This window comes from Aythya ferina, assembly GCF_964211825.1.
Source record: "Aythya ferina genome assembly, chromosome: Z".
NCBI classification, from domain to species: domain Eukaryota; kingdom Metazoa; phylum Chordata; class Aves; order Anseriformes; family Anatidae; genus Aythya; species Aythya ferina.
This window is the reverse complement of record NC_140299.1, coordinates 8204546-9344016: the sequence shown is the minus strand read 5'-3', so window position 1 is coordinate 9344016 and position 1139471 is coordinate 8204546. Positions and strand designations below refer to the sequence as shown.

Sequence of the window (1139471 nt, the reverse complement as noted above, 5' to 3'; positions counted from 1 at the left end):
TCCTGTTTTATTCCCAGACCTGCAGGAGCCTCTTATTGAAGGAAGCTTATGCTGTGCTCCCTTTTAGGAAAGCTTTACACTCCTCTGTGCTTGTTAAATGTCTTTTCAGTCATGAAGCTAGCATCCTTTTTGGCAGCACAGCCTCATCTTCTCTCAAGAGGAGGCAACCTAATATCAGGAGGTGTGTAAAGGAGCTGGCCAAGCGTGTCTCCTGCTTGTACACAGGTATTGTGCCATGATGTCTGGATCAGCCCTCTCCTGGGGACAGTGGCTGTGGGTCTGCCCAGGCACCCCAGAAACACAAAGGCACTTCAAAAATGGGCAGGAGTGGCAAAAGGGAAGGCCCTAAAGGAGCAGTATCTGGGGGACTCCCCTGCCTGTAGGAATTTGGAAGGAGGGGAGAGGTTATTTAGGGTCCCCTTGTGGCTTTGCTGGGAGGAAAGGAATGAAATCAAGCAAGAAAAAATGCGTCTGAACATCAGGAAATGCTTTCTGTCACAGAGACATATTAGGCTGGGGAATTGCCTCCGTGGGCATGGGCTGAGAACATGGTTGCTCAAGACAGACTTTGTGGGCCTGTGAGCTCAAAGGGAAATGTCCTGCGGAGGTGTCAGCGTCTCGGAGCTGTGCCAGATGGAGACCATCTCAGCACTGCTGACATTCGTGCACATTCATGCTACTGGGTGCTCAGTAAGACCTCAAGGACCTCTTCCAGCATGGACTGGGAAGGGAGCGAGTGCTCCTTGTGATATTCAATCTGTGGCCTGTCTCCATCTCTCCTCCTCCCATGGGTTGACCCTTGGGTGGTTTCATCCCATCTGCACAGGTTGTAGAGATGGGCAGGAGGGAAAGGGCTTCCCAGGCATCCCAATCCTGATGTCCTCACCCATGTCCCTGCCTTGTGGTGGGTACCAAGGAGGGGAGGTCACAGCTAGCTAGGTTACACCGTGGGTGCAAACTCACCTCCAGCAGTAGTTCCCTCTGCTTTCCCCACCAGCTTTCTCCTGCAGGATGTTGTCTGCAGGCCTTCGTGTCTTTCCTTTGCCTTCCCTCGCTCACCAACCCAGCCTCTTGGGTTTGCTTTGGCCAGGGGTGACCATGTCCCCTGGGCGGATTGTTCCTACCAGACTGGCTGGCTCCCACAGAAACGCTGCCAGCACCATTTCTCTAGCAGATATATCTGTTTCCCAAAGAAGACCTATTGGTGGCCTGTCTCTTATCTACCTTTTCCTTCTTTGCAGTCGTTCCTCTCCTCCCTACTTCTCCCAGAGAGTTGTGTTGTTGCCATGGTTACACCTTTATCTTTAAAGATACATTTTTTCCCCCAGTGCAGGCTGAAATTCCTGAGCTTCACCCTCTGTAGAGAACTGCCTCCCTCTAAAGTGGCACTAATTGAGCATGAAATGCTATGCAGCTAAATTACACCGTAATTTATTCGGCGTTAAATGATTTAAGCAGTTGCTCAGGAGTGCTGCGGACAAGAATCACACCCCTCTTCCCATCTTCTTCACCTTGTCAGTGTGTTGCTGGCATCCAAGCATTGCCTCCTCCGAGGAACGGGGCAGCCAGAGTTTTGTTTTAGGATTTTTTGGGGAGCCGGTGGCTTGTGGATACTCATGGAAGCACCTGTAATCACAGCCTGATTGCTCCTAGGAGCACTTTGCTTGTGCTGGGCTGCTCTGCAACTCACCTCAATGCCGCAGTGTCCAGGGCATCACCAGCATCCCACAGGCAGCTGGTGCAGTTTTGCCTCTCAGACTGAGACCTGGGGGCTTGGGTTACCCCCTCCCAGTGGCTTTTCCTCTGTGCAGAGGAACAACTAAAGTGCAGGCAGTTTGGCCAGTTTGAAACCAGCCACTGAATTATCTTACATTGGTGATTTATTCACAGCCAGACTGCAGATTGTTCTCCCAGCCTGACAAGTGCCCTCCAGTGCCATGCAATAGCAGGTCCCTTACATTATTTCTTCTCTATGGTAAGGCGGTGCATGCTGCCCTTAAGCAAATGAGAAATATTCTTTTTTCCTTTTCTTTCTTTCTTTTTTTTTTTTTTTTTTTTTTTTTTTTTAATGAAGTACAATATTGAGGAAAAATCCAAAGGTTTCACTTGGAACACACAAAACTGACAAGTTCCAACCTTTCTGAAAGGTTTTTCGGTGTCTTGTCAGACTGAAGCTATTTGGCAAAATTGATAAAAGTATCAGAACTACCCCCATCAGCCCAGGCTCTATTTTTGGAAGGAAAAGAGGAAAAAGTCACATTGAAAAAAAAAAAATCACCTACTTAAACTCAGAATGGAGGCAATTTTGGAATTGTGTAAGAGACTCCAGGAGACATGCATTCTCCTAAATAAGGAAGGAAGGAAAAAGTACCAGCATGATCAAAGGTACGGAGAGACAGAACAGATTCCCTTTTTTTCCAATATTTGAGAACTATGGTTAAGTGGGACTTCTTCAAGTTGAAGAGTAATTGGGTACAAGGAGCAATCACCCTGTAGAGCTGGAAGCATTGCTGCATGGACCAGCAGATTAGGGCTCTTCAGTCCGTGTAATGCTTCAGGGATGACTGAGGAGAGGGAGGTCAGGAGTCCAGCAAGCCTAAAACATCATTGGCAAGATGTCTGGGGAAGGATGCTCTTCTGCCTTTTCCAAGGCAGTAGAACCTTCTAGTAAAACTAGGAGGAAGTGGTTTCAAGGGATTTGGCTCTTCATACATGTGGGTTAACTTGTGTAACTTCTTACCACAGGATGTTGTGGGTGGTTAAAGTTTATGAGAGTTATTTAAAAAAAATAATACTTTGCAGTGAGATAATACATCAAAACCTGCATAATCCTAGAGCTATGTTTTGTTGTGAGCATGAAGACTGTTCTGAGGAAAACTCATGATGCAATGGTCTTGGTTTGATACAGAAACTCATGGACCTTTTGATGAGTAGTGCTGGCACAGATTATTTACAGAGATATTCGGTTTGACTCGTTGTGGTCTCATGGTCCTGTCTCAGGGCTGATGCCCGTCCTGCAAGAAGAGAGAGTGGAGGTGCCTCAGCCCCTTCCTCATAGAAGCAGGCACCAACAGCATGCCTGATCTCCTTCCAAATCATGCCTTCCCCATTTTTTCCATTTTTTTTCCAGGGGAAAAGTTTGATTTAGCAAAAGCAAAGCATTTCATTTAAAAGTCTTGCTTTCAGGACAAAACTTTTCTTAGAAAAAAAAAAATGAAAGCACTTTGATAAAGTTGAAATGCTTCATTTGGGTCTTTCTGGATTGCAATCTTTCAGGATGACTTCTTCCCCTGTTTCAAAAAGGGAAATGCATTGTAAAACCAAATGCAAAATGTAAAAAGCAGAAACTGAAGCAGAACCCTTCAACTGAGCCCCATATCTTCCCTTTTTCCCCTGCTGTTTTCCTTCAAGAACATTGTTAATCTCTCTGGCTTTTGTTCTATTCCATAACAGAAAACCTTAAAATATCCCCAGGTTCCTGCACAACTGCTTCCTTTTTCCTGGGGACGACCTCTGCAGTGCAAAGCCGAGGCATCAAAGCCCAGGACACCTATGACTCTCCAGCTGCCCCAGATAAACCTCCTAGCCCAAGTGAGCTGTGCTAAAAACAAGGCAGATCATTGGTTCTAAACTTGCACATCCCAAACTGGGCAGGAGCAGAAAACACCAGCTAAATGCCTTTCACTGCACTGAATTTCACTGTGTTGTTCATTCTGACAGATGCAGTGGGTGATAGAAGCTGTGACAGCGCTGCTTGCTCAGGAGCAGCAGGTGGACCATGCAGGGAGCCCAGGACATACATGGCCACCCCACCAGGACACCTGCATCCCCTGCAACCAGCTCTCCTTTGCTTCTGCTGTGGTTCTCGGACTTGTTTCTCCACCATCAGCACCTGCATGATGATAAGACACTTTTTCCAGGCCCTGGGTCAGATGGGTTGCATCTGCACTGGTGGCAGGCAGGTGAAGGACCATAGTTTTTGCTACCAACCTACCTTGTGAACTGAAGCAAGGTGTTTCTCATGTCTTCTACAGCATTTTAGAGCCCTCCAAGGCCATGCTTTTCACTTCATCCCACCTTGTTTCTTGAGGACCTCTTTAGCACCTCTGCCAGTGAGGCCGTGCTGCTGGTTATCATGCAAAGCCTCTGCCTGTATATAAATAATTACTTTAGAAGAGCTTGACTCAGAACTAGCTTGGGACAAACAAAACGTTTTTTTTCCTTTTTTTTTTTTTTTTTTTTTTTAAAGCTTGCTTCATCAACATCACTGAAAATGTCATGCAGCGGGGGAACAGGACCACAAAAAGGGGGGAAAAAGCAGCAGGCTAGGGGGGGGTTGCAGCACATTGGGGCTTTTTCAGGCAAAAGAACAATCCTGTGAGCGTGTAAGTCCAGCTCTGGCAGAACAGATGTTGTAACTTATCGCATTTATGGTGGAAACTTGAGGGCCAAGAGGGAATTGAAAGAGCAAATAGTTAACAGCCTAAACCCAAATAACGGGAAATATATAACGTGTATCAGAAGGCTGCCGGGGCTGATTGGTCTGAGGGAGCGGCAGGGGGTGGGAAGGAACAATTAGAGAGCAAGAGGAGGAAGAGGAGGAGAAGAAGGGCACTGCGGAGGAGTCGAGGGATTCCTGTAAATCTACAGGGGAAAACCTTCAGTTTCTCTCATTAAAATCAGCTGCCATCCCAGCAGACCAAAGTGTAACACATTATCCAACTTCTCAAAATGACATGGCAAGCTGAGGGTAGCGTCACTGGTGCTGAGCTCTTCTCTAATTAACTGCCCCAAACTTTGTTAGCTCAGTGGGTTTGTCCTTGCACCCTTCCAGGGCACCAAAACAGGCAGAAGCCAGAGCCCTGAAGTGAAAGAGGTTGTCAGGTGGAGCAGGAACCCCGGGGCACCCTGAAATAGGGTCCAATGCCTGCACAACATGAGACCATGGGCAGAAGCACATCTCCTTGCAAACCCCCCGTGCTGCCTTACTAACGGCGTACAGCAGCTACACTCTCAAGTTTCAGCTCACTGGTTGCCTCCCCTTTCTCCCCCTTAAACACTTTTGTTGTTGTGACAAATTGTTTGCCAGTTAAGCTATTACTTATCATACTGTTGGTTAGCCTCTTTATCAGCGGCGCTGCACGGGGGCCTGGTGATGTGACACTGAATTTTGTGAGAGGCTGCAGCGTGGGGCTGGGCAGAAGGGATGGGTATAGGAAGGTGTCAGGAGATTAAACCACTTCTGGCAAGCAAAGTGCACAACTGCCAAACCAAGGGAGCACATAGTTAAGTGCTGGTATGATCCTGCCAGCCCCAGTCAGTGGCTCGCTCAGATCTAGTATTCATTGCATGCTATGCCTTATGATAAGAGGAGAATGCATTGTGCAGCTTTAATAAAGGTTGTAGCTCATAACGCTGCTTACCGAAGTCTTTCATCTTCCCTCTAATTAATTCATGCTAATTTCCTTGCCGGTTGGATACATCAATTTGGAGTTTAAAATAGAATCCTGGTTTGTTTGTGGAGTTCAGCGTGTTGCAAAATATAGGCCTCAAACTAGAAAAAAAAATGCTAAAAAGGAGGAAAAAAAAAAAAAAAGAGAGAGAGAAACTTATGGGCTGCCCACGAGCTGCTGCACAGCCTGCATTGGGAGATGCCATTTCTTTGGGTTAGAATGTGGAGGGTTTGGGTCATCTAAGTTCAACAAGTTTTTGTTTCATCTAACTCAGGCCCTGAGGGGCTGGGGACAAGGTGCAGTGGGGATGGCCTTTAGGTTGCACTCAGAAGTTTTTCTTCAATGCCACCAACCATAACAACTCAGTTCCTGCTGTAGCCCATCAGACGTGGGGTCACAGCTGAGGGAACTGGAAAGGACACAGGGGGCTGGAAAGGACCCGGAGCACCGTCGGTCACCCCCTCCCCAAAACATGCCTTTTGCAAAGCCCTTTCTGGCAGACCTGTAATTCTTGATGATTCCCCAAAAAAGCAGGTCTGCTTCTCTCCAGGTAGTCAGTAAACACTTAACTCTTGTCACTTTGATTTACTTGTATCTTGCTTGACATCCCCTTCCTGCAGTTCAGACCCGTTCCTCCTTTCCTGCCCATGGGCTGTGGATTGTTCCCTCCCTCGCTGCAGCCTTCTCCCTACACATCCTGTTGGAGTGACATGGGTAGACTCTCAGACACGAACACGAGAGCAGCAGACACCCAAGAGACACATTCCCATCCACTCACATACCCACACGTGTGTGCTTCCAAACCCGTGCACACCAGCCTTTTTCACTGCGAGCATCCTCGCAGTGCCTGCAGCAACACAGGTTTCAGAGCTGATGGAGAATTAACCAGATCTCTCAAAGCTGTGGTGCTATGGGCTGTTCAGCTCTTGTGGAAAACCCTCTCAGCATTTGAGAGGGGAAATATTCGGTAAAAATGACTGGTGTGTCCCTGTTCCTAGCCTTTCTGCCCAGCAAAGGGACAGAAACGAGAGTGTCCATGTGACTCCAGGCATGACAATGCCTCGGGTGGATTCCAGGGAATCAGAGGAAATCTTGCTAGAAATGTGGCGTGCAAAGAGGTACCACGGGTTCCAGCTGGTTTGAATTTTCCCTGTATTTATAAAAAATAAATTGATACTTTATTAGCTAATCAAAGTAGCTACTCATGCATTTTTGCCTCCCCCTCCCTCCTCAAATTTAGCATGGTTGTTTCAGATGCAAATACACAGCATGCAAGAGAACAAGAGAGCCTTTCTGTGAGAGCTTTTTAAGACATCTTAGAGGATGCTTAATAAAGAGGCAGTGTGGGGTGGTGTCTGGGTCAAGAGCACGACAATCAGGATTGTTGGATTCATTCCCAGCTCTGGCACAGCTCCAGAGCAAACACTGCTGCTCCGTGACTCAGTTTCCCTCTCCACAGCATTATCTGCTTCCAAAGCCAGCTCTATTCCAGATTTTAGCAAACAAGGTGGTAAAAAAAAAAAAAAAAAAAAAAAAAAAAAAAAAAAAAAAAAGATTTTGGCTTTACTGGTGTTGCCAGCATGAAAAAAAGAAAATGGTGAAAGTGGGTGACAAGGTCTGGTTTTGCTCACAGATCCCACCAGTGGCTGTGTGACACTGATGTGGGGGTGAATTGTGTTTTCTTCTCACATGGGTAAATGTAGTGGAGAATAATAATAATAATTATTATTATTATTATTTGCTTTTGGCAGAATTTGGACCATTCAGCTCCAAACCTGTTTGGAGCAGCTGTGCATTTGGGCTAGACAAAAATAAACAAACAAACAACAGACAACACTGACAATAAATAAACCTTTATTTCCAGCAAGAATAGCAAATTTGGCCAGCATCAAAGAGTAAAGATTGTCTAAAAGCAGACATAAACCCTGTGTTTTGTCTGGCTTCCCATGTAAAGCCAGCATGAGTGGGGACCCAGCAGCTGGCGTTTTCGTCACCAGTTGTGTCCTTGTCCCCACGTCACAGGAGCAGGAGGTGGCAGTGCCAGCAAGCAATGCCCCATGCTGCCAGCTCGGCGCACAGCACGGCACACACAGCTGCAGGCACAGTCCAGACCAGGCAAGTGTCAGTCCCCAGAAGATGTTTTGGCAGAGTTCTGTTTGGATTTTATAAAGAAAAAAAAAAAAAAAAAGTGAGTCATCCTTATGCAGAATGAAAATCTGCAACAGTTCTGAAAGGAGCTTTGAGAGGAGCCAGACCAGGAGGCTGTGGCATCTATCTCTTCATTCCCCACTGCAATATGATGTCCAGCTGGCTGGATACCCTTCTGTGTGCAGGGAAAGAGCAATTCTCACAGCCTGTGATGTTGCTCTGACTGCATTTGGTGGTCTGCAGGGAGGCCCCAAGGCCATACGGGTTGTCCTCATGGGATAGAGCAAACTTAAGGGAAAACTGGCTTTAACATCTATGGAATTGTGGAGGTGCTCACATACCCATGGATTTTCATCCCTATAAAATATATAGGACCAGGGGACACCACCATGGTCATTACATAAATAAGTAACAAGGCACAGGAGATTTGGGGAAGCCATGTGAGAAATTTGTGCCTCAACCAGAGACGTGTGTTGATGGCTGGACCTCAGCTCCATCCAGACCTCGAGCTTTCATGGCTTGGGATGACAGACCAGAGCTAGGCACAGAGAGACCCTTCCTTGAGGAGACAGGAAAAGGCCAGGGTCCATCAAATTAATAAGAATAATAATAAAAACCTTCACTATTCCAGGTTTCTTTCCCTATCCTGTGAACTTATGAAACAAGTTGAACACTTTCAACACTCGTCTGAGCTTTGCGTTTCGTCTCACGTCAAATCTGCTGTCTGGAGACATTTTCTTTGCTTTCATTTATGCCAAAGTCCTGGCCTAAGCCGTGGAAGGGGATTTTTCCTGTAGGTGCCTGTGTGGCAGGGGAAGAGGAACGCAGCCAGTGACTCAGCTTCATACTAACAAGGAGAAATTAAAACCTAACGTAGCTTCATGCAACCAAATGCAGTGAAACAGGCCCTTGATCTAATCAGTGCTTTCTAAAGGAATTAAATGCCAATCTATTTTAAAATGCATTTCACTGCAACTTAATGAGGGCAACGGGGAAAAATCAATTGGTCGTGTAATTTGGAATTTCAATAATATAAACAATAAATGCTAATTAGGAACATTCTTATTAATGTCATAAAATTCTTGGACAGATTGTAGTCACGTAATTAAAGTTTGGTGAAGACGCTTGAAGAGTTTGAGGGCTGACAGCAGCAGTGAGCATGGGGTGGTGGCACCCAGAGCTTCTTGCCCACCTTCAGAACAGCACGGTCCATGTTGAATCAGGATAGGAGTCTTCTCTCATGACATGCATCTAAAAATCAGTGGTGTGAACGTGAGCTGTCACCTAAGTTTGGGGTCCAGCAGCTCCCCCAGGTGCAGAGCTGACTCTCCTGAGGTGGTGCGATGTCCTCTCACTGAGACATCTCTGCCCTCGCTGCCTAAGAGAGATAAGCTCTAAGACAATTCACTTTTAATGTCTAAAGGGAGGTGAGATTATCTAACACTGCTCAGGAATAATTCATTTCCTTCTGAAATACCCTGATGAAATACTTCAGATGACTAGATACCTCTGCATCAAAAACGTGTGTTCCTGCAGCAAAGCCCCATTTCTTGCAGAAGGGGGACCAGGCTGATTTTCTCTCAGCAGACCCCAGCCCCATGGCTGAAGGTGCAGCAATTTCTTCATGCAGCATTAGAGGAGGGCCTTCATTGGTCCGTGCAGAGCAAGATGAACACACCTAGAGCAGAATCTTCATGCAACTGTCCCAAGACACAGTCTGCAGTGTGGGTGTCTCAGGGAAGCTGAGCAAACTGACTCCCTTTTGTCTCATCATGGATTTTCCTAGTACCTATTTTTCCTAATGCAAGTGGAAGAGTAAGTATCAACAGTGTGAGAAAAAAAAAAAAAAAAAAAAAAAAAAAGCAGAATTTATTGTTTCAAAATTTCAAGCAACGGTGACCGTCTTCCTATCCACTCTCCTGGCTTTTATGCTCCCTTGAAAGTAGTGATTTTCCAAGTTTCAGAATCTAATTTCATGACTGACCTTATGCTATTACTCTTTCCTTTTTTCTTTTTTTCTTTTCTTTTCAAAGTCAAAGAGATAGAAAAAAATGAAAAAAATATAATCAAGATTGACTAAACCAGATTTTATTAATATTATTATTAGTGAGGCATGACAACAAACAAACAAACAAGCAAATATATTATAACAGGTTTTGGAAACTTCCAGGAAATAATGCATTGTTCAAAAGCTTGAATTTTACTTCTTCCCTCCCCAAATATTTTCTGTGCTCAGGCAGATGTACCAGTGCTGTCACCTCTGCAGCTCTCCTGCAGCCAGCAAGGACATTTCTTTGCTCATTCTCTAGCACAAGCTGCACACCCGCATTCATGGTGGGCAACCTCCTGCTGAGAGTCAGCCTTCTCCTATCAAACCTGCTTTTTCTTTATTACACACATCTTTGCCCATGCACTTGGGTTTGCAGGACCCAGCTTGTTCTGCGGTTGATTTGTTGTTGTTGTTCTCATCGTCCCAGAAACTGGGAGGGATCAGCACCTTGTGTGGTGTGGCATTTCCATCAGGGGCCATCCCCATCCCTGGGCATCGCTCCCCAAAGCACTGCTGCTCACCTGTGAGGGGCAGGCACCCCTCTGGAAGGGCAAATGGGTGATAGCAGGCATCGGTCCCCACCCCCAGCTCTGCTCCCTGCCTTCAGGACTGAGTTAAGGGACCAAAGTGTGCGGGAATTGGTACCATGTGCTCCCACCGCCTTCCCGGAGATTAGCCCCATATGGGGAGAGGGCCGCGTTCCCGTCCGTTTGGGATGGGGGTGGATCCGAATGTGCAGCAGGCATTTTTCAAATGCGTGTGACAACCCGGGACATAGATTTCAAATGTCACCAAAATGTGCCCTTTCTCATTGATCTTTGAAATACACAGCATGGATTATTATGCTGTAAATATATTTTAACACACAGTGATATAGTCTTAAAATAAATTCGTACCTGACTGTAGACACTGCATTTCCTGACAATGAGCCTCTTTGGCTGTATTTTAAATGTCCACTGTGTAGGTCCAGGTCGGTTCACCATTAAGCCTGAGAATTGCCCCACAGATTTAGGAGGAGATGCTGCATAAGTTGTAGGACAGGACATTAAGCTGTGCAGCTCCTTGCCCCAAGAAGACACTGACAGCAGGAACCAAAGCCTGGTTGATGGGCTCCTGGTCTCATCCAGGGTTACTGGAACAGGTAATAAAACAAAAGCTCTTCTCAGTATGTGGGACAACAGGTTTTGGGAAGGTCTTTGCACTTCTTGCTTTAAGCATCAGTGGGAACACAACAGGTCTTATCCACCAGCTCTATTCTCATGTAATCCTCCAAAATGTCTACTAATGGCCAGGGAAGCCCAAACTGCCCTCTAATATATGGCAACAATAGTCTCAATGATGGAGGGGTTGACTGACAGCCCATGAGAAATGCATCCCATAATCCTTTTAACGGATTTTTCTGGACCAACCTTTGAAGCCAGTCAAGACTGTAGAGAGCAGGCAGATGGCAGATTTTTCTCCCAAATGCCTTGAGATATTACTGGCACAATGCTGTTTAAGATTTGTTCTTTGTTAAGTAATAATGATTACAATGAAATAATGAATAATGATAGTAAAAGAACAAGTTGTAGAAAATAGGCTGAGGTCAAACAATCATCATCACATTTGGTTTAAATTCAGACAACAGTAGGCAAAAACAACATGTCTGCAATTAAAGTTTTGAAAGACAAACATTATGATGTGATTTCTGTGGGGTAGGTGACTACCCTGATCAAGGCAATGCCTGGGTCTAGTTCCAATGAGCTGAAAAGGCCATCCAGAATTTTTTCATAGGAAGCAGGAAGCTCGGAGAGAAAAGCTCTGTGGTAGTAGGATGAATCCAATCTTCAAATGGATGCTCTGATCAGCAGAGCAAACTGCATTGCACAGTTCAGAAAGCAAGTCAATAATCTGAGTTCAAACTTCTATGTATTTTAAAAATTCTGGGAGTGGTGAGAAATTTGGTTTTCATCTAAGATTCCTGAAGTTTTGCTGAAATTCTACAAGAACAAGATGACACAGTTACCAAGAGACTCGAGGCAGACAGCACGACAAAGAGGGGCTACAAATTAACGTAGCTGTGATGGGATCAAATTCTCAACCTTCTACCATCCTTCATCATATGAATATCTCATCCTTTTGTCACACCAACAGTCATTTCACATAACATTTTCGTACTGTTAGCAAGGGAAAATCAGGGTAGAAGAGAGCACTGTACAGCTGTTTGCAGTTTTTGTGTATCGTGCTGCCCTTGGACAGGAGTGAGCTCATGGATTTGGCGACGTCTTGTCCTCAAACACGACAGTCAGGCCACGCAGGCAGCATGACACCGATTAAAAAAATTGTTGTTTATTGAAAATGCAAGGTTCTTTCATTCATCTCAATATTCTGCAGGTCTTGCATGTGTTTTCTGCCCAATATACCTGATTCTACCTATCCCTCACATTGGGACAGGGACAACAGCAGCATGCTTTGTGCGCATGGTGGAGTAGATGCACGGGGTTGCAGCGGGGAAGGACCCTTCCTCACAGCCTCTTGACCAGTGATTTAGCAACCACTTGCCTCTGCCATGGGCAGCCAGGAAAGGCCAAAAAGGAAGGTGGGAACCAGTTCTTAGCGTGTGAGAGATCTGAGAAACTCTGGAGTCTTGCCAAGCTGTGCTTTCACACTCTTCTGCATAAAGGTGAAGTTGAGAAAGTGCTTTCCTTGCAATGATACATGAGATTCCCCCATATCATTTGACTCTCGGAGCTTTTTAGAAGAAAAACAGCGTAAGTGGATGTCTTCAGAATCCAAATCACACAGCCTGGTGAGACTGCAAGTAGAGAGGCACCTTCCTTTTGATTTGAGGAAGATTTGCCTGTCACTCAGCCACATGTTTCTGTCCTTAACCCAGTGACCAACCTAAATCAGCCCCAGGCTCAGCCGCGTATTTTGTACATGATGTTGCCTTGACAGAAATAGATCCAAACACTTCTCTTACCCCCCAAAAAATCCCAGTCTATCTCAGCTAAGCGTGCTCAGAGGGGATCATTCAATTGCTGTTTTTCTTGTAGATGATTTCCCCAGCCCACCCCCAAGAAAAACTCAGCTTCCCTATCAGGAAAATGCCAGGCAGGTTAGGAAAAGGGCTTTTCTAGCCTTGTTAGTTGCCAAGAAGAAAAATACATTTTAAAAAGCCATAAAAGTGTAATTCTCCCCTACACACATTCCAATAAATCAAAGATAGCTAAAAGGATTTTCTTCAGTGAAAGAAAAATCATCATTTCTTGCCCTATACAAAGTGTGAAAGTTTTAGGCTGAACAGAGAAATTTTTCAGAGAATTATGATCATGTGAAACCAAAGGGTTAGAAAGAAAAGCTCAATGTAACCCAAGCACTGGCTTTTGCTATTATGAGAGCTATAATGTATGAAACACTACAGATCTATGGGAAATATATTCCTTTCCATGAGAGGAATAGTCAGAGCCCAGTGTCTCTGCACCAAGATTGATCACAGAGAAACTGTTTTTCCAGTTGACATTTATTTGCAGAGATATTAATGAGGAAACAATTTCTTTTCCTTACAGTTCAACCTGAGGTCATTCCCCAAGTCAGTTACCAGCCTAGGCAGCCCATCTGAATGGTTCTAATGCATGCACTGGAGAAACAAACAACAGGCATAGCTGGGGAATGGTGGTGAAGAACAATTTCAACTTATTCTAAACTACTGTGATTGAGTGAGAAAGTGTTTTCTGGGCAGTGATTTCATCTCCCGTCCACACTCCTACTAGCTGAAATGAGCCTGGGCAGGCAGTAAGGAGATGTTAGGCTGTGTGCTGTAGGGACTAAGGGGTGATTACAACTCACGTCCAGCCATCCCTGCCTGCATCAGGGCAGGTGTGGTGGTTTGGATAACTCTGAGATCAGCCACAAATTTGGTAACCTTGTGTCCTAAAAAGGTTACTGAAAATCTCAGTTTTGTCCCCTCTTTCTCTGTCAATCAGGCACCTGGGAGTGTTTCTATACTATAAAGTCACCAGTGCAACTCCTGGATCTGACTGTACCAGAACTATTCAACATTTCATTTTATAGAAAAATGGGTAGAAAGGGCATGCAGAAAGATACAGGGGTGACCTCCCATCTGACACAGAGAGTAGGACTCATCCCACCTATTTTTGGCTGTTTTAATGCTATGTTTCTGCTCTACAGTGCAGCTGTCATCTGTTCCTTTCACAGCCAGTGGAGAGAAATGAGAATCTCCGGGGAAAAACTCATCCCTTCTTCATACAAGGGTGTTAGACAGGTGAATCTGCATTGAGAGGTGTTCCACAAACAGGAGATATCCCAGATGACAAGTGCAAATTAGATGCTGAGCTTTCACGTAGCTGAATGTGGTGGAGAGAAGTCTCACACAGTAGCTACTTGTTCTTGCAGCCCCCAGGGGGGCTGTACAAAGATGTGGCTGGCTTCCTGGACCAAAATGGGATTTGGCTTCTGAGAGCTGGATGGTCCTGTTCCAGCATCAGCGAGTGCTGTGGTGACCACCTATGCGAGGCAGATGTGAAGCAGTAGCTGGCTGTGAAGCAAGAACCCAAATAGCCAGAGCTGCGTTTCCTCCAAAGTCTCCTTTTCCCAGAGGTGAGTTTTTCAGATGAGATGGGGTTTATACCTCTACCCCATAACCAGCATCTGACGAGGAGAGATGAGGGGTCAGGAAGGAACATCCCAATGGACATGCTCTACCACAGTGTCCCAATGCTGGGGTTTCTTGCCCTGCACTCTGCTCCTATGGACTGACCTGACAAACATGCTCAGTGGCTGGGAGCAGTCCCTGTGCACAGCACCTGCCCTCACCAGAGCCCTAGCTGTCTGCCACAAGTCCCCAGGGCACATGGAAGAGTGTGGTCACCCAGCAGCTGGTGACAGACCTTGCTGGTTGGGATCTTACAGAAAATAGCTTGTTTCCATCCATAGCTGAATTTGTCCTCAATGGGGAGGGAAGAGAAGGAAAAAGCCCCAAACTGCACAAAGCACAGAGAAAATGGAGGGGAGATATCAGGTAAGTAAAGCTGACAAGTCCCAGAGGAACTGGCTGACACCCAGCTCTCTTCAGCTGTAAGCAAGGGCCTTGAGGATGCTGTCCGGAATGAAAACCTCTGCCTGGAGACAGGCTGTGGGAGGCCACGGAGTGCCCAGGTCCCATCCCTGGTGCCCTGTGAGGTATTTCTGGTCAGGGAGACAGGTTCAAAAGGAGGTAATTCAGGTCCAAGACATGCCAAAGAGAGGGGAATGGATCCAGCCTGTGATCCCTTGGCTGCAGACACTGCTTTGGAGCGAGAGGGTTGGGGAGTGCTCTCTGCTGTCTGTACAGAGGAGGCTCGAGGACTTTCAGCTGCTTATTGCTGCTGCTAGGCTGCATGGATAAGCAGCAGCCTCTAGCCCCCAGAGAGGCTAAGCCAGCCCTAAATCCACTTCAAAGCAGAAAAGAACATTATGGCCTGTGCGTGAGGGTCTTAGCTTCTCACACGGCTCTTCCAGCCTGGGTTTTATGGCGTGCAGCACACAGCCCTTCCGACGGCAGTTCAGCTGCATTTTTCTTGGCGCGCTCGTTCCCACCGGACATCATTCACGCGCTCTTTGGAGTGGAAACGAAAGGGAGCGAGAAGTGGCCCCCTTGAAGTTGTGCTCAGCTGGGCTGCTCGCGTTCCTGAAAAACACATCTACCTTTTTATAACTCCCCGAGCTCGCATTCAGGGAGTCTGGCTGGCTGTTTTCACAGGGGGGTGTGCGGAGGGGGTGCACACCAGCGTTTGATGGTAGGAAAGGTGTGTTTGCAGGCTGCGCTCCTGCAGGGACATGGGGAAAGGTGAGGTGGGCGCAGGGGCTGCTTTACGATGTGCTTGCATTTGCTGGGAGGAGATGGAAAGCAGAGCTGCACGGAAGGAGGGAGATAGATGAAGACAGTATGTGAGGAGGCGAGTTAGCCCACAGCCAGATCCAGGGAGCACCCATTCCAGTCCCCACTGCCCCCTCCCTCTTCCAGCCCCATCACACATGGCTCTTCCACAGCTGAGCCTGCACTGGGTGCCCCTGGGGCTGTACAGGATCCCTGTCCCTTTCTGATGCCATGGCACACTGCATGGGGAAGCCAGGCTCAGGGTAAAAATAAGTGTTAGATTACAGAGGAGACATTATTCTATTTTTATCATAGGCTTTGGGTATCAATTGCTCATTAGGTTGAGGCTTTGTTCCAAGAAGTGTTCCAGCCGGGCTGCCTCCCAGACACCCAAGCCATGAATGAAGCAACATCTGTATCCTTCCCTGCGGTGAATGGTCCCCTGGATTACTGAAATAAGGCTGGATGAAGCTGAGAGAAATGCTCCCGCAGGGAACCATCCTGCCCCATTACTGGCAGCACGTGATCTAATGTACGTTTGCCAGCCATCATTTCTGTGGTTTTAAGATGATATCAATATCACCAGCAAATATTTGCCTTGCACTGAAGGGCTCGGATGAGAGAGATGCAAATGTCAACCCATTGCACTTCCCTGATTGCCTTTCAGGCTGACCTCCCAGGGCAGAGCTGCCTGGTTTTAGGGCTGCAACACAGAGCAGCAGCGCAGAGTAGGGACATTCTGTGTTACCCCCCTGCCCAGTAGCACTCATTTTGACATCCCTCCCCGCTGCAGCCTAGCCAGCATTGTGGCCAGCCTGATGTGCACAGAGATCATTTGCCTGCAGCTGGAGCACAGCCACCTCTGGAGACAGCACAAGGCAGCTGCTTCGCTGCCTAGATCCGTTCCCCACCATTGCTGAGGAGAGGCAGGGAGAAAAGATGCTGCATCCAAGTGGATTTCCAGCGAGAATTTATTGAGGCAGGATGCAATTATCCAGCTGGAAGGCTTCCATGACAGAGAGACCAAGCCAGCAGTCTGTACTCAGACCCCATCACCCAGCAGCCCCTTTTGACTTCAGCAAGGCTGTTGGCATGAGAGCGGATAGCTGGAGTCTAATCCTCTGATCTGCTGCAGCCTAGTGAGATGTGGGGGGGAAAAAATAACACAAACCATCCTGCTCACTTTCTCTGAAAGCTCCCACTTGCTAAATGCACATGCTGCCCATATGCCAGAGGTAGAACTACCAAACCCATCAGGTCTCCTGCACCCCTTTCTCCATCTGCATAAACACCATCCACAGGGCCAGTGTCCCTCACTGATGCACCAGTACCTGATAGCACTCCCATCAAGGAGCAAAAAGGATGTGGGGAACACGAGGGCATGGGCTTGGGATCAGTCTCTGCTCACCAGCTGAGCAAGGACACCAATTCCCCCTTCCCCGTTCACAATGAGCCCAGGTGTGGTGGAAACCCCACGTCACCATCGGATCCACAAGTCTCCGTGGTTCACCTTCTCTCCCACGGGGTGGGAACAGCCTTCAGCTAAGCTGAAGCAAGACCTGCTCTCCCCCGTGCCTGCTCGCATGAAATGTGAACATAATTGGCCGTAATTAAAAGAGATTTGCTCTAGGTTGCTAAGTGACCTGTTCTGAACACTGAGGTTGGGAGGCATCTCTGGAGATCACCTCATCCAAACCCCGGGTGCAGAGCAGAGTCAGCTGGAGCAGCTCATCTCTGTACTGATGGGGGAAATGTGAGAAACTGGAGCAAAGAGACTGCTTTCCTGAATAGCAGTTAATTAAAAGTAAAAAAAAAAAAAAAAAAAAAAAAAAACACCAGCAGGGGAGTGGTGAGTTGGTGCATTTGTCATTTTGGAGTAAAAAAGGGGAGGTAAAACTTAGCATCACCTTTTCCAATACGTTTTCACGGACAGGAGTTACTTTTTGCTTCAAAATTACTTTGCTATCTATGAAACTGAGCAAGCAAGAAGAAAATTGAAAAGAAAAAAAAAAAAAAGTAAAATAAAAGGTTTCCTAAAATATTGTTAAAAAGGTCAATATGAAATATTTACTTTGCTCTAAATCAATTTTTTCTGAGGTCACGATGTCACTGCATTTATCAAGGTCTTGACATCTCTCCTCAGTGCAGACAGGAAAAGATGACAAAATCTTGACACTTTTCCTGAGATGGGGAAAATGGCTTGTAGCCATTTGTAACCAAGCCTCTAGATCCCAGTTCTGATGCCCACTTTTTAAAAGGGACGTGGAAAATTTGAAAGAGAACAGAGAAAAAAAAATGAAGAACAATTTAAGCAATGGACAAAGATGTCTTGGAGAGAGAGATTTAAATCACCAAACCTATTCAGTGGATCAAAAAGAAGATGAAGAGGTGACTGGATAATAGTGCCTAAGCACTTTCAGAAGTAGCTCTGAGTACCAAAGAGATCTTTAATCTACCACTGAAGGCTGTAAGAAAGCCGCTCTGTTGGAAGTGGAAGCAAGAGGAATTCATATAAGAAAGGCAGTGATCTATCAAACACCGGCACAGACTGGAGAGGTGAAAGGTGGATCCTCTGTCCATGACAGTCCCAGCACCTGCCCGGACAGACGTCCCCAGGATTAAGGCAGGAGCAAGGGAATGCCATGGGAGGGTGGCTTTTTAGCAGGGGACACATTGCATGGTGGAGCCCACTCACTCCCAAAATTTACCTGGTTCTGGGAGCTCTAATTAATGAAATGGGTGTCTGTAAATTAAGGTAGCCCAGATGGAGCAGGTAATCCTTCAAACGAGCTCTCTGTACTCCTCCCCTGCTTTGCTTCAGCCTTTGCTTTCTTCAGCTCCTGTTTGTGCAAACTGAAGGCCTGGCAAACCTGAGGCATGATAAAGGCTGACAACCTGCAAATGGGCTGTGTGTGTGAGAAGAGAGAGTATAATTCTTCAAAGAAATGTGTGTTTAGCGTGGGACTTTTAGACTAATTTCCGAAAGAAAGAAGGCAGAATCTGTTTGTCTGCCTCCCAAACCCTTTGGGTAGTTTCACCCAAATCAGACACAGGTATAAAGCTCTCGGAGATGCCAGGTGCCTACAGGCTTAGTGGCCATCGACGACTCCCTAGGGAGGAGCAGCCCATACTGATGTCCCACAAAGGGGAAAAGTCACTTTGTGAATCATGAGGCAGTGGAGAACCCTCACATGAAAGAGCCCCAGGCAGCTTGGCACCGAGAGACCTGCCATCCTCGGACCTGCTGGGGGTGACAGCTACATGGCAGCAGGACGTAGCTGATTCTTCCTGTAAGCTCTGATCAAGTCTAGAGGCTCTTCTGATGAGCAGTGTGAGCTGTTCTGTGGATACAAGCAGTACAAAGCTCTCTCCAAAGATGTGAGAGCAAATCCCTCTGTCCTCCCTTGCTAACCTTTGTTCTTCCCCATTTCCAGAGACTGGCTTTCCCCCATCCGAGCACGGACATGAAAGCTGTGATGCTGGTAGCTAGCATGTGCGGAGCAGGTGTCTTCCTTGAGCTCACACACCATATGGGACAAGGGGACCATGACCCCCATTAAACTCATTTGGCTCTACACACACACATCTAGCAAACACAAAGTGGGAGAAATGTTTGGTGATCGTAGAGCTGTGTCCCTCCCTTGCTCTGCTGCTGACTCACTGCATGGCAATGAACAAAAGATATTTTTTCTTCCCCTTTGTGTCCTGTTTTCCCTCTCTTCCCTGTAAAACCAGGAGAGTGGAATCAATGGCTCCTTTGCAAAGAAAGCTGGGGTCTGAGGTGTTAAAAACATGCTGTAAAAGTCCGCGCTGTTGTAATACATGTAAGGGATCATTACAGCATCCCACATCATAGACCCATTTTCCTCTCAACCCAGATCTTACTTCAGAGAGCAGGCACAACATAAGGACTGCTCGGGTGAGCAGGGTTAGAAAATGAGCCTGGTGCAGGTGCAGAAAGATCACTTGATAAGAGGGGGGCAGGAGGGGCAATTCAAACCTTCCTATTTCAGTACTTCCCCCAACACAGAAACTCCACCTCACCAGCCCCAGCCATGAGTCAGCACTTGCTACATCGAAGATCAGCAGGCAGCTGGGCAGCAGCAGTGTGGACTATGGAGGAGACGGACTCCAAAATCCAGCTGGAATGAGATAGCCACAGCCAAACCCTCCATTACCTGCTTTTGTGCACCTCTGCTAGAAAATAACCTCAAAACCTCTTTCTGCAACCTGAGTTTGTCACCTTCCCTGGTGATTCAGCCTCGCTAGGTCCTGCTGCCCTCCTGGAGGTGTTCGTCACATTGCACTGGCAGCTCTGCTCCTAATTTATCTGCTTCAGTGAAATCTCTACAGCTTAGGTGGCATAAATCTAAGTCAAAGCATCTCCACTGCCTATTAGTAGATCATTAATCTGGTAGAGCACGATACTTGTTAATGACGGAGCATAGGCAAGGGAGAGGAGAGCACACAGCCGGAGTTACACAAACAAACTTAGTCCATTAGTGCACATGTTTAATCAAATGCACTTTTCAGACACACTTTAATTTAGAGTGGTAATTGCATTATTTTCCATGGGCTTAGCAACAGGAGCATGGAGACATCACGGAGGATGGGTCTTGGCACCACACTGGCTCTTCTGCAGCTGTATGGCTTGCTTCCCTCTGCAGGTACACAGGACATGAAATGCTCAAAATCAGCAACAAATAGTGCCCAGTGCTGGACTGATTGCAGCCCCATGAAACCCTCTGGAACCAGTGGAAAGCCTGGCACTGGCTAATGTTATTTTCCTGAAATGCAGGCTTCTGACAACAGGGATTCAGCCCCTTATTTCCCCTGATAAATCCTACCCTGCAAGACAGTGTTGCAGGATAGACTTCTCTTGGGGGATGGGGTGAGCACTGACTCTGTCAGAAATAACTCTTTTAAGTATCAGATGTTTCATGCAATATTTTTCTTTCCAACTTGGCAATGTCCATTTAAGGCGGCTTAAATAAAACTTGACCTGATGCTGAAGCTGGGAGCTGATTTCAGAGGGAGATTTAGCTCTTCAAGTTACTGTTTAGTGGAAGAATGTTTTAAAAATAAGCTGAATGTCCAACATAGTGTTGTTGATTCTTTAAAAAAAATTATTATTATTATTCTGGTGGAGGAGATCAAATGTATCCAGAGGGATTCAATGCCATTCCCGTTTTCTGTTTGACATCTCAACATCAGGGCTTGCCAAGCCATTTCCGCTCAAGTTCCTCCCACATGAGTTTGGTGTAGATCTGAGTTAAGGCTGTTCTCTTCTGGGTGTGAGCTGCATGACTTTGCTCTACCTTTCTGAAAGGAAGACTCTTTGAAGCTTGCTGAAGCAGCCAGCCAAGGGTTGGCCACCCCAACCTTTCCCCTCCCCTGCTTTCCTGAGCCACCTTAGAATAACCCGTTAATACATGCTTGCCTGAGCACTGGACAGAAAATGGATATGCATTAATACCTGACTGCATTGCCAATTTGTCCGAGCATTTGTCACAGGAAAGTCCTCTCCAAATATATTTGCCCACCAGCAGCCCAGGTCGCACACTCTCACAGCCTATATATAAGTACTCAAATTAATTTGCATGAGTATCAAATATTGTTTTCCTTCACTTCTTATTTGCATTCTCATTTGCTTGTGACTTGCTTTGCTCATCTATAAAAGCATAAGCATTCCTTCACCCTGTTGTACATGTAGGCATTGTAGCTCCAGGATTTACACGGGAATTTGCAGCTAATGTATTTGTGGACAAGCCTGTGAACAAGTATTTCCCTGCTAGGCTATCTCTGAATAAGAGCTCACACGAGTATTCTTTTGCCAGCAAATTCTTAGATAAATCCTCATCAGTTCATATAAGTGCAAGTACTTGCTTTGGGATTTGCCTGTCAATACATATCTGAAGATACACTTGCCTGAAAATACATATCCACATGTGGCTCTGCATGCGAATGCAGGTTCAAAGCATCTCACCTCGTGCTTTCCTTTTTTACCCACACCTTTTCAGCCCGGATGCTGTTGCAATGAGTATTCACAAAAAGGCAAGCGATGGGGGAGGCAAAGGCCTTCAAAGGCTCTTATTCCGAAGAATAGTGCAGGAGTCTTTTTTTCTGATACTGTCCTTCCTGCTCTTGTGATATGCATATGACTCTATATGTTTCCATTTGAGGCCTGAGGAACTCTGCTGGTTCCCCCCTGCTGCCCATGAGCCAAAAAGACGATAAGGGAATATAATGAACACAAACAATGGTGGAGACTGAATTTGACTTTTTTTTCTCCAGGGACAGGCAGGACTCACAGATGTAGGAATATTATTGAATTCCTTTGGATACATTTGATCTCTCAGCCAAAAAAGTATGTGGGACATTTCCGCTTATTTTTAAAACATTCTGCCACAAAACAGTAATTCAATTAACGAAAGCTCCCACTGATGTCAGCCCTGAGCTTCAGCCTGGCTGAGCATTTTGCTCTGCTGCGAACACAAAAGCCACCTTAAAGGGGAGCGACCAATCTACATATGTTTGGAAAGGAAAAGCCTTCATGAAATCTTTTATGATTTAAAGCAAAGGCATTTAATGAGCAAAGCGTGTTGCTCATTAAATGCACCCGTGTGCAGACAGGCCATCACCAGCTGGGCTGGGGCATTTCAGCCCCGCTCCAGGTGAGTCTGAAGCCATGAGAGATGCCTGCATCCTGTGCTCGGGTACCGTGCCACGCTCCCTGCTTCCCTCTGCTTCATTCTCTCCCAGCAGAGAAAGCAGGAGAGCCAATACTGCTCCTCCAAGAAGTCAGGTTCATTTCCATGCGTTAACTGAGGGCTCCAAATTCTCCAGGACAGAGCTGTTTGAAAGACATGCTTTCCCTGGAATAACTCCCTCTTCCCCCCCTAAACCCAAACAATTACCTTGGCCATATGTTTTGCAAAAAGCACTTTTCACAAAAACAACATCTTCTGTGAAATAGAAACTGACAGTTCTCTTTTAATGCAACATTAAATGTGAGGTTTTAATCTCATAAACCTCAGGAAATTCAGAAGTTGATCTTCCCCCTGAAGCCTTCCCTCTGCCCCTCGTGCATTTTCCTTCCAATCGCAGCACTCGCCAGACGAGCACACAAAAATACCTTCCGCACCGTAACCTAAACACTACGTGCCCAATTCTGATGCCTCTCGGGTTGCAGAGGAAAGTGCAATTTAAACGCAAATCAAAATCAGACAATTAAGGTTACTTAAAAAGTAATATTGGAGACACATTATTCAATACCATTTGGGAATATGCAATAGGATACGGAGCTAAGCTGACACGCAGACGCTGCACTGGCGATGCATGCGAAATACCTAGGTAGGTGGATTAGAAAGTAAATCAGGCCTCCAGGACACTTGCTTAGATGCAGCCAGGCTGAGAGTGCTGGAAAGTTGTGTCTGCATCACAGCTGTTTGGAGCCATCCACGAAATGAGTTTCATGGATCTCTGTCTGTTCTCCTAACACAAACCTCTATGCTACAAAAAAAATGCCTATCCTATATAAACACCCCCCATCTCTGGCCACAAGAATAGGTCCTGCAGCCCCTGCTCTGCCAGCTCCTGACCCCTGCACACAATGCAGGATGCTCGACTATGGTGGATCAGTGAGGAGGAAATGTGGAAATGAACCTCAAAGCCTCTGGGAGCAACTGTGGGTGGTGGAAGAGAGGTCTGGGACTCACCTGCTGCCCAGGGGAGTGTGCCTTGCCATGGGAAAGGGGCAGGCTGCTTAGCTGAAGGAGAGAGGTTACAGCCTTCCAGTGCTCTGCTCTTTTTAGGAGCAGACTGCCAACCTGGGGAATGTTGGAGTCAGAATAGACCTTGAGGGATTTGTAAGGGGCTACAGTGGTTTTTACAGCCATGTGAAGTAAGGTCCAGAGGACAAATGCAGTGCTGATGTGGAAGAACTATTTAGCCTGTCTTATTAGGGACCCTGTTGGCACATCCTTTCCTCTGGCTCTGATGTTCTTGTGACCCATGGGGCTGCACAAGCAGTGGATCTGGGCACCCTTGTGTACCTTGTTGTGGTGGAGATGGATGGAGAAACAGCACCCACAGCCCTTCCTACTCAGCAGCCCCAGGACCCGAGGTTGCTCCTTGCAAGACTGGTGGGACACACATGTTCTTGTTGTAGCACTTCTCAGCCCACGCTGTGCAAAAGAGCGAGGACTGGAGCTGTATGAGGCTGGAGTGATTCCCACCATCTCCCCACCAGGCAGCTCTCGGCCCTGGGGAAGGAGCACAGTGATGGCTGCGGAGCAAAAGACATCTGCAGGTTTGAGAATGGAGCAAACAGGCTTCTGCCTTCATTGTCTGGAGACACCAAATCCACCCAGGCTAACAGCATCAGTCAGCAATGCCCTGTGGGTTACCATGAAAGATAGGAATGTGAAGATGAATATTATGGTCAAACTGTTAACTGTCGGATGCTGCAGGGCATTTGTGTATAACCTGGGGCAGCATTACCTCTATGCCCATCACCGTGCACCGTAGCAGGATGACAGAGAGCCATCTGGGGAAGGAGCAGCATTTCCCCAGCTCTGTTCATCCTGCAGGGTGTGTACGACAGCATCTGCAGGTCGGTTCCCACTCCCTCTCCTGCCAGCACTGGAGCTGGTGACCCCAGGACTGTCTGAGCCCTCCCTGACCAGGAGCAAACGCCCAGCCCTTGGCCCTATGCTCGCCCAGGCAGCAGGATGGGAAGGACATGCCTCACACACTGAGCTGGCCCCTTCCAGCCTCCAGCATTTGATCCCTCCAAGCCGACACGGCAAAGCTGCATTTCAGGGGAAGGGATGGATGCTCATGCCAAGCGGCTTTGATCAAAGCCCTTGTTTAGTTATCCAAAGTAAGGGAAACAGCTGGACATACTCCTGCTGGGGAAAGGCTCTTTCCTCCCTTCTCCAAGCTCAGCCAACTCCAGCATGGCTGGGAGAGAGATCATTCTGAAAACTGAGGCTCGCTGGGGAGATGGATTCTTCTCTCCAGGTTACTAAAGGTCTAGACCAGGCCCTGAGGTAGCCCCATGTGTTGGGCAATCACTGTACGACCCTGGGAAATGCTTGAATCTTTGCTCTGGGGCAGAGGCAAGAGGTGCAGGTGCATGAGGGCACTTGGCGCACCACTGCCAGCCTCTGGCATGAGCAGCCCCATCTCTGGACCTCCAGGAGGCTGCCAAGGGCTGCCCAGCCATACCACAGAGCAGGAGATTCTCCCCACCAAAGCAGCTGGGAGGAATCATGTCCCTGCATTGAAATATCCAGAAACCTTTGTGCTGGGACACATAATGGGATCAGAAAAGTATCAGCTTAAGGGGTGAGGTATTGCTGAGGCTGAGCAGAGGCTGAGAGACGTTGGCTCAAGGAACAGGACAAAGCAGACACTGCCTGCTTTTCTGAAATCCAATCTCCCCCAGTTTCATGTCTCCCCACACTGAGGGCTCCTCTTCTCACCCTTTTCCTCCTCGTTTTTTTTCCCTTCCTTTAAAAAAAAAAAAAAATAAGAAAAAGAAAAAAAAAAAAAGAGAGAGAGAAAAAAAAAAGAAAGAAGAGAGAGAGGAAGGACAGAGCTGGTGCTGTTTTCCCAAAGTGTTTCCCCCAGGGCCCTTGTTGCAGCATCAAATTTCCTTTGAAATGGCTATGTGGGAAACACAGTTTCTTGGGTCACTTCCCAAATGAAAAAAAAAAAAAAAAGACAATAAAAAAAATCAAATAGGAAAATAAAATTCAACATGTGAAGAGCAGAAGCCAAATCACAGCAGCTCTCTGTCCCATTTAATCCTTGGTCATAGGGAGGAGACTGAAAATGCTGTTGGGAACAGTATTTTGCATTAGCACGTTCCTGCATCTAAATGTCTTCCTGGCTCCCTCCCTGGATTAGCCTTTTTGCCCTTTTTCCATTTAAATTCCACTAAGATTTGGGGCATCATCTACTCGCAAGCTGAGCGTAGGAACAGACGGCCGACTGGATGCAGTTCCTGGAGCCTATTCCAGACCACCAGAGCAATGCGGAGAGGAGGACCAGTTTCCCTTTAAACACTTGTGATTTGAGGAAGGACAAAGCTGATTACGGTTACAAGGACTGGTATTTCTGCCTTGCCATCTGCCCCTGCTCCTCACCAGCCCTGAGCTGTCATCTCCGCTCTGACCCCCTCGGGGAAAAGCTGCTGTTCAGCCCCCATCCCACCCAGCTGCCTGCACCCTGACTCCTCGGCAGCTGCGCCTGGAGGTGCGGTGAACTCTTAAAAGCCTCAGCCTGAGATCTCCACGAAGACGTCAGCTGCCTGTAAATGCTTCCCGAACTTCTCCTAGTGCCTGTTGACATGTGAGAAGCTTTCTGCCACCTGGTCTTCTTGGCAGCCGACGCACGGTGTCTGTCCGGCTTTGATCTGTTGTGCGCAGTTTTTGACCGGGAGGAGACCGAAGTGCCTCAGATAGGCTGTTTCTGCCAAATCTGATACAATAAAGCAAAGGATTGAGTTGGCTGTGGTCAACACTCCAGACCTGTGCACATCTCTGCTCAAGCTCTGCAGACAGACCTGCAAAGTGTACAAGGTTTGACCGGCACCAAGGGCAAGGAAAGCATTTTGCTGCCGAAATCAGCCTTGCTTTCCCCACAACCATCCTTTCCCTCGTACAGAACCTGCATTCATAACTGTGCTGGCTGATACGACAAGAAGACACAAAAGACACCAGATGGACTATTCAGGACAGTTTTCCTTGGGCTTTGTTATATCATGGTTGAAAAATCCATTTTCTTACTGGTTGTCCAGCCAAGGAAATGTGCAAAACACACAGCCGTAGTGAAACTTGGAAGTCAATAGCTCTGCTGAGCTGGGTTTTCATGCACATAAAGTCAGCTCCGCTTGCTGTGCCTCACGGCTCCTTTGAGTGACTTTGTCACATCTGGGAACCTCATGGCTACCCTGAAGCTCGATTTTCTGGTCTGGCTGATCAGGGGCCCCCTTGACCCCACTGAATCCATTGATAGTCGTGTCAGAGTGAGCTCCCAGAGCCCCAATCCCAGATCACCTTGTGACCACTCACTCTGACTCAATTGATGTGCTGCAATCCCCTGGTATTGGCATCTTTGCTTGCGGTGCATGACCTCTTCATTTCACAGAAATCCCATCAGTACAGGCACAGTTTGTCCAAAGTGGCCATTTTTTATGTTTTTGGTTTTTTTTTTTTTGTACATGCTGCTGATGTCATGGAAATAATTTGGTCACACTGACCACACCCATGTCCTGCAAACTGAAGTGAACCACTGCCCCAGACCTCCAAAAAAGACCTGGATGAAAGCTATTTGTTCCTTTAATACAGCCTCAGCCTTTTGATATCTAAACGCTCTGAATATTGAAGCCAGCACCTCGGTTGAAATAATTTACTGCTTCTCCAGACAAGATTTCAAGCCCTGCAGGAATACCTTGAAAAAAAAAAACTAACAAAGAATTTCATTCACTCATATATCTCCCTCTGGTACCTCAGTCTTGTTTGTAAAGAAAGGACGGATCTTTACGCCTCGTTGTTGACTGCATCAAATCGTGAAAAATAAATAATGATCAAAACCAAATGTCATCTGTCTTTAATTAATGAACTGTTGAAAAGGACAAAGAGTGCCAGCGTGTTTATGGAGTTGGGCTTGCATAGAGCTTGCAGCTTGGTGTGTATTTATGAAGGTGTTGACTAGAAGGTTTTAGTCTATGTAGAGCACATTTACTTTTAATATTTAGCTATGCTGCTTGGCCTATCACTGCTGGTGTCTTACATCAGCAACTTCGGTGTGGTTGTATCAGGATCAGTCCTGGTTGTCTGCTTGGAGAGTGCTGGTCTTCTCTAGCTGGTGTTTGAGAGAATGGACTGTATATAAACCGTGAAAAGTTCTCTGTGGTGCAAATCCTTGGATTTGTCATCTCCTCAGAGGGAATAACCATAAAACCAAACAGTTTCTGCCATTACTAGATGGGCTCCAAAAAAAAACCACCTGGGAGCTTCACAGCACCTTTGGGTTCACCAATTTTTATGGGCATTTTAATGACAGCTTTTGCAAAAGTGATGTTTCTGATCATCCTTGAGGGGAAAAGCAGTGAATTCATGCAGCCACAAGAGACCCAGCTGGTTGAACAGCTAAAAATACATTTGGCTTGGCGTCTTTCCTTGTTCACCAAGACTTTGCATAAACCTTCCTACTTCAGAGAAACGCATGCAGCTATGAAATCAGAGCCGTTCTTTTGTGTCACTGTGGGCCCCCAAATGAAATCCATCCCTGTATGTGGTATTCTTGGAAGATCACAGGAATAAAATTATGAGATCATCAACAAGAAAGTCACTGGCTATCAAAAGTACTTTCTATCTGTGGCATCATTGTCTGGGAGGTACACAAGTGTCAGGTCATTTATTCAGAGATCATAAGAAACCAGCGTGTCCACACTCCATGAAGGCCATGAACCAATGCTAAATCCCTTAATTCTTGTTATTCTTCTGTTGCAACTTCCTTCTGACATCTTGTCTGGGCTCTAAAAATGGCAAGCCCGATCGATAAACCATCCTATAACAGTGAGTATCCTGACCCTGAAGGCAATATCAAAGAATGTGCCATTATTTTACCACCCTGTCATTTTGTCAATGTCAGCTTGAATAATGACTGCTATCTTGCATCAAATGCAGTCTACCCTGAAGTTCGCTCACCATTAAGACTATGTCTGCCAAGGAGAGTGCAAGCTCAGCTATGAAATTCCAGATCAAGAAGGACATTTGTTTTGCTGTAGATGCAGTACTGCACTAAGTTATACATCAGCTCTTGTGACACTCTCAGATGAAGAGCTGCCATGACAAACCTTTAGGTATCCTCATCCCATTCCCAAGCCTGTTTTAATCATGGCCAGGTATTTCCACTGGATTTGATTAAGAATACAAGGATGGGTGCACTCAGTTAGACTGACGATCCATTATAGCACTAACACATCTCTGGCAGTGGCCAACAGCAGATGCCTACATGGAAAGTATAAGAGCATGGCAAGGACATAGTGATATTTCCCCTGGGTACTCTGCCTGGCTCCAGAAATCTCCATCTTACAGACATCCTGAGGCAGGTGAGGAAGTTGTGCTTAATAGCCAGTGCTAGCACATTCTTCCATGAATTTATCCAGTCACTTTTTAAACTCACAAAAACTCTTATCGTCCACAGCATCCTGAGGCAAGGAGTTCAGCAGCTTAATTATATGTTGTAAGAGGAATTGCTCCCTTCTGTTTGTTTTGAACAAGTGAAGCTCTTTGAATCTTCAGTGTGATTGACATGAGTTGGGTGCTATAGCTGGAACAAAATGGTTGTTGGAACAAAAATGTTCTACCTGTGTGAAAAGCATGATTGCTTGGGAAGGAGTGCATTTGTGCTCCAGTCATTTATTTTGAAATGTCACAGGTCAATGTTCTGCATTATTACTAGTGGTGAAACTCAATTTGATGCATTTTTGTGCGAACTATTTAAAATGTTGAAGAGGGATAGGCATATTGTACCTGTCTATCACACCAAGATGGAAAGCCAATTTGAATAAATTAACCATGACTTGAACCATCCATTCCAGACTCACAGAGTACTGCTGAGCTGACTGCGTTTTATTCCTTCTGTGTACTGAATTTTGCCTGTAACGATTCTTAGAGTGTGTCTATCAGCCACAAGCTGCTTTATGTCGGTTATTTCACCAACAATTTCATCTCACTTTGCCAAAGGTTTCTCATATTCCTGCAGTTTTAAGCCTGATAAACCATCTTCTGGCATCCTTACAGACCTTCAAGAACATACAGAGATTGCCAACAAGCAAAACTGGCTGTCATTATTGAATAGTCCTCAGACTCACAACAGGGGTAAAGTCGTATTAACAGTACAAGGTCTGAATTCACAGCAGCTCTCATAGGAGCTGGTATTACCAACACCTAGGGTCATTATGAATCATTCAATAAACTGAATCAAGCAATCTTCAAGCAGGACTTAAACTAAGAAAATCCATCTTGTGTTTCTCATGTTGATAATATAAAAGAGCATTTTCCTCCAGCTATCTAGACTGTCTTGTCTCTTTGAAATGACATTACAACTTTCAGAATTCCTGAAACAGATTCCAGTCAAACAGATCTGGGGTTCCAAATGAATCTTATGAAATGGATGTGTTCAGTAAAGAGCAAATGATATGTATCAGCAGAACTGTCCTGGGAACTTCTATAAAATATCTATGACCCTGATAGGAGCATTTTAGACTTGAGATTTACTGTAAGCCTGGAAGTCACTTTGAGGAAGGTGGAATAAGCAAGAAAACATAAGGATTTGTATGTCTGATTACCCTGTGGGGACACCTTTTCCTGCTCCTGACCAGGCATATTCAGCCACATCCATCTCTACGAAGTACAAAAGCCCTTGCAGGGCACAGTGCAGCGTCTGCTTGGGTGCATCAACCATCCAGGCAGTTCTGTTCTTTGGACACTTGTTCATGATGCCTAATAAAGAAAAAATCCCTCTGAGAGATGTACTCTGTGACTTCAGGAAACAATTTCCCAAACTGAAAGAAAGTATGAGCACTACTAAGCAGAGGAAAAACATGTATACATGTATATGTATACATATGTACAGTAAGGAACATTTATCAGGAGAATTTTGAGGAGGGTTTACAATGGCCTAAAAGCTATGATTTAATAAGAAAGAAAGAAAGAAAAAAAAAAAAAAAAAAAGAAAAAAAAAAAGACAATTTTGGCCAAATGCCCGTTTCAGTTCAGCATTGACATGAAGGCAGCAATTAGCACTAGAATTGTAAAGTAAAACAAGGACATGAAGCAGAAATGCAAATCACTATAAATTTTAAGATAGGAAGTACAGAAAATGGAAAGGAGAAGCTAAAGATCGCAAGGAAGGATCCAAATTATTGAACAGGAAGGAGTTTTGCAGGCTAATTAAGGAAAAAAGAAATGCCAGTGATGTCATGGGCCAAACATGTGGAGACAGAAAAAAAAATTTGAATAATGATTTAGAGAAGGCAGAAATGTTCAATAAATATGTTTGCTCTGAGTTTGGAAAGAAAGAAGAGGATGTGTTTATATCACACAAGGATGTCGAAATACTTTCCACTCTACTAGAAACCAAGAAGGAAGTTAAGCAACTTCTTCTAGGGATAAACACATTTTATACGAATAGGATCTGCAAACTTGCAGCCAAGAGTCTTCCTAGAACTGGCTGAGGAAATTTATGACCTCTTGACATCAGCCTTGGATAACTCCTGGAGCACTAGGGAAATTCCAGAGGAGTCGGAGAGCTCTCATAGTGTGCCAGTACTAGAAAAGAGAAAGTGGTCTAACCCAAGCAGCTCTAGGGTGGCAAGTCTGACTTAATCTCATCACAATAATGAAAAAAACTAATACAGAAGTCAATCAATACAGAATTAACGTGTGGGAACATAATTAGGGCCACTTAACACAGACTAATAGGAATAGGACTTGTCAAACACTCTTTGATGAGATAAAAAGTTGGAATGATAAAGGTGACTAACCAGATATAATATATTTAGACTTTTATAAAGCTTTGACTTTGCAGCTCATGACAGTTTGATTTAAAAAATAATGTGATGCAATGCCCATGAAGCGCTCCTTAAATGGATTAGGAAGTGCTTACTGATCTCCTAAGAAGTAGTTGTTTATGAGGCATCAAGGGCAGATGGGGGTGTTTCCTGAGGAGGTAAGGTCTGTAGGAGTTGGAAGTCTGGCGTGACTGTGTCTTGTCATCTATAATCTGGGAGGAAAAACAGAATTGCTGCTAATGAAGTCCTTGGGTGACACACAGATTAGCAAGATGGTCAGTCCTTACAACGACAGAACATCTAGCCAGAGCTGAGCAGCTGGACCTATTAAACTGAGTGTTTTCCAACAGGAAAGAACAAAGTTGGACATCTTGGGCCAGGGTGTGTAGGAAGTACTTAGAGTATAACATGTTGTCTCAGAAAAGAAGAGACTTGGAGGAAAAAAAAAAGCAACAAGAACAACAACAAAAATGAGTTTGTAAAGGGCAAGCAACTCATCAACTCCCTCGTTTGATGGCAGATTTGTTGTGTGAGATTTGGACAGACAAACATGGCACAAGGTAGAAGTGAGAATAGAAGCAAGTAGCACAAACAGAAGCAAGAATAAAAGTAGGGTAGGTGTTTTAACTTTGGAAACAGGCTCAGTGAAACTGCTCCTGGAATGCTATACACAGAAATCACCCCACAATGGAAGGGAACAAATGCTCCTATGTGAGGAGCCTAGGGACAGACACAGAAGATGATCTTCCTTTGATGAGTGCCTCCTTTGGCACATGGCTAGCAGAGTTTTTCTCCAATGGTGGGTGAAGCTGGAGAGCAAGTTTTCCGAATTATTGGCTCCAGTTTAAGGACACAAATTCTGTTTACTTTTCTTATGGCTCACCACATCAGGTGGTCTGAGTCTTGGCCTCAACCTCCCTAAGTTAGAGAAAACAAGATGCTTGTTGCAACAGCACATGCACATCTTAACAGGGACAATATCACTGTTTGATATCTGATATCAGTGATATTTGATGTCACTGGTAGAGTTTTCCAGGAGCTGTTCAGTGTAGTGAGAAAGGCATGACAGGGAGCAGTGTCAAGAACCTAAAGTCAAATTCAAATTTGGAAATATATCCCAAGCTCTAATTCCAAAGATGATTGGAGAAAACACTAAAGAAAGGTGTTTGAGATTCTGTCTTCTGACGCTTTCAGGTCATAAGATACATAAGATATAAGATAGTAAGGTATTTTAACCAAGCAAAAGTTATTGAGACAAACTCAATAAAGATGAATGTATAAGACTTATTGCTTTTTGATAGAGAACTCCTTAAACCATACGCATTTTTGAGTCTGCTTGTCCAGGAGAAGGTTCCTGGACTGTTATTACAGGGACCAGCTCAGATCTCCAGTCCTTCTGCAGTTTCAATTCTTCAGCTGATTGCATATTGTGACATGTGAATAACGTTCCACTCCATGAAGGTGAATAAGGGTGAAAGGAATAAAAAGGAAGGAAAGAAGGAAAGAAGGAAAGAAGGAAAGAAGGAAAGAAGGAAAGAAGGAAAGAAGGAAGGAATAAAAAGGAAGGAAGGAAGGAAGGAAGGAAGGAAGGAAGGAAGGAAGGAAGGAAGGAAGGAAGGAAGGAAGGAAGGAAGGAAGGAAGGAAGGAAGGAAGGAAGGAAGGAAGGAAGGAAGGAAGGAAGGAAGGAAAGAAGGAAAGAAGGAAGGAATAAAAAGGAAGGAAGGAAGGAAGGAAGGAAGGAAGGAAGGAAGGAAGGAAGGAAGGAAGGAAGGAAGGAAGGAAGGAAGGAAGGAAGGAAGGAAGGAAGGAAGGAAGGAAGGAAGGAAGGAATAAAAAGGAAGGAAGGAAGGAAGGAAGGAAGGAAGGAAGGAAGGAAGGAAGGAAGGAAGGAAGGAAGGAAGGAAGGAAGGAAGGAAGGAAGGAAGGAAGGAAGGAAGGAAAAGGAAGGAAGGAAGGAAGGAAGGAAGGAAGGAAGGAAGGAAGGAAGGAAGGAAGGAAGGAAGGAAGGAAGGAAGGAAGGAAGGAAGGAAGGAAGGAAGGAAGGAAGGAAGGAAGGAAGGAATAAAAAGGAAGGAAGGAAGGAAGGAAGGAAGGAAGGAAGGAAGGAAGGAAGGAAGGAAGGAAGGAAGGAAGGAAGGAAGGAAGGAAGGAAGGAAGGAAGGAAGGAAGGAAGGAAGGAAGGAAGGAAGGAAGGAAGGAAGGAAGGATCAAAGGGTGGAGAGACTCAGTGGCTCAAGGAATGGATTATGAGTTTTTTAAAAAATCAGCTGTGAGAGAGACAAGGAGAGCAGTCAATGGTCTTTAAGTTGTCCTTGTTCAGTTGGACCATGTTTACTCATGTGGTACAAAACACAGCCTGCCATGTGTCTTGGGTCCCTGCTGTGCAGTGTTATCTTCCTTCTCCAAAACAGCATGAAATTAGTAAATGGAAGATGCTCAGGGCTTGGAAGGTGCTTACAGTCTCATTGCTTCCCTTGAGCGTTTGCTTCTAGCTCCATTTGGTAATGAGACTTGTAGCTGTTATTTTGCAGCCTATGTGAAATTTGTTGATAGGTTTTGGGGAATAGTTTGTCCGCATCCCACAGACAGGGGTCCCCACCCAGTCTTCCACAAAATGAAGTTTTTGTTAATAATGACAAGCCTGAATAATGACAAGCCTGAATATACTAGGAAGCCTGAACTGCCCTCCCTGCTCTTCACGTGGAGATTCAGTCAGGGATGAAAAATGCCCTGGGTGGGTTCAGCCACCTGAATTCAGCTGTCTGCATGCAGCCACCTGCCTTGGCCACTTGTGCTCCTGGGGAATAGAAGCTCAGCCCAGTTCCTAACCATAGGCATTCAGTGCTGTATAAGATACATCTGGATACCCAAAACATCCACACAGGGCTTGCAAATGCAGTGCAGGACCTATATAATGCCTTTCTTCCTGGGCCAGCAGGAAGCCCAAAGGGATCCTGCATGTCCCACATGGGTCTAGACTTCTGTGTGAGCAAACTGAGCCACGGTCAATATAGTCACTGGAAATGTGTGTGCAAGGGGAGATTCAGTCCCACAAAGGATGAGTATGCACCCAGCTCAAATGCAGACACCCACACTACAGATGTTTGTGTTTAGGCAAAAGAGTAGAGAGCAATCCAGCTGAGCAAATATCGGTGTCTAAGTCCAGGTAGGAGAAATAGCTCTCTGGACTGCCACACAAGCACAGATGCACAGTTCCTGTGTACATAAAAGACTTGTTGGAGGTTTACTTACCCCTTATGAGCTCGATCCCTGCTCTGCTCTCCCACTCTGGTCAGTGTCCTTGCTTTCCTGGGAAGATGCTGGCCTGTGAGGGGAGCTGCTAAGCTTAAATCAGTGCACCAATTTGTCACACATAACAGGAATGAGAGAGAACAAATAGCCATCAGAGCCCTCCTGTGCCACTTCCCCATGTCAGCCTTGGAGGGGAGGCCCTAAACGCCACTAATACTAAAAAAGAAGGATGGGGGTGGGGGGAGAAATAGGAGGTGAGCTAAAAGGATGAGCAGTGATAAAAACTCCATTAGATATTCATTCCTCCCCAGCACATGCCTTAAGTGCTTTATTTACCTCTGGCGCAGAGGCACGAGAGTCAGAGAGCCACTGCGCCTCTTCAGGCTGGGACCAAGCATTTTAATGCATATGAACAGTGTGCTGACTTCATTAAAGCATTCGATTAATGCCAGAAAGGACCCACTCCAGCAGCTGCATTTATCACTGGGGCGACGGCATATTTAGAGAGAGTGATTTGGTAGGCCGTTAGCATAATCAGAATAGAGGAACATACCTTGAGAAAAGAAAAAAATGTAGCTTTTAATAGACCTGTAAGTGCAAGCACGATGAATATTTATTGTGCCCATCCTTTCTGTGGGGGAACAACAAGGTAGCCAGCAGAAGTGGGACAGGAGCATTCAGCCCTTGTCCATAAGGTGCTTGCTACTGATGTCAATGAAAAGGGACTGGCACATCAGGCTCTCCATCAGCCCTGCAGACCCCATACACATCATCCTCAAGAGTGATGCATCCTTCTTACTCCTAGGAAGCCCAGTGGAGAGCCTGAAGCAGGACTCTCCTTGCTGACCTTCCTTCCAACACCATGGGACTGTAGATCTGCAGGCACTCCCTCTCTCCCTGTTGCTGATAGATAATGGTCCTGGTGTGTTCTCCTAAGCCAGGAGCCCACAGGTAGATGCCATGACTGCAGACACAAGCACTCCTGTGGGGCTCAGCAACCTGGGTCCAGCTCTTGTCACACCTAGGTCAGACCAAATTGCCCCTGTCCCATCCCCAGGGATGGCCAACCGCAGGTATTCAGATAAGGTTATCAGAACAAGTCAAGCCTACCGTGCCAGGCCTCAGCAATTTGTGAAGCAGGGACACCCTGAGCCACAAATGATATATCGGCAATTAATGATTCTCCACAGAACCATTCTTCCATGAATTTGCTCCATCCTTCTGTTTCATCCCCATCCTTCATCTCTCCCCTGGCTCACCACCACTCTCCAAAGCAGTGAGGAGTTTTCTTTCTTTTACTTTTATTTTTTAATGGCTTTGAGTTTTGGAACCTTCAAATTAATGGTCCTAAAAATAAGTGATTACTGGAAGGAGACTGAGAGAAGGGGAGAAGGGAGAAAAGAAAGAGAAAGAGAGTTAGAGGCAAGAGGTTGCCCTTTTGGGAACTGAAGAACTCAGTGCAGATGATCTGAGGGCCAGTTTAACAGCTGAGACATTAGTGTGTGCATCTGTGTGTGAAGCTGTGAGTTTACTGTAAACTAGGACAATTGTGGTTTAGTTAGAAAATCCCTAATAAAGGAGGAATAACCAGGACCACATTTCCAAAATGGATATTTTTTTTAACAATCTCCTTAGGGAAGTGGGGGATGAAATAGTACTTCACTTGGAAAAATAATAAAATAAAATAAAAAATCTCTACATGGAAATCTTCATTCATCTCCAGAGGCTGTTCAGTCAAATTAGGAGATGAAACCTGATCACTAAAGTGTGAAGCTAAGGGATTTTAGCCCTGTTCTAAGAGCAAATCACAACTCAGCTTGCATATTGAAGCTTTCTACCAAAAGTTTCTGCGTGTACACGTCACTGTAACAAACACAACTTTGGTCTTTCTGCCTGTGTACAGAGGCAAATGTGTAGACACAGGCAAAGATCAATTTTTTTTTATTTAGTTGCACCACTAAAGATGTCAGTTTCTGTAATTCTTCCTGCCTCATTCTCTAATATGCATGACCTTTAATAAGCAGGACTTACAGTTTGACAGCAAGGACTATTGAAAAACACAAGGAAATCCTGGCTGGATTAAATTTTTAGTCCATTTCATTTCCATCCGCTGCTTACAGCCAAGTCGTACGTGGATCTCAAACTAAAGATGGCAATTTGGGAGGCAATTTTCTTGAATTGCAGGTACAGCAGGATGCAGAGGAAAGTAATGGCAGGATCAGGCAGTTAGACACGACATAAACATTTAAGCTACTGGGTAGGTTTAATGGATTTTCATTCATTCACTTTCTTTCCCTCTCTCATTTTTTTAAAGCATCTATGAATGAGGGGAACAAATAAAAAACAAAACCACAGGGCAACACCTTACCGATAAAGGGCAAAATCACTGCCTTTGCACTTCCCAGCTGAACTGGTTTCCTCCCCCTGAAAGAAACATCTCATTCAAGCATCTGTTAGCAGCATGTGAGAGCTCCCAGGGATGCTGAAGCCAGGTCACCCTCCTCCCCACCAGGAGGATGCACCCCAAGGGCAGCAGGGGAAGCAATGCACCAGGAGTGTGCAGGACTACTCGTTACTGAGGCTTTTCTACTCTGGCTGGAGTCTGTGGTGCAGAGGAATAAATGCAGGGTTTTGTTTTTTTAATATATTTTTTTTCTCATCTTTCATGCTGCAAAAGAAAAGAGTACAGGCTGCACTGCTTTATTCTTAACAAGGATTCCATGGTTTCTGCGTTCTCCTGCTGAGGGTATGGTATGAAAATGGGTCTTGCAGGAAGTGGAGAATGTTACATCCCTTGAAAATCACATCCCTGATTTGTCACCTCAGCATCACAGATCCCTTCCCCAGAGCAGGCAGTCAACGCATTTCAGAATACCCACAGGACAGCAGGATTTCACCCTCATCTGGGTTTGCTGACCAGCTGCCAGCTTGGCATTCTGTCCTGAACCATTCTGAGGCCGTGGATGGCTCAGCTGTGCAGGTACCTGGAGATGGAGACGCAGAGTCCCTCTGCCTGCAGGGAGGCTGGGGAAGTGCCAGGCAGGATGCCATGCACACAGAGGATGCCCTGACCAAGGTGATGCACAGGGAATGGAATTCAGCAGTACTCAGAGCAGCTCTGCTTGCCCAGGAACCAGCAGCATGCCTCATGAATAGTTCCCATCTGTTGAGCTCTCATCCTGGGCTGGGAGGAGAAAAACACCCAGGTGCCACAGGCTCAGGATCTCCCAGAGGACATTTCTCTGCTCACCTCTACCAGTCATTTCTGCAAACCTCAACCGCTGTGAACGTGACCTGAATTTGAAACAGATGCAATGGTCCAGAAACCTGGGCTTCCAGATAGAGGCAAAACTGTGTCCAAGGTGTGTGTGGTTTTTCAGGAGACAGATGGACCTTTTGGCTGCAGTCCAGAGGAAAGCATTGAAAACAATGTAAGAAAAGATCAAAGGCACTGGGGCTTTTTAGTCTTGTAAAGAGAAGCCCAAGACATGAGCATAGCTTTTAAACGTTTTAAAAAGCTGTTTCAAATAAGAAAGGAATTCTCCATGGACGCTGGGGACAGGACATGAAGTCCTACTCTAGGAGAGAGGTTCAGGTTAGATGTCAGCAAACCTCTAACACTGGGAATAATGACGTCCTAGGACAAGTTGTGTGGGGAGAGGTGGAGTCTCCATTTGCTGAGGCATCTTCAACAAGGTTGAACCCATTCCTGTGTAGGACGGAGACAGTCCTGCCTCGTGGCAAGGGATGTACAGTCTCTTCTCACTCTTTCTCCTCTTGGCATTTGACTTCTGCAAAGGACTGGGGAAGTGTGCCTTCCTGAAAGACACATCAGGGCCAAGGAGCAGCACTAGTACTGGCACTCCTCTTCCTCGGATGACTTCCACAGTAATGACTTTTCCCCACGGGGCTGGTTCCTTCTGCCATGCACATGAGCAGGGACTGCACCACTCACCACACAGCTTAGTGGTTTGGCAAAAAAAAATAAAAAATAAAAATCCTGGCTCCTCAGGATGCTGCTGACTTGCAGCCCCCTGCTTCCAGTCTGGCACAAGGCACTGACAGCCCGTGGTGGGTGCTGCACCCCCAGCTGAGCCCCAGCCCCCAGGTTGCAGCCTGTGCAGCAGCCGTCACTGCTACAGCCAGCAGAAGCACAAAAAGCCCTGCAGAGCCCCTTCCAGCCAACAAGCTGCTGGGTGCTTGCACCATTTATTCAAGGCACAGAGCAGCAGAGGCTGGAAATGAGATGGAGATGGGAGGAGGTGTGAGCAGCCAGCAGGAAAGCCCACAGCATGCAGGGAAAGGCAGGTGGGTCTGCCCGAGTGCACAGGCAGAGCACAGCACATGCAGACACCCCTCTGGTGGGCAGCAGGCACATGCAGGCAGGATGCCTGCACATCCCAGGAATGCACACACAGACACACATCCCGAGCATACACAATCAGTTGCTCACTTTTACACCCAGGTGCAGCACCCGGGTGCTGACCATGAGCACAGGCAAGTCACACGCATCAGCACAGGGGTATATCAGCAGGCAAACTGCAGGCAAGTGCTCACACCCACCTTCATAACCCAGCTAAGCACATTCGGCACATCACAGACCTGCAGTGAAGATACCTCAGCCTTACACATATATCACAGACATGCATTCACGCATAAGCAAACACACATGCACTGTAACCATGTGTGGGTGCACCAAGCATCCTCTCTTCCCCTGTGCGGACTGTATTTGCAGACAAAATTGAGTATGTAAAAGACATTTTCCCTGCCCTGCCCTTGTTGGACATCTCTGCAAGACCCTCAGACATGATGGGCACACATCAACCTCTGCATTGCTGGGAAGAGGAGGATCCGTGTCTTGTCCCCACTTGCCCACATGGCATCCTCTGTGCACCCAAAACGCCCGCCTGGAGATGCAGCCTGTGGCTGGCAGCCTGATCCAGAGCCGTCTTCCCTGTGACTTTAACAGGTTTTTGAAAAGTCCTGACATGTCAGATACAGGAAATTCCCAGGTGAGGCTTACAAGGGACAGCCCAAACTCTGCCTGCACATGAGCCCAGTGCAAGCAGGCAAAGGGGCTGGAGGTCACCAAATCTCTGACCTTGCCAAGGAACACCCCCCCCCCCCCAGTGCTCCCAGGCTCTCTGGGATGCTCCTCACCAGCACGAGCACCATTTATTTTGGCTACACAAGAGCCCCACAGGCCCAGCTGCACTGGGAGATGGACCAGGCACTGCGCCAAAGTCTCCTGCCAGGTGATTGAGGACAGCCACCCCGATGGTGCTCTGTGCAGGAGGAGATTGCTGCAAAGGTGGGTTTTATCCTTGTCAGTACGAGCCCTGCTTCATTAGCCATGCAACGTCCAGCCTGCATGAAGCAGAGCCAAACAGCAATTTGCCACTGCAGCTCCCCTTGGCTTCCAATCAGACCATTTACCTGGGGCCAGAGCCGTCGTTTAAGTGCCTCCCTTCAGAAACCCTGCTTCCAGCGCTCTGCTGAAGCACTTCCATCACAGCCCTCTCCACAAGCTGCAGCCTCAGCAGTGGGGCCGAGGGCTGGATGAGTCACAGAGGCTCAATTTCCCTGCCGCCCTCCTGGGGAATAACATTTGCTTATCGACCCCTACCTGGGGCTTTGCAAGGATTAGTCATAAACACAGCCTGGCTGGGGACGGGATGCAGAGCCGCTGCAAGCTGACCCACTCCCCTGCTCTCGGGGAAGTTTGTTTTAAGCTTTGACCACAGTATTTATTTTTTTTTTCCCAGGTTTTCTCTCTGCAGCTCCATACAAGCAGCAGGCATTAGTACTTTTGTGTTAAGAAGGAGCATCCAGGTCAGGGAGGGATGAATTGTGCAGAAAGAAGGATTTGCCTTTGCTGCTGCGTCCTTTGCAGAGCAAGAGGCTCTGATTCCCCGGGGCTGGCTGTCAGTCTGCCTTCTTTCACCAGGACTGAAGTCAATCACGAGCATGTATGAGGAATAAACCTGCCAAGACAGGAGAAAACTAACAAAAAACAATCAGTGTTTGCTGAAAGGGAGAGCAGCTGAGCAGCGCCACATTAATTCCCACTTTCTAACACGGTGTCATGAGATTATGGGAAGCTTTATGAAAAATAACCAAAGAATAATTATTCTTGAACGGCTGGCATTTGGCGGGCGCATCACCTTTGCAAAATTCACCCTTCATTTAGATGTGGGTTAAATCTGACATGCTCGGAGGATAATCAGAGGTGCCATTAGTTACTCTTCTGGGGAGCAGAGAGGTGGAGCTTTGCTTAAAAGAGAGGATACTAAAACAAGAGTAAAGTGCCCCGTTCTGTCCGGGTTTGGAGGTGCATACCAGCACACACACCTCCTCTAAGGGCTCAGACACACCGTGAGAGCTCTCCTCCCTGAGCCAGGTACCCCAGGCACGGTGACCAAGGATGCTTCAATGGCATTTTGCCTCCATCTGCCCTTGCCATATGTACATGCAGCTGCGGTGACCCTGTGCTGCATGTCCCTGAGCAGAGGCATCAGGCACAATGTTCTGGCACCCAGCAGAGCTGACACAACCAACTCCCAGGGCACAGGAGAGCTTACAGGCACCCCCAGGATGGCCCAAGCCTGCCAAGATGCTCACATCAATGCAAGAGGCTTCATGAGCCATCGAGGACTTTATCCTCAGCTTTTCACATTGGTGGCCTGAAGTGGTTTAGTTTAATTATTCTGGAAAAACGCAAAGAATGGGATCTCAGGAGAGGCTTGATCAGCCTTAAGGAATTTACCCCAAAAAACAAGAGGTGCTCTCAGCCTCAAGGAATTTACACCAAAATCATGCACTGAGCTCTCAGTTCTAATCCCTGGCAGGTCCCACCTCACTTTTTTGGGCTTGGTGTGGCAGCAAACCATGCACAGTGTCTGTCCTACCCATAGCTGATATAGCACCTATGCTCCTGGGGCACCCGTTGACCCCACAACACTTAGCTGTTCTGCAGCAGCTCTACACCAAGACACATTTCTCTGAGTGCAGGCGGTGCAGCACATCACATCCCTCTTCCAGAGAGGCATCAGAGACCTTGAATGACCTGAGCTTCCACCCGAGGCCTGAAAAGCAAGGGCTAAGCACAGGCTGCAACTCCTGCCACCGTGGACGTGTTGATGTGGTTGTGGCGAGGGGTGACCTCCAACCAGCGCTGTCCTACGGGACATTCCTCCTTCATGGATGTAATCTGAGGAGCAGTGCCGTACTCTCCATGTGGAGCTCGTTTTGTAACAAAATCGCCGTTTTTCTAGCTGGAGCTGAAATATTGCTTGAGGTCAGCACTGCCTAAGGCTGGCCTGTCTGTGAGCTCTTATTCTGCAGACGTTCAGTCCCTGCACGGATCCGAGCCCCACTCGTAAATAGAGCCTCTGTTACCTACCCCTCCTCTGCTTGCCTTGGTACCTTTGCAGGAAGACCATTAAGCTCTTGGAGATGAGCCAGCAATTCAGAGCCAGCTCGAAGCCAGCAGCCCCAGACTGCAGCCGCACCGCCTTCCAGCGTAACAGGCTGCCTGCGGGCAAGTTCAAACAAATGCTGCTACGGTGCCAATCTTTCAGTGCAGGTACAAAACAGGCATCGTGGTCCAACGCCGCTGTACCTTACCCTGACACACAAATAACTGGTTTGTGACATGAAGGAACAAGCCCAAATAAATCCTTCGGGTGTAAAAATCAGGCTGATTCGGGGAAGGAAGCTGCTTCAAAGTTTCAGTGCAACTTTGCAGGGAGCTGGGCTAGGCTGCCTGGGAAGGGGAAAGACATCAGGAGAGGAATTTGTGTGGCTATCAACAGCAACACAAGTTTGATGCTCATGTCTGCTCCTATTAACTAGTACAAGAGCTAAGAAGTGATAACGACATAGACCATTTAAATGTGTTTTGACTGATAAAAGCTAAGTACATCCGTGTGAGACAAGGCAGAAACACGGGGTCTTAACCCCAAAGGCCAAATATTCTTGTCCATGTATTGCTAGTGAGGGTGAGTCAGTGCAGCTGGGGCAAAGGTGACATTTTGGGAGCACCGATCACATTTAGAGCTGGTGCTCGAGCCTGCATGGCTTGGGATTGACCCTGGAGGAGCTGAGCAGGAGGAAGGTGGGGATTTTCCTCTGTGGGCTGCAAGCCTGTGCACACCAGATCTGTATCACTGTGCTAACAAAGCTATCCGGAGCAGACTGCCCTGAAGGGATGGGATAGGAGGAAACATAACCGTGGCATTATCTGGTGGCTAGGGGAAACACAGGAGATGTCACTCTGCTGCCAGGTCCCTGCCACAAGGCTATTTCTGTCTCTGCCCTTTCCCCTCACGCTTTGTCTGTCTCATCCATGTAGGCTGGGAGCTGTGTGAAGCACTATCAAGCACTCTGTGAATAAACAAGAGCCACAACACAGCTTTGCATTTAGCTGGGTGCTTCACGGCCTACTGTTAAAATAATTAAATATTTATATTATTCCCACAAACAAACAAACAAACAAAAAAACAACATAATAGCAATGCAGGCTTACAGGTGCATGTCTGAGCACTCCCAGCTGGACTGAGCCATCCACACACCGAGCACAAATAACAGAGACAGATAAGGAGCAGCCACTGTGGAGCAGGGATTATTAGCGGACAGGGTGCTCAGGAGACCCTTAACCTGCAGGAGGATAAGAGTCTTCCTGTTTTTTACAAACACCAGTGCCCCAGCTGGGAAACCTCATGTGCTCAGAAAAGAAAGCACCACACCAGGCACAGCACCCAAGGCTTTTATACTGCAACAGACAGCAGCCAGGAGAACCCCTGGATGATGGAAAGGTACAGCAGTGAGTGCTGGGGATGTCACAAATTCAAGGACCAGGTAGGAGGACAAGTGCCCTGAATGATTTTGTTACTGGAGGTGATGGGTGATGTTTCCTATACTCTCTCAAAGACACGTGCATGGGTGTCCAGCCTTGGTGTGGGCACAGCAGCCTCCTTGGAGCATTGAAAGCTGCATGTGGGAGCCTGGGGAAGAGTGCTGCAAAGACACAGCTTAGATATCAGTTCAGTTTCTTCCTGACACAGCAAAATCTACCAGGGAAAGGTGTGCCGGCTTACCTCATCCAGCCAGGCCAAGGAAGAGACATCTCAGCATCTTGCAGTGGCTGCTAAGCCACAGGGATGTTCCCTTAGGGCGTGGGGCCGACATGAATCACACAATTCTCCCAAACAATGGATTGGGTTTGGTTGTGCCCAGTTTCCTGGTGGGAGCAGAAGCCCCTCGGGATGACCCCAGTCTAAAACCCCTCTGGCCAGGGTGTCCCAGCCCAGCACACAGGTACCCAGAGACCCCCACACCCAGTGCAGAGCACAGAGAGCCACACGAATGGAGTAGCAAAGCGGTGATATTCAAGTGGGATGATAAAGCCTCGCCGTCTGAGATGATAAACACCATCAGTGGCTGCTTAATAGGTAGTGTGGGATTGGCACAGGCCCAGGGCAGAAGTAACACGCCTGCGAGTATGTATATGTGTGACTTCCCATAAATCCACGTCTGACACAAGGACCTTTGTGAACCGGGCTATAAATAATTAACTGGACGTGTCTGTATTTCTTTTTGCAGCACCACCATCACTGGGAGAGGAGCTCAGGTCCCCAGTTCTTACTATCCCTGTGGCCAGAAGGGGCAGGCGGTGGTTCGGGTGGCATAACCCCTCTGCAGCCTGCCCGGACATCCTGCAATGACTCTGTCAGTTTGTCCTCGGCCAAGAAAAGCAGCTTCACGTCTTATGTGAAGAAATCCCTAGAAGGTGAATGCAATATAACCCTTGGCAGCTTCTTCCTGGGATAAATGAGGTCTTATTTGGGGGAATTTATGATTAAAGTGAATCAAGAACAGTCACCTTTCTGAATATAAGCTAAGGTAGCCCCTGATTTATTTCTCATGATGCATTTGGTCATGTTCTGTTGTCTTTGTAAATCTGTATTTTTATCGCAATGACATGTTTCTCAGGTTTATGTTACATTTCTAATAAATATCCGATGCCATGTTGATTTCCTGTATTATATTTCATTAGTCTTAGAGAAGAAAGGAGTACCATTTTTATAAAAAACAGAAGTCTTAACTGGAGTTTCTAGCACAGGGCTTGCCTGCACTTAGCAAGTGATAGCCAGCTCTCCAACAGTGCTGGTATTGTTTAATGTGGTACAACCTGCCTTTGCATGGACTTGGTTATCTCAGGATAAAGGCGCCTTATTCCCATATAACTATTTCCATGTGTGAAGAGGAATAATTCCAAAACTATAAATCAAATTCACATCAAGGCTTTTAGTGGCACAGCTTTAACTGGTAAAAATCACACTGGTAATGGAGCCACAGCTGAAATGGGGAGAGAAATCTCAGTCTAGAGAGAGAAAATCCCAGTATGGAAGCCATCTGTGTAGGTAAAGAGCTTTTGGATGCTTGTGTGCAGACCTAAGATGCAGCAATATTGAATACTGGCATAATCTGGTCTGCTTTGGTCATCAGATTGAAGTAAGTATGGAGAAAATATTCTGCCTCGGGACCAAGCATGGTACAGTGAAGGAAAATGGACCCATTTACCCTGAGTGCTGGGGTGCTGGAGGAGGGCTCAGGAGTGGATCCCTTGTGTCTAGCTTGGGGCACAGCCTCCACGCAGGAGGGATGGGGCAGTGTGAGATGGGAAAGATGCGAAGGGAAAAGGCAGTGGTGGTGGCAGCCCCCCCAGTGGAATAATTCCCTGCAGAATGCACTCAGCTCAAGGCCTGAGCGTGTGTTTCTCTCACCACTGTGTGTCTCCATCAATGCACTACAATGAGGGACTGAAATCTTTGTTATTCAAATATCCTCCTCGTGATAAACTCCATTATCCTCAGTATTTTCAAGGATCCCTCTCACAGACATCTCTCTTGTTTCATTAACTCAGTTGCTTGAGATGAAATCCCTGCTTCCTTAATTGCGCTGCACCAACCATCCCTGTTACTCCTCATGAAAGAAGCAGACAATAATCCTAATATCCTTCCCTTTTTGTCACTGTTGCTTAACAAGAAGAGCCTTGAAATCATTGCCCTTTATTTCCCAGCCCTAGCTGGCCGATAGGAAATAATTAACTCCTATCTGTGCTGACGGAGTGGTGGCTGGTGTGTTGCCAGCTCCAGGTAGTTTGTTATTCCTGCTTTATCGCCTGCTGCAGAAGTAAGGCTGCAAGATTATTTAGCAGAGCTTTGTCTGGGTGTTTATCACTACAAGTTTGAAGAAACCATGCTGGCAATGGTTCCATTCTATTTTATTATTTTCTTAAATAAAAGGTTTTGTTTAGTCTCGGTGATGCAAATGACAAATGCTCTTGGACTCGTTTCATTTAGCGAAGGGGATTGTCTCCGCTGCAGATGGCGCTACGGCAGAGGATCACACAGGGACTCCCAGGGGAGGCAGATATCTAGGAGCTGCTCGGCTGGAGCCACACGAGCTGCCCCACTGCTCCCCTTGGGGACAGGGCAGCGGGACACCTGGACTTCCACCAGCCTTCCCATCAGCTGCTGCAGGAAAGCAGCTCTGCCTGATCATCCCAAAGGGCCCCTTAGCTCGGCATCCAAGCGGCCAACAGATGCCAAGAGAGGAGCAAGAGCATGAGCCAGCATATCTAATTGATGTTTCTCCCTCCCTGGTGACTTGCGTCTCGGGGATTTTCTGCTGGAAGAGTGGCTTTCACCGATGTATCTAGCTGCTTCTCTGAACCTATTTGAGCCTTAGCACTCCTAACATCCCATAGCAAGGAGTTCACAGCTGAATCAGGTGCTTGTTTTGAACCTGCTACCTGCTAACCTCACTCAGTGCTCCCAGCCAGTACTTGTGTGTGGAAGGACAAAAAACAACTTTTCCCTGCATTTGCTCCCCCTGCCACTCAGGATTTATTATCTTCCTTCCCTCCAGCTGTGACTGGGAAATAATGTAGCTAAATCTCAGCTGAGGTAAAAATGCATTAATCACTTCCTTGATTAATTACTGAAGGATCATTTCCTCTCAGTGATACATGGAAACCCCCAAACTTCTTGAATCTGAAGTACACTCAAGGTGTTCGGTGTCACATCCATCATCTCTACGAACGTCACTGCTGACAGAGGCACATGTGGCAGCTCAGACATCCTCCTCGAGGTGATAAGAGAGTCATATGCAACCTTCTGGCATGTTGTGCAGGGTGTGCAAGCAATGTGGCAGCAGCAAAACGTTTTGGGGAGATGTGTCTGCTTCTTGCAGCCAATACCAAACTGATCTCCACACCCGCAGCTTCCCTCCTAGGTGCTCTTGGAAGGAACTGTGTTTCCCTTCCTCTGTAGGGTGGTGGGAAGACAACCCATTTCCTAGTGTTTCCTGGAAATTTCAGCTACCAAATCACCCACTCTTTCAAAAAGTATGGATTTTCTGTCTCCTGCATTCCCCTTCAGATGTAGCTGAAGTTTTTGGTCTTTAGTTGCTATGTTTGTTGTGATGCAGCCCATGCACAGAATAGCCCACTGGGTTGGACTCAAAGCCATCACACATGGCAGCAGTGCTCAGCCTGAGTACAGGTTTGGAGACCCATATCACAAGACAGAGGAGAGATGTTTCCCAAGCTTTCAGCAGCACAGAAATGCAATGAAAACACACCTCTATTTAGGAATGACTAACTCATTCCCTGCCCCATGGTTAGAGTCCCACCCTTGTGTATTTATCACAATGACGCCCCTGACATCCTCTGTCTGAATGCACATCAGACACTGTCCTAGGACATGTCTGCTGTCCTCAGGCATGTAGCACTCGGTTAGGTTTAGGTTTTCTCCTGAAGGAGATGAGACTGCTTGCGCATCATCCCACTGATCACAGCCTGGAGCCCAGACCCATTGCATCTCTTTCCCCCTTCCTGAGCATGGCTGAAGCATCTCAGGATGGCGAGCTGTTCTCCTTTCCCCTCCCCTGCAGGGCAAGACAGAGGCTCTCTCTCTCTCCAGGTCTGTCAGACATCCGCTGACATAAAATTCACTCCAACAGGGGAGAGGAAGAGGAGGATGGTAAAGCAGCTGTCAGCATGATGCTCGCAGCTGCAGAGGAAGAGCTATGTTGTGTCAAGGGGAGGATTCATCTTTTATCTCCGACTCCTTCACGCAGCTTCTGACTCCATCCCCTGCAGTTTCCCAGCTTATCAGCTCTTCTGCCTGCTGGTCGGCCAAGTAGTATTTAGGGTGGGGGAGTGTGGTGGAGGCAGTACAATGTTTGATCAGAAAGACACCCTTGGCCTGGAGTAATTATCCTGCAGGGCTCAGTTCCTCTGCCCCATTGCAGAGGGCCCTTGGTTGCAATTTATTTTGCCCTCTGGCTGCCAGGCAAATACAGAATCTGATCCTCAGGGCCTGCGAAGTACCAAAACCATGTCCTGGGGCAAAATCCTTGTCGGGCTGGGAGTAGCAGCTTGTAAAAGGTGGCACAGGATCTGTGTGGATGTTGATGGCGTAAATGTCTCCGTAGTCACCGTGTTGGGAGCAGAACCCAGTGGAGCTGATCCTGGTGTCTCTGGGCTGTGCTCCCTGTGTTGTCTCGGTGCTCAGCCACTGGGGTTGGCACTGGTCACTCTGGGGAGAGGGAAGCAGAGGCTGGGCTGTTTGCAAAGGCAATGCCTGGCAAGGTTTCCATTCCCATAAAACAGAGGTGGGCTTCAGGCATTCCTCTGGTTTGCCTGTGCCCAGCACAGCACGAGGCATGACCAGCAAATCTGGGCAGAGCAGAGACAGGAAACAAGTGAAGCCTTCAGAGATGGAGCATGGTCACTGCCAGCTCCATTTCTAGGGCACAAACAAGGGAAACACAAGAAACCCTTTCAGCTCATCTCCCAGAAAACAGACCACAGCAATTTGGGGGCAGAATCCTTCCCTACTAGGGTAGCAGCCTTTTTCCTGCCAGTTTCTGAGCCTGAGGCTCCCAGGCTCGTGGCTGCTGGTGGCCCACCAGGAGCTGCTCTGACAGCAAAGCCCAGAGGTGCTGCCTGGCTGCCAGACACGGCTTGGACATGGCGAGCACTTCGCCGTCCCTGGGGCTGTTTGGGGATGCTCTGCCTCTCCAGCAGGCAGGAGGGAGGAGCAGAGCATTTCCAACTGGAGCCAAGAATGCTAATGGATACATTTCTTTTCCCAAGGCAGGCAAATTATTTCTGCTCCCAGCTGACCCCTCGACCACAAAAAACACCATAAAACAGCAAGAGTGTGTAAAAAATAAACACAGGCACGCATCGGCCTTCCGGATTCCCGTCCCCCGAGCCAGAGGAGCTCAGGCCGCGGGCAGGAGGAATGTGGTGCTGCGTCGGGGCAGGATCGGGGACAGGAACATTTTATAACCAGCCTCGGGACCCCAGCGAGGAGCAGAGGAAAGGAAGAAGAGCGTGAGTGATGACTACTCAAATTGCACAGGGGGGGGAGGATTTGAATCTCGCCTGCCTGTTTTACAGGGACTGGGATTTACAGCGTGAGCTGCTCGCTCTGCTCCCTCTCCTCTCGCTGCCTTGGCTCACCCAGTTGAGTTTACATCAGGGCTGTCCTCACCAGCCAGGAGCTCTGCGGAGGAGATGTAGCACGTGGGGCAAGATTCATGCTGCGGAGCCTCAAGGACCTGTAGGGAAGCGTGTGACAAGTGGAAGTAGTTTTTTTGTCCCTCCCCATCACCTTGCAGCCTGGCAGAGCCAGAGACAAGGGAGGGCAGAGGCCAAGTGGCTTTCCACCCTGCAAGAGGAGTCTGAAGGGATGCCAGGGCCAGGCTGTAGATTTCCACAGCAAGATGAGAAACACTGAAGTTCCCATCACAACAAGACATCCTGCACTAAAACTGGAGACCAGGAACATCTGAATCTAGAGAGATGCACACAGTCTGCTTAGCTCACTGACAGATGGGTTTGGGATTCACCAGGTGGGGCAAGGGACTGTGATGCCAAAAGTTTTGCTCCATCAGAGTGGGAGGAGGAGGTGCCACATGCCTTTGGCCTCCACCTGGATACAGGAATATGAATGTCAAACCAACCAGCTTCAGTATGGAAAGGGGCCAAATTTCCCTAAATCTCTGCTCTTGGACTCTCAGACAAATCTACCCCACACAGCTTGCAGGCATTGAGATGACACAGGAAGACTTGCCCTGCAATATCAGCCCTCATTTAGCCTCTACCACCATCTCTCTTCCTTTCCAAGGATGTGTTTTACCTTCAATAACTGGAGCTCTTGCTGATGCAGACAGCCGGCACAGAAAGTTGCTGACGGTCTCGTGATGACCTCAACTTTCCCTCTTACAGCCCACAGAGTAACACAATCCTTCTCTACCCAGTTTTCATACCCTGTCAGTAATACTTTTATTAAAATTCCTTTTTGGGAAAAATAATATTGCTTGTGCCTTGTTGTGGAGGGGACGCCAGCAGCAGCCTGAGGTAAGTCATTCTGAGAAATTCCCTGCAGAAAGTAACCTACATTTTTTTTTCCACCGCTGTATTTCTAATTGTACCGCTTCAGTGCATTTATTTTTCAAAAGGTCCAAAACAGGCAAACAAAAGCAACAAGTACATTTCAAGCTCCAGCTCAGCCAGCTGGGATTAGGCATTAAATCTGGACATGATACAGATAAGCACGATGGTTTGTTTGCTGTCCATTTTGTGAAGCACTGCTGCCTCCGGCAGCATCTCCAGGCCCACTCCAGTGGCTGAGTCCCTCCTGTAGCTCCTGGCGCTCCTGGGTCCCACAGGACCCCTGGTCAAGCATGGTGGCACTTGTGGTACTGTGGTGTGTTTTGGAATCTGAGCCCACACTGTGCCCTTCCTCCCTTGCTGTCCTTTGGGGTGAGTTCAGACCAGACACATCCGTTTGGAAACTCTGATATAGAAAAGGGTATTTCCAATCCAAATGGGCTGCTCCCATGATGAGAAGCTTGCAGCAAGCCATTCCACATGCCATCACTCGATATCACTTTCCTCTTCTTAGCCATTTAACTGCAAAACTCATGCTGATTTAGACTGAGGTTTTAAAATCAGCTAAGGGCTTTACAGTCAGCTAGTCACAGCCCCCATGAAGCCAGACACTCCTTGTCCCTGACCACCTACTTGTGTTATGTGCACCACATTTTGAAATATTTTAAGCATTGCATTTCTTCGTTCGAAAAGCGAAGTGCTAAAGGCCACGGGGCCTGCCGCAGAACCCAGGCTGTTGTGCAGAAAAAGGCTCTCTGAGCAAGAAGCTAAGCCCAGGTTTATGAAAAGCACTTGGAAGGAGCTCAGCGGCCCAAATCCCAGTGCTAACAGAGCAGTTCTGCGTCGGCTGCAAATAACAGGCTCTTACTGTCCAGCCGCAGCATGATCCCGCTGAGCTTTGGCACGGGGTAATTCCGGTGTCAGATATTTTCACGAGACCCTACTTGACATTTTGGCCGGAAATCCTGTGGCATGTTTTGATATTCCATGACACACCGTGGTAACCACATGGCTTTCCTCTGCTGCTTTGACTGACAGTGCTCCCCGCTCAGGCAGAGAGGAGAGCCCCTGGGTGAGCCCTTCCCCCTGGGCCCCCTCCCAGCGCACAACTCATCAGGCTGCTGAAAGCGTGCTGCTAGATCCAAAATCCCCTGGGAGGAATAACCACTGTTCTGGAGCCTGCACGGCTGTGTCTCCCAGACAGACGCACATGCCGTTTCCTAAGGCAAGGCAGACACCAAGTACAATACTTCTGGGAAGGCTTTTCTGGGGGGGCAGACACTTTTACCCCACTCCTGGCATCCCTCCACCACCTTAGTTTTCCTCTATCATGGCTCATGACACTGGGGTTTCTGTGAGTTGGCGATGCACTGCCAGCCCAGCTGGGTGATGCCTCCTGCCTGGTCAGGATCTCAGGCAAGTAAATCTCTGGTGCTGACTATCTCTAGCCGGACTGCCTCTCAGCTGGCCAATCAAGTCTGAAGAAAGCATCCACGGGATGGGAGAAGACATCTCCCTGGAGAGAAGCCCTTGTCCCAGCCACCACCCCTGTCCTAGGACCTGTCACACTCCATCACATGGCATGACACGGGGATGTGGAACGTGAATCATGAATGTGGGTCTCTGCTTATGGGTATGAGGATGCTGAGGGTGAAGTCTGTAAAGAAGGAAGAGCACAGATCATGTATTGGGATGGATGCAGCTGATTGCTTAGACACAAGTTCTGTCTGCTTGCCATCTACTCCACATACTGTGTGCTACCCACCAGCTCCTACCTGTTGCATGCACTGCTCCACATCCACATAATCTACTCCACAACAAGACCAGGGCCAAGTGAAGCTAAGAGGTTCTCAGGTCCTGTAGCAATGGTTGTTACCCCATTCCCCATACCATTTCCCTCTAGAGTGACAGAACAGCCTTCATGACAGCAGGCAGGCTGCAGCTGACTGTCATCTTCAGAGCCAGCCACGAACAAAGGAGTGTCTACATGAACCAGGGGAGCACTGAGGCCTAGGACCCTGGCAGCACCGGGTCTGCGGTAAACCAGGTGGCTGCAGAGCCATTTCCCAATGGGGATGGCAGATCTTCTCCAGGATTTGTCACATGTGGATGGTTTCCAGTAAGCCGAGGATGCTGAAGGCATTCAGGAAAACATACCTGAGACAGGGCACTGCTGTTGCATGCATCTAGGGATGAGGCTTGAAATCCTAAAGCATGCAAACCACCTACCTGCATCCATAACCCCATAACTTCATGTCCCCAAACACTCTCTTGAAGCTGGCATCTTTTATGGTCTCTGGGCATGAAGCTGTTTCAAAGGTGGCCCAAAACCATTTCAAAGCCCTGATGACCAGTTCAGACCCATTTGCTCCTGCAGTGGGAGCATGAGCATTTCCAGGGACAGAGGGCAGCAAAGGGAGAGAAGGGATGCAGCATTCAACATGCTCCATGCAAATGCAATAAACCCCATCAAATCAGTGAGGAAGGTGGCCCAGGAAGCACCAGAGGCAGTAGGAGGAGAAGCAGAGGGCAGAATCCCAGGGACGGGAGGCAGAGGATTCATCATCAGCTGTTGAGTAGGGTAGTAGGGAGCAGGCAGCCGCAAGGAGGCATGGAAAGACCAGACTGGGAGGCTGCCAAGGAAGAGAGAGAGTCACATTAAATCTTATTTGTCTTTAAACAAAGTGTTCTAATTGCTAACAAAGGGATTTCAAGCAAATTGTAGTAAAACTGAGTTATTCTGATCAATTACACAGTCAAGCAAATTACAGAAGGAGTCTGAAATATTGCCAGACACAAAAGAGAGATGGAGAAAGAGGAGGAGGAGTCCAAGAGAGGGTGGGGGAGGCAGTAATTTGAGGGAGGAAAATTACTTGATGGCTTGATAAGGAGAATTATTAAGCATAAATTTGAGATGCAGGTTGCTAAATCTGAATGTAAAATCAAGGCAAGAAATTGAAATTGTGTTTTAAGGATGGCAAAATCTAAGCAGGGGAAAAGAGGGAAAAAATGTGCAGAGAAGAATTAGAGACAGATGCTGTATAGGTGTCTGCAAAGATCATTGCTAACCACAGCAAGCTGAAAGCAAGGCGTGACCCAGAAAAGGATGGCTTTGTGGTGAGAACACTGGACTGGTGCTGAGCTGGCATCAAGCCACATTCCTGCCACAGACCTCCTACTTGACCCACAGCTCCTTCAAAGCACTTAGTTGTGACACGGTTTTGTCTCTGGCAGAGACAAACCTGCTGTAATTAGAGGAGAGACAGACCAGTGCTGACTCCTTAGCCTTGTCATGCCTTACCTGAAAACTGTGTTTGGTGCTTCTGCTGTCTGTTGTGCAGATTTAAACTGGAATCATTCGACGTGCATCTATACAGCACCCAGAGCACACAAAGGGATGTTGCAGGGAGGACAAGCCAAGCCAAACCACTGCCTTAAAGGATGAAGAGTGGAATTCCTCCGCTGCACACTGTCCTGCTCAGTTCCTGGGGGTTTCCAGCAGCTCCGCTGGGGACTTCACAGCGCTCGTGAAACAGCCATCAGTTTGCAGCTGCTACAGTTTGCAGCCTAGCACACTGGGGCAAGTCACCCTAATTTCATTTTTCTGTAAAGTATGATGGAATAGATTTGTAGTGGATCAGTCCTGCTGGCTGAGCTGCTGCCTGTCCCAAGTGGCATGCATGGAGCAGGCAGCAGAGCTAGGGAACTCATCCTCACTGTTTTTGCATGGGAAGGCCAAGGACAAATCACATGAAGGTTTGGAAAAGAAGGGCTTGCATAAAAAAAAAATAAAAAAAATAAAAATTGCTGGCTCTTAGGCTCTAGTCTGCTGCTAGAGCTGAGCTGCAGGGATGGAAAATCCAGTGCCTCTGCTGAGCCTGAGGGTCAGAAGGATGAGGTCCTTGTGTGGAGTACCTGCACAAAGCTGCTACAGGGGTAGCCCAGCCCAAAACCACCATTATCCTCAAGCCAATTACCATACGCAGTGCATAACTCTGCAGCTGAGAGGGTTAATGGGTTATTGGCATGGAGGGCTGCAGAGAGGTGTTTTCAGAAGAGGGAAAAGTGAAAGACCAGAGATTATTTTTAATGGTGTTTATTTGTCAGAGAACTCCAGAGCTTGTGGGCTTCTGTCGGGCTGGAAGTTCTGAGCCCAAACAGGAGATAAGAGAAAGGATTTAGGGTATTACTGTGGCGGTGGAGTTCATGTGTGTTGTATTATTAATGTTTGTAAAGCACTTTGAAAATGAAAAGCACCATAAAGGCTCTAAGTGCTGTATTTAGCAGGAGCTGCAGAAGAGGATCTTAAGTCTGAAAGAACACTTCTCAGTTATCAGTGCACAGAGAGCTTGCTTTTTTGAGAGGATCCCGCAGTCAGATGCAGCCTTAAGTGGCAGATGAGTTGTTCAAAAGCCAGTACAAGGAGGGCACAAGAACCAGGGTGCAAGGAAGGCTACCGTGCCGTGCATTAAAAAAGAAAAAAAAAAAAGAAAAAAAAAAAAAAAAAAGCCACTTTGCATTTTTAGTACAGGAAAGGCATTTATATAAACCCAGAATAGGGGTGTTCTCTGCAAGGCACATGTTTCACCTAATTTTTCTAAGAAACCCTCCTGGACAAGAGACTTCCCTTGCATTGTTTAAGACACTTTCTGCAATGGGGGGAGGATTCTGACCAGGACTGTGTAAGGAAGGCAGCACTGAGGAGCCTCAGGTGGACCCATCCCCTCCAACATGCACCAGCCAGGTTACATGGTCTCAGGCTGCCTGTAAGCTACTACCAGGGCTCAGAGCCAGGATTTGTGTTCCTGACATTCCGTTTTTGATTCTATTGTTTCCACAAGGCTGTGACTCATGGACAGAACTCAGATGAAGCTGCTCTTCACACTGCTTATGTCCTGGCTCCAGAGCCCTCCACCCATACTGGCTGGTGGACCACAGCCAAGATCGTTTGTTCCTAGTAAATCCATAAATACGGATGTAATGTCCCCACTGACAACCCTGAGGAGCTTTCTGAGCCACTGCTGTCAGAGCAGAAGAACTTAAGGGCCAGCAGAGGCTGGTATTGATGATACAGACAGGTATTGATGGCACACAGCATAGCCCCCCAGTGACAGACATGTGCTTGTTTCCCCACTGCTTGCCACTCTCTCTGACAAAACACAGCCTCTGGGGTTTTACACAAGTCTTTCCTCTCACATCAGTCCCTGTTTCACAGCTTTTATTTGTCCCCGGATTGCCTTTTTTTACCCCAAAGTTAAGAATGTGTGCCTGACAAGGAGAGAGGCACCAGCCAGGTCTGTGCAACCATTTCCTTGGTTCAGCCTCTGTTTGCAGTCTATTTGACCTTCCCAATCTCAGCTCCTAGAGGTATCAGAGGCAAGTAGGGCATTTCCATTTTGGGGGTCCCAGACTGCTCCAGGACCCTCCAGGGCCCTTCCCTGCTTCCCAGCTCCCTTCCTATCCTCCAGCCTCCAGGGGGGACTCAGAAACTTTTCCCCTTCCTCACAACTTTACGAGCAGCTCGTTCAGTCTCCAGGGAAGAGCAGGATGGAGATCTTGCAGCATCTGGCTGTGCTGGTTTTTATGGAATAGTATTTTATGGAAAAATAAAACTGGGGGTCACTTGCCCAAACATGCTAGGCTGCAAACTGCAGCAGTCCAGTGACTGTTTGATGGGTACCCTGAAGACCAGAGCAATGCTGCTGGGAACATCCAGCAATAATAACCATAAGTCATGGTGATAAACGTGGGTATTTCACCTTCCACCCTTCCCTCCTGTCTTTCAAAGAGTGGTGCTGAGGAGCATCCACACGAGCGCTGTTGCCTCCCTGACCTGCCATCTGACAGCTGCTAGGTGTACACAAAATGACACCCACACCACACATGATATCCCATCTCATATTTATAGCCCACTATCTGCTAGATTTATGTCCTTCAAGTATTTGTCCCGCCCCCCCTGCACATCATTTCACTGAGCCTGACGTAGCTAGGAACATTTTATCTTTCCTAGCAAAGCAATTCCCCTTTCCCCAGGGCCTCTGATCATTTCTGTAGCTCTTCTTTAACACTGTGTCAGCTCATCGTTGCCTCTAGCACCACAGCTCAGCTCTCCTGTGTGCTACCCCTCCTAGAAGCACCTTCACATCTCTGGCTGAGCTAAAACCCCTCTCGTCTGTGCTGTCCACTGGTCTTTTCTAAAACTGGTTTGCTGTTCCTGCTTGTACTGGGTCTGGCTGGAATGTTAACTTTCCCTGCAGCAGCCCATACAGTGCTGTGCTCTGCACTTGTAGCTGGAACAGCAGTGTTATCACACCAGTGTTGTGTCTACTGCTGAGCAGCAGTGGCACAGCATTGGGCCTTTCTCTAACCCTCCTAGAGGGTGGGCAAAAAGTGAGGAGAGAAACATCACCAGGGCAGCTGACCTAAACCAACCAAAGGGATATTCCATACCATGTGGTGTCACACTCAGCAATAAAAGGTGGAAAAAGGAGGAAGAGGGGAGGGGTGGGCTCTCGTTGTGAAAACATCGGTCTTCCTCCCGAACACCAGCTACAGGCGTTGAGGCCTTGCTTCAAGGACGTGGTCAAGCATCGCTCATTTGTGGGAAGTAGACAGTAATTTCTTTCCTCTGCACTTCCACATAGCCTTTATTTGTTTTTGTTGTGTTTTTTTTTTTTTCTCCTTTTTTTCCCCTTTCCCCCTCTCTTTTCCCCTTTCTTTTTTTTTTTTTTCATTTAGTTAAATTGTTTGTTTATAATAATATTTCCTTAATAACTTATTTTTTTCCCTTTAATTAAATTATCCTTATCTCAACCCGTGAATTGTTCTTTACTTTACTTCTTCCCCTCCTCATCTAAGCAGGGGGAGTGAGAGAGTGGTTGTGGTGTTTAGCTGCCTGGCACGGTAAAACCACCACGCTGCCACACACCCCAGCCCTGGATTATTTCGCAGTTTGCCTGAGCCCAGGAGGGATTTCGTTGTCTTTCCTTCCTTTCTCTCTAACATCTCTGGTGTCTCTTTCTATTATTACCCAATCTGCGCTGGCATTCGCAACGCCTCCCAACTGAGGCAGGAGAATGTAATTAACAAGCTGTTTACCTCTCCTTCCAGATCATTAATAAATATGTTACACGAGACCGCTACCTCGCCGAGCAATGCAAAAACCAGATGAGGCACAAAGCTTGCTTTTTAACTTTGTGCTGCTTTCAACCCAACCTGGTGCCACTGAGACTCCTCCTGAGCAAATTTCCCCCAAAACCTGCGGCTGAACTGAAATTAATTTCCCTTTTCCTTGGCACATGCACTCCTTTGTGTCAGATCTCATGAATCTGGCAATGAGATGACAAAGCTGATGCCTGAAGGAGCTACAGGAGTTGGATATCTCACCACTGATGATGTGGAGCTAATTTGGGCAAAAATATGGGGGTTAAAGGGGCAATCTGGGGTGCTCAGTTGGAAAAGGACCCGAGCTGCCCTCCCAGTGCAGCTGGAGGTGGATATCTGTGCAGTGCAGCAAGAGGCCCCGTTGGAAGGACTTCGCTGCATTTATCAGCAGGAGCTGCAGAAGGCCATGGGGCAATGGACAACCTGCACAAATCAGGGATTTCAGGTGGATAGGAGTCATTTCTTTGGTAAACCTAGTTTTTATCTTGCTTTTAAATTTCTCTCTAACACAAAGGAGACTTTGATGAGCCTTGAAGAAAAAAGCTTTGTGCTGAGGGTTGCCTGAGGTCTGTAAGGACAATGTGAGAAGCACATGCTTGGTTTCAGAAGAGCTGCTTCTGCCCCTAGTCAGGAAACAGCCTAAAAAGCCCCTGATGGTGTCTCCCTGTTCCCTGGTTACACGTTGCCCACAAACAGTCCTTCCAGGATCAGCCAAAAAAGCTGCAGTCAGTGTTACCTGCTTCTATCCCAGCTGCACACCTTTCCCTTTGCCTCACCTGCTGGAGGGAGATGGAGGGTCTGCTCTCCAGAGCCCAAGGACAAAGATGAACTGGTCTTCAATCAGCTTTCTTGGGGACTGCTGCCATAAGCTACAGAGACACCACTAAATATAGCTGCAGCACTGGTTTCCACTTAACATAGTGCTTGGTTGGATGGAAGACGAGAACTCTGCTCCTCATTGACAGATTTGGGTAATTCAACCTTGTTCTGGTTCAGAAGAAAAAGCAAACCACTCTTTGAGGCTCTGCAGGATGGAGCTTGGAAAACCCCTTAGGTGGTCTGCCCTGGCAGCCTGGTGCCAGGCAGCTGTGGGGTCTCAGCTGACATTATCCACCTTGACTGCATGCCCCCAGCCCACATATACCCAGGGAAAGGCGGGGGACAGGTGGCAAAGCCATGGAGGTTGTGGCAAGCACAGCCTGCCTCCTGCTGCTCTCGGCCATCATGGAAGGGTGTCTGCAAAATGCTGTGACATCCACAAGGTGGCAAGTGCAGCTGGAGGACGTTGTGATAGCATCTGATTTTTCTGTTGGGCTCTAATGAGGGTGAGGATGAAGAAGAAGAGGGCAAAAGCAAAGACAAATAGAAAGATGCAAGAAGTCTGCAAAGGCTCAGAATGTCTCAACTTAAGTTAAAAGAAGAGCAGAGCCTGAAAGTTCATCCCTTGGATGATTTTTGCTCGTATATTTGAATTTATTGTACAATTCCTGCCAGCGATGGTGTGGGCATGGGCCAGGTTTATGTCCTCTTCCCTCTGCCAGACGCAGCAGAGCAGGTAAGAAGTGCTCCCCCAGCCTCCTCCTACCCTCTGAAGTCACCTTGGGCAGGGAGATGGGTTTGCTTGTTTGTTTTCCTAATGGGTAATTAACATTGCAGGCAGCAAGTGACCTGGGAGAGGAGAGGAGGTTTGCACACAGCTCAGCCTCCCAGATGGTCCCCTTGGGCCACAGCAGCAGCAGCTTGGGCACTTTGGTGACCTTGGCAGGCGAGGGCCTTTCAAGTGACTTCTGCTTTGCTGGTGCTTACTTTGCTGTCGGATGGTGCCCGCTGGATGCCAGAGGTGTGTCGCAGTGCTTCCCCACCATGCGTGTTTAAAGGCCAATTAGTGGGTGCTGGTTTTGTTTTGCAGCCAGCAAGTTAGCCACCCCAGCGATTTAACAACTGCAATTTTCATTTACAGTTGACTTTGAACAGCCAGTTTTATACACGCACAGTGAAATAATGGTATAATCAACCTAGGAAAATCCATTAAAAGGGTGCAGAAACATGGAGCTCACAATTAGAAAACCCCAGGACTGAGATTAGTGCCGCAATTTAATTCCTCCTTACATGGGTCATCTTTACACAGATGGGAGAGAGGAATGATTTTCTCTCCAAGGCTTTCTCACCAAAATTCTAGCCATTTTTCTAAATTTTACTTTTCTAAAGAAAAAAAAAAAAAAAAAAAAAGAGTGGAAAATTAACAGAAAAAAATGTTTTGAGTTCATGGGAATATTTGGAAATACCTCATTTTTATCCTTCTGGAAACATATTTAAATTGTTTCAGAATGGTTTAGGCTTTTCCTTTCTGGTTTCTTTTTAACCTCCAGTTAATTCTTTCTTCAAAAGGAGGAGCCATTTTGAAGCTTGGAATCTTTTCTGTCTGTCTTGGAAAAGACCAAAACCTTCCTTCCAGTTTCCAAACTCTTTTACGCATCTGTTTCTTAAATAAGGAAGTTTCTCAAGCAATTTGTGCCCAGGAAAAAAAAAAAAAAAAAAAAAATAAGGACAAGAACAACAAATGAAACAACAAAAACACACAAATCTGCATTGCCTCCTGCAATACTGATTCTCAACTGGTTATCATAAACACTGTTTAATCAGGTGTCCATAGACTGCTTGCTCCACAGGGCTGTTTGCCGAGGATGGATAATATTCACTGAGTCAATAGTCAATATTCCTTTTTATGCTCAGCAGTGAGTTTTCTCAGACCTCTCCCTTGGACCCTGCTCACCCCTTAGGTGAATATTTGAATTCCTGAACTTGGCTTTTTCATGGCGTTCAGCACCGCAGTCCTGCCTGCTGGTGGGGGAGGAGGTGCCACCTGTGTTTCCCATATGAAATACAGCAAATGCCCTTTGTATAGGTGGGTGTCACTGGGTCTTTGAAATGTGGATTCTGGGGCACTTATTCAGCTGGTGTAAATCAGTCCCACTGACCTAAAGGGATGTGTATTTTCTCTATTTTGATGTTGTCACTGCCTGGACCTTATTGTTCGCCCCTGCACTGGATGTGAGCTGTCTCCCATTGCCCTGGCCTTGCTGGCAGAGATGTGGGCACTGCTCTTCAGGACCCCTGCACATCCCACAGGTGGGCACCAGCTCAGAGAGCACCCCCAGTGCTGGCTGCATGTGCAGCATCACCCAAGCATCACCCACCACCCACCCCATCCCACCCCACAACCAGCACCACGGGGCTCCTGCTGCACCTTGCCCCCATCCACCTTCACCGGGACCCATAGCAGTAACACCCACACTGGTCCCTTCCCATAAATAAATGTTCATAAATACACCAAACCATGCAGCCCCTCGGGCGACCTCGGGGCTCTCCGCTATTAACCTTTCTACCCGCTGAGAATTGGCCATTTGCTCCTTCCCTTCCATCCCCACCTTATCTTGGTTTTAATCCATGCCTAGGCTTTTCCTCTCATCCTGTGGTTACCAAGTTTCCTTAATAGCCTCCTATGAGGGACTTTATCAAAAGCCTTTTGAAAGCTTAAATAAATTATAGCCCTGGCTCCACCATTCCCTGTTATCTTGTTAACCCTTCCAGAGGGCTCCCGGCTCGGCAGAGTCCCTGCCTTTCTCCATGCACCACGTCTGCAGAAAGATCCTGGGGCTCACCCATGCATTCCCCTCAGCCCAGGAGGACTTCCTGAGATGCTGAAGCATCTCCCAGCCCCACCTCAGGACAAAAAGCTATGCTTGGCAACTGAAAACCCACCGTCAACCCCCCTCACTTGAAAATATATCACTTCAGCTGGTGAATTTGCGAGTATTTGATGTGATTTCCCTTGCAATTTTGATTTGCAATTGTGATTATAAGTTGACAGGTATTGTATAGTGAAGGTATTTCCAAGCAAATAAAATGTCCTGTTCCATGTAGATATTAAAGGAGAGATTTTGAGCAGTTTTTTAAAGTCTTTTTAGAAAAATTGTTGAAGCAGAAGGAATCCAGGTGAGACAAATCCAAACATCTGCTGGAAAAGCCCTTTCAGCAATCAGGAACATAACTCTTCCCCAGCTCCACAGCCTGAGCAGAACATCTGCACGTTCACCTCCTTCTCCACATAGCCCCTTGGACGAGCAGTGGTGGAGAGTGCTTCCTCTCAACGAGATGCCTCTCTGCCCTTCACTTTTCCTTGCAAACCTCTCATAGAGGCCGTTCCTGGGTTGTTTAACACCCTGGAGAGCAAGGTGCTCGGTTTCTCTCATCTCCTCACCTCCCTTCACCCCTTGCCGGTTTTAAGAGCCACGCTCCATCCTCCTGGATTTCTTCCCTTCCCCTTGCACATCAAATTGTGTCTGAATCAGGGCAGCTCAATTACACTTTTGCTGAGATCTCCTGGGTAATTTCAGTGAGATTGGCTCAGCAGGAAGCGAAGTGCTGGCTCCAGCTCTGCCAAGCTCTGCTCAGACACTGTGTGCCGCCTCCGTGGCCATGCCAGAGCCCCGTAACTGCCCCCTGAGATATCAGGAGAGCAGGAAAATAGGTGCCATCCCTACACAGAGACTTGGGCTGTGACATCCACAAACCCTCCACGTTATCCAGAACTGCCCCAGGGATCTGACCCGATCTCCTCTTCCCCTGGCTGCTTGGTGCAGGGCAGGCTGTCCACAATTCATACGTGCCCATGAGCAAGACAAGCTTTGCTATATCATCTATATCTATATCTTTACCCATATCTATATCCATATCTGATTTAACAACATCACGCTGGGTACAAGGTTAATGTCTCTCTCCATTTGCATACACGCGCTGCGGATCTCGGAGGGTTGCAGTTAATAACAAACAATGAGAGGAGCTCTGCCGCTTGTACGTACTTTCATGTCCCAGGTAGCCTGAGTGTGAATGCCTAATGCTCGCCTGATTATTATTCGCTTGGTATTCAATAGTTTGAAAAAATAAAAAGTCCTATAGTTAGAGAGTGAGATAGGACTGTTTAATTTCAGGCCATTATCTCCCGGTAATTGCTGGAAGAATTTCATTCTGTGCCAGTGCAATGGAAAAAAAAAAAATCAATTTTTTCCCCCTTTATGGAAAAAAAAAAAATAAAAAAAAAAAGAAGAAGAGCCTGCTTTTCTCCAAGGGGTTCAGGGCTTTCAGGCCATGGCTGGGAGCAAGAGCCATGGCTGCTTTATCAAATTCACATTTCATTTCCAGCATGCACCCAAGCTGCATGTAAATTATAATGAGAAAAGGGGAAAAAACAAAGAGATAGGGCTCAAGAGATGGGAAATGATAATGAAATCAAATGAACTCAGGGCCTTTGAAGACTAACAGAGCCACAGACAGACAGATATGTACACAGTGACAAAGACAGAGATGAGCGAGGGACATGGATGAGGACACAGACAGAGAGGCAGGCAGATGGAGAGGGGGGGAATGGGAGATGTGCACCACGACGTGCGCAGGGACAAGATGAGCGAGTGGTCTCGGCGGGGTCCCTGCTCTGTGCAGACCCCCCAAACACACATTGGGATGTGCATCTTGCACATACCTGTTTTTCCCAGCATCTCCCAGCCCTGCCATGCTGCTTTTGAAGTCCCACGGGTGTATGATTGGACCTGGCAGCATTTTCCCCTCTGGAAAGGATCCCCTCCAACACACCTCCTGGCACCTCCATCTTTCCCAGTGCAGCCAAGCCACTGAGCGCAGCATGATGGATCTATATACTGCATGAACAGATTTGGGGATAATTCACCCCATGAATGGGGGAGAAGCAAACAAGGAGAGGTCCCAGGAACATCTGCAGCTTCCCAGTCACCTGCTTGAAGGCAAAAGGGTTCAGCCCTCCACTGAGCCTGGGTTGTGGAAGGCAACCAAGCCCAGGGACCCAACCCCACCTACCTTCCTGGGGACCTGCAACTGGGTTTTGGGGAGCAGGAGCTTTTCTTCTGCTGGGTGCCAGATAAACCTCAAGACATCATTCCAATTCCACTGTGAGCTGAGATTTGGGTCACCTCTCATTAAGGAGAGCTCTGGCAAAGAACTCAGCGTGCTCCTGTGCTGGTGAGGGGGCAAAGAAAGGCTTGCTGCTCTATGACACAGGGCCAGATTCTTCACCAAAGGAGCATGAAGCCAGGCTGCCCTGTTTGCCTTGATCCACCAAGGCCAAGGAGACTCCTTGAGGGCAATTTTATGTAGCTTTAGGTAGCTTCAATTATTGGGCTACCTCCTGGGTCAGTTACTCCAACAGTGTATCCCCCCATGTCTGGCAACCTGTGGCTTGTTTCTAGGCACAAAGGGAAACAGAAGGAAAAAAGAAGAGAAGTCTGAGACTTCAAACAGTCCTACCACCGAACCCCAAATCTCTTGAAAGTAGCCAGGCAAATACCAGCACAGTGAAATCCCACAGTGCATCCAAGCCCTGGCACCGCAGGCAAGGTAATTTACCAGCTACCCATGAAAAGCACCTGTGCTTGTTTGAGTAACCTCTGAATCACTCGTGATGAATCACAACTTATTATAAATTGTCACAGATTAATTTAGTCACGCATAATTATTGTCTTTGCAATTACAGGAACGGCTAACAACCAGTGCCACTGGGCGAAGAGGGGGGGTGCTGGGACCTGTCAGGGCACAAGACACCACCTCAGGAAGATGCTGCCTGTGTCTGACAGCAGGATATGGGGGTGCCAGGGCTCAAATCTCACTGCCCCCAGCACCTCCAATGCTCATTTGGTCCAGACCAGCAGCGAGCATCCCCTGGGGAGTCAGGTAAGGAGCCTGCTGTGGGGATGCAAGATTATCTGAAGGAGTTCAGATGATGCCTGGGGCTGCCCTGCTGGGACCCCACACTGCTGCAAATGGAGTGCAAAATTCTCACTTTCCACTCTGGCAGGAATGGCTTTGGGATGACAGGAAACGGAGCCAGCAGCAGCTTTCAGGAGCATGCTGCTGAAATCCCAGGGCATGGCAGAGCACGCCTGGCGTCGGGCCTCCTGGTGCTCTGCAGATCCCCTGAGCAGCCGGCTGGCTCCTACAGGGTCCACATTTGCACAAGAATAATTTGAAAATCCTTCAGAACTTGCTAAACTCTCTCAGCTCTAACGAAAGCAATGCAGGAAAAGCAGGATGGGAAAAAAAAAAAAAAAAAAAAAAAAAAAAAAAAAAAAAAAAAAAAAGGAAAGAAAGAAAAAAGGAAGAAGAAGCCAGAGATTGATTCTTACCTCATATCATTAAAAAATAAATTGCTGTAGCGCTATAACATAAAGTAAGAATCAATCTTATTTTTTAACACCAGAAATAACCTAATGAAATACAAGATTGATTCTGAATATGGGCTTCTTGGTGGAGCCCCTGTGGGAATTGATTACAAAATTGAATGTCTCAGAGCTGATAAGATGAATTTGGAATAAATCTTACTTTTAACTACTCCCTTTTTATGCTCATAAAAAAAAAAGAAAGATTGATTCCAATCAAAACTTCTTCTAAAAAGTGAGACAGTTTCGATTTGTCGAGGCAGTTTTTCAACAGAACAGCACTGAACTTCAGAGCCAATCTCACCCCTAGTTATACATTCCCCGGGGAGGAAAAATACGAGGCACAATATTTCTGATTTACAGCTCGAAATGAGACAGTAATGATCATAATAATCAGGACAAGAAGAAGGAGAGAGCCTCAAGTGGATGGCAGCTCTCTCGACTGATGATGCCAAGGGAGGCAGTGGTTTGGAAAGCAGGGGTGGAGGCGCAGGGACTGCTGAGGATACCTCCTGCTCTGCAAACCCCAGGGTCTAGTTACACTGCAAAAAAGCCTGCTGGAGGTCCCACCAACTTTCCAGTGCTGTACCTCCTCCATCCCTACCAGCATCATCCCATCACCCCCTGCCCTAGCAGATGCTGGATTTCCCACAAGCCGATGAGCTTTTCCCCCAGGATGGAGGTTGCCCAGACCCACAAAGCTCAGAGCGTTGGGCTCTGCAGGCCTTGCTTCCAGATGGGCTGTGATAATTTCCATACCTTTGTTTCTAATTACTCTTCCTGCCTTTGCTCCCATGGACAACGGCACTGGTCTTACCAAAAAATGACGCAAGGTGCTCAAAGTCTTGGAGCTCTCTCTGTATTTCTTTTAATCTCTCTCTCCCCACCACTGCTTTTCAGAAGGCCGTTTCAGGACTCTTGTTGGTTGGATGGTTTCTTCTCGTCTCCAGCTTATATTTATTCATGGCTCATTTATACACGTTTGTTCTAGTGCCAGCGTTTTATTTCAGCTTCAACTACTCTTGCACCTGGGCACCTCTGCAAGATGGTGGTTTGTTCCCATCTCTCCCACCAAATGCTGCTACACCAGAGATGTCTCATAAGGGATTTTTTTTTTTTCACTTTCTGGAAGAAATGTTATTCTGATACATAACTTGTATCTGTTTTTCTGCTGTTTTTCAATGCCTGAAGAGAATGTGAAGACTAATTTTCTGTTTTTCTATTTCTCTGTTTTTCTCCTTTCTCTTTTCTCTTTCTCTTTCTGTCTCTATCTCTTTTTATTCCTCTCTCTTTTTTTCCTTTTCTTCCTCCTATCCAATCCCCCACAAAGACATACAAAAGAAGCACCAACCAAAAGACCTGCACCGACCAGGACAATTCTCTTGCACAGAACCCATGTTACGTGGTAGAAACGCAACCGGCTTCCCACTGGGATGGAGGGAACCACAAAACCAGCCTGTGCCTGACTTTCCCAAAGCCACACAGCCAGGACTGCTTGGACACAGCCCCATCCCCGCGCCGTGGGAGTCTCATCCAGCTTCCTCCTTCCTCCGCCAGTATCTCGCCACTTCTCCTGCTCCACAACCAGCAAACCAGCCCCAGCCGGGCGGGGAGCCGGGACGAGACGCCTTCACTCTGTGCCATATGGGGTCCTGGGTGTTCAAAGCCTCCTGAAGCAGAAGCAGAGCCCAGCTGTGCTGAGCACAGGGGCTCCTTCCCCGTCACGCGCCCGGCCGCGCCAGATGTGCTCCTGACGTCCTCCCGAGCCATGACGCACGAGGATGCTCAGCGTGCTCCCCGGTGTGCCACCATGCTCCACAATGTTCCCAGGGTGAGCCGTGGTGCCAGCGGGACAAGGGGACTCATCCTCCCTCTGCCCAGCTCTGGATGGGGTTTTGGAGGGGTTCCTGCAGCCGGGGAAGGCAGCTCGTGGCTGCGGATGGAGAGCCGCTTCATTCTCTTAACCCAGCAAAATCTGGTCCGCATTAAAAATAGCAGAAACTCTCCCAAACCCACTGTGTTTAAATAATGTTAAAGATCTGACTGAAAGCATCGAGAGCAAATTCCAAGGCCTAATGAAGAAGGATTGTCTGGCATGGTAATAATAATAAACTCGGTGCACATATGTATGTATGCATGTACGTATAGAGAGACAATTCTGTCTGAGGAGCTGAAAGCCCCATAATTAGCAAGGTCTCGCGGCTGCTCTGGGGAGCACAGCAGGTAAGTGCTCTTGACTGGCTGTTTACAGCTTGGTAAAAGCAGGTGCTGAGAAAAGGGTCTTTCGGGGAGCCAGAGGAGAAAGGGAAAGGCGTGTCTCCTCCCTGGTCCCTGCTGCAGCCCTGGGATGCTTGCAGGCTCTGCTTTTCAGCCCTGGTTTCATAGCAGAGCCGAGGAGATCTGTGGTGCTGATCTACTGCAAAGTCCTGGTACCATGCAGACATGATGATCTGAGTCAGGAGATGATTGTTTTGCAGCCACGAGACCAAGGTGAGGTACCAGGAGTCACCAGTATGGGTCTGAGGCACACAGGAGGCACTGGACTGGTGGACAAGGAGGTGGCAGGGGGAGTATGTCGAGGCTGAACCTGTGCTGAGCACCCCAGGTCCCAGCTCCTGCAGCGAGGAGCCGTACTTGTCCCATCGGGTGGCTGCCAGACCATCCTTTCCTGCTGCAGGTGTGCTCAGCAGCTTTTTCACTGACTCAGGTGATGATGTTCCCAGTGCTCCCTAGGGAACTGTGTTCAGCAGTTCCTGTCATCCTCCTCCACTTCATTATGCTTAGCAGCTTTCCTCCTCTGCCTTCCCTTTCACGTCCTTCAGATACCTCTGTGCTGATGAGAGGGGAAGGAAGGAAGGACGAAAAAGGCACCTTCTGGTTCCTACCTGTGCAGGTGGATGCATGGTGAGAGCTGGAAGAGCAGCACTGATGAACCACATGCCATAGGAGCACGCAAAGCTTAGCAGGTGCCCAGACACTACCACAAGGGGCATGGGATGGATACTGAATTGACCAGGGGTGCTGCACGGTAGGGGAACCCTTCAGTCCAGGGCATCAGCTGTGAGAAATCAGACCTGGGTTTGTCCCATGCTAGAGGTCCTCAGAGCAGAGCCTGCTCCAGACCCACTGGTCAACCTGGAGCCCCTTATCTCCTGGTTTCTCTCCTCCAAGCTGAGCTCACTTTGCATCCCCTGAGCATGTGAAATGTTCACAAGTGCAAATCTGGACAGACAACTAAGCAAGCAGAGATATGTACTTGCAGTCACCTCAGTCTGCTCCCAAGGCCCCCATGGCCCTGTTAATCACCTGGGCTTGCTTACGCGGTGCAATTTGCATGGTAATTACATTTAACAAGAACAGCAATAAAGGAAATAGAAAGTGTAATGTTGTTATCAAGACGTAATTATTCCTGAACAATTCGGTGATTACAGTTTGTTGTGGTTGGAACTAATTGTCACCAGCCCTCGTTGGTGTGGCATGCTCCCTCTGGCTCCTGCAGCTGTTCCCGCAGCAGCTCCTGGGTGTCTCCTGGACTTCTCCAGACACCACGAGGCTTTAGACACTGGGATGTGGCTCTTTGAGCTGTCTGAATCTGCACCTAGCAGAGCAGAAGTGGAGAAATGAGCATGATGAGCATCTCCTTCAGCCTCTTCGCTCCTCCACTGGCACAGAGAGCTCAGGGCTGCGTGGTGCTGGAAAGGTTTGGGCAGAGCAGCAGGGATGCTGTGGAGGGGTTGGCTCCCTTTGGGACACGTGGGCAGGAGGGATGCAGATGGGCATCCTCGGTCCAGCCATGGGGGGACAGGACATGCAGAATCTCCCTGGGAGCCCCAGTGCCAAACCTTCTGCTCACCACCCTGGGGAGGTGAGTGGTGCTTCCTGCTGATTAAAATATGAGGTGCCTGTGTGGTTCTACCCCTCAGGAGTTTGTGTGCCCACTGAGATTGCACCCACACCTGAGGGTCTGCCTGGTTCTGCAGAGCAAAGCCTCTGCCCTTCTCTTCTCCTGCAAAAAAAAGGAGCAGGGAGCCACTTGGATAAAAGCCAGCCCCCTCCTCTCCCATAACACTGCATAGAGGGCTGTGCTTCAAGCCTTCCCCTTTTGGACCTTGGGAAATGAGGAAAATGTTTCCCTGTCCTCCTCTGAGCTGAGGAGAGGTCATAGAGACATCAAGGGGAAAAGAGTAGCCAAAGGACAGTGCCAAAAAGCCTGGAGCTGGGACTGATCTTCTCCTACAAAGAGACCTCATATTCAGGACTCCGAGTCCAGCCCGTCTTCTCAGCTCAAAACACTTATAGCTGGTTTGAGGAGCTCTCAGAAGTCCTTCAGCCCTCTGAAACCTGAAAAGGAGGAGAAAAAAGCAACTGCTCTGTTCTTTGCTCCCCAGAAGGTCTCCAAAAACATCAGATGAGGAAATCACTGGGGGCAGCGTGCTTTGTAAACCACTGCACACACCAACCCTCACATGTTTGGTGGTGGCTAAGTTGGATCTCTTGTGAGACTGGTAATGAAGGAAGATGTGGGGTGGGAGGCAAGGAGGGCTGCAAGATGCTGCCTGGAGAGCAGGTGGGGTGAGAAGAAAGTGCTTCCAGGGGGAAGGTGTGGGAAGAGGTGAGCACAGAAGAGGCTGTGCTCCGCTGAACATCATGCAGGACCCGTCAGGTTCCATTTAGGAGACCCTCCGCAAGGGAAACTACCACAGGGAGCACTAGAAAAGGGCTGTATCCTCTTCATGCAGACTGAAGGGATCAGGCACACGGGAGATGATGGTGCTGGAGTCCAGAATCAACAGATGTCCCAACCCAGGTACCCTTCAGTCACCTCTTTCCCAGGCTGTAAGCAAGCAAAGTTACTCAGGTAGGGGACCCTTCCACACCTTTGATCACCCTTCGTGATGACTTTTGCTGTCCTGCAATATCCCTCTGAGACGAAGGATTGGTGAGAGCTCTGTGCAGCATGGAAATGATGAACAAGCAGTGGGTTTTCACAGTGACTGCTCCTGACTTTGAAGCTGAGCTGAGCCCAGAGAGCAGAAAGGAGATGGAGGTGACTTACAGATAGCCTTCCAGCCCAAAGCAAGACTTGCTCACATGGCAGGACTCCTTGGGGATAAAAAGGTTTGTTAAGGGGCATGGAGGAGGGCAGAGAAGTGCCTTGGCACTTTGATACCTCTGCAACCTGTGCAGGAGGACAGGACACCCTGTGTCACCCCTCTGGTGATGCTGGTTAACCCCCTGCTCCAGCCGTGTCCAGCATTTTGGGTTGGACAGGGGAGAGCCGGGAACAACTGAGACACAAAGACAAGACCCAGGAGAGGTCCCTCCACCAGTGCCCTTCCAGCCTCCTTGCTGAAGCTGAGCTGCTTTGCTAATCACCCCCGTGGATTAGCACCGCTTTCCGAGCTCCACCAGGAATCACAAATTGCATTTGCACCGCTTAGCCCAGGAACATCACCGGTGCTCAGTAGGCAGATGCAAAAGGAAACCTTTAGAGAGAACAAGGGGAATAACAAAGAGATTATCAGGACCGAGCCTGAAAATTAATAGACCAAATCACAATTAATTAATAGACTGAATTCAATTAATAGCCTAAATCCTCTTTGAACACGCGGTCACCTCCTTCGCTGATCATCTTCGCACCCTCCCACGAAGACAGTTTGGCTTCTCTGATAAATGGAGTTAAGAAATACAGGGTTGGGGGGGGATATGGCAGCCAGGAGGGCCAATCGTATCCTGGGGTGCATCAAGCACGGCATCACTAGTAGGTCAAGGGAGGTGATTGTCCCGCTCTACTCTGCGCTGGTGCGGCCTCACCTCGAGTACTGTGTGCAGTTCTGGGCACCACAGTATAAAAAGGACATGAAACTGTTGGAAAGTGTCCAGAGGAGGGCTACGAAGATGGTGAAAGGCCTGGAGGGGAAGACGTATGAGGAACGGCTGAGGTCACTGGGCCTGTTCAGCCTGGAGAAGAGGAGGCTGAGGGGAGACCTCATCACAGTCTACAACTTCCTCGTAAGGGGGTGTCGAGAGGCAGGAGACCTTTTCTCCATTAACACCAGTGACAGGACCCGCGGGAACGGGGTTAAGCTGAGGCAGGGGAAATTTAGGCTGGACGTCAGGAAGGGGTTCTTCACAGAGAGGGTGGTTGCACACTGGAACAGGCTCCCCAGGGAAGTGGTCACTGCACCGAGCCTGTCTGAATTTAAGAAGAGATTGGACTGTGCACTTAGGCACATGGTCTGAACTTTTGGGTAGACCTGTGCGGTGTCAAGAGTTGGACTTGATGATCCTTAAGGGTCCCTTCCAACTCAGGATATTCTATGATTCTATGATTCTATGATTCTATGATTCTATGATATTGGAGGGATTTGGGGATGAGGAGGGATTGGAGCAAGGGCAGTGCAGGGGTGTATCTGGCAGCAGGCACAGGGAAGCCCAAGGCCACCAAAACGCTGACTTCTCCTCTCTTTGATGAAAGCTGTGACGCTAGAAACACGGTGAGTATTAAGAGCAGTTGTGGTCCTGCTGTTTGGCTTGTATCTGGATTAGATTTGTGTTAAGGATGGAATAAGAGTCTGGCTAAGTATTACTTTCCACAAATATTTGGCTTCAAAAAAAAAAGAAAAGCCCAAATGTGGAGTTTATCACATTCAGACCCAAATAAATTGCAGTGGATGTGAAGAGCAATAAAAAGTAACAGGAGAGGCAAAGGAAGGGGCATGGGTGGGCATCGCCTGCCGAGGAGGGGATGCCCAATGTGTGACTGGTGGTTGGGGAGGCTGGGGCTGGGAGGGAGCCAGGAGCAGCCCTGAAAGAAAAAACACTGATGGAGAAAGGCTTGAGGACTTTAGAGGGTTGGCACAGGGAGTGCTCCTGAAGGAGCGTGCTGTCACCGTGTCAATGATGGTTTAGCTACCGTAAGTAAGGTCGTGATTTTGAGAGCTGAGTATGTTTCCAGCTGCCTGGTGAAGAGAAGGTTCCTCTCTTCACTGACTGAAAGATTCTTTTGGGATGCAAGGATCTCCAATTGTTCTTGAAATGGGTGGGAGAGGACTTTTTCCCCGTGTCCTCAAATGTGCAACTGCAGCACATCCTCAGGCAGTGCTGCATGAAGGTACAGCTGCAGCTTCCTACACCCCATCCATGGAGCATCCCATGAGCAGCAGGTTTTTGGTGTTCACATCCCTCCCCTTGACCAACCTGCCCCAGGACCCCAATACAGCCAGCCCGAGGGCAAGTGACACTATTTACAGGACCATGTGAAATGAGATTTTCAGACAGAGGGTCTACCAGCCCAAAAATGCAGCTAAGAGGCAACTGTAACTATTCATAGATTCATGCTAAGTATGGCAAATAGTTTAATCAGGGTGGGGGAAGCAATAAAAGAAAAAAAAAAAAAAAAAAAAAAGAAAGTCACATTTGCAAGGCTCAAGTTTCCATTTCACAATGACACTTTGAAAGCCCATTTGCCTAAATGTATTCATTGCCATGCTCAACAGCAAACAGAAGAGAGCTCACAATGAGGAAACAGAAAGCAACATTTCTTTTAATGTAAAGCAAATTAATGAGTAATTAATCATAAAAAGCCAGCCTATCTTCCCTTGGCTGTGCTCAGAGATAGTCACTCGTTATCTCTGATTTACTCCAGACTTGCAAGCAGCGCATATCAAAGGAGGCTGGAGATGAACATGGTTTCATGCCCACCCTTGGAAGTGCCACCAGCACCACAGATGTGTCTGCGTTCAGCAAACAGCCCCTGAAATGCAGCAATGAGCTGGAGCTGCCAACAATGAGCAGGGCAAGGGGACGGTTTTGCCCTGCTAAAAGACCTTGGCGTGTGTTGCTCACCCCAAATTGCAGATGTGTTTTCCACCAACTCGTTTCCCAGTGGGAGCCACTGCTCATTGGGATGCCACCAGCTCATCCAGCATCTACAGGTCCCAGGAGGATGCATTTTGGCTGTACACCACTCAGCCCACCCAGCCTGCTTCAGCCTCTCACCCTTCTCCCAGGGCAGGTCTCTGCTGGGCTGCAGGTAGGTGCCATGCCTGCTTTCCCTGCAGGAATTCACCCCATCCTCTGCCCAGCTCCCTGCTGGACACCCCCAGGCCAATCTTTTTTCCTGGGAGGAAGCACAGCGTTCTCTCCTGGGGACAGTCCAGCTGGTCAAAAGAGTCCTCGATCCCAAAAGGAGCAAAACAAAGGCAGAGCTTTCCCTGTGAACTGGAATTGAATCATTTTGAGTCACTCAGCACAGTTGGATAAAATCAAAATGTTTTGTCCTGATTTTAATTACCCATTACTATTAAATTATTTTATATACATTACAGTATATTATGCACAAGCATTTTGATGTTTTGACCACTTCCTCCCCTTTTTCTTTCTGTGAAAATGAAGTTTCCTCACAATCCACGCATTTTCACAAGCTGTTTTGCTTTCAACAGTTTGGCATTTTCAACAGGGAAAAAAAAAAAAAAAAAAAAAAAAAAAAAAAGAACGTCTGAAAACCAGCTGCACTTGCAAATGCTGCGGAAGGAGCTTCATTCATTCAAAATGCAATTTCCACTGGATCCTTCCCTTTGGTTTTAGGTCGACAACCCAGGGCTGCTTTCAAACACTACCATGGGGCTCCACATTAATTGCTTCCCCGTGACTTCGGATCCATTACCAAATCCCGGGAAGGGTTTCTCTTCCAAGCCTCCCGTTCTGGAGGCTTGCCCGTGGGTCAAGAGGTGGTTTTACTTCCTAGGCAATACTGCCAGTGCCAGCAGCCAGAGAATGCCTCCTTATTTCCGCAGTGTGGGTTTGGAGGTGGCTGGCTGGGTTTGGATGGTGCAGCCCAAGCTGCTGCCCTGCTGCTGCCTCCTGCTCTGCAGAACAAGTTTTGCTCCAATTTCGTCCAGCTGGTGCAGGGCAAGCCAACTCATAGCCCCTAGTGCAGCATCCTCTGCCCAGGCTGACTTAAAGGACCTTGCAGACATCAGATTTCCAAAAAAAATCCACCCCATCCCTCAGGATTTATCCTCAGGATTGCCCCCATTGCAGCACCACTCACTTCCCCAATGGAAGATGTCCTTGCTGCTTCCCTCGCTTCGCACAGCACTGACCATGGAGGCAGAGAGCTCTTGCAGCTCCACAAGATGTTTTTCATCTTGATATTATTTTTAGGGGTGGAGGGAATAAAATATGCCTTCTTGACAACCAAGAAAAAAAAAAAAAAAAAAAAAAGAGAGATTATTTCCCTGGGAAAAATTTTGTTTTGTTTAAAAATTTCCATTGGAGGATAGCTAAGAGTAAAAATGCTTGATTATTTTTTTTTAATGGAACAAAATGGATATTTTTACCAAAGAGTGTTCTCTGAAAAATCTGTCCCGTGTCTCCCTTTTCATCATGAAAATAATAATAATAATTTATTTATTTTTAAAAAGGAATAAATTCTTATATGGTTTGGGAAGTGAAGGGATGTATGTGTTTTAAGCAGCAGAGTGGTAAAAATTCTCCTTTTGGCCAATGAATCCAGCGGGTCCGTCGGGGAACAGCGCCTGTCCCCGCGCCAGCCCGGCTTGATGTATGGCTGCGGTGGTGGTTGCTGCGTGAGTCATTTAGCACCTCACTCCCTTGGAGCTGTGCAAATTGCTCTCATTGTTTATGCATCTGTGTCACTCAAATAACTTCATGGGTGGTAATTAATCCACACGGCCGCTCTCTGAAGCTTGCAGGCACCTGTACAGCCCTGCCCAGGGAAACTGAGGCACGGATAACGTGGCACATGAGCCCAAAAACGCCCTGATACCTTCCATCGGTGCCCCTGAGCTGCTTTGCTGGTTGATTTTGAGGGCAAAACGGTGAACCTTTGAGTGGTGGGATGGGGCTGGGGGAGGCAGGGATGCTCAGGGAGATGCCCACACCAGTGCATGTCTCCAAACCCCGACCAAATCTTGCCCAAATCACAACCGCTGGGAAAGAGTCGTGCTTCCAGATGGGGAACCAGCAGCTGGCGCAGGCACCAGAAACAAGAATCCCTCTTTCTATGCAAATGTCCCTCAGAAATAAAGCTGGGGGGGGGGCGGGGGGGGAGGAGGATGAGAGCAGAAAGCAGGAGGTGGCGTCACGGCCTCGGCTGCTTCCTTCTCCCCCGAGCCCCCCGCCAGGCGTGAGCGGGTGGCACAGGCAGATGTTCGCCCATCAGATATGCTGATGATCGCGCCCGGGGGGAGCGGGGCTGGAAGCAAGGCAGTTTAGCCCAAATGAAATAATAACGCTTTCCAATTTCTGCCTCGGCTTTGGTTTCTAAAACAGTCAAAGGAATGAGAGATAATGATTAGAAGCGTCGAGAGGGTGAGCAGAGGCTTCGGAAGCTGCTTCTGCAGAAACAGGGGTTAGGTGGAGGGTTTTTCAATTCATTAAGAATTAATTGTCAGGAAACTCCCTGGTGGGGTTAATGAACAATGAGCCTTTCAGGTCCTCCAAACAAGGGCTGGCTTGCTTGGGCACTGGGGACCCAGTGGGTGCAAGGAGGGAACAACTTCTCTTTTTCCTGCCAAAATGCTCCTGAAAAGGAGGTTAGATGGGAACGGCGAGACATACAGAACAGCAAGAGCCCTGGAGAGGCTGATTCCCACACGGCGATAGAGAGGACAGGATATTCTCCCTGACGGCAGGGGGGGAGAGGAGGCACCACAGTATGGGTATTTTGGAGGATCCCAACATGATGCATGGCCACATGAAGCCGAGGTCCCTGCTCAGAGGAACCAGAGAGCCACCTGATTTCCAGCTCTGAAGCACCCCAAATCCTGGCATGCAGCGGGAAGAGCCTCCAGACACCCAGACTGCACATGGGGTGCACATTCCTGTGATTGCATCTCTGCATTCATGTATGTGAGCCTGTGGCCCCAAACCCATCCCCAGGCGTTCCTGTCCCCGCAGAGAGTCCCCGTGCTCAGGAAGGGAGCAGAGGGAAGCAGTGATGGGGGCAGGAAGGAGGGGAGGCCGTGGGGGCCAGCGGGAAGGGGTGACACTTAAGCTGGTGGCAGGGGAAACGTGAGACGGGGTCGGTCTGGAAATAATGCAGCTCCTGCTAAATTTACAGCTTTCCAGGGGAGGGCTGTGAGAGCAGGGGAAGGAAAGCCGGGGGATATTGCCAGGGCCTGGCTTTCTGTAGACATGTGCTGCTGTGTTACAAGTGTCAGGAGGGCACCTCAGGAGCCCCCGTAATGAGCCTGAGGGGCTGGGGAGGGGCTGCTCCAGAGCTCCAGGATGCTCCGAGCTCAGGGGCTCGGTGCAGGAGGTGCAACAGGTCAGCAGCAGTGCTGGCTCTCAGGACAGCATCCTCAACTTCTGCACCCTGCGAGGAGGCCACCAGCTGCACCCCAGGGTGCAACATCCCCAGCATCAGGGCTCATCACTCGGCTGCAAGACGGAGCAGGGAGAAGAGCAGGACGGAGAAAGCAGCAGCCACCTCGTCATTCAGGCGCAATTACCTGCCGTACCGGCAGCAGGGAGGTGGGAAAATGAGCTACGGGGGGGAAATTGCTTTGGGTAAAAATGATCTGCTTCTTGCTCCCAGGTTGCAGCTGCAGAATTTTGTCTTTTAACCCCTTCCCGGGCTCCGTCTTCCTCAGCGCCCACGTGCAATGTCCTCAGGAGATGACAACAGAGAGTGTCCCTGTGGGAAGGCTGAGAACCCTCTCATGATGGATCCTTCATGCCCGTGCACTTCGTGCTGCAGCAGCAGTGTGGAACTGATGGGGTGCAGGGGATTTTTTTTCCAGCTCTGCGCTCCAGAAGGCTGCGGGCTGGGAAGTCAGGCCGGTGGCACATCGCCTTCCCCGAGGAGGCTGACGCGAGGATTAATTAGGAAATGCTCGCAACGTGCCTCGGAGCTGGGAAGCGTTAATTAATCGGCACTGCGGAAAATACGAGGGGGCGGTGAGGAGAGGTGAACCACCTCATGGTTTGGATGGGGATGGGGAGCACAGGGGGTGCAGGTCATCCTCTCCAGCAGGTGTGGGGCTGCCCTGAGGCAGCGTCTGTCCATCCATCCATCCATCCCCCCAGTGCCAAAACCGGCAAGTGAAAAAGTGGAGAAAAAGCAAAACCTCGCATCCCCTCCTCTGGACAGGACCCCCTTGCTCCCAGACAGTCTGCTCTGTCCCACCCAGCTGGAGCCAGAGGAAAAGGAGACCTCTGCTCCCATCTACGGGGAACTGGGAGAAGTACGGCTGGGACAGGACCCCCTCTGTCCCCACAGCCTCCCGGTGTCACCAGGAGCATGGAGACACCACAGTGACACAGAGGGTGGCACCAGCAGCAGAGTGCCAGTCCTGCAGGGCTACATGACACCTCCTGCCCTGCCCTGTGCTGCATGGTGACAGCCACACCGAGCCTGGGGTTGGGATGGGAGCTTGCCTGGGCTCACTGGGAAGGGTTTCTGCAGCTCCAGGGCTGCAAACAGGGTCAGTGAGAGCAGCTCAGGGGCAGAGTGGAAGGGCTGAGCAGATGCAGACACCACCTGGCCCCACAGCTGACCTCAGCTAGGCAGAGGTTTCCCCCTAGAGCAGCCCGGAGGGCTACAAATAACCCTGCTGACCCTATAAAACCCTACACAGGGTCAGAGCACATGCAGGGAGCCTTGCAAACACACGGAGCTCTGCGTGCCTGCCTCCAAATCCGCCTGCACACAAACACACACCCCTACACCAAACACTTCCCACACCCCTATGCAGAGGAGCAGAGTCAAAAACTCCCCACATAGAAAACCTGTCCTCCCATTTTCCTGCCTCGGGCATGTCTGGAAGTGGCTTGCAGGCCCCTCAGATGCAGATGGCAAGTTGTAATTATTTAACATGCTGTTAAAATCTGTGATTTTTCTAAAAACAGCCACCGTGAGGCTGGTCCCGGCAGCCCATGGCAGCAGGACGGCTGCTCGGGGCAGTTTGGAAGCAGCCAATTCATCTCGCTGCTAATTTGTGTGCACAGACGTGTGCTGCAACAGGCTCTGCCCGAGCGTCTGCGCAGGTACAACCCGAGGGCTGGGTATTTGCAGAAAGCAAACATGGGAGAGGGCGTAACCCAGGCCAAGCAAATTCATTCTTCTGGATAAGCAAATATTCAGGGAACTTTTTTTTTCCCCCGTGTTTGCTCATTTCTATTTCAATGGCTTTTAGCATGTGGGAGGTCAGATCAGCTCTTCAGAAGTCTCCCTTCCAGCCTAGGAAGCCAGAGTCTTCCCTCCTTTTCCTTTTCCTTTTCCTTTTCCTTTTCCTTTTCCTTTTCCTTTTCCTTTTCCTTTTCCTTTTCCTTTTCCTTTTCCTTTTCCTTTTCCTTTTCCTTTTCCTTTTCCTTTTCCTTTTCCTTTTCCTTTTCCTTTTCCTTTTCCTTTTCCTTTTCCTTCTCCTTCTCCTTCTCCTTCTCCTTCTCCTTCTCCTTCTCCTTCTCCTTCTCCTTCCCCTTCCCCTTCCCCTTCCCTTTCCCCTTTTCTCCCTTCTTCCCTTTCCCCTTTTCTCCCTTCTTCCCTTCTCTTCCCTTCTCTTCCCTTCTCTTCCCTTCTCTTCCCTTCTCTTCCCTTCTCTTCCCTTCTCTTCCCTTCTCTTCCCTTCTCTTCCCTTCTCTTCCCTTCTCTTCCCTTCTCTTCCCTTCTCTTCCCTTCTCTTCCCTTCTCTTCCCTTCTCTTCCCTTCTCTTCCCTTCTCTTCCCTTCTCTTCCCTTCTCTTCCCTTCTCTTCCCTTCTCTTCCCTTCTCTTCCCTTCTCTTCCCTTCTCTTCTCTTCTCTTCTCTTCTCTTCTCTTCTCTTCTCTTCTCTTCTCTTCTCTTCTCTTCTCTTCTCTTCTCTTCTCTTCTCTTCTCTTCTCTTCTCTTCTCTTCTCTTCTCTTCTCTTCTCTTCTCTTCTCTTCTCTTCTCTTCTCTTCTCTTCTCTTCTCTTCTCTTCTCTTCTCTTCTCCTCCCAACTTTCTTCCTTTCTTATTTTCTTTCAATTTCTTCCTTATTGCTCCTTATTCCCTTCATTCTCTCTCACAATTCCTCTATCTTTTATTTTCTTTTCCCCCTTCCCTCTCTTTCCCTCTGAAGCCTGCCCAGCACAGACCTGCACAGCTTCACGCAGAGCCACCGGATCAGGAATTCACTTGAATTTGAGCTGACAATCTCCAGGCTTACCCCATCCAAGCAGGCAGGACTTAAAGCCCCTGTGCTACGCTTCCAGCAGCAAGTGGGAAATGCAAGAGCTGCCAGGGCCAGTGCTCTGCAGCCTGCCACAAGCTGCAGGTGCAGAGAGAGCCCCTGCATGTGCTTCAGCACCTGTGAATGAAGAGGAAAAGCTTGCAGATCATCTCTAGGACCCCATGGCTGTGCTGTTTCTGACCCCGTGCTCACTGCCTCCAGATGGCCAACGCACAGCTTGCAGTCACACCGAGCCTGGCCAGGGCAGCTGGGTGCTGCAGCAGGTCGGGGCCCTGGCAGCCTCCCTGCACACAGGCACCACCACCCTCTCCTCTGCCTGCAGCCTCCCTCTGATTTCCAGCCTTGTCCCCCCGCTGCTGCTCTGACATTTCTCCCTCAAAGATGGCACTTCCAGCTGATGTTGATTTTTCTTCCTCTGCAAGTGTTTTTAAGCACCAGCAAGGCAGCTGGAATAAAATTAGCATTATTTAGCATTACCCAGCACCAAAGGCACTTGACAGATGCAGAAGAACAAAGATTTGGGCTGGATGTTGGGAGAAAGCTTTCTAACGCTTCCAGCACCGAAACGTGGGAAGAGGCGAGCGGGGAGAGGCTGGGCCCCCCCCGGGGGCTGCACAGCCACAGCCAGGCTCTCTGCACCTTCAGCCCCGTGCTGCAGTTCCCTGCAGAGCCTCACCAACCTTATCAGAAGGGAAAAAGGTGTCAGGAGCTGCGGGTGGACTGTGGTTGCAGTGCCAGCACTGCTGCCCCATCACTTGTTGCACCAGCCTGGGGCATCCCCAGCAGTCAGCATTTGCAGACCCCTCGGTCCCTGCACCAAAACAGGATGCCCTCTGGCATCCCGGTCACTAGCTCCTGCTGCCTGTGATGAAGGGGAGAGCGAGGATGTGAAATAGGATGTCTCCTGCCCAGCTATTTTCCCCTCCGGCTGCACCTCCCGCCTGCTGGGCGCGGATGGGAACCAAGCCCCTCTGCCACTAATGACTGTAACGAGGCTTCAGCCAGGCACGATGCTGCGGGAAGCACAGCCTGTCACCTTCCCCGTGGCTGCAGGCGATGTCAGGTTTTTCAGAAGCTCTAATGGCAAACTGTCAAACAAACCCGTCCCCCCCGGAGCCGCTCCGCTCAGCCCCGTGTTTGCACAGCCCCTTCCTAGCAGCGCGCAGAATTAGGAGCGGGATAAACAACCTCTCCCCGAAACCTCCCTCATTTGTGTGCTTGCTCTCCCGAGAACTTCGGTAATTGCATCTTTGCCTTTAAATACCACGCTGCTCCTTTGGCATTTCACTGTTTAAATGTCTCCCGCTTGGAAGATGACATTGTCGGGCGGATCGGCGCGGCATCTCTGTGTCTCAGAGCAGGGACATTTTGGGCTGCTCCCCTGTGCTGGTTTCTCCAGCCACAGAAACCTGGGTTCAAGCTGGCAGTAAGGACGTCCTTGCTGAGCCCCTGTGCCCCAGCTCCATCCTGCATCTCCCCATCCTGCATCCCAAACCCACAGCCTCCCCATTGCCTGCACACTCCCATGGATGGACAAGGGGCATCCCGTAACACAGAGCCCACATATTGTGGGCAAACACACACAGAAATGCTTCCAGAGATCAAATTTTGCTTCCCAAAGGCTAGGCTTGGTTGCCCCCCATCCCCACTAACCTCACAGAATATTCTCAGGACCTGATGCTCACACATTTTGTTTCCAGTTTTGCACGGAATGGGTGAGTTGAAATATTTTTGCAATTAGCATAACATTACGAGGGACAGCTGGGAAATGTTGGGAAGTTATGGAAAGGGGGACCAACAGAAGTAACGTCTTGTCTTTTTTTCTTTTTTCTTTTTTTTTTTTTTTTGGAGGGGGGGAAGTGTAATTATTACCCCTTCATCCTGTCTGCAAAAGGGATTAATAATGTCCAGCTTCACAGCTGTCAAAGCCCTGATTAATTGAGCTTGCTGTACTGAAACCTCATCTGTTTGTCTCGTGTCGATGTGCGAATTGAAAACACAACACAATAAATCTTCCTGGGCATCCTGCACCTCTCTGCTTATCGGCTGCCCCCCTCCCACCTCCCTTGCTCTCAAGCAGCCTGCAGGGGCTGAGCAGAGCCCTGGCAGCCGCGCTCAGCCTGCAGACGGTGGCACAGCAGGGTTAAAATCCCCGGGGATCCCAGGTGGCACAGCAGGGTTAAAATCCCCGGGGATCCCAGCGGGAGAAGCTGCAGGGACGGGGCTGCCAGGAGAGATCCCTCACTGGTGTGCAAGGCAGGGGGAAGGATGCTGTGGGTTTTGGGTGGGTTTACATGTGATGCTTTGCACAAAACCATGAGGTTCACCTCACTCTCCATCCATCCAAAAGGCAGGATGTGCTTGAGCATCACCGGCTGCACCTTTAGGAGAGGGGCTCCCCAATACTCCTGACACAAGGCAAAACCCTAAAAGATTTTGGCACAGATGCAAAACAGGAGCAGAGCAGCAGGTGGCAAAGGGGATTAGGAGCCCCTCTGCTCAGCCCCGCCACAAGATGAGGCCCTGGCTGCAGCCTCGGCACCAGCTCCTTGCTCGGGCTCTGGGCCACGATCTTGGTTTCGAGGTCTGTCAGCTTCCACCAGCACCACTGCGAGGACAGGGGGTTATTTTTGTCTGTGAGGCAGCACGTCTGCCCCGTACTGCTGAATAAATAAATTACTGTGATGATAAGGAAGATCATTATTAATTAGAGTGCGTAAAGAGCCTGAGAACCCTCCAGGGGAAGATGCTGCAATGCACCGAGAGCAAATCATAGGTAATTTTTCAGGGACATGCTGCTAAAGAGGGACAAGGCTATGAGGCAGGATTGTCTCAGAGGGGGAATCCGCCGGGATCAGACAGACCCTGGCGGGCTCTGCCCCAAGATCTGGCTCCTGCCCAGAAACAGCCCTGGAATGGGTTTGGGATTTCCTTGTCCTCTTCCAGGTGTGTCTGAGTGATAACCCCAGGGCACAGCTGGGCTGGGCAAGGTCAGGACACCATGGTGAGGTGTCCCCATCACTTTTTCAGTAAAGTCTGAACCTCACCAGGACGGGATCCCCCTGAAAGGACCCTACTGAGCCTAAAGGCAGGAGAAAGACAATGCTTTAATTAAATACCCCATCCTTGTGGCTTTAGCTGATGCTCACAGAAAGAAAAAATAAATAAATAAATACAAATAAAAACAAGTGGAAAACTAGCAAGAAACCTGTGTTTACCATTTCTCATCCTATGATATGCAATGTTTTCTCTGTGTGCCTGCAGGAGACAAGCAGCTAGGAGCACAGGCAGAATGAAAAGAGAGACAAAACACGGTGTCAACATGGCAGGGAAAGGGGAGTGAGGTGTCCAACCCCCAGCCACTGCAAGGTGCACGGTGACATTCAGCCTTTTTTGGTCCCCCAGCACTCTGCACAGCCTGGATCAGCCCCAGCAGCACCAGTGCCCTCCCAGCAGCCCCAGCCCTGGTGCCAGTGAAGGCGTGGGGACAAACCTGGCAGTCTGGCAGCCTGAGGGTGGCACTGGGATGGCAGGGCACGGGCAGGAGGCTGGAAGGAGCCCGCTCGTGTGACAGAACCCAGGGCACTTGGGGATCCTCTCTGTCCCTGGCACCTCCAAGGAGACCCCTCCTCACGTGCTGCCTGTGCTGATCTGGCAGGGACCGCGCCGCATTGAAGCCATTACATCTATTTTTCTGTAGCTGAATAATTTTAATTTTCTAGTCAGTTACCTTTTAGGTCTCGCTTCCTTCTTTCTTTGGGTCTTAATTGCCTTTTCCATCTATCAGTGCTCCCTTGGCATTCCCTCCCCTCCTGTGTGCCCGCTCTCCTCCCCATCCCTTCCTCCCCCTGCCCATCTCCCCATCCCAACCCCCCTGCTTATTGCAGCCACCCCTCTGCTCCCTCCTGCAGTGGCTGCAACCCAAAGAGGTGCTGTACGGGTGAGCTTTGCCCTTCCTTGGCAGCAGATGGGGCCCAGGACCAGGATCAGGCCAGCCCAGGAGAGCAGCCTGCATGGAGCTGCTGCGGCTGAACCTGCCCAGACAGAGAAGAGGGGACAGAGGAGCATCCCCTGCCCCTGCCCCTCAGCTTCCCAAATCCCAGCTGGACTGTTTAGCCCCACTCTGGGGCTCAAAACCCAGGGGTTATCTGTGGCACCCACAGCACACCCTGAAACCTCCCATGGGGATTGTAGCACCCTTGTACTGGGGTGGGAGCAGGCATGGTGCCCTCCAGCTCAGGGTGGCCCTGGGGGCAAGGGAGCATCCCCAGGCAGGAGCCCTAGTTTCAATGCCTTCCCTACACTCAAACACTCAAATAAATCCTCTCCCTTCCCATCCTGATTTCCTTCCCATCAGATCCATCTGCCCAGAAGACACCAGTCTCCCTGGCATTGCTTGGGGCAGTGCCAGGAGGGACACCCCGTGCAGGCAGTGGCCAGCTCGAGCTCTCTGAGCTGGGTGATTTACCCTGCCCCAGAGGTGCTTCCCCTCCTTCCCTTTGAGGCAGCTTGGTTCTTCTTTGCTGCAGAAGCACAAGGCAAAGAGATCAAACCACAGACAAACACCATCCCTGCAGGGGATGCGCCAGGGTGGGAGGACAGGATGGAGGCGAGGGTGCGGGTGCGAGAAGCAGGGGCTGTCAGCAAGGCAGCTTCGGGGAGGCTGATTGTGCCTGGGCAATGGCGTACGAAGGCTGCGCTTCTTTCTGTGTGCACTCTTCTGTTCGTTTGAAGAAATGCACGGGAGAGGTTATGTGGGAGCTGTAAGTACAGCTAAACATTCAGGCAACAGGCTTGAAATGGAAACGTGCGTTCAGGTGCAAAGGGATGCTCCGGCAAGGCGTTCAGTCGGTGACGGGGGAGGCGGATGATGCCTTTTGCACGCTGCATGTGTGTCAGAGGGTGTGCAAGGCTTTAGTTTGGTGCCTGTATGTGTGTGTGCGCCCGTGTGTGAGCCTGTGCACAGCTCCAGTGGCACACGGGTGACATCCACTCCCACAGGGCAGACAGGATGGGGCACCCCAGCAGCACCGCTGCTGAACAAGGCACCTGGCCTCCATTTCCAGTGCAAACCTACTCTCAAAAACAAACAGCGTGTCATGCTCCAGCACCAGCCTCATTTCCAAACCTCTTAAAAAAAAAAAATAATAGAAAGAAAGAAAAGAAAGAATAAAGGCAAGGAGGAATGAAAACCAGGCAGACAGCAGTGCGCAGCCCTCTGAAGAGGACGTGTCTCATCTGAACACCAGCACTTCAGACGCCGCTCGCCAGCCCCCTTAAGCACCGGGCATCTGAGTGCTGCGGTCTGTGCGAGAGCTGATTTGTATCAGCCCCTGCTGCGTGCTGGAGAGTGAATGCTTCACCCCATGCTGCTGGGAGAGGGCTCCTGGGGTGTGCCCACCAGCTCGGGTGCCCCCATAATGGTGTAAGAGGGAACCTGGCATCTCCCCAGCGTTTGGCAGGCATGCAGCAGCAGCAAGGAGGGAGAAGAGGGGAGGACTCAACAAGGCTGGTGTGGGACACAGGGATGTTCTCAGGGTGCTGGGACCCCAGAGCAGTGCACATGTGGGTGCCCAGCATGCAGGAGTGGGGAGAGATGACCTCGGGCTCAGCCACAAGTCCCACAAAAATCCCTGCCCATGCCAGTGCCAGAGTCACAGCCCTGAGCGCACAACCCCAGAAGCCACGCAGCGGGTGGTGTTATTTAAATACCCTGGGCAGGACAGGTTCTGATTGCGTTTACTACCACGATAATCTATCCCTCTGATTTCGAGAGACCTCCCACAGATTCCTCCTAATATCGCTGAAAGCAGAGCTTAATCCCGAGGCTGTATCACCGCCCCGGGGTACGCGTGGTGCTGGCATATTCCCCTGGTGTGTGCAGGCCTGCCTGAGCACTAATGTCACCCAGAACCACTACTCACAGAGCATCCCAAGCAGGATGGGGCCAGTGTGGAGATGTCTGCCCCTTGCGTTCATCAAGCAATCAGTAAGGGTTTGTGTCTTGCTGATGTGTCCTTGGGAGCCAGACACGGGTCCTGGGGCAGTGGGAGAGGGGTCTGCAGTCAGAAACATTGCCTGGACAAAACGTGTGTGTCCTATACAAGCTGCTGGCCCAGGAGCCCTGCATGTGCCCCTTCTACAAGTCCCTGGGCTCTTCCAGGGAGTAAAGACAAGGGGAAGCCCAGAGCAGGAAGGCTGAAGCCAGGCTCCCTGCCCAGCCAAGGCACCCAGACCTCCTCGGGTGGACCCAAGAAATGCAGGTGGCGTGGAGATACCCTGTAGGAGATGGAGATGGGGATTGCTTCTTCCATGGGAGAAGACTTAGCCAAATAAAGCGGGTATGTGGAACGACCTGGGAGGAGAATCTGAGGGGTAGAAACAGTAGGACATGGGAAACCTCTTCCCGCAGACTCACTCAGAGGAGCTTGAGGTCTGTTGCAGAAGTGGGACGAGCCCTTTAGAAACCAACGCACTCCACTCCCCCAAAAAAACACAGATGTTTTCACGGGCAGGAAAGGTTGATTCCTGGCCCACCTCAGTGTCTCTGAGCTCAAACACACCGCTGTTTTTCTCCAGTTCATCTGCAGATGCCTTCCGCTGCAGTGCCCAGTCCTGGACACGGCTCAGACCGAGCAGAATCGCGGCTCCGCCTGGCTCGCATCCAGCATCCAGCATTAATGCATCCCAGGAGGTGAGCTGCCCTTTCTGCTAAACCATCACACTATTGACTCATGCTAAGTCAGTGATCCGTCTCAACCCCCCAATCCTCTCCTGCCACCCCGCTGCCTCGCCGCGCTCCCCTGGCTCCACTCTCATGCATTCACTTATACCCCCCCCCAGCCACAGCACCCCCTGCTCTCCTCGTTAAATTCCCTCTGGCTGCTTCCAGACACTCGTTCCCATCCATCCCCTTCATTTCGAATGCCGAGGCTGCCCTCCAAAGTTCTTGCAGTGTCCTCATTAATACACAGCCCCAGACTTATTTAGCAGGCGCTGATAGCAAAATGCGTATGATTATTTCCAGTTACCAAAGAATTGTATCTCTTTAGCCAGCAGGAATGGGTTTTTTGGAGATGCCTTGAAAAAAAAAAAAAAAACACCTTCAATTGCTATTGCTCGCACCGATAAAATCCCAAGTAATAACTATTGACTCTAGCACAGATACTTCACATTTATCCTGGTAAATATCTGTGAGCAGATTCAGGCCCATTCTTGTCATGCGCCCAGCGGTCGGTCACAACGTCGGTGTGCAAAATGCCCAGCAATTTTATCCTCTCTTTCCGGAGAGGGATAACCGGTCTTCCTTTTTCTTCTTTTTTTGTTTGTTTGTTTTGTTTTTGTTTTTCAGACCTGTCCTATCTGAGCCCTTTGCAAGAAATCTCTCGGGAAAATAAATAAATAAATAAATGAAAATGTTTAAAAAGGAGTCAGATCTCTGGAGATGTCACCTGGTATATCACAACCAGCTGCTGCTTGGAAAAAAAAATGAGGCTGGTGAAAGCGCCGAGCTCAGTCTGGGTGCGCTGGCTGAGATAACACACACTCTAGGACTTCTCTTTTTATGTTGCGGCAGCTTTTAAATGTATTTCTTATTTTTTTCTAAGACCAAGTTGTTTATGTCAAACATGCCAGCTGTGCTGAGCAATGACTCTCCGTGTCTCAGGTGCTCTGCCTTGAGTCTGCAGCAAAAGGTTTGCTGAGAGGGGGGTGTCTGAGGGCAGAGGAGAAGAGGGATGCACTGAGGAGCATTTGTGCACAGAGGAGCCTGGCTTAGCACCAAGTTTTCCTAACACCCCCTCTCTTTTGCCAGCATCTTTTGGGGGTATCAGCTGAAGATGCAGCTGCCTCTCGGCTCAGGGTCTCCACGAGCCAGATGTAATTGCCGTGTGTCCATGAACCTTTCTTTTTTATGAAATTGTCCAGACTTTCCTTCAGCCTGGGTAAGCTCAGCATCCATGTCAAGGATGCTGAGCCTCCCCTGCCTGCTGCTGGAAGGACTGCTTGCTTCCAAACCTGGAGACCCCGCTCCTCACACCAGAAGAGCCGCCTTGCCCACCATATCTTGAATTTATGAGGAATTTCCTTACCCATTTCCACCTCCTGAGAGTCTGCCCATGCTTGTTAGAAAGTGCAGGTAGGGACCAGTCCATCACACTTAAACTCCTGTCTCATAGGGTGGTGGTCCTGTAATTAGCAGGAGTAGAGAGGTTCTTGCTGGAAACATGGTTAATTAGCAAGGGGAAGGAGGGGAGACACCAAGCAGCAGGCAGGAGCCAGAGAAACCCAGGGGAGTGTATGTCTAGACGCAAGGGGTTGTGTGCAGGCAAGGACAGGGATGCCCACGGTGCTGAGGTTGCTCAGGATGCTCAGGACGCCCGGGGTAACCAGGAAGCCAAAACTGGCCCACATGCAGGACCAGCCAAGGAGCATTTATTGCCAGCCCTGCTTTAGGGGCGAGGGAGGCAGAACTTCCAGGGCTGTGGTGTTGCGAGGTGCCAGCAGCGAGCTCCCTCATCCCAGCCCCACAGAGTCCCTGTCAGCCTGGGGCAAACCCACCCTGACCCCACAGCTCAGCCCCACTCACCAGCCAGCACAAACCAAGGGGATACGAGGTTTTGGGGGACACGTGGAGGCTCGGACAAAGGGACACCAGCTGGGCTGCCATCACCTGCAAGGACAGGAGCTGCATCCCCACATGGTTCACAGCCGTACCCTTCTCCCACGTCCCAGCTCGCTCTCCTCCTTCTCTCCTTGCTGACAGAGCCCAGGCACAAGGGGGGGTCCCCCTCAAACACAGACTCCAGAGAGCTCTTTTCGTTCTGCATTTGAAAGGGAAAGAAGAAAAGCCAGAGCGAACCTGTCTCGCACGTAATCTGCTGCACGAATGCCAGCTCTCAGCAATCGATAGCAAACGCTCCCGGAGGGCTGTTTTCATTTCATAATATTTATTGGGTTGCTTTATTGTCAGAATCATTACAGTTCAATGTACTGCATGGATTTTATGCCAGCTGCACTTAGTTTGTCTTGTTTTTAGCACTCCTCGTGCCTTGCACGGGGCCATGGGTTGGGACTGCTCCCCGCGCGGGGTCCTCTGTGTGACATGGGACAAGTTATCCAGCTCTCTGGTTCACTGCTTTTCCCACTCCAAGACAAACCACAGCTTGTGGAGCCAGCTGGTGGCTCCCAGGGCAGGGAGCAGTATCCCTGCTGGCACAGCATCTCACATTAATGTGCCCTGATCCTACTGGACCTACAAACCTCTGATGCAAACCCAGGGCTGCGCATGGAGAACACCCCCAGACCCCACTCCATCCCCACCCCGTGCGTCATGCCCTATGGACGAGAAGCCACCAGCACTGCAGAGGGACAGCAGCATCTCCCCTGCAGCAGTTGTTTAACACTCGTGCTCTACAACATCTCATAATTTGGGCTATAAAGTGAGCCCCCAGCCCTCACTCACCGACATTCAACAAACCCGGGAGCGATCCGAGCACGGCGAGGAACCGCTGCAGGCACAGCTCCCAGGCACTGACCTCAGCACGGGGACAGCAGGGACGTGGGACCCGGGGCATCTCTCATCCCTGCCCTGGCTGCCACTGCAGTTGTTTCGCTCTGTGGCTGCCTGCGTGCGGAGGGAGTTATTATGCCGGCGCATAAGCGGCTTGCTCGCGTCTCACTTTTTTCAATTACCGCCTGCACGCTGCCTTCCCGATTGCCTGGCGGGCCTTGGCTCACCTGCCTGCTGAGCATAATTTGTTTTTAATGTATGGCTCTGGCAAATTTTCTCTCTCTCCCCTCTCTCTCTCTTTTTTTTTTTTTATTAAACAAAATGACTTTTTTTCCCAATTCACATTTATAATTAATTCCTAAACTGATGGCATCTCAGCAGAGCAGGAGGGCTGAACAAGGCGTCCTGAGGGAAGCAAGTACGTGGCGTTCCTCCGCAAGTGCAATTCACCTCTCCTGCTCACGCATCCCCAGGGACCATCCAGGGCCAAACCGCTCGGAGGAGCCCCACCACGCGGAGCTATGTGCTCTATCAGCTTGCCTCTAGCCCAGGGCTGCCAAATCTCTACAAGCAGAGTGAGCTGTCGTGGCATCTCTGATGGGTTTCTCTAGGTGCAGCTCCGTTTTCCCCTGCCTGCCTTCTCCCCAGGGTTTCTCAGCCCTGCATGCTCTGCAGTCTGCTCTACACCACGCTTCCCTACACTTTGGTGCTGTGACAGGTCCCGGGCTCTGCAGGGTGGAAACGTGCTCTGGAGAGACCACCGATGGCTGGAGATGCAAAGGTTGCTTCCCCAAAACAACAGGACCTGGTGCAAGGCAAATCTTCTCTCTTTTAGCACTGCCAGGGCTGCATCACCTCTCCGAGCACACACGGGCTTCCCAAGCTGCGGCTCAGAAACCCCAAGGAGGCCAGGGAAAGGGGCAGGGCAGCAGGAGACGGGCTGGGAGCCTGCTCTGGGGTTTGTAACCAGCTCACTAATTGCTGGCAGCAGCTCGGTTCCTCCAGGGCAGGGGGGTATTTATGACCGCTGTGTTTATGCTCTTTCGCGTTGGTGGGTGGTAATTGCAGACGCTTCCCTGTCCTGGAGGAGCTGAGGTCTCGTCTGGAAAACCACAGCTCGTCCTCGAGGAAGGTGGGTGATCCAGCACAGCATCCCAGCAGCCTGCAGTGAGCGGGCGGGGGGTGGCTGCAAGATGGGCAGCCCCACAATTTTGTGCTTCTGAGAGGATGCAGCACCCCCACGACCCCCCAAAACACCCTCCCAGGGCAGCAGGAAAAAGCCACGGCTCTTCAAAAGGCAAGGCAAGGCAGGAACAGCTGCTCCTAATGACCCAATCCATCACGCTAGCACTGGCCCTGTCACTTGCCTCCTAAAAGCTCCTGATCATCAGCGATTATCAAAGCTGGCCGTGCGCATTTTGATCAGGCACAATCAAAGCTGAGTGCAGCTGAACGAGTCGTAAAAGCCTGAGCAGAGCAATCGGTGCGGGGCCTGGCTGGGGTCAGGACGGGAGCTGCCGGCCACGGGCTGGGTTCCTGCACTTGCCAGCCTGCAAGCAAACAGCCTGCACCAGAGCTGTGTGCAGGAGAGGAAAAATACCACTGATGCCCATAGAGCTGTGGTGTCAAGAAATGGAAAATGGTCTCAGGAGACAGCCTCAGGCAGGGTTCTCCCCTGGTACATAGGGATGCAAGACCTGCAGGAGGGAAAAAATGCATCGCAGGTGATGGAGCTGACTGTACATCATGCAGCACAGGTGGTGAGGCTGGCCACCCATCACGCATGCACGCAGGAGCAGGCAAAAGTCAGAAATACCTCCTCTCTGCCCACAAAAACATCCTGGGCAGCTCCCTTCTGCCTGACCTGAACTGCAGTAACTTGCTCCCAGTTGCTCTTTTCCTGTTGAAAACATCTCGGTTTCCAATCAGGAAGATTTTGCTGAAGAAAAGAAGGGCCAGCTTGCAGTCCAAACTTGCTGACGCTTTTCCTGAGGACTGGAGCTGGTGCAGCTGCAGGGAGATCCCCAGGGCAGTTGTTCAGAAAACATCCCACCCCTGACAGCAGTGGCTGCCAGGATGGCATGGGCTGCAAAACCCATGGGCTTGGCCACTGAATTTTTTGGTGCTAATGAGTTACTGTATTCACAATGTATTCAAAGCAAAAGCAATGCAAAGAACAAAATTTACTTGGAAAAGGAGATATGCAGCCACTACACAAGAAAAAGATGGGCAAGAAGTGTGGCAGAATGAGCACGATGCTGTCTGGCATCTGTTTAGTGGTATAAATGCAAACACAAACAAGACCACAGTAATTAGCGATTCACAAAGAGATGAATACCAGGCAATTAGGTAAGTGTTTGAGGCTTGCTGGTTGAAATGAGGTGGCTGTGAATTGTGTGCTGGGGTTGAGAGCTGCTGAGGCGTGGGGTGCCCAGCTGCAGTGACGGGACACACAGTTGCTGCTTTCAGACAAAATTTCACGTTCCCAGTTTTAGCCCATTTTCTGCAGAAAGTTCAGGTTTGATATGAAAACCTGCCCCAGTGTGGGTCTGGAGCAACTGTGGGGAAAAAATGACAAAGATTTACTTCTTGCAGGGAGCTCTTTGCATTTCGGGAGGCATTTAGAGGCAGCTCAGAGGTCCTGTTTTCGGCAAGTCTTCTCATCACAGACTGCTCAGCAGGTGCTGCAGTGCTGAGTCCTGGGAGGCTGAGCAGAAATGCCAGTGGGATTCACACCTTTCGTGTGTTCCCATCACCTGGATGTGTGGTGCCATCAAATCATTGCCCTGCAGCTGCCCCTGTCCTGCACCAGTCTCTGATTCCCCATGCACTGCAACTGCAGCCAAGGAGGGATGGGGAAAGTTGCCCAAGGCCATGGCAGGAGGTAATGGGACAGTAATTCAGCAATACTTACAAAATTTCAGTTAATGCATCAGGATTTTCTTTGTGTTCCCAGACCCCAGAGCAGTGCAGAGCCCCTGGATAAAGATGTCTTTATTTTTACAAAATTTCCTCCCGGACCAGGGTTGTTTTTTTCACCCTCCAAAGGTTTATGAAAGTCTCTGGGACTAGGATTGTTCAAATGTCCCAGGAACAGGGGACTGCCGCTGGCCTGCTTGTGTCCTGGAGCACAAACCTGAAGGAAGGGCTTGCATAAGAAAACACCCAGGATGGAGAAAGTGCTGCAGAGAGAGCTCGAGTGGAAAATGTGGCAGGGACATGGCCAGAGGGATCCAAGGGGATAATCTCCACCAGTGGCCACGTACCCTGCACTTGATATTTCCCAGGTGCTGGCGCAGAGCAGCAGGAAAGCCAGGTTGCTCAAGAGAAGCATCCAACTTCTGGCATCCTCCCCACTGCAGTAAAATGCCCAGAGCACAGCCCCTGATCCAGAGCCATCCCAAAACATTAGAACTGTCATTAACGTGATTAAAGCTCTAACAAAATGAGATGAAACGAGATGAAATGCACAGACCTGGTCAGCATGCCGCACCAGGCACCCAGTGATATGTAAAGCGCTCTCAGCTTCTCCTGAAAGAAGTAAATCTTTTTCTTTCTCTCCACATGTCCCTGGCCCCAGGAGGAAGTTGGAGCAGACTGAAATTTCAATCCTGTGTGCATTTACTTCCACTCAGAGCTTCCCAGAGCCGAGGAAACGGTGTCTAGTTGGGTAATGGCTGCATTTTTCATGCCGGGTTCCTGTTTTTATCTGTGGAGATGGGTTATCTCCTGTCGAAGGATATTAAATCACAGCAGCACAATAATATCCCTGTGTGGGTCTCTAATGTGCCCTGGCTGGCTCACGCCATTGCTCCTAGACCCATTTTGGTGGGGAAATTTTTAAGTAGGGGGTGAACATGGGCATCCTTTCCTGTTGTTTAGCTCAGCAATGCAGTCCTGCTCCTGCAGGGCACTGAAATGTATGTTTCATGGGGAGGGGTTGAGGTGGGCAGGAGCTTTGGGTCCCTCTGCTCCAACCCCTGCCCAAGCAGGGACACCCAGAGCAGGGTGCCCAGGCCCAGTCCAGGTGGCTTTTGAAGATCTCCAAGAAGGGAGACCCCACAGCCTCTGTGGGCAAACTGTTCCACACAGAAGTCATGCATCTCTGTGGGAAAATCACTTGAGAGCAACCACCACAGAGCGACCAACACAGAGCTGGCTTGCAAGGAGGATTAACAGCTCCCAGTCCCTTCTCCCCCCATGCAAGATGTGGGACACTTCTCCAGCATGTTGCCATCCATTTTCTGTTCCTTGACATTGTGCTGGATGCTGACAAAGCCCATGGCTTAGTGGTGCATCCCTACAGCAAAGGTTTTCACAATGCCTTGCTCCAGGGATGGCACTCTGAAAGTACATGGCCAGAGCCCGTGCCTTGCAGTGCCAGGCTTTGCAAGCTGACAGGCTGCCATTTCTAATTGCTGATTAATTAAGGTTTTCATATGCACTTTAAATCAGCTGGCTGCAGCCACTGAGGGGATCCAGACAGCTGACAAACCTCGCTGCCGTACCACAAAAACGTCCTGGCAGAAGCACCCACAGCAGATGAGACACTGTTAAAAAAAAAAAAAAAAAAAAAAAAAAAAAAAGTATTTTCTGATGCATAGAAATATTTGATATTTAAGAAACGTTTCCTGTCTCATATCGAGACAAGAATGTGAGATCTTTTATCTTCCTACAAGCCGGCAGTTCAAGGGCGGAAGGACGGTAACTAATGTAGCTCGGTTTGATCATTTCAAGTAGTTTCATGCCATTCTCAACATATTTGTTTGTTTGTTTAAATTTACTCCAATTTTGAGACAGGCCCACTTTGATTCATCTGCAGCTTTCTGGTTTGAAAATACCTTGGCAGACAGCTTCACTTGAATAGTCACTGTTGCTCTTGCCCCCAAAAATTTCTGAGCTGGGAAGTTTTTCTGTAACTGACTCTGTTCTGCAAATAGTTTTGGTTTTGCTGAAGCAGCATTCTGGGCAAACACAACGTTTGAAACTCCAGATATGTGGCGTGTAAGCGTATCCCGGTCTGTGGATACATGCATATTTTTATGTCTTTGCTCAGTTGTGTTTATTTTAGGCGAGAGAGTGCGGATTTAATATCAACTAGTTGCACAAAACAAGCTGGGAAGTTTCCATTTTGGACCCTACGGCCTGATTGTGCTGCTAAACATCCCACGCCCAGCCCTTCTCCTGGCTCATACCCGTGGTCCAGGAGGTCCTGGAGCCCCTGAGCACCTCCGAGGGCTCCGAGGAGCCCATGTCCCATGCGCAGCCCATGGGGCACATCACCCCAGCCCATCTGCAGGCACATGGAGACCGAGATCCTCGCCTGGTCAAAATAAACCAGCAAAACAGATGGAGGAAAAGGGGCCGTGCTTGACACGGGGCAGTGCCTGAGCAGATCCAGCTGGAGATGCCTGCTCTTCACCCTGCTCCGGTGCATGGGTGGGAGATGGCCTGTGGCTACAGAAAAACACGTGTGAGTTGGCTCCACCTCGGGGGCCCCATCTGGGAGGTCCTTGCCATCACCCTGTGTCTGTCTGTTTGTCTGTCTGAGTTTATTTGGATGGAGTGATCTCTTGCCTGGCAGTTTTGTGATGCTCATCCCAAAACCCAACTCCATTCCCGGGCCAGTCACACTGTTTGGGGGCTCTGATGTTTACCTGGCTATGCAGGGAAAGCCCTGAGCCCATAAGCACTTAAAAATGTGCTTTTGCCTGGCTTGCTTCTGCTGCCCAGGGATCTGGAAATTCGGCAGAAGGAGCTGAGCGCCCTGCTTGGCTGGGCAAGCACAGAGGGAGCAGCACAAGGGATTCACATCCCCAAATGAGGATTTCAGCATCATGGCAGAAGTAAGAAATGCAGCTGAGGGCAGAGGCTGAGATATGTTCTTCAAGCTCCTCGCCAGGTTTGATGAGCGAAAAACGCCTCAGAGCAGCCCAGGGCACCCCTGCAGGAGCTGCGTGCAGCTCTGCTCCTCTTCCGCAGCACCCCAGAGCAGTTGCATGTCTTTGATGCCTGACCTGATGCCACCAGATCGCCTGGCCAAGAGGCAAATACTCCTCCAGACAAAAGGAGAGCCTTGTTCCAGCTCTACCCCGCTCCGTTTATAGCCCACAGAGTAGAAAGTGCCTTTTTTCACATGGAATTTTCTGACCGACTCCAACTGCCTCCTCCATTTGGCTGCAGCCAGCAGCGAGCTTGGAAATACCAGGTTTAATTAAAACAATCTTTTATGTTCCGATGCAAGCCTTATTCCCTCTACCTGGTGAGCAATGGCTCTCGCCTAGATCAGCAAAAGAAGCCTGAAATCGCACAACGGCTGCCACTCTCTGTTAATTAAAGCTCTGCTGGGAGAGCCGCGCCGGCCACCGAGGTTTGTCCCCGGCCTCAGCAAAGCAGCAAAGGGACACGGGCACTGCTGGGGTACAGGAGGAACCCAGCCAGGTGCTGTCCTGCTACGGAGGTTATAATGAACCATATCGAGTAGTTAGGTCAGGCTTTTTTGCTCTTATAAGAGTGGATTTTTGATGTTTGGAGAGCCCCTGTGAAATGCATGGAGCCTGTAAGCCTCAAGCACCACCGTGGTGCCACCAAAAATTCCTCGGTCGCTCCTCCAGTCCCACCAGGGCTCCTCTCCACCTGATGTCTGCTCTCCTGCTGGATGACACAGATTTTTCCTCCCTATCCTAGGAGCTTCCTGCCACCTGCCAGACACAGCACTGCCCCCCTGGTACCTGGGAGCAATATTTGGGGGCACAGGGGCATTTTTCAGCGTCTGGGGAGAGGGAAGGCAGGCAGGCATTTCTCCTGGCTGGCAGATGGCTCCTCCAGGCCATCTCTAAACAGGAGTTAAGGCTGAAATAATGAGATCACTAAAAACAGATTTACAGTGGTGGAATAAAGTTACCAGAAGACAAGCACAACACCATGCATTATTAAGGCTCTGCTTAACAATAAAGATCCCCCCTCGCTGCATCAACAGGACATTTGGATTCTTCCTTTATCTTACATTAAGCTGTAATCTCTCTCTATCAATGTAAGATCCAGTTTCTTTCTATTAAACATCTCCTTCTCTTCACCAGACTCCAGCAGGGGAAGGTGGGAAGAGCATCCCAGCGCCCTGAAGACCCCCTTCCTTAACATTTAGGACATTTAAGTGGTGGGGACAGTCAGAGGCTTTAAACCTGATGGGCTGCTGGTAATGAGCAGCGTTGCAGATATTGACAGTCCCCACCACCAGGTCCAAATCAGCTGGAGTTTCCCATAACTGAGGCACTGACAAGCCCACCCCACCTCCCACCAGCTCCCACCTCTTCCCATCCAGCCGTGGCCTCGGCTGCTTTGCCAGCATCTGCTCCATCCCCAGTGCCCCACAGCAGTGGTCCTGCACCACAGACTTCTCCCTGCAAGGCACCGAGCTGCGGCCAGCCCCCTGGCAATGCCATCCATCCCATCCTGCTGCTCCCAGAGAGAGTGAGAGGATGGTGCAGGGCCGGGGTTTTGGAGATGGCTGGACCCAAGGTGCAATCTCAGGAAGGGGAGTCTTAAAATACGGTTCTGGAAGCTGATGGGAGGTTATGTAGCAGCCACTGGCATTGCTGGCTTTTGCTTCGGGGTGGAGAGATCGCCTCCCATCACTGGAGCTGAAAACAGAGGTGAAGGAAGGCTCGGAGCTGTTAGCAGCTGGCCCCAAACAACGTGCCTTCACCCACTGGGTGTTGCAGGGTAGAGGTGCCAAGAAGCTGCCTGCTGTGCCCTGCTCCCAGCATGAAGCAATCCCCAGATTGCTGAAGGGAGAGGAGGTTTGCAGATCGCTGAGGACAGCAGTGCCACCTCCACACTTCTGGGCACAAGCTGCTTGGCAAGGTCATTTCATGACATGAATCCCCTGCTCCTGAGAGACCCTGAATGGAGCAGGACACCCTGCATTTGTCTCCCCTTCCTCTGTCCCAAAAGTACCTGGATATTTTCAAGGCTTCAGGTGCTTGTCCCTGGTGAGGCTGGACTCCTTCAAGCTGGGTTTGGGAAGAGCAGGAAAGATCAGAGCTTTTTGCAGCTGCAGTGAGAGAGTGTCAGCAATGCACCCTGCAACATGCAGGGGAAGGCAAGGAGCTCATGGTGCCCCCGTTACCACCACCCAGGAGATCTCTCACTCCTTCAAGCCTCCATAACACACCTGTGGGCTGAAGAGGCTTCCTGGTCCACTGCACCTTTTTCTGACAATGTTTGGCCACTTCATTAGCTGCTCCTCATCTCCCCTTGCTCATTAGCTTTCTGAGCCCATCAGAGTCTGTGTACATCTCCACCAAACTCAGGGTAACTCAGGACACTTCCATGCTCCTCCTTCTCACCAAGGGTTAGCAGAAGCTTTTCCTACCGGATTTTCCCCAGCACAGCCCTGCAGGCAGCGCACACATCCCCTTCCCTGCAGCACCAAAGTGTCTCTGCACTGCAGACCCTGCAGGGATCTTCAAGCCAACGCCTCACCCTCCAATCCCAAATACACCTGGGAGGTCTGTGCTTGCCCCCACGTTCACTGGAAAGCCCTTGGAGGGCTTCTCCATCCCTAAATGTGCCCCAGTGGTCTCCTTGTCAAGCACAGGCCAGGTCTACCCTACTTAGTGAGCCGGAGCTGTTGTCAGAGCTGACACCGCTCAAGATTTACTCCATCCTGCATGGAAGGAAAGTCCAAACCCTCACATCTGAGTTAATGAAACAGTCTGAGGAGACAATAGTTCCTGGCGCTGCGAGAGCTTGCATTAGCGAGCTGGGGTTACGGAGAGCTCTGATCAATAAATATGTTGCCACGGCTTTCTGGAGCATCCATCACTTGTCAGGAAATGCATTTAGGCTAATACCTGCAGAGGGCATAAACCAGCCATAGGAATTAAAACCTGCCACATGCCAAATGGTAATGCACAATTTAATGATCACAGGATCTGATAAATAAGCAAAACTGTGAAATGAATAAATACACTCTGGCATCAACATCTGCAACCCAACCTGGCCGTGTTTAGAGTCTCGAGATTTAACCTGCAAGGTGATCCTTGGGGCTCATCTATTTGCAGCGCACGAGCTGCACGAGCAGCAGCCTGGAGAGCCCGCAGGACTTGCAGCTCCTCGTCACCCCAAGCCGCAGCACGGGCAGGCAGGGATGGATGCAGCAGGGATCAGGGCAACGAGCTCTTCTCCACAGCCACGCCAGGCAAAGGGGAACAGTGAGGGACTGGCTCTGCAGCAAAGGAAAATTAGGCTGGGTATCAGAAAAGAGGGGAGTGGGGAATCATCTCTGAGTGCCTGGGGTGGGGGAGGAGGATGTTAGCAAGAGGTTAGAGGCAGGGCAGGCTAAGGAGAGCTGGTGCTGGGTCTGGAGCCCCTCTGCTTTGCCATGGGGTTCACCCTGTTCTTTGCCCACCTCCACCAGTGTAGCCCAGGACTCTCGTTGTGTTACCTCAGGCAGACAGGAACAGGAGGCAGGGAGAGAGCTGGAAAGTAAAGAAATAACCCCTGGGAAAGCACTCCGGCACCTCTCCAGGTGCTCAGCACCGAGAAGGGAGGACGAATAGCATGAAATTAAGAAAGGGAAGATTTCAGGTCTGTAGCAAGAAAAAACTTCCTGACAAGAAGATTTATGAGCCTGTGGAGAAGTTTCTCCCAAGGAAACCCTGGGACATTTGAAACCAGATTAAAGAGCGCATCCGGAGATGCAGACGGGGAGCACATTTGCACTGAAGGAGACTTGGGCTAGAGGGAGCTGGGTGAGGCACTGCCCATTGCTAATTTATTCCTGACCCGTCCCGTCATCTATTCATGCTCTCCTATCACATCCATCATCAGGCGCTGGTCCTTGTGAACAGGGAAGGGGAACTCAGTGGCCAGCGTGGACTGCAGGGATCATTAAATATCCCTCTCTGCCAGAATCAGGACCAGCTAACCCTCCTTGGCAGCTGAAGTACAGCCCTGGGCATCCCATGTCAAGGCATGGAAAATGCTGCTCACCCCCACAAAGCAGCAGTGCTTAGGGTGATTCCAGGAGATGAGCTGGAGGGCAAATCTGGGCAAACCCCTACAGCCCTTGTAGGGGATCCCTTACCTTCATCAGTAAAGGGTCATAAAGTAAAACTGCTATAGCAGCACCCAGACCTCTCAGGAAGAAAAGGGTCTTGTGCTCACTGGGATTGGGGTTGAGCACCCGTTCCTCAAAACTATGCTGAAAGCATCACCTCATTTTAGAGTACTAGATGGGCACCAGTGGCTGCACACTGTGATCTGCACCAGCTCCTTCTCCTGGTGCTGCCCACATCAGATCCTGCCCTGCAGCTGCCCTGGGCACAGCCTGGGGCTGGTCACAGCCAGCACAGGGAACAGAGAGCTGTGCCTCAGCTCTCTGCAGACCCAGCCAGCAGCCCCAAGGCCTCTGCTTCCAGCCTCTGCTTCGAGCTCTGTCAGGAAACCCACACACAGGAGATGGAGGGGGAATTCAGCCCCTGGAGACCTCAGATGAGTGAGTCAAGCTCTTCATGCTGGGCAAGTGCAACCCATGGGCTCAGCACTCCAGGTTCTCTAACACTTGTGCTGGTGATGGAGGATGCACCAGGGCAGGCAGTGCACCGTGACCCTCGCCCAGTGTATGCTGCTGTGCTGCTGCAGCTTCATGAAGCAACACAGACCTGCTTTTCCTGAAGAGCCAATCAAATTGTTTACTAGGGTAGACAATTTCAGAAGAAAAAGCTTGAACCCCACCCAGAACATGTGCCCTTGAGCTGGGCTCTGCCAGCCAGGCTCACTGCCACTCTTTGGCTGCTCGCTTGCCTTCCTCCAGTCAGAACATCCCTCATTCTGCAAGCATCTCCCCCTCTGCAATGTCACAGCTGATTGTCGCAGCAGTCTCCCCCCAGACAGATTACACCACCAGCAGGCTGCTTTCTGATCGGCCCTCCAGCTGCCTGCTGCAGTCCCCAGGACAGTCCTCTTGCAGTTTTGGGTGGTTAACAGCTCTCCAGCCTGACCTCCATCACTATGTAGGTCTGCTCTGCAACCCTCCCTACCCACCCTGGGGGGACAGAGGGAGCCAAAACATGGGTAAAGTCATCTGGACCACAGCTTTACTCAAATTTCCAGGGGAGATTTGCCTTTTCCCATCCGGCTCATCCTAATATTGATTTTTGACTCCTGGGAGTGCCGGGATAGTCAAAGGAGTGGGCTCTCCACCTCCCAGCCCCCTCAGCATCCCCCACCACCAGGAGAGCTGGACGTGGCTCCCCGCCAAGTCCCCGTCCAGACAGTGCCACCTCCACGGTATAATTTTGGGTAGGCTCTTCTGACACCATGTAATCAAACAGCGACATGTAAGAGGGAGCTCTCCTTCCTAGCTCCTCTGTCATGACAGGTGGGGAATTAGGGAAAATTATAACCCAGCAGAGATTCAAATGAGAAAATTGCCCCCTGCCTCCCCTCCAGCCTGAGTGTGTCACGGCAGGAGGGAGGTGGGTCTGTGATGGTCCTGCATGGCCCCAAGGCACACTGGTCCTGCATGGCCCCAAGGCACATAGAGCTCCTGCAGCACCCTCCACCATGCCTAAACTTCGAGGAAGGGTTTCCCCATGTCCCCGTGTGCATTGCTCTGTGCACCCTTCTCGCCGTACAACCCCAGAGTCCCAGCAGAGAAGGAAGGAACAAATCTAGAGATATTAGCGTCTCTTGCGCAAATGCAGAACAGATGTTCCAGCAAGGACCCGAAAAAATACATACTTCAGGAACAGATAGAGGAATTCTGTTCCTTTTTACTTTGTTTTCTTCCCTGGAAAGTTCTGTCATGAGCCTGAGGGCTGCGCCAATGGCTCCCTGCAATGTCTCAGCATGGGACGGGTGAAGGCTCCAGGATGCACCGACCCCCTTTGGGGATGAGTTATCCCAAAGACAGGCTCTTTTATTTGACATCTGCTGCAGGGGAAGCCAACCCAAGGAAAAGAGGATCTCTGCTGTTTCACCATCTTGCAATAATTCAGGATAATCGTGGGGAGAAAAAAAAAAAAAAAAAAAAGAAAAGAAAAAGAAACACAAAACAACCCCAAAACCCGAAGGAGCAGGGGAAGAGAGAACAACTCACAGAAGAAAAAGAATCAGCCATTCCTAAACACGGCGCAGTGGCGCAGCCAAACCAAACAGTAATGATTCATTGACCTGTCTTCACCCTTCGTTTTTCCTATAATGAGCAAAGAAACCACAGAAATGCAGAGCCGAGGTCTCTCTCCGCTCCCAAGGAACGGGGAGGAGGATGTGCAAGCTGCCACTGCCCTTCGGCAGATTTTGCTGTGACCCAGCTCCTGTGTGCTCCATCCAGCCCCACCACCAGCCTCCCTGCCCATGGCATCTCAGCTCAGCTCACGCATCCTCCTTGCTGGCCCAAGTTTTCTTGCTTTCCCCCAGGGATTGCAACAGGGAGGTGGAAACAGGTTACAGCAGCCAGGTCGCTGCTCCTCCCTTTGGTGGGGCTGGCTGGACAGCAAGGACTTGTGTTCCTGAGCCAGCCCTGCTCACAGCTCAGCCTGCTGTCACCAAAGCCAGCAGCAGGGCCATCTCCATGCCAGGCTTGAGCCGTGCTGGCTTGGAGCAGATGCACACCCTGTTTGGATATCCCTGTGCATGGACCACAGGGCAGCACCAGCAGAAAGATAAAGAGACATGGATGGGGCCCCTGGAGAGGGAGGGGACTGCAGACCGTGGCTCAGCCAGTTTGTTGAACATGACAGAGAGCCCGAAAGTCATGGATGGGATTGTGCTCTGCAAACAGCTGCAAAAGCTCAAAAGGCTTCCTCCCCATCCCCAAGGTTTGGGAGCCTTTGTGCTTCCTGCCTGCCTGCAGCCAGGGAAGGGCCTGAGCTCAGGAGGAATAACAGCAGCAGGGCAGCAGGGAGCTCCTCCCTGAAAGAGACCTGGGGCACAGAGACACTGCAGGAGTATTATTGAGCTTGGTATCGAGGCAGGTTTAATCTAAGCCTCTGTCCTTCTTCCAAATACCTGCACCACCTCCCACCTGGCAGCGCAGAGCTGGCCGTGCTACCCGCTCACTCAGCAGCCCCGGCCAGGCATCGCACGGATCTCGTGAGGACAAGGTCTGCCAACTGGCTAACGATGTCCTCCCTCGTTCAAAGCAGCACTCATCACTGTGGCCCTTCAGGGATAAGGAAAAAAAAAAAAAATCAGTCAGCTCTAGCAGCTCAATAACACTTTGCCATGGACTTCTGCAGACGAGCAGTGGGGACCACAGGGAGCTGTAAGAGATGCAGGAGAACTGAAATGGGTATCCCTCCTGGTTATATTTCATTTTCATGCTGTCTCTGCAGCTTCTCCTTCAAGCCAGGAAGAAAAGAAGCAAATTGCCGAAGACAAGCTGCTTTGTGAGAGTTTCCATTCTGTGGCCCCTGGGAGTTCTTCCCGCGCTGCCCCCGGGGCTCCCAGCGAACAGCTCCACGTCTGTGGAGGTCACTCACCTCCTCCGAGTGCAAATACAACTGTTTGCTCAGCTTCCCGGGGGGCTGGTTATCTTGTTAGATTTGTAGGAGCATTTAACAGGTTGCTTAACCACGTGCCCTTGAAATATCTCAGGCAGCATCTTCCCAAAGCACTGGCAGCGTCACGCTGGGCTCAGGCTAATTACCTCCAGCTCGCAGCGGGGCGAGCGGATGGTCCTGCACAGCACTTGCCCAGCCACACAGCTGCCTTCGTGGGCACATCCACCTCTGCTTGCCTCAAATCTGGTCAGACACCACCCAAAAAATGTTCATTTCCCTTCTCTCTTTGCCGTGCCTGATGTGGAGGCCTGCCAAGCTAGGCACAAACATCCAGAGGACACCAAGGTCCAGGGGGCATCTCCAACCAGGCCAAATCTGGGGACAAAGCCAGCAGAGAGCCCCGGAAAAGCCGTCACAGCTGTTGGAGAAAGGGATCAGCAGGAGCCGGGATAACCACGTGGGACGGGGACTGTCACCCCTGCAGAGCAATAAATGTCACCAGCCCTAGCCACGCACCATTGCACCCCTGCTAGCACGTTCCAGCTCGCTGTGCCTCCTGCGTAATTCACAGCAGCTTAACAAGGCCACCGATGGCAAATTAGCCAAACATCAGTAAGCAGGGAATGTGGTCGTTACATTCATCCTGTTAACTGGTGGCTAATTATCTCATTGTGCCTCCCATGTACTAATTGCAAAATAACTGTTTCCCATAGCCTACCAGTTGCATTTTAACTTTCAGGAAGGATCCAGGCAGCAGATGCGTTTTGCCAGCCTTTTCCATGCACATACCCTCCAAGTGGGGACTGGCCCTCCTCGTTTTGGTGAGTGGCACTCCTGGTTCAGAAAGGAGCTCTCTACATCCACACCACGTCCCTTTGCCCTCCCAGCTCCATCGGAGGGCTTGAAGATGTCACAGCTCAGGGAAGGACAAGGCGGCTGGACGTCCTGCCCCATGGAGAGCTGCTCACCCAAGGCTTGGGTTCAGCCTAGGAGCACAGGGACAGAGTTGTAGATGCTTTCTGAGCTGCTGTCGGGGGACTCCCCAGAGATATTTCATCACTGCATTTGGCTAGAGATGTGCAGCTTCCCTCTGGGACAGCCCAAAGGCAGCTCTGGGCAATGCAGCAGGGCCACAGGAGGATGGCAGTGCTCCTCAGCCTGCTTTGCCCAGCACTTTGTGGTGCCTGCAGCACGTCTCATGGGCAAAGGGTGCTCACTTCCCCACCAGCACCAAGAGAAGAAGATCTCTGCTGGGAATGCAGACAGTGACATGCTGGCAGGAAGAAGCCACGAGAGGAGGTGCAGGACAGGGAGGACTCCTGAAAGCATCCTCGAGCACCAGGGATAATTAAGCGGGCTGCCTGCCAAATTCTCCAGATGTTTAATTAACACTGCAAGCCCCCCGCTCGGCTGGCTGATCCCGGTGCAAAAGGCTCCCCAGCTCAGCCTCCGCAGAGCCCTGAGGTGAGACAGAGGCAGCTATCGAGCTGCAGGGCTTGGAGCTCTGCCCACTGCCCTTCCTCACCCAGCACCGATGTGCTGTGCCTCCAGCTGGCACTGGGACAGGAATCTGGGCACAAGGAGACTCGGGAAGCCTCAGCAGGGCAGGGGGCAGCACCTGGGGTCTCCCATCCCATCCCATTCCCTAGACGTCCCCACACGTGGTACGTTTCCAATGGAGTTGTGAGCATCAGCGACAGAGGAAACACCCCTGAGGAACAAACCAGTAAATCCCAGTGGTCATGATGAAGCTTGGCATGAAAACCTCCTCCTTTTGAGCTGTGGGTATGCTGCAAGCATGAAATAACACATCGGTGTTAGGGCACAGCTCCTGGCTGTTACACTCAAGCATGGGCAGCTGGCATTGTGAGCTGCAAGGTTTTTAATTTTTATTTTATTTTAATGAAGAGGACAACTGGCTGTTGCACAAGTGGAGGTTGATACCACGAAAATTTTAAAAAGGCCTGGCATGTGCTTCCTCCACTGCTCACTAGTCATTTTTACAGAGTGGACAGATATTTTTCCCAAAATGACCATAGGAACATCTGGGTCTGGCCGGACACATCAGCTTTCTTCTGACCGAGCAGGGCTGTCTGCTGACTCCGCTATGGTGTAGGATCAGCCAGCCTCCGAGCTGTGGGTTCAGAGATGACTCTTGTAGAGGAGCAGCAGGGATGAGAAGTGGTGAGGCAACACTGCTACCCATTTCCAGCTTGAAGGACACCTCCAGGGTCCCTCCCAGCCATGGCTTTGGTGACTCTTTGAAACCAAATTAGTATAGAGCTTTTCTCCATGTGATGCTGAGATGAGGCTTTTGGCACCAGAGAGGTCTTTGTGAAGAGCAGCTGGTCTCTGAGCCCACAAAGGATCCATAACACCCTCCTGGGTCCTCCAAGGCAGCGGTACCCAAAGCCTGGCTGTGATGTGGCCATCAGATACGTGCAGGGACAGCAAAAATCCACCCTGCCAGTGTTTACTTGGAAAAAGGGAATGACATTGCAATGAGGGCGCTCATTAAAAAGGATCTAAAGAAGATAAAGAGCCAAAGGATGAAACGTGTGCGGGCAGCACGGGGCAGGTTTAAAGATGCCCTTTTGGAGGCCAAGCAGAGACACGTTCCTCCTTGCAGAAAAAGGCATTTGAAAGGGCATCCTGGTTAAATAGCAGGGCAAAGGAGGCCGTGAAGGAAAGGGGATGGTCTTTGCATGCTGAAGGCTTGTCCAAGTGAGGAATTAAAAAAGAGAACAGGCAGATTAAACGTAAACACACAATAAAGCAGCCAGAAAAGAGTTTGAAGATGAATTTGCTGAAGACTTACAAAGGAAGGGTTCCTCTGTCGGCCACAGGAGCAGCAGGATCTGCAGCACCATGAGCTGGTCAGGTGAGGACAAAATAGGGCACCACATCTATTCAAGCACACTGCCAGCAGCTTAGGGAAGGTTCCCACCCTGGAGGTGTTCCTTATGGCCCATCTCAAAACAAACCCAAGGGCAAGCAGCAAAATGTCATTAAAGGAGGGCAGCAGAAGAGCAGGGAGGCTTTCTCCCTGGTTAGAGATGGGCCAAGAGCCCAAGGCTAGTTTCTCAGGAAAACAAGCCCAACGTTTGCAACAGGCCAGGCTATTATTTGGGGAAGGAGCAGGCTTTGCTGGGCATGTGCTAGGCATGGGGTAGGCATGGGCCACTGGAGGAGCCCAGGGCGTGGGTTTGTCTCCTCTCCCAGCTGGATCTCTGTCCCAGTTTGGCTCCAATGAGCCCAGAGCACCCAACAGCAGTGCACCTCTTTGCTTTATAAGAATAACTGCATCCTGAAGCCTGCGGGACTGCAGGGAGCGGCTGGAGCAGGACCGCTGTCTCCAGCAGTCATGTCCCTGTCTGCAAAGGAAAACAGATGCCCAATTTCACCAGGACTCAAGGTCCTGCTCTCCCCAGAGCAAGCAGGGTGAGAACTTCCTGGAAACCCAGAATCCATCCCTTCTCTGCAAGGGTTTGACCCCACACATCCCACAGGCATCCAGCAGCTTCCACAAATACCTGCTGAGTCCTTCCCAGCAGGGCAGGTGCCTCCATCACCGAAAGCACCACAGCTGAGACCCACAGCAGATGTCAGGCAAGTGCCATGATTTCTTTGCCCCCTGTCCATGAAGCAGGCAAACCTTTGGGTTTTGGAGGTAACGAGCTCATGGTGACCAGATGAAGTAGGAGAGCTGGCTGGCATGGCTAGCCCAAGAGCTCAATTAAAATGAATTATAATGCAGCTCCTCTCAGCCCTGATGCTGGGCAGCTCACAGCAGCACGGCTGGTGATGTCTGCAATGAAATTTGTGCCAATTTTGCCTGGACAATAATGCCTGGATCAAAGGAGCTTGTGAAAGAAATTAAATGGAGTATGGATAGGTTCCCTGTGCCTGCCTGTTATAAATACACACCACAAATGTTAGCTTTTAGGCTTAAATTCCACCTCCTGAATGAGCTATTATTTCAGCACAGCCAAGCAGCCAGATGAGATTCTTGCTTTTGTATTTTGATGAGTAAAGAGGATCTGACATCTTGGATGCCTCTGATCCAGCCCAGAGCTTTCTTCTGTGCCTAATCAGCTATGGTCCCTGAACCTCAGCCCTAATACGGAGCAGCGGGAGGCTTCAGGTATTGATCAGGGAGTGCAAAACCTTCACTGAAAAGTGCCCAGCGTCCTCACAGAGCTGTTCTGGCTTTGTTAGGATGTCTGCAGTGCCAGAGGGGTGGAGAGGGTCATTTGCAGAGGGACCAGGTGCAATACCCACCCCTTTCCTGGGCAGCACGTCCTTCCCAGACCAGGAGATAAACCTGGTGGTAGAAACCCAGAAATCCCCATTGAAATGCTGCAGAAACCTCCTTGTTCCCAGATGCTGCTGATGAGCAGAATCTCGGGAGCAGGATGTGACATTTCTGGGGTGCACCTTTACCTCCTGGGGTCAGGGTGTCCCTAGGGAGGAAGCAGTGAGAAGCTCCTGGCCTTGCTGAGCCCCATGGACAGCAGGCAGATGGCTCAGCCTTGCGTGGGAGCAGATGCCAGGAGCTGGTGTGATCTGCAGAGCCATCATCTCTTCTGGGCAGGGCAGGAACCAGCTGCAGCTCTAAGGAACCAGACTCCTGCACTGCTCAAGCTCCAGCTTTCTCAGCTCGTTTACCAGGAGCCAAACCCAGCTCTGACACAGACCAGAGACCGTAGATGGCAGAAACAAACCCTGGCAGCAGGATGTGTCCATGCAGGGCGTTTCAGCTCTTGGCCCCATACTTCAAGGTGACTGTCAGGGGACATAGCTTCTCTCCTTCTCCTTTGCAGCTGAAATGCAAACAGGAGCCATGTCCCGTGACAGCAACCTCTGCCTGCTGCTGACAAGAGCAGTCTCCTTGAGGGGCAGCCACAGGGGATGCTAGAAAAGCACCATTTAACCAGAAGCTGACCCAAGGACACATAGGGGCTGCAGCACAATGAGAGCAGCCTCTCCGTCCAGTTATCAAGGCAGCAAGCCCTGCTTCAAGGTAGATGAGGCATCAGGGAGGAGAAACGTTCCCAGAGTAGCGTCACAGCAGGCAGGCAGCAGCTGCAGTTGTTCCTATACTCATGAACAGCAAGGTGTCACAGAAAGGGGAAAACCCCTTCCCCAAAATTTGGGGGGCTGGACTCTGCCCGTGGAGTCACTGAGAGAACAGGCCTGGGTTCTGGGTTCGCTGTGGATTTGTTCCGGATTCACAGCACTGGAAGCAAGAGCAGGATGCAGCCACGCAGCCCTTTAAATATCAAAAAGAAACATCTGTTTCTTTGATTTTTTTTTTTCCTTTTTTCCTTTTTTCTTTTTTTTTTTTTTTTCGTTTTTTTTGAAACAAACCTCAGACATCAGCCTGAGTGACTTCTTGAAGATTTGGATTCCTTTTCCTTTCCTTTTTTATTTATTTATATAATTTTTTCAAATGGTAATTTCAGGGTGATGAAGGGGGGGGGTGGCAGCCTGACACGCTGACTACACAGGCTGCCACCACAGAGGGAAGGGGCTGGTGCCCAGCAGCCCCCAGCCCTCCCCACCACCGATGCCATCACCCCGTGCCTCAGTTTCCCCCCTCGTGCCAGAGGATGCTGTTTCCTGCAGAGGCACAGGCAGGCGGGGAGGTCACTGGCAGCCACCGCTGTGCCCCCGCGGCTCCCCGGGGATGTTTTACGAGGCAAGGCTTCCTCCTCGGCACCGCAGGACAAACCTCCGGCCTCACCCCTTGGCAAGGACATTTCCCTCTTATCCTGCCCATCGAGGCAGGAGGCCAATTTTAGCAGAGACCCTGCCTGTTGGGAGCCAGCAGAAGCCCACCGGTTCCATCTGGCCACCCCATTGTGCATGGGCCAGCAACAGCCCTTCGTGTCACCAGATGCCACCCCTTTGTCCGAGTCCTGCACCTGGGTGTCACCCGTCCTCTGCCACCAAAACCGAGGATCAGCCACACCAAGGCTTGTTTTCGCCTCCTCCTCGGTTCGGTTTGTTTTTCCATGGGCTATTTTTATTCGTGCCCTGATCCCAGTCGTACTGGGGATTTAATGTTTCAGCCAAAGCAATAAGAAATGAAGAGCAAAGAAAGTGAATCGGGATCCAGAGAATTTCAATAAATTAAAAGAAAAAAAAAAAAAAAGGAGAAAAAAAAAAAAAGGCAGAGCCCAGATCAGAGGAAACAAAGCAACCAGAGCAAAAAGCTGTCGGCTTTGCCAGTTCCCGTTTGTTTGCAGATCAAGTTCTCTGCCTCCCTCATCCAAAAGTAACAGCTCCGAAGGCTCCTCGTGCTCCCGGTGGAGGTGTTTTCCAGACTGGAAACAAATCTGCTCTCACACTCCCGATGCTGTTTTACCCAAATTGCCCTCTGTCAGACCTCCTCCCTCGTTCCCACGTGCTCCACACCCTGTCCCCAGGAAAAACCCTGGTCCAAGGTGACCTCGAGCTGCCACCGGGTCCCTCTCCCACCCATCCCCTTGGGGTTTGGAGAGAACTACCCCAAGCCCTACTAACAAAAGGATGGAGAAAAGACCTACTGCTAACTCCCCATGGCACCTTCACAGTTAAATACCTGACTAATTGCAATGGGAGCCCTCCGGGAGGGAATTTCGGGTGTTCCTCTGTATCTTTGTGCCTGAAGGTGTGGATCTATCTCCCAGGAGGCACATCCCAAAGTGTCTCTGCTGCAGAAGTGGCCTCGCTGTGCAGAGATGACATTTGGAGGAGGTCAGCAGGAACTGCTCCTGCAGCAGTGGTGATGTCAGGATGCTTGAGGGATGTTTTGCACGTGGCTGAGGTGTGCCAGTGGCATTGAATTATGCGTGTGCTGGGGCTCAGGTAGAGTGGTGGCCAGCTGGTTTGTACGAAACGAGACATCATTTTGCAGTATTTCTCCTGGTTCGGACACCACAGTAAGAACCCCTGTGATGGAGACTCCCATCACCACCAGTGACCAACAGTCCTATACAGTGGATTAATTTCCCCGTGTGAGTTTTATCCTGTGCCAAGGTCCAAGTGAATGAATTTTGTGGGTTCCTTTAATGCTCTGAGTGTCTGTGCAATGCTGGAGGGATGGAGCATCAATGGGGCCTTTCTCCTGCACACACCTCTGGTCCCAAGCAGCCCCTCTGGATAGTTGCCTTTTGCAGATGCTGAACTCATAACCAAGGGCCTTTCTTCTAATCCTACTGCCCTGTTACAACCCCAGCCCTGCTAAGCTGTTGCCTAGCCTGGTCCTTGCTCCAAAAACCTCCGAAGTGTTGGGATCTTGATCCAGCCTCTGCACCTGATCTGCTTTCACCTGTGCCATCCTGTCTGCCAGAGGACTGTGCTCTCCTGATGGCTTGCTAATGGCCGAGGGATGAGGGGCGAGCAGAGAAGTCAGTTTAATATCATTTTCCTTGTTATTATCTCTCAGCTTCTCCCAGCAATTTGCTCGGATTTCTGTAAAACTCCTTGCCAAACAAGCCCCTGCCCAAATCAGCCTCCGTGACCACAGGACTCTATTTATAACTGAGATCCCATTTAGCAGATAAGTGAAGGGAATTTGAACAGGTTTTAAGCTAAGCAGTTATCTGTGACCGGCGGACGCATGAGCATCACGTTAGATTTACAGGGGGGGGGGAGGAAGGCAGGGGGAGAGGAGAGCAAACAGCAGCCAGAGCAGCCAGCCAGAAACCAGGGGATGCAATTACTGCACAGCTCCGTGAGGCTTTGGAAGCAGCCGAAAAGGGAGAAAGCCCTTACCTGGGATGTGGGGAGCATCCTACACATGCCAGGTACCATGCAAGTATCAGCATCACCTCTCCCTGCTCCCCCGGCCATGTATCACTTGCAAGGACTTCTCTTGTTCTTCCTGGCTGGATATTACTGCCTAAGACGATGCACTTAACAGGGTTGTGAAATCTGCCATAAAGTTTACTGCAGTACATCAATATAATGCCCTGCAAAGTTAATACGGAGATACCTGTTTTATAACAAGGACAAATAAAAACATCTCCCATTAGCCCCTGGCATTAGGAGCCGTATTTCTGAGGGCCAGGTGCTGCAATGAAATGGGTGGAGAATATTAATACGCATATGTATAAAGCTACACGCATATACATACCCATATATATACACCTATATAAAATGAGACTATTGGATTTGCTCAGCTATTCTGCAGCCTTCAGAGCGCTTTATTTCCGTGCCGCAGGAGAGATTGGCTGCAAATCCAGATGCACTTCTCTGCTATTACACCATGTCAATTTTTCATCATCTCCGAGGCCCCTGTCATGGAAAATGGATAACTTTAAGCAAGAAATTGATCCAAGGTCAGAGTTAAACACCTGGACATAAATGTGGCGAGGAGTAAAACGCTGAGAGGAAGCATTTGGCTTCCTATGCAAAGCAACGGTGTCAGGGCCAGCCATTCCCGATGCTGAATTTGGGAATTCCTCCGGTCTCTGTAGGGAAGCAGGTGGCTGCTGGCCCCATCCCTGCAGCTCCCCAAGCCCACAAGCCCTTGTCTGCCTCATCTCTGGCCATCCTGGGTGCTTGAAGCCAAAAATTTCAGCAGCCCTGCTCCTGACCTCTCCTCTTCCAGCTCCAGCATGGTTCTCTTGTTTCTTTGGCATTCAGCAAGGCAGCAGCTCCAGCAAGGAAAAATAGTGAATTTTCCCCAGGTCTGTCCCAGTCTCTCCCCCAGACGCCAACAGCTGGCCCCAAATCCACCCAGAAAGTGCTGGGTCAGGGCTCAGGGGCTGTTTGTCAACCCCAGAGGTGGGAGAGGGCATCCAAGCTTCACAGCCCACCCATGCTCCTCTCTGCCCCCGTACCCCAAACAGCATCACCCCCACACTTCACAGCATCTCACAGCACCCCAAACATCTCAGATGAAGCTCAAGTCCCCATCTCCTGGGGGGGACACCCCGAGGGGTGTTAAGCCCCCAGCAGCAAGCCCCCCACTGCCCCAGTGTCCCCCACGTCCTACGTCCAGCCTTCACCTGCCCTTTTTCTCCAGACACTGCCACCTCCGCACGTCTCTTCGGAGCAGGCGTTATGACAGATATTATGGCTTTCGGTCCTATTGTGAAGTGTTGAAAGATGTGAAATGAGAGGTATTAAATACAATCAGAGAGCGGAAAGACTGTGTCAACTGGACTCATGGGCGTGATAAGAGGTTTCGCCTGTTTTCCCTCCAGATGATTGCTGCTGTCTGGCACTGACATGGCCCAGAGAGCAGCAGAAGGGAAGCCAGTGCCTGCACCCAGCTCAGGAAACGTTAAAGGAAATATCTTACAATGCAGCAGGTGCCCACAAGCGATGGGCAATGTCTCCCTGCCATCAAACACACCATTAAAGCCCTCCGATAAGAAAAGGCTGGGAGGAATTCGCTACACATGACCACCACCTGCTGGGTACCGCAGGAAGGGTCCCCAGCCACCACGGCCCCATGAGGAAGGGGACACACCAAAAAACACCCCCGGAGTTGTGTCACGCTGTGGGGAGCTTAAAAGCGTGTGTGCAGCCAGCCCAGCATCAATCCCAGGTAAAATCACAGGCAGCTGGTGAGGATGGGATTAATAGTTATAACAAAAGGTAAAATAATTAGTGCCCTGCTCACGGGGGCATAGGGAGAATAGGGCTTCTTAGATCCGCCTGCTCTAGTTTTTTTGTGGAGATTATGAATTCGGTGGCAAGGGATAATGGTGTTGCTGTGATGCACTTAGGCTCTTGTAAGCCATTTGGTCTGCCCCTGCCTGACACCCCAGTTAATAAACCCGAACCAACAGCGCGGTGACGTGGCACATGCAGCACGTGGGGAAGCAGAAAATGAGGACGCCCAAATGCAATTAAAGAAGGGGGAGCTGCCCTTCAGGGAGCATTTCTTTCTCCATCTTTCTTTTCTCTTCCCTTTGTGGACTGGAGAGCAGCAGTGAGGTCTCCTGAAGCCTTCTCTCCTCCAGGCCGAACGCCCCAGCTCCCTCAGCCTGTCCCCACAGCAGAGCTGCTCCAGCCCTCTGAGCATCCTCAGGGCCTCTGGATCTGCTCCTACAGCTCCATGTCCTCCTTGTGCTGGGGCTGGGTGCAGGGCTCCAGGTGGGGTCCCACGAGAGCAGAGCAGAGGGGGACAATCCCCTCCCTGCCCTGCTGCCCACGCTGTGTGGGTTCAGCCCAGGACATAGCTGGCTTGCTGGGCTGCAGGCACACATCACCACATCACATTCATTTTTTTGTCCCCCTGTACCCCAAGTCCTCCACAGGGCTTCTCTCCATCCATCCATCACCCAGTCTGTGCTGACATTTGGGATTGCTCTGACTGAGGTGCAGGACCTTGCCCTTGGCCTTGTTGAACCCCATGAGGTTCTCTCAGGCCCAGCTTCGCAAGGTCCCTCAGGATGCCATCCCTTCCCTTCAAAGTATCACCTGCACCACTCAGCTTGGAGCCATCTGCAAACTGGCTGAGGGAACACCCACTCCCAGTGCCCATGTCACTGATGAAGACACTAAATAGTGTTGCCCCCAGCCTCCACTTGAGGGACACCATTTGTTACTGGTTCCCACCTGGACATTGAGCCGTAACTATAACTTTGGCCATCCAGCCAATTCTTTATCCATCTAAGAGTCCATCCATCAAACCCATACCTCCCCAGTTTGGTGGAAAGAACCTCATGGGGGACCATACCACAGGCCTTGCACAAGTCCAGGTGGATGACACCAGTAGCTCTTCCCTTGTCCACCGATGCGGCCACTCCATCATAGAAGGCCACTGGATTATTCAGGCATGACTTGCCTTTGGTGAAGGCAACCTACCTCCTTCCATGTGTTTCAACACAGCCTCCAGGGGGATCACCCTCTCCAAATGGCTGGAGAAATCCCAAAATCTGGCTCCTCCCTCCACCAGCCACTCTCCCCACAGCCCCAGGCCCCTCCGCTCCTGCCCTTTGCCTCAGAAACAACCAGGCACTTTGGACAGAAATGCTTTTTCATCCGAAAAGTGCCAGTTCATCAAAACACTTCCCAAGAAAAGGTCACTTTGGAGGAATTTCTCTTTCCAAAAACCTTGAGGGGGAAGAAAAAAAAAAAAAAAAAAAAAAAAGAAAAGACATGTGATGGTTTAACTATCCTGTTTCAACAGCTTTAAATGAAAAAATAAATCTTTTTTTTTCCCCCCATGGGTGCCAAATGACTTTTCATTTGGAAATGGAAGATCATTATCATCTTCAAACAAAATCAAACAGAAAAGGGTGAAATCAAAAGAAAACCTCTGGAAAACGTTAAAGTGAAACACTCGGCCGGGCCCGGAGCAGCAGGCTGTGCCCTGTGGGGTCCTGGGGTGCTCAGCATCCCCGCTCGGGGCGGGATGGGATTCCCAAATCCCAGCGAGCATCTCGGGACAGCAGAGCCGTGTCAGCTTTGGGCAGCTCATTTCTTCATGCTTTGGCCCACCCCCGGGTCGCCCCCATCTGGGGCACGTGCTGGCAGCCCCCGGCTGTCACCCCCAGCCCCCAGCTGTTACAGTTTAGGCTGCGTGGGGAGCGGGAATGCCAGCAATCCGGCATCCAGAAGGGGATCCAGGCCCCGCTCAATATTGAAAGAAGAAGGGCTTTGAAAGGCGTACGCTCATTTTCCCGTTTCGTCCTTTGCCAAGAAAACCGGGGGGATGGAGGAAGGGGCGAACGGCTCGGGGAGGGGGGGGAGCAGTGGAAAAAATGTCTTGGCTGGGCCCTCTGTGCCTTTTATCTCGTGGGCAGCCTGCCGAGACGGGGTCTTCCCCCCGCTGAGCCCGCTGGCAGATCAAACAGGAGCAGAGAAGAGTTATAGCCCCCCTGCAGCCCCCTCCCCGCCCGGAGGCGAGAAAAGGAGAGGAAGAAAGAGTGAGCGGCCCCGCGATGCCCGCCATCCTGCCCCAGCCTGGGGGGCACCCGCTCAGCCCCAGGCACCCCCAGAGACCCAGGGATGGCCAGAGGGGTGGTCCGTGCCCCCATGGAGGGGGCAGCGCTGTGGCATGACCTGCAGCAAAGGGGAAGGTCAGCGGTGGCCCCCCGAGCATCGCCCCCGTCCCGCCGTGCCTGCTCCCCCGTCGTGCCAGACCCTTCAGAGCCGGCGTTGAGCAAACAGCCTAATTAAATGCCTTTATTCCAAGGACTCCCTCTGTGTGTTTGTGTACTTGTGGATTAGCAGTTAATACAGTAAGAGGCTTTATTGCAGCTAAATTGATTTCTTCTTTTTTCTTTCCCCTTCCTTCCTTCCCCTGTGTTTTCCTCTCCCCGCTCACCAGCCCGTCCTCCCACGGGGACCCATCGCCTGCACCCCCCATCAGGGCAGAAAAAGTTGTGATGGGGAGCAATCACAGCAAACCCTGGGGCAGGGAGAGCTGTGGGACTGATGCTGAGGGCTGATTTGAGGCTGATGAATGCCGTCTCTGCCAGGCTGAGACCCAAGCATTGCTCCAGGCTTCCCAGGATGGGCACAAAATGGTACTGCTCCTGCTTTCCTTCTCTCTTCTCTTCTCTTCTCTTCTCTTCTCTTCTCTTCTCTTCTCTTCTCTTCTCTTCTCTTCTCTTCTCTTCTCTTCTCTTCTCTTCTCTTCTCTTCTCTTCTCTTCTCTTCTCTTCTCTTCTCTTCTCTTCTCTTCTCTTCTCTTCTCTTCTCTTCTCTTCTCTTCTCTTCTCTTCTCTTCTCTTCTCTTCTCTTCTCCTCACTTCTCTTCTCCTCACTTCTCTCTTTCTCTTCCTTCCTTCTTTTCTTCCTTCCTTCCTCACCTCCATCCCTCCATCCCTCTCCCCTCTTTCCTTCCCAGCTTTTTCCCTCTCCTTCCCCAGGCAGTGAGAGCCGAGGCCATAATTAAACTTGGCTGGGAGGCACATGAAGCAAAAGGCTGTTAAAAAAAAGAGAAGAAATGAGGGTACCTGTGGGATTACACGAGCCAGAAAAATGCAAAGCCGGCTTCCAGCCGCCCGTAAAATAGATGCCGTCTCCTTTCCCATTGGCAGGGTTTGGCTGCGCACAAAAAGGCTGGGAAGAGGATTTTATGGGAGTTATTTATAGCCTGGACGAGCAGCGGTGTGTCCATCCTGGATTTCTGCCTCTCGCTGTGTGCATTGCCACACGGGGCTTGGGACAGCCCCGGGGACAAGCGAGGGGCTGGCCACCAAGCCAGGGCCACTTGTGGGACAGCCCTCGTCCCCTTCCCCAGCACTGCAGGGCCTTCGCTCCTGGCCCTCCTCTTCCTCTCTCACCAGGTCTCACGGATGTCCCCGTGGAAGTCTCCATGCACACCAGGGGCCAGCAAAGAGCTTCCTCTGCACCAACAAAATAAGTTTAAAAGCGTCACCAAACTCTGAGTCAGGCTCCACAGTTGGCACTTCGAGGAGCACGTTCATTAACTAAAGGGTGGGGGGGAGGAAAGGGAGAGAGGAGGGAAAAAAAAAAAAAAGATTACCTTGCTGAATTAATCAGGCTTCACTGTAATGTTCAGCCTCGGATTTTATTTCCTGTAATAAGCCCATTAATACGGGTGTCTATAGCGGGGGGCTTTTAGCAGCAGGCACCATTAGTGTAACGAGGAAGGGCTAATAGAGTTTTATTGGAATTTTTACTCCGACATCACAGCCTTTTAAAACAGCTGTCTCAATAGGCATTATTATTCTGATTAACATTTAGACAGCACAAATCATAGCGATGCCCTTGGTGTCCCACAGGTTTTATCACAATCACGGCGAGGCCCCGATGCGCCTGCTCGTCCCTGCCGGGGGGGACAGGGGACGGGTTACGGGCTGGGGGTCACCTCTTTCCTCCTGTGCCAATATTTCGGGAACTTCTAAGGGTCTGGGATGAAGCAGGGTCCTGCTGTTACCGAAATGCTACGGGAGCAGCCGGAATCGGGCACTTGCTTTTTCAGCATCCCTGATCCCCGGGGGGATTTGCAGATGGGGTGTAAAGGGTCACAAAGCAAGCAGGGGGGGGATTTATGAGGGTGCCATCCCTGAGGGCTCCTGCCCATCCTCATCCTTGGGCACAGAGGAAATTTGGGGTGATCCACTGCTTACTGACCGTGCGGATGCTGCAGTGTGGTGCTGTTTGATCACCTGCATGTCTCAGGTGATGACAAACCAGATCCCACAGGGCTGGGCTGCTGGAGCACACACGGAGCCTGGACACCTGGCTGCGGTCCCACGGTCCCCAAGTCTCTGGAAATCCCTTATGGGGAGGTCTCAGGGACCAGCAGCCCAGGAATAGACACCAGCTGGCGGAGACACGGGCAAGTCACCTCCGAAATTGCTCCAAAATGGTCTCAGCCCCTTGGCAAACCCCTGCCAAGGCAGCTGCCGAGCCTGGGGGTGATGCTCCATGCTGCCCAGCACAAGCTGGGTGCTGTACCAACAGCTGAAACAGAGTTGTTTTTCTTTTTCTTTTTCTTTTTTTTTTTTTTGCTTTTTTGCTTTTCATTCCCCTGGCATCCCAGGTCTCTCCCTAGCACAGAGCCGCCTGCTGCAGGGCAGGAGGATGTTTAGCATCTGCTTAAATCTTTTTAAATTGTTTTCCATGTTAAGCACCTGATGGTGCCTTTCAGATAGGAACACGGGGATTTGGGCTGCTCCCTTCCCCCCGGAGAAACAGGGCCTTCCTCCCTCCCTTCCTCCTCCTCTTCCTTCCTCTCCCCCTCCCCTCCTTCCTCCCCCAACCCCTGTCTCCATCAATCCAATCACAGGCAACAGGAGGCAAGGAGAAACTCGACAATAAGGGCAAAAACAACACTAAAACCGGAATGAAATGACTGCCATAAAGCCGGTACCAGGAGGGACAGTAAAAGTGCACTTGGCAGGAGCCAGCAGGCCTGCACTAATACATTTTTTTTCTCTGATTAAAACGCTCCGGTCACAGATTAACTTCCCTTATTTATTGTCTCACCTGTGCCATGAGGAGATGGGGGGGGCAGCAGGATTTGGGGCTCGGGAGGTGGCACCAAAGGGATGAGCTGAGCCCTGGGGACACGGGGCTGTGGGATTTGGAGGGAGGTGGTGATGCTGGGGGTCTCCCCCGTCCCCAAGTCCCTACGAGCAGTCCCCACAGCCCCCAGGGGCAGCCAGCCACCCCTCAGCCCCGCACCCAGTTTCATCTCTTCCCCATAAATCACTTCTTTGCCTTTCTGATTACAACCAGACTGCAACTACCGAAACATAAAAAGGCTCCGGGGCTTTATAGTGCGGCAGCGATGGTTCCTACAAATTGCAGGGCATTTGCATCCCCGGCTGCACCAGCACCCCGCCTCCCTACACCGCAAGAAAGGCTCCGTCTCTCCCTGCCAGGCTTCTCCACCCCCTCACACAACCTAAAAATACCGGGGTATTTGTACCAGGAGCATCCATGGGTACAAATACCCCGGGATATTTGCACCAGGAGCATCCCTGCTTAGAGCTGACTTCCCCACTGATTTTTTCACATTTTGGGGGCGAAAAAAGATTGAAACTAAACCAAGGGAAGCCCGTGCAGCGTCTCAGTGCTGTTCCAGCAGCCACTACCTGCGAGCAGGGCTGTGCTCCTCAGCACGCCCCGGCTCCCATCCTAAATCACAACACAACAAACAGGCTGTTCATTAGGTGCTGTTTAATTAAGCAATACGGATCCTGCCTTGATATTTACAATCCCACTCGCTCTGATTTATTGGAGAAAGCGTCTCGCTTTTAAAGACGGCGACTGTAAAGTTTAATACCGCTTGACTTACTGCGAGTTTCATTTACGGCCCCGGGCTGACGCGCGGCGGCCCGGGCTGGGAGCCGGTGGGCTATTAAATCAGAGCTAACTGCGTGTGCAGGGGGATGACGAGCTTCGTTACAACCAGTTCAGCGGCTAATTACCCCAATCTGGATCGCCACACTTAAACTGATTCGTCGCCGCTTTGCCAGGGAAGAGCCGGGAAGGGGCGAGGTGGCTGCGGATGCACTTGTTGTGAGGAGGAGGAGGAGAGGGGATGAAGGCGGTGGTGGGGTTACCCCAATCGCCTCCTCCCAAAAACCTTGGGGACCCGAGGGTCAGTGTGGGGGATGTGTCATGGGATGGGGACAGCATCAGCACAGACAGGGCCGTGTCCCTTCCCACCAGCCGCTGCCTTGGAGGAAGCAAATCCATCCTGAGGAGGAGAACATCTCCCTGCTCACGGAAGATTTCTGGCCCCCACGGGACCACTCTCAGCCTTCACAACAATACGGGCCTCGTTAGGGAGTTATGAGAATGGCTCTTTGGTGATGATTTAAAAAAAAAAAACGTGTGAGGATGCGATGGCAGGTGGTGCTCGGCCCCATGCCATGGGGCAAACCCCAAAACCAGTCATGGGGCATCACAGGACCTGCTCCTGCACAGCCCCGGGGGCTTGCTTAGGGCAAGGGGCTGCAGGGGGGGAGCAAAGAGCGTGGAGCTGCCTGAAGCATCCCCCAACCCACCCCAGGCACCGGGTGCTGCTGCCCCACACCAAGCTGGCCCCCCAGCATCCCTTGTACCCAGGCAGGATGAGGGCTGCAGCCCCAGGTGGTGAGGAAGAGGAGGAAGAGGAGCAGCTCCTGGCCTCGGCAGCTGCAGGGAGGCATCCACGCAGAGAGTTTGCCATCCCTCAGCCCTGCCCTAAGAGGTGGATGCACCCTGGGCAGCACAAAACCTCCTCCTGCTTCCCACTCCTCCCAGCCTGCAGCGCTCAAACAGGCCCAGAGCTCCCCCCAGGGAGGAAGAGGAGGCAATGCAGAGACAGCAACGAGCAGAACAGGGCTGCAGGCACTTCCCCCTGCAGACCCCAGCATTATCCCCAAAACAGCTGGGGTCCCCACCAGAGAGACCCCAAAAGCACCAGCGACACCCCACACAGCGCCAGGAGCCAGCAGGGCACAGGCAGAGGCACTTTGCTCTTTGGATTTATTGCAGATGCTCCGTGGCATCGTTCCCAGTCCCACCAGTGAGACTGGACTGGGAGGAGGGTGTGAGCCCTTCACTTTGGAAGCAGCAGGAGCTGCAGGATTGGGATTTGGGTAGCCAAACAGGCAAAAGCCACCCAGCAGCACCAAAACCCAACGGAACCAGGCTCAGTAGGGAAAACAGAGGGCTCAGAAGTGACACGAGCTCACCGGTCTCAGCTCCCACCACCCCCAGCCGGCCTCAGACCCCGCACCCCTCCCCGTCACGTCGTCTCTGCTTGTAGTGCACCTCGGGGAGGCTCCTCAGGCGCTCTGCAGCCTGCAGGGACCAAACGGGGGGGTTGTGCTCAGCGAGTGCCCGGTCCTGGGGACAGTCCCCATGGCGGGACCCCTCCACCCTCACCTGCTCCGGGGTGAGGTCCCGCTGCGCCTGCGCCAGCATCTCGTAGCCCACCATGAACTTGCGGACGGTGGCGGAGCGGAGCAGCGGGGGGTAGTAGTGGGCATGGAGCTGCCAGTGCCCGCAGTCCTCCTGCAGGTGGGGGCCCGTGGGGGCTCCTGACGAGAAAAGGGGGTCAGCTGTGGTGCCAGGGGATGGGGGCGCAGGGGGATGAAGCCCCCCAGGGGGTGCAGAGGGATGGGGACGCTTACCGTGCCAGCCCATGGAGTAGGGGAAGGAGACTTGGAAGAGGTTGTCGTACTTGATGAGCAGCCTCTGCATGATGGAGGCCAGGCCTGGGCGGGGGGGTGGGCAGGGTGTCACACCCCCAGCTGGCCAGGACAACCCCCCCCAGGCTGGGGGGACACCGGTGACAAGCAGGAGGGATGCACCAGCCACATCCCTGCTCCCCATCCATGCAGACAGCACCCCGAGAGCATGGAGCGCCGCGCCCCTCGTCACCCCAAAAAGGAGCACAGGCCCCCTGCCAGCACCCATGGGCCTTCCTCCCCAAAACCACCGAGCCCAGGAGACGTGGGGCAGGACATCAGGGCCACTCACTGTCCCTCTCGCTGTCACACAGGTCCTGCAGGCGGAGGACGTGCCGGCGGGGCAGCAGCAGGGTCTGGAAGGGCCAGGTGGCCCAGTAGGGCACCACCACCAGCCAGTCCTTGTTCTCCACCACCAGCCGCTCCTGCGGGACACGGAGCTCCAGGGAGCCACCCGGGGACGGGGACATCCCACAGCAGGGGACAACGGGACGAGAGCCACCTCCTCACCTTGCGGCGAGCCTCCTGCTCGGCGTACTCCAGCAGCATGGGCACGCCGTGCCGGTCCCGGTACTGCCGCTGTGTCTGCTCCTCCAGGCGCGCCTCGTTGGGGAGGAAGCTGCTGGCCCACACCTGGCAGGGACATGGGGGATGCTGCGTCACCTGTCCCCAACGAGCCTGCTCCATCACCCCACCCGCAGACCCCAAAATATCCCCCCGGGGAACTCTGGGCTCACGCCTCCCCCCAGAGAAAAACCCAAACCCCGCTCATCCGCAGGTCCGTGCTGCCACCAGGTGGGCAGTGCGACGAGTGGCAGCAAGGGACGGTCCCCAAAGCAGAGGGGACAGGACGGGCACCGGCTGGGGGGCACCCCACTGCAGGGAGGATTCGCGGTCGCAAATCCCAGGGGTTTGGTGCCGTAGGGTGAACGCCGTGGGGGCAGCCTCACCTGGCAGTGTGGGTGCGGGTTGGAGCAGCCCATCATCTCCCCCTTGTTCTCGAAGATCTGCAGGAGGAGGAGAGCAGGGGACAGATGCCAGCACCCGTGTCCCCGCTGCCAGCCACCTCGGTGTCCCCAGCACACCAGGATGAGCGTGGCAGGGGCATGGAGCCCTCAACCCACATGGACGGACTCGGGGAGGGGTGGCAAAGCAGGAACAAGGGACACACACCCAGCCACGGGGTCCCAACCCTGGGAGCTACCCGGGCACCCACCCATGGGGCAGGGAGAGGGGCACCCCGTCACCCACGGACCTGCACCCAGGGGTAGGAGGCCCCCAGCTCGGCCGCCAGCTCTGCCCAGGCGTCGATCACGGCGCGGATCTCCGCCAGCGACATGAGGGGCAGCGTCAGGTCGGACCAGGGATGGAAGCACATCACCTTGCTGCGGAAAGGGACGTATGTGGGGCGCCCTGGGGACCCCCAGGGACCCCCGTGGCCCTGCTGGGGAAGCACAGCACCCCAAAAACCCGAGAAGATGTGTGCAGGAAAGCAAAAAGGGAGCGGGCTCCATCCTGCTCGTCCCAGGGATGTCACAGCCGTGTCCCCCCCCACCCCGAGTACTCACCACACACCCCGGGCGGCTGCTGCTTGAAACAGGGGGTGGTCGCTGTCACCTGGGGGGGACAGAGAGCTGGGAGGGCCCATCCCCTAAGGACCAGGGGGTCCCCAACACCCCGCTGTCCCCCCAGGACTTACCGGGTGAGGGGGAATCAGGCTGCAGCGCAGGGAAGTCATTGGGGAAGACGAAAGTGCCCTCGTAGTGGGGGTTCACCTGCAGGAGGGGGAAGAAATTAGGGTCACGGGGGGGGGGGGGACACAAGGCAGAGGACAGGGTGCGGGTGTCGGGGTGCCCGGCAGTACCTCGCCGTTGGCCCGGGTGGCCCCGGGGCAGAGGGGGTTGGCGGGGTCCCATCGGGGCACGTCCTCGGTGGGGGGCTGCTCCAGCTGCCCCCGCCAGGGCCGCCTGACGCGGTGTGCGGACACCAGCACCCACTCGTCCCGCAGCGGGTTGTGGCGGCAGTGCTGGTGCTCTGCGGGGTGAGCGGGGGGCCGTGGGGTCACCCACGGTGACAGGGACACGAGTGGGGTGCGGGGGATGCACTTTGGGGTGTGCAGGATCACAAGCGGGGTGTAGGGGGGCATAAAGGGGGGATGCGAGGGGGCACGAGAGGGGTGCGGGGGGCACACGTGGGGATGCAGGGGAGCACGAGTGGGGCGCGGAGGGGCATGCACGGGGGGCAGGAGTGGGGCACACAGGGACACGAGTGGGACACGGGGGTGGAGGGGACACGCGTGGGGGTGGAGGGGACACGCGTGGGGCGCAGAAGGGCACAAGTGGGCGACGGGGGGGACAGACGATTAGGGAGCGGGGGGACACGAGCAGGGTGCGGGGGTCCACGCGTGGAGCTCGCACGCCCCCTCCTTTCCCCCCGCCGTACCGCTGGCACTGAACCCCCGTCCCCCTCCGGCTTCCTCCATGCCTCCACCACCCCGGAAGCCTCCGTGGGCCCTTCCCCAGCCCTTCCTTCCCTTCCCTTCCCTTCCCCGTCCCCTCCCCGGTCCCTCCCCTCCGCGCCGGCGCAGGCGGGCGGGGGGCGGCGGAGCCTCGACGGGGCGGTCCCGGGGCGGAGCGGGGCCGCAGCCATGGGGGTGTCGGGGTCGTGGGCTCTGCGGGTCGGGCTGGCTTTGGGGGCTTTGGCCTTGCTGCTGCAGGGTCTGCGGGGCTGGCTGGCCTGCAAGAGGTACGAGTTCCAGCCCGGCGAGATCGCCCAGCTCGCCCGGCACCACGCGGGTAGGTTTGGGGGGGGCGGCAGGGGCTGGGTCCGTCGGGGATGGGGAGGGGGTGGTGGTGGTGGTATCGGTGGGGCAGGGTCGCTGGGGTCCCGCTGGCTGCCCTGTAGGTGGTGTGAGGATGGGTGCTGTGCCAAACAGCAGGGATGGGGGAGGGCTGGCACAGGGAGACCCCCCCCCCTGCCCCCGAGGGATGCGCTGGGATCCCACGGCTGGCTATGGGGTCGTAAGGGATTAGATGGGATCTAACCCATCTAATGTGCTGCCGCAGGGCTGGACCATGAGCTGGCGTTCTCCAAGATCATCGTGGAGCTGCGGAAGAAGCACCCGGGCCACATCCTGCCCGACGAGGACCTGCAGTGGGTGTTCGTGAACGCGGGCGGCTGGATGGGCTCCATGTGCCTGCTGCACGCCTCCCTCACCGAGTACGTGCTGCTCTTTGGGACGGCCGTTGACACCGGGGGACACTCGGGTAGGTGGGGAAAGAAGGGTTTCTCCGAGGTCTGTGAGCCCTGCTCCTGCTGGCACCATCCTTCCCCCGGGGCTGGCATCCCTCCCGTCCTCATCAGGGATGCTCAGAGCCGGTGCTGTGCCCTCCGCAGGTCGGTACTGGGCGGATATCTCCGACACCGTCATCTCGGGCACCTTCCGGCAGTGGAAGGAGGGGACCACCAGGAGTGAGATCTACTATCCCGGTAAGCACACGGAGGGGGCTGTCACGGAGCTGCCTCCGTCCAGCTGGCACAGCCAGGAGCTCGGGGTGAGGCACCCCAGCTCCCCAACACCTTCCTGGGTGCCAGTAGCCCTGGTGCAAAAGAATGGGGAGGGGCAGGGGTGTGTGGAGCAGGGCCTGGCCCCACACAGCTCCTCGTAGACGTGGGACGGCCGCCGGGAGCAATGCCACCCTCCTGTGTGTTTTGGCAGGGGACACCATCGTGCACCAGGCGGGAGAGGCCACGTCGGTGCAGTGGAGCGCGGGCACCTGGATGGTGGAGTACGGCCGGGGCTTCATCCCCTCCACGCTTGCCTTCGCCCTGGCTGACACCCTCTTCAGCACTCAGGACTTCCTCACCCTCTTCTACACCCTGCGCGTCTACGCCAAGGGCCTGCTCCTGGAAGCCAGCGCCTTCATCAGCACCTTGGGGTGCTGAGCCCGGCCGGCTGGGCTTCCCCGCCAGCCTTCCTCCCCCCTGCTCCTCCTCCTCCTCCTCCTTCTTCCTCCTCTCCAGGCCGCAGGTCCCAAAACCTGGGGATGAGGATGCTGGTGCAAGCCGGGCTGCCCTGTGCCCCTCGGGGCAGGGTGCACGGGGAAAGCCGGCCCCAAACAGCCTCGGCAGAGGTCGGACGGGAGGTTGCTGGTGTCCTGGCTGGGCTGGCGAGCTGCCGTGGCTGCAGTCAGCACAGAGCACGGCGTCCAGCTGGCAGCTCCTGCCCTGGCTCTCATCCCCATGGACATGGGTTGGCAGCACGCAGTGTCCCCATGGCACCAGGGGGCTCTGCGCCGGGACCCCCAGGCAGCCAGGGGATACCCGGCCTCTGCGCTGGAGGTCTGTCCTGGGCTGGCCCCTAGCCCCAGTGTGTCGTCTTCCCCGGGGATATGGGGGCTGGAGGAGGGTCCCTTTCCCACCCACCCCCCGCTGTCCTCCCAGGGGGGACAGCCACCGTCTGTCGCCTTAACCGAGCGTGGCCTCCAGGCTGTGCACGTACCTAGTGTCTGCGGGTGCCCGAACCCCCAAATCAGCTCAGGATGGGACTTTGCCCCTCAAAATGCTTCCCCTGCCCGAGGCCCATCGGGTTCCCTGGCCGAGCTGGGGTACGGACCCTGCTCGCAGCCCCGTGCCTGACGCCGGACCCGCGCGGGCTCGCTGCTCGGTGGAGGGCTTTCACCTCCGTGCTGTTGCCAAAATTACGTGCGTGTGTGCGTGTGTGAGTGTGTCCTGGCCACCGGGCCTGTAGCATGTTCCTCCTCCCACTCCCCATAGTGCCCTCGTCCTGCCGACCAGCAGCCCCACACGCGGGCTACGTCTTAATTTGCTACCCGAAAAAAGATGTCAGTAATAAACGTCTTCATCCCACCTGCCCGGGAAGTCTCTGGAGCATGCCATGGGGTATGGGGCAGGGTCTGGATGCCTCTAGGGACAGCTGGGTGTCCCCAGAGGGGCACAGCGGGACAGGGGTGAGTGTGTGGGGAGCAGGATAACGTGCATGGGTGTGAGACGGGCACAGCAGGTACTCGGTGGGTGCACAGGTGTGCGTGGGTTGGGCGTGCACAGGTGTGGGTGTACAGACAGGTAAATGTTTGCAGGGGGGTATGGCCAGGATGTGTGTGCACACACTGGGATATATGGAGAGCAATTGTGCACCAATCCATACGGTGAGAACAAGCGTGTGCACACACCTTGGGCACGTTTGCACAAATCTGTGCGTGTGCACATAGGAGAGCGCTGTGCGTGCCTCTGTAGGGTGCACGCATGCACAGCCCAAGAGCATAGGTGTGTGTCTGTGTGTGCACAGGGGTGTGTTGAGGTGTGTGTGCGTGCACAGGGGTGTGTTTGTGTGCGTGCCAGGGTTCCTGCGGGCCTGTCGGGGAGCATGAGTGATCCTGCGCCGGCCCGCGCGGGAAGGCGCTAACTCAGCAGCTCGTATCAATACCGCTCCACTTACAGCGAAGGCCGCGTAATGAAAATCCGATGGGCACGCTGGTGGGAGTAAATAAGTATGCCATTAAAATGAGAAAATCAAAGCTCTGGACAGGTCTTTTCTCTTGCCCATTGATTTCTTTTATTACGGAAATATTGCTGCTAAATAACATTAGTGTGAACAATCTCAGCAGTGTTTTCCGTAGCGCCCGTGTCAATAACTCCATCGTGGGCGGGGGTTCCCTCCTCAGCTCGGGGGGTCTGGGGCTGCTCTGGGGGTGCCCTCGTCCCCCCTGGATGTGCCTGGCAGAAGAAGTGGGCAGCTCGGGGGGCTTGGGCAAGTGGCATGGATATGGGGCTGGGCTGGGAGCCAGCAGCTCTGCTGCAGCAGGAGGGGTTGTCCCCATCCCAGTGCGGAGTGGGGACAGTGCCAGGAGTGCCAGGGCACCAAAAGCAGCCCCTTTCCTTCAGGGCAGCCTGTCTCCGAGCAGCTGGATGTCCCCAGTGACCATCAGGAGAGAGGTGGGTGCTGGCCATGCTGTGTCCCACAGGCTCCTGCTGTGTCTGCTTCCTTGTCCCCAAGTGTCCTCATTGGGACCTGTCCGTGCCAGCCTGACCCAGCTCCCCGCAGCCTGCCCCGATTTGGTTCACATGGGAAAACTGAGGCACGGCATGGGATGGGCGTTCACCCATTGAAACCCAGCTGCAGCACAGATTCTCTCTGGGTGGCCAGAGATGGACAAGGAGACTCGGCCACACAGGTCCAGCTCCAGCTGGAGCAGCATCTCCCCGGAGCCACGGCCAGGACAAATGCACTTCGCTGCCCACCCAACACCGTCCCCCCGCAGCCCGCTCTATCTTGCTGTCCCTCCGCACGCAGCGGGTATTGATCAGCCCGCAGGATCTATCTCCCGATTCCTCCTGCGGTATCTCTCTGCTCCGAGTATCTCTCAATCTGCTCTGCTGTCTGCCATGCCCGTCTATACCTACAGTATCTATCCGCGCCGCCTCCACCGCGCCCGTCGATACCCGTTTGTCTGGGGGATTTCTCTTTCTCTCCACCTAGGAGCATCACCGGGCCCCGGCAGCACAACGAGGCCGAGCAGGAGGGTTTTGGGGACACAGCCCTGACAGGGACAACTGGGTCAGGTCCCCGTGGTGGCCTCACCTGGGGTGAGGGGGATGCTGCACCCCACAAATTATCCCTGGCTCCTTATGCAGAGGGGATGGGTGCAACCCACCACCCTTGGGTGCAGCCCTGATCCACGGGGACCTGCAGAGTGATCCCTGGGGGGCTGCTGGCCCTGTGGTCCCATTATCTCCCCCAAACAGGAGACTGGGGCGTAGCTCCCAGAGGCAGCTCGTGCAGGAGCCTCGGCCCATAAACTGATGCCTGGGGGGGCTGGCAAGTGCTGGGAGGTCGCTGCCACGGCAGGAGAGGATGGGTTGGGGCGAGCTCCAGCTGTCCAGCCCCGGCACGGGATGGCCGACAGCTGCTTTATCTCCTGTGCAAAGATAAACAGCGCCCGGGGGCCCTGCGGGGTCGGGTGCTGCCCCGCTCCTGCAGGAAGGGGCTGGTTTCCAGCAGAGCCACCACGGCACCATGCTGCGAGAGCCCCAGGGGTGCACAGAGCTGGGTGGGCATCCAAAACATTGGCTTTTCCCTGCAAAGGGAAGCAGGGAAGGGGACGGAGGCTTGGAGCAGCCTGTGGAGCCCGAGAGCAAAATGTGGCTGCCTCCCGGGTGGCTTGCGTGGTGGGCAGGTGGCTCCGGAGGGGACAGAGCTCCTCTCACCCTGTGCCACCAACATCCAGCTCAGTGGGAAGCTTGAAGCTTTCCCTGGCTGCAGGGGGACAAAAGTCTCTGTTCCCTGTGTCTGGGTGCTGGGGACCCGTGCAAGCCGTGCTGCTGCTCCAGACAAAAAATCCCCAGGAAGGGCAGTCAGCTCCTCCACCTCCTGCCAGAACTGCCTCCAGAGAGGAGCTGTGCAGGAAAATCCTGGCAGGCAGGCAGGCAGCCTGGGGGAGCGTGGGGATGCCCCCAGCAGGGCTGAGCCCCCTGCTCTGTCACAGCCCTGACCCACCCAGGACATCGCAGTGCTGTGGAGATTTGCTCGATGCCCCCCCGTGCCTCAGTTTACCCACCAGCACGAGGGCCTCAGGACCAGGATCAGCCCCCGGCTGGATGCTGCATATACAGGTGCACGTGTGTGTGTAAGGGGGGGGGGCAGGTTTGTGCCAAAAATACTGTTCCTGCAGGGCTGGGGGATGCACGCAGCCCCCCTCATTGGGACCCCTCCGTGATCCTGGCCCCAGCCCGCGGGCAGGGCTTGCACAGAGGCCAGGGCTCCCTGCTTGCTGCTTGCTTCACCCTCCCCTTTGTACCCACCCAGGGACAAGCACTGCGGGTGCACACACCCCCTCTGATCCACACACGCGTGCACACACCTGCCTGTGCACACAGTGCACCCGCACCCAGCCCCGTCTGCACACACCTACAGGTAAGCACACAAAACGCACACGCCCAGCCCCGGCAGGCGCACGTAAACCCTTATTTCTGACCCCAGCAGTGTGCAAACGTGCACACACCCACACGCCTGGCCCCTCCAGCCGTGCACAGAGCTGCATGTGTGCGTGTGTGTGTGTGTGCAAGTGAATGCACGACGTGTGCACGGACTGTGCTCCCCAGGATAAACGTGTGCTGTAAACACAACGTGTGTGCATGCACACGTGCAGTGCACACCCATTGCATGCACACACACCCCCGCTGCATGCACTCAAACCCCCATTGCAATACATTTACACACCCATTGCATGCACACACACCCCCGTTGTAACACACACACCCCCGTTGCATGCACACACACCCATGCAAGGTGCTCGCCTCCCTCGCTGTGCACAAGCACAAGTGTGCTCACACCCTGCGTGCACCCACGGAGCACACAACCTCCCCACAAGCAGCACACATGTGCGTGCAAGCGCAGTCCCCCTGCACACGCAGCCACACGCCTGCAACTTGCACCCCGTGCTCCCAGCGCCCACCCAGGCGTGCAGGCACCCCCACGCGTGCACACCCACTCGTGCACACGCAGCTCCCACCCCCCCCTAACCCTCCAGACCCCGGGGCCCTCCCCGGATGCCTCCCTTCGCCGTGCGCTAGCAAATGGGAGCGGGGAGGGGGTGTTGCTGCCCGCCTGCCACTTGTTGCAAAGGAAAAAAAAAAAAAAAAAAAAAAAAAAAAGGAAGAAAGAGAGAAAGAAAGAAAAGAAGGGGAAGAAAAAAAAAAAAAAAATCCCTCCCACCTTCTCTCATCTGCTGCGGAATAAAAGAAATATCGGCGGGCGCGGCGCCATGTGAGCGGCGGGCCGGGGCCGGGCGGAGCAGCGGCCGTGCCCCCGGGACGGCGGGGGGAGCCCTGGGAGCCGGCGGCATGGTGGGGACCCCCAGCCTGGTGGCCAAAGCCGCCCCGGTGAGGGCCACCCCGCGACGGGACGGACCGCAGGGGCCCCGGGAGCAAGGGGGTCCCGCTGGGGACGGGATGGGGTCGCTGGGATTTGGGGGATCCCGGTGGGGAAAGGGGGTCCCCCCCTCGCTCTCCAGCGGTAGGACGCGGTGCCCCCTGGGGGGGGAAAAAGGGGGGAAAAAAGGGGGGCTGGGGGTGGGATTATGGGGGTCCTGGGAAGACGCGGTCGCGGGTGGGAGCGGGGCGGGGGTCCCCGCACGGAGCCGTCTCGGGAAGGACCCCCAAAAGGGGGGTGGGGGGGTGCGGGGAGGGGTCCCGGTGGCTTCGCCCCCTCCCCAAACCGCGCAGCGCCGGCTCCTTCAACTTTTGGTGCACGGCCCCCGGGGTGGCTGGTGGGGGGGGGGTGGGGGGAGAGAGAGAGAGGGAGGGTGGGGGTGCTTCCTCCCTTCCCTCCTCCTCCTCCTCTTCCTCCTCCTCCTCCTCCTCGTCCTCTGAGGCCGTGCCCTGTGCCCGCAGCCGGCCGCCCCACCGCGGGGGTCCGGGCCGCCGGGGGGGCTGCGGCTGGCGGCGGTGATGGAGAGCCTGCAGCGGCAGCAGGCGGCCCGCCTGGCCCGCAGCCCCGACGGCCCGGCCCGACGACCCCCGGCCGAGCCCGCTCCGGCCCCCGGCCCCGCTCCGCCGCCCCCCGCCGCCCCCCGCCGCCGCCCGGCCCCCGGCCCCGCTCCGCCGCCCCCCGCCACCGGGCAGAAGGAGGAGGAGGAGGAGGAGAAAGAGGAGGAGGAGGAAGAGGAGGAGGAGGAAGGGGAGCCCCGGGACCCGCCGCCCGCCCCGCATCACGAGTGGACCTACGAGGAGCAGTTCAAGCAGGTAAGCAGCGCCCGGCGCCGCGACCCCCCAAACTGGCGTCCCCGCTGCCCCCTACCCCCATCCCTGTCCTGCCCCGAGGGGACATCCCCCACACCCCCCTCGTTCCCCCAGACATCATCTCTGTGCCGCCCGAAACGGGACACCCCCCCAAATCCCCTTCCACTGCCCCCAAACTGCATCCCAGGCAGCCCGTGCGCCCCAGCACCCCCATCCCACCCCAAATTCTCTGCACCGCCCCTGTCCTTCATCCCACCCCAACAGGAATCCTCTTGTGCTCTCCATCTCCCCCCACCCTAAACCCTGTTGCACCCTGTCCCTGTCCCCCACCTGCCTGCCCCCAGGTCCCTGCGCTCGCCTCTGGCCCCGTGGGGCTGGGAGGATGCCCTGGGGCACAACGGGGTGCCCAGCATCCAGGCACCTCCCCATGCCCACCCTGACTCATGGCAAGCTCTGTCCCCTGGGGTAAAACAGGGTGTCCCCTGTCCCTACAGGCTTTGAAAGGTCCCCAGGCAGAGATGGAGGGGGCAGCGGGGGCAGGTGGAGCAGCACCCCCAGGGACAGCCGTGGTTTCGAGACAGGATTCGGCTTTCCCCTCGTGTTTTGCTGCCAAGGGGATGTGACGAGGGTCCTGGTGCATGATCACCCCAGGAGCTGAGCTCTCCTGTGTTTCTGTGAGGGCTGGGATGTGTTGTGGCTGCTGGATGCGTTTTCTGATTCGTCTTATTTGGGCTTCTGATAATTCTTATATGGGCTGGCACCTTGACCCCATCCCTTTGCTCTCAGTGGCGCAGACATCTCAGGGATCACAGGGCCTGTGGGGCTCGGATATAGGGCAGAGAAAAGGCCTCTGTATTTAATACCATGCCCCCTCGCATGGACACCTCCCTGCTGGGTTGTGCAAGCCCTGGTGTGCACGCCGCGGGTGCAGGGGTGTGAGCACAGGTCGCACAGCACCGCTCGGGTTTGCGCTCCCGGTGTGCTCCTTGGGGTTGTGGTGAGACGGAGCGGTGATGCTCACAGCAGGGAGGGTGCAGCGAAGGGACGGAGCGGGCAGAGATGTCCCCGTGTGTCTGCTGCAGGGCTTTTTAGGCTGGCACTGCTCAGGGGACAGCAGGACGTCCTCACATCCACCCGATGCTGCGGGGTGCGCAGGGACGGGGACACTTCCCGCGGTGCTCACCCCCAGCAGGAGGGGACGGGGACCAGACTTTCTGCCTGGACATTGCACGGCACAGCGAGGTCCCCAATTCCCCGGGACCTCAGCACCTCAGAGCCGTGGTGCCGGGGAGCCCGGCCACCTCCGGGGTGGGTGCGCTGCATAGGCTGAGTGTATCTGGGGGGGAAGTGTAACGTTACAGCCCGCTGCGCAGAAAAAGGCTGACTGTCCGGTTCCTGGGGTCAGGCAGGAGGTGGGATGCGGCTCCTCCCTCGCTCCCGGGGCCGGGGAGGCTTTGCAGAGAGAAGGCATCCCAGGCATTTCTTCTCCTTTGGTCCCACACCCTGCCCCTGGTCAGGGCAGGAGCAAAGCCGGCTGCTGCCGGGAGCAAATCGCGGTGTAAATGCGAGGGGACGGATCGAAGGGGGCTTCGGGGTGGGGGGATAAATCCTGACCAGGCTCCTGGGGTGAAGCTGGCTGCTTGCATGCTTCCTCCCCGTGCCCTGTGCGTGGATTTCCCAGCTTGTCCCAGCCAGCCAGGGGACAGGGGACATGTCCCTGGTGCCCCCAGGTGCATAGGGACCAAGGGACTGATTGCTGCTGGATGGCTTATATGGGATGGGAGAATGGAAAGGAGATTTTCGTGGTGCTGCCCCATATTGGTGGCAGTTTGGGGCAGGCTGCGTTGCCGGCTTGCCCCAGGGGCTGCGGGGTGGCTGTCACTTCTGTCCCACCCCTGTCACCTTCTTGGTGGGGGGGGACATGTCCCCTGGTCCCTCCCCAGGCTGCGGGGCTGTGTCTGGCCCAGCCTGGAGAACAGGTTGGGAAGGGACAGACGAGGGGGTGGTGGAGGTTAAAAGGCAAACTGCAGGTCGCCCGGGGGAAATACATGGGGACATTCGCTGGGGGATGAATTTGGGGGGCCAGCAGGACCTCTGCTCTGATCTGTGTGCATTTTGGGGCACACGTTTGCCTTGGAGGTGGCTGGCAAGAGCCCGGCGTCACTCGCCCTCTCCTTGCTCTCTCCTTGTTGCTTTCTCCATCGGGTTTGTCCCCACGGATGCAGCTCGCAGCGGATCCCCGTGGGGAGGAAGGAGGTGGTCGCCCTGCCCCATTCCTCCTCCTCCTCCTCCCGGCGCATCTTCCACCCAGGTGCAGCAACAACAACCGCAGGGCTCCCGGGGCTGAATTAGAGGGTCTCTGGTTACACCGCAGCGGGACGGGCGCCGTGTTTGTTCCTGGCCGCGGCTGCCGGCAGATTTCTCGACCACAGAGCTGCGGGCAGGGCTCATCCCGGGGTCGGGACCACCTGCGGCGAGGGGGCTGCGGGGGGAGCGGGGCTGAAGCTCTGAGGGTCAGGGCGGTAATCCCCGCTGAGCAGCAGCCCAGAGTGAGCAGCGGAGCTCCCGGGGTGCCCGCGGGGGTGTTATGGGTGTGGATGTGAGTGTGTGGATATATAAATGTCCCTGCGGGTGTGTGCTTGTGAGCCCGTGTGTTTGTGGACCCACACGAGCACCCATGTGTGCACAGACCCCTGCGAGACCCCATGACTGTGCATGTATGGAGCCATATGGACCCACGGGTGTTTTGGGCAGGGTTTGGGGCTGGCCCCCTCGACACTTCTTTCCCCATCCTCATGTGCCCAGGGGGTGCCAGCCCCATCCCCGCTGCGGTCTGGGGGTGCCGGGAGCCTCAGCAGCCACCGCAGCCCCAGCCCCCCGACCGCAGCTCCCTGGGGCTCTGTGCTGGGGCTCCGAGGAGGAGGTGTAAAAACTAATCAAGGGTGTGAGGAGACAGGCGCTGCGTGCGGGAGGGGAGCGACAGCAGCCCCGGCTGGTGTGGGAGCTGGGGACGAGCGCATGGAGAGATGGGGACAGCAGTGTGTCCCCCCCAGCAGCACCAAGTGTGGGGAGAGGAGGGGAGCTGGGTCTGGCAGGACCCCGTGCATCCCCTCTGGGGGTCCCCACCCCACAGCTGCCCCCAGCTCTGTCCCCAGCTGCCACCCTGTAATCGGATGTCAGCGATGGGTATGGGGGTGTGCATCCCTTCTCCAGCTCCTGCCCCCGATAATCCACTAATTGGGTTAATGATGGAAGCAGAGCCCCTGTGCCAGCAGCGGGGTGGGCAGGGTGAGGCAGGGAGCGGGGATTCAGCCATGGGGAGGTGGGAGCTGGCCCCACTGGGACACCCACGGGGGTGTGCAGCTGCGTGGGGGTGAACCCCACGAGCCCCCCCTTCACCCCGGGGCCGGGGGCTGCCGTCCCAAGGCCGGCGCCACGAGCAAACAGTCCCTCACCTTGCCCCGAGCCGGGTTAATGTTTGCAGCAGGCAGCTCCCCAGGCAGGGACCGGCGGCGGCAGGGAGGGGGTTTTAATGGCCTGCCGGATCCGCCGTGCTATCAGCGCTGATTAAACCTGCTGCTCTATAAAGCCCCGTTAAATATTAAGCACGGAGAATGGTTTTGGGGAGGGGGCGCTGGGAACGGGCTGGGGACATCCGGCATGGGGGTGTCTGGCTGTGCCAAAGGGGTTAATGCTGAGGATGGGGACACCGGGGGGAGTGTGGCCCCTGTGGGGGCTGTGGGATCGGGGCAGAGCCCCCCCCCCGTCAGCCAGCAGCATTTGCAAATGCAGCCGGCACCCGGGCAGAGCCGTCCCGTAACCATTAACTTATTAACGGCGCAAGGTCAGGGGTGGCTGGTGCCCGGCGGGGAGCGAGCTACAGGATGGGGGGGACCCCAGGAGGGGAGTCCCAGAGCCCCCAGCTCCTGTGCTCGCTCTTGGGGTGCATTCAGGCCGGGTGGTGGCAGGGCTGTGGGTAAATGGAGGCACTGGTGGCTCCCCAGTCCCACTGGGACACGGGGGGCACTCGGTGTGCGTGCACCTGGCCACACACCAGGGACACCCAGCTTGGAGGTGCAGTAATGCTCCAAAGGGGTGCGAGGTCCCCAAAAGAGCCCGAGGTCTCCAGAGGACCCCGTTGGTGCTCGGCCACCTGCAGCGTGCTGGGGGCTGGGGGGGGGATGTGGGGAATTGCATCTCCTGGGCTCCCTGCGTGAGCAGCAGCCGGATGGAAAAATTAGCAGGGCGGCTAATCAATGCGGTGCATATTAAGTGGCTCGGGGTTGGGGGGGACGCGAGGCAGGGGGGAGCCGAGCAGGGTTCGGGATCGATGCAGCCCGTATTAAGTGGATTAAATCCTGGTTGCTGATCTGAGCCCTGGCTGCCGGCGGGAGGTGGCAGCCGAGCGGGGGCTGCGGGGGTCCCCGCTGCGATCGCTTCCCTTGGAAGTGCTCCTCGGGGCAGCCTGGAGGGGCTTTGCACCCCTTCCTTTTGGGATCAGCTGGGCCATGGGGGGCTGGAGACCCCAGCTCCACCCCTGCAAGCCCCCCAGAGCCAGGAGAAGCGCCTCCGGGGTTAGCAAGTGTGCTAACGATGTCATTTAATTGTGGCGAGGCGGCGGGGGAGGCACGAGGTCTATTCACATCCCGTTAATAAACCGTGTTCGACCCGCTGCCCTTTAACCTGCCCGGCCAGCCCCGTTATCCCCATCCCTTAAGGAATCAAGACGTCACCATGGCGATGGGATGCTGGCAGTGAGCAGGATGCCTGGGCATGGCCAGAGCTGCACCCGTGTTGGTTTGGGGCCGAGGACACCCCAAGTGGCTGCACCGGGCTGGCACTGGGGATGCCGTGGTTTTTTGGGGGGCCAAGCCCCGCAGACGGGGTCCCCGAGGTCCGCAGAGCAGAGCAGAGCTGCGCACCGGCGGGGTATCGATCCCCGGGCTTGACAGTTTAATACTTGTGTTTATAGAGGAATATAGTTACATCGATGGCGTTAAATGAGTTACTAATTATATCAATACAAACACGATTAAAAGGGTCCTTGCTCATAGGTCACCGCAAGCAGGAGCTGCTGCTCGTGTTGCACAACTGCCCCCTGCTCGAGGTGCACGGTGCGGGCGTGCAGGAGGTGACCCTGGGATGGGGTGGCCCTCTAGGGGTCCACGTCCCCCCCCCGGGGTCTGTATCCCCACCTGGGGTGTGTGCCCATGCAGGGCTGTGCGTGCTTGTTTGGGGTTATGCATGCTAATAGGGAGCAGGTGTACCCATGAAAGGCTGTGCATGCCCATTTGGGGCTGTGCGTGTCTATTTGGGGTTGTGCGTGCCGATTTGGGGCTGTGCATGCCCATTTGGGGATGTGTGTGCCCATTTGGGGCTGTGCGTGCCCATTTGGGATTGTACATTCCTGTATGAGGCCAGGCACATCCATACAACATTGTACGTGCCCACATGGGGATGTGTGCTTGTAAGCTTTTTGCAAATGGGTTCGGGGCCGCGCACGCTCGTGCAGGTTGCGTGTGCACCGACGCAGGGTTGTGCACACTCGTGTGTGCCTTGGCCAGCCTGAGCGTGCTCCTGCAGGGATGTGCAGGGTGCCTTCCCCCCGGGGTGGCTGAATGTGCTCGCGTGGGGTTGTGCTCACCCTTGTGCGGGGTTGTGCACGCCTGTGGGAAAGGAATTCCAGGTGGCTCCGCGCAGTTTCACATGTCCCTGAATTAGAGATAACGGGGAAACGAGCGGTAGAAGCAAAAACTTAGAGCGAGGCTGAGATAAAGTAAATTGGCTGCGGTGTTCGGGATGAGCTTTGGGCAGTGGCCAATTGCTGGCTGGCTCGAGGTGCGTGTCTGGGGGTCTCTAACCCACTGTGTGACAGATCCGGGCACGTGGGACTACAGGGAAAGTAGATGTAGTAGTGAGAAAGGGCAATAGACGTTCAAGAGCCATCAGGAGTCCGTGTCTTGCATCCCTTCACAAGCCCATAAAGGGCTGTGCATGCTCGTGCAGGACTGTGTATGCCTGCGTGGGGCTGTGCGTCCCCGTCTGTGGTAGTGTGCACCTGTATGGGGTTGTGCGTGGCCCTCTGGGGTTGTGCTCTGCTGCTCCAGTGGCTGGTCCCCAAAGGAGGCTGGCGGACTGCAGTGCCCACCTGCAAGAGGAGGAGGAGGGTGAGTGGCAGGTGATGAAGATGGCACCTTTCTTGGGGCTGGGGGTGTCTGGGGGGACCCTCTTTGCCTGCAGGCCACTCCCATGCCACCCCTGAGCACCCACAGTGCCTGGATCCTATACCCTGCTTTGCCTGGGACCCAGCCCACCCACCAGCAGCAGAAATCCCCCAAACCCACCTCCTCTCCGGCCTGAGCATCCCCAAATCTCACGGGACACCCAGCGCATCCCCACGCGCCCGAGGGCCGTGCCAGCACATCCCTTGCTCCTCACTCATTTCTCGTCTCCTCTTAAAAGCCGACCTTTGCTCCCTGCTTGATGTAATGTGTTTTTGTGTCTCGCTGCCCCGCAGATAAAAGGTTAGAGGTTAATATATGGTGGAGAAGAGGTCCCAGCGCTTGGAGGTCACACCTGTTTGGGGGCTGCGGGCGCACGGTGGTGGGGAGCACGCCTGGGCTTTGTGGGAGCAGAAATACAGTGGGGGTCTTGCTGGACACCCCCACTGGGAGACCCCTGGGAAGGTCTTGGCTTGATGTCCCGCAGCAGGAGGGATGGTAGGGGCTGGGCTGGTGGCCAGGCAGGGAAACGTGGGCTCCCAGGGCGCTGCTCCCAGCGTGAGCTTCAGCAGGGGATGGGGAGGAGGGTGACAGGGACAGGGAGCTCGTGGGGAGGAAGGGACAGCAGCAGAGCACCACGGAGCACTCGAAAACGGTGCTGAGGGCTGTGCAGAAGTGTCTGCCCGGCGATGGGAACAGAGAGCAGAGTCACGTCCCACATCCCCACATCCTCACATCCCCATCTTCTCACGTCCCCATGTCCTCACGTCCCTGTGTCCCCTTGTCCCCATGTCCCCGTGTCCTCTTGTCCTCATGTCCTCACATCCCCATCCCCACGTCCCAGTGTCCCCGCACCCCCACATCCTCACATCTCCCTTTATCTGCCCGTGAATTATGTGCCCTGTGGAGGGGGGGCCTCCCCTCCTATTGGTTTTTAACGGCCTTTCCCAGCACAATTGTTTTTTAAACGACTCTATTTTGTGCCTGACTTTGTTTTCCAGCTTGCATTTCTTTGTATATGTTTTGGAAATCCATTCTGGACTGCTGAGTTTTGTTTCTTTTCAATGGCTTTAAATTCTTGCCGGGCTCGCTGGGAGGAATCGGTGTCTATAGCGCCTTCGATTGGTGCTAATTTTTCCTTCATGTGCTCTGACTTTTACTGCTGGGCCATCGATCTGGCGGTCTCCAATTTGTCATGGTCACCGAGGCGCTGTGCTGGAATCAGCCGAGCCCCGGCTGCGAGCGTGGCGCGGCCGCATCCTGCCCTGCCACGGGGCTCCGCGCCTCCAGGAAAGGGAAACTGAGGCACGGAGGCAGCCAGGGCGCGGGGCAGGTGGGGAGCCCACGGCAGATCCGAGCCCGGGGATGTGTCAGGGAATCATTTTGGGGAAAGCTGGGGGGTTAAAGGGGTGATGCCAGGTGCCAGCAGGGTCCCCCTCCCCAGTACTGTCCCCTGCCACCCCCCTGCCTACGTGCCGGCGGTGCTGACACCTTTCCTTCCCCAGCTCTACGAACTGGACGAGGACCCGAAACGCAAGGAGTTCCTGGATGACCTCTTCAGCTTCATGCAGAAGAGAGGTAAAGGTGGGTGGCTCGGGTGGGTGCCCCCCAGCAGCCGGTTTGGGGCTCGTCTCTGCGAGCTGCACCCCACCAGGCTGGCCGAGCTGGCCACTGGCACGCACGTGGGGCTCAGCTCTGCCTCCATGCCCCGCATCTCCTGCACCCTGCACCCCACAGCCCTCAAATCCACGCTTACACACACCCTCCTAGCAGGGTGCTGCCAGCCGGAGGGGCTGGGACCCCGAATTTGGGCTGGTGGTGGTGCCCCGTGCTGATGCCCACCAGCAGTGCCCACCGGAGAGGCGCGGTAGGGCTGCAGCAGAGCCTTTTGGCGAAGTCCGTTAGCAAAACCCATTAATTACGCCCATTAGCCATGCCCAGCAGTGTCACCCAGCGGGGATGCCCGCTTGCAGTGCCTTACAGCGATGCCTGGTGGCGATGCCAATTAACAACGCCCGTTAGCAGCGCCCATGAGCAACCCCCGTTAGCGATGCCAATTTTTGGGTGCTCAGAGCCATACCCAAGCGCTGCCAGGGGGCTGCAGGAGCAGCGCGGGGGCCCAGGGGTTAAGAGCCCTCCAGCCCACCCGGCCCCATCGGAAATCTTTGCTATCGGCACGGGGACGAGCCAGCTCCCGGGGACTCGATAAATGCTTTAACCTTCGCCCTCCCCATCCGGGCCCGCGACAATTAAAAGTTGCCGAGCGCGGGCGCGCGGCCGGCTGTATTAATTAGAGCCTTTTGCCGGTGTGTGGATTAATGAACACGCCGCTCGATAGCCAGTAAACCCCAGGCAGAGGTTAATGCCGAGCTAATTAACGGGGGAAGGCTTGCGGAGGGGGGCTGGAGCTGGCTGTGTGTGGGGCGAGGGCGGCTGGGAAGGGGCGGTCGGCCCCGAGCCTGCTTTTGGGAGTGTTGGTGAGGGTGGGTGCCCACCCGCGGGGCAGCAGCACCCGGCTTTTGGGGGGCTGAGACCCCACAAATTTGTGCCATGTGGGGCTGCCGTGGCCATGGGGCTCCCAGCAGAGCGTGGCTGGAGGTGGACGGGGTCTGGGTGCTGCCCCGTGGGCTGTGGGTGCCCCCCAGCTGTGGGGCAGGTTGGGGGGAGCCAGGGGAGCACTGGCACTGCCCGACCCTCATCTCCCCCCCTCAGCATCCATCGGGGCCACAAGATTCATGGGCTGCTCAGCGGCTTCATTATCTCTCTCTCCAGAGCTAATTAACTCCCTCACCATTGGGGCCGGGGCTAATTAAGCGAGCTGCCTGGCGGTGCGGGGAGGAAGGAGGGAGCCCGGTGCTCCCCAGTCCCTCTCCTGTCCCCTCCCCGGGCCAGGTGACATCTTGGGGTGACCCCGGGGGGGTACAGCGGGTGGCGCTGGGTGCCGCAGCTCCGGGATCGGGCAAGGGGGCACCCCCAGAGCTGGGTGCTGCCGAGAGCTGCTGTGGGTGCCCCTGTGGCACCCAGGGGCTCACGGGCAGGGGGCTGCGTCCCCAGGGTGGCAGCGGGTGAGGGATGGATGGCGAGCCCTAGGAAGGGGCTGCGCATCCCCCCACGCTTGCACCCTCCCCGTCCCCACACCGAGCCGAGGGCCCTGCCGATAACGTGGCATCATTAATCAATCCCGGAGCTAATTGCAGCGGCACAATGGCCCCGCCACCTCCACGGGCTTTTGTGCCGCGCACCCCGGCCGCTGCCGGGGCCATCACTCTGCGGGACGCAGACAGGTCCCTTTGTCAGCGGGACGGGCACCGGCCACCCGCTCCGTGCGGCCCCGAGATTAATTGCCAGCAGCTTTCATTAGCCACCGCGGCCAGGGAGGGGGGAGAGAAGAAGTCCGGAGGGCATCGATCTGGCTCTGGGACCCACAAACTCGTTCGCAGCTTTGGGGGTGATGGGGAGACCCCGAATGGGAGCGATGGGGCCGGTGCTGAGCAGGGCTGGTGAGGGACCGCCAGCAGATATCAAGTCGATATCTCTGCTTTCTTCCCAGGAGGAAAAACTCCTCTCCCCCTTTCTGATCTAGCAAACAACGCAGACACACACACACACACAAAAAAAAAAAAAAAAAAAAAAAAAGTTAAATGAACTCAGTAAAGGAATAAAAAGAGCTCATTTTTCAGGCTTATGCGAAGAAGCCGAGCCAATATCGGGGCCATAAATTAGGGATGCTGGAGGACGGCGGTGAGTGACGGCTTCGTTTGAGGGGCGAAGCGCGGCCGTGACAGCCTCCCCTGGCGAAATGGATGGGTTTCCGATACCACCCGCACCCCGGCAGGGAATAAATACAGGGCGGGGTGGGACAGGAGGGGACGGGACGGGATGCTCATCCCTCCTCTGCCCTGCTGCAGCCCTGCCTGCCTGCCTGAAGCACTGCCCCCAGGCACCGCGGGGCTATTTTTGGGGTGCTGGGGAGGTGGGGAGGGGGCTCTGACAGCTCTGGGGACAGCCAGTGCCCGCGGTGGCCGTGGGGACAAGGCGGGGGCCGTGTCCCCAGAGGGTGAGGGTCCCCGTGGGCTCACCCCTCACCCTTTTCTCTCCCGACTCGCCCGGCCCGAAGGGACGCCCGTGAACCGCATCCCCATCATGGCCAAGCAAGTGCTGGACCTCTACACGCTGTACCGGCTGGTGACGGACAAGGGCGGGCTGGTGGAAGTCATCAACAAGAAGATCTGGCGGGAGATCACCAAGGGCCTCAACCTACCTACCTCCATCACCAGCGCTGCCTTCACCCTCCGCACGCAGTGAGCACCCAGGGTGTCCCCCAAGGGGGGACAGAGGGCTCCCACCGTGCCCGGGTGCTGTCCCCAGCCCGGTCCCTGCTCGTTTTGGGGCTGTCTGGGAGGTGCTCGGTGCTGGCTGTGATCCCGGCTGCCTTCCCCACGCAGATACATGAAGTACCTGTACCCCTACGAATGCGAGAAGCGGGCGCTCAGCTCACCCGGGGAGCTGCAGGCTGCCATCGACAGCAACCGGCGGGAGGGACGGAGGCAGACGTTCGGCGCCGCGCTCTTCAACTACTCGCCCGCCGGCACCCCGACCCTGCTGGGCTCCCCCAAAATGCCCCTGCCGGCCCTCAGCATCTCCACGCACAGCTGCGGCCAGATGGGCCAAGCGCACGGTGTGAAGAAAGGTGGGTGAGGACCACGGCTGCCCCGCCTCGGGCATCCCCACCGGGGATGCTGCTTCTCCCAGGTGGGAAAAAAAAAGAACGACTTTGTTCTTTTGGTCCCCTCTGGGGTGAGAGGGGACGGCTGTGGAGCTGGGCCCAAGCCCCGATGCGGAGCTGGCAGCCCCTTCTCCGTGCCCACCCTGCTCTGTGGTGTGGGGACGGCGAGGTGGGGCGGCGAGGATGGGGTCTGTCTGAGCTCTCCCCGTGTTTGCAGAGGACGGCGCGGTGCCGGGGCGCATCGCCATCCCGGTGGGGCTGGCCGGACACCACCTGGCCGCGGCGCAGGCGGCAGCAGCGGCCTCGCAGGCGGCGGTGCTGGAGCAGCTGCGGGAGAAGCTGGAGACGGGGGAGCCCCCGGAGAAGAAGGTGGCCCTGACGGCGGAGGAGCAGCAGCGGCTGATGCAGCAGGCTCTGCAGCACAACCTCCTGGCCGTGGCCTCGCAGTTCCCCATGAACATCAAGGTCTCCAACCGAGGTAGCGCCCTGCAGCCCCCTACCCTGACACCCTTGTGGGGGGGAACGCGGCTGCCTGGGGAGGACAGGGCCCCGTGGCTCCCTCCGGCAGGTCGCTTCTGTTTCTTCTGGTGCTCATATTGGTCTTTCCTTCCCCCAGATGACAGACAGGAGACCGCATTGAACCTGTCCACCAACGGCATTAGCAGTATCAACATGTCAATAGAAATAAATGGAGTTGTCTACACAGGTAAATAGAAGGGCCGCTTGCCCCGTGTAATTGCGGCCGGGAAATCCAATAACTTATAGCCACTGCCTGGCCAGCAAGTCCTTCCTTCAATCTGATGTCTTTACTATAAAATCCATCGTAATGAAGTGGCAGGGCCCGGGGAGAGGGGGCAGGAAAAGGAGGGGGGCAGCCAGGCCAGCAGCTGTCCCCCAGGAGGGGCTGGCAGCGAGTGGCCAAATTGTGGGACAGACGGACAGCAGACGGACAGACTTGGGCTGAGAGGAGCTAAAAGCCCCCCCCCAGTTAAAGCAGACAGCTTTTCCTCCAGCAGATAAATATTTAACGAGCCAGAAAGGTCAGGGCTCAGCAGCACGCGAGGCCACCAGCCACAGGGTCCCGGGCCACCTTGGCGGGCTGTGTAAGGCAACAAGGGGATGGGTGGCAGCACAGGGAGACACCGAGGGCAATGGGGTTTGAAGCCCCCGGGGGTGCCAGTCCCTAACCCCATTTCTCTCGCTCCCCAGGCGTCCTGTTTGCCCGCCGGCCCGCAGCCCCGCCGGCCCCCGGTGGAGGGAGCACCCAGAGCCGGCTGAACCCCACGGCCACCCCGAACCCGCCGCCGCCGGCCCCCTCGCACAGCCACACTCCTGCCAGCGCCAAGCCGTAGGGGCGACGCTCCCCGAAGCACACGGGGTCCCTGGAGAGGGGTTGGGGGGGGGCTGAACCCCCAGCCGTGGGGCAGGGATGTGCCCAGAGGAGTTTGGGGATATTGGGTGGCTCCTGGTGCTGAGCAGGGCTGTGGCCGTGCAAAGCCACGAGCACCCACGGGGCCCTTTTGTCCCTCACCCCCACATGTGGGGCCCCCTACCCGCATGCACCCCCAAAGCACGCCTTCTGTGACCCCCCCCCCCCCCCCCCAAACAGCTCCTGCTGGCCTGGGCTCCCCTGCACTCTGCAGCCCCTCTGGGCACCTCGATGCACTCACCACATCCCCCGTACACGCCTCAATGCACTCTGCAGCCCCTATACTCACCTCGAAGCACACGCTGTCCCCCCCACATTGGCACACGTGGCATCCCCTGTACACCCTACACACACCTCATTGCACGCTGTGTTCCCTGTACACGCTGGCAATGCACGCACTGCATCCCCCCCACACTGCCCCCACCCCACACATCACACCGTGTCCCCTACACACACCCTACACCCCCGTGCACACTCACTGCAATCACTGCAGACCCTTTATTTGCACCCCCCCACCCTTGCCCCCTGCTCTGTGCCACCCCAGGATCACCCCTCGGGTGTGTGTGGGATCACACTGGAGGACAAATACTGGGGAAACTGGTGGGACTGGTGGGGAGGGAGGGGGGACTATTCGGATGGGGATATGGGGGGGCTTACACACTGGGAGGGGTTTGCTGGAGGGCAGGGTGGGGAGGCCCAGCAGTGCCCCCAACCAAAGCCCACCCAGATGCTGGGGTCCCCAAGGGAATTAGAGGGTGGGTGGGCAGTGGGATTGGGGGGGAGGGCGGGGGGCTCCAAACTACCTCGTTGGGGCGGGGGGGTGGGCACCTCCTCCACCCGCCCGCACCCTTGGGTGCCAAAGCAGGCGAGCGCGGGGCGACGCTCACCTCTACCTCAGCGGGGGCCGGGGATCGGTGCCCCCACCCCGCGGCAGCGCGGCTCTGTGTAACTATTAAAGGAACTGAACTGCAGGACCGAGCCGGGGATGAGGGCGACACGGTGCCGTGGGGTGCGGATGTCAGGGTTGTGTGGGTGTGACACGGCTCAGCCCCGGCACACAGCTCCTGCAGCCCGCTGAGGGGATGAGAGTGGGATCGATGCAGCATTAATTGGGGTTTCACGTCCCCTGTCACTGCCGGGCAGCACCGGCCACGGTGCTCATCGAGCGCCAGGGCCCCAGGGGGCCGGCAGGGCGCAGTTGGTCCCGCGTCCCCCCTCGTTACGCAGCTCAGGGGGCGATGTGCGAAGCCACGCTCCCCGGGGGGCTCGGGGACACAGCTGCTGTCACCTGAGTAACCAGCCTGGATCGATGCCCGCTCCCCGCGTCCCGCAGGGACTGTAATTGAGCGGGAGGGAGGAGATGGAGGGGTGCGGGGATGGAGCCGGGCTGGCAGGAGGAGCGCTGGGCTGCAGGCAGGTGGCCGTGGCATCGCTGTGCCACCACCGAGATGGGGACGGGGATGGAGGCCCCCTCTGAGCCCCCAGGAGCAGGGGCGGATTCGCTGCACACCATGCTGGGCTGCACAAAGCCATTGCGGTGGCTTCAGGCTCGTCCTGTGACCCCACAGCCCCAGTGCCCAAGCCCCAGGAACACCTGAATTCTTCCCCCTTTTGGGGTGGGTTATCAGACCCTGTAGCACGGGGATTTGGGGCATTCCTGCACACCACCTGCCCTGCTGCACGGGCTGCAGGAGTGCTGGTCCCCTCTAAACACAGCCCAGCGCTGTGTGCACAGCCCCCAGCCCCTGCTGCAGCCCCCAGACACTCCTGCTAACGAGGCCGCTTCTAATTGTCGCCTTTGTGGAACAAAGCGCAGCTCTTCCCTCTGAAGATGCCTCTCCCACAGCCCAGCTATCGATCCCTGGGAAGAAAGGCAGAGCACACGGGGCCTCAGCCTGCTCCTCCAAGGAGATTTTGGGGTCACAGCGCTGCTGGGGCCATCCCACAGCTCCCCCCTACAGCCTGGTGGCCCCGTACAGACGCTCCCTGTAGGAGCACATGTAGACGGACCAAGGTTTCTCAGGGCACAGCGGGTTTTGCTCTCAGCAAGGGGCACGGGAAGGTCCCCAAAGCCATCCAGCTGATGAGGCGTCACTGTTAGCAGACGGGTTTGAGCTGGGAGCCCAGCCTGGCATTAAATGGTGCCAGTTGTGGTCTCCCAGCACGACACCCAGCGGGGCACACCTCAGGCTGCTGCGGGGGCCCCCAGGCTTCTCCCCTTGACCCCAGAAGGTGCCTGGGCTGCGTCACCTGCCATGAACTCATCGAATCCCTATGAGGGACCCCAATAACCGAGTGCTGGCAGCCACCACTTCCACCGGCCCTGTGGGTCGATAGCGGGAAGGTGAGGGCGATGGGGGGCCGGGGGCAGCCCTGCGGCAGCCCCCCGCCCTTCACAGCCCCATCTTCCCCCCCTTCCACGCCGCCGAGCGCCTCTCGCCCGCAGCAAGGAGGCAGCGATCGACCTCCCTTGAAGGCAGAGCCTCCCTCTGCAGTGCAAATTAGCATCGAGTGGCCCCGGCTGCCCGCAAGGGGGCTGCGAGCCCCTAAAACCCCACAGCTCTCCTTTCCCCCCCCCCCCATCCCCCGCCATAAGGCCGCCATTAAGGCCCGCCCGTTGCCATGGCAACGGCATCCCCCTAGCAACGCGCCGCCATGGCAACCGGACCGGAAGCGGACGTGCCAGAAAGCGGAAGAGAAGGCCGGGCTGCTTCCGGGCCGGGCGAGAAGATGGCGGCGGGGACGGTGGCGCTGGAGCGGCTGCGGTGGCGGCTGGAGGAGCTGGAGCAGCGCCTCGGCGGCGGCGCCTGCGAGCCTCGTAAGGTGCTGGGCCCCGCTCTGTCCCCTCCGGTTTTGTTTTTATTGCCCCCCCCCATACCCGTTAGCCTTCCGCTGGCGGCAGGTAACGGGCCCGCCCCCTCCCTGTGCGCCCCCGCAGGTGGCGGACGAGCTGGTGAAGGTGCAGGTGGCGCTGAGCAACATCGCCGGCAAGAGGGAGCGCGTCAAGATCCTGTTCAAGAAGAGTGAGTGCTCCGGGAGGGGTCCGAGGCAGCTTGCGGGGTTCGCCTTGACCCCAAAATCCCTTCCTCGGACCCCAAAATCCCTTCCTCGGACCCCAAAATCCCCTCCTCGGACCCCAAAATCCCCGTTTCGGTGCTCCCCAGATCCCAAAAGTCCCCCCCTCGGTGCCTCTGTGCTGTTGCGTAGCCCCCAGGTCACCCAGCAGGGGGTCGTCCTGTTTGTGCCTCTTCTCCAGAGCTGCTGAGGTGGGGAGCGGGCTCCTTCGGTCTGGAATAGTGCACAGCTGTGTGCTCTGCCTGAAATACAGCTCTCAAAGGGGATTTTTGCGTGTTCAGGCTAGCCACGCCCTTGTGTCTGTTGCTGTTGTGTATGCTGGGGGTGGCGAGGAGCATGTACCACCACCTGTGGCCACATCTGAGGAGCCTTTTCCAAACCAGGGAGCATCAGCTGCAGGCACTAGAGCCGTGCTTTGCCTCGTAAAGCCTCCTTGTGGCTGAGTTTCATGGCCCAGTAATGCAGAAGCAACATCAGGAGTGTTGGTGTGGTCCAAGGTTGCGGTGACTGTTGAGTGTGAACATACAACCTGTGTACCTGTAAAGGACTTTAGGGATCAGGATGGAGGGCAGTTCTCTGGTTTTATTTCAAGGTTAGGAAGAGGCAGATTTCATTCACCTCTAGTGTCATTGGCCAACCGAAAAGCTAAGCGTTGGAGGTGTCTGTAATAAAGCAGTTATTTCATTTGACTCATTCGTAAGTTCTCAGTTGTAGCCTTCTAAAGTCAGCTGTTTTCAAGTGTTGCAGAAACCCCTGAATCTGAGCAAAAGCAACCTTAAATGGGCAGGTTTGTTCCATAGCCCAGTGGGAAATGCACTTGTCAAAGTGATAACATTTCTCCTACTTGCCTTAAAACATATTATTTCTTCTAGTCGAAGATGTAATAAAATACCTTGACCCGCAGTACATTGACAGGATGGCTGTTCCAGATACCATGAAGCAGCAGTTCATCTTGGCAGGTACAGCATGACATGAGAAGGAACGGGTTTTTAGCACTGCAAAAGTTGTATTTTAATAAGGTTGATTGGGATGGAGTTATTTTTTTGCTCAGTCATAAACATTTGGAAGGATATCCTCTGTAGAGCTACCTGAAATGCGACTTATACAAGGATAGCCATCACCCTCAGTGCTCCATTGTGCATGTCTGTGCTGTTGTTTTATCAGTTCCGGTCCTAGCATTGATTGGTTTAACCGTAAATTAATAAAAGGTTGAAAAGAAACTGGAGCTTGAACAGTTTTCCTTACTCTACTTCCCATATTCTGAGGCCTGTCAAAAAAACAGAGTTTTGGATGTACATGAAACACCTTCTGGTGTTGTCCTCTTTTGCTTCCAAAGAACTTGGTTCAGCCTTGTTCTGGTATAGTCTGGGAATGAAAACTGGTGGAGATTCTCCTGACTTAAGTTACTGTGAATGAGAATCCAGGGGTGAGCGTCACAAAAGGCTAAATAAAATTACAAAAAAAAATCTTTTTTGTACAGCTGGGTCAGCTGGAACAGAGGAGCTGGAATACAAGTGTTCCAGCTGACGATCAGGGACAAGCCCCTCTGTGAGGTGGGGGCTAAGACACTGCTCTGGCTTTTCCTGATGTTCCTTCTTGTCTCTCCCTGGTCAGAGGAGCAGGTCATTCCTTACCGAGCAGACCTCTTGGAGCAGGTGAAGAACCTCCAGCCCATCTTAGACAGTGCCTCCATCCAAGGTACGCCTGTTCCTCCGCAAGTTTGAGCTGCACGTGCCACCCCCAAGCTTTTGCCTGTGCTGTGACTTCTGCTGTGCCTTGTCCCTGGAGAAGGAATGCTCCTTGTCTTGGTAACTTACCCCACGTGATGCAAAACAAACAAAATGGATTTCTGTTCTGTGCTTCCAGCGGTTCCTGACCACGCAGCGAAACTGCAGCGACTCTCCCAGATCCAGATGCAGCAGCAGGTAGCGTGAGTGCTTGAGGCAGCCTTGACTAGCAGGGAGAAGGAACCATGTGTTGGTAACTGCACTGATGCCCCTGTATCTGCAGTTGTCTGAATTGCCTGTTTATACTGCTTACTTTCATTTGTCCAGGGTATTCGTCCTGCAGTTTTAAAGAGGTTTAAGCACATTACAGGGGGTGAGCTAGCCGGGATTTCTGGTAACTGAGTCTGAATTGGAAAAAATCTTTGCCTACAATAAGCCTACTCAAAACAAAGGCTTGAATGCAATACATTGCAGTGGTTTTAACCAACTCCTGTTCCCTCTTTCAGTGGGACACTGAAGTGGTGCACTTCTTCAGTCTCTGGAGGGGTTTTGATACTACCACGTTGTCTCTTTGCCCTTTCCTTCCCCATTTGAGCACTCCATGAGGTGGCAATGAGTAGCCTGGGCATTGCCCAATGCCTCCTTTCAGTGTCTCCCTGTGGGTTTTCATTCTGAGGCAAGCTGAGGATGCTGAGCAAAGGTAGACAGATGGCAAGCACAGCTTCTTTGGCACTTCCCAAATACGGGTGTTTCTTTGTAACCTTCCTCTTGTCTGCTGAAATGCTTTCAGCTGCACTGAGCAGCCATGGCCTGATCGTTAGTCCCAGTATTGGCCCTGTACTGCCAGGGGCTGGAAGGACTGATGTCTTTTAGTTTATTTACTGCTGACTTGCTGGGGCTCTCTTCTTTGCAGGATCAGTGCAAGCAGTTTTCTGATGGTGTCAAGGCACTCCTCGAAGACTACAACAAAACGGTATCCTTCTTGCTGGTGCTCTGGGCCTGACAGAACCGAACTGTCTGCCTGTCTCCTGGCCCACCTTACCCCGTCAGATGTTGGAAGCAGGCAATCCCCAGCACCAGGCTTAATGGCCAGTGCCCTTTCTGGTGTGGTGGTGCTTGTGTCCCTGTCGTGCTGTAGAAAGCCCTTTGAGATGCAGCCTGTGCATTGTTCAGAAGTTGTTCAGGACTGCCATTAACGTGTGGCGCTGTGTGGTGGCTCCAGGTCTTGTCAGTTTGTCTGAGTAGGTTTTGTACACCCTAGTTTCCCATACCCTGTTGTGTTTTTTTTTTTTTTTTTTTTTGTCTCCAGAGGAATCAGGATTGTAATGGTGCGCTCAGGCCGCCAGGGGTTCTTGGGTTTCACTCTGTGGTTTCCTCCCTGAAGTTTCCACGTCTCTTTCCTTAAGAGCATTGTCCAGACCCTGCTTCTGTCCAAGCAGTTCGTCCAGTGGAATGAGATACTGATGCAGCTGGAAGCAGCCAAGGAAGCGAAACCTGTGGCAGAGTGATGGCAGAGCCGGGAGTGCAGAGAACCGCAGCCGGGGCCTTGGGATTCTGCTGGCCTTGGGTCACTCAGGAGATGCTGCAGCACGGCCTGCACTCTCTTGTCTCAGCATCTTCCCGCTCTGTGAATGTGCTGCGAGTGACACCGCAGGCTCTTGGGGGCACCCTGGCCTTGCGGCTGCACTGCGGTCACCCTGAATGAAAGCCACGCTCCTGCTGTTCTGTAATACGCCACTGTTTGTTGATCTTGCACTTCCTTATGTCTTGGTTTGTAACGTATTTAAAAATCCCTTCCTGCTGTTCCTGTGGACCGTAATAAAGCCCTGAAACACAACCTGCCTTGCCTCTGCTGGGTGCAGCCACGGCACAGACTGTGGCCAGGCTCAGGAGGGGAGATGTGCGTACTGCCCGTGCTTGATACTCCATGAGGAAATGTTACACCTCTGCATCAGAGGGAAGTGGTCAGCAGCAAGGTGGGTGAGCCCTGGAGACTGAGGCCCCGTCCACCACGTTAGGGTGGCTTTCCCTAAGCAGTGACTGGCACAGACATCTGCAGGGGGTGGCTGCTCACAGCCTATCTCTATCCCATCACTAATTCATTGAGAATACATCATGTCTATAAATACATGTATATAGAACCCTATAATAAATAAGAAATAATAACTAAAACAAACAAAACAATAAAATCACAAACTGTTTCTCCCACTTCCAGGGAGTGCTGCCTGGAAACACACTAGTTCTGTGTAATTCAATCCCTTATACATACTAATTCATTAAAAATTGTTCTACGGAGACATTAAAGGTTTACAATAGATAGTTTCAACTGTTTTAGCTTTGTTAATGTCTTTGTTAATGAAGTCTGTCAGGTATCAGGGTTATGTGATGCTTTTACCCAGGTATGAGTCCTCCCTTTCTCAGCCATTCTTACTGTCATCTCAGTAGTCAGGAGCACTTGCAATGCTCCATCGCGCTCAGGATGCAGCATTGATTCTCTCCATGTCTGTATCGGAGCCCAATCTCTTCACGGGCCCTCTAGTAATACCTTCTGTGAGCTGCTCACAGAATGCCTCATCCATCTCTTCCTCCTGTTCAGGCGGTCTGTAACAAAACCCTACCAGCTCCTCCTGGTTGTTGCCCGTGCTGCGTGCAGAGGTGCAGATGCCCTTCAGATGAGACGTCTGCCTCACCCCCAGCTTCAGCACTGTTCCCCGAGGCTCTCCTCTGCTGAGCGCTGTTTTATTCCCTTCCCCGTCCGAGCCAGTTGTCCTCTGGTGGGACAGCACACCTTGCCTGGTCTCCCTGAGCCCACCCTCCCTCTTCATCCCCAACACACACGATGCGGGATGGCTCCCAGAAAACACACCTGAGTACAAAGAATTGGATTTAATTCCAGTATTGGAGCTTGTGAGAATCACAAGCTCCATGGACGCTGGCCCTGCCCCTCCCGTGGCCTGCATGGCAGCAGTGCTCAGATGCAGAGCTCTGCGGCGATGCAGACGCCTTCTGCTGCCGATGGAAAATCCTGTCCCAGAAGGAGCGGATGCTGTTGCCGCTCGGTTGCACTGCAGTGCCCTGGGGGCCACAGGAGTGGCGCAGGTGGCACGAGCACGGGTATCTGGTGGTAGGGGCACTGCAGGGCTCTGAAGAGGAGCTGGAGTAGCCGTGGGGCTCCTGGGCTCTTCTGGAGGCTGAGCTGGGAGCTGGCCTGGCCCGGGCATTTCCCCATGGGAGGTTGCTGCCCGTCGTCCACTGCTCTTGGCTGTCGCTGCTCTGGGCCCCGTAACCCAGGGAGCTCTCAGCCTTGCCAGGGCTCTTCTTCCTCCAAGGCCACCACTTCGGTCCCCAGCTGCCTGCCTCAGCCCCAGCGGTTTCAGACGCCGTGGTCACCTCCGCGCTGGTGTTTCCTTTCTGAGGGACAGCCGCAGCCCGCAGGTGGAAGCTGCTGTCGGAGCACCCGGGCTGCGTGGTGCTGCTGCCCCAGTGGCTGCGTGGGGCTCCTGTGGCCGGTCCCACCAAGTGTCCGCGGTGCTTGCGACGGTGCTCAGCCCTCGGGCTTGGAGCTAGGAGCACGGGCCTGAGGGGTGGGTAGACTACGGTGGGCTCTTGTCCTGCCCAGCCATACGGCAGCCCAAAGGGCGTCCTCACAATTTCTCCCAAGGGAGCCGTGTCCATCCTGTGGCCAGAGTTCCTGGTGCAGTGCGTGTGAGCCCGTGGGGCTGCCCAGCCACCCTCCTCCCGGGGCACTGCTCGCTGGGATGGGCGCTCGGGGCCCAGCTGGTCCCCGCGGTGCTGCAGCTCCTTGCGCATGAACGTGGCCTTGGGTGCGTGGAAATGGACAGGCTCTGGGCGGGAGCGTGGTGCTCCAGAGGCTGCCGGGCAGACAACGGAGGCCCCGTGCTTCTTCCTCTTCCTCTTGGCCTGGTCCGGATGGAGGAGAGGCTTGGGTTTGAGGAAGGGGACAGAGGGATGCTGCGGTGGCAGGGAGCCAGAACTGGTGCTCTGGGGCAGTGCTTCGTGCTCCCCTTCAGGTGACTGCGGCACTGTCCCCGAGGAGCTTTCCAGCTTTTCTTCGCTTGCTGTCTCCATGCAGGCCTTGCTGCACTGCTCAGGCCTCGGCTGCAGCTCTGAGATGTCGACAGGGGCTGCAGTTTGGGGCTGGTTCCCATTGCCCTCCTCAGCCCCCAGTGGTCTCAGGATGATGACAAAGTCGGTTTGGCAGCCCTGGTCTTTCCGTAGCGCTGTGTTGGTTGGGCTGGGAGGTGCTGGGAGGTCCTTGGAGAAGCCGGGAGTTGGCAGGGACAACTCCATCCAGTGCTGTCGCACCTCATCTGGGTGAAGGAGACTCTCACGCACCATCACCCCCATTTCTGGTGGCTGGGTGGAGGAGCAGACCTCAGCCGGTGGCTCTTGAGCTCCTCTGCCCTGCTTCCCAAGCCCGGGGGCTCCGGGGGCTGTCAGACTCTGCAGGCGCTGCGTCTTGCCAGGGAGCCCGTCAGCCTCCTCTGCACTGCCGGTTGCGCTCAGGGCAGAGGCCAGAGGTTGGTGTTTTGCAGGGCTGTCAGTGGGATGTGCCTCCTGCCTGGGCTCTGCGGGGGCTCCTCCGTGGTGCTCCAGAGAGGCGTTGGTCCAGATCGCAGGGCAGCTCTTGCTCCTGGGGACGCCGTAGCCCCAGCAGGACAGGCTGCCCCGCTCCAGCAGCTGCTCCCGGTCCTTCCATGCCACTTGCCACCAGTCAGGCCTCAGCGCAGCAGCCTCACGCCCGGGCAGTGCTGGCAGCACCAGCTGCTGCAGCTCCTGCGGGGCCTCGAGGCACTCCCCACGGCCAGGGCTGCAGTGCCCCGACCCCCACAGCCGCTTGGTGCCTGCAAAACAGGGAGGGAGTCTGAGCTGCGCTGGCACGGAGGCAGCACGGAGGCAGCAGGGCCACCGGGGGCCCGGCGGGATGGGTGCTCGCTCCTCCAAAGGGCACTCACCAGGCTGCGGTGCTGCTGCTCGCCGCCGCCACCCCCACTTTCGCCGGCGCAGGCCGTCACCCTGTGGGCACAGGAGCACGGCACAGTGACCAACCTGGGCAGGGACCCGTGGGGCTGCTGCAGACAGCTCCTGGCCCCCCACCGGCATGCCAGCCTTGTGGCCCCCCACCCTCAAGCCCCCTGTACCTGTCGGCGCCGGCCCGTGGCGAGCACGGAGACCCCGGCCACCAGGAGCAGGAGGCCGGGGACAAGGAAAACGCTGCTGTCGTCAACCATTGCTCACAGCCAGGTACGACCGCACTGGCAGGCGTGGGGTGCTGGCCGCAGCTTTATAGGGACACGGCCCTGAGGTCACAGCCGGCAGCTGGGGACGACTCTGTGAGGTCACAGCCCCCAGCCCACGCTGAAGCAGGCCCCCGAGGGTGCCCCCGAGCTGCATTTGTGGGGAGCTGGGGGGCCGGGATGGCTCCCCAGGCTCCTCGCTCGGGGCCAGGGTCACAGCCCATGGCCCAGCTCCAGCTGTGTCCGACAGCCGCTCCTGTCCCTGACCCCAGGCTCTGCAATGTGCCACGCTACACGGATTCGCTGCCACAGCTGGGAAGGAACTCGTCATTGCTTCTGGTCCCAGTGACGGCACAGCTCGCAGCACAACCACCTGGCTTGTGAAAGGGGCTGTGAGTGCACGAAGGGCCCTGCACTTGGAGATGCCGACAGGCGCTGCAGCACAGGGCCGCTTCCTGTCCCCAGCGCATCCACTCGGTGCTCACAGACACCGGTGTGAGAAGCAGAGCTGTGTTTTTGCAATAGGAGGTGTTTTTGTGGTGGAAAATGCACGAACCTTGCATGTTCAAAAGGGATTGTGCAGGCATGACAGCAGCACAGCAGTGGGGAGCATGTTAAGCAGAGAAGGGGAAGGTCCCGGTGTACCAAAATAAGGGGGATAGCCAGGAGAAACAGGATGAGCAGTGCAATATCAGTAAAAATCAGTAAAAACAAAAATCACGGGACCTCTAGTCATGAGAGGAGGAAAAAAAAAGAAAGGATAAGCAGTTGGTCAATTGAAAATGAAGGTATGTGGTATAGAAAGGTGTGGAGAAATTTTTTTCTCACAGGCTGTCGTCGTCTTTGTCATCTCTCAGGACCTGTGGATCATTAGCTCAAAGACCACCCTTGGAATCCCCAATCCATCCCTTCCATGCAGGAGATTGGGTTCTGGTACAGACATGGAGAGAATCAAAGCTGACACAATTGAAGATGACACTTCCTGCGGATTTAGAAATGTTTGGGAGAAACTACCTTCGTGGTTACTTGAATGGAATTGGCTCAAACTAGTTGCTATTATAATAAGAATGGCATTGTGTATCTGTCATTTCCCATGATAATAATATTGGAAAAACTCAGGAGTGGCGTATGGGAAGAGGTGCAAAAACAACAACAGGGGTGAGAAAAAAAAAGAGGAGGGAATTGTGAGAAACAAAGTTGTGTTTTTGCAATAGAAGTTGTTTTTGCAGCGGTAAGTTCCACTAACCCTGCATATTCAAAAGTGACTGTGTGCCACAGCAGTGGGAAGTATGTTAAGCAGATCAGGGGAAGGTCTCACTGTCCCAAAATAAGGAGGATAGCTAAGTAAAAAAAAAAAAAAAAAAAAAAAAAAGATGAGCAGTATGAAATCAGTAAAAACAAAAATCATGGGCCCTCTAGTCATGAGAGAAGAAGGAAAAAAAAGGAATAGGATAAATTAACAGTTGCTCAAATTATATTGTACATATGTGGTATAAGAAAGGTGTTGAGAGGTTTGTGAACCTGTAGTACTTCATGTACTACCCCATGAGGAAATGGGAGGAATCAGGTGTCGGGTAGTTTGTATCAGCCACCAATGACCCCAGGATGATGACAAAGTCAGTTTGGCAGCCCTGGTCTTTTTGTAACACTGTGTTGGCTGGGCTGGTGTCACTTTAAGGGATGTAGCCAATTAACCATTACGGGTCCAGTCAGGTTCAGGGTACTGAACTATCACGGTCGCAGATTCACCAATAATGCATTAACCAATATGGGTCTGGTTGGATTCAAAGCACTGAACTATCACGATCACGGATTCACCGATAACGTAACATACCCTTACCTTAGTCACGTTCAATGAGAACTATCACGGCTAAGAACAGTGCAGTTAAATGCAATTTATTACACCAACAGGTACACAGGTTCTTTGGATTGCTGGCAGTAACTTACTATCTTCAAAAGCAAGCTAGCTTGCATAAAATACACAAGTGCACAGCCTGGAAATAACACATTAAAAAGGCACAAAGACTCTATAGAGATTTCTAAGTTTCCATGATAACGCACAGTATAACCAAGTGTTCAAATCTCACCTAAAGTCATCCCAATGGAGGGGGAAGGTAGGGGGAGAGGCTCAGCCAGTCAACTGATCCCAGGAGTCAGGAGGTCCTCAGGATGGTGTATTCCCTTGTGATGGTATCTTCCCTGACGATGGCATCTTCCCTAACATCCCCTCTCTCTTAGGCCAATTTATATTATTTTCCATCTTTTTGGTGGAGCTTGAGTGACTCTAGTCAAGCATATGTTTGTTATGATTGGTGAAAATTTTTCCCATCTCCATTTAATGGAATAGGCTCTGAGAAATTCAGAGCATGTGCTCAGTGAGGGGTGGTTGCACTTTGGAGGTGGGTAGCTTTTGGGATGGAGGTGGTTTTTGGTATTATAATGATATTATAATGAGAAAAAGTACACTAGAGTGCAGCATTTGTCAAATCATGACAGGTCATTGGCTCAGGGTAAAAAAGTGCAGTTTATTGGTCTCATTGTGCACAAGAACAATCGAGTCCCCACCTGGTACAGAGCCTAGCCGTGGTGTCTCCACTCCACTCTACACTCTGTACTGTTTCTTAGAGTCAGCACACCAGGTTCCCCCAGTGCAATAGCATCTAAGGTTGGAAGCCTCGGGAATGCTCAGGTAATGCAGCTACACCCTACCCTGAAAGCCTCTTCAATGCTGTACATTTTCTTTAAAATGTGAATATTAGTTTTATTTTCCTAGTTACTTTAGGCAATTATACCACATAATCCACCCTGTGACTATAGTCACTCAAGCTTCATGACATTTGGAATATGTCAGGAATATCACATACATTCTCAGGATGAGGTTTATCACAGAATTGTGTCACAGAACTGTAGGGGTTGGAAGGGATCTTGAAAGATCAGCAGATCCAACCCCCCTACCAAAGCAGGTTCCTTAGAGCAGGCTGCCCAGGTAGGCGTCCAGACGGGCCTTGGATATCTCCAGAGAAGGAGACTCCACAACCCCCATGGACAGCCTGTTCCAGAGCTCAAATATTGTGTGTATGTACATTGTATGGGGATACTAAATGTTCCATCATGATCCAGAGTTTAACACACAAACTAAAAACATAATACAATGACTATTAACAAAACAACAACAGGGTGCAACATTTTGTTGAAGATTCCTGTGCCAGCTGGTGACCATCCAAAGTGTCCCACCAAGGGTGTTTTTCATCTCTCTTTACTCTTTCCATCACTTGATAGAGAATTTGTTGTCCCACATTTTTAATTATGTAAGGACCTGTGCTGAAGATGCAAGGAGTCAGATTCACATAAGGCCAAATTGGTATATCCTCTATTATCTGTGGGGGCAGAGGCTTCTTATCCTTTGCAGTTGATGAAGAAGTTTTAGTATTGATAATTCTGTGCCTCTGTAACCCCAAAAGACAGTACACAATTATAGGTTTGGTGAAAGTAAAATTGTGCCAGCAATCAGAATTTGGTTTGGTTATTTTGTTATAATCAGTCTTGATTTCAGGTGGCCTATTGTAAGTATATCCATTAGTTATTCAGCAACTGATTTGTATTGTCTGGCTAGAAGTGGCTTGAAGTTCAGCCATTCTTAGAGAATTGTTCCAACTCCATTCATCTTTGGAAAATATTTTGTTTCCATGTAGAACTGAAGTAGAGAGATTTCGGTCCTTTTTGTTTTGAGATGTTCCAGTGTTTGTGCTATACTGTGACAATGCATGGTTAGATGCCACGGTGAAACACCTCAGCTCCATGCACAACCACAGTATCTAAGTTTAACTTTTCCTTGGTGGAATGTGTTTCCATAATTCAGTGTATTTGACATACTCTTGGGACCACAGCCGTCCTGGGTCTCCTTGCTATAAACCAGAAGAGATTGCATCAAGGACAGGGTTAAGCATAGCATTATTAATCCAAACTGTTGGTTTGTGATTCTCCAGCCGTCCACATGCCGTTCACTCAGGATTCCTGTGAACACAAAAGAAAACAAAAATATGTTCACTTGTATTCAACAGACAGGGTTAGAAAGAGGGTGAAAAAGCAATCTTTGACTTCCTGTGTGTAGAGATATCTGGGAGTAGTTAGCTCCATTGCTACTGTTGGATGCACAGAAGGCTTTCACTATCTCTGCCATGTTTGGAACTGCAGCAGTCAAAGGTGTGGTGTTAGCATTTAACTGTCTGTAATCCACTGTAAAATGCCATTGCCTGGTTGGTTTCTTTACTGGCCACACTGGTGAATTGTAAGGTGAATGAGTCCTTTTAATAATGCCTCTTTCTTACAATTCTGTTACCACCCTGTCAATCCCCATAAGTGCTGCTGCTGGCAACAGATACTGCTGAACATTAGTGATTTTAGTGAGGGGTAAGGGTATGGATGTTTGTAACAGATTTAGTTTCACTAAGTCGGAATTCCTTTCATGTGTTGTGAAACTCCACACAGTTCCATCTGGGAGTTTCCACCCATGCCCATGCACTATGTCAAATCCTAAAATATTAGTATATGCAGCATCAACTAATACTTTTGCTGTGGTTTATTTTTGTTCCCCTGGCAGACAGAGTGAGTTTTTTTTTGTGGTGGGGCATTGTTTTTCCACACCATTGATTCCCATGAACTTAACCCTGCATCAACCAGGTGATATGCTCAGGGTTTGTGCAGTTTCATCTATAACTACTGACATTTGGGCCCTGGTGTCAATAAGAAAATTCACCAATATTTTTCGGGGTCCAATGGGAACGGCAATGATAGGGTCAGAATGTTCATTAGAGAGCCATTGAACTGCTAATACCTGCTGAGCAGAGTGGCTCACTGCCCTACCCGGGGACAGGAGTTTTTTTGATTATATTCTGCATTGTCAATTAGGCTTGGTGCAGAAGGTGTACTTTCCTTATGGATTGGGTTTTTCCAGTTAGGCAGTTCTCCCCAGATGGAATATTTTTCTTGCCCAGATATCGGACTAATGTACAGAGGTCCTCCATAGAGGCACCATGCAAGATTGATTGGGGTGCACCCAAAGCTAGGGCCTTATGCCACAACTCACCCTGTTCTTTATTAAATTTGAACCTCTCTTTGAAGTTGGGGTATCTGGGATTTTGAGTGTGGATTTGGCAGACTCGATGAGGGTGGTCTTGGGACTTAATACTGGATGAACTAATCCAGCCCATTCAGCATCCGTACTTATCTATGTCTTGTACAAATTCACTCCAGGTGGGAATGGGGGAGTTCAGATTTCACCTACAACCACAATCACCATCCCTATGAGCAGCTTGTACACGATCCTGTCTATTTGCTAAAAACATCTTAAGATAGTCAAGGAGTCCACCGATGAGAGGAGTTAATTGAGCTAAGTCAATAGGAGCTAACATCGGAGATTTCCTTAATTCATCTCTTTCATATATCACCTGAATGCAGGCTGCTTTCTGTACTGCTGCAGCCAGGTCAAAATAGCTTGTGGCTCTAATTTCCAGGGGTTCCCCTCTCTCCTGGGGATCTATACCACCTGCCCAGTATGCCGCCCATGCAGTTATAGAGTAATTATGGTCTCCTGGTGTGGTGGTTAAAAATACTCCAGGTCCCCCAAAACCTCCTGCCTCTTCCTCACTCAACATAATTCTATCTCTTCTTTCAAGAAAAACTCACCACACAAAATCAACTTCTGATTTTCCTGACCACCTTGAGAACTTCTGTATTTTAACCAGCTCTACTGGTGACCATGGAATTGTTCGCACAGTAGTGTGGATTTCATCATCATCATCAACAGTAGTCTCAGTTTTAACCAAAGGTCTTGAGGAAATCAATTGAGATTCAGAATTAGCAATCTCTTTGCCATCATCATCACTGTCAAACCAAAAATCACCATCCCAGCTTTCAGGGTCTGCAGTGTGCATCAATCTACAAACCTTTTTAACTGGAGCAGAAGGCCGTGCTTTATTTAACAGGTGAATAAACCTCTCCAGTAATTGTTTAAGATGACTAATCTCATTCACAAGTTTATCATTTTCAGCCACGAGTTTATCATTTTCAGCCACAAGTCTGTTATTCTCATTCATAAGTTCCTCACTTTCATTCAAAAGTTCATCATATTCAGCCACAAGTTTATCATTTTCAGCCACAAGTTTATCATTTTCAGCCACAAGTTTGTTATTCTCATTCAAAAGTTCATCATTTTCATTCAAAAGTTGATCCACTCTGATTCCTAATGTTTTTCCTGTCTCCCTTTCAAAGCCCAATGATGACTTCAACATCTTAATCTCTGATTTCAAAGCTGTATATTCCACATCAGAAATTAGTCTAGGAGCAGAAGTTTTCCTAGCTTCTTGCTGAGCAAAAGACAAACGCCGAGGCTTCTGAGGGGGGGTCTTCTGCTTCTCCTCCAGGCTGCGGATCAGCTTCTGGACGGCTGGACTGGTGAGAGAGGAGCAAATTTTCCTCTCCTTCTTAGTGGTGAACCTAGGAGACCGGGCAGAAAGGTTTGCTGTGGGGGTGTGCAAGGATGTGGGGAGCACACAGGGAGGGAGGGAGGGCTTGGGTGAAGCCGAACCACACTGGGTGGCCCCGGTTGCACCAGGGTACTCACATGACGGCACGCAGCAGGCATCCCGACTCGGGGCCCTGGATCCTGTAGGACTTCACCCAGGCTCTGGGGATGGTCTCCATGCTGGTCTTCAGGCAACACTCTAAGGCCACATTGTCAACACCTGTAGAAAGGAGGAGATGTGGGATTTCAGACCCTTCCAAGCCCTTTTTGGCACCTTCCCAGCCTGGGGAAACACGATGGGCTGAGGGCATGGGATTGCTCAATGTCGTTTTGGGGAAGGATGCTGTGGTGGTTTCATGCTGACGGGCAGCTGAGCTCCACCACGCCGCTCTCTCACTTCCCCTCCTCAGAAGAACAGGGGGAGAGAACAGGATGAAAGAAAGCTCGTGGGCTGCGATAAGGACAGGGAGATCCCTCCCAGGTACCATTAGAGGGAAAACAGTCTCAGCATGCAGTAGATTAATGTAGTTTATCGCCTGTTGCTATACAGAGCAGTGAGAAATAAAAGCAAAATAAAACACCGTCCCTCCAGTCACTCTCTTCTACCTCCTCCTCCTGACCAGCACAGGGCAGCAAAGACAGAATGGAAGCTCTGCACCCCAGTGCCCTGCCACAGGGATGTGTATTTGACCCCTGTGCAGCTGGAGGGGGAATCATAGAATATCCGAAGTTGGAAGGGACCCATAAAGATCATTAAGTCCAAGTCCTGGCACCGCACAGGTCTACCCAGAAGTTTAGACCATGTGACTAAGTGCACAGTCCAAGCGCTTTTTAAATTCAGACAGGCTCAGTGCAGTGACTGCTTCCCTGGAGAGCCTGTTCCAGTGTGCAGCCAGCCTACCAGTACTTCCTGATGTCCAGCCTAAACTTCCCCTGCCTCAGTTTAACACCATTACCGAGGGTCCTATCACTGGTGTTTACAGAGAATAGGTCACCTGCCTCTCCACTCCCCCTCACGAGGAAGTTGTAGACCGCAATGAGGTCCCCCCTCAGCCTTCTCTTTTTCAGGCTGAACAGGCCCAGTGCCCTCAGCCGCTCCTCATAGGTCTTCCCCTCTAGGTCCTTCACCATCTTTGTCGATCTCCTCTGGACACTCTCCAGCAGTTTAATGTCCTTCTTGTACTGTGGTGCCCAGAACTGCACACAGTACTTGAGGTGAGGCTGCACCAGTGCAGAGTAGAGCGGGACAGTCACCTCCCTCAACCAACTAGTCATGCCGTGCTTGATGCATCCCAGGATAGGGTTGGCCCTCCTGGCTGCCAGGCCAGTCTGTACGTAAAGCCAGGGTTGCCCTGTCCCAGGTGCAAGTCCCGGCACTTGCTTTTGTTAAACTTTGTGTGGTTGGTGATTGTCCAGCTCTCCAATCTGTCCAGATCTCTCTGCAAGGCCTTTCCAGCCTCATCCGAGTCCACAACTCCTCCAAGTTTGGTGTCGTCGGCAAATTTGCTCAAAACACCTTCTAGTCCTACATTCAAATCATTTATAAAGACATTGAAGAGGACTGACCCTAAAATGGAGGCTTAAGGGACCTCACTAGTGACCATTCGCCAGCCAGATGTGGCCCCATTTACCACAACCCTTTGAGCCCTGCCCATCAGCCAATTGCTCACCCATCGTATGATGTTTTTGTTAAGTTGTATGCTGGACATTTCGTCCAGTAGGATCCTACGGGAAACCCTGCCTTGCTGAAGTCCAAAATGATCACATCAGATGGTTTCCCTTGATCGACTAGATGGGTGATCTTGTCATAAAAGGAAATCAAATTTGTTAGGCAGGACCTACCCGTCATGAACCCATATTGGCTGGGACCAATGATCGCATTGTCCCCCAGGTGCTCTTCACTAACTTCAAGAATCATCTTCTCCATAATTTTACCAGGCACTGACGTGAGACTGACAGGCCTGTAATTGCTAGGGTCTTCTTTCTTGCCCTTCTTGGAAACTGGGACAACATTTGCCATCTTCCAGTCTACTGGGACCTCTCCAGATTCCCAAGAGTGTTGAAAAAGTAATTGAGAGAGGTCCCACGATACCATCAACCAGCTCTTTAAGCACTCTGGGATGAATCCCATCCGGACCCGTGGACTTGTATGGATCCAGGTGGATCCAGGTGGAGCAGCAAATCCTGCACACGTTCAGGGTCAGTTGGAAGTTTGTCTTTCCCACCATCACGGTCCTCCAGCTCAGGGCACCCTGGGTCCCGAAGCCCATCATCAACGTTGAAGACAGAGGCGAAGAAGGTATTAAATGTCTCTGCTTTGCCTGTGTCATTGTCTGTGAGGAGACCTTACCCATCAAGTAGTGGACCTACGTTTTCTTTGTTCCTCCTTTTTCTGTTAACATATCTAAAAAACCTTTTTATTGTCTCCCACAGACATGGCCAGCTTCAACTTTAGTTGGGCTTTGGCCCCACAAATTTTCTCCCTACAAACACAAACAGCATCCCTGTATTCCTTCCCCGTTCCTAACCCTCCTTCCAGCAGCCATACACTTTCTTTTTTTGCCTAAGCTCCAGTAGGAGATCCCTGGTCAGCCAGGCTGGCCTTCTGCCGCACCTGCCTGACTTCTGGTATTTTGGAATCACCCGATCTTGTGCTTTTCGGAGGCAGTGCTTAAAGACTGACCAGCACTGATGGATGCAGTGCCTTCAGAAGCAGTTTCTCGGGGGACCTTGCTGACTAGTTCCCTGAGCAGCCTGAAGCCTGCTTTCCCCATATCCAGGGCTGAAGTTTTGGTGTCAGTTTTCCTTCTGTCACCATAAATTCTAAACTCAACCACTTCATGGTCACTATGACTGAGACGGCCGCCAATTGCCACGTCTCCCACCAGACCCTCTCTGTTCTCAAGCAACAGATCTAGGAGGGCACCTTTCCTAGTTGGCTCCCTTAGCACCTGCACCAAGAAGTTATCATCTAGGTGCTTTACAGACCTCCTAGATTTGTTCATGTCAGCCGTGTGGTGATTCCAGTTGATGTCTTGCAAGTTGAAATCCCCCATAAGGACAAGGGGAGTTGATCTCGAGACATCTCATAGTTCTGCAAAGAATAATTCATTGGCGCTGTTGTTCTGGCCAGGTGGTCTGTAATAGACTCCCACTATGACATTCCCTTTATTTGTTCATCCCTTAATCCTTACCTCAACTTTGCCATCTCCAACGCGAAGTTCCACACAGCCCAGCCCATGCTTCACATACATTGCCACCCCACCACCTCTCCTACCCTGCCTGTCCCTCCTGAGGAGCCTGTAACCATCTATTGCAGCACACCTGCCACAGGACTCATCTCACCAGGTTTCACTTTTGCCAATGATGTCATAGCTGTGGGACTGGGCCAAGACCTCTAGCTCATTCATTTTGTTCCTCATACCACGTGTGTTTGTGTAGAAGCACTTCAAATGGGCTTAAGTTGCGCCAGGGGAGTTTTAGGTTAGATGTTAGGAAGAACTTATTTACTGAGAGGGTTGTTAGGCATTGGAACAGGCTGCCCAGGGAAGTGGTGGAGTCACCATCCCTGGAGGTCTTTAAAAGACGTTTAGACGTAGAGCTTAGAGATATGGTTTAGTGGGGATTGTTAGCGTTAGGTAGAGGTTGGACTCGATGATCTTGAGGTCTCTTCCAACCTAGAAATTCTGTGATTCTGTGATTCTGTGATTCTGTGAAATGTGCCTCCCTACATGCAGCACCTTGTGGAGCTCACAGAAGGACCTCACAGGCACACAGTCCCTCTGATTCTAGAGCACCATCCTTTAGCTCATCACTGGCATGCCTGGTTTTATCCCCTTCCCCCTTCAACTCTAATTTAAAGCCCTATCTATCAGCCCTGCCAACTCCTGAGCCAAAATCCTTACCTCTCTCTGAGAGAGGCGCATCCCATCGGTGACAGCAGGCCTGGCGTCACGTAGACCTTCCCATGATAGAAAAACCCAAAGTTCTGTCGGTTGCACCAGTCCCAAAGCCATGTGTTAATGTGGTAAGCCTGCTCGTCAGCATCGATCCCCCCTACTGGAAGGACAGAGGCAAACTCAACCTGTGCCCCTGATCTTTTAAGTTGTCACCCTAAAGTCCCTTTTGATCACTCTCGGACTTCTCATTGCTACCTCGTCATTACCAGCCTGAAAGACCAATAGTGGGTAGCAGTTGGTGGGCCGTACCAGGCACTTGACTTTCTTAGCTAAGTCTCTCACCCTAGCCCCGGGGAGAGAACATTCTGACTGTTGTGTTCTAGAGCCTCATACCTGTTTCATAAGTGTAGATGGGAAGCTGAGGTGGGCAGGGACAGGGCTCGCCTACCACCCTGAACAGGAACCTGCCTCCATTCGCCCCCTTGGCCTGGGTCTCCTCCTTCTGCCTGGTGGGATGAGGGAACTTTCGTCTTCTGCATGGCAGGAGACACTTGTGCTGTGGCAGGCTCCTGAGTCTGTCTCAGAGAGGGCAGAGTACACCTCCACCAGTCAATTTCCCTCTCTGACTCCCTGATGCTCCTGGGCCTGCTCACCTCCTCCCGAAGCTCCACTACCTGTTTGAGCAGCTCTTCAACCTGGGCACACCTCCCACAGGCATACCCCTCGCTGCTGCTGTCAGACAGGTACAGAAGACTCGGGCACACCCTGCAGACCAAGACCTGGATCGTGGTGTTTCCCCGAGCCCTCCATCTGAGTAGCCACATCGGTGACTGCAGCTGGAGAGGCTGTAAGAGATGCAGAGGCCGTGTTTTTCTGCCTGGTTGATACCATGGCCAGGTGCCTCGCAAGCAGGCTACAAAAACAGATTGGAAAGACCACGGCGGAGGAGTGGCGAGGGGCCCTCCCTGCTCGCCCTGCCTGCATGCACTGCTGCACTAACTGCCATGCCCTGACCTTCTGCCACACCACACCCTGTCTGCCCGTCCTGGTCGCTGCACTCCCTAGGGGCTGCCTTTGAACATCAGCCTAGAGGGCCGCTGCTGGCTCTGCCTATGCCTCATCAGCCTCCCCGAGTCAGGGAAACTGAGGCAGGGACAGGTTCCTTGCGAGGGGCTGCTCCTCAACCTCCTGCCCATGCCCTAAATCTCAGGGTGCTGCCACCCCACCAGCCGGCTCCAACACCCAAACACCCACCCCAGGCTGCACCACCCGTGGGTCCAGCACCCTGCACGGAGCCCAGGGGGGGGCTCGGACCCCTGCGCCCCCCTCACCTTCAGCCGGGAGGAGCAGGAGGGCAGCGGCCAGCAGGAGCAGCGGCAGGAGGATGCGCAGAGCCATGGCGAGCTGCAGGGGGTTTGGGAGCAGGGTGCACGCTGCTGTCCCGCTCCTCGGCTGCTCCTATTTATCTCCGGACACTTTGCTTTCATTTTCGGCCCCCCCCTGGCAGGCCGCCCACCAGCCGGCCGGAGGCTGGGTGATGGAGGGGAGGGAGGGGGGATGTTTCCTGTAAGCAGCGAGCCCCACTTTGCGGATGTGTCTTGTCTTGTCCCCAGCTGCCCAGCACGGAGCGGGGTGCCAGGCGGGGGGCATGCCCGAGACACGGCCCCCACCATGTCCAGATGTGTTTGCGGGCTCCTGTTTCCTCCCCGGCCCCACAACCTGCCTCTACAAGCTCCCAGCCGCTGCTGTTTGCCTGTTTGCTCCCCCAGCAGGGACCCTGGCGGGTGGCCAAGCCATCCAGGAAAGCAAGGAGTGAATTTTGCTACTTCCCCACCCTGCGCTCTGCTCCCGAGCCAAGTCACCCATACGGGTGAGAAGGTGACCCTGCATTCCTGCCCCCGAGCCCCCAGGGGCTCCTCAGATTTCTGAGCACGTCTGTAGGGCTGGGGTGTGCCGGGGCTGAGCTGCAAATGGGGCTGGGGGTGACAGCACAGCCCGCTCCCCTTTTGTAAGTGTGAAAACCCCGGGTGTCTGCATGCTCCCTGTTACTGATACCAGATTGTGGGGAGCTGAGGATGAGCAGGGACCACAACCAGCTGAGGAGGGGCTGCTGGGCTCCTCCTGAGGTCCAACACAAATGAGGAAATGCAAAGCCCCAGGCTGGGCACGGCTGGCAAGAAGTGGGTCTGGGGGAGCTGAGCTGCAAGGGCAAAGGCAACCCTAAGAGCATCTCCTGCTGTCAGCAGGGGATGGCCAGAGACCTCCACAGCTTCAGGCCATGGACTGGAAGAGACCAAAGATGAAGATTTCACGGCCAGGGATGGAGATTTCACAACCACTATGGGCAACCTGTTCCAACGCTCGAAATGTTCTCATGTTGAAAGCATTTTCCCCCCTATTTAATCGGAATTTCCCTGTGTGCATCCTGTGCTGCTGCATCATGCCCTGTCCCAGGGTCTCTCTGAGAAAAGTTGAGTCCTGGCATCTCCCCAGCTCTCCCCAGGCAGCCCCCACCAGCGAGAAGTCCCCTTCATCTCCCCAGCCCTGGCTGCAGCACCCCACTGCCCTCGTTTTGGGCTGCTGCTCCTGCAGCCCCAGGACTCTTCACCAGTTGCTGATAAGGACCCTCAGAAGCAGCTATCGAGGGCAATGAGTAAGCCAGGGGGAGAAAAAAGTCTCAACTTCTGCAGAAAGCAGACCAATGATAAGATGCCTGGGCTTCTGCCCCCTCATCAGAGAGGAGGCAATGGGCTGTGGGCAGCAGCAAGTTGCCTGTGGATCCATCTCCTGGTAGTGTGGGTCCCTATGTGCCAGCTCAAAGGCACAGCCCCAGCCCGGCCCGCCTAGCGTGTGAATTCAGCGAGATTTAGGAAGCTGCTGGGAAATGAGGCGGCTGAGTGTTGTCGGAAAGGAAACCGCTCCTTCTCCATTTCACGGCTCCGTGCCCAGGGACGTGGGACTCGGTGCTTGAAAACAGGCAGAGCCGTGCTGCAGACGCCCAAGCATCCGCCAGGCAGCCCCGCTCTGCCCCGCGCCCCTGGCACCCGCCCGGCCCCAAAGATCTCGCCCGGAGGGGCCGGATCCAGCGCCCGCAGCAGACAGGAGCTGGCACCCGTGGCAAGCTCGGCAGGAGGGGAGAGACGGAGACAGAGAAACTGAAGACAGACAAAGGGAAATGAAGCACAACATTGGGAAGGCTCAGGAGGGTTCGCAGAGTGTGTTAGAGCAGCGTGTGAGCTGGGAACTCGATGTGCTTCAGCCAGGAGTGGAAAACGCTCTGCCCCCATTTCAGCCCTGAACAGGGAAGAAGCAACCCAACGCCCTGGCAGCGGTGCAAAACACAAGTGCCTGGGGATGGAGAGAGAGCCAGGAGACAGGAGGTGAAGCCCCGCAGGGTGAGGAGCTGCCAGGCACTGGCGCCAGGCACAGGCTGGTGGAGGGGCAGCTCCGCGGGCCACCAGCCGGAGCCTGCAGCCGAGGGGGCTGAGGAGTGGCCGAGCACTTCCCAGCAGCTGTATGGAGAGGAAACAGCTGCTGGACGGGGAGGAAATGGTCAGGGGGGGCTCAGGGAGCCCCGCTCCACAATGCACAGGCCTCGCCCAGCCCGGATACAATTAAACAATAGGAAGAAGTTATGAGCTCCATCTCCAAACTCGACCGGTCGTTAGCAGCGGTACGGGGCAGAGCGCTGGAGCTGTCGGAGGCCCGCCGTAGCTGACTCTGTAGTGAGGGCAATGCTTGAAGGCACGAGGGGTGGCCCGAGAGTGGTTCTGGCAGCCAGGAGCAATGCAGGAGGGATGCTCTGCTCCACCAAAATGTCCTGCATGAGGCAGAGCAACCTCCCTGCAGGCACACGCAGAGCCGTGGTTAACCCAGACACACCAAAGACCTTGGGAGATGGGATGGGACGTTTGGCCTGGCCCCCAAACTGGTCTCCAAAGGAGGCCGGGGGTAAGCATAGGGTGAGCAGTGTTTGGAGCTGGGGTTCTGCTTGAGATGCTCCAGCCGGCCGGCAAGCATCCGAGCCCTTTGGTTCAGCGGGTGGCTGCAGGTGGTGTCCGAGGGGCTGGGAGCAGCGAGGGGCTGGAAATTCCCTTTGGGGCTGGGGATCAGGCGAGGCGGCTGCTTGCAGCATGGGAGCAGCAGGGAAGAGCTGCAGGGGCAGCGCCGGGAGACCTCAGCATCATTACTTCTTCCTGCTCAACCCATGAGCTTTTACTTTTCTACTTTTTTGTGGTGCTTGATGTCTTTCTAGGTGTGCGGGGCAAGATGGGCAGGGTGCTGGTCCCTGGTGCTGCCCTGCCACCCTCCTCTTGTGAGAAAAATCTCAATTTTTTTTTTCAGACAGGATCTTCTGTGAAGCAATTTTATTTGCGATTGCAATGGAGACATCCTGCCAATTAGGAACTTATTTTAGTAAACAAATCATAACCTTTTATTCCCTATTACCCAACGCCTGATCACCTCCCCTGTTTTCTCATTGGCTGAGTACTACAGGTTCACAAGCTACTCGACGCTCCTCTATACTATGTATGTGCATTATTATTTTTTTTATCAACCCTTTAATTTCTCCTTTTTCCTTTTTTTTAATTTTTTTTTATTTTTGTGTGTGTGTGTGTGTGTGTGTGTGTGTTTTGAGAACTTGTTATTATTATCAGCATCATTATTACTGTTATTTCTCTTCCTTCACAACCCCTGAGCTTTTACTTTTCTTTCCTCCCAATTCTCTCCCCCATCATGCCAGGCTGGGGGCTGCAGCCTCTTGGAGTGAATGTGCAGCGCGGGGGCCACACGCTGCTCCTCAGACAGGAACGTGGCCTCTGGTCTGTAGAAGTAGGCAGGAGCCGAGCAGGAGAGTGTTGTCATGGAGGCCTCTGGGCAGGCGATGGATGCCCCAAGCTTCTTCTGCTTGACCTGATCTGGTTGGAGGAGGGGCTTGGGCTTGATGAAGCTGACACTGGGACTTCGTGGCCTAGCCCCAGCACAGGATTTCTTGGGACAGTGCTTGATACAGCTTTACAATGGACCGCTGCACTGGCCAAGGGAATTGGTGCAGCTTTACCTCCAGGCACTTCCTTGCTATGTGCATGCTTAGCTTGCTGCAAGTCCTCTTCCTTGAACTGCAGCTTCTTGATCCCAATGGGCACTACAGTGTGAGGCTGTTTCCCATCTTTGACACCAGATGTGCATGGATCCAGGATGATAACATAGTCAGTTTGGCAGGCCTGGTCTTGTTGTATCTTGTTGGCCAGGCTGGGAAGCACTGGGAGGGCCGTGGACAATCCAAGAGTCCACTGGGACAACTCCAGTGGAGATCGCTCCTTGCATTGCTTCTCCCACCAACGTCGCGCCTCTTCTGGGTGAGGGATGATCATCCCCATTGCTGATGGCGCACTGTTGGGGCGTACCCCAGCTGGTGATTCTTCAGTTCCTCTGCCTGCTTGGGGCCCTGAACATCAGTCCTGAGATGGTTGTTGGGCTCCGGGCCTGCAGGTGTTGCCTGTTCATGGGAAGCATGTCTGGTTTCCCTGTGTTTCTCTTTCCACTGAGGGCAGAGTCTGTGTGCCAGCCAGTTGGAGATCCATTGTCACTTGCCTTGGTCTGTAGCGAAACTGGTCCTTTTGTCCTGTGGGCCAGGCTGGGAAATGTTGGAGGGGCCACGGACAACCCAAGAGCCCACAGGAATTCCTCTTCTCTGGATGGCAGCCACTTTTCCTTCTGAAGAATGTGCTTGCAGACCGTGTTCTCAGGGCTGAGAAGGACTGGTTAGTTCATGGGCAATAGAGGAGGCCTCAGGAATTCCCCATTCCTCTGAGGCATCTGGGTGGAAAATGCTGGCATGCACAGTGCTGCCCTGTGTTGCCAGCTAGTTCCTGAAAGCTTCCAGCAAGTATTGCTCACAGCCAGGTACTGGCAGATGTGGGGTGGGCTTTGAGCTAATGATCCACAGGTCCTGAGAGATGACAAAGAGGATGACAGCCTGTGAGAAATAAAGTTGTATTTTTGCAATAGAAGGTATTTTTGCAGTGGAAAATTCCACTAACCTTGCATATTCAAACGGGAGCGTGCAGCACAGCAGTGGGGAGTATGTTAAGTAGAGAAGGGGAACACCTCTTATTTTGGTGTACCAAAATAAGAGGGATAGCTAAGCAAAACAGGATGAGTAGTATGAAATCAGTAAAAACAAAAACCACCAGCCCTTTAGTCATGAGAGAATAAAGAAAAAAAAATGAAAAGGACAAACTAACAGTTGGTCAAATTAAATTGTACATATGTGGTATAGAAAGGCATTGAGACATTTATGAACCTGTAGTACTCAGCCAATGAGGAAACAGGGGAGGAATCAGGTGTTGTGTAATAGGGAATAAAAGGTTATGATAAATATTTACTGTGCACTCCTGCTTGCAGGACGCCCACCATTGCAATCGTGAATAAAATAGCTTCACAGAAGATCCTGTCTGAGAAAAATTATTGAGAGTTTTCTCACAAACATGAGGATGTAGTTCTTAAGAAAAGCATCTTTTGTCTCAAATTGAGGTAATTCATTCCCTTTTTCAAGGTACAGCAATCCAAATAATATTTAATATGGTGAAACTCCCACATCTTTTCTTGGAGCAGTTTGAATTCAGAGAAGTGCCAAAGGAAAGCACTACATTTGGGGAAGCCGAGTTTCCAGAACTTTGTCAACTGCTTCTTTACTGTCTGATCCACTCCACCCTTCCAGAGGAGGAAGGATGCCAAGGGGTGTGAAACTTCTGCTTAATTCCTCGAGTCTGCATTAGCCCTTGAAATATTTCTGAAATAAAGTGATTTCATTGTTCAGAGTCAATATTTTCAACAATTCAATTCCTGGGAATTCTTTGTTCCAGAATTACTTTAGTTTGCAGTATTACAATGTTCGCAGTAGCAGATACTGAAGGGAAAGCTTCCACCTCCCCTGACAAATGATCGACCAAGAATAATAAGTATTTAAATCTACCTACTCTAAGGAGTTCAGTAAAATCTACCTGTACATTTTGGAAGCATTGAATTCCTGGTTCTTTCCCTCCTTTGGGCTGGCTGCTGCTAATTTTCCTATTTACCTTTTGACATACTACACAATTCCTGCATACTCATTCAGACAGAGTATGTGTATTCCTACACATAAATATTTCCATAGCACAGCGTCACACATTGCTTGAATTGCCCCATTACCTTCTTGATGTCAAACAGCTAATATTTGCCTTATTAGCACTTTATTCAGCATTTCTCTCCCACCAGGGATATCTATTTTCCTTTGGACTTCGTCACTCCTAATTCCTTAAAAACCTCTTTCTCTTAAATCTTTTTACTTCTTTTTAGTTCTGGGTAGGGATAGTTCAAAAATTCCCTGAATCCTCTCTGGATTTATTCTTTGTTCTCCCCCAGACCCTAGATGCCCTAAATGCTTGACTTCTCTTTCTATTAATTTTAACTTATTTTCCAATAGTTTCAACTCCTGTTTTGCCAGAAAGTTCAATAGCTTGTTAGTGGCTTCCTTCAGAACTCCCATCTCCTGTTCTGAGAATAAAAGATCCTCCACATATTACAAAAGTAAGACCTCCTCTGTAGGTTTGAATTGCTCCCAAATCTGTTCTAGAACTTGACCCCACCCCACCCCCACCCCGAAAAAATCAGTCGCCCTGTAAACCGCTGAGCTAAAACTGTCTATCTGTATGGTTGCTTCCACCCCATTTCAGGGTCTTTCCACTCTAAGGCAAATATATCTTTGCTCTCTGGGTCTGAGATCACCTCATTAATAACACCATTATTCCAGTCTAACAATTTACTATTCGAAAGCCCAATTTCATTATTAAATTCTGTATCCCAAACAGTTAGTCTGTGCCTTGGGTGCATGCAATAATTGCCCAATGATCATTCTATCCCTAGTCTCAGCCTGGTGTCCCCAAAAAGTAGCACTGTTATCCCAGTCCCTTCTACCCCTATCACATTTAGGGTTTCATTAGTTAATTTAAGCCCTGGTATTTTACAGGCCAGCAATGACCTGGCTGCCCTAGTGTATTGGGTTTATGTGGCAAAGTTCTGGAAGTGGGGGGGCTGCAGTGGTGGCCTCTGTGAGAAGAATCCAGCAGCTGCCCCATGTTAGGTAAGGGCCAGTGTCACAGTTCCAGCTGGCTCCAAAGGGGCCTACCACTGCCCAGAGCCAAGCCACGAGCAATGCAGTTTGTGCCTCTGTGAGCGCACAGCCAAGAAAAGGAAAACAAACAAACAAGCAAATAAACAAACAAACAAACAACAGAACAGCAGCTGGGAGAGCGAGGAGTAAGAAACCTCCCTGCAGACACCAAGCTCAGTGCAGAACGACAGGGAGGAAGCGCTCCAGGTGCTGGTGCCGAAGCCCCACCACATCCCACAGACAGGCCCCTGGTGGAGCAGCCTGTCCCCTCAGCAGCCCATGGGGCACCACAGTGGAGCAGATCCTCTATGCTGAAGCCCGTGGAGAGGGGCCGGTTATTGGGGTGCAGGAGCAGGTGATCGGGGTGATCAGGAGCAGGACCAACTGGCTCCTGATGCATAGACCCCGCGACGCAGACCCACACCTGAAGCAGCTCTCTGAAGAGCCACTGCCCGTGGAGAAACCCACACAGGACCAGCCCAGGAAGGTCGGCACCCCTCAGGAGGGACCCCACTTCAGAGCAAGGGAGAGAGCAGCCATGAAGGAGTGGTAGAAACGAAGCACCACGGCCTGACTGCAGCCCCCACTCCCAGCCCGCCCACGCCACTCAGGGCAGGGAAGAGATGGAAGAGAGTGGATGGGGAAAGGTGCCCCCAGCTTGTTTCTGTCTTTCTCACCGCTCCAGCCTGTCAGCAAGAGGTAATACATTTTAATACTCCTCCTATGCTAAGTCTGTTTTGCCCGTGACGATAATTGTAGTGATCCCCACTGAGGTACACCTGAGGAACCCTTGAGGTACACTTTTTCTTTTATCAGGGAACTGGCTTTCTGAGAAGCCCTGACTCCCCTATTCCGAATGTATAACAGCAATCTCTCCTCCTTCTTCCACTCCAGATATTCCTATTTGAAGTGACTGGCCAGGCCACACTCAAAACATCTTCTCAAAGCCTGTCCCTGCTAGAATTAGGCTGCAACACAGGTAGCTTTCCTTGCCTGCCCTTCCTTTATCTCTCTTCCTCGCCTTTCCATCCTGGGCCCAACTCCCCCTGAGAGCCCCTCTATCTCCAACTCTCTACCTGGTACACTGTGAATACTGTTAGTTTTACTCTCTGCTTTTCCTTCTCATCTCCCCTCCTGGCATATACCTTCATACTACCTACACTGTTCCCTCCATCTTCCAACCTTCTGGAGCTTTTTCTGTGTATCTGGCCAGGCTTTAATCATAAAATGAACTTTCAAGAGTCCTTGGGCTACTGGGTCCTCAGGATTCATCCCCAAGTACTTTCTCATTCTGACCCCAGGTCTCTCATGATTTTTGTGCTGTGGGTTGTTATTATCCCAGTTGAATAAGGATATTTCTGCTCCATTGGAATTACTCTCAATCTGGTGGGTGTGTGTGTTAGTTTTTTCCCATTCTTGCATAGCTGCCTCCCAAATCAATCCCCTCCTAAACATTCTTCTCCAGAGAATAACATACTCAGGACTGACATGTCCTCCTGCCCCTGGAATACAAATTAGGCCTAAGGAACGGATTTGACTGTTCTGCTGGTCCTACAGGGTCCTCAATTAAAGACTGTTTCTTAAAACAAAACCTTCTTAAGACTCCTAACCTCTCTGCTGGTAAGGGGTAGTTCACATAACCTTGTCCCAGTGGAACCTCCCTAAGAGGATACAAGGTTAGTGTTAGTACTGTGAGTATCAGGGAAGGCACAATTCTCAGTATCTCTTCTACAAGGTTCTAATTCTTCCAGAGCCTGGAGTGAGCTCCTTCTGCATGGTCAGTGCCAATTGCAGTCCCTGTCTCCCTTCCTTCAGCATCTGCTGCTGCCTCCAGTGCAGTATTAGGATTAGAGGGAGCATAACTCGATTCCTCCTCCGAAGAAGGAGCCTTATTGTTTAGATATAAATTTAAAGCCTGACTTTTCATCAGACCTGTATTTTGGCCAAAATACTGGAGTTCCTTTTGTTAGCTTTTTAGGCCAGACAATTACACAATATCTAACAATTTGTTGTTTTGTTTTGTTTTGTTTTGTTTTTAATCTTTTTCCCTAGTCTTTGGGTTGTTTTTCCAAATCCTTACCACTCTCCCCAAACGACTGTCCTTAGGCACAATCCCGGGGTCTCCGCCCTCACCCTGCTGACTCTCTGAACCCTTATTCCCCATCTCTTTCTGACGTGCTGCTGTGGACTTTACCACCCACAGGGTACCACACGCCTTTACCTAGGATTAGGACAGAGGTTTGGTGTACTGCCGAGCACCTCACCTCACCGTGTTTGGGGTACTGTACACATAAGGGCCCGGTGTCCTGAGACTCCCTTTTGCAGGTCTATCTTTTGCTGATTGGGACTCCACACTAACAGTGCATCTCATTCACGCTGCACACAAGAGTCTCCCCGAACCCACCCCAAGACAATACGGTGAAGTCTGCCTTCCGTCCGGGTTATTAGCAGTTATGCCTGTGCCTGTGCTGTGCCTGTGCAGGCCTCCCTTCTCCGCCCCATGTGCTTCACTGAGCCTCTCTTCGGTTTAACAATCCTGGTCCTTTGGTGCCCATCCCGAGACAACCCACCCTCCCCAATGAAATGGGTGAACTCAGCAGGGCGCACCTTCCTGTCTGCGGTGGCAAGGACTCTCTGGAAAGTGACAAGATGCAGACAAGCCCCCAGATTGTGAGAAAAACACCAATGATCTTCTTCAGACAGGATCTTCTGTGAAAGTATTTTATTTGTGATTGCAAAGGCTGGGGTCCTGCAAGCAGGAGCACACAGGAAGAGTTTATCATACCTTATATTCCCTATTACCTGACACCCGATTCCTGCCCTGTTTCCTTGTTGGCTGAGTACTACAGGTTCACAGACTTCTTGATGCCTTTCTATACCTCATAGGTACAATATTATTTGACCACCTGTTACTTAATCCTTTTTTTTTCTTCTTTTTTTCTTTTTCTTTTTCTTTTTTCCTTCATCACTCATGACTAGTGGGCCTGTGACTTTTGTTCTTAGTGATTTGCACTGCTCATCCTGTTTCTCCTAGCTATCCCCCTTATTTTGGTACACCGGGACCTTCCCCTTCTCTGCTTAACATGCTCCCCACTGCTGTGCTGCTGTCATGCCTGCACAATCCCTTTTGAACATGCAAGGTTCGTGCATTTTCCACCACAAAAACACCTCCTATTGCAAAAACACAGCTCTGCTTCTCACACCGGTGTCTGTGAGCACCGAGTGGATGCGCTGGGGACAGGAAGCGGCCCCGTGCTGCAGCGCCTGTCGGCATCTCCAAGTGCAGGGCCCTTCGTGCACTCACAGCCCCTTTCACAAGCCAGGTGGTTGTGCTGCGAGCTGTGCCGTCACTGGGACCAGAAGCAATGACGAGTTCCTTCCCAGCTGTGGCAGCGAATCCGTGTAGCGTGGCACATTGCAGAGCCTGGGGTCAGGGACAGGAGCGGCTGTCGGACACAGCTGGAGCTGGGCCATGGGCTGTGACCCTGGCCCCGAGCGAGGAGCCTGGGGAGCCATCCCAGCCCCCCAGCTCCCCACAAATGCAGCTCGGGGGCACCCTCGGGGGCCTGCTTCAGTGTGGGCTGGGGGCTGTGACCTCACAGAGTCGTCCCCAGCTGCCGGCTGTGACCTCAGGGCCGTGTCCCTATAAAGCTGCGGCCAGCACCCCACGCCTGCCAGTGCGGTCGTACCTGGCTGTGAGCGATGGTTGACGACAGCAGCGTTTTCCTTGTCCCCGGCCTCCTGCTCCTGGTGGCCGGGGTCTCCGTGCTCGCCACGGGCCGGCGCCGACAGGTACAGGGGGCTTGAGGGTGGGGGGCCACGAGGCTGGCATGCCGGTGGGGGGCCGGGAGCTGTCTGCAGCGGCCCCACGGGTCCCTGCCCAGGTTGGTCACTGTGCCGTGCTCCTGTGCCCACAGGGTGACGGCCTGCGCCGGCGAAAGTGGGGATGGCGGTGGCGAGCAGCAGCACCGCAGCCTGGTGAGTGCCCTTTGGAGGAGCGAGCACCCATCCTGCCGGGCCCCCGGAGGCCCTGCTGCCTCCGTGCTGCCTCCGTGCCAGCGCAGCTCAGACTCCCTCCCTGTTTTGCAGGCTCCAAGCGGCTGTGGGGGTCGGGGCGCTGCAGCCCTGGCCGTGGGGAGTGCCTCGAGGCCCCGCAGGAGCTGCAGCAGCTGGTGCTGCCAGCACTGCCCGGGCGTGAGGCTGCTGCACTGAGGCCTGACTGGTGGCAAGTGGCATGGAAGGACCGGGAGCAGCTGCTGGAGCGGGGCAGCCTGTCCTGCTGGGGCTACGGCGTCCCCAGGAGCAAGAGCTGCCCTGCGATCTGGACCAACGCCTCTCTGGAGCACCACGGAGGAGCCCCCGCAGAGCCCAGGCAGGAGGCACATCCCACTGACAGCCCTGCAAAACACCAACCTCTGGCCTCTGCCCTGAGCGCAACCAGCAGTGCAGAGGAGGCTGACGGGCTCCCTGGCAAGAGGCAGCGCCTGCAGAGTCTGACAGCCCCTGGAGCCCCCGGGCTTGGGAAGCAGGGCAGAGGAGCTCAAGAGCCACCGGCTGAGGTCTGCTCCTCCACCCAGCCACCAGAAATGGGGGTGATGGTGCGTGAGAGTCTCCTTCACCCAGATGAGGTGCAACAGCACTGGGTGGAGTTGTCCCTGCCAACTCCCGGCTTCTCCAAGGACCTCCCAGCACCTCCAGGCCCAACCAACACAGCGCTACGGAAAGACCAGGGCTGCCAAACCGACTTTGTCATCATCCTGAGACCACTGGGGGCTGAGGAGGGCAATGGGAACCAGCCCCAATCTGCAGCCCCTGTCGACATCTCAGAGCTGCAGCCGAGGCCTGAGCAGTGCAGCAAGGCCTGCATGGAGACAGCAAGCGAAGAAAAGCTGGAAAGCTCCTCGGAGACAGTGCCGCAGTCACCTGAAGGGGAGCACGAAGCACTGCCACTGCAGCATCCCTCTGTCCCCTTCCTCAAACCCAAGCCTCTCCTCCATCCGGACCAGGCCAAGAGGAAGAGGAAGAAGCACGGGGCCTCCGTTGTCTGCCCGGCAGCCTCTGGAGCACCACCCTCCCGCCCAGAGCCTGTCCATTTCCACGGGCCCGAGGCCACGTTCATGCGCAAGGAGCTGCAGCACCGCAGGGACCGGCTGGGCCCCGAGCGCCCATCCCAGCGAGCAGTGCCCCGGGAGGAGGGTGGCTGGGCAGCCCCACGGGCTCACACGCACTGCACCAGGAACTCTGGCCACAGGATGGACACGGCTCCCTTGGGAGAAATTGTGAGGACGCCCTTTGGGCTGCCGTATGGCTGGGCGGGACAAGAGCCCACCGTAGTCTACCCACCCCTCAGGCCCGTGCTCCTAGCTCCAAGCCCGAGGGCTGAGCACCGTCGCAAGCACCACAGACACTTGGTGGGACCGGCCACAGGAGCCCCGCACGGCCACTGGGGCAGCAGCACCACGCAGCCCGGGTGCTCCGACAGCAGCTTCCACCTGCGGGCTGCGGCTGTCCCTCAGAAAGGAAACACCAGCGCGGAGGTGACCACGGCGTCTGAAACCGCTGGGGCTGAGGCAGGCAGCTGGGGACCGAAGTGGTGGCCTTGGAGGAAGAAGAGCCCTGGCAAGGTTGAGAGCTCCCTGGGTTACGGGGCCCAGAGCAGCGACAGCCAAGAGCAGTGGACGACGGGCAGCAACCTCCCACGGGGAAATGCCCGGGCCAGGCCAGCTCCCAGCTCAGCCTCCAGAAGAGCCCAGGAGCCCCACGGCTACTCCAGCTCCTCTTCAGAGCCCTGCAGTGCCCCTACCACCAGATACCCGTGCTCGTGCCACCTGCGCCACACCTGTGGCCCCCAGGGCACTGCAGCGCAACCGAGCAGCAACAGCATCCGCTCCTTCTGGGACAGGATTTTCCATCGGCAGCAGAAGGCGTCTGCATCGCCGCAGAGCTCTGCATCTGAGCACTGCTGCCATGCAGGCCACAGGAGGGGCAGTGCCAGCGTCCATGGAGCTTGTGATTCTCACAAGCTCCAATACTGGAAATAAATCCAATTCTTTGTACTCAGGTGTGTTTTCTGGGAGCCATCCCGCATCGTGTGTGTTGGGGTTGAAGAAGGAGGGTGGGCTCAGGGAGACCAGGCAAGGTGTGCTGTCCCACCAGAGGCCAACTGGCTTGGACGGGGAAGGGAATAAAACAGGGCTCAGCAGAGGAGAGCCTCGGGGAACAGTGCTGAAGCTGGGGGTGAGGCCGCCTCCACCTCGCAGCACCCCTGCTTGGTGACCGGGTACTCGCCTGGGCTCAACAAGATGCCAGCGCTCCTCGCTCCGAGAGGGGCCTCCTGTCTTCCCATCTCCAAGACAGAGAGAGAGATATCCAAGATAGAGATAGAACTCGAGAGGTGTTATGGATTAATATATCCATATTAATAACATATTAATAACTCCATATACAACAATGCAGTCACAGCGCCCTTTCACAAGCCAGGTGGTTGTGCTGAGAGCTCTGCCATCACTTTGACCAGAAGCAATGAAGAGTTCCTTCTGTTATATATGGAGTGGAAATTCGTTGTCGCGAAGATGGTTGATATTAATAAAAAAGGCGGAGATGTGGGAGTGTGGCCATGGGGGTCGGCAAGCTCCGTGGTTGATGGTAACATCAGACTGTTAATGATGAGACCATCAGGAATGTAAAGAGTTTAGAGGGAACAAAGAAGGGTGATTCAGGAGACTGACCAATTAAAAGGTGTTTTGAAAAGAACTGCTGTGGAGAGAAGGGTATAAGAGGGGAGCCTGCCCTCAAGATAAAAAGAAAGGCAACACGATGTGATGAAGTTATGTCATCAGTAAAGAAGCAGAGAGAAGGAATGAAAAGGAACAGGCTAGCAGAACGGAGACCATGACGGGAACAGGCACATTGATCACCTCATGAAGATACATGTAGGTTTGGCCAGACTCAGCAAACTGCTCAGAGAAGCTTGTACAGAAAGTCGCTGGAAATGGGTGAACTGGAGCTGGAGAGAAGCTCAAGCTGAGAGAGGCGGAGCCGGCACACAACTGCCCCTCGCTGGTCAGCAGCTGCACATTATGGGGAATCATACGTCCTTAGGAACAGAGACTGTCCTGGTAGCCTTACAGTTTATTCTCCTTATTAACAATCGGGCAGTTTATGAGCCTGAAATATGGGACCAAACCGAGGTCAAGGTGTGGGACTCTGCAACTAAAAACAACAAGGTTGCGGTGGGATTGCTCGGCACCTGGCGAGCAGTCTCTGAGGCCTTAAAGAGCCGTGTGGGACCACAGTCAGACACGTGTGGTTTGCCAGACACTGAGGGAGCTGCGGGCTCCTTTACTGATCCGACTGCTATGCCATCGGCCCCTCTGCTGTTACAGATGCCCCTTGGTGACCTGGACGTGCCTTTTGACCCAGGCCCTATTGGACTTGAAGAGGAGATGGATATGCTTTTCTTCGATCTGGGAAGAACGGGATACATAAGGCCTGAAGACTGAGTTCCTTGACAACTTAAAGCAAGACATATTGCTCAAAAGGAATGGAAAATGCAGACTGTTAAGTCATGGAACTTAAAGGATTGTTTGTTACCTTTTCTGATTGTATAGGCATACTCGTGTTTAGTATGAAGGAGCAATGTGCTGTGTATTTAGAATGTGTGATGTTTGTGTGTGTGTGTTGGTGGAGCGTAGACTCCCTGCACACGCAGCACTGTTTACTTGCCTTTTATACCTTTTATAGCTTTTATACCTTTTATAAGTATAAATACTACAAAATTCAGATTGAGACTTCATTTATAACAAGGGGGATAGCTAGGGGAAACAGGACGAGCCGTGCAAAATCAGTAAAAACAAAAATCATGGGACTTGTAGTCATGAGAGGAGGAAAAAAAAAAAAAAAGGATAATCAGTTGGTCAAGAGGAATTGGAGGTATGTGGTATAGAAAGGTGTGGAGAACTTTGTGAGCCTGTAGCACTGAGCCCATGAGGTGACGGCAGGAATCGGGTGCCGGGCAGTAGGAATACGGGGTGATGACAATTGTTACTGCGCGCTGCTGCCTGCAGGACGCCCGGTATGGCAGTCACATATAAAACAGCTTCACAGGAGCTGCTGCCGGAGGAGATCAGTGAGATTTTCCTCACAGCAGCGGCTCCCGGCGCCGCGCCCGGCCGAGCACCCCCCGCCCCCTGCCCGCCCCTGACGGGTGGCGCCGCCATCTTGTCACCCCCCCCCGGCACCCCCTCAGTGCCTCTTCCCCCGCCCCTCCGGTGTCTCCGCGCCGTGACGTCACCCCGCCCCGCCCCCACGGAGACCACATGGCGAGGGGCGTGGCTTGTCCGTGTCCCCGCCCCCTTTCCGCTGTGCGCATGCGCCCGCCCTGTGCCGCCGCCATTTTGTGCTGAGGGCGGGCGGCGGCGGCCGCAGGTGAGGGCGGCGGGGCCGGGGCCGGGGCCGGGGCCGGGGCCGGGGCCGGGGCCGGGGCCGGGGCCGGGGCCGGGGCCGGGGCCGGGGCCGGGGCCGGGGCCGGGGCCGGGGCCGGGGCCGGGGCCGGGGCCGGGGCCGGGGCCGGGGCCGGGGCCGGGGCCGGGGCCGGGGCCGGGGCCGGGGCCGGGGCCGGGGCCGGGGCCGGGGCCGGGGCGCTGTGTGCGGGTTTTTTGCCCCTCCTCACGGGTGTGTGGAGCTGCTGCTCCCGGTCGCGGGCTGCAGGCGGTCGGCGGGCTGGCTGCATGGCTGTGGGTGCCGCTGCGCTTCTTGTTCTGGCCTGGATGGGGAGCTCGCACACACGGGTTTTGTGAGCCGTAGTTAGAGGTGCTGACGGATCCCTCTTCCTTTTCAGAGCTGCAGGATGGAAAACTACAAGAAGACCAAAATCGTGGAGAAGCCTTGCCCGCTGCCTTTCGCTGACCTGCCCCCTGACATCATTGAGATGAAAGTGAAGGACGGGAGCAAAATAAGGAACCTGATGGGGTACGCCATTGGCAAGATGGAGCTGGACTCCGTGAGGCAGATCCTTTTCACTGGCTCAGGCAAGGCCGTTAGCAAGACCATAACGTGTGTGGAAATCATGAAACGGAGGCTGAAGGAACTCCACCAGATCACCAAAGTGCTTTTCAAGCAGATCGAGGAGATCTGGGAACCCATTGTGCCTGAGGCAGGCCTGGATGCCCTGACGGTGAAGAGAAACATTCCTGCCATATGCGTCCTGCTCAGCAAAGACGCCCTCGATCCCCAGGAGCCTGGCTATCAGGCTCCAGGTTCTTTCGATGCCTTCTGGATCGAGACGCTTAAAGCGGAGTCCCAGGCCCAGATGAAGAGGAAGCAGGGTGGAGGAAGGGGAGCTGGCAGCACAGGAAAGCAGCCTCGCGCCACTGGAGGGCACGGGGAGCCCGGCGTGAAGTCCTGAGACAGACACGCGTGGGTGGTTTGGGGGATTACGGAGCCGAGCCAGCTGCTGCAGCTGGAAAACTGCTGAACACAGGGCCTTGCAGAGCTGCTAGGGAAGGGCAGGAGCAGTTCCTGCTCCAGACGGACGTCACATTGTGCTGCGACGGGCTCCCGTGGCAGCGGCACCGGGCTGTGCCATGCAGCCTGCGGCTCAGGGGTGAGACGGGAAGGCAGGAGGCCGCTCCGGGCGCGAGGAGCGCTGGCGTCTCGCTGAGCCCGGGCAAGCAGCCGGTCGCCGAGCGGGGATGCTGCGAGGTGGGGGCGGCTCTGCCCATCGCTGCAGAGGGGACACCGCGTGCGGGTCACCCCCTACTGCCCCCCTGCCGCCTCCCTGCAGCTGCCGGCAGTGCCGCAGGGGCGGGCGCAGGTCCCAGCGGGCACAAAGTCCTTGGCGCTGGGGCAGCGCTCGCAGTGAGCCCCAAGAACGCTCATTTCCCCTCTCTGCCCCCTTCCTGCTGGTTGTGCCGGTTTCAATAAAGTTTCCTTTTCTCACCGTGCGCTTTTTCCTCTCTTCCTTCCCCCTCTCAGCGCTGGGGGTTTCGCTGCTGTGTCCGAGCGCGCCCTGCACGCGGCAGCAGCGGGGCGGGGGGGCGTGGCCTGAGGGGCGGGGGGGGGGCGTGGCCACCCCTCCGGGGGGGGCGTGGCCAAAGGCAGGGCGCCGGCGGGAGCCGCCCCCGGTGGTGGCGGGAGGCAGCGGCACCGCGCGGGGCTGCGGCAGCTCCGGGCGGCCCCGCGCCGCCACCGCCACCCCCCGGACCCGGGACCCCCGGGACCCCCACACCCGGACACCCCAGGGACCCCCCGGGCTCCGGAGCCGGCAGCGCCGCCCGCGGGGTCCCGGCGGTTCTCGGAGGCAGGTAACGCCGCGGCCCCGGGACGGGAGGGAGGCTCCGGAGGGACCTGTTGCTGCCGCACGGGGCTCCGAGGCTCCGGGATGCGCGCTGGGGGCTGCGGGAAGCCCCCTCTCCTCCTCCCTGCTCCGCGGTGTTCAGGCACGGGGGGGCCTCGCCACGTTTTGGGGGGGAGCAGCGCACGGAGAGCGGCCGGCGGCGGGGCCGGGGCTGCCCCGGGAGGGAGGCTGGGGACGGGATTTGGGGCCCCCGGGACACCTCCGGCTCCGTGCCCCCGGCCCCGGCCCGGGATGGAGGGAGGCAGCGGGGGAGCGCCCGCGGAGGCTGCACGGAGCCCCCCAAACAGCAGCCTCCATCCCCCCGAACCCCCTCGGGGCTTTGCAGGAGGCTCCCACCTCCCCCGGGGGGCTCGGGCACCCCGGTGCCGGCGGTGACGGTGACTTTCTCCCTTCCAGGTCCCGGAGGGAGCAGACGCATCCCCGCCGCGCTGCCGGAGGAGAGGAAGCCTTGGGAAAGCTCCGAGCCGAGGTCGCAGCTCCCGGAGGCCCGGCTGTACCGGGGGTCCTGCCACCCACCCGCCTGCCCCCCCCGGGCCGTTCCGCTGCCCGCACCGCAGCCGTCCCGTCCCCGCTGTCCCCCGCCAATGCCCCCGGGTGCAGGCTGTGCCGGCGTCCCAAGCGCGGGGCCGAGCCGGGGGTCCCGCTCCTCCCCACGGGGCAGCGGCGATGGGGGCGGCTCTCTCCACCGGAGCAGTCGTTGCGATTTCATTCAACTGCATCATCGCCTTGCTCATCCTCATCCTCTTCCTCATCCTCTGCAAGGCCTGCAGGACCCCGTCGTGCCCCAAGAAGGGTCCCCCCTCCGACGCGGATGAGGCGAGGAACGAGGAGAAGTACCTGCTGCAGCCCTGAGCCGCGCGGGGGGCTCGGGGACGTGGGCACCCGGCGGTGCTGAAGGACCTGGACGTGGTGTCCGTAGCGGGACGCTGGTGCTGGCCCGGCAGGATGGGAGTGGAGGGGACACTGAGCTGCTCGCAGGGGCGTGATTTGGGGCAGAGCCCTTCACCCCCGTGGTCCTGGCGCGTGGACGCCCTGCGGGTGCCCGCGGTGCCCGCGAGGACGGAGACGCAGCAGCTGGGGACGTGCTGCGGGGACACGCACAGCCAGCAAGCGTGCCGGGAGCCGTGCCCTCGAGCTCAGCCCGTGTTCGGGGCCGGCCCGCGGGCTCCTGCGTGGTGCTGGTGGCCCGGCTTTGGGGATACGCTCTGCCCTTCCCCTGGGGACAGCGGCAGGTGCAGATTCGGCCACCTCGCGGCACCGCAGACCTGAGCGGGGCTGGATGGGGGCTCAGAGGGAGGAGGCGGTGGGGCTGGCGCCTGCCCTGCAGCTCCCCAAACGCTGGCTGGGGCAGGCAGCCCGTGGGCAGGGGACCTGTCCCCGTCCCTGGTGCTGTCCCCGATGAGAGCACCTCCCCGTGCCCCGCTGCTGCCTGCCCGAGCCCCCGCAGGGAGCTGGGGGTGTTTCAGAGCTGGAGTGCCCGGCTGAACGGCACCGCAGGGTCTTCCAGCCCTGATTCCTGGGGACAGGAGGTCAGCCTGGCCCCCCTCTCCAAGGCCGTGGTGGCTCTAAAGCGAGGGACACTTGGTCTGGTTTGTCCCCAAGCCTGACGGCCGCTTCCTCTGTCCTGCCTGTGAGTTTTGGAGCAGCTCCTAGAGCAGAGCAGTAGCCAGAGCGGGGACCCCGGGGCGCCTGGTCCCTGCTGGCACAGCCGCTGCAATAAGGGGCTGGAGAGGGGGGCTGTGCCGGGGGGATGCAAGCCGGGGTCCCCGCACGGGCTTGGCCAGGCCTGGCGAAGCCCCTGGTTCCTTCCCGTGTCAGGTGTAGCTAATGTCCCTTTGCAGTCGTGTTTTTACTAGACTAATAAACCAGCCGTAGGACCCAGGAGGCGTCTCTGAGCTCTGCCCTGCGCCCGCTGCAGCACGGGAACCACCAGGGAGGTCACGGGGAGGCCTCGTGTCCTGCCCACAGCTCTGCCTGCGTGTCCTGGGACCAGTGGCCGACATCCCTGCAGGGCTGCGGGCGCTTTGCTGGGTGGCTGTGACGAGGAGGGGCTCGTCCTGCACCCTTTCCGTGGCCTTAAAATGCGTGGTGACAAACCTGGCTGGGCTGGGGGCACGTGGCTGCCGGCAGCGAGCAGCCCCAGCCCTGGTGCTGGTGGCAGAGGAGTTTCCAACCCGTGTCCTCACGTCACGGGGCGCGGGACGCTGGCAGGGGCCGCGGGCCAGCCGAGGGGACGGGGACACCCGCTGCTGCCCGCGCGTCGCCGGTCCCCGCTCCCGGTGTCTGTGCGCAAGGCTCCCGCGGTGACAGCCCTGTCCCTGCTCATCAGCATGCAGCGAGGCCACCGCGGCTCCTGCTGCCACCGCAGCCACGTAGCAGCTTAATCCCTCTGCCGCAACGCGCCGGAGCGCCGGGAGGGCTCTGCAAAGCCCGGCCGTGCCCGCGGCCGTCGGGGAGCCGGCTCCTCGGAGCAGCCGCTGCGATGCCCCGGCCCAAGCGATGGCCCGTCCCTCTGCCACCGCAGGCTGAGGTCTCCAGACACCTGCTGGCCACCCCAAAATAGTGGGACCCATTAAAAAAAAAATAAATTCAAGGTTTTACCGGGGCTGGAGGCACCTCTCCTGCCTCCGCGGGGCTCTCAGTGGGTGCGAGCATGGACACGGATGGGAAAAAATCGAGCGCGGCTCCGGGGACCCGAGCACAGCGAGGGGCTGCTGTCCCCAGGGACAACGGCACGCTGCCGGCCTTTCAGCAGCTCTCTTTATTTGTCTGGGCACAGAGACCGAGTGCTCCGGCTCTGCAAAGAGCAGGCGGAGCGGGGCCCACGGCTCGCATGCCAAGCAGAAGCTGCTCAAAGCCGGGTTTGTTCGCTGGCACGGGGGCCCGGCACGGCCGTGGCTCCCGGCGCTCACTTCCCCGCCGTGCCCTCCGGCTCTCTCACCAGGTTCAGCAGCTTGTCCAGCTTCGCGATTTCCACCTCCGGGCCCTTCTTCACCACCTGGCCTTTCTTCTCCTGCGGGCAGAGGAAGGAGAGGAAGAGCTGTGAGAGACCCTATCCCGGAGCAGACGTGAGGCCAGCTCCTCACCGAGCCTCCCACGGGATGGCGCGTCCCTGCTGTGCTCAGAGGTGACAAAAACGTCCCTAAAACTCCTCCGAGCCGTTTCAGCCCTCGCAGCACGCAGCCGGGCGAGCTGTGGCACCACGAAGCTCTCCTCGCCGCGCACCCCGTGGTGCTGCTCTGCACAAGGGGTGCTGCGGGAGGCATCGCACGGAGCTGTGCCAACCCCATGGGGTACAGGGGAAGAGCTGCTCCCACAGCCTGCCAGCACCCGTCCTGGGCTGCTAGAGCAAACCAGCACCAGCACCTGAGGAGAAAGCACTGAGCATGAGGGAAATAAGGCAGCCTGAGAGCTGCAGGAGCTTCCAGACCTGGGGGGATGAAGTCCCTGCCACATCCCTGCCACCCGAGGCTTTGGGATGAGCAAACCTTCCTGATGGGTGGGGGCTTTGGAAAAAAGTGACAACTGGGTTTGTGCTCACCAGACTCGTATCATTACACACACAAACACAACAGAGGGTTTTTTTCTACCTGCTGTCAGCCCACAGAGCCTGCAGCAGCTGAGCATTTACCTGGGGGGATCCCCCCAGGCAGCATCTGCCCTCAGCTGCCCTCAGCTCTTAGCCGTCCCCTTGGCCAGCCCTCGGGCTCTCGCCTCACCCTTGGGTTTGGGGTCCCTGCTCCGGGGATGTGGAGCTCGTCTGTGAGCACCCCAGAAATCAGGAGTCACACGAGGCTAAGTGAGGGGCTGGTAAAGGAGAGCTGGGCGTCCCGACACAGTGGGGAGCTGGAGAGGTGGCACGGGTCCCCAGGCACAGCAAGGGGGAACATCACCAGCCAGGTCTCAGGGCAGAGAGCCCCCTGCCTGCTCCTGGCAGCCCAAAAGCTTGGTGCCCTAGCGAGGCAGCTGCCTGCTTCCTGCTCTCCCCACTTAGAAAAGATCAGCTCTCCTCTTGCTCAATCAGCTCCTCTGACGGCCCCCAGTGCAGCGATTACAAACTTGCTTCTTCCTTCAGTGCTGGGGGAAAAAACAAAACAAAACAAAACAAAACAAACAAACAAAAATGCTGGGGCACAACAAAGAGAAAATTGTGCATGGAGCTGCAGGGATTTCTCTGTTCCTCTAGCAAAAGTGGGCTGCGTTAAAGGCAGCAGGAATTTGCCCTTGCTAGAAGAGAGCTGGGGCCGTCTGGATATGCACACAGGGAGGTGCAGCTTCCCAAGTCCCCTCTCCAAGCGGATGATGGGGAGAGAGCCCGTGCAGGAGCACCCCTGCCACGGGGCAGGCAGGAAAACGGAGCCATCCGCACCCTGCGACTCCCCCACTTGTCAAACCAAGGCATTAACAAGGCCTTCGGTGCTTTTCTCTAGAAGAGGAGAAAATTGAGGGGAAGGAAGACCCTGAGGCATCCCTGGGGCTCTCCCACCCCAGCCCAGCACACCCCAGCAGAGGTGTCCTTAGGCAGAGGGAGGAAAACTTGTGGTGCAAGCACTGCTGGTGTGAACGGGGCACTTGGAAACCCCTCTGCTCCCGAGATGAAAGCCTCCAAGCACAGGAGCGAGTCCGGGTTGTTTTGAAGTGCCAGGTCCACGCCTCGCATCCCAGGCCGGGGCTGGTTTGCATTAACTCCACCAAGTGAGCAACGCCCTCGGCAGCTCGGGTCCGGGTGCTGGGAGCGATGTTTGTGCTCATGGCCCACGTCAGCGCCGAGCATCTCGCTAAGCAGGAGCGTTGGGATAAACACAGCTGCTCGGGGTATTTCAGGACTGAGCTATCTGCGCAGAAAAGCTGCTTTGCTGTCTGCCTGCGTGCAAAATGCTCCCTTTGGCACCCCGCGTCGCGCTCAGCACCGTGCACGGGACCGTGGGAGCGAGAGCTGGGAGAAGGGGAAGCTGAAGATGTCCCTGCTGCCATCCCCAGCACCAGCGAGGGTCCCTGGCTGACACCCTGCAGGTATTTCTGAGGTTGAGGCTCAGCTCCTTGTCGCTGACCTGTCTCTGAAGCCTTGGTCTGGAGGCCAGCTCGTCTCCTCTGGTGCTGCTGACAAAGCTGCAACCAAGTCACACGCCAGCCAGTAATGAGCCGTAACCAAACCAGAGCCCTGGTTTAATGCCAAATCACCAGGCAAGCGGGATGACACAGAGAAGGAAAATTATAATGCCTCCTGGGGAGCACTGGGACGGGATGAGGCTTCCTTCCTTCCACCTGCCCTTCCCTCAGGGTGACTGTGTGCGTGAGCCGGGCCAGCCACGTGGCTGCAGGCTGGCCGATAGCCCCGCAGACACAGCACCCACCTCAGTGCACGTGGCATCTTCCTGCAAACCCATGGGATTCACCCGCCTCGAGCCTCCGTGGAGCAGGGCTTCTCAGAGCAGAAGCGAGGGGAAACATCACCACCCATGTGGCTGCGACCCTAAAGGTCCCCTCCGTCCTGATGGAGGGCGACGATGCACTCGCGGGGTCTGTCCTCCACCTGCCCCCTGCTCACACCGCACCCTGGGGGCTCTCCAGGAGCCAAAAGGGAGCTGGGGCAGAGCATCCCCCCCCCTTGGAGCCGACAGATGTAGGGCTGAGCTTACACGGGAGGTCTGTCCCCGAGGAGCTCATCAAACAGGCACTGGAGCCGCTGGCAGCAGCATTCGCATTGATTTTGTTGTTAACATTTCCCAGCAAGAGAGCGAAACGCGCTCGGAGGAAACCGTGATGGAGGATGTGTCACAGCCTGGATGGCTCTGCACGGGGACAGACCCTGTCCCACTGCTGGGACATGGCCCCGGGGAGCTGGGGATGGGAGGAGATCCCTGTGCCTGGGAGGGAAACTGAGGCAGGGGGTGCCTGGCCCCATCGCAGCGTGCACCATGCAGGTCCTCACGGCCCCAGAGGCGGGTGCTGATGCTGAGAGCAAAGCAGGAGGTGGCAGATGAGTGAGATGGAGCCACAGGGCGAGGATAAGCATGAGGACAAGGACAAGGACGAGGATCAGGACTGGCCATTTGAGGAACCCAACCCCGTTGCCCCAGCCCTCCCCATGCTGAGCTCTGGGGCCAGGACACGGCAGTCATTGAGGCTGGAGTCGCTGCGCCTTGGCTGCCGCCCTCGTTCCCTCGCTGAGCAGTAAGCCGCCAAGTTATTAAAACCCTCCCATAAAACTCATGGTGCTGGCACTTCCCAGCCTCCGTTTTTTTTTCTTTTCCCATTGGTGGAATGATCATAAAACATCTGCTGCGAGGTTTCAATTAAACAAAGCAAAACATGTTTATGTTTTAAAGTAGCAAGAAAGTCAACCATGCTGGCACGAGCACGAGTGGAAAATTCCCCGAAACCTCCCTGGGAGCCGAGGGGACCCTGCCCTGCTGCGTCCTGGCCAAGGGGCACCGGCCTGGCCCTGCCCCGCTGTCGACATGACCCCAGTGCTCCCAGTCCCTGCTGCTCCTGGCAGGACGGGATTTCTGGGCACGGCTGTGTTGGCACAGGGTCTGGCCACTTTGCCAAACATCCCAGTGACCTAGGACATGTGCAAAGAGGGTTTAAACTCTTACAGGCTGATCTAGAAGGGTTGAGGAGCTTCAGGAAGCCACCGATGGGGCTGTCCAAACCCCCCAGCCTTATTACCCTCAATGGGAAGGGGCGCACGGTCTGCCAGGCGTTCAGAGGTGCTTTGCTTCTGGAGAAGACCTTTCTTTGACCTCATCAGTGATGGGATCAAAGAATTCAGTGGGTGACAGCATAGAAGAGACTTCCCTGGAGCCTTCCCTGGAGTTGGGAAGAACAAAGAAACCCAAACTCCTTTGTGAACACAGCAAGATTTTCCTCACCTGGGGCCACCAACCAAGCAGGCACGGAAGGGACACGATACACCCTATGGCTCTCAACCCTTCCAAAACTTCCCCACCACGGCCCTACAGCAAGCTCTGGTGTTGCAGGTGAAGCTGGAGCCCACTTACGCTAAGCTGGGGATGATGCCGATGCCAGGGCCACTTTGGGGCTCTCCAGGTGCTGTTCACAGGCAGCAGCAACGCCGCGGAGAGCCTCAGGTTACACTCACAGCCCGATCTGCCGGCATTGCTCCTGGCCCACAGAAGGATTAGCTGACAGACTGGAGATAAGGATTTAGGCTTATTTTGCTCCTCTTTGGAAATAAATGACGCAGGAAATGTTCTGCTTGCAGGGAATGAAGCTGGCAGAAAAGCCCAGGGGATGGCTGGGTTGTTCAGACATCAGCAACCACACAGGATCAGCGGCCACACAGGATCGCTTTCTGCTTCCTGCACCGAGGTGCTGGATGAGCTGGGCTATGGCCCCAAAATGCTCGTCCTGCCAGCTTCAGCTGAAAGCTGTGCTGCTGGTTTTAAATTCGGATCGGACCTGGAAGAGGCTGGGAGCATCCCAGGTGTGCACCAGAGGGAATGTGGAGAAACGCAGGGGGCACCTGTATCTCGTGGTGGGTGCCTGCCTTACCAACACGCAAGCAAGAGGGGAGAGAATGAGGTGGGAAGGCCAGGCTCTGCAGCAGCAGAGAGCTAAAAGCCAGGTCAAATTCTCATCCACAGCCATGCAGGAGGGCTCTGTCACCACATCCACTCTGCCAGAGGCAGGCTGGGACCCCACAGCTTGGCTCATTCCCCTCACAGTGCCTTCTGGCCGAGCAAAGGATGTTCACACAGAGGAACCAAACTCTTCCCCTGCCGGTTTTGCTGGCCTGCAGCAACGCTGTGCCATGGAGGAGCTTGGCTTTTGTGCCAACGGGTGCTGTGGTGCAATCTCTCCCTTAGCAAAGAGCTCAGGAGATGCTTGGCAGCGAGCCTCCAGAGCATTTTTGGCATGTTGGACTTAACAAACCACTGCCAGCACCAAACTGCAGCAGAAAAGAGCAGCTGCCAGACCAGGAGCATTAGGTGCTGGTGGAAATGCAAAGCTGCTGATCTGCTCATCTCAGCTCACAGGGACCGCAGCTCAGTCTGGCCTCGGTGTGCACCGGAGCAAAACACAAGGAGGGTGCTGGTGGCACCACGAGGCACAAGATGGGCAAGGCCACGAGCAGCTGCAGGCGAAGGAAGGGTTAGTCCCAGGCTTTGCTCTTTGGGCAGATGAAGAAATTGGGCTTTCAGCCATGCAGAGTGCTCCCTGCTCTCGCTAACTCCAGAGCCATACGCGATGCCTCACACACCACTAATTTGGGCACCTAAATATAGCCCCAAGAAGCCCTCATTTAGCTGCTGTGCAGGAGAACCTTGGTAAGCATGGCCAAGATGAGCAACAGGCGCTCTGCTCCCACAGGAGGACACAATGGGTTTTGTCAGCTGTGGGGACAATTCGGCCACAATCTGTGCATGTGTGTGATGGAGACCAGCTTTGTCCTCAGGCATCAATCACCCTTGGTCACTGAGAAGCCACCTTGAAGAGGGCAGCCTGGGGAGATGACAAACTCCTCACAAGGCTCATGGAAGTGATTTTCAGTCGTATCAGTTCTCAGATTTAGCACTAAGCACTGAGAAAAACCACTCTGTGCTCAGTGTGCAAGGTAATTAGCCTGCCTTGACCTGTATAAGCTTTGTATAAGCTAAGGGACTAAAAGGATGTAAAGAGCCCCAGAGCTTTTACCTCCAGCACAGGGAGTCCTGGTGCTGCAAACCACCACTGGGAAGGGGCAGAGGCAAGGGGGGCTCCTTCCTTTGCCTCCCTGGGGGGCAAGGGGTACATCCCCCACCACCCTCGGCCCTGCACCCAGCCCTGCTGGGCTTCAGCTTCCTGCAGTGCCATCGGTCTCTCCTGGAGGGGTATGATTACTTTAATTAGCTCTCGGCAGCACCCAGCGGGCAGCCCTGTGCTATGATGGCACCAGGTGGAAGGGCTGGCGGGGCACCAGCGCCTGGCATCCAGCTGTGGGATCTGTCAGGCACAAGCAGCAGGGAGGAAGGAGCTAGAACTGGTTTTAATTGGGCTTGTCCCCACAAACCACTGGACAGAAGGTGCTGTGGCTTCTAGCTCAACCCCAAATATTCCTGCAATTGCAGTGAAACCTAAATGCACGAGCCCGGCAGTCCTCAGCCACAAACCCCAATGCCAGCTGGCAGGTAGCACCATCAGCTGCACAGCACCACTTCCTTATCAGCCGGCATCTCTCTTTCCTTTCTGTTTTTTCAGCTCCACTTTGGTGTCTTTGCATGATGGCTCAGTAAGCTGCTACGGATTAGACTTCAATAAAAGCAACCAAACAAGGCTGTGGATGTGCCATTCTTCCCATACCCTGGCACTGCTGTTATCTCGCAGAGCACAACATCACAAGAGATCACTTGCAGTTGCACCAACACTACATTTTCAAAAGTCAGGGTTGTTTATTTCCAAATCCCTCTTTCTTTGACTACCATTTCTAACACACATCCCCTGCGAACGCCTTTTAACTGCCTTAAGAAAGTCCAGCTGCTACTTCTCTCTTAACACATTTCCTTTGTAACTTTTGTCACATTAGGCTTTTAGTATAACTCACGGAAATATTTGCAACAAAAATGTATTCTTGTTTGCTACTAACATGACAGCGTGTGAATATACTTCGCTCTGGATAAATACAAGTACATTGGGAACTGAGCTTTGCTATAAATAGAAGTGAAAATAAATGTCTTCACTCCCAGATGCCAGATATTTAATAACATTAAATGCCAATGACATGGAAGATGCATTACAATTGATACCGTCGCACCGAAAGAGCTGGGTTTGCAGTATGCCAGGCCACAGCGCTCCCTCCTCTCTCCTGCTCTCCATGACTGCACTTGAACTCGGGGATGCTCCAGAAATAGCACCAGATATTTCAACTGCGTGAACAATTGTGTCAGCCCGACAACACGTCCTCGTGTGTAGGTTTCAGTTAAATCACAGCATCGCTGGAGCAGGGCTGGGAGAAGCCCTCCAGCGCCCACCAGTCCGCCCCGGTCCGTGGCTGCCTTTAAATTGCTCCTGACAGACGCCTGCCCAGCGCTCGACCCGTTCCTCGGGGTACAGGCACAACGTGCCCCGAGCGCTGTGCTTTCACGCTCTGCTCCCATCACCTGCGTGCCCATTTCTTTTGAAAACCTCCAGGGATGGTGCTGCCAGCCCATCCCCTGGTGATGGCTATCAGCACATCTCTTTCACGCCTGTAAATCCCTTTCCATCAGCCTTTTGCTGCCTTCCTCGCCCCGCCAGCCCAGCACCTCTTTGGGGTGCATGCCTCCCTGCTCCCCCAGCTTCCAGCCTCTTGCTGGCCACCCTGACCTTGCTGCTCACCTGCTCACCAGGTCTTTCAGGCACAGTGCCCCAAACTGGAGCTGACGAAGGATCAGCTCACATGTCCTGCTTGCCCCCCTCTTGCCCGTGCTCTCCCATACGTCACCTCTGCTACGGCAAGGCACTGCTGGCAGGTGTCTGGGGTCTTTTCCTGCAAATATCCCTGCTCATTTATTCTTGTTTCCTTCCCCACCCCTGGTATTTTGCCTCCATCCTCACTGAAGTGTATCCTGTTTATTTCAGACCGTGTCTCCCATTTGTCACAAATTAAAAGACCTGCACAGATTTTCCTTGCCTGCTGCAGAGGAAACAGCCCGGCAAATTACAGATGCTACACAAACACTCACAGGTCCAAAAACAAGCGACATGCTTACTCTGCACAATGTGGAAGGTCAGGCAAAGTCTCTTTCTGGGACTGAGTTACCCCACAGCATGCAAATCAGGGCTTAGAAGTGATCAGTGAGAAGCTGGACACAGGATGAGCATGGGAAGCACCATGGTTAAAGCTGTTTCTCTTCCCCGGGACCTGGCCCTGTTACAGCAGCTGAGAAATCCCTTCCTGCCCCAAGACAGACAAGGCTCAGCTGTCACACACCACAGTGTCCTGCAAGTTCCTGGTTAGGAGCTTTGCTGGTGCCGATCTCCTGCAGATCAGCTCTGCACGGTGCTGCGTGGTGGAGGATGCTCCTCGCTGCCCGCTGCCACGCATGCAGCAGCAGTGGTGTTGGGGCTGTGTTACCCCTGTCACCCCCTCCCCGTTTGCAGTCACACTGACCCAGTGGCACTCAGCTGCCCGTAAGGGTCTGAGGAGGAGCTGTGCAAAGAAGAGGATTCACCTCAGGCTGTTTGCAAATGTGGGGCCCGGGGAGCTCATATCAGCCAGAAGCAGACAGGATGAAACAAGGCAGGAGAAAGCCAGCGATGTGCCGGTGGGCAGCTCCAGGGGCAGGGGCACCTGTGGAGCACTTCTCCTCCTTCAGGGAGACACCTCTGGAGATGAACAGAGCTGCCCTGAAGAAATCCTCAACCCAAACCAACAACTGCTCTGCGGGAAGCATCCCATGGCAGAGCTCAATGTCAGCTCCTGGGTACAGTGATGGGGATGCCGATGGGGCCAGGATTGGAGGTGCTCCCGTCCCAGCAGCAGACCCAGATTGCACATGCACCGGAGACCCAGGAGCACAGGGGCTCCTGGATAAGGTCTGCAGGCAAGGATGAGGTGTGCCCTGCCTAAAAAGCAGACCTGGATCCTGTGTTCAGGTCAGCTGCTCAGGCGGGAGGCAGTCATTTTAATGACAATCCCGTCTTAAGCTGCTGAGCTGACTCCAGTCCAAGTCCCTCTACTAAGCTCCTTGACATCCTGCTTAGAAAAGCATTATTAAAATCTAATTGCTCCGTGCATATATTGCTGCCTCAATTATAACTGAAGTAGAAGGAAGATGCAAGCAGTAATCAATCTTGCTGATGCTAATGCATACCCGAGGCAGGAACTGGCCCTGGGAGAAGCCAATTCAACGCCACCTCCTAAAACCAGGGGGGTATTCACAGCAACTGCCCATGCTGCCAACAGCACAGTCAGTGTGCCCACGGGTGATTTCCCTGAACTGCTCTTTGATTTGGGTTGCTGACCAGGATGCTGCACCTGAGTTGATCTTACGTGCTCCCTGGTGTGCCTCTGTTGTACCAAAACACAATTACTTCACTGCTATAGACCACTTCAATCCATCTGCTCAGCGAGCTGCTGAAACCAACGGAGCTTCTTCACAACACAGTATTGTAAAACAAAGGCAGGCTGTGATAAAAATGATGCAGAAGTCATTAGGGACCTTCAGGTGAGCACCTCCCAGGGTAATTCCCCCATTGCTCAGTCTCATGGTCAGCTTATCTCAGGAGGGCTCACTTCTCCCCGGGCCCTCCTGTTTCTGTTCCGAGCTAAGTCCAAGCATGGATCCTCCGCGTATTGTCCTGGCATGAGGAGCTCCCCGAAACCCAGCCATGCTGCAGGTCTGGGAAGAAGCAGTAAAAATTGAACAAGAACCTGGTGATGTTTCAAAACGCCTCCAGATGATCACCAGAATTGTTCTTCTCCATCAGGACACGCATAACTGACCCAGAGGAATAGTGGAAACAATTGCCTGGTAGAAATAAAGTCGTAGCAGCCCCCTGTATCCCACTGCCTCTCCAGCAGAACAGTTAACCATGGGGATCCTGTGTGTAAACGCTGTGAGATGGAGACACCACAAGTGCCAAGGGAACACGGTGCCTTCTCCAGGCACTTTGCTGATCGTGCTCATCCCTCTTGATGCCAGGAAGTGCTCAGCATCATTTGAGAGCTGGGTGAAACACAGCCCAGCAGGGGTCGAGCCCATTGCTTTACTGCATGCCCGGCACTGCGCAAATGCCTCTGCACCAAGAACAGTCCTGAAAGGAGATGTTTTCACAGCTGGTAACCAAGCGCGGAACAAAAGAAAGACAGAAAGTGGCCATTTGTGCTCAGAAAATTAAATCCAAATTTAATTCCAGTAATTATACCTTCATTAACACCCCATTTGCCATAAAGATGCATAAAATCCCAAAGTGAGTGCTGCAATTGCTCTGAAAGTGAGAAGAAGGTAACTGGGGAAATACTGCCAGCCCTTCCCTAGCCTGTAAAACCCTTAAGAAGCCTGGTTCATTGTGAATGGTTATTGCTTGTAATTTAACTTCCCCAGCAACCGTCTGTAAATGAGCCAGCCAGCCAGAAACCCAGCGAGAGCAGCAGAGAACCCATAACAGAGCTGATTTATTCCAGCCTCCCCTGATTTAGCTATAGACAAATGCAATGCTTCCTGTGTGATCACCTGGGGCTTGGATGCTATTGTGGTGAACACAGCAAGAGCCAAACTCTCACCGCTCTCCCCGCTGAAATCACACCCTGTTGGAGTCCATGATGAGTTGCAACAGCAGGTCCTGGCCTGGAGGTGTGTGATGTGAGCACAGCCAACGTGTGAAACCGTGCAGGACAGCCCAGGTCTTGATTTCAGTCCAGTGTTTTGAAGTCATGCAGGAATCTGATCTTCCAAAACCTTTAAATCCAAGTCTTCTAAAACCTTTAAACCCTCTGTGCTTCCAGTCCCTCCCAAGACTGTCCATGGACTCTCTGCTAGACCGTCCAGGGTATGAATGGAGAGGTTGAGATGCCAGTGAGGACAACATCCACCCCCAAACCTGCAGGCTGCCCTGAGATATCATCCCAGGCTGAGGGTGAACCCCTGGCAACTGCTCTTTTGGGGTGATTTTTCAGCCTTTTGCTCCTGGGATGAATAAAACCAGCTGGCTTAGCTCAGCCACGCACTCACCATCTGAAGAAAGGCAAGTACACAAGCACGTAGGAAGGCTCCCTCAGGAGAGACACGTCAAGCCCACGAAGGCTGCAGGGTCTGAGGGTGCTAATCACACTCAACCCCTGTGTAATGCTATGGCGTAAGAGAAGCTGTCAGCCTGGTAAGAAGTCTAAAGGTTCAGTACATCGTGTCATACAATGGATAAAGCTTTGGTGGATTTTCTCCAGAAGGCTGCAGCACAGGCAGGCAGAATGTGCTAATTAAGAAACACCAGGTGAGTGCTAATGACAGAAGCTTCAGGAGGTGGGAGGAAGCGAAGAGGCTGAACCTTTCTCACCTCCTGTCCCTGGTGCTATGTGTTGCCACATAACTCAGTCACTGGAAAAAAAGGAAAGGAGATTCCTGAGGAGGAAAGAAGTAAGACAAGGAGATGATGGCTGTGCTGTCTTCTGCTCTCTGGCCCTGATGATGAGAAACAGATTGTAAAAACCTTCCTTTTCTGCTAATGGATGGGAGAGTCCCAGTTTCACCTAAGGGAAGAGAGGCAGAAGGTAGCTCACCCTGAAATGAGATGTCAATAAACCAGATCCCAGCAGAGACTACCAAGATGGCTAGGGGCTGGAGCACCTGAGAAGGCACTGAGGGAGCTGGGCTTGCTCAGCCTGGAGAAGAGATGGCTTTGGGGTAAACAAGAGCCCACTAGAACCCAGGAGAAGGATATCAGGAAGATAGAGCCAAAGTCTTTACAGCAGTGCACAGCAGGAGAATGAGACATAACAGCTATCAGCTGGAAGAGGGAAGGCTCCAGCTTAACATAAGGATGTTTTCTTCCACCATCAAACAGTTGAACAGGTTGTGGAGCACCCAGCCTTGGAGGTTTTCAGGACTAGAATAAGCCCTGAGCAACCTTGTCTGATCTTAGAGCTGAGCTGGGCTTGGACTAGAGCCCTCCAGCATCCCTTCCAGCCTGAATGCATCTGTGGCTCTGTGAACCCAGGATGCTCTTCATTGCCAAGTATATATTGAATCGATATATTGAATAGATATATATACACCTTACTGCTGACAGCATTTCTAAGCAAAAGTTCTCTTATCCATATATTGTACATAGTGCCAGGACTGGTGCGATCCAGTCCTCAGTGAGGCAATTCCCAGCCCCTGGCACACTGTACGAGGGGACAAGATCCCCAGCTCTCTCCTCCCAGGGTATGCAAAGGCTGTAGGCAGCTGTACAGACCGGTTGTCTGTGTTAGAGGGGAAAAGGGAGGAAAGAGATCTTCCAAAGATGATTGGGAAGCAGTGGAGAAAACCCATGGGAAGCTGGAGCCCGAGGCAGATGGCAAAAGGACACGGGAGAAAGCTGGGTTAAGAGTCTTTGAGAGATGACACCCCAGGGATGAGAAGGTGAGGACAGTTTCCCTGTGCTTACTGACAAGTGGGAAACCTCCAGCCTGAAATAAATTAAGACGGCAGCTTATGTGATCCCCAGACATGTGGGGCAAATATATCTCTCCCCACCAGGCTTATTTCAATGGCAGACAAGGGATAACATTGATTTAATGTGTCTCGCCCTTGACAGACCCATGCTCGCTGTTAGGGTAACACCTTGTTATCTCCGAGTGCTTACAGTTTGATTTTTTGACACGAGCTAGTAAATAAGCCACCATCAAGAGAACTGAAGAGTTCAGGAGTCCATAAATCTCTTCATATAGAGCTACCTGGGCTGCTCCAAGCTGTGAATTCCCCTTTATAAAAGCTGTGAATCTCTCCCTGCAATGCTGCCCATCAGTCTCACATCATTTCAATAGGACCAAAGGCAGAAATAGATTTAACAGGTTTTAAGGAACGATCCACACAGCCTCAGTCAGTAAGTTTATCACACCAATGACTCCTCTCAGAGCTAAAATACATCTTCTAGCACAAGACAAGGGGTTTTGACTTGAAGGAGTTTGAGGGATGCAGATAAGCCAGTGCCCACTCTAAGTGTGTACGCCCTGGTCATTGTTTGAATCTGTTTAGCTGCAGTCAGCTGTGAAATCCCATTACACTGCTTTCTGCTAATGTGAAGAGCCTTCCACTGCTGGGAACCCCTTCCACTTGCAGGTGCTTTTAAGCTGAGATCAAGTTATTGCTTAACTTATTTGTGAAGCCCTGGGGAGATCCTTGAAATTATGTTTTCCAGACCTTAGATCAACCTTGTTGGTCCTTCCAGACTTAGTTTGCATCTTTCATCACCTGCACTGAAGTGTCAATCCCTCAGTGTGCACTGCATCCAGCCATGGGTTTACTGCTGCTGCTCCCAAACACGGGGCCCTGCTCTGAATTACCCCAACGAGATTGTGTTTGGCTCTGTGTTTCAGTGTCACACTGGGAGTTCATGCTTACCTCTGTGACTTTTAAGCCTCTTTCAGCCTCTCCAGTTCCAGGACACAACCCTGGAGCCGTGAGGGCGATTTGCATGGGATTTACATCCCAGCCACACCACCCTGCTGCTGTGCTCTGGTGCTGTGCCTCATCAGAGGCTGTGCTCTGACGGGTGTTGTTAAAATAACACCCTGGTACCTGTTCATCTGGCACCAGCACTATTTACTCATCAGCAAGACTCACGTCTGACACTGACAATGCTATCAACAGGAGCTATCAACAAAAATACCACGCTGTTTATCGCTAAAAGATAGTCCATCTCAGGCCTGCACCTGACAGGCCGTTCTTTTTAGGCTATAAATAACGTCTTGCAGCAGTTTTGTCACCCACTTAAATGGTATTTGCCAAGCAAGGCTGGGAGCCCACCAAGTGAGCAGCTGGTACACGGGGAATGTGGTGATGTTTACGAGGCCTCGTGTTGTTAGACAAGCAACTCTTTCTCGAGAAGCAGACACTGTTCAGATGCAACATTTAGCTTTTCTCTAATTCCCTCAGCCACACCTCATCTGTCTGGCACTTCTGTAGTGCCTTTCAGCCCAGGCTGCCCGAGGATTTTACTTACTCTGGGGTCTAGCAGATCTTTTATTTACTCGCAGGGAGGAGCAGGGACAAGCTAGAGTGGGTGGCTTCACTGCAGCCTGCAGAAAGCAAAAGCTGTCACTGCAAAGCCCGTGGGGACACAGGGCTGGACCTTCTCCATTGAACCCCTGCCAGTGAATCCAACCTGGGTAAAGGGCAGGGACGGAGAGGAGAAAACAACAGCTTCGCTCTTGGGAAACCTCTGCTCTGCCCATGACCTTAAATGTTGCAACTATTTCAGAGACACATGAACCAAAGCTGGAGCTCTCTCCGACAACCCCTCTCCCTTCCCTCCTTTGCAGGCAGGCGATGATGGCATCACAGTTTCTTGTTGCTTTTCTAAGAAATCCAGCCCAACCTGCACCATCTCAGCCCTCAGCTCTGCCCTGGGAGCCGGCGTGCTGCCGCATGCTCACAGCATCCTCTGCCTTGCCAAATGCTCCTGCCTCCCTCTCCCGTCTCCATAATGCTTGCAGCTCCCCTCCGGCCACAGGAAAGCCCCTGCTGGCTTGTGTGAGCCTGTCCTCAAGGTCTCTAAGATGCAGATTTGAGCTTCAGGACTCAGCCAACTCCTAGGGAGTTACAGCTCAGACTAACCTTGCCTTAAAATGAAGATCTGGCTGGCTGCAGAAGATTCTCTCTGACACCAGCCTCTGAAAAACCACACCTGGCAGCACATCCATGGCTATGAGCAGGGTGCAAACACCGTGAACAACCAAATTTCCCTACATAGGCAAGGGGGCAGTGGGATGGAGTTTCCCCTGCCTGACAGACCCCTCTACAAGGCTGTGTCCCTGACAGCCACCCCAGGATCCCCACCCTAAGGAACTTCTCTATAGAGCACAGCTTTTCCCCTCGAACAAGCAGTTGTAATTGAAACCCAGTCCAAAAGCCTTTTGCTCCCTGGCTCTGCTCGATTATGAACTCTAACTGTGAAGCAAACCCCAGTGCTTTTTTTTTTTTTTTTTTTTTTTTTTTTTTTGATGACTTGAAAGGCACTAAATTAGTAATTTCCTGCACTCCCACTGGCTGCCCTGTGGTTTGCCCAAGCCAGATAAAGTGCGAGCCTTTGAGGTCCTTTCCCTGGCTTAGCAGGTTCCTTCAGCACAGATCAAAGCCAGGGACCTAATCCTGGAGGGGGGTGAGCATCCTCCAGTCTCATGGCTGTATTTCGGGTCATTCTGGTTTCGGTGCCTGACTTTTGACACCAAGGCAATATAAGAAGCAGAGACCAAGCAGTGCTCATCATACCCATGCTCCTGGGCAGACACGCTTCCCCTTTCCTGCAGCCCCCAGTCCTCAGGATATTGCAGCAATACCAGCTACAGGTACAGGCTTCAGCTCCAGCTGAACAAGGCACGAGTTAGTGTGCTCAGCCCAGGCTGGCAGGCTGAGGAAATGCCTTTTATTAACTCAACTAATATCTAGCTGGAAAATAAAAGACAAGCTTTAGGGCATGTGCACTTGTCTTTTCTTCCCAGGTATATCTGTGTGTCTAATAAAGGGTGTTATCTCTGCCCACAGGCTTTCGCTTGCTTATGGTGTTAGACCATCGTGGCTACAAAAGCCCCAGCCCCTTGGGAAGGCAGCACTCCTTTAAGGGTTTAATCTGAAGCATTTGTCTTGGGGAATACCAGGGGATGACAGGGATTGAAAAGCTGAAAAAGGCAAATGCTGTAACTGTCCTAAAAAAAGGAGAACCACAAACCCGCCAGCTTAACCTCACTTCTCAGAAGACAAGTGGAACAAGCCAACAACCTGTTGTAAGTGCCTGCAAGGAGCTGCATCACAGCTAACACGGATTTGTACCAAATAAGTCATACTGAACCAATCTGATTTCTTTTTGCAACAACATAATAGGCCTTGTGGACAGGAAGGACATAGACACCATTTATCCTGACTTCAGGAAGGCTTTGCTACTGCCTACTTTGACATTCTGATCTGCAAGTGAGACAAAAGACCAAGATAAAATGGGTGAAGGCTGGCAAGTCCCAGCTGAATAGCTGTACCCAGAGCTGCCAGCACAGAGGGATGTGTCGTGTGCTCCTTGGTCTGCAGGGGATCTGGTCAGCATTTCTGCGAGAGCTCAGGCACTGGGACAGACGGGAAGGCTGCAGGTGTCCAGGAAGGCAGGGCTGGAACTTGAAATGACCTTGATAGACTGGAGATGTGGCCTGGAAAACCTGCAGGTGATTTAACAGGGACAAATGCAAGATACTACACATGAGCAGGAACAAGTCCCTGCACAAATACAGGATGGTGGGGAGGGAATGTCCTACTGATAGGGCTGTGGGGAGAGAGACAACCACCCAGATGGGATCCAGCACTCCTGTGCTGCTGTGAAACACTCGGAGCTGTCCCAGCACAGAGCAATGGGAGCATCGTGGCCAGGAACGTGAGATGATCCTTGTGTGCTGGGAAGGGCAGCGTGAGAACAGGACCCATGGGATACCACGCAGCAAGGACACAGCTCTTGGAACATAGTCCGGGGGGTTAAAACAAAAATCCTTGGGGACTTCAGCCCAAGGGGCTGGAGATGAGGACCAGCACACTGCCCAGGTAGGACAGGTCTCTGTGCTGACCAGGACCCCAGTGGGATCAGAAGCAGGAGGTGGGAGTAGGAGACAACAGGGGAAGTTTGCCCTAAGACAGCCCCGCACAGTTGGCACATGGCATCCCACGAACAGTGGATGAATGTGAGGGTAACATCTCCCCTCGGGGAGAGCCTTGGAGCTGCTGTGACTGCAGCTCCCACAGCCAGCAGGGCTGCAAGGCAGCCCCTCTTCTTGGCTTTGCAAAGCTCTTCTCTTCCTTTTCTCCACGAGATAAAAATAATCCTTTTGCGTCAGTTCCATCACCGTGAGCAGTGAGACATTTTATTCATCTGCGATTTCTTCTCTTCTCTCATTTAAACAATTCCCCATTGAGCCCATCAAATTAATTTGAGCAAGGGCCATTATTTGGCCTGCCTGGCGGCGCAGGTGTCTCCTTTTCTTTTCTTTCACAGGGAGCTGGTAGATGGCATGAGCACGTGCTGGGGAGAGGCTTGGCAGGGGCCGGGAGCAGAGCTGGCTGATAAACTCAGTGCTATGGTTGTTATCGGGGTCCCAGAGGTTCAGCATGGCACAGAGGTCTGTAAATCTTCAGGAAACATGCAAATAAAATCCACAAGCAAGGGGCATCTTAGAGCCATGCATTTGGGGTGTTTTACAGCCGTACAGTCACACTCACCCAGGAGAGAGCTGCCCTCTGTGTCTCTGCTGGCAGCCTCAGCTCTTTTCAACCCAGGCAGGCTGCTTGAGGAAGAGCATGGTGGGCTCTGGCAGCAGCTTGAGAGGAGTTACAGGGATTCGCCAGGCTGGTCCTTGTAGCCACAACCCTTCCCACTCCAGGTCGAGTCAAATTTCCTGCCTTTGTCACTGCAGCAGATGCCACAGGGCTGGCTCTGCAGGGAAGGACGCTGTCCCAGGGGGCCCAGACGATGCCCAGGGACAAGGTATGCAATATTACAAGCAATGAAAAGCTGAAGAGCTTGGAGAAGAGTAAAAGCCCTCTCTCTCTCTGAGCTTTGCACTTGCCTTGGGCATTGCTGTGGAGCAAAGAAAAAACAGGACTGGGCCAGGCCTTGCAAATAAAGGCCAGTGTCCCATTTGCTGTCCCTGCTGAGTGCATCCTCAGGTGCTCAGGACACCACACAGCCATAAGCTAGAAAGAATGAGTTACATTTTTCCACCTAAGCTGCATGACCAATACAAATGGGCCAAATCAACCCCTGTGGAGATGCAGAGCGAACAGGGAGCTGCTCACCTGCATTTCAGGATTATTTATGCTTTGCTGGCTGGAACACCCACGGGATGCCAGCTCCTCCCTGCCTGTCCCTTCACCCAACTGTCCTGTGACGGACATCACAGGGAGGCACGAGACATCCCCAGCTGCTAGGCCCTGCTGGAACAGGGGTTCTCCATCAGCACACCCCAACACCAGCTCCTCTTCCGAGGTATGAGTGTGTCAGACATGTCCCAGATGCACTCAGCAGGAGGGATGCACGGAGAAGAGAGGCTGCAGGGAGGCAGATCCATGGTGATTGTGGATACCTCCTGCTCAGACAGGCTGGCTCCTGGGGAGATGAGTGTCCCCATCCCTCTTCAAAATGGAGAGGAGACACATCTCATCCTAGGAGACAGAAAGGCCAAGTCCAGGACCAGGTCTCCCAGGCCTTTGCACCACATCCTCATGAAAAGCCATCGCTTTGCCCTTCAAATGCACCCTGCAGCTCAGGGGCTGAGCTCACAAGCTTTCCTCCTCCACATCCCTGCGGCACAGCCAGCGCTCAGAAATTGCTCTGGAGAAAGAGCAAGTCACCCTCAGACGACCTGCAGGACAAGCGTCCCCGCTGCTCCTGTCAGCAGGCAGCTGTAATCAGTCACTGCAGGGGACCAAGCACCAAAAGCCTCAGCAGGAGAGGCTGCAGGCTGGCTGGCCTGCTCTCAGACCCAGCTATGACTGGGAGAATCAGAGCATCCCCAAAAACCTCCCTCGCTGGCACTGCCGAGGGCACGCTTTGAGAGCAGCGCGTTCCCACAGGGCTCCAGCTGGCGTGAGCTCGCCCGGCCTTTGTTCAGGGGCTGTCATTCACATAAAGAAGTGGTGATTTCTAAGGATCCCCCGATTTTCTGGAGAGGATTTAAATCATGTGCACAGAAAGGAATCCGCAGAGGAGAGCTAAAGAAAGAAACGTGGAGGAAAGGCGAGCCAAGCAGCCTGAGGGGCTGCCATAGCACTGTGCTGTGCCCACTCCTCGGTGCCAAACAGCTTTCTGCAAGGTGTGGGAGAAAGCAGAGGCTCTGAGGAGCTGTGGAAGCTGAGCAGGCACATTCAGGCAATCACAGATCTCCCCAAAAATCCCTTTGAAGATGTCAATCAGGGCTCCTCGTTCTTTTGTCTCAGGCATTTCCCAGGGCAGGGAGTGATGTGCTCCTTGGGCTGTGGAGGAGCAAAGCCCAGACTGCGAGGGGGTGGTGGGCACCGAAGTACAGACATAATCTGTCCAGGAGGGAGAGGATGGAAAGCCTTCACACAAAGCCGTTCTTCTAGCAACATAACTCTGCCACCGCAGAAAAATGCAAGGGAAGGAGTAAAATAAGGCACCACCGAAACCATTTTACTTGGCCAAATTCAGATTTCAGTTATATCCAGAAAATAGCAAACGCAGAGGAAAGATACCAGATTTATTTCAGGAGAGGAACGTTTAGTTCAGTGACTTGATTGTTATTGATCACAAAAAAAAAATCCCCCAAGCTCTTTCCCCAGCCTCTCTCCAAACTCCTGGCATTGCAATAAGAAGCAGCCTTACATCACTTTCAAACACGGGCAACCTTTTTGTTATACAGATCTTCAAAGGAGGAACTAGTAAGTCAAAGCCAGTCCCAGCCAATGTGCAGTATCCCCCAGGCAGCACTTCAGCATCTCACAGGATGAGACTTGCATTTTAGAAATAATTCAGAAGTACTATTGAATTTTCTTAAAACGGGACATTTTCTTGCTCCAATTGCCAGTGTTTCCATTTCACATACTAAACACGCTTCATCCTGAGCGCTGAGAATTGACTTCAGCTTAAAATAACCTGTAAATACGCTGATGTCTCTCCTCTCTCCCCCAGCTGCCAAAGAGGGAGGTCACAGAAAGTGACATTACACAACAAAATTAAGGTTGGAGATGCATGGCCATGAGCAGCAAAAAGAAGAAGACCCCCATCTCTTTGACCTTGGGGTTCAGCAATCCTGCTGCTACACAGAGCTCTTGCCTCCTTTCACATACTTTGATGTGAGCCAAGAGTTATTTCACTGAAAATAAAGAAAAATGGTTTAACAACAGAAGATTCAAGCCCCTTAGGTCCACTCTGCTGGCTTGTTTGGGCTAGCTCTCCAGGCAGTGCTGGTGTCTGAGGTTGTGATGTGTCTGTCCAAGATCCAGAACTCTTTTTACCTGTGATGTAACACTCCCAGACAGCTGGATTTGTGCCACACAGCCACTCTCCTGTGCGAAGTGGATATGTGCAGGGTCTCCAGACAGATATATATCCAAAGGCTTTTGATCCTGTGGGCTTCGAGTTGTGAGTCACAGGTTTGTGTAGCAAAATGGCCACAGGACACAAACGGCGTTGCTCACGCTGTGAGAAGTTGCACACAAGCAGTGTGCAAGACTCTTGCTGACCTCAGAGTGTGCTGGGGCCAGCATGCATTACCCAGGGGGACTGCCACAGCTTTCTTATGGAGAGCCCTGACCCTCCCCCAGGGACAGTGCACGTGTAGCTCATGGCCACAGCACCCCAGTCCCTCACAGCCTGCAGGGTGCCAGAGACCTGGGGCATCGCTGTAGCACCCTGAGAGACTGAGCCCCCAGAAGATGAGGGTTTTACAGTCTGCAGACCCAAAGCAGACTGGTACCTACTCAATCGGTGAGATGCTGTGCCTTGTTGCCAAAACCATCTGTCCTTAAATGACCCATGCAGGCGACACGGAAAGCTGTGAAAGGGCAGAAGTAGGGTTTTGCAAGTCCCTGGATCCACCTTGCAGTGCTCAGCTCTTCCTCTAGCAGTACAGAGAGCAGCTATCAGCAACTAGCCTAAATAACAGAGGAAGCACTGGAAGGAAATCAAAAAGCATTTACAGACCTCAGAGGAAGCAAAGCGATCAAGCTGCAGGTCAGTTTTTTATGAGATGCGAGCTTATTTGTGTGAGCCCCCATATCAGGGGGCCAAACTGCACAGCAGTGCTCGGTGCTGAATTCCTCCAGCACTGCTTGAGCTCTGTGCTCTTGGGCTACTGCACAATTAGCCAGCCCTGAAGAGACACGAGGAACTCCTGCTGTCACTCAGGCTGCACAGAGGCGGCTGCATGAATGCCAATGACAGAGGAGCATTTGCATGAGAACGGCAGGACCGGGAATAACACCACTAGAAGAACAAGACTCTTGAACCATTTGGAAAGGGGAGGTGAGCACCCTTCTTTCAGACAGGATGACAGCGCTTCAGAGCTGCTGAAGGAAAAACTCTGGGGACAAAGTGTACTTTCCCTAGTGCTAAACCTAGTGCTAAGCCAGTCCAGGACTGATGTGACCTTGGAGGGTGCACCTAATCTATTACTCGCTCCTGTAAATACAGGCAGTCCCACAGGGTTGCACATCCCGGGACAGAAGGGAGGGAGTTTGTGTTCCTCTCTCCGTGCCAGCCAGTTCATCCCCCAACAGCTACTGGGACCCCAGCAGATAGCGGTGGAGGCAGTGTTGGTAGGGATGAGCTGAAGAAGAGATTTCAGACACTCTCCTCGTGGATATTGGCTGGTGTGACAAGGCGCATGGCACACGCACGTGCGCAGGAAGGCTCAGTCTGCCCTGCTCCCCTGCAGCCCTGCTCCCTGCCCACCCACCCACACTGCCCAGACCCCATCAGCCAGCATCTGCAGTCTGGGAGCAACCTGATCGTCCCTGAGGGACAGAGACAGAGGTGTGGAAACCAGCAGCAGGAACAGAGACTCAGATAATCATCCTAGATAATCCAAGATAAATATCCAAGATGAGCATCGGACCAAGAGGCTGGCTGCCTCCCTAGCCACAAGCCTGGGTACTGTCCAAGAAATTTTCCTCAGCCTCAGCAAATGCTGCATTTGAACCTTTCCTTGACCCGCCTTCTTGTCTTCTCCCACTCTGCTGTGCTCTCCCAACATTTCTAAAATCACTTTACATTTTTTTGATTCTCTCCTCTTCGCCTTTGGCCTTGATGGGTTGTGCCTGGCTATTTTAGCAGTGTTTTTTTTTTTTTTGTTTGTTTGTTTTTGTTTTTTTTTTAAAAAAAAAACACAAACCAAGGCCCACGAGCAACTACATTCTTCTGACTGTGATGACAAAATGCTTTAATTTCTTTTCGGGAACGAAACCCGAAAGGCTTACTAATTAAACAGCTCTGCCCCAAACCGATTCTTCTTCCAGCAATGCTTCCCTCGGGTGAACTCAACCACCAAGGTTGTTACAAATTAGGAACAATATTTTATTAGTTAAACAATTCTTGCCTAATGACTGCTGCAATATTTAAGGAGCACTTGGAGTCCAGAAGTGGCCTGGATGACAGCAGAGAGCCACTTGTTCTTAGTGCTGCTTCTTAAAATACTGCAAGAATTCCTGCTCCACCCGAGCTCTCAGCAGAAGGATCCAAAACAGCTTCACCAGGACTCTCCACGACGCAGAATATCTGTTGTCATGAGCCTTCTGCCCAAGCAGGGGTGGTGCCTGAGGAGATGTGTGCTCGGCATGCCAAGTGTGGGACTGTGCTGGTGGCAGCTTGATTGCAAACCCACCTCCAGCAAGCTCTGCTCTGCTTTGTGGCTCCTCGTCCCACAAGGCTTGGGTTCAAGCCTCTTTGACCCCAAACTCCAGGCTCTTGGAGCTGGTGCTTAGCAGTTGTGTAGTGCATTCCCAGAGGACTCCCCAGAGCCTCACACTATCTAGGGACAAGAGCAACAGGCACAGAAAGCCTTTGCCGGGCTCACACCCCATGGAAATACAGCTCTCTGCCTCAAGGCACTGAGAAGTCCTCGTCCCCAGAGACCTCACTCAGCCTGTGGGGCTAGGGAAGGCTCCTGTCCCCAAACCACCAGGGTGAGGATGCCAGGACACTTGCTCTGCTCGGCACAAGCAGACTCCTTACCCAGCGTGTGCACAGATGTGCCCCCAGCACAAGTGCCTGTCCCCAGCTTCCTCTCAGCATCACGGGCGCCTGTCCCTGTGTGCCACTAAATGATCCAGGAGGCCAAAACTCACAGGGAGTTGCAGGCATTTTTTGAAGCCACTGCTCTCTGTCTTGGTGAAAAGTCACTTCTGAAAATGCTACCTGAGTGCTCTCAAAGAGTTCCCCTGTTGGTTTATTTCTGCCAAGTGCTCGTAAACAGGGCTGTGATACCGCTGCTGACAGCGAAACTTGGACTATTAAATAACAGTCCTTAAAGATTCCAAAGTGTTTTACAAACATGAACTAATTAAGCTGCAGATCAGCCCTGAGAATTATTTTCATAGGTTTTGAACCTCCCCTTACATCTCAAGGACATGAACAGAGGAATGAACCAAGGTCTGATGAGAACCCGGGAGTGCTGATCCTCCCGATTCCCACTAATCCACCCCACCAGCTTTAACTAACAGGCAAACCAGAATAAATTCAGAGCTGCTGAAATCCCACTGGGATGAAATTAGCTCAGTCTCCCTCTGTGAGCCCTATCCTGGAAGCCCAGCAGCAGCCAAGGAATCTGCAGAACATGGAGCAGACAGCACCACGTCTATTTTTAGGGGAAGAAAGAGGATTGGGAATGACATGTGGCTATTAAGAGCTCTCTCTAGAAAGGGTGATTAGTCTGCTAGTCATACCTGTCAAAAGCAGCTGTCCCAGCTGTGTGGGAAGCTGGCAGAGAAGCTTCATAGGCAAACCCCTGTGACACTGGTGTGAAGCAGAGAGGCTGTGGGACCTGGATGATCCCATGGCTGCCCTGTCCCATTGGCACGCCGAGCTCTGCCAGGCCTCAGCAAGGCCTCCCATCTCTGCAGGAGCTGATGGAAACAAGACTGGGCAGCTGAGCTAGCAGATGCTTTGTTTGATGCAAAGGTCACAGCTTCCAGAAGCACCATTCATGGCTTCTCCTCCTGGATTTCAGGCAGGTTTCCCCTCAAGGCTCTGCAGGGATCAAGTGCTGGAGAGGCCAGATGAGGGTACCCGGGTATTGGCCCAGACACACACTGGTTTCTCTATGTGCAAGGAGACAACCAGGATGCAAGGACCCTCTGCACTCTTAAAAACATACGGATATTCTGCTCCTGTTAACTCGGCCCTGGGGACTCGCAGGAAAGAGGGAGAAGTTAAGACATTTTACAGAGGAAAGCGGGCTGCACAGGGTAAGGGCTTAAAGAGCACGCTGATTTGATCTTCAAAGGAGCTGGGATCAATACTCTGAAAGTGCATCTGGATCCCCACAGCGAGATGATACTTGTGCAAGTACAGCTGGAGGTGTGCAGCTAAGGACATGGAGGTTGGCGCTGGCACAGCGAGGAGGTGGACAGGAGGGTGCAGCGGATGGTGCTGCCTGTTCTGACAGGGCCTGACCCCCCTCTTTTAAAGCACCCTCTGACAGCTGCTGAGCAGCTGCAGGGCCCTGGTCACCATCATTTGGCGTGGCAGATGCCACGTTGGCCACAAAGATGGGCCCAGCTCACAGCACAGAAAACTGATGAACTGGCTGGGAGAAGAGCTGGCTGTATCCTGAGGACCTGCACACACCGCCTGAACATCCCTTCTCTTTCTCCGCATGTGGAGGAAACATTTAATTCAGGGTTTAGTGTCCCTGCAAGCCTAACCAAGCAAGTGGAAGACAGATAGCTTAATAACATCAGAGCAGCAGAGTCCATTTCCATCCCATTTATACATTGCCTGGGATATGGTACCTATTCCTTTAGGGTCAGCAGCAGGTGATTGTGCTGCTCCTGAACTCAGCTTAAACTGCTTTGTCAAGAACATGCAATTTCCCTTCCAGAAAGTTTGCAAAGGGGAAGAATCTTAAGAGACGCACCTGTGTGGAGGGCTGCTGCTGGCCACCAGGAGTGGAGGGAGACATCCAAATTCATCCTGAGCCATGGCAGAGCATTGCTGGGTGCTGCACACCCCACAGCTGTGTGTGTGGAGGAGAGCACACAGACACATTTCTGTGTGCGATCCGTCTCCACCGGTGAACCCTTGTGAAACCAGGACCAGTGACAGGACTTGTAAATCAACTAGGAAACTTGTCCTGAGTCAGGCTGAAAGCAGCCCTGACACCTCAGTTGTGGTTTTGATGGAAATCTAAAAGCATTAATATTATGAGACACTATCCTCCACAGCTTCTGCACCCCCTAACACATGGCTTTGTTTTCTGTGCTCTCTCAACACAGGAAGATTTGCACTTCCAGTGGTGTCCATCTGAAGGGATGTTTTTAAAATCAGTCAGAACACTCTGGACTGACACCAGGGTGATTAGTTTCCTGCCAAAGACCTTGCTTAATGCAGTAGGCTGGTAGAGTATATAAAACCTTTGGGGATATATAAATAAAAAATGATCACCATGAGATATTGCTTTCTGGGTTCAATTCTAAAATGCCTGAAACTGAAAAAGCTCCATTAAACAAGGGACAACTGGTTGTGAGAATTACTTGGGCTCAGAAATGATGCAGTGTTTACAACAATACAGGTCCTGTCTGGATGAAGCCCATAAAGTCTAATAAAGGAACCATGTGGGAGAGGTTCAGCATCCTGTAAGACTGGCACTCATGGCTGGGTGGGAAAGGGGGCTTCACCAACTCACAGAGGCATCTGCATCTCATTGCTGTCACTTGAGAAAAGCATCTCAAGTCTCCTTGCTGATTTAAGGTAGTATGTGCTCATTTACAGGACGCAGTGACACAATGGTCAGGGCGCAGGCTCTGATGATCCAGAATTACAAGCAGACAGACAGCATTGGCTCTTATGGGAGGACTTGGGAAGGAGTTCAAATCACCTTTACTCAGTTTCAAGGAGTTTTGTGAATAAAACCCAAACTTTAGAAAAGATGTGAGCTTTGGGAAACATATGAACCTCTGCAGAGTTTGTGGGTTTGCCTGGAGCACTGTAAGAAAGCACCTTCTCACCTGCAATAATCCCACAGAGAGCAAACCTCCTTCCCACCGCTCCCTGCTCCTGCCCAGGAGCTAACTGAGCCTTCTTAGTCTGATGGGAACAGAGGCAGGGATCTGACATCCCAGACATCCTGCTCAAAAGGCTTGGGGTCTTAAACACCTTGTGAGAGCAGCTTTACCAACCTCCTTGCACAGAGGAGAGGGGACAGTGTAGAGGCATGAAGAAACCTGATGAAGTTTGGTGCATCAGTGGTCCTTACCTTGGGCATCTTGCGCAGATTGGGAGAGAGCTTCAAGCAGGTGATGTGGCCTCTCTCATCTCCGATGATGACAACAGGGTACACGGGGTTAAACTGGATATGGGTTATTTTATTTTTCTTCTTGGCCACCACTATCTGAGTGCATAGAGCTTCGTACTTATTAATGCTCAGATCAAACACATGGGCCTGGAAAACAAAAAGGCAAAGAACACAAAGGGGTTAATCAGGCAAGAACATCCCTCAGCAGAACGATGCCTGGAGAAATCACAGAGAGAAAAGGTCCCAAGCAAAGGCAGCTTCAGTACACAATTACCATCCACCTTCAGAGGCTTTGTCCTCTTTTAAGTAAGTGATGTGCAGAAGCTGCCTGCTGCTTTTGAGGGACTGTCCCCCTCCTGCAGGGACTCACGGAGTGAGGAGCAGTTCCCTGATGTGGGTGAAAGCTCTTCCCAAGACTGTTGCAAAGCTCCAGCTGATGTGGACTGGAGAAGGCTCAGAGCTGGCATTGCTAACCCCACAGGTCTTAATCCCCCTTCCCAGTGTTGCTAGTAATGAGACAAGCAGGTGTTAAAACACAGTCTAACACAGATTGATGCACCGAGTGGGAAACGCTGTCAGAAGTACCGATTACCCTTTATTGCAGAGCTTTCTAACATCTCCAGCTTAATAATAACATTAAAGGATCAAATCAGCAATTAATAGGGAAATTATGGGAACATGGACAGTACAATTAGGGATGTACCCTGTAGTAAAGCAAGGGAAGTACAGGCAAACGCACAGCACAGACCAGTTTGGTGCTGTCAGTCCTCTCTGGTCCAGGTGCTGCAGATGCTGTGCCAAAACAGACGTTTTTTTACTGACAGGTAAATGTTGGCCAAGCAGGAGAGGCAAGGATGGAGGGGGGCAGACCCAAAGCCTTGCTCAAGTCAGATTCCCAGTGGCACAGACCTCAGACCTACGGCACTAATCATCAGTGACACGGACCTGCCACATGGCTAACTACATGGTAATGCGCGTTGCACCGCGACTCCAGTGGGAAGAGTGGAAGTCACTCCAGAGAATGTGTTAACCTAACATTGTCTCCCAGTAATTGCAATTAGCTCCTGTCATCGCTACAGCCTGCAAAGGCTAATAAAACACGACGTTCCTCTCTTCCCTGGTGCTGAAGTGAGCACTCTACAGCATGCTGGACTCCCGCCTTGAATCCATCATGCACACCTTCAGCTTTGCGTTTCTTTTCCCATTTTTGTCTTCAGAAAAGCTAAAGAAGGGATTATTTTATGCTAACAAGTACAGTGGGAATATGGGGGAAATAAGGACTGAATTACTTTCGTATCTCTTGCCAGCTGTATCTTGTTTACCAGCACTTAGGAGCCAGATGAGATGTATTATTTCAATGTTGTGGCCATGCCCACAATTTGAATCTAGAAATTATCTGAAATCTGACAGCAGCACACTATAAAAGCTTATTCCAAAGAGCGTGAAAGGTTCTGTATCAAATCACTACATGTGCTTTCTCATCACACACCAAGGCGGTGAATTTATCTGAATCCATGTACTGCAAAGAGCTGGGCAAGCTGCAAGAGCACAGGTACTGGGCAGTCTCACGTGTTGCTGTGTCTTCATAGCCGTTTGTGATATACTTGGGCTGGGCTGTGGAATCAAGCAAAGGTTTTTCAGGTGCAGGAAACAAGATGAGGAAAAGTCCCTTCATGCTGGAGTAAAATAAGACTTTTCCAGACATGGAGGAGCTTGGGAAGTGGAGAGTGTTCTCAGACGTGTTTTAGAGAAATCTACAACAGTTTGTAATTCCAGAAGGGAACCCAGAGCATCAGCCACAGATAAGGATCTGCAGTTTGGAGAGCCCTTCCCTGTGCCCTGTCATCAAAAGAATAGCTGGAAAAAAGATGTCAGACTGATCCGCTCAAAATACCAGATGCCAGAGCTAAATTCTGAACCTCAACCTGAAACTCGAGGTCCCACACTCCAGCCAAAGTAATCTCAATTTCCTTCCTCTAGACATAAAGAAGGGTTTCTGTTCTGCCTTGTATTTATGCCTGCTGTCTTACTGTCTCCAAAAAGGAACAAGCTCTCTTTTAAGCACATCAGTCCCCCATGACCCACACTTACTGAAGGCTTAATTGCTTGCCTTCACAGAACACATCTTTATTAATTTAAGGACGTGATTCACCTCTCCCCACAATGGCACAAGCTCAATGCTAAGTAACCTGAAAGCCCAGGAAACACCCCTTGCTTGAGTAGCATCGATTAATCCAGAAAAACAAAGGCAGCATGGAGCCAGCGGCTGGGTTTTGTTTCAGCAGCGAGGTCTGCACTGCTGCTTTACAAGGCTGTCGGTGTCTCACACCTGCACACCACAGCCAGCACTGCAGCGTAGCAGAGATGGCATTGTCTGAAGGCTCAGCTGGGGGGTGCTGAGCAATGCAAATTACTCGGGGCGAGGCTGTTTTTCAAAAATGCCACCGACAGCCCAGACAAGCAGAATGCCTGGGACAAGAACTCGAAACCATCAGCAGTGTGGAGAAGGTCAAAAGCAAACAAGTTTATGAATGTTCCTACTATAAAGCTCCTCTTTTATGAGCTTCTAAACAAATAGGCTTGTTTTCTTTTGCCAAGGGATTCATGGAAAAGAACAATTTATTCCAGTTCTCCAGCTGGAAACAACAGCCTCATATCAGCTGGCAGGCGCTCCAGATGGAGGGGTGGGCCATGGGCGTTAGGAAGGACTTCAGAGGCTTTGATTTAGAGCTTACAGGCACTCTCAGAGGAGGGAAAAATGGGGTCAGACCAACACTGTGCCTTGGGAGCATCCTAGAACAGGCACGGGGCTTTGCACAAGACTTAAAGCAGCCTCACGGTGCTGCAAAGGGCTGACTGGCACCGTCTGCAGATCTGCCTGGGGTCTGGGGCAGGACTTTCTGCCCTCAGAACAGGAGACTGAAATCCTGCAGCTCTCCTTGAGGGCCCTAGGCCCAGAAGCTGCCCAGCTGGCTCAGGTCGTGGGATTAAGGAATATGGATCAGGCTCCGGTTGGATTTCCCATCTCAGAGGTTCACCAGCAGCACACAGCTTCTCTCCATCCCAACACTCCAGTGGCCTTCGTCCCCCCAGACTACAGATCACCACTTACAGCAAAGACAGCCCGCAGGGCTCACAGGACGATCCCTCCCTGGGTACCTGACCCCAAAAAGTGCCACCTGGCCCTGAGCATGACTCCAGCATCATCTCATCCATGGGGATGAGAGCAGCCACCCAGATGCCACCAGGCAGCTGGTGCCAATTGGCTTTTCTGATGAGGGCTGATGTTTGTGTAATTTCCACATGTGGCAGACAAGTGTATTTACATAATCACTTACACACAGCGTGTCGCATCATCGTGGACTCCTACAGCTCGCAGGGCAGATGCTTCTACCCATCTGGCCCCCTGTTCGTCGCTCAGTACCACGGCATCACCCAGGCTTGTATCTCCAGCAGCGCAGGAAGGCAGCGATGCTTAACAGCATGCGACACTTCACAGTTCAACGAGTCCATGGGAAACACAGCAATTTGCTCATGGTCCCAGAAGCAGAACGTGTAACTTTGATGGGAAGACAGCACATAACAACGTGCCAGTGCAGTGCCCTGTGCTGGGACAGCAGCTTGGGTTTTAATGGTCCCGATAACTGTGTAGGAACAAAAAGCACCCCCAAAATGTATCCGTGTTAGTGATTACAAAACAGCGATGGGCTCCCTGCACTTACCCAAGAACAGCTTAGAAAATCCAGCATGGAGGTTTCAAACCCCTGATTTGCAGCCTTTGAAAAGTGTTTCCTCTGTGGTGCATGTCCCCAGGGGCAGCTGGAGCCTCCTGACAATAAAGTTGCTTTTCTCTGACACCTTCTGCAGATCCTGCAGAAGCAAGCCAGCGACCCTCAGGGTCTGCAGACCACGGCTGCCACCTTCATTCGTTCTGCTAGGCATTGAAATAGTGGGAAAGGGCTTTTCAGGCAACAACCACCAAAGGCAACCTGGAGTCCCATCCCCAAAGTGCCAGACAGTCTGATGCCAGGCAGATGTTCAAAGCAAACTTCTCCTTGAAGGAAAGACAGTAACTCTGATAAGCCAGTAGCCCCCAAAGGTGAGCACTGAAGTTAAGCAGATGCCCAGTTATCTGTGAGATGGGATCAGGTGGATCCAGCAGCCTCTGTCAGATGCTTTTTATTCAATGAGAACATTTTAAAATTACCATCAGGGTAACAACAGAGCCTCCATGGTACTGGAGATAATGGCTGTAACTGCTGTGCTACAGTTGCAGAAAATATTTGACACAAATGAGCAGCTTTGATGCCCGACTCTCAAACAGCTGGAGGAGAAATTCAGCTCAGATGCATCCAGAGTCATGCAAATACATCCCACCTCCAGAGACTCCCCAGTGAGGCTCCTCATGGCCACTCTGTAAGCTTGGCACAGTGCAAATCCAATGCTATTAATGTATCTCCAGCATTAAACTGTGTTCAGTGTTTTGAACACTTCACTTCTCCCCGCCTGCTCTGCAAGCTGCATTTTCAGCCTGAAAGCCATCCCAAGCTCTTGTCTGCCCAGCAGCTGCCAGCAGCTCCAAGGAGACCTGGAGACCTCTGTCCTTGTGCTCTGCTGTCCCCCCTGTCCTGCAGCACAGCAGCAGGGAAGGAAATGTCAGCGGACCCAGGGGAGAGCTGCGCCCTCCAAGCAGCACCACACAAAAGCAACCAAGCTCTCTGCCAGCAGAAGAAACAAGCTGACATTTGTGGACCGTGAGGATGAGAACCCAAGAGCTACCTGGACCCAATCTGCTTCTACTGCATGCCTCGAACACAAGCTGGGTCTGCCATGGATGCAGCCTTTGCTGTCCTTTCCTCCTGGGTTTACAAGCCTTCATCCCCCAGCACTGGTCTGGACAATGCCCCCATGCTCAAAAACAACCTGGCAGCAACCAGAACCAAGGCTGGGGGAAATACATGGATGTGTGCAAGAGCAAAGCAGATGTACCTGGTAACTTGGCAACAAAGAATAAAATCAGTGCAAGAGCAAAAGGTGAGGGGTGATTTAATATCGTGCTGCCCTTTACCAGCTGACATCTTCTTCTTTGCTTGGCTTTCGCTGTCTGTGTGATGGATTCCCCTCATTTTCTTGACTGAATCATGATACCTCATCCATTAGCAAACTCCGCAGATGATTTGTTTCAAATTCTCAAATAGTACATATATTTAACAAGTTCTCAGGTCACCCCCAACCCTTGTCTAGCACCGGTGCATCCTGAAGGCACCGGGCAGGCAGGGCAGCCCCAGCTTGCATCGAGGCCAAGCTGCCGTGTGCTGGAGAACTTACTTCATGCCATAGCTACAGTCCCACTGCAGCCAGGTCAGTCTGGGGAGCAGCTCCAGTACAGTTAATTTTCTTTAAGAGGACATCTTTAAGTCACATGTGCAATTTGAATGGGCTGTAAGACATCCAATGCATGGGGCAGGCAGGGGCTCTACAGGAAGAAAGGGGACCTGGCTCAGAAAACCTTCATTGCCTCCCTGTTTCTGCAAGGACGATGCAGGAATGATGATCCTCTGCTGCCTGACACCAGCACCAGGCAGACCTACAGACACATGGGTGCTCACTGCATTTTCATGCTAGTGGAACAGGATTCACCCAAACTGTTACAGGCATGTTCGGAGGTAGCTTTGAGCTCAGGAGGGTGAGCAGGAATCCAGAAAAGCCACGGTTTGAGCTCAGCCAGGTGGCTGCATGCCCTGGGGTGCATGCAGGAGAGGACCAAGAGCCCTGCAGCATCTCTGCCCTGCAGCACCTCTGCCTGCTGCTCTGAAGTGTGCAACACAGCAGGGAAGAGAGGAGCTGTGCCACCTGGCTTAACGTGGGGATGGAGGGGAGGGCTTCACTGCAGGGCTGCATCTCTCTGCTCTTCCTCGTTCACCAAGAACTGGGTCGCTCACAATTTGACATGGTAGGAAAACAGCCTCAGCCTCAGCTGATTTGACTCCGCTCCCACAAGTCAGTAAGAAACCGAAGCCTCAGCATGCAGAAGAGCTGTTATTCATTCAGACAGGCTGAGGACCATTTAACCTCCACAGAAAACCCTGTCACATTGTTTTACAAGGAAGTGCTTGTTTATCTGAGCTAATTTTCCTGTCAGTCACCACTTCCTGCCAACCAGCTCTGCTCCGGCAGTCTCAGTGATTAGGGTAATCTTCTTCATGTCTTGGTCCTGCACACTCCTGGAAGCTGTTATCTGGTGCTAAATGGCTGATACATGCTACCCCAGAGCCGGCTGCACTTCAGTTTGGTGTAATATGATTTTCTTGTGTTGCCCATGACTCTTTTATTTTTTTTTTTTTTATCTTTAACATTAATAGCATGCTTTGGAATGAATCACAAACTCAGCTAATGTTTCTCACACCTCCTCACAAAGCCTCCTTTTGCTTTTCAGTTTTATACCAAATTTAATTTGTTACTTTTCACATCACTTCTGAAAGGTGAAAGCCAAACAGAGAAACTAATCTGCACTGAACTCGTGCGATGCTAGGCTGACAAGAGCAGCCAGCACTTCTGCACCATGCTGCAATCCCTTCTGTAACACCAGGGATGACCCCTCCTTAAAGACCAGCACCCAAAGCCCAGCCTGAGCCCTGCTCGTGTTTATGGGGTGACTGCCCCCGCATCTGCCAGGATTTGACTCGGAAGCACAGCAGTGAGAGCACAGCAGTGCGGTCAGCCCCGGCCCCTGCCTGCCTCACGGTCCTGCTGCTTCCCCAGTGAGTGCTCATTTCCCACTGCACATTTGGTTTGTGTTTTTATCGAATTTCATCTCATTGATTGCAAATTGCTGCTGAGGTTGTCGAGCTCATTTACAGTTCCAGTTCTGGCACCAAAGCACTTATAAGTCCTCCCCACTTAGTCCCACCACAATTACTGCTGAGTTTCAGCGCCAGCCCTGTCCCTGAAGCATCCTTAGCAGTGCTGCACACCACTGAGAACGATTTCCATTATGCCACTTCCACCTTCTCACCTGCCTTGTAGTTTCCTTACAGGCTTGTGCCAGCAGCGTTCCTGAAGTCACCCTGTACAGATGAATTACGTCTCCTTCCTCTGATCTACCAGGCCTGTTACTTCCAAAAACTGTATTAGATCAGCTTTATGTGATATGGCATTACTAAAGCCTTACTAGACTGCCTGTTCTTTGATCTGACAGTGCTTATGAATAGATCATTCAATTACTTGTCCCAGAGTCTTTCTGGATAGCACATTTAGGCTGCCTACTCTCTCCTGCCTTATTGTGATCTTGAGACTGGGCACAAAGTCTTTCCTTCTGTCCCCTGGCACTTCCCTACTGTACCAGCCCAAATCAAATACCTGAACGGTGAAGAACTGCAAGGCTGTTTCAACCAGCTCCTGGGACAAATCTGCCAGGGTTCTGTTACACGAACACATCCCAGTTGTGCCAGTCCCCTGGCTCTCTTCCTACCATTGCCAACAGCCCAGCCCCTGGTGTCAGGCTGGAACTACCTCCTCTTCATCTGGCATCAGGCTCCATCTCTTCCCATGGTGGCAGGGTCCTGGCTATGCCCCGTGTCAATGCTGGATGCTAGGATCCATGCAAAGGCAGGCAGAGGCACAAGCAGGGGCAGCACAGAGTCTGAAGGGGGAAGCAGTCACATCTCTCTGCCACTTGCAGTCCTGCAGCAAGCCAGCAAAGCTATTCATAAGGCAGGTATTGAACTGTCAGGGTTTGGAGACTGGCATTTAAGAAGCACCAGCACGGATTTCAGGTTGTTATAAAATGCCAAGCAATAAACATCAAGGTTCAGGAGCTGCTGTCTCTGTATGGGAGGAAGGAGCAGACAACTGGGGGGCTCCCAGTCACCCCCACTTGCAAATTCAAACCTAAATGAGGGGCCATTCCCAGTGACAGCTAATATGAGCTGCAAAGAGCAGAAAAGCATTTAGGAGCAGTTTGCTACACTCTTCCAGATATTCCTGATGGGCTCAGGGCTCCCAGTAGGTTTTTACACAAAGTCAAACAGGTTAATCAAAGAAATCTTTGGAGATGCTGCCCAAGCCATTTGTTCACACACGTTTGTTCACACATTCATACAAGCAGAAAAGGGCAAAGTTGATTCCTGTGTAGCTGAACGAAATAGTCAGTCTCAGCAGGTGGGTTTTGTTAAAATGTTATATTTCATAAGCTGACAGAGTAATAGCTCTAGTAATGAAAACTTGGCCTGGGAGCATCTGCGTAAGAAACATTCCATGCAAAGCCACTGATAAAGGTTTAAATTCATCAGTTTGACTTTTCGCTGAAACCAACTACTGTGCTCACAAAAATCACCTCACCTGCCACTCAGTTGCTATGGGACACAAGGCAGTGAGCAGCAGCATCCTGAGCTGGCTGATGCACCTTCAGGTTTGGAGCCCACCAGAACACCCTATGAAAGCCTGGGAGCTGTGGCAGGACAGAGGTGAGGACCCAGACCCTGCACAGACACACAACGGTCTTCTGGACTAAGAGAAGCTGCTGTGGGAGAGAAATCCCAGAGCACAGAGAGCCTGGTGGCTACGGGAAGAGAAGGGAGGGCAGTCTGGCTGGCTTGCAGTAAGTGGAAAGCAGCATTAATCTCAGGGACTCTGTCCATCTACCTCATTTAGCGTAGACATGTCGCCAGCCCTTGTTTAAAAGCAAACACGAGTCTGCCCAGCAGTCCACATTAATCTCAAAGATCCAGCAGAGAATAAGAAAGGGCCTTTTAGGGTTTGTGGTGGAAGAAAATGAGCGGTTTTACTCAAAAACAACCACTTTGCTGTGAATGCAATTTAGAAGCCATTTTAAGGAAGTCCCTGCCCACTTCAGTTTGCTCTAAGGTCCTTCTGTGTGATGGCAAAGGGACCTATACTCATTTAGTGTTTCCGCACACCAGGAATTGCGCAGCCCTGCCAGGACAGCAGCAGTCCCCAGAGCACGGGTGGACCCACGGACTCCTGCAGAAGGACAGGAGGAAAGACTTGGATGTGGCAGGGACATTTGCAGCCATCAGGAACTCACCGTCCTGACCCTCCTGGGCAGAAGTAGAGAGCGATGCCGAGAGGTTTGCCAGCATTCGTGTTTCGTGCCCCACAAGGAGAGGCAGGATTAGGTCCAAAATACCCTCTGAAATATTTGCAAATCTGAAAGGTTTAGCAAGCCTCTTATCTGCAAAGTCACTCAAGCTTTTAAAGACAGAGATTGGCTTCCAGTCAATGTTAAATGGGCAGCAAGTCTCTGGGAATTGCTCTGTAAAGGCACGCACGTGGCAGTGCTAAACTGGTGTTTCTCTCCTAGCTGGGAAAAGAACGGGTATCAAGATGACAGACAGTTTTTCAGCATCTTATCCGGTAACATGCAACAGAAACATGGTCTTCAAGACTCCTCATACAAAACAGTTGTCCAGTAAAATGTGCTTATATAAGCAGGAAAGGGCACGCCGGCTTCCTGAGCAGCACAACGCATTAGCTAGTATCCTGAAGGTCACCTCAAGTATTTCATATCTCGAAAGGTCAACAGCTTCAATAATGGGGGAAGAGTCCTGGAGCCCTGGAGCATATGTCTGCCCTGCTTTCTCTGTACTGTGTGCACTCAGATGGCTTTTATCTAGAAGCTATCAATATTTACTAAGGGCAGCTATAACATCACCCTGCTCTTGCTGCATTAGTCATGAAGGACACAAACCACAAAAACATAATGGCAAATGGTCTTGTACTTAATGCACGCTCCTGAGTCACCTGCTGTAAAGCTCCTGGGATCCTCCTTCTCACACAAGGACATTTCATAGTGTCACAGAGTTACGAGACAATTCAGGTTGGAAGAGACTCCCAGAAGTCTCTAAGTCCAAATTCCTGCCCAAAGCAGGGGAAGCTCTGAGGTCAGGCGTGGCTGCTCAGGGCTCCACCTAGTCTGGTCTTGAAGACCACCATGGAGAGGTGGTACAACCTCTCTGAGTAAGATGTTGCACTACTTGATTGACTTCATGACGAAAAAGTTTTTTCCTTCCGTCCAGTCTGAAGGTTTCTTGTTTCAATTCATTTCAGCTGTTGTGACAGAATCACAGAGGTGTAGAACAGTTTGGGTTGGAAGGGACCTTAAAGACAATCTAATTCCACCCCCTGCCATGGGCAGGGACACCTCCCCCCAGCCCAGGCTGCCCAAAGCCCCATCCAGCCTGGCCTTGGGCACTGCCAGGGATGGGGCAGCCACAGCTCCTCTGGGCAGCCTGGGCCAGGGCCTCACCACCCTCACAGTGAAGAATTTCTTCCTAGTATTCAACCTCAGGATGTGTCTCATTGTCCTTTCATGCATTGCTGTGAAGAGCCTGGCTCTAACTTCTTGATGACCTCCTTGTAGGCATTTTCAGGCTGCTGTTAGGTCCCTGCAAAGCCATCCTTTCTCCAGACCCACCAAGCCCAGCTGGACAATGCCATTACTGTCACTGCATGGGGCAGCTGTGGCCTCCAGCTCGGGACCCAGACATCTGGGAATACTTGTGACAGGGGTGTCTGGCTTATTTAACAGGCATAACAATTCGTGTGTGAATTCAGCATAAGAAAACATCCACATGCCCAGAGTGAGCCAGACTTGAACGTTTGTAGCATCACCCGTGTACAGCACAACCTTCCAACACCACGTCCTTTCTGAAGGAAAGTAAGCAAAAGAACCTTCAGAAAGAAATTTCAGGTTCGAGCTGATTCGAGCTTTTATGTTTCAATATTTATTTCTGCTTCAAGTGGAAGTTTGAGATAGGCTCACAGCAAGCTCCCAAAGGTGAATCCTGCTGAATGCTGCAGGGATTGAATTGCTCCCCTACCCATTTCCCTGCCCTCTGTTCTTACAATAAACTGATCAATGTCCCCTGATTTTCTGCACCCTAAATGTAGGAGTTTGGCATCCAAATCCACCTCCACAGTCTTTTTTTTTATTTCCAAAGCAGGTCTCTCATTCCAGCTAGCCTTTTTCATTGTGTTAGGTTTCTACCACTTACAGTCTAAAGCCATGGAAATGAGGTGTTATCTAACCTCATTTATTTCAGTGCTAATCACATCAGTATCTGCACCCAGGTCCCTGCAGGAAACAGCCTGGAGGGACCACAGAGCTGCTGCCAGCCAACTGAGCTGCAGGACTCATGTTTAGAAATAACAGATTTCTCCACCTGTCTGCTTTAGGAAACACTACGGAGTCTTCAAGGAACATAAGTGTCATTTGAAATGCAATCACAGAGCAAAACTGCAGCAGACTTAGCAAACTGATTAAAACCAATGCCAAAAGCTCACTAGCAACAGCTCTGAGTGCATCCAGCAGAGACCAGCTTCTGTAAAAGCAGTTGACTGTCCACTCCTTTTAAAGTCAAGCAATTTATTTAGCACCTAGCTATACAACTGGGAGCTTCTTTTCAGGCAGCGTTGGCACAGACATGCACGTCTCAGGGATCATTTTATTTTATTTCAATTTTCATTGTAAGTCATTTATGCTCGTTCTGAAATAAAATGGCCATCAGGCAGAGCAGGACACTAAGGAAATTACCCAGAACATGATGAAGAGGAACAGGAGCATTTAGTATCCACTGCATTGGCTGCAGAACGTGCACACTTGGGTTATCTATAAAGAGGTGGTGCTGTCTGAAAGAAATGCCCATCTGCCAGCTCACAGGTTTCATCTTAATGCTCCTGATACTTAGAGCTTTTCTTAAATCCCCACCTCCTGGAGGCATGAAGACTGAGAGATTCTTAGACTGATTTCCAAGTCAGTCTTATCAACTAGGGGGACAAAACATACATAAATTTTGGACACAACAGCTTCGGTAAGGAAAGGCATTTTTCAAAATATTCCAGGTATCCCTTTAAGACCACAAATAAGGGCCTGATTTTAAAACCACCTCCAGGCAACCTTCAAGTTTTGCAGGCATAATTACGTGTGGATGCAAAGCTCAAGGCTGTTTCTGAACAGGAGGCCTTTAATGTTTTATTTTCTGGCTGCATGTCCTGTAGTTTTCTGTATCCTGTTAATGTAGATTTTTTTTTTTCCCGGCATTAATGGAGCCTGTCCTTTGCGAGGTGCTGACTTATTCCCAAGAAGTGAATTCTGCTCCGAAGTGGTATATCTCCAGGAACGAAAAGGCCGTAAACAACTATTTATTCCACTTCCACTGCAAATCTAAAAGGTTCTTTTTAAAATAGAAACTAAACCGTGTCTCAGAGTTACCCTGCTGCAATCAACATGGTTAGTGGGTAGCACAGGGGACCAGCATTGCTATCAGCATCAGTCCTGGCCAGTGTACTGCAGTGGGAAGGCAACTCTTGCCTTGACCTTTCCTGCTAGACAGCACAATGCAGGGCTGTTCCTGACTGATGGTCACTCTTGAGAGTCTGGGATTACAGACATAAAGCAGACTTAGATCCTACTCAAGGTGTGTATCTTGGTTGTGGTGCTGCCAAACGAGCTTCTCTTCTGTCTAATCCGTAGCCCCAAAAGAACTCCAGGCCTCTGGATGACGCAGCTAAGGTGACTCTGCAGCAACACAACTAGTCATGACAGCCGTGGCTAAGATGAGGGTTGGGATGGAAAGACCTCATTGCATAAATTCTTGTCAAGTCCATAGGAGCTTTTCTATGATGGGTAAAGCTCTGACAAAGAACCCAGCCCATGTGAGTGGCAAGGAGCCTCCCTGGAGATGAGCTACTGCAGCAGAAACTTGAACACATGAATAAGAAATCCAAGTATGCCCCATGTTAAACCTCTACCTGCTCGTGCTGGCCCGGATGTATCACTGCCTGCAGACATCTCTTCCTTGTCCCCACAGATAGATGCCAGGACACAAATGGACTACACAGAGCTAACCCAGCACTCCGGCACAGCTGTGAACTCCAGCCAGGTTTGGGGGCTCACACAACAGTTCACGTGGGGAACAAGTTGGAGCATGTGTCACACAACGCTTTAGGCCCTTCATTTGGTATATGGGAGAAGGGGGATGGGCAGATTCACGAATAAAAGGCCCAATCTCAATCCTGCCTGCAGAGGGAAAAGCACCACCATTGCTTTATTTAGGCTGCAGCATCCTCAAGTTCCCAGGGAGGACAGATGCACCAGTAAAGATATTTCCATTGCATAGCTTGAGAAAGACAAATTCACAGCCTGAGCCACTGAATCTGTGAAACGAATTTTTTGCTACAACATAAAGGTTAAACTGCAATAAAGTTGCTAAGGCATCAATTCAGTGATACAGATATATAAAGGCCATCTTTTTGCTAGAGTAATTTGGCCAAACTGCACAGACTTTCCAATTTACACCAGCAAAACACGTAGCCCATGGTGACAGAGCAATGTGGTCTTACAGTACAAAACCACTGTTGACAGATAGCTACGTGTCCTGGCTACTTGCCAGGCCCGAATTAACCATCTGAGCTACTAGGATGGATGGCTAGGGGCAAAAATATAACTGCCATCATCTCAACATTAGGATTGTTCTAAGTACTTCATTACCAAGTCATTACTCTTGGAGACAGCCTGATACAAAGGGAAAATGCTGATTTCATTTTATTTAATGGGAACAAAGTTCTATTGGCTGACCCTGGGCATATTACTGTAATTGATTTTTTAGTATCAATATAAGAATATATTCACTTAATTCTATTGCTTCCCATTACCTTAGAGGCTTGGAACCAATGCCCAGGTGTCAGCTCATGCTGGGGGTGCCCTCCTCTGGAGAATCATCTCTCCATCCCCAAGGATGCACTCGTTAATGAGCTGTTTTTACATAGAGGGAGTTAAAGTGTTTTTCTCTCAGCATGAACTAAGAGCTGCACACCTGCTTTGATGTGGTTGGCATGAGTAATTTGGGACTTGTGTGTGTTTGCAACACTCACCTCAATGAGGGGGAGTAGTGTCAATAGTATCAAGAAAGCAATGCATACCCAGGGATATCCACACCAAGGGCAGGAAAGCATAGGAAAAAGCAGCCTGTGTCCCTGCCCCCTGTCCTGTTTTCCCTTCTGTCCTCTAGGTACCTCCATCGCTGGAGTATGAGGAGAAAACCAGGACTGCAGGGAGGCTTGGCTAGCTAATGCCAGAGGTTGTGTTTGGCCCCCAAGAAGGACCCACACCTAGGGCAGAATGCCCACATGCAGCCGCAAAGGGCTTGTCGAGGCTGCATCTGCTAAAAGTTCCCCAGTTTGTGATTTAACATCAGCAATTGCATGGCAGGGATGCAGCTGAGAGATTTTTGGCCTTGTTGCTTTTACAAGTGTGGTAGGCCTATGGGGAGGAGGAATAAGAGATACAGCTGCCCAAGTTTTCTCAACTCTGTTGGACTCCTGCGTCCTCTGAAATCAGGTTGGCCAAAAGAGGAATTGATAGCTCAGGGGCCTCAAGCTACTGAAGTGACCCTGCCCTCCCAAGCAGCCCAGGCAAACCTCAGACAAGTTGGCCCCAGTCACTGGGCTGGATTCCAGCTGGTGGCCAATCCTCAGCTCCCCGATGTGCTTGCCCAGGGTTGGGATGACCTGTCCCCTTGCTCAGCCCCGATCTCCCCTGACTTTCTCCCAGCTCAAATCAGAGCAGTTTTGCTCCCAGCCTCTCACCTTGCCATCAGTGGTGACTGCAGCAAAGACCGTGGAGGAGTAAGGGGACCAGGCAACGTCCCCTACGGCAGAATGCAGGTCATAAATAAACATCGGAGTCCTGCAAAGAGAGACCCGGACTCAATTAAACAGATGCCACTCTGGTAGTGAAACACTGAGCTATAAACATGCTGCAGCCTATATACAAGGCTAGCTGCAAAAGTGGGAGATGGAGTATTTCCCTATGCCAGATACCAGCCAGGGTCTGAGCCAAAGGCAAAGCAGAGCTGAGCATCAACCTAAATGGGCCTGGATTGGTCCCACTGTGCTGAGAAGACAAGTAGGATGTTTCTTTCTTTCTGAAAGCATTTTGAAAGCTTCCATTGCTTACAGTGAGATGTAGTCTCTTTGCTTAACAATCACAGAGGAAAAAGTGATTTTCCCTCTCTGGACTTCTGACAACACCATTGAATATTAGAGCAGTATTGGCAACACAAAATATTTGACTCTGACTGATGTACAACAAAATCAATTTATGATTGAAAGCAAACATTTCTCAACCACTAACCCTGAACTTCATTATGTATTTTTAAATGTTGCCATTTTCTGGGGCCTCTCTGGTTCTTCCGAGGCGTCTGGCCCCTCAGGCCATATTCCAGCCCCTAACATTTCTCTAGATCATTGCTCCAGAAAAATAACCCTGCCACAGCAGGTTGTTGTCTGAAGACAGACGGGCCAGTCAGGCTCTGCTGGGCTGCACTGCTTGGCAAATTTCTGGAGCAGCTGATGCTAAACCTTATACATTATACTTCAGGAGCACAATCTGATTCCTCAGCCACAGAGAACAGAGAGAAGAGACCAATATCAACACCTAGGAGGGAAACTGAGACTGGAGTGTGAGCAGAACCAACATGTGCAGCTGGATTGTTAGGCTACACCTCACCAGCCACACCAGGACCCAGCAGGACCTACTTGATGGTGTGATCCCAGATCTTGACGGTCCAGTCAGAGCTGCATGAAATGAAGACTTTCAAGTGGTAGGGATTCCAGCTGACTGAATCCACGGCCATGTGATGGGCTTCAAAGACATCCAGAAACTGGCTCGAATAGCATTTTGAACACTGCAATGGAAAGAACTAGTCAGTTATCACAGCTAGACTTTCTTACAGAGTTTGTATTCCTGGAGAAAGATGCGTGCAAATACTTTTATGGCCTCCCAGTCTCTTCTGGGCTGGCTGGGAAGAGGCAGCTGGTACCCAGAGGTGCTATAGACACTAAATCATTTAGCACATGCTGTTTCACCCCACTTGCAGGCAATATTGAGCTCCTCTCTGCCAAACACAGAGATGAAAATTGGTTGGATTTACAGCTGGAGCCAGGCTGCAGAGCCCACTCTCCACTGGAGGAGCTCCATCGCCTCTTGCCAGCCCGAGCTCCTGCTGTGCCTCTGTAACAGGCTCTCAGAAAGGCAGGGTTGAACAACTCTCATGTTGCAGAGAGCACACAGCACAGTACATTTGGTCTGTTGCAACTGTAATTCAAACCTTTAATAATAATGCTCTCAGTACAAGAATGACCTACCAGACCCTTTGGCTCCAGGGGGGATTTTGGGAACACGCCCAAATTCCCTTCCCTGCCGTCACCCCATGACATCCTATGCTAGCAGCCTGCACCACACACCTCTGCCCTGGGGATCTTCCTCTTGTGCCACTCGTCACTTCCCAGAGGGGTGTGAGAACCGTGGGAGGGTGGCCAGCACTAAGCCATGTCCCCAGTGGGCAGGTGGGCTACCCCATACCCCAGCTGGTGTGTGAGTTCATGAAAGGGAGGAGAAATTGCGGTCTGCTTGTCTGCAGGATACAGGGCTCAACCCACATCCTGTCAGTTCTGTGTTCTCAGAAAAATTAGGTTATCCTCCCCAGCCTTCCTCCCACAGAGGGAACTGGGGGCTTCCTTCATTAGCCACAAGGATCCTCAACTCATGAATGAAGCCCTCTTGGTTGTTTTCTCACATGCAAGCTGTACCTACACAGCAAGTTTAGGGTGGATTCAGGATTTTCCATCTGTCTGCCTTGGTGCCGTCACTAGAAGGACTTTTCAGCACCTTTCCCTGCTCCCTCGTGAATGCAGCAAAACATCATCTGCCCATGCAGCAGGATTGCTGAAATGTTACATGACTTTAATTCTTGCAAATGAAAGCTCTAACTAATCAGGAGGCTTAACTACTTATTACACATGACATTCACTGTCTGGGAACTCTGACCCCTTTTGCTCCCAATGTCCTTGTGTGCTAGGACAGGTACTGGATTAAGGGTGCTAAACTCTTCACACTGCAGCAGCTCTAGCATCCCCGGAGGGGGACTGTGGTAGGAAACAGAACCAAGAATGTGCCTCATGTCCCGCTGAGATTTACTGACAGTGTCTGTGGCTTACTAATAGTTTGCTGCATACCCTGTCTCTGAGCCACTGTTCCTGCGTGTAATTATGGTAGTGAAATCTCCTTTAATGGCATGTTCCATAACTTTACTTCATAATTCTTAATGTTCAGCCACCAGGAAAATTGGTACTTGGCTTGTTTTGAAAGTCACTTTGCTGGGAACAGACAGAATGGGTCACGAGTAATTCATCACAAGAGAGAGGCTGCTTTATTCGGCTGTCTTTCCAAGTAGGTGGATTGAAGGTCCCTAATACCTGACGACTTTGATCAGTAAGATCTTAACAAGATCTATCTACATCCAACAGATCTGTAATGCTCAGAGGTCTGCTTTCAGAGCCCTGTTGGGGCTGAGCCTGTGCTAAGGGCAGCTCTCTGGTCACTAGTAGAGGAGGCCTGTGACACTCAGGTGTGCTGACCCACCTTGCAGTCTGCAGGTCTGGCTCAGAGCTGAGGTCCAAGCCTTGGCAGGAAAGGGACCCACAGTTTTCCCATGAAATCAGCAGCAAAAGGGGCCCTGTAGGGCCTGGATGGTGTCCCTTCTGAGAAACAGACCCTGTGTGCCTGTCTGAACCCTCAGCCATACGTTGTGCTCTGGCACTGCCTGCCAGTCCCACGCCACATTCGTTCCATCCTTCAGTATTGTCCCTGCTGTGTGAGACTGGGCCGTGGTCTTCCCCAGATGTGTGTTGAAGGAAGACCACGAACTTGAGCAAAAGCTCAGAAAGAAGTACGACTTTAACAAATAAAAGAGTTTCTGAGCTACCTAGAACTGCTGGCAAAGTCCTCTGCTACTATTCACTTTAAAAAGCATACAGTTATTAGACACATGTCAGGATGAAAACAAAACTACTGGAAAATGTGACGCCTAACTTCTGACAAGACAGCTTTGAAGAGCATGAGTAGATTCAAGGAGCAGGCATTTGTGCAGCCTGTCTGATCTTCTGCAGCACTGCTCAAATATGCTGAAAGTGTTTTTCTCCTATTTAAATGGTGGTAGGTGTGTGTGAATAGTAAATGGTGTTTTTATGATGGAACAGGAAAGCAAGAATGTGTCTGTGGCAACACATGAAACCAGTAACAAGATGACTGGTGACAGGGTTACAAAACAAATGGGAGGAATACTGAGAGGAAAGGACAACTCCAAGGACGCACAACTTATTCGTAATATTCATTATTAGAACTTCAATTTATCCTAAATGTTAGTCTAACATAAAACTCATTTGCATTGATGGTGAACAGATGTTATTAGTGTTCTTATACCATAGAGGGTTTCTTTAATTCCCTATCAGAAATACTAAGAGTCAAAGTAATATGCAGATCTAAAAAAAAAAATAATCTCTTTCAAAGGAATTTTGAGTCTGGCAGCAGAAAGAGCACTGCCCAACACCAGCACTGCCAGGCACACCAGGACACCCAGCTGATCCTCAGAAACTGCCAACTCAAATGTGTCCCATGGTGTCGTGGACTGCTGTTACAGCCACATCTGAAGCTGTTGGACTTTTGCTCAGTGTCCTCTTGTACAGATTTGTAAGAGAAGTGCTCAGATTTGTAGAAAGGCTTCCAAGTGGGAACGGGTGAATGTGAATGCACTAGGAGAAACAGCAGAAGAGGGTAAAACAAAGAACCTATGTTAACTAATGGCAAATGCATCCAATCAAATGATAAGATAGCCAGACAGAACAAACTGAAGCCACAAAGATAGAGTGGCAAGAAGATGAGGAACAAAACTCAAGCTTTAAAATATCCAGACAAGGAAAACAACTTTGCCTAAGATGGGGCAAGACAAGATACCGAGGCAAAAGCTCTCTCCATTCCTGAAGGGTAAGTGGAAGTCGGAGCATGTCCAGAAACCAGTTTGTCATCATCAATTAAGGAAAACCCAAGAGATGTGATAACAACTCAGCAGGCAGTGTCCTTTGTCCTCTGTAGATCTGCAAGAAATCCTGGCCTGACCACACAGGTACAAATGTCCTGGTGCTTGGTATGAGAGAATAAGTGAAATCAGTTTTGTTGAAAATAAGAATAATCTTTTATTTCTATATAGTCTTGCACTGAATTTTATGATATTAATTTGTTACACTCTCAAGCAAACTGCCTAAGACTGAAAAAAACCTCTCTCACATGAAAATGCACAAATCTTACCGCATTTTTTTTGTTGTGCAGCTCTGCTGACTAAGAAGAAGTTTTGACCAAAGACCTGAAGTCACAATAAAGTTTTAATGTGAATCTCAGAGGCCAACCTTTTTTGTACCAAAGCTGAACAATTCCTAAACAGCAGATAAGATATGCAAAGAGGCAGTTTTGCATTACAGAACCACATTAATGCAGAAACAGTTTGTTCTCTATGTAAAAAGGGCAATAGATAGGTCTTTGTATAATTAAAATAATGATTTCTTGGCTTCAGAAACACTATTAACTAAGCCATTTAAAAAAAAAATTCACTGTAATCATTCTGCAGCTAAAGAATTAACATATTATAATGCTATTTGTGGGCATGCCTGGTCTTTGAAAAAATGCCTCTCTGAAATCCATTTTTCAATTTATTTAATAAATAATCTAAAATTCAGCCCATGTGGAGAGCAGTCCATGTGTGGTCCCTGACTCATATAGCACGTAAGAAGTCTGTCCTTCTCACTCGACGTGCCGTGACATGGGAGTGCAGCACCGAGACCCAGGCAGCTCACTGCCACCCGGCGCAGCCGCTGAACCCAAAAGCTGCCCGAATGGCTGCAGTCAGTGCCCTCAGCATCCAGGTGGGGCAAGGCTCTAATCCATGGTTAGTTCCAGTAATGGATTCAAATGTGTGGTTTTCAATAAAAATTGGGATGAAGGTGTGTAGTAGTCCTTAAGAAATGTCTGGAACAGCAGCAACTTGTTGAACCCAAAGCTTCTGAAACTGCTTGCAGCAAACTCCTGGGGGACATTGAGGGTCCAAGCATTTTTGCCCTGTTTTTTGTGGGTACCGTGGAGGCCAGCTTGTCTAGGCACTGAAGATTTCTCATGCCTGTGTTACTCCATACAGTCTGATGGATTATTGCCTCTGCATTCCTATGGGAACACCTGAATTTGACAGGGCTGTGTTGCACACCAATGCAAGAGTGGTCCACGTTTCTCTAAAGCCCAGCAGTGCCACAAAAATGCTTTGTTGTTACCAGCAACCCTGAAATTGGCCTTCATACCAATAAAAGAAACAATCCTGTACAACAGTCTCTCTCTGCATTTGTTCACCCGAGAAGTGGTTAAAATGCCTGTGGGGCTTCGTGCTTGGATCACTCTTTGTGTTAAAACCCATCCTAGCTCCAGTTTCACTGAATATCATCCACAGCTACAGTTCCATCAATGCAAATACTCCCAAATTCTGTTCCTATTCAGTCATCGTGCAGGAAGGATTTCCTTTGCTGTGTAACTCAGGCAGGACACCAGTCTGAACACTTCTCTTGTAGGGTAACTGACAGTCCCACCTAACACCGACATCCACTGTTGTACTCGCTGACATCCATCGCTCCCCTAAGCACAGAGGAAGTTAAATCGTGGTTCAGTCATGTGGTTCCTTACTGCATTTTGATCAGGACTAGACACAGCAGTACTCAAACAACTTAGAGTACAATACCCAAGGTACCAACTACTGCAGTTGATCAGACAAGTGAGAACATCTGCCCATAACCGAGCAGATGCTTTCTATCCCGAGAGCATAAACAAAAAGCCATTGCACTTACTCCACTGTCTATCACCCATCAGCCCAGCACCCCCATTTCTCCCACTTTCTTTCTGCTCCTGTCTTGCCAAATGCGACTGAGCACTACTCAGAAATCCCCCCTAGATACTGCCTGGCAGAGGGACAAATTTCAGTCAGCAACATCCCTCTGGAAGGGACACATATTGTTAAGTCTGTCTTGCTTAAGTATCTTGATTGATACTGATTTCAGAGTACTGTTCCATTTGGGTTCTTTTTCTCTGTTTTATTTCCACTTTGCACGTGTCTTTATGGACACGAATTGTTAAAACATTCCTCACAATCAGGACATGGGAAGGAGCCTGCTGCATCTTCTAGGGATGCCTGGATAACCTTGCTCTGCAGGTCAGCCTCCTGCTGATGGTCCAACCCTAACACAGACGGGCTGTGGCTACGATGTTAACAAAGCTGAAAAGCCAGATCACAGACGTGCTGGGCAAACAAAATTTATGTAAGTATTATAAGCAGTAAAATGCTTTATATTCAGGGTTAAATACAGCAGAGCTCAAAACTTCCTATTTTTAGCTTGTTTTCTTAAGAAAAAAACAATGTCTGTTTCCTGCTGTCTTCTTGTCTCTCCTCTCAAACAACTTTTGACCTCACTTGCAATTTCAGCCAAAGTTGGCTGCATGGGGGACTTGGTAATATTAAAGTCTTACACATTTCATGAAAAGGGACAGCTGCAGAGTGCAAACATTTGGGCAATGCCCCTCACCATGGAAAGGCAATCAAAACTCAGGCCCTGTCCTCACCATGTGGCTGGAGCTGGCCGGCTAACAAATGCCAGCAGGAGCTTAGCACCATTAGAGGAGACAGTGAGAAACTGGATATAGGAGGGTGATGAGAAAGTGGGGCTGGGGGAAGGAGCTGGGACGTAACTGTGTAAGGGAAGGGCTGCAGGACACCAGCCCATGGGAAATAAGGTTTCGTTAGCCTCACTGCTCATAGGATAACAGGTCTAAAAAGGAAAAGAGATGAGATTTTTTCTGCCATTTCCCTGTAGCCATAAGGACAGAGGATTGATGCCTTTTAACTTCTGCTCTGATCATAGTTAGTGCCTCACTTGCACAGCTGCAATCTGCAAAGCATTCTGGGATGCAGTTTGCATGAAAAACGTTTCTGCAAAATAATGTCTTAATTGGGTCTGCACAGAGAGCTCCCTGTGACCCTCTGGGGCTCTGTGCTGGTCTCTGGCTCACCACAGGGATCTGAGGGCAGGACCAGGCTCTGAAGTTGTACTTTGTTGCTGTCTGAGCAAACAGTTAAGATGATGAACCTGAAAGACAAGCAGGGGTCAGGGGATGTAAAACAAGGGACAAAGAAGCCATTCTTACCTTATAGATCTTTCCCTCTTCAGTACCAACGAGAAACAAATAGTCTATCTTTTTGTGAAAATCAAACGATGTCCCGCAGCCTGTTAACAGAAGAAAGGAGTCAGAGAGAATTGGTTCATCTGCCCAGCACACACTCCCTGTCTATACTACATGCATGTTGCCAGTGTTTCCAGAAGTGATTTATTAGCCAAAAGCTCCCCAAAGAAATTAGAACCACCCCTTCCAAAAACCCTTCCCTAGTTGTGCCTTTCTCCAGCACTCACAATTTGAAGAGACAACACAAACAAAGGGGAAGAGGAACTGGAAGAAGCATGCAGTGACTTGGAGGAAGCCTCGTGGCAGGTCAGGAGCTGAATTCAGCTCTCCAAGACGTTGTCCTTACCCTACCCACTGGGCTGGGCTGCCTCTCAGCTGGCCCAAGAGATCACTTTCTGTTGAGATTTGATGCCTGCATAACAACAGCCACAGTATGTAATTTGCTTTCTAAAGCAACAAGCACTCCGAGACTGCCACCGAGAGCCCTGGCTATACAAAACGTAACCACTCCAGGAAGAACTGACACAGACCTATAATCAGCAGCGCCTGCCAGATGGCCTCTAAAGGCAATGACACCCAAGGGAGCCCCCATCATTCTCTTTGGGGTCAGCCTCGGCCCCCACACAAATAAGAGAGTTGTTTAGAAAAACAAGACTCCTTTTTGAAAACATCTCCCAGTAGCTCCAGCTTCTGGTTCAAGCAGTCTGCTCTCATATATGGCTTCAAGGATCCTGCTAGGTGCAGAAAGCTCATCAGCACTGCACTCTGTGCTCAGTCACTGCTATTATTCCCATTCTCAACCGTGGTCCTACCAAGCCGATTATGAAGTTTAACATCTGTCTTTGATTCCAAAAGTTACTAAGGCTTCCAAGACGCCAGCTGCCCTGGACACAGCAGCATCCTCCAGTGCAACAGTGGGAGCAGTGAGTGTCAGTTAACAAATTTTTGTTTTGGCAGATTGGCTGAAAAATGCGATTCACTCTGGTAAGAATTTAAAATGCCTGGTGCAAATATAAGAGTCATGAAGACCCAGCCTGCCTCCTATTATTTTCTGTTGGTTGGTTTTCACAAAAATGTAAATAGATTCCCATGCATTGAAGGGTCCAGAGAAGAAATGCCACATGATAACTCCTTTGCCCTCTTCATCCCTGGCTCAGAAGCCATTTAGCAGGCTCACTTCAGTAAAGGCGATAGCAAAGGATATGATTTGGGAACAAATCTTTCGTCAGGCACAGAAGGATTCTCTTGACTTCAAAAGCCTCAAATCAAGCAACATTGTGACCCGTATTTAAAACAGGCGTCAGTCACAACAGGATGTGATTTCTTGAGATCTTCTGGCTTCTGCTCCCATGACAGATGCAACATCATCCAAAAAAGTAAACTTGAATGGTGGTGAAAGAAAATTTCAGAAGGGTCCAGAGCAGAAGACGGGACGTCCGCTGACTGCCAGAGCAATTTCAGTCTCCTGACCAGCAGGGACAACCACAGCAATCATCAGAGGACAAATCAGAACAAGCAGACAAGGCTCAGAAGCACGTAGTTACAGAGAACTTTTTGCAAAGGCAGCTGAAAACAGCATTATGTCTTAAGCGATAACAAAATGTAGATCTCAAGAGAATTGTTAAGGTCATTTCAACCCTGTAATGCTGTCTGCATTTTTTAACATTTAAATAGATTGTTAAATATTCAAGGCAAGTCTCCAAAAAATCCATTTCCCAGTAACACTAACAAATAATCCTGAAGCCTCTGGGAGTTCTGTAGTGTACTGCTGGTCTTTAGCTGGCCTCCTGGAATCTGTGTGGCAACGCAAAAACAAATTGTTCGGCAATTACTAGCCTAGGAACATCCTTAAATGCAGAGCAAGTGCCTCCTCCAAACCCAGACCATAACTTCATAGGGAAAAGCAGGATGATTAGGGGATTCCTCAAGGCTCCCTGTGTAGTTTGGGACTTCCAGAGGTGACTCACCCAATCCTGTCTCAAGCATAGGACAGCCAGGATGAGGGGATTCAGCCTAAAAGGACTGTACTGTTCCCACTTTGTATGGGGGGAGCCTAACATTCAAATAGGGAGCTCAGAATGGACGTTGTGCTTTTAGAAAGCCAAAGCCAAAGGAGGCACATCCCACTGTAGGCTGGGTGAGCTGTGCACCCAGAAGAGGGCAAAGGTTGCTTTTCTTTTTGATTTGTCCAGCTGACATCAATGTCTGGTAGGAAGAATAAAACCAACTTAGGTTTGACAAATACAGGTAATGCCCACGCCTTGTTTGCACTGGGATGTCAGGGCAAAGTGAACATTTTTGGAATTAATGTTCATCTTTTTCTGCAAGCAAAGACAAGCAGCAAACCTTGACTCAATTAGTGGCCATTGCTTCCAGGCAGACTTTGCCCTACCACACGTTCAAAGCCAGGAGGAGTAACCCTTTCTCGGTCCTTTTCCATCTCAACATCCCACTCCCAATGTAATTCCTCTGAATGACTGATTAGAGGCTTTGTGTCAGTAATTAATCAGCATGGCAAGGACTTGGGCTCCTACCAAGCGTTTGCAGCTGCAGCCCCTCTGGCCCCTGCATCGTTGTTCCCTCTGCTGACAGCTTGATGACATCTGTATGAACCAGCTCATTCTGCAAGCAGAGGAGATTCCACATGAATAACAGGCTTTACAGCAACAATACAGAGACATTCAGTACTTTCAAATGGCAAATTTTATGGAGGAATTTTAAAAAGCTTTCCAAAAGTTGTTTAATGTTTCATGCCCGCAGTTGGCAACTTGCTAACATGCTGTTTTACATAAGGCCTCCAGGAAACTGGTATTTTGAAGCACTGGTACTGAGAGCCACTTGTACATCACCCAGGCACATGCAACTGACCTGGACAGCTTCAGGTTTTGAGGTCAATGTTTTAAAATGTGGGTTGACACTGTCAGCTTAAATCATTGTGTTAAGTGAAGTCACCCCGCATGGCTGAAGATGGGTATGGTGTATTATTGTGGAGCTAACTAAACCCACATTAATGGATAGTAACTTACCACCTCACCAGTCCCCTCTTCTTACCATCCCTCTGTTGTCCCCTGAGCAGCCTCAAGTCCCAGTACTTCTAGTACATCTAGCAAGCAGCTACCCCAAGGGAAAAGTGCCCCATGTTGTTGTTATCCCCAGAGCTCTAAAGAGCTCTCATCGCGGGCCATGACACTGCTTTGCTAGGTGCTGCATGAACACAGGGCAAAAAGGCCGTGTCCCAAAGAGTTTACAACTTTGGCAGGAGACAAAAGCCTGATGAAAATAGACACCATGTGGGTGAGTATGAGGGAAAAAAGAGAGGGCAAAGATCCATTCTTAGACTAGCTTTGGGAATTAAAATACCTCTGCAGACTGGAGTTGGTTGTGAATATAAGAATACCCTGGGGCTGATAAAAAGAACAAAGAACTAAAGATTAAATTAGTGAGAAGTGTGGGCTGAGGACTGGATGTTTTCATGAATCTGCAGATTTCCCACTGGAGCACTGTGAGAACAAAACATAACTTCTTAGCTCAGTGAATCAAGCTTTAGTTGGAGCTTCTCTAAACCAAGAGCAGGACTCAGGTGGAAAAAAAGATTCTGCCAGGAAAAGTCAGTCCCAGGGAATTGTGCATTAGGGGAAGGGGGAGAAGACCTTGCAAGCATCTGTTCAGTACTGCAATTCAGAGGCAACTGTGTTTTGTAAGACATTTGTATTGTATTTTGGGGGAACACAGTCATGGAAGGCTCAAGAAAGGACAAAACCCATAAAATAATTAATTTCCTCCTCATTAATTTGCACTGCTGCCGAACCACATGCTCTTGCCTATTGATGGGAGTAACTATTCTCTAAGATCACAGCAAGAAGCAGGACAGCCTCCTGCAGCCTGTGGACTCCTACCTTCTGTTAGTGACTCTTCCTACAGCACGTGGGTTAGAACAAGCCAGGTTCAGGGGGTACAGGCAGAAGTGACATTAAGAAAGAGGTCATGTACTTTGTGTTTAACACTCTGATAAACCCAGTGTGTCTAACAGAGCCTAACTCAGCAGGCACATGCTGTGGACAGGCACACGGGTGTGTTCAAGCAAAAAGGCAAACCACATGAGGTTCTCTCTCTAAGCTCATGCGTTTCTGCAGCCTTTCTTTGAAGATGCCTCCCAGAATCTCCACCTGGCTCAGGTCTCCTCCGTGGACAGCTCCTGTAGCCTCTCGCCTTCATACAGGATCCTACTTGTGCAGAGTTCCCTGTAGTGCTGCTTTTATTTTGTACCCAGCCTCGCAGTCTGGAAAATGCATCTGTTCCTGGGGCTGTTTATCGCCAGAGCCATTCACATATTCCTCTGGGTAAACAGACTGTTGACAGCCTGGCCTTCCAGGAATACTGAACAATAATATGTTGTTTCTGACAAACAACTGTAAAGCACTTTGAAAGCGTTAGTGAATTAAGCCTCGCAGCTGCCTACTTCCCTTTAGCTGTTGTTATTAACCTCAAGTGACAAAGGAGGCCCAGAGCTGTTCAGTAATTTAGCTCTAGGTCACGTAGGAAGGGTGAGCTATGACTACAAACCTGGGAGCACTGAGGATCAGGCCGAAGGGCTGTGCCAGACTGCACCCCAACCAGCTGATTCTTGACATTGCACTGACAGCTCTCCTCGACAGGCAGCGCATGAATCTGAAGTGGGAGAGCACAGCCACCCAGCTGCCGAATTCCTGCATCCTTCCTCAGCTTCACACCTTCATGATGACCCAAAACCAAGCCAAGATGACAGCCTGAGCACAAATGAATGTTACATGAAGCTTGTCCAAAGTGATGGTGCCTGCTTCTAACAGAGACAACCACCACAGCCAGTGCAGATCGACCATCCCTAGCTAAAATCTGACAAGTCTTCTAGCCAGCTTTTGAGTGGTGCTTACCAGATGTCCATCTAGAAGTAAGAATTAATTTATTCAATTTGTGCTCCCAGCTTTGGAGGTGTCAAAGAGTTATTAGTGTTTAAAGCAGCTTTACTTCTGGATAGTCCTGTCAAAATGATTAATGAAGCTCTCTTTCATTTATTCCATATTTGCACTATGGATTTGGAAAATATAAGTTCTCTGGAGTATCTTTAATTTTATTCTAAATAAAACTCAGAGCTCACTCTCTTGTAAAGCTGCAATTCAAGCAGGCTGTTCATTCCTCCTTGCTGTGTGTATAAAACCACAGACTGAAGGGACAAGAAAAAGAAGCACCTTACAGTGTGGGAACACAATTAAGCAGAGATGAATAACAAAACTGTCTCCAAAAGCCCTCCCCAAGTTGAGTTGCTATCAGAGCCTATCTGCAGACTCCTAGGTTGTCCCAGCTGTGAAATTTCTCTGAAGTTTAAAATACAAGAGCCTTAATCCAGTGAGTGTCATCTCTTGAGTGAAGAAAGCTGAGCACACTCAGTTACCAGGGCTCAGGAGATATGTGTAACTTGCCAGGTCACCTTAACTGGATGTGTTTAGCTGTAGGTGTGTACCACCCACTTCAGCATAAATCTTTTGGGCTTTTCTATGCAGGAGATAAAGGAGCTGAGTGCTGCAACAATGTTAGCCTGTCCCTGTTCAGGGAGCTCTGAGAGCTTTTGGGAGAAGGACTTGGGATGCACTCACAGGAGGGATTGATTTTGGGGTCTAAAGCTGCAAGAATGAATTTGGAGGAGTTTATGAGAGAACATGATAATCAATGCCCTCTGCAAACTCTGTCTGTGCTCCTTACAAGTAGTTTCCACTCCTAAAGTGAACATGAGTCTTAAATGTATGTATAATGTTTGAGACAAAACCCTAACCATCATGGCAAGGCCTAAAATTTTCAGAACTGACAGTTTTTGAATGGCTTGGTATAAAAGGTTAAAAAAAAAAAAAAAAGCATCCAAAGATGTAAAGAAATTTCTTTGCTTGCTGGGAAATAATGGGACAGCTGCTTCAAACTCCCGTTTAGGGTAATTCAATTATTTCAGAATTTAAAAAAAAAAAAAAAAAAGTAATTTTCAAATACCCAACAGAAAAAGCACACATTGAGATTCAGAGACATAAATCTAAGGGTCATTTAGGGACATTTCTATCAATGTATGTACTCCAAAAGGAAAAGAAATGAAAGGCAGAGAATGCCAATGAGTTTACAGAGATTGTCTTTGGTGTGAGCAGGCAATGTCTTGGCAGGGGGGAGCCCTCTGCCTGTTCGATTGCTTGCTGCCATCCATCCCAGTGTAAATGCAAGTTTCCTCCCTGCTCTCTGGCTGTAGTATTTTAGTATTTCAACTTGCTCTTCCTTGCTCTAGCAGCTCTGGGGGACAGGGCAGCAGCTGCCAGGCTCCTAGGTAACATCCTGTATTACTCTTTGCAACTTTGGCCACACACTGCACCAGAGCAGGGAAGAAATTTGCACCTTCCCTCTCCCATTCTGAATTGCAATCTGTAGGGGAGCATTTTGGGGGTGGGAGTCTTGAAGCTGGGGAAGAAAGCAGATCATTCTGCCTTGTCCCCGGGTGACGCTCCCAGGACAAGGAAGGTGTCAGAGCAAGGACCAGTCTTGAATTCCAGCAGTTGCAAGGCAGAAAAATGATCTCAGGTATTCAGGCCCACGGTGTGCTGTAGGTGCAGATGAGATGAAGGGTGGGTCCTGAGCAAGGAGTTAGGCAGGTTCTGCTTACTTCAGAGTTTAATATGGAGCCCCCCAACCCAGCTGGGAGCTGGCAGCAATAAGCTGTGACTGCACCTGTGATGTTTTGTTTCCACTTCTTTTCGAACCTTGGTCACTATAAATAATAATAAAACCAATGCATGACTGACCTTTGGAGGCAATTGGTTATAATTTGGCCAGGAAAGCAATTTGCCACCTACTGTTTACCTTAACTAAAGTCCACGACACAATCCGTCCATCTGAGGAGACAGAGAAGAAGTTCAAATTGTTGTCCATGTCGTCCTTCTGCCACTTGACCTTGAAATGAGCAGACAGTCCCAGTTACCACAGAGCACACAGCATTAGCACGGCAGAGCCCCAGGCGCTCAGCAGGGTCCCCTCACATCCTTCCTAAAGAGCAGCTGGCTTCAATCCCAGAGGCCTGATGCTGGCTCACAGCATGTAAGAACACACTCAGCACCACAGGCAGTTTCGTGGGTGCCCCAGCACTCCCGTCACTCACTTTAGTGCAGGGATGTCTCAAAAGGGTCTCCAAGACACCTGAGCACATCACTGCCCCCATGCAAACACCTTCCCATGTGGTTTACTCCTCCGAGTGCAGTATCATAGGGCTACCCTTCAGCCAGCCCAGCTCAAATTAGCTTTCTGTCGCTATGTGTGGTGCAGATGAGCCCTTGCAGGCAATGTGTGACATGGGTCCTTGGGGGACTTCTGTTTCGGGGGGATCAAAACATCTCCATTAAAACTGAAATTCTCCCCACACCTTCAGAGCATCTGCCTGCCTGGTAAGGAGATTTGACTTTTGACTGTGACAGCTCAGCAGGAGAGATTAGAACTCAGATAAATGGCTTACAGTTTAGAAGAGACATTTCAGTTAGACCAAAAGCATTAAGAACGCTCAATTTTCAGATCTGGGAATTCAATCAGACTGAAGAGAAAAGGATGACTTGTCACTGGGCCTGTCAGCATACACTCCTGTGGGCATCTGTCAGCTCTGGATGGGGACAAGCACTTTGGCAGGTTCTGCTGAGGTTTTCAAAGGTGTATTTGTTCCTGTCCAGGCAGTAGAGCAGATACATTTCCCTAAATATCACCCATGATAAATGGGCATGATTATCCTAGAGCTTACCAAATACTGCGTCTATGACCAGCTATTTATCTGGTACCTAGTCCAGAAAACAAGCCGTGTTCTGAACAGTTCAATTACACAGATTGGGTATCCTGATGCTACTTCTTTGGGAAAAAGTGTTAATTCTGTTTTGTAAAATTGTTTATACTGTGAAGCTCTGTGAAGCATGAAAATTCAGCAAGAGACTCACCAAAGAGTAATTAATTCTCTAGTGAACAGGTCCCCTACCTAGAACACAATTTTCTGAGGAAGGAAAAATAAAATGAAAGGGAATGCATCTGAGAATATATCAAAATGACAGTTACATAGCCATAAGATGTGACTGAAGAGTCTTGTGTAGCATACACCCTTTGAACATCCTCACAGAGGAGAAATCGAAGTCTCCAAGTGGAACCACTTCTGCCAGCTTGCATTAAGGACTGGCATAATTCAATGTGGCCCAGAATAAACAGCTAGTGATCAAAGGACAGGTCCAATGGCACATATGGAGAAGAGTGATTTCCAAGGCTGGCAACCATGCACAAATGTATATCTGTTACAGGAATATCTCTCTGGGGTCATGAGCTAACTGCTGACCATGGTGGTCACCAGCAGCTGCTTCAGATGAAGGGGTTGGCGTAGTGAGGAATTTTAATTCAGAGTGAGAAACATAAAGTTCAGGGGAACTGGTTAAAAACACACGTTCTACATGTCTCATCCTGAGCACAGAAAAAGGGATGTGCTTCAAATGTGAGCTTTTTAAAATGCCGTTCTAAACTAGTCTGACAATAAGATGGTTTTATTTGTATGTCCAACATAACTTCAGTCCAACTCTGGTTCTGCCTCTTCCATATACTTGCCCAAATATTTGGGAAAACCAGTCACACTTCCCAGCAATGCACATGTTAGGATCTGAGCTGGTCCAGGCCCTCTCTGCAGGCAGAGTCCCCGCTTGCCCACTGTCAGAGTACGTGTTCAGGTGCTCCTTAGTGAGCTCTCCTTGAGCTCTGCAGGGACAGCAGCAGCTGACTTCCCAGCTCTGCTCTGGCTAAGCACAGTGCAGACACTTTGTACCTGAGCTGGAGCCAAGCAACAGCCCGTCACATCAATGGAAAACACGTGGATGAAGGCTCAGCAGCTGGAGTCCTTCCCTGATCACACTGTGCAGACACAGCTCCAGAGCCCTCACTTATACATTAACACAGCGTGCTGCAGGAACCTCACTGGGAGGTGTCCCACAACACAAGCACTCACACAACCTTAGTTTGTTTGTGTGTGTGTGTTTTTTTTTTGTTGTTGTTGTTGGTTTTGTTTTTTGTTTTTTTCTTCTTTTCCCAAAACCAACTGCTTTCAGCATTCCCCGATTGGAGAGCTTTTCCCCAGGGTCTGCTCACCCTGAATACCCTCTCTTTGATCGATAGCTATTCAAGTTTTCTATTATCATTGTCACTACTACTTCTCCTCATCTGTTATATAGACAGGTGGAGTTGGCAGCCCACAAAAGCAAGAAGGCTGACTCGCTTGGGGTACTTTTGCTTCCACATTCAAAGCATTCAATAGCACCTGAGTTAGGAACATAATGTAGGCAGCTTGAACACAGTCCCTCAAGGGCATCAGGATCTGCCCTCAGATGATTGTCAGCAGCTCTCAGTGACATTAGCCCGAATTTCAGAAAACAGAAATTGGCACTTGATACTTCCAATTTGCTGTCAACACCTCTGACACCTTAATAGTGTTTGTGATCTTTTTTCTCCTGATCCCTGAATCCCATGAACGCTTATTAGAGTAATTAGCCTTCATGATACTGCAATCAAATCGGGCATCTGCTCAGAACCGGCCTTTTCTCTGCTCCCGGAGGCCCGCAAACGTGGCACAACCTCCTGTCATCAGCAGTATCCGTGCTGTGTGGGGTGGGACATTTGATGTGGGAAGCAGGCCACTGTGTGTGTACTGGGAAGAAGTTAATTTTTCTCCGAAGCATGTAATAATGATCCCAGGACTGCAGCTGCATGAGACAATTTACAGCAAAAGTTCAATTATGATAGAGTAAAAGCAAAAAAAACACATGAGAAAGAAAAGCATCTGTAAACAGTGGAGAGGAGACAAGTAAACAGAGTACTTTAAGTGAGTGATCTTGATGGGACCTATAATAAAATCAAGGATACACTTATTTTTTTCAGTGTGATCTATAACCCAACTATACTCACAGCACAAAATCAGTTTGTGAGACTCGTTGCTATGTGGTACCTCTGAGAAGAGCCTAATAATTCTTAATTTTTACTTCTCAAAGCCTGGTTATTTATAAAGAAAATGAGACTATTCAAAATTATTACTTGTTCCTAGAAAAATAAAAGTAAAACCTTGCATGTCCACTGCCATGTAGAGCATGTTAGCAGGGCAATAATTCATCAATTCTTAGCAAGAAAGTACTATAATCTTTGCCTATAGCAGCTGGCAGTGGCTCCTGGCCAACAGGAGATTAGACCATTTATCCAATCTGACGTGAAAATTCCTATGTTTCTGATGTCATTCCTAGAAAAGAAATAATGCTCAATCAGTTTTCATGGCATGGAGGCTGTTAGTCACTCGTGCTGAGAAAATACAATTGGCCAAAGCTGTTCTGACCACGAGGCTGACCCGCGCACTCTGCAGGCAGCCACGGGCAGGATCTGCGTGCCTGTATTGTAAGGAGACACCTGCGACTGCAAACACAGCCCCCCCGGCTGGCTCTTGGCTTGCCAAAGCTCAGCTGTGGGGTGCCACATGCGACACATGCACATTGACTGATGAGCAATTCCTTCCTTCCCCATTAACTGTGCTCCACGGAGCCCTTTGCCAGCACTGGAGCAGCAAAACACTGCTGAATCCTGCCCTTAAGTGAAATAAAAGAGCTTTGGTCATTCAAAGATTAAAGAAAGAATAAGGTCTGTCACAGGTAGGGAAGAAGAAAGACCAAGGCAGTATCAAATCCTCGGGTCACCCTTACAGGAACTGCCTGAGGAAGCACACTCAGATCACTCCAGCAAGCGAGTGACCCCCTGGGCTGCTGAAGAAAGTCTGGGCCAACGTGACCCGGACACAAATTCCTTCCAGTGCCAACCTGGCAATCGGTACGGCCCTAATCAAAGCTGTCCTGGCAATGCAGGGTTTGGAGTGACCAAAAAGGGCATCTCTTCTGCTCTGAGGCAGGGTCAGACACATCCCTACCTGGTGACATTTCAGCTAGCCTGTTCTGCCAAGCCTCCAACAAGAGGCACCCAACACCTGCCCTGTAGGCAAGTGTCAGTGCTTAACTGGCCTTACGCAGGAAACCTCCTTCACCACAAATCAAGTGGTTACTCCTTGTCATCTCCCCAGTGGACACAGCAAGCAACTGTTTATTTCCCTTTTCATAACAGTCTTCAAGAGGTCAAGATAAGGTTGCTGTGTCACTGCTCCCTTCCCTTTCTTCCCCAGCCAAACAAAACCAATTGCTTAAACTGTTCCTTCCATGTCCTGCTCTCCGAGCCTTCACCATTCCTGTGCTTCTCCTTCAGCCCTTCTCTGCAGCTGCAGACAGACTGTACAGGGCCTGGCTTGGGCAAAAACAGGAGTTACAACCTCTTCTACTTTATATTCCTGCTAATAAATCCAAATTACGTGTTTTTGTGCAATAACACTGCATAATGCACAAATGGCACTGATGACCATTGGCGGTGGGTGATCTGCCATAAAATCTCCTTCCAGCACCCTGCTGCCTAACCAGTCATCCCCTGGTTTGTACATTTAATTTCCCCCTTCTAAATGTAGTATTTGCTCTCGTCTTTATTGAATTTCATCACATTGATTTTGGACCTTTCTTCCAATTTATCAAGATCATTTTGAACATAATCGTGTCCCGCAAAGTGTCTCGTCTTCCCAAGGGGCCTTCCTTATTCTGTAATCTGAGTTGTTAATGAAAGTATTGATCAAAAGAAGACCCGGGCTGACAGCTCAAGGGTCTCACTTGAAGCATCTTCTGCTTCTGACAGCAAGCCCTGGATAACTGCTCCTTGAGCACAGAGCCTGAGCCACCTGAGCAGCCTCTTTATGGTGATTTTATACAATTCATATTTCTCTACTACAGTTATAAGAAAGTCACTGTGTGAGCCTGGATCAAAAGCTTTAGTCAAGCCAAGATGGATAGAGGCGATAACCTTAACTGCCTCCTTCTTCACAAGGCCCATTTCCCTGAAACAAAAGAAAAAAACAAAAGAAAAAAAAAAAAAAAAAAAAAAAAAAGAAATTATACTGGCTTGACAATTTATTCTGGACAAATCCATGTCGGCTTCTCTGAATCACCTTATTATCTAGACATTTACAAATGGTTTTGCCATTTGTTCCAATGTTTTTCCAGCGATCAAAATTGGTCAGTCTGGTCAGTACTTCCCTTGGTCCAATCCTATCATTTGTACCCAAATGTTTTTTCACTTCTTCCAGTCCTTTTAGATCTTTCCTCCTTTTCATGGCCATGCTTGTCCTGCAGGCTGGAGTGCTGCCAAAACATTGCTGTGCTCTCATACACGGTTTGAGAGTCGCTGTGGCTGGATTAAGATGCCTCTAGCGTTGATGAATCGTTCAGACACTATTTTCTGGTCTCTGCTACCCTGTCCATGCCTCTGTCCCTCCTGCATGCAAGGACAGCCCCTCTGAGGAAAGCACCCACAGAAACATCTTTTCCCAGGCATTGGCTCCATGGCACCACTGAAAAGTGTGTTGGGACTGATGACAGCAGGCTTTACATTCTTCACTACTCCAGTCAATTCACGCCATGGGTATGTGAATGTGTCCCCATCCACAGGAAACAGCAGGGCGATGCTTCCCTTCATCCATGTCCCAGGGCACACCCCAACCCTTGTATTCTGTCAGATCAGATGCTGCATAAAGGCTTGCACAAAAACACTAACCTCTGCTTAAAATCCAGCATGCATATAGCCACAAAACTCCCTAAAATGCCTGCTAATGGTCTGAAATTGCTCTGGCTAATTCTTTAAGTACTCCAGGGTACATTTAAGCTGATCCTGATGATGAGCACACACCTGTCTCATCTAAACATTATTTAATATGTTCTCTCCCTATTCTGAACTATGCTTTCACCTCCTTTTTACATTAATCATATTAAGCAGTCAGTCTCATATGTTTATTGTAAAATTGAACAGGATAGCATTGAATATTTCATTCTTCTCCATACCATTCAATATTAGCTGAAAGCTTGTTTTAGCAATGAGCCTACATTCTTCGTTCCTTTAACTTCTAATACACTCCACAAATATTTTCCCTTCATTTTCATGACCCTGGATAATCACAGCTCATTTTGCACCCTCCAGCTTCTTTAACTCTCTTTGTCTTCATGCTCTTCTCCAATACTCAGCTTTAGACACGTGTACTTGTTTTGTTCTTCAGGAGCTCCTTTGTAACTCACTGCCAAGCTGTAGAGACAACCAGTCTCACAGAGCTGCCATCCTGCCCAGCCCAGCAGGTCAGGGCATTCACCTACCTGGCACCCTAGATGAACGGAGTCCCAGTCTCTCGCAGGAGCCCAGCTGTGTGTTGCAGGAGCACAAGTGATTCCCAGCCCTTCCAGGCAGCCAGGTCACCGTCTGCAGAGAGCACCCTTGCTCTCCCACACACCTTGTTTTCTTCAAATCTTGAGCACAGAGGGCTAAGTAGGGAGATTCAGACACTTCTTACACTCACACTGACCAAAGACTTTTACTGAAGGCCTCCCACTGGCAAAGATCTGCTCCTTGAACAGACTTGCAGACATGGTGAAGTAATTGCTCCTCAGCTCTCTCTAGCTGTGCCTGCCCTGGCAGCAGAGCACAGGCACAAACCCTCTGTCAAAACCACATTTCCTCACTAAGGGCGCAAGCTCTCATGGCTGCATCCATCACACGGCACCTCAGGTCAGCAGCTGACAGATGAACACAGTGTGGATGCTCAGAGAGGCAGATAGACCAAACTCTACCTAGCAGGACCCATCCAACGCTGGATGTGTTAGTCCAAACAGTGGCTACTACTGGTCTGCGTGGAGAATACTTCTCCCATTTTGTTGCTCTCCTGTTTTCAGGCTGCCACAGCACCGTGCAGAGGGCTCATGCTGAAGTCTATGATAAATTCCTCTGTATGTCACATCTTCTGGAGCCAGGCTGATCTCTCCTGTGTTCTGGTGCACATATTCCCCTGGACTTCTCTACAGCAGTCTTCAATTTGAGCAACGAAGCAGTTCTCATTTCTTCCCTCTATCACCTCCGAATGTGTTTCTTGTTGGTTCCTGCCAGTGACTCTCAGCAGAGCAGCATTCAAAAACAACAATTCATTACCAGCAGAGAAGAAATTTTTCACATTCTCTTCCTGTCAATGACAAATTGTCTTTTTTTTTTTTGTTTATTTCCCTCCCTGTATCACTTGCCTCTGCTGTTTGCCCAAGGGATCTGCTGTGGTGAAAATCTCCTAAGTCAGTCCGCCGATCCCAAGTCCACTGACTTTCTGTTTTGCTGGAGCAAAGAGTTTGTCCCTCCTTGCTGCTGAGACAAAGCAGTGCCTCTATAACAAAGTCCCCAAATGCCCTCGATCAAGCATATTGCCAGCCATTCTTCATTTACTGCTTACCAGGCTCCCCAGCCTGGCCCCATACATGGGCCTTGCTGAGGATCCTCAGGCAGGTCTCAGAAGTGAAGCCAAGGAAGAGCACATGCAAGGCACACGGCTGCTCTCCTGAAATCTGTCACAAGGGACCCTCCAGAAACAACTCGTGGTCACCTAGAAAGCACAAGATACTTCACTCACATAGAATAATAAAGGTTGGAAAAGGCCTCCAGGATCATTTGGTCCAACCACCCCCCTTCCACCACTGTCACCCACTGAACCCTGTCCCCAGGCACCACATCCAACCTTTCCTTGAACACCCCCAGGGACGGTGACGCCACCACCTCCCTGGGCAACCCGTCCCAGTGCCTGACTGCTCTTTCTGAGAAGAAATGTCTCCTCATTTCCAACCTGAACCTCCCTTGGCACTACGCAAGGCCATTCCCTCTAGTCCTATCACTAGTTATCTGCGAGCAGAGGCTGACCCCCACCTCCCCACACCTTCCTTTCAGGCAGCTGTAGAGAGCCATAAGCTCTGCCCCGAGCCTCTTCTTCTCCAGACTGAACAACCCCAGTTCCCTCAGCTGCTCTTCACAGGACTTGTGCTCCAAAGTACCTGCAAAGTAGCTCCAATGTCAATCTTTACGCATCCCAAGAGATGGGCAGAGCAAGCCTCAGAGGAGCAGGACATTGTCTGGGAGGCCTCAGTGCTGACATAGGCAGCAGTGCAAGCTGTCCTGTGTGGAGGTGGGAAGGAGGAAGACAGAAAGCTTCACCCCTTAGCATGGTTAGTTGGGTTAAAGGCAAAGAGTGAGCTATATATAGATGAGTCATCCTAACTTGAGGCAGGAATGACAGTTTTAAAGAGCTGTGATAACCTAGTGCAGACTGCTTATTCCAAGATTTAGGTCTACACTTGGGGAAGAAGTTCTTCCTCTGTACTTTGGGCATACGATACCACTATAGCAGGAGATTTGGCTGTTCCCTGGCTTCCTGTGGGCCTGGGCTTCCTACCAAAGGCAGACTCAGCAGGCAGGCAGGGAGGAGCCATGTAAGCTCCAGCTGGCCTCTCGATGAGGAGCACCAGCACTATGGAGTGGCCAGCTTGTCCATCTTGGAGCCAGGATGGCAGGGTACAGCATAAAGGGCTCCTGCCTGTGGTGCTTGCTCAGCAAAAGAGACCACTGGGTTGTGTCAGGGCCCTTTACCATTCTTACACTGGGAAGCAGACAGCATTTCTGCTATGGTACATCTAGCAAGAATGGAAGAGCTGAGACAAAATAACAGTTTTGGTCAATATTACCGGGAAAGACCTTAGCCCTTGATTTTGTTGTCAGAAGCCCTGCTGTGAAAGCATAGTCCCTGTCCCCATCTACGTCCCTGAGCTCTAGACATGGTGCTGGTAAAAGCAAAGCAGACGGAGGAATCCAGCCACAGCTAAAGAGGAGCAGCCAGCCCTGAGAGGAAGGATCAGGCTTGCCATATGAGGAGAGCTGAGCTGCCACTGTCAGACTCAAGAGTCTGCACACCCAGAAACCTCACAAAGAAAAGCAGCCCTCAGGAATGGGGCAATACCTTCCTGTCACTGCCTGGGATGCCTGCATGGGGAAGAAGCTGGAGACTCTTCTGACGGGGATGTGACTTTTTGGGCCCAGAGCCTGAATCAGATATCCCAGAAATATTCATCTGAGCCTCTGTTTTACTGTGTTTATCATTTAGAAGGAGAAAGGTGGGTGCCACCACATCCCCCAGGTAAAGCAGAACTATTAAGGCCTTCCTTGTTTCAGTGCTATACAAAAAGATATTTGTGACTAGATATTTAACAAAATTAAACTTAAGGAGCGCAGGCGAGAATACTGAGATAAGACAGATATATCTGACTGAGCAAGGACACCCTAGAGCGCTTGAAGAGCAGCTGAAGCAATTTCTGAATCATTAGAAACTATCTGTGGAAGCTAGGAGAGGTCCTGGAGGGTAGGAACAGGGCAAAAACGTCCCCAGGAAGTCCAAAACAAAACCTGTCTTCAAAGATAGGTTAAAGGACTGAGGACCAGTCAGCCTAACTCTGAACTTTGAGAGCTGGAACAAAGTATTAAGCCATCAATATGCATCTACAGGGTAAGAAGATAAGGAACAGTGAATATAGGCTTGTCAAGGAAAGATCTTGGCAAAACAAAATTGATTTCCTTCTTTGACAGGCTAATGGGTCTAAAGGATTAGAGGAAAGGAGCAGATGTGGTATACCTTTAATTTAGTAAGGTTTTTGGCATACTCCCTGTGATGTTTTCAGAAGCAAGCTAAGAAAATTAGGTCTGGATGTAATTACTATGAAGTGTATGAATGATTGAAAAAATGAATTTTCAAGAGTAATAATCATTGATTTCCTGAGCACTTGGGAGAACATCTGTAGATGATTCCCCCAAGGACTCTTAGGTCCAGTTCTATTCAATATTTTCATTAGAGGGTTGCATAAGGGATGGCAAAATACAGAGAATATTTGCAGATGACACAGGTCAGAGACAAAGGATTCTGTTAGGATCAGAATTCAAAGTTATCTTGACAAACTGGAGACAGTCTGAAAACAACAAGATGAAATTTGATAAAGAGAAGTACAGAGGAACATAGACAGGAAGAAGAAAGCATGTAAACAAGTAGAAATTAGGGAATTTCTAGTGGCAGTAGTGCAGAAAAAAAAAATCAGAGGGTGGTGCAGGATTCAGCAAAGTGATACTGCCAGGTCAGGGGGAATTATAGAAATCCTTTTCATGTACATTAAGAGGTGTGTTACATGTAAGACTTTCCAGGTAATGACCTCACTCTGTCAGTACTGGTAAAGACTGCTAGGCTACTTAATCTCAGTTTGAAGAAAGCACTTCAGGAATGGTATCGTAATATCTGTGATGCCATACTGGCTTGTGCCACTTCTCATTTTAGTGACTCAGGAACAGTTTCTCTGTTCCAGAAATGAAGGTTCAGTCTGATTTGAAATTCAGTCTCAGCTCTCATGAGTTTACTGCGTGTCAAATCCAACCGCACTGTGACTGCTTCATTCACTGCAATAGACGAGACTGCTTTGTATAGCAGACAAGTCTTCTGAGTTTGAGTAAAAGCTGATGGAGAGATATAAATAAAAATTACTTTGATTTACATACATATATATAAACACTTAAAAATAAATCCAATGACAAATGTTCCTATCTTAGAATCTGGATTTTCTTTTAAATGCAAATGTTTCCAGCTATGACAGCAAACTAGAGATAAGGGAGCTGCTAAGTAAAGGAGGGTTTTTAGTGTTATTCTGTCCTTTGTAGAAAAATATGTTGAAGTTTTACTGTAAAATCATGTAATGACACAGAACGGATAAGCTCAGAGTGCTTAGGATGTAAACTAGCCCTCAGGATAGAAGCCATTAAAGAGATAAGGTCTGCAATGACTACCTCCTCCTAAAGGTGAGCCGGCAATATTTAAACACTCGGGTGTACTGAGTGCATTAGAGAGGAAATAGTTTAGATGGCCAATGAATGTCAAAATGTTCAAAGATCCTGATACCTTCCAGTCTAGTTTGGGCTCCTTTCATCTTTCTTATATCTTTAGTGAGCAATTCTGGCCTAAGGTACTCCCTGCCATTCTATCTGAAGCAGAAGTCAGGATCTAATCAGATATCTCCTGACTTTTGCTACCATCTTTTTGTGTAACACAGCTTTCCTGTGCCAGTTAGGAGGGTCAGGGTGGCTTAAAGGCTTGGTAACAGTAGATAGGTACTGAAATGAAGGCAGCTGCTTCACCTATGAAGAAGTCAGGCATCATCCACAGCAGCTAGCCTGGCAGGACCCCATCCTCACCAAGGAAGAACCCCTCAGTCTACTGCTCTGCAAACCCAAAGCATCTCAAAGCATCCTGGAAGGGAAGGCACAGCACAGGAGTGCCTGGGTGCTCCCAGAGCAGCTCATATCCACAGGTTATCAGTCACCTGCACCACAGGAATGCTGGCTGATGGCTTTTTCATGGGTACAAGCAAACAACAGGTTTCTCCGGTGCAAGATCGTTCCTCTTGCTACAGGCAATAGCAGAAAGTTCTCATCTAATAAATTTATAAATGCCCCTTGTCATTCAGGCAGCATATGGCTACTTACAAGCTTTACTACAAGCCTTCCTGGTTGTTTTTTTCACCCAAAGTCCTTGAAAGCTTCCTGATAGCTGAAGGAAAACATTCAGATATGTTTATCAGCACTGTAGACTCCTTGTAAAATAAACTCCCATTTCACATTTAACCCCAAAAACACTCCTCTTCGGAAAATCACTTCTCTCCCATAGCTAGATCAACTGCCTCCCACCTCGATAGCATCATCCTGGGACTCACAGCCCCAAGCTGTGACAGGAGTGAGGAATCAGATCCACTGCACCAGCACCTTCAAACACCACACATTAACTTGGGATGCAGAAAGAGGGCAGAGAAACCTCTCCTATCAAAGAGCACATTCAGTGATAGAGGGAGGGACGCAGCACGAAGCTGAGCAGAGAGCATGGCCATGGGAGTAACGCTGATACAGGGCAAAGGCCCAGCCTGGGGCTTGTACATTGCTCATGCTTCAGAGACTCAGATTTATCTGGAGGAAGCAGAGCTCGGTTATAAATAGCACTGGATAAGGGCTGGCCCTACTTTCAGTTTGTTTTCCTCCTGCTGGGAGTCGGATGCTCTGCTTTGTACAGCATTTCACCAGGAATCTGCTTCCTTATTCCTCTCACAGCACTTCCCTCTGTATTTATTAGGCTGGTATGTTAACAGCTGAGGAGCAAGGACCCAGCCATTAGACTCTCTCCTGTTTGTCCTGTCAATGGTGGTGCTCCCATGTCACACACAGCATGCAGCTGAATGATGGGTGCCAGAGGCCAGCAAAGCTCAGGGGTATTTAACCAATTGCAATTCACAGCTCCCGGTTTCAATTCTGACTGTGCTCATTGAGCAAGATTTCCAATTTACAGACAAAATAAGAAGTTCCCCGCTCCATGCTCAGGGACAGCAGACACACAACAGGCAGGCTCGCATCCAAATCCCCAAGCTGTATGATGCTGCTAAATCGGAGACAGCATCTGTAATGTGCCTGACAGAAGGCTCCCGTCATCGCAGGGCCGAGCAGGCTCGCAGCAGGGACGGGGAGAGCTGGCCCCAGGACCTGCCCGGTGCTGAGCATCCCCGACCACTGAGCTCACCACGGTGGCAGGAGAAGGGTGGAAGCTGTGGCTGCCCCTGCTCCCCACATCCCGCTATACAGCTGGGTGGCTTCGCTTGCACCATCCTGCTCAGCTTGCGTTTAGCTCTGCCCTTATCACTCCCTCATCACTATTTCATCTTCCTCGGAGAAGCACGCTGCTGTTCACAGGCTGCATCAGTGCCGGTAAGAGCCATCCGCACTGGCTGCTTGCTCCATCTATTTTGAGGATCCAGCAATCAGCAGTCACATTTTACAGGCCAGTGCAGAAACACATTTTTTCCACAAAGATCCAACACAGCTTCCTGGTTTCTGTTAAATATTTAGTTAACTTTTGTGACTGCTCTGAAGTAGCAGAGCAGGATTCAAAGATCTAAGCAATCAAACAAATGCATTACAACTTCTCTGCCCTTTGAAAGCGTGGGCTAACACATTCCAACATCCCAAGGTCTAAAGACTTACATTTTACAAGTGACTCTCAAATTTTATGAGTGAAGGTTTCTCAACGAACAAGCATCAGTACAACTAAAAGGCAAATAAAACTACATAGACTTTGCTTACAAACAACCTGAAAATCCACAGTAAGAAGGTTTGGATCTCAACTAAAAGGACTGGGAGAGAGAAGAACAATACCTAGAGAAGAATCTATTAAGCAAGCAGCAGTGAGAGCAGAAGGCAGAAAATAAGTTGAGCATCTGTATAAAGTACAGAGGGAAAAGCAGCATCAAAGTGGAAAAAAAAACACCTTTTCAGATAAACGCTACGTGATCTGCAAGGGAGGGTTTCAGTGCTTTTGCAAGAGAAATTCTAACCTGCAAGAATCCATACCCAAGGCACAGTTATAAAATAGCCAGTTACAGAAACTGAATATCCAAAAGGTACAGCCTGATACCATCTCAAAAAATACAATACTGAAGTTAAAAGAACAGTGATTTTGTCCATTATTGTCAAAGATACTTCGGAAGAAACATTTAGACACTTACCTTTTCTAACTTTAAAGTGGCTCAAAAAGCATTAAAATGTTTTCAACAAGGTACAAACACGAAGCAAAAGATTTTATCCAGCATTTCTGCCACAGTAGTGCCTTGCACTTTCCACCACCTCCACCATGCCTAAATGAGCCTAAAGCTTCAGGATAGGCTCGTGCAGCCCATCAGAGCTTTCCCCGACAGCAGAGAAACTTGACTGTGTGGGAGACAGAGTATCCTCCACCTGGGTTTTGATTTTGCAGTGAGCAACCAGCAACTGAGGACGACCAGAAAGCTGCTGTTCTTTACCCCATTTTCTACAGCAAGCATCTGGCCCTTCCCAAGCACAGCCCTTCCTGCCCACACTTCCCTCCAGGAGGGGACAAGGGAGCAAACACAGGACAGGTGTTTGAGAGCCACGACGTGCCTCGCGGTGCTGCAGCAAGGAGCACAGTGGCAAATCCTCGACCGACCAGCACAGCTGATGCTGCAGCAGCCTGTCCCTGGACTCGGAGCTCACTGCTGGCAGTAGGACTGCCCCAGCAGGGAAGTGTGTGTCCGATAGAGTTCTCTGGGCCCCAAATACCCCCTGGCTGGCCCATGGATGCTCTTCCCACACCTCTGTTCTTCTGTGCTTGTACTGAAAGACTGAAGTGAAGTATTGACTCTTAGGTGAGGGTACAGCATCCTGCTTTACTCTTGGGATGTAAGAGGTGAATAAGGCTTTTTGCCTTGCTTGCACTGGGCCAGGAATGCAAGACAGGGCTGGCAGCAGGAGAAAAGTAGGAGAAAGCCTGAGGTGGTGATGAAGGTCTTCTGTACAGACATTGCACTGACCCACTACAAGATGCGACTGGCTTTATTACCCTAGAGGTTTGGTGCTGAACCATCCTTGTCTGCAGGTTTCTGCTGTATTATCCCTTCGGGCCACATTCTCCCACTTGCCAGCTCTCAAGACTGATTCTCCTCATCCCTGTCTCCTGTCCAGCCACCTTGGTGTCAGGTTTCCACTGCTCTCCTTTCTTCTCCAAATTTCTCTTTCTCCTCTGAAGTTATTCCCTAACAGTATTCTTATGGAGTTGAATGAGGCTTTATCACTGAACTGTCCCCAGCAAACACCCATTTTGTGCTCCTTAGCAGTGAAGGCAGAAGGAAGGGAGTCAAGCCTGTTATGAGACAGCTGATCTTTATTCTGACCTTGATAGCAACCTTCTGTCTTTTCTTTTTGTTTTGTTTTCGTTGCATCAAACTCTTTGTTTGCCTGAAGCCAAATGAACAAAATATTATGTGAAGCACTAACATCTACGAAGCAAAGCAAGCTGCAAAAGCTGTTTGTCTGACTGCAGATGACAGATTTAGGAGAGTGGCCATCATCAGAAATGAAACAGTGTGGTGGTTTGACAGGAAATTATGAATAAAATGCTTTTTTTTTTTCTCCTACGTGCAGTGAACACAATCAGCTTCATAGAATCATAGAATCACTGAGTGGTTTGGGTTGGAAGGGACTTTAAAGACCATCTAATTCCACCCCCCTGCCATGGGCAGGGACACCTCCCCCCAGCCCAGGCTGCCCAAAGCCCCATCCAGCCTGGCCTTGAGCACTGCCAGGGATGGGGCAGCCACAGCTCCTCTGGGCAGCCTGGGACAGGGCCTCACCACTCTCTGAGTGAAGAATTTTTTCCAGCAGCATGGAGTGGGGTGGAGAACAGCAGGTTGTGCTGACTTTAAAGGGTCTCTGAAACTGAACTCATTTACTTCCATCAGCAAACCAAGACCCCATCAGGTGAGTCTGGTGTGACTTCATGAACTGCCAAGATTCACTGTAGAGTTATTTAAGGACTTAGATTTCAACACAGAAAGTAGAGCTGGAGAAGAGATCAAAAAATTGCAGGGCAAATTACTGTAAGAGAGTCTCAGGTGTATTTTATGTGGTTTACTTTTGAGATGGGACTTCCACATATTCAAATGGGAAACTAATGTACAAGCTGGCACTGCCCCCGGTTTCCTTTGGCAGTTTGCAGACTATTACCATGCTTCCTTGCCCTTTTGGTCTTAAGCATGAGCATCATATTTAACCTGAGTAGCATTTGGTGAAGAGTTAGTGAGCAGCAGCCAGCCCTTTCTCCTCCTGTGCATGAACAGAAGGAAGAAAATAATTCTTTCAGGATGCCATCTGAAGCTCCATGGTGTCAGCTCCCAGGCAGGCAAGATCAGGTTCAGTAAGTTAACAATGAACCAAGTTGTTTTTCTGACCAGTGATCTCTCCATAGCAGTTCCAAACCAAGCTGTGCACATGGGCAAGCTTGCCACAGCTGAGATTTCCTCTAAGCACGGCCAAAAGAAATACTCCTTTTGCAGATCTTAGGGTCAACACTCTGCACTGGGAATTCAGTTAGCAATTCTGACGGTGTGCAAGTGAAAAAAAAATCCAATCCCCTGCAGCAGTACTGTCACTGTACTAATCCCAGCAGCAAGCAGAAAGAAAGTCCTTGTTTTGTTGTGAAGTGGACTAGAAGCACACGGTGGAAACAAATCTGTTGAATAAGAAGTGTTTTAAAAGAGAGACTGAACAGAAGAAAAACTTTCACACAGGCGACAGCTTATTACCAATCCCTGTTTCTGAACTGCTCCAGCTTCCCAACGCTTCAAATCTAAAATATTTCACACATTCCAGGGATAAAGAATAGGAAAAAAAGCACTGTTCTCAGCTATAAAGACTAATCATAATACTCATTTTTTAAAAGACAGGAGAAAAATAAAAACATAGCTCAAAGACTGACAAAGAGAGGGGGCCTCTGTGCTGAGAGCCTCTCTCAAGAGATTGCTCTTGTGGGCTCCACATGCCCAAGTCTAGTCAAGTTGTACCACTTTGGCCACCCTGGTTAACAGCCAGAGCCAAGCTCCGGGACTCAGCCACTGCCTGAAGCAGACACCCTGTCCAGGGACTTGCTTTCTAGGAGTACTCAGTGGTAGAGATCATAGAACGAATCAAAGAGTGGTTTGGGTTGGAATGGACTTTAAAGACCATCTAATTCCAGTCCCCTGCCGTGGGCAGGGACACTTTCCTCCCAGCCCAGGCTGCCCAAAGCCCCATCCAGCCTGGCCTTGGGCACTGCCAGGGATGGGGCAGCCACAGCTCCTCTGGGCAGCCTGGGACAGGGCCTCACCAGCCTCCGAGTGAAGAGATTTCTTCCTAAAATGATGACGATCAGAGATGATGGGTGTGAAGCTTTTGCTTATCACTTAGAGCATTATTTCAATTAAGGTGGGATTTAGCCTAACCTCACAAAGGCTTTTGCCCAGCAGAACACGGCAGGTTTAGCACAGTTTCCCAGGAGCTGACTCTTTTAAGCAGGTGTTTGCCAAGGCAGAGTTCTTAATTTACTGACCTGTGAGAATATTTCCAATTCTATGTTCCTGTAAGACCTAAGGCTTTGGTGGCTGTATTAGGCACACTGTGCTGCATGCATATACATTTGCATGTCCATGTGCTCATTTGTTCCTCTCTTTTCCTTTTTTGGAGTTCTGACTTTAGAATTTAATCCATTGGTAGTAAGGAGTGAGAAATGTCTAATTTAAAACAAACCAGAACTTTCCCTTATTTATACTGCAGTAGGGCTTAATACATGGAAGACACTTGTCAAATCCATCAGAAGCCATTGCTATGCTGTTTAAAGATACAGGAACCAGTAATAGGCAGATGAACTCACTCTTAGGTGAAAGAATCAGAAATTTTATATTATTTTGTTCTTAATAATGGGATATGTTACAATGGCATTGTTTTATGCAAACTTACTGAGATATTACTAAGTTAGTGAAGATGAAATGGAAAAGAAAAGAGCTGTCGGGCTGTTTTACTCACTTTCCATTTTGCTTCCACTGTGAAAGGGCTGCATTGTTTGAAAAGGAAGGAGCCAGGCAGCCCAGAGAACAAAGGCTCTTAATTGTTCAGGAGAGCTTTGTTACTTTTCTGATTGGTCTTCAAAGTCATGGGCTTGCAGTCTCTATGTAAGTGAGGACTGCACGGGGTAGTCTAGACAAAGAACAGGCTTCAGACTAGTTGGGGTGCTGGTGGGAGAGAACAGCACATCTTTAAACCAAATCTGGAAAACGAGACATCACTTTCTAGAACCATTAAATGTTGAATGAGGAAAAACTATCTAGTGTCTCAACATAACAAATCATCCTTCAAGTCTAATTTTCTCCCATCAAAATGAGAGAAAACCCTTTCTAAACTTTTTGCTTGATGTTGACAAATACCTGCAGTTCAGATCTTTCCAACAGATGTACAAGCGCTTTTCCTGAAAGCTGTGTGATCAACTTATTACTACTTCTGCTCACTCAGTTTTATGGCATGGTAAGTAAGAAACCCTAAAGTTTACTAAAAATACAGGTACTTTACTGTGGAGGAAAAATAAGGATAATGATTCTCAGCACTCGACCTTTGGAAATAAAACAAACAAATGGGAACTACAGGCTACTCATACCTACATCTGTCCATACCCATGAGGTAGCTTCTTTCCTCTGCAGAGCTATCTCCCTTGAGTGCCTAATAATGTTTTTCACCCCTGTGACAGCCACATTGCTGTCAAGAGCTACACATAAACCTACTTCTAAAAGCCCCTTACAGGCTGCAGAGTGTATCTGCTTCTGCTCTGTATGGATAAGGCCACTTTAAGCATACTCTGTCCTTCCCAATATTATCTGGGGAACAAATCACAAATGCTCTGTGATTCTGGCATCTCCAGTGTACAGTAACAACTGTGACCACCTGTAGGATGCTGCAGCAAGGTCATAAAAAGCTGCATGTACAACTTAACTATATTGACAGTTTGTTGTTGTGTTTGTTGTTGTTGTTGTTGTTTGTTTTTTACTGGAACCCTAAAGGAAACAGGAGGAGCTTGGAGTTCTCTGCCCTCTGGGATTTGCATGTGTAATGGTAGTTTTTGTGTGTGAGTGCATGATACATTGTACGATGATAACAACCCTCTCCTGCGGTACCATGTAAACCTGTAAGAAAAACTACAAATGTTTGCTAGGGGAAAAGCTTTGGCCAGACAAGCAGCAAATATAAAATTCAGGTGTTCTCTGAAATGTTACATTTGCATAACCTCTCTGTTTATAGCAAGCACTGGTCCTGCTCTTGGCAAGTGCCACATTCATCTGCAGTCCCATCAGGATCCCTTGATTTCTCAGATTTTGACTGCAAGATGCAATAACAAGGAGCCACATCTGGGGGACAAACCACACGTGACGTGCCAAAGTACAACGTGCATAGAAGTATGACTGAATTAGGCAAGAAAGCCTAAATCAGTTTACAGCAATAGCTTTGGCAGCAGTACCTCTAAGTTCAAGCTAGCAAACCAAACACATATCACTGCCCCTCAGCAGGATCACACAGACCATGTTAAAAGCTGTGCTGCCACAATTTTACTGCTATGAATGAGATCAGAAGCACATACAGTGCTTCAATCTTAACTCAGGTTACCCTGTAGACATAATTAAAAAGCTAGCTGGATGTAGCAACATATTTTGCTCAGTCCTTTACAATATCGTCTCCCTGGAGGCTTTCTGTGACAGACGCATGGAGGCATTTTAAGAGACATTACTTTAAGAGCATTACCTGCACATCACAATTCTTAATTCACTAGAAAACTTCAAGATCAACCACAGGATAGGGTGTTTTGAATCTCAGTGACAGCCAGTTCCACAGACAGCTCTCCCTGGGTTTGTTGTGCCCAAGATAGTTCTCTTTTAGGGCTGATATGCTGTTTTACATTCTGCTCATTACTTGCTACCCTTTGGTTTTGTATTTGGAACATAAATGGCATTGCATGGTGTTATAAAGAGGACATCAATTCCTCCCAAAACAGAAATCACTTATAATAATTAAGACTTAAGAAAAATAATTCTTGAAAGAAAGTTTTGCTCACATTTAATCTCTGTTGAAGACCAAGAATTCTTGCAATTTCTTTGCTTTCCTGCATATTTCAAAATTAGCTTGAAATAAGTGTCAATCACTAACACATGTATTAAACCAACATCTCTGCCCATACAGCACTTTCTTCCTGCTGTACCTGAACTCAGCCCAACTAAAAGTCCAGTTAGAGGAAAAGAGGAGCACCCTCACCTGCCACACTGGATCCGTGTGCTTTCCTGACTTAGCGCTACTCTTGTAGCTGGGCTGGGAGGTTGCCTTCTTCAGGTTGTAGATGGCCACGTTGCCGTCATAGAAGCCCACTGCCACGAGGTAGGGGTGGTCATTGTGGATGTCCAGGCACATGATGCCACTCTCACTGCTGAAGACATACTCCGGGAAGGAGGGGTTCTTCATGGTGTAGAGCAGGAGCATGCCATGGCTCTGCTTCATGAAGTCATCTAAACAAGAAGGAGTTTCTGCTGTTAAATCAGTTTCTAAGATTCTTAGCTATTGCAATATATGATTTGAGAGCACTCACCTATGCCTAAAATCAACCTGAATGCAAGGCTATCGGGGAAAGACATCAATCACAGGACTAAATGGTCAAGGTGGGGTGCCCGCATCTAAACAACCTTTTCTTCATTGATATGTCAGGTATGTGGGGGCAACATGTGTATGCAGAAGAACTACTGTTTTAGCAGTTTATTTCTAGGAGGAGACTTAAGAGCCTTGGAAAAAAAAGTGTATCTGAACCTCCTGGACACTTCTTTCTTTATGCTTGAATTTCATTAATATTGCACACATTGGGAGTATTTGATATTAAAGCCTCCCCTCTTTCTTCAATGAAAAGCATTTCACTGAAGTATCTGTAAAGCATCATTTCCACTGCCATTGCACATAACTGTACAATGCAGAAGTCACTGCAGCTTTATTTTCAGCTTATGTCTAACATCTCCTCTTTGTCTGGCATAGAAGCTCTCTCTTTCTAAAACTTCCCCCTCCTCTTTTTTTCTGCTTACTTTCACCTCTTAGTGCTGCCTGAAATTAGCTCTCCCTATTCTCAATAGGACTATTTCTTTTTTCTTATTTTTTTTCTTATGTCCTGACTGTCCTCTGCAATTCTCAAGCTTTTTGCTCGTCTTAAAAACAATTTCCAAATTCATTTAAAGGGGAAGAAAAGCTGTTGATGTAGATAAGCTCTCCAGAAGCAAAGGAGGAGCTTTCCTAATCTATCAACACAGTGCTCACTCTGAGGGCATCCTAGCTATCTCTCCAAACACTTTTTTTCCTGTCAAATGCCGTCTGGTACATAGTATATGGGAAACAGATTTATGGTTTTCTGTGATTTAAGTACCTACTATGCATCTTATTTCCAGAGCAGTTATTTCCTTTTAAAAGTGCTTCTTGCCCTGCCTGACATTTTGACCAACCTGCAGGATAAGGACTTGGTAAATGTGTACCCCCATGATAACACTAACTTCAGAGAACTTTCCTTGGCAGCAGGCTGATCCCAAATCAGCACACAGGTGCAGATGTTACTTGCCTCAAATTTATCAGGGCCACATACAACATCCAAAGAATTAGGAAAGCAACCCGCACATCAATAAAACAACTAGTGCTGCTTTGTATTTGGAAGGTGGAAATGGTCTAGCTTTCCAAGTATGCAGCACTCCTTTTCACAGGTCCTTCTGTACACTGGGGTGAAACAGGGAAAAGAAATATTTTGCAGAAAGGTGAGATTTCAATACTGGCATCGCTTTAAATATATTTGAACCCAAATAATATTATTAACACATTTTTTTGGAAGAGAGAGCAGCTTATTCTTAGAATTCTAGTTGAAAGGAAATGAACATGTTTTCTCCATCAGAGGTTTGTCCTGTCCTTAGAATTCACAGAACTGTCTTCGTTCTAAGCCAGGTAATATCATTGAACTGGTATTAGGCTGAGGTCTGGTCCTGATAAGGATGAATCCCTCCCCTCCCCAGCAGCAAAAACACTTGGAAAGGCTGTGGAAATGACCTACCAGGAATGACTCACATCAGAATGGACTAGAAAGTCAAATCCATTAGATAACTTTTGAACTCGAGCTGATTCACATGCTCATTTCTCCTGGAGTGTGCTGAACAGCCAGCCAGGCATGTTTACAAAAAGTCTATGGCACACATTTGTTTTCTCTCTGTTGGCACTGAACTGAGGGGCTTCAGATGGCTGTCGCCCATGCTCTCTGCACAGACAGCTCAGAGACACATCTTCAGAGGGTGAATCAGCCCACCAAAGATCCGAATTGATTTCTGGATGTGTTTCTTTGCTGGTCTGGCAGTGTCACAGGCCAGCTACATTCTTCAAATGAGGGAGCAGGCATTTAATTAGGAAAAATAGCAGCATCAGCAAGCCTCCATGGAGTTTAGCCTGAATGGAAAAGCAAGGTCCCAAGAACAAGACCTAACAGAGTGAAACATGGGATTCAGTTTGCAGATTAAGACACCCAAATGCAGGTCTACCTGCGGCTGTCTGTCTGAGCACTCAGAAGCTAAACTCCCATTGTGATCCATAGAGATAAATCAATCTAATTCCCCCTAAACGCAGAAAACCCACCTTTGAGAAGATTCCTATATTTTGTCTGCTGATTTACTGTCTGTGCTCCAGTGACTGTAATAGCCAAGCCTCCACTGACTGTTAAACTCATCTTAATCCCAGAGTTGAATCCCACCTATTGCCTCCTGTATGTTATGAAATACAGCGGATGTGGGTTAAAACTCACAGTGTGTGAATACTGCACATAAGTCTGCATAATGTGGTTGCTAATGTACAGCTTATGTCTGATGAAAGGCAAAGTGAAGAGAATAATCCACAATTAACACTGAAGCATGGCACATAAATCCCAGTAAAACAATAACCTTCTGAGAGAGCAGGCATACAAATCTATTTCAATTAAGGGTGAAATCTCACCCAGAGTCCTAGGCTGTAACATACCTACATGTTCTTTGACAAATGGAAAAAAATAGCCATCTTTCATTAGTGATATTCCATACTACAGAATGGAAGGGAACAATAACCCAGAGCAGCACATCTGTGATATGGCTTTAAAGCATAGGCTTTTCACCAAAAAGGCCTGTGTTTTTCAGCAAAACCTAGCAGAGCACTGCAGTGTGCCCCAAATCTTGTGTGGTCTGTCTCTGAGGACACAGGTAGCTCACTGAAACAATGGTAGAAGAACACAGAGCACATGGCAAAGCCAAGGGCACAGACCCAAAGCTGGCAGCGGCTGCACCACTGCTGGAGCTGAAAGCAGCAACATCAGAGCTGAGGCAGCTGCACTGCGCTGCACGGATGCACCAGGATGCACTGGAAGAGCCGAGACCATCTGCCCCATGCAGACCCACAAAGCACAAATTGAAATGTGGCTCTTTTTCTGTTATACAAGGGCTGGAGACACTAGAGACACTAGACAGTTATTTTGACAAGCATGCCAGCAGGAGATTTTCTTCTCTAGTGCAGGGAGATGCAAGGCTGTACAGCAAAAAGAGGATTGAGCAGACTCTTGCTGTAATGAGGAAGAGCTGTATGTGGTGAGGATCCTCAGTGTTCATCTGAGCAGAGGTTACATTTCAAACCCTGACACATAACAAGTGTATATGGGAAGAGAAGCTTTGCTAATGTAAGATGCAATAGCATTATTACTGGTCTCAACCTGGAGAACTGAGCCTGTAAGTATCACATGCAATCAGACGCAGGTTTCAAACCAACTATCACTGCTGTCTAAAACATTTGTCTGTATTTCCATACAGAGCTGAGCAGATTCAACATAAAGCCTTTTCAAAAAAAATATTAATGGGAGCACAGTACCTTGGAATATCATTGCAGTATCACCAAGTACCTCATGCAAAACAAAAAAAAAAAAGAAAAGCATTTAAATATTTCACTTTGATATTTACTTAGTGCTTGTTTTAACAGATTATTCATTTACATTTTTCTTAGATTAATTTAAAAGCATTTAAATACATATTTGATATCAGATCAAAATACTTTGGTTGTTGGATGGAAATTTTTGATTTGCTTCATCTTTCGTGCTTGCTTCACAAAAAGTCCATAAGGCATGTGTGTTTTTCCTCCATTTCTTACAAAATGCTTGGTGGCGAAACCTGGAAGCTCAGCTCAACAGTATCCTCAAGTTAGAAGCCAGTGTCAGTTACAATGCTCAGGGTAAATCCCATATACATGTAGTAAATCTCAGAGTGGGAACTCTCAATGGTCACAAGTCAGTGTCGAGATTTTTACCACCCAAGAAGCTAGTGCTATAGATTATTATGTCATAGACTGGCAAATTATCCTCTCTCTGGAGCATTTAGAAGCCCAAACGCTACAGCCTCACATCTTAGATCCTATGATACATGTCTTTTTTCAATCAAGACCACCAGCTGTCTCACTGATATGGCTTGGACTGAGAAATTACCATCCTAAAAGGAAACACCACTACTAAAACCCATCCTTTCTCCTCCAATAGCCCATCTAAAAAAGGAAGCAAGAAGGAGAAGCATGGCTGTGAACAGCTGCTTGGTTCTGAGCATCACAGCTGCACAAGCACATCTACATTCCTTTCCTAGATATGCCCACACTTTGATGAGCTTGCAGGCTGGGGCTCTCTCCTTTAGGCTTGTATTTCTGAGCAGCAAAGGGAAGGGGCTGGCTGTGCTTTACACCCGGTTACGTGATCTCCTCCAGGGAGAAGAGATCAGTTTCAACAACAAAAGTTAGGGTACCCAAAGAAGTGGCTCAGCTGTTTACTCACCTTTCAAATATTTAAAGGGTAGAGGACAAAAAATGTTATCTGCAGGCCAGCAAATGTCTGCAAGCAAATTATAATTAATACTCAGTTCTGTAAAACCCTGTGCACAGGCTAATCATATGCCTGTGCTACAGCCTGCATGGCACAGATGACAGAGCAAGACACAAATTAATGAATTCTCAATACATTTTTTTTTCTCTCTCAGTGAGCAAAACCTGTGCAGCGTGGCACTGAGCACAGGCTCATCTACCCCGCTGTGGAACATGCTGGGTGAGCGTGTGCTGCTTCAGCAAGACTCTCTCCTCGCTTACTGAAATAGCTCTGCCAACTCCACACTTCCCTGCGGTCGCAGAATGGGCACGCCGTAAGAAAGGAAACGGCTGGCACTCCAAGCTTCGCTGCATGCCAAAAGTTGAGAAAAATCAGAAAAGAACAAATCTTTCCAAAGAGCTCAGAGAGTTTGGACATGTGTTGAATGTGTTTTCAAAGGCTTGTGAGGACTAACAATAATAACTGGAAGTTTTATAGCACTTCAGAGTGCTTCGAGCAAGCATCTGCAGCACTGCTTCTTACAGCCAAGGGAAAGAGAAAGGCGAGGGACTGTCCAAGACATTACAGCAAGCTGGAAGAACAGGGTGCAGAACCAGGACTTCACAGGGCTCTGCTCAAGGTGGACCCATCCCAGGATCCCCAAGAGATTTAAACTGGATTCACTGGTGCCCATTTTGTTTCTAGTGCTTAGAGAGTCCACAAGTACTCGAGTATATGGCTGTGTTGATACAAACCCTGATCACTGTGGATCCAGCGGGGAACCACACTGTGGGCAGGGAAAAGACTAACACCAAACCACCTAAACAGTCCCTTCCCAGAAAAGGAAATGTTTTGAGAATTCATTACTTTGTAGCTCAGGGCCAGAAAGCTTGGCCTTCTCTATTTCACAGCTCACAGATGTTACAGGTATATCCTGCTCTGAACCCTGTAGCTGGGTTTTGGCTGGTACGTGCATTCTTCACTTGAAGATCTCAAGAGACAGAGAGGCCATTGTTTCATTTCGTAGTTTGTTTGAATGCTTGATCACTCTGAGTGATTAAAAAGTTGCACCTAACTCCTTATTGGCCTTGTCTGGCTTATCACTATTAATTCTTCGCTTATCTCCGTTGGATGAAAGACTTCTTTCATATCTGGCACTTTCTCTTCCTTAAGATACTTGAAAACTGAATGCTAGTCTCCTTTCAGCATGTTTTTGATAACCTTCACAGCCTGAACTCAAAAATCCTATTTATTTTCACCAGCCTGGCACGGAGCTCAGCAAAAGGCTGGGAACCATCACAAGCTTTGCCACACCAGTCACAGGCACTGCCCTCACAGCTGCAAAGCCACTTCTCAGCAGATGTGGAGAAATGTAGAATATTAAGAAATTTTCCACAGATATGTGGAGGACATAACATAGCTAGGACTTATGCTGCTGAGGCAAAATTCACTTGCAGCCAGGATTTTAACCGGACATTGTTCTCTCTCCACCTTTAAGGTATCTTCTGCGACACTTGAATCAGCCTGGGGCTCTTTACCAACTACCTACAGGTATTTCTGCATCCTCTGAAATACACCGGCTCCAGAATCAAACTTAATATTCCAGTATCAGCCTCGCTCATGCTTAAACCATCTCTCTGCTGCCACCCAGAAGTCCCTGTTTGCACTCCAAGATCATGTTCACCCTCTGCCAAAATATCACACTGGGAACTCAAATTTATTGCTTGTCCACAAAAGCCTACTTTATTTTTTTATTTTCTTAGAGTTGTTGCCTTCCAAGACACAGCACTCCTCCTTGTTTAGAGAGATATAATGTTATATTTGGCTGCATTAAAATGCATTTGGTTTTTATAATTCCAATTTACAACAAGATTAATCACTCTGTACAACAGCCCGGTTCACAGCGTGATTTACAACTCCACCTGCCTTTTCATCAGTCACACATTTCATCTGTTGTGAGTTTATATTTCCATCCAGAGGACCAACAAAAATAATGCCTAGCTGCAGGGCCACCACTGATCTCGACAGCACTCCCTCTGAGACACTGTCTCAGCTGGCATCTCCACTGGCGTTTATTTCCTGACATCTGTCAGTGGAAGTTGAATCCTGCTGCTGAGACCTCTGGTGCTGAGCTGGGCATTTCGCAGCCCCAGGGATGAGCATACGCCCTCCAGTCAGCAGCAAACTCTGCAAGCTCAGAGCAATCCCATCAGTCCAGCGTAGGCAAATCACAGATCATTGTGGTTTATTCAGATGTCTGAATGTCACATTTATCATTCTGCCTGACACCTCTCCCCAGCCACTGGACAAATTCCTGGTACTCTTGACTGCGTTAACGTTAAACAGCTGTGGCTCTGCTTAGGCACCACAGAACTTGCAGTTTGGGGAGAAGTGAGAAAAAACAGGATTTTGACATCTTTTGGACATTTTGGAAAAGACAAAATTGACAGGTGACGAGGCAGGCTGTAATTTATACACAACCTGAGGCCGTGCCACAGTCCTAATAACTGCTGCAGGCTCCACACATGTCAGAGGCAAGACACACACTTCAGAAGCACAGACCGATAGATAAAAACAGCCTGTATGGAAATAAGCTGTCACAAATGTTTGCATCTTATCCTAAAATACCGTCTGGCAAAGTAATACAAAAGATGCTGCAGTCATCTGGGACAACAAAAACTAAAGATGTAGGAAACACCTGGAGAAACGCACTGTTTGTCACTGCTTGCTATAGCAGAGGCTCAGAGGCAAACAAGAACAGGGGAGAACAGGATGAAAAGACGCAGCACTTTCCCAAAAATAGCAGGAGTGTTTGACTTGCAGCTTGGCTCTCCCCTGCTTCACACGAAGGAGAGCAGGTGAGTGTTAGAAAGAAAAGGAATATGCTATTGGGCTGAGGTTGCAATGCTCCAAATAATACCAGACTTCTCTCGTTCTGATCAGAGAGGACTTTGCGTTTTAGGTTTAGAAGGCACTAAAATTACTTTTAAAAATTGCTTCTTTAAAAAAGATACTCATAAGGGTTTGGTTTTGCAATGCAAATAGTAATAGTGCAACTGCTCCAGTATACTGCTAACTTATACTTTGAAGAAAGTTTTTTTAAAAAAGGGCAAGAGAGCCTATAAGATGAAAGCACAAGACTGGCAACAGGGAGATTTGTATTCCAGCCCCTGCCGTGCCAAACAGCTAATGTGGTTTTAGTCCCCTCTTCTCCATACTTCTCACAGCACTCCTGAGGATGCACATCACAGAGGGAGGAAAAGAGTGACTGATGGGGGCTATAAAAGTTCCACATATCAATACCATTCAAAGCAATACTCCTGTTGCTTTCTGGAATACATTCGTGTTCTGACCCTCCGACTGACAGCCTAACAATCTCAGATAATGCATAAACTCTTCAGAAGCCAGGGACTGAAGGACACTTTCCAGCTCCAACACTCATCTCCGCAGAGCACTCCAGAGCTGGGAAGCCGGGCTAATCCTACCAGCACACATTTGGCAGCAGCTGTCTCAACCAGCTGAACTCTTGCTCCTGCCTTTCTTATTGTGGTCAGCTTAAGCTGCAATCTTGATAGTGGTTTACTATTTAATACCTGAGGCTCTCTTTCCTCTATCCCTGTTCTAAAAAACTGGTATATTTAATAGCATTTGCAACCAACTAAATATTTAAGAGTGCCATCAAGTGGCCAAGTGCTTGTTAGCAGCAGGGGGCTTCCAGGAGGCACACACCATTCAGAAATCCCCAGGATCACGCCACTAACAGACCTCAATAAATGTGCCACCTTTGGATAACCACACCAGCCTGCTGTTACTGCAAACAAGCCAGGCTGCCGGCATCTCAGCATTCCTGACCTGATGAGCAATGAGGGGGATGCATGCTCTGCAGGAGATGCTTATGTATTCTATAATTAAAGGACAGACACATTAGAGTTTTATGATGGTGCTGCAGCCTCTTGAAAGCAGACAGATGCCTGATGAGATGGATGCGTACAGGCTAGACCGTGGAGGAGGCAATTAGGAATGATACTGCAGCTCAGAGAACTTTTCTGAAGACATTTGGCAGAAGACCCAGATTTGACTGAGGAGCCCAGGAGAAGCAGCGTTACATAGGCCAACCTGCGGGCAATTTTGCACGGGAACATACTTCAAACAAGAACGAATATGACAGCAGCCATTATGACACATGCACCATCGCATTTTCAGCAGTGGTTTACATCAAACACTTCTGAAAGTGTATAAAAACAGGGCATTAAAAAAGCGACGTATTTTTCCAGCACACTGTCTAGGCCCCTATTAATTTGTGGTCCCAGAGGTCCTCTTCCCCCTTCCCTGTGCAGAAGCCAGCTATCAATGATTAAATCTGGACAGTGTCTTTCAGCATTCCTCTTTGTACATGGCTGGAATATAGACCAGATATTCTCACAGTAATTTCCTTTTTCTTTTCTTTTTTTTTTTTTTTTTTCTTTTTCTTTTGGCCTGCTTTTATTTTTAGTGCATGAAATACTTTGCATCTGAAACAGATCTGTGAAGCACATGATTGGCGATTAGTGTAAGTGGTTTTTAAGAGCTACTAAAAGTAATTTCAGAGAAAAACTATTAGTTTTCTAGAAAACTGAATTAAAACAAAAGTAAATTCTGTGTTTGTTAGTCTCAGATAAAGTCCGTTGCTACTTATACAGCAACAAAGCAACAGCTTTCAATCCTTTGATCAGATAACAGAGGCAGAAGAAAAAAGAATAATTAATGGCAAGAAGAGAGAGGATCCTTCCGAGAGAAATTTTTGAACAGCAATTAGCTGTTATGAGAGAATGGGACTGGTACAAAAGGCTCGCACAAATTATCAAATACCTGTGCAAACCATGGGCCAAACTTTGGCTCACACTTAGATATGGTGGGAATAGGATGGAAAAAAAAAAAAAAGAAAAAAAAAAAAAAGAAAACAAAACACAACAAACAAACACAAAATCAGTGAAGATCTGAGATTGGAAGACACCTCTGGAGATATCTAGTCTAACCATGGACTCAGCTAGAGGATGTTGCCCAGGAATGTATCAAGTCAGGTTTTTTTGTTTATCTCCAAGGAGGTATCTCCACAGCCTCCCTAGGTGAACTCTTTCATTGTTCAACCATTCCCACAGTGCAGAAGTTTTGTCTTATGGACTTCTTGCTATCTCAAGAGTCTGGCTCCACATTTCTTTTTTCCCTTCCACCAGGTATTTATAAACCTAAGAAGAAACTTCCGCCTTTTTCTAGCAACAGCCAACTTTGTAGGATTCCACTCTGGGAAGTCAACCACGCTACACAAGCTAAACCGAACTACAAGCCTGGTCAAGACCATGGATTTGCTGTGGGAATTAAAGGGGGGTTTAGGTCCACATTACCTCCTGTCCACACCAGCTAGGCTGCTGATGGGCAATCTGGTTTCCCTCCAGCATCTCTGCAGCTAAGGATGAGATGCAGAGCATCTAGGAATTACGTTTTGCTCCAAAAAAACACTCTCCTATGCCGTGTGAGCCAAGGCAAGGAAAAGAGTGCACCTGGGCTCCTACACATTAAGGAGCTGCATCTAGCCCTAGGCAAGACAAAGACAACCTGCTGGAAACTGAACACTACAAAACACTCAGACACTTTTCAGATCAAATACCATGTTATCATGTGAAAATCAGATCCTGGTATTTTGCTGGGGTGATCCTGTCCTTCTAAAAAGTCATACATCATCAAGGCTACCCAGGAAGGCTTAGTCAAATGTCTCCAAACTCCAAAAGCTTTGGCTTCTAGAATCTGACATCCACAGTTTCAGCATCTTAAGAGTCTACTGTGCTGGCCTCTCCTTTAAGTACTCATCAGACAAATAAGACAGCTGATGCAACTGTCCCTCTATGAAGATCTCTTGTGCAGCGCTGGAAAACATTTAATCGGGCACCGTTTCATGAGAGGAACTGGTGAATGCCAACATATCCCACTTAGAATAGGATCTTTTCTTAGCTCTCTTATACCTGGAGGAATCTGATGAGGATAACTCAGGGCTGAATGAGCTGACAACAGTTCACAGAGCAATACCTGCTACCTTTCTTTTATGGCAGATGAGACTCTTTCCAACAGCATTCAATTCCTAAAATTTAGCAGTGATCTAAAACCACTGCAATACTGTTGAAATATTCAGGATGCCCTATGCACAGAGTAAATCTCACATTTCCCACAAAGAAAATTCATGTTCTTCCTATCTTATAGCCAGGAAAGCACAAGTGGAGAGAAGCTGCTGAAGGCACAACCCAAGCTAGTTATATGATTCACAGCTTAGAATCTTCAATGATACAGAGATTTAAGCATCCCCGAGTAATTCTTTTCTACCTTCTGCAGTTGATTTTATGCCACAATACTCTAAAATTCACTTTTGTCATCTCTCATCTGAATTACAGCAAACTGATATCCCTGAGAACAAAACAAGTAGCACTCAAGGGGGGGGGGGGGGGGGGAAATACAGAGATTACAGTACTGTTCTGGTGTTCAACGTGTCTAAAAACTCAGAATTCAGTCTGTACTTATTCTTCAATGACCAGTTATTTTAAAGTATTCCTAATAGAATCGTAACCTAAAGCAGCCTGTGATACGAGTCAGTGGAGGCTAAAATCCAGATATTTGTGCTTATATTCTGACAGTCTAGCAGCCTGCCAAACACTACCAAGCATGAAGTGAAGAACAGAATGCTATGACTGAAATCCCTAAGTCCTGATCAGTGGGGAGAAATGTTATACTGAACAACATATTTTTGTTGTGCAGTGGCAAAAGCCAAAGGTAAGCTAAGAAGAGTTTTGATGTCTCAGGAGCTTCAACTCTAATGAAAACTTTACATTAGATACATTTCCTTCAGGTTTTTACTGATCCCCTCTGTTGAAAAATGATCCTTACTCATCTCCAGAACAAAAGACAGAAGAGAAAAGTCTTTGAAGAAAAAGCCTTTAATGGGGCCTTATGCAATTTCTTTGTACCATTCTGACCTAGGAATAATGACAAGCTATCTAACTTGAGGAGCTTACAAACTATGTATTGCTTATGTAACTTATGTATTGCTAGAATTAGTAATGGCATGAACCCAACATAGATTTATAAATTTTAAAGCCAGAGGAGATCATTGTGATGAATAAATTCTGTATTTGTTCCTATGCTTAATTACTTCCTCCATTAAAAAGTCAATTTATTTCCAGCTCCCTGAGATCCCTGAATTCTACCTCCAGTTGCTAGATTCCATCCTAGATGAATATCTAAGTACGATGAAAGGGTTCTGTTCTGTAAGGTATCTCCTTCCTTTCCCTTCACATACTTAATGGACAGTAAGCAAATCACTACTTAAACTTATCTTTAATAAGATGAGCTGCTTAAGTATCTCACTGTAAGGCAGAGTTTGCAGACATAAGTCATACTGTGGCTTATCTCTGAACTTTTCTCAATTTTAACATTCATTGTGAAGGCTGATCTGTTTCTAGCTAGATAAACAACACTCCGGTAAAGGTCTGACCAGAATCACACACAGCAGTGGCACCTCTTCCCTCCTGCTGGTCTCTGGTTAGTGAAAGCATACAGCACCTGGTGTCAGACCCCTGTGGTGAACTTCTGCAGCTGACTGGTGGCCTTTTAGATTGAGCTGGAAGTTTTCTTTTTCAGAGTGTACATCAAGGTAGAAGAATATTTTCAAGTCTGTTTTTATGACAGACACAAAACAATCTCATCATGGGCTGCTACTATAAATGCTGATCTCTCTTTCCCTCTGCCATTTCTTCTTACCCACTCTTTGTTCTAACTCTGTGACCCTGAGCTTGCTGATCTTCTTGAAAACCAATCATTTTAAACAGCGTTGCCATCTCAGAGCACTGGTGGTGATATTGTAACATTCAATCTATGTAATTAGCAGTTCTTAAATGAAATCTAAAGAGAGCTAGGTCTTCAAAGCTGACTTGTGATCCAGTTCACAGATTGGGTATTAACCAGTACAGACAGATATCTGTCTAGTGAGTATCCTGCTCTTTGCAGGAACAAAAGATGGTTGGGTCAAGCTAAGAGGTCTCTTCAAAACAGAAACATGATGTGAGAGCACTGGTCTGGAGAAGCAGCACTTGAGGTTGAATAGCATCTCTGAAAAAGGTCTCTGGAGTCACTGTGCCTTAGGGTGAATTGCTGGAATAGAGCCCCTTGTTTTGAGGCATGCCCTATGGGATCTGAGATGAATGCAGCTCTGGATAAGTGTTGTCTTCTACAGGCACAGAGGCTTGGCGTTTTCATCAGTACAAATGCAAGCAGGATTGCCCAGCCTCATCTGGGAAGATGCAGACTATCAAGGCAGAGAGAAACTGAGATATCACAGCAATGGAGATCATTTAAGTATCTAAAACAGAGATCCTGCCCCCTCTGCAATCCCAGGTCACCACAGAGAAGCTCTCATATCCATCAGCTCTGAAGCTGTTAGTCCGAACAAACATGGGTAACTACGGCACCAGGCTGGAAGGCAGGGGCTATTAGAAATTAGCTCTGCTAGGGGAAGTGCAGAGTAGCTTATCCAGCCCACAGCTATTCCTATCTTAACCCTTCTTGAAAGCCCTGTTTTGCCTGGAGGAGAGTCGGATCTTGTTTGTTTCTTTATGTTTCGTAATGGCTAGATGCCTCAGCTGGAGCAGAAAGTGCTTCAAATGAACAGTAGAAAGCTGACCTCTGGTGTTGGGAGCAGGGGTGCAGAGAGAAGACAGCAAGGAAGCCACACTCCCGTGCTCCTGAGCACTGCTTCACAGTCTGCGTAATTCTCCGTTAAGATTCACTCACTAACATCCCTTCGGACAAATGAATAAAACCAGCTGACGAATGAAAGCAACGTGTAGCAACAGGCTAGAGCGCTTGGCAGGAGTATTGCTGTTTTCATTTCTTTGCTTTCATATCAATTCTTCCTCCACAAAGCATCTAATCAGCCGATGCTGTGCAGCATAAAATTAACGGGTTCGCTCAGAAAGCCGCCTCATGATGCCAGACAGCACGGTGGGATTGTTTGTAAATATTTGATTAGAAAAAGCAATCAAAATTGGCATGAAAACACGTACAAATTAATGCTGTTCCACTACCGATCAGGATATTTATAATACAGAGGAGGAGGTGATGCCAGACAACATTAACATATGTGGTATTACACCAAATCCCTTCTCCAGCGACTCTGCCCTTACAAAGCCAGAATTTCTACAAATGCAGCCTGTAAGCAGCTGATAGACAGGAGCTAACATATTTTCCAGGGGATATATTGGGTGTTATGTTCTGTTCCATCATTACACAACACACAGAAGGGAGAGCACAGGAGCATCTCCAAGCCGTTGTGTGCACCCTCAGCCTTCTCTCTGCCAATTCAAAAAGGGGACGGGGCTCAGGGTAGCAATGCTCCCTGCTTCCTCAGCACTGTGTCCTTTGGAAATTTTCCACGGATGAGCAAAGGACACAACAAGTCATTAACCGAGGATGTTTTCTTTGGATGCTTTCTTGCAGCAGAACCCTGTTTTGGGAACGCGTTACCTTGCAGGAGTAGAAAAGAAAAAGAAAAGGATCTAAGTAGGGCATGGTCTGTGATGAACTTAAAGACTCTCTGGATATACACCTACACAAGGAATTAAAAGGTCCCTGCTGCTGTAAGGAGACTCGCCTCCAGAAGGATGTGTCCTTGCCCTAACACCTGGCTAAAGTGGGAAATCCTTCATCTAGTTTCCAGTCCAAGCTCTGGTCTTTTACTTCTGAAGTTCAGATTTGGAGATAAAACAAACCCTGTGGCAAGGGCTGTCACGTGTCCTCCCACAGGTTTTTTATCCAGCAAGTGAATCTGGCAGGATGCTTAAGAGCAGACAGAATCCCCTTCTTTTTAAGCATTAAGATAAGCATTAAGAAGTGCCACACGCGTGTCAGAAGCCATTAGGCAGAACTAAGCCTGTCCTGATACAGAGTAACTGATTTCTGGAGACCCATTCCAGCCTGATTGTGTATCATTCTTTAATTTCACACTGACTTTTGTATGAAACCAACACCGCATTAGCCAGGAATTAAAATCAGACCAATGTGCTAATTTACAGATCCTTCCAATAAATGAAGAAATACCTTATGTTGTAATGCAGAAGGCAGACATAGTCAAATACCTTCCAAATGAAAACAGGGGGCCGAATCTGATCTTGTTTATATAAACAGAAATTAAATATAATACCATAGCCAGAGACTCTGGTAAGCCTAATCATGGAACCAGAATAGAGCCCAGCAGTATTTTAGATATCCCATGATTGCCCTCTCCTCCCCAACACAGCAGGGAATGATATGACCACATAAATGCACATGCTAAGTAAAAGAAAAAAACACATGATTAATAGTTCAAATGGCATCCAGTGAGGCTTGGAGAAAGCTAAGGGTTCAAGAAACAGTGGAATTCAAATTGGGAAGGCAATGTCTTGTTAAAATGTTGAGTCAGCTGGTGGTCAATACAGAACATGGTCCCAACCGACTGTCACTTGTAAACTGATTGTGTTTTCTTTCCCATGGCACCTACTCTGAGCGTCCAGTTGAAGTCATTTATGCACTCCAGCAGAACTCAAGAAACAGTATTACAGTCTTAGTATTCAGGCTGGGACTACATACTGTCAGCTGTAACACCATATGCAAGAAATGATAAGAATTTGTTTCAAAGAAGAAAAGGAAATTGCAATTTTCAGAGCATGCTGTGAAGTCTGGAAGGCTTACAGGCTGTCAGAGATCTTGCAGTACAACAGGCATGTAGGAAGAAGCTAAGCTCTGATGCCTTTAAAGTATGGAAGATCCCAATGGGGCTTGGGGTTTGGCTGGAAACCTCAAAAACCTTTTGGCAAATCTGAAAAAATAGCTCAAACTTTCCTTTGCAAAACTTAATACATTCTTCTCAGTGGGAATCCAAATTCAGAAAATTTCGTTAAAAATCACAAATAGTTCAGCCACAACAGCAACCTAATTGCTACAGATAAACTGAAATGCTGTAAAGGAAGCAAATTAACAGCAAGGAATATCAAACTAGCAAAACTGGATCAGACCCGTGACTTACCAGTAGTTTCCTAATTGTGTTCCAAGGATTGGAGTGGAGCTGCATGCTGGTCTCACAAAACGTAAAATTGCAAAAGTTGTAATTCATCAGATCTGTGCAGCCATGAACCCATTGTGATTCTTCTCAGGTCACAGAAGTCCATATATTTGGGAACCATTGCCTCTGTGTTCTTGAAGAACACTGCTTAAAGAGCCGTGCAAGGCATCTTACAGACAGGAGCCACAACAGGACTGCCAATTCCTGCAATATTGTGAGAGCTGCAATAGCAGGAGGTTTTCTTCCAAGCCTCAGCTTCGTTATTTAAGCACAAGTTCTGCTTCTGCTTTGTTTCAGAACAAAACATTTCTAGCCCTCATGGCAATAAAAGGTTTTAAAACACCAAACACATTTTGCTCTGAAAGCACAGAAGGCAAATAAAAAGAAATGAAGTCTTATCATTTGTAATAATCTCATGATTTTGAGAGCCTGCCTTGTGATCTCTGAATAATCAGACTTGGCAATACCGTAACAACCCTCAGGGAAAATTTTCCTGACTGCCAAAGAAATATTCCTTATTCCCTGAAACATGAACTCCCAATGCTTATTAGTATTGCCTTTTCCTCCTCTAGTTCTTCCTGTTTTCTCACTTTCATATGTCAAATAGCTTCTTGCTGAAGACATCATAAATCTGTACACTGCATCCAAAATAGTTTAAAATACTTTATTTTTATTAAATTCAGAGACATATTTATTCCATCACTCCCTATTTCCTTAAATTGTGGCCCAGAGACCAGAATTTAGCTTATTTTGCTTTAAGAGGAGCTATTAAAAGAAACAACTATTAGTTAGTATACTTGTCAAGTTACTACATAAAAATAGATTATTTTCCCCATTGTGGTTTGTAGCAACATTATTTACATATATGGTTTTGCCTTTAAGGGTGATCATGGCGTGCAGTGCAGCAAGGGGCAACTAAAGCCACAGACAGAAGTTACACAGAGGATTTTTTGCTTTCTTTATGCTGTTTTCATGTTGCTATTTTTCTGCCCTACAATGTCACCCCAGGGTTTACATGCACGCTACTCATGCTGATTCATACAGCAGTGCTGTATAACTTACATTCCCTGAATAAATCCTTTTACAGTGCCCAGAATTTTTGTATGAAAACAACTAAGTTGAAGAAACAAAGCAATTAAAGTGGAAGTTCAGTTAATAACTAGTCCATTTGGCCAGCACAGTCCCCACAGTTACACCACTGCTAATAATGTCTGTACAGAAGGTATGATCACAAACTCTGCAGACCTCACAGCTTGAGATTTATCTTTTCTCCATCAGAATTACACAAGATAGACGATTTCATCACAGCACATGGATATGAAATTATTGTCACAATATAAAGTAATCTAACACAAACAAACTGATTGAAGCGGCATATTCAAGGGTACTTAAGCATTACAGCTGAAACACATCAAAATTTATTTCAAGCTGGTACATCCACCGCATCTCAGTCACACACTGATGTGCTCATTAAGAATTCCTGCAGCACCTTCCACATTACAGGACTGAAACAAGGATGTTTTTTGTAGCATAAAAAAGAAAAGAAACCCATGCTGAAAATCCCCCGCTTTTGCCCTCAGGGAAACGCTTGCTGAATGGCAGACTACACACAAGGATCTGCCATTAAAGTGACTCCTTAGCATGAAAGGCTTCAAATGCAGTTGAAAAATGCACACCACCTGATCATACCTAAGCCTGCAACAGTTAACATGAAGAAAAAAAAAAGTAACAGAATTCAGTACAAACGATTTGTATGCCCATGGAATTTTTCAACACCAACACTTAACTACAGAGGCTGCATTCCCACCATCATGAAAAAATCTTTTCACAATAGCTTTATCTTCCTATTAATGATTTTGAAACTTTTGAGCTTTAATAATACCGAGCTGATTAACCACAGTAAGCTATGCATCAGGCATTAAATAATCTCATCAAGTCGGCGTCGTTCCTTATCCACGTGGCTGATTTCACAACCACGGTTGCATCTGCAAAGAGAAAATTTCTGGAAATCATTGGATCCAGAGCCTTTTCCTGGCAGGCAACCATAGCAAATCCACAGCATAAGAAACTCTCTTAAACAACTAGATGTGCCTGCACTTGCCTTACATAGCTCTTATGCCTCCTTGGGATTTATCACCCCTGATATACTTATGGAACGCTATGGAGGCTAAACAGATCGGTTAATTTAGTCTTCTCTTGTATGGAGGCTCTGGAATTCCTCAGAAGAAAGTGCCATATAAATCTGGTTTACTGTCAGGTGAAAGGATTTTACAAATTCCCATCCTTTGTGAATCTACACATTTGTCCATCTCCACTGTGAAGTCCTAACGCATACAATTAAATCAAGATTGGTTCTTTATATTCTTGCTATCATTCGCTCTCTGACAGAACAAGAAGCACTCAGATTAAGAAATCTGCTTTATGGCCCATAGGAAGGTTTGTGGCTAGGAAAAAGCAAGGAAAAGTAAACTAATTCCTTCAAACTACAGTTTAATAAGGAAAAAGAGTTAAGTATCTGTCATAAGTTTTGGCAAAGTTATATTGGTTTGTGTTTTATACAGATTATACTTTGTTAATTATCTACCTAAATGTTGGGTTATTGGAGGAACAGGATACGTGTCAGGCTTGGTTACAAGAGTCACTGGATGTTCCCTAAGGGATGGGGAGTCATTACCCAAGCACCGTAACGCGGCCACTGGTGCAGGGGCCTCAGCAGCCCTTGAACAGTGATGCTGCTGACGGTGGTCAGGGCCACTAAAGCCTGTTAGTACCCGGGGACTTGGCAATATCTTTGTCACTTAGAATAGAGTGTGAGTAATAAACTTGATTCCAGGACTCTTGTTATGGAAAATTCAAGCTACGTTAATAACGTAACCTTAGTATTTAGCAAGAAGGAGAAATACAAAAATAAACAAATAGTGTTTGACTTATAGAGCACAGGAAAAAGAACACCTGTATTCCAGAAACAGAATCTTTAAAGTACACGGAGCATAAAATGACACTTCTAAGAGAGTGTATAGAGCTGTTTTGCTTCTCCCCAACATCTGTACGTTGTCTCCTGCCAAGTCAAGGGGTCTCTCAGTATGAAAGGGAGGAAAGTCCTTAGCCAATTTTCATTATGATACTGTCACCATCAACAGCAAAGAGAGTTAACCCATCTCTGCTTGGTTTCTCTTGTGCAGACACTAAAAAGGAACTCCCACAGTAACTTAATTGTAGCTGTTTTCAGGGATAAAGCTAAGAAAGGGAAAGAGTCAGCCTAGCATTATCGAACAGGTAAGACTCTATGGCATACAAATGTTTAATCTCCTGTGGACTAAAATGCATTAATCAAACTAAATGGGCTAGACAGGGAGGCAAGTGGATAGAAGTTAATGGCCTGCAATGCACCAGAGACACAACAGGATGGCTGAGCAGTTCCTTTGATCCCCAGGCTCTAAAAACAACTCTTAAAACATCGTTCTCCCCAAACACATGAACAGAGCTCTTTATTATTACGTGCTTAACAAAATGCCACAGCAAAACACTACATTATGAGTTGACTTAAAATTAAATGAATCAAAAGGTTAAGGCTAGAAAAAAATTAAGCAAAGCTCACAGCATTTAAATTACAAACCAGTAATTAAGTCACCAACTGAAATTAATATTTCATATGATTCACTTAATGTATTACACTTATTAGGTTATATTTACTAACAGAGTTGACAGTATAATAGGTACTGTCCATTTTATACTCCTAGAGAATGTATGTGTGGTACGAAATATTTGGTATTTGGAAAACAGATTCAAAAGTGTTGTAATTTTCAGTGTAATTATGTCTAATTGCCCACAGTTACTTATCTCAATACAACGGATGCATGATGGCTTAAATTTCTAACATTGGTTCCACTGGGGAGGTTTTTCAAAGACCTCCCGTCCACGGAGGAAAATACAGATTCTTTTCCTGTGAACTGTGAAGTCTCTAACATGAGACAGTGCAGACAGCAGCCTCTAAAAAGGCTAGAAGACCAAATAAATCAGAATCCTGGAAAACAAAAGACATGAAGAACTTATGATTTTCTACAGTAAGCCTTGTTTTAAATTAAAAAACAAAACAAAACAAAAAAAAACATTGCTGCTACAGAGCAAAACTTACAGACAAGTATCAAACCTTTAAATTATCCACATTTTAAAATTTCCATAGATTGTGAATTTACCATGTGACAAAACTAACTGTTCTCAATTACCCATCTGCTATTAAAAAACCATACTCTGGCCTGAATTCACACAGCTCCAATTTTTGTTTGATCTTGTTTCACCATTTGTCTGGGAGGTTAATGATCCCTTTGTTACATGATCTGTCTGCCCGATATAAAGACTTAACACACCACGATACAACTACCTAATAAGCTTTCCTTTGACAAGCTGAACAAACTGATCTCCTTGACTCCATTTCCCAGGTCAGTCCTCCTGTTTTTAGTTTGTCATCCTCCCTAGTATGTCAAAACCAGAAAATGAGCATGCCTTTCCACAGGGATCACTCCAGCACTAAATACAAAAGGCTCTTTAAACCTCTTGGTTCCTTTGCAGAGTTCGTCTCTGCAGAGCCCAGGATCTCAGAGGCCATTCTTAGCTCAGTTCAGCCCTAAGGTTTCATCACTGCAGTTCTTAAGCCTTAAAAAATAAATAAATAAATAAAATCACTGCTCCTGAAGATCCCTGTCCCCATATGGATATATGGCTGGGATTTTGTCACATACATGCTTGGACACCATAACACAGGCTGATTTCCTGTACTCACCTACCAAGGGATTTAAATCACTCTGTATATTTGATCTGATTGTTCCATTCTTACCACGTCCCAGATAACTGACTCACCAAAACATCTTATCAGCAGTGATCTTCTGTTTACTTCTTCCTCGTGGATGAAAACGTAGATTAGCATAAGACCTAGTTATTAATAACTTTTGATATGTTTGCCTCAGAGGCATCTAAAAGCCCTGTTTTTGTTTCTTGTCTTTTCTTTCTCAACAGCCTCTTTTAATTAGTACAATGTAGTCATGGAAAAAAACTTCTTACAGCTATTAAAAAGTCACATAGCACACCCAAACTTCATAAATTAATACAGAGGAGACCCATGTCCTCCAGGGTCTTCCTTTTTTGATTATGGGTATACTGAGTGTCCCTAAAAATGTTCTTCTGCAATTCACAAACAAGACTCACATATTCCCTCCTAATTTTCTTTCTTTTTTTTTTTTTTTTATTTGGTTGTATTTGTTTTCTGCATCGTAATACCCCTTCCAGTAGCAATTTTGCATATTACTTAGTGGGTCTTCTGTCTGCCTGCTATAACAAATATAATCAATTAAAATAATTAGCAACTAAGCAACCATTATGTTCTAATTTTGTTATTGTCTCATTTTTCTTTCTCAACATAAGTTCTAATATATCACTAATAAACCAACTACCACTAATAACTGGCATCAGCAGCATTTGCAAATGGTGACAGTCTTTCAATTTAGAGTACAAATATCCAGTATGTCAATAAACAATACCTTCACAGCTAAGCCACCTTGTTGGCACAACACATCTAGCTGTTACCAAAAAGTCAGAGTGATCTTCCTGGATCTTTGAACTCTGAAGTCATATTTAATTTTAGCAACTTTAGATCAGTGCTGAGCACAAGACTGAGTGACACAGAGGCATTTTCCCAAAGCTGGGATCTGTTATGTCATTTTAGTGCATTACATGAATATAGGCCAAATAGCAAATTGAATCCAGACTTCAGTATCAAGCTCCCTTTGAGGTATGTGCATGCAACTGTGGGCCACATGAATCTCTATCAGCCTTTGGTGGTAATGTATTCAGGGTGATATTAGAAAACTTCTGTAGCTTTACTGGGGTTTCTTGCAAGGCCAAAGCTGTCTTCTGGTCCCAGTCCAGCACAGAGGTCCTTATGCGGTGGGGGAGCCAGCCCCAGTGCAGTCCCCACACATGAATCATGCACGCAAAGCCTTCGGCAAGACAGGGAATTTCATTTAACCAGTCCAAAATGTTTTTTCTCTCTCTGCCAAGGTCTTTAATCTCTGTATTCTCTATACAAAAATGAACTTATGTAGCTTAGAGAAAGATTAGCAGGGAACTCCGCTCTGCTTCTTCTGTGTCTTCTGGGAACATGATTTAAATGTATATACATCCCCGAAGTCACCTGGAAGAGACTTTCCATGACCTGGTTCAGAGATCTGAATTCCTTAGGCAGCATTCAATCCTCTTATTGCTTTTACTTAAAGCTCGTTGGTCATTCATCAGAAACTACCAAATGTAATATAGCAGCTTGTTATGTAAATCCAGCCCAGACTACCTTCCACATGCTGCATCACAACCTTTAAATCTGACACAGCAGAGAGGACAATTATCCACAAACACCTGGTACAATTTCTAACACTGATTGTCCTTAACCACACAGCCCACATTGCCAAATTGGAATTTTCAGACTCACAGGGTTCTCTTTCTCGAACACACACTTCTGTACTTGTCACAAAGATTGCTCTCAACCATGCCAGCAATTACACTGCATTCATTAAGTAGGACTAAGTTTAGTCCTCAAACCCCTGTTTTAAATAAAAGTACTATCTTTCACAGAGACAGACTAATAACTTTTTGAAATATGTCTCAGTTCCATTTTTATGAATTTCTAATGTCTCTGGGAATTTCAGAGAGCTGGTCTTCATAAATTGTGGATACTTTCATAATTTGACTGAGATCTTGTAGAAAACTTCAAGGTTTTATCTACATTTCAAGATCAGATTAAGCATTATAGCAAGTAGCTAAAACAAATTAAGCATCACAGGTCTTCTCTATGTGCAGTGAGATTATTTCAGTGCAAGTCCCAGTCCTTCTGCCTGAATTATCTCCTCTATTACTTAGGTCTCCAGATGTATGGAGAGGGTAAATGTCTTGTCAAAGCTGCCATCCCTTCTGTCAGGATGACTGATGAAGTAACTGTGCCGACAAGAATATTCCCTCAGCATTCAGTTAAGCACATCATAACATTTCATTTTAAAATGTATCTATGATATGGAATTAGCAGAGCACATACTAGATGGATTAAAAACTGGTTCACTGTCAAGGCCTGAAGTAGAGCTGTAGAGACAGAAATAAATAGAGATGCTTTCTAGTGCAGATTTACAGGCATCATTTCTTGGTCCTGCACTGCTAATGTCTTTATTTTAATCTACATTCTGATATAAACCATTTGCTAGGAGAGTCTGATGACACAACAGTGGGTGACACAGAAATGATGAAAAAGGCAGCTACTCTTACAGCATGCTCTTAGTTACAGCATCCTATTAGTTAAATTGGCACCACTGCATGTGCCCTTTCCATAGACCCATAGTACATTTGGGAATGCAAGTTACACCAAGGAAGGGAAGCTACAGTTTGGAAAGCAAAAACTCGAAGACCCATGCCAGTTGTTTTGGATAACCATTACCATGAGCTGTGACTACACAGTGACTAGGTCTAAAACTGGGAGAACCACCCAAGGAAGCAAAATTGTGTCTGTATGAAGCACGCATAAAAAAGAAACTAGGCCAGTATGTCTAGTTACGGTACTTGCACTCAGGAGGAATGGGGATGTTTTCATGAAAGGTTAGAGAAAGTCCACTAATATAACATAGCTTATAGAAAACAAACCTTGAGTAGAGCATAATGAGTTCAGCCTAAAAAAGAAAAATGAGATAATGCTTCATCAATACATATGAGCATTTACCCATGGAGAAGGGAGTAGTCCACAAGCTCAAAAAGCTTTTCCAGCAAGATAATAATGAGCTTCAATGGTTAAAAATTTAAATTAGATAAATTTAACCTTGAAATGAGACATCACTTACCAAGAGGCAGATCAAATCAAAGATGGAACAGTATGAGGGGGATGGGGGATGTAAAGATCTCACCAGTTTGACATGGAAATTGAGCATCATTCTAAAACACATGCTTTGACCCAGCTTTTAAGATAAATCTTCCAGCCAGCATGTGAATGTAGGATGGGATCCAGCCTCACTGCCCATGACTTTTTTTCTTGACTCCAAGAAGAATGTCACAACCACCCTGCCCAGAACAGCTGTAGGAGAGTTCCCTTAGGAGAGTTATGATGAGAGCTTAGGCTTCAATTCTTTGATTGCTGTTTTCCCAGGATCAGGAAAGACCTGATATCTACCTGATATCTACCCTGATTATTTACCTGATTATTTACCTGATATCTACCCTGGCTCCTGGACTTGTATTTTCTGAAGGTTAATCTTAGTCAACAGACAGTCCATAACTGAAAAGAAGGTGCAAGGCAGGGCAGGGCACAACTCTGAAATGGTGCTCTGAAAATCATGAGTCCTTCCTGATGCCTGGTGAAAGCATTTTGCTTATATGCTCAGGATCCTACACTCTGTCAGAGAATATCTGCCCTATCTCTTCCAAGACTCGAGGTTTCAACACCTAAGGTTTTCTACAGCATCTTGAGATAAGAATCACACTCTGAAACCACGAGGGTATAGGGTGCCTAACGAATTTCTTTCCCTTGGATGAACTTGGAAGCAGGCCACCTTGGCTTCCACTACTCGTGATTTGTGCCTCTCAAATTAGTATTTGGAAGACGCTAGAAAACAAAGTATTTGGCCTAGCAGAAGCCTTTGGGACTTGGAACAGGCTCTGCATGAACCTAATTGTTGTGTAACATGAAGCTGATTTTAATTTTCGTAAAATCTTTGGAGTGAACGGTGCATTGGGAATCCTCCACTAATTATTGTTTCCACTTTTTGCTTTCTAGAGGGAATCCAGGCTTCTTGCACAAAAGGAAAGAAAGAGAACAGCATACTTCCAAAGATACTCTCTTAGTCCCTGCAGGATGACTTTTACCCTCCAGAAGCGAGGAAGTTTTGTTACCAGTCATTTTCTCTATTCTAAGCTCCTATTTTAAAGTCCTGATTCTGCAAATCACCAGTTATGGTGTGTAGTCATGGATTCTCCATTCAGTTGTCTGTCAGACCCTTGCAGAGAAGCTGTCTGCAAGGTAAAAGAAGCAGGTTCATTGTCCATGCCAATCTTACTTTACATTCATCCTGCTAACTTGTTTTCACTACCTTTCCTGGAGAGAAGGTTTCTCAGTGTCACTGTGGAGCTAATTCGTTGAGGAGCTTCACTTCATCCTTAAGTGATACGTGCTCATGGAGCACTGAGGAAGAGTAGATTCAATTGACTTGCAAGAGTGAAAGATCTGCTGCGAGATGAAACCTCCAGCTGTGAAACCTCCATGCCTACAAAGCATAGGAGTGAAGCTGCAGTACCTTGCTCTTAAAGCCACCTGGATCATTTTCTCCTCTCCCTGTTCTCTCTGAAGCACTCTGAGCATGTTCCATCGGGGAATATCCTCATTGCAATGCCCATCCATCAGTGTCGGTCAGTAGCAGGCAGTAAATGAAAGATTATCCATGTTCTGGGTGCAAGCCTGTACTCCTCACTCATCCTTGTGACTGAAAAGTTACATCTGTGGAGTGCAAAGAAAAAGCAGGAGAAAGTACACTGGCCAGGCAGATATTGCTTTTCTTTACTCACCTCATGTACTGACAGACAGAGCTGCACATAAAAAGCCATCTCTGAATGCTGTCAGAGGCACTCTTGCTTGTGAAACATGAATCGAGGTGATTACTAAAGCCTGGGCTTGTGGTGCTCCCATGAGCAAGGCAAAACACAAGCCCAATCCCCATCACAGCCCTCTGAACCCTGTACTGCAGGCTGTCAATCTAGCCAGAAATCCAGCGATCTCATTTATGCAAAAACAAAACCAGAAAGACAGCTCCTCCTGATGGGAATAAAAATTAATTCTATCCAGGCAGCAAAGAACCTGAATTGCAAATTATGATGACAATATTTCCTTGTTCAGAGGAGACTGTCTCATGCCAAAGAAATGCCATTAGCATCAGAAACCCCATCCAAGTAAATCACTGTTGAAACCTCCAGAAACAAGATACAAAAGCAAGCAAAAGGCTAGGCCCCTCTTTGTAAAGAATCCGTTGCGATGGAGTGAAATGGACCCACAGAAAACAAGGGACCTTTTGTTTCAGAAAGTATACTTTGGGCAGCAGGACAAACGTGTAGCTGGCATCCTGGCAGTGCTGCCAAAGGCATGTTGCACAAAAGACTGGTGATGTAATTATGGTCACCACAGATCCACAGATCTGGGTTCTGCTTCTGGCTCTACCCCAACCCCTGTGTGAACACGAGGCTGTTTGCTCTGGGCAGGATTCATCTCTCCTCACTTTAGCCATCTAAGAGACAAGCATCTAGTCTAAGTGCTCTGCCTAGGCTCAGTCTGTGGTCTATGGGAGAGATGACCCCTTCCAGAGAGCTACTTAGCTCCTTTCTTGGACACCACCCTTAGGGCAGGAGAGATGGCCTCTGCATGTGCTGATCTCTCACCACTGACTACAGAGGAAGCTCAGGGCAGAGACTCAGCTCCCAGCTCTCAGCTGGCTGAGGTGGACTCCGCCCTCTGTGTCTGCTATAAAAATGAGATACCTACCCATCTAGACTGCAAGCCACTTAGGATCCAGTTAGGGCTTCCTCTACATCTGCATTTTGCATTTGGCACAACGTACACGGGCAGCATCCAGTACCCTTAGCATGCTACATGCACTGATATCTAACACAAACAGCAAACACTTTTGCACAGCCCACAGAGTACAGATGCCAGGGTCTTGCCTACTGTAGTAAGTTAGAACAATTGTTGGAACAGGCTGAGTCGGGAGGTTACCATTGCTGAGCTTGCATCTCCTCTTCTGCATCTGGGTGGCAGGGCAGTGCGAAGGCCCTGCCTAATTATGGCACTCTGAGCACAGGAGCTGTGAGCACAATAAGATTTTGTTCTGCTGTACAAGATGAGGAATATCCTGAGCATTTCTTGACATGCCTTCTTTTACAAAGACTGATCCTAATTTGCTCTTCAGAATATCTGCTGCCTGCCATATTAAAGAAATTGCCAGGCCAATTACATTTCTCAGAAAACTAACAGGAACTTTTCTTGGACCCAGATGGAATTAACTTCAAGAGAAAAATGTCATTTTAAGAGAAAAATGAAATGCTGCAATACTGCACACAGAATGTAATCCTTACTAGTGTAAGTGAAGACAAGTGGGGGTTGGTCTATTCTCCCATGTGCCTGGTGACAGGAAGAGGGGGAACGGGCTAAAGTTGCACCAGGGAAGGTTTAGGTTGGATGTTAGGAAGAACTTCTTTACTGAGAGGGTTGTTAGGCATTGGAATGGGCTGCCCAGGGAAGCGGTGGAGTCACCATCCCTGGAGGTCTTTAAAAGACATCTAGGTGTAGAGCTTAGGGATATGGTTTAGTGGGGACTGTTAGTGTTAGGTCAGAGGTTGGACTGCGTGATCTTGGAGGTCTCTTCCAACCTAGATGATCCTGTGATCCTGTGGTTTTATTGTCAGAGCACAGAAAAATACATAAGAACTGTTATTTGGGACCACACCAAAGGCCCCTGTAGCCAAGTGTCTTCTCTCCAAGAGGACAGAGTAGCAACTGCTTAAAGAGCACAAGAGAAATGTCTGTCCCCTTGTACATCCTCAGAGTTTCCAGCAACTTGCAGTTATGAACTCACTGAATCAGAGGACTTGTCCTTGGTAATAGCTAGCAGCAAACTGCCCTTCCGTGAATTGATCTTTAAATTCCATGTATATCCTTGTCCTCCAGAGCATGGAGGACAAGAAGAAAAGGTCCACAATTTCATTACATATTATATTATTCTATTTTAAATTTGCATTTGTCCTGCAGCTCAATAATTTCGTAAGGTCTCTCTCATCCTTGTGTTATAGGCAATAATGAACATTTGACACTTTTTCACTGTCCTGTTGCCACTCAGGATTCTAGAGAGCCATACCAAATCCCCTCTCCTTTATCTATTATAAGAGTCCTAGTCTGTTTATGCTCTCTGATACAGAAGTCATCATATATATCTCTGATCACTCTTGTTGCCTTTTTCTGGACCTTCTTCCATAATCCCACAGCCTAACGCTTTCTTCTTCATAGTTCAAAACCAGAACTGCACACAGTAATCAAGATGTCAATATATCACAGATCTTGTCTTATTCTTTTTATTTTTCTATTGTTGTTTCTTCTGCTGCTTTATATGTAGCTTTCTATTTTGTTTCTACTGTATCCAGAAGTTTTGTTTTATTATTTTTTTCATAATAATTCCCATCAGTTTTTGATCTGCCTTTTTGACTACTGCTGAGCACTATCAAATGTTTGAAAAGAAACACCTACAGTGACCTCAGGACTACTTTCCCGAATAACAGCAATTTCCTTTGAGCCCAGTGCTGAGCTTTTTATTCCACATGCACTACATTTCTCAACACTGAATTTCATTACTCATTTTATCACAGCTGAGATCCTTCAGCATCCACTCAAAAAAGTGTACACTTAAAATAAACACCAAACAACTTGCCTTCTTAGTTCTGAATATTCACAACAAACTATAACTTTTCCAGCCCAACGAATGATAGCAAAAAATGTCCACCTGTAATATGCAGGCAGACACAGAGCAACTGAAATGGCTGGTGGGCAAAGATGTTCCTATTGACAAGGTCCTCTCTCTGGCTCCCCTACTCTCTGTCCTCCACAAAGAACTCCAGACATTGTAGTGCTTAGGGTAAAAATTTCAGTTACTAATCCTGCTATCTGCAATTCTCAAACGCTGGTTACCTGTAGCCCCATGACTGATTTCAAACCAGACAGAGGATTATTAGTGCTCTACAGCAGAGTCAGTTTTTACTTAAAAAAAAATAAATACTAACACTCAGAGAAGAAGGAAAGCTCTCCTGCTAGAAACAATTGGGAGACTGGGTCAAAACACCTGGTCCTTCTCACAAATTATGAGTACCATTCTGTAGCCTACCCTTTTCTTGAGCACGGAGAAGGCTCTGCTTCCTTTGCAGTACTGTTCTTTTCTCAGCCCCTCTCTGTTTCATTTCAGAATAACTGGTAAGTCAGGTGGGGACATCTTCCCCAGGAGCAGATGCCCTGGAGAAGGACAAGTAGGATACTGCTCTAGCCTTCATAAACTCTGAGGAAAAACAAACAAATAAACAAACAAAACCAACAGTGGAGACTTAAAATAGTTTGGGATTTTGGTAGTTGTATATTTGTTTTCATTAACATTACCCCATCTGAAGCAAAATTCAGGGGTAAAGTTCACCATTCACTATATGAAAATGCCAGCAATGTGACTGAACACGAACTACATAGTGGGAAAGACTAGAGTCCTAGCAAGTCTCAGAGGCACTTTGAAAGGACTTCAGAAGTTTACGGAGTACCCCACTGAGAAGATAAAATTGAGGAGCCAATACTTCCTGCGTCAGAAAGACCTGTGTGAGAAAGACCCCAGGAAAACTTGTCTCTCAACTGCTCTCCTTCTTTTAGGATTTTGAGACAGGGAACAAGGTAAAGGATGTTGATTTTGCAAGTTTTAGCTAATACAGCTGCATGTTGTATATTAACCACAAGGACAGGACTGAGACAGGGAGTATGCTGTAAATCAACCATAAGGACAGGACGACCCTAAAGATAAGGGAGGAAAAGACGGCATACACACAGTTAATAGAACCAGCAAGAACAGGCTTGGACTGCTGAAATCTGTCAAAAAAAAAGTACGGGTCAGAAGTTTAGCAGCAAAGAAGACTTCTGGCCTTCACCAAAAGACCACCAGAGTACATCCCAACGACCACCTAAGGGCTCCAGTACACATGCGAATAGGGGCAGGAACCTATGTTAATGGTTATTCGGAGATCTAATGAATATGCAAGAGACTTACAGGAAATGAAATGAACACACATATATCCCATTAATAGAAGCACATTGCCAGTAACCCTGTGTGTGTGTGTTAGGCACAATCTCCCCCACGCCCAGCGTCATAATACAGAATACCTGCTAAATAACTTCAGTTACTGAGTTTTCACCACATCTGGGAAGCAGTGGTCCTGGGGAGATCTACTAGAATGTCATCCCTTGCCTAAGAAGCTATTCATTACAGTCAGCACTTCGGGTAGAGCTAGAGAAGAGAAGCAAGTGGAAGAATGGAAGAGAGAAAGTTTATTCACAGTGACTTAACTGTTCTGTCTAGACAGGAGTAAAGAGGAGATGTGAAGAAATGAATTCAGAATACAGCAGTCATTTTGTCTGTAGCAATAAGAGACACTGAACAAGAGGAAAAGCAAGGTTGTTGATATGATTCCCATCTTGTAAAATGAAAAACAAAACAAACAACAACAACAACAAATCAAACAAACAAAAAACAATCCAAAGATAAACTGAGCAGGTAGATGTAAGGCACATAGCAAAACAGCACAAAAATGGTGAGAAAATATCAGCTTGTTAGAATTCTATTTCCTGAATGTGAGAGCAGTAATACTGGATAGAAATTACAATGGATTAACACAGGAAAATCTGAACCAGAGTTGTCCATAGCTGCTCATAATTATCCCATATCTAATCCCAGACACTACAGCAGGGGAGGTGCCTTTTCACAACATACAGGCCTGATGTGCTCTAGTGGAGAGCTTGTCTTCTGAGACATCCCTAGAAGATGTCCCCCTACAAGAGAACAATGAGTTTACATTTAAAGAAGTATCTCACCATTAGCTTCTGGAAAAACATCTAGTCTTTCAGCAATCCAAAGAGTGGGAACAGGGAAATGCCAATCACAGAGCATCAGGTAAGCAAAAAAGAATTAAGTGATGCTTCTAGAGGCAAGTCCTTGACCAAAGGGAGAGTCAGCACTATCATAAACCAGAAGCCCTGGCTAACATTGCCTATGCCTATTTATTTGTGGAAGGCTGTTCATGTCAAAGAATGTAAAGGTGTAATTCCTATCTTGAGATAAATCTTAATTTACAGCTATGAAATTCGGTGAGTCTTTTCTATGAGAAGCAATCTGTGCAGTATAATACAATTTAATCTCAATGCACCAGTTTAATATTTTAAATCCCTCAATGACACTTCTGCATTCGTTACTTACAAGAGCCATACCCCACTGCAAATAGGTCCTTGTATTTTGGATTCCTGCAATGAGAAAATTCATATAAGTTTTCATTTATTATTAACCATATTCTTCCACAGAAATGCACAGTGTTTCACACATTAACATCAGAGCCCATTCCCACAGGACTGCATACAGTCTAACGGCTTGACCCTTTGAATATATGCACTAGTAAAGTTCATGCATAAGTAATTCTTCCGGACTCAATATGCATACAAGAAACAGAACATCTGAAGACCACAGCAGTAGATGAAAAGCATAAAAATGGCAAAGACTGAGATACAACATCAATCTTCATCAATTCTTGGCCTGTGTACTCCATGATCATGTAATCTTCACTTTTAAAAATGCTGTCTTTGAGGAAATGAAAAAGGCAGGAATGTGGTGGTATCCATCTTTCAGAAGCAAGAATAAAGAAGTTTCTAACCCACAAAAGAATAATACTCAATTAACTTAGTTTCCCTACCTATCACTAAATAATGATGGATGCTTTCAGAAACAGCTATCAGTTAAAAAATTCACGATCATTACCACAGACCAGGTAGGGAAACTCTTCTGACTGAAGAGATGATCAGTATATTTGCTGAAGCATACTGACTGACTAATTAGCTATTATGCCTTCTTAAATCCCTTTATTTGAAAAACATCTACTTTTACAACTTCTGCTGTTTGTGGACAGTCAGTGTAGGGTTTACATGGGAAAAAGTTCAATACTGTTGCTGGCCCTAAGATCACACAGCACAATCAATGACAAAATTTTCTGTGAAACAGATGGAACTGAAACGAATGGAAATGAAACTTACCTGATGATTCTTTTCTTTGACTATTCTGAATTGAAAAAACAAAAACATTTCTCATTCTTCACCTGGGCTGATACCTAGGCAGCCTAATGCTCTTGCTCTATCCACTAAATGCATTGTCACTGCTAACAATATGAGAACAAAAATTAAATTAGAAAAGCTTATTACATAAAGCAATTTGGGGTCGTTCTTCCAATTCCAGGGCCATCTTTCTGTTATAATTTCCTTGAGGCAAGAATAACTGCAACACAAGCTACCTATAAAAGATGCCTTTTATCCCCAATTTTATACCTCATTTTAGTGCTATTTTGTAATTCTCACACAACTACATTCAATATTCTATTAAAGTATAGTAACTGCAATGGCTTGAAAAGACAGAAAAGACAGAAGACTGCAGTCCTGCTCTGTCTCTCCATAGATCCTCTTTGGCAAGACACAGATGCGATCACACTGCCCCACAAACAAGTGGGAAGAGGCTTGGCTGCAGAGGAGCACAAGGCAGGAGCTATGTAAGTCTCACATTTATGCGCATGATCAAAACAGTTCTCGGGAGAATCATGTTAAAAAGTAAAGGACTAATCCAGGTTTTTGATGAATATTTTTTCATGGTAATTACCATGATAATAACACCTCAGAAAAAAAAAGAGAGTTGATTTTAAAGTGGTACTTTAAAAACAGTGACAGTTTTTGGACTGATCAGAAATAAACAGGCTGTGCTGGCTTGGATCACTTCCTTGTCCTGGAAGTGCCTCCTTCCAGGAGGATCTGTTCCATGATCTTCCAGGCACAGAGGTGAGGCTCACTGGTCTGTACTTCCCCAGGTCCTCCTTTCTACCCGTTTTGAAAATGGGAGTGATGTTTCCCCTTTTCCAGTCATTGAGGATTTCACCTGACTGCCATAACTTTTCAAATATGATGGACACTGGATTAGAAGCTACATCAGTCAGTTCCCTCAGGACCCTGGGATGCATCTCATTCAGTCCCATAAAGTTGTACCTGCTCTATTTCATCAAGTGGTCTCGGACTTGCTCTTTGTTTACAGTGGGAGGGACTTTGCTCCCCCAGCCCTTGCCTACAGGTTCAGAAACTTGAGAGAAATGGGAAGCCTGACTGGCAGTGAAGATTGAAACAAAAAACTTGTTCAGTACCTCACCCTTCTCCATGTCTCCCTTCTCATTCATCAGAGGGAGGTACGTTCTCCTTGGCCTTTCTTTTCTGACAAATGTACCTATGGAATCCCTTCTTGTTATTCTTTGAATCTCTTGCAAAGTTCAGTTCCATCTGTGCTTTGGCTTTCCTGATCCCATCCCGGCACATCCAGATGGCATTCCAGGCCACATGTCCCTGCTTCCACTGCCTGGAATATCCAAAGACACTATATGTCCATCCCAGCTTTCCCAAGAAGGGACTCTTATTTGCTCTGCTAACTGTACTCACTTTGTCCTAGCACTGCCCCAAGCCTGCTGTATCTTCACCTTTTGCTGAATGTCCCATGGCTGGCATACTCAGCCTCACACAAGGTGCTTCCCATCCAGAAGCACCTGGTATGTTTAGGTGTGAAAGTAGGTGACTGTAATTATTCAAAAAAGTGTTCCCACAGAAACCAGCACTGCCTTGTAAGGTGGCATGATAATTAATTGCACTTCCCTGCAAAACAGCTGAGAGCAAGTTTGCACTAAAGAGACTTACCAGGAGATGGCAGTAACTGCAAGTCTCTTGGTTTTGTCATACTGGAACTTCCAGAGTGGGAGGAGGGTTCCTTTCTGGTCCCTGTATTCATCGGAGGCATCCTCAAAATATTTAAAATCTAAAAGCAAGAATCAAAGAATAGGTCTTGTTGAATAAACCTGAAATACATCAGCATGCTGTAGTAACAGATAAGCTTTGAAAGAGCCTCATAGCCTCTGTACAACCTGACTGTTAGTATAAAAACTGTTCAGTCCTTACATCTCAACCCCAAAACAGCATCTAAGTCTTGTAAATGCACTTTAACCAGCACCAAGTCCTTAAACCAAAAAGCTGAAGATTTGAAAGCAGACAAAGGATGAAAAAGAAAGCAGCAGCCCCGAGCAAGGAATGACCTCAAGCCATTCCCTGATCTAGCTGTGGCCTTTCAGGAGGTGGCTGAGCAAAGATAGGAAAACCCTTGCAAAATAACATCAGCACTACATATGTCTTGTGGATGGGGCCTGTATGCCAGCAAGAGGGTTGCTCTGCACTGGCTGCTTTGTCACCAGCACCTGCATCCAGGAGGGAAGAAACCACCTGCTGAGGGAGGGCAGGGCATCAGGAGGGCAATGCTTACCAGACCTGTTGGCCCACCCTGCTCCGAACACTGATGATGTGCATTTCCTTTAAGTGATGGCAGACTGCTGTCCTGTTTGCCTTGTGTGAGTCAGCAATTGCTAGCCCTGTTCATTTTAGCCCTGTTTCTCTAACATTTAGCACTGGAGACACCAGCATGCCATAAGGTAACCAACCAGTTGCCCACAGAGGCACTAACTGCACTCCAATCTTCCCCTGTCAACCTCTGCCTTAGCATCTTTTGCCAAAATTCCTCCTAGCTTCCCCACAGGATCTATTGTGATTCTTGCTACAGCTGTGGCCACTCATCTGCAGGAAAGAATTCCTGCAGGAGTGCAGGAATTCCTGGCTTGAGTGCAAACCGCATCTCCCTGCAGGGCCATACCTTGCGCAATGTCATCAAATATGTTCTGATTCACCATTCGTTCCATAATTTTAGCAGCCTTTGAGATCTTGGTTATATCATCACTCTGTTGAAAAAAGATAAACAAGGAAGAGAAAATTTATATCCTTTTTACAAGTCCTTCAGACCTTTTGTGACTTAAAAACTTGAGTCTTTTTATCTGGGCTAAAGGATAATTTGAAGCTCCTCACACTAGCACCTAATGATAAGGGCAATTGAATTAAGGCAATAATTCTGTAAGTTCAGCAAGATACCATCTATACCTGAGCTGCAGTAACTTCGGAATTTGTTCCTGATTTAGTTCAATGGCAAGATGCTTGTCTGCAAAGGTGGTTAGTCTTGTCTTCCTCAGCTCATCCAGTCTATCTCATGATGGGATGAGCTAAAAGCACACACACGATCCCTCCCCCACCTCACCTGGTAATAGTTCAATAGTTTCAGTAACACAATCATGTTTGATCATTCATCAGCATCCTCTCTTATCTGCCTGGAGAGCTTTACGGTATCATCTCTTAAGTTAAGATCACAGGATTTAGAAATCCTCCAGATAATCACTGGGTAATTCCAACTTGATGTATACATAGATCCATGAGCTTGTACAATATATAATAAACATGCAAAGGACAGTTTGCTATCCAGCTTTTGTTGAAATTGCTTTGATACTGCGTACAATCCCATCCTCCCTGCCAAGAAACACCACATGTGGGTAAACCTGTAGGTGTGAAGGTATGCAGGAAGAGCTTCAGGTACACAAGTATTGGAGACCTTTGGGGGAGTGGCATCTCACAAGGCAAGCAGTCCCTAGGTTGGCATATGGCAGGTCAGTATGCTCATTTGATTGAGCCCAGTGCCTGATCACCACAGTATCATACCATCTTCTTTTTAAACTTGATTCCTACCAATTTCTTTCTGTGTGAGTGTCCGATCCTGTGTGTGTTTGACTGAACACAAGCAAAATCCAAGCTGAACTAACCAGCAAGTAGGACAATAAGTCTATGTGCCAGTAACTGGAGGGACAGAGCTTAAAAGCACCCAGACTGTGCAGGACCATGAGGATGATGACAGCACAGCTCTGCATAATTATGTGAGAATACCAAGGCATATGGAAATTGCTATGACAGCATGCTGCTCCAAGGATCTGAATCCCCCTACAACTGCTGCCCCAAAGTCCCATCAGGGTTTCAAAGCCTTTCATCTTCAACCCCCTGCCAGGGACTGATGGCTGCCAGCACAGCATGATTTCCTTCTCAGTGAGGACACTAAAAAGAAACTTGCCATCCTTGGCACAGCCCACAGAGTGGTCTGTACATAAAAAATAAAAATAAAAATAAAAATAAAAATAAAAATAAAAATAAAAATAAAAATAAAAATAAAAATAAAAATAAAAATAAAAATAAAAATAAAAATAAAAATAAATGAAATGACTTGTCAAAACCATTGCACACTCACAATCAGAACCAAGAATATAACATTGGATTAGGTGCATCCCAGCCCTCTGCTTCTTTCTTTGGCCCTGCACAAACTCAACAAAAACATCTCTATGCTGCAAGAGCATAGAGATGACAGGACAAATGAGAAAAAAAGTAATTTTATAATCTATAACACTTTTTATAAATTCAGTTTGCCTGCATCTTCATTAATGTCTACAGTCTTTTTCACCTCAGAAAGAATAAAGTAGAACTTGGAAAAGTTTGCAGAAGAGCAAGAGGGATGACTCATGGTCTGGGATAGTTTCTGTTCCAGGAAAAACTGAGTGGGCTGGGACTTGCCAGTCTGGAGGAGATGGCATAATAAGACATGAAACAGGTCTGTGAAATCCAAAAAAAAGCTGAGAGGATGGACAGTAGATGACTAGTCACTGCCTCTTCCAATACACAAAATAGGGCTGTCAAGTGAAGTTAGTGGAAATCATCTTAAAAACAAAGAAAATGAGGTGATTTACAGAAGGACAACACTTGTGCAACTCCCTGTCAAAGGGTGTTGCAGATGCAAGAATTTTACGTGAGTTCAAGGAAGACTGAACAGATACACAGTACCTATGTGCCAAACCACATCAAGCCTAGGAAACAGCTGTAAGTATTGAAGGCCGGAAGAGTATTTGGGGCTAGGCAAGGTATGATGTACACTTGTTGCATTCTCCACCTTCCTTACATGTTAACTTATGGTTAGAGACCTGATTTGAATCAGCGTGACCACTCTTGTGTTCTTCATCTTTTTCCTAGGACAGTGGGAGGACTTCTTGAGAACCACACAGAAAAATTACTGCCATGTTCAGAATTATAGAAGCACGGGGACATATGTTTTCAAATGTCAACAGTTTAATTTTCTACAAAATATTCCTTAGACTCTAGGACTTCATAAGTATTGAGAGAAATTGAAGAGGGAGAGAAAGAGGATACTTGAAACATACCAAGTAGAAATCAATATTCTCAATTGCTGGGATTTCACTCTTTTGACTTTAAGTTGCTATTACTGCTTCTGCCACAATAAGACCTGTCGTTCTTTAAACCATTTCCCAGAAAAAAAAAAAAAGAAAAAAAAAGAAAAAAAAAAAAAAAAAAAAAAAGAAGCAATTCACCTTCGCTAACATTTGTCCAGCAATATTGGGATAGTGATTAAAAAAAGGCCTTGGCTGCCACCAGTATATTGCTCTGAATAAGCTTAATTGACAGGGGTTAAATGTTGAAAAGGTTACAACTTGTTTTAGAAAAAGCAAAGAGCAATAAATAATTTTCTCTCCAACACTGAAAAAGTCATCATTAATAGGTATAAAGAATGGATCCCACAGAGTCCTGCTGGTTCATCAGGTGTGTTAGCTAAGTTGTTATTCACCTACTATGCAGAAAAAAATCTCTCTTCCTTTTTAACATGCCTGTGCTGTTGGAAGGAGCTGGGGAAGAACAGCAGTGCTGTACCCTACAGACATGAGCAAAACTGTAGCTCTTGTTCTCTTACATATCCAAGGAAAGCTGCACTGCAAACTTTCTGAATTTCCAACCAGAGACATCATCATTCTGGACTGAAGAGCAGAAGACAAGACTTGCTTTATTGTGTTCTCAAAGATGAATGCTAGATCCTGCAACATCTATAAAATCTCTTTTGTTGTTGTCATTGGTAAGCAGTTTAAAACAAAAAGAGCCTGTAATTACAGAAATAATGTATTATCCAGTGGAACGTTTTCTGCAATGCAGGAGACTGTCCAGATGAATTGAAAGAGCTTTATGTGAGCTTTCCTGTTAGGTAGCTAAGCTGTTAGCAATGCAGCCATGAATAACTACATTTTTTAGCATTTAACTGCATCAGAGTAAGTCATTTTCTCACTGGATCCTGTGCTATTTCAGGTTTGATTTATTCTGTATCCTACTGAAATAAATCTTCAGTGGGAATGATACGCATAATTTCATTTTTTAAAGATCTGTTTGAAACTCATTTTTTTCTTTGTAGGGCAACTCCAGGGTAACTAGCCAAATGAGAGCTAATCAGCTAACAAATTTGTTTCATTTATTTCCATGCATAAATTATTTTTAGAACAGCTATAATGTTACTTGAATCATATGTTAAGATAGATAATGGGCTGGTACTTTGAAAATAAATGTTCTGGTCTTGTTCTACTATTCATCAACGCTAATTGCTTCACATTTGCCTCTCAGCAGCTGGCCAGTTGCAATGTGCAACTCCACACTCCTTGCAGCATGAAACAAGGCTTCTGTTGATATATCACTATATCCAGAAGACAAATCCCACCCTAAAACCAATGCAATAACTGCTCATCTTTCTTGCAATACATATACTGCTACTACAAGAACTCCAGGCTTTTCAAAGAAAAAAACATGGTACAGACATGTTGGTCTCTGTTGCCCAGCCAACACCTCCATGCACTGCAAACACCCACTGCAAATCCCAAATAGAGACCCCAGTTTGAATGCTGTCAAGTAGTTATTCCTTTCTAGAATTGTGCTAATTTGTTTGTTTTCATTATTTTTTAATACTGACACGTTGTAAACAGCAGAATGAAGACAAGGGAGTTGGTAACAGCCCACCCTCTCCTTGTGTTGAACAGGAGCAGGCAAACACTAATGTGAAGGTTAATTGCATTTGGGTTTCAGCTGTTATTTCAAAAATAACTGCTGGTCATCCATGAGCTTACAAATGATAATTATAAACCTGTGGTCTGGGCTATCTCACTGGTCATATCTCGGAAACAGGGAGTGCTACTGTGGGACAGACATAACAGAAATAACATTTCTCTGCTTACCCTCATACACAATTTTCTAGCAATGTACTGCCATTTCAGAGCCACAACTCGCCAGCTGATACACTCATGTTTCTCCCTGCCGTTTCAATAGTAAGCCCTCACCTTATCTAAGAGTTTTTAATACTCCAAAACGCACAGCCTTCCTCTCCACCAGTTATTTCAGTCTGTACCAGTTACAACCCTTCTGGTTTACCTAATCATTTCCCCAAAGGCATTAGAGCAATAGCTTTACAGAACTTCAGCTAGATTATCTTTACTACAATTTCCTTGTTAAGGGAAACCACAACTTTTCTGTTACCAAAGAAGAAAGATGAGATTATTTGGATACAGCCTAACTTTGGCAAACATATATGTTATTTTCTCATATTTACTCCCATTTCTGTATTTTTTCCCTCTGAATTAAATCTATTGCCATGTATTGGTACAGGTAAGACCAATGGAACCATTTTTATGCCTCTTACATATAATCTATCCTTGTTATTCTCCAACTACATAGTTCCACCCCTCTTTTGAAAGATCCTTTATTATCAGACCTGTGATTCTTACTTGTGATTTCATGTCTTGTCACCTCACAGTGAGAGGAGCCAGCTTTCATCAACTTAGGTGCATTAAGCTCTGCTTAATTTTGCTTCTACCTCAGACACCGTAATTTCTCTGCTCACATAACATGAGGAGGGTCGTACTGGATCAGACCACAAGTATCTCTGGGCCAAGATCCTCTCTTTAACAAGAGCCATACGCAGATGGTTCAGGAACAGTAAGAACAGGACAAGCAGATGCAATGCTTCTGCCTGTTTCTCTCTGCTTACAACTATTTTCATCTCAGAAAATTTTGCATCATTCCTCTTTGATATTCCATGTTCTTCATCTTCTTTTCTGCTCCCTTTATTGAAAACTGAGGAAAGGTTTCAAATGCTGAATCCCTGCTCTTGGATGTAGTACATCCTCTTCTCTCTAGCTCCATTTGAGTGACACACGTACTGAGAGATTTAAAAGAGCCCATCATCACAGGCACCAGACAAATACTTTCCGTCACCCTGTCTTTTATTCACTCATATTGTTCTTTATATCATACTCATCCTTCTTTCAGCTGGAATCCCTGGTTGTCTCCATTCCATTTTCTGCTAGCTGCCTCTCTCTTTGCCAAACCACGTCTTTCCTGCTTTTTCTCCTCATTCTTCAGTGCATTGAGTGCCTTAATTCTACCTCTTCTCCCATAGCAAGGCCCTCTGTTCCACTTCAAGGCTCCTTCTCTTCTCTGCCTTTGGCCACATTTTTCTTCATGGATCATGTTCTTCCTCACCCAGTCATCTGCTCTCTGGGCCTCAGTATTCTTTTAATTCATTATGTTCAACACCTCACCTGACCCTTACTGTCAACTCCAGCTGCAGCTCAAGTTTTTGGATCTTCTCTTTCATGGTCTCTTATCATAGTAAAGCTTCCATCAGGGATCCGGCTTCACTAATGTTCATTAAGTTCTTTCTCGTCTTCCCTTTGGGCTGAATCCTGTGCTTTCTTGGTAGCTCTCACAGTGTCTTCCTGTTCAGTTGCTAGCCTTACAGAAACAATGGCAGAAACCAATTACTACTTCTAGCCTTGGGATCCTTGATTTTAGCCTTTGCACAGGTCAGCCACATCTCCTGCTTGATGTTTCACAGTTACTCTTCAGCAATGATCAAAGGCAGGATGTCCTCAGAAAGTCTTTGGTAGGAAAAGCTCTGTTCCAATCAATAAGTGTAGCCCAAACTATATAACCTGTGAGTTGGAAACTCCACAAAACCCACTTTTACATTTACTAACTCGAGACAAGAACAAATTCTGAAGCCATCAATCTTTAATTTTCATACAATCACAGAATCATGTAGGTTGGAAAAGGCCACAGTTACCCTTTCCTTCAGGACCATAAAGTCCAACCATCAATCTGACTCTCCAAGTCCTATCGCTAAACCACATCCCTTAGTGCCACGTCCACACCTTAAAAACCTCCAGCGGTGTGGACTCCACCACTGCCCTGGGCTGCCCGTCCCGATGCTCAAACACCCTCTCCATTAAGAAGTTCTTCCTCTTGCCCAATCTAAACGTCCCCTCTCTAAACTTGAGACTGCTTACTCATGTCCCATCACTTGTCACCTGAGTCCTACCACTTGTCACCTACAAAAAGAGACTGGCAGCCTCCGTGCTACGACCTCATTGCACGTACTTGTCGACAGCAGTGAGGTCTCCCCTCAGCCTCTTCTTCTCCAGACTAAACAGTCCCAGCTCCCTCAGCCGCTCCTGGAAACTCTAGTTTTCTAATCCATTCACCAGCTTTGCTGCTGTTCTCTGCACACGCTCAAGCAACTCAATACCTTTCTTATAGCAAGGGGCCCAAAGTCACATAGAGGTACACATAACCAGATGTAATGCCTGTTTTGTTTTAAGTCTGTGTCTAGCTTTGGATTAGTCCAGATTAAATGTTTCCAATTAAGGACTGGAAAATTCAGCATTTTTTTTCATGTACTTCAAACTGACCCACCAGCCTTGCAGTGGGTTTCAATTTTGGATACTGGTTCTGCATAAGGAGGCTTTCCCTTTCACTTTTTCAGCATATTGACTTTCTGGGTTCCCTGCAATTCTTCTGCTAAGTGCTACAAGTGAAAGTCAAAGCAGCAAAAGGAGGGAAGTGGATTTCAGATTCCCACTGTTGTCAGTTGAGCATGCAGCATTTTTTACAATATTGTTTCATTGGTAGAATTTTTATTTCATTTTAATGATCACCTTTTAGCAGCCCACTCTGTAAGCTCATAATTGTATCACTGACTTAAAGCTTAGTTCTGTGACATTTACTCAGGTGAAAGGTTTATTAGCTTAGAAAGGACCATGAATTTCAATGGCACTCTACACAGGCAGAATCCTGTCAGATCATGTTTCTGGTCTACTCAAGCTGTAAGACTTTTGATGGCACAGTGCTACTGGGAAAGCTAAACCAAGCAAATCCTCTATAGTTGTATCAGCATACAATATGAAAGTGCTAAAACCAGTTTCAGAAGACAGCTCATATTATATAGATGCACATTAGTTACACTGATATATCTACATCTGTACTAGGGGCAATCTAAGAACTGGATTCCATGTTTCTGTGTTACAGTTCTCAGTGCATTTTTCTCTAATCAATATGGTAATATTTCAGTTTTCATTCTAAATGCAAGTTAGGTTTAATTTAGGTTGGGGAGAAAAAGAACCACCCACTATTATATATAGATTAAACTCCAGTACTAAAAACCTCCTGAACCCTCTGAAAACATTTTGGAACATGAAGCAAATCCTTAGGACAGAGCAGCCAGGACTAGGAGTCAGTGCCATCCTCACTGCAAGACCACAGCACCAGCTGAGCTACTGGCCTGGAAGGAGTGATGATACCTGCTGCTCTGAGACACCAGACGTACGGAGGCTGCTGCTGGCCAGCAGCCCTTGCCATTCACCCTGTTACTCCACAGGACTCAGGGCAGCTGACCTCTGCTTGGGATGGTCACATTGCCACAACTGAGATAGCACCATGCCGTGTAATTAATGAGCGTGGCACAGCGCTTCAAGCCTTGGAGATAGACATTTCTGTCACTTTCCAACTAACTGAATAAACAATGCATCAAAGATCACTGCCATCCAGGTCAAGCCTCCAAGAATTATGTATTAGATACAATGTATTATGTATGCAACTATAAAATACATGTATTATAATTATATAGCATTATCATAAAAATAATAACAAGTAGTTTCACTACAGTGCTTTAATAAAATGTTGAGGGAATCCTAAATTTATTTGCCTGTCAGATTAAAAGATTATACTTATTACCTCTTCATCCCATAGAAAAGTCTTTGAAAAGTCAGAGTGTTTCTACCTCTTTCTTTTATGCCTCCCATGCTAATCAAAAATGAGATACAAACATGGTAATGGACAAAAAGAAAAGCCATAAATCCCTCTTGGAATAAGGTTTGAAGTCAAGATTATGGCTTCACACTGTTGCTTTCTCATAAAAAGTACAGCAATTCAAAAATGGAACTCCCGTTTTGGAAATACAGTTCCTAGCAAAAAACAATATTTTCATTTCTTAAGTTTATTACTTGCCTACTGAGAGAACTTGCTACATAGCCAGCACGCGTTGCTGCATTTCACCTGACTTACATTATGGAAGCATCCACCACCACTCTCAGCAAACTTCTTCCAGTGCTGTGAAATATACCTGTGATTCCAGAGAAGTTAACTTTCTTCCCTTCTTCTTCTCTTCTTTCTTTGCTATCTGAGCTTTTGGTTTTTCCTTCTCTTTTGACTTTTCCATTTTCTGAAGCTCCTCCATATAGGCATCATAGATCTCCCACTGAGAGACAGACGAAGGCAGGATTTATCAGGATTTAGGTACATGCCAGAAAACAAACATCTAAATCATCACAAAAATATGATAGTCTTCACAATGGTAACATTGACAGAAGCTTATTATGCAAGAAATGAAGGATTGAAACCCTGGATATTTAGAGCTTGACAGGGCATGTCTTACTCTCTGAGAATGTGGTATTGCATTCCTAACAACCTCCTTTCCCTTGGGGGAGCTCTCTTGGTGCTTTGACTCCATATCCTTTTTTGTAGGACATTCTTTTTGGCTAATTTACAGTGTTTAATAGGAAACATGGATTAAACATCTGCTTTATGACATTTCTCATGTGGTGTTGGAAAATTAAATTGTAGCTGCTTAACACAATTTAAATCTTGGACTCTAACTCTGCAGCATATGATGAAATGGATACTGAGAGCAGTTTTACATTTTCTGCTATGCCACATGCCAGAAATGTCTCACTTGAGTAGATCCAAAAGTCATTTTTCCACTTGACAATTATTCATTAGTATTGGAGTACTAGTACTGTATCTGAAGCATTTATGTTACTTTCAGCAAAAAGAAAAGATGATCTAATTCTGACACATCAGCTTAGGAGAAGGAGTGTGATTCAAATACAAAAAAGAGAGTGGAACACTAGAATAAAGAAGGTAGTAGAAACATGTAGCACAAAAAAAAAAAAAAAAAGTGTCATAAATTTGCAGGCAGAAGTGAGAAGATGTTCCAAATATCAGAGAAAAGACAAAATGATGTGATGAAAAGAGTGAGAGAAGGAGCAGAACAGAAACCTTTGGAAGAGGAAATATGAACGTAAGATAAAACAATAAGGTAGAAGAGTTTAGGATAAAAGACCTTATGTTGAAGTATTTTTAATGTCCAAATTTTCAAGGGAATAAAACAAAAACAAGGAAAATATTTTTCTCTTAGTTTTCAAACATTTCAGCCAAAATTTCAGCAACAGCCTGGTTATCTTAATAGCTATATATTCTCCAACTCTAAGGTCACCTCACTGTCAAAAAAAAAAAAAAAAAAAAAAGGAAAGGAAAGGAAAGGAAACTCCAGCTGAAGGGATTGAAGATCTCAGACCAATTACTCTGTGATTTGAAGTTCAGAAATAAACTGGGTTCCAGTCTTCAGCTTGACAGAGACGCCTTCCCTTCCCCTCCTATCACTCGCCTACAATAGCATTTTAGTTGCTGTCATTGCTTAATTCTTTCTCCTGGGTGTTCCTGTCATACACTGATAACATTGTCTGAGACAAGATTTGTATCAGTGATAAACACAGATATACCTTGTAAGTATCTGTGAGAAGCAATCAGCAGAATTGGCTGTATTCCCTTGCCAAAGAAAGCTATAGCATGTTTCACACGTAAAATATCATGCACAATATTTTTTTCATACTTTTAATAGATGGAGAAAGTAATATAAAACAATTGTGGAACAGTTCTTCATCGTGAATAAACAGGCACTTTCCTACTACCTAAAACAGCCCCAAGTCTGTTTCAACAGGGTTCAAGTGTGGGCCTTCCATGTGTCTTATGCTATAGTTCTCATTGTGTCCAAATTCAGGCTTTAGAAACCTGTTGACTGCTTTCTCCTATAGCTAAGTTTAGATAAATAAATAAATAAATGAATGAATGAATGAATAAATAAATAAATAAATCTGTGTATGTCAAATCTTCTCTTAGAAACTTTGTGAACCCCTGTAAACTCCCTGCTGCAGGAAATCTTCAGAGGTTTCTATTCCGTACGCACAGTGCTCAAAGTGGAGATTGCAACAGACATGTCATATATTTTTTCATTATTTTGTTCTTCCCCTTTGAGAGAGTCCATTGATCTGACCAGGTAGTGAATGATGGATCACAGCTCCTCCTAAATGACCAGCTTACCCCCCATGTATTGATGGAAATTCTTCAACAACAGTGCAGTCCCCAGTCTGAGAGCTATATCCCAGGAGGAGTCAGGGCCTGCAACATGCAGCTGCAGTTGTGTCCCTGTTCCTGCAGAGTTCAGCTGCATCCCAGTTCCTGCTTAGCCCACACCCATTTTCACAGTGTGGTTCCCTATTTCCATGCCTTTAAGACTCTTTAAAGCAAACTGTTCAGGGCGGCTGGTGATCAATCAAAAGCAGCTAAACAAAAACTTTTGACCTTAGAAATATAAACCATTAGCTAGTTCACCCATTAAGGCAGAAAACATGGCCATGTTAACTTGCTCTCAGATTTAAACTAGAGATCAAAGCCCCAGTATGGGAGTTCATCCAAGTACAAGGATGCAAAGATAACAGTTTAGTTTCTCCTTTCTCATGTCTCATTTTCGTATGTATGCTCTAAAGAAAGCTTATGCAGTCAAAAGGATATACCTGGTTAGCAGTGGCTGAAAAGTTTTTACAAGGTGTAGGTTCCGACTGACATGCTCTTTCCTAAATAAAAAATAAAAAATAAATAAATGTAATTTTTGCACTGGGACTCTTTACAACAACACAGTCCAGCTGTGGAAACTGTCTTCTCATAGCAGATAGTTAGAATAATATTGATCTTGGATTAGTTCTGCATTCAAATAATTCCCAAAGCACTACACAAACATTATTGGTTATCATGCAACTCCACACAGATTTTCTGTAGACCAAAAGAAAGTCCACAAGATGATCTTTATTCTTCAAAACCTTCTTAGAATATTTAATTTCAGTATTTTATTTCAAAGGTGTTGAAATGGTTTGTTTCAGCTCTAACATTTGAAACATTGTGCTACTAGTTATGGTATCCGATATCCTACCAAATTTGAATAGTTTTGACCTAAATATTAAAATCCCAGCTGGGTACAACAGTCAAAACAAAAGAGCTGAACAGAATAATAACCTATAAACAATTCATTTGATCTTACTGTAATAATATTTTCATCACCCTTACAACAAAATTTGAATGAACTTAATATATTTCTGTGATACTTTCATTTCATGGAACAGCATTTTCTTTCATAAAATTGTTGTGTCAGGACATTTTAAAGAAGCTGCCTGTAGCATTTCATTGACCTCTGAAATAAAGCAGTCTCAGAGGTGGAAACTGCACATCCTGTACATTGAACAACAACACTTCGCAGATATTTAAGGGCTAGATTCTGCTTTCAAAGCTCACCAAATAAAATGAATGGGAAGTAAATATGCAGAGCTGAGGACAGAGAAATAACAAATTAACTAACAAATAACAAATAGAGAAATAACTAATTCTGTGGCCTCTGAACAGATTTTTGATAGATGCAGAAGGCTGCTGGGACTTTGCAGCAAGTACCCCATTACTGTATGAATTCTCCTGAGATCTTCCATCTCTACTAGTGAGTAGAGTTGATATGCCTGTTAGGAGGTTAGATCTGTTCAAGGTCATCAAATGCAAAGGCCCACCACTTCAGGTTGCAAGAAGGCAGTCAGGCTCTCTGGAGAAGCTGTATATACTACGATTTCAGTGCAACAAGGGAAACACATGATTTTTTTTCCTCTGAAATGTATCTCTGGCTCAGAAAGCTCCTGTCTGAGGACTTGAATGGGGGCCATTCTCACTGGTATTGCTCAGTCAGGAAGCCCCATGAAGACATACTCACTGGGAATGGCTGTGGGCTCAGCAAAATGTTTAGGAAAATAACAAAAAGCCTTACGTCTGTACTGATCGGAAAGTATGTGCACATAGTGGGAGGGATCTGCCATGCTTGCTTGCATCAGTTACTGTTGTACCTGTGCTTAGCACAAGCTTAAAAACTTTAATCCATTTGATATAGGGGCAGTTATTGTCCTTGCTCCATGGACACAAATTGAAGCACAAGGCCATAAAAAGACTCTGTGGTAAAAGGAAACTGAATTCGTGGATTCCAAGACCTCAGCTGCTACCCTAACCATTGCTCTCTAAATTTTATTTTTCAGATGAGAAAATAGACATTAAAAATGATATTTCCAGGTGGAGGTATAAGGATTTACAGTAGCACCAAAATGTTTGTAGGCTGTCCAAAAGTCCATGAGGCAAGAATTTTTCAATCAACATTTTTACTAACCTTAATGTTTTACCATAGTCAAACATTGTCTTACCACAGGGTGGAAAAAAAAAAAAAGTATTTTTTTTCCCTCCTAGCAGTATTTACAAGGATATTGTGTACTATGACACACAAACACTGATGGTCCGTATGCCATCCCCAAGGAAAGATCCTCCTCTGTCACTGAAGGAAATTGTACTAATGTACCCTCAACGGGTTGTTGAGCGTCTTTGAAGCTCTCTCAATGAAGTTGAACTGGTTTGCAAGCTTCTGCTCCTTCACTTTTGGGGGAGGAGGCTCTTCTGCCTCTTCTGCTTCAGCTTCCTCTGCTGTTCCTGCCTCCTCTGCCTCTTCTTCTCCTTCAGCCTGAAAGAGAATAGAGTAGTAACTCCACCCTGAAAAGACCATACGTCTCCTTCCTTCTTCAGAAACACTTCTTCACAGACTACTGGAATTCTGCTGCCTATGAGAAAAGACTGTTATTGAAGATTCATGGGTCAGTAGTTGTTGTGGTTTAACCCGGATGGGAAATAGGCAAATAAGTGAGTAAGTCCAATCATGGCCAAGAGGACATGGTACTGGAGAAATATCCCATTGGGACAGGTAGGGTTACATTACAGGGAAAACGCTGTTTCAGCTAGATGGCAATGTTGGAACAAATTCAAATGGCTACAAGTTGACAATGCAAAAAAATTAAGATTGAAATGTTTGAGATGGAAATCAGGAAATATCTAGCTATCAGAGCAAGATGATCCTGCAACAATATCTAGATGGGAAGATGGAAGACCAGTAACTGAAGTTACTTTAAAACTGAGCCTAATATAAATAGGATAACATAGCATAACTGCCTTTGATAAAAAATAACTGGACCAAAGGACCAGAAGACTGTATTAGAGTCCCATTACTCTGTGTTTTAATTTCCTTTCTGGATACTCAGCTTTATCTGAAGTTAGTCTGAACTTGATTACAGGGCCTGACACTCTGTGGGTAAGAAGAAACTTCTTAGAGCATACTCCTGTCCCAATCAGCCAACTGCCTTTAAGTCACGCCACTATTTAATTCAGGTAGTTATGCCTGCTGCATTCATTCCTTTACACTTTGTTCTTAAGCAGCTTACCTTTTAGGGAAGTTGGGATTTCACATGTTGTCCAGAAAGATTCCAGGTATCAACAAATTACACTCTATCTTGATATATCTGGATGAAGGCAGACCTAGTGTGTAGAGACCTGTCATCTCCTTGTACACCTTCTCTAAACTGAAGAAAGGCAGGAGTATCCCAGCTATTTAGTAGAAAGTGCAGGATATCTGCTACCGCAGAGACATCTCAGGAGATGTTTCAAGAATAAATCACAGAAAAATCTCAGCAAACCCATTTTACAATAAAGCGAGTTTCAAATCTAATATTAAAAATTAAGTGGACAGCTCTCAGATGACTTTGGAGTATTACCTGAGTATCTTCTGTGCCTTCTTCATCTTTAATCTCTGTCTCTTCAGATATTACTGCAGAAGACGCAAGAGAAGGTTTTTCTGATGACAAAAGGGATAAGTGAATAAACCCAGGATAAAAGAACATATTATCCCATATTCTGCAGACTCTTCTATCTTTTGAAGTGTTAATTTACAGATGCATCCTTTTCTACTGCTCTCTCATGAGACAACACAGTAACCAATTCCCAGTTTGCAGGCTGATTGTTTGCTCAAAGCCACAGAAAGAGACAATGTTATTATTAGAATTAGACAGTAATAATTCTCACTGAACTAAATCAAAAATCTGATCTCCACTCAAATCAAACTTCTGAAATCCACTTCTTGTGGACTTCTTGTATACTCGACATGGGTCAAGTATATGACAGTTTCCCGAATGCTCACCGTGCTTTAAGATTTTAAGACTTTAAACCATGGCTGAAACTTTCAAAGCTGGCTAAGAAGTTTAGATGTGTTATGTCCAGCTAATTGTAGTGGTAGTGGAAGATGATTAGAGACACTAAATAGCTTTGAACTTTTCAGTGGGTGGTGTTAGCATTCACCTAGCTCCGGAAGCATGCATTGTTTTCTATACTATGCAAACATCTGTCTGATCGTTTGTTTTTTGTTGTTGTTGTTTGTTTTCTTTCTGTTTTTGTTTCTTTAGAAAGATGCAAGTCAAAACAGGAGCTGTTCAATTCAATGCTCATGAAGTATGATCATTCCCTTATGCTTAATAAGTGGTACCAGTGCCTAGCTGAAAATGATGGTGGTTTCAGATAATAAACCAACCTGATACAGCAGATTTCACACTCTGTCGTCTGCCTTCATCTGAATCTTTGAGTATCAGGTTTCCGTTCAAGGAGAAGTGGATGGCTGTTTGATCTACATAGCCTATTGGCTTGTATGCTCGTTCCTACAAAAAGGAAAAAAACAACACAACCAGCATGGAGAAATGTATTTTTTAAACCAAACATACTGTGTAGCCTACATTGCTAAAGCGCTCCATAGTGATAAATATATGTTCACTGTTAACATTTCTATGTTGAATTCCTTCCAGCAGTTATTTATAGTTCAGGACACTGAAAGCCACAAATTAAAAATATGAGGAAAAGAATCAAGAAAAAGAAATCTCTACTTTTCCACCACTATCACAGTAAGGAAGTTTAAATATAGTTCTAGTACATCTCTGCTGCGTAGCACTCCCTAAGAGACGCCAGTGTCCTGTTGTGCTGAGATCCCTGAATGAGTTGTCGTACCTATACAAGAGCAGCACCATACAGAGAGCAGCTCTGATCTGGAGACAGTGCACGCACTTAGTACTGTGCCCAGGCTTATAAGCACTGCACTAATTCAGCTATTTGAAGCCAGCTTTATTGGCACCTGCTTGTAGATCACTGTACAGTGCAGTCATACTCTCAGGCCTAAACTATATATTAAGACTATGAGCTACACCTAAAAGCAGTCAGAAGCCACTGCAGACTGCAGATGTTTCAATAGTTTCTTTGTAAAAATATGACTGCTTCCTGTACGAATAACAACACAGCAGTGAGCCCACTTCGTTCACCATGGAGGATAAGATAGAGATCATGCATCACCACATAGAACAATTTCAAGTAGAAGAGAAAAAGAAGAGAAAAAAAAGTGACCTTATTTGCTTCCATAAGACTGATTTTATTTCTCTGGTGAACTAACATAAGTGTTGGTCGAACTAGTTTCAGAAGTATAGAGATGAGACAGGCTAAGGACAATATCAACCGGTTGTCTATTCCCTGACTAAGACTGGGGATAATCCAATGCCAGAGCTGAAGGAGCTGTCCCCGCGTACTCTCATTTCTGCCTCAACCCTTCCAAGGAAGGGGTGGGAGGCAGAGTCATCCTTCCTCTCTGGCCCTGCAGCAGCCTATGCTGCCAGCTGTACATACTAGCTGGAGAATGCTGTTCCAGGGTAATGCAGCATATGCTCTACACACGGAAATGTGAAGGTGTGACTCTTGGATGTTTCCTGGCAGTCTTTGATGCACCCTCCCCTGTTCACTCCTACTCATCATGAAATAAAGCTCTTATCACTGATTTCACAAAGCACATTTCTGAGCTCTCCTATAATGCATACAAGGCATCTTGATGAGAGGATACCGAAGCCTAACTGTCTCACAGACTGAATAAAGCACTGTGTTTTGTCTTCTAACCACCACTGAATGGAAAAAATATTGCCTTAGATTAGCTGCACCAATTATGTTCACTGCCAGAACTTGCCGACTTACTGTTATCTCCTGCTTCTGAATATATATGTCAATTCTTTTATGCTATTACCCTCTGCAAAATCCCTTTAGGAACCATTGGCAGTAAATATGTAACAAGATGAAGCCACATTAAAAAGAAATTTACCTGGTTATAAACAAAAAGAAAACAGAAGAATAGCTAATGGGAAAAAAAAAAAAACTCATCTTGGTTTTACAGGTCATGACACACTTACTTTAAAGCTGTATCGGACAATATTCTGGGGAGCATGAGGATTATTAGCTGTCAGAACACGTGTAAATTCCTCTTTTAATTCCTTTGGAAGAGAAAGAAAATAGTATCGTAAATAATATTCCACTGTTAATGCAACACAGGACATTAAAAAATCACCATCTCCTTTATACTTAGTTTGCTGCAAATACCTCACTTGCAGATCGTGCCCTGATTATACCAGTGGTGGGAGCCAAGGTATCTCGAAGGGAAATCAAGAACTGTCACCTTGCTTCCTATTGTAGTACTTTAGTGGGGTTTCTGGTCATGTTAATTTTTATCTAAGCTGTGGTAGCACTTGAAAAAGGCTAGTTGCATTTTATATGGCTAAAAAGCACTGTCTAAAGTCTAAAACACTATCAAAGTCTATCTTGAAGCACACACATTCCAAAAATACAGTAAACACTCAGCTCAGTAGCGTTACTTGCAGGATTGACTTACTAAACAAAAAACAGTGCTGGTGTCAACTGCTTTCACTGCTTGAGGAGGGGGAATAATGTATACCTTCACTTAGAGTTCTATTCGGAGGACATGCATCAACACTAGAGCTTTATACAGCAGTGAGAAGAGAGACAACTACAGTCAGAAGAGTGACCAACTGCAATCCCAGTAAACCCAGATGAGAAGAAATGGGCTTAAACTACAGGACCTCTCTCTGTCCTGTGTATCAGACTGCCTCTGGCCTCTGAAAAGCTCAGGGCTGGCTCTGAAGTCCTCCTTATTTGAGAGAAGCCCTGGCCCCATTCCGCTCTCAGATCAGTTCCATACAAAGATACTTTGCCTTAAGTCCAGAGCCGTGTTTCAAAGCACATTTTCCCTGCTTTCATGCTGAAAGCTATTTTAGTTCATGCAGATAATGTACATAAGCACTAGAGTCTGACTCCTGAAGAAGTTCCTCCAAAACAAATGAGTAAGAGGTAGGCTTCGGTTTATGGAGTTTTGCAGACATCTCATGACAACTGCAGGCACTGTTTTACTCACAGCTTCAGTCAACTCCAGTTGATCTGGGGGTTTGACCAGAGTCTTTACGGCTGTCCACTCATCTACACCCTCTCCCACATCAGTGGACGCATCTTCATCCTAGCACAGGAAAAGCAAGGCAATTAGCACACTGAGACAGTGATTGTTTTGCTCATTCCCATAGCAGCACTTCTCCATGCATGGTGTGAGGAAGACCACCATTTCCCTGTCCACCCATCCATAGACCAGACCAGATAACCCCAAATGGCAGGCCCAGATTTGCAAATAGTTGAAAGGCTACAGCTGGCAACAGCAGTTCAGTCACTGGGTTGGTGGAGATGCTCTCTGTAGGTAACTCCTGGCACATAACAAAACTGGAGTAACTCCTGTAACAAAACTCAGAAAACTCCACTTGAATTTCAGATTAAAAGTTGACAATTCTGTTTCTCTTGACCGTATCATATCTCAAACGAGCCTTGCTTTAAAACTACTCGAAGACACAATTCAAGGACTTGCAATTACTTCTGAAGTGTTATTATATAAACTACTGTTCTGGTTTCAGTTAGGACAGAGTTAATTTTCCTCCTAGTAGCTGTTAGGGTGCTATGTTTTGGATTAGGATGAGAGGAGTGCTGATAACATGTTGATGTTTTAATTGTTGCAGAGCAGTGCTTACACCAAGCCAAGGACGTTTCAGCTTCTCACTCTGTCCTGCCAGCGGACAGGCTGGGGGTGCAGCAGGAGCTGGGAGGGGACAGACCCAGGACAGGTGACCCAAACTGGCCAAAGGGGTATTCCATGCCATCTGGGGTCATGCTGAACAATATATAGGGGTGGCTAGCCAGGGTGGGGGGGGCCAGCTGCTCGGGGATATGCTGGGCATTGGTCAGTGGGTGGTGAGCAATTGCATCGTGCATCACTTGTTTGTACACATTAGTAGTAGTAGTACTATTATCATTGTTATTATTGTTATTATTTTTCTGTTTTAATAAACTGTCTTTATCTCAACTCACAGGCTTCACTTTCCCATTTCTCTCCCCCATCCCAGAGAGGGAGAGGGGAGGGTGAGCGACCGGCTGTGTGGTGCTTAGCTGCCGGCCGGTTAAACCACAACAAACGTAACAAACAGAAATTATTTCAAGATATAAAGCTGCAGGGATGTGACTTCTGGAGGAATGTTAACTGTTTTCTTGCAAAGGCCAGGGGGTCTGCAGTCCTGCAACAGTGAGAGCTGCTCTCCTGGGGCTGGGCTTGGGTTGATGTCATGATATGATATCATTAATAGGAAAGGGATCACTGCAGGGATGAATTTCAATTACTTGTCATTACAGATAAACTGCTAGAACACGAAGTTGCTGATTAAAGTGTTTAGCTGCTGAGGGCAAAATTTCTCCCTCAGTTTGAAATGTGTAATGGGTTGATTTAAAATAAATCAATCACTCTTTTAAATACAGGTCTCTCAGGTCGATTAAACTTTATGGCCTTATGGAGCTGCAGATGAGTCTGGGGTATAAGTGAAGGCTGCTTGCAGGACCCAGCAAAGCTCTGATATCTGCAGAGCACCACAAAGGTGAAAAGCACAATGATGTGTAAAAACATGCAGAGGCTAAAAGTAACAGAGAATTTTGCATATGCCAGACAGCCAGGGAAATTCATAGGCTGCAACCTTTTTTCCCCCAAGAGGAAAGGGAGCCGGAATGAGACAAGCTGGAAGGAAGGTCAAGCTCTCAGATTCTCACAAGACTATGACGGCAGAACAGTTGTTTGTGATTTAGTGCTATCCACATGAACACCTGCTTGTAGGACATTTATCATACAAAATTCAATGCCAGTTAGCTCAGTGCTGTTTTCTCCAGTGAAGCGGATAAAAATAGCATTAGGGTGGATTTTTTTGTTGTTGCTTTTTTATTTGAAAGTAAATACCTTTCCCTTTTTAGAGAGTAAAAAGAGGAAAAAAATTGCAAGACTGTGATTTGTCCCAAGAAGGTGAAAAGCTGTTTATCACAAGGTCTGTTTAAAAGCACGCAAAATGTCCTTCCTCCACCCATACTAATGGAGCTAAACCCACCTCAGCTCACCCTGAGGTAGATTAAGTCAGGGTGCTCTTCTAAGCACTTATTTGCCTACCAGTGAAAGAAATACCGTAAGTTTACCAGTCAGAAAGTTAACGTTATTTTCTCTAATGCTTGTACTTCTATGTTAACTAAATGAATCTGGGGTACGTTTTGCATTTTCTAACCAGAGCAGGCAGTTTTCTCACAGTCTGTGTCAGCTTATATTTTGGAATTTACATCACATACATTTTTTCTGTCTTTTCATTTTGCAGTTTACCTAAATTGTGCCTTTGTTTTAGCTTCCATTTTTATTCTAACTTGCTAGTGTAATTCCCTTCCAACAGCATATTCCAGAGCAACCCCTTATTGTTAAATCAACTGGAATGTTACCAACTTCATAAAACATGCCATTGTTCCAAGAGAGTCTAGTTTGCATCTCATAGACAAAGAAGGAGAAAACATTTTTTCAAAACACTTGCACTTGTGGTCTTACCCGTTTTTTACATATAGGTTTAGCAGGCCTCAGTGGTGCTGCCTTTCCTCCTGAAGGTCCACTTTGGCTCTGAAGCAAGAACATAAGCAACATAAACCTTTAAAACACCTTGTTCCCTAATTTAACCAAAGCAGAATATAACTTTAATGTGATTGATAATGTTTGCTGTAATGGTATGTAACAAAAGTCAAATCTACCAGTATTTTTTCTATACATCATCTGAATAAAAGGTAACCATGGACATAATATAATAGTTTAACAGCATGAAGTTACTCTACTCTTATTTCTGCTTATTTGTGATACAGCCACATGTCCACACCCTAGGTTCTAGCGCCTTACTCAAACATATCAGAGAGACTGTTCTTGCCCCACATGTTTGCAATGTCACAGTGAGGCCAAAGAGAGTATATCAACACCTACAACAAGACGAGTACAGAAAAAACATGGAAACCATTGATAAACAGCTGGAAGCCAACCACTGCCAACCTCCCTCAGTGCATCCCAGCAAAGAAATATTTTAAAATAGACTTTAAGGAAAACAATAAAATAGTTGTTTGCAGGGAGCCTTACAGCATAATTCTAGAGGAGGTTGCCCAGAAATTGAGGAATCACAGAAGGGCACCACTAACAATGATTCGCGAAGACTTCACAGAAAGTGGGAGAGGAAACGAAGAAGATCCTTTCAAGAAGATGCTAAGGGGCAGATAAGAGGAAGAACCCAGAAAGCAGAGAATGAAGCTACCACATTTCAAGAGAAGAACTGACAAACAAAGGAGAAGACATTAGAGACCTTGCCAAGAATGGATGGACCCCAGATAACACCAAATGGGTTGGTTGGGAAAAGCAGAGCTGCTACTTGGAAAAGGCATTTGACTGTGAGGCAGAAAAAAAGGACATTCTAGAAGAGAAGAGGAAATGAAAGCAAAGGGGTGGGGGTAAGATCCCGTGCTTATGATTTTCTTTAGAAGGACATAAGAGTGTCTTTTAGCTCAGATCAAAGGTCCACCTAGCCAAGTATTTCTCTCCTTCAGTATTCAAAAGCAGGTATCTACGGAGCTTTCTTCAGGATGATGTTTCAGCCTTCAGCAGGGAATTCTTAAACCAGAAATGCTCTCCTTTTCAATTCATCCCAGTGGACCTTTTCCTCCCCAAACTTCCTCGGGCATTTTGGAATCTATGCTCACTTTTAGCATGTGCAATTCCCGCAGGACTCCCACAGTACAACTACACACTACTGCAAAGAACCACTGCTTGTGGTTTAAGCCTGCCGCTTGCTGTTTTTATCTCATTTCCCATTTTTTTTCTACTGGAAAGTGTAGCTTTATCCCATTAGCTTTTGTTCATCCCCTCTTCTACATTTCTCAATACCTTAAGGAGCATGAGTCAGGAGATAAGCCCTTAAGGATTTAAGGACAGATGAGTCCTTAGCGTGCACAGATACCTAGACTCCTCTCACAATTTTCTTTCATTGTAAAAAATAAATATCCACATTTCCCCTCCGTTTCCTATGTATTAAACAATTAAGCATCCATAATGACTTTCACACAGCACCCCCAAGCCTTCTTGCTAAAGCCCCATTACTTGTTAAGACACGGCAACAAGAACACAGAAGGAAAATGAGAACAAAGCGGAGCGGAGAAGACAGACGCAGGCTTTCAGTGTTGTTTCCCATTGTACAAGCTGTAAGGTGGCTATTACTAACAGGGTGTCAGGGGTTTTATTCCAGCAAATGTGCACTAAAAGCAATGAAAAATTAGTGGATTGATACATTTCTATGCCTAGAAAAAGTGCCTTGCTTTGAAATACAAATTGCTGTGACTGAAATGGACATAATAGAGACTTAGGGCACTTCCTTTAAAATCCCACAGTGGGGTGGCAGCAGAGCATAGCAGAGAGCCTGGAGCCCTGGTGTCACAGCCACTGCTCCAACCCCTGGGTTACGCAGTTACACAGACAGCCTGCTTCTCCTTGCTAGCACTTGGCAGTGGGCGACAGGGCACCCTGTTCTACACAGAAGATGCTACCTGGGAGTAAGGTGTGATTTAAGCAACAAAATTTAAAACAATTTCAGAGGAGAATTTTATTTGGATCCAAATCAGAAATAAACTCTTAATTCTAAACAGGAAACAAAGCCTACTCGCTAATACCCTTTGTGAATAGCCTTTAAAAGCATTTATCCAGCTGTAAAGGCATTGACAAGGCAATCTGAGGGAAATTGGCTTTGGCAGTTGCAAACATTTCAATTAACATAACCTAAAGAGCCACAAGTAAATAAATATCTGCAACTGTATTAAAATCCAAAAGTTACACCAAAGAAAAGCTAACATTTTATTCCAGTGGAAGGAAGCAGCGTAAACCCTGCCCTGTTGCCCCCACCATAAAGGGCTTGCAGGATGGAACATGAGGAACAATGCAGTAACACAGACAGCAACGAAACCCAAACCACTGTGAAAAAGGCACAAATCACCACTCTAACAGGGAAATGTGCAGGTCTGGGCTCCTTGCTGTCCTTCTCCCACTCCCACTTCTCCGGAATTCCTTGGCTCTGGAGCATCCTTCCTGGTACAGCCTTTCATGCTTGGAGCTCACTTTTAGTCTATCCACAAGACTTCTTCCAAGCCAGATCAGGGCAGCCCCATAATTTGGTATTGTCATTGCTAGCAATGGGCCCCGTGCTGCATATTGAGTTTGCAAAGCCTCAGGGCTGAGGCTGCTTGGCTTGCTCTGTCTGGACTTTCCTTGGCCTTCCTGCAGCTTTATTTTACTCAGCAGCAGGCTAACTGACCACAGAAAACCACCAAATTTGCTTTACTACTTTTATATTTGTACACTACCACCATGGTTTTATGACTGTAACATAATGTAGAGGGAAATACAGGCCTGGTGTGACAAGGAGGACCCTGGAAGAGGTGACCCATAATGTGGCACAGGGAAGTACAGGGATGGGATGATACGGGAGGGGACGCAGGCTTGCACTGGAGACCCCACAGCTGTAAACGTCTCACCAGCAATCAAAGAAATGCAGACCTGCACATCTGGGAGCTGGACAAAGCTGGCTTTAGTGGTAACAAGGAAAACAAATGAACAAAAGAACAATAGAATAGCATTAAAAAAATAACATATATAGTAATTTCAGATGCAATGCGGAACATCAGACCAATGAAGAAACAGAAAGTTGTTAAAGTGTGCTAGTTAACATACAAAGAAACCTCAAGTGAAAGAAACCTCAGGTGGGTCTTAGAACAGTGAAGAAGAAGCCATCAGCATGGACACCTTATTGTCCCCAGTGAAGGACCCCAGGTGCTAACAACTCTCCACACCACCACCGAACACCAAGGACAAGAAAATGAACATGCACCAAAACCAGTGGGTCTGCTTAACGCTATCGTAAGAAGCAAGGTGGAGAACAAACATGGGTCAGTCAAGAATACAAAACCTTTCACACTGCCTGCTAGTTCAGGTAATAGCACAAAGCCTACTGCTGTGCTTATTGCTGGAAAAGGCAGCCCTGATGTTCCTTTCCCTTGGTACGTCTGTGCTCGGTCCTTTTGCTATTTGTTTTGCAAGCTCCTGCTCCCTGTAAATCTTTCCCAAATCAGCACACTGTTCTTCCTCACATCTTTCCTTAAAAATCCTCTCTGCCACGTGAGCTGTAAAGTGTCCTCAACAGCACCCAGGTAGTTGGTGTCTTGCCACCAAGGCCCAGAATGATGACCACTGTTCCCTCATTTTTCTTTTTACTACATCAATATGTTACCCACATGCTATTATTTAAGCTGGAAACCTTTCACACTGACAAATATTTCTTTGTTCCAGGTTATACAGTGTTTGTACAACATGGGAGAGGTCATGAGTGCATCCGGCATATGAATAATAAACTATATAACTGTGAATCAGCATAATGGTCATATATTCACCAGCAAGAGGCTCATGACAAGGACTGGCCTTCATACACATCTCTAAAATTCAAGCACATTTTTGCTGTTGTATAACTAGCTACAGAAGAAGAAAAGTTAACAGGCTATTATTAGGATCTCAAACAGAAGTATTCAGAAGTTAGAAAATGCAAGAATTAAGGTTGCTGAGGCAACCCTCAATTCACCCTTTGGGCACAAGCATTACGATATCGGCCTTCATTACATAATAACACACCTTTTTTTTGTGCATTCCCTGCCTCACGTAACATCTCCCAGGCATGGGCAGAGTTCAACAGTAAGTTGCTACTAGTATTTTAGTTTATGTTGTTCAGCATCTAGATTTTTTTTTAAACCTAGCCTAAGTCAAACAGCCAGCAAGAACATTTTTTGCAAATTCTGTATAAAATGAGTAAGATCTTGCCACAGAAAGCACCAAAAGTCTTCATAAATCTTCCTAATAAATGGAGCTACTATACCTGCCTTTAATAATAATAATTAACAAGAAGAGGAGTGCGAGTAATTATAAGGAATTTATATTAGGAAAAAGGAGACATTGTTGCTAGGGAACTCAGGAACAGGTAGGAGGCACAGAAGAGTTGCACGGAGTTTCTCACCTCCAGGTCATCTTCATAACTCAGACCACCCTGGGACATGTGCCACTGTTCCACTGAAAAATGCTGAAGTGAGAATCCACGCACACTAAAAATGTTCTGTTCTGATACCCATCTTATGTTAAATAAATGAACAGCTTAGAGTAGTTCCCACAGCAAAAATACATCAGAAGCCCACAACAGTCGTAATACTTAAGGATATATAAAACTCAAGTGACTGTTCTTTTCCAGAACTGTCTTCCAGGAGTTGTTTCTGACAGCAGCACCTGGAAATTCCTCCCTGGGCCAGATATCAGCTAGACCAGAAGACAGATTGACTGTATTACAGCAAAGATTCAGAAATCTAACAGTGTGACACAGCTGAAGGGAGAAAATAGCTGGAAAGTGATGCTTTAAATGCCATTTAATTTTCCTTTCCCTTGCCACAGCTCCCTCTAATGCAGACAAACCATGAGGAGATGGAAATAGAGGCAAAATCAAGTCTTCAGCAGGAAATGGTCATGTTGCTGACCTATCCAACAAGCATTTATAATCAGATTTTTAGGTATGATGTTTGGGTTGTTTCCTAACGTGTTATATATATATATATATATATATATATATATATATATATATATTTATATATATATAATAGGAAAATTAAAATAAGAAGAAATGACTGACCACTCTCCAATGGGCATTGCTGTATATCAAAAAAGCACTACCAGGCTGGTATTTAGGAAGAGCTATCCTATTTCTGCATCCCAGAAACGTGCAATGGGAGAGCAAGCATCAAAGAGTTTCAGTATCTCTTTGATGAAAGTTTTGCCCTCAGCACCCTAGTAATGTGCTTCCAGCTTGGCCAGAAAAGAAGAAAATACAGAATCATACAAGACAATCCATTCAAGTCTTGTAAATCTTACTTATTCTATGCACAGTGATTATTACTCTCTCTTTTTGTTGGTGATGTGACAGCCGCTAATTGCTGATCTGAGATTCATCAACCGATTTTATACTAAATAGACAGAATTTTCAGTACCTGCTTTCTTGACTAAATAGAAAAACCTTTGAAGGTTTTTCAAAGTCATCAGGCTTCCAGTCCTGTCTGGCTCTTTCTCAACAGGTATTTTGTGTAGCCCTACTTTTTAATTATTTCATCCTCTGCTGCAGGAAACCTCTGAACTGTCAGTGGCAGTGCTGATGGTAAATAAATCATCCTGGTGTTTTAGGAAGCAGAGGTTTACTCTCAACAGCAAGTGTTCATTTAAGAAGCAGGTCAAACCCTCAATCCATGACCACAGAAATCCTTCAGGAGAAAATGTGTTCACCGCTCACATTCAGATCCAAGGCCTGCCCTGACTACTCAAGTAGGAGATGCAGTGATGATGTGTAGGAGATGTGTGCTGTCCTCCATCAGGATGAGGTTCCTCGCTGTAGCCTTTGCTGGGCAGTTCATCCTTCTCCTGTACTGTCAGATCAGACCACCCTTTCCAGACCCGCTCTTGCAACTGGTCACTGCATATACACAGCAAGGTGAGGAGCCAGACTCACCACCACAGGGTAACAACTTGAGAATCATGAAATGTTTCCCTGTATTGAAAGAGTAAAGTGAGTTGAGCAGATCTGCAAATCCAGATCAAACCTAAAATACCAGAAAATTGGGCAGGAATGATGCAGGTTGATTACTCTGCAAAGCTGAACTGTCAGTTCATATTAAGCAAATCTTCCAAGGGCTGAAAAATCAATTACATATTAATGAAACACTCATCACAGGGCAATGACAAACCCAGACTATATTTTTTTAAGATCATTAAACAGACATTCCTGCAGCATCTCTGCTCCCTGTGCTAGCAGTCACCATGAGACAATCTGACTGCAAGGCTTAGCAATCACAGAACGCTCCAGCTAAGTTTACTTTATCTTCCTGAGCACAGGCATTATCATCCGCATTTCCTCTCCAGCGCAGCACAAAGGTTAACATGTAATCGGGAAAAAAGAAAAACAAGAATAAAGTTGCTTAAAGGATTCTAGGAGGGAGGGAGAATCATTAGGAGAAGTGGGCTTGACATTTCTATAAAACCATTTAATAACTTCCTGCTGGCTTTCTGTTCTTGTTTTGAATCTTAGCAGTCTCAATAGTAAACCGCCGCTCAGCACAATGAGCAGAGAAGCACGGCATGGAAACAAAGCCAAAGAAAGCAGAGGGACTCGTTGCCTGCCCTGCGGCAGACATCCATTTACACGCACTAGGGATGCCAATTTAAGAACTATTTGCCAACATATTTTTAATCTGCTTTGTGAGAGACACTAAACCAAGTGTTTATTTTATATTACATGGACGGTTTAATGCATGTTTTAAGAGCCAACAGGCACCTTAAAAGCCTTTGCTGTCAAAAAGTAAGAGCTGATTGCTGACTACTTTTTGGGAGGGGGTCCCTTTGTCTCTCCTTGACAGCTTGGTGAGCAGCAAAGAAGCTGCTGACATGTCCGCGGGTGCAAGCCCAGGTGTGTAATTAGAAATGCCTCACTGTCCAAAGTCAGATGCTTTCCTGACACAGCACAAGTTACCTGTTGCTGACAGCACTGTTCACCCTGTCTGGCAAGTGCCCCCAGTCTGATTTTACTTGCTGCAAATAAAAAGAAGTGTATGCAATGTCAATTAAGAAACCATAGCCAAATCAGTGGGCTCAGCCACAGAGGTACACAGCAGCTCAGGGTGCACTCCACTCAAAGAGAAGAGCCACAAAGTGAATGATGGATTCAGCATAACCAACACTTCCAACAGCATACCTGATAACCACATCTAAAATGTTTTTATAAATCCAGAAATTGTTGGCCACTTCCTACCACCACCCACGCAGAGGAATGACACAGGGCTAACATGGTGCTGTCCCCTGCCCCATCAGCAACTTTCTGCACATCTTTGTATGTGCCACACAAGTCATTGTTTTTAAAATAATACGGTGCTTCAGCATGTCATACTCAAGACCTCATTTTCAGGGGAGTCGAGAATCTAATTCTTACATTCACTTCCGTCTGATTCAGAGACATTGGTTTTTGGTTTTCCATAATTCTGCACATTCCCAAAACACTGTGGAGCTCAATTGTGTGTAACAAATTTCTGACCTTAAAGGAAGGATGGTATTGAAGTACATAGCATACATAAGTTTTATTATTTACAAAGCTGCATTGGGAACACAAAGATCTGGGCATACCTCATCACTTTAACAGACTTTGAACACTGGAACATTTCTTATTAACGTCTCCAAACATACAAGAGCAATGGTCTAAAGATGCTTCTAATTAAGGCTCAGCTCGAGTCAAACGATTCATCTGAAATCCAGTTCACTTCATCTACCCCCTTTATCTCTGACGGCCAGACAGCTTTTGGCATATTTTCATCCAAGAATCTGGGAGATTCCATTCAAAGAAGAAGAAAAAGACATCGGCTGGTTGGAGATTGAACTGGAGGCTGAAGTCACTGGGATAAAGAGATAAAGACTGAAAGAAAGTAAGAGACTCATGTCAGAGAAGAGGGAAAATACAAGACAGGCAGAAGACAGAAGAAGGGCAGGCAACCGCCACCTGTAGAGGAAAAAAAAAAAAGAGAAAGAATTGATCACAAAGCACTCAAAGAGCCCACAGCCATGAAAGCGAAGGAGGGACTGGAAGTGACACATGGCAAAAGGGAAGAACCTGATACCATTCAGGTAACTGTCTCAGCTTTGAGCACAATCTCAGGAAGACAATTTTCAAAGGGAAAGCAGTCAGCAATGAAAAACCTACGAGGCAGAGCAGAACAAAGCAATACAAAGGAAAGAGAGGAATGAAAAGCACGGGGACAGGTGAAAAGAGCATAGTGCTATAGGAGAGCTTGCAGTGAAAGGGACAAGGACGGAAAGCCGATGGAAATGATGCTCTGTAGAAAAAGGAGCCTCACAGGCAAGCAGCAAGCTTGTTTCCTGCCTCTTTACAAACACTGGCAGAGAAGAAGAACGTGTCTGAGACACAAGTGCAGGGCCTTGATCATTTGTTTTCAAAAGAGATTTTCTTGACAAGAATTGGGATCTAGACCTTGACTCACCAATTAATCGTACAGCAGCCATCAGGCCCCAGTAAATACCAATCATCGGGCCCCAATGGCGCAGTGAGTCGTGCAAAGATGCAGCCACTTACTCCCGTGACTCTCCAAGCCCCGGTGACGTGGGCTGTACTTTAAATCAGTGAAAATGAGACAAAAGCCTTTGGCCTCCAGAGCCGGATAGTGATTCACACAATTCCTCCACGGCAAGAATATTCCAGTCGATGAAAGCAGACGAAACAGCAGTCAGATTTAACAAGCACAGACAAATATAGGGAAGGCAGTACAGGGCACGTTAAAATTATTTTAAGGAATTGTAATTAAAGTTATGCGAAAAGCCGAAAATCCAAAAGAGTTTAAACAGTTTGTGATGTTTCAAGAACTTTAAAGAATGCCTTTACAGCACGTTAATTAAGTTTTTCAACTAACATGTGAATCAAAGCCAATCCACGTCGGAATATTTGAGACGATGGTTACTGAAAGTGACCGGAAATGTTTACGTGGAAATTGTAAGAAGAGAAAATAAGAGAAATTGGGATCTGGGGCAAGCATTGAACCCCAAGTTTAGATGATACCATCATTATTAATGGGTTTTATGACTGTAGCGTAAACACCTTTATTTTCTAGGCTGGAATGTGGCCGTTGGCTCTCCGCTTCTGCCCCTGGCAGGCTTCATGAACCCTTTGTACCTGCACGACCGCAGCCGCTGCCCAGTGGGTGCCCCTCACAGAGCCCCCCTCTCCCTGCCTTATCCTCCCGGAGGCCCCCAGGCCCTCGCACCAAGGGCGCTGTGGCTGCTTCAGCCCAGGGGGCCAGGCCCTCCGCCACCGAGCCCTCGCGCCTGCGATGACGCCAGGGCTCGGGGATGGCGTCACGGCTCCGGGATGACGTCACGGCTCCGGTGGGGGGGCGGGTGACGTCACGGCGGCGCCGCCCTTACCTGCCGCTGCTTGTCGCCCCCTTTAGCCGGCATGGCGCCCCCTCCGCCGGAAGTTGATTCCGGTAACCATAGCAACGCGCCGGAAGTGCTGCCGCCCAGCCACACCCCCCCTCCTTTCCCCTCCGCTCTACGCCGCGCCCTGGCCCCGCCCCCTGCCCCCCCCCTCCCCTCCATCTCCTCATGAATATGCAAACGAGCGGGGCGGGGCAAGGCGGCGGCGGACCCGGAAGCGGCGCGGCTGAGTCACGGCGGCGGCGATGAGGCTGCGGCGGGCGGCGGCGGCGGGCGCCTGAGCCAGGAGGAGCCGGGAGCAGCCCCCGGGAGCCCCCCGCCGCCATCCCCCTGCCCTGCCCTGCCTCGTCCCGCACCGCCCCGCCCCGTCCTGTCCCGTCCTGTCCGGCCCCGCCGCCACCATGATGGAGGAGATTGACCGGTTCCAGGTGCCCGCCGTGCGCGCTGAGATGCAGCCGCTGGTGAGCGGCGGGCGGGGCGGGAGGCACCCGCTGGGCTGCTGCCTGCTTCCCCCCCCCGGGATTGGGATTATGAGGGATTAGGGATTAGGGAGGGGGAAGCCAACCGGCCCCGGGGCCGTTACATAACGGCCGGCCCCTGCTGTGTCATGGCGGAGGGTGGGGGGGGGCGGGGGCCGCCCCGAAATGTGCCCCCACATGGGCAGGGAGGGGGCACGGGGAGCCCCCCGGGGGCTGGGGGCTGAGGGCTGGGGGCTGGGGGCTGAGCGCACCCCCCCCCGGGTCACCCCCTGCATCCTACGGGCGGGTGGGAGCCGTGCTGGGGGCACAGGGCTTGCTGCAGGCAGCCCCCGGGTGTGTGGGTGTGTGTAAAAACCGGGGGCACGCTAATGGGCTTGTGAGCAGAAAGGGTCCTTTGTGGTGGTGGTGGTCTCCAGGCGGGTTGCGGTGACAAATTGTGACAAATTGTGGAAATAGTTTCAGGCTGATCTCTTTCACGGTTTGGTTCTTTGCTTTGTAACCTTTGTGGTGGGGGGAGAGCTGTCCCCGCAAGCTGAGGGGACTTGTTGCGTGCTTGCTGCGAGGTTTTGTTGGGCATGGCGAGGTTGCCCCTTGTGATACCTGCTGGTGAAGGCAGTGGGTATAGTGGTGATACAGGCAAGTTTGGAAGAGCTGTTGGCAGACAAAAAAGCCAAATCTCTTAAATACTTCCCAAATCAATTGGTATTTCTTATGCCCAACAAAATCCCATAAGAGTAAAGGGGTGGAAATGGTATTTGCTTGCACACTTGTGTAGACAGAGTGGGCAGCACCTGAGGAGGTGACTTGGTCCAGCCCAGCCGTCTCAGGGTGGGATGGTATACCACGCAGCAATGGTAGTAAGCTTCAGAAGGCTCCCTTCCCCTCCTCAGCTGCCCAAATTATGAACAGTTCACAAAGGGATTTCACACATTTAAAAAAAAAAAAAAATTACTCTGAACACAGCTAAAGGATTTTTTTTTTCCCTGTGCTTCAGGGTTTCTGTTGGTTTTTAAGTAATAGAGTTCATAGTGAAAATGCGTGCATGCGAGGGACTGCTGCAGTGAGTGGATGGTGAGGGGTTCCTCCACGTGCCTGGGAATACTGGCATCAGTCTCGGGAATGGGACAGAGCAAGTCTGGTACAGCATTTCCAGTGGCACCACCTGCTTGATGCTCCTGGTCAGCGCCTGGCACGCAGGGACTGGTGCTTGTAGGGCTCCTTGCAGTTCAGAAGCTGGCTGGGGTTTGTAGTGGTTTGCTTGGGTGGCCAAATGCTGCTCCACGCAGCTGTGTTGTTCTGTAGCAGCTGCTGCTTGTCCTGTTCCTCTTCCTCTCCTTCCTTCCTACCCCATCCCATGTTTTTAAGTACAAAATAACCCGTGCATCTCATGAATGGTTTTTTTCCCTATCCTCAGTGGAAAAGCTTCAAATTCCATATGGTCGCAGGGACAGTAGTGTGTGCAAAGTTGAAGGCTGAAGGAGTCTAGCAGTGTTTTCCCCATTTAAAGGGCTGAGGTAGAAGCTTGTTTTCCAGGTGTGACATGAGAGCCAGAACTCTTCAAATTTAAGAGATCGGTACAGCTGGTAAATGCTTAAGGAAAGTCATTTTCAGAACATAGTGTTTCTAATCCCATAAGTATCCAAACCTGCCGCTGACATTGTTGATCCTTTGTCTGTCAGGGGTGACAGAGTTGACAAATGGTAAAAATGCTTTCGGTTGTTCCTGTGGTTCTTTGTTTCTGTAGTTTCTAACTCACGTTCGGGAAATAAACCTGTCTATACAAGCTGATGTGGACTTGTTCCATGCCCTACTGGTGTGTATTTTTGCCAAGCACAAGTCTCCCATCTTGGGAGGTGTCAAAAGCCTCCAGTGCCAGGGTGGCACTGCTTGAGCTGGGGCTTGGAGCAGGTGACCTCCAGAGGTTCCTTTGCAGCGGTTCTGCACTAATGTCTGGTGTCCACGGAGCGTGCATCATGACACTCACAGTACTGTATTTGCTGAGCAGGGACAGAGTACTTGGCCCATCTATGACTTTTTGCCCAATTCCTTAAAATTCAAATGTGTCTGGAGGGGGAGCCTTGTCTCATGTCTGGCGAAGGGTTGTGTTGGTGTCTTAGTGCAAGGCTAAGGGCAGCACCTGACCGGAGCTGTGTGGAGCATCGCTTGCTCCGACAAAGCCTGGTGGGATCTCTGGTTGCTAGAAGCTGCTCCCAGCTAATAACGGGGTTGGTCAGGGGTTGTGTTGCCGAGCAGAGAAGTATTTGTTCTGCAGGCTGCGTGCTGGCCAGCTCTGTTGTGATTCCCATAACCTTCTCATCAACTGCAGTGTTTTGGAGCCAGGAGGGTGGGCAATCATTTCCTTCAGCCTGTTTGGATAAGAAACACCAAGTCAGACAAGCTGCCTTGATTCTGCAAACACGGATTATGAGAAATGCTGACCCAAGAGAAGGTTCAGTGCAGGACTTAATGAGAGGGATTTGTTGCAGAGAAATGGACAGGATGCCCTACAGAACCTGTATCAACACTGGCAAGTCATAGGGCAGGACAAGGCCCGGTGTGTCAGCTCTCTGCAAGATGTATTATTCTGCATGTGTTGATACTGTGATGCAATTCAGCACACATTCCTTCTGGAACGCACATGTGGCATCTTTCTGTAAGATTGGAATGGTTTTGATTCTGATTTCCTGTCTTGGATACTGGTGGCTCTTGACTTCCATCCCCAGAGTATCTGCCCCTTCAAGTTAATTAATATACGAATTTTCCTGGGGTCTTGTTTATTCCTAATACTTAATATCATATGTTTCCTATCAACGTGATGCAAGCTCAACTGTGGAAACTCTGTTCTACTTAATTTCTCTTTGATCTCTGCCTGGTCACGATCCTTCTGATCCTTCCCCACAAAAAGGGATTTCTTCAGTAGCTGCTGGGCAGCAGGTTAGTTTCAGAGAGAGACAAGTTCCAACGTTGCTGGGGTGCATGATGTGATAAGGCCTGAAAGATGGTATTTCTGGGACACTTACACTCTATGGGTAGGTGTCTTTGCTGATGTGGCCGGGGTTTGATGTGTTAACTTGCAACTAGAGAAACACTGCAAGCCTTTTGTTGCATTGTTGTGATGATTGATGTGGGCTTGTTTTTTCCAATTGCTTTTTTTTTTAATGGAAGGATTGATAACTCTTCGTTCTTGTTGTAGAGGTAGGTGTTAAACAGAGGGAGAAGTGAAGGGACATTTGCCCAGTGAAGATGCCCCAGAGCAAGTGCATTAAAATAGTCTGGAGTAGGAATGGGGCAGCCTGTAGTTACATGCGGACCTATCCTAACAAAAGTTCAGCACAGAAACTTCACTACACGCTCTTCCCATGACTTAGAAGCTTCTTGTGTTGGCTAAACTCCTGCAAAATCCTTCCTATTTCTGTTAGAATGGAATGTACCAAGCCCAGTGCAGGGAGGTTGTATCTTGAATTTTGGCGGAATGTGGAAACCCTCCTGAGCCCGGCTGGTGTATGGTGGCAAACTGACAGATGACAGTGTTGGATCGCACATCGTGCCTGTACGGTAACGCAGGCAGTTGCTGTTCTTAGCACGGAAATGCAAGTAGAATAAAAGTGCATTTGCCCACATGGCATCAGTACCACTTTTCCTGAGGAAAAAGCACCTGCCAAAATGCAGCAGCTTCAGAGGAGCTTTTCCACAAACTGCTGAGACTTTGGCTGGATTTCTAGAAGTGGCAGCTGGAACACAATATTTTAATTTCCCAGTTCTCCACCTGCTTGAAAAATTGAATTCTTTGCAGAGAAATTGGGCCAATGGTCCTTATATCTACTTCTGAAGTGTTGTGGCTGGGCTGGTTCCTCTCAGAGGTTTGCCATGCTGTGGAGCATTGGGTTGGCAGCTCGAGTTGTGACTGCTAAAGCTGACCAAAGGATTTCAATTAGCCACGTCCTGCAGTGATGCTGATGGCTCTCCAGTTGAGATGCTGAATCCACGCTGATGCTGGATGTGCAAAATTTCTGGAAAACTCAAACATGCAGAAGTTGCATTTCCATGCACCTTATCTTAAAAATGTATTTTTTTTTTCTGTTTTTGGTTTCTATATACTGGGTACTTAGTTTTTCAAAAATGAACTATAATTTCAGTCAGCAGACAGCATGAGCATTCAGCATGCTTATAGAATCTGCATTGTTAGCTTTTGGAAATATTGACCGTCTCCTGTTAGGGAAGTTGTGCTGTGTTTTAAGGTCTTTTTTGTTTTGCCTGATGCATCTCTAAAATAAGGGAGAACCTGAAAATAGAAAAGCAAGAGTTACTACCACTCAAAAAGAAAGGTTATACCTGTAGGGCTTAGAAATGGTATGTTAATGTAACATTAGGTCTCAAGTGCAGCTAGACAAGAAACTCATCTTTCTAGAAGGAAAAAGCTTCTCAAATGAAAATGTCATCCCTATGTATATTCATGGTAATGTAGCCCAGGGGTTACAGAGCTCTATGTTTTGTAAATGCCTGCAGTACACAGGACTTGTAATGGCTCAGTACTACAAGTTCTGAAATATTTCTATTTCGGATGGTGCTTCTTTCAGTTATACAATCTGACTTGACGTGCTGCGGTGTCACTTATAGCCGGAGTCTTAAGAGTGATCTCCCTGAATACTTTGGTTCTGTCATGGTTGTTGTCCCCTGTATTGTACCAGGCCTGTGGTGCAGAGGTACAGGAGCAATCTCCTGGGGAAAAAAAACTTTTTTTCCCCAGGCCATGGAAGAGCTCAAGCAGTTATTCTAGCACAGGCTGTGCTGGGGGATGCGGCTGCCGCTGCCAAAGGGTGCGGGAGCGCTGGCTCTGCAGTCTGCTTCCACTTTTCCACTTCTTTGCACAAAATCTTAAACGTAGTCCTTCTGTCAGTCATGTTGGGAGATCCCTTCACGAGCAAAGAAAGGTGTTTAAAAAGGGGCACTGTGAACTTAATGAAGAATTAAACCTGCACAGCCTCCTCTAGGGATTCTTCCATACCTCCCAGGAGCTTGTTATCCGTAGCTCGACATTAATATCTACTCAGACACCAGCTCGTGGTACGGAAATAGCCATACGTGCTCCCTGCCAGCAGTAACGGTAGGGCTGTAAGGAAGCAGACAAGGTGAGCAAAATGCCACGGCAAGAGAAGAAAACAACGTGTGCCTTCAATTCTGCAAGCCTTCATTCAAAGAAAGCTCTCTGCTCACCCACAGGGCTGTAGGGCATATGTGGCCTCCCTGGAGCTGCCTCTTCCTGGCTGTCCAACTGAAGGTTGAACTTGATAAGAAAAGAGGAGGGGACCCTACAGCTGGCCTCACCTGTGGGGTGGGAGGTAAGCGGGGAGCTGGCTAAAGGCACAGCAGGGGTTCAGTCAGTCAGGATGGTGTGCCTGGTTTTTCCAGACATTTTAAGACCTTGGCTGGAGCAGTTGTCTTTCTGCTTCTATTCAGATCAATTATCTGTCACTTTCCACAGACAGTCTGCAGAAATGTGTCTGCGCTTTCACCCCACGCTGCATGCACCATGTATCTTCTGCGAAGCCTTGCACCATTTTGAATATAAGGTCCCGGTGGGGTTATTCGGAATCTGTCACTAAAATTGACGTCTCGGTGATGCAGCCACTTGCAATGAGTAAATCCGTCAGCTCCAGCTCTAACCCTGTGTAGTCCTCCTGACCATTACTCTTCTTCCTGAGGTTTAAATTGTAACATTGTTCAGTGGATCAGTGCCCGTTTTTGAGCATGTAATAAAAGACAAGCATTCGCTTCTCAGCTTTGACCCCGAGGACAGGGAGTTGAAGTGAATAAAATCATAGGTGGAAATTTTCTTCAGTTTTGAAGAGAGCCTGCTGGGGAGCCTGCATGGCTTTGGGACTTGCCCACTATGAATTCACAGGATAACAAGGCTCATTGCTTATTTGGGAAGAAATGCGTCCTTAAATACACGCAGCATATGCTGGCTATACCTCACGTGCTTTTACTTAGTGGGTTGTGAAGTCCTCATGGATACAGACTGAGAGAAGTTTGCTGTTTTCATTAGTAAAGCTGAAGGTATTCTCTTGTAGAGAAGACTGTCGTGTCTCTAAAAATGAGCTAGTGAGATGCAGTCTCTTCACCCCAATGTGCAAGACCTTACTTATTATCCAGAAAGTAAAAGGGAGAGCATTATTTATGTCTTAGAGCTACTCCTGTAGTATTGGCAAGCTGTCTAGTGAAGATGCAGCTGCTGCTTGTAAGCAAGTTATTTTGCTAGAAAGTTTTAAAGTTCTTTACTGAACTTGCTAAGTTTTGTGTATCTGCTGCTTTTTTACAGAGGTTGACAAAGTGTCTGTCTGGAGTTAGTGGAAAAAGCCTAAATAAAGCTGTAGGATAGGTCAGGACATCAAATAACTAGCCACCAAGTAACTCTTGATGGAAAGTCCTGTAACACATCCTGCTGGACCACTTCTTTTAGACTACGCCCTGTGCTTTAGTAGGTTGATCAAACCTTTCTCATCAGCTGTTTGGGAACTGCTTTGCTCACCCACTTCTCAAAGGTTGCTTCCAGAAAAGACTGTTGGATCTTTTCTGTCAGACTTCGCTTTCCATCTGCATTCAGGGCTCTCAGACACGAATCCTTTCTCTCTGGGCATGGCATGATGTGTCATCTCATGCTTGTCTGACACTGTTTCTCTCACTATCTCATCAGTGTCCTTCCTGAGCTAGGATTCATTAATACGAGCAGCTGACCTTTTGGGCTCTGCAGCATTCAGTGTAATAAATCCTGTAGACAGTCTCTTTTCCTAAGAACCCAGGCACGGCAGTGATATTCTAATGATCTCCGTTTCTCTCTGTCCTGTGCATTTTGCTGATTACATGGGAATGTAGGTTAATGATGTAGTATACTTGTGTTCAAATAAGCTGTGTGCTTACGCTGTGTCTTGTCTCGGTTTTTGTTCATATGCAGCCCCAGGTGAGAGCAAACCATGGTTTCTGTCTCCATGTCAAAGACCCTCCCATGTTTTTAACCAAGATAGTTCTAGGATCACAACTTCTTGGAGCGCACAGGTCTAATTCTGTTAGAGATGAGGAGATAAGGGGATTCAATTCCACCCAAAAACCTCTAAATCTTACCAGTGGCCTGTTTGAGTCTGAAGGGCTTCACCTGCAGTGGTTGACACGGTAGTAGAGGAGTGTACTACCTGTGGTAGTAGCCGGATTGTGGGGTTTAACTTTTAATCTGAAACTTGTCTTGTGCTCAGTAGCTGCAAGTAGGTTGGGGTGTGGTAAAGGACAACTTCTAAAATTGTTTCTGAAGTCTGCAGAACCTGAACATCCAAGGGGCTGTCTGAACAGATCGACCTGAGAAATGAGAGAGGGAGGAAGAGCTGTCTGCGTTGCATGGGGAGCATGCTGTTCATTGAAAGGAAAAACCAAGTGGGAATGTTCCTGACCAGAGACTGCATTTAAATCTGCTGTCTGGCAGGATCTTGTGACTGATGCTTCTAAAAACAATACCGTCTTCTGTGTGAAAGCATGATTTTCTTCTCATCCACATGCACATGATGCAGATAGAAAATACGTCGTCTCTGGTGGCTAGAGAAGTCCCTGTGGATGAGCACCACGTGCACACAGGGTTCCCGCAGGCCCTGCTCTGTTGTCTGGGGCATGGAAAGGGGTCTTAGCTGGTAATCACACTGATGGAGCAAAACAAGTGACAGTTCACCCTTACCAGCATGGCCTGTGCCATCTTCAGAAGGGGTCTCAGGTAAGGACAAATGTACAGTGAGTGTTTTTGTGGCACGGCTTCCCCTCTGCTTCCCCTCCCCGTTGTTGGGGGGCTGCTTTGTTCCATTGGCAAAATGGAAGCACAGCCAGGGTCATCAAAATGCTGTTGCATCTTTAGACATAGCACTGAGCCCTAATGGTGGCAAATGTTAATTTAGTTTGAAAGCACAAGGGAAGGCATGGTGCCTGAACCTTGGTTCTCATAGTGGCTGCATTTGGGATACATGTGGAATAAAAGAAAGCCAAATACAACATCCTTCGAGAGAAGCAAAATATTTGGACTCTGATCTAGAATGAGTCTTGAGATCTTATGATTTAAGCTGTTTAATAAAAGGTGGAACAATAGTGAAGTGAAAAGGTTTTCAGTTATTTGTGCGAGTGATAAATGTTTAACAAGTGTCTCATAGGATCTACCTGATATCGAAGCAGGAGGAAAAAAGCTTTTCTAAGTTTAGGATTCCTAAACTCTAGGCAATTTTGCAGTAGAATTACGATGCAGTCCAGGGGAAGATTTAACTATCCCTTTTTCTCCCTGCCAACCACTTTCAGGTCTGTGGGTCTGTCTAGATATCTGTAACCATTCTTTATCTAAGAGGAAAAAAAAAATAATCCAATAGCAGCCCTGAGAATAGCTGTAGGAACAGCATGTTCACAGGCTTTAAAGATGGAGGTCACCTAGCTGCTGGAGCATGTAAAAGCTGCACTTCGCATTGGGTTGTTGGCAGCTGATAATCCTAGGGGAAACTTCTAGCTAGTGTGGTGCAATTTCTGTATATCTGCATATGTCAAGAGTTGGGTTTAGATTCCAGTTTTGGTCACCAAACTGGGATTGAGGGGAATGGGTATGGCAAAGGAGTTACAGGAAGTCCTACCTTTCTTGTAAATGTGTTAGGATACTTGCACTGAGGTTTAACTGGCATGAATTGCTACTTTGGGATGTTAATGCAGGGCCTGAATGTACAGTCTGGAATTCTTCAAAGCACTAGTGATTCTTCTGCTGCAGTGATGGGGTAAAAAGACATACTACTTCTTTTCAGCTATTCCAGCAGAGCCAAACCCTTCAGTGGATATGCTTTATCCAGCATATCACAAAAGCACTTCTCCATGAAAAGAATATCTTGTAGCTCTTGCAAAAACTGGGGCAAAGTGATTGTGAAAATAACCGAGATGATCCATGCTGTGCATGTAAGAATTATTATAAAGAGATTATCTGGTTATAGGAGAATGCTTCATTTGGATTATGTAGCTACGTGTAATTTATAAGCCACACTTCTTCAGAAAAAGTTTCCTCATGCTGCAGTGGGAAATGTCAGACATGAGCTTTTATTAACACTAAGGTTCTGTATTTGCAGCATTAAACTCTTTAAGATTAATTTCTGGATTTGGGGAAAAAAATCTTTAGGTTGAGAGCAATCCAGCAAAAAAAATGTTTGTCTCAGCAGGTTCACTGGTGTTACAGTTCGGGAATCTGCAGGTGCTTTTGTTTTAATTTGCAGAGGTGTGAAGCTTGCTGCTTGGTTTGTGGCTATAGGCTGTCTCAGTTTGACAAATGTGGAATATATATATGACAAACTCTTTTCAGTGACTAGGAATTCTGGTCATTGATCAGTCTGGGCGTGAGATGGAGGATGTATGTGCTAGTGTTGCCAAGGCACCGGCTCTGTTTTCAACTCTCCTCTATAATCTAGTAATCCACAATGTAGACTCTAATAGTGCCAGTGTTTTCCCTTGGTTGTCCATATGATTAACCCTAGAAGCAATATTTAGTACAAATGTGCCTGTGTAGAGGTGCCGTTCAGAAGAAGTAGTGGTCAATGCACTAGCAAAATCCTAGCTGGAGAGTCCCAAGGTGCTCATACTGGCATGAGAGACTTGTGTTTGCTGGCTTACTTACTTTCCTTGCCTCTTCTACGGTTCTGTGATTCTGTTTCATGAGCAAAAAGTTTGCTTTTTTTTTTTCTTAATAAGCTATGGCAGTTTGGCAATGGCTGTAATGCCAAGTGACCATTGATAATTTTGCTAAAATGAGTAGAGAAATTATGTGTTAAGCCTTCAAACTTCCCAACTGCCAAGTCCACACCTGATTATGAGTGTATTCTTCTTGACTGCAGAAAGTCCTGATAGCTCTGGCAAATGTTCTTATTTGGTTTGAGGGTCAAACACTTCATTTTGTTTTCTGGCTTGTTTTCTGTGGAAGACTAGTCAGAATTACAAGACATGTTGTGAGTTTTGTTTTGTTTTTTAATAGCTACATAGGAACCCAAAAACAAGTCCTGGTGCATTTCCTTGTTGGCTGCTTCTTTCCAGGCCAGTTGTTTTGGTGTGGATTTTTTTTTATTGTTTGTTTGCTTTTGAGAGATTTTCAAATGGCTATTGAAGTCTGGCTTGCCTTATTAATGAATAGCTGGGAGAAAGCTAAATGTTTTTTTACTATAGGTATTTCCCATTGGTATGGAGGCTGGTTGATATTGCGGAAGAACCTGCCGGGAGACTTTGCATAAATTCAAAACTCATTAACATCACAGGGAATTACTAGCAGTTGGTTGCAATGGTGATAAGGTTTTCATGCTGACACACGGAGAGCTGTGAGGCATGGCTGAGGCAGGCCTATTAAATACCACTCCAAATTTGACCTTCTGAAGTGTATTAGACCCTTGCTGGGATTTTTATTCCCTTGTTATCAGGAACTTCTTTTGGTTTAGTAGGGTTGAGGAACCTGCTCTTAATGGCCTGAAACGCTACTTCAGGCTGTGATCTTAATTGATAAACATGACATCCTTTAATTTTTCAAGTCTGAAGTCAATTCATCCTTTTTATTATGCAAAAATAAAGATGCTTTTCCTTGGTTATTACTGTGGCACGGGACTTAATTCTGTTGATTGCCAATGATGTTAAACAAATTCCGCTTAGCTGGTAAATCATTCCAAATATAATGGGCATCACTTACTAATGAGTATTTTGGTAATTGCAGTAGTGCTTGCCCTGACTTTTCGTCTGGAATAATTTCCAAGATGTGTTTTCAAATAGTAGTTTTTGCTGGATATCTGCCTGCTCTTCAGAGACAGGGCTGCTTTGCCAGAAGGTTGTGGTGCTACACCTGCTGTCCTGCAGCGATGCTGAGTGCTGATAGGGATCTAAGGCTACAAAGACAGTGAAGGGTCCATGGGGGAAGACATGTGAGGAGCAGCTGAGGTCCCTTGGTTTGCTCAGCCCCGAGCGGAGCAGGCTGAGGGGAGGCCTCATGGCGGCCTGCAGCGCCCTCATGAGGGGAGCGGAGGGGCAGGCGCTGAGCTCTGCTCTCTGGGGACCCGAGGGAACGGCATGGAGCTGGGACAGGGGAGGGTCAGGCTGGGGGTTAGGGAAAGGTTCTGCACCCAGAGGTGGTCGGGCACTGGGACAGGCTCCCCAGGGCAGTGGTCACGGCACTGAGCCTGCTGGAGTTCAAGAAGCGTTTGGACAGTGCTCTCAGACATAGGGTTTGTTTTTTGGGTGGTCCTCTGTGGACCCAGGAGCTGGACTCCAGGATCCTTGCGGGTCCCTTCCAACTCAGGATATTCTGTGATCCATCACTGCCACCAGAATCCCCTCAAACTTCAAGAGTTGCACATGCAGAAATAACATTTTTTGCTCAGTCTGCTAAGAGCCGTGTCAGTTGTCACTTTATATAGCTAGGTCAGATTTTTTAAAAGCTAACTGGCTTTCCCTTTCTCTGAACTTCCAGGTAAGTTTTGCTGTGTTTGTCAGCATGACCTTCAGATGATAACTCAATTGCCTGCCCACAGCCAAAGTCTATTGTAAGGGAGCACTGTCTGAGCTAGTTTTGTTCTAGGTCAACTGGTACGAGCAGTACTTGGGCAGTGAGCACGTATAGTGCTCTAAATCAGAGCTACTTGGTTTGTTTTCAGTAATGTTCTGCAAAAATGTTCTCCAGCCAGGTCCTCTATACATCTGTCCCTGTTTGGGGTCATTTCAAGTGCTGGAGCATGGTGAGATTGTGCTGCTCCCTTTGGCAAGGCAAGAGACACCTAATAAACACGGGTAATATGAGGTAAAAAGCATTTATGGTTTGGATTCAGATTAGCTCTGTTCTAAATGGTGCCAACAGTTCAAGTCTCATACTTCTCTTAAAGGCTAGAGCAACCAGATGGATGTCGTTGGAGGCTATTTAAAAACCACTTTTATGTTGCAGAAATTTTATTTATAACTGGAAATGTGAAATCTTAAAGAAGAATTGTTGCTGCTGTATTTTACCCACTTATTAAAGGTTCTGTCTGAATTTGCCCTGTTTCTACCTGCTAGTGTTTACAGGTATCTTGATAATCCATCTACACTAGGATGAAGAAAGGCCTAATAAACCACTAGGGTTTATTAAAAATTGTTTTACTGCCTGCTGGAGTGTATTAAGTGGTTCTGTAAATCTGGCCTTCTTTCAATTTAGCAGAGCACCTGGAAAGCTACCAACCATGTCCAGTAGATGTTTCAGCCTGATTAATGTCTCCTGACTTGGGTCACTGCTTTGAAGCTCACCTGGGTTTGTATTAGGAAAGAGCAAAACCTTTACTTAGAGTGGAGGGGTGTGCTGAGCAATGAGTGTACATCAGAAGCTCTAAATGGAAAAAAGGTGTATTCCAGGATGAAAGTTTCAGTCCCTGAGGTCTCAGCACAAGTGATATGGGGGAAGAGAGAGAGAGAATAATGTCTTAAGGAGCTGTTGCCCCATGGTGTGCCTCTCCAGTACAGCAAAAGCCCTTCATGTGTTGGGCAGCCTGCAGGTGTTGGGCAGTCTTCAGACCTGCCTGAAAGGCAGCATTGCTTCCAATTGCACAATAGTCTTGAACTCTCACTAAAGTCTGTGTGTCCCCTAGCGTATAAAAGACCCACACTAGTCTTCTATATACCTTTTACATACCTTAAGTTTAAAACAAACAAACATAAGTAACAAAAAACATAGCCATTTGAAATGGCTGCAGAAGTAAGTGTTAAGAGTAATTGTGAGACAAGGTGGAGGGCTTAACATGTTTGGATCCAGAGTGTGCCAAGTGCAACTGTCGAAGTCCTCAGTCCTGTTTTTAGCCTTTAAAAAGAGTCTTTAAGTGATACACCATCAGGGTTGTACTGACGCACCTTTTTCTTTAGGAACACTCTAGTGGAAATGAATCAATTACTCCACCTGTCATTCCAGCCCTACTATCTTAAAAGAACAAGTTAGTGTTACCATGCATAGTTGCCTTCAGTGATGACAATTGGAGACTTTTTGAAAATGGATGGTCTTGTAGCTTTGAGATCTAAGTGGGGAGTGCTGGTTAAATATAACAACTTGCTGTACCTTCAGCTATGAAAGTAGAGCAAAGAAAATGGCAGCCTAGGTCTGTTCTTCAGGAGCTCAGTAGAAACGATAGGTCAAAACTGGACTTTGTGTGTTTTGTTTTAACCTCTGCAGGCAGCCAAGCACCACACAGCCACTCGCTCACTGTCCCCAGGTGGAATGGGGGAGAGGATGGGAAAGATGCAAGAAGCCATGGGGTGAGATAAAGACAGTTCAGTATGTAAAGCAAAAGCTGTGCATGCAAGCAAAGTAAAGCAAAGAATTCATTCAGTACTTGCCCTAGTGGCAGGCAGGTGTTAAGCCACTTGCAGGGAGGCAGGGCTCACCATGCATTATGTCTTCTTGTGAAGACAAACAACATCACTGCAAATGTCCCCATTTTTATCCTCCTTTACCCCAGCTGTTATTGCTGAGTGTGACGCCGTATGGAGTGGGACATCTCTTAGGCCAGTTGGGGTCAGCTGTCCTGGTTCTGTCCCCTCCCAGCTCCTTGTGCACCCCTGGCCTCCTCGTGGCGTGAGGAGCTGAAATGTCCTTGGCTCTGTGGAAGCACTGCTTTGCAACCACTGAAACATCAGGGTGGTGTCAGCATTGTTCTCATCCTTAATCCAGAACATCATATGAGCCCCCACAGAGAAAATCAACTCCATCCCAGCTAAAACCAGGACAATTTGGAAACTGAGTGCTGAAGTTCTTAGGTTGCTACAATTGTGTAAATGCAGTTAAAATTAATCTGTATGAGTATTAGTCTTACTGTTTTACCTTATTGTAGCTTTGGTTTCAGAGATAATTGTATGCCATTAGTAGGCAGGATCCATATGTGAATAAAACATGGTGTAGTTGGATGCTGGAAACTGCAGCACCTCCAGGGGCTCTAATCAAATTTGGTGAATGCTCTGTGGGAAAGATACCATAAATAAGTGAGATAGCATACTATGCCCATCTCTTTCTAGATTCCTGCTATTTCAGGGGACTTGCTGACTGCTGTACAGAGTTGTGCTTGTGAACTGTTAGGAGTAGCTTGGTCTGCTGTTGTAACCCATCATGTGTTGGTGTCTTGCCCAGCTGTCCTAGCTTTTGTATCATTTTGTTATCCTGAGGAAGCCTTTTTGCTTTTGTTACTTTCTATGCAGCCAGACAGCACAGGTTTCCTCACTGGTGTTGATAAAATTCTCCCACTAGCTAATGTGATTGGATGTTAGATGAAAACTTTCATTTCAACTTCTCTCTCTATGGTTCCTCTCCGCCTGCCACTAAAGTCAAACTGAGAAATAAGAGATAAAGACGAAACCCATACATTTGATTTAATTCAAAGCCTCAGTTGGTAGGTTTCTGGGAGGAGCAGCTTGAAGTCTTCCTTGAAGTCTGCCTCATTACCAGATGGGCCCACAGGAATGATGGAGATTCCCACAGCTGGTAGTGGAGAGGAAGTTTACCTTGCATGTTCCTTTGGGTCCCAGTAACTTCTTGTTTAAAAAGAAAAAAAAAAAAAAAAAAAAAGGATGCCCATGATTAGTTCTTTCTTGGGACACTGAGTTTTCACCTTTCCTCAGATGCTAGGTGTTCTGCCAAACTTGCACTGGCTACTGGATATTTCCCTTCCAATAGCACCGTTAATGGCTGAGATATTAAAACTGTGTTGATGCAGATATCTAAAAAATGATTGCTTGACATCACTCTGGTAACACAAAGTAAATCGTAAATTTAAAAAAAAAAAATTAAAAAATAGGTAATTGGCTAAGGGTATTAGTGTGCATGATTTTCATCTTAAGGAAACCCAAGTGGTAAATTTAAGTGCAGTGACTTCTTCAGCAATGTCCTTGGCATGTGGTTAAGCTGTATTTACGTGGCTGTGTAATTTAGCTGCCTTGCACCTGATGTGGTGGTGCTGCATGCTTCTGTCACTTGTTCCATAGCAAGTTGTGTGGTCAGTCTTGAATGTTACAGCCAGAGATGAGAAATATGTGGCTAAATGTGCTGGGAAACTCAGGACATCGACCCACTCCTCATGCTGCATGTTGAGCAGCTCTTCTAAAGCTTTTGAAAACAAATCCATGATGCTGGGTTAAAAGTTGCTGGTAAACCAACTAGCAGGGATTCTTCCTGATCTCCAGAAGAGCTCCTCTTTGTAGTCTGCATCTCTTTCTCACAGCTCAGAGAAATCTTTCTACAGATTTCGCTATGCTTGTGGTATACTGGGTCAGGACTTTCCTTACTGGGCTCCCCCATGGTTGAGCTCTTCACAATGCTGAATGCCCCGTGCCCCTTGAATGCAAAGGCCAGGTAGTAGCAGGAGGAAAAGCTGGCATTTGGAGTGTGTTCTTCAAAAGCTTTTCCACAGCTTTTACAGACTGCACTGATGGCTTGATGTGACACATACTATTTTTAAAGCAAACAGCTCCCTTCTGGAATCCTAATGTCGTCTAGAAAATGAGTGAGAGAAATAGCAGCTTTCAGGATTTGGTATATGGATTGGAGAAATTAAGCTGCATTACAAGGTCCAGCGAACAGGAGTACGGACTGTCTCATGGTGGCTTTGTTGCAGGCTTGCCATCTGCCTAATTATGCAGGCGGGCCAGGGTGGAAGGTAGATGTGGCTCCTTTGCTACCTGCAGGCTTCTGACAAGTTCAGGTAAGCTGGAATAATTCAGTATTTGCAGGGCACGGCCTTCCTGTGAACTGTTCCTCTGCTTTGGTGTAGCAGGTGTGCTCTTAGCTCTACACGTACGCACAGATAAGATTTTGGGCTGCCCCAAAAGCCCATGTGCAGGATGTGGGGTGTAGGCAGTGTGTGTGACCTGTTGCCAACAGCTCAGTGTCATACCTGTTTAGGCCGTCTGTTACAACCCCTTTTGCCAGCTGCAAACAGCAATGCAGGCAATCTTTTTTTCCACCCAATCTGGTCATGTCCTGAGGAAAGGTTCTTCTCTGGCTAAGGTTTAAAAAAAAAAGTACCCAAACTTATCCACTGTGGGCTGCTGAAAGGGAGGAGTTCCAAAAACTCCTCAAAAAAGCATTGCATAAAAAAATTAAGTAGTGACTTCTGTTTTCCAGGGCAAAAGTGAAAGACAGTAGAAAACCATAAAGCTTTTTCCCCAGAAGAACTGATCATTTTTTGTAAAATTTAAATTTCCTGTATGCAGTGTTGAATTAAGAGCATGACAGTTTTGTGGTGCTGTATCTTTATCCTCATCTAAATAACCACGCCTGTTAGAAAAACAGCTTCTGACCCCGATAGCTGTCCATAAATGTCAGTTCTGTGTCAACACAAAATCTCTGATTGGATATGCTCTTGGTTAATATTGATTAAAATTGCAGTCACAATTAAGCAGAGTCTGGTGATGGTGCCATTGTGTTGCTATAGGCAACCAACACATTGTAAACTTACTGAATATTGGATTACATTTTAATGTTTCCATGGTCTTTCTGGTAGAAACAAGGTTTCTTCCCATAGATGAAGACAGCTCTGACAGCCATGTGAGTACACAGAAACAATACTAACGAGATCAGGGATTCCTATTTCTGTTCTCAATTGATTATTTTTTAATGCCTTTCCACGGTGGAACAGGTTTTCTGTTTAAGTCTCTTTCCTTTGCTTCCTGAGTGATCAGGGGCAAACGTATTAGAGCCACGTGCTGTTCAGTCTGTGTCTTAACTCAAAATTCACTTAAGTTTCAGCACTGCCTCAGATTCTGGCTGGTCTCACCCCATGGAGGTGCTGGCCACCTTCCTGAGAAACCAGCACTGCAGCTGAGGACAAAACAAGACTAAATGAAGAGATTGCTTGTGTCGACTTTCATTTGGAGCTCAGCAGCTTGTGGCTATTTCTGAAGCAGGGGGATTTCTCCAGCAAAAACAACCCGGAGGAAAATGAATCCTATTGTTGCAATGATATCTAAATAAACAGTGTAGGGAACCTGATGGGTCCTAATCGCTAGGCACTTGTTTCACAGACAATCTCTAACGTGTTCTTGCAGCATTGATTTCTGTCTTTATACCCCCTGGCTGTTCTCACTGATCTGAGACGGTATTCATCAGCCACCATGGGATAGACAAACTTTTGGGAGAGCAGTGTGACATTCATATTCCTTGTTCTCCCTGAATAGCCACCATTCCTCTTGTTCTTACAGGATGTTACAAGCTGGCTTAAGATGTACAATTCTGAAACCATTTCACTTTTATATAGACCAGAAATATATTATGTGCCTGTACCAGAAATTATCATATTTCTCTGACAGTTTTTCCCATGAGCTTAATGATGTGGCTGTGTCTTTTGGCCAATGGAAATAGGATGTAATCATCTCTTTCCATATAAGCAGCACATTATTATTTTTTCTAATTGGTTTCTTACATCTTTCATGAAAGAAAACCTACTTAGATCAGTGATGGGATCGGATATTATTTAGGCAGTCCTTGGCTTCATGGTGGTGATAGCCATTAAAAGCACATAAGAAAATGAATGGTTCTGTGGCGTGTGGTGCTGTTCTCCATTCCCTGGAATATCTGAGGGCGTGCTTGTGTCATGACCATATCAACTACTCCAGCAGAGCACAGAAATTTCTGAATTAAAGTCAAACTAAGCACCTCTATCCAGGCACCCCAGTATGAAGCCCAGCAGGACTACAAGATCTGTCCCAGAAGCAGGTAAATTAGCCTTCAGTGAACTTCATGCTTTTCTGATTGCACAGTGAAAATTCTCCTTGGGTAACTTGTTTAAACCTCAGCAGAGTTGTCTTTCTGCTGCATGGCAGTAACTCAGATAGTAGGAAGTAGCTCAGAGCTCTGAATTGTGTTTTTTTTTTTTTAGCTACATGAAAGAGATTTGCCTCCAAGGTATACAAGAGTGCATGCTGGTCATGCACGGATTGTACTGGCTCATGGTTATAAGTCCTTTTCTTACTAACATATTCAAGCTACTTCCAGTGAGGTTACTTGCTGAAAGTCTGGAGGGAGTTTTTTTTGATGTTCGCTTAGTCAAATTGAGTTTTATGTGTCCTAAGGGATATGTTTTGTAGGTAACTCTGCAGAGAGGCCGTGTGGAAAGCCAGGCACATGTGGTTTTGATTTAAAAAAAAAAAAAAAAAAAAAAGGGGGGGGGGGTGCAACTTGACTTATCTTAAGTCATTTGGTGAACTGAACTGTAATTACATTTTCAAGCAGTGTCCAAGCCCTGCAGTATATTGTGTAGAGTTTCATGGCTTTTCTGTTTGTGCAAGGCAATGATTACTGGGGGTGCTCTCTGGAACTCCTGCCACTTAGTTTCAATGATACTATTGCTCCCTTCTCAAAAATAGATTGTCAGGAAAGTGTTCTAGGAGAATAACTTCTGCATCCTGCTGCTGGAAAAGTGGCTGAGAACGGGGCAAGCTGTGTGGATTGGTCTGTGGTATCTGTCCTTTTCTTGAAAGCTTCTTACTCAGTAGACCTATTTTTTAAATAGCTTTGATTTCTGCAGGGACTCCTATACTGTCTTAGTGCATTAGGCTCTGGAGGTAATAGGAAACCGGTGGGAGACCTCTAAAATGCCCTATGAAAGCAATCAGGTAAGAGTTTTAAATTATCTGTATGCCTTGGCTGCGTCTGTAAAATAAGTAAATAAATGGGTGGGCAAACAGGGGCTTGGGCAAAGAAGTCTCCAGATGCTTTTGGAGAGCGATATTTAAAGGAGCAGCTACACAGGAGTTTTTAATACATATTTGTTTCAGGACAATTGAATCAAACATAGTGTGTGAATTAAAATTGAAGGTTCTGCTATACCACTGCTGGGTCAGCGTGCTGTGTTGAGGGGGAATAAACTGACCTAAAAAGTCAGAGGTGATTGATCCATAGCACTGCTGTAACTTGGTTCTGGCTTTGAGCTGCCATGCAGGGTTTTGTTTCTGGAGGGCAGGCAACCCCAGAGGACTGAATGTGCAATGTTATTTCCTGGCCTGTCTCTAAGGTGCTCGGGGCTGTGAGCAGGCTCCCTGAGGCAGCCCTTTTATTCACAAACATCCATACAGTTTGTGCTCTGCAGAGATTGGAGGCTTACCTGCACAGGGAGCTATTTTGGCTGTGACTTCTTGATTAAGATGTCTGTTATTGGCATGGCAAAATCAGTGAGTTTGCTTTCAGATATACCACTAAATATGCTTTCCTTAAACAGTCTTCCTTGCTGCCAGCCCTTCGGCTGCTCTCCCACCCCATGTTATTTCAGCCTGCTGTGGGGTCAGATGTGACTTCTGCTGGGCCACAGCCAAGCATGTTTGTGTGCAATTGCAGGTTTCTGTCCTTGGTGTGAGAGACACCAAGCTTTGTGCATGCCTGCAAAGAGGCTGCAGACGAAGCAACTGAGGAAAGGTGTCTCATAACCTCCCAGCAGAGGTTTGTAGGGGGCTTTGTGTAACAAGGCGTAGCTGTTGCCAAAGGGGTGACAGTGGGCACAGGCACACAGGTCATAGGACCACCTGAGACACGAGTTTTGGCACTGAAGAGGAAAAGAGCCCCTAGGGAGCAACCCGCCCATCAGCTCCATGCACAGAGGAAGGAGCTACAGGCTTTTCAGGAGTCAAGTGGGGTGGTATTTCTGCCATAAAGCAGCAATGAAGCTGCAGTTAAGCAGTAATAGGCCTGATGAAGAAATGTCAGAGGCCGGTGACCTTTAACAAGGCTTCTGATGGAGGGAATAATTCCTGAAAGTCAAATCTTATCCCACATCAGGATTTCTGAAACCGGTAGACACAAACCTGCCACCAAAACTTGGCAGGGATGGTGGAGGGAGCTTTCCCAGGGAATATTAAATGTAATACTGGAGTCTGTGTGTTGAGGGTGTGCTATTTTGCTGTGGCTGACTGCAGTGGTTCTCTCAGCACCAACCTCTTTTCTAAACATCAGCATAAATTCATCTCCCTCTTCAGAATTTGTAGGGGCACAGGTCTCTTTCTGCTAGACAATTCTTTTATGCTCCTGCAAAGTAGTCTGCACAGCAAAGGCCAGCCCCTTCACAGTGTCAACACGTCAGAGGACAAAAGCACTTGCAGCATAAAAAGGCCTTGTTTCAAGTTACAACAATTTTAAATGGCACTTTGGGGAATTCTTGTCAGTAAGTTCATGGGGAGATAAGTCACTCAAAGTATGAATGACTCTTGGCTTGGGACACCTGCTTATTTTGCAGGGCACTTTTCCACACATGCCTGTAAAAAACAGAATTCAAAAGTGGAGAGGGTTGTTTTTCTTACAAATACTCAAGGTTGCATGTTGTTTGCTTATCGTGTCTATGGATAATCAGAACTGCTTTCTTCTGCTGGAAGAGAGTAGCATTTTAGTTAGGTACTTACCCTTGTCCTATGCCAGTCTGAACAACATGTGTCAGGGCTTCAGAGATGTTTGGTTAGCTGTTCCTCTTGAACTTTCTTTTTCCAAGCTGTGCTATATTTCCAGTGTGAAAGAGAGTTCAGCAGAGAAACAGTCTTATACCCAAGTTTAAAGAAAATTTATTGGAATATTACTGTAGAAATGGGGAATGTAGTGGTTACTGTGTGCTTTTTCTTTTATCTTTAGCTGCTTTCCTGGCAGCCATAGACTACAAGCGCTGTAGAGCTCAGAGCAGCTGCAAAGCATCCATGGCAAGGGAGCAGGTGGCAGGAGATTAAATGTTTTGGGACTTTACAATGCGTAATAAAAAGATAAGGGAAGAGAGAGAAATGGTTGGGAGTGTAGTGGAAGGGAAATTACTGAGATGTGCAGAAACACTGCTTTACTGGAGAAGCCTAGATTATGATATTACTGCTTGCTGTTCCAGTCTCAGCCCAGTGATGTCTGTCAGGTGGTCAGAAGGTATCATTTGGAACTTGCCAGGCATTTCACTGGCTAAAGTAACTAGTTAAGTATGCAATCATCTATTTTAAAGATTCAGGACAACCATTTATTTCAGGAAGAACCTGCGTGAAAGAAACTTGCTGCTGTGCAAATGAAACATTCAGAAGAATGTGATATCATCACTTCATGGTTGAACTAGTGAAAAGGAGAAATCACTGGATGAAAACTTGGTGCCCAGGTTTGCTGTACGAAGCCCCAGATTCTTCGGTAATCATCTCTTCAGGGCCATGAGAGAGATTTTCAGGTTATTAAACTGAACTAGTTGAATAATAATTTCACAATTGAGAAATTGGTTGGGAGTTAGAAAAAGGGAAGAAAGTGTATTTCTCCTTCAGCTGTGACAGAGGTCTTTGGCAGACCTGTTCTGAAATCTTGTTGGTCAGAAATTGAATCACTTTTGCAACAAATTGACAGAAAATCTGCATTTATAGTCTCAGATATTCTGTTTTTAAGATCTTCACTGCTTGTTAACGGTTGGGTTTGTGCACTTGAGCTCTGATTTCCATTCAAGTGCAGTTTCAGCAGAAGAGTAGGAATTTGGCGGGGAGAGGAGGGGCCAGAATCAGATTAATTCCTCATGACACCAGAGGGTGGGTAAGCATAAAGATGGGTGTATGTATGCAGATTGTTATTGGGAGCAAAAGCAGTAACTATGATACAAGACTGGATCTAGTTGCAAATTAAAAGTTAACTCAAAAAAGAGGCCAGTCACCAAAGTAAAAAACTAGTGCACAAAATCAAAGTTAGTCAGTGACTTAAATTTATGTTCAGTACTTTTTTTTTTTTAAGTCACTGATGTTGGTAAGGATATAAATCACAAAGATTAATGCACAAACTCATTGTGCATCTTCACCTCGTACGTTAGAGCAATGAAAGCAACCAGGGCTGCAAAGGATGTACTGGCGGGAGCACAGAGGGTTTTTCCCTTGCTGGTTCTGTGCACAAAGTCGTTCTAACCTGGTGAAGCCCTGTGCCTTCATACACTTGTGTCAGTACAGCACAGCCCTGTCTCCACTCTAATGTTCTGTAAAACTGTACAGAGCCTTGCGTTTCAATATGCTCTGTTGGCTTTAGTTTCTGTTGGTCTGGTTAATAAATGTTTTACACTACTTGATGCTTTGTAAAGCTTATTGCTAGAGATTCAGCTGTTCTAATAAAGTTGTCTTTTCTCTTGCCGTAGAAGAATGTCTGCTCGTGAAATCACTGCAAAAAGGAAGATAAACTTTCTTCCTTGAAATAGCTGCCCATGGGCTAACAATCTTTGTATTATTATACAGTCAGTCTTCGTTCAGGAGCTTCAGTCTCAGGCTGTAAAGTGTGTCAGTCCTGGCTTACTGCAGTTCTTGGAGGATAGGCTGAGATTTCCTGAAAGTCCCTCTGATAGCACTGCAATAGACATAATGGTGTGCTGTGTGGGAACTGGGGGGAAAGGGCTGTGATGTAGACTGTCCTATTTCTCTTCTCCCTGTGTCTGGGTTAACTCTCACCTGCCTTGGTGTGAAGATGCTCTTTTAAGAGTAGCTCATTCAAGATCAACATGGTCACATCAGACTTCTCTGCTTGATGCAGCAACACTCATAATGGAGACCAAACAGGCCATGTTATGCACCCTGTGTGTGGCACTAGTGATCCTCTGTGTTGGTGGGGTATGGCTGTGAGTCATTAAAATCATTCAACCCTTTAATTAGAGGTGAGGGAAAGGATCCTGCCACAGGGTTACATTGTGCACTGCTCACCAATAAAATGTTCCTAGAGAACTGAAGTGAAGCGTGTTTGATCTGGGCCATTGAGACTTGCTAACTTTGAATTCAGCGAGGATATTTTTAGAATTGGTTTCCAAATGTGGAGCTATGCTTTAATTTCTCTGCAGGACCAGAACACCATGGTGGCTGACCCTTATAAATGCCTGAGTTGGTTTGGAAGAAGCACATCTGTGTCTAATGAATCTAATCTAATTGGAAATGAGAAACTTGCATTTCTACATCACGGAGTGTGAAGAAAAGGATTTTAACATAGGTTGTGTCTTGATGTAAGCATTACTACATGTGTGGGGTGGAGAAGAAAGCTGACTCTGGAAAACCTCTCTGTAATTTTTCCTGTTTTTTGAGGCATGTACACAAAATGTAGCGTGCCCACTACATTTCAGTCTTCAGTGTTCGGCTTTAGGGGTAAATGCTGAAATGCACTGTGGTTAAAATGCAGGTTAAGGCCCAGAATGCTGCCGGCTAACCCCTTTTCTTAGCTATGGTAAGTGCTGCTTTTAAGCGCCTCTGTGGACCACAGGAGAATGTTGGTGTATTTTCGGCAGCTCACAGAAACACGGGGGTGTGCTGTAAGGTAGTACTTGAAGTGCAGATCCTGCATCCATAGCAGTTTGGTTTCAGGAGGACAGGTGGTTATGCTATGGTGATGTCTGTCCATTTCCTCAGAAATAAGTTTTTGTTAGTTGGTACAAGCCAGTTTTAAAGCTTTATTCCAAAGATAACTAGCATCCCATGTTTCAGGCTCTGCAAAAGCCAGCAGTAGGAGAGAGATACAAAAGAGTTCCCTGGTGTGATAAGGACAGACAGGATTCATCTTGTGGTCTGTGTGGCAGCTGCAAAGAAACATCTTTGAGGAACCAAGATTCCTTAGTGCTGCTGGTCAGAGAACAGCCTTGCACTTTTTTTTGAAGGAAATCAAAAGGGTTCGTTTTTATAGAAAAATCTGGCTGCAGTTCAGCACAAGCTAACAGCCTGCAGAATGATGACTTGTAAGGTACAAGGCGTGTTAACGAAGGGTGAACTTTGACACCCAGTGTTTGGGGTCTGGACTATATGAAATGATTTAGAAAGATTCCTCTGAACATTGTGGGGTTTGTTTGTTTTTAACTTTCATCATGTTGTGAGCATGTAAGCTTGTTCCTTCCACTCTGTGCTTTGGCTTCTCCATTCCTGTTTTTCTGATGCATCTCCTATTGTCCCCAGTAGCCCAATGTTCCTCTGTATATTGGCTGTGGGTTTTTTGTTTTTTTTTTTTTTTTTACTTTAAATGATAGATTGCAATTTCTTTCAGGCAGAAAATGAAAAACATATCTAAGCAACAGATTAAATTGCTCTGTGAAAGCCTCGGTTACAATGATGCTGGCTTTTTCCTCTCCCACACAATTTTAGATTGAATGGAAGCTGTTTGGGAGAAGAACTATACAGGAGAAACCTGCACTGATGTCTCAGACCCTTTAAATGAATTAGCTGTCCATCACACGATGATTGTCTTTGGGTAACAGTGCAGCAACTCAAGTCCCACATCGCTCCGTTTTCATTAGCAGGGCTCCACCTTTCACTTACACACGCTCATTTCAAAATACGAGTCAAAATACAAATTCATTCCTACTCGCAGCTGTGATTTTCTGGGGGCAAAGCATAGCAATTTTACAATGCCCTTGCACGAAGTCTTCTGCCACGGACTCTGCCAGTGCCCGTGCAGCCGGCCGCGAGCGCAGCCCCTCACCTGGCGCCGTGCAGGCCATCTGCTGCTGCGCGCAGTGCTCGAAATGCTCTTGGCGTGTTTCATGCCCTGGGAACTGTGCACAAACACATCCTCCTGTGGTGGACGAGGAGGAGGTCCTAAACATTTCCAGGCTATAAATCAGCTTGAGGGCTCAGGTGGGTGGAGTGCAGGTGGTCAGCAGAGATGGTAATGCCGTGGACTGGAAGCAGTCGCTGTGCTGCACGTGGTGCTGATGGGTTGAGCTCTGGCACCGTGAGCTTGGCTTGCTCAGCCCCTTCTGCAGGGAAGGCAGCTCGCTGCACTGTGTCCCTGTGCAGGCAAACTGTTCTCTGCTCTATCTGCCACCAGCCTGCAGCTTTAGGGGTGGCTCTGCCAACCGCTAATTGCTTTTTCTCATTCAAAAGGGGAAGGAAGAGGTTTTGGTGGATGTGGCTTTTTTACCCACTGTCTGAGATTTTGTGTGTAATACTGCAGTGCAGGGGAGACTCATGTTGCTCTGTTCAGATGGAGCTACAAAACGTCCATTGCTGTTATCTGGGAATCCTCATCCTCCTGGGGTCCCTCTTGCTGACTGTGTGCAGCCAGAGCAGGGCAGCATCCTCCGAGCTGCCTGAGGAAAGTGGGGAAGGGAGAGAAGGGGGGATGCCATGTTTCAGTCCCACAGAGCAGGTTCATTCTCCCAGAAACCTGTTCCCCCTTGGAGACTGCCCACCAGTCTGACCTTCAAGAAAGGAAGCAAGCTTGCAGAAACTCAGGTGATTGTTTTCCATGGGACAGAGTGCTGGAACAAGTGGAGTAGCATAGTCATTCTGGAGCCCATACAGGGCTCAGAAAAGCCCAGAGCTGGGACAGGAGATTGAAGGAGAGTCCGTGTGTTGTCTGCTGTAGCTGCTGCTGGAATTAGGAGTTAGGGCATGTGAAGTGAGGCACTGCTGCCCAAAGCCTGCAGGCAGACAGCACCTCTGTGGCTGCTTGTTCAGCCCACCAGCAGCACAGTTAGCCAAAAAAATTAACAAAACTAGCTGTTGTGCTCCACTGATTTTGGAACAGAGTGCTCAGGGCTTACCTGCTCTCATATGGGAGGTGAGCTTTTCCAGCAGGTATGGTCATCTGTCTGCTAGATCTGAATCCTGGGCTGCTGAATCTTTCTGTGTCAGCCTATGTAAACGGCTGCTAATAAAACCTACAAGGTAAAGCAGGGGACCAAGGTGAAAAGCTCTGCCATCTTTCATCAGTACCTTACAACACTGAGTCGCTAGGGTCAATCTCATGAAAGGAACTGGCAAATTATCAAGTCTTTTTTAATCTAATTGCCCTTGCTTTTTGATAGTCAGTTGGAGCCACTGGCCCTTAAATGAGTCAAAGCCTTCAAATCGTTGTCTTGGACAGTAAACACCTTGACATAGTTTCCAAAATACAATGATAGACGATAGGCTGCAGGTGTAAAAGCTCGATTAATTATTTAAAAAACAAACAAAAAACAACCTGAGATGAATTTACCTTCAGCAAACTATGTGCTTCCTTCCAGAGCTTGATGTATGTGAGCTGAAACAAATAGAAAAAGGAAAAGGATCCAAATGTAAAAGAGGTAAAATCTGCTGTGGTGTTCTGTTCTGGTGACTCTGGAGCAGTGTTTCAGGCTATCTTCTGTTTGGCAAGCTGCAGATACTGGTCCTAAAAATGTTAATAACCCTTTTGTAAATGAGTTCTAATGTCTTAATTAAGAATTTCTAGCAATGGTTATGACCTGCAGGGAAATGTATAATTGGCTGTTTTCCCTAGCTGGTTAAACGTCATCTTCCTAGAAAAGAAGAAAAATGTGTACTTATGGGATCTGAAAGCCTCAGACCCAGCGTAAGCCAGGATTCCTGTGCTTAACACTGCAGCAGAAATCTTCACCTGTGGCCACTGCAAAGCAGCTCTCCACTTCAGTAAAACAGGGCAAGTCCTTGCTCACCTCCATCTCTGAGGTACAAGCGGTCTGAGGCAACAGAAGCATCCTCTGTTCTGACAGGGTGGGCACGGGTTGCCCAGAGAGGTTGTGGAGTCCCCATCCTTGGGGATGTACAAAAGCTGCTTGGACATGCTCCAGGGCACCAGCTCTGAGCAGGGTGTTGGATAAGATGACCTCCAAGGTCACTGATTCTTTTTAGCCAGAATAAGTAAAAGGGAAGGGATGCACACTCACAGCCCCAGCAAGGCACGCTGCGAATTAGCAGCTAGCAGAGATGCAGCAGCCCAAAGAGAAGCAGTGGGGTATTTGTAGTCAGCAGCCTGTTCGGATAAGGGATGGCCAGGGCATGAAAGATGATGCTTGGTATTCCCAGATGATGCAAGAGTGACTAGAGATTGTGTGTGGAATGGGCTGTGGCTGTTGCAGAATGCGAATGGCTGCGTGCAACCTCGACTAGATTTCCAGCATCATTGTTTGCTGCTGAAAATGTCATTGAGGTACTGGATGCTCTGCTAACTTCTGCTTGTCTGTTTGCTGTTAAATACCTGTACAATTTTGCCTGGTTAGATTTTCTGGAGAAACTCATTCGGTTCTTGTTGTAGTGACACTGATTTCCCTTTTGCAGAAGTGCAGCCACCTCTCACAGAATGGCTGAGGTGGGCAGGAGCTCTGGGTCCCTCTGGTCCAACCCCTGCCCTAGCGGGGACACCCAGAGCAGGGTGCCCAGGCCCAGTCCAGGTGGATTTTGAAGATCTCCAAGGAGGAAGGCCCCACAGCCCCTCTGGGCCGCCTGTGCTGGTGCTCTGTCACACACACAATACAGCAGTGCTTCCTGGTGGGCAGAGGGAACCTCCTGTGCTCCAGTTTGTGCCCGTGGCCTCTTGTCCAGGCACTGGGCACCACTGGGAAGAGCCTGGCTCCATCTTCTTTGCACCCTCCCTTCAGGTATTTACAGAGATCCCCCTGAGCCTCCTCTTGTCCCCCCTGAACAGCAAAGGTTCTCCAGCCCCTTGGTTATCGTGGTGGCCCTCTGTTGGACTATTCATAGCTCTCAGGACAGCAGTAATCCTCATGCATGTGGGGCATGCAGGGAGGAAAGGTGCTGTGTGAGTAGGGTCATGAGCATCTCGTTCCCTTAGTTGGGACAGGGCTTTGCTGCTCAAGCGGAGAGCACTTCAACACCTAGCACAGGCGTGCTTCTGCAGCACTGAAGAGGATCAGAAGAATATTTCTTTAGGACTAATTCCTTGCACTGGTTATATTCTGAAGACAGTGATTTGTCCCTGTGCTGCAGCTTCCTTTTTAAATGCTTAGTTGTGGCTGAAAACAGAAGCTTGAATTTATACTTTGGCAGGTTACAGCTAAATCTAGAAACCCAGTCACGTCTGTGTAAAGCCATTATTGTGTTTAATGAGGAGTGTGTGTCTGCAACAAATGGCACCCCGTTTGTCTTCCTCTAATCATCCATAAAATACACCACTGTTAAAATCATTGCAGCAAATTTGGGGTGAATCCCTGGCTCAAAGCAAGTATCTTGTAGCAGTGGCCATCTGGAAACGCCTGTGGCAGCATAGCTGTGAAGGGTGAAGAACTGAACTCCTCTTTCTCCACGCCCCTAACAAACTCCAAAGTAGTTTTTATTTGAGAGGGGAGCCCCATGCAGCATGAAGAACAAGCAGGTAGAAAATGGCTGAGGACTGTGTGCAAGAAAGCCTTTAAAGCAAGCTGTATTGGAAGAGCGAGCAATATTCTGCTTATTAGCATAGATTGGAGTTTCCTGCTAGCTGTGAATAATGCAAAGGTCACTCACCAGCTGCAAGCAAGCAGCGTGTGGTTGATTCTAAAATTAGTCTGTCTCTAGCATTGCCACTTCTTTTCTCTGCATTTCTTCTTCTCTACCTTAGGCCTGGGAATCTTATTAAAGATAGCACAGGATCCTAAGAAATTCTCTTCCCACCCCCCAGCCTCCCCATAAGCTTCTGTAAACAGTTGCAGTCGAGATAGCTAGGTGTCTGTTGCCTACCATATGGCCGGGGTATTATGGCCCTAAAACCATTTTCCACAGGCTCAGTGACATGATTTTAACTCTCAAATGGCTTAGTTATCCTTTCTTCCCGGTCAGCTGGAGTCTGCTAGCACAACAATGTTATCTGCAACCATTTTACTTTTTATTTTTTATTTTTAAGTTTTCTCTTTTATCTCTGGGACTCAGAGATAAGCTCAGGAAGAACCTGAATAACAGCCTTAGAAAAGCTTTGTTTTCTTTTTTGCTGATGAACCAGGAGCCTGCTGGTGTGGTGACGCAGCACCGTGGCCAGCTCAGAGGTGGGAAAATTGTCAGAGCATGCCTCGGATGGGAAGGAGGACAGCAGCACCACAGGCATAAAGCTGCCCCTGTGTTAGCTGACATAGATGCTCCCTCCCAAAGAATGCAGCTCCAGCGAGCACCTGCCTCCTGCTATAGAGGAGGACCTTGCTGAAAGGTTTTAACCTGATGGCTGCATAAAATAAACCACTTCAGAGCAGACACACCTGTCTTGGGACACGTGGCTGATTGTCGGCAGAGGTCATTTGTATGGCAGAGAGAAGGTGATGCTCAGGACTGTGGGCAGCTGAAAATGCAGGAAGAACTTGAGTGAGCGAGCAAACTGGGCTGTGCTGCCGTAGTAAACCAAATCCTTTTTCTGCACTGGAGAGATGCTACTCAGTGTGATACACATCCTAGATCATGGAGGGCCTGGCGGTTGCTGTTCTGAGTATATGAGTACTGTGTATCTGAGCCTCAGGTGAGATATAGACACCTCCAGGCTGTGGGTGGATCAGTCTGCTCTGCACGTGTTAGCAGGGCCTGCTGTGGGCAGAGATGTCTTAAAGCAGATAGAAACACGGCAAGGCATGTGGGATGTTGTTCTCATCACAGAGCTAGTCATGTTATAACAAAATTCCTCACCCAGAGGGTGGTGAGGCCCTGGCCCAGGCTGCCCAGAGGAGCTGTGGCTGCCCCATCCCTGGCAGTGCTCAAGGCCAGGCCGGATGGGGCTTTGGGCAGCCTGGGCTGGGGGGAGGTGTCCCTGCCCATGGCAGGGGGGTGGCACTGGGTGGTTTTTAAGGTCCCTTCCAACACAACCTATTCTGTGATGTAAGAGTATTTTATGAGAGACAGAGTCTCATTTTCTGGAAGCCTGTGTATTTGGGAGAATGTTATCTGGTGTGCATCCTAGGAGTGCTGTGGGTGTTTACACCTCGGTGGAGAAAGCCCACAACACCATGCTGTGCAAAAGCCCTGGCTGTTTGCACAGCCTTCCCTTTTTGTCCTGCTTGTCCGTTGTATAGAGCCATTCACCTTCTCGTATAATAAAAGAACGTCATCTTAGATGTTACATTCTCTTCTCTCTCGTAATTTTGTTTTGACAATGCTAAGTGTGCGTAGCAAGGCAGTTGACACTGCAGAAACACTCTGTAAAACACTCTGCAGAAGCACTGGCTTAAATCTCAAATAATGCCATTAAAAGAGAAGAGTTTTCTTCAAGTTTCTTCATGATGGACTGTGAGCATACTATGGTCTGCAGAGTCGTGTTGTCTCAAGCATGGAAATCTCAGCACTGATAAAAGCTACAAAGCCAGGCATCAGCGATGCACCACCTCTACAGAACATCCAAAAAATTGCAGCAAAAGGGAAGGAAAGCCCCTCCAAGCTGTGTCCTTACGCTTGCTGAACTTTTGTGCAGCCTCACCAGCATGACCTGTGTGTTGCTGTGCTCCCAGTGCTCTGTGCTGGCCATGTGTGTGCCCAGGTGGATGTCTGTTGTCAGCACAGCTCATAGCAATGCAGAGAGAGCATTCTGCAGCCACACAGCTTCTTGGAAGAGATGGTATCCGATGGTTTATGAGGTGTTTGTAAAACTTCTTGTTCAGGAGGAGTTGTCTGTATCACCCATGTCAGTCACGACGCTTGCAGCAGCATCCAGTCTGTGCTAGCAGGGGAAGAAATGAGTATTTAGAAGTAGTGATGTCTAGTGCTTGCATGAATATTCTGGAAAGGCAAGCACGGTCTTGTAAATTTTAAAGCAAAAATAACTTGGATTGTTACAAGGCAGAAAGTGCAGTGATCTGAAATGCTTGCTAGTCAACATTGCTCTGTAATACCCAGTTTGGGGGCATCTGTAAAGCTAAAACAAACTTATCTTTTTGTTAAACCACCTATTTATTTGTCTTCCACTAATCTTGGAAAACTGAGTCTTGGCTTTTTTAAATTCAAGTTCCTGTCTTCTGTGTCTTCCCTAGCATGATTTTCATATTCCTTCTCAAGGAGGCAAATGGAGTCAGAGAATTGATGAGATGGTAGAAAACCTCTCACACTTGAACTCCCAGTTCTAGTCCAGCAAAGGCAATAACCAAGAATAATTACAATGCAGTTGTTATTTTGACAGGAAACTACAGATTTTCATCAAAACCAAGTTCTGCTAACCCATTAGCTGCAAAGGAAAGCAGCTGTTGGCCCTCCTCCAGGATGGTGAACTTTCTGTTCCTTACTAGCAATAGATCTGTTTTCACGTTAGCATTTGGCTTGGAGGGACTGAATGGCTCTTAAGGATGGCCTGATTTGCCCCTGAGCACTACAGGCTGCTATCAGTCACTTCTCCTAGGAGAGCTGGGATTGCTGCCGGCAGGGTCTGTATAATTAGGATTAACTGGGGCCGTGGAGTGGTGAGAGCAGCATCTCTAGCTGCTCCAGCAGGTAGTAGCTGCCAGCTTCAGGTGGGATGGTGGCTAACAATGCACAGCATTTGTGAGTGCCTCTGAAATCTACCAATAAATCTATTCACACCTCATATATGGGAAACAGGGACTGGTTTCCATTGTCACCCTGTGTTAAAAGGGCTACTGGGGAATAGCATGCAGACAGCTCTGCTGTCCTCACTCCTGCAGCAGAATTCCTTGCTTATGAGCACCCAGATACCCTGCTGTCCTAGGTTTATTCAGATACTTCCTGCGTAACTTCTCTCCTCCGTGTTTCTTATTGTACTGTGAATCACTCTGTGGTCTGTCATGGTTTATTTTTACAGCACAGTGAAAGGTATAATAGGGAACTTATAAACATGCTGGGGGGAAGCCACCTGAAATAGCAAATGTTTCTAATTATGAAGTTAAAGCTTCCTTTCTAAGCTATTGGCTTCTTTATTACACCTTGAACAGCCTGAAAATGTACTTGGCTACAATTAGACTTCCAGATACAATAGGTAAATTGTAAATGAAACCCATCCAGTGGAAAATTACACTATTAGCCTGGAGCAGTAGCCCTACCCTTTACGGTTTATGGTGAGCCTACATGTCCAGGAACGTTTTGTGAGTCCATAAAGTTGAGAGGACAGTCTCTTAAAAGCAAAACAATTTAGTTTAAAAATAAAAAATGTCGTTATCACCTTCTCTTATGTTTATTATTTTTGAACTTATTCAGGCTTTTCCACATTAGCCAGGCTTGAATAGAAAATAATTTATCTCTGCCTTACCAAGATACATTAGGTAATGTTCCTGAAAGGGCTACATCTAATTAGTTTTGGTCGCGGTTTTGGTACCTGCAGGGTAAAAAAATAATAATTACATATATATATGTAGATTTCTGTACAGGGTTGGATAATAGTAATTGTAATTTAGTGTCTTGGTGTTCCACCATTGTACTTGGATCTTAATCCCTTTCCTTACGCAGAGTTACACGCTGATGGTCCAGGTTTGCTCCATTATCAAACCACTTTACTGATGGTACTGATCTAAGACTGTAGGGCACATCTTCAGCCATCACCAACTGGTCACAGTGTTCATGGAGGAACTAGAGTGGTAGTGCCACAGCTGGCACAGGAAGAAACAACCTGCTCTTTGCAGCAGAGCTAAAACTATACAGGAACAGGCAGGGATCGAGGCCACATGGATCTGGGTTTGAGAGAGCAGGGTACAGTTCACAGCTGGCTAAAGCTGCGAAGTCCTGGCTTCTGAAACGAAGTCATCAAGCTCGCTGAGATTGACATCTGGAGCCAGCGGTCTGAATGCAGCCTCTTCTTCATCTGCTCGCTGCACTGGGAGCCAGGGGCATTTCAGATGCCTTTGGAGATGGTTTGAATAGGGTCTTCAGTAATCATGTTAGTTGGCTTGGGCATGGGACATTGAAACTGACATCTTGTCCTCCTACGGTTTAGGATTTGATTAGGTGCCAGTTTGCATGAAGCTTGCCATGGTTGTTAGAATGAAAAGAAACAGGAGAGGAGCTTTTACTTCACTGAAGAGCTCTAGATAAGCAGCTATCTTGCTGGGGAAGAAGTGGGAGATCCTCCTTCTGCTTCATTTCTCTTCCCTCTCTGTTTGCAGGTAAGATGATATTCAGGGTCCTTCATTATGAGTGGATCCATAGTTTGTTTGGAAAGTATACTTAACAGACAGGGATCGATACAGTAATAGAGTTCTCAAATAATGTTACAGGATAAAATGTGTTAAATGAATTCACTTTGGTTTTAAGATGTAGAATGCTGCTGGTGATTTTTGAATTAAAGCAAAGTGCGTACTTCTTTTCTTCTGGGAAAGAAAAGGAGTTTGCCAGTGGCATTTACCTTGGTTGTGGGTTGTTGTGTTTTTTTTTTTTTAATGCAACAAAAAGAAATAGTTTGTTTGACCATTACTGAAACACTTGCTATTCCTCTAGGTTTGTACTTCCTTTTTAATTTATGGAGAACAGCTGCGGAATTGTTACACCAACAATGTAAGTGAATGTCTTAACAGATGGTTCTCGCGCTGGCTGGGATAAAAGCAGCCTCCTCCATCCTGATGTGGCATGTTTGTTGTTCTTAAATCCAGTTATCTTGACAGTGCTTGAGGAAGTCTTTGTCGCTTCCTTTGTAATGTAGTGTTGCTGCAGTCCTTCTGCATTGAAGTCTTGCCCCACCTACTCTTTAATTTTTCTTCTAAAATAGAGGAACAAAAGTATTCACTTTCTCCTTAAATCTCAGCTCTGGTGCAACGTGTTCAGCTGGAGAAATCAGAATGGAAATGTAAAGTTCTTCCAGCTGGAAATGGCTTTTACAAGGGAGGTATTGTGTGGTTATGTCAAAGACACTCGTGTCAGAACTTGAAACTGTCTTCCCTCCATTGCGTCCAGTGAGGAAAGTTTATATATTTTTTAAAAAGTGCTTTGGACCATGTAATTGTTTGCATATAACATGCCAAGCTTGCTCAGGTAACATTCAATCTCTTCTTTCTGAAGCAGGGATGAGTCCTCACGTTGCAGAGAAGCGTGGACTCTTACTCACCCCCCAGACTTTAACAGCTGTAGGAGTCTTATACTTAAAGAGACTGCTTTTTTTTTTTTTCAGCTGCAGTGTTTTTGTGACAGTCATCCTGAATGTGACATGAGTTACACCAACACCCTCCCTTAGCTGTGACAGCAGGATCCGTGAATCAGCAGAGCCCAGCTGCAGAGACTTCGAGGAGCAGCAGCCTGGCTCTGAGGGCCAGCAGCTGATGTGGCTGCAGCACTGAGCTCTGGGCTGCATGCATGTGCAAGGAGCAGTGTGATCCCAGCCTCGCCACTTCCCTCTGGGGCATGCAGCAGCTGCTCAGGCTCTGGGCTTGTGAGTAGCATGGGCTGGAGGAGATGATCAGATGCGAAGGCAGCTCGTGCTGCCAGAAAACCCATTCCTGCCATCTTTCAAGGAAAAAAGCAGTGTGCCAGCCTGGGCCGCCAGCTGAGCTGCACCACTGTAAGTGGTGGAAGAAACACAAAACATACCGTGAGCAAATGTCATGGATTTGTGGGTGAATAACTTGTCAGCCTAGCAGCTGAAGGACAAATGCATAGCATTCGTAGTGAGAGGCTCATCTGAATAGCTGAAATCTTGATTCAGGTCGTTTTCTATTCTCTTTTGTTTTCACCTGCCTCTGTTAGTTTGTGCTCTCTGTGCAGATGTGATTGGAAAGCGATTTTGCCAGTCATTTTAAGGTAGAAATCTCAATGCGTCAAACTGACCGAAGCAGCAGGAAAAAAACACCTTCACGGTGATAATTGCCTCCTGTAAATTGTATGGATGGTACAAGACCCAGGATGCTTCTGGAGGCCTTTGCGAAATGTTCTTCAGGAGAAGCCATATAGTGCAGCTGTTACAGGGGGTGGAAGGGAGTAGAGACAACAAGGAGTTAAACTGAAATGTGGGCAGAGAGCATCTTCAGCATCTGTGTTGTCGTGTCTCCACGTCTTGGCTCTGTAGAAACGACAGTACAAGCTACTGGTCTACTTCTTAATTCTGAATTTAAAACATACCATGTTAATGCAATGGGATACCCACTGGTGTGACGGAAAAAGACAATTACTGAAATGTTTGTGCAGGATGAGCAGAAGTGTCTTAGTTCAAGGTTCTGTGCATAGTTGTAAATGAAAATGTGTTTGGCATGGTGTCCTATATAATTAAGATGCCACACATTGTCTCTTTTTGCATGGGTGCATGTGTCACTCTCAGCACCTCAGGATTATCATGGGCACGATGGCAGCAGGCAACTACCTCCGTAATTTGCTTGATGTAAAAGCTGGGTCTGAGAACTAGTAGCTCAAACTGGAGTTCAGCCATACAGATGTTTTTAGGGACTTAAAAAGCAGTCACAAATTCCCCAAATCCTGCCCCATTATAGCTGGGGAAGTAGTTATATTTGAAAAGTCCTTGGAGCAGTTGGAGTAAATGGCCCTAAACTGTACTGTTTGTGCAATTTAATATCAGGTTCTGCTCAAAGCAATTCTACGGGGATTTTACATACTGTAAAAGCAGAATAATTTAATTTCACTGTGTTAAAGTCTATTAGCTCTCCTGCAAACAGGAAATAGTTCACAGCTTCTTGATAACTCCAAGATGACTGAGGTGGGAAATTCAAGTGAATTACATTTCCCTGTGTAAGCACAGGTGTATACTCAGTGTTGACTGCATTGCTCCGCATCAAATATTTGCAAATACTGCAGAAGTAGAAGCATAAGAAATAGGGTCAGGGTACATGGGCACAGATTATACTGTGATTAAACATAATGAAATCTTAATGTCATCCTTCGTATGTAAAATTCATCCTATTGGCTGTGCAAACTGGGTGGCACACGGATCACAATTAAATTATAGATCCTTCTGGCACAGATGACCCACACATGTTGTTCTGGGTGTTTTCTGGCCGTGACCCTATTTCTGTCTCTGTGACCCTGTTCTGTGGGGCTCAGGCCACCTCATTGTGCTGTCTCGGGGTCACCCCACATCACAACCCTCAATTAAAAGCCAACAATGTTCCACAGGCGCTTTACAAAAGTTTTTTGTCATGATGCTGAATTTCCAGATATGACAGTGATCCTGTAACTTAAATGGAAAACATTGACAAAATAGTGACAAGATGGATTTTTACTTCATTATTTGTTAAGACAAATAAGAGTTGAAATGGAAATGTAGCCAGTTTCTATTGAAACCCTCCAAGTTTTGTCAGGGTAGAGCACAGGTTACAGGTAGGTTAGAGAGCTGGCTGTTACACAGGAACCGAGGTGTCTCACCCAGGAATGATTATCTCCACGTGAAACCCTCTTCAAAACTAATGGGCTCCCAGCTATGGACAATGAGCTACTTAAGGGTGAAAATAAAAGGTCTGGGAATAAGGAGGGGGAGATGGTGAGAGCAACAGAGCTGTAAAGAGCTGGGGAACCTAAAATCATGTCCTGAGATGGCTGCACTTAGCTTACAGGCTAATCATTATGATTTGTGTCCTCGGTACATTATGTTATTATACATCGTAATGGGCCAGGACTCTGCTGCCTCTCCTGAAGGTCATTACCATGCACTTAGGTACCTGTGTTTGTGCAACGTGGGCACAGGTTTAGCTGGGTCTGTGTGCGGTAACGTGTGCTGGAGGTATGCCCAGGGGGCAGGCGCTGTGTAGATGAGCTGTTTAAAATGTGAGTTTCATCTCAAGCATCTGCAAGCTCTCTCTCAGCTGTGGTGCTGGGGGCAGGGACCTAATGAGACTGCTTTAATACAGCGCTAACATACATATTAGGTAGCAGTTGGAAAGGCAGTCCATCTTTCAAGGTTTGAGCAGCACTTTCTGAAAGTGCCTCAATTAACAGCTAATGACAAGCTTTCTTCAGTGCTTCTCTCATTATCGTGTATAGCCAGATAATGAGAACGATCATCCAGAGAGACTCCAATTTATTTACCATTTTTTATTTTATTGGGAGGCTTCTGGATATTTTAGCCAGTAACATTCCTGATTTGTGCCTCCATAAGTCAAGTGCCCGAGTTCAGCTTAAATCAATCATTGCTCTTAAGATGTGCATTTCAGATAGCTTTATCCAGCAGCGCAGGCATTGCAAACCTTAATTCATGAAGCTGCTTCTGCCCTACAAAAGATGGAACTAGTAGGTAAGGAAAACAGTACCCTTGTCTGTCATCTTAATGATAATGGAATTTAAGATGTCTACAAAGGGCTGTTTCAGCTAAATACCTCATGTCCACCAGTATTTGAAAAGAAAATAATGAGCTGAAAGTGTTTTCTGTGCCCACCTGCAGTGTTAATTGAAAGCCATGAAGACAAAGAGGTAGAACCAGACTCAAGGGACCTTTTCTTACAGAAAGTTTTGTGAACCATCTCTCCTGTATCTGGGTGTATTTCCTAAGCTATCCTCATGAAGCTAAAAAGACTGTTGTGGTAATAGGAGGTCGTCTTAATGCTTCCCCATGCATTAATTCCATAGGCAACTTATAAATGAAATTGAAAGCCTTCCAAAAGATCCCATTCTTCTGTTTTGTTGACTCATTTCTAGTCTCCACTTCTCCATACAAAGCAAAAGAAGCAGACACAAATGTGGACTTAGCCTCAACATCTACAACTGAGAAAGTACCATAGGGGAAGATACTAAGGCAAGTTGTGCATTTTTATTATCTTTTTAGCTCATGTGTTGCTCTTAATTGTGAGCTTCTTATATAAATGAGACTCAAAGGGAGCAGAAATTGTCAGATGTGACAGCTTGGTAGGGAGGCGATTCTTTACGTTGATCAGGGATGTGTGACATAATTGACACTTTGGGGAGCTCTGTCTGAATTACAGTGGTTTGGATGATAATGAGAAAGGAGTAAGTTCCTGAGAAAATTGAATGAGCAAAGAGCATGAAGCCATTTGCAAGGCAATTCTGAAAAAAAACATTTTGCTGGAAAAAGAAGATTACAAGAAAAAGAAACAAGCCTGTATACTGAACCCAACCTTTAAAATGTCTGGGGAACAATGTGGCTTGCAAGACTTTGATTTGTTTATGTAATTTTCTGCTTAATATTAAGTTCTTGCAGGAAGGAACCACTTTTCAGGACTGTAATATAGTCCTGAAACTGCAGCTTCTGACCACTTTCCTTCCCCTGCAGTGTAGTTAGAAGTGTAATATTGGTACTCACTGCTTTCTGGTGCATGCTATCAAGTGGATTCGGTGGAAATGCGTTTATGAAAATGCTCATCTCAAAAGCAGGGGGGAGGACACAGCTCTCCTGCTCTTGTGTTGAACAGCTTCACCTCTCTGTGTCTCAGCCTACCTAGATATAAAAGGGGGTAATGGTTCAGATACCTCTTGCAAAAACGCTCTGAAAGATGAAAAGGAGGATAGCTGAGACACATGGGAAAGAACTCAGTGTCACTGCAGGGAACTCAAATTAAACTATCTAAGTTTCATGGCAACAAAAACAAAAAGGCAAACAAAAGTTCAGGGAGCAGAGAGTAGACAAAATACTGTAAAGCTGTTCTAGATCAGTAGTACGGTGCCTGGGACATCACATTTGTTTCTGATCACCCACCTTCTAAAAGATGTTGTAGAACCAGAAAGAGATGGTAAGAGAGTGAAAACAGTGGAATTGTTATGGACCCACTGGCACAAGGCTTCACCTGACAGAAGGGGATAGTTAATGTCTAAGGGGAATGCCCAGAGCTACTTATAAGCTGCCACATTAAGCCTCCTTCCTGATATGGACATTATAAACTATGAATAGTTTAGAAGCAAGTCCATTTCTCTGTTCAAGTGGACAGGGTTCGCTCTGTTCACAAGCAGTGCTTTCTGGATTTTGCTATAGTCTCATTGCACCTGCCAGGCTGTCTAGGTGTTCACAGCAGGTCAAAATACCCCTAAGTCAGTCATTTTGTGGGCTGTTCTATGGTGTTGGGATGGACACGTGGTGCCTGAGCACTTCACGAAGTCTTTGTTTACCTCTGCAGCACTCTTGCCTGGTGAGGGGCTGGATTAAACAGCCCACAAGATCCCCCAGACCTTTCAAAATCACATCCCTCTCTCTTATGATTTTGTGGCTGGATGGATAAGGGCTTGGAACAGACAGTAATTCAGGCCAGAACATCATTTGGGGTTTTTGGTGCAGCACACCTATTGCCTGATGATTATTTTATCCTCTTGATTCATAGCTTTTCTCCTATTCACAGCACATCTCCCGCTCACTTTGGTAGCAGTTGCAAGCAGCACTCAGCAAATTGCACTCCAGGGCTACAAGCCAGGAGCCCAGGAAAGGACAGAGACCTTATTAGTGACCCTTTGTGGGAAATCTGGTTTAAGAGGCTTGGCACACTTCACGTAAGAGCTCAAGAGTAAAGGTCCTGGTTCCCTAGGACAGCCCTGGATTGTATAACCACATGATCATCTTTCCTCCTGTGCACTCTGTTTCCCTGCTCCCTACATGACTTGCAGCTTCTGCAAGAAATCACGTACTTGGGCTTCTCTTTCCTGGTTGCTTAACCCTGGTTCATCTCCAGCATAGGTCTGTCCTGTCCTCTGAATTGCCAAGGAAAAGAGGTTACGTGAGTGTGTCATTAAAGACTGTTTTATAGCACATAGGTTGCAAGGACTCAAATTAGTCTGCAGTCGCTGTATTTCAGAGCTTGGCTAACCGGCCCTGCTGGTTTTGGGTTTTTTTCTTGTAATGTCAGTTCCCTGCAGTTTTAACAGAGGAAAATGGGCTATAAAGGGAGTCCAGCATGACCTGGCACAGCAGCATCAGCACGGATCAGGGCTGTCTGAGCGCTCAGCTCTGTGCCACTAGCCCTAGCTAAGCTCAGGCCACAGGGACAGCAAGGTTGCTAAATCCTGCTGATTTCTCATCAGTGCAGGAGGGCTTTTAGAGCTTAACACAGCTGGGGAAGTAACAGCAATGGTACACTCACCATCCCCATCCTGTCTCTTCATTGTCTTCTTGGACCTGTCCAGGAACATCCTTTAGCCCCTCCTCGCTAGCCATCCCATCCATTTCCCCCATCCCCATCCAGCTTGAGTCCTACCAGCAAACTCTGGCTCCCCCCTTCCTCAGCCCCCTGACCTCATCACCCTGAGCCTGCAATTACTGAGGGGCTATCACTTAGCTGAAGGTGACAAAATATATTCCCAGCATCCCACCCCAACAATAAAACATATTTGTGTTTATTAAATTATATATTGATATTAAAAAACAAACAAAAAAAAAGGTTGAGAACTAGCTGGAGTGCAGAATTTTGGCCCAGAGAATAGACATTTGGCAAATGAAAAAAAAAAAAAAAAGTCAAAATGAAAAGATTTGGGCGGTCATGCTCAGCAAGCAAAGCCCTGCGTGTCTTGCAGCAGCCTGCCTTCCAGCAAGCCTCTGGGAGCCCCCGTGCAGGGCTTTGGGGCTGCTCCACATCTCCGCAGCAGAAGGAGCAGCAGCCCAGAGGGATCCGAGCAGCAGGGGCCGGTGAGCGTGTGTCTGAGCCCATCCCGGGGGCGCTGACGGCAGTGGTCACCCTTTCATCTCCCTTCCCAGCTCAAGGGCTTCCCCCCGGCGCTGGGGGAAGGGGGTCTGGTTTGGCTTTTTGTGCGTGCGAGGAGCTTCCTTGACCTCCTGGTCCCACCTCACGCGGTGTTTCCTCTGCAATCTGCTGCATCGCCTCGGAGGGGGCCGGGGACAGATGGCTTGATTTAGGCTGATAAAGGGGCTGCCTTCAAAGGAGAAGCGAGGCGGAAGCTGTCTGGCCTGATATCTCTTTCTGGCGCTGTCAACGGGAGGCTGAGGAGGCAAGCTGGGGCCGGATGGAGACCAGCTCCATTGCAGGGAACGTGGAGAGAAACAAATCTCCCCTTTAAAAATCGCTCTCCTCATGCAGTTAAATGCTGTCTGCTTGCCTTTATTTCAAACAGCTCCTGCCAAGCTGGGTTTACCTCGGTATTTAAGACATGCTCTGGTCCTCGCTTAGGCTGCTGCACTGTGTGAGAGATAACAGTGCTAAATATCTTCCCTTGCTCTCAAGGGACAGCCGGGGACATGGCTGGCATTTTGCGTGCCACCAGCTCAAAGCTCAACGTGGTTAAATCCTAACCACACTTGTCACTTCCCATCCGCAGCCTCCGACAGCACTGCGGCTGTCGAGTACCTCACGGAGGCTGGGCCCGGCTGCGATGTCAAGCTGTCCCGGCCTTCTGCAGCCACGGAAGTGACAGGTAGGGAAAGAAGTGTCTCTGCCCTTTGGAGGCAGAATAATTTATGAGCTGTGTTCATAAAAATCAGCAATTTCCCTTTAAGTCGGCTCCTGTGCCTTCGTCTCGACTTCCCTGATTAGTCACATAACGAGATATTTCTAATACAAACGTGTCAGGGGAGAGCCGAGCCAAACAGCGCTTTATCAGAGGAGAACCCATATCCTCCGGCTGCTAATTAGTCACAGAGACACAGGTGTGGAGGCGAGGTGGGCTCCTGTTTTAGAAGCCAAAACGTTTTGTGCCCTCTGAATTTCTCAAGAGCCGTGCCGAGGCAGAGCTGCTGGAGATCTGCCTCGGCTTTCACATCCCCACCCCTCAGACGGGTTTGCTGTACTGCTGCTTCTGCTGCTGTTTGCGGGGTTATTTCTGTCACAAGCTTGGCTAAACAGAAACTCTCTCCTTATAAATATGGAAATCTGATGATTGAGCTCACCATCTCTTGGGACAAGTTCAAAGCGCTGTGCTAAAGAGGAAGAGGCTGCTGAGCACTCTGCTTGGCAGCTTTGTTTTCTTTGCTAGTGGAGAGAAAACAGTAAGATCTTCATGCTAGGATCCACCTTTGCAGGATGGGCAAGTGGCCTCCTTGGCCGTGCTCTGGGCAATATGCTGCTGACTTTGAAATAACGCATGGCGAGGTGAGGGCAAGAGCAGTCCTTGCCCATGCTGCCTTCTCAAAGTTGTTGGTGTTACCTGGCAGGCTCCTGAGTCCATCAGCCTGAGTTATGGGGTCAGGAGATACCTCCTCATACCTGGGTGGGTATGAAACCATGGGCTGGAGGAGTCCTCTGCTCTGGCCAGGCTGGTAGCCACCACCGAGATCTCCTCCTGTCTGCACCATGAGAGGTACGCTCAGTGCGTGAGTCTGTGCTGTTGGTCTTTTGGGTTGTGTTGGAAGAGTCAAGGTTTTTAGGTTTGTTAAATGGCTTTGGATGTCATTGGGCATCCATTATTCATGAGAAATCTCTTGAAACCTTCCTCCCAGAGCCATGGGTCTCCACACTGCTCCTGCAGGGCCTTGTCTGGACCCTACTTTGCAGCCTGTCTCCTTTGCTTGGCTTTCTCAGTGCCTCTCCTTTCTGGCACCAGAAGTGGCTTTGATGCAACAGTACTTGCATTCAACATCCTGACTGTTCACATTTGCTATAGCACCATTCACAGACCTTTAGCTTCCCTAGAAAGCAAGGGGCTGAGCCCTTGGGATTTCCCTGCTGGTGACTTTCTCCCTTTTCCTGGGCCAGTTTTGGCTGAGTAGCTAAAGGGAGATGCGGTGATTCCCTGCTGAAAGCCCTCACAAAATCCCTCCTTGTCCTTGATTATGAGTGCAGGCTGAGTAAACTGGAGGCGTAAAAGCACAGCTTGTCAAGACAGCAAGCAGCCCGCCCAGGGTGCCTTGAGTTGAAAGGTAAGATCTGGCAAACACAGAGTAGGTATGCAGTGGAGAAGATATCCTGTGGCTTAGACATCAATCCAGAAGCTGACAAAAAAGATCTACAGTCTTCACACATCTCATTTTCCTTCCAGAAGTGCCTGACATCAAGCTGAGCCTCAGCAGACTGTTGTCAGATGTGTGGGTCTCCCTATTGACTTGAGACCTCAGCCAGGGAGCCTGTGCAGCCAGACATCCCTGCCGTCCTTGAGTGGGGTGAGCAAAGAGGCAAGAGCAAGGCAGAATGAAGAAAGATTGCTGGAGAAGAACTGAACAGGAGGAGCAATCAAACAGCTCAGAAGAGGCTCTGAGGAAATGGATTAAAAGTGCTGGGGGTAGTCCAGAGCAAAAAGCAAGACCTAGTTCACCTTACACACATAGAAATTGAATGTGTAAAAATCCACTGCCTTTCTATAAAAAAAAAAAAAAAAAAAACAAAAAAAAAAAACATAACTGCAACATTGAACCACTGACTGAAGCCCTGGGACTGTTGAAAGGTATGGATGTGGAGCCAGCCCAGCCTTTTCCTGCTATTGTTCTTACTTCCAGAGGCACTGGAAGCCTAGCAACATAGGATTTTGTCTATGAAGGTGGTTATCCAGTCTCCAGGATATTGGAGAACTTACATCACTGGAACAGGGCTCTCCTACTGTCATTTGTGTTGTGCTGGGACATTTTTGTCGGAATATCTCATCGCTGCAGTGCCTGCCGGAACCAGCCAATGCTTTTAATGTTTCCATCGGGCAAGCTTTGATCTCATCTTTCATGTACAGCTGGAAGAGCCTTGCTGTGTGCAGAGAGGACAGGGGCATGAGAGGATCAGTAAACCATTCTCTATATGACCATGACCATGGCATGGCACCACTTACATTGCACATTCTCAACTTTTTTCTCTGGGCATTAAGGCCATTCATGGGAATGAAGCACAGATCCTCTCTGGCAGAAAACTCATCTTTTAAATGAGTTTAATTTTTTTAAAATAGTTTTACTCTTGATGATGCCTCTCTAAAGCTTTGAAGGAATGGGGCGCACCTTTGAAAGCTCTAGAAAGTTAGCAACAAGCATGAATTTAACCCCTAAAAGTTCCTGCTGTTGTCCCTTAGGGGCCACGCTGCGGCTGAGCACTGCAGTTTCCTGTAGGAGGTGCCTATAGAAGCCCAGGCACCTATTCCAGCCCCCAGCCTTCAAACACACTGCAGCCTTGGCTCTTTTAATCATTTTGAGGCTATCCTCCCTCTGAAGTCGACGTTTAGAAAACAATTGTAAAGTTGCTTGGTTGGTTTTGAGGTCCTGCTTTGGCCACACACCAGTTGCTAAACTGACTCTTAAAAACAGCTACCAAGGAATTTGTGATGCTGTATTGCCTTAAATAATCACGTCTCATTGGTCCTCAGAGATGTGGATGTATAATCAGAGGTACAAAAGGAAAAGTGTAATGCCCTCATGTATATAACCTTTATATGGAGGGAAATGTTTTGGTATTGAAGCATTCTGAAAACATACCTCAGTTAATAGCTGGTGTTAAACAGTTATTGCATGCCAGCCACTTGTAAAGTGCTGCAGGCATTGGGGAGTGCAATGTGGTATTTCTGTAATTTGCAATGTTAATGATCCAATTTAAGTCCAGTAAAGTTAGCACAAGATACCAAACCTATAAATGCGTGTGATAAAAGGGATGGTTTATGCTTGCGCGTGAGAAGAGCCTGGAGGGAAATACAGTGTTAAATATACTCTGTCATGATTGAAAGGAAAGGACCGGGGGCTGCTTGTGCTGCTGGCTTCTCTGAGGGAAATCTAACAGAAATCATGTAATTACTCCCATTTTTCTTCCTTGTCCCTCAGTCGCTTTCCCAAAGCGTTCAGTCTACTTACAGATTTGGTGCTTCCTCTGTTACCGTGGACTCCTAGGATTAGTCATACATCATCATCTAAAAAAAGGGACTTTCTTCCCTGTGCTGCAAATGTCATTTCTGATTAGGAAAACAGACGTTTGAAACTTCTTGTTCTCTTACGCCTTTCTGCCTGTTGCGTTTTGTTCAGCCTGAACATGGAAGCCAGGCACTCCTCTTACAGGGCTTCACGGCAGCGTGTCAACAAGCACGGCAGCACAGGAAGGCTGAGTGGCACTTCTCTTCTGGACCCCTTTTAAACAAAGCAAAGACCTGATCTCCTTGTTACCTGCCAGAGGATTAAGCTTCACCTGCTGTGGGTGTACACAGTAGAATGTAATGCCAGTGCAGTTGAGCTGGTTGAGTTTAATTAATTAGGCTTGAGGTTTTAATCACACAGCAATAATAACTCTGCTGGTTTCAGTTGATGAAAAAATGGCTTCAAATACTGGTTTGTCTTATAAATGAATTGTGCTTGAAACCTGGATCCTGTAGTGGATATTGCAGGCCTGCTTTGTTACTATTCAGTAAGATTTAGATTTGTTCAGCAGTTGCTCAGGAAATAAAACCAGCAGTGTTGTAACTGGTACATTGGCAGAGCTAGCAGAATGTCAATAAACAGTTGTTGTTTATTACTTTTTTGAAACTGAGTCAGTAGTTATCACAGTGTATTTTGGTGCATCACTTGCTGTGTCACCAAAATGCCACTTATTTTCCCTAGGTACAAAGTTGCAATGCTAAGAAGGTGCATACGCTGATGAAAAGTGCTGACCATGATGTCCTGAGAGCCTTCTGCTCTGGTCATGCATTTCTAGACTTACTCAACATGTGAGAGAAAAAACATGTTCTTCTCCAGATCTCCAGAGAGAAGGTGAAGGCCAGCCATGATCCTTGGAAGTGGTTAGGAAATTTGGATAACCTCTCAGTCCCACCGTTAACTGGTGTTCTGTCTGGCTCAGAAGTGGGCTCCTCTCCTCTTAAGAAGGATGGGGGAGTGAGTGGTTAGAGGCAGCTGAGGGCAGCTGGATAGAGGTCATACATACACATGTCCTGAGGACATACAGCCTCTGCCATCCCATCCAGGATGGGCCCCAGAAAAGCTGGGGGGCAGCAGCTAAAGGTGCATTGCAGTACGGCTTTCCCCAGCCTGGACAGATTAGTGCTAGGGGACTCCAGGTTTAGCTCTCTGTCTGCTATTAGTGTCACACTTTGCTGTTTGAAAGAGTTTGCATTCTTTCTAGGCCGAGCTTTGAGTACTACAGGGTGTACACTTGTGCTCCTGGTTCCTTGACCCGGTAGCTCTGACACCCTGAGCAATGGCGCTGGGGTATGAAAGGGATATTTTGGCTTTGTTCAGCTTCATGGCACCACTGGCTCCTGCATCAGGGCAGCATCTGTTGCCTTGTCACCTGAATGTTTTGTACTGCAAGCCAGATAAACTACAAAACCTTACAGCCACAATAGCCACTTAGCGGTTTCCCTAAGTTTTTTCTCCGCCTATAGTCTATTTTGCATAAATACAGGATCTGTCATTGCCTGCGATGTCTCTAGGAGATACCAGGGCTATAGAAACCTACCCCTACCATGCGGTGTTTTGTTCCTTCACAGCCAGACATTTGGTTTACAAATTTTTCTATAATTTTATACTGACCTTCCTGGGCCTCTGATCTGACAGTTCATATGTTTTTGTGTTTCATGTTTCATACATGTGAGAATCCTCCAGCATTTGATATCTTTTCCAAACCCTGCTTTAGAATCTGAACTGAAATAGAATTAGCACTTGAACCTTTTCCTGTCATTTAAAGCCATTTCACTATCGCTTCATTAAATCATCACACCACATTTATTAAAGAAGAACCCTGATATTTCCTTGCAACTTTGCAGTCTAAGGTAATCGTTTCTTGTTCTGGTGATCAGAAACATGAGGGAAAAAAAAAGAAGATACCCTTTTTCTCTGCAGCAGTTCTTTATGTATCTGAAGACAGCTATTATGAGACTCCTTAGACTTCCCCTTTCTTCTCTGAGCAAATCCATTCTTCTAGTATTCCTGGATGGTTGTAGCTTCAAGCTTTCATCCATAGGAGAGCCGAAGGGATTACATTTTACTTGAAATAATGGGCTCCAAACCAGAATGTTTAAGCTGGAGCCTGAGGGATAGAGAGGATGAGAGACTCCTGTGAGGTTTGCAGGTGACATTCCTGCTGTACATCCCCCTGTGCCACTTCCCTTTCTCTTCTAGAATATGCCATTACTGACCATTGTTCAGCTTGACTCACTATAAATCTCACATCCTTTATCCCTCTACTTTTATGCTTTCCCACATAGATTACACAAATCTGTGCACACCTTGTACATCTCAGTTCCCAGTATTTTAGTTTTTGTGTTGTTTTGTTTGTTGTTGTTTTTTTAACACTCTATGCTTATAGCTATTTCATGTTTATTTTGTAGTGGTACCTAAAGGCTTCAGAGGTCTGTTGTCTAAAATACTGTGAGGCTGTGCTTTTACATACCTAGCTATGCACATCAGAGTCCCTTCCCTGCAAGCATGCCATCCACAGCTGTGTTTCTCAGGACAACCTTGTGTGTATGTCACAGCTTGAGGCAGAGCGTATCTGCAAAGGCGTGTGATTTCTGTTCCCAGGGCAGAGAGACTGAAGATGTGAATATCTATTAGCAGGAGCAACGTCTAGCCCCGGAGTCTGGGATGGCAACACGGGAATGACAGAAACTTCTCAGTGACCCGAACGTATGCCTTGCATTTGCGGTGCATGAGTTTCTCTCTTGTTTTTGAGCTAAGTCAGTCTCTCATGCACGGAACATCTATCAAATTTTCAAGCTCATTGTTTTATGTGGGGAAAAAAAGCAAAACACTTGGGCTTGTCCTTTCTTGTTAGCATTTGCTTGCAGCATGTGATCCACATGGGCAGCTTCAGAGAGCAGGAGCCTGCTGGGCTGCAGGCGCTTGCTCTAGGCTGTCACGCACACGTTGGTACCAGGACTTCCAGCATCTTTAAGTTGGGCACGAGTCAGCCAGCATATCATCGGCTTGTACTGGAGAGAGACAAAGCTAACTGTATGATATTCTTGAGCAGACAGATCATAATAATTTAGCTGCTGATAATTAGACCGATGCCTCTGAACTGAGGAGAGAAGTGATGGGTACAGCCTTGTATGTTGGGTCTCTCTGTGAGATCAGAGGGTGAGGGCACTCTGCCCCCTCTGCTTATCAAAAAGCTGAGCTGCTTTAATGATCACAGAACTCCCACAGAGAGCAGAATGGAGAGCATCTTCTAGTGGCTGCAGGAATGACTGATCTTGAGGGTTGGAAAGGTGGGCAGGTAGAGACATCTCTATTACCAGCCCCGCTCTTAAGGGGCAGCTGAAGGCCACAAAAACTGTGTGCTCATTCCCTTCCACATGCACTGGGGTCCCAGAGGAGTCACGGGGTAGGCTTGTTAAGCTCACAAGATGTCAGAGGTATTGACTGTGAGGGAAGTGAAAGGAAGCTGCATTTCCAAAGGTGCTTCAGGGGTGTATTTGCACACAGCTCCATTGCTCAAACACTGGAGTTTGCTGGCTGTTTGGGGTTATTGCGCCCCATGGTCAGTGTGGGCTACTGGGAGAGGCAGGCGGTAAGAGTAAAAAGACTGTTGACCTGGAAAGGGGAAGAGGAGTGGAACAGAGGAGGAATAAAAACCCTACTGAGCACCACCTGATTTAAGTTTAAAGTGGTTTCAGCTCCTCTCCATGCCCCTGCATACGAAGGATTCACACTGCTGCTGTACCATGAAGGTTCACTGGAACTAATTTCTGATGTTCAGACATGGCACGCTGTACTCGCTGCAGGACGTGGCTGTACCTGGCAGGAGGCAGAGTTTTCAAGGCCCATTGTGTTGAGCCCAGGAGAAGAACAAACTGATAAGGAAACACCCCACCGTTCAAATGCTGCTGTTACCCGTGCCCAATTAAGCTGTGAGCATGTGGGGAGAAAACTTTGATTAAACTCTGGCCCCAGCCAAATGTTCATGCAGTGGTCTGATTGAATGTATTTTTTTTTCCCCTAGGAGGCATAAGGAGGTCTCAGGAACAGCCAAAAAAAAAAAAAAAAAAAAAACACCTAAAATGTATTAAATTTCCAGAGCCATTTTAGAGCCCCTGCAGCCACTTGCCTTTTGATTGGGAGTGTTGTTTGCCTCCAAGGGAGCAGAGAAATCACGTCACCTGGCCTGGGACAGGTGACGCCGCATAGCTGTGACTGACACTCTGGTCTGAGCTGAACGCATTGCCTAAGGAAGGCTTATAAAAAAGGATAAAGCCACAAGTGAATTCCAGTAACAAAAGCACACAGTGAACTTCGGTCTGCTTGTATGCATCCACAGGCAAAAGACTAATTAGTCAAGTAAATATTTCTCTGGGTAGATTTGCTACAGAGAGAGAAATGCGTGCATTCAGTATGCACGGAGGCGAAGGATCAGTCCTAGCTGAACCACAGGAATGCTGTTGTGCTTGTGTTTATCTGGAGCCCTGCGCTTTGCTGCAGAACCAGGGTTATGCCAGTGCCACAGGCAAGGCACGCTAGTGCTGGGGATGCTGTCCCTGGCCCAGCTCGGTGTCCTTTTGGTGCAGTTTTGCAATTCAGAGGGAGCCAGCCTGGCCTGTGCACCGCAGTGGTGGCTGCTGTTGCTGCAGGGTCCCTCTGTGCCCGTCGTGACTGCTGTGCAGCAGGAACGTGTGCCCACGCAGGTCTGATGTAGCAGAGAGGTGTGCTAAGGCAGAAAGGCAACATTTTAGGCCTTACAAATGATTTCCTGGCATAGACTAGTCCGATTAAAGGTCTTACCTACCCCTTTATCGTGTCCCCATGAGGATGAGAACAGGTGAGTCCCCAGTATTACCTCCCTGGTTCACTCTCTCCAGAGATCTGTGCCTCTAGGGCTGCCTAAGCTGGCAGCAGCACTTCAGTATTTGATAATTCTCATGGATATCCCTTCCACGCATTTATCTCACCATTTCCTCATCCCCTTTTAGCATCCACAGTAGCCTGTCAACTGCTGTATGGAGAAGTACTGAGTTTGTTTCCAGCTGCTGCATGTTAACTGCCGTCTGATTGCCCTTTCTTGTAGAAAATAAAGGCTGGCTGATCCCTGTTCACCTTCTCATGGATCATTCAAACTTCTCCCAGATCCCCCATCCATTATCTCTTCCTGGCTGAAGAGTCCTGGTCTGTGTCGTTCTGGCCATCTCATGGAACCTGTCATCCAGGATCTCTTCCTTGAGTGACAGAAGCCAGCTGCAGCTCATCATTTTCATTTGTGAAATTGGGAAATTTGTGAAAAAGTTTGCCACTTTTATCTTCATTTAATTTCAACTGTTGTACTTTTACCATTCAGCTGCCATACTTTCTCCTTCAGTGTGGCTATTAAAAACCTGGCATTTTTCTTCGTAAAAATAGTTTTTTTAACCTAAAATCCATGTGATTTATTATTCACACCTAATCATGTTCTCCCAGATACTGGCTTGGTTGTCTGCAAGTTACTGTAACCTTTCTCACCATATTATTAAACTGCTGCTGCACTACTCTGGCAGTGGCTATATTTTAGAGGAAGGTTCAGTGTTATCTATTTTGTGTCACTGAATGCAGAGTCTTGTAAGCCCCATCCATTTTAAGTGCTGTCAAAGAACGCCTGCTGGACAGTGCAAGGGAGCAGAATTTTGATAAAATAATGCTGCATGTGGTATTTGACCAGTTTCTATTAAGATAGTGCCTAATTCAAGAATCATATTTTATCTCTTTAGCTCTTTTTAACACACTGTACTTAAGAATTAGAAAGAGCAAAGAGAAGGCAGGCACTGGGGTGGAAGGGATGGTGGTTCACAGAACCACCAAGTGGCTGAGGTGGGCAGGAGCTCTGGGTCCCTCTGGTCCAACCCCTGCCCAAGCAGGGACACCCAGAGCAGGGTGCCCAGGCCCAGTCCAGGTGGATTTTGAAGATCTCCAAGGAGGAAGGCCCCACAGCCCCTCTGGGCCGCCTGTGCTGGTGCTCTGTCACACACACAATACAGCAGTGCTTCCTGGTGGGCAGAGGGAACCTCCTGTGCTCCAGTTTGTGCCCGTGGCCTCTTGTCCAGGCACTGGGCACCACTGGGAAGAGCCTGGCTCCATCCTCTTTGCACCCTCTCTCCAGGTATTTACAGACATTGGTGAGATCCCCCTGAGCTGCCTCTTGTCCCTCCTGAACAGCCCCAGCTCTCTCGGCCTGTCCTCACAGGAGAGGTGCTCCAGCGCCCTGATCATCATGGTGGCACCCTGTAGGACTCTCCCCGGTGTGTCCGTGTCTCTCTTGCCCTGAGGGTCCTGGAACTGGACCCAGCACTCAGGTGCAGCCTCCCCAGTGCTGAGTAGAGGCGAAGGATCATCTCTGTTGACCTGCTGGTGATGCTTTGCCTAATGCAGCCGAGAATGCTGTTGCCCTTCCACCCTTCATTGCTGTCTCACCTTCAACTTGGTGTCCATTGGGACTCCTCAGTCCTTTTCTGCAGAGCTTACTGACTGAAGGAGAACTCACTGAGCTCACAGAGGGATTTCTTTCTGAGGCAGAAGAGCAACAGTCCTTTGCTTTGAAACTCACTGACTGGCTTGCATTGCGTACAGGTGTCAGTGCCAAATCATGGATTGCATTTTTACTAGAAAATCCATAAAATAATACAAACTCCAAAAACTGAGAGACAATATTAATTAGCCAGTTCAGATTGGTATTTACTGATATTTAGTCTTCCATGCCTTGTTCCATTTCTACAAACTGCTGGTTTCTTCGGATATTGGACTTAATATTGGATGCTTGTTTTCCCTGTGCAGCCGTACCTATTATAAACCAGAATTCATATACCCATATATGTATATATATGTGCGCATGTTCAATTTAGTTTGTAGCTTCTAGGTGGGAAGAAGTGAACACATTGGAAAATCAGTGGTGCTAAACAGAGATAGGCCCAACAGCTTTGAAATTTGATGTGAAAGGATTTTAAATGCATTTATCAGTGGTAAAGCCAAGTGACTTGGTAGCTTGTCTCTATGAATGCTCTGATGCACTGTAACGTTGAGTACAGCACTACCAGAATTAGGTTGTCTGCAAGAGGCCACAATGGAGCAGATTTAAGTTTTGGGAGCTTTTGTTTTAGGGGGATTCCAGTAAAAGGTGCTGTGCTGACAGATACTGAAATCTTCCCATTTAACCACAAAATAGGTCCAGTATGGGAAGTACAGGCTTCTTCAGTCTTCTCCAAGATGGACCAGAGATTGAATTCACCTTTTTATTTGGTCTTAATTCCTTCTGGGCAATACTTTCACACAGCTGGTCACGAGCTTTTTAGTTTTAATCATGAGGTTGACTGATCCGTTTAGAACTCTGTTGAAACTGTAAGTGTATTTCATATGACACACCAAAGAAGTCATCACATGAAAATGGCTTGGGACTATTGCCAGGCCAGGCTGATTTTGATCTGGTGACGTACGCTCCATATTATATTCCCAGTATCATCCATCATGATGTGTGATGTTGAAATCTGGCATTTTCAGAGGTAGTTTTAACATACTAAACTTGCTTCCAAGTTCTGTGATTTTCCCCTAGGTTTCAGCCATTTAAAACACCAGCATGCTCTCTGCTTCCTCTGAATGTGGGTGGGGATGGAGTAGCCTAGTAGCCAGTTAGAGAAGTGACTGCATAACTTTTTAACTTAACAGTTCTGTTCTGTTTTGTTTTATATCTCCACAGGATCCAACAGCTGCATCTATTTCGGACAGAGATTGTGATACAAGAGAGGGAGAGACTGTAGCCATGAACTATAAGCCGTCCCCACTCCAAGTGAAATTAGGTGAGTCTTTGCTCATGAAGACCAAGAAGGCTGAATCTAAGGTCTGTAATATGGTGAGGTGCTAGTGGGATCATAAGCAGATCTCCATTTGTATGGCTGAACATGCCAGCTCAGCTCAGAAATCTCACAAAGCAGTTTATCAGCGTGATTCTGCTGCTCAGGGAAGTGACCTACAAATATTGAAGGACACTCTGTCTTGAGCTGTGGTAGAGGTCTTCCTGAAAAGGAAGGAATAGCTTTTTAAATCTACACAATTTCATCAAGCTAAGATTAAGGCTTGGCCAGAAAAAGAATTAAGATAATATGGAGGGACTGTAAAAAGTGGACAGGATGACTGCAAACAAAAGGGAGAGGAACAGAGACTTGGACCATTACCAGGAAAAGATAGAACTGTGTTGTTGTGAGGTGGAGGGACTCTAGGTTTGTAATGGTTCACAAAGAAATACTCATGCTATTTCTGAGCACTGTAGCACTGTGTCTAAAGTTCTGGAAGCAGAAATACACTACTTTCACACAAAGCTCATGCTTACAAGAGTACAGCAATCCACACATTGCCATCCTGCATCCAAAACCTGAGCCACTGTTGTGCCATACAGACTCAAGACCCTGACAAGGGGCATGTCAAAGGAATAGTGTTCTTTTTGCTCATAGCGTGGGTAAAAAATGGTCTGGGAAATTTCCGGATGGGAGCAGGAAGCAGTCCCCTAGTTGTCCTTCACATCAGAATAAATGACATTGATGGGATGCTGCTGGAGCTGATTGAGGGTGACTGTTCCATGTCAGGGAAGGCTCTGAAAAAAGCGGATGCCCAGATGTTCAGTGGCATAGCCCTAGGGCCTACCAAATGAATGACAAGGAAGGTCAGCAGACAGCTAAAGTCTGAACAAGATTTGGGAACATGTGGGCATTGTTATGTGGTTATGAAGAGATCTTATCAATAGGTAGGTTTTACCCAAGCACCTGAAGTACTACAGCAAACAGTGGTGTTGGCTTCATTGGTAAGAGGAGCCTTAAACAAACACCAGAAAAAGTCTGGAAGCATTTGTGCAGTCTCAAGACTCTGATGGAGTTTATGGGAGATTGAATAATAGACAAATCTGGTCATTGTAGTGCGTAAAGGAATCTTGTAGACTAGGTTTATGAACAGCAAAGGGAAATAAAGTATTTGAATAATGATCTTGAAGAAAGAGTGACTAGGGAGGAAAAGACTTGAAGTTGGATGTGCAAATGCAGCAAGATTGTGCAGCAAAGTGGAAAACCTTGAACTACTGATAGAGGATATGAGCAAGTGCACTGGGACAGTAGATCTGTCCTGCAATAGCAATCATAAGTACTCTAAAACAGGCAGCTGCTTTTCAGGAAATGGCAGAAAGCAGCAGTATGTGTTAATGACAGCTCAACTCACACTTTGGTAAAAGATAATCACTGCCAGCATGCCATATGCCACCAGGATCCCTTTTCACTACCAAAAGGGTTCTGTAATGTTATTAGAGAGATAATTACTACTGCAGTAGTTGTTTTGGATAATTTAACATCAGGAATTAGGTTGGAGAGCAATTGATACTATTATTGGTAGGTCTGAGACATTCTTGCATTTCTAGACAATAAAGATATCCTCCAGAGATTCACTAATGTGACAGAAAATGGTGCTTATTTTAGACTTGGCTTTGGTAACACATGAGGACGTTATAGAAGATCTGATCATCAGAAAGAGATTTGGATTCAGAGATAATAAGTTCGATTCATGCAAATTAAATGTAAAGGTAATTTAAAATAGATCTGTAACAAATTTCAGTTTTATAAAGTAAGTGCATAACCAGAGGCAGTGAATTGAGAACCCTGGGAATTCACTTCACATTAGGTAGTGAAGGAGAAACTATCAGAAGAACGGAGATTGTTAATGGACTTCTCCAGCAGTCATTTCTTTTAGAAGTTCATTAATGACAAATGGACAAAAAGCAGGAGGGAGTTGGAGGGAGACATCAGTACATTAAAGATTCAGAAATACCACAGAGAAAAGGCGTGAAAACTGAAATAATAGAAATGAGAAAAACATGACAGGAGTAACTCAAGTCTGCTGTAAATTGAAGTTTACCAACTGGAAGTGGGTAAGGAAGAGGAAGCCTGATATGATTGCAAGATAAGTAATTATTAAAATGGACTAATACATAAAAATATGCCATAGTCATACCTTTGCAGAGTTTCCCAGCTTTTTTCCAAACATACAGATACGGCAGAATTATTAGTTCTTCCGCCAAAACTTCTGCTTTATCATGTAGGGAAAATTTTATTGCATTTGGCCATTGCCGAATGCTATTATCCACCATTAAAGTCCTGGCCCAGTCCCGCAACTACGACATCATCAGCATAAGTGAAACCTGGTGGGATGAGTCCTGTGATTGGGGTGTTGCGATAGATGGTTACAGGCTCTTCAGGAGGGATAGACAGGGTAGGCGAGGTGGTGGGGTGGCGATGTATGTGAAGCAGGGGCTGGACTGTGTGGAACTTCAGGTCGGCGATGGCAAAGTTGAGAGCCTCTGGGTAAGGATCAAGGGACGAACAAATAAAGGGGATGTCGTTGTGGGAGTCTATGGCCAGGACGATAGCACCAATAAATTATTCTTTACAGAACTAAGAGAGGCCTCGAGATTAACTCGCCTTGTCCTTATGGGGGACTTCAACTTGCCAGACGTTAACTGGGAGTGCCACACGGCTGACACGAGCAAGTCCAGGAGGTTCATGAAGCACGTAGATGATAACTTCTTGGTGCAGGTGCTAACGGAGCCAACTAGGAAAGGTGCCCTCCTAGACCTGTTGCTAGAAAACAGAGAGGGTCTGGGGGGAGATGTGGTGATTGGTGGCCGCCTCGGTCATAGCGACCATGAAGTGGTTGAGTTCAAAATTTACGGTGACAGAAGGAAAAGTGCCACCAAAACCTCATCCCTAGATATGGGGAAAGCGGACTTCAGGCTGCTCAAGGAACTAGTCAGCAAGGTCCCCTGGGAAACTGCTCTTGAAGGCCTCGATGTCCACCAGTGCTGGTCATTCTTTAAGCGATGCCTCCTAGAAGCACAAGATCAGGCAATTCCTAAATATCACAAGTCAGGCAGGCGGGGCAGGAGGCCGGCGTGGCTGACCAGGAACGTTCTAATGGAGATTAGGTGGAAACAGAGAGTGTTTCGCTACTGGAAGGAGGGCCAGGTGTCATGGAAAGAATACAGAGATGCTGTTCGTGTTTGTAGGGAGAAAGTTCGTGTGGCCAAAGCACACCTAGAGTTGAAGCTGGCTGTGTCTGTGAGAGAAAATAAAAAGGTTTTTTTTAGATATGTGAATGGAAAAAGGAGAACTAAAGAATACATAGGGCCACTCCTTGATAGGGAAGGTCTCCTCACAGACAATGACATAGGCAAAGCAGAGACGCTTAACGCCTTCTTTGCCTCTGTCTTCAATGCCGATGATGGGCTTCGGGACCCAGGGTGCCCTGAGCTGGAGGACCGGGACGGTGGGGATGACAAACTCCCAACCGACCCTGAACGTGTGCGGGATTTGCTACTCCACCTGGATCCCTACAAGTCCATGGGTCCGGATGGGATTCATCCTCGGGTGCTGAAAGAGCTGGCGGCCGTCATCGCGGAACCTCTCTCAATTATTTTTCAACGATCCTGGGAATTTGGAGAGGTCCCAGTAGACTGGAAGCTGGCAAATGTTGTGCCGATTTTCAAGAAGGGTCAGAAAGAAGACCCTAGCAATTATAGGCCTGTCAGTCTCACATCAGTGCCTGGTAAAATCATGGAGAAGATGGTTCTCGAACTTATTGAGGCGCACCTGGGGGACGAAGCAGTCATTGGTCCCAGCCAGCATGGGTTTGTGAAGGGTAGGTCCTGCCTAACTAACCTGATTTCCTTTTACGATAAGATCACCCGTATAGTGGACCAAGGGAAACCAGCTGATGTGATTTTTTTGGACTTCAGCAAGGCTTTTGACACGGTTTCCCATAGGATCCTACTGGACACAATGTCCACCATACAGCTAAATAAAAACATCATACGATGGGTGAGCAATTGGCTAACGGGCAGGGCCCAAAGGGTTATGGTAAATGGGGCTGCGTCAGGCTGGCGGGCGGTCACCAGTGGGGTCCCTCAAGGCTCCATTTTAGGGCCGGTACTTTTCAATATTTTTATAAACAATCTGGATGTAGGAATAGAAGGTATTTTGAGCAAGTTTGCTGATGACACCAAACTTGGAGGAGTTGTGGACTCGAATGAGGGTGGAAAGGCCTTGCAGAGGGATCTGGATAGGTTGGAGAGCTGGGCGATCACCAACCGCATGAAGTTCAATAAGAGCAAGTGCCGGGTCCTGCACCTGGGACAGGGAAACCCTGGCTGCACGTACAGACTGGGCGATGAGACGCTGGAGAGCAGCCTAGAAGAGAGGGATCTGGGGGTCGTGGTAGACAGCAAGTTGAATATGAGCCAGCAGTGTGCCCTGGCAGCCAGGAGGGCCAACCGTGTCCTGGGGTGCATCAAGCACGGCATCGCTAGTAGGTCAAGGGAGGTGATTGTCCCGCTCTACTCTGCGCTGGTGCGGCCTCACCTCGAGTACTGTGTGCAGTTCTGGGCGCCACAGTATAAAAAGGACATGAAACTGTTGGAGAGTGTCCAGAGGAGGGCTATGAAGATGGTGAAAGGCCTGGAGGGGAAGACGTACGAAGAACGGCTGAGGTCACTGGGCCTGTTCAGCCTGGAGAAGAGGAGGCTGAGGGGAGACCTCATCACAGTCTACAACTTCCTCGTAAGGGGGTGTCGAGAGGCAGGAGACCTTTTCTCCATTAACACCAGTGACAGGACCCGCGGGAACGGGGTTAAGCTGAGGCAGGGGAAATTTAGGCTGGACGTCAGGAGGGGGTTCTTCACAGAGAGGGTGGTTGCACACTGGAACAGGCTCCCCAGGGAAGTGGTCACTGCACCGAGCCTGTCTGAATTTAAGAAGAGATTGGACTGTGAACTTAGGCACATGGTCTGAACTTTTGGGTAGACCTGTGCGGTGTCAAGAGTTGGACTTGATGATCCTTAAGGGTCCCTTCCAACTCAGGATATTCTATGATTCTATGATTCTATGATTAAAGTGGGAAAGGTGGATATTAGAAGAATCTGAGTCACTTTTTCCCGTAGATAAAGGTGTATCACTGCTATTGTGAAAGGCCAGGGTGAGATGTTTGCAATGCAGTGTAACAATCTCATCGCTTCAGTTCCACAAGAGGAATTTAGAGTGGGCTTGGTGTAGATGAGAAGTACGTAAGACCAGGGATTTGAAAGTCTGTCATATAACAGAAAACTAAAAGAGGTTGGCATATTGTACCTGGTAAAAGCAGGATGGAGAAAGAATCTGCTTGCCTTATATAAATCTTTCAGGGAGTAAATATCAGGAACAAAAAAGAAATATTTGACATTACAGGTGGTGTAAACATTGTAGAAGTTAAGCATAAATTGTGAGGATTATATTGCATCTGGAAGTTAAAGCATGCTTAAGCATGAAAACATGGACAATATCAGCTGGCGTCTTCTGGCAATAACAGAAAACATCCAAAACTTGTGTTATGTTAGAGCTTCACAGAGTTATAGAAGGACACAGCCTCCAGGAACTGCTAGCGCTCCTACCTAGTGAATGCTCAGTGCTGACCACACTGTGCTTAAGAAGATCACAGTTGGTGAAATCTACCTGCTTAAGAGGAATTGTCCAACAGCACTGACAATCACGTTCCTGCCCAGGCTCTGGAGAAAAGTCTGCTCAAAACCCTCCTCTCCCTGTGGATACAGCGTGCCTCTTTAATTAGGTGAACACATATCTAGCAGAGTTTGGATTGACTCTACTCTTAGCCATACTCTGATGAGTGCTAGGTTACCTGGGCCAAAACGAGACTGATGGTATAGTCTGCAGCCTGTGTAACATGCTTTTAATCCACATCAGCTCCTGCTGCTGTCATTCTTAAAATCTGCCTGACCTTTGCAGTTTTCAAGCAGCTTAATGTCTCACGTCTCCCAGCTCTGGCTCTTTTTCTTCCAACTCAATCTTTAGTCTCTTCTGCATTAAACTCATCAGGATTTGGATTGCTTTTTAATCCCTTTAAGCCTAGACAAAGTTAAGGTAGTACATAAATGTTTAATAGCTTACCTGGCAGAACCATTGTTGGGGATGGTAGTGACTAGGGTTTTAATCCTATTGCAACTTTTCTGTATGGATAGTGGCATTTTTCACTGTTAAATCAGAATCAATTGTTCAAATGTCAAATGCTCTGACGGAAGGTTGATAAATGTCATTTTATACTCCGTGAAGATTCATATATAAATCTGTCATATGTGCTTGCTGGAAGCTTGGTTTAAATGAGCTCAATTAAATACCAACCCAGCATGCATACAAGTTTTGCTTCCAGAGCCCACAGTGATTGAAGTGTGACAAAGTGTGCTGTGCTGCATGCTCTGAACGTAGATTTATCTTGCTGCTTGAATATCCTTTTTATGGTTGTTTCTCTGCCCCATAAGTAGATATATTTCACTACCACATGTTTGTTTGGGGGTCAGTTAGATACAAGGAAATCTTCACAGGTGGTTTTTATTTCTAGTCACCTCCTAAAGATTACACCTGGTTTTAAGTGGAATAGTAAGGTATTTGGCTTGTTGCTGGTACCACATCTAAAAAGAGAAGAACTTCACATCAAGGGAAAGTAAATTCTGCTTCGTGTAATTCATCGTCTTAAGACTTACAGATATTCTATCCATATTAATTATGTACTTCTTACTTTCCTAACACTCCCACTTTGTCTTTCTGTTGAAATTTCATTACTCAGCCATGCTTCTTTCTTGCTTGCAAATCACTTGATAAGGATGCTCCCGACAGCACTGGGGGGGTTGGGTGTCCATTAGTGCTGGGAGATGTTTCCAGCACATCCTTATTAGGAGGCATATCCAGATGGAGCACATACCACAAGCCCTTGGAAAACAGAAGAGAGTTGTGATAAGGAGAGGGAGGAACAGAATAATCCCTAAGTGTAAATCTCAGGGGCTCCATATCCACTGGAAGGTAACAGATCCCCATGGGATCCCCACAAGATGACATACTCTTTTAATGAAGTTTATGCCATCTGTTTTTCTATTTTGCATTTTTAATTTCACGTCTTTGCATTGAAATCCCCATCCAGACAGCCTGTCTGTCTTACCTAGCAGTCAGCGATGTGACAGTTTGTGTTAAAACAGGCATTGTGGCAATGGGTTGCAGCACAGGGGGTATGGTGGTGATGAGGGGCTGTGGCAGTGGCATCTTTATCAACACATCCACCACGCCAGGAGCTTGGCAGTAAATCCCCCACATCCCTGTCTGCAAGATGAGCATACGAGAGGGAGGCAGACAGACAGAGCGACTCATAGCAGCATCCCTCTGAGACCTGCTTCCTTTTCTTACTCAGTGTCCGTGACTAGCATGCAGGCTGGCTTCAGCACAGGCTTTCATGCAATCTCAGCTGCTGTAGAGGGAAGGAAGGCTGCAGTGTCCAAGGCATGACACCTGGCCAGTACACTTAATGGGCTGGAGGGAAATACTCCACCCCGGTAGGAGCTTGCTGACTGTAACTGGCTTCAGGCAAACGAAGTGACAAGGGCTGATGATGGGTATCGAAAATCAAGCTGCTGTTAGGGAGTTTCGATTGTTTTGTGGAAAATTAGAGAGGCTCTCCTTGGACATAGGTTCTTGAAAAAGGATAAATCTTCCCCATTTGTGAAAATGCATGCTTTCTGGGCTAGATTCAGGAGAGGCTCAAATGGTGCAGTCAATCCCTTTCTTCCCAGCCTTTTGACCTCCTAATTATTCTCTGTGGGCTCTTTCTTCTAGACACCCATCAGGGATGCAGTGCACTCAATGCCAGCACTTTAGCTAGGTGCTGGAGCAGTTTCTTAACTGCTTCTTTATAAAGTTCCCAGTGAGCTAATGGGACAAGGTGGGTATTTTTGGAGAGCTCTGGTGGGATCTTGTCTGCTTAGATATAAGCACCTTCTCTCCTTGAGCTAGCTAGAGAAATACGACACTCCTTTTGGAAGATTGCTCAGTGGGGTGCCTAACTGTATGTGATCAGCAAATGTCTAATCCAGCACACTGGATCCCACCTGAAGACTGAGTGAGCTACATGCATATGAAGTCCCAAAAGGAAGCCTATTTTATATTGGTGCTGGCTTGGAAATATCTGTGGTTTTTATTTTAGATTTTGTTTGCAAAACTTCTTGTAAAAAGTGACCTGAATTGCAAATGTAGCAGATAATTTTCCCACTTTCCTAGCTACAGTTTTGTTCCTCTCCCAGCTTAGATCTCCTGCTGGTATTTATCTAAGTACCAAAAAAACACAGTGGCTGGTACTAGTCAGCCCCATAAGGAGAAGCACATGTCACAAAGTTGCCTTTAATGTAAGTTTCTGTTGCTCAGTTATATAATCTGCCAGCCTAACCAGAAACTTCCCGTGCTTCAAGAGGCAGGAAGCTGTCCTACAGCTAACAGAGCAGAGCTATTTCATGAATTAATAGGGTACTGACACTTTGCTGGGGCCAGCTGCATTGTAGGATGTTGCTTTTTTTTTCTCCAGGAGACACTGCACAGATCATGCTTAGAGCAGGTCAGCCACAGTCCTGTTACTGTGCGGGAGGAAATTAGGCTCTTCTGGAGCTTGGACCTATTGCTATGGTGAGCATAAAAGCATCTTGAGTCATCCCAGCCTGGCCTTTCGGCTTTCTGCATGACAAGAAGGAGATGAGAGCAACTGAGCAGCCATACGGGGGTCTGAGGCAAGCAGGTGGCTCAGGGTGAGGTAAAGGAAGGAGAAAAAGCTGTGCTCTGACTCATAACCGTAGTGCTCGTCCTCCAAGGAGAAATGAGATCTCAGATAGACCACCGAGGCTTTTTGTCTGCTTTTGTTTCTCTTTGTATCAGTCCCCCCTCTCCATGGTGTTGTTGTTTAAACAATACAAAACAAACAAACAAAAAAACCTAAGTGCTAAAGTTAAAAAAATATATATATTTAAAGGATATGTCAAATGTCCTGGAAGAGACAAGAATTTATGAGTAACATTTTCACTTTTTTGCTCTATTATACTTCTACATACCATACAGAATATGCTATATACCGTATCTCCTTTTCAGCTCAAAGCACCCTGCAGATACTCAATTAAGTTTTATATCACCCTGTTGTATGGTATAATCTTATAATACCTGTCAAATCCAGCAGTAAGTATAAAAAGTGTGTCTGGGTAATGAGGAAGAGATAGCAGGAAACAAAACATTTTTTTAATCTATGCTGGAATGGAATGGAATGGAATGGAATGGAATGGAATGGAATGGAATGGAATGGAATGGAATGGAATGGAATGGAATGGAATAGTTGGAAGGGAGCCTCAAAGATCTTCTTGTCAGACTTCCTGACCACTTCAGGGCTAACCAAAAATTAAAGGCTTTTAACAAGGGCATTATCCAAATACTATTTTTGAGGCAAATGCTGCAGTAGGGGTTGACCAGGATTATCCTTGAATTTTACAAGAGGCTGTTGCGGGTCTTGTTTAACATGAGAGACTTAACAAGAGGATCATCAAAAAGGGAACCCAGTGGTGCCCAGTGCTGGAGCATGATGGACGGAGACATAACCAGGCCATGAGGGAATGGACCTGATCCCTACCTGTTGCTCATCACTGGCCTTCTCCATGTACAAATATCTTAAGATTTTAACTGATTGCAGGAGAGGATTTTGTATCTCTGGCTTTCAGTCTCTAGCTGGGGACAGGGATTCTGCACAGAGACACCAATCAGGTGTATCCACTTCCAAGCACCAAATTACTTCTCTTGTGCTATTAGATTATTTCCTGCTTGTTAACAACATTCTCTGAAACCTCAATCAGTTAACTTGAATGATGTCCGCTTACAGCAAGCAGCTCTGCTAAGGGTGAAACAGCAACAGAAATCCTGTCCCAAGGAAATTCAGCATGTTGTTCCCCGGTGTGCTTGAGTTGGAAAAAATAAGGATCTGATTTATGGCTGGACCCCATCTTAGTGGAGACTGGAGTGAACAAAGACATAATCCACTTGGGGACAGAGGCTAACAGCACAAGATTTGGTGTTGGCTCCTGCCTTCCAGCCTGCTACTGTGCATTCGTGGCAGATATTAAATTGCCATACTGTCAGGGAGGAGTAGTACTGGGAATATCAGTCAGTGAGGTGAGAACTACAAAGCCCTCAGGGTTCAGCATAACAAAATTCATGCATTTCTGGTTGAAACATTACAGATGGTCTCTAGCCCAGTAAACGACAGGCTGCCTTTAATTCTCCGTGCTGCTTCTGAAATGGATCTTTCAATGTGTAGTTATTTAACTCATGTGTAGCTATTGAACCACTCTCATAAGGTTGTGTATGGGTTCAGAACTTGTTCTAAAGCAGATCTACTGAAGATACACAAAATGCACAGTGGAATAACCTGTCCCAGTGCTGTTCAAAAGGATGAACTCAGAGACCCCCTGCTAGTGCTGCTTTTGCCAGAGGTCAAGATGAAAAAGGGGTTCTGGGAGATGCCATCCCAAAGGGAGCAGGTATCAAGCTTCTTGTGCAGTCTGAATGGGTTGGTACCTGCCTGCATCCTTGGCTCCTTTTCTGCATCATCTCTTCCCAGACTGGTTCACAGTTTGTGACTTCTAAGTGTTTCAATACAGAAGGTAGAATAATAAGGGAAGGTTGTGGCAGACTGGACAAATCAATGCCATTAGTGTATCCTTTTGTCAGTACCTCAAGTACTGTACTATTCCCAGTTGCTCTTCTGTAACAAGGCGATTAATGTTAATTAGGTGCAGCAGCTGTTGTTTCTGGGAAGAAGCTCTGTAGGTAAATTAGGGAAACATTTTATAAAAAAGCTGTATCTCTTTAGCTAGGTCCCTAGGTTCCAGCTGTATTGACAAAACTGCAGATTTCCGTATCCATAACTGTTTGCTTGGCGACCTCAAATGACATCATTACCTTAAGTGCACAAAGCCATTTTCCTCCCTTGGGAGCACCCATTTCCTTGAACACAGTCTGTACTTTGTAGGGGGGGGTGAGTAATGTGGAAGCCAGAGTGCAGTGGCAATATAGCACTGCTATTGATTTTCTTCATGAAGACAGAAGTGCAGCCTACCACTCGGAGGTCTCCCGGGGCTGGGAGGAACTTATTTAAACATTATTTCGTATGTTATTACTCTTACCATTTGTAAGAGAAATTGTGTACGCAGGTTTATTGCGGCATCCTTCCCATAGGATATCTCCAGGCTGTTTGGAGGGGAACGAGAGAGTGAACAGCTGCATCACGTCAAGGGCAGTAGGGCTGTCTGCAGACAGAGGGGCAAAGACGAGGGCAGAAAAACAGTTTGACAGGCATGATATTGCAGATTAGCTAGAGGAGAAACAGAGGGGCAGAAAGGAAGAGGTGTGTGAGATGGTACCAGTAAAGTGTAAAGCCATTAAGAGAAACTGGAATCGAGCAACCCAGTGGGGTTCAGCAGAGGTCTCTGGGCAGGAGGATGTGTGTAGGTGGATGAGACAGAGGGAGGGGAAGTACCAGTCAGCAAAGCCAGGAGCAAAGCAGAACATGGACACATAAATACAAGCACGATGTGGCATGATTTACAATTACACCAAATGATCCCAATCTTTCTGTCACTGCAATCTGTTCAATTTGTTGTGCCAGCCCACCAGGGTCTTACTGCCCCTCCCAGCCCTCCTGCATCCTACGTGCACCTCTCCTGTGACAAGCCACTCGTACTCACCAGCTGACAGACACACGTACACTCACATCTTGTATCAGACACAGCAGTATTGACTAATATGACTTCAGATAAAAGGTCGTGTAGGAGGATATGAGCTAGCTGTATTATTCTGATGGGCAGTATCTGACCATCTTCTGGCCTTGGAGCTTTTACAGTATAAACAGATGTGATAGTCCAGGAAAGTGAGATAATCCTGAAGGTCTGCTTCTGCACAAGTTATTTCACTTTGTAATCAGAATGTGCCAAAGCATCTGAATGGAGGTTTTGTGCTTGAAGCAGAAGACCAGAGCTGCAAATTACAGGTTCTCTTTTTTGCACTGCCCTGACCTGCCATAATCTGTCACAAATGTAAGAAGCAGCTCTGATCGTGTCCTGCTTATTTCACTAGCAGAAGGTTATGAGGTAAACAAATTAAGCAAATTACCGAGAGTCTCTGATAGAAGGAGGGAAAAACACAGTAATTGAAGTAGTGATTAGAATAAAAACTACCCTGGCAGAACCTAACCACAGCAGTGAACACCCCAGCAGCGATAAACCCATGGTCTGTTAAGAGGTCTCATTACATGCTGAATATTGCTCCCATCACTGCTTTCTGTGAAGCAAACAGAGACCCAGTTTAAAAGAGTATTCACCCCCAAAGATGATTTGCACTTTGTTCCTGACATTAAGAAGACTAACACCAGCTGTGCTGACAAAGCTGCCTGCTCAGGTGCTGGCACCTTCGACAAAAACAACACGGGAAAGGGGTGATAGGACTAAGTTTTCTGGCTTCACAGAGCCTCGTGTCCTCAACTGTAGGTTCCACCTGCTCCTCTGGCTCTCTGCAGGGAAACACTTCCCCCAGTCTATTTCTATAATTCCTTCTAATACCGCTGCTGGTAGATGAGTTCCTGTGTAGCAGTCAAGGGAAGCAAGTAGAGCCCAGTGTAATTAATGTAAAGTGGCTCCAGAACAGAGGACAACATCCACAGACAAGGTTGGATGATGCTTTTTTTTTTTTTTTTCCATGTGTTTGATTTATTAATGATGAGCCTTAAACTGTACCTGACAGTTAATTGAATTTGTTCTGACTATTCCGTGGTGTGGGCTCCCCCTTTGTCTTCTCTGTGCTGCACACTCAGCTCTTAACTGGGAAAGGTTACTGCCTGCTTATTGAATATTGGGGCTAAAGTGCTCTGTCAGCAGACCAGGGCTCTGTTACGGAGAAATAACACATACTTTCTCAAAGGGAAGGGGTTAGGGCTGGTGTAGGAATTCACTGCAATTTGTGTTCTCTAACTGCTATCCTTATGCATGGAGGATGCTTACAGCACCCTGAAAACTTCTTGTCATTTCTCTGAGATCTTAACGGATCCTTCAGAGACTCAGGAAAGTTTCCAACATCAGTGTGCCACAGTGGGGGAGCAGAATGGATAAGGATGTCGTCGATATTTGTGTCCTGGCAATAGCAGGACAACAGCATAGAAACACCTCTATGGAGAACTTTAAGAAACAGAAATGAATCTGCAGTATGGACCATGGGGCCAGTTGTGTAACGAGGCTTCTGGATCTTGCAAGCCCTGGCTGGGACTGAGGCAGCTTCGCCTGTACCCTGACAACCACTTCACCCCTGCAAATAACGAGGCAGGTGGCTTCTTCAGGAAGGGCCACAGCCTGTACCAGTTGCAGTCTTTCTGCTCTGCTGCATGCAGAAACCCCTATGGCACCTCTCCTCCTTTTCTCTCAAATCTTAAGCTTTTGGCACAGCTCTATTCTTGTTCCACTTGGCAGCTATTCTCTATAAAGCACGTCTCACTGAAGGAAAATAAAGCTGTTTTTATAGATGCCACATACTAACCAATATTTTATTTAAAAAGTTGTAAAGTCACAGTGGTAATTGGACAGTCTGATCCCATTTCTCCAGTTGTTAAACACAGCTATCATTCAAAGAGCTTTAATTACTGACTGAATCATGGCTGAATTGCTTGTGCTGAGGGTAGGCATTTATTGCATCATTCATGGAAATGAGGCATCACAGTCTGGTACTGTGCAAAACAGTCACAGTCCCCTTTGTGAAACCTCTTCCAGAAGGAGAAACGGAATTTGTTCATCTGTTTTTAAAACATATCAGTATTCACCAAACCCTTTTTCTAAATTGACCTGTAGAAAAAGCATGTCCCACGGACAGCCTTTGTGTTCCTTTCTTCAGGTCTGATTAAGAGGGGAAAGGAAGGATAACAAACATTCTTGCCAGGTAGATCCAACTTGTTGGATTCATTTGCTCAGTCATATCCAACTTCTCCTTTGTAATCATTGTGATCTGTTCCTCCCTGCCTCCAGCCCTGGCCAGTGCTAGGGGTGGTCTCCTGTTCTCTCCCCTCTGCAAACTGCTCCTCTCCCAGGCTTCGTCCAGCTTTCTGTCTCAGTGAAACAGCTCATCCTCACGTTTCATGACTGCACAACTCAGCCATTGCCTCTCCCCAGCTACTGACTTCTGCTCCATGTCCCTCTTGCATGTAAACTCTGCCCAAATCTTTTTTTTTCCCATCTCTGTCTTCTGCTCTGGTGCTTAGCCCTGTGCCCTTTTCTTCCCTCAATTCTTACCCTGAGAAGAGCTCGAATTGATTCAGCCTAAGCCTCTGTGGACGGGGAACTGTTTCAATTCCATCTTTAACACTTTTTTATAGTACAATAAAATAAATCTTCTACAGGGTGTTAAGGCACTTCTATTGTAAACCCAAAGTCATCATGTTAAGTTTACTGTAACCGAATTTTTCTGCCTTCTGCTCTAAATGCAAGACAGTCCCTGCGTTTTCCAAACAACCTACACGCACACCCACTTTTTTGCTCCCTGCTATGAAATGGTACAATCAAGTCAGCAGGTGTTGATGTCTCTTGGAGGAACAATGCACTCTCCCATCTAGCTCAGCAGGCTGAAGTTCAGGAGATTAAAAGTGCTTTCTGCCATGAGTAAACTGTGAGCTGGCTATGAGAAGAGAGTTTGATCGTACCAGTTGTTTCAGAGCTGCAGGCTGCTGGCAGTTCTGTCGCTGCAATGGAGCTCCCAGGAAACATCGTGCCAGAAAATAGCCCCTCTCAGTCTGTCTGCACTACCAAGCCCAAAATAAAAGCAGGTTTTCAAAAAAAAAAAAAAAAAAAAAAAAAGTTTGCTTTGATTTATTTAAAATACTAGTTGTAAGACTAGCAATTTGGGAGAAGAGATGCAGATTACAAGTGAGACAATTTTACTTTGTATAAGTTGATGTGAGAAGCAGTGTTTGACATATTAAATGACACAGTGTTAAAAATAGATCCTGAGCAAGGCTAGCATATTTAATATTTAAAGTGATGCTGTCAGGCATGGGTAGTCTGAGTCCAGAACAGAGGCTGCTCTTTAAAAATAAGATTTTCCTGTTTTGTTTAAAAATTTTAAAGAAGAAACAGGTATCTCAGGCTTAAAGTCATCAGTAAACCTTAACACTTTATTTCTGTACATTCACTGAAAGAATATGTACTGGCTCATTCCAAAAGTATTCACAAATCCATGTCTAATTTGCAAGGTGTTTCTGGATAAAACAAATTGGGAAGCTCAAGACACAAAACAACTTTGCCTTGTTTTGCTATTAATAGAGACTTTCAGTCAGAACATGGAAGATTCAAGTCCTTTCTCTGCCTGAATGCTTTAACTACCAGGCTGAAATGTGGCTTTACGCAGCCTCTGATCTTTGGGGCAGGACGACGTAAAGCAATTTCAAAATGTAGAAACGAAACCTTGACATAGATATTTCAGTGCAGGCAAATGCTATGTTCTTAATGCCTCCCAGCTCACATGACTGACTCACTTCTGCCTGTGTGTACAAGAGCTAAGGTACAGGATAGTCCTTGGATCTGGCTTTATAAAGTGTTTTTTCTACCCTTCATTGAAAGGGGATGATCTGCCACACAAGGAGGTGATCTCCTGTCTTTGCTAACAATGTTCTTCTTTGTGTCTGCAATAAAACTCATAGCAATGCAGGAGTTTCCACCTTCTTAGAAAGTGGTGTTATGGACACATTATAGCTGTACCCTCCTCTGCCTCAGGGTAGGGCAGAAAGAGAGGAGAGGGCAGGAATAAAGGGGGAGAAGCAGTCTGCATTTACCTGGTTATGACCATCAGATGAGGGATGACAGGATAATCTGGAGAGTTGTAAGAGGAGTGGAAAGACTTTGTAAGAAACTTCCTTTGTGGCAGTGAGGAGTGATACCAACATGGCCAAGCTGGCCATCGATGCAGCATCTGACGGGTACTTCATTTCCAGCCTGTTACTTTTCACACCTTAATCGTATTAAGGAAAACCTTTTTCACCACAAGAAAAGTCGAGCACTGAAAAACTTTTCTTGGGGGGGATGTGTCAATTCCATCCTTGGAGGTTTTCAAAACCTGACTGAATAAAGCTCTGAGCAGCCCAGCCCAGTCTGATGCATTAGGTGATCCTGTTTTGAGCAAGGCACTGGACTAAAAACCTCTTGAGGTGCCTTCTAACCTGAAGTATCCTATGAATCCGTTCCTGCTTTGACCTCCAGTTATTTTTTTCAGATGTCATATCCTTTCTATGTCCTATCTAGTCATTCTCTTGGGATCCCAACACAAACCCAGCAGGATTTGCAGAGGTTAACATAGATAACTTGAGTGCACTGGCACAGAGCAGTCCTCTTCCACAAACATGAGGTCCACTGATAAACAAGAGAAACCCAACTGCTGCTTGTTTTTCACTCTGTTACAAATGTGTTTTTTTTTCTAAATTGCTGTTATTGCTCTATTCTTTCTCTTTAATCCACCAAACCTACCCAATTGTACAGTGATTACATTTTAGAATATATTAAAATTAATTTTCTCCTTTGCTTTTACCTCTGACTGACTCCAGTGCACAGACAGGGTAATTTGTTCTTTTACAGATGTGTCTCCTGACTGGCATTTTATCCATGTTTCTCAATGTCAAGTGATCTTTTACTACCAGCAAGCAGCCTGATTTCTTGCACTCACTGTGTCCTAGCAGAACGAGGGCATTCACAAAGGGTAACAATGGAATATTACGAAGCAAAAACAAGTTCAAGATGGTTGTGCAAGTTTTCATGTGAGGTGCAGTGCAGGTGACAAACGAGCACCTGCTAATGCAGCTGTACAACAGCTCCATTTCTTAGACCAGTTTGGGCTCTTCTTAGCATTGCTGATGTCTCCAGCAGCCATTGGAGAAGGCAGTTCTGTCTCAACTTGGCAGAAGGATTTTTCTCCACTGTAATATTTTTTATGGGGAATTTGTGAGAAAAGATCATGATCCTGAGGCCCATCACACGTAGATCCCTGCATGCTGCTTGCCACAAATGATTAAGAGAAAGAAAAAAAATTAAAAAGTGGATGAATCCTCCCATTCTATGTTCTTTCCAATTTATATACCATGTATTTATTTCTGCAGAGTGGGGGGGATGTTTTTTAAGCAGAGAAAGTTAAAATTTGTCCTGAAGAATGAGGTCTGTTATTTTGATGACTTAAAAACACTGTTTTGATCTTCTTAGAAGAATTTAGGGCAGGAGTGGAGGCAGTGGACAGGTAGGTGTTCAACACTGTCAGAGGTGCAGAGATTCTCTTGGGAAAAAATGAATGCTGGTCTGGAGCAAACTGTGATGTATTGCTTACAGCAAAGAAGAAAGTAATTCTCTTTCATGATCTTGGAGTCTTTGGAACAAAGAGATGTTTATGAGAAGCTGATTATGGTATCTAACAAGGTTACAGAATAAGGCTAAAAGTTTTCTAACACAGGATACAACAATAACAACAAAAGCAGCTTGCCAGACCCCATAGACCAGCTCTATTATCCAGAGGCAGAATCACAGAATTGTGAAAAACTAAGCAAAGAATATTGGAGACCTAAAACTGAAGACTCTTGAGTACATTTCTTGTGGTCCTTCACTTAAACAAATTATTTACTTTTGCTTCCTGAGTACTGTACTCACCATGTAGTTAGCACTCAAGAGGGCTTTTAGCAGTGTTTAACAGAGCTGCTGAAAGTCTGAGTACTCTGGGCTGTGACCCGTGGAGGAGACGGCAGTATGGTAGGTGGAAGAAAAGGATAAGTATTGATACCAGGACTTGTACATGGCCACCACTGTAAAAGCTTTTCATTGGAACAGTCCCTGAAAACCTCTAGGACTTGCTGAACATGGATACCTCTGCTTATTCAGCAGTGCTGAAGTCACCCCAGGCTGGTGGCCTTGGTCCTCAGAGCTTCCAGAGGCAGGGAGTGCCCCATGGGAGCTAGGCCTGGGTGCTGTCTTGGGCCTTCTTCCTTTGCCCCTACAATGTTGTGAGACATTTTCAGGCACCAAAGCCTGCCCTGAGACAAAGTTAGGGGGATCGTTTCAGCTGGCTGATTCTAGTTGAAATTTTTTACTTCACTTAGAGGCTGTTAGATGTAACCAGTAAGCACAAGCTGTCTCAGGATGATGTCTTGCCAGGTCTCCAGCACGATGCTCTGTCATCACTAGATGTCTGCTGACTGTCCTGAGATCTATGCAGACAACCAGATTATGGAGCCAGTGGTGAATCCTAAGTAGGATTTTTAGGGTGCATTTAACTCTTGAAGCAGAGCTACAGGCTGGGAGAGGAATGGTTGGAAAGCTGCCAGGCAGAGAAGGACCTGGGAGTGATGGTGGACAGTCGGCTGAATATGAGCCAGCAGTGTGCTCAGGTGGCCAAGAAGGCCAACGGCATCCTGGCTTGTATTAGGAACAGCGTGACCAGCAGGGCTAGGGAGGTGATCGTCCCCCTGTACTCAGCTCTGGTGAGGCCGCACCTCGAGTACTGTGTTCAGTTTTGGGCCCCTCGCTACAAGAAGGACATCGAGGTGCTTGAGCGGGTGCAGAGAAGGGCGACGAAGCTGGTGAGGGGCCTGGAGAACAAGTCCTACGAGGAGCGGCTGAGGGAGCTGGGCTTGTTCAGCCTGGAGAAGAGGAGGCTCAGGGGTGACCTTATTGCTCTTTACAGATACCTTAAAGGAGGCTGTAGCGAGGTGGGGGTTGGCCTGTTCTCCCACGTGCCTGGTGACAGGACGAGGGGGAATGGGCTCAAGTTGAGCCAGGGGAGTTTTAGGTTAGATGTTAGGAAGAACTTCTTCACTGAAAGGGTTGTGAGGCATTGGAACAGGCTGCCCAGGGAAGTGGTGGAGTCACCATCCCTGGAAGTGTTCAAAAGACGCTTAGATGTAGAGCTTAGGGATATGGTTTAGTGGAGGGCTGTTAGCGTTAGGTTGGAGGTTGGACTCGATGATCTTGAGGTCTCTTCCAACCTAGAAAATTCTGTGATTCTGTGATTCTGTGATTCTTGAAGTAAAGTAAGAAAACTGTACAGTCACTGAAGCCTTTCCAGTGCACCAAGTGTGATAGATTTTAACCTCCACGTTTTTTCTGTGTGTGTTTCTGGAATTTTTACTCTCAAAGAGCAATATTTCATTATTGGCTTCCAAACATTAAACCTGGTGCTGGTGCCCCACCACAGAGAAGCAGCCCAGAGCAGCAGCACCCACGCTGCCACAAAGCACCCACACCAGCACAGAAACAACAGAGGTACTTTGCCAGGTTCCCATTTATTCCAGTTCACTGTCTTTAAGCATCAAATTAATTTAATTTACAGAAGAAAAGCCTTTCTGCCCTCAGTTTTTGATCCCATCCTTTCCAGAGGGATGTGGGAGAGTGAAGGCTGTCTGTGCCTTTCCCACCCAAGGCTGCTGCTGAGGTGATGGTGTCAGAGCTGTTCGGACAGCTTCGTCAGCGTGCTCAGGAGAGGAGATGCTGCTTGCTCTCCCTTAAATGTTACTGGCCCCTGTAGAGCTGGTAGGAGGAAACCTTGTTCCTGTCATTGGCCTGAGCCAGTGTGACTTAAGGCGCCTGGGGAACAGACACAGGGGATGCAAAAATGCCAGTTTGAGTTGTTTTTCTGGCTCTCCTGTTTTTGTCCTTACGTGCTCCATGTCAGGGCGCGTCTCCCCACGCAGCTGGCTTTGCTGGGTTAAGTGTTGGTGATCAGAAAATGCACACACTGCTCAGGAGGAGGCTCTCTTGAAAATAGATTGGCCAATCCCAGTGCCCCCAATTTTTTCCTTAAGTGCTATCCTTGGAAAGGACAAGGCTGTCAGTCCAAGGGCTTCCTCCACATCTCTGCTGGTGCTGACCGGAGAGAAGTTGAAGGTTTTTGTTCCCCGAAGCATGGTGTTGCCCTTCCGATCACCTCACAAGTACAGCTGTTAGCAGCCACAAAGGCTCGCTGAAAGCAGAGAGTGTTTTCTGCCACCCTTTCCCTCTACTCACAGCTTTCCCCCATCCTCCTTGAGCACTGCGCATGCCAGAATCAGTGGGGCGGAGAGACTGTCAGGAAATCTGAGCATTACAGCTATTTCTGTTTGGGTCTTGGCAGAAGCCAGGCTCTTTCCAGCATCTTGTGTGTGAGGAGATTCTAAGCTTGAGAGCTACTGAACAGGTTGTGGGTGTGGGTGTGTGTGTACACCATGGCTGCTCCATCCTCCCTGCACTCGCCTGAACTTTTTGCCTTGCAGGAACTGGTTCCTTTCCCTACCCCAGAGAGTTTCTGGTGTCGTTTCACACTGAAGTTGTCTCCAGGACAGCCAGTGATCTCCCATCACCCCTACTTTCTGTCCCCAGGCTAATTTGAGATGCAGTGTGACTTGGAGCTGCTGAATCTTCCGTAGAGGGAAATAATGAAACAAAAAAGACGACAATTGCTGCTTACCCTGCACACAGTTGGTTGGCAGTGGAAATCTGTGTTCTTGATTCAAAACAGATTATGAACAGGCAGATTAATTTCCTTAAAAAATGCAGACCAAAAAGAAAAACAAAACAGCCTTGTGCTTTTGCAAAGGCTTTCTGAAATACCACCATGCCTTACGACAGCTCCTCACATCTTCTGCTCTAAATTGCAGTCTGTAGCTTTGTTCCTTGCACATCCTGCTGCTGAATTCCCTTCCCTCCCCTTCATCCCTTCCTGTCCACCTGGCAGCACTGCCCGGCTGAAGGTCATTTTTATAAAGTCCTTTGAAAGGGACTGGAATTAACACCGACTGGTGAAGTTGAGTGTTTTTGTCAGGAAAAAAAAAAAAAGCTGACCCTCCTCGATCCACTTTTTCATCGTTAGCTTCAACCCACTTTTGCTGTGTTTAAGAATCTGTGTGTAGAAGCTAAAGCCTGTTGTAAATCTTAATTATTGAAAGATAATTCAAACTGAAGTCGGAACCAGGAGGAGCTGTACATCACTGAAACACCTACCATTTTAACTGCCTGTACTGCTTACGCACATTCTGTTTTCTGTCTTAATTTCCTCAGGCATGGAACTATGTCTTATATACACACTCTCTAGTCCCTTAGTACTGCTGCAGTAAAATCTTGCTTGCTGAGACCCTCAGGCTGTTTCTCTCCTTTCTTTTACTCTTACAACTCTTCTGTTCCTTTTATCCCAGCTCCAACTCTGGTCAGGCAGCCAAACATGTAACTATACAGCAATAAACCTCGTTCCTGTATGCAGTAGGAGATTTTAGCTCACATATTTGCCAAGTGAATCTGAATATACATATACCATGGCCCAGCACAAACCTGACCCACGCATGCAATGAGCACAGGAATTACAATAATTCCCATATTGCTTTTGCTTGCCTCCCCTTTGTCTTAGAAATGCTGTAGAAAATCCTTCGCTAATGGTCTTTTGATAAGCAAATCCGAGCCCGTATTTTCCCTCCCCTGGGTGAATACAGCTGCCCGTCAGGGAGGGAGGTAGAAATGTCAGCCTGCCACCGTTTCTGCCTCACTGGGTCACTGAGGAGAGCGGGTCGGTGGCAGGGGCTCTGCAGCTGCAGCCAGGGTAAAAATCTCATTTAGTGTCGCAGTGGAGAGAGCAGGCAGCTGGGGGGCAGAGGCAAAAACCACCCTTCCTGGCTGCTAGGGGGAGGCGGATGCTCAAACCAGTCAATGGGATCACATCAGGCCTTTCGGTGTGGCAAGTCTGACTCTTTTCAATAGGATTAGGAACACACAGAGCTCTGAAACGCAGGGTCTGACACTCAGAGCCTAGTTTGTACCTGCCTCCCCTTTGCCCAGCCTCTCTTTACAGCCCCTAGCAAGCTGTGTGAGACCTCACTGAGGCCAGCCGGGCTCTAGCACCCGGCCTCTGTGGCTGTGAATGGCAGCTGCACCGGGGCGGCCAGCAGAGAGACATGGGGATGGCACTGCCATACTGCAGCCCTGGATGGGCTTGAGATCAGAGATTTATATTAGGGACTGTCCTCATCTCTACACGTATGTTGCTGTTATCTCCAGCGTGAGCCCCTTTGAACTCTGCCTGCAGCCAGAACTGCTGCTCCTCAGACAGAGGCCTCAGCTCAGTGGTACACACACCTGATTCCCAGGCTCTGTGTTTTGGGAAGACATCTCTAATCTCCCAGCTCTGCAGCACTCAAAGCAGCTGCAGCCAGCAGTCTTGGGCCCAGAAAGTCCCTTTCAGCTTGTCTTTCAAGCCGTTTTCTCAGTGGTGTCAGCAGGGATGTGTTTTCTCTGGCCAGTCCTGTTTCCCTCTGTCTTTTGTGGCAGCTTCCACACCCTCAGTCCTTCTCCCTATCCTGGAAGGAGAAGGACACTAAGCAGCATAAAGTAGTTGACAACAGCAGCCTGCCATCCCCTCCATCATCCTATATTCACCAATGCTGCCACATTGCAGCCATTCCTGATAAAAGAGACAGGAGATGCCTTGAGGATGGGAAAAGGGTTAATTATTTGTAATAGTTTGGGACTAATCCCCATGCCCAGCTCTGATTTCTCTGCCAAAGCAGGACCAGGGCTGGAAGAGGAGGGTGGAGGCATGCTAACCCCTCTGTTGGGGCACCCTACAGGGGTGTGAGGGATCCTTCAGAGCACGTGGCAGAGGGCATAAAGCCAGGGAAGAAGCCATGAGCTTTCTCTGAGCCCTCTGCAAGGAGGAAGAGGAAAGCAGCTCCTGCTCATCCCTGGGGCTGGGCCAGCCACCTGAATCCAGAGGAAAGCAACGTGGATATCAAAAAGCCTGGCTAGTTTTTTTGAAACTGCGCTTGTGAGGTCGGTGGCTGCCCTAGATAAACCGTGCCTGCCACTGTCCATGCTGCCCGGCGAGACATCAAAAGAGAGGAGGCAGAGCCTTTTAGCTGCACCCACTACAAAACCCAGGCTGCTGTGCTGAGCTGTCCCCATGGGCCACCATGCCCCAGTGATCCGGGAGCAGCCCCAGCTGCCACCCAGCTCTTGCAGGTACTCCTGCTGCAGAAGAAGTGTGGCAGTGTGCCGCACACGGGGCTCGCGCAGACATCCCCACCCTGCTCCAAGAGGGAGCATATTAAATTAGAGGCCAGCATCCCCCTGAAATAGAACTCCTGCCAACCTAATTAACAAAAGCTTAATCAGCAGATTGGTTAATCATAAACTTATTAAATAACTAATTGAGCTCTAAGGCTCTTTGTCAAATTTCCAGACAATGGAAGCCTCGCTAAGGGAGAGATCAGGTCAGTAATCCGGCTCAGGGAGCGGGTTTGCTGTGCAGGGGGGCTCTCCAGCAGGGCTGCTGCTGTTCCAAACAGCCAGGACTAGGGCTGACAAACTGAATAGCAGGAAGAGGCACCCCGGGTCGTATGTATCCTGTTCTCCCACAAAGATTCACGGTAAACAGGCAATTCATCTAGTGGAACAATGCCGGAAAGTCCTCATCTAGCAAAGAGAATATTTGTAGGGTGGCGTGCTAAGTTAGTGACACTCTCCCTTTCCCAGAGAAGAAAACAATAGGTACCCTACTGCAGAGCAGGCATTTGTCAAACATGATGGAGTGAGGAGTACCCATCCATTCAGTGTGTTAACCAGCCCCCTTGCCTTACACTTTTTAATTTTATTAGGTAGAAAATGTATAGTTTTGTTTGAAATGCATAGGGTTGCAGAAACCCAGTGCAGCAAATGATAGAACAGAGTGGATCAAATGTTTGACATTTTGCTGCTAAATCAAGGCCAGAAACACGACTGGGACTGTCAGCTGCAGTCCGGTCCTGGGAACAGGAAAAATCCAAAGGTTTTTTCCAAGCACGATGCTGGAGTCAGCGAGCTGAGAGTCCCTTCCAAGCCTGCGTGCTGCCTGGGGCATTAGCACTTCTGTCCGTATTTGTTTTGTTTTCTGGATGGGAACCCAACAAGTCATTCCAACCCGTGGTATCTGCCAGCCAGCGAAAGCTTTCCCAATTACAACATATTAAAAATAAATTCAATCTGTAGTTTATATAGGCTATAAAACACATGCTCCCTACCATAGACGAATCATTTAGTGTGTATTTTAGATTCAAACAAGCATGGAAACTTGATTAAGTGTATATGCAGTTCAAGCCCACTTATGTCAAGCTCTGTTCAAGTGTTTTTTATACAAATATGCACTGCACGATGATCTCTGTAACTGAAGACCGTGAGTATTCAGCTAAGCAAATTTGTACTGTCTGTGTGCTACTCTCCTAAATACACACCACACTTACTGCATGCATCAGTGACCTTAATGCTTCTTCACAGAACTTCAGGACCATAACAAATGTGATGTGGGCATGAAGATTGACTCCGTTTCTCTGGTAGATTACTGCTGTGCCTTTAGCATAAGTGAGGCTTTAAATGAAGACAGCTATTACCAATAAGAATTAAATTGCATTTAACAGACTATTTTTTTATTATTTATTTTTTTATCTAATACACCGAGCAGCAGACTCGGAACAAGCAAATGACTTTGTCTTAAGTCTGTATTCAACTGAGTAGAAATAATGTTGAAGGGACATCTGCAGAAGTCTTTCTGGATGAAATAACTTAATTTTCTCTGTCCCTTTAAAATATGTAAAGGGAGAGAGTAACTCAAGTTTATGGATTATATTTTGTAGAGTTGAATTTATAAACCGAAACTTTTTAGCTGGGCTTGTCAGGTTGCAAGCACTTCCCCAGATATCTATGTTTGTTCTTTTGGCTGATAGGAAAAATATTATTTGAAAAATAGTTGAAAATACCAAAATATATATCTTTCTGAAGGTAAATATGAAAGAAGAAAAAAATACATTTAAATAAAACTGATGCTGTTCATACATTCCAGTTTTGACAGTGATGGATGAAATCTTTATATTCAGTGTTTTGCAGCCATTAGGAATAAAAGTCTCAATCTTTAATAAGTGAAAAAACACAAGCTGAATCACAACAAAATGCCCTTGTGAGCTGGGAGCTGCGACAACAGATGCATTTGAAATCAGCCCAGATAGATAGATGTTGGAAGCTGAAGAGAGATCAGTTGCTGCCTGCTGCTACGTAGTCACAACCTGTCTGAATAAGATGGCTGCAGAGACAGAGCAGGGAGAGGACGGGGAGCCAGGAGTCCCCATCTTCTGCTTCCCCACTGCCACAGATGATTTACGTGGCTTAAAGGTAAAGCAGTTAAGTAGTTCGTCCCATCAGTAAAATATAGCTTACTGCTTCACAAAGGTGATTCATGATTACACCATGCCATAAAGAGGCAAAATGGGCTGTGTTCAAAACAGTGAATTATTTCCCTAATGTTTACAAGCGTAAGGTTTTCTTTGCTGGATAGCTAGCTGCACTGGATACCCAGCTCTCCTTCATGTCAGAGCCCAATAGTGGATATAAACAAAGAAATCATTCTTTTCTATAATCACGTGAAGGTCAGATAGATGAGCTTTGGGGCTGGGACAGAGTGTCTAGGGTACGGGGGCATGCTGTTGGAACATAAAGCCAATTTGTGAGATGCTTGTGGTGGGAGTGGATTATAGCTTTGGAGGACTGAAGCAGTCATTTACCTGTCCTTCTCTGTGCCAGGGAAAAGCATGGCACTTAGTGTCATGTTTTTTGAAGGGAAATTCAAAAAGTAACATCAGCCTGGCCACACAGAAACCTCCCCAACTTGTGGAGGCAGCGCTCCAGAAGAGCATTCCCCAGGAGTTAGCCCTGCATTGCTGTGCAGGCAGCGCACTGACTGCTGGTTGTAGGAGCTCCTGTGTTAGAAGTTAAGAGCTGCATCCTCAGAAAAGAGACACAAACATTGTCTCTGTACTGTACTGCATACCACTTCTGTCTCTGGTCAGGCCATCAGGGGAGCGTAAAACCACTGCCTGGCAGGGGTTGTGCCAGCTCTGTCATGGCAAAGGGACAAAGCAGCAGCCAGAGCAGCAAAATAGAAGAAAAAGCAGCTACTTTGGTGCTTAAAACCTGATCCAGGAGGGACCTTGGAGGACAGATTTGTATGCCTGCTCTTGTTGAGAGTTCTCACGATTAGACATAGCTTGCTAATCTCAAGTTTGGCTGGGTCAGCAAAATTGAGGTGCTCTTGGTAAAAATAATGTCTTGCACAACTTTCCCAAGTTCGGAGCTGGATGACTTAGCTGTCTGACCCCTACTTATGTGAAGAGCCTTTTCTGAAGCTGGGTGAAACAATCCCAATTCATACAGCCCGTTCTGAGTAATCAGTGCCAGCCAGCGCTCAGCACGTACCAGCTTTAAACCATATTCCTTGTGTTCAGAGCAGCGGGCTGGCCACGGACAGACCCTTTTCATTTCTGCTCCCCCTATTTAGTAAAAATCACTTTTCTTTTGCCTTTTTTTCTGGTTCAGGGAGACACAGCCACAGCCGTGCTAATGCCACCCGCATGGTCACACACACGCGCTCCAAATCTCCCCAGAGAGCACAGCCCCCATCGGCACCAGCGTAGCCACAGCACACAGCATTCATCTACCTCTCTTTCTATACAGCGTGTAGGCAAAGCCCCTATTGAAGTGCACCCTGAGATCTCTCCAAGGAGTGGCACAGTCCCAGCTGCCAAACGTTCTCTGTCAGAGGTGAAATTTCGGGATGGTTTCAGCGTTAAGTAGATGCACACCAACGTCCCGGGGCTCAATGATGCTGAGCTGGGCCCAGGGCTCTGGCTCCAAGTGGAAGTTGAAGTCAGCATTTTATTCGTTCTCCCTTCGTTTGTTCATGACTCTGTTGATCATTCAGCGGGATGTGAACAGACAGATTAATTTTATTTACTGTGTAATTTAAATTCTCGTCTTGCTTGAAAAGGTGGAATTCATCAGGGAGTCGCTGCAGTCCTCAGCCTCTGAAATGGTCTCGGCTGACAGTCGGGGGACAAAGGAGCAAATACATCCCAAAATCTCATTTCATAGATCTTGAAGGTGGAAAAATACAACTCTGTCACACTGGATTACTTTCTCTTTGTCTTCCCACTGCATCAGATCCCATGGACCCACACTGCACAGTCCCCAGGAAGCTCCGTCTCCTCCCACCTAAGCAGGTTCACAAGTAGCTGAGGTGGTGAGGTTCAGCTGGCAGCTCTCAGCAAAGACAGGAGCAGGTAGTACCTGCCTACTTCCAACACACAGTGCTAAGGAAGCAAATCAACCTCGTCTGCCACCAAACAGCATTTGTGCTGATCAGGCTGCCTCAAATGAGGGGGACACCCACTGCGCTGTGGCAGTGAGACACAACAGCATCCTAAGCCACTCTGAAGCCAAGCTGTCTGACCATAGCCAGAGTCAGCATCTTGAGACAGCTGGAAGCATGGATTTGGGGATTCAGACTCTCCAAATGGATCTTCAGCATAGCACGAGCTGATGCTCACCAAATTCCTGGGTTGTCTGCCTTGCCCAATACTGCAAAAGGAGCAGTTCTGCAGGAGACCAAAACGTATGCTATTTTTTACCGTTTCTGGTTAGGACAGAGTGTAGACAAAACCAATGCCACACATAGCAACATGTACCAAAGAAGCTGCTCAAAATTCCATTTAAAAGCAAAACAAAACAAACAGATTTTTTTTTTGAAAATGTAATTAAAACGGGTTATGATTTTGTTAAATGCTAAATCCAGAAGAATGATTGTAATGATTTATTCAGCTCTGATGTTTTACGTAGACACAATCATGTATGTTCATTCTGCTTCCCATGCTCCATTATTATCTTCCCTTGTCACAAAGGAACCAGACACATCCAGCCAGTTCAACAGGCAACAACTCTGCATTGCACCTCCTGCTATTCAGAGATGTATAGGGGTATTGAGAGGATTCTGGACCCCTCCCCACATACACACACACACACACGTGTGTGTGTCACTCCACACTTTCCTCTTCCAACACAATGTGCAGGGTTAGTTTAGGTGGAAGTGGTGCAGACACAATCCCCAGCACAGCAGGCTGAAGGCACAGCTCTCTGTGCTGTATGAACTCTCCACTGAAACAGAAGTTTGCTGCATTCAAGCATGGAGCCAGGTAGATTACCCAACGCAGCAGCCCTAGTAATGATCAGACATGGTCTTCAGACTCCTAATTGAGCATACTTTTTAATGTTAAAGGCACACACTGGCTGCTTCATATCCTCCCAGACTCTGTTCTGTCATGCACAGGAAGCACCTGTCTGGAAAATGAGTGAAAAGCCAGCAGGAACTCAGATTTGGGTGAAGCTGTCTCACCCCCATCTCTGCCAGCCCTGCTGGGATTGCTTGCCTGTTGGCTCTGCATCACATCTGTACTTACAGTATGCTCACTCACCCATAACCAACCACTTCATGGGAAGGGGATGGCAAACCACATGGGTGTGAATATTTCACTAGGTACAATGATAAAAATTATAACAGCCAAGTGAAATGAAAGCTGAACAGCTCATTTCAAATACTTGTAAATGCCACGTTAAGAGCATTGTTGGAGCTCTGCTTTTATAATGCCCTTTTACTGCCAACAGTTAGCAATTTCTCTGAAATAGCTGGAGAACAGCCTTGTTTCATTCTGGTTTCCCAATCTCCAAGTCTCTGTCATTCACCTTGTATCTCTGCCGTATTAGCTTTTTACTGATCATCAAACAGCCAACTCAGCAGGCACGAAATACCTGGTGTCTGGGAATCACAGTCTTCCGTTCCTTCATTTGTTCTTCTGTGTCCCATTTTCTCTGTATTTGGCACCAGTGCCTGTTAACAACCCTTCCTCATTCTCCTGGTGCCTGAGAGTTGCCCAGAATTAGGTGGTTTTGTAGGGTCGGCATCGATTTTCCATCAGGCTGTGTTGCCTTCCTGGAAGGAAGTTTGCACGTACTGGAATACCACGGGCAGCACAGGCAGTCCCAGACATGGAGAGCCTCTGCATAGCCAGTGCCAGAAGTTTCCAAGGGCCGAAGACAAACTAAGCCTATCCTCTGTGGTGGGACCATGCCCCTCGTGTCTCAAGCTGTGCCCTTGAGGCTTTTAGGGAGACAAGCAGGAACACAGGTGTCATTTAAGTCCAATGGGGATTGCTTGACTACCATACCAGAGAGCCTGGGATACTCAGAAGGAAAGAGCATCTTTGTTTTTCATGCAGTCCTAACCTTGAGAATTGCCCACAGGCTTGGTTCCCAGCTTTCACACAAGGATTAACACAGTCGGGTCACTGAAGGGTGATGGTGTTGGGATTCATGCTCATTTGGGTCTAATGTCAGCCAGTATGGGGCAGCCTGTAAAGAAAAAAGCTGTTTACTTTTCAAGACTAGGCTGTTGTTCCTTCTCTTACCTTCTCTTTACAGTGCTGCTACATGCATTTGATTGCAACTTCTATGAGAACTTATTTGTGAATTTACAGTTTTTTTGTAAACGTGTTGGACCTTGAAAGTAACATCATCAGAACTGCCTAAGCCAATCACATTTCTCAAAGGAGCTTAGATATTTAACATGTGGAGTTCTGGCCTTAAAATAAACATCTGGGAGCTAAAACTAAACAAGATGAAAATCTTGGAAAGAGCTCACTACCTATAAACGGGGTTCACCAACTTCACCTAGCTAGGCCAGGAGGAAGCACCAAGTAGAAAATGGGCACTGAAAGCCCACCATTCTCATGGACCCGGTTGTTGTTGTGCAAGGCTGCCCAGAATTACTTCAGGGTAGTGGGTGGAAGTAGCAGCAGATCATCCATAATACTTGTAAGACTTGGTTAGCTCGTTTCCTTGCCTCCAAGCCTGAAGTGACTCATACACATCTCCCCCACCTTCCAGGGGCTTGTCCTGTCACTCCAGGGCTGGACAGACCTCCTGTTCTCCCTCCTATCTTCTGCTTTTTGGCCACCAGGGACTCAGGATTTATAGCATCCAAGAGGGAGCTGACCTGTTGATTCATGATTAAGAAGTTTGTCTGGGGACACAGGCATGAATGTCAGAATGACACTGTATTCCTGCAGTGGTATTGCTCTGGGAATATTCACTCCAAGCCACTAAGTTAGTGAAAGAAGGGGTTAAATAGGACATGTCTGTATCATTCAGCCTCACACATTGAATTATCACTCAGTAAGAGCAGAGAAATAGTCATGGGGAGACCTCCTGAAGGAAGAAGACACTTAGCTAAAGCCCATATTCATCAACTGAATGAGTAATCTGAATAGGAAAACAGCATTAGTGCTTGTAGTGAGTAATCAATAGGAATCAGAGAGCTCCAGTACATTTAAAAGGCTCAGGCAAGCCTCAACTGTCTTGACAGAAAATGAAATCTGTAACCTTGTTTCTGAGTTATGTGCTTTTTGTGAATTATACAGCACCTTGAAGTATTGACAACTTGTTTTAGCACTGCATATTTGTGGCCAGCCACTAGAGCTCCTTGTGTAGATGGGTGGGAGCTGTTTTGTATTTAGGGTTGTAAACCTTTGCCTTCATAAAACTCCACTTTATCCCTCCATGTTTGAATAGCGCCATTCACGTGGCCTGCAAAATACCAGCCTTTTTTTTTTTTTTTTTTTTTTTTTCTGGAGACAAAGATAACCACTGCATTTGCAAGTTCCAGTCATGAGAAATTACTGTGATTTAAGGTTTTGACTTCGATACTCTATCAGTCTCTTTGTTGCCCATGCCAAAGAGAGTTATAGGTCTGGTCCTTCCCCTGCCAACTTCAATGAGCTTTTATTTACCTCTACTGTCAGCAGGAGCAGCGCTGGGCATGGTTTGTATGAGTATGTACCATTCTCTGCAGGTTCCTCAGCCAAATGCATTACCACAGTATTTAGGCATCTCTGCTGTTTGTTTGTCTGTCAAAAAAGGGGGCCTTGGACACAGCTCCTTGCTCTTACCCCTGTGGTAAGGAGAGAGTTGGCCCACGTCGCACTTCCACAGCCGGGTAGGCACGCAGCTTTCCCACAACAAGCAACAGGTGCTTTACTCTCCAAGGGGAATAAAACCTGCAAGAGAAGAATATATCAGCACATTTCACACACCCCAGGAGAAGGAGAAGCAAAACGAATTCACTATTCAGGTTCCCCAGCCAGCAGTCTGGTAAACCTCTATTATTCAGGCATGACACAAAAGTAGTTTCCAACATTTTCTCACACTCTGGAGAATGTTTTTAACCAGGCCTTTCCTGCCTTGCTGATCTCACACTCTGCTTTTCCCTACCAGACTTGCCTGGCATCACAGGGTGAGTTTGGGGCAGTTAGCTCAGCTTTTGTGGCCAATTGCTAACTCAACCCAACTGGTTTCCCAAAAGAAATAAGGAAGGACTTTGAATCGAAAATTGACTAACAGTTTATATGACGGCCCATCGTAGATGGGCTCCTATCCCTCCTATCCTGGAGGCTGGGGTGATTTAATACAGCAAAAATGCTGCATTCCTGCAGAAGGCTTAGCTTTTGGACCTGAACTCTGGTTATGATCCTGTGGTGGGAAGTTATTAAGAAGAGAAATAGCCTCTCCTAAATGAGAAGCTAATTTTAATCCCCTATTGCAATGAATACGCAAAAAAAGCCCCACGTAGCGTCAGAGGTTTAAGGTACATTTCAGCAGCAAATAGACCATGCTTTGAAAATTAAGCAAACAATATCCTGTTTAAAAATGCAGCTGCACAATGTGAAGGTTTTTTATTTTTCTTAAAGAAATAAAGCTTGCAAGATTCCATATGAGATAAAAGAGAAAGACACACTGGGGACATCACCGGCTGTCAGGAGGAGAAGAAGGGGAGGCAGCAACATTTTCTGCTGTGGGGTGTGCTAGTCCATTGCGTTGCCAGCCAGGGAAGTGATAATAACTCAGGCATGGTGTCAGGCTGGGCCAGACTAACGCTAAATGATGGTGCTGCATTGTCGGAGGCTCTTTCCTGTCCCAGCTGGGCCCCTCGGTGGCAGCCTGAATAGGAGGAAATGTAAAAGGATAAATTCCCTTGCCCGTAGCTGCACAGAGGCAGGAGCTCTGCCTTTCCTCAGCCCCAGCGGGACAGTCCCGGCCTGCATCCAGAAGCTCCATGGCCATCGTGGTGTGGCCTGGTCAGCAGGTTGCTGGTCAGCAGGGCATATGAGATTTAACCCCTAAGGACCTGGGAGGCAACAGGACACAGCTCCTCCGGTCCCTGCTGTGTCTGCCTGGGAGATGGAGTGGTCACATCCCGTGCTGTTAATTCCGCCTTGCCTTTTGCTGCTGTCAGGTCTGGGTTTCTGTAGCTGTATGGTGACCTGCCAGGCTGGTGCCCTAATTCTGCTTTTCCCCTTTGTATCCCATATGCAGAGAAGCAGAGGGAGCTGGCTCGGAAGGGCTCCCTGAAGAACGGCAACATGGGCAGCCCAGTTAATCAGCAGCCCAAGAAGAACAACGTGATGGCACGGACAAGGTAAAGGACTGGAAAACTCATCTGTGCTCTAAGCTGCAATCCCTAATGGCCTTAAGATGGGCAAGGACAATGTTCATTGCCATTCCCCTACTGCCAAATATACAGCAAGAGCAGTGATGGCCCTTCCCAAACTCTGTGCTGTGTTGCATCCTGTCCCCTGGGGGGACGTGGGGACAGCTGGGCCCAGGACCAGTGACAATACAGCCTGCAGGAGGCAGAGGGAGCTCGGCCCGGAGAGTGGCTTTTACCTGGGCAGGCAGTGATAGGACAAGGGGGAATAGTTGTAAATTAAATGGGGAGAATTTAGATGAGATGTTTACCATAAGGATGGTGAGGCCCTGGCATCTGCTGCCCAGAGGAGCTGTGGCTGCCCCATCCCTGGAGATGCTCAAGGCCAGGCTGGATGGGGCTTTGGGCAGCCTGGGCTGGGGGGGCGTGTCCCTGGGTGAGCTTTGAGGTCCCTTCTGACCCAAATCATTCTGTGATTCTATGAAAATCAGGGGTTTGATATGTTTTTCTTGAATGCTCTGGGCATCCTCATGTAACATTGTAATCCTACCAGCAGGAGAGCGAACAGTGCTGCTTCATGTAACACCAAACCGTCTTAGAGCTTAGTTCTGACTTAGCTGCTTTTATCCCAGTAGTTCCCCTGCTTCTTTTTGAAAATGCCCTCTTCCCCATACTGATTAACTTAATGAAGACTTGTGTATAATTCGTCTCTGCGTGCTTTGCTGCACACCTCCTCTGCACTGAACAGCGTGGTCATACTTTGCTGGGGCTGCTTTGGCTCATGTCTGTATGACAGTATCAGACAGTGCTACAAAACTCTGTAAACAAAGAATTTCTTACCTGAATACTTTTTTTCAGAGTATTTCTGTTTTGTTTTTTTCCATACGGGCATCAGTACAATTGTGTATTGTTTACCTACATGCTGGGGCAGGAACCCAATGAGTCAACAGGATTGCACTCTTTGATGCTGTGAGAAAGGTGGCAATTTTTATTGGAGGATCTTATTTAAAATGACAGCAGAATCTGCATTAAAGCTGGGGTTTTGTTGATGAATAAGAAACTTGCAATGGATTACCATATATTAAGTAGAACAGGAGCTGTAGGTGAGAGTCTCTCTGTGCAATGCATCCAACAGATGAGGTTCCTTGTTTCAAATTAGTTCCCAGAACCCACAACAGCAGTCATAAATCATGCTAGGACTTTGTCAAGTTTTATTTGTAAGCACCTGCAATGTTGGTGAAATATGCTACCCTGCTCACTGCTCCAAATCTGATTGTTGAGACCACATAAAGGTGCCAGGCCTTTACTGGCAGTAAGAAATTCTGCAAATGCTCTCAACTGGGTTTTCCGTGCCCACTGCTCCTCTTTGTTTCCCAAATGCAAGCTGGGAAGACTTGGATTCTTTTGGCCTTAGCCTGCACAATAGCTTCCCAAGAGGAATGGCAGCAGATTTGCTGCTTTAGAGATGTAGAAACACTGAAAGTAGTGGGGGAAGATAGTAAGGGAAGAGGACGAGATAAGTGCAGATGCCTACCTGTAAAATTAGTGACTTTTGACTGGAGGGGCTGCTGCTTCAGAGCTGCCAGTGGAAGGAAGAGTGTTTTGGTTTGGGAAGGGCAGAGCACTGAGGACCATGGACAAAAGCTTTAGAGCAGCCAGCTCAGTTTTATTCCACTCATGGACATCTGAGAAGTGTTCAAAGATGTGGAGACCCCTGCACAGCCAAGCTAAGCCTGCTGGCAATAGGCTTGCATATCTCAGTAACTTTTCACACAGCTTTTAGAAGCTTCCTTTGGGATCTGAAAAACACAGGTTTGCAGCAACTGCTTTAGTAGCAGATGTAGCCAAGCTCCGTTGCTCCCATACAGCTGGGAGATGCCTGGCACAGGCTCTTGCTGGCCCATGATTCCTCATCCCCCAGCTCCCTTGGCTTTCTGGGAACCAAGCAGCACTCTGGGCACAGCCCTCACGATACCTCTGGCCTGGCATAGACAGGGCAACCCCAGGAAGGCAGAAATGCCATAACCTTGTTCACAAGGCTGCAGTACAATGAGAAACTCCAGTGGGATACACAGTAAAACATCCAGGTTCTAGTTGCTCTTTACATCTGAACTGTTGGCTTCTTCCAGGCTCCGTAGGAGAAGAAGCTGAAGCCATTTCCCCTTTTTTTGCTCTTGTCCTCATCAAATACGTTTTCCTTCATTCAGGCAAAGTGTATTGCTTCTCCTTATCCCTGCCCCACTTTCTCCTCCTTCCCCAAGGCCATTGTTCTTCAGTATTACTTGTATGAGTTTCTGAAATACGACCTCTGGTACCAGGTTGCCTTCATCATTCAATCTTCTCCTGAGGCAGGGGCACAACCAGCCTTAGAGGTGAAAAAATCTGGATCCGTAACATGCTCAGCCTCCCTAAGAGCAAATAAAATGTGAACAAGGTTGGTGTGATGCTGGCAGTCCCCACTGCAAGCACAGGCAGAGCCCACAACACCATCTGCACTACTTCTACGCAGCCAGATATTGTAGTCCACTCTGAGAATAAACTAAACTCGGATGTTGTTGTAAAATATTCCACGTTAAGCAACCAAAACCACCCAGACAAAATGCTCATACCTGCAGATGAAAGCAGGTATAACTCAAACCCAGCTTTGTTCCAAGGACACTGGGAAGTAAGAAAAAAAAGGCAATCAGGATGCAAGAAAAAGGCTTAAATCAGGGACAAAAACATTATCACAGTTTTAGCCTGTGGCAGAAAAGTTGGAAGTTTCATTACTAAGAAAAAAGGCATTTCTCAACAAAAAGATGTAGTGATTTGTTTTAATCAAGTAAATAGCACCACAAAGGGCTGTTCTCCTTGATCCCCTGATGGTGCTTTGTTCATTCACAATGTAGTAACAATTGTCAGTGACTGCGTGTGGAGCTGTGACGTGAAAAATGGAGAGCAGGCATGGGAGTGAGTGCCTCTGGTATCTGTGCAGGCAAGCTGCTGCTGCCAGATCACAGCTTCTGTTTTAGTTCCAGACACCTTTGCTTCTTGACTTCCTTCCTACATGCTTTGTAGGGAGCAGAAGGAACCTCTGGAGGATATGGGAAGGGGTTTTGCATTTTCTGCAGTTCCCTGATGCAGCAGGCTGGAAATTCTGCATCATCAATTAATTTCTTTAGCCTTGCATTTCAATGAATGCAGTAAGAAAATGCAACTAGTCGTGAGCCTATACATCTGCTTCGTTACAACATTTCATGTATTTTGCTCTCCCTGAGCCTTGCCCATCTTCAATGCCTTTACATTACTAAAATCATAATGGCTTTCTGAAATTTTCTGAGCAGAAGCAGGAGAGCTTTGCAGCTGGTTGAAGGGCAGTTAGAGCATGGATGAGATGGATTATCATTTTTAGACTTTCCCAGACTCTTAGTGAAGCCCTGCTGCATCACTGTATTGTTAAAGACCAGTCAGTCATTTGGGAGAGAATCTGATTTAACCCACTGAATAAGGAGATTTCTGTGATTATCTTGCAGTTCCCACCTGCTGAGCATAGTACCTTGCTCCATTTGCTGAGTCTGGTTGATCTTATTTTAAATATGAACTCAAGTCTTTGTGCAATTTTGTGGATGAAATAACTGTTGTGAGCTGGATACCATTGAATGATATATTTTCCTTATGCTAGAGGCTCTGAAGTCTATATTCCATTCCACAGATTCCCTCAGGCAATTAAAGGTGCAAAGTCATCATCAGCCATTGTAACAGTTCTGATAAACTGAAAGTCTTTATAGAATAATGGGATTTTAAAAGTGCTAATCAGAAGGGGCTCTTACACTGCACCCATTTCTCATATTACTAAAATTAGGGGTGAGACTTCACAACTGCTGTGTTATGGGGGCTGGGTAGAGACTCAGGCAGAAAGACCAAATCCCTGATTCCCAATCCTAGAATACCTTCCCCTAGCTAGAACACCTTCTCCTGCTTACTTATTGCAAGTGCCACGTACTAATTGCTAGGAAAAAAAAAGAATCAACGCAGAAGTCTGACAAGGCAAGCACTGTGAATTGAACAGTTTCATCAGAATGAAGCCCAGAGTGTCCCAATCATTTTGCCTTCCAGGGAGGAGTGTGTTCCCAAGGCATGTCCAGTGTCTGTCCCTGTAAATCTGCTCTGAGCTATCCAGAGACACAGCCTGCCTCCTCTGAATTGCACCTATTTAAATGTCTTCACCAGTAAGAGAGGACTTGCAAAGAAATGAAACAGGGAAAGCCTAACTTATGACTTTGATATGACTGCGTATGGTACTGAGCTTTACTTTGTGGTTAACGGAGAACATTTAATTATTTCAGGCTCGTCGTTCCCAATAAGGGCTATTCGTCATTAGATCAGAGTCCAGATGAAAAGCCACTGGTAGCCCTGGATACGGACAGGTATGCAAAGTGATAATAAGATGATATTTGTTATGGTGCGAGCAAGTTTTCATGACAGAGCACAGCACTGGAGCTAACTCCTGCTGAAACCATTCTTGCAGACCACTTGCAGCCTTCCTTGCTGTGCCCTTTGGCATACACCATAATTGGTCTGTGTGTGTAAACAAGCAGGAAGAGACGAGAGTAAAGAGCACTTTCATGGAAATGTCTGAGGTTCACAGATGAAAGTTGCTCTCCAGGCTCCCTTGATGCAAATTGTCTGTGCCTAAAGGACAACTTCACAGCAGAAGAAAGATAGGACTAAGCAGGGAAATCAGGTCTCTTTAACTGTTTTCTTCTTTGCTGTCTTGTCCTTCCCTGCAGTGATGATGACTTTGACATGTCCAGATATTCCTCCTCGGGATACTCATCAGCTGAGGTGAGTTACACTCTCTCTTGCCATCCTTGCCATGAATGCTGATAGTAGAGCATCCAGAAATGGTTTAGAGTGGCCTTTTGCAGCCAAAAACAGCTACACAAGGAATTTACCGGTGGTATAAACTCTCTGAGTCTGGAAGGGGCCATGGCAGAGGCTGTGTCATGTTTCCTTCTTCCCCAGTGATCTAGTTGGCTCTGTCCCCACACCGCCACACCACAGGCAGAAATTTGCCCGTCAGCTTCACTAAAGCTTTTCCCAGTTCTGCTCAGTCCTGCAGTGCTGGCCCATGTGGTGCAAAAGCATCAACTTGTCTGTCGTGGCAGCTCAGCAACCATCCACTTGCCAAGGACACAAATAAAGGAGCTGAGGGTGTGTTGTCATTTCCAGTTCTTGTGGGGGTCAGGGTCACCTGGAGGGTGTTTACTTGGAGCAAGCAGAAATTCCAAAGAGGACTTACAGATATGAACTCTTGCCCTCTCAGAGAGAAATGGCAGGAAGTTCACGTTTGTTAATCCTTGCATTGTTTCTGAATTTATTCCCAAGCTCTCTGGTGAATTAGCTGCCCAGCCTCTGGGTGCTGCTTCTGTAGGATCTGATTTACAAGCAGGGTGCTGAGCAGACATTCTGCACGCAAGCTGCTGGAAACTGTCCCCCCTTGCATCCCTTCCTGGGGCAAAATCTCTCTGAAGTGTGGAGAAACAGCCCAGAGCAGGGACCAGGTCAAATGATCTGGGCAAACTGTGGGCCCTGATTCAAAGGGTTTTTCACCCAGAGCTGTCTGGATAGCGCTTGAATCTGAGATTACAAAGAGCCATGTGGCTTTACCACCACCTGTCAACTGCTGTAGTGCTCCAGACTGAGCAGAGGGACTACACAGCTCCCAGTTGTTTTATTATCATTATTTCCCATTTTAAATATAGGAAATATTACATATCTTTCCCATATTGTATGTGGGAGATATATTCCAGAATAAGTGACCTCCTTCCTCTTCAGACCTGTCAGAAGCAAGAAGCCTCAAGTATTTGACTGTTTGTCTCTTTGTCTGTAGCAGATCAACCAAGACTTGAACATCCAGCTGCTAAAGGATGGGTACCGGTTAGATGAGATCCCAGATGACGAGGACCTCGACCTAATCCCCCCTAAATCGGTCAACCCTACCTGCATGTGTTGCCAAGCCACCTCCTCCACCGCCTGTCACATCCAGTAGTGAGGCCGGCAGGCTGTGATCAGTGCTTTCCACTATAACTGTAAAACTTAACAGCCATTGCTTCCTCCTATGGTAGGACGTGCACCTCTTTGTGTTCATGGAGCCAGGAGAAACCAAAAAATTCATTTTATGATTGGTTGATAAGTTATTTTAAACTATGGTTAAACAAAAGAGTTAAACTCAAAGTGCCAGGCAGTGCCTGGTAGAACTGACTGGTCCGGGGAGTGGATGCAGAAGGGTCCAGAGATACTTCTGGGTTTGTGTGGGCACCAGAGATGTTTTGTAAGGTGTCAGTTCCAGAATGGGAAGGATCGTATGGGGCTGCAGTTAATCCTACCCTCTAAAAACAACCCATTTGCAAGATCAGGGGTGAGTCTGAGGTGTCAGGGGGGGTTGCCTGGAGTCAGTACTTAATTAGTTCACTAAGCCTCATTTGCCTGCATAACCAAAATTACACTGTGACCAGGGCACAGGAGTGGCAACAGAGCAGGGCATCCTTTCTTATGGCAAGTCAAGCCAGGAATAACATGACACAATTCATTCACTTTCAAAAAGGGCGAGTAGGGGGCATTTCTCTGTGAGTCAGTACCAGCTGGAGCTGTTGTGTCATACACCCATTGCAATCTACCCTTAGCACCACATTAAATTATCACCAAACACATCAGATTTGATTTGCAATCCATCCATACTCTCATTAGATTCAGTCCTTGCCTGAGAATACCATAATCATGAATTCAATTCAGTTGAATACACTGACTTCAGCTTCTACTCAATTCCTGCGAGAGCCATCTGCTTCCAAAAATCTTAAACTTTGCTCAGCTAAGAAAAAATGAGTCCTGCTAAGACAGGACTCGAGCTGTACAGTCTGAAGGTCAGTGCTGAAAAAGACAGTTGAAGAAAGCATATTTTTTAGAGCTCAGCTGTTGGTACTCTTGACAGTGCATCTCTTGGTGCCTATGGGAGAGATTTGTTAACGTGCTGGTGTCAGACTTTAGGGGAGTTTTCAGCAACAGAGAGATTATGAGTAGATTCAGCTGAAAAAAGCCATGAGAGGGAACTACTGCTTATTGCATCTCTGTCCCCTTGTGCACCAAACTTTGTCTGTTAGAGCTGTCCCACCTCAGGAACAATTATGTTTATTTGATACTGGAATAGTCAGGAAACCTGGCATTATGTTAGATTTCTGGACTGAATTGCCAGTTCACCAACAGATTGTTTTAAATGCAAAATCATTTCTGGAATTTGGAATATGTCCTTTCCCTGTTCAGTTTTACACTGCTAGCTTCAGAAGACATGGGACTCAGGTGATGGGTGGGCTGGCATCTTTCTCTGAGGTGAGATCTTTTGACACAGCCACATCAGTGTCTTTTCATGCTCAGCCAGAAAGAAAGGCTGCCTGCCTTACATCAGTGCTCTCTTTAGAGCCTGGTGGGAAGAAAAAGTGAAGGCAATTCTGTTTCCCATCAGAATTCTCCTGAGCCACGAGAAAGAGCCAGATCTCCACCCTGAAGTACAGATCCCCCGTATGAGATTAGCACATCATGAGCTGACTCTTTAAGAAGTTCTCTGGGTGATGAGGAGGACACTTACTTAACATCATGCGTTTTTACTCTGTGCAGTGCAAGGCATGATGTCATCCGCAGCATGAGCAAAAGAGCAGGCATACAGGGCTCCTGGGCTTCATTATTCAGCAGCTAGCTGCAGGCAACCCTGAAAGCTGTGTTTGCCCCCTCCCCAAAGCAGGGACTGTTGCCCTGACTGCCAGGGAACAGAAAGAGGATGGAGCAGACTTGTTTACTGAGCATCTCTGCCTCCTTGTGCAGAAGTGCTGGTTAACTTGCCAACTCCTCTAGGGAGAGAGTGTTCCTCTATTGAATTCCTCTCACTTTCTCATCACATGGCAGTGCTGAGGGGGAATATTTCAAAAATGTTTTTAAAGAAGCACAAAGCTTCAGCTCCCCAATTCCTTGCTTCTTCTTTTGTGTGCCAGCCTTCCCCTCCAGTGCTAGCTCGGGTGTGAGATTAGCAAGTTGTCTGCAGTGGGGAGAAGAGCTCTACCAGCACTGTGTGGGAAGAAAAGGTAAAAGGGAGGAAAAGCTTGAGGAATCTTTCTTTCAGATGGGGAACGTAGTCAAAACCTAACAGAAACCCCATGGTCAAACTAAATCCTACAGGACATGGCCAAGTCTCTTTAAAGGTTCACACTTCTAAAGCAGGACTTTGCAGTTCAGCATTGGTACCATGCAACATCCCCATTGCACTTATCCTCCTGGGTCAGTGTCTGTGCCTTCCAGGCAGGCTGCACGCGCTCAGCCTTTCCCGCAGGAGCTCGGGGCATTTTGGTGAGCCTGCTCAAGCAGCAAGGTGTCTGTTCCTGTTGGTTAACCTTGGCAGACTGCACGTCCCACAGATCTCCATCAAACCACCTTTGTCTTGGGACAAAGATGGAAGGAGACCTGCTGAGATTGTGTCTCCCAGGGCTGTAGCTTCCCCTCTGAAGGACAGACTTTCCCTATAACCACTGCTAAGTCCTTTCATTGCCCGTGTTGCTGTTTTTTGCCTGCTGTGTGCTCCGAGGCATTCCCCAACCCCACAACCCTGCAACCGCCCTCCACCCTTTGCATTGTGTGATGTGCACCTGCTTCCACCATAACCCCTTAAGGTCCCTGGGAGGGAACTACTCATTTGCACATGTGAGGGAGGGAAATGAATTTAAATGTGAACTAGGCCAGTGCTTCCTCCAAATACAGACAGAAGCACAAGCCAAGTGTTTTTTCCCTGCTCACAGAAGGAGCTGGTTGCACAAATAGCTGGTTTGGCACAACAGTACAAGACCATAAAATGGCAATTTTTTGGCTTCTCCTCTCTATGCTTTGTGTTCATATATTTTATTAGGGGAATAAAGTAGAAAGGGTGGGGAAAAGTAGTTACCTGTGTAGGGTCATTATCAGGAAGGCTGAATGGATTAAGGCAATGCACGTGTGGCTATCATAGAAAACTGACCACTAACCCTTCTGAACTGCAGCCCCTTAATCAGGTTATGACCATGGGGCATGTTTGTTGGCTCATTACAGATTATGATGGACAGCCCAGCAGTGTGTGTTAACAGCAAATTGGCTTGGCTCTCCCTGTCTGGTCTTGTGTTCAGACCTTTGTTTTGGCCAGAAGGTTTTCCTTGTGCCCTCACTGGAGGTTGTGGGGGCTTCCCAGGAAGGAGGTGGTTGTTGGTACATGGTTGTTCTGGCGCTGCTCTCGTTATACCAGCAGCATATCTGCTGCCGTGGCGTGGAGAAGGCAAAAGCAAACAGCACAGCCCCTGACTCTTTGTTGCAGCATTAGAAAGCCCTAAAATCTGCAGAGCTGCTGGGTACTCTTCAAACTGCAGGTTGCTTGCAAGAAAGCAAATCGTTCCTTCTTCCAGTCTTTGCACCAAACCATACGGTCTTCTCAGGCTTTATTTTCAGTCCAAAATGTACAGAATACCAGGGGGAGGAGCGCCGTGGGGTATGAAAAGCTGCATTAAAGTCCATCTAAATTACCACGCAAATAGGATAGCTTCCTTATAGTGATGTTGGCACCTCTAACAAAGGAATTTGCATTTGGTGCCTCCTAAAGCCAGATTGGCTTTTTTAGCTAGGGTTTTAAGTAATTTTAGTCACCAAATTATCTGAGTTTGGGCAAATCATTTCCTTTTATCAGATGTTAGTTTAGCCCTTTCATGTGAGCTGGCTTTGGACTGCAAGGTCTCAGCACTCAATTCTTGTCTCTCCAATCAGTCTGCAAACCCCCCCCATTTCCAGATGTCTGTGTGAGGGGAAGTATCCCCACAGTGTCGAGGAAGGGCCCTAGATAGCATGGTCTAGTCTGCTTTTCCCGTAGTTGTATAAATAACCTTTGGCTGAAGGAAGGCTGATGTCCAGGTGACCATCCCAGAGGCTCATTTGATGTCCCATCAGACATATCTTGAAGCTGACCTTTGAAAGAGCCACTGGATCATATCTGATGTTGCTGCACATCTACCCCCAATGCATATATTTGGCTGTCAGGTCTATTCTGCTCTTCTGGCCATCCTGCTTGCAGATACCTGGCGATTGCAAGAACAGGCAGCCAAGCCTGCTGCACAGACTTCATAAGGGTCTTGAGGATGCTGTGCTCACCCACGGACAGGACAGACTCAACTGCTTCTGGTTTGGCTCTCCGTCTCCTTTCTCAAAAGGAGACAGCTGCTCTGCTCAGCTGTGTGCTGGCTGACACATTGATCTGAGATCCCGAGCAGAAACCTTCCCTCTCCATACAGAGTCTGTCCTCAGGCTGGCCTGCAAGCTGTACAACGGCGTGCAGGAAGCTTGAAAAGTGCAGCACCCTGTGTGTGACTCAACAGAAACATGAAGATGCTTTTGAAGGAAGAAAGACCCAGCTGGGCACCAGATGGAACAAGAGAAGAAAAACAAGCAATAACTGGAAAGGTTGCCAAGTGCTGCCTTGGCCTAGGGCAGATCCCAGTTGTCCAAGCTAATCTATCTCAGTGCAGTGCTGATACCAAGCAAAGCTTGTTTTCAGATGCATACACCAGAAACACCATGTCCCTGAGCTAGCACTGCAGCCAAATACTACTGCAGAGAGTCTGCTGGACCATCAGCGCACAGAAATGAGATCTGGGGTCCCTCGCTGCTTTTGGCACGTGTGTTTGCTCCAACCCCAGGCAGGTCACATCCCCTCTTGACATCCATTCCCTTCTGCAGTGCAGGGGAGAAACCTGCCTTCCCCCGCCACCACCATCCCTCATGAATGTTGCCAAGTGTGTGGCAGGCACCGTTAATAGGACAGCTCTGCAAGCAAGGATCAAAATGCAAGCTATAAAAGTTTTACATGTATTTTCAAAGTTCTGCAGAGAACAGCAACACAACTCTCCCTCTCTTTACCAGCGTCTCACGTTGCTTGCATGTGCCAGAAGGCTGCAGGGTAAGCTTAGTATAGAGATTAAATGGCTTTGGGGGCAGATGTTTGGCAAGGGGAGGTTTCCCAGATATTTGGCTACAGGCTCGTGCACAGCTGGCTACTTGATATGCACCCTGACACAGGGAGTATGTAAGAATTGGTGGTCCAACAGCACCATCCCCTGCTAGCAGACTTAAGGAATTTAGGAGTGCAAGTGGGTTTCCAACTCAGACAGTGAATTTTAGTTGGGTGGAAGAGATCACTGAAGGGCTTATCTGGGATATTCCCAGGGAAGTTTCATGCTTTTATATTCAGCATGTATGTAATGATCTGAGGCACTTGTGTCTGCGCTCTTCCTTTATTTTTCCATTCTTCCTTGAAGTACTCACACGGTATGGCCACTCTTACCTAGGACAGAACAGGCTTTGTCACCTGGCTGCTCAGCAAGCACAGGCTGCATGTGCCACCCTGAACATACCCTGGCTTTGGCCCCTGGCACCCTTCAGAGCTGACTCTTCACAACTCACTTCTCTTTCTAGTTCTCATGTCTCAAAAACACCTGCAGAGATGGGCAGAGTGCCACAGGGGAAGCTGGACCAGGCTGAGCCAGAGGGGCAGGCACGGGAAGGTCTTCATTTTAAGGTGCTTTTCACCTCAAGGAGGACAAGGCATCCTTGTCACTTCTTGTTGAGGCCTTGTGCGAGGGGCTGCTCCAGACCCTGAACCGCACCTCACCAGATGAACCTGCCTGTTACAGAGCCACACAAACCCTGAAGCAGGAGGGCCAGAGGCTTAGAGGAAGAGATTGGGACCTGGGATTACAGACAGAGGGTTAATGACAGACTAACCATGTGTTAGTCTGTCGTTAAAAAAACTGCTTCCCAAAAATTCACTTCCCAAAGATTACAGCTACATCCCCTCCTTCAGCCCCCTTGACACCAGTGGCAGTCCCAGGATCACAGCAGCCTGGCTGAGCGCTCCTCCAACAGCTTGCTTGGAAGGCAAGGGCCAGGGGCTAATGGAGGTGACATGGATCAGAGCATTGTGGCCCACACAGGCATTCAGAAAGCCACGGCACGGAGCAGGACATTGCTGACTTCCCCTGGCGCCTGTGGTGAACAGGTCTTCCCATTGCTCCCCAGGCCCAGTTGCCAGCAGAAACTGGTGGTGGGGCTGAGGCTTTCTCCTCTGTAAAAAGCCGCTTCAGCAAACGATGGGTTTGCTCCGGGAAGGAGCTCGCCTGGCTGATCGTGCCGGGTCTGTGAGGCAGCCATTTCCATAGTAACCAGTGGCGACAGAGGCGGGGGGATTACATCAGGGAGTGAAGGTACAAAAGAAGCCTCATTGAAATGTGGCTGTCTCAGGCGTGGCACTGGAAACCAGCACAGTAGGCACCAGGAAAAGAAAAGGCCACGGAAAGGCCATGCTGAGCTAAGTCCCGTTACACGCCGCGATGTTTGCCCTCCCGGAGCAGCATTTCTCCCCAAGCTGCCCATTCAGCTGCCCCAGGTCAGGTCTCCAGAAAGCACTGCTCCGCACAGACTGCCTTCTCTTTTCTGCACCAGCCCCAAAAAAGCTGGCACTCCATTTGTTACTCATCTTCCTCAAGGCTGCATGATCTGGGAAAGGCAAAATTTATTGGGAGATGTAATACAGACCCACAGGGAGCTGGAAAATTTGGACAAGCTCTCCTCTTCACAGCAGCCCTTCTGGTTTTTGTTACTTCTGCCTCCTTCCCCAGCTCAGATTTCTTTGCATGGGGATAGCAGGTGCGTTCAGCTTGTCAGTGACAAACCCAAGGCAAACATCAGACCAGCAGGAGACCCAAGAGGCGTGATGGTGGGTGAGCCAGCGAGCCAGATGGGATTTCTCTTCGCCCACCTGAGTGGCCAGGGGAAGGCCGTGGGGCTGAGGGTCACCCAGGCGAGTTTAAAACCTTGGTGTGAGCCACCAAGCCCAGCTGGGTGCTGTCACCCTTCCAGCATCAGCATCATGGGCACACTGGGACCCAAGACCCCAGTCCAAGACCTGCCTGAGCCCAAGACCCTCGGGCAGGCAGAGGTGGAAGTCTGTCAGTGGTCCCCTTCTCAGCTGTGAAACACGCTGGTAGTGCTGTAGTTCTGCAGAGAGAACAACTCTTGCAGAGGATGAAGTCTTTGCAGGGGAGAAATTTCAGGAAGGTATTCCCCCCAAACCCTCCTTCTTGCACATTTTTAACCATTTCAACCCCTTCCACAGGGGTCATTGAAGCTTAATAAAGAAGGAAACGAAGCACCATTAAATAGCTTTCTAAAGGGTTCTGGAAGCAGGCACAGCTTGCATGCTGAGCTGATCTGTGTCTACCGTGTGACTTCCAGACCTCATGGCACATCCTGTAGCTGAGTCCCCTGGTGTGCTGTGTGGGGACTAGGGTGGGAGAACCAACACTGACCATGACATCAAACATCACATCCCAAACTACAGAAGGGTCGGATAAGGGAAGGGGGGAAAGCAGCAGCAGTGGTAGAAGTATAACTAGTTGTCGCAGGTAAACTTGGGTATCCGTGTCCAGTGGTTAGTTCTAGAATTGCAAGCCTTGTTATATTGCACACGTCCTCCTTTCACTCCTCTTTTCTCAAAGCAGCCATCATCTTTTTTTTTTTTCTTCCCCCCTTGAACTTGTGATGAGCAACAGAGGCAGTTGCACCAGAATGACTCTCAGCCCAGTTCTGCATCCCCCCCTCCCACCCAAACCCAAAGCAGTCCGGACAGCTGTTGGCCATCACAATTCTTAATTTTTAGTATCTCCACTTGGATTTCTTTCCTCTTGTACCATGGCTTCCTCCACAAGCGCCCCAGCAGGGCAGCACAGGAGGCTCTGACCATGTCCCAGGAAGCTTCTTTGCCCCTGGCAGCACCTTGCAGACTTGCACCTTACTGGGAACGTACTGGGACGATGCTGGTGAGATCTGGCACTGCCAATCTTGCGTACGTGGCAGCTGATGGGAATCCACCGGGAGAAGTTGCCAGGAAGTGGCTACTGTCCCTTTTCTTTTCAATTTTGATGGAGAGGGGGATATTTTTGGCATTAAGATTTTTGTCCACCTTCCAGTGGCCAAGTTCTGGGCTGCATTAATAATTGGGGTTGGTTGGCTGTCCAGGCAGGTATGGAGCTTCACACCAGCTTTTGATAGCAAATGTCACAGCTGCATCCACAGCCTGGCTACAGGCTGGGTTTCTCCTGTGCTGGCAACGAGCAGGCTGCGCTTCCAGCAGGCTCCAGATAACCTGGCAGGTGGGGGGACAGCCCTCTTAGAGTCCGGATCAAGTCCGAACTTCCATTTCATGTCCTCAGCTTGAAAGAAACTAAACCCAAGCAAATGCTACCAAGGTCTCCTTCCACCGCACGGTGCCTGGCGCCCAGGGGAGGGGGTGTCGGGGGGCATTTGTGGGTCACTGCAGATGGGATCCTTCTGGGATATAGTTAATGGAGATGCCTTTCAGGAGAGACCTCCCGACCTTTGCGTTAATCTCAGAACAGGGGATGAATTTCTGGCTGTCCTTGCATATAGTGAAACATAGCTGAAACAGCCAAATGCAAAGTAGAGTTAAATGTAGGGTTTGACCTGAATAACCTTTTAATTAGGAAGATAAATTTGTTGTAGCTTGACCTTAGTCCATGTTAGGAACCTGCTAATCATTTGACATGCAGAGTGTATTAATGCTGCACTTAACTTGGCCATTGGTTTTATTATCTGGTTTTGGGAGTTTTTTACTCCTGAAGCATCAATCTGCATCTTGTATGGATTCTTTTTCTTTCTTCCTGTTCAGAACATGTAGCACACTGTTGTACTTCTGTTCCCGTCCGCGTAGAGTATTGCCTTAAACAGATCAGTTGTGTTGTGGTTTGTTTTGGGTTTTCTTCTTTTTCTACCATCAGTTTTATGCATTAATTTATTTAAAAGTATGTTTTTTTGGAAAAAAAACATGAAGCGTATAATATTTTTTTTTAACATTTCCATTGCAGTATTTATCATTGTTACTGTTTGTGTGTAGTGTAACAATTAATGATATTAAAAAGCATACATATGAAAACCAGCCTGCCAGCCTTTGTCACCGGGGCGAGCCGGACAGCGGGGTGGGAGGACACGAAATGCACCATCTCTGCAGCCCCAGCCCTCGCCGAGGCTGAAACCACGGGGGGAAAGTGGACGGGGAGCAGGAGGTTTTGTACTGATGTGCCCTTGTTTGGCCTCCAGCGCAAGGAAAACAGCTCTCCTGGGAGCGGGGTGACCCCTGGGAGCCCTCTCCGAGGATGAGGGGATTTAGGAAGCCAGCCCTGGCCTTCCCCATGAGGAAGCATCTGAGAAGACTGCTCCTCTCCCCGTGACGCCCTGGCTGATGGGCTGTGTCTGCAGAGGCAGTCCCACTGCCTTCCAGCCCCCGGTTCCCTCCCGCCCCCATCGCTTTGCCTGTGCTTTCCTTCCACCCGTCAGCCGATGATTTAGGGCTGCCAGTGAGTAATGGAGAGGAGCTGGGCACTGAGCCCAGGACCCCTGAGGGAGGTGCAGCAGTGCCACCAATGCCTCAATACCGTCAACTGCTGCTTTCCTGCCAGTTCCTAATGCAAACCCATGGGCAAGAGGCTCACAACTCGAACTTATCCCATTAAAGAGCAAGCCACTGCCCCTTTTTGCCCCACCAGGTCCACCCCACATGGACAAGCAGATTTTACCCAGCTCCCAGGAGGGATGAAAATCGGTGGCATCTTGGGGAGCCTCAGGACGGAGGTTCCCCAGGGCAGGGGGGTCCTGCTTGGCATCCTTTGAGCAACAAGCACACATGGTTCATGTAAATCCCTCCCCTGGTGTAACCTGGCTGGTGGTGCTGGGTGAGGATCACTCCCTCCACCAGCCCTGCAGAGTACACCGCAGCACTTGGGATAGCAAATGAGCCACTCACAGTCACCCAAATCCAGCTTTTTAATGAAAAAGGGGAGAGAGCTCACCTGAGCAGGCAGTAATTCCCCTGGATACCCCAAAATGACCGACCAGTGCCACAGCCCAAGTGTGGAGCCCCCTGCCATGCTGCACGGTGGTGGCTGCAGCAGTGTGGTGCTGTTCCGGGATTTCCAATGAAATACGGGAGAGAGGGGCTGGAAAAGCAACAATTACTGCGATGCCTGGGAGTCCCGAACCTTTCACAGTATCTTGACCAGGACCTGCTGAAATTGTTCCCTACACTTGTTAATTTAATTGCCTGCGAGAGGGGAAGAAACCTGGGGCCAGGGGGATGCCCATGTCAGGAGGGACGGAGGGAAGATGGGAGGGGAGCAGGGATAGGTCGCTGTGCCCTAATCCAGCACATGCTGTCCCAGGGAGCGCAGCCATGGCACAGAAATCCCCAATGGCCCAAATCCCCCCTGCTGCCACACTGTGATGTCACTGACGGCATCAGCACCACCAGAAGCTGGTGGCACCAGGGCCCCATTCCATTTCCACATAGGGCCACGTGGGCTGGGAGACCCCAGCCCCACACAGTGTTGCTGAGCCCCCCCCAAAACCCACCAGGACTCAGCACCCCTGTGGCCACAGCACCATGTTCCTCTTCGCCCAAAAATACAAGACCCCCGTCAGCACCTACACCGACTCCTACCGCCCGCCGTGCACCTTGAAGAAGTCGATCCACGAGAAGGCCCCGCTGCAGCTATGGAAAGAAAACAAGTTTGTGACCCAGGTAAACACCTCGGGGTTTCTCCCCCAGCACGGGGGAGGTGGATGGGGGCACCTCACTTTCTGTAACAGAGGGGGGTTCGTGTTCCCTGGTCAGCAAAGTGTCTGACACCTCCCGGCCCGTGCTCGCTGGCTTTTTGTCCCCTGGGCTTGGTGTGTTCAGCTGGGAGCCCTGTGTGCCAGCAGGACCCCGTGAAGTCCTGAGCACGGCAAAACCTCTCCCAGCCCCACTCCAGGACAGATCCCCGAGCCGTGGCCTTGCCACAGCAGGGTCTGTGTGCGCCATGGCCTTGCAGCTCTCACCACGCAGCCCGACAAGCAGGCAGGCTCTGCTGTGAAGGACACCACATCTCTTTCAGCCTCACTAGCATTGTAATTAGAGAGCCAGCAGAGGGCACAGAGATGGATGTCACTGCTGTGCGGGGACAGAACAGGCTCAGAAATGCTGGGAGACCCCAGCCCTCTTGGTCTCTGCCAGCTGTAGGGGACCAGGTTTGTCTCATAACTCCTTTCCCTACTGCTGCTGGCCCCATACGTGGTGTCCCTGGTGCACCCACCCCAATCTCTGCCTTACTGAGAGCCCCGATGCCCAGGAAGGCAGGTGCTGCCGTGTCACCTGGGCATCTCTCCCCGCTCTTTGCTGCCTCTAGGGATTAACGGTGCCCCAGGACCGAAATCCAGCGAGCCAAGGTCAGCCCGACAAGCTGATTAAGGCAGTGATGCAGGAGTACTTGTACAGGAACGCCATCGACCCCACCGCCTACTGGCCTGAGAAGTACTGGCTGACCAGGCCTGAAGGTACCACAAGGTCCCATCCCGTGTCACACAGGGCATGTCCCCAGGAGCCACAGGTGGGGAGCTGAGGATGCTGGTGTGGCTCAGTCCATCCCTCCTTATGCATCCTGTGTTCCCCTGGACAAAGGGACACCCACTGGGCATCTGCACTCATGGCTTTGCTGCAGCCACACATCCCCATCCCCATCCCCATGCTGAGGTCCCTGGGCTCACTCCACTGGCAGTCTCCCAAAACCTGTGGTGGTTGGTGATGCCTGGACACATCCCTCTGGGCATCCCGTGGCCCAAAGCTGCATGCAAAGCAGCAGCTCCTCTGAAATACCCCCGAGCCCATGTCTGTGGGACATGGGAGGCTGTTGGGACACTCCAGCCATATCCCCATGGATATCCCCAAAGGTGGCTGCGCGCCCCATGGGCCACCCCTGCCTGTCACCTTCACATTGCAGAGAAGTACAACCCGGTTTTTGTCAACGAGGACAAATACATCACCTGGAGAGCAGGCCCCTACAACAGCGCAGCCTGGAACAAGTACAGCACCTACCTCCCCCTCCCACCCAAGGTAGGGCCTGGCTCCTCTTTCCCCCAAAAACTGGAGCCCTGAGGGTGTCACCAGCACCTCAGGCTCTGCACCAAAAGGGTGGCAATGCTGCAAGGGCTGTGATCACTCCCTGCAGGAGAAGAGGATGGAGACCTACCTGCGCAGCATACCCGTGCCATACCCTCCAAAACCCGCCTGCCTCAACCAATACGGTAACTGCCCTCACACACAGCTCCAGCTCTTGCTGTGCCCGTGCCATCCAGGTGCTGAGCTGCCTGGTGATCTCCTCCTCGCCCCTTATCCTCGCCGTCCTTCTGCTTGCAGAGCGGGAGGTGGTTGCTGACATGCTGCGCAGGCTGTCGCGGCTCTCGCCGCCATCCCTGCAGCCCGTGTACACCACGTCGGGGAGGAGACCCTTCCAGGGCTACTACAGCCCCTGCTCTGGGCGCCACTACTGCCTGCGAGGGATGGACTACTACGTCGATGGGGACGCTGCCATCAGGAGCCATCTCAACACGCTAGCAGAGAGGACTGTAAGGTTGGGTTGAGATGGGATGGGTAGGGTGGGACGAGTTGGGTTGGGATGGGATGGGGTGGGATGGACATGCCTTCCTTCATCTGCAGGGCCACTCAACACCCTGCCTTCGATGTCTCTTGCAGGAGCATCCCGTGCTGCAATTACAGCCCCACAGCGACTCTCTGTGCACCTTCACATCGCCCCCAGCCATCGTACCCCTATATGAGCCCTAGGTATGGATGGGTTGGGTGAGGAACTGCTCCAGGCACGGGCAGGCTGCCCCAGGGTAAAGCTTGCTAACATCAGCCACTAGTTCTCTTTTCATTAGGCTTTGATGCAGAATTGCTCAGAGGATTTTTCTGGGGGCTATGGTGCAGCCTGCCTGCATGTGGCTTAGCATTTCCCAGATTTTGGGGCCACAGCAGTGTTGCCTATGCTGCTCTTGTGTTTTCTGTCATTGTCACTTGCTCTCCTTGGAACACAGTCCTGGTCCCACTGCCCAATATGCAGTAATTAGCCCAGTCCTTCACCCGCTGCAGGTCCAGCAGCACCTTTTATTCCCTGCATGTTCCCTTTTGGGATCTCTCCACTGCAGAGGCAGCTCTTACCCTGGAACAGCCCTTGGGAAGCAGCAAGGGGAGAGGGGAGGCTGTTTATCCAGCTTAGTCATCCCTGTGCTATTACATCAACGCCCCACAGTCCAAAATTAGGAGTCAGGCTCGTAGAAGACGTGTGATTGGCATTAAATTCCTGAGAGCAGAAACTGAAAGCGAATGGGAAGAACAAAAAAAGCAAACGGGAAGAACAAACAGGGCAATGAGCTCCCCACAGATGTCCCCGTGCCCAAGCCCTGGCGAGATGTTTCTCAAGGTCTTCTCTGCTGAGAAAGAGGCAGATTTTCCTGTACTTGCGTGGCTCTGGAAATGAAGGCTTGAGGGAGGTGACAGTGCAAGGAGCAGGAGGTGGCAGCATGAGACCTGCTGGGAGCAGCTCGCTCAGGTGGCAGCACCAGGGAGCTTTCTGTCCAGCCTTGGCTTTGGCCTCAGCACCCAAAGACACCTCCACAGGGGACTGAGGTGGCTGCACGCACACCATTCGCCCCTAAGTGATGCCAGCAGCCAGCACTGGGGCTTCTGCTCTTCTTCCTCACTGGAGTTTCATCCTCCCTGTGCCGTGTATCTCCCCCAGGTGGGACACAAGCCACTTCAAGAGGATGGGAGGAGTCCAGCAAGGCAGCTACACCATCCACCCCGAGTTTTGCTCAGAGGCTTACTCTGCCCAGGAGTGCTGAAGACCAAAGGTGGGCTTTCAATAAAACCACTTTGGGCAAACTGCTCCTGTCAGCTCCTTTCCTTGGCACGGTCGCTGGAGAAGGGGGGACCTGGGATAAAATCCAGCGGCCGCTGCCTTGGGGTGCACTGGAACAAATCTGGGGGGCCGGTGCCCAAACCAAAGCATGCAGGAGAAGCTCTGGGAGCGCAGTGACTGCAGCAGAAGGAGAAGCAGCCCACCAGGACCCCCGGCACGGGGCTAAGCGAGGAGTGGGGATCTGCAAGGGGTATGACAGTAATGACTGCATGCTGCTAATGAAGGCGTGCGGTCAATTAGCGAAGACCTGGTTGCTCCTGCACCCCCGGCACCCCCTGCCTCACAGGCACCCGCTGCGCCACAGCCGGGCCAGGAGGGGACCGGGGGCGACTGGAGGGGACTGGTAGCGACTGGAGGGGACTAGTGGCGATCGGGGAGGGCCAGGGGGGGCCGGGCCAGGGCGGAGCGAGCTCCCCGGTTCCGCCCAGCCCCGGAACCGCTGCGGGAGGCGGTGTGCTCGGCGGCCGGAGCCCGGCCATGGCCCGGGGCTGCGGGTAAGTGCCGCGACCCCTTGGGGCTGGGGGGGGGGTGCCGAGGGGTTCCCGGGGCTGGGGGCTTGGGGTGCCCCCTGGACGGGTTTGGGGTGCGCACCCCCAGGCAGCGGGGTGTCCCTTGTCGGGGTACGGTCGTTTGGCCCCGCTAGGTGTAGGGGCTGCGCCCCGGTCCCCCTGCCACTTGCAGGGTGTGGGGAGGGGGTCAGCCGCCCCGAAAGGGCTGCCCGAGCCCCGGCTCCAGCCACAGGTTGGGCTCGGAGGGTCTTTGGGACAGCCCGGCCACCAGCCCCTGCCATGGGTGGTGGTGGCGAGCAGCGGAGGTGCCCCAGGGAGCCCCTGGCCACCTTTCTCCTTCCCCTTTCCCTCTTGGGCTGCGTGGGCACCGTGGGCGATGCCCAGCGGGATGGGCACCGCAGCCCTGCAGCGGGTGAGGCGTGAGGCTCGCATCGGACCCAGGCACGCAGGAGCTGCCAGCAGGTGTTTTAACAGCTTGGCACTCACGTTTGGCCCAAGGCTGGCCAGCATCACTGGTGCTGTCGGATACGGGAAGAAATTTTGGTGCTCATCGCCTGCTGCTCGCTCTGGAGCTGGAGGCACCTGGGGGTTTCGCAAGGGTTGGAAAATTGCGGAGGCTGTGCCAGGGGCTGCCCCTGGGTTCCCGTTTCTTCCTGGTATCACCTTGTGGTGCTCGGGTGTTGGGGTGGGCTCGGGTTTCAGCCAGCCTCAGCGCCCGGGAGTGCTCCCAAAAGGGCACGGGAGTGCTCCCAAAAGGACGGATCTGCTCCTTCAGCCTGGGGTGGGAGCACGGCTCCGTGGCCACCTTGGCAAGGAGTCACCAGCTAGGGTCTGGGCTATCGTGTGCCATGGGGGAGATGTGGAACCGAACGTGTCCAGAGGGCAGGGTGTGGGACAGGGGACAGGAGTCATGGTGGTGGCGCTTGGGTCGGGTTTGGGGGGCAAAGCAGGGCTGAGGCACTGGGGAGGTGCTCGCACTGCAGCCAGGCACAAGCAGTATGCTGGGGGAATGTCCCCTGCCAGGGCACTTCTATTCCTGGCCACTCACTGTGTTTTAAAGCCTGTCCTGCATGAGAGATCACTTTTTGCAATTGCACTTGGAAGGATTTCAGGGCAAGTTTGTTTAATTCGCTTTTCCTACACATGTGAGCTGGAGAGTTCGGCAGCTTGGAGAAATTTGGTCACCATGAGCATGACCTGAGGCATTGCGGGGGCAAGTTTTAGGCACCTACTGGGGGCATTGCAGGCATGTGCAGAGCTAAACTGAAAAACCAGCTTACTGGAACTTCATCTCGCTAATCAGTGCACATTAAAGAGCAAGGAAAGATGACGTGAAGAGAGAATTGTCAGGTGTATTCAATCTTAAGACATCTGCCACCAGAATTGTCTCACTGTGGGCCTTTTTGCATTGCAGTCATGGTCAAACACCCGATGAGGTGTTCAAAGGTGTTTGGAGCATCACTTGGTGCGGGCAGCGTGAAGGAACAAAAGTGGGCTGTGAAGTGCCAGTTCCTGCAGTACAGGTGGAAGTATTTAAGGTTCAGCAGAGGGAATAGTGCAGCCTCAAATCTGTCTCTGCACACCATGCGAGACCTAGCAGCATTTCTGCAGTCCATGGATGAGCTCTATATTCACATATTTGGGGTTTATCCTCTGGGTGCTCAGTGCTGCTTGATCCTGGCTTAGGAACCAGCCAACAGCAGCGGGGTTGGTTGTTTCCTTTTGCTCAAAGCAGCTCCATTACGGTGCTGAATCATAGCTGTGCTTAGAAGCACAAGACTTTTTTGGGGAGGAATAATAATAATTTGGTATGGGAGCAGTGTGAGTTTTTTGCTTTCTGCTTCTTAAAAGCCTCTGAACACAGGTGGGACAAGCGTTTCCCCTCCCTTCCCACTCCTGCCGCAGGAAGGTGAGTCCTGAGCCTGAATCCCGAGGCTCTGGGATGCAAAGCCGACACCCCACTCACGCCAGCAGCACCCTGCGTGCTCTCTCCTTGCTGCTCTGATGCCTGCAGCAGCCACCACAGCAGGAGGGCTGGCTGCACGCGATTCCGTCACGGTGCCCGAGAAAACACGCCGGTGACACGCCGGTGACGTGCCAGTCCCCTCCTGCTGCCCGCAGGCACGTGCCGCTCGCAGCCTGCCCAGGGCACAGCCAGCTCCGTGCCCTGAAACCTCCCGGTGCTGTGGGGAGGACAGAGAGATGCAGCAGCATGGATTTTTGATGTGCTTAAAATATATCTGCAGCAGAGCCAGGCACCCCCGGGAGGCGATGGACAGGTAGGTGCCGGCACTGATCGCGTCCCCGGCAGGATAAGCTGTCTGTACCCGACAGCCAGGCGTGGTGGGGAATTTTCTGCTGTATTGGCAGGGAGGTGGCATCCCAAAAGCAGGGAAGCAGCTGTCACTTTGCAGGAGGCAAAGTGACCCCCCTCTCCTGGCCTGTCCCCCAGCCCTTCAGACCAGGCAGCGCTGGGCCCTGCTGTGACCTAGAGCAGCTGTGCCCCCCCTTGCTGGTGCTGCCCTGTGTACCCCATGTGTCCCCCTGCCCCCCTGGCTCCTTTCTGATTCCTCAAATAGAAAATAAACCCACAGAAGGGTTTGTTCATCCCAGCCCCTTTCAGACTTGGGATGCAAAGTCCCTTTAGCAAGTCACAAGGACTGTGCACTCAGAGGCTTCTTTTGTTCCTGTAGAAGCTTTACAGAGAAGTCATTTCCCCCTTTTGCCATCCTAATTCCCTGCTCTTTTAGGGGTTGGAAATGTCTGGCAGTGAATTCTGCAGTGTTTCATCTGCTTGACCCCTGCCAAGACATTCGGAGAGGTGGCAGCACCTTGCACCACCTGACACACAGTTTTCTGACATCCTGGCCTGGGAAATCAGTGCAGGCACCAGCACAGTTTGGATCTGACCCTGCCGGGGCGATAGGGACCCATTAGTTGTTAGTGACCATTTTTAAACCAGTGACCTCATTACGAAGGTGCTGGGGTTAGTGGTGCTGTGGGTCTCGCAGCCCGCGTTTAGCAGCGGTATTGGTAAAAATAGAACCGGTCGAAAAATGAATTTTTATTTTTACTCTGTAAAGTGTGCCCTGCTAGGGTGTTTTGCTTTCATCACAGATCAAGGCAAGGCGACTGGCTGCTTCCATGGAAAGGGAAGAAAAAGCTTTGTTTTTGGGTCAGCTGGGAAGCTTCGTCGCAGCAAGCTGCAAGCACGCTGCTTGGCTTTGCCGCCCTCCCTGCCCGTTTTCTTTTTTTAGAGGAGCTGGAGGTCACCGCAATGTCGCCTTGGAGCAAAATAACAAGTTTGCATTCCAAAATATGTTGAAACAGCCGTGGCGTGTGCAGGCAATTCTCCGCGTGCGAGGTGGTGGGCGTTATCTCGGGGGAGCGTAGAAGACTTACCTTTGGTCTGGGACAGGGACAGGGACAGGTCACGGGATGGTGAGCTGCAAATTTTGTTAACAAAGCAAAACCAAGGAGGTCTGGGCCAGCTACAGAGCAAGCTCCTGCTGGCCCCCAGCTGCAAACATTTCTCACAGCCTTCTTGGCAGAGCTGTGCCCGAGGTGATGTCCAGACCTCAAGGTTCATCCTGGAAGAGGTGACATCTGACACAGCCCATCAGCCCCGTGCACCAAAAGGGGTTTAATCCTACCTCAGCCATGCTCTGGGCTGTCCCACCCCATGGACAGCTGCTGCGTTTACAGGGTTTGTGCTGCTGAAGCTCTCCCAGTGGCTCAATAAATTTGCCCCCACCACGAGTGCCTGAAACAATGCTGGTGGATGTTCAAGTTGCAGCCTGCACCAGTGCTTGAGGTCTGGGCATCTTGCATGGTGCAGTGCTGCATTTTTGGGTGCTGCTGATTGCACATGTCAGTGAATATCATTTTCTGTGGTGGGACAGTGCAGGATGGTGCTCTGCCTCCATGCAGGGCTGCCCGAGCCCTTCCTCCACCAAGCCGCAGAGGTTGGCTCAGCCTTCGCACTGGATGGGTGCCCCGGCATCCATCGTGTATCTGTTTGGGTGTGCCAGACCCACGGACAGCCGGGACCGACAGACTGGGTTAAGTCTGCTGGCTCAGACACCCAGGTTGTGAACAGCTCCGAGGCAGAATGGGGCCGAAAACCTTTCCTACAAACTGCATTGGTTCGCTCCTGAGTGGCAGCAGTGGTGCCAGCTCCTTCGCATACATCACAAATTCCAGCCCATGGAGGGGGAAAAAGAAACTGCCTAAAAATAGAGCGGATTCAAAGTAGTTCATAAATAATAAAGCAGCCTCCTGAAAGGGAGATGGAAATCCAGCAAGTCCCTGGAGCAGGGGGCTGCTTTGTTGCTCTCAGTTTTAAGCGGAGATGAGGAGGGGGCCATCTCCACCATGGCAGGATCAGCCATATCTGAGGCTTAAAATCCTAGATGAAGTCTAGGAGAGACAAAGCCATTTATTTCCCTTTTCTCATCCAACATGACAGCTTTCAAAAATCCTCTTCCCTGAATAATTTGCCAGTTCTGCTCAGTGGGTGGCTGCATTTTGTTTTCTCCCCCCTCGAGCTTCCCGGCCCCAAGATAACACACGTACAAGGCACACACTTGTCTCTGATAGCGGGAGCTCTGTCACTGGCATCCCAAAAATTCCCAGTGCAGAGAGGGAGGGAGCTCGTCTGGGCTAAGCATATGCTTTTAAATGTCTGGAAACACCCAGCCACTTGCACTGGCCCCATGTGTGTTGTTGTGGTGCTGGCACACCCACACGGACCCTCTCACCTCCCACGGGTGTCCATGCTGGTGGAGATGGGTGGCAGGGAAGCAGCTCCGATTTGGGCATCACAATGTCCCCACAGCATCACTTGGCTGTGCTGGTTGCATCAAAAACCCTTCTGTGAACCTTCCCAGCACCATCCCCACTTCTGTCCCCTCTAAACACCAAGGAGTGTTGCTGGAGGAGGATGAAGGTGTAATGCCAACGCAGGATCTCCCACCACCGCCTTTACTGCCTGATTTTGCTGGCAGCTGGGCTCGTGCTGGGGGGCGAGGATCCCCTTCCCCTCCTGTGGGCAGGACGTGGCCCTGGGTGACACGGGCAGGGTGACTGGAGCTGCTCCTGGCCGGTGAGTGAGGGCTCAGTGGGACTTGGCTGCGGGACAGGTCGTTTAGCTCTACCCACTGCCTGCTCAGGCTAATCGCTTCCTAATGCCGCCGTAATCCCATTTAAAGCGACTGGCAGCCCAGAAGGTTACAGACACCCAGCAGAAGGTGACGTGGCCAGGCTGGCGCTCATCCTGCCTGCCTGCATCCCGTCCCTGCAGCCCCTGCCCCAGATGCCCCCGTGTCCCTGCTGGGCTCTCTCTGACCCCACATCTCTGCCCAGCAGCAGCTCTCTCAGGGATGGGGTGCAGGCAGCCTGCTCTGCTCTGAGCCTTCCTTCTTCTGACAGCAAGGCTGCGAGATCTGTCCCGAGAGCTGCTTCAAAACGAACAACAGACGCTGTGTAGTTCGCAGAGCCCGTGCCCAGTTGCTGCAATGCAACCCTTCGGGATCACACCTGGGCAACTCTGTGGAGGGGAACAGGGGTTTGGGTGATGCTCAGGTCACCCTCATCCCCCACAAGCAGCCAAGCTGCTCTGCTGCAAGCCTGGGGCCATTTCGGCTGTAATGGGCTGGAGGGGGCCAGGAGATGGTGGTTAGTCCTGCCCTTGCCCATGCCAAGCCCCTGAGAGCCCAGCATCCAGCTGGGCAGAGGCAGACACTGACAGCTCTGTGGCTCCTCTCCACCCCTGCTCCATCTCTGCCTGGTTTTGCTCCTCGCTCCCCAGTGTCCTGACTTCACTTTTCGCCTCTGAACCCACAGCGTTGTGCTTGGCCGAGCCTGTCAAGCCCGCAGCCAAGGGGAAGCCATGCGGCTCCTGGCTCTGCAAGCAGCCTCCTTCCCCGGGGCCATGAAAGGGGAAGCAGGATGGAGCCGAAAAGCTGCCGTGCTCTGCTGTGGCTCTTACTGCCCTGGGTGCTGCCCTCCATGGGGTTCAGGTTGGGGACCCCACATGTTGGCTGGGGGGTGTCTTGGGGCCCTGTCTGCAGTGTCCAAACCCAATAGCAGGGAGGCATGGGGAGCTGCTGAAATCGAGATGGCAAAGAGGTGACAAGAGATCCCTTGATTTGGAGGTTCTTCTGAGATGATTTATATCCTCTTTTTCAGAGACAGGCACTCCAGGGCTCGGTGGAGGTGGGAACTCTCAGTTCTCTTCTCTTGAGAACCCCGGGCTTGCTGCAAAGACATCTTTCTTCCCACTCCTCTGCAAAAGAGTGCTAGTGAAAACAGGGCGCCATGTACACCTTCCTGCCCGAAAACTTCACGCCGGTGAAGCAGAAGCCCTCGAAGGAGCTGAGGCCCATGCTGGGGGCTGTCACGCTGGGCCTCGTCCTGTTCATCGCCGCGGTGGTGGCCTGGTGCTACTACACGGTGTCCCTGCGCAAGGCGGAGCGGCTGAAGACGGAGCTGATGGACCTGCGGGCGGACGGCTTCGTCATCAGGAACCAGCACGGGGAGGTGGTGTTCCGCCTGGCCTTCCGCTCGGGGAGCCTGGACCTGGAGTCGTGCTCCAAGGAGGGCGAGATCCTGAGCTGCACGCGCTCGCACCGCGGGCCGCTCAACTTCTTCATCCAGACGGTGAAGCCCAAGGACACGGTGATGTGCTACCGCGTGCGCTGGGAGGAGCTGGCGGCCGGCCCGGCGGTGGAGCACACCATGTTCTGGGAGGACGCCCACTGGTACGGGGGCTCGGAGATGAGCACCCAGCACTGGCCCATCCGCCTGGCCGGCTACCAGGAGCCCGTGCCCTACGTGACCAGCGACGTCTACTCCTTCCGCGACAGCTTTGGCGGCATCCTGGAGCGCTACTGGCTGTCCTCCAAGGCGGCGGCCATCAAGATCAACGACTCGGTGCCCTTCCACCTGGGCTTCAACGCCACCGAGCGCACCCTCTTCTTCCAGGCCCGCTACAAGGACTCGCCCTACAAGCCCCCGCCGGGCCAGCAGCCCTTCCCCGAGCTGAGCTACCGCGTGTGCGTGGGCTCCGACGTCACCTCCATCCACAAGTACATGGTGCGCAGGTACTTCAACAAGCCCTCCAAGATCCCCGCCGAGAACGCCTTCCGCTACCCCATCTGGTCCACCTGGGCACTCTACAAGAATGATATCGACCAGGATAAACTCTTGAGATTTGCTGAAAAAATTAAGAAGTACCGTTTTAATTGCAGCCACATTGAGATTGATGACATGTACACACAAGCCTACGGGGACTTTGACTTTGACCCCGTCAAGTTCCCCAATGTAACAGAGATGTTTGCAAAACTGAGAGAGGATGGCTTTAAAGTCACCCTGTGGACTCACCCTTTTATAAACTACAATTCCTCAAACTTTGGTGTGGGGATTGAGCGTCAGCTGTTCATCAAGGAGCCGTCGGGGCGGCTTCCGGCCATGGTGGAGTGGTGGAACGGCATCGGGGCCATCCTGGACTTCACCAACCCGGCAGCCCGGGACTGGTTCCAGAGCCACCTGCGCCAGCTCCGCCACAAGTATGGCATCTCCTCCTTCAAGTTTGACGCTGGTGAGACCAGCTACCTGCCCAAGCAGTTCAGCACCTTCCGGCCGCTCTCAGACCCCAGCATCTGGTCGCGGCGCTACACAGAGATGGCCATCCCCTTCTACGAGCTGGCGGAGGTGCGGGTGGGCTACCAGTCACAGAACATCTCCTGCTTCTTCCGCATCATTGACCGCGACTCCGTGTGGGGCTATGAGCTCGGCCTCAAGTCCCTCATCCCCACGGTGCTCACGATCAGCATGTTGGGGTACCCCTTTATTTCTGCTGACATGATTGGGGGGAATTTTTTCCCAAATAAGACAGATGGTGCAGTTGAGATCCCGGACCGTGAGCTGTACGTGCGGTGGCTGGAGCTGTCGGCCTTCATGCCCTCCATGCAGTTCTCCATCCCGCCTTGGCTCTACGACAAGCAGGTGGTGGAGATCGCGCAGAAATTCACAGAGCTCCACGAGTCGCTGGTGGCCCCGCTGCTGCTGGAGCTGGCCGGGGAGGTCACGGACACTGGCGACCCCATCATCCGGCCCATCTGGTGGATCTCGCCCCGCGATGAGGCCACCCACAGGATCGACTCGCAGTTCCTCATCGGGGACACCCTCATGGTGGCACCCGTCCTGGAGATGGGCAAGCAGGAGCGCGACGTCTACCTGCCGGCGGGCAAGTGGCGCAGCTACAAGGGGGAGTTGTTTGAGAAGACGCCCGTGCTGCTCACCGACTATCCTGTTGACTTGGACGAAGTTGCCTATTTCCTCTGGGTTTCGTAACAGCTCCTCCATCAGCTTTGGGATAACCATGCCTTACACTAGAACTTTGTAACAAATAATAATTCTAATTGCACATTTCATTTGGGTCTGGGATTGCCGAAGGGAATTAAATAGACTTTATTGTCCTTGGGTTTTTTTGTTATTTGGAGAGGTGTGATCTGATTTTTTTGTTTGTTTAATTTGGGGCAGGTGGGATGCTCTGTTTGGGTTACAGTAGGCAGAATTTTCTCTGTATAGGTGAGGAAAAAGTTGTCACGCAGTCAAAGCTAATACTTTTTTGGTTCCCAAGGATTTCAAGAGGGGAAGGTTGGTTAGTGCCTTGTGGGAGCGTTTCTTGTCCCATGGGTGCACCCAGCACTGGCATGGGGGTGTGTGATGTGGGAGGGTTGCTACAGCACAGCCTGCCTTAAGTTTTCTAATATGGCAAATATATTTAAAATGACTTTTTTAAGAGCAGCAAACAAGCTAGATTATATATATATACACATATACAGATTCATTTTCCCCCCTTTATTTTGGCACTGGACTAACTCTTGCCCCATGCTCCCCTTTTCCCAGGTACCAGGCAGGCCAGGTTACTCGCATGACATGCAGGTATTTCAGCTGTACAAACTGCACATCGCTTGCTGGAGCAGCTGTATCTCCCCTCCTCACTCATCTAATGCCTGCTGCAAGACTCTTCCCTGTGTGTTTTGCCTCGGGTGTCAACACTGCCTCTTCTAGAGCAGCACCGTCCCTACCAGTGTGCCCAATCACTCTTTTTAACACATTTATGGTCCTGTTCTGTTACGCGATAGTCCTGCAGATATCATCTTTTTTTATTATTGTTTTTTAAGGACAGATGAGCTTTCAGGCTTGTTGCTGGCAGAAGGGCTGCCTGAAGCAAAGCAGATCTCCAGGGGTCTGTGTGCTGCTTCCCCGGGAACAGTGGGTTCCCGCAAGCGGCACGTGTTGTGGATGGATGCGATGTTTTGCTGCTAGCCGGCTTGCCGGTGGGTGGAAAACACCGGCTTTTGCACTGATGGTTTTGTGCCAGTGGGTGTTCTCGCTGCACCCAAGGAAATGTTCTCATGTACCATGGAATTAAGCTAATAGCCATCTTCATCTCGGGTTGGAATTGAGAGATGATGTTGTTGTGTAGGGCTTTTTGGTGCAGCCCTCCTCTCTCTCCTGGAGATGCAGGGGTCTTCTTCAGAGTTTGGGTTTGCTGTTGGAGGCTTCTGGAGAGGATGCGGGGTGACGTGTTCCTGCACCCCCAATTCCCATTACTAGGATGGGCAAGACCTCAGCTCAGGTTGCTCCCATGGCCTCAGAGGAGATTTTCTCTGCATTTCTCTCCCTCCTTTTTCCGGATTCTTTTCCAGCTTTCCCTTTCAGTTTTGTGGGGGAGGAAGCACTTAGAGAGACACGGGCAGTCTCTGCTCCAAGAAACCACTAGCCTACTAGCAGGATTGCAGTCTGGCAGCTCTGCTCCCCAGGGCAGGACTTTCCTGGCCATGCCCCGGCTGCCGGCACCCCTCAGCCCATTAATTTTTAACAAGTTTGCACAGGATTGAGCTGTGTTAGCTGGAAAGGCTCAAGGCAAGGGGAGTACAGCAGCTGCAGGTTTTCTTACGAGATTGCATCCAGGCATGAGTCCGCCACCCAGGGAGATGGAACAGCATTTGGGGCAGAGTTCAATACCTGTGATGGTCTTTCTCCAAGCCCATCTCCTGCTCTGGGCTTGCAGGAGGAAGCAAAGGAGCTGTACCTTGTGAGGAGCTTGTGGTGGTGCCCAGGAGTACACTCAGGTGCTTGGGGCAATATCTAAAGTGCTTTTATGGTTAGGAAGGAAGGGAGAAATTTTAATTTGATGGACTCCCTCCTCCTAGATCTTCAAAAGCCACCTGGACATGGCCCTGGGCAACCTGTTCGGGGTGGCCCTGCTTGAGCAGGGGTTGGGCCAGAAGGTCCCAGAGGTCCCTTCCAACCTCAACTCCTCTGTGAGTCTCTGACTCTGGAACTGACCCTGAGGTCTGGCTGGATCTGACCTGTGTAATTTGGTGGTTTGGCCTCAAAACGAGACAGGTCCCTGCCCAGTGGAAGCACAAGCATGTCGCAGGCTCAGCTGTGGAGGGCTCAGGTTTGCTCCCTGGCCACAGTGCAAGTAGCGGTGCTTTTCCAAGCTAGAGACACTTGCTGGCCAGGAGCTGATCAGTTCTCCTGCTAGGATCCTTTTGTTGTGAACATGATGGGAGTGTCTGGAAGAGTACCTTGGTCCCCTCACAGAGGTCAAGAAAACAAAAGTCCAGTGTGGCCAGACCCTAGCAGCTTTGTGCCAGGAAAGCACCAACATTCAACAGGGCACAGTCAGGAAGGTCATGGAGGAAAAGTCTCCACTAGACATGCCATTCTTCCCCTTCCCTCAAAATAAAGAGTTTTATTGTTAGAGGTTTTTCTTAACTTGTTGTAAACGACAGAGATTATAAAGTATCCTTATTTTTCTAAATGCTGTGGTTAGGGTAAAGCTGGGAGGATGTAAGGGATGAAGCTGAGGAGCAGGTGGCTGCCCAAGGGCCCATATGGGAGGCTGTCCATGGCACCAAGTCTTCCCCACATTTTGGAGACAGGCTCAACAGTGCTGCCTCAAGCTATCAGAAGCTTCTAGGTACTCTCTCCGTCACGCTTTTTACCAAAACCACTGTTTCTAACACTGTGCTGTAGCCCTGCAGCCCAGCTGGAGCATCCCTAGCACCTCACAGACCACAAGCGCTCCGTGCACAGACACTTTGGGAACCTCCCCCTGGGGATATCTGTCTGGCTTACCCAAGGGTCGCTGTCCAAAACTAGTTTGACTCAGCCAAGGAAAAGCCCCAAAACGGGTCTTGGGGTTGGTTCAGCCTCTTCCAGTTGGCTCTGGCAGGTTGTGTCTGAGCAGCAAGTCGACGTGACGCCTGTGGGACTGGGTTTGGAAGCTCATGCCGTTGTGTGTCGGCTGAGTGGGTGCTGGGGTATCACACGCCTTCCTGAGTCGGACCACAATGCCGGGGGGCTTGTTTTTAACCACTTTTCTAATTCTTAATTGTTATGAAAATGAGACTGTAACATCAATTGCCTTGATTGATATAAAACTTTGGAAAACAAAAAGAAGTTTAACGTGTCTGTCTATATGTAGGGCCAGTGTTTTGGGCAGATCTGGGGCTTTTTTCACCTCAGGCTTTACTTAAATAAGAACTGAGGCTGCTGGTTTATTTAAAACTTGTGGTCTGAAGCTTTGATGTGTGTTTTGAAGGGAGGGGCTGCCTACAACCACAACCACCCTCCTGCCACATGGGCTGGGATGGGTCACAAATTGCCCTCCCTGGCATCCCCGTGGCAGGGGAAGAGCTGTGGCTAGGGGCTGGCCTAGAAAAAGCCACGTCCAGGTGACTCCTGCTGCTGCATCAGACCAGTTGTGACACCCTTTCTGCTGATTCTTTCCCCAAAAGTGCCCCTCAGTGCCAACCTCTGGGGGTAGCTGGTCCATGCTGACACAGAAGACACACGGTTTGAAACTGTGTGCAGGATGACAAGGCTTCTTGCAGCTTCCCAAAGAGGCTCCAGAAATTCACCTGGGGCACTGCCTGTCCCTGCTGTCCCCAGGTCCCCTTCCCACGCTGGTCTGGCAGGGTAGAGGGGTAGTGTGGATGGTTTTGGCCATGGGAGCACCAGAAACAGATCATGAAACTTACACAACTCAGCTGATGGGATGAGGGGGACTTTGATTTGATGCTTTTGCAGCAGAAGGCATTTTCCCAACTCTTTTCCTTTGCCTTCTCCCCTGGATCCAAGCAGTATCCATGTACCAGGCTGATGCTCACCCATGAGAGGTGAAGCTGATTCTGGCTGGAGACCTGGGACAGGCTGGAGCTGCCTTCAGCACCTGCAGCAGTCCTCAGTAATGCACAAGTCCTCCCTGGAGTTGCTGGGATTAGAGCTGGATTGCTGTTGTTTTTTCTGATGTTTTTGGGTGGGTATTTTCACATCCTCCTGAGAGATGGAGCTGTGTCCAGGAAGGATGCATGAGGCTTACATGGGATCTGCAGTATGCTGGGTCCCAGCAAAATGGGAGCTGGACCCCACTGATCATGAGGTGATGCCAAACCACACATTAGGCAGGGCTCAAAAATACATCCAGGGCTGTGCATTGCATGGTGAGGGGTGTTCATGGCCACATCCAGACCAAGAGAGGCTACAGCCAAAGCCCAGCTCATTTCAAACCAGGTTGCAGAGGTGCCCACAGGTGCCAGTGGGGCAGTGGCTGCTGAGCCACGGGGTCCTGGCTGGGAGCAGGTCCAGCCCTGCCTGAGATCACAGCTTTCATTAAAAGTAAGAGAAAAAAAATGGCAAAAAACTGCACACGTCCGGGAAGAGCTGTGGTGAAAGGACAAGCTGACAGCAACAGATCCCCTTCAGGCATGCAGCCAGTCTGGCAACCTTAGTGAAAAACAACCTCTTCCATCAAAACAACCTCTTCCATCACAGACAGTCCTGGAGTCCAGGAAAGCCATAATGCGGGGCTGGGCCATGCAAAATCCCGCAGCCAAGTAGAGAAAGGCAGGGACTGGTTTTTGTTTGTTTGTTTTTAATACATTTACTTTTTTGCCAATGGGGATCGGTGATTTGTAGCTCAATGATAATCAAAGATTAAGGATAATAACCACCCCCCTCCAAAAAAAACATAAAGACAGCCTGGAGTGAGCGATGTTGCCATGTCACCAGCCCCTCCAGCAAGTACAACACTTGCTCAGAGCTGGGATTGCTAAAAAACAACCGTGACTAAAGCTCAGCAAGGCAAACCAGATGTTTCTCCAGCAGCATGAAGGCCCGCCAGGGAGAGGCAGAGGGGGAGAGAGCAGGCAGGGGTGGAGATTTGGGGAGGGATTTTTGCAGCCACATGGACTTGACCTCTCCTTTCCCCAGGGGGATCTGCTAGGATCAGGCAGCCTGTATCATCCCCAGTGGGTGCAGAAGGTCTTGGAGATGCATTTTCCCCCCCAGCCTGTGATGCAGGAGGACAGCAGAGCCATGACCATGCACACAGATTATGGGGTAGAGGTGCTGCCTGATGGGGCTGGAGACTGGCTCCTCACCCCAACCAGCCTGGGCACCAGCAGGTTTTGGGTGAGTACCACATGCAATCTCAGCTTTTTAGGAACCTTTTTTCCTGCTGAAGCAACAGCCAAGCTTTGCTGGGGCCTACTGGGACACTTTGATCCCCAGGGGAGAAAAGCCATGACCCCGAACATCACTGTGACACTGAGCAGTGGCTCCCCTTCACACCCCTGGACTGAGGGAGGTTTGGTGGGTTGTCTCTCCCCATCTCCACACCACCAGCATCACTGGGGCTGAGGCTGCTTTCTTACCTTGCTTTCAAGGACATCTACAAACCATCCTGGCTTGTCCTTTCCTGTGCAGCTGTGGCCACATAGGGTCCTTGTACCATAATGGACCCTCTGGTGGGACTGCGTAGACTGAGCACCAAATTAGCTCTGGAGTGACCATGATGCTCTAAAGTCCCTGTGTACTCATGATATGGACCAGCTCTGGGGCAAACCCCTAAAGAATGGGGTTTTCTCCTGGTGTGAGCCATGCACAGTTTTACCTCCCCCAGGTGCCACCAGCAGCCTGTTGGGGGCAGAGAAAGAATCAGTCTCTTGCTTTGGGAAGAGGCATCACAGCCCAGAGAACTCAGAATTCTCCTAAACTCCTCAGTCACGTCACCTTCAAACTTCTCTTAATTTAGAAATGGGGAAGATTGGACCAAGACTGGAGAACATTTCAGAACTAGCTCACTTTTCCCAAACCCACAGGTGCTGTTGAGATGCTGTCACCCAGGAGAAGTCATGTAGGGAAGAAGCATGCCAACTGATGGACATCAGCACAGCTGGTGGCATGGGAGGACATCTTCCATGGGGAAACTGATGCAGGAGGGCACTTGGGCTAGTATGTTATTTATCCAAGCTCTCTCAGGAGGACAATTTAAAGTCTTCCCTGGGATCTCTGTGGTGGACAAATTGCACCCTTGCTCCCAAATACGGACCCAAACCATGAATGGATCCCATTAGTGGTCCTCACCCATGCATGACTTGCTGCTAGGTTTTAATCTTGACTGTCAGCGAGATCTCACCACATGCTTAGAGGCTTGGCTGACTCCACACCAGGGACATGTTTCTCAATACTTCCTTCCATTAAAAGGGGGGGGGGGGGAAATGTTTGCAAACTGTTAGCAAGTGCTAAAGCTTCTTTTTGCTTCCTTGGACAAATCAGTTCATGGGAAATACAAACTCTCCTTGCTGTACTGCATCAGCACCCATCTGATGTACAGGCTGAAAATTTGGTGCTGCTCTCTTTAGATTAATCACAGATTGTTTTCTGATTTATTTTTAGTTTAAGAAAATACTCTGCTCCAACGGCTTCCTTCACTAAGCAAATGAAAAATACAAAAATCTAAGGAGAAGGGCTGCAGTACCACTGGGTAACAATGGAGTCCATCTAATTATCATTATTCTATATAAAAAGTAAGTGTGCATGGCATTTCTTGATGGGAAGAGATTAGGAGTGGAGAATCTGTTTCTATATGTTGTATTAGTCATACTACAAGAGCCAAGACATTCATCCAATACATTTTAATAAGTTATTCTATAGCAATTGACACACTAAATAAAGGTCACAGTATTTTCTTTGAGTTCATGCTAATGTATTTCTACTTCAAAAGCTATAAAAATTCCCAGGTCAATAAAGTCATGGGTTCATTAATTCCTGAGACCATGGCAAAGCTGATGGAGGAGCTGTTACAAAATCCGATGGAAATAGGCAACTTCGTCCAAGTCAACAGGATAGTCGGTGAGCAGCACGGGCGTCTTCTCAAACAACTCCCCCTTGTAGCTGCGCCACTTGCCCGCCGGCAGGTAGACGTCGCGCTCCTGCTTGCCCATCTCCAGGACGGGTGCCACCATGAGGGTGTCCCCGATGAGAAACTGCGAGTCGATCCTGTGGGTGGCCTCATCATGGGGCGAGATCCACCAGATGGGCCGGATGATGGGGTCGCCAGTGTCCGTGACCTCCCCGGCCAGCTCCAGCAGCAGCGGGGCCACCAGCGACTCGTGGAGCTCAGTGAACTTCTGCGCAATCTCCACCACCTGCTTGTCATAGAGCCAGGGTGGGATGGAGAACTGCATGGAGGGCATGAAGGCCGACAGCTCCAGCCACCGCACGTACAGCTCACGGTCTGGGATCTCAACTGCACCATCTGTCTTATTTGGCAGGAAGTTTCCTCCAATCATATCTGGCAGCACAAAAGGGTACCCCAACATGCTGAAGGTGAGCACTGTGGGGATGAGCGACTTGAGGCCGAGCTCATAGCCCCACACGGAGTCGCGGTCAATGATGCGGAAGAAGCAGGAGATGTTCTGTGACTGGTAGCCCACCCGCACCTCCGCCAACTCGTAGAAGGGGATGGCCATCTCTGTGTAGCGCCGCGACCAGATGCTGGGGTCCGAGAGCGGCCGGAAGGTGCTGAACTGCTTGGGCAGGTAGCTGGTCTCACCAGCGTCAAACTTGAAGGAGGAGATGCCATACTTGTGGCGGAGCTGGCGCAGGTGGCTCTGGAACCAGTCCCGGGCTGCCGGGTTGGTGAAGTCCAGGATGGCCCCGATGCCGTTCCACCACTCCACCATGGCCGGCAGCCGTCCCGACGGCTCCTTGATGAACAGCTGATGCTCAATCCCCACACCAAAGTTCGAGGAATCTGTGTGTATGAAAGGGTGAATCCACAGGGTGACTTTAAAGCCATCCTCCCTCAGTTTTGCAAACATCTCTGTTACATTGGGGAACTTGACAGGGTCAAAGTCAAAGTCCCCGTAGGCTTGTGTGTACATATCATCAATCTCAATGTGGCTGCAATTAAAATTGTACTTCTTTATGTTTCTTGCAAAATCCAAGAGTTTATCCTGATTGATATCTTTTTTGTAGAGTGCCCAGGTGGACCAGATGGGGTAGCGGAAGGCGTTCTCGGCGGGGATCTTGGAGGGCTTGTTGAAGTACCTGCGCACCATGTACTTGTGGATGGAGGTGACGTCGGAGCCCACGCACACGCGGTAGCTCAGCTCGGGGAAGGGCTGCTGGCCCGGCGGGGGCTTGTAGGGCGAGTCCTTGTAGCGGGCCTGGAAGAAGAGGGTGCGCTCGGTGGCGTTGAAGCCCAGGTGGAAGGGCACCGAGTCGTTGATCTTGATGGCCGCCGCCTTGGAGGACAGCCAGTAGCGCTCCAGGATGCCGCCAAAGCTGTCGCGGAAGGAGTAGACGTCGCTGGTCACGTAGGGCACGGGCTCCTGGTAGCCGGCCAGGCGGATGGGCCAGTGCTGGGTGCTCATCTCCGAGCCCCCGTACCAGTGGGCGTCCTCCCAGAACATGGTGTGCTCCACCGCCGGGCCGGCCGCCAGCTCCTCCCAGCGCACGCGGTAGCACATCACCGTGTCCTTGGGCTTCACCGTCTGGATGAAGAAGTTGAGCGGCCCGCGGTGCGAGCGCGTGCAGCTCAGGATCTCGCCCTCCTTGGAGCACGACTCCAGGTCCAGGCTCCCCGAGCGGAAGGCCAGGCGGAACACCACCTCCCCGTGCTGGTTCCTGATGACGAAGCCGTCCGCCCGCAGGTCCATCAGCTCCGTCTTCAGCCGCTCCGCCTTGCGCAGGGACACCGTGTAGTAGCACCAGGCCACCACCGCGGCGATGAACAGGACGAGGCCCAGCGTGACAGCCCCCAGCATGGGCCTCAGCTCCTTCGAGGGCTTCTGCTTCACGAAGCTTTTGGGCAAATGTGTTTCTTTGATATCTCCCTTTTGAGCGTTTCCATGTTTTTCTGCTCGATGAGTAATCTGACTTTCCATGACTCCTTTGTAATATCTGTTTAGATACTTCGCTTTTTTTTTTTTTTCCTTCTACTTGTTGAAAGAAAAGCCTGGATACAATGTGAAAGTGATCACAATCTTCTTTCCAAAGCCTGGCCACTCACACCTGCAGCATCATTTTTTGAAACAGAGGGTTATAAACAGTGAAAAAAGCAATAAAATCTTCTGAACAGACCTAGATCCTCCTGGATCTGTCTCTGCAGCTCTGGATTGCTCTGCTCTGTGCTGCTGCAGCCTGATCTCTGGAAGCTGAGCTGAGATTTGTTGGAGCAGGGCAATGCCAGGATTCCTGTGACCGTCCTTTGGCTGCAGCCGTGCTGTGTCCTGCTGGAACACAGAGCAGAACGGGGCCAGGGAGAGGGGCTCGTACCTGGTGACTCAGGCAATTTGGTCAGGATTTTGTTGTTTTTATATCAATTTTTTGCCCTGACAGATTTCCCTACCTGTCCATGTCTTCTGTGCATTGAATGTAGGTAGCAAAATGCTTTGCCAAAGTGTCCAGCCTCTGCAGCAGTTCCCACCATCCCTGGGGATGCAGCCCGGTGAGCAGAAATTTTATCTCCCTGCACTTTGCTCCTTTCCTGAGCTGCAGCAGGGACACGGGGACGTGGGCACACATGGGCTTTGGGGCTGGCAGCCGCCTGCACTGCACTGCGTCAGGGTGCTCATCAGAGCCCTCCTTTCTCCAAGATGTCTTGCACTGGCTCGGAAAAAGAAGGATGTTTCCTCCTATCCTATTCTCCATTTATTTTTGTCCTAATTCAAGTCCTGTAACTCCCAGGATGCACATCTGTCCTACATCAGGCCAGAAGCTACCCTGCAGTGGGGGTGTAAGATATTTAGGCACAGGGTTTGGAGTTAGGCTGTTAAACTGGAATTTTTGTAAGACCAAGAGCACGTTAGAGCAGAAATCCTTGTTTTGCTGGGAAATGCACAGCACTGCCGTACACATCCCAGCTTCATCGTGAGCTGGAAAGTCAGCCAGTGCAGTGCAGCTCCCAGCACCTGAAAGAGCATCCGGTGCCAACAAAAACGGCAGAAAATGAAGCAGGCAGCATGAGGCAATGGGGCTGACCCTGTCTGGGATCTGTGTGGTCTGATGCATCTCCAAGACCCCAAGTTTGCAGGAGCAGCCTGCATGGAGGGGAAGAAAAAAGAAGTACTTCTTGCTCAGCCCAGCCATGCCCAGCAATACATGCCTGGTGTATTTACCCACGCTGCTGTGACATCAGTATCTAAGTATACAGAGACGATAAGCTGCCCAGGCAGCCATTAAAAATACCAGAAGTCACCGCATTCGGTATTGATCGCAGCAGCCTCCCAGCCAGCAAAATGAGCCGCTGAGCTATTTTTTGAGTGAGCTGTCAGGAAGAGCAAGACTTTGCCCTGAAAAAGAGCCAGAATGGATAAAAGCATCCTGGACAAATATCACTCCTGTGGAGCCCAACTCGCAGGAACCCATCAGTGTTGGGGAAGGGGCTTAGGGAGCAGGGGGTAGGGAGAAGAAAGGTCGCTGGTGCCCCAAGGAGATGGTGACCCAGTCCTGGTGTGGGGCAGGGACAGTTTGGGCGCAGGTTGGGTTACGCACACTTTGAGAGCTGGCAGCCTCCCCAAAGCTGGCCCGGGTCCCGGCCCTGCTTGGCGGCTCCAGCTCGGGTCGTTTCCAGCGAAACCCTGGTGTTTTTGAAAAACAAGCTCTTTGCTTTGAAGATGTTTTTATGTGCTGGGTTGGCTCCTAAGTTGCCGCCCTCGAGTTTTCCTCCTTCTTCTTCCTTCCTCCTTTAGCCTCCCTGGCCAGCCTGGAAACAGGGCTTTTCTTTAAGATGAGCCCCACCGTTTTCCAGAGTAAGAAAATTAAAAAAAAAAAAAAAAAAAAAAAAAAAAAAAAGAGAGAGAGGGAATTTTTTTTTTTTTTCAGGACTTCTGCTTTTTTCTTTTTCTTTTTTTTTTAATATTAAACAAATAAAAAATGTTAAAAAAAAAAAAAAAGCAGGGAATTTGGGACTATTATTATTTGGGACTAATAAAGGACACTCAGGAGTTTTCCTAATTTCTATGCACACACACACAGTTTTTCTCCCAGGCAATCACTTTGAACCCCTCCGTGAGGCAGGGGGACAGAAGCTGAGCTCCAGAAAGAGGGCACATGAGGGAACCAGGACCCCTGTGCCCTGCATCCCTTTGGGGTTTCCTCCCCAAAGGAGGATGCTGTGCTGCTCTGGTACCTGCATATCCCCCGGGGGGTCAAATCCTGTGTGGGAGATGCAGACACAGGGCATGGTTGTGTTTTATTTGGGCTGCTTTATCGGGTGCTAATCTGGTGCCGGTCCTGACCCATCAGTTAGCAGACTTTGCTCCAAAAGGAGCCTGGATTCCTCACTCCGAGGATCTAAGCAGCACAGATTAAATATTGACATAGCTGCCATCTTTACATGCAGAAAACGAGCCAGGACTTTAGACCCTCTTAGAGTTAAATGGGAGCTAAGGAAGGGTTGAAGGATGAAGCTCATGTCAGCCGGAGAAAAGGGGAGCTAGGTGCCCAAACCCCTTGGTGCACCTACCCTGAAAGCCCCCCCCCGCAGTCACATCTGCCCCCAGCACCTCAGCTGAGCATTTGGCACACATGGAATGAGTTTGACTGGCCTCAGTCCACTTCCCAGATGTGTGATACCTGAACCCTCAGGCTTTTTGGGCTCACAGTGTGGGGCAGGAGCTTTCAGCTGCATTTGCCTGTCCCTGGTGCAGGGTGCAGCGGCAGAGCATCACCTGCGGAAAAACCCACAGGGAAGCAATCCTGTCTTTAAATAAAGGGAGTGGTCTTTCCATGAAGACTCCTTTTATAGCAGGTTATCAGACACTTAGGGGTTGCTATCAGGCTCTCACAGGTGGGTATACAACAAGTTCTGGCCGAAAGCACCATAGGTAGCTATAAGTCATGGCTATAAACAAACCATTGCTCTGTCAGGCTCTGCAAGAACAGATTAATCATTTACCTGCCCCTTTCCAACCGTTTGAAGCGGGACTTTTTCACAGCCAACACACCCAAAGCTGAAAGCAGCTCCCCTCAGCTCCCATGTCCCGTGGCCGCCTGGCACACAGCTGCCTGTGTGTGAGACTCACAGCTCACCGGGGCAGGGGCCTGTCCCCACTCCCTGTGTGCCTACATACCATAGGGAAAAAGGTTTCTGCTGTCACTGCAGACAAGGAAGAGGAGCAGAGGAGGGACAAGGTTGTCGCACTGCCTGACACAGATTAGCTACAAAGCCAACAGGGCTTAATGCAGGGGGGAAATCGCCTAGGGACCCAGACATCTCCAAGGGCTCTGGGTATGGGGACAAGGACACTGATGTCCCTGCCCCACTCCCCACTTCTCGCTGGTGTACAGAGGGCTTATAACTCATCTGGGTGAGATCTCTGCTGGCTTGTGCCGTTACAAAGCACTGCTGCAAAGCTGGCATCCCTGTGGAAGCTCGGGGGCCCCAGAGACATGCGAGAGCAGCTCGGGTCTGGAGCAGGAGTATTTCCTGGGGTTTTTCCTTCTTCAGAGGATCCCAGCCCCCCCATTACCTGAAACGAAGCAGCGTTTACTGCACATGCCTTTCAGTCCTGGCTGAAGTGAGAAGTCCCATTTACTTACTTACACAGACAAACTCCTCCTTCCCCATCTGGAAGAAAAGAAAATGCAAAAACCAGCTCCTTCCTCATCCCAGGGCCGTGTCCGACTCCCGAGCCCGCACACAAGGACCACACACTGCTCCAAGCTGCGTGCATCAGCCGAGGCAGGGTCTGGGCACAGCATCTGGCTGCATCCTAGGGAAGCAGCTCCATCTGCCGAGACAGCCTGGACTGGAGGCCGGGGATGCTGCAGGGAGCAGCTCCACGAGGCTGGCTTCAGGGCTGTGGTGTGAGTGATCCCTACACCACTACTCATCCCCCAGGGCTTGTCTGGGGCTCTGGGGAGCTCTGAGGGTGCCCAAGGAGAAGGGAAATAAGCCGAGAGCTCTGTAAATAAAGGTAATATGGGGAAATAAAGAGGTGCTGTCATGTCAGGCTGCTCTGAATGACCTCTGAAAGAGTGCCAGGTGAAGGAATGAGCCAGGGAGGGACGTGGGTCTGAGCAGGGCTTCCCACTACCAGGGCTGTGAGGACCACCAGAACTCAGCCTGGCCACGCACAAGAGACTTCTCTGAGACTTTCAGAAACTTCCCAGCAGGGCTGAAGTTGATTTTTCACAAGCACTTTGAACCAGGCACCCAGACAGAAGTGCTTATCACTTCACCCTGATTAACTCTACCATGAGCTGCAAAATGAAGAGGAAAATGCAAAGCACTCAACAAACTGGTGATGGAGCCAAGAACAAGGCTGATCCAGGGGACGCAGGTCAGTGAAGACCAATAGGACATTGAAGTTATGTGACTGGCAGCCAGCAGTTTTAGGACTATCCTGTTCCCTGTGGAAGAGATCACAGCTGGAAATTCACTTGCTCCCTCTTAGGGCAGCCTAAGAAAAGCTATGAAAACGACTGGGAGAAGCATCCCTATGCAAGAGGCAAACCCATGCCATCAGCCATCCAACGCACCATGGAAAAACGGGATTAGGAGCTACAGTGGGATTTTATATGCAAACACTTTCCTGCATGTGTAAGAAATAAGGCCAAAGTGGTGTGTGGGTTGTGTGAAAGGATGCAGGCTTTTGAAATGCACTGGAGCAGAATGATGCTGTTCTCCACATGAGTTTGTGCATCAGGGAGAAGAATTATCTGCTTTCCTGAGACCTGGGAGATCTCAGAGGCTGATTTTAAGCTGGCTTGTTTTGGTCTGTGCTGGCATGTGCACATTTAGACTGGTCACTTTCTGCAGAGCTCACAAATGCCATGGGTTTCTGAGCTAGGCTCTCCTCAGTCCAGCTCTAGACAAATTAAGTGAACTCAGCTGTTTTCCTGGGGGGACACCAAGGGAGGTGAGGGTGCAGGAGTCCTCATCCCTGGAGGAGCTTAGGAGCTATGTGGACATGGCACTGAGGGATGCAGTTTAGTGATGGGACTTGGTAGGTCAGGCTCATGGATGGACTTGGTGGTCTCGAAGGTCTTTTCCAACCTAGATGACTCTGTGATTCTGTGATTTGTGAAATTCTCAGTGGCTAGTTGAGGCACTGCAAAGCTGAACACACCAGGACTGGGAATCCAGCTGAAAATGGCAGGAAAAGAGTGGGACACACATGCTATTTGTCACTCTACAGACATTCTGAGTCCTCACTGGATTCAGACCCGGGGACTGCCCCAGCATGGTCCCAACTACATGCATGGCAGGAGAAGGACACCTTCCTGGCATTGATCAGAAAAGGCTTTCTGGGTGTTAGAAAGCAACAGTGATCCAGTGGGTTGGGAGAAATTCGGGATTCAGGAGCTCAGGGACAGAATTCCTGGCTTTGGGCAGACAACAGCCACTCTGTGCCTCAGTTTCCCTGCATAAAATAGACTGAAGAGCCAGGAGGGGAAACCCTAGTGATATACCTGTTCCAGGGGAAGGAGTGGTAATATGATTTGTGGTAGAAGAGAGAGCAGCCTCTCCTCCAAGACATTTGATGTAATGCTCTCCATCTGCCTGGAGTGCACTGGAAGGGAATCTTCCATGTGCTCCTCCTGCAGGAGAGACATGTTCAGCAAACACCGTGGAGAGCATTCACATTTCCAACCCCAGAAGCAAAGCAGTAATATAGATGAGAGTTTAACATATGTGCTTTTTTAAAATAAAAATCTCTGGTATTCAGTGCAACTTGGCACATTGTCATGGGAAAATCCATTAAACCCGTTTCTGCGGCGCCTTCCTTGAGTGCAGCGCCACGGCCAGGCAGGAGCAGCTCTCCAAGTGGCTTCTGGTCTCATGGGCAGAGCTAGAAGGTTTGATGCTGGTGCCATCCTGGACTGGACCCCTAAAAGAAACGTGAAGCCATCATTTTTATGTGTTTTTATGCAAGAGGCACCTCCAGGGTTAATAACGGATCCAGCTGGGAAAGACATCAGCAGGCAGGTGGGACAGGCAAACACGAGAGGATGTGGCTGAGTGTGAGCATCTCGTTAGTAAAATTATTTCTCAGGCCTCTCCTGCTGCTCTTTCACCAGACAGCCTTCGCTGCTGCCCATCAGGGAGGAACAGGGGGGCTTTGTGCTGTGCAGAACCCATACTGATGCATGAAAAAAACCTTATCCCTAAAGAGACGACGACCCAGTGGCAACCACCGCCCCAGCACAGGGTTTGGGCAGACGCATCCCACGCCCCTCCGAACTTTGCCTTTCCTTGCTGGGCAAGCCCTGCATCCTCCCCCAGTCCCAGCCCCGCCGAGGCAGCCCGCCAGCCTCCTTAGCATGCGGTGCTCATTGCCGGGGAGTGCCGAGGAGCAGAGGTCAGAGGCTGTGAGCGCGTTGGTGCAGCATCCCCACCAGCCCAGCTCACCGCGGGATCGCTCCTAAGGGATAACCTCCAAGGGGGCTGTGTCCGCACACCAGTCCATTGCTGATAAGCCCTCTGCCAAATCTCCAGCGCTAGGACAAAAGAGGAGTTTTTGCTTCCCGGCAGGTTTTTCTGCTTTGAATGACAGAGAAGGCTCTGGAGGCTCCTTCCCTCCCTGAGCTGGGACACAATGGAGCTTTTCAGGCTGAGTCTGAGTTGCATTTGCCTCCTGCCTTGGCTTGAGGGTAAGTTTCTCCTCCTTCGGGGTAGCCAGAAAGAGGGAAGCAAGCTGTCTCCCAGAGTTTAACCCGGTTTTCTGCTGAAATGTTGCTTTGGCTGCAAAGCTGTGAACCCACCAGCTGTAAAACAAGTGCTTTGCGGGTACATTTCGGGCAGAATTTAAAACAGGATTAAACACGGGTGCACAGGAGACAGGCTGGCCAGGCACTGGCACAGCTTGTCCAGGGAGACTGTGGCATCATCCTGGCCGCTTTTAAAAGCAGGTTGGAAAAAATGCAAGGAAGAGAGGGTGAATTAACCTGTTTGGGGGCAGAGGTGACACCAAGCTATCCCTGGGTGCTGTGTTCACTGCCCCAGCATTGGGAGAGCACAGTGGGATGGGGGACCCCGCGGTGCTGGTCCTGCTCCCATGGTGGTTAGGGGGGAGCAGAACGTACTGGGGACCCTGTGGCACTCAGCACCATAGTGGATCATCTTTGGCCAAGATCGATTGAATCCTGCATCCTGCAGGGCGCAGAAGGATTTGGAAGCCAAACAGCCTGGTGTTTGATGTGCATGGGTAGAGGAGGAAAGCAGAAATCCTGGCAGGCAGCATTTTGCAGAGCCAGAGCCATGTTCCCCAGGAATAGCCCCGCTGTCCCTCCCACCCCATCACGGGCAGAGGGCTGCAAAACCCCTGAGATAACAAATAATTCCCCTTTTATTTTGCCCTTCTGCCTGAGGAAAAGGGACTCCCCGAAACAAATCCCTGCAGTGCTTCAGGGCTCATTCAGTCCCTGAAGCTGCGTGGATAACAAACCTGCAGTTTCGCAGGTTGGGTGCTCAGAGTTTTTCAGGCTGTCTCTACCAGGGGACAACAACAATGTTGACTGTGCAGCTGGGATGTTTATTCTCTAAAGACAAACCTCAGACTGGCAACTCTTTTTATAAACCATAAATCTTACCAGCTAAAGTAAATCCACCGAATTCAGTCTCTCTTTGATAAAGTCCCAGACTGAGTGCATGTGTTTCATTGTGTTAGTGAGGAGTGAGGATGTAGGTGCATCTCCTAGAAGTTACAGTGGATTGGGTTAGGAGCTGGTGGGCTGTCGGGGCAGCAGTACAGCCTCAGGGATCTCGCTCTTTCTCTTTGCTCTAAAAATGATCTTGTCCAGTGTTAGCAGACGGTGGTGCTGTACTGTTGTTACACAACAGGAGCCCCACAGCTATGATTTTTTGGTAAATTAAGGATGGTCGCAGGATGTTTCCCAGCAAACCTCCTTTCCAGGGAAATGCATTTGATGCAATCACACAATCAGCTGCTACATTTCTGCTAGACTCCTAATAAAGCCAAAGGTGTTTTGCAAGAAAGGAGTTTATCTCAGCAGTGTCTGGCAATGCCCAGACACTTGCAGAGCAGAGAGCATACACATTCTTTGTTTGGGGCCAATCTCCTCCTGCAGCCTCTCCCCATCCCATCCTGCCCGGGGCTTCAGTCTTAAGGCAGTGGGCAGGACAGAGGTGCTTGCCCTTGACAAACATCAGAGGGTTGGTTCATTTTCCTGCTGAAAAAAGGAAATCCTGGAATTGCCCAAGCTGTTTCTGAGAGTGGTTGCTTTGTAAACTCCCTACGAGGAAGGGGGGAGCTGAAATGTTGAAGTTTAATGCTGTCCCAGCACCGTAAGGTGTGCAGTGGGAACTGAGCCTCAGGCACAAGCAGGATCCGTGCGCTTACAAGCAGACAGAAACTGCTGAAATAATGCTTCATTTAACATTGATGGATGAAATGAGCCTCCAAGGAGGCTGAATGAAACAGCCACACACGAGAATACCTCTCAATTCTCATGCATATCCTTTGGGGGTTGCTCTCCTCCTGGCCACATGTGCTGCTGGCTGCTCCCTGACCCCTCGTACCCCACTCCCCTGCAGCAACCCTAAGCAACGTGCGTGGAAGAGGCAAAAAAAACAAACGTATCTGGAACTTTTCCTACTTCATACATTTTTCCAGCCTCAAACTATTTTCTTGGGGAATTTCCTGACCCTATTTAATTATATTTGTTGGCTACCAGATCTCTTCCCTCTGCCTGCATGGTGGCAAGGACGGATGGCTGCTGTGTGCAGAGCCACCTCCTCCTGCACGCTGTGAGCCTTCCCCTGACACCCTGTCCCATTTGGGACTAGTCCCTAACCAGTCAACCCCTACCCATTCTCTCCAGACCTCTCTGGATTGTGTAGATCTCTGCCATAGGACTGGTTTTCCCCACATGCATCAGCTTCATGGCAGCCTCACTGACCTCCTTTGCTTCCCATCAGCTGTCCATGGGTTTTTCCATGCTAAAACTTTCATTTTTTTACTATGACTGCTTGCTCTCTTGAAGCCTTTGCTGAGATACTTGGTCAAAAGTAGCCCTTGTATCAATAGGGAGAGCAATGAAGTCTTGTTGGTCAACCAAAAGTGAGATTTTCCTAAAAGAAAAACAGCAATGATTGGGAAAAAAATAAAAAGAATAAAAAATAATAATCTTTTTTTTTTTTTTTTTTTTTTTAATGGACAATGTGGTTGCCAGAAGCTACAGCTGGAAAATAGTATTGGATTACCATTTTACCGGAAAGTATTCTGAGTGCAGACCAAGAAGTATTTGCACTCAGGCACTTGCACTGACAAGCCATTCAGCAGTTAATTACTGGTATTACCTGTAGACTTTGTTGACTTTTCTATAAAAATGACATGGCTTGATGAGAGCTGATCTGTTGTCTGAAGTGATGGAAATAGTGTGCCATAAACCTGGAGTTGCCAGGTAGCTGTTCACCAGCTCCAGGTCTGCCTGTTCTCCATTTTATAAAAAGGTGAATTTAAATAATGACAAAGATTTCAAAAACTTCCCCAGATGCTAATTTCCACCAAAAAATGTCCTATTAATCAAAGGACAAAAGTTCTCAAAACTTTGGAGTTGTCACCATAGGACAAGCAGGAGGGATTGTGGGTGAAAAACAACAGTAAAAAATGAAATCAGTGCAAACAACAATCACAGTTCCACAAATCAACGACCTGGCTTGGCAGTTGGGCAACATGAGCAACATCTTAATCCTATGTGGAAACTGAAGACCTGCTACTAAAATAAGTAATGTAGGAGGTATTGATCTGCAGCTCTAGAGGAGAAACCTACACTGAAACATCCTGACACCTGTACATTTCTAAGAGACCCCTTGAGAGCAACAGTCTTGATTTGCCTTTTGTTAGTGGAAGCCATGGAGTGAAGGATGAATCCAGAAAGTAACTGGAAAATCAGCCAGGTGGATTTTCAAGCTGTCATACAAAAACAGAAAGGCAGCTCTGTTGCTTTTCCCTCTTTACCATATTACAGTTTGTTGGGGACCCAAGTCACAGCTATAGCTGATAGGATAATTTTTTCTCAGCCAAAATACTTTAAAAACAAAACAAGCCTTCCTTTGGGAACACCTGGCCCTGCCCTACTCTTTTGGCAAACAGTCTGTTCAGACCTTTTTTTACACACCAGTTTTAGGAAGTTCCTACAGACAGCTATGAGTAGAGCCGTGCTGTAAAATCATTACTAGCTGCCCAACATCCTCTTGGGTTGAGTTCCTAGTCCATGCCTTGCTGACTGCTGTGGGCTGGGCATAAACCTGCATAAACATGTAGGCTTTCAGTGGAGCTATAATGATTCGAACAACCCCCAGATTTCGGAAAGTAATTCAAGTCTTTTCTACACCCTAACGTGACTGCAAAAAAAGGAGGCATTTCTAGAGAAAGGATGCCTTAGATTCATGGAGTGGTCAACACCATGGCTCTCACTTTTCCTCCTTCCTCCCATCTGTCTCCACAGTGGGTTATGGACCCTGCTTTGCTGCAAGGGTGGTATGAGGCTGGAACTGGGCCCATGGCAAACCATGTTTCATAATTTAGGAGAGCCTTAGTAAAACCCTGTTCTGGCATTGAGGAAGGATCTAATTTGGTGTGTAAATTGCTGGGAAGGAATTAATGTTTGCTACATGTCCGCTTTCTCACTATCACAGCAAGTTCTTTACAGTCCTGATCTGGCTTCTCCACAAACGCTAAAGAAAGTGCCAGTCGCAGCACTTCCCTGTGTGCATCTGGGTTTCCTGCCTTTGACCAAATGTATCTGGTTCATCACACCCCTCTTATGACAGCAAGTGTTGTTCATAATTTCCTCATCCCACGACCCCGGCATGGTCTCTTGCGTTGCTGGGACTCGCTCTCTTGTATGGAGGGAGATCTCTTCATAAGAAGCTGTTTCTGGCCTGCATTCAAGCCTTCTGCTCACTAATTTATGTTTGTCCATCAATTGCCACACCTCAAGCTGCTTATTTGAGTTAAATTAAACGTGATGTTCCTGTGAGTGATCTCACAGGGCAATGCCTTGCACTGAGCTCCATCTGCAGGGGAACCCTCCTGCCTTCATTGCAGCTTCCCTCCTGCTACTGCATCTTCTCATTTCCATCAAGCCCAGACCCTCTGCAGCAGATGGAAACAACATGCCAGGGCCAAGGGCCCAGCACAGCACAGAAACAGCTTCCTGTTCAGAAGAGACACTGGGCTGTGGTTTTGCTCATGGCAGGATATGATAACCTCAGGCCATCACAGCAAATTGTGCCTGCTGCTGTGGTTAGTCACATTTAAGTCCCTTCTGCCTTCATTCAACATCTTTCTAGACTGCCTGGTCTTGCAGATGTGCTACACTGAGTTGGTAGGAAAGCCCCTTTTTACATTTAGTCCTGAATTTGAATCCTGGTAAGGGATCAGGGGTCTGGATAGAAAAGGGTAGTAGCTCTGCATTACCAGTGTTAGGCACTGCTGCCAGCAACGAGGGCAGGAGAGTGGCAAGATCAGATGCTGTGCTTGCCTGGAAGAAGAGGGTCAGATAATTGATAACAGGGCAGGGAGTGGTGTTGTCCTCATCACCACAATGTCCAAGCAGCTAAAGATGCCTTTCCCTGCATTTTCTGTTTTTTTTTTTTTTTTTTTCTTCTTTTGGGCTGGGACCATTTCTGATAGGAGCTGGAGGCCCTCTCTAATGTGCTTAGAACAAGGACAGGGACCAGACCTGCTGGCTGGGCTACATGAGAGGATGGGGGTCTTCCAAACCCTTATCCCTCCTGATGCTGTGGGAGATCCCCATGAAGCAGCCTGTACAGGAGATGCTGTGTTTGTCCCAGGTGGATGCCTGACTTACAGGACAGGTAGAGGCAGGAGGAGGTGAATTCCTTAGTGTGACTCAGTAGTCATCTCCTCTCTACTGAAAACAGCCTCTTGGCAAGAGAAATCAAGCTAACTGAAGCATTTTGTAAGACTGAGGAACAAGACTGGGGAGGGCAGAAGAGGCCAAAGCTAATGCTGATGTCCCCCAGTCACCCAGAGTGTTTTGGGAGCCTGTGCTCGCTCAGCTCTGACTTACCCCTTGCCTCTGCAGAGCCTTTAAAGTGAGCCACCCAGCCCCAAATAATATGAAAAATGGCTTTGATCAAGCCTCTGCAGGCACTGCTTAGAAAGAACAGACACCAGACACTTTTGCAGCCAGACTGGGGCTACCGCTAACTAAGGTTCTCCTGGTGGCATTACCTTAATTAGGATAGGAACATGGCAGGGGTTTTGCTAGTAGTTCCTTTTACTACAAGGAACAGCATGTCCCAAGGGTGGTCATGCCACAGAGAGGCATTTGCTTTTTTTTTTCTTTCTTGCCACCAGACAGAGTGACAGTATCATAGGAAAAACAAGCTGGCTTCATGTGCCTTTGCTAGAAATTGTTTATTTTGTTCCTAAAAATACAAGGAGGCCAAAATGTTCGAGCATGAGTAGCTCGAAGCAGGCATCTATTCCAGCTCCACGAGTAAATCTGGCATTTTCCAGAGACACTGAGCTCACATCCCTAGGGTGTAAGCTGGATGCCATGCTCTGCTTGCTCCAGGTTAACATTTCCAAAATGTTACGGCTGATGGCCTTATTTGAAGGGCTGCTGGGACTTGGCAGTGCTAGGGAAAAAAAAAAAAAAAAAAAAAAAAAAAGTCATTTTGCTTCCTGACTGAGGAGTCTCAGTGCCTGATGTGTATCCCAAGGTGGAAAAGCTTCTGCCTTCTTTGTGGCTATACTGCTTATGGCCTGCAGGGCAGGCACAAGGATCGCTGCCAGTTACCTGTATCTAACCATGAGTGACTCATTTAGATAGCAATGTGTCAACCTCAGGAAAGCAATAAGGTACAGGTAGCAGATGGTGAATCCATGCAATGGACACAGGCTCACATCTTGGCAGGGATCACATGAATCATAGAATCACAAAATCATTTAAGTTGGGAAAGACCTTCATGATCGTCAGGTCCAATAGGATCATAGGGAAAATCCTGCTGTTGATAGCCAACTTTACAGAGATCGATGTCATGAAAAGCAACACCACCAGTAGGGAAGTTGCTTGGATCAAGGTTCAGAGAAGGATTGTGGTCTTTCCTAAACCAAGAAGAGTTTAGCTAGACCTCTGCTCCTGAGCTATATAGTCGTGCTTATACTTTTGGACATGAGATACGATGTAAAGATAGAAATCTATTAATAACTTGGTATCATATGCTACTGGGGAGCTATACAAATCTTAAAGGAAAGCACATGGGTTGCAGGGCTGAAATTCCCTAGCTCACATGTATTTCCCTGGCAGACAGACTGCTCTGGATTTTCAGTGGGGTCAATCTCTGAAACCTGAGACGTGCGTAAGACAAAGCAAGCAGGTAGAAAGGGAAAGAAGCTGGTAGAGAACAAATGGGTATGAATGTGTGGATAGCATGGTGATCCTTTTAGAGGGTTTATACGCTACCAGAGGCTGCAGACAGGGAACAAAACACAAATATGGTGGATAGGTTAAAGAGTAATGCTCTTCAAAATTAAAATCAAAAAATGAAAGCTTCAAATGGACAGCCATTACCAAGCAAGGAAAAGAAAATAAATCACACCCGTGCCAGCACGTTTAATAATAAAACCTGAACTAAAACACATGAGAAAAAGACTTAGAAGGGCAACCTAGAGAGAGCATAAAAAATTACTAACAGACACTTTCAGGTATGAGAAATAGGAACTTGGTGGATGCCAGCAGGCCAATAACCGATGTAAATGTAAAAAGGGCAGCCAAGGCAGGGCTGTGAAGCAGGGTAAAGAGGACTGGAGTTTTGAGCTACTCGCTGACCTCCCAAAAATTTCATTTCCATTTAGGCACATGAATTTGGCAGGAATTTCCTGGATCAGTGGCTATCACAGGACTGTGAAGCACAATATGTCAGCATGGACACATCCATCCTCTTCTTGGAGCAGGTGCAGGAGCCATACCATGATTTCTGGTTGCCTCTCCCTGTGCATTTGAACCTGACCAGAAAACCCAAGGCTGTTTCTGATTTAGCAACCCAGCAGCACTATTAATCTAGCAGACCCCTAGAATTTCCTGAAAGAAAACACAGGAGCTCTTTTAAGCTATTGTTCCTATGCTTGTTATTGTGTATTGGCTCCTGTTTACACTGTCATTACGTTTTTCAAGTAGTGAGCAAAATACATGCTGTCAGAGCAAAGTATTGTTCCTTGCTTTGAGAGGGGAAATGCTGCAGAAACAGATGTTTAGATAAACCTCATTGTTCTCGTCTGATATTGTTTATCAGTCTCCTCTTTATATCCAATATTATATGCTGATGGGGGTTTTAAAACTGTGATTCCTGGGGAAAAGATGAAAAAATGTCACTGCAGGAGCTGAAAGTTGCCATTTGTTAACTGTAATTAAAACTGAAAGATCTCTCAGAACTTGTAAAAAGCTGAACCATTTCTTTCTATCCCCCTACCTGCAACTTAGGCATAAAATACACAACAGGAGGGAGGTACAGCTGTGTCAGTGACATATGGTTTTGCATTTAACATTTTGCTCAGGATGTTCGCAGGCCACACCAGTTGATTTTGTACTGAAAATGGGTGTGATTGTCCAGTTAACAGGATGATATCCATCTCAAATCATCAGAGATGTTGGGACCTGTTGCTATTAAAAGCAAGAAGCAACTACTGAAATTGCTTCAAATTGCACGTCTGTTTTGGGATGGCTGCAATGTCTCTTACAAAGGGATCCATACAAAGAGTAAATTGGTGTCTGGGGAGCACAGACCAGTGTCAGGTGTGCTGTATCCAAGTTTACTTTAATACTTTTGTGAGTCTTGTCAGCCAAGTACTTCCAGGCTTTTGATGGGGTATGGTTTTATGCTGATGTTGCTGTAATATCACAAGAAGCCACTTAATGAAAACAATAGTCCAAGATGGCCTAACTAGTCTCAGATGAACAGAATTTGGCGGTTTCAGGGGTTTCAATTGCTTTTTTAAATAAAGAAATTTTGAAACAGATAGGGGAAAAAAACATCTGATTATTTTGGAGAGAGGGAAAGATGGGTATCTATTTGAAGCTACAACCAGTTGAAATAGTGAATTAAATGTATATAGACAGATATGTCATAAAAGTACGGTTTCCCAAGGACATTGAGTTTTTTTCCATTTTTTATAGGGATTAACTACATAGTATTTTCATTGTTTTTTTTTTTTTTTTTTTTTTTTTCCCTCTAGTATCACTCCCCTTATTTGTACACTCAGAATTTAAAAGAAATGTCATTCTGGGGAATTAGGAGGCTGGTGGGATGGTTTATCTAGTCAAGCCCCTCTGGGAAGGGACCAGTGGAAAGGACCATCTCTCCTTTCCAGGACATTTTTAATGTCTGATGCTCAGAAAAGGTGTTTGCCTTGGAGATGTACCGTACTAAACCGTGCTCTGATTGTACCACAGTAGCCGAGGGACAAGGCTTCCTCATAAGGAACACCCGGCTGGAAAAGTGCATCCACGTCTCCCACCACGAGACCAATGGCATCGGCCTGACCGACTGCAAGCCTCGCTCCCTGCAGCAGCAGTGGAGCTGGGACCCCGCCACCAGGACCATCACCAGCCTCCAAACGAAGCAGTGCTTGTCGGCCCACAGGGCACGGGAGCACGCCCTGGCCACGCTGAAACCCTGCGGGGACTGGGAACACCAGGCCTGGGCCTGCAGCAAGAAGGGGCACTTGACTCTGCAAAGCTTGGGCTTCCACCTCAGCACCAAGGAAGGAGGCCACAAGGTCTTCGTCTCGAGGGAGAAGGACAAATTCAGCAGGTGGAAGACTTTAGTGGATGAAACCATCTGTGCTGCTGCCCAGACGGCAGCTCTGAGGCCTGGCGAAGCAATGCGAGAAGCTGTAGACACCCGGGTGTGGGTATATGAAAGTAAGATGAGGTAGATTTAGCAGCAGATAGCAGCTAACCTTAGGCGTCATCCAAGGCATCTAACACCAGGCTTGCATCCATCATTCTAACTCATGGTAACATCAGTCCCACCTGGAGATATACCAAACATCCCGCAGTCGGCCCAGCTGTACTCCACCTCTATTTTCCAGTAGTTGCTGTTGAGTGTTTTCCAGAAAGCATGAAACACCCTAAAGGATCAGCCTTGTAAACCTCAGCTGCATTTCTGATGACAGCCAAAAGTCAAGTATTTTGGAAAGTTCACCCGAATTGGTGCCCAGAGCTAAGAATAGCGTGAAGTTTTTGAGCCTCCCGGGTCCAAAAGAGCTTTCAAAGTCCCATGAACATCAGGTGTCTAAGGCTTTGACAGAGCTTTTGGTACGTTGCAGTTGGGGATGTCATTTTTAGTAATAAGAAAACTGGAGGCAGCTGAAAACCTCTTTTAAACTTGCATGAATTATTGAGGAGCTGCTGTATTTGAAATGAGAAATTGTTGCTTCGGTTTCTCAGCAACACATTGCAGTTGTCTCCTGCCAGACCCCAACAGTGCTCCTATTGCTAATGAAACCACAGCTCTAACCTTCATCCCATGTTCTCATGATCCTCAAACGTGAACCTTGCTCCTGATGCCTCATGTAACCTGAAAGAGACTAGTGAATGCAGCGAACGGTGGGAAGCAGTTAAAACACTGCCCTTCCTTTGCATTAAGAAAGCCCAAAACATAACACCAAAATATCATTAGAAAATCTCATTTTTATCAGTTTTGTGGTCTTGGCATCTGCTAAAATGAATCTAATCTCTGCCTTCTTGAGTGTTCACTGCCCTCTACTTAGGCTGGTCAGAAAAAGGGCAAAAATACTGGTCTTGCCCTAGTTTTAGGCGAAGATCCAGGCTGGCAGACATCAGACATCAGACATGGTCATTGCATCCAGGTGGGACTGTCATCATTTGTCAGATTGCCAGTGGAGCCCACTGCAGACCAGTGACAATTTGTGATCCAGTTAGATTTCCTATTTTGTTTACTCCATTATGCAAAGGAACATGTTTTCACGTCTTCTCTTATGCAGTGGTGTGCAGACCTGAGACCTGAAAAATAACACTCAATTCCTCCTCTCGTCCTCCCCTCCCTCCTTCCACTCCAGAGACCAGAAAAGAAATGGTGTTTTTAATGAATTTTCCGTGTTTGTCCACTCTGTGGATGACAAGGCTCCCAACCTTCCTCAAGGGAAATTATTTCTCTTGTATGAAGGTTAGATAGCCTAAGTGAGATTTTCAGCTTTGCAGAAATGAGTAAAGAAAAAATGTGCTGAATTTGGTAGGCATAACCAAATGGATTATGAGTATAAACTTCTGACTCTGAGAGGTTACATCTAATTGGAAATAGGAAGAGCTGTAGTAGCTTTTTGCTGTCATGTAGACAAAATGGCCTTTTTACTGAGGTTTTTAATTAGCCAACTAGTAGGTTAACATGTAATTATCACAGACCAGTAGTCACAAGTGTTAATGTTTGTTTAGCATGAAGGTAAATACAGCAAATAAAAATTAAATACCATAATAGGCTAGTTAAATATAGGCTAGGAAATGCGTAGAACATTTAAGATATGGGAAAAAGGCATGTGAAAAGAGCATTTGCATTCCCCAAGGCAATGTTCCTGGCAGTCCACTGCTGCCTTGGAGCCAGGCTCCCCAAATAAGGCTGCAAGGGTAAACAGAGAGCAGGCTTTGAATCAGGTTGTGCCAGTTAGCTTGTCTTGTGCAAACTGACAGTTTTCCTACCAACCCCACGGTTCAGAGTCTACCAGAGTGAACCTCTGACAAGTCAATAACAATTTCAAAGTCCTAAGTGTTTATTTAGGCCTTTCTTATCCGCAATTTCAGTTCACCATCAACAGACAACTTTTACTTTGCCATGTAATTTGCTCAGGATTATTACACCCATGTACAATCTCCCTTTTTCATCCAGATTTTTGCAGGTAGAGCTCACCTTCCGTTCAGAGAAGAAAGCTGTGTCCTAACCAGAGCATCAGTTCTGGTCTAAGCCAGCTCGAGCTCGCCAGCAGAACCAGGCAGAGCTGCATTTTGCTGCCCCATGTATGGTGGGGTGAGGGCTGGATGCTCATGCTGCAGGAAGGGAAGAGGTTGGGGTAAGCAGGAGGAGAGCCTTGCATACCTGTCTTTCTTCATCTTGCTGCATGCGTCAGTGTAGAAGACAGGTGATTATTGCTGCCATAAGATGCCCCACAACCTCCCCTCTAGTAGTTGCAGTAGTTGCTATTCCACACCCTGCTTCTGCAATAAGCCTAGCAAGGCAAATGCCCCTGGCAGCCTGCTGCCTTATAGAGGTGCCTGACTTGGGCAGAGCTCATTCTGCATGGTCAGATCCTCTGCAGTTCTTCATATTCTAGCTCTGGGCATTGCAGCAGCAGTGTCTGCAAGCAGCAGTGTCAGTGAAAACCCACCTGAGACAGGTATTATCTCCCCCCCCCTTCATTTGCACTCCAACCATATCTAGAGCAAAGCAGGACTCTCTAACCTCTCTGGAGGACACACGATGGTCTGCCAGCTGTGACCTTCTCAGCCAACCTAAACAACTGTTTGGTATCTAGATTTCTCAAGCACTCAACATTTTATAGCTGAAATCATACCCACCTCACTCACTTGCAAGAGATACAGACTACTTGTCTCCTTCTTAATCCCATTTCTTCATCTGCTGTGTTGGTAATACCCATGATACTCTATAGTTCTTGCTTCTTCTTACCTCATCCTTTAACTTTTGGTGTTGCATACATACTTTCTAGACTAATGATATTATTCCCCACCAGAATATAAACTCTGTTCTGGCTTTGGATTCAATCTTGAGAAATTAATTTACTCTGAAATCCATGAGAACTGAAGGAGGTGATCACTATTGCACTGCATCCCATTTGCCTTGCAGGGTGAGGACTCATAGGGTAGGACTGGGTTCCCTTCCCTTGCTGGACAGTGACTGTATTCAAGTTTCTGTTCAAAACATAAATGATAACCACCCACAACTTTGCTTTATTTCCTTCTAAGCTAAAACCATTGATTCATCAAAGACTGATGCCGTGGACAAGGGATCTTCCGTGGACTTGAGTGACCCACTTCTGGTTAACAACTTTAACAGCACAGTGTCTCCAGTGAAGACCAAACAGGCATATCTCCCAGCAAATGAGGGTGAGCACTTTTCTGGATGCATATGTGAGAACAGCAGGAGTGTGGGCAGCATCTAGGGTTTACTCAAGATTTTTTTCAATAATGGTAAGCACGTACTTCTGAAGAACTCCCATGTATATTACGGAGTATTTTGAGGCTTTGGTCTCATATGATATGTTGAAATGTTTACCTTGGCAAGTGGTTCAGTGTTATTGCCATAATCTTAGCCTGAAGGCACAGCCATGACATGTTAAGAGCCAAAAAAAAAAAAAAAAAAAACAAAAACCTGTGGCTGGGGAACACTGGGAAATAAGTGTTTTTCCCTTCTGGGTCCATACAAAGTATTACAATTCAGCCCCAGGAGGAAACCAGAATTCCCCTAATTCAATTCTCTCTGCTTCTTCCCCCAGATTTGTCCCACAATCACTCCAAAAAGCACCATGGAAATCGAGGGAAAACTGCTGGGGCCAGGCTTGCAGGTAGGTCCAGAGATCAGGCAGAGGAGGAAGAGACCAGGTGGATGGAGGTTCATCAGTGCCTTTGACCTTCCCTTCGGCTGCAGAGTTATATTTACCTGGATCCCACTGAGGATGCTTAGTAGGGAAAAAGGTCACTAAATTACCCATCAGAAAAACTCCCTGGAAAGCAAATCTCCCCATGCCTAGAGTACAACAGTGAGTGAAAATGTGCTACTACTTTGTCCCAGTTCATCACAAGAAATATGGACACCCACTAGCATGAGTGCCTTCCCCCAGCCCTTCTTATCAGAGAGCTGCACAGTGGGAAGGTCTGAATGGTTGTCATCTTCCAAGCAATAAATAAAACCTTTCCATGGTGAAGTTCAACAGAAGGGTGCTGTGCAGTGTAAAGCAGTTGTATGGTCTGGATGTAATAAACAAAGCAGCTTTCCTGTTATCTACTAGTCTCCAGGGGCACTAGATGTTTCTGTTTGTTGGTTGGTTTTGTGGCAACAGTGGCTATTGCACAAGCATGGAGATAGGCATGGCATGATTGTTTTCTATTATATCCTCTCAGGCACCAACTGGAAGACCGCCATGCTCGTCCTCAGCCCCTTGGCATTCATACTGGGATTAATAATATTGACACTCAATGTGCATTACAACAAGTAAGTGAGAATAAGTTTCTTTCAGTCTGTTACCTCCCGCTTTGGTGTTTGAAAACAAAACTCCTGATCTCAGCATCCTTCCCAATCCCACACCTGAGGCACTGGGCTTTGAGCAGAAGGCTGTGCTCACCCAACGATGCCACCCTTGATGATTTTTCTTCTGTGCATTCCTGCTTCTCCTTCCCACTCACTATCCCATGCTGCTGATGTTGGCTCCTTCTTCCCTACATGCCTGACTTAACCCCTGAAGATTTAGGGAATTTGGGCATGATGGGTGCTGATCCAGTTCATGTGGAGAAGCAACCACGTAACAGGCAGGTGCAATCACATATTCTCATCTCCCTTCTCCCAGGAAGAAGAAAATCCTCTCAGCTCTGAAGAACCCCGCAGCCAGCAGCAGCAGAGCTGACTTACGAGAGCCATCTCCCTTACGAAGAGGCCCCCAGTCGTACCTTCCACCATCTCGCTCCCCTTCCTTGAGGCATGGAGAGATCCTCATTGAGTGGAAAGACGGGACGGTCACTCCGCTTTTTGACAATGCCAACTACCAAGTGGACTAGCTCTGAAAACAATGGGGCTGTTGTTTCATCCCTTGTCACCTGCCAACCTTCTCACCTGGAAGAAGGATGCCTCCGTAGTGAACCTGCTCCCAGGCTTTACCATTTTGGTTGGGAGTTGTAAGCGCTGTTGTTTTGTGGTGATTTTTATTTTCTACAGGTTTTTTTTTAGACACTCAAGAACAATCACCTTATGCAGCACAGGGTTGAAGCAAGCAGAGCAGATTGTTTTGTTTGTGTAGGCACTCACTGCTTAGCTTTTCCAGAATGGATTTAACAGATAACAAAGCCCAGGTTTAGCAAAGTAAAGCCAATATCTTGCCAGATGCAACTGTCCATTGCCCTGAATTTCTAGTTACAGAGAAGATGAGAAAGTAAATACTTGGAGACAAGATGTAAGGAGAAAACACAAGTCCTGGTGACCCTTACACCCTGTTTAAGCTAAAACTAGCTGCCAACAGACACAGAAGGCTGTCAGTTACTTTGTCAATGTGTGAACATCACTAATAAGCACTGCCTTTGGGACTCAAAGATGAAAGAGGCTCCACCAGATTATCTGCCAAAATATTCCCTCCACTGAGTTATCACTTAAGTAACAGCTAGTCATTTTTTCTAAATTAAAAAGTTGCACTCCATCATTCCCCTCTGCATCACTGCAAGAGACCTGATGAGAGAGTGCTTCCTAAAATATTTCTGTATTTAAGATTTATTAAATCTTATTATAACACGCACTTTATGTAGAATGACGAGTTAACAGTCATGCTCAATGGGGATATTATCTAGCCGTTTTAAATCAATTTCACTCTGATTTCCTCTAGCCACACTGAACGGACATACTGCCCCCAACTACAGCAGTAATATGTAGTGGTTGTTTTTGTTGTTGTTTTCCTAGAAAGAAGGCACAATTTTCCTTTTATACTTCTTCTATGAGCATAATTATCTGTGAGCTGTCACAGTCAATCCTGATCTTTTCCCAGTGAAACTTGCAATGCCCTAGTACCTTCCTAATATTAATGAATTTATGCCTTCCTTCTTGTGGATCATGTGATGCTGTAAGCTGTAATCACAGCTATAAATCAGGAATTATCTGGAGAAAGAAATACGAACACCAGGAAATTACAAGTATGAACTGCATCAGTGTATTTCAGCAGCACAAGTGAAACTTCCTTCTTATTCAAACAACACTTTTCACTTTATCTAAATGATATTATGCAATTTCAGTGGAGCTTTGACTTCACAGACTCACAGAATGGGTGAGAATAGGCAGGACCTTTGGGTCCACCTGGTCTAACCCCCTGCTCTAGCAGAGACACCCCAAGCATGTTGCCCAGGACCAATCCAGGTGGCTTTTGAAGATCTCCAAGGAGGGAGGCACCACAGCCTCTATGCCACCTGTATCCGTGCTCTGCCACCTGCACAGAGTAGCAGCGCTTCCTGGTGGTCATGGGGAACCTCCTGTGCTCTAGTGCGTCTCATTTCCTGGTACTGAGCACCGTAAGAGAAGCCTGGTTCCATCATCTTTGAACTTCTCTACAGTTTGATTTTATTTACTTCTTTTACAGCAGAATCAAGTTCTCTAGGGAATTTCACATCTCTTTTTTTTATTATTATTATTTTTTTTTTCATTTTTTTTTTTAACATGGACCCACAGCCTGGAAAAAAAAAAAAAAAAAAAAAAAAAAAAGTGAATTGCCACAAGATATTATTATGACCACTAACTACTTAGCTGGTCTCAAGAAAGAAAATACAAACCTTATTAGTTTAGGGAATAAAATCACAGAGTTGGAAATAAACATCTTTCTCATGCACATCACTCCATAATTATTTACTAGGGGTTTTCCCAGACACTCCTTGGGAAAATACTTTAGTAATAGACATGGGCAGAAGAACTCTTTCTTCACCGGTGACCAGCATACACAAATGACATTCAGAATTACATTCTGAGTTTTTAGTGCTTACACTTTAAAACAAATCCAGAGACTCTATGTATAATGTTGGGACAAGTTTCCAAATGTGTAAGCATCGTTTTACACAAAACAATTTGTGGGAATATGCTCTGCACACAAACTGCTCAAAATGTGTGCACAGTACCTCGCCAATTTACATTCCTCTTACCTTTACCTACCTTTTTATAGTTCAGACACCCATCTTCGAAATTTTCTCCAGGGAGCACATTACCTTACTGTACACAGCACTTGTTATCCTCCAAAACGTTGATGCACTTTGGGAACTGCATGCTTAGCAGTGCCATTAAAATGCAAATACTTACTCAGAGTTCAGCTAGTGTTGTGCTTTCCAGAACAGCAAGTGCTTACATTCATTACTGCTGAATGTGCAGAACAGATGACTTGTTAACGACTCTCTATAATTCATACTAAATATGCAAATCTTTCCCATAAACACGAAGGCAGTAATACAATTGTTTACACAGCAGTGATTAAATGGTAGCTCCCACGATAATGAAAAAATATGACTGTGAAACAGCACAGGCGTTTAACTATTTTCCACCCCTCTCCTTTGCTGGTTTTTGTTACTTCTCACCTGTTTACTTTGATTGGATGCTAGAGAGTAAGTTTTCCAAGGTATAGGCAGAGGAGCTGAAAGTATAACTCCTCATCGTGAGAGGTCTTGAAAAGCATGTTAGCCAAATTTCCATCAGAAAAGACTCTGAAAAAAGCTGATTCTCCTTTGGGGATGGGGACGGACCAGGTGACAGTGGGAGACACCTCCCACACCCTGCTACAAATGACTTGCGGAGAAACACTCACAGCAATTGCACGACCTGTGTGCTGCTCGCTCTTTGCCATCACCTGAATGTAATGCTTTCAAACAGTGCATAATCAAAATAAAACTTACTGTAAAGTGGAGTAGCACTGGATTTTTTTTTTATTTAATATATATAAATATATTTAAAAGGATACACTTTGAAGAGGCTTTTGTAAATCACTCTACGGGAAGATAACAGAGTGACAAGCAAGACAACACTGCCACAGTGGTGCTAACATTGATATACGCTGCACAAAAGCACAAGCACCGCATCCCTGGAGAAAATCATACTACTAAACCGCAGCCCGTATTTCTCAGCTCACTTACGCTGTATCTCTGGTATTGCATGTCTTCTCCAGGGCTGATGTGGTGCTCATGACCACCTCTTCATTCCTGCAGCAACGAGAAAGACAGAGTGGAAGTAGAACCCTGTTTCTAACACACTTATTTGCCTTGTAATTTACATGTGCTTAGGCAGCTAAAGCTACACTAAGGGATAGGGAAGAAGGGACATGTTTTTAGCCTCTGTGGGGATAAAAATATTGTTTTTTCACAGAGTTACATTGTTTAAAGGTAAGGAATGTGGTACTAAAATACGCTTGCAGTGATAAGAAAGCTTAGCAGGCCACCTTGTAAAATGCAGACAACCAGACTTCTTAGAGCAATTAGGCGAAAATGACGGTGTCAAGTCAAGTCAGATAAGTGAAGAAACATTACCAACTCAAGCAGTAAAAATGTCCAAAGAAATTTGAAAATTGACAGGACAGCAACTGAAGGCCATGTATTGTCTGTGAAGCATCAGATAGGTTGTGAACCTGGATTACCCAATCAATGGGGAAATGGGATGGTCCCTGTTGTAGGTAGCCATACACCTTTCCTCTCATGGCAGGGTGTGAGTGCCACCCGGCATCTGGGAGAATTTACCTTGAGCATGAGGACCTTGAATGCTACCAAGGACTTGATGGGAAACTGCTCAAGACTTGAGATCCCCAGGGCAGATCTCTGGTGGTACTGTGGAGGGAAGATCTTACAGTCCACCCTACCATCTAATTGGGAAGGCACTTGTGCACTTCTTCAATTAGCTATACATGTACCCTACACCCTGGCATTTGAAAAAGAAATATCACAAATACCCAGAAGAAGTAAAAGTAGCTTAGGAGTATCATTCAATGATAGAGTGTACATAGATTCTATTGGGGTGCTTAGAGGAGTTCCCAATGAACATAAAGCCAGGAATCAAATTGCTGCAGGGTTTGAGTCACTGTTCTGCTGGGTAACAATCAATGAGAATGTGGATTGGATTAATTATATTTATTATAATCAGCAGAGATTCATAAATTATACAAGAGATGAGATAAGAGGAATCGCTGAACAACTAAATGCCACCAGCAAAATGGCTTGGGAAAACAGAATAGCATTAGAGATGACGCTCGCGAAGAAATGAGGTGTGTGTGTGATACTGAGCAACCATTGTTGCAGCCTCCCACGGTTCCCTGGGATTCAGAAAACTCCTCACCCTAAAATTTAACAATGCCATCATGTTTTTTTAGTGTTACTGTACCAAACCACCCAGGAGACTCTGAGCCATTTCTAACAGCACATTAATGAGTATACAACATGCTAACTACATCACTTCCCACTGATGTCAATGGCAAAAGAGATTCACAGGAAAGCTGATGCAGGCAAAGATGCAGCGATCAGTCCCACCACATCATGCAGTCATTCAACGTGGGTATTCACAGCTCAGCAGTGGCAGTGCACATGACCCTGCTGCCCACAGGTGGCCACAGCCTGCAGCCCCAGAAACACCGATACTGTCAAAGAGATGCAAGGTTGCATGTTAGTTTAGATATTTTGTGGAATAAAAAAGCTGCATTAGGCAGCCATAAGTCTCCCCCTCCCAACCCCTTGAATAATGTATGGCCAAGGTGCGTGTTACAGAGCACAAAGAAAGGGATTAAAAAAGAACTTCAAATTTACCATTTAAATATTGTATGTCAACAGTTTATTAAGACTCCTTGGATAGCAACTATTTTCATAACAGTGCATTAGTGATGTACATAAATTCATGATACAAACAAACAAGACCTGAAATGATTTGACAAATAATCACAGCATATCAGTGGAGGAGCTGGGAACAGAACTACTGCTGTCCCATTTGAAATACAAGGTGCAACTTCTGCAGTACACATTTTGTTAGCAAAAATCTCCATATGCTCATTTTTACAACGCTATAGATCTGCACCTGCAAGTCAAGAAATATCAAGTGTTTGATTTTCAAAGAGATTCATGACTGCTTACCACTTCAAGAAAAAATAAAAAAAAGAAGAAAAAGACAGGAACACAAGAACACAAGAAGCCTTTGTTAGTTCTGTGTTTCAATTCAGACACCTCTGGCTCCTAGTTCAGTCAGACCATGCTTTTTTTCCATTACCTAGGGGAGAAAAAAGTGCAAATTATTTAAAAGCTCCAATTATCTTTACTGAATTTGTACAGATTTAGAAAAAGAAATATCTATTTCTGCAGCCAAAATTAAAATCAGGTTGTGGTCCTTCAAAGAGCCCCCGTATCTTTCACAAAAGTATTTATTCCTTGGAGCAGAGAAATTGATGCACATCTTTCAGCGTTGCTTGCATGTCCTCATATTCTGCAAACTTGCAAGCATCTTCCAGCTTCAGCCAGCGGAAAGCTTGGTGCTCATCCGAGAGCTTGATTTCAGTGTTACAATCCTTCACCTCTGCCAGCCAGTAAACAACGGTCTTGGGTTTGCCATGGACAGGATAATGCAGTTCTTTCTTGTACCCCTCCACGAGGGTGAGCTGGCTGGCCTGAAGACCTGCCTCCTCCTGCGTTTCCCGGAAGGCTGTCTGCAGGTCATCCTCTCCTGGGTCCACGTGGCCTGTCAAGAATGTGAAAATGTAAGTCTCCAAGATGGAAACTCAGACTTTGTTTATGCAGTTGACAACAAGGAAACATTGGGAGGACACCATAGCTGATACAGAACTGAAATGGAGAGCAGAGATTGCTCATCAAACATTCCTCTCTTGATTTTGCTTTTGTGCCATTTATACTTTTTTACACTGCATTTTCTGAAACTATCAGTGGCCTGTTAGCATGAGAAATCTTCCCAGTCCTCCACTTGTCTTCTGGAGCACTCTGTACCTGTAATGCTCCACCTTCGATCACACTTCAGGCTAAAGACCTTTGGAATACTTTTCCTTTAGCCAGTAAGAGGGAGGACTGCAGATCTGCAAGAGTCTTGGCTCTCAACCTTTCCCTCCCACAGAAGCTTAAGGCTCAGTTCTGCAAAACTCTTACTCATGCCAACAGCACAGAAACAATGGGACCAGACACCAACAAATGCCATTTGAAAGCTAGGTTTCATAAAAAAAGCTTTCAGTCATTTGACTCACAGCTTAGGACAATACTATGAAGGTAACAGAGCACTGGAACAGGTTGCCCATGGAGGCTGTGGAGTCTCCTTCTCTGGAGACATTCAAAACCTGCCTGGACGCGTTCCTCAGTGGCATGATTTAGGTGTTCATGTGCCGGTAGGAGAATTGGACTAGACGATCTTTCAAGGTCCCTTCCAATCCCTAACATTCTGTGATTCTGTGATTTTAAGTACTACAAAGAGTTGCAACATCTTTTTATATTTAAAAAAAAAACTGTGAAAAGTTGCTAAACAGAACTAAACTAGCTTCCTGCATCTCCTTCTTGTTCCAGCACATCCTAAACCACCACGATGTCAATCCTGAAATCACTTCAACTGGAAAAGCAGAATGAATCACACAGGGAATTAAAAAAAAAAAAAAAAAAAAAAAAAAACCTCCAAGCACATGGTTAAAAGGTGGCTGCGCTTCAATGGTAGATCAGATGCTTATGAACCCTGAGCCACCCCAGAATCATATAGATGCAGTTATCATGTGAAAGAGACCACCAATATTTTCTCCTATGCAGGGATATGCAGCAATTACGGGTATTTTTAATTTCTCTCACATATTCCCCTCTGAAATACAGCACACCTAAATGCTAGCCCTGTCAACAGCTGGTCTTCTCGGACACCCGATTTGTTTCACGTCGCTTAGAATGAGAGGTGCCATTACAAACAAAGGATAAATATAACATATCCCCAGCTGTTTGTATTTTTGTTGAGAAATGTCAGATTTGGTTTTCTCATGAAAGATCCAGACAAGACCATAAATAGAACAAGCCAAGCAAGATCTCAAAAAAGCAACTTAACAGGAGTTGGGAAGCTTCAAAAAAAGGGGTGGGGAGTAGTGTTTAAGCTTTATTTTACCCCGGGTGTAGCTCTATTTTCTACTTAGGTGTCTGCAAATAGCCACGATTTTCACAGAGATGAGTGTTCTCTCAGGTCCCAGTTACCCAAAGCAACCCTTTAGTACTAGATGAGCAACCCTTTTAGAAGTGGGGTACGTGGGGAGCTCATGTTGCTCCGCCAACAGGTCTCACTCACTTCTGTGTGTATCACTAGCTTAACCACCCTTTTACAATGCAACATCATCTCAAATTCTAAATACACTTCTATTTCAAAAAGCAACTGTGCAGAAAACAGCATCTGATGTCTTAGATATTTGAGATCAAATATGCTGAGGCTTTAAGTAAAAATATTTTCTCAGCACTGCAAGTCATCTCCTTCTTTTTGAGGATAAACTTATTTTCATCTTGTACATATACAAAGCTGGGACTTGGAGCAACAGAATCCACCCGGCCTTGAACAGCTGGATTCCTTTTATAGCATCCACAGTAAATGCCCACAGAACATCCACGAACAGTCAGTAACCAGTTCCTTTTATGATAATAATGATCCAGTTACCAAATAAGCAATGAGCTGACGCAGCAATAAAGCTGGAGACCAGGGTTCAGTTTCAACCCACAGGGCACAAATGCTACCTCCTGCCCACCAGCACAGGGAGAGGCAATCACCTCACCCCACTGACTGTTGCTAACCTCCAGCCTAAACTCAGTAAGTTCCCACTTTGTGCTATACACTCTACCCACCAGGAGCAAAAGGGATCACTGGCAGCACATCACACCACGTTCCAACTCCCCAAAGCCATTTGCACTAGTAAACAAGCCCTGCATCCCCTGTCCATCAGACTCGACTTGTGCAAAGTCACAGATCTAGAAGCAGGGATCAGGCTGATGAAGTTCTGTAGGGAATACAGTTTAATCCCATAAAGGCTGGAGCTGCTTAGGGACCTTTAAAATACCAAAGTACAGCTGTAGCTGTAAGTGGGCTTGCCTCCTGTGTGCTCTTGGAGAGGTGATTATAACTTCTCATTCTGGCTCCTGCCACATTACATCAAGATCTGCACCACATACAAGTTATATTATTGCACCACATAGCCTGGGGCTGCCTTTGAAGACCACTCAAATTACAGAGAATATATAATGTAATAGCACCTTCATTTATTGCCCTCAGCTCTGTACCAAGCTACTAGTAAAGGCTGCCATCAGATTGTGGTTTCTGATCTACAAAACCTTTAACGATATGATCTGAGTGTGTGAGACGTATACCTGAGTCATTCCACTTGCTATTGTGCTGGCTTGTCCTGAATTACTGTGTTCCCAGTACCTTTCTGCATGGATCTCTCCTCTCACAACAGTCGTGTCCCAGCTTATGGTTTTTGGCTTTCCAAAGGCTGCAAACTCTTCTCCACTGAGGTTTTGGTGAAGTGGAGGGAGGGAGAGGTTTGGAAAGTTTTGTTCTTTCCACTGATAGGAGAGCACAGCTGATTTTGTTACTAGCTTTTTTTTTTTTTTTTTTTTTTCAATTTACAGACTCCTGTTCACAAACTGCTCACGTGCTGTGCTACTTCACAAACTCAGTAACACAAATTAGCGGAAAGAAATCCCAGGGGGTAAGAAATAGCATCTAGGGAGATCTACAATGAACCTGAACTCTCCGCATTGTGCTATTCCCGGCACCAGGGCTGGGACAGCGCTGGCACTACCCAACACCGGCTCTGCCACAGAGTTCCCCTTCCAGCTGCCCAAAAGACGCAACCATGCCAAAAACGCCAGCTGATAGCCGCCCCCAGAGCTGACCCCGGCAGCACCCAGCAGACCTCAGGCTGCAACCTGACAAAAAGGCAGAGCAGCGGGTTATGGGCGCAAACATCACCTTTGGGTGGCGTCCAGTGGTGGGTGCCGTAAGAGGTCTGCAGGAGGAGGTACTCGATGCCGTCAGCCGGCCTGGAGGACGCCGCCGGCTGCAGCCTCCTGTAGACGATCAGCCCACAGGCCCTGGCCGCCATCTCCCAGCTCGTTCCCTGCAGGGGCCAAGCAGAAATGACGTGGGGCTGGGGCAGCGAGCCCTTCCCTTCGCTGCTGCCGTGCAATTAAACCACGTCCCGTGCAATTACACCGCGTCCCCGGTGACAACCCGTTGAGGTGTGAAAATGGAGCCCTTCCCTCTGCGAATGGGGCAGGATGAGCCTGTATAAAAAAAAAGCTTAAATATATAAATATGTGTGTGTTTTGGGGCACGAAATGGGACCTGTGTGCTGTTTCTTTACAACTGATACATAACATAGCAGGCAGCAGGGACAGAAAACGATAAGGAGCCAGGACAGCCGGCCCTATAACGCCCTGAATTTCCCTGCAGAAGCCCCACAGGGGCGGATAATGCCCGGCTGCTGCCCGCGGAGCCCCCATCTTGGGGCTGGGGCTGGGGTTGGGGCTGGGGACCCCTCCGCCCCCGGAACCCCCCTCCGCCCCCCGCGGTTCCCCCCCGGACCCCTGAGCGCGGCGCACGCCCCGCTCCCTGCCCTCACCTTGGCTTCCGGATCGGGAGACGAGGAGGCGGGCCCAACGCGCGGCTGACAGCCCGCTCAGCCAATCGCAGCGCCCGCTCTCCCCTCCCCTTACGCTCTTAACCACGCCTCCCTCCGTCTGATTGGCTCCTCCCCAGCGAGCCGCGCGCGCCACCGTTTGAAGCGGGCGAGGCGTTGTTGCCATGGAGACGCGGCCTAGGCGCCGCTCCCGGAGCCTCCGCGCCCGCTGAGGGGACCGGGGGGGACTGGGGGTGGCGGGGCCCGGCCCGACCCGGCCCGGCCCGGTGCTGCAGGGAGCGTGCGGCAGCGGGCAGCACGGCCCCGGCCGGCTTTTATCTGGGCTGAACGCGTGATCAGGCGCGGAGGCTTCTTTTGGGGCGAAACTGTGAAGAAAACGGTAAAAATTTGTCCGGCACCGAGCTGCGGGGCTGAGGCGGCCCCTGCGAGCCCTGCGGCGGTACCCCCGGCACGCGGCAGCTCGTCGGGCTCTAATTATAAAATCAGTGCTGGAAGCCAGCTGCTGAGCCCTGCCGGCCAGGGAGGCAATTTTCGAATTTTCGGGCGCAATTTTCGAATAATCGGCGCCCAGATATAGCTGCCGGCGGGCTCAGGGGGCGCGTGGCCGAGCTTCGGAGGCTTCCCCTGCAGCTGCTGCTGGGAGCAGTTGTCGGGGTCAGCTGCGGGATGGAGCCGCTCCTGGCTGAGCCCCCCAGCCTATGTTTGGTGTGGGGTGTGTGACCGCCTCGGTGCGCTGTCAGAGCGCAAGCAGTTCGTTCAGTTGTCGTTTTTAAGTCTGTTTCAAATGTCGTTGAAATTAATCCGCTTTGCGCAACCTTCACCTCTCTGTGCTTTCTGGGTCAGGAGGAGATCAGCAGGGAAGCAAGGGCAGAAGAGCGTTGTACGGCTGGACAGGAGGGCTGTGTTCACAAGGAGGTGAGTGCCAGGCAGCCAGGCATGCTGCCCCACGCTCAGCCCTGCCCAGGCCACACAGTCTGCCCACAGTCACTCTGTGCACGCTGATAACGGTTCTCATTCTGCTTATGGAACGTTGGGAGCAACAGCACCTGTCGTTTTCCAGTCTTCATCATGAGGATGATGAAGGGAGTGGAGCATCTCTCTTACAAGGAAGGGCTGAGGCAGCTGGGTCTCTAGCTTGGAGAGGAGGAGACTGAGGGGTGACCTTATTGATGTTTATAAATATGTAAAGGGTGAGTGTCAGGAGGACGGAGCCAGGATCTTCTCAGTGACATCCAATGACAGGACAAGGGGCAATGGGTGCAAGCTGAAACATAGGAGGTTCCTCTTAAATATGAGACAAAACTTTTTTTACGGTGAGAGTGACAGAGCACTAGAACAGGCTGCCCAGAGGGGTTGTGAAGTCTCCTTCTCTGAAGACATTCAAAACCCTCCTGGAAGCGTTCTTGTGTGACATGATTTAGGCACTCCTGGTCCAGTAGGGGGATTGGACTAGATGATCTTTCAAGGTCCCTTCCAATCCCTTGTATTTTGTGATTCTGTAATCGTAGTTACAGTAAGCAACTCGGGTACGTCATGAGCAAAGAAAAAAGTGTTAGTGCAGGGAGAAGACCTGCATCATGGTCCAACTGTAAAAGAGCTGTCAGTTAAGAATGAACGTGTTCTTTCCTTTCTACTTTTATTATATGGAAACTATAGATGGTTTTCTATGGGTATTTTTCATGTTTCTTCCTCATATTTTCAAAACAGACTGCTACAACACTTGTTCCAACTCATGTCAGAACATTTATTATCTCTTTGTGTATGTGTTCAGGGGCTTCCATAGCATAATCCTGCAATCTGATGAATGGATCTGTGGCAGTGATCTGTAAATATTTGAATTGGACCTTCATAGCTCCCTATCTACTTCATTAAACTAAAATTACAAACTTGTTTTGCAGTAGAGATTATCTCTTACTGTGGAGCTTGTGCTTATAGAAGTGCAACCACACCATGACCATGATTTCTTCACAGGAATGCCTTAGTATCCAAGGGATGGGATCGGAATGATTAAAGCATTTGATGTGGTTCCTGGGAAAAGCAAATTAGACATTTGTTTCTGGAGGGATTAATCAGATTTCACTTTGGATAACAGATACAAAAGAGCTTCAAGTTCAGATGAATAAAAAATAACAGAGTATGACTAGTAACACGAGTTAATAAGTCTCCCTTTTCTCTGTTGTAGGTTTGTCAGTTAAAATTGGCTTTCTTCTGGTCTTCTGCTCTGTACCTCAAAAAACAACAAACACCTTGGCACAGCACCTGAAGACACGTTTGGGGTAATGTGCTTAAAAGTAATGAGAACGTAACCTGGTGTAGTTGTGGTTGGAAGAGGAAACATACCTACTGTCTAGATGTTTTTACAGATCTTTCAAAGTTCTTAACATCTGTTTTTTTGTATGCTGTTCGTAAACTGGAATGATTTACACAATACAAAGTGATAGGCAGGAAAACTAGGTGTTTAAGTTTTGTGTACTGATTAACAATTATTACTTTTAGCAGATATCCATGAGAATTATGTCTAATAAGAATATTTAATGATCAGACTGCAGCTTATGGTTTAGAATAATTATGTTAAGTTACAGAATTAAATGTATAGATGCATTAATTTACATTTGTAAGGTTAGGAGTGGTTACATAAGGTTACACATAAAGTTTCTTCACTTGTTCATGACTTGATTTCCCTAGTTTAAAATCAGGATATTGTGACAGTAGTGCCATGTCTCACAGGTGGCAATAAGGAGTACCAGAGGAAGTCAACTAAAATTGTCAGGTAAATATGAGTGAGTCAGAATGGGATAACAGAGCACGTAAGTGTTACTCAAGTGAACAGTGCACTGAGATCTTTAATTTATCAGAGTTTAGTGAGGATCCAGATATCATGGCCTAAAGCTGCTTCATTCTTATTATAGTTTATGTAGGGATTTTACAAGATTTATATTATGCAGAGTGACTGACACTTGCTGAGTGAGTATCTGAAGGCCAGTCTTTTCTCCAGTTAGAAAAGTGTTTTGAGAATAAAAAGATCTGTCTAAAAGCTGATTAATAATTAGAAGCATTTTAAAATTGTGGATCAGATCCTGGAACATAATTCTGTGGTACATTTATTTCCTTCACAATACGTAAAATGTCATCAGTGGTTTCCACTATTTATACTTGGCATTTTCCTCATCTTTATAGCCTTTAAGAACCTTAAAATATGGAAACAGTTCCTCTCTGATGACAAGGTGTGACCTTATTCTGTGCTTTGAGTTGGTCCCTTTATATAAAATTCTACCACATCATTACAATAACTAATCACCTATTACCAGCATCGTACAGACTTTCAAGATTTGTCTAAAACTTCTTTGCAAAAGAAGTAAGTTGTAGAGGCCTCAGGTTTGCCGCACAAAGATGGTGGGCTGAATGGTCGCAGAGAATTATGCTTCCAGACTCGCTTCTTTCTCAAAACAGTTGTCACTTACAACTATTTTAAGAAGTTTTAGGCTTTTGTCACATGTAGTCCAGTTTTCAGGGAAGTGACGCAGAGCTTCAGGACTTGGCTGGGCTTTAATATTAAACTACAACATTGAAGAATGTTCTGTTTTTCTGCACCAAAAAACAGCATTGTCTCATGCGTACAAATTAAGTTAGATCCTGACACTAGCTGGGAGAATGCTGGCTGTTACTCACTGTAGAAAAGCAAAGGTCTTCTCTCTTTTTGCCAGAAGATGGCATTATTATTAACAATTTAGGATTCTTGGAAACATACCAATACTCCCTTACTTCTTTACAAAGTTACTGTGAAAAACTATGTGTCAGTTTTAGAAACACTGTCTTTGGACACAATCTACAATGTTGGACAAATTAAGGTATTCTTTTTATGGGGAGACAGGCACCTCATTTTTTCAGAGGACTGATGATTAGAAGGCCAAAAAGGTTTCATTGTGATCATTTGTTCTGACAACTGTAATTCCCGTGAATTCTTTCTTGTGTGAACCAGACTAAATTTTCTAAAAATAGTCTACTCTTGAGTTTTGAAATGATCCAAGATGCTAGAGCCATGACCTTGGCTTATTTTTTTTCCATAGTTAATATTATTTAATGTTGAGTTTTCCTGGGTTGTGTAATAGCTGTTCTATGGATGGAGAGATACCAGAGTTATCTCCTGGAACCACCTAGATCCAGCGGGATTTATTATATCTGGGGAAGCAAAGCAGTTATATAACTTTTAGGACCATCAATAAGATGTACTGAGCTGCTTACATGTCTCAGAATTAACCTTCTTGTATGTTCTGCAGTACCTATATTAATTGGATTTTCCATATTTTGAGAGTCTTAGTCCCTCGTTACCTCAGATAATGGAAATCTGGCTTCACAGTTATTTCTGGCTGCTTAAATATATTTTGTTTAATTTTTAGTTAGAACCTTGAGTTTGAAATTCTTAATTCTCTCTCTGTGTCTGTTACTCTTTTTTTGGGAAGCGTTTCCATTTTTTTTCCTTTTTTTCCTCCTCAAAACTGTGCCCAACATTATCATTCAAATAGACGTTAACACAAAAGTAGTTCTTGTGCTAATTTTTGGCCAATCTGTTTGTATTTAACATAAGCATATGTAAAGATGTAAGTATAATCTAAGATACAAGAAGAATGAGAATAGGCAAATCTGATGGATTGTTTTCATGTTTAACAGGGAAATTGGTGTCTCAGATTTGTGTTTCAGCCTCTCCTTCCATCAAATAAAAGAGCTTTGCCATGGCAGTGCATACATACAGACAGGAACTGCTCTGGTTTTGTATTTGGAACTACCTTATGTAAGACAGGCATTTTTCAAAAACATAACTCTCCCTGAAATGAAGTCTGAAGTTCCTGTGGAGTTTATCTGTTAGAGGTGAATGCTTACAAAAGACTTTGAACATGTGTTGAAGTTAAACCTAAGAATCAGTACAGACTCTGCTAGCCTCTGTCAATTTTGATTTTTTCCTCCCAGGATCTAATAATCTCAACAGTGGCTTGGCTTTACTTCAAGATTGAGAGTCACATCACTTATGCATTTGTGAGAAAAATCTCAATAATTTTCTTCAGACTGGGTCTTCTGTGAAGCTATTTTATTCATGATTGCAATGGTGGGCATCCTGCAAGCAGGAGTGCACAGTAGCAGTTTATCATAACCTTATATTCCCTATTACACAACACCTGATTTCTCCCGTTTCCTTGTTGGCTGAGTACTACAGGTTCATAAATGTCTCAATGCCTTTCCATACCACACAGGTACAATTTAATTTGACCACCCGTTAATTTCTCCTTTTTTTTTTTTTTTCCCCTTCTTCTGTCGTGACTGGAGGGCTCGTGTGATTTTTGTTTTTACTGATTTTGTACTGCTCCTCCTGTTTTCCTTAGCTATCCTCCTTATTTTGGGACAGTGGGACCTTCCCCTTATCTGCTTAATATACTCAGCACTGCTATGCTGCACAATCATAGAATATCCCGAGTTGGAAGGGACCTTTAAGGATCACCAAGTCCAACTCCTGGCACCACACAGGTCTACCCAAAAGTTTAGACCATCACTTTTGATATGCAAGGTTAGTGGAATTTTCCACCACAGGAACACCTTCTATTGCAAAAACACAATTTTGTTTTTCACATATTAAATAAGTCTGCTTACACACTGCTAGCTTTGCCTTGAAGCTTGCTACTGCTGAATCACATAATTTCATTATGGCTAACTACTCTCCACATCTTAGACTGTAACTTCCAAGTTGCTTTAGATGTCCCCTACTGTACCTGTTGGCCTCTTTAATATCCTACACAATCAGCACTTTAATAGAATCTTCTTTCCTTTGTTGTTGTCATTGTAACTTAATGTGTTTACTAATACGAAGATGATATTTAGTGACCATATTTTCTTTTATAACGTTATTGTAGAAATGCTTGTAAATCATTCCAAAGAACTTCCCTTTAATTACAGGGAAAAATATTTAGCCTTAAACAAATTGGTTTTATTGACTATTACCGTAACTTTCTTTTTTAAACAAAGACGTAAGAAGGCAGCGGGCAACGGATACTTGAGGGGCTATCCTTTTCCTGTTTTATGGAACAAGTAAAAATATCTGCAGATATTAATCCATCTGGATAGAGACAGCTGCACAATGTATTGCTTGGGAGACATGAGTTAAGAAGCTGAGGGTTTTTTGGCATACCTTTCAGTGATGCATGTTGCTTTTTTGGGTTTCCCAAGAATGTAAGTATGGCGTTCCAGTAGCATTTATAGATTTAGAGAAATTCTGTGTTTCAGATTTCACATAATGTTTCAGCTAATGTTCAAGAACACCTAGAAATACTCACAAGATTCATGAAACACAAAAGACAGTTACACAAGAAAACTACAACTTTACAGTAGTTCATCTATAAGATGAACAATCCTAATTTTTCTCAATGAGGTGATGACAAATGCAGTTTCTTCTCCTTTGGTTAGTTAACCAGGGGTAGCTGAACCACATTAGACCACGTGCTCTGATATTAAATTGGGTATCTAAAATTAGGCATTTTGCATTCTGTGAGCTTGAGGACTGGGTTTCAGTAGCTGCGGCATTCATTGAGTAGACATCAGGCATGTAGGAGCTCTGCAGCAGTAAGTAACACTGCAGCATGTGTTTCTTACCCATTATTTCCTATCATGTATGATTTTAAAACAGTTTCATAGGTGAAATATTTTCTTCATATTTAGTTTATCTTTATTAATACTATATTCTATATTGTTTAGCATTCCAGTGTATTGTAATGATCTTCTAACCTAACTGCAGGTGATGGCATCTGGGGAAATGTGTGGTTTCTTCATTAGTATCTTGGTCTTCTGGGATGTTTCATATAACTCAAATACTTGTCTTGTTTGATTTCTTGTAGACGTTAGCTTGAAGATGGCATCGTGCCTTTATGAATGCCTTTGTGAGGCAGAACTTGAAAAATACTATCCCCATTTTGCTGCCTTTGGCCTTCAGAAGATTGATGAGCTTGCCAAGGTTTCCATGAAAGATTATACCAAACTAGGGGTACACGACATGAATGATCGCAAACGACTCTTTCAGCTCATTAGAATAATCAAAATTATGCAAGAAGATGAAACTGTAAGAGACTTGAGCAAGCAAGATTTCCAACCAAGTGGCCTTTTCATTCAGCCTCAGGTGACCAGATCGGGTCCCCGTAGACAGCTGCGTTTTGAGTCCTTCTTTGAGGAAAATGGTGGAACAGTTAAAGACTCTGAGCCGGAATCATATGGTCCATCTGAGTTCAGTGCCAATGAGGAGAAGAACAGTCTTGTGGAGCTGTTGGGACACACTCAGCCACATGATTCAGAGATGATAAGGTTAACCAGAAGAGATGTAAATACTCCTGGAATGTGCACAAAAAATGAACTGAGCTGCACAACAGTTTCTGATGATATTGCTCCTCTCCTGGGGGATTCTGAAACTCCCATCATCCAGAGAGTAACTCACATTTCAGGATATAATTATGGACTACCTCATTCCTGTATCAGGTAATAATCAGTTACCTTCATTTTACTATATTTCACATTAGTCATAATCAATTCTTTCTTCACAGGGGATGAGAATCTGCCTTCATGGCAAACAAGCAATGCTACTGCTACAAAAGCTATACAGAGCAATAGAAAATCTAACAGAGATATTAATAAGTGCTTGCAACTCTCCAAGTCTGGTAGAAGAAATCAGTTGAATTCACCAGCTGCTACTCACCAAGACTGTCTAAGAGTAGTCTTATCTTTCAGGATATAAGGCTTTGTTTTCTTTGTGTTTTCTTTGTTCTTTGTGCTTTGGCCAGTCTTTCTGTTTTTCTTTCCTTAACACTGTTTTGCAAAACTTTACTTTTTCAGAATAATGTGTTGCCTGTTGGTAAGTTCATCAAGTTTATCCCAGTAAAAATGATGCATGCTGTGAACTATCTTTGTTCATAAAGAAATTTCTGAACTGGAGCTTTAAGAAGAACCACTGAGTAATACTGGGTTGGGATATAGACACGGGGAGAGGTATGCCTTGCAGCTGCTCCATGAGCACAGGATTTGTAGCATTCATGCATTTTCCAGTGTTTGGTAATGGGGGAGCTACTGTTTTCTGAACCCCTGGTAAATCTAAAGCACGAAGTAACTTTTATTGGCTTATACTGGGCAGATAAGCACTGTGTAAACTGCCTGAGTTAAAAACCATCATCTAAAAAGACTCAAATCAGCTATCACTACATCCAAAAGCATTCAAACTCAGTAGGTGTCTCCCAGGATTTGTTATTTAGGCGTCTAGGGATATACCACTATGTCAGAGCACCATCAGGCTTCTGTTTGGAAGTTGCCTTGGATCCAGGCACTAGCTGTTCCTGCAGTGAGCCTTTTGAAGGTTCTGGTTCAGCAAACAGAAGCACGTAGCTCCCTGCAGCTATACCACCAGAATCTAGTTGTTACGCTGTTATGGCAGGGTTTGAAATGATAACTTTGTGCAGTGGTTTGTGCAGAGAGAGAGAGATGCTGTCACCATGTTGGAAAAGTACAGAGGTGGCACAGTGGTTAGAGAGAGTGCTTAACCTGTGAGATGAAAGATCTGGGTTTGTAACTCCCCTTTGCTGGAAAGAAGTAATTCCTACCATTCCCACCTTCCAGAGGAATGCACTAACCTCCTAAATGTATTGGCATCTTAGTGCATTCTCTGTCTCCTCTGGAAGCTGAGGCAAGGTGAACAAAGAGGGCAGGATTCATGGTGCTAGAAAGTAAGAAGTGATGAAACATAACCTCACGGTTCAGCTAGAGGAGTTCAAGATCTTAAATCCTGTGATAGAGCCGTGTTCTCCATTGTTCTCACTTTCTTCCCTTGTTCTTTTTTTTCCTAAGCACATTCTTCTCTGCCCAGTGTAAAAGCTCATCTCATGGGCTTTCTGCATCCTGCTCCTGACACGCCTGAGTTCCTTCTCTTTTGACCACAGACTGCATGTTCTGCATTCCAGGCCTGGGGCCACTCTGCTGACACTTGGGTTTCTGATTCCTGTTTTGCAAGTGCCCAACTCCTCCAGTGAATCCATGCCCATGTCACCTTGTGATTTGCCCACTGTCTAGTCTCATCTATAAGAAACATTGGAAAACAATGGCATGATGTTAGATTGCAGAAAGAAAAGAGCTCTTATAATATGTTTAATAAATTTTCACTTGTCCACAGCAAATGACAGTAGCAGACAAGACACAGTTGTTCTTCTGACCTATTGTTTAATCTCATTTTTAATGATCTGTTTTGAGATTATTATTTTTTTCTAATAATAATAAAGTAGAAATTGTATTTTATAACAATGTTTTTAAGAAAGGTTAATAGCAAATCTAAACTTGAGGTTCATTATATAAAATTAAAATGCATTCTGTTCCCCTACAAAGTATAGTCAATTAAAGGTACCTCGTAGAAAGAATCTATGCCTCTCCTATCATAAACAGAACCTCCAAGCATTCATGATTTCTTTTCTCCAAATCCTGCAATCTATCCTTTCTCCTTCATGCTCATAGAGAGAGAGAGAAAAAAAAAAAAAAAAAAAAAACACAGCTCTTTCTGCAGATCACCAAGTCCAGCCTCTGGTGACATGAGAATGAAACTTCAGAGCCTCTGATCCTTTGATGGACAACATCTGGTGCCTACTGATACCCATAAGCTCTCACTAAATTATGAAGCATCTTATTTCAAGTATCACAGCCTTTCTTTTGAGGGGAAGGAATTTTCCATCTAAGTACAGGGACTGGTCCTGGTCTGCATAGGAAAGCCATGCTAAAATTAATGGGACTCCAGTTACCATAAAGATTTCTTGTGTGTAGTCTTTGAAGACCACATCTTAAGATTTATATCTGCATGTTGTCTGCTTCTGAGGAGTCATGCAATGGAGCAGGAATGATATGATGAGTTTATAGCTGTAATGAGACATCAAGTAACTTGTACTCTTGCTGCGTTTTTGGTTTTCATTTACCAGGCAGCTATTACATGTTAGCTTTCTTTTTCCTACGAGGAGCGGCTGAGGGAGCTGGGCTTGTTCAGCCTGGAGAAGAGGAGGCTCAGGGGCGACCTTATCGCTCTTTTTAGGTACCTCAAGGGAGGCTGTAGCGAGGTGGGGGTTGGCCTGTTCTCCCACGTGCCTGGTGACAGGACGAGGGGGAATGGGCTTAAGTTGAGCCAGGGGAGTTTTAGGTTAGATGTTAGGAAGAACTTCTTTACAGAAAGGGTTGTGAGGCACTGGAACAGGCTGCCCAGGGAAGTGGTGGAGTCACCATCCCTGGAAGTCTTCAAAAGACGTTTAGATGTAGAGCTTAGGGATATGGTTTAGTGGGGACTGTTAGCGTTAGGTTGGAGGTTGGACTCGATGACCTTGAGGTCTCTTCCAACCTAGAAAATTCTGTGATTCTGTGATTCTGTGTTAGGAGATTTTGGAAGGGCATTTGAATAGCATGGCAGAAACACTGCTTTGGGGCAACTAAGGGCTCGATTAAAATGACTTTTTTCCTAATAAATGGATGTTCAAATCCAGGCTGAAAACTGTTACTCGCTTGTATGAAGACAGATGGAAAAAGAGAAAGGCAGAATTAATATGTTTTGGTTGAATTCAAGCATATTGCATATGCTGCATTGCAAAATGCTTTACACAGCAGGTTAACCAATGAAACACTAAATGACCTTACACTTCTAAAGTGTATGGAAGGGAGCTGAAGTAGACTTGGCAAAACACAAGAAGAGAACTTTGCCTGTGGTTTGAAGCCATGTACTTTTTTATGATAAAAGTAACAAATTGGATAGAAGACCAAAGGGGAGATAACGAAGAGATCGATATTTCAAATTCTCTTTGAGCTGAGCAGGAACACAGTGATACTGTCTTGTTTCTTAGCTTAAGCCACGTGTTTCTTAGTTTAAACTCATAACCTGTTTGACAGGGTGAAACAGAAAGGATAAGTATGAGTAAAAGAGGAAAAGCAACTGAATATAATACACCTTTCCTCTCAAGATCTGTTCATACTTTTATCTGTACATAAATGACTATGTGTGACTGCAAATAATTTCAGCAAGATTCAATTTCATTAAGTTAACTTGGATATTATGCCAGCTTAAATCAGATGTTTGTGGGCAACTGAAAATATGCCAGTTCTGTAACAAGCTGAGGAATGTAGCTGTATAAACACAACTGTTCTTTTAGCAGAAATGCACAAGAGGTATTAGTCTATTTAGAAAAAAAAAAAAAACAGCAGAAACTTAACTGGGTAACAATGAGAGCTTTTCCTGATATGCCTTTAAAGACGTAAACTTTTATCTGGTAAAGCTAAGAAACCAACTCATATTTATGCATATTCTAGATTCTGTTATCTGATTTTAAAGTGTAAAACTACAATTTTGTTGTAGATCCAGTACCTCAGAGAAAGAGACTCCATGGACAGAGAGTGAGAAAATCAGAGTGTGTGTCCGAAAACGTCCCCTAGGCCTAAGAGAGGAGCGACGCGGGGAGGTTAATATCATCACGGTGAAAGATAAAGAAACCCTACTTCTTCATGAGAAGAAAGAGGCAGTTGACCTCACCCAATATATCTTACAGGTAACATGCTCCACGTGCAGTTTGTGTTTAGGGGCCACTTGCATGATGGGATAAATCAGATTGTATTTGGGATTTCAAAATGGGAAAACAGAAAAGGGCTTTCCCCTTATTGAAAAGGGCGCTTCTTGCATTGAACTGGATGGTGAGCTCTTCTGTCAGCTCCTCATTGCTATGTTTGAATTGCTCCTGACTTATGCCAGCCTGTGGCAGAAAACCTGAGCCCAGAATTTTAATCCCTCAAAAGCACGTCTCTTGCAGCTTTCTTTGCATGTGGCAAAATAAAACTCTCTGCTACGTGCTGTTGCTGGAGGAGAATTGCCTGCTGCTGAGTCTCCTCTTCAGTGAGGAGTTCCCTTTTCACTACCTCTGCACTGTAATTCTGTTTTAAATTAATCACGTATACCCTCATCCCCTCCCTTTCTTTGTTCTCAAATGCTTTTGAAAATTAAGTTCCCCTCTGGTCTTTGTTTCCAAATCCCAAATACCTTATGCTGTCATAGCTCAAATTCCAAGTTTTGACTGACAGCACCAGGAACAGAACAGTTTCTAGAGAGCAGCAAGCCATGCTCGCTCTACTGGGTGTTATTTTTGCAGCCTGGCTCCTGGGAACAACTGTTCAGAGTATCCAGTAAAAAATGAGTTTGCAGCTCTCTCAGGCCCGGTTTATGTACCACCTTTTACGGTGTGACACATGCAGCAATTCCACCCCACTCCCTCTACGGGAGCAGCAGTATTTGACATCTAGGCAGTGCTTATTGCCTTAGTGTCTCAGGGCTGAAATAACCACTAATGAATTTTGTTCTCTCAGTAATGACAAAAGCCATTTTGCTATAAATCAATATAGTCGAACAAAAGTACACTGTGGTGAAGGCTGTTCTGTTCCAAAGGACCCAGGAGAATTTCCCTGCCTCCAAATCTGGCTGCTCTCCCTGCCTCCAGCTCCTGTAGATGGGAAGCCAAGGGGTGCAGACCAGATGGGAGGTGGTTCATGCTCCAGCTCCACGGCCAGGGGAATCAAGCTGCAGGCCTTTCAGAGAGCTCACCTGACCTGTGAGACTTCCCAGTTTAACCTGCATGCGTCTAGCTTGGCTAGTTTGTGCATCATTACAGCAACTGTCACTCAGAGGGATCTACTACCTTAATTTACATCGCAGTGTATTGTTAGAGCACAACGTTAAACGCCAGTCTATGGAGGCTCTTTCGAAAATGTGATATTTGTTTGTTACTGTCCTTGCAAATGCCATTCTTAACCTCAGAGAAGCCCATAATGAATGTACTTGCAGCCTTTCTAGAGACACTGCTGCTTTGGGTCAGCTCTAGAGTATGAGAGGTTTTGGGGTTTTTTGCCCCTTTCTGAGATAATACAATTTGGCTTTGCTTAGGAATAGCTTCTGTCTTCTCTGGCACAAAAAGATTTTAAGTGTGGAGAACAGAGGCAGTCACAGCTGAGGGCTTAATTTTGAGTTCTCCTCTTCTCTACTCCTGTAGTGTTACTGTACAACTGTAGGCTGATTCAGGAATAGATGAGAGTTTCTTTTAATTAACATTTTCATTTTTTCCTTTCATTTTTTTCCTTTCAGAAGTGTTGTATGTTCTGCTTCAGAGTCATAGGAAATTAAGGCATCTTTGTTTCCCTTTTCCTTTCCTACCCTTAGTCTCCTCATTAGTCGTAATGGTCTGCATATGTCATGCTGTATGTTTAATGTGCTAGATTGTTTTGGACCTGATCCAAACCTGTACAAAGTCACTGGAAAGACTTCTGTTATTTAAATTTGCCTTTGAATGGGGGTGAAGGGAAAGTGAAACATATTCATTTTCATGTAAAGATCACGTTTATTTTTCAGCATGTTTTTTATTTTGATGAAGTCTTTGGGGAGTCATGTACCAATCACGATGTGTATATGAAGACAGCTCATCCTCTCATTCAGCATATTTTTAACGGGTAGGGCATCAGTGCTTACATTTATTATTTTCTCACTTTTTTGTTTTCCAGTTTCATATGCTGCTTTAATTTTCCTTTGTCTGCTTTCATCTTTTGAAAAAAATACATTCATTTCAGCCTTTCCACATGCCTTCTCCCTTTTAGAATGTCTTTGATTGCAATTGTGACAAAGTAAATCAGGGGAGACTTTTGTCACATTCAGTGAGAAATCTAAATCACAGAGGAAGTTAAAACTGGGCCTCTGCTGTAACAAAGACACTGTGACCAACCAAGAACAAAAAGTGGGTGCCAGCATTTCTGACATCTAATCTCCACTCTAACAAAGATTTCTGTGTTGTATAGTGCGGGTATTTATACAGTTCACAGGGCAATAGAAATGTATTAATAACCTCGTGATTTATTTTTATTTTATTGATTTGTATAATAGAAAATATTAATAACCTTGCATTTTATTTTTATTTTATCGATTTGTATTTGTTCAGGGGGTTAATTGTAATTACATACTTCCTAATTAATGGGAAATAGATGGTAGCTATACACAGGTGATCTTATTTTCCTGCAAAGTAACAAGCTTGAATATAATAACATTTTTGAATTATTGAAGGAAAGGATTATGTAGCCATGTTGAAAAGTAACAAAATGGAGCATACTGGTTCTGAAAATAACCAAGTATCATCATCAGAAACAGAGTATCATGCTCTTGAGAAAATGAAAGTGAAAAAGGAGAATAAGGCTTATATCTTGCTGCATAATAATAATCACTAAGAGCAGATTTCACATTATAGCTAATCCAATAATGCTACCAAAAGAGCCATCCTGTTTTTTCTCAAATTTCCGTAACTTTTCTATCTGTTCTGCTACATCCTTCTCACTGATTCTTGTCTGACCCCCCAGTGAGCTAATTCTGCAGTCTAAGCTGCCAAGAAATTGTTCACCCATTGCAGTCCTACATTTTTACCCAATTCTCTGCATCCAGGAAGTACTGAGTCAGCTAAAAAGTCTTTTTTCAGAGTATGGGGGAGAATAAATCATTTGTTATGTAGCATTTCTTTTTTGGCTGATTCAGCTCTAAGTCTGTTCACCTCACACTTGTGGGTCCAATGCTTGTACAAGAGCCAGGATGGGGAAATAGGCAAGCAGTAACCTCAACTGATATGAACATGTAGTGCTGCAGAGCTGTATCCTGAGACCTACTTGACATTGTACATGCATTGCCATTGTAATGTTAAGGTGATATGATGACAAAGATGCAGCAATCAGGAAAAAGTGAAAAGCAAAGTTTGTGGTTACACTGTCTGGAATGAGTGTAGCAAACAGCTCTGTGCCACTGGAAGATGCTGATCCTCTTCCTTCCCCCTCTACTGGGCACATTCCCATAGGTTACGTGAAGCCAATTTGAGCATATTTAATGATCCTCTGTGAGTTATTTTACTCCATTGAAATTGCAGAAAATAAACCTGCAAAGAAAATGAGAAGCTTTCTGCTGTGTCAGTGCAGTAAAGTCAAACATCAGAGCCAGCACAGAGGAAGAGCAGGTCAGTGGGGCAGGTCACACAGCTGGTAGCAGAGGAATGGAAGATCAAGACCTTCCCCTCATCAGCAACAAGCCATTAGATTGAATTAGCTGCATGCTGGACTGCAGTCCAAGACAAACTAATCTCACTCAGTAAATTACTTATAGTGCTAATCTTCATTAAGTACAATGTGTGTTGATACAAAACCTGACTTGTGGCTGATTTGCATCTCACGTCACAGGCCTTTTTCTCTGTGATTCATAAGCTGTAGCATTCCCATTCATAACCCTACAATACCTCCACAGCATCTAAACAGCTGGAAGAATAATACTGAATTCTTAGCTTCCTTAAATGTATTTTTGGCGTCTGGAAAAAAAAAAAAAAAGGAAGAAGAGAGCCAGCACTCTGTGACACACCAGCTCTCCATAGGACATGCTTGGGAATCACTGTTAAGTGTTTTTCAGTTTCCCAGGTGGGGAAGCAAACCAAACCTCCTTACTAAGAGCCTGCTATATACAGAGAAAGATTGACATTGCAGAATTTCTTTTAATAGACTTGAATAAATCAGGTGTGGCACTAAAAATATAGGTTATCTTTACAGAGGCAATGCAACCTGCTTTGCATATGGGCAGACTGGTGCTGGCAAGACTTACACTATGATAGGTACTCACCGGAACCCAGGACTCTATGCCTTGGCTGCCAAGGACATCTTCAGACATCTGGAAGCATCACAGTCAAGGAAGGATCTACTTGTTTTGATCAGCTTTTATGAAATCTACTGTGGACAGCTTTATGACCTGCTAAATGGAAGGAAGAGGTATTGAAATAAAAAAAATGTACTGCTATAAACCCAGGGTTATGAATCAGTTGGTTACTGTTTATAAATCAGTTTGTTACTGTTTCATGTGATTACCTCTAGCATATTACCATGTATAATAAGTTGTTATCTATTTAATTAGGGTTGTTCTTAGGGAATCACACATACTTACAGGAAGGCAGAAACTGGCACTAAATACTGTTGCATTGACAGGACACCTAGTTTGTATTGCTTTGGGACAAAAATAAGTAAGAATAAGGACCTATGACTGAGATATAAACTCATACGGTTTTGCTTACACTACAGTAATATAATAGCTGAACATCCCATAGGTAGAAAAAGAGCCTTCTTGTGACCAGAAGTTCTCATGCTAGCCATTGTGGAGTCCATATCTCTCCCTCCTCAAACATAACCCCTGCCTTTTCCTCTTGCTGTGCCAGTGGGGCTGCAGTTCCAGCCAATGCTATCTTGGAATGTGCTGTCAATGCCCTCAATGCCCCACTTGTGCTTGACACTGCAGAGTCCTTTGCTGAGGACTTTACTGAGCTCCTTTACTGAGTGCACCTCTGCAGGTGATGCTGCCACCACCCTCAGCAGTAACGCCTCAGCCCCAGATTTGTTCAGATGGATGCATACTCACTTAGAGGAGCTTCATCTGAAATGGAAACCAGGACATTTCAGTACATGCTCGGTGTAAAAAAAGCACTGTGGCTGAAAACTCTAAGTACAACAACAGTCAGTTAAGATTTTTGCAGTGAAATCTTTTCAGAGTGGTCTTGAAGGAACATTCCCTGTCATCTGGAGGCCTTTAGCATCCTAGAAAGCAGTATCTTGAGTGCACACTGGCAGACTCAAGAGGGAGGCTTTCTGCCTTATACATCTGAACATCTATTCAAGTTCTCAGTTTTTGCACAAGATTTAAAAGCAGTTCTACAGAGTCAGAGTAAGCCAGCTATACTACATGTCATTGAAAGAGGAGATTAAGCTTCCTTCCATGAGGCTCATGCCTGTATTCTTCCAATATACAGTACCGCTTCTGTGTGATTCATGGCAGAGTTGTTCTGGACTCTGACTCTATGGCTATGGGAGCTGCTTCAAATGCCTGTGCAAAAATCTTGGGAACTTGAACAGAGCATGACTTATACAGACTGAACTTCCTACAGAAGGTCTAAGATGCAGTTCGAGGAGAGACAGGAACTCTAAAATGTAGACGTGGTAATTTACTTCTCTGCTTGATTATATTCCTGAACTGGCAGAAATGCAGTGCTACTTTCTCTTTAACAGTGAAGTTTCAGTGGTAGATACTGAAAATGAAATAGCTCTTTATGTCTGAAATTAAATAAATGACTGTGATAGCTCTCCTTTAATCAGTAGTCTTGATTGTTCTTTTTATATAGCCTCATAGCGCTGGAGTGTATTTTCATTGCTGCTATTTAGGAGTTCAAAAATCTCGTTTCTGTGATGTTTCATTTTCAGACTGTTTGCAAGAGAAGATAGCAAACATGTTGTTCAAATAGTTGGACTCCGGGAGGTCCAGGTGGACTCTGTAGACCTACTTTTGGAGGTAACCTCAGTATTTGTCATTATTTTGTCTTCTGCAGCCTTACTTATGGATTTGTGAGATAAGTCATTTGCAGAGAACATTGTTAACTGTTGTGTCATACATGTGGATGCTTCTTTTTAAGGTTCTGAAGTTAGTAACCTCAAGCAGAACGCGGAGGAGCACTGTTAATATTTCCTTAATAAGTAAGCATGGTGGGTCAGCATGACTTGTGTTAGCGACACACAAGCTGTTGATGTGCAGCTGTTGCTTCTGCTGCCACTCCTTATGGAAAGATCTTTGCCAAGAAACAGATTGCTGTCACTATTCCAGAAATTAAATAACATTCCAGCAAGGGATGCTGTAAGGTGGATCTCTGTATTTCTCCTAGTGTGACTTCTTTGGCTTCTCTGAACATTTCTGTATAAAAGATACATGGGAGTGGGACAAAAGATAGAAATTTGTAAATTAATAGAACTAAAAATCAGAAAATACTTAAGAAATATTGAGCTAAGTGAAGATTTAGACAATGCTTAGAAAATGATGGGTAATAGCAGCTGTGTAAAATTAAGATCTTTAAACAGTAGCTGACATTCAGCACAAGCAAAGCTTTGGTTTTCCTTCCCTGTCTGGCTAAGCCCAGCAAGAGCACTGGGAAATTTTCTGCACTGTCCTGCAGCAAGCAAGCCGGCTAAATCTGTCTTCTGTTTAACTTAAGTTTGAACAGCTTAATTCCTTTCTCAGTAAGGAACTGTAAATTACAAGCGCCTGATAGTGTAATTGACTCATTAAAATTGGCACGGTGTTCTCACTTATATTCCATTTAACTTTGTTCTTTATCCTCATTAACTCCAAGCTTCAGGACATGCTGGCGATGCTTCTGTAAATTAGAGTGTAAATCTGCTATGAGGTTGATTAACACATTCCTCTATATTATCACATTGCACACAGAGAAGAGCTATTAAATGACTTTATTCTCATAGGTATCTCAGCAAAAAACTAATTTTATATTGTCCATAGGCCCTTTTGAACACAGAAATGTCACTAGCTTGACTCAGAGCTTCTGAATTGTCTGCAGCAGATACATGGGAAGAGTCTTGAATACATCCTTAGTTATTAAATATTCATTGATGTTGGCTTTGGTTCAGAAAATCGCTGCATTTAGCACTAACATAGTGCTTGGGAGCTGCAGCAGTTGGTTAGGTTACTGTTTGAGAACTGGCCACTGAAAGGCATAAATAATGCACATCTGTCAACTGAGAACGTATTGATTTTGGTAGATAATATTTAAATTTGTTCTTAAAACCAGAAGCAAAATTAATGACTCTGTTTTATGAATGTCCTGCTGCAGCTGCTGCTAGACTTCTAGCAATAGTCCTTAAAAGTTTGCAAAAATGAATTATCCAGAGTTAGATCTTGAAAGAGCATTTGCGCTTTTGCTCTTGATCTCTTAACTTTGTTCCTTACTCCTGTAGTATAATTTCTTTTAGTTATTGAGATGTAGAAAGGTTTTGGCATTTTTATATAATTTTCTGGATAACAGTACCCATCCTAGTGCATGAGAAGGGAGGGGGAATTTGTCAATCCCACAAATCTCTTAGATTATCTCTGCAATCTTTTTCTTTTCTTCCATACATTTGTTTTTTGGTTTTATAGTCTAGATATTTTGCAAATCAGAACGAGTGTGCAATGCAACAACTTCTTATCTGCAGTATACTCCCTAAGTTCAGTAGTGTTACTGCAAACAAATCCATATCCAAAGTTCTGACAGAAACATTGGAAGGGATCCAGTCTTACTCAACATCTCCCTTGCACCAACATTTCAAGGCTGTAATGAAGTATTGCTCCTAATACAACTTCATCTTATGAGGGCAAAATCTCTTTCTGACAGACTGTGCTTTATTTCCCTCATGCTTGGATTTTGTCCCCCTTATTTTGCAGGTGATTTTGAAGGGAGGGAAAGAACGTAGCACAGGAGCTACTGGAGTCAACTCGGATTCCTCTCGATCTCATGCTATCATCCAAATCCAAATTAAAGACACAGCCAACAGGACATTTGGAAGGTAAGTCTAGAACTGGGACTGCTCAGGACTGATGAGGAGATCAACCTCAGGGACATCAGGGAGGCAGACCAAGAGGAGGTATTGAGTTTGTGGCATCTGTGAGTTAAATCAGGAGATAAAATTCAAAGGGAATATATGAAGTTTCATAGTCCTTTCTCTGCTCCAAGGTGTTGTACTTAACTCACAGCTGTGAGAGGATTGTCAAACTTGCTTGTAAAATTTTCCAGCGAAGAAATTTGTCAACCAAATCCATCCCTTCATCTTCAGTGTTAAAATGCTTTTCCTGTCTGGGGCATTAATCTGCCCAAAGGTAGACGTCTACAGTGGAGACATCCACATGTGAGCTCATCACCTTTGAAGTCAGTGTAAATAAAGTCATTTCTGGGATCCAGTTCATCCCATTCTGCATAGTCACCAAAAACAGGGGCAAATCCATCTGACATAAAAGCGCTTCTCCCCTGTCTATAATTGACTACAAAGAGAGCCTGGGGTGACTAGCCCAGGCGGAGATGATTCCATTACAGATGTTTACCTTTGGTCAGAGGAATACTAGTACCTCATCTAACCCTCTGATAATTTGAGAACGTGACTCTGATGCCATCTGCACCAGACAAAAAGAGCAGCTTACTTCCTTTTGTAGCAGCCATTAAAACTGCAATTGTGTCTCTTCTCAATCATCATTTTTCCAGACTAAACAACCCCAAGAAATAGGTCTGAGGAGAGAGACCTAGAGAAACAGGTCTAGGTATCGATGCTGAGTGTCAAAAAAATGTGTTGACACACCCCTCCAGCAACTACAATGCAGTCTTGTTTCACAGGATCTTATTTTAAATACAAGGCAAAATGGAAGAGCCACAAATAGTGAAGAGAGGAAAAGGCAGACCAGGCAGTTCAGAATTAGAAGGGTATGTGGTTATTTAGGTGTGGCATGTGTTCCTTTTTTTTTTTTTTTTTTTTTCCTGAAAACGAGGTGGAATTGCAGTGGGGAAGGGATCTCAAAATACGTCTGTAAGAGAAGTCAGAGCTCTTCCAGAAATAGGAGGACAAAAATGAAGATATGGTGCAACAGTCAGTTCAGTAGCTGGCACACAGAGCTAGTGAATGTGAGAAGGATTAATGGAGTTTTGGGGAAGAAAGGGAAAAGGAGCACAGAAAGCTGCGAGTATTATTTACTACACCAGCAATCTGTTTTTATTGCCCTGAATTTGCATTTGATGTGGCAGTTGTCTGTTTTACTTGGGGAAAAAAAATCAATAAATTTACAATTTCTTTAACTGTGTTCTTGGGAAGCTACAAACAGAGTGATTATCCAGAATAATGAATGTGCTACACTTTAAAGAGCTTATCTATTAAACTGTTGAGCACATTAAACTGTCAAGCACATTCATCAACAATTTTACTTTCTGTTATGATTGTCCTAGTGCCAGAATGCTCTGACACTCTTCTGCTGCTATGCTTATTTTGATGCTTCAGATACTTCCAGCAGGCGTTTCTCTTTGTTCAAAGGCAGTTATTGCTAATCATTCTTCAGATTTCAAGTGTTGCTTCTCTGTTGTTTATAAAAAAAAAAAAAAAAAAAAAAGGGGGGGGGGGAGGAAATAGGGGGGAAAAAAAAAAAAAGAAGCCCTTAAGCTAAATGCAACTTTCTTGTTTTTTTTTGTGTGTGTGTTTTTTGTTTTTTTTTTTCTCTAGGATATCATTCATTGACTTGGCTGGCAGTGAAAGGGCAGCTGATGCCAGAGACTCAGATCGACAAACAAAAATGGAAGGAGCAGAAATAAACCAAAGTCTTTTAGCAGTAAGCTACTAGCATGTCTGAGGAGGGTTTTGTAATTAATTGATTTTTGGATAAAAATGAAGCATAAAATAATATGTATATGGATGTAATGGAGGGCAAAAAATATCCAGAGTGCTAAGTTTTTCCAGTTTAATTTGTCTCAGTTAATTTGACAATTTAAGAGGAGAAACATTTTGTGATGAAAATAAAGTCTTTTTGATTGATTCTTAGAGCCAGTTGGGTAAACACAGTATAGAAAATGTTGCTTATAGTATGCCAAGTGTCTCATATTTTATGTAGAAAGTTTGTCCCTTTTACTTCCAGAGAATATTGGTTTGGGATTACCATATATGTTTCATAAAAGCACATCTGCTGTTCCTTTTGCTTATTTCGCCACTTGAACTCAGACTTCTCTATCAAATCAGGAGCAAAGGGCTTAAATGCTCAAGAGCCCAGGGACTAGCATGAAGATGTGGGAGAAAAAGGAAATAATGCATTCTTAACACAAACCATCTTTTCTTATAAATGTACACAAATATGTTAAGAGGGACAAGGAGCAGAAAAATGCTATTTAATAGACCGCAGAAGCACCTCTAATAGAAATTGTGCAGAAGACTTTGCACCTCCTTTAATTCAAAGGAACAAAGCTCCCTGATGACTGAGGACTTCTCTAAGTGAGATGAAGGTGATCTGCAATCAGTGAGTATGAGTCAGCAGTGCAGAAGTTGCTGTACACAGCCATACATTGTATACGCTTTTAGCATGCAGTAAATAGGTGGCTCGCTCTGTTTTGAGAATGGATAAAGCTTCTCTTGCACAAAGACCATCCTGCTGTGGAATATTAGCACTCAATACTGGGAGGTAGCTTGTAAAGTGAATGTGTTTGCATACTTCGTGCTTTCTTGAGTACTTACTGATGAATAATAGAGTCACGGGGAATCAGGACCTGAACAGAAACAACTCCTGAGGACTGAGGCTTTATGTGGGTTTGTGAGGCTGTCTTAAAAGGAACTTTAAAATCAGTGTGTGCGCTTTTGCAGAGTAAGTACCTAGGCCATCTAGAAGTAGTGGCTGAATTAACTATAAAAGGCATCGTTGGGTAAGTCTACAGCCTGTGAAAACTAGCTCTGTCTTTCTTGATCATAATGTTCTCTTCTAGCCTTAAAATACAGAAAGTTTATATTTTGCTATTAGTTTAAATATTTGTGGTGGTTTCAGATAGAAGATACTCATATACTGCAATTATGAGAAGCAGGATAAAACGTTACAATAGTTTGATATTGCTAGAGGTGTGATTTTTAATAAAGCATGGTTAAAGAAAGGAAAAAGGTATAATTTTAAGTGGGTATTGTTCCTTTAAATGTGGGAAGGCTGCTTCATGCTAGTATCAGCATCACCATGACAATACTGTCATCTGCTTATTTTTCCCATGATAAATCTTATGAATGACTTGTCTTGTGGCTATGCAGTCCACTTCTGCTGGTTTTAGAGAGCATTCAGGCTTGATATGCAGTGTGATGCTGTTCTGCTTATCCCAGTGAAAACATGGAAAAAAGTGTAAACCTCTGTTTGAAAATGACATCTTTTTCCAAAGCTGGTAATAAAGCAAGATGTTTCTTCAGGACTACCATCTACCTCTGTTGATGGTTGCTAACAAGGAGAACATCTGATGTGTTTTGTGAAAGGCATGGGTGTAGCTAGCAGCATGTTTTTTGCTAGTTTTAATTGAAGTTTTGTGTATAGCTCTTATTTACTAGCCTCTCAAAGGCCCACGTTGAAGTGTTTATATAGACAACCTGCATCTGTACTGCCTTCTGAGCAGGGCCTTAAACTGGGCTGGAACCCAGCTCCCCCCACAGCTAACTGGTGTTGTTTCATGTTCTTCCTGCTGGTGGGGTTTGGGGCTTTGCACTCATGTGAAGAGAAAAGAGATCAGCCACCTTCTAACACAGCCCAGCATACCCACACTTACAGTGTGCATGGATGGAATATCTAGACTGCAGATTAGAAGCAGTATGGGGAGGAAGAAATAAGCTTTTGTTTAGCTCATAGTAGCTCTGCTGTGAAAATATTAAATATTGCCAGAGTGGCACAAGAAATTTGCACTGCTGTTAACCAAACAGTAGTATTTCGTTATATTTTCAGAAAGGGGAGAATTTCTTTTAGAAGAATGGAATTTATAAGAGATAAAGCTCAGAAAGCTCTGTTCTTAGGATGTCACAGGTCTCTGAATCCAGCGTACACCTGCCATGCAAGGTGCAGCCTGGTCTGGTGTACACCCAATCTGACTAAAAACTAGTTAGCTATGGTGCAGGCAGCAGCAGGCCCACAGTAGCGTGGAGCTCTGTGTGTGCTGAACATTTCTGTGTTTACCCAGACTTTTGGATATGTTTTATATAGCCCACAGAACCTGCAGGCTGGGCTGGGGATGCTCTGTGCTGCAGTTTTGCTCTCTGAATGCAGCTAAACTGCTGCCAATGCCTGAACTAGGCTGAAGCCGTTCATCGCTGTGTCAGCAACAAATTCCACTTGTGAGGGACACTGTAGGAATTAAAGTGCATGAGGAAAATAGTAAATTCATAGGTAAGATTTGATGCAATTCAGTTCAGTGTTACTGTCAGCGTGTCACTGAAATATTTTTCCCCATTTTGCTTTTCTTTTATAGCTAAAGGAATGCATTCGGGCCTTGGATCAGGAGCATGCACATACACCTTTCCGGCAAAGCAAATTAACTCAGGTAAAAGAGGCAGAAAGGCAACGGTAGTAGATACTCCACTGGTGAGGACAAAATGAAAATTAAAAAAAACATTATGATTCCGTAACTGCTATTAAACCCTTGGGGAAAAAAAAAAAGAAAAAAAAAAAAAAAGAGAGAGAGAGAGAACAATGCATAACTCTTCCAAAAAATAATGTTGAAGATGTTCACAGGGTTGAGGCCAACTGCCACCTCACCCAGTAAGTCCTGGGGACTAGCATGGTAGTTAAAAACAAACAAGCAAACAAACAAACAGAAACCTAGCTTCCCCAAAAATGCCCTAACTCCCGAATTCTGGGATTGAATCTTCATTGTCCTGAGTGAATTCTTATATGAAGAACCCTATGGACTAGTCATAACCGGATATTCATGTTGTGTATAACTCCAGAAACAAAGTCTTTCAGAGTTCCATCCATTTCCACCTACTCCATAACCAGTCTTGCATCTTCTGTGCAGTTAACAGTCACAGGATTTCTGATCAACATTTCTTCACTGCAGTTGTAACATATGTTTTGAGGAATAAAGCATATGGGCACCCTTGTGACACCTGTCTTGTTCACAGCACTGATTAACACTCATAATGATTTTAAATTGTAAACAAAGAATGGCAAGATGAATTGAGACGAGAAATAAAATAAAAAAAAAAAAAAGAGGCAGTTACTATGCATCACCTGCCTGAGTTGTTAAACTGCCTCTGTGCCCATCGTTAATTTACAGGAAATGCAAGATGGCTTAGCCCAACTTTTCAGAAGTTCTGAGGTAAAGTAAATCACTTCCATAGAATCATAGAATGGTTTGGGTTGGAAGGGACCTTAATGATCACCCAATTCCAACCCTCTTCATATTTTATGTTACATAAGAGCTAGCATATGTTTAAGAAAATATATGACTTGCTAAGAATCTTAAACTTATTTTTCCTTCTAATCCTAGGTACTAAAGGATTCTTTCATTGGCAATTCCAAGACATGTATGATAGCCAATGTATCACCTAGCCACATAGCTACAGAGCATACCCTGAACACTTTACGATATGCTGACAGGTAGGTGATGAATCTTAATCTTGCCAAAGTGAAAAACACCAAGAAAAAAGTATGGTTTAATGTTTGTAGTTGTGTTGGAAATGTTGACTTAAGTAGGAAATGCAATTTTCACAAAGCAATAAAATCCTTACCTGTTCCACTCTTACACTGGGTCTTGAAATTCTCCAGGTCTTGTAAATCCTTCCTGATAACAGCTTTTAGTGGTGAAAATATCACTGTGCTCCCTTTAACTGCAGCATTGCTAACCTCATCGCTCACACGCTTTGTTTTGTACTGTAGTTCTGCCTCAAACATGCTCAAGTCCTTCGCCCTTCCTCCTACACAGGAGGACATAGATTGCAGGCTGTGCAATGCTGGGGTTAAGAGGACAAGAGATGCTTAAGGAGAAGAGGAATGAAGGAAACAATTGAGGGGACAGGGTGATGCCAGTTAAGCAGCCCTTCGCAATTGCACTGATGGGTCTGATCCAGGAACAGTATAGCCCTGTACACATGTCACATGAGCTAATTAGCTCTACTGCAATTACTTCCAAAAGCTCTAGTTTGTGTCTTGTGGGACTATACAATGTGCTGTGGAGAGCACTGGTTTGTTTTGAGATAGCACTGTGCCATGCAGCATTATAAAGCATGGAAATGAAACCCAATTCCACTGAAATAGAGGCCATCTTCACTCCTTTGACCTGTCATGCACTGTTCAAGGAAGCACTTCAAAACACTGCTACAGACCTTTCCAGAAGTTCAGGTGTTTTGATAGAGGTGTTCTGATGCTTGCCTGGATCACGGATAATTAAAAGAGAAATCATGACATTGACTTCAGTGTTTAGTCTGTATTAGTTTGTTCTGAAGACATGTTATTTATCTGAAAGCATGACATCTCAAGCCAATCTCATTTTACAGGGTTAAAGAGCTGAAGAAAGGGATTAAATGTTCTACCCCTGTCACAAACAGACGTCGGACAGCTGGAAACGTATCTCCAAAACGTGTCCAAAACTCTCCCTCTGTGCCACCTGGTGAAAAGAGCTCTCCAAAGAAAGTAAAGCTAGGTCTCCAGCACCCTTCGAGTGCTACAAAAACAAAGACGTGTCCTGCAGCGCTCCAGCCACCCAGTGTCCCTTTTACCTCTACCCCCAGGGGAGTCAACAAAGGACATGCCTACAAAGGAAGTCCCAGCTCACTGTGGTTCCACCACACTAGTCCAGTTAAGGGATTCTTACGGATAGGACATCCCCTGAAGAAGAAAACTGATGATCTGTCCCCCTACTCTGAAAAGAACCCCACTGCGAAGGATTTTGTCATCAGAAACACTGGTACAGCAGAAACAAAAGAGAGTGGCCAAAGAGATAAGTACATGCAAGACAGACCACCTGTCCAGTGCCTAAAAGTCCAGACAGTGCAACCTGTGCAAAAACAGCTTGTTTCTAGAGATGATTTTTCCTTTGGAGATGGAAATCTGCCTTCTGACAGCAGGCAGGAATGGGGAAACACCTTTGCTAAACCGTGCGTTGAAACCTGGACAAATCTGTCTCCATTTCAGAAGGAAAGGGAGGAACATTTACGCCTTTATCACCAGCAATTTCAGCAGCCACCTATTCTACAGCACAAACTGAACTACCAGCCTCTGGAGAGGTTTTTAACACAATATAAGCCCCAGGAAATTGAAGTGAAGCAGGAACTGAGCCTTACGCCCACAGAAGCACAGAGCAAAGAGGGAATGCAGCTGGAAGATCTTGATGACAGTGATTTCAGTGAAGATTCTTTCTCACCTGTCTGCAGTCAAAACAATGTGAAGAGAAGAAACACCAACAAATGCAGTAAACATTCATTTTTCCTTCATCAAAGAGAACAAGGAACTGAGGAAGAGCAAAAAGGTCAAAAGCGACAGGATTTATTTTTTAAATATGCAATGCACTCGCAAGAACATGAACTAGACAACAGCTGGGATTGTAGCGAGGGCAGCCCAAAGATGGAGGAATCCATTAAAAATGCAGGCTGCAGCAAAACTCCATCAGACTGGAGCTATGACTTAGCTATGGAGTCCTCCTCAAGCAATACTGCGGAAAAACCTTGCTGCTTACAAGAAGATTCTGCTTGTAACTGGAAAAACAGCCAAGATTTCCTGGCTGATGACAAACAATACAAATCCAAACACAGGTGTTCAGTTTACTCCAGTGAAGTCACCTTGACTCCAGAAAAGGATACTTCAAACTCATATTCTTCCCCTGTATTGAAATCAGGAACACCAGAGTGCAAAGAGATTCTTCACCAGCGTGAGGAGAAGGAGGAATCTGCTCTGGATGGACAGGCTGCCGTTGCAGGAGACATTAAATGGAAAGCTAGAAAAAATGATGTTAACTGTTGTGGATCTCCCAGTTGTTCCTCAGAATTCACACCTGAGCTTGTGGCTCCTCTCCCGGTACCCCTTCTTGACTATGAGGAAACAGCGGATGCAGAGAACGTTTCTTCTAACCAAGAAAAGTCCCCCCGTGTGAAACAGCTGTTGGGCAGGAGCATACACAGGCCCCAGAAGAGGTTTGAGGAGGAGGCCTGGCAGTGCACCAGAAGCAGAGCTCTGACAGACAGCATGCTGGAGCTGGGCGAGCAAGTGCGTCGTGGTGGAAGACACTGCGCCCTGCAGCGCTGCCCGCAGGCAGGGGACAGGTGGCTCTCTCCTGGCTGCTGTGGTGTGAAGCCGTGCTGCTGCCTTCTGCGCTCAGGTTCATCAAATCCAGGAGTCGTTCCCAGCTCCCTCATTGGAAATGACCTGGCAGAAGCATCCACAGCTGAATGCACAGAATCCAGGGGAGAGAGAGAGGGTGCTTTGTTTCTTGGTAACAAAAAGTGCAAGGAGTACACAGACGGCAGACAGCCTGATGCTGATGTTAAAGGGAATACCATTAATTCAGGAAAACCGAACTCAAATCAAGGACTGAATGTTGAGCCTTGGGAAAGAAATGCTGAGATACCTGAAAAGAGCTTTTTTTCAGGTGCATCATGTTTACTCACTGTGGGAAATACAGATTATGCAGTCCAGTCCCACTCTCAAGAAAGCAGCCTGCTGCAGCGCAAGTCAGGACTGAGGAACGAGGACCTCAGTCATTCTGAAGAGCCAGCCAAGTCATCCTTCAGCAGTGAGGAAATAGGGTTGCTTAAGTGCAAATTGATGCAGACTATTTTTACACAAGAGGCTTTCGTTGCAGATTCAGGATCTGCAACCAAAGATACTAAGCCATTAGCAAATGCAAACAGTCCCTCCAACGTCAGCTCTCCGAGTGGTGTATCTGAGGTGGGAAAATGGCAGAAGGAGGCCCTAGAAAAGGCACAGTAAGTCTTGCTCTTCGCTAAAGTTTCTCACGAAGCTTAGAAAATCTAGACATACTGGGTAGATCTGCCCTTATTTGTGTATCATGCTCATATGCACTTTAAAAACTGATGGGAAATCAATCTATGAAATAATTATTTAATGAGATTAATGATGATTTATACTCATTATCTTGTATAAATATATAATTGCCTGTTATTTAGTGATATTTTAAAATCTCACAGGAAGCCAATTATTCTATTAGAGTTTCCTAAGATAATGTTACAGGAATTAATATTATATCATAAGCTGAAATTCTCAGTAACTAATTGGTTCCTGTAAGCTGTAAAGTACCTAAAATATATCAAAACCTCTCATCAAAAAGCAGGTGATAGCTGTTGCATCTGTGCAGAAAGGAAAACAGCTAGGGCAGCTAGTCAGGCACTGAAGATCTGGATATAGAGCTGCCTCTGTCAGCTCCTGAGGACTGGCTTGCATTCACAGGACAGAAAATACATTGTTGGCCAGAGGAACTTACAGAGAGGAACAGGAGCACTACCTTCCCACCATGCCTGTTTTTCACCAAAATGGCTTACAACCTCACAGTCTTACCAGACATCTTTTGCTGTTCCATTCCCCTGTGGTAAAAAGCAGCACCAAGATGCACTCCTCAGTCAGCAAGGCCTTCCTGACCCAGAACCAGCACAGTCTACTGCTCTTCAAGGAGCACTGGTGTGCACTTCATAGAATCCCAGGATGGTTGGGGTTGGAAGGGACCTTACAGACCACCTAATTCCACCCCCCTGCCATGGGCAGGGACACCTCCCCCCAGCCCAGGCTGCCCAAAGCCCCATCCAGCCTGGCCTTGGGCACTGCCAGGGATGGGGCAGCCACAGCTCCTCTGGGCAGCCTGGGCCAGGGCCTCACCAGCCTCTGAGTGAGGAATTTCCTCCTAACATCTAATCTAAATCTCCCCTCTTTTAGTTTAAAGCCATTTCCCTTGTCTTATCACTCAACCTCCTGACAGAGTCTCTCCCCAGCTTTCCTGTAGGCCCCTTTAGGCACTGGAAGGCTGCAGTGAGGTCTCCTGCAGCCTTCTCTCCTGCAGGCTGAACACCCCCAGCTCCCTCAGCCTGTCTCCACAGGAGAGCTGCTTCAGCCCTCTGAGCATCCTTGGGGAACTTTAGATTTTCTCTAACAGCTCTGTGTCCTCCTTATACTGGGGGCCCCAGAGCTGAACACAGTGCTCCAGGGGGAGGGGTCTCATGAGAATCAAAGAATCATTGAGGTTGGGAAAGACATCTAAGATCAACTAGTCCAACCTTTAAGCTAGTACTAAATTTCGCCAGTAATCTATGGTACTAAGTTCTGAATGTACATGTTTCTTCAGGACCTCCAGGGATGGTGACTCAACCATGTCCCTGGGCAGCCTGTTCCAATGCCACCAACCCTTTCAGTAAAGAATTTTCTCCTCATCTCCAGCCTAAATCTCCCCTGGCACAACTTGAGGCTATTTCCCCTCATCGTAGTACTTGGAGAGCAGAGCAGAGGGGAGAATCACCTCACAGAATCACAGAATCACAGAATTTTCTAGGTTGGAAGAGACCTCAAGGTCATCGAGTCCAACCTCCAACCTAACGCTAACAGCCCTCCACTAAACCATATCCCTAAGCTCTACATCTAAACGTCTTTTGAAGACTTCCAAGGATGGTGACTCCACCACTTCCCTGGGCAGCCTGTTCCAGTGCCTCACAACCCTTTCAGTGAAGAAGTTCTTCCTAACATCCAGCCTAAAACTCCCCTGGCTCAACTTAAACCCATTCCCCCTCGTCCTGTCACCAGGCACGTGGGAGAACAGGCCAACCCCCACCTCGCTACAGCCTCCCTTGAGGTACCTAAAAAGAGCGATAAGGTCGCCCCTGAGCCTCCTCTTCTCCAGGCTGAACAAGCCCAGCTCCCTCAGCCGCTCCTCGTAGGACTTGTTCTCCAGGCCCCTCACCAGCTTCGTCGCCCTTCTCTGCACCCGCTCAAGCACCTCGATGTCCTTCTTGTAGCGAGGGGCCCAAAACTGAACACAGTACTCGAGGTGCGGCCTCACCAGAGCTGAGTACAGGGGGACGATCACCTCCCTAGAATGCCAGGGACCACAGGCTCACTCTGGGTTTTAAGCAAGGCTTACTCTGGGTTTTCCTCCTTCTTAAAAGCTAATTGGAGCTCGGTAGCAATTAAAGGTAGCGCAGCAGGCTGTGTAACCAAGGATATATTTTATCTTAACCAGACAGGCTATGATTCGGGCCCATCGGCAGCAGCTGGATGAAATGGCATCCTTGTGCTTCAAGGAAGAGTGCTTGATAAATCAGATGTCAGCAACGGTAAGTGGTTTAGACAAAGATTTCATTGCCAGTTGAACTTGCATAAATTGATTTTAGAGATCATTAACTTGAATTAGTGAAGTGACATGCCTGGTCAGTTCCTCCACTCATTCTCTGGTGCCTCCCTGAGTCCTAGCAGAGGCCGCTCACTTCCAGTGCCTGACGTGTCTTTGCCAGCCCACGTAGCGCCTGGTTCCTGGGGGAGAAGGAGTCTGATAGCCCAACTCTGAACTGCTCGTCTCTGATAAGACAGCTTTGTCTTATCTTGGGGTATTGGTGCCAGACCATACCCATCCGGGCACCTCGTCAGGTGGAGTTTTTCTCCTTTCAGGCTGGACCAAGTAAGTCAATACAGGAGAAAACAGCACACCTGTGAAGCATGACACTGGGATGGCACAACTGGTGGTGGTGTGCCACATGGCCTCTTCCTCCTGGGAGTCCCTTGCTTATCAAACTGCAGCTGTGCCTGGCCCCACTCCCTCTAGTGCTCTATCTGCTGTGACTTGTGTCCTCACAGGCTCTTAATTTCTGTCACTCAAGCATTCCTTAGCTTGTCTGTGTCTTGGATTACATTGGTAAAGGCTGGACCTCAAGCCTGGCACCTGCACAGCCCCAGCACCAGCCAGTTCTTAGTTTCTCCTGCATCCTAACAGTTGCGTGTCACAGCTGTGTGACAAGTCTTAACTCTCACCCAGCTCATCTCAGTGAGAACCTCCTGCCTTCCCTGTTCCCTCATCTTATCAATAAAGCCAAATTATGTTAGTGCATTACATTATCACAACCACTTTAATTGCTATCACAGTTCAGATTTGCAGTACAGCTACAGAGACTCTTGCCTCAGGGAATTCAGACTGGAGCCACCCCGTGGTTTATCTGCTGTGACTTCCAGCCGCCTGCACTGTATTACCAGATAATGCACAAGTTCACAAAGCAGTATAAGAGCCATAAGCTGCATTAGTTTTGTGGCAGAGAATGCTATGATAAAAAGCAACCTTTTTTTTTTAATTCTTATTTTATTGTATCTGAGATTTTTTCTTGCTAATTATTAGTCACACGCTGCTATTATTTGCCCCTTGTAGCAAGCAATAATTTTCTGGACAATAGAATTCTGACAGTTCTGACAATTCTGACATGCCAGGCCTCCCAGCAGTGGGTGAATAACTTAACACTACAGCATGACCTTGCTTTGGACAATGCAGTTAGCTTGGACTTCCCATATCAGTTTCTCTCCTTCCACTTTCAGATGGTTGCAACTTCTCCAGCCGTGAAACTGTGGCTGCAGGAGAGATTCCTGCCAAGACCAGCCACACACTGAACCATACAGTGTTTAAAGTGCTTAAGAAACATAAGCTAGGGCAGCTGGGCTAGTCTTCATTAGTGCTGATGTCCATGCAGGACAAAGATACAATGCATGAGATAGCTGGAGTTCTGCCAAATGAGCTTGTGAATGATTAATTTTCGTGTGGTAGCAGTTGCAGCACCTAGCCCCAAGGATACTGACACTTCCCAACTTCTTAGATACTGACCTGTGAATAAATGCACCGAGCTCTTCTCTCAGCTGGAGACCAGAGCAATTATTAACGCAAGACCTACTTAAAAATAACTGCATCCACTTCATTGTAATCAGAGTTTTAGATCACATTTTATCCAACAGTGTGGCAGGTCATGATGGAAGGTGAGGTTCCACTTGGCCTGGGCTATGCACAGCTGCTGTTTCTCATGTGCAGTCTGGCAGACCTGTAGCCAGGCAGCATTTGGACAAGCCCTGTGAGCTGATGCGAAATAATCCCTTCCCTCGCATTTCTCCATAAAATGGCTTATTATGTCGATCAGTGAGGTGCCCAGCTCACCATTTATCTTTGTGACTGTTAAATGCAACACAAGAAGTGTCTGGAACACAGCTCAGTACGTTGTAAAACTGTACATCAGATCTCCAGTCTCTATACCTAACCCTTTAAAAGCTAACATTGTGTAGAAAGGTGATAGCAGGAGCCTTATGCATTTTTTCTGAAACCAGCATAGTAGCTCTAATTTCACCAACAGAATAAAAAAAAATAAAGAAAAAAAAGGAGAGTAATAAGTTAACCTCAGTATTTAGAGGTATTAAGCTTTGCTGTCTATAAGGGTCAGGGCTTCAAGAAGGAAACACTAAATAAATTTACTATAGCTTGGAAAACATGGGTTTTTGTACTGCTGCAGTATATAAAATAACGCTGAATGTCTCCAACCTTCTGCTCCTGTTGTTCCCTAAACTTTCCTTTTGCCTTCCTTCCCAGGATTTTCAGAATTTCGTCACCAAGCTAGATGAAATCCTGGTACTGAAGTCAAAATGCATCCAAACCATGCGAGCCCAGCTTCAGCTCTATTTAGCCTCTCCTAGCGCTGACACATCCCTGCAAACACCTCCACCAGTTTAGACCTGCTGTGCTTACACACGCACAAGAACAGTTTTGGAAACAGCCAGCGAGTGTTTCACCACACTGGGTGCTGCAGAGCGTGGGTGGGAAGGGGCTAGCTTTTGGTTTGATGGTTTGTGATTAGTGCATATTTTAGCTAACGATGGAAAGAATTCTGAGAAAATAAGAGATGATTACTTGGCAACGTGAGATTTGTATTTCCTTAATACCAATAAGACACTTTCTTAAGAATAACAACTCAGCAGTGCTTAAATATCTCACCAAGAGGCAGGCAGTCCTGTCCACAGTACTCACAGCAGCTTTTCACGTTAGAGGCACTTCTGTGCTGCTAAGAAAATGAGGGGAAAAGAAAAAAAAAAAAAAACACTTTGAAGCCAGACTCAGGTCTGGACAAAAATGTTCAAAAGCAATCCAGAAAAGTGTTTGCAAACAGAAGTGAAGAAACAGCTTAAGTACACTAACTAGACCAAAAGTAAATGAAAATCAAGGCAGGATATGAAGTTCTGGGCTTTCAGAAGGAAGTGCCACTGGAGTTCTTTGCGTGGGACTAACGCTCAGACCTGCTGAAAGAGATCACTGAAGTCACAAGTAACGAGCGGCTGAGTAGGAGGCTTATATACAAGGGACTTTGTACCACAGGTTCATCTAGCGTGTTAATGAGCTCATTGTTTTCACTGGTGCCAAGAGAAGGAAGACAAAAGCTCTCCTTCTGCAAGCCATGTCTGAGCTCTGCTCAGCTGCAGAGTGGCCGTGGTCTGCGTTGACAACTGATTTGTCACATCAGAAGGGTGCAGTTATAGGCAGTGGGAGTTAAGAAGCTGACAGTGCCATTACACCAACCTGGTAGTTGAGACCAGAACTACAGAACAAAGCTGGAACCATGCAAGATCTCTGCTGCTGCTTGCTGCTGAACCACAGAATAAGCCCACTTGCTGAAGCCACAAGAGACCATGAAACACGCTCGGCTAAAACAATGCTCTGCAAGTGCTCCCACTCCAAAATTAGGGCTGCCACAACATACTCAGCCATCTCAGCGTTTCCTTGGTAATGGCTGTGGTAGTTCAATAGCCACAAATGCTAAGGGTAATGGAATGCTTTGTCTGACCAGCTGCAAATTTCACCGCCTGCTCCTACAACTACCCCCCACGAGCCAGGTTTGGCAGCAGCAGCGCAGCGGTCGCAGTTACACAGCTCTCTGGGTTGATTTTTGGATGCAAGGAATGTCACACAGCATAGCCCTGGGGAACAGGAGTGCAAGGGAAGGAGTGACAGCTGTAACTGAGGAAGAAAGTCCTACATCAGGGCTCTGATTCTTGAGGGAGGGTATTTAGTCCCTCTTGCTCCTGAGATGTAACCAGGCTGTGAGTTTAGAGACCTCAAGATGGTTCCTGTGTCCCAGCTCCAATCCACCAGCAAGTCACGCCTGAAGCAAGGCCTCCCAGTCCCATTTTAAGAAGATTCATTTGCTTAGAGAAATGAGGCATTCAGGAGCAAGGCTCTTCAGCCTCAGTGCCTCATCCTCCTGGAGACAGGGACAGTTTCCCCTGCACAAGGTGAGGAGAAGACATGGCAGCTGGTTAGTCCTCCTGCCTTCTGAAAGCAAAACTAGGTGTGAGTACTTGCAGTAGTTCCCATAGCCCTTGCTCAGAGAGCACACAGAACAATCACAGAGCTGCTGAGCACTTTCACGAGTTAGCTTGGAGCTGAGGAAAAGGTGGGACCGCAGGATGTGCACACAGGTCACGAGAAAGTGGGAGGTGGTGCCAGCAGCGCAGTGCTAGCTGGGTGGAAAGACAGGGAAAACTTTCCCTCCGTGTACTTTGACATTTGGGACGGGGGAGTGATTGTAATTTAACCCAGCAGAGGATTTAAAGAGGAGCTCAGCAGAAGTACATTCAGTCTTTCCCCATCTCTTACCTAAGCTGGTCATCCCTAAAGCAGCACCACGGGAGAACCGTTCACACAGCACCATAGTGCCATGTCCTAACCTTGGTGCTTTCAGAAGAGTAACCCAGGTAACCCATGAGGTTGTACCTTGTTTGATACAAGATTTTATCATCAACCTGTTCTCAGAGCAGTGTGTCCCCTGCTGCATGTGAGGCTCTACTAAAATAAAAGCAGCTCTGGCTGTGAAAATTCACCTACCCTTAGCAGTAACAGGGCTACTGACACTGTTGAACTGCTGCATGCCCAGGACATACCAAAGCTGGGCTCAGAGCCTGCATCGGAAACAACCAGCACTGTTATTGCAAGGGGTAGTGTTTTTCTCTCCACTCTTCGGGTTGTTACCTAGATGCTGCTTTAACTCTTGTGTGAAGGTGTGCTAACAGTGTTTGAAAGTGTCATCCCCTCCCAGCTGCTTGCACTGACACCTGAAACAAATGGTTTTCTTTTCAACGTGGAGAATGTACGTGAATTTTGTTTGTGTTGTTGCTACAGCAGTCTTCTCAGAAGATTTTTGAGGGACTGGCCCTGTATAATCCAATAAATACGGGAGTAAAATGGATTCACTTTTGTATGCAAGTGCAACAAAGACTATTAATGTTCATGGTACAAGCTTGATGTTTTATTTGACTAGTTTACATTATTTAAAATAAAATTCAATTTACTACAGAGCTCTGGTAAAATCTGTTCTAAAGTAAATGTGATCAAAATGACTAAATGCTTGATTGTAAAAGATCAGCAGAGATCAGTAGGGAATCTGCACGATGCCCATGGCCCCCAGCCTGTTGTTCCACATTTCAGCAGCTCGCTCTCCAGCTCCCAGGTGCACAGGGTCTGTCAGAGCCCAGCAGGCAGCGGTTTCTGCTTTGCCTCTACACTCCTCATCCCAACACCCAGACCTCGGCATTCAGCTAGCGCAGAGGCAGAACAGCCTCTGGCAAAGCTGAGATACCCGAGTGCCATCTACTAGGTACGTCAGTCAGTCTGCTGATTTGAGAACCCAAAGGAAAGTACCGGTCTCAAGACTGACCAGGAACAGTCGTCTTCTCACCACCTAGAAGGAAAGGAGAACCCAGCCTCATCCCCAAACAAAAGTTAACTCACATTAACCAAACAGATGATTTTATTCAGAGGTTTGGTCGAAGTAGGTCTGTTCAGGACTGCCTAGTACCAGACAGGAAACCGTATGGATATTAACTCTCAGAAACAAGCAACACAACCACACGCTCACAGCAGTAACAGTAAAGCAGGTTTATTGTTTTCCAGCTTCTCTGACTGATCAGAGCTCCATTTCCTTGTTTCACACTGTCACATTTCCCACCTGGGAAGGAAAGCCAGGCACCTGATTAACCCGAGCCCCCAGAGGCAGCCCAAACTAGACATTAATTGCTGACCATCAGCTGGTGAACGTTCTTCTTGGACAAGCTTTTCTCAGCCCCAGCACTGGAAGCTGGTGAAGCTTGGTGCTACAGGATACAACGCAAGGAAGTCTGCCCTGGTCCTGCTCATCATTCATCTCCAGATCTCTTAAGATACTTGCAGCTGCATCCCTCCTCAACATCATTTTGTTTTAAATAAAGGTATGTAATTAACATTGTTGTCCTCCTCACAGAACTCCAGGAGTTAACACCGGCCCCACAGGAGACGTTCTGGCTGTACAAAGTTAATAGCGTAACACAGGCTGATGCCATCTCCTTCAGGGTCCTGATGAACTATAAAACCTCCTACTGAAAAATCTGACCTAAGGCAAGGAGCCGAGCTGTCTTCCCCTCCCAAAGTCCGATGCTCCCAGCTCCATGCTCTAAAATGAATTTGGATCCCTAGGCTTTTTTTTTTCTTGTAATAATAAAAAAAAAAGCAGCACCTTCCACCACTGCAGCCACCTGCCTGGACACCTCGGGTAGCTCTGCCCAACGCAGACCATGTTCGTGTGTGCCCACAGGAATGGGCAGCACCTGGGCTTGCGGGATCAAGCAAGTTCTTCATCTGCTGAAGCCAAAGAGCATGAGAGATGGGAACCATGACACTGGGAGTTACATTTGAGGGTTTTATTAGTTGTTCTTCTGCAGAATCAAAAGATTTAGCAAATTACTCTAAAGATTCCTCAAGACTGATGATATTTTATGTATTTAGAACTTGAACAATGTACAACATAATACTTGGTACTATCAAAACCAACCCCAAACCTGATTTCTAGTACTAGATGTTATTATGTAATTCTACAGCAGTGTGGGAAATGGAACTAATGCAGTGAGTATATTTGTTTTAAAGAAAGTGCTTGAAAGAAACCTCCTGCATCACACCGAGTATTATTTAAAACAAAAGATGATTGATTTCCTAGCAGAACATTTTCTTAAATATCCTACAAGCCTGGGGGATTAAGAATACTGAGCCCCACCTCTCTGCCTTCGGGTTCAAGAACCAACAGAAGTGGCAGGTCCAGGTCGAGTTCACAGCTTACCTGTTCCAAGGAAACTTATGCACCGCTCAGCATTGGACGCTCGTGTCTGGCAGAAGTATTGGATGCATGGGTTAAAAAAACACAAGAGGAACAGCTTCTCTTTATGCATAGCGACAGTTTCTGAACCAGTGTTTTTACTAAGTTATAGGCTAACTTTCAACCAAAAAAATAAAATTCCATTGCACTAAAGGTCAAATTTAACCAGTTAATCTGGACTGTGACACAGTCAAGTAATTCAGTACAAGCAGACACCATGAAAGCAGCTTCAAAGAACCAAAGCATCCTAGGTTTCAGAACCAACTTCAAATTCTTCTGTCCAACTCCAGTGCAACAGTGGGGGCAACCACAACGGTCTCTGCCTATGTACAATTCCAGTAGCGGCTGGGCAGTTTAAACTCTCCATGGCCAAGCTGGAAAAAAGGAAACTTAGGAAAGGACACTTAAAAAATTTAATTTAAGAAAGAAAGTTGGCTCCCAGTGGAAAGAGAAATGCTGGAGTGATGCACGCAGGTAGGCTTGCTCAGTCACTCTCCCATGGGTGTGAAAAGCCGGACTCCTTCCTGCCGAGAGCAAGTCACATTGGATGCGGAGGTGGCGGGGCTAGTCCTGCTCCGTGGCACGCCGAGATCCCAGGAATGTGTTTTCAGCTGGCTCCTGCACGGGCCATTAGATCTTCCAAAGCATTGTGTTGGTCATTGTTATGTAATAATAAGACCTCCTTAATGTCTTTTAGTTCAAAGCCCATTTCTTTAAACTGACTCATTAGTTGGAGAAGTTCTGTGATCTGAAAGAGACAGACGATTCTTTGTAAGAGAAAAGATCAGGGCTCAGTCTTACTCAGAGCTGGGGTTTAGCACAGAAATGGTCTTCAGCGACCAGGCACCCCATGGGGACAATCCCACTTCCGTGCACATCCCACACACACTCAGTTTGAAGCAAATCCACTCCAAAGAGAGTCGTCAGGGCTCTGCGTGCAGCAGCCCTTGGACCTCACTTTTGGTACCCAGCATTTGCAGTCCTGCATCTCCCAAACCCTCTTCAGTGAAAGCACCGAAGCTTAGTCTGGGGAAGTCTCTCTCAGTAGAAACTGATCAGCCTGTCCCCATTCAGACTCCCAGAAAGGCTGATTAATATTCACTTTGCTCCCCATCCATCAACCTCTAAAGTTTTTCAAGTTACCTTGACTTTGGTAACAGCACAACAGCCCTCGCTATCAAATGACTCTTCAGATCTAGGGCAAAACAAGGGTATTACAAAAAAAACTACTGGACATTTGTACTGGGTCTGTCTGGGATATAACATTCCCAGCAGTGACCCACACAGTGCTGTGCTGTGCACTTGTCACTAGAACAGCAGTGGAGTCACACCAGTGTTGTGTCTGCTGCTGAGCAGTGCTGGCACAGCACCAGGACTCCCTCCAAGGCCCCCAAAAGCCAGCAGGCAAGAGATGGGCAGGGAACATTACATAGCTGATCTAAACCAAAGGGATATTCTATAGCATGGGATGTCACAGCAAGAAAAGCTGGGAAAGGGGAAGGATACTTTCTTCTCCCCCTCTTCTTTCAAGGAGGGGGAGTGAGTGCTGTTGTGGTGGAGTTCAGCTGCCCAGCAGGGTAAATCCACCACAACACCATGTGCTACGCTATCAACATCACATAAATCCTTCCAGAGCTCTGAAAAAACAGGGACAACTAGTAAATCAACTCCAACAGTTATGAACCCTCTGCTACTTCCAGTGCCTCCTCTCCAGAGGGGAAAACCAGGTTAAAACAGACAACCAGGAGATCAGTCATTTCCAGCTGGGGGTTAAGCCACCAGCAAACGTGTTTCCAAAACACTGTCACTTCCCTTATCTTCACACTGCTGTTCCTCTGTTTGCAAGCTCATCATGAGCTGTATGCATATGTCAGGGGGAGGGTGGGTGGATGGCACCTCCAAAGATTTCCCGTTATAACTCAGCACACGACAGGCTGGCATACACTAAAAAGCAGTTCTGCTGTCCTCTGTTCCTGCCTCTGTACCTTTGGTGCTGGCAAAGCAGCCACACTATAAAACAGGCCCACAAAAGCTGTATTTACCAGATTTTTTCACACAGAGCCCTAACTGAATTTGCCAGGCAGGTGCATTTTTTGCACAGTGGAGAAAATTTATCATCAAAATCCTTCCAGCTTGCCCTGGCTGTTATTTCCTGCTTCTGAAGTTAACTCTCTCTGCACCAAGCACCTTGCCCAAAAGACGACACTGTGGTTTGAACATTGCCATCAAACTAAGCAGGGTCTTTAAAAAAAAAAAAACCATCATTCCCATAAAATCACATGCAAGTACAGGTCATAAAGCAATGCAGAAGAAATCTGTTTGAACATACTCCCTTTATCACCACAAGGATGTTCCTTGGCAGCCCGTTTTGACAAGGCAGCATTACCATGGAGCTAGAATTACACCGACCACTTTATAGAGGAACTGCTGCTGGAATTCCCCTTTGTGGCGCATTCTCACTATTGCAGAGCACACGGCACCCTCACCTTCTCCTCTGAACACTGATGCATTTCCAAAGCTGCTTCAACAAGAAGTGGATCAAAGCCCTTCTCACAAAGCTGTCCATGTGCAAACAGGTAATCCAAAACCTGCAGGGAACAAAACAAAGAAGTTTGCAGAGCTGCATTCACAGCACACAGTCACACACCTCTGTATGTGCAGAGGAACTGAGCACAACTCCGTCCCAGGCTTCACCAGGAACCGAGACAAAGCTCTTCCTGCTCTATCTTGAGACCCTCCTTATGCAAGAGCTTGCTCAAAAAAAAAGCAAACAAGTCCTTCTGTCTTTGTGCTCTCCCCATCAGCTTCATCTTTCACTCCAGTCAAATGGCCTTCCTTCTCTAGCCTTCTATTCTGAATCACTACGGAGGCAGAAAATTAAGATTAAAAGAAATTTAAGATTCAGATTAATTTAAGATTTTTTATTCTGAGTTTTTGAAGGGGTACTGTAGGTCCAGCAACCAAGCTACACCAGCTTTTAGCTTCCTCTCAGCCAGAACAGGTAACACAATCTGGAAGCAGTCAGCTTCTTAAGATCACCTCAGCACACTGCTGATCAAGCTGCAAATCCCAGCTCACATACCCAGAAATTGCTGCCACATTTCTCATTCATTCTCAGTTCAGAGAGGTAGGGGGTGAGAGTCTGACAGGTAAGAGAAAGGTAGTGCTAGGAATGAGATAGTGCTCTTGATTCTTAGGCAGCAGGCAAGCAGAGCAGCTCTACCAGCAGCCAAACCCTGCGCAGCACAGCAGCTACCAGCACGCTCCTCCTGCCAAGGCAACGCTCTGTGCAGTGTGCAGGGAGCACAGGACCAGCACAGAAAGCCTGGCCACGCTCCTCTGTCTTCAAAACATTGCTTTGTTTGAAGCTGATCCAAGACCCAGAGCCACGCTTCACCCCGCCACGCTTTATGCTCCGTGACCTGGTTTTAGCGAGCATTTGAAACAACACATGGCAGGAAGCACCACAGCCAGAGCACGCAAAAAGTCGGTCACTGGTACCTCCTGAGCCTTCCAGGGCTGCAGTAAGCCCGCAGGGGCCCATCTCCCTGCAGGGGGAGGCAGCAGCAGAGTAACCCCTTGTGCTCAGAACAGGGAAGGCGCTTTGCTTTTTGGTCACGCAGCACTGAAGGTATGGATCCATGCCAAGCTTCCTCTGGGCTGTTTTGTGGCTCCTAGGAAGACTGTGCTGCCTCAGGCAGTTTAACAGAAACTTGTGCAGATGCTCTTTGGTTTGGGGAGCCTTTTGTGCCAGGTGAAAACCTCTGGGGCAGTTCTGCAAGCCACCGTTGGAATAAAGTGCCCTCCCCCTACATTTTGCAAAGCCATGTCTGTTCCTCAGCAGAATCAGCGCCCGCTCAAAGGTTTCTCTCTTCCTGCAAAAGCTCTCACCTGGTCTATGTTCTGTCCCTTCTTCTTCATGGCTTTCAGGACGTTCTCAGGCGAGTACCCCATGTTGACGACGGTCTCCACGCACTGCCTCTCGCTGGCAGAGAGGGCCTGCTGTACATCTGGAGCGGGGCCACCCGGCCGCTTTGCACAGCTGGTGTTATTGGGCACTTGAGACGCTGGGAAATTTTGGTGCATTACCTACAAGGGAAAACCCAGAGGCTTAGATGGCGGTCATCTTTTGCATCCGTGTCCCCATTTCTGGCTACTGCAGAACTAGGACACCCAGCAAAATTCATTAACTGGAGACTTCCAAGGCTGTGCTGGGGAAGATGCTCACTGTTAGGATGGAAACACGCACTTTAGGTAGTCTGACTCCCACCACACCCTTTTTACCCTCATCAAGACATTTGATTACCCAGATTTCCTGCCGTACACCCTCTCTTACTGGCAGGACTGAAGCTTTCTAACAGCCAACCTTTCCAACAGTAAAGGCCCTTATGATATGGGAAAACACAACCTTGGATGAAGCAAGGGATTGCTTCCCTCACCCTGCAGTTCACTCATCACCTATGATTTTCTGTACTCGAAGGAATGTTACCTCTGGAAACACCTCAGCAGCTTTTTGCAAATACCAGGCAGTGCAAGCACACAGGAATGTGGGAACTTACCGTAGGCATTTCTGTGTCCTTGTTGTCTGGGTGTACCTGTGGGACAGCACAGGAATGAGGTGGTGAACATGACACACAAGCAGAGTTTGCTACATCTGGGGAAAAAGGTTTCAAGGAAAAGATTGGGGACTGTGTCTACTGTACTGCAGAGACCTGTGGCCTGATCAGTAATCCATGAAATGCAGAAGTCATGCAGCTGTGTGTAGGTGTGAGATAGTCATCACAAGGTTTGTTTGTTCTGCTCTCAGAGCACTGCATTCACGTGCTGTGTATAGACAACACGGCGCACTGGCTACATGCACGTGGTGCTCCACCAGCATCCAACACTGCCCCATCCCCAGCACAGGGCTAACAACACCTGTCTCTGTAAAACTTTGTGCTTTCCCTTAGTAAGCTTTTTGCTGGGTTGAAAAGGAGCCAACTGCTCTTACTTCAAGAGAAATCTTAAAGGAGCCACCTCAAAGGGCTGTTTCACATCACTCGTATCAAACTTGGGCTGTTAAATTATTCTTTAAAAATATCTGGCAGGAGAAAAATCAGCAACGGGGAGCAGCACCCACTTTGGGAAGCTCCACCCAGACAACACAGAAATTACCCATTTTCAGTAGCACACGAGGCCTTCCCTGTCCTGACTGTTCAGTTTCCAACACAGCCTGGAGAGGGATCCCAGCAGTGCCAGGGCTGTACACCCGCTCCATTTCTGCAGAACTGGTCTGCCAAGGGGCACAACCAACCAACAGCTCTACTTTACTTTGCCCAAGGTCTGCATGTTTCAATTAATCCATTTAAAACACAGGAAGACTTAAATAGAGTTAGAAGAAGCTGGAAGAAATCACTTTTCAACAAAACCCTCAGGACATGGCCTTTCTTAATACTTTTTCAGCCATCAATTGCTTGAAAGCGTGCCCACTTCTTCCAGAAAGTCCTTTGGGCCCCAAGAAGGACTGGGGGAGGTGAGGAGGTTTGTTCTACAGGTACATTGCCACTCAATTTTTCTTCTAGGACACAACACCTGAGAAATCCCATGCAGCCTGATGGACTGGTTTACCTAAAAACCTGTCCTCACAGTGGTAAGAGGGGTTGAAAGCTCCTCAAATTACACCCTTCTCCAGACTCTTGGCAGAGCATAAAGCACTAGAACATGGGATACAGTGAAACAGGGGTCTAAAATCAGCTGGCTATCAAATTCCCCAAATGAATGATGCTCTGTTACTAATGCAACAGCGAAAAGAACCCAAACTGTTTCTGACACCAGGGATTCAAGCCATGGAAAAGCAGCTCCTCAATCTACTTGAGCCTGATAACCCATGCTCATGATCAAAGACTTCCAGTGGAGGAGAGAAGCACCCAAAGGAATTGCAGGAGACAGAGCTGGCCACTCAGAAGCTGTGCTCCCTTAAGACTCAAGGCTGCATACTTCATTCAGTGCCTTTTGAGAAGGCGTGCAGTGCTTTCAGCCCATGCTTGCACACTGTTCCTGCTTTTAGAGACTTTGTAAACAAGCTGGGAGCTTCACCTGCAGGCTGGTGTGCTTAGCACTTCGTGTTAATGCAGCAGTACATTCGGAATGGTCCATCAGGTCCATCCATCCATCCTCCCATAACCAGGTATTTACACAAATAAGGCATGCCATACAAATTCAGGTCTCTAAACAACTGTTTAATTTCTTCGCTAGTCATTTATTCCTTCGCCAAAGTTGCAAAAAGCAAACCCGCAAGCTTCAAGAAACACCGCGAGGAAAAAGGGAATCACCCAGGCCAGAATCAGCGCAGCAGAGAAATCACAAGTTTATTTGCATCCAAAAAACCTTAGATCCAATTCACTGGTAAAACATGCTCCAGTGGCAACGCCAAATCCAAAGTTATGATTTCTGAACTTGTGAAGGGAAAAATGTGTATGTAAACAGCACTGTGCAACACACTGGGACAGAAGTGTACTGAAGCTTTATAAAATCACCAGGCTTCTTCTCATGCAAACTTGCGGTAGGAGGATTGTGTCCTTCTTCTGGTGGCCACATGGGTTACTCTGACTTCCTTCTCTATCCTTTTCATACTGTGAGGATTTTTGTTACGGTCCTTGCCTATACTTCAACTTCATGCAACTCTGCTGTCCTTTTCCAGCCACTGGGACCTTATCGTGGAAATAGGAAACAAGCATATTCAGACGCCTTGGAACTTCAATGGGAAGAACTAGTTCTGTCAACACACCTATTTCTTGGCTTGCTACTTCCAAAACACAGTTTCAAGTGATGATCTTTATTATGTTTCCTAGTAAGTCTATTTGGTAACTCCTTTTTTAGTTTTTAAAAACATTTTGTACCTTCCCTTACAGCATTCTTGAGAACACATCTCCCCTCTCGGTCTTCAATAGGATTTAACCTAGCAGAGATTTAAACACCTGGAGTGAGAATTTGGCTATCTTAAAGCCCACCTATCTAGCTGTGAGTGATCTCTCACGTTAATCCCTGGAGATGTCATGCTTCAAGGTCTCATCTCTGAGCCACATAAAATGACACAACCTCCCCTCAAGCCTGCGAGGTGTAGCAGCAAGCATTTGCTCAGCACACCGCTGCTCCTGCTGAAGCTTACTGGGTGCGTTTGGTTTAGCAGTCAATGAACACCTATTCTGCTGTGCTAGGGATACACTAGTTGCCAGAATATTGTATTTCTCAAATAACACTGTATATACTTAAGCCTGAGAAGAGGTGATAGGACTGTGGGAAGAGAAGGACTGTCACTGTGTTTAGGGCACATAGTGTCACAAAAACCTGGAGTACACCAGCAAGAACACAGAACCACTTTTGCAGACAGAAGAAGCCTTCCAAATCTCAGATTTTAGAGCCAATTTGGCTATGCAGTTTTCATTAGAATTCACAAGTATTGGTGTCCAGATCTTAGGTTCTTTGGAAAAAAGCACAAATTTTACTCAAGCCTGGACTCCCACTCACAAAGCCACAACAGATGGCATGAAGTTAGGTTTCCCCAAAGCACTCTCAGAACTTGCTCCAAGTTGGAAGCAATGAAGCTTCAAACTCCTGTCTCAGAGCTGTACAGCAACCAAAATCTGTAAGTCTGAGATGATTTTCAAAATTGCTTTTGGTATCCAAAAAGCAATTCTCCCACCCTCACAGGTAAGAAATCATGGAAGAAATCTTATACATAACTGCATGCCTTTTGAGCTAACTGTTATTATGAACAACAAGAGCTGAGAAGCTGAAGAAGTCACCAGAATTGGTTGCAAGTTAAGAGACGTGGCAGAGCACGGTGAAGCAGCCTGTGAGTAGCAGTCTAAGGTTCACAACTGCCAGCACGAAGACCTGTTGGGCAGATCGATTTGCCACATAAAAGAATTACTGCACATGATCTGCCTTATCTATACGCCACACATTAGATGAAGCTAAAAACAAAGCCACGGGACATTTTAGAATCAACATTTGCCTCCACACCTCCACATCTCCCCCACAAGCCCCGTTTTAATCCACCGCGCGTTTACCGTGGTCACTGTGCTTTGAGACGATTCTTCTTCCGTACAAACTGTTGACACAGCCAGGGAAGGCAGCCTGGTCGAAGAGGATAACGTTGATGTCTCCATGCCACTGTCCTCGTTTAAAGCAGACAGACCAACCACATGGTGTCCGTTCAGTTCACTGGCTTTAGTCTGAGCACAGGCCTGCAAAGAGCTGAGGAAAGTGCCGTTGCGGAGACAGGTAGTGCTGTGGAAAGTGCTCATGAGCTTTGATGATTTTTGATCACTCTCATCGGAGTCAAGTTTAGGAAAGGACAGGGATTTGATATTGCTCACTGAAGTGATGGGGGACAGGGACACTTTGGAAGACAAGGACATCTTTTCACAGTTTCCCAACTGCGGTAAAGTGATAAAGCCATTGGGTTTGTGAAGGGGCTTGAAGTCCAACGTGGCCCTTTCTATGGATGCCAGAACCTCCTGATCTTGCAACACAGACTCAGAGCCTCCTTTGGGCAAACTGCTATCTAAGAGCTGGGCAACAACTGGCCCAGTAGTACCAACGTGGATTTCCAGAATGTTTTTTAACTCCTCCTTATCATCGATAGTTTTTAATTCCAGTTTGTCAAATGGGTCTTCTTCACATTCAAAATCAGCTGGGTTGAAGTCTGCTTTGGGGCGAGGTGGACTAAGAACTTTCTGCTTCACAGCACTGCTGTCAGCTGGCGTGGGAGTAAGAATGTTATTGTGCTGCAGACTAGCAAGGATGGGGTTGATAGGAGGAGGCATGGCCTCAGGGCAAGGTCCCTCTGAGAACCCCATTCTGTTGCTGTCCTCTGGGGCTACTTTTGAGTTTGCTATTGCTTCTTCTGCCTTGCGTTCAGCTTCTCTCTGGGCAGCTTGAATTTTTTTGATGTCTTCAGCCCACTCGATTGTTTTCTTTTCCAGGGAGAAGTCATACTGACCAGAGGTAGAGAGGGAAAGAGGAAAAAAAATAAAGACAAGTTATAAGAATCACAGCTACTACTTTACAGCATAAGTAACACAAGTAACACAGAGCAAGAACTACATGAATCATCATGGACAGAATTTTTTTCCACAGCATCTCTTGTAACCCACAGGAAGGCAGGAGACACCAGCAGTAGTTCGTTTTACCTCTAGCAGCAAAATCTGGCTATAGTCTGGACCAAAAATCTCGTATTTTGTGTCCATCCTACACTTAGTTTAGTTTAGAGCTACTGATGATCACAAGATCAGTTTCACAACTCCCTCCCCCTCTTCCAACAATAAAATAGATGCAGTCAGTGGAAGCCTGAAGTGTCAGTGACAGCGATGTCACACGTGATGGACAGTCACACTCAGATCTGACACCACTGAACTAGGATTCAAGACTACAGCAGAGTAATTTTTGCATGCAAAGACCAATAAGGTATTTATCAGTTCCCCCTAAAAGATTCCTAACAGACCGGATGCTAGTTTTAGACCCACTGGGGTATCAGCATTCTCATACCTGTGCTAATGGCTCTCCAGCCAAAGGGGATGTGCTGGCTACTCTGACAATAACTTCCAGTAGTAGCTGTTTTTGCCACTGTTACTGGCACTGACTGGACCCCACAAGCTTTTCTCATTTAACATCAGCTCCTTCAGGGTTGGGTTAGCACACCAGACATTTACAGAAGCTACCCACTAAAGGCACGCAGGCCACTGTGGTGGCCTGACTGAGGGGAAAAAATTCTGAACACAATAAATATATGTCAAGCTTTAGTATCTTACAAGGACCAAACGACCTTAGTGCCCTCCGTGTCATGGAAAAACACTCAGAACACAGCCTACAAAGCTAAGCCCAGGGTGTAACCTACCTGTGACTCACAAGAATTACAGCCTGCTTGCCAGGATGATGTCACATAACCAAATGGGTAATAAGACATCCTAGCTCTACAGAGCAACAAGCCAGGAAGATTTGCTAAGCCTCTGTTGGACTTTTCTGGGACCCACACTGTGTTATCCATCCCACAGCAGGCTCCAGAGAGAACCTGGAGACCCATCTCAACTCTACACAAAGTAGTTTTCCCTTTCCTTATTTAGCTCTAAGAGATGGGATATACAATTTATCAACAAGGTGATTTTGAAACACAACTCACTGGCAGAAGTGCTGGGCACTATCTATTCCACACTCCTTGCCATCTGAGCAGAGCTATCACAGCTGTATACACACACAACCACGGTGTTTATAAACACGAAATACTAAGTACATGGTTTTGATCAATTTAGCCTCTGTGCACTTTTACTATTTTGAATAGCTCCCACCAGAGCTGTAAAAAAGCCAAAGAGTACTGTGCAAGGCTTAGCTTACGTGATCACATCATTTTATTCGAGGCACTGCAATCTAACCAGGCGTACTGTATTTGAACCCCAGCTTGGCTGGAAAACACAGGGATAGCACAGCAAGACCTGCCACAGGACATTAGAGCCTCATGCAGCAATCCTACTCAAGCTTAACTAGGTGGAAGTATGTGTATTGGGACAATCAGTCAGGCAAACACTTAACGGTTATAATAACAAGCCATGATGTCAGGAAATTCAGATATTCAGCTCTGCAGCAGATAGGCAGGGCAGAAAAAAATCAGACCTGTCCACAGCAATCCGTCACAGCTGATGCTGAAGTCAACAAACTGGGCAGCCCAAGGAGAATCACAGATTCAAATGAGAAAACTATAGTTCAATTGTATTTCCTGCATCACAACCTGCATTTGGAGATTGGATTTATGCTGAAGTAATTGATTTTGTGCTACCAAAAGTTTACAGCAAGAGCCACGTGCCTCAGAGACCTGGAAGAAATCCACACCAAGCAGCAACATCTTCGCTACATGGCTGGAGAAGATCTCCCACTCAGTACTGCACAGACAGTAAGAACCAGAAATTTATTTTTTCACCCCATTAAAGTGATAATGCACAGAATGTGGCCATACTTGTAGAACGCTGTTTGAGGGTATGCCATAGCATGGGTATTTCAATTCTTACCATCCTTCCTCTTAAAAATACGATTTTAGTTTAGCACTGTCAGGGCAGCATTTAAACCTTTAACTGTTTAAAAACACTATTTTTTGGGGGGAGTAGATACATGAAAATAAATGCCATCAGGCTTTTTATAGGAGTAAGAAGAAACTTTCAGCACACCTTACAATACTTATCTTCCTCTACATTCTAGAAGACTATAAAGTAACAGTAAGCACAGTGAAGACTAACACCCGAACAAAAATGTAGTTCACAGAGTAACACATTGAAGACCTGGGGTGGCAGCGGAAAGAGCAGAAGTGCACAAACCATCCTTACCTGGGCTTCTCTGACAAGCTGAGAAGAATCTGGCAGGCAGAAACCAATGGGTAATCCAACCTTCGCAGGGGTTTTAAATTTGTCTCCTATCTTAAACGGGACATCATCGAGATAGCTGAAAGGCCCTAAGATCAAAAGAAGAAATGGTATCAAAAACCCTACAAATTTAATGCTTTCAGTTAAACCTTACGTTTCTCTATGTGGCAGCTACTCTCTCTCTGCTGCCCCAACCACACAATGTGACTCAACACAAAGGAAGTTGTAAGACAAGAAACACATTGAATATGCCCTGACTTCATTGCTTCAGTTTTGTTCTTCTAAAAAATAATATTCTAGCCCATAACTAGGTTTTACAACACTCCATTAGCTGAACAAATTTTGAAGTTAAAATCCCAGCATCTTAGCTTCCCTCGTGACAACACTATGCCTACACAACCAGAATCTGAAGCTCTCCTTAATGTTGTGTTCTGTTACGCCTCTATAGAAGGAGCCATTAGTTTGTCATATTCAAAATAAGTTTTAAAATGACCCAGCTCTAGAGCAGCTATGGAAGAGGAACAACAAAAACAAACAGTTTTAGCATACAAGTGGACAGTAACATTTGGACAGAAATGGTCACAAGGAAAAAACAGCCCAAAACCCAGATCTGCTTTAACCAAAACACAGTGAAATAGCCCAAGACATTCAGTATTGCAATTCTGACTTTTTAAACATGGCAATCTGACTAGATCCACTCTTATTTGCGATCACCCCAGTGAGAGGCCACAGACTCCTCATGGTCCTCCATCTGTGCTTTACATCTATCATTTACGCGTAGTATTTATGAAGTGCTTTAGGACAAAAGCTGTTCCGGCACCCTGCAAACTCACTAGGCAGAATCACCAACGACTCAAGCTCCTCCAAGAAGCCAGACTAAAGGCTTGTTTTCCATGAGCTGCTGTGAAGAAGTGCAAGAAAACCCGTAAAATAAATTGTAGCCAGTTTCTACATTAACTCGTCTAAACTTTTGGAATTACAGGCAAGGTTTTTGACTGTGTGTAACAGCAATTTCAAGTGTTTGTCTAGTAATCATTTGTAACTTTGCTCCGAGTGCTACAGATCCGATAAGACATTAGTGGCAATGTGAGATGTTTGGTGACTAACCTCTTGCTCAGTGAGCTGTGACTTGCCATTTTTACGTGGCCCATTTTCATACCTGGATGACAGTTTAAGTACTATTTGTGCTCCTTCACTGTTGACTCATCTACAATAACGCAGCCACAAGCTCCAAGAGAACAAGCAGCTTTTGGGAACAGGAATATCCTGTTAACTTGGAGGCAAATGTTTATGTGCTGTCATCAGTTGAGCTCTCACACTATGCAATGATCCCAGAGCCCTGTTGGGACACAGAGGGCATTTCCTCTAGCTCTGACACCCTCAGGCTGAACAACCTACATGGCACCCATACAACCACAACAAAAGAGAGCTCCAGGCAGAATAGGATAGTATTTTCACCGGTCCTTACTGAGAAGCAGTACACAGCACAGCATCCAAACTGCACCTCGCTGGCCACCAACACCATGACATCCAAAGAGGATTTGAGCTGGCAGCGTGAGAACTTGGATACAACAGCGTGTGTTTCTGCAGAAGTAGCAATTGTGGCAGCCTTTGTGCTTACACTTACATCATGGCCAGGTCAGAGACAGCCTTATCTCTGAAATGCTCAGAGTCCAGCTTGACTGCTGCTGCTGCCATGCCCCGGTTAGTCCCACTGGTACCAGTCCTGCTCTAACTGGGATGATCCAAGCGTGCAAGCCCAGCACAATCGCGTCTCTGCATCTCACAGCCCAAGTTGCTCATTACACAAATACCTGTTTTATTAGACTTATTGACACAGTAACTGGGAGACATCTCCCCTCCCATGGCCTTGTTTGCCTGAAATTCACACCAGCCACAGAGCACACACTGTGGTATTTATAGAGCAACATCCCTTGTTTTGGGACAGTAAAACACTAAGCACACCCAGACTAGATGAGTTGAACTGATGACTGTCACCTTAACCTCAGCACCTAGACTAAGGAATAAAAACCTTGTTTCTTCCCAGTATGGTAATTTTCTAATACACTGCAATAAACTCATCTCAAATACAATCCTACAAAAAAAAAAAATCAAGCGTGTGCTAAGAGACACCAACTGTTCTGGGACAGCTAATAGAAGAGTGTTTCTGAAGCAAAACACTGATGCTCATAGCATTCAGCCTAATCACAAAAGTACTGGTCTAGGAAAACTTGATTTCTTTACTTTCTGGGTCAGTTTTCTTCACTTTTCTTTTTTTAAATGTATGAACTTACTGCCTCAATACTCAAATAGATAAGGACTCAATTTGTCTTCTAACAGTAAATTTAATACAAAAAGCATCACCAACATATACGAACTAACAGCCAAGCCACTGTTTCAATGGTACTATGCTTAAGCAAAGCAATTTAAGGTTTTCTGTTATTTAATATGCTGATTTTTAGAAATTTAATCTGAACCACCATCACAGCTTTAACTGATTACTCATTTTGAGAATCTACATTACACACAAAAAAATGAGAGTCAGGAAAAAGAGTCCTCTCACATTTATACCCCATTTTCTAAAAGAAACACACATTGCAGCACATAATTCTTATGACACTAATCATCTGCATGGCATTACACATCTCAGATGTAGGAGAGATCACTTGCCTGTTAGCTACTAAGCCAGGTAAGTCCAATTTAGGGATAAATTCATTACTGAGCAAAATGCAACCCAAGGATAAATTAAAAGCTTGACTTGCAATCCAGCCTCTCACTTGACTTTCATAGTAAGAGGCTGCAGATCTAGCGTCTGCTTCAGCGAGCATCACATAAGCACCAAAACTGCAGTTCAGCTTTGATTTTGAAGGGGATTGCTGGGGAGGTATTATCCTGCCATGTCTGAGGGGCAGGGATGATGGGAGATAGTCAAAGGCTAAACTTCAGTTTAGCTAGAGAATGAGCACAGCGTCAGCAAGCAACTATGCAAGAAGGAAGCCAAGGCACTTTGTCCCTAACAAAAAAGCCAGTCAGGGGCTGAACAGATCAGTCTTGACAGCCAGGACATTACTCAGCAGCAACACTAAGATTCATCCTATTGAAAGGGCAAGGGTACCAAATTCCACTTACCATGAGAGTCGGATCCCAACTTCTTAGAAGCCATTTAGAACCTGAAAAACATTTTAAAATACATTTAGCAACTTCATACATATAGCATTGCATAAGCCTATGTGGTTCCAGTCTTATCTCTGTAGTATGGGACACGCTGCTGACACTTGCTATGTTTATCCTGTTGCAAAGACAGACAGTAAAATGGATTTTATAGCACCAAGAATTGATGGAGTGAATAAATAACTTTGCTCAGGGTCTGACAATCCAAATGGCCAGGAAAATAAAACCACAAATAGTCAAGAAGCAGCCAGGCTGATTAGAAAGATCGGGTTGTAGATCACAGCACTCCGAGACTGCTCCTTCCCAGCCCCACTGAGCACATCCTGCCTGCCCGGCATTAACAGCCCTTCCTCCTGGAAATACCACACTGATCCTCTTCAGTTTAATCCCTGTTGCTCTAAAAAGGGGTACTATGATATTGGGCGTGCACAGCCAGCATGGCACTTGTCTAGACGTGCTGGGTGGTACACTGCTAACAATACACAATGCTGGTACACAGTAACTGGTAGGAAGACCTCAAGATTTCGGATATGCACAAGGAAACAATGCTAACCATAGTCTTCTTCCAACAACTGCAGAATTCAATCATCTACTTTTTTTTTTTTTTTTTTTTTTTTTAAATTTGAGAAGTCAGTGCAAATCCTACATGGCTAAGATGTTAAACACATGATTATTCAAGCAGCTTTTAACACAGAGAGCTTTCTCACGGCTATCCTGAGAAGAGAGCTGCTTTGAAACTAGAGCAAGCTACAGGATATTTTTGTTGATCAGTCAGCTAAAACCCTATTCCAGGATGCTTGTGGCGCATTCGGTAACCTTGTCTAGCAGCAGAAGCAGATTGAAGAGCATCATAAGATCTTCCTTAAAACACCACAGCACATTTCCCTCGATAACTCCATCTGTAAGCCCCCCTTTGATGTTACACGTAACAGAGCCTCAGAGTTGCCCTTTGTTTCTGCAGCCCTCCAGCTGACAGAGTGCCCTGTCCAGCAGGCAATCTTCAAACCCATGAAATTACCTGCTACACCCCCAGCAGCAGCAGTCAGTGCTCAAAGCACAATTTGGAGCAGATCTTATTTCCAAACCCATCACTCCCCAAGTGAGGTCTCATTCTTCAGCCTCGGTGTTTCTGTTATGGACTCCAGCTGCAAACATTACCTTCAAGGAATGGTGTCCAGAGCCTAGGACCACACAGACAGCTTCGCTGTCCCTCCCGGCAGCAGCTGACATGGTAGGGATCAGGAAGAGATGGTTTGAGGTACTTTTGGAAACTACCTTTTTCTAGGCAAAGGTCCCTTTACAACACCACATCAGAGTCAATAGCTCAATCAACACCAGTGGCTAATGTGGCTAAGTGGGAATTAACACAGCCAAAAGCTGCAAGATTTACCCGGATGCAGCCCAACTTCCTGAAGCAAAGCAAGCAGACACTAGGCTGTGGGGAAGTGAGTCATGCTGGGCAGCTCCAGCTGCACATCACTCTGCTTGGCATTTGTCAGGTTCCTTGCTGCACGTCTCTCCCTCTCAGCATTGTCCTTATGCCCCACAGAGCTCCTCTTGGCCAACGAGCTTGGCTTTGGCACCAGCCAACACCTGCTTCTCAAAAGCAAACACCACATGGAGACTTCAAAGAGGGAAGGACATGAAACAGTGCTGAGTTTGCCTCTCGAAGGACGTTCGGGAAGGCCGAGGGCAAAGCCACAAGACCAGCCGGTACAGCTGTACGTGAACTACTGGAGCTGAAAGGGCTTTACTGGTCACAGCACCGCAGAGATCAGACTACACAGCATGAAACCACCCACACCTTTCGGGCCCAGATCACAGGGTCAGGCAAGCAGCTGCTCCGTCAGATCTCTGTGGGAGTAGCAATTAGGATGTAAACTTTATTTGCTGTTATTGAGACAGCCAGGCCACCTGTAAAGTAAAACAGTCTTCACGTACTGCATGTGCTGCCTCCAGCCATCATCTAACACAAACTGGGGACAGGTCTCTATGCACTCCTTGCACTCCTCCCAACTCTGCTTTCTTATAGCTACTACCTCAGACTGAAAGCCAAGTGCTCCTTCACAAAAGGAGTTTAAAACTTGCGATGCAGAGAGAGGAAGTAGCTTCCTCACTCAGTGACCCAAAGGCAGTACAGATTACACTGCCTGACTCTTATCAGAAGCATCTCACTCCAGACCGTACAAATGCAAGGAACAATGAAAGGAAAATCCAAAGGGATCATTTTTAAAGTGATAATTGATATCCCCTCTCCAGCAGGCTGCTGCAAGGACATACTAAGTTTCCCACACACTGATCACCAGGTGCTGAACACCAGGTGAGCACGATGTTATCAGTTCACTCCAGGGACGTGAACAGCAGCATGCACAGGTCCCACAGAACCAAAGACACGCAGCTCTAGCATCTAGCAGGGAGTTTCGCAGCCGTATCAGGCTGGGGCCTTGGATGTACCCTGTATGCAAAAATGCCCACGTAAGCACTAAGTATTTTTCTTTTGTTGGCAGTCCTGTAGTAAAATCCTAGAGGAGGCCAAACACCTGGCATTAATTTCAAAGCGCAGCAGGAAGAACAATTCTGCCACGTGCAACACCTTATTTCTGAGCTACAGAACTGGTTGAGGCACATTAACAGCAAGCTACCATAAAACTGCACTATTCACAGACATACAGTCACACTTTAGATTCAAGCAGCATTCCAGTTAAAATCCCACTAGCTCTTCCTAATGCACCGTGAGAGAATACCTAGTGAGAGGCCGTTCCCCCAGCCCACACCGTCAGCAAAGAGCCTTGTGGAGCTCCACACGCAGGAATGCTGGCACAGGCTGCCAGCCACATTTCGTCACCTCCTTTCTAAAGGGGGCTTAATTAAACCAGTGCCTTCTAAGTAATGGGATTTGATAGGCTATTCAGGCTGGGTCAAAGCTGTTACAGTGGGCAGCAAGGGCTTGCTCAACTTTGGAGCTGCTCTTTTGGAGATTTGAAGGGTTTGCTCCTAAAGCTGTCCTCCAAACCAGCTAGGGGATACCTGCAGCCCTTGGATCTCCAGACACCAGAACAAGATGCTAAAGAGCATTTGTGGCTGATGCTTCACTGTGCATTTTAAACTGACAGAAAGCCTCCTCAACTGTACGTAGTTTTTCAGCACCTTTCCTGGGCTAGGGAAACAAGTTGGTTCCGTATTTCTAGGTCTTCTTACAGCCACCTCCAAGCTTTCTTCTATAACCATAGACCTCCTTAGCCCTGTCCCCAAATTCCTGGTTCTGGCTAACCCTTTGGAAAGGGGATTAGGGCTAGGATGCCTGAAAGTTGTAAGTAATTTTAACCTCAACAGCTTATTATGAACATACAGGGAGGACAGGTAAAGCCCACCTTTACTTAATTACACTGAGACAACAGTCTTAAAGCTGTGCAGCCAGAGACACAGTGTAGTGGAGCCCAGAGACTGACAGACAGAAGGGAAAATAAGAGAGAAAACAAGAAGATGCAGAAGCAAAGAAGTGCCATGCCAAAACTGATTACAGAAGCAACTGGCACAAAGAGATAGTGCCAAGCTGAATAGGCTTGAAGGGACAGCACGAAGATGCTTTGAAGAACAAGATGAAAGAAAAGCACAGCTGGCCCTGGAACATTTGGAGGTGATGATACCAAGAGGCTCCATGCATCACGTCAGACCCAGACCTTGCATTAAGTGCCAATAAACATAAGCTCAACCTCTGAAGTTAGGTGCACCTGAACCACCTTCAGAACTGCTCTGAGCTATTGGTATTACCCAAGTCAGGCCGATCCACCTGCTACCATTTGCCATATCTGACCACAAACAACCAGGACATCTTCAGGTTTTGAAGAGAAACTATAGAAAGACAAAAAAGATCAAAAATATCACTTTTATTCTGCATAGATCACATCAATGAGCTTAGCAGTGATTTTACACTGAGAAAGCAAAAAGCAGTTTGGTTTAAATGACTGGCATATCGATGTTACATGAGACTGATTTCAGCACAAGGGAAAGGCGAGGACCAACGCCAGGACTCTCCATGCAGCTGCCCATAGCACGTACAGACAGAGGCAGCGCCTGCTGCCAGGACAGAACAAGATCTGGGTATCAGAGTAAAACCTGACCTGCTGTTCAGCACAGCACACAACAGGTCCGGTTTTCAGGCACTGCAGTCTCCAAGGAGATGACATCACCCAAAAATCCACAGCAAGTTTTTTTTGCCGTGCCCCTCTAACAGCTCTGCAAACCATGAGCCCAGCAAGCTGCAGAGAGGTGCTCCCCTTTTATGAAGTATACGGGCATCAAGCTGCTAGTGACAGCTCTTGGGATAAAGTCACAATAAAGCTGGATTTGACATATCATAACCACATCCCCTACGGTTAAAAAAAACACATCACTTTTACTAGTCTTAATGGAAAGAAACTGTGAAGCGTATCAACAGTGATTCCTTCAAGTGCTACTTGAAGCCAGGAGGTAAGGTACATTGCAGTTCTTGTTCTACTTTAAAATCATTGAGCACAAACCAGACTCTCCTTGAATCAAACACGAACTCCATCCCAGTGTTTGATTTTCAATGGCCACGATTTAAAACAAAGCTAATGACTTACTGGATACAAGTAGCCGCCTTGCAGCTAACGAAAGGCAGAGCAGGGACTGCAATGACCACAGCAGGAGGTGTAGGGAGGCAGGGATGAGCCAGCCATGCTGTGTGCACACCCCATATTTCAACAAGCAAGCACTCTGAAGAGAGACCTACCTTTTGAAAGACAGCCCGTAACATCAAATTAATTTTGTTTGCTATTTTCAGTGCAGTGATTGAGGGGCTGAGGGCCAGGAGCCAAGAGGGCAGGGCTTTCAAAACGCATTTCCTGTAAGTGGGAAGGATGGGGAGAAAAAAGCCCCCGAGGAGCAGGGCTATCCACACATCGCATCGCCGAATTACCAGACATGGCTCTTTAGCGATGGCAATAACATCCATTAAGGGGCTCCGCATACAGCTGTGGAACGGTATCTTCCTCACAGGGACACACATTAGGAGAAATTGATTCTTCAAGCTGTGCACTTGTTTAATGTGACTGAGCGTGCAATTAGACCTTCTGCTTCAGCATGCATCAATCAACGGGAAGTTAAAGTGGAAGGCAATTGTGTGATTTCCACACGCTGCAGCTCCCGTTTCTTGCCCCATATGGATTCGTTGCATTAATGTCAGACAGCTGGGGTTACGTGGCTCTCCTCATGGAGTGTCCCACTTTGCTCATTAAACATACCACACTCGATAGAAGCGCATACTGTTTGAACTGGTTAAGGATTTAGTGCTCTTACCTGGTAACAGACAGTCCTACTCCTCTGTTAACATCCTGATCTTACTTGGCCATAAAGCTACCTGCCCTAAATTTCACCCAGAAATAAGGGAAAAACCTATACAATGGATGAGGAGAGGCAGTACACTGATGCACTAGTTTTTCCCATCACTGAATAGCTTATTGACCACACAAGTTTCCAGCCAAGTTGAGGGTTATAAACCCCACAAGCCTTTAAAACAGCAGGTTTCATGAGCAAGAGCATAAGAAAACTGAAAATGCCTTACGTACAGCCCTGTGGTGGAAGCAGATGAGCACAAGCTTTTCCTTTGGCCAGAGTGTCTTGCCAAAGAAGCGTATGGTAAATGCACTGAATCTAAGTTCATATTTAACTACACAAACAACAGGTGACCTTTTTAAAATGGACTCTTTCCCAAATAGCCTGCCACAAGAGAAAGCCGTCTGCAAACAACAGGCAGGCCTGACTACCAAACCAGGCAGTAAGAGAAGGCTGCAGGAGACCTCACAGCAGCCTGCCTGTGCCTAAGGGGGGCTGCAGGACACCTGGGGAGGGACTCTGGGTCAGGGAGTGAGGTGATAGGACAAGGGGGAATGGCTTTAAACTAAGAGAGGGGAGATTTAGCATAGGTATTGGGAAGACATTCCTCACTCTGAGGGTGGTGAGGCCCTGGCCCAGGCTGCCCAGAGGAGCTGTGGCTGCCCCATCCCTGGCAGTGCTCAAGGCCAGGCTGCATGGGGCTTTGGGCAGCCTGGGCTGGGGGGAGGTGTCCCTGCCCATGGCAGGGGGGTGGAATTAGGTGGTGTGTAAGGTCCCTTCCAACCCAACCCATTCTGTGATTTTATGATATATCTCAAGTTTTGGACAGCACTGGACAATGACTAGAAAGCAAGCTACCAGCTTCACCAAAATGCCCCACTTCTTCTGTTCTTTTGGTAAAGTTACATGGAAAAGAAAAAATCTGGAGCATCCTGCATGTTTAAAATGCACGCCTGGAACGGAGCAGCTTAAGCTAATTAAAATGCTGCTGTCCTTATAGCAATGAGATTTCAATATGCAACAAGCCAACTACGAAGTACTTGAGTATTATTAATACTGCAGACTCTTCCCAGTTATGAATGAAAAGAGCTAGACAAACATTGCCGACATGCTGCCAACACCACAGAGCAAAATAGCTTTTGTCATTAAACAGAAGTCCCTTTTCAATCAAAAAAGTGTAGTTTCTTCTTATGTTCTTTGATCAAGAGTAAAAGTAGCTGGTCTTATATCACCTAAAAAAAAAGTTCAATGCTGTGGACAATACAAATATAAAACCTACTCTTAACACTGACACAAGAATTCTGACCAATTATTTCATTGCAGAAATAATAGTTCTATTAAAAGAACACAAATTACTATTTTTTATCATTAACTAGAATGTAATACATTTTTACTACTACAGCAATTAAATTACTACTTAAAAATCTATTTCAAATAAAGCTATAACTGATACCTTTTCTTTGTTAAACCATTTTTCTTCTGAGCTTTCATTTATTGAAAGTTATGGTCCTGGTTAATTTGGGGAAACAAATTCTTATGTAGTTAAAGTGGACAAAAAATCCATCAAGAAATCAAGTTGGACAAAAGTTTTAAGGCTAAAACTTGCCATCTGCTAGCAGGTCAAACAGCAGTTGCTGTTTCTTATATTCAAACTGAGCCAAAATACAAGCGTATTGTGCTGTACAAGAATAATGGGAACTGTTTTAGGCTACTAGAGAGCATAAGGATTAAAATTGGTAACTCAAGTCACATGCACTACCCACCCATACCATACACTCAGCATCTTCCCAACACAACTCAGTGTGGTACTAACAGAAAGCACAGTCTTAAATGAACCATTCCACCTACAAATGACTCTGCCTGCCCCGTAGCACGTGGGCTAAAACTTCAAACTCAGTGTGGAGCCACTGCTTCAAATCGTGACTGCACCTTCAGTCCAAGCAGTTTCAACACACATCAGGCCGCCAGAAGCCTTCTCCCATTCCCTACGGGATCTCTCCCATGTGTAACACTGCTGAACATTCCCAGCCACCCGACATCCCTCTCTTCCACTAACACACCTCACTTTTCTCAGTTAGAAGAGTCACGTACTGAGGACACGAATTCCCTGTAATTTAGAAGGCAGCATTTTAAGATGCCACCAAGCTCTGCGCTGTTTTTGAAGGAGCACCTGTACTCACCACTGGGACACAAGCTTTTCTTTCACCAAGCATGCACATGGAGATGCACAAGAGCAGAAGTTCTGGAAGCTTCCTATTACCGAAGCACCTAAGAGCATGTTGCAGGTTACCTGGAAGAGCGTGCTTACCAAAACACTTTTCTGCCAAGTGACTGCACAGAACTGACATCACCCCAAACCTGCCTGATTTTCAAAACACATCTCGTTAGTACTATCAATAGGCCAGCAAGCTAAGCTTACAAGAGAAATGTGAACTCCATCTTCAGTGCTACAGGTGTGACATTCTTTACATAGTGACCTGACTTTTTTTGGGTTTTCATCACTTCTTCCACCCATCAGCATGTCAGTGGCACAGCTTCAGCTCTCAGTTAGCTCATTCGTTGGGTTAGAAACTGGCTGGATAGCCGGGCCCAAAGAGTCGTGGTGAATGGAGCCAAGTCCAGTTGGAGGCCAGTCACTAGTGGCGTCCCCCAGGGCTCGGTGCTGGGGCCGGTCCTCTTTAATATCTTCATCAATGATCTGGACGAGGGCATCGAGTGCACCCTCAGTAAGTTCGCAGATGACACCAAGTTAGGTGCGTGTGTCGATCTGCTTGAGGGTAGGAAGGCTCTGCAGGAGGATCTGGATAGGCTGCACCGATGGGCTGAGGTCAACTGCATGAAGTTCAAACAGGCCAAGTGCTGGGTCCTGCACCTGGGGCGCAATAACCCCAAGCAGAGCTACAGGCTGGGAGAGGAATGGTTGGAGAGCTGCCAGGCAGAGAAGGACCTGGGAGTGATGGTGGACAGTCGGCTGAATATGAGCCAGCAGTGTGCTCAGGTGGCCAAGAAGGCCAACGGCATCCTGGCTTGTATTAGGAACAGCGTGACCAGCAGGGCTAGGGAGGTGATCGTCCCCCTGTACTCAGCTCTGGTGAGGCCGCACCTCGAGTACTGTGTTCAGTTTTGGGCCCCTCGCTACAAGAAGGACATCGAGGTGCTCGAGCGGGTGCAGAGAAGGGCGACGAAGCTGGTGAGGGGCCTGGAGAACAAGTCCTACGAGGAGCGGCTGAGGGAGCTGGGCTTGTTCAGCCTGGAGAAGAGGAGGCTCAGGGGCAACCTTATCGCTCTCTATGGGTACCTCAAGGGAGGCTGTAGCGAGGTGGGGGTTGGCCTGTTCTCCCACGTGCCTGGTGACAGGACGAGGGGGAATGGGCTAAAGTTGCACCAGGGGAGTTTTAGGTTAGATGTTAGGAAGAACTTCTTCACTGAAAGGGTTGTGAGGCACTGGAACAGGCTGCCCAGGGAAGTGGTGGAGTCACCATCCCTGGAAGTCTTCAAAAGACGTTTAGATGTAGAGCTTAGGGATATGGTTTAGTGGAGGGCTGTTAGCGTTAGGTTGGAGGTTGGACTCGATGACCTTGAGGTCTCTTCCAACCTAGAAAATTCTGTGATTCTGTGATTTTCTCATTAGCCCGAAGTACCTGTCTTCATATCCATATTCATATCCTTCATGTCCAAACAGGGCTGAATGACAGTTAAAAAATGGTCCAGAAGGGAAATATCAGTAGTCAACACTGAATTAAGTTCTGCTCCCAGAAGTTATCTTTTAAAGATGTTCCACTGGTTTCAATTAAAAATGGAATAGGTGCATAACTGAGCATACCGAACAGGAAATAATTTTAAAGTGAGTACTTACACCTTAATTGTTTCTTGAAAAGGCTTTTTAGCTTCAGGGAAGACTGAAATTCAGTGAACATTTAGTCTTGCTCTTTAAAAACCCACAGGGACAGCAGTATTATCAGCTGTTATCAAAAATAAACACTCTTGGCATATGAAAACAGCAGCAGACACCAGAACAGGCTCAGCACAGTGCTGGTGCCCACACTTCTGGATCTGAATTCAGTGGGAACAGACCACAGGAAGTCGTCTTTCGCAAGCTTGTCTAGCATAGAGAAGTAGAAATCTAGCTTTACACAGTCGAGCTGAGCTTGCCCTCAGCGACAGTGGTCAATTTACTCACAAAAATAGAATATGACAAGTCAAAGGGCTGCTTACTGTGCTGTGTATTAGAAAACTTCATTGGCCTAAGCACCCTGAAGGCATTGTACTCCAGCCCTGAAACAGAAACTTCTTCCTTGCAGTCTCCTGATTTGGAGTTCCCAAACAGCAAAGGCCACTCTATTTAGGGCTGCTTAAATGGCAATAAGGCTTAGCCTGTAGTCCAACAATAGACTACAGAGCTCAGAAAAGGAAGCCACGAGCAAGAGGCAAAGAGTGAGTACATCTGTTAAACAAGGTTCCCTCTGTGTGTGCGACTGCCACAGCTGAGCTTGCTCACAGCTAAGACATACACACGTGCAAGCAGCCCTCACTCTTGGAGAAAAAGCAGAGCACCTACCTAAACCCTGAGACATCTTTCAGTGATGCTCCGGTCACTGAATTCACCTTCACACGCTGCTTCAGAAAGCATTTCCATACCACAGGTGTAATCTCTCCCTCTGTGCTGCAGAGAATTCACCAGCTACATTCAGGAAAAAGTACCCAGCACATCCCTAAGCACCATAAAATAACCTCTATCCACATGACACTCATCTAATATGGAAACAACTGGAGTTAAGGCGAAATTTAAGTTTCCTCACTTAAAAAACAACCTGGAAAGGTCTGCTTTCTCTCTAAGACAATAATTCAGTTTGCCCACTGCAGCCCCACACTTGAACAGATGAGTTTAACACTTACTGTGGGCTGGAAGCCCACACCTCACTGCGAACTCACCATCATCCTTCAGTCATAAATATGCAGAGCAAAATCCAGAAGCCCATAATGTACTGGAAGTGACAAATGTGCAATTACAAACCTCCCAATGACAAGAGGACACGAAGACCAAACAAGAATTTCATGTTCAGCTGGAACGAAAAATGGAGAGGAACCCATAACCCCAGAAATACGCTTTCATTTGAAGCCTGAAAGACTCTGGGGCATTCACACCACCACCAACTGAACACATTTTTACAAACAATTCTCATTCACAACTTTTATCCTGAGCAAAAATCCATTTTGCCAAAATTCCCCTAAACCACCAGCACAGCCTAGTTCTTCCATGACACTTCAAAAACAGTTTTCAAGGCACCTACCAGAGAGCAAAATCCATCCCAGTTTTGCAGGTGTGAGGAACAGGGCACAAAGATGAAAACTGTATGCCCACAGACATCCAGCTCAGCCAACAACAAAGCCAGAGCAGAACTTGTATTTCCTGACTCCCAAATCCACAGCTATCCCAGGAATCTCACTGCATTCTCTCTGGTTTTGTCCAGTATCTCTGATCCACAATATTCCGTACCAAATCTCCCCTATTCAGTTTTCCACCCTAATGATGTTCTTCTGGATTGGTATCATGAAACTGGATTTAGCCCAAACTTTATTTCTAAGTTGCTATTTCCAACCCATTTAAGTTTGCAGTTTGGTTGCACAACACCTCCAGTGTTGCTCGGTGGTATAAATTTTTTTTCCAGTCTATTAGACATTTCTTCAGAAGCACTGCTAATGAGCACAACCCCTGAAACACTTAAGCAAGGAATAACTAAACAGAAACAGATCATTTTATATGCAAAAGGCGTCTTCAGAGATGCATTAGCTCCATTTCCTCAGGACATTTTGACAGATCTGAGTCAGCTCCAGCAATCTAGCCTCACTTCTACATAACTAGGTTGGAGTAGGTTACCGGAGGAGATTGCCACATGACCATCCAACAGCGGTGCCCTCAGCTTTTCTTCTCCAAACATCTTACAGACCAGCAACAATACAGGACTGCTAACAACACACAGATCTATCTCTTTGGACCATCACTACCATTAGAAAGCAGCAAGATATCCTGTAAAAAAAAGTGTAAAGACTTTGGGTTGACTGTTCCTCTACTGGGATGTTAGATTTCCTCCCATCACCTGGGAATCAGCCCCAGCCTCTTCTCTAACCCTTGTCTGATTTAACACAGCTTTAGAAGATACATCCAATGCTGCCTAATGACAGAACAGACACATCATGCTCAAATTCCTGCAGTAATGTCAAATTACAGGAGAAATGTGCCTTGAAAAAGGCTTGTAATAAAACAGACAAGCTCTCTCCCAGCTTGCAGAAGAGAAGAGACCTTTACATTACTAGGTGGAGTCAGTTCATACAGAGTACAGCCAAGTCCCTGCACTAAATACTGCCTATTTCAAGCATTTGTTTCCTCGAGGGAATAGACAGAAGCAGAATTTCTTCCTCAGGGCAATATCATAAAACCCAAAGAATACCTCCTTACACTTCTTGCAAGTGCAGTGTGCAGATTCAGGTATGAAAAGGATGGTGTTAGCACGTCACAGGAGTAGATGTGTCACAGCCACTGCATCACCCACAGGCACATTTCTGGAGTCCATCCCCAACTCCAAAAGCAGCTTAGACCACACAGCTGCTTGTGACACTGCCAGCTTCTTCACATTTGTCTTCATTTACCTTCTATCTCATCATATACTTGTGGGTTCTTTAAGCTGCAGTTAAGGCTTTTCCAGTTGAAGACCATCAGTGTGAAAAGATTATGGAACACTGAGTATTGCTTTTACGTCCTCACTTGAATTTGTTAGCTTTCCCTTTGTACATAAAGAGAAATAGAACAGAGTTATTTAAAAGCAACAAGCTTTTTTACCATTTCTATTTGCACTTGCTTTGCAAAAAATGCACATCAACAAGCCCAGGCATTCAACGGGCTGGAAATACATTATGGGCATTTATGGGCTTTTTACCAGCTATCCAAAGAACTCCAGGTAAGTTACAGACATTATGCACTAAACTCCCTTCTACAGACAAGAAAAAAGCCTCTAACTGCAGATGCTGAGAGCTGCCCTCTGTCAAGACACCAACTCGCATCTAGCAGCTGCTCTTTTAGAGACCATTCACTGGCGTAAAGTAATTGCATTTTGCATCCCACCATCTCTTAGCATTTCTGAGCCAGACATTTTCGCTAGTTTTGCTGTAGCATGAGATTCTCTATCAGTTGTAGGAATCCTGAAACATCTCCCCTCACTCCAAAGTCTGATAGTCACTCCTATCATAATGGCAACAAGAATATTGGCTGATTAAAACTTGTTACAGATTTTTTTTCCCCAAACTTCCCCAAGCTTGTTCTTGTGGGGGACTTCAACTTGCCAGACATATCCTGAAAGCACAACACAGCCCAGAGAAAACAGTCTAGGAGGTTTCTGGAGAGTGATTAACTATTTCTAGAGAGCAAGATAACTTCCTGACGCAGCTGGTTAGCAAGCCTACCTGGGGAGGTGCCCCGCTAGACCCTCTGTTCACAAACAGAGAAGGACTGGTGGGAGATGTGGTCGGGAGCTGTCTTAGGCAGAGTGACCATGAAATGGTGGAGTTCTCCATTCTTGGGGAAGTCAGGAGGGGGATTGGTAAAACTGCAGTCTTGTACTTCTGTAGGGCCGACTTTGAGCTGCTCAGGACACTGGTTGGCAGAGTCCCTTGGGAGGCGGTTCTGAAGGGCAGAGGGGTCCAGGAAGGCTGGGCGCTCTTCAAGAGGGAAATCTTAATGGCGCAGGAACGGTCTGTCCCCACGTGCCCAGAGACGAGCTGGCAGGGAAGAAGACCAGCCTGGCTCAACAGAGAACTGTGGCTTGATCTTAGGAGAAAAAAGAGGGTTTATAATCTTTGGAAAAGAGGGTGGGCCACTCGGGAGGACCATATGGATGTTGTGAGGCTGTGCAGGGACAAAATTGTAAAGGCCAAAGCTCATCTGGAGCTCAATCTGGCTACTGCCATCAAAGACAACAAAAAATGTTTTTATAAATATATCAACACAAAAAGGAGGACTAAGGAGAATCTCCATCCTTTACTGGATGCGGGGAGAAACTTAGTTACAAGAGATGAGGAAAAGGCAGAGGTGCTTAATGCCTTCTTTGCGTCAGTCTTTAGCAGAAAAATCAGTTGTTCTCTGGATACCCAGTACCCTGAGCTGGTGGAAGGGGATGGGGAGCAGGATGTGGCCCTCACTATCCATGACAAAACGGTTGGCGACCTGCTACAGCACTTAGATGTGCACAAGTTGATGGGGCCGGATGGGATCCACCTGAGGGTACTGAGAGAACTGGCAGAGGAGCTGGCCAAGCCGCTTTCCATCATTTATCAACAGTCCTGGCTATCAGGGGAGGTCCCAGTCGACTGGCGGCTAGCAAACACGATGCCCATCAACAAGAAGGGCCGGAGGGCAGACCTGAGGAACTACAGGCCTGTCAGTTTGACCTCAGTGCCAGGGAAGCTCATGGAGCAGATTATCTTGAGTGTCATCACACAGCACTTGCAGGGTAACCAGGCAATCTTTATCGATGATCTGGGTGAGGGGATTGAGTGCACCCTCAGTAAGTTCGCAGATGACACCAAGTTAGGTGCGTGTGTCGATCTGCTTGAGGGTAGGAAGGCTCTGCAGGAGGATCTGGATAGGCTGCACCGATGGGCTGAGGTCAACTGCATGAAGTTCAACAAGGCCAAGTGCCGGGTCCTGCACCTGGGGCGCAATAACCCCAAGCAGAGCTACAGGCTGGGAGAGGAATGGTTGGAGAGCTGCCAGGCAGAGAAGGACCTGGGAGTGATGGTGGACAGTCGGCTGAATATGAGCCAGCAGTGTGCTCAGGTGGCCAAGAAGGCCAACAGCATCCTGGCTTGTATCAGAAACAGTGTGCCCAGCAGGGCTAGGGAGGTGATCGTTCCCCTGTACTCAGCTCTGGTGAGGCCGCACCTCGAGTACTGTGTTCAGTTTTGGGCCCCTCGCTACAAGAAGGACATGGAGGTGCTTGAGCGGGTGCATAGAAGGGCGACGAAGCTGGTGAGGGGCCTGGAGAACAAGTCCTACGAGGAGCGGCTGAGGGAGCTGGGATTTGGAGAAAAGGAGGCTCAGGGGCGACCTTATCGCTCTTTTTAGGTACCTCAAGGGAGGCTGTAGCGGGGTGGGGGTTGGCCTGTTCTCCCACGTGCCTGCTGACAGGATGAAGGGGAATGGGCTAAAGTTGTGCCAGGGGAGTTTTAGGTTGGATGTTAGGAAGAACTTCTTTACTGAAAGGGTTGTTGGACACTGGAACAGGCTGCCCAGGGAAGTGGTGGAGTCACCATCCCTGGAAGTCTTTAAAAGACGTTTAGATGTAGAGCTTAGGGATATGGTTTAGTGGGGATTGTTAGCGTTAGGTAGAGGTTGGACTCGATGATCTTGAGGTCTCTTCCAACCTAGAAATTCTGTGATTCTGTGAAACATTTTCTTCAAATTATTCCTCAGGATATTATCTTGAGGATTATCTAGAATATGACACTTCAAATAGTTAAGTGCTTAGTTGCAAAAGTAATAGCAGGTATAGAGCCCTGACAGTCTATGACCACTGACATAATTACAGCTTGATTAATAACTAATCTTGGTTTATTAGGAACTCACCAATTTAATAAGCATCTAATAAATACAGAAATCTGCTCCCCAAAATATTTATGGCTCATGACTCCTCCCAAAGTGCAGGGTGATTCTGAATTACTTTTCCATCCATTTTTGTTCATAAAACTCCAACTTGACTTGGGATACATCAACGCCCTTCCTCAGAAAGGACCATAGGGTACTTTCTGATAATCACATTTAAAAAAAATACACACCATCATGAACACAGAAAGCAAAAAGTCAATATATGTATTTTTTTAGAGGAGTCAGACTGGCAAACTGCTTGTAGTGACCTAATAATTATGAGATTAAGAACGCACGCTTTTCTCAGATTGTGTTACAGCATAAAGCTCTTCTATCCCTTTTCACCATGAAGTTTTATTCCAGATAATTGATTTTAAATATATATATACCTTTCCCTACAAGTACCTCCTATATTTCTATTTCAAAGTATTATAGGTTACTGTGCAAGGACACCACATGACAGTATTAGTCACTAGGGTGGAACCCAGGATAGCTTTGCTGTATTAGATAAGGAAACACATATCCTTTAACAACTACTTCACAGGGCATTTACAAATGAAGAATCTCATTTTATTCTAGAGCCCAGAGCTGATGAAGCAAATCAAATCCAACAGAAAAGCACATCTCTATGTCTACATTAAGCACAGCACTTACACTTGACACAGCACAACTGGCAACACACAGACTCTCAGAAACCCAACCTCCAAAGCTCAGGGAATAAATCTCACCAGTCATGACTTCATCTGCAGCTACCCTAGAGATGACAAACTGTACAAGCACAAATACAAACATTAGGAAAGGGCTTAAGTCAACTCTTTCACATGATCTATTAGATAGCCGTGATGAACATTGACCTCCAGCAACACAGACCAGACTAACTGGGAGCTCACAGCTAGCAGAATCATTTACTCTATTACTAGTTTCCATAATATCAACCACCATTGGCTAAGTAGCTTAAGTAATCCTTGAGAGTAGCTTAGTACATACACATAAGACCATCTTACAGCTGAAAAATGGACTGCTTCTTGAATAGGACTCCTGCTCTGTGATTTGCCCAGGTGAAATGTTACACCTGTCAGTGTTTCTGACAAAACACAGCTCAGAGAATTACAGGCTAAGAACTTCCATTTGAACTCTGCTGGTTAGATGGAAACTGCGACGTTGCTCAAGCAACATGGTATTTTGAACTTACCTTCTCTCCCTCTTAGAGAATACTGAAACTTAAGTCAAAGGAATGATACGCTGTTCCTTCTTTGATACACTTCAGGGTTTCAAGTAAGCACACTGCAAGCTTAAAGGAAGCTGGAAAGAGCTTTTAGCCTTTTGAATACAAAACACAACTAAGTCTGGACACAGAAGCTGTTCTTTCAAAATTCTCAAGTACAGGAAAGAGTATTTCTTAACATTTAAGAGCATGCTTCGCTCATGCAAGCAAAGATTTGGAATAACTCTGATCATTTAAGAGATTAAGAGCGAAAAACAGCATTGCTCAGATTCTTCTAGAAGATCTCAATCAAGACTACACTGGCTGCAAAAGGTCGTTAGGGACACAGAAACCGAGCTTATTGAAACCAAGTCATAAGGTCAATGCATTTAGCAATGCACTAGCATACCAGAGAGGATTACCCACCTAGGCAGTTAACACAGAAAAACCGTGAGCTCAGGCTTGTATCGACCAGCTGCAATCCCAGTGATTGATCGCAGAGCGGTACACACTACAAGACCATTAGCAATGCCTTCCTTGTTATCAGAGCAAGCAGACATCGCAGGGAGGACAGCTCAACCTATGAGACCTAGTTTTTCAAACAAGAAGAATATTTATAGTTTGTAAACAACTCTTTTCCTCTAATCAACAATTTTCAGAAACATCTTGCAGAATTTTTCAGTTACAGCTCCGCTAGACCTCCTTCACACCATCATTGATTTGCGTTACAGTGATCAATTTTAATAGATGGTAATGCCTTTCGGTAAAGATCCTTCAGGGAAAGATCCCGTAGCTTCAGCCCTGGAATTTATGGCAGAAGAGACTGACACTGATCTTGTTAGAAACGTAATGCCAGAAAAGTCTGGACAGAAGCTCCTGCCTAATAAGTACAACTAAATTTCCCACAAATCAATTTAACAGAACATTCAAAGAACAGGAACAAGGTGGTGACAAAGGCTTATGATATAGTGACAGGCTATTTTCAAGAATATTTGTGTGTCTTTAATTATCAATCCCTGAAGTTTGTGGGAGCAACACAACACCATAAACTTATAGAATAAAACCCGGGGTATGTGTAAGATGACACCTGCTGCGGCATTATAGCACTTGTGCCACCAGCAAAACAGCTCTGGCTGCCGGTGTGACAGCATTAGATGGGATTGTCTCCTGGACTGGTCCAGAAACCTAACTCCTGTTCTGCACATGAACAAAGCAGATGGAGCAATTCTGCATGTTCTTTTTTTTTTTTTTAATATAATTTTTAATCCTTAAGATTTTTGCTAGCCATCAACGTAAACTAAAAAAATTAATCTCCCAGCTAAATAGCTGGGCAATATACTCTCTAAAATATTCTAAAAATTGAAGTTAAGTTTATTAAAGATAAACTAATATTTATTCTTTAATCATTCACATACCTTATACCTAAAACTTCCTTGTTTTCACTTCAAAGTTCCAGATAATTTCATTTCAGCTTTCGTGTGACTAATCTTGAATCTTTGCTCTTAGTATAAGCAACTTCTTTCCAGATTCCTTTCTTCCACAGTACACTCACAGGAAAAACAAGTATCAAGCTTGCAAGCCAGATCCAGCAGATTACAGGAGAAAGATGACTTTCAGTTTTGTTTGAGACCAAATCCTCGAGCCAACAAAAACAAAGTTGAGAGACTACGTTTTCTTTCCCCCATCCTGAGAATTAAGATTCTGCCCAAAAGGTTTGAGTTACCCGATTGCAAGGGTGTCCTAAGTCCCACCGTCACTTGCAAATTACACCTCTGTGTACAGAACCTGAAGTCATTAGGCAGCAGCACCACCGCTGTTGTGCAGAGCACAGATACTCACCTAACACCGTACTGCACAAGGCCTGGCATACATCAGCCCAGCTCTACTGAGCGGCTACCACACACACCTCAGCCCTGTTCCCTTCCCTGTGGCAGCACTGTGCAAGTAGCTCTGGTCTGTAGGGAGAAAAGAGAGGACACAGCCAAAAATTTTTTTCCCCCCTGAAAAAAAAAAAAAAAAAAGTTGCTGCAACTCAGAGATGCCAGATCTGCAGGGTCAGCCCTAGGAAGGGAGCTGTTGCAGGAGTGCCAGCACTAGGACAGAAAGTCCCACAATCCATGGATGACCAGGGAAGGAACGAGAGGAAGAGGTCTGGCTGACTGCAGAACCGCCTCTTCTTTTTCCTTAACACCCTTTGTCACAAGTTGGAGCAAGATTCCTCCCCAGTAAACTCCCACAAAAGCCTCTTGACCACTTAGCAGTTTCCGAGATGCTGCTGTTTTCTGTTGTTAGCACAAAGTTACATCACCAGTCACAACGGAGCTGTTCTGTAACCTGACAATACTTGCCATTTAGGAACATCCACCTCAAAGTACTTATACTTGACATCAATACATTCTTCCTGAGTCCTGAGCAACAGCTACAGCAGTCGTACAGCCAAGAGCCGAAGTCCACCTACGTAGCTCTGCTCTGATAAGACAATAATCATAAGAATTCTGCAAGACGTCATTTTTTAAAATCCTATCTTGACTTTTTAAATAATGTGAAGAATAAAAACACTTGACAAAGTGATGACTCATTTCCACCCATTATAATTTCTTTTACTTCTTTAAAAAAAAATCCTAACTTCCCCTTAACGTGGCAGATTTGGGGCTATCAAAAATCAGAAAGACAGCCTTTGAATTACATTAAATACTTCCATAGCAGCGTTAACTGTTTTACTCCTACTGAGCTAGCCGAACAGAGGATGCTAGAAGTTAGAAGCTACAAAAATAAAGTATTCCTGCACCACACACATCCAGGGTACATCAAATGTAGAAGATACGATCCTCTTGTAAATACGAAAGGAAAAGAGTTAAGTAGAAAAGAGGCAGAAATAAGCGCTAAGCATAAAGAGGTGCAGAGAGCTACCACGGAGCGAAGACGACTGCGGCTCTCCAGCGCACAACGCCTCGAGATAGCGCTGCAAATACAAAACCAGGAGGCGGAGAGGAAGCCACGCACCCGACCCCCCAGCCCCAAAAACACAGAACCTGGCGGCTCCCCGGCGGGGATCTGTGCGCTGGGGGAAGGAAGAGCGCTGTTATTCGCCGGGATCCGGGAGCTGCCCAGGCGGGCACAGCCCCGGGGCCCAGCACACGGAACCTCCCCCCTCCCCCCCCCCACCCTCAGGCCCCCCCCAGGCCCCCCTCAGGCCCCCGCGGCCTCCCCTCGGCTGCTGAATCACAGCGGGGCCGCCGGGCCCGCCCCCCCCCAAGGCCCATAACGACACCGGATCCCCTTCCCGGAGCCTTACCCGTTACCTCGCGGCCCACAGCCGGCACCCGCGGCCGCTCCCCGCCGCCCTGCGCCCCTAGGCCAGCCGCGCCCCGCCGCCGCCGCCAGCCCCGCCGCCGGGCGCCGCCATCTTGTCCGCCTCCTCCTCCTCCTCCTCCTCCTCGCCTCGCCGACGTGCTGACGTCACGCCGCACGCTCACCTGCCCCCCCCCCCCCCTCCCAACACACCGCCCAATCGGGTGGGGCTCGCCGGTGACGTCATGGGCGGGGAGGGAGAGGGAGGGAGGAGGCAAAATGGCGGCGGGGGGGGGAAAGGGGGAGGAGGTTCCCAGGAGGAGGGGGGGGGCGTGTTGTGGCTGGAGGCACGGCAAAGGGCACGCGTAACAAAAAGCACTCGTAACAAAAAGCACATCCACCGCGAGTTTAATAAAGGAATGTGTAAACGCAAACAGCTCCCTCTGCCCCCTGCTTGCCCTGAAATGAGGAAGTTTGGTGACACAAGAGGGCACCTCCAAGCACCCCGATCTGCTGAGGCGCCTGCTGACTGAAAGGGTGGCACCAAGCGGGGCGTGGGGCAGAGTTGTGCAAAGATGAGCTGATGGCAGATGTGAGCCCCTCTGGCACATGGTGGGCATGGAGGAGCACGCAGAGGGTGCGCTTGGTGCTTGTGAGCTGTTCCCTGCCTCAGCACCCTCTGAAATCCCTCTCTGTGAGGGTGGTGAGGCCCTGGCCCAGGCTGCCCAGAGGAGCTGTGGCTGCCCCATCCCTGGCAGTGCCCAAGGCCAGGCTGGATGGGGCTTTGGGCAGCGTGGGCTGGGGGGAGGTGTCCCTGCCCATGGCAGGGGGGTTGGAATTAAACAATCTTTAATGTCCCTTGCAACCCAAACCATCCTGTGATTCTATGATTTTCCCACATAAGAGACTACAGTATAAGTTGTGCATTTTACAGTCACAGGTAACACTCTTGCAGGCTGACTCCAAAGGGATGCACATGAAACCAACCTCATGTATCCTGCTGTTTAAGCTACCCGAATACCCTTACCGTGTCCCTCCAGCATAGTGTGGTCATCCTACTCTGCTCTTACCCTCAGGACTAGGATATAAAGGCTGCCTTTTGTTTCTCACCAGCAGCACAGACATGGCCTGCCAACAAGATTCCTGTCCCTGCCCTCTAGGTATTGCCCAGCAAGTCACATTTGCTCAAAACTAAAGAAAACAGTTAGCCTGTGCCTCTCATATGCTTAAATTAACACAGTTGTATTACAGCGTATCCATTCCTGTTTTATAGCATATCCATTCCACATAAAATAAAAAATGTATATTTAGGACTTTTGTTAGATTTATCAGAACTTCAAGGATGTACTTAATCTATATCAAAAAGCAGATTGTTCTTTCCACTTCTTAGAAGACCAACACTATCAAGGTCCTCTAGCTTAGTCTAGTAATAGAATCAAAAGCCAAAAGTGAAGAAAATCACACACAAAGACACTGGATTGTTGGATAAAGTGCAACAGCTATCTTTATTTACAGGATCCCAAAGGACAAATAGATATGAGATTGTAAATATCTGACCACCTTCTCTTTCAATACATGTGTAATTTGTCTTTGAGCTCTAGTCTGGAACAGATGGATGGAGATGCCGCTGAAGTTAGACAATTTACAACACAAATTCCTGCTTTTCTTCTCATCTCTGTGACTGTCTCACTTCAGTGTTAAGGCATTTGAAGTCTACAGCATGAAAGCATGTTTTGGTATGCCCGCCTGTAAAAACAGGAGATTGATGACCTATTTTCCAGGATGGTTAAAGTATCTTCAAATCCGAAGTGAGCACTGATGTGCACTTGTTAGCTAGGAAATGACAGGTTGACATGGAAAAAGCTGCTCACTTCACGCTCCCACAGCCACATGGATGTCGCTTGGGGAGATGTGCAGGACACGGTGCTCTGCAGATATGCCCACGGGCAGCACGGTGAGCCAGCCCACGTGGCAGGCGCTGCATCCCCGCTATGTGGCATGTGTTGTTCCTTGCTCTGGTGAAAAAACAGGGATGTAAAGGAGTCAAAGCACAGCTGCTGTTGTGAGGCAGACTGCAGACTGACCCGACAGGACCCAAGTGGCTGAGGGAACTGGGGTTGTTTAGTCTGGAGAAGAGGAGGCTCAGAGCAGACCTTATGGCTCCCCACAGCTTCCTCAGGGTCGTCCTCTGCTCACAGATAACTAGTGATAGGACTAGAGGGAATGGCCTCAAGTTGCACCAGGGGAGGTTCAGGGTGGAAATGAGGAGACATTTCTGCTCAGAAAGAGCAGTCAGGCACTGGGACAGCTTGCACAGGGAGGTGGTGGAGTCACCGTTCCTGGGGGTGTTCAAGGAAAGGTTGGATGTGGTGCTTGGGGACATGGTTTAGTGGGTGACAGTGGTGGTAGGGGGATGGTTGGAGCAGATGATCCTGGAGGTATTTTTCCAACCTTAATGATTCTGCGATTCTATGATTTTTTAAGCATTAGGCTCTTTGGCTGGGCTGAACACAGGGAGGCACCCCACTGGCATGGAAGAACCCCAGAAGGCGTCATGGCAAGGGATAGCTGCAACACAGGAGGAAAAGGGAGAACAAGAGGATGCCAGAGACTGATGGAGAGCTGTGAGGGGGTGACAGAGCAGAGCATGTGAGAACACTTGGTGCAGCTTCTGGCAGCACACCCAAGTAAGAAATGGCAACCCCAACTGCATGGTGACAGCACAGGTGACAAGGCACTGAGGTAGTTTGACTCCCCAAGACGGGGAATTTCAGGTTCTGAGCCAGGAAAAGAGACAACTCGTGCTTCTGCGGGGAACAGACACCGAGGGACACCCGGACCCGAGCAGGGGGTCCCGGGGCCGTCCCCCCCCCCCCCCAACAACAACCACCGCGGGGGGGCGCCGCTCCCCCCCCCCGACGGCGCGCGTTGCCTAGCAACGGCGGGCGGGCGGGGGCCGGGGGGGGCGGTGCTAGGAAACCGCGGGGGAGGGGGGGCCGTCAAGCGTCGCCGCGATTTGTCGCAAAGAGGTCGGGGGCAATGTCGTGAGGCGCGGCCCGGCCCGGCTCGGCTCCCTCACGCCTATGCCCCCAGCCCTGGCGGCCGCCTGCTCCATGTGGGGCCCGGGCCGGGCTCTCGGCTTCTCTCGTTCCCTTTCCTTCTACTATGGCCCGGAAAACAGTTAGCAGGAAGCGGAAAGCGGCGGCGGCGACCGCCGCGGGGCCTGGGGGGCTCCATGGGGAGCAGGTAGGCCCCGGAGGGAGGGGGGGGGGCGGTGTGAGGCGATGGGGACACGGGGGGGGGGAGGGGGAGGCCTTGAGCGGGGAGGGGGAGGCCCTGAGGGGGGAGGGGGGCCCCTGAGGGGGGTGTCCTGGGTCTGGAGCCCCCCCCCCAGCTTTGGGTTCAGCCCCTTTCCTATGGGTTCTGCCCCCTCCCCTTTGGGTTCTGCCCCCCCCCCCCCCCCCCGGTTCCCGTTGGGTGCCGCTGTTCATCCCGTAACCGCCGCCCCCCGCCCCGCAGCCATGCACCGGGCCGACCCCAAGGCCGGCCGCAGGAGGCACACGGCCCCCACCCCGGTCGGTCCCCAGCTTTTCCCCCCCCTCCTCCTCCCCTCCTGTGTCCCCAGAACGGTGGGGGTGGTTGGGGGCAGCCCTCGCCTGCTTAAAATGTGTTTGTTTGTTTGTTTTCCTCTGTTCTCCTGTTTCTGTAAGCAGGGGTGTTGGTGGAGCAGCGTGGAGTGATTGGGGTGTCGCTGCGGTGTTGCTTCCATGGCAAATATTTGTTTAATTCTATAATCTTACTGAGGCCGGCAGTGCCGAGCTCGTCGGGTGTGGTATTTGGTAGGGCGGCCAGGCGGACTTCAGCGTGTTGGATTTACAAGGGCGTTGCTTTAAGTTCCTCTAACTTCCGCGTTTATTTTTCACAGTATGGGTGGGATCACTCGGTTCACAAAAGGAAAAGGCTCCCCCCGGTGAAGCGGTCCCTGGTGTACTACCTGAAAGGTAGAGAGGTGCGGATGCAGAATGAGTCCAGCTACCACCGCTTGTTGCATGGATACGCAGCCCAGCAGCTTCCCAGCCTCCTCAAGGAGAGAGAGTTTCACCTTGGAACCCTTAATAAAGTGTTTGCCTCCCAGTGGCTGAACCACCGACAAGTGGTGTGCGGGACAAAATGCAACACAGTAAGTGCCACCTCTCTCTCTCCTCTCTCACTTGCTTGTTATTTCTCCCTCTCCCCTTTCTCCGTAATCCAAGCGTTTGGGCTGCCAAGGAAAACGTTAGGAAGTAATTACAAGCAGAGTCAAAATCATACATGATGATTTTTCAATGAATGTATTATTTAGCTGTGGACTATTCTCATCAGAAAATGTGGTTCTGCACAGGTGGCTGTGGACCAATCCATGAGGCTTGTGCTCAGCATCTCTAATCTGCACAGGGCAATTGACTTTTTCTGGGGATGAGGTGCAACAGGGGAGTTGAATCTTTCTTCTTACCTTGCAAATAGGGAGTTAGTGACTGTCCCTGTGATTTCTCAATGATAATGTCTGAAAGAATTTACTTAAAATTCTTTTTTTTTTTTTTTTTCTTATTCATCCTCAGTCAGTTTGGTTTTATGTGGTGTTCTGTCCTAGTGTTCAGGTAACTCATCTAGTTCATGTACTGTTACATCGTTTTACAGCCCCTGAAATCACAGGGTCTTAAACTAATGTTTTGGACCTGAAAAGTTATAGGGGAATATTAAAATAGTGTCTTATGTGATTAGTAAATGGAGGAGATTATACAAACAGGTAAATCTTTTCTCCTGGAGCTGGTGGTCTGGCCTCACTGGCCAGTGCTGCAAGTTCACGTATTTAGTTCTGATTGAATTAGAGCAAAATTCGGAACTTGTTCTTCACAGGTTGGTTAGTCCCGCTGAAATGAGATGAGTGTTGTAAGGAACGTATAGATCCAGCAGCTTATAGTCCTCAAAGTATGTGAGTCGATGGGATTGCTTCTCTGCTTTCATGACTTCTGAGCAGAAGCTATGCTCTGCGGTCTGACTTGCAAGGGAAACAGATCTTTATTTATTTATTTATTTTAAGTGTTCTACAGTTATTCATAGTTGCACAGCAGGAGTCTTTCATGTAGCAACTTTAAGGCCTAGCTGTATAAATAAAACAGCCTTGTAACAGGAATCTAGCAATGTAGAAGCTTTCTGCCTTCTTTCTCCACATGTGCTTATCACCTCAGCTGGTCAGCAGCCAGCACCCTTTGTGGAACAGCTTCCAGGAGACAAACTCCTGCTGAAACACCAGCTCTCAAAATCCTGCTTGCCCAAGCGAGATCACTGCGGGCTTTGTAGTGCTGCAGCAGTTTTGCTGTGTCCTGTAACTCCCCTCATTCCACAGCAGCAGTGGTGAAGATAAATGGGCAAGTGCATTGTTAACGCAACCTTGCAGAAATTGTTGGTGGCCAAACAATCAGGGAACTGAAGAGGGATTCAAGCACATTGTTGTTAGCTCTGCATATGCTGCAGGAGGTACATGCTTCTGCAGCTAGGCTTACGTTACAGATGGACGTTGTGTTTTGTTAGGCGAAACGTACTGATGGCAAAAATCAACGTCCTGATGTAAAATATATCGATTAGGAATGCTGTAGTAGCTTTAGCTCGCTTGCTTTGCACTCACATTTGAGTAGAGAGTTGAACAACGAACGTTTTAATTGCAAGATTTTATCTCTTATCTCCTGAGCAAGCAATTGTGGCATTTAAATTGGGAGTGAATCTAAAACAACTTGTCTAACTTTAATGGAGTTCACTGCACTGGTGTTGCATGTAATTAAAGTTAATGCAACAGAAAATTATAAACCAAAGCAATTGCTTTAATCCAAGCTTAAACATGGCACGGGGAGCTTTTAGCAGTTCATTTGTAGATTGCCTTTGGCCATGCTGTGCCAGAAGTATTCACTATTTTTAATAACAAAACAAAAACATGCTCTCATCATAAAGAGAAGGAGCTTTGCTTTTAGTCACCTGACAGTACTGGTCACCATAAATGTTGAAGAGAATATGGAGCTCTCAGTCTGTAGTTCACTTTTAATGAGTGTTAAAACTTGTTGCATTATTTTCGGCAACTTTTTATCCTAAAAAATATCCCTGGGTATGCTTCTGTATATAAAATAACTTTATTGTCTCTAGTAAATCATGCTGCTTGCAGTTGGACAGCTGTAATTAAAATATTTGAGTTTCTTATAGGTGCATGCTTTTTTCCTAGATTTGTAGATACGGAACCTATCTGAGCATTCACGTGTCTGAAAATTCAAATGCAATCACCTGGGGTTTTCTGAGGCAGGAGTAAGTTTGCAAGGATTTTCTTGGTTTTGTATACAGTGGGCTACTTAGAGGTATTGAAAAACTAATAAAGGAACAAGCACATCTGTGAGGTGCAGGTATTTAGGCTGTGGCACCAGGGCACTGAAGTTACCAAAAGCTGAAGAAAAGGAAGAGGAAGGTGCTTTAGAAGATACTTTATCTTAGAAGAAAATACTGTCTGTAATCAGTGTGTTGTGTTCAGGAATTGTAGAGAAACTTTGAGACTATGTAGGAAACAAGCTTATGGCAAAAGAAACCACTGAACACTGGATTAGTGAACTACTCATTCTTTTTTTTGTATGCTATTTTTCAGGAAGTGGCGAGGGATAAAGCAGCTTCTGAAAAAAGTTCAAATCACCATCTTGCAGCTTATTCTGATACCTTAGTCCTGTGTATATGTTCAGGACATAATTTTGTTAATTGCGAAGTTAAGCGTGTAGAAGTACCAGAGCTGTAAATCATTCCCTAAATACACAACACTTATTAGTTTCCAGTTGCTTGAGAATCTAATTGCTAGGAATCTAATATTACTTTTTTTTTTTTGGTTTCTCAGGAAGGCCTGATAGATATGTTTGTCATTTGTCTTTTTAAACACGCAACTTTCTTAATGAACATTCTCTTCTGGTTTCTCAGGAGGCTTTTCCGAGTCACGAAGGGAAGCTTTCTGGTGGCCAGCTGGTACTTCTTCTCACCTTGGTAGATTTGCATGTTGCCTTGGATGCCCTGCTGTAAATGCCCAGCTCTTGTTTCTGCTTAGAGCTTTTTAATTAGTTCAGGGGATCCCTCGCCTGTTCAGTACACCTCATACAATTATAAACAAGTCTGGCAGTCGTGGGGTAGCAGTGGTGAGAATACAATGCGTAGTTCCTCCTCCAGCTGCGAATATGGAATGTCTGTGGGGAAAATGATTTCCACTTGCTTTGCGAGGTAATGCTTGCTCTGGTTTTGCCAGCAATGTGAGGAGTCAGGAAGACTGCTTGTTTCCTGCTCCCAGGGAGGGAGGGGGAAGTCATGTCGCCACGGTTCATAACTGCTCAGAGTCCACTGAACGCCATACTTTGGTCACTGTAAATAAACCTCTGACACTTGTAAGTGACACCTCCGTTCACCTTGCTTTCAGTGCCTTGTAAGTAGAGAGTCAGGTGTTGTTTCTTGTCTCTCGGGAGGATTTGGTTTTCTGTCAAGTACATGTGATGCCCGTGCCTGCCTTAAGGGTCTGTTGGTTTCCTTGCCAGGTATGGTGTGGGCGGCCCAGCTGCCCTTTAGCAGACCAAGTCTTTCACTTCTCCGTCCTCTGCCATCTGCTGACACAAGTTAGCTGTCTGCCAGCCTCCTAAAACTACATGCAGAGGACAGGACGCAAATAAAAACTGACAAATGTGACTTTTTGGCAGTGAGCGTGTTTAGTGACATCAGATGTGTATGCCCACGAGCTGGAAGGGCTTCAAAGCAAGGTGGGGTGCTTGGTTGCAGTGCCTTGTCTCTGGAAATGTGGATTCAGAGTCAACTCGCTGGCTTCTTTTACTTCTGCTAACTTCTCAGATGTTCCTTCATGTTCTGGGTTGTTCCTCCCTCTTTGGACCCTTTCAAGGAGGATGTGTAAGGCCATTCCTCTTGTGCTGCTTGTTCTCTGTACTGCACAACCTGTAAGTAGGTCTTGTGCTAAGATTAGTGCATGTTCTGAGCTCTGCTGGAAAGGAGTCCTACCAGTTTGAGATCTTAGTCTTTAAGGATTCAGCATTTCTTTGGGGCTTGGCACGTAGCAGTGAATCTGCATTGCCATGGAACTGGAGAGACTTATGCCAAGCGTTCTATGAACTTAGAAAATAGAGATGTTGGCAATCTGGAAAAAAGAAGAGATGAAGAAATGGGAAGAAAAAAGAAAAAAAATAAACTAAAACCGGTGCTACTCAGTGCAACCAGCAATGGTATTAGTGTAACGACCCTGTAAGCATTGTATTAGTTCTGTTGTTCTGATCGTTGTTCTCCAGATTGTATCTACTGTGTCATTTTCCAGCTTGGCTGAGGGTGACACTTTGGTGATCAGCTTCAGTCCGGAGCTGTGCCGGTGCAGGATGTGATGTTCCCACCTGCTCGTTCCCAGTGTTCACGTGGCTGTGGAGGCAGCTGGGCAGCTGCTGTGTGTGCAGGCAGGTTTTTGCGTAGGGGTAATTGTCCCTGAAGGCAGAGAGGTGATGTGGCTGACCTGGAAGCTACCTGAGCACCGCTCCTTGCCACAAAGGCAGTGATACTGGGTGGGTGAAGAAGCAGTGTGTGAATTCTTGAAGACTGGCTTAATCCAATTGTGAAACTCCGTCCCAGCTTACTCTCTTGGTGACTCTATTTTTAGCAAGGCAGTATGCTTATTTCAGGTAACTTCAAATGTTAAAGCAAACTATAAGAATGCTTCCGGGACTTGAGAGCAGTGTGTGAAGAGCAGGGGTGCAGAACATAACACATATACTTGCCTGAAGAATAAGCAGTCTTTTGTGCAAGTTCCTTGTGCTTTATGAATCCAGGTCTGTCCTGTTTGTGTAATAAAACATAGTGTAGCTCAGGGTGGCACGCTTTGGTTTTGTTCAAACTGGTCTGTACAATCAACCCAAAGATGGGGCAACATGTTCCCTGCTGTTCCATGTGCAGGGCTGGCAGCAGAGGACACAAGGTAGTCTTTATGTGCTGTTGTGAAATAGCATTTCTTTCAACAATTTTCTAAGCTTGTTGTCCACACGAAGATTAGGCTTTTCAAACTTTTTCTCACCAAAAATAATATGATCAGAATGTTTCCCAAAGTGGTCACGGCTAGATCAGATGTGATGTTACGGTGGCATATGTGAAAACATCACCTGCTGCTTTGCTCAGTCAAATTCTTTCAGTTACAGATGCGTGGAAAGGACAGTTAGATGTAATGAACGGGTCGCTTTGCCCCCTCAGCCCTCCCCCCAACTGTTGCCTCTTAAAGGTAGGTCAAAAAATGAAGCAGACTTGATGAAGAGCTCGACAAACTGCTCTGCTCTCAGTACTGCAAGGTTGGGTTTTGCAGTGCAGTGTTGTCTTCCAATAATTTGATTCTGTGCCACAATCTTTACTTCTGGCAAACTGATTAATGAAGTTCCTTAGTTAATTAAGCGGGACGGCTTCCTGATGAACTTCACTGTTAGCAGCTTGACAAGGGAGCCAAGTTGTATGGGAGCCACAGGCCCAAAGAACTTCTCACCATTCTGCAGAACAAAATAAAACCAGGCAAACACTTGGTAATTTCATGGGGTGTGAAAAGTACGGCCAGATCCTAAAAAGTCATGACTGTGACAAATGCAGTATGTGGCCTTGCCGCTCTGCCACGGTCCTTGAGCGATAGCATTGTTGCAGGCTGTACATCTGAAATGCCTTATTTTAAAAATAAACAAACAAACAAAAAGCAACATAACAGGAGGGGAGATAAGATTTCAGTCACATCATTCTCCAGCATGTTTCCTTGTCAGAATAACATTGTCCTGCAAAGAACAAGATAGCTGACCCTGCTTCATTCCTCACAAACTAAGTGTGGTCCTTGGACTTCTGGCAGCTGGCCAGAGCAACCCTCACTTGAGGTCCTGACCATCAAGTTACTGGGCATGCTAACGCCTGACATGCACACACACTTCATTGGTGGAGGAACCAAATTATGTATAAAACGGATTCAAGGGACAAGCAATTCACTGTTTGGTTGCTGGGAGTTTGCACCTGTTTTTTGAGGCTGATTTAAGCTTTTATGTAATGAATAAATAACTGAAAAAGAAATTCTTATTCCCACTTGGTAGGAAGGGGGTTAAAAAAGTATAACATGGGTATCAGCTCTTTGTTAAGAATGTTAGGGGCTGCTTTGGAGTTGTTTGCAGTTGTGCTTATTTCAACAGCAGTGATGGTACCAGTTTGCTTGAAAAAAGCAGGGTAACTTGTTTTCTTCAGATTTATGTAACTGCATGCTGGAGTTTTGGCTGCACTCACTTAAAAAGTCAGGTATTTTGTACTTGATTTCCTGTCGTGTCCTAAACTCATAAAATAGTGCTCAATTTTCAGCGTTCTTAGCTGGGTGCCTGTTTTGCTAGACACTTTTAAAGCCCAAAAGTGGCGAAATATTAACAACGTCTGTTTGGCTCTTGGCTTCTGTTTGCTGGATTTATAGGGAAAGATTTCCTGGCATTCAGCGTGAGTTCAGCTTGCAAGTGTGAGCTGCTTGTGAGCTTCCTGCCCTGCCCCAGGTGATGCAATACTCATAGCACATGCAGGCAGTACTTGCTTATTTTGTTCTTTGGTTGTTGTTTGTAAACTGCCTGCAACTGGTTCCTTACAAGTCTCTTACTAACTATTAGGGGAGTAATTTCTGCTTAGAGCTTAACAGCTGAAACAGCAAAGCCAGTGTCTTAACTATGTCAAGTTTCATGCTGCAAGAGCAGTTGCAGCTCTGGTTAAGGTAATGCTGTAAAATTGGAGGAGAAAAGTGAGAAAACAACAGAGCAGTTCAAGGGCTGAGGATGGATTGGAGTGGGGTGGGAGTAGGTGAAAGCACTGCGAGAAGTATGCCCTGGTACTTCTAAGCACGTCTTCGTTTGGAAACTTGTTACAAGAAAATGAGGTTGAAGATCCAGAACTGAAGTGTGAGGGTCTGTGATACTTCAGCATTGTGTATTTCCAAGTTCTTTAACTTGGAGATACACAACTTTAAATTTTACAGTCCAGTAAGTTTACAGTTCATTAAAGAAATTTCATATTTAGAGTAAGTCTTGTTCTTTAGTTATTAGCCTGGTGTCAAACACAGGTGTGCAGTGGTGATGTTAGACTGGAGAATGTGAAGGGTTTTTAATTTCAGTGCTAATATCTACTGAGATTCCCTCTGAAGTGTGCATCTCTAACAGCTGAAATATGGCTTCCCTGAATCTGGGCCTCCTGAGATTTGGATGCGTTTTCCTAATTAATGCTTCTGATGCTAGCTTTAGGACCTTCAAATGACCGTTGTAATCCTGAAACTTAGGTACATAAAAATTTCTTTTTTTCCCCGCCCAGTAATTGAAGGAGGATGGGGAGGGAATTGTGAGTTTCTACTGGAAGGAAATACTAAAGAAGAAAAGAAGATAAAAGCTCACAGGGGAGGATGAGAGGAGAGGGAATTAGTGGTCATCGTGTTCCTGTAGTGCAGGTGTTAATTCTCAGGGATGAGGTTAGGGCTGCTGCATGCATTCTGATTTCACTGCTTGTCTTGGGAAGTGAGCCGCATTGCGAGGCTGAGCAGAAGCGAGCAGTGCCTCCTTCCTACTCAGCTACGCTTCAGCTGCTGCCTGTCCCCCTGACACCTGCATACAAAATAAAGAACTGAACATAAAAATTCAGTCACTGTAGGAACTCTGATCTGTTTGTGCAAGACTTCTGACTACAGAGGAGGATCAGTTGTGGGTTGAGGATGGTGCATAAGTCTAGGTACAAGGCATAAATAGTGATGAATAGGTCATGGCTTTCTCTGCAGAATGAGTTTAACATACCATACTTTAACAGATTTTGATTTGACATTAATATTCTGCTAGCTCAGTACATCAGAAGTAACAGGCTACTAAATCTTGTTTAAATTTTGCTTCTTATTAAAGAGCAGAGATCAAGTCTGTGAGTTCTTCCAAAAATCTTGGGCTGTGATTTTTTTTTTATTTTTTTTTTACATCACTTTCCTTAGTGCCAAGTCAGCTCACATACTCCATTTCCTTGCTTCTCATTCATGTTCCCTCACAAGATACTGTTCCTTAGTTACACCAATGTGGCTGTTAGTGCAGCTGCACTCTGAACACCTGTGGAAACAGTCCAGTGCAGGAGCCTCCCAGATGAAAGTATGCTTTGGCAGACAGGGTAAACCATAGTTTGCAGAAACTAATTTAAACTTTACCATTATAGTAAACTATAGTTTAAGTAAATTGAGTTTACCATTATCATAAATTATAGTTGTATGCATTGGAACAGATTTAACTTGGTGTGCAGTGATGTCTGCAGACTTGCAAGGCTTTATAACTGATCTTTCTGCCAAGGAGACGGTGACGTTGAGCTACAACTTCTAGTCTTTTTGCAGACAGATGAATGTAGCTAGATATCTGTTTCTTTTTATTGATATTCACACTGGCAGTACTGTGTTTAGTCACTGTTCTGTGCATCACTAGAAAATAAGCTCTAATTAAATAAACTTCTAAGGTGTCAATTTGTCAAAGCCGAAACTTCAATATGTATCCTGATCTGCGCTGCAGGAGATTTGTGCCCAGTGCTCTTGGGCTTACTTGCACTTTGGAGGTGGGTCTGTCTTTCTCCCTAGTGTTAAGAGAAACTAGAAAACAATTCTGTTTTGTCACAGAAACGAACAGGGCAATAAACTTCAGATTTGAGGGCTTGGTTAAATGGGAAATGTGCCATGACAACTTTTTCTCCTTTCTCTTCCATTGCATTCAAAACCAAATGGGATCATTGAAATAAAACCCAGTGTAAATTAAGCTAGTTCACTAGTTTTAAGTAATAAATTATACATTTTTTCAGTCATCTAGCAGGATTTATAGCCAAAGTGGAAATCTTGTTTTTCTGATCTTTGTTCAGCAATGATTTGCATCTGCTGTTTTTTTTTTTTTTTTTTTTTTTTTTTTTTTTTCCCCAGTTATTTGTGGTAGACGTCCAGACTGGTCAAATTACCAAGATTCCTATTCTGAAAGACCGTGAACCTGGCATGGTGAACCAGCAGGGCTGTGGTATTCACGCCATTGAGCTCAACCCCTCAAGGACCCTTCTGGCCACAGGTGGAGACAACCCCAACAGTCTTGCAATTTATCGTCTGCCTACACTTGATCCTGTCTGTGTGGGAGATGTAAGTGGGAATATTTGGGGAAAGCTTATTCTGCCAATTAAAAGAATTACTACTTTGAAGTGCCTGAGGTCAAAGCGAGGTTAGATTTGGGAGTTTTGTGGTGAAGAGTGAAGAATTTCTGAAAGGTTTAAAACATTCCTGATAAAGTGGTCTTTCTTGACAAGATATGTTAAATACAAGTGAGGGGCATGAACACATGAAATGGTTCTAAGTCAGATTTCCTCTTCCTTGCCCTCATTCAGGTCCACTTAGATTACTTTTAAGCATTGAAAATACAACCACATCCTAAATGTTGGTCTAATTGTGATGATGAAGGCTGAAACTGAGACACACAGCTAGTTTTAGTGAAAAAGCTCTTGTGATAAGATTGAAAAGATGTTGCAAGTTATTCAAGTTTTCCCCTTCTCCTGTGCAGCTCTATGTGTGCATTATCCCAGAGGCAGATCTTGCCTTTAAGGATCAGTTCTAATCCCGTGCACTTTGATATAAGCAGCACCAGAGTCTATTTCTGAAATGTCCTCATACTTTTTTAAAATAGCCAGTCTTGAAAATAAAAAGGCTGAAGTGAATACAGTGGTGTCCCAGAAGCCCTTCTCTCATTTCTCCTTCCTTTTGACTCAGGCCTTAGATGTTACTGACAACGGCAGAGGTAGGAGCTCTGCAGCTGGCTATCTGCTGCTGCTGAAAAGGCTTGACTCTGAAGCTCTTCATGACTTGCTATTCACTTGCATGCTGCTGTGACTGCAGCTTTTCAAACAGAACTACAGGCTTAGGGATCCCCCCAGGTTTCTTTACATGCCAAACAAAAGGTTCTTGAAGTAGTAGTCTTGAAAAATTATTCTGTAGCTTATCTATTGCAAACATAATGTTTTAGTTACCATTTATAGTAGGGACGTTTGAGGAAGCGTGTGGCTATTTTGCAAAAAACACTGCTTTCAAAATGGAAAATCTAAGTTCTTAGATGTGAGATAAATTTGTCTTCAGTTTAAGGCCTGTTTTTCCATCACTTAATTGCTCTCTAACTATTAATTTTATATGCTAAGTTTAATGAAACTAAAAAAAAAAAAAAGTTTAAATTGCTGTGGGTTACTTAAACTACTCCAGATTGATACTGGGATTTCACCTGTATAATGTTTCTAACATAGGTCTGTTCTTCTTATGCTTGTACTAAAACTCAAAGTGAAAAATACTTTGCTGCTTTGAGAGACTACTCTAGAATATAATGGCACAGCAAATCTGACTTTTTTTTTCCTTTTAGGATGGACATAAGGACTGGATATTTTCAATTGCGTGGATCAGTGATACCATGGCCGTTTCTGGTAATCTTTTTTGTCATTATTTTACTATACTGATGTACAGCACTTGGTAAGTCTTAGGGAATCACCTTTATCAAGACATAAAGATAACACAGTAATTGTAATAGTGCCAATAACCAGTATTCCTGTTTCAAGTGCTTCTGTTTGTGATTTTCTGCAGGTGTGTGTGGGGGGGGGAATAAATGCTCCAAACCCAACACTTTGTAATACTTCAGTCTATGATATAACTGGCATTTTGTCATGATTGCACTTGAAGTGTAGGCTCGGCCTATATGGGGCCTGCTTTGAGAGCTATCTACTAGTTATCCTTATGTCCAGCATTTTGGGGTCATTGCAATTAAATGTGTCAGTTGAATTCACTAAAGGTAGGAGCCTGGAGCCTGATTACCTTTGGTGGTTTCAATTAGTAGGAGGAAAGAAGTCCTTGAAAGAGGTTTCAGCCAACCCCCATGGTCTGAATTTCTTCTTTCTATTGTTTGGAGGGAGTTTAATTGGGCAGCTTAAGTCTTGGGTTTATCTGAACCCAGGTGTCTTGAGCAATATAATGTAATCACTAAACCATTTTCTTAAATGTTTCTCACTGTTTCAGAAAATGCCTTTAAACCCAGTTAAAACAAATGTGTTTGTTTGTTTGGGTTTTTTTGAGGCATGCCTGGTACTGTAAGTAGACCTTCGCATTGTAGAAATAACTGATAAGAGTCCCCTTGGGACTTTGAATAAAAATTATCCTGGGGATGAGAAGCAAAATTTCCGAGAGCCTGTTACAGTGCGTGACCTTCAGTTTAGAACTTTCAAGTTCTCATTTCTGAGCTTTAAATTATATTTAATATTTATATAGCTCTTTAGTATCTGAGATTCTTCTGTTTTTAAAAGAGGTCAGTAGGGTCTGGCTTGAGTACTGCTACACTGAAAACCACTTGGAACTAACTAGCTTGGTTATTTAAACTACTCTTGGTCCTTAAATTATAATTTTTTCTAATATCAGAGGGATTTCACTGTTTTTCTAGTAGGCACTGACATGAGAGGGTCTCTAAACAGTGAGTTACAAGGGAAGGATTTTGTATGAGGGTAACTTCAATAATTTCATGTTATGAGTTAATAACTTTGGAATACAGCAGAGCAACAATGTTTACCTGGAATCCTGTAAAGACTTTTTAATGAAAACTCAGTTTCTGTTATCAAGCTGTTAGTAGTTACTGCTATATATGTGCATACACACGTGTGTAGGTAAGATGGAAGCCAGTAAGAGAAAAGGTCAGTAACTGACTTTTTAGTAACTGGTTGGATAACTGGTGTAACTTCATAAAGTATTACTTAAGTAAAGGCAGCAATACCAGTGTCCTAGTGCATTAATTTAGTAGTTTACTGTCTGTCTGTGGTGACAGTGTATATAGTATTCCATACATGGGTGTCAGACTGTAGATGACAGAGAACTGTCCCGTAACAATTCAAGTATTTGATTTTTATAATTTGCTTAGCTATTAAAAAAAAAAAATAAAGCTAATCCTGGAATTTGATTTTGCAACTAATACTTACGTTGATCCTTGTGAGGCTCCAACCTAAAAACCTGCATTGCAAAAATCATTTTAAAGTCTGAGGAGAACAGCAAAGATGATTACAGAAATCCAGTGGTGAGATAAGGACCCAGTGAGGCCCAGCATGGGATGCTGAACCGTAGCTCTTAATGTTTTCTGCATGCTCAAGAGTGGATGTATGAGTAGAAAGGTGGTTGCCATGTCCTCTGTTGCGTGAAACTTGTAGCAAGATGTATACTCTAGTCTGCAGATGTGAGACACCAGGGAAAACTTGTTAAAAGCAATTAGCAAGTCTGAATGCTTGAGAACTTAACAGATCTAGTTGGGGGAAAAAAAAAAAAGACGACTAACCTCTGACATTTGTTTTAATAATACATCTGTTATTGCAATCTGTAACTGCAACTACAAAGCAGAAATATTTGAACTCCAGATACTGAGGAATTAGTAATTACCTGTGAGTTGGGAATCAAAATGCACAACTCTTGTTAACTTTCCTTGGGGTAGGTTAAATGTCACAGGAATAAAGAGATGGGCTTTTTTTTTTTTTTCCCATGACAGGCAGTAGCACACTCATACAGCTCGAGGTTAGAGCTTCAGCAGTACATTTTCTCATTGCTGTCAAAAATACTGAGAGAGTGCAGAGTGGGCCATGGGCTTGATTATTCTTGCCTTTGTTAGCTTCAACAAGAACAAGGCAAAGATTTGCCTCTAAAACAGGCAGCAGTGTATTTTGATAGTCAATAAGCATAAAACGAAACATCTTGACTGTGAGCAGCTGTGACTGCGGGAGAATGCAACAATTGCTGTACTGACTAGACAAAGATTTCCATGCCAAAAGTTCCAAACTAAAATGAATAATTCCCTGGATGAGCCTAGGGTAACCGATGATACTCTCCTTAGCTTCAGGGCCAACCAGTTAAATGCCATACATTGTCTTTTCCCCCTGTTAGGGCTATTAAAAGGGACAGCTTCCTCCTAAAGTCTGTCAAGATATTTAGAAATTCTACTGCTGAGCATTCAGCCTCCATAAGAAGATCGGGTGCCATTAGAAACCATCAGCATGTAAATTGAGTAGCAGGATGTAATGGCCATGCTGCCTGCTGCTATGCAGTGCCATTAGGAAGCTCCTTTTGTATTTGTCTGCTGGGTGATGGTGGCAAATGACCCAATCCGTCTGCCAGGGGGCAAAGCCATCTTACGATGCACTGGTATTCAACACTACTTCAACAAGATGTTTTGCTTATGTGTCTTTGCAGCTTATTCTTTATGATGTACCAAAGTCTATAAGTTGGCTGATGTAGATATTTAGTCTTTTCTAGAATCTTCAAGACATGAAATACAGATTATGCTTTCTCTGTGAAAGAAGGGATGTGGTTTTTGTAGCACAGGGAAGAAAGGGGTACGTGTCAAGTCTGTAAGAGCTGACTTAGATGGAATTGAGTTGTCTAAACACTAGAAGGGATGGGCAAGGGGCTTTGGCTAAGTCTGCACTGATCAGTGAACTGAAGTAGTTCAGCTTTCTTTGCCTACTCTGATTGTTTCATATTTTGGCTTAATATTGTGAGAAAAATCCCAATAATTTTCTTCAGACAGGATCTTCTGTGAAGCTATTTTATTCGTGATTGCAATGGTGGGCATCCTGCCAATTACAGAATCACAGAATTGTCTAGGTTGGAAGAGGCCTCCAAGATCACCCAGTCCAACCTCTGACCTAACACTAACCAGTCCTCCACTAAACCATATCACTGAGCTCTACATCTGAATGCCTTTTAAAGACCTCTAGGGATGATGGTGACTCCACCGCTTCCCTGGGCAGCCTGTTCCAGTGTCCAACAACCCTTTCGGTAAAGAAGTTCTTCCTAACATCCAACCTAATACACCCCTGGTGCAACTTTAGCCCATTCCCCCTCGTCCTGTCACCAGGCACGTGGGAGAACAGACCAACCCCCACCTCGCTACAGCCTCCCTTGAGGTACCTATAGAGAGCGATAAGGTTGCCCCTGAGCCTCCTCTTCTCCAGGCTGAACAAGCCCAGCTCCCTCAGCCGCTCCTCGTAGGACCTGTAGTCAGCCTGTAGTCAGCCGACTATCCACCAATACTCCCAGGTCCTTCTCTGCCTGGCAGCTCTCCAACCATTCCTCTCCCAGCCCGTAGCTCTGCTTGGGGTTATTGCGCCCCAGGTGCAGGACCCAGCACTTGGCCTGTTTGAACTTCATGCAGTTGACCTCAGCCCATCGGTGCAGCCTATCCAGATCCTCCTGCAGAGCTTTCCTACCCTCAAGCAGATCGACACACGCACCTAACTTGGTGTCATCTGCGAACTTACTGAGGGTGCACTCAATGCCCTCGTCCAGATCATCGATGAAGATATTAAAGAGGACCGGCCCCAGCACCGAGCCCTGGGGGACGCCACTAGTGACTGGCCTCCAACTGGACTTGGCTCCATTCACCACGACTCTTTGGGCCCGGCTATCCAGCCAGTTTTTAACCCAATGAAGCGTGTGCCAGTCCAAGCCAAGAGCAGCCAGGTTCTTGAGGAGAATGCTGTTGGAAATGGTGTCAAAAGCCTTGCTGAAGTCCAGGTAGACCACATCCACAGCCTTTCCCTCGTCCACCCAGTGCGTCACTTTGTCATAGAAGGAGATCAGGTTCGTCAGGCAGGACCTGCCTTTCATAAACCCATGCTGACTGGGCCTGATCGCCTGCTTGCCTTGCAAGTGCCATGTTAGGAGCTCATTATAGTAAACAAATCATAACCTCTTATTCCCTATTACCTGACACCTGATGACCTCCCCTGTTTCCTCATTGACTGAGTACTACAGGTTCACAAGCTACTCAACACTCCTCTGTACCACATGTGTACAATTTTTTCTTTAACCCTTTAATTTCTCCTTTTTCTTTTTTTTTTTTTTTTAATTTTCCCTTTCTTATGTTTTGAGAACGTGTCATCATTATTTTACTGTTCCCACATGGCTCATCCTGTTTTTCTCAAGCTTCCACCTTGTTTTGGAACAGTGAGGCCTTCTACTGTCCACTTACTTACTTAGCATTTCTCCTTGTTATGACTACCCAAATACCTTGGAATACAAAAAAAGTAATTCTCTACTGCAAAAACACAGCTTAGTTTCTCACAGTATCTCCAAATTCAATAGAAAAATGGGGGGTTTTGCTTGTTCAGCCTCAGTTCCTTTTGTTTTTTAAACAAGAAATTTTGCAGTTTTCTGTGCAGATATACACTGGGATACTGGCAAAAATCAACTGACCCAAAATCTGCATAAACCTAACAAAACTTTCTCAGAGGTTTTTGCAATGACTTAGCAGACACAGTTATCTCAGCCTTGGTAAGCTGGGCTAAATGTGTTGGCTCTTCTGTCACCTCTGAATTTATTCCATGTGTGAATCTCTAACGATGATTGTGGTTTTTTTGGTGGTCACTTTGAAAACAGATTCAATGCTTAGAAGCCATACAGGAAAAAAACACTTGACAATGAGGTCACGATATTACTAACTTAGTAGCTGAGAAAGATCCTGTTGTTAATCCTAATTAATGACGCCCAGCAGTGTGTTCAGTTAAACTAATGGCAATAGTATCCTTTCCTGTTTCCAGACTGTACTGTTTATTTCAGTTCCTTCTTTAAAAAAGGGCAATTACATCGATGTGAAATGCTGTTATGTATGGGCTATTCATCCAGGTTCTCGGGATGGTTCGATGGGTCTCTGGGAAGTCACAGAGGATGTGCTGTCTAAAAGCGATGCCAGGCACAACCTGTCTCAAGTTCCTGTCTATGCCCACATAACACACAGGGCTCTGAAGGATATCCCCAAGGAGAACACCAATCCTGACAATTGCAAAGTCCGAGCACTGGCTTTCAACAATAAAAACAAGGTGAGTAAGCTTTTAAAGACAGATGAGAAGTCCTAAAACTGTCCAGACATACCAGAAAAAAACTAATCTAAGTCAAATATATTGGAGAGGCAGCCTAACATTTTTCCCTGATTCTTTTGTTTCCTTCTCATATGAAATGGTTGTCTTCATCTGCTGTGTCTACCTCTGCCCCCGAGTGAATTCAGAAAAGCTGGAGGCAGGGATGTCATGCATTTTTCTGAGAAGGAACAATTTGACTGTGGGTTTGGTTTTCAGACCGGCACCCAGAGGGGGAAAGGGGGAATGTTTACATGAAGCAGAGAAAGTACCAAAACACCCCCTTGCAGCTTGAATCCCACTCTCTGGTGTGGTTGTTGCTTTCCTTCACTATTAATGAAGACCAGCTGACATTCAGGTAGTTCCTGTTTTGATAGCTGAGTTGTTACTGGATTGCGCAGCAAGCAAGGTTACTGACACACAGGGCAGGCACCACTGCTTGCTCTGGTGTTATTTTGTTGGCATTTGACAAACAAAACATTAACCTCCCCCCATGCTGATCTCTTGCTATTACTAGAGATGAAAGCTACTGGAGCAAGTAGGAGTAGCAATTCATCCTCCACTGCTTTTGTTTCTGTCCTCACAGAACAGAGGAGGTCTGAAGCCAAAGCAGGCATGCTCTCAGCAACACAGTGCTCCTGTTGGCTTTATTTTTCACCATGTTAATCACTCCTCTGCAATGAAGACTTCACATAGCTTTTTCCTATAGAGTAGTGCCTGGAAATAAATGATGACTTTGGGGTCAGAATAAGTGTGGGAGCTGCTAGTTGCTAACTAGCTTGTACTGTCTAATAAGTGATTATTTGCTTGTCTAACAAGATCTATACTTTTAAAGTTATTTTTGGTTATTTGTTTTAATAATTCTTATTCTATCTGGCACCTTTGTGCTATCTTGTGTTCTCTCAAGATCAATGTGAAATGAAAAGCTATCTTGATAATCATGTACAGGATGAGCTCAATCTGGAGAATGTAGCCTGCCTAGTTGAGTGTGAGGTTTATAAGGGCATTTATAATACGGAAACTAACTAACTTTTTTTTTTTAAATCTTAACAGGAGCTGGGAGCTGTGTCCCTAGATGGGTATTTTCATCTTTGGAAAGCAGAGCACACGCTATCAAAGGTGCTTTTCTCTTTTGGCATTAAACTTGGAAAATGGCCTAGCATTTATTGCTGTTCACTATTTCTTCATCTCCTTTAAATGCTTGAAGAAAACAACAGTTTGTAAAAATAAGCTTTGTATAAAATGTACTAAAAATAAAATTTGAGGAGAAAAACTCACTGCTCTTAAACTTATGCCAGCTCTGCATGAGTTGAGTGCCCTGTTGCATACAGCGTGGGTAGTTTTGTAGCAGGGTTCATCAAAGAAGCTATACTTGTTAAAGTGTAATTGCAGCCTAAAATCAGGCATATCTCTGCTGGTGTATGAGGTAAGCTTTTTCAGGGAGCTGATGCCTCTACACCTGTGGAGGTGGTAACAGCAGCTTAAAAAAAATTAAAACAATTTGCCAAAACTGTCCTTTGTTCTTCAAATAATACTTCAGCCTTTAGCATTCCAGTTTGGTTTGATAAGGCATCCCATCTCTTCCATGGCTTTTTTTTTTTTTTCCTGTGGGTCAGGTTGTTAGTTTTCTCTTTAAGTTCTGTTTTTGTGATGAACCTATTTTAGATGCTTTTTTACCCACTGCAATTTACTTAGAAAGAAGCTTAACAGAAAAAATCTGTAGCATCATGCTCTTTTATTGTAATGTGTTTTTTTTTTTTTTTTTTTTTTCTTTCCTCTGTTTCCAGTTACTTTCCACGAAGTTGCCATACTGCAGGGAGAACGTGTGTTTGGCTTACGGTCAGGAGTGGTCAGTTTATGCCGTAGGATCGCAGGCGCATGTCTCCTTCCTGGATCCGAGGCAGCCATCTCACAACGTTAAATCCGTCTGTTCCAAAGAACGAGGCAGTGGTAAGAAACTTGTCAGAGTGCTTCAATCTGTTTGCTTTCAAAAGCAGCAATTTAAGATATGCTTTTTAAACAAATAAGAGATTTTTCATGTGATGTGTTAAATCATTAACAGTAGATGTAGATTTTGGTTTTAGGCCACTTGTCTTGGCATAAGACAAGCTACAAGCAACACTGAAACTAGATGATTTCTTAAGAGTAGCTAAATTGTGCACCATCCAAATCGTAATGAACTCTTTAAAGTCTACGTCTTCAACTTTTTTAATGTATTTCTCTAATGTACTTCATCTCACAGCAAAGTCAGTTATCTTACCGCTACTCATACTGCCTAGTCTTACAGTTTTCTCTGGGACTGGAAGAAAAATGCAGGTTTCTGCTCTTTGCTATCACATTTGGAGTCTGTGCTGTGAGTGAATGCTTACTCTGATGTTGAAGATGAGTGAGATTTCTGACTTTCAGTGTGTATTTGTTTAAATACAAAAGCTTACTCAAAAAAAAAAAAAAAGTAGCAATAATAGTCATAGAATGATTATAGACATAAGTACCGTTTTTTTTTCTTCTGCAGTCTCTTCAATTGAACCTTATGCCAGGGCCAAGTGTAAGCATTGTCAGGGTGCCTGATCCTATATGCTTCTTTGCATGTGCTTTATTTTGAAGCATGAGAAGGAAGCACTGTGTTGAGATTCTCCATCTTAAAGCATACTACTCCAAGGCTAAAAAGTTGCAGTCCTTGTTTAGCTCAGCTCTGAGCGTCAGTCTCTTCATTGGGCAAGTTATCAAAAGAGGGTGCATGTAAATAAAACTTCCCTAGCCCTTGTCTGCGTTTACTGGAGTTTGTGTGGTGCTGCCCAGATAAATGTCAGGGTCTGTTTCTTTGAGATATGGGAGAATTTTCTTTAGGGTGAGAAATAATGGTTCACCAGCCCTGAACAGCTTTCCAGCACCAGCCTTTGCCCTGAATCACAGCCAGCCAAGGCTCTGTGGATGTCCTCTGGTGCTGTTACTCTTCAGTATCGTAGGGAAGAGGTACTAAGACACAGGAGCGCATTGCCCAATGGTGGATGGAAGTTTCTGCCCTGAGTATGTGATCCTGCTGGGTGTGATCTGTGCGTAGATAGCTTTTCTGAGATGCTGGCTTGAGCCTGGGGAAGGCCTTTGTTCAGCACCGTTTTCTGTTATGCATAGTGGGCAGATCTCTTCTTATGGCACTGGTTGGGGCACTGAAGTAATATCGCTTCCCAGGGTGCTGAGTGTTTCAGCTTTCTATTGATCCTCCTGGGACATGGGGCAGCACAGGCTGCAGAAAGGAAAAAAAAAAAAAAAAAAAAAAGTGCTGTCAGCTTGCAAAATGTACCCAATGAATGTGGGAAGTTCACATAAACGTCAAATTATTAGTGTTGTGTGCATATAAACAGGGTAGAGAGAGCACGATTTTCAGTCTTAGCAAGTTAGAATCTGTTTTTTACCAAATATAACCTTAGCTGCTGTACATAAGAAGCCAATTATGCTTTTTAGCATTTTTGTAAGTGTTGCTTTTCTTAGCAGCTGTACAGGAATACGTAGGGCCCTGTACTCTAGTTCCTGATCAGCAAAAACTGCTTTCTGCTTGGCTGGCATGTAGTGAATTCTTTTATGCCCTTGACTTCACACCCTGAGAACAGCAATGTCAACATAGTGGACAGAGCTTGTGCTGCACAGACTCTGTGCTTGCTCTTTGCTCAGGACATGCTACTGCATCTTCATTTCCTTCTGCAGTGTGTAGGGCCTCCCTCTCTCTCAGGAGTAAAACTCAATTTGTTGACCCAAACACATGACCATAGTACAGCGCTGGGAATGTTAGAGAGCTTGCCTTGTTCAGTTCTAGGCACAGGCTGTGCTGCTAGTTTGTGAATAATCTGAGGTGGTACTTCAGGAGCCAATGTGAAGTGCTGTTCTTCAAAAGGTGTTCTAAATATCTTAGTAATGGATACACCACTGGTTCTTTCAGCTTTTTTTTTTTTGATTAGGAAAGGATCCACAGTTCTGCATTTCATAGCACTTTTTTATTAATAGATAGCACTGAGAAGTATGCCATGTGCACTGATACACCACCTGTTTCTGTAAGTAAGTGTTCTGCTGGGTTTCTTGTCAAGAGCACTTTTGTAGCACAAATTGGAGGATGTCTCCTCTTGTGCCCGTCTCCCCTTACTCAAGTGACTGCTCTTGCTGATTGAAGAGGGTTTAAAGCCTTCTGAATGTATCCTATGCATTTGGAGCTCTGAATTAAATTGGAGGTTCTTGTATGCATCTGGGAAGTCTAATGTGGCAGGTGTGAGACTTGCACAGTGGTTTACCACCTATTAAGACAGCAACCATGGCTTCACCTCACATCAGAAGCTCGCCGGTGTTGCCTGCTCTAAGCATGTGTCACAGATGCCCGTGGCTGTGAGTGTAACACCAGGGTGTGGAGGTGGAAGGATGAGGATGTGTTTCTACTTGGGATTCTGTACAAAGGGCAAGGGAAAACTCCCTGGCTGCATCCACATCATCTGGATGCCTGCTGTCATGTGTCCCACTGAGCATACTCAGCACAGTACAAATTTTATGACTTCCAGTCCCACGTGGGATGGTGACAGCAGTTGGAATGTGGATGTAGCTGGCGTAACTCCCTTCCCTTCCTGTTTGAATGCTGGCATAGGCTGGATTTAGAAGGTACCTTAAATAGGGTTTAAGAGCAGACTTTGAGTTTATAACCCAGTATCACGTTGTATGGGAAGAAAAAGTATAGAAGTGGTGGGATTTCTTCCATGTAGAGCAGTAGCTTAAGGTAGAGTGCTTACACAGAACAAACCTTTGGCACACTAGAGAGCAGATGACAGGACATCTCACAAGCTGCAAATTCCTACATGCAGAATCTCCCTGAAACTGCTGAGGAATGTGGTGCTGCTTGGGTTGTAGGATGCCTGCTGTTTTCACTGCAAGGTGAAGTGCTAAAGATGCCAGCTGTAAAGAATCAGGTGTTTGTGTGAGACTGCTTGAGTAGTGATAATTTAAAGATTCCTCAAGATCATGAATTATTTAGTATCAAAGTGATTAATGATGATTATAATTGCATACAACTACTTTTGTTGCTCTAGATCTGCAAGATGCATGTGGTGGAAGCAGAGTAATTTTTCTCATTGTCTCTTTCTCACAGCTTGGCTGGTAGCTAGATAAGGGAGAGCTCGTGGGAGACACCAATATGCATCCTTTCCACTATGTGCTGCCATGCACTCACTCCTGCTGGTTCACTTAGAGGCTCGTTGCAGACAGAACAAGCTTGCTCTTGATCTTAAACATCTTAGATCTTTGCTTATCTGGCAGAGCTTGGGCCTGCTGAGGATGAAGCTTCTTGCTATGCTCCATCAGTGGAGCAGATGGCCTCAGAGAAGAAGGGGAATAGTGTGTGTGTATATACACACACATATGTACGATTTTACATATGTATATTATGTTACATACAAATTGAAGCTGCTGCTTCAGTAGTATAAATGGGATTTATCTACACTGCTCCATAGAAGTGGGAAAGCTGATGTGGAAAAACCTAGCAGGGAGCTTTTGTTGAAGGAAAGCACTGGACATCAAGCAGCAGCACTGCAGAGCCAAAGCATGCCTGGTCCTCCCTGGATTGATTTTATGTCCTTTCTCTGATTTCCAGGTATTCGATCAGTGAGCTTCTACGAACACATCATCACCGTGGGAACAGGGCACGGCTCCTTACTGTTCTATGACATCAGAGCCCAGAGGTTCCTGGATGAGAAGCCCCCACGTGCCTGCTATGGACAGAAGCAGAAATTAGGAGGAAGTGAAATTTTGAAGTTGACTACGGGGAAAGGTTGGCTGGTGAGTAGTAGCTGGTTCAAGCCCTATAGCTACAAGCTGTTTTTATAGTGATGGGAGCTATCTGTAATAACGAAAATCAAGAAATGCTGCAAGATTTTTTTCACAAAGGTATTGAGTGGCCAGCTGCTTGAACGTAAGGCGTACTGACTACTCTGCCTATGCACTGATCCAAAAATTAACTAGTTCTTCCTGCTCTTCATAGTTTTGATTGTAGTCTGTCTTCTAGTTGTTAGTACATCAAACAAATTATGTTGTCTACCTTAAAAGCATGCTAATTTAATGTGGTACTCTGAGAGATTTAGTTTAACTTCATGCAGTTTTAGAAACTCTGGTTTCCTGAAATAATGCCACGGCAGGCACTTGAGTTCAATGTCCTGTATGTTGCTATAAAGCAGTTAAGGGCCATGTCTAACTTCTCTCCATTATCTTTTTTATCATTGTGATGCCACTTTAAAAATTAATGGGACTTGCTATCCTCCCTACCCTTCACCCTCCCCACCTCCACTGTTTGGCGCAAACCTCCTCAGAAAAAGCTTCAGGAAGGCTCTGGTATCTTCCAGTTCAAGTTGGCCTGTCTAAAGATTCAGGGAGTATTAACAGAGGAAAAGATCCCTCTCTTAGGCTCTGGAAACTACATTCTGCTTCTGTGAAACAAAGCTGTCTGTTTGTTTGGCATCAGTAACAGTCTGAACTTTCCTTTAACAGAATCATGATGAAACCTGGAGGAATTATTTTTCTGAAATTAATTTCTTCCCAAATGCTGTTTACACCCACTGCTACGACTCGTCTGGAACAAAACTCTTTGTGGCAGGAGGTCCCCTTCCATCAGGACTTCATGGGAATTACGCTGGTCTCTGGAGCTAATGATAGCTCTTTACAAATGCTGATCTTTATTTCCACCTTTTATTTTCTTTCATTTTTTAACAATGAAATTGTGTGATGCCATTGAGTTATGATTTAAATGCAAGTTATTTTTAGCAGAGTTTTCTGTTGGTCTCCAACAGTTTTATACATCCTTTTGAACCAGTTTTTGCTTTAACCTTCTCAATCCTTTATATGAAGGGTTTTTGAAATCCCTTTTTATTATATTTGCTCCAAATGACTTTTCCCTTGCATTTATGCTATCTTGGCCATGTGCCCTCTCCCCTACTTTGCTGTGAGGTAGGATTCCTTTCTACTAGAGTGGTTGCTCCTGGGCTTTCTGTGAAAGTCTAGGGGCTGCGTGTGTGCAGGTACTTTGTGTCAGTTACATTACCTGGAGCGAGGACTACTTGTAATTAAAAAATATTAAAAATATTTATAAGAGATAAGCTACTACTTTATCTGCAGAGCCTGGCCCTGGCCTGGGTTGATCTTATTTTTTAAAAGTACAAGTCTAATGACACTGTTTATATGTAGAGGAATACAGTAATTTTAAGCTGTGCTTATCAGAGCCCAGGGACAAATTCCCCAGGGTATTGCCCATCAAGTCCAAACTGCAGAAGCACAGGAGTTCCCAGAAATGCATTTGCATTTGAATGGTAGTTTGCAGCAGTGCCAGGAGAAAAAAAAAAAAAAAAAAAAAAAAGGTCTTTTATTCCTTTTCTGCCTGTCCCAGGTATCAGCTTGTGCAGCTGGAGGGTGAGTAGGCTGTCCTGCAGCATGGCAGGGTGACTTTACACTGAGGGCCTGCAGAGGTGATGAAAGGAAAGGGGGGGGGAGGGGGCTAGGGACGTGTTTTTTTTGTTTTTTTTTTTTTTTCTTGTAATTAAAAAACGAACTGTGTCTAACCATTTTGCAGGTGAGACAAGGTTCCCAGGTGGCTCCCAGGCTTTCCTGTTGTAGCTCACGGGTACAACAGTCTTTGTAGACTGCCTAAAACCCAAGATCTCTTGTTTCAGATTGTGGGAACTTCCCCCCCCCTTTTTTTTTTTTAAAAAGCTGTTCAGGTTGTTAGCCATCTCCTTTGATAAGCCAATGGACTATTGGCTTATCAATTGGCAAATAAACTATTTTTTTCTCTAAGGTTAAAGAGTTTGTCTCAGACTTGTCTAATGCAGGCTAAGAGATTACCATGTAGCAAGAGAACTTGCTGTTAGCTCATTGTTGCATTACCATCCGCCCTCATCTAGCTTGCTGTAGGAGAAACTCAGTCTTTCCCTGGAGCCCCCTGCTGCCTTTTCCATTTGAACCACCTTGAACTTCCTGTGGGACTGTGACTGGGGAGGATAGGTCTGATGCCTTTTGGGTCCATCTGTGAAGCGTGTGCATTCCAGTGTATGGTCTTCTCTACCACTTGGCTGAAATGCAGGGCTCTGGGGTGCTCCTCCTGGTCTTCTGGCAGCACTGGCAACTCTTGCCTTGTTACCAATGCCTCTGTCCTCCGCTGGGATGAATGCCTGCCCCCTGCCCTCGTCAACTCTGGAGCAGCGTGCACCTTGCTGCTTTTGTGCCAAACGAGCACTTGGTTGAAGCTGAGGAGAAAATACAAGGCTGGGACGTGCTCTGTTCTCCTGTCTTTGCTGGAGATGACAGCACCGCAGGAGAGTAGCTCTGGTCGCTGAAGCTGTTCCTGCCAGGCTGACCAGAGCTAGTCTGGCGGTGTCCTTACGGTCTCTCTTGCCTCTGTGCAAGGTGTCTTCATCAATAACACCGAGCAGTGAGGCCCTGGCTTACCTGTTTGACTGATGGGATTACACAGTGTAACTGTTCCTGAGGGGGAAACAGATCTTGCTTTATCTCACATCAGGCACCTGAAGGAGAGAAAACAACTAATTGTATCAGACCTTCAGACCTTTTGTTCCTGCTGTTTGACCTTTCAGGAATGTGGGATCTTGTGCTGCTAGTGAGTGTAGGAAGCTGTTCATTTTACCCCTCTACTTTAGAGTAGACCACCTTATTAATTTGGGTATCACATTTCCCATATTCATTCTTACATGCAGTCAAACTGGAGACGATTTAATTACGGGTTCAGTAATACCCAGCTTGTACGTGCTGTGTAGCCACCCCTCGATAACAACTGGGTGATATGTGATGGACATTCACGAGGAAGCAGAAGCTACAGAGCAGTGCTAGTTTGAGCGTGGCAGTGGGGGTGGTGCTCAGCCTCTTGCCTGAACTCCGCGTTCCTGGTAACTGCTCCAGCTTTCCTCCTTGTGCAGTCAGCTCAGCCAAGGAGAATTTCTGCTGCTCTCCCCCGGTGCTTCCTGGGACTGTTGTAAAGAAGCGAGTCTGCTTGTTTGGTTCCCTCATCAGTGCTGCTGATGTTTGTGCTGATGTTTGTGTTGGTCCAGGGTGAGTAAATTACCAAAGAATAGTTCCATAGGTGTTTGTTCCTAGTCTCAGTTGTTCATTTTCCCCCACAGATCCATTTTAAGATGCTTTGCAAAAGCGCCCAGAGAGCCAACTGGATTTAGTCTGTCCACAAAAGTTATGTTCGTGTTGTGGGTGACTCTTGTGACTCTCTTAGTGAGGGAGACTACTGAATGTCTTCATGGGGATATCTTTGCTGCCTCCATTTCAAGTCTTTGGCAGCTTTTTTGTATCTTAAGGATTAATATATTTCTGTATCAGTCACTCTGCTCTAGAATTTCATTCCCTTCCTTCGCCTAAGCACTTGCTTTGTATATAGCTTGCAGCTGCAGAGCTACAAGTTTTAAGTTGTGATCCAGCTATGTTAAGTGTTGGTTTGGTGTCTTAATTTCTGCCCCTCAGCTGAGAGGCACTAAATGACCTTGTGAATGGATGTCCCTCACCTGGTGCAGCTGTGAAATAAAGCAGGCTTGCCTAGACTGCTTTTTGGAGGTTGCCTGCTTTGTCTGATTGCAAGAAGCCAAGAACAGATTGGCCACGAGTTGCTGCAGCTCAGTTGTGCAGCAGCATCTTACAGCAGCCAGGTGGGAGCTCTGAGATCTATTTGTGGCGGTCTGATACCCTTATTTTCCATAAACCTACTTCTTCAAGGTGTCGACGAGATTCTTAATTAGTTGATGTTGCAATTGCTGCTGTAACTCAGTCACTGAACATGGGTACAGCTCATCTCTAGGGATGCTGTTGCAGGGCTGCGTGTGATGCAGGCAGAGCAGATTCTCCAGCCAGCCTGTGCTGAGCCCTGGACTGTCACGCTCCATGCTCTCGGGCTTGAAGTTAAGTGAAAATTCCCTTTTGTGCACTGTTGGTCACGCTGCAGCCCCAACCCGTGGTGTGACCTCAACTTAAAATGCATTTCTGAGTGTTGCAGTGCTTTCAGTAACTTATCGTAAGGTCTCTGAAGCACAGACACCAGGAATTTGTCCATGTTGCAGACAAGAGGGTGGAAAAAATACTGCCACATCTCATCTGAAAGTATCTCCTTTGTGCTTTCCCTTGTCTTTGCAAGCAGTTGTTTCACTGTGGTGAGGATGGGCAAGGGAGCACAAGAGGGGAAAAAAAGGTGAAAGCCCAGCCAAGTGGTTGGTATTGGTGTTGGTCTCAGAACACCTGAGGAGCTTAAAAACACAGAGGGGATGCTTATTCATTGCTCAGGAGGTACTTGTAAAAGGGCTTAATCAGAAATGTTTTCAGAGGTCAAGTAGATGTCCCTTTCATTCTTGTTTTTTCCATGTTAAATTTTAAGGACTTAAATTAGGAAGTATGTTTTTCCTGTGATGCTTGCTGGCTTTATCAGAAACATGTGGTGCTTGGCTAATTAAAAACAGAAATACTTTTGACAGAAAAGAATCTTCCCAATTAAAAACTGAGTGCCGTTTTCTAACAGCTTTTCCCTCTTGTGACCTGCTGGGAGCAGAACAGTCTAAGCAAGTGCACACAGACCTAACACAGGGTGCCAGGGCTGTTGGAGCTGTGAAAGTGGCTGCCACTTCTGGACTGAAAAATCACCAAGCAAATCACTTGATTCCATACAAAAACATGGTTTCAGTCTAATGGCCAGAGAGAGGTGTATATAAAAGCACTTGCAGCATATAATGAGATTTCTCTAGTCCTAGATGTTGATTCTTTGACCTCAGAACAAAAATCTAGGAGTCAATACTTGGTTTTCTTAGGAACTGCTTTTTTAGATTCCCTTATTAAAAGGGAATATTCAGGTGCTGAATCTTAATCTCATTAAACTTGTACTTTTTATTTGACCATTCTCCTGGTCTCCTTTCCTTTTCAAGGCCTCCCACAGTCTCAGGGTATATAAATCACTGACTCATCCAAATAATACCGAAATGGACCAACCAGAGGTTAACGTGCCTTTCTCTTCTGGTACCTTGATCTTTGTAAAGTTATCTCACCAACTCGTCGCTGTCTTAGGGCTGGGTACGTGCATTGTCTTTTTCTAAGATGTATGTGTTGAAGTTGCAACAGGTTTGTACTGTTAATTGTGACTCGTTTAATTTTGTTTTAGGATGTGGTGTAGATGCAAATCAACGCACTGGTTTGTCTTGGGATTGGTCTCACCCGTGACATCTATCAGTGCTTGCTTGTTTGTTAATGTGTACAAATGCTGGATCTTCCCCATCGCCTCTGATGTACTTGTATATGATGCACAAACTGCACAAGGTGTTTTTAAAATGTGTGCTGACCACAGCTTGTTGCCTGAGGGTAGCATGTCCTACAGTGAACTGTTTTTAATGTTTTTTTTCCCCAAATGTATTTAAAGATACAAAGCCAGGGAGGAGTGAGGATCAGCACTCACTGACACTTGCTGGCTTTTGTTCTGAATCCAGGTTCTGATGTTAATAACTCCTGCAACTCCACCCATGTAACAGAGCCTTTCTCAGCTCGCTGTTTCTGTCATGAGCGGTGTCGGAAGAGCACCGGATCCTGAACTATCACAGAAGCTGTCAAGTGAAGCAGAAACAGCTCTTTTCAAATGTTAGTGTGTGTTCTTAGCTGTAAGGTAGAACTGTTTAAAGTTATTGTTGCAGCTTGCAAATGGAACATTGGGAAACTGCCGATAGGAGGGAAAACTACCCTGTCCGCACGTGGGGCTCAGTGTTCAGAGTTACCTTGTGAACTTTTTCCTCTGAAAAATTATTTTTTTTTTCTTCCCAAGACAAAGGCATGATATGATTAGCTTTGTCTTCTGAATTGGCAAGTGCTGTCTTTTGGTTTTTAAACTAACACCTGGAGTTTGGGCCAGGTTTCTGCCTCTTCTGCAGGTAGAGGATGCTATGATGGATAGAGTATGTCTATTCCCAGTTGTTGAGCTTAATCCGTTTATAAGAACATGGAAACTGGAACACTTCTTCGCTTCCTGTTGCCCTAAATGGGCTTGTATATCCATAACTAACTGAAGTTAAGTACTGAATTGATCCACAGGACTACCTTTGTCTTTAGAAGCAGCATCGCTAGTCATCGAGCTATTGGCATTACTACGCTGCCAAGGAGCACTGAGGTTAGTGTGTGTCCTGTTCTAGCGGTGTGTGTTCTTGGAACCACAGTGCATATTTAAACTGGAGTTCTTTTTGTTCTTGTTGAGTTTCTTCAAATCTAGAAGAAATCTTTTTATCATTCACTTTGCAGAGTAGAATGGATTGTTCTGTCTACTTTGTAATCTTCAGCACTTTCCTCTTCTCCCATTTCTTCCCTGTTCACTTCTAAAAATTGGTTCAAAGCTGCTAGTCTAGTCTGAAAAATACCAAGTCATAATGAAAAGAAAACCCACGGCCCACTGTTCTTTCACCATAAACTTCGGTTTCTGCCTGGCTGACTCGGATGTGGAGACTCCACTTCTGCAAAGCCTGAAATTCTCACATACCTGTATTGTTCAGTGGATGTCACCAGATCACGAAGTGGAGGTGCCCAGCTCCAGCACTTCTTTCAGTTGGTTAAGACTGATCCAGTGGTGTGTTAGTCAGCCAGAGAATTGGTATCCGTGGCCAATCAACAACCAAATAACATCCCTGTTACTCAGCATCATAGCTAAAAATCCTTTGAGGGCAAAGGCAGGGAGGTACATCACTGACTTACTGCTGACTTCTAATCCCATTTGAAGTCTTTTTCCACATACTCTATCATGTGGATTTGATGGATTGTGGAAAAAATTGCTATGCTATGAGCTGAACTCTAGCCCTGTGCTCAGAAGGCAACACCTGTTATTAGCTTTAGCTAGCAGTAATACCAAGGGCTGGCTACGTGTAGATGAGCTGATGTTTGAGCAGTGGAACCTTGAGGTTTTGCTTTGTGCTTTTAAAACTGGAACTGATCCCAGAACATGTGAAACTGCTAGTCATTTATCTCAGGATGAGCTGTGAAGATGGCATGGGGAACAACCCCAGTCACCCTCTTCCCTCATCCATAAAGGTTACCAGTGCACTTGTCTTATTTCCATGGTTGACTACGAACACTGTGCTTTGCTGCCACCAGCCACCTCCGTGTGCTTCCTGCTGGGATGGAGCCTGCAGCTTCATCCACCTGGTTGCTCACTCGGTCAGCGTGAGCTGTATGTGTGGGGCGTGCCAGGCCAGCTGGGTGTTACAGCTTCGGCTGATTGCTCTGTGCTTCTCTTACAACGCAGGTGATAGTAGGACCAGTACAGAAAGGCCCAGATGAGAAACTTCTACCAGGCTCTGTCTCTCTTGTTCAAAATGCTTTGTCTCCCTTCTTGCCACCTTCTGCCCCTTGGGACATGAGCAAGTTCACTGTTGTGTCCTGGCTTACCATTTCTGCCAAGTCCAGGGGTGAGCCCTGCTGCAGTCTGAGACTTCTGCACTTGCTCAGACAACACCTTGCTGAATTGTTTGCTGTCTGCCTTTTCATTTAACTCAGCCCTGGATGTCTCCCTGAGCTGGTATCCTCCTTTCAGCCCGAAGGGCTTTGCTCCAAACTCATTCCTGTGCCATGAAGGAGCTGATTCCCATATTGCTGGTTATTTAAATTGGGTGGCTTTTTTTCTTTTTTATTCTGGGGTTCACTGCAAGTATACAAAATCCCACTGACTTCTCAGCTCTCTCCTGAATGTGGTACAGGGGCCCACCCAGGTGAAGCATCAGGATTTTGTCGACTTGTAAGATGCACAGAAACAAGTCTCTCCTAAACATTTTTCTGGGGAGGAAAAGCAGCTGCATACACACAAATGGAAAGGTATCTCTGTGCAGAATAGGTGAGGGAGCAGTTTAAGAATTTAAAATAGAACAGATTACCTTTTTTTTTTTTTAATTACTTTAATTGGAGTTTTGGCTGTGTTCAAATCCACAGAAAGTTGCAATGTTAACTGGGGGTTTCTGTTCATCAATACAAAATGTGCCTCTCAACTATAATGCAAAAGTCAGTCTCTGTCTCACTTTGTTTGCGATGCAAGAAATCTAACTGAAGACTGATTTAATTCTTGTTTCTTGCTCTTAAGTGTTATCATCCATACACCAGTCCTTGCTGGTCTTACCCAAGCACCATACAGCACCATCCCTGTTTAAAAGCAAAAAGGGAATTGCATTGAGCAGTGGAACCTGCTGAACTTCCTTGCTTTAGAGAGACACTGGAGAGAAGAGACCAGGTTCCACATGTTGTAATTACAACTTTAAACCAATGCAGCTACTCTCTCAGATCAGCACCACTTCCTACTTTTCCCTCTGTTAGATGGGAATACAAAAGCAAACCCAGCAATACGTGATCCAGTTGACGTGCTCATTCATAGAAGGTGGGATCTTTGAAATACGAGGACTGAGACTCCAGTTGTGTGGAAGAGCTCAGTATGGGTGCAAGAGTTTGAATCTCTTATTACAGCTCTTCTGCCAGCTTGCTAAATGCAATCGAGTACTCTGGACTCTGCTGAAGACTGTGGTAGAAGAGCTGTGGAGGTGTAGGCTGGAACTGATCTTTTTAGGTCACCTCTGTGTTGCTTGACTACATGGACAACGTAACAGTGATTTTTACAGATCGCTTTCCATCTGTCAGTCACAACTCTTAATTTACTGTTTGGGGGAAAAATGTTAATAGATGCATTTCCAGATCAAACGAAGAGCCTAACTTTCCATCTTGCATTAACCGGGTTACTGTGTTCACATGCCAGAAAGATGTTGCTCTTTGAAAAAGCATGTTAGTGTATGTGGCGACGACCCATGCACTTTTTAAATACCGAAATCTGTATATTCTCACCTGAGTATCGTTAACCATGCTGTAGTCTGACAAATGGATCTTTTACTACTGCCTTGTTATATAGATAATTGTAATTAACTGCAGTTTGTTTTTCCACTACTTGAAGTTGTGTGATCTGAAAACTGGTGAACAAAAAGTATTTGTGCATCTTACTATGGGTATCTCTAAATAAAATGTATTTGTATAGTGTGTTGGCGTGACTGATGGTTTATTTTATTTTCTAATCCTTTTACTTAGAGTAAATCCAAGCCAGTTTGAGGGCAAACAGACTTGACTTTCTCCCTTTAACAGACTAGCCTTTGTGCTTATGTAACCAATTCAAAGAAAATAGTAAAACTTTGTTTTGTTTTTGTTCCTGACCCCCACCCTTTGCCAGTGCCTGGATTTATACCCTAAGGGCAGGTTCTCAACTTGTTCCTGTTTTCCACAGTTCAAAAACCACTGATGTTCTCTGTACAGCTGTAGTAAAACCATTTGTTTCCATAGGAAATACATCCAATGGCAGAGTTGGGAACGTTAAACTCTTCAAAGCCTCTCCTTTCTGTTTTCTTCTGGTACCTCATTTGTTCTGAAGCAAAGCTTTCCTTTCAACCTCTATTTTTCTAAGAAGGAAATAATTAGAGGTGTTGGGAGGGAGAAATGTCCTCAAGACTTCTAAGCTTTATGTTGGGGGTTAAGACAACGTGCCTGAAAGCCTCTCATGCATTCTCTCCTTTCTCACGCTTAACCTGGGCTGCTCAATTCCACAGAGGCTTGTCATGGACATACTGCAGCTTTACATGCAAGCTATGAGAGCATGTTCTCAGCAGCACCGTCCCTGCTCCCTGTGGTGCTGTAGTAGGCGTTCCTCAGGCTTGGGAATGCCTGAAAAAGAGAGAAAAGGAAGAGCAAAGTCCAAAAGGCACATGAATGCTGTCATCTTACTAAGCCTTATACCAAAATTGTTTGAGATCTGAGAAGAAAAAAAAAAAGTCGCCTGGCCCTGGAAATACGCAGAAAATTATTGGTTACATGTGTGGTGGGCAGAGGCTAGAAAGCAGTGTTAGCAGCACAGCTTGCGATTCCTGGCTTGCCTCCTGTCACAGCCATAGATGTGGATGAGCTGGTGCCAAGCCCTCGGCGTGGAAGTTGGAGATGAACTGCTTGTGAGCTATGCTCTGTCCCTAGATGGTCTGGATAGTATAGAATGGGTCTGCTGCCAGGCTGATGTGATGCTTTTGTTTCTACAACAATTAGGGAAGTGAAGAGGACGAAGGGGTAAACAGTTACTTTAAGCTGTAGAAATGTTTCTGGCAATGACTGTTACCAACTCCCCAGCTGCATCTGATGCTCCCTCAAGTAGCTGCAAGCTGACATGCCAGACCAAAAAGGACGAGATGGCTGAGGGCCTCAGGAAGCCCCAAGACAGTCCTCATGGACCTCCTCCTAGATGTGTGTCCAGCTCAGATCTCAGCACTAAACCACCCAAATCCTTCCCCAGGAGCTAATTCTAGTAGTGTTCACCTATCTTGTCACGTCACCTACCTTGCAAGTCCCCTCATTGTCCCATTCCCTGTGCAGATGGAGCACTTTGTTCTGTTCCGTGGAGCAGATGATCTGCACTGAATGGGCTTTCACTGCCTCTGTTTTGTGGCTGTGGTCTTCATCCCCAGCCTGAGCAGTTTCCAGGTTCCCTTGGTGCTTTCTCACAGAGGCCATGCTCGACATGCCTGTGAGTGGCCATCACCATTTCTGGCTGTGGATCCAACGTGAGATCCACTGCATTCCTTGGCCTGGAGACTGCACTGGGGCCGTGCTGTTATTGATCGTGCTTTTACAGCCCACTACAAACCCTGCGGCAGTGCACGTTATCCCTCCCTTTCAACACTCAATCTGCTGCCTGCCTCCAGCTCCCAGCCCAGCTGCTGCAGGTTCGCCTGGCTGTCATCACTTCCCTGGTTGGGTTGTATTTTGTTTCTGATCCTTGTGGCTCCGGATGTCAGCTCCTGCCAGCTGGTGGCACCGCTGTCACAGAGCAAGGAAGCACGAGCAGAACAGCACTTCGGGAAGTCTCAAACTGGTTGTGTTTAGTGGCTTTTTTCATAACCATATCTGTACTCATCCTGTCTGCTTCTGCGTGGAGCTGTTGGGAGCTGTTGATCAGCTGCTTTAAAGTTATTCCCCACATGACAGTAGCTTTCCCTCTTCATTGAGGTGCACCATGAGCTGGCAGAGGTGAGAGAGAAGCCACGAGACTTAAGCATAGAGCTGTGGTCAAAAGGTCAACTTGACAGTTGCCTGGGCTGTTTGTGCCAAAGACATAAACAGAGCATGGGTCATGTTCCAGGGATGCTGAAGTCTCAGCAGAAAGATTTGCAGCCACTGTAATCAGTGCCTGATTTTATTTTTTATTTTTTCCGTCAAAAGCTTTACTGTTCCAGCGGTTTCTTCTCTCCACGGACCCACCAGTGTGACTGGTGAGTGCCAGTTACAGTTACATCTCCATTATCTGGAGTAAGGGAGGACTGAGATTCCACTAGGCACATTAAAAACCATCTGATAAAGGCAGATACTCCGTGAGCAATGCAAGATGTGCTGTGGAACATGGTGCAGGGATGGTTGAAAGTCTTTAGAGGATCAGGACGATGTTGATGTGACCGGGACCTGAACTAGCTTGGCATCTGTGGGACACTGCAGCTGAGCTAATCAGCCATTCCAGAATGAACTAGCTCTGCATGTAAACAACTGGTGACTTTGGTTGATAAACTATGAGTTGCCTGTGACCTAACTTAGAAAAGAAACAGATAAATTAATTTACACCATTCTGCTAGAGGAACTGGTATAAGCTATAACAGCAAAAGGATTTGTTGTTTGTCTGTTTGTAATAACCTTTAACCTCTTAAAAAACAATTTGTAGCAATTGTAGCAACCCACTTCTAGATGGTTTTAAAAGCACTAGCAGGTGAGTATGAAAGTAAAAGTGTCCCAGGAATACCTGTTCCACTAATTCCTTCTCCACTAGGAAGCACTATGCAAGTGTCACACTGGGACAGAACGAACAGCCGGGTGTTAACTCAGACTGACTGGTGGGCAGGAACATCTGCCTGTCAGCAGTGGTGCTCTATCAGCAGCCCTACGGTGTCTACACCCAAGAGCTCTTTAAGAGCTGGCCAGGGAAATGTCTGGCTTCACAGTGATAATTTTAATCTTGGGAAATTTTAAGAGGCTGGAAGCATGCCACTGTTCGAGCAGGGCATAGAGGGTGACCAGATACCTGCAGAGTACTTTCCTTGATGTCACAGGCAAAATAATGAAAAACTGATAAGGGGCTTGCTTCATAGAGAATTCAAGGCTAGACATAAAATTAATGCCAGGCAACAGGGTTGTGTGGAAAATAAGTCTTGTTAAAAAAAGCCTATTTAATTCTCAGATCATTTAGCTGATAAAGGTAACAGTGAGCATGTCACAGAATTAAATTGGGGAGTTTGACAGAACAAACTCGGCACTCACCATTAGAGCATGCACTGCGTGGAATAACAACTGCCAACATCCTTCCTCAAAATGGGTGTTTACTGCGGAGTTCTGCAGGATCAGAATCAGGCTTGGACGTGCTGAAGTCTCCTCAGTAAGTACAAAATCACTGCAGCTGTTTTGTGAAAAAGACTGGAGGAAAGGAGAACAAGGGGGCAGTTGTATTGAGCAATTCCAGAATCTCGTCACATGGAAGTGCATCATCTTGCTCATGCTGCCAAACGACAAGGTAAACCCGGACCAAGGGCTGCAGGCAACACCTACAGCAGAGGGTCTGACCAGGCACACACCGACCCTGGAAGGGGGATCGGGCAGTCCAGCACAAATTCCCAGGATGATGCTGAGACAGGACAGAGTGATGCAGCCCACAGATGTTAGGAATTTTAATAGCCTGGGCTATATGAAGGCCAGACAATGATATCATTACCCTTTCTGCCCTTAATGCTGTGAATCAATGAATGGCATCTATGCTAGAAGTTGCTTCCACAACTCAAATGGCTATTCTCTCCAGTACAAATGCTGCTGAAGCCTTGCTTCTGCATGCACATTAACACAGTCAAATACACCACATCACATTTGTAGACAGCAGCTTTGGAGTTTCACCCCAAGTCTACGTGTACCAGCAATCCCTGGGACACCCAGGGGTAACACATCTCAACACAATTCCACTTTGCATTCAAGACTTTCAATTGTTCTGCTATAACCAGAGAGAATTCCTAATTCCCTGCAAACTCAACTCAAACCTGAGTTTGGTTTCTTCACATGGAGCCTCTTCCTTACAGAATCTAAGTACAACTGGATTGCGTCGGCTCTCTGAGGCTACCAGAGAGCATTTTGGAGACAGATAGTGCTGTTGATGCAGGTGTCACAGGTTAAGGCTGTAAGAACGATCTGCAGAGAAGAGCACTATTTTTATTAGATCAGGTGATAAAACTGGGAAAAAAAAAAAGAACAGGCACAAAGGAAATACAAACTTCAGACTAAGTTGTGAAAACCTTCTCTGAACTCCAGCTCAGCTGGAGTAATTGTCTGATCAGTCCAAGAGACAGGGGTAGTGTAGAAAGTAGAAGTGAGTGTTAGCATGACGAGGGATGGTCTACTTGCAGCCTGAGCCCCTGAAGAATAGATGGTTTTCACTTACTGTCTGTAATGCAGAAGTAGAATGGACTTCTGAATCAGTAACAGGGTGATATTCTTAACAGAAGTGTTTTTTTTTTTCCCCTCCTTCCCCTTTGGCAAGTAGAATGTCAAAGCACCAAATTGGTGTTTTTCAGCCCGTGGAACAAGGAGACTTTTTTCAGGACTGCCTATTCTAAGAAATCTGCCATAGGTGACTAAGAAAAGCAAGCCTGAAGAAAGCTTACACGTGCAGTCTGGAGGGATTTGCACCTTCACAAGATTATTCTTTAGTAGCTGGAAAACTGAAAAGGTCACAAATCATTGAAATGGCAGACAAAGTGCTGACATAGGCAGAGGGGAGTGAGTTAAATAGCTAAGTAGGTAAGGTTTGCCTGCCAGGCCTTGTCAAACCTTTGCGGTGTTTAGTGCAGGGTCTCCTCTTTGAACCCTGATGTGCTGAACGTTCAGAGCAAGGGTCTCTGACTGCAGCCTCCCAAAGGAATACAATAAAGGAATTCCTTCATTCCTCTCCTCTGGAAGCTTTGGCAGTGAAATACTTCATCTTCTTATTTGCATTTACTCCATGCACAGTAGAGAGAAGTCTACAATGCTTTTTGTCCAGGTATCCTTGTTTAATTCTCTCTTATTCCAAACGCTCCCAGGCTGGATTCTGTGTGATATTCAGAGACATCCTCCAGCTGGCACGACACCATCTGACTAGAGCATCCCAAGAGCTCTCAGCCTTTGTTGTTGCATGCTGCACATCAAATATCCATATTGATTAGCAAAGGATTGCCAAGTCATGATGAAAAAATGCTAATAATACTGATTAAATCCGCACAGATTATGGAGCCACAGACATGTTTGTCACAAAGCTTGCGAAACTTTGTTTGGAGCTATAATTAATTCCCTCCCCCCAACAGTAATCTAACAAAATATCAACAGTTGCCTGCAGAGAATCAACACTACCTGTGCACTCTTTGGTCTGAATTTCAATTCAGCTCTAAGGGCACCTGTGTTTTATTGGGAAAAGATGGGGAATAGGGAGGTCTTGCTGCTTCCATCCTGTAGGAACTAGTGTAGCTCCTGCCATCTTGTTGTAATAAACAACAAGGTCAGTCCAGGATGCTGGCCACCTACATCTGTGTACTCTAAGCTAAAAGGACAGAAGCACAAACAACACTGATTAATTTTCAGATATTGCTTACGGTAAAATGAGATTTGATGCCCTCTCTACTTAAGTGGAGAGCCAAGGGAGGTCAAGGGACAGAGGATGAGGAAACAGCAGCAAAGGAAATAAGACCACAGAAAAGGTCGAAATCGGGGGACATACACATTGAGGTGCCAGGGGCTGAACAAACATTCTGCTACCTGGTGTGCTCCAGTCACCTTTACCAACCCCACCTGCTCAGCAGAAAGCCAAACGGGGACCGATTACACCGAGAATAAGCAAGCCCTCCTCTAATATGCCAGCACGAAGGACGAAGAAATGCCAGAAGGGTATATCTGCTACACTTCAGACAAACAGAGGCGTGGTACAGAACCCAGTGTTAAAACTGCCCAGCAGGATAAATTTGAAAGGATCCAAGTTGTCTCTTTTCCTGGCTCAGAACCTGAAATTCCCCGTCTTGGGGAGTCAAACTACCTCAGTGCCTTGTCACCTGTGCTGTCACCATGCAGTTGGGGTTGCCATTTCTTACTTGGGTGTGCTGCCAGAAGCTGCACCAAGTGTTCTCACATGCTCTGCTCTGTCACCCCCTCACAGCTCTCCATCACTCTCTGGCATCCTCCTGCGTTGCAGCTATCCCTTGGCATGACACCTTCTGAGAATCCTCCATGTCAATGTGGTGCCTCCCCGTGTTCAGCCCAGCCAAAGAGCCTAATGCTTAAAAAAATCATAGAATCGCAGAATCATTAAGGTTGGGAAAATACCTCCAGGATCATCTGCTCCAACCATCCTCCTACCACCATTGTCACCCACTAAACCCTGTCCCTAAGCACCACATCCAACTTTTCCTTGAACACCCCCAGGGACAGTGATGCCACCACCTCCCTGGGCAGCCTGTCCCAGTGCTTGACTGCTCTTTCTGAGCAGAAATGTCTCCTCATTTCTAGCCTGAACCTCCCCTGGCGTTACTTGAGGCCATTTCCTCTAGTCCTATCACTAGTTATCTGTGAGAAGAGGCCGACCCTCAGCTCCCTGCAACCTCCTTTCAGATAGTTGTAGAGAGCCATAAGCTCTGCCTTGAGCCTCCTCTTCTCCAGACTAAACACCCCTAGCTCCCTCAGCTGCTCCTCACAGGACTTGTGCTCCAGGCCCTTCACCAGCTTCACAGCCCTTCTCTGGACACGCTCTAGGCCCTTGAGGTCTTTCCTGTTGTGAGGGGCCTGAAGCTGAACACAGCACTCGAGGTGCGGCCTCACCAGAGCAGAGTGCAGGGGGACGATCACCGCATCCAGCTGGGAACCAGAGTGCAGGGGGACGACAGGGTTGTTGTGACCAAAGGGCAGGAGCCGGCACTTAGCCACATTGAACGTCCTCCCACTGGCCTCTGCCCATCGATCCGACCTGTCCAGGTCCCTCTTCAGGGCCTTCCTACCCTGCGGCAGATCGACACTTTCCCCCAACTTGGTGTCATTGGCAAACTTACTGAGGGTACATGCAATTCCCTCGTCCAAATCATCCATAAAGGTATTAAAGAGAATGGGTCCCAACACTGGCCCCTGGGGAGCACCACTTGGGACCGGTTGCCAGCTGGATTTCACTCAATTTTTAACTTCACATAATACGGGTGCAATATAATATGATATAGGTTAAACTGCATTTAACTGCAAATAACATCAGTGCAGAACTGGTTCCCATTTCTGTACTGTTTGAGCATTGCTCTCAGCAGGCATGGCAAGTGACAGTAACAGAACTCTTTGATTTTCTGTGCATGAGGACAACTTGGGACTCCAAATGGGACTGTGGTGAAACCTCTGGGAGTGAAATAACTGGAGAAGGACCAGCGGGGCTCTGTAAAACCCTGAGCTTGTGTTGGCTTCCAGAATAGTATGAGGAATAGAGCGGCCAGCAGGACCAGGGAGGTGATTGTCCCGCTGTACTCTGCTCTGGTGAGGCCGCACCTCGAGTGCTGTGTTGTTTTGGGTCCCTCGCAACAGGAAAGACCTCGAGGGCCTGGAGCGTGTCCAGAGAAGGGCTGTGAAGCTGGTGAAGGGCCTGGAGCACAAGTCCTGTGAGGAGCGGATGAGGGAATGAGGGTGTTCAGTCTGGAGGAGGCTCTGGGCAGAGCTTATGGCTCTCTACAGCTACCTGAAAGGAAGGTGTGGGGAGCTGGGGGTCAGCCTCTGCTCACAGATAACTAGTGATAGGACCAGAGGGAATGGCCTCAAGTTGCACCAGGGGAGGTTCAGGCTAGAAATGAGGAGGCATTTCTGCTCAGAAAGAGCAGTCAGGCACTGGGATGGGTTGCCCAAGGAGGTGGTGGAGTCACCATCCCTGGGGGTGTTCAAGGAGAGGCTGGACGTGGTGCTTGGGGACAGGGTATGGTGGTGACATTGGTGGTAGGGGGCACTTGGAGCAGGCACGCGTGAGGCGACGCCCCCTCACTGCCCGTTACGGCCGTTAACGGTCCCCCTCCGCCCCCCTCCCTCCCACTAGGAAGGGGCGTGGCCACCCCTCCCCTTCCGCCGCGCGGGAGCAGGCGGCGCCCCGGTCACGTGCGGGGGAAGGGGCGGGGCTTTCCCTCGCCTTAGCTCACGTGGTGCCGGGGCGGGAGGGGGGGCGAGGCGGAAGGGCCGGCGGATGGGCGCGCGCTGCTGGTGCGTGAGGGCCGCGGCGCGCGGGGACGGGGAGGGGGGGGGGGATAAAAAAAAAAAAAAAAAAAAAAAGGAGGGGGGGGGGAGGCGCGCGTGCGGTGTCACGTGACGAGGAGGAGGAGGAGGAGGAGGAGGAGGGGGGGGAGAGAGAGAGAGAGAGGCGCGCGCGTGGAGGCGAGGAGGTCACGTGACGGCGGTGGGCGCTGCTGCTTTGTGAGCACATTGGGCAGGTACCGGGGGGGGGGGGGAGCGCGCGCCAACCCCCCCCCCTCCCCTCCTCCACCACCACCCCCCCCTCCCTCCCCTCCCCTCCCGCTCTCCCCCCCCCCCCCCCTCCCCTCACGTAACCGCCGCGCGGTTCGGTAACGTCCGGCGCCGCTCGGTAACGCTCGGGCCCGGCTCTGAGGGGGGCTCAGCAGGGGGAGCCCCCCCTTCCCCCCCCCCCCCCCCCCAACCCCAACCCCAACCCCAAACCCAACCCCAACCCCGCTCCATTTTGTGCTCCCCCTGCCGGGGGTCCCCTCGGGGCTGGGGGTGGCGGGGAGAGGTGTCCCCCATCGCCCCGGGGTCTGTGTGTGTGTGGGGGGGGGTTGGGGAGCCGGGAGCAGGAGCTGAGGCCGGGCCCGGGGGTGTGTGTGTGTGGGGGGGGTGCGCAGGGCCCGGTGCTCCCGGCTGGAGCCGGTGGTGACCGCAGGGAGCAAACCGCCATCAGGTCGAGGTGATTTTATTTTATTTATTTTATTATTTTATGTATTACTTACTTATTTTTTTTTTCCATGGGCAGAAATCGGAGCTGGATGCGAGGGAGGTGAGGTGGGGAGGTGTGTGTGTGTGTGGGGGGGAGGTTGGGAGGATGTGCAGGCCCGGAGGAGTTGCACTTTCCGCTGAAATGGAGCCCTGCACGGCGAGCGGCAGCAGCAGCTCGGCCGCTTTTCGTTTATTTATTTATCTATCTATTTATTTATATATTTTTCATATTTACCAGCACCCCCTCCCTCCCTCCCTCCCTTCAGCGGTTCCCGCAGTTGTACCGCGTTCTCCGGAGGAATCTGGGGTTCAGGATTCCTACCTGACTGACTCAGTATTTGTGCCTCAGCCTGAGCTCTCTGTTGGTGGTGGTTTGACCCAACTTGTTTAAGGAATTTTATTTTTAACCTTACCCTAGGTAACTTTGGAGCAAGGGAGGCTCAATCAGCTTGCAGCATTAATGATGTTTTGGGACTCCTGGAGGGTTACACGGAGGAACTGGATTAACTGGTGTAAACTGATGTTGATGTGTAGTCTGGAAAATGGGCGAGCTTTTGGGAACTTCAAGGAGGGAGGGAGGAGTGGGAATTGGGCAAGCTCTGCTCTCCTTTATTCTAGCTGCATTTTTATCAGCCTATTGATTACAAAATTCTTTAATAAAAACAAAACCAGAGAAATTCAGGAATGTAAGCAGTTTCACTTGCATTGTTTTGGCCAGGCTTCGAAAAAGCTCCTGGTGCCATGAGTTGCAAAAGGATTTGACTGTTCCAGAACGGAGTTTGATTTACTGCTACAACCTAGGGGGAAGCTAAGAAAAATCCCATCATCAAAATCTTGCCATTTACTAGAATCTACTGTTTCTTGGTTTTATTTTTTTAAGTTCTCCTTTTTTAGTTGTTGGTTTTTTTTTTTTTTTTTGGAGTTGTAGAAGTAATTCTTGATGTTTTCTATTTCTTTCGTGGACTTCTATATGATGTTGTCCTCATTAAATACCATTTCTGCTCTGTTTCATTTTTGTTGCTGGTGTCCCCCTAGTGATAGTGACCACAGCAGAATAATATGATGATTAATAGTGCTTCAGAAATGTACATATCATGGCATATTAATAGTCTGGCAATTATTAGTGTTACTAGTAGTATTTACTTACAGTTTTGGTACTGCTTAATACCAATAGGTTCTTTGTCAAAGAGTAAAAAAGATAAATAAAAGGTACCTATTTGTTTTCTATCTTTGATCTTGTTTGATAAAAGCACAGGAGCAGGACTCTGAAAAAATGTGTCCTGCTTTCAGATTTGCAGCAGCCTCATATGACCTTGGTAAAAGAGAAGCCCAGTGACTTGTCCTCCTCATTAGATGACAGATGAAAAGAAACTTGGTGTTATATTTGTATGCTTCAAAACTAGTGACTAGAAGGAGTTAGAGGAAATACAAGTAACACCTATTTCAGTGTTGTCCTTCTGCTGGAGCTTTTATTTATTTTATTTTTCCGATGCGGTCTGCTCGCTGGTAGCCCATTGCGTACTCTTTGCTTTTCAGGGACCTAGTTTGGGCTTGTACTGTCTTTCATACAGCTTCCCTAAACAGCTTATGCTCTTTAAAATGCAAGGTGGGATGAAAGGTTGTGAAGAAGCTCCTCTGCAATTACTTAAGGTTCACATTTTCCAAAAAATTGTACAAAAGGTTTCTCTGCTTTGCTCTAACATGAAAGGCCACACTCTTTAATTTTGGCCAGCCAACTGTCAGAGCTCCCAGTCCACCCGGGGGCTCTTGCAATCTATTTCACAAGTGCGTTACCTTCAGCCCTTTTCCCCCCATGACTTCTCAGTACTGTGAGGAGTGAACAGTGGCTGCAGACAGGCAGACTAAAGCTGGTACACTCTGCCTGAGATCTCTTGGCTTGCTCAGCTTGCTTTTACTGCATCTTAACTCTTGCTGAGCGTGTTGTTTTGTTGGTGTTCTCTCCAGATTGTAGAGCTGGCAAGATACAGGTTATGTGACCAACTTTGCACAGCTCCACTGGGCAGAGTTGTTTGTAACTCTCAATTCCCTTGCAGTAATTCTCTTGTCTTTGTGGGAGCTGCAAGATGCTGTGGCTTCTTTTGAAGAAACTTGTTGAGCATTTTTCCCTTCCCTTCCCAGCTCGTTAAATCAGGTCTTCCAGCAGGTGAGCATGGAGGAGTCCATAACCTGGTTAAGCATAGCAATTTTGTGTTAAAACCAATGAAATGTTTCTCATGTTGAGGGAGCTTTGATCTTTCGCAAAACTTACGGTTTGCCCTTAGTTGTACTTGTATGGTGAACTTGTTTGTTATTGTTTGTTTTTTTCTTTGTCACACAGGAAACGCAATTTATTCCAGCTCTGCAGAAGATGCAGGTTTGGCAGAATTTATTTTCCAGAGTCATTTAGTATTTAACTCCAAAGTTATGTGAAGACAGCACAGATACTTTCTTCCTAACCTCCAGATCTGAGCCATCAGATTCGCACTTTTCTAACACAGTTTAATTAAAGTTTTTATTACTGTGTTAGGCAGCCCCGTGGTCAAAGGTGTAAAGTTTGAATTCTGTAGCTGTGCCCGTGTTTCTAAGTATTGTTAATGGCTAGCTGCGTAGAGAGGAAGTCTTTCTGCAGTGTTGCTGTGTGGCATAGGTCTCATCTAGAACACTTCAGTGCTATTTTCCATGACTACAATGTTGTTCCTAGAAGTAGGTATTCAGAGGGTGATCCTTTAGAGACTATATTGAGATTCCTTTTGAGAAAACTATTTAATGACAAGTATTTTGAGAATAGTGGATATAATAATGTACAACAGAGCATATGGCTTTTAAATCTTTTCTGTTTCCTCTTTCTGTTTGGTTTTAAATGTTAACTGAATCACAGCTATTTTATGGTAAACACTAGACTGATATTTTGTATTATCACACTGCGTGTTTCCCTGTTCTTGGAGGCAACCACTGATGTCTTTTCTCTTTGAAATTCTGCATTTTCTTTCTTAATTTAAAAAAGTGCCTGTTGTCTTACATGCTGTTCTAGCAGTGTGAATGCACGAGGCACCCTGCTGCCAAGCCCTGCTCTGCTATCAGGCTGTGCGTACAGAGCACATACAGGACTGTGCTTGAGAAGTTGTGCTCCATGCTTTTGAGGGGTGGTACCCCGAGGGACAGATGTGTTCTGCTGACGGGCTTTAATTCCAGCTTTCAGTCCTACGTTCTTCAGAGCTCTGACTTGTGATCCATTTTAAGATGAATATGGATGACCAGACTTACAGGTGTCAACCCTGGGTGCCTGAACGTGATGAGGAGGAGCAGTGCTGTGCTTCCTGACCTTGTGTTTTGCTTCCTCTCAATAGCCACTGAATGGGTTTGAGTGTTTTGAACATGGGTGAGGTGCCAAGGGGTAGCTGTCTGAAATTCGGTGTTAAAATTGAAATCCGGTGTTACGGGCTTGGTGGAGGCACGTTAACGAAGTCGTTTCAAGTGTTTGAGAAAAGTTCCTGGCTCCTGCTATGTGTCCTCAACCTGTTGGGTTTCTTTGCTGCCTCTTGATGTTCAGATAACAGCCATATCCAGGAACTTTGCTTTGCACCTTAGGAAAAGATGTGTTATCTTTCTTGAATAGTTCTGTTATCATTGCAAATATGCAATTCCTTGCAACTGTATACGCGTACTCCAGTCTTCATTGACTACCGTTTCATCTCTTGATGTGTTGCTGGATTAAAGTCCTAATGACTCTCGCACTGCCTGGTTTAATTGCAGAAATGATTAGGCTTTCACTTTTCCTTGTGACTGTCTGAGCAGAGTTGCTGGAGCTTAAGAGTTGTCTCAAATGAAGCTGCTTGTGGGGCATTTTTGATAACAGCTTTCCAGTTTTAAGGCTTCCTTCTCTTTTTTTTCTTCGCCCAGCCACAGACTGGCTGAGGTTGGCAGCGGGTGTCTGGAGATGACCTGGTCCAACCCCCTGCTGAAGCAGGTCACCTACAGCAGGCTGGTAGGACCATGTCCAGGTGGCTTTTGAAGGTCTCCAAGCAGGGAGGCTCCTCAACCTCTTGGGGCCACCCGTTCCAGTGCTCTGGCACCTGTGCAGTGAAAACCCATTTCATTTTGTGCAGACTGAGCCTCCTGTGTTCCAGCTTGTGCCCATTCCCTCTTGTCCTGGCACTGGGCACCGAAAAGAGCCTGGCTCTGTCTTTCCACCATCCCTTCAGGTTTGTGTATGCAGTGATGACATCCCCCTCAAGCTTTGCCTTCTCTGGGTTCAACTGCTTGACAAATCCGTAGTCCTTCGGGCAAACCCAATGCCATCTGTTCCTGCACGCCTTTGAGAAGGCGGTGGATTAGGGATGGAGTTTAGGAGGGGCGGTGGTAACAGTCATCCGTGACTGCTCGCAGGTGGAAAGTTGAGTGGGCGCTGGAGATGAGTGTAGGAAAATGCTGTGAAAATGCAGTAAGGTATTTTAAATCAGAGTGATTTCTTTGCTTGTAAATAAGGGGTAATTGGGTGTCTCGGTGCTAGCTGATCTGAGGGCTGTAATTCAGCAGTTCTGTGAGGGAAATGGGTCAAACATTTGATCGTCTGGGAGTGATAACATTGCCCAAGTCCCACGTATGTTCTGTCTAGGAATTACATGCTTTGTCAATGAGGGTTTAATGTGCACTTACCTTTTGCGAAAGGTTAGGGTGAGTTCTTCTTGTACTTCTGTATACCAAGCAGCCTGTTTTATGAAGCTCTGTGTGTCAACATGGCTTTTGAAATTACTTTTTAATGAGCATAAAGCCGAAACTTTCCAGAATTAGACAAATAAAATAAGAGTGAACTGGATTGACCTATTCTTCCAGTTCTTGCAAATGCAGCCATCTTCCCCCAAACCCAAGGACCCCCCTTCCCAGCTGTAGACAAAGGTTAAAACAAAGTTAGATGGCTAAAAGTATTTAATAGTTGGGGATCTTGAATCTGAGAAAAGCTGGGACAGCCCTTTTTGTGCAGTCCTCTGAAATGAAACCTCAGTGAGATTTAGTTTCTGGTAGGAAACTTTCCTCAAATATTTATGCTTTATCTCCCTTGCTGATTCTGTTGATTATTGGGGAGTGCTTGAGTCATGGGAGTGAGCAAAGAGAATTTTTTTTTAACTTCTTTATTTCATCTCAGTAAACAAATCCATTAAAATAACTCTTCAATAGGAGGCATCCTAAGCTTCTGTAGTTGTGAAATGACCTGTTTATTGGAAAATATGATCAAACATAGGGCAAGGAACCTCAGAACTCTCCCTTTTCAGTTGATTTTAATATCTAAGCAAAATTTGAGCATTAAAACACACTGAGTGACGCATCTTACCTTGCAGGCCAGAACAAGCAGGTTTTGAACATTGAGTCAGGCTGTGGTAACGAAAAGCTTTTCCACCTAGCAGAGGCTAAGTGGCTGTTTGGGATGGGAACCGGCTGCAGGAGAGAACAAATGGGGGAGCGTGGCAGCTGGAGCCATCATCGTTTCCCTCATCAGGACCCGAGGGAGAGGTGGGTGGCCGGGAACTGGTTTTACTGTTACAGGTGCCTTTATCAACAGACCCCAACTGCAGGATGATGTGCGGCTCCTCCACCCCTTCCAGTTGCTGCACTGTGTAAGAGAGAAGTTGGGATCTGTCGCCGGCATGCTCTTTTGATGGTGTTTTCCCTCTGACTAAACAGGTCTTAAGGCAATGTGTTGAGGGAGAGAAGCAACAAGTGGAGTGTGGGTGAGCAGGAGGAGGATGTGGCTTGGGGTGGTTACGCGACAGGTTTGGGATGGGGGAAGAGTTTGGTTTGATCGCTGATAGGATGGGTTTCTACTTTGATTTGCTCAAATTATCCAGAGTCTGGCTCCTTGCAGCAGAAACAGAGTCATTAGTGCCGGGGAGCTTTAGGTGTGTCTCAGCAAACAAACAAAATTCCTGCTTTGAGTTGCCCTGAAAGTTAGTAATGAAATAATACGGGAATAGGGAGCCCTGCTGGCACACCTGGGCAGGAGGAAGAGGGGAAACTCTTCTCTGCACCCCTTCTTACATTGGCCTAGTGAAATACTTGGTCCTGCAACTATGTATTAGAATCACAGAATCGTTAAGGATATTAAAAGCCCTCCAAGATCATCTGGTCCAACTGTACCCCTACCACCACTGTCACCCACTAAACCCTGTCCCTAAGCACCACGTCCAACCTTTCCTTGAACACGCCCAGGGATGTTGACTCCACCACCTCCCTGTGCAACCCGTCCCAGTGCCTGACTGCTCTTTCTGAGCAGAAATGTCTCCTCATTTCTAGCCTGAACCTCCCCTGCTGCTACTTGAGGCTGTTCCCTCTAGTCCTATCGCTAATTAACTGTGAGCAGAGGCTGACCCCCAGCTCCCCACACCTTTCTTTCAGGTAGCTGTAGAGAGCAATGAACCAGTGTCGCTCAGTGTGTAGCTGTGTAGCAGCTGGGCTGCAGTAATGCCAGCTGGAAAGTTAAGGCCTTGCTTTGTACCTTATTTCTGTTTCTCTGTACCTGGTATTTCTGTAAGTGCATTTTTGTTCCGCTTTTATGTCTGTTTAGTACAGCATTGATGAGTTGCCTTTTTCCTAGAAGTTTGTATGTGAGCAGACATACTGTGAAATACATCTTAAATATATATATCCCTTTGTTCTCTTCCGAGGGAGAAGTGTTGAAGGGGAAGGGATAAGTGCTCTCTCCTGGCATTCTCATGGTGGGCAAAGCCAGCTCCATTTAGAGACTCACTCAGTCCTCTGTTTACTAAGACCAGGCCTTAACCACCTCTTACATTTCCTGAAGAATCTCGACTTCAGACTTTGCAATTTCTCTGCCACGCGAAGTGACCTCATGTAAGCAGAGCTCAAACTGCAAAGCTTTGCCAAAACGCACATCTAAACCCTACTTGCTTTATCGTAGCTGAAGTCTAAAAACATCAAGCTGAAGGCAATGCATGAAAGACCGAAAATAGAGCTTTATACTAGGCTGTTTTTTCCAAAGGTGTGTTGGGATATATTTATACCAGTATGGGATTTTATGACTAGCGAAGAGGGGAGCTCTGCTGTCTTGAAATCTCAAAGACCAATTGGGAAGAAGTGATGCATTTACCTCTTCCAGGGCCTATTTTAAATTGGATTTCTAAGTAGTTCAGCTTCTGGGATGTATCAGGTTTTGTTAAAATACTGATGTTTAGCATCTACTCCTTTGTTTCAGATGTTGTATTATTTTTAAGTGACCCAAATTAAAAAAAAAAAAAAAAAAAAGTGGAAGGAAGCCATCAGTTTATTTTTTCTAAGGCTGTATAAAATGAAGATTTTATTGTGCTTAGGACTGATGTAAAAAAATATCCACGATATCATGAATATTTTCCAATTGTATTTAAATCCAAAACATTTCAGCTCCAAGAATCTGAAAGCTAACTATAACACTATCATACTTTCCTGTATCACAGACTACAGGTAGTAGAGAAAAAAATAGAAGTATTAAATTGTGCCTTTAAAAATAAAAATTTTTGTGATGACAAAAGGTGATTTCTGGTAATGAGGAGTAATCTTGTTTTTTTTGGGGGAATTTAAGCTTTCAAGTCTTACACAGCAGTTGGATGTTTGACTGAAGATTTGGGAAGTTTGGCCAAAGAAATACTTGTTTACAGTGAACAAACTTTAGATTGACATCAGTATACTTTAGCTTTTAAACAACAACTTGTATTTCACTGTGTTGAAATCTTCACTGACAAGTGAGTCCCAGATAAACATTGGTTTATTTTTAGTTGCCTATAAAGTAAAATTACAACCTTTTGTGGATCCACGAGTATGTGGGGCTGATTTTTGACTCCCCAGGTTTAACCCTAGTTTTTCTTCTGACCCAATTCAGTTGCATTCTTTGGGCTCTGTTTTACTTTTTTTTTAATTTGATGGGAATTGTGACGATTCAACTGGACAAAGGTTTTTGTTCTCAAAAGTTCTTGCACATTTGAATATACATTAATGCGTACCTCTTGTGGAAGGTCTTACTCTTGAAGCTTAACTTTCTGGGAATTTTCTGGCTTTTATTCATCATATGTAGAATTTGGACAACTTAAAATGATTCAAGGGAAGTTGCCTTATGTCTCTGGCAATGGGAACAAGATAATCTATTTAAACATGCTTTTTCCTTCTCTTCTTTTTCTGGAAAAAAAAAGTCTGCAAAGGGTGTAATGTTTCCGTTGGATGTGTTCATAACTCTTCAGATGGCTTGCATGAATAAGTGGAAGTAAAATTTGTTTCTCCTTAAAATTGCTGTTCTCAGATGCAATGTATTGAGAGCGGCTTCATCACATTCTGCTGTTCTTGTATTCCAGCCTGGGGAGAAACTTCCTGTGATGTGATGTAGCTGTGATCTCACAGGAACTTCCGTGGCAACAAATCTCAAAAACTCAAGGTTCTTTTTGGAATGTCAAAGCTCTGGGCATGCTAATACTGTCTGCCCTAGAGTTTTAGAGCACAGCAGAAGATTTGGCAAGCATTGTTGTCCAGGTTTTAGACAAGGGAAAGAGACCAAAAGGGCAGTACCTGCACGTCTGAGGCCCCCATCCTTGTGAGCACCTCCAAGCCCCTGCAGATGCCCAAATGGTGACAGTAACTTTTTAATATTTCACTTGTTACTGATTGCAGCTTTGGGTGAATGCTGCCCTCTTAGATAAGTAGACTTTTCAAGGTTCTTGCTGTTAGCGGAGGAGGCATGTGAAATGGTGAGTTGCTTTTTTTTGACCTCTCAATTGTAACTTACCTTCACCATGTGTCAGCTTGTCCTCACTAGTTTTCAAAAAGCTGTATTTTGCGCAGCATGCACGTTGAACATGAAAATGGCCCTTGTGTTAAATTGAGACCGTCTTTAAAATGTTCTGCATTTTAAACTTCCCTACCATTGCTTTCTTAATTTATTTACAGTGTCATCGTGGCTTTTACAGAAAGTAACAGTCCCCTGTTTTGCTAGGATTTCTACATAACATTCCGTAAATGGCTGAAAATTATTGCGGTGATTAAACAACTGCTATTTAAGCTTGTAATGCAACTTTTAAAACTTGTAATGTTTTATCTTGCTTATCCCTTGCTCATCCCTTGCTTGCCATTCACATCTGCACAGCTTTTTGTTTTGTTAGGGTGAAATTGGTGTTTACAACACATCTGCTGAAATGGTTTAAAAGACTGTCACTGCCAAAGCATTTGTTCAGTGATGTTTTTATAGGTACCGTATAATAGCTAAAGCTGATACCTGTAATATTTAAATGCTGTTGCTAGAGTTGCATGCTGCAATTAACAGTGTGTGTATTCCAGATGCAATCTCAGGGCTCACGTGTGTGCTAAGGGCGAGGTGCTGCACTTAATATGAATAAGCTAGCTGGTTCAGAAACCGAGATGTGAAGAGCCCACTTCTGTCAAAAGTGACTTGATCTTGCAGCACAGTGCTTGGTCTCTTGCATGGTTGGTAAAATAGACAGGTGGCTAATGCCTTCTGAGGATGTTCTAGAAAATGCATCCTGGGCATTTTAATGTGTTGTACAGTGAGAAGTTGGCATACCTCTACAGAGCCAGTGCTGTGATAAATGATCCTGCAAAATGCAAGAAGACACAGTTGAAATAGAAAGTAAGCTTTATGAAAACAAGTGAATAAATTAATTGAAAAAACAAATTTCTTAATGGTCCATTGATAGAAAGGATATTTTGGAATGAAGAAAAAAAAACACACATGTTTTGCAAAATCCAGGATTCTGTGCAGATTCTCCACCTGTGTTGTGAACTGGAGTGGTTTGGGGAGGTTTGGTGAGAGGAGTGAGAGCCTCCTGCTGCAGGCAGAAAGTGAGTGGCAGCCAAGACAGGTTTAAAAAAAAAAAAGACGGTGGGAGGCTGGAACGGTGCATATGGGGCTAAAAGACTCCTAAAGATGTTTTTTTTTTTTTTTTTTTTTTTTTCAGTTGGACCAGACGGCCATGAGTTTTCATCAGGTTTTTATGCACAGTAAAAGCTTAAGATAGTTAAGGAAGGAAACTTTTAATGCTGCCTTAGAAACTATTGTTTCTTTTCTTCCTTCTGGAACTTTTTATTCCAGATGATACAACTTTATATTGTTATTTTACTGTTTACTGAGTGACGTATGGTATAAGTCAGTCAAAGTTTTTATTCTGGTGGATTCTTCTCTTGCTTAAGATGACCCCTGTGAAATATGATCTTGGGGAAGTTACAGGAACATATTCAGGAGTATCCTGCTGTATTCAAAGGATTTTTTTGTCAGCAAGACTCCTGGTTTACATTGTTTTTGTGAATGTGAGTATTCCACAAGTATCAGTCTTGCTGTTTTGTCCCCGAGGATCTAGTTCAAGAAGCAGGGTTTGGTAGAGACGTACGAATTACATCTGAGCTCTTCAGTGTTGCCACCAAAACTCTGAAGCTAGGCTCCAAAGTCTGATATTGGGAGGTTTTAATGCCTTTTCAGAGGAGCAGCCTCACGGGTTACTTTGTGCATTTGCTTTTATTTCACTTGTGGTTTGTAATTTAACCATTGCTTTTTGTCTCAAGCGCTGTAACGTGATCTGATGACGGTGTTGCAAGTCAGAATTGCCCCCTCCCCTTCCAGCTCGCTTCTTGGTGGCACTCCCTACTTTGTTCCTTGGCGTCCGTTGTAGTGTGAAACAACTCGGTGCCCTTTTTTTGAGGCAGTTGAGCGTGTTTCCACCAGTTTGGGGACGTCATAAATGTCTCAGCTCGTACTTGTCTATTTTTAGCCCTGCTGCTTGTATCTGTTTCTATTCAGAGAATTCCTTTGGAAGCCGTTCCAGGAGAAGCGCGGTGCAGCGACGCGGGAGGCAGCCGGAGGGGGCAGGGAGAGCACAGAGCGAGGTCGTGATTTGGCAGCACCATGCCCTGCAGCCAGCGCCGCTCCCTGCACGCCACCGTGGTGATGGGACTCTGCTCAGAGCAAATGCTGGGGTCTGCATGGTGGCCCGGCTACCAGCTCGTGTTAGCTGCTTCTTTCTGCTGCTTGGAGTGCCTGGCTTTCACCCTGAGTCTTACGGGGCTGTTTGTGTGTAAAATGGGGTTAATCTGGGGGGCTGTTTAGGTATGGGCTGTTATACGGGAGCAAATCACTGCAATGCACCTTTCTGAAGTTCAGTAGCCAGAGCTGACAGTCCCTAATACTTGTCCTTTCCTCCCCTGTGGCAGTTCAGCATCTTCTTTAGTTACGGTACCAGTTTTAACTATGATTAACTTTCCTAGTTAAGTTATTTTTTGTTGTTGTGATTTAACAGCTGGTCTTTTGTGTTTGCTGTTTCATGAACTACTCATCTTGTGGGTACAGATAACGTGGTGGTAATGGTAGCGATTGACAGGTAGGAGATCCACCAAAAGCTTGTTTAACTGCTGTGCCTTCCAGTTGGTGGGACTGACAGATGCAAGCCTGACGTGTCCTTGATGCGTTCTTATGTCCCGCGTTGTACCCTAATGTTAACCACACTTAAACTGCTTTGAAAGCATCCTGCTGACACTGTTACTAGAGGTGTGGGGCACAGTGGTTTTGAGACAAGTCAGTCGCAGTTAATAGAGGAACACGCCACGGTGCAGCTTTAGTGGTCGACACCAGTCTTATCTGAAGTGCTTTGGCTGCTTAGGTATCTTTTTACTTGCGGTATTGATGGCTTAACCAGAGCGTGACCTGAGATCATACATCCTTTACATGTAGTCTATGAAGAGAACATCCATAACTTGTTTGGTTCATGCTCTGCAGCTATCTCCTCACCTCTGTGTGTGTGTGTGTGTCCTGAGTTCACCCAGGCTTCTAGCTGACCCCTGAGCTCATCTCAAAGAGAATAGAAGAAAGCTGTACAAATTATTAGTCTGCAGTAAGCCGCCTTTGGTGGAAGGAGCCATGTGAAGACCTTCCAAGGCAGCCAGCCCTGTCTTTCCAGACACGTCTGTCTGTCTGGCTTGCTGCCTCCCTCCCCGTGCAGGGCCCGCAGTGAGTTAATGAGCTGGTGGAGGAAGCGAGCCTTTCTGAGGTAGGGCTTTAGGTGGAGGAGGGATGGATGTTAGGCTTGTTAGACCTGTGAAGGGGAATGTCAAGATGACTAGCAAAAGCACTGAAAACTCAGCCCTCTGTACAGAGTCATTAAAGATTGCTGGTTAAATTGCTTTAGGATAGCTTGAGTAGTTAGATTTAGTGTCTGAAACCGAACGCAGAAAGATGCTTGTATGATGAGGGGAAAGGACTGACTTCTAGATGGACATGTGTTGTGGTAGGCGAACTGTCCTGACGTTGGTTGGTATCTTCCTTTTTCGTTGGATTGAAGCACCTCCAAAGTCTTATAAGGTCCTTCCTCACAACAAGTGAATACTAATGGGCATCCAGGAGGCTGGGCACAAAGGATTGCTCCTCAGGAAAGGTGATGAACATCTCTGTTTTCTCACTGTCGATCCAAAGACTGTATATGCTGTAAAATAGCAATATATTCAAGGTCACCCTGCTGGCAAAGTCCCTTCCTGTGAATTTTTCTTTTTTTTTTCAAATAGTTTACAAGTTATTTTAATGATTTTTTTTTTTTGTGTGCAGGGGGCAGGATCAGGATAAAGTCTCTCTGTTCAGGATCCCATGAAGACAAAATGTGAAACGTTGCTCTTTACATACATGATAAGGGCGTGTGGCTGCTGAGATGCATGTTCCCCATTTCCCCGTGACCTCATTCCCTACCCCTTGTGTCAGATTGAGCAGTTGCATAGCCACATAGTTTTCCATTTGGTAAGCTTATCCAACTGCCCCGCTATTTTGTTTTTAGAGGGTTTAGTTTGCTCTTGGATCAGCTCACTTTGCAGCTGCACAATCATTAGACTGATGGAAGGGAAGTAGCAATATTATGTGGTTAAGGAGGAGGGAAGCAGGAGTGCAATTTCTGGAGAGGGTTTGCAGTTGTGTGGTGTTAGATGGCAAGGTGAAACTTGAGTTTTAATGGTACAAATGTTTTAGGTTCTCCCTTTGCTGCACGTGGAACTAATATACAACCAGTTGGTTGAAATCGTGTAGTAAAACTAAAACTGTGGCCGTGGGTTTTTGTCCCAAACTCTGCTTAGCTGTCCTCAGCTTGTGTGTGACTTCAGCAAGGCTGTGTGAGTTCTCTCTGCGCAGGGTAATGATTTTCAACCCTGACAAACCTGCCAGTTCAGTTTTTCCTCAGCTGCAATAAAGCTTTCCTTTTGTGAAGTACTAGTTAATTTTTTTTACAGTCCTCCTTGTAATGTATCATCTAATTCAATCTGAGTATTTATTGCAGGGGTCGAGGAGGCTTCAGTACTGTTCTGTGAGCAGCTTCTTTGCGTGAAGTTGAAGACACAATTCGCTTTTAGTTGACATTACTCAGGAAATGTTAGAGAAAACACCAGGGGGGTTTTCCTTTTTATTGTTCCTTCACTGACTTGCATTTTTTTCTTTTGTGGGGGACGAACTCAGAGAAAGAGACGTAAAGAGATTTGTAAGTACTGTTGGTTCTTCACCGCTGAATGTAGTAGCAATGGGATGAACAGTGAGTATGCTCTGTATTGACTTAGCCAGCATTTTTTGCTATTTTCATAGCCTAAAAATAGGAAAGCAGAGTGTGATCAGTGAAGATTAGCTTTTCCTCTTGTAGTTTGTAGAGAGGGTTAACATAAGAAAAGCTGTTCTTGTGATAAAGGGCAAGAAATGAGGTCCTTCCATCAAAGATAACAGGAAACTATTTAAATTTTTTCTTTGGGTCCTAGAATACCAGGAAAGGACCTTCCTTAAAATGCTCCTCAGCAGAAAATCATAGTTCAGAAGTGAGCTTGCTCCTACCCCATTTTGTGGTCTGGTCTTTGCTATGGTCTAGCAAGATTGTCTGGTTTGGGTAGACCTGAGAGTGATGCTTAGATGAGAAATAACATGCAATTAAGTCTTTCTGGGTCGTTTCTTAAAGCTTCATTACAGCCAATGGTAAGTGCTGATAACTAATGCATCTCACAAATCCTCGCAAACACGGGATAAATATAGTTATCCCATATAAATAATTAGGGCAGGGAGCAATACTTGATTATTCCTGTGTGTGGAAGCCCAGCCAGCTGCTATCTTAAGTGGCATTCTTCTAGCAGAACGGCAACAAGATGAGAGTAGTGACTTTGGAGGTAATCGATACCTGAAGCATCAGGCCAAGTCCTCTGAATCTTGTAGGGTACTTTGTGCCTCTTGGCTCTGCAGGGTCACTAATGAGTGTTGTCCTCTGACAGCAGTGAGGCTGGGTAGGTTCTGATACCTTTTTTTTTTTTTTTTTTTTTGTTTCTTAGCAGTCTGAAGATTGTGTTGGTTGTACAAAAGATGAAGTCCTGGACAGAAGTCGATCATGTTTTTTCTTATTTTTAGTGTGGTTGTCTTGTTTTTCTTTTCTGATCTATGAAAATTTGGGGAAAAGTAGATTCCTCCTTCAAAAGTTTCTGTGTGAATAAGGGCGCTTGTTGCTTCTGAAGTTTGAATATTTATAAAGAAATGATGAAGACAAGTCCACTCAATGTTTATTGGATGCAGCTGGCAGATTTTTATTAAAGCTTGGATAATCACCAGCACATACTAAAATGTAAAACAGTGTCTGTTAGGCAGAGACACTAGGATAATAGCAAAGATTAATATTATGAGATTAGCTTTTTTTTTTAATATTAATGGTATTACTTAACTCCGTGATTGAAACCTGCTCTGCTGGTGAAAAACATGCACTGTTCAGTGCCCCTACCACATCAGTCTTTTCAGAGTGGCCCCAGGTACGTGAGCAGCCTTTACACATCTCCAGTCTTTTGAAGACTGAGCACTGCTCTCTTCCAAAAAAGTGCTGTCTGTTCTTTTATTTGTAGCACCTATTCCTGCATTTGTCTTCCTTTCCATAACACTTGCTTAGGAACAGTAAACCTTGAGATAAGTTTTTTATTTTTTGATCTGTTGAGGAGTGATCAATTCTTGTAGATCAGGGATGTGCTCTTAGCTAATTACAAATTTACCGAGTCTGATGCAGAATAGTAATTTCAAGCAACAACTCGGTGGCTTTTAAGAAAGGTGGGTACTGGTATGCAACAGCCTGTTCTATAAGCTTTGTGAATGTGACAACTGGAAGTGTATCTGTTAGGCTTTTGTACTCGGACTGACTGCTGGCCACTCCCAGCAGTCCTCAAGGCCTTGTCTTGTGGTGAAACATAAGAAACGTAAGAGAGGACCAAAGAGACAGAAATTGTACTCTGCAAGTGATGGAGGTCTACTCCTGGCCATCATTATTCTTCCTATTTACTGCAGAAGAAGGTAAAATGAGACAGAAACCCTCTCAGGATCCACGAGCTCAGGTTTGGTATTGATGGCTTGGGGCACTACAGACCCTGAGTAATCAGCACTCTTCCTGAACATCTGACTCTAGCAAACTCTTTTTCCCTTTCAAGCCATAATAAAAGTAGTGAAGTTCTTTAGACAACAGCACTTGAGGGAAATGCATTGCATCAATGCTTAGCAGCCAGTTTTATCCCCACGCTTTTTCCTCATGGTCATGTCACGCTACTGCTGTGGCAATAAAATCTGGCCTAATTGTACAGGTATGGTAGCCATGCCATCATAAAGCAGTGTCCTGCAGCCTTTTTCCAGCCCTGTCGTTGCATGAAATTCTTGACTGAGTAGCTTTGTGATTAAAGCATAAAATAGCAATTGCGCTTCTAAGGTGTTCACGCAGATTTCTGCAGTGTTCTTCATCACAGCTCCGTGTCCAGAGTCAAGAAAATAACTTTTTTGAGACTGCCTCAGGAAAAGAATTGAAACTGCAAATGTTTTGTTCAGCTGATGGAAGTGAGTATTTAACTTCAGAAGGGTTCTTGAAAGTCAGTGGTATTGCAGCGCTGGGCCTGTCCCTGGAAGTTCAGCAGCAGATGTACTGCGTCTTGCAGGGCCTGCCACACTTCAAGACGATTGGTATTCTGTGCATCTCGAGTTTTTCTGACTTTCTGGAGTCTAGATTTCTTGCCCAGGGAAACTTGAACAAAAGATCAAGGAAAGCATCATGATAGCTTCATAAACCTGCTTTTTGCATGGATAATGTGGTTGGTTACTGTCGTGGTTTAACCCGGCTGGCAGCTAAACACCACGCAGCCGTTCGCTCACCCTCCCCCCTCCCTCTCTGGGACGGGGGAGAGAAATGGAAAGTGAAGCCCGTGAGTTGAGATAAAGACAGTTTAATAAGACAGGAAAATAATAACAACAAAATAATAATAACAATAATAATAATAATACAATGGTGATAATAGGAAAGTAATAATAGTATGTACAAACAAGTGATGCACAATGCAGTTGCTCACCACCCGCTGACCGATGCCCAGCCTAACCCCGAGCAGTCCGGCCCCCTCCCCCCCGGCTAGCCACCCCTATATATAGTTTAGCATGACGTCAGATGGTATGGAATACCCCTTTGGCTAGTTTGGGTCACCTGTCCTGGGTCTGTCCCCTCCCAGCTCTTCCTGCACCCCCAGCCTGCCCATTGGCAGGACAGAGCAAAGGCTGAGATGTCCTTGGCTTGGTATAAGCACTGCTCTGCAACAATTAAAACATCGGGGTGTTATCAGCACTCTTCTCATCCTAAGCCAAAACACAGCATTCCACCAGCTACTAGGAAGAAAATTAGTTCTGTTCTAACTGAAACCAGGACAGTTACTCATTGATTCTTCGTCTTATTCTTTCAAAAACCCAAACTCAAAATGCAACTTCTTGAATGTGACTTGGGTGCGGAGATGTGTAGGGCTATAGGATTTCTTTGTCCTAGAAAAGTTGGGTGTTGCTACCAACATTTCCCTTTTTGGGTGCTAGAATAGTTGTTGTCATTCCATCACCAGTCTGGTGGTGGCTTATTATGCAATAATTTATCTGCTGCTTTATCTGTAAAGGCTTGCTGCACAGACAGCAACCTTGAGATCTGGGATGATTTTCCTCTGAAAAGACCTTCTTTTCATTTTTAAGTCTAGTTATTGGCTTTAGGAGGAAGTGCTGAGATTTGAGTTTTCTTGTGTTTGAGAAGCTAAACATAGCTCCGAACAATTCTGTTACTTTTTTTTGTAAATTGTTTTTTGTTTGGTTTTGTTTATGTAATGGCAATCTTCCTCTGGAGGTACTGGATTGTAAACCTTTTTCCACTGATATAAACAAGCAATTTTTTTAACTGTCAAGAAAGCAAGTGTGGTTACTTTCTTTACATGACAGTTTTGGGAAGTCTGGTCTCTAAGGCTTTCTTCTCATTTTGTGCTCAGGGGGCCTGTTTTGTTTAATGTGCCTCTATTGCTAGTGCCTCTATTTCTTCAAAATACAGCTCTTTGGGCTGCTTACTGGAGCTGCGACGTGTTTACAAGGTCAAGCATTAACTGCTGATGAGGGACTTCTGAACTGAGCCAGACCTTGACATGGAAGCAGAAACATCTGCTGCTCTGAACATTTTCCTGATCTTTATTAAGCAGATGTTTAATTAAGAATTGTCTTTGTCTCAAATCTTCTTTCCTCATTTGATCAGCAGTTAAAATGAAGTTCCTCGGTTTGTAATACCCTACTCATTGCTATGACAACTGCTGTGTGAGCGAGGCAGTGTTCGTGTTGAGCCCCATCTTGTTAACAATAACACCCCACCCCGTGCTCGAAGCTCCAGCCACTGGTGGTGTGACGTTGCCCTGCTGCTGGTGGGATCGAGCCCTACAGCTGCTGGGGGGTATCTCGAAGCTTTGCTGCTCCTGCCCTCTTTGCATCTGGCTGTTGTTTCTGCTTTTAGGGGTGGTGTGGGTCTGAAGCAGATGCTGATGCATCTGAAATGGGTTATAGCACGTCCTTGGTGGCTTGATGGGATCTTCAGACCTGGTGCTGCTGCCATAGGCTGCAAGGATAGGATCTGCTTCAAAGATCCTGTTATTCTCTTGGACTGTCTGGCCCTGTTCCCCTTGGCAAGCTGATCTTGCTGCACACCTTCAGGAGTGTTTCAAACATTTCTGTGCCTTCATTTTTCCTTCAAGTATTCTTCCCTCTGGAAAAACAAACATGGCTCAAACAGCTGTGGCTCAGCGTGTGTTATGGAGGAGAGAAAAAAACACTTTTGCAACCATGCATTGCCTGGGTGTTGAAGTGTGTGCTGCAGTTGAACATATGCTTTACAAACAAATAAAAACCTTTTTTTTTAGTGTGTGTGTGCCCCAGTCACGTCCAGAACATGGATCTCAGTATTTAGAGGAGCTCTGTCTATTGAAAGCAGAGAAATTAGTGTTTGAAGTATGTTAGAAGTTCTTGGTACCACAATCGATATAAACGTGACTTATTCAGAAGTGATGAACAAATTTAGACCCAGTGGAGTTAGAATTTTTCAGCAGAACTTTGCGTGCTGATTGCATACAATCGTGTTTGGAAATGTTGGCTTGGCTTTTGGAGAGGTTAGTGCTCGCTGTCAAATTCTCTCTTCAGGGGGGTTGTCTCACTCTCACTTTTACTAGATTCAAACTGTAATGAGCAGACTGATTTTAAAAACAAACAAAACTGACCCTCAAAGAAAACCAAAGGTCATCTTTAGCGTACACAAAATTAAATCAGCCTTAAGGCACTGGAAGTCCAGTCAGCATCGCTTACCAAGCAGATAAGAACGCAGAGAAAGTGGTTGTTGCTGCTGACTCAGAGGACAGTCTGTAACATGTTTAAAATATCAGTGGACAGCCATGGGCAGAGAGTCGAACTCGTCGTCCGGAGTATCTCCACAGCTGCTTAATATTTTCTTTTCTGTGGAACACTGTCAGGAGCTTGAGTTACCCCCCTTTGACCGTGCCTCGCTGTCTATACGCGGTGCTCCCAAGGCCTGTTTGTTCGGGCCTTTCGCAGACACCCAAGTTAGACCACCCGAAGGGACTGCAAAACAGCTTGGCTTTGGTGAATGTATTCATGAAGCTGGAGAAACACTGTGTTCCTGTTCAGATCATACTACGGTCAGTTCCTGGTAAAGGCAGGCCTTTTCTTGTTAAATATGTAAGAGTTCATGGGAATAGACTTTCTGCTCAGGCTCTATTGAAGGCTTTAACTATCACATTAAAAAAAAAAAAAATCAGTATTGGGATCAATTTTGGTCAACCAAAATGTATTTCTAAACTGAAGATCACAATAGGGTTAATTGTCTTTTGGATATGTAGGTGAGGCTCTTGAGCACTGGGGATCAGTGTTTGAACAGTGACAGTGTGTTGCAACTATTTTTTCGATACATACTACTTTTGAAGGCTGGTGACCTGTTTGGTACCAAATGCATCCTCATCCATGCAGTCATAGTGGTTTGCTCAGTTTTCATCTGAGCATTATCTTACCTTGAGCTTGGCAACACCAAATTTGTGCCAGAGCAATTTGCTCTGCCACGTTGTGAGCTGTAGGGGCAGAAAAAGGACTCTGCAGCTTTGTGCATCTTCTGCCCAGGTGGCACCACTTGCAGATTGTCTTTGGTTCCATAAATTTGCAGTTTTACTTCCCAGTGTCGTGGGGACAGAAACTGGGTGGTTGACCATGACTGTTCTGAGATCTGTGTTCAGTTACCAGAGCTGCTAAAAGCCATATATTCATCAGGTAGTTCTGTGTTAGGTGCCATACAAATACAGAAGAGTAAGAAACTTTTTTTCTGAGTGTTTCTAGTGATGGAGGATGAACTGAAGTGACAGCTGACTGCCAGAGACAAGATAGCACTGGTGTGTGTGTGTGTGTAGGGGGGTTGGGTTTTCTTTTTGAACACATACAACAAAAGTACATTTGAAGCAGAGTAACAGGTAGTTTGGTATATGGTTTCTGTGAGTATGAGGGAGAACAGAAAACAAATGCTGTCTATGGAGCCTGGATTTAAAGGCAAGGATCAGCATTTCTCTTACAAATGAGGGATGAGGAGTCAAGTGGGTGTTGGCAGTGACCTCCTTATATGTGTAGGAAAGATTTAATGATAGGGAAGAGAAGAACAGTATGGTTTGTGAATCTGATGTTTACATTAGTGTTCTGAGTGGGTACAAGTGTGGTGAAATTTCAGGCATCAAAACAGGACAGGAGAGACGATAGAAAGTGAAGGAGTCCTACAGCTGGAGCTGGAATCCCAGCAGAGTAGCAGATAGAAAAGTCTGTGTTAAAAACATGGAAAAGTCTGTACTTGCAGACTGCATCTCCCAGATCTATACAGACCACTGTCAACTGATAAGAATGCTTTTTATCCACTCTGTTCCCTCCTCTTACTTTGAAGACTGTATGATAAATCCAATACTTTTAAGCTGCGTTCTCAGGAATCTTGCCTTTACCAGAATTCCTGGTAAAGACAAGTAAAGCTGAAGCTACTGCGGTTGTATGTTACGTATTGAATTGGAGCCATGCCTTAACTCATGCTCTTCTTTCTCTTTCAGATTTTCTATTTTGTACATACATTGTTTTGTATATACTGTATATGATGACTTCGGTGGGCAGTGAACGTACCCGGGGCACTCGGGACAAAACGCAAATTTCAACCACGCAGCCAATACAACAACAGAAACAAGTAGTACAGGTACGTGCCACTGTATAATCATCTTTGAATTCAAAGTAAGCATGTAATGATATGCATCTCTTCCACAAGTCAGTAAAAACTAAGAAAAGATAGAATTAGAGACTTAGTTTGGAAGAGTATGTTTGACATCTTACTTTAATTGCTCAGTAATCTTCCACAGCCTTAAATTGTTCCTGTATTTGTGTCTCTAAATGACCATAGTGTTTTTCAGCAGTATTTCCCGTCAGTGAGGAATTCTGTGCCTATGCTTGTCTCAGGATTTTTGTTCTGTGACCCTGGTGTCCTCAGATTTTCTCCTCTGTATGCTATTCTCATGATGATAAAAGGTTTCTGGGTGATACAGGCATTTGGGTGGGTGGGAGTAGCTTTATTGGATACATGCTGCGTTCCACAGCGTGATTCAGCCTATCTGCAAGTCACAGAATCTTAGAATCTTAGAATCTTAGAATCTTAGAATCTTAGAATCTTAGAATCTTAGAATCTTAGAATCTTAGAATCTTAGAATCTTAGAATCTTAGAATCTTAGAATCTTAGAATCTTAGAATCTTAGAATCTTAGAATCTTAGAATCTTAGAATCTTAGAATCTTAGAATCTTAGAATCTTAGAATCTTAGAATCTTAGAATCTTAGAATCTTAGAATCTTAGAATCTTAGAATCTTAGAATCTTAGAATCTTAGAATCTTAGAATCTTAGAATCTTAGAATCTTAGAATCTTAGAATCTTAGAATCTTAGAATCTTAGAATCTTAGAATCTTAGAATCTTAGAATCTTAGAATCTTAGAATCTTAGAATCTTAGAATCTTAGAATCTTAGAATCTTAGAATCTTAGAATCTTAGAATCTTAGAATCTTAGAATCTTAGAATCTTAGAATCTTAGAATCTTAGAATCTTAGAATCTTAGAATCTTAGAATCTTAGAATCTTAGAATCTTAGAATCTTAGAATCTTAGAATCTTAGAATATCCTGAGTTGGAAGGGACCCTTAAGGATCATCAAGTCCAACTCTTGACACCGCACAGGTCTACCCAAAAGTTCAGACCATGTGCCTAAGTTCACAGTCCAATCTCTTCTTAAATTCAGACAGGCTCGGTGCAGTGACCACTTCCCTGGGGAGCCTGTTCCAGTGTGCAACCACCCTCTCTGTGAAGAACCCCCTCCTGACGTCCAGCCTAAATTTCCCCTGCCTCAGCTTAACCCCATTCCCGCGGGTCCTGTCACTGGTGTTAATGGAGAAAAGGTCTCCTGCCTCTCGACACCCCCTTACGAGGAAGTTGTAGACTGTGATGAGGTCTCCCCTCAGCCTCCTCTTCTCCAGGCTGAACAGGCCCAGTGACCTCAGCCGTTCCTCGTACGTCTTCCCCTCAATCTTACACTTTTTGTGCAGCGTCTTCACAGAAAGTGAAGTGAAGATCATCTAAAAGTATCTTTGAGTATCTGAGATTAGCTCGTTGTCTTGATTTTCAGCAGCAGAGTAGTTAAGTTGTGTACTTCTCTAGCTTACAGAGAGTGCAAAATGTTTCTGCTTCTGGCAACTCATTATTCTCTTGTCAGGTACTTCTCCAAAATTGGACTCAGTTCAAGAATTGCCTCAGTTCTCTGCTGGCAGAGAATGCATCAGTCTAGAGGTGTTCTCCTGGGAAATGGTGTCTTTTATTGTTTTCCAGACTGATCTTTAACGTGGAGAGGCTTCCTTCCTGTTTTATACAGTATTAATTATTTGAGCTCAAGCCCTCATCTCCATGAATTGCAGTGTTTTGCTTACTGGTGATTCATACTAATGTGTGGATTTAGAAAGTGGTTTTCAATAGGTGAAGATGAATTTTTTTTTAGTAAAAAGTAAGGCAGCAAGAGCGTAGTGAGCAGGTTGACCTCCTAACCAAACTAAAGCACAAAGGAGGGGAACAAAGGAGGGGAACAAAGTTCCACCCTCTGTAGCAGAAGCCAGGTTTGAGGACATCTGAGGAACCCACAGGTGAACAAGCCTGTGGGACCTGATGAGCAATGGCACAAGTTGGAACACTGGAAATTCCAGCTATTACATGAAAAAAGTTTACTATGAAGGTGGTCAAATAGTGGAATGAGGATTAGAGAAGTGGTGGGATCTCTGACTGGCCCCAGGCAACTCCTCTGATGGGACCTGCCCTCAGTGGCAGGTTGTGTTGAGGATTACTGGAGAACCTTTCCAACCTGTGATTGAGTGGTTTTAGACAGTTGGTCTTACTGAGCGTTCTCTGCATTTTGTTCATCCGTTATTTCTACTTCTTGCATAATGAATACTGATTTGGTCTTTTCAGTGGAAAAGATGACTATTTAATACACAGCATTTATGTTTTACAGCACCATACGTTTTATTCTTTAGAGATCAGATGGGCCTTCCTGCTTAGTCAAGCTTTAGAGATCAACAGAAATATGTAATATTGTTTAATCACCACTGATTTCTGAAGCTAGAAGAATGTTGCTTTCCCAAATGGAGATTTCAATGTTGTATCCCATTGATCATAATTTCAGTTATTTAAGAAATTACACTGCAGATAGTTTCCTTTGCATCTGGATAGTAAATACACCATTTATTATCAGATCTGAGCCTATTACTATCATTTAATTTTGTATTTTGTTTGTTTCTGTTTTCTGGAAGTTCTAAGGTGTTAATTGAAAATAACCTTCCCTAACACTGCAAAGATAGTGTATCTTACAAGGTTGAGTAAAGTTTTATACTACTTTATAAGCTAATGAAGTCTTATAAAGATGATTCCTTAAAAAGCAAAACACATCTGGTTGCTGGGGTGGGACAACTTCATGTGACAATGATTTGGTGTTTGTGCATTAAAAACATCTTTGTTTTTGTTCTGGATATTCAGTTCTGTATGGGTGTAGTCCACTGGCATAAATATTAGCAAGTTTCCAAGCTTTCTGCTTACACAGAAAAATTGAAGATATTGTCAGGCATTTCAGAGTTATAAAATCGGTGTATTTCTGTCTAATGTGGACTTAAAAAAAAAAAAAAAAAAAGTCAATAAATGAATCTTAATGGCTGTTTCTGATCAAACATGCAGTCATGTCTGTACAGAAATTACATTGTCTGAATTTTTCTTCTCTGGATATCTGTAAAGGAAATGTCTTGAGTTTAAAAATTACATTGGGCCTGAGGAGACTGAGCAAAAGGATGCAGTAAGGTGTGAGTCCTGAATGTGATGGACACTTCCTCTTTGTAGCAAGACACCAAGCAAGGGTTTCTTTGTGCAGGGCTGTGAGGCTGCCGTGGCGGTGCAGTGCTCTGGGTATCACAGGGCTTGGAGCTGGGAACTCCAGGGTAGTCTCTCTGTGTTACCAGCTGACGTGGGGTGCTGTCAGCATGCTACTTGGGAAATGTGAAATAGCACGGCGTGCTTAACTCTGTTACGAACACTAATTGTCTTGGAACATTGCCTCTCAGCATGGCAAATGTCACTTCCCTCAAGGAACTGGGACAGCTGCAGTAACTTCTCAGCAAATAAGCAGCTGATGGTGTATGGTGGAGTAATTTTTAGACTCTTCTCAGTGTTTGCACTTGGCGACCTTCTCCAGAGCTTGTATTTGTGGTAAACTCCAACAGCAGAGCAGTGTGGGGCTGAGTCAAACTCCTGAGGCTCAGAACATGTTGGTATTCTCTGAAGTGATACTCTGAAAGGTGGAGTTCAACCAGCTGCCCGGGATGGTTTCTTTTATTCAAGAAATTTCAGTGGATGAAGGGGTCCCTTTGTTAATGAAGAAGTATTTTGCAGCACATGAACGCACATTTTGTGTCTTGGCTCTTCAATATCAGCCTTCTCCAGCAAGAGACAGACATCTTTTCTATTTGAGCAGAAATCAAATTAGGTTCAGGATCATGTAACATACAGTTATCTTTGGCATTTTCATGGGAATCCAGTTCAAGTGGACTGCAAATGCTGTGCTATGAAGAGTAGCTGTATCTGCTGAGACATTAGTTGGTGTTGAGTTGCTTTCTTTGTGGGGCAACCGTAATATATTAGGATTTATGATGTTTTCCTGCATCCATCCGTTTTAGTCTGACAACTTCTGGAGAAGTTGCGAGTGTGGCTTTGTGGTCCAGAAATGTCACAGAGGCACCAAATATATCATAAATAGCAAGATCCTTTACTAATATTCAAAGGTAAGTATTAGTGCAGCTGTTCACAGGCAGAGTCTTGAGGTGCAACCCTGTCTTCTTCTAAGCGCTCATAAATCTACAGTCACGTTCTTGGTAGAGTTATGGGAGATGATGCAAGTGGGCATCATCAGAGATGAGGTTAATTTAGAAAAATATCATTTTTTTATCATAAAACTTTAACTCTGCAGTGATAGTTACTAAATAAAGGAGTATCAAAACATAGACTTCCACAGTAAATTTCCTTTTATTATGTAGTTATCTATGTAATGGCCTGTAACTGTAGTTCAGGCATCAAAGCCAAGTGTTGAAATTGCTTCTGTTCCAGTAAACTTATTTTAATGTAAAATGAATGTAGAAGAGGAAGTGTTAGTCCTTTCCCTGTAGCACCTCAGTGCTTGTTGTGTTGGTTCTCTTTGAGAAACTGGAGAGAAGACAGTGATACCAGGAGATACTTCTTCAAAGGATATTGTTACTTTTTATGAACTTTATTGGATGTTTACTTTTTTTTCAGGCAACAGCAGAACAGATTCGCCTTGCTCAGATGATCTACGATAAGAACGATGCGGATTTTGAAGATAAAGTGAAACAAGTATGTTTCTAACAGTACAGACTTCCCATGCCCTGCACTAAGGTGTCTCTACGGTGGCTTACATTTCGGAATTAGCGACTGTTTCTGATTTTAGATGAAATCTTTTTTGGACCTACATTAGTTTAACTAGGAAAAGGTGCTCTTATTGCATTGTAAAATTCTGTTTATAAGACATTGTGTGGTAATTCAGCTCTGGCTGCGTAGTTAAACTAGTGTATTGTCCTTTGCAGATGAGCCATTCAGCCAAAAATCATCAGTGCTGATGTCTCTTGCAGATTCTGTATCTCTAATACGGTCCTAATACTTAATGATGTTTAGAATAAAGAGTGCATTCAGCTTGCCTGCATGTACATGCACAGGGGAGAAATTTGTCACCTGTGTAAACGGAGTTTACTAAAACATTGGCTGTTTTTCAGGAAAAGTAAAAATTTAGTCATAACTTAAAGGTGAATTGGTGTGTGGTGTGTAGTTGTTTTTTTAACCTGACCTCCAAGATCTGTATATGAAAACGGTAGAATTACACTGTGAAAATGAAATCTCACACCATTTCCTCTATCATGCTGAGCTTTGGATATATATATTCAGACTTCCATTATGCTGTTAGAGCTGAGGTCATTAATTCAAGCAGTACTGAGGATTCAGCTACCTGTTCTGCTCAGGGTGTTGGTGTTTTTATCTTAGTGAGCATGTCACAACTCATGTAGAATGTAGGAACGCACTCAGAAGGAGAGAAGAGTTATTGTGAACGCGTTGACAGAGCAGAGGCAGATTTCCCGATTTCCTTCTCTTTTTAAAACCTCTCAGTCACTGTTAACTGCTCTTTGTTCTTGTTTATAAACCTGTTTTGTTGCTGCACTAGAAGTCCTATATATCCTGAAGCAAAGGGACCTCAAACAATAGTGCCTGTAGCTCTGCCGGCTGGAAGAATGATAAGAGTTAAATTCTGCTTAGGAAATGTACAACATTTCACATGTACATACATATTTCTAGCTCATGTTTTTTTTTTTTTTTTTTTTTTTTCTGTGTGGGGGTACTGTATGCCCCCTGACAGGCTGTTTATATCCATTCCCCCCCTCCTCAGGTTGTGTACTGCAGGCCCACAAAGCATAGCTCAGTACCAGCTCTCCTTAAGCAGTCATCACATAGCCTGTTTGTGTGGTCTTATGCTACAGCGGATTGAAGGAGCTGAGCTGACTGGAGAAGTTAACCTCTTTCTCAGTCTGGATGTTTTTCCGGGTGGATCTGTTCTCTACCACAGTTTATTTTATGGTTGTGCACACACAATGAGATAAAGGGGGGAGATAAAGGATCTGTCCTGGTTTCTGGTGTCTTTACCCGCATACAGGTATCTCTAGGGTGACGGCATTTGCTTGCAACCGTAGACTTAAAGGAAAAAAGTGCAAGAGGGTGTTTTCGTCATTACTATTTAAACTTCTGTTTCATCCTGCTTCTTACCTGAACCCTAAGCAGATCTGTGAAATGTAGATAACTTTATTTAGGATTTTGGATTGCTCTGACACAGTAGCTGCATACTTTCTTCAAATCTATGATGAATCTTTCTTCAAATCTCTTATGATGATACTTTGGATATTTTAACATGTGACTTTTACTGCCAGCTTATGGAAGTGACGGGGAAAAACCAGGATGAGTGCATAGTGGCATTACACGACTGTAATGGGGATGTGAACAGAGCTATCAACATACTGCTGGAAGGAAGTTCAGACACGGTAAGGTTTTACTTCTATATTAAACTGCTCTTATTTCTTGTTGCTTACGCTGAGAAAATGAGTGGGAAAGTCATATTTAAGAAGATTTTGATTTCCATGTCTCCACTGAAATTCCTCTGGAGGAAATGGGCATCAGGGAAGCTTCTCTGTCTTGTGCATAAAAGCTGAAACTTGAAAATGTTGTGGGTGTTCTGCTGGTCTCCTACAGTCGTCCAGCTTTTATAGACGAGCTACTATTTTCTGTGCAGCAGAGCTCAGTGGGGCATTGTCCTGTGTTCTGCTGACCTGTTTGCAGTTACTCTGTAGCACCTCCACAATCATGAGACCTGAGGTGATACCATATTCCACAAAGGGAAATCTTTGTAAACCTAAAAAGGAAGGCGTATACTTGAAATCACGTAAATTTTTAGGTACCCATTGCAAGTATTGAGGGTGGAGAAGGTTTCCACATCTGAAAGATGCATCAAAAACTAAGAGTGGCACAAGAGAATACAGAAAGTAGTTGCTTCTGTTGTTGTGTTGCTCATTAGGCTTACTTTATGGAGGAAGCGAAAGAGGAAACTGAACTGTGTATATAGGAACAATGTTAAGGTTTCATAGCATGTTTTTTTATCCCAGGAATTTTCAGGAAATTGTGGTCGAAGTTCTTGCTGGAAGGACTTCTAACAGCTTATCTGAGACAGTCAAATAGACTCTCTCTCTCATAAATTGAGAAAAAGGCCTGGACTTCCTTACTTTACTGTCAAATGTTCAGTAATTCCTGTGATTTATCAGGATGTGTTTTATTGCTTAGTATTAATTAGGAAACAAACCCCCTACACCCCAAATCTAGGCCATGTACCATTCTAACCAAGGGGACTTTCTTATTAAGCACAGAAGGGTGTAATGCCAAGTGGGTTGGTAAGTTGATAGGATAAGAGAGAACCTCACCTGGATTAAATCTATCTTGGTAATGTGCTATCCGTTTTTGTGTTCTCTTGTATTTATCTTCTAGTTGACAATAGTTTTCTGGTTGAAGAGAATGTTAAATGTTTTCTTACTTCAGCAGACTTATAAGTGATCATGACATGGAAGAAACTCTCTGAACTCACCCATCAGTAAAAGCCAACAACATATCCATGTTCTGCTATGTTGGCAAGTCCCTCTGAACCCGTTGTTCTCAGTATAGAAAATGCAACTCAAATACAGAGAACATGAAGGGCTTAATGAGGAAGGAGGAAAATATTAATTAGAAAGGTCTACATCAGTGTGTGAAGGCACATTCCTTATGGAAGTATGGACCTCCAACTTGAAGGGTTTGTTGTGAGGCCACTACACTTCAAAACAACTTCACGATGGATTTGGTATAAAGTTGGAAGCAGATGTAATACTTGTTCTGAATGCAGATTCCTGAATCTCTTTCTAGCTTCACTTGGCTTTGCACTATGTATTATTATTTTTTTTTTTTACCTCATTTGGAAGAATATGTATCTATCCAGTTTGAGGAATTAGAAGAGCAGGGAGTAATGGCTATGGAGTCTATTTATAATTTCTTTGATACTCCGCCAGCTTTTTTTTTTTTTTTTTTAACACTGTGATCCTTTAAGGCTTTGTACTCTCTTTCAAAGACTTTTCAGTTGCAACTGTTGTGACAGTCTGGCTTCGGAGGAGAGTAGAGAAGGGCATGCTTCTTTGCCCAAGACTTGTGTTCATTTAGCTTCCTACAGGAGTAAGAGCCATTTTATGCCCAACCGTGTTTTAGTTTCTAAAACTTGTGAAGGTGGATTAAAGGGGGAACCCTTCAGATTCCTTTTTCGCCTACATCCCAAGATCAGGGCAGCGAGAAGGCTTCTGTTACATATTTTCATGGGCTAGGTCCTCAACTGTAATTTGGGTTGCCTCAGGCATCCTCAACTGAAATTGTAGTTTGCAAAGGTTTTGATGGTCTATGATGCATACCCATGTCCAGAGACAGTGCTATTCCGAACTTCTCGAAGTTTTTTTCCAAATGATACTGATTTTTCTCCTTATATAGATAATAGTAAATAACTTCATAAATCTTGAAATCCTTATAGTTGTCTGAAATTATTCCTTGTGGTAAAGCGTGGATCTGATGCTTTCATAGTTCTTCATATAATCTAAATACCAGTAAAGAGGCTTACTACAGTCTCTTTAAGATTTGTGGAATCATCCGTTTTTGGAGATTTCTTAAAACAACTGAAGATCACTTGGCACCACACCCATTAGCAAAACAGTGCATTCTGAACCATCTAGATTTGTTTTTTAACTTGTCAGTGCAGTTATTTATTGTCCTTTAAAGTATCTCTGAAACTCTTGGAGGGTCTTAGCGTGCAATGCAGTTACACAGGTTGTGCCATGTGAAGCTGGGTGATAGTTACCGGAGGAGACCAAGTTTTCTGTCATACAAAGAATGTGACATTGCTTAAACAAGTAGTCTTGTTCTTCTAATCAGCACCGTCTCTGCTTTAGCCAAGTTGTCTTATGGCAGTGTAGTCTTCAATACCAGAGATGGAATTGAAAACTGACTTGAGCTTCTTTCTCACCTGTACCTCTACAAAAAATGAATAACCATTCTCTTTTAGTACTTAATCTCTCAGACAAGACACTAAAACATTGACTTTATACTTGCAAACTGCTTTGCCTACCTGTTTGTTCAGTAATGTTTTTATTTTTTTTAAATTCTAGGCAGTTTGGATTAGCTGCTCACTGCCTACCTTGAGAGGGCTTTTAAGTTGCTGTTGTCTGAATTGAGAAGAGATCACAGGACCCAAATTACTGATAGCCAACCTTTTTTTGATGCCTGTTGTGAAGCCATGGGCTTTATCTAGTGCTTCACAGTTGACGGCACCTTATCTGCATATGCAGTTTTCGTGCTTGAATACCTTATCCAGACTATAAGCTCCTAGAGGTGGAGACCTTAAAGGCATCTGCCATCTTAATGGTTTACAAATAATACCTTTTCTTCTTTGCTTTGCAACTATGGCTCAATAGACTAACCATGCAATTGCATAATGAGTTGCTGTGCTATTCTTAGCAAGTATTTTAGTCATTTTGTTTTCAACTCCTACAGATGCTCATATGGAGTTGATATTATTTCTGAGTTTATTTTGGGGTTGGATTTTTATATTAAAGCTGAGATCTGTTTGTACCTTGGTACCCTGTCTTGTTTAGTCGTAGTATTTCTTGAATTTTGCTCAATGTGATGAGCTGTAGCTGTAAATGGATTTTTTTGTCTTATGCCCTCAGTTTTCTCAAATTCTTAGTCTGCTGTTCTGTCTCTTGCTGCTTGAGCTTGAGTATGTCTGGATAACTTTTTTCCGTAGACCATGTACTTCTTCACATCAGTGTCTTGTTAAATCATGCTTGGAAGATATTTTTTCATTTCCTTGTAAGAAAAGATAGCTCTATGTTTGCTCCCTTGCTAGATTTACGGAGGTATTACTGGTGTGGTATTATATAAATACATGTTTTTTTCCCCATGACCTGGAGGGGTGAGAGGCAGAAGTATACAGAGAAGCTTCTTCCTTTTTGATTTTTGTTTCTAATTCTATTCTATCCAAATAGACTTCTTGGGAGACTGTAGGGGGAAAGAAGAAAAGCCTTGGAAAAGAAAGTTCAGAAAACAAAGAGAACAGAGAAAAACGAGGGGACAGAGAAGTGAGTCGTGGACGGGGAAGTTCCAACAGACGGGGAAGAGGAGGCAGCCGTGGCCGAGAGTGTACGTACAGGGGGTTCATTTTTAAAAGCTTCAGGCATTTTTCTTGCAGGTGCAGCTGGTTGAGAGCAAATGCTTAATGGAATAAAAACATCAAGAGTTATAGCTCAGTGCCTAAGTGGTTATAACTTGTTTACATGACAGGTATGCTTGATCTTGATGACTTAGTTTTGGGATGGTCTGTGCTTCTGTTTTTCAGAGAACTAAGTTTAAGTTTTAAGTTTTATAACTGAGTCTTTGTAAGACTGCTTGAGAGCAAGTATTTCACTGCACAGCTGATACACCTTTTTGTTTCTTCTAATGAAAAAAATACCCCGCTTTGACTGCATCTCCTTTTATGAGAGGGAGAACCTGAAGATGTTCTCATCTTCTCATAAGGGGAACGAAAAGACTGGGATCATTATTAATCTCTAACAAATATTACTGATGTAACTCAGCCACAGGTGAGTTACTACAACAGAGAAAGTGCTTTGTGAACTGAAACATTAAAAAGTAAAGGCTACAGTTTGCATAGGTGCAATAGGACCTTGTGTAAAGAAGGACTAATATTTTCCGAATTAGGTGGTATCACATTAAATTACCATTACATAGCCTTTTTCTTCTAAGTTTTATCAGCAATGTGTAAGCTGCGCGTATTGCCTATAAGAGCCATCAACAGCACTGATAAATGAGCAGAGAATGGAGAGAGATGAAAAAAACACAATACTTTTCCTTTAGAAGTGGGGAAAATATTTACAATATTAGCTGACTTTTTAAATTGTTGGAATATATTAAAACATTTTGCCATTGAAGGCATTGTGAAGCTCTGTTAGAATAGAGTAACATCAAAAATGAAAGTCAGAGGCAAGATTTTTGCCAGAACTAGATGCTGCTTGTTTCTTTCCTAAACTGAAAGTAAAGATTTTCAGATGGTTACCAGATCTTGATGTTTCCTTTCCACCTTCTTATGCATGTGTTAATGGTTTTGTTGCTGCTATTAGGACAAACTGTGCAGTACAAAATACTCAGCAGTGTTTTAAGTGGACAGTCATCTTTTTTTCTTCAGGGAGCCAGCCATCTTTCAGAATACCTACTCAGCAGTTTCCCATGAAGTAGAAATTGCAGTGCTTTTCAAACACCTAGCCTTCTGTCATCATCCTTCTCTGACTTAAATACAGAGGAGAGTTAAGTTCTCCTGGTTGCGGAGGGATGTGACACTGGCAGACAGGAGATTTGGTGTTCTCGGTTATTCCTTATTCTTTCACTGTTGCCAACTAACACATCAAGAAAGTGAAGTTTGAGGCAATTCATTTATTCCCAATTTAGAGAGGTGAGATTATAATTAATATAATAACGTAGGCTGCAAAACACTGCACGTCAAAAAAAAGTGTCTGATATGTTTCTCTCTTATTTGATATTTTCCCTTTTTAATTGTCAAATTCCAAGTAAGCAACTTGCTTGCGGCTAGGCCTGCAAAGAAGAGCGGTGACAGATATCTTGACAATGCCACTCTGAAAATCTTACCTTTCCATGTTGGGATTCAATTTAAGCAGATGGCTATATTGTCTTATGTATGGGTCTCTAAATTTTCTTTTAAGCTGTCTTTTCTCCACAGTTAGAGCTGAAGAAAATGGAGTGGACAACAATCAAGGAGACAGGCCTTCAGACCGTGGAAAACGTGGCCGTGGGAGAGGTGAGATGGTGGCATTGGTGGGGGACTGGCCCTGATTTCATTTCCTGAAATGGAATTCCCCCTGACACCCTTTATGTGTTCAATTAAAAAGCTTAAGCATTTGGTTATCCTTTGATTCCATAAGCACTTCAACCACCTTTAATTTAGGTACTTGCCACCCCCCATAATCCTTTCTATTGTTTGGTCTTAGAATGACTTAAAGGTGATTGGTATCAATTATTTTACCAGTTTTTTGTGTGGTAGGCTGGTGTGCTCTTGCTTCTGAGAGCTGTTTTCCCAGATTGAATAATGCCAGCCTGGGGGTTGGAGTGCACTGGGCTCCTCAAGATGTACCTTGGCAGCAGGAGAGTACAAGATTCCATCTGTGGAGCTCCTGGGGGGGAAGGATTTGATGTGTGTTTGTGCCATTTCTTTGGGGTGGATCCTGTTGTTAGGTTTGTGTTCTGTTTTTGGTACCCTGTCAGAGAGCACTAGCCACCTTGGAGGCTTTTTGGTGAGAGAAATTTGGCATGAAGTTGTTGATGAGGAGAGCTGTGGAGTAGGTAGAATTGCACGCCCTGAAGAAGAGAGGGAAGATGTTGGCAATAGACTTGGTGTGGAATCAAGGGATGCATAGTTTGTTTGGATTTTCATGGGACTGAGTGGAAAGAAGCTTGTTTTTCTTGAAGCAAGAGGAAGGGAAATGGGTAACCTGGGGTTGTACTGAGAGATGGGTGTGAAGTTAAACTGACAAAGTGCACAGCAGGGCAAACAAACTTAGTAATGTCTGAGTTGCAGAAAAACGTTTCTACCTTCAGAAGGACTCTTCTCTTTGGAATATCCAGTAACAAGGCTTTCAGTGACTGGCCCATCCAACTTCATTGTCTCCAAATCTGTATCTTGAAGGAGTGGAAAAATGCAAAGACGCGTAGCTTCCAGAGGGTTGTGAGTGACTTGGTTGTGCATGTAATTAGCACGCATGAAATGGCTTGTGCAGAGGTAGCTTTGCAGGGGAGGGTGTGGCATATAGCGTCATAGGTGGAACTTAAGGCTTTAAGTATTTGCTTTATAAAATAATTCTTTATACAAGTTGTAAATAAAAAGGTAGGATTTTTTAAGTTACTGGGTGGAACTCAGAGGTTATATTCAAGTTCTGTCTATTTTTGATTTGTTTTATGAACAATTCATTATGTTCATTGCCAACTCTGTAGTTCTCCAGATGAAGACATACTGTCATGTCTCAAGCCTTAAATCATCACATGGCACTTAAATCATCAGTATCAAACTGACATACCTGACTGAAGAAACAGGAACAAATTAAACCAATTTCTGTTCACTGAGTTACTGTATACAGTGTGTCTGTATCTACTGAATACTTTAGACTCTATGTTCATGTTAACAAGTGTCTTGATGAAGTCTCCTCAATTGTCTGTGATAAATCCTTTGAATGGCCTAAGGATCATTATATTACAAGTGTGTGTATTATACCTAATTTAATTTTATAATGCAAGCCCTTGAAATCGGCAGGAATTACATAAAGCTTTGTAATTCACTTAATATTTCAAGGATGCATGACCTTCTTTCTTTGGTTATTAGTAGATATTAAAAAAGCTTCTTGCTGTTCTATTCAGGAGTCTTTATTTGCTGTTACACAAAATAGTCAGATTTGGGGATAAAGTACTTCAGCTAAAAGTAGATAGATTGGTAATCACAACAGAACCCTCTTTTTAGAAATGTTTCATGCAATTTGTGCGTAGGAATCTAGGCAACATATACAAAATTAGGGGTCAGCTAATACCCAAACAACGCACTCTAGCTATTTTAAGGTACCTTCTCAGGCTGGAATTATCTTACTGGCTGCTTTCTAGGGGGAGATTTGCTGGGCCATCGCATTACTGGTTCATTGTAGAAAAACCTAATTTTAAGAAGTGACATGCACTGAAACCAGCAGAAGTGGGATGGATTCTGTGGTGATAGTGTACTATCTATTGGGGGAAGAAAAAAGTGAAGCTTGATTCTGAGAATTCGGCTTTAGTGCTGTAGGCATTAGCTTGTGCAGTAGATCTTCTGTTAATGACTGTGACATTCCTTGCAACTCTAAAGGGTAGTAGGTAGACAGCATATAAACAGTGCTGGTTGCTGGAACACAGGAGAGCAGGGATTTGAAGTAGATATGCATTACTGAGTGATTAAGAGAAAGCAAAGTGTGCGGCAGGATGCAATTTGGGACACATCCCAGCTGGAATTGCTCTGCTTCTCAGCTGTTAATCTGTGCTCGCTAAACTGTGCGTAAACTTTGATTTGAGGAGTCAAGGAACTTAGATGGGAAGGTGATGTTAAAAACCTATCTTTCTACAGCTGAATTTATTGAATGAGCTTAATTTTGCTGTAAAAAAAAATTATAATGGTGATTGATAATCATATCCAAATGGTTATATTTGATGGTTATATCTTCAAGACTCTTGGTTCTTGAAAGATTCCCTTTATTTGTGTTTCAGTCAGCTGCAGTGCTATATAAAGTAAAGAACTGTACAGGCATAATACTTCATGTTGCTGTTCGTACTATTCCCACATGTTCAGCTTTAAGTGCAGGTCTGGTTTTCCCCCTCTTCCACCCCATGTTGAAAAGGGAGTGGTAGAACAAGAAAAAAGGCTTTGAAGGATACTGGCGAGATTGCCTTTATGGTATGTGAGGAACAAGCAGGGTAGGACTTTGCAGGCTGCAAAAGAAAAGGGTTAAGGTAGAGACCTGTAAAGTTTCTAGCAAGAAAGTTCTGTGGGGAAATTAATTAATTACTCATGCAAATATGAGAGGGAGGGGGTATTAAAACAGTAAGTTACAGGATCAGAATGAACTTCAGGAAGTGGTTTCATATATGAAGTTAACCTGAGGAACTCTTTACTTAAGGCCTTGTGGATTCTGAAAATTTATATATGGGGAGTTTTGACCAAATGTATTAAAAAAAAAAAAAAAAACCACACAGGAAAAACAAAACAACAACAAAAAACAAACCAAAACGATAAACAATGCCCAATGAATGAGGCTGGTGAATTACGTAAATTGTATGGCTCAGGAAGTGTCTGAACCACAAATGGCTGTAGATCAGGACTGTGTCCAGAGGAATGGTGGTGTGGTTTCAGCTCTTACATGTTTCTACAGACATTGACCTCAGCCAATGACAATATCATAGGTAGATGAACTTCTTGGCTTCATTCAGCATGGAAATTGTTTGATTCATGTGTAACAACTCACCTCATTTGCAAAGTCAAAGTGGATTTGTCACTTCCAATTCTGTTCCTAAATTCCCTTCCTTTTCATTCTTCCAGAGCAATGTGCATATAGCAAAAATGTGGAGACCAACAACAAATTCATTCTAGCAGCACAGAAATAAAAGTGAAAAGGGAAAACATGAGGTTTTAATTTTGGACTTAAAGTACTTGACAAGGAACCTTTCAAACATTTACTGGCTATGTAAGAAAATAGAGCCATGTATCCTTTTTGTAAATATCACACCAGTCTAAGTTGTTTGTGATCTCTTTTTTTTTCTTATTTTAAAAAAAATAAAAAATAGGTGATGGGGAAGAAAATAAGCTTCTGTAACCAGAATTGCATGTCTAAACATTTTCTTGTTTTAAAAGCTTAGCACAGTTGGCACAGAACATGTTTTGGATTTGCTTTGCCAGAACTAGTAAGGATGTTGTTTTTTCTAAAACATGAATGCAGAGCAGACCTTCTGAAGGTCACAGTTTGAAGTCTGTTTAGTTTTGCTGTAGTTAGCATTATGCATTTTTTTTGAGCTTACATATTTTTTTAAAGAGATTAACCAGAACTTAGCTTTAACATAAGTTACTTTTTTCTTTTGATGCAAATTTGGAGTTGAAAGTTTTCTGCGCTTCCTTTTAAAGATCGTTATTAGAGCACATGCAGTATATAAAACTGATGTGATGCTCCTAGCTTTATGATGACTAATAAGAAAAATGATTTGAATTATTACCTAGAACATCGGTGTTTATTTTGGTAGCATGAAGTACACAGAATATGAGCTTTTTATATGCTTAGCTTTATCTATTCATAGGGCTTAGGCCTCTGTTATCTCATCTTCCACTGGAGATTGGCTGGCTGTGTGTTTCCTGAACATGGGTTTGGGCTGTCCAACTACTCTGTAGTCTGAGATAAACACAGCTCTTGAGTATTACCTGCTCTTCCAGTCTGTTTCCTTTCCCTTTCAGCTATTCTTAGGCCTCTTTCTTAACCTTGATAATATTTTTGTCTAATTTAAACTCGTCAGTGTAAAAATCTTAGTTTTGAAATAGAGTATGTGTGTTCACTTGGAAGGATTTAAGGCTGTAAACTATTTTTTCTATAAAGTAGGCTATTAAATTAATGGGATAGTTCCATTCAGCCTGTGGGGCTACACATTCATCTTGTGGACCCTTTCAGTGTACATTTGTTTTGGGTAAGAAGCTCTGAGTGAGCTGAACCATTCTTCCCGTGTAGGGAAGTATCAGAGTTAACACTTGTTTTGTGATGATGGGAGATCTTCTGCTCCCAATGTGTTTTACTGGAAGCAGAAGATCTCCCCACCTGCCTGCATACGGCTGCTTTCTTTTCTGGAACGAATGCAAGAAATTAACTGTAAAGTGTCCAAGTGATGCCATTGTGAACCTAGTTGACTGAGATATGCTGGAGAGCATAAAGGAAACAACACGCAGTTGAACAGAGTTAAAATGTTAAAACAAAATGTTTTAAATATTTCATCACTTAAAGTTATGACATTGGATAGGGCAGTAGCAGGAATGTTAATCGGAATCGACTTCAAACGTAGTTCCCCACTCTTGGTTTCCTGGAACAGAAATGAGTAAGCAGTGTTGCTTTGATGTTTTAGCCTGTTGTTTTTAGATCCAAGTGGAAAGGAATGAAGAAGTTTTACAAGCATTTACATGAGATAGAGCAGTAATATTATTCTTTACTTGTTGTTGCTTTTGTGTTTAATGTGCTGATTGATTGTAAGAAAATCTATTCCTGTAATCTTAGTGGAAGATATAATGAGCTACTGCCAAGTCACTTGTTCTCTTTGTGGGTAGATTAAAAATGTTGATAGAAGAATAGATGATAGTGAGTTACCAGAGGGGGAGGGGGGGAAGCTTTTGGAAACATTGACCATTATAATTGAAACCATATCTTCTTTGTGTTAAACCTTTCTGCCAGTGTAAATTGGAATTACTGCTGGGAGGAATTAATCCAGTCTGTCCCATGATGCAGTTGGAAATTGATTAAGTTTAAAACTAACCAAGCCAAAAAAGAAAAAAATGGGGAGGCAGCATGGTAGCTGGGGATGACTGGTCTACCTGGTCTTCACTGACACCTGTGTGAAGGTGACTGCTTTTCTGGCATTGAACAAGCAGGGATCTGGTTCAGAAAGCTGATCCAACAATGACCTAATCATTTTATTTTCTGATGGTCATTTTGTGGTCAGTGGTTGTATTTGCAAATCTCTGCAAGAGAGATGACAGCTTGGGATCACAGGTGAGGATGGCTTCTGTTGCAGTAGTTTTCATTTAAATGGGTTTAAGCTGCTATGAAACTGCATGCTTGGGATTTGTGTTGCTGAATTGCAGTGTGAAGCGCCGTGTGCTCACAGACCTTTTAGTCACCGTTAAAAAGCATGAAAAGCTTGCAAATACATGATGGAAATTCACAGTTCCTTCATAACTGTAACTTCTCTGTATTGTTAAATAGCGCCTTCTAAGTATTTTAAGGCCATGTTTTAATTTTGGCAGCTGTGAGAAGTAACTTTCTTAGCATGAGAATTTAAGAATATATTAGTGACCTGGTTGTGTCAAAGAGAGTATCAGCACTTCCTGCGGGCATCTTGCATTAATGACTATGATATATGAGACTCCACATCCGAGCTGAGTTAGTCTTTCACTGGTGTGTACTCGCTGTCCCATATTTTGAATTAGTTCTCAATAAGTATCTTTTCTAGCTTTGAATTCACTGTTTCCTGTAACCCTAAAGGTTAGATACTTCCATTTAGTCTTCATTGGAATGGTTTTAGTTATGTTTGATAAAGTTTTATTGAATTTTTGTTTCCTTAAAAAGCATCGACACAGTTTTGTGAAGTTAAGGGAACCCACTGAATTTCAAGTTCAGGATTAGCTTCCCAAGTGATCTGATACAGACAAATCTTTGCTGGCTAGTAGTCTAAGACTTGTATCTTCATAAACAGTGTGGTTTCCTTTATGTACAAAGTACTTTAAAGTTAGAGATTCTTACTGTTGCTTTTAGCTGGTAATTTATTGTGCAGGTGCTGATACAGCATCTTACATATGCCTCAGTTGCTACAACCATCTTCTGCTTAATATACTAAGGTTGGTCTTTGGGATTTTTGAACTTGAGAGGCTGGGAAAGCGTTACTTCCTTCCATGCTAGCTATTCTAGCTGATATCTCTATATCTGATGTCTGCCTCAGTCAAACATTGCTGCTTGGCTGTTTGTGTTTTGCAGCTCCTCATCTGTTTCATAGCTGAGCTTTTCCAAAAACATGTTGGCCTCTGTTCTGTGCTCCATTAATAAATGCTGCACTGGCTTCTGTCTTCATGGGACTGTGGCCACTTAATGCCATGGACCAGCTCCCCAGACTTCACCTCTGTTCCTGTCCCACAAAAATACCATGTGTGCCTAGATGGAAATCCTTCTTCTGCAGATTTTCACAGCTTCCCTGTAGCTACTAGTATCTTGTATAGAGTATGGGTAAACGCTTTCTGACAAAACGTGGATAAAGCTATCCTGGTATCTTGATGCTTCTGAGAAGTCCTTAAAAATGTAGGTAGCAAACATTTTAAATAACCAGAAATGTCTTTCAAAACTTGCACAGTGAACTAGGCCAAGGGGGAGAATGAGTGGTGAGCAGAGGGAAAGTCATTAGAAAAGGAGCTTCCTGAACTGGTTTTACCATGTCCTGGAGCTACTGTTCTAACTCATTTTAAATGGTCCCCTGAAAATAAGGGGTAATTTTGATCCAAATTCAAGCTGCCTATCCTAGGTAATTCTGATGTTTGGAGATCCAGTGCATCGCTGACTTAAGATTATAATATTTGTATTCTGGTAAACTTATAGTTGCTTGCTGACTTGTAATTATTGCATAATTTTGTCATTAAAATAGACATTGCTTTGTTCTTAGTCTGCAGTTCTTGACCTGCTCCTGTCCTTGTAATATGAAACAATCATAGTCATTCTGAAAAAAAAACCCACCAAACACAACTGGATAGGCCTCAGATATTAATATCCTAAAAAAAAAAAAAGCATAAAAATAGAATCATTGTAGAAGATACTACGTGTAAGAAATGACTTTCTAGGGGTTTATGTAGAGCTGTACTGTATGGGCGTTTAAGTAATAAAATCTAACGCCTTGTTGGCACTATGCTGCATGCAAAAATAAAGCCATTTACTGGAATAAGAAGCTTGTGAACTGAGACTGGAATCAAAATTTGGGACAGCAAATTTTTGTTGTTTGAATAGAAACAAACTTTTATGGGTGATGATGGGAGTTGTGTGAGTAATCTGAATTGAGTAAGCATCATGTCAGTGACTATGAGTAAGGGGCAATGAAATGTGTTTGCAGGTAGGAGAAAGTGCAAGAAGGTAGAGGTGGACAAGGGAGGCTGATGCAAAGAAGGAAGTAAATGGTGTACTTAAATGTTCTTGTCACCAACAAGGAATGACAAGGAATTTCTAGAGAGACCAGACCATGCATGAGGGCTGGGCTATGAGAGCTGTGTAAGCAAGAGTGAGAAATTAGAGACTAATTTTTGAACAGTGGCTACTGATTTGGCAATGGCAGCCTCATTTGGGATGAGGCTTTAGGTAAGTCCTTTTGTTAGAACTTTGAGGTACTTCCCTAGTTACAGAAAAGCCAGCAAAGAATGGAAGTCCTACTGAAACATGCAGCATGACTTGCACATGCTAGGGAAACATTCTCCTGTGAGAAAATTTGGGAAGGATATATTTTTTCTGTGGTAGTTTGCTTCAATCATAGTATTGTCTAATGTGACAGACTAGTGACCGGCTCCTTCTCTGCTGTTGCTGTTAAATGGTGTTTTCTCTCCTAGGGTTTGGACGTGGCAGAGGGAGAGGAGCGGGGAGGTTTTCAGCCCAAGGCATGGGGTAAGAAACATGCAGAGCACAGATTTCGGGGAGGATCAAACTCAGTGGCAAGACTGTTTGCCACTGTATGTATTAATATTGCTGTATGTATGATAAATCACTACAGATGCAAAAATTCATAGATCTGTTAGTTAATATCTGGATTATTTTTGTCTTAAATCAGTGTTTGACTGGACACATCTGTAGAACCCTAATCTAAGTTCACTTGATGTTAATGTATCAAACTTGGAAAAACCCATTTGTACCTATCAGTAAGAGCCACATAGTGCCTAGGAGGCTCAAAGTGCTGTGTGGTGCTTATTGTCCTAGGTACATTGGAAAAGGTATTTGTTTCAGTGGAATGTGTGAGTCCTAAATAAAAATAGGAAGACTATAGATTATAAGCGCTCTCCTGTTTTTGAGGTTTCATGCTTTCACTGTTTGGGCATGCATGTACCTGAAAACAATCAAAGGTAGTTACTCAGTAGTTCTAAAGATTCTTTTTTTTGACAGAATAACTTGATTCAGAGAATCAAGCCTCCATTACTGCCAGTGTTTGCCCTAAATGACATTCATGTAACATTGGTGATGTCATGGTGAACAGAAGGCTAATTCTACTTCTCTAATAATCCTTCTTGTTCACAGTCCATATGATGAACTGAAAGGAGGTTCTTCTGTAATCTTTCACCTGTTATCTGCATCTGTGTTTTTGGCCTTGGTGTCAGGAGTGCGTTGTGAAATCTTACTGATGTTCTGACTGCTGTCTGCACAAGTGTGGTACTCTGAAATTATTTGATACTGGTTTCTTACCAGTCAGGCACCAAGAAACTATCATCTGAGAAAGGCTTAGAGCTAAAGCATTATAATAAAGCATTATGAAGCATTATAATCTAATGCTTTAGAGGATGGGGAAAAGTAGGTATGCTGTTAACTGCGTTTTCAGGGATTCTTGTTCTGGTTCGGTTTCTCTACAGTTTCCTTGCTTTTTTTTCTTCTTCCTTTTCTCTTTTCTCCCTTTTCTTATCCATGTCTGCTCATAGAGGAAAAAATTCTTTGGAAACCAAAATGATCAAGATAAATATTTGTGGCAATCAAGATGTTAAATCTAATACAACTTCAGCTAAAAATGATGGCACTTTTTGTTCAATGAATGACCCATGTGTTCTCTTCCATTTCTTAACTTTTAAAACTCTAGGACATTTAACCCTGCAGACTATACGGAGTCTTCTGCCACTGATGGCTTTGGGACAAAATCAGAGATTTGGGAGACTGGTCAGAATGATGCAGATGATGGAACTGGTAAGATGCTTCCAGAAGTGGAAGGATTGGAATGAAGACCTGTAGCAAATTGCAGTTAAAATAACCGTTCTGTTAGTGTTCAGCTACCTTGTGAAAATGTGAATACATCTCACATGGCACAGACAGTAGTTCATTTTTGTAGCTTTGCTGCTGCTAAATTGTAGAGCAGGTGCTGTAGCCCACATGACTCTCCAGTTAAATTCAGGGCAAGGCAATTTGCAATCTTTTGTTTTATCACTAACAATCCCTTAAGAGACAAAGGGTGATTGGAAGAGTTATTGGAAGAACCTTGTATGTAAAGAATTGTATGTAAAGAATCTTAAGTGCTGCTTAAGATTTCACCTAATTGTAGTTAAGGTTGCAAGTGCCACTGAAAACGATTGGTTCACAGGCATTGAGCAGTAGGATCTGAATATCTAAGTAGAAGAAAAAGGAAAAACTATTGATAAATATAAATCCACTTTGTGACACAGATGTCTGTGGAAGCTCTGCCTGTACAACATAGGAACTTGAGCATATGAGTTTCTGGGATAGAGGAGAGTTCCAAGATCTGGCACCTTTGAAGAGAATTATTAACTATAACATGAGTAGGCACTTGAACAGAAGCCAGAAGAGCAGTCTGCCTCTCTGAAGATAGAGGCAGCTGTATGTTGCTCTATGAAGTGTGCACTCCTGGCTAAAGGCAAGAGACAAGACGGTCTGGAAAGGAACCACTTCACAGTCGTATCATGGTGATTCAGAAATGAAGAATGTGACCTGTTTGTGACATGGAAAAACAAGATTGTTGCTTCTTGTAGCCTGTGGCAGGAGATGAAGACCAAGGGAAGGCTGTGCCATGATGGAGAAATTCATGTATGTTATTATCCACACTTGGAAAACACTGGCTGACAGGAGAGACTTTTTGTTTTTAAAGCCCCAGTAAAGAGTAACTCTTCTGATCCCTTCATTACTGAAGCCAGCTGAGATGTTTTTTTTTTTCACAACCTCTGTGTCAAGTGTGGAAGGAAAAGACTGATACTGGAGGCCAGTGTGTGCTTTGTGGAGCACTGCAGTGAGCCCTTTGAGGTGCAGCTTTCTAAACTTCATAAAAGCCACTTTTCACGTAACTGGACAAGGCAGTAAGAGGCTTAGAGTTCAGGCAGTCTCATTAGACAGTTGTCTTGTCACTCAAGAACTGCTTCCTGGCAGACCAACGTGGGAGAGTGGCACTGAGGACATTAGTGATCATTGGATGGGGAGCTCTTTTGCGAAATAGGGCATCTTTTTGGGAAACTGCATTTTAAAAGATTTGGTGGTGTAGCATAAACAGGAGCATGCCTTTTACTTTCACTCATGTTAGTTTTTCAAATATGTTTATCAGGTAAGGAGTTACAAAGGCAGTTAAAAAATACCCTTAAGAACACTGATGCTGATGCTTGCTGTGTGGTAGTGGAGGACAAGATACGTTGTCACAAACATAATGGAAGCAATAAGGTTTAATGGAAGCAATAAGGTTGTCTGACTAAAGACAGGCAAGAAAGGCATGAGGAGGCTGGAGCAGAGGTAGAAAATTCCCTGGTTATTTATTAATGATCACAGTTAGGAGGCTGTGGTTTATAAAAGACTTTGGCTTGTGTTCTGCTTCCCAAGTGAGCCTGAATGGTGGTGACCCTCCCTGTGAGCTGTGTAGCCTTTGTATGCCACCTGCCTGCAACCTCTCCCTTTTGTGGGCATCTCCTCAGTCTTCAGTAATGGAAAAATTCTGCCCATGAGTGAGTGGATGCAGCTGAACAGATCCCCAGGAGAGTGTGAATGTGTCCACACAAGGGGTTTGCTGCTAAGGAAATAGTGGAGATTGAAAGCACGCCAGCCTGTGTGTGTGTGGAACTTGTTTTTTGATGCCACGTCCATTTTTGCTGTTAGGCCCTATGAATGTCAGCAAGAACTGCACTGGATTTCAGTGAAGCAACTTAAGGCATGTATGGGATGTTGGGGACTGTGAGGAGAGGTCTAGTTGGCTCTTAGGTGTATGAGTGTAGGGAGTTTCCTGCAATATTGGGGTGTTTGTCAATGTAGGGAGTTTCCTGTGCAATAATTTAGTGAGTGGAAATCTGAAGTAGATGACTGTGAATGTTCTTTATGCATGCCAAATACCTTTCTGCTTTCTTTTACTTTCAGTGCAAAGGCACTGTAACTGACAGAACAAAGTCAAAATGCCTGTGTGTACATATCAGTATAGGCAGAGAATTTTATTTTGTTGTTTCTTCTTTAGACAAGTGCTAGGAATGTCAGAAAATAATCTGATGTATACACCCCTCCCCAGTTTTTTTTTATTAAGAGTAGGTTTAAAATTGAGTAACTTAGTTTTACCTGAGAGGGGAGGGCTTTCAACCTTGTGCTGGAAAGCGTCTTGAGGGTGGTTAAAGAGGAGGTTGCGGCTGGGGCAGCAGTTTTCAAGCAGAAGTGGGAGTGCTGGGAAAGAAGAGAGGAGGGGGAAGGAGCCGCAGACAAGGTGCGGGGCAGGAAGCAGGTTGTACAGAGTTGAGCTGTTATTTGGCTTGTTAAACATACCTACTAGGGTTTTAGGGTTTAGGGTTTTTTAGTTCCTTTTAATTTACAGTGCTGTTATGTTAGTTACAGATCAGAAGTCCCAGTAAAGAGTCATGTGAAGATGCTAGACATGAACCAGAGGACAAGTGTACGCATGGAGAGCTGTAAAGCCTGCAGTAGGCTGGTGATTGTCAGATAACAGTATAAACAGGGAAAAGGCAGAGTGGAAATCCTTTATTCCCTATTACCCAGTCCCATAGTGTCTTTTGCTTGCAATTCCAGTAAAAAGCATATAGTGGGCAACTACATGGAGACGCTGAGCCAGTTTTGAATATTAAAATGTTTTCTGAAGACAGCTCCACAGAGAACTTAAACTTGGAGGATGAGTATTTACAAAGTATTTCCTCTTTAAGCCAGTGCTGGGAGAGGATTAACTTAAATTTCCATTAAAAACAAATTATTTGTTCCAGAAATGTTGTTTCCACGTGTGCTTCCAAAGTGCTCTAGAACCTCGTACCCTGAATCATTGCTGATGCTGGAGGAATCGCAGCAGCCTGAGTGAGGGGGTTTTTTGGAGGCATTGTTGTGTAGTTCTGTAGAACAGCTAGCTGTCTCTTTGGTAGTAAAACTTAGTGTTAATAGTTGAAATAGAGAATAAAAGGCAAATCCTAATGGTTTATAATGTTTTTGTGTAACTGTATTCCAAATAATTCAGCATCCTAGTTCTTATAGAAGTAATATTCTACAGAAAAGCAAAGGGAAGGGACAGGTGGAGGGAAACAAAATGACCAAGTTTTATCCAAAAGGGATACTTGAACAATTCAACTGATGCTTTCTTAGAGGCATGAGGCATGCTGAGTTTTCATTTTCTTACCTTTTTTTTTTCCTGTTTGTTCAAGGCAATGGGAGATCTTGAACAACAAATTGCACCAGTTCTTAAAAAATAAATTAGGGTGGAGGTGCTCACTTTTCAAAGTAGACTATAAACAATGGATATTTTATTCTGGTAATTTACTGTTACCTTAGCTTTGATAGTGTTTCATAAATTTCACAGAAAAACTTTATTCATACCACCTTGGTTATAAGCAGCTTACAATGACTCTGAAAGTGAAGAATGACAACCAAGAAAGAAATAAACTAAATTCTAGTGTATCTGTCCAGGGGCAAGAAGGGAAATGGGTAGCTTGGAAGTTTCATGGAAGCTGTTTTCTTAGGACTGCTGTAGGAGTCAGAAGGAACACTTAAAGGAATCACTCAGATCATTTGAAGATGTGGATGTAACCCAGAAGAAAAGGATTAGTATATTTATTAATACTCATATATTTGTTAATACTTTATTAATATTTGAGATAGACCAAAATAAAATAATTTTGGGGCAAATACATAGGGCTGAATAAAAAAGGGGGGGGAGGGAGAAGTGGCAGGAAGTGAGGAATTGGAGGAAAATATTTGAAGCTGTACCAAAACCATATTTTATACTTATTGGCTTTATGACTTTCTGAAATTGATCTTTTTTGCAGAAGAAAACACAAAACAGTCAGACATGGGAGTGTTTGTTGAAGCTGTTAGACAAGGATTCTTGAAAACACAAAGCATAATTTCAGTGGAAAACAGAACCGTTAAACAGTAATACTTCACAAAGCATGGGGGTAAAGGTTGGGAAGAGAATTTATGGAGCTACAATAACACCAGGGTGGATTATGGACAAAAAGGAGATTGTTAGACTTGTGGCAAGATCAGACTTAGAAGCCTGTCAATACCAGGAAGCTGTTAGCAATGGGGATTTAAGTCAGAGAAGAGCAATAAAACACCTGACGTTGGAAGGATTGATTTTTGTAAGGCAATGTGTTAATAAGTGACAATGATGAACTTAGCCTGGGTCAGCTAATAAAAGAGTGAAGGGTTGTGTTCAGTGTTGGAAAGGAGTGAATGCACAGAAGTGTAGTTGTGAGTAGAAGCAATGGATAAAAGTTCACATGGAGCGTTAGGAAAATGTCCCAGTGTTATTCCAAACAGCTCCAGTCTCCAAAAGGTGTGGTGAGGAACACAAGGGGCTCAGGCGTGCTTTGCCAAGGCTTTTATTTCTTTGTTTTACCAGGTTCTGAGCTCCCTTGGGCAGCTCTGACACCAATCGCAAGGTGTGTCTGCTGCAGAGATGGTCCTTGCTCTGCGTAACGTGAAATAAATCCAAGCAGGGCAAAGAGGGGATGAATTTTTGTGAAGAAGAAATATCAGAGGAAGGAGTCATGTGCTGGCCAGGAGAGGGGGAAGAAAAACTCTCTCTAAAGAGTCCTGTTCATGAGGCTTTGCCTCCTTTCTAGATGTCCAGAATTTCTGTGGAAATGTGTGGGTTAGCCTAGAAGTTCGAGGTATTGTAATTTTGGCGTGCTTTCATACGATTTTTAGTTATTTTTCAAGTGCCCTAGTATATCACAATAAGAAAGATTACCCCTAGTTAGGGGCTGTGGTAAAAACAAGAGCAAGATGTTTCAGGCAATGTTATATTGCTCCACAGAGCCAACCCAGAGTGGATGTTACCTTGCTCAAGACCTGCCAAATAATTTTGGATTCCGAGGTATACAATCCATTCCTTCTCACCCTGTGTGTATCTCTCTGTGGTTGGCTAAAATCACTAGATTAGTGCTGTTCAGCCCTGCTCTGGCTTGGCTGCTGCTTTTTAAAAGGGTACAGAAGGCTGCACTAATCTAGTGATCCTGTCAGTACAAGTGGGATTTGGTGCTATCTTCAGGGGGCTTTTGTTTCTGATGTGTCTCAAGGGGGTTCCTGGTTCAGCAAGAGGATGGGATTCAAGTCGTAGTTCTTTTGCTTTTGTGCTCGATCAAAGGTGATGGTACCAGGAACTTCAAATGCTGGTGTTTCCTTGGCTTGTGGTTTTGTAGTTCAGATGGCAGCTCAGGTTGTTGCTGGGTTACCCTTCCCTGTGCTTATGCTGGTGGGCAAGGCCTGCAGTCCGTTCATTGCTCTTGCATGTCTGGGTCTGCTGTTTCCTAGGGAAAGGAACCAGATTTTTAAATCTGTAGGGTCATTTCCTGGAGCTTCACTTCTGTTGCATGCTGTGGACTGGGTGCTGTGCTCTGGTGTTTGCTGCGTTGTGCCACAAGTGATGGGAAGAAGTGTTTTACAGCTACGGTGGAAGCTTATTGACTCTTCTGCTGCCATGATATCAATTATATATGTTTTAAGATCTTTCTGGAAGGAGAAGGGATTCGGGTTGCCCTGCCCGGAGGAGAGGGTTAACAGGTTGGAAAGGAGCCTCCAGAAGTAATAGCTTGGGTCTTGAGTTTGAGCGTGTTGAAAGTAGGATTATGGATGTCAGAGCAGGTGTTTTGATTGTATGAATTTGTTATGAAGCTGGGAGATTCTGTGGAGGGGCAGAGCAACCCCTTCCTGTCATGGGGGTGGGTATAGGAGGAACTTCTTGATAATGTTTAATGTTAATCATTGGTTGCAGACATGCGTTTATGCAAATTATGTCTGGTGCCACAGTGGCTAAGAAATACCTGAAACCATAGACCAAAGCTTAAAAAAACAACAACAACAAAAAAAAAAGCACAACAAAAAACCAACACCTCCGGAAAGCTTGAATCTGCAGGCCAATTTCATAGGGCTTCCCATGTTTCCAGCCATCATCTTCTCAAGTTGTTTTATTAATAATCAAAACAGAACTGCTTTTAATGCAGAAGGGTTGAAATACGATGTTGTATTTTTAGCTGGTAACTGTTTTCTTTCCTTCCCCAAATTGTAATAGGAGCCTGGAAAAATTCAATAGAAGAATGGACAGCAGAAGACTGGAACGAAGATGTAAGTGTCCCTTCCTAGATAGACTGCATTCATTATTTACCTTTTTCAGAGTCTCTGCATTGTTTTCAAAATCTCAATGCTCTAACTAATTCTTTCTTATATTTCTGCATTGATGTTTCTTGCTATAATTCCCCTTTAAGAGTATATATTTAGAAAAGCTTAATATTGAATTGAATTAAGAAATATTTTTATTTTTCTGGATGGCTTTCACAAGGATAATAAAATGTTAAGTTCTGTCCCAAATTAAGTATTAGTGAATTATAGTTCTTTACTGCTTAATGATGATGGGTGGTATCTGCATACTACACCCTAATAGTATGTAGTCATGTCAAGCCATATTATCACAAGATTTTATGTTTGAAGTGCTGAAGCTTACTATCAAGTTTAGACTCATCATTGATGCTTTTTGCTTGAAATGTGCATAATTATTCCAGTCAGTCCTCTTCATGTTCAGAATATTAAAAGAGGAGCTAGTAGTGTGCTGAAGATGGCACTTAGTTGCTTCATTCCTGTTGCAGCATCATGATGTGTTGTCTAAAGTACTGGAACAATCTTTTTCTTTACTAGGCAGGAGACATGTCTTCATGTCTGCAAAATATTTGATGGATTTATTGTTTAAATATTTGTGATTTTAAGTTTTCAGTATCATAATAAAGCTTAAGCAGTTGAGAAAACAAGATAAATAGGGGGAGAAAATCTTATTGTTTAAGTTTTTCATTTTTATAGAAACATCATTTCAACATTATTTTTTTGAAGAGTAAGCTTGTTTCAGAAGTTGTCCCTTTTCCTTTCTGTAGGGTGGCATACCGGTGTTATCCCCAGGGATGTGTGAATAGGTCACATACCAGATATAAAAAACTGTCCTTACCTAGTAAGGAGGCTCTATCTTTTGAGAAAATTAAAAACTCTAAAATATGACCTAGTCGTAGGTTCTCTGTATCAGCTACTGCCATCAAATGCTGGGTTTCGTTTGTTTTTATGAAACTGTCCTCTGTTTCTGCAGTATATACTAGTGAGAGGCTAAGGATAGCGGAAATGTCTGGCCTTGTTTCTCCACTCTGTTTAGCACTGGTATGATACAGCGTGTATATAGTATGGGAGGAATGTTGAGCAGTGCTTACTAGGGGTAGGTTTTTTTATTATTATTAAACCTCAGTACTTTGCACATGAATCTTGAAAGAGCAGCAGATGAAATCTCTAGCCTGTTGTTAACTTTCATTAATTATGGAAATCTGGAAGAATCCCTGTAACCTAGGAGAAAGTTATTCATGTGTTGATGCTCAAAAAGAATGAATGAAATGGAAAGCTGCAGGCAAATTAGCCCAGAGCATGGCTAGAGAAGAATAAAAGGAAAATTGATTAATCTGAGTCAAGAAAAGGAAAAAAGGATGTACAGATACAGTTTGTGCAATTCAATGTTGCTTTATTGAAAATAAAGCCCAAATAACTTCTAATTTACTTAAAGACCAAGATTATGTTTAAGTGTGAAGATAAAGTATGACCCTGTAAGAGATTCCATTTTATATCTTTTGTTGTTTTTTAAAATAATTTAATGGTACCAAAACCACACTAAGTAGATTGTGATCTGTCTTGTAAATTTTGGCAAATAACCTTTTGCAGGAGAATCCTTACTGAATGTGGGTACTTCTGTGAGGGCTACAAGGCAATCTATTCCTAGGCCAGATGCAATCTAGTGTCTTTATCAATGCTGTGGAAGTAAAAAATAAAATCATTGCTGAATAAAATGTTTGGGAAATTGAAAAATTATTGGGTAATAAAAGTAAACCGGTCATGCAGAGGAATCTTGATCGCTGCTAGATGCGACTTGTTCAAATGAAAAATGTTTTAATATAGCCAACTGCTACCCCTCAGCTTTTTTTTTTTTTTCCTTGAAACAAAAATAAAGAATGCAAGGCATACCTCCAGAACAAGGGACTGTTTTCTGGAAAGCAGCAACTGAAAATATTTTAGGGTTTTAGTGGATGGTGCAAAAAGAGCAACTCAGCATGGGCTGATGCTGTGGCAAAAAAAAAAAAAAAGCTACTATAGTCTTTTTTTGCCTGTAGGCAAGTAACTTTTTGCCTGTGGAAAATAGCTGAGAAATATTAACTGATAAAAGAGGTGCTAGAGTGGGATTTTCAATTTCTTTGGCATAGTTTACTGAATATGAAAAGGGTTGCTTGATTAGCATATGTGTTCAGTTCTTAATCTAGCAGAAAGGCATAATATGAACCTGTGTCTGGAAAATGGAGCCACGCATTTAAATGTGCAATTAAGCAAGTCTAGCAATGTGAGTAATGATTGAAATGATCAAGGAAGCTGATGTATTTGCTGTCTGCTGATAGACTAGGTGCTTTTCTGAAGCATATTTTTGTTTAAATTTTGGTTCTCTAGTCAGGTACAAGTTGCAAGGTCAGTATTTGAACAGGTGAGTGAGTGAAATTTTATGTTGCTTGATCTGAGTAGGATTAGATTTTTGTGATCTGATAGTCCTGTCTGGTACTTACCTTTGTTAAAGTAATGAGTACAGTAGGGTGTCAGTGTGATGTTTAACAGGGTGGAAACTACTTGCAGTGAAATTAGAGAGTTGTATTTTTTTTGAAGGGACATTCAGAACATAGACAGTGAAGGACCAGACAAATTTTGAGGTACTATAGATGCTCCTGTTCCATTGCATATCAACTGGCCATAGGAGAAGCTAGCTAGTTGTTAATTGTGTTTACCTATCACCAAGCAGATAACGATTTTATAATAGAAACCAGGGCTGAAAAGCACAGGCATTTCACTGCAGATGGAGGAAATACCCTTGTGAAGCTGCCACATGCAAATGGTTTGACTGTTCATTTGGTTCTGGGAAATTGCCAGTGCCTCAGTGAAAGATTAGCAAGCATGGTGTATTGTGAACATAAATGACTTTGTCAGAAGATGGCAATACTACCTCTAAGAAATACTAAATACGTCTGTGTAACCAAATAAACTTGTTAGCTGCTGCACAAAGTATGTGTTTTGATAAATGCTATTATTCCCCAGACTTCAAAATTAGTTGCTTGATGTAAGTTTGTGGCAATCTGCTACAGGGACAGGGTGCAAGTGTAAATTAAAATGCAGCAGAGCTGGTAGCTGAAGACTTGGAAGTTACTTTGCATGCTGGCTTACTTGAGGAGACCATTTCTTCTCCCATACTTTTAGGCTGTCACAAACATCCTCAGGCTCCTCAATTTGCTTTGTTTTCAGGATTCATCAGTGGTTTTGCCACATTTGGTCTTCACCTGTGTTGTGTGGGCAGAAGGAACCATTGACATTCGAGAGCTTAATATTTAACCAAGGGATTGCAGATCAGAGCTGCCGCTCTGCTATTAGTTGACCTCCTTATGCTGTATAATGCAGGAATCTTATAATGCTACAAAAAAATACAGTACAAGGTTTTCTAAAATAGCATGTGCAGTTGAGAAAGGGCTGAACAATAAAGGAAGAGGCTTTCTTAATAGCACAATGAGCTGATTCCTTGTTAGCTTTGATCGGTCCATCGAGTTGAAGGCTTGCACCATGATGCACAGGACAGAGCTGAGAAGTGTTCCAGAAAGGTGGGAGATTAAAGTACGTTGTCTTGGCTGCGATGGAAGGGAGGGAAATGGAGGGAGGAACTGTGGTGAGTTTCAATTTTTCATGATCCACTGTGGTGTAAGTAAGGGAGTTGTAGCAGTGTGTGAGAAACAGATGAACTTTGCCTCTGAGTGAGAAGTGATAGCTCCCAGACAGCCCCAGACAACTTAAATCAGCAACGGTTCACAGGAGAAGCCCAATCAGCTGAACACAGGCATGGATGGATTTGTGTGTTCAGCAGAGCTGCCCATGGGATGGCAGCTGAAATTGGCTGGTATCCGTGATGTGCTTTTCAACTGGGCTGCTAGCAGCATATGCAATTAAAAAGGTCTAACTTCCTGCAAGAGCTGTAGTCAGATGTCCCATTCTAAAGGGATTCTTTGTAACTGTTCGCATAAAGAATAACCAAGCAATTCAGAATGCCAAGTTACACCACAGTAGTTAAATTTGCAGAAAATCACCCTTAATTTAATATGTGACCATTATACGTGTATTTTTTATCTTCTTGAGCCGAACCTGTGTTGGCTTAAAACCTATTTTGAGAGTAAGTATTCCTGTCAACAGAAGTGAATTAGCCCTACGAAGTTGTAGCTATTTTTTTTAAAAGGAAAGCTATTAAAATTAATCACCCCCTTTACCCTCCTTACCCCCCAAAACAACCATTCACCCCTCCCCCCCCCCCCGTTTCCCTCTTGTATGTGCAAGTATGTATTGTAACAGAATGGTGTAAACATGACAGATGCCTGCTGTGGATGGACTGACGGGTCGCTCTAGTGCAAACATCTGCATGACTCTTCCTTTATTATTGTTTTCAAACTCATGCTTGCAGAGCAAAGAGCTTAAGATGTTATTGCTGTCCCTAGCAAAAATGCCAAGAAGGAACCTTGAATGCTAGTTCCTGGTGTACACCTGGGTGCAAACCTGCCTCTGCAGGTTTGCTGAGCTGACAGCTCAGCTGACATGGTGAGCTGACATGTAAAACAAAGGGATAGGTGAAGTGAGTAAAGGCGAACAGTGCAGTGCCTTAGACTTCTGCAGGGGGATTTGTTGGAGCTGCTCTATGGCATCCTAAGTTGTGTCCACACAAGGTATCTTTATGCTGATAATATACTGTCACATTAATTAGTTTCCACTGGAATGTTTTTCAGTTATTATTGCTCAAACTAGCGTAGGTACTGTACTGTATCATTCTGTGTGTTCAGTTGATTAAATATCCTAATACTAATTAAATTGGTACTTGATTTGGTGTTAGACTTTTGAAGTTTAACTGGTTTTTGTCTTGGTAAGCACAGCTGCAGCATAACCGGTTGTAAAAGTAGTCTGGCATTTATTTTTATCTGGCAGTACATGACCAGGCTGAAGCTTCTTCAGATGTTGCAGCAGTGAGGTCTGAGAACATGTGTGTAACTACTATTTTTTTAAATCTTTTTCAGCTTTCTGAAACAAAAGTCTTTACTGCTTCCTCTGTTCCAGCTGAGAATCATGTGACTCCTGGGCAAAGGTAAGCTCTCCCCCATTTTCCCTATATCCTTAAAAGCTTCTGTTGGTGAAGCAATGTTATCTTGAACATATTAAAGCAGATGTTAGATGAAACGTGAGAATGGCCCTGGTCAGAGATTGGTTAAGCTGACTGCAAAATTGCAAAAAGCCTTGCTTGTAAATAGTTGGTTCTGTGGGTTCCTGTATTACTTATAATCCTGGTTTTGGACTATGGATGTATAGCCAAACATATCAAATCTGTGAAGATAAAACTGAGAAGACTGTCTTCTGCACAAAGACTAATTATAGGCAAGAATGAAGACAGCTGGGAAGAAAAGTTTTGTGCTGTTGAAAATGAGGCACTGGCTTTGTCCAGGGAACAGAAATCCAGCCCCCGAGGTGTCGAAAAGCACTCAGAATACATGCAGCATTTTGACAAATAGGTTAACAGAAAAGTTTGCATTAGCAAGAAGCTGAAATTCCTGATAAACATTGTGATTACTCATGATTTGGAGATCAGCATGTGAAAAATACGGCAGTAGCAGCCTTGCTGTGGTTGCCTTCATCTTCACTGAGTGCCTGGCAGGTGGTGGTACAGATCAGTCGCCTGCATTAGTTAACATTTCTTCAGGTCATGTCAGAGCATGTCAGCAGTCAGATACCACAAGATGGCCTAACAGCCCCAAATGTTCTGCTATGGCTGTACTGCTGAACTCCATCCTGCATTGAAACTGTTCACGTAACACAGTTATAATCCATGTAACATGGTTATAACCTGGAGGAGGCATGGTGTCAAGTTCTTCTGCAACTTACATTGCTGTGCTTCTTAAACGTGATATGCTAGTTCAATTGTTGCTCTCATGTAAATATTCTTCCAGTGGATGTCCCCCAAATTATGTTAGAAAATACTTTAATTCATCATGTTAAGTTCAGGTAATTTTTTACTTGCCAGAAATGTTTGAGCATTGAAGCTAGTGGTGAAAGTACTGGGAGGAACTCTTCAGGCCAAGCCTGCAGTGTGTTTAGGAAAACAACTCTAAAATTTCTGATATCCTATATTGTATGAACACATTACATCCTTGAATAAAGCCGTACTAGATGCTAACAAGCCACGTTAAGTGTAAGAAAGCACATTTCTCATCCTGATTAGGTATTTGTGGTAGCATAACTTTGGGTATGTGCCTGCTGTCTGAGAAACTTTTATTTCTGTTGCTCTTAGGACTTCCATGTCACCATGTTCACTTAGTTGCTGTATGTGTGACTTGATTCTTTACTATCCTTAAACCCATCATATACAGAGGGTAGAACTTTGATCCCTGTCTGTTTTTAGAGGGATAGTGTGATATACAGTGTGGATATATATAATAGGCTGGCAGGTGGGATCCACTCGAACATGATGTATCTTTTATAACTTGTCTCCAGTTACTTGATTATACTGATCATACAGGTTATCTATGTGATATGTGATGCTACAAAAGTTGATGATCTTCTCAGAAAGAGTGCAAAGGTAATTTCGACTGTAACTGTAGATTATAACTAGGTGTCAGCTAGCAGGATTTTTCTTCCCAGTGACAGCCTCTGTTCTTCCTGTTTGTATGGCAGGCAAGCAATATTTTTAAAAGCTATTGATCAGTATTAGTTCTATTGCTGGTGTAGCAACTTCTATCTAATATTGTTACTGCTTTCTTCAGTTTCAGCACAGCCATATCATCATGTTTAATCTAGCCAAACTTTACTTCTCTTACAGCATTGATTTGGTAACATTGCTTCAAAAGCCTGTGACAGCCACTCAAGAGACAGAAAGCAACTCATTTGAGGCTCCCCAGCAGCAGACCTTTGGCCAAGCCCTAGTCTTCACAAATTCTCAGCACAGCAACCAGATGGCATCAGGAACTGGCAATTCCAGTGCTGTAAACTCCTATTCTCCTCAGAGCCTGGTAAAATTATCTTATTCTTTGAGTGCCCTTCATGAGGAAATACTTCAGGTTAAGCAGCTTTTCCAGTACTGGTCACTTCATGAAATGTTTCAGTATTAGTAAAATTCTGTCCCAAATGCTAAAGCAATGGGATTAATAGCCTCTCTCACACATACAAGGTTTTTTTGTTTTTGCCAGGCAGTTGTTTCTTGGTTTACATGAAGTACTTCTATTATTTTTTTCTTTGTGGGGAACAGGCATGTTTACTGTATGCTGATTTAGGATTGAGTCCTTGGTTTGTAGTAGAGAGTTCTATGCCAGAGAACTGTGATGTGACATTTCCAAGCACATATCTGACTGCTTTTTGTGGAAACATGACTATTTCTGAGTTTTCTAGAGTTATGAAAAAGGCTTCCCTTGTTTAATGATTATGAGAGTTAAAATTGGGCACTTGTATTCTTTGACAATCTGTTCAGCTATTAGTAATTAAATGTTTTTGGGATGTGTGAACTCAAGAAAATCAATATTGTTGCAATCAGTTTTGAAAGTTTATTAGTGATAACAAGATCTGGCCATGTGTTACATTTGAATTTTTCATTTGTCATTTATTAGTAATCTAGGGCTGAAGAGGTTTCAGTTGTTGCCAAATAGCAGCTGTAGGCACTGACCTTATTATTATTTTCAAGTTATGTATTCTTTAAGTCTACTTTTTTTTTCCTTCTCTTTTGATAGTCTGCGGTTCTTTGTTCTGGCTTTGGAGAACTTGGATCCTCTAAATTGGCAAATTCTACTGGATCCCAAATCTTGGACCAATTGAAATCTCCGGGTTTGGGTCAATTTACCTCTCAACAAAACAATAGTAGCTCTACCACCACTACCACAACTACCACATCGTCTTGGGATCTAAAACCACCTATTACTCAGTCCTCAGTCCTTAGTCAGTTTGGTAAGTGCTTTCACATAATCTCTCTATTAGTCTGTAAAATTTCTTAATGCCAATGACAGTTTAAAATGGCCTTGATGAAAAGCTTTTAAAAAATGCAATTCTAATAATAAAATTGGTTACAAGGTCGAAGTTAAGTTTATCTGCTAGTAGTAGATGTTACAAATATATCACAAACTAAATTTTGATGGACTTAAGCGTATCTGTAGAGTCTTCAGAAGCTGTACAGCCTTCACGTACTGACATCTTTGGTTTGGTGCGCCTGTCTATTTAAGTGAAACTTCGATGTAACTTCATTCTCAGCAAATCCTGGAAGATAAATATTTTAGTCTTTGTGCCTGTGCTGCTTCTAGCTGAATACATGTGTAATGTAACATATACTTTGTCTTTTTCCATTTTTTTTCCTGTTAAAACTCTTACATGAGTTTCGAATGAGTACTACATAATTGCTTCATAATGTGCATCATATCTCCTTGTGTGAAGTCTGCATGTGCTCAGAATGATGCAGATTACTCATTTTGTCTTTTTGTAATTGGGTGGATTTTTCATTTAATTTCATTTAATTAAGTACAGTTGGCAGGAACAGTGGTGAACATGATAGGAGGTTGTTCTTTGCAGTTCAGTTTGTAGCAGTGTTCTCACTAGAAAGAATGATAGCTCTTGTATCTATCTCATGTATGTGTGCGTTTCCAAATAGGTAAGTAGCCAATTTGATAGCAGTTGTAATCTTTTACATGCAGTAATCCTGAAAAAAATGTTTATATGCATTTCAAGCTGCTTTCTAATGTTCTTTGCCAAGTGAAGAAAAAAAACCAAAACCTTCAGACTGTGGGTGTTGTGGATCTCTTACGGTTGATGGCCAGTGCTCCAAGCTGTTGTTCGGCTTTCACATCTGAAAATTGTGAAAGAGAAGGAAATGGGGAAAAAAGTGCTTATGTCCAGTGTGTCCTGACTTTCTGAAAGATGGAGATGGTAGATGAATTCTTCCTGGTGTTGAAAGTCTTCACCTTTGTGGGGCAGGAAATCATAACTCATAACACATCTAAATTGCAACTCCAAACACCTCGAAAGTTATCACAGTTTATTAGCACAGTTAATTGCAGTGACAATGAAGCTTGCCATGTTTGACTAAAATAATCCACAAGCTTTTTGATGCCTAATGTGTAATATTATGTGGCTATTATTTTTAAAGAAAGCTAAATAATGCTTGATGAAAAGTGTTCATTTAAGATAGGGAGTATCAAATATTGGCATTGTTATTGCAGTGGTAATGTTCTACATGGAACTTGTGTGGTGCACGCACTAGAAAATAATAGCTGTCAAGTGTGTCAGTTCACTCAGATTCTTCCATGTAGAGCAGAGTTTAATGATTTAATTTGATTTTTCTTTTTCCAACTGCTGACCAGACTTCAAATCCCAGCCTGAACCATCCCCAGTCCTGAGCCAGCTGACCCAGCGACAGCAGCAACAAACACAGGCAGTCCCTGTTCCTCCTCCTGGGCTTGAGTCCTTCTCCTCCCAGGTGAAACTCCGAGAGCAATCCCCGGTAGACACCTCTACAGCTGTCAGCAAAATGTTACAGCTGCCCAGTATATCTATGGAGAACCAGGCAGTGACTGCCCATCAGACCCAGCAGAAACAGATAAAACCACCAAAACGAAGGATAACTCCAGCATCCAAGGTGGGTAATTTGGTGGTGCCAAGTACTTAATCATTACATGTAAGTTTCTAGGGAGAAGAGGGGCAAAGACCATCATATGTTTTCTGTTTGTAGAGTAGGGAAATCTAAGCTGGATAGTTCTACAGTCCAAAATACAATGATGTCTTTTCCAAGCACACATCTGATTGTTCTGTGTGGAAAATGACTGCTGAGTGATTTTGGATTGACTTAAGTGGCTGCAAGTTGAATGTTGGGTGAAGGGGGGTGGGCATGGGTGATGGCTGTGTATTGCAAAATACAATGGATAACACTTTCAGCCCCAGATCAGAGCACAGAATCAATAAATGAATTTCAGATTACAAGAATTGAATTAATTTATGTGATGTACACTGGGGCTTTTGACAGATGTAATTAAGAGGAAAGATTTAGGCAGTAACTGAAGAAACATGTAGTTATGGGAGGTGAGTGTCAGTCACTGGTACATCTAATACAAATAATACACAGAAAGGAATTGTCTTTTTTCCCCTTTAAGATTCCTGCTTCTGCAGTGGAGATGCCTGGATCAGCTGATGTGACAGGGTTAAATGTTCAGTTTGGAGCTCTTGAGTTTGGATCAGAGCCTGCACTCCCAGAGTTTGGATCAACTTCAAGCAGTGAGAATACCAGCCAGGCGACCAACAATAGCTTGTACTCAAAATCTGTAAAGTACGTGTGAGTTCCCCTTGTGCCTTCTGAAATGTCCTCTCTAGGGATCAAGTTTGTGCAAAATAGTTACTGTGTAATGGGAGGGGGAAATAGGGTGGATTGTAAGGCTGTGTTTTCTGTGGATGGCATGTTAAAAGAAGTCTCTCTTCTAATGACAATCAAAACCTTCTGGACGGGTTGATTTGAAGCTGCAGATGACACAAATGGAAAGAACCTTAAAGCAAGCTACCTTTTATAGAATTGCTTCCTCATGTTTGTCATGATTTTTAAATTTGCCAGGGGGTTTGTTCCTTACAACTTCAGTTTTTCTGCTTTTGTTCCAGTAGAGATGAACCTTGTGCCATAGCTGTGTGTTAGTAGATTGGCACCAGACTGCAGATCTGATGCTCCTATAGAATGAGAAAAGAAGCCAAGCTTTTCAGTCTGCAGAAGCTTTTACTGAAATGCTAAAGCAGGCGATGATAAAGACAAATGTGTCAATAACCCTTTCTTTTCCTTACTGTTAGCTTTCTACTTTTAGCTTTCAGTAGAAAGCTTCCTGAAGTTTATTCAGAAACACTAGTAAAAATGAACTTCTACATTCATTTCTAGTTTCATAAATGCTGTTTATAAACTAAACCCTTTGCATGTTTTATTTTTTTTTTTACTCTTTGCATATTGTGTTAGACTGCTACTCTCATGTTAGATTTCTATTCTAAGAAGACTAGATGTTTATCATACTCTGGCCTTCATGGGTCTAGTTGACTAACAAAGAGGTTATGATCATTAATTTATCCTTTGAGAGGATGGAAATAAGTTGACTGACAAATGTGTATAAAGTATTGAATTGGTTGGGCTTACAGGAGGAAGGTGAACGGTGCTTAAAGCAGATGGTGGTTTTGAAGTGATTACTGGGGACCAAAGCAAAATTGTATTTAGTCATGATTTTTTCTAATATAAATAGTGTAAATTTGACTGTTTTAGCTTAGTAAGTTTTAGATAACTGTGTAGGAGCTGATATTTTCACGAAGGTGTTTGATATCTCATTTACCATTGTGGTAAATAACTTTTACTTTTTCCAGTGATCCTTTGAATACCTCTTTGCCAATATCCAATACAGTACAGGAGTCCACCTACACAACCTCTGCCATCACCTCTTCCAGCCTGACCTGCTCATCCCAGAGCACTAGCCCGGTAACAACAACTTCTTCCTATGAACAGACTTCTGTGCATAGTAGAATAGCGTACCAAAGCTCCATGGCTTCATCTGAACCACCCCCTGTTGCAGTTACGGTGAGTGAACTTCAGCAATAAGACCTAGAAAAAGGTAAAATGATCTTACCTGCTTTAGGCTCGTATAACCCTGCTATGTCTATGCTTTCAACCAAGCCAAGTGGTTTCTTCAATTCCCAAGCCCACCCTGTTATTTGTGCTTTCCTTTCCTATTGTGTAGCCATTTTGGGCTATCCTGTATTTGGGATGAAAGAGCCTCTGATTTTATGGGTCTTGACATCTAAAATGGCTGTCTGACCTTTTTTCTTAGTAACACTTTAATATTTCAGTTGAATTTCCTTCCCCGAAGCTTAGCTTTTAAAAAAGGAACTCACTCTCTATATAAATATTAGTCATGGTATTTTGCCATAACTTGACGGTTTCTATCCAAAGGCATATAATTCCTTAAATTTATAAGGAATCTATCAAATAGATCTCAAATGCTTTTTGGCCCCTCCAGCATTATTCTTTTGTTGGATTTAAACACCAATAGGAATTAGTGTTGTTTTATTTTAAAAGGATAGGGTGAGATCTGATCTAGGATAGGTGATCTCTTGGGAGATACTTAAAAGCACCTACTCTTTGTGCGTGGAACTTAGGTTTGTTTAAAGAGAATTTATTGAATGTTTAAGGAACTTGTGAGAGTTTGTAAGTTTATTTACTTCTGGCCTTTGTTATGTAATGGCTCAGTCACACTTGTCTTCTGCACTAGCTCGTATGTACTGGTGAGGATCAAGCGTAGACTATCCACTTCTGTACTCCAGCGTTATCCAAAAAACAACTGGTGCTTCTCAAGTCTTATCTTTCAATGGAAAAAAATTGGCGTCTGTGTAACTTGGATAGTTAAAATTGTGAGTTGCATTAGATCAAAAGCACAACCATTTCCTATATGTTAATGCAATCCTTTCTTTCATATTGGTGTGAACCTGAAGTTTGTTATATACAGTACATGGGAAGGTCTCCTGATGATGGGTGTAGTATGGGCAGTGTATGGGATTCTGTATGTTCAGGACACCTTGCACTTGAGAACTTTATTATGTGGTTTTGTTAAAGGCACTAAAAAGCTAATTTTCTGCCTTTTTTCTTTTTCAATTTAGAACAAATATAGAATTTTGCATGAAGCATGTTAAATGTGTGATTCATTTGGAAAATACAATATCCCTCTGAGATGATTTATTCATTTCTCATTTGTTTACAGAATGGGCACAGTGGTGTTAGAACACAGACAGCTCTTGACAGTAAGTTTACAAAGCTTGGATGTGTACAGGACTCTTTCTAATCTTTCATTATAACTTGGTATGTGCATGATTGTAGCAAAGACATCTGGTTTGAGGTTTTGTATAGTTCTCTGACTAATTGTTGGCTGATCAATGAGAGTTCATTTTGTACTTGCACAGGATGTACTGCTTGCTTATTGGAGAAAACTGAAATAGGGAAGCAGCTCTACCGAATCTAGACCCAGTGTGTGTAACGCTGAGCAGTCTTAAGCATTAGAAAAGCTGCTTTGCTGCTGCTTTTTTTCCTTTCTGGATTTCTCTACTGCAAATTATTTAACATACAATTCCTTATACATTCTTCCAGCTCTTGTTTGGAAAGTCGTAATCAGAATTTAGTGATAATGAAACAGTCACATTCTTCGAAAGCACCTCTTGCTGGTGAAGGGAATAAGGGTGACTAACATGCTCCCTCTGCTGGGTTGCTTGCTGTCTTACAGTAGAGTAACAATAATACATTGTTGGCTCTGTTACTATTCTCTTCATCTTGGCCATTTTTTTTTGTGTGTGGTACTTTACTTGTAGCACCCCAGTAGCTCTCTTCCCAGAGTCAAAATAATTTAAATCTAGTTTTCACTCTTCTTGACTTATATTCTGGTTTATGGAAGTTTCCAGCAGCTTGAATTAAAAGCTTTTGGAATTCCAACACTTCAGTTTTAACTCTATCTATCTTTTAAACCTCTGAGGTATGTCAGCAGCAGGACAGCTTTTTTTTTTTATATATTTCTGAGTACCAAGAACCTGAGTATTCAGACCTACGAACTGTTTTGTTAATGCCAAGTTCTGTTTAAGTGAGCATGAGGAAGGGTATATGCCTAAAGAGTTACTTATTAAAGATTGTAATGTATAGAACAGCTTTTCAAATAGAAAATTTATTTACTCTTACGTATAGAATTCATAATTTTGGAAATTCACTATGGGATTGGTCTTTTTTCTATGAAAAACAAACATCTGAGAATTTCTAATATTTTTAAATTATTGTTCACCGTTTTTATTAGTCCCTTTTTCTATGCTGGTTCCCTTTGACAACATTTTTGTTTTTTCCTCTATCTCAGGCCCATAAACCAGAATCAGTCTTCTACTGTGTATCTATTTCATGTGTCCAAACTATTTTGAAGTTCTGTTTTTGTAAACATATGAAAGCACTGGCTGTTTTCCTTCTGTATATGCCACTAATATCCTTAGTTGGTCATCTTTCATCTTTCCTACTGCTGCTCTTTAATGTCCAGGGTTTATCCTTCCTAAACATGTGGCTGTTCAGAAGATGCTTGGATTATAGTTCTACCGTCCTATTTGTCTTGTGGTTTTCTTTTTGTCTGGCACATCATGTTCAGGCATTGTTAAAATGAAGACCTTTATGCTGGGGTTATCTACTTTGATTTCAAGGAGTGAATCCTGACCTAATTGTATTGAGAGTTATAAGTGGTGTTTACTTATTTTTATATGAATATTTCCAGGATGTATCAGGTGATACAGATTTGTTCTTCATAGCTACGTTTTTGCCACTTGAATTTCCTTTGTCAGTTACACATATGCTTATGGCCAAGGTCAAGACCTCATAATTTCTGTTTGCATAGCAGCTGATCCAGCAACCTGGCTTCTCTCATTTAGGGAGAAAACAATTAATGTGAACAGTGATGCTTAACTTCTAAGCAGACTCTTGTTTGGTGAGCATTCTGACTGTCTGACTTCACACACATTCCAAGATAGCAGTGATCCACCGGGTGGTGATCTTCAGTGTTGTATTAAAGCATGGCCCAGCGTAAGGCAGGGCTCAACTTTTTCTGAGATTTATTGGTGTGCATGTTTGTCTAATTCTGTGCATTATCCTCCCTCAGAGGGCAAGAGATAGCAGTGTATAGAAACAAATGGAGGAATTGTTTTGTGTCTTGTTTAAGTACAGTGTTCCTTTGGAAAGGTGAATTGGTGGTAAACAAATTCTATTACAAAGCTAAAAAGTAGTAATAATGTTAACCAGCCTTTGTTATCTAGATCAAATAAACTAAGGCTATATTTGTCAACTCATTGAACATGCTTAATGCTGTGCTCAATTGCAGCATTTTATTTTAATGCATTATACGTTTGAGTCAGTACTGCAAACGGATTGGTTTTATGTGCCCTTTGTACCCCAGCAATACAAATCTCAGCTGTCAGTGGTGCAGTGTAGGTTGGAGTGGAGAATTGGAGTTGTAGGTAAACTTTGCAGTGCTTTGAAGAGTGCAAACACATTCAGTTTGCAGAAAGGGATTGAAGTCAAATGCAAAGAATCTTGAAATGAGGATGGACTGAAGAGCAAAAGCTAATAATCAGATACTGGGAGGTAAAGCATAGAAGACTAGTTTACTACATGTGTAGCAGTAACTATTATAATTTTGTAAGTGAAGAGCTTAAAGAGAAATTCATAGTTCTGGTGCCATCTGACTTCCTTAATAGCCAGATTCTTAACACTGTTTCTTGTTCTTAACAACCAGATTTTTGTAAACCAAGGGTAGAATATGTAGCGTTCCTGAATCCAGCTTGGGAGTCAGGTATGCTGGAATTTGTCTCTGAATGCATCTTTTCAACTCATTGCAGCTACTTCATCAGTTCCAGTGTCTAAGACAGAGCCTTCTCCCTCACTACCTTCTGCTGGTTCTATGCCTAGTGTGGTGTCCACCACTGCTTCGCTTCTGCCTTCAGCATCGCAGCACGTGGCAACGTTGCCCAGCTTGCCTCAGTCCAGTGACTTGGCCAGCAGCTCACTTTCCCAGTTAAGCAGGTACGGTAGGAGTTGGGGTGACCTGTGAAGGGAGTAATGTTCTGGGGAAAGGGCAAATATAAGGGTGGCTGGCACTGGGGCTATCAGCTATCACGGTCCCCTTTTTTGGCAGTACCTGGAATTCTGAAAGATCCAGAAGAGGATGTTTCTGTTTGCAAAGTAATGTTGGGGCAGTGCTGCCCTCAAATTTTTATGGCATATAAACACCTCTGTTTTTCAAGGGGCTATTGCTTCAATCATACCAGCTAAATTAGCTAGTTCTATTTCCCCCATTTTGCTTTCCCTACTTTGTGCAGTATCTGGACAAACACACTGCTTTACATTTGAAGTCATTGCTTTAAGAGTTCACTTTCTCCCCGATTTTGAAGTACTGTAGTTTCATTTCACAGAATCACAGAATTTCTAGGTTGGAAGAGATCTCAAGATCATCGAGTCCAACCTCTGACCTAACACTAACAGTCCCCACTAAACCATATCCCTAAGCTCTACATCTAAACGTCTTTTAAAAACTTCCAGGGATGGTGACTCCACCACTTCCCTGGGCAGCCTGTTCCAGTGTCTAACAACCCTTTCAGTAAAGAAGTTCTTCCTAACATCTAACCTAAAACTCCCCTGGCTCAACTTTAGCCCATTCCCCCTCGTCCTGTCACCAGGCACGTGGGAGAACAGGCCAGCCCCCACCTCGCTACAGCCTCCTTTGAGGTACCTATAGAGAGCAATAAGGTCGCTACTGAGCCTCTTCTTCTCCAGGCTGAACAAACCCAGCTCACTTCTTTTTTTACACTTGTTTTTTCTCAAAATTAAAAAAATATCTGTAAGGACAGTGTGTGTCTCTACTTTCTAAGACATTTCCATAAGACACATTGAAACGTCTGGTTCCTGGAAGTTCCTTCAGCACAGTTCAGCTCATTTACTCTTTAATATTTCTGTCCCTGTTACTTGAGCTTTGTCCTCCAGTAGGTGACATTCTGGGGTTGTACTGACTTGTTAGCTTTCTAATGCTCACCTTTGTATGGTGTTTGTTAATACTAGAAACTAATTTGATGGGATATCACAGTTTTATTTCTGTTTTCCAGCTGGGGTACAGTCGATTCTTTCGTACTAGCATTTTCTGTTGAATATGATGGTAAATGCGGCAGCTAACCAGAATTATTCCATTCATATTAGAAAAATTCTCTTCACATTTGTTGAAAATCTGTGCATGTTGATAGAAACTTTAGTTGGAGGATTGTTAACTGTTGGACAGATACTGAGTGTCATGACAAGATGTTGCCTGAACTCCAGGCATGTCTGACTTCGTTGTGCTGGCAGCTGTTGTCTGAGTCCCTGCCATAGGTCAGATAATGAATAAATGAAGGCTTCTTACAAGGGAAGGGTGGGCAAGGAGATGGTTTAAAACTGTATGCTGGACTCAGTCATTTCTTGCTGCCTGAAGTGGTGTCATCCTATTTTCTCCAGATGGGGAATAGTTTTAAAGGCTTGAAGAAAAATTAATCTGTTGAAACTGCCAAGATTTATTGTGGCCCAGCACCTTGAAGAGCTTGTGACAGAAGTCTTTGCCCTTAAATTAGGGCATATGATTTAGTCCAGAGTTTTGTTAAAAATACTGCTCTGTTTTCTTGTGGCTATTTCCATGGAGAATATTAAAATACATGTTGTTACTAGGATCTTTCTTGCTTCTGATTCACATCATGAGCTATTTGAACACCAAACCATACATGCTTTGTATGGCTTTGTTTGGCTTTGTTCAGTGTTCATTTGGTTATTTTGCTTATTCCTATTGTACTTTCATGTGTTTTTGACCTTGAATGTAAGGTAGAACTTGTAAGCGTAAAAGTTTGAGAACCAGTTCATGACTTTTCAAGGAGACATTTAAAGAGCACTGAATTACAAATAAATGTTGGTGCTGCTGTTACTGCCTCAAATTCACAGGCCTGGTCAGCTAGGGAAAGAAGTGATGCTAATGCAGAGCTGCTTCCTGAAATCAAGTTATCTGCAGATGTTTTTCATCAGTGTATTCCTTATTCTCAAATTTTACAGTATGTGTAAAACTGAACTGATTGTTCTGATTCATCTTCTGAATAAGGAAAAGGTTTTTAGGTGTTGTAGTGGTGATATGATTAAAGTACTAGATTTTCTGTAGTAGTATGTCTAATTTTCCTGCTTTCATAGATGGTATTTGTTTATTTTTATTTTTTTGAGCCTTGCCTTTTGTAGAGAGTATGGAGACTGTTGGCAGAGTTACAGAGCACGTACCTTACAGTTAGTTAGCAGGACTAAAGAAATGCAGGTTAAAACATGAAAAGCGGTGAATCAAATGAAAGCACTGCCTCACGTAGCACCTGTCCCCTCTGAAACCAATCAGCAGTTGCTCAGGGAAAGAATAAGAAACAATCCATGAGTTATGTGGAACTCTCTGGTGTATTCTGGTTTTGGAATTTACATGACTTGGAAGCGTTGTATAATTGCTGAAACTTGTTTTTTCTAAAAATGTAGTAAACTGATAATTAGAAATGATTGGTGTTTATCATGTTTCTTGTTATTAATATTTTTTCTAATTTCTATTAAAAAGTAAGTAGTCAGATATTTAAAGAAAAATTGCCTGTAGGGGTGTGTGTGTGCACATACAGTGTGTATGTGGTTTGTTCTAGGATAAATTGTGTTAATTCTTCGCAATTTCTTTCTAGCTCCCTTTCCAATCATCAGAGCAGCCTCTCCCCTGCCTCAGTGTTGTCTTCAAGCACATCACATGCAGTAAGTCCTGTTTGTATTTCAACAGATGTTTGGCATATAGTCAGTGTTAATCTGATGATTAAGACCCTCTCTTAAAGTTCATTGTGTCCCAGTACACCAAGAACTCAAAGAGGTTTATCTCAGGAGAGAAGGAATGCTAGCCCTCTAGTGGTAAAAAGATAGTCGTTACTACTTGTGATTCGTACTAGATCAAGAATTCAATATTTGAGACTGGCCAGTTGTACAGCTGCAGAGAACATTTTTGTGCCAGGAAGAGGAGATGGAGTAAAGAGAATTTCTTGCAGCAAGTGTGTTAAAAATAGAATTGGCTGTCTGAAACATCTTCAAAAGGTGGAGTGTTAGCAATCTACAGTGGAGAGGTTAGCAGGCAAATTGTGGGGTGATGGAACAATATATATCATGACAAATGCTTCATGACAGATTATACTGGAGGTTACAATGTGACATTGTTGTCATGTGAGTAATTTGAGTGAGGCAAATGGTATCAAATACAGTGCTGTAGGTGAGGTTACACAAATGGAAGCCAGACACTGCTTTATTCTGTGGCAGTGTACTTCTGTACAGTCCCAGTTAGAGTGTGCCAATAGGCTTCTGCTCTTTATCCGTGTATTTTTAGTTTGTAGTGCTTCATCCTGACTGAATTCGTAACTTGAAAATTCACATTTAGGCAAATGTCCTTCTTACCTGTTGTGGGAGCTGTTTTAGCTTCTGTGTATTGATGACACTTTTGCAAGTGTGATCAGCTTGTACAGTAAAGGCACTGTATTGTGCTGGATTAAAACCAGGAACTCCTTTATGCTCATGTGTTCCTGTAATGTATCTGATCTGGGGTGGATTACCACGTTGAATTTGTTGTGGGGCATTGCAGTTGTAATATTTTAAATTCCACAAAGTGCATTCAGGAAATGACAATAGCAGAATCTTGTACTCTGGAAAACATTGTCTTCTGGGAGAATATAGTTTAGTTTATATAATAAGAACTAGCTTAAATGAGTAAACAGTCAAAGGGCAAAAAATAATGCAATGGAAGGACATTTGAGTTTTTGCAATACAATTCTGTGATGATATAGCTGCTTATTTTAAACTTTCATGTAATTTTCTTTGAATACTTAAAAATGACAAGCATGCGACTTAGTTGCTTGCTTGGTACATAAATAATGCATATACTATCAAACATTCTCTTGCATGAGCTGCTGTTACTTAAAAGATTTTTTTTCCACAGCATCTTCCACTGTGGTTTATATGCTCTGTGATCCTCATTCTTTTTGTCTCCTTTCTAGCACACTAGTGTTGAGAACACAACTTCGCTCCAGCCCTCAACAACCTTTTCAACTGCTTCAACCTCAGCCACTAGCACCACCTCTTCGGTTGTCAGCATGGCAAGCAGTATGAACACTACAAACAGCCTTGGCCTGAGCGTTACCAGTGTGTCTATACCAGCTGCTACCACACGGGCAGCTCCCTTAGTGTCTTCAGGTTCGCAATATTAACAGATCACATGGATAGACAGAGGACTTCAGTCTGCAGGGCTGTCAGTTGAGCATCTCACCAGCAATAACTACGCTAAGAAATCCACACTCCTGACTAGCATTTTCAGCATGCTTTACTCGCTGGCTTTTAAAATAAAGTTGCCTGCTTTTGTGTATTTGAAGTATTTGTTAGGGTGTGATGTGGCATTTATATAGCACATCCTATGTCCAAAGAGCTTTATAAATAGACACCAGAGCAGTTCTTGCTTCAAGTTTTGGACTAGAAGACTTGTCCAGTTTGTATTCCAGGTTATCATCTGCTCTTGGCTGTCAGTTCACATTAGCTTTCCTTTCAGTCTTCTCTGTGACTGGAATTCATTTGGCAGTATCAAAGTATACTGCAGTGTCCTCATTATCATGTGTCACGTCCCTGCTGCCACATCTGCAGAGAGGAAAAAAGCTGTCTGATATGTGGGTTATTCCACAGCAATAATCACTTCTTCCAAAGCAAACACTGACAGAGAAGGTGGGGAGGCTTCTTCCACTGAAGTGGAAGCAATGCTCTATTTCTCTGTTGCTTTTCTAATCAATGTAATCTGCTAAAAGGAAATTCTGTGGAGGGAAGTGAATGATATAAATATTAAGATCAAACTAAAATGCACGAGAATTTCTCATTTCCTATTCTCACTCTTTGTAAATGAAGCATATGACTGGCCAAAGTGCCTTTTTACCCTTCTGCTTCCTAGCTCTGCTTCATAGAGGCACCTGAGACTGTCTCCATTTTCTTTATTTTCCCAAATGCAATAAGTAACCCACAAAAAGTATACTGGCAATATTTAGTGCTTTCTGGTCTGTTGCTGACAGCAAGGGGGAAATGTGTTGACAGGGCAGAAAATGAAACAAAATGATTTGCTCTCAGATCAAGACCAATGCCTGTTTTACCTTCAGGAGTGGACCAAGGAAAGAAGTTCCTCTAATTCCTGTAATCCACTCAAAGTAAATGACAAAATTGGACTGTTTTCTGCAGGGACTGTTTCCAATTTGAAGTAGTCTGCTTTCTCTTCCTTTAGATATGGTTCAACTTTTCAGGCTATTTTGAGCATTTTCATCAATTAGCACTAAATTTTTCTGTGTAGTTCTGTTCTTTAAAAGCCATGGAAGTGCAGCTGCCAGGGCTCATGAGCTATGTTGTCTCGGTGCTGAAGCCTTTTTTCTAAAGGCTTGTTAAAGTGTCTGTATTTTGGTTCTACAGGCAAAGCTCCCCCAAATCTGCCCCAAGGTGTACCGCCCTTGTTGCATAACCAGTATATTGTGGGACCTGGAGGACTTCTGCCTGCCTACCCAGTAAGCAATTTAATTGTACCTGTCCTTGTTTACTTAAACCTTGGTGCAAGTGGGCCCTCCAGACCTGCTGCTGTCTATGCCAAGGCACTTGTGTTGTCATGTATTGCACTTGGAATTCTTCTTCCAAATGCTGAAGAAATGCAGTCTATTCTGTGGGAGTTAAATGTGCACGGAAAATTTCAGAATTGGTGTAGCTGCTGTCAAAGCTGAGCATGTCTTCTGTTATGGTTTTTGGTTGTATAAGGTTTTATGCCTTTCCATTAAATTTAGACTTATTCAGGTTTGTGTTACTGGAATAGACTTGCTGTAGTATTGATTGAACTGTGCCACGTGTCCTGTCTGTCATTGTTTGAAAAGTTGCATGGAGATTTTTGATGTCTGACCAGGATCAACATCTCATTACCTAATTTTTGAATTGGAGACTGTTCTAATTGCTTTTCTTGTTACATTGAATGTGAGGGATGAGTTTTAGTTCACTTGTTTACCTACTCGTTATGTCTTTAATCGTCATACTCTCGGAAAGAGTAATTGCAGAAAAGCCTTTTGCTCCTAAATCTGAATGTCCAGTAGATATTTACTAATTCTTGAATGATACATCTGTAAAAACAGTATTGAAGACCGGACAGTCAAGCTCTCTTCAGAGAACTGCTGTCACCTGAAAACAATATTAAAGTGACAAGTCATTTTAAGCTCTACTAGCCTTACAGATCTACAGTGCTTCACGTTTAAAAAAATACAACATATAGACATACACCTTTAACGTAAGCTTGTCCCAGAGCAAACTGTGTTGAAAGCCCCAAATATGTCAGCATCAGAGAAAAGTGTTATAATGATGTTGTATTTTTATCTGTCTTCAAGCAGATTTATGGTTATGATGATCTCCAGATGCTTCAATCCAGGCTGCCAATGGTAAGTAAATAGCTTGGTTATTTCATTTTAAGCAAGTTGTCTTCAGTATTGATCCTCTGTCCAACACAAATTGCTTTGCTCAGTGGTGATTAAGAGCTTTTCCTTATGTTCTGTTACTTGAATATCCACAAACAGCTTATTTAGGTGATGCAAATGGGTATGGAGAGATTGTTACATTTTGTCCACCTGCAAACTGTCTTTTCAAAGTCTTTTCAAGTCTATATGAAATCTGAGCATGAGCTTCTCCCTTAACAATGGGTGGGCTTGAACAGCGAGGTGTTGTACATAAATTGACAGCTACTGGGAGCATCTAGCAGGTTGTTGAAGCTATTAAAGCTGGAGTTCTTTGCATGCATTGTGGCAACAAATACATCAGTAGGTAAGCTGCAGGAGAGGAAGCACACAATTTTCTTACTTATCTGAATCCAGAATATAAATAACACACCAGAGAAACTTGAATCATAGGTAGTTAAATTCACAGGTAACCTCACCCTCAATGCAGAAAGGTGAGGAGTTGTTTCCTCCTACCCCAAAACTCAGGTAAACAGGTCAGAAAGGTTGGTAGTATGCAACTGAGAGAAATTGAAGGATAGATTGATGCACTGTATCCATAAAGGCGAAACTGGAGCAATGAGCAGTGATCTGGAAAGAGTATTGTTGGATGAAGGCTGTAATTAAGCAAGTCAGTACCAAGTTGTCCATGTGGAATCTGAGGGTTAGCCAAATGGAGTACAGGGATGCCCCAGACAAAACCCTGTCTGTCCACTCATCATTAAAATGAAAGGAAGAGTAGGCCACAAGTGATAATGTAGTTAAGATTTGAAAATGTTCTACAGAAACCACTTAATGATGCAGAAGAACCAGTCTGACAGATAACTGAATTGAGTTAGGAGAAAAAATATGGATGATATCTAATAATAAATACTAAACTGAGGGGGAAGTATTGCCAGAAAAAAATAAAAAGTGAGACCCAAAATAAAGTATCTGGTAATGAAAAACAGGTGGAATATTTACTGTAATGGGCAAATCAAGGCTATGGAAAAAGTACTAGTACTTAGCTTCAGAAGAAGCTTCATACCTGTCAGACAAAGTGGAAAACTGACTGTTCTGTTATTTGTAAGTTGTCCTTATATTCAGCAGAAGACCTTAAATTTAGGTCTAATATAAATAGCACACAATTATTTGGAGATAAGCAATGAATGTTTCTGAAAATCTTTTGTATGAGGATGTCTTAATTTCTAGTAAAAGTTTTTTGAAACCCAAGAAAGTTGCAGTGAGGGCAGATGAAGCCATACTGAGATAAAAGGAAAGACCTAGCTAAATGAAGACCTGGCAGCTTGATATCAGTTTGGGAGAAAGTTACGGGATGGTTGGAAAAATATAGCAGGTGTGTCACACAAATTGAGGTGAAGCTATTAACAAGTAAGAACTACTATAATGAATTAGGAAAATGACAATATTGGTATTAAAGTAAGAACATGCTTGGATCAAAAAAAAAACACAACAAAACAGCCTACTGATAGAACTATGACAGGTCTGTACTGCAAGGAGTATTAGAAGTAGGTTCATAGTTTCACACCAGACACACTCCCCACAGAACAGAATTGCTGACATGTTTGTGATGATGTGAGTTCATTAAAGACAAAGCAGTGAAACTAGAAACATGGGAAGGCTCTCCTCAGCAAGCATGGGTGGAAGAAGTGAGGTGAGGGAGCGAATGTTTGAGCTGTAGCCTGGGTTCAGCGCAGGAGAGCAAGAGGTGTGGGATTTGCTGGGCTGAGGTCAGGGTGCATGCCTGGGGCTGCTGTCACACAGAATGTGTGCTATCCGAGCCTGTGTCTTGGCCAGTGGCTGTTGTTTGCAGGGAGTGTGTTTGGGATCTCCTGCCTCACCCTTACTTACATGGGCGTTGTTCCAAGGTTCTTGCTGGAAAGATGGTGTAGTTGGGTTTTCCCCTGCTATTCCCGTAAAGGCAGAGGATGCTGTTAAAGGAGATGCAGTGGGGATCTGGTGCTATAGGCTCTCTTTTGTGAATAGAGAAAAATGAGTTAGAGAAATAAGGTAGCAGAGAAGAGCAGTTGCTGGAAATGATGCAGCAGCTCCTAAGTGATTTTTGTGATGGTTCAGGCAGGCTGACTCTGAAGTTGAATGTTGAGTAAGAGACAGTGTCCATGTCAGCTTGGATCTTTGGGGGTAACCCCTGCCTGTGGTTGACAAGGAATGGGGTACCTATGCTGTCATGGTGGTATGAGCACATCAGTGAGGCTGCTCTTGTTTCAGGGCAGCACTGGAATTAGTTCAAAGCAGCTGACCCCAGCTGCCAGCGTGGGCTTGGTGGGGGAGAATAAGGCTCGTACTGGGGATCTGTGTGTGGGGCTATGAAAGCACATCTGTCTGTAACCATTCCCTGCTGTGCCTGTTAAACATGTGACTTTGATTAAAAAAAAAAAAAAATATATATATATTTTAGAAGTACTATTATTTTCCCTGTTGTCTGTTTACTTCTGTTTCGAAATAAAGTCAGGCAACTAGATGAATACTCAGTCAAGTTGTAGAGTCCGAGTCAGTTCTTCACAGGGGTTGGCAGACTTGAGTGAAGGATCAGAAGTTCTGAGTGAGTGGTGCAGCAAGTACCACAGGTACATGGTGTGCAGCAGGGTGTTGTGGTTGCTGAAGATGCTGAGGTTGTAGGAGATGAGAAGAGCGAGAGTGAGCTGTGCAAGCTTATGGAGGCTGAGAGAAGCAAAAAGGTGCTGGGTGCATGGGGGTGGTAGTTGCAAGGGTGGGGGGGGAGAGAGAGAGTGAGAATCAGGTTTGGTGAGGATGTGTGTGTAAGTAGATTTAGTTCAACCATTGAGTACTAAATCCACTAAATCCCCACCATTAAGTACTGAATATGTGTGATTCTTTAAGACCTCCAAGTCTTAAAGTCGTGACTCAACGACTTTGCTGGGCAGCTTATTCCAATGATGCCCAACCCTTTCAGTCATGAAATTTCTCCTAATCTCCAGTGTAGACCTCCCCTGGTGAACCCTAAGGCCCTTCTCCCTCTTAGTGCTTTGGAGAAGAGCCCTGTTCTCTCTCTTGGCTGGTGGAGTGGTGGGTGTTTCTTGTGGTGTTTGCAGGGAGGGATGTGAAAATGGTGGGGAGAAGGTTCTGGAGATGGTTTGCCATAGATGTTTTTTTTTCTATTTCTTGTTTCCCTTTTGACTTTCTGGGGGATGTTTGTGTCATAGCTTCATTGAAATTTCTCTTTCTGCCCAAGCCTTCTTTCGGTTTCCAATCCCAGAGTGTTAGGTTGTCTTCTTTGGACTATTGATGTGTTGCCTGTGGTTTCTGTTGTATATGTTGATGTTTCTATTTGTCTTTTCCAAGTATTGCGAAGGTTGGTTCTTTGATGGAACCTAAGGGAGGTGTCCAGTGTCACCATTGCTTCGTGGTGGTAGTTTGAGAGGAGATGGCTGTGGGTGTAGGTCCTTGGTCCCTGAATATCTCTGTATGAGGAGCTCGTAGAGGCTTAAGTGTTTGAAGCTGCTGTGAGCGTGTAGGAAAGGTGTTTGCTTTGGGAAGAAGAAGGGGCATTTTGCTTCCTTCTTGTACATGGGGCTGATGTTGCCATTCGCATGCCCTCAGGCACCAAGTCGTGTGGTTGTTGCTTTCTGTTCCTTGTGAGCTGTGGCGCCTGGAGAGAAGGAATAGTGCCCATCAGCTGTGTGTATGGCAAGGGTCTTGTAGTGATGCTCGAGTCCTGTTCCCCTTGTTCTTTCTACCACTTGGGAAGAGGTGAAGGATGAGGCTTCCTGAGATTCTAGAATTGTGGGATGGTTTGTGTTGGAAAGTACCTTAAAGTTCACTCTATCCCAACCCGCTACCATGGTCAGGGGCACCTCCCTCCAGAGAAGGTGCCCAAAACCCCATCCAGCCTAGACTAGAGCAGTCACAGGGATGGGGCATCCCCAGCTTCTTTGGGCAGCCTGTGCCATTGCCTCACCACTGTTACAGTAAAGGATTTCTTTGGAACATGTAATGTAAATTTACTCTCTTTTAGTGGAAAGCCAGTATCTGGTGTTCTTTTCCTCCACCCTCATAGAGTGTGTCCCTCCTCACCTTCCTCAGAGGCCGCCCCTAGTTACGGGATGGCCACTACCAGGTCACGTAGCTGCCATGGCTGCAGGAGTGAGGCTGATGTGGGAGGTCTTTGGCAGGATCTTGCACATTTTTGTCCTATGGGATGTCAGTGGTTTTTGAAGAACGGGAGGACGGGATCTGTTGTGCAAAACTATTGCCCTGGGAAAGGTATCAGAAGTCAAGACAATACAAACTATTTCTGTCTGCCCTCATGACCTTGAGTGAGTGACCTGCAGGTCCGAGCAGCACAGCAAGCAGCATGGACACAGACAAATGGTGTGCAGAAGGGTGCTGTAGCCCATCGCCAGTGCATCCATCTGAATGCCAAGTAAGGGTGGCATGGCTTTTCCTTCAGTGCTGCCAGAGCGTGGAGCAGTTGTGGAGGCTCTGGGGAAGAGGATTAGGGGCTGGCTCCAGCATGCTGGAGTAGCCTTCTGGTCGTGACCCATACCAGCTGTGGTGCCAAGAGGGACGGAGAGAAGGGAATAGATGGCCCCATGTTTGTGCCCATGTGTGAGGTTCACTGCGGTCGTGTGTGGAGTTGGGCTGCCCCTTTGGGAGGTTCTGTGCTCTTGAGAAAAGAGCCACTGTTAAAGTTTCTACAAATATGAAGTTAATTTATTTTCAATAAATAATTGAATAAATAGATAAATAGAAGGAAGGGAAGTGTAAGTAAGGAGCTCCTCTTAGCGCATGGTGCGGGTGAGGCGGTGGATGCGCTGGAAGCAGGCGTGAGCCTCGAGGCGGACGTGGTCCCATGCGCAGGGGCTGTAGGTGTGGTTCTGGAGGAAGTGTTGGATGCAGCCGAAGTACTTGTTGATGCTGAGGTGAAGGTTGCGGGGCCCTCGCCTGTGGAGGCGCGTGGCGTCGTCTGGGATGCAGCGCTCGAGGTGGTGGATGTGGTGCTGGAGCTGGTTGAGGAGGTCGTGGCGTGCGGTGTGGAGCCAGTGCGCGGGGGTGCTGGGGCTGCTGAGGGTGTCGAAGAGGTGTTGGAGGAGGTGGAGGGCGGTGTGTGCGGCTTGCTGCGTGTCGTTGGTGTCCAGGAGGGTGTCCGGGAAGGAGCAAGGCGCGTGTTGCTGCGGGCAGGGCTGTGTGGGGCTGGGAGCCATGTCGCGGAGGAGCTGGAGGCTGTCCCAGGTGAAGGTGCTGTCGTGGAGGCGCAGGGGGCTGCAGGAGAAGGCGTTGGCGGGAGGCGTGAGGAGGAGCAGGAGGGCCAGGAGGGCGCTGTAGATGGCTGGTGGTGGTGGGGCTGATGGCCCAGGCACGGTGGCTCTTGGGTTGTGCTGGGCAAGAGCCTGTTGGGGCTGGGTGGTGTTGGTGCTCGGGGTGCTGCCGGGTGTCAAGCTTTATGCAGTGCGGCATCTTCCTTTCCCTTTGTCGCTTTCAGGTCATCGAGGTGCTTTCGGCTGTAGTTTTTCAGTTTTGGTTGGTTGTGGTTTGAGGGGAAGTGCGTTGTTGGGGTTGCCCTGAGCGCGGTGCGCGAGCTGTAGGTCCTTGGCTCGTGTTTTTGTTGGCGTGGTGGGTACTCTGTCCTTAGTGTTTGTGTGGGGGATGTGAAAGTGTTGGGGAGAGGGTGCTGGTGCAGCTGTGCTGCGGATGTGCTTTTCTTAGTGTTTCCCTTTTGGCCTTGAGGGAGAGTAGTTGAGCGTTGGCCAAGAGTGCTCTTCCTTCCGAGGTGCACTTTCCCTATGTCATGGCCTAGTGTGAGGTTTGGGTTTTTTCTTCTTGGTCTTCTTTTGCCCGCGTGTTCCGTTTTTCCTTTCAGCTCAGTTGTTCATTGCAGGTTTCGATGTGTTTCTGGAGTCAGGGGTGTTGTGATCTGCTTGGTGCAAGATCTGCCTTGCTGTAGGCAGGAATTGTTGGGGGAGAGGTGTCCCTTGTGTTCCTGTGCTTGGAGTGTCTGTCTGGATGGAGCTTCCCAAAGGCGTCTGTGCCTTGTCCTTGGTTGGATCACCCGTATGTTGGGTTTGTGTTTGTGTTTTTTTTTTTTTTAGGATGAGGCGGGAGTTTGTGGTAGCATGTCCTGCAAATGAAAGGACCCCCCAGCATCATGGAGTCATTGAGGTTGGGGAGGACCTCGAAGATCATGTAGCTGAACCCTTAAGCTTGTGTGCTTGTCCAGCAGTATCCCTTGCCATGAAGCCCTGAATGTAGGCGTTTCTTGAAGACCTCGAGGGATGGTAGCTCATCAAGTCCATCTTGAAGTGTGTGCAGAGAGGGCACTGCGTTGTCTGTGGTGCTGTGCTTGTGTTGCTGGTTGTATTGGGCTTGTTTTTTGGTCTTTCCCCTTTGTTTTGCTCTTGGTTATTTGTGAAGCAGTAGAAGGGCAAGGAGCTCTTTCCTCTGTCATGGCGTGTAGGCGTTTGTTGGTCCTTGTGGGAAGAAGGCTGTGAAGAAAGCTGTGACTGTGTCAGGAGGCAAGAAGAAGCGTAGAACCATGGTATATGGTGAGTGTGAAGGGGCCCTCCAGGACGGTGTAGTCCAAGTCCTGGGTCCGTGCAGGAGGAGCCCAAAGTGTGTATTTCTGAGAGCCTTGTCCAAGCAGTCCTTGAGCTCCGTGAGCACCTCCCTGTGGAGCGTGTTGCAGTGCCCAGCTACGTTCTCTGTGAAGAAGCTTTTCCGAAGAGGCAGCGTGAGCCTTCCTTGTCCCAGCTCCGTGCCGTTCGCTGGGGTCCTGTGGCTGTCCCCAGAGAGCAGAGCTCAGGGCGTGCCCCTCTGCTCCCCTCGTGAGGGAGCCGCATGCCGGCATGAGGCCTGCTGTTGTTGGCTGAACAAAGTGAGGGACTTGATCCACTGCTCGCACGTCTTGCCCTCTGGACCTCTGCAGGTCTCCGTTTCCCTCGTTTGGAAGTTCTCCAATAGCTTTATGCCCTTGTTTTGTGGTACCCAGAAGTGCAGAGGGTGCTCGAGGTGAGGCTGGCCCAGAGCAGAGTGGGACAGTGCCTTCCCTGGCTGGGCCTGGGGCTGCCTAGGAAATGGCTGGCCCTTTTGTCTGCCAGGGCATGCTGCTGGCTCCTCTTGCACTTGGTGTTGACCCAAAGGCTGAGATGTGTTTCTGTGGGGCCGCTGTCCGGCCTGTGTTCCCCCCGTGTGCCCGTGAAGGCAGGGTTGCCCCGTCCCTGGTGCAGCCCAACGCAGCGCTTGGTCTTGGTGCCCGTGAGGTGGTTGGTGAGTGCCCAGCCCTCTGGTTTGCCAAGAGGTGCGTGCGAGGGCTCTGTGCCCTCGCGGGAGTGCGTGCCTCCTGCGAGTGTAGTGTTGTTGGCTAAGTCACTCGTTCTGCCTTTGAGTCCTGCATCCAGGTTGTTCATGAAGGCACTTGAGAGAGCCGTCCCTGAAATGTCGGCCTAGGGCATCCCGTTAGTGACTGGCTGCCAGCCTGCTGTAAGGCCGTTTAGCGTAAGCCTCTGAGGCCGCCTTGTCTGGTGGTTGCTGTCCTCTCGTCCTGTGTACTCGTGGAGCAGTTTGCTGTCCGTTTTGTCCGGAAGGGTACTGTGAGAGGAAGTCTGGAAAGCTCTGCTGAAGTGAGTGACACAGTCACAGAATGTGAGGGATAGAAGGGACCTTGACCGATCATCTAGTCTGTTCCCGCTGCCGGAGCAGGAAGACTGAGATCACGTCGCACAGGAGCGCCTCCAGGCAGGTTGTGAATGTCTCCAGAGAAGGGGACTCCACAGCTCCCGTGGTCAGCCTGTTCCAGTGTTCTGCGAGCCTCACCGTGGAGAAGTTTTGTCTCATATTGACACGGAACGTGAGGTGTAATCTGAATATTCCAGCTTGCACCCGTTGCTCCTTGTCCTATGTGTGGATGTCACAGAGAAGAGCCTGGCTCCATCCTCCTGACACCTGTCCTTCCCGCATTGACAAAGACGAATAAGGTCAGCCCTGAGTGTGCTCCTCTCCAAGCTGAAGAGAGCGAGCTGCCTCAGCCGTTTTTGGTAAGGGAGATGCTCCACTCCCTTCACGGTCCTCGTGGCTCTGTGCTGGACTCTCTCAAGCAGTTCCCTGTCCTTAGTTGAAGTAAGGGTCTGAGAACTGGAGAGAATATTCCAGATGTGGTCTCAGCAGCAGGGCAGAGTAGAGGGGGAGGAGAGCCTCTCTCAACCTGATAAGCACAGCCCTTGTAATACGCCCCAGGATGCCTTTGGCCTTGTTGGCCACAAGCACACAACCCCAAGCTGGCTGGTGGTCATCGTGCTGTCCAGCAGGACCCACGGGTCCGTTTCCCCTTCGCTGCTCTCCAGCACGACAGTCCCCAAGTTCTGGTGGTGTGTGGAGCTGTGCTTGCCCAGCTGCAGGACTGTCCACCTGCCCTTGTTCTATTTCATTAAATTTCTCCGCAGCAAGGTGAAAAGATGAGGTTGGGTGGTGTGCCTTGGTGAGGGATGTGCGTAATGTTGTCCTGAGAGGAGAAGCTTGAGTGAAAGAGGAGATTGGTGGCGTGCGGCCGTGTTGGCTGTGAGCAGTGAGTGTGCCGTGCCCGCGAGCGTGCCGTGTGCCTGGCCAGGCGCGAAGGCCACGTTGCTCCCTGGCCGTGTGGGTCGGGGTAGGAGAGCGGGCAGCGGGCTGTGGAGGGGCTTGTTGTCTGAGGAGCGGAGCGCTGGGTTTTGGGTGTTGTTGGTGAGGGCGTCAGTGGCGTTGGCGGAGGGAGAGGTTTGCGGTCGCTGAAGCTGCGGAGGTTGTAGGAGAGGAGGAGAGCGAGAGCGAGCTGTGCCTGCTGTGCTGACGGAGGCTGGGAGAAGGAGAGAGGTGCTGAGTGTGTGGGGATGGTGGCTGCGAGGGCGTGGGGGGAGAGAGAGAGGGAGAGGGACTGTTGGCAGAGGTGTCCCGGTCTGGGCCGGGCCGGGAGAGGAGTGAGCGAGAGGAGTTTGGTTGGTGGGGTTCTCCCGAGACGGTTGAGTGGAAGTGCCTGAGCACTCGAGGGCTAAGCAGAAGCGTAAGGCTGGAGCTGAGGGCATTGTCCAGATGCCCCCGGGCCAGAGAGAGGGCTGCCGTAGGACTGGGCAGGTTCTTAGAAAAGGTCTTTATTTGGTTTGCATAAATAGTTACTAATAAATAGATGAGAATCATGGTTGAAATAAATAGTTAAATAAGGAGGGGGTGGGTGGTGGTGGCCACTGGGCTCTGGTCAGTTCTTGTCAGCGTCCCTGTGTGGTGGGCGAAGGGAGGCATGAGGGCAGAGGTTTGCGTGTGGGGCTCCTCTTAGCGCATGGTGCGGGTGAGGCGGTGGATGCGCTGGAAGCAGGCGTGAGCCTCGAGGCGGACGTGGTCCCATGCGCAGGGGCTGTAGGTGTGGTTCTGGAGGAAGTGTTGGATGCAGCCGAAGTACTTGTTGATGCTGAGGTGAAGGTTGCGGGGCCCTCGCCTGTGGAGGCGCGTGGCGTCGGCTGGGATGCAGCGCTCGAGGTGGTGGATGTGGTGCTGGAGCTGGTTGAGGAGGTCGTGGCGTGCGGTGTGGAGCCAGTGCGCGGGGGTGCTGGGGCTGCTGAGGGTGTCGAAGAGGTGTTGGAGGAGGTGGAGGGCGGTGTGTGCGGCTTGCTGCGTGTCGTTGGTGTCCAGGAGGGTGTCCGGGAAGGAGCAAGGCGCGTGTTGCTGCGGGCAGGGCTGTGTGGGGCTGGGAGCCATGTCACGGAGGAGCTGGAGGCTGTCCCAGGTGAAGGTGCTGTCGTGGAGGCGCAGGGGGCCGCAGGAGAAGGCGTTGGCGGGAGGCGTGAGGAGGAGCAGGAGGGCCAGGAGGGCGCTGTAGATGGCTGGTGGTGGTGGGGCTGATGGCCCAGGCATGGTGGCTCTTGGGTTGTGCTGGGCAAGAGCCTGTTGGGGCTGGGTGGTGTTGGTGCTCGGGGTGCTGCTGGGTGTCGAGCTTTATACAGTGCTGCATCTTCCTTTCCCTTCATCACTTTCAGGTCTTTGAGGTTGTTTTGGCTGTGGTTTTCAGTTTGGATTGGTTGTGGTTTGAGGGGAAATGCCTTGGTGGGTTTGGCCCTGAGTGCGGTGCGCAAGCTGTAGGTCCTTGGCTCATGTTGTGGTGGATATTTTTTGGCGTATTTGGAGGCGGGGAAGTGAAAGTGGTTTCGAGAAAGTTGTGGGGAAAGGTGTGCCACAGATGTTGTGTTTGTTTCCTATTTCTGGTTTCCATTTTGTTTTAAACAAGCATCTTTGCATCATAGCTACACTGAAACTTCTCTTTCTGCACAAGCCTTGTTTCGCTTTGCAATGCCATAGTGTTAGGTTGCCTTCTTTGTACCACTAATGTGTTTCCTCTGGATTCCCTTGTATGTGTTGATGTTTCTGTGTCTTTTTTAAGTATTGTGAAGTTTGGTTCTTCAATGGAACCTAAGGGAGTTGTCTGGTGTAACCATTGCTTTGTGGTGGTAGTTTGAGAGGAGATTTCTGAGAAAGCTGCAGCTACCGTGAGTCCTTTACTCAGTCTCGTCTTCTGTGGACTGAACAAAGGTTGTTGGTGGTATGGTGTGTAGGGAAGTGTGTTGGTGAGTTTCCCCCGAGCCTGGGACAGGTTTTGGAGGTCCTTGGCTTATTTTTTATTTATTTATTTATTTATTTTTGCGAGGTGGTGGTTAATCTGTCCTTAGTGTTTGTGTGGGGGATGTGAAAGTGGTGGGGAGAGGGTGCTGGTGCAGCTGTGCTGCGGATGTGCTTTTCTTAGTGTTTCCCTTTTGGCCTTGAGGGAGAGTAGTTGAGCGTTGGCCAAGAGTGCTCTTCCTTCCGAGGTGCACTTTCCCTATGTCATGGCCTAGTGTGAGGTTTGGGTTTTTTCTTCTTGGTCTTCTTTTGCCCGCGTGTTCCGTTTTTCCTTTCAGCTCAGTTGTTCATTGCAGGTTTCGATGTGTTTCTGGAGTCAGGGGTGTTGTGATCTGCTTGGTGCAAGATCTGCCTTGCTGTAGGCAGGAATTGTTGGGGGAGAGGTGTCCCTTGTGTTCCTGTGCTTGGAGTGTCTGTCTGGATGGAGCTTCCCAAAGGCGTCTGTGCCTTGTCCTTGGTTGGATCACCCGTATGTTGGGTTTGTGTTTGTGTTTTTTTTTTTTTTTAGGATGAGGCGGGAGTTTGTGGTAGCATGTCCTGCAAATGAAAGGACCCCCCAGCATCATGGAGTCATTGAGGTTGGGGAAGACCTCGAAGATCATGTAGCTGAACCCTTAAGCTTGTGTGCTTGTCCAGCAGTATCCCTTGCCATGAAGCCCTGAATGTAGGCGTTTCTTGAAGACCTCGAGGGATGGTAGCTCATCAAGTCCATCTTGAAGTGTGTGCAGAGAGGGCACTGCATTGTCTGTGGTGCTGTGCTTGTGTTGCTGGTTGTATTGGGCTTGTTTTTTGGTCTTTCCCCTTTGTTTTGCTCTTGGTTATTTGTGAAGCAGTAGAAGGGCAAGGAGCTCTTTCCTCTGTCATGGCGTGTAGGCGTTTGTTGGTCCTTGTGGGAAGAAGGCTGTGAAGAAAGCTGTGACTGTGTCAGGAGGCAAGAAGAAGCGTAGAACCATGGTATATGGTGAGTGTGAAGGGGCCCTCCAGGACGGTGTAGTCCAAGTCCTGGGTCCGTGCAGGAGGAGCCCAAAGTGTGTATTTCTGAGAGCCTTGTCCAAGCAGTCCTTGAGCTCCGTGAGCACCTCCCTGTGGAGCGTGTTGCAGTGCCCAGCTACGTTCTCTGTGAAGAAGCTTTTCCGAAGAGGCAGCGTGAGCCTTCCTTGTCCCAGCTCCGTGCTGTTCGCTGGGGTCCTGTGGCTGTCCCCAGAGAGCAGAGCTCAGGGCGTGCCCCTCTGCTCCCCTCGTGAGGGAGCCGCATGCCGGCATGAGGCCTGCTGTTGTTGGCTGAACAAAGTGAGGGACTTGATCCACTGCTCGCACGTCTTGCCCTCTGGACCTCTGCAGGTCTCCGTTTCCCTCGTTTGGAAGTTCTCCAATAGCTTTATGCCCTTGTTTTGTGGTACCCAGAAGTGCAGAGGGTGCTCGAGGTGAGGCTGGCCCAGAGCAGAGTGGGACAGTGCCTTCCCTGGCTGGGCCTGGGGCTGCCTAGGAAATGGCTGGCCCTTTTGTCTGCCAGGGCATGCTGCTGGCTCCTCTTGCACTTGGTGTTGACCCAAAGGCTGAGATGTGTTTCTGTGGGGCCGCTGTCCGGCCTGTGTTCCCCCCGTGTGCCCGTGAAGGCAGGGTTGCCCCGTCCCTGGTGCAGCCCAACGCAGCGCTTGGTCTTGGTGCCCGTGAGGTGGTTGGTGAGTGCCCAGCCCTCTGGTTTGCCAAGAGGTGCGTGCGAGGGCTCTGTGTCCTCGCGGGAGTGCGTGCCTCCTGCGAGTGTAGTGTTGTTGGCTAAGTCACTCGTTCTGCCTTTGAGTCCTGCATCCAGGTTGTTCATGAAGGCACTTGAGAGAGCCGTCCCTGAAATGTCGGCCTAGGGCATCCCGTTAGTGACTGGCTGCCAGCCTGCTGTAAGGCCGTTTAGCGTAAGCCTCTGAGGCCGCCTTGTCTGGTGGTTGCTGTCCTCTCGTCCTGTGTACTCGTGGAGCAGTTTGCTGTCCGTTTTGTCCGGAAGGGTACTGTGAGAGGAAGTCTGGAAAGCTCTGCTGAAGTGAGTGACACAGTCACAGAATGTGAGGGATAGAAGGGACCTTGACCGATCATCTAGTCTGTTCCCGCTGCCGGAGCAGGAAGACTGAGATCACGTCGCACAGGAGCGCCTCCAGGCAGGTTGTGAATGTCTCCAGAGAAGGGGACTCCACAGCTCCCGTGGTCAGCCTGTTCCAGTGTTCTGCGAGCCTCACCGTGGAGAAGTTTTGTCTCATATTGACACGGAACGTGAGGTGTAATCTGAATATTCCAGCTTGCACCCGTTGCTCCTTGTCCTATGTGTGGATGTCACAGAGAAGAGCCTGGCTCCATCCTCCTGACACCTGTCCTTCCCGCATTGACAAAGACGAATAAGGTCAGCCCTGAGTGTGCTCCTCTCCAAGCTGAAGAGAGCGAGCTGCCTCAGCCGTTTTTGGTAAGGGAGATGCTCCACTCCCTTCACGGTCCTCGTGGCTCTGTGCTGGACTCTCTCAAGCAGTTCCCTGTCCTTAGTTGAAGTAAGGGTCTGAGAACTGGAGAGAATATTCCAGATGTGGTCTCAGCAGCAGGGCAGAGTAGAGGGGGGAGGAGAGCCTCTCTCAACCTGATAAGCACAGCCCTTGTAATACGCCCCAGGATGCCTTTGGCCTTGTTGGCCACAAGCACACAACCCCAAGCTGGCTGGTGGTCATCGTGCTGTCCAGCAGGACCCACGGGTCCGTTTCCCCTTCGCTGCTCTCCAGCACGACAGTCCCCAAGTTCTGGTGGTGTGTGGAGCTGTGCTTGCCCAGCTGCAGGACTGTCCACCTGCCCTTGTTCTATTTCATTAAATTTCTCCCCAGCAAGGTGAAAAGATGAGGTTGGGTGGTGTGCCTTGGTGAGGGATGTGGTGAGGGATTGGTGAATGTTGTCCTGAGAGGAGAAGCTTGAGTGAAAGAGGAGATTGGTGGCGTGCGGCCGTGTTGGCTGTGAGCAGTGAGTGTGCCGTGCCCGCGAGCGTGCCGTGTGCCTGGCCAGGCGCGAAGGCCACGTTGCTCCCTGGCCGTGTGGGTCGGGGTAGGAGAGCAGGCAGCGGGCTGTGGAGGGGCTTGTTGTCTGAGGAGCGGAGCGCTGGGTTTTGGGTGTTGTTGGTGAGGGCGTCAGTGGCGTTGGCGGAGGGAGAGGTTTGCGGTCGCTGAAGCTGCGGAGGTTGTAGGAGAGGAGGAGAGCGAGAGCGAGCTGTGCCTGCTGTGCTGACGGAGGCTGGGAGAAGGAGAGAGGTGCTGAGTGTGTGGGGGTGGTGGCTGCGAGGGCGTGGGGGGAGAGAGAGAGGGAGAGGGACTGTTGGCAGAGGTGTCCCGGTCTGGGCCGGGCCGGGAGAGGAGTGAGCGAGAGGAGTTTGGTTGGTGGGGTTCTCCCGAGACGGTTGAGTGGAAGTGCCTGAGCACTCGAGGGCTAAGCAGAAGCGTAAGGCTGGAGCTGAGGGCATTGTCCAGATGCCCCCGGGCCAGAGAGAGGGCTGCCGTAGGACTGGGCAGGTTCTTAGAAAAGGTCTTTATTTGGTTTGCATAAATAGTTACTAATAAATAGATGAGAATCATGGTTGAAATAAATAGTTAAATAAGGAGGGGGTGGGTGGTGGTGGCCACTGGGCTCTGGTCAGTTCTTGTCAGCGTCCCTGTGTGGTGGGCGAAGGGAGGCATGAGGGCAGAGGTTTGCGTGTGGGGCTCCTCTTAGCGCATGGTGCGGGTGAGGCGGTGGATGCGCTGGAAGCAGGCGTGAGCCTCGAGGCGGACGTGGTCCCATGCGCAGGGGCTGTAGGTGTGGTTCTGGAGGAAGTGTTGGATGCAGCCGAAGTACTTGTTGATGCTGAGGTGAAGGTTGCGGGGCCCTCGCCTGTGGAGGCGCGTGGTGTCGGCTGGGATGCAGCGCTCGAGGTGGTGGATGTGGTGCTGGAGCTGGTTGAGGAGGTCGTGGCGTGCGGTGTGGAGCCAGTGCGCGGGGGTGCTGGGGCTGCTGAGGGTGTCGAAGAGGTGTTGGAGGAGGTGGAGGGCGGTGTGTGCGGCTTGCTGCGTGTTGTTGGTGTCCAGGAGGGTGTCCGGGAAGGAGCAAGGCGCGTGTTGCTGCGGGCAGGGCTGTGTGGGGCTGGGAGCCATGTCGCGGAGGAGCTGGAGGCTGTCCCAGGTGAAGGTGCTGTCATGGAGGCGCAGGGGGCCGCAGGAGAAGGCGTTGGCGGGAGGCGTGAGGAGGAGCAGGAGGGCCAGGAGGGCGCTGTAGATGGCTGGTGGTGGTGGGGCTGATGGCCCAGGCATGGTGGCTCTTGGGTTGTGCTGGGCAAGAGCCTGTTGGGGCTGGGTGGTGTTGGTGCTCGGGGTGCTGCTGGGTGTCGAGCTTTATACAGTGCTGCATCTTCCTTTCCCTTCATCACTTTCAGGTCTTTGAGGTTGTTTTGGCTGTGGTTTTCAGTTTGGATTGGTTGTGGTTTGAGGGGAAATGCCTTGGTGGGTTTGGCCCTGAGTGCGGTGCGCAAGCTGTAGGTCCTTGGCTCATGTTGTGGTGGATATTTTTTGGCGTATTTGGAGGCGGGGAAGTGAAAGTGGTTTCGAGAAAGTTGTGGGGAAAGGTGTGCCACAGATGTTGTGTTTGTTTCCTATTTCTGGTTTCCATTTTGTTTTAAACAAGCATCTTTGCATCATAGCTACACTGAAACTTCTCTTTCTGCACAAGCCTTGTTTCGCTTTGCAATGCCATAGTGTTAGGTTGCCTTCTTTGTACCACTAATGTGTTTCCTCTGGATTCCCTTGTATGTGTTGATGTTTCTGTGTCTTTTTTAAGTATTGTGAAGTTTGGTTCTTCAATGGAACCTAAGGGAGTTGTCTGGTGTAACCATTGCTTTGTGGTGGTAGTTTGAGAGGAGATTTCTGAGAAAGCTGCAGCTACCGTGAGTCCTTTACTCAGTCTCGTCTTCTGTGGACTGAACAAAGGTTGTTGGTGGTATGGTGTGTAGGGAAGTGTGTTGGTGAGTTTCCCCCGAGCCTGGGACAGGTTTTGGAGGTCCTTGGCTTATTTATTTATTTATTTATTTATTTATTTATTTATTTATTTATTTATTTATTTATTTTTGCGAGGTGGTGGTTAATCTGTCCTTAGTGTTTGTGTGGGGGATGTGAAAGTGGTGGGGAGAGGGTGCTGGTGCAGCTGTGCTGCGGATGTGCTTTTCTTAGTGTTTCCCTTTTGGCCTTGAGGGAGAGTAGTTGAGCGTTGGCCAAGAGTGCTCTTCCTTCCGAGGTGCACTTTCCCTATGTCATGGCCTAGTGTGAGGTTTGGGTTTTTTCTTCTTGGTCTTCTTTTGCCCGCGTGTTCCGTTTTTCCTTTCAGCTCAGTTGTTCATTGCAGGTTTCGATGTGTTTCTGGAGTCAGGGGTGTTGTGATCTGCTTGGTGCAAGATCTGCCTTGCTGTAGGCAGGAATTGCTGGGGGAGAGGTGTCCCTTGTGTTCCTGTGCTTGGAGTGTCTGTCTGGATGGAGCTTCCCAAAGGCGTCTGTGCCTTGTCCTTGGTTGGATCACCCGTATGTTGGGTTTGTGTTTGTGTTTTTTTTTTTTTAGGATGAGGCGGGAGTTTGTGGTAGCATGTCCTGCAAATGAAAGGACCCCCCAGCATCATGGAGTCATTGAGGTTGGGGAAGACCTCGAAGATCATGTAGCTGAACCCTTAAGCTTGTGTGCTTGTCCAGCAGTATCCCTTGCCATGAAGCCCTGAATGTAGGCGTTTCTTGAAGACCTCGAGGGATGGTAGCTCATCAAGTCCATCTTGAAGTGTGTGCAGAGAGGGCACTGCATTGTCTGTGGTGCTGTGCTTGTGTTGCTGGTTGTATTGGGCTTGTTTTTTGGTCTTTCCCCTTTGTTTTGCTCTTGGTTATTTGTGAAGCAGTAGAAGGGCAAGGAGCTCTTTCCTCTGTCATGGCGTGTAGGCGTTTGTTGGTCCTTGTGGGAAGAAGGCTGTGAAGAAAGCTGTGACTGTGTCAGGAGGCAAGAAGAAGCGTAGAACCATGGTATATGGTGAGTGTGAAGGGGCCCTCCAGGACGGTGTAGTCCAAGTCCTGGGTCCGTGCAGGAGGAGCCCAAAGTGTGTATTTCTGAGAGCCTTGTCCAAGCAGTCCTTGAGCTCCGTGAGCACCTCCCTGTGGAGCGTGTTGCAGTGCCCAGCTACGTTCTCTGTGAAGAAGCTTTTCCGAAGAGGCAGCGTGAGCCTTCCTTGTCCCAGCTCCGTGCCGTTCGCTGGGGTCCTGTGGCTGTCCCCAGAGAGCAGAGCTCAGGGCGTGCCCCTCTGCTCCCCTCGTGAGGGAGCCGCATGCCGGCATGAGGCCTGCTGTTGTTGGCTGAACAAAGTGAGGGACTTGATCCACTGCTCGCACGTCTTGCCCTCTGGACCTCTGCAGGTCTCCGTTTCCCTCGTTTGGAAGTTCTCCAATAGCTTTATGCCCTTGTTTTGTGGTACCCAGAAGTGCAGAGGGTGCTCGAGGTGAGGCTGGCCCAGAGCAGAGTGGGACAATGCCTTCCCTGGCTGGGCCTGGGGCTGCCTAGGAAATGGCTGGCCCTTTTGTCTGCCAGGGCATGCTGCTGGCTCCTCTTGCACTTGGTGTTGACCCAAAGGCTGAGATGTGTTTCTGTGGGGCCGCTGTCCGGCCTGTGTTCCCCCCGTGTGCCCGTGAAGGCAGGGTTGCCCCGTCCCTGGTGCAGCCCAACGCAGCGCTTGGTCTTGGTGCCCGTGAGGTGGTTGGTGAGTGCCCAGCCCTCTGGTTTGCCAAGAGGTGCGTGCGAGGGCTCTGTGCCCTCGCGGGAGTGCGTGCCTCCTGCGAGTGTAGTGTTGTTGGCTAAGTCACTCGTTCTGCCTTTGAGTCCTGCATCCAGGTTGTTCATGAAGGCACTTGAGAGAGCCGTCCCTGAAATGTCGGCCTAGGGCATCCCGTTAGTGACTGGCTGCCAGCCTGCTGTAAGGCCGTTTAGCGTAAGCCTCTGAGGCCGCCTTGTCTGGTGGTTGCTGTCCTCTCGTCCTGTGTACTCGTGGAGCAGTTTGCTGTCCATTTTGTCCGGAAGGGTACTGTGAGAGGAAGTCTGGAAAGCTCTGCTGAAGTGAGTGACACAGTCACAGAATGTGGGGGATAGAAGGGACCTTGACCGATCATCTAGTCTGTTCCCGCTGCCGGAGCAGGAAGACTGAGATCACGTCGCACAGGAGCGCCTCCAGGCAGGTTGTGAATGTCTCCAGAGAAGGGGACTCCACAGCTCCCGTGGTCAGCCTGTTCCAGTGTTCTGCGAGCCTCACCGTGGAGAAGTTTTGTCTCATATTGACACGGAACGTGAGGTGTAATCTGAATATTCCAGCTTGCACCCGTTGCTCCTTGTCCTATGTGTGGATGTCACAGAGAAGAGCCTGGCTCCATCCTCCTGACACCTGTCCTTCCCGCATTGACAAAGACGAATAAGGTCAGCCCTGAGTGTGCTCCTCTCCAAGCTGAAGAGAGCGAGCTGCCTCAGCCGTTTTTGGTAAGGGAGATGCTCCACTCCCTTCACGGTCCTCGTGGCTCTGTGCTGGACTCTCTCAAGCAGTTCCCTGTCCTTAGTTGAAGTAAGGGTCTGAGAACTGGAGAGAATATTCCAGATGTGGTCTCAGCAGCAGGGCAGAGTAGAGGGGGAGGAGAGCCTCTCTCAACCTGATAAGCACAGCCCTTGTAATACGCCCCAGGATGCCTTTGGCCTTGTTGGCCACAAGCACACAACCCCAAGCTGGCTGGTGGTCATCGTGCTGTCCAGCAGGACCCACGGGTCCGTTTCCCCTTCGCTGCTCTCCAGCACGACAGTCCCCAAGTTCTGGTGGTGTGTGGAGCTGTGCTTGCCCAGCTGCAGGACTGTCCACCTGCCCTTGTTCTATTTCATTAAATTTCTCCCCAGCAAGGTGAAAAGATGAGGTTGGGTGGTGTGCCTTGGTGAGGGATGTGCGTAATGTTGTCCTGAGAGGAGAAGCTTGAGTGAAAGAGGAGATTGGTGGCGTGCGGCCGTGTTGGCTGTGAGCAGTGAGTGTGCCGTGCCCGCGAGCGTGCCATGTGCCTGGCCAGGCGCGAAGGCCACGTTGCTCCCTGGCCGTGTGGGTCGGGGTAGGAGAGCGGGCAGCGGGCTGTGGAGGGGCTTGTTGTCTGAGGAGCGGAGCGCTGGGTTTTGGGTGTTGTTGGTGAGGGCGTCAGTGGCGTTGGCGGAGGGAGAGGTTTGCGGTCGCTGAAGCTGCGGAGGTTGTAGGAGAGGAGGAGAGCGAGAGCGAGCTGTGCCTGCTGTGCTGACGGAGGCTGGGAGAAGGAGAGAGGTGCTGAGTGTGTGGGGGTGGTGGCTGCGAGGGCGTGGGGGGAGAGAGAGAGGGAGAGGGACTGTTGGCAGAGGTGTCCCGGTCTGGGCCGGGCCGGGAGAGGAGTGAGCGAGAGGAGTTTGGTTGGTGGGGTTCTCCCGAGACGGTTGAGTGGAAGTGCCTGAGCACTCGAGGGCTAAGCAGAAGCGTAAGGCTGGAGCTGAGGGCATTGTCCAGATGCCCCCGGGCCAGAGAGAGGGCTGCCGTAGGACTGGGCAGGTTCTTAGAAAAGGTCTTTATTTGGTTTGCATAAATAGTTACTAATAAATAGATGAGAATCATGGTTGAAATAAATAGTTAAATAAGGAGGGGGTGGGTGGTGGTGGCCACTGGGCTCTGGTCAGTTCTTGTCAGCATCCCTGTGTGGTGGGCGAAGGGAGGCATGAGGGCAGAGGTTTGCGTGTGGGGCTCCTCTTAGCGCATGGTGCGGGTGAGGCGGTGGATGCGCTGGAAGCAGGCGTGAGCCTCGAGGCGGACGTGGTCCCATGCGCAGGGGCTGTAGGTGTGGTTCTGGAGGAAGTGTTGGATGCAGCCGAAGTACTTGTTGATGCTGAGGTGAAGGTTGCGGGGCCCTCGCCTGTGGAGGCGCGTGGTGTCGGCTGGGATGCAGCGCTCGAGGTGGTGGATGTGGTGCTGGAGCTGGTTGAGGAGGTCGTGGCGTGTGGTGTGGAGCCAGTGCGCGGGGGTGCTGGGGCTGCTGAGGGTGTCGAAGAGGTGTTGGAGGAGGTGGAGGGCGGTGTGTGCGGCTTGCTGCGTGTCGTTGGTGTCCAGGAGGGTGTCCGGGAAGGAGCAAGGCGCGTGTTGCTGCGGGCAGGGCTGTGTGGGGCTGGGAGCCATGTCGCGGAGGAGCTGGAGGCTGTCCCAGGTGAAGGTGCTGTCGTGGAGGCGCAGGGGGCTGCAGGAGAAGGCGTTGGCGGGAGGCGTGAGGAGGAGCAGGAGGGCCAGGAGGGCGCTGTAGATGGCTGGTGGTGGTGGGGCTGATGGCCCAGGCACGGTGGCTCTTGGGTTGTGCTGGGCAAGAGCCTGTTGGGGCTGGGTGGTGTTGGTGCTCGGGGTGCTGCCGGGTGTCAAGCTTTATGCAGTGCGGCATCTTCCTTTCCCTTTGTCGCTTTCAGGTCATCGAGGTGCTTTCGGCTGTAGTTTTTCAGTTTTGGTTGGTTGTGGTTTGAGGGGAAGTGCGTTGTTGGGGTTGCCCTGAGCGCGGTGCGCGAGCTGTAGGTCCTTGGCTCGTGTTTTTGTTGGCGTGGTGGGTACTCTGTCCTTAGTGTTTGTGTGGGGGATGTGAAAGTGTTGGGGAGAGGGTGCTGGTGCAGCTGTGCTGCGGATGTGCTTTTCTTAGTGTTTCCCTTTTGGCCTTGAGGGAGAGTAGTTGAGCGTTGGCCAAGAGTGCTCTTCCTTCCGAGGTGCACTTTCCCTATGTCATGGCCTAGTGTGAGGTTTGGGTTTTTTCTTCTTGGTCTTCTTTTGCCCGCGTGTTCCGTTTTTCCTTTCAGCTCAGTTGTTCATTGCAGGTTTCGATGTGTTTCTGGAGTCAGGGGTGTTGTGATCTGCTTGGTGCAAGATCTGCCTTGCTGTAGGCAGGAATTGTTGGGGGAGAGGTGTCCCTTGTGTTCCTGTGCTTGGAGTGTCTGTCTGGATGGAGCTTCCCAAAGGCGTCTGTGCCTTGTCCTTGGTTGGATCACCCGTATGTTGGGTTTGTGTTTGTGTTTTTTTTTTTTTTAGGATGAGGCGGGAGTTTGTGGTAGCATGTCCTGCAAATGAAAGGACCCCCCAGCATCATGGAGTCATTGAGGTTGGGGAAGACCTCGAAGATCATGTAGCTGAACCCTTAAGCTTGTGTGCTTGTCCAGCAGTATCCCTTGCCATGAAGCCCTGAATGTAGGCGTTTCTTGAAGACCTCGAGGGATGGTAGCTCATCAAGTCCATCTTGAAGTGTGTGCAGAGAGGGCACTGCATTGTCTGTGGTGCTGTGCTTGTGTTGCTGGTTGTATTGGGCTTGTTTTTTGGTCTTTCCCCTTTGTTTTGCTCTTGGTTATTTGTGAAGCAGTAGAAGGGCAAGGAGCTCTTTCCTCTGTCATGGCGTGTAGGCGTTTGTTGGTCCTTGTGGGAAGAAGGCTGTGAAGAAAGCTGTGACTGTGTCAGGAGGCAAGAAGAAGCGTAGAACCATGGTATATGGTGAGTGTGAAGGGGCCCTCCAGGACGGTGTAGTCCAAGTCCTGGGTCCGTGCAGGAGGAGCCCAAAGTGTGTATTTCTGAGAGCCTTGTCCAAGCAGTCCTTGAGCTCCGTGAGCACCTCCCTGTGGAGCGTGTTGCAGTGCCCAGCTACGTTCTCTGTGAAGAAGCTTTTCCGAAGAGGCAGCGTGAGCCTTCCTTGTCCCAGCTCCGTGCCGTTCGCTGGGGTCCTGTGGCTGTCCCCAGAGAGCAGAGCTCAGGGCGTGCCCCTCTGCTCCCCTCGTGAGGGAGCCGCATGCCGGCATGAGGCCTGCTGTTGTTGGCTGAACAAAGTGAGGGACTTGATCCACTGCTCGCACGTCTTGCCCTCTGGACCTCTGCAGGTCTCCGTTTCCCTCGTTTGGAAGTTCTCCAATAGCTTTATGCCCTTGTTTTGTGGTACCCAGAAGTGCAGAGGGTGCTCGAGGTGAGGCTGGCCCAGAGCAGAGTGGGACAATGCCTTCCCTGGCTGGGCCTGGGGCTGCCTAGGAAATGGCTGGCCCTTTTGTCTGCCAGGGCATGCTGCTGGCTCCTCTTGCACTTGGTGTTGACCCAAAGGCTGAGATGTGTTTCTGTGGGGCCGCTGTCCGGCCTGTGTTCCCCCCGTGTGCCCGTGAAGGCAGGGTTGCCCCGTCCCTGGTGCAGCCCAACGCAGCGCTTGGTCTTGGTGCCCGTGAGGTGGTTGGTGAGTGCCCAGCCCTCTGGTTTGCCAAGAGGTGCGTGCGAGGGCTCTGTGCCCTCGCGGGAGTGCGTGCCTCCTGCGAGTGTAGTGTTGTTGGCTAAGTCACTCGTTCTGCCTTTGAGTCCTGCATCCAGGTTGTTCATGAAGGCACTTGAGAGAGCCGTCCCTGAAATGTCGGCCTAGGGCATCCCGTTAGTGACTGGCTGCCAGCCTGCTGTAAGGCCGTTTAGCGTAAGCCTCTGAGGCCGCCTTGTCTGGTGGTTGCTGTCCTCTCGTCCTGTGTACTCGTGGAGCAGTTTGCTGTCCATTTTGTCCGGAAGGGTACTGTGAGAGGAAGTCTGGAAAGCTCTGCTGAAGTGAGTGACACAGTCACAGAATGTGGGGGATAGAAGGGACCTTGACCGATCATCTAGTCTGTTCCCGCTGCCGGAGCAGGAAGACTGAGATCACGTCGCACAGGAGCGCCTCCAGGCAGGTTGTGAATGTCTCCAGAGAAGGGGACTCCACAGCTCCCGTGGTCAGCCTGTTCCAGTGTTCTGCGAGCCTCACCGTGGAGAAGTTTTGTCTCATATTGACACGGAACGTGAGGTGTAATCTGAATATTCCAGCTTGCACCCGTTGCTCCTTGTCCTATGTGTGGATGTCACAGAGAAGAGCCTGGCTCCATCCTCCTGACACCTGTCCTTCCCGCATTGACAAAGACGAATAAGGTCAGCCCTGAGTGTGCTCCTCTCCAAGCTGAAGAGAGCGAGCTGCCTCAGCCGTTTTTGGTAAGGGAGATGCTCCACTCCCTTCACGGTCCTCGTGGCTCTGTGCTGGACTCTCTCAAGCAGTTCCCTGTCCTTAGTTGAAGTAAGGGTCTGAGAACTGGAGAGAATATTCCAGATGTGGTCTCAGCAGCAGGGCAGAGTAGAGGGGGAGGAGAGCCTCTCTCAACCTGATAAGCACAGCCCTTGTAATACGCCCCAGGATGCCTTTGGCCTTGTTGGCCACAAGCACACAACCCCAAGCTGGCTGGTGGTCATCGTGCTGTCCAGCAGGACCCACGGGTCCGTTTCCCCTTCGCTGCTCTCCAGCACGACAGTCCCCAAGTTCTGGTGGTGTGTGGAGCTGTGCTTGCCCAGCTGCAGGACTGTCCACCTGCCCTTGTTCTATTTCATTAAATTTCTCCCCAGCAAGGTGAAAAGATGAGGTTGGGTGGTGTGCCTTGGTGAGGGATGTGCGTAATGTTGTCCTGAGAGGAGAAGCTTGAGTGAAAGAGGAGATTGGTGGCGTGCGGCCGTGTTGGCTGTGAGCAGTGAGTGTGCCGTGCCCGCGAGCGTGCCGTGTGCCTGGCCAGGCGCGAAGGCCACGTTGCTCCCTGGCCGTGTGGGTCGGGGTAGGAGAGCGGGCAGCGGGCTGTGGAGGGGCTTGTTGTCTGAGGAGCGGAGCGCTGGGTTTTGGGTGTTGTTGGTGAGGGCGTCAGTGGCGTTGTCGGAGGGAGAGGTTTGCGGTCGCTGAAGCTGCGGAGGTTGTAGGAGAGGAGGAGAGCGAGAGCGAGCTGTGCCTGCTGTGCTGACGGAGGCTGGGAGAAGGAGAGAGGTGCTGAGTGTGTGGGGGTGGTGGCTGCGAGGGCGTGGGGGGAGAGAGAGAGGGAGAGGGACTGTTGGCAGAGGTGTCCCGGTCTGGGCCGGGCCGGGAGAGGAGTGAGCGAGAGGAGTTTGGTTGGTGGGGTTCTCCCGAGACGGTTGAGTGGAAGTGCCTGAGCACTCGAGGGCTAAGCAGAAGCGTAAGGCTGGAGCTGAGGGCATTGTCCAGATGCCCCCGGGCCAGAGAGAGGGCTGCCGTAGGACTGGGCAGGTTCTTAGAAAAGGTCTTTATTTGGTTTGCATAAATAGTTACTAATAAATAGATGAGAATCATGGTTGAAATAAATAGTTAAATAAGGAGGGGGTGGGTGGTGGTGGCCACTGGGCTCTGGTCAGTTCTTGTCAGCATCCCTGTGTGGTGGGCGAAGGGAGGCATGAGGGCAGAGGTTTGCGTGTGGGGCTCCTCTTAGCGCATGGTGCGGGTGAGGCGGTGGATGCGCTGGAAGCAGGCGTGAGCCTCGAGGCGGACGTGGTCCCATGCGCAGGGGCTGTAGGTGTGGTTCTGGAGGAAGTGTTGGATGCAGCCGAAGTACTTGTTGATGCTGAGGTGAAGGTTGCGGGGCCCTCGCCTGTGGAGGCGCGTGGTGTCGGCTGGGATGCAGCGCTCGAGGTGGTGGATGTGGTGCTGGAGCTGGTTGAGGAGGTCGTGGCGTGTGGTGTGGAGCCAGTGCGCGGGGGTGCTGGGGCTGCTGAGGGTGTCGAAGAGGTGTTGGAGGAGGTGGAGGGCGGTGTGTGCGGCTTGCTGCGTGTCGTTGGTGTCCAGGAGGGTGTCCGGGAAGGAGCAAGGCGCGTGTTGCTGCGGGCAGGGCTGTGTGGGGCTGGGAGCCATGTCGCGGAGGAGCTGGAGGCTGTCCCAGGTGAAGGTGCTGTCGTGGAGGCGCAGGGGGCTGCAGGAGAAGGCGTTGGCGGGAGGCGTGAGGAGGAGCAGGAGGGCCAGGAGGGCGCTGTAGATGGCTGGTGGTGGTGGGGCTGATGGCCCAGGCATGGTGGCTCTTGGGTTGTGCTGGGCAAGAGCCTGTTGGGGCTGGGTGGTGTTGGTGCTCGGGGTGCTGCCGGGTGTCAAGCTTTATGCAGTGCGGCATCTTCCTTTCCCTTTGTCGCTTTCAGGTCATCGAGGTGCTTTCGGCTGTAGTTTTTCAGTTTTGGTTGGTTGTGGTTTGAGGGGAAGTGCGTTGTTGGGGTTGCCCTGAGCGCGGTGCGCGAGCTGTAGGTCCTTGGCTCGTGTTTTTGTTGGCGTGGTGGGTACTCTGTCCTTAGTGTTTGTGTGGGGGATGTGAAAGTGTTGGGGAGAGGGTGCTGGTGCAGCTGTGCTGCGGATGTGCTTTTCTTAGTGTTTCCCTTTTGGCCTTGAGGGAGAGTAGTTGAGCGTTGGCCAAGAGTGCTCTTCCTTCCGAGGTGCACTTTCCCTATGTCATGGCCTAGTGTGAGGTTTGGGTTTTTTCTTCTTGGTCTTCTTTTGCCCGCGTGTTCCGTTTTTCCTTTCAGCTCAGTTGTTCATTGCAGGTTTCGATGTGTTTCTGGAGTCAGGGGTGTTGTGATCTGCTTGGTGCAAGATCTGCCTTGCTGTAGGCAGGAATTGTTGGGGGAGAGGTGTCCCTTGTGTTCCTGTGCTTGGAGTGTCTGTCTGGATGGAGCTTCCCAAAGGCGTCTGTGCCTTGTCCTTGGTTGGATCACCCGTATGTTGGGTTTGTGTTTGTGTTTTTTTTTTTTTTAGGATGAGGCGGGAGTTTGTGGTAGCATGTCCTGCAAATGAAAGGACCCCCCAGCATCATGGAGTCATTGAGGTTGGGGAAGACCTCGAAGATCATGTAGCTGAACCCTTAAGCTTGTGTGCTTGTCCAGCAGTATCCCTTGCCATGAAGCCCTGAATGTAGGCGTTTCTTGAAGACCTCGAGGGATGGTAGCTCATCAAGTCCATCTTGAAGTGTGTGCAGAGAGGGCACTGCATTGTCTGTGGTGCTGTGCTTGTGTTGCTGGTTGTATTGGGCTTGTTTTTTGGTCTTTCCCCTTTGTTTTGCTCTTGGTTATTTGTGAAGCAGTAGAAGGGCAAGGAGCTCTTTCCTCTGTCATGGCGTGTAGGCGTTTGTTGGTCCTTGTGGGAAGAAGGCTGTGAAGAAAGCTGTGACTGTGTCAGGAGGCAAGAAGAAGCGTAGAACCATGGTATATGGTGAGTGTGAAGGGGCCCTCCAGGACGGTGTAGTCCAAGTCCTGGGTCCGTGCAGGAGGAGCCCAAAGTGTGTATTTCTGAGAGCCTTGTCCAAGCAGTCCTTGAGCTCCGTGAGCACCTCCCTGTGGAGCGTGTTGCAGTGCCCAGCTACGTTCTCTGTGAAGAAGCTTTTCCGAAGAGGCAGCGTGAGCCTTCCTTGTCCCAGCTCCGTGCCGTTCGCTGGGGTCCTGTGGCTGTCCCCAGAGAGCAGAGCTCAGGGCGTGCCCCTCTGCTCCCCTCGTGAGGGAGCCGCATGCCGGCATGAGGCCTGCTGTTGTTGGCTGAACAAAGTGAGGGACTTGATCCACTGCTCGCACGTCTTGCCCTCTGGACCTCTGCAGGTCTCCGTTTCCCTCGTTTGGAAGTTCTCCAATAGCTTTATGCCCTTGTTTTGTGGTACCCAGAAGTGCAGAGGGTGCTCGAGGTGAGGCTGGCCCAGAGCAGAGTGGGACAATGCCTTCCCTGGCTGGGCCTGGGGCTGCCTAGGAAATGGCTGGCCCTTTTGTCTGCCAGGGCATGCTGCTGGCTCCTCTTGCACTTGGTGTTGACCCAAAGGCTGAGATGTGTTTCTGTGGGGCCGCTGTCCGGCCTGTGTTCCCCCCGTGTGCCCGTGAAGGCAGGGTTGCCCCGTCCCTGGTGCAGCCCAACGCAGCGCTTGGTCTTGGTGCCCGTGAGGTGGTTGGTGAGTGCCCAGCCCTCTGGTTTGCCAAGAGGTGCGTGCGAGGGCTCTGTGTCCTCGCGGGAGTGCGTGCCTCCTGCGAGTGTAGTGTTGTTGGCTAAGTCACTCGTTCTGCCTTTGAGTCCTGCATCCAGGTTGTTCATGAAGGCACTTGAGAGAGCCGTCCCTGAAATGTCGGCCTAGGGCATCCCGTTAGTGACTGGCTGCCAGCCTGCTGTAAGGCCGTTTAGCGTAAGCCTCTGAGGCCGCCTTGTCTGGTGGTTGCTGTCCTCTCGTCCTGTGTACTCGTGGAGCAGTTTGCTGTCCATTTTGTCCGGAAGGGTACTGTGAGAGGAAGTCTGGAAAGCTCTGCTGAAGTGAGTGACACAGTCACAGAATGTGGGGGATAGAAGGGACCTTGACCGATCATCTAGTCTGTTCCCGCTGCCGGAGCAGGAAGACTGAGATCACGTCGCACAGGAGCGCCTCCAGGCAGGTTGTGAATGTCTCCAGAGAAGGGGACTCCACAGCTCCCGTGGTCAGCCTGTTCCAGTGTTCTGCGAGCCTCACCGTGGAGAAGTTTTGTCTCATATTGACACGGAACGTGAGGTGTAATCTGAATATTCCAGCTTGCACCCGTTGCTCCTTGTCCTATGTGTGGATGTCACAGAGAAGAGCCTGGCTCCATCCTCCTGACACCTGTCCTTCCCGCATTGACAAAGACGAATAAGGTCAGCCCTGAGTGTGCTCCTCTCCAAGCTGAAGAGAGCGAGCTGCCTCAGCCGTTTTTGGTAAGGGAGATGCTCCACTCCCTTCACGGTCCTCGTGGCTCTGTGCTGGACTCTCTCAAGCAGTTCCCTGTCCTTAGTTGAAGTAAGGGTCTGAGAACTGGAGAGAATATTCCAGATGTGGTCTCAGCAGCAGGGCAGAGTAGAGGGGGAGGAGAGCCTCTCTCAACCTGATAAGCACAGCCCTTGTAATACGCCCCAGGATGCCTTTGGCCTTGTTGGCCACAAGCACACAACCCCAAGCTGGCTGGTGGTCATCGTGCTGTCCAGCAGGACCCACGGGTCCGTTTCCCCTTCGCTGCTCTCCAGCACGACAGTCCCCAAGTTCTGGTGGTGTGTGGAGCTGTGCTTGCCCAGCTGCAGGACTGTCCACCTGCCCTTGTTCTATTTCATTAAATTTCTCCCCAGCAAGGTGAAAAGATGAGGTTGGGTGGTGTGCCTTGGTGAGGGATGTGCGTAATGTTGTCCTGAGAGGAGAAGCTTGAGTGAAAGAGGAGATTGGTGGCGTGCGGCCGTGTTGGCTGTGAGCAGTGAGTGTGCCGTGCCCGCGAGCGTGCCGTGTGCCTGGCCAGGCGCGAAGGCCACGTTGCTCCCTGGCCGTGTGGGTCGGGGTAGGAGAGCGGGCAGCGGGCTGTGGAGGGGCTTGTTGTCTGAGGAGCGGAGCGCTGGGTTTTGGGTGTTGTTGGTGAGGGTGTCAGTGGCGTTGGCGGAGGGAGAGGTTTGCGGTCGCTGAAGCTGCGGAGGTTGTAGGAGAGGAGGAGAGCGAGAGCGAGCTGTGCCTGCTGTGCTGACGGAGGCTGGGAGAAGGAGAGAGGTGCTGAGTGTGTGGGGGTGGTGGCTGCGAGGGCGTGGGGGGAGAGAGAGAGGGAGAGGGACTGTTGGCAGAGGTGTCCCGGTCTGGGCCGGGCCGGGAGAGGAGTGAGCGAGAGGAGTTTGGTTGGTGGGGTTCTCCCGAGACGGTTGAGTGGAAGTGCCTGAGCACTCGAGGGCTAAGCAGAAGCGTAAGGCTGGAGCTGAGGGCATTGTCCAGATGCCCCCGGGCCAGAGAGAGGGCTGCCGTAGGACTGGGCAGGTTCTTAGAAAAGGTCTTTATTTGGTTTGCATAAATAGTTACTAATAAATAGATGAGAATCATGGTTGAAATAAATAGTTAAATAAGGAGGGGGTGGGTGGTGGTGGCCACTGGGCTCTGGTCAGTTCTTGTCAGCATCCCTGTGTGGTGGGCGAAGGGAGGCATGAGGGCAGAGGTTTGCGTGTGGGGCTCCTCTTAGCGCATGGTGCGGGTGAGGCGGTGGATGCGCTGGAAGCAGGCGTGAGCCTCGAGGCGGACGTGGTCCCATGCGCAGGGGCTGTAGGTGTGGTTCTGGAGGAAGTGTTGGATGCAGCCGAAGTACTTGTTGATGCTGAGGTGAAGGTTGCGGGGCCCTCGCCTGTGGAGGCGCGTGGTGTCGGCTGGGATGCAGCGCTCGAGGTGGTGGATGTGGTGCTGGAGCTGGTTGAGGAGGTTGTGGCGTGCGGTGTGGAGCCAGTGCGCGGGGGTGCTGGGGCTGCTGAGGGTGTCGAAGAGGTGTTGGAGGAGGAGGAGGGCGGTGTGTGCGGCTTGCTGCGTGTCGTTGGTGTCCAGGAGGGTGTCCGGGAAGGAGCAAGGCGCGTGTTGCTGCGGGCAGGGCTGTGTGGGGCTGGGAGCCATGTCGCGGAGGAGCTGGAGGCTGTCCCAGGTGAAGGTGCTGTCGTGGAGGCGCAGGGGGCTGCAGGAGAAGGCGTTGGCGGGAGGCGTGAGGAGGAGCAGGAGGGCCAGGAGGGCGCTGTAGATGGCTGGTGGTGGTGGGGCTGATGGCCCAGGCATGGTGGCTCTTGGGTTGTGCTGGGCAAGAGCCTGTTGGGGCTGGGTGGTGTTGGTGCTCGGGGTGCTGCTGGGTGTCGAGCTTTATACAGTGCTGCATCTTCCTTTCCCTTCATCACTTTCAGGTCTCTGAGGTTGTTTTGGCTGTGGTTTTCAGTTTGGATTGGTTGTGATTTGAGGGGAAATGCCTTGGTGGGTTTGGCCCTGAGTGCGGTGCGCAAGCTGTAGGTCCTTGGCTCATGTTGTGGTGGATATTTTTTGGCGTATTTGGAGGCGGGGAAGTGAAAGTGGTTTCGAGAAAGTTGTGGGGAAAGGTGTGCCACAGATGTTGTGTTTGTTTCCTATTTCTGGTTTCCATTTTGTTTTAAACAAGCATCTTTGCATCATAGCTACACTGAAACTTCTCTTTCTGCACAAGCCTTGTTTCGCTTTGCAATGCCATAGTGTTAGGTTGCCTTCTTTGTACCACTAATGTGTTTCCTCTGGATTCCCTTGTATGTGTTGATGTTTCTGTGTCTTTTTTAAGTATTGTGAAGTTTGGTTCTTCAATGGAACCTAAGGGAGTTGTCTGGTGTAACCATTGCTTTGTGGTGGTAGTTTGAGAGGAGATTTCTGAGAAAGCTGCAGCTACCGTGAGTCCTTTACTCAGTCTCGTCTTCTGTGGACTGAACAAAGGTTGTTGGTGGTATGGTGTGTAGGGAAGTGTGTTGGTGAGTTTCCCCCGAGCCTGGGACAGGTTTTGGAGGTCCTTGGCTTATTTTTTATTTATTTATTTATTTATTTTTGCGAGGTGGTGGTTAATCTGTCCTTAGTGTTTGTGTGGGGGATGTGAAAGTGGTGGGGAGAGGGTGTCCAGGGAGCTTTGTCTGAGAACTTTTTATGGCTTCCCTTTTTTCCTGTGTGGTATGTCTTATTTCCGGTAAAGTTTCCCAACCATATAAAGTGTTTATTTTTCTCATTTTTGAAATGGTGGTAGTTTTTGTGGCTTTTCTTTGAGTTTCGTTTTTTGGCTCTTTTTTTGGTAGTAATTCGTCATTGCTTTTTACGTTTTGTAGTACTTTGAAAATGATACTGGCAGCATGCCTAGGCAGCCAGGAAGACCAGTGGCATCCTGGCTTGTGTCAGGAATAGGATGGCCAGCAGGACCAGGGAGGCGATCATCCCCCTGTACTTGAGGTGCAGCCTCAACAGAACAGAGTACTGTGTTTAGCTTTGGGGCCCTCACTACAAGAAAGACATCAAGGCCCTGGAGCGTGCCCAGAGAAGGGCTACGAAGGTGGTGAAGGGCCTGGACCACAAGTGTTAATGAGGAGTGACTGAGGGAACTGGGGGTGTTTCTTCTCGAGAAGAGGAGGCTCAGGGCAGAGCTTATGGCTCTCTATAGCTACCTGAAAGGAAGTTGTGGGGAGCTGCAGGTTGGCCTCTTCCCATAGACAACTAGTGATGGAAGAGGGAATAGCCTCAAGTTGTGCCAGGGAAGGTTTAGGTTGGAAATTCTGAGACTTTTCCTCTCTGAAATAGTGGTCAGGTGTTGAACGGGGTTTCCCAGGGAGGTGGTGTCATCACTGTCCCTGGGGGTGTTTAAGGAAAGGTTGGATGTGATGCTTAGGGTGAGGGTTTAGTGGGTGACGTTGGGGACAGGGGGTTGGTTAGAGAGATGATCTTGGAGGTCTCTTCTAGCCTTAATGATTCTGTGATTCTATGAATCTCTGGAGCTCTCGAGCATGGCTTGTCCTGAAGGTAGTGGCTTTTGTTTGTAGGTTTGAGTGAGTTTGACTGATGGAGTGCTTGCAGTGTTTTGTTTTGCCTTTCTTCTCTTTGAACACTTTTAAACTTCCTGAGGAGTCTCTTTTGAGGTCTTTCGTGTTCAGTGATGGAGTGTCAGGCAAGAATATTTCAGTATAGTTTTGCTGCTTTTGTCAGTTGAGCAAATTTTCAGTAAAAGTGTCTCAGTGTGCTGTGTGAAAGAAAGGTCTTATCATTAGCAATTGCATTTTTTCAATTTTAGGTTTTCTTGCCTGGTAAATACATTTTCCTTGTAATCATCTTGTACTGTAGGAACTTCTCTGTTTCCGTGTTTTTTAATGACTCAGTGCATCATTTCATGTTTTGAAATTCTTGTATGATGTATTTTGGAATAAGTCTTTTGAGATGCTGAGGGTAGTTTCCCTCAGTTTCCCGAGGGAGTTATTGAACGAAACTTTTGAGCATCTCTAGGGATGGACATTCTGTGACCTCCCTGATCCCTTTTTTGGTATTTTATCACATTAATGATAAAGATAATACTTACCTTTCAGTTTTGTAAGTTTGAAAGTCATTTGTGAATTTCCTGCGTTTCTCTCGTGTTTTGTTCTTAAGAGGAGGGTTGCTCTCTGCAGCTACCTCACAAGACAGAGTCAGTCAGGTCCCCCTTTCTGGGATTGCAGGATTAGGAGTAACATGAGGAGGATTATGGTATGACCGGGAGCTGGAGGCTGCTGTGGGAGGGCTTGTGCTGTGTGCCTGAGTACATTTGTTCCTTCGCTTCTCAGTTGCAAGCGACATCTCTGTTTGCTTTTGCCCAGAGCAGTATCTTTGCAGTAATGATACGTTGGAGGTGGTGTGACAGCATTGAGAACGGCCTCTTTCCCCTCTCCAGGAGGAGCCTGGAGGTACCGGGCATTGTTGTTTTCTTGCCCTAGCTTACTTGTTGGGGTAAAGCAGCTGGGGCAGTGTTTTTTGGGGCGGTGGTCAAGGTAAAGGAGCAGCTGGTGGTGTGTGGGATGCTGTGCTGTTCTGTGCTGACTGGGTTGGACTGTCACGGGTGGTGGTGTTGAAGGATGCTGCTGTTTGCTTACTAAGGTTGTGTTGGGATGAAGAAGTGCAAGACCGTGGTGGCAGTAGGAGAACAACGAGCAGTTCCTGAGCATCTGTTTTTTTTTTTTTTTTTTTTTTTTTTTTTTTTTTTGTGTTGTGTGTCTTTTTGATATTCCTGTGTGTTGTTGGTTAGCGCTGAGGTGCAGCTTTTTGCCCAGACCTCCACAGGCCTTGTTTAGTTCCCCCTCTCCTCTGTGACATACGCTTTGTCCCTGCCTCCCTCTTTAGCCCCAGGCAGCCCCGTGGCATCGCCAGAAGGTTGGTCATGATGGGGTGTTGGTCTTGGGGTGCACATGTGTAGTGGGTTTACGTGGCAAGGTTTTGGTAGCAGGGGGCCATAGGGGTGGTTTCTGTGAGAAAGATCTAGAAGCTGCCCCATGTTTGGGAAGGGCCCCATTGTTTTCCAGAGCTGAGCCAATAAGCGATGTTGTTTTGCGCCTCTGTGAGAGCATATTTAAGACGGGAAAAAACGCTGCGCCACACAGCAGCTGGGAGAGTGAAGGGAGTGAGGAACAGCCTTGCAGGTGCCAAGGTCAGTGTAGAAGGAGGGGGAGAGGTGCTCCAGGCGCCAGAGCAGAAGTCCCCTGCGGCCTGTGGTGAGGACCGTGGTGAAGCAGGCTGTGCCCCTGCAGCCCATGGAGTACCACGGTGGAGCAGGGTTCCACGCTGCAGCCCGTGGAGGAGACCACGGTGGAGCAGGTGGCCCTGCACCGACGGAGGCTGCCGCCTGTGGAAGACCCCTGCCGGAGCAGATACCGGGCCGGACCCGTAGCCCGTGGAGAGGAGCCCACGCAGGAGCAGGTGACCTGGCAGGAGCTGCTGCCCGTAGGGGAGCCAGGTTGGAGCAGTTTTCTCCTGAGGGATGGATCCCTGGTACGGACCCATATCTGGAGCAGTTCTGGAAGAGCTGCTACCTGTGGGAAGCCCACGCTGGGTCAGTTCATCAAGGACTGCATCCCGTGGGTGGGACCCCACAGCACAGGGGACAAGAGTGACCGAGAAGGAGCGGCAGAGAAGAAGTGCTGTAGACTGACCATAACCCCCATTCCCCCGTTCCCCTGCGCCGCTCGGGGGGAGGAGGTGGAAGAGGGTGGATGGGGGGGAAGGTGCTTTTGGTTTCTTTCCTTTGTTTCTCACTTCTCTAGCTTGTTAGTAATGAGCAATAAATCTTACTATCTTCTTATGCTGAGTCTGTTTTGCCCGTTACAATAATTATTGCGTGATTTTCTTGTCCTTATCTCAACCCTTGAGCCCTTTTTACATATTTTCTCCCCATTCCTCTTTGAGGAGGGGGAGTGAGAGAGCGGCTGTGGTGGAGCTCGGCTGCCCACTCGAGCGGAACCACGACAACATGAAGGTGGCTTTCACACCGTGGCAGTGGGAGAGGACTGGGAAGGGAGCAGGTGGGTGGTGGCAGATGAGGAGTGTGTGATGCAGGCGCCATGTTTCCAGGGCAGGCATGCACCATTAGGTCTGGTGTTGGTGGGAGATTGCCCATGGGCTTGGTGGGCTTGGGAGAGGCGCTGCTCCCCGACAGGCCTGTGGTAGCAGTTAGCAGCCCAGAGCCCTCAACCAGTGACAGAGGCCGTCAGTGGGACAGGCTGCAGGAAGCAAGGCTCTGCTGGCCTCAGGGAGCCCGACTCTGCCTGTGGCGCCTATGAAAGATGACCACCACTTCTTGTCTTTTTTATAAAATATAAAATCTTTATTTCCAGAAAAAGAGTGAATAAATACTAAGTGCAAATAAATAAGGATGAATAAATAAAAAGGGGGATAAATAAACAAAGGCATGATAAATAAAGTTCTGCAATAAATAGTCATTGACATGTCCAAGTCCGCAAAAAGTGCCCATCGACGCCTTCCCCTTCCGTCAGGAGAGGCTGCAGTCCAGATAGGCAACACAGCCCCACGGGTAATAAATTCATGTATCCCCATCGCCTCACGGCCGTCCCCTGGGTGTGCGACATAGGTGTGTCTTCCCCCTCCCCTAGCAGTGAAGTGTCCATGGTGCACGCCACACGGCTGGATACACTGTCTCGCAGCCAGGACCAGGCCTGGCCTCAGCGCAGTCACGGCTGTTTCCCTGACACCATGGGCTTGTGGCTGGAGGAGGGCTGAGCAGTGCTGAGCCGACCCCGTCTGTGCTGCAGCTGGTGCCTCTTGCTCGGCGTCCACTGGCGTTGGCTGGGGACAGTCATAAGGTGCAGATGGCTTCTGAAGAGGCTGGGAGATGCTTGGCTCTTCATCCGCCGTATCAGCGTGTCCAGGCGCTGGAAGCAGGCGCGAGCCTCGAGGCGGACGTGGTCCCACGCACAGGGGCTGTAGTTGTGGCTCTGGAGAAAGTGTTGGATGCTCCTGAAGTACTTGTTGATGCTGAGGTGAAGGTTGCGGGGCCCTCGCCTGTGGAGGCGCGTGGCGTCGGCTGGGAAGCAGCGCTCGAGGTGGTAGATGTAGTGGTTGAGCTGGTTGAGGAGGTCATTGCGTGCAGCATCGAGCCAGTGCACAGGGATGTTTGGACTGCTGAGGATGTTGAAGAGGTGTTGGAGGAGGTGGAGGGCAGTGTGTGCGGCTTGCTCTGTGTTGTCGGTGTCCAAGAGGATGTCCGGGAAGGGAAAAAATGCGTGTTGATGGAGGCAAGGCTCTGTAGGGCTGGGAGCCATCTTGCGGAGGAGCTGGAGGCTCCCTATGTCATGGCCTAGTGTGAGGTTTGGGTTTTTTCTTCTTGGTCTTCTTTTGCCCGCGTGTTCCGTTTTTCCTTTCAGCTCAGTTGTTCATTGCAGGTTTCGATGTGTTTCTGGAGTCAGGGGTGTTGTGATCTGCTTGGTGCAAGATCTGCCTTGCTGTAGGCAGGAATTGTTGGGGGAGAGGTGTCCCTTGTGTTCCTGTGCTTGGAGTGTCTGTCTGGATGGAGCTTCCCAAAGGCGTCTGTGCCTTGTCCTTGGTTGGATCACCCGTATGTTGGGTTTGTGTTTGTGTTTTTTTTTTTTTTTAGGATGAGGCGGGAGTTTGTGGTAGCATGTCCTGCAAATGAAAGGACCCCCCAGCATCATGGAGTCATTGAGGTTGGGGAAGACCTCGAAGATCATGTAGCTGAACCCTTAAGCTTGTGTGCTTGTCCAGCAGTATCCCTTGCCATGAAGCCCTGAATGTAGGCGTTTCTTGAAGACCTCGAGGGATGGTAGCTCATCAAGTCCATCTTGAAGTGTGTGCAGAGAGGGCACTGCATTGTCTGTGGTGCTGTGCTTGTGTTGCTGGTTGTATTGGGCTTGTTTTTTGGTCTTTCCCCTTTGTTTTGCTCTTGGTTATTTGTGAAGCAGTAGAAGGGCAAGGAGCTCTTTCCTCTGTCATGGCGTGTAGGCGTTTGTTGGTCCTTGTGGGAAGAAGGCTGTGAAGAAAGCTGTGACTGTGTCAGGAGGCAAGAAGAAGCGTAGAACCATGGTATATGGTGAGTGTGAAGGGGCCCTCCAGGACGGTGTAGTCCAAGTCCTGGGTCCGTGCAGGAGGAGCCCAAAGTGTGTATTTCTGAGAGCCTTGTCCAAGCAGTCCTTGAGCTCCGTGAGCACCTCCCTGTGGAGCGTGTTGCAGTGCCCAGCTACGTTCTCTGTGAAGAAGCTTTTCCGAAGAGGCAGCGTGAGCCTTCCTTGTCCCAGCTCCGTGCCGTTCGCTGGGGTCCTGTGGCTGTCCCCAGAGAGCAGAGCTCAGGGCGTGCCCCTCTGCTCCCCTCGTGAGGGAGCCGCATGCCGGCATGAGGCCTGCTGTTGTTGGCTGAACAAAGTGAGGGACTTGATCCACTGCTCGCACGTCTTGCCCTCTGGACCTCTGCAGGTCTCCGTTTCCCTCGTTTGGAAGTTCTCCAATAGCTTTATGCCCTTGTTTTGTGGTACCCAGAAGTGCAGAGGGTGCTCGAGGTGAGGCTGGCCCAGAGCAGAGTGGGACAGTGCCTTCCCTGGCTGGGCCTGGGGCTGCCTAGGAAATGGCTGGCCCTTTTGTCTGCCAGGGCATGCTGCTGGCTCCTCTTGCACTTGGTGTTGACCCAAAGGCTGAGATGTGTTTCTGTGGGGCCGCTGTCCGGCCTGTGTTCCCCCCGTGTGCCCGTGAAGGCAGGGTTGCCCCGTCCCTGGTGCAGCCCAACGCAGCGCTTGGTCTTGGTGCCCGTGAGGTGGTTGGTGAGTGCCCAGCCCTCTGGTTTGCCAAGAGGTGCGTGCGAGGGCTCTGTGTCCTCGCGGGAGTGCGTGCCTCCTGCGAGTGTAGTGTTGTTGGCTAAGTCACTCGTTCTGCCTTTGAGTCCTGCATCCAGGTTGTTCATGAAGGCACTTGAGAGAGCCGTCCCTGAAATGTCGGCCTAGGGCATCCCGTTAGTGACTGGCTGCCAGCCTGCTGTAAGGCCGTTTAGCGTAAGCCTCTGAGGCCGCCTTGTCTGGTGGTTGCTGTCCTCTCGTCCTGTGTACTCGTGGAGCAGTTTGCTGTCCGTTTTGTCCGGAAGGGTACTGTGAGAGGAAGTCTGGAAAGCTCTGCCGAAGTGAGTGACACAGTCACAGAATGTGAGGGATAGAAGGGACCTTGACCGATCATCTAGTCTGTTCCCGCTGCCGGAGCAGGAAGACTGAGATCACGTCGCACAGGAGCGCCTCCAGGCAGGTTGTGAATGTCTCCAGAGAAGGGGACTCCACAGCTCCCGTGGTCAGCCTGTTCCAGTGTTCTGCGAGCCTCACCGTGGAGAAGTTTTGTCTCATATTGACACGGAACGTGAGGTGTAATCTGAATATTCCAGCTTGCACCCGTTGCTCCTTGTCCTATGTGTGGATGTCACAGAGAAGAGCCTGGCTCCATCCTCCTGACACCTGTCCTTCCCGCATTGACAAAGACGAATAAGGTCAGCCCTGAGTGTGCTCCTCTCCAAGCTGAAGAGAGCGAGCTGCCTCAGCCGTTTTTGGTAAGGGAGATGCTCCACTCCCTTCACGGTCCTCGTGGCTCTGTGCTGGACTCTCTCAAGCAGTTCCCTGTCCTTAGTTGAAGTAAGGGTCTGAGAACTGGAGAGAATATTCCAGATGTGGTCTCAGCAGCAGGGCAGAGTAGAGGGGGAGGAGAGCCTCTCTCAACCTGATAAGCACAGCCCTTGTAATACGCCCCAGGATGCCTTTGGCCTTGTTGGCCACAAGCACACAACCCCAAGCTGGCTGGTGGTCATCGTGCTGTCCAGCAGGACCCACGGGTCCGTTTCCCCTTCGCTGCTCTCCAGCACGACAGTCCCCAAGTTCTGGTGGTGTGTGGAGCTGTGCTTGCCCAGCTGCAGGACTGTCCACCTGCCCTTGTTCTATTTCATTAAATTTCTCCGCAGCAAGGTGAAAAGATGAGGTTGGGTGGTGTGCCTTGGTGAGGGATGTGCGTAATGTTGTCCTGAGAGGAGAAGCTTGAGTGAAAGAGGAGATTGGTGGCGTGCGGCCGTGTTGGCTGTGAGCAGTGAGTGTGCCGTGCCCGCGAGCGTGCCGTGTGCCTGGCCAGGCGCGAAGGCCACGTTGCTCCCTGGCCGTGTGGGTCGGGGTAGGAGAGCGGGCAGCGGGCTGTGGAGGGGCTTGTTGTCTGAGGAGCGGAGCGCTGGGTTTTGGGTGTTGTTGGTGAGGGCGTCAGTGGCGTTGGCGGAGGGAGAGGTTTGCGGTCGCTGAAGCTGCGGAGGTTGTAGGAGAGGAGGAGAGCGAGAGCGAGCTGTGCCTGCTGTGCTGACGGAGGCTGGGAGAAGGAGAGAGGTGCTGAGTGTGTGGGGATGGTGGCTGCGAGGGCGTGGGGGGAGAGAGAGAGGGAGAGGGACTGTTGGCAGAGGTGTCCCGGTCTGGGCCGGGCCGGGAGAGGAGTGAGCGAGAGGAGTTTGGTTGGTGGGGTTCTCCCGAGACGGTTGAGTGGAAGTGCCTGAGCACTCGAGGGCTAAGCAGAAGCGTAAGGCTGGAGCTGAGGGCATTGTCCAGATGCCCCCGGGCCAGAGAGAGGGCTGCCGTAGGACTGGGCAGGTTCTTAGAAAAGGTCTTTATTTGGTTTGCATAAATAGTTACTAATAAATAGATGAGAATCATGGTTGAAATAAATAGTTAAATAAGGAGGGGGTGGGTGGTGGTGGCCACTGGGCTCTGGTCAGTTCTTGTCAGCGTCCCTGTGTGGTGGGCGAAGGGAGGCATGAGGGCAGAGGTTTGCGTGTGGGGCTCCTCTTAGCGCATGGTGCGGGTGAGGCGGTGGATGCGCTGGAAGCAGGCGTGAGCCTCGAGGCGGACGTGGTCCCATGCGCAGGGGCTGTAGGTGTGGTTCTGGAGGAAGTGTTGGATGCAGCCGAAGTACTTGTTGATGCTGAGGTGAAGGTTGCGGGGCCCTCGCCTGTGGAGGCGCGTGGCGTCGGCTGGGATGCAGCGCTCGAGGTGGTGGATGTGGTGCTGGAGCTGGTTGAGGAGGTCGTGGCGTGCGGTGTGGAGCCAGTGCGCGGGGGTGCTGGGGCTGCTGAGGGTCTCGAAGAGGTGTTGGAGGAGGTGGAGGGCGGTGTGTGCGGCTTGCTGCGTGTCGTTGGTGTCCAGGAGGGTGTCCGGGAAGGAGCAAGGCGCGTGTTGCTGCGGGCAGGGCTGTGTGGGGCTGGGAGCCATGTCACGGAGGAGCTGGAGGCTGTCCCAGGTGAAGGTGCTGTCGTGGAGGCGCAGGGGGCCGCAGGAGAAGGCGTTGGCGGGAGGCGTGAGGAGGAGCAGGAGGGCCAGGAGGGCGCTGTAGATGGCTGGTGGTGGTGGGGCTGATGGCCCAGGCATGGTGGCTCTTGGGTTGTGCTGGGCAAGAGCCTGTTGGGGCTGGGTGGTGTTGGTGCTCGGGGTGCTGCTGGGTGTCGAGCTTTATACAGTGCTGCATCTTCCTTTCCCTTCATCACTTTCAGGTCTTTGAGGTTGTTTTGGCTGTGGTTTTCAGTTTGGATTGGTTGTGGTTTGAGGGGAAATGCCTTGGTGGGTTTGGCCCTGAGTGCGGTGCGCAAGCTGTAGGTCCTTGGCTCATGTTGTGGTGGATATTTTTTGGCGTATTTGGAGGCGGGGAAGTGAAAGTGGTTTCGAGAAAGTTGTGGGGAAAGGTGTGCCACAGATGTTGTGTTTGTTTCCTATTTCTGGTTTCCATTTTGTTTTAAACAAGCATCTTTGCATCATAGCTACACTGAAACTTCTCTTTCTGCACAAGCCTTGTTTCGCTTTGCAATGCCATAGTGTTAGGTTGCCTTCTTTGTACCACTAATGTGTTTCCTCTGGATTCCCTTGTATGTGTTGATGTTTCTGTGTCTTTTTTAAGTATTGTGAAGTTTGGTTCTTCAATGGAACCTAAGGGAGTTGTCTGGTGTAACCATTGCTTTGTGGTGGTAGTTTGAGAGGAGATTTCTGAGAAAGCTGCAGCTACCGTGAGTCCTTTACTCAGTCTCGTCTTCTGTGGACTGAACAAAGGTTGTTGGTGGTATGGTGTGTAGGGAAGTGTGTTGGTGAGTTTCCCCCGAGCCTGGGACAGGTTTTGGAGGTCCTTGGCTTATTTTTTATTTATTTATTTATTTATTTTTGCGAGGTGGTGGTTAATCTGTCCTTAGTGTTTGTGTGGGGGATGTGAAAGTGTTGGGGAGAGGGTGCTGGTGCAGCTGTGCTGCGGATGTGCTTTTCTTAGTGTTTCCCTTTTGGCCTTGAGGGAGAGTAGTTGAGCGTTGGCCAAGAGTGCTCTTCCTTCCGAGGTGCACTTTCCCTATGTCATGGCCTAGTGTGAGGTTTGGGTTTTTTCTTCTTGGTCTTCTTTTGCCCGCGTGTTCCGTTTTTCCTTTCAGCTCAGTTGTTCATTGCAGGTTTCGATGTGTTTCTGGAGTCAGGGGTGTTGTGATCTGCTTGGTGCAAGATCTGCCTTGCTGTAGGCAGGAATTGTTGGGGGAGAGGTGTCCCTTGTGTTCCTGTGCTTGGAGTGTCTGTCTGGATGGAGCTTCCCAAAGGCGTCTGTGCCTTGTCCTTGGTTGGATCACCCGTATGTTGGGTTTGTGTTTGTGTTTTTTTTTTTTTTTAGGATGAGGCGGGAGTTTGTGGTAGCATGTCCTGCAAATGAAAGGACCCCCCAGCATCATGGAGTCATTGAGGTTGGGGAAGACCTCGAAGATCATGTAGCTGAACCCTTAAGCTTGTGTGCTTGTCCAGCAGTATCCCTTGCCATGAAGCCCTGAATGTAGGCGTTTCTTGAAGACCTCGAGGGATGGTAGCTCATCAAGTCCATCTTGAAGTGTGTGCAGAGAGGGCACTGCATTGTCTGTGGTGCTGTGCTTGTGTTGCTGGTTGTATTGGGCTTGTTTTTTGGTCTTTCCCCTTTGTTTTGCTCTTGGTTATTTGTGAAGCAGTAGAAGGGCAAGGAGCTCTTTCCTCTGTCATGGCGTGTAGGCGTTTGTTGGTCCTTGTGGGAAGAAGGCTGTGAAGAAAGCTGTGACTGTGTCAGGAGGCAAGAAGAAGCGTAGAACCATGGTATATGGTGAGTGTGAAGGGGCCCTCCAGGACGGTGTAGTCCAAGTCCTGGGTCCGTGCAGGAGGAGCCCAAAGTGTGTATTTCTGAGAGCCTTGTCCAAGCAGTCCTTGAGCTCCGTGAGCACCTCCCTGTGGAGCGTGTTGCAGTGCCCAGCTACGTTCTCTGTGAAGAAGCTTTTCCGAAGAGGCAGCGTGAGCCTTCCTTGTCCCAGCTCCGTGCTGTTCGCTGGGGTCCTGTGGCTGTCCCCAGAGAGCAGAGCTCAGGGCGTGCCCCTCTGCTCCCCTCGTGAGGGAGCCGCATGCCGGCATGAGGCCTGCTGTTGTTGGCTGAACAAAGTGAGGGACTTGATCCACTGCTCGCACGTCTTGCCCTCTGGACCTCTGCAGGTCTCCGTTTCCCTCGTTTGGAAGTTCTCCAATAGCTTTATGCCCTTGTTTTGTGGTACCCAGAAGTGCAGAGGGTGCTCGAGGTGAGGCTGGCCCAGAGCAGAGTGGGACAGTGCCTTCCCTGGCTGGGCCTGGGGCTGCCTAGGAAATGGCTGGCCCTTTTGTCTGCCAGGGCATGCTGCTGGCTCCTCTTGCACTTGGTGTTGACCCAAAGGCTGAGATGTGTTTCTGTGGGGCCGCTGTCCGGCCTGTGTTCCCCCCGTGTGCCCGTGAAGGCAGGGTTGCCCCGTCCCTGGTGCAGCCCAACGCAGCGCTTGGTCTTGGTGCCCGTGAGGTGGTTGGTGAGTGCCCAGCCCTCTGGTTTGCCAAGAGGTGCGTGCGAGGGCTCTGTGTCCTCGCGGGAGTGCGTGCCTCCTGCGAGTGTAGTGTTGTTGGCTAAGTCACTCGTTCTGCCTTTGAGTCCTGCATCCAGGTTGTTCATGAAGGCACTTGAGAGAGCCGTCCCTGAAATGTCGGCCTAGGGCATCCCGTTAGTGACTGGCTGCCAGCCTGCTGTAAGGCCGTTTAGCGTAAGCCTCTGAGGCCGCCTTGTCTGGTGGTTGCTGTCCTCTCGTCCTGTGTACTCGTGGAGCAGTTTGCTGTCCGTTTTGTCCGGAAGGGTACTGTGAGAGGAAGTCTGGAAAGCTCTGCTGAAGTGAGTGACACAGTCACAGAATGTGAGGGATAGAAGGGACCTTGACCGATCATCTAGTCTGTTCCCGCTGCCGGAGCAGGAAGACTGAGATCACGTCGCACAGGAGCGCCTCCAGGCAGGTTGTGAATGTCTCCAGAGAAGGGGACTCCACAGCTCCCGTGGTCAGCCTGTTCCAGTGTTCTGCGAGCCTCACCGTGGAGAAGTTTTGTCTCATATTGACACGGAACGTGAGGTGTAATCTGAATATTCCAGCTTGCACCCGTTGCTCCTTGTCCTATGTGTGGATGTCACAGAGAAGAGCCTGGCTCCATCCTCCTGACACCTGTCCTTCCCGCATTGACAAAGACGAATAAGGTCAGCCCTGAGTGTGCTCCTCTCCAAGCTGAAGAGAGCGAGCTGCCTCAGCCGTTTTTGGTAAGGGAGATGCTCCACTCCCTTCACGGTCCTCGTGGCTCTGTGCTGGACTCTCTCAAGCAGTTCCCTGTCCTTAGTTGAAGTAAGGGTCTGAGAACTGGAGAGAATATTCCAGATGTGGTCTCAGCAGCAGGGCAGAGTAGAGGGGGGAGGAGAGCCTCTCTCAACCTGATAAGCACAGCCCTTGTAATACGCCCCAGGATGCCTTTGGCCTTGTTGGCCACAAGCACACAACCCCAAGCTGGCTGGTGGTCATCGTGCTGTCCAGCAGGACCCACGGGTCCGTTTCCCCTTCGCTGCTCTCCAGCACGACAGTCCCCAAGTTCTGGTGGTGTGTGGAGCTGTGCTTGCCCAGCTGCAGGACTGTCCACCTGCCCTTGTTCTATTTCATTAAATTTCTCCCCAGCAAGGTGAAAAGATGAGGTTGGGTGGTGTGCCTTGGTGAGGGATGTGGTGAGGGATTGGTGAATGTTGTCCTGAGAGGAGAAGCTTGAGTGAAAGAGGAGATTGGTGGCGTGCGGCCGTGTTGGCTGTGAGCAGTGAGTGTGCCGTGCCCGCGAGCGTGCCGTGTGCCTGGCCAGGCGCGAAGGCCACGTTGCTCCCTGGCCGTGTGGGTCGGGGTAGGAGAGCAGGCAGCGGGCTGTGGAGGGGCTTGTTGTCTGAGGAGCGGAGCGCTGGGTTTTGGGTGTTGTTGGTGAGGGCGTCAGTGGCGTTGTCGGAGGGAGAGGTTTGCGGTCGCTGAAGCTGCGGAGGTTGTAGGAGAGGAGGAGAGCGAGAGCGAGCTGTGCCTGCTGTGCTGACGGAGGCTGGGAGAAGGAGAGAGGTGCTGAGTGTGTGGGGGTGGTGGCTGCGAGGGCGTGGGGGGAGAGAGAGAGGGAGAGGGACTGTTGGCAGAGGTGTCCCGGTCTGGGCCGGGCCGGGAGAGGAGTGAGCGAGAGGAGTTTGGTTGGTGGGGTTCTCCCGAGACGGTTGAGTGGAAGTGCCTGAGCACTCGAGGGCTAAGCAGAAGCGTAAGGCTGGAGCTGAGGGCATTGTCCAGATGCCCCCGGGCCAGAGAGAGGGCTGCCGTAGGACTGGGCAGGTTCTTAGAAAAGGTCTTTATTTGGTTTGCATAAATAGTTACTAATAAATAGATGAGAATCATGGTTGAAATAAATAGTTAAATAAGGAGGGGGTGGGTGGTGGTGGCCACTGGGCTCTGGTCAGTTCTTGTCAGCGTCCCTGTGTGGTGGGCGAAGGGAGGCATGAGGGCAGAGGTTTGCGTGTGGGGCTCCTCTTAGCGCATGGTGCGGGTGAGGCGGTGGATGCGCTGGAAGCAGGCGTGAGCCTCGAGGCGGACGTGGTCCCATGCGCAGGGGCTGTAGGTGTGGTTCTGGAGGAAGTGTTGGATGCAGCCGAAGTACTTGTTGATGCTGAGGTGAAGGTTGCGGGGCCCTCGCCTGTGGAGGCGCGTGGTGTCGGCTGGGATGCAGCGCTCGAGGTGGTGGATGTGGTGCTGGAGCTGGTTGAGGAGGTCGTGGCGTGCGGTGTGGAGCCAGTGCGCGGGGGTGCTGGGGCTGCTGAGGGTGTCGAAGAGGTGTTGGAGGAGGTGGAGGGCGGTGTGTGCGGCTTGCTGCGTGTTGTTGGTGTCCAGGAGGGTGTCCGGGAAGGAGCAAGGCGCGTGTTGCTGCGGGCAGGGCTGTGTGGGGCTGGGAGCCATGTCGCGGAGGAGCTGGAGGCTGTCCCAGGTGAAGGTGCTGTCGTGGAGGCGCAGGGGGCCGCAGGAGAAGGCGTTGGCGGGAGGCGTGAGGAGGAGCAGGAGGGCCAGGAGGGCGCTGTAGATGGCTGGTGGTGGTGGGGCTGATGGCCCAGGCATGGTGGCTCTTGGGTTGTGCTGGGCAAGAGCCTGTTGGGGCTGGGTGGTGTTGGTGCTCGGGGTGCTGCTGGGTGTCGAGCTTTATACAGTGCTGCATCTTCCTTTCCCTTCATCACTTTCAGGTCTTTGAGGTTGTTTTGGCTGTGGTTTTCAGTTTGGATTGGTTGTGGTTTGAGGGGAAATGCCTTGGTGGGTTTGGCCCTGAGTGCGGTGCGCAAGCTGTAGGTCCTTGGCTCATGTTGTGGTGGATATTTTTTGGCGTATTTGGAGGCGGGGAAGTGAAAGTGGTTTCGAGAAAGTTGTGGGGAAAGGTGTGCCACAGATGTTGTGTTTGTTTCCTATTTCTGGTTTCCATTTTGTTTTAAACAAGCATCTTTGCATCATAGCTACACTGAAACTTCTCTTTCTGCACAAGCCTTGTTTCGCTTTGCAATGCCATAGTGTTAGGTTGCCTTCTTTGTACCACTAATGTGTTTCCTCTGGATTCCCTTGTATGTGTTGATGTTTCTGTGTCTTTTTTAAGTATTGTGAAGTTTGGTTCTTCAATGGAACCTAAGGGAGTTGTCTGGTGTAACCATTGCTTTGTGGTGGTAGTTTGAGAGGAGATTTCTGAGAAAGCTGCAGCTACCGTGAGTCCTTTACTCAGTCTCGTCTTCTGTGGACTGAACAAAGGTTGTTGGTGGTATGGTGTGTAGGGAAGTGTGTTGGTGAGTTTCCCCCGAGCCTGGGACAGGTTTTGGAGGTCCTTGGCTTATTTATTTATTTATTTATTTATTTATTTATTTATTTATTTATTTATTTATTTTTGCGAGGTGGTGGTTAATCTGTCCTTAGTGTTTGTGTGGGGGATGTGAAAGTGGTGGGGAGAGGGTGCTGGTGCAGCTGTGCTGCGGATGTGCTTTTCTTAGTGTTTCCCTTTTGGCCTTGAGGGAGAGTAGTTGAGCGTTGGCCAAGAGTGCTCTTCCTTCCGAGGTGCACTTTCCCTATGTCATGGCCTAGTGTGAGGTTTGGGTTTTTTCTTCTTGGTCTTCTTTTGCCCGCGTGTTCCGTTTTTCCTTTCAGCTCAGTTGTTCATTGCAGGTTTCGATGTGTTTCTGGAGTCAGGGGTGTTGTGATCTGCTTGGTGCAAGATCTGCCTTGCTGTAGGCAGGAATTGCTGGGGGAGAGGTGTCCCTTGTGTTCCTGTGCTTGGAGTGTCTGTCTGGATGGAGCTTCCCAAAGGCGTCTGTGCCTTGTCCTTGGTTGGATCACCCGTATGTTGGGTTTGTGTTTGTGTTTTTTTTTTTTTAGGATGAGGCGGGAGTTTGTGGTAGCATGTCCTGCAAATGAAAGGACCCCCCAGCATCATGGAGTCATTGAGGTTGGGGAAGACCTCGAAGATCATGTAGCTGAACCCTTAAGCTTGTGTGCTTGTCCAGCAGTATCCCTTGCCATGAAGCCCTGAATGTAGGCGTTTCTTGAAGACCTCGAGGGATGGTAGCTCATCAAGTCCATCTTGAAGTGTGTGCAGAGAGGGCACTGCATTGTCTGTGGTGCTGTGCTTGTGTTGCTGGTTGTATTGGGCTTGTTTTTTGGTCTTTCCCCTTTGTTTTGCTCTTGGTTATTTGTGAAGCAGTAGAAGGGCAAGGAGCTCTTTCCTCTGTCATGGCGTGTAGGCGTTTGTTGGTCCTTGTGGGAAGAAGGCTGTGAAGAAAGCTGTGACTGTGTCAGGAGGCAAGAAGAAGCGTAGAACCATGGTATATGGTGAGTGTGAAGGGGCCCTCCAGGACGGTGTAGTCCAAGTCCTGGGTCCGTGCAGGAGGAGCCCAAAGTGTGTATTTCTGAGAGCCTTGTCCAAGCAGTCCTTGAGCTCCGTGAGCACCTCCCTGTGGAGCGTGTTGCAGTGCCCAGCTACGTTCTCTGTGAAGAAGCTTTTCCGAAGAGGCAGCGTGAGCCTTCCTTGTCCCAGCTCCGTGCTGTTCGCTGGGGTCCTGTGGCTGTCCCCAGAGAGCAGAGCTCAGGGCGTGCCCCTCTGCTCCCCTCGTGAGGGAGCCGCATGCCGGCATGAGGCCTGCTGTTGTTGGCTGAACAAAGTGAGGGACTTGATCCACTGCTCGCACGTCTTGCCCTCTGGACCTCTGCAGGTCTCCGTTTCCCTCGTTTGGAAGTTCTCCAATAGCTTTATGCCCTTGTTTTGTGGTACCCAGAAGTGCAGAGGGTGCTCGAGGTGAGGCTGGCCCAGAGCAGAGTGGGACAGTGCCTTCCCTGGCTGGGCCTGGGGCTGCCTAGGAAATGGCTGGCCCTTTTGTCTGCCAGGGCATGCTGCTGGCTCCTCTTGCACTTGGTGTTGACCCAAAGGCTGAGATGTGTTTCTGTGGGGCCGCTGTCCGGCCTGTGTTCCCCCCGTGTGCCCGTGAAGGCAGGGTTGCCCCGTCCCTGGTGCAGCCCAACGCAGCGCTTGGTCTTGGTGCCCGTGAGGTGGTTGGTGAGTGCCCAGCCCTCTGGTTTGCCAAGAGGTGCGTGCGAGGGCTCTGTGTCCTCGCGGGAGTGCGTGCCTCCTGCGAGTGTAGTGTTGTTGGCTAAGTCACTCGTTCTGCCTTTGAGTCCTGCATCCAGGTTGTTCATGAAGGCACTTGAGAGAGCCGTCCCTGAAATGTCGGCCTAGGGCATCCCGTTAGTGACTGGCTGCCAGCCTGCTGTAAGGCCGTTTAGCGTAAGCCTCTGAGGCCGCCTTGTCTGGTGGTTGCTGTCCTCTCGTCCTGTGTACTCGTGGAGCAGTTTGCTGTCCGTTTTGTCCGGAAGGGTACTGTGAGAGGAAGTCTGGAAAGCTCTGCTGAAGTGAGTGACACAGTCACAGAATGTGAGGGATAGAAGGGACCTTGACCGATCATCTAGTCTGTTCCCGCTGCCGGAGCAGGAAGACTGAGATCACGTCGCACAGGAGCGCCTCCAGGCAGGTTGTGAATGTCTCCAGAGAAGGGGACTCCACAGCTCCCGTGGTCAGCCTGTTCCAGTGTTCTGCGAGCCTCACCGTGGAGAAGTTTTGTCTCATATTGACACGGAACGTGAGGTGTAATCTGAATATTCCAGCTTGCACCCGTTGCTCCTTGTCCTATGTGTGGATGTCACAGAGAAGAGCCTGGCTCCATCCTCCTGACACCTGTCCTTCCCGCATTGACAAAGACGAATAAGGTCAGCCCTGAGTGTGCTCCTCTCCAAGCTGAAGAGAGCGAGCTGCCTCAGCCGTTTTTGGTAAGGGAGATGCTCCACTCCCTTCACGGTCCTCGTGGCTCTGTGCTGGACTCTCTCAAGCAGTTCCCTGTCCTTAGTTGAAGTAAGGGTCTGAGAACTGGAGAGAATATTCCAGATGTGGTCTCAGCAGCAGGGCAGAGTAGAGGGGGGAGGAGAGCCTCTCTCAACCTGATAAGCACAGCCCTTGTAATACGCCCCAGGATGCCTTTGGCCTTGTTGGCCACAAGCACACAACCCCAAGCTGGCTGGTGGTCATCGTGCTGTCCAGCAGGACCCACGGGTCCGTTTCCCCTTCGCTGCTCTCCAGCACGACAGTCCCCAAGTTCTGGTGGTGTGTGGAGCTGTGCTTGCCCAGCTGCAGGACTGTCCACCTGCCCTTGTTCTATTTCATTAAATTTCTCCCCAGCAAGGTGAAAAGATGAGGTTGGGTGGTGTGCCTTGGTGAGGGATGTGGTGAGGGATTGGTGAATGTTGTCCTGAGAGGAGAAGCTTGAGTGAAAGAGGAGATTGGTGGCGTGCGGCCGTGTTGGCTGTGAGCAGTGAGTGTGCCGTGCCCGCGAGCGTGCCGTGTGCCTGGCCAGGCGCGAAGGCCACGTTGCTCCCTGGCCGTGTGGGTCGGGGTAGGAGAGCAGGCAGCGGGCTGTGGAGGGGCTTGTTGTCTGAGGAGCGGAGCGCTGGGTTTTGGGTGTTGTTGGTGAGGGCGTCAGTGGCGTTGTCGGAGGGAGAGGTTTGCGGTCGCTGAAGCTGCGGAGGTTGTAGGAGAGGAGGAGAGCGAGAGCGAGCTGTGCCTGCTGTGCTGACGGAGGCTGGGAGAAGGAGAGAGGTGCTGAGTGTGTGGGGGTGGTGGCTGCGAGGGCGTGGGGGGAGAGAGAGAGGGAGAGGGACTGTTGGCAGAGGTGTCCCGGTCTGGGCCGGGCCGGGAGAGGAGTGAGCGAGAGGAGTTTGGTTGGTGGGGTTCTCCCGAGACGGTTGAGTGGAAGTGCCTGAGCACTCGAGGGCTAAGCAGAAGCGTAAGGCTGGAGCTGAGGGCATTGTCCAGATGCCCCCGGGCCAGAGAGAGGGCTGCCGTAGGACTGGGCAGGTTCTTAGAAAAGGTCTTTATTTGGTTTGCATAAATAGTTACTAATAAATAGATGAGAATCATGGTTGAAATAAATAGTTAAATAAGGAGGGGGTGGGTGGTGGTGGCCACTGGGCTCTGGTCAGTTCTTGTCAGCGTCCCTGTGTGGTGGGCGAAGGGAGGCATGAGGGCAGAGGTTTGCGTGTGGGGCTCCTCTTAGCGCATGGTGCGGGTGAGGCGGTGGATGCGCTGGAAGCAGGCGTGAGCCTCGAGGCGGACGTGGTCCCATGCGCAGGGGCTGTAGGTGTGGTTCTGGAGGAAGTGTTGGATGCAGCCGAAGTACTTGTTGATGCTGAGGTGAAGGTTGCGGGGCCCTCGCCTGTGGAGGCGCGTGGTGTCGGCTGGGATGCAGCGCTCGAGGTGGTGGATGTGGTGCTGGAGCTGGTTGAGGAGGTTGTGGCGTGCGGTGTGGAGCCAGTGCGCGGGGGTGCTGGGGCTGCTGAGGGTGTCGAAGAGGTGTTGGAGGAGGAGGAGGGCGGTGTGTGCGGCTTGCTGCGTGTCGTTGGTGTCCAGGAGGGTGTCCGGGAAGGAGCAAGGCGCGTGTTGCTGCGGGCAGGGCTGTGTGGGGCTGGGAGCCATGTCGCGGAGGAGCTGGAGGCTGTCCCAGGTGAAGGTGCTGTCGTGGAGGCGCAGGGGGCTGCAGGAGAAGGCGTTGGCGGGAGGCGTGAGGAGGAGCAGGAGGGCCAGGAGGGCGCTGTAGATGGCTGGTGGTGGTGGGGCTGATGGCCCAGGCATGGTGGCTCTTGGGTTGTGCTGGGCAAGAGCCTGTTGGGGCTGGGTGGTGTTGGTGCTCGGGGTGCTGCTGGGTGTCGAGCTTTATACAGTGCTGCATCTTCCTTTCCCTTCATCACTTTCAGGTCTTTGAGGTTGTTTTGGCTGTGGTTTTCAGTTTGGATTGGTTGTGGTTTGAGGGGAAATGCCTTGGTGGGTTTGGCCCTGAGTGCGGTGCGCAAGCTGTAGGTCCTTGGCTCATGTTGTGGTGGATATTTTTTGGCGTATTTGGAGGCGGGGAAGTGAAAGTGGTTTCGAGAAAGTTGTGGGGAAAGGTGTGCCACAGATGTTGTGTTTGTTTCCTATTTCTGGTTTCCATTTTGTTTTAAACAAGCATCTTTGCATCATAGCTACACTGAAACTTCTCTTTCTGCACAAGCCTTGTTTCGCTTTGCAATGCCATAGTGTTAGGTTGCCTTCTTTGTACCACTAATGTGTTTCCTCTGGATTCCCTTGTATGTGTTGATGTTTCTGTGTCTTTTTTAAGTATTGTGAAGTTTGGTTCTTCAATGGAACCTAAGGGAGTTGTCTGGTGTAACCATTGCTTTGTGGTGGTAGTTTGAGAGGAGATTTCTGAGAAAGCTGCAGCTACCGTGAGTCCTTTACTCAGTCTCGTCTTCTGTGGACTGAACAAAGGTTGTTGGTGGTATGGTGTGTAGGGAAGTGTGTTGGTGAGTTTCCCCCGAGCCTGGGACAGGTTTTGGAGGTCCTTGGCTTATTTTTTATTTATTTATTTATTTATTTTTGCGAGGTGGTGGTTAATCTGTCCTTAGTGTTTGTGTGGGGGATGTGAAAGTGGTGGGGAGAGGGTGTCCAGGGAGCTTTGTCTGAGAACTTTTTATGGCTTCCCTTTTTTCCTGTGTGGTATGTCTTATTTCCGGTAAAGTTTCCCAACCATATAAAGTGTTTATTTTTCTCATTTTTGAAATGGCGGTAGTTTTTGTGGCTTTTCTTTGAGTTTCGTTTTTTGGCTCTTTTTTTGGTAGTAATTCGTCATTGCTTTTTACGTTTTGTAGTACTTTGAAAATGATACTGGCAGCATGCCTAGGCAGCCAGGAAGACCAGTGGCATCCTGGCTTGTGTCAGGAATAGGATGGCCAGCAGGACCAGGGAGGCGATCATCCCCCTGTACTTGAGGTGCAGCCTCAACAGAACAGAGTACTGTGTTTAGCTTTGGGGCCCTCACTACAAGAAAGACATCAAGGCCCTGGAGCGTGCCCAGAGAAGGGCTACGAAGGTGGTGAAGGGCCTGGACCACAAGTGTTAATGAGGAGTGACTGAGGGAACTGGGGGTGTTTCTTCTCGAGAAGAGGAGGCTCAGGGCAGAGCTTATGGCTCTCTATAGCTACCTGAAAGGAAGTTGTGGGGAGCTGCAGGTTGGCCTCTTCCCATAGACAACTAGTGATGGAAGAGGGAATAGCCTCAAGTTGTGCCAGGGAAGGTTTAGGTTGGAAATTCTGAGACTTTTCCTCTCTGAAATAGTGGTCAGGTGTTGAACGGGGTTTCCCAGGGAGGTGGTGTCATCACTGTCCCTGGGGGTGTTTAAGGAAAGGTTGAATGTGATGCTTAGGGTGAGGGTTTAGTGGGTGACGTTGGGGACAGGGGGTTGGTTAGAGAGATGATCTTGGAGGTCTCTTCTAGCCTTAATGATTCTGTGATTCTATGAATCTCTGGAGCTCTCGAGCATGGCTTGTCCTGAAGGTAGTGGCTTTTGTTTGTAGGTTTGAGTGAGTTTGACTGATGGAGTGCTTGCAGTGTTTTGTTTTGCCTTTCTTCTCTTTGAACACTTTTAAACTTCCTGAGGAGTCTCTTTTGAGGTCTTTCGTGTTCAGTGATGGAGTGTCAGGCAAGAATATTTCAGTATAGTTTTGCTGCTTTTGTCAGTTGAGCAAATTTTCAGTAAAAGTGTCTCAGTGTGCTGTGTGAAAGAAAGGTCTTATCATTAGCAATTGCATTTTTTCAATTTTAGGTTTTCTTGCCTGGTAAATACATTTTCCTTGTAATCATCTTGTACTGTAGGAACTTCTCTGTTTCTGTGTTTTTTAATGACTCAGTGCATCATTTCATGTTTTGAAATTCTTGTATGATGTATTTTGGAATAAGTCTTTTGAGATGCTGAGGGTAGTTTCCCTCAGTTTCCCGAGGGAGTTATTGAACGAAACTTTTGAGCATCTCTAGGGATGGACATTCTGTGACCTCCCTGATCCCTTTTTTGGTATTTTATCACATTAATGATAAAGATAATACTTATCTTTCAGTTTTGTAAGTTTGAAAGTCATTTGTGAATTTCCTGCGTTTCTCTCGTGTTTTGTTCTTAAGAGGAGGGTTGCTCTCTGCAGCTACCTCACAAGACAGAGTCAGTCAGGTCCCCCTTTCTGGGATTGCAGGATTAGGAGTAACATGAGGAGGATTATGGTATGACCGGGAGCTGGAGGCTGCTGTGGGAGGGCTTGTGCTGTGTGCCTGAGTACATTTGTTCCTTCACTTCTCAGTTGCAAGCGACATCTCTGTTTGCTTTTGCCCAGAGCAGTATCTTTGCAGTAATGATACGTTGGAGGTGGTGTGACAGCATTGAGAACGGCCTCTTTCCCCTCTCCAGGAGGAGCCTGGAGGTACCGGGCATTGTTGTTTTCTTGCCCTAGCTTACTTGTTGGGGTAAAGCAGCTGGGGCAGTGTTTTTTGGGGCGGTGGTCAAGGTAAAGGAGCAGCTGGTGGTGTGTGGGATGCTGTGCTGTTCTGTGCTGACTGGGTTGGACTGTCACGGGTGGTGGTGTTGAAGGATGCTGCTGTTTGCTTACTAAGGTTGTGTTGGGATGAAGAAGTGCAAGACCGTGGTGGCAGTAGGAGAACAACGAGCAGTTCCTGAGCATCTGTTTTTTTTTTTTTTTTTTTTTTTTTTTTGTTTGTTTTGTTTGTTTTTTTTTGTTGTTTTTTTGTTTTGTGTGTCTTTTTGATATTCCTGTGTGTTGTTGGTTAGCGCTGAGGTGCAGCTTTTTGCCCAGACCTCCACAGGCCTTGTTTAGTCCCCCCTCTCCTCTGTGACGTACGCTTTGTCCCTGCCTCCCTCTTTAGCCCCAGGCAGCCCCGTGGCATCGCCAGAAGGTTGGTCATGATGGGGTGTTGGTCTTGGGGTGCACATGTGTAGTGGGTTTACGTGGCAAGGTTTTGGTAGCAGGGGGCCATAGGGGTGGTTTCTGTGAGAAAGATCTAGAAGCTGCCCCATGTTTGGGAAGGGCCCCATTGTTTTCCAGAGCTGAGCCAATAAGCGATGTTGTTTTGCGCCTCTGTGAGAGCATATTTAAGACGGGAAAAAACGCTGCGCCACACAGCAGCTGGGAGAGTGAAGGGAGTGAGGAACAGCCTTTCAGGTGCCAAGGTCAGTGTAGAAGGAGGGGGAGAGGTGCTCCAGGCGCCAGAGCAGAAGTCCCCTGCGGCCTGTGGTGAGGACCGTGGTGAAGCAGGCTGTGCCCCTGCAGCCCATGGAGTACCACGGTGGAGCAGGGTTCCACGCTGCAGCCCGTGGAGGAGACCACGGTGGAGCAGGTGGCCCTGCACCGACGGAGGCTGCCGCCTGTGGAAGACCCCTGCCGGAGCAGATACCGGGCCGGACCCGTAGCCCGTGGAGAGGAGCCCACGCAGGAGCAGGTGACCTGGCAGGAGCTGCTGCCCGTAGGGGAGCCAGGTTGGAGCAGTTTTCTCCTGAGGGATGGATCCCTGGTACGGACCCATATCTGGAGCAGTTCTGGAAGAGCTGCTACCTGTGGGAAGCCCACGCTGGGTCAGTTCATCAAGGACTGCATCCCGTGGGTGGGACCCCACAGCACAGGGGACAAGAGTGACCGAGAAGGAGCGGCAGAGAAGAAGTGCTGTAGACTGACCATAACCCCCATTCCCCCGTTCCCCTGCGCCGCTCGGGGGGAGGAGGTGGAAGAGGGTGGATGGGGGGGAAGGTGCTTTTGGTTTCTTTCCTTTGTTTCTCACTTCTCTAGCTTGTTAGTAATGAGCAATAAATCTTACTATCTTCTTATGCTGAGTCTGTTTTGCCCGTTACAATAATTATTGCGTGATTTTCTTGTCCTTATCTCAACCCTTGAGCCCTTTTTACATATTTTCTCCCCATTCCTCTTTGAGGAGGGGGAGTGAGAGAGCGGCTGTGGTGGAGCTCGGCTGCCCACTCGAGCGGAACCACGACAACATGAAGGTGGCTTTCACACCGTGGCAGTGGGAGAGGACTGGGAAGGGAGCAGGTGGGTGGTGGCAGATGAGGAGTGTGTGATGCAGGCGCCATGTTTCCAGGGCAGGCATGCACCATTAGGTCTGGTGTTGGTGGGAGATTGCCCATGGGCTTGGTGGGCTTGGGAGAGGCGCTGCTCCCCGACCGGCCTGTGGTAGCAGTTAGCAGCCCAGAGCCCTCAACCAGTGACAGAGGCCGTCAGTGGGACAGGCTGCAGGAAGCAAGGCTCTGCTGGCCTCAGGGAGCCCGACTCTGCCTGTGGCGCCTATGAAAGATGACCACCACTTCTTGTCTTTTTTATAAAATATAAAATCTTTATTTCCAGAAAAAGAGTGAATAAATACTAAGTGCAAATAAATAAGGATGAATAAATAAAAAAGGGGGATAAATAAACAAAGGCATGATAAATAAAGTTCTGCAATAAATAGTCATTGACATGTCCAAGTCCGCAAAAAGTGCCCATCGACGCCTTCCCCTTCCGTCAGGAGAGGCTGCAGTCCAGATAGGCAACACAGCCCCACGGGTAATAAATTCACGTATCCCCATCGCCTCACGGCCGTCCCCTGGGTGTGCGACATAGGTGTGTCTTCCCCCTCCCCTAGCAGTGAAGTGTCCATGGTGCACGCCACACGGCTGGATACACTGTCTCGCAGCCAGGACCAGGCCTGGCCTCAGCGCAGTCACGGCTGTTTCCCTGACACCATGGGCTTGTGGCTGGAGGAGGGCTGAGCAGTGCTGAGCCGACCCCGTCTGTGCTGCAGCTGGTGCCTCTTGCTCGGCGTCCACTGGCGTTGGCTGGGGACAGTCATAAGGTGCAGATGGCTTCTGAAGAGGCTGGGAGATGCTTGGCTCTTCATCCGCCGTATCAGCGTGTCCAGGCGCTGGAAGCAGGCGCGAGCCTCGAGGCGGACGTGGTCCCACGCACAGGGGCTGTAGTTGTGGCTCTGGAGAAAGTGTTGGATGCTCCTGAAGTACTTGTTGATGCTGAGGTGAAGGTTGCGGGGCCCTCGCCTGTGGAGGCGCGTGGCGTCGGCTGGGAAGCAGCGCTCGAGGTGGTAGATGTAGTGGTTGAGCTGGTTGAGGAGGTCATTGCGTGCAGCATCGAGCCAGTGCACAGGGATGCTTGGACTGCTGAGGATGTTGAAGAGGTGTTGGAGGAGGTGGAGGGCAGTGTGTGCGGCTTGCTCTGTGTTGTCGGTGTCCAAGAGGATGTCCGGGAAGGGAAAAAATGCGTGTTGATGGAGGCAAGGCTCTGTAGGGCTGGGAGCCATCTTGCGGAGGAGCTGGAGGCTGTCCCACGTGAAGGCGCTGTCGTGGAGGCGCAGGGGGTTGCAGGAGAAGGCGTTGGTGGGAGGCGTGAGGAGGAGCAGGAGGACCAGGAGGGCGCTGTAGATGGCTGGTGGTGGTGGGGCTGATGGCCCAGGCATGGTGGCTCTTGGGTTGTGCTGGGCAAGAGCCTGTAGGGGCTCCGTGGTGGTGCAGGTGCTTGTAATGGTCAGGGTGCTGCTGTGCGTCGAGCTTTATGCAGCACTGCATCTTTCCTTTCATCATCATCATCCAAAGAGAATTCCCCTGTTTCCGTTTTCAGTTTTGCTTTCTGTTTGCCTTTTTCCTTGTCTTCTGTGGAGCCAGGCAAGGTGTCCCCTCGTTCAGCAGGCAGGGGGCAGCACACATGTTTCCCAGCGCTTCTGTAGGGGTGTTGGGGTGCCCTGGTTTCAGGTCAGCCTGTTTGTGGGCCAGTGTGGCTGTGTGGGTGATATGAAAGTGCTGTGGCAGAGGCCTTTGAGGCAGCCGTGCTGCAGAAGTGTTTTAGGGTTCCCTTTTTTTGTGTTCATGAACTGTTTTGCTTGGGTTTTATTTTCAGGTTTCCTTGCCTACCCAAATCAATTTTGCTTATATAATGCTCTGATACTCTTTGTATTTCTGTTTATGTACGTTTCTCTTTATTTGCATTGTGTTGTTTATAGTTTTTTTTTTTTTTTTTTTTTTAAGGATTTCAAGTAGTCTTTTTTCCTGCTTTTTCTATAACATCTTTGTTGATACAGAAGGTTTGCTGGTAAAACAGGTTTTCCTTTTGCAAAAATCTTGTTGAATATCCGTGCTTGTGACCATCCTATGCCCCCCAGTGTTTGTTCTTAGTGTGTGAAACTTTCTGGATAAATGCCTGAATATCAGAAATGTTTTGCTGTTGGCTGTTCATTTGTTCATTCTGGTTCTTCCATTTTTTTTATATGTTGTGTTTTGAATTTGACACAGGATTTTGTACTAAGAATTTTATCAGACTAGGTGGGAATGATGGTGTTTGAGGTGCCAGTCTGTTCACATCTAGAAAGTGAAAGTGGGCAGAGGTCCAGGAGCAGTTGTCGTCATGGTCTGGCAGCTTCTGGTAGCAAGAGGCACTGATCCTACCAGAATTGGGGTTTCCTTTTTTTCGTTTTTTTCTTTTTGGGCATACTTTTAAAAATTCAAGTCCATTTCTTCATGTGTATGTTGGTACTGTAAATTCTGACTTGGTGTTATTTGGGTACGTCACCTTGTCTGCTGCTGCCTTGTAGCTTGCCTGTATGGTAGCGGTCTTGAGTGGTGGTGGTGGTGGGACTTGATCCTCAGCTGCTGCCTGTGTTGCCTTGTGTGCTGCTTGGTGAAGCTTAAACCTGTAACGCCAGGTCACTTCTTGTTCTTCAGTCCTTTCACACCGTTTGAATCTATTCCTGATACTTCCATTTTGATTTTGAGCGTGTTGTTTCATGCGCATTCTGTAGTGCAGGAAATACTTACGTTTGAAGAACAGAGCATCTTTTCTGATTTTTTTTTTGGGGTGGGCATGAATTTCAAATGTAACTAGATTTTACTCCCATTTTTCTATGACTTCTGTGTGTGTCTGCATGCATGGGTGGAATAGGCATTTGTGGCCCTGACAGGATGACTGCTGCGCTTCCCTCCATCAATGAGGCAGTGGGAATAAGTGCAACCCTTAGACCGTCTTCTTGTGTGAATTTGATTATACTTTGTGCAATTTTTATAGGGAAAAATGCTAGCATGTCTGTTATTTGTGGCATTTTCCTTGGCAGGAGAAGGAAGTGCTATTGATCTGCTAAGACTTTCAACAGCTTTCAACAGGGAAGTGATTGTGTTTTGTTAAGAGACTCCTGCTGGAGTTGATAAGACAAAATTACTTGAGAAGGAAAGGATCACACACAGAATTTCTAGGTTGGAAGAGACCTCAAGATCATCAAGTCCAACCTCTGACCTAACACTAACAGTCCCCACTAAACCATATCCCTAAGCTCTACATCTAAACATCTTTTAAAGACCTGCAGGGATGGTGACTCCACCACTTCCCTGGGCAGCCTGTTCCAATGTCTAACAACCCTTTCAGTGAAGAAGTTCTTCCTAACATCCAACCTAAAACTCCCCTGGCGCAACTTTAGCCCATTCCCCCTCGTCCTGTCACCAGGCACGTGGGAGAACAGGCCAACCCCCACCTCGCTACAGCCTCCCTTGAGGTACCTATAGAGAGCGATAAGGTCACCCCTGAGCCTCCTCTTCTCCAGGCTGAACAAACCCAGCTCCCTCAGCCGCTCCTCGTAGGACTTGTTCTCCAGGCCCCTCACCAGCTTCGTCACCCTTCTCTGGACCCGCTCAAGCACCTCGATGTCCTTCTTGTAGCAAGGGGCCCAAAACTGAACACAGTACTCGAGGTGCGGCCTCACCAGAGCTGAGTCCAGGGGGACGATCACTTCCCTAGCCCTGCTGGTCACACTGTTTCTTATGCAAGCCAGGAAGCTGTTGGCCTTCTTGGCCAGCTGAGCACACTGCTGGCTCATATTCAGCCAACTATCAACCATCACTCCCAGGTCCTTCTCTGCCTGGCAGCTCTCCATGATGAAATGATGGAGATGGATGATGAAATACGGCATGGTTTTGAGTTACACAAAGTCCCCACAATCTTAAGTCTTTGCCAGGTTATTTCATGTTGGGTGATGATGTGTAGAAAACAGGGCAGTGAGATGCAGAATTGCAGCAAGGTGGAAGGTGCAATTAAATCAGAGAAAGCATTTGAGGTGTCAGGGAATTTGCAGAGATGAGTGTGGAGGAGGAGGATACTTTTCAAGTGTTGGAGCATGTATGGAAATGGAGAAAGGAGTGGTGAAGGCATTAACTAGCTCTGGATAGTGAGGAGTAAGTGAACATCAAGAGGAAAACTGCTTGGTGGAATACCAGCCCCACAGGTGGAGCTCACCCAGAGAGGGAAGGGCAACTTCTTCACCCCAACAGAAAATGAAATGTTGCTTTGTTTTTGCTGGTGTGTTCTGTTACCTCAGAGTGCAAGGCTGCCAGGGTAAGGACCATCTTTCTGTAGAAGACCTAGAAGAACATAGTCTAAGGCAGTGTTCTCCACCTCTTTTGATCATGTACCTCTCTCACTTTGGGAAGGGTGTGAGGGGTTGATCACCCAGCCCCTTCATTTTTTTATTTCATGTTATTAATGGTACCAAAAAAAAATCTTCATACACCCCACTGGATTGTCTTGGGCACCACACTTTGCAGTCAACTGATCTATATGGTCTTCTGTGACATAGTTTAAATAATCTTCTCTGTCATCAGGTAGCAACTCTTTTGCCCCAGTTTTCTTTCAAGTTTGTTCCCTTTTTCTAGGTAATGCTTTTTATTTTAGAGAACAGGGCATGGTACAAGACCTTTAGACTACATCCACGTTATTTTCATGGCCCTGTCCTGACTCCAAGTCTCTGGCACCCTGCAGGGTCTGTTGTTCTTCCAGGTGCAGTCTTGCTGGAAGATGACAGCTCTAAGCTGAGGGTTGGGTGAGAAGAGCTTTTAGTCATATCCTTTGAGCAGAGGTGGATGCTCAGTGGGAACTGACCTTCTTCTACACCCTTAGATGTATCAGCAGGCGAAGCAGAAGCTGCCATTCCAACATAAAGTGATTGCAGACGATATTAAGTGTCCATAAAGTAGGTTTAGTTTGAAATTGAGGATCCTGGTAAATCTTGAGCTCTGTTGGAAGCTTGGGCAGAAGCTGACCTTAGTAGCTTCTGTTGTTCCTTGCTTTTAAAATTCTTGTTTTTATAAATCAGGTATAAGAGCTGTTCAGCTCTGTTATGGTTACAACTGTTAATAAATGATGTCATCTCTGTTTAAGGATTACTACGGAATTACATTCCCTGCTCCTGCAACCTTGACAGGCAGAGATGGGAGCCTTGCTAACAACCCGTACTCAGGTGAGTGCTATTTAAAGACAAGGACGGTAAGTGAGATGTGTTGGTTTCTAAAGGCAGGTCATCCTGCTGTTGCTGATAGAGAGAGCAGTCTTTTTTCCCTTCTGTAGGCAATTTAAATCCACCAATCTGAAAATAAGTAAATAAAAACAAGCTTCTCCCTATCAACTTTGACATGAATTTTTATTCATGGTTTTGATTGGGAATATGACCTCTTCTGGGATTAAGCTGGATAGTCTTTGAGAACAAGTGCAAAATTGTTAAAAATGTAAATCTTAGTGTCATGTAGTGCTTTTCCCAAGCACATACAGGTGCTTAGAAGATAGCTGATAGTTTAATTGGTCTTTTCCTTGAAATTCACCTGGCTGGCTTTCCTTTTTGGCACTGGAATAAACCCTTTTAAGACCCTTTTAGAGCCCCTTCAGCAGCAACCCATGTTTTGTTATTGCTATTTTAGCACTTGTATGTTCCCACCAGGAGCTGCCTCTAGCAGGTTTTCCCCTGCCCTCCTCAGGTCTAATGGACTTCGCTCCTAAAAAGCACGTGGTCTAAGAAACTCTTCCTCATTCTTGTTCTTCAGTTATCAATGTGCAAAGACGACAGTAATGCCATACAACATATTCAACAAAAGCTTTTCTTCCACTGCCATCTGATTACAGCTTAAAACTGTAGCCATAAATTATGATCCCTATAATGCAGTTACCAAATGTTGTCACTCCTCTTGGCAACCGACAAAGAGGAGTACTGGTCAGGAATGAGATAGATGTGATGTGTTACCTCCTTTAAAATAAAAAATTAAAAAAACAAACAAACCAACACATATGAACAAGCTGCTCTGTAGGCTGCCAGAAAAATGCAAGTGTTTTGGAGTTTTCTGCTTCATAGTCACTTCTCTTGGGAGGCTGATTTTGGGTTAATAACCAATTTCCCTTCCTACTTCTTCAATAAGGTGGTCCACGATGCAAGCCTTGCTTTCCTGGCCTTCAGCTACTGTCTCCAGAACTTTGGTGGTGTGAGGAACCGGACATCTAACTAGTCATGCTTCACAAATAAACAGACATTGACAAAAATATGCCCATCACTGCCTGTAAATCTTAACTTGCTCTCAGCCCATGAAGCTTGGCTAATCAGTTTAACCTCCAGGAGAGTCACATTTTAACCCAACAACCATTTGCACTTTGGCTAATTACCATAGTTCTGCTTTTAGCATATTTTATTGCAATGGTTTGATAGTAATCAATCTGCTTGGTGTGCATGAGATGGGTAAGTATCGGCATCTCCATTCTGTCAATGGATTAGCCGTGGCACAGAGCTCTGTGCCATGAGCAATATCCCTGTGGCCCTCAGGAATAGAGACCAGGAGAGTTGTCATGAAAACCCGCAGCCTTCCAAGTGCAGGGTGTGCTCTTTGTTAGTTCGTGTGTACTCAGAGGATCCTTGTGGAGAAGCTTGGATCCCTTCCTGATCAGTCTTTTCCTTCCCAGGTGACGTAACAAAATTTGGCCGTGGGGATTCCGCCTCCCCTGCTCCTGCTACCACGCTCGCCCAGCCGCAGCAGAACCAGACACAGACTCACCACACGACTCAGCAGCCCTTCCTCAACCCGACCCTGCCGCCGGGATACAGCTACACCGGGCTCCCTTACTACGCCGGGGTGCCAGGTGTACCCAGCGCATTCCAGTACGGGCCAACCATGTTTGTAAGTGTGACAGCTTCAACTGTAACCCTTGCTTCGTGCTCCTCTGATTTTGCTCTCTCCACAAAACCTGGCCTACGTCTTCCCCATCCTGCAGAGGATCTCATTGTGCAAGCCTGAGAAAATACCTCTGCTGTCCCTTCCACAAGAGGGAAATGTGAAAGGCCAGAAGTCATGGGCACAGGTTACTGTAAATGGGCTGCAGCTCATGGATTTGTAGTGTTCCTGAAAGCCCTTAGGAGCTTCTGCAGAGTCAAAGGGAGACCCAAAGCTGAATTGGCAAGGTGACCCCAAGAAGCTGTAGAGCCGCACTGGTAGTCTCAGCAGAAGGTTATTTGGGAACGGGTGATGCTCCTGGCCAGAAGGGTAGATAAGTCTGTTTTAGGGCACTGTAGGGACTACGTTTTATGAAACAGCCTCAGGCAGGAGCTGGTTTTGTTTGATTCTGGAGAGCACTGGGGTTGCTTGGTTTTGGTTTAAGGCAAAGAACTTGCTTTTTGCAGTCAGTATGAAAGAAAAAGGCAGCCTGAGATGTGATTGCATTGCAGTGGGAAAAAAGGCCACATGAAAGGGCAGCTCTAGCAGGAAACCTGTGGCTTGCACAGAGCTGTGAGTGCCACCTCCCCTGCGATCCCAGTGTTCCCAGCTCCCAGTTATTTCCCGTGTGAGCTGGAGGTGCCTTCCCCACTAGATGGCAGAGGGACCTTGCTTTTTGTGCGCTGCTCCCTGGTTAACAGTGGCTTTTGTTATCCATCCTCCTTTGTCCAGGTACCTCCGGCATCTGCTAAGCAGCACGGAGTCAATCTGAACACTGCGTCCACTCCTTTCCAGCAGGCGAGTGGCTACGGGCAGCACGGCTATGGAGCAGGTATGCTCGTCACTGTGCTTTTCACTGGAGTGTCTGCAGAGCTGCTTGCACACTGTAACACCTTGTCTTGTACACACCGGCAGGCTATGATGACTTAACGCAGGGAACGGCAGCTGGAGATTACAGCAAAGGAGGCTACAGTGGGTCATCTCAAGCACAAAACAAATCTGCTGGCACTGGACCTGGGAAAGGTAACACATGAGACTTGAGGTTTACTCCTGAGAGGGATTCAGCAGGGCAAACTCCCAGCATTGCCAGTGCTGTGCAGTCAACACAGCAGCCAGCTGTAAACAGGGTCAAGATCCAAGCTGTTTCTCCATCTCCCGTATACAAAATGCTTTTTTTAATGGCCCAAGTGTTCCCTCTAAACCTAACGGCTGAACATCGCGTAAGGGTTTGTGTGGCTGATGTGCAGTTTTGTCCTCGATTACACGTGGGAGAAGTAGTGAGCTGTTTTCCCTGCCAGAGTTGGCTTGGGTGAACCGTAAGTGGGTCTTGAAGCAGTGGGACGCTACTGCCGAAATGGTCCTATGCCAAACGCTGACTGGATTTTGAGTGGTAGGCCCCTGAGATAGCCGTGCATTCAGAGCAAGCAGGGCAGTTCATGTGTCTCAGGGCTGTTGTTGCAGCTGCTGTCGCCACGCTCTGTAACTCGTGTTGGTTTGTGCCTGGAAATGTTTCCTCTGTGACTGTGAAGGCTAAGGAATGTACACGGCTCATGTGAAAGCTTTATTCTGCACATGCTGGTTAGACCTGAGAAATGTACACTGAACTGCTTAGCACTAACTAGCTCATCCTTGGGCTTAAGCAAATACCAAGCATTTGTTGTGTGTTTGAAACGCCCCCTGGACAAGTCAGGATGTCAGTCTTCAACCAGAAGCTTATCATGCTCTCCTCTGTGGCCTGCAAAAAGGAGAGATCTCCTGGGAAGGATAAAATCAACTAGGAAGGGTACAGCCTTAGAGCAGTGCAAACCCAGTGAGTCCAGGCACCTGATTCAGTGGCCAAAGGAACCACTGCTTTTAACCTGATCCAAGTGTTCAGATCCAGTCCTTGTAAGCCTACAAATGAGTGGCTAATTGAGAGTGCCTTTGCTGGTAAGTGGCTGTTTCTGGGCCTTTTGTGGCACCAGCTGATCCAGGTGGAAGCCAGCCTGAGCCAGTGATACTAATTCTGCAGGGGCGGAGGAGCAGTGCAGGCCTCACCCTGCTGCATGATGCGAAAGGACAAGGGCACAAGCATGTAGCAGCTGCTGAGGCTCATTGCTCAGCACACTACTGGAAAGCTCTTGAATGCTGTGATAGAGCCAAATGCATCCCTAATCCTGGGGGAAAGCTGGCTTTCTGCAAGCCTAAAGCGTTCAGCGCAGCCAGCTGCTGCCCAATGAGGTGCATTTGAATCCCAGCCATAATCTGTGCACAGTGGACATGGGTGATTTATCCCAGTGGGCTGGTTGCCTGCTCTGCAGCAGGAGCAGGGAGCTGAGCCCTTCCTCCTGCTCCTGGCTGGAGTGCTGTGGGTCTGAGAGCACTGAGCAGGAGGGCACATGGGGCAGTGGCTGCAGGTGCCTCCACTGAGGCACCAGGAGCAAAGCAAGCGCAGGGTTCGAGCTGGTTGCTGCTTGGCTTTCTCATTGTCAGTACTTTTTTGTTTTCCAGGTGTTTCTGTGACCTCAAGTAACACAGGTGTGCCTGATATCAGTGGCTCAGTCTATAACAAGACTCAGGTGAGGAACGCTGGACCCTCCTCCCTGGTGGCTCCCTGCTTATGGGTGGCTTGGTGGGACTCTGCCAGAGCCCTGGCAGCTGGGGACAGTTCCCAGGCAGCTTGGTCTCGGGATCGGCAGGCTTTGGCATTTCTTATGCTGGCTCTGCTTGCTGGAGAGGACTCTCGCCCTCTGTCCTGCTGCCTCTGCCATGTCCACGCCTGGCCAAAGCTGCTGGCACAGACACAGAGCTCCCTGCACTGTCACACGCTGCCTCACGCATGCTGTGGGTGCAAGTAAAACAGGATAGCACAGTCAAAATTGCCACCAAAGCAGACGAGTGAAGAGGATGTTAGCTTTTCTCAGAGACGTCAGCCAGCAGTGCCCACCCCTGTACCTGAGGGTCTCTCCCATGGGTGCCAGCACCACTCTGCTCCACCTCTGGCTCTTGCCCTGCGTACAGGTTCCCAGGGAGGGCAGGAAGCACTTGATGAGCTGTGCAGTGGGGTGACAGCCTGCTCCTTTCCCCATCCTTGTATCCTCCCTCTGTCAGGGCAGTCAGACCCAGCGTGTGTCAGGCTGTGCCCCGTGCCCAGGAGTAGGACACCAGCCCTTGAATATGTGCGTAATATTAGGGGCAGAGCTTTGGTCGAGGGGAACAAAACCTTAGTGCAGCTTCTTCCTGCATTTTTGTTGGGGTGCCTAGAGTAGGTCAAACAATTCAGCCTGAACCCCTGAGAGGTCTGATGGACTGATTTCAGGCAGCTGCTGCCACCCTATGTCCCACTAAGCAAAAAGAGGTCAGAGGAAGAAAAAAGGAACACAGTAGCCACAGAAATTAAATTAAAAAGTCTCAGGCATTAGTGCAGAAATGAGGGTGAGGAGTTGAACTCAATCTGAAGTGCCCCCAGGTATTTGGTCTGACTTGGCTTGCTCACGGGGCTGATGAGAGGTGCAGGGATCTGTGTTCAGGCCACTCTTGTTCTTGTTTGGTCACCGTGGGGCTGCTCCTGCTGGCCTCTGACACTGTCCCCGTTGCCTCTCGTGCAGACGTTTGACAAGCAGGGATTCCACGCTGGCACACCGCCTCCTTTCAGCCTGCCCTCTGCTCTTGGATCTACTGGGCCCCTGAACCCTGGTGCTGCCCCGGGTTATGCTCCAGCCCCTTTTCTCCACATCCTGCCTGCACATCAGCAGCCTCATTCCCAGATGCTGCATCACCATCTTCAGCAAGATGGGCAGGTGAGTCGGCCCCTGCCGAAACGTTCCCTGGAAAAGCAGCGTTCTGCTTTGGAGTCCAGAAATAGGCAATGACTGCTGCCTCTGAACGCTTGACATCCTTGGCTGCTGCAGTCTCCGTTCACCTTGAGAATGCTCCTCCACTTCCCACGGCCCTGCTGTTCTCCTCGCGGCCTCCTGCCTTTGAGGTTTTACAGTGCAGAGACACTGATGCTGAGGGAGAGGAAACATTTTTTGGGGGGGGCAGCTGGTGTTGTTGCTTCCCAGCTCTGTCACCTCCTTGTGTTCCCACTCCAGCCCTCAGCTATCAGCCTCTGCAGTGAGGGGCTGACAGCATCGGGGTGGTGGCACCTGGCTGGGACCTTGAGGGCTGGGTGGGATGAATGGTGTGTGCCTGCGCTCCTGCTTTGTGTTGTGGTGGCTGTTGGGGTGCGAGCCGTGGAGATGTTGGGGCTCGGAGTTGTTGGGGCGCAGCAGAAATGGATCCACTGTGCTGTGTCTGTGGGCTCCCCTCCAGATGATGTACCCCTGGGGGCACGCATGCACTGCTGACTGCTGTCTCTTCCTGTTCTGATTTCTAGGGTGGATCTGGTCAGCGCAACCAGCCCAGCACCATGCAGCAAAAGTCTCAGGCTACCAAAACCGCCTATGGCACTTCTCCATACTGGACAAACTAAATCCGAAACCGGGGAGGGGGGAGAGAATGAAAGGAGAGGAGAGGAAAAAAAAAAAAAAGAAAGAAAGAAAAACAGAAAAGCCGAAGCCCATTCCTGGAATTATTAGGAGAAGTAACTGCTCAGCCAAACGTCTGTGCGGGGAGAACTGCAGCCAGCCAGCCATCCTCTGTGTGACTCGCCCGCTTCCTCTTTGAGTTGCTGTTGTATGTAATATATTTATGTATGTATTTGTAAATGTAATAGAGCCTAAATGTGGTTTTCTGCATCTTGCAGCCTGTTTTATTTTCTTTGTAGGAAAACTAATTATTCATTTCCCATCTGTACCCAGGCATCCTTCCTTTTTTAAGCTCTATGGGCTTTATAACTCTGTCAAAGACAAACTGCGTCATTTTTTTTCGGAGCTAGAGCCCATTTACTTAACGCAGTTCTGAATTCAGGCAAAGAAGGAGGCCTAGCCCCCCCCCAAAAAGAATCAAGATGTCCTGATGGTTTGATTTCTGCCCCCACCCCCAGTATAGCTGTTACTTTAAAGGAAAAAAAAAATGAAAAAATAATGTTTTGTGGGCCTTCCCCTTTCTTTCATCTCCCCCTCTTCCTCCTGCTGTGGAAGATGAACTCATGGGCAGTTTGGTCAGTATGGCCCTGAGCTGCAGCCTCACCTTTTTATTTTCCAATTTTTAAATAAATAATAAATAAAAAAACAGACAGGGTTTTTTTGTTTTGGTTTTGTTTCTCAAGGAAGAGACTGTGGATGGCTCAGTGTGTCCTGGAACCTCTTTTTGCATCATTAGAGGCAAAAAAAAACAACAACTGTGTAGCGGTTTAAATAAAAATATAAGCTGTGTCTCGTACCTCTTTTTGCCCTGAGCCACCCTGCCCAGGATCGCCAGAGCTGACGGATGGAAACTTCACCTGTCCCTCCCCCCCCCTTTTTTTAAAACCAAGACCAGGGCGGCAACTCCTGGTTCTTCTCGTCCTCCACCAGTGCGGTGAATGTTTTAGGAGTTTCATTTCTTTTTAGCCCTTCCTCCACGTAATAAAGGTCTGAGCATATCACTGGTGTTTGTCTGCATTTTCAAAGGCTCCAGGAGCAGTTCTGCTTTTACGGCCTGTCCTTTTCCCCCTGCAGCGAAGGAAGCAAAGCTCACAGTGGGAGGCACTGAATAACGCAGCAAGGGTGGGTGAGAGAGGGATCTGCGGCATGGGGTGGGTCAGGAGGGGGCACAGCTTTGCCCCGTGCTTTGCCCGTGAGGCAGAGCTGCTGCCGTGTGCGAGCACTGCAAGGTCAGGGCTGAGGGCTCCCGAGGGACAGCTCCTGCCCCCTGCTTGTCCTTCAGCGCCTGGTATGGTTCCTGGCAGCGGCGCAGGCAGTGACTGCGAAGCTGTATTTGGCCACGGAGTGTTTTTGCACTGCTGCCCTGGTGATGGTTGAAGACAAACAAGGAAAAAAAAAACCACTTTTTCCTATGATAACCACTTTTCCTTCCTTAGAGCCACACTTCTGCCAGCTGCCAGGCCCTGCAGCACCCTGTTGTATTGGAAGCAGTCAGTTTGCACACCCAGCCCTTCACGTACTGCTAGCAGCGTGCCAAGAACGGCACGGAAAGCCTTCTGCCTGCCCTGGGCTTTACAACAGCGGCCTCCCCCTTGCCGCCTGCTGCTGCAAATGCTCCTGGGGACTGTGGCCTTGCTCTCAGCCTGGGCTCATCCCCACCACCTTCCACAGCCTTGCCTCCTTCACATCATTACTGCATGGGTGGCACTAGTTTTTCTGTCCCTACAGCCCTCCATGACACTTGAGACCATCACAGAACAGTTATTATTCATAACTCCAAACAACCCAGGCAAATAAAACAGCTCCATTACCAGGGACATAACAGTACAGGGATATTTTCATTTCACATTTTTTTTTATTAGTAGACAGATGTGCAGAAAAGACAAAATATAACTACTGAAGGGGAAGACAACACAAAAAAAAATGCATCAGTTAATTCTTTCTGGTAAATTATACTGAAGAAAAAAGGAAAACATCTGGGATATTAGCTAAGAAAACTACTAAGAAATCTAGTGTACCCTGCTGGTTTCAGAATGGTTGAAAACTGCATTTGAAGGAGGCTGTAGTTGCAAATGTAAACGCTAATATTGGCTGAGAGAGTGGCGAGGGGGTTAAGAAAAACCAGAATACACAGATCAGGTAAACATTTTTTTTCCTCAATCTCTTAAATAGTTTCAAAAACCTCAAACTTCAGTTTGTATCTCAGAAAAAGGAAACCAGCAAGTCAACAAGCAATGACACTGCAAGGAGCAGTGGGGAAGAGAAATTAGTCTGGTTAATGTAGGAGCTCTCAAAATAGGTCGCCTTTTTTTTTTTTTTTTTTTTTCTTTTTTCTTTTTTGTCTTTAGAAAAGGGTAACAGAAGAGTCATGATAACGCATCTTACAACACCAAGCTTGAAAATACAAGTCACTGGAGAGTATACAGTGAAAACGGTCAAAAGTACACGGGAGATCCTGAAAGATGCAGTATCCTCATTTCAAACCAGGTCATCAGCAGGGCCCTGGCCACACCGCTCCCCGTCCCGCACCGCCGGCTGCCTTCCCTGCAAGACGCAAGCAGCCGGGGCCGGGGGCAGCCCCCAGACCACCACGGCGCTGTCAGTGGGATGGGGAGGACGAGCAGCGGCCTCACTAAAGTATCCCCCAGCACGGGGCAGGAGAGGTCCCACTGCCCCAGTAACACGCAAGCAGGACACCCAGGGAGCACTAAGGGATAAGGAGCCACCACTGGGGCTGCCTTTTGTCCCCGCAGCGGGGAGGGACGTGGAGCAGAGCCCACCCCGGAGGCACCCAGGTGCTGGTGGCTAGCCTCCCCTCCCTGCTCGCTCTCAGCCTGCTCTGGGGCCACATCCCCAAATCCCACAGCCCCCAGGCCTCCGTTTCCTCCCTCCTCCCCCCTCCAGCTGGTGCCGTACCATGAAAACCCCTGAGATACACGAAGTGGGGGCACTATTAAGTGCCCAAGCCAGCAGCTCTCATCAGGGTGACTTCCTCTGTACCGCCGGGAGGGGAGGGCCTCACCCTGCAGGGCCAGCAGCTCCTGGCAGCCCCAGGGCTCAGCGGGCGAAGGCAGGGCTGGCTGCTGCTCGAAATCCCATCCTAAAGGTGAATTCAGGCCACTGCACCACAGCCAAACAAGAAGAGCACATTGCAAAGGGGTCAGGGAGCTGAGGAAGAGAGTTCTGCAGAAGAGAGCATGCAGGATGCCCCTGCCCGCGAGGGAGGGCTGCGAGCTCTGCCAAGAGCAACCAAGAACATGCAGGTGCACCGGCTGAAGCATGCTGCTGAGAAGCCTGGCAAACCCTGGAGGATTTTTGCTGCACTTCTGGGGCTCCCAGGGAGGCAGGGGGGAGAGCCGTGCATCCCCAATTCCCCTCTGCCCACTGCCACAACCACAGCAGCCTCTGCAGGCACCAGGACAGCTTACCCACACCTGACCTACACAAGCACGAGAAAAAAAGCTCAGGCTAGCACTGGACTGGGGACACAGGAAGCACAGGCTGCTCGCAAGCACTGGGGCAGGAGGCTATCAGTCTTTCCTCACACCAAAGACAAGTTTGGGATGAGCGCTGGCCGCAGCAGCTGGCCACAGGGGCAGCAGGACAGATGTCTGCCCTCCCTCTGGAGAGGGGCAGCTGTCAGCAGCACAGCTAACCTGGACTGCTTCAACCCCAACTTAGCCTGAAAAAAAAAAATAAATAGCAACCCAGGGCTCAGTTGCACAGACGTGAAGTGTTACGTGTTTATTTTAGGGTTCATATCACAAGCCTTTTTCAGAGACAAAGCTGATTGTGCCCGCTGGGGCTCCAGGGGCCAGCTATTTCCTAACTTGAGCAGGCTGAAAAGGAATACTGTACCTTTCAGTAACATCCCATCAAGCTCAACACACAGTAGCTTTACACTCTCCGCCCCACACCTTAAAAAGGAAAAGCCACCACCACAAGGCTAAACGAATGTACACACGCTATTATTGTAAATGGAGCAGCTAAACCTTGGCAATTTGCTTTGTGTGGATTTTTTTTTCTTCCCAGTAAATGCAGCACTTGAGCTCCCAAAAACCCAGCTTCCAATGGGTTTGTTCCAGCTTTAAATACATTAAACATCTCAATGCAAGACTGTATTGAATTCAAGAACCTAAACGCGAGCAAACCTGTTTCGCTGTGAGCGTTTCGTAGAGAAGTGAAAAGGGGAGTTTCTTTTTTAAAAAGAAATCATAATACAGTGATGAAAGGGTTAAGAATGCAAGAATTCAGACATTCTGTGGAGGGTCTCTAAGAGGTCCATAAAAAAGGAGCAAACAGATCCATACAACAGGAGACAGCAGGAGACAAAAGTTTTTTGATCCCCCCCCCACACTTTTTTTGCTGGACTGCTGCTAGGTTACCGCTGCTCCCTTCTGGCCTGAGTCGGCAGGGCAGTACAGGGGCATAGAGGGAGCAGGTCACGACTCCTCATTGCCAGAATCATCGTCATCGTAACAGTCGGCGTCCTCCTCCTCCTCATCTTCGTCGTCAATGTCGTCATCGTACAAGTCGTCATAAAGCAAATCCGAACTGTTGTCATTGGAAGGCACTTTAGTTTTGATGCAGTACTCTGCCAGCGTAGTGGGGACCTTCACGCCATCCTTCTCTGCCTCGGCTTTGGTAGCCAAAACCTGTTTCCTGCGGGAGGACGACAGAGCAGTGTGACCGGGGCTCTCAGCCTCCCAAACCCTGCTCTCCCGGCAGCCTGGAGAGCTGTTTCAGCCACCACCCGCGTCTGGCTGAAGCACCACAAAGCAGCACCAGCAACAGATTTAGTTCCCGTAGCCCCAGGTTTGGGAGTACTCCAAGGTTGTTTGTGGCATCCACGCTGCCAGCGACATACGAAGTCGGTTATTGCACCAGGCCCTGCCAGGGCTCAGAGCAGGGTTTGTTACGTGAACTGCACAGGGGCTGTTCAGGGATTTCCCACAGCTACCTACCACCACCAAAGACCAGCCCGGCTTGCCCCAGGCTGGCATTGCCCTGAGCATCTGGCACTGCTCAGTGCCCCCAGGGGAGCAGGCAGAGCCGTAACCCCGCTGCTGCCTGGGGCCGAAGGGACATGAGCACTCTGCAGCACCCCAGGGTGGGCTGCGAGCTGCCTCCTGCTCTGCTTTGGAGCAAGGCCAGCTCTGCTGAAGCCAGCCGAGCTGCCAGGGACAAAGATAACCTCCAGCAAGGCTCTTTGCCCAGCTCAGGTCAGCAACCACCCTGCTTAGCTCCACCCATGGCTCTGCTCCACGTGCCCAGCCAACCGAGTCAATGCAGATGTAGTTGTTGTGGTTTTTTTTTGACAAGCGAGTGTGACGGCAGCCACTCTGAGGTGGAAGCTGCTCATTTGTGGTTCCAAGGCACCCTGGCTCAAGTTCATATCGTCTTCCAACAGCAACTGATGAACCATGAGATTCTGAGCAAGGGACCATCAAGACTGAGCAGTGCTCCCAGGTAATCAGACCCCAAGCTTTGCAAACACTTGCCAAATCCTGCTGATATTCCTTCAGATTGGAGGGACAAGATTATGATTCATGAGTGCATTAAGCACGGAATTAGTAGGATGCAGTCAGTTTGAATCACATCCCAAGCAATGCAAGCAGTGCTCAAAGGCAAGTGGGGACTTCAAGTGGGATTTACTAGCTGCCAATAGGTTTTGCAGAGCATCGTGCCAGATTAGTCTGAGAAAAGAACAATTCAAAGACATATCAGCCTGGCCCTTCTGCTCCAGAAGTCTGCACCAATTCTGTGCTGAAAAGTCTAGAGACCAGAAACCTGGACTTGGAATAAATCTGTAGGATTCATTTCTAAAGAAGCAACCAGAGTGAGAGGCTGGTTTCAGCAAGTTCTGCAAGCAGTCTGTTTTGCAGGATTCGGAGAAAGAAGGCTGGTAGCACAGCCTCACACAGAACAGAACTTACCTTATGATTTCAGCATACTCCTTGTCTTTTCCTTTACTGTCCCTCCATTTCCTGAACATGACTGATGCATCCACATTGGCAGGAGAGAATGTGTTGGGCTCATTAAGCAGAGAGATTACACTCAGTAAGATAGTCCTGAAAAAGGTAACCACAACAGCAGGGTTAGGGCTAAAGCATTCATGGGTCCTGGATGCTGACAGCTTTTTTTTTTTTTCTTTTTTTAATTAAGGCAAGGCATCAGAAAAGCATCAGAATGCGTTGTTTAAAGTCAAAACCTAAGCTAAGCACAACCGACCAACATCTGGAGTGAAAGCAGGTATTTATGAACTTCAGTCCATGACTGGCAGTGTGGGGAAGTACAAACCTCAGGGACCTGACTACAGACAGCAACGTGCTCCAGAAAATCTAGAGGGGAGAAACTCTTTAGTACAAAGAAAGATATTCAGGTGGTCCCAGCACCTCCCCAGGCTGGGCTGTGGGACATTTCTGGCTTGGAAGTGGTTTTGCACTGATTCAGCACAGCGCAGAGATTGCTCCAGCTGCCTTGCCCAGGGGTTCCCACAGACTGACCTGTAGAGGCCTTTCCTTTGCTGCCTGACACGTGAGCTTGTGTTCTAGCTAGAAGAGAGAACAAGTGTGGGGAGGGAACACAGAGCCAGCAGCACTCTGGCACCTGGCCCACCACTGCTGCTCACGTCCCTGTGGCGGCGGCGGCTGGCAGAGCTCAGCTCATCCACGCCTCCTGGGGATGGTGCAGGGTTGGAAACACGCCTGGTGAGACTGCTCCCCAGCAGAAAGCCGGGCTCTCTGCCTGTCCCGCTGGGGAGCAAAGGGGACTGCAGCAACCCAAGGCCCTCTGATACCCAACAAGTGCAGAGGTTGGAGCCGTGGCCAGGTGTCACCTCTGCTCAGCTACCACAACAGCTGCACCCTCCTGGGGTGCAAAATGCTGGCAAAAGCTTTCAATGGAATTGGAAGGAAAGACCAGAGGCGAGTGATAGGTCCTGGAATACAGCTGTACACAGCCACTGCCCTGCAGAACTGATTAAAGGAGCCTACAGCCCCCTCTGCACTCACATTGATTTAGAGGTGCACTCAGAGCGGTGTGTGCTGAGCACATCTAACTGATCGCTTAACTGGGATACAGTGCCAGGAAATGCTCGGTCATTTGGATGCTTCGCTTCTTGAAAGGTTTTGAAATGAAATGCTTACGTCTGGCCAGCCTGCTCAGCATGGCTATCAGGAGAGCCTCCCACGATTTGCTTTCCAAAGGACATAATTCAGTAGGAAGAGAATGACAGCTCTGGAAAAAACTGCCTGGCCAGACTGGAATGATGGGCAGGAGAGTGCCCATCTTCCACTTCATCTCAAGGATTTATTCAAAGGCCTTTGATTCTTCCCAGCCAGGCTGCGAAGCCAAAAAGTTAGCTCCAGCAGCGCTGCAGCGGTTTTGCTTAGAGCGAGCAAAACCTGGGGAAGGCCCAGGACGGGAATTAGTAGCCGGATTTAGCATCTGCTCTACCCATCTTCAAACAAAGTGAGAAAAGGAAGATTTCTGCTGGAGCCCGGGACACTGTAAAGTCAGTAAAAAGCCACTTAAGCACACCACCAAGGCCAGCGGCCACGAGCAGTGAGGCTGCGCTGATCATCCCCAGCTAGGGTGTTACATCAGCTCCGGGAGTTTTGGTACCTCTGGAACTGCAAACTGCTTTGATTCAAACCCTGCTCTTGTGGGTACACAAGGTGCACTAACAAGAAGGGATCCCAGCGCACGGGACCCAACGCCACCGGCAAGTGACTCATGGGGACTGAAAGCACCCTCAGCACCAGATGCAAACTGCACCATCCTGGGTACAGACTGACCTTCTGCAGTGTTCCTGGGGATCTGTTTCTCAACCAGGCCACACTATATTCAAGCTGTTTGCATGAAGAGCAGGGATTTAAGCCTGCCTTGTGCTTTTGTGCATCCTTTCCTGCTCATTCTGGGAACAGCTACCTTGTCAGCCACTCCCTAGCAGCTGCCACACTACTTCTTTCAGTGTTTACAGTGCCATTGTCTTCACAAAGCAAGACCTTCCAGATCCCTTTATCATCAGAGGAGATAAGCCAACAGGGCTGATTCCTTGAGCTTCTGCTAGGTGCCTTTTTCTCTTCATGAATCAACAGAAGGTTCAGAAACAGGTGAATTGCATCTAAACCCAAGCAGACATCACACAGACTGGTTGGGAGCTCCAACCAGTGCATCCTGTTACATACCTTATACTGAAAAGATATTTTTTTTTATTGCAGCTGCTATCCACATTATAGCTTCTCAAAGCCATTGTTAGAGGTAGGTGGAGATTTGTCCTAGCACATTTTTATTCTCCAATATCAAGGAAAAGGTTTACCATCAGTATAGCTGAAGTCAAATGTTAGATCTGAACAGTTTCTGTCAGCCAACTCAATACACTGCTGGCAGCTGCAAGAGCCAACAAAAGTCAGCATCCTCAGGAAGAAAAGCAGCAGTGAGGCCAGGCATCACCTCTCCTCACAAGGTATGGATGTAGCAGCACCTCAAACATTGTGCTGAGTGCACCTGCTGAATATTGCACACCTCAAAGGAGCCAGGGGAGATACGGAGAACAACAGCCAAAATGATCAAAGATCCTCAGCTCCTAAGACCTGCCACCAGTTCCTCAGCTTTATGGCCCTGGGGACACAAGGATAAGCAGCATTCTCTGCCACATGGAGCACAGACCATTCCTCCACATCTTGCTGGATATTTGCCATACTTACTTGTGGCTGACTCATTGTGCTCCGAGTGACAGGAAAGTCCATGTTAAAAAAAATAAAAACAAGGATGCTCGACACCTTTAGAGGTGGAAGCACAGGTGCTCTCCAAGCTGAATGATATCCCACCCTGCAGACACTTCAGCCATGGTCAGCTGCAGTGAATTGCCAACACTCAGCAGGAGTTACAAAATTCAGCAGCTGAAGAGGTTACACATGCAGCTCGTTACAACCATGCTCCCCTCATGCACCGTCAGTCCCGCTGCCTCCAATCTGACAAACGCTGGAGCCTTGCAAAGCCAGATGGGACCCCAGCAGGAAGCATTTCTATGAGACACTTAGCCCGATGGGTGGTGCTGGCAGTGGGCTAACATTTAAGGACAAGCTTTGTAGCCACTTGCCAATGCATCCGAGGAATGTTTTCTCCCCAGATATCACCCCTAAGCCCAAAACATTCCAGGAGAGTAAGCACCAAAAACTGCATCGCAGTAAGGAAAAGCAGCAACCATAGTTGGCAAGATGAATTTCACATCAAGCTTTCAGTGCTGTGTACAATGAAACGGTCAGAATGTGAATGTGATCTAAGTAATTAATGCCCTAAGCTGCTTCTAAACTCTGTTTAACTTGCTTGACATGTAGTCCTAACAACTGGAGGAGATATATTGTTTTTTCATACATTTGATATGGTTAATAACCATGTGAGCAAAGGGACAACTCAACACAGTTCAGCAGTACATAGTTTAAAATACTATTTAAGTTCATTAAAAAATTAAAAGCCAGTCTGGACTAGAACTTCAGAGAGCTTCATGCTCACTTCTGCTTGGGACAGATGGATTGGATAACATTTAGCTTAAGCTTTTAAGGTAAGACTCTCAACTCTCACCTTAACGTCACACAACTTTTATAACTTCACACAACTCAGACCATTTCTCTTGAGCCTTTTTAACCTTGAAGTAGCATGCTCCAGGAGGGAGCTTCAGTTATAATTTGCTGACTGCTACAAATCCTAGTTTGCTGCCACGTTAGTTCTAGTTCAGCACTTTGCAGTGTGTTACAATCCCATTCCAAGGGTCAAGAATCCAATAAACACCCCTTGCTAGATCTTTGCTTTGACAAAGGCTTTTTGCAAATTAATTTCATGCAGCCAAGTTAGATAAAAGCAGAGTGAAACCATCAGACTACCCTCTTCATATCTCTACATTCCCTCATAGGGATTGAGATCCCTGGCTGGATCCACCCTGGATCTACCAGTGGAAAAGAGATTTAAACTAAGGAACCAATATCTAATAAATCATTCTGAAAAAAAAAACACATAATTTTTATATGATGTGCTAAAAATATAAGGTCAGTTATTTTAACTTTGTTTGCATAATGAATCACATTAAGTAGTTAGAACAGAAGTACCTGAGTTCAAGGTCCCTTCCCTATGTCACTCATGCTGCACAGGTCAGTGGTCAGTGATTTGCTATTTGATGTTTGTTTTGTGAGTTCTTTATTGGCAGCATCTTGAAATTAGAATGAAATCCAGCTGATGTTTCAAAAAAGGACATATCAGCCTTGAATGTCTCTACTGCTTAATGATCATTTGGTTTTGGCAGCAAAAGAACTACGTAGCTAAGTGCTAGACACCACACTACAAGGCAGGAGATAGGGACAAGTATTAGAAGGCAAACTGCAGGTAGCACTATGCATAACATTACTCCTATGGGACCTGAATACTCAGAGATGTCCTTTTCCAATAGTTGGTATCTTTGAAGAGTTTGGATAACCAAAGTGTGGGGTAACATGGCTTAGGAAAGATTAAAACATCTGAGATTGCTTTAAAAACATGAAAACCTGTGAACATGGCAGAAGGCTCTACATCATTAACCCAGCATCAGGACACACAGCACACCCCAGTATCTTCAGACAGCTTGGTGAGTTCAGTTCCTGCCTGATTCAAGCTCTAAAACCCCCTAAGGTCTTTAATTCCCTTCCAAACCTTTTCCCAATACAGGCTTTAGTCTAGGAAAGATGACAGACCTCTGAGGTCAGCTTTGTACACCAGTGTTTCACACTGTTACCTGACGTTTTGGGTAGGATTCCACCTCTCAGATGGCAGCTCTCCACTTTGCGGGTCATCTACAGGTGGGTGAAGAATTGAAATACATACATCTCCATTCTGAAAGACAGAAAGCAGAGTTGAGAACAGCCGGGCTCAAGGTAAAGGTCTGAAGACTCAATTCCATCTCTGGCTATGTTTGAGCAGCTTTGCCTTGTTGATATGAACACCCGTAAGTGCCAGTAAAAGTGAACAAGAACTGGAAAAAGTTCTCAGTCCTTCCTAGGTCTACCATATTAATATGTTCAAAAGGTTCCCTTAGTCTGCAAATTGATATAAAACAATCTCAGGCCAAGATATTTCAGAGAATGTATCAAAGCAACCAACAATAGTAGTAAAGTCACATAAAACTAAATCAGTCTCTAGGCAGCACATACGGCCATTGTGACAGAGATGAGCTTTAGTCACACAAGACCTAAAGTAGGGTTAATTCTTTTCTTCCCCAGTGTTAACTGAGTTAGCTACAAGAATCTCTAAATTCAGGGATTTAGCACTCTATCCTAGCTCAGGTATCAAAACAATGCTTCTCCTGGGATGTGCAGAGGTTGAACAGATGGTGCAAGGCAGGCTGAGGCTGCTCCCTGAAGACGTAGCTGTTTGAAATATCAGGTGAAAGAAGCAGGAGATGCTCCCTGAAGGTTTCACAGGAAGTCCCTTCCAGCATGCAAGGGAAAGAATATTTTGGCAGCATATGGAAGCCATACAGCTACATAATCCTCAAGCTGTGTTTTACTCACCAGCGTTATAGCCTGAATATAGATCCAAAGTTTCATAATACCTACCACTTCTAAACACTAAGAGAATTGCTTTTACAGGTTTATATCAGCAACAATACCCTGACACGATTACCCCATAGGGGTACTGTAGCAATGTTCACCACAGCTGATGTCCTCCAGCAAAGCAGACCCAAGGGGCTTGTGGGGTCCCAGTGCCACCACGCAGGATGGAGTGAATGACAAGGCTGTCACTTGTCACCTTGATCTAAGGTACGGGTTGCTCAGAAGAACAAGACAAACTGAGGATCAGCTTTGTAGGAAGGAGGCTGCAAACAGGCAGCTCCCCAAGCACTAGGTCTCGGCTACGTACTGAGGACCCTCCAACACTCTCTGCCCCTGGCAGCTGGAGCACAAAGCAGTGCTGCTCTCAGCCATAGCATCCGTGCCTTTGAGCCCCAGGCAGCAATCCCAGCTACAGAGAGCAGCAGCTCACCTGAGGAGCCTCCCAAATGTTTCAGCTCACTATGATTAACAATGACATTTGTTTTACAGTCAAATGAGATCCTACTTCAACGGTGGAGGCTTGTGATCGGTATCCAGAATTCGGCTATGCACTGAACCTGCCAGGTATGCTAATTTAGCAAGCCGATGTCATTTTGAAGCAGCTTTTTGTAAAGAACGTAACTATGAAAAGCAAAGTAGCACCTGGAGCTGCTGAATAGCCAGGCATACACTTCTGTTGCTGGAACAGTTTGTCATAACAAGACAGTTTCTTTTTCAGGACTCCAAGAGACTTGCGCAATCCATAAATATTTTTAATATAATTTTAAGGTGAAATTAACCTTACTAGTGCTAAATTATGTCTATGGCCTATTCTGGATTTATTCACAATTTCCCCTAGCCTACACAGTTTCTCCATTAAACGTCTCCCAGGAAAACCTAGTACTGACCAAAAGAAAGCATCGTAGCACACTGGGGAAGTCCCTCATGTCACGAAGAAAGCAGCACATGGACCAAGAAATATTTTGTAATGTGAAAATGAAGAGGGAAGTGAGGATGTTAGGTTTCCTTTTTGCAACAATTAATGTTACATCATTGATAATTCCAATAGGGCAGCACTGTGTTAATCTGGAAGAGCACAAGCATCATGGGGCTTAAGATCAGCATGGGATTTTAGGGATCGGTGCAGGCAAGGGGAGAGCTCATCCTACGTACATTTTTTGAAAGATAAGAACAAGGAGGATGATGTATTTATCTGCCAGAGGAAGAAAAAGTGCAGGAACTAGCCCATACTTTATTATGACAGAACCAAAACGCCTGTTACCTCAACAATAAAAACCCCAGTACTAAATGCAGTGTTACCAAAATCCAGCCAGATGACCCAAGCAAACTGGAGATAAGAAACACATAAGCTCCTCGAGTCTCTGCTCAGAACTGGAACGTCAGCCTCAACCTCTCCATCTGGTCTCACCAGCAGATTCTGCAAACTGCTACTTTCTTTCATCTTCATTACACTGAAAGATATTTTTTTCCCTCCTGACAAACCCTCAAACCTCAAGCCCTTTGCTGATTTATTCTCAGTTTCATTTGGAGTTATCCCAGTGCCTCATCTTCAATGCTTAAGTGTTGTTTCCAAAACAGCCTGCAAGCTGCTTCAGATTCCCTCAGCTCCAAGAAATACTGCTATGAACACAAAGTACAAAGCTGAGAGCTGGAGTATTTGAACAGTAACCCCAAAATACACCCATCAGGTTTTGGGTTACTTTCTCCTCCTACCTTCAGTTGTTCCTAGAGCCAATTTTTCATCTTTCCACTGGGACTGGGCCTTTCCAAGATTCGGTTTGTACATACCACTTTGATAACCATTTCCCACTCACCTCCTGCATGAGAATTTCTGGATTCAGAAACAACCTCTACAGCATGGATCTGCAGTAATATGCAGGTCCTGAGATTTTCTTTATTTATAGACCAAGCTCTCATGTAACTGAAGGAGAGCCTTGAAGAGAAACACCATCTTTGGCTACACATTAGATTTGATGTCAAGTCCAAAACTCAAGCCAGGAGACTGTCAGATGGCTGATTTTAGGAAGTCCCTGGGCATAACAAGGCAATCCTCCCAAGCATCCAGTAATTAGAACAGATTACTACCCTGCTCTGCACTGAAGTTTGGACAGGCTTCTGGTCATTTCTGCCTAAAACATCAGTGCAGTTTAGTGTGACATGAAGTGGACTCATTCTGGTTGGACATCCAGCAGCAGCAGCTTGTTAGAAAAGGGGCTTCCGAGCCCAAGGCATCAAGTGAAGCCATCGCTTGTTCACAGTGAGGAAGTGACATTCCTGTTTTGAACTGGACCCAAAGGAAGCCTTCAGAAACTCAGAGACCTGTGACAAGGTGACAGAGCTGTACTAACAGGAACACTTGTGAAAAAATTTTTAGCCTCTCAAACTACTCCAAGCAGCAGTCCTAGCAGGCTGACACGTGGTTAGAATATTCTGAAGTGTAACAGGAACTTGACCGGCCTCCACTAAAAGCTTAAGTCAAATTTTACTCCAAAACGGGCCTTCAACTTTCAAATACGACTCGTTGAAATTGGGTAGTTTTGAGCTGATTGCACCAAGATTAGAAGCAACATCGCACCCACAAAACAAAACGCTCCTTCTCGGTGTCTTTGCACTGTTGAAGTCTGTCTTGAGCTGCTGCTCTGTAACACGACAGCTCAGCTCAGCCATGCTGACAAGCTAAAGATCACTTGATACACGAAAGCCCAACAACAAAACACAGCCTAGCCTAGCACAGCCTGCGTTGTGGCACGCGCAGGGCCATTTTGCTACGCCCAGGCAGTGGCACAGGAGCACAGCTTGGCCCCACCAGCCCCCATGCTCACACAGTGCCAGGATGCACCAGGCGTCCTCAGCAGAGCACCTCCCAGTGCTCTGCTCCACGCTGCTTTCACCCTGAGCCTCTCCAAGCAGCCTGTTCTCAGCATCAGAGACGATGTTTTCAAGCTAGGGAGTGCTGCTTTCTGAAGAGCATTTGTATACAAATGTTCCCCTTCAGGAGCTGCTACGTACTGGTACCAGGATCCAATTACAGATGTAACAGCTCACAGGTGTTACCCTTTGAACATGACCCACACACACTGAACTAAGGGCTGCTCCAAGCTGGCCTGTGGACATTTAGCCCAGAGCTATCTGTTCAGTCTTCTCTGAAGAGCAACCAGGCTGCACAGGACTCCTGAAGCTGGACTCCAGCTCAGCTCTGGTTCTTCTGCAGTCAGAGTGCCCTGAGACCAAACCCCTTCATTCGCAGAAGATTGTTTCTTGTTTCCCTGTTATATCTTGTTGCATCACACAAAACAGTGGGATAAGCCTTGAACTGTGTACAAACAACCACCAGTTGCTTAAGTATCAAAGTAGGGTAAGACACCAAAGACCAAACCAGATTTCATCCAAAAAGCCCTTAAAATTGCCAGCACTTGCAGTACAGTGCTTCAGCTGGGGCTGCAGGCTGCAATTGCAGGTAGGAGAAATCCCTGCTTGCAAGAACAGCTTTTCCTACAAGTTTTAGGATTAACTGTTGCTGAAGCACAAACCTGACATTTAATACAAACAGCTTACCACTTTAGTTATGGCTAGAGATATTTAATACCATCCGTATTCCATAAATTTAAGGACCTAAAAAGCCTTCTCACACATCTAGGAAAACTTCTTTCAAAAGCCTTACCTCATAAATGTTGGGGTGCCACATTTTGGTCAGGAATCTGAAGGTAGGTGGTGAATATGGATAATCAATAGGAAACTTAATGTGAGCCTGGAAAAATAAAAAAAATATTTTAATTAGGAGACAGCACAACAGGAGATCAGCAAGCTACCATGACAATGAAAAAGTGGAAAATGCACATTCAAGTCAGGCCATTGAGCAGATCATTTCACATACCAGTGCCCATGTGGAGCCACAATACAACCCTAACGTTTCTTATAAGCAGAACAGTAACTAAACAAGAAAACAAAAACCTAAATACCTGAGCCTTTCCAGCCCAGGTCAGTCCTGAGAACAAGCCAAAACTTATTTTCTACATCCTGATTCATGCAGTACTATCCAGCAACTGTCGCTCAACAGGGCAAAATAGATGTGAAAAGACAAAGATACTGTTTGCTTGCTGGGTTCAGAAGGAGGCTAAAACCATTTGCCATGATGAGAAGCCCTGTTTTACATGCGCCAGTGCGAAAATTTTAATTTAATCTTTCCAGAGGGAAGATTTGTTAAACGCTTGCTTAACTGACACCCAGGGCTTTTTGCCTTTCTTGTGAGAATAAAACTGGTCCATCTACCTGGGTTCTTGACATCACACTTCTTGCCACAACAAACAAGCCTGAGTGCTGTTTGTGTCTGTTTAATAAATCCGTGCAACCCGATGAACCAAACACCAATGGGACAGGATGGTGAGCGCTGCCCTTCCATACACATGAGGTCGGCAGACGGCAGTGGGGCAAGACTGAGCTGAATCAGTTATGCAGAGGCTGCAGAGATCCCAGTGCTGGGTATGACTGCTGGATATGACTGTTGTGCTGCCCTGCCACTTGCAGCAGCTGGAAAAGCCAGCCAAGTAGGGAAAAAGGGCTGAACCTGGACAGGTTAAGAAGCACCCAGCCCAGGAGGTGGTCGCTGACCTTGTTCACAGGACAAGGTATGGGAAGGTTTTGTCCCAAGTCCCAGAAACGTAAGCAGGCAGGCAAACAAATTCAATCACGAGCAATTAAGCAGCTGGCTACAGTTTTACTTACAGACTGGCATACGCCTTTGCATTGTAACCCAGCTTTTATCGGGCCAAAGTGCCGGGGAGCCAAGAACAGAAGGTTTTCTGTTCAACTTTATGAAACAAGCTGAGCAGCTCACATGGCTTTACGTGCTGCATGTCTGCTGGTGCTACTGGCGGCACGTGGGTCTGTTACGGCAGCATCAAGTCCTTCCACCACAGGAATTTGCCCCAGCATGCTCACAAGCAAACGATTCAGGATTTGCTTAAACAATCCTAGCCCTCGGTTTAAGGTCAGTTACGTGAATGGCACTGCTCCAAGAGAGCAGGCAAACGCCTGTTATCACCACACCACTGCAGAAATAAGCAGCTGCTGCAGTGAGACAATGCCTGGCTCCAAAATGTGCTGCCCAGGACTGGGAGCAAAGCAGAGATTTACCAAGGGCGGGGGAGCTTTACTTCACCTCAAGAGCTGCATCTCATAGCTGCAGACTTCTCGGGACCACGGGGGTTTTCCCAAGCCCATTCCTGTGCTTACATGCAGTTTCAGGAGATCTGGGGCTTGAAACAGCCCAAGGACTAAGATTAAAAATACAAGAAACAACAGAACTCAGGATGGGGCTAGCTACAAGATCTCTTGGCAGGAGCTACATGCGTGTCTTCTACACAGGTATAGTTACTAGGCAGCTAAAAAACCTTGCCAGCAGCTTATCAGCATCATCTTCACACCCCGTATACACGGCTGGGGGCTGAGGAAGCAGGTCCCACCCCTCCCCACACAGCCCCTCTGCTCCCACATCCCACATCCTGGGATGAAGCCCTCAGGGCTGGGTGAAGACCTCTGGGAAAGCTGAGCCATCCAGCACCCATGGGCTCTGTGCATGACGGCCATGCAGACATTATATGCTCTAGCAGATGGTTTCCAACTTCTAGATCCTGTTCTGTAGCCACAGCTCCGCAATAGAAAAGGGCAATCTGCCTGCCTGCAACAGCAAATATTAGAGAACTAATGAAAGTTGGTGTTTTGCCATGGGAAGGATGCCTCCTGAGCTCTGGCACCAGAAAAATGCAACTGGAGAGAAATTAGAGGAGTCTTTTCTGCTCATGCAGAAGCAGCCGAGAGCCAAGCTTGCCTGTAGCCACTCGCATGTTCGGGGGACTCACAGGGGCACGCTATCTGTCAGTGACAGTAGCTAGCCTGTGTGTATAGCACGTCGAGATGCTGTGCTGGAGCACAAAGCACACGGAGCCTCTGTACAAAGCCTGATTTCAGAGCCACAAGCCCCTGAATTCAGAAACCCCACATTACAAGCAGGAATTTTCTAAAAAGCGCCACTTTCAGGTCCCTGCACTGAGATCATTCAGAAGCTGAAAAGCGAAACCAACAACTTTCCCAGAGCATTATAAATAGGTCCCGGAGGTTTACTCTGTCTCTTCTGCAACACAGGCTATCACAGGAAGTTACGTAGAGCTACTCTGCACTCGCTGAATGCTCTTTGAGTTTCTGGAGGGTTAAGTTAGCCAAGAAATTCCAAAACAAACTGCAAGACTGCTTGCACAGACACAACAGCCACGGTTACAAGTCAGGTTTCTTCCCCCCCACTAAAAACCCAATTCTAAACATATTAAGAGGCAAAAAAGGAACTGAAGTAGGCAATAACCACATTTTCTTTTTAATAAAGCAGTAGCAGTTTCACCAATCTAAAGCCAGTTCAGCTCCGAGCTGCTTCCCACAGCTGGCAAGCGCTCAGCCAGGGGCTGCCACACACCCAGTGTCAGAGCTGCAGGGCAGCTCGCTCCCAGCCTGCTTACAGCCAGGTGAATTTAGGACCCCGGATTTGTTGCCATCCACACACACCTTCAAGCACCCAGCTGTTACTGCATTTACCTGTTTGACTCCTCCAGCTGAGCTTAAACTAGCCAGCAATAACCCTGATTTCAGCTGCCATCTCACCATAGCTCTTTGACACCACAAAATGCATTTGATGTGGGGATGGTGGACTGATCACCCAACCCATTCCCCTTTCCCCAACTTATAACTGGTCATACGTATGGTCCCTAAAAAAAATAAGTTAGAAACCATTTTCCCAAGCTACTGCAATGAGAACTGCAACCCTCAAGTCGCAGCTTTTAAGGTTACTGGGACACCACACTCATTTCAGCTGTTTTCATATTTCACTGCCTTGCTCCTTAGCATTGCCAATGGTGATCACACTTCAAATTTCAGTTTCCTTCAGTCTCCAGCTTTGGTAAGGCACAGCCACAGTGAAATCCATATATGCTGGAAAAATAAAATCCTACTTGATATCCATGTTATCAGCCTGAAAATGGAAACCTAGTGTTTCTGCCAACCACTGGATTAAGCCCTGATAGCCATTATGAATAATTACTGCAGCGATTCTGAGTTTCCAGAGGTCTTGCCATGTACTTGAAGCAACACTTACGAATTAATACCATCTCCCTCTTGCTGGGAAACACTAACACGAGCAGGATTCCTGCCTAAATTCAGCTGTCTAGAAATTCAGTATTTATTCCAGCTTACAAAATATGACATTTTGTAGTCTGACACTGACTTATCCTACTCCTCTCATGCTGGAAAAACCCAGATGCCTTGTTTTTAAGGCAGCGATGGTAGGAACAGTGAATCCATCCTATCTGTCCTCTGCAGAAAGGCGACGGGAGGGGGATAAAACAGGGGGAGCACCCATTTCCTGGAAAGCCACCAGCGTCACAACAACTGACCTGATTTGGGGATATCAGGGGAACCAGCAGCTTGTTACAGCAGCCAATGGAAACTGCAGCTGCTCGATGTTTCTGACAGTGCCTGGCAAAGATAGTTTTTATTTTATAACATCGCCAGCTTAGCGCAAGCCTTATGAACACCCACAACAGCAACAGGAGCGAGCACCCTCTGAAAACCCAACAAACTGAGATATAAAGGAAGAGTTGGATTTTTTTTTTTTTTTTGTGCTTTTTGGTAATGTTTTTGTGATGGTCTGCTCCAGCCAGCCCAGAGCCAAGCTCCTGCAGGCGGTGTGCAGCTCTTACCTCCTGCAGATCACCCCCGTGCCCAGGCAAGAGCTGCAGCCCTTGCAGGCAGCACAAGGTCTTCGCATTGTCCCTTGCCCACAGGCAGAGCCAGGCTCCTCGCTGCACACATCACGGCTTTCCGTAGCTGCACTCCTAATGAACATCTACTGCCAGCACAGCACTACCCACACCATGCATTTAACACAGGGGAAAGGCAGCATGAGCAGGAACTACAGACTGCTACTGGGTTAAGTGTTAATATCTAATCCCACAAAACGCCCTTTATTGCTCCTAGCACATCGAGCGTTTATACAATTCATCTAATGGATTTTCTTCTTCCATATTAAGCCTGGATTACTGCATGCAGTATTAAATACCATGTGCCGGAAAACACGTTTAGTGGAGGTCAGCAGTAAGTCCCACCAGCCTGTTTCAAACATCAGTGAGGTTTCAAGCACCCCGCAATCAGTTCAGCTTCAGAACTGGAAAGGCAGCACTGACGCCAGCTGCATTACATGCTCAGTTATTAGACCAGGGAACAGCGACCGGAGGAGCAAAGCTGCTATTTCAGCTCCAGATCCTGTGACTTAGGACCCAAGTAGTTCCCTGTGGTAGAGCCGGGTGCTACCCTGGTGCTTTAGTCCTCGCTGGCATGACTTCCCTGCAGTGTCATATTGCTGTGTTGACATTCATTGTGCTTTTAGAGAATTAGGACCACATCTCTGACCTAAGTTAGGAGGTCATAGACCAGGTGAATTAAGACTTTCAGTCCTGAAAGCTCCCTTGTTGCTGCAATGGCCATATGGACATTAACAGCAGATACTTTATATTCTGTATTACCTGAACTGTTTCACAGGGAATTTAAAATGCAAAAGACCTGACTGTGAAGAGTGAGCTGGAGCTCACAAAAAGGACATTAAGCTCCTAAACAAACAAACAAAAAATTAGAGCCACAAGTCAGTATGCCAAAGATGAGTCGAAGTGAGGTTAACTCAGACAGGTTTGACAGGCAGAGGAGCCCATCCTTGTTTCATACAAGTCGTACCTTATATGTAGTTCCTAATGTAGTTATCTAAGGCATTACCAAGAGCTTTCAGTGAACGATTGCTCAGACACAAAACAGATTTTCTTTTACCAAAACTTCTTGTAACAGTAAAATGTTACTGATAAATCCCTGTAGTTGCATCCTCATGAAGCTGAGACTGAGTCACACAACTCAGAGCAAAGCAGCCAGCCTGGCCCACGGTCCAAATAACAATCACACCTTTAAACAGGGGCTTTGAGCCACATATTGGTCTTTCACTCCCTGGACCTGAAACCAGAGAACTAATCATAGACATGATGCTGGGGTTGAGCTGAATGGCAGTGGGGGGGCTCCCCACAGCCCTGTTCAGCTGGTTTACATCCAAGCTCCTGTGATCTCACACATCCACACTCTGCTGTCTGGGGCATCCCAAGGGACCTGAGTAAATAAAACTGTTCTAAACAATGAAGTCAGTCAGAACAAGCAGTGCCTGGAAAACAGACCATTTTCTTCTAGCGTTACTCAAAAGACATAAAAGCTCCCCCCCTCCTTTTTTTTTTTTTTTTTTTTAATATTGTCTGTTTGATATCCTAGAAATTCAGCCTGGAGACTTTAGCCTCCATGGTGGTAACTCCTCCTGACAGCTGCTACTCATTCAGGGATTGAGTTAGAGTTAGCCTGCACAAGTCAGCTGCACTTAGGATCTCGAGCAGTTCAGAGAATATATTTCCTTCCTGCAGGAGTCAATACTGCAAGGATAGTCCATGATATTGCCCCGCTAATTGAGACAGCCACTTTGGCTCCTGCCAAAAAATACTCCTTGTCCTCCCGGGCTCGGGAACATCCAGCTGCAGACAGGGCAGCTGTTAGCACTCGCGTTCTGGAGAGCTTGCAGGGGGACAGAAAGACAGGGCCGGGCTGAGAGCTGAGTAATAGTTTCCCTTGGCAGCAGGCCACCCGCACGCTTGTGGAGCTGTCCCCCCAGTCACACAGCCTTGCCAGCGAGGGGACAGCAGGCCCACCACCGCCTGCATACAAGTCAGATCTGCCATGCCCCACCTCTCAGGCAGAGAGGTTTTTCCTGCCCCAGCTCCATGCCCCAGGAGAGTAATGGCCAAGCCAGTGTCTCAGAGCAAGTCAGGCTTCTGATCTCCTTGGTACATGTGCCTAAGAGTGTGTTACTTTGACATTTTTTGCCCCAAACTGCTGGCCATTTTCCCCAGAGCTCAGGCAAATGAGCAGGTACCAGCAGCAGCATAACAGCCAAGTGCCCTCCCATTACTGTTCTTGTCCTTTTGATTTCACATGGTGCTACAAAACCCACCAGGCTTTGTAGGTACCATCCAGAAGATATGCTGAGTTGGAACAGAAGAACCATCAAAGTATTTCTCTAACCTGTCCATTTTCCACTTGGTCTTTGCATTTGTCTGCCAGCTCAGCACAGAAAAGGCAGCTACGAGCAGCTATATAGGACAAAAGCAAACAGAACAGCTCAGTCCTCTTCTGTACTGCTAGCTGCCAGCCCAACAGCTTTGCTGAACTTCCCCCACATAGCTGAGTGCTACAGCAATTTCGTATTCCCACCCGAGAAAGAGAATGCCATAATGAGGTTTCTGTATTTTCCTGGGAATTTCCGTGCTGAAATATTACTTCATTCTGCCTCTAATTCAGCCTTCACGACAGGAGCAGGCCTGATTAAGAGTGACAAGACTGAAAAGATCAGAAATTCTGATGGGCCAGATGTGAAAGCTTTTGTGATTGCTGAAGTCCTCACGCTGAGACTCTGCTCCTGGGTCTGATGACTCCGCCACTTTCCCTGCAGACTGTACACAAGCTGCATGGCATGAAGTCAGGTTCACTGGGTGTGCATTATGCGGAGAGGCTGCTCTGTGTGACTATTTTCTGGGCAGAAACAGTTGACTCAGTTCTTACTTATATCTGTACTAAAATACTGACTTCCCCATTAGGACAGGATAGGAAGAATAAATCCTAGTGTGTGAAGCTGGAGTCTCTCTCTGGTGTCTAAGTCTCACTGAGGGAGCTAAAGATACTCAATGCTGCTGTACCTGTTGGGTGCTTCCTGTTGTACATCTCCACCTAGGTCTCTGCTTTAAAGAGAAGCTGTCCCTTGAAGGAGTCCTGCTGTAGGTGTACCTGGTACCTGACCTGCTCAGGGCTGACACTAGCTGAGCTGTTCTAGAAATGGTTTGTGTCCACTCCAGGGAAAAAGACAAACATCACCACAATTTTCTAACTCTATTAGCAGAAGTAATAGAGTTTTGCTGGAGCAGTGGCAGGAATATTTGAGGCTGCTTATTCAAAGTATCATGCTACGTTGCTGGCATCTCCGGCAGCATGTGTGGAAGCCCTCCAGTTAAGCGTGCATGAGGTTGACATTCTGGGCATCTGCCTCCCCTTGCCAGGCCTCAGGGCCCAGCAGATTGTCTCATTATGAGCTGCATTAGCCTACAACATATTCAGCATCCCGTTCAATCTCACGTTTTGAACTTCCATGATCTGGGTAAATAACTTCCTGTAAGCAGATTTATACACAGACACTCCGTGCACCCATGGAGTGGCTGAACAGGAGGCAGTACGATGTACTTGGGACTTACCCTGGCAACTGCTACAGCTTCGTTTGTTCATATTCAGGCGATCAGGAGCAAACCAGACTGCTCTCACAGCCTTTTGCATCAGGCTTGACAGAGTTTCTATGAGCTCAACTATTTGTTCCATTTTGGCAGCTCGCACGCTCACTAAAACGCAGCAGATTGCTTTATTCTTCCGTGAGGCAGGCCATACAGTTTGCTTCTGCTGAGCAAAAAGATGATGTCCAAACTAGCTTGATACACAAACACCATTTGCTCCAGCCTGTTTAACTATTTTTAGACAGTTCTTTAAACAAACACCAGCCTAACCATTCATGAGTCAGTCAGTGACTAATTGCCTTGATTCTCTTCATATGCAATCCAGGCTGCATGCGAGAGGAGAGCATTCCTCAAGGGAAACCAATCACATGCTCTGCTAAAAACTCAGGGCAGGCCTCGATGCAGTCACCTCTTTCATAAGCAGCAAGGGGAAGGGAATATTTATAGCATTGCAAGTGTAAACCAAAGCACGGTGCTGCAGTGTTACACAACTTCGCATTTCTCATCACGGCAGGCAGGCAGTTCTTCAAGAGGCTTCTCAAGCTGGCACACCAGCTTTTATTTAAACAAGAGAGATGTTTGTAACAACTGAACTAAGGAGATGCAGTCCTCTAAGAAACTTACCTATGCTGGCTGCCACAGAGAAGCTGGCTAAGCACTCATGCAGCCATGCCTCTTGCCTTTCAGGTGCTACACTGCCAGCTGTGAACCCTCCTGCTGGGAGCTGGTGCCAGGCAGCAAGTCCAGGCAGAGGCAGCTTGCACTTACTCAGCGGCAGCAAGCACGTCTGCTGGGCTCTGCCACTTCCAACCCAGAGCGCTAAGTACAGCAGCACCGTCTCCTAGAAAGGAGACATGGTCAGGATTGCATTAATTTAGATTTATAAGCCTGTATAAATGTAACTGTATGATGCACCTGCCTGCCAAGCGTCCACAATCTCCTCTGAGTCAGCAAGGTCTGATGCACCCCTGCAAACTGCCCCCTGCCCAGAGCCTCCCAGCTCCCTGCAGGAACTAGTGCCGTGTCAGGAGGCGTTCACCAGTGGGAAGCCTGTGTCCAAGATACAAAGGGGTATTTTCACATTATTGCATAATGATGTGCCTGTCACCTCCATTACCACAGGCTGCTTCAAGCAGATCAAGTTTAAGTTTAAGCTAAAATAAGTGCATTAGCTGATACATACCCGACCTTGCTTCCAGGCTATTGTCTCTAGGGTAACAGCGTGTCTTTTTTGTTAGTGAAGAGTCAAATTCAAGAAGCATTCAGTTTTGTGCCATTCTCTACCTCTTTTCACCCCTGCCTCATGTTTTCAGTGATTTGGAGCTCACAGCATAACAATCAGTGTGGGTTAACTCATTAGCAGCGATGACTTGGGCTTCCAGCAAACAGCACGGCGAGGGATGAGAATTAATGAGATGAACCCTCACATTTAGTCTTTTTTTTTTTTTAAATAATAAAGAAACAAAACTCAAGTCCCAGAACATTAAAGTGCATGCATCTTGATTTGAGCTTCAGCCTGCTAAGGAAAGGGAGAGTGGCTGGAATCATATTTAATTCATTTCATGATTTCAAAGCAGACACCCACCTTACGTCAATACCAAAACATGACTTGGCAGCTCACCCAGGCCTCACGGCAGAAAGCTGCTACTCCTCACTCTGAGCAGCAGTCCTGCCCCCAGCCCAAAGCACGGGCTGGACAGAAACCACCGTGGTATCAGCTCCTGCAAGCCTACGTGCAACAACTGCCTTAAAGCAGGCAGAGGACCCCCTTCAGCTCTTACACTGAATAAAAGCGGGTGCTGTGCTCACAACAAAACACTGCTGCTGCAGTCACAAGGACGAGGCATTCACCCGCTCCAGTGGCTCTGAAGTACTACTGTTATCTGAACCACATCTTGAGTGCTTTCTGCTCAGCACCATGCAGACCTCACACTTGCAGCGTGGGCCTAAGGAAATGGTTACTGAAGAGAAATCAGCTCACGTGCAGTCCTCACCTTCTGCAGAGCACTGCAAGTCACCTCCCTGTTGTAATGATCACGCCTCATTTAAAATCTAATTACAAGTGGCTAGACAAAAAGGCATCTACAAAATGGTTGTTCTTATTAATAGATGAATGCTTGAAAAGACATCTTTCAGGCCAGATGGATATACAAGAGAACACACAATTAAGTGAGAGCTAGCATTGATACTCATACCTATGTTCCAACAAGTTACTGTGTAAATGACTAATATGACATCTAGATAGAGCCAGAATCCTTACTTCCCTGAAATAACTCCCAAAAGAGCCAGCAAAAAGGTGCAAAGCAGGCTGTTTCCTCTGCAGTGCAGTACAGATGCTTAAGGTACCCTTTACGCTTCTGACAAAAACAGAACTAGTACAAAGGAGTTGAGTTTGCAGACAGCCTTGAAATTCAGCTTTCATGTAATCATAAACATTCACATTAAACTGGAAGGCATACCTGGTAAGAGTAGCAGCCAGGAAGAACCACTTCAGACTACTGCAGGTCAAGAGGTGCTCAAGGTCACAACAGAGAAATGGAAGGGGATAGGCAAGACGAAAACACGTCAGGAGATCCGATCGTTTGGGCAGAGAAAGCTGGACTGCAGCAACAGAGCAAACTTCTGCAGTAGTGCAAGTAACAATGACTCTTAAATAGCACTAGTAACACTACTGCCTACCAGTACAGAGAAAGGAACTGGGATGAAATTAAAAGTTAAACAAGCTTTAGATATCTAAGCATACGTTGCCGATATGATGCTTGATTTAAAGTGGCAGATTGAATTAACTTTGAAAGATGCTTGAGTGACAGATAAGCAATCATCCAGAAGTGTCATACCAGGATAGGGAAGGGAAGCTCTATCATAGACTGGATGAAGAAAAGCCTTCAAACAATACCATGGAAAAAAAGAAAAAGAAAAAAAACCAACAACAACAACAACAAAAAAAAAAAACACACACAACCAAACAAAACAGAACAATCCAAGTTGAGCAGCAAGATTAAATGGCAGAGGTAGATTCACAGGAAGAGAGTTCTTGCAAGCGATGCTACAACTATGGCTATGGACATTTGTAGGAACAGCTGATGCCTGAAGAAAAAGATTTTTATAAAACTTAGAGCAAGTTCTCTATTGTGAAATACTGCTTTCTGTTTAGAGCCTTCTGGTGAAATCTCCAAGACTTTTTTCAGGTTCACCCTTCCTTTAAGGTTTTAAAGTTTAAGGACACTAACTGAATGCCAGAAGGACAGATGATAAAACCCAGTCTTCCCAGAAGGGAAGCGTCCCCAGAAACAAGTCACACTGCTTTCCTGCAAAGACTCCTCTGAACACTCTTCCATTGATTAAACGCCATGACCAGCACACATAAATACCTGTGACTGCATAGACCTCCACAAGTGTGCACTCTGTCTTCAACAGCTCCAGCAGAGTGCTCCAGCACACTGCCACACTCAAAAGCTGTGGCATCCACGTGGACTGTTTGGGAATTTTAACACCTCTTCATTCAGAGGAAAGTTATACCTGCACATCTACAAAACCCAAGACCTGAGTGCAGGACTTGCTGGTTTGTACATGGAATAAACTGGGGATGTCAAAAACCAACAAAAGACAGTACAGAAAATTCACCCTTATTTATATGTTAGCCTTGAGACCATAAGGATATTCTTCTCCAGCTTACAAGAGTATTTTTTTGAAAACATAGTCCCAATGTTGTTCAGTTGTTGGATCCAAGCCTGAACCTCAGTTATGTGGCACCTGAGTTGAGATGCCTGCATCCCACCAAATTACAATGCAATAACAACCACTTTGCAGCAGAAGCTTAATGTTTTTAAGAACACAAGTATAAATACAGCCCTGTCATGGGAAACCTACCACAGATGTGCATGGAAGTGTCTGAATCCTAAAGTTACCCGTGTGGGTAATAACAGCCTCATCTATACTGGAATAAAATACATTGATGTTAAATGAAAATTACTTACCCACACTCACATTACATATACTGTCACACTAGTTTCTGGTTAATAGTAAGCACTGCTCCAAGATTCTACTCAACATCACTTTAAAGTTCATGAGCAGTTAATGGTCTGTAAATATTTCAGATTGATGAGTCAGGTTCAGCTATACCATCAGAGTGAATGATTATTTTGATTAAAAATCAATTCATTGCTTGTGAAGAGGTGTTACGCTGACAGATTCAGACATCCGCATCCTACTTAAAGGATGAGGTGCTCCGTCACACAAACAAGTCCAAAGCAAGACTTGGAGGAGCCTCTAGTGGTGATAAAGCAGATGTGATTATGAATTAACAGATACTCGACTGTACGGGAACAACCTCGCTGACATCTGTGCTGGCCCACAGATGCGTTGCTTCTAGTCAGATTACCAGCAATCAGTGTCTGAAAGCCACAAAAACACGTGGTACCAAGCAAGTTGATTTAAATCTTGCTCTGTCTACTGATTTTACATTACCTTGATTACAGTAAGGAGGATTCTTGTCCTTCTTAGGCTGCAGATAGCATTTAGCATACAAACTGAATAAAGAATTCCAAAAGCTTCCTAGAACATGGAGCAGTGTTCATACCTGATTTATGCAGTCCCACACTGACAGGCTAACTACTGTTTTTAATTAAATTGTGTCTATGCACAGAGAAAGTAAGGATATTTAAAATCTGCACTGCAGAAACAAATCCTTTGAGTGATTTTACACCAACTTCAGGGCAGTATGTTCCATATGTGCCGAGACCATTCAATGCTTCGCTTTAGAAGACAACTTTTCCAGAGCATGCACTCTGTTGACAGTATCAACTGCAAAATCTCCTGTTTGCACTCCATTTGGCAAGCCTGCGAACAGATCTCAGCGGCTACACAGCTTCTCAAGTCACAGAATCAGTAAGGTTGGAAAAGACCTCCAAGATCACCTGCTCCAACCATCCCTCCCTCCCCAGTATCCCCCACTAGACCCTGTCCCTAAGCACCACGTCCAACCTTTCCTTGAACACCCCCAGGGATGGTGATGCCACCACCTCCCTGGGCACCCCTTCCAATGCCTGATGGCTCTTTCTGAGGAGAAACGTCTCCTCATTTCCAACCTGAATCTCTCCTGTCACAGCTTGAGGCCACTCCCTCTTGTCCTGTCGCTAGTTATCTGCCAGAAGAGGCTGACCACCAGCTCCCCATGACTCCTGCAGCCCAAGTGCAAAGGCATACTGATGTGCTGTATAGCAAAAAGTGGAGAGCTAGTTTCACTCCCTCAGGAAGTTTGGAAATGTTACACTTTTTGGTAATCACCAATATTGACATAATGTTTTCTTCAGCCTAGCACAAGAAGCCAAGTCCAAAATAATTTGGAGATCTGCTTGCATCCACCCACATGCCATGTAGTTTCCAGTAAGAGCCCTTAAAGAACTGGAGGACGTGCAGCATCAGCTGGCATCAGGCACTGAGCAAAGCAGCCAGCTTCTGCTAAAAGGTTCAGATGTCGAAAAGGTTAATGCTGTTTCAGCACTTTGCAATGGTAGCTACAAGCTGGGTGCTGTTAAAGTACTTCAGAGAGGTTTGGCTTTCAGCAGCTGAAAGATTTGTTTCACAAGAAGCTATAGATCTCCGTTTCATGACTGCGCTTGATATGCAAACTAAAATTTCTCTAAAAAATCATTAACGGAACTGAAGTTGAATTATTTTTCAGATAGTACCAGAAATTACACAGCTGCACGCAGACCAACTGAAAGCCCACATGATCAGTGTGCTTACAGCAATTGCCACTTGACAGGGCTTGCTTTGGAAGACCTGGATATACTAAAACAGAAACTATAGCCCTCAAGGCATTCCCTGCCTAATAAATAATATATAAAAAAAGCTAAGCATCATCATATATTATTTAAATTATAAATATAATAAACCCTGCTGCTGTGTTAGATTTCTGGATGAGAATTACACTGCAAATTGACGGGAAGTCAAATACAATTTTTTTCCCCTTAAGTAGTCTGCAAAGCTATAGTTTCAGCTAGTTACGATTATGTTCCTGTAAGAAATCTATTTCCTGAAAAAAAAAAAAAAAACACAACAGAATAACTGAGTTGCTACCATGGAGCACACATGCAACAGCGTGCATTTAGAGCTCTGTATATCTTGGCAGAGTCAGGAGATCAGCACGCTATTTACTGGGATGGGAGAACCATGCAAAGTGACCAACAGTTGTGAACTCCTTTCCTCCAGCTGCTTTATTCTGTGTCTTCCTCAGTTGTGCTTTTGTACAGGAGCAGCCATGTGCTGGAAATTTTGGGCTAGGAAAAGCCCTGTGCTATACATATGGTTTTAGTTTAAGCAGCATCTAGCCATGCAAGGGCAGTCATGGAACACAGTCAGCTCACAAAACCACCTCTGATTATGCACTGCCGTATTGCAAAGAGTTTTGAGGAACAAGTGGTGGAAATACCTGCACTATAACAGCAGTAGCATGGGGGGCTGTTGCAGGAACTGATTCCAAGCACTTTCCCCATTAGAAAAGCCACACACAATCACCTTTGCTCCCTTTCTTGACAACTCAACATTACTGATGATAACCACTCTCAATCTCTCCTACCCCACCTCGTCCCAGTTTTTGTGGCCTCCACAGAAAAGCATTTTGAGCCATGCAAAATGACTTCCATCAGAGGCAGCGACAGCAGTAACCTTGGCTGGCACTGAAGGCAGCCTGGGAAGCTGAGGATGAGATCCGAGAGCGCCTGTTCCTGCACCAAAAGGCGTAGCATTTCACGGATCAGCAGTCTGCCTCCACATCCCTCCTGCCCCGAACGGCCCTGTGAAATAAAGATGATGCATGTCCTAGGAACAGCCCCAGCAATACCCAAAGGGTATGCCAAGACAGGATTTTGGGTGACCGGTGCAAAAGGTATTTGTGTATACCGCAGAGAAGGATCAAGTGCCAGGGAACCCGGCCATGCCACAACTCTCATTGTGCATCAGGCACACAAACAGCCCAACCAAGCATTACTCTGCCCCTAAGAACTGCCGCGTAGCTGATCCTTACAATTATTATCCATCCACGCATTGTACTGATTCACATCCAGCAATGCTAGTTTTAATGCAATACAGCACATCACACAGTACCTCCAGAACCTGGCCTTTGATTGTCTCACTGGAAACAAGTTTACACCAACAATCAAAACCTGAAAACATATATATATATATATATTTTTAATTATGCCAAACAAGTTGAACTCAACAACTCTCAGACTTTAAAGGACAAAGTGCTTCAACAAAATGGCACATAGTAAGTCACCTCTTCTGCTGTGCACCAGGCTTATTGACAAGGATAGTCACAGAACTGTTAAGGTTGGAAAAGCCCTCCAAGATCATCTGGTCCAAACATCCCCCTACCACCAATGTCACCCACTAAACCATGTCTCTAAGCACCATGTCCACCCATTCCTTAAACATAAGAAAGTAAGGTCACTTGCATTGGTTTTAACATTCACACAAGCACTACCATCTTGAACTTGTTACTTTCAGAGACATTGGCACACTGCTGCTATCAATGGATACATTCCGTTACCAAAAAAAAAAAAAAGTAATTTATTGGAAGCACAAAAGTAAAAACGCTATCTTCTTTTTTGTTTTTTAAACACCACATTTTGGTGCACCTGAACACATCCAGAGGCAATGCTTATACTGGAATATGAGCATCTCCTTACTATAAGATGCTTTGCAGTAACAGATGAGCTCTCCTCCCCTGCATGGCAATAGCTAAGCAATCACACAGAGATAAGAGAATCCCTTTTAACTCCCACTTTTCACCCACCTATTAGTACAGTCAGGAATACTTACTCTAATAGGACTGCCTTCAGAGCTTTTTAGAAAGCTTAATTATCACCTTTGGCATCAATTAGGTCAGCAGAAGCTGGTGCTTTCTGAAAGCTGCTGGAGAACAAGACAGCTCACTTACCACTGGTATGTGAATTTACGAGGGAATCAAAGCCATTACTATCACAGGAAGCAGCAGAAGCCACATACAGTATTGACAACATCCATTATATATGCTTTTGTTTCAAGTCAAATTTAGAACCTGCCAAAACGAAAAAAGATTTCTCAACAAGGACTTCCCCCTCCCAAACAGGGCACCTGCCTTCTCAGGAACAGATTTCTTGATGCTCAGTCTCCACATCTTGGCCACACTGCTGCTGATATGGACTTTAAAGTTAACAACAGACTGGAGTTAATACACATCACCAACGTTCAAAATACCTTCAAATCAAGCTAGGTTTTAGCAGTGGGGTAAGGATTAGTCTTTTTTTTTGTTTGTTTGTTTGTTTTTTTTTAAGAGTCTAATTCAAGACACATCCAGTTTCAGATTAGCATGCTATGCTTTGAAGTTTGGAAAAGTTGTCACTCCCCTCCCCAGCCACCACAAATGGCAAGAGATTTCCTACACATTCCTGCCTGGTTGCTTACAGCAAGTATCCCAGGTTCACTCTGAAGGTTATTGTGCAGTATCCACTATGTGAGAGGCTAAAACAAACAAACAAACAAAAAAAAAAAACTCATTTGGATATCAAAAAAAATCAGAATCCTTGGGTAGTTAATTACCCTATGTCATGCTAAAAGGGACATTTGCACTAATATCAGGAATTCTTAACCTTCCTCACAGGATACTTGGGAGTTACACAAGCCATAACCCACATCTACCACAGGAAATACAACAAGGGGTAGAGATATCTGCCATCACCACTTTTTAACCTCAGGTGCTAACAAAGTAAGTGGCGCCTTATTGATTTGCTAATTCTTTCCAAATACTGCATGCTTCAAACAGCCCTGCGATGTAAGTTGATTAGACAATAGTTGATGTGTCCAGCAGCACAAGGGGAACAACATTTCATCTGCTCACGGCTCTTGCTCCAGTATCCCAGGAAACCAGCTGCAGCTGCTTGGTTTGAGTTGTGTACTATGGCAAAAATGCCCGCAATTCAGCTCTAATAACCAGCATTTCTTCAACTGCTAAGCGGTGTTTATAAGGCAGAGCAGCAGCTCCTCCATAGAATCTGGAGCATGAGCTGTGCTGCAAACGCCCGGTATGTCTGTGAAGTCAGGGCACTCCCATCGCAGAAATATTTCAGCTAGGTCATCAGCTGAGTAGCACCAGACACTTATATGGCATTTGCAGGGGCATCGGTACAAAGCCTGATGAAGCATAGGAAGTGTAGGAGCTCGGGATGCCAGGCTGTCAGAAGCTAAACAGCCACCCAGACTGCTTGCTTGGAATGGCCCCCTGTGACCCCTAACTCAAGGAAACTTCCTTAACCTCACTGAACACCTTTAGCCCTGCCACAACACATAAGCAAAAAGCTTCAACTGGAAGGTTTTCTACCTGGCAATATTTAATCTGAAATTTCCGTGTCCTAACAGCTCTGATCTCTTCCCACTGAACTGCTAGGTCATTCGGTTCTGAAGTATTTTGAATACTCCATAATAGCCTAAAAATTAAAGTGATTCAAAAGTAGGATATGTGCCATTTTGGTCTGCCTCTTTCCAGCCTGTGTTTGCCTTGGATCTTCCCAGTACAGACAGGTAAATACCAGACGATACACTCCAGAAGTCAGCATGTGGACTTTCAAATCCTTCTTAGAAGATGCTTTCAGAAAGCCATTTTTAGTCCAGTATTATTTTCAGTGCATTACACAGTTCAAGTAGTGCTTACCAAACAGTTATAATGTGAAGTTAAAAAGCAGGTACATGGAATAATTCAGATTTACAAGGTTAACAGAGATATTCAATGAATTATCCTTCTGCTAACTTGAAGGAGCAGGACTGGGTTGCACTGTGCCATTCTCAATCAAAACACTTTGCAGAGAGCCCAAGTGAGCCTCAGGTGTCCATCTCTGGAGGAGAGGCTGCCACTCTACATATAAGCAGCAGATGCAGATGGGACATTTAAAGTACCTGCATACACAAATGCCTATAACCATTTACAAAAGGTGACCAAACCATACTTAAAGCTTTTTTTCCCCCCCTATAAAAAAAAAAAAAGTCTCTTTTGTTGCTCTGTTCCTCTTCACCAAAATATGCAACTAAATGCAAGCTTAGCTGCATTACATTCTAATAAACAGATGAGGCAATATCAGCAACAAGACACTGGACTGAGCAGACATAAGCAATTTTGATTTATTGCATAAATCAGTATCTGGAAGGACAAAAATTAAAATGACGGCTTGATTCTAGTGTCAACTGTTTAGAAGGAACTGCATATTAGTGCCAAAAACAGATCGGGAGATTCTTTCAAGCTTACTTTCCATGCAGTCAGCTTCACTGTTCTGTAGCATGAAGAGCCTGTCAACAGCAAGGAGGCATTTTAAAATAACAGAAAGTGTTACAGTGAACTCATTAAAGCTCTCAGGAAACTCAAGGGGTAGTGGATGGTGAACGCAGATGGAAACTAGTTTTAGAAGGAGATAAATTCACATCTTTAATCTGAAAGTTAAAGAGATCCCAGTTCTAAGAACGTATAGGAAAGAGAAACCAGTGTGCTTTTATTGTTAAAGCTGTCCAGAAGAAGTGATGGCAGGAAGTCTACACACTACTATCTGATAATTACCTACTGAAATAAGGTCAAATTTTCTTTAGAAGCCTGAACTTCTGTATATATTTTCCCCATTAGCAACGACAGGTCCTCCTTCTCCATCTGTCTTTGGGGAACATCACTACCATCTTGGCACCAAGCTTGCTCATATACCTTCTTTCCACCGTGGTGGATGTTTAAAGCAGCTGTATGTGTAAACGTCGTAGTAGCTGCTGTGCTGGTGCACAAACAGGGTGCACACTGCTAGGGGTAACAGCAGAGCACTGAAGCTACAATACCAAAACAGTCCTCGAGCTTGTTTATCTTTACAGCTTTCAAATGAGTGAGGACTAACAGGTACCACAAGAGCAGCTGACCAGCTGGATGCTGAGCAGGACAGCTCAGGATCCCAGTCCAGCAAACGAGCAGCACGTTGTGTGTGGTTTGTCACACCAGGACACAAGCAGCAATCAGAATTACTACACCAAAACAGATTATTAGAAGCTGGATGGATAATGACATAGCATGGGTGGCATTAATTGGTACAGGCATGTGAACCCCCACCCATCCCAAACAGAAAGGCATAAACTGTTGTTTCCTGCTCCTCACACTGAGCTATGTGTTCTTGTAAATCCTCAGTAATATATCTTTAAAAAAATTGTTGCGTCCAAACACTGAGCCCTGAGCAAGAGTACAGTAAGTCAGCACAGGTCACAGCAGAGGTCCTTCCCCCCACCAGCGCTGGCACTACTGTTTGTGCCAGGTAACAAACCAGAAAGTCCCTCATTTTAATCTAATTGGTTTCTTTTGGAAAAAAATGAACACTTACGGCTTTATTTTTCTAGTTAGGTGTCAAGACTTCAGGCAAGAGGACCAAGTGGACATTTTTTTCTTTCCAGCAAATGTGGAACTGCACACACAGGAAGAGTCCAGCCTGGACTCTACCTACTATTGAAATCCTGCACAAATATTTGTTCTTTTCCCTGCTATAAAACTCATGACATGGGACAGTTTTGTAAGCTGTCTTAAAAAAAAAAAAAAAAAGTATTTTTAGGCGTTACCAATACTCTGCAAGTTGCATTTGTACATGTATATTCTCTCTATTAGTACTTTTTTGCTCTGGGAAGAACAGGCATAGCCACAGACTTCCTTCTTCCACGGACTTCTACACCTACCTTCTTCCATGGTAGGTGCAGTACAGGGGGGTGGCAGCAGGGAGAAGTAATTTACATCAGTGACCAGCTTGCTTATGTAAGGCTAGATAGCCGGGCCAGCAATTCCAACCAGCTTCAGTGATCACCTCATTTACAATGTAGATTTTAAAATTATGGCTTCAGCAGCACATGTACCTCTATACAGCATGTCATTAACTTGCCATGCTTAACTTTTTGGAGGAGATGAAGTACTTGCCAGAAGCCAGCTCTTACATCGCCTAGTTATAGCAGAAAAATCACTTGTCACCACCCTTCAGAATAGGCTGGCTTTCAAAGAGCTCTAATTTAATTGTATTTGCATGCCACAAGCTGTGCAGCAACCATCATTTTCGCAGTTCATTACTAGCCACAAAGCCCTTACTGCATTGTGGGCTGGGATATTTAACGTCAGAGATTTGGGAGCACACTGGACGTGACACAAACAGCAAAGCACATCTCAACCCTAAGATACACCAACTGCAACCTCTGCCTCCTGTAACAGGGACAAATTTCAAAATACACTTTGTTATGCAGAGAAGAGCCTTAGTAGCACATAGTTTTCTGCTGACTGAAGTGCCAGAGTTACTCTGCAGTATTTTCAGTTCAAATAATCCTATTGGGAAGAGGATAAGCGAGCATCAATGGGGGAAAGCAAGGTAAGAAGAATGATGCTGAAACTAACACAGGACCACTAGTTAAAGTCAGCTCCATACTTCTTAAAAAGAATGAAAAACAAAACCCACCAAACCAACAAAAACATGGAGTTAATTTGGGCTTTGTTCCTGAAAAAAATATCACTGGAATAGGACAAAGAGGCAGGAGTGTCAGCACTAACCTCATCGGACTTCTGTTGCACTTTCAGGCTGCAAAAAGAATAATGCCTCTGGCACACTAGCCCTACTTCTGCAATATACCTTTAGCCATGGCATGGTGGTAGCAGTAAGCTGCATGGCTCTTGGTGATAACCCCTGAACTGCGAGGCGTGATGCAATTTTTTCTCGTAGGAAACTGCTGGCAAGATAGCTTGTGCTAAAGGCAAGCGTACTGGCAGCTTTGCTGCAGATCCAGAGTATTTTATGGCTTCAAAGTGTTTATCTCAAAACAAGTATCTGGAAGACATCTACATAATTAACTATTGTTTAGAGTAGCTCAGTGAAGGCACGTCATCTTCTCACGATAAAGACTGCAGAGATAAAAAGGGTGAGCACAGTGGCTGTTTACAGCCCACAGTAACAGCAAGTGAAACGGCATTTTCAGGCATCAACAGTCCAGATCTTCCTCAAAGGGAAAACCGAGGGGTCAGATGTTGGGGAAGTGACCTCAGGACTATCCAAGCAATAGCATATGCACAACAAACTCCTTCGTGTTTGCTAGAACACTGCCCAGCCTTTGAGTAGCACATGTGTGGACAGCAGATTGTGGTTTGTGTAGGTCCATGTTACTGGACACAGCCAGCAGGATTAAAATGCTGTCACTGTGCTATCAGCAGAGGACAAAAAAAAATATCAGCAAATCCAAAGCAGGGTAACCCACACTGTTACCTAAGCTGTATGTGCTGTAGAGCTTGTATCCATTGTACATTCACTTCTTTCTGCACTGGGCATTGCTGGCTGTATCCTAGGGTTTTTTGTGCTTCTGTTATAATCTCCAAAATAAACATACAAGGCAGGATATCTAATTATACCTAAGGTAACACATAGCTCATTTGTTTTTTCACTGCAAACAGCTAGCTTTAAACACAGCTAGCACAACATCAGATTAATGATCATGGAAGTCTGCATCAGTAGTTCATTATCCTTACAATTCAGTTGTTTAACACAGACACAACAACACGATTTTTAATGTGCAAATTAAACACTGACTGATCTGACATTCTTGTACATGTTATCACAGGACATTAAAGTTACTTCCAGTGAGAAAAGATTTCTTTTAAAGTTAGAACTTCATCCAACAGACAACTGACTGCAGCAAGCCAATGAGAAAATTTCATTGAAAAAAATAATGTGCAAAGTAATCAGCCACAGGGAACATTCATAAGAGATAACAATAAAATTAGAAAAAAAAAATCAATGTGTTTGTAAGGATATTTTTAAAGTCATCTTCCTTTTTCAAAAGAAGATTTTCCCCCCGTGAATACATGACTAGGCACTGAGCACAGAACAGGAACTGGCTAAGGCTACTGCCTTACTCCATATGTAAGAAGTGTCCTGCAAAAAGATAAACACGAACATTTAAACAGATAAAAAGGATCCCGTACTCTCCAAAAGAGACTATTAGTTAATAGCTGTTTACAAGTAGTTCATCCTTTGATTTTCTCAGTGTCAGAACAGGAAAGACACAACAAACATCGCAAAGATGAGTGCCATGAGTCTGGAGCTTGTGAAGTGCATCTGAGGAGCAAGTGCTGACCATACCAGGAAACTTCCTGCCTAAAATCAGGATTATCTGCATATCCCTCCTCGGTAATGCTTGGTGAACTGCCCAATAGCTGCAACAGAAAGGGAAATGCCTTAAAGCATCCTGAAGGCTGAACTCAGTGAACTTAATGCTAAACTCAAGGTTACCAGCAGGTATTTGTGCAGGGCTGACTCAGAGCCTGAAGTCCCGTACATGGCCAGCCTTACCACACATTTGGTTCAGATGATTGGCCTATTTCCTCAAAAAGAAAAAAGCTGCTAAATTGGGACACCTTATTCAGCCAGCTAGCACTGGGGCAGCGGCCCAAATGCACTTTAACTTGCATCCTCCACCTTCTGGGAGGATGCCCTGCCCTGGAGGGCACCAAGCACGATGCTCGCCAGCCTTCCCCTTGGCATCAGGCCACTGGCCAGGCAGGAACGTAGAAGTCCAAGCCAGAAGACAAGAGGAGTCCGCCTGCTCGGAGCACAGAGCTTGGAAAATGCTGTCAGGATTATAAATATTTCACACTGGAAAGTGAGCTGATAAACAGGAGCAATCCCTCCTTCCAGCTGAGCACCTTTGGCTGCAGAGGCACATCTCCTCCGTGCTGGCTTGGCTTCGGTCGCACCCCACTGTGAGCCAGGGCACAGAAGGTAAAGTTTCAACAAGGGGAAAGGGAATGAAGGATTTCATTCCTGCATCAACTAACAGCCTGATGGCTACATTACACATGCAGAAAACAAGAATGGGCTTAGTCTCTTCAAGATGAGGACAAAACTGAACCTCTCCCTAAGCAATAGCCCACTATTTTTGGTGGAAAGTCACTTACTAAATTCCTTGCGCAAACCAAAGCCATGAGGAGAGCAGGGTTGTCCCCAGACAAGTGATGACAGAGCCCTTTCAAGTCCCACTGCAAAGCTGAACACTTAAAGAAAAATGGGCTGGCCTTTACCACCTTGTTCCAGTACTGAACTTGTTCACACTCCATGCACCTCTGTACAATTTTAGGTCTTTATCCTACTTACCAGAGATTGCTCTAAAAAGTGTGATAGAGTTGCAAGGAATAAAAATATTGCAACAAGCATAGCAGGGATTATGTAAAAGTTATTCCTTATCTTTAAGTAGGACTTTGACCCTGAACAACCCAACTTGCCTAGCAGCAAAAGCTTTTGAGAAAGGAAGAAGCAGGAATCAAGAACACAAAATGAAGACCAGTTCAATATCCTAGCAAAACCAAAGATTCTCCAGATCAGACATACAGAGTGTCCAAATGCCAGCTACTATTCCTTCTTTGTCATAGCCATGAGTAAAAAGCATCCTTTGGCTTAACCTCGAAGTCAAACTGGAAGTAGCAGAACAGGATCCAGCTAGGCAGCTCACAAGTTTGCACAAAAATGGACGCAGATGCTTTGTGTTTTGTGCATCTGAAGCTTCTACAAAACACTTCCTAGTTTATGAAGGATGCTATCAAGCACTCCCGTGTCAAGTGGGAACACAACACAACAGCTTTGAAGACAAGCTTAAAGGATCCAAGCACAGGGCTGGCAATCAGGCTGATGTGAGCATCAGTCTGAACGTGTTACCCCTCATTGTTCAGCAGAGATAGTGAAATATTACCAACATAGGTGTAACAGGTCAGCACAAAAAATTCAAAGCTTTGATCAACTGTTAAACACCACAAAGCACCTGTATTTTGCTAATTATTGCTAAGCAACATTAAGGCCAACAGTTTAGCAGAATTCAAAAGAGATTAGACATTATATGGGCAATAAGAACATCCACAATTACATTAGCTAGGATAAAACAGTTTATAGAAGGATTAAAGGAATACCAAGCTTTGTGGCATGAGTCAGCCACTATATCACTGTTAAATTGTTCTTTCTGATTGTTTTGCTTAGTGTAGAGCAGTAGAGACAGTGTTCATTGTTCTAGGAACTGTTTGTTAATCATACCAAGGATCAGCACACAAAAAACAGAAGCAAACTAGATGTCACTTGCTCAGGTGCAAACTTCTTTAGTGAGCTTTTTCAACTGCATATCACTTTTGTCTTGGAATAAAAGCAATTCAGGCTAAACTTAACCTGATTTACATTCATGAATACTTGCAACAGAGCAAACTAGAGTTGAGACAAGCATTTAACTCACACAGGCTGATGGACTGACTCAAAGTCAGATCATCAGAATACACCCAGACCATCACAATGAAACACTCAAGGAAGCAATTCTACGCTCATTTTGGTAACCAGATAATACTTGAACCTAGATGGGGGAAAAAACAAAAGATCTCTAAAAATGTTTGCCTTGTCCTGCCTTAAAACATCAGCTACAGAACAGATGATCCTTCTCCATTCAGAAGGAAGCTTATCACCAGCAGAACTACTCATTTCAGAAGAGTTCAAACACTTTGAACCCATACCTCAGGCTCCCAGGTTTCAGCCCAGTACAAGTCTGATGGAATAACTGAAGACATGCAGAAACCAAATATTTTTAGCAGCATGCCTCCCCTTGCATATACAAAGAGCAGCTTAATTTGCTGTTAGCCCCATGAAATGGCAAAGGAATTCTGACAAAGGAGCTATAATTACCAAGTCATCTCCAGCTGAAGTGTCAGCTACCATATGCTCTTTTCAGAAAACCCAGACTACTCATGTGCATAGTTTATCAAGCTCCCTATATCAAGCTTCGTTTTGACAAGAGGGTGGTTTTGATTGTACCAGGCCTTTTTGGAACCTTCAGCTGTTAAAATAGTCAAAGTAGACACAAAAAAGAATAGCGGATCCAAACAGCTGAGCAGCTCACTATTAGCGCAGAATTCAAAGAGTTCACATCAGGTTACCCAGATTTCATCCTGTACTCTGACAGTGATTTTATCCCTTAAATTATTCTTTGCCCACAATAGGGAATTTTTGGCAAATGCAGCACTATTTTCAGGGGTGATTTCTGAACCTTAATCACAGTGCAAGATGAACTTTCAGACACCTCAAGTCCTGTACCTGTTATTAGCACTTCTCCAGCATAAGAACACCTTGAAGGGTCAGAGGAACATGTGAGAGAGGTTAAAAACTTATAAGCCAAAACGGGGGGGGGGGGAGGGAAATAAGTATTTTTGCCATTGCTCCTCAGCAAAAGTTACTCACAATTAAAAATCCTGCCATAATTATCTGCATTATGCCAGGGACTGGAATTTTTACTTTAAAATTTCAATACTGCAGAAGCTGATGTCACTTGCCAAGGAAAACTTCCCTCTAATTTGGCAAGGATACAGAAGTCCAATCAACTATAAATTGTAACAGTGGCTTACATTGCTAGTAGAGAAAGTTAGAAGAGACTTGGCTACATTTTTAGCACAGTCAAAGCAGCAATAGTTGGTCAAATGCTGGAAGCTTTGACTGAATTAACTGAAACACCAAGTGGGTGTGCATTACAGGAACCTGCGTAGTATCCTGAGCACAAATCGGTAGAGACAGGTAGCTTTTAGACATATAGATAAAAAATGCATATAAATGTGACTGTTGTTATTACTGCAAGCTAGGATTTTTCCCAGTAAAGAAAAAGAAAGGAAAAAAGGTGATAAGGAATTGATCCTACCACTAGTTTCCACCCCTTAGTACCCTTAGTTGTAAGTGTCAACTTCTGAGTTTCCATTTGCATTTGAAAGAAGTTTTTAACCATGATTTTTCACAAGTTACTACACCAAGAAGCTCAGAAACCAGCTATTAGATGAGAGGCAGAAAATGTATACTTAGTCTTCTGTAACTTTTCCTAACACCTGGTGTTCTGCTTAAGTTTCAGTGCCTGTAGAAATACCTGTCATAGTTGGCAGTTACAAATACGCTTGTGGCAGCAGGAAACAATTGGCTCAAACCCTGCTCGTTTTATTCAGTCAGCCTTTCTCTGGGGTTTGTTTTTTGTGCCAATATAAAAGAGAATTAAGTGCTCCATAAGGAAAGGAAAAGATTAAAACTCACCAGTTCTACCTACAGAACCACAAAACAGCATGTGCAATCATGATTAACAAAACATACATAAGATGTCTCAATTTCTCAAGACGATAAGCATTGTGAAAGCCTAAAACAATCCCTAACAGTTACGGCTTCTGCAATTTAACTCTGATAATAAAATACAATTCATGTCTTTTCTTTTCCCCATACAGAGTTTGTCTTGCACCAGTTTTTGCTGCAGTATTTGTTCAACTATGTTGAACAGCGGGACTACAGAATGAAGCACTCCAGTAGCAGCATAATTCCCACCACATCCATCTCCCATTATTATATGGGCATGAATATATCTAGAGAAGTCTGTGTTCTTGCTTCACGCAGCAAGAGAGTAGCCAGACACACCATGGTTATACAGCAATCATCAGCATGGCATTGCTGAATGATCCCACCACTGAAAACAGCAACTTGCTATCGTAGTCAAGTTTATTCCTTCTGTAAATCTCAAGTTGCTCGTTGCTCTGGGTGCTTCCGTCAACCATTGCCATTTCCCAATCTTAAATTTTGCTGGTTATTTTCCTAGAGATATTTAAGTGACTGCAGTTGCCAAGACAACTGCTTTATCAACACCAGCACCTCAGCTCATCTATCTTGGGCTTCCCTTCAGTTCACCATGACTTCTAGGAAATCAGCTGCCAGAAGCAGTTGTTTTGAAGTTTGTCTTTTTCTTTTTTAAGCTTTTATTAGCTTTTAAGATCTTCTGTCCTAAGAAACTCAACTTCCTTTAATAGGAACTTCTCCTCTTCTGTAGAAAGAGATTTGTTTCAATTATACCCTCAGAAGAAAGGCTTCCTTTAAAGCTCGAAGTCTGATACCTTAAATTCCAGGGCACTGAGGTGATGAAGGAGAAGATATGATCACAGAGGTACACATCCAAACCAAGTTTATGCATGCCTGTGCTGTCACTTCCAATAATTTACTTAAGTCTCATTCTATTTTGTTTTCTGTTACCATGAGAAGCAGAGAGTGACTCAATATTTGTTAGAATACTTATCAAACTCAACTAGGCCTTTGAATCCACACACCCATATATGTGTATTTATACTTAAACATCACAGAACTTCCACCGTGAAACTAATAAGGGAGTTACAGGCACATTTTAACGAGGAAAGGTCTACACAGTCACTGCCGGCCTCTGGTCCCCAGGTAACCACGGAAGACTTTGGCCAGGTCTGCTGAGCTCAGCCTGCAGCCAAGGCCTCAGGAGACACCGCTCACTTCCTAAAAGCTTCACAAAAGTAAAAGTAGGGAAATAAGACCCTGAAGTGCTCCACTTCCCCCAGTTCATCTGTGTTAGACATGAGAAAGAAAGTATCACTGGGTCACTTGCAGTATCTTGTATCAGAATGCACATCTTGTAACACCAAAAGGATCAGCAGGAGCAGGTTAAGTTCTCCTGCCAACAAACCCACCAGCACGTTGGTACCACCACCACTCGGAGCAATACTAGGCAGCCTCTCGGCTTTACTAGGCCATCGTTGCTGCAATTCACACACAGATTTACAGCTGCAACTGAACGAGCCTCCCACCAGCGAGCCCGGACACCGGTGGCTGTTTAGCCATGGCAACGTGGGATTAGGCACGGGCTGCAAAACCAACTCATAAGCTGGGTCACTTCACAACTGGTATTAAATATCGAGCTGTTGCTACCAGACCACTGCGGTGCTTGAGACGGGTTGAATATGCCGTTGCTGCAATGCAGACGTACTTAAACGCTATAAAATGATCTCAACGGTTTAATACTGCAAGCCTTGGTTATTTGCCATGGTTGAAACAGTGTTAATGGAGAAAGCACCACGCTTTTCCTCTCACCTATTAATATAAAATTAACAAAATTAGAACAGGAAAGTACTTTATACTCTGCCCGAACCTCAAGCTCCACTGCAATCACATTAAGCTACAGTCAAACATTATTTTGGTGAATACGTGTAATAAGACAGCACTTATCAATACATTCAAAATTAAAGTGAAGAAGCCTTTAGCAGTTAGAAACACCAGCTTTCTTTATAAAAGGAAAGGTACCTGCAGGTCAGTTGTGCTGTAGTTTTCTATTTAAAGTGCTTACTAAGTGTAGAATTTGGCTTTCTGCCCATGTGTTTTAAGCTCAGTGTTGTGGCATAGCCTGGGTAATTGCACTTTGGGTGACAAGCATAACAGAACTCAGAGGCATGTCAATAATACACTTTAAACCTTGTCTTAACTTACTAGAACCAAATCTTGCTCTGCAAACACACCAGGTCCACAAAGCAAAGCACCAAGCTGCTCCCCTGGCCATGCTACAGAGCCATGAGCTGCTTCACACTTCCACACTTGACACAAATCCTGCGTGCCGGTTTCACTATGCTGAGAGGCTTTATTTTGAACCTAATCTTCAAAGCACAGGAGAGAAGACCTGGGGTGGTTGTAGTAGAAGAGCACAGGAGCTGGAACAATTAAGACAGTACAAGACAGAAATCCCAGAGGTGGGAAATGAAAAAGCTGGGTAGCTCTGAAATCAGTGCAGATCCCTCTGACATTTGAAGCGACGAGGCAGCCAAGGAATAGCTGTGTCTCCTCCAACATTCAGAAGTTTACCCAGATTATCTCCCAATACACTGTTTCTGAGAATTATTTGTGAAGCCTGCATAGCATAAGTCTCCCCCAGCAAGCCTACATGCCCAGGCCTTGACGGCTTTCTCTTCAACACCAGGAATGTCCCCCTCCTCCCCCAGGTTAAGTTACACAACCCCAGCTTTATTTTTGCTCTTAGAGAATTGCTACAGCTGCCTCATGGACAAAGTCTGTGCAGAGGAGTGTGACTTGTCAGTACATCAGGATCTGTGCTGGGGCGCTTCAGAAAACTGCTCAGTTTTTTTTTTTTTTTTTTTAATTCTTTTTTTAAACCAGGAATAAGTTCTTATTCCAAAAATCCCTTTGCTTTTGTGCTTAAGTAGCCTGAAAGCTATTTACTTGACAATTTCTTCAGCTATTCCAAATTTAAATACTGTACTTGTAAACATACAAGTTGAATTTGTTTTGGAAGAAAGCTTTCCCATGTGCTATTTATAAAAAGCAAAACGCTTTCTACCTACAGATTTAGTCAACTATGCTATTATAAGATATAACCATTTTATATAAAAATGCTAATTTACCCAGGATCATGCATACAAACCCATTACTGATAAGAGACTTGGTCCATATTCTATTCACTAAATTATACTGCCTCTTACTGTTGTCAAGGAACACTTTGGCCCTACCTTACAAAACTACACAGAACCCCAACACTTCTAAATAACTCTTCCAGTCCTAGCCCCACAGCCTTCAGAAGAGCACTCCTTACAGTCCTCAACAGATCTAAACTAAGCATTGTATCGTCTCTTTCATCCTGTTTGTGCAGTACCCACAGACTGTTCTCGACAAGTGCCATGCTTCACCCACACAAAAGGCCTAACAGAGGATGAATTCTGGACTGTGCATCTCTTTCACCCAGTCCGACACCAGATTGTTGCCATTCACATTCAGAGTTAAGTGTGACACAGCAGTATTTAATAGCTGTACTAAAAAAAGGCTCCACACGACAGGTACTGAAGAAGGCCTGCTGTCTGCTACCTAGCAGAAGACAATGCTTGGATGGCCATAGGAGCATCTAGTAACAGACACAAAGCCTTCCCAAAAGGAAGCAGCTCATCTCCCACAACTTTTTTATTTCAAGTTGGCATCTAGTCATCATTAATATAGCAAATTATTATCTAACCATGGATTAACAGTAGGCTTTAGGCTCCGCCTAAATTTTCTCGTCCTCAGTTTGACTGCATTACCACAGCTGCACAAGTAAGGTATTGCAACCAAGTAGTTTAACATAACTGAAGTCCTTTCCAATCATAAGGATTCTTCTTCCCAGTGCCACATTTATGCTCTTCTGCCATAGAATATTCTTATATATATATATGTATATATTTTTATATATATATATAAACAAATATATATGTATATATTTGTATGGAGAGGTAAGTTAAAATTACAAAAATAGACAAAAATGCTATCTACTCCGAGTTTGATCCAAGAAAGACACAGTTAACTATTGCTCTTTCTAGAGTACAGAAGGCATTGATTTATACTCAAGTAAAGGAAAGGAAGAAAAACTCTAAAACTTATCAATACTCCCACCTATAATTCCTGCTGAACAATACAGCTAGATCACAAATAAACCTGTGCATGCAGGAATCTGAGATATAATCGATGCAGATTCTAACACCTGAAGAGTTTTGTCCTGTCCACCAACCTCCACTCAGAACTCTGCTAGACTTGCTGAAGTATTGCACACAGGTTCCCCCTAACATCACCAGCAAACTTGTTTTTGTTTTAATAGCAGAAATTAGCCACCTTTGAAGTCTTGATTAGAGTAGGCAGGTCAAAAATACTTCACTGCTCTCTTGGAAATAGGTGAAAGTCATCCACGTTCTTAAAGCTGATAGCTGCAGAGGGAAAGATGAAACAGAACAAGGCTAGGACACCAGGAGCTCTAATCAGGTCACACGTGGTGGCCTTATGTCAGCTCTCAGTCATGCCCCGAAGTTCAGCCAGCCCAGTACAGGGAATGAGACGAAGGAGGTGGGAGACACTTGGGATAGGCCTGGATCCCCAAATACCCCAAGACAGATAAAAATCAGCCTGACAGCATCATAGTGATAAGTCTTTTGTAGCCAAGCACACCCAGATGCCTCTGCCATTGAGCAGATCTGACATATTAACACAGCGTTTCCTACCTGGACAGCAAGGAAGACTTCAAGCATATACCAAAAACTGTTGAGAAAATCCTTATGTGATGTTTCATTGCATCCCTGTCAGGCCTGAGAACAGGCAATGCCATGCTCTGGGATGGCTACAAACAGCCCTGAGCCCAACCTGGCCTGCCTCACCGCTCAGCAACATGCCTGCACCAGCCTGCTTAGCTGCAGCCTCTCCATGGATGTTCCTATTAAGCAGCACAGCTTTGCTGACTGCCAGCATGCTACTGATTTATCCCTTGAAGGCCAAATATGGTCCCCAGTTGAAAAGCCCCAGCAGAAGCATATTGCTCACAACACAGAAATGAACTGAACATCTACATACTTAGTAGGCACCGGATAATCTTACAACTTGGAGAAAAAGTTCAGTTTGAACAAGCTGAACATTAAGCAGTCTGCTTCAAATCAGTGAAATCCGAATATTACCTCTAACAGCACTAGAAGCCAGACTTATTCCATAACATCCAGGAGAAAGTGGCCAAGACCAGCAACCTATTGATCTCATCTCTCATCAGTAGTAGCCAATACAACTACAACCTCCTTCCAGCTGGAGAATAGCCATAGGTATACAGGTCCAAGACGCAAACTGTGCTGTTACTGACACTCGAAATGGAGCTCCAGAGTGACTTTCTGCAATGACCCCGAATAGGCTGGTGTTTAGCTCCTGACAAGCTTACCCATAATCCTCTGAGGATCAAAACAAACTTTATTAATGAATTTTGAAAAAGAATCCAGCCCATTTCACAGTGTAAAAGCCAGATGTTTGGTCTGAAGTCTATCTTACCTATCCAGCTTCCCCTAGTAGTGCCACTATCACCATAATTCAGGCCAAAGGCAGACAAGCTTCTTCCACAGAAATGGAAGACTGCTCCCAGCAGGAAAAAAAAAAAAAAAAAAAAAAAAAAAAAAATCAGTTAAACTTCACAGAAAGCATATTAGTCAAATTTTGAAGCACATAAGCCTTCAGGTTTCTGGCAGTCATTGAAAAATGGAAATCATTCCATATGTTGGTCTCAAAGCTTTCATTTTTATATGCTTCATACAGCAATATAAAATGCCTAATTTCATTTAGAAGTTCACTAGTCTTTCATAAGGGAAGTGACAACAGGTCCTCTATAGAGGATTGTTTAAACATGACTGGGGTTGACTCAAGAAACAGCTACTTGACACTTACAGAATTATACAGGAGAAGAAATGTTACTGTCATTCACAGAATTTTAACACGTAAGCTTTCAAGAAGAGTTGAGCCTCAATGCCTTTTTTGCTTAGCATTTTGAATAACTTATGGCCACAATATGCATTACTGCCAGAAAGCCATAAAAAGGCAGATCCAACAAAAGTGGCAATATCACAAAGAACAGACAAGACTTCCTAACTTAACTAAGAAGCACCACGCATCTGAAACATTTGGGCATTTTGTTACTGCATGAATGAAAAATTAGAAGGGATTTAGATAATAGCTACAAGACACCTCAAAGGTCCAGAAGAGATGTTAACCTCTCAAGTTATCCTGCTTAGTGCACTACCAAAAGGCATTCAGCTACTAAGTGGGGGTACGGTTACTATTCTGCAAGAGAAATAATCAGGAGCACCAGGATGAAATTCAGTTTCCTTCAATACACTCTGAGAAGCTTTTTCTTTTAATAAAAGGTGTGTGCTTTTAGAGATGGTTATTCTAGCCAAGATAAGCAACAGTGTAGTTTACATCCGTGAATTAGAAGCATAGGTCAGCGGACTTGACACAAGAACAAATGCACCCACTCTGAACATGCTACGAGTGGCAGCTATGCCACTGCACAGCTCTGTTTTGACAAGGCCAAAGAGTGTGCTGCAAAAGAGAATCTCACTTCAGCCTCTGCCAGTTCTGATGGCAAAAGGCCTCCAGTTGTAGAAGAATATAAGAATAATTTAAAACCAAGAATCTTTGCATAGTGAGCATCTATCACAAAAGAATTGACCCAACAGCCAGTTAAACACCGGTCTTTCCACTATTCCAATACCCTGCTGGCAAAAAGTTTTTCAACTTAACCTTTCCAAAAATTTTGCTACAGTTACCATGAAAATGCACATTTTAAATTCTTTAACCAGGATATGTATCTTAGCTAGGATAAGAGTCACATGGTATCGCTAACATCTCTCCACTGCTATGATTTCAAAGTTGCATCTCTGCAGTAAGAGCCCTTCACTTGAAGCTCTAAATGACCTGTATGAGAACAAAATAGACCAGTGGGAATATCACGTCATGCTTTCAGTACTAACACCTTAAGGAGTAAGGCAGCCTGCCTGCCAGCTCTCTTTGTTAATCACAATGATATCTGAAAGCATGATTCACTTACAATAGCCCCTGCATGATCCCCTTGTTCCCCCATGTGATATCCTCAACTTAAAAAAAAAAAAAAAAAAAAAAAAAAAAGTAAGTTTCAGAAAGTCCTGGTTACATTACAACTCAAGCAGAGATCCCAAAGTATCCTACTCATAACCTAATTCAGTAGCTTTACCATTTTCCTCCATTTTGGTCAAATCCAAATGCATTTCAATTATTTTAGAAAGTCAGGCTCGTTATTGCTGCTACTGCTGCTTCAGGGGAAGGCACACAAGGTCACTGTTAGGACCACTGAACTGGTCTGGTTGGACTGGACATTCTCAGTAAGCAGCTACTGCTAAAGCTTAGTGAGATTAACAGCAATTCCTCTGACTGATATTGCTGGACAAAAACGAAGTACTAGAACTGTGGAAGCAGCAAGCTAATTTTGTGAATACTCATATGTCTGTGCATGTACATCTGATCACACATAGCCCAAATTATACATAATAAAGCCTCTTGTCCATCCACAACACCGTCCATCTGTAACTTGGTTATACTTCCATATGCAAGTCAGTCGCATTCAAGTTCATCAGCAAGCCTCCACCATTTAGTCCACACCATTCATTATCATGAATACCTGAGGACAGCCAAAAACCACAGAGCCAAACTGCATGTCAAAAACGCCTGAGTTAGAGTTCAACAAACAGTTTTTTCTGGCATTTCCTACTTTCCAGATAGGAAATGAGCATCATGCAGTAGGTTTAAAATGCTACTAAAAAGGAGATAATCCGTGTGAATCTATCTCCCTGTAAGATAGTGGGCAGCGTAAGCGTGACTTAGAAACAGCAAGGTAAGAACATGCTTGAGCTTTGGAGAGTTACAGAAGTTGTCTCACACTCAAACACCCATCACACAGTGTCACTGCATACTGGAGAACTTAAGGGTTTAACAGCTGAACAAAAAATTAAGACTACACTTAACACTATAAAATCAAGAACTTCCACTAATTCCCAGAATATTAACCAAACCTAAAAGTACCTATATGCTTTTAATTACTCCCTTGAACAGACTGGCAAGAACTTTTCAGAGGCACAGTTCTTTGAACTGCTACCCAAGAAAAAGATCATGTTGTATTTTACCTTGTCTGAGGATCACTCTGTGCAAACTCATGGAAATAGAGCCAAACAATGGAAAAAAATTGCAAGCCAACAGTACTCAATCTTTCCAAGTGGAAAGCTTTCCATTTTCAGTCTAATGGCAGAGGTGGGCTGTGCCACAGCTTTTCCTCTTGCCATACAGCAGTGCCTAATTGCACGTATGCCTGTATTTTCAGGTAGCAAGAGATTGGCAAATCATTATCTGCCTTCAGAGCATATACAAGAATCCCACCTGGCTGAGAAAAGCCCTAGGGGAAGAACTAGGAGCTGGCTGCCATCATTACCTTGCCTGCTGCCTCCTGAGGAGAGGCAGCTGCCCTGAAGAAAGTGGTCTGGAGGGGTCTGTGCAGCCCACAGGTGTAGCCTGCCAAAAATCTACATGCAACAGCACAGCAAGAGTCAGTCAGGCACTTCTTAGGCCTTTGAGCCAGAGATCATAACTGTGCTTAGTGTCAGTGAACCAGCATCAGGAGCAGCATCTTCCCTCCCTGTTTGCAGATAGCTTAGCTGTTCTTCCACTTCGGGGACCGCCAGCTCCACATGGGAGCTCTTGAGACCTGCAGCAGCAGTTCCACGTTCTGTTTGTAAGCAGTTCCTTGCCCCTTAGTTGCAAACCTCTGCTTATTAGCATCAATGATACCTAAAGGCAATAAAAATTGAAAATTAAGTGCATGGCGAGAAATTCTCTAGGATCTTGCAATTCAGAGGCTTGTAGAAGTCAGCTTTTGTGCAGACAGTACCACACATTTTTTTCTTGGCATCAAGTAATATTTTTGTGAAGTTAGAATTATGTAACTGGTAGAACATTTAAATGATCAAGAAATTTCTATTTGCTTAATTTCAAGCTTTCTGGGCACTGGCCTACAGTACCAAATTTTTAAACATGGCACTCATTCTTGCTATCAGACAGGTGAGAGAAAGTTCTGTATTGATCTCCTGCTCTGAAAAAAATTATTCCCACATATTGCAAATTGCTTTGAATTCAAGCAAATCCCTTGGAAGAAGCTGAGATCCAACAATACAGAACTCAGCACATGGTGAAAGACTTACAAAAACCATGGAAAACAATGCCTCAGCCCCCAAATTACTTGAGAAAACTGAGCATAATGCTTGCTTTCCCCCCACACCAGCTTATGTGTCAAGACTTGCTCATTCAAGTAGCAAAAATACCTTCTGAAATAATTTGCCTTAAGAAAAGAACTATCAAACAGCAACTCTAACAATACAGCTAATTTTGCTTGTTTCCTTTCATGTGAGGTATACTCATTTTCATCTACCCAGCCCAAATCACCTCTGAAGGAGCTTTTAATATTGACTCTTGCTCTACATTAAACATGCCTCTCGACACAGCATACTTGGTCAAACTGTGCTATTAGGCAGTGCTACGTGATTAATAGGAAATTTTACAAACAGAAACTTTGTTACCTGCACATTCACCGAGGGGTTTGCTCACGGCCTAAGCAGAACACTATTCAACTATGAAATGAGAAAACTTGCATTTCTAAAAGACAAAAGTTGTGCTGCACAGGTACAACTGCAGCAAACGTACAAAGCTTTAAGTAAGCCACCAGGAAGCATGTCCTAATAGTCCTGCTACTGTCCTGAGAGCATCACTTTACTAAAACACTCAGTAGTTTCAGTCCCCAGGCTTTGAAGGCTCAAGCATTAAAGTATGACATTGATTTCAAAGCAGACTGAGGGACACATTACCCAGAGACCAACTGGCAATTGATATGGCAAAAGTTTCACCATACAGAAGCCTCAGCCACTGATATCTATCACAACTAGCACCTATCACCACCAGACTGCAGCTTAATAATTTCTGTTGTACTGCTTAAATGCAGCAAATGTGGAAAAAAAGTGACTTGAGGTGGCACAAACAAACTGTTTACACACAGTTCTGCAGACTACAGTGCAATCTGCTCCTCCACTACACAGTTATTGTCTGCAAAGCCAGAGGAACATATTCTCATAATTTCAAGAGCAATTCACATCTAGTGCACAGCTCAAGAGCCTGATACAGAGATCTGTTCCATCACACCACGTTCTCCCCAGCTGAAGAAACAACTCCATCTATGACCTGGCAGGAAATGTTTTATTCTGAGAAGTCTTCCCTTTGTCATTCAAAAAAAACTCAACAGCTGAGTCAGCTGTGAGGAAATCATACCTTAAATACCCTAGGTCTACCCACCTCTCTCCTTTAAGCAAGTTCTGGATAAGTCATGGACCAAAAATTAAGTTCACCTATTGCAATCAAGTACCTGTAGCCCAATACAATCAACTTAGGCCAGAATGCTGGCAGAAACTTTGGTCAGACAACTGACAGGCAACTCCTTGCTGACAGGAACTGCTGGACAGATATTTGCTCTCATCCTGGGACCTCTTTGCAGGACTTAACATCACTGACTACGTGATGCTGTTGTCTCCCCAGCAGGGAACGAGAGGTAACCGGTGCACAAGACAGCTTAACTCCTTCCTTGAGGGTGGTAATCTGGAATTCAAGCAAAGGGTTGCCCAAAATGTTATTCACAGTCAGTAGCCACAGAAAGTCACTAAATAAGCCAGAGAGTGATGAGGAGAAGATAGCCATGTAGACATGCCTGGACTCATGACACAGCCTCTGCCGCAGATGTGCGCCTTCAGCTAACTGCATAATGGGGACAAGAGGTTCAGGACTGCTCTGTCCCACGCCAAGCTCCATCTGAAACAGTCGTTTGCAAAAGCTCCTACCCTACTCCTCCAGCCGAGAGGTCCTGAACTACAAAGATCTGCAGCAGAACTAAGCAGGATAGGGTAGTTGATGATATAAGCTTAGCAAAGATAGGTTGTTGAAGTTTTCAGAAGTCACTGGTTTTATTATGGCCTGCACTAAGGTACTGGTATTTTAAAAGCACTAAGCAGGGCATGTTTTCTCCTCAATTTTATCAAATGATACAGTTGCTGGATTGACAACTGAAACCAGAGTCGGTTGAAATGTTAGACCAGCTTTGAACAGCAGTAGCTCCTCTCAAAGAGGTGCAGAGAGAGCACTTCGCTCATTTCAGTGTATTCAGCTAGTCCAACAATCCATAGAGAAAGGTCGTATTTCTCCAAGAATAAATGAGGTGCCAAAAGCTGATGTTACCAGTTCTGAAAGCTTCATGACCATGAATCAAGCATTTGTATTCCCAATCAAGCATCGCTAACACTTCCTTTATTAAAGTCACTTTAAATGCAGGTGTTCCTCAAAATATCTGCACTTAACCAAAATATTTTGTACTTTTCTTCCAGCCCCTGGCCTCGAACTACACCTCAAGCAAGTGGAAGAAAATTGTCAAACCCTCACTGCCATGGAATTCTACACAATTACACAATGTAAGTTTTTATTTTTACTATTATTTCAAATTCTACTTGCCTAATCTTAGAAAACTAAAAATGTAGAACAGGATAAAGTAAGATATTTAATTTATCAAGCCAAGAAGCCTTAAAGATAGATCAGATACTGATTTGAAGTAGCATTCACCTCAAATATATGAGTATGTCATGAAGTTAACCCTACCAAACAAAGTTTCAGTCTTACCAGTCTTATCTCTAAAATGTTCACTAAGCCAAGCCTAACATATCCTAAGGTTTACCTTAAAGGCTCAATACCAAGAAAAGTCAGGAACTTCACAATCAGGACAACAGGAGTCCTTCTCTCTTGGGAGAAAATATGGGTCTAAAGACTGCTTTTTGAGGAACTGAGAATTTAGGATGTTACCAAAACAAAACAACCAGGCATGGTTCCTCATAGAGAAGACATCAGGAACTCCATAGGACAGGCTCTGGTCACACTGCCTGAAGGGAATTCTCTGCTGCAGAGGGGATGGAGGCATCATGAGACCTCCCACTCTCAAATAGGAGAATAATTTAGAGGAAGGGCCCTACATACAGATCAGGGACACCAAACAGCAGAAGAGCCATCGCAGTCACAGTTCTGGGGTAAGATAACACCGGCACTCATGCCAAGATCTGCACGTGCTAGAGGCACATCCTCAAGACATTTCACTGGCTGCTTCAGCTTTCTTTCCAAGAACAATTACAAACGCATGGACCAGGCGACTCCTAAACTATTTTGACGCCTTTGTGATGTCTCTGAAAAAAATGATGACTAATCCAAGTGCAGGAAGAGGTGGCCAGTCCATTCCGATGTAGAAATGGCCCAGTTACCAATCCAGGACTGCAGGGACTTCCTGACAAAGTAATAATGGAGGTGAGTCTAAGAATATACATATCACACCTACATGAGTAAGCCAGCCAACTCATTACAAAAGGAAAGCCTCGTGCCAAAACCTTCCCTTCCTTCCAAACAATGAGGCCGAACTGAACGTGACTCAAATCCATTATTCCCCAAGCTACAGGTTATTTTGGTTTTGTGGGACAGAGTGCTTAAACCCTGGTCCAGAGAGGCCAAGAGGCACCGAAGATGCACGTTAGCCAAGCAAAGAGATCCCCCGAGCTTTTGTTTGGTTTGACAGAAGCCAAAGGGCTGGCTGGCAGGACAGGGAAGATGTCAAAGGTACTGCTAAATCGGTAGCTCCTGGGAGATAGGACCTGAAGGTGACATGGTTTTGCCAGAGCCCAAGTGGCCACAAAGTGCAGAGAGATGCCCAGCACAACACATCCTGCGCTTCACCAAAGGCTTTTGTTTCTTTTAAGGAAAACGTGCCGGCCTCCTTTAACTCCTGTTCCTCTCGGGCGAGGAGGTGCCAGATTTCTCGCCTTCTGCATTTACAAGAGGGGAAATGACAACCACCAAAGTTTTTTTGGGCTCACAGGAAGGTCGAGAGGAATTGAAAGCGGTTATCTACCTTCACCCACGGAGCGCTGCCGTGGCCCTCCGAGGGCCGGCCTCTGAAGTTTGGGGAGGGAAGGGCGGACAACCAGAGGGGACAAAACCACCCCAAAACCCCAAGGCAGAGCGCTGCAGCCACACCAAGCCCCGACAACAACAACACAGCCCGGCACCCCCAGCCCACCCCTACGGCGACCATGGTGGTGGTGGTGGTGGTGGGGGGGCTTTAAGTAAAAACACAGCGAGTGGGTTAAAAATATTGGGGTGGGAAAAAAAAGCAGAAAATCAAGCAAAACAAGGCCGGGAGCTGCGGCTTCGCCCCAAACCCCCCCCCCTCCCCGGGGGCGAGGCCCCGGGCTCGGAGGGCTCCAAGTGACCGCCGGGGGGCGCGGCCCGGCGGGGGGAGGCCGGGACCCGCCGGCGGCGACAAAGAGGCCGGGGAGGGGAGGGGAGGGACGGGGAGGGCCGGGGCCGGGGCCGGGGCGGCGGTGCCCGAGGTGCCGGGGTCCGGTCGGGCGGCGTACCTTGAAGTACCCCCCCTCGTAGAGGGTGTTGGGCGGCCCGAAGATCGCCACCTCCCAGTTGTAGAGGTCGGACTCGTCCACCAGGGTGATGCGGAAGCCCTCGACCGGCTCCTCCTGCAGCGACTTCAGCTCCAGCATCAGCGCCTTCTGCGAGCTGCTCATCTGCTGCTGGGCCATGGCGCGGCCCCCGCCGCCGCCTCCTCCTCCTCCTCCTCCTCCTCTTCCTCCTGCTGTTGCTGTTGCTGCTGCTGCTCTGCCTCCTGCTCCTGCTGCTGCTGCTGCTCCTTCTCCTCCTGCTGCTGCTGCCGCTGCTGCCGCCCCTGCCCCTGCCGCCCCTGCCCCCGCTGCTCCTGCCCCGCCGCTGCCTCCCCGCTGCCCCCCGCCCCGCCCCGCGCTGCCGGCCCCCGCCGCCGCCACTTCCTTTTGTGACGGCGCCCGCTCGGCGCTGACCTCAGCGCGCCGCGACACGCCCCCTGCCCCGCGTGGCCACGCCCACCCCCCCCCCACGTGGCCACGCCCACTCCTCCCTTACAGCCACGCCGCGCTCCCCTCTAACCACGCCCACACCCCTCGTGTAACCACGCCCACATCGGTGTAACCACGCCCGTCAATGTGTAACCACGCCCGCTCCCCGTGTAACCACGCCCACCCCCTGCGTAGCCACGCCCTCTCTCCTCATAGCCACCCCTTCCCGCGGCTCTCACGCCCGCTCCCCGCGTAGCCCCGCCCCGCTCCTTTAGCCACGCCCCCGCCCTCATTCTTAAAGGGACAGCACCCCCCCCCCCCCCCCGCTCCTCTCGCCCCTGCTCCCCCCCCAGTATGGCCGCCATGTTCTCGGTGGTGGCTGCTGGAGGGGGAGGGAGGAGCAGGAGCCGGGGTGGGGGGGGGGAGGGGAGGTGTTTTCCTACAGAGTCTGGTGTGCACAGAGGTTGTTTTGGGAAGCGGCCAAGTCTGTCCCAGCACCCCATAGCAATCCATAAACACCCAATGGTGATATCAGAGCTATGCTCCCATAGACATCAGTGCTGTTTACACAAAGCTCCACAGGTGCATGAGGTGCCACGGCCAGAAAGTAGCTGGGTTCCTTCCTCCCATCCTCCCCAGGAGCAAAGACACCCCCAGGGGCACGGCGGTGCCCACCACAGCTCCACATGCGGTGCTGTGAACTCAAAATCAAGGTGAAGACCTCAGACGGTGCCTGCGAGCTCGTGTCCCTTAGCAAGCCTTTATGGAATCAGAGAACAAAGCGATGATCCAGAAGGAGGACAAGCAGCACAGCACCACTGCAGATGGCACGAGTCTGGGTCTCGCTTCTGGAAGTGTTAATGCACGCACCTGCCCGTCAGCATATGGGGCCACTCAGCTGCTTGCAGCGTGCCTGGCACGGGCGCACGTGTGAGCTGGAAGTCTTTCTCCGGCCAAGACGGGAGAAATAGTGAGGAGGTAACACGGCATCGACAGGGAAAAGTTGATGTGTATTACCAGATACGGAATTAAAGTGGTTCTAACGAGGATAATTTTAATAGTCAAATGCTATAATGAGTTCTGAATTACTTGTAATGTCCCCCAAAACATCGGAGTTACTAGAAGGCTATTTCTGTTCTTTGTGTACTTGTGGTTAAATAAAAACTGTGGATGAAGGAACGTAAAAATCATATAATGATGTAAATGGGTGGCATTGGATTACGTGGAGTCTAGGGATTAAATGGTAAAGGACCTTGAGATGCTGCAATACAGAGAGAGATTGAGGAATGTTTACTTTAGAGATGAGATTAATTAAAAAGATCAAAGCAGTCACAGGAACCAAGAGCAACAGGGCACTCAACAGGGACTGTCCAGAAAGTGGGAACTGGTAACGGGGAATAGTTAACTTCTCTGGACTGTGGGACTCTGTGCTGCAGGATGTTACTCTGTCCAGGACTCGGTCCTTAATCCATTTCTGCTAATCCATCATTCTGCACATGGCAGAGTTTCTTCACCTTGTGGTGGCCAAAGCTCCTTGGACAAACAGCCTAGAGAAGGTGTGCCTGACCACCCCTCCACCCCTGTGTAGCTTCACCCCCTCTGCCTTTCCTCCACCACCACTCGCTGCTTTCCCACCCTGAGGACAGCCCTAGGGGTAACCATTAGACCTGTAGTCCACCTTTTCCAGACCCATGGACTTTCTTGAATGTGTGGGATAGCTGTCACGGATCTGGTGGTGATCTGGGGCAGCCTGTGCTGCAGGTCGACTCTGAAGTCCCCTCCTGGCACTGGGAGCCATGTCTCACTTCCCAGACCGTGGCCCTGGGAGGAGGCAGCATGCTTGCTCCGTACACCAGCTGTTACCAGGACAAATTTGCCATTGTCCCTGTGGCAAGCACAGCTTGCTCCCTTCCCTCCTCCTGCCACTGCTCTCCTTGTACTCCACCACCTCTTCCAGCTCTCCCCAAGGAGGCCCCCATCACCTTCTCCAGAGATGCTCTGTAGCCAGCACTAGTGCCTGGTCCTGAGCCTGTGGCTGTAAAACACTGGCACAGGTTTGCAGAAAGCTGTTTAATTCTGTTCTCACGCCTTCAGCCTGTGGGCTGGACGTCTCGATCACAAACACTTCCACTTTGCTTGCGTGGCTGAGAAGCTGTTTGTTGGAGGAGCTCTGCAGAGGTCAGGCTGTGTCATGCTGGGAATATTTTCTGCCAGGAGCTCAGTCCCATATTATTTACATCTTGGGTTGATGGAGTTAACGTCTTGATGATACGGGATCAGGCTGACTGGCAGGACATGTGGGCCAGGAGCCGAGTGCTCCCTTGGTGGCAGGTGCTTCCATCACTGCTGGCTTTGGCTACCCTTCTTAGTGCCTCAACATCTGGGCCACATCTGGAAGGGCTGCAGGCACGGTGCTCTCAGCAGTGAGAGAAAGCATTTCAGCTCTGCCTGTCACGTCCCATCCATCTGCAACGAGTCTCTGGCTTCATCCCACTTCTTTCCAACCCAACAGCCCCCTCCCAGCTGCCTCATTACTGTTCCCTGCTCCTCAAACCCTATCAGCCCCATTTATGCCTCCGTCCCCACCTCCCAAATGTCCAGGTTTAATGTTATGGACAATATCGTTCTCAAATGACTCAGCGCCCATTTCCAGCCACCCCTCCACATGCCCTGCTCTCATTGCGGATGGGTCCAGGGAAGCACCCAACCTGGAGAGCCACACCGTGCCCTTTCCCACTGATGTTACAGTGCAAGGATTTTCGTGCGCTGCTTCGTTAACACCATTTCCCAGCTTCTGAAGAAATGTGGCTTTGCCCAGAGGACAATATAGGGGTGATCTGAACAGCTGGAGCCAAGCCCTTTTGGGATAGTGCTTGCCCCTATTTCTGTGGTAATTGAAAGAGATTTCCTTGCAGCCAGCCTCCAATGCAGGCTGAACCAACTCAATGGTGGGAAGGATGGGAGAAGCAGAGTTTGTCACCATTCAGGACTTATCTCCACCTGCTGCCTGTCTTGAATGTTAACGAAAGAGGTAATCATGCAAGGCAGAAAGTAAAGAAAACCCTGGTGTATTCAATAGGGCAGGCTGAAAAATTTCCATCAGGCCTGCTTTTAGAGGGAATACTGATTTTTTCTCCCATTTTTTTTTTCTCTTTTACAAAAACATCCACTTATCACAGAAAATAGAACCAATCGAAGAAACGGAGTGTTGGGAAGCCTGGGCACTGCTCTCCCACAGACAGGCACTGCATGCCAGCACATGGGGTTCTCTGTGTGGTATGCTCTGCCTCAAACTTGTTCTCTCTCCATTTTTTTTTTTTTTTTTTCCTGAAGGAACAGCTTTGCTCTTTGGCCTCAGAAAAGGTGAAATAGGGTTTGGTGTAGGGATGTGTGGCTCCAGGAAGGAAGCCTCAGCAGCAGAGGAGAAGGCTACACGTGCCATTAATCCAGCTCCCAGACAAAGAGCTGGTCTCTGTAAACTGGACCTTGGATGCCACTGGTGCCTTAAGTAAATCTGAGATGAAAACTTCTCTTCAAGCCCTTTCTGCTTTGTTCTCATCATCTGTATTTAATATCTCTCTTCCTCTTCTCTTTCCTCCTTCCTAAGCGCTGCATTCATGAACAACGACAAACTGAGAGTTAACTCTGCTTAGCAACAGCAGAAGTCTGCCACGGGAGCTTTGGGAAGGTGAATGCTGCCTCGGTGTCACACTGGAGGGTTACTGCCCTGTGAGCTGGCAGAGAGAGGGGACAAGAGGTGGGAAAAGAGGGCAGGACCCCCCTACGCTGCTCAGATCCCAGGGTGCAATCAACTCGCATGATTTTCTACAGAACTTTATCCCATTTATTTCCTGAGTGGCTCTGAGGATGAGACATCTGCGACTTCCTCCGGGGAACAGGACCAGACTAAGCTAAAACACGAAGCCATCTCCTCTACTGCTGCCTCCTCCCTGCTCTGCTCCTCTGCTTTGGCGAGGCACTGGCAGGGACCCAACTTGGGCTTGAATGCTGTCAGATGGATGCTGTTGTGATAGAGAAGGTCAGGCAGGGGTAGGAGCTCTGCTCTGCTGCCCTAAGAACCACTTGTCATCCCCAGGAGTACTTTGTACCTCAAACCAAGGACTCGAGGACTGTGGGACTTGGAAACAGTGCAGGATGCATGGAGGTCCACCTTGTTGCCTTCCTGCACCATGGCAGTATCCGCTTGTCCTAAGCGGGCCCAGACCAGTGCTTCCAACCAGTGCTTCCTACTGGCTCAACCTGCTCCTTCAAACTCCACAAATTGGGGATCAGCTTGCTTCTAGGCTTGCCTCACCTCCCAGTTATCTTTCTTGCTTTCTTTCTTGTTGTTTTTAGGTCTCCCCTACCCCAACTCGTACCTTGGTTCTTCCAGGTGACTGTGAGTACAAAGAAGACAGTGTGGGGACTAGATTATTTCCTCCATCTCCTCCTTGAAGTGCTGTCAGCTGGTGCAGGTCTCCAGCCGTGCTTCACAGAAAATTTTTCCCCATTAACTCCCCAAGCATCTTGTGAGAGGAATCAATGTGCAATCCTCACCTATATATGGCCTGGGTTCAGAAAACAGGCCGAAGTGCTCAGGGGAAGTGACTGTGAATCTCTGAGGATAAAAGTCTGTCCACAGTTCACCTTTTAGCTCTATTTCACCTAAAAATGGGGCAAACGGATCCTCAGGCAGAACTCATCACAGAGATGAAGAGATGTTTTCAATAGGCAGTCAGCGGCATCTGGGTTAACAGGAGCCTCATGCATCAAAGTAGCCACCAGCAGAGAAATGCAAAGTTTGAAAGATTCAGAACAAAGCAAAGGAAAAATGAAGGGAAGAGAAGGTCTTCAGTACTTTTTTTTTTATCCTATTTGATTTGCCCTTTCTCCTGCTTGTTTAAATTTGAATGGAATAAAGTTGTCTTTTTTTTTTTTTTTTTTTTTTTTTCCCCCTTTCTGGTCTAGTTTGTTCTTTTAAAATGGATGAAGTCCATCACAGGGGTTTGATAAAAGAGTGCCATGAAAATGCCTGCTGCTGCTCTCATTCAGCTGATGAATAAATTATAAGCACATTACAATGCTATTTCAGCTGTGATTCCCGGGCCTGGGGGTGGGTGCGTGTGTGACGGCTGTGACCTTATGCCTGTCAGACAGTGTTCTGCATTTCCAAAGAGTTTGTGTAACCCACTGTTTGGTCATCTTACACCTCCTGTTCTGGGCTTGGTGTGCAGAAATAACTGAGTCTGCTGGACCTTCTGGCTGTGCTGGCAAGTGTTGTGGTCCACAGAGTTCCCTGATCTGATTTCTGCTCTCCCAAGCAGCCATGTGAGGGGTGTGACACTTTGTTGATGGGAATGTAACTGAGGTGTCCATGCGGTTCAGTTTCTGTGCTGGGGGCTGGACTTTTAGGTTCCTTGAGGAAGGACTGACCTTTCCTCCAAGGTGGGTAGCCATCAGACCTGTCTATCCCTGGTCCTGGGGATAAGTGGTCTGGGCTGGGAGAGGAGGGAAAGGGGCCAGAGCCCATGGGGTGGCTGCTTGGTGGGCTCCTGAGTCTGTCAAACCCGACTTCCACCTTCAGAACAGCATCAGTCCCGTGCCTGTGCTGCAGCATGGCAATGCACCCAGTAAGTGCTGGATTTCCCTGCAGTTAATGACCTCTGGTTTCCTTTGCATATATTGTAGCTTTTGCTTGGCCATCCACACTTTGTCAGACGGAGAGCTTGAAGCAAATGGCAGCTGCAGAAGCAGGAGGTGAGAGGGGTGGGTGTGAAGGCACAGAGGGGAAGATGGGGTCATCTTCTGACAGTAGCTCCATGAAAATGCAATGCTAGTCAGGCTTAGCTGAGGATGCACAGCTCAGGTCTTGCCCAGGACCTTTTGGCCTTTTCTTGACTGTTGCCACAATAAATATGAACAGATTCGGAAGAAGGAAAGCAAACTGCAGCATAAGCAACAAGCCCCAGGCACAAGCAGCAGTCTTGGGTGGCTAAATGTCTGAGAGACTCCCTTGGGCACGAAGGTCCAGAGACGGGTCAGGAGGTGTTCCCTTAGAGACTCCACCTCCTAATTCCTAAAATGAGAGGTTTCTCTAAAAAGTGTTTGCAGGGCTCATATGGCAGATGCAGTATCTCACTGGTCTGCACCCATGAGCACACTGTGAGCTCTGGAAAACACTGTGGGGGGTGTGAAGTCCAGCTCAGAAGCATTGGGCTGGACATAGAGGAGGATCATTGCAATGGCCCTGCACGCTGTTCCATGCGTCCATGCGTGGCTGGGAGGAGGCTGAACATTCCCGCAAGAGCCTGAATCACCACCAAGGTAATTAATGCAAATTTCCCAAACAAGCGAACAAGTCTGGAGAAGCCTTGCTGCCTGGCCTGAATGCGCTGAACGGTGCAGTCATCTTCACCCCAGGGCCTGCAGTCCCTTGCAAATCTGGGAAGAGCTTCTAAGGGGTCTGGAAAAGAAATCAACCAGAAAACCACTGGTCTGATCTCACATGGACTAAACCCTCCAGTGCTGTCCACTTGGGAGAGCAGTGCTCATGCAGCCTGATGAGAAGGCCATGAAGGGACAGGGGCCTGATCACAAGCTTGCAAGGACAAGGGCTCAGGAGGCAACAGCTGGAGGTTGAACCCCTGGCCTCACCATCTCCCTTGCACCCCATGTGCCCTATGGTGGCTGGGATATGAGGTGTCTGCCCAACTTTCTCCACCAGCACCTTTGGCTCTTGCAGACCCTGGGGACACCCTTGTGATGTCCCTGCCCTGTTTGTCTGGATGTGGCTGGGGCGCTGAGTCCTACCAAGGACTGAGGACCCTCTCTAAGAGGGTCCTTGGGGGAGCAGTGTGTGGAGCAGAAGGTGGCTGTGCCCTGTAAGTGCATTGCTACCTCACTCCCCATCTACAGCTACCCCCAGGGGCAGGTAAATCTCCTCCAGACTTGTTTTCCTGCCAGGACATTTCCATGAATTACCACCGTGGTTCTCCATCCTACAGCAAACTCTTTGGCTGCACCAACTCCAAGCTCTGGGTGCAGAGTGGGTTTTGCACATCCCATGTTCTTGGCCCACCTAGCACCTCTCAGCATCCTCAGGGTCCCCTGCCTGGCCTGCAGGATGGGTTCTTCTCCATCTCTGAACCTCTGCTGTGGATTCAAGGGCTGGCAGAGTGTGGAAGGAACCAGTGCCAGGATGCATGCCCAATCTGGGCGCTCACCAGGGCCGGTTCCCTCCACGGAAGGCAGAGAAGGCTCTGGTGCTGCCAAAACTATCAGGCTGAGTATTTTACCTCAGACAGCTTTGCTTTTATCTTTGCATGGGTGTCCCAAGGGTGCAGAGGAGGGAGCCAACCCAAGCCTTTGCATCCAGACCCTCATTTCCGCAGCCCAGCTGCTGCAAGCCCCAGTGCCCTTGTTCTTGCCTCTGACGGAGGCTGGGAAGCAGGTGAGAGAGGCCGATGTGTTCCCTCACGCCGCAGGGGAGGCGTTCAGCTGGCTGAGCTGGCTGCAGCCCAGCCCTGGCTGGTCCGCGCTGTCCTTGTCTCTGAGAGCATCGAGGGGCCTCTCCTTGCTCTCGCCCTGGGGAAAATAAAACACCTCTGAATGTACTTGCTGGCTGGCAGGGGGGACCCAAAAAAAGGCAAGCAAACCGAGCTGGGGGGGAAACTGCATCAAGCAGGGGCTGCAAAGAGGGAACCGCGCGGAGCAGCGAGCATCCTGCAGGGACCGAATCCCTCCTGTTGAAAAGAAGCAGCAAAAACACTGCAAAGGGCACACAACTCGGATAAAAGCTTTTCTCCTTCTCAAATGTGCTCTTCTCTTGGCATCCATTTTTAATAGAGCTCCCTCTCTCTCTTTTTTTTTTTTTTTTTTCTTCTTCTTTCTAAGTGCAATGCTGGTGAGCATTGCCAGGGCACTCAGTTCCTTCCCTTGGCAGCACAACACGTGCTCAGCTTCAGAAAAGCAGAGATTTCCCTAGAGTGAGGCATATTTTAATTTACCTGATCAATTATGAGCAACAGAAATTAGAAGGGAGAGTTTGGTAACATCATGCCTCACTTGTCCTTTAATGGGATAAATCTGTTTCTTCCAGAGCCACCCCCAGCTGGGCTTGACGTGGTTATAAGACATTTTGCTCTTTTTGTCTTCATATATGTGAAAATATTGTCCCATTCATTCTCCTGTTTGCTTCTGCCGCCTACCCTCCATTTCATTTACCCTCATCAACATCACGTCTTTCCTATAGTATAAAATATGTATACGTACATGCTTCCCTCATATCCACTTGCTGGATGAAAATTTGTTGTAGCTGTCAAAGCGTCTGATACAAAGGCACAATGAAAATACCTTCCTATTACTCTTAATATTCTAATGATTAATAAATAATAGTAATAAGAGGCATTTGGATTATAACCTCGTGTCCAGGCTTTGACTTCTGCTTAGCCCTCAAGTGCTTGGGCACCTGCACTCAGCTGCTTTGGTAGGTCCCTGCCAACTGAGCTATTCGATTTGATTCAATTCGATTCGATTTGATTCGATTAGATTCATTTCGATTTGTTTCGATTCATTTCAATGTGATTCTATCGTGTTCTGCAGCAGAGGAATGAGAGGGGAGATTTGGAAATTCCCACCGCCAGGTCTCGGGCAGGTCTCCTTTTGCTCTCGCCTTATCTCGCAGCCTTCAGGCTCGGTGTGTCGGCAGCTGGTGCTCTATCAAGGCCCTGCACCGTGTGATTTCCCCCCCTTCCCCTATCTCCAGAGCCTGCCCAAGTGGCTCCCACTGGTGCTATCTCTTCTCCCCACCCTTCGGGAGATGCTTGCAGACCTCTGCAGCCAGATCATGTCCTGGGCCACCCTGTTGTCCTAGCCCTACTGCTGGGGCTTTGCTGGTGCACGAGAGAGTCCTTCATCCCTCGGCATCACTTTGCTCTTCCAGCTCTTCACCGCTTACAGAGCATCTCTCTGTCTGTGTGCTCTGTTTATTTGGAAAGGCTTCCCTTGGTCATCCCCATGGGCTCTATGCCCCATCCAGCCATGCTGGGCTAAGCTCCAGGGCCAGATTCATGCAAGTGGATAACAAACTTATCAGGGCCGACGTGGTGTTTCAGTATTGGGCAACTGGGACCGCTTCACCGCCTGCGGTTACCTGATCCCGGCTCCTCTTACACTACAGGGAGGCATTTGCAATGGCAAGTGGGGAGAGAAGAGAATCACAACCAGCCCCGAAAAAAAATCACCTTCATTTTCTTGGCTATAGAAATGATCCATCAAAACCAGTACCTCTCATCAAAACCTCTCATCATATTCACCTTTGGACCACCATGGAAGGATGTCAGAAGGTGCGATACTTCCCCAGAATAGTTCCCTGACCTCCGACAATTTTTGGTGACTCAGAGTCCCTGAGTCAGTGGTGTCTTTGTATGTAATAGTCTTCAGCAGATTTTTCTCCTGTGAATTTATTTGGTTATTTTTGAAGTTGAGTGAATTTTAAGCATTTGCAACATCCTGTGGCACACAGCTTCCCAGTCTAATGGCCTGTTTGGGTGCAAAGTCATTTCCTTTGGCTTGCTTTGATCCTGCCTCCTACTAGGTTTTTTGATGCCCTTATCCTCATGTTGGAGGAGGTGATGAGCAATTCTTTCCTACCCAAGTGCTTTCTGCCTTTCATTATTTTACAGGCTCTACCATAATGTTTCCCATGCACATTTCTGGGGGACAGGAGAGTCCCATCCTGCACAGCTGTCCCTTCTATGGATGCTGAGACCTTAAGCCATTAGGATCACCTGAAGACAGCTTCCCTTTGGTCTCCATCCCTTTCATGACAAGCACCATGAGTTTCAGGTGCACCTCCATGGATTGTCTAAAAGACAAATCAAAGAAAATGACCCAAAATGAGATGTCACCACCAAGGTGACTTCAAATTGTCCCTTGTCTGTGCTTTATCCCTTGGGTGCTACTGCTGTCCTAAACTTGACTGCATGACTGGGGGAACCCAACTCAATTTGTTTGCTCACACACACAGGACACAAAAAACCCTTGAGTGAGAGCAGAGCACACAGAACAGTGGCACTTGCTGTTCTGGGGGTTTTAGGGTTTCTGTGGGGAACAAGAACCCATGACAAGAGCCTCCACACCCGCAGGACTGCTGCCAACTGTTTCTGCAGAGGCAGAGCTTTCACGCCTGGTGTCTGCTAGCACCTTCTTGTCTGGACCCTCCAGTGGCTAGTAATGAGTTTGGTCCAATTTGGGTCCTTTTCCCAGCTGAGCTGCCTGATCCCACAGAGCACCTCTGAAAGGCCAGCATCTGGGGGTGAAGCTGTCTCCGTGGGTTCAAAGGAACAAGGAGGGATCTGGCAGTGACAGGCAGCGTGGTTGCATCATCTCTGTTTCCGTGGGAAGCGAGAGCAGAATGGGAACTGCGAGGGAGCTGCCTGACTGCCCGTGCCAGCCCTGGCTCAGCTCTCCTGCACCCTGGCAAAGCCTGCCACTGCTCTGCCTCAGTTTCCCCATGGGGTGAACGAGGAGGATGGGGCACAGTGGTCTTGAAGGGCCATTGGGAGCTGGGACAAAGACAAAAAGAACTAGACTGGTTCAATCTGAGCTAGGCATGCAAGTCACCATCATCATCATCACCCTCACCCTGCCAATGTTTTCCCTTCTTGCCCAGGTGGTCCCTTTGCCCTGGCACTGTTCACTCCAGCTCAGCTTTGTTTGCACTTCCTAGCCCCATGACAGCCAGTGCCACTTGAAATGAGGGAAGGATGGAGGGATGGAGGGGGCACCGGGTGCCTTGGCACTGGGAGGTTTAAGCCATGGGTAAATAAATGCCACATTTGCATGTTCCTGGGTCTCTCCACTACATCCAGTCTCAGGAGCTGCCTTGGAGATTGATTTTTTTTTTTTTTTTTTTTTTTTAATGGAGCAATATTCTGCTGGAGGGAGATTGCTGAGGGCTGTTTTTGTGGGATCGTGGCAAAAAAAACATCACTGACAACGCATTGCACTAATGTGAGAGGTCCGAGCTTCACGGGTCCTTCCCCTCCCTTGGTGTCCCTGGTGTGATTTTTGGAGGTTGCAGGTTGTTTCTTTGGATCAGAAAAAAAAAAAAAAAAGGAAAAAGGAAAAAGAGAAAAAAAAAAAAAAAAAGGAAAGGTTTCTCCTCCCTGTTGCTATGTGTAAAGCCCACAGCAACAGCAGGGAAATCAGGCAGACTTGCTCTCTAGCCTGTCACAGAAAGCAAGCCAAAAGCAAGCAGAAAATAAAAACAAGGACGCAAAACCATCTATGCAAAAAGCAAACAGGCAATTTAAAAGGAGGCAGATGCTGCTAGTGTGCTATGAAATGTGTGAGCTTGCCATCAGCTCTCTTTGTGCAATTCAGGTCACCCAAGTTTTGCGATAAAGCTGTCGGAGCTGCTGGCTTCGGGCAGTCACCACCAGTACATATGGATTATTTAAGTCACAATCAGTATGTATGGATTATTTAAGCCCTCTCTAATTTTATGACCTTTTGGGTATTTTTTTTTTCTGTTTGTAAGTGGAGCATGTAACACACTCTCCCAGAGCACAACCCACTTGGGAGGGCTCTGGATGTTGTGGGATCCTGAACCCCGGTGCCGGGGACCTCGCACAGCTCCTGCACTGCTGATGCTGAGATTTGCAGTGTGTGCTCCAGCAGAGTGGGCAGGTGAGACTTCTTGAAGCAGGTCACCACCCTGCCATGTCATGTGTGACAGGGGTGCTGGTGAGACGCAGCAGGGGACCAGCAGCCCGTCCTCCCTAGAGACCTGAGCCCTTCAGCCTGTCACTGTAGGGGGACTCAGGGCTGGGCACTTGAAATTACTTTAAAAAGGAACTAGAAATGACTTTAGAAAGAACAGAGGTCTGTTTAATCCCACAGTGAACTGCAGCTTCTGTGGGGAGAAAACAGTCCCCACCTCTCCCAGGAGAGGAAGCAAGGTCCTTGGGTGGCCAGACCATGGCTTTCTGTGGCCATGGCGTGGCCAAGGGGGTCAGGGGCTGGATGCAAAGCTCTGGTGGGGAGTGTTCCAGGCAGGAGCTGGCTTTGCCTGTGAGAAGTGTGGGACATCTGTGGGTGATGCTGCGGGACCCCCATGTCCTAGCCCATCTGGTTTTGGTTGGGGGCCCTGTCCCCTTCCTCAGTGTCACCTCTATGTACCTGCATGCCGGTGGCACAAAAAGGTGGGCACATGGGTCCCCTTAAAAAAAACAAAACCAAAACTAAAACCAAAACCATAAACAACCTTAGGAATGATGGCCACAAATGAGCACCAGGCTTTTTGTTTTGCAAAACATAATGGTATGGTGGGCAACACCAGCCCCCTTTAATCTCCTGCAAATCCCAATATTTGGACACCAGAGATCCCTGTTGTGGTTTGGTGCTGCCACTGCCCTCTTCACACCCCAGGGGAAAAGTCACCTTGAGAGGACAGCCCTGCTCCACCAGCATGGGTGAACCCAGCAAGAAACAGGCAGAAACAGAAATAACCCAAATAGGCATGGGAGGAAACTCAGCCCTAGTTATTGGTCTCACCAGCACTGTTATTTCACGGGAGATATTTCTGGTACCTCCTGCTTATCCTGGAGTGTGGCAGGAGGCTGTGTGCCCCTGCGCAGTTTCTATCTGGGTGGAACAAAGAGATGGGCTGTGGTTGCCCTGGGAAGGGCTGGTGGCCATGGACCTCCTGGGATTTGGGGTAGGACACAGCGTCAGGTATTTGAGTTACTTGGCCGAGAACAGCTGATGATAGCCAGGGGCTGTGTCATGGCTTCTTTAGTGCAATTTAGGTGTTTTTAAGGAAGTATGCATGTTGTTTGGGGGAGTTCTGTCATTTGTAAGATGCCGTGCTGACTGCGGTGTCCGGACAGCTGCTGGTGACGAAGGATTTCCCCAGGGGCATGCTGATGCTGGCTCTCACCTGCACCTCCTAGGAAAGCATCAGCTCAGGGACACCACACCAAGGAAACTGCCAGGCTCCAGGGGATGGAGCCAGGGGACAGATCCCTCCCATTCCCGGGTGTGGGGCCAGGGCACGGCCAGACAGAGGATCCTGTGGCTTTTTGGGCAAGTGGGAGGTGGTTGTGGAAGGCGAGCAGCGCCTGTGAGGGCGGGCACAGGGAGTGGCATGCTGTGAAGTAATTTTTGATGATGATTATTAGTATTAGCATTTAAGAATGGGGCGTAATTAATGACTCGCCAGGTGCTGAAATACCTTGTTAAATAGTCTCTTGCAGGAAAGGCGTCACCTGCACTGCTGCAGGCCTGGCCGGGCCGCCCCGGGACAGCACGTGTGTACGTATACGTAAGTGTATATGCTGTGTGTGTACGTATGTGCTTCCAAAGGGAGTCTGTTTTGGGGTGGGGGTTACAGGGGGATGCCGTGGCACTTCCACTGGTGACACCCGTGGGCATCCCAGCCACCCACCCACAGCTGCAGCTCGCTCCCTGGTGGCACAGTCCCTTGTCCCCTGTCACTCTCAAGCAGCACAGGGACATGACCTTGTGGGCAATGATGATTAAACGAGTTTTACCAGCCCTCCTAAAAATGCCAAGCAGGGCTGTAATTACCCCCACCCTGAATCAGAGGGGGCCCGACCCCACAGGTATGCCCACAGCAGCCAGAGGTGTCAGGCAGTGAATTGTGGGGTCAGGACACAGGGAAATGGAAATTTGGGAGAGGAGCGGAGCTGGACCATGGGATCCTGGCACATCAGTGATGGGAGGGAAGGTGAGGAAGGAGCACTCCTCCAGATCTTTTTCTTTCAGAAGCACAGAGGATGAATTCCTGCTGAGGTAGGAGCTGACACCGTAATTCATGCTCAGCAGAGTCACGGGGCCAGTCCACAAGAATTACTTGCAAAACTGGCTGGGAGTTAGGCATCCGTGCTAGCTGGAAGTCATTCTTTGCAGGTGATGTCGGGATCCGAGGGAGTGCGGGGGAGCACGTGCACATAGATGCACAAACAATGTTTGTGTACCCACCAGCGGGGCAAACCCAGGGGACCTGACCTGGGCTGATGAGATGGAGGAAGAAGTGATTTGGTGTAATAATAAACAAAAAATGCCTCTGTCAATGGGTATGTGAGGGATGCAGCCCTTTTACTAAAAGGAAATGATGCCCTGCTCCAGGCATGGACTCAGCACTGGGGTTTGCTGGGTAGAGATGCCATGCAGTGGTGGCAGGAGGAAGCAGGGCTCAGCAAGGCAAAAACCAGGCACTGGTGGAGCCCTGAGTCCCAAATCTGTGACCTCCCACTAGGGGACGCATATGGGATGGGCCTTCAAATACCCTGACAACCCAAATCTAGCTGGACCCGAGGTTTGGAGCTGTTTCCGCAAAGGCACCATCTTAAAGGGAATATTTCTCCTGCTCCAGTAACCCACTTGTAGGCTGCAGCCAGCCCAGCCTAGCTGCCCTTGCTTGCCTAGCCTTGCAGGAGTTTCCCCATGCAAGCTGGGCTCTGCAGTTTTGCCTTGTGCTCTCTGCAGATTACATGTGGGATGCCCACCCTGACAAACTGTGAAGTAGTGCACCCCTGGCTGCTCTGAGCTCATCCTTCCCGGGAGCACACTGGCAATGCTGCCTGTGGCCTGACTCCTTTGGGAAACAAAGCTATTTTCTGTGTGTGTGGAAAACTTCAGGCATAGTATTTTTGCAGTAACTGTTTGGTCAGAAATCCTCATGCCAGAAGCCACGCTCAGCTCCTCCTGAACCACCTGAGGCACCACTTGGTAGGACAGGGCTGTTACACCCAGCCCGTCCATGCGGTCAGAGCAAAACCATCTCTGCTGTCTGCCAGGCAGATCAGAGCGGGCCCTGGGTCACCCCTTGTCCTTGATTTTAGGGCTGTTTGGGGACCAAGCTGCTCAGGTGAAAATGTTACGGTGCCTCCTGCTCCAGACTGGGTTGAAAATCGCAGTGGGATGACTTTTGTGAGGAAGGGTTGGCTGTTTTGCTTGGAAATTAGGAACCAGCAGAGAGCTGCAAACACCAGCCTGAGCACTTCAACAGGATGAACTAGGAGCAACACACTAATTATGTGAGAAAAACACCCAAAACCCTGTTCTGGGAGAACTTTAGAGATGGACAAAGCTGAAGGAGACCAACAGAGGGCTGGAGCCAAGCTGAAGGTGCCCCATGGCACTGGGACTGTGGCAGTGATGTGACTGGGGGTGGTTTGTTGCAAACTGTATGTAAGTTCATGAAAACTTTAGGGTGTGTAGGGGCATTAAAGGTTTTTATTTAAAGGCTGGACGTGGTGCTTGGGGACTAGTGGGTGACATTGGGGGTCGGGAGATGGTTGGAGGACACCACCCTGGGGTCAGCCTTGGTCTTGGGGAACACCTTTAGTGACTCTGTGACTATATGGTTTGACGTCTGAGGGGCCAGACCAGACCACAACATCCCCACAGCTCTGCCCTCAGCCCCATCAAACCCCCCAAAAACCCAAAAAACCCCAAACTGCCCCCTTTTTGCCCCCCTCCCCACCCCACAGCACGACCCGCCGCAAAGCGACGACGAGCCGCCCCCCCCCTCACACAAACTTACCGGGGGGGCGGGACGGGAGGAGGAGCCGACCAATCAGAAGCCCGAAGCGGTGCGTACGGACCAATGGGCGGGCGGCGGGCGGGCACTAGCGGGGTGCGCTGCGCCACGCGGGGCGCTGAGGAGAAGGAGGCGGCGGCCATGATGGCGGTGAGGGGGCGGCCTGAGGGGGGCCGGGGGCGGCATGAGGGGGGCTGGGGGCGGCATGAGGGGGGCTGAGGGGGCCGAGGGCGCCCGGCGGGGCCGGGATCAGCGCCCCGAGCCCCGGGGCCATGCTGAGTTCTCCCCGCAGGGCTTCAAGGAGCCGGCAGAAGCAGCGGAGGCGGAGCAGGGCTCGCAGACCCCCGGGAGAGGCGCTGCCCGCGGTAGGAAGAGGCCGGCCCCGGCCCCGGCCCCGGCCCCGGCCCCGGCCCCGTCAGGGCGGCTGAGCAGGGCCGAGCTGTACGAGCCGCCCAGCAGCGAGGAGCTGAACCGCCTGAAGGAGACGGAGGATCTGTTCCACTCCAGCCTGCTGCGCCTGCAGGTGAGATCTGCCTCTCCTGAGGGCTCCAGAGGGATTTTGAGGGGTTTTGGGGGGATTTTGGAGGTTTTTGGGGGGCAGCGCCAGGCTGTGAGCAGGCTGCGGAGCCCTCCTGGCCTGTCCCCTGCAGGAACTGGGCTGGGGGACAGCGGGCATGGGGCAGGGACAAAGCCCAAGCTTCGTGAGACTTCCAACGTGTTCTTGGGATCTCAGTTCTTGTTGTCACCCCACCCCCAGCTTTTTGCTTCATTTACTGCTTTAAAGCTGAACGTTTCCAGCAGGTGGTTGCAGTGTGTTGGGAGTGTGAGTGCTGCTGTGCAGTGATTGCTTGTCAGGGAGTAACACTGCCACGTGCACCCGTCTGCTGCAAGACTTTTGAATGGGACAGGAGGGTTTTTTGTGTTCCAGGAAAACAAGCAGCCTGTGTGAGGAGGGGGTGCTACATAAATAGTGCCTGGTGGCCCTCACACCTTTGGTTTTTATAAGGAGCACCTCCGATTTCCTGATTGCTTGTTAATTTTGGTAGCAGGATCTCTAGGACCTCATTCACGATGTGAGCTTGCAGGGTTGCCTCTTGGAGCTGGCACTTTGTCATGCAAAAACTTTTCTGAGAGCAAAGCCCGTGACTGTCATTCCAGCTTTTCATGGCTGGGCCTCATGTAGAAGCCGGTGGAATGGAGCTGAATTCCATTTAGCACTTCACAGGAGAGGGCAGGAGCTCCTGCCTGTGGGCTGGCTGGTCTTCCAACTGTGAGATGAGTTTTTGCAGAGACCCAGGTGTTGTCCAGCTCAGCTTGCTGCCTTCTTTGTCTTCTCACCATCAGTGGTGCAGTTCTAGTGTTGCAGCTGCTTTTCACGGTCCCCTTTCCCCTGCAGATTGAAGAACTTCTGAAGGAGGTTACTCTGAAGGAGACGAAGAAGAAGAAGATTGATGCCTTCCTCCATGAAATTAACAGCCTGCTGAGCGCCATCCCGGAGACCTCGGAAAGTGACGTAGGTCCCAGGGGGCTGGGGGAGGCAGCGAGGCCCCTGTGTGGAGCAGGCTTTGCTGAGGACAGAGCCAGTTCCCCATGGGAACTTTAGGGACAGAAAAAATACTGCCTTGCTTTACGTTGGCGGGGTCTTCAAGTTCTGGGTGCTGGTGCCTGACAGCTCAGGGCAGCGCTGTGTAGGAGGAGGGGTCTTGCTCTGTGCCCATCTGCTCTCGGTGATGCTTACAGCCTTTATTTCTCCTGCCTGTCCCCAGCTCACCGACCAGTCGTGGCTCCCCGGGGACGTGAAGGTGCCGTTCCTGCAGGTGCCTTTCGATGTGAAGGGCAAGTTCCGCTTCCTGCCCCCGGCCCAGCTGAGCGTGGTGGGCAGCTACCTGCTGGGCACCTGCATCAAGCCCGAGATCAACGTGGACGTGGCTGTCACCATGCCACGGGTGAGTCTGGCTGTGCCTGAGCTGAGCCCCATCTCCTCCTGTCCCCTGTGGTCCTGTCCCTGTCCTCGTGATTCCTGACACGGACACACAGCGTGGCAGCTTCTGTGAGGAGCTGGGGAGTGAGGCTTCAATGCTCACGCTGTTCAGAGTTTCAGTGGCTTTGGTTTTAGCTCCTCATGATGATCTTTGTGCCCTCTGCCTGGGCTGAACTTCTCCCATGTTGCTGCGGAAGCAGGATATTCTCTGGCTTTCAGTGCCATTGCACTTCTGCCCCTGCTGCCAAGTCTGTGTTAGATGGAGCCTCTTATTTGCAGGCTCTTACCGGCCTAGAGCTGCCTCCTGTTGCTGTCCAGTGTGGCTCTGATGGGCTTTGAGAAGATGCAAAGCCCTGTTAGGCTGCACAGCTCCTCTCCATGATCCTACAGCCTGATGAACCAGCAACAGGGCAGCGTTCCTCACTGACCTGGAGCTCTCGGGTTGTAGCTGTGTGTCAGAGATGGGGGGAGCTGTGGATGTGGTACCTCGGGCTTAATTGGGCTCTGTGTGCAGGAGGGCTGAGATTCCCCTGTCCCTCCCCTTGCAGGAAGTCTTCCAGGACAAAGACAACCTGAACCAGCGCTACCACCGCAAGAGAGCTCTGTACCTGGCCCACATTGCCCACCACTTCTCCAAGGAGAAGCTCTTTGGCAGCGTGAAGTTTGCCTACATGAACAGCAGCCATCTCAAGCCCATCCTGCTCCTCAGGCCCCAAGGTAGAGCCTTTACCTTCCTCCAGCAGAGGGATCCTTGCAGTTGGTGATACATTTCTCAACTTTGCTCCCAGTTCTCCCTCCCCTCATCCCTCACCCATCCTCATCCTTTGAGGTCTCTTCCCTTCCTATGGTTCCTGAGCCTCCTCCCCATGCCTTGCTGGCTTGCCCACCCTCAGGGAGGAAAGCAGACCCTACATAAACACAGCTCTGTCTGGCACTGTCCAGTTTCCTCACCCCTGCTCCCTGTTACCTTTGCCCTCCTTTGGTGCTTACAGGCAAGGACGAGAGGCTGGTTACTGTGCGACTTCACGCCTGTCCTGCCCCGGGTTTCTTCAAGCTGAGCCGCTTCCACCCTAGCAAGAACAACGTCCGGACAGCCTGGTTCATGGAGCAGAGCGCCCCCAAAGAAGGTAGGGCCTGGGCTGGGGGAGCACGAGGCTGCTCGTTGCACCTGGAGCTGGGCTCGCTGCAGCCCTTCTCTGCGAGTGGGAGGCTTGTGGTTGGATCCAACACGTTACCATCTCCTTGCACAGGAGCCCCTGAGCCGCCCACCCCACACTACAACAACTCCATCCTCTGCGACACGGTGCTGCTGTCCCATCTGCAGTTCTTGTCCTCCGCTGCCACCGACTTCCCGGGCATGAAGGACGGCATTGCCCTTCTCAAAGTGTGGCTGAACCAGAGGCAGCTCAGCAAGGTGAGGGCTGGGCTGGGCTCTGTTCATGTGGCCAACGTGCCCTTGGCCTCTTCTCCCTTCCTGGGGTGGAAGGGGGATGGTTTGGCCCCACTGGGTGGTTTGCTTGGCTTTTAGTGTCTCACTGAGCTCCTGTTGACTTGTTTCCACAGGGCTTGGGGTGCTTCAGCGGCTTCCTCATCTCCATGCTGGTTGGGTACCTGCTGATGAAACGTAAGATCGTCAGGGTGATGAGTGGGTACCAGGTGCTGAGAAACGTCCTGCAGTTCCTGGGTGAGTTTCCAGGGGCCTCTCAGGGCAGGGGGAGCTCGGTGTCAGCAGAGTCTCTGCACAAAGCCTGAGCAGTGGAGGATGGGAGGGGGTTATGGCTCTTCTCCCTCTGCTGAGCCCCTGTGGGTGGGATGGACAGGAGGGGATGTGACAGGAGGGGATGCAGATGGCAGCGTGACTTGTTCCTGTTTGCCCACAGCCACCACTGACCTGAGTGTGACGGGGATCAGCCTCGTGAAGGACACAGATGACTCCCTGGTGAGCAACTGGCTGTGCTGCTGGCGCTGCTGGGCAGGGACGTGCCCTGTGTGGGGCTGTGGGATGGCAGCGAGGTGGTGGTTGGTGCTCTGGTGTCTGTGCTGTGGCTCTGAAGGCTTTCTCTGCTCTTCCAGCCTGCCCTGGCTGACTTCCACCAGGCGTTTGAAGTGGTCTTTGTGGATCCCTCCGGGCTGGTGAACCTCTGCGCGGATATGACTGCTAGCAAATACCACCAGGTACCGGCAGGGCATCCTAGGATGCTGCCTTAGGAGAGAGCTGAGGCATGCAGAGTGGTTGGGTGTCTCAGAGAGGGCCATTGGATGTGGGGAGGAGGTTCAGATCTGCATTTCTAGCTTTTAACACCTCTCCTTGGCTCTGAAGCTTAGGAGTGAATTTTAAGATCTGGATTTATTGCTTTTAAGATCTGGGTTTATTGCTCCATGTGTGGGCACCTTCAGATGAAGCAAAACAACTGTTCAGCAGGGAAAATGAATGTTTTGGAGCAGAAAAACACACTTTGATGGCAGGGACATCAAGGAGGGGTGTCTAGCCAGCAGCATAGTGTGCAGTCAAGTGACCAGCAGATAAGGATGGAGGCCTTGGGGTCTGCTGAGGAGGCTGTGGCTTACTGGGGGAGCACTGGTCACAGCTGTTGGAGGGATTTGGTTTCCTCCTCCCCTCCTGTTCACGCTCCTGCTTTGTCTCCTCGCTCAGGTCCAGCTGGAAGCCAAGCGCTCCATGGAAATTCTGGATGACAGGATGGTGGATGGCTTCCAGGCGCTGCTCATGACCCCAAAGCCCATGCTCAGAACCTTTGACCATGTCTTCCAGTGAGTCTCCTCGTGCTGCTGGGGTGGTGCTGAGGGAGTCTCTTCAGGGAGGAGTGGGCTGCTTCTAGTTTCTGACCAGGGTGTGGATTTGGACCTGTCAGGTGGGAGATGGCCCTGCTAGCTCTGGGATAGATGTTGGTGCCTCTTCCATTTGTTCTTTCCACTTTTATTGCCTAGGTAGCTTCCCAGGAGGAGGGTGGGAATGCTTTGGGCTGAGATGCCAAAGTGCAGTGCTTCTTGTAGCCCCCGTCCTGTTCCGGGACCCTCTGCTCCTTCGCTTTACCCATCCTCTAGCATCTCTCTCTCAGAAGGGATTTGGTGGAGGAGGCAGAGGTGTGTGACTGGCTTTTCTCTTCCTGTAGCCTGAAGCACGTCTCCAAGCTGCAAAGTGCCTGCAAGAAGATGGAGCTGCTGAACGAGCTGATGGATCGCGGCGGGAACTACGTGGCCGCAGCCCTTCCCTTTGTTGTCTCGCTGCTGGCCCGCGGGCTGGCTGGAAGAGCTCTGCTCGTGGCGCACTCCTTGCCTCAGACCCCTGAGGTAACACAGTGGGCAGTGACACTCGATCCTTTGCTGCTCGTGGGGTCTTGTACATCCCTCTTGGCGCTGCTGGGTGCAGGGAGAGGGTTTTTACTCACAGGGGAGGAGATGTGCCTGTCCCCTTTGTGTGGGAACGTAGGACCTGGGGCACGAGGCGCAGCTGGGATGTTTGGTCTAGGTAGAAGTCGTGGCCCAGCAGTAGGTCAAGGTGAAGGCAGCCGGCTTTCTCACCGGGAAGCGTGTTAAGACCTTCCCTGTCTGTGCCCATCTGGGCACCTGAGAGCATGTCGTGTGTGGCAGGGGGTTTATCTACCCTGGCAGACACTGCTTCAGCAATGTCATCTCTCCACGTGCTTCATGTTCCCTGTTTCCTCTCAGTGGCCGATCGATGCTGAACCCCCAAAGCACAAGGATGTCGGGCCCCTGACATTTGGGCTCCTGTTTCTTCCTGAGTTTGCTACCAGCACACTGGAGAAGGGACCGCAAGCTGATCGCCCTGAGGTGAGGGGAGTTCTCCTCGTGTGGGGTGGTGGTGGGTGGGGGACATTGGTGGTTTTGGGGATGCTATGCATGGTGCTGGGTGCCTGCTATGGACAAACCATTGTGGGTCAAGGATGAAGGCACTGCTGAGCTGCTGGTGCTGGCTGTGAGATGTCAGTGACGTGACATGACGGCCTCTTGGTGTGTGAAGGGTAATGGTCGAGCAGGGATGAGTGGGAAGGGAGTGTGGGATGTGGAAGAAGCAGTGGGAGACCTGAGCTTGTTGCTCCACCCATCCTGGGGCTTCCATTTGGTTAAGGGAACGGAGGAATGGAGCAGAGCTGGCGCCCTGCTGTGGCTGCAGGTGGTGCTGGCAGTCACGGCACCACTTGGACCAGTCCCAGCAGTGGCCCATGCCCATGGCCTGCCTTGGCCAATGTCTCCCTTCAGGCTGTGGACTTCCGGACCTTCTGGGGGGAGAAGTCTGAGCTGCGGCGGTTCCAGGATGGCACCATATGCGAGGCAGTGGTGTGGGAGGCCAGCACTGTCTGTCAGAAACGCCTCATCCCTGAGCAGATCGTCAGGCACCTGCTGAAGCTGTAAGTAGCACCGAGTGGTAGCAGGGGCTGGGTGAAGTGTGGCTGTGTGGGGGGCTGTTGCTGTTCTCCCTGTTCTCCGCCGTGTCTGTGGTAATCCTGCCGTCAGACTTGTGCTTTGGGGAGGCTGTGGGTCACCTCAGCTAAGTAAAATGTGGAAGTCATTTCAGCATTGTGGTCTGGATACTGCTGGCTGCCTCGTAGGAGAAGATGCAAGGAGACATTGATGTCCTGCCTTCATGTCCCAGTATCCCCCTGACTATTTATTGTTGGCAGAGCTGCGAGGTCTCAATGGCTTCTCCTCCCAGGATATTTCATGGAATTGGCTGACACCTTGTGGTAGTTAACGAGGTTTGCTCTCCCAAGAGCACGTGCAGTAGAATTTCAGACCTGCTAAAAATGAGACCTTCTTGCATAGGGGAAAACAAAATAAAGGTTGCCTGGTCCTCTTATTCTGACTCAAGGAGGGGTTCTGTGAGGAAAGACTGCATTAGCAGCATTAGCTTTGAATCCTCTGAGGCTGCACATGTTGCTATGCTGCTTTGAGTTGCTAATTTGGGCACAGGAGGAACACAAAAATACAGGTCTCTTCACTGTGGCCTTTCCGTGTGGAGGGATTGGACTGACCCTTACCTGCACAGCCAGCAGTGTCAGGGTGGATGGGGTGAGGAGCCCTGGCTCTAATGCTCTGTTGTCCCCCTTCATGCAGGCACGCCGATATTCCTGAGTCATCCATCTGCTACGCAGGAGCGCTGCTGGACTCTGTGATCAAGAGTGGGAAACAGGTACAGTTGCTCCCCAAATGCAGGGAGCGTTTCCTTCTCTCAGGGAAGGGAGGTATGGGAAGAGTTGTAGGGAGGTCATCTCTGCTGCGTGGACCTGAGGCACCTGGGTGCTTCCCAGGGTGCTTGTGTGCACTACATCTACATCATCTAAGGATACGTTGTGGTCCCACTGTGTTCCATGTACCTTTTCACCTCTTACATCCTTCAGGACACTGGCCAGGCTCTCCTGTGCCTTCATCCTGCAGATCCACCTGGGAAACCCAGGAGAAAGATCTTTCCTGTCCTGGTGCAGAGTCCTGATCGTGCACACCTAGCGCTCCCTAGTGCTGCAGCTGATTGTGCACTTGAAACAAAGAATGTCACTTTGAGACAGAAAAAGATGGGTTTTGTAGGCTGGGAAATGTCTCCACCTGTGCTTCTTTCCAGCTTCTGGAAACTTAAAGCCTGGAGATGAGCTGTGGGCAATTTGGCACCACTTTGCTGGTATTTGGTAAAACCAGGGACTTCTACCTGGTTGTTAAATGGAGGAGGAAACTTTTTTCTCCTTCTTAAGAGTTAAGGGGAACAGATGTTACCAAAGAGTCTCTTGCATGGGGGCTGTTCTGAAGTCCAGCTCAGCCATGTGAAATTAGCCTCAGCTGCAGTCTGGGCAGAGCCACTTGTCAGATTTTGGACAAAATGTTAATTTGTACAGCTTGCTGTGTGGTGAGGCAGCAAAATCTCTGCACCATGTCCCTGCAGGGTAGCCTGGGATGAGCAGGGGTGATAAAATCCATTGGTGAGAGGATGCACTTTTCAGGTCCTGAGGGCCTTTTAGGAGTCTGATTGTAACCAGTCCTTGCGGAATGAAGTAGAAATCTGCTCTTGCATGCAGGGCTGTGGGCAGGGGCATCTCTGCTTTTCCAGCTGCTTATGTGCAGGCATCTCGGGGGGCCTGGGGTGGTGGAAGGATGTGGTGGATGAGGGGAGATGGGTGGTGCAGCTAGCTCGAGGGATAGGCAGCCTCCCCTGGGCCAGGGTTTGTCATTTGTGGTGTGCCCTGCAGAGGGTGCTGCTGCTCTGCTGTAAAGCCTGGGCAGGCCAAATGCACACAACTTGATTCATCTGTGTCTGAACTGAGCTGTTCAGCATCAGTGATGTCTCTTCCTCATTTCAAGCTTTTCTCCTGTGATTCAGGGTGGTGGAAGCTGCAAGGGCAGCAGCAGTTCTTCTTTCAGTGCTCCCCAGGGTTCCTGAGATGATCTGGATATTTTTTGCCCTTGCTTTTGCCATGCTTTGCATTTCTGCCTTGGCTAAGAGCGTAGTTAGAGCAGCTTTTTGTTAATTGTTGCTTCTGCTGACACTCCAATAACCAGATGAGAGGCAGCAGCAGAGCTCTTGCCTTGTCAGTTTGTGATCTCTTTACCCCCAAATCACTCCTAGCTTCTCTTTTTCTAGGCAGAAAGTTGGCAGTAGAGCTCTTGTGCAAGACACTAGGGCAGCAACAGGAAATCATTTCACTTCTGTCTTGAAATGCATCTGGGATGCCTGAAACTGCTGGGGAGCTGCAGACAGATTTGTTTTGGTCTTCCCTCTCTCATTCACCTTCCTGTCTTTCTGAGCACCTCTGTCAGGTGCTGCTCTCGGACAAAAGTCCCAGCTCCTTGACCTCAATGCTAGCTGCAAGTGAGGCAGGGCGGGCACCTGTGCTACAGAAGTGGGAGAGGCAACTGCAGAGGTGCTCTCCGTGTGTCCGCAGGATTCGGGGACCGGCGAGGAGGCCATGGTCAGCATCGTCTGCTCCTACGATGACCTGAGCCGCAAGCTGTGGAACCTGGAGGGGCTGCCGCTGACGGTGACGGCTGTGCAGGGCGTCCACCCGGCCCTCCGCTACACCGACGTGAGTGTCCCTGGGCACGGCCCCTGTGGGGGTGGTTTGTAAGGGGTTTGGGGGAGCCTCTGGCCCTGTTCGGGTTTTGGGAAAGAATCAGTGGTTCTTCTGTAGCCACTGAGAGCCCTCGGGGTGGTGCAGTGTCTCCTCTCTGCTGTCCCACCCTTAGGGCTGAGCACACAAGTTGCTAAGCTCTTTGTGCTGGGGGCAGGAGGTTTGGGGGCTGGCGTGTGCAGGGCTGTGGGGTTTCTGCTCCCTGTTCTCAGTGCCCTGGTGGCTGCTGTCTCGCAGGTCTTCCCTCCTATTCCCATGAAGCCGATTTATTCCTTCCATAAGCAAATCAGGACCAAGCGCTTGCTGCTTCCTTCGGAGGAGAAGCCCTGCCCAGCCTACATCGCCCCTATGAAAAGTAAGTGGGGAGAGATGTGAGCAGGAGAAGATTTGGGGGGGGGGGAAGCGGAGGGAAGCAACGATGCTGACACCGTCACCGCTGCCTTTGTGTCCTGTAGGCGGGACCAGAGCTCCAGCTCCTCCTGCTCCCCCGCCATAACCTCTAAGTCCCAGCCACCCCCAGCGAGCACCCCGTCCCTGCGTGGGGCTCACTGGCCTCCTGTTGTCCCTTTGCATCCAGTCATCTGCCACATGGAAGGCAGCGGCCGCTGGCCGCAGGACAAGGAAGCCATCAAGCGCATCAAGGCAGCTTTCCACCTCCAGCTGGCCGAGCTCCTCCAGCAGCAGCACCAGCTGATCTGCAGGCCTGCAGTCACCCACACGGACGTGTACAAGGTAGGGGGGCGTGGGGGCTTCCTCCAGAGCTGTGGGCTGAGGGTGCTGTGGTAGGGGGGGTCGTGCAGGTGGTTATGGAGGTGATCACAACCGGGATTCAGGTGCAAGGCCCACTAGGAAGAATGGGAAGACTGGACTGATGTGTTCACGGAGCACAGCAGCCTGGTTGTATTGCCACCAAGCCTGACCTGTGCTTCCCTCCCCATCCCAGGATGGCTATGTTTTCCGTCTCCAAGTTGCCTACCACCGAGAGCCCCTGATCCTGAAGGAAGTGGTTACCCCAGAAGGGATGGTGAAGTACGAGGACACAGAGGAGTCTCAGCAGCTGGAGCTGGAGACGTTGCATCGGCCCTATCTAACCAGCTCCCTGCACGGGTACGTGAGGCAGAGGGCATGGGGCAGGCAGAAAGGGGCCAGGAGCCCCTGTGGAGATGCCCTTTGATGATGGAGGGTGGTGGTGTGGTGAGGAGCTTGCTGTGGGAAGTAGTTTTTCAGCTCGCCTTGTGAGCTGGTGAGGGAGGAGAGGGGAGAGCTGGTTGTCCCTGTTGTCACATCAAAGGTCACCAACATGGGGAGACAAACACCAAAGAGCAGTATGATTAGAGGGGAATGTGTAGCAGCATTTCCACTTTGTTCCCTCTAAAATCTCAGCACCCACAGTATGTTCTGTGCTTGTGGTGCTGGACACGTGTTTCCAGCAGGTGTTGATCCTTCTCTTCTCTCCTGCTGAATGCAAAAAGGGTGTTTTGGGTCCTGGGATGTGTCTGTTGAACACTCGCAGGTATTTGTCTGCCTTCTTGCAGGCTCCAGCAGCAGCACCCCGTCTTCGGCAGCTCCTGCCGGCTGGCCAAGCGCTGGGTCAGCGCCCAGCTGCTGAGTGACAGCATCTCTGAGGAGTGTGTGGACCTTGTCGTGGCCTCTCTCTTCCTCCACCCAGCCCCCTTCACACCGCCCAGGTGAGGATGAGGAGCACGAGCTGGCCTGGTGGGAACTTGGAGCCTTTTTCTTTACCTGGGATGAAGGAGGCGTGGGGTGGCCTCTGGGTGCTGGTGGTACAGCTGCTGTGTTTAATTTTTCTTCAGGATTGGCGGGGCTCTGTATCCCAGGGCTGACAGTGGGAGAACTGGGGTGAGGGCCAGCACGCTGGCCCTCCTGGGTTCCCTGGGAGGGATGTTACAGCAGTGCTGGTGGCTGCAGCTCGTGTTTGTCCTGGAAGGAACTCCCGAGGGAAGGGCAGAAGGTCAGCTACTGAAAGCTGAACGGAGCTGTGTGTTGGTAAATAATCCCTGGGGGTCAATTGCTTTCTGGCCTCTGGCAGGTGGGCTGGATACAGCTCGGAGGGAGTGAAATGAAGTTAAAGGCTGTCTTTGTGCTCCGTGCAGAGCCAAAAGGTTACACTAACCTGTGCTCAGGATCCGGCTTCCTTCCCCAAAACAGGAGGAGTAATTGCCTGATGCCTGGAAAGCTTTACTTGTCTCCTAAAATAGCCTGCTAGCGAGAGCCCTACCTTCCCAGATGTCTCGTTGTGCGAGCACGTTGTGCTGCAGCGAGGCAGGCACAGTGTGAGCTTGGCCAGCATCGTACAGAGCTGCCCTGGAGGTGGGAGCAGCCCTGCCTCTGGTTCACCCCTGCTCCATTCCCACCTGTCCATGTTTTGGGAGATGCAGGGACAGTGTCTCAATTTCTCTTGGTTTCTTTTGTGTGGAGAGGGAGGAACAAAGGGGGAAGACTTTCCTCAGGGCCCTGGAGAAGGGGAAGCACCTCATACTCTCACCTTGAGCATCCCTTCCTGGGCTATGTGTGGCCTGGGCACCACTAAATCACTTCCAAACCCTGTTCCTGCCAAGCTGCCAGGCCGGGGGAGCAAATACCAGTGTTGAACTGTTTTTTGTCTTGTCTGTAGCTCTCCCCAGGTCGGGTTCCTGCGCTTCCTCAACCTGCTGGTGACCTTTGACTGGAACAACAACCCCCTCATCGTCAACCTGAATGCTGGCCTCACAGGTGAGCGGGCAGCACGTGGGCCGGGGCTGTCGAGAGCTGTGGTGTGAGGGTGCTGAGCCCTCCTTTGGGCAGCCCCTGGGTTTTTGGATATGTGAGGACTCCCAGGTTTCTGCATGGAACATGGAGATTTTCTATCCATTTCCTCTTCTGCTGGGTTTAACCTGGCTTTGGAGTTGGGTTGTGGCTTTGAGAGCCCCACTGAGCAGCCTGCATCGCAGGGGCTATCTGCTGGTTCCCATCTGTGAGACACACAAGGAAAAAGGGTTGCAGTCCTCTACTGTTTGTTATCTCTTGAGCTTTGAGGATTTCCTGGTAAATGTCCCTGGTTTCCAAAGGAACATTTTGGCACATCCAAGTGGACCTATGTCCTACGCTCTTATTATTTTGTCTGTTGATCATCTTTTAGGTACCAGCTGTCTCTTCGTGCGAGCCAGAAGAGACCATGGGATTGCCTTATCTTTGTTGGGGTGCCAGGGTGGGTGGGAGAGCAACAGTTAGTGTTTAAAGCTGATTTATAAGAGAAGGAAAAGCTGCTTGGGAGTGTGGGCAGGCTCATGGAGGGAGCAGCTGTTTCTGTGGGTTTCAGCACTCCTCCAGTTTTCTCTTTTTTGGGAGAATGGGTTTTTGAAACTGGTATTTTTCTGCACTCCGGCTTCTTTTAATGAACAAAATGGGAAGTGTTTTTGGCCAAAGAGCTGCTTTTTCCATTTAGAAAGAAAGCAGAAGACTCTTCAGGTGCAAACTCTCTTGTTAGCTTGTGACGTGAGCTCCCAGCGACTGCAGCTTGAGCTGTGTCTGGGTCCACGTGAGAGCGCCTGGATGAATTCAGAGCTAAGGTCCACCCAGCCCTGCGTCCTGTCTCCAAAATTCCCTGTTGGCAGATGCAGAGGGAAGCACAAGATCAGAGCAAGTGCAGAGCTGATGCTCCCCTTGCTTCCCTCCCAGCCACTGGCAGTATTCATTGGTGCTTGTTTCTCTGCTGGGGAGGTCTGTCCTCTGTCCTGGAGGGCTTGGTGAGAGCCACCCACTGCTTTCCCTGCAGAACCACTGGTGGGGCTCAGCCCCAGGATCATCTGGCTCTGTATGGCAGCAGAGCAGGGCTGAGGCACGGTGGGAAGGGACAGAAGACAGCTGCACTGCTGGGCTCACCACCTCCAAACCTTCCTGGGCTGCAGCCACCCTCATAGCACGCCCTGGTTTTATATGTGGAGGGATTGTGTGCCCCACCACCTCTGGCCAGCAGTGTGCTGAGAGCTGGGGAGATGCACCCAGTTGGGTGTCAGCACGCTTTCTGTTTAGCAGATGAGAAAAAAGAGCAAATACCCTGTTCCTAGTTTAAAATGTGCTGGAAAGTACCCAGGCTGGGCTTGCAAGGAAAAACAGGCTCATTGAAAACTAAAAAAATCTGTCTGGTAGTGGGGCTGTGGGGGAGGAAAGGTGACCTAGAGAATTCTTCTCTTCAGTGGCCTCCTGTCTCTATGTAAATGGCTGTAATTTTTCCTTCGTGCTTCTACACACTCTCCACGGTCAGCAGCACATCCCTCTGCAGCTCGTTCTGCAAGGTCTGCAGGGTGCTGAGGTCTGGAGTTGGGATCAGAGGGCAGGAAAGGTTAAAAGCACGTTGCACCGCCCTTTTCTGGACTGTGATACACGGGCACGGGGGCTGGTGGAGGGCTGTGGGTGCAGCAGAGCATCTCACCCAGCTGCCTGCCCTCTGCAGACGCCGACTGCACAGAGATCAGGAACAAGTTCATGGCTGCTCGCTCTCGCCTCCCCGTCATGTTCATCGCCACCCCTAAAGACCAGTGGAGCTCGGTGTGGACACGAGAGCAACCCTCAGCACAGGTGAGCTGGGGCTCCAGATCTGTGCCTCGTGGTGTCTGGGGCATTTCCCTGCTCCCGGTGTTGGGGGGAGCTCCGCCAGCCCTGTGGGTGGCTGGGGTTCCCCCTGCATCCAGGAGTTTCACCCTAAAGCTCTTTTTCCTCCCCAGATCCTGCAGCGCCTTCTCGTGCTGGCCGCAGAGTCTCTCCGAACCCTGGAGGAGCAGCTCATGGACCCGCTCGGCAGCCAGGACGTGAAGGTAACCCCTTGGGGCCCCACACGAGGGTTTTTGGGTTCTGGCAAAGCAGATGGGAGAGGAGCTGGACATGGAGAAGCTCCAGCCAACATCATGTGGGCTGGAGGCTGCCCCCTCCAGTCCTGCTCCTGTGTGCAGGCATGTGTGCACAACCTGAGCTCCCAAACTCTCCCCAACTCCTGCAGTGGGGGAACGGCTCATCCTGGCTCCTAACATGCCCTGGGGCTTTGCAAAACATCATTTGCTTCTTCCCAGCCTTGACCCTTCTGGTTTAACCTTAGCAGAGCTTGGCAGCAGACACTGTTGCAGGACTTCTTCTGATGGCATTTAGGTTTGGGTGAGCTTGCTGTTGTCTTGACAATGGGGGAGGAATTGGAATCAAGCTGGTCTGAGCTGTTGGGGTGAAGAATAGGAAGTGGTGTGAGGGAAGACCTCTGGGAAAATCCACCTAGCAGCGTTTCAGACTGTCTCAGTGTGAAGTGTCCCAGGTTCTATTTCCATTTAGAAAAGATTAGGGAGTGAAGGGGAGGAAAAGTCAGGCTCCTCTGTGTACCCGGACTGTGGTCCTTCAGCAGCAATGAAATCCAAGTCATTGCGTCTTCTCTGCGTAGGGAGCAAGCTGAGATGTGGAAATCGTGTTTTCTTCCACTTCTTTCAGGTGTGTTAGTGCCCTCATCTATAAAACAGGAACCCTTGATTTTGCCCGTAAAGCTGCAGAGGAGGTGTGAAGGGCTGCTGGGCCAAGTGCTGCTGATTTTGGCAGCGCTGTGCCGTGTTTAAGGGTGGCAGGTGCTGGCCAAGAACCATGAATGGCTTCGCTTGTTTTACCTCCTCCCCTGGCTGCCGGTGCTGTTGCAGTTGGACCCTTCCCCGTGGGGGATGGCAGTGACACGAGGAGGCAGCTGGTCGGAGGAGACCCTTGTGTGGCAGTTAGGGGCAGGGCTCAGAGCTGCATCCTGCTCCTTTCCACATCCTTTTTTTGCTGCTGACCCTGCTGGGCATTTGGGATGCTCTGGGAGCCTTTTTCATTGAACCTGACAGCTCAGGAGAGATGATGGCATAAAGGGACGAGGGCAGCAGAGCAGAGGCTTGCCTCAGGGTACAGCTACGTTCCTCGCATCCAAGGGATGCGCTGCTTTCTAGTGATGAGCTGCGCAGAGCCTTTCCACACTCCCTGAGCCACGTAACTGCGCCATCTGCTCCTTTTGGGAGCCCATTGTGGGACGGAGGAAGAGGAAGATGATAACAGGCAGAACAGCCGGTAACTACTCTTCCTTTCCGTGTCAGGGCCAGGCCAAATCCAGCTTGAAAAGGATCCAGGATGTTGTGTGATAGGGTGATTATTGGCTGTCCTCAGCGTGATTCCACAGCTGCCTGCCACTTTGCTCCCGGGTGGGATGGGTGGGACCTCCTGCTCCTGCACAGCAGGGACAGGGACCTCGGGATGCTGTCTGTCTGTCTGTCCTGGGGGAGACAGCCTGTACTTGAGCTGGAGGCTGAGAAGGGTCAGGGCTGAGGCTGCGGGGATGGGGTGCAGCCTTAGTGGGGATGTTTCCTGTAGTGATTGAGAGGGGAAGCTGCAGGGCTGGTTTATTTCAGGCTTGTGTTCATCCTTATGCTGCTTTCCACCTAGATTTGCCTGGACCGTCTTGTTGTTCCTCTGTGTTCCCTCTCTGGAATTAGCATTATGGCCAGCTGTGATATTTTGGCAGCCTTTGTGTATCTTTATGGGATCTAACGTCCATTTTGGTCACATTCCCAGGACAGGGGTGGGTGTCTCTGAGCAGCCCCTTGGGGGGAAGCCCGTGCTAGTAGCTTCTTGTTCCTTGCATTATTATTTATTACTGAAGGAAACAAACCTGCTGGCTCCCAGTGCCTTTGAAAAGATGGGTTTATCTGCAGCACTCCCTGTACTATGGAAAACGTGGTGTGTGAGCGATGTTAAATGAGGGGAGAAAAGAGGTTTTGGCCTGGCTGGGAAGTGGACATGTCCAGTGTAGTGTTTCCAGTTCAACAGTGAGTATGATGCCACTGATGATGCTGTGGCCCTTCTCCAGCCACAAGAGTGACACTTTATTTTCTTGCATGTAGGATGTCAGCAGGGTGTCCTGAACCCCCATGTATGTAGGGACTTGCTTTGGGCCCAGGTTGGGTTACCAGTTCCTGAGGAGAGCAGAGGGGCTTGAGGGAAAAGTTTTTGAGGGGGCTGAGAGCTGGAGTGGCTTAGAGTCAGTCCCTGGCTCTACCACTGGCTCGTGCTTTCACTGTGGCCACACCACTTAATCCCACTATGAGGGGAGGCTGCTCACTCTCTTCTCGAGCTGCAAACTGTCTGATGTGAATTGAATGACAAACCCCACAAAGCTCCCTCCCTCCTTCACCTGCCAGCTTGGCTGTACGGGAGTGTCCTGGGAAGCACAGGCACGTTTATTCCATCTTCCTCCCCCTCCTAGCTGCAGCCCCTGCATATAGAGTTCCTTATTCCAAACACTGGGCTTTTAACATCAGGCTTTGTGCCTGGTTAAACTGCTCAGGGTAAAATACGCAGCTTCTCTGAGAGTCAAGTGCTGTTGGGGATGGAGGGAGCTGCAGCCCTTCCAGCTCCCTCTGCAGATCCTCTGTAGCTGCTGGGCCCTCTGTGCCAGGGAAGGGGGCTGGCCTGTGGTGAGCAGAGCTTCAGCCATAGCCTGTGAAGAAGGAAATAAACTTGCTATTTAAAAAATAAATAAATAAAAGGCAGAAATTCCTGGTCTTCCAGTGACATCCTGCAGCACCTCTAGGAGGCTTTGGCTTCTACACTTGAGTCTGACTGACCCCAGGGTGGTGAAGGTTTTGGTAGGACACCAGCAGCTGCTTCAGGAAGGCTTTGTTTTAATTTGAGTGGAGGAGAAAGGCCATACACTTCTTATCCCGCTTCATTTTCTGTGTTTTTGTTTGTTAGGTTAAAACATCATTTACTCAAATGGATGAGGGGGGATCCAGGCGCACTTACCTGCCCTTTGGAGGGAGGTATGTCAGCCTCTGAGGGGAGCTTGTTCTGGCGTGCCGAGTCCTAGCTTAGGCAGCTGAAGCTGAGAGGACTTGAAAAGCCAAGCAGTGGTTAGTTATGACAGAGTCACATTCTGGAGGGGCTTTTTTTTTCCTGTTCAGGCAGTGAAAAAGACTTTTTGACGTGGCTTTCACTTCTGCTGTGTTTTTTGCTGGAAGTATTACAGAGGTGAGATCTACTTGCATGGGGACAGTGCCTGCTACAGGGGCTGTAAAATGATTTTGTCTTTGCTGATCTCACTGCTTTGTTGTGTGAATGCTCCCAGGCCAGCTGAAAACAGCTGTTTTCAGGCAGCCCTTACCTGGGGAGCCGTGTGTGGTGAAACAAAGCAGTGCTGCCATTCGGATGGCATCGTTTGCTTGGAGGCTGGGAAGTGGACTTGAGAGAAGTCTGAGGGGAATGCTGCTTCCCTGGCTCAGGCTCACCCCAGCCACCTGCTGCTTGTCAGGTGTCCTGGGGTGAATCGAGTTGAGAAATAAAAACAACCCAGAGGTAGGGAGAGGTGTCCCTGCAGCCTCTGGTCAGGCCCAAAGCCTTATTTTGGGTGTCAGCTTGGCCAAGTTTACCTTAGGCTGGGGTTAGGCTGTGCTGGGGTGGGTCTGAGCTGTCCTGGGGCTGGGCTTGGCTTGGGGCTGGATGTCTGAGCCCTGGTGTGATGGGGCGAGGAAGAGGAGGAGGAGGCTGTATGGGTGAGAAGTGCCTGGTGTGCTGCAGTTGCAATGGGGACCTGTGATCAAAACTGCAGGTTTGAGGTGAGCTGGAGGGCTGTAGCTCCCAAAAGAAGCTGTTGCATGTCCATAGCATCCTCCTAACCCTTCAACTCGACCTCCCTGGTCCTCCTTCCCACCCAGTTCCTCTTGTTTGTTGCAGCAAAATTCTTTCTCCTCCCTCTGGCCTGTACAGCTGTCCTTCATTTTCCTTAGGGATAAATTTGTGACAGCGTTTCCAGAGCTGCTAACCTTTTTGTAAACAAAATGTGGGGCTGGGAGGAGGGGAGAAAACTTGCTGAGGCAACTTGGAGTTGCTTCTCACATGTCTGCCAGTGGGTTTTTTTTTTTTTTAATTTGCATTTATATTTGGGTCACTTGGGGATGTGCCTCTTCTCCTGTGGATGCAGAGATGGGTTTGTGAGCTCTGTCTGTGCTCTCACAGGGATACAATAAGCCACGGGCGTCATCTGGGTGGAAAGGCAGCTCTGAGTGGATTAGGGCTGGGATTTGATGCTGGTCACTGGTGGTGTTTGTGTGTGTTCCTTGGCTTGGCTATAAGCCAGCCCCAAGCAGTGGGTTTTCTGACAGCGCTGTGCTGAGCAGTGTCCAGTGGCTCTGTTTGTGTCCCCATGTCATTTACTCCACAAAAATGTACAGGCAGTTTTAAGTTTTCCATTTGAATACAATTGCATCCAGAGTGCCTGATCCCTCCTGCCCAAATATTTGTGTCTGGGATTGTTCTCTTCCATTAATGGGGTCTGTTCTCATCCTCTGCTTGCTGGAAGATACTGCTGCCCTTTGGGACAACCTCCTGGACAGACGGGGCTGTCCTGCAGCTCCTTGTGTCCCCTGGATTTTTTTTGACTCCCTCCTTCACAGGGTCTGTGACTGTAGCTGGAGGGAACCACCTTGCCCCCTGGAAAGCTCTTCTCTAGGGCCTGTCCCTTAGTCACAGGGACACCAGTTAGCTTTTTCTGCAGACCTGGGAACCCAGTGGGGTAGAAAAGCCAGCCCTGCAGGCTGGGTGTCTGCTGTGGGTAGGGAGCAGCTCCCTTGGCAGAGGGCTTAGCTTGCTGGACACTTGGGCTGCAGCAGTCAGGTGCATCCTTCCTGCTGCAGGGAGCACGTAGCCTGTCCACCAGGAGATGGCCACAGGTGCTGCCACCTTGCTCTTGACAACATCCTGGTTACAGCTTTGATTTTGCTGCTTTAAGGAGAAGGGGATGAAATACAAACATTGACTTGGGAAATCTTTTACATCTCCTGCTTGCCTGTGCCCTACGTTTGGTATTTTTTTCTTCCATGCAGATCGCCTTCCGCCCTCCCTTGGATCTCTACGATGTCCTCATCCACCTGAACTCCAACCAGATTCCTCGGCACCTGGAGGGCGTGGACCGGCCGGTGAAGTCGTTCTCCCGGGGGGTGGTGAAGAACAGCGCGGGAGCGAATGTCCTCTTTCCTGTGGTGGATTACGACCCTGTACAGTGCTACCTCCAGGAGCTGAGGGTAAGTCCTTTGGGGAGCTGCAGGGGGTTGTCTGTCATTAATTCAGGTCATTAAGTGCCTGCTGTTGCAGGTGAGGGTAGATTTAGATTTTTAGGAAGACATTCTTTACTCAGGGGTTGGTGAGGCACTGGCTGCCCAGTGAAGCTGCTGCCAACAGGTGCATGCAACATTGAGGCCAAATCCTGGCCACAGATTTGTTTCTCTGGGGCTAGTCCTCATGTGATGGCGGGGAAAGTTAGGAAAGTGGGTAAACAAAGAACACGAGTATCCAAAAGTCATCAGCCCAGTGCTCTTCCACCATCTGGTTGTGCCAAAATCTCAGCAAGCTGGGGTGAAACACCAGGAGCTGGGTGGCAGTGGGATCCACGTGACATCTGGGCAGCAGATGTGCAGCCTCTGCCTTTTTGGGGCTTTCTGGCTGTGCTTGCAGTAGCTGAATAAATTATTGTGTGGAGATGAGGGGCAGAGATGCCCTTTCATCAAAAACTGGCTTGACTCTCAAGTGATCTCCTGCCCACAGAGGCAGTACTAGGAAGCAGTATTAGAACACAGGAACCATAAACTTGCTTTGTAAAGAAGGTGCTGTGCAGATCTCTGGTCCTGTTTCCCCCTCGGAGCTGATGCAGCTTGGACATTAGAGAAGGCTGTGCAGAGCCCAGTCCTGTTGAATGCTGATATCTCCAGGGATGGAAATTTCCTTCATTCTTGTGCTTTTGTCTCAATGTTTGATCATTGCTATTGTGAAAGTTTATTTCCTAATACCTGAATGACATTTCCCCTGTTGCAATGTGTGTTGATTCCTTGGTCCACCATGGCAACTGTGCTAGGGGCAGCTTCCTGGAAGGCAGGTCCTCAATTCAAAGGTACCTCGAGTAAGACATCAAAATCCCCCCCCAGTTCTCCTGTAAGTGGCACTGCTCGTTTGCCTGGAAGGATGGGGAGGAGAGGGAAAGGAGGTGCCCAGTGCAGGGTGGGAGGTCTCCTGCTTCTGGGAAGGAAAGTGGTTGAGAAGCTGCAAGTCCCCCAGGCAGATTGCAGAGACCACTGGGAGACTTGTTGGGGTCCAGGACGTGTGAGATGGAGGGGGAGGAATACCCTGCACGAGAAAGCCCAATGACTGGGAACAACTTAGCATTTCAGTCTCTCTGCTGATGTCTGGATCTGAGATGGAATCTCAGGGCAGGCTCCTCTTTGTTCTCTAAACAACTAGGGTTTGACCTGCCACTATGAAACCTGGACACAAGGCATATCCCTGGTAGGAAATGGAGTTTAAGCCTGAAATCTTTCTCCAGCCCATGCTGGAAGGGAGGATTAGAGCTGAATGGAGTCTTTCAGCAGCTGCCAAGATGCTGGAGATGCCTGTGTGCATGGGGCCAGAGCTGCTGCATCTCCAGAGAGGTCAGGTCTAAGTGACTCTTGTGGAGACCTGGCAAGAGGCTGACTTCTTACTCGAAGGGGAGTTGGAGACCCCTGGAAGAGCCAGTGGGGAAAGCAGGTTCCCTGGGGAGGCTGTCAACAGACCTGCAGCAAATCTGGCAGTGTAATGAGGCACTTGTCAGGAAACTCATCAGGGTGTGTTGCAGTAAAAGCACTTTCTTGTGCTTCTGCTCAAATTGCTGTCTTCAAAGAGATGACAGCAATGACTTTAGAAGAGAAGAGTGCAGATCTTTCCTGGAAAGCAGTTTTAATTATCCTAAGGAATTGACCTAATTGATCCACTCAATTACGACATCCAAACTGTCTGAATTTCTACTGCCTGTTTTCTCTACTACAGGTAACACTAGACTTGGAATAAGGTTTGGTTTGGGTTACAAATTACAGCCAGCCATAAATCCAGTATACCAACACTCCAGCAAAGAAATGTGTGTACATGCAAAGGTCACCTTGCCTTGTTGGAAGCAGTGTAATGCTCCCAAAGAGGAGCACGCAGTCAGTATCTCTTTCTTTTTTTGGCCTGAGGGTGCCTGGGAGGGAGCAGAGCAGGAGCTGGTCACAGGTTTCTCAAAAGAGCAAGCTTGGGAGTAGGGAGCCTGGAATCTGCCTCGGCAGCCTTTTCTGGGGGACATTTCCTGCTGTTGAAGGCTCTGAGGTAGGTATGGCTGTGTGTCCCCTGTGGGCATCATGTGGGAGGTGTCCTGCAGTACCAGCACACTTGGCTCTTGTAGCTTCCAGGTCAGTAACAGGCAGATCTGAAAGGACTGATGAATATCTCTGGGTAAACAAGTATTTTTCCTGGAAAAATCAGAGGTAACAGCTGCATGTGAAGGAGTTGCTTCTGGGCACCTTTGCTCACGTATTGCTCAGCCATGTCAGAAGGCCTCAAAAGCAGACTTTGCACCTCATGGACACCACCAGGCAGGTGATGCAGAGCTGTCGGTAAAATTTACCCCACCAGTAATCATCCAGCCCCGTGTCTTGGGGTCCTGATGCACGGCCTTTGCCGTGCTTTCACCTGGTTGCAGTTGGTAGCCCCTCCAGCATCCTTGTGTTCTCCCTCCCCTGGTTTTTACTGCTCAAAGCAGCATTCAGCTCCTTGTCCTGCAGGCTGGGAGCCCTGGGGCAGATCCAAATGCAGTAAGATGTTGGTACTGGAAAGGAGTGTGGCAGCAGCAAATCCTTACAGAAGATTTTTGGATGAGAACGCCTTTGGACACAGAAGTGGCTGGCTTTGACTCAGAGTAATTTGCTCTGCCTTAATAGCATAAACCACAGAATTGAGCAACAGGGTTGTAGCCGTGGTGGTTTTACAGCAACAGAGGGAGACATCTGCCATGCAGCGATGCTGTGGGATTTTGTTTTCTTTTTATGGGCAGAAAAGAAATACCTTTTAATGTGGCAAGCTCCGAAAAGGTCAGATTTTTAAGCGTCTGGGCATGCTATTGAGCTGAGAGGGACAGGGAGTATCCAGTGACCTTGGCTCAGTAACCAGGGCACCCACTTCTGTCCTGCCCAACCTGTTTGCACTGAGAGATGCCCTGTTGTTCTCAAATCAGAGGGGTAGGCAAGGCAGGAGTGCTCTGGAGCTGGAAGGTTACTGCATGCCTTCCCCCAGTAGGAGAATATAAAAGAATAAAAGGAGGGGAGGTGCTAAGTCCTGACTGCTTTAATTTTTCCTCCTTCAAGGAGATGTGCTACAGGAACTGGTCTGATTGAGTTGATCTGGTGCCTGAGAGGCTCTGGGTAAAGATGAAAGGCTGGTCATGGCATTCAGACAGTGAATCCTTAAATTCCAGGACAGATCTGATGGAAAAGGCCTGTTCTGGGAGTTGGTCCAGATGAAAAGGCTTTGCAGACAGATGCTTTTGAAGGAAAGCAGGTGCCAGACATTCCACAAAGAGGGCTTCCCTTGCGCCTCAGCCTGGAACCAGGCTCCCCAGTGCCAACTGTCCCAAGCACCTTGGTGAACAATCCCTGGGTCAGGTCCTCGGGGATTCTCCAGCAAGACTAAATCAACCTTAAGTGACTCAGCTGAGGTTCCCCATCACGACTGCAGGTTTGGGTCGTGGCTGCCATCAAGCAGTGGGTGCAGTTCTGGTCCCTTTGCTGGGAATGTGGCGTAGCTGTGTCAGTCAGCACAGCTCTTGCTCCAGGGTGGCTTGGGTCTCTGTTCCTCAAGGGAAGGTCTTCCTGCCTGCATCCAGTGAACCCAGTGGCGATGCTTATGTCCATCTGCATCCATTCTGCAGCTCACGAAGCCTGAGGATCTCTCGTGTCCTGAAGCCATGAAGCTCTGATTGTCTTGCAAAGGTCTAGAGCTGTTCTTTCATGGAAGGGAAAGTTGAGGGAGCCTGCCTGAGCCCTCTCAGTCTGTGTGTCTATAATGGCTATTAAGACTTTTTTTACAAGGTCTTTGGTCTCACTGGATATGAACCACTCTCTCTTTGAGATTTAGCTTTCTCTGGTTGCATATACCTGTTAAAGAGCTCATTTCATCTTATACAGAGGAGATCTTTCCTGTTTGGACAAGCACGAGTATGTTTCCTGCTTTCCAAAAAAAACCAACCTTCCTCTAAAGCAGGTACTTCCTCTAAATGTTTTGTACTGCACCTTTGGACAAGACCTACCTGGAAGACTTACAGCCCTTTCCTTCCTTTTGTCCCGCAGTGTAGGAATGTGTGTCTTGCTAGTGCATGCTGAGAAGGAATTAATGATACTAAAAGTTCTTGTCTCTTACAGCATGCAAGTTGTGGTTATGGGATGTAGCTGGAACTGGGGAAATGTTTTCAGGTCAGACGGCTCCCTTCCTGCTTTGACTGACTGGCCTAACTCCTCCTGCAGCATCTTTCAGAAGACAAAATGGAAAAGCTTTGGTTTTTGTGGCACAGAGGAAGCATTTCTGTCTGGATCTATGCAGAAGTGGCAGGAAATTCCCTGCCTTTACACCTGCAGAGCAGCTTCGTGACCCTTACCACAGTGCCCAGGGTCGGGGTGCGTGTGTGCACACTGCTGTGTATCAAAGCATCTGTTCCTCGTGCTGCTTGGCTGAGCTCAGAGGCTGCCTTTGGTTGGATTTCTTCTGTGTTGGGAATGCTTTCCTCCTCCCATAGGAAGGGACTTTTGCTTGGTGGACCAGTGGATGAGGCATGTTTACTGATACAGCCAGGAGGCTGTGGGTGTACGGTTTTGGTGACAATATGTTTTTTTTTTTTCCCCTCCCCACTGTGCCATACCTACTTGCCACTAACCTGAACCCCCAGGAGGGCGATGCTCACGTGGCTCTGGTGAGGTGCTAGGAGGTGAAACAGTGTGGATGGGCTAAAAAACATTTTACTGTGGAAATCCCAAACCTAACACTCAGGTTTCTTTTCTCTTTTAAAACTCCTCTGATACAGAAACAACCCCATCATGTGTGTTTTTTTTTTTCTTTTCACAGTACTCCTTGCTTTGTTTGTGTGTGGGGGCTGGCTCCATCTGTATCATATACTGTGGGTATTGGGGCCAGGTTGTGTCAGCATGACAAAGGCTTTAAAGCATTAACCACACCTGTAGTTTGTTGGAAGTAAGTAGCTTTTAATAGAGTTTTATACTGTCAGGTCCCTCACTGAGAGCACTTAAATACTTCTAACCACTGAGTAAATGTTCAAATGGCAGAAGTATTCATCATCTGCATTGTACCAGGAAGAGCTGCTAGGCCTATTTCAGAGACCTCCCCAAATTTTGTAGCAGAAGTGGTGCAATGGGAGCCCGATCTCCAGGTGTAAGCAAGCACAGTGGAAAAGTGGGTGGATAAATGGTTAGGCAAAAAAACCCACCCCTAAACAACAATAAAGTAGTTGCTTAACTAGCAAGTGCTTACCTCATAGCGAAATCCGTGCTTCAGCCCCAGCTGCTTAATCCAGTAATCCCATTTCAGAGGAGGGTATTGTTTTACTTGCTGCCTTTCTGCATCCCTTTGGTTCTCCTACCCAGGTTGCTCCCTACAGACCTTGGGGTGATCTTCTCCCAGGCACTTTGCCTAAGTAACGAGGCCCCTCTCGGTCACAAAATACAGATCCCTGGTACAAACTGGGAACCAGGTGTAGGGTTTGCTGGTGGTCATGATCCTTCTGATCAGGGAAAGCTTTCCTTGGGCCTTTAAAGCTGACTTGTGACCAAAGATACGGCAGCTTGGGAAGGGAGCAGGGGTTCAGATGGGGTCCCCACCTTTATCCATTTTCTCACAAACTTTCCCTTGCGGGAGGTGTTGGCAAGCTGAGGCAAGCCCAGTGGCACTGGGCATGGAGTATGGGATGTGGAAAGAGAGGTGAACTCTGTTTGCTTTTACTTCCCAAGCCTCTGTACAAACAGAAGCATGGTGACTAATGCACCAGACCCTTTTAATGCTGCAGTTTCCCAAGAGCTGGACATGCATCTCTGCAGCCTGGGGAAGCCGGCTTGAAGCGTGGGCCTTGCTGGGAGCAGCAGGGTAGCAGAAGCTCGCCCTTCGCTGGGGTTTTGAATTGGATGCTGTGGTTTTCATCTCAGCCCTCTGCTCCCTCCTGGGTGTATAAAAGGTGCTGGGTATCAGTCAGAGCAGTGGTTTTATGGGGAAATGAGCTGAGCCTGGGGGGATTCCTTTCCTGCAAATGCTTCTGGTTCCTGTCCGAAGTAAAAATACCTTTCTCCTAGGGAGCATCACGTGGCACTCAAGACCTCCCCCTGCAGACTAACGGGGCTTTTTCAGGTTGTAACACGCTCTGGTCCCCTTTGATTCAGAGAGCTGTGCATCAGCTGTCATCGTGCCGTGTGCTTTGCCTTTTGCTGAGCTTTCCTCCTCTCCTGCCATTTGCCTTCTGGCACAACTGGGAGTCTTCCTTGGTGACTGGGCTCTGAGCATTGCCCATCGCTCTCAGCTGAGAAGCACCAGGGCATGTTGCCTCCTCCTCAGTGTGTTTTTAGAAAGTGGCCAAACCGTCTTGAAAAACCAGGTAATGCCCTGACCAGCCTTGCCCCCTTGAAGGTCCCGTGCAGTGGGGTGAGCTGGCAGGTCCCCGGACCTTCCCTGCTTGCTGGCCTAATCGTGTCGCCCTCTGTTCGTGCTGCTTCAAGTCCCAACTCATAAATCTGGTTGTGAAGGTTGCAGACAACACTGCCCCTCCCTGCTTATCGGCTCCTTACACTTAGAGTGCCACCCCACCCTCTGGGATCAGTGGTAATACCAACTCAATCCACCTTTTCCCTCCTCCTACTGCAATCCTGCCGTGTCCATAGATGGTGCCTTCCAAACTTGCCTTTATTTTTTTTTTTTTCCCCCCATGCGTATCATCATAAAAACCTCATGATACAATGATGCCAGAGGAGACCTTTCTGTGTAAGAGCATGACAGAGATGATGCTGGGGAAACTAGGGAAATGCAGTTGCCGTGGTCCTGTTGACCATCAGAAGGAAGAAGAGGGAGCAGAGGGACTGCATTTCTTGCAGTAGGTTGCTCCAAAACTAGCAAGGCCATATGCAGAAACTTGCCATGCACTGGTGTTGCAGGGGTGTCTTTGCTCAGCCCATTAAGCACGTGCGTTGCCTGGTGCAAGCCTCCACCATGATGAGCAGGTATCAGGGAGCAGCTTCTTGGCTGCTTGCTCAGCTGCCCTTGGGATGTGTATCTCTAGGTACCAGCGTGTTGAGTGCTGAGCTTTTGGGACAGACCTTTGGGTTTGGAGTTGCCTGCATGTGGTGGTGTTTACTCCTGCTGCAGCGCTGGGAATCCAGCTCACGTGGGCTTGGGGGAAGCCAGGCTGTGGGCTTCAGTCAGCTCTTCTTGCAAGCTCCTTTTGAGCCCTCCTGCCCAACACCATCAAAAGAGGTTACTCATTGACACAGCTGCTGAAACATAGCAGCAAGGAGAGCAGATTCCTTCAGTGCCTCCATCAAACGTTTATTTGCACATCATAGGGCTTTGTGTAACTTGAGATTTCTGCTAAGTGTCCTTTTGGGATGCTGGGTGTTGACAGCTCGTGTGGTGTTTGACCTGGGGAAAGGAGCTTTGATGCTCTGGTTGCACAAGATTGTAGAGCTCTAGATGCTGACCTTCAGGAAGGCCTTTGGTTGGGGTTTGTCTTTGCTGCCTTGTAGTGAAACTTTCTGTGGCAGGATTGCCTGCTGGGCAGGACCAGCAGGTCCTTGCCATCTGATGCACTGTGAAGCATGGGATGTGCTGGGCCCTGGCTTGATGGTGCCAGGTCCATCCAGCTGCTAAGGTGACCATGGTGAAGAACACCCTTTGTGGGTTTCCACCCAAGGGATCCAACTTCCTAGAGCTGGTTGTATTCTCTGGGTGCTCTTGCAGGCCTGTGGGAGGTGATGATTTATTTTTCTCCTCTCTGGGACAGCCAGAGGTAGCTTGCAATCACATCTGCGTGCAGAACTGAGGCTCTGCACATCGAGGCAGCAGGAGGCACTCAGGACTTGTCCTTACGCTGCTTTCCTTCTTGGAAATGCACTGGACGTGTTGCAGGTTTGGTCCGTGCTTGTGCAGAGCTACTCTGTGTCACTGGGAGGGACGGGCTCTGGTGCTGCCTCTGGGCTGTCTGGCACAACCTCTTTGTTTTCTCCCCAGGATGCCTTCAGTGATCTCGCCTTGTTCTTCTATGACAAGCACGGTGGGGAAGTGATTGCAGTGTTGTGGAAACCTTTGAGCTTTCAGCCTCAGCCTTTTAAGGTGAGTTTTTGACTCTGCTAAAGGCGTGTTGACTTTATAACCTGAAAGCTTGGAGGGCTTTTTTCTGTAATTGTTGTGTCTAACTCTCATCTGCCCAAAGCCCTTTGAGAAGTGGAACTAATACTTCTGTCCCAGTCTTAGAAGGGGTGAAACCAGGACAGGGATGTGGCTACAGTCCTGCCCCCCTCCAAGTCATCAGCAGAGCTGAGAAGGGAATGTGCTGTTGGACAAGCCTAGCACCATGCTCACTAGGTCAAAACAAAGCAAAACAAAACAAAAGCAAAAAAAAACCCTCTCCACTTCAGGTTCTGTTCCCTGGTCCCCTCCTGGGAGGTGGGCAGTACATCGTTGCTGAAGGTGTTTGGTGTGTGCAGCAGGCTGTCCCATTCCTCTGGGTGTCTCTTAACAGAAACACCTGGTCTGCTAGGAGCTGGGGTGGCAAGCCCAGGTTTGAGGTGCTCAAGTCCCGTTGTTGTACAGGGAAGTACTCCAGCTACAGTGTGTGGGTTGGCGAACTCTAGAGGGTGGTTAAACGAAGTGTGAGGCACACTGGAGTGATTCATGCTGCTTTCTATGAAGGAAAGACGCAGAGAAACTGGTGACTCACAGCTCAGAGTTGGCAGCCCAGGCTTTTCTGCTGTCAGTCTCTGGGTGATTTATCTCCCCTCTCTTCATGGCCAGGGGGCATTGGCCATTCAGTCTAGCTGCAGTTGTGAAACCCAGTTATTCATGGTGGTGAAACGAGAGGAGGAGATGCTGGCATCTGAGTTGAACGTGGCTTGATTAAACACGAGGTGTATTTCTTCTTTTTTTTCCCATCCTGGTGGAGCCAAAGATCTCTTCTGTCTTGAGGTCCTGACACTCTGCAACAGAGCAGAGCACAGCCAGCTCTTAATCCAGGGTCACGCTATGGTGCCTGGTGTTTTTGCATACTGTCTGCTCTGTTTGCACAGGCTGCATGTGTCCATGTGCTCTTTTCCCATCTCCACCATACCCTGGCAGTTATTTCTTGTCCTCCCTTACAGTCTTTGGACTGTGGCTACAGAATATACCCTAGAAGGGACAGGAAGGGCCACTCGTGCACTTCATTATCTCTAATAAGGTGGTGGTGGCAAGAAGCGGTGTAGTGGTGTGACAGGGGTTGCATGTGATGGCAGGAGGGAGATCTAGGTCTCTTATTTGGGGCTTATGAAGGTTGCAAAGCAGCTCCCAGCAGGTGCTGTCATTTTTACATTTTTTTGTGCTGTCATTTGTACATTGTTTGTGTCCTGCAGGTCTCCAGCATGAAAGGAAGGATGGTGTCAACCATGAACAACGAGCTGGTCTGTGTTCCCAACGTGGAGGCAATTCTGGAGGACTTTGAGGTTTTGGGAGAAGGCCTTGTCAAAAGAGTGGAAGCTCGAACAGAGAAATGGACTATCTGAGACCACTGCGAGGTGTAAGAAGGACCTGTCCTGAAGCAGTTTGTTCGCTCCAGGACCGTTCCACTTTATAAATCAGCCCTTTTAGGAAAGGGCTTAGGCTTTTTACATTTCAGAACTGTGCATCTGACTCTATTTATCTTTGTATGGCTTGTTCAGAAAAGTGATGGGACCTATTGTTTTTAAGAATGCAGATGTCTTTTTATTTTGAAAAAAATATAAAAATGGGTTACATTTTTTTAAGTGTTCCTGTTCATTATAGGAAACAAAGTAGTGTTCACGTGAAAACTTCAAGGCCTGAAAAATCTGTCTGGAGTGTGTGTTAGGAAGGCGGTTTCCTGGTTTGTAGCAGCTTCTTTTACACTCATGGCTGGCAAAACCAAAGAAACACTGAGCCGTCTAAAAATGAGCAGATGTTCCCTTTCTACTTGGCTTTGGTGAGACACATCTGGAGCTGTATGTCCAGTGCTGGGCTTCCCAGTAAAAGAGATGGGGACACTGGAGTGAGTTCAGGCAAGGACAGTGAGGATAACAAAGGGGTTGAAGCATCTCCTGTAGGAGGAGAGGCTGCAAGAGCTGGGGCTATTAAGCCTGGAGAAGAGAAGGCTCAGGAGGCTCTTACCAGTGTGTACAAATACCTGATGAGGGAGGAAAGAAGCTGGGGCCAGTCAGTGGTGCCCTGTGACAGAATGAGAGGCATGAGCTGAAATGCAGGTAATTCTATTTAAAACACTTGTTGAAACCATGAGGGTGATTGAACACCGGAACACGTTGCCCAGAGAGGTGGTGAAGATTCCATCCCTGGAAATAACTCAAAACCCAACTGGATGTGGTCCTGGGCAGCCTGCTCTGGGTGACCCTACTCTGAGAAGCAGGAGTTGTTGGACTCGATCTCCAGAGGTGCCTTCCAGCCTCTTGTCTGAAAAGTTCTCTTTTTGAGAAGTAAGAGAATGCACTAGTCCCATTCCCCTCTTCCGACCAAGGCAACGCACATCCTGGCAGCAAACTGCAAGGAAATCGTGTGTGGGGTGAAAGAAGTCAACCTGCTGACAGCAGATATTGCTGAAACCAAAAATAGATCAAGCTTGGAAAGACAAATGGATGTCTAGGCAGTCTGATAACTGTAGACAGTTGTTGCTTGATAAAGGAGCGTTTTGGATGGGTTGCCAAATCTATTGCTTCAAGGCCTATCGGCCTCTCCAGCTATGAGAAGTGAGGATTTGTGGAGTAGAGCTTTTTTTCTTTTCTTTTTTTTTTTTTTTCTTTTACGAATGCTTTCTCTGAAGTATTTGAAAGCAGGCTATGGCAGAGGCAGGGCACTGGGCTGGTGTTACATAGCCAGTGTCCGTTTATCTGTGTGTGGAGGCACAATGTGTCATACAGGACATAGACACCTCTCATAGACATCCTCAGTTTTGGGGTGTGAGTATATATGCTCCATTAAAATGACAAAAAGCAGTTTTTGCTCTTCTCTGTGCCAGCAGTTGAAAGAGGCTGTATGTCATGACCTTTGCCCATCTATTGCTTGCAAGATCTTTTTTTTGAGAACACCTAAACTAAAAACTTCTAAAGCACTTAGTGGGCAAAGCAAGCATCAAACCCGAGAACAAAGCAGCACTTTCTATTGCTGCTGTGACCCCTGAAGATGCTGACAAGTCCATTAGTAAACATGATGCAGGCAGTGATTTCAACAGCTTGCAGAAAGTAGTTAATTAGGGATTATTGCTTAAAGCTGCTTTTTGCTTTATCATCCTCTAGATATTCAAATCGCCCGATCTGCCTTCAGCGATGGCTGTAATCTTCCTGGGTACCCAGATTATTTCTGCTTTTTGCCCCTATCTGCCTTCATTCCGAACGTGCAGCCTGACATGGATCCTGTAAATCTGCCAACAAAACTGTTGGAGAACCCTGGAGTGGCTGCACTGGTTGTGTGTTCGCTTCCTCTGCCGATCCCTCCATGCCCCATCCTGCCCTTGCTTTCCCCCTTGCTGTGTGCTTCAGATGTGCATCGTTTGGGCTGGGGCACCTTTGCTGCATCTCTCTCCATGCTTCTCCCCAGGGCCAGAGGCGTGCACTGAAGCTGATGCTCGCTTGCAGGGGAGCAGAGCTCCTCCAAACGCGCTGCTCTGCCAGGTGGCTGGAAGCTCCTTCTCCCCACTTCCCTGGGGCAGTCAGAGGGTGGGGCATGAGGGAGCGCTGCCCCTCACTGGCTCGTTCCCTGGCCAGGAATATTTACGGAGAGTGGTCTTTTGCAGCTGCTAGTGGTCTTCCCTGCCCTGTCCTCCCCAGTAGGGCAACTCAAGGGACATGTGAAGGATGTAACCTGCAGGGGAAGCCCTGCAGCACTGCTGCTTTTATCTGCTTCTCTCCCCATGTCACACATTGCATTACTACTTCCTTTCTCTTAAAAAGATGTAAAGCTATGTGTATAGGACTACATGCACCAGGTATTGGATTCCCTCTCTGCTCCTCCATCCTTTGGCAGCACTGCCATGTGCTTTCTCCTCTCTGTTTTTGGGGAAAACACTGCTGTTTGCAAAGGGCTAGGAAGTGCCCAGGCTGGCCTATGAAAATAACGATGCCAAGTTACCTGATGAGAAATGAACTCACTTGTAACCAATCCCTTGTGCAAGTACCAACCTGCTGGTGTTTCACAAGCTTATGCCAGGGCTCAGCAGCCAGCTGTGAGCTTAGGTCAGGCCTGTGCTGATGGATTTTCACCACCACCAAAGCTTTGTAGGTACAGCCCTGGTGCAGAAGACGTGTGCTGCATCCCCCTCAGCTGGAGGGATGGAGCTGAGGAGAAGCATGTTCTGGGGACAAGGGGAGAATGAAGGACTGCTTGCAAGGGCAGCAGCCTTTCTTGCTTGCTTGAAGCGATGAATAAGGCTTAAACTTGACAAAACCAGCTCTGAAGTTTTGGGAAACCTCATTGTTATCCATAGGAGCTGCCCTGACAGGGATCCAGTGAAGCGAAATGGTCTTGCTGCCATGGGGCGTGGTCATCTGCAGTGCTTTTAGGGACTGGATGTTGGTGTGCTCTCATTTTTTTTGGGCAACAGGTAAATAACAGAGGACAAATGAGGTCTCTCCTGCAAACTTTATCTCCTGTTGCCTGACTAACAGGAGTCCTATTGACTCCTGGTGTACCGTGACAAATTTCCATTGTGAAAGCTTGGGGCAGGGCCCAGGTTATTCAGAGCAGGCTTATTTAACAAACTGTTCTTGGTTTCCACTTCCAGGGAAGTGAGTGGGCACTCGGTTGCTTGCCTCTTTGCTTAGCTGTGGTCCATCCACAAACAAGAGCTGCACAAACACGGGGCTGCCCTGGGGAGCCTTGGGGTGTCGCAAGAGGCAGGACGGGGGGGAGCTCGAGGCGATACCGCTGGGTTTTGACGTGTTGCCACCACGGGATGCGTAGGCGTTGCTGCCACGGTGATTTTGCAGAGCAATAGGAGGCCTTTGAAGCTCTTTATGGAGGGCCTGTTGTGTGTGAAGGGTGAGCACAAAAGGGCAGGTGTTCCCAAATATGAGGTTGGGCTGTGACGGGGATGCACTTAGGGAGTGGGTGGGTCAGCTGAAACAGGACTCAGTGGTATCTGCTTTCCCGCAGACCATCCCCAAACCTGCCGTGTCTTCCTGGGCCTTTATCTGAGCCACCCATTGGGCAGCTTTCTCCTGAAAAGTCAAAATCTTGTACAAGAGAAGTGGTTGTTGGGAGGCGGCTGGTGTTGGCTCTGCAGAGAGGATGATGGACGGAGCCTTCCTCCTCACACCAGACCCCAGTTTGCCAGACGCCCATCGTAGCTCTGGGCAGCAATCACGGGGTTTTTGGGACAAAACTGGGGAAACAAGTTGGTGAGACACAGCTGGGAGGGGGGCGGGTGATTTGAGAGGTGATGGGATGATGATCAGAGCAGTTTGAAAGCTTTGGGGTTTGCCAGCCTGCTGAGTCTGGGCAGCTGAGATATTGAAGGTGTTTTGGGTTGCTGTGGCTCTCAGACTTTGGGATGACCCCCTGAAGGGGAGAAACCTGTGTTTTCTTGAAATAAAGGCACACTCAAAGAACATCCTGCTTGGGCACCCAAAAATCACTGGTTGTTTTGGAAAACCTTTAGCCTAAATTTCCATGGCTACCTGAAGAAGGAGCAGATGTCTCGTTTTCAGCACAGAAAGGAAATAACCTCCTTTAGGTTGCTGCACATCTCCCAGACCTGTTCCTACAGCAGCCGTGCTGCTTGGGTCAGGGCTGGCTTGTTTATCAGGGTTTCATTTCTGAGGAAAATTCTCTGAACCTGAAGCATTTTTCCTGGCCAAGGCTGCTCCTTTCTGGAAGTGCTGCTGACAAAGCAGCTCTGGCATAACACGGCTTTGGAAGTGTGTGGGTCTGCATGGGAAGGCAGCGTGATGCTGTGCAAGGGGTGAGAGGGGACTTCAGCAAGTGTAGGGTGCTCCCCGGGGATGGAAAAATCAAAGGGTTGGTGGTGGTGGGGATTGAAAAATGGGAGAAATGTGGTCCGGAAAGGAAAATAACTGATTTTGGCTTTCATTAAAAAAAAACCAGTTTTGCTGAAAAAGTAGGAAAATGTTTTCTGTAGCTCTCCGATTAGCTTTCCAAAAGGCTCAGCCAGGTGGAATAATGGGCAACCCTTTACCCCGGCTCCCTCCCACCCCAACGTGGGGCTCCAGCAGGGCAGCCTCCTCCCAGGGCTTGCAGGTGGTGGCACCAGCACTTGGGCTTGGTGCCATCATCCCATGGACCTTTCCTTCCCCAGAGCGTGGGGGCTGCTGCTCTCCTGTCCTGCACCTCCTGCCTTTGTCCCAGCCAAAAACAATCCTCCCCGTGAGTAATGCTTGCAGCTCCTGCCCAGGATGGTGTTGCTTTTCACCAGTTGTTGAGATTTGTTTAGCAGCAGTGCAACTGGATATGTTCCTGCCCTGAAGTGCAGGTGGGTGGAGGTGAGATGTGATGGGGCATCCAGGGAGGGACAGGGTGGCACGTCACAGCTGTGGTGGGAAGCCCTGGAATGACCCCAAAGTGGGGGAGAGCTGTGGAGATGGATTTTACTTTGTGTAAGTGTGCAAAAGCAAAAATGTGTTTTCCCAGCTTACCCTGGTGCTGTGTTGTCCATCCTGTGGGCTTGTGGCACTGACACCATGCTGGGAGAAGCCTTTTCCCAGCCCGTGCTCTCTGCCAGGATTGCACTGGGGCAAACCCAGCAGTTTCCCTGCACAGCTGTGCTCTTTGCCACCTTGTGTGTGACAAACACCATAAAAACACCGTGCAACGGGGAGCTGGCAGTGCTGGGACACGGCTGCCTTTATCTTCCCCTCTCAGGCAGTGCTGCGAGGCTCGGGGACGCAGCCACGGGGCGAGTCCCTGCGAGGGACTTCCCAGCAGGGACACGGCTCACACCACTTTCACCCCCTCTTGAAAAGGTCCTGGAGCTGCCTACGGGGTTTGGGAAAAGCAGCATGGCATCTCAAAAACAGCCTGTTTCATGGCATGGCAATATTTTACGTAGTGTCACTGCTGCTGTACCTGCAGCATGCTGCTTGCAGCTGCCCAGAGGGTTTTGTTCTGGGCGTGCAGATTGCTGCTGCTCTGGAGGTCCCCGAGATAAACTATCAGCTGCTAACACGTGGGGCCCTCCTGCCCCTCCGTGCGCTGTCCTGTCCCTGCTGGGGCGGATCCATGCAAACGGGGCTTCGCACTACCCCACTACCACCTGCAGTACCCCACACCACCCTTCCCAGTGCTGGGGAATGGCTGTGCTGTGGGACGGGGCTGAGCAGAGCCAGGTCAGGTGGGGAAGGTGAAACTGCAGGCACAGGTCGGGCAGTCGAGGTGGGGGCAAATTAGGAAGGTGTAAAACCCTAAAGGGCAAAACGCAGGGAGTCAGTGGGTTTGTGGAGGGGACACCCCAGGGCGCCACGGGGACTGACTGGTGGTGCTTGGCCAGCACAGGCTCTTTGGGCTCTTTTTCAAGGCGGTGAACATGCTAGCACCCAGCTGAGGAGCTCCTGGCTATCTTTTCTGTGCTTGCGTTGGCCAATAAATAATTGCTTTATGCTTTCAAGGCCAAGCCCATTTTCTGCTCTTGGCAGGTGTGATTCTCCCAGCCCCCTTCTAAACCAGCTGAAGTCACAGCGTCCCGATGCTCCTTTGCTCTTCCCTGGCCCTGAGCATCTTGTGCATGCTGGAGACCCTGCTGGGGGTATGGGAGCCTGTGTGGGGTGGAGAGGAGGTACCCCAGCACGTGCTGGACCCCCGTGTTAGCTGGCTGCTCATGTCACAGTGACCCTGCCCAGCGCTGCTGCGGGTGACACAGCCTTTCTGGCAAGAGCTGGTGGTGGTCTGACACCAAGACCCTCTCTGCCAAATAGGAAGGACAGGCTCGGGGTGGGGAATGCTGGGCGTGGAGCTCTTTGGTCTGGGTGATGCTGGAGGTCAGCCTGGATGGTTATGGTCCATCTGCCTCGCAGATCTTCAGATGACAGCATTTGCCCCACAGGGGTCAATGGCAATAATGCCAGGAATGGGACCTCACTGAGGCCTGGATAAGGAATCTGACCCTAGAGCAGGTTTTCCTGCTCATGTCTTGTGCTGCCCACATCATTGCTTCATCTGGCTGCCTCATTGCCTCACTGCTTCTCCCTGAATGATCCTAAAGATGTCCTTTTCTTCAGCAATGCAGTGGAAGTGAGGCATGAGACCTCCAACTTCACTCAGCACCTTCTCCATCTTGGTTCTTCCTACAGGGGCTTCAGGTGGCTCCCCGTGGCTCAGGTTCCCCAGGGTAAAAAAAATAAAGAGTAGGTGGAACTGGTTGTGAACAGAATTATGGTGCTTTGAGAGCCCTGAAACCCTACAGAGGTTATTCCCCCACCACTGTACTTGTGTTTAAGGGACAGAGCCCTTTCGTGATGTGAACCCCAAGAGATGTTCCCAAGGTGATGTTTGGGTCAGCTGTAGGATGAAATCCATGGGCTGGTCCTGCACAGGACTGAATCCCTGGCTTGCTCACAGGGATCCAGCTCTCCCCTTCCATATGCAAGAATGTGACAAGATAAAAATGCACGTTCCTCCCTGAAGTGCTCCCTGACGTGCTGCTGTTCTCCCTAATTTGAGGGTTTCCCATGGCCCAGGGGAGATCTGGGCTGTGCATGATGAGGCAGTAGATAGCAGTGCTCACACCCAGGTGCACAGGGGGTGGTTTTGGCCAGGGCAATCTGCTGGGTATGAGTAGGCTCAGCCCTTGGAAGAGGATCTCTGTTGGCTCCTGCTTGCAGGCTACAAGACGCTCCCTGGATGACTAGGTGGTGTTTGGACTTGGTCTGACAAGCTGACCTTTCTCAAGTTACTTGATTTCTCCTTGCATTTATCCCTGCCAACGTGAGAAGGAGCCAGCCCCACAGGAAGAGAGAGGAGGGCGCACGGCAAGATGAATGTGCAAGGAGTGCCTGGTTGACCTGAAGAAGGGGAGGTGAGTGCTCCCACGTTACATTCATGATTTGTCTGCTCTGTCCATGGCTGCCTCTGTCTGATGCCTCCAAGAAGAAGTCAGCTTCCCCTGCCTCGTAACACTTCATTGACTTTGGCCAAAGAAGCTGTAAAGAGGAAGATAAGGAGGTGGCTGGGCTGTAAATGATGTCCGAAAGCTCTAGCAGATGATGAGACATAGATCAAAAAAATGTAAAAGGTTGAAAAAGAAGACAAAGAAGAGACCTTCTGTTCTCAGAAAAATTTCCATGCCTGGCTCACGTCCCGTGGCTGGGCACTGAGGGGCTTGCTGAGCAGTGCTCCTTGCCTGGGCTTGGTGGTGGCTGCTGCTGCTTTGGTCAGACCCAGACACACGACTTCTTTTTGCTTAGAGTGTCTGCCAGGCAGTGGGTCCCTAAAAAAACATGATTTCTGAGCACCAGGAGTGGCTGTAAAACCAGATGTCTGTTGGATGAGTTGGACCAGGCAGCCAAACTCTTGCCTGGTGTGGATCCCATGGCAGGAATCTCTCCTTTCACGTGGTGAGGACCATTTCCACCACGGCTTTACAGGGTGCGTGAGGTAGTGCATGTAGATCAGAGCTCCCAAAGTGCTTTAACATTTGTGGTAACTAACAAAGACAACGGAAAAATGCTGGCACATAGTGTGGCAACCAGTACACAATGATGTCCATATAATTATGTTAATTGGTAACCATTGGAGTGCACGTCCCTGTTATGTCTCCCAAAGCATATACCTGTGTCACTGTTCATTGCCATACCTTGGCCGGACAGTGGATCCCAGAAACATGGGGAGGAAAAAACAATTTATTCTGGTAGGGGCTTCTGTGGGGGGAGGGCAGGTGGTCCCATGCAGAGTGAGATTTTGGACTCTCAGCACAAGTCCAAGATCTCCCCATAGCTCACACCCTGGCTCCCATGGGTAGCTTGAGCCAGAGCTGCTTTGTGCAGGGCCGTGGGTGATTCCAGTGCTGCCATTCCTGTGCCTTTCAGCTGTGTGGGACCCTTGCACACCCCGTGGCACTGCAGTGCCATCCTGGAGATGTCCTCCAAGTCTTGGAGAGCCTGTGCCAGGCTCCCATGGGACGCCTGGGGAAAGGGCCTGCTGTGGGACAGGGCCTTCTCCAACCTCACTGGCCTCCTCCATCCAGGAAACATGGCATTACCTGCCCCGGCCTGTGTACAGCACACAGCAAATCCCTCCCCACCTGCACAGACCCAAACCCAAGTCCTTCAGGAAAGCTTGGGTGGACCTGAGAGGGTGCCAAGCTGAAGGGCTGCCCCCAGCTGTCCTGCTGAAGGCCCTGTGCCATGTCCTTGCTGGTGGAGGTGACCTGAGCTTTCTCTTTCAGCCCCCAAACTATTTCATGCAAAGTGTGAAATGAGAACATCTCACCTGGGGCTCTGACACTCAGGGTGGCTGATAGCAGGGGGGCTGATCTCTTCACTTTGGAGCCTGATTTCTTCAGGGAGAGAAGGGGTTTGAGTCTGGATCCCCCTGACCACCAGGTGAGGACCACTGGGTGCCATGGGTCTGTGCTGGCTCTCCCTCTGAGGGATCCTCTGCAATCACGTGCTGCCCATGGTGACAGAAAGCCCTGCAAGGCATCAGCTTGTGTTTCAGGCAGGGAATCTGGATTACTAAACACTCACTAAGGCTTGCCAGGACCAGCTTTGAGACCATTTTGCCAAAATCTGCCTTCTTATGTTTGACTTTGATGGGAGCTTTTTGGTAGCAAGAGCTTCAATGCCTGATTTTAGGGAAGGACACTTTATCAGGGAGGGTAGTGATAGGATAAGCGGTAACGGCTTTAAGCTGAAAGAGGGGAGATTTAGATTAGATATAAAGAAGAAATTCTTCACTCAGAGGGTGGTGAGGCCCTGGCCCAGGCTGCCCAGAGGAGCTGTGACTGCCCCATCCCTGCCAGTGCCCAAGGCCAGGCTGGATGGGGCTTTGGGCAGCCTGGGCTGGTGGGAGGTGTCCCTGCCCATGGCAGCAGGGTGGAATTAGGTGGTCTTTGAGGCCCCTTCCAACCCAAGCCTTTCTGTGTTTCTATAATTCTGTGATCTTAATGAGAACAGCACGACCTCCTCTTCTGCAGGTCCCAGAGCAAAGTCTGTGCTGGTAATAAGTAAAGCTCTCCCGAATGCAGAATGTGTGGCTGGTAAAACTGACATTTTGGGGAAAGCATGAGTGGAAGTGGCTGTTCAATACCATTTCACACAAAGGGAGGATTTGGTGCAAGCACTGCGGCAGCCAGGTTTCCATGGTCCCACCTCAGAGCCAGTTTGCTAGATAGAGGAGCAGGAGGATGCCAACAAGAGCATCCCGTGAGCTGGCATCTCATCTCTCCCTGGGGAATTTCACTTCGAGTACAAAACCCGTCAGCTTTCTGCCAGTCATCGTCGGGAAGCGAGCACCTTGTGCAAGTTGTACAAGAGCTCGCAGCTCCCTCCTTATCTCCTGGTGGCACAGGTTTGCTTTCCATCCAATGACTCAGCGAACTAACCTTGGCCCAGAAAATCCTTTGTGTGCTGAATAACCCCTAGATAATACCCTTCTGGGAAGAAAGGGAAGATGGAGGGGGTGGAAACCCAATCGCAATTTCAGCAGGCACCGAGTTCAGGCAGGCAGCAAGTGCTGGGGTTTTGCCTGGTGCCGCAGCCAGGCTTTGGCAGATGGATGTGTCCGTGGTACCTCCACTGCTGGGGCCCTGCTTGGCCCAGCCCAAGAAGACTTGCTGTAAAAAGGCTGAGTTATTCTCACTGTTCCCATGGCCCAAGGAGGAAAGCCATCTCCTTACCTGCACACATCTGCGTGCCGTGTCATGCCTGTGGCAACCCCTTGACTCATTCACTCCTGCAGGAGACACCAGTGGGAACTCCCTCCCCAGGATGGGCAGGATTGGCTGCAGGGAATGGGGAAAACACGCCAGCTTGTGCTGTGAGTCCCTTTCCAGCTCTCACAATTTCCCTTTTACAGTGCTGGGCAGGTTTTCTTTTTTTTTTTTTTTTTCACCCCAGATCTGTTGCCAGCTGTGTTGGGAGGTGCCACAAGAGGTACAACTTCCCTCCAGATGGTTTTGGCCATCTTGGTGTTCCCATGTTGAAATCTGGTGTTTCTGGGACCAAAGGGAAATGTGGCAGTGCATGAAATACCATCCTCCCTCATGGTCTTTCTCCTGGAAAGAACTATTAGAAATCATCTGCCTTCAAGGCTTAGGAATCCTCTTCATAACCCTTGGTATTTCCTACGATCCTATCTCTTTCCAGAACACCATCTTCTGTTTAAAAGCTGAGCCCAACAGCAAAACCAGTCCTCAGAGAGGGCATTTCTTATCTCCTTGTAGCTTTCAGTCTCCCCATTGGCACAAGAAGCTTCTCCTCTGCAGATCTGACACAATGGACCAAGCAGTTCCCAGCTTTTCTTTGCCTCTGGGCCTTTCCATCATACTTCAAAGCACAGCTGAAACCTCACTGTTTATTTTCAGTGTATCATCTCCCCTATAGATTTATTGCTTTTCCTTTGTAATGTAGTGTATTATCACTAAAAACAACAGCAACAAATTAACTTCACTGAGATCCCTGCTGATTCAGTCTGGTCCTGCTGGGCACGATGGAAGCTTTTGCAGGCATTTCCTGCGTTGAAGTGCTTGCAAAGTCCCATCCAAACCTGTCAAACCTGACTGAAAGAGTAGTGCTAAAACCACAGGCAGTTTTGGGGATCTCCATGAGTGAGGTTTTCCAAGAGATGGAGAGGGTCCCTCCTGCCATCCCTGTAGTGGATTGACTGGAAATTCCAGGTCCAATTTAATGACGTTCTTTGGCTTTAAAATCTGTGGATCCCAAATACATTTTTATGGAAAAAAAAAATGGGGCACAGAAAGGTTATTTGGCCTTTGTTACACATCTTGGGTACACCTCTCGCACCAGACTGAGTAGAGCATTGCCACTTGGTTTTGGTTTCCACCTGCTTGTACAAAATTTGCTCTATTACTCTCAAAATTAAAATGTTCCCCATGGTTATTTCCTTCTGATTTGAAATCAGGAATTTTCAGAAAAGCAAACTGGGCCTTTATGAACAAAGCATTCCTGAGAAGTTTCTCATGTCTCCCCTCCAAGACATGTTACAGCAGTGGATGGACACCCTCTGCCTCTGGGCTACCTGGTCGGAGCCAGATGAGGCTGACGGCAAGGTGGCAGTGACTGTGGGTCTGTGTTTTGCAGGACACACAACCCTCCCTCCATTTTCTGGCATTCTTTGGGCAGGCTCAGAGCCAAAAGGTAAGGGTTTGGCTGAGAAGTGCTCTTCTAGGGCACTCGGTGGGCCTGTTTGCCATGCAGATGCCAAACACCTGCTTTGTAGGAGGAGCATCCTCCTCCTCCTCCATTTCCCTTCCTTGCTGCTCCTCAAATTACTTTTTCTTAATGTAATGGAGCCGGCTGATTGGGACATGACCTGAGCTTTATATAACACATTGTGCAATGCACTTTATGTAATCAGGGTTTTCTTATGTAATTTATTTGCAGGGCATTTGCCGAATCAAAGACCAGGCCTGTTTGGTCATATATGGGAGAGGGCTAAGTGGCGGGCCACACACAGGTTTACCATTTCTGGTCTGCTCACTGCCCAGGAGAATACAGACTTACAGGGCTAGGAAAGCATGCAGCTGTGGGTTTGGTGGCTTTGGTCCACATCCATCTCCAGAAAGTTCTCCCCAGGATGCAGCAAACTTCTTTTCAAGGATGTGGAGCAGGGTGCCAGGCCAGGAGGTGTAACCCATGCTGCCACTGCTGCTGGTGTGCACTCTCTTCTCCTTAAGAAGAAAGGCAGCAGGCCTTGGGTTCACCCTTCTGAGGACCAGGTCTAGAGGAGGCTCAGCTGACCCCATTTTGTGCTGGTTACAGTGGGAGCCCCAGGCTCGTCTTTCCTCTTGCATGACACTGTGAGGCCTTTGGAGTTAGCCCTCACTGTTCCCCCTCTGAGAGGGCTGCTTTGTGCTAGAAGCAGGTCAGGAATGTGAGGTGGGTGAAGGAGGATGTGATTCAGGCCGTGAGCTGAGGGTATGACCCCCTGTGGAATGAGATTAAACCCTGGTTCCTCCTGGCAGCTGTAGCCTGAGCACACAAATCATGTCTGCTGTTCATGTTGCCCACTGAGGTGGTTAATCCATGAATGGGGCCTCATCCTAGCCTGAGGAGGGGAAGAATCCACACCCATACCGTGGCAGAACAACTAATGGGCTGGAAAGAGCAAATACAGATGCCAAATGGAAAAAAAAAAAAACAACAACTATGGGGCCCTTGAGCTCCTCGCACAAAACATGCTCTGGCTCCCCATGCAGATGTGTGTGAGTTGTCCTGGGGCAGAAGAAGGGGTCGGATGGGGCAATGCAGCATCCCAGAGCTTCCCCTTTACCATTTTTAGTGCTCTTCAGCCTTCCTCCCCTCTGGTGAAAGAGGTCAGGTCCCTGGTGAGACCACTGGAGAAGTGTTGAGAGCATGGCCTTGGGGTGGTGTAGTTCACACAGCCCAGTGAGGTGGGGCTGCCTTTTGCCTGGCATGGGGTGCCAGGGCTCTTGTAACACGCTTCGCTGTTGCAGAAGCTGCATGTAGAGGAAAACTGAGTGTTTTATGTTCTTTTGTATTTCTTTAAGTTAGAAGTATTTCACAATGGCCTAGAAGGCGAACCTGATACCTGGCTGTACAAGAGCTGGGAGGCTGATGGGATCATCAGGCATGAGAACAATGTCCTGCATGAGAAACTGCGGTGTGGAGGGCTGTAGGGCTTCTGAGTGCTAAAGAACTTGTCCCACAGTCAGCTGAAGTCTAATTAGTAAGGGACATTCTGGTTATTATGGGAAGCTGAGAGAGCAAAGAATATAGGCAATTTGATGCACCTTTGCTTTGCCTTAATCTGTGACCTGAACTAGCTGAGAAACTTGATGAAAGCTAAAATGTTCTTCAGCATGAAGAGAAATAAAAGAGGGAAATTTATTGAAATGGGCATTACCAGATCCTTCATGGATCTTCGTGGCCTGTCCTTACTGCCTCTGCAGTGCTCTGATCTCACCACGGGGCATGTTGTGTGCAGGACACCCTGCTTGAGACACCCCACAAAAGTCTTGTCTATGGGCATTTCAGAGTAAAGATGCTCAACCAGAAGTCTCCAGATTTAATTCTTTTGATAAAGCTGAGAAATATCCTGAGAATTCCCCTTCATCCATCCTCTTTTGCTTGAGAATCTTTTGTTTGGAATTTCAGCTTTTGCTGAAGCATGTGTGAAGTACCAGGATGACCCTGTGTGGTTCTTCCTGAGGCACCATCACTTGTTTTGCCCACCTTATGAAGCAGCCGAGGTATGGAGCCTCAGGATGGTTGTTAAGGCTCCACCCTACCTGGAGCTCACAGGGTCACTACCCTTTTATGGGTGACACGTTAGGTGAAAATGAAAGTTGAGTCTAGATCGGATTTTTACAGTGAGTTCTGCCATGATGCAGGTTGTGCTGGGTAATGGCTCAGGCATTAGGAAAGCTATTTGTTTATTTTCTGCTTCTGGGAATGTCTGCGTGAACTTGAGTTCCCTGAATATAACCTGAGCGGTGTGGTGCCAGCATCGCAAACACACACTTGTTTGTACAGGTTGTTGTGAAACATGGGCACTTTGGCCTTCATCTTCCAAAGATGAAGGAGTCAGGAGGTGTTGAGAGAATTTCCCACTTGGAAGTAAAAATGTAAAGAAAAAAGAAATGATGTGACTCACTGCAGATGGAATAGAGGTTGTCAGCGAGCTGCCTGCTGTGGTGGTCAGGTCTCTCTGTGGAGCGGTGTAAGTAAGCAACATTTTAAATAATTCCACTGCAGGTTTTTTTTTTTTTTTTTTTTTTTTAAATTTATTATTTATTTATTTAATTTTCCTCATATATGTCATTATGGATTTCTAGCTGCCTTTCTAAGAGAAGTGGCCATTGTACAGCTGCCATACCTAGCCTTGTCAGCTCTTGGCTCACCATTTCCATTTGCTCTGACTGGAGAGAAGGAATACAATTTGAGGAGGATGGTGCAGGGTTCAGTATGGATGCAAGAATCATTTTCTGAATAAACAAGGGAGAGGCAGACAAACAATTGGGAAGACTGCAGCTGTATAGAGAAGGCTTTGCAGGTGGCTATGGCAATTATCAGCTGACCATAAGTCAACAGAGTCATGGTGTTGCAGAAAAGAAAGGAAAAGTTAAACATCCCTGGGATATATAAACAGCAGCATTGTTTGTAGGACACCTGAAATAGTTCCAACAATCTGTTCTTGTAGACAATGCCTATGCTGTAGTAATGTGACCAGCTCTGGGCACTGCCCTGCAGGAAAGTTATGTACCAGTGGGAGAGCGTCCAGGGGAATGCAACTGAAGTGACTGGAGGGTAGGAAACATGATGCACGGAGAAGAACTGAAGAAACAGGTTGTTTAGTCTAGAGCAGAGATTTTTTGATCTCTGTTCTGTTGTCTTCTGGTCTATTTTTAAAGGGTCTGGGAGAGGTGACTAAGAAAAGCACATTGCTATGTGCTATACAGCTGCCTGCAGATATAACATCTCCAAAAAGATCTGCACTTGCAGAAGAACTTATTTAGGGTCCAACTCTAAAGTGAGAGACAGCAGAGAAGACTGAAAGGGTACCAGTGCCAGTTTTTGAATGCATGAATTATGATTGAAGGAAGAAGTTCTCTCAGTTGGAGGTGCAGAAAGTTAGGAGAGTGCACTATAGCAATGGAGATGTAGGGAGCAAAATCTTAAAGACAGTAGGATTGCGAAGTGCTGGAATGCATTATCTGGTCAGGCTGGAGATTCCCTGAATGGGAATCTCAAATAACAGGATAGATAAACATCTGTCTGTAGTCACAAGGATAGGGCTGACCCCTCTTGGCTCCCTCAAGGTCACCTTGCACCCCTGTCCTCTATGTTTTATAAGTAGTGGTAATTTATGGTCTCTGTTATTCAATATACTCATAAACACTCTTGAGAAGGAAGTGAGCAATGATCCAGTTGTCACCTAACTGCTTACTTCCTTTTCTGGATTAGCAAAAATATGTTGAGCAACACTAATCCACTAATCCAACCCCTAGTATCAACAAATTGCTAGGCAGATCTCCCCATGTCTATTTTATTTTTATTTATTTATTTATTTTTTTATAATTTTGTATCACAAGACTGCCATGTTAGTTATGAGAAAATCTGGCTTCAGAAAATATTTTCTATAGTCTCAGATTCAAGGCTAACTTTTCACAGTGCTGACAAACAAACATTTTGAACATCATCCACCTCTCCTCTGATCCACGCCGTCTTGAATTTTACCTGGTAGACGTCAGACAAAATGTGATTCCAAAAAGGGCAGGCAGAAACCTTGGCTGTGATGCTTCTGCTGTTGTTTGCCAAAGACCCAGTTCCCTGAAAAATACACCTGCCATGGCTTGAAGAAAGCAAAACATGCAGTTATTAACATTATCTCTATTTGCTAGTGAGGAGAGCAATTTGAAAACCAGTAAAAGCCTTTTTGCACATGTAGCTATGTTACAGAGGCAACAGCTCTTGCAAATGACTTTACCAAGAGGCAGAAGAAAGAGAGGAAGAGCTGATGGATCTGTAAGGTGGCTTGAGGACAAGAGTATTGAATGGGTACAAGACAGGTGAGGTGAGACACTTGCACTTCACAAGGGCAGATTCAAGACCTCTGTAATTGCAGTGCAAGGGCAGGAGCTTGTTTTCTTTGCTCTTTTGATTCTATTCTAGTACCATTCACTGCAGTTCATTCGTGGCTTTAAAAGCTTCTTGTCTCTCCAGTCCTTGACTGCTGAGTCTGAAAGGTTTTGAGAAGCTGAAGCACAATTTAGAAATGGGGTGGTCATTATGTCTCCAGCATGTGATAACTTATTGCCCTCCATTAACTTCACAGCGCTGGTACAAGTGGATCTCACCTCAGTGTGGACACCACCTGAGGCACTTCCACGTGCAGACTGTTTTTTCTTAACAGACTCTCTTTTCTGATTCGTGGAGATGGGATTTCCACTCCAAAGAGTTTCATGACTATCATTGCCCAAGACTTATGGGGCACATGATCAAAGGTAAAGTTATTTTGTAGGGTGATTTATTGTTAAAGTAGACAGAAAGCAAACAGTGTTTCTTGCTAGCTGCAATCTCTTTGGAGTGGCTCTCTGCAGAAAGGCTCTGCAGGGATTAAAGCTCTGAGCAGGCTCACCTTTTTGCCCAAATTAGTAGAAGAGCTGCTGCATGGTGTCATCTACAAGGGTTCACAAACAGCAGTAACATTTCCTTGTCAGAGAATCCTTGTGGGCATGTCAAGGATAACAAACTCTTAGGTTCAATGGACAAGCACAAGTGCTATAAATCAACCCTATGAAATCAAAGAAGTTCTCTTATCCTATTATTGAGAAAAAGTTATCTAAAGTCTTGTCTTGTGATAATAAATCTCAGTAACAAGCCAAAGCAGTCAAATCCTACTAGTTTTCTTTCTCATTAAAATTCTGTTTATGTTTCACATCCAGGAAAACATGTCCCAAACAATCAGGAACTTAACAAGAATATACTGAATTAACTGGAATGTCTAAAAAACACATTATCATATAGAAAGGTGTCAGTGTGATTCTTGGGCAGTGGCTTAAAAGCTTTGCCCCACCTATAATGCAGAAGTCTCTGATATGTCATTTTGCTGAAACTTTGCTGAGTCTGACAATTGTGCTATGAGATAAACTCTTTTATTTCTGTTGTTTCTCCTGCCAGGGTTGTTTGCAGAGGGTGTGATGAGTGCTGAGGGATGAGGATGAGGTTAGAAGACACATTTCTATGCTCAGTTCAGAGTGTTTTTTTTTTACAATCACTTCTTTCCAAAGACTCATAGAAGAAAGAAAATACAATTCTTTTATAGCTGTCTGGATTTGAAGCAAGCTGGTATGTTCCCTCAGTGTCTCCACAAAGATCCAGTGTTCCCATGGTTGAAAAACTTGTTGAAATTTTTTAATTGTGGCTTTGCAGACTCTTTCATTTACAGAAACAATCTTTGTTTCTATTTCTTCTTAAGTAGAGAAATTTCTTGAATGGATTTAATTTCGGTGACATGTCATTCTAGTCTTTTAGGGTCATACAGGAGTGGATATTTTACACCAGATAAGTTCGTTGAATATTATTATTTGTGTAGAATTTCTCCAGCAAGCATATCGTCTTTTTAATGTCATTAATTCTTGAATAAAATATTGACATGAATACCTTCTTAAAAATTTCACCAACTTTCCTTCCTAACATCCTTCAGATCTTTCTGAATTTTCTAAGATGTCTACGTGCTGCCAGACAAATAATTTCCCGATTCACACAAATACTTTGTATTCTGGCAGTGATCATGCTAACAATTGTTTTTGTAGGGAGTTTGCCATATGCAACACAAACACTCCCAGATTTAGATAACCTAGCAATGAAAGGCTAATTACATTAAGGTATTTGTATCAGGTGAAAAAAAAAAAAATCCACACTAAAGTTCTTCAAAGAGTTTTGTTGTCACAATCAGTTAAGGAATAACCAAAGCTAGTTAGAGCATTGAATCAGAAAGATAATCAACATCTATAGAGAATTTTCCAGTCACTTATAGGTTGAGATATTTGGGTGCTATAAAGTGCCTCTAGAGGAAAATAGTTTTCATACAAAATCACAGTGCCTTTTTCCTTAGTTAAATTAGTGTCTTTATCCAACTAGTGTCTTTCTCAAGGAGAACGTGGGCTTGTGTTTTTCTGACACAGCTAATGGCTCTAATAACAACCTCCCACATCTTTGCTCCCAGCCAACAAGCCATATAATATTTCTTGCACAATAGGATCTCATTGAAAAACATAAATATCTTACAAAGCTTGCTTTCCTTATGTAGATGTTGTGTCTATATTAAATCTGATGTCTTGTATATGTAGGTGTTGCCTTCCCATAAGTAGACGTTAATAGTTTCCTTGTCTTTTGGACCAAAGGGTCCCTGGTTTTAAAACCTGCTATGAAAAGCAGCTTTATACGTTGCATGTAAAGATCATTTTTTTGGCTTGTGACCAAATACAGGTGAGTGTCTTGATCTTTCTTTGCTTTCGCATGCAAATTAATACACGCTCCAGCTCCACGTCTCAGCTAGGAGGTGGCAGTTAATTGAGTGAGAGTTTCCTAAACCACATCGCAAGCCACCTGTGGTCATTTGGGTTTCTTTCTCCACCCTGGCACAAAGTAGCTTGAATTTCTCATGATTTCCAAAATACCCCACCAATACAAAAGCAGTAGGATTTTAAGCCTCTCCCAGATGTGTCCTGGTTTGCACACACCTCTGAGCTGTGTTTAAGACTGGTCTCAGGAGGCTCAGCACCAGAGACCCAGTGAGTGTCAGGTCCTGGTGGACCCAATGCTATGGAGCTGGGAGGTCTCAGGGAACCTCACTGAGCCATGTGTGGTTGGATGGAGCTGGAAACAAGGCTGCCCCAGGAGGCAGGAACAGTGGCGGAGGCTCACTGTTGGAGGAACTGAGATCAGCTTTTCTTTAAGCAGCTTGCTGGTCGTCACTGAGGCTGGCAGCACTAAGTCCTGCCACCCTGTGGGACAAGGAGAAGGAGGTTGAACTGAGCATGAAGATCTACTACGACAAAGGCGGAAGTGGCCCAGGTCAGCTTGTTATTTGACAGAGATTCCAGCAGCCCAGCTAGCTGGGTAGGTAAGGATGAAGTTTCTCTTCCAGCTAAAGACCAAAACCATCTACTTTTGGAAGAAGAGAGAGGAAGAAGTATCCAAATCCAGGAACAAGGAGCTGTGGAGCTGATGTGAAGGATGTCCTACGTATTCTACATGCAAATTTAGGGAACTCGGGGGGTAATTGTGTAAACAGAGATACAGCAAGCCATGCAGCTTTGTGCTGAGAGGCCTGTTGTGGCTGAGGGGCTTTGTCTGAAAGATGGGCCCATCCCAAAGAACACTGCTCCAGCAAAGCTGTTCCTTTGCTCCATGAACCTATTCCTTGGGACCATGCCCATCTGTTGGGTAGGTCTCCTTCCAGAGCCCCTTCAGACTATTACAGGAGCAGCCTGACATGACTGCTCAGCAGTCCCAGCCTGGGGAGATGTTCTTCAGCCCTACAAGGACCCATATCTTCCCCGAGTGTCCTGGCTTATCCAACCCAACGTCAACTGTGGAGGCACCCCCTGGAGGAGGGGACAGCACTAAAAAAACATTAACTGTGAAAGTAAAACCCAACTTCCCTTTCTCCCAGCTGCTGATGAATAACACTCTTGCATCATGAGTTGGCAGGGGCCTTTCTGCGTGAGGTGGCTGAGGAGAAGGAGAGATGGAGCAGTGTTGGTGAGGGAATGGTGGTGTGAAGGCTGGGCCTGGCAGGGACGAGGGGGATGCGGGCCCTGTGGGGGTTCCAAGCAGAGGGGTGCTGCTTCCAGCCTGCAAGAGCAGCCCTGTCCTCCTTGCTGAATCACCTGTGTTGTGTCACCCGGGCATTAGTCAGGAACAGGACTGACAGGGTGGTGGTGATTCCTTGCTCCTTCCTTCAACATGATTCCCTCTCTCTTGCAGGCTTTGTCAGCCCCCTGCATGGCCTCTGCTGGACGCAGGCTGCTGAACACGTGCAGCTCTCTGGTTCCTCATGCCCTTGGTTTTATACAGGGAGAAAAGTCTGTGTTTTAACAGAGTGGTGGAAACCACTGTGTCTGTGTCTGAGCAAAGGTAACACCTCTCCCATACAAAGCACTTGAATGCACAGTGCTCTTTACCCCTAAATCTGCAGCAACTTGCAAAGTCCTTGCTTGCAAAAGTGATGCCAGCATGTGCTGGAGCTGGGAGACCACAAATGCTGGCACCAGCACCTTAGTGGTGACTTCAGATCCTCACTTGCCCCCTCTTGTGTGGGTGCCCCAGCCCTGCCTGCACATCCACCACTGTGATCCTCATGCTGGGCTCTGGGCAGCTGGAAGCTGGGCCCCAGGCAGGCTGTACATCCCACCAAACCTCTCCCTTTGAAACCTTCAGCCCTTCTTGTTGATCTGTCCTCAACTCCTCCAGGCTTGTCTGTGCATTTTTGGAGCTGTAGCCATGCTGTTGGACACCAAACTCCAACCCCAGCTTCATCAGCCTCAGGTATAGCAAAATAATTACTCCCTGTGCCCTAGATCTGTCTCTCCTGACCATATCATCTGCACAATAGTTACCCTTTTTTACCTGGGAACCACAGCCTTTAAGTTTGTGAGCAAGCCCACCCTGTCTCCAGACCCTCCTTTTGTTGTTTTGCATCTGAGTCCTCCTCTCTGACAGTAGAAATTTGATTTTCCTGAATTTCATTTGGTTTCCTAAAGTCATTTATATTTTACCTGAACTTTTTCTCCAAAGCTCTCCCAGACTCTGTTGTTAGCATCCTATTTTTCTGCCTTTAAATTAAAAAACAAAACAAAACCAACCAACCAACCACCACCACCAACAACAAAAACCATGAAAGGCTAGCCCCTCTGGGCCAGTCATTGCATTCTTTAGAGATGCTCCCAGGTTTGAGAGCGTGTTGCACAACAATATTTCTGAGTGCATATTTATTTGTTTTTTAACCAGAACTTCAGCTGTGGTCTGTTGATTTTATATTAGGATTTCATGCAGGACAGTGCCAAGAGTGGTATCTCATCTCCCAGTTCCTCACAGAGCATGGGGTAATCTGCCAGGAAACAGGTTTGATTTGACGTGGTTTCTTCTCAACAAACTCATCTTGATGCAGCTGTCACCTCACTGCGTTCCCAGCACTTACAAATGGAGCGGTGAACAGAGCAGCTTCCCGGGTACAGAAGGTGGCTCGATGGAGCTGGGGCTCCTGGTGTCCTCCCGGGCCTGCTTTTTAAAGATAGATATTGTGTTTACCTTGCAGCAGTCCTATGGGAACACCAAGAGATCTCAGAGATAATTGCTAATGGGTCCGAACTGTCTCCAGCTGCTTCCTTAAGTACCCCCGGTTTATTAGACTCTGCACACTGGCTGACCTGTGTTTTTCCTATTCTGGACCTTTCTCCCACCCCTTATTAACAATTTCTGTAGCTGGTGGCTTGTTTCAGTTAACCTTTTCCTAGGTCTGGAGCACAGCATGGGCTGTACCAGCTTTCACTCAGTTACTTGTTATTAGCAGTTTTTTGTTTGTTTGTTTGTTTGTTTGTTTGTTTTTGGTAAATAGTAGGTCTTCAGCATTTATTCATCTTCTGCTTATTCCAGTGTAATTTTATAACCCTCTCTATGCAGCCCTTTGTATATCTCAGTAGTTTATAGCCCTTTTCATGTACTTTAACCTATCTGAGTTAATCCTTGCTCGCCTGGGCTTTTCCTTCGTGTTCATCATTACTTGTATGACAGCATTTCCACTTGTACAACTCCTTTCTGACTCCCAGATCACCGAATGGAGCCTGACGCAGTCACTGTAATCTCTTACTGTACTTCCTCTCTTCTCTCTGCATCAGGACACTTTGCCTTTGTGCTTAACTAAAGGCATGCTCATGTGATTGCAAGAGAATTAAGCCAACACATCAGAAGAAATTATTACTTGTCAGCTGAAATATAGTAAGTGACTCTCTCCTTGTGTTGGAGCCTGTTCTGATTGTGAAATTACACAGAGTAGTTCAAGCACCTCCATGTCTGGCTTAAGCAAACCCATTTAATTTCATTTGCAATTGTCTAGTCTTTTGCATATAGTCAATTGTCACATCAGCTTATTGGCAGTAATTACTTCTGATGAACTAATTGATCACTAGTGATGATGTAAAACCATCGGTAATGTCTTTATGTTAGCACATAACATAACAGTGCTCTCTTGCACTTGTGTTATTGACTTAGGGTTTTTTCTTTTTCTTTCCTCCCTCGTCCCTCTAAGGTAAATTCCTAAATTTTGCTCATTGCTCCTTTTTAAAAAGCTATTATCCGTATTTAAATCCTCTCTTTGGAGCTGTCTGTCCTTATTCTTCTACCGGCACACAAGATCCAACAGTACAAGTGATACAGGAAGGTTGGCAGAGGACAGTTTAATTTGAATTGACATATGCATGGAGAAAAACAAAGACCACGTTGTCTTTTCTGCCATTGCAACCTCCAGCCTGCAGAACATGCAGAGGACTGTCTACCTGACACCCCTGGCTGTCTGTCCTGTCTGTTTTGACAGAGGCATCTTCCAGTGTGAAGTCATTGGTCACAGCCAGAAGAAATCTCACAGAGGAGGAAGTTGTGGGATCCGATAGATGGTGGAAGATGAGGATTCAGTGGCCTCATATTAACAAGGCAGTGTTGGTACTTTCTTCTCCTTTCCTCCTCTTGGCATGCATTTACTTCCTAACTTTCACCATGTCAAGAAACCCAGCTAGAGCACAATACGTGCTGTGAGTAGTTCAGCTATGTGCATGCTCCAAAGGGTCTAGGACAATTTGCAGGTGTCATTTGTTAAAATAAGGCAAGGTCTGGCCTTCCCTCATAAGCAGATCTGGGTCAGGGAACCCAGAAATTCTAAAAGGAGGTTCACTGCTATGACTGAAGCACTGCTGAGACCTTGTTTCTGGTGGGATCCCTGTACTAGGGGTGGTGGGGTGTCCTAGCTTGTCTGCAGTGAAGTAAGGTCAGCTGTTTGGCAAACGTAGAGATGGGGAACGAGATAAGGTGGAATGGGGGCTGTGAGAGAGTGTAAAAGTAGGGATTATGGGAGCCGGGACAAATGAGACAATAGATGCAGACGGGGTGGAGTTGTTCAGATGGAAATCTACCTCCTCTTAGCTGAGGAAGCATAAACAGGAAGATGCTGTGACTCATCATTTATTTATTGTTGCTTCTTGTTGGACAGTAAGAGACAGATTGGATGTCTGCAATATACTTTTTGATTCTGCATTCATTGGGGGACTGGGCAAGTTCTCTCTTTAATGATCTCTACTGTAATCTCAAGATCCACACCCTGGAGTCAGAAGTGTTTATGGCCACTGGTATGTCTCCTCTGAGGACCCCCAGGCAGAACAGACAGAAGATCAGACTCCAGGCCTAGAGTTGGGCATAACACCTACCTTTTAATCCATTTATTTCTATTTAGCACTGTTTAGTCCTATTTATACTGAAGTCATTAAAGTTGTTGTCCTACATTTCATGATTGAGCTAGTGTTATAATGTGGACATGAACCAGATTTATTCACACCTTCAAAACAGATCTTGCAAGAGCCTATAAGAATGAATTCTGCTTATTAAGACAGATTTTCCGTCAAGGCACACAGGATGAAGGTAAGCATATGGCTTCCATAAGAAGACAGCCTAATAACTGTTGGTCCTTTTAGGGGTCTGGGCCCAGACATGTTTGGAAAGCCTTAAAAGTAATTTCTTTGAGATGTTTTGGAAAATATGGTTCCAAGAGCTTTTGAGGGATGGGAAAAGAAAGGGTTGTAGCCATGTAAAGTAATATCCCTAAAAAATCAAGCTGTCTTTAAATTGTTTGTTCTCTCCAAATTATTGAGCTCATTCCAAACATTCAATGGGATCCTGAGAGTGCAGGAGACTCAACAGAATCTCAAGGGGATGAAGGAGGATCGGTAGCCACAAAGTCACGAGGAAGAGTATTGCTCCTAAAAGCAATGTTGCAACTAAAGACAAATAGTGATCCAGAAAGCACCAAGGTCACCAGCAGAACATCTACCTAAACATCTGTGATGCTCAGGCTGCACAAGCTGACTCTGAAATAGCCAAGAGTGACTGGGAAGTCCTTTATGAAGAGGAGAATGTACACAATGACTCAAAAGGTATCAGCGTGGTGGTTCAGGTGCCAGACAAGAGACATCTGAGTGCCTGACTCTGACTAGCTTTGGGCAAATGCTCTGAACTTTTGTCTGCACCATAAGAAGGAGACTTCCCCATCAGACTGGGGCCTTCCAGACTGATCATATCACACAGACACCCTGAGGCTTAAGTATATTTCCTTAGGGTAGACCTCTTTGTTGGAGATGGGGATAGAATCAGGAGCTAGATCCCGACACAAGGATCTGAGAGGAGATGTTATTATGTCACTGCGTCTCACAGAACACATTTGTTTGCTCTACATTTCTCCTGGGGAGCTAGCAGGATTTAAAAAAAAAAAAAAAAAAAAAAAAAAAAAAAAAAAAAAGGTAAAAAGGTTTGCAGAGTGCTGTGATGACAGCTGTGTCACTGCCTCTCCAGGTGACAACACATGGGCTCTAAGGTATTCTCTGGCAAAATTCTGTAGATGGTACTATGTGCAGGACATTGGATCACTGTGTGAGGAATGTTTTAACAATTCGTGTCCATAAAGAACAATTCTGTTTGAATCCTGTCTGCCTCTGGGCCCTGCACTGGCAATTTAATTCTTGAACCACAGATGCAGTGTGTCCCAGTCTCCCCCTCATTCTAGTCAAGTTATCACTTCTTAAATTTATGAACCTGTTTGCTTTTGTTATTCCGGACTTCTATTTCTAACACTGCTATAGATGTGTCTGTGAATGGCTGGGGAAGAATGTTTTAATTACTTGTGTGTCTGGGAGTTTCAGAACAACTGATAACAACTAGTGACTGTTATGGGATACTATGTGGATCTTTGGTATCTGGTTAGGGGGGGCCAAGAGATAAAGAGGAAGGAGAAAGAAGCTGAAGGGCGGCTGGGAGACAAGACTTGAAGAAGATGTTCCGTAAACTTGGTATGGTGCCCAGTAAGTACAAAGGTGGAGAGGAAGACTATGAGCCTTCAGCATGAAAGACCCCTAGAGACCCCCAGAAGAGACCCCAGAGGAGACTGCGCATGCTCCAGTAGGAGGGACTGCACCCCGGAAGCTAATTTTAATAATCTATTTTTTTTTAGAAGTAGTAATGAATATGTATTAGTCTAGGAGCATAAAAATCAGCTGCTTGATGTAACTGGTGTGCGTCCTGGTGGAGCGGAGACTCCCGGTGCACCCAGCGCTGTTTGTTTACCTCTATTCCTTTATATTCTTTCAATAAATCCTATTTTTTTATTTAATCCTAATTTGAATCCTGAGCCATTTATAACAACTGCACTTTTTAGGTTGGGTTTGATCGCTTTTGGGGTTTGGAAGGAAGAGAGGAAGCTGCTTGAGGGCCACATGGGCCCTCAGCCATAAGCTAACTTGGGACATGCTGATACTTCTCCATGAGGAATGCTGTTAGCTGTTGCCATTATCTTCTCCACAGTCCTTATCTGCATCTGGTTTCATGTCACTTCAGCTGCCCCAACTTTCGCATTACAGAGTAGCATCATCTTGAGTAATTCCCTTGGACTAGAGTGCTATAGTTGCTTGTATTAACTAAGGACCCCGACAAGCAAATGAGTTTGTGCTTGTGGATCCTCCTCTTGTAGGTCAGATCCATTTCTGTTCTCCCAAGGATGTCTTCAGAGAAGGTTATCTGTCTACCTCATGCACTTCCCTGGGTATGTAAGTATTAGGCTGCAAAGGCTGTGTGCAATACATGCACCTGCTCTGAACAGACCAGCAGAGGAAGTCCCCATAGCTCAGAGGCACCCAGTGCTCTGCAAGTGGCTGGGCAGGAGCCACAGCCACAGGCTCCCAGGTTACCCTTTCATGTCCTCACAGGGAAGGTAATTTTACACCAGTGTAAATGCTAGGGTGCAAATTGAGGTGTTTAGGGATGCTAAAACATGTAAGCGATTTGGTAGGTCCTCTGAGGTCAGATAGCAATTTGGTTTCTAGATTTCCCAAACCAAGCTTGCTCTTTCTTACACAGATCTCTAGACCCTGTCCACCCTTTTTGCAAATCTATGGTCCTCCAAGCTTTCTCCTCCCTTCCCCAGTGCCCCTTGGAAAGCACAACTCCTCTTGTTCCAGCAGTGCAAGCTCTTCACTCCTCCACTGAGGCCTCAACAACTTGCATCAAGCTTGGTGCCATTTGTACCTTTTCAGGATCCCGTGTGTGTCTACTAGAGTTTGCCAAGACTTGCCTCTTTGTCAGTAGAGTCAATCCATTTTGCTCCATCACACTGTCAGCCCTAATGACCCATCAGCTGGAGCATATAATCTATGTGGCCCTTGTTTGTGGAACAGCCACCTTGCTCCAGTCCTCTGACCACCAGCTGGTTCAAAGTTAGACTCAAAACTCATTTCTATCATTCTGCAGTGATTCGTCAATTCATACTAATGACAAAATATTCAGCTCAGTTTCCTTTCTGCTTGTCTATCACTTCACTCCTGGATGTTGTTTTCCCTGCCTCTTTCTCTCCTGGCTCTCACACATGTTCTGTTATCTTTGACAATAAGGTTTCCGAGCACACTGTGAGAATAGCCTATATTACAACAACTTTTTAGTCATTCACAGTACTTTTTACAGCCTTGACTATTGCAATTCTCTATGACACAAGGCCTCTCTCTCACGAACACGTTTTCACAAATGTGAATCATCGCTAGACATCCATTTCCCCAGCGATCTCTTTGGCAAGATGGGTTTTTGCTCATCTGCACGGACTTTCAGTGTTCATGGCTTTGGCATGAGCATGGCCTAACTTGGCCTTGGCCCTGGGATGTCAGGTGCCTTTGCACATGCACACACACATGCACACACACACATGTCACTGTACAGGATTAACTGGACTCTACATCTCTATCTTTATCAGCCATCATCCTCTTTCTGAGTCATGGCAGAAGTAGATAAGCAGCTGGTTTTGCTATTGGCTTCATGATAATAAGTAAACAGTAATTAATATTTTGCAATTGTATAGCTGTTTGAATTGGAGAATCTGAAAGCACTTAATTAGCATTATTTAGTCATCATTGCATAGCCCACATGGGGTAGATAAGGTTTTATGGTGCAGAAGGGGAAACTGAAGCAGGAAAGGATAGCAGGACCAGGAAAGCTGAACTCCTGTCAGGAAGGTTTGCAGTTCCCAGGTGTTTCTTAAACCCTGCTGCAACCACATTTTGAAGACACCAGAGGTGCAGCTGGTGCTAAAATGCAGGAGGCAAAATCCTGCTCTGTATCCTCAGAAAGCTCAGGATGGAGCCCTCCAGGGTTAACTGAGGCTTCAGTTCCTGTAGGGTTGTTCCTCTTCAGTGCCTTGACTCTTCCTATTTTTGCTGCTGTTTGTTCTTTTCAAATCACTAAGACCCCAGTGCAACAGGTAAGGTAGGCATCTAACAGAGACAGAATAGTGGGGTGGGTCTGGGTCTTGGCTGGATCTGGCCTGATATCTTCGAGACATTTTTTTTCTGTTGTCCAGAGATAACATTTGTCAAACCATCCAAATGATTTGCAAAGTTGAAGTCCTTGCAAAAGTGTCTAACAGACAGCTGAAGGTCCAGATATAGATCAAAGTATTTAGGTAAAGGAAGAGCTGTCTAGACATTGTATCGGATTTGCAAACTCACACCAATGTCTTACATCTGAGGCTAGGGTTAGTTGTTTAAATGTAGATGTCTAGGGCCCTTTCAGATGCCTTAGGTGTCCTGCCTGACCTCCAGGCAAGGAAGGACAAGACTCTCCTAAAGGTCCCCTGATGTATCTGCCAATTGGCTTGGGTACCCCAGGGCACCTCAGAAACACCTAGTTTTGGCTGAGTTGTGCCCCAGGTGTACAGCTTAATGGGCTGTGTCAGTGCACGTCCAGCGTGTGGTTCACACAAGTAGGTCTGTTCCCCTAGGGATGCAGCCTTCTCAGCCAAGGTCGTGTGGGTGAACTTCGGGTTGGCACTTTTTAATGCTGAGGGGCTGGAGGGCTGGAAGTGGAAGCTTTCATAAACTACTTTTAATGCATGCTTCCGGAGAAGTTCTGTGTGGCTAAAAAAAATCACATAACTGATCACAGCGCAGTGCTTACTCAAGTCCTCGTGATTCACCACCATCTCCTTCCACCAGAGCAGAGGGAAGCCAGGACAACTGGTTGGTGGGGAGCCCTGATCTAGCCATGAAGTGAGGTTGAAACATGTTTTGCCTAAAAGTCTTCATGAATATTTGCTGACAACAGAGGACAGAGTGAGGCTAAAGCTCTGTTTGGGCTTAGCAGCAGAGTCTGTCATGATTGCTAAATGCTTGTTTCACTGGATTCATTCCTTTTCGGAGCATTTCTTCCTATTTATTGCAGTTTTTTTGCCTTCCTCCATTCCTCCTTGACCAGTTCAAGGCTTTCAGTCTGTCAAGCCCTAAACTGGTTTCTGTTCTGCTCTCTGCCTCTCCGCATAGACTTCCCCCCCCTCCTCTCCTTTTCTTAACCTAGACCCTTTTTCTGCTGAGCCTCAGCTCCCACTTTCAGATCCTGGTTTAAAATGCCTCTACACACAACTTTCTGTTTCTCCTGGCTCCATTATCAGCTGCATGCACGCCTCCTTCCTGGCCCCTGTTGCAGGCACTGTCCCCTGATGCCGGCATTCCCCAGAGCCCTCCCATTTGCCTTCCACCTCATCTCTTCCCACCACGTCCACAGTCTGGCAGTCACTGTCACCAGGTCCAGCCACTCCTGGCCCCCACTGCCTTCTTGTCTGCCTTGGCTTCTCTCTGAGGAACCATGAGTTGGTTTCTCCAAGAAAGGCTTGCTCTAGCACCACATCCAAACCTCCATCCCCATTCCTTTCCTCTCCAACTTCTAGCCTCATCTCCCTCTCAGATTCTCAGAGCTTCCTTCCACCAGTGCTGTTGTCACTAGGGTTCATTTCATGGAGCACTTGTCCCTCCTGTCTGGGTTTGTCACCTCTCGGATAAGACTCCTTCCTTGTAGACACCACTGGGAACCTCATGAGAAGCACTTGGGGGAGGTGGTCAGTCCCAGCTTTTCATCCCTGGGGCCTTCTGCCATGGAGCCACCAGGAGCCACCAGCCTGGGTGACCTGTTTTCTCTGTGGGGATGGTGTGGTGAGTGGCCTTGTTCTCCCTAAAAACTGCAGAAATGTTCAGAAACGTAGTGGATTTTCAGAAAAGAGGTGGAGGAATTTCAAAATGTGTCAAAATAGATCTTTTTTTCAAAATAATTTCAAAATAGATCTTTTGTTAGCAAAGATCTACCAAGTCTCTCCTGAGGACACCACCTATGCACCTGGACAACATCAGGGTGGATTTTCACCAGCAGGCAGAAGCAGTTACCTACGTGTCTGACTATTATTTTGAGTCCCAAATCCAAGGCCAGGCCACCACGGCTTTTACATGTCTGATTTTAACATAGATAAAAGAAAAAAAAAAAGTAGATTTGGATTTGTTACTAGCCTACTTCTGGAAGCTCTTGAAAAAGTCTTGGCAGCTAGAGGTGTGTATACGTGCTTTAGGCAAACAAACAAGGCAGAAAACGTTCAACCCCCAGCGGTGCCTGTTTGGCAATGCCACGGGCAGGCTGGGGAGCAGAACAACAGGCTGTGTGAAATGAAAACACTCCTGGTGAGGTGAACACCTGAGTGGTGAACAAGGACACCCACCTGTCCCTGCCCTGGGCTCAGCACAGGGGGACAAAGGAGGGTGCTGGCTGCATGTGCTGGGAAATGGCCATGCCTCCTGCATGGGTGTGCTCATGCAGTGGCACCCTCCAGGCCTGTGGGGGTCTGGCTGTGTCCAATGGCACACACACGGTGTGAAGGGACAACAGAAGATAGGTGAGGGATGACTGCAGGAGCCTCAAATCAAGGGAATAAGGAGAAATATCAGCCAGACCTGCTGGATCAGTTGAAATCCTTGTTTTGAGCTTGGACAGGGTATTTAACCACATTTATCGTCTCTTTGTGGGAGCAGAGATGTGTCTCTCATCTCGAGGCATGGCTCTACAAATGCATCCTGTCCCTCAGGTGTGGGACCCAGGGTGCCAATGCCCTGTGCTGGGGCCGTGCCTCTCCAGTGGCTCAGCAGGAGATGACTCGCCCCCGGGCGCTGCCAATAGATAAGGGAGGGGAGGCAGGTTTCCCAGTCATGAAGGTGTTGCACAATTAATTATTCTGGCTTGGCTCCGCATCCCTGGAGCTCAAGGATGCCACACAACATGACTAGTGCAGCAGAGGGGAAGGAGCAGCTCAGCTGAGCCCCAGGCTAACAAATCACTTCTGCTTGCGTCTCTCCACTGAAGTGAACACATCTTTCAAAGGGGAACGTGACAGAGCACGCTCTGGAGCAACAGCACCCGTGGTCAATGGAGCTAGAAAAGTCTTCCAGCCCTGTGAGCTTGTGTCCTCTTTTTCCACCCAGACACCCCTCTGCTGCACCCACCCACCCACCCCACTGCTCAGGGGAAGTGCAAATCCCTTGTGCCTTGGCTTCTCGTTTGTATTTGTTTGCCTCAAGGCTAAAAGCCATTTGGCCTGACGGGTCTTTCCCCCGGAAATTAAGGACCTTGTATTTTTCTCCCCACTGTGGTGTTTGTGCCCTGTAATCAAGCTACCTCTCCATCTTCTCTCTGAAAGGCTGAGCACACTGAGCTCTGTGTTTCTCCCTTCAAAGGGTATTTGCGTTAGCCCTCAGGTGGTTTTCCTGCGGCTGGCTTCACTACCTTTACATTTTCAACATCCTTTAAAAGAGCACAGAAACCCAAACCCCACAGCCCTGCACTCTTCAGTGCTGGGTGCAGATACTCTTGTGTCAGCCTTGTTGACCTGCCATCATGTGAGGTTCCCCTCCTCTCCTCTCTGTGCTCTCCAGCAAGCCTCTTGAGGTGGGTGAACAAGCAATTCTGGTGAGGAGTTGTCTGTTGCACTATCTGTCACAACATTTGCACTGCCATGGACTTTCAAGAGCTGGTCCAGGTGACCAGACAAGCTGGGCTCTGTTCTGACCATCCAGCTCTGGCAACTACATAATTACATACTGGTGGCACTGGTGGTCCTGGTGGACACAGGGGTGCAGAACCAGACCATCCTTTTTATTTTATATTTATATTTATATTTATTTTTTATTTTTATTTGTATTTATTTTTTAAATCCCAGCACTAAGAAGGGCATCTGATGTCCTCCATATGGACTCCTAAACAGGGCTCTTTGAACTCTACTGCAGCTGAAATTCATAGCTAGGGAAACTCAGCTTTGGTACACAGACAGCGTCTCTGCTTTTCTCCATCTTTCATACCTCCATGAGAGGAGGTATCTCCTTGGACATATTTAAAAACCATCTGGACAAGTTCTTTGGCAACTCTCTCTAGGTGGCCCTGCTTGCTCAGGGGGGTTAGACCAGATGACCTCCAGACCTTCACAGATGACCTCTGTGAACTACCGAAAGTACAACCCCAGACAGTGACCAGGGATTCTACATTGCTAGGGCAGAGATTAAAATGTTTTAAAACATCTGGGGTGTCACTCACAGTCTGATAGTTCAGAACACAATCAGGGAAGTATCCCAGGACCCAGGGCAACCACATTTTAGAGGCCAAATGTTTTGCTGCTGAAAGCTGAAGATGCTCCAGTTGACACACACAGAGGATTTAGCCCAGCTTTTCCTGTTATATAAGCTAACAACAATCTGAAGGTGTTGGTTGGTTTGGAGCACGTCCATTCAATGATGCATTGCCCTAGAAACGGGGATGGAAAGTTGCCTGTTTACCAAGCGTTAAAAACAAGGGTGATGAAAGACAGCAGCGACCTGAGCTCAACGGCTCCAGCAGCTGGAGGTAATAGTGACAGATGTGACCACTCACCGTGGAGGTCCAGGGGCTGGTTTAGAGTTTCATGGCCCGGAGTCATCTTCAGGGCACTGCACATTCGAGAAACATCTCTGAAGCACCTTACAGTAAATGGCAACAAGCAGAAAACCATCAGGGCTGGTGTCAAGGGAGCAGCCTGCTTCCCTGGCCTCTGATGAAGCTCAATTTTGGTGAGTAAAGATTAATTATTTTCTAGATATGGGCCCTCAAGAAGATTTACCAGCAGTCAGCCCCAGTTCCCAAGCTGTGGTCCAGCTTGAAGTAACCCCTTGGTTGCTTAGCCTGAGCATGTCTGCACCTCCTGCTGGTGAAAAGGCATGGGGCCTCCTCTAGGGCACAGGTCTGTTATCCACCATGTGATGTGTTTTTGAAAGCTACATCCAGCTGTAGTCCCAGAAGAGATATATCCCCAGAAGCAGGTCCTTCCACTGCCAAGGCAATTCCCTCTGTGACAGCTTGGTCCTTCCACCTGCCCTGGGTCTGGATACTTTGGGATCAGATCCTAAGGGTCCCTGGCTGAAAACACAGTTTTTTGCTGTTTGCTGGCTCTCCACATGTGCTGGCTCTGGAGAACTTGTGCTTGGAGGCCTGGTGAACCCATTCACCACCCTTAAGTTTGGATGCTGTGTCCATGGGGCACTGGGGGTGACGCTGGAAGAGCTGCAGGGTGCTCTGTGCTAGCAGCAGGCATGCAGGTGGCAAAGCTCCTGACTATCGGGGGTCTCGTGTGTGCTGGGGTGGTAAACCTTACCTCAGGAAGATGTCTGCCTTTCCTCCCACTCATACACACCTTAGATATCCTGGAAGAGAAGCCAGGCAAGAAGATTTCTATATAGGTTAATAACAGCCTTGAGTTCAGATTTCTCATGATTTCTCTGGCAGCAGCTGGGACCAGGTCTTTCTGGCACATCCCTTAGGGAAACCTCCCACGAATGACTGGCATGTCTTATTTCTTCCCAATGGCTCATGCTGGGGTATCCCACCAGGTTTTCTCTGCTTCTCCATCCTGTTTTTGCCATTGCCAGCCCCCACATGCCAGGAGGAGGGATGGATGAGCAGGATGGTGGCCATGCCAAGCCCCAACCCTTCTCTCCACACACCACCATTTCTGCCAGCTGAGTGTATTCATTGTGGGAGGGGTGGGAGAGCATGTGTGGAGCTTGGGTTGGTGCCTCTTCACGAGGGTTTTGCAAGGCTGGGCCAATGCCCCAGCTGGGTGCCTGCAACAGATACTCCCCAAACCACAAGCGGGATGAGTGTAAATGATCTTATCTCACTGTTCAGTAATAGGTATCCAATTTGCTGACTCCAGTTGCCCAACTCAAGTCTGATTCAGGTCCCCGTGGGCTTCCTGCAGGATGTGATGGCAGGAGGGGTGGGTGTGATGTCTGAGTGGCGGGCTTGGGAAATGGGGGTGGACATGAAAGACCCATCACCTGCACCTCCCAGGAGGTCCTGAGGGGTTGATACCCCAGAGCTGAAGAATGTGTACATCAGTGTGTAGGTTAACAGGAAAAGCAGAAGTGATGCTGCCTGTCCCCAGAGGATGCATGGGAAGACCCATTACTATCATTAACAGATTTTGATGGTAAATATCTCCCCAAGCAGTGTGTGGCACGATACCAGCTGTTCCAGAGCTGTAGGAGGTAATTTTCCTACCATGGCAGCCTTGCCCTGCTCTTACCACTCCACAAACCACACAACACGGCAAAGCACAGAGCCTTTCTATGATTCTATGAGGGGGAGACCCAGGGCTGCTCTTCTCCCCTTCCTGGTGTTTCCTTATTTCCAGTCTGCAAATGAACAGGAGCTGTGGTGGGGACAGGACTGCACTACTGGGATTTGCTGGGAGGCCTGGGGATGGAAGCTTGGGGCTGCAAGGATGAAGCAAGACATCCCCTCTGCATCCTGGGGTGGGGGGAGATGCAAGGCCCCCCAGAGTGGTGGGAGAGGACCCCTTGCTCGTCCCTTCAGTACGCTGCATGCTTGCTGCACCTGGTGCTGCTTTCAGGGCTTATCCTGCCCTCACTGGGCACTGGCAGCCAGCAGGGCTGTGGGATAAAGGGTTTTCTGGTTCTGATTCCCAAATTCAATCCCAGGAAGACTGGATTTGGGAGCTGCTGCTAAATGGTAGCTACGGATGCACGAGTGACTCACCGGCTCCTGTCTGCAGGTTTCTGATCCCCAGACTGCTCTCCTGCCCCAGGGGGAGCACTGGGGCTCCTGTGGCCTTGGTGCGGGTGGTCTCAACACCCAGCCCTGCCCTTGGCCATAAGGGAGGGACGGGGAGGTAAGGGAGGTCGGAGCTGTGCTGCCTGTTTGGTGGGGGGATTGCCCCTGCCATGTCCTCCCCCCTGTTTTCACAAGCCACTCTGGTTTGACAGTGGGTTTCTCAAGAAAATTTTTCATCTCATCCTTGTCTTGGGTCTTGAAGCAACCCAGGACTTCGGCTTCCCATGTCCCCACATGGGAATTTTTGTATGTATTCCCTGCTCTGGCTTAGGACTGAAATTCTGAATATATCCTACATCCTATTTTGGCATCTATGTTTGCTGACTCTTAGGGCTTCTGGTGTGCAAAGCCTTGCTTTTCCTTCTGGGCAGGCCAAGAAAAAGAGGCCAAGACATTTTTCTAAGGAAATGTTGGATCTTCACCCTTGGGATATTCCAGGTCAGTGGTAGGATCAGTCAAGCCCCAGCGTAGCTCCATCCAAGGAAAAGGAGGAGAAGACAGTGGCTGTCATCAGAACACCATTCAAGTCCTTTACTTTTCTCCACCCATGAGACAGAGCCTTCGCTGAAGCGTCCAGATTCAGCTTAAAAGCTACAGCCCCAAACCACCCTGTGTCCTATGACTGTTAATGCCCATACAGGAGCCATTGGGTAGAGGACATTCTCTCTCCTTTTGGGAGAGGTGATCTGGGAGGTGGGTGCTTCCCTCCCTTCAGACCTGGAGAGCTGCACCCACCGAACAGCCCAGCCCTTCTCTTTACTGCCCTGTTATCTCCACAGCCTCAGGCGCTCCTCTCAGGTGGCCTGTCCATGCCAGATCCCTGCTGCATTATGGAATCTCAGAAATGCCCATTACGATTCAGTTCCTCAATGCCTGCTTGGTTAAGGAAGATGTTTAATACTTAATCTAACCAGGGGAAAAATAAAAGAGGCCAGGATGGAAATTCCCCCAGGATTCAGGCTGATGCAAAACCAGCTGAAGCAACGCAAGTCCCAAGGAGGACAGCAGGCTCTGTTCTCGCTTGCAGCAAATGTAAGCAAGCTTACTTTGCATTTGCAGGGGTGGATTTAGGGAGTGTGCAGGTGAATTTGTAGTTAAAGTCCTTAGACAGCCCTGAGGTCATAAGAGACAGAGAGAGTAGCTTGCTCCAAAGCTCCTGTTACAGTTTGGTGGCCTGATTCTCTCCTGTGAGGGTACAGGTTAGCAGGAATTTCTGTTCAGGGACTGTATGAGGGCAAGCAAGACTTGGGCTCCTAGAATTGGGTCAGGGTACAGAAACAGGGGAAAAAGAATTAACTATTTCAGGGAACACCATGTCTCCTGTCTGGAAGCTGTCCCCTCTCTAATTTAACCCTCTGGTACTTTCTGCCCTTGTTATTCCTTGGAAAAGAAAATACCTTCCTGGAAACGGAAAATACCTTCCTGGAAAATACCTTCCTGGAAAATATCAACAGGACACCCATGCTTTTACAGTTTCTACCCTCCAGCCTAAAATTATCCATGTCTAGTTTATCCCTAGTTGCACTTGTGCCAACACAAACAGTTCTTGTACCTCCTCATGTACTTACTGACAGTGGTATGTCCCATCTTGGCTTTGGGTTTGCTGCATTGCCTTATTTGAGCACTTTTAGCCCATATGGGAATGGAGGGACTCCACTCACCTGCTTGTCCTTCAGATACTTCTGTGCCCCTCTTCCACTTTTAGTTAGTTTTCCTTTGCATGGGTGGCCTGACCTACATGTGGTGGTGTGGTTGAAAGCCCATGCTGTGATTTGTAGAACAGAATAAAGGCTTCCATGTTCATTTTACAAATACCTCACCCCTTCCATGGTGCAAACACCAAAAAGGCAAACTAAAATGATATCCAGGTGTAGTGGGCTCTTAAAACAATCATTTCTCTCCCCAGGGACATCTGCGCTGGGACTACCCATGGTTAGGTGGGACAGCAGACACCCTCCTCACTCATGGACGCTTCCTCACCTGGCAGGGAAAGTTCTTGTCATTGCCCCTGACTCACACACTGGCTGACTTTCACCCCATTTCTGCATCTTCTGCCTTCAAGGCCTTTCAGCTCGCCTGCTGTGGTGTTCAGTAGCAGCAGTGTCTCCAAGCCAGGCCTGGCTCTGCAGCTCTCGGAAGAAAGACTGCACAGAGCAGTTTAAGGGGGAAGTTCTTGCCAAACACCCTGTTTCAGAAGAGCTGTTTGTGATAGCTTTCCTTTCAGATGTGTTATTAAAAAGCTTCCTTCTGGAGCAATTGGTGCTCTTCCAATGTACAGTAGTTCTTCTGGTATGTAACTGCTTACACTGGAAAATGGCTTCTCCACAGGAACAGCATGTGATGAACAAAGTTTATTCCTGTAAATCGGGACCAGCTTTGGGGTGAGGAGTAAATGAGGCATGACAAGGAACCACCAGTGGGAACAGGCTGTGTTCCCCGAAATAACTCGAGAGGATTCAACCCTATGAAATTCTTATGAGTGATACGATGTGTAGGCTCAGTTCAGGGTCACTTTTGCTTCACTTGGTCCTAAGCAGTGGACTTCGTGAAGAGCCTTTTTCATGAATTTTGAACATTTTCCCATTATTATATTATAAGTCAGAGATCAAACCCAGTTTGCCAACTTGTATGCCTGTTAGATGTCCAAGGAAGCTAAATGAGAGTTGCAGTTTCATCTTAAGTTTCTCAAAACACAGATGCCATCAACAATCCTCAGCTGTGTGGACTACCACTGTTTCCAGGAGAAATTTCTCCCATTTTCTAGCTCAAGAAGGAGAGCTGAGCAGACCCAGTCATGAAATGAGCACCTGCCTCTGCCAATCTGGAGATTCAAGGCAGGATGTTGAAACGACTGCACTCAACCCTCCAGCTAGAATCGTTTAGAAAGCTTCCTACTCACTCACTTCCTACCCTGCCTTGCCAGGCAAGCTATAATTTTTATTTTTAATGAAATCTGCTGAACAGGTCGCCTTGTTCCTCTCAGGTAGATCACGGGAAGGAGATGGTCAGAGGTGTCTTCTAAAGGGAGATTTCACAAGAACAAATCCCGTCATGCTTTGACCCAGTGACCTCCCTTGGCATAACGGCGTTTGCACCAGGTGACCCAGTGCAGCGACTGACTCATTACAGATTTGTGTGATTCATGCTCTTCCCCCTGTTGGATTGCACCATGTATCCTGGGATGGGTGAATGAATTTGGCTTGGATAAGATGTGGAACCAATTGGTCCAAGTTTACCTGTTCAGCTGCTTGAGGATAAGTCTGGTTACTTTGTTAAGCATTTTTTTTTTTTTTTAATAAGAAAAATTACACTGCTGGAGGCTGATTCAGCGCTTTGCAGAAGCCAAGGAGTTCATAAGCTTGGGTTTATTCTGTGTCACTAGAGCCGGTAGGAAAACAGCTGAAGGAAAGCAGCCAAGGATTGGGTTCTTCCTTTAAAATTTCACCTGTGTCTTTCCCCTGGAGCAGAGCAATGAGGGAAGGAGCCGAGTGCCAAGGCTGAAACACAAACAGCAAACATGGAGCCTGGGTGTTGGTTTTGGACTGTGTCTAGAAATAACAGCCCAAGCACAGTGAGTTTGTCATGGCATGTTGCAAGGTTCTGCAGGAGAGAAAGGGAAGGAGTAAGAAAGTGACAAACTTATAGACAAGTGCTCCGATGGACTGCGGTTAGAGGGCATGGGTTCAGATCTTGGTTTATCCCTGGGTACTCCCATACTTTTGGGCCCCAGAAAATATTGGGATAGAAGACTGAGATTTATGGAACAAGCTAAACAGAACAAACAATGCTCTCCTGAGTTCCCTGCTGAGCTGAGCTTCTTTTTTATCTTTGAGCTTTCCTCTGGGGGGACCAGTATTTTACATAAATTAAAGTGTTACATTGCTCTTCTATTTTTTTTTTTTTTTTTTTTTTTTTTTGACACTGTACAGATAGATAAGGATAGTTCACTCTAGTTCACCGGATGCTGTGAATGACTACAGCTTTGGCACCACCACCAGGAGGTGAGGCATGAGTTCTTGTGACAGAGGTTTGGAAATTTCCTTTGTTCAAACCCCTGTGCTGTGAAAGTGTGGCTTTGAATGTCCGTGCAAAGCAGTGGTAAAGGTGTGGACATCTTGCTGTGTCCACCCAACAGGAGGAAAGGCCAACAGCTCTGAGGGTCTACCAGACTGAAGGTTTACCACAGTCCTACTCCTGTGTCCTTCCTTGTTTACTCCTGCTGACCCACAGACTGCTAACCATGAGGATGGGTGCCAGTACCTCGTGCACCAGGTAACAGGTCGGATGGTCTTCTTTGAAAAATTGTAGCTGATGACACATATCTTCAGTTGTTTTGTGCTTGAGTCCTGTGTCCCTGGAGTCCAGCTGCTCGGTGTGGCAGGTCAATTCCTACCTTGGCACGGAGAAGCTCCAGAATTGGCACCTTTCAGCCCTTATTCACACTTTGATTAATTATTGCTTCTGAAAAGATCTTCCACTTCCCCAGCATTGCATCACTGTCCCTTCCCCTTGCTCCTTTGTAGGTAACAACGTGGTTCTTGGGAAAGCAATTGCATAAGTCCCCATTGCTCAGTTTAAGTCGCTGGGTCTTGGGCTGCAGTGATTCACCCTCATGACGCCCCGGGAAGGGAATCCACTGTCACTCTCTCCAATTTACTGCTGAAGAAGCTGAGGTGTGGAAAGGTGAAGGTTTTGCTCAGGGTCAGGCCATGTAATTAATGGGCAGTGAGTCAGCCACGGAGCTGGTGTCAGAGTGCCCACCCCACCCCGGCTCCTCGGGCTCGCGTCTGTCTAGACTTTTCCAAGCACCAGCTTTGATGCTGGTGCTACCACTATCTTCTATCATCATCCTGGGAGCCCAGACAGCTCCCCTCCCTTCACCAGCCATGAGGAAATTTCTGTACCCTCGACTCTTACTCGTAGCCAGTGGGGATCGGGTGCTGCACTTCTGGGAGACACGTATCTGCTTATCTGGAGAACATCGCATCTCCACGTCCCTCCTGCTCCTCTGCAGGCTCTCTGGTCTTACGGCTCTCACCCAGCATGGGTCTAGTCTTATGGCCCTGTCCCCACTATGGGGAAAGAATGGGATCCATGACCCAGTCTAAACAAATTATAAACATACACCACAGCACCTGCCCACCAGTGGCTCAACAAGTGGAAAAGAAGATGTTAGCTCTGAAGTGCACCATGGTTTCACTTCTGGCTGCAGTGGCTTCAGACAACATCAGGGTGAAAAGGACAGAGGGGAATATAAAGGAGATGGGAAGTGCAGGACGAGGTGAGGCAGAGGTGCAGCTGTGGGTCCTCCATGGCTTGGATGATGCACAATGAGAGGGATATGGGGAGAGAGAGGGAAAGGAAGGAAAAGTGGGTGTCCTTGGGGCTGTTTTGCGAACCCCATGTTGCTGGAGTTTGGAGGACTTCAATGATGCTTGTGTTACCAAACCAGGCCCAGGCCCAAGAGATGTTGAGATACTGAGAGATGTTTCCCATCCCTTGTAATTGCATTTGGACCCAAATGTTCCCCTGCATTCAATTCCCCACATGTTATTGCTTTCCTAACTGCTTTCCTGACTTGGATCTTCGGGCTGGCTGTGGCTTCTGTAGGGAATAAAAGCCCATTCATCACCACATTGGAGAGCCGTGCTTTTACAGGGGGAAAGTTTATGGTTAAATAGGAGGAAGATCTGGCAATCTGTGGCTTTGCAGAGGAGGTGAGGGAACAAATCCGGGAAAGGGGTCCCCTCAGCCCTGCTCATTCATCCTGCTGTGCTACGTCAAGCCCCACAGAGTCAAAGAGCCCGGGGAATTTTTATTGCTGGCTTAACAGAAACCAGATGCTGCAAGTGGCACACGTCCTGCCAGCAGCTCCAGATGTTAGGGACTGGGACAGCTTTTCATTCAGGTGGTCTCATAAAATCAGCCCGGGGTGATGCAGGATGTCACTGAGAACAAGAAGGTAGCGACAGTCGATGAGTGAGTCGGCTCAGTGAGTCGGTGGTCTCCTTGCTGAGGCTGTGCTGGGGACCTCTTGTGGATTTTTTTTTTCTTTCATGGGGACTGGGATGAAAATGTGCTTGCAGAGCCTTGTGAGGGGGAAGCTGCAATGTCACCAATGTTTTGGACCCAACCACAATCCTCCAGCTGGGGTGGGGGGCTGGGGCAGGCCTGGCCTTGCTCTGAACACCAGCTACTGGTGGGGGCTTACTGGGGCAGGAGGTGCCTGGCCCCGTCCCACAGCACAGCTATGGGCACCAACCCTCCTGCCCCACTGCTCCGCTGCAAAAACCTCCACGGCCTCTGAATTAGGGGCAGCAGAGCCTTTGCCATCCTCTGGTGGGCTTGGGAGGAAAAGGGAGTGGGAAGCAGGGTGCTATGATCACACAAATGGGCAATGATGTTGTTTTTTCAGCCCAGCTTTTGGACTTCAGCTGAAGAGAAGAAGCTACAGCCCCACACACTAGGCGGTGAAAGCAGAAGGGTTTGGGGCAGGACATCTTTGCCACCTTTAATTCTTCCATCTTCTGAAAGTCCTGAATCTTTCGCTCACCTATGCGAGCAATATAGAAAGTGAAGAAAACAGCTTGGTCTGCCTCGTGCTGAAAAGGAGGAGAAAAAAGGGTTTTGAAGAGGGTGGAAGGGGTGTGGTCACTGGGAGGTGTGTCAGGCATTGCAAACTTATTTATAAGCAAAGGCAGCTCTGCTGGGGAAGAAACCTTGCTGAGGCTGTGTCAGCTGCTGCTGTTCCCTGACACTGCTGGAAGGACACCTCTGCTGCGATGGGGAGGCAAAAGGATGTTCTCGCCACTATTGAAGAGCACCTGAGGATCAGAAACAAATTAGTGCGACAAGCTCTGGCCGAGTGCTTGGGGACCCTGATCCTGGTGGTGAGTCTGTGCTGGGGTGAAGCGGACACCATCCTGGTGGGGGGACACTGTCCTGGCAAAGGGGCTGTGCTGCTGCTGGGATTTGTCCCGTGGATGAGCCCAGCTCCAGTGCAGCCTGCCCTGTGGGCTCTAGAGGAGAAGTCCTTGTCTATAGAGCAGGGAAAAGCTCATGCAAATTGCTGTAGGGTGAGCTTTAGGGTGGCAGGCAAAGGGTGGGCTCTGTAGTGCTCAGCAGGTGCTGGGGGGCTGTGCTGTGCCTGTGGAGTGCAGGGAGCAGAGCAGGCTCCGTGTGAGAGCAGGAGTTTTCCTGGAGATCGTGCAAAACTTCCTTTCCCTCTCGGCCCTGGAATATTTTCCTGGCACTGAAATAGTACAACTATTATCACCCAGGCAGCGAAAGCTTTTTCCTTGCTTTGTTTTCTCTGTACATCCTATGGAGAAGCCAGAACTTAGTGTTGCAGTGTTTTTCTCTGCTGCAAGTCCCTCAAACCTTATCAGTGGGTCTGCATGCCACCAGGGCAGCCCTTGCTGGCGGCTGATCCTGTGTGCGTGGCAGTGCTGAGCTGTCGCTCCATGTGTTTTTCTAAGTGCTGAATGGCAACGTAACTCTTCTGCCTGTTGTAGTGCTTGGTTCCCAAAGGGATGGGGTATGAGGAATAAAGTGGGGTGGGTGTCTTTGAGCTGAAAGGCAAAAACTTCATCTGAAGTGGTGGGGATCCAGAGCAGTCCTCCAGACTTCTGTGGAGTGACAGCGGGTTTACCTCTTGCTGTAACTGATAGCAGGGTTGTTTGGGAAAAACACTGATAGTTGGAGGGGCCAAAAGCAGAGGAAGGTTTGACGAAGCTGCCTGCCCTCCTGGGGACAGCAGAGGGACTGACAAACTGTCGTACGCTTTCGTAGCATGTACTTTCCTGATGAAGAAGAGGGGACTACTGAATCTGATGTGAGACCATAAAATGTTAATACTCCTGAAAGAAAGCAGCTTTACACAGTGCAATGGCTTTCTCTCCAGAATGACCCAGCTCTGGTGACTTGCAAGCCTACTGGTTCCTTAGGGAAGGGTTATACTTGGATTAAGGTGTGTAGAAGCTGATAGGAAAGTAACCAGCAGAAAGCTGCTGTTTGTGGATCACTGATGTTGCTGCGCTTCGTCTCAGGATAGAAGCAAGGTGGTGTTTGTGGAGAGGAGGAGTGTCTCCTGATAGCCAAGTTAGTATTGGTGGAGAAATAAGGCAAGCCTTTAGTCATGTGAATGAATCCAGAAAGGTTTGTGGTTGAAAAAAAAAAAAAAAAAGTTATTCTTTCTTCCAACTGCTACAACTTGTCCCTACAGCCTTGCTGCTGTGAGGCAGAGAGGAGTCGGGATGTGCTCAGAGCATGGAAGGGTTTGGCCCAAAATCATAACCAGCTTCTAAAATGAGTGCCCCTCAGCCAGGGACAGCCCCTGGGAGCAACACGCTTCGTGTTTGTGCACAGATCTTGTAGGAGTGACCTGGGATCTCCTGAGGCTCCCATGCTGGGGACGAAGGGCTGTGAGAGCTCTGTGCTCATATGGGAGAAATCGGGGTGGGTGGTGGGAGAAATGGAAAAATCCCAGGCATGGCAAACACTGCCTGGCTGACAGCAGGCAGAAACAGGGTATAGAAATGGGGAAATGAATCCCTTGGTGCTGTCCTAGTCAATTCTTCTGGTAATGAAGTGCGACTTTGAGATTTTGTTTCTTTTAATATGAAGTCACTTTTTTCTTGCTTCCTATCACCCATATTCCCCTGTGTCTCTTTTATCAGCTACCTGGAACATAAAAGGCCTTGAAGTTGTCTATTTTACCCCCTTTTCAGAGGATCTGGGTTGTGGTTCAGGCTGCATAATCCCAGGACACAGATCTGGATTCTGCCTGGAGGGAAAATGAGCATTTGTACCCTGCAATAGTCCCTGCTGCCTGCCCTGCCAGCAGGCTGAGCTGGGTGTGAATGCATTGATCTGCATCTGAGCCCAGTAAGCATCTGTTATGGGCTTCAGAGAATAAATACATGAGGAAAGCCATGGGATGCATGGAGAGATCCATTCACAGATGATGAATATATTAGAACTGAGCAGTACTGAGGATGGATTTAAGGCTTGGTACTATTCACACTGAAGTCAACTTCCTGAACCCAGAGGGAGTGAGACTGTTTAAAGTTTGCAGTTTACTTGAGATTGCACTGTGTAATGTAAAACTTGTCCCACCGTAGATATTGGCATGACTTCAGCTCCTTCTCTCCTCCCTCTCACTTGCATAACTGCAACTCTCTAAAGCTCTTCTAGAGCAAAATCTTTTCAGGCCCCTGCAGAGTTTCTTTCTTGGTAAGAATCAACCTGGTGCTTGATTCTTATTTTTGAAGGGGTTGTAAAGGAAGCAGAACGTGATCTAGAAATACTTTTTTTTTTTTTTTTTTAAGATAAAAATAATCCAGATAAGCAGCCAAACCCTGAACAGTGCAAAGGCGAGGTGTTCTCCACTTGCAAGCAGCTTTCGCAGATCACGGCACCTTGCACAACAGAGTTGCACTCTGTGCCTGGTGTCCCTCCTGCTACAGAAATGGCAATGCTGATTCTGTTTCCTTTGATAATTAAGACGATCCTCTTCCTTCCTCCCCCCCCCTTCAAAATATACTTTCTGAATGGTACATTAGTTTTGAACTTTATAGCTGTGTCGGAAGCACCCTTGCTGGCAGTGGATAAGCAATGCAAATGCTGAAGGCATTTTCCGAGTGACTTGCTGTTTGTGTTATTGCTGTAGCAACTCGCTAAAGCAAGATTTCCAGTGGCAAGTCTCTGTGCTTTCCTTAAAGGCTGGGTCTGTTTGCTTTGCTCTGCTGGCTGTAAATACCAAAGGTGGCTCTGTTAGGTTTTTACATTTGCAAGAGAAGTAACTTGCTGCTGTAACTGATTTCCAAATTGGACTAACTATGATTCACTGCTGCTGAGGCATGAGGAAAGAACAGAACTACTCCTAATAGCTTTTCATTCAGGCTGTCCTGGCTTTGTGGCCAGGTGGGAGCTTTCTGGGGAATGAGTGTGCTGTGGACCACAGAAACCAAAATAGCAAAGTAGTTGGGATGATCAAGGCAGAGGGAACCTCATTAAACTGTTGGCAGTGCAAAGCTTAAAGTCTGTGCTGCTCATACGACAGCCATCCAGGGTGGCACAGCATTTCCCAGTGTCGTTGTCTGATTTGTGCCTATTTTCTTAAAGCCTTATTTTTATTTTTATTTTTTTGTAATTATTTGGTGGGAGGCAGCTTTCCCCCAACAATGCCCAACCCTGTGAAAACCCACGTCTTCCTGAGAGCTGAAGCCTCCTGATCTGAGGGGCATCAGGAATAGCACAATGTGTTCTTACTTCAATATGTGTATGGGGGGAAACAAGCTAAAATAACAAGCTTCCTCACTAATGCCCAAATCCTCCACTGTTGGCTGCTTTTTTTTTTTTTTCTTTTTCTTTATTTTTTTGGTGTGTGCTGAGACCAGTCTCTCTCCATCTCTGAGCAGCGTTATCGTAGCACATGGTGCGTGTATGGCGCAGCTCCCCTCAGACTCCCTCTTATCTCTCAAGTCCTGCTGCCCCAACTGGCTCTGAGACAGCTGGTGATGAAGAGAGCTGTAACATTACAGACCATCCACCTCGGCCCTTCCCTGCTGGGGTGTTTCTGCCCAGGCTGGCTCCAGCTGTGCTGGACAAGAAGCCAAACTGTGGGATCTGATGTTTCTCCCCTGCTTTGCAAACTTTAAATGGTGACCCATCTGTTTGAGAGAGATTACAAGTAAGGGCATGAATGGTGCTCCTTGCACTGTCCCTGTGGCTGGTGGAGGTCCCTCTGGCTGTGTGATCCACCCCACTACACAGGGAGGGCAGTAAGAGGCCACGTTTGGGGTTTGCAGTGTCTTAACCCAGTCTCACACTGAGCTGCAGGGAAGTCCTTGGGAGGACTTTGTGAAAGCCCTAGGTTTTGAGTTCCACCCTAGTATGAAGAAAGGGGTCTCTGATCCTTAAAATCTTCCATCAATAGCTTTCCTTTAGAGCATCCCCTGGGTATGACTGCCCTTCTGGCGCCTTCCCCACCTAACCAGAGGACAGTGAGAGCTGAGCAACATTTCACATCCACCAAGGTGATTAGGGTAGACTTACAGTGGGATCCTTGCCTAATCCCTGGTTTGTTTGCTAGCTGAAGAGGAGAGTTGCAGCTTGGGCAACACCACTCCTCTTGGGCTATGCAAACGAAACTTTTCCATCTTGATTTAGAGATCAGTCTGTCTGAAGTCCAAGTGCAAATGCATCCAGGCATTGCACCTGGAGGCATGAAAGAGCACTGACAAAGGAGGGAGAGGGCAAGTGAGAGAGGGAATGTGGCCATTGTGCAGGGAGGCATCGGGTGCTACCCTCCTGAGTTCACCTACAGAACTGTTTTGCACACGAGCTGTCTGTGAACCCAGGTGGCCTCACATCTTCATTAGCTCTTTCAACATATTTTTTTGTCCTCCAAGGTTCCTTCATACCAGCTGTGACTAACTCCAGGCCTTTTTTGTCCCTAGCCAGGGAGAAGACGGGGTGTTTGCCACCTGAGGTGACAAAGCCTCATGTGCCCTGGACACAGGGAGGTTTGGTTTCCCTGGGTATGAAGCTACACCCAGCAACCTGCCACGTCTCCTGTTATATTATTATTCTTTGCTGCTGCCTCTGGCTGCCCCCTTCCTTGTGCAGCCCCTTCACCCTTGAACTCACTGCAGAAGGTGGTGGGCTCCTGTTCATTTTCTGCAGTGCAAGGAGTTGGATCAGCCTCTGAGGGAGAATCCTTCCTGCTGGCAGTGAAACCATTAGATCTGCTTCAGCCAGTGAGATGAAATTAGGGAGCTGGCTTCCATTAGCCTGGTTAATGGGTGCAGCGACCTCACTTCCTAGGAGAGTAGCTTTAATACATCAGAGTAATGGCTTGTTGCAATCATTTTATTAGCACTTAAAAATTTGCTTTTGAGCTTGCCTAGTGGCTCACAGGGATATAACAGCTGACTGCTGCGCACCGTGCCATGTGGGGAACTAACCTGGGTTTCTGTTGGTTGGGATGTTTTCCTGTAATGTAAAATCAGTGTGGTTGCAGCAGGTTATTAAAATCCTGAGAGTGAGGGATCATCTCCCCTGGGGTGTGCACTGCTATCTCCTGACCATAGTGGTCGAATATTGACTAAGGACTTTTACATCCATTGCATGGACTTAAAGAACTTTAAAAAAAAAAACCAACAGATAAATGCTGACTTTTTTTTTTTTTTGACCTTCTTGCCTTTCAATTCAAACTAACTGCTCTTGAACTTCTAAGTGTTTAAAAAAGAAGACTTTTTTTTAAAAAAAAAAAAAAAGAATGGTGAGGATATCCTGTATTTCATGGTTTGGGAGAGGGAATTGGAGGGAAAATTAACGTATAGAAGAAGTGGAAATTGTTGTAATTAAGTTTTGTCACTACCACAACAAAATAATAGGAACCTGGCAGGGCAAGGATTTGGAAAAGTGGATCATGACAAAATCTGCCACAGGGTTGTAAACATGGTCTGATTTCTGTTTCCTTGAGCAGCATGGCAGACCACAGTGACAGTATGTGCTCCAGGCATTGTGTCTGTCACTGATGCCTCTTTAGGAGTCTTGAAAGAATATACCAAAAGATAAAAAAGTTTCATTGTGGCAGTGGGGTTTGTCCTGCCCAGACTTAAACAGGAAAGTCAGAGTTGGCTGTGCTGAGTGCTGACTACTTCAGCAGAGAGAAGTGAGACCCTAGATTGAACTACTTGGTGTGGCTGCCCATCTTGGGAGGATGGGTTTCCTTCCAGATGTTGCAATTTTTCTCCATTGGGTGTGAGGGAGGAATTCAAGATGTCCAGATCAGACTTACCATATAACTCAGATGCACAAGGGTGCAAAAAATCCCACTCCAGGTAAACGTAGTTTGCACAGACATGATGATAGTTATTTTAACTTTTGTGTCTGTAAATGCATCAAGCTGCATCCCTCCAGACAACATAACTGCGTGGTATGGCTTGTGTCAAGGCTACACCTAGCTTGTGAAGGTGTACCACTGGCTGCTGCTGAGTGCTGATGGACTGTACCAGATGCTATAATGTAAAACCAAGAGCCACAAGAGCAGGGATGAGCATCATTTGAATGAATTCTTAAAGTTCAAGTGCGGCGGTTGGATGTCATGTATAAAAATGTGTTTATGCTTAAAGGACTTCATTGGTAGGGGACAGAATTGCACACAAGCATACTGAAGTTCAAACTTGTTCATAAATATCACCCTACCCTTTTTTTTTTTTTTTTTTTTTTTTTTTTAAATCTGCTTAGGGTTAAGTTTCCTGTTGTTGCTCAAGGCTCATCTGATAAACAGTTGTAATGCTCCCGTGATGTGGCCTGGAGGTGTTTTTGCATGGCCCATAGACTCCTTCTTGCAGAAAAGCTGGAGAAGGATTGCAAGGTGTAGGATGGAGGGGAGAGAAGGGTGGGGAATAACCTCTTGAGAAATGGCAGAGCTGGAACTCCTCCAGGTTGAGAGAAGAACTTTGTGGGTAAATGAGGCGGTGGATGGCAGGGTGGGGAACTTTACTCTGTGGTTTCTGTGACTAAAAGATATGTGGCTAACAAGCCAACCACCATCCACTTGCAGAACTGCCAGTTCTTTCAGCATGAATAACACAAATACCTTCATCAATAGGAATAAACTGGGGCCAACCCTGCCAAACTCAGATGCCCAGTGCATCTTTTTGTGGGCTCATCCTTCCCTGGTCAGACTGATGTGCTTGCTTTGTGGCCTTAGAGGTGAACACCATAGCCAAAAACTCTGTCCAAACCTCTGACTGAAGTGTGCTGGGGCTCCTCTGGGGTAAAAGAAGAAACAGATGTCACCCTGGTCATTAGTCAGTATTTACTTGTTCCCCTCAGTAGCATGGACATGGCTAGGAATGATGGCTGTTTGCTGCACAACAGACAAGACTTTTTGCCTTCAGCCAGGCATCTTCTCTGCCCTGGCTTTCCAGTGGGGAATCTTGGGGTTGGGACACTGGAGGGGCTGTTCTGATTGCACCCAGTAGAGAGCAGTGCTGGATGTCATCTCCTGTTAACTAGCAAGTTCTGCAGGTTCCTTTGTTCTTTCTACACAAAACCCTGTGTTGGGGACCTGGCTCCCTGTCAGGAGGTCCTTGTGTGCAGTGTCCACCTCGTGAGTTCGCCTCCAGCCTATCTGGCCGCCCCTTTCCCAGCAGGCTGAGTGCAGTGTTTGCTTTGTTAGTAATTCATCAGTTATCAGGGGATGAGTTAGCTGTGTTTTGGCTTTGCCTTTTCTCTGAATTGTGTGTTGCTCAACAGCATGTCCAGCGTTGGCAGGAGAGACGAAGAGATCCACCCCTGCCTCCCAGTCCCTATTTGGTGGCTTCTCTCCTAGGAGCAGATGCTGTCTGTGTGGCAATTGAGCAATTCTAAAATGATGAAGTTTACAGAAGCAGAAAGACTTGATGGGTGGGTAGATATGGGCACATATTCAGTAGAAGTAAGGAAAGCTTATATGCCTAACCTGGAGGATCTCTGTCCTCTGGGAGCAGTCCAGGAGCAAACTCTAATCCTTGTCCTTGTTTAAGGATGCTCACAGTACCTGGTGGTGAAGTGATACCTGGTACACATTGAGAATCAGTTCAGGTAGAGTCAGAGGAAGATACAAGCAAAGAGAAGCTCAGGACTAGGGCCTCTTAAAGTGCATGGTAGGTAGTGCAAAGACTCAGCCAGGCAGAAGGCATCCAGCTGGTTGAGTGATGAACTGAACCACCTGGGGAAATTAGCCTGGGTTGTTAAGGATGAGCATAGGAAGCATGGCTTTTGAATGTAGTTGGGAACACAAGAATCACCCATTAAGAGCACGTCTTTGAGCATGAGCATGTGCCTCTTTTAGCTATTAGGCAACACCCCTTGTCACCCAACAGAAGTAACTATTGTTGCCCTAAGTGCTTGATGCACATTGGTACTGTAGAGACAGGCCAACTGTGTTATCCTGGTCCTTTCCTACATAATTTTGCCATAGGAGGGATGTGGTTGGCTTGGAGGCCCACAGCGTGCCTTGGGTTCGGGACAACTATAGGTAGCTCAGCTCAGGGAGGCAGCCCCAACCCATCAGCCAGGGCTGCCTGAAGGAGTGTCTGTGATTGCCAGGCTGACCCTACCCTTCCTCAGCCATGTCTTTATTTCAGGCAATACCAAAATAGTGCCCCGACAATCTATGTGCTACTGGGTCGGACTGTTATTAGCTGTTTTCAACAGCAAGGTGCCCAGATCCCTTATATGAACAAGTTGTGCTGTAAACACCTTGTTCTGGGGTGCTGTCTCCCTGACTCTTCTTGCCTACCTTTAGCTGCCTAAAAATGAGATGTTTGGATAAAGATGTTCAGTCTCTTAGAGATGTGAGCTGTGGGCTGATCTTTCTTCAGACTTTTTGGTCCTTGTTTCAGTTCCCCCAGCCAGGTGTCAGACTTGCCTTGTGTCCTTTCTCCTTCCCTATTATCCCTGGTTATGATGACTGGGGGTTGAAGTTTTACAGCTCATCCTTGACCCGAGGCCTTCAGTGGTGCATGCAGGTGTGAGCAGAGCAGTCAAGGGTGTCAGTCAGCAGCTGGGCCTGATGTGAAACAGAGGCTAACTTCAATCTTTCTCTTTATTTTTTTTTTTCCAGTTGTTTGGCTGTGGCTCTGTTGCTCAGGTTGTGCTCAGCAGAGGGTCTCATGGAGGATTCCTGACTGTTAACCTGGCCTTCGGCTTCGCTGTGATGCTTGGCATTTTGATCTCAGGACAAGTGTCAGGTACGTTGTGGCTTTGTGGTGGCTGGAATTCACTTGTGACAACTGGTGTGTAGTCATAGAGAACTGCACTTTTCCTGTGTGGTGCTGGTTTGGAGACTGGTGTGCCCTGGCTCAGCTCTGGGACCCAAGTTCTGCTTTCAAAAGTGCACTAACCTCCAATCTTTCTGCAGGTGGACACCTGAACCCTGCTGTCACTTTTGCCATGTGCTTCTTGGCCCGGGAGCCCTGGATCAAGCTGCCAATTTATGCCCTGGCCCAGACTCTTGGAGCTTTCCTGGGAGCTGGCATAGTCTTTGGTCTCTACTATGGTAAGTGCAGATAGTCTATGTGTGCAAGTACGTGTCTATTATCCAGATTAAAACAGATCTTCCAGAAATGTTGATGAAACACTAGTAGTAATAGAGACTTTATATCTGGGCATTGTTCCAGAGCCATTTTACTCCCCTTGTCAAAAAAAAAAAAAAAAAAAAAAGATAAACTTCACCTGAATTTTTCTGCATTGTATGGATGCTAGTGTGAGACAATTGGACTTCCAGCAGCTTTGGCAGCCCTTATCAGGGTGATTGTACATCTTGGAAAACATCCCAGAAATCCAGTTCCTCATAAGTCTATTCCTCTTTCACGGTGCTCCTCAATACAACAATATTCAATGGACGAGAACTGAACACTCTTTGTGCTGATCAGGAAAAGGTTTAATGCTGCTAATTCCAAACAAAGCAGTACTGCTGTAATTGTGTAAGGTAAACAAGTAAAATTAATCAGCACTTACCATTGCTCAGCATTTAATGGATGTTAGAGCTAAGCAGTGTTCCAGAATTTGGTGGGCTGAAGTCAGATTCTCTGCAGAAAAGAACTAACCCCATCTTAACTAGCTGCCTAAAACAGGGATGAGCAGCTATTTTTCTCTTAACTGACCATGGAGGGAACCTATACAACCTGCTTAGGGTAGTTATTCAGCTTCTATACAGCAGTAGATGAGGGGGCAACTGCTCTACGAGACGGCCCCAAGAGGTGAAAGTATTGGCTTATTGGCTTAGAGGAAATGGCAAGATTAGCCCAAATCATATTTGCTGCAGATCAGGTCCATTACTATATCTGTTATGACTTCTGTAGTACCACAGATGTTTAAGCACCTTGTGGGAGGAATTAGGATTCGGATTAGTGTTTCTTTTTTGGGCTCTAACTCTGTTGCCTTTTCCCCACCTCCAGATGCCATCTGGGCTTTTGGCAGCAACCAGCTGTACGTAACGGGACAGAATGCCACTGCTGGTATCTTTGCCACCTACCCATCTCAGCATCTGAACATTGTGAATGGATTCTTTGACCAGGTAAGAGGGTGCTGGGAGGATGCCAGAATTTGAAGAGGTATCTTCTGGGGTGGTTCTGGGCCTCTCATTTGATTAGAGAATGAATTGCAGTTTCAAGAGGAGAGAGATTGGCTCCAAGATCCTTTCTGTATGGGTATCTCACTAGCCCATAGGAAGGTGAATGTTGGAAAGGCTTAAACCAAGCAAGCTTGTCTTAAAGGCACTAACCAGTGTTAGACCCAACGCTTGCCAGGACACCAGTGAAAAGGACATAACTTGGTCTCAGCTCCTGAAGGATGTCTCTTTCTTACTTCCACTGCTGTGGTTGTTGCATGACCCAGAGGTCAAGTGGGTGTGGGGTGCTGGCTGATGTTGGAGGGGTCTCTCTCCTCCCTGAAGTTGCCACCAACCACAAAGGTAGAGCAGCTGCTCGGCTGTGGCAGCTTGGAGGTAGGTTCAGGAAGATGTCTTCAGCTGCTTTTGGCTGCTTGGATGGTTATTCATAGCTCTCCTGTGGGTAGGGAAAAAGGTATAGGTATGATGGAGCTTGTCAGCTGCTAGGAGTGAGCTCCACTGTCCTTTCCCAATAGGGTGATGTCTAATAATGCCATGGGATGACTTAGTGCAGCTTTTTAGAGAACGAATCCTAAAATCATGGAATTTCATAGGAGATAAGTAACTTGGTTAAAAGATCAGCCTGGAATAAATTCTTTGCTTTTTTCTTTTTCCCCTCCCTCCCCAGTTCATTGGCACAGCCTCCCTGATTGTTTGCGTCTTGGCTATTGTGGATCCCTACAACAACCCTGTCCCCACGGGTCTGGAAGCTTTCACAGTTGGCTTTGTTGTCCTTGTTATTGGAACCTCCATGGGCTTCAACTCTGGCTATGCTGTCAACCCTGCCAGGGACTTTGGCCCTCGTCTCTTCACAGCCATTGCTGGTTGGGGCTCTGAAGTGTTCTGGTAAGTGCTTGCCGATTAAGACTTCAGGCATCAAGGGGAAAAAACAACTATAAGTCCAATTAGGTAGTACTTCTGGCATCACAGAAAATCTTAGCACCCATGAGGTATCTCTGGACCGTATAGACATTTTTAAAAAGACACTGCTCTGTTGCTTCTTAAGAAATCATACATGTAGGGCAGTTCCCAGCAAATGACTTAATTTTGCTATCAGGGATGAAACCTCAGGGCATCAATGAGAAGTCCAAGTGTACCTTGAACATAATCTTATTTATTATTATTATTTTTTATTGGTAGGAAATGTAAGGCCTTTGTTATAATTGGATTTTGTTGTAACTGAAGACGATTAAGTCATGAACAATACAGGCTTACGTGTTGTCAAGAGACGCTTTCCTGCAAATAGTGGGAATGAAGTGAAGGTGCCAAGTTCAGACACTGCAATGATTTCTCTCCTTTCTTTGTGGGGAAACAGTTTTGGAAGTCCTGGAAGCAGCTGCTCTGTAATGCTTGTCACCAGAACTTGCAGCAAGAGGCAAATTCTGTCTTGGGTGTTGTGGTGGACCCAGGGTTGCTGTTGTCTTATGCCTCCAAATATCCCCATTGACTTGCAGCTAGATCTTGCATTGTTCCATATCCAGACCAAAGTATCCTAATGCCTCATCTGCAATTGTTAACCCTGAGCATTTCCTTTGTGTTTTCCAGGACTGGTAAGCAGTGGTGGTGGGTTCCAGTTGTTGCTCCTTTCCTTGGGGCTGTTGCTGGAGTGATGGTCTATCAGCTGATGATTGGATGCCACGATGAGCCTTCTCCACCTGCCTCTGAGCAGGAAACAGTCAAATTGGCCAATGTGAAGCACAAGGAAAGGGTCTGAGGAAGCTGCCACCCAGGTCTGGCAGACATTCATTACTCAGGACTGCAGTTGGCTAAGAGGAGGAAGGAGTTGAGAAGAGCTTCAAGAACAACAGGAAGAGTTTTTTTTCCTGTCTTGAGATATTATAGCTTTTTTTTTTTTTTTATATCCCTGATGCATTTGCTTTAGACACTTTCCTGTGAGCCTTTTCCCCATGTGCAGTATCGTGTAATCTTTCCCTACTAAAAGGGGCTTGAGGACTGTAGGAGTCAGGAGAGAAGTGGGCATTGCTATCCAACACCTCTGGCACAGGCCTCATGTTCAGGAACTTGGGATCTCCTGGGCTAAATTGGTGGCCTGGCCTGTGAGTTTGGCAAACTGCTTCCCTCCAAACCTGTGTCCCCATCTGCTGCAGAGTGGGGACCATGCAAAATATAATTATTTTGTTGTTTTAGCATTAAATAGAAAATACAACATCCTTGAAAAAAATTCCCTGTGATTCTATGATGGATCAAATCCATGCTTGGTGTTGCTCTGAAGTCAATGACTTGACACCAGGAATGGACTTGTCTAAAAGATTTTAATTGGCTAATCCTTTCATATCTCCCGTGAACTCCCAGAAGATCATATCCATTTGATCCATAATGTCAGAGCGGAAAGTGAGAATGCACTGGATTTTAACAGAATACTAAGACAAAATGTTTACAAGCCACTGCACCCTGGTGTTTTGATCACAATTTTTAATATTGCCAACTCATGGAATATAAAATAGGAAATTCTTGTTTTCATTGGGGATAACCTGGAAAGAAAGCTTGGCTCCCTGTAGCAGCCTTTCCAATTAATCAGCTTTGTATATATACTGCAAGCAGCTAATAGCCAAGTTCCACTGAAAATGTGGTGTTGTTAAAGTTGTGTGTGTTCATGTAAATTTCACAATAGTATTTTTTTTTTAATAGAGATATATAAGCGCACTCCTTAAAAAGCTGTTACCACGTACCAGGATTGGGATGAGTTAAGTTAATTTAAAGATGTGTGGGAACTGCCTGTTCTCTGACAGCTTTGAGATACTGTTGGATTTTCCCAGGATAGCCTTAGATCACGGAACTATGCTGTTGGAGCATTTTGTTTTCTACCTTGCAGAATTGCTGGGGCATCCCTGGCACTCACAGCACTCTTAACACATTATTTCTGATGAGAGCCTGAGTTCAGGCACCTCCTATACTAGCAGTGCTGGTGTGCCAGAGGATCTCTGGTGATCGCAATGCCATACAGAGTATTTGAAACAAGCAGTATCAGTTGTGAAAGAATTTATTGGTCCCATGGCAATGCGTTAAAGGAACAGGCTTCAAAAGAATTTCTTTAATGTGTAAACTTCTTGAAATATGTAACTTTCTATACATTTCCAATCACTGAAATAATGTATTCTTTTTTTTTTTTTTTTTTGCCTTTTTAAAAAATAAAATGTCAATACCCACACTGTAAAGTGTTAGCGCCAGTTGTATTTCTGAGCTGTTGTCAGCAAACTTTGCTGTGGAAAGGAAGTCATCCATAGCAAAGGCTTCCTTAAAACATTTTCCTCTCCTCAGCCTGCAGTAGCAAAATGAAATTAACCCTTCCAGTCAGTACCTTTACATGCTCCATTTGTGTTTTATTCCTTTCCCTTTGGGGCAGGTGGGAGGAGAACTGTGCAAAGGCCAAAGTATTGGCTGGTGGGTGGGGGCATCCTGCTCTTGGGCATCTTAGTCTTCAAGAGACAAAAGAAACAAGTAGTCCGTGTTTGTCCCTCGCCCTTTGTACCATTTAGCTTCTCTTCTCTCTCTCTCTTTTTTTTTTTTTTTTAAATTAATACAGTTCTTCTGGTTGTGAAATCCTACTCTGTATCCAGTGTATGTTCCGGCATATTTTACTAGTAATTTCTTTTTCCTTGCATGGCCTAGCTAACAAGTATTACAGACCTTAACCCAATGCTTGAAGAATTGCACAGCTCTTCCAGCCTATTCTGAAATACCATTATTGTTGCTCTTTAGCTGATGTGTCCTGCTGTGTTTTTCCTGTGTGAATTGTACAGCCCTAAAATAACTCATAACTTCCCAGACGGTGCCATAGCAAACAATTCAGTGTAGTCTGGATGAATGATTTCCTGCAATTCACCAACTAGAAATCAAATGACTTTTTAGCAAGAAAGCTGCTGAGTTTGGTATGTTCTATCCTTCATTAATATGCTGCTTTATCCATTTCTGTATTGAAAGTTTTTCTCTCAAAATCTGTTTTATACTAATACAATTAACTAGCATTGCTGCGGAGGTTACTTCCCCGTTTCCTTCAGGACTCAGTCCTTTTCCCACTCTTCTGTCATAATGTCTTCAGCTGGCTTGATTGATGTACTAAAATTCTTACTACTGACCATATGCCTTTGGATGCTAGCGCTGTCTGTGTGCTTTATGTGTACTCCCTACCCCATTCCTCCTGCTTCTCTCTGGCATGTGGTAATTGCCTTGCTCCATACACTTTTTAAAACTGCAACAAAATTCTGTACCATTTTCAGGTAAGATATTGACTATCTTTTGTCATAACTGTGTTCCCACTGTGTAAGGCTTCTGTTTTTGGAGGGATCTGTCAGAGGAGTGCTGAGAGCAGCTGAGCAGATCCATTGCCATGCGGAAAGGGGCAGACCCAGCCCTCCTTGAGCAGATGGGGAGCTGTGCAGGGTTCTGCCTCCTCTTCCAGAGGGGTCTGTCCCACTTGAGACAGGTACAGGGCAGCTCTCTGCTAACCCTGGGAGGAGAGCAGTGCATAGGATGGTTTTATATGGCACATCTCAAGAGCTCTGGAACTGCTACTGCAGTGTGGGGAGGGAAGGAGAGTTACCTGAAAATGGCATATTCCCTGGCAGCAGGCACACATAAATTGCTGGAAATTGTGGTTATTTTCAGCTCACTTGCCTTGAAAGAGCTTCTGGGCATTGTTCATTTGGCAAGCCCACACAAACTAAAAGACTTCTTCCTCCTTTTTTCCTCCTTTCTTTTTTCTTTATTCTTTATTATTTATTTTTAACTTACCATACCTAAATATCAAAGACAATGAATCATCATGTTCTTAATGCTTCGCTTTTGGAAGTGTTGGAGAAGTAATATTCATCTGGCCAAAACAGACAGCTAGGTTTTAGGTCAGATGAACTGTGACAAGCTATTGAAATATACTTACTTTGTAGGAAGAAATAAATCCACGGTTTAAGCTATTCATGCTTGACAGGGAGTGTAATTAGTCATTGGAACAAAATGTTAAAAGAAGTTGTGGATTCTCTATTGTGTGAGTTTCGGATTGAGACTGGCTGTCTTGCAAAAAGGTCTCAGTTAAACTAAAAGCTGCGCGCTAAGAGCAAGTCCCACTGGAGGAAATTCCCAGACCTTTATATTACAGAAGGTCAAGTTGACAGGAATTGTCACCTCTGACTTTAAAACCTATGAAAGTTATAAGGCAGGCTGGAAAAATGGCCAATTTTTTGGTTCCTCTTGGTTCTCAGCTGGGTCTGAGCTCTTTGCTGCAGGTGTTGTACCATGGTGGCGCACCAGCTGTGACCCAGAGCTGTCTGCTTTTGGTTCCCATTTCTCCTGGTACCTTGTGAGGTGAGCCTCAGGAAGCTCTTCCAGCTCTGTTTGCTTTGTCTGTCTATGCAGTGGCAGCAGCAGCACCGATTCCTCCCAGAGCCCACCCTGCTCTGGAAAGCACTGATGAACAGCATCAGCAAAGAGCAGGCCATGAAGACTGTTGCATTCCCTGCTGTCTTCTCTAAGTCCTTGGTAGTTCTGCATGCTTGTGCAATGTTTGAACTCCCAGCTCTCCTATGCATTCAAGGATTTTGCCTTGGTCATTTATCTCGAGGTGGAAAGAAGTCTTAGCCCACTGCTCAATTCCAGCATGACCAGTTGTGGTGTGTCTAGGGCCTCTGAGCTTGTTGGCTTTCAACTTTTTAGGGGCCTTGGTAGCTTAGCAGGAGCCTTGGACACACATCTTATCAAACTACCTTGCTTACTGATCATTTACTGTATTAAGTATATGTATGTATATTTAAGTATGTATTTTTACTGGGTAAAAATCCTTCCCAGCAGCACAAACTTTTTATTGAGCAGGAAATTCCTATTCACGCTTCACAATTCAGCTCCAGTTGAGGAGCAATATCGCCCATCAGGGTTTCTCTGGATGCAGTGTGCACATGGGGGAGACATCAGGGATCTCCAGAAAAATGTGTCTGCAGCCCAGCTGCTGTCATGGGGCTTGTCACTGCTGCAAAATACTAATTTGGCTGAAGAAGTGAGCATAACCAACTCACTCCAGGGGGCTGGAGAATGATTATACAGCCAAATGAGCTTATCAGATTGAAAATATTTTCATATGTGGCCACATAATAACAATAAAAAAAGCCACACTGGAAAAGGAAATGTCAATTTCATGAAGGTGTAAAAACCACAGAGGGAGTCAATCATTTTAAAAGGCAATGATTTTATTCAATAAGCTGCTGAGATTTTCTAGCAGCAAAGTTTTGTGGTGTGTGTCTTGTATTTAATGTTGTTGAATTAAGAGTGCAGAGGTAGATTCAAACTTTAGTCAAGAAAGTTTTTTATGGTATTCTTTCATTTGCAACCTTTAGGTGGCTATTTAAGGTTTCCCTGCAGCCTTCTAACAGCAGCCTGAAGAAGGAATGAAAACAGGAGTTCCCTTGTTAATGGCTTTGATCTGTCATTCCTAAAATTTCTAATGGGTTTAAGAATCAACATCAGTTCTCTATAAACCCATCCTAACATCAAATTGTCTTGTGTGTTGAAAGCAGTGTCTTCGCTAGCATCAAAGCCTTCCTCTTTAAAGAAACAGCAGAGATTTGATGAATGGCTCAGGCTCTGCAGTTGCATTTGGGCAGGTCTGTGCAGATAAACTACCAAAACATATCCAGGTCTAGAACTGCTGCATCGCCTAATGTCCGTATATTCTTGTATCCCTTGTTTTTGTTTCTTTTTTTTTTTTTTTTTCTCCTTTTTTTTTTTTTTTTTAAATTATTGTTTACTTTTTACAAATGGCAGCTGTACAGAGGTATCTGCTGTTTTGGATGTAAAACTAGCTGCATAGTGTGATCATTCAGCTAGATATATAGACACCCAAAAAACTTTATGACATGGAATTATTCAGGTTATGAAATCCAACATAAACTATACTTACAAAAAAGTTACATCAACGCAAAGACAGAGTCAGTTCTGGATCCTTTCCCTTACTGGGTAATAGCAGGAACCTCTGGGAAATATCACCAAACAGATTTCTACACCTGTGGAACCTGTGGGAATGTGGCCCTATCCCTTTTCACGTGCTTGAAGTCACATTGAGTGGGTACTGGCACTCCTACAAACTATCTTGATAAATCTGGCCGCAAGTGGTGTGGGAGTCTTAGTTGTAGGGCTTCTGATCCTGTTCTTCTGGAACATGGGCAATGGGATCCATTCATCTACTGTCCTACAGGCTGAGGCTGGGTGGCATTTATAGCTGAAGAAGGACATTTTTCCCTAAGAACTGTGTTGGGGAACAGACTGGTTCAGCTCATGCCCCACCAGCTGCAGCACATCTTCCCTTTGGCCAGAAAGATGATGGAGAGTATAAACATACATAACATAAAAATAGTCTTGCAGCCTTCACATTGAACTGCAGCTTTTTATACTGTGTGAGATCACTGCAGAAGACAATGTTAAGCCTGAGTTAGTTGTTCTTCAGTGTGCATCTGGCAGCTGATCTGAATACAAAGGGCTGTTAGCAATGCTTTTCCCCACCAGAACCTGTCCAGCTGGGGCTGATCCGGAATCTGACAAAGGAGTTGAATGGACAACAAGGAGAGCAAGCTCTTGGGCTGAAGATGTTAACTAGGAGATACTTCTGAAAATTAACAAGAAATATGCTGCCTGAGATGGTGGTTTTACTGGTTGTGGGATCATAAACTGGCTTAGCTCCTTGCAGGGGATTTGCATAGTTCCCATCTTCTTCTCTTCCTCCCCTGGATATCTTACAACTTTCTACTCATTTCTGCTGCTGGCCTGGAACAGACTGAAACATCTTTCTTGGGATCTGGAAAGCCTTCTGTAAAACATCCCCTGCACTTTGCACGCCTCAGATTAAACTGTCTGACTTCTTTCTGCTTGCTCACATGAAACATCAAAATTTATGCACTGAGACACAGCTCATCTCCATCTAAGCCCATGTGTCCAGCGCAGGCCAGCTGGCTCGCAGGACCTGTGTGCCTAAGCGAGGCCAGCCCTTGTAGCTGGTGGCACGTGAGGGACCAGGCTGCCTGTAACTGCAGCTGACCATCCTGACCCCAGGGCAGAGGATGAGATTCCTTGCCTGGAGCCTGGTGTATGACCTGCCTCCAGGAGAGGTGAGAACAGCTCACCTGCTGCCCTGCTGATGGTACCGTGGGTACCCACAAGCAGTTAACTGGGTGCTGTGGGGTGACTTTGTGACCCCTCTAGTGCTGCTTTGCTTGGTGGCTGCAGAAAAACTAAAGTCCAGATATAAGACATGAAGCCCAATATAAGACACAAGATATAAGAACGGACAGGATGGTCCCACCTTGGGTCCCACCAAAATGAATCTTGGAGTCCTGTGACCTTCGTTGCACTGTACTGTAGCTGCAACATGCAGTGTGCAGGAATGGGGTGGGGTGGGGTGGAGAGCAAGCTGGGGGACTGGTCAAGTCTTGTCATGAGCCTTTTCCTTGTGATCCTACACACCCTTTTGCCTCAGGAAAGCACTGAGTGTAGAGTAGGTATATGTCTGTTGCAGTGATGATTTACTCTCTTCTAATTTGGGAGATGCGTTATTTACCCACTTCTCGTTGCCTGGAACACCAGTGAGGTGGTTGTCACAAACTCTGTGAAATTAATCACTCCGTCACTGGTGGGAATACAAGATAACAGGTGGGGCACTCAGCCTCCCTTATCTCTGAACAGCAGGGGCACAGAGCAAAGAGTTGCCAAACCTCTAACTTGTGTCTGCTGCTCCTTAGTCCAGAGGCTCCCAGTGCTCAGTAGATGTCAGGCACTGCAGCCCAGCCCTGTGATGTCCCAGGTGAGCAGCTGAGTGTAAAAAACACATTGCAGTGATGAATGTTCCTGATATGGGGACAAAGATGATGGTGTTTGTCCCTCCAGGTATGAAAGGTGAAGCTGAAAAGACCTCTGCACTGCCTCAAGGGACTAGAGGGTGGAGGGACAAGTGCACGAGAAGGCCCAGCACAAGGAACTGGTGCAGAAGCTGATGGTATCTGAGCCCTGTGGCCCACGGCTGTGAGACAAGTGCACCACAAGAGGGGCAAACGGCAGCTGTGGGAAGTCTGTGAGCCCATGACTCTGCTCAGGCTGACAAGTGGCAGCACAAACTTTGAGCATTGGGTGAGACAAACAGTGATGTCCTCAGCGTCACCACATTCATAGGGTCTCCAAGCTCCACTTCCTCTGGGTCTGTTGTCCTAACTGACACAATCAAGGAGTCTAGAGAACAGTTCGGCCCATGAGACCATCTGCAACAGTGAGCTGACTTGCTTCATTAACAGTACTCAACTCAGGGGCCTAAATGTGTCTGGAGCCATTTGAGGTGCCCTGGGGAGTCCTGCCTGGCTCCAGATGCCACTCCAGAAGGGCACGGGTCCCCCAAAGGCCCTGTGCCAAAGCTGCAAGACCCATGTAGGTACCTCAGGGTGTCCTGTGTGTGCACAACTGGGTCAAGCTCTGGAGATCACCTAACTGGAGCTGAATTCCTCCCCATGAAACTATGGCTTGGGCAGGGCCAGAAACTCAACAAATCTCCCTGTTTCTATTTCTTTTGTGGCAGGAAGCCTATTTCCATAGTGGCATAAGAATGGCACAGGGATGAAATGTCTGTCTGCCTCTGTGCCCTGTCTCCATCAACAGCCTCTTACACCTCCCTACCCTCTTTAGGAATGCTGCAACAGGGAGCAATAGAAACCACACAGGTGAGGTGGCTTTTGAGCTCCCAGATATTCTTCTTCGTTTGGTTTGAGTTATGATAGAGTTGGTTGAAACCAATTCTCTTGAGGAGCCAGAGTAATACCGCATTTGCATCATAACTGACACGAGTTTGTTGGTTTTTACTGGGAAGGGCAACTTCATTCTCTGTCCTAAGGAAAAACACTGATGTTGTCTCATAATTAGCGCTTTTCTTTCTCTAATTTCCTCACTGGGAGACAGATTCCCTGCCTGACAGGCTTGGCTTGTCCCAGGAGATTTCTGACTGTTCTGAGCTGTATTTGAGAGTACAGTAATGCCTTTCTGGACAATCTTGCAGGGAACCCCACAAAATGCTCATGTTTTGGCTCCTGTCACTGCGAAGTGGCCTCAACTGGATGTGTCCTGTCAGATGCAGCCGTCAAGGCTTGGCCTGGGCTATCAGACCTAAAAAAGCCATAGTTTGAGACAAGGAGGCAGGCTGCACTAGGTTTCACTGCTCTCTCTGAAGACAGCACAGTCAGGCATCCATCACACAAACACATCATTTTACATGTCAGGCTTTTTCTTATGACTGTGCCCTGTCCCTGGCCAGGAATCTCAGATCCAGAGCACAGGGAACTAACTCACAGGACTAATATCTGGGTAATGCTCACCATTCAGATATGAGTCATTAGGACAACTTGTAATCGTCAAATTTTGTGTCTTGGCTGGCATCGTCTCAGCCACTGAAACAATTATATTTTCACTTAAACCTTCTGGCCTCACTTGCAACCTCTGAACTCCACCCAGCACAGAAGGGCAGAGTTTCTGTTGCCCTTTAACTTTGCATTCCCTTCCTTGCTGCATCGCTTTAGGTAATCTCCAGCCAAATCGTTGCGTGTCTGAGTCCTTTCCTCTCATTTACCTTGTGCTCGCTCAGGAAATGTTTACAGCTGTATTGGCCCTTTGGGAGGGAAGGTGCTGATGGGAGAGGAGAGGTCACATTGATAAATCTCCCCTGAGCCAGGGGAACAGAAGTGCTAGCACCTGGTCCACAGGAAAGTCATGACCCAATAAATCCCAACTCAGCTGCTACCTGACCAACAAATCTTGAAGATTCTTGGCCAGAAGAGCCTGGGCTTCTTAGCCCTCCTGGGATCTACAAGCTAAGTGGTACTGTGAAGGGATGGGGATCAGTAATTGCATCCTGTGTAAGGATTTTGTATGGGTAACAGTCTCCCACCTTCCCTCCTTTTGAGGCTGGGCTTTTTGGGACAAAAATTCATGGGATGGAAAGCAGCAAAGCAAGCAAGACTCTGGCCCGGAAGCAGTAGTTCTGCTTGATTTTAGTTCAGTGACTATAAAGCCTTGAATCCCATTCTTAGTGTGAGTGGCTGGGTTTAAACAAACAAAAACTGCACTTTGGGGTCTACCCTGAGCTATACAACCCCCAGCTAGGACACAGGATTGAATTCTGCACAAGCTGTCAAGACGCTGCTTGAAGGGAAATGTGGGAGGAAAATGTGCTTTGTATTTATAAACCAGGGGAGAATAACCCAGAGTGGAAAGTCTGTGGGACCGCCCTTGGTCACAGGAGATGGGAGCTGGCCTGGGGAGAGCTGGCTCTCCCTGTTTGTGCTATAGGGCATGTGTGTCTCTCCTGCAGCATGCACGGCAGCATCGGTGCCAGCTGCCTGGAAGTGAGGAGCGGCGACGCTGAGCTTTCCCACGCTGGGGACCCTTTGTTGGTCTGGGCATGAGTCTCTGAGTGCCTTTAAAGTAGAGAGAGCAGCAGCAGCACCACCCTGCCCTGGAGCGGGCGGGGAGAGGTTGTAAGCTGAAGATAGTGTCATGTACTGATGGAGACAGACTGTACACAACATTTGCTATTCAATCATTTTGGTTAAGTCGCTTGGTATTTTCCCTTCCCATGACCCGTTCTCCACTCAGCCCTTTCAAGCACCTCTTCCGTATTTCAGCGTCTCTGAGATTAGTTTGTCCTCTAGGTTTCGTCCCGCTCCTCTCTGTCATTAAAACACTTTCTCTTGTTCTTCCTCTTGACTCTTTTCCCCCTCTATTCTCATCCCTCAGCCCTGGTGTCCCAGCAGATCCCCAGCCCCATGTCTGCCTGTGTGTGATGGATGTGTGGGGAGAGGACCAGCCCTGATGAAGCAAGCAGGGAACTGGGGCCACAGGGGAGCTGGGAGCTCTTGCTCCAGGCTAGCAGCCAGCCACATTTCTCTGAGGTGCTCTCATAAAATATTCCCAGCATTTTATCAAAGAGGTGATGCTGTCATGGGTTTGTTTATTATTTCCCTCCGGGGATTTGTCTCTTCACGGCTTCTTCCTTTCATTTTTGAGGAGGAAATGTTTGCTACTCTGTCAGCCCCTGGGAGGAAAGTAAGTTACAAAGGGAGCGGGGGTAATGAAAGCCTTTTCCTGAACCAAGGTAACACAGCTCTGTGGTCACCTATGCCCTAAACATGTGGGAACCGAGCTCAGCCCTCGAGGACAGTGATCAGGGACCTGATCACCAGTGGAAAGATCCATGGCAGGGGATCAGGGACACAGTCTGTGTGTCCCAAAAATCCTTTGGTCTCTGTTCCTTCAGCTGCTCCTCTCCCTTCATGGTCCTTGACCTTGACTGGACTTCTCCTCCCACCAGGCCCAAGCCTTTCCCCTCACCATCTCCTCTCACACCTCCCATGCACCTGTGCAGCCATTTCAGCTGAGCTTAGAGCAAATCTGTCCAGCTTCCACCCACCCCTGTGTGCACTTCACATGTGTGACATGCCGTGGCCATGCCTGGGGGTACCGTGTGAGCCTGGGACCAGATCTTCTTCAGCTGATGCCTTAGGGCTGTTTATTCTCTACCTGCAGTCTACAATTTAGGCACTTTGCACCCTCCCAGCATTTTGGAAGGCGGTTCTGCTCTTGTGCTGGTATCTTTATTTTCTAACACATTTCATACATTCCTGCAGTCCCCAGGCCACTTTCTACCTCATTTACTCCTGCCAAAGATTTGTTTTCCTGTCACTGTGTCTGGAAGTCTTGCACAGGTATGAGTACAGCAAGAGGCTCTCAGGGTTCTTTGAGAGGACATGCAGGTCAGGAGCCCTCTGTTATTTTCTACTATATCGTTCCTTTTTCCTTTTGTATCTTCTTTCCTCTGTACATATTTGGGAACATCACGAAACACCTCACTGAGAAACTCCACTTCAGACCCAGGAGAAGACATTGAAAAGGAAATTACTGAAGAGAAGAGGGGGGGGGATTCTTCTTTCATGATGTATGTTCTTGCTACTAATTTTAGCTTCCTATTTTTGTTCCTTCTGGTATCACAAGTGTCCTGTGTTTGTGAGGGCATAGATGTGTCTCTGGTGGAAGGTTTGGGTTGCAGATTAGCTCCTGGCTACCTTATGTCATCAGGAATAGACCAGATAGGTAAACAGACAATTCTCAGTATTTTTTCCTATGAGGTTTTGTTTAGTTTCCACAATGGAAACCCTGGAAAATTCTTCTAGAGTGATCTGCATGCGAGCAAGCTATCGGCTTCAAAACGATCTCCATCTCTGTCCTGGATCCTGAGCTAATGTGGTACTCTCCATCTCCTGTACTGACTGCATGTGTGCTCCACAAGCAGGAAAGTCGACCCACAACAGAAGGGGTCTCTCATGGCAGGGATAATTTTACTGTTGGAGACGCACAGCGAGGACATGATTATCTGCTTCTGTCTGGTTTCCCCAGGAGCTGAGACCTATGTGATCATGCAGAAGGTGAGTGCAGGTGCCTGTCTGTTCCTCTGCTACCTTTGAAGTATTGTATTGGTTTTCAGAGTTCCTCCTGTTTAAAATGGAGTTGATGAAAAGATGTCTGGCTTTTCAGAGAGGAAAGCCTATTTTAGCTAAGCAGGCTGTTCATTCACAGAGTTTCAATCTGGTTCGATACAATGATATGATCCTCTCCCTATCCAGCCACTGATTGCTGCAGCTCAGTTCTTGCTTATTTTCTCCTATATGGAAATACATCCACTGGGGTTGGGGAAGAGAGAGAGGGAAATAAAAGAAGGGGAAAAATGGAAAAAATTATTAATGATGGCAGCTTTTCAGCAGCTCTGTAAAGTAAAACCTCTGACTTCTATTCATGTTATTAGGTAAGGAATTTATTTTACTTTCAGCCACAAAAGCGAGGGTCTATGCTGACTTGCCTGCCCCTGCTCAGCATCAAACCCTTCCAGTCTTCACAGCCTCCTGGCTGCTTCAGGGTGTCGTTTGCCCCTCAGGCAAACCAGGCCCAAACACCTAATCTTGATTCATTGCTTTAGTCAGCTTGGAAAATCTCTGTGATTCTGTTCGGTTACTCATTTCTGGGAAGGAGAAGACGATTACATTGGCCTTTCTGGTTTCGAAGGAAAATGTGTGCTGTTATAGGTAGCAGAATGTGCTGGTGTAAGATCCAGGCCCAGCCTCACACCTGCCTGCCCAGGACCCGGTGCCATGAGACACCTGAGCACATATCCTTGGCACTTGGTGTCGTTCTTATCTTGCATGTTTATCGGTCATCCTTGTTGTTTTCTCTCTTGTGAGAACTGAAAAATGAACAAGGAGGACAGGAATCAAAGCTTCAAGGCCCTGGAGGAACGGTGGGTGAATCACATGGATCCTCTCCAGACATGAGGCAAACACGATCATGTCATCAAGGTGTTGGAGATACCGTGCTGGGAAGGGGCCAGCTCTCTGGGGAGGCTGAGTGCAATGAAGCCTCAGAGTGGGGAAGAAAAGTAACTTTCTTGCTACTGCTTCCTCATCTGAGTCCTGCTGTGCTGCTTGCCTGGGGGACTGGGGGTTGTGGAGTCCATGGGTCACTCTCCTGGGCCATTATACAATGTGTCTGAGTGCAGCTGGGGTAACACAAACCCTTAATTTAGATAGTATTTGTGCTAACGCATGATTAGTGTTAGAGCCTTGCAGTCTCCCAGGCAGGCAAAAGCCATGGGTGTAAACCACATCTCTTTCTCAACCAAAATTCTAGTAGAAAAAGGTGTGGGTGTTTACTTTTTTCTTGGGGGTGGGGTGGGGGAATGTGTTTAATCCACACTTTTTTTTTTCCTCATTGCTGGATGCTGAAGCTCACGGCCTCCAAAGCTGCACCTCCAGGATGCTTCATCTTTCTGTGTGAGGTACAAAACCTGTGGCTTCTTCTTACAAGTGCTTGAGTCTCAGGCGTGTCCCACAGCCCAGAGCTCAAGGGTAATTTGGCCAAAGATCTCACATTTGTTATGAGGTACATGACTGATCTAGGAGGGGAGACAGTGGTGCCTACAGTTAGTTACTAGCTGACAGCTCTGGTTCTATGAAGATGGGGTGCTCTGGTGTAAGGTGGCAGCTATTCTTTGTGCTCTGCCATCTTTCCCCCATCCTCTTTGTTTTTTTTTGCCTGATCTTGCCTCTCTTTTCTTGGCTTTGAGGCTGGACATGTTTCCCCTTGAAGCAACTCCGACTCTGTCTCTTAAGCATCTTTTATCTATCAGTTCCTAAGCTTTCAATATCTGTGGAAAATGAATGTGACACACAGAGCTGGGACAGATATGAGGGGACTTTCATTGCCTCTTCCAGCCTTTTCTGTGCCCAAGGCAGCCCTTGTCCTCCCAGCATGGCTTGCTAGAAGGCTACATGGGCCAGACCTGGCAGATAGAAGGACTGTCCCTGAGTGATATTACCTGACTCCCTCTGCACTGAGCTCCAGAGATGTGGGCATAATTAAGCTTTTTGCAGAAGTTTCCAATTTCCTAAGAAGTCCACGGTTGGCTGAAAAGTGATTTGAGCAAAAATATTGGCTGTACCATTAGATGTTGGCTCCAAAACCAGAGAGGCTTTGAGATTCCTCCTAAGACTGTTTTCCCTTGAGTATCACTGTAGCACTTGTGCCTTTCTTCCCCTCCTCCTTTCTGTTTTCATAATACAGAACAAGAGACCTAATCATGGATGTGGGCTCCACTGTGCCTCATGGTTCCTTGGGACACATACCCATTTCACTACGGCTAATGTCAGACAAGAACCAGCATCTAGGTGAAGAGCCATGGGGAAGAAGAAGGGAGCGAGACCCAGAGGATCAGCCTGACAAGCAGTGGCTTTAACACAGAGGGGTGCAAGCATGTGAGGGGCAAGGAAGGTGAGGTTTTCAGGGGATCTTTTGAAAAAATAATCCCAGGAATAGAGAGCACGGGATAAAAGATGAAAGTATATGTTTGAAAACAAGCAGGTGATGGCAGAGGCTACCTGGGGCTGGGAGCCAACTCCTTTATGGTGACCACTGATGGGTTCCCAGGTGGGGTTTGACTAGCTGAAGGTAAATGTCTTGTTACCTGAAATAGCTCTCTCTCACCCCAGTGTCTCGTAAACCCTTCCAGCTCTGTGCTCAGTCCTTGGCAGGATAGGTGTCAAGATCCTCGAAGGTGCTGAATGGGTGCTACCATGCAAAGGCTTTGATGAACTTGTATGGCACCATTCATTTACTGATGGCTTTTTCTCTTCCAGCCGTGCTCAGATACTTTTTCCTTGGGAATCTAGTTTGGAAAAGCTCTAGTCTGGAGCAGTTATTAACACTGTATAGTGCAGCATGTGTTGCTGTTGGCCTTTGGTCTTGTGGCAGACTCAGGGTTGACAAGAATTCAAATTTCCTGATTCTCCTTTCCCTTTTGGTGAACCCTGTGCTACAGACACGTGAACAGTAATAATCAAAGTATTATAGCTTAATGAGTTGTGGTGAGCTGTGTTATCCAAACCCATCCAATCTGTCAAGGCATCATTTGTAGCTGTCTGGCTGTGGACTCTTACACCTACAAATGATCCACTATTCCTGGCTCAGGCAATGCTCTTACTTAAGAGAAGGGGAAAAAAAAGAAGAGCTATTGGCTTACAGCAAGGAAGGGTGTGAGAACAGAAACCCACAATTTGTATCTTGATGCTGTTCCAAATGGAACCAGAGCCATTGCAGGCTTTGTAAGACTCATATTACATCCTTCCTGGGGCCCTTAGAGGCTCTCCCCACTGTCCTCCATTGCAAAGAGCTTTCTTGGCTTTTTCATGTCTCTTTCATGTGCCCTCTGCATTACCTGCACCCAATGTGGTCCATGCAGGTGAGTGAAGTACAGCTTATAACACCCTAGTTTCCTAGAGTATTGTGATAGCATGGGCAGGAGAGAGCATTATCACACCCATTGGCCTGGCCTTTCTGAAGTGGCAATTAATTCAACAAGAACTGCAGTGTTAGCCAAGATAAATAAAAGTAAATAAAGAATTTGTCTATAAAAGCCAAACAAACAGAAGAGTTAAATAAGCTGGAGGAAGAGATGAATAAGAGAAAACCACACTTTGTACAAATCATCCTAAGACTTGCCTAACTTCTCACTAGCATGCCCAGCACCTATTTCTCTACCTGCCCTGTTGTGCTTTTCTTATGCAAACCGCAACAACAAATTGTCCTTCATGGGAGCAAATGGAGATCTCAATATTCATTTTCCTTTAGTACCCAAACCCAATGCAGAGTTCTGTTCAGATTTGTATCTTGCTCCTTCTCCCTGCCAATGACCTCTTTCATTACTGACTTGATTAGGAGGCACTCTTTTCCCTGGGAAATTAGTGAAGCTGAATCATTGCCGTGTGGTGAGGCAGTACTGTTGTTCTCCCACATGTATCAGCAAACGTGGCTCATTGCAAGCTCTGAGTTGCGACTGACACAGCAGTAAGTCAAGGATGAATTGACAGATGTTGACTTGTCCCTAACCTAGATTTTGAGGTCTGCAGTTCTTCATTCCCATTCTGTACTCATGGACATGAGACAGCTTCAGTTAGGATGCTACAGAGGTGTGTTAGGTTCAAAATATAAACTTATCTGAGACAGATTGTAGCCTGGATGGCTGGTGGTCCTGTGCACGTTTCTTTGGTAGTGGTGCCACTATCTGCCACAGACAACTCTTCTCTGTTCCCAGGCTGACATGAGAACATTCAGAACTGGTCTGTCTGAAACAAAACATTTTCTGGATTACTTTTCAACTAAAGCAATTCCCTGCCCCACTGGTGGCAAAGCTGATGGGAGGACTAACCAGAAGAGCTTTTGGTCAGAAGAGGTTTCTGAAGATCTCCCCTCGAGCCCCCTGCTCTGACTAGCTGGGCTGTCCCCAGCACTCAGTAGGCTGGCTCTGAAATTGTTTTCCTGTCTTGAAAAGCTCTTTGGTGACCTGTCCCAGGACTGGTCCTCCCTCCTAGCAAAAAAGCTTTCTTCATGTCCACCCTAACCCTTCCAAACTCCAGTTTCTTGTCACTTGTTATATCAGCTGCCCCTGCTGAGAAGAGCTGGGCTACAGCATTGTTGTAGCTGCCCTTCAACTAGTTGTTGGCTACTATCCCCCCTTCAGCCTCCTCATCAGGATAAACAATCCCAGCTCCATCAGTTGTTGCTTTTGGGATGTGTGGTCTGTCTCCTGCTCTTGGCAGCCCTTCTCTGCTCCATCTCCTGTTTCTTGATATCCCCCCTGATCTGGCCTCCAATAATAGAGGCTGCAACTCCTCAGTCTGCTGGCACGACTGTCCTAACATAAACCAGGATGTGGCTTACCCAATTTGAGATGAGAGCACATCGTGGGCTCATATTCAGCCTGGCACTGACCATAAGGTGTTATGGTAAGGTGGGGGACAGCCAGGATTATCCTTCATGAATATCTGCTCTGATGATGAACCCTTCCCAAAGACTCAGCAGAGTGCTAATCTGGGTGCTCAGTTTGCATATGTGTTATAGCTCATGATGAAGGACCCTTTTTCCCAGCTATTTGGAAATAAAAAGTCATAGCAGCAGACCTCCACTTAAAGAGATCCCAAAGAAAATCCTAATAGCTTTGTGAAAAGGAGTGTGATTTAACTCTTCCCTCTGATTTACACCTCAACACGGTGTCCCAAAAACAAATTAAGGAACAGTGTGGGAAGCACCATCATTTTGCATGTTACCTGTATTGCTTGCAGTCTGTAAAGATCTCACCAGATATTGCTGAGGATGTTAGCTCTGATGCCCTGGGAAAGTTCCAGCACAGATAATTGCCTCCTACCTAATTCAATCCACATTTAATAGATTGGCACCACTGAAGTGAATGCCTTCAGGACAGATGAGAGGTGGGAATCAGGAGTGCCCAGAAGAAAAAAGAAAAAAAAAAAAAAAAAAGCTAAAAAAAAGCTAAAAAGCAGAGATGGAAATCCACTGAGAATCAATGTTTGGGGAACAGCCCTCCTCCCCTGCCACAGAACGCTCTGAACCAATTCCCTTCTCCAAGCTGTGCAGACCTCAAAGTATGGAAAGAAACCTTGAGTTGTGGTTCTTCTAGAAGGATGATGTCAGGAAAGATTACACCACGTATGGTGCTGTGAGGGCTGCCACAGTTCTGTTTGCCAAGGTCTGCACATGCAAGCATCACAAAGGAGATCCCTGTGTTCTCTGTGGACCTTGCTGTACGTGTTATGTGGACAGTGTCATTTCATTTCCATGTGCTTGCTGTTGCTCCTAGAGAAAGAAATTTTTTCAACTTGCTAGCCCTGGTGGGAAAGCATCAACAATGCCAGCATACAACCGTCTTGTAATGTGGCTGCCAGTGCAGGCTCTCTGCATTACAGACACCCTTTGCTTACTGTCCAGCATAAGGTATTCAAACACGATCTGCAGAGAAGAAGCAGAAATATTGCCAGGATATTATTGCTCAGGGACAAGAAGACCTATCCCATCTTAGACATGGCTAAGCTGACACTTCCTATCATATTGCATATTCATTCTTATGCACTCCTCACACTTAAAGCAAACTGAAATGGGTTGGATTTGCTGGAGATCTCCCTAGAAGTGCAGAAGGAAAGATCTCTGCCTTGGCAGAGGCTTGTTCTCTCTGCTCCATGTTCTTTGAGATCATATCTACCGTGTTTATTATTTTTCTTAATAAATTGGCAGCCTCGCTGCGTTCCTCTCTGCCAGGTGCTGCACGTGCATTTACTGAAAGATTTACCAGACATCCTACAGCCCCAGGTAGGTCAAGGCAGGGCAAGAAGTCTGTGACAGCCACTCCATACCAGGTCCCTATCTTTGCTTTTAGATCCTCAGTGTGCTGCATGGAGGCACAGATGGATGCATCTCATCTTTCCTCCCCTTTGGCATGAGGAATTGTACCACTACAATTCTCCTACCAAGTGGAAAAATGGATATCTCCTCACCTGCCTTGCAGTGCCAACGTTCTCCTATTTTCTCCCCACCCCGGGGAACCTGACTCCCTGCTGGTTGTCCCCTTCTCCAGTTGACAGCAGCCACTACCTTCTTTCCAAAAATCATGCCCAGGCTGTGACTGCTCAGTCCCTGTCCCAGGGCAGCCACTGTCCCTGGGAGCATGATAACCTGTGAATTTTAAGGGAAAATGGATGACGCTCAGCCCATTGCTTGGCTGCCTTGGGGTTATTCCCAGTCTTACAGCTTACAGTCGAGTCTTGAAGGTCTGAGCATATTCCCACTGAATAACAGCCCCCCAGCTATCCCCCCAGGCAGAAGGACTACCTCCTGTAAACCCGTGCATTCCCTTGCTTCTGTCCCATGGCTATCTGCTCTCTCTAAGAGGACAGCTGCTTGGTGACCCCGAGCCAGTCACCCTCTGAAGGAAAGACAGCCCAGAGCCTTCAACTCATCTCCGAGCCCTGAGAACAAACCTGCTGCAGGTGTTTTGTCTGTGCAAGTATGGGAGGAGAAAACCGAGAGTGGGACCTGACTAGATTTTTCCATTTCAATCCAAATTGAATCAATTACTCATCCAACCGTGCTCTCCTTGTTATTCATTTAAGGGATATTCTCACTTAAGCGATTTCTGAGCCAGAGTCTTATGTGGAGGGTGTGTTATAATTCAGCTAGCAAGCTGGGACAGCTCTCCCTGGCAAGCTCAAGGTATTGAAAGGAGCTTGGCTTCAATAGATGAAGATAATTGGGGATATTGGACGAAGGAGAAAGAAGAGAGGGGAGAGAGCTGGTTTCATCCAGTTATGCGTACAGTATGTTAAGTAATCATATAACTTGGTAGTAATGATTCATTTGGAGATGCCTTGTGAAAATTCTGGGCTAGTTGAGTCTTGCACTTGTGCTGTAGGCTGAAGCATGTAGAAAAACATCTCTGGCTTCGAGGGCTTGTTAAATATTGCATAAGAGAATCAGCTCCTTTCTCTAGTGGAAGTGGAAGCAAACTCTGCAGGGGTTAGTGTGCTGGGTGGGGGCTCTCAACAGGGCAGGAGCAGCCCACTGGTGGGGGAAGGTATCCCTGAAATGAAGAGAGACATGGCCTTCTGGGCAGTGGAAAACGTGGGGCTTTGCCAGCAGGATGCTCGTGGTAAAGTGCAATCTTGCCAGCTGCAGCCTTGGCAGAGGCCACGTATGAGTGATATTAATTAGGCAGCAATTTTCCCTGGGGGCAAAAGTGCTTTGGATCAGTAGACACTGGCCTGTTGTCCAAGATTGCTGAGTTTTAATCCCAGCTTTTATTTATTTATTTATTTATTTATTTATTTTTTGCTGCTGTTCCTTATCCCCCCTCGCAGAAGTTGGTTCTTCTGTCTGCAGAGGGCTGTGGTTTATTCCTTTAGAGTCTGTAAGAGGAAAAAAGTTTCCGTTGGCCATGACATTGTGGTACCATCATGGGGAGCAAAAGGAGAAGCCAGGGCCTCCTTTCTCTTGATGTGGATGTCAGCTCAGCTCAGGAGGAGAGCCAATATTATATGCACATTGTGTTACTGGTGGCAAGCTTAACCATCATGTTCTTAGCTCTGAATGCATAGAAAGCCAAAACCTGGACAGCCTGAGGCATAGGAAGGTCTATGAAATCAGAATCACTAGTTCATTCCTGGAATGGGGATGTCATGAGAGTTCTCTCACTTATTTGAGTTTCCAAGTGTGGAGTGACTTCAGTTCAGCCCTGCATGACAAGAAATTGATCTTTTCACCTCCCTTGCAGGAGGACCACTGAATTGTCCTGTCCACGAGGGAGATGCACGCACCTCCCCAAAGGCCAGCCACCAGAAGAGCCAAGGAATGATGGGGATGAGCAGTGTGCATCCATGTCTGGTTGCTGCTGGATCCTGACACAACATGAATTTGAACAAAACCAGGTTTGAGTTCTGAATAAATTTCAATTCAATTAGCCAGGATGTGTGATGTAGGCTTTAGGCAGCAGGTATATTTTTATACACACAGCACACACCACATTGAAAACAGAATTAGTAAAACCTTAGCTAAACCTTGTCCTCTCTGTCCCTGCCAGCTTGCCACGTGGCCTTACCGTAGTGCCCTCTGCATTGCAGAGAGAAGCAGCGATCTCGGTTTGGATGCCATGGTGTGATACTATGGGCTCAGTGAGGTCAGGAGACATCTGATCTGACCTAGAGACAACATAGTGCAGACACACCGTGCTGGGTCTGATCTGGACAAAGCTTGCCAGGTCAGAGGTAATCCTTGGAATACATTTCTGACAGCAGTGTCAACTTCTGCTGTGCCAGAGCTTTGCTTCACGTGGCTACAGCTTTTATGTTCTGGTATTCAGAGCCCTCTTGAACCCCTTGCTGCAGCTCTTTGATGTGTACAGAGAGGGCTGGATTTCTGCCTACCCATCTCCATCCACAAGAACATCTCAGCTCTGACAGGACAGTATGGGAGGAAACATCTGTTCTTTGGCACAGACAAAAAGCAGGTCAAGACCTGTGCTTCTGCAGCTAGTTTCCACCTCGTTCATAAATAGCAGGTCTTGATGGGTGCAAACCTATCTGGAATGCAAAAGCAACAGGTAGTGTAACAACAGATGTGTTTAGATTGGTGTAGCTGGATCAACCCTAGCATAATGAATGTTGTGTGTCTTGCCTCACCTGTGCCTTGCTTTCAGAGCAGGAGAGCAGTCTTGGTGTCTCTAACCCTGCTGTGAGGAATTGTCACTGCAAAGGGGGTGTCACAGGGAATGAGCATTATAAGCAAAGGCAGCAGTGCCTTTGCAGGATCACTTTCAGCAGGTTACTTCTCCTGTCTGTGAGACCATGAGCAAGTCACTTAGTTTTTTGTGTTCAGGTCTATTCGTTAAAGCATTTAGGACCTGGTCTTGCCTCTTTCTACACATGTATACAGTGCTGGCATGACTGGATCTTGCTGCAGTTTTATTTCTGTAGGGATTGTTATAAGGCAAAACACTATCATAGCATCTTGTGAATCCGTGGGTTTAATAACTTTGGATCACCTGATACAGGGAACATTGTAGAGCCGCTGGGGATAACACAATGCACAGGAGCAACAGGGATTCTTCTTGTAGGCTAAGACTCATGCATTTAGATGCCATTTGAAATGCCCTACGGTGTCTGAAAAACCCACATGTGGCTGTCAAATCCAACACAGGAACTAAGCAAACCCATAACAGCAGCTTAGCACGGCAATTCAAAGGGTACACATAGCAGATACCTGCATTTGAGCCCTCTCTCAATGGCCATGTCCACGTTCCCATGCCATCTCCACCACTGCGCTGCCCCCAAACATAACGCCTCTCCTGATCTTCAGCCACAAAACAGACAGGGCTTGTGTACTGGTTTGGAAGTCCAGATCCCACTGCTGGGTTGTGCACAGACATCTATTTCTTAATTCATTCTTGAGTTGTCTGATAGCAACATTGTATATGTTTTTCTCAAAGTCCCAGCTTCATCTTTCCTTTTACCTTTCTTTTTGCCCTCTTTTGTTTCTGCAGATGGAGCTGCACATGCAAATTTTTCACCAGTGATGTTGCTCTCTTTTTTAAGGATGCAGCTATATTCAGAGTAGTCCTTCAAAATACAGGTGCATCCATAATTAAGGCATCATGAAGTGTTGGCTCTTCATGTCAAGATTTTCTGAGCTTTTTGCCCACTTGCATTAATCTGAACTCCCATGTCACAGTAAAGCAGACAGGTGGTAATGAGAGAAGCACCATTTCTCAGTGTTCAGTCCAATCAGAGACAAGTCTCCAGAAATCATTCCCTGACCTGACCCCTAAGCCATGCCCCACAGCACAAGTTCAGCTGCTGGGTCTGAAGGTTGGGCTACTCGCTGCCCTGGCTTATGCTGGCTGGTCTGTACCGACCCTGTTTCATCACCTTCCAGGCAGGTCACAATGAAAATTTCTTATACATGGCCAGAGCTCCCATAGTGTCATCATCCCCTGAGGCACTGTGTGGCTGCCCTGGTGAAGCTCATCTTCGCATGAACAGAGTGTGTTCATATATAAAGATGCCAAAAACTTTCTTGAAAAAGTTATATTAGGGAGGACATTTTTGTCCTAATAGGGAACTGCCCTAGTCTTTTAATAATCTTACAATCCCCATTTTACATTTCTGCCTTTCTTCTTTCACATTTGTTTTTACTTTCATTCTGTATCCATCTAATTATCATTTCCATACATTTCATACCACCATAACAGGAATTTCCCATGTCTTATCTGTATGCTATTATTTTTTATTTACTCATTATACTGCATGATTAAGTTGTAAAGTAATATTCTTCTAATCTGTTTCCATAAAACCCAATGTCTTTGGGGGTAGGCTCATTAAAATGTTGTGGTTTCTCAGATGGTTCCTTGAGGCCTAAAAGACAAACAAACCCCATCCATTTATCAGTACATCACCCATATCAGGTATATTTATAATATCCCAGGTTTGAAGATGTGGAGCAGACTGATTAAAGACCATGTTTAGAGGGATTTTGTTTGCATCTATGTCACTGATATGTTAAGAAACTTTTTATTGGAACATATGTTTGTTGTAAATCTTTAATTTCATATAAACAAATGTGTTGGAAAGGACCCCAGGATAAATTGCAGCCTAGTCTCCTGACTTGCTGAAACCAGTATCTTTTTGGTTGCTATAGCAGAGTGAGGGCTTACGTGTGAAAATGTATTTATTACCATATATTATTCTGGAGAGAACTCCTTGCTCCTTGATTGTTAGCCTCACAGCCAGGCTGTTTGTTAGGAACTGAGAAACCCCAGATCACGTATGAATAGGTAGGACCCCATAGGAGCACGGCATCCATGGAAGTCTTCAATTGTCCCTAGCAAGTTTACTCATGTCTTCCCACTCATCACTTCTGCCTGGTCTTTTCTAATCTGTCCAGTTTATGGAAAACAACGATAAAGCCATTTGCTGTGTTTCTGACGCAGCTCTGGACACTGGCCACCAGCAGCTGCTTCTGGTGCCTGACTCCCTGACCATTGCTCTAACAAGAAAGAAGGCTGCTGTGGGAGCATCTCCACGCCACACAGGACAGCTCCCTTTGCTTGCTGTGGATCCTGGAGATCAGGGTAGCACCTCCACACCCAACTTGCTTGCATGACCCAAACATGACATCTCTGCACAGTGCTGTGCTCTGATCTGTACCAGCTCACGCTGAGCTACTGCAGGCACATCCATGCTGGGTACTGTGGAGGTTTACTTGGATCTCTCCCTCTTGCCATTCACTGTTTGCTGTTTCTAGATATTTTTCTCATGTTTGATGTAGTATTTGAACATCCCACAGCATTACAACTTAGTCAAAGAGTTGCCTGGGGGCCCACCAGACATGTTTTCCCATAAATGTGTAATAAAACGGAAAAACAAAAAATATGTTTTCTTCAGCTCTAAAAGCAACAGCTTTTGTTTTTTGAAAGTCACTGTTGACTAGAAAATCTGCCTGAACCAATGCAGGTTTTGATCAAACCTGCTCTTAGTGCTGTATGACACACTCGTCTGGATGATGCTTATCACACAATGAATAATGTTGGATGGGAAGTGATGGGAAAGATGAACATCACTTGGAGAGTTGGGAGCATGTCTCTTGGTGCTGCAGGGCATGGCTTTCTGGGATTTTCCTTATGCAATGTGCCATGCTTCGTGATAAGGCACTGGAAAAAGGCTGGCACCAATAAGTGCACAACACCTGGTCTTATTAGAAATGACACGTGCATTGCACACACAGGAAAAATCCTGCAATAGAAAGGAATGACACTGGCAGAGTGAGGTCACACGTCTCAGAGAGATGATGCCTAAACCTGTAATCAGGGTTCACTCGGTTCCAGATCACTTCAATTTAAGAACAGGTGGGAAATGAGGTTGTCTGGGTCTTCAGACTTCAAAGACCTCCAGTACAAACAGAGCAGCTCCATTGGTGTAGTGGTTCAAAGAAAAGCCTACATGCAAATACTTCCTACCGGGGGGAAAGTCTGTAGCCACAGCCTAGACTTTTGTCTTTGGCCGATTGGTAACACATTTATTTTTCGGATTTCTGATCTGGCTGCACTTGCCCATTTCTAAGGCAGGTCTTACGCAGCTCTGACTACTACTTTTCATGATAAGATCTTGTTTCCTGCCGGTGGGACTCAGTTCGTAATTGACTGAGTGGGAAGACAGGTGTGGGAAAGTGATAAAGTCACACTTTTAATAATAAAGGCAGTCAAGAGCAAACCCAAATCCCTTTACCATTACACATCTCCTATTTACCAGTATCTCATAGTCTGCTCTAAGGAGGCTTCCTGTGCCAGAGGAGTCCAGATGGGAGAAACGGATAGCTGGGGGGAAGGAGTGGATGAGTCAAGGGCTGAATAAATCTTTGATCAGCCCAGTGCCTGTGATCCATAGATGCCTCCTCTCCAGGTTGATTTTGGCTGGCTTTTTTTTTTTTCTTTTTTTTTTTTTCTTTTTTTCTTTTCTCCACAAAGTTAGGCTTTTAGAGCAAGTTTATAAATTCTTGTTCTGTTCATTGCTTCATTCACAAATTCCAGCATGATGCAAAAGGCAGCTACTTGTGCTTCACGGGACTTGGGACCTTCATCACCAAACCCAGGCTTCATCTGTACGGAGCAGGGGGCTCCTTTTAATGAAAGCAGCAGACAAGGAAGCCATTTAGAAAAGCCAGAGCCTTTAATCCATGTGAAGTCAGGTTACATAAGACTCACAGTCAAGCCAATTTCCCAAGGTGCAGAGTGGACACAACTTACTTGAGTGCCCATGTAGAAGTGATCCCTAAAGGACATGAAAGGATCCCTAAGGACATGAAACTGTTGGAAAGTGTCCAGAGGAGGGCTACGAAGATGGTGAAAGGCCTTGAGGGGAAGACGTACGAGGAACGGCTGAGGTCACTGGGCCTGTTCAGCCTGGAGAAGAGGAGGCTGAGGGGAGACCTCATCACAGTCTACAACTTCCTCGTAAGGGGGTGTCGAGAAGCAGGAGATCTTTTCTCCATTAACACCAGTGACAGGACCCGCGAGAATGGGGTTAAGCTGAGGCAGGGGAAATTTAGGCTTGACATCAGGAAGGAGTTCTTCACAGAGAGGGTGGTTGCACACTGGAACAGGCTCCCCAGGGAAGTGGTCACTGCACCGAGCCTGTCTGAATTTAAGAAGAGATTGGACTGTGAACTTAGGCACATGGTCTGAACTTTTGGGTAGACCTGTGCGGTGTCAAGAGTTGGACTTGATGATCCTTAAGGGTCCCTTCCAACTCAGGATATTCTATGATTCTATGATTCTAAAATTCTGGATTTCTATTCCATTTTGAGGGTTCTAATTTTAGAGCACCTTTAGCTTTATCTTAGTGGACCAGTTAAGACCATCAGACAACTGTCTCAGCCAACAGCCCGGAACTCTCTAAGCAAACAAGAGATTTTGTTGCTGGCAAATATTAACTAAGTCATGTGCTGACGCTGAAGGGGAGGGTGAAATACAAATGGCTAATAGGGATTTACTTTTTACATCATCACCAGTGGATATGATTAAGTAGTTGCTGTTGTCTTGATTGCTTGATGATGATGTTGCTTGCAGGAGCAGACGACTCATTCGACATGCTAACGTGCATGCAAATCTATCTTCTTTCCAGGATGCCTGAAAAGCAGCTGGATTCCCTAGTAATTATTTCAATTGAAAAGGTAATTGCTAGCCATGATACCAAAATCCATCAGTGTTAATGCTTTTGTTACTATAAATGGTGTTGGATCAAAGGTAAAATAAAATGTCTCCTGTACTCCTTTAAACATCTAGATCTCTGGAAAAAAATGAAGTTACGCAATTTGATTATATTCAGTCATTTAATTATATATATTTTCACTCTGGTGTTGTTGCACATGTGTGATAATGTCAAATATCTTGTTTTTTTTTTTTTTTTTTTTTTTTTTTTTTTTTTTTTTTAGCCATGGAAGAACGTATTTAAATAGAGATTTTATTAAAATCACATGATCATATTAATTCTAGCTTCCAGCATCTCTTCCCTGATTACCAAATCCTTTGCTGTCGGGAGTGCTGTTCTTAAGGGGATGATCTGGGAAGGGAAGGACATTTCCAGGCAGGTCTGGAGGCAGGAGGGAGCCCACGGCTGGGATGGTGCCAGGACAGGGCTCAGTGCAGCCAGCGGTGGCTCTGAGCTGTCAGAGATCCCCTTGCCCTGGGGGACCCGACTGGTATTGCAGCCCCCTGTGGGGCTCCACCTGAGCTCTGTTTTGGAGCCTGGTTCCCTCCTACATCATTGCTGGTACCCCATTAGTAACAGCAGCATCACTTCCAAGGAGAATAAAGGGCTGTGCTCGGAGGAATCCTCTTGGGAAATTAATGTGCATCAATTAGCACCCTGTTACAGCTGCTCTCTCCAGGCACATGCTAACCTCCTCGCTGACAAGCCCTTGGGACCGCAAGCACCCACGTGTGATATGGGGATCCTTGGGGATGCAAGCTTGTGTATGCAGTTGGGCTCTTTTCTAGGGAAAAAGGCTCCTTTCGAATGTCTGGCAGGAGATGGCATGTGGTCTGGTTGCTGCTCCCATACAGGCAGGGATGGCTTTGCTCCTGTAAACCATCTGGTTGTCACCAGTCCTCCATCCTTTGCTCCAGTATCAAGCAGTGATCCTGAATCAGCAACAGGTGGGAAAGGACAACAGATCCCCACCTCTCTGGTCTGCCCTGGGGTGGTAAAATTCTGGGGGCAAACACAGCTGGGGGGCTGCTTCTTGGGCTGCTGGGAAGATCCTAATCAGGAGTGGGAATTAGATTGACATCGACCTCCCACCACCTGGCTGCTTTACTAATTTGTGCAATGAAGAGCAGAGGCAAATAATCATTAAAAGCTTTTTCAGTCTGTCTCCAGCAAGCAAACAGTGGGATTACTCCTGCCCTTGTCCTTTGAGACAGGCACTCTAATCCCTGGTACACTAATCCCTTATGGTGTGGTTAGTGTGTCGATCTTGCACGACCTTGCCTGGTGAACCAGCTTGGCAGGTTTTGCCAATCTCTCCCATTGGGCTGGAGAACAAGCCGTTGGCTCAGAAAATGGGTGGGTTTGATTCTTCTTCCACATTTTTTTTTATTTTTTATTTTTTTATGGGCTACAGATGACTTCACTGTTGAATTGTTCCAACATGTTGAGGTTCTGTTCTCTAGCATCTCCGGTAAAAGGAGCTATGGGAGACACCTCTGCTCTATCTCTCCCACAGAAACTGTGCCTGGGCTTTTGGGATGCTGTTAGACCTGTTCTCTCCTACTGGTGATGTTAGAGCCACTGTGGGTACAGGGCTCTGCAGCCACATGCAGCCCCAGATCTACCTCAAAACTGCCACAAGTGGACACTGAGTGCTGAGGACCAGTACTGTTCTCCACCAGAGAAGCCGCATTGCAAAAGCCTCTGCTCTGCTTCTTGGTTTTATTTGCAATTGCACAATGCAGTGTGCTGGCTTCCCAGCCTCTGTCACTGCACTGCCATCCCTTGGAGCCACAGTGAAGGTGAACAAGGAGGCCTGGCAGCTGCAGTGCTCGCATCCAGCCCCAGCTTCCTATGCAAGTCCATTTTCCACTCCACGTTTGCCACTTTTATTACTTCTTCTAGGGCTTTTTGACTTGGGTTCTTTGGCTGTGATGTAAACCAGATTCATTAGCTTAATGCTTTGATGACCAATCTTTATGTTTGGGCTCTGGAAACCACTGGCATTTTCTGTGTGGCAAGTTCCTTGTTGAGTTTTGTAAATGCTCTAGCCTAGACTGAGATCTGTCTTTTGCTGAACTTGTCTTTTCTATGTGTTCCCTCTTTCTCACCTTCCTGCCAGTGTTATTTTCAGTCTTGGATTTCTAACTTTGCCTGCCAAATTTCTCTGGCCTCTGCCTCATCTCCCTCTAGAGTACCACTGTGAACTAGCAGTTTGTCACCCTCCTCCACTTCTGTAAATGTGGGCATGCTACAGAGGACAGGCGCTTCATGCACACCGTTAAACCATTAAAGTATAGGAGCCGATTTAGAAAGGATCTTGAGAGAGAGTTTCTAATCTGTCTCCCAGCCCTACAGCAGGATCCCATCAACTTCAATAGTTCCCTAATAATTATTTGCCTCGCCTGTTTTCCCAAGCTATCCAGAGTGGCTTGGGAGAACCTAGGTGATCAGCTGCAGTACTTCACCGTTCTCACTGTTAGAAGATTCCCCTGGTGCTTAACCTCAGCTGCCAGTGATAGTTTCTCCTATCCAGCCTCTGATTTTGCAGATACATGGCACTATGACTAGCTGTCCCCTGAGCACCTTCGTTGTTTCCACCTTCTTTCGTTTGCTAGGTCTTTTATTGCTGTAGATCGTGGCTGCTCCTTGCTGCCGTTGGTTTCCTCTCTAAAAATGCACACCAAGAGGCTGCAGTTTCACACCCTCCCTCCGTGGGAGATGGGAAATGGGTGAGTTCAATGTAATTCAGTGGGACTAGTGCAGTCATGTCGTTCAGAGAACCCCCCAGGCACTTCAATAATCATCTTAAATGAAAGGCTATGAAATTAAAATCACCAGCTACATCCACCCATCCCTCTATCTGTACCTGCAGTCCCACATATAGTTAAAGGGCACAAACATGTTGATCCAAGGACCCCAGCCTGTCTGGGGACAGGGTTATATCCAGTCTGAGTTTAAGAAGAGCAAGGAATGAATTGTAATCCTAGACAGGCTGCAGTCAGAAGTTTGGTTTCATTATGTACCTCCTGTGGCATAAGACCATTTCTGAGTTGAAAATGAAATTCAAGGTGAGGAGGCTGTTCTCCCTGGTTTTCTTGTGTTGCCAGCTTTCTGGGTGCTGGGGGACCTAGGCTTTTATCCAGAGTAATTGCACAAATTTCCATTTTCATAGTGCCCTGGGCTTAGCTAAGAAGAGGCCCCACTGGAACACTCAATGTATTTGGAAGTGGCATGAGACCACTTTTCCTCTTAAGAAGTTAGTCCCAAATGGGAAAAGCAGGCAATAAGGTGGGAGGGAGAAACAGAAAATCAGAACAAAAGAGTGAGTAGAAACATCTGTGGCTTCTGTGTTTTTTTCTCTACGGACTTGCAGGAAATCTTTGGTAGAGCCAGGAAAGGTGCTTAGCTCACTTATGCAGCGGTAGGAAACCTCAGCAGTGAAACCCTCTCTGCTCTTCACCAAACACCTAACCCTGCCAGGCTCAAGGTGAGACTCCCTCCGCACAGAGATGGTTTTCCCTGCTGCATGGTGCAGCTCTTGCCCTGTGCTAGAGCTGTCCTGGGCAGCTCAATTGGGTGAGATTTGAAAGGTCCTTGCACCTCATATTTGTGATTTGTTATCCCCCTATGTTTGTAGCACGTTCCTACTGTGGAGGACTTGTTTGTGTTGTTGTCTAGAGGCCAGATGATCCCAGTGCCCTGCTGTGCCACACAGCAAAAACTCTGCCTGGAGCAAGGAGTGCAAAGAGCAGCCAGGGCTGGTAGTGAAGGAGAGGAGGCACTACAGCATTTCAGTGTGCCTGCTGTCAATGCAGAAAAATCCTGGAGGACCACAAACTAACTGGCTGTGTCCTACCTGCTGTAGGAGAGGAGCACAGAGGATGTTTTCTGGGTAGGGTGAGGCAGCACATCCTGATAAAAGCTGCTCATGGCACAGGGAACTGTAGGACTAATAGCAAACTGGCCACTGATGCTTAGCATTAGTTTGTCTTTGGATCCCAGGGCATGGAAAACCTGCTAGAACATCACCTAAGCTGCGACCAGGCTGTCTGACAGACACGTCAATGGTTTCTCTCATTTAAGTGGTTTGATTTAAAGCCCAAAGGAACAATAGAATAATTTCTTATCAGCTCCCACATGTTTGGTATTAAAACCTGCACCCTGGAGGACCCGCTCTGCAGCTTTGACATATTCATCCCCTAGAAACCCTGACCGAGCCTGCTCCAAGGTGTACATTGGCAGTCATTTTGCAAACAGAAGCTGCATGCCAGCTTGGGAAGGAAGCTCACTGCTCTGCTGCTGTACTTGAGGCATGACAGCTCCTGACTGTCTGATGGGAAGGGAGATGGGAAGCTATCCAGCAAAAACTCAACCCCAAGGAAAATTCCCAGCTGGCCCTTGCTACAGTTTACTTCTTTTGGTGTAATGGTGAGAGCACAACAGGACTGTTCAAATGGTTTCTTATCCTTCATCCATATGTATGGCAGTGGCTGAAGGTTGTTTAAATGAAGTCTGAACTGGAGACATACCTGATAGACCCCAGGCAAAGCAGTCTTTCCCCACAGGATGTATACTCTAGGCTGGGGAAAGATATACAGACATTTCATTTTTCATTGGTGCTGCTTCTGGGTGGCTTTGCTGTCCTCAGACCCACTAGCTGCTTAGCAGTTCCTGCTGTAGGAACCAAAGAAAGGGGAAGAAATTACCTTGTGGTTAATGACTTGGTGCTGCCCTCGTCTTCATTGCAGGGGGATGGCAATTGGATGGAAGCTACTTGACCTGCTGTGTGGGCGATACCTGTTGGTCAACATCTGTCTCACGTAAGCTCCCTTTTGGCTTATCAGCATCCCCTCTCTACCTGCTCTGTCCCAAGATAAGGCTGAGCCATCATCTGGCTTTTCTCTCTCCCTTCCTCATTAAAATCAATTAAGGTCCATCTCTTTCCTTGCAGTGCCACCAGAGGCCAACGTGTCCAATGGACACCCAATGTCCTGCATGCTACAGAGTGGACTCCTTCCAGTGAGGTAACAAAATTGTAGACTGCACTGGATCCAAAACCCAGTGTGTCGATCTGGCTGGGTTAATTAATTCTGATAACTGTCCTTTGTTTGGGGTTGTCTCATATTTTTGGTTGAACCGGTAAACACAGTTTAAGAGGAAGAATCATAGAGAAATAAAAATGGGTGAAAAGTGTGAAGGAGAAAACAGAACAAGAGATGCAAATCTGAAAAGGGTCGTGTTTAAAGTTGGAAAAGATGTGATTTTTTGTCTTTCTTTTTCCCCATCTCACACAGATAACTGCTGGGATTCCCTGTAATATGACATACCTGAGGTGAAGAGCAGAACTGGAATTGTGAAGCAATCTGGTATATGGACATGTAATAAACTTGGCCAACACCCTGAATTTTATGGCCCAAGCTAGAATGTGTGAAGATGAATCTGGATTTAAACCAGTTACCCACTTGCTGGTTTGGGTGAAATCAATATAGAGCTATTGGCTTTCTTATGAGCTATAGCTCATTAGCTTATAGATATTGTGGGGACAAGACTGTTGTAGTGGTGCCTGTGCTCCTACAGAGCGAGGGACAGGTCCTTCCCCTTGAACACTGCAGCTGAGCCTTTGGGGTCTGGGTACCCCTTCCCTGCTGCAGGTAAAAGACTTCCACATCTCCAGGCAGTCCCACCCATGATCCATCGGGCAAGACAAATAATGTGGAAATAAAGGCTAGCAACATCTGCTGTGAAAGCAGAGTGGGAAAACACACACACATACAAACAAAACCACAAACAAACAAAACCACAAAAACTTGCATATGGTTATGGCCTTACTCTGAGATGATGATGCTGCCAAGTCATGGTAAGAGGGCTGAAGGTCTTTGCTATGTGCTTTACATCTATTTTGTCCAAACTCTGAATTAGAAAGTGTTTTGCAAAGTCAACACAAAAGAAAAAACAATTTTTGTAGTCACAGAAATGGAAATAGATTGGTGCAAACTATGTACAACTGAAATTAAAAAAGGCTCTTAACTTGTCTTGACTTGACTGTAAATAGAGGAAATCTGTGTGGTGTGATGAGCCACATAGAGGAAACGATGGTGTAGGAAGAACAAAGCAATCTGAGGAACTAATGAAGTGTCTGTATAAATTATTTGTATTGGAAATAGAAATGTCCAGCAGAATATGCCAGACCTGGAAAATATGAGCAAAAGAAAGCAATGGGAGTGAGTGCATCTGAACAGGGAGCTGGGCATCCAGCACTGATCGGAAGATCACACGCAGCCTGTCTGACCTGCTGGGCGTCCAGAGCTGTAGGCAGTTAGGTAATTTCACTGCAAAACTGCTTGGAATTGTTAACCTACAGGAATTTTCTTCACAGGTGTTTAGTCTGGCACAACAGGCCTAAGCTTTTGGAAAAGTACCATTTACAGAGTGGGAGAAAAAAAAGTCTATTTTAACAAGGAGCTCTGGAAGTTGTTGACTTGAGATAAGGTTGCCTTGCTTTCTCCAGGCTGAGATTCAGGTCACTTGTCTTCTGTGGGATAGACATGGACATCTCTGTGCAACTATAACACTTTAAAGTCTCTTTCTTAAAGTTTCTTTCTCAGGTAGATGCTCTGGTGCGAGCAAAAGACAAGTTCAGGTTTCAGGCTCTCCCTTCGTGGATGAGAGAAAGGTTTCTCTGTTGCTTTGGCTAAATGGTGTAAGGCCTTAGAGGCTGGACTTATCTAAACAAATGGCTCAGCTTGTAATGCCTTTGAGACTTCTCACCCCTGTATCAAGTTTGGCTGAAAAATAGTCATTCAGCTCAAATTTCATGAGAGGGTCAAAGAAAGAAGGTGACAATTAACAGCTGCAGTGCTGTCACACAGCTCTGACTTCTTTAGGAAGCTAGGCAAGGTTTGAAGGGAAAAATCTTTACATGGAAGAAAACAATTTAAAAGCTTTTCAGTTTTTTCAAATCTGTAAATTAAAAAAAAAAAAAAAAAAGTCTTTATTCCTCAGAAAGAAAGAAAGGACAAACCCTGAACCCTTTGTATTTCTAGATAACCAAGGTGACCTTCAGACACATTCAGGGGAGGAATGGGCAGTACTTGGGTTGGAAATGGAGGGGGCTTCAGTGGTCAGGGAGGGAATAGCTGTGGAGAATGTTTCCCCTGACATGTGGCATGTACTTCTTCTGCTGCTTGGGTGGACTGTCTCTGAAAGCTGCCAAGAAGGGCTGCACCACCATTTCTGAAAACAATGTTGTAGGAAATGGAAATGGAAAAAACAATCTGGGGATGATGGACATGAAAATGAAGCCGTTCCAAAGCAAACCAACTTATGCTTTGGAAAGACTGGTTTCTTGGCTTGCCCCTCCACAAACTCTTTTTCTCCCTGTCGTGATATCTTGGAGAAGTTACTTTTCTGACTCTCTCTAGGACTGACCTATGCAAAGCTTTCTATGAGCTCCAGCAGTGGTTGGCACCAACTCATTTGCTGTGGCTTCTTCTGCATGGGGAGTTTTTTTTCATATTAGCTTTTATTTATTTATTTTTATTTTTATAATTTTACAGAATAGAGACAGTACTTATACTTCTTTTGTCTCCTCATTGATTTATCTGATTTAAATCTGCATATGTTCAATTTTGATTGGTTCTGTGTTTTGTTCTTTGAGTGCTTTGTCCACACTGGGATCTAGGGTGAGTACATAACGTGCTCACACACTACAGGCAACAGGACCTCTCAAGACAGCATTAGAGTCTACATCCACTGTTTCAGGATAAGTCCTCTGTGTTTGGGTAACCACTCTTTCAAGCTGTGGAAAGGACTGGAGGTGAGTTCCTGAGAAGTTCAAATTGATTAGAGAGCTAGCTTGCCTCTTTTTGCCTCCCTTATACTGTATTTGTCTAGGGTAAGAGGAGTCCCTCAGCTCAGATGGCTGCTGGTGGCCTACAGGCAGCCCTGAAGTAGTCTCCATTTCAGAGAGGAATCAGTGGCCTTTTGCTGCAAGCAAACTGCTCCTGGCAAGAGTCTTTCTCCTGGTGGTTGTTCTTGCTTTACCAGACACTCTATCATGTTTTATTTTAGGTTTCAGGATTATCCAGAATAAGTACTTACCTTAAGAAGGTTTGATTTCATAAAGCAGGCAACTTGCTACGGTGGTCCAAGTAATGGAAATCTGTAGTGCAGTGCCTATTGCCTTCTGTTGGTCAGACTACACCCACAGTTGGCTTAGCCGCCTGCTTCTACATTCCCCACCACCTAGCTGTTCTGCTCCAGCCACTGTCTGTCCTGCTAGCTCTCCTCAGGTTGGTCCCACACAAAGGTATCAAAGCAAAATAGCACATTGGGCAGCAACGCTGTGCCTGGGAAGTAGTATGGGCTGTGGGCAGAAGGATAAAATGATGGGAGCTCTGGGAGTTGCTGGGGTGTAGCATGTAGGAGTGTACTTCGGCATCTTGCTATCCATCTGTTCCCAGATGAGTGAAACCTACTAGAAAAGGGTGGCCTATTTCTGGAGAAGACTACGGGATTATTAAGCAAAATGCACGATTATGACTGTGCTTACTAGCTCTGGCTCACAGTGCAGTGTTTTGGACATGGAGTTACAGTGATCAGAAATGAATTTTATCTCCTAATTCAAAGCTGTGGCAGAAAGCCCTGTGGAAAGCCTTGGCTGCTGAAACCAGACCACAATATGTGGCAGCAGTGAGATGATTACACACACTTATATATGCATGAATATATATGTCATCAGCTTTTAACTTGTAGCATGGGGACTAAATGTTCTCATAATTTCAGTCTCCCCCAGACTTTATCTTCTCAAACAGGATGAAACTTCTTTCTAATATTCCCACTGAATTATTTGGATTTCATATTATCTATAATAATAAAGGGATGTGAGTCTGTGAGTGAAAATTAAATTTTGGGGTGGGAAGTGAACTAATAATATGGATTTAATGCAGGGAAAAGAGTCTGGTTAGGCTCAGTTAATTATTTACAGAGGCTGTGCAATTACACTGTGGATGTTAGAGAGGGAATACAGCTCCTGCTTCATGGTGTAGCAATATGCTGATAGTGGAGCAACTCACTCTTTCAGCATTTTTCCAGATCTGATAACTCCCTGGAATTAAAAAAAATCTCTACCCATGTAAGTACCTTATCCCTGAACGCATCTCCTGCATGTTCATGAAGACCTTGCTGTCTGTGGCATTCCCCATGGCAGATCTTGATCCACTTCAGTGGTTCAACCCTTCACTCCTTGTTGAGTTTGCTCCCCTTTTACCTGTGGTATTATCAGGATGGAAAAGCTAAGTTTTATTCAGCCTGGAAAAGACTTGGATGAGATGTATCTAAAGAACCATGGTACTGGGGTGGTATTTAGGGGAGGATAAGGAAGATGTGATAGATGCACTCAGGTCCTGCATTTGACATAAGTTTGTTCAGAATTATTAACCACAATAGGCCTCCACGTGAGTAGGTCTCAATGTGAGTAGGCCTCAAAGAGGATACAGCCCTAGAACAGGTGATCCATTGAAACTCTTCGTGGAGAAATAACAAATTGCATCAAAATGTCAAAAACAATATGGTAAAATTCTAAGCTTGACTACAAGCCAATCACTTTATGTCATAAATACAGCAGTTAGAGAAGGCCTAATATGGGCTCTCCTTGCACAGCAGTCCACTCCCCTTGGCCTGGGGAGTCCAGGTTACTCTTTGAGGTTGAGAGATCCTTACTAACTACGCTTGTTGGTGAGTGAAATTTTAATTTTTAATGGTGTCTGATTTACGTTAAGATTAAGCAACTTAAATATAAACTAATCACTGTGACTCCTGTCATCATAACAGATTAATGATACCAATCTACTTACTATAATAAACTAAATTGCTCTTATATCACTAAAGCTGTAAGTGTTAGATATCTCTTGTGACAGAGGAGGAGGGCAGGCAGCAGTGTTTCTGGCAAGGGTTTGCAGGGCAGAGAGGAAAAACAGCTCAGTTTTAACTTGTAATTCAATGTGGCAAACAATGCTGTTGCAATCTGTGGCTACATAAATGGGGGAATGATGAGTGGAAATGTGTCTTTATGACTGATACACTGATGCTTGGTTATGATCCAGCGTCCCCATTTTTAAAGGCTATTAAAAACAGAAGGCGTGAAGAAAAATATCTCTCAGTGAAAATCTTCAGGAACATAAACTGGTGAACTTCCTGAAAAGCAGATAGAGAGGTGGCTTGTTTACAGGCTGTAAACATGCTTATATGGAAAAAGATAAGATTTAAAGGGCTTTCTTATATGTGAGAGCACAGCAGAGACCTGACAAATCCAAAGGAGGAAAAGTCACATCACCACTGTGCATAAATTTCAGCCATCAGAACAAAGGGGGTCACCGGCTTTTGATGTCTGCAAATCCAGCATGAAGATCTTTCAGAATTGGGCGTTGTAGTGGAGTACAGGTTCATAGGCAGTTCAGGCTGAGCTGGTAGAAGCGTGATGGACTGGGGTACGAAGGAAGGTGAGGAGCTGATGAGTCTTTCTGATCTCAAATATGGTTCCTGGGGAGAGAGATGAAGCTGGACTGTGTTCAGATAAAAGCAACACAAAAGATGGAACAAAAATCCTAGTGGCGTCAATTTACAAAAACAGATCAAGCATTGGGATCTTGGTATCTTGAGCAAGGAGTGATGAATACACAATAGTTGCCTCTAACTATCTGCAGGGTGTGAGCAACAGAGAAAGGGGCATCTCCAGCAATTCCCTGTCAAAAAACAGGGTGAATATGGGAAGATCCATGGTTCGCAGGGTTTAATTGAGATGGGAGCAGCCCTCGTCTCACAGGCATGTTTGGGAGAGGCAAAGAGAGATGTGGCCAGAACCCACCATAGTAAATGGAATGGCTCCTGCTGATTTTAATGGGCTTTGAACCGGGCCTTGGACACCAAGCTGGGTTGTTTCCATCTGCAGCTTCTCTTTTTAATATATACAAACCTTACTCCCACCCATGCACACACACAGACATGTAAAACCAGATCCTCCTTTAGATCTTGCAGACACTTCAGCTGCCAGGCATGTGAGATACAGCAGCCCTGGATGGCTGGATGAGGCCTGTCTTACCCACAGCACTGACCATGCCAACAACAGCTTTGATCTCCCTTTTCACATAACAAAGAAGACTCAAACCATTGTTTTCTCTCTCTAGACAGTGGAAAAATAACCATCTTCTGCTTCCCTTGCTCTCCTCTGCGGCTTCAGTTCTTTCTCAAATGGTTGAGCCACCAGGAAAACCCAGTGGCAAACAGAACAGCCAGTGATCGGCAGCAGACAGATGGATATGCAAGAATTTTGTCTGATAAGTGATTTTGTAGGGCCAGAGAGAGAGAATTTGAGCTGTTGTTTGGTGGAGTCAGCCCTGAGCAAGTGGGTGGACTGAGGAGGTGCAGGCCAGGAGAAAACTGGGAAAAGGGCCTGTGTCTCTGTGCACCCATGCATGATGTGGAGAAGATCTTATCAAACATTAAAATCCTTGGTTCCCTCTTTCCAGAGTATCTAGAGCTGGGAAAGGTTTTCCTTCCATTTCTTGGGAAAAGTTTTTGGGCCAGCACCTTCACACCAGGATCTCTGGACACTGGAACCTGACAAATTTATCTGTTTTTCTGTCCAGAGCACGGTCTGGGGTTGTATTTACAAAGGAATGTGAAATTGTTGCTGTTTCTTTTATGTAATAAAAGAAACATGGCTCTTAAAAGGTGGTTTGTCCAGCACCCTGGGCCAGCAGGTCCAGTAGGCATTTTGAGGATTACAGTTCTTCAAAGGCAAAATGAAGACAAATAGAGATTGAAAAAGCAATATTTCTTGCAGATAGGAAAAACGTGTCCTGCTGCATGCCGGAGGCTAAATGATTTCTCCCCTGTCTTTCAGGAAAGGACAGCAGGACTTGGGCCATCTGGCCAAAGCTGGTCATCTGCAATGGGTAGGTGTATCCATCTGAGCACGTCACCAAACTACTGAGGTGGCTGAATCAGTACTGCCCTTGGACATCAGATTCTGCCTCCAGTCAGAAAAACCACACTGCAAATTCCCATTTGTACTAAGGCCCAACTCTGCCCATGCCACCAACAGAGGTGGCTCCACAGTAGACACAACATGTTAATTGAAGAGGTTGCTATCCTTAGGGTTCTGTTTTTTTGTGTGGAGAACATATTTACATTAAAGATGTGGGGCACAGAAAGCAAACACTCCACAGTCCACTGTGCTAAGGGATTAGACTAAATTCCCAAAGCTGTATGTTCTCATCTCCTAAATCCTTGGACACTTTTATGGGATTGGAAACCCGCTGTTCCCAAACCCTCACACATATTTGCTCTTCTCTGGAATGCATGTTGTGAAGAACAACATTTGGTCCCCATCTTTATTACTGTTGTATGGAAGAAGCATCTCTCCCTCCCTATACACATCCAATACTGTGAATAGAGCATCTTGTTCAGACTCTTGGGAGCTCTCTACAGATGAATGAATGAAAATAAAATTCACCCTTATTCCTACTTCAGAATAACCTGTCAAATCCTTTCAAGCAACCAGACCTCTAAGATTTGTCAGTTATTAGGACAAGTGCTGATGTGCAAGTCAGTGCTGAGACTTCGTCCTTGGTTTTTGCCACTGGGGACAAAGCCTTTCTGTTTAGGATATTGTGTATCACAGGAAGGGAATGGTTTCTCCCACAGTTCACTGCCTCCCATAGTCACACCTCATATCTGATTTTGTCTCCAGGGAACAAGTTCTTTGGTCTGCTGTCCAGAAACCCATGTTGTTGAAGCAAGGAATTCAAATTCTCTTCTCCAGAAGAACAGGTAGGCAGCAACAGATCATAGAATAAATTTTCCCAGCAGGTTTCTGCTGGAGAGCTCCTGGGATGGTGTGTCTTGTCAGAGAAAATATGAAAACTATTGGCAGATGATTTTTCAAGGAGTAGGTTTTGGGCACTGTGCAGGTAGAAGGATGCTGTGGGGTTACAGCTCCAGGAAACTACAAAGTCTATTGCAGACTCGAGATGAGGACCCATCATTGGGTTGGTGGGATCCAACAGGGTTGATGCGATTTTGGAAGTAGCTTGTCATGGCCTATGTAAAATGTCTGGCTGGAAGCTCAGATCCAGTGCAGGAGCCTCTTCAAGATGTAGGAACTCATTCCTCTCTGGAGAGGTGGGAGTTTTTGTAGGGAGTATCAGAGGATGCTTATCTCTAGTGTCAATGTAAGTCTCAGGGTATACTTCAGAAGTCAGACTTTTAATATATCTTTAAGCTCCCTTACAATCTGTTTGTAAAAGGGTGGATTTAAGACATTTTAATGGGTTGATTTCCCCCCCGCTCTTTCTTTATTGTGTTGCTGAGTCTGTGGTGGGCTATTTGCATACAGTGACAGCAGTCTGACACACAGTGTTGCTTGCCAGAAGTTTTTCAGAAGTGTGACTCGGTCTTCTCACTATTCCAAGCAAGAATGGTCCAACACTGTAGCTATGGCTTGATTTATCTGCCTTATGTTCTTTGTGGGGTTTTGTGGTACCAGACCTCAAGAAACTTGCGAACTCTGTAGACATTAGTGTGGGAAATTCTATTTTCTTAAAATGGGAGCTGAGATCATCAATATTCATATGATGCCAATAGGGGTGTTCTAAGGAATTCATTACAGTGTTACGAAATTTACCCAATTACGGGAACTGACCATATTGAAAGCAGAGTTGCTATAAATTGCCAAAACTACTAACAAGTAACATTTTCCATGATGAATGGCCCCAAACTGAAAGCAAATGGTGCTCAGGACACTGATGGCCTACAGGAAATATACACGCAATGTATAATAGAAGTCAAGCTGGTCGTTAACCAAAGTTATTCAAGTGTCCCCACTTCCAACTTCTCTTGCCTCCAGTTTCGTGCAGAAACTCCTGTCTGTGGGCTCTGTTCACGTCACCTGGTGAAAGAGGTTAATGGGTAAATTGTGACAGATAGTTGCAAAAACTCCTGGTTCACATCCAGATGGTTGGAGTTCAGTCCCCGTGGGAATGCTAACCAATGCGCACCAGATGCAAACTGCATCTTGCATATCTTTCTCAGCTGTATTCTACAAAAAATTGTTCTTGCTCCTAGGATTTTATGGGCAGTTAAGCAACAAGGATGGTGACCTAGACTGTCCAGAGGGAAACTCTGATGCTGTTCAGGACAGCGCTGAGCAGCAGAAGGAGAAGGACTGACAGGATCAGTAAGTCACTGTGGGACACGTTCCCCATACATATCCATACTTCCCTCAACTCTGGGAAAGTTCATTCATCTGCTTCTCATCCTGTTATGTGTCAGCACCTCCCTACCCATGCGGCTTTAGCTAGCGGTAACAACAAGCACGGCTTTTTCAAGGGGTTGACTCAGGTTGGCACCAGATTTATGTTTTCCCTCTGCACTTTGGCCTTTTGTTTCAATGATGACTGGAAATCGTCATCAAGACAGGAAGTCTGTGAGGGAGTTCAAATAAAGAAATTGAGCTTTTCATGTTCTGAACTAGACTGTTCACCGCCTTGCTATTACGCAGATAGGCCTCAGTGACAGAAATACGAAGGAGTAAAATAATCAGAATATGTCACTGACAGGACAAGCACATGACACAAACCTGGAAAAGATCAACATCAGGATCTCATCATTGGACACATTTTGAAAGTCTAACATTGTGACCCCTCTTGGCATCAGACAGTGAGCTAGGTTAAATATCTGACTGCTGCTTCTGTGCTTGAATGTCAAGTCTGAGATTCTGCTCCAGTTCTGGATATTGGGCATCTGGGAAAATATTTTCCTTTGTTTGCATCATTTGGGTCTATCCAGATGTTGCTGCACACCCTTGGTGGAATGGTGCAGTGTATCAGCAAAAGGTATTTATATAGCTGCATTCACTGCACAGCAGGTGAATTTGCTTTGCAGTCCTTTAGGTCTGTTGGCCACTGTGGATCAGACTGCAGGAAGTCATGGGCAGGACATTAAGGTAAAAGGATGATAAGAGGAGCTAGGCACACATCCACTGGGGATGGGTCATAGTGCTGTTTTTTGTAGCCAGAAAAGCAGAAGATGAATGATCTTTTCCAGCAGAAAGCCCATCTGTGTTGCTTGCTGTTTTGAACAAGCTTCAGCTTTGTTAAATAAAATGTATTTTCATGCACTTGCTGACCAAAAGATGTGCTTCTGGTGCTGCTTGCTTGAATATGTGACAGGGATGAGAGGCTATTCCTAGAAAACCTTAAAAATGTTATCTCAAATTGCAACATGCTATTGTCACTGGTAGGATCTTGGAAAGAGAGTCAAAGCCCAGTCGATCGGATAGGGGCAGAGCATTGTTTGGCCAAATTTCATGATTTTATGGTATATTTAGTTTTCAAAAAATCTGTCTGTTTAACTATGATTTGTGGAAATAGGTAGAAAAATATGGGCTTTCATGTAATGGGTTAGCATGTTTGCTTTCTCCTGCATTGAAGAGAGGGTTTGAAACCAGCAGGATGCCTCCATTTCCTTGCAGTCTGTCTGTGGTGGGCCTCTAACAAGCATATCTTGTCCACTTTTCTTTCCCCATATTCCCATTCCTCCTGGCAATTTTAGAAAACTTCCCTGATTTTAGTAAGTGATTGATGTGTAATTTAGTGATCTAACAAGATTTTGTCATTCTATGCCATTGAGACTCAAAACAGAATGGTTTTGTATACCTTATATATATATATATATTGTTGGAAGAAAGTTCAAAAGGCAATTTTGAACAGGAAAAGCTAAGGGTCTTGTGTTATTAAATCCCTTGTAAATCACTTATTGGTCCTTTCTAGGAGCCGGAGGAAGAGCAGGTTAGTGAATTCAGCAGGACACGATGACAAGATACTACAGCAGAGATGAGCAGAAGGCAGGAGAGTAGCTATCCCCTTTATTAAATCTTGTAGCGAAATGCAGTGACCACAGGCATAAAAATAAACCATGTCCTCACATCACTGGCAAATTAGATGCCAGTGAAATGCAGGCTACACTCCAAGGAGGCTGATGAACAACTTTGTAAAGCCGTTTTTTAAAAAAAAAATATTTACATGTATATGAAAACAGCCAAAAAAGGGGGAGAGCTGATGGATTTAAGGGGAATGAGTCACTGCCTGTGCCTAATCCTGGAGGGCAGATATGTTGGTGGGCTTTGCAGAGCAGGGCTAGTGCTAATGCTAACTTCAGACTGGCCCACTGACTGTCCCCCTCAAGCACTTAGGATCTTGCAACAGCAAGAGGACTTGAGGAGCTTATGAACTGCCAGCTGGAAGGTGGGAAGGAGGAGAGGCTGGAATTGTTTTCTTCTTGTCCTAGGGAGGGACAGAAATATGGAAATCAGAGACAAATCAGGAAAGACTGTTACACATGTTAAATATATATAAAAGTTACAGGAAGAAAAAAAATCTGAAATAATAGACTTTAACCCAAGTGACACTGTCCCTTGCTGCCTTAAGATGGGTGAACACATTGTCAGCTACTGTAAGTGCATCTCAGTGAAGAACACTGCATGTTACAAACAGTGGTGAACCACAGTATGAAGAGTGGAGAAGGCTGAAAACTATTCTTTAAAGCCAGGGTGGTTGAAAAGCTTTAAATTCCCACACTATTTTCCTGTCAAAAAGAGAAATGTTGTCAGAATGAACATTTTTCTTGGATAACAATAGATTTCAGCAGAAGTTTGGCATAGTGATATTTAAAGTAAGTAGCGCTGTTGGGTCAGCTTGACACCAAAATATGAGTCCAGGCCTCTGCATGGTGGCGGTGAGTTTTGGGTGATAATGAGGTTTCTGCAATGCTTTCTGGGATTTCAAGTGCTTTCAGTAATGTTCAGCCTGACCTCTGCACAAACCAAGTTGCAGAGTTAGAGCAGATGAGGTTAGAAAGGATCTGACGGCGATGCAATGAGCATGTCAGCGAGAGACGTATTTCTCTCTTTCCTTCTAAGCTGAGGCTTTTGTTGGAGAAGTGTTTCCAGTGGTACTTCTAAACCTGAACCAGCTGTAGGTTGGTCAAAGACAACAAGTGATCCCTCCCTATCTCAGCCCACACCTCTCTGACAGGAACAAAAACTTGTGAGAAAGCTCACTTTGGATTAATTTAGGGCTAAACTCAAAGAAGTAGTGGGTATGTGTATGCGTGTGTGGGCACATGTTGGGAGTAGGTGGTATACTTGTTTAGGGTGATGACTGGAAAAGGCCCAACAGGAGCATTTGAATAGCGTCAGCTCTCACTACCTTGTCTTAGTTGACCAAAACTTTGGCTTCTGATGCCAAAAACTATCTGAATGGTGGTGGCTGTTGCGAGAGTGAGAGTTGCCCTACGCATCCTCAAACAGGTAAACAGGGTAGGATAGACTTGGAGGGAAAGGAGCTGGGTGGAATTTACCATGTCTTTGAAATCACTGTTTGAAGAGGCTTTCTCAGCTCTGCAAGTGCCTGGTAATGAACCTTGTGTTTCCGATGTTCTCTCAGGCTGTGCTCAGAATATTGTTATGGGCAAAGAGGACATATTGTATTCATATTGAGCCAAAAGCTTACTGTTAGCTTAATTGAAATCTTAATATAATCAAAACATAATAAAGTCATTATTAGTCCAGTTACAGCAGTACTAATACTTATAATCCAGATTAATTCAGAAAAGCCTAGTAATAATAATTTAAAACAGCCACTAATAATAATAATTGAAAACCTGTTATAAAAGAGAACTCACTAGTATCTAATCCTTTTATCTGATGCTGTTTTCACTTTCTGATGTCCCTCTAGGTCTTGTGGTTAGTGTCACTCATGGGTAGGAGAGAAACTGCACCCACTGACATGCACTTCATTGCTAACCTTCTCAAGTGAAAGTCTTACCACCAGAAGGCTGAACTGAAATGTGGCTATCTGATACAACGTGTTTTCTCCCAGGTTGTGGGAAGGTATTTTCCTGGTTCTCTTTATTATTTTCCCATCATGTGCTTGGTTTGTAGAGGTTGTACAGTCCTTGGGACACAGCCTATATTCCTTTCTCTTGTCTTTCTTCTCTTGCTGACATGTTTGTGACTTTGCCCTCAACCATTAGTCTCACAGATGTCTGGAGGGAATCAGTGCAGCTGATATTCCTGCAGAGGTGTTTGTAATGAGCACTGCTGGCAAGCTTCCCCCTGGGAATGGTGAGCAGAGATTCAGGGCTCGTTTCAATCCCAGAAAGAGTTTTTCCTAACTTCATTAACATGAAAAAAACAAGCCAGATGCAAATTCCAAAAACTATCCTATCCAATACACATTCCTTGTGTCTTATATTATGCTTTGCCCACTGCAGCTGTTGGTTCAGCTTAGAGATATGGAGGGTATCTCAGTGAGTCAGTGTGCACTCGCTTTTCTCCAGTGTCCAGGGCAGGACAGGGTGCCAGTCCCACCCAGGAGCCAGTTCCTCAAGGCAGGAGTGCTGCTGCCACCTCTTGGAGCTGGAAATAAGGGATGAGCCCAGCGTGGGAGGCATTGCCATGGTGCACTGGAGAAGGCCAGCGTGTGGGAAGCATGGGGTGGTATTTTGCTCATGTCTTTTCCCTGTGCTTTGGTGAAAGCCAAAGACCTGAAACAGGTGGGAGTTATTTGGTCTCATCCAGACCCTCAGCTAGCAGAGGATCCACACCAATATTTATTTTCAAAGGCTATTTTTCAAGTCAGGTTTTAAAGGGTGCCTGTGATGTGGCTCTCTCCACTTTCCGTGTGAAGTAAATATCACCTTTCTAAAGCTATTACTGCTGCTAAAATGCTATTACAGTGCTTCACTGCATTACTGTAAATGCTCTGATAAATGAAGGAGTGGAAACCAGGTTGTTTTAAAGTCACACTAAGGTCTGACTTGCTCTCTGTGTAACTAACATCATTGCTTCTCTTCTTCTCCTTTGCTATCTCAGTTCTTAAGAGGTGCTTGTCAGCATAATATCTGTGTGCTGTCAAGGAATGCATTAAGCAACAGCTGTTATATGTTTAGTTCTCATCCTGATCATGGGGGGAAAGTATGTATAATGATTTTTTGTTGTTGTTGTTCCAAATCCCTTTGTTGCACCGACTCAGTCTCTCTCTTGCTTTTTCATGGAAATGCACATGTGAGTATTCACGTAGAGTTCTCCTTTTGTGCTCGTGGAGGTACAGCAGAAGGTGGTGAGGTTTATGATGGCTTCTAGCTCTGGGGAAGGTTTGCCCCACAGAGAGTGACTCACCCCACACAGGCTCTTATTACACTGAGGGACTGAGTTTCTTGCTGCTTGAAGGTACCAGAGGAGAGGCTCTGTTGAGGACAGCCTTGATCCATAGGTGCTCTTTTAGATAGCGTGGGCTCCTGCTGTCAAGATCTTTGAAAACATGGAGTGGAGGTGATTTCCTGCTCTCCGGGAAAGCTGCAGCTGGTGCTGTTGCTCATAGCAGCCCAGGGTCACAGAGGGCCCAACATGGTCAGTTGTCCATGCCTGTCTAAGTGCTGAGTTATTCTGGGAGTAATGTCTTGGAGAGGTATGTCTGAGGTGGGGAATGGAAGGCTCCTCTGCCCACTAGCACATACTCTGCTCCAGATAGGAGCAGCATCACATGTCAGTGACAGTTTCTGAAAAGCGAAGAGCAAAAGCCAGATTTAGAGGTGCTGAGCTCAGACTCTGTAAGTATCCACGACTCTGAGGAGTGTAGGTTTCTGCAGTTAATCATTGATTCTTTGTGATCCATGCAGTAACGGGAGGTGATGGTTCATTGCCATATGTAGCAGTTGGTGACAACACCAGGACTGATAAAACTGGCAAACTACCCTGGAGAGTTCCTGAAAACAGCTTGTGGGTGCACAGGAGCATGACTGATAGGCAAAAGGAACTCTCCAGGATGATCAATGGGATCTGGGATGGCACTCTGCTGGAGCCTGGAGACCACACCTGATGGGCTTCCATATGGGCTTCCATAAGGAATTACGCAGCAGCACTGTGAGGGGACACCACATGATGTCAGGGAGAGCCATGTGGGGGTCTTCCTCCAGCACCCAAAGCCATGGCAGCAGAATGCATCTCCTAGGGTATATTGTGGCTCCTCCAATGTGCTAACACACAGAGCTCATGCTGTGATGTTCACTCACCCCTAACGGATGCAAATATCTCTTTGTGCATCCTCCTTGCTACAACTCACATCAGTGCAGATGGTTATTACAGCAGTACCTCTAGGCTCTGCCTGACTCTGCCAGACAAATTAAATAGGAGAGTTGCTCCTTGCTCCAAAGAGTTTATTATAACCAATTTGAAAAGGATGATATGGAGAAAGAGGGCAGATCATCTGTCCAGGTATATATCCTCTATCAACTGTCTTTATGCTAGTAGAGAAAAGGAAGAATGTATTTATGTTTCAGGCAGGTAAAAGTATCTCAGTCGTAGGAGTTGTGATGGTTGCTTCTTCACTGCAGCATGCTTTCATGTTTTTTTTTTTTTTTTTTTTTTTTTTTTTGTGGCTTAGACTCAAATGCAAAATACACGGGAAATCTGTGCAAATAACACCAAGGCCCTTTCCAGACAAACTTGTCTAAACAACATTTCCTAGTGCCAGCAGACCCATTCTGCCTTGCAGATGGCGAGGAGGTCTCTGCAGCTGATTTGTGTGTGTGAAATCTTGTCCCCATCTTTGCCTCTGGACATGGCCTTGTTTCCCAGCAGGTGTCAGAGGTACATGAGGCAGGATTCAGGCTGGGAGGCTGCTGTGACACAAGGCTAATGAGGTGTGTTCTGGTCTAATTAATACTAACGTATGGATGGAGAGGGTGAATGAGTGAGTGGCCAAGCCCCTGTGGCACAAGGGGACTTTCATTTTAAGGCTAGACAGATTTTGGCAGCATCTCTCACTGTTGATCCTTCTCATCCAGTCCCCTGCGAGACTCCAAGCAGCAGCAGCTTGGTATGACCTACAGCTCCCAAAATGGAGAAGAGGGCCTGGGAGCCACCACGTGTGGCCCTGGATCAGTTGTGTTTGGTGTCCCTCCTTGGCATCAAGCCACCCCACAGCCGCGCCAGCAGGTGGCTTAGAAAGCAGCCATGGAAGGAATATGCAAATATTTTTCAAAGGGACTTCATTTGCTCTCCAATGATGATCTGAAAGAGATGTTTTATTAAAACGTGCTTTATTAAAGGGGAGGAGGGTGTGAGGAGGGATTGGACTGGAACAGTGTAGTTGAGCAGGTAACTATAACGCAAGAAAGTGGCCCATGGCACTTATTAGTCAATCATTTACAGAAGCCATGAAATTATAATTTATGTATGCTGGAAAGGGAATACAACAGCCCATTTTATGACATTTTCTGTGCACAGCCATTCAATGATGCTCCAGTGACGCATTCATGTGGCATTTTTTCCAGATCTGATAATATTCTGGGCTCTAAGCAACTCTCCTATCTACACAGATTATTTTTTTCCAAGCATATTTCATGCATCTTTGTGCGTAACATAACATTGCTTTATGTGTAATTGCCTATTTTAGATCTCTATCCACTGTTTCTATCCTTTGCTTACGTTTGCCTCGGCTTATGATGCTATCAAGCGCTGAAAGCTAAGCAGGACTGATCCAGCAGGATGGGTCAGCGCTTGAAAGGGAACCCTCTGATTAACACTGAGTGCTGCGGAAAGTGGTGACAGCACCTGGGGAGGGATGCACTCCTTCCAGACAGACAGCGGGTTGGGTGGGACACTGAGCGTGGGAGCTCTGTCTTTGTTATGTAAGATACATGACTTGTCATCCAAGTCAACGCACTGGCTGACACTGTAGGAATCTTCTACAGGAACTGGAGTTTTCTTCCAGGCCGTGGGTTGTCAGCAGGCAGGGGATGATTTCTGGGCTGCTGTAGCCAAAGGATGTATCTTCATTCCAAGAAAGAGATGGCTATTTAGTTTTTATTATTATCCCTTATGAGTTGCCTGCTCTAGATGTGTAGACAGAATATTTAGACTTTGACCCTGCGTACAGATTAGGGTCAGTCTGTTAAGAACTTTAAGGTGATTATGATTTATTAACCTCCGTTTCTTTGTCTTGATTGATCTTGTTATTAGCAAGCGTGAATCAACAAATTCAAATCATAAACATCTTTTCTCCTCAGTGCTGACAACCTAGAACAAAACATGTTTTTGTCGCTGCTGGCTCTCGTTCTGCGCAGACACTGATCAGGGCAGGAGTTCTTCCATCCCACTGTTGCCTATGGGAACAAGGCATCTGTGATGGGTATTTTGGTGGTGCTTCCAAACAAGCTGGAGTCCAAAGAACTTGGGGTAACAGTATGACAGAAATAACAACGAACCAGAATGTATCCAAAGCTCTTGAACAAACATGTTTTGGGAGTCCAGCCGTAGTCCAAGCAGATTGTCTTGTGGTTAGGCATCTGTCTCCTCCCTTACCACCCCGTGGCTACACACAACAAATATACTGTATCCCACAAAATTGCCAGTCATAAGATGTTCCCTTGGCTTCTTCTAGGGTGGATGCTGGTGTGGGTTTAAAAGAGGATTTATGAATTTGGGGGAGTTTGCTCACATCCAAAATCTGAGGCACCACCAGCATTAGGGAAAGGAGGGGTTGGGTGGGACATGGCAAACCCCATGGCACTTGTGAGGGAGCAGGACCCTGCCCCATCTGTGACCATGACGTGGAGGTGCCACATCTCCAGCTGCCACCTCCTGGGGCCATGCAGAAGGGACAAGGAGGTGCCTGTGCAGGCTGTCTGCTCCGTTAGCCTGCTTTCCCCTGCGAAGCACTATACAAACATCAAAGGCAATAAAATGAGATGAACAGGACCAAGTCAGTTATTTACTGCCCTAAACCAGGGCACGATTGTTCCCCATGGTGAGTTTTCAAGTGCCTTTTGCTTCTTGTCTGCTTTTAAATGACGCACACGACGTGGCTTCCTCCAGCTCCTGGGGGGAAGGAGAAGAGGGACTCTACGTGGTGCAATAGCTCTCCCTCTTCTAAAGCTTTCACTTTATCTAAAATGCCACTGAATTGCTGCACTGCCGTAGGCATTACAGTGGGTGCTCTGGTGAGTGGAGGGAGCTGCTCTGCCGGCCTGACCTGTTGTGCTTGTGAAGGACACTCCTGCCTCTTCTTCGGGGGCCTCTGACCAGTGATGAAGTGGATGCTGAGATGTGCGTGACCTTGGCTCTCCTGAAGAGGAGGAGATAGCAACGAGGAGGTGGAGCTGATGGCAGATGATGGCCAATGCAACACTAAGCCAAGGCAGGTGCTTTTGTGATGATCACACAGCATGTTGTGAGTTGCAGAGGTCTCCCCTGCTCCCCACAGCTGCTCCTGAATGAGGTGTTGTGGTCACCCACTGGGGATGGGGAGCCAGGCAGGGAGAAGGAGTGACTGCCCAGGACTCATGCTGGTGAGCAGCAGAGCTGGGAATATGTTCTGGATGTCCTGATTTCACCTCAGGGCAACCCAGCAACTCAAGAGCGTGCTAGTAAAGGCTGCTAGTCTTCTGTTCCTGTGACTAGAGTGATGGACACCCTGTTCCAATGGACACCACAGTCAGATGGGCAGCAGTCAAGCAGACTGGTTGGACCCATAGAAGAGATCCTAGGTATGATGAGAGGAGCGTGTGTGAACAGAAAAAGATGTATTTCCCCAGATTTTTTTTTACAATCTCAAACAATTCACAGCTCAGGGAACACTCTTGACAGAAGGGCATCTGTGTTTAACAGCCACTGGTGTTTTTTTCCCTCCATGAATTCGTATAGCCATCTTTTGGTCCCTTTTTAGCATCTGCAACATCCTGTGTCAAGGACTTGTAGAGATGAACTACATACCCCAGAGCACAAAGAAACAGTTTGAACTTATTGCTCAAGAGACTTGGGGTGAGCAGCCAAAGCCGAGCAAAACAACATATTTCCTGGTAGACTCTATGAACTGGAGCAGCTGCTCCTGGAGGCACAGCTGCTCCTGTGCCTCGTGCTGCAGTTTGATGCATGCATGTTCAGGTGTAAAAAGTTACATCTAAAGGCTCGCAGACCTGTTAGGGGTTGGCTCTGTGTTGCTCCTGTGGCAGAGCCTGGAGGCTGTGTTGAGATCAGGTGCCCATCATATCTATGCAAATCCACCCTGAGACAGCTCCAGTGAGCTTTCACACATTCACACTGGGGGTAGCTGCAGACCTTCTGCCATTCTCATTAGATTATAAATCAATATTTTGACCCCAATAAGTTTCCTATTAAATCAAAATTGTAAAGGTAATATGCAACAACTACTTCTTCACTAGGAAATGTCTGATACGAGTGTGTGTAAAAGCAAACTAAGGGACAACAAAGACAGGTGACAATATTTAGTATTTACCATGGGCTAGGAACACATGCACTGCATGTAACGACTAATGTGTGGTGCCATGTGCTTTGGGAAACAGCCTGCATGCTGGTGCCTTTGCATGACGTGGGCTGGTTTGTGGAGTTGCCAGTTTTTCTGCCGTGCAGGACTTGTGCTGGGAAACGATGTGAGCAAAGACAAATAACTCTTGTTCAGATGACACCAACAGACGGATTTTCAGCTTCTGTGGGGTTCTCTGGGTAAATGGCTTCCCACATAGACTGATGGGAAGCCAACAAGATCCACCATAGCTGGATCATATCCTGTCTCCCAAAACAGCAAGAGAGCAGCTAAAGGGACTGTGGGAAGGCATAAGGGTGATGGGGTCTGAGCAATGCTGGGGCAAACCTCCACCCCTTTGCAATGCCTATAGGGCTTTTTGGGGCCCTGGAAGAGTCTGGGCAGTGTCCGAGGGGATTTGTGCATGTCTGCAAGGAATCTGCGGCATCTCCTCCCGGCCGTGATAGTGAGAGCTTATCGGGGGTTTCCTTCAGATGCCTTCACGTCCGTGCTGGCAGCAGCCCTCAAGGCTGAGAAAGCTGGCCTGGCCACCCACTCCCTGGCCTTCCCCTCCCTGAAAAGAGAATAAGGACAAATCCCCCATGGCAGGTATTGCTCATACTGGATGCTATTTGGGCACCCTATGGCTGGTGTGATACAGAAGAACAAGGTCTTGCTGCTGGCACCTGGGGGCCTGGGGCCGATATAGGGCTCTTTGTTAGGACCACAGATGCATTTATCTCTCTCTGAAAAAAATTGGTTCCTTATTCTTTTCTTGCAGCCTAATCTTTAGTTTCTGACTGAACTGCAAGTTCTTCAGAGCTGAGCATAACTAACCTTCAGGAGGCTTTACCTACACACCAGCCAGCCACTTCCCAGCACCTCACAGCATCTTTTATACGTCAAAATGTTACAGAGACTCTTTTTTCTGTGTCCCTAAACCAAATACAGCCTTTGGCAGAAGTGACCAGAAGTTATGTCCAGCTGAAGGTCCTGTGAAATTAGTTCAGTTGCTTTGGGTCTAAGTCACCATGGTGTTGCTCCGATATGCACAAAATCTGAGGTGACATTTGCTGATTATACATCTGGGCATTGATTAGTGCTTTCACACTCCTCATTCAATTCACCTGGTGCCTCTCCTCGAGCCTGCAGCTGTTCCCCTTTAACATCTCCCTTCCAGAGCATGGGTGCTCACAGAAAAAAAGCCTGGCTCCTGTTATCTCCAGAGTGGTGATGCCCTGTGGTTTCCCCAGCTTTCACCTTATCTGTGGATTGAAAACAGACCCAAGCAGGCAGCTTGAAGCTCAGGGGGAGTGTTTGCATCCTCAGAGTCTGCTGGTCTCCTCATGGGGCCTGGGGGAGACCTGCAGTGTAGGCTGGGGGTGGTCCCACGCAGAGGGACATGGTGGGAGCCTGGCCCTAGCAGGCTGAGGGAATATGATGCTCATGGTGTGTGTCAGGGATGGGCAGGGTTTGGGGGACAGCAGCAGGTGGGGAGCTGGCAGGACCTCAGCTGATATCCCACAGGTACTCTAAGTCTCCTGTGGTCTTCACTGAGGCCTGAGGTGTCCCTGTGCCTTGCTTTCTGTCTCTGTTAAAACTGAAAGGAGGCTTTCAGACTCTGCCGGGTCAAGGGCTTTGACCAGGAGGAAGCTGGTGAGGTCCCTCACAAATCACCGTGCTGTACAGCATATAAAAATAACTCTTTTCTGCCTGAAAAGCCAGATGGAGGGCAGGGTGGCCCACCACAGAGAAGGGGGAGGTAAGGATGGGGAGAACCCCAGTGCCCTTCACTCTGTTGCCCAACAATGGGGTGAGCGCTACCCCAGGTGACCCCTTCCTAGACAGCCCTGCTTGATCCTTAACGAGCAGCAAAAGCCATATAATTCCCCTCCTGCTGACACCACCACGCCATGGATTACCTCTGGCTCAGTGAGCGTTTGCGTTTGCGTTCTGGGGCAGGGAGGCACTGCCCAGCCAGCCCCATGCTCTCAGAGGGGGAAGCAGATGGCTACAGGCCGGAGCAGGAGCCCACCTTCGTGCAGCCACATCCCTCCACCTTCAGTCATCCCTCCTGCCCGGAAAGGTAAGACCTAGTCTTGTTTTATGGAAAAGGGGTCCACGTAGAGAATGAAAATTAGTTGTGCGATGTGGGCCTCAGTTACTCCTGAGGCTGGAGTTAGAAACTGTGGTGGCTCAGTGTTCAGCTGGGGTGGGAAAGGCAGAGACTGGGAACTGAGAGGGCTGTGTGACCAGTGCAAGTGCTTGGCAAAGTCCCCTTAGGGCCATCTTGGAGCTGATGGCTTTCAGTGTTTCCTTGGTGAAAACGAAGGGATGGGTGCGCTGGTGGGATGTGTGGGGGATGCACCTTCAGCCAGCTTCAGGGCAAGGGGCAATGAGGTGCAGGGTCAGAGGCCACTTGCCAAGCCATGGAAACTGGTGTCCTGGAAGTGGGAATGCTGCTAATATTATAGAGAGCAAAGCCATCTGTTGAGAGATGAATATCAGGTGTCTCCGTGACTTGCACAGTGCCTGCCACCTGCAGAGGAGAGGAGGAGGTAGATGCTGAGCATTAGGTGGGAGATCACGGAGTGCAGGTGCTATGGGGTGCTTGAGTGGTGTCTGCCACAGCTCAGGTCATACCAATGCTGTATGAGTCTCTCTAAGACATGACCATGCCTAATTCAGCTTCCATGAGGTCAAGGAATCTGGTTCAGCATTCACCCTTCTACTAGTGCACTCTGAGTGCGGCCTGATCAGGGAATGCCGTCACAGCCATGTGGCTCAGGAGCCCCAGGATCAGGCCCTGGCCTTGCTTCTTGAAGGAGCCCGGAGATGTCTTGGTGCCAGGGCTGACCCTGTCTTCATTTAGGCTGATGGAGGAGTGAGCAGTCCTTGTCCACGGTGAGGAGCTCCTCTGCTGTCTGCTCACGCAGCCTTTGGGGAGAAGTTAATGCTCCACCAGCAGGGCTGAAGCTAATGGACTGGCAATGTTCCAGCTGTTGATTAGTGCAATTAAGAGATAAATGAGCTTCTGGGTGCAGAGGGAATGTCCGCTGTCAAACTCAGTGAGAGAAGTTTCTCCTTGCATGACAGCCACGGAGACAGAGTCCGTGGTGGGGCTTGTCCTTTGTGGGGTTGCTCTGGCAGGACCCTGGATCTTCAGCACAATATGGATCAACACCTGCACTGCAAGTGGGCCTCAACTGTGCCAACATTTTCCTCTCTAAACTGGGACTTTCCTCTGCAAACCAAGACCTTTACTGGAAGTGCACCTGCCTTAGGGAAGAAAATGGGTTTGGTTTAGCAGGTGGTTGCTTAATGTGCAGTGGGAAACTCGGTTAAATCTCTGTAGGGCTAATGTTGAGTGAAGTTTCAACATGTTCAAGGTAAACATCAGGAGGCAGTGCAGAGCTAAGCGTGAGCTGCTGCCCTGACAAACCTTATAGGACAGCACCTGTAAGAAGTGAGTTAACTCATGACTGTGATGGGGTAATGCTGGCACATGAACAAATGGCATTGACAATTTGTCTGGAAATGAGAAGAAAGTCTCTAATCCTCACAGCAGCGAGTCCTGGTAACAGGCTTCCACCAGGAGGAGTAGGGGCAAAAAGCACTTAACCCTAAAACAGAGCCTGATCAGGCTGTGAAAGGGGAGAGGTGACGTGGCCACTTATGTGGGTAAGGGACTGTTGTTGATGACCCCAGAGATCCTCGTCAGCCCCGCGGGTAAGTGAAACCAAGCAAGCAGAAACAAGCTACGTTGGGCGACCGGCAGATCTTCGCTCCCCAGCCCTCGGCTGACTCACCCGCCGTTGTTTGCACTCGCTGGGGATCGCCACATCTGGATGCAGATAGGAAGGGCAGCCCGGCTCACCCGGTGGCAGGCACCTCCATGGGTGTGTACATCAGAGCTGATCCCTCCATGTCCCCACTGCAGGCACCAGAGGGATCTGCCACCGTGACTCATAGGTCTGGCCTCCGATGCTTATTTTTCATGGGGATGAACTGCCCTTTGGAGCTGCCTGTTTTTTGCTGCTAATGATAAAGTGGAGACTGACAGGCTCACTCTCACATACTTGCATTTTGCATGCTGGTAAAGCAGGGGTGCTCTGTCCTATAGGACTTGCAGAAAGATTTTATTTTTTTTTTTCATTTCAGTCCTTGAACATTGGTGGATTACGTTTCTTTATTGTATAAATGTGTATTAAAAAAAAAACAACCAACCAATCAAAAAAAAATAAAGGGTTCTCATGTTTTCAGCAGCCAACAGAGGAGCCCATCTGAACACTTTTAAGTGAGAAATTAATGCCTCAGTGCCATCTTGTGGAGTGACCTGTGTAGGGAGGACAGGCAGTGGTGAGAGGCACGTCCAGTGCCATACTCCTCCAGCTGTGATCAGTGATGCCAGTCTAGAAGCATGCTGGAGTTTTTAGGGGATTTGATGGTAATTTCAGTGATCATGCTGCAAACACTGTCACTAAACCAAAGATTTCTTTGGTTTAAAAAAAAAGTAATTTTTTTTTTTTTTTTCTGGAAAGAGCACAAGTCCATGGGTTCCCATAAAATTCCTGTCCATTTTCCAGCCCAGATGAGAATATATAGATGCTTATATTTAATTCTCGAATGCAAGAGACAAACCTTTCAGAGACATAGCAGCTATCTTGTTTGTGAGGGAAAGGAATCCACTCGAAGGGCCCCCTCAGATCCAGGGGTGAGAAGTGAAGCTGTATGTCCAGCTGTGACCGACTCACACCCTCATCCATCTGAGAAATCCCGTGAGATCTCCAGGGCTTACTCCTGTCCATAAAACCTGTCCCTGCTGCAAGACAGATAATCATCTGTGGAGGTGAGAGGAGAAGCAGCTTCCCAGGTTCTGCCATACATCTGTCAGTGTCCTCTGTGTGAGAGAAAAGCTCGTGAACTTTCCCAGTGCAGAGGGAAGCAACACCAAGGACAGCATGAGCAGAGCACTGCGTCCCCATCAGGGCAGCTTCTGGTAACTGTGCCGGAGCTATGCATTGTGCTCCTTCCAGAAAAACACTGAGAGCTGCAGCAGGCCAAGAGAAAGGGGAAGAAAAACAGTCAAGTGCCAGACACAGCACATGGAAAAAGGTCTTGAGAGTTTAAAAGGATGTGCTTAAGCACGAGGTTGTTGAAAGGGCACTAAAAGCTTTTTGCAGTGGAGAGGTAAGAGCACCTGGTAGGCAGGGAGATGAGCAGAGGGAATCGGGAGGTGGAGGAGGAATCAGGAGCATGAGGACTCTGCTCTGACACCCAGACAAGGCTGGAGGTGCCCATCTCTTGTTCCTCGAGACTAGTCTCTCCTGGCCCCACAGGAGAGGAGGGGCTGGGGACTGGTGGGGAGGCTCTTGGTAGCAGGGAGCCACAGGCTCAAATACTCAACCTGAAGCAGTGTTCAAGGCGTTGTTTTTCCCAGACACAGACAGGTGCACATCAGCTTCAGGCAGTGTCCTCACCACAGGCTGGGCTTGAACCAAACAGCCCTGCAAAGCACCAACAAACAGTCCTGATCCTACCTGCTGCAAAACTACTGGTGCCCAACCACCAGCTAGTGGGTTACAATGCGGAGGAGGACAACCAAAATTCCTGTTTGATGCCTGTGAAAAAGGCTATGGAGAAATAGAGGGGCTTTAGGAACACGCCAAGGCTATCTACAGCTCCATTGGTTTGGAAATAGGCTTCCCCTGGGCACAGGCGCAGAGTTTGCAATGCTCTGGTAGCAGAAATGTTGCATCCTTGCCCATTAGTTTTAAAAGGATGTTGTCTGTGTGTGGTAACGTCGAAGCTAGCAGCTATTTTATTGGCTTGTTCATCTTTAACCAAATGAATGAAGGTGTCTGGGGGTGAAGGAAGGTTGCCAAGTTTCAAAGGGTAACTTAGCTCAGCGCAATGAAGTGTGCTGTCACAACAGGAGCTCCTGTGACCACAGGCTGGAGCCGGAGAGGAGAATGCTGGAGAAGATTCAGAAGATGCTCGTGGTTCGTAGCCCGACCATCAGGGAGCTGCTGGCAGAAGCACTGGGGATGTACATCCTGATGGTAAGGAGGAGATGGGCCCAGGTGTGTGTGTGTATGTGTGTGCAGGGTGGGTAAGCATTTGCAGCAGCAATGTGCAAGGTGAGTGGTTTCCTACTGCATCCTCAGGGTTGCTCAGAGCTGCTTGTTACTCTCTCTGGTGGTGCTAAAGGTGGTACTTTTCTCTACATTGTACTGGAAGGGATGGCATGGGCTGGACAGGTGCCCGCAGCCATCCGGGTCCTGCACAGGGTTGGGAGCTTGCTCCTCTACCACTGACAGCCCCTGCAAAATGAGAACAGCGTGCGTCCAGCTTCCTGATGGGGGTGCTGGGGCAATGAGCATCTGTGAAACTCTCTGGAGCCACAATCCATCGTTAGAAAACTTAATTACCAGGTGTAAAGCACGTTGGGGTTTTGGTTATGGTTGTCTCATCCTGGCAAAAGAATAGTGCTCATCTCAAATCATACAGAAACTCCCAGCTTGCCTGAGGGGTCTCTTGCACAAAGAAAAAGTGAAACCGTTTTGAGCTTTTGGGCTGCTTGGTGGTGCTTAGGGGAAGAGGCTGAGAAAGGCAAGAGAGATCGCTTTGCAGTCAGAACTGATCCCTGTGGTGGTGACATGCCCACTGGGATCAGAGCTCTCGTGTGTCGGACCAACACTGCCAAATGAGATCCTCTTCCTGCTGAGGCTCAGTATCTGCCTGTGCCAGTTTACCACACCTGGACTTAGCCTGTAAGTGCTTCTGGGCTGAGAGCAGCCTTTTGGGCTGGACAGAAGATGGGGAAGTTATCTGAGTAATCCAAATAACTCATACTTGGAGGTTTTCCTAGGAAGAGGATAAGATTTGTATAAGCATGTGGGCCCTCTGCCACAGCTATCTGCGCAGATGAAGGTGTTTTATTTTCAAGGGCAACAACTGCACGTGCAGAGGATGCTTGCTTCTTACCTCATCTTACTGCACATCCAGCCCCTCAGTGTTCACTCCTGCTGCACAAGTAGTTTTGGGTGCATTGAAAATTGGAGTACAGACACCTGAGACTCCTCAGCAGGAGCTGAGCAAACCATGGTTTCTTCTATCCCCTTCGGGTTTGGGTGCTGGAGCTCCCCAGGTGATAAAAAACAAGTGTGGGGGCCCCGCCAGGGATGTCTGTAGGACACAGCATACTGAGGAGACATTTCTCTGCACTCAGGACAGCCCGAGGGAGATTTTGGAGCCTTCAACTCATGTCTGCTCTTACCTCACTAGACACCGTGAAGGAACAGAGAAGGAGGACAAGTAGCACCGAGCATCCCAGTGCAGCATCCAGCATCCGACCCTTCAGCAGCCCCCTGGCTCTTGCTGCAGCTGGAAGTGTGCTGGGTGCATCTCCAGGACTCCTGGCTGGCTGCTGTTTGGGTGGTAGCACACGGACCGTGCCTCTTTTTTTACTGAACAGGCAATGCTCATAAAAGAGGGAACCAGACAGCAGGAGCAAGTGGCATGAGGAATGGGGAGGTAGGAAAAAAAGGCAGTTTTGGGATTGTGAGGATAGAAGAGGTGACCAGAGGTTTGGATCTGTGCTGAAAAACAGATTCTCTGTCCTGGCCGGGTCTCCTGCCCTGCCCTCTCTGCACTGCATGCAGTCCTGCACAACCTGAGCTTTGTGCATTTGGCTTCTCCTGGATGTGGTTTTGAACAAGCTCAGAAATGAGTGGGGGAAGTTTTTGTAAGGGCTTTGCAGATGCTGGAGGACATCCCAGGTGCTGCTGTTTTTGGGGCTTTTGCTGAGGTAGGCTGAAAGAAAGCCCCATGCTGTAGCTGTGTGTGGCGCAGAGTGTGGTCTGTGTATATGAGAGATAAGAAGAGTGTCTGTGGGTACCAGGGGATTTGGGTGATGTCTGAAAGGGAAGAGGGAGAGCAGACACATGAGATAAAACCTGGATCCAGGCAGAGCAGCCAGTAAAGATCTGAATCAAAACAGGAGAGGCCAGAGCAGAAGTTAGATGGTGCAGCACATAATGACTCTTTTCTTGGAGGGGCATGATACCCTGAATAAACACTGATGCAGTCCAAGGTACAGGATATGCTCTCCAAGCCCTAAGTGGTTGGAAAGGCAAAGATCTCAAGAGATGCTTTGTCCTTCTCCAGATTTGAGTGCAAGAGCTGTGCAAGAATTGATTTTTCCACCTTCTGACCACAAAGAATGAATGAAATAGAATTTACTTTCAGGCAATTTCTTAAATATGTCTTTTCCTGCTGGAGAGTGTTTACATTTCTTTTTAATTTCTTTCCCAGTCCACTTTCAGTCACTAAAAAAATATTGAAACCTTGGTTGTTTTCAAACTGAAAAGTATATGTGTCAAAAGGAAAAGTCCAACCAGAATTTCTTTCCTTTTTTTTTTTTTTTGTTTTGTTTTGTTTTGTTTTGTTTTGTTTTTTGGCTGGAACAAGTTATCAAAATTAGAGTTGAGTTTGGCAAACAGCTGTGTGTTGCCAAACTACATTTTTAGTCAGTAAATTGTACACTGGGAAAAGAAAGACGTGCATACAGCTGTGGTGACACTCCCCAGGCTCACATCCCAGGTTGTGGACACAACGTGCCACCGTGTGTGAGTGTCCCTGGACATCAGGGTCTGGGGTTTGGCTCCTCACACCCAACGCAGAGCAGAGTTTGGTGTGATGGAGTACCCACCAATACGGAATACCAGGCACCCAGTCAATTTGGCAGCAATTTGTCCCTAACTGTGGACACTTTGGAGTCTTCCCATCCATGGAGGTTTGTTAGTATTTCAGAAAAAGTGGCAAGGAAGCTCAGCCCACCATGGCAACAACACTACTTTTAACACTCCTTTCTCTATTTTTCCATGCACTAGGTCTTTGGCTTGTCTTCTGTGGCACAAGTGGTGCTAGGAAAAGGAGAATTTGGGCAGTATGTGAGCATCAATTTGGCATTTGGCATTGGAGTCACCCTGGGGATCCATGCAGCTGGAGGAATCTCTGGTGAGTAGGACACCTGAGCATCATTTTTATGTCCCCTAAAGGCCACAGGCATTGGGGCAGCAGGAGTGGGCTACAGTGAGGTGGGTGATGGCATGACAAGGAGGGGCTTTGTCCTCACCACCAAAAAATGCAGTCCCGCAGTCCCCAGAGAAGAGCAGAGCAGGTCTGGTGAACCGTAGCCAGTGTCAGCCTTGTGATCCAGTGGTCACAGCCAAGTCCTCGGTGGGGTGACAGGTCTGAGGTCAAGCCAGGGGGTCGTGGTGGCACAGCGGGGTCAGGAGCAGCAGGGGACAAGGCATACCTACAGTATGCTGACCCCAAACGCATGTCCTGAGCTGAGATAGTGCATGGGTAGGTGCCCCAGGTGAGGCTCTCACAGCTCAGCGCTGCCCAGTAACAAAACCAAACTGGGCACAGGCAACCAAGTGCCCAGGGTGGTCTGAGGGAAGAAGCTACAGAGGGGGACTGCGGAGAAGGGTGGTCCCAGGTTGGCCATGAGAGGAATCAGATCCTGTTGGTGCACTCAGCGCTCTGCCCAAGTAGGGCAGAAGGTACAACAGGTATTCTTGAGACTCTGCTCACCGGTGGGCATGGACAGAGGGAAGTGGGACAGGGAAGAGCACAGATGCAGCCATGCCCTCTCCTTGCAGTCAGAGGAGCCACATTTCAGCACTGCCCATGCTAGGCACTTGGGAGCCATCAGAACGTGGCCCAGGGAGATCTGAAAACATGCTGCCAATATGACCCATGGGGAAGTAAATCATTTATTGCAAAGGAAAGCTTACTGCTGATGTTGCAACAAGGAGTAGTATGGAAATTTTCTCCTTATCACCCACGCCCAGGCACATCCCACCCCCCCATGCAAACTCAGGAGGTGGTGTTTCAGGAAGTGTTGTTATGGGGCCATAGGGTGATCTCTCTCACATGACAGAGCATTACCTTTGCCTTGTGCAATTTCTGCATTCATTTGCACCAAGTGAAGTGATTAAGGGCTCTAGTGGGCAGAAAATTAAAGCAAGTCCTCGCTCTTGAACTGCTGGGGCACAAAGGTGTCCAAGGCTGGAGCTGGCTTTGAAGGGAAAGTTTTTCCATGCAGACATCCAGCTCCTAGTCTCACTGCCCATCTAGAGCTGGTGGATATGCCCCAGGGAAAGCGGGCTGAGCAAAGAGGGTCCTGGGTGACCCTCTTTTGAGACCCTCCAAATTTGAGATGGAGCTGACCTGCTGAGGAGATGGGAGATCTCAGCTCAGCTACCAACAGGATGGCAGTAGAACCAGTGTCAGGGCTCCTTGATGTTGCAATTTGGATTCACTTGTGTCACAAGATGCTTTTTTTGATCTCTGAGGTGGCTGGTCATGCCCACAAAGGATCAAAGAAAGTTGGAAAAAAAGAAAGGGGGGGGGGGAGGGTCTGTGTGTTGTCTCCCCCCCAGTTCAGCTGTGATTGTGGGATGGCAACAGGTGGTACATGCGCTTTCACCTCACTCTGTCCTGCACTTTGATGAGATAATATCTGGATCTTACCCCTCTCTGAGTCTGGACAAGGAGAAGGCCACTACGATTGGAGCATTTGCTGACCTCTGAAGATGCACAGATGCCAAGCATTTGATCCCTTCAGTTCAGGACAGGAAAAAATAAAAAATAAAAGAGGGTCTGTCTATCAGATCGTTTCAGAAAGTCTTCTCATTGTTTGGGATATGTCTTATCTATCTGTACCCATATAAAAAGTGGGTGATGAGTCTAAGATTTGGGCTCTCTTTACGTTGAACAGTGGCAAGCCCATACTAGAGGGGACTCATGCCATGCCAAGAGAGGGGTCTCTGACAGGCGAGATGACCAGCTTTCTGGAGGCAGCCTGTGGTCTACAGAGAGCTAAGCAGAGGATGTCTAACTCCTAAAGGACTAGAGCTAGGAGCTCTCTCCCCTGCACCATTCAACTGCCCAGGGGAAATGGGTCAGCTTGGCATCTGCGCAGGAGGGAGACCCTGCCCAGGGAGAGCCTTGGAGCTTGATTCTCTGGGGTCTCTCTACTCTGGGGTATGGGGCATGCCCCAAATGTGGTGCACCAGGGCCAATGCCACTCTCTTTTGTTGTGATTTTTGCAGGAGCTCATCTGAATGCTGCCATCACTATCATGCACTGCATTTTAGGAAACCTCCCCTGGAGAAAGCTTCCAGCTTATCTGCTCGGCCAGTTCCTGGGCTCCTTTCTGGCAGCAGCCACCGTCTTTGGCACCTACTATGGTATAGCCGTGTCTTTATCACTGGGGTTGCTGTGGGCACCTTTTCAATCTTAACTTGCAGGTCATCAAAAATCTGTCCCGTTGCAGTCCTCAGCATTATATCTCAGTGACACTGTTAAGCTCTTGGCTTGTGGGACAGACTTTTATAGTTCAAGGCCAGGCAGGGCACAGATGTCTCTGGGAAGGATTTCCTGGAGAACACAGCTCCTTTTGCACAGGGCATTTTGTTTGCCTTTTGTTTCCAAGGGCCTGCAAGGGCTTAAGTTGGATGCACCAACAAGTGTTAGGCACAGCCAGAGCTCTGTGGTCTGTGGCAAATAAGACAACAGCGACTCGTGTTTATGAGCTGTTAGCAGAAGACCCAGCACCAGCATGTCTCAGTCCCTGTCAGAAGGACGGAGGCCTCCCAGTGCATCCAGACCAAAGTCTGAGGGTGACAGATATCAGTCAGATCATGCCCTGCAAGGGGTGTGTTGACTCCATCGTATCTGTCACTGCCTCTCTCCCCCTTTGTGTCTCCGCTGGCTGCAGCGGGTGGTCTTGGGAACGTGCCACGTGTGATGAAATCCACGCTGCCCACTGTGCTGACTCCCCTGATTCCCATTTCTCCCAGATATTCTGTACGACTACAGCAAGGGGAACTTCACGGTGACAGGACCGACTGCCACAGCGTCGATCTTCTCCACTTACCCTCATCCCTGTATGTCCTTGCTGGGAGGCTTCTTCACAGAGGTGAGTGGGGACAGCTGAGGTGTGCTAGGAGAAGGTGGGTGGTAGCAGGCTCTGGAACGGGGCTGGTACAAAGGACTCGCAGGTCTGTGTGTGCTGACACGGTCACAACCTCTACTCTGAGGAGCCCTCTGTCCAGGCAGAAGCTTGTCAGGTGGTGTTCAAGGTTGGTGGAGCAGGAGGACAGAAACCATGTGGTCTGAGGGGGGTAAATTGCTTAGGCCATGGGAGAGGCCTAAGCAATTTAAGCTCTGCTGAAGAGGGCATTAACTGAAGGAAAGATCCCAGTGTCAGCCCTCATCTGCATGGTCCCTTGAGGTGGCATGGGAGAGCAAAGAGCTTAGCAATCTTGCAAACACCTCTGCAGGTCCTGCTGCTGTGGGGCCAGATCTGCTCCTGCAGGCACCTTTCCTTGCACACTTCCCAAGCAATGGGAAAATCTGAAGCTGAGCAATGGCAGAAACCACCTCCTTTGGGCTCTGCTCAGTTCCGTGAACTCTCCTTAACCTTTCTGAATCCTACGTCTGCTCTACACTCTTAGGCAGCTCTGCTGGCTGCTCCTCACCCACAGAGATGGCCTGGGGCTGCTGTCACAGGAATACAGCCTGTCTGGATTGAACCTCTGGGGGTTTGAACAGTCAAGCTTAGACTGCATACAGTTAATTCCCAGCATATAACACAACATCCAGATGCCCAGAAACGAGAGGGGGATGCCTCGGGGAATGTGGAGCATCCCTGAGTGTGTCCCAGTGCTACAGGAGAAGGAAGAGTCACTATCAGTTCAGATCTGAGGAAGCTCGTGTGTTTGTTTCTGAGCTGGTGAAGCTGTGCCTGGATGCTATGAGGAGGATGGTGAGAGCTGGAGAGCCACCAGACGGGCTCCTGGTTGCTCAGCACCCTGTGGAGTGTGCAGACACTGCAAGGCGTTGAAGGCACAAAGACAATGGCAAGGCATTGCCAAGAGGTACAGGGTTTGTGCTCTTGCCAGCATCTCTGCAGCCCAAGGCTCTCCAGGTACATCTTCTGAAGCAGAAAGAGACAGGAGTCATCGTGTCCATACAAACAAGAACTATTGATGTACTGGGCACTGCAGATCTATTGTATTGTCACAGATGGGAGACTGTTTCCCAGATGAGAATCTGGTCTCTACCTTGACTCCAAAAAGGGCAGATGCAGCAAGCTCTATGATACCTCTCTCCTGCTAGGGAGGATCAGATATGTCCTGTAAGCAGATTGTTATGGCTCTGTCTGTTGGACAAAAGGTGCTTAAAATAACCTTTGCCCTTAAATTGAAAGGTGGAGGGAGATGACAGTTCTGAGAAGCTCGTATCAGTCCTAGAGCATTTTTCTTGATGAAGTGGAGGCATTTTTTTCTGGGAAATGAGTTAGTCTTTTCTTCAGCATCACCTATGCAGCAGGAATAACATAGGGGTCCTCCCTGACTTGATCAGGCCATGAATCCCACCTGCTCTTTCAGTCTGGAAAATCTCTGAGTGGGACCCTCCTGCCTTTGCTGTTCTCTCTCCTGACCTGTTTCCCCTTTCCTGCTCCTGCAGTTTATGGCGACGGTGATGTTAATCTTGGGCATTCTGGTCATCCACGATGAGAAAAATAACGCAGCCCTGAAAGGCACACAGGCCATGCTCACGGGTATCCTGGTCCTGGGCATTGGTCTGGGGATGGGAATGACCACAGGCTATGCCATAAACCCCTCCCGGGACCTGCCCCCAAGGATCTTCACAGCAATTGCTGGCTGGGGAGTGGACGTCTTCACGTGAGTGACCTGTTTTGCTTTTACATTGCCCAGCTCACAAGGAGAGGACCTAAGCCCAAGAGAAAACAGTCATGGAGCCTGTGCACAATTGGAGTGCAAGCCTGGTTCTCAATGGGTTAGGGTCTCGCTAAGGAATTTTCTTTAGACCAAGTGACACAATCAAGTGGGTTCTCCTTTTCACAGAAGGGTTGTACATAGAGAAGCCCCATGCACTGGGTACACATAATTTGGGTTACATCAATTTTTCAGTGCTGGATTCAGCTTGACATTTGAATACCTCAGTTTAGCCACCAGGAACTAAGGAAGTCTAACCTTAGCTAGAGATTGAGCCGGTTATCGCAGTGTCTGGAGAGCCAGAGTGGTCTGGCTCACCAGATGCCTCTTCTGTGTTTTGTTTCAGGGCTGGAAATTACTGGTGGTGGATCCCAGTCGTAGCTCCAATATTGGGAAGCCTTGTTGGTAGTTTAGTCTACAAACTATTCGTTGATATTCACAATCAATCTGTCCCGGAAAGTGGAAATGAGAAAGGACAGCCAGCTATAGAGACTTCTACGCTGTGATGGCCACATGCTCCCTGGAAAGGGTCTGACAGCGAAGTCGAGGTGGACACATGCACTGACAGCCAAAGGGTAACCATGTGGGTAAGGGATGTGCAACAGCACTGCTGGAGCACACACGTTTCTCACCCTGCAGGTGGAGAAATGAGAGAGTAGCTTACAATAAATCTATTCTGCTTAACCAGACAAACAGGGTCTCTAAGACACTGGGCAGACCTGAGTAGGCTAGAGCTGTCTATGACCTGAAGAAATTATTCAATCTCCCTGAGCAAAAATCTACCAAAAAAAGAAAAAAAAATCACATTCTGGAGAAAAAGTACAGCTACAAGACTTCAGTTACCTGTAAGTTCACAGCAATCAAAATACAAAATCCAACAGGGTTAGAATTAAAAATTAGTCCTACACAGTGGCAGAAACAACTTAATTGAAGAAATTTTGATCTGGACTATTCTTTTTGTAAGAGATAGGAGATATTACATTGATGAATCATGAGATTAGATTTGTTTCTGTTTGCTAAATCTGCCACCGTATCTATGATCCAGTTTGTTAGAACAGAGAAGAGCAAAGGTGGTCTGAAAAAGAAACCTGGTGGCTTTTTTTTAAATTTTTTTAATAATTTGTTTTCTTTTTGGTCTAAATACTAAGGAAGCACTAGCAAATTAGTAAATTACAAGGTCTCCTGAATCCTGGTATGACATGCTGGAACAGGCTGCTGTGTTTTGTGCTATGCTGGTGTGATGGAAGCAGGTGTGTTACTGATGAGTGAGACTTCAACTACCAACTTATGACAGGGTTCAGACAACTTCTGTGGCAGCATCTCCAAACACTGGGAAAACAAACAATCAAAAAAAAAATCAGAAAACCAGCAAAACCTTTTGTCTACTCTGAAAGCAAGAATAACATGGGAAGATACTGATGTACTCCTTGCATGAATTCTGCCACCTCCATCTGACTGAGGAAATAGGCTTGCAAGTTTGGAGCATCGTTGGAGTAAATGTAAAACATTGTCAGAAGCTGCCTGTCCCCAGGCTAACATTTCTGGGGGCTAACATTTCAGTGATAAGGCTAACATTTCTGGAGGCTGCTTAAGCAAGTACGTTACATATATCAAGCGTATGACTGTGGTTCCGGGGCTGGGTACCACAAAGACACAACACAGGACTCCACTGTAGGAAATGACAGAATATCACTGTTTCACAGAATTATGAAAACTGGCACTTACTGGCTTTAACAATCATTCACATTACGCTATTAAATGGACTATTACTGTATTACTGTCACATGGGGGTGGATGGTAGGTGTACTGACATCTCTGTTTCTTCATTAGAGTTGACCTTTATTAGTAGAGCAGCTCCAGAAGATCTTTACTTGGCACAAGGTGCACATCAGCCTAAGAGGGCTGAAGAGCATTAAAGGATTTTTCTCTTGTGCCGGGGGATGGCAGAGGGCAGCTGCTAGGCAAGCCCTGGAAGGCTCTTTGAGCATTGACAGTGGTCCCTGGGTAAGTGCTGGAAGCCAGCAAAACATGTTAGAGTGAGGCTGGATGGCTCCAGAAATTTTGAACAGTGAACATACAATGGAAATAGAAAAACTAGTTCACAGAGATGAAGAGACTTATCTGTGTGATAAACTGGGAACTTCGTAATAGCTCAAGGTGGGATCAGCTTAAAAGACACTGTAACCTATCTCAGTGTGAGATTCTGCACTGCATTAAAACAAAGCCAATCCAGCCTGCACTCTGTTGTTACTGTGCATCCTTGTGCATGTGCTGCCAAAGGCATCTTCAAATACTTAATCACTCTGGAGGAAAATATTTAAATCTTTATTAAAATACTATTAAGCGCTTACAGGGCGGCTTCATCTTTCTGAAGGCCATACAAACACTTGCAAAAGCCTCACAACGTCCCTGTGAGGTAGTTTGGTCGTATGTAATTATATGACTGCTTCACAAATAAAAGATGCTGCTCTTTAAATAATCAAAGCTGAGTTGGAGATGGTGACTTTTATTTCCCTGCTTAGGCACAAAACGGGTTGTTTGCTACCGTGCATCTTCAGCATATTTAAGAGGACAGAATGGCATATAAGTGTATTGGAAACAGATGCAACTGAAAATCAGCAGTGAATGGGTTAAAGTGCAGTTCTACCCTGAAAACTTCCAGTACAGAAAACAGCATCAGGGGCTTGTAGGGCTGCAGGATCTCAGTGGCCCCTGGTCAGATCCTGCCTAATTAACAAGTGACAAAGGCTGAATGCTCGGGTTGCAAACGAATGTGTAACAGACCAGAGGGTCCTCCTGGTTTACAGGACTCTAACACCACAGACCCACCTGCAGCTGCCCTGGCTGAGCAGTTCCCACAACACCAGAAAGCAAAGGCAACAAGGGACCTTGCAGCTTCTGGCTGCTCAAAGGAAAGGACACCACATGGGTGTCGTTACCTGAAAAGCTACGGCACAAAGGCCAAGGAGTGGTCTGGGTTGTAAAAGCAAGTGCCAGGCCAACACAGAGATATGGAAGCCCCAGGTCCCACTGCACTGTGAATCTCAGAGCAGGAGTTGGAAGCAGAACAGGGAAATGCAGTTTGAGTCTGTCTGAAGTGGAAGATACTTCTTTGTTCCGTGGGTTCCAGCCTGCTCCCATAGCATGCAAGGTCAGGACAGGTTTCTTTCAAAGGAGATAGCAGAAATGTCCTTATGCTGTAATTCAGCATGAGTGGTCCATTAAAGTAACAGTGACTTACATTTACTTTCATTTCACTGCTGTAGTTGCACAGGAATAACAGCTTCCCCACAGAGCACCGACATCAAGGGCTTATTCACGCCCTCTGGAAAGTGCATACTCCAAGGGAATTAAGGGAATTAAATCAGTGTCTCAAGGTTTTTCTCAGAGTTGCCTGGAACTACATCCCTCCCACGTCGAAGTACATCGTGGTTATATTTCATGCAAACACTGCAGTGCGTTTTCCATGGGCACATCTATTCATGCACAAGGAGCTTGGTCTGAATTGCTGAGACTGCATCAGAGCATATCAAAGCTTATTGCAAATGCTGCTGGGGTCAGATCTGGGGGTCTCGCTTCTTTGAAGAATTCCCAACTAGCGAGGATGTCTTGGAGGAGGTCATGCCAGTGTGGCTCTTTTGGGCCCCTGCTGGCTGGGAGGGTGGTTTCTTTTTCATCACTGGAGTTTTGTTCTTGCTTTTAAATACCTTGTTGGGGTCCAGCTTGTTCACAAAGGAATCAGCTTCTTCAGAGAGGAGAGCTGTGTTGATGGTTATAGGTTTATACATGTTAAACCATTGCTGAAAGACAGGATGGTGGGGAAGGAGGAGGTTAAAAATCAAACTGCAATTAGACATTTTCTGCCTGTTCCTCTTCACCCCAGAGCCCTGATTTTAATCATACACCACATAACAGTTAGCAGTTTACAGGACAAGGCAGAGTGCTCTGTGATAAGGATACGCAAGACACAGCTACAGCCCTGGAGCTGTCGCACATTCCAGACAGGGAAGAGGAGAACCAGACACAAACCTAAAACTACCTTTCCTGCAGTGTAACTCCTATCAGGAGGAACTCCTGACTTAAAACACAGGAGGAAAAGTAAAAGGGAGGGGATGAAACTAAACCACTTTCATTTGGGTTCAGAGAAGCAGAAAAGATTAAAAAGACTGGAATGCAAAAGTGCTTATAAAATGGAAAAAAGCTAGTTACACTTACCAAAAAATAGCTTCCCACCCTCTCTACACATACAATGTTGCTGATTTTGTTTTAAACTCTTTACAGAAAGGATTTTGTATTTGTTTCTCTTCTGCTTGATTTTATGTCTAGAATATTGTTCTTTTTTGTTCCCATATGCCCCCCACACCATTATGCCCTGAAGTTCCCATCTCTCAACGTTTTTCCTATCAATTTGCCCATTGATGAAGTCGGGAAATGAAACAGTAGGGGTTATAGTACCACAAGTCCCTCTGACACCATCCTCAGTAAAGTATTTAAAAAGATAAGCAGAAAATCAATACCAAAATGCATACAGCAATCTGTTCATGTATTGCTTAATGGAAAAGGGCTCTAATATACCATCCTTAAAGACCTTCACAAATGATAATGACATACTAGGAGGATTTGAACTAATAGAGGCTGCAAATGATTAGGGAATATATGAATAATTTCACCAAGATTTGTGACTATAATAAAATGTTCTAGCAAGAAAACTACAAAAAGGCAGAGCACAGACACATGCTATTGTACCACGCACCCAGCCCTGACTAATAAAGTAGAGCACAGTATGACAGGGAAGACACCAGGAACACAGGGCCAAATTCTGCAGCCATTGATAGATAGAAGTCGGCAGTGATTTTAGTGAATTGTTTCTATGCATGCACAGGGCTGAGGCAGAGACCACGGAATGTCATGCTGGTAATACAGCTGCCTTGTCTGTGTTAAGAGGAAGACACTCACCAAGACGTGCCAGGCCTTGCCAGTGTGCACAGACATTGCCCAGGATTATGTGCTGTGCTCTGCAGTAGTACCAGCTCTATTCCCTGCAGCAGTACCAGCTCTATTCCCTGACCTCACACAACGTGGAAGCTGGGTTAGGGTAAATCCTTACCTTGGCCTGGGGGCTCACCCCATAGCTGGTGAAGGCGTACTGCCACTGTGGGAGGCCCAGGTGAGTGATGAGCAGGCGGTAGTAGGCTGTGAAGGTTTTGGTGAGGAAATGCCAATACAGAGCTCTGTCCAGGAACCATATCTCTGTGTCTGGGGAGACAACTAGAATCAACCAAACAAATTACGTTGTTGCTTTGAGGTGATAGGAGGCAACGTCAAGTGGGAGACAAAACATGCTTATGGGAAAGGTTGCACCTTCTAAAAACACAGCGTCCCTGACTAACGTAGGTGATTATCCAGAGGGAATGTGGTTTAATGGTTAAGAGCATGGGGCCTGAAAAGGTCTTGGTTCTGCTCCCAGAATCACGCAACAGCCATTACAGTCACTTTCCCTGCTGTAAAACAGATGCAACTCGGGACCAACACTCTACATTCAACACACTTGGACAACAGCAACTTTGCAGTGTAAGTTACAAGCATTATTACAGCCAACTTTTATCTGCCCCACAAAATAAAAACAAGAACTGAATTGTCAGTCATCTGGATTACTGAGCATAGAGTCCAGAGTCCGGAAGTCATAGGAGAGTACATACTGCCAACAAAAACACATTTTACAAAATCCTTCCGTGGTGATAAAATCCTGCTCTGGTGGCAACATCTTTTGAAGAAACCACCATCAGATTACTAGCGTAAAAGGAAGAGATCTTTCTTGGGAAACTGAGGTGCTGAAAATTGTCAGTTAAACACACCACCTCCCATGCTGACATCAACACTTATAAACAGTGCTGCCTCTCCTTGCTCAGATCATCCAGGTTTTCAGCGTGTGCTGAAATCACTACCTCTGGAAGCAGGATGACAGGTAAGAAGTTTCTGCTCTGGGAGTTCAAGTCACACCCAATTAAAACACAAGATAACAACCACAGGCCTTTTTCTTAAGAACAAGTATCCCCCAACTGCACACCCCCACACAGTGTACATGCACGTACGTGCACACACACCTAGTGACCTGTGTACTTTGACAGATGACAGCTACTTGAGAAGTGACCTGTATGTTTCACTGATCCCTGATTGAAAACAACTGTCTGCGTATCTTTCAGAAGGAACAGCTCAGCTTACGTCTTTCACTCTGCTTTTCAACCTCCTGCCACCAAATGTTGACCTACTTAGCACCTGGAGGCTCTGCATCCACTTACACGGTGGCTGAAACAGTCTAAGCCCATCTGAATGAGACGAGGACCTTTTTGTCATTCATCCTTTGCTTCTAAGCAGACACCCTTCTCATCAAAATGTAAACAAATTCTTCTAAGACATGCAAGTAACCATAAATATGTTAGTGGCTGAAGTCTAGCTCTCCACATTATTTCAACATAATTGCTTGCAGGTCATACTTGACTGCTTTCCTGGGTCAGTACGCAAGCATGCTATGCATACAGAAATTCTAAGTTATAACTCAGACTCAAACATTAAAAGGAAGGAAGATGTAAACTCCAGCTAAGCCACTGTTATGGTGTAGACACTGAGTTCAGCAGAGACAAGAAGTCTCAGTAAGTGTTCATCTATAAATTGCAAAGGAGATCAGAAATGTAAGATGATTCTACATGAGGCTTCCAGGTATAATCTGTAAAAAGAGATGGCAAACTTTGCTCTTTTTAGTCTTACCTGGTTTAGCGTGCTTATAAACAAGGCAAACTTTCCCATTCCCGTTGCATGGGTCTAATTCAAAGATAAGACTACGAGAATCAAAGTGTGGCTTCTCGGGTTTGTCTTCATCACCTGAAAACAGAAAAAAAACACATTTATTGAAACATGTTTGGAGAACTGACTGTGACTCAGCTGCAAAGAGTCGATCTATTTTGTAGTTATTTATAAATCAGCTGAAGAAGAACTAAAGCAAACCATTATATTTATACTTCTTTGAAAGGATTAAAGTCCAGATACAGGGAAAGAAAGAGACATTTTAAGTCTTCAGTAGGAAAACAAATCACAGAATCAAAAACAGATGGCTGAAAAAAACACATCAAGTTGCCTTGTAGTCCTTCCCTGGCATAAGACAGGATCACAGAATCAGCTTTGTGGATGTCACTTCTGACACCTTATCTTTTCTTCCAGTGTACAATGTCACAATCTCCAGGCAGCCAACCCAAATGCATTGATATCACTGAGAAGTTTTCCCCATGTGGATCCTGAATCCTCTTTGCTGCTGAAGTCCTCTATTGTGTTCTATCCACTCTCCTTTTTTTGCCCTACATTCTTATTTTCTGGAAAGATCAGAGAGAACTGTTCTTTTTCTGTTGACACAAGACTTTGATGAACTTGGAGATGTATACATTTCTTCATACATTCCAGTGTGACATCTGCCTCCTTCTCAACAGCCACAGATTCTGACTCTCAATAAACTTGTGGCACAAAACCATCACAGAGCCTTTCTACAGGACCATTTTGGGACCGTGGAGCTGTAAATTCTTGAGGAATACAATTTTGAATTTTAATGCTGCTGAAGAAGAAGGGAGACACAAGAGTTGTACCCTTCTGAAGAGTTATCCGTGAAAATCAGGATGAGAAGTCTTACAGGAATTTAAACTTTTCTCAATGCACCTTATAAGGCCATCAGTGGAAGTCCAAGTGGCTAAATGGAAGCAGAATCTGGCCCATTTCACTACAATGGATAGAAGACCAGGACTGTTGACAAACTGGAATGTACAAAAGAAAATTTCAGATGCATTTAGAGGCTACAAAAGCTACAGAATTCAGAAATAAGACTGTGAAATCAAATAGCAATTTTTTTAAGGAGTTGGTATGACACCTGGCGTTGTTCTTGTCTTACTTCTTCCAGTCTTGTTAGACTGTAAGAGGTCTGGGCTTTCTTTTCTTTTTTATTTTCTTTCCCCTCTCCAAACCACAGGATGCCCAGCATGTCCAGGCAGTCTGGAAATGCACATTTTCCAGTGTCACCTCACACTTCAATGTACTTAGCAGAGTTGCTTTTCCAATTCCAAAGAGCATATCCAGCTGCGTATTCACTACCAAGACCAAACTGTTATCTTTTGTTCATATAACACCATAAGCACACAAAGATTTTACAAGTTGAATCACTGGAGGAGGTTTCGGTTACAAATGTAAAAAGGGAAAAGACAGAACAGGAGGACAGATGGACTGTTAAAAGAGTACAAAAATAATACTAGCAACTGGCAGAGTTAACAATACCTGTCAGATTTACTGAAAACATGTCCACATCTTAAGGCTGTAGGGGACTAGTAGGATGTATAGTAGCGATGATTCCAGGAGAGACAAAAACCACATCTACATGGAGTGACCTTTTCTGGTGCCACATCCACATGCTATATGGTGAAAGTATCCTAACAGAGCAAAAGGGATGAGGCAGGGCACACATTCCAACCTGTTAACAGGACCTTACCTTCCTCATCTGAGTCATCTTCCAGGTCAGCAAGACATGGTGCATTTGGCAGGGCGTACATGGAGGAACCCCCAAGCCGACAAAGCTTTGAGATACTGTTAATCACCATGGAGCCCAGGGGCATCGGGGTATCTGCAATAAGACTGACCATTAATTACATTCAATGGCAGGAAAGCATAGGAAGTACTGCTTTTTCTCCAAAAATCTACTTAATCTCTTCTAAAACAGGGTGTGTAGAAGAGATGCATATGCCTAAGGGGCCTGTACACTTAACCAAGCCAGGCTCCATAATAGTGATTTTTTTTTTTTTTCCAGACAACACCAGGTCATCAGCTCTTGCTCTACTGCAGGACCAAGGAAATTTCAACTCAAAGGCTTTTATTTATTTTATCTGCTATAATCTGGGATAGGAGAGGAAGCAGTACTCTTGACACCATCTCAGAGCTGTGCACGTGAGAACTGCACTGCTGACTAGGCCGGTGTTGCAGTGGTTAGCCCAGTCCTGTGAAACTGGCTCTTAAACATCCTGGCTAGCTACCGCCACCCCCCCAACACTCTTTTCCCTGCTGCTGTCCTTTCTGCAAGGAACCACTGCACCCATTTACAACGCACTGGGTAGCTTGCCCTCTTATATACCCCATCTGCTGAGGATGTCCTCTCGAATCCTACTCCAACACAGGTTTTCAACAGTGTGGCAACACATTGGTGCTCCTGAGAAAATGTTTGAGGACTTGCCACATGTCTCCTTCTGAGGACCAATACTGTCACTGGACATCAGGTCACAAGCACCCATTCAGCCACATGCCAGCATGAAAGGCCTCAGAAGGCACAGTGCAGGCTTGCTCAAACAAGGCAGTTATGTGAGCTGCTTGGTCTTTGTGCGTTTGTGTGCTTTTTGTGCCACATTATTCAGAGGTCATGACACACTAAATCCCACTTGAAACATGATGGGACTTCAGTACAGGTGCTACAGCTCTGATGTCTGAAATGAAATCCCACTTTGTGAGGAAGATTCCTCTATTTGAGACTCTCTCTTGATGCCAGCAGTGTTTATAGCCCAATCTGACAACCTGGCTATTAGGTAATGAGAGCCAAGAGAAGACTCAGTGTGCCCAACTCTTGTCAAACAAGGACAGATAATGAAGCTCGGTCCTGCTCTCCCTTCTGCCACTAACTCCAGAGATAATTCCAATGAATGGACTTTAGCTAGTGGAAAAGTAGAATCAGGCTCAGGCCTTGCAATTCTGGAGGCTGGTGATAAACTTGGTATGTATGGTATAAGGCAATTCCCTGATGCATTATTTCTTGTTATCTCCGCAAGGTCTTGTCTTTGTGGCTGACTAATGTAAACGGCGTGACCTCTGCTCAGGTGCCTGACTGGTCTGGCTTCTATTAACTGAGAAATGAGAACTATGTGAGAAGCAGAAAAACAACTTTAAAAAGAAATAAATCATATGTTCCATCTTAGCTGGGTTGGGTAAAGATGTAACTAACTAAGAAGACAGATAGGCTTTCCTAACTGTCATGATCTTTACAGCCTCTCTCTTTCTGGCCCATGATGGGAACAGTCAGATGACTTCAGTAGATTCATTTTTCTCAAATTAAAGCCACCACATGGAGTGGAGAGACACTGAAGATACTAATGATGTGAAGGGTTTTCTACAGCACTCCTTATGGTTCATACTCCAATGTGTAATTGACATGTTTATGTGGTAGAGGACAGTCCTTTCCTCATACTGCAGAAATGGAAAAAGAGAGAGGGATTATTTTGTTAACACAAGGTCCCAATTCTGGCCTTTTATTCAGTTTGCCATTTTAAATGGAGTGCATATCATGTCTCTCTGGATTGCGCATATATATATATATATATATATATGCAAATACACACACTTTTAACGAGAAAGCAGCATTTTCTGATGGTGACTCCTCTTACTGCCTTCTGATGGGATAATGTGCTAGAGCTGCTTCTCTCTCCATGAACCACAGAGGGAACCCAGGTACTAGATTTAAACAACATACCTAAATCTGGGTGTCGACAGATGGCCAGTGTATTTATTACGGAATGGTTTTTATGTCATTCAGCCTTGTTTAGTTTCTAGACAGTGTTTGGTGTACATCTCTCCTGTAGAAGTCCAGCATGTGCAAACAACAGGTTTTGCCCTGTTGCAAAGACAGGGACTTCTGATATGCACTCATACTTTTTTTCACTTCATCAAGACATTTCTAAAATCGCCTACAATACAATGCAGATCTGCACTCACTTACTGAATCAGAGATCAGTTTTCTAGTGACTGATCAAGCTGTCTAACAGACAAAGTACTTCTTTTTTTTTCAAGTTAAGGAATGGTGCTAATTTTTCATTCGAAATGACTTGATGTGTGTGCATGACTCTTGCTCAGACTAACACACGATGCTGACGTGTGTTGAATGCAAAAAGAAAGTTTAAAACTAAAGAGATTCTGCACAGACGAGACTGTCTGCAAATAAATGAGGGTATCAGGAGAGAGGAACACATGGACTCACCATCAGTCTTCACACTCCAGGTCATCTGGAAGCCATCGGTCATGAGATAGAAGTTCTTTAAATCCTCTGGCAACACGCAGGAGTTTTTCTGCAAATCACAAGAGGCCCCGAGTGTTATGGGAAAATACAGAACATAACTCAAACACACAGAGCAACTAAATATTAGTACAGAAATATTTGCCACAAAATGTTTTGCTCAACTCCAAGATGACTCAAATCAGGTCAACCTTAAAACTTGAGAGAAAACTGTACATTTCTTGAGTCTGTGCTACTGTATTAACAAAGATGATGAGAGCAAATTTCACAAAGAGCAGTCTGTCATCAGAAGGTGATTACAGGCTGTTCCCCGAATGAGACAACCCACCATCCTGTGATACTAACCACTTCTTCAGGATCACAGGCATAAGGACAACCAGCTTCTTCATACATCTTTATGGCTTACAAGAACAGCGTTTTGTTTTAAGTGAAATCAGACTAAGCCTACCTGCTTCACTAAAGCATGTATAATAGTAGAACAAAGATTCTTTTTTCTTCTGAGAGCTTTCAGTTCCAAGTAGGTGAGAGACGCACAGACTCAACAGTTGCCCATACTCAGGCAGGTTTCACATTTCACTGAACAGTATGCGTGTGAAAACACAAAGAGCCAGTCTCACAAATGTGCTGGCCTGGTTTCATCCCACCAAACTTTGGCACTGAGCTGGGACTCCAAAGCGTGCCTCCTTCTGAGCCAACCGTGAAAGAGGCACTTGCATTGAGCTGTTAAGAGTGTTTCTAAGACACAAGATCCTTCTCCTATGCCTACCTTCACTGTGGAAGAAACCTTTCTTAACTCGGACACTCAAGCAACAAATATGAAGGAGGGAGGATAAAGGCTTAATCCTCAGAACAACAAGAAGCCTACAGAACTATAGCCAGCTGCAGGTACTGCTCCTGTGACGGGAGAGGGTGCAGACCAGTGACCCTTCACTCCCACTGATGTGGCGAGAACACAAAATGAAATGGTATAGAAGCATGTCAGTTTTAAGAAGACAGGCAACATGTATGGTGAAAGGACTTACCGGTTGCTTCGTCTGCAGTTGTTTTAGTGAAAAAAAGTCTATAGAAGATTGAGGTGAGTTCACATTTAAAGCATCAACTCAAGATTCCATGAGAATAGGACCTGAAAACTCAAGAGTTTAATTACTAAGAAGTTTGAAAAGATGAGCTGTGTGTGTCTAGCCGAATCTTTAAAGTCTCCAGTGATGCTAGTTCCAAAATTTGTGATTTGTCCCAGAGCTGCAGCATCCTCCTTAAGGAAAAGTTTTCCTAACTGCAGTATGAATCTCCAAGTTGCAACTTGTGGTCATTCTCCCTTTTCAGTGCTTTTAAACCTTCTCAGAAACAAAGACATAAATTACCCTTTTGGGGGTCAAACTCCAGCATTAAACCATTTAAAAACATACATCTGAGACCTGTATATAATCATAGGACTCAGGGAGCCACCATTTACAGGGAAAACAAACAAATAACATGAGATTTGCAACATGGCATATCTGACTCGAGTGCTTCTGTGATGGGATTTCCAGCCTTTTTCAAAAAAAAAAAAAAAAAAAAAAAAAAAAGAGGTCTACTTCTGTCTTTCATTAAGGCCATTTAAGAGATACCCTTTTGGATATGGCCTGCTCTTTGTGCAGTGGGTTTGACACTCAGAACAAGAAAATACAAAAATACAAACTTTAAGAGCATTTAAAGCTCAGCAGTGCTGTCCCCCACATGAGCTTATCACGCCACAGATCCAGATGTTATTTGGGTAGGTATTCCTAACTTGGCCTCAGAGGCCTAGATGAATTTCAGAGCAGCTACAGACCTACTTTGGAGAAAACAGGTGTCACACTAACAGCTTTCCAACACCATCCCGCTGCTGGGACTGGATTTGTAACATCCTCAGAACAGTGATCAGATTCTTCCCCATGTCTGCAGCCCATGCATATCCAGTTACCTGCAGATTTTTCCTCAACGCCTCTCTCCAGCAAGAGCCACCTCCTACCTGTGCATTTAGCTGCTGTGCTGGCTTCTGGTCTTCAGTGACTGGTATGAAGAAGGAAAGGTTCTGGCCTCCTCCTGTCCACATCCCTTCCCCACCTAAGGATCTGGGCAGCCTATTCTTTGAGTTGTTACAGTCTCTGTCCCCTAAGCTGTGGCATAGACACAATGCAGGAACCTGTATCTCACCCCCAAGCTTCACTCCTGCATGATAAATAATGCACTTTCTGGGCATATCCATTTATGCCTTCAGCTGACAACTGACAAGTCCTAGATACTAATGGCTTTGCAGCTTGCAAGAGGGCACTTTGCTTTACCCAGCCCATCAGCAGCCTGTCACTAACACAGTGTTTTCCTAACCCAGCTTGCCAAAATCTCCAGAGGTGACAGCTACTGAAGCAGAGAATCTGATACTACAGAAACTTTGCTTTGAGAAGACCTTAAGATCATCTGATAAGAGCCTGCTGATGGCCAAGGGCCTGGTGGTAAGTTTCAGAAGATTACTAAACCACATGGACATATCTGAAGTTCTTCAAATGCCTTTAACAAACACACCTTCTTCTGTGGGTTCTCCTCAGCACTAAATATTTACAGTTTCATGCTGTACTTTCACCACTTCTAATTTCAAGCTGTAGCTACAAGCACAGTGACTAGGTTTAAAGCTATGAAGAAAATATGACAGACCTGCTACAAAGCCTCAGAAGAGCAGAAATGTTTACATAGCACTTTTAAACACACACTCCCCTTTCCCCCCATTTTTACTAATCTATCCCAGCAGAAAAAAAATAATATATGGGATATATCTTGGTTTTGGTGGGTGTCTCTCTGTAAGTGGGAGAACCAGATCCATTGGGATGACAGGTCCCTGCACAAAAATCATGTCTGGAAAGTTCTTCTACTCCGAATCCTCCTTTTTCTGGAAGGAACCTGCTACATGTACGTGTTTCTCCAGCTGGCCACCCTCTCCACTAACATGTCCCCTCATTTGACTTTCCAAATGCTGGTGGGAAATGCTGTACCAGAGCAGATCTGGTAGAACAGATTAGAAAGCTTTAATACCTTTCTCTCCCATCTGACAGAAAGGACTAATATGTCATGATATGCTTAGCCACATGACTGTGACTTCAGAAGAGTGTTTTTTGACAGCAGAGACAGAGAACCAAGCCATTACTGTATAACAAAAATGGCTTCATCTCTAGCAGCTATATTCCCCCTGCTCAACTGGTAGTTTCCAGGGTTGTGATCTCCAGCCCCATAAAACACAATATTCCTAAAAACGTGCCAGAATTTGCTTAACCACAGCCCTGGCAAACAGCCGTTTTCATCCCAGTCATCTGGTTACACTCATCAGCTCATAAAACAGAATATCCCAAGTGCCCAATATGGTGTGTGAGGTCTATTCCTTTTGTTTATTGTCCATAATATCCCCAAATAGTCTCCCAAGAAAGCACAGTCCCTTGAGGATAAAGAATATTAGAAACAGGGAGGCTTTGCTGCCAAGAACTGAACACTGGATCCAGAGGTAAATCACTGACATGCAGCAACTCCCATAAATCAGTATTGAAAGAATGCCTCCCAAGCAAATATCTTAAAGAAATGGATAGCAATCAAAGCATACAGCTCCAGAGAAACCTCTCTGAAAATCCAAACGACTGCTATTCAACTTCTGAGGAGAGGAAGAAAGGATTTATGCCACTTCTCAGGGCTTCCAATTAGGGTACATCAGCAGCCACTTTTCTTTCCACCTGTCTTCATGACCAGCCTACCCTAGCTGACAGGTTAATTTTCGTAACCTACTGAGACTTCCTTTTTGTAGTTTATATGTATAACTCTGATCCCGTTGGGGCTCCCAGAATTTCCTGTCCGTTCCTCTTATGGAGAGGCTGGGGTGGGCCCGATTCCCTGCTGCAGAGAACAGTATGTGGCAGTTCTCGAGGATGATGCTGTGCAGCCAGTATTTTAAATCAGATTATTATAAGGCTCCACAGGAGGAAAATTCTGTACCAGAAACACTAACTGCCTCCCAAAAGTACTTCAGCCTGCTCCCCATTGAGCAGCCTGAAGAACTGTACCTTTCCTTGTGCACTGGTTCTGCTGGCTCCACGTCTGCAGCTCTCCCACCTGCCGTGCCACAGGGCAGGTGGAAAGAGGGCAGATCCTGTGCTCCTGGATGTCAGGCACTGCGGGCTCACCTGGCGCTGAGGGAGGGCATTGCAAAAGGATGGGAAGAAGGGGTCCTGTGGATCTGTGCACCTGCAGGCTGATTTTGGAGTAAAAAGGAGATATGGTAGACACGATGAGGACGGCTTCTAGAATAGCCAGGACCAGTTCCCGGTGGGATTCACATGCAGAGAGCTTCTGAGTTGTTTGGCAGCCTAAAAAAGCCCACATCAGGAAAGCCCCATACTGCCTGCAGGCTTTTTCCTATTTTATTACAGAAAGATAAACCTTTGTAGACAAAGGTCGTAAGAAGAAACAAAAGATTACTCATGTGGAGTTGTAGAATATCAGTGCTCCAGAGCCAGCCGAGGACAGCTTGGACACTTAGGAAGCCAATTAGAGGAACTGGCAAAACGACCTCCTTCATTCTGCGTGCCTTGCTGAGGTGCTGAGCCCTGGGACTCCCAGCTCCCCCTACCAGCTGCAGTTTTGTATTTTTGTAAAGCAAGCCAATGATCTGGGTGACTTATTTCTCCTCCAATTGAGGCAAAAAGGAAATCTAGATCAGCCACTGTCACTGCAGATATAGGAGTGTCTCCTACCAATATTTTAGCGCCATGGCTGCTCTTACAAACCGCACGTAGAGGGTAGCAGGGCAGTTGCCAACCAAGCTGTAGGAGTGGGAACTGAATCATAGCAGGATATACAGTTATTAGCACTGGCATTCCAGTGACCTGAAAGCTCTGTCTCTACTCTCCCTTCTAGCATTTGTCTCACTCTCTCTGGGAAAAGATAACATCTTCACAGGTCTGAAATACCCAGAATCATGAAAAATTACCTGCTTTCATTCAAATATTTTGAAACACTTTAAGTTTTTGGGAAGTGATGTTACCCACGTAAGTACCTGATGAACACGTATCTTAAATATTTTTGTGAGTGTGCTGATTTCCAACGCAATATTCAGGATTGATTTCAGGTTAGGAGCTCTTTCTGCTTGCCTGTGTCTAAAAGAAAGGCTTGGAAAAATCTCTTCTGTTCTTTTGCTATATTACTGCACTGTAACCTGTCAAAACGCTCACCTTCTCTTGTAGAGCTCATTGCAGCTGACTGGCGTTCAATAAGCTGTTCTAAGGTTTTAAAACTTCCACCATAGCATCCAGTTAAATACTTGGAAAAAAACAGGCACAGCCCAATTTAATTAACACAGTTGAGTGAGACAAGCAAAAAAATAAAAAATACTGCCAACATTATTAAAGGACAAGTTTAATAATTCATAACTAAAAAGGCTGATTTTTCTTACAAGAGTTTCAGAATACCAGGGATTTTCTCTTGGCAGAAATACGTTTTCTTTGCAAAACTGAAATGGGACTAGAAAAAAAAAATGCTTCTAGAAGAACTGTTTAAATATATATATCTTAACAGTAGAGATTTTATTTGGTGTGTCTCAATAAAAACATGGGATTTTTTGGGAAAAAAAAAAAAAAAAAAGAGTATAATTCGGGGTATAGTTTAACCAATTTTTCCCTACATTGCATAAAAAGGCCTGCAAATAGTTTCCAAACCAAATATGTAGAGGGGAGTTAAAAATACTGTCCATGTCAAGACCGCGTGTTAAAAGCTCAGCCACGGAGAGTGATTATGTGCATTCGTGTTGCCACCTTGTGGCTATGAGAAAACACTGATGAAAGTAACATGAATACGTATACCAAGAGAAGCAAGTAGGGTGAGTTTGTAGAAAAAAGAGGTGCAAGTTCACCCCTGAAGGACCTTGTGAGGTGCCGAATGCCTTGCTCTTAATCATCACTCCAGGACACATTGCAATTGCGTGGACTGTGATAGGTATCAGACTTCATCCCCAAAGCTCATGAAATAAAGGAAAAAATATTTTATCTTTTAATTCAAGAAAGAAGATTTCAAATCTATTCAATACAGCTGGAAACAAAAAGAAAACAGCCAAGTGAACTCCTTTACTGTTAGTAGACGAGTCCAACTGTATCTACTTGATTTCCACCCCTCGTTTCCACAATTAACCTATCTCCTTTATGAGGGGAAGAAAAGCTGAAGTTTTGACAACTTCAGAACAAAGTGTGTTGGGTGAAGCATTTCAAAGCTTGGTTTTACAAGAACAGTTAAAATTTAAAACAAACCTGATATAATTTTGAGGATAAGAAGCGCCTGCAAATGAGAACAACCTGTTCTGGAGAAGCAGTCCTCTTTTCCTTTCCAGAAGAAAAGGAGTGAACCTCACTCTGCTGCTCCCAGACCTGAGATGGCTCACAGCCAGGGTGCCTCACACCTTCCAGCCCTGTAAATCCAACACCTGAACAGCTACAGGAAATCAGGAACCAGTTCACATGAGCCTGAAAAATTGGACATTTCTGCCTGACCACAGTTAGGGGCTACCGTACAAGTTCCAGTAACTAACACAGGTTTCCAATACATGTATTCTGACCTGGATTATTCATAAATATCACTAAATGGGATAGAATGGTACCAGAACTAGTGCAAGAATTTTCACTACTACTTTGGAAAACAACTGTAAATAGCTAGGTTGCAAAGGGGATGTTATTTGAGGTAGTGGAAACAAGTGCAGTGTCTGGGATAATGTGCATTCGTGAATAGTCAGGGTTGGAGGGAGGACAATTCACTCAACTCCATTCTCTGCCATGCTCCTTCCCAAAGGCCAGTCAGCTACAATTCCTTCCCAACACGTGAGAAATACCTAAAAAGCAGCTATTCTCCCATGGTATGGGACTGACAAATGTATGTATGTCCAAAAAGAGGACCAGCTGTCTACTGAAGTCACACGACAGTATTCAGCACACAGCATGGTGCAGCGAGGTCAGTGAACAGGGAGCTGAGGTTGCACGTGCTCCTTGTGGTGTTCTAGGACAGGCAGCGGGACGTGCTTTGGCTAAAGGATTGGGTCTGTTAGTCAGAGGACATGGGGGCTATGACAAATAGTGACTAGCTGAGACTAAAAAGAGAAAGGGATAACTGGAATGAACTCTGTGGCTCATTGGTATTTTCCATCTTGATGCCTTTACCTTTAAAGGCTGTAAGTTAAAAGAGCTTCATTTTGCCTGCAAGGGTCTTGGGAAATAGTTTCAGACCTGGGTCAGAGCATTGTCTGTTCTCCACTGAGTCACCACTGCTGCTGACTCCTTCTTAGAGGTGTCACTCTGAGTACATACACACTGATGGAATTTCTCTAACAGAACAGGTGCATGAGATAGCCTAAAAACGGAGCAATACCTGATCTACCAAAAGCAAAAAAGGGTTTCACTCTGCATCAACCTTGGTAATAGGTGGTCTCACAAAGCAGCCGTTGCATATGACACCTTCCATGGGCTGCTGTACTCTCAGACCAACCTCGCTGCAGTATTACCAGGAAAATACTCACTTGTTCCCAGGAAATAATTGCGTGGCGCTCCGCTGGCTCCTTCTCCACAAACGTCACTTCAGCAACTCCTGGAGAAGTCTCTAAAAGGAAAAGAGGAGCGTGTTTGCAGCTGGCACGGGTGACAACCAGGCACTGTTAGCCAGACAATTTTGCAAGCTAACTTGACTGACAGCTGGGGAAAAGGCATTAATGACTGCAAACATTGTCCTGGTGACTGAGCAGTCGCTTTCTTTTGTCTGTAATTGTACTCCATGTGTCTTGGCATGAGGATGCCTAGTGCTGCACGAGATGCCATCCTTTGATGGGTTTATAAAAACAAGAGTGCCTCTGTGCGTGCATCTATATATAGACAGATAGATACAGGCGTACATTTTGTATTCAAGGTCTGATCATTTGCAGAGACTTTGTGGAAAACAAAAAGAAAAAAAATTAGCCATGGGTGCCGGGGCAAACTCAAAAGAGCCGAATCCCTGTAAGCGTGCCCTGTGGTTTCAGTCAGGCAGGACGTGCTCAGCTTAACACAAGATACCGCGCAGCGCTGCCATGAATTGTTAACAACCACGTTCCTCAAAGACAGGCACATCTCAGCGCTGGGTTTGAACACACGCAGAATCTGAACCTGCATGAGCAAACACTGGTCCTTTGGAAGCCCAGCTGGACACATGCAAATCTGTTACAAGCACTGAGCTCATCATTTATAAAAATCATCTCAATATTTTATGGGAAAGAATGCTACATAAATGCAAGATGCTAATCTACGTGGTGCTATCCTTGCAGGTGTGTGACAGTCTCCCTTGCACTTATTATTTTATAATGTTTTACTTCATCTACAGCCAACTGAAATAGTTCCCACTGACTTCATTCACTTTGGATCGGGTCCAGAAAGACTACTTACTTCTTGTTGTGGGAATTGCAAGCCCAGCACACAAGGCGGTAGAGTAGAAGTGATCACTATGCAGGGCTTTCAAGACTGGCTCTGCTGTGAGTGAAAGTATTTGCTCCCGGAGCAGTCACACATATTGTAATTGCTTTCTGATAAAACATACACAGTGCACTAGACAGGAAAGGCAGGCACCAGAGAGCTTTGGTTTGGTTTTTATCTCCAGTTCTGGGCTTTTCATTCCAGCAGTGGTGTTGCCCTTGTCTGCTCTGCTGGTGAAAGAGCAGCACTCAGTTCCCGGAAGTCTGAATGTTGCTTTATTTGCAAGTATTGATTTTTACGTTGTCAGATAATTTAAAAGACAAAGCATAGCACCAGAAAACCAAACCCCAAGTTCAAATAACAATAATAATAATAGTAGGTCACCTAGATAATCCTTCAGGCCAGAGCAGGGCCCAGCACACAGAAGACTCTCTGATGCCTTGCCAAGTTTCACATCAAATAGTTGGGTGCATGGCAGGGGGATCTGTCTCTTGCTCAAAAGCTTTCCATATGTATTCTGCTTCTAAAGAACCGTGTGGAATCAATGATCTAACCAGCCTTTTCCTTCTAAGCTATGCAAGTCTTATAACAAGTTAAGAGATTATAATAACAGAGTAATTGTTATTTCTGTGATCAAAGAAAACAGCAGGGATGTTTAATTCATCATGCACAAAGGCTCGGCTGGGATGATGGAAGATTTAATATCCTATCAGTCATAGGAAGATGTCTAAGAATAAGCGAGCTGCAACTTCTAAAGAGGTCTGAACCAAATCCAAGATCAAAAGAAAGAGAAACTCCATCTTAAAAGCCTGAATATTATAATAAAAATATCCTGTGGGTGAGCTGAAGACCACATTTAACAGATGTGTATAAGTACGGACAGGAGCTCTATTAAATATTAAGGAGGAAGAGAAGGATAACTCTGCCCTGCGTTGCTTTTTCCTCCAGATGGAAGAAATCAGGAAGCCAACTAAGTTAGAGAAAAGACACAGGATAAAGCTTGACTAGTTCAGGAGAATGAATTTTCCCAGTTAAAACTATTCTGAATTAAGGTCACAGTAAACTCTGTCCTGCTTTTAGGATATTTCATCCAGAAGCTTCCACAATGCTTTCCAGCATGAAACCCGAAGACCTGATGTAATGGTCTGAGCACAAAGCTGGAGCAGGAACCAATCCCTATGGTAGCACCAGTACTTCCTGCACATCAGATAAACTCTCAGCATCTTTGTGAAACTGATGGAATAGTTAAATTCTTACCTAATAAAGACTGCAAATAGCAAAGTATACACCAGCTCTGGACAGTCCTCAACAGCTAGCACCTGCCATTCAAATTTACTCGTGAGCAATCAAACTTTCTGGAATTTGCTATTGGTCACAGAATTTCATCAAACTGAATCGTACTGGGAATGGAAACGGATGCCCCTCTTTTTCCTCCCTTCCAGATCTTCATAATGCTTCTGAGAAATCTCCTGCTTTGCAGGGACTTCCACATATACTAGAATTTTAACAGACACGCAAACAAAAACTCCTACACAGAGTTTGTCTAAAGGAAGATTTGTTTTCAGAAATGGTGCCATGAGCATTTGTTCATAAAGGTATTGGAAAATTGGGCCTCAAGCACCCATTACTGGATGTGCTAAGTTTTGTTGTTTGAAAGGGCTGAGTTTCATTACGAGATCATTTCTATCCTCTGAAAAAGCGTTTCACAAACTCAAGAGCTAAAAACCTTTTAGCTGTTTTTCTGTCATACTTTGCAGGAAAGCACCCACCGGCTTCATGGGACTTACCAGAAGATATTTTGAAGTACGATAGCTCCTAGGGCTGCAAACTACTGAGTAAGGCATAATTTTGATCTAGATACCTTTTGCTAAAGGAAAACTGTAAGAGATTGGTAATGTTCCTCAAAATTTGTAGTTCAGGAACTCGAATTAACATGGTGGCACAGCTTGGATGACTTAACTAGGCAAGGATGTGTAAAACAGCTGGGAGGAGTGGGAAAATGGAGAAAGAACCAGAATGAAAGAACGCAGTGATGGAGTGGGGAGTGCGCGGCTGTCACAGGGCTGTGTGGGTTGGAAGAGACCTCAAGGTCATCGAGTCCAACCTCTGACCTAACACTAACAGTCCCCACTAAACCATATCCCTAAGCTCTACATCTAAACGTCTTTTAAAGACCTGCAGGGATGGTGACTCCACCACTTCCCTGGGCAGCCTGTTCCAATGTCTAACAACCCTTTCAGTGAAGAAGTTCTTCCTAACATCCAACCTAAAACTCCCCTGGCTCAACTTGAGCCCATTCCCCCTCGTCCTGTCACCAGGCACGTGGGAGAACAGGCCAACCCCCACCTCGTTACAGCCTCCCCTGAGGTACCTATAGAGAGCGATAAGGTCGCCCCTGAGCCTCCTCTTCTCCAGGCTGAACAAGCCCAGCTCCCTCAGCCGCTCCTCGTAGGACTTGTTCTCCAGGCCCCTCACCAGCTTCGTCGCCCTTCTCTGCACCCGCTCAAGCACCTCGATGTCCTTCTTGTAGCGAGGGGCCCAAAACTGAACACAGTACTCGAGGTGCGGCCTCACCAGAGCCGAGCACAGGGGGTCGGTCACTCCCCCTCCCCCCCACGCCCCCCCTTCCCCCCCCCCGCCCCTCACCCAGGATCCTGGTCACGCCCAGCGTGAGCCGCTCCAGGTGCGGGCTGAGCCCGTGCGGCCGCTCCTCCATGCCGGCCCCGCGCAGCGCCCGCTCCGCTTTCTGACCCCTTTTGTCCTTCCTCCCCCGCCGTAGCCGCCGCTGCGCCGCGGGGGCGCTCTGGGAGATGCAGTTCCTCCGGCCGCCCTCCGCGGGCGCCGCGCCTCGCGTGGCCTCATGGGAGCGGTAGTTCAGGAGCCGCGCCGCCCCGCTGGTGGCGCGCTCCGGCGGGACTACCCCTCCCAGAATGCCCCTCTCTTCCGCCCGCCGGCCGCGCCAATGGGCGGCGAGCGCCGGGGGGGCGGCGGGGGGCAGGCTGGGAGTGGCGGTTGTTTCAAGATGGCGGAGGTGGCCGCCGGGCCGGGCGGGGACGTGTACTGGAGCCGGGACGGTATCCTTCCGCCGGCAGCGGGATCCCTCCGCGGGGCGGGGGGCGCGGGGCCGGGGGGGCCGCCGTGAGGAGGAGGAGGGGGGGGGGGCTGTGAGCCGGGGGCTCTGCGCGCTGCGAGCCGCGTGTGGGGACCCCAAAGCTCGGTGTAAGGGCGTTAAAGGGGGCTGTGGCGAGCTGCGGGCGGTCTGTGCCGCCCCGTGCCCGGTGACAGGGCGAGGGGGAGTGGGTAAAGTTGCGCCAGGGCTGTGTGAGGGTGGATGCTGGGGAAAACTTCGTTACCGAGGGGCTGTGAGGCGCTGGGACGGGCTGCCCAGGGAGGCGGTGGAGTCCCCGTCCCTGGGGGGCTGTAAAAGGCGCTGAGATGTTGGGGCTCGGGGGTGTGGAGCTGGGTTTGGGTCCCTCAGCCAGGGCTGGCTGCAGGGGCAGGGCTGCCGGGGTTGTGGCAGATCGCACCCCGAAACAGCGCCCAGGCGGGACGGGCTGACCTGCCCTGGGCTGCGCAGGGGCACGCTGCCATAAATCCTGGTACGCTTCACACTCACACTTCTTAAACAAAAACAAAACAAAACAAAGCAAACACACATCAGCTTTCTCTGCCCTGGGACAGGGTGAAGGCTGGTGGCCACGCACCAGGTTTGTTGCTGCAGCAGCGTTACCCCAAGGCGGTTGCTGTGACCCCGTGTCTTTAGTCCCGTCAGCGAGCCCCCAGGGCTGCCTCCGTCCCCAAATGCGGCCTCTTGACCCCGGCGGCGGAGCAGTGCCCCCACGCACCGAGATGCTGCGAGGGACGAGGATCTTGCTGGCAACCGTCTCTGCTTCGCGTGCTTCTGCGAGGAGGTAGCGCTGCCTCCAATCCTGGCAAAGTTTGAATGCCCCGAAACACATCCCAAGAACAAAAGATAGTGGATGCTTTCAAAGGAGAGAGAGGGTTGAGTTTGAATTGAACTGATGATACTGGTCTAGTAGCTTAGAAAAACTGAGCTCCTCTATAATTGCTAAATGCTTACAGCATAGCAAGGCAGCCTGCAGCCTGCTGTGCTGTTGTGTGTCTGGCTTGCGGTGGGGGGACCGTGAGCACCATGAGATGATCAGTTTCTGCGATGCCCGTGGTGACTGCTGTTGCCTTGAGCATTACCAGGGGTGTTAGTAGGTTTATAACGTGTACGGTCAGCCCTTGAGGAGTCTTGAGAGGCGCGTGGCAGTGAGTTAACGTTAAATGGCTGGTGCTGGTGCTGTCCCCAGTCTGACTGCGAGACGGGGATGTTGGACTTGTTTGTGAATCAGCTCCTGAGTCACTGCAGCCTTCAGCCCAGATGATTAAGGAGGACTGATCTCACTCTGGTTTGTCCTGATACACGAGGCAGCAAACCTTCACGGGAGGGTGGTCCTGATAGCATAGGGGAGAAACAGCATCAGCTTTGTGTAGTCCCACTACCAGGCATCTACCCTCAGCAGGGCCAACGAAGGAGGCAAGCTTCAAAAGCCAAATGTTGTTTAGGCAAATCTGTTTTATTTCCTACAGCCATGTGTTGACACAGATTAACCATATGCCAGCTGAGAAAGCAATTGCCTATGCTGAGGTTCGTTGTTTCTGGTAGCAGTAAGAGTGGAAGGTCTTTTCGGTATCCCGCAGGCTGCTGTCATAGCTTTGCTGACACAGCTGTTTGGGCTGGGCTGTCATCCAGACTGGGGCTTGATCGACCTTGGTGCTTTTTGGGAAGAGGGGGCACGATGCTTTACTTCTAGAATTGATTCAGTTTCTTCACCTGGTTCATGGCATGACCCCAGACTGTGTTGTGACAGCTAGAGACAGCAGGCAGCAGCTTACAGGTGAGGACAAAAGTGCTGTCAGTGTTTGTAGAGAGATGAATGACAGCAGTACCAGGGGAAGCTCTTCTCCAACTGGTCTAAGACTGTTGAGTGGTAATTGTTTGTAAGTGCTAATGTGGATCAGAAAGATTACAAGTGATTCTTGCTTGTGATTACAAGCCCTTCCAGTGTGCCAAGTATCACTTGTGCGAGGGATAGTGAGGATTGATGGAACTGAAGTTGCTGTCCAGAGATAAAAGCTTCTGGACTGTTGCTAATTTTTCTCTGCAGTGAGGTAACTTACTAAACTAGGTTTCTGAGATGGCACTACCAAAATCAAATTTTAGTTAAAGCGGGAGTTTTGAGAGAGAGTTGGTACAGGTTAGCTGAAAGATTTTCACAGTTTAACTCTACTGTGTGGAGACAACTGTGCAAAGCCTTATACACATTTATCTGTAAACAGTACAGAACTTAAGTAACTGAGCTAATAGGCCAAATTTTTAAGGCTGAGGAAAGTACTATTAATGAAATGTTAGTGGAGGAGGCTGTGCTTTTGCTTTTCACTTTGTCATAAAGTTGGTAACTTATGTGGGAATAAAAAAATCTGTACTTTCAGCTAACTGAAGGTGTCACTTTAAGGAAGGTGCTGTAGTCTACACCCTTCCCTGAATTGTGTGAATTGTGCTGAGTCCTATTCTTGGGGACTTCTGGGAGGCAAGGTTGGAAGTTCAGGGACTTCTAACATAACAGAAGTAACGTTGTGCCTGGTCCTTTGTCATTTTTTGAGTGTTTTCTGCAGTCACGTAATTCAGTAGTTAAAGTGCTAGATTGTTTCAAAGTTCTTGAGATAACTTACCAACAAAAATGGTTTCAGACCAACTTTTGATCTTGCTGAAGAAGACAAGTCCTCAGGCTTTCAGCTGGCACTTGTCATGTGATGGTCAGGTGGCAATGACCAACTTCCTTTGAAAGCTTCAGTCTTCATCCTCATTTACATTTCCTAGACTGTGCCATACAAAACGTAGTATTTCATCATAGCGTGATTATGTGCTGTTCTGGAAGTTTGTATTCCCTACATATCAGGGGGTTCCTTACATAAAGATAACCCACTCTTGATTTAAATAAATATTATTACTTCATTATCTTAGTAATTGCCCTTACAACTGGGACTGGTCCCTGGGTTCTTTTGTGAAGGTGACCTGTCAGATAATCTTAACTGGCTAAAAGTCAATGCACTTTTTACAAAAAGTAACACTTTTTGTTGTAGCAATCTGTGTTTTTTTTTTTTTTTTTTTTTTGCTTCCTAGTCAAGTCTTTCCTGCTTCCAGTTCTGCCAAAGTGTTGCCAATCTGTTTTCTTATCAACAGCCTGTTAAGATTAAGGGCAAAATACTTATTTTTATAGTTGTGTTTAAAGGGCCAAGCTCTTTGTTTTGTGTTTGTTCCCTTTATCTTTTGTGTTTATTTCCTTTAACAAAGCTACGTGCAGTTTCTGATGAAGAACAGCCAATGGTGTATGTTTCAGGTATGAACTTCTAATAGCCATAAACAAAGCTGTTTTTTCATGTGATTGCTAAACTGTGCAGTGTTTTTTCAGCTATGTGATTTGTGTACGTAAGTGTTTAAGGTACAGAGTCATCACAAGTACTTTAACTTGTAATGGGACATACAGGATTATAGCACGGGATTTATGCCCTGCTGCTTAGATAATAATGTGGTATCGTATGAACAGTTTCAGGGGAGTTGTTTCTATTGCAGGTACAGCATAGTTTTATTCAGCCTGTAAGGTAAGCTGAATTTTTAGTGTGGTTTCCAGGGAATGTTGAAGCATTTGAGATTCTGAGGTCGTTTGTAAGTTCTGAAGAGAACGGTTAAAATAAAGATTCACTGTGTACAGAAAAAATGAAATTGTTTTGTAATCAGTTCTCTTAATCTTGATTTACTGAGCGCGTACTTGTGTACATCCCTGGGGACATAATGAGTGTTAGCCTCCCTTCTTCAGAATTTTCTAATTATTGTCAAACATAAGGACAACTTTTACAGTGACACCATGTCCTGAAAATATGGCTGCAGATGATTAACTCAAGTAAAATTGTGTATATGTACAGCATGCGTTCAGCCGTTAAGCAGTTATAAACTTTTAGGAACCCTTATTCTCCACCTTTGGAGTAGCATGGTTACCCTTACAAAACAAAACAAAACAAAAACACCCTACAGGGCAAGCAGCTCTATTAAAAAATCTTTGTGTGTGTTTAGTTGCTGGTATAATTCAAGCTGAGCGATATTAGGTTATTAATCATTGTGTCCTAGAAAAAAAGCAGGGATCCAAAATGCTGGAAATGATTCACTCTGTGTAACATTTTTCCACTTCTCTTCCACTCCTGTGTTTATGAGGAGAATGTCAGGAACATTTTCCCTTGTGTCCGAGCGCAGAGATTTTAAAGTCTGTAATTTAGTTCTTTCACTTGAATTGCTGACACACTTCTAAAGTTCATTCCCCAGAGGAGTATAGTCTGTGGTATAAATACAGTGTTTGATTTTTTTTGGTCAAAATTTCTGCACCTCTGAACGGTCAAGACTTGATCTTTCATGCAGTACCAAGAAGCTGCTGGTTTTCATCTGACCTTGGGAGGTTTTAGTGTCAGTGTTAGTGTTGACACTTTATACTTGCACCGCGAGGATTTGCACTGCTCTCATGTTTTTACCTGCGGTAGGGGTGAACTAATTCCAATTACGGCAGGAAGCTTTTTACAGGAGGTCTGTGGAGCGTGCACTGCGGTGTAACCTTACTCATATGTGTGGTCCTGACAGGAATGGTTAGTCTGAGCAATCAGCAGCTTGGCGTTATAACAGGAAAAAAAATGGCTTATTGTGTGAGTCGTACTTCTAACAATGTTACTTCTGTTTGGTTCCTATTTGTATTTGAGTGTCAAAACAGCAGCTCAGTTTTATGCTTTTCACCTTAAACGCTGCTTTTTGCATTGAACCTCAGTCAGAAGACAACATGCAGGTTTTAAAGTTTACTTCCATATTCATGTGTCTGAATGTTCAGTCTCATGCACCTCTTTTCTCCTGCTCATATTTCCATTTTAACAAAATTTAGTATGGGGAGAGAGTCTGGGGGGAACTGCAGACACCTGAAGTTCTCTTTCTTTTCAAAAAGAGCTGCTAAGCCAAGAATGAATTTGCGGAAGGCCTGTTGCAGGAGGCACAAAAAGGTTCCCGTTGGACTTCATAATCTGTGTGTTTTACTTGTCTTTCATCTACAGGAGCGTCTACAAAAGGAAATTTAAGAACAAGGTATTTGCCAAAGAGTCAAAAAAGTGAAACTAAGCCAAAGGTGCCTGTAGCTGTTGCTTCTGTTTCCATGGATCCTGTTAGAAGCACAGGAGATCTGACAGGGCAGCAGGTCAGTAAAGGCATTTTTTTCTTGCTTTGAAGAGTGCACATAGTGGAAAAATGTTGGTAAAATCTGAAAATCTTTAGATAGAAAACTTCTAACACTATTGCTCCTGCAAATTCTTAACTTTTTTTCCATTTACGTGGCGACTTGCTGGCAGAAATTAATTTTCCCCTGAGATAGCTTGCTAACTTAAGGAGAACAAAAGCTCAATGTGCTAATTTACATAAGTGGTTTGCAACCAGGGCCATGTGAAATGTCTTATATACCTCTGTGTGTGTGTGTGTGTGTGTGTAGAGAGAGAAAGAGGCTTAGAATAGCTCCTAATCGGTGCATTAGTTGCCAAACACACAAGCAGTGTTTCAGTCTATTCCATTTCTTTGGTCTAGTCTTATCATTTAGCACATGCAAAATTCTTTTTGGAGGCCTTTTTGACGTGTCTGCTGACATAACAAGGTAAAATCACTTTCCAATTTTGATAGTGAAAGTTAAAATGCATCTGAGTAATGGGAGTAGCTTTGCCAGTTGATACTATCTTTGGCTGTGCTTCAGTGTGTTATCTGGCCTATTCCTGTGGCACTAAGTGACCCTTTTAGAGTTTATTGTGTTAGAAGTTTCAGAGCAGTGGGGTTTCCCTTGGAAGGCTATTTAGTGTTCTGACAGGTGTTGTGATGTTCCAAAATCTGTTGAGAGATGGCATTTCTCTGACACGATTTGGGTAGTATATTGACTGTGAGAGCCATTTAAATACTGTTGACTCTTGCCTAGCAGTCATCTGGGGCACCTCAGTAAGCTATTAGGATTTGTTATATTTGTACTTGCTGGCAGTGTCTAAAACTTTTCATAGAATCCCAGGATGGTTGGGGTTGGAAGGGACCTTACAGGCCACCTAATTCCACCCCCCTGCCATGGGCAAGGACACCTCCCCCCAGCCCAGGCTGCCCAAAGCCCCATCCAACCTGGCCTTGGGCACTGCCAGGGATGGGGCAGCCACAGCTCCTCTGGGCAGCCTGGGACAGGGCCTCACTGCCCGCTGAGTAAAGAATTCCTTCCTAACATCTAATCTAAATCTCCCCTCTCTTAGTTTAAAGCCATTCCCCCTTGTTTTATCACCCCACCCCCTGACACAGAGTCTGCCCCAGCTGTCCTGCAGCCCCCTTTAGGCCCTGTCAGGCCGCAGTGAGGTCTCCTGGAGCCTTCCCTCCTCCAGGCCGAGCGCCCCCAGCTCCCTCAGCCTGTCCCCACAGCAGAGCTGCTCCAGCCCTCTGAGCATCCTCGGGGCCTCTGGATCTGCTCCTACAGCTCCATGTCCTTCTTGTGCTGGGGGCCCCAGAGCTGGGTGCAGGGCTCCAGGTGGGGTCTCACAAGAGCAGAGCAGAGGGGGACAATCCCCTCCCTACCCTGCTGCCCATGCTTTGTGGGTGCAGCCCAGGACACGGCTGGCTTGCTGGGCTGCAGACAGACATTGCTGGTTCACGTCCAGCTTCTTATCCCCGAGTTCTTCTCCTCAAGGCTGCTCTCAATCCATTTTCTTCCCAGCCTGTATTCATGCTTGGGATTGCCCTGACCCAGGTGTAGGACCTTGCACTTGGCCTTGTTGAATTTCATGAGGGTTTTCACAGGCCAACCTCTCAGCCTGCCCAGGTCCCTCTGGATGGCATCCCTTCCCTCCAGCACGCTGTCATGCCTGTATCTGGTTCACTGCTGTATTAAAATGCATTAAATCTCGTTCTGTGTCTGGGTTAAGATGTCCTCTCTGTCTTCTGTATGCTGTGTGCCTCACACGTATGTTCAAAACTCTATTGTGAAGATAGATCATGCTGTTCTCACTACTTTGACAGAGCCAGTGCTCTTTGAATCCATAAGCAGCTTTGTTGTCCACAGCATGAGACACTGATAACTAGTACTCATTTTTGAACCCCTCCTGGACTCCTCCCAGTCTATATCTCTTTTTATCAGTGCTTGCCTTTAGGAGGCTGGTACGTACCTCCACTTTGCAAACAATGTTGTACTTAAGTGACATGCAAAGAAATTTCACAGAAAGCCATCATTATGCAGAATTTTTATGTAGATGGGTCTCTTCATAAGCATCTGCAACCCCCCTGCCTCATAGATGCCTTCATGTCTCACTTCAAAATCTGTTGTGTTCTGTGTTGTTAGCATTACTTGTTTTCCATGTGAGAGTTGTAGGGGTAGATTTTTTTGTTGTTGTTCTTATATAATTCCTAATACACTACAACGTGATTTGAGACTCAGATGTGCTTTAACAACATTGACAATAAGATGGGCTTAAAGCTTTTACTGTTTTCTGTGTTTTTTGTTTTTTTTTTTTTTAAACTTTCTGTGTTTCTCTTGTCATGTCAAATCCTCATGGAAACTCTGTTCTTTCAAGATAAGCTCTGAATTGCTTGAAGCAAACAGAACCAAAACATTTTGCTTGTTACAGATGAGGAAGGTTTCATACCGTTTTTCACAAGGAGTCTTCATGACTAATTTTCCTCAAGGTGTGGCTAGGGATCTGCATGTCTGGGGAGAACTGATCGCTTTATTTTGATGTACTTTGTGCTGCTGTACTGGTAGGTAGCTCACCATTATTATTTACCAGAATCATCTGTTGAAAAGAATGGATTGAGTTTCTCCCTAGCATGAATCCTAGCAGAACTAGTTTCCTTTCTCTTCATTCAGATGGACTTGAGGACAACATAGTGGGTTGAGAGTTTGGGATAAGTCGTCAAAAAGGTCTTGTTAGCTCTGCAACTTTCCTGATAATTTCAATAAATCAATGGTTTACTGGTTATGATTAAAATTTCCTATCTTTCTGCTTCCTCTTTGAGAGATCTCATCTACTTCTTTCAGGCATGTTGTCATCTTCTAACATGTGGATTGTAAGGGAAGAAAATCTTCCATTTAGGTAGTGTGTTTTCCCTTGAAAATACTGGGTTATGAAACATTGGTTGTATAGAAAAGCATGTATAGAAAGGACAGAAATCTGGAAAAAGGTGACTGTTGTCTTGGACCCTGTCTCATTTGTCTTCTCCTTTTTATGGTAGAGCTGTTGCTGTGTCTAATTCCACAGTTTCATTTTGACAAGCGTTAAGGCAGATACAAGCTTGCCTTGAAGAATTTTTTCTGTGCCATTTATCCATACTTGTGGATAATACAAAAAAGCACTTAACTTTTCAGTTTTTACTGTTCATCCCATAAGTCTGTGTCTGACAGTATGTGCATGGGTTTGGGGTAGAGCTTGAGGTACCTTCTGTTAACATCTCCTTTACTAATGTAATAAAGCTTCTGACTTATTTTTTTGATTGAAAAATGTCTTTTTCTTTTGAAGAGGTTCCATCAGCTAGCTGCTAAAAAAGAGTAAAAATAATTTTCAGGCATTTTAGCATAGGAAATGGAAATCTTTCAACCATATGTTTAGTTGAAGTTAAATTCAGTTAAGTTAAAGACTTTCTCTATTTGTGTGACTGTAAATAGCATATGTTTGGGAAGGAAACTGTGAAATCAAATGCCCCCTTGAAAACCACTGAAATCTGATTTGCCTTGTGAAATTGTGTTGTTTTTTTTTTTTTTTTTTTTTCAAGGAAAACATACTGAAGTTAAAATAAGAGCATACTGCAGGGTCAGGTGGATGTAACCTGACTCTAAAATCATCACTTCTTTTGAAAACTTCATAGTCCTTTAATTGTTTCAAACCATTGTTCAAGAAGCAATTAGCTAAGAGTGGAAAGGCGCACTTCCTCTCTGCTGTGTGTAGATCAGCTGCTATTACTGCTAATGAGGGCAGATAAGCCCAGTGTTTGCTTTCTATGTTCAGAGGTTGTTCAGTGCTGTATTGTGCTAGCTCGGCCAAGCTGCACAGCATTTGGTAGCCTTCTTGTATCTCTTGTTGAGGACTGTATGTGCTTGCAAAGGTTTATAGTGTTTGTAGGCTTGTTAAAGTCTAAATTGAAATAAAAGTCAGATTAAGTGGAAATATTTAAACTTGTCAAAATCTTGGGCAGATTAGCATAGCTGTTATTACTGCAGTCATTTTGGGATTATTATTTTGTGCTTATTGCTAGCAATAAAGAACTGAGTCACTGATGGTAAATAAAAGCAATTTTGAACTAGGAATTGTTTCCCACTTGGAAACACCCAAAATAGGTAATAATAACAATAACCAGGCACTACAAAGAACTGTTGCAAATGCGAACAGCAATATGCCCTCTGGTGGACATTGGTAACAAATACTGCAGTTTTCAGTGTAATAAAGGAATGCATTAATAGAAGACCTGGAATATATTAAAGGTTCCTTTTTAGAATGGGTGGTAAATTGTGAAGGTAGCGTATTAGTGATTAAAAACAAATGATAATGATGTGCAAAGGACTGTGTACTTTTCAGTGTATTAAAAATTTGTTTGAGCTGAGGATTTACCTTCTACTAGCAGTATACTATATACCTTTTTTTTTTTGCTGTTTGTACGCTTTAGTCATAATGCTAAGGGCATTTTTTCTTACTCTGTATTTTAGGATCCCAATACAATAAAGTTTGAACCTGGTATTGTATGTCACTGCACTAGGTTTCCAAGTCATAAGTCTATTGCACTTTAACTTTAGTATGAATCAATGTGTAGTGTAGGTTTTGAAACTTCATTCAACGTGTTTATTATTGAAGCCAGTAGCTTGTATTTTACAAGTTACAAGTCTCTTAGAATTCTCCACAATTTTGGTAATTGGTTTCACTGAACTGTACTTACAGTTAAAAAATATGCATTTTATTTCCAGTTGGAATTTGTCTACCTTCAGTTTCTAATTATTAGGTCTTGAAATGCTTTTAATGTCTTATGAAATACTTGCTCTTCTTTAAAGATTACTTTCTAAAATGTGGCTTTCAATTTTCAGGTCACTAATGAAGGAGGAATGAAGAGTGCTTCTTTAAAGGATTTATGTCCTGAGGACAAGAGACGCATTGCAAACTTAATTAAAGAACTTGCCAGGTGAGAATAAGCATCACCTGAAAATGCATTATGTTTAAGGAGAGTCATTCCTATAATTAACATCAAGCAATGTAGAACTGCATTATGGAACTGAATATTTGCATAAGGTAATTTTTTTTTGCTGGAAAAGGTATGAAGAGTGAGGCAGCCTGATCAGTTTTTTCTTGCTTCTTGATCCTAAATCCCCTGAACATAATGAAAACAAGAGCCAAAGTTTTGTGACCTGCAGCAGTTCATCCATATAAGTATAGTCACAGGGCTAGATTTTGTTTGCTGCTTGTATCACATGCTTTTAAATAAATACATGTTGTCTTTTGGAAATAAGGAACTTTGTTGCTATGAGTCGTTGTAGTGTCATTTGTTAGGAGTAAGGTTTTACATGGAACTCTGTGTTAAAAGCAGATCGCTGGTCTTGTGGCTGAAACATGCTAATCTGCATTTACCTGTGTCTTCCTCTTAGAGCAACAGACTCCACTGCAATTTTAATTTACTTAGCCAAATTTAAGAAATTAAAGTAAAATAAAATCAAGTGTAGTGTAGTGTAGTAAAATCATGTTCCCCCTATTCTTCGAAGAGAGACTGAAACTATGAAAACTTCTCAACTTTAGCAAAAGGTTTTTCTGAGTTTCATTCCAGTGGTAGTTTCATTCATGAAGACAAATGATGTTAAAAATAAAGTTGGATTTGAGAGAGGAGATCTTTCTTCCCCCTCCACTCTGTGTCCCTTACTCTTCAGAGTTTCTGGAAATATGCTTCTTACACAATGCCTCTAAAACTGAGGAACACGTGGCAGGTTTTCTTACAGCACCAGAAGAGAAAACCTTGTGAGATGATCTTAGGTCCTTTAGGCTAAAAGTTAGTGTCCACACTGAGAACTTAAAGGCTAAGTTTTTTTCTAGAACAAAATGCAAGTTCTTAAGTATTAATGAAGTACTTTTGTCACAGATTTTATATGCGCAGTAATTGGTGAGCATTACAGCCTTTATTCTTTTTCTTTTTATGTAGGAAAATATGGGCAGAGAGATTAAGTTACCTGTTCAAGGTCACGCAATAAGTCTCTGGTGCAGCTAGGAATATTTTCTCTCTGATTATCCCCATCCAGTGGACCGTTTTGCCTGATAATAATTTGTACCAATATAGGTTTTCTTGCTATACAGTATTTTAGTAATTTCTGAAGTTCGTCATGCTTGCAACCCTATTTTATCCTACCTTGTGTTAGAAAATGTCTAGTTAAGGGTGTCATAAAGAGTAGATTGCTGGGAAGCCTGGTTACAAATTGTCAGCTGTTAGAGCTATTCGGACACTGTTGCCACTGTTGATATATAGAGGTATATTCTAATATTTAAAAAAGTCTTTTATTACATTGTTCCTCATAATACACTGCTCCCTAGAGAATACTAGTACACTAACTCATTTGAGCATGGGATTCTTCTTAAATCTCAGATGCTGTGATTTTTCCCTGAGGACAGTTTGATATTTCTGCCTGACATTTCTTCGAAGAAAAATAGAAGGTGCAGCAACATTAATTTTGAAAAGTAAAATTAGTGGAACACTATTATTTTATACTTAGTTCTCTTTTATTTTTAAACCTAATCATATTTTTATTGGATGTAATTAGAAGTCCGTTGCAGAGTAATAGGGAAGTTGAACTTTAATTCCGCTCACCTCGTCACTTTTTTAAAACTCTTCATAATTCTCATCTCGAGTCGTGGTAATGATGGAGGGTTTTTACACGCAGTAGGACATACTCTGTTATATCAGAGAAGACAAAGAACCAGCACAATGCTGAAAGTTTTCCAGGAAGACTGTCTTATAGTAAATAATTGGAATAATAAAGATCTCACTTGACCAGTGCTATAATTCACCATTCCTTGTTTTGCTACTATTTATGAACGAGAATGATGGTAGTTGGAACTGATTCCTGCATGCTTATTGCAGGATGGTGGGCAGAAATAGATTGGTACATAACTGCCTGCATGAGAGCAGGTGTATGGTGGCAAAATTCTGTCTGCATGGAAACCAGTGACAAAATATGATTAACTCCTGAGGCATTTCAACCAAGCTTTGCTTGAGCAGTTCAGAATTTCGGTCTCTTACTTGACTCTTGCAGCTGCTGAAGGGGAACTAATGTACTTTTCTTTCTCTTCATATTTTTTCTTCTCTTTGTCCAACTCTCATTCCCAATGCACTTTTGAACATTGGGAAGGTGTGTGCCCGTGTATCACCTAATATGCTGAAGTGTGGGGCTTTGTCTTGGTGTGAGTAAATTGTAATGCAGGCTTTATCTCTTCCTTTGAAAAATCCAGTTACTGTGCTCAACTCATGCTCTGCTGCTGGAGAGTCCAGTGGCTGACATCACATTAGCTGTTAGGGGCTTGACTGAATTTTGAGACAGGGTCCAGCAGAAGGACTCATCTGTATCCTCTCTAATCCTTCTTTCTAGTCTAAAAAAATCTAAGTTTTTGCTCTGTTGCCACCTATCAATCTAACCATTATTTTTCCTATGAACATACCCAATCTGTTTTCCTTCTTTCCATGAGTAGATAGTGACAGGACAAGGGGAAATGGCTTTAAACTAAGAGAGGGGAGATTTAGATTAGATGTTAGGAAGGAATTCTTTACTCAGCGGGCAGTGAGGCCCTGTCCCAGGCTGCCCAGAGGAGCTGTGGCTGCCCCATCCCTGGCAGTGCTCAAGGCCAGGCTGGATGGGGCTTTGGGCAGCCTGGGCTGGGGGGAGGTGTCCCTGCCCATGGCAGGGGGGTGGCACTGGGTGAGCTTTAAGGTCCTTTCCAACCCAAACCATTCTGTGGTCCATTCTATGATTAAGATGTAAAGAGAGGCAGACTGGGTCCAAACTTAAACGGCTGGAACATTGTAGTTTTTATTTTAATTGTGCCAGCAGATTCTGTTCACGTTGTTTTTGTAGGGGAAATTCTGAGCAGAATGAGTCATGCCCATGAATGCCAAAATGCTCTGTGACTAAATGGGAAATTCTTGAGTGTGACGAGCCATGATTTTCAAAAACAGCCAGCACGGCACTACCCTGTTTATAGCAAGGTGCTGCTGGCATGGTGGGGAAAGTGGCAGGCACAGTAACAGCAAATTTTAACTCTCCCTACAAGCAGAGGTCTTTTAAGAGGCAAATAAAAAGACTTTTCTCTCAGCTTTTGTTACTGCAGGCTACTCCTAAAGCAGTCATCAGGTTATGTAATGAAATGAGCAGTGACACAGTGAAGACACTCAAAGATTCCTGCCCTTGTACTCAGCGCTGATGTCAGGACACATTAGCCTCTTCCAAGAGGGAGCAGGGCAAGGCCCCTTGGGACCTAGCCCGTTGACTGTTGAGCATTACGGACTTGCTAAATGCCTTACTGAGAATGGTCACAAGGTGTCCTGGAGTGAAATGTTTTAAAAGTGGTAGGCAGATTTTAAGAGCTCTCAGCATTTGGCTGCGTGAAGAGGGTCATAACTTTGCAGGGAAAGTATGTGCGCGTGCTTGCAAGCATTCGCCTCGTTCCTAGCTGATACACAGCTGTCGTGTTGTGACTTTCGGGCTCCTCCTTTGACACGTGCATCACAAATAACTCTGCATGCACAGTTAAAAGTGCAGCTCAGACATGCAAATTTATTTTGAATGAATAGACTAAGATGCATAGAATAGTTCACTGAAGATATTTTTGTTCATAGTGTTGAGAATTTGTATCTAACTCCTCTGTTTATCTTACTTGAGGTAAGAATACTTGGGGAAAGCTGGCTCCCTGTTGTCTTTGCAAACATATCTTTGAAAGCAATTTAGGTAGAAAGGTATCCTAATGCCCTTATTCACACAGGGGAGGGAGTGATTGCCCTTTTCAAATGAGATACAAAATGAATTTTTTTGCTATCAGATGAGTGTCTTTCTGGCAAAGGCCAGTGGTGTGCCCAGAATGACTTGTATCTGGCAGCTAGAAAAACAGCTTTTAGACAGCCCTTTGTACCTCCTGGAGAAAATGCTTCCTCCTTCCTCTGTCACAGGAATCCCAAACTCTTTCTAGGGATCTGTCAGTGTGGGACACTAGTCTTGTCTACTAGCATTGCATTATGTGGACTTCTTGGTCTGATATGAAGAAGAAATTGACCAACTAAAATGGAAATTTTCCAACAAAAGGTGAAAATGGGAATCTAAATCTGTTAAGGATGTCAGCCCTCTTGGGCTGCCTGCTGTCATGGGTTTACCCATATTTATCTCGTATTTAACCAAATTGTTATCTGGCTTTAACTTCCACGTCAATATTTTTTTTTTAGTTTTTTTTTGTATGTGTTACTTTAAGAGACAATATTCTGCTGGAGTTCTCTTAATTAGTCAGGCAGTGAGACTGCAAATGAGATATCCCTAAGCTTGTATGGAAATTACTTCTTGTTGATAGGTAAAGCATGCCTAGAATTATTGCATCACCAATCACACTTACCTATTGTACTTAAAAAGTCATTTGCAGCTATAAATTCATGCTGTGAGATCTAGTTTTGTATTATTTTGCAAGCTGCATATCATAAAACTTATCCATTGTGCAGCAATTTCAATTATGGGATTGTTGGAGTTTTTTGGTTATTTTTTAATTTATACAGACTGCTTGTTACACTCAAGTAAAATGTATCAAATTTGTGAACAGTGCCCCTAGACAAAAACGCTGCCATTCTGTTTTCCCGCAGTGCTGTTCCTAAATGTCACCATTGCCCAGTTCTACTGAAGGCATGTTGTGATCAAGTCTGGCAATAAACTTCTTGGTTCATCTTTTTGGTGCACATCTTGCACTTGGAATACTGAATTGCATTGCCTTGGTCCCATGTGTGCTGGGCTTTGTGTGATGCCCTTACTTTGGTCCTTGCTCTGTTTTTTTGCTTGGAATGTAAAACTTGTGGTTTTCAGGAACAGTCACCAAAATACTTTAATCTTGGCCGGCTTGCTAGCGGACTAGAATCAAGCAAGAGTTCCTGAAAGGCAAATGTTCCCAGCAAGTATGTGACTGATCAGTGAGATCTGAGTGAACAGATCCCAGTACAGTCTGTGCTTTTCATTTATTTTGTCTTCTCTGTCTTGCTCAGCCAAAGTTCTCATTGCATTTGGATTTCTCTTGGTAAAAGCTCATTTTTCCTCACACTTTTATAAAGTACAAAATACTCTTTTTCATTTGCTTTATCAGCACTTCTCCCCCTCCCCTTCTACCCACCTCATTGTAGGCTCTTTCCGTCAAGAAGAGTCACTTCTGAATTTTGTCCCTAGCATGGCATTGATGTTAGCATTATCATGGCTCTTCCTTGCGCATGCCAATTTTCATTAAACAAATAAAACTTAGTGCTGATGACCCATACATTGGCTTCAAAAATTCTACCTGGAGAACATCAATCCTGTTTCATCAGTGGAATGAGTCTGTGTCATCAGCAAACTTGTTGCTAAGTTTCTTCCACCAAGACAGGCAGAACTACCAGCAGCAGTGGATTTGGGAGCACACTATGATTGGAACTGGTGAATTAGGAATTAACTGGAACCCTAAGGCTGATGTCCTAGGAGGGGTTTCTGTCGATATATCTGCATCGTGATTTCTTTTTTTCTACAGAGGCTCCTGTAAAATAAAATTAAGATCTTTATTTAGGTGCATCTGGAATTACATAAGCTTCAAAGTGTTGAATTTAAAACAAATCTTGAACAAAGTTTGTACATCCCATGCCACAAGTTAGTTGAATATAAATTGTATGCAAGGAAATATTGCAGGCGTTGAACATCAGGGATAGTTCTACTGATTTGTTGTCTTCCCTTTCAGCTGTCAGTCCTCTGTTTGCTGCTGCAGACAACGACAGTCAAGCTGAATACGAGTGTGTTGTCCAATGGAGCAGTTGTGCCCCTGTAGCTGGGGCACCTTTTTCCTTTTACTGCTGTTTTCTGACCACAAGCAGAAGAAAATCAGGCGAAAATCCTTCTTAGGAGTACTGTGAGCCTTCTTACGTTGCGGCTTGGCAGCAGTGAAGTCCTTCCTAGTTCTGCTAAAAATCATCTGTTCTTTACTGCCAGAAGGCAAGGAAATAAGGATATAAAAAAAAACCTTACTGAGCTATGTATAGGATGTGACATAAATCCAGCATAATCTGATGACATTCTTGTATTCCTTTTCTCCAACTTCCTTTTGCCACCTCCTGTGAGTAACTGTCTTCTATATCTTGCCTGCCCTTTATGGGCTGTCTCCTGCTTTGTGATACATAAACACATATTGCCACGTTTCTTCGAAGATCACTTACTGTTCTCAGTCATTTACTGCATAAGATATGTGGCACAGTATATTCATGTGTCTGGGAGTATGACAGCTTGCTGTGATCTGTGTTAAATACAAACACAGCACGTTAATGTGATGCAAACTGATACAAGCAGCAAATCACAGAATCCAGATATGGGTAAAACATGCTAGGTTTAGTCCAGTTCTCCTAGCACTTAGTTCGTTCTTTCTATATCTAATTCTTCTGTCCTGTTGTTTCACTTTAATACTCCTAGATGCAAGCATGGCCCAGTATTTGAGTTGTCCTGAACCGTCTGCTACTGCAGCATCACTTCTCTAGTTATTAAGCAAGTATCCCTCCTTATATAGTACCCTGGAGACAATACTTGTCCCCTCTTCTGATCTCTTTTTCACCAATTTTTGCTTCATTCCTGTCCTTCATCTATTTGATGCGTTCATTCAGTTTTTCTAATTGCAGGCTTTTATTCTCTGTTCTCTACTACTCTTTAGAGCATTTTAGGCATTGTTGCATCTTTTGCTGATTATAGTGCCAAGTAGGTCATATGTGCTCTAGTCACTTTACCTGATTGCTCTAGATTCAGAGAAAACAAACTGGTTGGGTTTAGATGGAAAAGGATGGGTCTGCAGCATGTAGCATATGTACCATACCTGTAACTGCATCGAGGAGCAAGGATGTGTGGCTGATAGCTTTCAGAAGCTTGTTGCCTGCTCATCTGCAGGAGCACATGGGCTTTGGGAGCGGATCCACAGTTCGTACAGCTGTTTGAGGGGAGGGAAGGCAGCCTAGGAATGGCTTGATGAACACTGCTAGAGCATAGGGTTGTAAGATAAGGCCATGGGCATGTGAATAATGGAATATTTTGATGCTAAATCCATGTCTTTTTGTGTAATTTAGAAACTATAACACTAACAGCTTATTCCTAGCTTTCAAACTGTCCTACCTCATGAAATCTGTTTATATACTATGTATTATTTTTCAGTCTTGATGTTTGTAGACAAAAGGTGCAAGTTTCAATGTTACCAATTATTTTACAGCTTCGTGTTGTCTGTTTGAGCTGTTGTGGTCAGTCTTAGTTTGGCTGTAGGTCAGTCTTAGAGCTGGGGATCGCTGTCTGTCTGTAGCTCACCCCATAGTGGTAACCTAATTATATTTATGGCTTTTTTGCTGGAATATCAAAACACCTCCGTGTCCTATTAAGGGAAAGGTGATGATGTCAAAGGTGGCTCTGTCCCTGAATGGGGTTCTCTCTGTTAAGGATGTCAGCAAGTCTGATGGCACAGTCCATGTGCATATATATATATATATATTTCCTTTTTTTCTTCCTATAGGATTGTTTAGCTTGAAGTTAAAATTTGAAATTTTCTGAAGGTGATACTACTTTGGTCTCCTGTCACCTGCGTTGTAGCAGCTCTTTCACCAGCATAAAAGGCTGTATTTTAAGAGCCTTCAGCAACAGAAATTGCCCAAGTGCAGAGCAATAATATTTATTAGTCTAAACTTATTACTTAGTATCTGTGTAGAGCTTTTATAGAACCATGACTTCTGACCCACATTTTTAACACAGTTACAGGATCATCTGTGCATAATGGTCATCTTGCCTACATGATAGCAGAATAGCTATTTTTACAGTCTCCCCTTGAGATGCAGAATAAATGATCACTGTAAACCTTTCTCGCATTGTTATCTTTTAATCTTGATCCGATTATTTACACTGAGCAGCAAAATACAGGGTGCCATGGCCCGGACAGAAAGGAAAATTTACTCCTGCGGCTTGATATTTTAAGATCCCCAGAAGAGGCCAAAGTGTTTTGTTTGGAGAAAACTAACAAGAAAAAGATTCATTTCCTGGACTTACATTTGACAAGTAAATGTAAAAGAAGAATTAGCTCATAGTTTTAGAAAGAGAAAAGTTTTTCAATTTTCTTTCTGTCTCAGCAGCTAAAGCTCTCCCACTTGAGTTTTCTATCTATATGCTCTAGGCTTGTATGGATCCCAGTGTGTCTTCATTACGGCTGCAGAAAATCAGACTGCACAGATCACATTGTAGGTTCAGATCCTTACTTTGTAGTTCTGTGCTGCACGTTAATGTGCATGCACTGTTGTGAGACCGGTGTCTTTGAAAAAATAATTTCTTGCCTTGTCATATGCAACTTCCATTGTACTGTGATAAAATAAACATTATGAGAAACTGAGCTTTTTACAGGTGGAGAGGGTGTTATTCACTTACCTGGAAAGCAAAGGAATTGGAAGTCGGGCACTGTGGTTATGGGCATTTATTTTATTTCTTTCAATTCTTTTCAGGGTAAGTGAAGAAAAGGAGGTAACAGAAGAACGGCTGAAAGCTGAACAGGAGTCATTTGAGAAGAAGATCAGACAGCTAGAGGAACAGAATGAACTTATCATCAAGGAAAGGGAAGATATCCTTTAAAAATGTGTGCAAGGGCTCACTGTCTGAAATAAAAAGTGAACTACAGAGAAATAATTGTTCTAATTTATGGCAGAGAATAAATCTGCATGTGCTGCCATTCAAAAGCAATCAGAGAGATGACTTGTCAGCATGTGATGCTGGTTCATTTGAGCTTAAAACTGCCATCCAGCTGTTCCTATGATGTTGTTTTGCTATGAAATAGATATTTGTCAACTAGAAACGACAATAAGGAATTTGTGCATTAAAATATGGTTATAGATTTTTTTTCTTTTAATCCTGTTAGGTTGTTGTAATTGAGGTCTGAAATTTATCTTGCACGGTATTCCAGTGCGAGTCCAGAGAAAGGCAGCAAACATTGAAGGCATTTAAACCGTATAAATATGTACTACAGGGTTTAGCTGGCTTAGCCTTTTTTATTAATATAAGGTTAGCTGATTTTTTTTTTTTACAGACTGTGTGACTTCCATTTTTGTTAAAACTGCATACGCTTAGTCCCAGTCCTGGAATATCTCATGCAAAATGATCTTGCAGGAAGTACAGCTTTCCTTCAGTGTGATGGGATATGTCTTTACAAAATGCTCTTGTTCATTTCTCCCCAAATTGTTGATTTTGATGCTTTGTTGTTAAATTCCTCTGAAGGCTAATGGTTGACTACAGAAAGGAGATAATGCTGCAACTACATTAAAAGCAAATAGTATGTAATTCATCAGTACCTGCATTTCAAGTAGGGGAGGATACTAATGCTGTTGTATTGTGTTGTTGAAAACTAGTGTATAGTGCTGTTTTCAGTCCTGAGTCATCCCTTGCTCAAGTTAAAAATAAACTTAGAAAAGCTAGAGAGAAGGGAGAACCTATTTTCTGAGAAGGGGCTGTAGTGTGTATATTATACTTGTGAGTAGTGACCAACCACAGAGAAGTAGGTTGAGATGGTGGTGAAGTGAGTAGGGGAAGAGCGAATGCTGACACAAAAAAGGACTCTTCAGGCTGTAGGCCAGTCTTGGAATGGCAATCAATGGAGGTAAACAGTCCAAAAACTGAAGCATAAAGTTAGAGGAGGGCTCTGGAAAACTTGAGGAATCACATTTTGCAGTTAAGCACTGGAATGTTTGGAGAGGGGAGCTTTATTCTCGTGAATCTTGGTTGGCTTATGAAAGGAATTCCTTGATCCATTGGTTCTCACAGCAGGGCATTGCCCTTGATAATTCAGCAGATCCCCTTGCAGTCTAGTGGCAGTAATACTGATAGAAAGAACTTGGTCTGTTGTCTGTACTAAATAATATACACATGAACAAGCTTAAATGGGTATGGAACATTTCCTGGAAAATAATAAATCTCATGTATTCAAGATCTATTAGATGTAATTGCAAATCTTTCACGTTGATTACACTGAAGTTAGTGTTCTTTAGTATGTTATGCCTTACATATTCATTCAACCCATGAATGTGGGTGGGATGTTAGGTTCCTGATACATATATATATATATATGTATATATCATACGCATGTATGTATTGATTTACCTACAGAAAGCTTTCACCAATTCATCTGAGGTTTATTTGGTTACTGGGAAGTAGCCATGCTTGCTTTTTTGCTTTATTGCTTTTGTTTGTTTACTAGAAATAGACTGCACAAGCAAGAATACTTTTTCAGAAGTCAGAAAGACGTGGCAGAAGGTTAATATATGCAATTTTACACTTCATAAAACTCTATAAAACCTAGAAATATAAAACAAGATAATTTAAACCAATATAATTTTAACTATAGGAATATTTGCCTATCATACATGAATGATTCAAGATCCTTTGTGTATCCCTAATCAGTTAATTTCTGATCTCTCAAAGCTTGTTGCAGAGCCAAGGAATGGTAGAAATGACTTGCCAAAGTAGAATATGGATTCTGGCTATTTTCAAGTACATAAACTTGAAATTCTTCTGAAATATACAGAGTTCACTTGCAAATAAGATATCAGGAATATAATAACATAAGGAAAAACTTTCAAGTATAGTAAAATCAATTTCACATACTTTTTTTTTTTTTTTTTCCCCAAAGCTAATTTATTCTCTATAAAATTAGTTTATCTACCCCAGTGTTTAAAATTACCCTACAATAATAAATCGGTGCTTCTGATATAACAGCTACAGCTATCCAGTGAAGTGTAACTTCAGCTTGGTAGAGGTTTAATTTGAATAACATGGGAGTGTGTGCTTTTTCAGGGAGTTGTCGTCTTTTCCTTATTAAGACTCTTGCAGCAAGGATATGCTTTGTGTGCTTGAACTCCTAACTTTAGAAGCAGAAATTTCTCATTTTGTTGTGGCTGATTTTTTTTCTTTGAGATTCTCTGTGGACTCATCTATTTGAATTCGTTGTTGATGAGCTATGACAAAAGCATGGGGGGTAGGAGAAGAGGTGGTATGCACTGATTTCACTGCAGAACCTTGAGTATGTAGAACTGTAGAACTGCATCTCTCCAAAGCCTAAATCTACATTTTCTTTGGTCAGTACTGTGTGGGTGAGGATCAGCAAATTTCATGTAAAAAATTTCATGCAAACTTCAAGTCAGTTCCATTCTTCTCCCGTGGTTGTAACTTTGAAATTTGAGCAGATCTTACTAGGGCATACCATTAATGGAGGACAAAACTGATGAGCATGCTGTGAATTGTAAGTAGGCCAGCCTGTTGTTAGGGTTGCCAAAACCTTGTTATCATAGAATGAAAGAAAATGAGGGATTTTAAGTAGTCATCTAGGCTATGTCTTTTCCCTAAAGCAGCAGCATCAGACCTGACACATTATCTTATGATTTGGTCAAAAGGAGCTATTGTGGCTTAGTTTTTCACATGGTGTGTCCATGTCTAAAAGCGTGTGACTTTTTTTAAAAAAAAAAACAAAACACAACAAAACAACCCTTGACCTAAAGTGTCCTAATGAGCTCCAGAAACAAAAGAGGATCAAACCTTATTTTGCATATGTGAAACTCCTGCAGGCTTGTATCTAATAGGTTCTGCTGCACTGTTCTTTGGAGAGGAGATACTAAGTGATGTAAGGTATGCGTGCTGTGATTATGAATTCTTCTGTTCTTATTAAAATCTACGTTGGGCCAAATTTATAAACTCTGGAAAAATCCAGTAACATGTTCTCTGTTTCTTTCAAAGCACAAATTTTAGGTCACCTGCACAATATAAGCATTCCCATTGCATCTCTGGCTCAGGCTGTTGTGTATGGGGCATGGAACTGGCTGCATCCTGTGTCAGGGGGATCTGGACATGTAGAAGGAGAGGCATGAGTCAAATGAGAATGACTTGTGGAAGGGAGAGAGTAGAGAGGTGAAGGAGTTTGGTGTCAAAATAGTGAAAATGACCATGTTTTCAATGAATAGTAGCAAAAGGAAAAAAATGGAAGCTGAGTTAGGCAGAGATATGGATCTTGTGTCTGTAAGTGATGAATCTCCTGATAGGAAAGATTAAGCAGTATGTTAGAATGGAAGTGAGGGCTGCGCTTGAGGAAAGAGCACTAGAGCCTGGCTGGAAGGAAAGACTTGGAAGTTTGTGACTGAAGACTGTGACTGATGAGTTTAGAAGTGTTTGGGTTGAGGAATTCGGGTTAAGGAGGAAGCAGCACTGGGGGCAGGTGACCTAGGATCAGTCAGATGGTTGGGAGACGGTTGGTGTAAAATGGTACGTGTTGGTTCAGTGCATTGTAGCGTCACTCAAACTTTGAAACAGTGCTGGAGAAAGCTTATGCGAGAAGGACCACCACGTGCAGTCTAACTCTGGCATTCCCATTTAGTATTTGTCTTTTTGATGCTGTATCCTCAGATCATGTTGGATACATACCAACAATCTAAATTCTAGCATTTTCTTTGGAGTGTTTGACTTGCAACTTAAATGTCCTTTGAAATTTCTGTTGTTTCGTTTCCATTTTCAAAATAAGGGAGAAGCAGTTTGTGTCATGTGCGCGTAGGCTATTTATGTTATTCCTTCTACTTATGCTAGGAGCTGCTAAGAGAAAAGCTTTTGACTTTGCTTTTTTTTTTTTTTTTCTGGCTTTTTTTCAAGCACTCATTATTAACTTAGGTCCCAAATATGATTTAATTTAAGAAGTGGGGAATTATCTTTTGTAAGATGCCCCAGTACTGTCATGATAGATGTCTTAGGAAAAAAACAATAATAATGAGATTATTAAGAAACAAATACTACTGTTATTTCAAAGCCCAGAGAAATTATGTTATGGTCTTTAGCTTTTCTTGTTATCACCATTAAGGATTTTCTAATCTAAATTTGATGCTCTTGCATAAATGCAGAAGCAAAAACAGCGTTAACATTTCTGCAAATATTTCTTACTTTGGTAAGAGGAAACTTCTTAAAAATAAATAATAAAACATTGGTATAGAATTCTAAGCTATGAGAAGGAACATGTATTTCCTTGCCAGAACAAGCATTTTGGAGACAAAGAATAGGGAGAAAAAGTGGTGAAGAGATTCTCTCTATTGCAAACTTTTTTTTCTTTATGTAAATTTAAACTCAGCAGCCTTACTAAATGTTTGTTTTGGCTTATATTTAGAAAGTACCTGCATTTCTTAAGCTTTTTGGTGGAATTATTTTCTGACTAAGATCTGTTGATTTGAAGACTCAGCCAAGTTCATACAGCAAATCCTATATGATTTAATTGGCTAGTCTAAACATGATCACAGGCTCTTTACATATGTCCTTAATACTATAACTACTTAGCACTACTTAATTACTTGATTTTGCATGCAGTTAACAAGAATATTAATTTAACTAAAAAAAGTTCATTTTCTGATATTGTTGGTGAGATAGAATATTAATTTGCTGGAAGAATAATGGGCTTCTTACAAACATTATGTGGAGTCTTTAATAAAACAGTTTTAGTTTTGCAATAGTACTGCTAATTATGTTGCTCTTGCATATATTTGTAAATTAGTTCTACTTCCATATTTCCTCCTCTTCCTGTTTTTCTGTGTTAATCGAGAATTAACGTTATTTTTTGGAAGAAAATTTGACTAATGCCAAAGAGCAAAATGATAGGAAAGCAGGTATGAGCCTATAGAATTTATGTGACTGTTCTGTATTATGCTTTACTTTCTCTGTAATGTTGAATTTTCTTTTTTGAGAATGGGAGGATAAATTTTATTCCCTTTATTCCCTTTCATTTCCTTTTTAAATCTGACCCACCAGTATTGTCATCACAGGTGGAGAAGCAAAACAATGGGCGTTGCATAAAAGCCTTTGGCAATGTACTTTGTTGCATGTATTGTCCTGGTGTTGTGCTTATGAGGTGTGTGTGTGCCTCCCCAGTGCTGCCGTTCGCAAAAGGACAGTTGGTTTGAACTCCCATTGACAACACACAGTGCCATACAGAAATAGGATATGGAGATTAACAATATGGTTAAGCATGTGGTTCAGGAGTGGGACTCGATGTTCCCTGTGGGTTCCTTCCAACTCAGGATACTCTATGATTCTGTGTGTATGTGGAAGTTGGATCCCTGCCTTGTTCATCCCTGCCCTGCAAAAAGTGTTAAAAATGCAAGAAGAAAATTGGTGCGAAGAGACCTTGCCACTTACAGAAAACTTGTGCCTAGTGTTTTCAAAAGTCAGACAGTTTATTTAAAACCCAGTAACAGTTTCAGTGTTTAAAGTTGGCTAAGTCCGAGTCCAGTTTGTGGTTTTCTTAAGTTTTCTATAGGATTAATGACAACAAGCTACAAACTGAGCGATTGGAATTACTATCACGCTTTTTCTTCTGTTGCTTATGTTGGCTGTCTCAGCTTATAGTTTAAAATTTCTCCCTTCCTGTTTTTCATATGTGGATGCATCCTGTATATCATTTTGTGTATCATAATTTGTTTGAAGGCATGTGAGGAGAATGAAAAATTAGTGTTTTGCTCTTCTCTTCCATTTTATCCAACTGCTTTACTCTTTGAAGGTGTTTCCCTTACTGTTATTATAGGTCCCTGACTGGTAAATGTTTCTAAGCAACCATTATGGTCCATTGAATAAAAGCTGAACTTATTAAAAAGTCCCTGAATATTTATATGCTATTCTGTAAGAGCAGTATTGGCTAAATAATGTATGTATTTTAGAACTTCTTAAATGTAAAAGAATCAGTCAAGGACTATTGGGTAAATAAGGTATTTTGAATTTTTCATGAACTTTTAAACTAAAACAAGGTGAAACATATTGTAATGTTGAGTGTTCAAATGGATCAATAGCTGGAGATTCATTTAAAACTCAGCTTTCTATGTTTAATCCTACCTAGTGCCTTTGAGCACAAGCTAACCATGTTGTCCATATTATGAAATGATCCTGAATCAACAGGCAGCATCTAAACAATCAATGTCAGCCTTTTTAGCATATGAGCTGTATTGGCTTGTTGCCCTAAACCTTTACACTCAGTGGTGCAAGATTGGCTGTGAAATGGTGCTGTCAGTACAGAAGTATAGATGTGGGATAAGAGAAGCAGGGTTGCTGGCTTTGTAATTTATACTGGAAAGCTTAGTACAACGTTATTCTGTGTGTGGCTGATTTAAGAGGAGATGCTGTTCCCATCCAGCAGCTCTGGCATTGAATTTTGGAGACCCACTGGGGTGAGGGTAGAGGGCTAGTAGCGTTCTCATATCTCATCTGTTCCTTGACACTTTGATAGCACAGGGATCTGTTCCTGACACTAGACTCTTAATGTCTCTGAGCTGCAGTCTTGCTGGCTGAAGATCGGGGGTGGTGCTCTGTGAGGTTGTTGATAGTGGCTAGGAGGTATATGCTTGACAGATAACCAGTCTTCCAGCTCAGAAGGATGAATGGTATCTTGATTGCAGGCTTGATATTATTTATACTATCTGGTTTGGATCTCAAAAACTGGATATGATGATGAGTTGCACCTGGCTGAACTTAACAGGAGGGACCTGTCATTAGAAATGTAGCTTCAGCCACAGCAATCTCATATATTAACAGGAGTTACCATAAGGAAAAAGCCTGAAATAGGTCAGGTAACAGTTATTTCTCTGTAGAAATCAGTGTCTTAAGTGGAAAGCAGATTTTTTTTAGGCACTCAAACAAATTAGGTTACTTACCTGACTAAATTTTGACCCTACTCTTGTGGCTACTGCTGAAACATTGGGCTTTAGGTATGTGATCTTTCAAAGCAATGCTTTTTTGAGTTAAATTTTCCCGTATGATATTCGGACTCATTCGGAAACAAAGACTGAGATCTCTTAAAAGGAGGCACAAATGGGAAAATGAGATCATTAATTGTTGAAGCTGGTACTGTAACAAATTGACTAGAAATGTGGATTCAGAGAAATTGATGTACTTTATCCTTCTAAACTAAATGAATTCTCCATCTGCTTCAGCTTCTCAACTATAATGAGGACGTTGGGCTGACTCTGCTATTGGTTTCTCTGTCTCCCTGAACTATTTTGGAAAGTTTAAACATTTCTTGCATGATTAAATACACTTTCAATAAATCAATCTCATAATAATTGTTGTTCAGGAGAGTTCATTATTCAGTTTAGTCTTTTAAATTACTGTTCTTCTTTAAAGGATTCTTCTGACGTAATGGCTTCTGCTAAATCCATTTGCCATACTCTGGCTTGTAATTACTTTAGATTTGAAGAATAAAATGAATGGCTTTATTATTAATCAGTAGCAAATTTGTCTTACTGTTTTTAACCTCAGAGTGGCCTTTGCTCATGAAATAGTTTTAATGGTCTAGATAGCAAACCACTTCATACCTCTCTTTCAACAGAGATTTAGTGAAAGCAATCAGATAGTTTTGTGGGTTTTCTTATTTGTCATAGAGACTGTCATCGTGTGTAGGTTTGCTGCTGTATGCTGTCAACTGCTGGACCTATGAAAGTCTAGTTTTGCTACCTGTTCAAGTACGTAGCACTTAAACGTAGCATTAATGTAATGTTGACTGCTGCAGTGGTCATTGGCCTATATGAACTTTGTCACTGTTCAATGTCTGATGAAAGCTTACATGATTTCTTTCCTTCTCTGTATTATTTATGTATGCTTTTGTAGTTGGAGAGTTGTGAGTCTGTGCTGTGAGTTTTGGTAACAAAATGCCATCTTGCACTGATGTTGTCTAGCCTCTGTGTGTGGACAGAGATGTCCTAGGTGAATCTCCTCCATTTGGCCCTTTCAGCTTGACATCAGTTCTTTGTGCATAGTCTCTTGTGGATTTTTTCAAACCATCCTTAACTTCAAGCTGCCAGTCGATGCAAACTAATATAAAAGTATTTTCAACCTCGCTAAACTTCTTAGTATCCAGTAGATGTTACATTAATATCTCATTTTCAGAGACTGCTTAGATAAGGAAAGTGGGCCAGTTGCAGAGTTACAGATATTCAATAAACCTCAGCTTTTAATTTCTGGAGGGATTCATTCCTTTAGCAGCATTGTGTTGGTTTTGTTTCCAGCATCAAATGTAATGTTTAACCAAGGCTAAGAATTTTTCAAATAATGCCAAGGAATTGTAGCAAACATCCAAAGAGGAATGAATAGTGTCCTTGAAATGTTAATTCCGTGGCTCTCTAGGAGGTCATTAAAAGTGTAAGTGAAAAACTCAATAGAATTTATCAAGATACAAGAGCTTCATACAACACTTCCGTCTGTACCCTTTATTCATAATTCTATTTGCATTTTGCCTACATGTTCTAGTTTCAGGAATCGTACTTGTTAATTTCATACCTATGTTTTCATGTTCACATACTAGTGGGTGTATGTTTATTTAAAAGTGTTTTTTAATTGTGCAAATGGAAAGTTTTTATTGATGGCGGTATGGCCACTTTCACTGCATGCATGTCAACAGTTTTACATAAAGGTTAGCCCTTTCTTGGGACAAAAAATACCCTAGGGTTATAGCACAGGGAGTACAGTTGTAGTAATAAAGATTATGTTGCTGATAAGTTCCCCTCAAGGCCCCATGATGGTAATACCCCTATATTTTGTCTTTAAAGAAAACTGCTGAGAGGCAATAATTTTTTTTGTATGTGTCCCATTTTCATTAATGCATGGTAATTGATGGAGTTGCAGTGACTTGTAACAGTAATGAGTTCTAAACATAAGAATGCACTCCTTTCTAATAAGTGAGCACTGCTGGGGTTTAAAAGCGTACTAAATCAGTTGCTTTAGTATGAATTTATTAGTTTTTTTCAGCATTAGCTTTAATAGTAGTTATTTACATAAGCGTACATCCCATTAACCGCCATCAGGGCTGGAAAACATGCTGAACTGTTCATATTTTCATATAATTATTGAACATAATGGTTTCATTTGCATTTCTAAACAGTGATGTTTCTGTCAGGCTTGGAAATAGTGTCTTTACGCAGTCCCTATTTCACATCCACTTATTTGACATCGTTAAATTTTATGCTAATGTGCTTCCCTAGAATATCATCAGTAGGACAGATGCTTGTGCTTTAATATACAAATCAGAGATGCTTTTCCCTCCCCCCTCCCCTGAACCGCAAAAGAAATAAAAAAGCATATCTGCACTTTTAGATATAGTTTGTTTCATTCTAAATAATCTGTACAAAATGAAACTTTGCTTTCACCCCTGCTAGTCACTTCTGAATGTCGTAACAGATACCTTGTTTGTGCAGGGCGGGGAGCTGTCTTCTCCACGAAGGAGGAAGAATCTTCTAAAATTCAAGGTAGCGACTGTGTGAAACTAAAATACTGTAACCTTGAGACTGCCTGATGTGTAAGGCATGGAGCCTTACCCAGCAAGCTGCTGCACTAGGCAGTAGTCCATGGACGGGTCTGCCGGCAGCAGGCATCGCTGTGCGGAAGGCTCAGGAAGGGAGAAGTTTCAGCGCAGTGCCTGCTCTGCTTTTTAGGAAGGATGTTTCACCGAGTCTAGTGACTCAGTGCTTGTCCGCAGAAATGCACGTGGGATTGTATGTCGTCAGGTTTAGTTTTACATTTAAAATAACTTTTTGTTTGTTTTTGTAGTTCTCTGGACAGGTGGAGGTATGTGAACCCACTGCCTAGTTAAATAGGGACGATGGTTGTTGTGTGATGTGTTGCTTTGACTCATTATGTGCACGCGGATCATAAGAGCTTTGATACATGATGTGAAGTTAGCAGTGGAAGCAGAACATCAGAAACCTAAGAGAGTGTGGGTAATTGCAGTTCTGCATGAGGAAATGACTGAGTAAAAAGCCAAAACACTATGAACAACAAAAGTGAACCGCTTTTCTTCCATTTAAAAATGAAATGAATAGTTCACATCTTGTTCTGTATGAACTTTATCTTGGAACCACTTGCTTGTGGAGCTGATGAGTGCAGCCTACAGTATACAGCTGCGGTCACGGGAAGAAGTAAATATTGAGATGTGAGGAATGTTGCGTAAGAACCTATCGTGACCTCAGTAAACAAGTGTGTCCCTGCATATATCAAGCTCAGTGCTATGCTTTTAGTGACTTACCCTACGTGATGTTGGGTGATGCTCCTTTCTTTCTGCTTTCTTCTCTTCTGCTTATATACTTAAAGATTTGGGGTGCTGCTTGCTGGCTTTTCTGTGACATCAAAGGTTAAATGTACACGTGTACACATGTTGCTTATTTATGGCATTTCACGGATACTCTCAGCCTTGAACAATACAAATGTGGTATGTCTCTGAAAATCTTTTTAGTCTAAAAGTTAGGGTCAAGTAAAAGACTGAGAGAAAGGTGTCTCTCAGATTTGTTACTTTCCTTGTGTATTACTTTTTTTTTTTTTTTTTTATTTCTTCTCTTCATGGGGATGTCATAGGAGAAGGCTTGAAGGAGGCACCCACATGCAGGAGGGTAGTTGGACTGAAATGAAAAGGCATATTTTATGCATAAAGGACCACGTGAGCAAACTGGAGATATACTCTGATGGGTTCTGGGCTTATGGTGTCTTTAATTATAGATGATTAACAATTTGCTAGTTGCTTTGCAGACAAGGATAGAGACAAAAATGCCTACTGGGAAATGCTTGCAGTCTAAGACCTCATTCTGGGGTGTGTGTGTGTGAATCTCAACAGTACAGACATATTTCAAGTCAGGAGAAGTAGCAATATCAAAACAACAATGTTTATGTGTATATTTCTATTAAGGTTTTGAGCTTGCAACAGTGTACACAACCAGTTTGTAGCAAACAATTTGGAGCAAGGTGCTTTTTGGTAAACCTTTGACTCAGGATCAAAATAGTATCCATCAAAGCAGGGTAGCAATTGGTGAGAGATACTAATTTCCTCTTGTAGAGTACTGGGAAATTTTAAGAGTGCTTCTGTCATGCAGAGCAGGCTGTTACACTGCACAGGTTCTGAACTGACCTCTTGTCAACTTCTCATTTAAATGCTGAAAAAAAGGCTCTAGGTAATTGGCAACTATCCTTATTTTAATATGCGGCCATAAAAAGGTAAAGTATGATGATTTTTAACATCAGAAGATTAACATTTTACCTTTAAATAAAATATGATTAACTGGTACAGAATTAAAAGTAATAGAACTGAAATATTCAAACTATGACTCTGTGGTGTCAGATTATGCATCAAGTGTGACAGTTTAAGTACTGAAGTGATTTAGAAACGAGCCAGCTGAAGGATGTATATCCCAAGTATCAAGACTAAAATGGAATAAAACAATTGTGGCTATCAAAACTTTCTCAAACCCTCCTGGCTGGAGGAACCAGGAAATCAGAGAACGGTGGTGTTCTGTGACTGCATCTCGCCTGGTGCCAAAGCAGGTGCAGTGGGGACACAGTCGGCGTGCTGTGACAGCATCCCACACTAGGCTTTGAAGCCTGCCAGGTGATGGTTATGTTTAAATTTAATTGCCAGGCCAAGGCTATTGCTTCTGTACTCATCTACCACGATCAAGGTTCAAATAGGATTGATCTAGTAGTTCATCTTTTCTTTCAGCGTTTTGCAGTCTGCCAGGCTTTGTATTATCCCTATACTGTTTTGTTTCTGGTAGATTGGCATATGTTTTGATAAATTAAACCGCATACTTACCATCTGAACTGCTTAGTGCTACTCTTTGGAAATCTGAAAATGCCATTGGGAAGGTTTGTCATTTGAATTCTGCATATTTTGAGTCCTTGTTAGTCAGATGAATTTATTTTTTTCCCATCTTAGTAGTTTTGTAGACTCAGCTTAGAACTTGACAATGAAGTGGCACCTTGCTGTTGTCAGAAGTCCTCTAAATGAAATTTTTGATTGCAATTTGGGCATATGGTTGTCCTCATGTAAATGTTTTCAACAGATTTGTTCACTTTAAGCTACGACACCTTGCAATTGTTAATGAAGCATCAAGAGCAGAATATGGCTCACGTTCTGTATCTGCAAAAGTAAAAGAAATGGTAAAAAGAAAACAGTTCCATGGCCACAGTAGCTGGCAGGTTTAAGTGAACAGGTTACTGAAATAAGAGGGTATTGCTTTTACGTAGTTACTTCTGAAGGCAGTACTTTAGTATTTAAGAAAAAGTGTTTGCAAAGCACTTAACGGGTTTCATGGTACCTGAACTTTTCCAGTTACACTGCTCAGATGCTCTTATGGATTTTTTGTATTTCACTGTCTTCACAGGGAACTTTTTTGTTGCTATAAATATTGTTGGCCAACACTGATGAAGGATCCTTAGATGCTTTTAAAAATGTTACTTATCTCTTAACAGTGCAGAATAAGACTCAAGTGCAAGCTGTCGCTCCAGGTAACTGGACAAGTCCTGTGAGGTCTTACTGCTCTGTTTCAATGCAAATAAGTATATTTAACTTGCCAATGCTCTTTGCTTTAATCTGCCTATAAATCTGCTGAATAAATTTGTCCTATAAATAGAAGGAAATTAAAAATCAGAAATACGGGAGTAAGAAAAACAAACTTCTGGGATAGAATTTGATTGTGGAAAGGATTGCATGGTGTTACCTCTGGTGAGGAGCTAGATCTGGTAACCCTGGAAAGCTACTCTTGGTTTCCCCAGAAAGCTGTCTTGGTACACTGCTCTGGTGTGATGTCTGGGGATCTGTGTGCAGCCCATGAATCCTGATTTGAATGAGCTGTTTGTATTGAACCTGTCTCATGTTGGCAAAGCTCAAGTTGCGTTATTACATTCCTGTCTCTGGAAGCTGCTGCGGGACAGTCCAAAAGTATTTAACAACAATTCAATTACAATGTTCTGAGTGGACAACGAACGTGCCAGAGATACTTCTGCCTCATCTGCAGGGGACAGGACTATCAGGAACCTTCTGGCGCTCCCAGCCAACCCTCATAACATATTTCTGTTCATAAAGCTGTGAAAATCTGCTTTGGTTCACTTGTTACTTTTCTGCAGCGTGTCATTTTTGAAGGATCAGTGTTTTAAAAGACCCTCTAATTTTATTTTAATTTTGACACCTTTTAATTTCCAATCTAGTCACAATCACAGCTAGCTTAAACATGCTCGTTCTTGTGCTAGTGTTTTTAGGGTTTTTAGTCAGGAGAAGTGTGGGGGGGACAGGAAGTTTCAAGAGATCTGTTGTGAAGCCAAATAGTAGCTTTTTTATTGCTCCTTTTAGGAAAGTCTGCAGGACGAGTTCAGCAAAAGACCTAGAGTGTTTGTGGGGAGCTGCATGAATGAGGCTGAGCAGTGTCTCTCCCCTTTGCAATGCAGCTGTGCTGTTATATTACACGCAGAGAGCCAGAGGAGGCCTTGTGGAGTTTCTACTCCACACACTCTGTCAATGTCTGGTCTTTGGACCTGTATCTTTGGGATTTTCTGATATCCCTGTTACACATTAAAGATAAACCACAGCCCTCTATTGCTTCTATAGTGTAAGAGGTGCTGAACTCGCTGGAGTGATGCACTGGTGTCTGTTCTGCTCATTCCTCCACTTTGCCCTAGGCACCACTTGCCTTGGATCTGGTGCTATATAGGGCCTTGCAGTCTGTGCTCAGAGAAAGCCTTTTGTGCCTGGGGATGGGGATGTCTCGCTGTAGTGCAGTAACTGGCCACAACACAAATAATAGAGCAGCATATAGAATCACTCTCCTCCAGAAAGGAGGCTAGACTGTAAATTGATGCACAATATTTAATCTTGTCTCATCTCCCCCTTTTTGTTAGTCACTGTAGAGCTGAATATGCAAAGAATTGAGAAACTGTACATATTGAGTATGAATTGAGTTAGTACTGGTGTATTAGCATATATTTCCCCTAGCTTTTGTTGACATTTGTTATTACTCTCCGTCATTTGGGCTCTTGGATCTCAATTTTATCTCAAGCAGAGTGAGGCTTCTAGAGTTTGTCTAGATTTGTGGGTAACAGTCAGTAATTCTTCCACACTTGCTATTTTTTGAAGCAGAATCATCATCAAAACATTTTTTTAAAAAGCACGAGCATCTGAGTTTCATCTTTAAAAAGCCAATTTGGGAGTCAATTGTAATATCAATCCTAGTGCCAAGATAAGTCGTTTATAGCAGGAGAGTAATTCACTCTTAACAGTTTCATACATTAAGCTGCACCGTGTGACATTAATAAAATAGATACATAGAGGGGATGGTGTCACACCGTAGGATGTTTGTCTAGTTGTTTTTGGTGGCCTGACAGAACTCCAGTATGCAAGGTACCAAGTGTGGACAGACTGAAATGAACTTGCATACCAAATCATCTGTCAGAACCCTAGTCAGCTGGGACCAGACTTGCTGACAGACACGAGGCTCCTAGTATAGCCATGCGGTGCTTTATCTTTTATTTAAAACTCCATTGGCTCCTTGTTCTGTAAGTTTAATAGAGACGTAGTCTCCATTGCCACAATGTCAATTTTCCTGTGGTTTTATTATGCAGAATGTTGAGTGCTGTATGCCTCACTCTGTGAAAAGGGTGCATTAGGGTTCTTGGAAAACAGCAATGCTAGAAAATAAATTTTGATTTGAGCTTCACTTACATAGGGAGTTTCCCGCAGGTTTTGTGGCCTTGAACCAACAATGTTTTGGTTAAATAAAACTGGCATATGCAAAAAATTCCAATAGCATTTGTAGTGGTTAGAGTGTCAGTGTCGATGCAGTGTTAGGAATTGGTTGTAAATTGTTCCTAATGTTATATTACAATGGATTGTGAGCAGAAGAGGACAAAACTAATATCTCTTAAATTGTATTCTTTGACTTTAGGTAATTTTGTGGATCAGGAATTAAAAATTGTTAATCCTTTTTTATTACGTATCATTACTACTTGAGCAGACAGTGAAAATAAAATAAAGGGCAAACAACTATTTTTGTTGTTTAGAACTGAACAATACTGAAATTTGCATTTTTCAGGAAATGTTAGTGGTTTGAAGTTCAATTCTGTTCCAACAAAATGTACTTCAAGCAAATTATAAGGCTTATGAATTGTTTTTTATAGTTTGTCATGACATGGTATGAGATGTGTGTCATGATCTTGCTATCCTCATGATGATACTCTGTAATGGAAGTGGTCTATTTATTTTTTAAAGTGCTTCAGCCTTTCATTGTAACATACACGGTATGTCAATACTGGATGTCAGTAATCCTTTATGTTAAAAATGAAGTGGGCTTTCACCTACTTCCTTATCATTATGACCTTTTTAGAATGAGCAAAACGTGATATAAATGTGATAAGATAGAATCTAAGCCAGCAAGCAGTTGAGCACCTGATGCAAAATTAAAATGTTTTCTTTTACATAGAAAGGATTTTTGTAAGCTTCAGAAATTTTGTTTTGATTTGTTCCCCCTAGTGGAAAATTGGTTTTGACAAAAGTGTGGTTCTTCTACTGTCTATACAGTATAGCATGTGTTAGAAAAACATACTTGATAAGTATCTTTAGGCATCGTGCTCTTTCCCAGCAGAAGATAGGACACAGCCTGTCTTTCTCTCTGGCTTCTCATTCCTTGCCCAGATGACCTGAATTTGAAGTACAGATTTTCATCCCGATTTGGAGGTTTGCCATAACTGTAACCTTTCTCTAGGTTAGGAATCGAAATTACTTCTCATTCGGCAAAGTAAGCTCTTCAGTATTCGTTGCTGATAAACCTTCCAAGCTGGTATGGTTTTACGCCATGTCCTCACTTGTGCTTTGTGAAAGCATCGCAGTTTGGGCTATCCATCCTACCGATCTCTGGAAGAGCTTCCAGAAATGGTGAGGTCAGCCAAATCTCAAAGGCCCGTGAGTATATCGCAGGGAAAGCAGTGGGTAGGTGGTTTGATCAGTATGATCTGCAATACCAGTAAACTTTTAACTGAGCTGGCATTAATGCAACCCAACTGAAGTAGCATTTAAACCTAATGAAACTAGTTTTAACAGTATCTGCAATGCTTTTTGTGTGTGAACGTGTGACATTTTACAAGTGCATAGCGAAGACTAAATTGATTCTTAGAAGAATACATTTCTCTAGTACAGACAAGACCCAATAGATCTTTTTCCTAGATAGCAGACTTAACTTTTTCTTAATTTTCTCTCTTGATTAAAATCCTGAATGGGGGTGAGGTTTCCACTAAATGTCTACTCAAAACAAGCTTAGAGAAAATGGAATGTCGGCCTTAAAAATGTCACTTTAATATGCTTAGACGTGATAAGGTCTTAAAAGTCTCCTAACGATATATGATGGAGTACGTATGCTTGCTGTGTTTGGAATCAGTGTGTGCAGGGTTGTGTATTCACAAAATATTGATGAGACTATGCTGAGGAGAATGCTTGGAATAAGGAACGCTGGCAAAGAAAGGGAGATCTGACTGGCAAGTTGAAAATGCATAGGTGGGTGAAAGGCAACTGAATATTCAATATGGAAAGTAAAACATTAAAAAAAAAAAACAAAAACAAAAACAAACACAAAGTATGTCTGTTATTAAATGGAAAATATATTTCTAATAATTTGCTTATTGATATTTAGATTTTTTTAAGTGAAATAGTACAACTCTAAAAGCTTTTAGGTGTGAAATGTTAACAGTTTCCTCTGTGTGCAGAAGCACTTGTATTATTCTAACCTTTTTTTCATAGTGCTGACTGTGTATTTAGTACAGCAGATATTCTAGTTTTGGTAAGTTGATTTTTGTCTATCCATAAAATTCTGCTGACTTCTCTTTTGTGTCTAAATACTTGACTGATTATCGAATTCCATGCATTTGTGAGTACATCAGAAGTCTTATTTAACAATTAGCTTCTGGAAAATCAAGGAAAAGTACGTGTCATGCATTTGCCACATATTTAAATCAGACTTTAAAAAAGCCATCTGTTCTATACTTAATTTTTAGGGCACTCTTTATGATACAAAGAAGTGTACCCATTAATAAGTAAGGTTCAAAACAGTTTTGTGTACCTATTAGGAGTAGAGTTTATCTGTGTGTGTGCACACGTGAGTGTTTATGTGCTCAGCAGCTTTCTTAGTCCTTAACTGAATTTTTCAAAACCACTGACAATTTAATGTATGCTCCTGCAGGTGATGTTGTACAGCTTGTAAGCAAGCTAGAGTTAGAACAAAGACAATAGAGCTGCACATTGGGCTGTGGGCAGTAGCCACCCATACAACTTAAAATTGTTGTGCTTGTCTTCCTGCTCTTACATAATTTGAAATAGAGTAAGAATTCTTTGGAATAATCTACAACCATGTATGCATTTTGATAATATAAATTTTTGCAATATTGCCTTACAGATTTTGGATTATATATATATTTTTTTTGATTCAAAGTAGGCACATTACAGTTACTCTTTGCTTATCTGAAACTGTTCTCTAAAAATTATGGGAACCACTTATTCTGTGTTGAATGGTTGTGGGCAAATTCCTTAGACCATCTAAACTTGTTTAATATCCCCCTACAGTGTTTGGACAATAGACTGATGTTATTAGAAACTATAAATCGAAGTTAAATTGAGGGTATAAATCATGCTTAAACCACAGAACAAAATCACGTTAATGCGAAAGTGCAAGTAAGTAAAGGAAGCCATAAGGTAAAGTAATTGCAGAGTCTTGGTTAAAATATGCACAGACTTATTAAACTTTTCATGATAAATATGAGACATGTACAGCTAATGCCTACCGGGCGTTTCCCCACAGCAAATGTTACCTCTGTTGTGATTGTACTTCACTGACGTGGAGGAGCTTGGGCTCAGCAACCCCACATTCTGAGAGCGTGTGGTCAGCAGCTTGGCTATTACCTGAACTGGCACAGAGCGACCCTTGCTGTTGCATCAGAGCTCAGAGAGAGGTAGAGGTATTGGTCATGGTCACAGAACTCCTACCAGGAGGTGAAGATGCAGTGTAGTGCTGGGGTCTCCTCCTCTGGTGCTGTCTTCCCTAAGGTAAGATACTGGAGAGGGTGCTATTGGTAGGTTATATGAGTTTGCAAGAGAAGCAGTCACACTTCTGTTTGTTGGATCAATAGGCATGGGGGGAATGAAATTAAATAAATAGGGGTTAATGAAATGGAACTTACACTGTGAAGAGTTCTGTAGATTTGATCAGTGGAGCTTAGGTTAGAAGAACAAAGATAATTCTTCCTCAAGGCTTATAAACTTCCATGGTTGTTTTCCCTTCAAGGTAGAGTACATGGTGTGGAAGCATCTCTGAACAAACCCCAGATTTACTTTTCATGAAACACGCTTTTTTTGTGTTTTCTGCATCTGTAGAAAACTTCAGCTTACTCTTAGCAACTAATAAGTAATGTCTGAGTTGCTGCTTATACCGAGCTCTGAACCTTTATTTTTAGTGCCCACTGTCTTGTTTGAGAAAGTGTTTTAGTAGGAGCTGGTTTGAGCCTAGGTAGACTTGAAAACATGTACTTGAATGTATATTTGAATATACACGGGTACCTGTTCAAATACTTGGATACCAGTCCCAGAGCAGCAGGATATACACAACTCTGCGTCCCCTTGGATCTGTCTGTCTCTGTACCCAGTTCTGGTTTCCCAAAGTAGATGCAGTTTGGTGTAATGAGGCTTTTCTTGAACAGCACAGGCCTGCTCCAAAGTTACCAATTTGTTGTGTATCTGACTGCCGCCAAACAGAATGGGAAATGTTTAATGCAAAAGCATGGGAGTCTGCTTGGTAAAATATTAAATCTGAGAAGTACAAGAAAGAGCAATGAGAAATTTATGATAAGGTTGCCCAATGTAATTCAAAGCCAAACATCTCTTAAAACAATAAAACTTCCCTCACACAATCTGTGTTATCAGATTTTGTGATTTCCAGTTGAACTCGATACGTGTGCTGACTTCTATGCAGAATCTTTCCAGTAATCCGTATTGTTATCGGCACGCTGATTTAAAAATCTTTACTCTCTGCACACTCTGAGCAACTGGATGGTAAACAAGCCTTGTTACTTATCTTTACCTTAGACTTTATGTGCAAACTTTAATACCGTATTCATATAAGGTCTGACCTTTTCTACAGTTGCAAACAAGCTTCCAAATAAACCTTGAATTATTAAACTACCCTTTAAGTGAATGTAATGCAGTTCTCATGCTACTTTAGATTTCTCTGGCTTCCATTCCTGTCTCACAGAAATGCTTCCAAATGGCAAGTCAATTCTTCATAAGCAAAGTAGCTTTATATTTTCTTAATTAGACAAAAAAATCAGAGTCAAAGCTTTTGTTTGAGCAATGCTGAGATCCTATAATAAACATTATGGGCATGGAAGAAACTTTAATTCAGATGTTAACAGGCATATAAGGATCTGTTTCAAGTCATATTAAAGGACTACTGCTGTAATAAAAATTGGGGATTGTCTTCTAAATTAGTAACATCAGTCTGGTGACAGCAGCTCATGTTCTAGTAACTGTGCTGTTCCTGTTTAATTGTGTGCATGTGTGAAGCAAATATTGTCAGGTTGCAGCAGTGCAGGCATTTTTATTTGCATTGTATTAGCAATTCATGATAGTAAGGTGAAAGCAGCAGACGTGGCTGAGGATCTGTTACTCCAAGCACGACTTTATCTTGCTTTGAAGACGCCCCTTCTCTGGGCTGGTGGTCAGACTCATGAATTCTCAGGCTGGAATTGCTGAGGCTGAAAATATGGGAGTTTGGGTTTTGTGGGGGGAAGGAGAAGAGATGCAGAGAGTGCGTGGGGATGAATATGTGAGAGTGGGCATATATATTCTGTCTTGAAAGTTAAACTTGTTGGAATTTTGGAGAAAAAATGGTTAGGGAAGAAGAAAAAAGAAAACAAAAAGAAAAAGGAAACCAACATTTCAACTTGTCATTTTAAGTTTGCCCTTAAGTGCCAGTCTGAACCATGTCTTCAGCTGCTTCTCTTGAATAGTATAAAGGTTTGACATGTATCATTTTTCAATGGCTTTTGAAAGATTTCTGAGCTCTCTGAAAGTGTGCTGCATTCATTTATGGCTATGTTGTACGTACTAGAGTGGAGATGGCCCTGATTTATACTGCTTTGGTGCACGCTCCTTGCTGCTTAAGTTGTGGTTCCTAATTTAGGAACTGATTATAAAAGAGCAGAAAAATCTGCAGAATGGTAGAAAAATCATGCTTGGTGTTTGCCAGATTGCCAAGACTTTTGTTAGAGGCTGTAGGAGTTCAGATGTTGAATTCCCTTCAAGAAAATATTTGAAAGCTTGGGGCAGGACACATGAAGTAAGAGATGCTAACTACAAAGTTAGTACAGGGAAAGAGTATTTGGTTGTTTGCCTAAATATGCAGTGACGTAAACTGTGACAAAAATACAGTCACAAGAATGCCCCAAATGGGGGAGAGCTTGTTAGTGAAACCACCCTAGGAATTTTACACTTGTTTACAAGGAATGTTCTTCTTTGCAGTGTTAATATATTTATTATTTATTATTTATTTCTGATGAATTTCCTTTTTCAGGTATACATTTATTTTTTTGTTTGTTTTTTAGTTAACTATACATACAGAATATGCAGCATGAGTAGGGTGATGTTTGTATTGAAATCTTAATTTCTGTGTGTATCAACGCTTGTTACTTTTTTATTGTGAACCTTAACGGTGGATTAAATTTTTTGCATTTATTTTGCCTTAGGTTTTGATGTATTTCAGTGAAGTTGACAACCCTTACATTATTGCCTTAAGAGCCACAGAAAAGTATTCAATGTCTTGAAAGAGACCACTTTAGTGTATCTCACTTAAATGCTTGAGAATATACAAGAATTTATATTCTAAAACTATAATTCTAGGCTTGTCATTATTGCTTGTCTAGGCAATAATTTTAGGCTTGTCATCATAGAAAGGCACCTTCACACATCTTTAATTTCTGTAACTAGTTTTAATAATTTCCCTGGGACCATCCTGAAAATAGACCTTTTCTCAGTTATATCCTGGTTATGCAGGTCAAATTGATTTATTTTTTGCTATCACTTTTTTTGTGATCTGGATAAGCATACATAAACATGAAATTGTGGATATTAAACTGTACCTAGCATTTTATGTTCTTTCCCATGCAACGTCTTCCTTTTTGAGAGGATAAAACATAAAAACAACCTGATGCGTAACTTTACTTTCTGGACGCAGAACTGTGCAATTTAGCCTTGCGAGTTTAGAAACTCCGGTAATTCTAAGAATGGTTCCGGTTGTAATAATGTTGTATTGAATTCTACTCAAACTGGGAAATTGTGTGTTATTAAATGCAGAATTACACCTAGTTTTGTGGGGAAGAGGGGAGGGATAGTTATGGAGGGAATGGGAAATTCCAGGGTTTTATTGTAGTTTGCAGCCTATGAAAAAATAGAGCAAAACTTTGATTTGTGGACATCATGTGTTTTTTTTTTTTTTTCCTCTTCAGTGATTATAAAATTGGAATGGCAGTGTTATCCTGTAACTCTCATGCCTTGTGAGAACATACAGGGTTACTGCATTAAAATAATGTAGTTGAAACTTTGTTGAACGGTCAGCTTTTAAAATATTGGGATGTGAAGTAAGGTCCATATTGTGTACACAAACAGGTAAGTGTGTACATGGAGCCAATGGGCGTGTTCTTGTACAAAACTCTGTATACTACTGTCTCTGCTCAACCTTTCAAGTATATTTGAATTGTCGTCTTCTAATTTCTACTTTCTTCTACCTAATTTACATAATGCTGCTGCACACGTAAAATCAGCTCATTCTAAGACATAACATGTGCTAATCTAGGTCCTTTCATTCAAGTAGATCAGAGTGGCTTGCAAATGCTCATAATTCTGTCTTCATCCTGTGCTGCCATCTCATCTTCATAAAAGTGAAGAAACCAAAGTAGAAATTTGAGGATTTGTTCAACATGTTAAAAGAAGGCTGTAACAGATCTATTTAAACCTTAGATACCTTTATTCTGGCACTTGTTTTTCTTTTTTTTTTATTTTTGTCCACTTTGAGAGCTCACACAATAAGGACTGTGTGTGAGAACTGCCTTTATAGAAGACAGAAGGGCTAGAATTTCATTTGAAATAGTTTGAGGATGAGTTTTATTGCTGCTTCGGATAACCTGCAGTAGTCTGAGAAAATACCCTTTTGCTCACAGAAAGGAGAAACTAAAGTTTACTCTTTATTTTTTCATGTCCTCAAGTTCTAAAGATGCTTTGGCTGAATTAAACCTGTTCGTGTCAAACCATATCTTTTTGTGAAAGCTCTGACAAAGGTTCTTGCAAGCTGCTGCTGCTTTTGTCCTCCTATATTTTCATTTCAGACTTGGCCTTAATCTCCTTGTGGAACACTTAGGCATTTTCTGTTTGTCTGCACATGGACATTAATTCCTTAGACAGCTTTAGGGATTCTACAAAATCATATGGTGAAAACTGAAGCTGAGTCTTTTGCCATTTCCATGTTAAGTATCGGTTTGTATATGTGGATGCTGATATTTTATCTTGCTCTTGAACAGCTTTATATTGCAAAGTTGATTTGTTATCTAGCTGAGATTCAGTAAGTGCAATATGGTATCTGTCACCTTTGGCAACGTGGCCTTTCTGAATAGGTGTAGGAGTTCACTGCAGAGAAAATGTCTTAATACGTGTACATTGAAACTTTCCTTTCCCAGGAGGAAAGTTGTTTTAAAATACGGGGGGAAAACAGGGGAAGTATTTTCTGGTTTGTCCAGAGATCTTTGGCAACTGTCCTTAAATGAATTTGCTTCTGAGTGTCAAAGAGGATATCTGTAAGATTTGGTTACCTTTTTTTTTTTTTTTTTCTTTAATCATTGTGGTTTTGTTCCTTTTGCTAAGAGGGCTTTTTTTTTTTTTTTTTTTTTTTGTGGATCAATTACAGTCTGTATTATGAATATGCATATAACTGTATCATCCAAGAAATATTTTGGAGGAGTATAACTGTCCTTAATATTTTGATCAATTAAGAAAGACTATTTTTCTATTGCTATTTTTTTCCTATTCTTTTGAGAAGATGGTGCTCCTAACTAGGAAAATCAAGTGACATGATGATGGGTGTGTTGCTTGTCATTACAGCTACTCACTCCACTGACTTGCCCCTCCACCTTCCAAATGTTTGGAGAATGCTTCTGTAATTTTTCTATGTATGCATGAATTTGTTTTCTTAAAATATTTAAAAAGTGTTGCTTTCCTCCCTTTTGCCAAGGGAAAGAAAGAAAAGACTTGCATACTAGCAATGGGGTTTATGACACAGCCTGCTTGGTTGGTGTGGGGAGCACAGACTTTTGTTTGATCTCTGGTTATGCCATGGGGGAACCGACTGAATGGATAATGTTAGGGAGTTGTTCCTCTCTACAACATCTTGGAGATGAACAGACTCTAGGTATCTGTTGGAGCACTTACCTTAAAATGCAAAGTTCCTGGTTTGGCAGGTGGAGAAATTTCTGAAGGTTATTGGGGTAAAAAGACTATGGAAGGTGTGAAAAATGTGAATGTCCTTTTAATATTGGAAACAACTTCTCAGCAGGGCTTTCTCGCAGTATCAAAACCTAAGAATGATAGCGTGTTGTCCTGATGCTTACATGAGTAGGGAAGCTGTTATGGATGAGAAGTTATCTGAATGATAGTCTTCCCTTGACATCAGGGAAGGGCTTTTTTTTTTTCTTTTTTTTTTTTCTGGTAGTTAAAATTTGTTTGTATGGAGGAGGCAAATTAATTCCTCTTCATGTCTGTTTAAACCCAAGAGGATGAAAATCTGGCACAAAACAGTGGGCTTTTAGAGTTCAAATAAAAATGTCTGAATTCTGTTAGCAGCTCATCTGTGCAAATGCTGGGGACAAGGACATCCAATAGATTCCTTTTGAGTAATGGCATCCCTGTGCTTTTTAATGCAAAAGCTATATCTAGCTGTTGAAGACTTTGACGAATCTTGTTTTGGAAGGGGGAGTGACACCTGAATATGGATTGAGTGAAAATGGGAGGATGAAAGAGTATTCTCTGAACAGTGAGAAGTGAAGGAGAACAGACAGTCCCTGTGCCCTCAGCCTTTCTGTGTAGGTTTTTCTTACAGGCACTGTAAAGCACCAGAAGTGATTAGTTGAGGTGTGGGGGGAATACTTCTGTTGCCCTGCTTAAAAGCATAATTCCTTCCCCAAAAGCGTTATCTACTGGTTGAACAAGAACGCTGTGCTGTGTGCTAGGGGCAGGTTGTTTGGTTCAAAGGAGTTGATTTTTTTTTGTGCTGTCTAAAGTAGTCAGTTATGTTGAAATCTTAGTTTCGGTGATAATACGGGTAGGGCTAAGCTATCTTGTGGTAGATGTTGAGAATAAACACCATCTGTGGGGTACCTTTTCCTTGCTTAAAAAGACATCCCATACTTCCCAAACTTGCCTTTCCTTTGCAGATGGCCTTTAGGAAAATAAGTGAATGTATGATATGTAATAATTGTTTCTCCTGTAATTTTCCAGACAGATCTTCATCAAAGAATAATCTTTATCACATTTTGTCTTGTTGTGAAAGTTAAAGGTGACATAGTTCAGGACTTTCTGATGAACTCAAGCTTGTCAAGTTTTCATTTGCATCTACCCATGCTGTGAGCCAAATCTCAGTTGTTTTCTGATTCCTGATTTCCCTTATTGCCTGTCCTGACCACTGAACATGGCAGGTCCTTTTCAGAGCTTCAACATTATCTCTGTGGATGGTGGCGTCTTTTACAAAAGCAAAAAGAAAGCTCTGCCACCCTTCCTGCCCCCAAAGGAGGGTCCTGAGTATACTTCACTCAGATACTCTCTTCAGACAGAGTTTATCTTTCTATTGCAGTAATCTCAGCAAGGATGAATGAGGCTTTCTTTTAGGTGTGCCTTGTCAGCCACACTTAGTTAAGATTATTCACATTTCTATATCAAATATTACAACTATATAACTGGAACATTACTCTTATGAAACTGAGTTACACTTAAGAATCAAGAGTAGAAGTAGATAATGATATGATAGTATTACATTTGGAAAAATACACACTAATGTATTTGGGAAGAATGGTCCAAGTTGTATGGTATGTACGTGTGTATTAATAGTATCCAAACTGTTAGGTGCTTCAGATTGGTAAGGGTTTATAGTCTAAGTAGGTGCTGGAGGTGAGATTTGGGGGCTGAAATGTGACTAAATAACCCCATGTGGACAATGGTGTTCATGATGGATCTCGTTAGTTCTGCATTTGAATGATGACTTTCAGTAACACTCATCTTCCTGGCTAAGTTAAGCACTGCAGAACTCTCAGATGAAACCTGTATTTTTGTAGCAACCTGTAATGGGATGATTGTTCCTTTAAAAAAAATCAGTTATGAAAGGAATGTGTTTAACAGAATGCATGAAGATATTCAGTTGAAATGGGGTGCATTACAATGAAGTAATACTGGAATATGTGGGATATGTTAGTGATTAATCTTGGTTATTGACTAAGCTAAGAATATGCAATTTGTTATTGCAAGAAGAGCAGATTTTTGGGCTGTCCATGGAAGTACTCACTTGTGGAATAAGGAGGTAGTCTTCTCTGCTCTGTGGCAACATTTGGGAAAAACTTTTCATTTTTATATCCTTGAAGTTCGCATTTATGGTAAACAAGAGGTAAAATAAACTAGCAGAGCAAAAAGGTACAGAGAAGATGGACTGACAAAAAACAATAGGACAAGTAGGCGTTTTTATCCTGTTAGGATGGCAATTATAGCTCTATGGGCTGTTGTTGGTTTGCAATTTACTGTATGCATTGAGGGAGAAGAGAATTTCTGATCTTTATAATTTAGAATCATGATGGTGATTAGCCACAGAAGAAATCAATATGTTTCATGTTCAAATTGAGTTTACCAACTTGATTATTACACCCCCTACTTGAGATTTATTTTGAAAGCCAATTGGAATATTCTGCTAGAGCACTGCTTGCTGCTTATTGTAGCAATGTGAGCTATATTGAGCATGGCACACTGGAGATCTCTGATCTACTGCCTTGTTTCATCTGAAATTTAATTCAAAGTACTAGAGTTTTACTTCTGCAGCCTTATATTTTCTGGTTCAAATGTGACTTACATGGAACTGTATCACTGCTTTTGTGTTAATCATGTGTATTTACAAAGTTTTAAGTACGTTTGCTGTCCAAGGATCTTGCAAACCAAGATAATTAAAAATGGCAAGTTAATAGATGAGATTGTATAGGAGCCATTAATGAAGAGGGCAAGCTGACGTTAATTCCTTTGCAGAATGTCTTTGAAAGCAGATGTGAGTTCAATCTGAAGCCCAAAGAGCAATGGGAGCAAAGGCTGCAACAATGTGGAGAATTGAAGCAATGAGGTGATGTATAGTAGGTGTAAAGTAAGTGGAAAAGTAGGTGGAGGTGACAGCTGAAACAGACACAATCAAGACTGACCATGAGACCAAACTAAGAAAATGGGTTCCTTTAGATGCCTTCATTCAGGACAGGTTTGGGGAATCTTGCTTAGAGAAGATAAAAACTTCAGCTGTTGTCTTTATGATCCTGATGAGGGGAGGAACGAGATGGAGAGTTTACTGCAAAGCTTATGTTCAAATGAAAATTATTTGTATCGAGTACCATCTGTCCATTTTGTGTCTGAATTTCTAAAGTAGTGAGTACTTAAATGGAGTGATAGAGGCAGTGAGCAGTGATAAAAGTCTACTGGTCTCTGACTCTATTAAAAAAAGTAGAGAGAGGATTTAGGGGAAGTCTGAGTGAAATGATTGTGACCAAAAAAAAAAATGGTGGTGAAAACAATTACATCAAACTGACAGACCCTACAGAGTAAAATGCTCAGTAACAAGCCCGTAGTGATGCTGGGTCCCCAAGAGTTCTCAAAATGTGAGAACAATTGCCTGCCTTGCGGTTCCAATTAAAAACTTACAAACTGAAGAGGACATTACAGATTTAAAACAATGGAAAACACAGCAAGCTGAATGTGTTATGAGGACCTGCTGGGGAAAAAGTGATTTGATTTTCATTGTCCTCCTGACTTGTGACATTTCTGGAAACCTAGGAGCGCCTGAATGAGAATACAGGGACCGTGCTGCAGTATTGAAGGATGCCGCAAGTTCATAAGGAAAGAGGGTTTCACTTTGCTTAGCCAATGGAAGGATTTTAGTGACCAAGGTCAGCCTATTCTTGGAGACTTAGAAGAATAAATGACTAAATCTGCTCAGTAACACTTGCTAGTCATAAGAAACAGAAATCATAATTAGGAAGGCCTGTAATGCACCAGTATGGCCTTTCATATCTGTGGTATTTAAATGACTTAGAAAAATCTGCATGAGCTTTACAAAACCTGTCCCTCCGTACAAAGAAAAGAACCTGGCATAGATCATCTTATTTGTATTTCTTGAAACCCGAGCGAAATCAGAGGATCTCCTTTTTTATGATTATTTTTATTTATTTTTGATTCAAAGTGCTTCAGGCTTACTGGGCCCTTTCACTTAAAATTGCTGTACAGAATAGTTGAAACTTAAAAGCAATAGTTGCTTGGAGCCAGGCTTCGAAGAGGGTTTTGTGACTTCAAAGCTTTGTCGTTCCTGACAATCTTTGTGGCACTACCACTGTAAAACTGACTGCATCAGTAATTTTTTTAATTTGATACTTCAGCTATGGTACAGCATGGCTTGTACTTCTTTCTCCTTCTGACTTTTGTTCTAAAGCATTACTCTTTGTTAGCTGAAAAGGTTTTTAAGGAACTGTCTTCCAGTTATGTTGTAGCTGACATGAAAAGGTGCTGTGCAGAAAGAGGGGAGTTGGACCTAAGCATCGTGCAGGGCACGGGCCCAGGATGCTGCTTAGCTGTGTTTTAACTGTGTCCTTATTCCATGTCATGCCTGTAGTACATTTCGTTAAGTGTTTAGCAAGTTCTGTTTTTGTTTTTGTCTTTTTCTTTTTTCTTTTTTTTCTGTAGGCTTTTGTTTCTCACTGTCATGATCAGAAAGGGCAAGGATGCTGTGAATGTGGGCGGGCTGCATGCCTGAGCTCTGGAATCAACAAGAGTGCCTCAGCTTCCCCGAAACGCCTCTGCGTGGGGAAGGGTGCTGCTGGTCCTTGGGGAGATGCCATGCGAGGAGCACGTGCATTGTTCAGGTTAGGAACACAAGAACATATAGTAGCAAAAGACACTGATGTGTGTAGTTAAGGTCATTTGGGAGGCTGGTGATGTGTGGAATAGTGTAGTGTTCAGTTAAGAGTGATACAGCTCGATAATACCTCTGAACCTGTCCTTAATACGAAGCTAAACACTCTTCCACGTAGGAGCTGGGTTATAGGGGTTAGCAGCAGATAGAATGGCAATGTATAACCTCTCTTGTAGCCAGCTGGAGAGTTGCTGTCCTTACATTTACAGATTAAAGGCTTGAGCCTGGCTACGAATTCCCTTCAATCGGTTTCTGAAGTGACTTTCTGTTCTTTACCTGTACGGTTCTTGCAGCCTTGTTTGGGTCCTTCTGTCCTGTCCCCAAAGAGAAATCTATTTTCACAATTTATTTTACTCAGAAGGATTTGTTAAAATATGGAGTCCTTTCTGTTGATTCAAACAGTTGTTTCATCTTACCAAATTTTATGCAGCTCTGTAGGTAAGACTTCTTTATTCGTATATGTTCTCTTTAAATAGCCAGAAGCTATACTGAATTCTTTGGTATGTATTTAGATAAGCGTATCTTTGTTCAGGCAGTATTACCTGTGAATTTGAGGCATTTTTGTTAATTGATCTTGAAGCAGGCTTAGTGGCTTTAGCTCAAATTAATTTTAAAATTGCTCTTTATCTACTCTGCAAAAATCTCATGTGCAGTGCTTTGTTCTCATGGATGTGGCTTGTGTTTTTTTTTTTTTTTTTTTTTTTTTTTTTTTGTAGAAACAGGTTATTTAAAATGTAATGGTACATTTATTTGTAAGGATTGTGGAAAGCCATAAATATAAATTGAAAAGAATTTGGAAAGGCTTTGTTTTTTCAAAATAAAAAAAAATCCAGGAGATACTAGCTGAGGAAGAGAACAGTCTGGATAATACTCCTGAAAATTGTTTTTTTACAGCCACAACTGCATTGCCATTATATGTGGACAGCAGATGGCAGCATTAGACAACATGTGCTTTGTCCAGGTAGCCAGAAATTAAATGACTGCTTTTGGGGTTTCTTTTGTTCTCCCCCCTTTCCTCCTTTCTTTTATTTCTTCATGACACAAAGTATGAGCTTTAAATTTGAACAAACTACAGGTTTCATCCTTCTCTTACAAAATTAATTTGTGAAAGGATCTGTGTTTCTGTGCTGTATATATTGTCAGTGCATGAAGAAATTGTTCTCCAGAGTGAAAACGAAATTTCTTTGAAGGAGGGTGCAGAGTGAGGGGAGACTCTGCTATTGCACTTGACTCAGGAGGTTCTGTCTTGTCCCAAATCACATATATCCGTCCTTCCTCTACCTACTTACAGTACAAAATGTCATCTGGAAAAAAAAAAAAAATTAGTCATAATGTAGCGGCAAAACTGTTGCCTGGAGAGTGTGCCTGCTGAGAGCCAGACGCAATTTGGAAACAGTAATAAGTTTCCCTTGATATGATTATTTTCACTCTGCTTTAAGGGGGAGAGAGGATGGAGAAGTGTTTGTTCCTAATGGGAATGCCCTTGAAAGAACAAGTAGGCGCAATCAAGGGAAAAATATACATATTGTGCAGTTAAGATTGCAGTTCTTCTACAGACTAGAATAGATTCTCGTCAAATTAGAAAAGAGAGGTGGATTATGTGCCCCAGTTCAGTGCAGCACTACTAGCCCTGCAGCAAATGTCAGCATCTCTGCTGCAATGACTGGTGTGTGTTGTCTGTGGCATGAGATTATTTTAGGATGGTTAGTCTTCATTAATGTGGTGAGAAATGCAAGACATTACTACCAAATGTGTACAAAGAATCTATTAAGTATCTTCTCTAGGTAGTGCTTTGTGTGGATAAGTCTCCATTTTGGGGGAACAAAATGAAAAATGCTCCTGTGTAGCATTACCTGCTTTGGATGTTGAAAGTTGTGTTTTGTTTTTTGCTGTCTCCCTTGGCAATATCCGATCCCTCTTGCCTTAAGAGAACCAAATAAAGGACTGTTGTCTGTCTGTGTTGGTTAAAAGATTGCTGCAAAGAAAAATATTTTGAAGTCCTAAATTGTGTAGTTTAATTATATTTCCTAAGCATGTAATATACTTTTATACTTTAAATAGTAATACCTGATGAGAGAGTCCTTGGTAAATCAGGGCTGTGTATTCCAAATTGCCTATTACGTTACTGCAAGACTGATATGGTCTTCAAGCAAATCAGTAATAAAAGATTTAAGCCTTTGTGGGTTAGCTGTAATGACTTTCAGCCACGCTTCTTACTGTAGTCCATGCCGTGATGTGCTGATCTGTCTTGTCCCTTCCTCTGGTACATGGAGGAAGAAAAGAACATGAGGAAAAAGGTGAGGAAGATCTTCTCTGAACCTTTAGGAAGGAAGGAGAACATTTTTGTACTGGTAATAGTCTGCAAAGCAAGCAAGTCGTAGCTTTGAGATTTTGAATTTGTCTCATGTATGGTACCTGGTGGCCATATGTGACCTGTTGAAGTCTTGGTTAGCTGATGTAAGGAAGTCTGGTTCTGCTTTCGTTACCTACTGCAGCAGTGCCAGCCTCCATATGTGTCCTTTGTCCTGGCAGAGTGGAGTTGCCCTAACTTCCCTGCCAAATGCCAGGTTCTTTAAATTTGAGTACAAACTACAAGGAATTAAAATAATTAAAAACTTTCCAACTCAGGTCAGTCTTTGGTTAGTTGCGGTTTTCTTTTATGGTGTTTTTTTTTTTTTTTTTTTTTTTTCCTGAATGTTATCCTGACTCTTCTCTAAGAGAAGAGAAGAGTGTTGCTAGTTCTCTGTTTGGGCTCAGACTCTTCATGTGTTCATGTGTTTTGCAAGGGTGGGAGTTTTATAAAGAACTGTAATGATAATTACATACTTCGGATAGCCAAAGCAGGAGGGAAAGCCATTTAAATGAGAACTTATAAATCTGTTGGATTTGGTCATGATTTGATGAATTTGGCTTCCGGGTTGCATGTGGCATGAGAAAAGCCGCAAGGACTAAAACGCCATTGACATCATTAAAACTGGGCAAACATATCTAAAAAAAAAAAAAAGCCTAAAACCCCCAATACTAATGCTTTCCCTGTGCAGCAGTATACAGACTTACCAGTGTCAATGAATATTGTTCTGCTAGTATATTTCTTATTTCATGCTTCATTTTCTCTTCTCCCAGAGCTAGAAGTGTCATAAAGTGTTTTGCATTATAAGTACTAGGGATATTGTGTAGAGACAGTATTTGCCATGTTCTAAGAAACAGAAGGTGCACAGTGAAATCTAAGAAATGGAACAGACAGTTCCACCTCTACCATTTTCTCAAAAGAAAGAGGCAAGAAGTAAATATGTGGGCACTGGGAAAAAAAAAAAAAGTGCCTGTATGCTGATACCTTCCTCTGCCCCGTGCAGCAAAACAGATAGATGTGTGCAGACCTACTCGTAGCAAGCACAGGCTTTGCATGTGAGTGCACAGCAGTTACCAATAGTGAGGTTCAGTATAGCAATCAAGAAGCAGGGAAGGGAAAAATACAGTGAAGTAGTGGCTCAGCCTCTCTCAAATGGGTTTTAATTGAGCTTTTTGTGATGAAAAGCTAATGCTCTGTTTCCTAGAGATGACTAATTCTGTGTTCCAGTTGTAAACCAAGGAGGAGATGGAGCTGGAGTCAGAGAAGGCTTGTAGCAAAATACAGGAGCAGGCATTTGATTGTTGACTAAATATTTTAAATACATTCAATTATCCTGGGGGAAAAAGGCAACCTATTTCTTTGTTACAGCTTGTACACTTAAGGGTAACAAATATGAGCACTGTGGTTGATGCTGGACAAATATCTGTAACGGGGCAGTTTCCTGCTGTAGTTCTTTGAACAGGAAGCAAACATCTGTATCGGAGGATTGCTATTACCTCTGATAATCGCTATGAATCTCTTCTGTGAAAGCTACTTAACTCCAACAACGTATTTAATGGTGATGTGCATACAAATAAGCTGTATTTTTGGTAGTATTCTATACCTCTTTTCTGCATTGATCAGCTATAATACATTCTGAGTACTCCTGTATATCATTGAAATGAGAGATTTTACTGCATTTTAAGAATGCACGTTTACGTTTTTAGTTTTGTACATTTTTTTCCCCCAAGGTTTCTTCCATCTAGATGCAGTGAGGTAGAGGAAAATGATACTCCCAGAGAGAAATGGTGTTCAAAATACCAGTGTCTGAAAACGTTGCTTCAGATTGGTAAACTTACTCACGCAGAACAAATGAGAACCAAAAATGCAGTTTCCATCAATAAGTCTGCACTTCATGTCTCGCTGAAGCAGGGAACATTAATAGATCTCCTCATGTTACTCTGATTAGCTATATGTGGAAAAAAGGCAAGGCTTTCCTGCTGATGAGTTAGTTAGAGGTTTGTGCTTTAGCAGTCATAAAGGAAAATATAAAGAAGCTGGGCAGTGTCTTCTAATTACTTACTGCTTCTTAGTCTTATTCTAGTACATTCAAAAGGCATCGTAATGTTTATTTGTGAGTACCTTGTGCTTAGGACTGGGGAATTTTTCTCCTCATGAGGGTCCCAGGGTAGGAAGTGGTAATGTTGACAATAGTGCTTAGTATGTTCTTGTCTCCCAAACAGCAGAAAATATTTACCTCCTAGAACACCATGTAAACTTAAGTGTGTTTTCCTCCCTGCCTTCATTTTCATCTTGGAAACTAAGGTGAATTAGTAGGGGCAAAACAGTCACATGAGCGTAGATTTTATTCAGTGGGTTGTAAATGGAAGTGACTCTGTTAATAAAAATGCAAAACCCGAGAAAATCTTTGTATCAGTTCCTATAAGGCCAAGCCTGTAGTGATCTTCAAAGGTCTGGCATCTGAGGGAAGTGATGACATGAAGAAAGTATTCAGTGTGGAAGATCATGTAGAGATCAAGAGAATTGGAAACGAAGTCAGCAGAAAAAAATATCTCTAAAGAAAGACTTGTATAAGAGAGAAAATAGAAGATAAGTTGGAAACTATGTCTAATATTAAAGGTTTTAGGAACAGAAGGCATGAAGGTGAGAGCTCAAGGAGGAACCAAAAGGAACAGTTAAGGCCATAAATACGTGATGACAACTGTAACAGGATATGAAGTAAGAGACTGTGAGGAGTGGATCATGAATTTCTGCGTAAGGTACTAGGAAGAGAAGCATTGTATTGCTGACAAGGTGAGACCTTTGCCAGCATTATGGTGTGGAAGGGCATGTATTTGTAGTGGGGGCAGTTCTGCTGTTCCATTTCTTGTTTATATTATTAAGAGGGGTGTCCCCATCCTTTCTGATTGGTGCTAACCGAGGAGAGGCTGCATTTCCAAGTGAAAGTCTGCATCATCGGTCTTGCTATAGCCTCACTAACATAACCAAGCATCACTAATAGATGTATTTCTTGCTTCTAGCTATGAAGACGATAGTCCTTCCTCTCAGCCAGTATGATGCTGAGTTGCACAGGCTGTGGCTAGGCAGACTGAAAAAATACCAAGTCTGAACTTCAGCATTCATCTCTGAGATGTGACTAACTTCCTTGCCTCTATCCATTTCAACACCAAAACTTCCACTGGAAACAAAAACTTGTCTTCAACATAATTCAGAGCCTCATAGTAAAAACATGTCGTGTGGTTAACCTTTAATACAATGTAACATTTAAAGAATAGTTTGCATCTTTTGCTGGCAAATTACTACATAAATATTTAGATTAGGTAGGAATAGGAATGTGGCATTATTTATGGATCCATATTTCTCTGGCATTTCAGATGCATGGTTGTTTTGCTCCTTAATAAATGCAGACATTAAAAGAACAAGCACACACAAAGTGCTAATTCTAAAGCTTTGCAGCTCTGGGGAGAAAAATCTCCACATGTTTTGTTAGAACTGCTTGTCGTCTCCTGTTGCATGATAGAGAGAAATCATTTAAAACACTTGCAGTTGCATTAAGCTCCTTTATTTCTGATACTTGTCACGGAGTGACATGTCTCACCTGCTAGTGCAGATCGGTAGCAGAGCAACCTGTCAGATCTGAAGATGTTTTGGTGCTGTCTGTTCCCTCTCACTTCAGAGGCAGATGTGTTATGGTACAGTTACTGCTTTAATTTTTGCCCCTATCTTGCTTCAGTTCTCTCTCACCTTAATCCTTGGAAGGGGAAGGGAAGGAATATATGAAATGTCTCTGTTTTCACTGGAAAACAGTCCAAAAAATCCGAAAATCTTCCCTACCAGGAAAACACAGGTTCCTTTTTTTTTTTTTTTTTCCAGGTGAAGCTAGAGATCAGACCCTTAGGGAATCTGACCACAAAGGTACATTGCCGTTGGAGGGCGCAGCAGTTCAGAAAATGATCCTGAAATAACAGCATTACAAGGTGTTGCGGAAGCACTCTGAGATCTAACACACATGAATTCTCTTACCTGTGCTGCACAGACTTCATAGATTACCAAAATCACGTACATTCTCTGTACTTCAGCTTCCCTTTTGTGATGGGTTTCCTCACTTATCAAGTGAATGTGCAAGGGTGAGGACAGTCACTGATACCTGTAAGCTGTTTAGGTACTACCATGGTGGATTAACATAACAGGTTTCTATTTGAGATGTAAAGGTCATTGGCCTTTCCTTATCTCTTGAAATTAAGGGAAAGTACTGAGCATCTTTGCTGCAGTCTTGGCTTCCAAATTACTCCTGCACTTCCAAAGTTAATTCTTGGGGAGCAAAATCACTCCTCTGTGATCTCACCAATGCTTATCAATAGGAGCACATCTTGCTGGATGTTCTTGTGTTTGTGCCTGGGGCTTGACAGAAGTATCACTTGAGACCTGCAGGATCTTGTATTCCAGTTTGCTGATGCAGAAAAGGTTGTCTTGTGTTTTGAACTTCTGTGAGGAAAGTAATTCTCTAGATTTCATTTTTTTTACTTATGGTACTCTTCTTAAAAGTCAGTCAGTTTGAGTTTAGGGCCCTTGCAAGATGATTACATACATTAATTTACTTTTTCTATTTGTTGACCAAAAAACATACATACTTTGACCTGTTGGTCTGGAAAATACCAGTAATTTTTCTGATTTTTATAGTCCCTTAATGTAAAAGATCTTTTGATGTTTCTTGAGCTTTTTTTTTTTTTTTTTTTTTTTTCCCATTTCATTCTAACGTCTTTGGTTTGATGGCTCAGAAATTTATTATAATCATGGGAATGTATTTTACAAGAAAGCCTTTTCAGTAACTGCCTTGACTGAGCTCTTCCAAGCATCTGTGGTGAGCCCTGCATTATCTGTAGATGCACTGGATCACAGATTTTCCATTTTTGTTTTTATGGAGTGTGGCTGTATGCATGGAGGCATCTGACTGTGATTCTGTCTGTATTCCAATAATTAAAGAATTTGCCAAAGAGCTATTTGCTTACTCAAATATTAATCCAGTCAGAGAAGGATATCTGAAAGTATCATTTTCTTGCTGCCAGTAGCTGTCTTTATGCAAAATCTTTTCAGCTGTTTTTTTTTTTTTCTTCTGATGAGCATTTCTGAATTTAGATGTTGGCATTCTTATCTTCTAGAGAAAAGGGCTTCCAGCATTGATGTCCTAAAGGCTAATGCTTACCAATGATCTTCTAACAGCAGTGGAGAAGTGTAAAGGGAGGGGGGGGAAGCCATAGCTACAGAGAAGGGGTTCTCTCTCTTCCCCACCGATATATTAGAATGCCTTGGCTGATACACATCCAGCTGCACATCTTGGCATGCTCCATGTAAGAAACCAGGAAAACCTCCATTACGCCAGCTGTTCTTCTGTGGTGGCAAGCGTGTGGATATAAGGCTGAGCAGGTTTGGTTCCCCACCCCACAGCAGACTGAACATATAGAGCTTCGTGAAACTTGTTTTTAACCCAAAGGCATGTAAAACTTCCAAAAAGTTTACATGTGAGTAAAATGTGAATGGGTCAATGTCACCCTTTTTTTCTAATACAAAACTGGTCAGCCAGATTAAACATTTTGGTCTCCACAAGTAGAGGAGAAAATCAGAGATTTGGCTCCTGGAAACTGTCTTTCCTACTGATGCCTCCCAGTAAAATCATTCCAGGTCATTTGTTTTCTTCCTCTTGCATAAATATTAATCACTTGATGTGGAAATCTTTTTTGTTGGCTTCAGAAAGCCAACTTATTTTGATATTTCGTTTCACGTGTTTTGGTTAACCTGTTTTATAACAACTTAAAAGTGGTAGCAGCTCTCTTCAGATGGTTGGAGAAGAGGTATCTTCACTCTACTTCATAGCATGTCCCAAGGTGGAAGGGACACACAAGGACACTCCCAAGTTTTAGTATATTTTACCTGCTAATTGTATTACAATATGAACATAAAGTGGCTGTACTGGGTCAAACCATTGAGTTCAGTTTTCTAGCTCTGATAGTGGCCACAAGCACAAGGCAAAGCACAAGGACAGGAGGAGCAAATTGTAACACTTGCCCCAGAGAGTCTTCCAGCATCTGTAAGCCTGTCATTCAGAACTGGAGTCAGAATGTGTCTCTCTGATAGCACTGGATGGATTCTCATGTATAGCTGAGTTCATGTAAACTTTAAATGTTTACAGCTTCATGCAGAGTGTAGACCCACAGCTTAGAGAAACTGAAAAATCAGCACCTTTTGTTTTTCTGGAACCTGGTAGGCAGAAGTACTGAAGACCTTGTTCGTGTCTGAATCCTCTGTTTGTGCAGTTAGTTGCTGGACAAGTGCATGTGCTCTGTCCTGAAATGCTTCCAATAGAAAGTGTTTGTGCCTTGATGAGCCCCTGTGTTTATCTGTCTCAAAGCAAGTCTGGAACAAAACAAAAGGACCAACCTGGTCCTTTTAGTCTAGTGAGAAAGGAAAAAATAGACATTTTTTACAATCTGTTCACATGTCCCCAGCTGCATTAAGGCACATTGTGCTGGTCTATCCTGGTATATTTTGCAGGCGCAAATATTTTTCTGTGTTTAATCCAGGACAGTGCTACATTCTTTACGTGATATACCTTCTTTTTCTATTCCAGTGATCCAGACCTGAAGAAGTACAAAATGCTTGTTAATTTGAGGATCTGTGGTTCGCTTTAACTACTACTAAATGTTGAATTGTAAGGAGGAAAGAGTACCATTATTCACTAGATTGGGAAGGAGGAAGTTTCCTGTCTTACTTAGTGTAGATTTGTCACCTTTTGGTCTGGGTATGAGAAACTAAGTCACAAAATGAAATTCAGGCTGTAGGCAGACAAATGACTCTTGATTTATTTCTATTTGAAACAGCACTGTTTAGTTCACCTAACCATATCTCCTGTTTTGAGCTGGGGTTGATTTTAGAATACTGTTAGTGGAAAAAGAGCCTACCGCCCGCAAAACCAGCAGAACACACCCCGTTTCAGACTATACTATTTGAGACCTTAGAGCTGTAAATGATGTAGAAATGTGCATGTATTAATGAGGGGTATAATAGGTTTCAGTGAAAGTGGGAGATAAGATGTGTTAATCTTGTATATTAAATAGTCCTACAACAATGAACCTTATAATGAGGCTGTTATTAAATCTTTTCTTCGCTGGCTTCAGTTCAGTGAAACCAGTGCTTTTCAGCTTGGCATGTTTAAGGCCAGATTTTACCAGAAAGGACTAACTTTGATGTAATTCTGTTGTCGTCATTGTTAGGTATCACATAGCACGTGATGCAGAAGAAAATCTTTGCAGCACTCTTAGATGACGTACTTTGTTTTTTTTGCAGTTTTGGGACACCTCCTTTAAAATTAGCATTATAATGCTTGTATGGAATTTTATTTGCCCTCAGTGGCCTTTTAGGAAAAGGAGCGTTGCATTTTTCTCATCAACAGTGCTGCAAACAGATTGTGCTCTAACAAGGTTAGAAAGACTGTCAAAATAGCAATAGTTTTAATAGAAAAATTATCTAGAATGATATGTGATTTTTACATTCTCGCTGTTCTAGTTATAATGCTGAAGGCAGTTTCGTAAGAAGCACAAGATTTTCTGAGCTTGCTGGTATTTATTTTTTGTATTTCGGTTCAGTGATGTTTGTAGATTTTCGTCTCACCACTTGTACCATTTGTACCTAGTTGGATTAATATCTATGTGCTCCTGTCTGAGTACATTCTGCTTTAAAGAGGGGGGGAAAGAAAGTTGAAATATCCTAGCCTGATGCAAATTGTGTAAGATACTGAGAGGCAACCATGCGAGATAGCAGCAGACAAAAGAATTCTCCATCATGGCCAGGTTTCTTTTCCAAGAGGACCTGAACAAGAAATCTCTTGCTCTGGGAGTAATGGGAGCTGCTCTTGTGGCTGAAGGGAAGCCTGCTTTTCTCTCTCAACATGATTCCCATTTGAGGGCTGTAAGGAAAAGGTTCAGTGAGAGACATCAAGTATATAAAATTAAGAGTGATGATTGATTGTTTCCTGCAAAGAAGCAGCAAGACAGACACCACTGTGTATTCTCAGGTGATCTCTGTTCTGATAGTAACCAAGACCAAACCTGATTACCTTCGTTATAAAATGAGACGATGTTTTGTGATCTTACATTCTCATTCTCTGCAAAGCAGACACCTTTTTGATTTACTAAGCATGTTCTTTAATTGAGATGGAGGTGCTGTAGCTCTGCCTTTGGTGAGTTCAGGTTTTACATTCCGTTTCTCTTTTGCCTCTCCAACCCCTTTTCTCCATGCATCTGACTCTGAGCTCGCATTTATCCTGTTAAATAACTCCTGTTACTGTGTCTAAACATAACAGGCTGAGCATCCTTTCTCACATACTTCAATTCCCACATAGTCTAAAAGCACCTTATCTCTCCTCGGGCCTCTGCCAGGAGCTCTGTTGTCAAATTGGAGCAAAGAACACGGCTGTTTTAATATCAGCTAGCACTGATATGACAAATGGCTTTGTGTAAACAGGAACGGTGGCTACTGTGAAAGATTGGGAATTCTTACAAAGGCCTGTAAAAGTGAAACAGCAAGTTATTTCCAGTGATAGGTGCTTCATGTAAAGCTGCGGCTGACTGCGTGGATAGAGGAAAGTGTCATTTGGGGAGGATTGCACGGTGGATGTCCACGCTTCAAGACGATGTGTTAGATCCCTCTATGTAAGAAAATTTACCTCCAAATTTGACAAGCTCTCCGTGCAAGTTTAGTTCAGCGGGCTGTGATATCCAAACGGGTCACTAGATGGAGCGACAGGCTCATTTTTCCTCTCGCAAGGGCTGACCAGTGCTTTTGTGGGCTTTGCAGATGCACATATGGTAGAATATTATCATTTTATGGTTACAATTATGAGCAATTTGATAGAAAATGAAAGCTAAATTACGCAGTGTTCCTTTTATTTGTTTAATTTTGTGCTCTAAATATGTAAAAGGAAAAAATAGCACTCTTTTTGTGTGGATGGTGATAGGTGCAATACCTGCTTTTTTGGCTTTGCCTTCTGACACCATGCAGGTTGAGATTATTTTCTGTTGTTCACAACGAAATGTGTGGTTGTGTTCTCAGGTGCTGGGATTCTGCAGAGAAATTGTATATGGCTGAATCTCCAGGCTCCTTCCCCTCCACCCAAAAAAAAAAAAAAAAAAAAAAAATTATTACTGGCTGATACACAAATGCATAAGTAACAAGTTCCCTAACAGTTTCCAGTGGAAGAGGCAGGGTAGCTGTGCCATCTAAGCAACTGCCAAAAGAAATCTTGAAATTCTGAAAGTTGCTATTGACACTGGCAAAGCTCCCCTAAAAGGAGCAGATATGTTCTGAGAAAGCTCTTGCCAGTGTGGAAAATCTCTGGCCATTGCAATTGTTAAGCCACAAGTAGGTTTTTTATGGCCCGTGGCAGGGCCAGTAGGTGGTTATGATCTGTGCGGTCAGTATTTTGTGTATTCGGGTTCTTAGTTTTCTTCTGTTTTCAGATTCCTTGTGTTCATTATTGTGAAAACATTTTCACAGGTGTGAGTAGTGGCCCAACTTGTTTTCTGTGTGTTGTATTCTTCCTTCCTTTTCATTAGAAGAAACTCGTTAGCACAGCTGGGCTGTGCAATAAACCTTTATTTTCTTTTTTTCTTTGCCTGTAAGTATCCTTTTGTTTGTATTAATGAAGATAAGGCTGGAGCTGTGTTTTCCACTTGGAATGGAAAGTGCAAGCCCTGAGATGGTATTTGCATTTATTGATCCAGGCACATCTGCTGGCATATGATGGCGTGTGATATTTTTGTCCTTACCCACCTTTGAACCAGAGAACATGGCAGATAAGCTGTCCAGGGTGATTGGCATATCCTGTGGGAAGGATTTATAATACATAGGATCAAATCTTTTACCCCGAACTGCTCTTGCATTTTCAAAATATGATACAGATTTCTCTGACTTCATATGCAATGTTGGGAATTAGTTCTAGGTTTAAATGCTCTCCTTGCTCTCTTTAAATCATACTGGTTATCTTTTTGTTTGGCCAGTTTTTAGATGCAGTGCATGTATATTGTGCATCTCAATATTTTTCAGTATTTTTAAAGTCAACTTGGGAATTTCATCATCTGGGTGGAACAGAGCATCTTGGTAGATGATATAAAACTCAGGGAGTCTATAAAAGAAATTTAAAAAGAAAAAAAAAAAAAGCAAGTATTATGAATAAATCATACTGGTGATTAACCAGGGTAGAAATTCTAGTATCTTCAATTGCTTTTTTTTTAGGATCAATTTTAACAGTTTAACAGTTGTCCTACAGGTGGTATGGGTGGAAATGGAACGGCTATTTCTTGAAAACAACTCATTCAGCTGTTCAGGAAACTGTATTTTTATTATTTCTGTTCTCACCTGGTATCAGTAAGCCCAGAGAATAGATTTGAATGTGATGTTTCACATATGCTTCCTGAAAGCTTCAAATGACTGCTGTGGCTTTTTCCCTAACTTTGTGCTGAACTCTCTAGCTTTCCTTAAGGTAGGTAACCATAACTTAACTAATTTGTATGCACCATATTCAGGCTTGGCTCACTTCAAAGTGTAATCAAGTCATGAACTAATTACAATACCATATTCCCAAAGAATGTAAATTTAATTTACCTTCTAACAGAATGGGAATGTATTAAGCAATTCCTTGATACGAGAGCTGTAGCATTCAACAATATAATGCTGATGCTTCAAACAGAAGTGAAGTTCTTAACTTTTGTGGACCTTCTGACCTTTCTCCCTATGCATCTTCCCTTTTTTATTCTCGCATCTTGAGTTAATTTACTGACTGGATAACAATATTAAAATATTCAACTGTAAATTAAAATGTAACTGTTGGACTCCAGATTGGAGATCACTCTATCTTATTGCATGTGACTTGCTTCTTTATAGCGTTTTCAGAAATGTGCTTCCTGAGGATTTTGAATCAGAAGAAGGTTGTGTTTTGAATTGAAGGCTCATAAGGTTCAGACCTGCACCAGATGATTTCTTTTAATACAAGTGGCTGTGCAGAAAGTTCCCTACAGGTTCTTAGCATCATTGTGCCAAAGAGTCCACATAAACTCAGTTATATAAGAACGAGCGAAGTGAAGTTGTTCATAAAACATTTTATTACCTTCAGTCTTTGCAGCATCTTTAGAGTTTAGATAATAAACCTTCATAGAAGTTACCAGTCTTTACCCTTTCTCAGAACAATGATTCACATAGGTTCAAGCTACTTACTTTAATTTCTCTTAATTTTAAAGGTAGAAGAAAGGTGTTGAGGTTGACTTTGATCTCTGCCTGGACAGTTTGAATTCTGAAATGCAGGCTTGTTGCTTTTCTGAGATTGTTAAAATGCAGGACTGTCTGTATATTGAATGCAAGTTGTATATTAAAATTAAATGTGGGTCAGCTTCCAATGAAGTATGTAATTGTTTAATGCGAAAGGAAAGAGCTTAGAATATCTTAGTTTATATTTTAAAGTGTTCCTTTTAGATGTTAATTTATTAATACCAGCAGTTTATTTTTATTCATATGACTTTTCATATGTAAGTAGTTGAAGCGGCATTATTTTAATCCTTTCTTTGGTTAGCAAGAAGAGAGAGCCTGCAGGTGGAAATCAGAATGGCATACATATTGCTTCTTTCCCAAAAGGCATGGTATCTTTCTCCTATTGATATGCAAAATTTTAAGGTAGAAAATAAACCTCATTGCCTCTTGTCAAAATACTGAAAAAATATATGCTTGGATGATGCATGGAAAAATGTGGGCTCACTTCAGACTGAGCACACTTGTGGCGGAGTTTGCCACGAGGCTGTCGAGGCCCTTCGGGGTTCTGCAGACTCTGCGCAAACCCTTGTATTGTAAGTGTTTAAGTGCAGATCGAGCTGTCGGTGGCATTTTCTAAGACATTATTGGACTAATGAGTAACAGTGCAATAGGATGTCATAGTCTTACAGGGTGCTAAAATGTAGACACAGAAGCATGTCTATTCAGTGGATGTGAGCTTGCTTTGATGTTCAAATTGCTGGGCACAGTCCAGTTGTGCTCTGGAAATGGTGTAGTTGCAGCCAAATGTAAAACAAAACATCAAAGCACGGTGAACTGGTTTAAGCACGATGTGCTAGATGCTGTGCTGTTGTGGCTGCACAACTTCTTGAATAGGTCTGGCATATACACACCTAGTTGGAGAGCAAGTAGGCAAGCTCGGGTCTGCCCACAGCTATCTGAATAGACTCTTCTCTGGGGACTTAAACCCTCTTTCAGTGTCCGTCTGGCTTCAGCAGCCTTGAGCCAGTGGTGCTGGTACTTCTCGGCTTCTCCTTGTCGCTCTATTTTTTTCTCAGCCTTTGTCTTCAAGGGACTACTTGAGGCAGTGAAGGGAGTTTGGTCTTTGCTGAAACTGCCAATATGATGATAAGTAGTCAGCTTTCTAGAGACGTGTCCTTAAGCAAGGATTAAAAAAAAAAAAAAAAGTATTTTGTATTTACTAGATCATGATTGCAGATGTCAAAAAGCTTTCTTCATCACGTGCTGAAATGATATCCCTGAAGGTTTCTTGTATCTCTACTGCAAAGTGTAAGTTATTGCTGACTTACTTAAATTTAAACTTGTGCCTGTTTGACTTTTCTCTTCCTTTGCTTGCTCTATCTGTCTTTGCATGTTTCTGTACTAGCTCTTAGTCTCTCGAGTATCTTCTGTTGGATATAGGGGCTGGTGGCACTGGAGCATCCTGCTGCTGAAGATGATGTGGCTGTTGTGTTCTCTTCTGGACATGGATCAGAATGAAAGGATGGTCCGAGTCAGGGACTACAGGAACCTGTCATCCCTCAGCAGCTTGTTTGATGCTTGGGAAGCCTCCTAGGATGTGTCCGCATGGGTGGATGTAGACAGTCTTGCACTCTAAGGTAATCAGCTGCAGGATGGATCTGGGCTGTTAGTGCTGTGCCTGGGCTGCGTGACTTACCCTACAGCTACAAGACTTCTGTGCTGGAGCTGGCGTGTGGAGCGTGGGACTGCTGGGCTGCACCTGTGTGCGCAGATGTGCCCAAAGACTCCCTGTGCCACAGTTTCTCCAGGTGTAAAATGCAAACGCGAGAGCTTATGCCTTTCCCAAAACTGCTCGTGACAAACCATTGAGGAGTGAGTCACTAGGCGAGGAGTTTGTGAAAACACAACGGAGCCTTTGTTACTGGTTTGATTGCCAAAAAATCTCAGTAGTAGCGCACTCCTCTTACGGTAATAGCTTCTAGAAAACCTTTTCCAACCCCAAATTCCTGTGATTGGAGGCTGCTTAAATGTTTTTCTTCCCTTAAAATAAAGGGAGGTAAAACCAAGCACTTCTGAAATGATACAGGCTAAAACATCCCTCTTAAAAAATATCCTGTTTGTTTGTCTGTCTTTCTTACAAGAAGTGATTTGGGAAAGACAGAACTTCAGCAAATAGCTCACCCTTGCAGAGTGGCTGGTGCTGGCTACATCTGGAAGCCTCTGTTCTAGATGGGCAGGCCAGTGGGTATCTGAGTGGCTGACAAGAGGACATTGTGCACACAAAGATGTGGAGGTTGATGTGGAGAACTCAGAAGCTTTCTAGAAAGTTGCTGGTTGCTCTAAACCAAAATATTTTGGCTTTTAAGGTGAGCTTTGCTTACAGTCAGAGAAGCAGTGGGAACACTGTACTGGGAATGCTACAGGAGGTCAGCAGGTATGCTTGTGGCTAGTACTTTTCTCCACCTCTTTTTTTCCTCCAAATTCTGGGGAAGCAAGGATCTGGCTATCCTGCTTCAGCTTGTGAGCAGGCTAAAAATATTTCAGCAAGGATTAAGCTGGGCACAGTTGGTATGGTCTTAGCAGACATAAAACCTTGAGGCTTAGGAGTTGAGCTGGAGAGTAGGACTGAGACTTTGCAAGGTGGAGGGACTCTACCAGGCAGGGTGCTGCTGCTGGAAGAGTGGCCCCTCTTCCAGCTGCACCTTTCCTCTGCCTGCTTCGTGCCAGCTCCTGTGCTTAACTGACCCTTTGATTTGCTGGTTTGGTTTGCTAAGCCCTCAGGATAAGCGGGGGGCTTGGGAGAGCTGCAGAGCTGGTGCAGATGGAGGGGTGAGACTCCTGGGGGTGAGCAGAAGTGTGTCTCTGGCAGCAGCCGAGCATTAGGTTGGCTGTGCCTTCTTCTGAAGCCTCACCCATAAGAAGCTCTTTGTTCCCTGCCTAACGTTCCTCTCCCTGGAAATCTGTTCCTGGCCTCTGTAAGCGTGCCACTGCTGCATGCAGTGGTCCCTCTTCGCAAAGCCAACGCCATCTCCACTGAGGATATTATCTCTTAAGAGCCATAAATGAACTCTTAATTCTGTGACTTGCATTCAGCGATGAAATTAACTAATTTATTCTGTAAAACATATAGTCCTTGCAGTATGACATGTAAATGTAGTGTTGAAATCTTAACCTTTGCATTTCAGAAGTTGATTTTCTTTGTCTTGTCCTTCCCACCCTCTGTGAACAACCTAAATACTTTATTAACAAACTGCGTGAAGTGTATTACTGGGATATGTTCAAATGCATATTTCTTGGATATAAAACTACAGTTTACTGAAATGCCAAGTACCACTTCTCTCAGGTAACAAACATCTTGTAAATCCAATATTTGTGCTCCTAAATGGATAAAGAAATATCTGTGAGCATTTAGGCACACACAGTTTTCTGTGGAATGCAAATCTGCAGGACTAGTTGTAGATTTTTTCACCCTTATAGCAATTCCTGTTTCTTTCTTATAAAGAAGATCTTAAAAATATTTGTTATTACCTATGTATTTGTTTGGAGAGCACATTCCCATTGAACATATGTGCCCCCATTGTATCTGAAGGACTTAAATATTTTTGTGGCAGTGTTTGTTGTTTATTGCCTGGCTAATTTGTAGGGGAGAAAAAAAGAAAGAGATCGTCTTGCTGCTTTTAGCAAAAATTCAATAGAACGGAAGAGTAAGATCTAATATTAAAGCTTTTTTTAAGAAAGTATTCTGCAGTAAATGTACCAGCACATTATGGAGAATTATCGTAGTTAGAGCTATTATACATGTGCCTGCAACAAAAGAACAGTTTTTTCTTTTCTTTTTTTTTCTTCCCTATTTGAAGCTTGATGTTTACTTACTTAATGAGCAAAGCAGGGCTTTGGACTATGGTGGCTGTAACAATATGTTGCTTAATGCAGAGTCATTGTCTGAATGAATGAGATTTTAATCTTCTAATACAGGAAGTTTTAACCATAGTTACATTGCTGATGGAATCTTCGAAGAATTTCACAAGTATCTCAGCTGCCATTCAGGCTCACATTAACTATTGCCCTTCCTACTTGTTATCCCATAACCGGCTCTTGGACAATTAGAATTTGCTTTCCTAACACCAATTTTGCATGTCGTATTTGTAAGCTATAGTTTAAATAAATTTGGCAGCTGCAAGTAAGAGGTGGCAGCATCATGTGCACAGCAGGAGCTCTGCAGTCTGTAAAACACGATTTGGGCATCTCTTGTGGTACCCGTGCACCACGTATGTATGTGCTACTGTGCGGGCACTCTCGTGTCTGGCTTCCAGACACGGCTGGTACCAACATTATGGTAAGAGTGCGAGTGGGTGCACAGCCATCACTCGTGACCCCGGGGCCATTTTGGGTACTCGTTCTGCGTGCCAGCAGTGTGCTAGCTGGAGGGAGAAGAGGGTGAAATCTGTTTGGTGGGGAAGGGGCTGCTGGAAGCAAAGTGAATTAAGAGGGCTGTAAAAAACTGATAAAGATAGGACTGTCTGTTTTTATATTCTGCCACATAACATGGGTTTAAATGAATTTCCCTATAATTTGTCTTCAAATACCGACATTTAACTCTTAGGCAGTATAAATGAACTGGCTTTTTCTAGAGTAAAATTCATGCCCTGCGTCCAGGCTAATATGTTCACCTACTATAAACATTACTGCCTATGGTTACAACCGGAATAAAAAATTCCTTTTATATACATCATAGCTGGCAGAGACTCCTGAGACCACCACAAATCACTTCAGCCTTTTGGTGCTCTCTGACGAAATGAACTGAAATGTAAAACAGCCCAGGCTTCAGGCAGGCTGACTCTGGAAAGCAATTAGCTTGTTTAGACCATTGTTTGTATCCTCCTGTATTTCCAGGTGCTGAGCAAAGGTGGACTAGGAGCTCTCCTGATTGATTTAAACACTGGGCTTTAATAACCTCCCATTCCTTCCTTCCTAAAAGGTTTTGCTCATTCTCTGTGTAGCCTTTCATTTAAAACAAAGCAAAACAAACAAAAAGAAAACCTGGCAAGTTCCCCCTTCCCCCAAAAGAACAAGAAGAAGGGAAAAAAAAAAAAAAAAAAGGGTCATAACAGGGAATAACAAAGCAGTGAGTTATTTATGCAGCCATGATTGGCAAAAATGATTGCAACATGAATTTGCCCAGAAGCAATGATTAGATCATAAAAATGTTAAGGAAATCTGTAACTCAACACCATTTTATAGATTGAAGAAGTTTTTGTTCCCTACCTTAATTGCGGTGACTTGTTATTAAAGTATTTATTCAGAGTAATCTCTTTGGACAGCGAGCCCTTATCCCATCTGCATGCATAATTAAAAGTGAGGGGGGAGAAGGGGGAGCATAAATGGTTTACCATGCTACATGAGCAAGGGAGGGAATTACACAATGACAGGTGAAGAGCAGATTTATCTCCTGTTGGAATTTCAATGCTGCAAGCAAGGCAGGACACTGTTGCTTGCTAATATCCTTGCAAACACCACAGTTGCTGCTTCTCCAGATTACTGTCCAAAAATCATTGCTGGTCTCTAAAAGGCCTGTAGCGCTGCATCTGTGGCTGTGGGTTTTTGAGCCGTCAGTGCTCAAGCAAAGAGATTGGATTTGGGTATGTGGGCTTGTGAATCCATGCCTCTGCTTAAAAATGGACTATTTACTTACTTGGCTGGCTATTTATTTATTTATAAATAAACATTGGTAGTGTCTGGCTTTGCTGAATACAAATCAGAGGGTTGTAATTGTTCCAACTGAAACAATGTCATCACCTGCCTCCTGCTGCTGTCCCTTTTCCAATGATAAAAGAATTTGGTGCAATTCTTCTTTTTCCACTCTCTGAATAGAAAGAAGGTTGTACTTGAACATTCATCTCTAGACAGATTTATCATCATTAGGCAGTACTCAAACACATGGTATCTGTTTTTAAATTGAACTGTTATGGATCTAAATCGGATTTACACAGAGTAAGTTAGTATGTATTTGACTCTAACTATTCATGAAACAGTATTTTTTCCTTAACTTCTGATGTCTCACCTCTCCAGCAACAGTACAGAGAATGCCAGGAACTTTTGAGCCTTTATCAGAAGTACCTAGCTGAGCAACAGGAAAAACTAACGCTCTCCCTCTCTCAACTCAGCAGTGCCAAGGAAAAGGAGCAGCAGGTAAGCTCTTTTTTCCATCTTCTTTTTTAATGACATCTCCAAAACATCTTCTCTCTTCTAGAACTGTAAATTGAGCACATTGTCTTGTATTTTACAATGTTGGTAACTACTTAACGATTGGTGTCCCATGACCTTCCCTTAATATGTGGATTACAGGAAAACAAAAAAAATGAAGCAAGTTTTGGATCAATAAAATGGGTGAAGTTAATTGACCATGTTGTACTGCAGTAGGAACCATAGGAACCCATGCTTTTGCTAAGCAAAAAGATAAGATGCTCGTCTGTTTTCTGTCCTTCTGTTTCTTAAACAGTGAAATAATTACAGTCACTATAGATGCAGCCTTTCAAATTTTCACTGTGGCTTTTGATGACTGAAAAGGAGATTACAGATGATGTGTTTGGTCAATAAGAGCTTTCTCAAGTCTGTAAGGCAGCCCATCTGATTTGAGCTGTTTATAGAAGACCCATAATTATTTATGCTGTTTAAAAACAGAAAACATTGACTAGAGATACAATGTGTTAAATTAAGTGGTAAAATGGTTCTCAGATGTATATGCAGAAAGACTTGAAGACATGGTTGCTAAGATTTTTTTCTGATAACTACGTACTTGATTTGTATCCCTGCTGATAGCAGATGATACCCTGAAAATTAAGGCAATTTATGCAAGTGCTCTACCTAATGTCTTTACCTACTATTGTCTTTCTGTAGTTTACATTAGTAAGTCTCCATTCAGAGGCTGTCCTACCTTAAAAATAATAATAAAAAAAAGACCATGCTGTTTTTAATAGGTTGGGCGCTAGATCTTCTGCTGATGATTGTTTAAGACTTCTAGTTTGGCTAGAGGTAAAGTCATCAGTGCAGAGTATCCAGGAGGTGGCCTGACTCTGGACTCTGCTAACAGAACTGTACAGACAGATCCTACTTCTCAGAAGCCCGTGAAGTCAGGGCTGCTCTTTTAATTCTATTCAAGGAGCAGGCAGCAGTACTGACTTCACTGGCAGTAGGAACAGGTTATTATGCTTTTTAAAAAAAAAAAAAATATGTTGCATTTTGTCAAGCTTTTAGCTTTATAAACATTTCATTTATATTCTTTTATATTTTTATCTGCCATCCATTTTGCGATGGCTTGAGTTCAAAGCAAGAACCTTTTGTTTTCTCTGAGAATGGATGATGCCTGTGTTCTTGCCTGTGATATGCAGCCCGCTGGGGTTCTTGGTGGAAAACAGTCTAAAGGAGCCCACGCGGTCCAGCAGAACTGTGACAGCTGAGTTTGGGATGATGCTGTTACTTCCCTGACGTTGAGTTGTGCTTGAAATCTTTCACCTTTAGCATTTCACCTTTAAATACGTGATTGTAAAGGCATGTGGTCTAATTCCATCTACAATTCTAATACAGAAATATAGATAATAAGAAGCCTTGATCCTATTAACTGTCAAATTAGCACCTGAGCTACAGCAATCCATGTTCATCTCTTGTTCTTCTGTCTTCCTAAGCACTCTGTCAGTGTACATACAGAGACTTCTCTGAACTTGTTTACTGACTTCATGTGCAAGTTCTATCAAGCTTATCTTTGATCCCATTATTTCTTTATACTTACAGGCACTTTTGTCCACAAATGCAAATTCAGATATTATATCTAGGTTTGTCTTGACATTTTATTTACAGTACCTAGTGTACAGCTCCAGCCTAGCAGGTCTGAAATTGCCCTAGCCTTCTTGCCCTGTACAAAGGTTTGTAGGCATAGATAAAAACTGTCAAAGCACGTTTCAGCTGGTCTGTCTCATAATTTGCAAAATCTTTGTAATGTTCCTAGCTTTCCTCTTCAGTTTTCTCTTCTATGTAATCCTGGTGATCATGGAGCTGTTTATTTCTTGAATGCATTTGGTTTTATAATTTGTTACCTTTTTTCCTTCCAAACAATCCCTTCATGCTAGGTTTCTCCTCACAGCTCGAACTGTGGAGAGATTTGCAGGACTGCCTCAGTACTTCAGTTCTTTCCATACCACACTCTTCCATGCTACAGTTATCAAAAACAAAGGAAAATTGCTGGGTTGCTTTTTGGACCATCGTGTTATTTTCACACACCTCTTTTGCTGCGCCCTTTTGTCACTTGTCTTAATAACAGAACTGTGAACTCCTAGGGTCATCGTTGGTCTCTTATGTTGTTCCTTTTGGGTGTTGTCTTAATACAGCAGTTCAGCCAAGCCTAGGGCTTGCATTTTGGTGTCCTGCCTCATTAGGTAATGTTGCAGAGGAGCACGGCATGGAGGGTTTCTTGGGAGGTAAGAACTGGGGGGGAAGACATAGCCAAAACCTTTCCTCATGCTCTGAGTGCTCCTTATTCCTGCTTTCTGCCCTGATGAAGATTCTACAGTCTCCCCTGTATTAATTTTAAGGTGGAGTGTGAAAAAAGTCATCTGGTTCTGGTACTAGGCTAAGGGAAGTCTTCCTGACTTTTGTATGAATCCTTGACCATGGGGAATTTTCTCTATTGTTTGTTTTGACTAGAGAAGGAAATTCTGGCTGGCTGGCTTTAAATCAGTAGATACTAGCTTGCTACCTAGTTTTCACTTCTTTGAACCCTCTAGATGAGGTAATCACCCAATTCAGGTGCCCGCTGACGTTACAGGGGCATCTGTGCTGCAGCGTATGATGTCGCTCTTATTTTTCCTGTGTCTTTCAGAAAGACTGGACTGTACAGTTATAGTCTGTACCAAAGCATGGCTTTGTTATCCCTGTTAGGAGCTGTTCTTTCTCGTTTCTGCTAATTTTTCCTTTTTTTTCTTTTTTTTTTTCCTACTTGTTTGTTTTGATTAATTCCTAATGCTACACTTGTATCTTGACATCACTTGCTTTTTGTCTGTCTGGCTCCCTCATTCTTGCTGTACAATAATGCTGACCATGATCTCCCCTTTCCTCTGAGCTTAGACAGGAATTTGAAAGCATCTCCTCTTGGTGTCTAAATGCCGGGGCTTCGTGTTAGAATAAGATAATTAACAGGTCAAGAGAACTGCAGTGTTAGCGAACTGCCATGGCATTGTTGCAGAAAGGTGGAGTTGTACAGGAGGGAAGCGACTGCAGTAGCTGTGCACACATAGCTGAAATGCAGCCCTGGTTCTCAGATGGACTGAACTAATGCAGCTACTTTGGTGTTAGCTTTTATTTTTGTCTGTTTTAGCATCACATAATGGTAACAATAATTCTGAAGTCACGTTTTTGTCTTACCTGATACTGCTTCTTTATAAGAAAAGCTAGCCCTCGAAATTTAAAGGAGGTGGTAGTGACATAAAAATGTGGGGAAAATGGTGGTGAGATGATTTAAGACAGAACTCTCGTGGAGTCAATAATCAGTAACTGGAACATGGAGCTTCCTTTTTTGTGAGATAAAGTTAATTCCATTTGAAAAGATACTTAAGGTGACATGAATTGAATTATTCAAACTGGCCTTCTCAGCATTAACTCTAGGTTAATATCTCATGATGCCTGTGGTTTCATTACAGGAGTTTTAAGTACATAACTTTTTATAATAAATTCAATACCTAGAAGCTGAACTGAAATTGGTTTACCTTCTACCAACCCATAAAAAGAAGCATTAATTGTAAAGTGAATATTAAAGTGGTCACTAAAGTTGACTCAGACAGATTCAAAGAGATAGCTCCTGTGTAAAGGAAGTGAAGAGCTCTACTGAACAATAGGCTTCTGCCCTGATGTTAATAGAAAATACCATCCATATTAAAATGTAGTTAAATCTCTTGTATCAAAAATGATTTTTGAATGTTCTTGCTGCAGCTCTCAACTGTGCAGTCTTGGCCATTTTCAGAAGCTTTACATGGAGATGTAAAGAAAATTGCCCTTGTTCTAGGTAATCAGGTCTGACCTAGTTACACAGTTGCTGCTTCAATGCCATCTCAAACAGTGGCAAGAATCCAGTTTACTTTGGCAAGTTGCTGGCTGGTGAATTTGTACACGTTCTGCAGCACAGGGTGGGACTTCACTCGCAGGAATGGCAGAGGAGGCTGAGTTTTCACAGGACTGGGATTCTCAAGCTATTTCACCTAAAAAGAAGGATAATGCCTGACCTGTAGTCTCAGCTTTGCCTATTAGCTTTTGAATTTACAAGTACAGATGGCAGCTTTTGTTACTTATTTGTAGAAGATTATCAACACATCTGCTAACTCCCTTGATTTACATAGGTTCTTGTTGCGTATGTGTTTTAAGCTTGGGTTCTCCCCCCATTTATAGAAATGCGATAGGTATGGGGTAGAATTGTAAGCAGAAAGGAGTATCAATAAATTATTTTCCATGGGATATCTGCACTCACCCCTTCCTATATATTATGCCATCTGTTTCCTGTTGTTTGGTGTTTATATTTCAGTAATGCCAGAGGCCCTTGTCAGGAATGAGGTACTGTTGTGTACTAAGCACTGTGCAAGCATACTGAAGGACATGGTCTGCTTTGGGAAGATTGTAAAATCTTAAGAAGATTAGCTTTTTGGGAGGACGCTAATGTTTTTTTACCTTTTTTATTTAATGTTGTTATTTCTCATGAGTTGCTTGTTCATCTTAAACATTGTTGACACAGTTGTGGTGTCATTTCACAGTTAAATCCAAAGGAAGCCTTTTCTTGAAAGGACTACAAAGTCTTGCTTTCTTTTCATGTCAGGGACTAAAATTCATGTCCATATCATTGTCATTTTTTGCCTTAATAAGGGTAATTATATACTAAAGCTTCAAATATTAGTTATGATTATTTTTTCTTTTGAAAAAGATACTGAAACAAGTCAATCTTCAGAAACCTTTCCTTTCTGATTTTCCCCAGACTTCTCCATTCCTCTTCTTTCAACATGAGTCACCTTTAAACACACTCTTAGTTCGCTTAAAGAAAAAAAAATCCAACATATGCAAAGGGTTTTGAATGCTATAAGGTAAACCTGCATGATAGAATTTACTTTGTCTGTTTACCCAGCTGTACTGGAACAATGGATGAGCCTATCTGAAATATACTTGAGAACTGGGATAATAAATAAAGAATTAATTTGACTGTTGTCCCAAAGGTATTGGAATAATTTTAGGAGGCCAGACAGAGACAGAGGTTTAGCTTGAGTAAATACTGGGAATAGCCTTTCCTTACCTGTGTTACTTTAGGCAAAACCTCTGATCTCTTTCTGTGCCTCTCTTATCTGTGAAAGGAAGATAATGCTTTTTGTCCTCATTCATTCTGTTTTCTGCTGAGAAAGCCAGGTTTTGGGAATCTCTTCATGTGTGTTCAAAGTGTTTAGCAATATTTCAAGCTTAGTGTCTAGAGTAGGCTACCATGTGTAAAGGAAAAAAAAAAAGGCATGTGTTTTCTTTTACCTCTAGGTTACGTGTCCTACTAGATTTATCTGTCTTTTCTAAAAAATGCAACCTCAAACAGCAATGGAGATGGACGTAAATGTTTAATCTAAAAGGAAACATCAGTATTGAAATATCTGTGCATTGCTAATATTCCCAGTGTAACTACATCTGCTCTCAATCCTCTGGAAAAGTGTGCCATAGCAGGACCATTGGGCTCTCATAACAGCCCTGTCTACTCGCATGCAGTGAATGATGCTGTATTTTAGTGGTTGTAAGCACTTCACTCTCAGTTCTCTGCTTAAGTGAGGACTGAGCAATTCACTGCTTAACAGATCTATGCTGCTTGACTGTCTCTTTGCTATTGTTCTATTGTCTTCATCAAGTTTGTCTTTAGTCTCTTTAGGGTCTTTTGATTTTCATTTTCTTTGAAGGTTCCTCTTTGTTTCATCCACCTGGCTTTAAAAACTGTCTCTCATGTGTGAATCTTTTACTTAGGTGGACATTCATATCAGCTGTCTATTTTTCTGTTGAGGGATAAATCTGGAAAGAAGGCAATGCCTTCTCTTCCAGCAAAACATTCCATTCTCTTGGCCTCATAAGCTTTTGATGATATTGCTGTTATTGTCAAATGGTATCTCTGGACTTTGAGAATTTAAGAAATCCCTAGGACTGACTGTTCTTTGAGGACCTCCTGTTCTTGAGCACCAATTTACAAACTCCTAGGTAAGATATTGCAGTTACTTCAGTGTAACCCCTATAATGGCTCTTGGGAGAGAGTTTTGTGACCACACTCGCAAGCATCCTCTACATCTCCTTTTGAAGTGTGGGTGAAGATTCTTCAGTGAATATAAGGTCTCATAGAACTGCACTTGCAGTCAAGATGTTTATTATACGCTACAGGCCTTGAGGAAGCAAGCTTCTGTTCTGCCCTTCACTCTGTGGAGTTAGCTATACAAGTTCTTTATCACTGTCAAGCAAACAACCCAGCTGTCTACCAGTATGCTGGCACTTTAAGTATTGTAGTCCATCCAACCTATGCATATGTCTTTGGTTCTGCTGTCTTTGGCCTTTTTTTGAATGTTGAGACTCTTGAAAGTCAAGTTTCTTATGTACATCCAGTGTCCTCGACTTACCATTTTCTACTATCGAGAAACCTGTCTTATAAGTCTCCTCTAAGCCAATCAGGTCCTTTGTGTTGTGATCAAGATTACATGTGTGAATTTTCTGACTTGTTGAGAACTAGCCTTGGAGACATTCAAAACTGAACTGAACAAGGAACCTTGTTCAAGTAACTTTGAAACTGGCCTTTCTTTGGGAGGGGTTTGGAACAGATACCTTGAAGAGTTTCCTTCCAGCCTGAATTCTTGTGTGATTCTATTCTTTGCTTTCTGTTCCCCATCCCTCTTCAAGAGAGAAATCATCATGTAAAAACTTGCTGTGGTAAGAAGTGAAAATGCCTCTGGGCTAATAGCAGTAGCCCTGCAACTGGACCCTTATTTCTGAAAGTCAAAATGATTGGAGTTGCTGTCTAGCTGTTGAAAAGAATTAGAGGCTGTAGACTCATCTAGAACTTCATAACCTAAGTGACATTATGCAGAAGTTTAAGTTCCCGATAGTGGGCGCGATCTTAGTGATTATTATTATTGTGAAAGGGAAATTGGCTACCATCTCTTTCGTGCAAAGCATACATTTTTGTGTTTTGATCAGGTTGCTTAATTTGAAATACCTTTGTTTAATGAAGGCCAGGTTCAGGGCACTCTAGGTTGGTCTTCATATGGCAGAAAGATTTTTTGTGAGAGCCAAGGCTGTAATTTTCTTACAGCGAAGAGGGTGGGAATTCGTTATCTGTCTGTACCAGGATGATTGCCTGCAGAAATATCTCTTCGAGTTAGTTCTGAATACCCTAAGATTTAGCTTGAGTTTTTCATTTTGAGCTGCAAGAAGTTCAAACTTAGTTTGTCTGATTCACAGCTTGCCACTTGAAGTTTATAAGGACTCTCCTGGACTTTCCTCCTTGGATTTTATCCACTATAGAACAAATTTTAAAGATCTTGAGTCAGCTTATATGTCTATATAAGCAGAATATAGCTGGTATGGTGACATCAGCAAACATTATGCATCTATGGCATTTGTTGCAGGATTGTGTACAGGCTGCATGCAATTATGGTTTAGAAAAGCCTGATCACCTGTCTCTCAAGAATTAATCCATTAAATGTCATTCCATAGCATTTTTTGGTTGCCATCTCTTCGTAGCAGATGCCAGCAATGTCTGAAATGTCCTACATTCAGGTTTATAGCAAATACCTGTTTGTCTTAATTTCGGAAAATTCACTCTTATGATTTCAGTTTGGGGCATATGCGGACAAAGACCATGCAGACACTCAGGACTATCATTAACCAATGATGATTCATAGTACCATCAGCACAAATGGGGATAAATGAGTTTTCTTTTGTCTATGCAGAGAAGCTGCCAATCTGAAACTATTGCTGTCAAAGCCAACTACATAGATACGTGGCTTCTCAGGGTGGCAGAGCTAATTCCTAAGCTTTAAAGTAGGGGAAAGGACGTGATGTCCTCTGACCCATCTCTGAGTTCTGGATTACCCAGAGGTGGGTGTCTGCCTAGAAACGAACAGTCACTCCTAGCCAATCTGTAATAGATACCTGTGATTCCATGTTGTCTTTCCCCATCTGTTTTCCTCTCCATTAGCACCAGTATTTCTGTTGGCTGGAGCAGGCCAAGCAAGTTCAGGGTGGATTCTGTTTTCCAATTATAACCTCTGGAGTTGGGTTATGAATATCAGTACCTTAGTTGAAGATTATCAGTTCACAGTATGTCTGATGAATGCATCTGCTCTAACTCTTCAGATGGAGGATTTCTCACAATGAAATAAGGACCTTGGTGCCTTGATGCAAGGTCAAGGACCCACTCTTGTAGGCCATGTTACTTTTAAATCCCAGCAGAAGAATTTTTACTCAGTCACATCAGGAATGCCATTTGAGTCAGGGGGCACTCATGTTCATGCCAACAGGAAGAAAAAAAAAAAGACCTTAATTTTAACAGAGAACTTGTTTCATTAAATAGCTTGATTGGCTGCAAGCATAAAGTACCCTGTGAGCTATTCTGGATTTCAGGTGACGGCTGTGGAGACTACTTCTCTTCCTGAGATCTATACATTCATCACATAAACTTTCATTTTGACAGTGTCTACCGTTACAAGTTATTGGCACAACTCTTCTTTTGGGATTTTTATCTTTCAGTGGCTCTTTCAGTCAGGCACTCCATGACTTCAGGTGATTATGATTTTGGGATAGTTATTACTGTCCCTCATAATGAGTGTGTACATTTTGATATGATGTTGAAGGAGTTTGTACAGTTACTTTTGCTTGTAGCTTCTTCAATAAGTGTGTGTCTCTTGTGAGACCCTAGAGGTTTTGCAAGTGAGTGGAGGAGAGCATCTAGGATGCCTAGCACTGTTCAGCCAGCAGCATTTCTGTGAATATATGTGAGAAAGATTTGCTTGTGTACCTTACCAGCATGCAGGAAGCAAAAAACTTCCTGTTCTGTGCGTCTGGGAGCATGTCCAACCATCATGTGAACATGTAGGCAGATGGACTTGTAACTTCTTGTTTCTTGAACCAGTACGTAATGTGTGGTGAAGATAGAAACCTCTAACTGAAGCACCAGCACAAGTTCAGCATTCACAATTCAATTGATAAACACGTAAGCAAGCTTTGAGTACAGTATTGTCTATGGTTGTGAAACAGTGTTATTTCCTACTTTTTCTAAATCTTAATACAGAGATAAGTGGCAGTTTGAGTTTTGTTTTTTTTTTTTGTGATTTGAACATTCTAGTTGATCCACAGACATCAGCCTTTTGCAACATTATCTTGGGCCCTTTATGTGGATTCTGTAGCTTCAGATAAAACCAAGAGCCAGTGGTATGTCTGGAGCAAGTCCTTTTTAGTTGTGAAAATAAGCGAATGGTCTTTAAATATTTAGGCCTTTTTATTTTTGTTTCATCCATGGGAATGTCATTAAAGGGACATGAGAGGTTTTGATTAATATTTTTCATTACTTTAGCTGACCATGAGAGTTTTGCATACAAGTGAACTACTGGGGCTGCTGCTATGGCCTACCAAGTAGGTGAGGGCTGGCAAGCAGATGCATTGGGATCTAATTTTGTTCTGCTGCATCTTTTGCCATTGAGTTATTTAATTGCTGTCTGGCTTTGTTTCTTGTTCTTTAAATAGGAGATGATGCCCACTGTTTGTTAGAGCATGTAAGCTCTGTGAATTTGAAATGTTATGTAAATGCAAAGATGAATTGTTGATTTAGTTATGAATTTAAGATACTGTAAGGAGAGCTCAGTTGGTCTGGGACTTCCCTGTACATAAGTTAATTCCTGTAAAAAGACAGTCTGTTTGCCAGTGCTGGTTTAAGAAGAATAAGTGCTTAACATGGGGAAAAGCCTCCAATGCTGTATGACACAGGGCAGATACACACATTGTGTGATTCTCTTCACGGGCATGTTTATTCATCAGAGATAAAAGGGATCACATAATCTGAAGTGAAGAATCAGCACTTCTGCAAGTAAAACATGAGAAGAAAACACTGGAGTGTTCTATTAGCTCAGCACACACCTATGCATTCTTATCAGCTGTTTTTTAAGCATTAATTCTATTCTAATGGCTTAACCAAAGTACTATTGTTGTGACAATGTGCTTACTTATAACTGTAGAATTAAATGTAGAGGAGTACAGATTGAAAATATATTTCATAACTTGGAGATTTTGTGTTTTGTTAGGCTACATAACTCAGTGAACACTCACATATTAGAAAGTTACTTCCTGATAACGTCTTCCTAACTGTGTGTGTGATAGCCTCAGGCAGTCGAGTCCCTGTGCTGAAGGCAGGAGTGAAGGTGAGTGACACCTCCAGAAGGTGACTCAGATGCAGCTCATGATTCAGTTTAGATGAATCCAAGCATCTTTATCTGAAATCCTTGTTACTTGATCATATATCAAGATACTCCTTTTACCTTTTCATGAATGATTAGATAGCATCATCATTAAGACAATGAACACTGAACACAAAATTGCTCAATCCTCAGTAATAAGACCATATTTTTCTTAATGTAGTGTGTTTTTTTTTTTCCAGGCACATCACTGATGATGTTTATTTGTTTAACTAGTCCCTTGCTTTAAAATTTGTAAATATTTTAAGTGTTCCTTTTAATTTGTCTTCAACCTTTTGGACCTACGATTCTAAACTTCTGTCTAGGAGTGTGTATTAGGTGGCAGGCTGCCAAGCAGGCATGGCAAAAATCAGGATGTTCATTCAGCCCTTTAAACTTTTTTCCTAATAGGAGAATGCTAATGGTTTGGTATAAGAGACAAGTATTTCAGTTATAATAAATTAGTAATAAAGTGTGTACGAGTATTATGGAAATCTTTTGAAATGTCAGAAACATTGTAAAATGAGGAGTGGGTTATTTTTTAAAAATCAAACAAACAAAAGCTCAGCAAAAATCTCTCCTTACAGAGTAAAGTTCCTAGTGAAATCACCAAATTTTAGTTCTGGTGGTATTGGTGAAAGAACCTTCCTGTATCACAGTTCAGTGGACAGGAAGGTTTGAGACACCTGAGCAGGTTTTGAGACACCTAAAGGGGACTCTCCAGCCACCACAGCAGATGAGCCACTTCTCAGTGGCAGGGGGTTAAGAAAAGTGCATCCTACCATCTTCTGGTATCAAACAGGGTTCATTTGTTTGGGTGGCAGATGCAGTGTCTCACTATCTTTGCTAACAAACGCAGGCCAGTATAAGACCAGGAGGCAGCTGGTACAGCGTGACAGCCCCCCTGGGACCAGAGGCCACGGTGCTCCTGGTGCCTGCATAAAGCCTGGCCCGGAGCTGGGAACTGCTGCCACAGCACAACCCTCGCTGCCACAGGACGGGGAAACTTCTTTCTGTGATGGTCACGTCCACGTAATGAAGACTTACACACCCCTAACAGAAAGCTGGTCCTCCCAGAAGCTGGTCCTCGCAGTTACGATTTTTACATGTATTTATCCCTTTCCACAAAGGGGCAATTAAACTCCCATAAGTCTGCCAAATTTATTACATTCTGTCTGCCTAAATATTTCCTGTCATTTCAGTTGAATGTGGCATTTTCCGGTTCTTTTTATCTTACAACTGCTTAACTGTCACACGTTCTCTCTGAGCTGGTTAAATGTCAAGGGTGGAATAAATTATTATTCACATACTGTTATTTGTACAACTGTAGTATTTGTGTTGGGGACCAATATCCCCTTCCACTAGGTAGGCGTAGCACGGCCCCGTATCTGAATGATGGTCACTGTTCCAAAGTAATCACAATGCCAGTGTCTTGCAGCATTTTTTTTATCATTTGGAGATGAAAGCTGCTTTATAGATAAATGTAGGATGATTATATTGAGTAATACTTACTGATACATATTTCTTGCATAAATTTGAGTTTCTATTTACATTGCTTCCTGTAAATGCCATTGTTAATAGAGTTCTGACATCTTATTTCCCTTATTGCTGTCTCAGTAGCATTTTATTTCTGATGTTTTAATAACTCAATGTAGACTGAAAGGATAAAACTGAGGGAATTGACTGAAATAATTAGACCCTGATTTGTCTGGCTGTCCAGCACCTGACAAACACATCTTTGACATAAACAGAATGAAACATTTTTGCTATTAACCACTTACAAATAGCTATTTTGGCAGAGCTTTGAAACTATTGAATTCTCAGGGCATATTGTACTGGGTAAGGCACCAATTCAGGATTTTTCTTTTGCCTTTGTGACTCCTCCTTCCTGTCTGTGTTGAAGGAGAGTCATATTTAGTAGCTTCACAAAAACTCAAAAGCAGTTAGTGTAGTTATCACCCTAACAAACTGAGTATTTCTGAGAAAGTGGAAATGTTCCCATTTCAATTTCTGGTTAATGACACACTTGAGTATGGGATCTGAAATGTCAGTCTTTGTATTTTCAAACCTGTAGAAACTTGAATAAAGCTTATACATAAGAGCAATCAACTCTGATAGCAGTAGGCTAAATATCGGTTTCTGAAAATAAATTTTATATGAATCTATTCTCCAGACAATTTGACTTTTAAATGTTTAAAAATGTGACATCTTTATATAAGTGAATACAGATTGAGGCAGGAGCTATAAAAACTTGAAGTTTCCATGCATCACCTACTTTTCACTATCACCTGTTAAACAGCACAACTAGGTACAATGCAGGCTTTACTACTTTCCATTGCAATAATTTACTGCCCTCCTGACCTATAAACAGATAACCATTACCATGACTTGATACTGTTAGATGTTTGGATACATTCTCAAAGGTAATTCATGGTTTTAAATATTGTATGTGTGAAAGGTTTTATAACCAAGCATTTGGAAAACGGCAGCATTACATTTCCTTGAGCAGTGTTCTGGGAGTAACGATTTGTCACCACAGCCTTGTTACACGGCTTCCTGAGCAAATGTCCTCTCCTTTCACCTCTTCCTTCAATGCTCTAAACTTACGTAAGGACCACTGAAAAATTCATTAAGCACCTTCCTTTTTCTCAGTGCTTTCCTACAGGGTGACTTCACTACACTCTGCCTGCAAAAAGTTTTCAGTGACCTCAGTTATTGATTTACACTTAAAACTTCACTGCAGCGAAGGGGGGATGCTGCATTGGAGAATTTGGGAGCAAAAATAAGTGGGTCCTTGTCCTACATCTGCTCCCGACTCGCTCTGGGACCTTGGGAGAATTGCATCAGCTTTCTGTGCTGGGCTCACTTATGTGTACGGTGAAGTTACCAGTGCTTCCCTCCAATGCTTGTAAAGCTTTTCAAGTTCTGTGCATGAAAACTGCAAGTACAAAGCATTGTTATGATTCATAATGGCATTACTGCTTTATGCTGAAGTCCCCAACAGAATTAAGCACAGTTGTTCTGGAGTAAAGGTGGTGAATCCAGTCTCCTAGTTTTTTTCGTACTGCTAAGAAATAAAATAGCCATAAGAAGCACTCACGCAAAATGGCAAACCATTTAAATGCCAGCAGGGTCATTAGTTTCCTCAGACTGCTGCTTTTGAAGGCTTCTTTTCCCTTTGGTCAGAAATAAGCCCAAGAACCTCAAGTGAGAGCCACAGTTTTCACATCTCAGCAAGCTGATTGTGCAGTGAGGTGTCTGAATGGTGCCTGTTTGTGGAAATCAAAGTGCCCGTGCTACATAGTGGTGCTGGCTAGGTAGTGAGCTAATGAGCAGCAAGGACTTGGTGAGGTCCACTCCATCCTTGTTACAGTCGGGGTTTAGAAAGGACAGGAACAGTGGAAGTAGTCCTGCAGCACGTGGACCAAAAGGGAAGCCCCCCTTAAAGAAAAGCGCATGGAAAAATCTTGCATGACTTGCTGGAGACTTATCTGTTAGTGGGACCCGAGGTGCTTAATCCTCACTTCTTTTATTAATTTAATTTTTAAAGCTTGTTTTAGGACGTGAGTGAGAAGTAGGCTAATAGTAGCTGGCAAATAATTTACTCAATAAGCCAATATAGATGGAGAGTGATTGAAGATAAGCAGAAGACCTCTGACATTTACATAATGTTTACTGAGAGCACTCGTTGTAACTTGTTTGTTACAGAAGTCATTATCTGGAGATTAACAATAAATAGGGGAATGTAAGACTAGAATGAGAAAAAGACAAAGGGTAGAAACGGGAGATGTGTTTAAGCAGAAAAAACAGGGAGATGATGTAGCCATGCTGCGTTGCTGGTATTTATGGACTATGATAATGCTATCTCAGTAGAAGCTCCCAGGAGAAGAAGAATTCATCCAGGTTATTGTTTCTTGAGAGGGTAATCTTCTCCGAAAAGCGTTGTGGAGATTATCTATAAGTATGTGTAATGTTGGTAAGAGGGCTTTGTGAGATCCAGAGTTGATATTTCTCTCAAACTTGGAAGAAACTCTGACATTTACTTTCTGGAAGTATGCACCTTTCCTATGCAGTGGGTGTCATGAGTTTGCTAGGTTTGGTTTCCCATCAAAGACGAGAACACCTTCTTAAAAGAAAAAAGGTAGAAAAAAAGGCTTTTATGATTTTGTGGTAGGCTGTAGAGGGGATGTGGATAGCAAATAAAATGACTGGCAGAACAGTAGCAAGTTTGCAATACAGGTCAACGAGAGGTCCTCTTTAATGACAATAATTGTTAGGAACACTTGGAAACATTTAAAAATACAATTAATCAGTCTTGGGTTTATAAAGACTTATTATCTGTCAGACTGAGATTTCCACATAGCTGTAATTAGAGAGCTTGTTTAGGCTGCGGAAGATCTCTGCTGGAGTAGTGAAGGTTAGAGTGTGTCCATGGCCCACTTTTAAATCTTTTTTTTTTTTTTGGAAGCATGTTGGGATTTGGGGGTGTAGTTACGCTGGATTACTGAGTTAAAATGAGTTTTTTGTACATCAGAAGCAAATACTACATATTTATAATTCTACTAATTTTTTTTAAAAAGTCCTTTCATTCCTCAAACACTCTTAAAATCCTCTAACAAGATAATAACTGTAACCTAACGATTTTATATGGATAACCTTTTGTAGGCCTTACAACGTGTTCAAGCAGAAATGACAGGTTGTAAAAAAAAAAAAAATATTGTAGTTGCTTATATTGTGATAGTGCTTAGAAGCCCAAGCTCTGTTCTTTCAAGTACAGTCTGGATATTAAAGGAAAAGAGGAGATTTCTGGCCCACACCACTGTTCTGCAGAAGCAGAGGTTGATGCTTGCATTAGCAAGGAGCATCAGCCAGGTAGTGGCATCAAGCATTTTGGCAGAGGGACCTGGTGGTGGTCTGCTAAGAAGCATGGTACCAGTTTGGCTGTCAGGGTCCTGAGCCTGGAAATATGTACAAACTACTGAGAGAACTGCCAGGGTTTGTGAGCTGCTGCAATACACTAGAGACAAAATTAGGAGTCTTCCTAGTTTGTGCATTTCTGTCTCTGCAAAGGCACTGGGAAATGGAAGGACCACAAACGTCAGTCTTAAAGTCATGAAGGCAGATGCTGCATGTGTATATAAACCACTGTTCCTGTCCTGTAAAGCTTACAGTTTGGGCTATAGGCAGCAGAGAAAGGGAAGAAAATATGTAGTGATGATAGGAGAGATGGCGAGACAGGGTGACCACAGAAGCATATTGCCATACGTGCTTGCTGAGTGCACAGCAGTGCTCTGCGCCTGCCTCGCTGTTATCTTCCAGCAGTAGTAACCAGCAGTTGTTGTTAGCCCTAGCAGGGCTTGCTCTTCTGATTACAATCTTGCTTTTTTCCCTCTGCTTGGATTCCCATGTAATTTTAGCAGTATTCTTATGGAGAACTGTTAGAGCAAGATAGGAAGCGAATGTTTTATGGCAGCTGAAATCCTTGCTGGAAAATGGCTTTGAGCATTCTCTTTTAACCTGAGCACTTAGCACGATATTTGTGGCAATCAAAAACGCAGGAAACGAGGAGGCTTTGTTACAGAGTTAATGAAGAAGATTTCAGCGAACACAAACCCTCAGTCGTAGCTATGCTAGCGATCAGAAGGTGCTTATTTTCCCACATTTCAATAAGTTCTTACCTGCTTGTGCGCTCTTACGAGAGCATTTTCCATATGTGACAGATGAGGCACGGAGGAGGGGGAGTCAGAGGGATCACACACTAGGTCCCTGGGGAAGAAACAGAATCTTTATTTGTTGGTTGATATCAGAAATGAATTACTTAAGGGCATGCCTGTGCCGCGCTTTGGTCGGGTACCTGAGCCTGCTCCAAATGGGCTGATATGTTGTACCGCATAGTGGTATTAGCTCGGCTCCCAGAAGCAGTAGAGCTGCATCAGTAATTAGTTCTTCTCAGCAAGCTTAATTAGCAGGCTCAAGCAGATACTGCACTGACATGGATACTTAGCTCCTGGTTCCCGAGCCAGCTTAAGTATGCGTGCAAGAGCCAAGCGCTGTGCAGTGTGGACTTAAAGTTTTGCCATCTCTGTTGTATTTCATTTACAGAGCAGAGTTTGTCTCTTTTTAAACTTCTTTCCTCAAGCTGTTGTTACAACCAGTGCCCTTAAAGATCCCTTGCACCTGTGAGAAAAAGGGCTGCTGTAAACAAGGCCAAAACACGTGTGATTAGAGAATAATCTTTTTGATTAAAATCCATTGGTTAATTTTTTAAATGAGTTTTCATTGTTTTTATTACTTTTTTAAAAAAAATCAAACCCCATTTCAGTCATCTTTTTAGGCAGGAGATGATTTATAGAAAATGATCTGAGTGTTTATTTGAACATCCAAATGCAATAAATCTGCTCAGTATTTCAATAGCATGCTTATTAATAGAACACATTATTCTGTTCAATATTGCGTTGTCTTTAAAATTTAGCAGAGCATTAGTAGTAATGAAACTAGTTTAAATCAATATATCCCTGTTATGAAACCATCTACGTGAGGAAGAAAATTCAAAAATGTGCCTGTAGCACAACAACTGGATGATAATTGCATGAAAAGGTCTTAAGGAGAGACTTTCAGGGAAATTTCCTAATTTAGAATGTGTGTAGGTCACAGTGTATTAATATTAACAGAAATATTTTCAGGACTAAAAAAATTCACCTAAAAGTACTTTGATTGTAGAGAATGAAATTTTGGTCTCACTGGCAGTAATGAAAAAGCTGCAATTCATAGGAGTAGGCTTTATAACTACACAAAATGCAATGACTAAAATGAGTATTGTGAATATGGCCCAGAAAATATCACAGATATTTTTCTATTCAGTTGCAAAAATTGTGTGGAAAAAAACAACTACACAAAGAAAAACTAAAATTAGATTTAACATTCTCAGCTTGGCAATCTCGTGTTTCCATTAAACGTACGGGCCAGAATTTTTATACTTAGGCATCTAAAATTAGACCCTCGAATAAAAGACCTGATTGTAGAAAGTGCTTAAACTCAGTGTTTGTAGGGATGCACATTCTAGTTTTGATGGTTTAATTTTAGTTTTCTTGGTGGGTTGCTGTCACTTCATTGGACTCGACGTTGCCACAAGACATCTACTTCTCTTGACTTGAGCGTGCAAAGCGCTGGTGAAATGGGCGTGGGAGTGTGCCCTACCTACGTGGTGTGCCCTTGCAGCACAGCCAGTGGTGGAATTGGGATGCTGTGATATAGGATCTGTCTCATTGCTGAACAACAAAACCCTCTTCCCAAGCTCTACCAACGCTGCTGCGTAGAGGAAGGAGTGTGCTCCTCTGCTCTCTGTCATCCTCTACCCTTGGACGTGAAGCTCTTCGGGAAACCTTGTCTTGTGGTGCTTTGCGTGAGGTGGGAGAGTAGGAAACCCATGCAAATGGGTATCTTGAGTCATGGAGAGGCTGAGTGATTTACTGCTGAGATATCAGGGGAAGAGACAGATGAGTGACAGTGTTCCTGCTCATGAACTCACTAGCTCTTTCTCTTCCCTAAGATGTTGAAATGTAATGAAACTTAAACATTTTTAAACAACTTCCAGATTAAATTTTAATAGGAATGAAAAATGAACAATATTCTTACAAGTAAGAAACGGTCTTCATTATTTTTTAAAGTCTGTATCATAAGGAACAGCACCATTAATAAGAGCCCTGAGTTTTTTATATTATGTACACTGTTCAGATAGAAATTTAACAGGGAATTTTAATGAAATGATGGCAGAAATCACATTTTTATTACATCCCTTTGCAGAATATTTCCTGTGAGACCAAGATAGAGAGAGGCCAAAATTAATGGCTTTTCATAGGAACTGAGTGATAAGTTACGGAAAGCTTATAAAGATAATAATTTTAGGCTGCTGTTTGGATAGCTAAACAGCCTTATGGAGAATTGCTGCTTAATAGACATATCATGGGAATTAAAGACATTTGGCTGTTAATTTGTATACATATTTTGGTATGGGACCGTAAAGAGAAATTCAGTTTATACTTGGTTTGCCACCCTGCGGAGGGAGGGGAAGGATTCGCTCGCTGGATAGTTCCTGTCATTCAACCATGTAAGAGAACGTGGAGAGCTGTCAGGGGGCTGCCTCTCTTCCCCTTTTTCTCCCCTCTTGTGGTTTTTAATCTGAACGTAAGAGAGCATGATAAGATCTTACCATGGTTTTGTTCTCATTAAAAATTAAAGAAATTGTTATTTTGGGAAATGAGAGTTATGTTTAGGGAAAATAAGCACCAAAAATATTTATGAAAATCTAAGCAATCTAGCATATTATGTTGACTTAGAGTCAAGCTTGTATTGCCCACTTGGCAAATATATTTTACCATATTGCCGTACAACTATAATAATAAATGAACATATACTAAAGCCCCCTATCCACTATGGCAACTGGTGTTTTAGAAGCACTTCACGTGCTCGCTTTCCTGTATTTTAAATGCAGATGTTCATCCAACTTTTAATACCAATGGGAGGCCCTGTTCAAAACCTGCATTAGAGTGAAGCACAAGGTGGCAATAAACTTAATTCGGGCTTTTATCTTTCTTGGTTCCACCTCAAAGCTTTTAAATATTGCAGTTCTGAAGTGCGAATTTCTTTTGTGTGAGTCATTTCTGCGAACACCTGTGAGCGGCTGGGTTTAATTGGCCTACAGCTGGCGCTGATTGTGTGCGCAGGGGCTGGGGGAGGCACCGCCTGCTCGGCTGCCTTCGCGGCGGGCATCATTATCTCCTTGCCTTCCTTTTCAGCTCCTTTTTTCTTATAGGCAGGTTAGAAAGGTTTAGGGATTAGGGACTGGAAATAGAAGGGGCTCCGGCGAGATTTGATGCTTCTTGGATGAAGTCATTTCGGCAAATATATCTGCATGCATCAACACCGTATTGAACAAGTCGAGTGCAGATTTGCTAATCTCATTAGTCGATTTGCAGTACTTCTGTAGCTTTCGTAGAGGTGACGGTGCCAAGAGCTCGGGGGGATGAAGTGCATGGCAGTGACAGTGGCATGGAAGAAGGAAGCAAAGATTTTAAGCATCTCCTCTCCCTGTCACCCGTTAGCAATTTAATGGAAGGTATCCTCCTCTGTACAGCCAAAAGGAAATAGTCCAGTTTTGTGCATAGACACTTTTGGTGGAATGACGTGGGTTTAGTTGTTGGTGGTCTCGTTTGCATCCCAGCTTGTTTGATCTTAATAACTTAGTTTAAATTAGTAGTCCTTTAGTTTTCTTAAGTGTCTCATGCATGTCCTACTTGGGAACAGCCATTGCCCTGATTCTGATTTCTGTAAGTTAAATCCAGAGTTAGGTGCTGGAATTACTGACTCATTTCATACAAAAAACTACTGCACACCACTTGTTTCAAAAGTATGTATTTAGGCGGAAATAAATAGTTTTTTTTATCTATTGTTGCTTTGTGATAGATTAGTACAGTTTTCTACCTGTAGGTTCATTGTGCTTTGCAGATGAAGATGAATTATCCAGCCTGCATTGGAGAAGGAATGACAGAAGGGAGAAACGTAGCCAAATCACTTGAACTAATCCAGAACATCCTAGAGGTTGTATGTCCTAGTGCTAAGGAGAAGAAAATAGTCTCTGTATGGAATATTTTATTCACAACAGGAGCAAAGCAGGGTTTCTAAATCTTAATTGAAAACTGCGAACAGCCCCGAGCATATAAATATGCCTTTTGGATTATAATAGGCCTTGTAGTCTTCCTGTGTCCGTTACAAATGGATTGTAATTTGGAAAACTGTGTAATTTGTGAATCCAGAGAGTTTGCTGCATCCTCTCTTGCCAAGTGTGTTTCTATTAGGCGCTCGTAGTATGTGGCCTGTATGGGCCCCTGATGCTACTGCATTGAGGATCCTGTTTTTGGGGGCTTAACAGCCTTCTGGTAGGTGAGATTTACTTGAAAACTAAAAAACTGTTAAAGTGGCCATGAAACATAAGGAAATGCCTTTTCATTTTCATATGAAAGAAGCACTGACCCCAGCTAGATTTCTTCATTTACATGGGCCACAATCTTGTTGATGACTGACTTTGTTCCAGCAAGAGGCACAGAATTCTTGAGTTTGGAAGAAGCAGAATTTCAAGAAATAAATGCACGCTGGGTGAAACAGAATATTAGAGAAAGAATCCAATTTAATATCTTCTCCCAACTTTAATCTTTGTTTTCTCTTCTGTTGCTGTTTATCTGGGACTCAATTCTACAGTTTGTATTAAGCTTGTTGCTTCCCTTTAAAATGCTTTTCTGTGCAGCTTTAGCAGAGCTTCATACCACAGAAAGCAGCATTACCTAAGTGGAGAAATGGCATAAAGTGGAAGAAAGAAATGGTGACTGCTCTGGGACCAAATCTGAGCCAGATACTCTGTTAAAATACATGAGCAATATTGGTGAACTAATTTTGAATGGAGAAAGCTTAAAGCAGGGATTGTTCTTTTAGCCTGACTTCTGCATAATGTCTTGCTTCTTCCAAGGTTTCTCTTAAACATGGTCAGTGTGACTGACAGCATTTATAAGAAGGTGTAGCATTAGCCCCCAACTTCAGCGTGACTTGTTCGAGTTTCCTATTTGTGCTACCTGACTTTGTTTAATTGGAATACATTAATATAGCAGACACTTTGCCTTCTTCTAACCAGATTTAGGGCTGAGAATGAGTGGAAAGGTCTTATCTTAATGAAAATGAATTTTCTTCTGTCTGCACAATAATGCAATAAAATGATCAGCCTTTTTTTTTTTTTTTTCTTTAAGCTGTTAATTGTCTGCATGTGTAACGCAACCTAGCAACATTTCCAGCAGTGCTGTTCTATGGCCCTGGTGTTGGTCAGAGATTTTTGGAGAGCGCTGAAAGATAACGTTATTAGTAACAATTAAGACAAATGTTTTTTTGTGGCTTGAAGAAGGCTCATTTAGCAAAATCTCTCCAAGGCAAGTCACTGAACATTTGCAATTGTTTTATTTATTTTGCAGGAAAGGAAATTATTGGAGGGAGGGAGAGGAACTGCAGTGTACCTTAGACCCCGCACAGCAGTGCTGCTGGAGGTAGCAGCAGTCCAAGGCACCCGTAACGGGGCCAGTACAGGCTTGAGTGCAGGCAGGTGGGCTGTGGGCTTCGTGTACTGTAAGGGGTGAGAAACAGCTACCCCAAATATTCTTCTTACAGTAACTGAATGCTTTAGTTCCTGAATTAATTAATCAAAGGCCCTAGACTGCAGTGTCATTATGAATAGTCAGAACATTTTCAGCTTGGTGCTTTGGCTCATCAGTCTGGCAGGCACTGAACTCTGTCAATCCCTATTGAAGTTGTGCCAATCTTCTTAGATGAAGCTGATTGATGTGAGCCCTTTCCTCACCATTCATTTGGACAGCCAGACTGTGTGTGACTAAATTTTTGGCCATCACAGACATTCAGATGAATTCATTTTGATTAGTTCTAGTTGAGACTTTGGGGAAACATGAAAAGTGAATTGCCATTCTTTTCCTCCCTTCCCCTATGTCATTTTCAAACTCTTCCCTTGTCCATCCACAACCACTATGCTCATGCATACGTGTATGTGAATACACATGCAGCCATTTCTGCTGCTAGGCATTAATCCATGGGTCCAGGCAGAGTTCAAGAGCTTTTTTTTTTTTTTAAATACTAATTGCCAAACTATTTCTTTTCTCTGTACAACACAGTATTGGAAAATGATGCTGTTTTCTCAGTGGCAGCATTTTAATGCTTGCTCTGTCTTCAGTGAGTTGCTTTGCTTTTTCTGCTATCTGGTACAAATTTAGTGTAAATTAAATGACCAGTTCATTTTCTGCGCTCCATAGGCTGCAGCAAGTAATAAACAGCTTATGTAATCTCCTAATCATGAACTCAGCCAAAAAATGTCATAAAACTCTGCAGTTTACAGCACCTCGCAATGATTTCTGTAGCCTGCGGAAACCATATATTATGAATATTGTTTGCTGTGTTTTTTTTCATTTGAATTGTCATCATCCTCCATTTGCAGGAAAGAGAAAGACTTTCTTTTCTTATTTGATCTTCTGCTTTGAATCCGTATTTGTTGTCTCTGTGTGTGTGATTGTTAATTCTACTTTGTGGTTGTCACTTTATTTCACTGAATTGGAGAAATGAGGCAAAATTCAGAAATGTGAGAGATAAATAAAGCTTTTCTCTACCCCTTCCCCTTTCCACCTCTTTCCTCCCAGTTTCTGGTTTTCTCCCAGATTTCTTGTATTTGTTCATCTAACCATTGTATTTTCAATCTGTGTGTGACCAAACCTTTCATCTTTCTTCCCCAGCTCCCATTATTGGATTTTCTTCTTCCATATATATATTTAACATTATTCCAGCCTAAATAGCGTGAAAGTTAGCAAACCATGGAAGACATCTTCCATAAGAAGCAATGGAAGCCATCAAAAAGCATTTTTATATTCAGCCCTTATTTCCTGTTTCATTGTATTTGTAGTATCTTGTATAACTGTTTTCTGTTCTTTGGTGTTAACTATAGTGCATACTGAGATTTTTTTTTTTAAGAGTTTGTCTTTTAACCTTTTCATTGGTGTTGTAAATTACAGGCTATCATTAATATATCTTAATTCTTTTATTTTATTTTATTTTTATTGGTATTACTTTGAAAGAGTGTTATAGAACAGCACTCTCTGTTTCAGTCTCAGTTATATGAAATAGTGTTGAGCATTTTCTTCTCAAACCCTTTTAGAGGTAATTTTTCAGTCTTCATGGTGCTGTCATTGATGCCACCTGTATCTCTGCCAGTCTTCCTTTGTGTAATGTGTTGAAGAGAATTGATTTGAACAGAATGATAGATGTAGTCTAAAAGTTACTTTGGGGAAACATCTTAAGAGGATCTTACAGTATTGGAGGGGTTGGAAGCAGGTTTGTGTGCCTTCATGTAAGGCAATACTGGCTTGGGATTCTTTTGGAGGGCTTCTTGGTTAGCCCTTAGAAGGGTAATTTGCTGCTCCCTTACAGGTGATCGATCCTCTGCCTGGGGAAACCAGTCCTCTTAATTGTGTTCTGCGCACGTTGCTGTTCTCACTTGCACTTGGAGCTTACTTTACGTGTTTAAATATATATTCAGCTAAAGTGGTTCAGCTTGGGCTTGAACTAATACTGCAGATACTGAATGTTCTTGACTTGAAATTGGTGAAAGCTGAGAGCACCCAGCTCCTCAGCACCTTCCTAAAGTACTAATTGCTATAATGTCAGCCATGCATTTTATATGGCCAGCAAAAACTGTCCCTTGGTAAACCTTATTTTTTCTTATAATTTGAGCTAAGTAATTGCTTGGTGCAATTTGATGGAATTGCACTGAATTACGATATTTTTAAGTGACAACTGTATGTTCAGGCACATCCATTTTATGAAGGTAAATAAGCTTTTAAAATGAGCTCGGGTGCTGTACAACATAGACAGGATTCATCCAAGAGAAGTAATGCAACATGCACTGAGGAAGAAAAGTAATGGGGATAGTTTCTGAAAAGGAATTGCGAATTCTGCTTAATGAAAAGGAAGGAGAGAAATCTGGGCTCTCTTGTTGTGGAGCAGCAGATGCTAACAGAGAAACCCACGTACCATTTTCTGGCTTTTCACTTCCTCTGGTGCTCTTGGAAAATACCTTAACAGAAAAATCCTAAAAACAATTTTAAACAGTTTGGTAATATAGAGAAAAAGACAGAGAAGGGGTAAAATGAGTGTTTTAACTACCTACAATTCTGGCACCCTGTCTGCTTGTTTAATTACTGTAACACATTTGACACACTTGAAAACTTTTGACTTAAAATCTTTGTGTGTGTGGTTATTTTTTTCTTGTTTTGTTTTTATATATAATGATGTATTTTATATTTTTTCCTCTGGATTGATCAGTCACTTTTATTTAGGCTTGATTGCTGTAATACAACTGCTGGTTATTTTTCTTTTTAATGCTTAGCCCTTGCCCAAGGTGCTTTAAGGGAGAAGGAATAGATCAAAATAATAATTTCTCTTCTCCTAACATTAAGATATGAGTTTTTAAATGACTCAAGCCAATTTAATGCAGGGTAGATTCATTGTGGATACGCTCAAAATCTATCTGATTGATTGACGATGCTGTTCTATTGACATATCTGTTCCAAAAGAGAATGTGGGATAATAGGATGAAGATTTGATGAATACCACTTTTATTTAGAGAAAATTATGTTTTGGTGCATTTAGTATATTTGTAATATAGGAAAGACTTTGAAAGTTACCTTCAAAAAGGTGACTGTAGGAAGGTTTCCATTGCTGAGATCAAGTCTTGTGGGAACGGAAGGTTTTGGAACTGCTCCAGTTCCAGAGAGATTCCGCTGCTGGAAAAACACAAGGAAGATACATTTCCATGCAGTCTGAAGGTTTAAAAAAACACACAAATATTTTCATTTTAATTTCGCTTATAAGTTGTATGTACTCTTTTCGAACGTGAATGAATAAAGTTGGTTTTGTTTGTTCCCTTTTCCTAAAAACGTTTATAATTTTTTTAGATCTCCCTTTTACAAGCAGGCTAACTTATTGCCCTTATGAAGTGGAAGGTGATGCCTACTTTCAAATTCTTCCAATTTACATAATTATTTGTGTTCCTTTTGCTAAATAAATGTTGTGGCTTAACCCCAGTAGGTTAAGCACCCCACAGCTTCCTGCTCACTCTGCCCTCCCAGACCAGTCGGATGGGGATTAGAATCAAAAGTGTAAAAGTTAGCAAAAAAGAAAACAGATAAAACAAACCCATGAAAAACAAGTGACACAAAAAAGCCCAGCAAACCAACAGTTGCTCACCACCACCTGACCAGTGCCCAGGTAGTCCCCAGGCAAAGGCAGCTCTGGTGAACTTCCCCCCCCATATTTTTAAGTTTTGCTGAGCATGGTGTCCTATGTTGGACTTGATGATCTTGGAGGTCTTTTCCAACCTAAATGATTCTATGATTCTGTATGGTATGGAATAACCCTTTGACCAGTTTGGGTCAGTTGCCCTGGCTGTGTCCCCTCCCAGCTCCTTGTGCACCCTCATCCCCCTCAGTGGCAGGGCAGCATGAGAGGTTGAAATGTTCTTGGCTGTGTGTAAGTGCTGCTCTGCAACAACTAAATCATAGGTTGATCATCAACACTGTTTTCATCACAAATCCAAAGCACAGAAACTTCAAGCTACTATGAACTTGAAAGTAAATTAGCTGAAATCATATGGTATAATTCCAAATAATGCATATGAACTCTTAAATTTCACAGGGAAATAAGCAAATAGATTGTCCATGTTGTGTCACACTGCTGGTTTACTGAATTGGTTCTTCTGTCTCTGCCTGGAAAGCAAAAACTGTTATATTAGATTGCATGTTGACAGTTCTTTTTGATCTTTTCCACATTAGTTTTACTTTCTGAAGCGGAATGTGCCCAAGTTTAAATCTGAATTTGGAGCAGAGGCATGTTCCGAGTGCAGCAAGTAAGATGTAGGAGAAGGAAAAACTTCATTTTGAATTTTCTCTTCTTTTTGTTTAATGTATGGCAAAAATTAAAGGCATATCCAAAGTCAAATTTGTTTTAAAGATGTCTTTTTCAAGTGTTTTTTTGAGTCATCCTGCTGCTTCTCAGGGTGAAGCCTGAGTGTTGTATGGCTTGGCCTGGCATCGCGGCTAGTTAGGGTAAATTGGCACTAGGCTCTTCCTTCTGTGTTGTGAGGGTTGGGTTAGCAGGAAGAATCAACAGCTGTTTCCAGGCTTTTTTCTTGGCCATCTGTTGGGCCACTTTGGCTATATCCTTAGCTTTAAGGAGCACTTAAGCTACTGCAGCATCCAAATCTTGGTTAGGGCTCAGTCTGAGGTGGACATGAGAAAGCTACAGAAACTGTGAGGTTGCATTAGCAAGCAGAAAGCAAAACTCTTGCTCTATTTCTTATGCACCTTCAATAAGCATTCAGTAATAGCTGTAGTTTTGTCTAAAAAATCGATCCGATGAGAATAAATGACTTGCATAAGATCCTATGTGCAGTCTGTCATCTGGGCAGGAAACGTAGCCAGCTCTCCAGAGTCCCAAGGCACTAGGTTTGGGTTTTCATAGCTTTATTCCTCTCTTCACATATATAAAGATGTGATATTTGTAAGCCTTCAGACAGGCCTTTTTTGGGTCACAACAAAGCTGTTGGTGAATGTGGGGACTGCAGGCAGTGCCCTGGGTAGTGGCACCTCAGCACCAAGAGTGGTTCCTCATCTGAGGTGGTGGTAGGCTCGAGACCAGCTCCATGGCTGGGCCAGTGTTTGCTCTGACTTGCTGTGGCAGCTTTTACGTTCCTCAGCAAACCTTTGAGCCAGATTATCCTTGATTTGTCTGAAGGTTTAGGTCACAAACAGCTGTGGGGCTGTACCTGTTTTGAAGGTAGTGGTGGTAGATGTGGACCTAAGGGATATTAGAAGTTATGAGTAGCGACTGCAGAGGAGCTAAACTACGTCAGAGGATTTTAACCAGGAACAATAAAGTTGAATAGTGTTGGGTGATGCAGGAATGGCCAGCCAATGGTTCAGCTAAGTCAGGCATTGTGAAATACAAACCAAATGCCTAGGACGAAGTTCAAGTGAGCAATGGGATAGCTCCAAATAATGGCAGGAATCCATGAGTAAAGGTTGGGCAATCAATAGGTGTGCATGTGCATCACTGTAGCTAGCCAAATAGGAAGTCTGTCAGAACATACACTGGGTAAGAGCCAGGGTGAATAAATGCTAAATTCTAGCTGCTAAACAGGCCCCATGGTTGAGTATCAGGCAGAACTCGCCTGTTTTATGATATTTTGCTGTTCATCACAGATGGGGCAAAAGTAACTGCAGGGATGATTCTGGTAGCAAGCTGAGGTAAAGCAAGAACAGTCAAGGGGCCTGAAAGATAAACTCCAAAGGAAAAGCCCAGTTTTAGTCATCTCTTCTGAATGCAGACAGCAGTTCCCTCGTTGTGTGACCTAAGAAAATCCTGCATACCTCCTTAGCCTCCTGCCGTCTTGAGTAGGCTGTGCCAGGAGGGAAGTATTTCCATTCTGCGTATGCATGGGAGGATGGAGAATTCAGGCTGGAATCGAGCTCTTCAAGAGAGACCAGCTTCAAAGCGTTATTTAGCCCTTGTTGCCCCCCTTCCAGCAGTTATCATAAACTCATTTATTTTCCACCCAACTCTGATAAGGGGCTGTAGTTTTCTGTGCTAAAAGAAATTATGACTATTACTTTGTGTGACTTGGGCACTGCTGTGAGTACAGTACAAGCAGGTGCCAATTTTTTTTTTCTGTCAGAGAATTGAATTCAGAGGTTGTTATTGATGCAGTTGAACACATACAAATTTCAATACAAAATACGAGACTCCTAGAGTTCTAGTTAGTTGAATTGAAATAAATTCATATTCTCTTATTAAAAGCCAAGAGAAAAAACTGAAATGCAACTCCGTGCATGATTCTTTTTAAAAATGAAGGCTAAGAAAATCCCAACTGATACATATAAGACATAGCTTTTTAATTTATTGCTCAAGCATATGCAAAAAAGGCATTAATTTTCAGTAATATAAAATTCTCAATGTGTAGTGCCTGGAGCTATGGTTTTGAACCTAAATTGCATGTATTTACTAAGCCATATAGCTCTGCAACGTGGAAAATGGAAGTGCATTTCAAATGTGTGCAGAGATTGCCAATGCTAAAACCAGTTGTAATTTATAAGTGAGAAAAATAAAGCTTCAGATCGCAGACGAAGAGACACCTTTATTGACTTCATGTGCTTGACTGCATGAGGTACGTTCCTGAAAATAGGAAGCAAGTGCCATATTTTAAGGAATTTCAGAAGTCAAGCATCAAGGGGTAATAGAGTTGACCTCTAATTTCAGAAATCACAAGCTAACATTTGAGAGCATTTCACTTCCAAACTTTATTTAAAGCTCTGCTTAGCAATCAGTTTTATAATAGTGAGGATTTTTGGCTGGGAGGCACATCGGTTATACTGTTACCTAGCAGACTTTTCCCTTCAACAACAGAAACCAGTAGCCAAGTGTGAAATGGTGATACTTTGGACTATGTGCAGGTATGGTGGGCTGGCCTGCTGGCCTTGGTTTCACAAGTATGTTTTTGCATCTTCTATTTTTCTTTGAACCCTGTGCAAAGGATGATGTAGTTGTTGGCTTATGTTTCTAATGGGAGGTTTTTCATTCTTAGTTTACTGTCTTCTTGGTGTTGAAATATTTTAACTGGCATTTTTCTATCAGCCTCTTCCTAGAGTATCCATTATCTGTTGCTGCAGTATGTTATCTAAAGGCTGTCTCTCGGTATTCTCAGTGGGTAATTGTCAGCATGGATGCTGCTCACCTTACAGAGGTGTTAAGGAAATACAGGTTTTGGATGTATATTTACTGTGGAATTGATTCCACCCTGTGTTCCCTCCATCTAAAATTGAAGATTCAATACAAACACAATGCTCCTCTTTCCAAATGATAGAGCTACTTTCAGTACAGATTTGAAAATTCTTAGAAAAATGAAAGTTAAAAGTATCAGTGTTTTCCTATTAGATGAGAAGCTTCAGCATAGTGAGATAAAACCGTGTCTTGCAAGATGCTTGCTACCTGCTATTAACTGAACCATGTTCTCCTATGTCTGTTGCATCCAGTGTGAATAGAAGAAGTTTTGAGAGCATGGTAACTGCCACCAGTACAACATGAAAACAGCTAAACATCTATTTGTTCATTCAGAGTGGTTACTGGCAAGCTGCCAGCCTTTATGAATATATCTATATATTTTTTAAAAAAGAGGGAAATTTAAATGTATTTTCTGTGAAGCAATTTTCTTTTGATTATTCTTAAATATCCATACCTGCTTTCTGAATACAGAATCATTAACACGTAACATGTAAATTTGTACAAGAACAAAACATTTTTTAATCTACTGAAATCCGAAAACAACAGGTTTAAAGCAGATGCTCAGAAACGCATCTCGGATGAATAAGGCTTCTATTTCAAGAAATACAGCGTAGTTGTAAAAGCAAATGCAGGACAGGGTTTCTGGGTAGACATAATATCTTTTATTAAACTGGACTGGCATGCCTGGGAAAATTAGTGTGGTTTAGGGCAGCCAAACATTTTTGCTGTCTGAAGAGGAAGCAGCAGATTTCAAAGCTAAATACAACTTGAGAGCAATTACAGTTCGGTTAATATCTAGTTTGGATGTTTAGGTGTTTGTCCATCAAACTGCAAAATCGTAGGTTAGCCTCGAGTTATTCAGCAACTCATTTACTTGAAGTCATGAATAAATGTCATACATAGTACTTAGTTTTTTTTTCAAATGTAATTGTGCTGTACAGATATCCAGACTATTATGCGTTGTTAGCAGTCTGCTCTCATGCCTGTTAGTGTTTAAAAGCTAGAATGTTGTTTTTAACTGTGCTTGTTTTTGCCTCAGATTTGGAGGAAAGGGGGGGGTTACTTCCACAGCACAAGGTGATTACTGGCAAAGCCAGGAAGTTTTTCAACTGAATTAACTCCTTTGTCAAATGGCACGTTTATTTTCAGGGAGGCTTTCTGGACAATTTAAATGAACCTGAAATACTCTGGATACTTTAGCACCGTACACAGGAGAAGGGAAAATAAAGGGACAGAAGGTACAATTTTTATACTAAGGTTCCTCCCCTGCTTTACTGCTGAGGAAATGAGCTGCCACATCTGCTGTGCTGTGACAAGGTCTGGACAGGATACGTCCAGAAGACTCTATGGGAACTGGAATACAGGCAGATGATGGAATTGTTTGAGCTGTAGGCTATCTGTGCTGTCACATTTAATGGCATACGTTCAGCATCATCACAGACAATACAGAGGCAGACCACAAGTATATGGAGCACCATGGTTTTTTTGACTGTTCCCAGAAATTGATTTCTTATATTTATTAATTACAGTGGTGCAGAAACACTGATTTTGCTGGTATGGATATAGCAGCAGTGCCAAGAACATGGTCATTTAGCCAATTTACAATTTAGCACTGCATAGCCAAAGCTAAATGAAAAGAGAGGCTAGAAATGGAACCAGAAGAATTTCTGGTAGATGCTTTTTGCTGCAACATTATAGTTTAAGAATTATCAGTGTAACCAGTTGGATTTCTCTTTACATGTAAGATTCTGTTGTTTTGGATCTGGATTGCAGTTTTATTTATTTTTTAAATTATTTTTTGTTTATGGTAGTGACTGAATATCGGCATTCAGATTGATAGCTAGAATCCATTTTAGAGAGATTAATTATGAATGACTTCTTTAAAAAAAACAATAAAAGTTCGTTATTCTCTTAACCCTTTGGAGCCCAGAGAAGCCCTTCTGTAACAGCCTCCCGTAGGACTGGAAGAGTAGAAACCTATGGGATTTGTGTACTCTGAAATTTGGGCCACTTCAGCTTTGAATTTTTTAATGCTTATGTGCTCCACAGTCCAGTTGTGACCAGGATTGAGGGTGTCCCCTTGCATTTTTTTTTTACCTTGATGTCTTCAGTGATAGAACAAGGATAATTGTGCTTACTTACTGCCAGGAATATTCAGGCATAATGTTTATAAATACCTCTAAAGGTTACAAGTTCTTTCCAAGTGCCTAGTATTTCTGCTGATTTCCTGTTGAGTAGAGAACTATGTGTATGTGGGGTTGGGGTGGGGTTTCAATCATCAGATGTCAAGTTTTGTTTTATTTTTGTAATGATTTATGCAGTTGTTAATCAGCAGCTGACTCCTCTGAGGAAACTTCAGGGAGATCATGCATTTAGAAACAATCCTGCTTCTAGTATTTTCTCTCCATTGTATTTTTCTTCCTTTGTTCTTTTGTTCTCTATTATGAAGGACATTTGCATGAAAACAAGATTTTTGTTTCTTAAGAGTTCATCTGCTCCTGCTGCTTATTCCCCACCTGGCCATAATCCTCTGTTTGTGACATCTCAATTGGTGGCTGTGCAAATGATTATGATGTCAAAGACAGGATTATGACTTCAGGTGAGAAACAAACAGCAGGAACAGGTGAACTCAGGAGAAATACACATCTTGACTTTTCTCTAACCATTTTTATGCTAAAAGCACAGGAGAAATGCAGGCAATAGATTATGTATGCATATAGAAAATAACTGATGTATAAGCGAATTGTACCATGCTAGTGAGTAACATGAGAAATTGATTCTTAAAATTGCCTTCAACTGGTTTTATTCTTTAGTTTTCTTTACAGAAAACTACAATGGTGTGAAAATATCCAGTGACAGAGTGATTAGGACATAATTTTTTAAATTTTATTTTTACAATGTTACAACTCTTATAAGAGATTCCCTCTGTATCCCTCTGTTGTAACACAACATTCTTAGTTGGATTAAAATGAGGTTTGATTAAAAATATAAAAAGAATGACCCAAACTGGACTATAAATGAGTTAACTGGGATCTCCGATAGGAGTGGGGTTTTGGAGCAGATCACTCTTTGTGAGATAACAAAGGGAGGTTCTTGGAACTGGCTGAGTTCTGCTTCAGTTTTTTTTGTCTATTTAATGTCGCAGTTCATTTTTGTTCTGGAGGAACCCACCCCCCGCTGCTCCTGCAAGCCATTTCCCTAAAGGTTTTTGCAGAATACCTCCTTTTGAAATTTCTTGTCAGCAATTGGAGTGTTATGATGATAAATAGCTTGTATGGGTCTGCAGTCGTCTGCTACTGTGCACTGACTAGTGGGAGAAAGAGATTTGCTAGAAAAGCTTTGCAGGCATGAGTATAATGCAAGGGGTGTGTATGTGTTGTAACACCGGTTGATGCATCTAACACCAGAGATTTTTTCTTTGGTAAATTTGTATTGGGTCCTGAGGAGATTGCTCAAGAGAAACCTCATCCAGGAAATCATTTTGTGGACTTCTGATGTTGAATGTGCTACAGTGGTGGTTGCGACTTCTGGTGGCTAAGCCAGAGGTCATTATGCTGACAATTTTGAGTTAGGAAATATTTTTTTGCTTTCTGAATGGTTGTAAAAATATGTACTTATAGATGGATTATGGATTTGTTTAGAGTTACTGGGTAAGCATTTTTTTGGGTACAGTTTGTGGAAAGAAATTGAAGATACTGTGTTATCATATATCGATATAATACTGTTCTTTGTATAGAAGCGTAGGTGAAAATAGAAGGGAAGAAGGGAGTTAATAATCACAGAATTAAAGACATCGAGGCATTGAAAGTCATCCAATCCACAAGTTTGATATTTGAAGTACTCCCAGCTTCAGAGAAGCCATGGGGAGTGGTTGTTTTCTTGCCTTTTTTTTTTTTTTTTTTTTTTTTTTATTTAACAGAATTGAAGTAGTTATCTTCAGGAACCCAGTAATTAAAATTAGAAAGTTGGTAACATTTTTATTGCAGGCAATTCTAGTGGTAAGATTAACATTAGATAATCTTATCATAAAATAACCAGGCACCCTATGATGATCTGACACATGAGAGGCTGCACAGAGCTCCTGGTCCCCCAAGGGCTGTGATTGTTTTATGGTTTTATCTCATGATAACCATGCTTTGGTTTTACCCTTTTCTGAGAGTTTCATATAGTACACATCCCCCCTATCTCCCCCCGTAAATTTGTAATTTAACACCACTCTAGGAAATGGCAAATCAGCATGAAACTATTAATCTTATATCATGAAACAGACACAGATCCAAGAGATCTGATTACTTTGCTTGTGGTCATTATTCAGACTGAAAGCTGGGCTTGAGCGTTTGTAACATCAACAGTTCTGTCATCAGAAAGAAAAGATTTCAAAAACAAAGTGACATTCTACAATCAACCTAATTTAACATTTCAAGCCAAAAATATCATATGGCACCAAACTCCTTTAAGTGGTCACTTAACGATCAGCTACAGTTGGAAAGCCCTAGTTTCTGCCCTATGTTTAGAGCTTCTTTTCCCAGTCATTAAAAGCATGATAAAGGACCTGAATGTCAGGCGTGAGGGCTTTAAATAATCTGTAGTGATTTTAATGAGTTCAGGCACAATCGCCACAGGTTTGTCTTGCTTCATAAGTATTTCTGAGATGGAGCTTGCAGTCAGACTCTCTGCTGCCAAGTTGGTTTTCGATCTTTTGAGAAGGATGGAAACTGGCTACTGTTCAGTCTTGCAAAACTGAGTCTGTTTTAGCTTGAACTCCTCTGGAAATAACCAGCTGCATCCCCTCCTCTCCAATGAATATATTGTGAACAAGAAATTCAGTTTTAATTTGTATTATAATTTAGCTAATTAAAGAAAACCCATTTTAAATACCTGACTGAACCGATGTGATTTGGCTTTCTTCTTTTCTTTACTCTCGGCCCTTCATCTTTTTTGTTCGCTCAGTTCTTCTGAATACTTACAACTTCCTACCTTCTTTTCTCCCATTAAGCTTGTGACACTTGAAAAGATGCAGTCATTTAATATTTAACTATGAGGGAGGCTCAGTCTCTTTTTGGCTTCTCCAGTAGGATAGAGCTTTGTGCTTTACAACAGTATTTGTAAACAAAACTTCTTACTATTTACAAATCCCAAAGGATTTTACAGATGTAGAAACACACAGTGAAAATTTCTTTGTGTTCAACTGGATGGTTCAACTCTGTTTCTGGAGGGAGTGAATTTTGCTGTTGACCTAATTCTGCTCCCATCAAAGTTGGCAGTGAGTGGTTTTAGAGATTTTCAGCCTCAAAGCTTTGCAATTCTTTGTTGAATCCAGAGTTTCAGAAGAAGAGCTGAAGTGCAGCTCTTTCAGATGGAATAATGAAGGCTTAAGCTTGATATTCAGAATACATTGATTAACCAACACTATCCAAAGGAGTAGCCTAGGAACCTTCCACTCTGCATTTGAATTTTGCCACAACTTCCAAAATCAATACTTCTTGGCATCACAGGCTGTTTTCTGCTTTCATCATTTGTGCAAACGATTATACAGATTGAGTTCAGAAACAGGGGAATGATAAGCAAGCAAAAGTGAAATACAAAAATATAAACTTATACAGTTTTCCCTGTGAAAATAAGTTCACTTAGAAAAAACACACAAACTTTGACGATGGAGAAATGTTAGGGTGCAGGTTGGAAAGAGAGCCGAAGAGGTTCATAACATTTGTTCATAGCTGTAGAGCTGGTGCTCTTAGATTGGCACAGCACAATAAAATTATTGTTCTATATCAAAAGAAGTTCTGCATCTTCATTTTAACTTACAGAGATGGTACTAAGAGGTTCAGAGTTGGAAACTGTCCTTCCCTGTCTCCTGTCCTTAAGACTTGCAAGCAGGGCATAGCGTTTTGTTGATTATTAACGTAAGGCTCTGAAAATGTTTAGTTCTTCTGCGCATTTTTGTGTGCTTATGACAAATGCTGGCTTTCTGCAAGGATTTTCATTCAGGCTGTTGAAAATGCTGACACTTATGGGCTTTTCTATACTAAACTACCTCTAGTAAACCTCTGGATGGGTTTTATTTGGTCTGTCTGTCCAGACTGCAGTATCTCAGAGTGAAGGCGATTGCCTCACAAGGTCACTGCTGTCCTGGAGTAGTGGAAGGCCTCTCAATTTATGCTTGGTCATGCCCTTTTAACTTAATGTTCTCCTTCACACAAGCTGGTAGTGATGGATGTCCATTCAGACAACCTAATGGCCTATGGTAACGATAGTAGAGCCTTTATATCAATATTCTGCAGCTGAAACCCATCAGGATGGACTGTCAAACTGCTCTACACCACGTCTAGGACCATTTTATGCAAATAATAACTGTGATACCATTGCTATACTTTACGGCGTCAAGCAGGACTATAAAAGATCATTTCCACTGGTCAAGAGGAAGTTGATCTTTGTAGCTTGATATATCAGAGGTCATTTGCTGCTGTCAGCTGTCTACCTGCAGCAGTACTAAACCCACAGCAGAATGACCTCAGCTCTTAAGAAATTTCAGCCACAGAAGGAAAGTCTTCTAGGACATCCTACGTAGTGTTTCAAAAGTGTTGAGACTGTTCTGAGGCAAAAGGAAACAACTGGCTTACCACCAGGGAACGGGAGATTGCTATTTGTTCTGTGCCTGCTCCTGTTCCTTGATTCAACTTCCAACTCTAAAACATATTAAAGATACTGCAAGTCTGCCAAGTGGAAAACATTTAATTTCTTGCTGAAATCAGAGCCCGTGTGCCAAGAGGACAATGAACTTTCATGTACAGAGAGCCCAACCTCCCAGACTCAAGTGAGACAAGTTTGCCTCTGTTGCTCAGAGGTCTCAGGGCACACCTGTCCTATGCAGACACTCAGTTTAGGTAACAGATTGAGGTATCACACTGTGCATCAGCTTGGGGGGACCTTCTCCAGGGGGTTGTTGTATTTTGCACAAAACTTCTAGATACATATGTTCTTAGTCAAAAACGTCCATGTCCTTTCCATTTGCAGAGTGCTCTTTGCACTTCCATGGACTTCCAATATAACTATAGGAATATGTAACTGTATTCCTGTATGACTGCAAACTGAGATGTTGCCTTCCAATAGAAAGGGAGCGCTTGTTAATGCAAGAGAATCTGACAGCTCTCTCATTAAACAGCTGTATAAACTACGGAAAGACTGAAGCAGGAACTGGAAGCATAATATATGTGTAACGTCTGCCCACGGTGGAGCTCTGTCACCATCCAGAGAAGACTCTTTGCCTTTTAAGCCCCTTGGCAGCACCTCCAGAGTTACCTGTCTACCAGTTCATCCATCCATATGTTGCATTCTTCACTTGAGTGTGCTGAGAATATACACCTTTTCTCAGTGTTACTATAAAATAGAAATAGTCTGTGCTTCCATTTATGTGTATGCTGGCAGGCTAACTTGTAGTTTCCCCACTCCCTTATTTAAAGAAGTTGTTCCTGGTAGCTTAGTCACCTTGGCAATGACAGCAAGTTTCTGCATGTCAGCCGCTCTGGACTGGCCGTTTCAGCTTCATTCCTACTGACAGAGACATAAGCTACCTGATATATGCCATCTTGTGTTTACTGCAGGACAGTGTGGGGTAAAAGCATGCAAGCTGCCCTCTCAAAGCTGAGGAGACAGCGAGCAGTCAGCATCTATGCCTTTAGAGAACTTTTCTGATATGTGGCATATACGCTTTCTTGAAACGTGGAGAGGTGACGTAGCAGTGGTTCTGACTTGACAAGTCTCAAGGACTTTAATTTTTGACTATCAAGACTATTTAACACCAAGTCACAGGGCTGCCTGTTTTTCTGTCTTGCACTAGCTTCTGGCCGGTTAATATAAAGTGATGTACTAGTTGGATTTTGGCGGGGGTCTTGTTCCAGTCGCCGTTCTGAGGTACAGCATCATTACCAAATGAAAAAGTCCTTCTAAAAAGCTTTTTATTTCTTCTACGTGCAGCTACTACTTTGACAAGATGAAGTGAGTCAGCCTGTCTTTAATGGGATTGCATTGAAATGTCTGCTTACATGCAACTCTTGTTGTCATTCCTTGGCATGATCGTTACTTGAGGGGCAGATTAGAGGTCAATCAGCCAGAGCCACGGGGGCGCCCACAGCTAGCCTCAGGATACTCCCTACAAATGTAAGATCAAAAGGGCAGGCACATGAAAATTACTGTTTACTTTTTATGAATTATTTCCCAGAGATGGGATCATTAGCAGAATCTAAATGCTGGCTGGCTTGTATTGCAAGGACACTCCTGACAGAACTATTTCACTTGGGCACACCTTTCCGCTCTTTTAAAGTCAAAAGATCCTCTGTTTTTGCCTTTGTGGGATTTCTGTATTATTTAAATAACTTTTGAGTTGTATGTTTTTCCCCGAAACACTGTTGCTACTTCTGCACATGCTTTTAATTCTTAAATGTCTTCCATCTTTTTTCTTTGTTCACACAGCAAATTTTAAAGGCTGTGTCCATACCCCGGGACTCTGTAGGAGACACACAACTTCTGAAGGAAGTAAAACTTGCTGGTAATCTTTCCGAGTGAACAGTGGCTGGCACTTAAAATTCATCACTGGCCAATGGGTACCACAGTTATCCCTACTGTAAATACAGGGGAAAGGTGATATTGGCTGTCATGGCAAGGTACATGTTGGCAGATGCTGATTCAATGTCTACTCCTGCGGTAATCTTCACACATCAAACTCTACGCCTTCTTATCCACATAAGTATCTGGTTTCTGTTTGATCACAGTAATCAGGGCTATTTAGAAGGGTCACAGTATATTTGCCCTTTTGTCTTGTGTCTGGAGCTATGAAAGCATGACTTTGGAGCAAATGTTGATTGAATTCTAAAGAGACTGGCAGTAGCTGGGAACATGTGTAGTTGCTGATATGCTAAACTTGTGATTCCAAGTAAAAAACTGTTTGCTTTTTGAAATAACTTTGAAAAAGTTACCTTGAAGGACCAAATACATGGTAGATATTACTCTTTAATGAAAACCAATATGAACTTCCTTCTTATCATCCAACGTGTTACTAACCTTAATGTGAAATAATCAAATGCTGCCCAGCGTAGGAATGAAACTAAATCTTCTGGCTGCTAACCAAAATAAAATCCCTTATAGCTATTTTTGTATGTTCTTAAAATGTGTGTTGTGAGATTAAGCAGTTGTCTTTTTTCCCTCCCTCTCTGCTATTTTTCTTAAAAAGTATAAACACAAACAAACACATACACACATATATTTATATAAAAGTATATATATATAAATGCTTTCTTGCAGCCCCTTCCCATGCTAAGATTGGGGAGCAGATACCCAGTTTTTTGTTCTTTTATCTAAATCCTTATTCTTCCTAATGTGGCTAGGTAATTTGGATAGGTGTGCTTTCATGCATTTAGCATGATGTTTTCTCAATATTGTTGGGGTTTTTGGCATTTATTTGACAGCAGCAGCTTGAGAACTTCTTGCTAGTGTTTAAAAGGATAAATTAAACATTCCCCTTTCCATCTTTTCCTCTTGCAGATGTACGCTGCTCAGGAATTTTTTGAATCCTTGCTGAACAGTGAGAGTGTAAAGGAAATTGTGTGTGGATGAGTGGGGTCACTGGGTTCTCCAGTACAGGGGACTGCAAGGAGCTATCTGTGGGAGTATGTTTAGGGTTTAATGCAGCAGTGTTCAGAAAGCCGAGGCATGGATACTAAAAAATAATACAGTTGGAGCTAGCCTGTGTTGAGCTGCAGCCAATCTCAGAAGTTTTCAGGCATGCATCTTGGACTTCTTTAGGTTAGTTGAGCACTAGGTAGAGGGTCTGCATGCTTCCTTTCAGTCGTACAGCCATGCTCACAGGCTCATGAGATATCTGAGGGCAACTGATCTGGAACCAGGATCTGGCATGGTTGCTCTGTGTTTCTTGCAGACTGAAGTGGAATGAGTTATCTGATTGTGCTGTTCATCTTTTGTTATCTTTGCCATTGACATCTTCTTGTAGTCATCATGGAAAACAATGATTTTAAGTTGTCTTCTATTACATTTGTGCTTTGGAGGCTATCTACTCTTTTTAATAACATGCCACATGGGTCATTAAAGCTTTCCTCTGCCATTCTGCATCTTGAAGCTGATACCCAATTTCAGGTGGGTTTCTAGCGGAGATCACCACAGCATTTTTAGGACAGAAGAATGGTGGAGGTCCAATTGCTAGGGAGTGCAAAGTATACCTGCCAACTGATAGCTGTTAAATTAACATTTCCATTTCCCTGTGTATAGCCTTATCTTTACAGACAGGTGTAGATGTGTTGGGAGAGGGGCTATTTTTGGCTATACTGTAGGAAAGCCTGAAGGTAATGAGTTGTGTATAGTAAATCTTGCTTACTCCATAATTTCCACTACATTTCAAATTAAGGGCCTAAATTAGGGTTAGTGTCAGACTTGCTCTTCTGCTATGTCCTAATTTTGTTTTAAAAGCACATAGCTAAGGACTTTAATATGTTTTAGATTCAGTGCTTGTAAGTTATACTAAAATCCCTAAGGGAGCCAAAATAACTTATTAAAACCTTGCAAATGTTTTTGACTGCTGCATTCTATTATTTTCTATTCCAGCGGTAGCGTACAGCCTCTGCTGCTGATGGGCGGAGGAACGCAAACCTCCAGGGCCCATTAGACTTAACTTGTTTACTGCATTGATATCTATATGTTAAATGACAAGAGAGTTCAGGTTATTGAATAATTTAAAATTCAGCTCTAATTGGTGTCATATGACCTGGAAAAGGCCATGGATGACGCCAGGAGCATGCTGTGAAATTCTTATAAATAATTCATAAATTAGATCATTCATTTGCCTGGATGTCTTGTTAAATGCAGAAGTTTGTAAGTAATAACTGATGATATAACACCTGTAAGTATTTAGTTCATATGCTGGAAGGTAATCTACCTTGATGATCTTCTAGCAAAACCTGCCAGAGTATGAGAGTTAATTGCACTAGGGAGAATGCACTACATTTATTTGGGATGGGGCTTTGGCAAGGCGTACTGTGCAGATGTTGCATTACGCATTCCCTATCAGCTAGACAACTATTCTGTGTATGCCCGTGTTAAAAATGCAGCTCATCACTCTTCTGCCCTTATTTCACATGAACTCCAAATGCACTGGGAAATGGTAGTGACCCGCTCTGCTCACAAATAGTATAGTTTTTGAAATATTTATCTAGGTCTTGAACTACTGATTCTTCAGTAAAATAAAGGGCAGAAGTAAAAAATTGAAGTCACAAGATTGTGATTTTTCGTTTTTATAATGTTGGCAGCACATTGAATGTTAATAGTTAGACCTGCTGCTGTCAAGATTAGTATAGTGGCATTTTTCTGTAGTGCAAACAGGTCTGGTATAGTTTTGTTTCTGAAAGCAAACATGTTTGCTTAATTTTAGTGGTCAGGTATTGCATTGCCATGTGTAGCTACTGTTTGGGCTTAATGGGCATTCTGCTCACAGTGACTTCCAAGACTAAATGCAGAGACGCCTCACTTCGGTTTTCTTGGAGCACTGTATTATTAATGACTGCCTTATCAGCCAGTGTAAAACCAGTTTGCTGATCTGAAATGGAAGCATTTGTTAGAGATTATCTACAATATTTGTGTAGCTGGAGAGAAGGGTGGCATGTTTATGAATGCAAAATATACACTTATAGCTGAGTGCCAGCAAATGCTCACATGCCACTTTGAATGCAGGTTTTTTGTGCACCTGGCATCCCAGCTCAAACCCTCTTAACAAAGGGGAGAAAAAAAAAAATTAAAGGCAGCAGAAACATAGGAGGTGTTCCTCTGCTGTCAGCTAGCAGCTATAGATTCATTTTTTTGTGTGATGTGATCCTATTTTTATTTTTGTTTTGCTACACCTGTTCAGTATATTGAGTTCGGTAGATTTTTACAGGAAAAATACAGGCTTGTGACTGTCATTCACATATTGTTTCTTTGACTTGAGACCACTTGCTTTATTCAGTGCAATGTGGCAATCATAGCTACACATAATTACTACAGAAAATGGTGCTTGCTTTCTTTCTTGAAAAATGGTCAGCTTACCTTCTGAGTTATCCACTGCATCTATCTTAGGTACTGACAGACAGTTTCCAAACCATTAACTGGGCACCTTGTAATGACTGATATTAGGTTATTTATGGTAGAGATTTTAATAAAGGATTATACAATTTAAAAGAGAAAAAAATGATAGACTTCAATATATCCTACTAATTTACTTTATAATCTTTACCTTTTTACATTCTTCTTGATAAATTCTTACGGATTGTTGGAAAGAATAGCTCCTTAATCACTAGTAATGCACTTCAAATAGTCTTATCATTTGAAATAGTCATTCTTAAAATGGCTTTTCTGTTGCCCTGATAGCCTACCTGAGCTTATTTGTAATATATTCTCCTTATTCCAGTGACAAGAGCAAGTGCTTATTCTGTTGATAGATCTGCAAACCCCAAACCAAGCTTTATTCAGATGAGACCCATACATCACCAGCGCGTGGTGTTGACCGAGTTCCAGGTTTAGGATGTATATACCTTAATGAGTGTGTCAGCTAGGTCGCTAATGCATGCCCTTGACGCTTTTTAAGGTGTCCTTGTGTGTGGTAGTCTCTCATTTGCCCATTTTGAAACACTTCCTTCATCCTGAAACATCTTTAAATCCCTGTACTTCTCTTCTGGTTGCTGCTTCTCTGCGTTCTTGACTTCCTTCAGGCTCCCTGCCCCACGCACTGAACTTGCATGTTCCTTTCCATTTCCCCCCAACTAAAGAAACCCCCAAGATGAAAATCCAGAGGGAAATGCACACAAAATACCATCAAGAGCAATTTTAGTTGATTGTCTCTTTTTTTCCCTGCATTCAAATGTATCTCAGCTGTGAACTGTAAAGCCAGGTGGTATGGATTAAACTCTGACCCTGCTGAGATCTGTAGGCGTTTTGCTGTTAACCTCCCCTCCACTTTGGGTATACACTGGTATTTCTCCCAGTGTATGCAAGGACCATAGCTTTTGTCCTCTGAGCGCAAGACTTCCGAGCTAATGATTTGGGGCTGCTTCTTAAACATATTTTGTGCATGCAGAGCTACCAGTGAAATCTGTCGGGACCTTGCCTGTGTGGAGATTGTAAGGTCTGATCTGCTACTAGCTCAGCCCTTGCCAGACAAAGCCCTGTGTGCTGGAATCAGTGGTTGAACGCGTCTCCTCTACCAGTGCTGCCTATTAACGCTGCAGAGCACACAAACGGCGTTCAGGAAGAATTTGCAGAAATCCTAATGCTTCATGCATAAAGCTGGCATGCTGTTTGTCTGTTTGTCAGAAGTTTTAAGGGCTGGATGTTTGTTTAAGCTTTGCTCCGAATCCCTGAGCAAAAATTACTGGGATTGCAGTAAAGATTTCTTAGAGCTCCCCACCTGTCTTCCTTTTTCAACCTTTATAAAGATTATTTGAGCTGTTTTTTTAATATCTCTTGGTTTCCATGCAAGAGTTTCACATCTGATCAAGTCTTATTATTAGTCTGATCAAGTCTTGCAGTATGCTGCAAGGAGCTGTCTGAGTTTGTTTGTTTGTTTAAGCCTCAGTTAAAGGAAGTTGTAGCTTTAAATACCATACAGCAAGTGTGGAAGAGCTCCACAGAGGGGAAAGCACAGCTGTTCCATCATGGTCCGCCACGGTTTCCATGCGTCCCGTAGGTAATATCTTCCTTAAGCTCATCTTGTAAAATTGCCTAATTCTTCATGCTTGTGAGTCTTTAGACTCAAAGTACTAGGTGAGTATTTAGATTTTTTTTCCTTACTTTTCCCTTTTACCTGACCAGCGTCTTACAGGTTTGTCATGGCATGTTGTGGTCGTATGATCCTTCATACATACAATAGTCAGGCTATTTTCCCTGCAACCTATATCTAAATGTAGTCTTGAATTAAAGCATTAATGGAGACATACAAATTACTTACCAATTTGTTGGCTAGGTTCTGACTCCCAGTAAGTTAATTTTTCTTTAGGGTTAGACCTTGCAAAACAATGAGGAGCCTTCAAAGGCGTGTGAAACTGGAACTTTGTCTTCTACCTAATATGACCTCCTTCTTCTAAAGGAATGAACAAACCCCACTTGCATTTGATGACATTAATGAGAATTTTCCCCCCTGCAAACATACTGTAGCTGTGAAATAACATTAAAGTTTCTCCGCCTTGTTATGAAGTCTTTAAATGTCAATGCCATTTCTGAGACCATCAGGGCAGATTTAATGGCGGCCAAGGTCAACAAATGCTAACTGGTACCTCTCTTTTAGGGCCTTCAGGGACTCTTAATGGAGTCTCAGCCATGAAGTTAATTTGCGATGTGGGCCTTTATTCTTAAATCCGCTCCTGATGATTAGTTTGTACCATCTTCATGTGTTTAGATTTCTTAACAGTCTCTTGTGTCTTCCGTCAATAAAAAAATGCTAAAATGAATTCTGTCATTCCATGTTTTACACCTTTTTTTTCTTTCAGAACAAAAAAAAAAAAAAAAAAAAAAAAGTAAAACTTCTGTATATGGGCTGTAGCAAGTGAGGTGTATTCTTTTCTGTAGACCACCCTGATCTGTCAGCTCTGATAGCATCCTCTATAAAAACCTTTGGCTCTGCCCACTTCTGCTGTCTTGGGGGTCAGGGCCACTAAACACATTGAACCCCTTTTTGTGCTGTTGCTCTAAATGCTGTGCCAGCAAAAGCAGGGGAGGTGGGAAATGAGAGACAGAATGTGACTGCAAGGTTCTCCTCCTTTCCCTTTTCTGTAGTATCTCTTCCCATTGCTGGTCATCCCTTTATGTATTGTCTAATTTAGATTGAATAGGCTTTGTAGCCTTTATTTGTCTAGAAAATATTGCAAACAAGGATGGCATGCTACAAATAATAAATAACAAAACTCCATCTTTTTGGCAGCATGTTGCACTTCTGCTCAGTTGCCCTGCCAGCCCCTCTGACTTTAAAATATTTTAATGTCCTGCACTTTTCACCCAGTCCAAGCACCAGACTTTCCTCAGACATTTAGCACTGACATTAATGCAAATGCCTCCAACTCATGGGGCCCTTTGGGGCAAAACATGACATCCTTGGCTTTCAATCACATGGTGGAGAGGATATTTTTATATCCACAAAAGTAGAAATAATGAAATATCAGTATTCAGGTGCTAATCCATGTTAATTTACATTCTGTGAAGTCTACAAGAAACTTGTAATTGGTTGTCTTGAAGGGCAGCAGTGTATATTTGGTATTTTGTTTATTTATAAAAAGGAATTTAAATTATAGATACAAACACTGCATAGATTTGGAGTATATCTCTTCTAATCATCACTGGACGCTTGCTTGCATCCTTAAGTTCCCCTGGACTGGTGCTTGCTGACTGTCTTTCACTGTCTGTGGACCATCCCTATCTGTTGTAAGCGTTGCTAGAGTGCAAGTAATAGTTTTCTCACCATCTGAGGATACCAAATTTCACTGCTAAACCCCTTTCATTGAAGTGGGTTCATTATCTTTAACAAACCCACTTCTGTAATTTAAAAAAAAAAAAAAAAAGTAAAATAATCTTTGTGAAAAGTTCTAAAGGCCAGAGGATTTTATATTCAGTATGTTACGAAAATTAATGCACAGGTCTAGCAAAAGAAATGTGAGTACCTGATTCACTGCTATTCCAATGTGCATAACAACTCAAACGTTTAACTGCTTAGATGAACCATAGTGCTCTGGGATGTAAGTAGGATTTTGATGCCTGTTGCACAATATCCATGAATATCACGAAACCGCTAGAATTTGCTTGCACTGGGTTGACAAATGTGAGTTACAGTTGCTTTCTTTCTTCAGAGTTTTATCAGAGTATAATCACTTGCCCAGCTTAATTGAAAAATCACTTACGTTTATAGCTGAATTTAAACATGTTTTGTATTTAAATGACAGCTTTTGATGTACAACCATTTTTTACAGAAAGTAGTTGGTTTTTATCTGTGTTTCTGTAAAGATATTTCAAAAACTCTCATCAAATTTCCAGCAGTAAGTAATATCCCATTCAGTGCAAGGTGAAATGTTTTACATCAAATCTCCTGCTGTGTAATGGCCAATCAAAGAGTATTTATAGTGGCTGAATGGATTTTTTGGCTCGGTATTCAAAATTAAACATTTTCAAACATTAACATTTAATGTTTTTTGCCACTCTTCAAGTTGATTTTATGTAACCCTAGATGCTCACAACTACTTGATACTCTGAAGTGACTCATTTTATGCTGAGGATCCTGCAGGCAGTAGTTTTACATTTATTATACTTGTGTAGATTGAATGAAATGTATATTTGATAGCAGGTCCATGTCTGTCTTTTGATAAACATTTTGTCAAGCTGGGCTGTCTGTCCAACAGCAAGATACAGCAAGCCTGTTTCTGAGGGCACATGTTTAACCAATGACATTAATGTGTAAAGATAAATTTTGGTAATTCACAAGAAATTGTTTCTCTTATTGCAGGTGTCCAGTAAGAAGGCCTCATGCCAACAGCTGCCTTTGGAACTGGATGGTTCGTACTTAGCCATTAGGGGACCACAAACTTTTTATAAGAACAGCAGAGCATCAAAGGCTGGAAGCCCAAGCCGTGTAGCATTGTCTCAGCCCTGCAGGAATAATCACGATTGTGCGACTGAAATCCATTACAACCATCAGGAATGTCTGAAGGAATATTCAGTGGAAAATGGCTTGCACAGAAAGTGTAACAATATGATTTCCTCAGTCAAGCAGAAAAGCCCGCACCGTGTAAAGCCAGCTCAGGAGATGGACCAGAAAGCAAATGAATTTCAGAGCACGTGCCCTCCACAAGTGAGTTGTGGTTGTGCCTGCAGGCATGTAGGGAGCTCAGGTAGTGTGCAAGAAAGCCACCATGTCAGCCAGGTTCCTAAAAGACATTCTGGGCCCGTTCACAAAACCTGTGATTATTCCAGGCTGTCTCGAGTTTCTGGGCTGAATGACAGCGTGGATCCAGGGTCTAAAGAAACAGAACAAGCTAAAAGGTTGTCTGAAGAAAGAAGGCAGCAGCTGCTACTGCAGAAAATGGAGCTGGAAATTGAAAAGGAACGTCTCCAACATTTGTTGGCTAAACAAGAAGCAAAACTGCTCCTAAAACAACAGCAGTTACACCAATCCCGTATGGATTATAACAGGTGATTTTGAGATTTATATTTTTAAAAATAAATTCAAAAATTTATAATGAAGACATGGACAAGGGGAAGATGGAAAAATGGAATTTATAAAATAAGATAAGGCAATACCTGTGGCATAAGTACTCTCTAACAGTGATTTAGGGGAGAGGAGACTTTAGTATATTAGCATATACTGTTGGGAACCAGCATGACAGCTGTGGAAAGCAGCAGAGGAAAACAGTATGTGGTAGAAAGAAAGGCACAAGAAAAGCAGTTCTAAAAGTCTAGGTAGGAAAAGAGGAGCAGTAGAAGAAAATGAGAGCTTGATCTTCGTGCAGGCATTTTAAGGAATAGACGTTTGGCAAGGGAGCAGCGTGAGTGTGGATGATAAAGATGTGGCATTCCTCTTCTGTCTTTGCAGAGGGCAGTTTTGAAACACTGCACCTTCGTAGGTAGGAACTGCAAGAAATGTCTTTTATAGAAAAGATGAAAATAGTTTTATACATTTTATACATAGATTTGTATGAGTATATATATGTGTGTGTGGGGAAAAAAAGGGAGCCCTGTGAAAAAAGGACATTTTCTTTTCAGTGATTTTCCTGCAATGGTAAATGCCAATACTGTGGCATAAGACCTTCTGGAAAACTAGAAGAAGGGAAAGGCAATAACCATAGAAATATGCAATGTGGCTTGAAAGGCCCTTGAGATTGCAGAAGGTGAGGTAACACCTTCCTGACAACGTAAATGGGGACTCTAGCAATTGGGACAAACTGGTTTATTGCTATCATGTGTTACATGGAGTGGAGAGGAATGGGTTAATGCTGTGGAAGAAAAAGTTGAATTATCCAGTGTAACTCAGTTGAATACTAGTGTTTCAGCATTAAGAAGGGAAAGGAATGGGAAAATCTAGCAGTCTTTTAAAAGAAACAATAGGAGGAATTCAGAAGAATGCTTATTTCAATACTATTTTAGTGTGGTAACTGCGGACAGCATCCCACAAGAGTCTGCAACACTTGACCCATTTCCTACATGTGTGTATTATAATAACTATGGAGGAATATATCACTTTCTTTTCTTAATCCCAGCCCCACTGGTTATTTTTTAAACTCTAAAAGAGAATACTGTAATTTATGTGGTCTTTTGTTTCCTGCTCAGACTCTTGAAATGAGTGTGTTTGTTTAGCTTTTAAAATGTCTGTTTTATCAGACGCAATCACAACTATGTGTGTGAAAATGGCTGAGGTCACAAACAAAGGATTATAACTTAAGGTGAGAAATAAGTAGGAACAGATGGATTCTTAATCATCAAATAGCTTAATTCTGTGTATGCATCCCTCTGTATGAAAAACAAGTAGAATATGAAGGACATACAGACTGAGGGTTTTGGTGTTCTGTTTCTAATGGATAATTTTCAGCCTTCTTTGAGGCATCATTTGCCCAGAAAAAAAACAATGATGTACTTGTTAATGCCATTGTGCCTATTTTAGCCTTTTTTTTTTATGTCCAGGAAAAAAAAAAAAAAGGTTTACAGAGCTCTACTTACTTAAAAAATGCTATGAAAAAATCATATGTGATCAGTCTGAGCACTAAAACTGTTTTTGCAATCTCTTTTCAGAGGTGCAGGTGAATGCACATTTGCCATTTTGTCTCTAAGAAACACAACTAGATAGATATAGTCTGCTTGCTCTTGAAAAAATAGTCAGTCTCTTTAGAATGAAATGTTTGATATTTACAGGTAAATCTCTTAACCATCACGGTTATATTTCAGTTCTGGCTATATAATTCTTTTCCACTTGATAACAGGGTAATTTTATGTGCTACAAACAATAAAAATTTGTTTAGCTAAGCTCAAATACCCTTTGCTTCCTTGGCGGGAGGCTCTAACCTAGTTCATCTCTTAACATCATGACAGTTTAAAAAAAAACATACAACAAAAATCCATTTCCAAGTAGTGTTTATTTTTGTCTGTCCTTCTGCATGGTTGGCGTGCTGGTTAAGGTCCATTTTAAGCTGCTGGAAGTATTGTCATTGAGTGACAAGTAAAAGGTCTGACCATTTGTAATTATTGGCTATTAACTCTTCTCTTTTAGCTAAAGTATGAATTGATCCTTTTTTTGACCATGCTGCATCATAACTGCATTTTAATTCCCCACATTTCCCTATTTAGCCTCAAGTGAGCATAATACTTTCAGTCTGCAGTTTCTCTGGATGTGAAATAGTTGTTCAGCTGTCAAAAATTGTGTGCGTGCAGGGAAAGTGGCAGCTCAGTGACTTCCACTGATGCCAACCACACCAGAATAAAGGAGAATTCCAGAAATGACAAAATATTATTTCCTGGTAATGTAGACAAATCTGGGTAAATCTTGGAAACAGCAATTTTATTCAAATAAAGAAGGAAAATTACCTCTATTGTTGTTTTATTCTGTCTTTACTGGAGAGAAAGAAAAAGGTGGGGCTATGTAATGAAAATGGAGCATCACCTGTGGGCCCCCAGATTCACACGACACAACCACGTCAAACACCATTTACATTTTGTGCAGATTACATGATATTTGGAGCCCTGGTGATGATGGAGCTGTAATCTGAGCCAAAGAGGGATGCTTGTTTTGGATGATGTGACCGTTTTTCTCAGGGGAGCAGATCCTTTGAAATTAGTAAATGAAATTTTTATAATCTTTTTCCCTCAGAAAACCCTCAGAAGGAAAGGCACTGTACATAAGTCAACCTTACAAAACAAAAGTGCATTTGAAAGCATGAAAACAGTTGTGAAAGCTTCTGTATTAAACACGTTAATAGCCATGCTTCTAGACACACAACTCAACCTTTTTGGGGCAAGTTCCTTTTGTGGTGATTTGACCAGCTGCATAAACAGCTACCTCTGCTTTTTCAGGTTTAGAGGCCATGTACCTGTTTTGGGCGATTTGCCCATTGATGAAGCACCTGGAGAACTTGCTCTGATGATGAATGGCAACAGCATGGGACTAAGGTAATTTTTCTATTTTCTTTTAAGTACTTCACACAGTGTTGGTATATCTTCTTGACAGTGTGCTATTGGCTGCCAAGTGTATTTGTTCATGTGTTTGTTTCAGATTAAGAGCTTTTTTTCCTAGAAAAAATAAAATTCCTTGGCTGTTGATTTTTATGGATTACAAGCTGAACTGTGATCACTCAGGGTTTAGTTGTTGACTTCCTGTAGTGCTCTGAGATTGTGTGCATCATGTCTTAAGGACCCTAACCTAGCCCAGGGCAAGCTGGAGTTTTCACAGAATCTTTGATTTCTTTCTCTACTCTAGGTTTTGCTTCTTATTTTTCAAATCAGATCAGAACATTTCAGAACATTTAGGCTTGATTTGGACCTGCTGTAAAAATATATTAGCCTTTAACTCTGAGACAGAAATTATATTTTACCACTGGTGGTAGTTGCTTGTTTTTTAAACAACATTTTGCTGCAACCTGGCTCCAGTATAATCAGTGCTAACTACCACTGAAATTATTATCTTAATTCTACTTTCAATTTTTATGTCTTTATCCCAATTTTGCATGATAATTAAAACTTTGATCAACATATTTTCTTCATATTCCACCCATTTGCATTTCATGTTTCCACTGGAAGAAGATTCAAGTCTATTAGAAAACAAACTGGAACTGGATTTGGTAGAGTTTTCACCCCATTCTCAAGAAGCATCAGTATTATGTTCTGCGTTTGAAGTATCTGCTCTGTCAACCCAAGCATCCTGTTGGGTGGACGAGAAGTGCAGCTGATCTTTGAGTGGCCCCCTCTTCCATGAAAAGAGAAGATCTTTAAATCATAGTCTCTTCTAGTTCTAGCATGAGAATGTCAGAAGAAATGTTTGTTTATAAACTAAGGGTCCAATACTTTATTTTTATATTTTTAACTTCAAATGATACTTGTTTTATTTTATTTTATTGAGATCCCTCTTCACTACAAAGGGAAGTCAGAAGACTGGTAAGTCTTCTTTCTCCAGAAGAACAGAAGTTGTTACTTTGCTTAGAGTGTTTCATTGCCTAACTAGTTTTTTTTTGATGCTATAACTTGCTGGTATATCCCTTGTTGTATTTTGATAGCTTTTTTTATTTCATTTTCACACAGACCGATGTGATCAAAGTGGGATCACTAACAAAAGAGAGAGAGTCGTGATATTAATATGCAGTAGTATTAAACCCTTGGAGGAAAGATGTAACCTAGAACATCTGTAGGACTTTTTGCCAACAATTTACCAACAAACCTGCAAAAATCTACATAGCTTAGCTAAGAAAATGAGAAAAAAACTGTGATGTTTACAGAATTGGAGTTACGGATTTCAAAAGGTTCCCCACCCTCTGTTCATTCCCCCAGTTTAATTTACTGTAATTTTTCAAGGTTAAAATGTGTTTGTGTAGTCTCAAGTTGGCACGCCAGCTGGTTCCAAAGTTTGGCAGCATAACAATTGGAAGTTTTTCTTCCTTTATGCCATCGTTGGTTTTGCAAAGGTTACCAGATGAAAGCTCCCTAAATAATTTACTCTAATGTTAGGCTGAAAGAGGCTAACGAAGACAAGTCCATTTATCTCTTTTATGCATTTGAATTTGTGATGTTTTCTTCAGTACAGAGTGTGCAAGTATGTGGCTAAGGCTTAGAAAAGATGAAGAGATGGTAGGAATGTATTCTTGAATTCTTTTTTTAACACTTGTTTCTTTAATTGATCTGCCAAATGATTCTTGTTATAGCAAATATAGCAAATGCTATCAGAACCCTAATAGAAAACCAGCACTCTCTGACGTTCCAGTTCATGCATAAGAGCTCCTCTAGCAAACCTCACAGCATGAAACTTGATTTCAGCCTTCAAATAAGCAAAACTTAGTTTAAAAATATCCTGATATTTGAAAGGAAGTGGTGAAAGTCCTTTAAAATACTAAAGTTGCTGAAGTGAGATATGGAGTTTAGAAGTAAAATAAATAATATAATCAAGAACTGAAAAACATAGTTTTTTATAATTAACAGCTCATTTTGAGTTAATTATCTACAATTACGAAAATCTAATTGCAATTTATTCTCTACTATCTGTGGGAAGAATCGTAGGCAAGGGAATGTACATCACTGCCAGGCATAAATGCTATAGGATGGGTACAAATAATAGAGGAGCCCTTAATGAAAAACAAAAAGCAAATAGGAGTGTGCAGCTGTGCCAGGCTATTGAAAGGTAATTGTAGTCAGAAATGAGATATGTACTTTAAAAGGCATCTTGTCATCTCCTGTAGGGATTAATTTTTTCCCTGCTTGAAAAAAGCAAAAAAGATTCCAGGAGCAAATACAGTACCGAGTTTGATTTCTGTTGCAGTGTTTGGTCATAGCGTGTCTGTTTGTGGAAAAGAAAACTTTCACCTTGGGGAGTACTACAAGCTATAGCCAAATTTTCATTTTCTCTTCTGAATGTACCATTATGTTTTCTTCATTATCCAAGTCAGCAAGTGTTGTCCTTCTCAGTCTCTTTGGACTGGCCCAGGATAAATTTGCAGCATTGAATTTGCCGCTTCCCTGCTGGGTATGTCGAGGAGCTGTTGAGAAGAAATGTGTCTGTCCCTTTGCCTGCTTACAGCTGGGCCAGCGCTTGGGACCTGAAGAGTCTTCAGATGCAGGATCTCCAGTTCTCTGAGGTGCAGCAGTCAGAGCAGGTTTTATTGAGGATGGTTTTCAGGAGCTTGGAGTGCTCCTAAGTGAGCCCACAGCCAATTTTCAGCTGTGGAGATAGTAACTTGTACAATTAATGGCAAGTTGTCTGCTTGTCTGTATAATTTCTTTTCAAGTCTGCCCCAGTGTGCAAGATGCTTTAAAATATTCAAAATAAAAACATAACCTGATGCATTTGTTTAGCATAAAACAGCCTTTTACAAAGCGCTTTCCATCTCCCAGACGCAGATGCTTGGTACATGCTCAAGTACCCACTCCATGCGTATTCAGTAGGATCAATACACCCGGCACCTGCTTTTGTATGTGCTCCTGACGTCTGCATCTGGGAGAGGAATTTTAAAACAATCCACTCCTCTCTCCCTTATTTAATCTCAACTTTGGATCTGGATGTCATGAAAATAAAACCTGTTTAATAGCACAAACTCGAGAAGATACGGTTTGCTGCTTTGCAAGCAGTCCCCTTCCCTCCAGAGTTGTGCTGTGTGCCTAAATCTTAATCTGCAATGTTTCCTGCTTATCCAATTCTTAGGCATCCTATACAGCTCCACCGGTACAGCTTTAACTGCCTTCTCTCTAAATGCATCCTTTCCTCGGATTTCACACAATACTGCTGCTGCACCTCTACACTGACCTGTGCAAAATGATATAAATAGGAATTGTTGGATACAGCAGCTATCAGAGGGGTTTACAGTTATCTGCAGGCACCCTTTCGGTGTATGCTACCTGGTTAAAGGGTTTCCTTCTCAGATTATTAAAGATTTGCAGGTGTAATTTGCCACCTTTTATTTCATTGAGGGCTTTTTACGTTTGTGTGCCTTAGCCTATGTCACCCGTGTGTATTTTTCTCCGGCTTGTATTTTTAGTTAGTTGAAAATATCCAACGCAGGATTCAGTAGTACTTTCCCTCTGTTTGAATGCTCATTGCTATGGTGATAGTTCCAGGAGGGAATGCTGTCAGGGGTCTTTTAGAAGATTTTTATGTTTACGGTGTAACTATTTTTATTATCTTGAGAGGAGGTGACAATTATCTTTTGCTCCTTGTTTAGTGCTTTGTTATGAACTCGATTTCTTTTGCTGCTTGTTAGACATACAGACATCTTTCTATAGTGATGTACAAGCATACTTCTGTGGTTTTGTCCAAACAGTCAATGCAATTAAATATAGATGCAGAGGAACACAGACTCGCAGCTCCCCCTGCTGTTCCAGGCATATGCTTTTCTTTTTTTTTTTTCTTCGCACAATACCTCCCCCCCCCCCCAGCAACTTTTTAAAAATTAAAATAAAAAATTATACGCAGTCACAGGGTTCTGCCACCTGACTCGCACTGTCCCCATTGCCCCATTCTTGAAGGGAACCAATATTTACAGTGGCAATGGCAGCACTCATTTTATCTCATATTTGGAGTTTCTTGTCTGCTCTTCTTCATGACAGCGTGCATCACCTCCCATTATCCATGTCCTGAGCCTCTGGAGGAGAAACCATCGCCAGTGCCAGAACTGGCTTGTTGGCCAGGAGCTCCCAGCCTTCAGTTCATCCCCAAGCTGTCCTTGGTCTCTTGAGGTTCAGATATGTAGTATTTGGCCAACTTTTCTGAATGTATTGAACACAATTTGTTAGATTTTTCATTTTTTTTTTCTCATCTATTCACTGCTTCAGGAGACTGGCACATTAAATCGGACTGAAATCAACTGTGCTTCCAAATGGCCCATAAAGTCCATGTGTCTGGAAACTGCTTACTCACTTGTTAGTGCTCCTTTTAATGCCCAAGTTACTTTCTTACTCCAGATTATTTTATATTGAAGTTTGTATCATTTTTAGGTGGGATATTTGCAGAGCAAACACTAGTTTATCCAGTAAAAAAAAAAAAAAAGAAAGTGCTTATGGATCTGCTGGTAGTGCAAATGTTGATTTAGTTGCAGACAAAAATTTTCCTTTCTCTGGTGGAGTTGTCTGGCTACGTATAGAATGAGCATCTCTCCAGCTGACGCCTGCTGGAGTTGATTGTGCCACAAAAGGAACGTGTATTCAGAGTTAGATATATGTTTTTGCTTCATTAGTGCCCCGTGCGGACTCTGAAGGTAGTAGGTTTTCATGTTCAGGGTGAAAGCTTTTGTTCTGATGTGATAACTAAAAACTTGTTGCTAAATGAGAGGAAGAGAGAATATTTTATACATATCTGAGGATATATATGTATATCGAAGCATGCATATTTATATTTGTATATATTTTTAAGGCAGATAGTGATCTTTATCGGGTTGGGGAGTGAGGAGCAGCTCATTTCCACTGACCTGGTTGCTTCACTAATCTCATTTTCAGGCTTGCTTTGAACTGTGACAGGGTGTTAAGCTGTTTTACGTTTACCTGAATTATGCTGATTCTGTTCTCATGATCAGGTATGCTGCAAACAGACATATTACATCATTACCATTACGGTCCAAAGAAACATTGAGCAGTATGCCACTTGAGAGACTTGAGGCATAAGATGGAAGTGGGAGCTACCACTGTAGTTTTCATGGGCAGATGGAGCTAACCTGTAGGTGAAGTCTTCAAAAAGCACAGGAGTTCTGGTGTTACAAACACTTCTAAGGATGGCAACCAGTGAAAACAGGCTTACTAGAACTTGAATACATTGATATTTGCACAAATCTTGTGTTTTCTGCCAGTCTTTTACATGGGTATGGTTCTGTAATATCGCGTATCAGAACTGAAAATGCTTGGAGATTTTGTTCTTTGGGTTAAAATATTTAAAATTCATGTATCTCCTGAAGGAGTTTGTTCCTTGCCAACACTTGCAGACAGTGAGAGACATTTTTGCAAGTCATTTGCAGATGCCTCCTTTACAGGAAAATGTACACACTGTTAGTTTACTGCCTGAAATGAATTTTGAAAACCTGAATGCTATTTTTATAAATTGGAGTGGATTACTTTTTCAAACATATCATTTTGTTACTTTTTATTTTTAAATGTAATCTTGGATGAAGAGAAAATGTTGTTTAATCTATATATTCATATGTTAATCTATATATTCATATGTCCCAGAAATTTGTAAGTTGGACTAGTTAAGAAAATTCTTGCGAAACAAAATGTTCTGGAAGGTAGTTTTAAATTAGGAGGTTTTAAACCCACCCGAACAACTTTCACGCCATTTAAAAGCTTATATCCGAACTGATGGGGCAGGACTAAGAACAAAAGCTATTGGTATTACAAAGTTAAGCAAGAAATCCTCTGTACCCTGCTGTTCTGGTCACGATCACAGCTGCACTAAGCTAAACCTGCTCCCCCACCCCTCTGGTGACCTTGGCTGTGCTTCAGCACACAGGGAATTGAAGCAAAAGGCAAACTCTGGTAAATATTAGATTCTGTCACTTGCAGATATACAGACTACATATAAAGATAACGGCACGCGTGCTCTCGTTTCTCTCTAGCTCTCACCTTCTCTGAAGTGGACTTGGTGTTTTTGCAGCTGAATTGCTCTGACATAAAAGTTTCCAGACTGTGCTGGTGGGTTGAGCTGAACTGCGTGGCATTGCATGGGTGATGAGGCTTTGCAGAACTACCCATTACATTTGTAACAGTGCTAATTTTTGAGAGCCACGCAGAGAAAATTTTAGATTCAGCCCAGCTGATTTGTTCTTCACACTGCTCCTGTGGTGAAGAGGATTGATTTTTGTGTTTCTTTTGATATTTGGCTTCCTTTCCTCTGGTACTCAATGCTTCAGGCCTTAATCCTTTAACCTTGAATCTGAGCATCAAGGCTTCAGGAGGGATCAGGCCTTTTGATGGAGAGAGAATATCTTTTGTTGTACCAAATGGTTGGGAGTGGTATAAAGCAAGACAGATCTCCAGACAGTATATATTCCTCTGTTGCGTTAAAACACTATAAACAGAGGATGGGTTTAGTGGGGATTATAAATAATCTGGAGGAAGGTGGCATATTAGAAGCAATGGAAAAGAGTTAATGACTTTTTCTTTAACATTTCACCAATAACCAGTCTATCATGACAGATGTGTACTGGGTTGCCAAATGCTAGAGTCTGATTTGGGTAACGGTTCAAAGCCCAGCGTGTCATGGAAATGGCAATGTGGTCCCCGATGGAACAGGGGAAGAAAGCTTTTCAGCTTCTCAAAGGGCAGTATTTGTGGAAGCAGATGCTTGCTTGCCCTACCCGGCATAAAGAACAGTTCTGCGGGCAGCCGGGAGAGTTCGTACTGCTGGATTTTTATAGGATCATTAATTATATGTTATAAGGCAGCTAAGCATGGCATTCCTAACTCGATGAATTCCATTATGAATGGCCTTTTCATATTCTTCATCTCATTATATTAAATGCATGTGACCTGAAGTTTAGCTAAAGTTATTGTTCGGGTTAACTTTCATTTAGCGGTTGCCCTAATTTTAGAAACAGTCTGATCTTTCGGTTTTATGGAGAGATGGTTTTTTTTATGCATGTTTTTGCAGCACTATTTTAGATAATTTCTTTTGGAAGTAGGTATGAACCTCTGTGAGGTGGCAGGGAAGGGATTTAGTCATTTCTTGATTTGCCTGGAGATTTCTGTGCCCATATCCCTGGATGACAACATCCAGTTACACGGATTTGGCTATCATCTCTCTGCCAATAACTCTTAAACCTTCTGCTCTGTTCCATCTAGTCTTGCATATCTGACTGCCTCCCTGACACATAATCCTGGTTGTTTTGCCTTCAGATCATTCCTAATCTGGCCAAAACAGAACTCCTTACTTTTTCTTCTGAATCTCTCTTCACTTCTGATTTTGATAACACCACATCCTCTCTGTCACTCAGAGTTGTAACCTCGGGGTCATTCTCCTTCTCCATACGCATTTGGGCTGCTGACGACTACTGCAGCTTCCTTCTGCTTTGCAGCAAAAATGTACCACTAGTTTGTCAGCAGTTAAAGTGCTATTCCTTGCTCCAGTCCTTCATCCTGCACCTTGACTACTGTAAAATCTTCTCTGGCTGCTCAATATTCATGCCTTGCCTTCAAAATAAATTATCCAAATCAGCATCTTTGCTGCTCATTCAGATCTTGTCACCGTTGCTTCTCTGAAACCCTCCTTCAAAGGCTAGTTGTCTAAGGTATCAGTCTACAGGGCTCTGCAGAAAGTCACACTGACACTTCTTGTTTTATTTTCTCTGCCATCCCCTCTTCTTTACTTCTTCAGTTCCGTGAAACTCAATGTTTTCTTTGGTGCTATGTGAACTGATAGCAATTTACTCCTACCGCATTCCCTAATTCCTTCTGGCTTTTGGAACCATTGAGTCATGTCCCGGTGGATCCTGCCTTCATTTTGTCTGTTCTGTGTCTTTCCCGTCTCTCATCCCTGAGCCCTTTTAACAGAGTTTTTCATTAGTTTCAAACTAATCCGTCTCTTTCCACTGACCACAAGGACAGCCTCTGCCCAGCAAGTCCACTAAAATTTGAATCATACTCAAATCATCTCACTAGTGACCTAGGGAGAGAAGTATTATAACTTAACTGAAGTGACAAATCATCAGCTTTTATGTGTGGAAAAGCTTACATCTGGCTTCTAGCACACACAAGTTTGAAATAAAACAATATCCAAGTATCTTCAGTCATCTGTCAATAGTGTCAGACTTTGTCTCTTTATGTAACTACATGCCCTCCTGTTTGATCGATGCCTCGTTAATCCTTTTTTCCTTTTTAACTTTGTGCTCCTTTAATCTCTACCAACGTCTTGCATCCTTTCTGAGACAGTAATGTCTCTAAGAGATGGGTTTAAATTTATGTACCGGCTGTAAACTCAGTAGGAGTGAGGTGGTTTGGCAACCCAAGTATATGCAAGCCTCTAACAGCACACTCCACAGTGTCACAATGACACTGGTGGCAGCAGCTCTGGACAGACATTTCCAAACAGATTCTAAAAAAAAAACTTGTGCAGAGCCTAAGATCAGTTTGTTTATTTAGATTGGTAAAATATAAATTACGTTCTGTTTGCCAGTGGTAGCTGTGAGATGGCAAGAGTTGTTGGTATCTGATGGAACGAAAGTACAAAATATGCACCTCACTGAATGGTTTTAAAAGAGTTGTTCACCTCTTAGCAAGGTAGTGGTATCCCTCTTGTTGAAATTCAGTTATATCTCTTTATTTCTGAACACACATATGAACACACAAAAAGTGTTGTATGTTCCATAAACATCTTGGTTGAGTCACTGTTTGGTGGTGCTGCTGCATTTACATAAAATCGTATGTGTTGAAAGGAAATCTTCAGCATGTGTTTGTTTTTTTTTCTGTGAAATTCAGGCCAAGGTTTTTAGAGTAGTATTCCATCAGGTAAGTATCTCAGTTTGTATTTTACTTGCAGTAAGAAGCTGATTTTTCCACCACTAGCCATCAAGCACAGTCTGTGAAATACATAACTTCAGTGGATTCAAGGTAATGTATGTGACCTGAAGTGATTTTTTTCCATAACCTTTACCAAAAGGTGCCTTGTCAAATCTACATCTGTTGGGTATGGTAATCCACTAATCTGAGGAAACTCCAAAGCCTTATTTCTCTATTTACTTCTCTTTGGGCTCTAAGAATTTTTTAAAAGCAGATCAATAAACAATCTCAGTGTTTTCATTTTACTAAGCAATATAATATAGATGAGTACTAGAGTAGTAGTAAATCATTAATATACTACTTAATCATAGGATGACTGTGCCCCACAGATGTGATTTAATCACTAAAAAAGCCCAGTGAAGTGCAAAGATGCAGCAGGAGGGGCGTTTCTAAAAAAAAAAAAAGGGGGGGGGGTAATATATGACACCACTTTAAAAGATCCTAGTATGAGAGCATTTGAGATGCCTTGTATAGTTATAGTTGCAGACCTTGCTATATCCTGACATGTTGTTTTGATCACTCCTTAAAACAGGAATCAAAAAACACTTGAGATTTGTGTTTGTGGGAACCAATGTGAAGATAAAGGTCACCACGGTGTTGGAGCTGTGCCTTGTACCTGGGCTGAGCTTGAGCCACTGCACTGAGCTTCTGACGGCTTTTTGGAATAGGAACAGCATTAGAGTTTGCAGACAATAGATTCACTAGTCCCAAGATTTTATGTATATCCTTAAATGACAATTGTAGTCTGTGCCTAAAATGCTTAATTCAGTCATCACACAATACTGATAAAGATGATTAGAATTAGAGGATGGATTTTTCGTGTATACGTAGCTCTTTGTAATAACTGTACACAAGAGTGCAATCTTAAGTATCTGTTGCTCTAATTAGGCATCTCTTCAAAATGTCTTGTTAGTAGGGCACACTAGAAAGCCTGAGTGCCTGCTTTCCAACTCTGTGTCCTTCCTCTGCTATATCGTTACTTGTCTTCAGCAAACAGTTCCTCCCTAATGCGATGCATGTGCAGAAAAGGGCCTTTTGCAATTGCAGCTCACTTACTTAAAGGTCCTCTTGTCAACACCTACCAGCTCATCTAGAAACTCGTATGAAGGAGATGGTGCTTATATATGGATAGTCGTAGTGAAGGAAAATGCAGGGTTGTTTTTGTATCAAGCAGGTGGTTGCCGGCACGCTCAGCGCGAGCCCTGCAGCAGCAGCCCGTTCCCAGCCTGATTCTCCATGCAGCCCATCTACAGTGAAATCTTTTGTTCTAGGTGAGCCAGGTTCAGAAGGGATGACGCATTGCTCATCTATGCCTTTATCACAACCAAATAGCAGCCTAATTGGGGTGATGTTTGTTCAGAAGATGGCTCGCATATGGTATTTTGATGGGTACCTTGTGGATGGGGCTGGCTCTCAGCCAAACAACAGTGATCCCAGATAAGGCACTAAGGCAGGCGTTCCCTTCTCTGAAGAGCATGCGACTCTCCTGCTGAAGGAGGGTTATGCAGTTTGATCTACTGCAGAAGTTTGGATTTAGTTCAGAAACTTTGTTTGTCCTAAACAGGCTTTTGCATCATTCCTTATGGTACTTTCGCAGGTGACAGCTAGACAGGCTTTTCAGATACACAGACACTGTTTTGAAGGATTGTTTTTATACCTATGACTTGACATTTACATGACTTTCTTTTGTGAAGGCTGACAGCACTGCTTGCTGGAACGACAGGTGCTCTACTCTGCTCTATAAGAAAGGCCAAACACACAATCACAGCGTTTTGTCCTGCTAAAGCTTTACCAGTCTGCTTTCTGTGGCTGTTTCTCTATGACTGTCTGAAAACCTTTATGCTGGGGTTTTCTGTGGATTCAGAGGCAAAGAGAAAGTAATCAGAGCTCATTTCACTATTTATTAGGGAAACTAAGCGGTGTAGGAAGGGTGCTGGTGGGAAGTTGAAATGTAGCTAAGTTAAAGCAGAATGAGGACAGGGCTTCAAAGGAAAGGCATGAATATAATTTTAGGAGGTATTTAGCTTAGTACTTGCTACAAACGGACCTTTAACTGTGTATATTAAGTGAAATCCTGACTTCATTGAAGATAAGGGCAGTATTCTGATTGATTCAATGAGGCTGGGGTTTCACCTATGGCTGGTATGATCTAATAGGTCATTGCTAATTAAGAGCATATGCAGCCTCAATTCTCGCTGCTGGAATTAAATATCTGAGCATCAGTCACAGAAGGAATGGGGAAGGAACTGGTATCTGAAAGAACGGTCTGGAAAAGCCGCACTATGGATTACATTACCCTGGTAGAGCTTGATATGTGAGAAAGTTTTTAGCATACTTTCTTATGCAGCTCTTCCAAGATGAGAAGAAAAGTAAACCAAATGCAGTAGGTCCAAGAGAGCCGGTTCAGCAGAAAGAATCAACAGAAAACTGATACAGCCATCTGTATACCTTCCTGGACTCAGGGGCACTGGACCTGAAGAGAACTGTAAGGGGCGAAAGCTCGGGATCACTCCCCAGCAATGTGCTGTGCGCATTACAGCATGTGGGATGTAGGCAATCGCTGTGCATTTTCTATGATGAAAACTTCTTTACTTACAGGCAGGTTTGGTCATACTTTAGTTAGACTTGTCCTTGTCTGCTGAGGTGTGTTCCCCTACTGTCCCTGCCTTCTGCCTTTTACGTAGAGAAATACACGAGGAAGGAGATGGTCTCTGTCCTGAAGATCTCAAAAGTATAAATGAACATGCTCTCTAGAAAGGAAAGCAGCTGTTTCTTATTAACATGCACTGGATCCCAGCAGTGTCATTAACATGCTGATATGTCTAGCATAAGCCTCAAAATGCCAGGTTTCATAATTGGGCCATGAAATCTCACTCTAGGCTTGAATATGGCCTTCAAGGTCTGTATTAGAATAGGATGTTTTTCCTATTTTTTAAAGGAAAGGAAGGGGAAAATGTTAAGCCTAGATTTTTTTTTTTTTTCAAGCACTCTGTTTCAATATGAAATAGGCTTTAGATTTTTAGCAGTGTGTTTTGAAGGTTGATGATCTGCTGACATAAACAGATTGCCTTTGTCACCAGGAACGCAAGGGTGATGGCGTTCAGTGATGAGAGATTGCCCTGAAGTTCGCGCTGTGCTTCTCCTCCTCACTTGCAGTGCTTACCTATCTTCCAGCACTATTCACACAAAGCAGGAGTGAGGAGACCAATCTCCCTCCTTTCTCCCATGTGCTGCTCTGGCTTTTACATCTTGTCATGTTTCTTCCCGGCTCTGCTTCAAAAAAGGGGCAGGAGTGACTCTCCAAAGAGGATTCAGTGTTGCAGAGGGAGATGCACTAAGGAGGGCCTTAAGCTCTACCTCTGGTTTCAGGGTTTTCATCATGGTTACCTTTAAGCAGATACACATGGGATATACACTAATTTCTGGTGTCACAACTGGTGAGTTGAGTGTTTGGAAGTCAGCTCCAGTTCTTATCTACCTCTGCAGACCTGCTTGCCGTCCAGGGGCCCAGCTTCCTTACCACATCTGTTTCTTGTCTTTGCTTTGTAGGTGAGGGTAATCACACTGCCTTACCTGACATATTCTCAAACAAACAAACAAATAACAAGAACAGCAACAAAAATGCTCTTTGAGAAATATGGGGCACTTGAGAATGCCCTGGAAGTAGAGGCTTACAGAGAGTAGAGTTGCACAGTACACCTGAGAAGACTGCAGAAGTTGTGGTTGGAGAGGAGACTGCTGATGTTGATTCTCAGAGCCACTCATCCAAAGTCTACAGGCTTCTTTTCTCCTAGTGAATATTTTTTAATTGCCATGAAGACAACCAACTTCCCAAAGTCCTGCTTTGGAACTGGTGGTTTTCAAAGGTGTGCTTTGATAACTTGATTTAAACTGGTTTAAATTCAGACTCCCTGCTGAAAACGAAGATCCTGTCATGTATTGACACCTCCTTTGTTGCAGCACTTTTGATACTGCTGCTTTGTGCTGAACTGACTCTGGAAGCTGATCTGGCTGAAAACTCTCCCAACCAAAGGGGTGGAGTAGGGAGGAAAAGATCATATTCAGCCTGCTTGTCAAACTGCATCCGAAATGGCAATGCAGGTTCCAGCTACAAAAACGTATTGCTTGGGTTGCCTACTTATCACCAGTTTTGCATCATTAAGTGTTATGCATTCTTGGCCTGATATAATTGCAGCAGATTGCACACATGAACTGTTAATTATTTTATTTTTAAAACAGAAATTGCAGAACAGGAAAATAACATTCCAACATGTTTTCTTTTGGAGCTAACCTACCACAGCAATCTGTTAGTTTGATAATGGTTAAACTCACAAGCCCTTGTCTCAACAGGGTGCAGTAGGGTACCATTAAGGCAGCCATCTGTTGAATATACATACTGGAGGCCTGAATTGCCTTGCATTTTGGGTTTCTGACTAGTTATAACATAGACGTGTTCTCTGGGTACCACTGATCGGCACTGAAAAATGCATGGAAAGATCAGAATTCAGTGGAAGGTGGGAATCCAAATTTGGGTTCGATGGCTGGGAACCCCTCAGGTGATCACTAGTTATGGAGTAGGGAAGAGATTTAAACTCTTGGGTGTACAGGTGCTGATAGTGAATGCTACTCCGTGGTAAGTCTTAGCTGCTTCAGTTGCTTAGCAATTCAATAGATCTGTAAAACTCCATTCGCAGACCAAGGCTACCATTATGTTGGATTGATTCATCAGGATGAGCAGCTAAAAAGTTAAATTCTATCAGAGTTTTCCTGCATTAATTTAAAAAATGAATTTAGTTGGCTCTAAATGGACATTTGTTTTAGTATCTTGAAGAACTGACTTTCCTCTATTAAAGCAGAATAATGTATCTATATGGTGCCCTAACTTGAACAGTACATAAAGATTAGTAAATAAGACCCCATTAAAAATACTTATAATGTAAGTAACATGGGTCCCAATAGCCTTTCTAATGTCCATTAATGCTTATTCTGAGGATCAGAGCTCATTTTACTGAGCCATTTAGTCAAACCGTGTGATTATTTAGAAAGTTAATTCATGCATACTAAAATCTAGCTTAAGTAATGCAGAGGGTAGGAGGTAAAACTCTATGGAGACGATAGTCCTTTTTGTTATTTAATGATCAGCCATAATTAACTTGCAAATTTGAAATAATTAGAACAAATTAAAGGTATTTAACTTTGCCTCCCTAAAGAAAAATTCAAATTGCACCAAATGCAGCTTTAAATTATTCAAGTCTCAGAGGTCTGTGCTGGGTTTTTTTACAATGCCTTTTCTATGATGAGAATACCAATCTGCTTTTTGTCAGAAAGCATCCTATCAAGTAATTGTTCTTTGTGTCTAATAAATGACAGCTATTCTTCTTTGTAAAAGTATTTCAGTCTCTGAAGACTACATCAGCATTTCCATGGCATTTTAATTCAATAAAACAAAAGGTTAATGTTTTTCTACTTTTTAAGGAATGCAAATACTAGCAATATTCAATGGGTCCTGAATGACATTTAAAATTTGCCATTCACGCTCAGCAGGAATATCGCGATATGACGCACTGGCAAAATGAAAAAATGTTTAAGGTGTGTTCTCCTTTGTTGATGTACTTCAGTATTCATAAGGAGACAGTAATGCTGAGGCTCACGTCTTTTCTGGTGATGCTACTTTATAGCTCCTGCCTTAGGTTAGGTGGGTTAGTAAGGTCTTTATTTAGGCAGTCTTCTCTGCTGTGTAGTTTCAGGGAATGCTATGAAAATTCATCAGATAACAGAGTGCCCTAAGGAAGTCCTACTAGCCAGCCTGCATTTGGATGATATGATGGATTGCTGGATTTGAAGATAGAGAAGGACCTGTCACTTAATCTTTGTGTCTGTACATAACTGATGCCTTTGGACCTTATGTTAGTTTTAAACTTCCCAGCTAGTCACATCATTCAGTTTTTAATTATTCCATAGCTGATTGAGCAACTTTTTTCTGAAACAGATTTTTTCCGTACGTTTTCTTTGTTTAATTTCAGTGTGTTGTTAATTTTAGACTTTTTTTTTTTGTATCTCTCTGCATTATCCCTTTCACTCCTTGGTGTGCGCACCTCTCAGACTAAGTACTTGTCATTTTAAAGTTTGACTACATCCTTACTTGAACAAAACTTTTTAGCAAGTCTTCTCTGATTAAATACCAAAGAACGAGGCTCTGATGCATTGTTTAGTGAGCTGTAAATGCAAATATACTTGCTTTTGTTATTTCCCCATGAATTAGCGTCTGTAACTTCCTCTTGGTGTCTGTTTCTGTTTGAGTTCTCTCTGCCGTAGCATTATTTCAACCAGAACCTGATATTTTAGAGGTGACCGCACCATGTAAATGTTATGGCAGTCAACCAGCGGAGTAATCGCTTCCTCATCTACACGACTAAGGTCACTGTCTTCACAGAAGATCTGTAGGTGGTAATTAAATGTACTTTAAAAACTCAGAAAGCATCCAAATAATGACGACCTTAGTGTTTTTAAATGCTGTTAATCATTCAGGAACAGACAAATAAAAAATCAAGTACTGTATTATCAGAGAAATCTGGTCAACTATTACACCTTTAAACCTCTTTAAACATTTATTAGGGTCCAAACCCACCTCTGGCTACACCCTGGGTTGCAGGAATTAGTAGGTTAATGATATCAGAGAATTCTAGAGTCACCATAAATTTTAAAAACATTTTGCAATATTACTAAGTCATCATGTGGTTTGAAACCCTAACGTAAACGGAGGTTATTCGGAGAAATTTTATCCTACACTTCAGCCAGTTATTATGGGTCATGAGCCATTATATAATGTTCTGCATTAATAATACAGGAGTAATACTAATTGTCAAACCGGCGCAGTGGGCCTTATTAAACAATGACTTTTACAGCACATGGATTTGAAACTTTTAATTTAGCTATCATTTTCTGATGGGAAAAAAAGATACCTGTTTTTTTTTTTTTTTTTTTTTTTTCTCTGATATACAGTAACTTCTGTAATGTAAGCTTTTATGTAAAATATTTTTGTGAATCATCCACCCATAAAACTGTAACCCAAATGATACAAACTTAGTAGCAGTCTTAGAGTTATCCTTTCAAAATTGGTACTTAAATGGGAAAAAGATTTGTATAATCTTCTGTTAATTTAGGAAAGCTGTGTGTCACTCCCATACTTGCAAACAGAGCAGTATAATCTTGGGATGAACTGTATTCCTTCATGTGGATAATCCTTTTTTTTTCTTTAATATTTTAATTACTTTTTTTTTTTAAACTGTGTAATAGTCATGGGGCTAATGACGTATAGATTTTGGGAATCCTCATTTAAAGCAGTAGTCTTCTTCCTGAGAGCAGAATTTGAAAGCAGTCTTTTGACTTTACCAAGAGAAAGATGGTCTCAATAACCTCCTGTCTTCTCAGAAGGTTTTTTTTTTGCATGTGTCTGCAGAAACTGAAATCATGCTTGCTCCATGTCACCAAAAGTGCATCCTGGCTCTATCTGTGGAGTATTTAGGATCTTGTGCAGGAGTCCTTCCTGGACCATACTGCTCATTGCTTTTCTTGTTAGCTTTCTCGTTTCTTACTCTTACTTTTTTTTTTTTCTTTTTTTCTTTAACCACTGTACCATCTGCTTCCCTTTTGCAAACCATGACTGTTTCTCTCCACTCAGATTCTTCTGTCTCTCATTTTTTTTCTAGCAAAGTGAACATTTTTAAGTTACTTGTTTTCTTCCAACCTTGCTGAACCCTGCTGGGCAAAGTCCTTTCTGAACCTTCATCCCACTTGTCCTGTGCTAACCACTCAGAAAATCCAGGACCTAATGCATTAGGGAATGTTCCAAATACTGAAAAACTCCAAATATAATTGTCAGAGTGCAGCCAGCTGCTGATAACCAAAGACTCCTGTGGAAGTTGAAGTAGGTTGGTGACCCTTCAACCCTTAGGCCCCTGCTTTCAGACATTGTAAATGGATTCAGCAGGAGCTCAACCAGCACCACGATGGTTATGCTTCTGGGGAGGCAGAGGGCTGCATGTAGTGTTAAAGACGTTGATATGTAACAGTGTCACCTTTCTTTCTTCCTAGTGTGCCAGTATCGAAACGTGAAGATTATTATCCCAGGACACCACCAGTGAGCAAAGCCTCCAGAACATCACGGAGCAGTGGTGGGAGCAGTTCAGGGAAGAAAATGGCTGGTTTTGGTGCACATATGGAAGATGGGCGAGCCCTTCTGATGAAAACCAAGAGGGAAGGCAGCAAGTCAAAGAAAGGTAAGGGGAGGCATGTTGTATTGCAGGTCTACGAGTGTGCTGATGTCATTTAGAGATTATATGTGTTCAAGAGTGGATCAGCAAAATACGCAATTAAAGAGAGAGGATTGCAAGTTGCTTAAAACAACCTAAGAGAAGCTACCTACGTTTAAAGTAAAAACATAGAAAACCTTGTAAATAACAAGTGATCTTCTTGGTTGGTGTTCCTGATAGAAGAGGAAAAAATAGCCCTTTAATCTCAAAAAGCTGTTTCAACAATTCTTCTTCCTTTCCCAGCAAGCAGAGAATAAGTACAGTGGGACTTGTTCTTGAAATGTAATCTTCTTCACATTCTTTTCCTCCCCAAGTAATGGCTCCACCATTACAACCTGGTATTTTGCCACACAGGGTTGTCTGTACTGCTAGAATGTATCCTGCTCTTAGCTTAGTACCTCCACTTAAGGAGCAGAGAAAGCGTCCTTTCTTAGGAAGAGAAAGGGCTGGGAACAAAAGCAGCTTGGATGTTTCACTGCCGAGCCTTGAACATAATCCTTGGTTCAATTATGAGCTGGTTGTGTTTTTTTGTTTTTTTTTTTTTAACTTGTCAGCCAGTTTGCTGTATATGTCAGCATAAAAATAAAGAAAATGGCAAAATGAGAAGAAATGTGGTGCAGTTCTCAAAGGAACAAATAACTTGTGTTATTGGTTAAGACCGTACCAACATTAAAAAGCAGTCCCTGTGAAGAAACTTTCAAAAGGGTATCATCAGCCTGGACCCAAACAGTGGCTGAGGTTAATCTCTTCCAAGGCACAGCTACAAAAGTTGGAAGCCTGTAAAGGGCTTGTGTCCAAAAAAATCAATTTCTAATTTGAAAGAAAATCATTTTTGACTAACAGGGGTTCAGGACCCATTACTTTTGCTGTATAGTCTGCTGACATTTCACACTTTCTGTTGTGCACAATGAATCCTAATAGTCATTTTATAACATTGCTACACCAATCAATTTAAGCAAGAGAAAGCCGTTACAATTCTGCAAAGTTTCAGGGGCAATTTTCACTGATGGTTTTCTTTTATGTTTTTTTCAGCTATCATTATTTTTTTCTTCTCTTTTCCTCTTCCTTCTCCCCCCTCCTTCTCAATACTGTAGTGATGAAATTGAGATTTTTCACAGTTGGATGATGGGTTTTGTTCCTTGGATAGGGGTAGTCCCAAAAAAGTAATTTATTTTCCATAGATTTGGGGGGAAAAAAATCCAACCTGGCCTCTCCTTCATTCACTCATTTCATTTTTAGCACTTAGAAGTGACGAGCTGCACCTGGCTATTGCACATTCAACTGAACTGCACCTATGCTGATTTAGTGAGTGCAGTGGTCAGCATAATGTCCAAAAATGGTTGGTGTCTTTTGCAAACACTTTTTGGGATTGCTAGCTTTGAAGATACAGAGCTGTGTGGCAAAATTTAGCTTATAAACATTGGTACTTGCTGTGATACCAGATAAAGTTCAGAGAAATGCTTTCAAGCTGTGGAACAACCTCAGGTCTATTACTGATTTGAATGGCTTGTTTATCACAAGGCAAATTACCTAGCACTAATCACTGAAGTTGAAGTCTTCTGTATTTAGTACCTTTTTAATTGGCTTCCCTCTGTTATATGTTTGGACTCCTTTAACAAGCATACACACACACACACACACACACACACACACACACACTTGTACAGTGTTTTTTTCATCTCTGGGGATCACCAGGGTACAATGTTTCTTAATTCTAGTTAGCTCTGGACTTAGGTGTTCCTGTCCCTACTTCTGCTAGATCTTACCATCTGCTGCTGAACTGGGATTTCAGCTTCACAGTTTATTCTTTTATTAGGAAGTAAATACATAGCATCTACCAAAATAAAATGAGAGATATCAACAGTGTTTTTATGGTGAATTCTTAAAAAATGTGGCATTTGCCTGACTGCCTCAGAGTATGGAGCCAGAAAGCCTGGAACAGTGGTCAGTACCTGCTGCATCATTAGAAACCAGTTACAGAGCTCTAGCTAAGCCATCTTATGCAGAAGGGGCACAAAGTCAACCAGATGACATCCTGAGACATGAAACTTGATGGTAGTTGTCAGCCGGCTACTTTCACACAGCGATTTGGTCAGAAGACAGCAGGGGTGGATCCTATACACAGAAGCATGTCTGCTGAGAACTTCCTAACAGACAGAGGTTTGACTACAGAGATACTTTTTGCTACAGAGATATTTTTTCATGCCTTGATCTACCTTGATGATTTAAATTGTAAATGCTTGAGGATGGGGACTATCTCCAAGCATGTCTTAGTGCAGTGCCAGGTCTGATGTGGATCTTCGGGCTCTGTTGCAATATAATATAATTTCTGCATAACTCTGGGAACAGTGGGTGTCTCAGGGTACCACGCAACTCATGATAGGGTCCCTCCACAGCAGCATAAGCATACACATTTGTATTGGAGTTTGATGTTGTCCTTTTTCACTACTTTGTCATCTTCAGTTTTGTTTTGAGGAGACAAATCAACTAGTCAGTAAACAATTCTCATGGCATGGTGAAAGGCTTTACTGCCCACAGCACTGCTTGCTTACTGCGAGAGTTTGAGTTTGGAAGGGGTAGTTTCTTAACCCAGTTTTCCTTTTTCACTACAAATGTTTAGTAATGCTGAGAACAGCATTGTTAACCTGGTCCCATCACCTGGTGGAGGGAAAGGAGCACTTCTGTGCTCTTTTCAAGGTATAAGCTTACTGAACCAGCCCTGCTTAGGCAATCAGTATTTATTCTTTCACTGTTGCTTTTTGTCTCCTATTTCTGTTTGCTCCTTTATTTTTATTCTTCTGCTTTAGCAAGTGTTTGTGTCTTGTATCCAAACTTTTTTAGTTTTACCAGCAAAACTTTAAGCAGACGAAGCAATCCTCAAGTCTTAGATCTTTTCAGCAGTAAATTGTTTTTATTGGTGTCACCAGCAGCTATGTCAATTTGTACTAAAATCTAACAACTTGTCTAGTTAAAAAGCACTGGAGTACAGAAATGTGTGTTTCTCTTTCTGCCCTGGAAAATTTTGCTTTTGGGCTGGGAAACTAAACCAGATTGTATTCATTATATTCTGCAATATTGGGCAGTTCATCTTCGTACATTTTTTTTTAAACTCTTCCTCTTTACCCCCTTCCTAAAAATCTCTTTGCAGTGAAACAAAGAACTCTTTTTTTCCATTTGTATCTCTTTGGGGGATGTAGCATCTGCGTGATACTGTATAGCACGCATAGCTTTCCTTTCTATATGTAAAAGAAAAAGGCAGAGAAAGAAATAATATTTTAGCTCACAGAATCTGTACTTTTCCAGGGGCTGATTTTTCTCTATAGTGTTTGTTTTTGGTAGGTTTTCTAATGTAGCTTCTTAGGGATTCAAGATCTGGAACTTCTTCCCTTGAGGGAAGACTCTTCCCTACAATTGAATAGAGCAATTAGTTAATATTAGTGAAGCGCTTTGAAGCTGTGAAGTACTATGTGAATGTTAAGCGTTATGAATATTACTATTATTCAATTCATAAACATTTCTTTCAAGTTTATCAACCTAGATTTTCCCTTGCTTGCTTTCATTCCATTACTGCTTGAACTAGACTCAACAGTTTTTCTTCATTCTTAGTACTCACACTTTCAAAAAAGTTGACTGCTGTATTTCCAATTTTCTTCATGTTCTAGTTGTCTGCTTCTCAAGCAGAAATATACAGCTATTTAAATTTTCTCAAAAGCGTCTTCATATCATTTGTATACCAAGTTAAGAAAATTGAAAACGGTATTCTTAACTTTACCATTTAGAAGACATCTATAATTGCTTTGGGGGTAGCTTGCCTTTCAAGCTTATATCTAGTTTATATTTTGCTATTCTTTTCTACTCCTGGTTCTCTCTTTTCATTGGTATCAGGATTTAGATTATTCACACCATATATGAGCTTTCTTTTTCCAGGGTGAATGTGTCTATTCTTTTTCCATGTTCTTGCTTCTCTAGGTCATCTGCAACTTCTCCAGTCTCATACTGTCTTACAACACCTGGAAATCTAATTAATTTGCTGTCATTTGCATCACCCCAGTTCTCTATGACTTTTCATAAATAATTACCAGTCACTTCATAAATTCATTAACTAATTCCCTTTAGCCATGAAATATATATCCTTCAGACTAAGGATTTTGTAACTTTTCCCCCCCGATAATTCCTTTTCATCAGCTTTATGCAGGCAGTATTTGCCAATATTCCTTATCTTTTTTTTTTTTTTTTTTTTTTTTCTTACACTATATTTTACAATTATTAGTAGCTTGACCATTTCAGGATCATTATTGATTTAATCTTCTTTGTGTATTAATAGACCTGCTTTCTCTTTGGTGTTTCTTTTCCCTCTGTAGACTTCTATGCCTTTTTCAAGATGTATTTTAAAACATTTTTTGTTTCTATATGCACTTATTCAGGATTTCTTTCTAGCTCTGTGCAGCCTAACAGCCTCAATATATTCTTAGTTCCTTTTCTTGTTTTCCATTTCTGGCCCTGGTAATATTTTCAAACGTGAGTCTTTGAACAGTCCCCTCGAGGGTGTATTGGCCACTTCTGAGTCCATATATTTTCTTTTTTGGAGAAATAGATCTACTTTGCTTTGAATGTAGCATGTTGACAATGTGCCAGCCTTTTCTCATACTAGGAATTGAATATATTCTCCTATGCTCGCCAGGTTTTTATTACTTCAGTATTAGTTTCTTAAGATCCAGCTGCCTCATTCCACTGTCACATGAAATGATTTCTAAATATCTCTTTTTTCAGTCATGAAGCCAAAACTCTAAGCAAGAAGCTTCCAGTCTTTATATGCATACCCACTCTTCACATTGTGGATTGGCACTCTATCAAGTTACCAGGGACACACAATCAACATATATCCCCATGATATTTCTAAGAGTTCCTTCACTGAAAATTAACTGTTTGTTGGGCAAGTTTTTTTAACTACGTAGTACTGAAGCACAGTGCATTGTAGCAGGGCAGTAAGAACCCACGTCTTTGTTAGCCTTCCTAGAATATACATTAAAGCATGTGGTTCTACTAGATCGTATGCATATATTTGTATACATCTTAAATCAATGCAGTATTTTAAATAATCTTAATCTCTTGGATGTCTGTAAATTTGCACTGGAGCTGGAGTTCCAACCTTGATGTATTGCTTCATATTTCAGCATGAATGGTAGATAAAGTTGCTGTTCACAGAGCTGAGAAATATTTACGCATGACAGAATTACTTAAAGAGCTAAATACTGTTTTGACTTTAATTTTTGCTGAGACTTGTAGTTTTCCCCATATTTACTGTTTAGTTAAGTGATGTTGGTTGGACAGTGCTAGTTAGGATAGATTAAAAAAATAAATAAACACATAAAACCCCCACAGTCTTTTATGTACTAGATCATGTTACCCGTAACTTGCATATTCCACTTAGTACTGACTACTTGGAGGCAAAGTGTCTAACTAAATCATACCTCTAAAACCTAGTTCTTAGGTAGATGGGTACAAGGTGGAAGATGGGTAAAAAATCGTCTGGATCTCCAGCCTCAGTGGGTTGTATTCAGTCCATCTGGCAGACAGTAGCTAGTGAAATCCTGCAGTGGCTTATATCAGGGCTGATGCTGTCTAGTGTTAACAATCACAACAGTGGGACAGGAGGCACCTTCAGCAAATTTGCCCACACCACCAACTGGGGAAGAAGTCAATATGCTGGAGGTGGGGCCCAGTATTCAACAGACCTTAACAGGCTGGAGAATTGGTTTGACAAAAGCCTGTTGAGGTTCAGCAAAGGGAAAATGACAGTTCCTGCAACTGGTTTGGACTGACCCCATGCAGCAGGACCGACTGGGTGCTGCCAGTCTAGAAAGCAGTTTTGACAGAAGAGAGCTGAGGCTCTTGGTGAACAGCAAGTTAAAAACAAGTCAGCAGTGTGCTTGTGTGACAGAGCAGTCAAACCTCACACTGGGCTGTAACAGCAAAAATGCAGTCAATATATTGATGAAGTCAATAGTTAATAGAATCACAGGATGGTTTGGATTTGAAGAAACCTCAAAACTCACCCAGTCCCACCCACTTCCATGGGTGGCAGTCCCACTAGCCCAGGCTGCCCAAGGCCCCATGCAGCCTGGCCTTGAGCACTGCCAGGGACAGGGCATCCAGAGCTCCTCTAGGCAGCCCATGCCAGGGCCTCACCACCTTCATAGCAATTAATTTTTTCTTAATATCTAATCTAAATTTACCCTCTTTTAGTTTAAAGCAATTACCCTTTGTCCTATCACTATGCACCTTTGTAAAAATTCCCCCTCCAGCTTTCTTGTAGGCCCCTTCAGGTAATTGTAAGGTCTCCCCAGAGCCTTCTCCTCTCCACGCTGAAAAACTGCAACTACGACAGCCTTTCTTTCTTGGAGAGGTGCTCCGGCCCTCTGATCATCCTTGTGGCCTCCTCTGGATCTGCTCCAACAGCTCCATGTCCTTGTGCTGGGGGCCCCAGAGCTGGGTGCAGGGCTCCAGGTGGGGTCTCACAAGAGCAGAGCAGAGCGGGACAACCCCCTCCCTTCCCTGCTGCCCATGCTGTGTTGGTGCAGCCCAGGACACGGTTGGCTTTCTTGGCTGCAGAAATTGCTGGCTCATGTCAAGCTTCTTATCAACCAACACTCCCAAGTCCTTCTTCTTAGGGCTGCTCTCAATCCATCTCCACACAGCCTCTATTTGTGCTTGGGATTGCCCCAACTCAGGTGCAGGGCCTTTAACTTGTCCTTGTTGAACCATATTTTATAATTTGAGAATTTGGGGGGGGGTAAAAGGAAAGAATGGACTAGCAGTCCTATTTTACTGAAAGCAAAAAAAGTGATAGTTACACGTAGAAAAAAGGAGAAGAAAACATTATAAAAGGTCACAAGAACTGTGTCTGTGAAACAAGTTGCATCCTGTGGATCCTGGTTTTGCCTCACCACTAGGAAAATGGTCTACAGTGTAAGTCTGTCAAGCTTTGGACATTAAGATGAAGGCTATATGTCTTATTCCATAGATCTGATTATACATGATCCTGAAATGCATGCTATACACAGTACTGTCAACTGATAATTGATTTGACATTTGATTGCCACTTAACTGTATATAAAGCACTCCAAAAAACATTGCTACTTTTAGTCTTGGTGTTCTGTAATAATGCAGAATCACGAAATAGCTGCCTCAAATTTACTAGCCTCTAATATCTGACTTGTCTTCACTTCGTTTCACAGGGACAACTTCAGGACCTAGGAGGGATGCAGCCTTGTCTCCTGGACTGATAGGCAGAGGCAAAGAGCTTGTAACCACAGCCACATCACCAATCGAGCATGACACTTCACGGTAAGATTCTGGTTAATCTCTGGTTTAAGATTCTGCAAACCCAAATATCAAATTCTCCTAGATGCAGGGAAGTGGCTGAATTTCTATGATATTTCATGTTAGCACAAGATGGATAATATAAGCTAAAAACTGCCATATCCTTTTGACATTTATAGTAAGCCTTAAATTGCTTGTTAGAATAAGAAAAGCGGGAATATGCCAAGTTCTAACATCTTAATTTTACTTAGATTTTGAATAGAAAGTATTTTATGTTCCAAGTCCTGACACATTAAATACATTTATAAATAATTTGAATGGATGGTGTTAACCCATGTTAGGCTTTAAATCCACTTGAAGATTTTAATCCCCCTGTACTCCATTCCCCCCCTGTCCACCCCCCTATATTTTATCAAATGGCATTTCTTTTAAAATGTTTTGTACCAGAGTTATTTTATGTTTAATGACAAGCAACAAAATCACATTAAGTCAGCAATTCCTGATTATGCTATATATCTGCACTAAATGCGCTGGAAAAGCAGCATTATGACTTCTGCTCCAATGAAGAAACAGAAAGCAGCATTGTTGTTACACTTAAGAGTCTAAAAACAACTTGCCTTCTTTGGGCAGGATTACAATTCTAGTGGTAAGTGCCTAGAAAAACAGCATACAATTCTTGCTTTTCTTTATCATATCCCATATTTTATTGTAATAAAATCTTTAGTTAAGCAACTGAGTAAATGCAGATTAAAGTATGAATTTGCTATATTTTACACCATTAGTTAGATGACTTTGTGCAGTGGAATGACAAGACTGTACAACCGTTCATAAGAAGAGTTAAATGTTTCTTGGAGAATGAGAGGGCTTGAGTCAGATTTAATCTTTTCTTGGCCCAGTGGACTAGGAAAATGTATGCTTGATATCATCCCTGTATTCTTGGCAGCAGCTGGCAGTTTATTTCTATCTTCTGAGAGAACTTGCGATATATAATAGGTGAAAAATCACTATCAATATTGACAAATTTGTACTTACTTGCTATGGAAACACTTTTTTTGTTGTTGTTCTGAAGGAAAAGATGATAATTCTGGGAGGACTTAAGAAGTGAGATAGATTGGGCTCTGTTTCCCACAAGTAACTGTATGTTTAAGCAAACAGAAACTACAAGACAGCCTCAGCATTTCTCTTAGAAGCAAGGGTTACCTTTGCAAGGCAGTAGTATCAGATAAGGACTGTGTAAAGATACTGCTTGATACCACCTAATAGCGGTAAGTTAAGATTCTATTCAAGCACTGAGGAGTAGATATAATTATTCACATCATACAACAACTGCTCAGAAAAAGGAATTTTATTCAAGAGGATTGATGGTCCATTCTTTTCCACAGAGGGGAGTAAAATAATTGTTGAAATATGCTGTTAGAAATCATATCAGATAAAGTGATCAGTAACAAGTCTGATTAGCTGTCATCTTTAAAGTTTTATTTCACCAGTTGATGGCAAATTCTGAAAAATCCTGTATTTCTGGGGTGTTCTCTTCCGCTCTCACTGGCTTGCTTTCTCTCTGTTGGTGCTGTAAGTATAATTGACCAGCTTAAGCAGCCATGTTTTGCTTTCCCTTACTCATGGCCTTCTCTAATTGAAAATGGTAAATGGACAAGTATTTCTGTGGAGACCTAAAGCTGATCCTATCCTTCATCAAAAAACCTGCTTGAGCAGCAGGTCAGTCTCAATTTATCACTGAATGGTTATAAGCTTAGACTGCAGGTTTAACTAACTAAATTAATCAATATTGAGAATTATTGCTGCTTTTGTGCCACTAAAGTTAGGGTTTGTCAGCATGTTCGTTATAATCTGTGATTGGGGGGGGGGGGGGGGGGCGGTTAACAGCTTAACCACAACAGTTGGCATGGGACGGAAACTTGCAGCACAAAGCCCAAGCCTAAGAACAAATTTATTTATTCGGCAGTACATGTAAATCTAATTACTTTTGACTATTTAAATTTATAGGACTAGATTCAACTCATGTTTGTGCCAGCTTTAACTAGCACAAGCCCTGGCACTCGGCAGTAGCAGCAATGGAAAGCCTGCCAGGGAGAAGGTGTTGGAAAGTGACAGAAGCTCCCTGCCAGCACAAGGCTTTAGGGTGCTCACTCAGCTTCTGGGAGGGCTGGCTGGATAAGCAGGCATGGCAGGTAGAAGATGTGTTGGCTTGATAGCCTTTCTTGGCAGGGCTCAATGGAGGCTTCAGCATGTGTTACAGCTACCTCCTGCGTCAGGAGGAATCACAGCAGTGCTACTTTTTCTCTCTCCGTGAATCACCTCTGGGACAAGAATCGCGTCCTGAGAAGGAAAAGGTGTGTGCTTTGAGATTCTTAGTGCTACACCTGTAGAAGGACCAGACTTTCAGAATGAATGTGCACAAGGTCATCTCAGTGCTATCTCTGAAAGAAAAATGCTTCTTTTTCTGGCATCCTGAGCTAGTCTAATAGTGAATTTGTTTGCCCATCACGCTTTTATGCTTGCCTATGGCTGTTTTTCATAATGCAGCCAAGCATTACATGTTTGGTTATCCAGTGTTGTTAAGCCAAGTGTCTACACCTGCATGAGCCCCTTGGAATTATGTTCACAGCAGGTCTGGAAAGCTTTTTTACTCCATGTGCTTGTTTATCTAGATCAAAGCTGATATATTTGGAAAACAATCACAGGCAAGATTCAGACTCGGAAGAGTAAGTTCTGTTCCTTACTCTTAAAGCATCGGCCCTCTGACTACCTAAAATATTGCCTTTTTGGTGACCAGGGACATCTTCTTCATAACCGTTGTTTGCCTAGAAGCAAGGTTCTGCTTTTTTTTGTCTGTGAGCTGGAAGGGAGATGGAGCGGGGAAGTAGCAGCATTTGTATGCTTCCATTTAGTAATGAAAAGTTTTTGTATAAACTAGATTTTACCTTAGCTATCATCAGGTAATGATTTCAGCAAAACATGGATTGTGTTGCACAACAAAAATGAAGCTGTTCTAAATCAAAATATGAAGTTAAGCTTTAAAATAAAAAAGTGTTGTAAATTGTGCATTGTGAAAGACCATTTAATTTGATTATAACCCTGGTACAACTGTCAGGCTCTCCCCACGTAGAAACAGTTGTACCGTCGAGTTTGGCACAGTATGTCCTATAACACTGCAGATAATCAAGCACTTAAAAAGACACAGGCAAAGGTTGTTCTGCTCACCATGGAAACAGATAATTCTCCTGTAACATTCTTCACTTTGGGCATCTACAAAGTGAATTTAAGAACAGTTAGGTAAATTAAGGGATTGAGTGATAGTCTGGGATTTCAGCATTAAGCCTATGTTTTCTTGTTACAGTTTTAAATCAGAGCTTTAATGCTAGCTGAATGCATTGTCTTGGAATGAAGTTTCTTTTAGCCATTAAAATAAGTGATTTAGAAGTTCCTGCAATATGAATACTATATTTGAGCTATATTATTATCTGTTAGGCTACAGTGGCCTGTTGGAGTTCTTATAAACAGATTGTATTGTGTAAATTTGTGTTTAGGGACATTTTAAAAACAAAACTATTTACCCAATTGCCCAGCACATCTCAGGTGAATGTCTATTCAGGGACTTTTAAGCAAATTAATATCTGAAGTAAAATACAACGTGCAGAATTGTATACTTAATAATGCACACTGGAATAGTGTAGAGCAGATCTGTTATGCTAAATATTAGGAAATACAACAGTGATGAGGCTTAATCTTTTGCTTTACTTACATCTCTCAGCTCTGCATGTTTTGGGTACTTAAATGTTGTTCAGCTCTTAAGACAATACCATGAAGTTCCTTCTCCTGTATTGTCTAAGCAAGCACAGCCAAAGAAATAGATCATTTTTCCCCTTAGAATAAGACATGATTTGAGATTCAAAAGGAGGGCAGAGAAGACAAAACTTCCATTCCAGATCTAACTTTTGAGCACTTAAAGGAATTAAGGGTGTGTTTGGAGCGGGGTGGTGCGTTAGGTGATGAACATGATAGGAGACACAAGTTTTGTCTACTCCCTGAGAGAACCAGCAGCACAAAAAGTCCAATATAGTTCCATATGCAAGTGATAAAACCAGACGTTGGCAAATTAATCTCTCTTATTCACAGTGTAGGTTGTTAATTGTTCTCTCTGCTGGCTGTCGATATAATGTGAAATTTTCATTCCCTATTCAAGATGGAAAAAGTTGTGGCTGAAAATGTTAACATTTGCATTTTTATTTGTTGATTTATTTAAAGGACAGCCTCTCTTACAGCAATCCATCACTCAGTGACACCCCAAATATGAATAATGTATTGTAGACTTGCGGTTACAATGTGTAATAAGTGCCAGAGACAGTAGAAGAATGTTAACTATGTTGCAAATGTAATATTTATCGACTCATAGTTTATTGCTTTCGAGGTTCAATAATAGTGACCATAGGACATTAATATCACTTATCTTGATTTTAGTTGGGCACCTCTGTATGTAGAAATAACCCATCTATCTCATACTTACAAAATAAATGTGAAATTTACAGCACTTTGTAAGAAGTGCATTATAGGTTTCTTTGCTTACTGCTCACAATTCTCCTTTTCTGCCTTCTCATTTACTTACATCTAACATTGATCCCACTCCAATTGCCTGACCCAGCTGGTGAGCACCTCAGCACTCTTCTAGAGGCTTTATTTACTGGCTGTATTATGATATTGTGCATTCGATGGTGTTTGGACCAGGTCTCTTTTCCTGCTAAAGATCAGTATGAAGAGACTGACAGATAGGTTTCTGGTGCTTCTTTCTGAAAAGACCATGGCTGAGAGGCTAAAACAGGGGTAATTTCTCCTCTCAAAATACATACATATAATATCTAAATCATCTCTTTTAGAAGATTGCGACCATCAATAAAAGAAGTGTTCAAGAAGGTCAACGGTTGTCATTATAGGCGTGTATTTACAGAGAAATGTTTAATCAAAGTATAGAAATACATTAGAGCAATTTTGGAAAATTGGGACTTAAAATTCAGGTTTCATTTTTAAAATATATTTTTTTCTTGATACTCTATATAAGAAAAAAATGAAATACGGATATGCTACAGTAGCAAATCAATTTATAGTAGTCATTCGTATCTTTAGCCCTTGCTCCAGAATTTGGCATCAGAAGCTGAGCAAAAAGGACAAACAGTGGTCCTTATCTATGTTGTTCTGCTATGACTACTAAAAGCTTTGAAGTCTCAAATGTGAAATGCAGATGTGAACCCAGGACGGGGATCAAAACCAAATTTAACAATGGGAGATTTCAAGCTTGTGTTGAAATCAGATTTCACCTGTGAAGCTTGACTCTTGGGAAACTTTGAATTGGGTTCAGCCATGAAAATGATAAGCCTTGATTATATTTCACATGGTAGACATCAAGTAAATTTTGAAATGACATTCTGTATTTACGTCTGAGGTTATCAAATTTAAGACATCATCAGATTCTTTCTCTTTACTGTGTGTAACAGGAACACCTATTTGTGTCAAAGCAGCCTGCCTAATAGCTGCTTTGTGATAACAGTTTTGGTGTGTCCATTGCTGACAATGAAAATCATATTGGGAAATTCTGACTTGCAGTGCAAAAGGATTAATGTTAATTAGCAACTGTTGGCTGTAATTGTCACCCTCATTAAAATGCAGAATTATGTATTTCTTAGTTATAAATAACCTTTCTAATTGTACTTGATGTATGCCAGTTTAATCAAAAAGTACACTTGCAAACAGGCAGATATTTGCATTAATCTAGCACTGGATCTTTGAGTCTTTTTTGATCGTCTTTTATTCCAAAGTTGACTAGTTGGGGGAGGTCTATTACAGCTACATATTCTTTACACATTTTTTTATTCAGCTATGTGGATCTGACAGGATTTTGTATTAAAATGAGGGGAAATGTCTTCTGGGAATGTTCAGTGCAACAGAAAACGTGTTAGTTTTGAAGTAGTTGGCAAGGTTTACATCATTCAGTGGTATGACAATAAGTTGATTGTAGTTTGAAAGTAATAATAAGCAAAGGAAAATAGACTACAAATCATATTATGAAGCTGACTTAACTCCTTAAGTCTGTTTCTTACCATCATTTTCATTGTTATCTTAATTACTTTTTTTTTTTTTTCCCCACTGCTTTTGCAGGTTCTCAAATACCTTGTTAAATCTTCATTGGATGTGATTCTCATTTGTACTTGTAATCACAGCATTGAAGACTTAGTCTCAGAATACCCTCTATTTTCAGGTTCCTGCTGTGCTTTGCTTTGCCCCTTTGTCAAAAAAAAAAAACTTTTGACTTTTTTTTTTCTTCCCTCCACTGGTAGTCTGAGCCCTGCATTGTAGTTTTTAAACATTTTCCTGGAATTGCTGTCATGGTAGTTTCTACAGAGCTTGACAAATTAAGACCAGTCTTGGTTCCTTTCTTCATGATTCTGTAATGAACAGTTCTGCATGGTTCTCTTCCTAGCACTGTAGTCACTTCTGCGTTCCTTCTCCTTGGGAGGAATTGAGTAATAATATATACAGAATCATCGCATCTTACTTTAAGAAGCCATTCTCCACAAATATGACTTTGTCATACTTCCACCACATTGCTTATGTGTTAATGTATTCCCCTTTCTCTCTCTCCTTTGCCTGCCTGGAATTTCAGGCTGTAAACTCTTCAGGGCAGGATCCTGGCACAGTGAATCTCCGTGCTTGGTTAGTCCACGTAATAACGATGATTAACTGTGATGCTAGTGTAGTTAGGGTGGAATTCATCTTGCTTATCTTGAGACAACTGAGCTACTTACCCTCAGGTCCTTTTATGGTCGATGACTTATTTTAGGATCAGCTAAATCACCTTTTGGTGATGCCTGTCTTCCTGTGGACTGTAAAATAAGCCTGGAGTAACACACACTGACATCTTATTCCTCGTGTAGCTGAGTATGTGGAACTAAAAATAAGTTGTTTGTCATTCACGTGTTGATTATGAATTGGAGGCAAATGCAGGGTTAACCTGTGTGCTGCATGGTCAGTGCCTTGATTATTAATACAATTTTAATACTCGTGTTATAAATCAAAGGGCTTAGCTACTGAGAACTCTGGGAGAGGGAGTGCACGTGTGATTGCAAGCATACAGCATCTTCCTCAGTGGAACGCAAACGTGTAATAATGTGTTCAGTAAAAACTGTGGTGAGGGAAATCTGGATAGAATCAAGAGTTGTCACTGCTTTGAAGAATTCTCTCTTATTTATTTATTTATTTATTTAAAGTGACACCCTGTAAGTTGAACATAGTCATTCAGGATACTGCAGTGAGGTCTGAGTAAGGCTTTGCACCAGTCATCTCATCATCTCCCATCTGTAATAGTTAAATGTTGTGTGCATCAGAAGATGGTCTCAGCAGACAGACACAGCCCTGTCTTCTCAATTATTTCCAGCTGATGAGTTGCCTACTTACAAAAGAAAGTCTTGCCACCGTCACTTAAGGACATTAGCCAGCACTTTATACCATTAGATTTGCCCCATTTCCAGGACTAGTTTTTAATGTACCTTTTTTCTCCTTCATGATACTCTAATTCTCTGCCTCAATGAAGACCTCCTGCTCTTGTTTTTACTACCATGAATAGCATAGTATCAGCAGTGAATGTCATCTCATTATTTGTCCTTTCTCTAGACCGCTTATGAATGCATTAAAGAGTTCAGGCCCTAACAGATTTCTTTGAGGCTCCATTGGTGACCTCCCTGGCCACTTTACAGCAGACCAATTTTAATATTCTTTCTTTATTTCCTGTCTTTTAACCAGTTATCTATCCATTAATGGATTTTCCTCTTAGTTTATGGAAACTTTTGAATCTTTGGTGACAGATTTGTTGAAAAGCTTTTGGAACTACAGGTAAACTATGTAAACTGTATTTTTCTTTTCCAGATGCATAACAGTTTTACAAATCCAGTAGAGGTTTCCAATGGATTATGACTTTAATTAATACTTTTCACCGATGTGTCAAGTTTGCATTATGAATTTGTTTCTTTATTATAATTACCACCAATCTGCTTGTTCTAAACATCAGAGTTCTTCATCTGTAGGTTGGTGTGTCACTCCAGATCCTTTTAAAAAGAAACTTTACATTTGCCAATTTTCACTGTCTCAGAACCGAGGCAGTTTTAGGCAATTAGTTATGCATTACAGTTCATAGTTCAGCTATTTCGTACCTTCAGAGCTCCTTCAGAAGTTTGAGTACCTGCTGATTCTAGCAGCTTATTATTGTTCATTCTGTTAATTTGTTCTGTAATGTACTTACATGATACTTCAACTTCAGCTTGGGAGAAGTCTTCCACCTTGTCCTCTTTGGCATCAGAAACTTCATGGTGAGTGTGTGTCAACTCATTGACCTTTTCTGCTATGGTATTACCATCCTTAGATGCTCCTTCTTGGCTTTGACTGATACTCAGACTTCCTCTTCTTTTTATGTATTTAAAGTAGGATTTGTTAGTAGAACCTATGTTTTTCTCAAGGTAACCTTTAATATTTGGCTGGGCTTTACTGTGCTTTTTATTATTATCTTTTCCTTCTGTATTAATTTCTCAGAATTTGTTCTTTGGTATTTTCCTTATTTGGACCTGACTGGATATAACTGTATAGTTTGCTGTTCTGCTTAAGTAGTATGACTCTGTTTCAGCTTTCTGAAGTCTGCCTTCATAGGCTGTGTGTCCTTTTCTGAAGACCCAGCATGACTATTAAACAAATGCTTGCCATTTATAAGTGCTTTTACCCTTTGGACTGCCCTTTTACATTCTCTTTAACAAAGTTCCTCATTTTTATGTTGTGTCCACTTCTGAAGTGAAAGACTGCAGTAGTGGATTTTTGCTCCACAGAGATGCTGAATCTAAGTTTGAAATGTTTGTTGTTGCTCTTTGGTGGTAACATCTGAACTGTCCATTGCACTACTAAAGTGTGGAACCCAACCAACTAGGACTCTTCAGCTTGGAAAAGTTGGACTATGTTAGAGATACCTTAGAAGTTTATAAAATCAAAAGTTAAATGGAGAAAATAAGTAAGGAACAATTTTTTGTTATCTTGTCTACTGGATAAACCAGCAGGTATCAGATAGAATTGTGAAAATGGCACATACAGAGTGTACAACATTTAGATAGAGGCCTAAGGCTTAGCTAGCCTATCTCCTGACATCTTGTTGGTACTGTGTTGTTTACCTACTCCAAAACTGTATCACTGAGGTTTTGTCTAGCATTTATAGCTTTTAAGCTAAAGTCATCCATAATACTACTAATGATATTTAAGTAACTATACAATCATCAAGGTTGGAAAAGACCTCCAAGATTATCTGGTCCAACCATCCCATCTTCATCTCTTCAATGTCCTTGTTAAAAAATGTAGAAAATCCCAATATTTGGGCTTAAGTCACAAGCTCATAACGTTATGTATCTGGAATTAGACCAGGGGGTTAAGTGGAATTACGGTAGGACAGGACATAATAACAGAAGACTCAGACTGTGAAGTTTCATGGGTAGGGTAATGAAATAACTGTGGTATTTTTCCATATATAGGTAGGGAAAGTAATGGCAGTGATTCAGTGTAATATGATATTGAACTGTTTTAATACATTTTAGTTTTGTAGGCTTTCCATCATTACTATTGGAGACCTTGAATCGCGTAGCATACCTTCCACTTTCTGATAGAGATTTGAGTTGATGGGGTAGAATCAACTTAGAGTTGATGGGGTATAGAATTGTAGAATATCCTTACTTGGAAGGGACCCACAAGAATTATCAAGTCAAACTCCTAGTCCCATAGCAAGCTCCATAGCAGGGAGATTGTTAATGTCAATCTACAGATCTTTGTTCAAGCTGAATGCACCAATTTCTACTGTAAGGTGTGACTTTTATTCTCTTCCCATTACAGATTTCCTTTTCAAAAATTCATGCTATTAGATATTGGTAATTTTTGCTTTGTGGCAGGCTGTCACTGGAGCAATGAAGTTATCTCCTCAACTTTTAGATAATCTTAAAACATTTGGGGTTTGCTTTGTTTGTTTTTCATTTCAGATGACACACCATTTCTTTATAGATACCAATTATGTTTAGCATACAAATTTCTTGGTATGACTTGTTTCTAACTCCGAAGTAATTTGGGGTCATATATTTGTTTTGTGTTTTTTTTTTTTTTTTTTTTTTTTTATGAGGTTGTACTTTATTTATGACCCTCTGCAAGAAAAAAAGCTGAATTATTTCTTATAGTCTGAATGTGTTCAGGAGAAATAATTTGAAAGCATAATGGAAAATTAAGCCTTTTACTGAACATAATATTCTCTCTGTTTTCTGTCCTGTACAAAGTTATCTGCTTTAGTAGAGGCGCCTTAAGTGTTGTTTTTCTCCTGTGGTTCATCCTAACCATAAGTTTTAAAGGATTTGGTTCGATATGTACAGCTGGAGAACATAGTGGGAAAAAAAATTGCTTTTTCAAGTTCTTTTTCTGTAATAATAATAACAACAACAAAAAAGACATTTTAGAGTACTAATATATAATTTATGTATTTAAAATCTTTTAAAGGAGATTCCCAAAGCCTTTATTGCCATTGTACTTTTAACTTTCATTTTTGCTTCATCTGCATTGAATCATCTTTTACTACTTAAAACAGAAATTGGGTTTATTGAAACATTTCAGTTCTGATTATTTTTTAATAAAGATGAAGAAGTCTAACCTAATGAAATCACTGGAATGAAATGAGAAAAATTAAAAAAATAAAATAAAATAATAAGCTGAGGACTTCAAGATTTTATTAAGTCACATTTGGCTCTATGTTTCTCTGTGCGTACTGTCGTGGATCAGTAGGGTGGGAAACATGCCATGGAAGGAACGACCTTTGCACTGTTAGACTGACTTTTTCTGTTACATTTCCTGAAGGGCGAGTGGCACACACCACTCGCATTGCCAATAGTACTTGTGTGTATAACTTCTGTGCCTCTGATCATGAAAACCTGCTTTGAGATGAGCACTAGTGCTGAATTCAGATTTTTTCCCAACAGTTCAGACCTATAAATGTATTTTGTAGAATGCACGCACATCTGTCAGTTTATCAGGTATCTGTGAAACATCATAATGGACAAGCAGCTTTATGATTTATGAGTTTGCTGACTTTTTCATATTCTTAGAAATGAAATGCTTTCTGCTCCATGCAGATTATCTGATAATTCAGTGATGAAATGTGTAGGTGTATTTGTGGTATAAGGGGAGCAGTTTATATATTGCTTTGCAAGTCTCAGGTCAGATGTAGCAAGCTCTTGAACTTGTGTCCATGCCCCTGCACATGGATCTGCTGGGGAATTTTGCAAGCTCCGTTTTCGTTGCAGTGACCTTGTCCTTTCTGATGAGCCTATGCTGTTCCAGTGCCACTTCCCCATTTTACTGTAAGAGGTGAAACAATTCCTAGAAGGACTTTAACAATGCTCCAGATGCTGCTCATCCCAGCTTCTGCTTGACTCTGTTAATTGCTCTGTGCATCCCTACTCCTACCCGTATGCTTGGAATTTGGAACCTGCATATCCACCTCATTCACAGGCAGCAAACTGATCTAATAAGAGATGTCCTCTCCCTCCCCCTTCCTTGCCAAGCTCAAATCTCTTTCAGTCGTCTTTTTCCTATCTCCTAATGGCATCTCAGCTCCTAGATTTCGAGGCGTGAAAGAGAAGTGTTCTTTCTTAAATCAGCCTAAAGTGACAACTGGATACTGCTGTGATGAGCATCTTAAGGAACGTCTAGATCACTAGAATGTATAGACCTATTGTAATTATCCATGCAATTTTCTTGCTTTCACTCCTTCTGTTTTGTTATGAACTTTTTAGCAGCAGACCATTTCTACCAGTGCACAAACCGTAACATCACGTGACATTGACTTTACTCAAACCAGAAGATTTTTGTGCCAAGGTTGTAACATTGTATCATTACTTCATTGTATCTGTGTGAAAATTTTAATTTCACGCCCTGCGGACTTCACTGTCTCTGTGCACTCTGCTCGTGTTGTTGCATAGAAGGGTAAGTCCCTGGGTCACATTCATTTTGTAGTGTGCTTTTTTTTTCTTTCCTTTTTTTTTTTTTGTTAGCAAGAGTTCTGTTTCCTTTGAGAGGTCTTGCTGCAAAGTTAGCTGGAGATTTCTGCCAGAAAAATATTTGCAAGCTAAAAGTGAAGATACTAACAATATTTTTATTAAGTTTCTTAACTTTGTATATGGCTTTCTTATTAAAAAAAATAATAAAAAATATATACATGTATATCTACACTATATATATGTGTGTATATATACATACATGGGGTTGTATGTTACACTGTCAGGTATTTGTACAGGAATAGAATCACAGAATCACAGAATTTTCTAGGTTGGAAGAGACCTCAAGGTCATCGAGTCCAACCTCTGACCTAACGCTAATAGTCCCCACTAAACCATTTCCCTAAGCTCTACATCTAAACGTCTTTTAAAGACCTCCAGGGATGGTGACTGCACCACTTCCCTGGGCAGCCTGTTCCAGTGCCTCACAACCCTTTCAGTGAAGAAGTTCTTCCTAACATCTAACCTAAAACTCCCCTGGCTCAACTTTAGCCCATTCCCCCTCGTCCTGTCACCAGGCACGTGGGAGAACAGACCAACCCCCACCTCGCTACAGCCTCCCTTGAGGTACCCATAGAGAGCGATAAGGTCACCCCTGAGCCTCCTCTTCTCCAGGCTGAACAAGCCCAGCTCCCTCAGCCGCTCCTCGTAGGACTTGTTCTCCAGGCCCCTCACCAGCTTCGTCGCCCTTCTCTGCACCTGCTCAAGCACCTCCATGTCCTTCTTGTAGCGAGGGGCCCAAAACTGAACACAGTACTCGAGGTGCGGCCTCACCAGAGCTGAGTACAGGGGGACGATCACCTCCCTAGCCCTGCTGGTCACACCGTTCCTGATACAAGCCAGGATGCCGTTGGCCTTCTTGGCCACCTGAGCACACTGCTGGCTCATATTCAGCCGACTAATAGATGCAAATAATTTGGTAAAGTATATGGGGAAGGGAGGGAAGACCTATGATTAAATATGTCATACTGTTTCCCATGCATCTAGTCGGATTTTACTGAATTGCCAACCCTTCTTTGCAGAAGCCTTTGGTTAATGTTTGCATTGGTTTATTGGGCTTTCTAGTTTGCAGGCACTGGCAGTTTAAGCTTCCTTTAAAACACCGTGCCTGAACTGTATGGGCAAATGAGAGTCCGATCCTTGATGGTGAGTCCTTGGGATTTTGCCATATACTGTCAGTGAGGTTTAATATGTTCATGAAGAGAAAACACCCTAGCCAGTCACCAAATGGCTGAGGTCAAAACAAACCTCTGGAGGTCATCTAATGCAACCCCTTACTCACAGCAGGGTCAACTAGAGCCAGTTACTCAGGACGTGTCTAGTCAGGTTTTGAATTTCTCCAAGGACGCACACTCCACAACCTTCTGGGCAACCTGTGCCAGTGTTTAACCACCCTCATAGTCAGAAAGCTTTCTTTCTTACGTTTGAATGGAATTTCTTGTGTTTAAATTTGTGCCTATTACCTCATCCTTTCACTGAGAAGAGCCTGGCTTTGTCTCCTTTCCTCCAGTAACCAAGGATTTATAGATGATGAGATCACCCTGAGCTGCCTTTGCTCCAGGCTGAGTCCCAACTCTCTCAGGCATCCCTTGCACGTCAGATACTCCAATCCTGTAATCACCTTCGTTGCCTTTCTCTGGCCTCTCTCCAGTGCATCCATGTCTGTCAGTGCTGGGTCTGGCCCTTCAAATGTATTGTCCCACCAGGACTCAGGAGAGAGGAAGGATCACCTCCCTCAGTATGCTGGCAATGCTGCTTTCTGCGCTGGCTAATATTAAAATTTGTGTGTGTGTGTATCAAGGCAACAAGTGTCCAGTTCCTTCTTTGCAAAGCTATCTTCCAGCCAGTCAGCCCAGGTATGTACTGGTGCCTGGGGTTATTCCGGCCCAGGTGCATGACTTTACATTTCACATGGCCGAATGTTATGAGATTCTTGTGAGCCCATTTCTCCTGTCTGTTGAGGTCCCTGCTTGAATACTTTCTGGTCCTTCTCATCCTAGAATTTATTCAGAAGAATATGGGAACGAGAGTCTTAGCATTAGTCTCTTGAGCCATTAAATGCTCAGCCTTATTTTGTAGTGTATCGATGACGTTATGTAGTTTCTGACAGAAGCGTAGACTATCCACAGGTGTATGGTTATCGAAAAGTAATCCTGCAGAGCCCGAGATCATCTTTTCTAGTTACTGCTGGGAATGAACAAACTAAAATTTCACTTCCCTGCCCATCTGTTCAGCAACCAAAAGTAGGTAATTTATCTCAGTGGGGCACCTACCACCTGTGTAAAGTTTTTGAAAGAGGTTGTTAGCGTGCGATGACTACAGCCAAGGGACACCAGGCCCGAGTGCCTCGTACTCCATGCTTTACTGCTGGCTTTTTCTGTAGGGTGCCTTCTAACTCAGTACTTGCACAGTGTCAAACCTGTTTGGTGCCTGTGTCCCTGTGAAGCTCACAATGATGCTACCTGCTTTGCCACACGGCATGCTCTCGTGCCAGCTGTGCGCAGCTCCTCACCAGCAGTCACCCCTCTTTGACATGCTAAACCAGGCACCACCAGCACACTGCATTTTTTTTTACAGCTACTGTTTTATCTCAGTGGCTTCTCTTGAATTATGTATCCTCATCTTTCATGTATGAAATCTCAGCTGATTTAAAGATTACCCCAGAGAGTTCAGCACACCTGGAAATGAATGGAACAGCAGATAGTCCCAACCATTCCACCACAGAGCAGGAGGTTTAACAGTGCAAACCAGGAGCTTTTACAGCAGTTGGGTACTGGAATACAATTTTTATGGGAGCATTGTCTCTTCACGTATGGTCTGCACCCAAGCAATCAATACATTGGGTTGCCAAGAATTCAAGCTCGGTGGCAATGTTTGCTCTCAGGCAAAACGGATTGAATGAGTTCAAAGAAAGACCTGACATGTAGCGAGATTGTCGGCTGTTCTGTTAGGGCTAGGCACCAAAGATTTCATTAGATAAGGTACCCGAAATTGTGTGTGCCTCTCACTGGGAGGTGAGCAGAACAGAGCAAGTGAATGCAAATCTGGCTGAAAAGCAGTTCCTATCTGATGTGAGGCTTCTGAGTACATTATGAAGGAAAAAGAAGCCACTGAGCGTAAACTACATATATAATGTCAGCACGATACGGAATCACAAGGCATGTAAAACTTAACCGCTCTACCCTATAAAGCATACTTCAGTTTCTTCAGCAGGAGTTGTGGTCACTCTGCTCCCAGCAGAAATTAGACTTTAGATGAACTGTAAGATCCTATTCACCTCTCTTATGCTAGCATAACCGGCATAAAAGATTATGCCAGTTACTATGCCATTACCATTAATGAACTTATACCAATTAAGTGCTGAGAGCAACAAACAGAGCTCAAGTTCATGGTGCAGTCTGGCCAGAAAATGGGCTTTTTGCAAGGCAAAATATGTTCATTTTCTTTATTTTGACTATTACTATATTTCAAATTTAAATTCTTCTGGATTTTTAGGCAGCTTCAGCCCCATTAGCTTCCCACCACACCAGCCTGCAAAGCATCCTTTTCTCTCTTAACACCCCAGCTATGCACCCAGCTCATGACCGGAGATGACCAGGGCATTGTATTTTCTGATAAAAGTTCTTTTTAAAATCAGGTCTCCTACTGAACACTTTTTTCTCACTACTTGGTTACTTCTGCCCTTTCTCTTTTTCTCCCTGCTCCCTACCAAGGGACTGGTACAAGCACAGGGGCTGTCTTCATGGCCTTGCTGTTCCATGGATCAGGAGCTAGAAGATGTTTGCATTTACCTCTGGAGTGTAATTCTGACTGATGGGTTCTTATCAGGGTTGCCAAGTCCATCCATCCAATTGTCTATTTCGTTTTTGAAGACCAAGCAACCATAAAGTTGAAAACCATGTTGTATTTTTGGAATCTGAAATTTCAGACAATGCATTTATGAATTATTTATGGAGAATGTGTTTTCAGTAATGTGCGGCATAAAATGGAATGAATGCGTATCCATACTTGCCCTGAACTCTCCAAAGTGCATGCTAATAAACAGAATGATAACCTACCATCACTTTTGCCCTGTAAGATTTACAGTGCAAGCACTTTTTTGTATGGTTTAATTCAAGTCAGTTTGTCAACTTAAAGCTCTAGTGTTTTGTTTTAAAGTACAACTTGGTGAGTGATTTTCTATTACTTAAAGAAATCTAACTGCTTTTTTCCCCCTATTTCAACCAGAGTTAGTGTCTGTACATTTTTGTAGTCATGCTGGCATAGAGCCACTCTAAATTATGCTTTAATTCACAATTAGAAGGAAGTGGCAACTGTGCAGAGCAGCAAACCTCTCATTTAAAATGGCCATTATACAAGATCATGATTCTTCAGAATGATTAAGATATTGAAGAATAATTAAGATATCTTTAGATTTTCGGCCATTTAGAAGTTCTGGGCTTATTTAATTTTTTTTTAAACCTCCCTGAAACAGCTTTTTCTGTAATGACAGTAATACAGGACTCTATATTATCACAACGTGGTGTTTACTGGTATCTGAATTGTCTAATGGTAACTTGTTTTCACTGATATAGCTGACAGGGCAGAGATAATTAAGAAACAAAAGAATTTGAGTTTCTGAATAGCTGAATTTTGCTATTAAACACTCCATGCCACAGCAGAAGAAATTAAGCTGACAAGCAGGAGGGGAAGAATAGTACAAATCCACAGGAAGAGTTTGTGTTTAGGTACAGCAATTGACTATGTAAAATATTTCAGCAAGGTAGAGGAAAAAAGAAAAGAGGTAAAATAACCAATTTTCAAGCATTTCCAAGGTGTAAAATTGAGGTTTTGCAATACCTGTTCATCCTGGTACAACAAATAGCAGCAGAGAGGGAAGAAACAATGCACCTGTGAGCCAGTGGCAGAACTTCCACTGGCTTCCGTAGGGTCATGATTCCACCCCAATATACACCTAAAACTACTGCAGCCCGATTTTGTTCTTCTGCTTAATGAGGTTTTAAATCTTGCACAGCTAGTAGCAGTTCTTGCCACAATGGTTAGAAAGTCAATGAAAGCTCACAGTTCAGTAACTAAATGACAAAGTAAGAAACTTTGGAATCATAAAATGGTTATAAGTGCTTGACCTAAAACTCTACAGATCTCCCAATGACTACAATTGAAGCAAAAACTTGATTTATTATCTGGCAGTCTGGGAATATGGACTGAGCTTGTGAGGAAAGGCAGATAGCTAATCCATGTAAATGATGATGGACTTTGCAAGCTGGATGTTTTTTTTTTCATTATTTTTTTTTTTCCTGAGCTATGCCCCTTATTTTTTTTTATTTTTTTTTACTTATTTAGTACCTACAAAGTTCTAGCCGTTGTATGGTTATAAGGCAGTCCCAGCTTTGCTGAAAGCAGACTAGGAAAAAGAAACAAAACATGAAAAATCAAAACTAAAGGCCAAGACCCAGAATGGCAGAGAGGAGGTACAGAATTGCACTATGCCTTACATATGCAAACCCTTTGTCAGAGGCTTTAGCAGATTATAAAAGCAAAAGCACAATTTTAAAGATGATTCATTGAATTAGAGCTTGCTTTGAGGGGAAAAATGCTGGGGGACAAACTTGTAAGAGCAAAAAAAAAAAAAAAAATAGAAGAAAGGCTGTTAAGGCAGGAGAAGTAGGGGGATGAGGTATGGCAGGAAAGATGATGACAGCTTAGTTTTGGCCCAGAACAATAAAGGGTGAAGATCTCGCCGAAGATACGCTGTGATGACAGAGTGCTTAAAGGGAATAAAAGCTAAGCATGCTCTGAAGTGCAAAGTTATTATGTAATATCACAGCAGAATCAGGGCCTCAGGTGCTGTACATATACTGAGGTTCATTTTCTGATCTGAAGAGCTTTCAGACTTGATGAGACAGAAGCGGGTGTGTGGGAGGGGAGAGAAGGACAATACAAACAGAGTGATTGCAGAGGTGGTTGTTAAACTCCATGGTAGTTCCATGGTTCTGTAATTCCTTTCTTTTCTACTAAAACTTCATTCTAAATTATTCTTCTGTCACTGGCAGATATGATTTAAAAGGTTTCTTTACTTCTCAGCACTCATGTCTTTGTTCGCTCTCCCCCTTCCAGAATTATTACAACCTCAGTTATGCCAATTCAGCTGCCTGCAGCCGTACCTTAAAAAGAAACGATCTGGGGTTTTTGTTGTTTTTTTAACTACTAAAAGCACACAGAGACAAAAACAATAAAGAAGTTCTTTCAGTTGTATTTGACAGGTTGGTAACATGGCAGCAGAGTCTGAGTGAGAGTCCAATGAGGAAATAATAGAAAAGGTTGAGTTTCCAGTAGCAAAAAGGTGGGATAACTGAGGGTTGGGAGCCCTGAGACAGGAGTGTGAAAAGGTGAGGAAAGCAGGTGTTGGTCTCTGACTAGTGGGTAAGTGAAAATGGCTTGTTTGTTTAGCAAGGAGGAATGAGAGCAGCAGTAACTCTTAGTTCAGTAATGACAGCCAGCTGGGTGTTATCATAGGTGAAGCCAGGGTGAAAGCTGTGGAATAAAAATCTCTTATCAGACCTGACTTAGGACAAAAGTTTTTCCATGCTGATGCTGAACCCAGTATCCTTTAGCACACTGGCTCTGCTTGGTATGCAAAAGACCAGGGCCAAGCCAGCAGTGCTCGGCCTTTTTTAACACCGTGTCCTCTTTAGCTCTTTACTACTGCCTGTCACACTGAGAAGGTTGTCCCATAGTGCTGCCTCCCACTGCTCATTTTGGTTAGTAAAGGTGTGAATTACCAAGTTCTGCTACTTTTCTCCCTGTTCTTGTATGCAAAGGCAGCAATCTCTGATGTCATTTTCCACCAGAAATAGCAAAAATTGTTAGTAACCCCACAAAATGAGGCGTTCTATTCATTGATTTGTAGGTCCTGCAGCACACAGCACTGCGTTACAGTGCAGTGGGTCAACACACACAAAGTAGGAAGGGTGCAAGAGCCATGAAAGCAGCAAAAAGGCTGTTGTCATCTGAGTCCTCAAAGGCGTGCGCTGCGTGAGTGTTGGAGGGAGCTGCTCTCCTCTCTGCTTCTATATAACCACACGTGGGGAATGTGGTGCTCGTTTCTGGGTGATCGTTTACTGGAAAGATGCTGTCAAAGATAGGAGGAGAGTGGCAAAATCTGTTGCTGTGCTCGAGGTATTGATTTATGAGTGAAGATTAAAATACGTGTGGCTCAGATAAATGTTGACTGAGACTGGAGCAGAAGGGAGAAATGTAATGTTATTCAAATACTTAAGGAGTATTTGCACCAAAATAGAAGACGGATTTTTCAGTACTGTGCAAGATCTTTAGCTATAACAAATAGTGTGAAACTGGGAGGAAGAAAAAACCTCCTTGTCTGTCTCTAGCTGACTATCAGAAATACATTCTTGTTGTGTATTCTGGTTTGCAACACATAGTTTTTTCTCCTACAAAACTCTAAAGCAAATATTCATGCAACATTTGGGGTGTTTTCCATGCTACTCTGATCTCCTAAATTGTATATCTTTCCCCTTGGACTTTGTTTAGACTGTATGCTTTTTCGGACAGAGAATCACTCTTACAAGTGGTTGTAGAGTAGGTCCCCCTGATCAAGGCCCTTTAGGTTATACTGTAGCCAGTAAATAAGTAATAATGGTAATGTTAGCGTGAGATATATTTGGCTGTGGAATGGCTTCCCTAGGAGAATAGCAAGAGGCTGATTATTAGCAAAAAAATGTTAGGAAGCACACTGTAGGGAATGGTTCTCTGTCAGCGGGGAGAAGGCTGGATGATCTAATAAGTCTTTTCCTTCTCTGGGTTATGATTCTGTGAATACTGCCTCAGAGACTTCTCTAAAAGTCTCTGATACTATAAGCTCTCTATTATGTGGGTGTGGGTTTTACAGCACTCCGGGAGGCTTTTGCTGAGGACACTGTAAATATATTCTGTTTTACATTGTGTGATGTATTTTAAATAAAAGGCTTAGATCTTTTTTTAATTGCTTTGAACTATTCTGCAGTCTGATCTTTTTCTTTAAGAATTAAGGAACTTTGAGATACTTTTGGAAAATACAGAACAGTTACAGGCAAGAAATACATCGCAACCTGGAGCTGGTTTAAATACATACAGTGCTGCTGAATTTGCCTCCTCCTGTTTCCCATGGTAAAGTGTCTGTTCCCAGTTCCAACCTGCATGAAAGTGAAATGGGAATCTCAGGCTAACAGGCACGGTCCCTTTGTCTCTGAGTCCATATTTAATCTTGTTCATTCTCTTGATGCTTCAGCCTCAAAGATTGCACTTCTCTGGGTTCGTTTTTGGGGGGTTTAGCATGTCAGTACATGGGGATACTCCAACAGGGGTTTCTTTGGTCACTAAAGATCAGGTCACAGGAGAGACAAGGTTCCCTATCCTGACTTCTGGCCTTTGAGGGAATGACTGCAAAATCAGCTTCTCTTTCCAGCTTTCATTTCCTATCCAACTGGTCTGTCCTTTTCATTGGCATGTTCATCTCAGGCTTGCTGGGCCAAATAGCATATTGGCTAAAATCTGGATTATACTCATACAGCAGGGAGGCAGAGAAGAAAGAAACCAAGACATTGGGTAGGATGTTGAAGATCCTGAACCCAGAAACCTACTGACTCAAAGAAGATCAACTACACACAGTGTGTGTGGATTTTCAAAAGGCCATTGTCAAGGTTCTACACCAAAGGTTGTTAACAAAACCAAGTTTCCACAGGATTGGAAGAAAGTCCTTTTATCTGTTTACTAATCATTTCATGGTAGCAAGTAAAGGGACTTAATATACATTTTCCATGATGCAAGAGTCAGCAGGGACCAGTGTTGGGATTGTTCTTGATCAGTGACTTGGAACGAGAAGTAAACAGAAAAAAATTTTAGATGACCTGATACGCTTGTGAATTGCACTAAATTCTTTCAGGTAGTCAAATATCACATCTATAGCAAGAAACTCCAAAAAAGCATCAAAAGTGTTGGACAAAAAGGTAATTTACCTAGTTAAGAATCATCAACACCATGTCTACGTGATACTGAACTCAGAGTATCATATCATAGAATAGCTTGAGTTGGAAGGGACCTTAAAAATCATCTAACTCTAACTCCCCTGCCATAGACAGAGATGCCACCCACTAGATCAGGTTGGCCAAGGCCCCATCCAGAGGAGGCGGTTACAACTTGTAAAATCAAAAGCTTCGCAGAAGCTTGTTGGATATACAGGCATTGGTGTACCCACATTTTGATTCCTCTGTGTTCTTTTGGTCTCTGCCTCTCAAGAAATTTTGTCCAATATTTTTGGACAAAAGATTGATACATGGATGTTGAAAGGATGAGCCAGGGACATAACCTCTAGCATCCCTAGTGCAAGAATTGTGGACACAAGAAAAAAAGATGGCAGAAAGTGGCTAGGACTTTTGAATTTGGGCAGAATTCCACCCATCGCCAATAGAACCTGGATTAGCTTGTGGTGGATAATCGATCAGTCATTGCAGCCAGTTTTTCCAGGTAACCTCAAGCTGTAACACCACTGTGTTGTCTTCATGTTTGGGGTATCTTGGCTGCTAACGCCATACCTTATCTGCATCTGTTTTCTCCTGTGGAAGCTGCTTTTATTTGCCCTGTTTGTTCCAGTCAAGTAGGAGTTTGACATTTGCTTTATAGTAACAATAAGCTTGGTTTCCTTTTCTGTAAAATGGGTCTTTTCCTTACCCCTTGAAGGTGTTTTTAGCTGTATTTAGTGTTTGTGAAATGCTTGGAGGCAGATGGTGTTTTATGAATACAAAATAGTGTTAGGCTTTGTACTTGGGCGCAATACTGTACCGTAATTCAAAGGCAATTCATGTAACATTAGTAAATCACTTTGAACTTTATGTTGAAAATATAAGCAGTAGTATAAAAATAAACCTTTTTATTTCCTCTGGTATATACAGTTAAATAAAGTAAGCCTATATAGCTACTAATCTCCAAAACCGTATTGCCAGTATGCTTTGTTGAAATGCCATCACCTTGCAGAAGAGACATTCTGTGTTTTGTACACATTTATGGTTGAAGAATAAATTTTCAGAGACTGTAAATGAAAAGATATCTATGAACATAGTGATCAAATAATATCTGACAGTGCTTGTTTAAAGAAATATACATATATCTCACTGCCAGAGTATTTATGGCTCTAATAAGTTTAGTTATTTTGCCTCATGGGGAAATTTCTGCTTCTCCAAATATCAAACTTGTTTGGTGTTGCGCTGTTTTTTCAGGAAGGAGCAAATGATATTATTAGTTAAATGGGACTGCACAATGTAAAAATACAATAGCATAGTTTAAAAATTGAATACCATATAAGAAATATAATATATTTTACCAGCAATGGGAAATAGACAAACATTAAAAATTTAATGACATATCCCAAATGCCTAAACGAATAAATAAACAAACATTGCTGTTCAGCTGATTGATGTGAGGATCCTCTGTGGTTACCTTCAAGAGCACTGTTTTCTCTAATATCCTGCGCAGTAATGAGTTCTGTGCATCACTTTTGTGTAACCTGACCATTTTTTCAGTACTGTACATTGTGGGACTGTCTGAACTCTGATTTTTCAGCAGGTTTTATTAGACAGAATACCAAGTGGTTTCAGGTGATTTCTCAGCAACCACCCTGGGAATAAGTGGTCTTACGGTTCCCAGAGCAACAGCCACATTTGCGTGTTTGTCATAAAAATGCAAGCGCTTTCCTTCCCGTTCAATTTTGAAATATATCGCAAGGTAAGATGCACCTGTAGATGTTCAGAGCGTTGTATTCTGCTGCACAGGCGATGAAACAGAAATACTGTGGAACGAAAGGTTTGACTCTGTGCCAGCCTGTACTCAATTTTGTACTGTTTCCTTCTTTAAAATGTGAACTTTTAACGAGCTGGTATAAAGCGTAATGCTTTATGATGTTTTCTGTTACTTTAGTGATGGGCTAAAACTGTTTTTTACATTAAGAGTTTATAAACTCTACTAGATACTTATTTAATTAGGAGCCAATGCTGAAAGTTTGTAATAAAATTTCCACAAACACTTAAGTGTCTGACGAGCCAAATTTCCAGCAACCTGTGTTAATAGTACACAGGAGATTAGGAGAATACTGTCACAGCATGGTGCAATGCCTGACCAGGATGGATTTAGCCACTGAGGTCACAGTTCTACACTGACACAGCTACAGAGGTTTGATCCCTGTGGTAGCTCTCAGATAGTTTGGGCATCTCCATGCTGCTTTCTGTTGAGCTGTATTTGGAGATTTACGTAGTACATTAAAAACAAAGGTCAAATTTCTTTGTCAAAAGAAGAGCTTCAGTGTGCTTACCTTGGTCTGTTCTCTCAACACACTCTTGTTTGTGGCCCTGCCTTCCTTATGGTTTATATGCCAATTCTTTGTGTCTCCTCTCCTGATAGAATTTATGGAGACCTTATGGTAAGACTACTTTCACCAAAGCACAGCTATCTAAATAACTTCTAATCCAAGCTTGTAGAGTAGCCTGCACAAACTTTCTTCTCCCATGGAAAAACATGCAGACTTTCAAACTCAAGAAAGTCAGAGGAAAAAAATACAAATGGTGGAAATGTCAAGACTGGGCTTAGAAAATAGATTGTTCTCCAGTCTGTTCTGTAGGTGACTTCCCAGCATACTGGCAGCTGTTGCTAAAAGGTGAAGACAGACTGAATTGTCACCAGCTTTAAGGGGACAGTTGTCTACCTCATTTCCCTTCTGTTGAAAGGACAAAAGACATAAAAGAAAATGTATGTAAGCATCTAGCACTGATGCAAATTTGGGATTTTTTTCTCCTGGGGAAGCATGAGCAAGGGCCTCTCTTTCTCTTGACTGTTAATTTCCATTAAAAGAGCATTCTTTATTCACAAGCCAAGTTTGCCAGATCAGTTTTCATGTTTGAAACGTTCTGACTTTTGGGTGCCTGATGCTGCAGCTTTGACTTCACTGAAGCCATAAAGTGTGATCTCAATAATCTGGTTTTGCTTACACATTTAGGCAGATCATGGAAGGAATACATGTGCTGTTTTTAGAGAGTTTCATTTTGGGCTTTGAGCATTCTGTGCCTCTTTAAATATTCAGATACAAATAAATAGTGAGAAAATTGTCTTTGCGGGCTTCAAACCATTCTAGGTCTACTCAGTTGCCTCCAGCCAGATGCTGTCTGATGTTGCCTAGACAAACCAGGGCAAACCATTATCATGGGATTAAACACTAAATACCTGCAAGGAGCATTCTCTTTATCAGATAGCGCTCTGTTAGCAGAGTTCATTCACTTTATTGCATATATAACTGTGGTGTCAAATAGACTGATTTACAACACCTGGTCTTTTACATAATCTTTGCTATTTGCTGCTCTTGTAATCTGCCAAATCATTTAGCCTTCCTGATAGCAGAAATGCTGTAAAACTTAGATAAACTTGCAGAAGAAATAAACTCCAAGGTACTGCTGAAATCCAGGGCCTGCACGTTTGCTATAAATGCACTGGCTGCTTTGGTTTCCCCCTGCCTAATCTGTGATTGAATGTGGCTGCTGGAGAAATTGAAATTTTATGATAGCACTACAGTCAGAGGAGATAAGCATTTGTATGCTAGACTAGATTAATCTAAAAAGAAGTTTTTAGGTGTGGCTAATGAAACCAGTGTATGTGTTAACTGGTTTTCTTTGGGGTTCAAAGCATCTGTGTATATCTGTACAGAGTCTAGTCTAAAACTTTCCCTATGTGAAAAGTCTAATATAGCTATGTGCTAGTTCTCACTAGCAGAATAGCTTATTCCATTTTACATTGGAGATGTTTTTAAGGAGCCCGGGTTTTCAGAGGGTACTTTCTGAATGCTAATACAAACCACAGGCCCATTTATAGTGGCTTGCATGGCTACCTATGTCCTTCTGAAGTTTTTGGTTAGAGTAATTGTAAGACATCACATTTGGGTACAGTCCATTTGGAACAAAACCAAAGCTCTGTTTTGGGGGGTTGAGTCACTCATTTCTGGCTATTAGAGGTAATTTTGAACAGACATAATAGAAAGACATGTAGATACGTGCAAAATGTGAAAAAATCTGGCAAAATACGTTTCTGATCAGATGAAATGCAAACTAGTATATCAGAAGGAAATTAATACAGGTAGTCAGATAGAGGAGAGAGTGCTGAGACGTGGTTGTATTAAGTCAGGCTGTGTTAGGAAAGATGGCTACCATCAAATTGGAAGGAACAATGAAAATTAAAGGAAATTAAAGAGTTGGCTTTTGGAGCAATAGTAGCATAACTAAGATTGCCATTAATATCAGTATTAACCGAACAGTGCCCCAGTTAACTCAAATGAGCTGAGAAAGTATTTCAGCATTTCTTGGACATGGCTACAAGTTAGCTTGTCACAGTCAGTCTTCTGACAACTGCTGGGACATAACACTCACCACTGGAGCTAATGAAGGATATTTTGCATGGCTTTGCTGGTTTAGGGAGGAAAGTTGCTTTAACTCCTGCTGCTGCATGAGGAGACTAGACATTACAAGTGGTGGTCTGCCTCTGGGAAATCCATTGGTCTCTGCTAATCTTTCACATCAATAAACTACTGTGAATATTTGCACTGAAGATTTTCATCCCGTCTGAGTTTAGGAACTTGCTCCAACTGGATAATCTGGTTGCGTAGTCTTCCTAGGCTACCCCTGTCTCGAATGGAAAACCCAAGGCTTTCCCACTCATTGCAGGAAACAGCTTGAGATGTTTCCTCACTCTGTGGATGAACTCTTTCTTCTTAAGTGGCAGGGACCTTATGGAAACTAACCAGCCACACTGATATCTTAGTTGGGTGCTGTGAATAATGTTTCTCTGCAGGTAAGTTATTGAGTGCCTGAATTATTTCAGCACTGGGAATGTTAGGCAGGCTGGTGTTAACAACAAAATGGAATGAAGGGGACTTTTAGGTAAAACTCTGGAGTCATATCTCTTAGATTAGAGAACAGCCTCCCTAGGGATGCAGGGAACCGGCATTGTTTAAGACATTTAAAATTGGACAGGAGAAAATGTATTGTAATGATCAATCCTGTGCTGGTATTTGGATCAGGTCTTGTCTTGTGTGAATATTAATAGGAAGTCTCTGTCTAAAGTACCTGCCATTATTCAGCGTGTGTTACTAGCTAACGCTGGCCTGCAACCTTCCCCCACATCTGTACTCACACTTAAAGGACAGCCTGAGTAATGTCTAGCACCTTTGCCTTCTCTCATGGTGCCTGAAGTGTTGATTTTGTATTGCCTTGCTTAGATCATATTCCTTCAGTGCTTCCACGAGGCAGACTCCATATAGTGCATAGAGATTTACAGGAAGCACGTGTAGTTTGTGGCAATAATAATAAAGTCTCCTGCTGTTTTCAAATCCCCGGGAAACTAAATCAAGTGTAGAGGTCTATTCAAAAAAGTGCAGCATGTGTATAAGTCACTTTGCCATTACCTGTGTGGGTCTGTCTTGTACCTGTTCTGTGTATTTGGCTGTTATATCTCTGAATCCTGTCCTCAATCTCCGGAGTGTGACTAAGACATTACACACATCAAATGGAAAAGCTGATGAAACAGCTTAAAATAACCCAAGCACCCATGCTTTGCTTGCCTCTTTCTCACCACCTCTGTGCTCGTATTCCTCATAGGAACTCGTATAACAAAATTCATTCTGGACTGATGGCCCCCATTAGACAAGCCTAGGTCTAGTCTGGATTAAGCAGGTGGAAGGATTGGATTTGATTCCTGTGTGATGCTTAACAGAGCTCCCATTTTCTTGGTATGTTTCTGTAGGTATGAAACCTCTCTTCTGGACCTGGTTGAAGCTATGAGTCCCATATCTGCCCCAGGACACCACTACAGAGAATTATATGATGGGAACAACATGCACACACCTCGTCATATGAGCCGCAGGCCGTCGTCTTGGTACCAGACCCCTCGCAGTTCCAGAAGCAGAGCAGATGAGATAGAGGAGAGCCGGCTGCTCGAGGAGATTTTCTTCATTTGACACTGCTCTTTATTCTACAGCCCTTCTGTAGAATTTTCAGGAACTTTTTCTTTCTGATTTGTTTGTGTTAAAGTACCATTTTTAAATTATTTGAGTGACAACTGATTGTCTTCCCTCTTCTAACAGTTAATTAGCATCCAGTTTCGTTTTGGTTTTAGTAATCATGGTGCAAGAATGTTTGTGGGATAGACCAATCAGAAAGCGTTAACTTTTTTTCTAAACCTTTCATGTGCCAAGTAATCATTCTAAAGCAGATTTTTTTTTCATCTACAACATTTTCTAATAGATTGAAGTCACAGTTTTGCCAGTCTCATATCACAAGTATATTTCATTATTGATTTTTAGCTCTAAAGCAGTTTGCAAGAACTGCCTAACATTCAAGAACCATAACGTTCAAAGTAGATTATTTTCTAATTAAACAAGTCTGTTTAAAGCCTGGCATATTATAAAGGTACAAGCACTTTACTACTTTTTTCAGTGATTTTATGATCTACCTTTTCCTTCAGCATTCCGATGTTAAACATGCTGAGTTTTTAGGGGATAATATCATAAGCTCAACTATACAGTGTCTAATAACATTAATAGATGATGTTGCAGACTGATGTACTAGGCATCCATGTGAAATATATTCCTCCTTAAATCAGTGCTATTTGACATAGTTTATGCACTGGGAGACCTAACCCTGAAATAGCAGAACACAGTCAGATGTTGTAGTGGTCCAAAACCTATGTGATGTACTTTTCAAGATGAAATATATAGTTGTGGTAGTATAAGAACAGTCTTAAGACATTTTCACTAACTTGCACTATTTTGATCTGGTATCCAGGCTCCATTGTAAATAAGACAAATCAGTAATTATTTCCACCAGCGGCTCGCAATGCACATTTCCCTGCCGGCTTTAATTATTCATGCTGTATCTATTTCAGTTTATTTAAATGCACTTCCATCTACTGCATGTACTTGGTTATTTAAAGAAATGTGCAGAATTGGTAAAAATGACTGCAGATTACAGGATTAATGGTCATTTTCTTCACAATGCAGTGTTCATATTTTATTGTAACAGTAGCCACCGGCATGTGTTCCTAGAAATATGAGGCTAAAATACTCATTTTGCACAGTAAAATTGCAGCGAGGGAAAGGTAGAATTGAGCCAGTACGGGCAAGTTCTAGGCCATTTGCTCCCAAATGCCAATTGGTGGGCCAGTGCAGCTTTTTTGCTGGTCTCTTTAGGCAAACGTGCTTATCTTAATGGCAGCAAGTTGCTGGTCTGATCCTTGGGGTATCGCTGCTGCCTGCCTCCGACACGCTCACTCTTGTGCAAGGCTTGGTACTCCTGTGCTCTGCGAGGAGCTGGTAAGACTGCAATGAGGCACGTTGTGCCTCCTGGGGGAGAGTAAGCATGATGCAGAATATCTAGCATGCACCTCCTGGCAGCACCCTGCTTTTAGAGCAGTGAAATAAATGGATGATGAAGGGGGAGGTAAACCTTAAGTTATTCTGAACTGTTCTGCTCAGGCTCTTAACCATGAATTAGGTGGTACCTTTTCCTTGTGTCCCAGCTGAGTTTTGAAAGGTGCTTGGAGGAGTTCACAGGAGGGAGGTGACATTACTGTACCAAAAAATGACTGCAGTGGAACGGCCCTGCTTGGTCTGTCCTGCTGTCAGTGAAGCATCATAGTTCTTTCCAATATGTCCATCTGCTGTTGAGTGTCCCTCGTGTTCTGCTCCCTGACCCTGTGAAGGCACAAATTTCTGGTCAAAGCCCTAAAGACGTGACAGGTGCCCTGACCCAAGTGTAGCAGCTGGGGCAATAGGTTTTCTCACTCAGCATGTTTCTGCTGGCCAAGTAGTCTGCTTCCTCAGGAAGACCGGGAAAGGGTGGGGAAGGAAGAGAAAAACGTACAAGGAGCAGCAGGAAAACCGTGGAAAACCATGAAAATGATGACCAGCACATAGATCTTAAGGCTTTAGGTTGATTTTTTGAGGGGGTTGGTTTTATTCTTATTTTTGTTTTGCATTTTTAGCATTTTTAAAAAACAGTTCTCTGATTTCAGTCCGATTGCTTCTCTTCTCTTTTCCAGTTAGACTGAAACGTTAATTGCCTTTTCTAATAAGTGCTAACTGACCTTTTGAAACAGCAAAAAAATAGAAGTATATCTCCTGAAAGGTGCCTTTGTGTACCCAGTCAAGAACACTGCATGGGAGCATTATGTTCTTTGGTTCCTCGTGGGTGTCAATATTTAACTGCTTTAGGATTCCTTATGATCCATTTTGTCCATTAACAATTCTAACTCTGATGGTAACTTTTGACTTGAATCTATATTTTGGCAGTAGCTCTTTTTAAAAAGACGCTGTTAGGGTTGTGGGCTCTGTGCTCAAGGTGCTGTCGATCAGTCAGAGCTACATGGGAGGCATACCTTTATGTAGCCAAGAGTTCTACAATTAAGATAGTTGAAATATCTGATGGATGAAGACCCGCATGTTTTAACTATCTGTGAGATGTGAACCGAGAAGCAAAAGCTATTAATTTGGCAGACCCTGTGAAAAATCATTTTTTATAATGCTGGCTCTTGCTCTAGTTATCAGCAGTACGTTAGGAATAGTGTTTAGCAGTCAGTGCAAGCGAAGATATTTTGCCATGAGGCACTACAAAGTTGAAGTTATTAAAACATTTATAGCCTTAGAAAAAAAATCAATGATTGTCAAATAGGAAAGGACAAAATCAGTAGTTGGGACTGGGAGGGGAATTGTTTTCCATCTGCTAAAACAGTAGAGGAAATGCAAAAATTAAACCAGCAAAAGCAATCACTTGACAGTGTCCTTTTAAGTTTAAGCTCCTATATTAGGAAGCTGCCGCTGGGGAGTTAGTCCAGCCACAGATTGTTTGTCCAGAGTGTTCACAGTTAATACGCTTCAGCTACACATTGGGCTGTGTTTTACATGAGGCATTGTGGAGTGACATGACTCCTGCTAAGGCTGCTACCCGTACCTTCACTTTGTGTTCTTCCTGAGTGGTTCGTACACACGCGCTGGCCAAGTTTGTGTAGTCGTTGCTTTTGTGCACCTTGCACGCGGTGGACCTGTAGCAATCACATCCTTTCCACTTGTAGTCCCTCCAGTCTCACTGTTGAGTACCATCTTGAACATATATTTATATATGTATGTGAGGTCTTAATCTAATAAATTATCTGGGGGGTTCGTTTTAATCTTCCAGACTTTGGTTTGTTTGAATTATCTTCTGGTTTCTTTTGTTTGATGCAGATGTAACAATTACCATTGACAATATGTTCCACTTTCCACGCCATCGTATCATGTGTATTCTAAATCTCCAGCTTGCTAAAATAGACGAGGAAATAGTTTTAAACCCTCTCTTTCTCTTCAGGACATGGGTATTTCTGTGAAGAGGAGCAAGACGTCTTTTGGAGCTTGAAGTCTGGGGAACAGAATACAAAAGAGAGGAGAGATGGGAAGCTAGTACCATGCACTGGGACAGAAAGGTGGGATTTGAAAGTAAGGAAGAAAGGGTGGAGGTAAAGACAAAAAAGGACAAGGATGCAAGGGAGAGAACTGAATGAAAGGATGAGAGAAGGTGTAATTTGAGTGGAGCAGAGCCAGCTCTGAAGATATAGATGAGTTGTTAAAATATAGTAAGTCAATTAGGGAGAAACGTCTTCAAGCACTGGTTCCCAGCTGAGGCTTATGATCCCAACTTCTTTTCCAGACCATGTTCCTGCATTTGGGGAGCTAGTGGTCAAAGGATACCTGGTAAATCAGGCAAAGGAGGAAATGAAAAACTTTATCTGCCCCCCTTCAGAGCACCTAGGCAGGGAAGCCAGAGCACAGGGAGGGTAGCAGGGTGAAATCCAGATGTAACCAAAGCATGGATTGAATTTAATTGCTGGGATGAAATGTGGTGTGGGCTTAGATTACGGAAGAATGTGAGACTGGATATAGCAAGAATTTGAATAAGGGAGAAACAAGACAAACAAAATTTGTAGTGATCCAGTGAGCTGTGGAGGTCTGGTGCTAAGGAAGGGGAGAGGAAAGGGCTTAGCTGGCCTTCAGACAGACTCAGCCTGAGCTATGCAAAAGATATCCCCTGAAAGTGCACGTGAGCCCAGGGTTAAACTCTAAAAGTTGCAGCAGAGGTTTTCTGAAATACAACCTCCAAGCAGCCTTTGAATTTGTACCATCTGAGGGGAGAGAGCACAACCTGGTTAGTTAGAAACCTCTTTTTTCACTGTTAACAAATTTGTGAAATTGTGTGCTAATTAGTGTATGATTTATAAATTTACATAACTGCCTGCTACATAAGACAACACAGAATATTGAATGAGGTGATTTAAACCAGCAGAAACACTGAAGTCTGCTCTGACTGGGTGTCTCTCCTCTGGCCTTTCCCAATTCATAGCTGCTCCCTGCATCTCTTGAAGTCCTAACTGCTCATGATGACAATAAATGTTTTACTATAATGTGGTGCCATGTAGCCATGAGAGAACAGGGTACCTGGAGAACCTTTGGCAAGGTTGTAGCAGAGCTTTCACCATGGTGCTTGTGGAGGGTGTTTGGAACAGAAATCACCAAAAAAAAAAAAAAAAAAAAAAAAGCAACTTGTTCTAGTTACTGTTGGTTTTTGACAACTCCCAAAGTGGTTCACAGGAAATGCTGGTGTGTCCCAGCTGCAGCAAGAGGACAAGGACCTGGGGGAACAGGGTTTGATTTCCAGCTTTGGGCAAGCCACTTTGCCTCCGTCTGCAGCACTTTGGGTTCAGCTGGAGAAGACTATCAGGAATCATACTTACTACCACATCTCTGAGAGGCTGTGACTTGTATTAACACCCATGGTGTGAGGTGCTGGGCATATACACAAGCAATTTGTCTCTGAACTGTAAGGTGTTGTTCACATCAGCCAGTTGTTCTCATCTCAGACTGAGTCTGAGTTGTTCTCATGACTCAGACTTCATATATTTTGAAGCTTGAGGGGCCATTTCAGGCCTTGGGAAGCTAAACTGGAGAAATTCAGATGTCCCTGACAGATAAGGCCCCATCTTATATGAGGTAAGAGATGCCCAGCAGTGAAACCAATCCACAGGCTGCAGCAACAGATGTTAATTCCTAGTTTCCTTACTTCAGGAATCATTCTGAATATGTACAAAATTAAATAATAATAATAATAATAAAAAATAAAATCACTTGTAGCATTCAGTAAACAGCCTTAGAGCATTAAGTTCATTCTTTCTGATCTTGTATCTGTATACGGAATGTAAAAAATCAGGAGAAGTTGTCTTTCCTGATTGTTTATTGGCAACTACCTTAAAGACTTGAAACAAGGATGCAGTTGGAGCCCTTATCTGAACAGTGGTGATTGTCACGAGCATCAAGGGCAATGTGGGAGCTCCTCTCCTCCTCTAGAGCTGGTAAGGAAGGAAATGGTGAGGTAGATTCACAGACATAGAGGCTTGTTCTTTCCCAAGCTAGAGTTGTCTTTTAAAAGCACCTTGTCAACATCTTCCAATATTTAATTATCTGCTATGAATCTGCCTTATTTTGAGGTTGAATTGGTTTAATTTTAATTTCCAGCTGATGGACTTAGTTGTGCTTACAGAAACAAGACGTCACAGTTCCCCTGTTACTGGACAGTAAGTACTCCTATGCGGTGGTAAGCTCCCTGCTCAGCCTTCTCTTTGACAAGCTGAGGTCTTTTAAGCCTGGTGCCACAATGTCTGTTTTCCAGCCCCTGGATAATTTGGTGGGGATGTCTGTTTCTGAACTTTCCCCAACATCTATCCATCTTGAAGGGTTTGCACTAGAGCAGAATAGCAGATTCCAGTTACCATTGCCGTGAATGGTGACAAGGTGGCCCCATTCTGCACAGTATGTCCCTTCTGATGCTTCAGGAGCCTTGTTTTGAGGTGTTGGGCGGGGTACCTGGTCTCATTGCACTTAAGATCATGGCTGTTTCTTGGAAGCAGAAAGTCTGGGTGTGAAATCAGGAGACCCTGTTAAATCTAGTAGAGTCGAGGAGGAAGAAACAGTGCGATGTAGAAACACCAAGCAGAAAAAAAACAACACATAGGATTCAATTTGTGATGGAGGGTGAACTTTGGGATGCTGCATCCATAAACTCAGCCACACCTTGAAAACAATCCGAAAAGCACATGCTTAATGGCAGGGAGGGAAGCCAGACAGCAGAAAACCTCAGAGGGGGAAGAGTGAACAAAGCAGGAGGTGATGATACCTGATAGCAACAAAAACAGACAAGAAGACTTTTGAGCTGCAGGTGAGGAGGTGATGACATCTCCAAATTGCACAGGAAATGGCTCCTTGTCAGTGGCTCTGGTGCCCTGGTATTTGCACGAGTGCCTTCAGCACAGGGATCTCATTACCAGAGAGTTTACTGGCAGATTGGAGGGATTTCAGTGAGGAGTAATAAAAATGATCAGGGACTGCTAGAATTGACATAATGAGGAAACAAGATGAGAAGAGTCAGATATTTATAGCTTGGGTGAGAGAGACAATTAAAAGGTGGGATGGGAGATGGACTGGGTGACCTGAAAGCCTTGTCTGTATCTAATAACTTCTCGTTGTGCTGTACAGAGGACTTGAATTTACCAAGGCTGTCAATCTGAGTCTTAACAGCCCTAACTTCCCATGTTGAAAAGCTCAGGTGGGTGTACTCTGGCTGTATTGACACTGTCAGAATGTCACTGGTACTGTACTTTGTTTAAAAAAAAAATAGTCATCAGCCATGTTGTGGAAAAAATTGACAC

At 46.3% G+C, this 1139471-nt stretch overlaps 26 protein-coding genes, 3 long non-coding RNA genes and 8 pseudogenes across 74 annotated transcripts; 19 read left to right on the top strand and 18 right to left on the bottom strand.

Moving 5' to 3' along the window:
• Window positions 1-113618: 113618 nt before the first annotated feature.
• GALT (galactose-1-phosphate uridylyltransferase) lies at window positions 113619-121556 on the bottom strand. 3 transcript variants are annotated; one of them, XM_084505074.1, is made up of 11 exons: window positions 121486-121556; window positions 120908-121077; window positions 120743-120818; window positions 120612-120660; window positions 120299-120428; window positions 119994-120050; window positions 119554-119676; window positions 119336-119468; window positions 118987-119070; window positions 118739-118893; window positions 113619-114819 (listed from the first exon to the last, which is right to left on the bottom strand). In XM_084505074.1, exons 1-11 carry the CDS (start codon window positions 121523-121525, stop codon window positions 114679-114681), a joined length of 1158 nt encoding a protein of 385 aa, XP_084361200.1. In that variant the 5' UTR covers window positions 121526-121556; the 3' UTR covers window positions 113619-114678. The 3 variants fall into 3 exon arrangements, with proteins under 3 accessions (XP_084361200.1, XP_084361198.1, XP_084361199.1); XM_084505072.1 differs by lacking the exon at window positions 121486-121556 and having other exon boundaries at window positions 120908-121467; XM_084505073.1 differs by lacking the exons at window positions 113619-114819; window positions 121486-121556 and adding an exon at window positions 117024-118654 and having other exon boundaries at window positions 120908-121459.
• Window positions 121557-121665: 109 nt separating this feature from the next.
• Window positions 121666-123912, top strand: SIGMAR1 (sigma non-opioid intracellular receptor 1). The gene is made up of 4 exons (XM_084505075.1): window positions 121666-121838; window positions 122109-122309; window positions 122440-122532; window positions 122762-123912. The coding sequence occupies exons 1-4, from the start codon at window positions 121691-121693 to the stop codon at window positions 122986-122988; spliced, it is 669 nt and encodes a 222-aa protein (XP_084361201.1). The 5' UTR covers window positions 121666-121690; the 3' UTR covers window positions 122989-123912.
• A 3823-nt stretch (window positions 123913-127735) lies between these two features.
• On the top strand, window positions 127736-141786 carry ARID3C (AT-rich interaction domain 3C). Of its 3 annotated transcripts, none has more exons than XM_084505071.1 (8): window positions 127736-127828; window positions 128455-128805; window positions 136529-136607; window positions 139141-139324; window positions 139469-139713; window positions 139967-140227; window positions 140366-140455; window positions 140959-141786. In XM_084505071.1, the coding sequence occupies exons 2-8, from the start codon at window positions 128512-128514 to the stop codon at window positions 141099-141101; spliced, it is 1296 nt and encodes a 431-aa protein (XP_084361197.1). In that variant the 5' UTR covers window positions 127736-127828; window positions 128455-128511; the 3' UTR covers window positions 141102-141786. The 3 variants fall into 3 exon arrangements, with proteins under 3 accessions (XP_084361197.1, XP_084361195.1, XP_084361196.1); XM_084505069.1 differs by having other exon boundaries at window positions 127758-127944; XM_084505070.1 differs by having other exon boundaries at window positions 127763-127944; window positions 136529-136601.
• Window positions 141787-143863: 2077 nt separating this feature from the next.
• Window positions 143864-147817, top strand: DCTN3 (dynactin subunit 3). Its single transcript, XM_084505068.1, has 7 exons — window positions 143864-144001; window positions 144117-144201; window positions 145126-145212; window positions 145868-145951; window positions 146120-146178; window positions 146894-146953; window positions 147399-147817. Exons 1-7 carry the CDS (start codon window positions 143909-143911, stop codon window positions 147486-147488), a joined length of 558 nt encoding a protein of 185 aa, XP_084361194.1. The 5' UTR covers window positions 143864-143908; the 3' UTR covers window positions 147489-147817.
• A 5301-nt stretch (window positions 147818-153118) lies between these two features.
• On the bottom strand, window positions 153119-163136 carry LOC311426921 (uncharacterized protein). Of its 2 annotated transcripts, none has more exons than XM_084503750.1 (4): window positions 162992-163136; window positions 157861-157981; window positions 156924-157733; window positions 153119-155252 (listed from the first exon to the last, which is right to left on the bottom strand). In XM_084503750.1, the coding sequence occupies exons 1-4, from the start codon at window positions 163056-163058 to the stop codon at window positions 155240-155242; spliced, it is 1011 nt and encodes a 336-aa protein (XP_084359876.1). In that variant the 5' UTR covers window positions 163059-163136; the 3' UTR covers window positions 153119-155239. The 2 variants fall into 2 exon arrangements, with proteins under 2 accessions (XP_084359876.1, XP_084359877.1); XM_084503751.1 differs by having other exon boundaries at window positions 157184-157733; window positions 162992-163135.
• Window positions 163137-178186: 15050 nt separating this feature from the next.
• RPP25L (ribonuclease P/MRP subunit p25 like) lies at window positions 178187-179759 on the top strand. Its single transcript, XM_084505067.1, has 2 exons — window positions 178187-178242; window positions 178655-179759. Exon 2 carries the CDS (start codon window positions 178664-178666, stop codon window positions 179219-179221), a length of 558 nt encoding a protein of 185 aa, XP_084361193.1. The 5' UTR covers window positions 178187-178242; window positions 178655-178663; the 3' UTR covers window positions 179222-179759.
• Window positions 179760-179954: 195 nt separating this feature from the next.
• Window positions 179955-181162, top strand: ENHO (energy homeostasis associated). 2 transcript variants are annotated; one of them, XM_084505065.1, is made up of 2 exons: window positions 179955-180119; window positions 180569-181162. In XM_084505065.1, the coding sequence occupies exon 2, from the start codon at window positions 180839-180841 to the stop codon at window positions 181022-181024; it is 186 nt and encodes a 61-aa protein (XP_084361191.1). In that variant the 5' UTR covers window positions 179955-180119; window positions 180569-180838; the 3' UTR covers window positions 181025-181162. The 2 variants fall into 2 exon arrangements, with proteins under 2 accessions (XP_084361191.1, XP_084361192.1); XM_084505066.1 differs by having other exon boundaries at window positions 179963-180115.
• Window positions 181163-182915: 1753 nt separating this feature from the next.
• DNAI1 (dynein axonemal intermediate chain 1) lies at window positions 182916-321629 on the bottom strand. 3 transcript variants are annotated; one of them, XM_084505063.1, is made up of 20 exons: window positions 321560-321629; window positions 312032-312100; window positions 309506-309604; window positions 308490-308570; window positions 306806-306929; window positions 305997-306076; window positions 304757-304915; window positions 302895-302954; window positions 300386-300520; window positions 291893-291977; window positions 290893-291010; window positions 288383-288426; window positions 257608-257855; window positions 237793-237882; window positions 233460-233547; window positions 230890-230969; window positions 224358-224506; window positions 223407-223506; window positions 208761-208946; window positions 182916-183185 (listed from the first exon to the last, which is right to left on the bottom strand). In XM_084505063.1, exons 1-20 carry the CDS (start codon window positions 321590-321592, stop codon window positions 183081-183083), a joined length of 2133 nt encoding a protein of 710 aa, XP_084361189.1. In that variant the 5' UTR covers window positions 321593-321629; the 3' UTR covers window positions 182916-183080. The 3 variants fall into 3 exon arrangements, 2 of the variants coding, with proteins under 2 accessions (XP_084361189.1, XP_084361190.1); XM_084505064.1 differs by having other exon boundaries at window positions 305997-306049; XR_014687447.1 differs by lacking the exon at window positions 223407-223506.
• Window positions 321630-321798: 169 nt separating this feature from the next.
• Window positions 321799-421696, top strand: FAM219A (family with sequence similarity 219 member A). 6 transcript variants are annotated; one of them, XM_084505056.1, is made up of 7 exons: window positions 321799-322032; window positions 343062-343213; window positions 374067-374166; window positions 406539-406641; window positions 410976-411056; window positions 411420-411474; window positions 412526-421696. In XM_084505056.1, the coding sequence occupies exons 2-7, from the start codon at window positions 343133-343135 to the stop codon at window positions 412679-412681; spliced, it is 576 nt and encodes a 191-aa protein (XP_084361182.1). In that variant the 5' UTR covers window positions 321799-322032; window positions 343062-343132; the 3' UTR covers window positions 412682-421696. The 6 variants fall into 6 exon arrangements, with proteins under 6 accessions (XP_084361182.1, XP_084361186.1, XP_084361181.1 ...); XM_084505055.1 differs by having other exon boundaries at window positions 321801-322032; window positions 412523-421696; XM_084505060.1 differs by lacking the exon at window positions 343062-343213 and having other exon boundaries at window positions 321800-321999.
• Window positions 421697-423196: 1500 nt separating this feature from the next.
• SPMIP6 (sperm microtubule inner protein 6) lies at window positions 423197-426471 on the top strand (the record flags this gene model as incomplete). Its single annotated transcript, XM_084503078.1, has 7 exons — window positions 423197-423334; window positions 423981-424128; window positions 424572-424684; window positions 424800-424875; window positions 424988-425201; window positions 425324-425413; window positions 426369-426471. The coding sequence occupies 7 exons, from the start codon at window positions 423197-423199 to the stop codon at window positions 426469-426471; spliced, it is 882 nt and encodes a 293-aa protein (XP_084359204.1).
• A 500-nt stretch (window positions 426472-426971) lies between these two features.
• LOC311427585 (myogenesis-regulating glycosidase-like) lies at window positions 426972-438541 on the top strand. Of its 2 annotated transcripts, none has more exons than XM_084505030.1 (2): window positions 426972-427042; window positions 433247-438541. In XM_084505030.1, the coding sequence occupies exon 2, from the start codon at window positions 433376-433378 to the stop codon at window positions 435410-435412; it is 2037 nt and encodes a 678-aa protein (XP_084361156.1). In that variant the 5' UTR covers window positions 426972-427042; window positions 433247-433375; the 3' UTR covers window positions 435413-438541. The 2 variants fall into 2 exon arrangements, with proteins under 2 accessions (XP_084361156.1, XP_084361157.1); XM_084505031.1 differs by lacking the exon at window positions 426972-427042 and adding an exon at window positions 429208-429336.
• A 1460-nt stretch (window positions 438542-440001) lies between these two features.
• On the top strand, window positions 440002-443496 carry LOC311427375. Its single transcript, XR_014687329.1, has 3 exons — window positions 440002-440554; window positions 441244-441951; window positions 443405-443496. It is a non-coding gene; the product is annotated as an uncharacterized lncRNA (long non-coding RNA).
• LOC311427374 (myogenesis-regulating glycosidase pseudogene) lies at window positions 442004-447996 on the bottom strand (annotated as a pseudogene). The gene is made up of 2 exons (XR_014698904.1): window positions 447904-447996; window positions 442004-444442 (listed from the first exon to the last, which is right to left on the bottom strand). The product of XR_014698904.1 is annotated as a myogenesis-regulating glycosidase pseudogene (transcript).
• Window positions 447997-450683: 2687 nt separating this feature from the next.
• LOC311427595 (uncharacterized protein) lies at window positions 450684-468039 on the top strand. Of its 2 annotated transcripts, none has more exons than XM_084505047.1 (6): window positions 450684-451030; window positions 459830-460297; window positions 463370-463510; window positions 463900-463968; window positions 464525-464615; window positions 464968-468039. In XM_084505047.1, exons 1-6 carry the CDS (start codon window positions 450976-450978, stop codon window positions 465173-465175), a joined length of 1032 nt encoding a protein of 343 aa, XP_084361173.1. In that variant the 5' UTR covers window positions 450684-450975; the 3' UTR covers window positions 465176-468039. The 2 variants fall into 2 exon arrangements, with proteins under 2 accessions (XP_084361173.1, XP_084361172.1); XM_084505046.1 differs by having other exon boundaries at window positions 450686-451030; window positions 459827-460297.
• Window positions 468040-469926: 1887 nt separating this feature from the next.
• NUDT2 (nudix hydrolase 2) lies at window positions 469927-474797 on the bottom strand. Of its 2 annotated transcripts, none has more exons than XM_084505061.1 (3): window positions 474739-474797; window positions 474087-474400; window positions 469927-470837 (listed from the first exon to the last, which is right to left on the bottom strand). In XM_084505061.1, the coding sequence occupies exons 2-3, from the start codon at window positions 474217-474219 to the stop codon at window positions 470524-470526; spliced, it is 447 nt and encodes a 148-aa protein (XP_084361187.1). In that variant the 5' UTR covers window positions 474220-474400; window positions 474739-474797; the 3' UTR covers window positions 469927-470523. The 2 variants fall into 2 exon arrangements, with proteins under 2 accessions (XP_084361187.1, XP_084361188.1); XM_084505062.1 differs by having other exon boundaries at window positions 474087-474234; window positions 474739-474772.
• A 166-nt stretch (window positions 474798-474963) lies between these two features.
• On the top strand, window positions 474964-512123 carry KIF24 (kinesin family member 24). Of its 3 annotated transcripts, XM_084503963.1 has the most exons (16): window positions 474966-475135; window positions 475600-475671; window positions 476939-477032; window positions 479425-479622; window positions 481635-482265; window positions 486149-486338; window positions 488183-488280; window positions 490396-490611; window positions 492088-492175; window positions 494093-494214; window positions 495907-496012; window positions 498657-498728; window positions 499677-499786; window positions 500683-503106; window positions 505362-505455; window positions 507732-512123. In XM_084503963.1, exons 5-16 carry the CDS (start codon window positions 481649-481651, stop codon window positions 507870-507872), a joined length of 4278 nt encoding a protein of 1425 aa, XP_084360089.1. In that variant the 5' UTR covers window positions 474966-475135; window positions 475600-475671; window positions 476939-477032; window positions 479425-479622; window positions 481635-481648; the 3' UTR covers window positions 507873-512123. The 3 variants fall into 3 exon arrangements, with proteins under 3 accessions (XP_084360090.1, XP_084360089.1, XP_084360088.1); XM_084503964.1 differs by lacking the exons at window positions 479425-479622; window positions 507732-512123 and adding an exon at window positions 505787-507725 and having other exon boundaries at window positions 474964-475135; XM_084503962.1 differs by lacking the exon at window positions 479425-479622 and having other exon boundaries at window positions 474967-475135.
• Window positions 511053-546480, bottom strand: UBAP1 (ubiquitin associated protein 1). Of its 8 annotated transcripts, none has more exons than XM_084503967.1 (12): window positions 546366-546469; window positions 544910-545025; window positions 544486-544706; window positions 543497-543659; window positions 538679-539011; window positions 526833-526873; window positions 523668-523792; window positions 520365-521294; window positions 516873-516908; window positions 516205-516402; window positions 514800-514901; window positions 511053-513061 (listed from the first exon to the last, which is right to left on the bottom strand). In XM_084503967.1, exons 6-12 carry the CDS (start codon window positions 526864-526866, stop codon window positions 512921-512923), a joined length of 1566 nt encoding a protein of 521 aa, XP_084360093.1. In that variant the 5' UTR covers window positions 526867-526873; window positions 538679-539011; window positions 543497-543659; window positions 544486-544706; window positions 544910-545025; window positions 546366-546469; the 3' UTR covers window positions 511053-512920. The 8 variants fall into 8 exon arrangements, with proteins under 8 accessions (XP_084360093.1, XP_084360092.1, XP_084360095.1 ...); XM_084503966.1 differs by having other exon boundaries at window positions 538687-539011; window positions 546366-546468; XM_084503969.1 differs by having other exon boundaries at window positions 538687-539011; window positions 544486-544641; window positions 546366-546468.
• A 2856-nt stretch (window positions 546481-549336) lies between these two features.
• DCAF12 (DDB1 and CUL4 associated factor 12) lies at window positions 549337-581404 on the top strand. Its single transcript, XM_084505041.1, has 9 exons — window positions 549337-549607; window positions 550287-550541; window positions 559368-559574; window positions 560833-560893; window positions 566118-566311; window positions 567401-567466; window positions 568135-568297; window positions 571971-572155; window positions 572861-581404. Exons 1-9 carry the CDS (start codon window positions 549527-549529, stop codon window positions 573017-573019), a joined length of 1371 nt encoding a protein of 456 aa, XP_084361167.1. The 5' UTR covers window positions 549337-549526; the 3' UTR covers window positions 573020-581404.
• Window positions 581405-589618: 8214 nt separating this feature from the next.
• On the top strand, window positions 589619-727781 carry UBAP2 (ubiquitin associated protein 2). Of its 9 annotated transcripts, none has more exons than XM_084505036.1 (28): window positions 589619-589666; window positions 610838-610977; window positions 615636-615713; window positions 617330-617440; window positions 621005-621158; window positions 622750-622827; window positions 630919-630973; window positions 632148-632251; window positions 638550-638602; window positions 643639-643706; window positions 645432-645621; window positions 646333-646546; window positions 647950-648224; window positions 648736-648908; window positions 649970-650180; window positions 651358-651397; window positions 654008-654191; window positions 656879-656945; window positions 658226-658421; window positions 659667-659758; window positions 660620-660667; window positions 718953-719031; window positions 720513-720727; window positions 721493-721592; window positions 721676-721783; window positions 723251-723318; window positions 724348-724539; window positions 725118-727781. In XM_084505036.1, the coding sequence occupies exons 2-28, from the start codon at window positions 610879-610881 to the stop codon at window positions 725211-725213; spliced, it is 3348 nt and encodes a 1115-aa protein (XP_084361162.1). In that variant the 5' UTR covers window positions 589619-589666; window positions 610838-610878; the 3' UTR covers window positions 725214-727781. The 9 variants fall into 9 exon arrangements, with proteins under 9 accessions (XP_084361162.1, XP_084361166.1, XP_084361165.1 ...); XM_084505033.1 differs by lacking the exon at window positions 589619-589666 and adding an exon at window positions 637296-637355; XM_084505032.1 differs by lacking the exon at window positions 589619-589666 and adding an exon at window positions 637296-637355 and having other exon boundaries at window positions 660617-660667.
• On the bottom strand, window positions 665482-668103 carry LOC311426598 (interferon pseudogene; annotated as a pseudogene). Its single transcript has 2 exons — window positions 667682-668103; window positions 665482-666124 (listed from the first exon to the last, which is right to left on the bottom strand). The product of its transcript is annotated as an interferon pseudogene (transcript).
• Window positions 669625-671295, bottom strand: LOC311427591 (interferon). The gene has a single exon (XM_084505045.1). The coding sequence runs from the start codon at window positions 670571-670573 to the stop codon at window positions 669995-669997; it is 579 nt and encodes a 192-aa protein (XP_084361171.1). The 5' UTR covers window positions 670574-671295; the 3' UTR covers window positions 669625-669994.
• LOC311427594 (interferon pseudogene) lies at window positions 674384-676349 on the bottom strand (annotated as a pseudogene). Its single transcript has one exon. The product of its transcript is annotated as an interferon pseudogene (transcript).
• LOC311426597 (interferon pseudogene) lies at window positions 680136-682757 on the bottom strand (annotated as a pseudogene). Its single transcript has 2 exons — window positions 682336-682757; window positions 680136-680778 (listed from the first exon to the last, which is right to left on the bottom strand). The product of its transcript is annotated as an interferon pseudogene (transcript).
• Window positions 684649-687381, bottom strand: LOC311426596 (interferon pseudogene; annotated as a pseudogene). The gene has a single exon. The product of its transcript is annotated as an interferon pseudogene (transcript).
• On the bottom strand, window positions 694376-700091 carry LOC311427589 (interferon-like). The gene is made up of 2 exons (XM_084505042.1): window positions 699219-700091; window positions 694376-695276 (listed from the first exon to the last, which is right to left on the bottom strand). The coding sequence occupies exons 1-2, from the start codon at window positions 699367-699369 to the stop codon at window positions 694663-694665; spliced, it is 765 nt and encodes a 254-aa protein (XP_084361168.1). The 5' UTR covers window positions 699370-700091; the 3' UTR covers window positions 694376-694662.
• Window positions 703471-705145, bottom strand: LOC311427593 (interferon pseudogene; annotated as a pseudogene). The gene has a single exon. The product of its transcript is annotated as an interferon pseudogene (transcript).
• LOC311427592 (interferon pseudogene) lies at window positions 708555-710443 on the bottom strand (annotated as a pseudogene). Its single transcript has one exon. The product of its transcript is annotated as an interferon pseudogene (transcript).
• On the bottom strand, window positions 713856-717113 carry LOC311427588 (interferon pseudogene; annotated as a pseudogene). Its single transcript has one exon. The product of its transcript is annotated as an interferon pseudogene (transcript).
• A 1201-nt stretch (window positions 727782-728982) lies between the features above and the next one.
• LOC311427590 (ubiquitin-conjugating enzyme E2 R2) lies at window positions 728983-780291 on the bottom strand. Of its 2 annotated transcripts, none has more exons than XM_084505043.1 (5): window positions 779952-780291; window positions 740515-740601; window positions 736037-736134; window positions 731205-731339; window positions 728983-729930 (listed from the first exon to the last, which is right to left on the bottom strand). In XM_084505043.1, exons 1-5 carry the CDS (start codon window positions 780126-780128, stop codon window positions 729711-729713), a joined length of 717 nt encoding a protein of 238 aa, XP_084361169.1. In that variant the 5' UTR covers window positions 780129-780291; the 3' UTR covers window positions 728983-729710. The 2 variants fall into 2 exon arrangements, with proteins under 2 accessions (XP_084361169.1, XP_084361170.1); XM_084505044.1 differs by lacking the exon at window positions 779952-780291 and adding an exon at window positions 743436-744184.
• A 15780-nt stretch (window positions 780292-796071) lies between these two features.
• Window positions 796072-824931, top strand: NOL6 (nucleolar protein 6). The gene is made up of 26 exons (XM_084504087.1): window positions 796072-796137; window positions 796280-796510; window positions 797384-797500; window positions 797754-797933; window positions 798517-798685; window positions 798961-799095; window positions 799219-799382; window positions 799532-799652; window positions 799849-799907; window positions 800042-800143; window positions 800622-800737; window positions 801100-801277; window positions 801656-801778; window positions 802208-802356; window positions 803063-803138; window positions 804877-805017; window positions 805300-805417; window positions 805640-805794; window positions 806006-806169; window positions 806598-806750; window positions 807698-807795; window positions 809516-809640; window positions 809787-809876; window positions 814941-815138; window positions 823171-823272; window positions 824547-824931. Exons 1-26 carry the CDS (start codon window positions 796129-796131, stop codon window positions 824694-824696), a joined length of 3423 nt encoding a protein of 1140 aa, XP_084360213.1. The 5' UTR covers window positions 796072-796128; the 3' UTR covers window positions 824697-824931.
• Window positions 824932-865763: 40832 nt separating this feature from the next.
• Window positions 865764-879428, top strand: AQP3 (aquaporin 3 (Gill blood group)). The gene is made up of 6 exons (XM_084505384.1): window positions 865764-865969; window positions 874705-874831; window positions 875002-875139; window positions 876041-876159; window positions 876881-877098; window positions 877798-879428. Exons 1-6 carry the CDS (start codon window positions 865862-865864, stop codon window positions 877964-877966), a joined length of 879 nt encoding a protein of 292 aa, XP_084361510.1. The 5' UTR covers window positions 865764-865861; the 3' UTR covers window positions 877967-879428.
• A 7560-nt stretch (window positions 879429-886988) lies between these two features.
• Window positions 886989-898072, top strand: LOC311427821. 2 transcript variants are annotated; one of them, XR_014687585.1, is made up of 5 exons: window positions 886989-887100; window positions 889675-889703; window positions 891056-891106; window positions 891892-892098; window positions 897944-898072. It is a non-coding gene; the product is annotated as an uncharacterized lncRNA (long non-coding RNA). The 2 variants fall into 2 exon arrangements; XR_014687586.1 differs by lacking the exon at window positions 897944-898072 and adding an exon at window positions 895051-895932 and having other exon boundaries at window positions 891056-891176.
• An 8585-nt stretch (window positions 898073-906657) lies between these two features.
• Window positions 906658-911353, top strand: LYPD8 (LY6/PLAUR domain containing 8; the record flags this gene model as incomplete). The annotated part of the gene is given in 5 exon segments (XM_084503077.1): window positions 906658-906661; window positions 908884-908915; window positions 908917-908952; window positions 908956-909031; window positions 911127-911353. Coding segments are annotated over 5 exon segments (375 nt in total).
• A 2557-nt stretch (window positions 911354-913910) lies between these two features.
• LOC311427819 lies at window positions 913911-932444 on the bottom strand. Its single transcript, XR_014687584.1, has 2 exons — window positions 932128-932444; window positions 913911-914471 (listed from the first exon to the last, which is right to left on the bottom strand). It is a non-coding gene; the product is annotated as an uncharacterized lncRNA (long non-coding RNA).
• On the top strand, window positions 929512-944622 carry LOC311427816 (aquaporin-7-like). 3 transcript variants are annotated; one of them, XM_084505382.1, is made up of 9 exons: window positions 929565-929767; window positions 929856-930080; window positions 930281-930404; window positions 934254-934380; window positions 937213-937339; window positions 939445-939582; window positions 940195-940313; window positions 941867-942084; window positions 942485-944622. In XM_084505382.1, exons 2-9 carry the CDS (start codon window positions 930044-930046, stop codon window positions 942642-942644), a joined length of 1050 nt encoding a protein of 349 aa, XP_084361508.1. In that variant the 5' UTR covers window positions 929565-929767; window positions 929856-930043; the 3' UTR covers window positions 942645-944622. The 3 variants fall into 3 exon arrangements, with proteins under 3 accessions (XP_084361507.1, XP_084361508.1, XP_084361506.1); XM_084505381.1 differs by having other exon boundaries at window positions 929512-930080; XM_084505380.1 differs by lacking the exons at window positions 929565-929767; window positions 929856-930080 and having other exon boundaries at window positions 930105-930404.
• A 2-nt stretch (window positions 944623-944624) lies between these two features.
• On the bottom strand, window positions 944625-964489 carry TPGS2 (tubulin polyglutamylase complex subunit 2). Its single transcript, XM_084505383.1, has 7 exons — window positions 964336-964489; window positions 960768-960847; window positions 953183-953270; window positions 950660-950791; window positions 948904-949017; window positions 947246-947406; window positions 944625-945938 (listed from the first exon to the last, which is right to left on the bottom strand). Exons 1-7 carry the CDS (start codon window positions 964403-964405, stop codon window positions 945696-945698), a joined length of 888 nt encoding a protein of 295 aa, XP_084361509.1. The 5' UTR covers window positions 964406-964489; the 3' UTR covers window positions 944625-945695.
• A 208-nt stretch (window positions 964490-964697) lies between these two features.
• KIAA1328 lies at window positions 964698-1135932 on the top strand. Its single transcript, XM_084504086.1, has 11 exons — window positions 964698-964763; window positions 968061-968096; window positions 969841-969980; window positions 974859-974953; window positions 983522-983637; window positions 1031812-1031939; window positions 1077183-1077868; window positions 1080737-1080832; window positions 1097993-1098177; window positions 1105449-1105557; window positions 1132488-1135932. Exons 1-11 carry the CDS (start codon window positions 964712-964714, stop codon window positions 1132699-1132701), a joined length of 1857 nt encoding a protein of 618 aa, XP_084360212.1. The 5' UTR covers window positions 964698-964711; the 3' UTR covers window positions 1132702-1135932.
• The last annotated feature ends 3539 nt before the right edge of the window (window positions 1135933-1139471 follow it).

Coding starts and splice junctions, on each gene's coding strand:
- DNAI1 (XM_084505063.1), bottom strand. CDS start 321,592: ATGCCGGCTAAAGGGGGCGACAAGCAGCGGCAG. Junction 300,521..302,894: donor TTTCAGCCACTGCTAACCAG/GTATATCCTTTT, acceptor TCTGTCTCTCAG/TGGGAGATCTATGATGCCTA. Junction 183,186..208,760: donor ATCTGCGCAAGATGCCCAAG/GTAAGGACCACT, acceptor CTCTGCCCGCAG/GAGAAGAAAGGCCAGGTGGT.
- LOC311427590 (XM_084505043.1), bottom strand. CDS start 780,128: ATGGCCCAGCAGCAGATGAGCAGCTCGCAGAAGGCGCTGATGCTGGAG. Junction 740,602..779,951: donor ACGAGGGGGGGTACTTCAAG/GTACGCCGCCCG, acceptor TTATTTTTCCAG/GCTCACATTAAGTTTCCTAT. Junction 729,931..731,204: donor GAGTATGCTGAAATCATAAG/GTAAGTTCTGTT, acceptor GTCCTCCCGCAG/GAAACAGGTTTTGGCTACCA.
- TPGS2 (XM_084505383.1), bottom strand. CDS start 964,405: ATGGAGGAGCGGCCGCACGGGCTCAGCCCGCACCTGGAGCGGCTCACG. Junction 960,848..964,335: donor GGGCGTGACCAGGATCCTGG/GTGAGGGGCGGG, acceptor TTTTCCTTTTAG/AGACTTCTCCAGGAGTTGCT. Junction 949,018..950,659: donor AGATGACTCAGATGAGGAAG/GTAAGGTCCTGT, acceptor TTCTGTTTTCAG/GTGATGAAGACAAACCCGAG.
- KIAA1328 (XM_084504086.1), top strand. CDS start 964,712: ATGGCGGAGGTGGCCGCCGGGCCGGGCGGGGACGTGTACTGGAGCCGG. Junction 969,981..974,858: donor GAGATCTGACAGGGCAGCAG/GTCAGTAAAGGC, acceptor TTCAATTTTCAG/GTCACTAATGAAGGAGGAAT. Junction 974,954..983,521: donor TTAATTAAAGAACTTGCCAG/GTGAGAATAAGC, acceptor AATTCTTTTCAG/GGTAAGTGAAGAAAAGGAGG.
- AQP3 (XM_084505384.1), top strand. CDS start 865,862: ATGGGGAGGCAAAAGGATGTTCTCGCCACTATTGAAGAGCACCTGAGG. Junction 874,832..875,001: donor GATCTCAGGACAAGTGTCAG/GTACGTTGTGGC, acceptor ATCTTTCTGCAG/GTGGACACCTGAACCCTGCT. Junction 876,160..876,880: donor TGAATGGATTCTTTGACCAG/GTAAGAGGGTGC, acceptor CTCCCTCCCCAG/TTCATTGGCACAGCCTCCCT.
- UBAP1 (XM_084503965.1), bottom strand. CDS start 526,866: ATGGCTTCTAAGAAGTTGGGATCCGACTCTCATG. Junction 521,295..523,667: donor AGCTTGTCAGAGAAGCCCAG/GTAAGGATGGTT, acceptor ACCTCTGGTCAG/TATGACTTCTCCCTGGAAAA. Junction 513,062..514,799: donor ATCAGTGTTCAGAGGAGAAG/GTGAGGGTGCCG, acceptor TGTCTCTTTCAG/ATCACAGAACTTCTCCAACT.
- KIF24 (XM_084503963.1), top strand. CDS start 481,649: ATGGCATCGTGCCTTTATGAATGCCTTTGTGAGGCAGAACTTGAAAAA. Junction 498,729..499,676: donor GGCAAAGCAAATTAACTCAG/GTAAAAGAGGCA, acceptor TTCTAATCCTAG/GTACTAAAGGATTCTTTCAT. Junction 505,456..507,731: donor TAAATCAGATGTCAGCAACG/GTAAGTGGTTTA, acceptor CTTCCTTCCCAG/GATTTTCAGAATTTCGTCAC.
- DCTN3 (XM_084505068.1), top strand. CDS start 143,909: ATGGCGGCGGGGACGGTGGCGCTGGAGCGGCTGCGGTGGCGGCTGGAG. Junction 145,213..145,867: donor GCAGCAGTTCATCTTGGCAG/GTACAGCATGAC, acceptor CTCCCTGGTCAG/AGGAGCAGGTCATTCCTTAC. Junction 145,952..146,119: donor AGACAGTGCCTCCATCCAAG/GTACGCCTGTTC, acceptor CTGTGCTTCCAG/CGGTTCCTGACCACGCAGCG.
- LOC311427585 (XM_084505030.1), top strand. CDS start 433,376: ATGTACACCTTCCTGCCCGAAAACTTCACGCCGGTGAAGCAGAAGCCC.
- ARID3C (XM_084505069.1), top strand. CDS start 127,906: ATGGTGGGGACCCCCAGCCTGGTGGCCAAAGCCGCCCCG. Junction 139,325..139,468: donor GCCTTCACCCTCCGCACGCA/GTGAGCACCCAG, acceptor TTCCCCACGCAG/ATACATGAAGTACCTGTACC. Junction 140,228..140,365: donor CATCAAGGTCTCCAACCGAG/GTAGCGCCCTGC, acceptor TCCTTCCCCCAG/ATGACAGACAGGAGACCGCA.
- SIGMAR1 (XM_084505075.1), top strand. CDS start 121,691: ATGGGGGTGTCGGGGTCGTGGGCTCTGCGGGTCGGGCTGGCTTTGGGG. Junction 122,310..122,439: donor TGACACCGGGGGACACTCGG/GTAGGTGGGGAA, acceptor TGCCCTCCGCAG/GTCGGTACTGGGCGGATATC. Junction 122,533..122,761: donor GAGTGAGATCTACTATCCCG/GTAAGCACACGG, acceptor GTGTTTTGGCAG/GGGACACCATCGTGCACCAG.
- FAM219A (XM_084505055.1), top strand. CDS start 343,133: ATGGTTGAACTAGTGAAAAGGAGAAATCACTGGATGAAAACTTGGTGC. Junction 406,642..410,975: donor AACGTGATGGCACGGACAAG/GTAAAGGACTGG, acceptor TAATTATTTCAG/GCTCGTCGTTCCCAATAAGG. Junction 411,475..412,522: donor CGGGATACTCATCAGCTGAG/GTGAGTTACACT, acceptor CTTTGTCTGTAG/CAGATCAACCAAGACTTGAA.
- LOC311427816 (XM_084505380.1), top strand. CDS start 930,232: ATGGATTACCTCTGGCTCAGTGAGCGTTTGCGTTTGCGTTCTGGGGCA. Junction 937,340..939,444: donor TGCAGCTGGAGGAATCTCTG/GTGAGTAGGACA, acceptor TGATTTTTGCAG/GAGCTCATCTGAATGCTGCC. Junction 942,085..942,484: donor TGGGGAGTGGACGTCTTCAC/GTGAGTGACCTG, acceptor GTTTTGTTTCAG/GGCTGGAAATTACTGGTGGT.
- ENHO (XM_084505065.1), top strand. CDS start 180,839: ATGGGGGCGGCTCTCTCCACCGGAGCAGTCGTTGCGATTTCATTCAAC.
- UBAP2 (XM_084505032.1), top strand. CDS start 610,879: ATGATGACTTCGGTGGGCAGTGAACGTACCCGGGGCACTCGGGACAAA. Junction 646,547..647,949: donor CTCAGTCCTTAGTCAGTTTG/GTAAGTGCTTTC, acceptor ACTGCTGACCAG/ACTTCAAATCCCAGCCTGAA. Junction 724,540..725,117: donor ATCTTCAGCAAGATGGGCAG/GTGAGTCGGCCC, acceptor TCTGATTTCTAG/GGTGGATCTGGTCAGCGCAA.
- LOC311427591 (XM_084505045.1), bottom strand. CDS start 670,573: ATGCCTGGGCCATCAGCCCCACCACCACCAGCCATCTACAGCGCCCTC.
- LOC311426921 (XM_084503750.1), bottom strand. CDS start 163,058: ATGGCTCTGCGCATCCTCCTGCCGCTGCTCCTGCTGGCCGCTGCCCTC. Junction 157,982..162,991: donor CCTGCTCCTCCCGGCTGAAG/GTGAGGGGGGCG, acceptor TCCTTTCTACAG/GTGTTGACAATGTGGCCTTA. Junction 157,734..157,860: donor TGCCTGCTGCGTGCCGTCAT/GTGAGTACCCTG, acceptor CCGGTCTCCTAG/GTTCACCACTAAGAAGGAGA.
- NOL6 (XM_084504087.1), top strand. Junction 801,278..801,655: donor CCTTGCCTCAGACCCCTGAG/GTAACACAGTGG, acceptor GTTTCCTCTCAG/TGGCCGATCGATGCTGAACC. Junction 806,170..806,597: donor CTAACCAGCTCCCTGCACGG/GTACGTGAGGCA, acceptor GCCTTCTTGCAG/GCTCCAGCAGCAGCACCCCG.
- NUDT2 (XM_084505061.1), bottom strand. CDS start 474,219: ATGGCGGCCAGGGCCTGTGGGCTGATCGTCTACAGGAGGCTGCAGCCG. Junction 470,838..474,086: donor CCACTGGACGCCACCCAAAG/GTGATGTTTGCG, acceptor CATTCTTGACAG/GCCACGTGGACCCAGGAGAG.
- LOC311427595 (XM_084505046.1), top strand. CDS start 450,976: ATGGAGCTTTTCAGGCTGAGTCTGAGTTGCATTTGCCTCCTGCCTTGG. Junction 451,031..459,826: donor CCTCCTGCCTTGGCTTGAGG/GTAAGTTTCTCC, acceptor ATTGTACCACAG/TAGCCGAGGGACAAGGCTTC. Junction 463,511..463,899: donor ATATCTCCCAGCAAATGAGG/GTGAGCACTTTT, acceptor TTCTTCCCCCAG/ATTTGTCCCACAATCACTCC.
- LOC311427589 (XM_084505042.1), bottom strand. CDS start 699,369: ATGCCTGGGCCATCAGCCCCACCACCACCAGCCATCTACAGCGCCCTC. Junction 695,277..699,218: donor GGACAGCCTCCAGCTCCTCC/GTGACATGGCTC, acceptor GCCATGACATAG/GGAGCCTCCAGCTCCTCCGC.
- DCAF12 (XM_084505041.1), top strand. CDS start 549,527: ATGGCCCGGAAAACAGTTAGCAGGAAGCGGAAAGCGGCGGCGGCGACC. Junction 560,894..566,117: donor TGATACCATGGCCGTTTCTG/GTAATCTTTTTT, acceptor CTATTCATCCAG/GTTCTCGGGATGGTTCGATG. Junction 572,156..572,860: donor CTACGGGGAAAGGTTGGCTG/GTGAGTAGTAGC, acceptor TTCCTTTAACAG/AATCATGATGAAACCTGGAG.
- RPP25L (XM_084505067.1), top strand. CDS start 178,664: ATGGAAAACTACAAGAAGACCAAAATCGTGGAGAAGCCTTGCCCGCTG.
- GALT (XM_084505072.1), bottom strand. CDS start 121,189: ATGCCCCCCTACACCCCGCTTGTGATCCTGCACACCCCAAAGTGCATC. Junction 118,894..118,986: donor CTACTCCATGGGCTGGCACG/GTAAGCGTCCCC, acceptor TTTTCTCGTCAG/GAGCCCCCACGGGCCCCCAC. Junction 114,820..118,738: donor GGGACCTCACCCCGGAGCAG/GTGAGGGTGGAG, acceptor CCCACCCTTTAG/TTAATGAACGTGCTCCTCGA.